The sequence below is a fragment of the Prinia subflava genome, chromosome 19 (genome assembly GCF_021018805.1).
Source record: "Prinia subflava isolate CZ2003 ecotype Zambia chromosome 19, Cam_Psub_1.2, whole genome shotgun sequence".
NCBI classification, from domain to species: Eukaryota; Metazoa; Chordata; class Aves; order Passeriformes; family Cisticolidae; genus Prinia; species Prinia subflava.
The window spans coordinates 6,623,252-7,482,578 of NC_086265.1; the positions used below are offsets into that span (position 1 = coordinate 6,623,252).

An 859,327-nucleotide genomic window follows, 5' to 3' on the forward strand; every position below is an offset into this window, starting at 1 on the left:
CCTTATTCCTTTAAGCCACCCCAGCTGAGCTGCCTTCTGCTAAAAGAACTGGTACAGAAGGACTTCCTGGGTTTTATGCATTTCTACCACTGTTCAGCTTTCATTTTCTGCTGTTTTCACCATTTTTATTCTACTTTTGGCTGTCTCCCCAAAGACTTCCCTCAGTCACCAAAAAAAGGTGGAATTTAGCAAACAAATGACACTGGGTGGGAGGAAGAAGATGGGATTTGGAAGGTTCCTTCCTTGCCTCAGGCAACCTGTGTTTATAAAAGGTACTCAAGAAGCCATAAGGAGGGAGAGCAGTGGTTGCACTTACATTACCTCTAAAATGCCACATGCCCACTGGGGCTCCATGGAAGATGTGTGCACCAGCTTCAGTTAATGGGGGTCACTCTTGGCCCAGTCAATAAAACAGACAACCAGGCTATCAGGGAGTGAGGGGAAAAGCCGATCTATAAAGCTGTAACAAATCCTCAGGTCACTTGTCAAAAATATTAACTGTCCTTGACAAAGAGATCTAGTGCTTCCCTAAAAAGCCAGCCTTATTGCCTAAAATAAGCATATGGGAATTGTTCTTTCCGGCCTATATAGATACCATAAATATGTAGTTAGCTCTTGGTGACCTGGAGTTAGACAAACAGAGGGTTGATGCAGGGGAGCCCAAGGACTCGGCAGCAGGCTGAGCTTCCACTGTCAGGTCTGCAACGCCAGCACCGCCCAGGCCCAAAGGAGGGAAAGCATAAGAGGCCAACTAGTCAGGAATGCAATATCCTGAGAGCTTAGGGAAGAGAGAGACACACCAGCTGTGCTTTGGGCAGCTCAGCAAGTGCCAGAATGAGAGCAGAGGTAGATCAGTGGTGTGCAGCTCAGGCTGGAGCCGAGAAACTCTCAACAGAGGGAAAAACAAGATTTGTGTTTTCCTTGGCTTGTGCCAAGCAAAAATAAAAAAGGAAACCCTTCTCTTACCTCCCTCAGGAAATTCCTTTTTGCCAAAGTCTTAAGAAAATAATTGTGTTGTCGTGTTGGGGGATTTTGGTAATGGTCTTCTTGTTAGAGGCCAAAATGGCATTGCCTGTCACCAAAACCTGCGTGTCCCCATGCCAACACCCCTTGCAGAGCTCTCACCAGTGCTTCTTGGTGCCCCCTTTGCACAGGCAGTTGGCTTTGGAGAGAGTCCAGCTAAGGAAATAAAGAGAAATGGGGCTTGAGCAAACAAATGTAGCACTTTTTCTCAAATCCTGGGAGCTGGTAGCCCAGGGCTTAGCTCAGAAACACGGTGCTTTGGGAAGAGCAGGGCAGGCTGTGGGCTCAGCCCCAAACTGGGCATCACTGTGGGCAAGCAGCATTGTCCAGGGGATCTGCTTCTTGTCCACTTGTGTCCAGCAAGATGACATCCCCTGCTGAGGCCATGGCTCTTTCACAGCACCAAGATCAATACTTTGTCAGGAAAATGCCTTTCCCAATAGCACACTGCATTATGTGAAACGGAATAAAAAGCAAGGAGTGGGGGAAGGCTACACCAGGCCTAAATTACAGGCTCCCATTTCTGAACATAATGGAGAAAAAGAAAAATCAAATGATGTTTTGAAGTTTAACTTGGAAAATATTTTTCCAAAGCCTTTGAGGATGAGTGTGTGAAGTAAAAAGGTCGGCTCCCCTCATCCCAGCCCCTGCTGCTGCAGCACAGCTGGAGGCTCCCTGCACAGCGGCTGGGACCTCCTCGCAGGTGTCGGCACGGCAATTTCTTTGTCTTCTCACAAAAAACCTTCTGCTCCATTAAGCTTCCCTAATTGCTGCATTTATCATCAGCCATTTTCTGCTTGTTCTCTTCCTCATTCAGCGAGGATGTGTCAAAATAGAGATCCACCCGCCGTCCCTCCGAGATGAAGCTGTTCGAGGCACCGGCTGCTCAATTGGCCGTTCAGCAGCAGGTCCCTCATTACCGGCTCGGCGGCGGCTCGTGTGTCACACACATCACAGCAGCCGGGCTCTGCTGGCCGGGTGTCAGGCCCTTTGCACTGAGCCTTGATAAATAGCTGAAAGGAGAAAAATACAGGGCTTATTTTTTGACTCAAAACCCAGCCAGCTTCATCCTCCTCCTCCTCCTCCTCCTCCGGGCTCCTGATTGGAATTCACGCAGCGAAGTGCAGCTGCCCGCAGCAGGGTGAAGCCCTTCATCTCCCCCCAGAGCAGTCTGAGGAGCAGAGGATGTGTCTGACACCCAAAGGAGATGGGGCCCAGCTCACACCCACACCGGCCTCGGTCACACACCGGCAGCAGGAGGAACCCTGGAAGAAAAACCGCTGTGCTCAGTGGGGCGGGCAGGTTCCTGCAGCTGCTTTCCAGAGGAGCTGCTGTCATATACAAAGTCATAATTAGCTCTTCTGCAGCATTCGCTCACTGTTTTATCAAAAACACTTTGGTTAATATTATTATTTCAGGAAAAGGAAAAACCGGTGAAGACAGTGAAGGGAGTGACCAGCTTTTCAAAAATTCTCCGTTCCCTTCCACAGCCTCCCCTTGTCTCCAGCATTTCCAGCTGATGGAGGGCCAGAGCCCAGCGACGTTCCTCAGACATGCTGGTGGTAGTGGGATCACTCAGAGGAAATTGCAAAGCAGAACTCTGCAAATCCAAATTCAAAGAAAGTGCTGGCCAGTGAAAAACACAATGGTGAGGACCGAGTTTGGGGAAGCTTTTAGGTTTCATTATTCAAAAATCTTTCCTTCCCTTTTGAATGCTGTAAAAAAGCCTCCTCCTGTGGCAGGAACAAAGGAAAAGGAATTAATTTTATGGGGCTTCTTTCAAAACTAAGATGGTTCAGGATTTTTGGTTTGTTAATGAACATCTAAGGAACTAGAGAGTGAAAAATGTCTGACAAGGGAACCTCATCTAAGGGGTGATTTGCACTAAGCCACTCTGGGCAGGGGAGGTGGTAGTACCATAAAACACACTGTTACAGCTTCCATTTAAAAGAAATCCACCTTAACTCCCAGCACATACCACTGGTGGCCCTGAAAAGGCTAAAAGCTGTGCTCTGCTGTCGTGGGGCTCTGCAGGTTAACCATGTGTGTGCAGCTGGGAAAGCAGGGATCGAAAGCAGCCCAGCTATTGAAGGAATTAATTCAGCTGCTAGGGCTGGCCCTGGAGGTCACGCATGGCCAGATTAGCCTTTCCAAGAGCTCAGCATTTTTTTGCCATGTCCTATGGAGTTTCACTAGTCCAACTCTGCAGAATTTAAAGGTTAAGCCTCAGGCACGACACAGCTACAGATACAGAATCAATGCCACTTCTCTGCCCAGCACACTGAGGCACTGGGCTGCCAGTGGCCCATGCCCAGGGCACAGCAGAGCCAAAGGAGCAAGGAGACCCTCTCCCACCTGGGTCTGCAAAGTCCACAGTGGCCTGTTTGGACCATTACTGACAGATCTTGTGGCAAAGGCACAGTACAGTTTTTCCACACCCTGCCTCCAGTGTGTTCACTGGATGACTTCACGCAGCCAGACATGGCCAAAAATGTGCCTCTGTGAACTAATGAATTGGTTTAATTGTCTGCCAAACCTGAGAGCAGCCAAAAGTAACAAATTAAAGTTTACAATCCTGTGGTCTCATTTACAAGGGGATAATACAGCAACTGTTTATTTTGTGAGATGTTGGAGTGAGTCGGGAGAAAATTACAGCCCCTATATAATATTAATAATAATCAACATCATAAAAATACCTTTAATAGGAAACACCGATGGTTGTTTTGCTCCGTTAACTTGCACTATTGTTCCAGCAGTCTGGCTGCCAGCTCACAGGGCAGGGGCTGCTGATTCCCTGGAGGCCAAGCTGGCTCCACAGCCACAGCAGCTCACAGCAGCTTCACACTCAGAGTTTAATAATCGCTCTGGCTGTAGCACAGCAGCACCCATGGGAGGATCCACAGGGCCAGATGATGCCTCACAGAGCCATGGAAAGAGCTCCGGGGTAGGAAGGAGATGCCAGGGTGCCTGGAAGCTCCAGGGAGAGCACAGCCGAGGTCCCCATCCCAGAAGAAGCAGGCTGGGCAGGGAGGTGAGAGCAGCAGCTCTGCAGTTTTGGAAGAGCCACACCCTTTGCCAAGGGATGGAGGTGGAAGATCAGCCCTGATCACCCCTGCAGCCATTTCCCCAGGCAGGAGGGAGAGCCCAGCAGGCCCGGGGACACATCCCTGCTGCCCTGGCACACACCCCAGGAACACCCCACGGGCAGCTGGTGTCAGCTCAGCCTGGTGGCAGTGGCTCTGCTCCTGCTGCTCTCAGGGACAGGGTACCAAAGCCATGATACTGCCAGGGCAGGAGCAGGACCCTCCTGGGCTGGAGACAGCCGTGAGCCCAGCGCTGCGGGCACCAGCACAGGCTCCACACCACAAAGCAGTGACCAGCTGAAGCAGGTGACAACATCCTTGCACAAGGACAGTCTCAGGCTTTCAGCCTTTCTCAAGCCATTGCATCAGAAGCCCCGGCTGCACCTCCCCTTGTGCAGAGGTTGTTGAGCACGGAGTTCCCCCATGCTCTGCACCCCATTCACTCCAGCCACAGGCTCCAGAGAAGTGAGGGCCTGTGAGACAGGCTCTGCAATGAGGGACAGTCCTAAATATGGGAAAATTGCCATAAGAGACATATTTTTCCTGCAGAAGAGATGAGGCCCATATGAAGCTCAGCAGCTGGATGAACGGCTGTGTCGCCAAAGGCAGTTGAACGGGAATGCAAGAGGGGGAAAAAATAAATAAATATGTCTGTACATCCCCATGAAATGAATCCCTCCCTATTCAGCCATTTCCCTTTATTTCTTCCTTTTAGAAGCAAGGTTATCGGGTCTAACATCACATCCAAACATTTCAGCACTAGCATTATATGGGATGCTCCAAGGTCAGCGCCTGCAGCTGTAAACTCATTAGTCTTGTCTTTTGTGAGAGAAGAAAGCCTCTTCATTCCTCTCTCGCCCCCTTCCCCCCTAATTAAAATTAAAGTATTTCCTGGCCAAAAGTCATTTCTGCATTCATTCATCTCAATTCTTTTCTGTTTGGATAAACCACCCTTTGGTACTCCCAGGGTGTTATGTATACAAACTATAAACTCTTAATGGTCCTGCAGTGTGTTATGACTGGCCTAAAGAGCTAAAGCAGGCTCCGAAAAAGTGGTTCTTGGCAACGCTGTGTATGGAGTTCAGGCTCATCAGTCATATGCAATTAGAGATTAAAAGTGCTTGATGGACTATAGGGGAGACCAGCACAGAGGGAGATTAGGAATGTAGGAGAGAAAAGGCAAACAAAAGCTTTTATCTCGGCACAGCAGTTGCTACTACAAAAGCAGCAATGGAAGGACAGTCCCCATTTTCCAGAGGCACCCATGGCCTTTCCAGCTCAAGGGCCCCAGCATGCCCCATCCCTGTTCTGATGACCACCCACATCTCCAGTGGGGTGATGCAAGTCCTCAGGAGCACCAGGGCTGGTGGCTGCTGCCTGGGGAGGGCTCAGGAAGGCCAGGCTCTGGAGGAGGCTCATGCTGCAGCCCAGGCTTTCCAGATCCCGCTGCCAGCTGCCCACAGGCACAGCCTGGCCAGCCAAACCCCCCCCAGGTGCTGGCAAGGGCCAGTCTGCCCAGAACATGGGCACCTAGGAGGCATCAGAAGCCTGAGGGGTCTGTAGGGATGGAGAGGGAACAGTAGCTCTTCTTCATAGAACAAAGGGCTTCCCCATTAGGGTCCTCTTGCCCTGAAGGAAAGGTGGCTAGTTGGAATGTAAATACTTTTGAAAGGTTTGTGGCCACTTATTTCCTGTTTTGCTGAGTGTGGGAGCCTGCTGCATGCTAAAAGAGACTCCAGGGCACAGCAGCTCCCTGCTGACCATCCCTGCTGGATGCTCCCAAAGACAGGAAGGAGAGAACACAGGGTTGGCAGGGACTGTCTTCCCCTTACCTTCCATACCCTCAGCCTATGCAACTTCTCCAGTTTTGGGCAGGCTTAAAACACTGGGCTAACTCAAGATATGAGGACACGTAGAAATTATTTCTTCCAGCAGAGAAATATTGGGGCTTGTAGACTGGAGGCAGGGGGAAGCTCTGAGCAGCTCTTCAGGGCACAGTGGTCACAGTCTGATAAATTGTTTCTTACAGTATCAGGAGACACAGGTGAGACTTAGTACCTTGTGCCCTTCTTGGAGAGGCTCAGTGTCAACCCTCCCAAAAGCTTGGAGCCTTCCCTCCTTTCTGTGCCCCCAGCACAGTTGTGCTTCCATCCATTTGTTTTTCCTACCCACAGCTAACAAGAGAGCCATGGAGGCACTTGGCCTGCCCAGCCTGAAGGAAGGAGCTGACTCTTTATGGAGTTTCATTATAGAAGTCTCAATCAGCCATTAGAGGTTCATTTAAATGGGTTTTCTTGAGCATTAATAGGATATGGTAGTGCATTCATAGCCAGCTTTCCTCAGGTTTTACTGAAAGTGGTATAAGTGGGTTTCTTCAAGTGCATGTGATTGCTCATAGCCACTGAAGTTGATTTGAATCACTTGCTACCAGGCTCACCAATTTAGCCTGATAAATTGTGCATTATTAAATGGGGGAAGGGAACAAAGCTGTGTTCTTCCAGAGAAGAAAATGCAGGATTTCTCATCAATGAAGAATGATTCCTCTCATCAGCACAGTCTGAAAAAAGGCCATAATGAACCATTTGCACCTAAGAGCACAAGCCTTCAGTACTACATTCCTGTTCAGTCCTTGCGCTCCAAAATTCAGAGATGATGGGCTCTTCCTAGAGCCAGCCACGAGGGCAGGTAAATCTGACCAGCAACTCTATGTGTATAGCTAACAGTGCTTCTTCTAGCAGTGCTGCCTGGCCATGCTCATCAGCCTTCAGTGATATCCTCTGTACAGGTGGCTCTGCCTCTCTGCTCAGGAGCACTCACAGGCTGCAAACTGTCCATGAAAAGGGATTCAACCCCTCACCCCAAACATTAGTTCTTGATAAAGGAACAAACATATTTGGAAGGCTTTTTCTTTGTGTTGAATAGGAAGCATCTGCCATGCAGGAAATAACTATCTGACTCTGGGGAGCTGGTCTCACCCTCACCCACACAAGCTGCTTGCCAGTCTACTGGTGATCACACCAGTCATGGATTGGGGTTTGGGAAGGGGCTGGTCTCCATTACTGCTGTAATTGGAGTATTGTTTTGGGTTGATGTTCTGAAATGCATTTTAGGCAGTTTCAAACCCAACCTCAGCTGCAACAGTGTCTGGGTATGCAAATAACCCACTCTGGATGACACTGAATTGAGTGTTTTTAATACACCGCGTAAGCACAAGGCTTTCTGGCTCCCGCTGCTCCGTGGAGTGTCCCAGCATGCGCGGGGCTGTGTGCCCAGGTACCCGGCTGCGTTTCCCGGTCTCAGCAGGGCTATCGGAGCACCGCTGTGTGACAGCCCCGTGCGCAGGGACCCCGGGGTACCCGGGTGTATTTCCCGGTCTCAGCAGGGCTATCAGAGCACCGCTGTGTGACAGCCCCGTGCGCAGGGACCCCGGGGTACCCGGGTGTATTTCCCGGTCTCAGCAGGGCTATCAGAGCACCGCTGTGTGACAGCCCCGTGCGCAGGGACCCCGGGGTACCCGGGTGTATTTCCCGGTCTCAGCAGGGCTATCAGAGCACCGCTGTGTGACAGCCCCGTGCGCAGGGACCCCGGGGTACCCGGGTGTATTTCCCGGTCTCAGCAGGGCTATCGGAGCACCGCTGTGTGACAGCCCCGTGCGCAGGGACCCCGCTCCCGCTCGCACTGGCCCCCTGATGGATGGACCCGCGTTAATGAGCTCCGAAGGGAACTACATGGAGCCCTCCTTGCTGCAGGCACGAGCCTCCAAGGGAGGGAGTTAAAAGGGGGCAAAAAAGAACAGTGGAGAAAAGGGATAGGCTCCAGATAGCTCCTTTGGGGCCGTGAGGGTTGTGCTTGATTAAAAGCAGTGCTTTATGAAAACGTTATTTGCTATGCTTGGAAGATGACATTCAGTGCAATAAGAGCATACAGCAAACCTAATATGGTCCCTGTGGAACGGGCTGGGGTGTGGGCCTGGGAATGCATCCTGCCCTCTTATCTTTGATCCCTTCTCTGCAGTAGCTGGGTTTTCCCTCCTGGTGCTGGGGGGTTCCACTTTCTCCCAAATACATAGGCGGACTTACTCTGTGCCAATGTGCAAGGAAAGATACAGAAAACCTCTTTGATGAGGAGATTCTCACAAGCACAGGACTATGACTGCCTCTCTGGGAGACAAAGATGACTGGGACCCAAATCTCAACCCTCCAATCCTGTCCTGAACTCACAGGGTGTATTTGTTTTGGCCACCGTCAGCTTGGCTACACCAGCACAGCTGGAATGAGCCTTTCAGAAGGTGATGCACAGATCTATTTCCAAGTAGTTTGCACTAGACTTTGTCTGGATGTGTTTGGTTTTTAATGCTTTCCCAGAACAGTTGTAAATTTTTTATTTCTGCTGAGAGCAGGAGAAACTAGCTGCTGTGCACAGAATAAAGTTGATTGTCTACAAAGTTTAATGCTGTTTTCTTGCTCTATTATTTGGCTGTTCTGTGTTTGTGCAAAGCTCACTCAGAGCTCCTGGGCTGTGCAAGGAAGAGAAAGGGGAAAAGTTATTTCTCTGCTCTGCCAAAATATACAAAATTTTATGTACCATGATGGAAAGTTAAGGTGAAAAGGGCTGGATCTGAGACAAGAAACATTTCTTTAATTTTGTCTACTTTTTTTAACAGGATTTGCTGTTGCTTTGAAAGCCTCCTGCTATTTTACAGGCAATAAAAAAGAGAGACTGAAAGCATTTATTTCCTGAGACCTGCTTGTTTCTTGAGCTCTGTTAAACTGAGCTTGCCTAGCAAAGGAAGGGAGCAGCAGGAGCCCAGCAGAGCCTTCATCCAGCTGGAGACACCAGGGTTTGCCTGCCTGGCCACAATAACTGAGAAATCCATCCTGCTTTGCCGCCCTTGTGCTGTGCCTGCCCTGTGCAGCCCTGGGAGCTCCTGAGGATGGGAGCTGCCTCCCTGGAGCCAGGTGAGCTCCTGGTGCAGGTGGGCAGCTCACTCCTGTGTGCCCACATCGGGGACTGCTCTGGGCTCACACACAGGATGGAGGATTTTACCCAGCCAGAGGCTGCTGGCTGCACCAACATCCCCCTGCACACCCACAGTGTCAGGCAGTGCCCTTCCCAAGGGCTGCCAGGGGCTGCAGGTAGCGACAGAGCCTCAGGTGTGGCCCATCCCCAGGCTGGGGAGGCACAGGAGCTTCTCCAGTGGCAGGACAGGGACCCTGGGCTTCCAGGGAGTCTGGACTGTTGGCAAACCCAGGCCATGGACATGAAGGTCAAACCTGCAGCTGCACGTTAACATTCACAGACCATTTCAGAAGCATGTGCTGTAAATGAGAGGATGTGTGAAATCAAAAATATTTTCACATGATTCTCATACAGTTTAGCCTTCCTTTGACCCACAGCTTTACTTTCACTTACTGCCATTGTTTTTGGCTGAAAATTACAAAGCTGAAAGAGCATCTGTTCCAAATAATGCCGGTCAGGCTTCTGGATAACAGCTTGGCAGCTTCCTGCAGGAGCAGTTGCTGTGGCTTCTTGATTACTCTTAAGTATTCAATGTTTTGAGGAGGATAAGAAGGTATCATGAGGATATCATTATCCATTCCAAGATATTTATTAACAAAAATGATGGGAGTATAGCCACAAGTTGTACAAAAGTTAGTACTTTAGCTTTTAAACAGAATAAATAAATAAAAATAAAACCCGTTGCTGAGTTTGTGACTTGATCTCTCCAGCAAAAATAGCTGGAGACTGGGAGTTACTGAAACTGCAAGCCCAGGAGTTGCTGATGGGATCTTGTGTACACAGATCCTGTGCTGGTCTGCATTCCTGCCAGATGGAAATGCACAGCAGGTACCTTGTGTTTCTTGGGATGGGGTAGGAAGATCTGGTTTTCTCCTGATTTACTTGCCTCCTGGTTTGTCTGTTATCATGGATGACTTTTGTTTGTGAACACGCCTGCAAGTTGCTCGGCATTTTTTTCTCTCTCTCAGTTCAGATTATTCCCTAGCTCACAGTGCTTTTCTATTATCTATTCAGATGGTTAAACTAGAAATTAAATGGAGTAAAACGTTATTACATTGAAAAAAAAAGGAAAAAAGAAGCTTCTAATTTTTAGGCTGAATTCCCTTGACTAAATTATATGGGGCTTTTATTTGCTACAGCAGGTCCCCAGGCTAATGGTGCAAAATGTTAATGGTTTGTCTCACTTTCCTGCACTCTTTCACCTTCCCCCCAACCAATATCATGGTCTGTCCATTCTGAGTGTGTTTTTTGGCTTACTTTTTTCCTGTGAAAAGACTTCCCCATGGTGATAATGCTAGTGCAAGCACACATGGGCCACGTGGTTACCCCAAGGCTGTCCAAATCTGCACCCCAAACTTCACAGGATGCAGGTCATCAAAGAAATTATAAGAGGAAAATCAGTCAGATTGCCATACTTGTCACTAATTGACACCTATGTGTAAATAAATATTTTCTAGCAGTCATGTTGCTAAGCCTCAAGGTAGACAGCTGAATCTTTCAAGGATAAAATTGCTATTGCAATGTTGGGCTATGAAACAGCACTGCAAGAAGTGAATTTCTGGGATCTCGTGGAGGAGCAGGCTGAAGCATGCCAGGAGGCTTTAGCCTGAGTGCCTGAAGGTTACATCCTCCTATGGAGTGTTTGGAGTTTGGGAATAAACAGCTTCCTCAGCAGAGACCAGCCCTGAGTTAGGGACAGACACAGGGTGGCAGAGGCTTCAGGAGCCACTTGCCCAAAGCACAATCCCCCATTAATTACCAGGAAGGTTTCCATGTGCTGTACATTCCAAGAGGCTTTGCTTGGCAGCCCTGTCAATCATTCCCAATGCAATCTAAGAAGGGAAATTTGGGTCGTTTATAATTCTTTGTTGCCTGCTGTGTGTTGAGCACAGACTTTTGCATCTGCCCTGCTGCTGGTGTACCAGGCAAATGCTTTAGAGGGGCTGCTTTGCCTCTGGACGGGGCATGTGAACAGCTGGCAAAGCAGAGCCATATCCCTCCCACTCTTATGTGCTGTAGAGGCCAAAACCTTGCTGAAATGTTCATTTTTCTAACACCCTGCAAGACGTGACACAGCCCTGCTTTCTGGGGCCTGTCACGCACAAACCAGCTGCAGGTGGCGAGAGGGCAGATTACAACAGCATCATTTCAAATCTTTGGGCTTATTCCCATACCAAAAACCCTATAAACATTTTCCTCCCCTTGGTTTTTTCCATGAAATGAAGCTCAATACTTCCAAGGCAGTGAAAAGAAAAAAAATTAAAAACCAAACTAAAAAAAATATAATATAGAGGAAACGTTATTCCCCAAACCATCATTAAGAATGTAGGAACCCACAATTTGAGCTGCATTTTAAAGACACTAGTCTAAAAGCCTAAACAGAGCACAAAGAAACAAAAAGGGTGGTTTTATGGGTATGACATCCCCAGCAACCTCAACCTGACCCTGCAATGACCTACAGAATTGTGGTTTAGGCTCAATCACTTCAGACTGAGCTTTCCAAGCAATGGAGTGGTGGGGGGTGCTAGTTTTTGTTTCCTTGCCCATTTTTGGCAATGCTGTGGGCAGCTTTGGTGTGAAGCAGCTGGACAAAGTGGCTTGGAGGTGCTTTGAAGCACCACAAACCATTTCCACAGGGACATGGAAATCACTGGAGCTAAAACCAGGAGTTTGCTACCACAGGGTCACCTTGTGGGAGCTGTACAGCTCCTGCAGTGCACCTGGTGCTGGGGTAAGGGTGTGCCTGATGTAGCTGGGATGGATTGGTGAATGTTGAGCTGAATTTGGAGCTAATTCAGTGATTTATAGGCTATGCCAGACGCTGTACCAAAGGCTTCAGTGCTTTACAGGGGCTGCATTCCCACTTCAGTTTGTCCCCCTTACTAGTGCTACCCTAAAGCTGAGGAAAGGGGCAGCCCCTCATGATTAGGTTTGGGGCACTCACAAGAACTTAAAAACAGGGGCAGCTGAGCCAGCTCAGCTCCCAAAGTATCCCCTTGTGATGGAGCACTGCCCCATCCCAGAGACATCCTTCCCCTTGTGCAGACCATCAGTCACAGGAAGGTGGTGAGAGGCTGAGTTTTCTGTCATAATAACTCCATTTTCATTCCTTGAGGTTATTTGTAGCCTATATAATCATAGCAATTACATACAACCACTCTTAGCTGCATAGCTTAATTACAACTAATGCACGTCATTTCAATTAATTTTAATTATATGGAAAATGTGAAGAGTCTGTTATTCCATTGTTAAAATCATTTGGGACAAACAAGACTAAAGTGCTAAATTTCATAGAGGACCTAGTTATTAATTTTAACTCACTAATGAATGGTGTATCTCTAAATTCTCTGAAGATATAGTCTCTACTTGAAGATTCAGTGCTGTAGATTTATGGATATGCTGGCTTGTACAGAGATATTCAGTCCCAGCTTTAAATGCAAACTATTACTGTCTCAAGCAATACTACCGAAGTTATTTCATGTTAATAAAAAGTAACTACCTTAAAATTAACATCCACTGTTGCTGAAATATCACTGCGTGGACATACTTCTGACAAAATAAATGTAGCCATGACCATTTACTTGGAATAATTTTAGTTTCTAATTAATCCAAGAATTTTCTAAGACATTGAAATCTACCTCCTACTAGCTCATTTCTATTTAGTCTTTGAAATAAAATGTTTCATGCTCCTCAGGCAAGTTTGGAAAGTCTCATTTATGATATGTACTATTTTTATCTGCTCTTAACAAATACAACTCCCTTAGAAATAAAATGTTTCTGGAGTTTGCTACATTAAAAGGAAAAGAAAACATAGCAGAAACTTTGAGTCCAGTTTTAAAGCATAAAAGGGTTTATCTTATCTAGAGCAACCAGTACAGGATAACTAGTGTTATCTTATCACCACATATTGATGTCAGGGTTTAAAAGGACTTGAGGCTGTTATGCTACACGGAGCAGAACTCCTACACTGATAAACACTGATAAAGCTGCAGTGCTCTAATCTAAACTACACCTTCTTTCTGCCCCAAATACACATGAGAAGAGCCAGAAACATTTTCTCCTTGCACAGCACAATCCTCTGAGTGAGGGTGGGCTCCTTGTCCCACTGGTGCTGCTGGGGAAGGTCCCTGAGCATAACCAAGGCTGACAACAGCCTCGAGGAAAAGAAACAAAAGATGTCTCCTGGCACAGCTTTGCCCATGGGCATTGCTGAGCTCCAGCTGCACAGGAATAACCTGAACCAAAAGCATGGGGTTTGTCCAAGGGTGATGTTCATGTGAGGAGGTAATGAATGGGCCTAAACCCAATTCCCTTCTCTAAGTGGCAGCAGCCTGCACTGGCAGTGTTGACTGCACCATCTCCAACCCTTCACCAGCCTGGCTGGAATCATCTGCAGTTTCTTTAGGAAGGGATGTTCAGCCCTAAGGACTTTGCTTGGAGAAAAAGAGACACACACAAAGTGAATCAGGTCCTGCAAAGTGAGGTCTTGTCAGGTTGGGATGCAGGCTGGGAGCCCAGGCTGCATGAGTTGTTTCTTCTTGCCTGAGTAACACGAGTGCCAGTGACTGATGTTAAGCCATGGAATCAGCCCTCAAAAGGAGCAACACAAATTCCAGTTAATAGAAGGATGTTAATGACTTCAGATTTCCTGCTTTGCCCTGCACAGCCAGGTGCTGCACTCCAGTGTTGCTCACTCACAGTACCAGGCTCTGGACACAGCCTATAGCTGGCCTCAGTTTGCTTCAGGGAAGGGGTTTCTCTGCAGGCTGTGGGAAGGGCTTTGGTGTGGCACTGCTCACATTGAGGCTGTTGGAGCCAAGGGGAAACCAAGTCATGGACAAGGTCCTGGCTCACCTCTGTCTGCACACAGCCCATCACTGGGAGTGGTGCAGTGCAACGAGGCAAAGGGCACAACAAGGGCGTACAATAGAAATAAGGATGTACAATATCAGTAACCAACATGAAAGCTCATAGCAAGGACCAAAGTACAAGGCAGAGATAGTCATGCTGCAGATGTTCAAAATGTAGTACATAGGACACCCACACAATCTATGCATGAACTCAGAGCTTGACACCTCTTCCCTGCTTGTGCAATTCCAATTAAATTTGGGTGCATTAATCTCTCTATTCTTAATAGAAACTCACTTGCTTGCTCTCTCTCACCTCCATTTTCTGCCAGCTGCAGATAAAACACCCAGTCAGCCCTCGGCTTATTTGATCCTAAGGTGAAGCGATCAAACACGCTTGCAGCCTCACTGAAGGATCACACAGAATGAGAAAGTGGCCTGCAAGGCAGATTAGTGAAATCACTTCCATTACAGCTCCAGGCACGGACAGTTGCTGTCTTGGCACGTTTCTTTTAAGACAAGCCTAACTTTTCCTACCTTTCCCTTCAGTTCTGCTGCAGTGTTGGTGTCCCTTTCTCTTGGTGCTGAGGTTAAAACCCCACACTTGGGAAGCATGGCAGCCTTGAAGGGCCTGCTGTTTTTCTCTACCATCAGCTGCACCAGCTTCCTTTACTTCAGTAGGGCTGCTCCACCCAGATGTAGGTGTCGTGACACATATGGTACAACACACATCCTCTCTCTGTTGCCTTGAGCTGACAGAGTGTGATTCCCAGCAGTGTGGCAGCAGAGCCACTGCTCTACAGTCATGGGACCAAGATTCTGCTCACTCTTTCCATGCTTTTTTATAAACAATATGTGGCAATTTTACCAATTAAGTGTGTGGGGAAGCAGCGGGTTTGGATCAGATGCACACAGCAGCTGCCACAGCATGACTGCGCAGCACAGAGAGGCTGCAAGTACTTAAGCAAGACAGAATTATCATAGCACAAGATTAGTTCAGATATCATAAAGCACTGTTCCAACAGCTCCCCACCAGGAAATCTCCACCCATCCCTGCAGTGAGATGTGTATCCATCTTACAATGTTAATTGTGCTGGCCCTGCCACTTTGCTGTGGTTTCTGTAGGCAGCTCAACATAACCAACCTGGACAGTAAGGGCATCCCAGTGCTGGGCTGCACAGTCCAGAAAGGAATAAATGTAAGTCATGTAGTTCTGCTGAACCTGTGGTTTAAAGCTTCTAATTGCTTACTTTCATCTTTTACTAGCATAAATAATAAATGTGGCATGTTCCCCATTTTCCATCACCACCACATTATTAAAGCAATAAAACAATTTCAAAGGTGTGGTTATCATAAGCTAATGGCACCTCTAGGGGATTACTAACACCCCAGGAGACTTCTTAGTCTTAAAAAACCCGATACCCACTGTCAGTCTCCATTAGCTCAGCTGTGTGCCAGCATGTGCACAGCAGGCCCTGCTCATGCGGTGCCACTCGGCAGCAGGACGGGCCAAGAGACACAACTGTGGGCATAATTAGGTCAGAAGATGGTTCCAGGCAGACAATTAAATAAAGGAGTGGAACCCTGCAATCTCACACAGTTCAGATGGTGCACACACACAGGTAAGCCAGCTGCCTACAAACCAGCTGCAGCTCCTTCCAGCCCAGTTCAGAGCAAAGGGAGAGAATCCACCTTACAGGGAGAACTGGGGAGCAACACTCCCTGCAGAGCACTGCAGAGTGAATGCAGAGAGCTCTCCTTGCTGCACACCTGAGGGCACCTCCTCAAGAGCAGGCTGAGGAAGCAGGTGACTTTGAGAGAGCATCTCCTCAAGAGTAGGCTGGTGGGAAGGGAGTAGGTGACTTTGGGAGAGCCACCCCCCTGCCTGGAGGCATGGCCTGGTGGGGTTTTGTTGTGCTGACAGCAGAGCTGCCTCTAAAGATGAGCCTCCCGTCTGCCACAGCGGGTGATTTGGGAGCACTCCTTACACACCACTGCCTTGTGGATACTCCTCCCTTACCTCCCCAGTCTCTGTAATCTTGGAATGACATCATCGGGAATTAGTTATTTAGCTTTAGTATCTGCTGGGGCGTTAAGCCCAAGCTATTTAGCACATCAAAACAACAGTATTAGCAAACAGACCTTCCTTGAAGGTAATTACGCACCAAGGAGACTGCCTTATCTTTCATCTCCTGTTTATTTTGCTAACAGTCACCCAGATTCTTTAAGTAATACCTTCCCTGCTATCAGTTATCAAAGCAATGATGGAGGTGGAAGAAAGCTGAATGCTCTAAGCTCTAACAGCAAAAGCCTCACAGGTGGGAGGAGGAGGAGGAGGGACAGCTGAATAAGGATGAGGGATGAGGAATGTCGGTCTCTGCCTTTGTCTGCCTGTCGGCAGTGCTAAGCTGGGAGTTCTGATCCTACAGGACTTTGTACAGCCTGGAGCAGGGATGGGATTTGGAGGACATGCCCTACACTCTGTCATGCCATGGAGGATTCACGTGAGCACAGGGTTTTGCTAATTGCTCTTGCAAGTGATCACAGGGAGCCTTCAGCTTCCACTGTGCCTACACTTCACTGTCATCCACAGTGAAGATAAAGGGAGCAAGAGTGGGAGGATCTGGAGAATGGGCATAAAGCAAAGCACAACGGCCTCGAAAATCAGTATCAGGATAAGCAAGGTCTTCAAGTGAGCACTGCCATCCTCCCCCACATGAAGGAGGAACTCGTGCTCTGTGGAAAACAGCAGAAGGCACCAATGTGACCAGTGTCTTGGCCACATTATCCAGAAAGCACACTGGGAACTGAGCTGCTTGACCCTGTGCTCAGCTTTAAAATAATAACGAACACAGGAATCTTAGGAACACTTAAAAAGTCCTGCAGAAGGGAGTGGGGTGGAGTGAGTTGTGTCTCAGTGATATTGAAGCAATGAAGTACTTGAGTTTGGGGAGAAGTATTGCAAGAAGTATTTGGGGAACCTTGTGGTTTCTATGAGGACCTGACAGGCCAAGAGGCCAGTTGTAGAGGTAAAAATCCTCTTCCTGTGACTTGTCAGAAGGACACAGTATCAGTGTCCTGTCTCTCAAGTACATTCAAAAGAAAAAACAGTGAAATGCCTTGAGAGAACAAGACCTTGGAGAAAATCATAGTGCAGTGCTCAAATTGCAAACCTACCAGGAGTAAGAGTGAACGTAAGATGTAGGATCTGTCTCCATGAAGAAAAGAGCAGAGGGAAATGGAAGTAGCTGTCACTGTAAGCAATGCTGGGACACAAAGCAGACAATGTGAGCGTGCTGAGTAGCACTCATTGCCTCGCCAGCAGGGAGCACGGGACTGAGCACTGAGCCACCTCCCTCTCCTCACTTACGGCCAAGCAGAGCTGTACAGGGCAGGAGCAGGGGCTGTCCTGCAGTCACTGGGATGCACTGGCCTGCACTGGCACTCTGGGCAGCTCTGCCAATCTGTGTGTCCTTCAAGGGGAGCTTTCTCACAGGCATTCGTAAAGGGGAGTCTTAGGGGCTGTGGCAGCCCCAGTTGTTGGCCACAGCCTCCAGTTCTGCTCCTTTTTTCCAAGACAAGTTGTGTAGTATTTGACTTCAGAGCATAAGGGTCGAAAATAACAGAATATCTGGATGAAATACAGGAATGCTGACATGTGGAAATGTGTTTTGGGGACACAGTCTACATATGCCTTCATCCTGAATTCAATATATGGATGAAACAAAGGGTGGAAAAAGTACTCTTTAAATTCACTCACCATCTCATTTCATTCTGTTGTTAGACATGATTGCTGCCATTCAAAATTTTTCATTTCTTTTATGGGCCTATTTATAATGTTTTATCCATGAATTAAAGGACAAAAAAATATTTTCTGCTAGTTACAACTAAGCAACGGACAATCAATATTATACTGGCAGAAAACAGGGTGAAAATTAAATATCCAAAGTAATCTGAAAGTTACTGTAAGCTTATATTTAGTAAAATAATGCAGATACTAAGAGGAAAATCTTTTAACATTCAAAAGATAATGTAATTATGGCTGATAAGCAGAACAATTGGGGGAGTTATTGTGTTTTTTATAGCTTTTTCATATGTGACTGATGGAAACAGTAATTCAAATCCTTTTGGGTATTGGCACAGTCATGCAGATGACAAAAGCATGAACTGTAAACAAAGGACTGCAGGAAGTGAATGCACTGTGCTACAGAAGGACATCCAGGAATGTGTGATTCATTCATAGTTGAATACAAAGAGTAAATTGGGATACCAGAGCACTCTGCTGACTCCACTAAATGGGGAGATTTTTTAATGCACCTGGAGGAATAATAACAAAAAAAGGACCTAGATAGACTAGGAAGCAACAAAATAGGGAGATTTAATGTGGAAAACTGTAAGTAAATCTGTCTAGGGAAAACTAATCCAAAACACAGATGTTTTCCTGAAGAGAGAAATCTTGAAAGTAATCATGTTAAAGCAGACAAGGAATGACAACAGAGTTAATGGTAAATCCCTGGTGCAACAGGCAGCACAAATTAGGCTGGGGAGTTTGTCTGCATGGACTGACAGCCCAGTGTTCATCCCTCACTCCTGCAGAGCACAGCTCTTGCTGTGAAATGCTAATTCTAGCTGTGCCATGGGCACAGAGAGAACTCAGAGGGGAGGCAACCCTAAGAAGTAAGGTGTAAGACAGAAGATAAGCCCATTAATTCTGAAACTGAAATATTAAATGTTCCTTGGCATGGCAGATTTTAAAACTAAACAGAAACTAGAAACCCAGTGGCAGATCATCTCTGTGTTGCAGAGTTCAGGGTGTCCTTTATCATTCATCTGAAAATTTCCTCTTAAAAACCTGCCCATGACTGACAGATAAAACTCCATCCAAAGGCAACAATAAAAAAGGCTCTGTCTATGACTTTTTAGAAAGAAAAATGCTTTCCTTTTAAAGAAAAAAATCACTGGATTAAGGGTGATTAATAAAATGTCCAGAAACCAACTCTTGGAAATGTTATTCTGGGCTCAGGAAAGGAAATGTTAACCCCTTCTGGGAAGAAAATCTGCAGAAGGCAGCTAGTGGTGGCAGTGCCTGGTGGTGCCCAGGCTGGTGTGCTTCAGCACTGCCTGCAGAGCTGCAGGTACGTGGCCTGATGACAGCTTGGGCACAAATGCAATGCTGGCACATGGGCTGCCTGCAGGTGGGGTTTGGTGCCCCACACTGGGTCCCAGCAGTAGCAGGTCAGGCTGGGCAGGGAGATGCTGCTCCCCTCCACAGGAACACGGGTTCTGGCCAGCACTGAAGGGCCCTGCTGCTGGCTGCAGCTTTTATTTCCGGAGCTGGATGAAATCTAATTGGGAAGAGAAGCGGTTGCTGGAGGCACAGGACAATGGCAGCCACCCATGCAGCATTTCTTCTGGTTTTGCCCAGCAGACCGCCGGAGGTCCCGCGGGGGTTCCAGGGCGGGATGCAGAGGAGCGCGCAGGGATGCGCGGTGATGCTCAGGAGTGCCCAGGGGTGCCCACCCCCCGGGCTCCCCCAAGGCTGCCGTCCCCGAGCTGCTGAAGACCCACATTGCCATCTAGTGCCGCCGGAGCACAAGGACAGCTGCGAGCATCGCCGGCCCCGCCGCTGAGCTCAGGTGGCCCCGGGCCGCTCGCCCTGGAGCCCGTAACTCCCCTCAGCTCAGGTAAATCTGAGGCTGTTCAGCCAAAACGCAGCAAGTCATGTGCAGCCCTGCCGTAGATTCTGCTTTGTCCCACGGACATTGAAGGGCTTAAGAAACGCACAAATAGCTTTGCTTAAGAGCAAAATATTACCGCTCCTAACAAGTTCATCCTAACCATGGAGCAACTGAAGTAAACTGCAGCAATGTTTGAACTACCTGATAATTCTGTATTTTCCTGGAACTTTACATGCTGATGCACCTCTCACCTATTCACCCTCAGCCTGGCTGCTGTGGCCCTGCTCTGCCCCGGTGCCAAGCAGGCAGGTTTAGTCGTCACAGGAGCGTTGAGGTGCTGCAGAGGACTTTGGTCAGGTAACAATAAATGGTGACAGTTCCGGTGAGAACTGGGGTGTTCACCTTGGTGCCTTGCCAGGATCCGGCTGGGCTAGCTCAGCTCTGCCAGCTGTGGTTTGCCTGCAGGGAGAAGGCAAGGGGAAGGAACGAGGCTGAGCAGGTTGGGTCCTGCCCTGTTCCTGGTGCAGACACTGTGTGTCTGTCCTGGCAGCGCTGCTGCTGCTCCTGTGCTCTCCACCCAGAGGTGAGCACATTGCAGTAGTAAATCTCTACCTCCAAAAGACAAGATTGTAATTACAATATTTTCTGTGGCATCTTTCCATGCCAATCACTTTTATATACACAAAGGCACATACTAAACATTTTTCATGGGACTTCCCACCATAAGAGATTGAACTGTAGAGTGTTATTATGTGTGTAACAAGAACACTTAGAAGCCTCAGGTGAGACAAGTGTTGCAGTGTGCTCAGCATGTTTAATAAAACTCAAGGCTTGTCTGTGCAGAATTTGCAATCTGATTGAGACGGGACAGAGGAGAGAGCACAGCCCAGTGATTTGTTCCACATCATAAAACAGTTCAGTAGCTGACCCTGGTCTCTCAAGTTTCAGCTTGCCAGCCAGACCTTTGAGTTAAAAATTGTACATAGTGGAGTTTGTTTATTTTTCAGACTGTGGTTATGCTCTTGTAGCAGAGGAATCCCAGAATAAAACAGCCCCTTCATGGTTTCATAGATTCAATGACAGAGGAGAGACCCTGCTCACTTGCCTTCCCTTCTCATGCTATAACTGGGAACTCTGAGCACCACTTGGCAAAGGCAGAGAGACCTGGCACATTCAGCTGTAAGGACTCCTTAGTGGATCCTGAAAATTGTACCAAGCACTGTCATGACAGAGTGCAGTTACTATACTTCAACAGCGAACTGACAATCTGTGACCAGCAAGAACTCCAGGATTGTACGTACAACTGAGCTTTGCCATGGCAAAGATAAGGTGCAAGATCAAGGTCAGCTTGGTCTTGTCTCAGGAAGGATGGCTGGAAGGGGCCAAGCTTGAGGGCAAGTGTCCTTCTTGCATATCTTGGTCTCCTGTCAGGAAACTTTATAAAGAAAAAGCCACTCAGAAGCATCAGCTGCTTGTGATCAGCTACTCAGCCCTCACTGGAGTGTACGTGCTCTGAGGGTCACTCATGAGGCAGTGAAAGGGAGAAAACAGTACTGCGTTGGTAGCTGAAAGTTTGCAAGTTCAGAAATTGGAAGAGAGGGCTTAAACTCTTTCCACATTTGCCTAGGAGGCTGTCTAAGGTCTTACAGGTGTCACGGTGGGGAGACAGAGGGGTATGCAGGGGTGCACAGTGATGCTCAGGAGAGTCCAGAGGCACCCACTCCCCCTTAAGTTACTGCTCCCTGGAAAGACATCACCTACTGAAGCCCTGTAAGCAGAACATCCTTTTATGGAGACAAGCAAACTTTTAGAAATACAGTCACTGTAAAATCTTCCACCCCTAATATAAATTTTTCTCTGAATTCTGTTTATTTTAGGGCTGCTGTGTCATAACAGATCCAAGAGCTGCATTTTCTCTTGGAAAGAGACAATGTTTTGTTTAAAAATATTAACTTTTCATGACATACAATCTCAGTGTCTATACAGGCTTTTAAACTCTGGCTCTCTGGTGCAGATGAAGGAACAGCTTCTTCCTCAGTGTAATTCTGCCTAAGCCCATGCATTTACGGGGGGGTGAATTTTGTCCATAAGGTTTGTGATTCTCAGGCAGAGGCTTATTGACAGGCAGTGTGCTGAAGATATTTACATTCAGCAAGGCTCATAAGCCACTGAACATCTGTTCTCTCGTTAGCAGCCTCCTCAGCATTTGCCCTGTAGGCAATAATCTACAGGACAAGTTTCCCAGCATCTAAACTACTGTAGGATAATTCTTTAACTAAATGGAAAGCAAAGCCCAAGGCCCTGGGAATTCGCTTTTGTACAATAATCTTTTGTGTGCATACAGTGGAAACCAGAGGATTATGGAGTCAAATCATGAGAATTCAGGTCAAGTGAGATTTGGAGGGGGGAGGAGAAGATGACAGAAGCACCAGTGGGAAGGTAGTGATCCCAGGGGAAGTAACGTGACGCTTGCAGATAAGCCTGTTCTGCTGTCATGGTTTAATTTTACACATCAGTATTAAAATTTCTGAGCATTGCTGAACATCAACTCTCCTTTGCTGCATGAGGTGCTTTTGTGTTGTTTTTTTTCTCCTCTAGCAGCTGTGTTATTTTGGAGTATCCCTATGTCTGGGTTATTTTCTTGTGCCATGCCTCCATTTTCTAGCTCTTATTTTTTTCTATCTGAGAATTTGTGTGTTTAAATCTCCTTCCTCCATTCAGCTCCCTGTTATTTTTCTCACTCTTGCACACTTAGGCCAGATCAAGGGTTTCAGAGATCCTCTAGATATACAAAGCAATTCATTTATCTCTCCTGGACATTTGCTTAATGGAAGGAAGGAAATGTCATTAAAGAAAAGCACTATGAAAAATGTGATGTTGCTTTTTCTCTTTCTGGCAAGGGATTGATGTGGATGTCCAGACCAACACCCAGAAACTCTATTTAAATGCTTGTCTGCTCTTCCCACAATGCAGAAAGATCCAGCTGAATCCAATCAAATGTTTAAAGTGCTCTTGGCTGGTTTACACTGCTAAGCTGATGGGAGGATGTGCTGTTGGGCAGTGACTGCTGAGAGAACAGTGAAATAGAAGGTGTTAAATTAGACATTGGTGTAAGCATGGGAGAAAACAGCACCAAGAAAAATCCACAAGATTTCTGCAAAACTGAACAGCTCATCTCAACATGAGGATTTTCCTTACCTTTTTAAGAGATAGGCAATATGGCAGAAATGTGATGTTCTACCTGTGTTCTAAAATCCTGTCTCAATTGCCATATGTGAGACCTGGAGCAAAATGCCTCCTCTACTGTTTTGTAAAATATAACATGCTAAGGAAGACACTGCAAAAAGCAGCTTTACTTTCTGCTCTGCAGTGGTGGTAGCAAAAGTTTGAGTTTCTAGGTTTGTAACCATGAATTTGCTGCAGATTTGGAAATGCAGCATGAAGAGGGTTTGGTTGGTTTTTGTACTGTTTTCTCGGGGGTTTTTTGGTTGCTTTTTATGTTTGGGGGGGGTTTCTCCTTTGGGGGTTTTTGTTCTGGTTTTATTAGTTTTCCTTTTTTGGTCACAGCATTTTCACACTTCCAAGAGAAGAGTAAATGAACCTGCCTGGATGGGATAGACCTCAGGTTGTCCAAAGAATTGTAATTCAGTCTTTCTCTGTGTGTTATGAAAGACCTGAGCTGTGTGCCTACACAGTTTTCCTTAACACCTCTGAGATATTCTGTGCTCTTGCTCTTTTTGCTTTGTGTCCCATTTTTAGTTGTTTAATTCATACGATCCAGATGAGGGCAGACTGCATGCTGGGCCAGGGAGGGAGGCAGGAGGGATAATAGAAGTCTTTGTGGGGAGTAACCCACAGTTTGGATGTCATATTTAAAAAGTACTGTACAGAGTACAGATGTTATGGCTTGTATTAGCTTGGTCTGCAGGGAATGACATCCTGTATTGGATGAAATGGTTTGACCTCTTCTATTGAAATGCTAATGTTTGACCATTTCCTCCAGCAAAGTGAGTCTCATTATTTCTCATTGTAGCCTACATTTACCCTTCCTCCACTCTGCGCCACCCTGACCCCAGAGTTTCTGCTTTTCCAATATGCACTTAAAATTTGTCTGCTATGTGATCGTTTTATGAGGTGATATCATGAAGCATAAGTATGTGTTCCAGCTGTGTTAGTGACCCTGCCTATAAACCAGGGAGGTTGGCTAAGCACTCTCTTGCCCTCTTGCTTAATGTGACTCACAACAAGAAGATGCAATGATCCAGACTGCAAATGTGAAAGAGAGTGAAAAATCCAGATTAGACCCTGGAAAAAGGAAACCCTAAGTGAAACTGACTTTTTATCTCTTTGTGTCTTCATGTTGACACTACATTAGGAAGGCTGACATCAGATATCTCCAGAGGCCCAAATCCAATTTTGAATCAAATGTAAAAGACCAGCTTGTAAAGGCCAAGAATGAATTGGTTCTGCCAGAAGAAAAATTAGCACAGAAACAAGATTGTTTCCAGAGAATCTACTGAAATAATGACATGATGCCTTAATAGGGATTCTGCTTATCTGATTTTTTCTAAATTAGTGAAAGTTCGCCCTTTGAAATGACCAATGCATATAAGGAACATATCCATCTCCAAATTTGCTGCATGCAGTAATCTGTAGTTAAGATTACTTAGTTAGCATTGAGACAGACTGCCCTTTTTATTCTCTGTGTCTGTTTTAACACTAATCCCTGAACAAATACTTACAAAGTCAAAACAGATACGTGCCTGTCCTATTCCCTTCCACTTACATCTGTGAGAAGCTGCAGAGATTTTGTGCTGCTTAGCTGTCATGCCATTTCTTAGTGCCAAGTTCTCATATTGCTGCAGTTCTAGGCCATTTGCTGTTGCAAAAGAAGATTTAGGTCAGTGGTTTTTCAACCTTTTTTGATTTGTGGACCCCTAAAAAATTTCCAGCAGCAGTGCAGGCTCCTTTAGGAATTTCACATATGTAGATTGCTGTCTGGCACGTATGAATTTTCTTTTTCTCAATCACTTTTTTTCAGACTCTTTAGAAGTATTTCATGGGCTTGCCAGGCTCTGCAGACCATAAACTGCAAACCAATGATTTAGGTGAGCTCTTGAACCATCGCTTCTCCACATATACACTGCTGTAAAAGATGAGAATGCCATAAAATGAGTAACAAGCCCAATGTTTTGGGATTGTGACTTCCAGTACTTTACAGTCTGTCAAAGCTGAATGCAGGGTTTTTAAGTAGCCAGGGTTCACATATGAAAAACTACATGGTGGTGGTGTGCCAACACCCACGTTGTCCCATGCTCTCAGTAGCTGTGGATATTGAGCTATGGGTGTTCCAACACCCCTATAAATCATAGCCAGTTGCCTCCAGAGTTAGCTAGCAGATAATAAAGGCTTTTTGCCTTCTCAAAGCCCACTCCAAATAATGGTTTCCAACTAGATTTCTTGAGACTGAGGCCAGGCTTAGGAGGAAATGTGGGAAAATGGAAAAAAGAGGTGATACAGACTGGCAATGTGGCAGGTAAGAGGTGATCTTTGACTCCTAGGAGTTAATTAAAATGATAGGCTGGATAGACTTGAATCAAAACATGTCTTGGAAAATTAACAGAACAGCTTTTTCCTTGCTGCATGAAAGAATGGCGAATGAAAGAAGGGTTGTAAATACAAAGTGATTTGGCCAAAGCAGGCCACTGGCTAGGAAAAGGACTGGGGCAAAACACCAAATGACAAAAACAGACAGAATAATGCAATAGTGAAGAAGAAAAGCAAAGAGAACATAATTAGGGGCTCCAGCTGCATGGATGGAAAGAAAACCTGTATCTGATTTGGTTTGCAGAAAGAAACTGTAAATGCAGACATTTTTTGACCAGGAGTGTCAAGAACAAGGTTGAAGTTGAAGATGATGTCTTGACCTGCATTTCCTCTTCCTCTCCTTTACTTGGCCTTTGTTGTAAACCTACTATTCTCTAGCCTGACACTGATCTCAAGGTCACTGTTTTCATTCTGCTCTTATCCCTCCCGCCAAGAGGTTTATAGAGCTTGGTGTTCTTTATAATGAAAGTATAGTGCCCATCAGCCAATACTTCCAGATTTTCAATTTTCTTTTTGGCCTCCTAAGGCTTTAATATGAAACCTTCCATCTCACTGTCCATCAGAACTACTGCTCCTGAATTATGGCCGATTTCCTCTTAATATCCACAGCAGGGATTTTTAAGAAATCAAATAACAAATAAAAAATGTTGCCACATCCTCCAGGGTTGAGTCCCTGCCAATAATAAGCCAGACAAGATGTTATGGGACCTTTTGTTTCTGTACAGGACATAGAAGACAGAGCCTTCCCTTTCTCAGGGGACAGTTCAGCATAAACCAGGTTAGTGTGCAAGCCTGCATCTACAAAGGTAAGGCCAAACAAAAATATCAATATGTCTCTAGAATATGGCATTGAGAGAAAGTGAGGAACAAAGTAAGATGTTCCATTAATCCCAGTGTCTAGTCTGAAGATCATGCAATTTAGGGCATGTTATCATTTACAGAAACCATTACCAGACTTCCAGGTATGTACTGCAAGTGATTTCTAATTATTATCTGTTGTCTCTGGTTCAGTGCCTACACCAGGCACAGCTCCCTACATGGTCACAGAAACCACTCCCAGCACCCAAGGCTTTGGTTCATAAATTCACTGTGCTTCCACAGCAACTCATAATCTACACAAGTGATCATGTTTTCATCTGATGCAAAGTTGCTGATCAGTGACTGCACTGGAGCTCCACTGTTATATGCAGCTGAGAAATGAGCGAGGTGATTTTTTGGAATAATGAGCATCTCTTCTCCTTCTCAGTAGGGTGTTAACTGACAGCCCTGGGTCCAAGATCACTCTAATAATGGATTAATTTAATATTCAGGGTCCTCTTCCATTCTGACAATGTCCACACTTATATGATATCATGGATTAATTATACTGGTTTTCACTGCTAGTTGCTAATCTCAAAATAAGAAAAGTAAATTTGCAAGAGGACAAATTAAGTATACATCAGAGATTTTGCCTTTCAGTATTGGAGTCTCACAGAAATTTTCTCCTTAAACACCTCTCCAGCAGAGATTTTACTGTCAAGTAGAAGATAACCAGGCATTTTTCAGTAATACTTCTGTGGGAACCAGAATGGCTTGACTGTGTGATTATCTTAGCTGCTGTGTAGATAAAAGAAAAACATGAGCAGTGAAATGTTGAAAAGGTCTTGATATTATTATATGACTTCTCAACAGTTTTCTTTTTTTCTTGCTTCTTTGTCTGGAAATAGTGATTAGATCAATTTCCCTAAGAGTAAAGCAGTTGCCTGTTCAAGGCAAAGTTTCTGTTTGAAGTGATAGATCTTTTTTTCTGAGCCAGTGAAACTTCTCTGCTCTAATGACATTTACAGACATGCTACTCATAGCTGATATTCCCTGCAGACCTATAGAAAACCTGATGACACTCCTGACCATGCTTTCTCCAGCTTTTCTGCGTCATTTTAGTTCTTGTGTCCAGGTTTCTGTCCTTATTCATAAGCTGCTTGAAGCTACATAGAGCTGCCCAGCATTTGTTACTTCTTCCTTCCCCAAGGTCTCTTTTTTCCAAGGCTGAGATGGACGTATTTCTGCACTCAGCCACTCTTAAAGCTCTTTTCTGAGGGATGTGTCCTATCTGAACTCGGCAGAGCATGTGTGTGACATTAATTGTAAGACAGCAGTTTCCAATTTCAAGACAGTTTTACAAGTGAACAGCTGAAAAATTTCACTCTGGATATTGGAGCCTTTGGCTCATACTGGAGGAGTGAATCACTCACGAGGTACTTTGAAATGTGCAGGATGGACAGTTCTGTCCTTGGTGTGGATAACTCACACATTTTTATTTTCCAGTGGTGTAAATCTGGCACCCCCTGGAGGAAGTATGTTTCAAAACACTCAAAGGAAAGAAATAATTTTAAAACTCCTTTGATGAAATCAATTCTTTAACCAGACTGTAAATTTCCCCAATTTTCAATTTGTTGAAATACTAATGTAATTTTTCTGTAGGCAGTTTTTCATCATGAGATAATACATGCAATTTTTTTCTTCCTTAGACTAAACACGTCAATCTAAGACTTACTGTGGAACTGCTGGAGGATTTCTCAAATGTCATGAATTACATGATCAAAAAGAAAAATTGGACTGCCACCTATAAATGACAAGAAGAACCATAAAAAAGATCTGTTTGAATCTGGTCCAAGAAAAGTGAGAGTCAGCATATGTCCATATGCTCATGGCTAGGGTGGGCTCCTGTCAGGCAAGATGAGGGAAGACTTTACTGTAAGGCTGTGCCTGGATCTACAAAAAACCCTAAACCCATGTCTTGGAAAACCTAAGGCTACTAGGAATAGTTCCATTTTTCTAATCAAGTAGAATTGTTTTTCTTTATTAGACAGAAGAGACCATCTGCTGGGGCTTGCAAGCTACCTAGAGAGTTTGATGTTTGGAAACTAAAAAGTGCCAAAGGCAAGAATTTGAATTGCTTTCCCCCACCAGCCTGCGGGGAAGAACGGTGTAAATAATGCCAAAAAGTGTATTTTTACTGCTTTAAAAATCTATTTGAATGTAACAAAATAGTTAGTTGTTAGCAATTTCTAGGAATAAATTTCAATAAGGTTTCTTTTAAATTATTATCATCATCATCATCATCATCATCTCTCTTTGGGAAATACCTGGCTGCAATTACAAAGTGGTTTCAAAGACACCTGGGAGTGTTGTTGATCAGTGCTGCATCCAGTGAAGCCCACTGGGGAGGTGTGAAGAACAACTGCATTATTTTTGATCTCTGTTTGCCAGCTGGGCACAGAGCAGCCCCTCCTCATTGCTCCTTCTCCCCCAGCCACAAAGCTCAGCTGTGGTCCCTGATGAGAGGATCTTCTCCCTGGGAACTGCACTGCTCCATCAGCTCCCCTGTGCATGATTTTGGTGAGTTGGTTTTGCTTGTTTTCCTGGAACATCCTCTGAATTTCCCAGGGAGTCCTTCCTTTGGAGGTACTTAAACTCATTGCTGTTTAACCTTGTAATTCCATGCTGGTTTTCCCTACTCTGAAAGGGTCCCAAACACTGGCAGTGGTCAGTAATGGATGTCTGGATAAACAGCATAAGAAAAAGGACGTACGTGACACTTTTCTTCTTTTCACGTGATGTCTCTGGCTGCCTCCCTTTCCCTACCACATGATAAGGAAGAAATCTGGGGCTGGCTGCCTGACTTGGAAAACCCTTAATGTTAATAGTGTATGCTCATTTACAGCATAGCAGGAACATAGATTATCTGCACGACTGGGCTATCAGTATTTGGAAAAATACTTGAGTAAAAGCCTGTCCTTGGTATGGTTTTTTTGCACTACAAAATTGTTTTTTCCTTACCCTCAGACAAGCAGCCAGCAGTCAGAAACCACAGCTGAAGATGGCTGTGGGATAACAGTACTCTTGCTACCTTAGGATGATTTTATTTTCCATGCAGAACACACAGTTATTAGTTTAATCATGAAATATGTTTTCCAAGTTGCATTTGTCAGATCTGATATTAAGAATTTGATATTGCTTTCTGCAGACGTGAAAAATAAAAAAGAGGAGAAAATTAAATAGCACTAGTCTTTCTGAATGTTATCTACAACATGGTGATAGAGAGCTTCAAACATAAATGCAATACAAATGCATTTGAACATTTACAGTAGGATTTGAGTAGCTGCCTTCAGGTTCTTTTCAACTGAACTCATTTTTATATTGTAATTTATAAGGATGTCCTAAATTTCTTTTGCTGGAACCAGTATCAGAGGTGACAGTTTCTAGCTTGTACCCCTCAATCCACCACAGGGTATTTTCAAACTGCTGGTATGTGTATGACTCCTTGTAGGGAAAAAAGAAGTCATATTTGTAGCTTCTTTTTCTCCTGATATATGTGTACCTACACAGTTCAGAGCCTGAAAACTAATTCCATCTAGAATGAGCTGGAGTCTAGGAACAAAGAAGAGGGGGAGGTATATTGCTGAACAAATATTAACTGGGGCAGCAGATGGGAAAGGTGATTTCTAGAAAGAGATCCTGTGCATTCTGCCCTGCTCAGGAGGGTGACAAGTACAAAATGGGGCTGTTGAGAGATGGATTACTTGGAATGTGGTATAAAACCACCCTGAGCTGGGAGGGAAGTGTGGTGAGTGTACATGGAGAGCAGTTACAGCAGTCAACTGCACACAGCAGATCAGTACGTCTCTAATTATTATTTGTCTGGCTGGCTAAGCAGTGCAGCATTTAAAACCTAATTTGTTGTATAATTTAATTTTAATTGAGTCTCCTATCCACACAGGACTCGTTAAGCTAGCTGTATGTTTCACTTGCTGTCTTTTTACATGGATACTATGGGAGAGCTGCAGGAGCTGAACCAATCATTTGCTTGCTCTGTGCTATCACCGAGGTGCAGTAATTCCTTGGTATGATTGCAGAGGGATCTCTTGGCAGGAATATTTGGAAAATACGTTTTCTCAATGCCACAATATAACAAAACAACTTCCTCCCTCAGCTAATGCTACAGTTTACACAAAAGATTTGGTTGTTGGGCTGTTAGTTGCATCTCCCATGTGCTGGTATTTTCCTCTGCCACTCAGAGATAACAATTACCAGTCACTGTGGGCAGTAATAAAAATGAAGCACCATGACAATGCTTTTGAGTGATTGTAACTTCTATTGATGGGCCTCTCTTCAAATGTATAAAAGGCTCTATTCCTCAGTGAGGACAAAGTTGAAAGCAAGCGGGGTATTTTACAGACAAAATCCTTTTGGAGGAATGTAGACATTCTGGTCTCAAAGAACCATTTTTTCCTACTGTTATTACTAAGGGAAGAGTTATAGGCTAAGGTCAATAACACAAAGCTCTTAAGTACATACATCAATTTTGACTCACGTGTGCTTATAGTCTTTTCTCACCTGGGGCTCATGCGGTTGGGACTGTGGAGCAATACTGTGTAGGGTAAAACTGCAGGTCCAAACACTGCTGTATTGGAATAATTTTGCTTCTATCAGTGGCCCCGTCCAGCTGTCTTGCACCAGCTGGTGTTGCTGTGAGATTTCTGTGTCCAAGGGGATCTGCAGGGCTTCCATGAAAGGTAAAAAAGCAAAATCTGAGTGCTCAAGCCTGTGACCCAAGTGGGAGTATCAGTGCTAAGAACTGCAAGCGGTTTTGTTTTTAGTGGGGTTTTTTTTGTTTTGGTTTGGTTTTGGTGTGGTTTTTTGTTTCTTTGTTTGTTTTTTGTCTTCTCATTTAATCCAAACTTCAAAATCATTTGAGTGAAGAGGAAAAAAGGGGTCACTGCCTCTGTATATATTAGAATTTAAGAAGCAGGGACATCCAGGATAGCTCAGCTTCTTCTTCCTGTTTTGATGAACATAAAACTGTTCTAAGTCCTCCAGATGAATATAATAAAGGGATCTGGCACTAGAAGGATGCTACTGAAGCAGAGGAGGAGGACCACAGTTCGTTGGCTAGGAACCCACTTAATATGGAGTGTTAATTGGTTTAAAAAATTTATGATGATTTAAATGTCCCAGGAAAAAGAAACGATACCAGTATAAACAAGCAGATCAACAAGTGGATAGCAGTGATACTGCTTTACACAAACCACCACCAAATGGAGGACATGGAAATGAGGTAGCCGATGCGATAACGAAGAGCTAAGTGACGATTCTCAAAGTTCAGAAAGCTTTGTCGCCTGCTTTTGTCCCCGATAATGCCAGGGCTTGGTTTGGAAGAGTCTCCTGAGCAAAACTGCGGCTGCCCCGTCCGTGCGTGACCCCTCCATCAGCGGGCACTGATCCTGCCTCAGTCCGAGCTCACTTTTTAAAGCCTGGCCCTGGAACAGCACGTTATGTTCTTTATTTAGCCGCTGCTGGCAAACCAATGATTGCTCAACATCCAAGAGTTAAACTACAACAATTTTTCAGTGGATGCGACCGCTGAAACGACCACAGCCGGCTGCCGGCACACTCAGCTCGCGGTGAGGAGACGGATCTGCCCGTAACAAAGATGGCGGCGCGTGTCCTGTCCCACCGGCTGGCCCGCCCACACCCAAGCTGTCTGACCACACCCAAGATGGCCGCCAGGGCTTCGCCACCCCCTCAGCCCCTCCGCAGCCCCGCTTTTCCCTACGGGTGGCGCGCGGCGCGGCCTCACCGGAAGTGGCGGCGCTCCGGCCGGCGCTGCTCGGCTCTGTGGCTGGCGGCGGAAGACCCGCCCCCCGCGGCTCAGCGGCCAATGGGAGCGCGGGCCCGCCCCCGCCGCATCAGCTGATGGGGCAATGTCTGTTGACAGGAGCCGCCCGGGCCGCGGCGCTGGGGTGAGGGGGGCCGGGACGGGCCGCGCCGCGCCGCCGGGGCGCCGCACCCCCGGGCCTGGCCGGCCGCCCCCGCCCCGCTCCAGGGAAGGCAGCGGACGGAGGAGGCCGCCCCGGCTCGCTCCCCCGGCTCGATCCCTGTCGGGCGGGGAGCGGCCCTGCGGGGTGGGGGCGCGGGGAAGGGGGTGGGCTGGCTGCGGGGAGCCGAGGGGGAGGGAGGGTTTTGCGGCGCCGCACAAAAGGGAGCGGCGGGGCCGGGGGAGCCCCGGGGGTGCGAGGGGGCTGCGGGGCAGCGGCGCGCAGGGCCCGGCCCCGGGCGTGCCAGGGAACCGTGTGTCTTTCCGGGTGCCGTGTGATGATGGGGTTTGGGTTGGCTTTGTTTGTTTCTGTCAGATGTGAATCCAAATGGAGCAGTCGGAAGGAGGCGAGCAGAGCCAGCAGCAGCCGCAGCCCTGGGGGAAGCTGATCCGGCTGGGTGCTGATGAGGCAGAGCCGCACGTCCTGCTGCTGAAAAGAGAATGGACCATTGGGCGGAAGAAAGGTGGGACAGGGACACGCTGCGCTGGCCTAGGGCAGTGTTCGGGGGACAGCAGCCATCCCCCCTCCTGGCCTCTACGGCATCGGAAGGTGGACTGAAACTAGTTGGCTTTGGTGCTTTCTGCTGTTGGAGGTGCTTGCCAGGCCACCCCACATTCCTAATTTACCTCTTAGTTGTGTGAATAAGTAGTTTTATGCTGACCTTTTCTTTGTCGATAACTCGTGACACGGGCACGTTTCAAAGTCAATGTGCCTTTTAGGTAGTCTGTGGTAGTTTGTATAAATAAGGAAAGCTGATTGTTGATTCAGAAGTTTCCATGCTTCGGTCCTGTTTACGTTCTCATTTAGTTTCTGTGGTTAAAGTAAGTTGGAACTGTAATGCAAAGTGCTTTGGCTTCACAGAAAAGAAAATACCCACATAAAAGCCCTTGATTCTTCTGGCCATATAAAGACTGCCAACAGGGACTGAAAGTTTCTCTGAGAGTCGATTTGAAAGCTTTATTCCCAGAGTCTAGAACTTGTACTACTTGCCTATTTTTTAAAGGATTTCATGCTTACTGTATTTGAAACAAGGACTGAAGTGTTTTAACTTTCTTTTTCGCTGCCTTGACAGTGCTGATTTTCTTTTTCCTGTTCATCAGTGTAAGCTGTTTGGCTGATTAGTCACTTCCTGTAAATAGTTGTGAACAAACACCAGATGCTATAGCTCCTTGAGAAAGCAGATAATGTCTTGTAAGAAAAGTGTTTTGCAAATTTACAGTTGGTGATATTTATTGAGATGACTTATCATGAAGCTGTGGGTAAATTCTTCAACCTCATGTCTGTTTGAGGGTTGTCTGGTAGAAAAAAAAGGTGACTGCTTCCTTATTCAGTTGTTTTTCTGGCTGTTTGCTAGTGGATTAGTCACATGGATGGTTTCTAGAATACCAAATTGTGACATTATAAGCAATACTGTTGACTCTTCAGGAGTATTGGAATTGCCTGGTTGAGGCAGTGGCTGCTGCTTTCCTTCTGCATCTGTTGTTGGGCAGGCTGAGGTCAGTTCACCCACAGTGTGAATAGGGAAAGGGGAATTACAGTTGTTAATTATAACTTTGGTATAAGGAAGTACTTTGAGTCCTTTGTGAGAGATCAGTGGGGAACTTTGAGTGTTGTTTTGAGTATTCAGTGTTAAAGTGAAACAAAAAGACAAGATTTGCAGAGGAAGGTTTTTATCACATCATCGTGACATTTCTCCTGTGTATCCCTGAATCTTAGTAACTTGCATTTGTAATTCTCTTCAGCTTTAGTAACATAATAATGTTGTCAACAGAGATGAGGAAAACTTTCAAACTGTTTAAAACCAAACAAAAGACTATAAGATAGAACAGTGATAATAATTATATTTTTTTAAAATCAGTTATTGGTTCCTTCTACTTCCCCCTGATACACCAGAATAAAACAGAAGTTAAATCCAATGAATCACAGCATCACAATGATGTGGAAAAAGAGCTGAGTGCTGTGAGATGTGTGTCTTTAGGAGTCAAACCGAGCACTTCAGATATGTGTGGATTTATTTCTGTACCACTCTAGAGTAATTGTGATTTGATTTCCATCTCTGAGGGTGCAATTGGGGTAAAAAAGGAACTGAAACATCTTCAAATGGTGGAAATGTTTGTATCAGCACATAGGGCTATCTCACCACTTGTATTTACATGTCTCACACTAGGCTGTGTTGCTCTTTGTGTGACAGCAGGAGTTTTGAACTGCTGCAGATGTACATGAGTCAGTTTGTGTTGCATTTATAGCCATGTAGAATGCTGATCTGACTGTGTAATGTGTATTTTTAAGCTTGCTGGAAAATCTTTCTTTTTAAGGCTGTGACTTATCTTTCCCTGGCAACAAGTTGGTGTCTGGAGATCACTGTAAAATCATAGTGGATGAAGAGTCTGGTCAAGTGTCATTGGAAGATACAAGGTTGGTTTCTCAGAATGTTCTTGGAGGGCCTTTTGTCAAAAGCTCAGCAGGTATTTGATACTAACCCTGAACTACCATACTAACATATTTAATTGCCTGTGGGTTGAAACAGGGATTCAACATGATATCCTTCAAAACCTCAATTGTGAAACTTTCCTCTTTATCTTTGTACGTCATGGGCACATTCCACTGGCTTGCCAAAGTGCCCCTGATGGCAGCTCTGCCCTTGCTTTGTTGATGTCTGCAATCCTGATAAGGGTGTATTTCCTCTGATCTTCAAGGTTGTAATTAGAGAGAGGTCCAGGATAGGTCCCGGGATAGATTCCTGCAAGGTTTATACTCCCAGAAGCTGTGAGACAGAATGGTAAATTTTGGGGGAAAAAAAGATTAACTGGGATGTCTGAGAAAGGTTTATAGTTGTCATTCTCCAGTATAATCCTAAATTTCAGGATGTTCCAAACAACCAACCAAGCCATGTTTAGTTATCATGGCAGTCTCAGAGTGTAGCTATAAATCTCAGCTTGAGCAACTGTCCCTGGCAGAATTGGTTTAGACCAATGTTACAACAGAACAAACTAAATAAATTGTGCATGATACAGAAATGTTCCTGCCTCCTTTTTTTTTTCCCTTACCCACCCCCTGAGGCAGAAGGCGCAGCCATCAGAAAAACTAGCAAAGCCAAATTAAAGTTAATTTTATGTGTGGTATATTCATGAAAAGGTGAGGCTTGTTACAAGGTAGTGTAGCAGAAAGGCTGCACCCATGGAGCATTGCCAGGGAGCTGCTTGTGCCTGTTAACACTTCTGTGTATCTGACAAAGAATAAATCCCTGGAGTGCTCTCCATCCTGAGAGCTGAAGTGTGGCTGCCAATTGCTGAATCAAGAAACCAAACAGGTCTGATCTGACTGCTTGCAGAAGACTCTTCTGGTTCTTCTGGGTCTTCCAACATTTGTGCCAAATAGCAGATGAGTCCCAAAAAATCAGGCTGAAAAAAGATGACTCTTGAATGTTTGAGTTGGCAGTACAGATGCCTAGAGTCACAGAAAAATACTGCAAGGTCAGCTTTTTCATCTCTCAAGTGGGAAATAATTTGGAAACATTGCTGTGGTCAAGCTCAGATTTTTCTGGTGAAGAGGAATGCATTGAAGGAGGCAGTGAGTGTGGGACAGTCAAACTGAGTGGACTTTGTTTCTCTGTTGTATCTAATTCAAAGAATGTCATCAAATACATGTAGACAGCCAACATTTTATCTTCTGATAGCATAATGAGTACTTGAATATACTTTGGAAAGAATTGCCCAAAATTTGCAGTAGAAAGAACTGTAGAACATTCAAAATTATTGAGTAAATAAAAGTTTGGAAGTAACAAAAGCCAAGAGTTAGCAAATAGTAGAATAAAATACTCAGACTCACCCTCTTTAGGGATACATTTCTGCTTTATTTTCCAAACCATAAACTAGTTGCTTTATACTGCTTGAAAGAAAACAAATTGTACAAGCTGACCTAACACAGTGGAGGCAGCAGTTGGATTTCTCCCAGTAAAAGCAGTTGTAAGATTCTCCATTTTGAAAAAGAATTTTTAAAGACAAACGGTGTCATTTCCTGTTATTTTCTAGGATTTTTTCCTGTTAAGATTCTGAGTAGTAGGTGATGTTTCAGATCAGGAGACTATTTAGACAAGGCTGATACTCATATGACAGGCAAGCAGATTTTTCCTTTCTGTAGGTAAATTGGAGGTTGATCTGCAGTTGATGCTGGTGTCCCTTCTGCTACTAAATTCTCCTCACTCTCCAGTCAAAACTATATCTATGAACATTAAAAGAGTGGAGAATTACAGTAAGAATGAATCCTGTACCTTAATAGAATTCAAAACTCATTTCAGTTTACAGTGTTCAGGATTATATGCACTTTAATAATAGATAACTTTTAACCCAGATGCATTAACATAAACTACATTCTTTTCCTAGATGGATGCAAATAATTATTACAAATTATTAGACTGGCATTTTTCTTGGAAGGATATGAAAGTTTCTTACAACACATAGATCAATAATCTACTTCAAAAGTAACCCTCTTCTGAGTGAAGCTGTTCAATTCTGCACAGCAGATGGGATTGGGAAGTAAACAGAATTTATGGTTCATTAATGATACTGTAGAGTCATCAACCACATTGGAATTGAGTCAAGGCCTGCTTTTTTTTCTTTCACTGTTTAAAAAAAGGACATTGGAACCTTTTGTGACATAGTTTCACAACACAGAGAGTTTATATCTGATAGTACTGTTTTTCTTCTCCCCTTGAGAAATGGTACAGCCAGTTGGCATCAATTCAATACCAAATCCTAATGAATGGCCTTCATATTTGGGATTCTCATTGTACTTTCTACTTATTTTATGGTGAGTTTAATTTGAAACATCAGAGGAATGTACAAATGTCATCATTTATCATGTGTGTCTGGTTAAAAAATACCCACAACATTAATCTGAAATGTCGCCATATCTGTTAAAAGCCTCATGCTAAAGCCTGGAATTAGAAGACTGATACAATTATCTGGGATAGTGGAATAATTTTTCCCTTTGGTTGTTGGCTGAGAGATAAATACAACTGCTTTAGTTTACTAATGCATTGAAGAAAAGCTTATGATTTTCTGTGTTAAGTGATATCCATTTATTCCTTCTCTATTTGGGTCCATGTGTGCCAAATGATTCATTAGTCAGCTCTCACTGAAGTCTGTGTAACTACAGAACTGAAAAGATTTGGCTGTCTGTAGTCAATTTGATGAGCAGGGTCTTGCATAGTTATTTCTGCATCTTGCTTTGTGAGACCAAGCCTGAGTGGTTACTAGATGTGTGATGTTTTGGGATTTTTCCTTTCCTCAAAAATACCTTGTCTTATTGCCCCCAGAATAATCTTGGAACTTGGCAGTCATGACAGAATTACGTCATAAAATATATTATTGTGACATTTTCCTCTCATGTTTAGTGAAATATCTGGGCTAGGAATTGCCTGTAGAAGCTAAAATTCAGTAAAAGAGTCTTGTTACTTGAATTTAGCTGATTTATTGCAAAAGAAGGTCTAGAACACTTGGGGCAGATGGGAGATGCCTTCTGGAAAACTGAGGAGGGCAGATTTGATGTTTCCTAGTTTTGTTAAAAGACCTCTGACAGGTTTCAGAGGTTGGTGTAAACTTTATTTGGCAATCGGAGGAGATAAAATTTTTGCTCCAACATAATTTTTTAAAATATGTTATCACTACCATCAATATGAAGTTAAAGTTCCGTGTTGTTTTTAACAGACTGACTAAAATAGTTTTCCTCTTAATTGCTAAACTTTGGCAATCATTTAGTGATTTTTCTGTTCTGCTGGCTCTTTAGTGCTTATGTCTTTCAGCTTAATCAACATCTGTATGCCTGAAGGGAAAAAGACAAGCTATGAGTAGTTTTCTTGCTTCTAGAAGCTTGAAGTTTCATCAATGTGACCTAAAGATGTTTTTTCATTTCTTGAAAGTTTAAAGTAGCATTTCTATTTTTTTGGTTATGTTGGCTTGGTTGATTCAATCACTGTGGAAGCAGCTGCAGCAGCAAGACCAGAACTAATACCTTGATCACGACTTGCTGTCGTGCTTCTAAAGGACTTGTTTTTCCTTTTGAGCTTTGAATTCATACTTCTGTGTCAGAAAAGAGGAGGAGGAAGGTGCTGATTTCCAAATCACTCCCGTGCAGTGAGGGACACTCTGGGTGCCCTGGGCACGGGCCCTGCCTCCAGGAGGTGGCAGCACAGCTTTGCTGTTATTTCTTGCAGCTGCTCTGCAGACAGGGAAAAGCAGATATTTTCTGTTCGTTCATATTTGATACCAATTGCTGAGATTTTGAGTGGCAAAAGTCTGAAATTGGAGAGGGCTGCAGCCCTGAAGGATGCTTACTGCAAGTGAGCTGGAATTACTCAGTACTTGAATAACTTGGTCATAACATTAATGGCTTGTGTATACAGCATCACCCGTAGTTAAGGGGATAAAGAAATTAATCAGCAGTGCTCTGCATTTTCATTTTCCCTAGTTTAATTTCTTCTACAAGTATTGAATTTTTTATCAATATCAAAATAATTCACTTAAACTCATCTTTCATTATGTATCATTTTTTTCCACCTCGTTAACTTCTCGCTTTCAGTTTCAAGTTGCAGACAGTCCAAGTTAACCCCACAACTTTAGGTTTTTTTCCTTTTTGAAGGAGGAGGGGGGAAAAAACAGTGCACAGCATCTCTGACTATACAGGAGAAGTTCCTTTGTCGCAGAACATCTTATGAAATTCCCAGTATTAATTGGAAAACACGGCCTGGAACTTTTTGAATAGAACTCGTATTGGCCTTTTGGGTTTTATACTTAAAGGGTGGAGACTGTAGTACCCAAAAAATAATCTAATTATTTATAGACATTGGCCAAATATCAGGGGTCTTTTGTCTGTCAACTGTCTCTTTACCAGTAGCTGCAAATGAGGTTTGAAGTTCCAATAGCTCTGCATTTCCATCTTTGGGATTTTTTTGTTGTTGTTTCTAGACTTCCTTTTTTAAAAATTTTAGTCCACTTTCATTTTTGGGGAGCAGCCACTAGTTTTTCTTCTTTAAATGTATCTTGTGTTTTCCCTTCCTTCTCCCATGTAATTATGAAAACATTTATGCTAACTTGTCTTTTCTTTCTCTTTACAGTACTAATGGAACAGTAATTAATAAACTGAAAGTGGTTAAGAAGCAGACATACCCATTACAGACTGGGGATGTGATCTATGTTGTTTACAGAAAAAATGAGCCAGAGAACAGTAAGTGAATAATATTTTTTTAAATGGCATGCTTAGTCATTTTCTTTTGAGTCATGAGGGAAAAGAAATATCAGTATAATAAAATTGGGTAGTTCTGTTTTAAAGAGAAATATGTTTAAAAACAAGTCTCTAGAGAAGAGGTCATGAATGTGCCAGTTTTTGCAGAGACAAATCTGAGCAACTGTCTGAAATTTAAATGTGCCTAGAAGTAATTTTGGTAGAGCTAATGCATGGAATGGTAAGTAATGAGGTTCTAATCACATGTCCAGTGCTTCTTTTAGAAGTCAAATTGCTGGGGTAGTTAGTGATACTTTATATATCCCAGTGAAGCAGTTTTTGGCACCAGTCAGTAGGAAAGGCTGTAAAAGCTTTTTGTTTTGTGTGGGGGATTTTTCTGTATGTGTATGTTGGCTTGTTTTGTTTTAAAGAGGGAAGAGGCAAAATGGGGGAGATTGGGAAAACCCTGCAGTGAAAGTAAAATTGATAAACCTGGAACAATGCTGTATTTACAATTTTCATACAGTAATAAACATATGAACTGTTAATTTAAAAAGTTCTAGATACATGCTCACTGTTGAAATACTTCCTTTATGAAATTGCTGTTAATTTATATACAGACAGATTTATGCTGTCTGGTGTAAATGTTACATGAAGCAGTGATAAGCTGTATTTTTCTGTCTGTATAGTTTATCTCACAAATGCTTTCTAAGTTGTCACTATTGCACTCAGTGCTACTTAGATGAATCACTTGGGTGAATTTTCCAGGCAATGAACTGAATCACTGGTTTCTGTTTGGGTTAATAAGTAGTTAAATTACCAAGCCTCCAGTTTTGCTTTTTCAGCTTTTCCATCTTCAATCATAGAGAAGAATTTAGACTTGGCATGCCTGTCTGGCCATTCTAAGTCCATATTTTAACTTCTGATCAGAAAAAGGATTGCTGCAAACTAAGACAGTCTTACTTGCTTGTAGGTGGTTGGAGGTGACAAAAAGGTAGCAAGGTAGAGGAATTTTTGGAACAATATTAAATTGAAGTAAGATTGAAAAGAAAAGGATATTATCCAGTTGGTTTTATTAATAGATTCTAAATTAGTTTCTGGCTGAAACTTACGGCATGTCCTAATCTGTAAATTTGAGTGTTCATGTATCTCACAAAGAACTGAAATAATATTGATTGAAAAGGTTGAGTAGTGAGCTCAGAAATAATAAGCTTCTTCGAAGAACTTTGATTCAAGTATCAGTAAAAATACAGTCTGTTCTGACAGAGCAGATTTTAGGTTTAAGAAATGATTAAGCCTCTGGTTCCATGGCTGGCACAAGTTAAACGTCACACAAAAGCTGCTCTGCCTGGTTTCCTGAGAAGAAAAGATCTTGCTGTGCTGCTCCTAATTGCCTCCTAAGTAGGAGTATTAACATGGTACTGTTGAGGTGACCCCTCATTTGCCTCTTCCTTTGTCACACACTTTGGGGATAAGTGTCACACACACACACTTTGGGGATAAGTGTGAATATTTCTATTCACACTTGTGAATAGAAGTTGTGTTTATGTGGGATTAAGTTTAGTGAATTTTTGTTTAGAGAGCATGATTAATATTTTTAAATCTCTTTCAGATGTTGCTTATCTTTATGAATCCTTAAACACAAAACATGATGCAACTCAAGAACCAGTAGGTAAGGAAGTAATTCAAGATCCATGAAGAGGAGCTAAGCTCCAATGACTAATGTAACCCTCTTGAGCGAGTTTGATTCCTTGGAATTTTGAAGTCATGATGTGGTGACTGTCACACAGATATTTTTCTTTCCTTTCCCCCCTTCCAACTGTAGAAGTTAATGTAGAAAACCAATGCCATGTGACCAAAGATACCTCAAGTACAGGAAGAAGTAATGATGAGACCCAAATTACCTCATCACTGTCAGCTACTCAGTCTTGCTATGAGGAACCACAGCCATCTACTTCTACATCAAACCTCTTTAATGCTTCTTCTACCTCTCCAGTTGAGTCTGCATCTGTTCAGCAGGATAATCCATCTACTTCTGGTAAGATTTGGGTCAAGTATTTAAAGGTTTGATCACACAATCATAGAATATGCTGAGTTGGAAGGGACCCGTCAGGATCACTGAGTCCGTCTCATCAACTGTTACTCCAGTTTTTAATTTTTAAACAGATTAATTTCTTACCCCTATCTCGGTCCTTAGAATTTGTTTTGTGAAGTTCTAGTGAAAGTACCAGGTGGATATATGCATTTTAAGTTTCTCTCTATGAGCAGGCTGGGTAAATTCTGATACATGAGTGAAGGAATTGTGAGAATTCCTTCAGGAGTTCATTGAGACCTCATTGGCTCCTATGGAAACAAAGCTTTCCCTCTGCTGTGATCCCAACCTGTTACGTGTGATCAGTATTGCATAACTCCTGCCTGGCATCTTTGTCAGGAAGACCTGGTGTGGATAATAGTCTTAAGAATAAATACTCCAGAACTGAAAGAGGAATGGGGATTTTAAGTAGGGTTACACAACTAATAGGTTGTTTTCCCCCAGGTCTTCCAATTAGTCAGATTGGTTCAGAGTGTGTTTAATAAGTTAGGCAGACTTGGCTTTTCTGCTCAACTTTTTCCTGTTCAGATGTTTGGATTGATGTGTGTGCCTCGTCAGGGTCTGAGTACCTTTTGTTTTCACATGTCCCATAGCTGTGTGCAGCCATGTTCATGTTTCTGTTGTTGTTTTATAGGATCACAGTCTTCAGTTGTCACTCCTGTGCCTGCTTTCCCCATCTTAAATTCCATGTGTGAAGGAGCACTCCACGACAAGCATGAAAAGCTGGATGTGAATGCTGAAGCTTCTGCAGTTGCTCCAGAAATCAGTGACAAAGAAAATGCAGAATCAGATTCTCAAAGGGAGGAGGAAGGTTTGGAACCTGCTAAAAAGAAACTAAAAAGAGGCTAGTATACTATAGTATTCTGCAATTTAACCCTCACCCCCATTCCTTCAATGAATTACAACAACTGTCATCAGTCCTTCAGCTTGTTTCTTGTGTCTCACTTGATTTCTGGTCCCATGAAAATAATGTCTTCAGCAGCAGAAGCTGTAGTGTGTGTGTGTAAAGCAAGAACCTCTTTTGGGACTGTTGCCAGTGAACAGTGAATCAGTGCCTATCTTTCAGGGATTTTTTTAATGCTTGAATAAAAATAAGTTTAAAAAAGCTTTAAAAACTATCTCCTTCTGTCTTTGTAGATGAAGATACTTGTCCAAATCTTTCACCAGCAGCTCCAATTGAATGTATAATTAAAATTGGCTGTGAAGATGCAAAAACATCAAATGTGAAACCAGATAAGATGGAAGAGACGTTAACTTGCATTATCTGCCAAGAACTGCTGCATGACTGTGTAAGGTATGTAAGAGTGACAAAAGCTTTAATCATGTGGTAATAATGCAAGACATTCAGTGACAGCTGTTTGAGGAGGTCAGGATAATCAGCATTTTCACAAGCCCTCTTGATTTTCTGTTTCCTACCCCATCTAGATAGTCAGATCAATGCTAAATAGTTTTTTCAGTGTTATGGATGTATCTGAAAAAATGAAAGATTTGTATTTTGACTCCATTTGTTTGTTTTCCAGCTTGCAGCCTTGTATGCATACTTTTTGTGCTGCCTGCTACTCAGGATGGATGGAAAGATCTTCTCTGTGTCCAACTTGTCGTTGTCCAGTAGAACGTATTTGTAAAAATCACATCTTGAACAACTTGGTTGAAGCTTATCTGATTCAGCATCCAGGCAAGTTGAACAGTGTCTGTGGCAGAATCTCATGGATTTCACACATGAGCTGTGTAACAATGTCTGGACACACTGTTGTCTGTAAAATACCCATGTGTTTTATTACCTCTGGCATGGCTTGTCAGAAAACAAGTACATTTAACATGACATAATAACCTGTGGAAGGTGATTTAATACTGTGAATCTGCTAAGAATGCTTCATTTTAATTTGTTACTTAATCATGAGAAGGATACTTTTGAAAAATATACTTGAATGTAGATTTTATTAACTTTGATCATGAAAGTTGATGGCCTCTTAAACAAAACTTAGGTTTCCTGATACTAGGCTTCCTTAAAAGAGAGGGGAATTTAACTAAGATGACCCAGAACTCTCTCATCCAAAAACAAATCTTACAGAAATGAAAACACATTAATGGTAACTGTGTTAAGAAAGGGGTGTGAGATGTTCCTTTCTGTTGAAATTTGAATTTGGTTCTCATGCCAGATAAATGTCGCAATGAAGACGATGTTCGGAGCATGGATGCCAGAAACAAAATTACTCAAGACATGTTGCAGCCTAAGGTGCGGAGATCTTTTTCAGATGAGGAGGGAAGTTCTGAAGATTTACTGGAATTGTCTGATGTAGATAGTGAATCCTCAGATATCAGGTATGTCTGTTTTTAAGTTGTGTGCTGAATTTGATGTGCCTGTGTTTGAATGCACAGACCCACAAACTGAGCTAGTTTCACAGATACTATTATTGCTGATTCTGTGATCATTGCCAGAATCTATTTTCAGATTAAGTTAGTTCTTGATAATAGCAAAGTAATAAACTTAACAGTTTTGCTGGCCATCCTTTGGAACCTTGAGCAATCAGCAAAAATGAGAACTTCCTAGAAGTCCAGCAAATTCAGTTTGTGACCAACAGTTCTATGTTGAGTTGTGCAACAAAACCAGACAGATTTCTGGCTAAGATCTTGTCAGAAGATAAAGCAGTCCATGATCCTGTGAGTGTGTTTGCAATGCTTGTGCTTTATGTGTCCTTTCACTGGGTGTATGGTACCAAAGCAGCTGATGCTTGACTTAGGAATTCCCAAGTACCAAAATACCTACTCTTTATTTTCAACAGCAAACACTTTCTGCTCAATGTCTACAGAGGAACAGAAGAATTCTTGTAGATAACTATTCCAGCTTTGTTCCTCTCTCTTTCAGTCACATTGCTATTTTTTTCCTTTTCCTTTTGTTTAAAACTTACTGAGGAATACTACAAACCCCAAAGTTTTTATCTGTCACAACTACAGCAGACTTCAGAGCTGTAAGGTATGAGTTATATAAACTTCCATCTGTTACTGAATGAGGAAATCCTAAATTTAAACTTTGAGAGCCTGACCAGCCTTGTCTAGCATAGTGATATAAGTTGTATTTGCATTTGTTTGGTATAATTTCATATGACTTCATTTTGTTCTTTCAGTCAACCATATATAGTGTGCAGACAGTGCCCAGGGTACCGAAGACACTCTGTTCCAACTGTGCCTGGCACAGGCCAGGAGACAGAGGCAGGAGGAATGCAGGCTCTGGGAGATGCTCCATCAACCTCTGCCAACTTCCCTGCAGGTCAGTGTCACATTGCCCCAGCAGTGCAGCACTGAAATATTGCACCTCACACACTCAGGGCAGAGTCACAGAATGGCTGGGCTTGGAAGGGAGCCTTGAAGATCATCTCCAAGTCCCCTGAGCTAAGTAATGAGCTGTGTTAAAACAATGAACTAAGCCAGACCTGAGCAAGCTCCCTCTCACAGGACTGGGAGAGCAACTCCACACCAGTGTCTTTGCAAATACATTTGGCTGTCATTGTCCAAAATGGGTTGCTAATGGTTGATCAGATGACTGAAAAGTTCTTAAACTTTTCTACATACTGAAATATTTCACACAGCTGTGCAGTTTAGAAGTCTGAATGCTGTTTTTCTGCTGTTTCATAGAGTCTTACTAAAAAGGTTTCTTACTGCTTCGAGATTATGTTGTTAATATTCATTAAAATTCTTCATCCACATTGAAATTATTTAAATTGTTCCATTTTTTTTCCTTTTAAACTCATCCAGCTGTTCAGGAATATGTGTGTCCTGCTCAAGGAAGTCATGTAATATGCACCTGCTGCTTTCAGCCAATGCCTGACCGAAGAGCGGAGCGTGAGCAGAATCCTCATGTTGCTCCTCAGCAATGTGTGTACATTTTTTATTTTATTTTCTCCAGAGCTAACTCTCTCCTTATTTATTATTAAACTTAAATTTTCTTGGAAGACTGTTTTTTATATGAATCTTCTTTATTTGGACTCTTGTAGTGACAGCATGAAAGAACCTTCCTTTATAGAATTTATTAGTCCTTTAAAGAATGTATTTTAAATGAGAAAGTTATACCTTTTTAAGGCCAAGTTTATTAGATCTCTGTTGTTACTGTTTTATGAGAATGGTAACTGTTGAGTTCTGTTGTGTTCAGGTCCTTACAGGGGTTTTCTTGGTTGTTTTACAGGCACAGTTTGTCTGCAGCCCTTCTGTCACTTGTACTGGGGCTGCACTCGCATGGCGTGTTTTGGCTGCTTGGCACCATTCTGTGGTACTGTGGAGTAATTTTTTTTCTTATCAGCCTGTTCACTTTGCAATAATGTCTGTCTGTCTTGAAGTTTGTGTCATTTAAGAGACATAGATTAGTTTGTAGCACAGTCCTGCAAAAAGAAGTAAGGCCGATGTCCTCACATCACAAACACAAAAAATTGAAGTGGCATGTGTCTGACTTTGAAAGAATTGAACTTTGTGTCTTCATACAGTCTTTGGCTTAGAAACTACACTGGCTGAGCACAGTTTGTTCCAATGTAAAAAACCTGGTGTGTTTCAGTCTAGTAAGAGAATCATACAAACCAGTGCAGGAGCACTGAACATCTGATAGTAATGGGATAGAAAAGAACCTTGCCCTCTTAAACATGCAGACTTCTGAAACTCAAGGTTTTTTGACATTTAAAAAAAATAAATTAGAACAATTGGAATGGCTTGGCTGCAGTTTGGAGCTAATGGAATATGCTTTGCTAGCACTGGTAATTTGTGCAGCTTGGTAGTGTTTGCAGACTGAAACTGGAATTGTAAAATCTCAGTATCTTGTCTTGGCCCCTAGAAGTTACAAATCACATGCATTAGCAAATGTTGAATGTAGTCATGTACTTGGTGCTCACATGAGCCTGTGCATGTTATTTCAGGAAGCAGAAGAACCTTCAGAAAATGTGTGAGGGCCACAGGGTTTGGGTGAGAAATAGTAACTTTTCTTCTTGTTGTTCTGATTAGAAATAAATCTTGGTGATAAGTGTTTAGATGGCGTCCTGAATAACAACCACTATGAATCAGATATCCTAAAGGTATGTATAAAAATCATTGTGTGTGATCATAACAAATGTACAAAGTTTAAGATGTACTCACTGATGAAACGGAAGTGATTTGCAGCCTAATAGTTCCCGTGGCAGCATTGTGTCATTTGCAGAACCTGATTCTGAAAGGCTGATTACATGAGCTCCAACTGATCATCCAAAATATTATTTAATAGAAAAATAATGCAATAAAAACATGCCAGGAAAGCAGTGCTTGTTAAATATTTTGTCCCAGGCAAGTTAAATTTCACACTAACTTGCATGGAAAATATTTTGCCCATGCTATAACACGGTTGCCTAAATAAAGTAAACTGGATGAAATCTTGATTTGAGGTAAATGTGAGTATGACTGGAATGAATCTATTTGCAAACTTTTCGCAAAAGTGGGTATCTGAAAAAAAAAGATGCTTAGTGGAGGGTTTTATTGGTGGTCTGAATGTATCATGCTATTAAGTTACAGGTAATTATTTTTTACTTGTAATCAGCATAAACCCATTCTGAAAGCACAGTTACTGATAGTTCTGGAAATATTTGAGAATAAATGGCTTGCTTACTCTTTGGAGATTTTTCTAGATTTAACACTTCAATTGTTCTTTTCAGGATTACCTGGCATCCAGGGGTCTGACATGGAAAAATATGTTAAATGAAAGTCTCTTAGCTCTTCAAAGAGGAGTTTTTATGTTGTCAGGTATGTGCTGTGTTCAGTTTACACATGCATGACTCCTTGTCTGGATGTAACTCAGAATGTTATCAAAAAGTTCAGAGTTCTGTGTACAGAACCAGTGCAGTCCTGGAACTTTAGTTAAATCTGATTTATTATTTAAATGCCTTGCATTTTTACAAACTGGTTTTCTCCCCAGATTACAGAATTACTGGGAACACAGTGCTTTGCTACTGTTGTGGCCTTCGCAGCTTTCGAGAACTTGCCTACCAGTACAGGCAGAATATTCCTGTTGCTGAATTACCAGGTGGGGATTGTTTTGAACAGTAAGGAGGGGAAAAGTAATTTAAAGAGTTAACATCAGCTCTATTTCTGTATTGGTGTTCTTTTGGCACTTTCATGTAGCCCAGTGCAAATCTTGTTGCAGGGCTAATGTCTTCTGCTCCTTGCTTTACTTGTCAGCTGCTGAGCTTGTGTATAGTTATTTTCAGACTCCCTAATGGAACGTTTTCTTTCAGTATCATTTCTCATATGTAGAATAATTATATCTCCTGAGTGAAAAGAAGAATTCAGTGAGATCAGAATACAGTCAACAGGAACCAGTTGCTGTAATTAAATTTATTTTCCCATTTAAATACATGAAACGATGCATCTTCTGAACAATTTCACATTCTACCAGCTCTCAACTGGGAACAAGAATGCTTTTATAAACTGATTCTAAATCTTTGCATTTACAATTTTAGTATAAAATAGCATGCAAGCAACTGTGCCTCCTTCAGACCTAAATTTGTTTGGAACAGAAGCTGTTCCAACAGTTTGCTTTTAAATATTACTTCTGTCAGTTTAGTTCTTGCTTTTAGCAACAGCTTCCCAGTCTTAAGCTGTTGAGAACTCTGCTTGTGCTGCCATGCATAATGAGCAAAAATTGTGTACCTGGTTTGCCCTTAGCATTGCCTCGGTTCAGCTGCTTGGACAGATGAGTTGTAATCTATGTGAAGGTGGGGGAAAGCAGCAAACTCTACCCAAATTAAGTTTTTCTTTTGTATGGAAATACATCTAGACAAATCTGAGTGTCTAAACAAGTCCATCTCTATTAAACTAAATGATAAAACTTTAGTTGACAGCACTGAAAACCAAATACTTTCATCATAAGTCTGTATTAACTTAACATTAAAAAGTAATATTTTGTCCTTCACAGAGTGCTTGCTTTGTTTAAAGAAAGGTGAGACAACACAGTTCTACAGTCATTTCTTGCCAATCATGTCCTGTTTCTGATGAGTAACCAGTGGCTTAATCATCTGGGTCACCTTTAATGACTTTTGTAGTAAATGTAGCATTTCATTTGCTCTTCTTGTAGTGACTGTCACGTCACGTCCTGATTGCTACTGGGGACGCAACTGTCGAACTCAGGTCAAAGCACATCATGCCATGTAAGTCGTACACTTTAGAAGGTGCTTTTGCTTTGTGTTCCTTAAAAAAACCCTAAACCAACAACAATCTAAAAAGCAACCTTTGAAGTGCCAGAGCTTGCAGAATAAAGCAGGAAGTGGGTAAGCACTGGGGATTTTTATTGTCATTTTTGGTTTTAACATAACTTTGAAATGAGCCCTCCGTGCACATCAAGGGCACTGCCAGCACTTGTGAGTTGATGTAACCCATGGCTCACACTTGTTGAGTTTGTTTTTCCACCCATTGGGGTGGAAGGATTCTTTTAGTGAAGTGCAGCTTCCACTGAAGGGATCAATTGGTGGGAATAATTAGCAATAGGAGCAGCTTGGAGCATGTAACATAAGCCACAGCAGGTTCCTGAGGAGTTTCTAGGTCTTACAGCTCTGACCCAATCAATCTGGCATGCCTCAAAAATGAAATTTGAGGCTGAAAAGAGATTAATCCTCTACTTGTCAAGAGTTTTAATACCAGCCTTCGACTCCTGGTATCTCGTCATTTATGAGAAATGTCCTTCCAAAGTAAATCAAGCTTCCTGAATAAAAATATCAAGGCCTCTGATGACCAATGCAATTTTAGTCTTATAAAAAGATGCACATGGAGTAAGACAAATATTAAAGACTCATAAAACAGAACAAAAATTTTCTCCCTAAGAGCTAACTGGTTTCGGGGAGGGTTGAAAAATCCTTCTTGCCTTATGAATAATTCTCTAAATTCTCAGAGTAATTTAAGATAGAGGAGCTGTTACCCCTTATTGAGAAATTGCCTTAATGAATAGTAGATTCTGCAGTGTTTTTCTAATGTTGCAATGTACATACACACTTAGCATAATTCCTTTAATATTTCAGGTACTGTGGGTTGAAAATAACCAGTCTGTGCAGCTCAGGCAAGCAGATCATAAGACAGACTTGTAAAATATTCATCTGCAGTCTCTTACAAATTCAAGGGTTTTACCAAATAGCTTTCAAAAATAATTTTGGATTTAAGTTGCAGATGTAATTTGAAGTACCACTGGTATCTGTAACTTCACATTATAGGACTGTCTGTGTTCTCAGAGGAGATTTTGTTTTGAAATGTTAGTGTTAATTCAATATCCAAGTACTCACCAGTCATCTTTGTTCATGCTGTGGATAATTTCATCTAGAATAAAAAATGACTCAGGGGTTTTTTCCTTTTTTTCCTTCTCCTTTTTTTTTTTTCTTTATTTTTTCCCAAGCCCTTCCTAGAACTTTACTGGCTGCTACTCTTAGTTCCTAAAATCCATAAAAGCAAACAATCTTGTCATACCACTCCTTTATATCCAGATAATTTAAATTTTTTTAAAATTGAGCTAAATTGTTCTGCTAAGTAGTTAGATTATGTGAGAAAGGTTTTTGTGATCTTTGATCTAATCCAGCTAAGGGGTGAATTCAGGGTCTCCTTTGCAGCATTTCCTCCATGTGCAGTGACACACTCAGCACCCCAACTTCTGTTTCAGTTGTGTGTCAGGGGCCACATGGCCCAAGCAAAAAGAAAAACAAGGAGTGAACAGTGAAATGTTTTTGAGAAGTGAGAAGTGCTTGGTACTAAATTATGTTATCTGTTTAATCCATGAAGACAGGTTTGTCATTCCCATAAAACATAATTCAAGCTGAGAAAATCTTTTTCTTTCCAGAAGATTCTAAGCCACTGAGAGAACGTGTTTATGTTGAAATGTACGATTAGCCTGGTTAATTTTAGTTCTTAAAGAGTTTTGTAATGCTGTCTACTAAAAGTTACTAATGTCTTGCAGGGGAAAATTAATTCACTGGTTCCTGTTTTAATTGCCTTCTGGGTTTGAAGTATACAGAAGTATAGAGGAATGCTTTTTAATAACAGGTTTTCTGTGTGCATGGTAAAACTAATGAGGGTTAGGCAGGAGAGATGTTGAAAATCCTGTTACCTGTAAAATGGAACTAAAGTATGATCTAAACAGGTTCTGAAAAAGATTTTGGTGTGCAAATGGTCTGCTTTAGACTATTTAACATTTAAAATACCTGTGAAAGATCCTGACTTGCTTTTGTTGCTTGACTTCTGAGAACTTTGTTACATTTTAATACTCTTATGTTTTTCTCTTTTTTAGGAAATTCAATCACATTTGTGAGCAAACACGATTCAAGAACTGAAAACTTGTAGTGTGTAGAGAGGGGACAAAAACCTGTTACACTGCTTGTACAGTTTAACGTTTCGGGGGATCTGCCCAGTTCCCCCAGAGCAGGGAATCATTCACTTTTGCATCAGGTAACCTGATGTGAAATTTTTGATTTGTAGAATTTTACAGCTGTACATGAATAAGATAGATAATTTTTTTTCCAAGGTAGTCTGACAAGCATTGCATTTCTTGCTTATGACTACAGTGTCCCTGTATCACTTCAGTGAAGAACACAAAATAATCACACTCACAAAAACCAGCCATATCTTGGGATGACCTAAGAATAAGGAGTGTATTTGCACTACTTGTGAAGAAACTAAGAAAAATCGTTAGACTTAAAACAGAGAAGTTTTGTAAAAGTATCTGATGGGTATTTCAAGAGCCATTAATATTTAAGAAGGAAATTGTCCGTGTATATTTGTAACTGCATTTTGCGGTAGTCCGGTATTTTGTTGCTACCCATTGCATTTGGGCTAGAAACCACATTAATATTCCTTTTAAAAAAAATCCATCCAATAAACAGCTGTTTCAGCTTAAAGCTTCTGCCATATATGCAGTGTTACAGTGGAGGTGGTACAGTTTCCTTTCTTACTTTAGACATGTTGATGTTTTTATTCACATGAAAATACAAAAAGAATTGCACAAAAATTTGAAGATCACATTTAAAGTTGGGGTAATACTTGAAGCAGAACAGACTTCTGCTAATATTACTTCTGTAGTGTTTTCTATCAGAAGACCAAACAGTGCTTTTGACGTATAGCAGCCAGTAGGACACACTGGTTCATTTTTTTGTATTTCTTTTTTGGTTTGATACCGTGTGCTAAATATGTACCTCTGCAATGCAGCTGTTCTCTAGCATGCATACACTGGTGAAAATGTAGAAAAAGCTATAATTTAAAACAGAATATAGCAGCTTTACTGGAAGGAACAATCTTACTGAAAATAAGTGAGTTTGGACAAATTGTAGCAATATGGAGGCATTTCTGGATAGGGATGGAGATAGGGATCATGAAGGGGCACACTGGTGTCACTGAACAGGAAACAGATTTTATTTTCATGCCTTCTGCAGAGCTCATTCAGGAGATGTCCCAAGTGTCATTAAAAACAAAGAAATCCCAACTTTTCCCCTTCCCTACAAATTGATATGATCTAATCTGTTTCATCATGATCTGGTTGCTAATGTTGACAAACCTCGACTGGGACCAATTTTGTTTTCATCATACCTAGAAGAGCGAAGCAGAATGAGAAGAAAGCATACAAAGTTACCTCTGTAGAGACCATGTTATTTTTAAGTATGCCTTATTTTATGAGTGGGATTTATACTTGGATGTTAAAAAGTGTGCACACAGTATCTTGTGATATAATGGAGCACAAATGATGCAGCACATTGTGTCTACTGGTTGCAGTGAATTAAACAACTATATCCAGTAATGCACATCTTAATATGAATGCTAATTAGAATGATGTCTTTCTGTTTAGATTTTTTATTTTTGAAAATAGCTGTTGCAAGGATGGGTCTGTTGACCATACCCTTATGCTATTAAAAATACACTTTGGTGTGGACTTCTCTTCCTAATCTCTGGGCATTTTCTCCTATGAGTAGGATTGAAATTGGATCTGGAATATTACTTGAAACTTCTTTTAATAACAACAGTGTGTTTCTGTCTTTTAGTATTGTTAACAATGTTCTGTTGCTTCTGTATTTGTATTTTATGTTTAGATTTTTTAATGGTTACTGTATCTTCTCAGGACAACCATTCCCAGCTGGTTTTGATCTCATTTTCATCTCTGGCTGTGCATGTAGCAAATTGAGTGCAGTTGTGGAGATCAAGCCTTTGCACATTATATGCAGAAATGTGCTTTACATGCTCATTCACCACTCCCACACCCCAGATGGGCTCTCAGCACAGCCTTGTCACTCTGCTGGTGTTCAAGCCTCTTGTGCTGAAGTTGTTTTGTTGGTCAGGAGTAACTTGCACTTACTCAAGTTATGTTTGTGTAGGGGTGTAATGTGTGACCATAAGACAAAAAAAAAAGGGGGAAAAACCCAAACAGCAGAATTCATGTGCTTAACATCTAAAGTACCTGTGCAGTAGATGTTCTTCAAATTCTTTTTATAGACCCCTCTTCCTTTTCCCTGTCACAGGTAATAAATCTGCCTTTCTATGCATATAGGGTTGCGGTAGTGCAATGGAATGAAGGGATTTTTTTGTCATTTATATTGTACCAGGAAGAGATCAGAAATTGACTTGCAGATGGGGAGGGTGAATAAATCCTGATCTTTATATGCTCTTAAGTAAGTAAGAGTATCTGTCATGGGTATTACATACTCTACATTAGACCTTTTTTAATGTATGGTTACCAGGTGATAGTTAATGTGATAAATGTATGAACTATGCTTGGTGTAATTGTTTAAATACTGTAAAGGTGCAGCATATTTTTAACCTGTCTAAAGCACATCCCCACCTCCTTTATAAGAGATGTTTGGAAGCTGAGCATGAGATGTGGTAGAATAGGTGTGGAAACTGAAGTGATTATGATAGGATTTGACATAGTGGTGAACAAGGTATATAGTGTCTCTCTTTGAGAAAAGTTCTTTTATAAAGAAGGTGGAGAGTAGTTCTTCCAGTTCTCTTTTGTGGTTTATTTTTTTCCTGAACTAAAAAGTTATTAATTAAAAAAAGAAAAAAAAAGCTACCGAAGTTGTTTGTGTTTCTTCTGTGGCATATACTTCACCACAGAAATGGGTGTATGCCACACTTGCTAATACCCAGTCAAGCTTTTAATTATTTGAATGTTGAGATTTTACAAGCAAATACCATCCCTGAACGTGTAGTAACAGAAAATTGCATGAGTTTTTATGTAATTTTTAACTTCCTTAGAAGATAATATTGCAAAAGATCATCAGTATCTCTACAGGATGTATACTAAATGATATAAGCAAAAGACTGTTAAATAGAAGAGGGCTTCAAGATGCTAAAAAATTTAAAAGTTTGCTACTTTTTAAAAAGTAGTTACTATTTTATTTTCTTGCAGCACCATAAAGACTGAAGTGACAAGTATCTTACCACCCGATTTAACAGCAGCCTGGATGAAATTGCTGTAATTCTATGTTCATCTTTACTACGATTTAATTTGTATAAATTATAAGGTTTCAAATGACTGCTGTTAATACAGCTTTTTCTCAACAGAACTTTAGCCTTGCTGAGTAAATAGGAGGACTTGCCTGCACCCTGTTGTATCTGACATGGAAGACAGCAATGCCAGAGTTGTTAAGCTTCGAGTAGCATCCCAGGATTTTTGTGCTGCTGCCATTCCCATCCTTGAAGGATTCCCTTTAATGTTGTAGCTAATCTATGTTGCTGTTCTTAAACCAGCTGTCAGACTAAATTTAGGTGGAACTCAAACTCAGGTTGAGTATTATAAAAATGAAAACACTGTGTTGTTCAGTGCACCAGAAAGATGAGCTGATAGCCTTTAAAACTGGTAATTTTAGCTGGCCCTGCACTTGCAGTGGTGGGTTTAAATGTTTTATACTCCATTATGTCAACAAATGACTTGTAACTAATTTAGTCTGAGGAAGCTCCTGATTTGGGATTTATGCACTATTGAGAGATCAGGTCTTTGGCACAGCCAAAGCTCTCCCAAGCACTTTCTCCATAAAGAATAAAGAGAAAAATGTTGGTGTGGCTGAGAGGGAACAAATGTATGGCCTCTGGCAGCTCCGAGAGCCCTCGGAGAGGGTCAGGTACTTGAACTCTACAGGAGAATTTCTGCTAAAACTCTGAAACTGTTTTCATTGTATTTAACAGGAAAAGCTTGGTGTTTGACAGTCCAAGGTTAATCATTAGCCCTTTCATTCAGCAAACAAAATACGTGCATTTGGTATCAATTTCCAGTCTTCAGTAGAACTGTGTAGGACAGATGGCTTAGCCTGCAGCAAGAGCTTAGGGAAATAAGTTGATTCAAGTAAAAGGAGTTAGGAATTTGGGAAGTGAATGCTTATTCCAAATTATGCTCTGAAAATCTGGTTTCTTGTGACACCTTAGAAGTCTCCTGGAAAGGAGCCTTATTTTTTATGGTTTGCCCTCTTAAAAATAAGTCACTGAAAGTTAGGAAAAAAAAAATCTTGATTTGAAGAAGAATGTGTGAGGATTTTGCATTTTTTCCACTTATTTTAGCTAACATTCTTTCTGCATGATGTTTGGGAGCTGAAATACCACTTACACAATTCCAAGGAATAAGTTCTGAAGAAAACTAATTATACTATTTCCCACAGCAATGCTTAATATGCAAAGATTGCTTCTAAATCTGCTTTCCAGGTCATCCTTCTTTTCTTCACACTTCCATTTTGACTTTCAATGAGGTAATTTCACCCTTAAGCTCATTAGTTTCCATAGGAAATGAATTATAAAAAATGCTAAGTGTGCCATATGAGGTTTAACATCAAAGACATTTCTAGACAGACCATGAATATATGTTGAAGCTGTATTTAGTCTCTGTTGGGTATTCCTTTCAGTGCTGCTGAGTTTCACTTGCTTTCATTAGGTAAGTGTTGGCTTAAGACTTCCATTTTCTTTTCCCTTGCAATCCAAATTAATCTTTAATTGTTTAGAATAAAATCTACTGACTGGACTGTTTGAGTCAGATGTGTTTTGTTAGGGCTGGTGTGCCACCCTCCTGAGGAAAATAAAACCCAACAAAACAGCTCTGGGTACAAAGCTTTGTAACCAACTGCTCTTAACAAAAAGTTGACTTCTGAAAGGAAACCTCAGTTCATGTTTTTGCTGCTAAGTTATAAGTGGATTTTTCTTGCTAAATGCAATTTTGAATCTTCCAAGTTAGGATACATTACCTGAATGTTAAATCTGCTGTTTTCCCTTTGACTCTCCAATCCCAATCACTTTAAGTACCTGACAGTAAGAACCTCAGCACACCAGATTCTTGTCAGCTTGTATAGCTTCAAGCTTTTATTTTGAAGCTCTGTTTAAACAGTGAAAAAATAGGGAATGCCCACATATTTTTGTCCTATTTAGTCTACTTAACACATTGGCTAGAGGGTTTGACTAGTATATTCCAGAATAATTCATTTTAAAAAGAAAAAAGGGGACCATTACTCAGTTTTGTTGAAAAGAATGCTTCTCTTTACTAGCTCCATAATGTTTTTTGACATTTTTCCCCCATGCAATTGTGATTGGAATGATTTTTCCCCCTCTTCAGTGAGTGTTTGGAGTGCTTATCCCATTTGCTGCTTGGTTACAGAACAGAGAATTCACGCAGCAAACCCTGCACTGCACACGGGTAAAACTGAGTGCAAGCCCATGCATGAGGGATGAGGTTTTCTGTCATTAAAAGTGGCAGCAGAGCTCTCCAAAGTAATAATAGCTGTTAGGAACAAAATAAATGCCATAAGTAATACTATTTAAAAACTAATCCTAGTCAATATTTACAGCTGAGAGTATTAAAGCACTTTATTCCACCCAGAGCTTTCAGAATTTCTTAACTCTGCACTGTGACTTTTTTGAAGAGTTTGGGTAGAAGCTGTTTGTGTCTGTGGGGGAAAAAAAAAAGCAGAAATGAAAACTTCAAAACAGTTGCTTTAGCTCTAAGAGAAAAAAAAATTTATACATTCTTTGAATGTACCAAATAAAACAGAAATACCTTGTTAGCAGTTAGTTTTAGTGATCTGCCTAAAAAAAAATCAAAAAAAACCTAATCAAATAAAAAAACTTCAAAAGGCAGGTCAGGAACTGCAGTCTCCCCTGGGATACCTGCAGCACCCACCTGCAGGCATTGGGTTTCAGTATATTTTAGTGCCATAGGGCATCACCTTTACCACACAACTCAGGCTTTCAGCAAAACAAAGTGTTGTTACACCGTAGAAATGAGTAGTTAAACATGCTTTTATTGAAAAAGCCACTTTTTCCAGCCCTTCAAATGTAACTATTGTCAATGATTGAACACAAGTACTTTTCAAAAGTAGATTTTAGTATTTCAACCTTTAGAAATGTAATAAGTAACAGAACATTGAATTACAATGTATAAGAATTTAATGCAGTGAAAGTTATTGTTAGAGTACTGAAGACTTCTAAATACTTTTTAAATCATAAATATATTAACTCTTCCCTTTGAATCAAGTAGCATTAATTTAAAACAACAACAACAAAAAAATACCCACCAAAAAAGAACCAACCAACATGGAGCCAGGCTTTGGCACTTCAAAACTATTCAACACAGTCTGGAAATAATAAATGCAGAGACTTGTTTGCTGTTCATGTTTGAGTCAACTGCTAAAGGGCAAATGTGTTTTTGCTTCCACTGCTACCAGCTGCACGGCTTCTATATCTAGGTAGACATGTAAACATACAGAGAAAATATAAGGCAAAACCTATAGTCCTATGTTGCATATCTCAGACATTAATAAGTGGCAAATGGAAGCTGTAATAGCAGGTGAAATCATAAATAATTCAGTTAAATATTTCAGGAATCAGCCTTAAATGCCTTCACAGGGAAGGATTAAGATAACTGGATGCACACTGCAGCTAATACAGGGGAAGAATTGTGCAGATGATTTCTGACACCTGTTTTGTGACATACTATTGCTTTAAAACAATGTGCTGTCTCAGCTGCAAAATGCAGCTTCAGAGGGAATGTTTTCATTTAAGAAAGAAAAACAATTCTGAATTGTGGGACAAACATGCAGGAGTCTCTTGCAAAGACAGGAAAATATCACCAGGAGGCAATTAAAATACTGATGGGGTTATTAAAGGCAATAGGACTAGCAGGCTTCCCTTTGGTTCAGTGTTCCATTGAATGCCCTGGATTTGTACTCAGGGAGGCACAGCCACGTAGGGTTAATTTTTAAAGAAAGTGAGCACTCAAAGTTTGCCCCACCTTAATTTTGTCTTTCAAGTCTTGCCTGCTGAAGGAAGGGGAATCGTTCTCTGGTCAATGTGCGTTACCAGCAATAAATAGCTGGTGGATATAAGGATCAGAGCAGCTGCAAATATCCAAGTGTTGGATGCTGAAGACTATTCCTAGCATTTCACTGTTTTTGTACACATGCTCCTGTTGCCATGAGGAGTCATTTGATGTAGTGGACTGAGGTGTTCTAAGCCTATGTAGACCTAACAAAGATAAAGCTACATCAGACTTTAATAGAACAACCATCTGGTATTGGCTTGCCTTCTCTAAAGAGTTAGGAGATGAGATAATCTTTAATGCTCTTTAGTATTAGAGTTGCTAATTCTTGTTAAGCTTTGTGCTAGACTGCAGAAGTTATGAAATACTTAAAATGAAGTTTACAAAACTGTATGCAAACATGCACGATTGAATTCTTACCCTTGACTTGGCATGGCTTGGATTGTACAGGCAGAGCTATAAACAGAAGTTAACTCAGAGCTCCCAACAGAAAGACTCCAGTGATAGCACAGGGACAGGGGACTGATTTACATTTCAGACACAAACCTCGGTGTGACAGCCCCGGGTTACTTTCATTCCCATCCCAGAAAAGGGTTTCTGCAGTCTGAAGTACCTTTTCAGAGGATGCTTTTTTATACCGACTACATCCAAATCTCATGCAGGAGAAGAGAGATGAGGTTAGTGAGCGTAAGGGGAGATGTCATTTGTGCTGTGCATTTGTGGTTTGTATCCTTGTAATCTCAGTCCCACGTGTGGGAAGCAAAGACTGCTCTCAACAAAGCTGCCACATGTGACTGCCACACTCAAGTGCTCGGCACAGCTTCTGCTCTGCTCGTGTCCCTGTTCCCTCTGGGTCTGGGAACTGATGTTTCAATCTTTCAAGGACATCACTGGACTGAAGCCTGGCACAGCGTCGGAGCAGCGGGGCTGTCGCAGTTCTGTGAGGTCTCAGCAGTGTTGGCACCTCCACCTGCTGAGCTCTGCTGGTCCCTGGAGGAGCAGGGGGCCTTCCCGTGGCCTTTGTATGGCGTGGGGGGTTTTGCCCAAAGGGGGAGGCTCGGGGTGAAGGTGGCAGAGCTGCTCCCCTCCGCAGTCTGAACCGCCGGCTGTTTCTCTGGCACGGCCGGAGCATACACAGCATTCTGCTCTGACAGGTGATCTCCACACTGACTAAGGTGTTCTGCCAGGACCAGAGGCTGCTGATCATCCCCTTCTTCAGAAATAACAAAAACTGGTTTGTTTTTATCTGTTTCTACCATAAGCTCCTTTGTTTTTGAACCGTTGACCAAGTTGATTTTCAGTGGGTTGGAGCTCTCTAGAAGATTTTTGGGGCTCTGGCTGTTAACTGGAGATGCTGCCCCCAGATGTCTTGAGGGATCCAAGGACCTCACATGTTTGCTGTCAGGGGGACTGGCTAAAAATCCAAAATAAGGGTTCCCAAATCTGGATTTCTTCAAATTGCAGGAGGTTAACTTCCGCTGCCTCTGTGCAGACAGAGTGAGGGGATATGAGGCGTTACTGACAGATGAATCAGAGTAAACAGTCTCTGATGCTCCCTCTATCTCAGTGGCTGAGATTACCTTTCTGGTTGGCACACCTTGGGATCTTGCAGCTGTAGAAAAACCCTGCACAAAATAGCACAAAATCAGTATATGTGCCATAAAAAGCAGATCTCTCTCAAAACTTTGATCCTGAGAGAACAAAGTTAAAATTCCTGGTTGTTTTAGAGGTAAGATGCATTCTTTAGCAAAAACCCGTATTATTACCTTAAAAAGGAAGAAACATTCTTTATTAGCTTTGTAACAAGCTGCTGGTTTGATGACTACAGTCAGTGAGACCCAGATATCCCCGCCACACCTACGGATTCCTTGCAGTGCAATAATAATAAATTAATTATAACAAATTCAAGGCATAACCAGGGGGAAAAAGCACATGTCAGAACACTCAAAGAGATAATCTTGTCTGAAGGCATTTTTTAATGTTCTTCTGGACTGGGGACAATTTCTTAACCAGGCGCCAACTGCTGGAAAATACAGCTGCTTAATATATTAGGAAAGCCTGGCTAAATTACAATATAATTAGGCCAGAGAGTTTCCCATACACCAGGGGAAGATGGGCTGAGATGTGTTTGCAGTGCAGGACAGAGAAGTGAGGCAGTGGCCGAGAGGAAAACGCGTCCCATCAGTGAACAGTGGGAAATATTGGAGCCCAGACCCCGAGATCCTCCCCTGCCTGCAGGACTCACACTGCTGTCAACCAGCTTCGTGAAGGGGCTGTTGGTGCTCCAGCTGCACCATTTCTTCTGGAGCTGTGGGATTGGGGCCAGGAGGTCGTGGAAGGTGCGGGCGCTCCAGGTGCGCTGCCTGGGACAGGGATTCTCCAGCTGCACGTTCCCCTTCTCGGCTGCGGCGGCCGCGGGGTGGGAGCTCAGCCACTCCGACACCGAGGCCGGGCTTGTGACACTTCTCTTCAGGTTTTTGTCCTGAAAAGGGTAAAATGAAGATCGTTTACAGGCATCACAACATTTTAAAAACACTTTGAGAACTGATTGACGCAGGGGTTCTCAGAGGACACAGGAATGCAGCTTCTCCTCGTTGTTCCACTGTGCTGCCTGAAGCTCCTGGCTTCCCTGCAGGAAAGGTTTACCTTCCCTCCCCAGTTTTGGGTTTAATGCTCAAGTGGGAAATTTCAGTTACATAAAATATAGTCCTACAACCCTCACTAAATATATGGAATATCTACAGCTTAATTTTACTGGAAGTATTTGACAGATCAGAGCCATAAACTTCACAGTGTAAAACAGAATTCTTCTGCTCTGCTAGGCTCTTGGAAGGCTCCAGGTGTGTCTCTCTGGGGAAATAAAACTTAAGGGGAGCGGAGGCTGCTGAAAGAAATCCAGAATCAAGCAAGAACAGAAGTCTCAAAAATGCACAGTTCAGGCGAAAGGACTGAAGTAAGGGATGCTCTTCATCTTATGTAAGGGAAGAATTAAAAACTAAAAAGAATGAAAAATAAAGGAAATAATCTGTTCTCAGTGTTTGTGCTGAATAGAACAAGAAGCACAAGAACTGGATTGGAGCCAAGGAGATTTGCACATTTCACATAAAAAATGCTCATTGGGTGGACAACATGCTTTAGGAGTAGAACAAGACATCCAGACAGGTGTAAAATTGGCATCATCAAAAGGTGAGACTACATTAAACTGCTGTCACCAGCCCTGTGTATGAGCAGAGTTGATCAGACATGGGAATGAACATCTCTTCCACACTTCGTAAGTTCTGATGTTGCATCTGAAATCACAGTTTTTGCCCTTAATATTGATATGAGCTTAGAGCCAGAAAAGTTAGAGTCCCTGTCATTCCTATGAATCTCTTCTAGTTCTTACTAATACTTCACCTGTTATTTAAGCCTCCTGTTACACAACTCTATAGATATTTTTAATTTTCAGCTGTGCGAATATGGTTGTCATGAGAAGAATGCAAAATCCACATTCCCAAAGTTTACATCGTTCTTAGAGAGTGTCTGAAATTAATCCCACAGTGTCCTGGATTTAAAAAATCCTGAGAAACCAGAAACACATAATTTGTTATTTCTGAGAAACTGAATCTCCCAAGTTTCTGCAAATCAAAGAAACTATTTAGTGAATGTGTCATATTGGGAATGGATGGGCAGAGAGGCACGAAATTAGCACTAGATCAGAAAAAGAAACTCAGTAGGAAGCCAGGAGAGGCATCAGGCTCTGGATAAGTTTGTTTCAACATTAAGCTCCTAGTCTAAGATTTTATTAAAGGGACAATCTTTATTTATAAATTTTTAAGCCAGCTGTCATCTCCTCAGCAGCCCCTTCAGGCTGTCTTAGAATTTATTATTCTAATATTATTATAAATACCTCCAAACTGATGTAAAAATTAGCCACTGGTTTTGAGATAGGTACACTGGAAGTAACTGGGAAGATGAGCCATGTATTTTGTAGCCTTTTGAAAATGTTTTGGCAAGAAATGTTTGTTAAACGTGCATGATCATACTCTTTACTCAAACCTTTTCATCTGAAACTTGCAGTGTCTGATCAGAAGTCAGAGTTCAGAGCCATAAGTTAGCCAAAGGGTGAATGATGCTTTAAACCAAAGGGGATTTAGAGAGCCAAGACTCTGCTGGAAGACACCTGGAACCTCCCCTAAAGCAATCTCACCCTCTGTTTCCTCATGCCACTCACACAGGGGGTTTTTTCCTCTCCCAGCTCTTCCCTCATAACACAGGACTGGTGTCTTCAAAAAGCTGCAGAGCAAAATCCAGTTACTCACTGGCTCAGGCCCAGCAGAGCTGAGGCTCACACGTGGTGGGCAGCACAGGACCAAGCAGCCAGACAGAATTTCTCAGGCAAAATATCAAGATAATTTTTTAAATGAAAGCTCCTTATACCATGACAAATTCTAGTCGAGCATTTTGTCTGAGGTGACTCTGCTGGCATTATTTACTGCACTGTGAAGGCTCAGGATTTCACACATGTTTTCACATGGGGATAACTGCTTAGCTCCTGCCAAGGAACGGGCTGTGCTCCAGCAGATCTCTCATCCCTCTGCTAGTGCTGGGCCACAAAGCCATGCTCCATATCCTCTGTGAGGCCTGGAGCTTGGCTGGCCAGCAGCACTTCACACCCTAAAAATACACATCCAAAAATTCAACTGTAAACACGTCTAACATCCAGGAACCCTCAGTGTAAAGGCCTGGTGAGAACCCGTTTGAGGGAAGGTTTGCAATTAGTCTGCTGTGCTCAATTTCCACACCCCTGGAAAGGATGGTCTTCAGCTGCTGGGAAAGGCCCAGGGCTTTTAAAAAGGCCCTGCCTTGCTTCCAGCCTTGGTTTTCTGTTCCTTGAGGAATTTGGTTGGGAGTATTGCCTCCCTTGTGTGCTGCATGGACATCACTGAGGAGATGCTGCCTGAGTTAATAATGTGTTTAATTCTTTGGGTTACTTTCACTGTTTTAACTCTCTTGGGTTTTTTGGGGTTTTTTTAATGTATAAATGCCCTCTGAAGATTGCTTGCAGAAGCAATGTCAGAATAGAAATGGGGGATTTATGTGTATTTGTTCCTTCTGATTGAAGGGGGAAAAGGGGCAGGAAAATGTTTTTCCCTCCTGCCTAGAAGCTGGATGTGTGTGGGGCAGCCACCAGGTGAAGCTCTCTGCTCTGGGGAGGGCAGGTGTTTGTCCAAGGGTGCCCAGTCTGGCTATGACTCCCAGTGCCCTGCTCCACAGCAGGAAACCTTCAGGCAAGGGAAGGCTCCAGAAGGTTTTCCCTTCTTTCCCTCTTTCTGTTTGTCAGGGTGGCCAGCTGGAGGAAAAGCGCAGCACGTGTCTTACACCAGTGTAGGAAAATCCTGACCAGCTTGGCCTCCTGGCTAATTTCCTAATCAAGTGCAGGGATACAGAATGCTTTTGTTTTGTAAACTGTGACAGGAGTATTACACAGCCTGTCCTGGGCATGTGAGTTCCTTGTGCTGGTTGTTTATCCTCTTGTGGGAAAAAGAGAGGGCACTGGAGAAGAGAGTATTGACCTGGGAAAGGCTTAGCAGACACTTGTAATGAATGTGTTCTGTCTGCACTCACTCCAGGTTGAAGAGGTGACAGCCAGACCTGAGGCTTCTGAGCCATCATCTGTTTCTAAGCAAATAAAGGACCAGGAGTCCAGGAGAAAGAGGTAAAATCAGAGAGAACTGCTGAATCAATTCAGATTTCTGTCTGTGAATTTGTGAGGGCCTCAGTGCTTTCACTTGAAGTACTTGATTTTTTTGGAGCCTAAACTGTTAATTTTCACATCAGCTAGGTGAGACACTTTCTGACAAGCTGAGGAGCTGAGTAACTGCCCTGTTCACTTGCAGTGGTGGGCAGGAGGAGGTCTGACTCTCAGGCCTTTCAGTTGCTACAGGTGGTAATTTTAATGGAAAATCAGCTTTGCCAATTAACACTTCTGCAGGCTGGTCCTGCTGCCTGCTGGCAAACATCTCCATTATTTGCTAGCAGAGGTGAGGTAGGGTTCTGCATTTGCTCTTCCCAAAGCTGGGAAGATACTGGCTCAGGGGATCACAGGCCACATCATTTGATGGCAGGGGTAGGAGAACTGTCTGCTTCAGTCCCTGCCATTCTAGAAAGTGGGCATTAGGCATAAATGGACAGGTATGATAAGTGCTGTCCAAGGGTCATCCTGCAGCTGGCTAGAGGTGCTGGGGGATGTACCTGTATCCTGTAGGTGGTAAAGCTCAGCCCACTGGTGCCAGGTCCAGCAGAAATGATGAAAACTTCATCACTGCCAGTCTCAGTGGTCACTGCAGAGATGGAGGAGGGCACATCTGGGTCAGTGTCCTGTGGAGACCGTTCTGTGCTGCCTCTGCAGGAAGGGACTGAGAAAGGAAGAAAACCAATAAAGACTGCTTGCAAGAGTCCAAAACATCTGTTTCCAACTCCTCCATGACAAACCCTCCTCCCTCCCTCCCCAGACAATCTTACAGGCTTTGGCTAGCTGTTGCACCAGCCAGAACAAAAATCAAGTCAACCGTTTGCTCTCCTGAAACTGTAAGCTTTTAAAAACAAAAGAACTGAGGAGAAACACCCTTGGGTCTGCTTTCTAATAAAAACAAACATGAACTGAAATTCCTTGTGTTAAACACATGAGGTTGTGCTGCAGATCAGAAACTTGCAGATGTGCTCAACTCATTATTTATTTTTATTTACTCATACCTGGTAATATTGGGAGCTGTAGTCTTTGGTTAGATCTCAGTGAGGCTGCTCCTACAGGCAGCCTGATGCTCCAGGGACTGCTATGGGGGGGTGTGTGTGTCTGCACATGTCCCCAGGGCCTGTCCTCTGGTCCAGGCAAGAAGAACTCTGGCCACAACCTCCTCAAGAAGGAGATGGGAAGCTGTCGTGGCTGGGCTTACAGAATTAGCTTTTATGGAAATACCCTTGTGAGAGCTGTGAGTAGTGGCTGATGGTTCACTGATAACCAAAAGGGGCACTGGGCAGCTCATGTGTTGTGACTAAAACTGCAGCAAGTGACATTCTCAGCAGCTTGGCTGGATGCTTTTTTCTGGAAGCACAATATGAGATAAATGCCACCCAAAGCACCTCCATCCATACAGACCCACAGAAACAGTGAGCTCTGGGAGCTGGAGCTGGCCAAAGACAATTCGAGCATGGTGAACCCCATCCTTTCTGAACAAAGTTAGGCCCGGGGCAGGTGAAACTCCTCCCCAGTTTATGGATCTGTGTCAGATGTTTGTAGCAGCCTGAACCCAACACGTTTGCTCTGCTAACCCAGTGTCTCTGCAGTGCCATGTGCTGTGACAGCTTGTGTTGGCAGCGCGCTGGAGCTGTGCTTCTGCGAGTTCCTTGCCAGGGGAATTACCCTACCAGGGAGGGGGGAGCAGCAAGGGACAGTCCCACAACAAAGCCTCTCTGCTGTGGAGTAGCTCTCCAGCTGTGCATGGGCGAGACAGTGCCGAGGCTGCGGGGAAGGAAGGATCTGATGAAGTGCCCGGGGCTCCGGGGTGCCCTGACCCGGCCCGGCCGTGCCCGCACTCACCCGCCTGTTCCCGGCTCACAGAGTGGTTGTTGTTTTCATTCTCCCGGCTTGGCACCACCAGCTGGAGCTCATTGATATCGACAGTGGAGTTCTGGATCCTGTTCTACAACTCAGAACATGCCCCAGTAAACATCGTCAGATAAACAGTGCAACAGCCAATGTGAAAGAGAGAAACAGAAATTGCTGAAGCCATTAGCACTAACCTCCTGGTCACTGCATGCGTTGGATGAGCTCCTTTTGGGGCACGTTCTCTGCCTGAAAAGGAGAGACAGCAACAACAACAACAAGCCCTCGAGTGAGTTAAAGATCCACAGCAGGAAAGTTCTCGGCTCTGCTCATCCTGCGAGGGGAACCCAGCAGGTTATGAGCATCCAAAATACTTGCCAAGACTCAAGGCAGCAAGGCCTGTAAACAAGGGGAGAAAATGATATGCTCATGTGGTGGAAAGTCAGCTGAAGAAGAGAAGAATCTGTCATCTTCTTCCCATGCTCACTACAAAAACAGGAGCAGAGCTCAGACCTTGGCCAAGTCCCACCAGGCTCCCCCTGCCAGCTGCTCTTTCACATCAGTAACTGAACAGCAGGACTGAGATTCTTCAGTCTGGGCAGTGACATCCTTCTTACCCTGCTAGACAGAATATTTCATTTGCATAGCTAATTCTGCATACTGGGTTATATTTAGCAAGCAGGGAGCATCAGATGCTGTTCATTTGTACGACAGTTTCACTAAAAGGCAGGGCTGTGGCAGATAATGATGGGATGAACTTGGCTGAAGGGACACACACGTGTGTTCTTAGCCATTTTTTCACATTTTTATTAAAACTGAGATTATGAAACAACCAGTGTTGTAAACTTTTGGATGAATAAGACTTAAAGGTATCACAAAGAAAGGCTGGCACAGGTGGAAGAGATAATGACTGGAACAAGTGTAGTCTGTGCCCAATGGTTCTTCAGGGAACAGAGCAAACACCAGGCAGCATCAGGCACTGATTAATAACCCAGGTTATTATTGAAAGGTAAATTCTCACCCCCAGGTGATGGCTGGGCAGCAGGCAGTGACTGGCAAGCAGCTTGGGTGGGGAGAGATGGCAACACTGAAGGCTTGATGGAGCCACTGCACATCAAGGGTTGGGAGGCTATGCAGATGTAAAGTGCAGTTGCAATTCATGGGTTGCAACCATAGAGCAAGGGTTTGACTGCATGGGACAGGATTAAAATTAAATAAGGTGGACGTATCTGTTGTTCTTGGGGCTTGGGAAAGAAAATAAAAAATCCCCCATTACTCGAGCCAGGCTTCATGGCCAAAAGTAATTAGAATTATTGGCCAACTAACAACCGAAGCTTTCATTCCCTCCCCAAGTAGCAAACAAAAGCTGCAGTGTGGCAGAGACTTGGAGTTTCCCCAGAGAGCTTTGCCCTGCTCAGTGCAATGAGCCCGAGCAGATACTGCTGATGACTTGGTGCACTGGAGTGGCACTGGGTGCCAAGCCCATCCCAGGCCATTTCTACTCCTGGCAAGGCAGAGCCTGCTACTTTTAGCTGAGCAAGAGCAGAGATAGAAATGGGGAAAAAAAATCACCAGCTAAACCTGGTACCAGAGGAATAAATAAAGTATGAAGAGAAAAGAAAGTGGAAGGGAAGTTTACAAGGCCAAGAGCTTCCAGGTCCCTCTTGGCACCCTCTGCAGTGCCCAGTCCAGCCAGGGCAGTGTCCCTGTGCCTCGGGGGCTGCTCCCAGTTTTGAGTGTGCTGTACTGGTAAAGCACCATCATTTCCCCCCTCAGCCCACCCCGTGCCACCCTGACATTTTCTGCAGAGAGGACAGACTGTGGCTAATACACATTTGACACCTGATTTCAAGCCCCTATTTAGGACAAGAAGCATAAAATAGAGCTTGATGGGCTCAATCTAAAAGAAGTTTAATGCTTAGAGCTTACTGGCCTCAGCAGTCTTATTCTGAGCTGCATTAAAAACCCACAGCTGAGGTTTAGGCAAGCTCCAACCAGTGCCAGTGGTTCCAGAGACCAACACCCTCCAAGCAGCTACCACAGTAAAGAGGGAGAAAAGACTCTCCCAGTGCAACACAGGTGAGGTACCTCAGCACAGGTCATGGCATCACTTCCACCTGTCTCACTTAAATGCTCTAAGTCTGACAAAAAGCAGTGTAATCAAGGCTCCCTAGGAACAGCATGCAGGGAGTAGAGGAGGCTGGGAGGGTAAACACCCTGTCAAGAGGCTAAAGGAGTAGGGGTAGGCTCTACATTCAGTTAATAACTGGCTGAGGTATAGATATCTTCTTCAAAAAATGAGTTGTAGAGTAATGAAGAGGTATAAATGGCAGTGTTAAAAGAAGCAAGCCTAATCCTGTGCCATAGGACCCCTGGTAGGATGTATTCCCAGCGACCTGAACACACAAACATTGGTGTGTGGGGCTGAAATCCTGTGGACTTTTTTTTTTCTGTTGGTCAGTAGGAGCAGAACATTATTTTGTAAACATCTGACAAGCAAAAAGCCAAACTGTGAATGTGAGCAGCATGGCCTGACTTTCTAAACAGGCTTTGCAGAGGAAACCTCAGCCAGTGGAGCCTCAGATTGCCAGTGTACTTTTTGGGTTGAATAATACTCTGCTTCATGGATCGTTACAGTGAAATTAAATAGGGGTATTGGAGCAAGAACAGCCTACTCAACATGTGGATCAGCCCAGACTGCTGCCATAGCAAAGGGAGCCTGTTTCTGTCTCTTTTGAAGATTGGCGAGGGTATAAAAATAAAGTATTTGGTATCTGGAAGACATTTTACACCAGACTTTTTCCTTTAGAGCTAGCAAAAAACTGTGGTCTAAATTAGTGTTCTGCGAGCTCTTTAAAAAACAAAAAGGTTAGATGTAGCACATGCAAGTTTAACTCTTATAGCTACAAAAAGCTCAGACCCTGACAGCAGGAATTTCTATATATACAGCAACAGAGATGATATTTAAGCTTCACCACTGTGCCAGTGTTCTCTGGTGCCCACTGTGGCTGGCCTGCATTTTGTGTTTATTCAGAGAGAGCTAAAACGCAGCCTCCATGAGGACAAGGAGCTGCTCTGTCCAACCAGCCCGGTGGCGAGGGGTGTGTGGGCAATCCTGAGAGCTCTGGGGCTGGAGGATGCACTCAGGGTGAGGCAGGGGATGCAGGAAGGGAGAAACCAGAGCAGCTGCACGATGGCTCTGGGAAATAAACACTCCTGCCAATACCCAGCCACCAGAGTGGAGCCCTGCGAGGGGCACTGTTTGCTTCAGTTTACCTGATGTTTTCATTGAAGTCAAAACTGAAAAATGATGTTTATTTTGACAAAATCCTGGGGAGCACGGGCTCTGTTTTGAATTTGTTGGAAGGGAGAGAAATAAATCACTGTTTCTACAAAAATGTTTTCACTGGGAAGTTAGAAAAATGCAAACATATGCTGGGGGGCGGAGAAGTGTTCCTTGGATAGATATAGAGAAAAGAAATATATAAAAGAGAAGCAATTGGCTGGAGAGGCATGCTTGTGTAACCATCTGGTTTTAGCCTTTAAGTAGTTAATATGAGGGTCTGGAAATCCACAACCCAGCCTGACCATCAGCTCACTTGACTGATCGTTTTGGATTGCATTTGGGAACAATGAGAGGCACTGCAGCATGGCTCTGGGCTCTTCCCCAGCATCAAAGGGATGTGCAGATGACTTCTTAACACACTGAATGCATTGGATTTAAAATGTCTGCACAGTCTCGTGGATAAAATATGCTATAGATAGGAAAATATTTTAAAATCTTAATTCTGTGTAGTAATGCTTTGGTTATTATTTACTTTTCTGCAGAGTGCTAGTGATGGTTAGTTAGAGCCAAACTGTGGGATCTCTGTGAACAGATGCAGTGACAGTCAGCTCAGCCTGCTCAGGAGACTCAGGGAAGGGTGATCTTCCTGTGCTGATTTTGTCCATCAGCCAAAAGCTGAGGTTTGAAGGCACCACTGCCATTGAAACAAAAAATTCCCAGGAAAGTCCTGATTGTTCAGGTATCTCTGCAGGAAAAAGAAAATAAATCTGAGATACAGGAGCTGTAGAAGTAGGAAAGACAACTGAGGAGCCTAGGGCAGGAGTAGTGAGTGGCATTGACTTCCTCTGTACTCACTTTACCACATTTGGAGCACAGCAGGAGTTAGCAGAGAAAAGGAAACCTAACTCTTTTCTGGAAATGGAACTCTTTTGTGGCCTTTACCCTGTGGGTAATATCACATGCTTCCAAGGCTCTGGTGTGCATCACCTTACCTGCAAGCTACGCAGAGGGCAGAGAGCAAAGCAAGAGCAAAGACCACGATCCCTGTTACAATTGCCAGCATCATCATGTTCTCCCTCCTCTCCTGCCTCACAGCATCCACAGCGCTGGGGTCAGTGATGTTCCTGTACTCGAACAGCAGCGCAAAGCCTCGGCCCCGGTCCGTGGTGGTGATCAGCTCCATGATAACCTCAACCATTTCCAGAGAAGAACCAAAGACCATGGTCTTGTTCACAGGGGAATTTGGGCCACAGAAGCGAGAGGAGAATGTGATGAGATCAGAAACGTACAACACATCGTGGGGACAGACATCCACTGCTGACTGAGGGCTGGAGGAGATTTCCACGGGCAGTGCTGTTGAGGGGAGAGTCCAGCTCTCTGCTGTGACTTCATCTCTCTCACTAGCAGCCAGGTGGGCAAGCAAGACCTTCCCCTCCAAATCCTCTCCTGTTTCCAGGTCATTGGTAACAGAGGTATTTTGCCTCTGCACTGAGGCACTACCAGCCACAGGGAACAGCAGCTCTGCTGGCTGAGCCTTGGTTATCGCTTTGGGTTCCTTCATCTGCTTCCACTGGTTTTCTTCAGATGCTTGTTTGGCCCCATCTTTTTTTGAGATGGTTCCTGGAATGTCATCCAGGTGACCAGCAAGGGCCTTTGACTGGTCTCTGGTGCTGCTCAGGTTCTGAGCCACCTTTGATGTGGAGGTCCGGAGAGAGGGTTTTGTGGTGGGGACAGCAAAGTCCAGGTTTTCCCCAAGAGAAGGCATGTCCTTATTTTCTGTCGTAGCAGGGGCTGAAAAGCCATCCCAGGGGGTTGGAGTTTCACTAGAGCTCTCAAAAATGTCAAAGTCAAATATTTCCAAGACGAGATGGGTTCTCATGGGAATGAAGAACTGCCAGACGCAGTGTGTCCCTGGGTAGTAGTTGTTTGGAAAACCTGGTGACAAAATCAAGCCTCTTTCCATGGATTCCACCACTGCACCACAGGAGTAATACACCTGGGAAATAAAACAAAGGGTCTTACATCTTGCCATAGATCACACCCAGGATGCAGTCTGCCAGACCAATGGGAGTTCTGGCTTTTCTTTCCCTTCAGAGACTGGTTTAAAAAACCCTCAAAACAGGGCAATTCATTAGGCTTGTGCAAATCTTGCTTTTGTGGAGCATCAACCTAATATGGGAAGCCACTCTTAGAGACTATGGAAGTGTATATTGGATAGTCAACCTCCAAGAGAAATATAACCCACATAAGTAATTCACATAATTCTCACTTCCTACTACTGATAATTTGTGCTGTTGGCAAACATACAACTTTTTGACCACACAAATGTGTTGCCCTAAACAGTTGGTTGTGTGAGAAAAAGCTTAAGAAGCTAAAGGAAAAATGTGTCACAGCATTTAAAACTCTGTGTTATTTTCATTACAAAAACATTTTCATATAAAAAAGAATCTTTGCATTGATGATCACCCATGATTCATCCAACCAACTCATCTTCTGTTTCAAGGACATTCAGCCTTATTTACTTCAATAAAATGTAGCTGCTTTTGATTGGGCAAATCGTCTCTTTTTCAAGTGCAAAGCCTCTCAAAATAGTGACAGCAGATACCAGCTCTCACCAGTAAACCAGCAAGCAACATGCATTTTACATAACACAGCGACAGCTCCATGTGAACCTGCTATTTCTTCCTTCTCCACAAATAGCCTCCAGCCTCCAAGGAGGAAGGAAGTCCATAAATGGTGGCACTAACCACCATTCTCTGCTTTTCCAAAGGTGCATGAAGCTGCTTTTGCACATTATATTTACAACAACCTCTCCCAAAGCCACTCTCGGGGCCTTTTTTCAAGATTCTTTCATAAATTTGCAGAGCACAGAGCTCAATCTGTGCCTTAGGCAATTGTTTTTGAAAACGGAAAGAAAAGAAGAAAAAAACCCAACAACAATAAACCAGGAGTGCTGAGGTCACAAGCCCTGTGTCTAGGAGCATGGGTTTACAAGCATTAATTGGAAAAGAAAGGGAATGCTTTGGGTTTGGTGTGGTTTTTTATTGGAAATGATTAGTCGTCTTGGTCTGTTATCTATTTAAACACAAAGGAACTTGGCAGTAGAACAAACAAAGCTTATGAAGTCCATATAAAGCCACAAAGATCAAAATACTCCAGTTTTGTTTTCTCTCTTGGTCCCTCCCCTTGGCTCATATTGAAATGGAAAGAAAAAAAAATGCAACGCCAAATGTTGAAAGCTCCTGAATAGAAACAAAAAGCCAGACCTGTTCTGCGAGGCACAACCTTTGTGTTCCAGCAGGTGCTGCTCACATTCTGGGGGATTTCAGGGTGGTTGCAGGATGGCCACAGGAAAGGACCAAAACAGTAACAGTAGGTGGAAGCTGTGTTCTGTATTCAACTTGGAATCCAATATTTGACTTGTAAAAGTGTCATCTAAATCAAAGCTTACATTAATTACAGTGGAATAAACTACAGGCTGCTCATTTAAGGTACCTGGACTGGACTATGGCTGGAAGCCTCAAATGGAAAAGAAACCACATTCATTGCCACACACATATCATTTGCTGTCTAGTGCCTTAGGAGTCTCACCTGTAAACCCAAAATTTATTAATAGAAATTTACTGATCTTTTCTCCAGGAGGTAAAATGTTGGGGTTCAGTCTGGATTAGTTAATTCATGGTAAAAATCCAGGGGAAACAAGCAAAACTTATGTGAGTTTAAGAGGCTACAGGTCCTAACAGATCCATTTGCTAATTCACATCAGAATTATAGATACGTTTGTTGCCACTTGGATTTTACTGAAAAATTGCTGGTTTCCAGTGAATATGCCCGTCTTTCCTCAGGGAAAGGATGCCTCTTACACTTGGAAGAAGAATAGAGAGATTTTCTCTTACTTCTCTTGTATTCCTTCCCTCCATCCCAGCATATTGGTGCAGTCTTGCCTTTGTTCCACACTAATCTTCTGAGCTCACTGTGAAACGAGATATTTGCCTAGCAAGAAACAGTAAACACCACCTAACTTTTGCACTAAAATATGTGCCCAGTTTGGGAGGCAGAACTGCACCGGGACTGCTGCTCACAGGGTGGCACTCCTGGATGTGGGAGGATCACAGATTGGCTCAAGCCTCCTTAAATTAGCAGTGATTGAGGGTTGAGGTTTTGTTTTGAGGAATATGTGAAGCGATCCAGTTGCCTTTTTTCAGACCCTGAGAAGGCGCCTGGAGGCGTTCACAGCCCCTCCTCTACTACCAGGAGACTCTGCTGACACCCGGGAGCTGCAGCCCCAGCTCAGCGGGATTCATCCCCCGAGTGCTGAATGGGGAAGAGCATCCCCCCCAAATCCCTCGCCCTGCTCTCAGGATAAACTCCCCTTCCTGCCTTCCCTTTCACTCGGATCTGGCAAACTGTCTTCATTTGAGGAGGAATAAATACCTTGCACGTTCTGTGTACGTCCAAGGAGTGTCAGATGCCAGGTGCCTCTTGAGCCACCAGCTCAAGCCACCAGCCCCACCAGGGCTACAATAAAAACCCCAAGAGCTGCCCTGCACCCCAAACCTGGGCAGAGGGGGAAGTGCAAGGTGTGAATTCCAGAAATGTGGCTGAAAGGTCGTGGCAGTGGGAGAATTGTTCATTTATTATGGCTTGTGAGACCAAAAAGATTCAAGACTTGCTCTGAGATCAGGGAAAAAAAACCCACAAGGGACAGGAAATGCAAGACAGATCTGAGGGCAGGGGAGGGGGAAGGATTTCTGATTAGTTTATAATCCCCAACTGAATGAATGACAAAATGGTTTTGTTCATTTGAATCACCCATTATGAACCCTGAGTTTTGCCAATTAGACACAGATGTTCCCTTCTGCAGCAAACTATAGACTTGTGGGCTTTTGACAGATGCACGCAAAAAAAATTGGCACATTTTTAATCTTTCCAAATGATAGGTTGTTGTCTTTTTAAAAACAACACTTGATATATGCACATGCCAATTGCGAATTAGGTGAATTATGAGCAGGGAGAACCAGATTACCAGTCCTGTTTGTCTGCTTTTCAGTACCTTCCTCTCTGGCCAGAGGTTCCAAATGTTTCCAACAGTTGTGTGGAACTGAATCTTGAGGCCATCAGGTCAGACAAATCCTACCTGCTTTCTGTATTGGGGTAACTGGGGAACTGCATTCAGTACTTTCAGAAGTAACTCAAATCTCAGTTGTTGCTGCCTGGCCATAGACACAATGGCTGGCTATTTCAGAACATGCCAAGATGTTGCATTTCCCCCTTTCACACTACGCAGACCACTCAAAAGCTTAAATCTTGTGCCATCACAGAAAAATGCCCCATTGTCATGTACTTACCTCCTCCTGTGCTGGTGTTTGGACTGGGAAGTTAATACTGACATCAGCTTTGAGCTATTTAGGATACAGATGTGTAAGGAGTTATAAGGCCTCTGCAGCAGGAAACAGAGGGCTGGGGAATACAAGGAGGACCTTGTGCTTGTCCCTCGAAGGTGATTGTGGAAGTGGTGCTGCTCTGATGGTGCTGAGGATGCTCTGCTGCCCTCGGAGGAGCACGTCTGCAGCAAACCCACGGGTGATGCAGTTTTGGGGAGTTTTTCTTACACACAAAGCTGTGCTGGGTTGGAGCAGAAGTGGCCAGAAGTGACTGCAGGACATTGTTCAGGGATCTCACCCACAGCTGCCTCCTGAGGAGCACCAGCTCCCAAAGAAAGAGAAGCCCTTGCTGTACTATACAGGGGTGCAGCACAAAGCCAGTATGTCACTGCTTCAAACTGGATTCTGTACATCAAAGAGCTCTTGAGAAGCAGCAGGCACTGATGAAAAGCAGAATTCTCATGCATAAAAAGGAGAAAATTATTGTTTTGGGCAGATGGGATTTTACCATAAGGCCCACCAAAGAATATGCACTGGGAAGAATAGTTATCATCATCTGAGTAATATAACTCTTAATTCTGCTCTCCACTCACACAACACCTACAGATGTAGGCCTGGAGCCTCTGCATTTTTCCTGTAGGAACATTGTCAGGGAATCAACACATTCCAAGGGAATCCCACTCTCTACAAGATTAATTTAATTTAATCATATAATTTCCACCCTTTAGTCACAATTACTCCCAAAGAAGGCAGCAGGCTAGAGCTGAACCAGAGGGACACTCAGAAGCAAGCTCCTCACTTTGCCAGGACAGGACAAGTTCTTGCAGCAGCTCAGAGCAACCCCATGCTCAAAAGCTGCAGGGGACCTGCAAAAAGCCATGGATGGCAAGTTGTGACAGGCTCTAGCTGGCCCCCAGCCTCCTCAGGGGTGGGTACCAGCCCCTGCCTGAAGCACAGGGAGCAGGCATGGCTTGGTTCCTCAAGCTTCTCTGTCCTGCCTCAGGAGACAAGAGCTGCTGGCCTGGGGTGATGCTGGGAGCCCGGAGGGAACGTGGGAGGACACTGTGGCGTGTACTGGGAAGAGAAGGGGACACGGCCAATGTGTCCCCTTCTCTTGTAAAGAGACTTGTAAAGCCCTGCTGAGGAGAAGAGGAAACAAAGTGATGCAAGGCCACGGGCAGGGAAATCCTCAGCCCATTTGTGTTCTTAGATTTTGCTTCTTTTTCTTCATTCATGTTAATGCTGGTTATGAGGAGATGCTGGTTGCAACATCCTAGAGGACATCATCCCACTTGCATCCCAAAGACTGTTTATTTTAAAGTGTATTTAGTTCAAAGAAGGGGAAGGAGGACGTCCTGTCTTGATGTTTGATATTCCTCTGTGAGCACGATCTCAGAACCTCTGGCTTGGGACTTGTCCAACGTAGCTTGTTTTCTTTTATAAAATACCCAAGAAATAGCAAGTTCTTGTGGTGCATACCCAGAGTGAAAGCTCAGCAGAGGAAACTGGAGACACACAGCTGAGCCACTGCATTTCCAGGACATCCTCAGGGGCCAAGCCACACACCTAATAGAGGTACCCAGCTGCAGGCTCACAAGGAAATGCTGTGCAAAGTTCATAACCCACTTTGCCCTCATTAATGCTTTATGCACATCTCAACTTCTGTGCATTTCTCACATGTATTTCAAGTTTCAGGCAGATTTAAAAATGTCTCTTCCACATCTTTTTAGAAACAAGCGTAGGAATAATCCACTATATTTCAAACTGACTGAACATTTAAGAAGTGCTGCATTTATTAGTCTTTTCAAGCACAGATGCCTATTAAATCCTTATCCAAGTAAAAGGGCTTTTTGGTCTTTGCTTGAAAACTGTACAAGAAAAAAACTAATACTGGAGTAATAAGTGGAGGTGAGGATAGAAGCTTTTCATGCAGACCTTAGGCCCTTTAAAAAATCATTCTGAAGTGAGAATACTTGGTTATGATCCCATGATTTGAATCAGAGGGTTATTTTATGTTTTGTCCCTTCCTGTGAAATAGCCCCACTACTTAAACACTTCTGAGAGTAGAAAAGAAAGAACTCCTCTACAGGTAGATTTTTTTTCTTAATTTAAAAATCAAAATCTCCTGCAGCTGCCTAGTGTCAGAACAGGACAGTCCATGGACATTCCACAGTAGCCTGATCTTGTCAGCCCACAGCTGATTCAACAGAAGCCACAGGGGTAAGCAAATAGTTTCTGCACAGAGAAGGATGCAGCCTTAGAATCAAAGATTGTTCAGCATGGATGATCAAATTTAGCCATCTGAGCTCAACATAGCATCAGTGGGATGAAAATCCAGCAAGCTTTATTTGGGATCACTCACCCCTCCAAAATTAAAAACATCTTATGTGCACACATGCACACACACGTGTGGTTCTTTCAAAGAGCTGGAAACGCTTCAAGGCTGCTTCACCACCTCCTTCACATTTATTCTGCCCAAGGGACCTCTTTAAAACTCTGGCTGCACCAACATCTTTGCTCCAAACATGGAGGGGGAGGCATGGCATCCCAGCTATTTTCCCTTTCTCCCCTCCAGACATAGGAAGTTCATTCCAAGTTAAAGATCACTCGGACTCCTGAGGACATTTGAACAGAGCCAGCCAACCTGGGATGAAATATGAAGTGGCCCAAACATTCAGCCAGAGCAGAAAGAAAATGCTAAACTTGGGGTGTAAAAAAGGAAATGAGAAGGAAAAAGGGAAAGTTGTCATTCCACAATCCCGGCTTACAAGGGAAAAAAAACAAAATAAAGACAAGTCTTTACTTGCTGACATGGCTGGAACTTGCTGCAAAGCTACCAGAAATACAATTCTTGTGGTTCCCAGCAAAAGCCCCAAGCTCTCCTCTCGCAGTATTTCCAAGCTAGGGAAGTCTGAGCTTTTTGGATGCGCATCAAATACAGGATCTGAGGAAAAACTATCCCAAGAGTAAGACAGAAAACTCCAGTCTGTTTGTTTAAGAAGTGACCACATTTCCTTCACTAGCTGACTGATCTAGAGACCAAGGCTGGTAGGACTTTTTCCAGGCAGAGGACAAAGTTAATCAGAGACTTTGGAAAATTAGTGCTCTATTTAATTTTGCATTTTCAGCTCATCTTTGCATGCAAGGTTTATTTTTTCCATTAGAGTGAACTAGATACAGCTGCAGCACATCTAACCCATTTTTTCCACCTGGCAGTATAAGAATTCCTAGAAATGCCTTGGAATCACCACTTCCCTCTCTGCCAAATTGCCTTTGCTGTTTGAAGCATGAGGCAACAGCAAAAGGAGACTCTCATCCCACATTAGGGCAACTCTTCAAGTCTGGGTGACTGAAAGTAGCAGAGTTAGCAGAAGCGGATCAGACATGGGATTGACAGAGCACAACAAAATTTGCTGACCCTTTGCTTAGTTATTAGCTTCCCGTCCTTTTTTTAGTCTCTATTTGTAACTATTTTTTCAGCTTGATCTCCAAAAGAGCTCCCATCAATTATGAGAGTGCCCTGCTTGCTGAGGGGTCTCCCTTGCCCTCCCAATTTCCCTGTCCCAACACAAACCCACCTTCTGCACACACTCTTGCTCCCTGAGCCAATTCACAAATAAGCTCTGAACAGGGTTCAGTGTGGGACTCGAGCTGGGCTGAGCATCCATTTGCTTTTAATACATTTATGGTACCAGACCAGGTTAAAAACTCATGTTTTTAAATGAGGACCTAATACTTCTTGAAGTGAGTGCAACCTGCTGGATTTTAAGTAAAACCAAACCCACATTTTTTAACAGATGCTCTGTTATTTTAGTGGTGGGCAGCAGCAGTTCCACCACATGAAAGTGATTATGGATGTGACATTTCCACTCTGCAAATCCCACTTTCAGGAACCTGACTTGTCTTGTATTCCTTCTTGGCACACATCAGACAGCTTCACAGGGCCCTGCTTTCACATTTATCTCTAAGTTTTCTATTGTTTTTAATAATTTGCAGGACATCTGAAGAGAACAAATATGCAGTAGCAAGGGAAGGAGGCTGTGAAAGCTTCTTACTGCAGGAGACAAGGAAAACAACAATACTGATAGAAGAGTAGGGGAGGGAAGCAGGAATGCAGTTCAACAATTAGGGCAAGAATGCAAAGTCTGAACGAGACTTGAGGACTTGGAGGCTCAAATATGCCTCAGACTGCAGACATGCTATTCTCTGTTATTCCTCCCATATGTGACTCTGCTGCAGCCCAAGCATCACAAGATTGCTGGGAAGGCACTGCTTTATTTCACTGGAGAACAGGCAACCTTCTCCTCCCTTGCTATGAAATAAAGAATAATCAGGGAGGGTGGGAATGTTTGCACACCCTTGGATGGAGGCAAACAAGCTCTGCTGGGGTGGAAAGAGGCTGGCAGGGCTCAGGGCACCCTCACCTGCTCTAGGTCTGCAGGGCCAGCCCCCAGAGCCTGCCTGTGGATGCAGCATTCCCTGCGGCAGCTTTCCAAACCGTTAGGCAGGCATGGCCACAACAAATCCCTGGGAATCAAAGCAGCTGCAGGAGAAGTGGCAGGAGAAGGTCAGTGATCTCATTAGAGCCAGGAGGCCAGGGCCCCCAGCCACAGCGAGGTCCCAGCTCCACAGCTGCACTGTGTTTTGATACCTGGCTCTGGCAGATTGCATAACTGCACCATGAGGTCACCATCCCTCCTCCTTGATCCTCGCTCAGAACAGGAGGAGGTGGGGAAAAGGAAAATCACAAAAAAACAAACACGGGCACTCCGACAACCATCAGGCACAGCGGAGCACTCCAGCCTCTGTGGGGAACAACAGCCCTCCTCATTTAACTCCAGAGATGCTTGTTCCCAAACAACAAAAAAAAGCTTGTTCCCAGGGACACAAGCAGGGGCTGTTTTCTGAACAATCACCCATGGAACAGCCCAGCTTTCCATAGCATGACCAGCAGTACATGCAGCCTGAGCAGACATTGACGTTCTCGCCTTCGGAGCAGAGGCAGCCGAAAGCTCTGCTGCTTTTGGGAGGTTCTGCTGAGAAGGAAAACCAGTTCATCCTCATTAGGCCAGAGATGCAAACCTACACCATCCTTATGAGCAGTGGGCAGGTTTTTCTGCAGCAGCCACGGACCTTTTTGAGTACCTGATGCAAGATTCCTATATAAGATGAAGGACACCCAGCTCTGGGTGCAGGACTTTGCTGGCTAATTTGGCTCATTTCCCTCGGCAGGCAGAAGCCAGAGTTGTTTCCTACAGAGGGAAATTCAGAGCAATACTTAGAGATGGTCTTAACAGCCCTCTGGAAGGATTTGTCCCCCTCTCAGCAAAGGTGGGACTGAAGGAGGCTCATTGCTAACTCAGCCACATAAGGGCTCAGAGGTGAAGTCTCAGAACACTGAAAAGAATTCTTGTTCTTTTTCACCACATCACAAATAGGCAGAAATTTTAGTTCTCCCCTTTCAATTCTCTGACTAGGATGGAGTTGGATTCACCTACAAGATCCCTTACAAGTTACAGCTATGATTTATATTTTTAGAGCTAGAAATGCTTATGATGAATAGTTTTCCTCTGGGCTTGGCAGCTCATGGGTACATTTGCTACCTGTCAGATTCCCAGATTTAAGTTATCATTACAGGAGTAATCCTAGCATTCAGTGATTACTCAATAGTTGTTGCATATCAAGGTGCAGACACACTTATGAAGTGGATAAAATGTTAGAAAAGTGTGAAATACAGATAAAAATGCTCTGGAAGAGACCTAGGCCAAGGCACAGGATATTTTTTCTTTAATTTCAATTACATCCAGGTGCTTTTACTAGAAACTAAGTGCCAGGTCTTATTCTGAACTCTTCTCTATCTTGACTGCACCTCACATTACAATATTAATTTCCTTCTTCTCATTTCAGTCTGAAAGGGACAAAAGCCAGACTGTTTTTCTATCAAATGATTTGAAAAATCTATTTAAAATATGCAAATCCAGTGCTTGGAAAGACCCACTTGACTAGGCAGTGCTCCCTTGGGGACTATAACCATTACACCCATAAAGCAGAACTATTTTAAGCAGAAACCTCCCATAACTGTCTCATAAATTTATTGTGCTGTGCTCATGCAACAAATGTGATCCATGTCTCTATGAGGGCAGTCTGAACATTGGCTTTCCCCTTTCATCACAACATCAGCTTTTATGCCCAAGGAAGCACACAACACATCTAACATAACATCCACCAGGGAGTGCTGGAATTCCCAGCCTTTTCTTGGGGACCTTTCAGACTAATCCTTGCAGGAGGAAAAAAACAAAGCCAACTCTTGTGACTGGACACTCAGCAAAGGTTCACCAACAAAGATGCAAGATGCCCTATCAAATAAGATCCTTCATCTATACAAAGCTGCTATCCATGTTCTAGTTTGTTGGGTTCCTTTTTCAGAAAATACCCTCATTCAAACATACAAAAAAATGTAAAGCCTTAGAAAGAGAAACAAAGGCATCATTTAGAGTGTCTCCTCAGGCAAATAATCCTGAATATGATGGGACCATGGTAAATAAAAGTAAGGCAGTGTAATGAAGAGTTCAAGATGCCATGGCCATTTGCTTCAGGGCTTTAATAGGTCACATAGGTCTATTCTCCACTGGAGCAAGTTCTCATTAATAAAGTGTACACAACACACCATAGAAAAATTAACAGTAAACGATAGGGGTGGTGGGAACTGACAGGGCTTGGAATTGGGGCAATTTCCAGAGGATCAATCTGGTTTTAATTTTCTATAAATTGAGCAGTCTAAAGCAGTGCAAATTAAAGAGCAAAAAATATGGTCAGATTGTTTTCTACTGCTTGGTAACCAGATGGAATATATAACAAAACAAAAGCTACAGTCCTGCAGCAAAAGTTTACTTGTGGAGTTCAGTATAATAGTCCATTGAACAAGTTATGTTTATACATAGGAATCTGTAAAATTAATGTTCCCAAATTAACTTCATATATATCACCTCCCAAATACATGGGAGAGATTTAAATAATGAAATCCATATGCACCTTAGGTGCCCAGAATTGCTTTATTTTGTTTTGAAAGGACAAGAAACAGGAGAAAGGAGAATTGAAAGGCAATCTCACACAAAATTTGCTGGCCACTTCCTGGGAAATAAACCTGGATTTTTAAAAACAAACAAAACACACACATATATGTGTAAAGTGGCCTGGCAAAAGAAGAGCTGTTTGTGCTTGGACTTCCAGCTACGTGACCCTATTGTTTCATTCAGACACTTCAGAGGCTTCACATGCTGGAAGCCTATTGTACAAACGTATGGAGAAGGAAACATTCCATATGTGAATGCAAAACCTGCAAATATTCTGTGTCACCATCACCTTGCTGCAGAGCTGTTATCCCAGCCTTTTGGGAACCAGGCTGTTGTGTCACGAAATGTCACTAGCAGGTGGGAGGGCTTATGCAGAAGACATGGGTAGTGAAATTTAAAATTCAAGCAAAGAAAAACCCTCTCCCTTTCATACAATCTTTTTAGCTTGGCTTCCACATGAGCCATTGCTGCAGCTGGAGCTGGAGCAGCCAGGGGTCTGCTGTGGTCTGAGTGCTCATCCTTAGTTTTGGAGGGTGTACAAACAGCAGCACTTCTCTCCACCTTGTCCTTCCAGGATTAGTCTCCTCTTGTGCACTCAAGGGAAATTTCCAAGGCTCTGTCTTTGCCAGGATTTCAGAGAGCAGGATGCTTGTAAATTTTGCTTTATTGCTTACACATAAGGAGAGACCATGAGGGCACAGCAGGGAGGGGTGGGAGAAAGCTGAAAAAAGTATCACAGATACTGCAGACAGAGGAAAAACTAAGCCTGGGTTTGTTGTTACAGGGTCCCAACCAGTGAGCAGTTTGTTTTCCTAAATAAATCTGCTTTGCAGACATCCTTTCTTCTTCCCCATTCAAGTTTCAACCAGGAAACCTGGAATAAGTTACTGTTGATTTTAGAGGCAAATCAAAGTGTTCAGCCTGCTAAGCTTGCATTTAAAGTTAGTCTTGATGAGCAACTCCTTGGGGCCCTTGTATTCAAATAGTGAGGTCTTGGATTTACCTGCAGTGCCCACCCATGCAGATCTGCAGCACAGGAGGAAGTCAAGGGCAGGGGCAGCCCAGGCTTTGAGCCCCAGTGCTACCAGTAAAGGTTCCACCTTTTCAGTTAAAAAATTCCTTTAATAAAAACTCAGTCTCTCAAAACAGTGGAATATTTACTAAACAAGCCCAAGAGAGAGCTGGATTTAAGTAGAATAAATGGATTAGATCTCTCACAGCTAATCTCAAATTAAGTACAGTAGAGAGCAAGCACACTGTCCTTGGAAAGGCTGAGTGACAACTTTCTGGGATTTGGATCAGGCTGGACTTTCAGAGGCATGGCATCCCAGAGCTCCTGTACCCAAGAAGTTCTCATTATTGGCCTCCTTAGCATCTGACCCTAGCTAAGTTCTGCTTAACAGAATACAGAAATACAAATACTATGAAAACAGATCAGTAAGAGATTGATAAACTTCTAAAATCCCTTCCCAAGAGCTGAGAGTGGTTCTGAATGGAGGCTTAGGGCAGCCCATTTTGTTTAGCTCATTTGGTGTTGAAACCTGGCTGCTAATATAAAGAAATGAGAGGAGTAAAACACAGGATGAAAATGAGATCGTGTAGCAGGTTATGGCTTGCATGTGAAAAATTCACTTTTGTTTTGCCACTTTGAACACCACCCACCCCTGCTTTCTGTTGAAGCATAATGGTACTGCCTGTACTCCCCCAGGACCAAGGATTTCACACAGTTTAATAGTTTCTGTAATTAGATATTTGTGAAACTCTGAAATCCTCTGATGAAAGGTGCTGTAAAAGTATTACCAACTCTTCTACCATGAAAGGGCTCCACCCAAACCCAAATACAGATGTTGTCCTCAATGCACTTCATTACTAATCCAAGCCAGCACTACTTGCTGGCCTGATTTAAATCTTCCTGAAGTCTCAGATGACTTCTGTGAGCTCCAGTAGGGCTCCAAGAACTCTAGAAAGGAAATACAGGCAAATTAGCCTTTGCTCCTCTCAAAATGGGATCCTCCTTTCCATTGGCAATGATGTGAATATGAACCATGGGGCCTTTGCTGCTGAGAGCCTGTAAAAGGAATGATAATGTTCTTACACTGAGTTTGAAAACCAAGGCTGACAGTCAGGCCTCTCCCTACTGTAAAATTATTACACATATTAATGCAAGACCCTACAGTGCCCTGTCCCTACCCCACCCTTCTCCTGCCAGGAATTTGTACAAGAGGATGAATTTAATATTTAGTACTTCCCATACTCAAGCAATATCTAAACACCAGGCTGAATTTTTATCATTTATGGATCTGGGATATCAGTGCATACCAAGAACAGTGTGTAATGGGAAGAACAGCTTTACCAGACCTGCTCTAGCTACACCACTGAGTTAGCCACTCTCCGGTACAAAATGTGCCATGAGTTCTTTTTTTTAAGAAGAAAAGGGGGGTAGGAAGAAAGAGATCTGAATATTTTACCACCATTCCTGCTCTGTCACACAAAGAAGCAGAGAAGAGAATAGTAATTACTGGTTACCACAGGAAAGTTTTTTGCTGGATCTTTGCAAACCAGTGCTACAGGATTGTTTGCTCCAACCTCTTAGATAGCAATGAAAAAAGTTATTTCAGCTTTTTCAGCCCTAGGATGGCTGCTATCTCTACCAGCACTAAAGCCTTTTAGCTCCTTCTACACAAAGATTACCCACATAATTCCAGAAATCTTCTGCCACTGGCTTGTTTCTCTTACCTTGGCTGCTGGTTCCATTGCTGGCCTTGGCAAATGAGAGAATTATGGTTCAGCTCTACAAAGAGAGAATCCCTGTGCTGTGCAGGACCTGAAGCCAGCCTTGTCCATCTTCTCAGCTTTCAGTTTCCTCAGTGCTTCCGTAATTAGAATTATCAGGACTAAAACACTGTGGACATTATTGCTGCTTAGCGTGAAGCTAACAAGGGAGCGCCAGATTTATAACACTCTGGCCAGACAGAATTAAAAAAGAGTTACAAATCATTGCCCAGTTCCAGGGATATGTACTCCAGGATCTTATTTTGCCAGAGACTCCACGTGAACTTTAGCCTCTAGAAGAAATCCGCCTGCAATTTTCTAATTTAAATACCAGTCAGTGGCGGGATGTAAACTAACATGCATGAAAAATAAGGGTTCAATGACCCAAATCAATTATGTTTTAAGGGCACTGCTCCGGACTCAGTAGGAAATATTTTAAACAGGAAAAAGGACTAAATAGGATCATTCATTGAACTGACTTGGAAATGAGGCAGAAATTTGGTAAATAAGATGTTCAATGCAAGCCAGCTTTATGAATCAAATTTAGTGGATTAAAACCCCCAACAAAACAACAAGAAAACCCTGAAACCAAAACCAGAAAAAAATGAACCAAAACAACAATGAAAAAGTCCAGATAATTTTTAGACTCAAATAATGTTTCAGGCTCCTGGGTACTAAAGTGAACAGTGCAATAAAACAAAGCAATTCCCACATCTTCCTTGAGCCCAGGCAGTTTAGTACAGTTTACGTCCAGACATTAAAAAAAAAAAAAAAGGTTTATAGAAACCCTGAAACTGCATCTTTATTAACATATTAAAACCTGTAGGTCTTCTGTATAAAGCAAAAATAATAATTTAAAGTAAAAACAGCTTTGGAAATTCCGAACCAGCTACTGTGAGTGGATTTTTAAAGCACATACACAGAAGCTAGGGAGAAACAGCTCTACTGCTTCAGAATATATGAATATAACTGCTCCCCAAATTGGCCAAACATCCAAACTCTCTGCACAGTAAACATCTGATCTGCCAAGATACATTGTAAACACAATAGGATGCAGTTATGGCAATTAATCAAGATACAAAGAAAACAGGACAGACCTATCATTTCTCTGCTCCTCAAGCACAAAGTACTTTCACAAATAGTGAAGAGATTAATAGATATTAAGTTCACTGCCAACAAAACTTTCAGGTTCTTTGAAGGTGCCTTATTTGTCTTGACTGGCTTCAACTCCTGAGACAGAAATACAGCCTGGTGTGCAGACCCAGTGCTTCACAGCGATGAATAAGGCAAAAGCTACCTGGACCTAAAAATCCCATTAAAGTGTTACTAAAATAACCCCCACACCTGGCAGCTGCTGGGATTGGAACCAGATGTGCAGTACATCTGGTAAAGAATGGGACTGCTGCTAAAAACACTGAGTTATTTGAGGGACATGCTTTTCCAGTCCAGGAATGGTCCAGAGAGACTTAGTAAAAGTTATATATTTTGCCTCTGCTTTTCTCAAGGCAGATGCTGACCACTGACAGACCTATTGTGTGCCAATTTAAAACATTAGAGACCTTCCCTATCCTCCAGCCCCCATCAGAAGTGCATATTTTGCTGCTCCAGTTGCATAATTTACTGATTCAGCTGCATGCTTGGTTGATCTGGTAGGAGTTGAGATTCTGGATACATTGCCAACTGTGCAGCGTGCTTTGTTGATCAGGGCTGTAGAATTTAATAGCTGAAATTTCATACACTTTACTAATCAGGCCACATTCTTTGCTAATTGAGGTGCATATTTTAGTAGTTGATTTTTTTTTAATCTTTCACTGATCTTGGGAAGGATCCTGCTCCCTCTTTAACCAGCAGGAATTTTGCCGTAGTTCTTGCTGGGTAAAGGACTAAGAGTTTCACTAGAGGGTCTAAGATTGCTAAGAATTCTTCTCTTAAACAGAACAAGAAAGGCTTGATTTTTTCCTTGAGCCAGCAAGTGAACAGAAGAATACCAGATGAAGGATGGCACTGGCATAGAGAACTCCTCCACAGGGATTTGATTAAACAGATAATATTTAATGGACATACAGAGACATAATTTTGACTGTGTTACTCTTTCATCAGGCTTACATTCTTCCTTCAGGATAAACAAGCTGCTTATCTGCACATCTTGTTCCATTTGATACAGACACACAGGAGGAAACATCATGCACCTCATCTTCAATTTTTCTTTCATTTGCTCTAACTCCTATTTTTAAATTGCTGTAGTACTCAGTGAAGGATTCCAGAGAGAGCTCTACTTTGCCACAAAACATGTTGCAAACATCCACGCTACCTCAAAGCATCACAAATTTTCTCAGCTCTTACTGGCAGAGACCACCTTCCTGGATGAAAAGAACAATTCAGTTCTCTGTACCTCCTGCAGACTTTGCCCCTGCCAAGGGAGTTTCTGTTATGTTTTTACATTGTTAACTCTAAGCCAGAAGACAAATAATTTCTCATAAATCGTTGAATACCTTTTTTCAACTGATAAATTGAACTACATTTGAACCACTAACTTAGAGTGGGATGTATATTTCTTTACTAGCATAGCAACACTATCAGTGTAGCCAAAAAAGATAAAAATAGTGACGCCTACACAGCACAGTGCAGTCCTTGATGAGTGAAGAGCAAGTGCAACTTACTCCAGGAAATAATAAAAACAGGGAGCAAGAGATGTACACACACGTCTGTTTGGACACAGAGTTCCCCGTCACATTTAGGAAGATAAGCAATGGAAAACGCTTTTCATTCTGCAAAAGGAATTCTCCAGTATGTTAAGAGTCTATAAACAATGTGATCAAAAGAATAATTGACACAGCAAGAAGTCAAGTCGGGGAAAGCAGGCAGGAGACTGCTGCTCCTTCATTAAGGAGGCAGTTTCTTTTCTGTAATGCTGTTGGTCAATACTTTAGTTTAGTTACTGCCTGGTGTGAAATCAAACACTCTTGATTTCAGAGTCAGAGAACAATAGAAGCTGACTAGGAAACATTAGAGAAAAATTAGCAAAAAATTAGAGAGTTTGCTGATGGATTCAGAGTCCCAGCATTGCCTTTCACCCCCAAATGCACAGCACGCAGCCAGTACTTGCTCCTCATGACTGTACAGGCAAAGGCAGAAGAGAAACAGCACAGGAAGGATGCAATAATTCAGGGAAGCAAGCAAGTTATGTAGTTTAATAAGAGAGGTATGCAACTGGATGAGGGTAAGCTTGCACTCTGCAATGCAATCCTGACTTGAAAGACAAACAAAATACAAAGCCCCATAACCATACAATTCAATAGATCTTAGTAAAGTTAGTATTTCAGGGCCAGAAATGGGGCTTAATTAAATTCTCACTGTAGCTATCTTCACTAGGATACCAAAGTGAGATAAAACATCTTCATTTCAACCACAGTCATGGCTGGGTGTTCGTGTGCTGTGGCAGGGAATTACTTTATCAGGCAGAACTATGATGCTGTTTGCCACCAGAGAAAGCAACCCTACACCTTTTTTTCTTCATATATACACACATATGCAACAAGACATAAATGTACGGAATAATATTTTCTTATACTCTAGTGGCTCGTGTTTTCTAGAACTGAGAATCTCTACTAGAAGTGTCAAACCTTGGTTCTGTCAGGGTCCACAGGAAAAGTCCCACTCCCTTCAGCGGGACCAGGACTGCTCATCCCTCCCAAAGCTCAGAGCGACTGCTCTGCAGCTGCTCCTGGTTCTGGGGTGCTCTGTGTTTCCTCCTCTGCCTTTCCACCGCAGCTCGGGTGCCCCCGTGCTCAGCCTCTCTCAGCTCCCCGTGCCCACTCGCTCTCAGCTGTGCCCGGATCCCTGCCCTGGGAGCTGGACTGTCACTTGCAGAGTTTACCCGCTCTCCCTGCTACCGCCGAGGTGCCCAAGAGCGGGGAGAGCGGGCGTGGGCACTGTAAAGCAGCCCGAGGTATTTGGTTTGGACTCCCCACGCCAGGCTGTGCCGGTGGCAGGGATGCTTTTGGGCAAGTGTTCTCATTTCTGCTGGGAACCCGCAGTCATCGGGCTCTCACCGGATTTCGGGTCCGGCTGCACCGAAGCGGAGGGGTTGATCCGGAGTCCCGGAGCATCTCGTCTCACGGTGCCTTTCGCACTCCGAGGCGAGTCCCCGGCCAGCCCTACACCCCAAACACCGAGAGGCAGGGGCCGAAGGGCCCCGCGGCCGCGGCCGCCCCGCCGCATCCCTCCTGCCGGTGTCCGCGGCGCATCCCTCGTCCCGGAGCACCAGCGCGCCCGTCCCCCGGGCTGCCGACAGCTCTGCTGCACCCCTGGCCCCAGGACTCCCGGACCTCCCCTCCTCCCGGCGGGGCTCCCGGGGCAACCCTCCCCGCCGGGCTCGCCGCTGCCGCGCTGCCCTGCCCGGTGCGGGCGGGGGCCGGTGCCGCCGGTGCCGGGGTTACCTTGGCTCCCGCCCCGCCGAGGCAGAGCGCCGCGGCCGCCGCCAGGACGAGCCCCGCGCCGGGGCCGCTGCGGAGCATGGCGCGCCGTGCCGAGCCGCGCCGAGCCGAGCCGTGCCGCGCACAGCCAGCGGAGCGCCGCGCCGAGCCGTGCCCCGAGCGGCGCCGCTGACAGCGACCCCCCGAGCCCGGCCTCCCCGCCCCTCGCCCCCTCCCCCGGCCGCTCCCGGCCCCTGCCCTCCCCCGGGGGGTCACCTGCGGCGCGGGGCTCGGCGGGGAGCGGGCCGGGCACCGCGGGAGCGGAGGGGCTGGAGAAGAGCGCGGGCAGCCCGGTGCGAGCCTCCCTCCCCGGGGCGCTGCACCCTCGGCGGGCTCGGGAACCGCCGGGCTGGAGGCAGCTCAGCCCCTGCCAGCGGCGGCGGGAGCGGCTCCTGCGGGAAAAGTTTCTGCTGCGGGGCGGTGGGAGATGGAGGGGCTGCGGTGCTGGCACTGAGAGGGGCGGCTGCCCTGGGCAGCGCACCCGGCCGCTGCTCCGGTCCACTGCCAGACCCTGGGGAGTGAACGGTCACAGGAATGGGAAGCAGGAAAGGGGCTCAGGTCTTTCCAAGCAGCTAAAAGCACCCCGGCTTCGTCTGAGCACGAAGCAAAGGACAGGAAGGGAATATTCACGGGCATCCCGGGGAGCCCAAAGCGCAGGACCTGCACAGAAACCAGCAGTCAGGGTACAGCAGCCACTTCACCTTTCTGAAGTGATGGGAGGGCAAGGGACACTCCTTGTTTCTAATGCAGCTTTCTGGTTTACACTCACCTGTACTCCATCGACTCACACCACATCCTGCAGTGAGTGTGTCAGAGGACAGCATAATCAATGGGAAAAAATGGATAATATCTTCAGTTGGTGTCCAAGTGGGTGCATATATTAAGTATGAAGTTGGAGGGCTGGTGTCAAAGAAAACTTCTTTTTCATAAACACAGTCTAGTGTTGAATGCATCCCAGCACTGAGCTCATGTCAAGTCCGGGCCCATTCACCTGCTCCAGGGTTTGATGTCCTGAGTGTAGGAGATAATGCTTGGATCCCAAAGAGGTGAAACACATCTCCAGCTACTCTTTGCAGTGCTTGTGAGATGAAGCTGCCTGTTAGCCTTTATTGGACACCTACAAGAAGTAACAAGTGATTAGTCTAAGGCTGAGGGAGGCCCAGGGACAGAACTCTGCTCACTGCCCACGGGGACCACCCTGGGAAATTTACATATGCTAATTGTCCTTCTATGGAAGGACACATAAGGAATGTCTCAATAATTTAATTGGCTTGTTTATACTTCTTACACTGAAAGCAGTAGATGCAAATAATTCTTTGTGTGACCAATTCTTATTTTACCCTTCTTTTTTTCAGGGCAGGCTCTATGTAAAGGGTGTTCCTGGACTCTGACCTTGTCAGTTATTTGCCGTGACTGCTTCTGTTTGAATTTACATTTTTCTCCTCCTGGGTAATATTTCTTTGAGTTACCTGTCAGATGAAAAAGCACATATCAGAGAATTTATAACTACATTTTGTCTGTTCTGAATAAACACAAAACCCAGGACACTTGGCATCCTTGGCAGGAGGATTTTTCTGAGCAGAACACTTTTGCCTGAAGGGCAGTCTGGTCTCTGTAGCATAGCACTGTGGCACACTGCTTTTCTCTACGCTCACAGTTAAATCTCAGGGCAATGTCACCATAAATGTATGTTAAGCTTTGAAAAATCCCTGAAACAAGAAATCTACTTTTTTTCCACGAGGCTCAGTGTGACAGAAGTAAATGCAGAGATTCCATCTCCTGTTTCCTTATGCTGATGCACAGTTGTTGAGGATGTAAGTCAAGGACTTGCTGGCAGAAAAGGGTATTCAAACCTTATTTTTTTCTTTCCTTGGACATTGCTGGAATAATAATCTAAAAATATCTGAATGGAAGAGAAAGAGCAAGTCCAAGTCTAGTAGCTCTCTTTTTAAGGATCTTACACCCCCTGTTATTTGGATTCTGTTCCAGGGGCCATCTAAGTGCAGGCACTGTAATCCTTTGGAGGCAAAGAGGGTGCTGTGTGGGCCACACTGTCATTCCAAGCTGTAGACCTTGGGCATGTAGCACAGACACAACTGTGTGCTGATTTCTCATGTTTGTGTTTGCCCTGTTGTTGGCCTTGCAGACTCTGCCAGTACATCTTTGTTCCCTTATCTCAGCATCCCTCTGCTAGCAGAACCTGTCCACACCACGCTTCATCACTACGGCTCAGCAATGACTTAGCATCTAGAATTAAGGATCAAACGTACAGTAGTCTGTCTGCTCATAAAGTATTTTCTGCTGAGGTTGTTGACCCTTTCAAACCATATTTTTAATGAGGATTATGTTTTATATTTATGATCTCCTTCTGTGAGCAGGCAGGAGGACTCTGTATGGGCTTGAACAACTTCCCACACCAGGCAGCACAGAAGACTAAGTCCAAAAGGTGTCTGACTGCCCACTAAAGGTAATGACCACAAAGCCAGGCTTGCAAGTGGTACCTGCAAACTCTTCCAGGTGAGCTGCCTTCCCCCAGTGTCACAGCTGCCTGCTAGACAGATGTGTCAGGCAGCTGGAGGGAGACTGGAGATACATTTACTGGAAGGATCAAGAAAGGACAGAAGGGTAAAAGGCACTTTGCTTCCTGCCTAACCTTTATTCCCTGTCTTACACTCCCCACAGCCCTCACAGAGTTGCCTCAGAGCCCAGATCAGAGTTGTAGCCCATTCTTATCACCCATCAGGAAGGGGAGCTACAGGGGCAACAACTGTGCACATCCCTGAACAAAGACCAAGCTTCTTCCACAGTCATTGAGACATCTTTAAGAGAGTAAATGTCCTGTTCTCTGTGTTGGATTCCCTGTCGAAAACTTCAAGGTTTTCATGCTCTTTTAACAAGTCTTTCCAAGGACAGTGCTCCTATTGCACTATGCCATTTTGAGAGCTCTTGAAATGCTGAAGCAAGCACCAATTTCAGTAGGATAGTGACATTTAGAAGCTAGTGGATAGGACTTGTGTGTTTAATGGCAGCACTTTCTCAACCAATAGCTCCAGGCTGGGAAAGTAATTTCCAGGAAAAAAAACCCTAGAAACTTACTGCTTCCAGACTGGCAGCAAAAATCATTTATTGTGGGAAAGCTAACCTTGCAACCACTAAAACCCAGTAATTTCCATGAACTCAGACACACATGGAAATACATGGAGATACATGGAAAGAGAACTTTCTGAATTAATTTCCTGGAATATGTAAGGCATCCCGATACCAAAAGTAACTCTCCTTGCCCAGAGAGACTATTGTAGAACGTCCCACAGAAATGAATGCAGCTCTTAGCAGTTTCTGTTTTTCAAAACAGCTGGTGTGACCAAACTGAATCCAGATTTAAAGAGGAGGAGGGCATTGGCAAGATACTTTCAGTAACAAGGCCCTAAATCTTAGTTTGTTCTCTGTACGCAAGAGATCCCATCTGCAATCCTTATGGTTACACAACGTGGCTTTTTATGCTTTCCCAGCCTTCTCTTAGGTATAGCAAAGGTTGATTAAATCCATTCTGAGCTATGTTGTTATATCAGACATACCACAGTTGCATGTCTTCACTGTTTATAGAAATGAGTCAGGAAAGTAACATTTTAAATACATATCCATGCTAGAACAGACATACTAAAAATTACTTATGTATAATGCTGTAAAAATGTTTCACATATATAAATAAAATTTATGGGTGAACAAAATACATAAATTAAATATTAAGGCAATCTTTAATATAGCACGTTTCTGAAGACCTGCATTCTAGTTCCATTGTCTGTATTTAATAGAAAACTATTTTTTACTGGGTGGGTGTGAGAGGCAAACTGGATGCCTGAGTCTGATTGTAATCTGCCAGTAATAGAGCTATTTTTATGTGGTTAGCACAGGTTTCTTTTTTGATGAAGTTTTTGCGGACTGAGTGACACCAAATAAAAGAAACATGTAAGCAGAAAAACATGCAGCAAGCACAGGGAATTGGAACATCGTGTTGTCAGCGGTTAGAGAGCAAGAACTTCCCTAAGGAAATATTCAGAAAAACGTGTTTGTAGCTATAAAAGCTGTAAGTGGAAAGCACCACACAAGGGCTTTGTGCTGTGCAGAGAGTGCCACCCTCTGCTCCTGCAGAGTATGGAGCCTTTCTGTCCTACCTGACTCTTCTTCTTTCACTAGTACAATTCTCACACACACAGTGAGTTAGAAAATTAGCCAGCTGGACAGGAGCTCTACAAATCGCCAGTGTTCCCTGGTAATTTTGTTAGGTCAGCTCTTCAATTGCATTATATGCCTCTTTTCTTTTTTCCTTTCTCTCTCAGAGGGAAGATGAATAAATTTCCCCTCCGCTTTTGGCAACAAGGCCCTGTGGGTTCCTGAAAAAGACAATTTCTATTAAGGTCTGACAGAGCTCACTTGGAGAGAAGGTAGCACGACAGCTCCTGTATGCAGTCTGGTTGCAGGGTGAGAGAATGCTGCAGCTGGCTGTGGTTAGAGAATTTGTTGTGGTACCTGCTGATCTTCCTGAAGAATTACAGAGTGCTCTGCAACAAGAACTCTAACAGGCTTTGGGATGAGCCATGGGCTCTTTCACTACTGGAGACAGAGACTGCAGCTTACACAAGTTGTCTCCTGCAAATTTACAGGAATCCCTTCCCTTAAAGGCCTCGTTTGTGATAGTATTTGACATTTTTTCTGGCTTTTTAAACAACTACCACGACATTCATCAGTTGTGCTAAAAATTACATTACTAATGATAGACATCTTTCAGTATGAAGGATTCTCCTTCTCTTTCAGGCAGCCTGGTTAGGCTGCTGCATCTTTGTGCCATGCTCGGGCAATAGTCTCCAAACAAGTGGCTATTCCTGTAGCTGAGGTTTTGGTGCTATGTGGCAGAGCAGCAAGTAAAAAAGAGATACTTTGGAGCTTTACCCAAGTATTATGTTGTTCTAGAGAGATGGGATCAAAGTAAAGAAGCAAAGACAGACAAATATTCCAGATGAAGAGAACAGCTACTTTAGTGACTCAACAACTCTGTTACTCTGAGTTCTCTGTTACTTATTGTTTCCTGGTTTTGAGTTCTTTGCGAGAGGCAGAAGTCCAAGTTCTTATATTCTTAAAAGCAAATCAAAACCAGATCAAACTAAGATCAAGCATTCAAGTCTTCCTCACCATATTGTTTTTGACATCTTCTGTGGAACAGTATCCAGCAAACGTCACTACTAAAGATTTCAAACACTCACACACGCAATTCTCAGGGTTTCCTCTCAGCAGATCCTCACTCCCTTTCACTGAGCTCCCCTCCACACATTCAAATCCCACACATGGCTTATGAGCTCAGTGCCAAACACGCACGCAGCCAAGAAGGTCAAACTTGACACTGGTGTGGAGCCCCAGGCTGGGATTGCCCATCCATACCAGCACCTGGCTCAGGCAGCAGAAAGCAGGAGGCTGTCCCGTGAATCCAGACACGCTTTCTCTGGATACCTCTGATCATCATGCTGGGAGCCTCTCTTACATCCGTGCATTTGCACTTGAGAACAGTCTTCTTCATGACTTAATTTGTAAAGTAATGGTCTCTTCCAAATAATGCCTAGAGGGCTGTGTAATGTGTGTGAGAAAACACCCAGTTGCTGGCAATATCCAGGAGCTCGGTTAACAGGTTTGCAGTTCAAACAATATGCTGTTGTTTCTGTTTATCAGCCCTCCTGACTTGTGGAACAGCTCCCGTCTTCCTAGAAAAACAGCTCAGAGGATTCATGTTCATAATAGGGATAATTTGGAAAGGTTGATAACAGAGGAACACCTGGCAAAGCAAACACTGTGTACCTGGCAATTATTTTTAGGGTGGCAGAATGACATTAGTTTTCATTATGAAATGATGTGCTCCGATGTACCAGCTCCCAGTACCCCAGAGGACTTGTGGAATGCCCATCGCCAGAAAGACGCTGAAAACTCTAAGGACTGATTCATGAGGAAAGGCCCTGGGGAATGCTGAAAACGTGACATTTATTTACAGGACATGTCACTGGGCTCTCCTGACTCAGACCCTGTAAAAGGCAACGCTAATGCAGGAACATGAACGCTGCAGATACGCAAGGCTGCGAGGGGCGCACCACCCTCACAAAGAAATTTAAATTTTTAGTTTATGCACAACCTACTTTTAATTTATGAAAGTCGGTGCCAGCCCCACGGTCCCGACGGAGAAGCCGACCAGGCCCCCGCCCCTCAGAGAGCCCGGGCCCAGCCCCGGCTCCAGAGCCGCTCCCCTCCGTCCCTCCTCCCTCCGTGCGCTGCCGGAAGGGTCCGTGTGGAAAAGCCGCCGCCTCTCCCCGGGCCCGGCGGCCCCGCCGCCGCCTCGGAGCGCCGGGGCTGGGCCAGGCTGTGCCCGGGGGGCCGCGGGGGCAGCGCGGGGCGGCAGCACCGGGGGGCACCGGGCGGGCCCGCGCTCGGCGGCGGCGGCAGCGCCCGGCCGGCGGCGGAGGGAGATCCGCGCTGCACCGGCCCGCCCGCCCCTTCCCGGCGCAGGCAGCGCCACGTCTCGGGCAGGAGCCGGCGCCGGGCGGGCGGCCCCAGGTCTGCGGGGCGCTGGCCGGGATGGGGGGAGCGGGGGCGGCTCGGGGGGGGCCGGGGGCCGCTTCGGGCCGCGGGGCGCTCGGGGCTGCCGGGCAGCGAGGAACGGCCCGGCCCGGCCCGGCTCTGCGGCCCCGGGCCTCCCGCTGCCTCTGCCGGCGCCCAGGGACGTGCCCGGCCCGGGACCCCGCGGCCGTGTCTGCCGGTGCTTCCACGGTCTGTGACCGGGACCGTGTCGTCCTGGTTATTTAAGTAAACTCTGTGACTTTCGTACAGCTCTTTACCTGTGGGGTTATTGATATGTTCCCGCGGCGTGCCTGAATCTGTGTGTGTGTGTGTGTGTGTGTGTGTGTGTGTGTGTGTGTCTGCTTGTGCGCAACACAGGGATACGAAAGGACTCTGAGGCCAAAATACCGTTTAATATTGGGAATGAGTTGTACAGGAGAAAGCCATTCTTAATCATTGATCATTTCAACGTGTTTTATGGCAAGGACAACGAACCATTTCGTATTGGCTGGATTCTGACAAGGTGTAAGGAGACAAAATCTTGCTTCTCTTTTGTCTGTAATTCCTCTTGGTGACCTGTCATGTAGCATCTATTTGCTTTACAGAGGCAGTTCTAGGAGTTTTACTGAAAGTTTTATTATACTGAAAACCTTTAAAAATTAGTAACAAATCACAATGAAGGCATTCATTTTTTTGTTTGGTGGAGGTTTCCTGTTTAGAAAGGTGCTGCAGGTCTCCAGCTCCTTCACAGCTCATCTCTTTGGGTCACCCACATAACCGTGTTTGCCTGTGTGCCCTGAGCTGTTTGCTGCTTCAGGAACATTTTGGGGGTGATAGAGGGATTGCAGGGTGACCAGGGCAGTGTGGCACAGCAGCAGTTACACAAGTGCTCTCTGGAGATACGGAAGGAATGTTCAAAATGTTTGTGTTCATGTAAAAATGCAGTCAAAATATTCCTGATTTGACATTCTCCAACACAACACCACTTGCCTCCCCTTCTTTCCCCTAGAGGCTAGATCTGAATATCTGAGGAATCATTTGCAAATTCTATAAACTGTGATTGGAAATCCTTTTCTTGGCTGGTGAGAGGAGAAGGCAGTGTTGAGCTGCAGTCCTGGCCGCGTTCTGACTGCCAGCTTGTGCTGTAATGAGTAGTTCAGAGTCTGTACAGTGATTCATACTTGTTATTCTGCAGACAAGTAAACAGTAATGATGTAATTCAGTTTTAAAAAAAGTTAAATCTGAATTCCATACTTAATTTTAGCAAAAGATATTGAAACTTGTTCCTTTAAATGCAATATATGGTATGTTTCCATATATGTACTGTAGTTTTCAGAGGAGGATATTACTGTGATGCTGGCTTTCTTCTTAAAGCAGAGGCCAAGGAGATCTTTCCATTAAAAGGGACAATGATTTTAAATCAGCTGTGCTGATAACAAATATTATCTGTTGCATCATTCTGCAGGATATCAGTGCTACTAAAATAGTGAACATAAACAGATCACTTTTTATCCCCAAATCTGGATACTTGGTCGTATTTCATTGTCTCTGTTGTTACTGCATGTCCTGGTTCTGTCTGTGGGCACTACTTTATTTTTAACTCATATTTTCAGAGCTCTAGTAAATGTTTGTAAATTCACTCTGTTTTGTTTCTAGAGGATGCAGCTCCTTGGTGATTATGACTTTGGCTGCGAGCTGATGTGGCGTTAGCAGCTGCCTGCTGCACACCAACAGCTCTACAGCTCAGAACTGTGCTCCTGTGTCACTTCTTGATGCTGTTGTTGCTGATGGAGAGAAACAGGACTTGGTAGCTCACTTGGTGGCAAATCGTTCAGAAGAAGAACTTTCCAGGGATCTGGATCATTTTTACCATGGACTCCTCATCTGTCCAGCAGGATGTTCACTTGGAGAGCAGAAGCAGTAATGGGACTCCCAGCAGCTGTGAAGAACTTTTGGATTGTAAAGCCAAGTCACAGCTAGTTACTAGAGATGACATTAACAGTAAGTTATTTAATATGCATCAAATAATTTCCCAGTCTTACCCAGGCTTCTATATAATCGTCTGTGTTATTGTTCAGCTGGAGTTTTCCCTTGAGGTCAGGAATTTCTTGTACAGCAGTTTTAAGCAAGTTTGGTGAAGTCTATAGCTCTGTTTGTATGTAAAACTGTTTTTTTCAGCTGTAGAACTTATTCATTTGAAAGCAAAACCAAACTATTAACTTAAATACTATCAGCTGTCAGGTGAGTATTTGTTGTTCAGGGTGTCAGTCTATCTTTAGATAATGTTTCCAAGAGTGTACACCTGAAACTATCTAGAATGATCACTTCTGAAATGACTGTTCCAGAGTAAGCTTGTGAGTGGAGTGCTTTATTCTGGCAGAAGAAATCTTCTTAATAAATTAGATCACTTAGGCAAAATCCAAATCATCAAGCACTGCTCCCCTTTATGAAAGAGAGATGCTGGCATGTACTCTCCAATTTATCTCAAGGTAACTTTCATACGTAGACAAGCTCTGTAATAAAATAATCATGGAGCTGTTTACGAGGAACTATTTAGAATCCATTATCTGAGGAGATTAGAGAATCAGACTTGAGCTGGAAGGGAGCTGTGTGTGTTATCTAGTCCAGGCTGCTGCATTGAGCACACCTAGTTCTGGAGCAAGATCAGGTTGCTCAGGGCCTCGTCCTGTTGAATTCTCAAAGTGTCTGTAGAGGGAAGTTCAGCAGCGTCCCTCTGCCCATTCCAGTATTTAACTGCATTTATTTATTGTGAAGGTATTTTCCCTGCACTGAATTGAAATCTCTGTGTTTCCCTGGCAGGAGTGTGAGGATTTGTTGGTGTATCAGGATGTGGGGCTGCCTGGGTGGAGAGGTGTGTACACTGTGGCTGTGTAGGTACACAAAACCACAGTGGCTCCTTGTGTAAAAGGAGGTGACGTGATGAGGTTGGGGCCATCTGGTGCCACAGGTTTGTCACCTTGTCACAGGCAGAGAGGAGGCCCTGACACTTTATTTGCTTTTCTTAGGCTGCCCTCAGAGTGGCAGAGTGTAGTTAGGTGATGATTCATTCATCTTTTATGGAGCAGGAGATCACATGTTCCTATCATCCCCTGTGTTGGACAATTGAATTGTGGCTTACAGATAGATAGTGTGTGTTTCTACTGTTTTTATTCTAATTGCATCTCCTTGCCCATTGTTCTAAAAAGACTGCAGCTGTATTGACACTATTGCCTTTAAATTACTTTAGTTCAAGGAGCGTTTGGATTTTTAGTGTCTCCTGGCCTCAGGAAGTTGCCAGGAAACCATTCCTCCAGAATTTTGCTCCAGCATCCCTTTGGTAAATGTATACCACTCACTGTTGTGAAGAAAAAATATGAATCAAGTATAAACCTGATGCAGTTTCTGAGATGGGTAGAAACAATATTTCTGAATGTCTTTTTATTTTTGGCTTCTTGTGGCTATTCTTAGCATTGACACCTGTTTTAGATTCGGTTTTGCCAATATTCAGTTTTAAGATGTTAGTCATTAAAAAGCAGTCTTTCCCTCTGTCCTCCTTTACATCCTTGTTGAACCCACCCCTTCCATCATGCCTGCAGCTGTTTTTGTGACATGATGATCTAAATCAGAGAAGTGATTAAGGCTAAATGGCTGAAATATTGTCTGCATGACAGATAAGATACTCAAAATTATTTTGATTCAAATCTTAGAGCTGATGTGTTTTGGCAACCTAAGTCTGAAAACTTTATATTTGTACCCACAATCTAATCTGGAAGCTTTATATTTCTACCCAAATTCAGTTTCCTCTGTGCTGGTTCACACTGAGATGGCTTGGGGGAAGATGCACTGCAGAGGTGGGAACTTGATTTTTGCCCTTGCAAATACTTTGTGATCATAAATGTGAAATGTTTTCCACCATCTTTAGGAAACAAAAAAAGAGTAAATCTTGCATATTATTCCAGTGAGTTCCTGTTATTTAAGTAATAATGTGATGTAGGAATGAACAGAAAGGCAGTGGCTGTTTCAGTGCTCTGCTCATTTGAGATCTATAGTAATTAATTTAAAGTTAGAGACACAGTTTTTTTGCAACAGCAGGTTCATAAATTAGTTGTCCCCAATGTGTGAGAAATCCAGAGTATAAACCTGTGAAATGTTTATCTGGTTTTGAGTATGCATTTTTTCCTGCTGGAAAAGAAAATTACTAGTAAATGGGGATAAAATTGGTGTTGAAGTGGTTCTTGAATTACATTTTAATTGGTAGGTTTATTATTTTGATACATATGAGCTTTGTTACTGTACTTTTGATGAAGATATCCTATTTGAAAAAATGTAAGGTCAGTTTAAAATTGAGAAACTGCTTGAGCCAGGCTGGAAATCGGGATGGTGGATGCTTCCTCCCCAGTGCCCTGCTGCACATCAAAGAGCTGAATCATTCAGCACAGGCCTGCAGCTGCTGAGGCTCACTCCTAGCAGACTCCCCTCAGAGTTCCTTACACTCAGTGTTTCGTGCTTCTAAACCTAACAAGATTTAAAAACCTCTGTGAAGTTTTGAAGATATTTTATATGATGACTTTTGAGGTCCTGCTTGAGGGCAACATAGTAAAGCAAATGAAAAGTACTTGTTCTGTTTTTTCAAAGTAAAGAATCAAAATCCTCTCTGAAATGTCTCCTGGCAGTTGCTGTCAGGAGCAGTTTCCATATTCACACAATGTAAAGACAGCAGCGCTGGCATTGTGTTTGGGTGGAGCTGTGAAGATGAACAGGGTGGTTTGAAGTGTAGTTCAGCAAAACTTTCTTTTCCAGCTACCAGTAATAACATCAACGAAGTGCCAAATGAAGAGGGAAGTCTGGAGATAAACAGCACAGTGGATGCCTGCCAGAATGGGCCAGAGTCGCTCTGCCCCGACTCTCCTGTGTCTTTTGATCCTACCAGCAGTGAGCAGGGTGAAGAGTCATCCCCAGGTGTGACTGGTTTCCATGACAGCCTAAGGAAGTCTCAGGGAACTAGTGCTGAGGGCATAGCTCTTAGAAAAGAAGCTTTGCAGTCTCTCAAACTAAGTCTTCCCATGCAAGAAACTGAATTGTGTAAGCATCTGTTTATGGTGGTGCCCCTGCTTTCTCTTGCTGCATAAAGCTTTTTACTCTGAGCCTGGCTCTGGACTCCTGTAACATCATTTAAGCTTGAACTAAACTTCATTTTTGCAGTAAACCTTTACTTAGAACTACAATTCATTTTCTTTCAGTAAACCACCCTCTGCTGCAGCTAAGGCATGTGCCTTACCATTTAAAACTGGCTCTTCGTTGGAGGGGAATTCGTGCTTTCTGGGGCTGAAGCTATTGTAATCTTCTTGATTATTAGGAGTAACAGGTGACATTAAAAAAAAAGAACAGCAGAATCAGTTGATTTTAAGCTATGAAAAAAAGAAAGAAGAGCAATGAAGGGGGAAGAAGGGAAAGCCTTTATATTAAGGTGTCTAAAAGTCTTACTACGGGAAAGGTTTAATGTGAGTTAATAAAAGGTAAGAAAATGTATCTAGGGAACAATTTTCCACTACTTGTAGGGAATGAATGGACTGTGTAGGTCTTGCTCAGTTTTATAATTTTAGTACAGTCAGAAATGCAGGACAGGTGAGATTAAATGACAGCAATATTTTTTTTCTTGCTGTATAATCTCTACACACAACTGTAGCATTTGCAAACTGAGCAGTGGAAGTCCACAGGCTTTATCAGTGCTTACACAAGGATATATTTGAAGAGGGTCATTTGAGGTGCATGCCAGTGGGCTTTCCTTTTGTTCCTTGCTTAAGCATGAAGCATGTTGCTGATGGTAGAAGGGGCCTTTACCTTTTGCATCCCTTTTGCCTGTGATGGAGTTTTCTGTTTGACTGTGAAGATACCTTTCCCTTACAGGCTCAGTAGAGTCTTCACTGCCACTGGAAAATGAAGAACAGATCAGGCTTCAGGCAAGAAGGCGTCTGGAAGAACAGCTCAAACAATACCGAGTGAAGAGACACCAGGAAAGAGTGAGTACCACACAACACATCTTCTAGACTGTGTTTTGTTGAGAAGCTTGAAAATGTTACAATTTCTGTGCCCTGAATTAAAACATTCAGTAGTTTTCTCAAATGAGATAAAGCATTTATTCTTCTTCTGGACAGGCGAAATTTGATTCTATTACCTTATCAGTAATGTACCATTTTGTGCTACTTAAAATAGGGGAGGAAAAATCAGACACCAAACTTAAAGTAACTTAAATGTTCAATTTTGCCTATATTTTTCAGACTCCTGTATTTTGGAGTTTCACATGAACATTTTCAACATCTATGTATTGAAGCTTGATAGGGTTGATTGCTGATATAATTAACCTTATGAAAGGACATATGTTTAATATCAGTGTAAAAGTGTAGAGCTTCATCTCTTAAGTTACAGCAAAATAAGTCTTTGATGCTATTTCAAAGTGAACATTCTGGAATTTATTGTTGACTCTTTGCTTCTTTTAGTCGAGTCAGTCTACATCCAAAAGCCGTCCCTCCAGCACCCTGGATCCTGAGCTGATGTTAAATCCAGAAATCCTGCCACGAGCCAGCACTGTAGCCATGACAAAGGAATACTCCTTTTTGCGGACCAGCGTCCCCAGGGGGCCAAAGCTGGGCAGCCTGGGACTCCCAGCATCCTCGAAAGAAAGAAGAAGCTCAAAATCTAAAGCCAGCAAGATCCGATCCTTGGCTGACTACAGAACTGAAGATTCAGATGCTGGAAATGCTGCTGGGAATTCTGTGGCTGCTGACTTACCTGGAGGAGCTCTGACCCAAAGCAGAAGTGGTCCCACATCAGTTGTTTCTGAGATCAGTCTGCCCTCTGATGTGGATGATCGAGTAGAGAATTCCTCCTTGGCAGGAGACAGCATTTCAGAGATTGATGGGAGTGAAGTGGGAATGAGGCTGGATGGAAATGAGAGCGACAGCTCTACCTACAGCAGCGTGTCAGGGAAAGGGCTGTACAGCAGGGTACAGAACGCAGAGGGCAAGCAGGATACTCCATATACAATAAATGGCCAGAAGATACATCCTGAGGCAATGGGGCAATTTCCCTCCATCAGTGAGGTGCTGCAGGCTGCGGCAGTGGAGCATCAGGCCCAAGAGCAAGACATTAATGGAGAGGTACGGAGCAGGAGAGACAGTATTTCTAGCAGGTAAGAATGATCTGTTGTTAGTTAATGATATTTTCTTGCAATAGACAGCCTGTTACTTTTCCCTCTAACTTTAGATCCAGTTTTAACTTACACTGTGATTGATTCTGTTAGTAGCTTACAAATTCTAAAAGAATCTTTTCATGTGAGTACCTATTTACTAAGTATATCTTTAGAGAAAGATATTTTTGCCACTGGCTTTGTTAAATGTACTGCAAACAGTTGTTTCTGTCTGTATAGAAGGACTTCATTCACTGAATCACTCACGAGCCTTGGTCTATAAAGTCTGAAAGTGTAGACTTGTCTGCCTCAATGATATTTAGTATTGTCCTTTTCCTAATCCATGCACGTACCTTTCAGACCTCACATAGTTAAGAAATGCCAGAAGTCTTGTCCTAGATATCTTATCCTCTTCAGCCCTTTGAGAATGAGATTCAGTCTGCCAAGCTTATGTGTAGATGACAGGTTTTAAACTGATTTAGAAAGCAAGTGCATGACTGCTGAAGCCCTTAACAATGTGTGCTTTTTATCAGTTGGCTGCAGATGCATGTTTTGTATGTCCTACTTCTGAAATTACTTCCCTTCTTGCTTTGTTGGAATAAAGGGTCATGCCCAGAGATGTTGCGGGGTACAATCAGTTGTTGATGATTATTCTGGCTTAGGTTTATTTCTTATGGTAATGAGGAAGATCTTTTTCTCCAGACACCTTGTCTGTACAGCAAAGAATCAGCATAAGGAATCCCTTATGCCAAAGACCAGTTCTTCCTTCTTTTGCAGCAGCTGTTGGTATTTCTCAGGCACATGAAAGCAGACAGTTACAAGAATAATTGTGGAGGTTTTGTGATCCCATCATGTCCAGCTGTCTGCTTAAAATGGGATCTGTAAATACAGAATATGACGAAGTCAATGATTGCACTTCTGTAAAATAACAAATGTATGGTGCCACACTGGATTCTAGTTGCTGCAAGTACAGGAAAGTAAAGTATAAAACCTTAGCATGAATGTAAGTTCTTTCTGTTTTTAACAGAGGTTGTTACACTGTTCTGGATCTATTATAAGGCCAGAAAAAATGTCCCATGGTCTAAGCCACACCGAGTCTGAGCACCTCTTAATTTCAGAGTCACTTTTCCTCAAGGAGACGAGTGTTGTGTTCTAACCCTCTAACTGTGCTTGTGCTGTCTCCAGTGTTTCCATGGAAAGCTCCATCGCAGGAACTCACGATGAGGTGCTGCAGGTTATGAAGGAGAAGATGAGACTTGAAGGGCAACTAGAAGCACTCTCACTAGAAGCTAATCAGGTAGAAAATGAATTTGGGATTCTCTAGTCAGCAAATCAAAATAATAATTAATTTTCAAGAGCTTCTTGCTCATTACTTACAGAATTGTGTTTTGTAAAAACATGGTTGAATAAGGTAAAAAAAAAGGGGGGGGGGTTGTATGTTTTGTTTTTAAAGTCAGAAGAGAGACAATATAGTACTTCAAATAGAAAGCATTCTTCCTTAAAGTGTGGAAATGTGTGTTTTATGAAAAATCCTGATGTGGTTACTGACATACAGTGCTCTATGGCTTGTATGTCCTTTCATCTATTTTCTTTGACTATTTGAAAAACCTGTTAGATGATGTGTTGGTTTAAAAAGAATTTTTTACAAGTGGTCTTTTCCTTATCAAAGCCATTTTGCTGGGCATCTTTTTTAGTTGGCCATTAATATATTTTCTCATGAGACTCCTGTATTTTGATTTTCTGGACACACTCAGGCTCTCAAAGAGAAGACTGAGCTACAAGCCCAACTTGCAGCTTTGAACATGAAGCTTCAGGCACAGATGGAGCACAGCCAGAGCAGCCAGCAGAAGCAGGAATCCCTGAGCTCAGAAGTGGCCACATTAAAGCAGTCGTGCTGGGATCTGGAACGAGCCATGGCTGACCTGCAAAATGCCTTGGAAGCAAAGAATGCCAGCTTGGCTTCTTCAAACAATGATCTGCAGTTAGCAGAGGAGCAGTACCAGAGGCTCTTGCAGAAGGTTGAAGATATGCAAAAAAATGTTCTCACCAGAGACAGTACAGGTGGGATGATGTAAATGTCAGTCTTTAAAATTTGTTGTTCCATAAATCATTTTTTTTTCAACTTGATTCTGAAGTCCAGGAAGAAGAAATTTAAATTTGTGTTTATTTGATATCATACTAATAAAATAGTCTGAATTTTAAGATCTTTGTTTTTGATGTTGTGTTACAAAAGTGTCACACTCTGCAAGCTGCCACTGCCAGCCTTGGGAGGAAGGCATAAATATTTAGTCCAGACAGTGGCCTAGTTGTTTTTTTGGAAAATTGTGCAAATACTGATTTGTAATGGTGACTCTATGTGCCAGGACACCTACTTCCTGATGTTTAGTTAGTTCATATTTTCTGCCTCTAAGGAGCTGTGAATGCTTATGAAAGTGATTCATTTAGTTTAATTTTATTCTGTTTATGACCTAGTACTTTGGATTTTAGCACTTTGGCAGGAAAAGCCAATCTTTATAAAATTAGGCATATGTGCCTTTGTTCAACAATAAATGAAAAATAGAAATAACTATGAATATAGCAGTAATCCTTGAAAAAGTGTGCATAAAAATAGCACAATGGGGTGTGTTAGCAAATTCTTTATATTTTGTTTTTCTAGTTCATGACCTGCGACAGCAGTTGGCTTCCTTGCAGACCCAGCTTCAGAAGGTGCAGCTGGAACGGACCACGCTCACCAACAGGCTGAAGGCATCTGAAACAGAAATCACATCTCTCCAAAATGTGAGGCAGTGGTACCAGCAGCAGCTGGTGCTGGCACAGGAGGCCCGTGTCAGGCTGCAGAGTGAGATGGCCAATATACAGGTATTGTGATTTATTGCATGTGGGAGAACTGAAAATCTCTTCTTTTTTGTCACTTTTATCCCCTGGACAACCCAGTGGCCTTCTACAATGGCCTGAGTGCACCAGTGCCATGAAAGTGTAACTGAAATAAGGCACACACAAGTTTCAACTGGTTTGTTTTTTTTTTTTTCAGAAACTCTAAAATTCTATTGGTATTAATCTGTGATTCTTTCCTTCCTTTAGGCTGGGCAAATGACTCAAGCAGGGATGTTGGAACATCTCAAACTAGAGAATGTAGCCCTGTCTCAGCAGCTGACTGAAACCCAGCACAGGTCCATTAAAGAAAAGGAACGTATTGCAGCACAACTACAAAATATTGAGGTATGGCTGTAGGTGGTTTTTGTGAGTTATGTCATAGAATTCTTATGAATTGGTTCAAATCCTGCATTATAAAAGCAGTAAATATTTCAGAGCAAATAAATTTGTGTGGCATTATGAACAGTAAGAGAGAACAAGGCCACACATTTCCCATCTGAAGGTGATATTTGCATTTTCAGTTCTGGTATTTGTTTTTAATTGGACTTTGAAGGCAAATGTAAATGTTGTCTTTTGCCTATCCATGAACTTGTTCAAGAGGAAACTTAATTGGAAGTTAATCTAAATCAGTAATGTGCTTTTTAAAGTGTGTGAAATTACTCAGTAATCAGGTTTGTCCTTCCTTCCCTCCAGTATGAAAAGTTGGGTAAAATCTGAAGTGCAGTACAGTCACTTCCAAAGCTTTTATAACCTTAAATTCCCCTGATTCTCAGTGACATTGCTGCTTCTGAGTCTCAAAGGAGAGTAAAGCAGCAGGTTAGTGGAAGCACCCCATCTGCAGTGTTACTGAGAGCTTGTGTAAATGACAGGACAGTTTCCTGAGCAGCTGCAGTGTCCAGGGAATCCCTTCTGGTTTAGAATTTTTCCGAACAGCTTAATTTTAATAAAGATTCTTTTTCTTCATGTGTTGCTCATCAACTGAGAAAGGACAAGGTGTTATGTAATAGGAATTCAGATTGTCACAAGTGTGCAAGACTTTCACTATTACTCTAAGATATTTTAAGTATAGGAATGAGTGACTTTAGTAAAGGCATGCAGGTCTGTTAGGCAGACATCAGAATTATTTTGTTTTTCCTCTACAAATTTTCTTGATAATTTACTTTTCCTATATGTTTTGTTTTGTTTTGTTTTTCCCATTCCTTCCCCTCCACTGAAACTGTAGAAGTTGATTCCATGCTTTTTCTATGCAGGCTGACATGTTAGATCAAGAAGCTGCCTTCATGCAGATCCAGGAGGCTAAAACCATGGTGGAGGAAGACTTGCAGAGAAAACTAGAGGAGTTTGAGGATGAGAAAGAACAGCTCCAGAAAATGGCTGATTCTGCAGCAACACTGGAGCAAGAATTGGAACAGGTAGACTGCTTTACATCAACTTCCCAGGAATTCCAAGGGAAACACTTGTCTGGCAGAAAAAGCAGTAGTAAATAGACACTGAGCTCTAAACTTCTTTTTGAAATCTGAAAGATTGCTGTAAAAATGAAGTGCATATTAAAGTCATTCTTTTTCAGGTGAAAAGGCCTTTTTTCTGACCATGTCAGTAATAATACTTTCTAAAAATTTTGTAACTCCTGTCTTGCCAGATGCTGGGATTTTTTAGTGAATTCAGTGTATGATTATTGTAAGTATAAACAAGAACCACAGATCCATGTTCAGAGTTGTTAGCAGTCAGGATATCATTACATTCATTTTCACTTACAGAGCCCTGCTTTAACCTTGTAACCTTATGTAGGCTGCATGTCAAGGGCTGCAGTGACAGGGAGTGTGTGAAAGCTCAGTGCTGTATTCCATGTAATGAATACATAATTAATACTGGTGTTGTTAATAATGCTGAATTTACCTGAATTTACTGTGGATGTATTTTTCAAAGAAAAACTTTTGAATACCATGATTATTATGAATATTTTGGGTTTGTCATTCTGGTCATTGCTTAGCCTGTAAGAATGAACAGATGCTGCTCAAGGCAGTCGATGCAATTAACAGAGCAAATAGGAGTGGGCTAGGAAAGAAAAAAATATATTCACCTTCTGCTATTTTCTCCTACAGTCTAAAATATTAATTATAATACTTGATTTTGATTAGAGCGCTTTTGCAAAGATAACCTTTTCTTGTGTCTTAATTTAATCTTAAAATATTTCCTGTCAGGTCAAGTTGACTTTGCATCAGCGAGATCTGCAGCTTGAATCCTTGCAGCAAGAGCATCTCGACCTGATGAAGCAATTGACACTAACCCAAGAGACACTGCACACCAAGGAGCAGTCCCTGGATGACCTGCAGACACAGTATGATGAACTGAAGGCCAGGCTAGAAGAGTTCCAGAGTGATGCTGCTTCTAAAGATGACACAATCCAGTACTTGCAGAACGAGAAGATTGTGTTGGAAGTCGCTCTGCAGGCAGCAAAAGCAAGTAAAGAGCAACTTGATGAAGGAGCAACACGCCTTGGAGAAGATACAGAAGTAACATCAGAAATCTTGGAGCAGCTGAAGCAAGAAATGGCAGTCAAGTCAAGCCAGGTAATGATCTTTCTGAAATCTCACCAGTTTTAAAACACAATAATTTGGAGTACAGGTCACAGTTGGGAAGTCATTTTTAACGTGCTTTTTCTTTGGCGCTGTGTGCCAAACATCTTTCCTGTGCAGTAATTTGGCTCCCAGTGTGGTGACCTGGTAAAAATGTATTTCTGTATAAAATGTTGTGTTGTCTAACCATTGAGATGCTGAGTCAGAAACAGCATCCCTGCTAGATTAGGCAATTGTTACAAATCAGACAGACATGCTCACTGAAGAAATCAGGTATAATATGACATTTGGCACATAAAACAGTGTTTGCTTTTTCCCCCTCTGGCAGGTGGAAAATCTGCAACAAGAAAATGCCAGCCTCAAAAAACAGCTTCAAAAAGTAAAGGAACAGTTCCTGCAGCAGAAGGTAAGCAAAAGCAAAGAAATTTCAGAGACTTAAACCTAAGGGAAACACTTCTTTTTACAGTCAAGGTGTGTATTTCTGGGGAGGTTATGAGGATATCTAAATCTGGTTTTTGTATCACAGAACTTTGTGACATTAAAATACAGAAACTGTGTAACTTACAGTTGAATTTCTGTCTGCAGCTAATGTAAAAGCTGATCCACCAACCAATTCATGCTTTGATAGGGCTTTGGGGAGTTTGCCAAGTGATCCACCATAGAAAATCTCTTTGGTTTGTTGATTAGGTTTGCTTTTCCAAAAGCACTTGTAAATCCTCAAGTGTTGTCATTTCCATGCAGCATTGAAAAATCATAGTTCAGTAATCAGATGGTAAATAAGTGCTTTTTATTCTGAATGTACACAGTTGTGAAACAGTAATTTGAAATGGATATGTCATTAGTGTTGCTCATATATGTGTCTTATTTATAAGGTGACACCATTAATTTGCTGCTTGATTGCTTATTAACCTAACATCAAAGTTAGTTTTAGCTTATTATGTTTAAGTTTGAGAAGGCTGTTTAAACTGTCAGTCACAGTTAAGCCCTCTTCTCATGGCAAAAGTTACTAATTGTGTGCATGGGATGGTTATTTTTTTTACAATTAATTTGGTTTTTAAAAATGGTACATAATAAATGTAGTTTCCATAAAGAATATGAAGAAAAGTATCCCTTACTGCAGAGAACACTGAGGTGTTTCATTTATTAAAACTGCTAATATGAACTATTATTTGATATCTGAGCTTACATAAAAGCCTTTGAACCAAGTAAATATCTTACAGGAGGTGATGCTGGTTTGTATGACACCCCCACCCCCTCAAACTAAAAGAATATCAATAAATACTCTCTAGTAAATCAGTCAAAAATTTTCAAAGCTGAAACAGAGGTGACATTGTCCTCTTGAATCCCTTGTGTGCCAGGTCATGGTGGAAGCTTACCGGAGAGATGCGAGTTCCAAGGACCAGCTCATCAGTGAGCTGAAAGCCACAAAGAAGCGGCTGGACTCGGAGCTGAAGGAGATCAAACGAGAGCTGCTGAAAACCCAAGTGGAAAAACGCTCACTGGAGTCTGAGCATTCAAAACTGCAGAAGGAACTGTCTCAAGTTCACCAGCAGATGGTGGAGATAGAAAATCACCTGCAGTCAGTGCAGAAGGAACGAGATGATATGGAAACACGCCTACAGGTAGGGGAGGTGTAATGCTTTGGAGAGTGTTACATGCAGGATACACTGCTGTTCCTGTTAACCTTGGAAATAAACAGAATGACCACCTGCAAGTTAATGTTCTTGGCTATATATTTAAAATAGTCTAGACATTTCAGCATATACCTACCAAAATTCTGTAAATGCACGACTGCTTACTAACATCTCGTGTAAGTATGTGGGGAGAAGCACTACAGGAGTGGTAGAAAACTCACGTGGAAGCAGTTTCCTTGGTCCTAAAGTGAACTCCACCTGAGAACAAAATCCAAACACAGTTCATATGTGTTAACAGTGGTGGCCTCAGAGGGAAGAGTTAAAGGAGAAATAAAAGGGATAGAGAATATGGAGAACTGGAGAGCAATTTATATATAGAGATGGAAGTAATTTTGAAATTCCATGATTTTTCTTTTCTGATCAAACACACACAGCAAATATGCTTTTATTCCCATGCTCATGGGTCTTCTTTTCTTTCCTGTTAAGTCCTTGCAGTTTGATAAGGAACAAATGGAATCTCTTGCTGAGGCAAATCAGGCATTAAAACAACAAGTAGAACAAATGCAAGAAGAAGCAAAAAAGTAAGTGTTGTTCCAGCAGAGACAAAAGAACTACAGCATTTGGTTTTCATATTTGACTTTCAGATGCTGGGTTTTGTTGAGTAATGTGAAAAATTAATCTTGTAGTCCTATTTGTCAAGCAGCCTTTGTCTTTACCTGGTGTTTTCTTTTCCTTTCACACCAGGGCCATTACAGAGCAGAAACAGAAAATGAAGCGTCTCGGGTCTGACCTGACGAGTGCTCAGAAAGAGATGAAAGCAAAACACAAAGCCTATGAGAATGCAGTCAGCATCCTCAGTCGGAGGCTGCAGGAATCTCTTACTGCAAAGGAATCTGCTGAGGCAGAGCTGAGCAAACTAAAGGCACAAATTACTGATGGTGGGAATGACCAGATTGCTCAGGTATGCAGATGTCCTTTGACATTGTACAAAGACAGAGCTGTAAGTCTTGAAACACCATTTCACCCTGAAGTGATGAAAATATTTGGAAAATAAAGCTAGATAAGAACATGGTGTCAGGTTCTGAGCACTGAGAACTTCTTTAGCTATATATGAGAGAGGTGATTTGGCAAGCTAGATTTACTGATGAAATTTTTATTGTTGGTTTGTTTTTTTGGTGGAATTTTTTAATCTTTTTTTTTAAAAGTTAGTATCTGAAGATTTTCTAAGATTGTAGTTCTTACTGCTTTTTCCTCATTGACAGCTAAAAGTTTTCAAGGTAGCCATAGCTTATTTATATATGTTAGGCCTGTAATAAGAAAATTAATTTACTGAGGGGAGCTCCAATTTCTTGAACCAATGGAGCAAGGTATCAAATACACCAACAGCAGCAGCTGGAAAAGCTCTGAGCACGACTTTTAAACACTAACACCTCATTTCATGTTTGCTAGAGAAGCAGGCTTTTTAACCAAAGCAGAAGTGACTCCTGAAGATGAGTGATGCACTAATCACGTGTGACCCCTTTGTCTTTAGGAGAAGATTCAAGCTCTGAAGACAGAACTGCGAGCTGTGAGCAGCAGTAAGCTGATGCTGGAAAAAGAGCTGCAAGAAGTGATTTCACTGACCAGCCAGGAGCTTGAAGAATACAGAGAGAAAGTGCTGGAACTTGAGGATGAGGTGATTGCTTGAATTTGCTTGGTAGATGGGCATATGACAGTAAAAAGTGCCTGAGAGACAGGGAAAAATTTTAGTACCAAAATTTTATTCCAGCAGTGAAGAAAATCAGAATTGTGGGTAGGAAACATCATGTCAGTGGTACTTGCAAATTTTGTTGCTTTGTGCTGCTTTTTTGTGGTTTCATGAATCATTGTCCTATAGGGAAAGAGGATATGAGAGAGGAATGGTTCCTGTATTTGATACCAGCTGTGTCTGGTCATGAGGCAGTGAGGATACATGAATCATTAGCTTTTGGAACTACTGGGAGTCATGGATCCCCAGTGATACTGAGGGCCAGGTGATGGTGTTCAATTGTAGAGTGGCACAAAAAAATTATATATATCAACTACTCGGGATCTGCACCTGACCAGGACTCCTGGATTCTTCTTTCTAGCAAGCATTTTAGTCTTCCAACAGGAAAAAATACCAAAGTGAACTTATTTTTTAATGTTCATTAAAAAAAAAAAGAAAAGAAAATCCCACTCTGGAAAAACAAGACACTTAATGAGTTGAACTCATTTTTTTTGTGATAGTAGCCTGAGGCTGGTTTGGTTACTTTTGTTTGATTTGTGTTTTTCTTTGACTATAGCTTCAGGAATCTAGAGGCTTCAGGAAGAAGATAAAACGTTTAGAAGAAATTAATAAGAAGTTGGCCCTTGAACTGGAACATGAACGGGGCAAACTTACAGGTCTCAGCCAGTCCAACGCCGCTTTGCGGGAGCACAATAACATCCTCGAAACAGCATTAGCAAAAAGAGAGGCAGACCTGGTGCAACTGAATCTACAGGTATTTCACTTTGGGATGTAATGACTTCAGAAGGAATTGGCTCATATGATACAAAGTTGGTGCATTTTCTCCAGTTCTGGGTTCCTTGTGTGTTGCATAACAGCATCGATATGGGGATTGAACAAGAGGTTAGAAATGGGCCTTGGCACTAAACAGATTTTTATTTAGAAAGAAAATTAATAAGATTGCACCAAAATATTTGCAATAGTGAAAGTGTAGGTGGTTGGAACATACAAAATCCATATGTGTTACTGAGATAAATAATTTTTATTCCAACAGTAATACATTCATGTGGAGGTAGGCAATGACTACCATTTAGCCATAGCTACTTGTAAGGTTGAAGATGCTGTGTGGAAAGAGTGATCAGTGAACAGCAGAGTCTTTCTGCAGTCCCTGCATTGGCTTGTGTTTATATTTCCTCTGCTTCCAGTGAGCCCACACAAAACGTGCATTTGTTTTTGTGATGTGTTACAGGTTCAGGCAGTCCTAAAGCGGAAAGAGGAAGAGGATCAGCAAATGCAACAACTTATTCAAGCTTTACAGGCTTCCCTAGAGAAGGAAAAGTTAAAAGTTAAAGACCTTCAGAAGCAGGTAATGGCTCAGCTTTTATTTACTTACAAAGTAATTTAAAGGTGTTTTAAAAGTACCTTGAAATTAAATTTTGTAACATACTGCTTCCTGCAGTCATGATGGCCTGTGGCTGAAAGATCAGTTGATACCTTCTCTGTTGTGCCCTGTGTTAAGCTCCCTTTATGACTCACCTGCAGAGACAAAGTCCAAGTGCATCTTTTTGTGCTGGTAGGAAGCAGCAGCCAAAGCAGACGCAGCCCACAACAGGCGACACCACCGGGCAGCCATGCTGGAGCTCAGTGAGATCAAGAAGGAGCTCCACGCCAAGGAGCTGCTGGTCCAGGCCCTGCAGGCTGAGGTGGACAAGCTGCAGTAAGTAAATGGCTCAAAAAGAACAGCAATTAAAACAAATCCTCTGAAAAAGCCATTCATTAGGGAACTTATGTGTTTGCCCCTTTGGGGTGGATTATGTTGAATAGTAGCAGAACCTGACCATGAGATGCTTGTTTGGACTCTGAGCAAATACCTGGATTTTTCTCTCTTTATAATTCATTTAGACCTGAGGTACACTGTTTTTAGGTACCTGAGACTGTTTTTAGGGTTCATTATCTGATTTTTTTTCACTTTCAACACACACTTCTATTTCACATTGCTAGTAAGGAGTAACACTTATATATATCATCTTATTCTTCTCCTTTATATCCCTGAGGAACTACATAGAGGATTAATTTGATTATTGACTGTGTTCCACAATGGTTTAAAATTCAGTTTCCTCATACATAAAATTTTTTCGTAAATTACAGGAAATTATCAGACCTTCATGAAAATGGATATAAGCTTAACCCTATTCCTCCAAAAACAAAGCAAAAAGACAGGGTTTTGTTTGGGTTTTTTTGCTGCATAATCTGTTGTTTATAATTGGACTATTACCAGTGCTCAAGAATTTTGTAAATTTTTTTTCAATATTTAATATTTATACATCTCTTTCATAAAATCTTGTTGCGATCTAACTTTTGCTCTATGAATGTGTTGGCAAAGCCCTCAGTCAAAGCTGCAGTTAACCAGGTTCCTTGGTCGTGTCATTTATAGTTAACTGGCTAACCCAGAGAAGTTCTTGTTTTAAAGAACAGATTGAGTAACTGCTGTGTCTGTTAATCTTCCTGTGCAGGGCAGAGGATGAAAAACATTCCCAGGAGGTATCTCACTTTCAGCAAGAGCTGGCAGAAGCCAGATCTCAGCTCCAAGTTCTGCAGAAGAACCTGGATGACAAACTTAGTGAACAGCCTCTAGTAAGCCAAGAGGTAAAAAGTGAACACTTACCGTGTTTGTCTGTATTTCTATTGCATTGCATTACTTTGTCTTTAATCCAGCATATTTAATAAAGTTTTGCTAGGTTTTCTTAAGAAGGTTTTCTTGAGACATAAGATTGCATTTCAGATTTTGTGGTTGATTTTGTGGATCATTCCAATGATTTTTTTCCCCTGGTAGGTGGAGGACCTGAAGTGGGAAGTAGAACGAAAAGAAAGAGAAATTGAGACACTTAAGCAGCAGCTGGACATGACTGAACAGCGCAGCCACAAGGAGTTAGAAGGGATACAAGTTGTCTTGCAGGTATTTAATCAAGACAGTTCTGATGGATTGGAATTTAGATTGCTGTAGGGGGAATCATTAAAATAATATTTTTATTTTTTAAAAAGCATACTTACACTTTTTTTCTGAATTTTTATTTTGACTGTGCTGTTACCTTTGTATTTCTTCATTATGCCATTTCTTCATTATGCCATCAACATAGGCTACTGACTTTGTTTTAACCTAACCTCTGATTTTCTGCCATAGCAGATTTGTTTCAAACAGCAGTGTTGTGTGTTGATTTTTTCTTCTCATTTCCTTTGGAAACTCGAAAGATTTATTAAAACTTTAGTTGGCTGGAATTTTTATGCTGTTTCTCTACATCACACTGATTCTCTCCCCATTTAGAACATCAAGACTGAGTTGGAAATGGTGAGGGAAGACCTGTCAGTGACTCAGAAGGATAAGTTCATGCTGCAGGCTAAAGTGACTGAACTGAAGAACAGCATGAAGTCACTGCTGCAGCAAAACCAGCAGCTGAAGTTGGACCTGAAGCATGGCAAGATGAAGAAGGTATTTAAATAGCAAGAACATGTTGTAAAGCGAAGGAAAATGTTCTGCTAATGCTCTTAAATAAGCTAACATGAATGTGCCAGTCATTTCTGCTGTGTAGTGCAGATGTGCACCAGTAGTGTGATGTGAGACTTTCTAGGTGGGAAAAATGATACTGATGGAATAACTTAATTGTGTTGTGACTCTCCATTTTTTCCCTTCACCAGAGGAAAGAACTGAAAGGCGAGAATAACTCTTCCAATCCTGTGACTCCAGTCAAGATTCCTGATTGTCCAGTGCCTGCTGCCTTGCTGGAAGAACTGCTGAAACCAACAGCTGTGAGCAAGGAGCCTCTAAAGAATCTGAACAGCTGTCTCCGGCAATTGAAGTATGGCCTGTTTTAAACATCAAAGAATCTTAAAAATGTTTTCAGGAAACCAGCTGCCACCACAAGGAAAAAAGGATTTGTAAAATTAATTCTTTATTGGGACTATATTTAGGACAGTGGGATGTTCTGTCATTGTAAGTGCTTGCTTATATGGTCATTACCATAGTGAAAGAAGACTTTACAAATAAACAAAATGTCCATACTAAATTGTACACAGCAGAAAAAATCAGAAACAGCTATCAATATTTTTTGAATTAAGTATATTTGTTTGCTCTTAAAGAAGACAGCTTCTAAGCTTCTTGTAGATTTCTTTCTCTTGTATACAGCTATATCTTAGGTAGTCTTGGGGTAGGTATCAAGAATCAGAAAAGTAATTTTTTGGTCTTGCATTGAGCTGTTAGTTTTCTGCTTGCTAATTTTTGCTTTTTTTTGTTCTCACTATATTAAAAGGCAAGAAATGGACAGTCTTCAGCGGCAGATGGAGGAACACACCATTACAGTGCATGAGTCAATGTCTTCATGGACTCAGATTGAGGGCAAGTTAATGGACCTTACTTCTACAAGTCCTACAGCTGCATCAGACCAGCAGGAGCCTCCTGCTGCAAATGAAGAGAATTCTAGTGTTAGTGACAAGGAAGCTTTGACACTATAACCTCCTCATCAGTTGTCTTTCTTCCTATTGCTTTAAGTATATAAACAAATCTTTATAAAAATTATTTATTTCCTTTTTTTTAAATAGTGTTCAGAGTTGTGCTTTTGCCTGTAGAAGCAAAGGGCACTGATTTTGAGAAACTGATGGAATAATAAATGCAGAATGTGCTATTCTAAGGGTTTGTTTGAACCTTGCCATAACAATTCTGTCATGTCGGGTACTGCCAAGTGGTGAATCGAGCTCATTTGAGGGTTTAGTAAGAGATTCAGATAAAGGTTCAAAATGAGGTCAAGAGGAGCATCTGTTTTCAAGTATGTAATTGTTCAGTCTGGGTGAGTTTGTTAAGGAATTACTGTTAATTATGTAACATCTACGTTTTCTTGTTTGGGTTTTTTTTTTAATTTGTGGGAGTAGGATATATTTTTTCCCCCATCTTGGGTTGTAGCCAAACTACAGAGAAAAGTAAGTTGTTCTCATGTTCAGCCATTAGCAGTGGTTGAGAACTGAATATGCTGAGTATTCTCTTGTCCCTCCTATAATCTCTTATTCTTGAAATTCAGATTATAGATATCTGTATTTGAAGGAAAAGAAGTTATTGTAAGCCATTTTGAAGATGACCTTTGACCTACAGCAGAAGAAACAAGACTGTAAAGAGAAGCAGTACAAAGCAGTTGGTATCTTTGGCAGATTTGCCTGGGATGTTTGCTGAGGTTTTTCTCTTAAAGTCACGGGCCAGTAGTGAGCTTTGCTTCACTGCACAAACACTTTGCACCTTTTTATTTCAAGTTTTGAAGTAGGCACCCATTAAAAAGTATGCGTGTAATATATATATATATATATATATATATATATGAAAACAATCATAATTTTCTGACTTTGAATGTCTGGTTTACTATGCTTATATACTGTAAGTTAAGGCTACAATGAGGGGTTTTGTTACTGTCATTGTTTTAATGTTATGTGTAAGTTTGCTCTTCTTTGACATACTGTACAAATGGCTTAGGGAAATGAGCCCCTAAAGCAAGAGCTTTTAGAAATGTAATTATTTTTACTTTAAAAGACATACTTATAATGCCTATAAAATTATTATTTTTAATAGCTTTATCTTCTCCCACACACTTCCTCTATTTTTTGCACTCTCTGTTCCAAGGTGTCCACCGTGAATGGAGGTGTTGGTGCTGTGGCAGCCTCTGCAGAGCACCTTGACTAAGTTATTTTTAAAGCAGCTCACTTTAGTTTCCTTCAGCTTTGGTCCTGTTGCTCCATGTGGCTCATAGTGCAGTGATAAGCCAGCCCTCTCCTCAATCTAAAATTCAGAGTTGGGGTATTTGGAAGATTTAGTGGCAACTCATGTACTGGAGTGTTTTTGTCCTTAAAACGTAAAGCAAGTCAGTTATATCCACTGTAGTTTGGTGTTTACAAAAAAAAAAAATCTGTTAAGTACAAGTGGATTCAAAGGCTGGAAAAAAAATTCTAGTCCATGTATTTTTCCAAAGAAGTTTTGGGTTTGGCTGGTGCAGAGGAGGGGGAAGGATATTGCATTTTGTTTAGCAGAAAGGTAAAAAATAAATAACCAAACAAAACTCCCAAACCCACCTATATTTATCCAAAGTCTGATTTCTCATAACTACCGCTTCAAGCTCTAGTCCAGTTGAACACTTTGCACTCTAAGTGTTTATACTGAATGATTTCATGCCCTGCAGCTACTGGATTTTAACTTAGATTTTATTTGGATCAAAGTCAAGTGATGCTGACAGTCAAGGTTTTGCAACTGGTAAAGGAAGAAATGTATTGATGTGGCATTAGGTGCCCATCAGATGGATTTACCAAACAATTCAAAGTCAAAAGCTTTACAAGCTAGCTTAAGACATGTCTGCACACTGCTGCAGTCTACTTTGTAGAGTAAATGGTACTGATTATCTCACTGTTGTCATGTTCTTGAAGTTGCCTGTATATTAAGCTCAAGGAATAAAAAACCAAACCACAGTATTGTTAAAGAAAAAATAAAACTGCAATGAATAATATATTCAGTCCAAGAAAACTACCAAATATCCAGGATTTAAAATACTACTTGTGCAGCGTTAATGTTGCTGTTCACTTTATTAAATACATTGCCTACAGTTCAGAATCCACTATGTACTAATCTGTTCGTTTGGCAGTGGTTGTAAGGATAAAGGTTTTATCTGGTGTCAAAGATGCCAGAATTGTTAGAAACCTTCTTAGTTGTTCTGAATGTCAGCTCTCCTTTTGTGTTCATTCTGCATCCTGCTGCAGTTTCTCACTAGCTCCTGAAGACATCTGAGCTTGCACAGTCCACTAGCCTCAGATGTGTGTTTCTCTTTCCAAAATGAGGGAGCTGTTGTGGATTAGATTCCTGCATTAACCCAACTGCTTCTGGCAGTACCTGGACACTGGCTTTTGTCTTGTTACATTCACCATGTGCTTTTTCTACAAACAGAAACACCATGTCATTTACTTACATGAAGGACAGCAAGACTTGAGGGTCTAAATCTGGTGAGGTGCTAAGTGAAGTTACAGAAGTCACTGGGAAGTCTTCTAGAAGGAGCATGCAGTGTGTGGTAAAAGCAAAGCCTTTTCTTTGAAGCTCATCAGCTATGTTTTTAATGACCCAGAGAAATAGTTGCTGCTTTATTAAATAGCCTCACCCTGAGGCTGAGCCTGCTCAGTCTCCAAAGCTTCAGGTCTCTGCTGTGTAGGCAATAAAATAACTTAGCTGTAGGAATGAAAATTGTCTCCCTTCTGCCTGTCACAGCACTGCCAAATAGTCAGGAGTATCTGAAGAATAATCTCTTAAAAATTTATTTTCCTTTTCCAGGCACTGCAATAGAATGTATTTTCTGTGTTTCTTCAGTGGTTGCTACATACTAAACCAAATCTAGTTAATGAAGGAGAAATGTCACTGCAATGTGAGAATGTTCCCCAGTGCTGAAAGCTGGTAAATGGTGCAGCATTATTTTTTCAGATGCTGTTGAGTTTTTGAGGGCTCTTGAATAACTGTGCATTTTTTTAAAAAATCACAACAAAGACCAGCAAACCCTACAATAGAATAAAATGTTACTGAGTCTCTGGCATTGCTGAATATTGAATAATGCTCCATTCTACTGTCTTCCAGATTTCTTGGAAATATTTGTGCACTGTATTGGGATCAGCTGAGCCCCCGATCCACTCATGCAATGGGAGGATCTGATCCCATACTGTTTATTCAGGCAATATCCTAGCAGAAATCTGAGATTTTTCACATGTGTAACATCCAGGATGAATGTTCTACTGTTCTTATTGTCATAGATTATATATTCCTCCTTAGGGGAGGGAATTGCAGTGGCATGGCTGTTTTAGTGTTAGCTGTGACAACATCAAAGGTGTTCTGGGGACAGGTAGTATTATCAATACAAATTTACCATAAAGATGACAAATTCCCTCCTGGTGATGCAGCAGCTTGTGATGTACATTTTATTAATTTTGCGGGGAAAGTGGGAATACTTGCATGTGACCTGCTGTGATCAGAGCCTTTAAGTATTTTCCTGTCAGAGTAATTACTGTCCAGAGGAATCCTAATGCTCATAGCTGTCATCTGATCACTCTGCCTCCTACTAACGAGCAGCACTTGAGTCTTGGGCAGCCTCATTTCCAATACAGATGCACAGATCTCTAGGGGAGGGAAAGATGTTCTGGATATTGTAAATGAAATGGTTCTGTTTCATGTATGACATTCAGTAATGTCTGCTTAGGCTGTATTTGTAAAGATAGAAGTTAATAATTTCATGTTCTTGAAGAATGGATGACCCAGGGGTTGGAGGAGTTACACTATGTACAATTAATGTTTATGATCGTACAAAGCATGTTGATTATAAAAATTATGTGCATAGGAATTCCTTTAAAGGTTTTGTGCAATAAACTATTTTTGCTAAAGGGCCCCATGTTGTTTCTACTTTGAAAGAGTTACCATCTTCTCTTTGGTTTTGGGTGGTAATTTCTGTGTTGGGATCCTGAATATGCTGTATAGATGCCTTTAAGGAAAAAAAATCTTATTTTGAAAGACAACATTATTGTGTATTGTTTTTCACACATCTAAACTTCATTGTGCTTGTATTTCCATTATATTTTATTTTTCTCAGTTAGCTGAACTCATCAGGGAAGAAACAATTCCTTGGCCTGAATTTGTCAGCCTGTGGAGTTGGATTGTACAAAATGGAACAATGCAGAAATGTCATCTTCATTCATATTTAGCCAATTGCAATGACGAGGAGAGAAATTCCTGTATCTTGCTTACAATGCTGAACAGCGTGAGTTAAAACGATACTGTTTTCTCCTTTAAGGACAGCAACTTAAACCAGCACATAACTGCTCTGCACAGAGTACAGGTGCCCGTACCCCTAAGGACGGAATGCTGCACTTGCTGGGAATTGTTTCATTCTCATGCACTAGAGGCCGCCGTCGCCGTGGTCTTCCATCTCTCATGGCTTATCCGAGCCTGCTGCAGCATTTTGAGGTAAACACCCGGCCGGCACCTTTCTAAAGAGGCCTCTGGCAGTGCCTGTGTGTTCCCGGTCCCCGGGGCAGGTGCCAAACCTTGTGCTGGGCGCGGGAGGACGGGCGGGTGCAGTTCAAACCCTGCCCGCCCGGCCCGGCCTTGGGCAGCGCCCTCCCTCCCGCCCGGCAGCCGCGGAGCTCCGCCGCGTGTTCTGCTCCCCTCGGCCTGCCCCGGCCCTTCCCCGCTCGGTCACGGTGAGGCCCAGGGCGGCGGCGGGGCCCCGTCAGCGCCGGGCGGAGCCGCGGCCGCGTCTGTCGGGGGCGGGCGCGGGGCGGGCGCGGGGCGGAGGAGGCGGCAGCGCGAGGCCGCGGAGGTACCGTCCCTGAGGGCGAGCGGGCGCAGCCGGCGTGCGGCGGGCGGGCCGCGGGCCGGGCATGGAGCGGTGGGTCGGGGCCGCCGGGGGCTGGGATGCGCTGTGGGGAGCCGGCTGGGGCCGATGGCCGTGCTGGGAGCTCCTGGCCGCCTGCGCCGTCATCGGCGCCGTGGGCTGGCTGCTGCGGCTGCGGGACAGGAGGCCGGGCGGCCGGCGGGCCGCGGCGGCCGCCGCCATCTCCTCCCCGATCCCCACGGCGTCCCCGGCTCCCCAGTCCGGCCCGGCGCCGCTCGCCGCGGGGAGCCAGCGCTGCGGCGGGAGCCGCCCAGGTGAGAGACTCGGGGAAGGCCGGGGGGGTGGCGCTGCCCTCGCCCCGCGGGAGGGCCGGGAGCGGGCACCGGGCACCGCCCGGGGAGGCCGCGCGGCCCTTCCCGCCTCGCCGGGCCCGGGCCCGTTCCCTGCCCGCTTTGTCACGGCCGGGCCCCGCCGCTCGGGCTCGGCGGCAGAGCCGGCTCCGCCCGGCCCCGCTGCCGCGGCCCTGCCGCTGCTCCCGCATCCCCTCCCGCGCCCTGCCCGCCCGGTCCGGCTCTAGGCATAGCTGTTCGTTTCTCCTCCATGAGAAGCTGCCCCTTTTCCCTTCCGTTTCTTCTTTTCCCGTGGTTTATTTCAAGTTTGTTTAGCAGTTCCCTTTCAGCCACGTAGTTCATAACTGGTGGCTCATTTGCCCACAGGCGGTACAGACAAATCACCCCATCGCTGAGCCACGGTTGCTCTAACATATGCAAATCCTGTCAGCCAAAGACAGGATGTGACTCTCCGTTCCTGCCTCGGAAAAAAAAAAACAAAACAGCCAAATAGAGCAGTTTTCTTACCTTACTCATTTATTGAAGGATTTAATGAGAGTAGTAGAGTAAAGTAATGCTGCCATCCTTAGAAGTCAGTCGTTCATTCTGTCATGAGTCTAGTCTTAATTTTATTTTTTGGAAGCAGATTTTACTGTTTCATACTGATCCAGTGAGGCAAGGGAAAATACAGTTCTTGCCCATTCTTCCAGGTTTTGATTGATTTGGAAGAACCCTCGAACATCTGGTTGTTGGTAAAGTAGTTATTCATATTTCCAAAGGTAACTCGCAAGGCCTTATATGCTCAACCAGAGGAGGTAGCAGCCTCAGTGCTGGCTGTGCTCTGGATCATTTGTAGTTATATACCACCTTCTACGGTTCAAATAATCTCATTTTGCACCTCTGTGTAAAAAATGATCGAAGGATTGTCTCAAAATGAGCCGTTGCTATTTCTCAGGTTTGCAAGTCACTTTTTTTTTTGACAGATTAAAATAGGTAATGAAATTAAAAACCAATAATGCTTATCTAAGTTAGCTGAAATCTTATTGTCAGAGCAAAAACGGATTTTGTGAGAGTTCTGTGTTGTCATTCCAGCAGTATTTTCCCTATTTCCACACCAAATCCCCTGTAGAAAACTCTTCATACCAACAGCAGATCTTAAACCTGCAGGTTCTTCACTTCTGATCTGCTTTGCCATCTCATTTTGATTTAGTTGTGCCAGAGTTGTAATAGACATACAAAATAAATAAATAAATAAATAAATAAATAAATAAATATTTTAAACAGACAAAATTTTGAGCACTAAGTTTTAGGTACCAGATTCTGTCAAAACGTAAGAAAGCAGAGAAATCACTCCCTCAGCAATTTTTTTTGCCACAAGGCAGGAAGGATTTTTGTGTGTTCCTGTCTGCTCTCCATACATGAATTATAGATGTACAGGTCTGCTCTTCTGCAGAATGATTGTGCTAGTTCTGAACCCTAAAAATAGGAGCATTTCTTAGTTAACTCAGGGTGTTTTAATTGAGCTGTTTTTGCAATGAACGTTCTCACCCCTGAGTTTTCATCTTTCTTGTGATTTTACAGTTATGCAGTCTCAAAAGGAAAATCTTTAGAATAGCACGGTTGGATATTTTAATTGACCTTCGGGGCACATCCCTTAATTAAAACACGCTGGTGTCAACGTTTTATTTTAAAAAATAGAGGATTAAGAGTTGAAAACAAGTGAGAGGTTCTTTCACATCTGTCGTTGTAGTCTTGTGGGCAAGGCAGATAATTGAAACAATGAGGTTGCTTGGAGGCTCAGGAGTCCCAAGGGAACTGCAATACTTCAGGGAAGTGGCCCAGCAGCATCAGCTGTGGCTCTGCTGCTGTTTGGTGGGGTTTTTTACTTGGAAATACTCTCATTTCCCATTGTTTCAGCGAGGTTCCAGTTAACGCTTGGGAAATGTTCAGGAACTTGAGGTTATGTTGTTCTCTAACCACAGACATTCAAAATAAGATGTTCATATAAAAAGGAGACAGCTCTCAAAGGAAATGTCCCTCCAAGGAAACAACCCTCAAACTCACATCACTGTTGACTTGTAATAATTGAAGGACTATTTAAGTTGGACGTTAAGCACATTTTCATAGTATTTCCTAATACTAGGAATGTGTTTGTTCTGACTCAGATTGCAGTGAAACTTAACATGGTGCCACATTGACAACTGCTGAAAGCTACAAAAACTTACTGTATGCCTCTGGGTTCTTTTAATATATGAAAAGTAGCTTTTGGTTTCATTACCTGAGGATGAAACTTGAAATTGAAAATAAGTGCTAAAACGGCCATACAATCCTTTGCAAAGCAGTACAAGCCTCATGAAATGGCTCAGCAGTGGAAGAAGGGGCGGTGTAAGGCAGGAGTGAAGGCAGGCTGAGGGAATCTTTCTAAGGCAGGCACAGCTGAATCTTTCCTGTCTTCCCTTCCTCAGCAGTGTGCCAGAAGAGTCACAGCCTGCGTGCAGGTACATGGTTGCAGTACCTGATGAAATAATGTGAAAGCTTCTTCCATGCTTGAGCTGCCCAAATCCTGTGTTTTTGAGCTGTGTTTTTCAGAGCGAGAAATTTGTGTTGGCATCAGCTTGGTTTTAGTATGTTCTCACTGACCAGTGTGGAATAACATGGAGGGACATGAGCTGGGGAAATTGTATCATAGCAGAGAGAAGGATGTTCCTTTGGAAATGGAGAAATTCTCCCACCTTCTGTTTTTTGTTGGAGAGGGAGATCTGAAAAGATCAGTTGTTTTTGTCTTCTGGCTGTTTGCTCTCAAAACAGGCCTGGGAAACAACATGTTGTGTACATACTTCCAGCCTTGCATCATGGCCAGAGAAAGCCTGCCCTGCTTATGCCTTGGACTTCTGTCAGCCAGAAAGTCCTAAGGAAATACTAGAAATAGTTCTGTGCCTTTAGCTGGAGGTGCAGCCCCTTTTCTTGGGGCTGACTGGTGCTCGTGTGCTCGTATTGCATTGCACAAATAGATTGTGCCTTTCTTGTCAGGAATCAAATACTTCTCAGCCTGTCATAAATTTTAATGAATAAATGCTCTAGATTGAATTTTCACTCCAGAAGAATTTGAAAAAGGACTACCAAGAACAAAATGTAAGCTTCTTTTAAGTAGTCAAGAGAGCAGGAAATAAACTTGGTATAGGTCTGGTAGCTTAAAAATATTGAATTGAAAAATATTTTGTCTTCTCTGCATTGCAAGGATCACTTCACAATCCCACAGAAATTGCTAAGAGGCACTTTTTTCCTTGGCTTTAATGCACCATTTAAGTAGCAGAAGAAAGTTGTGTTTTTTACAGTTTCTGTCTTCTTTTTTGCCTTTCCTGTAGGTGAAATAACAATGGATACAATATTATCCCGATTAAAGAAGCTCAGCCACGATGAGCTTAGAGAAGAGATTGTGAGAGCAGGACTGAAATGTGGGCCTATTACTGCAACCACGAGATTTATTTTTGAAAAAAAACTGGCTCAGGCACTGTTGGAGCAGCAAGGAGTGCTGGAGGAGGAAGGGTCTGCTGTGTCAGAGGAGGCTGCTGGAAACGTCCCAGTGAATCACAGCGGCGCTTCTGAGGAGGCAGACTTTGGGTACTGTGTGGGTCTGAACCCTCCAGAAGAGGATGCTGTGACACACACGAACTGTTCAGCTCCAGCCTGTGGGGCTGAGTCACAAATCCCTGCTCAGACACCCTCCAGAGACCCTCCACTGTTCTACGGTGTTTGCCCAGTTTATGACGACATACTGGCAAGGAATGGTAAATACTCCCTTTTTTCCAGTGATAGGCGTTTTAGTCATGTCTGAGTAGAAATCTTTTTTGTGGCAGGTGTTCTGAGCACCACTGCATGAGTATTGTAAGCATTGCTTGAAGTATTTCTTTGTTCCTGTAAATAGTATTTATTTGATCTTCTGAGGCAGAGAAACACAGTTACAAGGCATCCCAGGTGTTTGCCATTACAGTTCCTACACAGGAGGATTCTCTACCCTGTGTAGCTCAGATGAAGAAAATGATTTCTTACTGCTACTCTTGGACACATCCTGTGCCTTTACTCTCTCTCAAGAATAAAAAGTAATCCTGTAAATAATCAAAAAACTATTTATACTGTCATCAGTTGAAGCTTAAATTATCTCTTCTAAAAGTTTTAACATCTTTCTTTCTATTCCTGGCAGGAGTAGAGTAGTGTACAGGATCATTTTCTCTGAGACAGTAGTAAGAATTCTTATTTTAAAAGGTCCATTAAGATATCCTTATTTGAACAATATCATTAGAGGGAGAAGAAGAATTTGTTCATTATCTGAGATTCTCTGTAGAGATCCTAAAGTTGTGGATCATTTGCAAAGTTGATCTTTCTGAACAAGACAGCATCAAAAGTAATGCAGGGTGAATAAACTGAGTTTGCTTTTCCATGTGGAAGTGAAATGCTTTGTTGAAGGTGACCCATGCAGTGGAAGGGGGACTGGGGAAGGGTTGATTGATGGGAATGGCTGAGCCCTGTACAGGGAGCACCTGACATCACCTGGGGTGTGTGAGAGGCTCCGACTCAGTTTCCAAGAGTTAAGAATCCAAAGGACTTTGGACCTTTATGCCACGTTTGGAAGAGAAACAGTCTGAGACCAAAGCTGGAGTGATAGTCTAAGAATTCTGTGATCTGTGTCTAGGAATTGAAATCTGACATTATTGAAACAACGTAACTTTGGTGGTTCTTTGTTGCAGAGAGAATACATGTTTATGAAGACAGGAAGGAAGCTCTCCAGGCTGTTAAGATGATTAAGGGTTCCCGTTTTAAAGCTTTTACAAACAGAGAGGATGCTGAGAAATTTGCTAAAGGGATCTGTGATTATTTCCCATCTCCAGGCAAGTCCTCTTTATGTTTGTCTCCAGTGAAAATGGGATCATTTAACAGAGGTAAGTGGGGAACTTCATCTCTCTACAGTAGATGCAATAGACAGCGTTGATTTTTTTTTTGTGAGAGAAGAAGCAACAGCTACCTTACAGATATACTAATAACACAAAAAATTGAAAGAGTGAGGCACTGAATTAAATTGAAGTTTAAAAGAACTTTTATTTTAAGGGTAGAAATGTTTAAAATATGGAAAATGTTTTAAATGTAAAATACCATTGCTGTTCCTCTGAAGCTGAAATGTAGGTAATGATCTGCATGGATACCTTGCTTAGTATTCCATGGTCATATATCTTAGGATTTGATTTTGCTCATGGACTTCAGGATTTTCAGGTTTAGTAAAACGCTGATAAAATTGCACAGTATATTAAAACTTCACTCAATTCTTAAGTAAATTGTAAGTTCAGAAATGAAATGGTGAACACTGATTTCACAGTGTTCCCAGTTGCTAGATTAAAGGGATGTAAGAGTCACAGAACTGCAGAAGCAATTTTAATAATCAGAAAATTATTGTTTCTTGCTGAATTTTGCTTTTAAGTTTGGAGCAGACTGGTGATTAAAAAGTTTATCAGTGTAATTAAAGTCTGAAACAGTTTTACAAGATGATTAATCATTTTCCCCTCCCTCCCTATTACTAACTACTAGTGTATTTAAATGTCTTGTAATTGAGTTTGGTTTCCTTACTCCTGTATTTTAAAGATGCCACATTAATAAATGGTTTAGATGAACAGTGTAATTTTCATGGCCTGGCTGTGGGAATGGTGATCACTAGAAAGAAAGAATGTATCTAGAAAGGAGTGATTGGTGTTTTGGCAGATGGCCTGTGCTCCCCTGAGAGCGACACTGCCAATAAGGAGAGAGCCAACAGCTACAAAAGCCCACGGACCCAAGATCTCACAGCTAAGCTGCGCAAGGCTGTCGAGAAAGGAGACACAGCAACCTTTTCAGACCTCATCTGGAGCAACCCTCGCTACCTGATCGGGTCAGGAGACAACCCAACGATCGTACAGGTGAGAAAACAGCAGCAGAACAGGAAAAGCCAGGTTCTGGTGTAGTGCTGGAGCTTTGGGGGCCTGAAAGCAGAAGTGGAAGGAATGGTGTTTCTGCTCCTCCTTCAGGACACCTTGTTACCCCCAGGGCAGGGTTTGTTCACTGGCAGCAGCCGGGGCACTTCTCTGTAAGCCACCCTGAGAACTCCCTTAGCTCCAGCAAAGCTAAAGGAACTGAGTGTGCAGCTCTGCAGGGAGGAACAGCTGTATTCAAAGTGCAGGGATAGTTTTGTCTTCTTATTCTTTGGTCTCCTCCAAGTAATTGCCATCTTTTGTAAAACAGTCTAATTTTAAGGACCAGGGTAGGGCCTAGGCTGTAATTAGGTATTCCCACAGCATTGCTTACCTAAGCACCCCTATTAAATTCCAAAACTGTGTACAGGGTGCCATTTACCAAACACTGACAATCATACTTCAACTTGTATCAGATCAGCTTTGTGAAGTTGCTGAAATTTTTTATATAATAGAGCAAAGCAGCTGAATTTTTTATATCTACACCCATTTTCCTGCTCTTTTGCTAAACTGAACTTGCTACCTCTCTTAAGATTGTGTAATATCTTAATATACCTTTTTTTGCCACATTCTTTCCTTAAATAAAGGCACTAACTGATTGTAGGAGTAATTTCATTAATTTTAAGAATACTATGGGTGTAAAGATAAGTCCTTACAAAAATATCCATATAAGACTCTGTGTAGGAACCCATGTATTTTCACAGTTAAATCAGTTACATCTCTGGGTGCAAGAAAGCTGTTTAGATTGAGTTTCATTCTAATACTGGTCCTTTTTTTCCAGGAAGGGTGTAGGTACAATGTCATGCACGTTGCTGCCAAGGAGAACCAGGCTGCTATCTGCCAGTTACTGCTGGACACTCTGGAGAATCCGGAGTTCATGCGGCTGATGTACCCCGACGATAACGATGCCATGCTCAAGAAACGCATCCAGTACATTGTGGACCTTTACCTGAACACTCCAGATAAAATGGTGAGATTTGAGGGGTTACCTCTTTATTATTGTTATTATTATTATTATTATTATGGAGACAACTGGGAGGGGCTGAGGATATGCAAGGGAGACTGAAAGAGAGCGAAGGGGAGCTGTCCATGAGTTCTGTGGGTTCTGGTGGTTATTATTCTGCACTGTGGTGGGACAAGATTTGTTAAAAGCCTGGATAATTAGCCATGACATATATTTACTGTCCTCGGTCTCAAAACTGAATGTGTGATATTGACTTTATCATCTTTCTAAGTGCATGTGAATTTTTCCCTTTCTCCCACTGCAGTGGTTTGATACTCCGTTGCATTTTGCCTGCAAGTTTGGGAATTTGGATGTGGTTAACGTGCTTACCTCACACCCAGCCATTGTAAAAAATCCAAAAAACAAATATGATCAAACTCCAGCAGAAGTAAGTCTCTCTATGTCCACAGCAAACCCAAAAATGTTATCCTGATCAATATTTTTCACATTCAAACTTTACTGACTACCATAGATAGAAGGCTTGTAGTAAGGTGCTAGTGTCATGATTAAAAAGTAAATTCTGTATAACATTAAAAGTATTTTATGCTGATTGTGTCTGTGGAAAAGTTATAGAATGTATGGAGTTAGATGTGTTTTAGTTGGTCTGCTATGAATTAAAAGTACTGGGTGAGATGGGTAGGGGCCAATAATGTGATTGTGTGATTGTTCAGGAAGAACACACATTACAAGTGATTTGAAAATGAGGTTATTATGTTGCCCTAACAACTAAAATTGTATTAACAGGTAGTTTGTGAAAGAAGCAAGAATAAATCTGCAGAATTGAAAGAAAAGATAAGAGAATACTTGAAAGGTCTGTATGCAGAGTTTTGTATGTCTGTAGATGTGTTTTGGCTCTTTGCTGTCTTCTGTTTGCTTTCCTGTAGCATTTCAGTTCATAAATGATGCTGCTGTACAGTGCTTTGAAAACCAAAGGGAAAGTCGAAAACTGAGCAGGGATAGAAAACTTTTTGTCTTTTAAGTGACAGTCAGAACTCTTAATGTATGCATCACAAGGTTGCCCTCATGGCTCTGTAATGTGGGCATGTTTCAATAAGGCTGGAGCAAAGTGTTTCATCTAAAAGAAACAAAACCCCTCTACAGGGCAAGAGATGTGTCTGTCATGCTGGAGAGTCCTGTAATTTTGTAATTTCCTTGACACAGAATTTTCTTGGTTTTGTCGTGTGTGTTCAGGCATTTGCCAAAGGAGGTTGTGAAATTTGTTAAAGACCCTTTGGGAAGGGCTCTTTGGATCATTGAGGTCTTCTGTGTTTGAAAGAGAAGGGAGCCCACAGTAAAATGGGATCTGTAATCACTGCAGTGATTCTGAATTACAAGTAGTTTTACTGAAGAAGTGAAGTCAGATGGTTCAGTGTCTGGGTGCCTTGCTGGTCCAGGAAGGAGCAGCAGCTGCTGTTCCACAGGCTGGCTGAGAAGGCTTTGTGTGATTTATTCCAGGTCGCTATTACGTCCCACTCCTGAGGGCAGAAGACAATTCCTCAGCTCCGGTCATTGGGGCGCCCTGGTCGCCCGACCAGACGGACGACGGTCCCCAGAGAGCTTGGCCTAAATTCCCCGGCAGCCCCAAAGACCCAGTGCTGTCCATCAGAGCCTTTGCAGGCCCCATGAGCCCCTCAAAGGTGAGGAGAGAACTTGCTGTGACCCCCATGGCCACGCTTCTCCTTTTTATGGATAAAGGAGATAACCACAGGGTCTTGTGTAGTGTAGCTTGCTGCTGGTGCAGATTGTGGCTCTCTCCTTAATGAGGAGATGAATCTTCCTCCATGGAGAAGCGCAGAAACTTGTAAATAATTTTTCATTGCTGAAAACAGAAATGTGGTGTGAACAAGAGGAGTAGAAGTTCAGTCAAAAACTGTTTCCTTTTTCCTCTCTGAATCTATTCAAAGAGCACCTTAGGCAAACCTTTCATTTATTACAGATATTTGCTGTAACTTTCTAACCTGAAGCAAAGCCTTTCAAGGCAGCTGTAATCAGTTTTAAAAACCTTAACTGTATCTCATTTCTAGAAGTTGCCACTGGATGTTAGAAGCAGTTTAACCTCTGCTTGTTGAATTAACATTAATATATTTTTCTAGACAGAAAAACTGACCACCAAGTAGTAGGTGGTGGGATGGTTTGGAAATGTATTGACTGTATAGTGGAAAAGCAAAATCTTTAGTTTTCAGAAGGAATACTTAGATACCTGTTAAATATACTCCAAACTTACAGGTTTGACTCATTTATTTGATGTGAACATGCTGCAAGTACAACAGCTTTAGAAACAGTGGATAAATACAATGCAGGACTTTGTGTCATCTCATGGTTGCATTCTTTAAGACTGAGTTCTGCCAAAATGCTTAATACTTTTTCTCCTAAATGTTCTTCATCAATTTTCTGCTCAACTGAGAGAAATTTAAATATAATTTATACTCTGAAAAATATTATCTAGGGTGTAAACAGTTCATAATTTTGATTGCTGATTTAATGTCTGAATGTAATTCTTAGTCATCGTTGTGCTCTTTGTCACATAAAGTCAAGAAGTGTGGGATTTTGCAAAACATTTCTCTTGAGGCATTCCAACTCCAAAATAAACAGCAAGAATTTATTCAAATAATTGTAGCACATGTATGCATATAAAAATATCCCCTTTGCATCCTAGAAAACAGTGACTGGGAAGCATTTGTAATTAAATAGAATAACATGGCAAAATCACAGGGCACTTGTGTTTCCTGCTGCACACACATTAAAACCAGGCAGATGTGGTGTGTGTGCAGTTGATTTTCAGATGGTTGCACACTATGGTCCTTCTCTTCCATGAGCAGTTAGACCCAAATAACCACCAGCAGTGAAAGGAATAACTTCAGATCCAGTGTGAGATCTCCGTAGCTGGAGTTGAGCAGCACCTGTGGACAGCAAAGAGCTGAACATCTGCTGGATGTGTAGGCAGATGTGTAGCCAGCACTGAGTTAGTTCATACTGTGAAGTTTCTGAATTTATTTCTGTTTTTTAAAGGCTGAAGAATTTCGCAGGCTGTGGAAGACTCCACCTCGAGAGAGAGCTGGCTTCTTTCACAATGTCAGGAAATCTGATCTGGAGAGAGGTGTTGAAAGAGTTGGAAGGTATCTAAAAGACTGTCAATGTAAAAATATAATAATAGAGCATGTAAAAGCAAAAGACTGTGCTGAGAGTACAGTTATTACTGCACAGTATCTTGGGGCAAAAGCTACTGCAGAAATATTAAAGGAGATATTTTGCAGTTGGGTTTTAACTGTATTTTTGTGAAAATAAGATAGTTAAAATGTGAGACCTGGCTTTCTTAGCTTTGGCAATAAAGATATTTTAGCTGTTATTGATGGTATGTCTGGAATGCTTTTCACAGACATTTACTGGCCTCATTTGTCAGATCTAAAATTATGCATAGCCTGTCCTGTGAAAGTGAGGGATTGTTAAACGGGAGCAGAATGAAAAGATCCTAATACAAATGTGCTGCTTTATAAAAGCTGTGTGTGTGTGTGGTGTGTCCTTGCAGTTAAAAATACCTTCTATCAGCACCATATGGAAAACAATACTTGGTTAAAAGCTGACTGCATTTCATTCTTTAAAATAATCCCTTACTTCCTCCTCCCTCACCCATCCCCAAATAGAAAAAGCTGATGAATGCAGTATCAGTGGGGATTCTTCTCTATCTGATGTCTAGATACAGTCAGCTTAAAAATAGCAATGTTTGTGCTGCTAACTGTAAAAAAAGTAGATGAAATGTGAAAAATGCTCTAGAACAAATGAGGTGATACTTTGATTGCTAAGGATGTGTCTGTGTATTTTTAGACTGTTGATTGTTGTGGGATTGTGTTTATTTAGACTGTTGATTGTTGTGGGATTGTGTTGCCTGGTTGCACGTTCGTGCTCCTGTTCGTAGCTGTTAAAATGTGATCAGAAAAGTTATTGTCAAACTAATCTTTGTCTTCACAAATGATTCGTTTTATTTTATTTATTGCAGGGAGTTAGCTCATGAGCTGGGGTTCCCGTGGGTTGAATACTGGGAATTTCTGGGCTGTTTTGTTGATCTGTCTTCCCAGGAAGGGCTGAGAAAATTAGAAGAGTACCTGAGTCATCGTGCAATGAGCGAAAAGGCTCAGCCAGAAACAGGGGAAAATGAAACCTGCAATAGATACAAAACTGCACATCCCTCTGGTAAGAAAAGGGCAAACTCTGCAAACAGTGGGTGTACCTGGGGAGAAGAGGGACAGGAGTACTGATGCCCAGGGGAAGCAGTGTTCACCTGTTGTGGTTGCTATTATTAATCTGTTATCCAGGCAGTCTGATCACAGCATCAGAAAAGGAGCCAACAATGCTGTGAATGTAGAATTACAGTCGTTATCTTTCATGGGAAGTACTTTATTTGAGTGTAGCCCCCAAATGAAATCCCTGTAGGAAAACCTCTATCTTCAGGATGTTTTCACTCAAAGCATTTGGGCATCATTCCTAAAGTACAGAATTTTGTAATCCACAGATGTGGAATAAATAACATTTTAAAAATAACAGAATAATTCTTTACAAATGTGAGTGTGAAAAGACACAAGAAGCAAAACCCAGGAAAGCTTTTATACCCTAGACCACTGCTTGCCACGTGTGCATCATGCATTTTTAGCTTTAGTCAGGTTAGTTCATGCTGTTACATAAAATCAGAGAGGTCTTCAGGAACTAGAATAAGGCAAAAAGATTGTGTATTTGTTATAGCTTATGTGCTTGACATTCTGTTTAAAGTCTTCTTATGTGTTGCTCTTGTTAAAATTTTTACAGGGAAAAGTAAAAAGTCCTGCAATTCCATTTCTGTGGGAGCATTTTTGGATGAGGATGATGATGACATGAGCTTGGAAGAAATTAAAAACAGACAAAACGCAGCACGAAATATCAGCCCCTCCCTGGTGTCCAAGGAGCCCAGCATAGCTGCCATTGGAGATGCTGAGTGTGACATCCTGTCCATGGAGTGTGCAGGAAGCATCATCGAGACCTCAGCTCACCCTCGGCACTACGAGAAGGGAGCTGCTGCCAGCAGAAATGGGTTTTGCAGCCCCGTGTCCACTGAAAGGATCCTCAGTGACAGAAAGCAGCTGCACGATGGGTCAGAGTGCCTCATGTCACCCGTGTCCAACTTGATGTCAGAATTTGAAAGCCTGTCATTCCACGAGCAGGAGGTTGCAGGAGTATCTCATCAAATCACTGAAAAAACTGAGAATGTGGGAATTCTGAACAAGACCTGCTCTGCAGTGTCATTGGCAGGTTCTTCTGAGCCAAGTGTTACAGGAAAACATGGAGAGACCAAGTTAAGGACAGACCACAAAATATCATTAGAAAAGGAGAGAGTGTCCAGAGAATCTGGAGTTCAGACTAAGGAGACACAACAACGTCAAGAACTTTCTTCCCAGAAGTTTGTTTTGAAGACTTCACCCACAAATGACAATTTAAAGTTATTCCTTCTTGGGTAAGAATTGCCTTTCTAAACTCTTACTTGCACAAGCAGTCTCTTTGTGTTTTGGAATTGGAGTGTTTTACTGCCTGAACAAATAGATGGTTCTCTTTTCATGTAGCTCTGTTTCCATTCCAGGGAGCAGCCCTCGAAGCTGGATGGTGATGTCTTAGCAGCTATAGAAGGAGCAGAGATTGATCCCCAGAAGTTCCCAATGATTAACAAATGGAAACACGCGGTGCAGTCCTACTCCTCATCTGACAGGCAAAGGTATTGCTGCAAACTCAGTCACAGGAGTTGAAGTACATTTTTAGCAGGTCAGCTTGAATAGCAGAATTTCAGTCTTGTTGCCCCAAACCCTTATTTTAAATATTCAGCAGAACTGACTGTTTTCTGAAGTTAATCACCAAAGCCTTTTTGACTGGTGTGTATTGGTAAGGAGTTTCCTGGTGCTGCAGTCATGTTCTTTCCATTCCAAATAACTTGAGCATGTCTCCACAGACAAATCAGACATGACTGTTTTCCACTTGGCCAGTGTCTCACCTTGCTGATTTGGTACTTGGATCCTTCACTGGACTCACTGATAGTTGTGCTGTTGATTTGTAATTCATCTCTGTCGTTGATGTAGTGCAGGAATGTTGTATTTCTTGCCTCATGGTACTTAGGTTGTCCTAAGGGATGTTAAGGTGAATTTAATATCTTTAGGCATCTTTTTGTTAGTGTCTTTATTTTTACCCTTTATTACCCCCATCCAAAGGAACTGTTCATGTGAAGGATGGTGTATATCTTCGTGGCCATTTTGAAAGAAACGATGTCTTACTAATTGGGGAAACACATCTATATAGAATATTTCATACTCTTCCTTCTCTTCTTCCGGGCCTGTCTCTTACCAGATAGGCTTTTTCCCAGCTGGTGCATTGGTTCTGAGATCTGAAGTGATTCTAAACTGATTCTCACTACTGCAGTTTCCTTTAAAAAGTGTGCAATGACTTCTGGTTTCTTTCAGTTGGCCGAGTCCAGCACTGAAGACAAGATTCCGGTCCCACTCCATCACTGCTGGCCTTCCAAATGCTCCAGGGTATCCCAGTTCAGGAAGAAACAGCCCCATCCCAGGCAGCCCAGGCAAGCACGGCAGCCCTGCCCCATTCCCACCGGAGCCTGGGAGCCCTGGGCGCTACAGCCCCGCCTGCGTCCTGCGCTATTTCGCAGAGCCCCCTGCCCACTAAAACACAGCTCATCAGCCCGGACTCCCGTTCTGATTTCATTGTTAGAGTGCAGGAAAAACACCAGTGTTACTGAGGTGACATGAGGTTTGTACTTGGCTATTTATTTCTCCTCAGTTGAGGACAACTGTATGTTGAAAAAATGGAATATATGTCTCAATGCCATACACGAGGTAGGTTGTTACTGGTGATAAGCAAGCAGTTTGTGACAGTGCAGTTGTCCAGTAGCTGAATTAACCCTTGTTGCCAGTACCACAGTGAGCTGAACTGTCCCTTAGCAATGGTGGTTTTGCCATCACTGCTTATCCTCACTGTAATGAGAACACAGCCCTCAACTGCCTTTCTTGACCTTGGGTAGACAGGAAATGCATCATCAGCAAATAGAAGGAGATTGATGGCAGGCAGTGAAACATTCCCCCATTGCAGGGGGTAAAGCCCAAGGCCTGCCTGGGAGTGCAAGGCCAGCGTTGCAGTGTGGAGAAGGGATGTGGAACTGTGTGTAAGCACAGAGTGTTCCCAGCCAGCCGGGCAGGGCAGTTCACACCCACACCCACCCTCACCTGTGTCCGTGTGTGTGCACAGCCCTGCACAGACACCCTCGAGTCTCTGCCTGTTCTGCGGCTCTGACAGACACTCACATCTACAGAGTTCAGAAACAGGGCACTGTGGAAACTTGGGATTCCTGTAAGCGGTAGTGGAAAGATATAAGGAAAAGAAAAACTTAAAGATTAGCTGGTTGTTTTTTCCCCAGAGAAGCTGTTAACACTAGCAGATTTGAATAGCTATTACACAAAAGCACATCAGCAATAATCTCAGCAGATTTACCAGCAAGATACCTTACCTTAATGGTCTAGTGTGTAATATATTAGCATGGTAGCCAGTGGCCCAGGAGGTGGCTATTTCCCAGCAGTAAAGAGGGAGAACTAAGGACAAAATATGAAATCTGAGCTTTTACTGTGTCTCTAGTGTTGATGTGGTAATGAGTTTTTGTTACGGCAGTCAATAATTTTATTCTGCAGCCTTCTGTAAGAATGACTTGTTTTGACAGCGTGATGCTGAGAATAAGAAAGCTTTCCAAAACTCCAGAGAGTTTTCCATATCAAGCCTAGTGCTGATAATGTATGAAAGGCTTCCAGAAACAGCTCTCTAGGCTAAAAAAAAAAAGACCTATCTACTGTATAACTGATCAGAAAATGAAGCTCTGCAGGGCTGTGCTGGTGGGAAGGGCTGGGTTAGGAGGGCTGGTGCTGCAAGGGAAGGGCACCGCTTTAGCAAACACGGGTGGGGCAGGAGGAGCCGGCCCGGCCCGCCCTGGTCCCTCCCCGCCCCTCCGGGGCCACTCCCGGGCTGCTCACAGGCAGTGACTGTTCTACACAAGCTGCACCCTCACAGGTTCGTGACTGGTACTAACCTAAACACTGCACTTAATGCTTTGGCAAGCTCAGTAGTGCCTTTTGTAATATATTTTTTTAATTAAATTTTTTGTTCTTTTAGAAGTTTTTTAAAAAGAAGTGGCATCCACTTAGTATGGGCAGATAAAATACAGTTTTTCTCTGGGCTTTCTGAACAGGATGTCTTTTAATGTCTCTAAGTTGGATTATTTGGTGCGATAGCTCTCCATGGGGGGAGAGACTCCTCTTCTAGAAATTACTCTTTAAAAAAAAAAAAAAAAAAAAAAAAAAAAAGCTTATTTTGTTCTTTTGTTAAAATTGAGCCTAGTTCCATGGAGCTGGACATTAAGAAGAGTTACTTGACATAAATGCCTCTCATTCAGTCATATTCCAGACAAGCACCAGGGGCCTGGGGTTGTCATACTTTAGGAACCATGTTGGAAAAAAAAAACCCCAGAACCAAAAACACAACCTTCTGTTACCAAGTATATTAACTGACCTTTTTCGTAAGGGTTTCTTCTTGTTTTTAATTTTTATGTAGCAGGCTCCATGGTCTCAAATATTTTAAGGTCCCACATACCCCCAGTTTTACTCCAAAAGGTTTGAGATCGGCTTTTTTCTTTTTGCTGGTTGGTTGCGTTTTTAAAATAATTTAATATAAATTACATTTTTATCATTCTGGAGAAATTGATCAGCTGCTGTAATTGCCTAACACCATGTTAAAGCCAAACTGTTGGGGTAAGTGCTGTGGGTGCAGCTGCTGTTCTCCACCCTGCTCCTTCAGAGCTGTGGCAGAGCAGCGTTGCCCTTTTGCTAAGAGTTTGTTACTGAGCCAGGAGACTGACACTAACACTCTAGTTCTTTGTCCTTTTTACCTTTATTATGCTTTGCTTTATTTTTTTTAATATTTAATTGTATGTTACTGATATGTACATGTAGCCAGACACCCCCCACATGCACCCCTCCACCCACACACCTTTTCCTTTCACTTTGTAATGTTGTTTTGGTTCAGTCAGGAGAGTATGTTTTTTAACTGTGTTATATATAATGTGCATTAGTCCAGTTGTACTGCACTTAAGAGGTCATTTTTCTAACAATGTGTTACTTCAGCTATGACAGAAATAGCAATTTATGTAGGGATTTGGTCATTTGTGATTTTGTGAAGAAAGCCCTTTAACACTGAGCCTGTGGAGACACTTTAAATCAGACTGATAGTGCTTGAATTGTGTTTTCTTGGCCAAAAGTTCACTTTTAAAGGTGCAAAAAATTAGTTGTGTTTTTTTGTTGGTTGTTTTTTAATTAGCAAAGTGTCATGTTAAAAATACAAAAGTATCCCACTTTCTATTAAAATCAAATGAATAGTTGAAATGTCACCCTGTGTTCAGTATGGGATGTGGGGGAAGGAGCTGGGCATGACAGGGGAACTCACGGGTTTGTGCAGGCCTTGCTCATTCAGCACCTGCAGCTTCAGTGTGTGTGCACAGTGACAGGGAAATACAGCACCAAAGAGAAAGAGTCTTACTGTGTTGAGGAGACAGGAACTCAGACTGTGGTAAAAAAGACCCAAGTTTAAATTTCACACTTTTCACCCTCACCTTAAGTGTCACCAAAGCCAGTTTATTTCTGTACCTGTGCAAAGAAGTGTTGTGAAGTTTCTCACTGACACAGGGGATGTGTGTGACAGGCTACATGTGCACACACACACAAATAAAAAGCCCAGAATTTTCATCTTACAGGTGCTGGTGCTCCTGTTCCTGTTGTGGTGACACAGCCCTGCAAATGGCTGTGCACAATTCACTACTCTGGCTCCCACCTCAAGTTTACATTTCAGAGGGCTGGTGAAAGAGCTGTTGCCCTGAGCAGTGTGGGACAGAACAGGAACTGCCCCAGCAGTCCCTGCAGAGCTCCAGCCACACTTGCTACAGCTGCCCGTGCAGCCATTCAGCTGAAGAGACAGGAAAGAAAGACAGACCAAGTATTTTATTCAAAACTTTTAAAAAGTTAATAGACAAAAATTGATAAATTATTCTCATTGCATCAATGAGAGATACGTCATGATGGTTTCCTCTGCCCCCCACACCTTACACTACATAAGTTTGTTCCCTACCACTCCCTGTTCCTTGAACTTACCCTGATGTAGCAGCAGTTCAGTATCAAGCCCTTAAATCCTCTTCTCCATAGCTTGTGTGCCCTGATTATGCTTCATACAGCTCTGACAGGAGTAAGTTCAGCATCTCATCAACATCCTTACTGATCACAGAATCTGTCAAACAGGTTCATTATGTCTGCTGTCCTACTTCTGTTTGCTGTCCTGCAGTCTCTGCTCTCTCCCACGGCAGACAATGCCTGTGGTGAAATTTCCCAAGCCTCCACCTATTAACTGAGCCAAGTTTCAGTTCAGGTGCCCAGCAAGCTTCAGAACGCTTCTGAGCCCTCCCCACCACAAGCAGCAGTGTCAGAGCTGAATGAAGGAGGCACCTGGAGCATTCTGCCCAGTGCCTGCCCTGTCCCCTCGCCCTGGCTGAGCTGTCCCGTGGCTCCTGCTCACCATCGTGGCAGCAGCAGTTTGCTCCAGTGCTGCAGGGCCGCTGACCCTGAACTCAGCGGTGGCACTGCTCCACTCTGAAGGTAAGGTATCAACAAATACAAATCAATGGGAAAGAGCACTCAAAAATAGGAACTGAAAGCACTTTGAGGAGATTGCTGCTTTCCTTTCCTCCCACCTTACTGCTACAGTCTCATCCCTACAGCCTCCTCCAGACCTTGTTTTGGTTAAAGGCTTTACAAGGCTGAAAAACATTTTTAAGAACATCTTAGAGGACGTCCTGAGGATGGTAACACTTAATATAAGCAGCAGTTAGATCTAGCACCACAGCTCTGAGGCAAATGGTTTTTTACCCTCTTTCCTTAATGCTCGTAACCTCCAGGCACAGTTTACATGGGCTTTTGAAAGGGGGCAGAGGGGAACAATGACACAACATCAATATACACACTCAGCAGCTTACAGAAACTGACGCTTAATCCCTTTGTCCTTTGGACAGCAGAATACCCTGTTTGTCACTTCTGCACGAGTGGAACAAGCTGGCTCACCTTTTGTTTTAGCTGCAGTGTGATACAAGGCTGTCCCCACACCAGTCGCCTTCCTGCACAAGAAAAATACCCACAGGAGCAAGCTTTGGTTAGAGAAATTCACAGCAGGGTGGGGGAAAAGTCAGTGCTCTTGCAACTGCTGAGCAGACATTCAACCCGTATTCCACAGCTCAGCTTTGAGTTTTGGGGAATACTGAAGGACCGGACATGTTCAGGCTTACAAAGGTTTCTTCTTTTCTGGACTGAAAGGCAGATATGAATATGAAGGAGGAATGGGGCTAAAGGACATTTTAAGACAGCATCACACCCCAACGTAATAAAAATCTAGTGGTACTGTAGCAGAATGTGCCAGTGCAAAGAGCCCAGAGGCAGCTCCCGGACAGCCTTCCGTCCGTTTGGCTCGCTCAGGTGCGTGTGATTTTGTCTGGAGGCATGAACCCTGTGTCCCCCAGCGTTCGCAGGGCCACTCTGCCGTTGGGACGGATCACCAGGTGCGTGATGCTGCCGTTGTTGAGAGACAGGCGCAGCCAGCCTTCAGGGGGGAACTGCAGCGCCCTGGGGACACAAACACACAGTCAGCAGCAGGTAATTACCAGGCATCACAGCATCACCTTCTGTCCCAGGGAACGGGGGAAGGAGGGGGAAAATCACAACTGGTGGGCATTGTGCATACTGTGAGCCTTGGAAAAGCCTTTTCTTGTGGCAGTACCATAAACCCGCAGCGCTGGTGACTGGAGCGGGGCCAGGAGTGCTCCTGCACAGCAGAGCCCAGCAGATGGGCGCGATTACTGCTGACAGGATTAGTGCAGGGACAGCAGGAGCAGCTGGAAGGCAGCGAGGCCACCAGGAGTGCTCCGAGCAGCCCCTCACAGGCAGGGCAGGGGATGGCAGCACACACAGAACCCCTGTGCAGGTGGGACAGGGCAGAGCTGCCCCAGCAGAGGGGAGGTGCACATGGCAAACAGTGACTGTCACCCTCCATTCCAGCCACGCCCCCAGAGCAGAGGCAGCGCTTCCCTCCAGGGGCCTGCAGGCACCCAGGGAAAAAATCCACCAGAACTGCTTTCCATAGGCTACGTCATTCCCCAGGAAGGACAAGGAAAAGGACCTTGTGCCTTCCACAGAAACACAGCAGCACAGCTGGTCTGCAGCCATGCTGAATTTCCTAACTCAGCAGCCTCAGGAGCTCCATCAATTGCATTAAACAGCTGGAAAAAATACCATGTTGCCTCAAACAAGTCTTCCAGAAAGCCCAAGAAATTAATACCAGCTACAGCCAACCTAGATTTGAAGGAAATATTACATGGATTGTGTTAGGATTGTGCTATCAGATTGCCTGGAATTGAAGGCAAAGAAGTGACATTAAAATGAAGAGGAAATCAACAGCAAAGAGAAAAAGTATGTAAGTATTTCAGAAAAAGCCTTGGCAGGAACAACGTGGTATTTCTTAGCACAGGAAAGAGTATTCTGTTTACCTGATCGATAATTTCAAGTATAGCAATTTTGAAAAGCTGTAAAGCAGCCCACAGAGCAGACAGGCCACCATTTACCTAGCTCAGCTAAATAAAGCTAACTGAAATTGTTGTAGGTATTGATCAGATTAAAGTTTAATCACATCTGTCCTGCTCATGACAAATTATCTTACAGACAGTGCTTTGTTGATGGGGAAGAGGAATAAAACAGATTCAGCAAACTGGATACAGAGACAGGCAAAGATCCAGAACTGTTTTCTACTTTATGAACAACCTTGATGTTATTGGGAAGATGCACTCTCTTAATCCAATACTGGATGTTACTGTAAAAACACACTAATACAAACTTGAACATTACTCAAAAATATCCATTAGTAAAGAATTCCCAAAACTGAATCAATCTTTAATTATGTAAGCTCAAATTCATGTCACCTCAAAGAGAAGCATCCAGTAGGGCATCTATTTGTACTCTTGACCAACAGGCACTACCCTCAGGTTTATGGAAGCTGAAGCATATAGTAATTAAAGTAACTGTCCAGGTGTACAGAAAAGGTTACGTTTCACTGACTTAGCCACTTTTGCTTTAGAATTAAACTGAAAGTGCCCTAATTTTCAAATGTACCTTGATGAAGTTGCAGAAGCAGCTGCTTACAATGCAGGCACTGATCTGCAGCCACTTCAAAAAAGTGAAATCAAGACCTCTCGTCCCTCAGTGGTGGCACAGGCCATCCCTGTTTGGGTGAGCCCTCCTGGGGCAGCCCCAGTACCTGCACACGATGTAGCGGATGACATTGGCGTGGCACACGAAGATCTCGTAGCTGTCCTCCTCCTGCTTGGCATCTGCTCTGTGAATGAAGTTCCGAAACGCGGCCTCGATTCGGGCTCCATCCTCGTAATACTGCTGAGGGCAGCGAGGGCACAGTTACACACAGCTCACAGCAGCCCCACGAGCTCTGGGTTACTGGGGGCACACTGGGGGCTGAACTAACGCTCAAGGACTGCAGGTTACTGTAACTGTTGTGTGCACTTACTGAGGAGAAAAGACTGCAATTATCTAAGGGCTGTGATAACAAACATCAGCTCAGACACTGCAGGTTATTGCTACTGTCCATACAGAGTATACTGAAAAAACCAAACCATAAACAAAAAAACTTTAAAGAAAAGGTTACCACAGCTTCTGGTTTCCAGTGGGAGACTGGAGGGTCTGGTTCTATAGGTGCTCCCTCTCTCAGCAGATCAGTACTGATTTTTTTGACTCCTGAAATATTAGATACAAATTCAGAAAGGAGTTCCCATGCCATTACAAACAGCCCCACAACTCTACGATCAATACATTTTTCACAGTCTTTCTTTGAGGAAGGCTTACTCTCCAGCCTAAAGTCCATTTCAGTCTGCACACTTCTGTCAAGGGATATGTATCTCCAACAAAACTGTTTTGCCATCAGCAAGACAATGTATTCCAACTGAACAGCACAGCAAGCTGTTCTCCCTGTTACACTTTGAAAAAGTGTATTTGTACTTTTCAAGATAAACCGGAAACAAGCAGAATTACAGCTGTAGGTTTCTTTATAAATACAGACATTCACACAGGGCTGGGAAATGGCTAAAAACATATCAACTTTAAGGATAAGTTTAGAATTCTACTGGAGGCAGTTTTAAGGATCAGAAGACAATGAAAATTTAAGGGAAGTCTCTTACCTGGGAGATGTTTGCTTATAATTTCAGTTGTTTCAGTTGCTCTAGTCATGGAGGAGTGGATAATCTGATCAAATTTTAATCCCAAGCTTGCCAGCCTGCGTCCAGTCAGTTCAGCCTGCTCTCGACCTTAAAAGGCACATTATTACATAAATTGGAGACACTCCCATTAGCACCTCACACAAACCACCAAGAGAGCTGTCCAGCAGACAGAAAAGGTCTACATCAATGTTGGGCTTTTTCCTTTCAAAAGGCAACCGGAAAACATTTTCATCAGAGCCACTGCTCATGCCAAGCCTACTGGTTGGACAATTTCAAGTCTTATTTCCATCAGTAGGAGAAGAATTGTTTGTTTCAATTAGAAAAAAAACCCCTAAAACTTATGCAGCAACTTTCACTGCAGTACTCCCCATCCCTGCTGGCCCCATCCCAGGAAGCAACAATCCCCCTCAGGCCTGGGAGGGTGGTGTTGTTCATAAAGGCAGCAGTGCCTTGGCACAGCTCACAGCACCTGGGAGCCTCAGGAAGGTTCAGCCCACCTTTGAGGCAGGCAGGTGAAAAGAGAACAGACAGGCCAAGCCACTTAAGGCACAGGATGAGACAGGATTACCATTGTGCTTTGTTACCAGTTTAAGATAGCACTTGAGGCCTGCAATTAGCATTTCACTCCTGTTTGCACACCAGTAATTGAGATGTGGGTGGAAAAAAAGGTCCACAGTAATAATTCTTCTCCCTCTGAAAACAGTTTTGGCACATATATAATCAAGGAAGTGTTCGCTGCTTTTAAAGTATATTATTAAAAGTAATACTAATTAGCATTTGAGACCTAGTCACAGGATCAGTGAGTTAAGATTAAAGGTTATCCTCATTTAATGTAAGTGATTAGCTATACTCCCAGAAACAGTGACAGCAGCAAAAGTGCAATGTGTTTAATTATAAACACTCCAGCTGAAAGTCAGAGGTGTTTCCTTTTTAATAAATCAGCAGATTAAATTAAGAGAAACACAAGAAAAATCCATCTCAATGGAGTGAAGTTTAAAAGCCTCAGCCCTTAGGAATTACATCAGCTGGCACGAAAATTTGCTCCAGCAACCTTGAGATAATTTGGAATCTCCTTTGACAAGTTTCTTTACAACTGAGAGTGCTTAGAACTCTCTAAATCACATCTTAATGTTTGGATCAAAACTGAAGAAAACAAACTTATTCATGACGTCTTTCTGCCACAAAGGAATATGGAAAGTAGATTAGGGTTTGGCAGCAAGAAACAGGACAGTGCTGAGTTACTGACCTGTATTCATCAGGTGAAAAATATGCAAAATGCAAAGTATGATGCTGCTAGTGGCACCTACCCAGTGGGGTCAGAGTCCTGTCTTTATCAGCTCGGCCATCCAAATTATACTGGGAGTGACGGATGAGGAAGATGTGCCTGGTGGCTTTTGCTTTGCAGTGATCCAGGCGAGAGGAAAGTTCCTCTTCCCCGGTTTCTTCATGTTTCTTTTTGAGGTTGATAAGAGCCAGTGGTTCACGTCTAAACAAACACATTCAAAGAGTAATTTTTAGACAGGGGAGACTAAAGGGCAGGGGAGTTTTACAGATATATGGTCTTGCCTTAATTCCAGACGTAGCTGAAGAACTAAAACTGACAGGCCACTTGTATGATGAAACTGATTCAAACCTTTGTGTGAAAAGTAAAAATAAATGCCTGCATGAAAAGAATTTAATGTCATGGGTTAAAAGGTGTAACCTGACATAGGTAAATCTGCCACTTAGTGCCAGCCACCTGAATTAATTCTTGGGAAACAAAAGCAGTGAGCAACTGAAAAACAGTAGGGGTTTTGACAAGAAAAGCTAACCAGGAAGGATACCAAGGAAAAGAGGAAAAGGTGTTGACTGAGCATTCAAGAAACAAAATGCTCCATATCTAAAAGGCCCTGTGATAAAACCTACAAACTTTATCAATTGCATTTCCATCAAATGACTAAAAAAAATCAACCCCCCAACACCATCCTAGAAAGACTCCAACCTTCTGCAGTGCACATTGAAAGTTATTTTCTGCTTTAAACTAGGTCACATCAGGTCTCTCCAGTAAAACTTCTTATTTTTCAGCCTGGAGTGTTTTATTTATCCTTTCATCTTTCTCAGCACTCCCCTCATGCCACTTTAATCTCTCTTCCACTTGTCACAGTGCACACGAGCACCCTGCTCTGCACAACCCCCAGACAGCTGAGCTGGCTCCTCCTGAGGACACGGGGATCTTCCCCTGTCTCTGCTGTCACAGCTTTAGGGCTACAGATCCCCCACTGCCCTGCCCAAACCTTCCCCTGTCAGTCTGGGCCCCTCTCTGCACTGATCCTCCACCCCGTTAATTCAAATCCTTCTCTATGTCACTCCACCTCAGAGAGGACTTTATTCATACCACACCTCACTCCTTCCATTATTAAACTTGTTTATTTGCTGATAGATCTTTTTAAATGAAAAATATTTTTCATTCAGTTTGGGATGAAGTTGTTTGTTCACAGAAATTGCTGCTTCTCACAGCAAGGCTGGCAGTGCAAAGCCCTCCTGCCTCCATTTTGCTCTACTGAACACGATTTCCATTAGACAAAGAGGCCCCACACATTCCTTAAGCTGGTAAAGTTCAGCAAAGCATTAAAAATGAAACAATAGTCCATTAACAAGAAGTTCTATTGCTATTTCACAGGATACTTTCGATTCACTGGATACTATACCACTGGCAAGATACAAGAGGAAAACAAAAAATCTCTAAAATAAATTCAAGCACATTTGTAAAGTAGCAAGGGGAATAACTCATCTGATGTCTGCCATTAGGTATTCCACATTAGTGAAACGAGATCTATCTTCTCCGAGAACTGAGCAGCACAATTCCTGTGCAAGTGGCAGAGACCAACAGTCCAAGTGTGATCCCCTCAGACCAGTAACAAGTTTGATATTTGCATCTGTTTGTTTCAAACTGGAAAAGCTGTTAGTTGATAAGAATATTGTAGTATCTGGTTATCTACTCAAGACTTGACTTTCTTAACATTCCCAGCCCCAAAGAGCAGTGGTCAGATATTCTGTGTCTTTATAAGCCATTTAACAACTCTGCACATTAATGCTTCTGCCAACAACATCCAAAAGTCAAGATTAAGATTTCAAGCAGGCACAACCTAAGGCACAGCACACCAGCTGGCAGACTGCAAGCAGCAGAAAACAACTTGATCTGGGGTAAGATATTCCACAGCCACTGTTTGCACACTGTGACCAACGGTGATTCGCTCCCCTGAACTGCTAGGAAGAATTATCTGGTGTTTGTTCAGGCAATGGCGACAGCTCTGTAACTTTAGAAACCTTGAAGAAAGCCAACCATTTAGCAGAACCAGGAAGGCCTGGAGCTGCAGTTGAACAAGCAGCTTTAGTACCTCCCTCACTATAATTGTGTAACTAGCTGTAACCTTATTTAATGAAGGTGTTATTTTTATCACCGGGGTGTACACAGCCCTATTTACATGAGCATTTGATCCTGTAGCCTCTCAAAAATCAAAATGATCCATTATACAATAAAAATCTGTTAGTACTTAGGTTAGGATTTACTATGATTAAACTGGAGCCTGTCATAAGTCTCCCCTGGGAGATAATTCTACCAGACCGAAACTAAATGAGCCAAAGCTCCATGCAGATATCTGCACGTTCTAATTACAGATTCAGAAAAAAATGTAGTCAACCCTTGTGTGAATGTGTTTCAAGGCTGAAGAACACGACTGAGCTGGGTTCCAAGCTGCCTTTACAAGGATTGAAGCGCAGGCAGCCCCATGAGCAGCAGGCCCAGTGCCTGCCCGGCATCCACACGGGAGCTGCTGCCGAGCTGGAAACCCTGGTGCCGGCGTACAGCAACGTCGAGACATGGCTAAAAAAACCTGAAAAAGGCAAGCTTCTACCCAGTGCTTTCACTTATCACAAGCCTGAGGCTTGGCAGTCTCGCTGGCTGAAAGCATCAGAATAAAGGGATCTGCACTGGGTGAGTGTCCGAGCCGTCCGAACAAAACCCAGCGCTGGCACATCCCTGCGCAGCACTCGGGCGCTCCACGGGGGCTCACCAACTCCAGCTGCGTTCTGCCACGAGCAGGTCACCACACGGAATTTCACCGGGAAACGAGTCCCGGGTCCCCGCCTCGCCTCAGGGCTGTCCCGTCCGGCCGGGGGCTGCTCCCGCAGGGACCCGGGGCCTCCCGACCCCCGCGGGGCCCAGCCCCGCCCCGAGCCCGCTCCCCCGCGGGGCTCCGGAGAGGGATCCAGAGCAGCTCCGGCCGCCCCCCGGGTCCCCCCCGGCCCCTCACCACAGCCGCGACCCCTCCGGGCGGGGAGGCGGCCCCGCCACCGCCCCCCGGCCGCGCCCACCTGTCCCAGTTGCTGTCCCAGTAGCTGCCGCTGCCGGCGGGTCTCTCGATCCAGCCGGCGGTCGGCGGGCAGGAGGCGGTGGGCGGCAGCAGCAGCAAGCCGGGCGGCACTGCGGAGGGCACGGCGGAGCCCCCCGGGCGCGGCTCGCCATCGCCACCGCCGCGGGCCGGCTGCTTGCCCACGACGACGGCGGAGAGCAGCACGGAGCCGCCCGCCAGCCCGCAGGCGGCGAGCGCCAGGGCGCGGCGGACCGACATGGCGGGGCGGCCGCGTGCCCCTCACCGGCGAGCCCGCCCCGCGCCGCCCGCCCCGCCCCGGACGGAGCGCGGTGCGGGGCAAGATTCCTCGGCGAACGGGGAGCGCGGGGCTGCGCGGACCCCACCGAGCCCCGGTCCCCACAGACCCTCACGGGCCCGGCCCGGCTCCTCTCCCCCAGCCGCGGTGCCCGGGGAGCTGCGCCCGCCTCAGGCCGGGCTCGGGCTGCTCCTGCCTGGCCGCTCCCAAAGCGGTTTCCGCCCCAGCCGGGTCACGCAGGGGATTCCCGCCAGCCCTGCCCGGTTTAACAGCCTGATGCGGTGACCAGTCCTGCAGGGTGGAAAAGACCTGTGCGTTCAGTCCAGCCACTAACCCGGCACTGCCAAGTCCGTCATATTTAATTAAAAGCTCTAAGCCTTATCACTGTGTCCAGCTGCTCCTCAGTACAACAAAGACCAGGAGTTACTGGAGAGGGGCCAGCAAAGATGATGAGGGGGTCTGGAGCATCTCTTACGACGGCAGGGTGTGGGAGCTGGGGCTGTTTAATCTGAAGAGAAGACTCTTTTTCCCTGGTGCCCAGCGACGGGATAAGGATCGATGACCTTAAACTGAAACACCAGAAGTTTCACCTCAACATGAGGAAGAACTTTATGTTGAGTGTGGCAGAGCACTGGAACAGCTGCCCAGGGAGGTCGTGGGGTCTCCTTCAGTGGAGACATTCCAAACCCACCTGGATGCACTCCTGTGTCACCTGTTCTCCGTGACCCTGCTTTGGCTGGGGGCTTGGACTGCATCATCTCCAGAGGCCCCTTCCAACCCCAGCGATTCTGTGATTCTGTCCTACAGGAATCGATCTCTTACTGGCAGCACTGGTCCCTGGCACTGGAAACCAGGAACCTGCAATCTGGGAAATAAAAGTGCTTACCAGCCGTGGACTCGGCAGAGCCGAGCTGGCAGCACCTGCCCGGGCATTCCCGTCCCACCTCTTGTGCCTCTTGTCCCACACGGGGACTCCCTTCAGAAGCCAGAGCTCATCACAGCTCCACACATTGCTTTGTGCAGAAGAAAGACAAGGTGGAACTGTAATGTTAATTACCTCACACTGCAATGTTAATTACCTGTAGACGGCCAATGATGCTGTCTTTACCTCACAACAGAGGCCTCAGGGAGAGAGAATCAGAACAGAGACCCCTTTTTCTGAGCTGACATCCCAAATTCAGCACTGGTTTCTACCTGTCAGATTCAGTAGTTTGCAAATGGTGACAGAACTGCTGCTGTATGTGGACCTTGGGATGCCAGCAGATTCTACAGATTCCAATATCCAGCCTTTGCTTGTTTAATTATGCATTCTTGTCACTCCTGTGCACCTGTTCAAGCTCCAACTCTATACCCACATTCCCCACACCACAGGTTCTATAGTACTATTCCTGTTATCCCGCTCACATGCCAGCTGGGCAGACAGTTTCCAGCTGCCAGATCTGGATCAGTGTGAGTGACTGCAGAGCCGCTGAGAGCAGAGCCTGTCCCCTGCCGAGCACAGCGATGTGTCCCCTGAGCCCCGGAGATAACAGGCTCAGCCTCCTGCCGCAGTGACTGCAGGGGTACAAGGATCCCTGGGCTGTGCCTGCCCAAAAGAAAATGGTCTTTCTGCTAAAGTTAAGGCACCTTTCAGCTTTCCCAGCGGAGTGTCTTTCCCTGCTCCGCCACTCCGTGTCTCTGTCTCACACACATACGGTGCAGAGGAGACACATCTAACTGGAGCACAGGTCAATTTATGTTCAAAAGTCTTTTGAGATTACCTTAGATTTTCCTCAGTATGTCCAAAAATGTTATTTTTAATTAGATTATGTTTACCACTATTTAAAACTTGCAATTCAATTAGGTTAAAAAAAGTCTCCAAAAATAATTTGTTGAAGATTACCATTAGCTTGAATATACAGTCCTGTGTTCCATCAATAACTACCCAGCTTCCCACTCTTTGTTCTTTCTATATGTATTTATATTGCTGCTATTGTAATCCAGTTTTATTGTGTTGTATTTCATTTGTAAGCAGAAAATCCATCTAAGAGGATAACAACCTACTGATGCCCGCTAATGGAATTATTCTGTTAGCGAAAACAGCAAATGCTTGTGTTACTGATGCCACAGGTCCAATCCTCAGGGATGATTCCCAGGGGCTTATCCCATTTCTGTGGTTTGATGCAGAGATACCTTCGAGGAGGATGCCCAAGGTTAGGGCAGCCTCTGAACTGTGCTGTGACCAGAACAAAGAAAAGGGAAGTCAGAAAGCCAGAAAAGGTTGGCAGAAAGGTCAGCATAGGTGGGGCCCAACCAATGGTTTCCCCTGGCAGGCAGAAAAACCCTGTGGCAAAAGCAGCCCACAGCAGCCCTGGGGTTAACTTCACCAGGAATACAAACAACTCATCTCTGGAGGGGACTTGGATCAGCACAGGGATGAGTCAGTGTTTGGATGCTTTATCATTAGCTGCAGGGAGAGCAAGGGCAGCTCTCTAGCCTGCAACTGGCAAGCAAAGTTTATGAACTTTCAGGCTTTTTTTTAGACAAAACAGAGAAAGAGTATTTGAAACAAGAAAAAAGTGGTTTTGAAAAGCCTCTTCCATGACCTCAAAAAAATTTACTTACAATGTATCACCTTCCCAATGTAATTAAAAAAAAAAAAAAAGGTGTACATTTATTCTCGAAAGAGCAACAGAGAGAAAAAAGTTAACATTATGTCATTTAAACCACATGCATTCATGTATTCAGACATACATTGTGGACTTACTGCTGGCCTTCTTAAAGGAAATAGTGATGTCATCCTGGCCTGCTTCAGACCCTGCAACATTTAAATGATATACTAAACTTTTGGGTTGTAAAATGATGCTACTTAAGCTCACTTAATACATTTTTTTTTTATGGAGCAAGAGAGAATCCTGGTTTTAAGCAACTTTGGTTAGTTTGATTTAATCAGTTAAATGAAATTTTTTGAAGCAGATGCTGGCTTCCTGACTGTGTCTGACTGCATCGCTGAAGGGTAACGAGGACAAACACTGTGTTGGTTAAATACAGTGCAAAATTTGGGGAGACTGTAGCATGAAAGAAACTCTACATACATATATAGTAGCAGTGATTCAGATCTTGAATTTAATCTAGGTGGTGTGAATCACCTACTAGAGGATTCTTCAGATTTCCTTTGACCAGAAAAAAAAAGAGAAGCTCATTTAAGATGAAAGACTTGTCCTCTTCCCCAGGCACACTCTCTGTAAGCATATTTAAAAGCAGGCTTTGCCTTATCTAAAGCATACAAAGTCTTTATATCATGAATCATTAATCTGTTTCTTAATTTTGCTCTCAGTCACCATCTTTCTAATTTAAGTAGATTGGAAGAATTCTTTTTAGTAACAGTGGGCATCACTGTTAAACTGAAGTACCTCAAATACACCTTTAAGGAACTGCTCTTGTTTCCTGGGACTGAATTGCTTTCCCTACTCCTTTAGTAAGCAGTGAGTGAGCCTCTTTAATACACTGAGAATTAAAAAAAAACAGTCTCCTTGCAAAGTCTTGTCCTTAAACTGTCCCCAAATGGTTGAGACTGCAGTGACAGGACAGTTCTAGGACCAAGGCCTGTCTTCTGTCTATTGGCAGGTAAAGCTTTGCCTCTGACAAAAAGCATTTAAAAAGTTTCTACAGAGAATGAAAATGGAGAAAATTCCCCCAGATTTGTGTGCTCTAGAATCACACGGGGTGTGCCTTGAATACTACAGGGCATTGGAGATGCCTGGAAAGGGCTGTCACCCCATCATGTGCAGGGATTGTATTTCCAGCCTTAGGTGTCTCACAGTTTGTTACTGACAAGTCCTTCTCAGTACCTTTGCTTTCAGTCATCTAAAGCCAGAAGATTTCACTCTACCAAACACATTCAGAGCTGCAGATCAAGACCAGAAATGTAATTGTGAAAGATCTATAAAAAAAGTCATTTCTGAACTGGCAAACGAGTTTTATTAACAGTCTCTGGCCCTTTCATTAAGTAAACACTTCAGCTCTGTCCCTGAATCACACTCATGAAACTAAGGGTTTGTAACAGCCGTACTAACACTGCATTATCTAATGTAACGCTCTAATAAATGATGATGTATCCTGCCAGAAGGGTTTAATTTGAAACAGATGGTCTGAAGAATGGAAACATAAGCAAAGTATTTCAGTGTAATCATTCTCCAGGAAACAAAAGGGGATTTGATATTATTGCCTCGAGGACCACCTGCCCCCCAATGTTTTTTTCTTAGATAACAGTAAACTTTGATTTTGCTAATGAAGCACAGGTGCTGCTGATAGCTCCCAACAATGAAACAACTCAGGCATTTCTCCTAATCCTGATTAGCAAGGCAGAATTTGCTTTTGCAACAGCACATGCTGCTTTTGCAAAGTTCAACTGATCTCCCTTTGCACCATTTTCCTTTATTTTGTTGTTTTAGAAAGGAAAATAAATAGTTGTTATGGTCTTGACAGTGCTGGCTTCTATTGTTTGATAGTAACTGTCACTACTGAGCATTTGATATTTGGGCACTGCAGTCTGTAAACCCAGCATTGCTTTTAGGTGCCCTTGCAAACCACTAAAAAACCTGCTCTGCAAAATTCCCTCAGCAGGAAAGAGAGTGCTCTGCCTGCAGAACCATCTGAGACACCGTGACGTACATAATTACACACTTTAGGAGATTTCTAGTTCTAAGGATCCTTTTAATGCTTTGCAAGAAATACAAAGGCAAAATTTTAGCTCCCTCAAATATCCTTTCCTAGCTCTCTGCCAGGAGCTGTTTCAGATATTCCCTGCTTTACTTCAAAAAAATCACTCTAGGGATGAGCTTGGCACAGGCTGTCTAAACCCTGCTGATTCTTTTTTTGGCAACAGCATTTAAATGCAGTGTTTTCACATACAGGCTGCATTGAGGATGTGCAGGCAAAACCCTGGGATGAAATGGTTTTAGGGGAAGATGCTAACTCCAGGTCTGGAGAGCCTGGGAGACACTCAGCCACACAGGGGACATTCTCTGCTGGCCACGGGGCAGAAATAGGAGCTGTGGCAGCGATTTAGCCGGATGAGCTCTCCCAACACCACTCCCCCTTCAGAGAGACCACCTTTAAATACATGAATAATCTTTCTGAAGGCACTGGATGCTGGCAGTATTATGCCAGTGTTTAAAAACTCCCACACTGTGCAGGGAAATAATGACCTTTGGAGAGACTCCATTTTTGTATTTCAAGCTTCTCTCTGCAATGCTGAAGACTATTTCTTCCCCTCACTCCTAATGAAAAACTCAGAAAACCCCAAAGCAACCATTTACTTGAGACTTCAGGAGCTTCAGGCGGTAAAAATCCCAAGCATTGTGAGACCAGTCCAAATAGCTTGGCAGTAAGAAAAGTTAATGGGATATTCAACTGTTTCAACACAGATGTGTGCTTAAATGTCTCCTCCACATTAGTCACACTATCTAGTAAGCTTGGTACAAAGCCAGGAGCTAGGAAATCTTTCATATTAATTGCTGTTCTCCTGACTCACCGTGTGACCACTCCTCTGTAGTAACGAGCTGAGAGCATCATCCTGGGGGCTGTGCAGAGCCTGTGTGAGCACGGGGGCCCTCCAGACTCTGGGGGGAGGAATTTCACACTGTGCTCTGGATTTGTACCTCTAGGGAGAACACCAGTGGAAAGGTGAATTTGTGCCAGTGACAGTATTACCTCTTGAAGAAACAAAAGGGGTGTAACATAGATCTGCATGACTGCTGGGACACAGAAACAGCCTTGCCTCTGCTGACAGAGGTGATGAGCAGAGCACCACACAGCACAGTGCTCTCTCCTGACTGTGGGTGTGAGCACTGCTTCCACATAAGGAGTTAATGCAGTTCCTATGTCTGACCAGGGTTTGTTTTTGCCTGAACACAAAATGCAAAGTCCAGGGCTGAGGGAACAGCATCTAATCTCAGTTATGACAGTCAGCACCTGGATCCTGTGGAAGTATTCCAAGCTTCCATTAGTCTGAGACCTCTCCTACAGCACAGTACACAAACTCCCAGTCTGAATCTCATAGCTGGGAGCAGCACACAATGATGTTATTTCACCTGAGAGGGTTTTAAAAGAATTTTTTCTCTTAACAATTAGAAAATCATGGAGAGCATCTTCTCATATTACAATATTCATTTACTATACATGTCGTCTTTCTGTCTCATCCTCAACACTAATAAGCACAGGACCTAATTATCCCCATTTATAAATAACTTTCCTCATTCTATCTCTGTCCAACAATGTTTTGGCAGGCATCCTCAGCAGAAGATTTGAAATTATGTCCCTGCCAAAAACTATTGCTGCTGATGAATCACAGCACACACATTGAAAGGCTGTGGCTGGTGTTATAAATATCTGGGCACATACATATGTATGTAAATGTATGTGTATATTTATGTGTGTGTGTGTGTAACAACTTGGAAATTCCTATAGGTACAAATCAGGCAAAATGGCATTGTGGCTCTTCCTCTCTTCCAAACAATGTTGCTGAACTTATTCCATTGAATTTCTGCTAATGTGTTCATGCGTTTCCTAGGGAAATGTTACGGACCCTCAGGTGAAAATCAGCCTGCTGCATTGAGCCAGTCTGAGCACCACATTAGTGTAAGTTATTTAAGTCACCAGTTGTAGGATTCCAGTGATGAATTTATCCTTAAGCCTAGGATTAGGCAGTCATGGAGAATCCAAGGAACTTGGCTTCAAAAATCAAGTAATGTCAGCCCAGTCTAAGGAGAGCATTGCTTTCCCAACCCATGCAGGGGATTGCTAATAGTAGTAGTAGAGTGTATATATATATATATTTTATACATATAGAACGGAACCAAGAACAGAGAACACACCCCAAGTCTCTTATACCCAAAAAGGACTCTTTTCATCATTTGTGTCACAGTGCTGAAATGCAGTCCTGCAGCATCCAGAGCTTCAGAGATACATAAACAGAAGCTATATAAATATCCCTAAAATTTGAGTACATATAAGAAAAAATATTATTCTCAAAAATAAATGAAAATAGAGAACTATATTAATAATTCTGTAAAACTGAGGGAGAAGTACACTAAATTTCTATGACAGCCATTCTTATGAAGCTTTTTACATGTTTTTAAAAAATAGCTATTTTGTTCTTCAATATAAGAAATAAATCTTTTTTTGCCTTTACAGTTAAATAAACTCATGTGACTTCTGTTTACACATGGACACACCTATTTTTTCTTATTACTTAAATTATGATGTTCTTTCCTGTGTTAAAATTCCAGTAATTAATAATTTCCACTTTGTTTCCTGCTCCTTTAGTAAAAGACCACACTAGAAAAGGAATAATTTTGTGCACTAATAGACCTTATTCCTTCTTTGACAAGCTTTATGTGCTGTTAATATGGAATGCAGACAAATGGGTACATACTTCTGTACAACACTAAAACAGATGCAAAAAAAGACAGCAGTTAAAAACATTTTTCACATGGCAACACAGCAGCTCAGTCCTTGCTCTCAAGAGATGTGCAAGGCTGGGTTTCCTCAGCTGCCCACGATGTGTCAGTGGCTGTGGAACTCAGCTCTTGATGTGTTCTGTCCTCACCAGCACATCAGTGTCCCTCCTTTCTGAGGTCACTGCCAAGCCACAGCCATTTCTTTTATTGTACTTCTGCTCAGTCATTTTAGTTATTATCATATCCATGTACAACTGCTCCCAGAAGCAGGCAGGGAAGAGCAGAGCTGCTTAAGGCAATGAAGCATATGGTCTCTTGGAATGAGGATTGTGCTGTGTGGGTATTGGGTTTGGATTATAGGGAAATATGCAAGGGGTCAATGGGAGGATCAAGGCAGAAATGTCTTTTATCTGTTTACTAAAACAGCTTTCCAAAGTCACCGTAAAATACCAAGATTATTGTCAACAACACCTGACATAAACACCCAAAAACTTCCTCCTCAAGTACATGACCTAAGTGATGCTTTCATTTGGGGCTAAACGTGCCCCAAACATGCCCTGCTGCTCCAGGATACCTATGGGAGGCATCTGCCTGACTTCAGCTACAGAGCTGATTGCAGAACAGGGCTTGAGCCTCTCACAGACACAACACAATTTGTGAGTCAGGAAGTCACATCCTTATCCAGCATGGAGCAAAGAGGCACAGAGAGACAAACGAGGCAGCAGGAATCCGCAGAGGAGTCAGGAACTGGGGCCAGAAGGCCTGAAGCCCATTCCTGTGCCTCACGTGCAGCCCGTGTTTTGGAGGAGAACATCTGGCTGGTACCTCTGTCACTGAGTCACTCCTCAGTGCTGAGCAGCTCCCAACAACAGCCAGAGCAACAAAAGCATGAGAGTTCTGATGGAGGACACTGTGGCCAACAGCAGAGCAGCTTGTCTCTATCATGTCACAGTGTGCCCAAAAAATTAGTCATAACCAAGTCTCCCCTGTTTATAACTACTTACTCCTCTGCTTTTAAGTCTGATGTTTGAGGTATCTGTCAATGAGACAATAAGGGTTGATCCTAAAGCCAGATGGATCCATAATTGACAGGCTGCAAAAAATGGATTATGCTGTTACTCACTGAATTTACTCAGACACTGCAGTTTCTACAAGATGAGTTTTTCCTAAGGAAAAGTAGCATTCCTTGTATTTAAAAAAAAACCCAACTCAACGATCCTTTCACCATCTGTTCCAATGACTGTACAAGAGAAAAAGCTGACAGCAAATCTGTATTCCACTAAACCACCTGTGCCTGTGACTAGAACCGGAATATAATTCAATTTTATGAGCTTCCACAGTCAGCTCTGACCCAAAGATCCCCATGTGCTCTGCTCCTATGTAGCTGAAAGAGGCTTTCAAGTTATATGAGTGTGCAAGTGGCACACCAGGAGCCATCCACCTCATGGGAACAGGGAATGCAGGAGGAAACCACTGCCCAGAAGCCACTCCCCTGCACACTGCATGAAAGGACACGGCAGCAGGCAGAAGAGCCCACACTGCTGCTCTGCTACTAATCCCAAATTCCTCCTTGCTGCCTGCCACTCAAAAATGCCTCCATAAAGACTATCTCTGTTCTGTGGAGTAGGGACAGAAGGTCCATTAAAAATGGTGTTGACCCCACAATGGGATGTGTTTATGAAATTCCACTTTTCCCTTTGTGCTGTTGTGAGAAAAAAAAGATGCCAAGTGTTTGATTTGCTCCAAGTTAGAGGCTTGAAGAAGTCCTACTGTCAATGAACTACAGCAGAGAGCAATTTCCTGTGGGTGTCCCTCCCAATGGCCTGTCAGGTATAATGGGGCACCATTAATCTTAAAGGAAAAGCTACCACTGATTTCAGGGGAAGGAAGATTTCAGTGTGAACGAGGCATGGCACTCATGAGCTTGATATGTTATTGTTATTCTGAAAACAGGAATTCTCATTTTAGGTGTTCATTTGGGGTATCAAATCTTGTGGTTTTGGTGCTGAAAGCACCACACCGAGTCCTCATGGCTGATTGTGTGTAATGGTAAGATTTAGTGAAGCCAAACTCAGGAGCATGCTTTAGTTCCAAAACAACAGTGCTAACCAAAGGACAGCTCTTCACCTGTACGGAAGGTGACTTGTCCCTTAGAGACAAGGCATTGCCATTTCTCTGGCTAACCACACAGATCCTTCCCATTATTTCCTTCAGTTACCACTGAGCACAGTGGGAGGGTTTCACACACACAGCCAATGCTCAAATAAATCCTTGAAAATCCTGCTCTTACCCCATATTCAAGAAATAGATGGATAGTCCAAGCCCCATGTGGAGGCTGGAAGTTAAAAGGTGTAAAATAAACTTCAGAAGGCAGCACGTGACCTTTATGGCTTTTACATGGCAGACACTTCACAAAGTCTGCGGAAAGAAAGGTTTTTGAATTACTGATGTTTGTAAAATGATTTTATTTCAGAAAGGGGAGATTTTTTAAAATAAAAGACCTCTGGTACTCCTTTTTTTTATAATGCAACTAAACCTCTAGAAAAGCTCCTTGTCTGGCAGAATCTGCAGCCTGAGCCATGCTGTGCACTTCTGCCATGCAGTCTGATCAAACTGGCCCATGCTCACAAAGGCAGAAATTACTTCAATTAATGAGGAGCAGATTGACAGAATATCTCAACACAGTCTAGAAAGGTTATTAAACCTCAGCATTGCCCCCAGTGCTCACTGTCCATCCCAGACCAGGCGTATCTTACATCTAATATGGACAGGCTATGTCAGTGCTTTATATTCCCTGCAAATAAATGGCAAAAATTACTGTCTGAAAAATCCACACAAGAGATGGACGTGTAAAAGGTGAACAGGATGGCAACACAACGTAACTTCTAGCGTAAGTTACTCTTACATATTCTCCACTTTCTCCAAGCTTCCAGCACTGCCTTCCCTTCTCTCTGAATATCCCTTAAAATGGTGGGTCTGTCTACCAGCCTTCCATGGCCTGGAACACAACCACTGGCAGAAACACTGTTTCCAGTCTACTTTATTTGCTGACATTTTTTAAAAGTAATTTCAGTTTTGTATTTTGCTGCTGATACAACCATTTTTTTCTATCAAGACAGATCAGTTCTGTTTAAAATACATCAGAGAGGGACACCTGTAACTAGTTTTACTTGACTCTATGTACACAGTTATATATACATTATATACATATAGGCATTATATATATACATATAAATATATACACATATATATAAGGCACTGTAAAATGTACCATCACTTCTCCAGGACTGTTTTAATCTGTAAAAGTAGATCATGTTTCTTCATATAATTTGAAATGTTTAACCCAAACATTTTAAAAATGTTTCAGGGTTAGAGACATCAACTGTGAAATAAGCCTTCCTTTAAATTTCAAGTTATTGTAACAAGATGAACAAAACCAATTTTGACAGTAATTCTAATCTATTTATTTTAAAACTGATTCTCTCTTAAAAGACATATTCACCTGTATAAATAGTTTCCTTTGTCTCTCCTTATTATGTTCCAAAATGGGAACCTAAACTTCTCCTGCAGAATGAAAAAATAACAATGAAAAAAAGAAATACAAAATTGGATAATTTACCCATTACTTAGAAAGAGGAAAGCCAAGTTTGCTGTAAGCCAAGATATCTTTAAATAAATGTATTGAAACAGATCATGGCCTTATACAATCCTGCTTGATGTAGCCAGCATCAATGGAGCCTGGTGATTACAGTTTGGGCCATTTTATATAAAAGGTAATCTCTGCCATGTGAAGACACAACAGCACACAAATATGACTGGCATTTATAATGAACATGCTCGAATGGATCCTTGCTTAATGCAATTAGCCTATATATGCAAATTATGGCATCAGAAATCCTGCAGCAGCTGCAGGGCTTGGCAGCTGTGTGTGCTGTAAGACAGTCTGACAGATCAAATGGACATATTTCCAAAGACTACAAACAGATAGACAGATGAAGACAGATTAAGAATTGCACGTGTTCAGGATTTATAAACCCAGATGACCTGGACAGAATGTATTCAACAAATACCAATATAAAAATTTTTCTATGGCAGTGATTCAAAACCGTGCTGGACCACAGGACCCCTATTAACCCTACAACCTAAATAAACAGTACAGAAAACTTCATTTAATGTTGTTTCACAGACCACTTGCTGTGACCTCCCAAACATGATTCATTGGTCACAACTGGGAGACACTCTTTTAAAGACTCACCATATTTCCTACTCTACCATAAGCATCTTGAAAATGAGATTTAACTTGCAGTCACTCTTTTAATATTTTGTTGGTTTTATCCTTTGCACTGGAACCGTCCTTTCCAGTTCTGCTCTTCCAGTTCAGGTTTTGCACAAGTGGGAGTGAGAGAGGTCAGTGCACCATGAACCATCTCAGCAAACGAATGCATCTGAGGCAGAAACAGACACTTGAAAATACTGAAGTGACTCAAAGGTTTAAAAAATATATATGTATTACGAGAGCCACAAAAAAGGTTACAGACAGAGCTCCACAAAGCCTGCACGGATACATTCCAACAATTCAAGGTGGCAGAACAGGTGAAATACAGACCATAAAAACGGTTCGACATTAACTTTCCAGACTGTCAGAGACAGAAAAGCTTGACCCCATCTTTCCCACACACACAAAAAAATATTGACTATATATATATATCTCTCTATATATCTCTAGTCTGGACCACAGATATAGTCCAAAGAAAACCACATTGCAATTTCCATATTAGGCTTGTAGGAGAGTAGGCATCATCTGAGGAACGTCCACTGCGGGGCCCGGGAGGGATCCTCGCGGGCCGGGCTGACACAACTTCACGCTTGGTTAGAATGAGAACAGCAACACCCCACAGCTCCTGTGCTGCACGTGGCTACCAACACAGAGCTCTGTGCAACCCCCCGAGCTGGCTGGACCAAACTGAGTAAATACATTTGTTTTGCTTAATTAAAAAAAAAAAAAAAAAAAAAAAAAAAAAAAAAAAAAAAAAAAAAAAAGCAGATGTAAGATATTAGGGCAGTTCCTGCTAACGCCTTCCTTAAAAATTCAAGACTTGAAGAGTTCTTTATTGTACTTGCTTACAGACATGTTTGGAGACTGCATTAATGATCTTCAGGAAAATATGCCACCCTGAGGCTTTTTCCCTTGTTCACTTCAGGTTATGTCTGCATCCAGTTTTGACATGGGGGCCAAATGCTGGTTGTCTGTCAGTGCAGTATTTGGCCCGGAGTTTCAAAGTCTTTGCTATTCAGACTTTCCTATGAGGTCAACAAACAAAGTAGTAAAAAAAGAAAATATTAAGGCTTCAAGTAAAAATATTTTCTCTCTCTCCCACCCACGTAGTAAGGTACATTTAATTCCATAATACTCAATATATTACACAATTAAAGATATAGAGATCCAACTTTTCAAGGCAGAAAAGTACTACAATGAAAACCTGGAGGCTAAATGGGAGCATATGAACAGGGGACAAACTGATAATAAAATGCAATATGCAATGAAAACTGATGCGTAAACTAAAAAAACCTATTGCTCTTTTTTAAATAAGTAATACAATCCACAGCTACAAATAAAAACATGTTGAAAATATTTAAGACTTTTGCAACATGAAGTAAGCATGACAAAAATAAAGAAGCTACTTTACAGGATGTGTTAACTCATGCTGGATTTTCATGGCTGATCCCCACCTGCTATAAATTAGCATCAATTAAATGAGCTTTCATGGAGCCACACCAATTTATACCAGCTGAAGATTTGGCCTGCAGTGTCTGTAAAAACAGGGTATCTGGGTAGAAGAACCTTACTGCTGATCTGTAAACTGCTTAAAGAACTCTACTTTATTGTGGACTGCATTCTGCTCAAAAATTAGGTTTAATAAATAGGTCCCCAGTCCCACAACAGGAACTATGGAACAGACACTTACATTTATGAGTAAATAGCTGCAGGTTCAGTGCCTTGGATGGAAATGAGGCTGAATTTGCTGCATGCAATCTCCTGTTAACAGTTCTGCTTAGATTATTCTTTCAGAAAATTTGAACCAATTACTCCAGGCTATGTGCACTGAATTAAATGCAAACCTCAAAAGAAAAGAAAAAAACAACAACAAAAAAACCCCCAAAACTTTGGTACCATTGTAAACCTATGAAAAAGTTGAATGTCTCTCAACTGTAGGCAAAACTACTCACAAAATACATAATCCTTACTGCTGAACCTGTACTGACACAGTGCATCCTTTTTTTCTCCCTTACCCCTTGTGAACTATGTCAAAATAACCCTGGATATTAGTGCTTTATACACACAATACTGTGTTTAGTCTTACTGAGAAATTCTCTCATGAACTAATGTAGTTAACTTCAAAGGCTCTTTGGCCCTTCAAGTTCCTCAGTAGCTTTTTCTTTTATAAATGCAAGAGAAAGAACGATCAAAGTGGAGCATCACTGGGATGCAAATCTCAAATATTACATTGGTGCAAATTTTCAGCCTTGCTTGCATGAATTTCATGTACGTATTCAAAGATACATGATAAAATGTGCCCTTGTCTCACTCCCTAATCCCATGTGTTTCGTACCCCCTCTTTTTCAGGGCTTACATGTGGCATACATGATACTTTAAAAACAAGTAATTCTTGTGATACTCTATGCACCAGAGTGAATTCCAGTCTTAAAGAGGTACTGCATCTTCCTGAGGAGTTAACATCAGGGTAGACTGCAGATTAATAACAGTTAAAGATGGAAGAAATCTGTAAGGCCATCTGGTCTATCCCTTGTCCCTACAGGCTCACCTCTCACAGAAGAATTTTAATGACTTGTCCAAATGCAGTTTGACTGTCCTAAACAGTTTGTCCAAAACTCTGTTTGGAAGACTATTCCACTTCTCCTTCCTCTTCATCTTTTCTGCCGCATTCTAAATGCAGATCATTGGTTACCAGTGACAACCCTTTGATTTACCTTTGGTTTTATGACTTTTAAGTAACATACTCATAAAATTATGATACTCAATTTCCACTTCATTGCTTAGCCAGTGGCATGTTTTAGCCCTTTAAATCTTCTCATTAGCCAGCCCATTCACTTCTTTAATATATATTGCTCCATCTGTACCTGATCCAGTTTGCCAGCATCTTTCTGGTACCGTGGTGCCTCCAACTAAAGACAGTGCTCTACCTGCCAGTGAGCAAATCTGCATAGAAAGACTATTGCTTCTCTGCTCTGCAATATCCCTACACCAGGCATTTAAAATATCACCAAGGCAATAAAATGCACGCTGATTTCTACTTCACTCTCTCAGAACTTTAGCCTATTGCAGATGCATTGCTTTCCAGGCTTCTCCCTTCAGGCAACATAGAGCATTACACAGAGAGATGATTAACTTTTGTATGTTCTCTTCAACCTTTGTCTTCAAAAAATAATGTGATATACAAGGGACATAATAACCATGTATTGCAGCAGATGTCAAGATTCATCAAATCAAAATATAAATTTTATCCAGGCAAAATTAAGGTCAATATTTGCCTTCTGGAGTAATTAACCTCAACATACATGAAAACAAACAAGATGTTATGAACACATTCTGAATTGCTACCAAATACCTGGAGAGCTTTCCATTATAGTCAAGGACTGAAAAGGATTTAACCCCTTGAAACAAATATCCTGAAAAATGATGGATTTAGATCTCTAATCAAAACTATTCACCAAGAGAACCAGGTGGGAAGTCAAGGTCTTGTATGCTGACTGGCTCAGTGATAAATAAGAATTTTTAGTGACTTTGGCAACAGTCGCTCAGGATATTCTTAATTGCACACATGATCTGGCTAGTTAGCATTGGTCCAGATCTCAGTACTTTTGACTTCTGAGGTGGTAACTGAATGGTAAGGAAAAGGAGATAAAGAACAGAGAAATAAAAATCCATTCGTCCCAAAATTAGCTTTGCCAGAGTCCTTATATTTTTGATAAAAGTAATGCACCCCTTTCTTGTTTTTTACGGTAAAGTTGTCTTTAAATCCAACAAAGCAAATGTAGTTTTCTGGAGACAGGAAAAAGAAACCTCAGAATGTTAAATAGATTTGATTGATATTATTTTAAAAAGTTGTTCCCCAGGGAGGAAAAACCCAAATTGAAAATCCTTTGTCTAACAGTATTGAAGACCAGAGGGAATGTGCTAGTAATTAAGCAGACAGAAAATTTATATCCTTCAGATGCACGCTTGGCTCAGTTACACACACTGTGAATTCGACAGCTCACGGTAACCTCGCTGCGGGATTACGCTGACGGCACCAGGGCAAGGCAGTAAACTCTGTTATTGCCTAAATCCAACAGGTAAGGAGGGTGCAGGGAAAGCAGCTGACGGCTGTTTAAAATACGTTTCCATCTGAACATTTCTCATCTGCTTGGTTTCGTTTCCGGGTCGGAGAAGCCTTTCAAACCCAGAGGGAGCAGGAGGTCAGAGTGGCAGATCCTTGCCGGTGTTGCGGTCCTTTTCCATGGAGACAAACACACGCACACATACACACAACTTCACACACGAGGAGGCCGATGGCAGACAGGGGGAAGCTGTTGCTATCCTTTCTTCTGCCCCCATCCTGGACCAGGGAGGCTTTTGAAGATGACACGGTGTCTGCAGCCCAAGTGGCCTTGCCTTGTTCCTTCCTAGGAGGAGGAACCTGAGCTGCAGCACCCGGGGGACAAGGAGAAGCTCCTGCCCAGCGCAGGAACTCTACTTCCCATGCCAGCAGGAAAACAGCAGTGGGTCCTCTGGCTCCTGCTGGACACATCGCTGGCCACAAGAACTGGGAAGGGGCATGGGAAAATGACTGCTCCTGGACTGACTTCTTCACAGCATGACTGGTACACGACAGAGTGGTTGGACAGACACGCGCACAATGGCTTTAGCGCTCTCTTGCAGGAAGGAAATCCGCTCTGTGGTGGTCTCAGGTCGTAGCCAGTTCCCGCCTGTCGGTTCAGGAAGAGTCTGATAGACTGTACAATTTTATTATTCCCTCAAGAATAAGGCTGCAGCTGGTTTTTGGCCAAAAGAGAAAGATGAAAACAGAACAAACCCAAAACAAGAAAAGGAGAGTGGCCGACTGCTGCTGCTCCTTCTTTGTTGTTATTTGAGTCTTCACAGTGCTCCTAGCTTCATGGCTGGCTGAGTGGATGGCTCTTTGTTTTCGATTCATTTTATTTTACACTGAAATTTCATAGGTTGTTCCACCAACTCCAGACACCTTCTTAACATTTGAGTGTCTAGCAGGGCTGACAGGCGTCCCCTGGGAACTTGATGTTGAACCCAACCTGGCTATTCCTTTTGGCTGTCCATTTATTTTACTGTGAGGTGTCTTCAACTGCATGTCATCCCTGCATCACAGGAAATATCAAAAGATGCAGTATTAGTGACAAAGTGTGATAGAGAATGGCTTCATTCAGAATCAGCAATTACCCCTGTCACCCTGAGCTCCCAGCATTGCAAAACATTCAAGCCTGGGAACAAGCTGGTTGAAGCCAGTGCACTTGATGAAAAGCCACTGAAATGGGAGAATTAATTAGGCCATTAGGTCAGTGGACCAGCCCCAGTAATATTTTTTCATTTAATTACTTGATTAAATGCTTTGTTGATCCAAACTAATTGCGTAGGCATTTGTAGGACGCAGGAGGGTTTAACTGTCACCACTGCTCACCACTGACCTTAAGCCAAACTATGTCTTAAAATCAGAAATAAATTCTCAGAAAAAACATTTACCAGTTAAATATCCAGGAAAACAAAACTTTGTTGCTCATCTCTGAAACAACTTGCTGGCACTTAACTTCTGGAGACCTACAATAGTGGTTCTCCCACATTTCAGTAAGTTTTCCAAAACTTTAGATAATAGGAGAGAGAAACCTGAGACCTTAACCAGAGGCCAGCACAGCGCAGTTAAGTACCAGATACAAAGGAAACTCAGATATTTCTGAAGAGCAGCCCTCCAGGTCCCAACTAAGCTGAAATACTGCATCCTCAGAGGGATCATGACCTCTTCAGGCTCTGCAAGCTCCACAGCTTCCAGAAGGAAAAGAGGAGCACATGCAGAAGCTGCAGCTGAGGATCTTGCTCAGGTGGCAGTTACTGAGGCTTTGGGCACAGCAAATCCTCTCTCTCTACGCTTTCTCACAAAAAGGAAGGAAGCAGCAAGGCCTTAAGGTAATGTCATGAAGCTCTGTGCTTTTAGCAGCAGTTCTGTACTATGGACACTCAACACTGCCAAATACAGAGCCCTCTATGCCGAGCACCAGGACTGGTCTCAGCCTGTTTCCCTAGTGCAGGGTATGGAGCACAAGCAGGGTCCCAGCTCTGCCTCTGTATCCATGCAATGTCTGGGTCAGCCTCCCTTCAGGCTGCAAACTAAAACAGCTCCACTCTTTTGTGCATAAGGGGAGGGATAATCTGCCTCAACCTTGGAAATAATTCTCCAGTTCAGCAAAACTGACCACCTGCAGTTCAAGGCACAGCAGAAGGGCAAACATTTTGTTAGGATGAGGTTGCTGTGGGGGTGTGACAGAAGAGCACCCACAAACCTCCCGCCCTCGTGGCCCACAGCAAACACCTCCTCTGGGCCGTGCCTCCAGCGCAGCGCTCTGCCCTTGCTGGCAGGCAGATTCCCACTGCTCTCAGCCCTCAGGCAGTACATACCTCTGTGCTCCCACTGATTGCACCTCTGTAATTTCCACAGTGTTTACAAACGACACAGCCTTCGGGCCTCCGTAAGAGGGTGACCTAGGCATCCCTGTGGGGGACGACGGGACCTGGTGGCCTGGGGATTTGTAGGAGCCATTGCTCACCCTGCCCTGTAGTGCTTGATGGGACTGCACATTATTATTGGCTAAATCAGCTTGCAGAGAGGTTGTGGAAGTCCTTGGTGCTCTTGTCATTGCACTTGAGAGTGAAGACACTGAGGACTGCAGTATAGGGTTCCTTGTGCTAAAGCTGGTGGCAGCCATCAGATTGTCCCTGGATCCGTATCGCATGGCCATGCTGCGCGGGTCTTCCGAGAGCGTGCTCACTTGCTGCAGGCTGTAGGAGCTGGGCGTGTCGTAGACCCCCGAGTCTGCAAACACCGAGTCGGGGTGCGAGTGGAGGAGCTTCTCCCTCTCTTCCATCTCCTTCCTTTCCTGGATGGATGCCATAATTGTCTTGGAAAGGTTATCGTAGCGCACCGGGGAGGGCTCTCGCTGGTGCGGGGCCGGGCTCCCCAGCACCGGGCTGAAGCTCTGCGGGGGCTGGCGCTGCAGCTCGCTGCCCCGCAGGTGGCACATTTTGGCTGACAAATATGGGGAGTGGTACCCGACAGAGCTGACTGCAGAGTGGGCAATGCACTTCCTCCCCGAGGGAGACATGGGGTTCAGCAAACTGTCATACGAAAGACTCCCATTTCTGTTGGACAGGGAATTGGGAGAAAAGATGCTTTTGTAAGGGGTGGAAGCCGCCCCTTCAGACTTCATTGGGTGAAGGGGGACTTTGTCTGTCCCTCTCCTGCCAGCAGATTTCAGGCTCAGGGATCGTGAATTGATGGCAAAGGAATCTATCTGGAGTGGGGAAGACTGATAGGTCTTGTGGAGGGAGCTCTTCCGGTAGCTGGGGATGTCCAAGCTGGGTTCAGACTGGTAGTCAAGGCTCCTGCCATCCTCTTCTATCAGAGCCCCTTGACTGTGTCCCTCCTGCAAGGTGATCTAAAAAAGAGGTGAACATGAGAAACAGAAGCCAGTGACACGTAAGTACAGGTTTGCTCTTGGTGAGTGCGTGGGAAGGACAGAGCTGAAGATGACTGGCTGACTCTTCCCTCCGACTCTCAGCCCAGGCTCATTACAAGAAAATCTCCTGACTCTATTCAAAATATGGATTAGCACCTTAGAGGCAAGAAGGAGTTACTCATAGTAAGTGCTAAATAATATTGACAGTAAAAAGTAAGTTAATACATGGACACTGAAAACGCTGAATGAGAGACCCAAGCTGAGACTCACGTCTCAGTCAAGGTAAATGAGATTGTTATCTGATGATACTGCCCTTGGAAAAAGCACTGCACTTCACATTTTCTACAAATAGCTTTTGAGTTGAGGGATGTCTGGTTTTGTGTGCTGAGACAGAAATACTTTGAGCTTCATTTCAACACACTAGGGACCAGCACACTCTTAGCTGCTCTACTCTGCTCTATGAATATTCAGTAATTCTGAATTTCTGGTCATAGGTCTTCAAAATTAGGCACCAAACAAATTTAAACTAATTAAACCAGAGAGGCTCCTTCCCACCATTTAGACAACAAAATAAAGCAATTTACTCTTTTTTATTGCTTGTGTAGGAGAAAGTGGCCACATCAGAAAAATAAACAAAGGCCATAATTTATTTATGTGCTCTGAAAACAGATATGACTTCACTTTGTTTTACTCTGTGAAAATTGCTCAGAGTTCTGTTCACTTAAATTGCCATTCTGTGCTAAGCAAATAGTTTTGGGTGTTATTTTTAAGGAAGAGTTTGCCATAATGCAGAATAAATTAGCTACACTGGCTCTGCAAACAAAAAATTATTATCAGTCACATATTTAATCAGAAATGCAGCTCACACAGCTTGCTCTTTAGTTTCTTTTAAAGGAAAACTATTGAAAGAAAAAACTGAATGACACTGTGGATTTTTTTTAAAAAGCTTTTTCCGTTCAGCTAGAAGATAGAGAAATATGCAAAACAGCTCACTCTCTTCTAGAGCATGGTGCTAAATTTGGCCTTCTCTGGAAAAAGGAGACCAAGTGGCAGCCTGTAAAGGAGGATGAGAGCAGTGACGTAGCTTGTAAGAATATTTCTGCTACTTATCCTTGTGTCCCAATGCCTCTTTCCTAGCAGCTTGCACTGCTCAAAAGCAGAATTACATTGACAGTGAGGAACTGATACAGAACAGACACCATGGCATTCCTCACACAGCCCAGCCTCTTTCCCTCTGTTCCTCCTGCTTAGGCTTGGCAGACAAATCCATGCCCTCCTATCAGCTCACCACGTGAACCCCATTTTATGATACTCCCAGCTGACTGCTAGAGCCTTGTGACTACTATAAAATTGAACAAGTCCCCAGGGCTTGCACACCAGTCAGCAACAGCAACAGTTTTGGGTTAAGATTGAAACAGCAACCCTCAGAGTGAAGGTGCTGCTCGCTGTTATCATTTCCCAGCACTGCCCAGTCCCCTGGCCTAATCAGAACCTGCCCTGTATCTATATTGCATCTCTGGCTGTGCACTGAGTGAACACAACAAGCCTGCCTTCCTTGGCTCTCTGACTTTTGGCATTATGATTCACAATGCTGTGGCTTCCACAGCTCAAAATTGCTACATGATGCCTGTAAAGAGAATATTTTGAACTGGATACCAAGCCATTTTTCATGTAATAAAATGAAATTGATAGGATATTAAACTTTTTGGATACAGTGAACACACTGTTGTTCTTGTGTTCCCTTTCATAAGCCACTTGTTTCTTCATTAAGTGGACAAATCCAGAGAATAAAATTTACCATTACTGCAGAAAGACTAAAACTTAAACTTGATCATAGCTGGAATTCCACTATCTATCACTTTTCATCTTTCTTTTCAAAATGAGAAGGATGCACAAAAAGCTTTCCTCACCATTTAAGAAACATTCTGTCTTATTGGAGTGTTGCTGCAGTCAATTATTTTTATCTACCATATTTTCCTTTCCTTAGTTCTTTTATAATACTCCTTCTTATCACCCCCTTCTTGTTATTCCAGGGGTGACACTGAAGGACCTGAATGAAATTAATTTTGAGAAAACAGCACTCTGTGTGGTATGTGTTTTTTAAGGGTGTCTCCACTGGTGTGTGAAGACTTGGATGCATATTGCAAATATACAAGTTAGACCAGTGATTTTCCAAATGCTGTTCTCAGGTCCTGGGAGCCATGGAATATTTGCAATAAATCCACGAGAAATAGGTTTCATAACTTCTAAGCAAAAGAGAAAACTGTCAAAATTCCACAGCAAATCTGTCTAATTGTTTGGGCCTCAGTTTTCTTGATATGTGAAAATGATGCCAAGTGCTAGGAAGGTGTTTTTTTGCATATATTTTCCCATATATTTGTCCCAAATGCACTGAATAGGTTCTAGTGAAGGTCAAACATGAAGAGTCTTCTGCTAATTTTCACTAAAATATCTCTTGGGATGCTTTAAAAGTTCTTTCTGTTTTGCAAGCTAACACCTTAAGGAATCAGTGAGTATTGGCTAAAGGGTCTGATCCAGAGAACTCCTCAGCATGCCCAGCTCCCTCTGAAGGGAATGTGAGGTGGCACCTCTGCCAGGAGAAGCCAATGGGAGGTGACACTTCCCAGCACCCCAGGATCAGGCCGAGACACCGGCACGCCTGGCAGCGGGACAGACACGTCAGCAGGGGGAAGCTGTGAAATCAGACATGCTTCCATAAGGAGCACAGTGAAAATAATGCCCTGTCACACAGCAGTGCCAAGTGTTATTTACTTGTACACTGACATTCACTAGAGCCCTGCAGTGAGTTCATCCTCAGCCCCACACTGCCTGAGGAGCTGCAGCAGAAGCTCCCGGGCTGGCTCACCTGCTCGGCCGTGGCGTGGTAGTGGACTTTGGGGTTGTTGCTGAAAGCTGGCCGGTATTTGTACATGGCAGGAGTGGGAGGGCTGATCAGTTTGGGGGAGAGGCCACCTTCTGCAAAAGAAAATAAAAAACAAACAAGTACTTTCTGTTAAAATGTGTGTGGACAGAAAGCTGTCAGCCGTAATTCCTTGTCACCCATCGTCTCTGCAAACGGATCTGTTCTGGAGGGAATAAAACTTGCAGGAGTTTTGTGCAGCATTCCACCAAAATCAATGGGGTCCCTATGGCAGTCACAGCACACTGCTGCCAGATCAGCCATCGACAGAGAAGAAGAAACAAGGCACAATGTATTGAGTGGTGTGACATGCTTTGGTGAGCAGAAATTTTGCCTAATTTGATATATTAAATATTTGGGTTGAATTCAGCTACTAGTTCTGTCTGGAAAAAAAAGGGTTTTTTTAATAGTATCAAAGCATAAAGTTCACATTCTTACAAATGAAATAATTCAGTTTGCAATGCCTAAGAATTTCATGCTAATATTTCTGATTCCTTAGATTCCTTTGACGTTTTTCATTTAAAAATTGATTTAAGAAGGGGTTTAAAAGAGTTTATAAACTTTGCAAAACTGACATTAAATATTCAACCTAGGCCTGAATGAACCACTTCAAGCTGGCTTTTTTCTTCCTTTTCTGCTGTTAATTCTCCTGGTCTGGAAATCCTATAAACAGAAAAAAAAGCCTTCACCCAGATCCCGTGTTTTGAAAGAATAAAAGAAACCTTTATAAGAAGTGCAAATAGTTTCCTATTAATAAAAATAAAACACTGATCATGCAACTATACCTTCAGTGGTGCCCAGCTGCCCTTTGAGCTCAGAGTACTTGCTTGGATCTCCTTTGGGTGGGAGAGGTGGTTGCACATCCATACTTTTATCCTCCAGACCTTCCAGGCTGATTTTAGACTGAAAATGATCCAAAAAAATCAATCATTTCATGCAACTTGGTTAAATAACAGCACATGGCAGAGTGCTGGATGTACCAGAGAACCAGAACTACCTACACCTATAATGACAAACAGGATTTAGCATCCACTGAGGGCAAGGACTGTCACATGTAAAATTAGCATTGTCATTACCAGCCAGTAGAATTTTAAATGCACTGTCCTGGTCTACTTGGCATGCTAAGTACTATAATCATCATGCTAATTAATATGTGGTAGAAGGCAATAGTGCTTTCTAGCATTTTTCAGCAACTTTCTGGGTAGCTCTCAGCAAGTAACTATCCAAAGAGTGTAGGAAGTAACTATCCACAAAAATCTTGCAAGTTGGCTTCCTATGAATCCACCACTTTTTATGGGACTAAACAAATCCTTCTCTATTATTCATGCCAGGAGAAACTGAAAAGAGAAGGTGAGAGAAGAGAATTCAGCTTCTGAGTCAATATTCCTTGCCCTGGACCACAAGCCTTCCTGCAGCTTGGAAACTCAGAACATTCTTTGAAGTAGAATAGCTGACCTGGTGGCACAAGGGTTCATTAAAATTAATTTAAACACCAAGAAGTTACAGCTCTTGGGACAGAAAATAACTACTGCAAAGAACAGCCAAAAGAAGCCCAGAGGGACTCCATTCTAGAGCTGCCTGTTACTGATCAGGAGCTGCTCTTACTGAACCTGCATTACTTTCAGAGGATGAAGCATATGACAGGGACTCAAACTCCAGTTTCTGCATCATCTCAAAGAGATTTGTCAATGACAAACTCATTCCCAGGCTTGATAATGCTCAATCCATGCCCTTCAAAAGCAGAGCTTGGAGATTTCCTCACCTTGCTCCTGTTGAGGTTGGCCTGGATGCCGTTGTCACTGATCTTCACTGTGATCTGTCTCTCAGACAAATCAGGTCTCAGGAAAGGAGGCTTCACACTCACAGCTTGCTTTTTCTTGGGCTCGACCACGTACCTGATTAATTGTGCAACAGTCATCACTAAAATAAACAGCAACCTAAGAACGAGGCTTAAAAATCTTCCCACTGCCAGGTTATGATTTAAGAATGTGTCAGAATCTAGGAAAGAACCTTCATTTATTTCAATACGTGTAATAATTAAGCAGCAATAAAACCAAACAAAAATTAGTGAGCAAAAGGTGAGGATGCATTAAAAAATCAGCAATTTTTGAAGCACTAATGGACAAGAGCACGAAGAGAGCAAGAGAGGCCCGCCACCAACAGAAGGGACTGACTGGATCATCCCAGTTAACATGAAACAGCTGCCCTGTGGTGGGAGTCCCTGACTGGGAGAACAAGACCCAGCACATGGGGAGTTACTGTGGAGAAGATGATGTGCTGCCAGTTCTAATTTACCACTTGGTGACTTCTTTCTGTAGCATGTTTAGTGTTCAGATAAATGGAGGTAAAAGAGACTGATAGGTCTATAGGAAGCAAAAAGTCTAAGAGGAAATAGCTGACTTTAGATATCTATATTCTCTCCAGTGGATTAGAATTCTCTAAAAGCAATTGGCCAGTGGCTGTACAATGCCTAAATATCAATACACACACAACAGCTTTCTCTGTTTCATGTAGTGAACACGACATTCTAGTAGTGATGGCTCAGTGACCTTCATATAGGGCAATCTGAACAGATCTTCACAAAACACAAACGTTCTGCTTGCTGTTATTCTGTGAATAGCCACGATGATGGCACTCATAACCCCTCTCTTAACAGAAGTGTCTCACAGCATTTAATACCCGGCTCTTCTCATCCACCTTGACCTGATTTTCACATTTTGGAAGGCTTGAGAAGCATTTAGTTCAGCGTCTTTAACACATGTAACGGTCCTTTAGGACTTATTTGTTGTATAACAAAGTGGGAAAAAGGTGGATAAGAGTGTCAGGGTCTGGAATTGTTGTACACCCCAAAAAGACTCAAATAAGTCCTGTAGTAAGATTATGAACATGTTTGCAGGCTGGACAGCTCAGCATCTAGAATTATTTATAGTCCATCTGATCTTCTGCATTAAGATCCTGATTTCAAAATGTGAAACGATAAATCCATTTCCCCAAAAATAGAAAGCCATAAATAAAATCTCAAGTTCCGTGATGTAGACTCATTGATAATCTGTTTTATGATAATGAAAGTGCCAGTGAGATTGAAAACCACAGCAGCCTTAAATTAGATTGAAGTTTTAAGGAGAAAGGCTGATTTTAGCTTCCTTCCTTTTCTCCAGCGGACTGGACATTGCCTGTACAGTGTAAGAAGTTGTGTGGGCAACATGGTAAAATATGGATATTTACCTTGTTACTGAAATCCACTGGATAAACAAGCTGGTGAAGACAAGGGCATGAACTCGACATAATTTAACAAGTTTATTCCAAAAAAAATATTTCTGGGATAAGGGTGGTGAATTACAGGTTACAGCTATGCAACAGGGAAGCAGCTATCACAGAGCTCTGCCTTCAGGACTGTTTTGCTTTGCTTTCCTCTTACTCCATCAATGATCCTTGGCTTGTGAGCCCAGCCAAGCACATTTTCTTCCCCTGTTCCATGCTGAGATCATTTCTCCTACCTGGGAGCCAAGGGGCTGCAGAGCACATGTTCCACGTTTCCACAGCATCCTCGGGTAAAAGGGTTCACTCCCCCACGGAATTTGCCTGTCACCTGGAAACATGTTCAGGACAGTGCTCAAACCTCTGGTTACATGAGAGTCATCACCCAAGCCTCAGAAAGCCACAAACAAGTCTGACCCTTCTGTCCTTCCCAAACAGATCGTTTTTCTTTGAATGCTGCACTTTTTCTCTCCAGCTCTAACACACCGCCTCTGTCAGCTAATTCCAGCTAGGAGGCACTCAACTCAGGATCCTTCCCAAAAGGACACTGCTGAATGTGACTGGGTTCTGAAGTGATGTGTTCACCTCTCCATGCTGTCCTGCATTGGATTTGTGTCTGCTCCCAGCCAGACACCCTGTTTTGGTCTCTTTCATTCCCATCACTTCCCCTCCTCTGCCTTGGCAAACGCCCTCCAAAGCAACAGCAATGTCGAATCAACGACGTTGATTCCAAACTGCTGGATGAGAGCAATGTTTCCTCTCTCTCAGATCCCATCCTGGGCAGCAATCAGTACAAACCACTGCCTTACGTGGGAGGGTGCCAGGAACTCCCTGGTGATTACAATGTTTGCTTGTAAATGAGCATGTTTAATAAAAGCCAAGCCTCATTAGACTGGCGGGATCCATTCAAGGCTTCATAAGCATTATAAAGAGTTTGTACTCTACAGGCAGATACTCCAAAGTCACCACATGGGGATAAACACCAATAAAGCCAGGGAGATTAATAGTCATTGCCATTAAAAGCATTGCTGCTGTTGTTTGCAAGTAAAGCATTTTAATCAGCTCATAGTTCTGATCTAGCAACAAGTTTACAGAGCACTAGAAATACTTTAATAACTTGCACATAAAATAACAACTATTAAATGATTCTGCAATATGTTATGCTGGCCTTGTTGATATAACATAAAGCTCCTTAAGAGGCCAAGAGAGAGGCTGGAAGTTCTGAGACTTGGAAGACCAACCTTTTGATGAAAACATGGGCCTGGGACATTTGGCACATCTGCATTCAATCCTAGGCTCACACTGACTTGTGCCAGATGCTGGCAAAGCATTTCATATCTCTGTGCCCATTTTCTCAAACATAGTATGAAAATAAAAATTTCTCCAACTCACAGATTACAGTACTAATTATGTCAGTTTGGTTTCTAAAGTAGCTTGAAATCCACTGGTAGAAAGCAGTCTAAGAAGGAAGGGTATTTATTTACTCTATTCAGAAACTAAAAATACCACAATATGAGCAGATGTTGGGTTATGGGTTATTTTGATTCCATAAAAGAATTTCAGAGGCATTCAGGAAGTTTAGAAACATCTAAACCCAGCCACTATGCACTTTTCAATCACAATCTGCCTACTATGAATGCTCAGAACTTAGAAACTCCAGAATTAATAAATAGGAAAAATTTACAGTAAAACCCAAAAAACGTCTGTACCACTGGCCTGTAAAATGTACTGGGAAAAGAGGACAAGATAAGCTGAGCATATTGCAATTGGAAAGCTGACAGAAGATAACCACCAGTGTGAGAAAGAGAATCAACACTGAGACTGCAAGAGAAAATAGAGTGTTTTAGAACAGTGGCAAAGCCAGGAACAGATCTCATATCCATCTCTCCTGGTCTGGTGCCCTAATTGCTTAGATATGCTTCCTCTGAAAGGACCTCAGGGCTGGGAACATCCATCCTCCAGTTACAGATAACTGCTACGTGTGACTAAGCAGAACTTACAACCAGATTATATTTAATTTTCAAAATGGCATGGGAAGATGAATTAAATCTCAAGTGGTTTGGTAGCTCAGGAAACCAAACCAAGCTAGGTTACATCTTCCAACATTGAGAAAAATTGTCAACCTGTCTAAATTCTAGCAGCCACAAAGACATGAAGTTAAATTTTACATTTTTTAAAGTTAAATTTTTCCTTCTTCTTCAGCCTAAAATTTTCATGGAGAGTTTATATCACTGCACAAAGACAAGCCTAAGGCAAACCACAATTTGGGCTATGAGACCAAAATGCCCTGTGTTTCATGCTACTATTGTTAGCACTATCCTAATACTTGGCCAAAATAATTTTTTAAATGAGGAGCAGACAATTCTGAGCAGGACAGAGAAAAGCATTTGAAGATGACAGCTATGGAAGCTTGCTTTGTTCAAAGGCCACGTTAGGCAACAGTTCAGGATGACTTCAGATTCCTTGCTTATGTAAACCTCCCACACTCTTCTGGATAAGAGTTTTTATTGTCTCTTGTGGGACGGAGACAATGTCATCTCAGTTTACGAAGGCCTGGCCTCAGACAGATGTTTTCAATGCCCACAGCCTGCCCAGGAGCCAGCCACTCCACAGCATGGAGCCATCAGTCCCCAGGACAGCCAAAACAGCTCATGGGGAGCACCCATGGGTGCAAGGGCAGCAAAAATCCATCTGAAATAACCCCAAACCACAAGGGAAAAGAAGTATGGTGGGGAAAAATGTGAAAAAGGCCCAGATGTGAGGGGCACTTTGGAGCTGGAGCTGTGGAAGGGTAAAGCACTGGAATGCACAGAGTTCATGAGCCTTGATGAGGGCTGAGACCAGTGCCACGCCTGCAGAGTGTCCCTTGGGGTGGTAGGGGCTTGTGACTGATCCCACCATACTGATCTCTGTCACCCACAGCAAGCCATTAATGTACACATGAATATATCACCCACAGGGACTGTGGATCATGGACATCTGAGTAACTGCAGGGGAACTGCAGCTTTACAGGCTTTTTGGCACAAGCTGTCATGTTGGCACTTGGTGTGGAGAAGCAAAGCAAGTTGGGTCCAACAGCAGTGTGTGTGTGTGTGTGTTCATATGCATGAGAACAAGAGAAAGACACAGAGGGAGACAAAGAGCTAACTCAGACCCCACTGTGGGCAGTATGGGCTTGCTGGGGGAGTCCAAAATACCAGGAGAGAGGGCAAATGATTTAATCTTTTCCTTTCTTTCTTTCACTCAATCTCATGGATTGTTCAGTCTGACTCATAAAGTTTGAATTTCTGGGGTTGATGGTACTCACCACATAAAACCTATTTCAAGGCCATGAGTAGATTTTAAATAATAAATAAACCTGGAGTGATGCTCTGTGGCTAACAAAGGGAAACCTTTGCCTGCAGTGTATTAAAAAAAAATCTGAAAATAAAAAATAGGCAATCTTCCTAGATCTTCACAAAATCTCCAGTAAGAGATTTGGCACTGGTAAGATTTGGTAAGAACTGAAATTTGGACCATATTTTGCTTTACCCAAGCTGACTTGCTGACTTTCCTCCCCACCTCAACACCTTAGCCACGCACACGGAGAAAGGATTGCTTCTTACCTGTTCATTCGTCGTGCGCCCTCGGGCCACCAGAACAATATGGAAGCCAGTGAGACCAATGACTGGGATAAAGAATAACCCAGCCACACACATGACAGCCATTCTGTATGCAAGAGTTAAAGAAACTGGCATGAGTGAAGGGAAAAAGAGTCTGTGAGAGACAGGGAGAGGAACAGGAGAAAAAAAATAGGGGAGTGTCACAGTGTTGTAGAATGGTTTGGGTTGGAAGGGACCTTAAAGATCACCTATTTCCAACTCCCCTGTTGTGGACAGGACACCTTTCACTAGACCAGGCTGCTCCAAGCCCTGTCCAGCCCAGCCTTGGACACTTCCAGGGATGGGGCAGCCACAGGGCAGCCTGTGCCAGGGCCTCACAGTGAACAATTTCATGCTGGTACCTCACCTAAACCTGCCCTCTTTCAGTTTGGAGCTGTTCCCCTTCATCTCTTCACTCCAGACCCGTGTCCTAAGTCCCTCTCCAGCTCCCCTGGAGCCTCTTTAGGCACTGGGAAGGGCTCTAAGGTCCCCTAGAGCTTTCTCTTCTCCAGGCTGAACAACACCAACTGTCCCAGCCTGTCTCCAGAGCAGAGGGACTTGAGCTCTCTGAGCATCTCCATGGCCTCCTCTGGACTTGTTCCAGGAGCTCCACGTCCTTCTGCAGCACTTCAGGTGGGGTCTCATGAGTGCAGAGTAGAGTTTCCATCACCTTTAGCAAGGTCTAACTAAATTTCATCTCAAAGTTAAGTCCATCTGCTCCTAGTCTGAGTCCTCACCCTTGAGATGGTTAAAAAGCAATGTGAACTCAGTGATTCTGGCATAACCTTTCTACCTTGTAAAGAATGTTCTGCACTGATCTGTCAAGAGCAGTATCACTCCTCAGAGCCAGTGGTTCATGTGTTACACCAGCATGCAGGGGGCTACTTCCAGAGCACTCTGCTCCTAAATACAGCAACAGAGTTTTAAACACAGCAAACAGAAGTTGAGAGCTACACCTTGTTGTAAGCAAAATTAAGGGAGGCAGCTCATCCTTCTGCTGGGTTGTCATGAAGATTGAGAAAAACAAAGGGTCAGCTACAGTTTCTGGAGCAATCCATGTTCACACAGGTACAATGGGAACAGAGGAAAACCTGCACTGAACATTTTACAGGAAAGAAGGGGGATGAGGAGAGGCTCCGCCAGCTCCCGGAGGACAAATATTCAGATTCTTTCTTGCACATTTTCCTCAGTCACCTTGAATCTGGAAAGACCAAAAGGAAGGATACGTAATGGTGGTATGAGCTGCTCCCAGCTTTTCCATATGGTTTAGTACGAAGATGAGCCCAAAGGTGAACACTCCAACCATGTGTGTACTTAAGGACAGCAAGAAGAGAAAAAAATAGCGGTAGTTCCTCCGTCCTATGCAATTGTTGACCCATGGGCAGTGATGGTCAAAATCCTTGTAAAGAAAGGGAGAGATAGGGAAAAATATCCAAACAGTGAAAGAAAATACATTGCCTGAGAGATGAATTTGAAGCACTGTCATGTAAAATTACATCAGACTAGTTCTGCAGCTTTACAAAATGCTTGACTGTCTTTTATAAGACTTTTTAGGACCAAGTTGTTTCTCTATCCATGAATGAAGAGGTACTTGAGTGTTTATAGCGTTTGAAGAGAGGATATATTAAAAATAAAGGACAGGCTATTTATCTGCTAGCAGCAGAAGCACTAATTTTTTATCATCCTTAGCATGAGTCAATTACAATGAAGTTATTATAACCTAGAATGGTTTGAAGATGCAATAGTGCTGCAGAATTCCCTGTCCTACATTTCGGTATTCATACTGAAATGAGTCCACTTTGAACAATGGACATCACAAAAGTACCTTTGTACCAAGCAGGTCACAAAGAAAAGCAACAGCTGGATCAGACACAGGCAAAGTTCTGCACAGGTTCATTAAGTTGTGAATCCAAACCTAACTATTTGTCTCAGTCACAAGTCCAAAGTCCCTCACAAAGTCAGATCCCTTTTAACAGGAGATTTAATAATAAGGGCAAGCGACAGACACCCTCCAGGTGCCTTTCCCCAGTTTTGCAAGCATGTAAATCCACTGTCTCCAACGGGATTATTCCTGACGTGAAGACAAGATCACATGCAAGAAATAAACCCTTCTCACCTCTGTGTTCTTCAGAGCAGCTATTACATTCACTGCACCAACAGATGAACTGGTTATTCGTCACTTTGTGGCAATGCTATTTTTAATCACTGCTCAATGGTGACACAGGGGGATTTGTATTTCTAAGTTTTGTGCTATGAATTTACCAAAAAATTACAAAAAAAAAAAAAAAAAAAAAAAAAAAAAAAAAAAAAAAGCAGCTTTCTCAAAGCACATTAGAAAATGTCAGGGGCAACTTAAATATTAAGATCATTTCAGGCTATATCTGAAATGCTGACATAAAATCTGTCTGTTATGCAAATCTGGCTGAATGCAGCCCAGAATACCTATGGATTATGAAGCTATGTAAGTACTCACTGCAAACACTTCAATTAAGAAAACAAAAATCTGACTGCTTTTGTCACAGATTCATTTTTTGGTCCCTCTGGTAACAGCATGCTTTAAGTTTTAATTTGTTTTATTTCTGCAAGTGTTGTCTGCTTTTGCTGTTTATTGATTTTTATCAAATTGGTTCTAAAGTTTTATATTTGGGAAAATAATTTTTATTGTACATTCTAGACTGCAAGTGAAAATGTGAAATACAACCCTGAGTGGATCTTACACGGAAAGCCATCAGAGTCACTCCTGTTACTGTCTCAAAGCTCTTCTAGAATATGACAGGTGAGTGGGAAATAAGCATCCCAAGAATCAATAAAACATGCTTAAGGCCATGATTTATTGATTCAGAAGTCATTAATACTTTTTGCCTACATTTCTCCACAGCAGTAATAATTTAATTACAAGCAGAGCTCCTTACTTGTGCACCAGAATAGCAGGGAGCATTCAACTGACCTAACTATCAATAGAACTTGTGGAGGGCTAGCCAGAGTCACCTTGCCTTCTGCTATTTTATGCAGGTTCCTTTTGGATTCCCTCCCATTTTCATTTCTGCTGCAGAACTGACTCCCATGGAGAATTCACATCAGCATGAAACTTCAAGTGTTTATACCAGTGAGTTTTGAGCAATCTTTTTCTGAGAAAACTTCATTTCCTGAAAATAAATTTTTATGCTGAGCCACTGGGGAAGGTGGAAGAAAGACACTCCATGGGACAACTGAGAATTTACCATCATCTAAACAATCCTCAGAATCTAGAATTAGTGAAAACATTTATGTTTTAAAACTAGGAATGTACGATTCAGGTTTTCTACCAAAAATCCAGCTCTATCCAAAAATTCACAGCAGTCTAAACAAATTGTGTGTCACAACTTACAAATAGCTGTGGCTACTCCCCTCTACCCAGGGACCTTGGCAGCTCCTCACTCTCAGGCTTCTGAAATCCCACATCCTTCTGAAGCCTTCCAAACAGGACAGCCTTGTCCTATTTATCGATGGCTATTTGGCACAGCACTGCTTCCAGATAATTATAAGTTAGATATATATTGCCCTGAAGGAGAAAATGACTGACACAAGATAAATCCAGGCAGCCTTTCTCTCACTTTCTCTCACTGTGCTGCTTTCTTTGGGACTACTCCCTTGCTTATGGCAAAGAGGATTAGGACAAAGGTAGTGTATACAGCATTCCAGCTGACTCTGGTATTTTTTCCCCTTCTGATTAGTAATTCCTTTCATTTTAATGGCACAGCTGAATATATTTTAGACATATTAAAGATTTCATCTTTCTATTGAAAAAAAAAATAGAGCTTGCAGCAGAAATGATCCTTTAGAAGCAGAATTTTTAGCTCAGCAATAAAAGGTCCCCTGGCAATACACTGCTGTGAATACAGTGCTCTGTACCTACATGTCTGGGAGATGCTTATAGCCCAAAAGCACATCCTACTGTTTAGGGGTTATTTTTTAAACATCCTGTGTGATTCACCAAGACCCTAAGGGTACCAAGAATCAAGAAATCCCCTAATTCAGAGCAATCAGCATTAGAAACATGAATGAACTCATGCTCTGAGCTGGGCTGTTGCAACAAACATGGGCTCCTTCCACTGGCTGGAGAACCATTTGCTGAACTGGGAGTTTGGTTCTCCTGAACTCACACACCATTGTGGCTTCTCTGTTTGTCCACTAATGTAGGCACCAGTTAGCTTCAGATTAAATGATGAGCCTTAAGCTAACCATGACGAGTTAAAATGGTTCACCCTGAATTTCTTGCTCTCTTGAACTCTGCATCAACTCTCCCATTCACCCCTTTTTTTTACACTCACAATCCCTTTAGCTACTTCAAGGAAGACGCAGCCAGCACGATAAATTTTTATTTTAATTACTGCTGGCGACAGGGCTGACAACAAGCATTGTTGCATTTGTCACACACATAACTGAGGGCTGTGCTCAGAGGGACTGCAGCGAGGCCTGGGCTGTGAATCCCCAAGAACCAGGACGCCGGGGCGAGCCAAGCCCTGCTCCCAGTGCAGGGACAAGCCCCGGGGGCCAGGCAGAGCCCGGAGTGCCCTGAGGCACAGCAGGGTTACCTCCACGCAGTTGTCACAGACGCTGCAGTGGGAGCAGCGCGGCGGGCGGTAGAAGTGGCAGGTGGCACACCACTTCATCCGTACTTGGATCCCTTTGATCTCCACGTTCTTGTACAGCGGCGCGCGGAAGTCGTCGTCCTTGTCCTCATCTTCGTCTGCTGCTCGAAGCAAAACTGGGAGTTAGTGGAGATGGCAGAGGGCAGGGGGGAAAGGGCTGATCCTGTCAGTGCCTGGCACGCAGGGACGCTGCACTGTCCCCTTACTGGAGATGAGGCAGAGAACACATGGTTCATCACCTCTGCCCCATTTAAGAGTCCAATTAAAAATAAATGCACAGAATAAAACCCAGTCTATAGCAGACAAATATATACTGGGAAGAAAAAAATATTATTCTAGATTCCTGTGATCTTTATTTGTTTCCTCCTGACAGAAAATCTAAGAAGTTCACATCTATTTAACACCTGCTTAAACATTACAGTGCAGCTGGCATTGGTTGACTGGCTCCAAATTAGGTAGAATTTGATAATGTTGTCCCAGCGGAGCATCAATTACTGTCATGCAGTTCTATATTAAATCTTCTCTAGATGTGTTATCGTGATCCAATTTCCATTGACTTCAGAGGGATTTCTCCCTTCACTTAGATGAGCCTGGGATCTGGCTCAGCTACAGTATTTATCTGCAAGAGTATTCTCTGGATTAACGTTTGTGCGTGGAAGCAGAGTGCTGTACTGGCACCATTCCCTATAATTTTCCTTCATAACTAGTCAGTGGGACTCTTAGTGAGAGCCAGACTCTAAATCCCTTAGGCACTTCTATAAATACAGTCTGTAGGTTCTCCAGTACCATTATAAACCTGCCCAAGCTGTGTAATACATGTGGGCAGATGAAAACAAGACGCTGGAACAGTCAAACCAATCAAGCTCTTATAAAAAAAAATCTGACTATGCTGACAAAAAGTCTGTACATTATATATACCTACATGTATTTAAACATGTTCCTTTTGCAGCATTCAAACACAAGTTTGTATAAAACAGATTCGCATCAAAAATACTGATAGCCAATTGTAGCTGGTATAACCAGCCAGCAAAAAACATTGCCAGTCTCAGCCTAGACTGTAAATCAGACTTTTCAAAGCAGCCCCAATTTCAGTTACTTAATACTTCCTTTCCTACTCATTCATTCTGGTGTATTACCAGAAATTCACTCACAGAGCCAATCCTGATTCATGCCAGAAAAATTAAGAGAGCCAACAAATTAAAAAAAAAAAAATCTAAAAAATGAGTAACAGATCTGGGAGTTTGATTAAGCTTCTCTTCAACAAGCTGAGTTTCTTCAGCCCAAGTTCTATCATTTCCCCACACAGGCCATGTTCTATCTGCTAGACCTGTAAGCTCATATCATATAGCTGGAAATGTGCTTATTTCCAGTTTCCAGAGACCTGAGCAAAGGAATACATTGACAAAGGAATGTATCTTACTACACAGATTCTCACACACTGACCCACTGACAGGGAGCAGACAAGCTTCATATTTTTCTAACCAATTTTTGGTAGCTTCCTTACAGGAATTGTGTGATTTCATTGGAGTCTCAGCTTTTGTACTGCTTATTTGTTGTTTTGGTTTTGAAGTAAATTCCTAACTATCAAAAATGTGCTAAGGAGCTTGAAAACCAAGAAGACTAAACCTAATTTCAACAGCAGAAAGCAAACAGAGTGACTGTGTATTCATTTTAAGTCACTCCTACAATTTCCTGAACTTTGTGCTGGCAGCTCTGCGGGCGGTGTGGGGCGGTGATAAGCTTTTTTTCACATGCACACTTGTGATCTGAAATAACATCTGCTCCTCTTTCCTCCCAGCACTGGTATTTATAGTCTTTTCCATCTTTCCCTTATCAGTTTGATTCCTTCTAAACTCCTACTCCATTACCTTCTCCCAGGACGAATGCCGTGTCTTTTCCCTCCCCTTGCTCCCAGCATCTCCTGACAAAGCACAGGCACAGCACAGAGATGCAAGGCCAAGGCCACAAATGAAGTGAGAGACAGTAGAGGGGTGAACTTTAGGAACTCCTCCTCTTCCTGCTTTGCTCCCGACTCCCTTGTGTAAAGGGAGATGGGATGGGAGAGAAGGTGATGAGAAAGTTTCTGTTTGATCTCCCCGTGTGTTTCTTCCTTAAATGCAAAGTCCAGATTGAAGAACTTGTTTGCAAAAGGAAGAAGCCCAAAGGAAGGTATGAACTGATAATACACTCAGCACTGATCACTCCTGGGGCCAGGTGATGTCCAGCTCTGCTCTGAGGAACGGCCCTGCACAAACACACTGATTTCTCAGACTGAGAATATTTAATGTTTAATTCACTACTGCTATATCTGCTGAGATAAAGAAATAACAAGTCCAGGAGACCCCTTAAAACTCCTCCTGCGTTAGTTCTTTTGAAAGTCACTAGCATCTGTAGCTTTAAGCACCTATACACTGTATCAATTGATCTTACACAAGACACTGAATCTTGCCTCTGTCTTAGTTTGCCTTTACACACAATAATTTCCTTAACTGGAGGCTCCAATACTTAATCAGGGGTGCAGAAGCTTCAGCTGAGAGGAATGGCAGAGAGATGCTCATCATCAGACCCTGCTACCTGGAGAAACCTGGCCTTGCTATTCAGGGAAGCCAGCAGGACTGGTACCTTGTTCTTGTCAGGAAGCAATTGGAAAGAGACACTGAATTTGGTGAACAGAGGTGAGGAAGCACAGCTTGCAGACAGCACAGATCCATTGGTTTAGACAGATTGCCTAGAGCAGTCTCTGCTGCAAACTGCATGTGAATAATTATTGGAAGACAGATAAAATGAGGTGATAATTCTCTCATTAGGATGTGTTAAAAGAGATAGCTGCACTGTGGTTCCCATTACAAAAGCTGAGTGATCTCTATCCTATTTAATCAGCTGTGAATCAGTACTAATTTAAGCAGGAATATCTTTCTAAATGTATACATTTTTAGACACTCTAAGGCAAACCTTAATCATTATCTGTTCTAGCGTTCAATGCTTCTGCATTTCTTTTAAGGTATTCTGGAAGGACTGCTTTGATGAAACTGCTTCAGAAAGTTTAGCCTCTCCCCTCTGCCATGCTCTGCTACCTATTGTGAAGACAGTGACTTAAATCCAGTGTGCCAGCATGACACAGGGGATAGCAATCAAACTCACATCACTCGGGAGAGCTGTCCAAGGAGAACCATTCCCCACAGCCCTGTGCCCTCGAGTGCCAGTCAGAGCAGGTGCAAGGACACCCAGGAGCTCAGAGGGAGCTGGAGGGTACCCAGCATTTCACTGCCATCCCATCCCTACTGACAGCCAAGTACAGTAAATAAATAAATAAAGTCTACAAGATTACTCAGCAGCTTGTGTGTTTGGATACCTGGCACCTCCTTTGGCTTGGGTTTTCAATGCCCTCCCCCAGCCCCTGCAACAGTCCCATTTCTGTTACCTCGTGGGAAAACTCCAGGGTCCATGAAAGTTGCCATGCTGAAGTTTGCCAGTACAAACAAGAAAACGAGTCCATTGTACACTGGGATGGCTGGGGAGATGGCTTTTGTCAACCAGGGGCACCTGTGGAGAAGAAAAGTTACGGGTAAGGGCTCTTTCAGCTGTAACACATAATTTCTTCCCACTCACTACCATCACACAAAGTACTCTGGCCCCCTCCAGCCATGCAGCAAGGCTGAATTTGCAATGTAACAGAAATTTCCATGGAGCCAGTTCCAGTGGTCACTGCAACAACTTCTATAAAGCTGCTTTGTTCCAGAGCACAGAAAGCACAGATTGTTCACAGGGCTCACAGGGCTTTGCCACCCTATTGCCTTATCTGCAATCTGGCATTTTACTACTCTGTGTAAAAGCTTCATCCCATTGTTGCATTTCTGTTACCTTCCCTACGGCCTTGTTGCAGCTGGAGTTACTTTCAATTTTCCCTGGTGTAAAGCACAACAGGATTCAAACCATTGATCCCCAAAGCAGGGGCAAAGAGAATCACATTCACTTCTCACTAAGCTTCTATGATTTTCAACACTCAGAACCAACACTACAAAACCTCTTCTTGGGGGAAAGTTTTGTCAGACCAAGCATGGGCTTTGCAGGTGTCAGCAGAACATGAAAATGTAATATCAAAAAGAAAGTGGATGGCATATGCCATGTGAACAATGTTCAGAGGCACCAGAGAGATTTGTTGCCTACCCAGTCAGCGTAACTGAGAGGAATTGAAGATAAAGGGTAAAGGAGAACGAGTAGGAGACTGTGGAAAGAGGATGGGGAAATGCCTGTTAATTAGAAGAAAATTGTTCAAACTGCAAAGAACACTTCCCACCAGCAGAGAAGGGCATGATGAGGCAGAAAAGAGCCTGCCTTACAGGCTTCACCAAATAAAAAGAAGTGTGCATTCACTCAGCCATTCACAGCCTTTGAACACCACACCAAACATATTTTTCCTGTCTGCAGGAGGAGGTTTGGTGTTACAGGGGCACTGTGGAGAAAAATCTTATCAATCTCATGATACTTGCAAATATAAATAAGGAAGAATGTGGGTCAAAGTATGTAATTGAAAAAAAGACCCCTCATTGAGTTGCTCCTTAGATTTCCACGTCTTGACAGCCAAGGACTCTTCCAAGGCTGCCAAGCAGGCAGGCATTCAGCAACGCCTGCTGCCATTAGCATAAATCATGCACTGGCCCATGTATTCTGGTGTTTTGCCTTCATTACATCTACAGTTGGATCTGACTGTCTGCCAGGCTGAAGCCTGTGCAAAGAAGAAGAAAACAACAACAAGCAAGCAGCCTTCTTCCACGAATTTGCACTGGGTTTGCTACCAACAGGCTGTTTTGAACAGCTGAGAATGGTGACTGACTTTGAAGGGACACTGTCAAACGTGCTCTTGTGGCCAGTGTTAGAAAGTCACCACATTTTCTCCTGTTTCTTTGTGGGCAGGCATAGAGAGATTGTTTTGCACTCTCCACCTCTTCATAGCTGGGTTTTTACCACTGCACTGCTGCAAACTGGTTTTGAAATGACCTTTCCTTGTGTGTGCTTCACTCAGCCTGGCCAGGAGTGAGGAAAAGATGGACAAGTCCTACCCAGGGTGAATGAACCGTAAAGCCACGAGCAAGACACGTCTGTGGCCAGGGCCAAACCTCCAGGCTGACTAAGGGAAAAGGAAAAATTCAGCCAAAGACAGCTTGACTCCCTGAGGTACCTATCCTAAAAAATTATGTTTCCCAAAAGGTGGAATTTCAACAAGTAGCGAGGTCATACTGACTTGCTGCCTTGCTTAGTTTGCCTCAGAGCAGCTGCTGATGACTGAAAAACCAAAGCAAGGCACAAGTTTCTCACTTGCCAGGAAAGGTGCTGCTGCAGTGACCTTGCCAAGCAAGCTGCAGGCCTGTCACTAACAACAGTTTCAGCCACATCCTTTGGAGGAAAGCAAAATAAATCCTGAAGTAAGCGGTTATAAAATCAATTCTACTCAGGGAAGAGTTCTTCCCTCTAAATTATAGTAAAATTAGATTCAGTAATGGGCATGACTGACTTAATTTCTTCCCATGAAGAAACTGCCTACACAGAGAAAGATTATGAAGTTACCCATTGCTTGTCAAGCATGGAGGAGAGATGTCCTTGGCAGTAAAGTCACGTAGGTTGGCAAACCAAGGGACAGGAAACCCTCTCTTAAAGATAACTAGTTACTCTGAACAAGATTATAATGAGAGAGGTTGTCTCAGATGATTAATGTAAGCATTTTTTTAACATTCTCATTTGTGATTTATTTTGTCATGTTCCCAAAAAATATATCAAAATATTAGGAAGAATTTTAGCCATAAGATAAACTGCGCAGCTCATTTAATGGGTATACAGTGTATCTGAAAAGACTTCACAGAAGCTGAAATAAAGGATAGAGTGAGTCACTCTACATACTAGCCACAAGGTCAGTTCATAATCCTTCCATTTCTTCTTCCCAGAATTGTTATGCAGCATCACAGATTACATAAAATTAGATGGGACAAAAGGGGCCTCATTTGTAAACTAGACTGGCCAATAAAAACAGATGTGGAGATCAAGTTCTGGCTCATAACTGGAAAAAGGTCTGAAAAATAAAATGAAGTTTCCAAAAGGATTCACCAAAATTATGCAGCCTCCCTGCCCCTCTCCACTGATGCACATATAATTTCTGGCAAAATAACAGAAATTCTCATCTGAGCCTAGCAGGTTGTTTTATCACTAATCCATCACGTAAAAGCCTGGCTTCTGCCCCTCTACCTCAAGAAGAAAGAAGAAAGCTGCAGAAGTGTTGAAGCAGGACCTGTAGCCAGTTTCTTTTTACTTTGTGCATATTCTCTCTCCAGAAGATCTACTTCCAGCAGCAATTATACCTATTATACAGGAGCAAATACAGCTGAACTTTTCCTTTTTCCTAACAGAAGCTGTTGAGAATTGTTGTTGAGAACAAACAGCACATACGATTTACAACTTTCTTTGGCTGGTGAACTCAAAATTTCAAGAGGCTACAGTTTTGGGTCTTCAACTCATCTCACAGTGGAATTATATAGCAGGAAGGGTACCACAACTTTTATAGGGCTACATGAATTAAATAAGCCAGGACCCTAATGGAGCACCATCAGATTTTTCTCTGAGAGAAAGTAACTGTACAATGTGTGTCCTATTCCAAGTTAATTTGGATCCCTCACTTGAACCAGAAGACCTGAAGGGTAATGGTGCTACTGTTGCAGGTACCAGCCATACTGCACCAAGGACTGCTCCAAAAAGAAACTTTCCTTGGCTTTGTTTACTGCAGAGATTCAGAGCCAGCACACGCCACCATGGCACACTGGGGATAATTACAGATCTCAAATTTTTCCAAACAAAGCACACAATTACACAGGCAGCATTTCCCTCATAATTATACTTCTCTGACACAGAGTGATTCTGTTCATAACTCAGTGGAGAGTAATGCAGGGCGACAGATTTAATCTCATTTATCCTATTTGCTCTTGAAACCCTATCCTAATAAAACAGAAAGTTAAAAAGATTAACAAATAGGATCACACAACTTGCTAGGTGTCAGATAGACTTAGCATGATCAGCTGCCTTCCTCTGCTAAATTAAACAACAAATAATCCTTTCTGCTTTTTTGCCTGGTGCTTTGTAGCAAGACATGTTTGTGTCTTATAGTTATAGTTTACCTATAATGAAGTAATCAAATAGGACATTTTTCTTGAATCCTGCTCTAAATTAAGATTTGGTATTTTTCATTAAAACATGGTTAGAGAGACAGTAGGCCAAAGAGAATGGAGTCTGGGATTTCAAAAACTCTGACTTTGTCTCATAGAGCCACCAAAAGCCACCACTCCCCCCAGGCACCCCAGTTCCATATTCTGCAAATGAGACCAAACCCCTGCCAGACCACCTTCCCCACTGCAGGACAGAGTGTTTGAAAGTCTTAAAGCCTCTCTGTTAGAGCTGGTGGCTGGGGTGTTTGTGTCCCTGGAGGCAGCTCCAGACACCCACCAGCCCCCCATGAACGGGGCAGGGGTGAGGGGATGCTGCTGGGCCGTGCTGTGGGGATGGGTCTGGGATTCACCCAGCAAACAAGGCCAGTGGTTCACCTTACAGCCTGCCTGGAAGGGAAGGGAACACCAAACCTGCACATGTGAGCTCGGGTCTGGAGGCCAGAGACAGGGAGCAGGACATGGGGCAGGAGGATACAGCCCTGCCCTTTCCTGAAGCTGCTTGTGCAGTGCACAGAGATGTGGGAACCTCGAGAGATGGGCTTCTAAGCTTTGGACATTTATCCACACCTAATAAGAAGACCCTCAAGGATTGTCTAATTGGCTGCTCAGCTGCACCTAATACTTTATCTGAGATTACCACACATCCTTCCCCTCAGCCTCAACAGATGGCTAATGCATAATAAAATGATTTATTTCTCCACAAATCACAAGGTGCAGGGTTATAACACAGAAAAGAAAGCACCTCTTAAAAACAAATGTACTTCTGCCACCACACCAGTGGTAAAAGAGTAATGTGGAATAGCTGATTCAGTGCATGCAAGTAGAAGCAGTTCACTGAAGTAGGGACTAATTAGATAAGAGGGGTCAACAGGCAAACATAATTTGACTAAGAAAAAGTACTAATTTCACTGGAAACTTTCAAGCAATGTCCAAAGACTGGAGAAGCCTGTCCCTGATTCCTCTTCAAGAGTTTCTAGCCAAACCCTGACATGTTAAGAACATGTTTGCAATGTAAAATCCACATAAACAATTTCTAATCATCCAACCAAAGATTTAGCATTTCTAACATCAACCTTGGGAGCTGGACTCAACATCCTGGGCTGCCCAAAAGCTGCTCTACCCTGTAAGGCACAACAGTCAGGATGGCTGAGAGGACACACCAGAGGGACAGGTCCACAGGGGTAAAAGTCCTCCTCAACCACCCTCACCAGCTGGAAGATAAATGAAAGGGCAATCAACTGACTGATTCTGAACACCTATGTTGTAGAAGGATTTGGAATTGGATATAAACACTGTGCCCTAAAGACCATTCCACCAGTTGGTATGTGGGACAGAGAAGGTGCAAGACACATCCTAAAGGCTGTACATGGCCCAGTCTGCACCACAGAGCAGAGAAGGGCAGAGCTCCCTTAGTCTTTAGCAGTGTTAATCTACCCCATTTCTCACACTTCCCAGTCTGGGTGAGATTTTTCTATTTATATGCTTTTTCCTACCCTGAAATTACAGAAAAGTACCTTTCTGGAATAGTAACAGAAAAGAAAAAAATCACGCATCTTCCATTTTTTCTCACTGTCAAAGACACCATGAAGATTATTGTATATCTAAAAATATTTTCCAAGGTGCTGAGACATCTGTAGGTTTAACAAGGCATCACTGGAAACAGAAGAGAATTTATGTGAGTGTCATAACCAATGTGAAACAGAACAGCAAGTCTTGTGAAAATAGCAGGAGGTTCTGGACTGCCAGGTTCTTTGCTCAGCTCTGCATATCAGATTTTGATAAGTGAACTAATTTCTGCACCATATCTTACTCATTGGCAAGGCTGCAGATAATACATCGTTGCCATAGCACTACACTCTCGCTGTGAGTATGGCAGTTCTACTGACAGAAAGTGACATCAAAGTAAAGGATAGCAAATCCAAATGTTACCAAAAAATGGGAAAAGGACAAGTAAATACTGGAAAATTTATTACTGAAAAGCAGTAAATGATGAGAACTGAGTGCTACATAGAACAGCTCATGCTGGTGATAAATGGGACCTACCAAAATATCCACCCTGAGTTTGCAGGTGCAGTTATCCATCAAAGAGGCAAAAAATCACCCCAAATCTCACCACCAAAAACCTCATTAATTTCATTAGTCCCTTCCTCATTGAACTACAGACGAACACTAGAGATAGAGGTTCAAATCCATCACCTGCTTAACTGTGTTTAATTATTCACAAGAAATGTGCTGGGCTGGAATTTACTCAGGTTTAACAAGAGCTGATGGGGTTTCAGTGAACTTTCCATTATAGTCTGGACTCCATCCAAAGGCTAGTGGTTCATGTCTGGCAATACACAGATCAGAGGAGCTAAATCAATTAAAAAGTCAACTTGAGATGTAATGGTCCTTGGTGAAAAATCTTATCTGGGCTATACATCGCCCCCAAAGTAAAACACAATCTACTCTTTTCAGAAAGCTGCCTGAAAGTTCTGGGAACATGTTCCCTTTCTCCCTTTTTTAACAGTCTGCAAATATCTGAGAAAAGCCAGTACTGTCACATGAACTAATGTGGGGGAAACACAGGAGGAACAAGAATACCAATAACCCAGTCTGAGTGAGACCACCACAGGGGCAAACACACCCATCATCCCCACGTTCAGAAGCTGTCCTGCCGTCCCAGACCTACTGTCCAGGCACAGGCTGACCCTGCAGCCAGCAGGCAGGACATGCTGTGTGAGCTGTGACACTGTGACTTTCCACACCATGTGCATGGCCAGCAGACAGCCTGGGCTGGGCTGGACTCAGCTCAGGCCTTGCAGAGATGCTCTGTGCACACTCAGTAGTGCTGTGAGCCCAGGAACCTCAGTTCTGGCTACTGCCAGGAGCTGCACTTGGCACGCTGCTGAGAGCAGGGCTTGGGCAGGCAGGGGCTGGGCTCACCTGCTAATACACAGCAACCCAGCAAAATCCTGGGGTTTTTGTTTTTCTACACACTGCTTTGAAATCTGCACTGTCCTGCAGGGAGTTAAGGGCCTACTCAGAGTCAGTCTGCACTTACTGACACACATGAAGGCCCAGGACAGAGATCTGATGTACTTTTAAAGGAATACATTGTAATAGTGCGGCAGCACTGGAAACGCCCAGCCCCTCGTTTGCACCTACCTCAAACGGAAGGCATTCACTGCACACTGACCTGGGGTACAGACAGGTTGGATTTCAGAGCACACAATAACATTTTTGAATGAGGAGAAGGATAATGCTCACAACAAAGTGAGGCAGTAGGTCTTCATGGCACTTCAAGTGTCTAATGGGCTGTGAGCATGGAAACCCTGCTAAATGGGAAATTGGAGAATTATCTCCAAGCAGCAGTGAATGCTCTGGTGCCTCAGGAAAGGAGCCAATTGCCAGTGCTTGGGCAAATCAGAGCAGATTCTGGGTGTAGGCACGTGGGGTGAGCACACAAATCCAGAGACAAACACCTTCTGTTTGCTTTTTCAATCCTGGACTCTGCAAAGCCTAAAATGCCACACAAGATGGAAGAGGCAAGGACAAGTGTAATCCAGGGCTTCTCAGATGTGCATCAACCTTTTATCAGTACCATGCTGGGCAGCTGGAAATGAACTCTGCTTTTTCCATCAGCCAGTAGGAGAGCTCAGTGCATGGATGGTGTTTGGGTCATGACAGAAGAGAAGTGCAATAAGGATTAAGTGCAAAATAACCTCAGCAGGAGAGACACTAGTTGCTCTGTCACACTGAAAGTTTTAAATCCACTGGGTTAGAAAAAGAAGGAACTGCTACTCAGTAACATTCCTTAGCAGTTCTGTCTGCATGTGGCTCGCCACCAGCATCGCTACACTGCAACAGCTGTGTGACTTCCAGCCCACTCCAAAGGTCACATAAGCAGATCATCAAGCCATGGAAACCTTGCTAAATGGGAAATCGGAGAATTACCTCCAAAAGATGCTGTATGAATTCATAACACAGCAGAGTTCTCAGTGCACGAGGCTGCACTGCCCTGTCTGTGGTCCCTCGTGCACCACTTGCAGCAATAATGACAGGCCAGCTGCCCAGGCCAGTGTCCAGGGAGGGCAGAAGATCCTTCAGTGTGTGAAAGGGACACACATGCTACACAAGCCGAGTTTTTCTGAGCGTTTTTGAAAACACCCTGTGGAATGCAAGCTTGTGCTTCTAATTTGTAACATCAGAACTATGAAATGGATGTCACACTGACCACCGCAGTGCTAAAAAGGACAGCCCCTCATCCTGAGTGCACCACAGTCCCATTTCCTTGAGTGAGGAAGAACAGCATTTATCTGGTCAACGCCAGTGACTCTCATGATCTTCCACACCTCTCAGCAATCAGTAACACGAGTTTTTGTTGGAGAGATGGAATTGCATTTGCCAGATCCCAAGATGGAAAAAAAGCACAGGATGACTCTTCCCCGGCTGAAGGATGTTCTCCTGTTTCTCTATTGTATTCATCCTTGTCTATACACACATGAATCCAGCAATGTGGAAAGCTAGGGTGGGCTGCTGCTACAGAGTTGCTTTTTAAACCAAGTTTAAATTATCAGCAGCCTAATTAAGACACACTTGGGGTGATCCCAGCTACTGGCACTCAAGGTTTTGCACACTTGCTCACTGTATTCCCCAACCACAGACTGGCAGAACTTCTAGTACACATTCAGTGTTTGAATTCATGAGACAGTGGTGTAGTGGAAATAAGGCAGCTCATTTTAAGTATGTGGTGATGAGAGAGAGAGAGAGAAACAAGTAAAGAAATACTATGATATAAGGAGGGAGGTGGTGACATCAGTGAAAAGACAGTCTACATTACCCTTGTTGAAAAGTTAATTTGATTTGTTAGATATTCCTTTTTCCACATGAGCTCTGTAGAAAGAAATTCAACTTCACAAGATACCATCCCTTTACAGCTACTGGAGCAATTACCTAACTAAAAGACAGCATCTATTAGATTAAAGTATGTGCCACTTAAATTAACAATGAGCCAATAAGCATAAGAAACATTCAGGGTGAGCTCTGAACTCTGCGATCATGTCCTCGGTGGATTAGCAGGGTAACATGATGTGCTTTCAAAGATGCAGGGGAAAAGAAGCAAAGCAGAGAACGCCAGCAGAGGCAGCCCAGGTGTCTGAGGCTGATGCTGGGCCGGCTGGGGGTCCTGGTGTCAGGCTGCAGTCACGGGGCTGCCTCCGGGAGCTGCCCTGTTGGAACACTGCTCTGGAAAGAGCTGGAGGGGCTGCCTGGGGCCGTGGGCACTGCCAGGGAATATCTCACTGCAGGATCTGACCCTCCACCATGAACTGGCAGAGAGGTGCCAGCCAGCCCTGTCAGGGATGCTGCATGACCAGAGCTGGAAGGACAGGACAGAGCATCCAGGACCCAGGTGTTTGGCAGGGCAAATGCACCAATGTACCAAAATACCAAGGTACAAATGCACCAATGTACCAAAATACCAAGGTACAAATGTACCAATGTACCCAATGTACCAATGTACCAAATGCACCCATGCACCCAATACCCAGCTGGCTCTGACAGATCTGCCAGCTGCTCTTTGCAGTGCTGGGGCACCACAGAGACTGTGACAAAGGAGGGGCAGGAAAATCCTGTCAGGTGAGTGATAACAGTTAAACTTCCTCCATGACTGGAAAACGCTGTTCAGGAAATCTACAGCTAATTGAGACCAGAGGTTCTTGCAGACTTGTCTGGATCTTGTATTGCCTTTGAGATCTGGAAACAATACCTGTCCATGGCCTGAATAACACTCTTCAGAGCTGCTACACAAGGTTGTTGGTGTATGCAATCGCTTGCTTATGTGGGGAAAGGAAACCACTTCCAATCTGAACTCTCTTGTTTCAAGATTTCTAGACACATGGTACAGCAAAATTATTACAGTTGCATTACAATTGCAGTCATTACAAGCTTCCCCTGTGTGAACCAAAATGATTAGGGACTTCATATTTTATAGAAGAGATCAACAAAGCAAAGAGATAGACACACCTCTATTGCAAACAGATACAGAAGATAGGGTAGAAAATGTAAACATTCTCACATATCAAGTACTGGAGCAAATATACAATAAAACAAAAGCCTCTCTTAGAATCCCATCATTCATTTCCCTCTGGAATATCCTCTTGAAGGGGTTTTATGGAAACCTGAACTGGGAGCATGACATTTATATACCTCATTCTCACTACACTGAAAAAGAACATTTGCATAGCAGGTATAAAGGCACCCTAATACATTAAGATTTTAGGCAGGGAATAAAAAAATCTAAATTATTTTAGCTGATTTAAGAAAAATATGAGACCTTCATGTTTCAACATATAAAACTTTGCATTTGGAAAGAATATGCTCCTGTGGCCACCTGCTTTGGGATGTTTCACCCCTTCTTAAGCCACCAGCTGGTACCAGTCACCTTTTTACCAGTCACCTTTTGAAACTGCACATCAGAGGAGAATCACCAGTGATTCAGCCTATTTTGCCAACACTTTTAATCATAAACTGGAACAGAGCTAAAACTTATGGCCAAAGTAACCAGGTAACAAAACAGACCAAGACACACTGTCCCATTCAGCCCCTTGCTACCACAGACACCACCTCTCCTGGCCAGGCACTGTTCTGAGACCCAGCAACACATTTTTATACCCCACATCTCTTCCTGGCAGGGTGGATGCCAGCAACAGCAAGGCAGAACTGGGGTCCTCCCTAACTGCTTCCCAGCCCATTTCTGCAGGAGGTCTGGGACTGTTTTGGGGCTCAAGGACAGAGCTGAAAAATCCTCATTTCTTCCAGCAGAGGGTAGTGGGACACACAAGCCTGCAAGCAAATGTGTAAGATTAAATTGCAAGCGAGAGATACACAGAGTTCAAACAAAACCAAGGGTGCAAAACCACAGCTCCACTGCCTAACCCAGTGGAAATGTTACAAAACTAAACACATTCCTCCATTTGCATTCATCAAATGAAGAAACACATCAAATTCATCTTGTTCTCATTATCTCCACCCTTCCCCAGTAACAACATCATCTTCATTCCCCTTTCTAATTTTGGGAAGGACACCCTCAGGCAGCAGCAGAGTCAAAAGAGCCTTTTTCTAAACATCTCTACTAGAAATCTGCCTTCCCTTTCCCTCTGTGGAACTATTCTCCTTTCCTTGGATCTGCTCGACTTTCAGGCACTGTTTCATCTCCTCTCCCTCCCGTTGTCCTGTTTAAATCAAATGACTGAGCAGTGCCACACGTCCTTCTGCAGCAGAGCACCACGGTGAGCTGCAGCCTCAGCCTGGGTGTGTGGCCACTCAGAGCATCCTCAGGAGCCTGCACGGGTCTGCAGCCCATGGGCAGAGCTGCACACAGATGTCCCAGGCTCAGGGCAAAGGGGACACGGGCAGAGGACTTGTGGCTGTTCCCAAGCATTCTCTCAACAGATACCAAGAAGAATCACTGAGGGAGAAGAGTCACAGTCTTCTCAAACTATTAAATCACTGTCCCAAGACTCCCCTGCCTGCACATCAATGACTTGAACATCTCTGCTTACCATCTAACAGGATTAGGGCAGGCTTCTGGAGGCAGCTTCTCCTGCAGGGAAAATCTTATTACAGAACCCATCAAAAACCAAAATGCTTTTGGGGAGCAATAAAAACCTAAAACAACCACAGTGACTGTCACATTAACAGTAATTTTTTTTATTTAAATGATGAAACCTAACAGCATCACCACCTTAGGTCTAAGTGTCTCTGTCAGCATGGACAAAATATAAAGCAAGTCTTCCAATATTTGTGCTGGTGCACAGGTATTCAATTCAGGTTGACAGAAAACAAAATTACTTTCTTACAAAACATCCTGTGAGGAGATAGCATCTTAATTACAGAGACAGGGAAATGGGATTCAGTCTGGCATACAGACTTGTTTCTTGCCAATTCCACTCCAGAGGTGAAGATCCCCCTAGCAGCCACGAAGATGGGGCAAGTGTCACTCCTTTACTGTTGTATTATTGACTATACCCCCAAAACTCAGAAATTTGAAAGGCAGGACACAGGGTAGCTGTTGTCCCTATTAATACTTCACTGTTCACTAAAAGCCCATGAGTTTTGCCATTTTGGGGTGCGTTTCTTTGGAAGAATCACAGAGTAACCAGAAAAGGTACAATTATGCACTGGATGTGATAAACTAAAACCTTTCCAGCTCTGTGGCCATAATTCAGGACCATAAGCTAATTGCAATTACCTGAGATACATTAACAAAGCTTAATACTCCCAAGTCAAAATGGGACAATTAGCAGCTCCTGTACCAAAATAGAAGACTATGGAAATGACATATGTGCCACCATCTGCTAACGATATGCAAACCAATTTGGGGATGGAAAAGAAAAGAAAAATAAAAAAAGAAACAGTTTCTCGATGAAACTTGTTCCCATTTCCAAGAATCAAAGCGAATATTCAGCTTAAACATTACACTTTCCAGATTCCCAGCTGGGACCAGAATGAGGAGCGTCAAGCATCTTATGATTTAACTGTTGAGAAATTTCCAGGCCACATTTTCAAGCAAGAGGTCTGGCTACAGATCTGAAGTGTGGGATGTTTTGTCTGTGGACTTCTGTCCTTGCTTCCAGTGGCAATAGCTTGCATTAGTATATGTACTTTTTAAATACCCAGCTGCTCCTGAACTTTGTTAAGTGTTTAATTCATGCTTTTCCCCCTTGATTTAATTTAAAAAGTAGGGACCATCATTCTGCTTTTAAGAAAAAAATGAACATTTACTTCTTGCTGAACAGCTGTCACAGTATAATGAAAATAATTTACTGCTCAGTTTTTCTGAATGAATCCCTTATTCCTCCTGTCCTTTCCTCCTTGAATATTTCCTGAAAGTCATAAACCACCAGCAAACTAATTTTGGCTTATACTAGAAAACTTCTTTAACTCTGAGATGCCTCACTGCCCTTTACATCCCTCTGCAACAGCAGATGAGTGCCACAATGAACAGGGGAAATGTGGAGCTGCACACCACAGGAGAACAGCCACAGAGACATAAGCAAAGCTTGCTAAGATAAAACTTTGCCATCATCTCCTTTGACTGTGGGGAGAAAATAATAAAAAAAAAAGGCAAGTCAGAGTAATCAGAAAATCCAAGCACGGAGCTGCAATTCATACTCTGAGGAAAACTTTGAAGAAAACTTGTAATTTCTGAAATTGTAGCACAGTGCACCTGATTCCACAGGGCAAGAACAAGGTAGAAATGAATTATGTTCTGGGAAGTTAAATCCCTGAAGTACCCTTTGGTGAATATGAAAAGCAATTCCTTTTTCAGAGCCAGAAGAGTGCCTTTTTTATGTTTTAATTCCAGGATGCACATTGAGTTATCCAGATAATATTCTTCTCACTCACCCACTGGACTAAAAACAGGCTCTTGCTTATTTACCTGAAGAAGCATAGTCAGATAGTTTGAGTGGCCTGGTTGGGGGTTATTTTTTTCACCAGTTTGTTTATATATTCCACAATTCAGCACATTTTTTCCTCTGGGAAAAACCCCCTCACTTTTAACATTAACTTCAGCAATTTTGTGAAGTTTTCCATTTAAAACAATACAAATGTCAATAAAAATTAACTGCAAAGTGTTCTAGGGACAGAGATTGACTAAAAAATGGCTGAAATTAGTGACTCTCAGCAACAGACTGGTACATCCTCAAACAAGAGATTTACACTGCTGCAGGCTGGCCATGGAGATGCAGGTGAGGAGTGAGGTCCATCCTCTTCCTCATCTTTTCATAACAGCCCCTTCTAAACCTTCTTGCTTGTGACACTAATTCTGTCATGCTTACAGGCCTGCTTCCACACACTACAGAGAGGAAAAGAGCCTTTAACATTGCTTATTCCTTGGACAGGAGTGACACACTCATTTTGTCAGCTCTTCAACATCTGCTGATCAACAATAAACAGAGATATCAGCAGGTTTTGTTTTGTTTTTTTTTTTACAATACCAGATCCATCAAGTCATTGACAAGTTAACAAATCTGCTTGCTTTTCATGGTGCTTTGCTTTGATTTTTTGTAATTAAACAAAAGATTGTTTGGATGCTGCCTTTTCCCTCAAAATGGAGCAGTGCCATACAGCAGTTTAACTCTGTATTTGGCTTCTGAAGCATCATATTCCCTCTTCTCCCCCCCATGACAGCTCAAGGCAAACCACAGTCCCTGGGACATCTGGAGGTTGTGGTTTGACTGCATCCCTTCCTGAACAAATGCAATCAGCTTTGCTGAATTAATAATTATTTAGGAATTGTTAGTATTTCTGAATTGCAAAACTCCATGCTTGCAAAGGCTGTAGAGAACACAGCCCTGCTTCAGAAGATTACTAGAAAGAAAAGAAAAGCTTCATGTTACTTGTCTGAACTGTTCAAGATGAGAAAATGCATTTGCCTTGTTTCTTTAGTAACTGCTTTTCAGCAGCTCCTTTGGTATTCCCTGCTTCTCTCAAATTCACATAACCATGGCTTAGTTTCCCAGACTTTTTGTGGATGTTGGAAAAAAAAAAAAGCTAGAGAGAATGATATGGTTATGCTAAAGATACAGTAAACACAGCCAGCAAGAAAACACAACTATCCTCATTCTGAATAGAAACAGATGCCAAGACAGCAGAACTCTGCCTTGAACTGGAAACATTTTCAATTACTCACAATTTGTGCCAGCAAAACAAAAAAGGGGTTAAAGTGAATTCAGAACATTCTACTCGATGTAGAAAAGGCAGAGGGTGTGCTCCCACTGGAGCCCCTGTGCCAGTGCTCCAGACACTGAGGGGCCTCTCGGCATCCATGCAGTTAAACCATCCCGGCAAAGCTGCACCCTTCGGAAAAGTCAACCTGGGTGTGCACTTCTGGCAGAAGGGCTGCCTGGGCTGAGGGAGGAGCAGCCAAGGAGAACAGATTCCCCTTCTACCAGGATTTTGTTTCCTACATGTTTGATTTGACTCTGAGCCCTTGCCTGCACAAACACCCGGGCGTTGAATTGTTCAAATGACACAGTCTTGTGTTGCTCATTTACAACAGCACAGCCAGTGACAAAGAAAAGAACTTAAAGTGCTCAGCGCCCTTCAAACAGGAAGAAAGCCCGTGGTGACAGGCTAGAGAATGCGTGACTTGTTTTTCCACCACCCCATGATGCACACACACACACCACATGGGGTTTGGGAAGCTCCAGAAAAGCCTGCACACAGGCTCACAGTTGTCTGCAAGAGTTCAACCTCCAGCTCCCCCTCCCCGAGTAAGGAGCACAAAGCACGAAAAGCAGAACCTCTCTGGAACATCTCTCTTGCAAATTGTTGTAATTTCACATCTGTCTTCAGCTTGGATGACTTTGCCAGGTCCACAGGGGACGATTTCCAGCATTCGTTTTGGATTAAGGGTTCCTACACTCAGGAGCCACAGTAAATGACCTGCAGCTGCCTCCCAGAGCCATGTCAAATGGAGAAAGTGCCAGTCCCAAGGGGCTCTGCTAGTGGGTCCCAAGGGAGTTAAAATCCAGCAGTCACCATCTGATCTCAAATTATAGGAACCAATGACTGTGTCAAGTTGATTTGCAGACTGATAACAGCATGAAAGATTTGTTGGATAACCTCCATTGCAAAGGACAGGGTTGGTTCTGGCTTTTTTTTTTAACTAGCAAAGTCGTTGGCTGAATCAATCCAATTATTTTTTTTCTACTAGTGAAATCTATTATTTGTCATTTGCCTTTGTGCTGAAAACTACTTCTAACACCACACCTTGCTTTGTGTGCAAACAATATTACAACAGTTGTGTTTGGCTTGACACTTAGTCTAACTGCAGTGTGACTTCACAGAAGTTCACAAAGACAAACAGGCATAATAAGAACAGCATATCCTGGATCAAAAAATGTTTTCAGAAAGGACACATTCATTTGCTCATTATTTCTCTGGAAACTTCTGAGTTTTGGAAATTTCTGGATTTTTCAGTAGGCACAAAGTTCTTTTTCTAGTGAATAGGAAAAACATGTTTTACTTTTGTCTTTCATGAAGGCATTTTCTATATACTCAGTGAAAGCCAACACTACCATACTGGATTACTGTACCTTCCCCTCCCTTTTCAGTTTCCACACAGTCACATTTTAACCAATGAGTGTTGTCGTCTCCACTGCTATATAGACTTTCCTGTGCTGTAACACTCACAAGGGGAGGCCAGGCTGTGAGAGTCACCTTGAAATGTTTTGCTCCTTAGGCATCCCATCTCTGCAGACTGGATACACCCTCACAAGTGGATGCTGCCAGCCAGTATTGGGTAATTAACTGCAGTCTGGTAGAAAAATTGTGTTAGCACAGGCAAGCCTAACATTGATCTGCCAGGTCAGTGCAAATCTGCAATGCAGATGCAGAAGCCTATTTAGTCAGTTTGCTTAAGTATTTTAATTTCAGTAACTGAAGCAACTCTACCAGTTCACTGCTCAGGATCTTCCACACTGTGGCAGATTCTGCAAAACTGAACTTAACTCTCGGTCACTGAGTGCTCTGTGTTGAAACACCCGTGTTTGAAACAAGGGCAGTGCCTGCAGTGTGTGCAGACTGCTCAGAGACTCAGACACCCCAACTAAATAAGCATAAAGAAACTCAGTGCTGTATTATAATCATTAGTGCTCCCTCATCTTCCACTACAGCTGTGTGAGAGGAAAATGGGTCAAGGAAAGATACACTTTCCATTTTCAGATACTTCCAGTTATGCCCTGTCTTAATGTGGCTGCAAACTCTGGCCCATCAAAGCTTTGGAAACCACTTGCTGCAACTCCACTGTGTCAGACTCTACTCCATATTCACATTTAAGCCAATTACAACGTGGACTTTGCAATTCATTGTTAACATAAAACAGACCAAGAGACCAACGCATTCCCTAAGTACACAGGAAGACAATTTTCCCTGGGTATAAGTGCATCCCTTCCTTCTGATCAAAGATGTGACAGGAACAGGTTGATAGTACAAGAACAGGAATCAAAAAGCTACCTTGCAGCACAGCTGGAGCTGAGCAGCAGCTGGAGCCAGCCTGGAGCCTGGTCAAAAGAACAGTCAGAAGCCTCAAACCTTTGCCTTCTAGAGAAGATGGGCAGCAACACCCTCACTGACACCCTGCTGCACCAGCTGGCCCTGTCTACAGAGCAGCACACAGAAAGGGAAGCAGGACTTCTACAGCTTTTCCTACAACTCTCTTTTGCATCAAGGACTGAACTAGTTAAACCACTGCTCCACGCTGGCTGATAAATTCTGTTCAAAAACCAAGTAAGCATTTTGAAAAAGGTTTGAATACAGCTGCCTGGGGGCCTGGCAAGATGCAGCCAACTTATGTGACCCACTTAGGCTGCTGATCAGAAGCCTCTTCCTAGCACACGGTGAGATGGTGCATGAGGACAGCCAGAGAAACTTCAGGGGAAAGCTCTGCACAGGAATATTCTGCCATTCATTGTCTCCAACTTTTATTAACACCACCATGTAGCACCACAACTCTTCTGGGCCTTTGACTACCAGGATACTAAATCTTCCTCATGCCATTCCTCTAACCTTTGATTTGAACTTGTTACTTTCAATGGAGCTTCTTCTTAACTCTGAAAAACTTTGCAGACTTAATAATGTGTCAGGAATACTCCCTGTGCATAAAGAATTTACATACCATGCAGCAGGAATCTTTTATAATTGTTTACTTCTGACCAGAAAGAATGCTCAGAAAGAAGCCCCTGATGGCTCGTAAGTGGCAGCAATGGTAAAGTAGGAGTAAAATGCTGCAGCTATGAAAGAGAAAAATAATGTAGTTGAATCATGAAGTAGATGCTTGGAACATATGTCAAGGCCAGATCAAAACAGCCAATTGTTGCTATTATCTACTTAATCTTCTGTTGCATGGAAAAGGGAGTTAGGAAATTCTTTTCAGCCAACGCGTCTGTCTAAGCCAATGCCCAAGGCAAATAATGCTCTAAACAATAAGGCATTTTGTTTAACTCTGCAGTAAATATTAAATTTGCAAAGACAGCTGTTTGGTTGCAGTCTCCTCCTGCAATTTCCAGTCAATGTTTCATATTTACACAAATGCATAACTGTACATAATCCCCTGGCCCTCAAGTTTCAGCTCCTTGAGAGAGCAGGCAAAAGAGTGGAAATTGGGGCTTAGAAGTTTAATCCTTGAAACAAAAATTAGGCTGCTTCCTTGAGAGCTGCCACATGGTGTCTGTTTGAAAAGGTGACACTTGTGAATTTTTACTGAAGAGTTATTGAAATCTTTTCACAAGATTATCAATCACAGACCAGTTTCACTGCACAAGGATCTCTAGCAGAGGAAGGAATTGACAGGAGCAGCTCCTATAGCATGGGAACTTGGAACAACCACAGGTCAGGGCAGCAATCCTTAACCTTTGTTTTCAGGGGAGCCTGACCTTGACAAATTACAGCAGCATCTGACTGTACCATGAAGTGTTCCCTGATCTTTCTGGCAGCTGTATTATTCCTACAGGAGATTAACATTATTGTTTGCCCTATTGTTTGATTGTGAAAAGCTAATAAATCAACTTCGGCTGAAAAAGGTACATGCAAATCCATGCTATTATGCTGAAGATGTCAATAAAACAAGTCAAATCCAAAACCAGAGCTCTTAATTGAAAGAGGCACTACCCTGAAGGTACACTTACCTTCCTCTGAACTCAGTAAAGTTCTATCATGTCTCTGACCACTGGGAACACAATATTCCTAGGTTATAATATAGACTGTAGAAAGACAGAAGCATGTAAATTTAAAAATATTTAATAACCCTCAAAATGCAGGGTCCTGGAAATTCACAACACTTTGCCAAGCAGTTATCCATTCCTGCACTCACACCAAACTCTGCTAAACTTTCCATTCCAAGATCACAAGAGTTCCCTGATTAAAGATGAACAGACATGGTTATTTGCAGATACAGGAGCAGATAGACAGAGCCTCTCCACCATAAGCACTCCCACCCATGACCAGATTTCTGCATGATGGCTCAGAACACCAGGGATGTTCATCCAGTCACTGCTGAAAACTCTGAGGATAAACTTATGAATCAAACATCATTCTTCTGAAAAACTAAAAAAAGGAAAAAAGAAAAAAAAAAAAAAAAAGAAAAAAGAAAAAAGAAAAAAGAGAAAAAAAAAGTATTTCCTATATGATTTCCTATATGATTCAATGCAATTCAAACCAAGTCCCTGTGTTCAGTGGGATGAGTACAAATCTTTAACTTGATTTGGATCCTCTGCCATTTCCTTTCAGAAGCTAACTTGCATATGGCCACACTAAGGCTAAAATGAATACATTCTAATGGAACCACAGAGCCTCCATGGACTGGATCTACAGCACAAAACCTCAGGTGTCTGACGTGCTACTGAAACTGCAGATGCTTGAAATGTTAAAGGTGGAAAAGCAGGTGAGCCCCAGTACAGCTCCTCCACCCAGGTGCATGTTGCTTCCCCTTCCCTCCTTCCTCTCCAGGCACACGGCCCATGCATTGACAAGTGTGTTCTCCCAGTCTGGTTTCCTGGGAACCTCTACTGGCTGCACATCAAGCCAAATGTTCACTTTGCTATCAACATAGCCAGGGGGCTTAGAGATGCTCGCCAGCCCTTGTTCAACCAGTGTTTCTGTTTTACAACATGTCATGCTTGGTGAGATTGAAAGGAAAAGCCAATAAAAGGAAAAATTAATCTTGTGATTAAACAAAACACTTTGGATTGCTGGCTGCTGACACTGGCACCAAGCCACCTTCTTCGAGGACAGAATAGAACCTGCCTGCTGTCTTCACCAACAAAAGGATTTTTACAAAATAAGGGTGTCTTGCTATGAATGATCCAAATGAGCAGCTTGGCAAATAGACCAGGCCAATTCTCAATTACAGTTCTGTTCGCCCCAACTTAAAGATGATATTGCTCAGTACCAGAATGACACGATCCTGCTCTTGCAGAATTTCTGCATGCCATGTAAGTTACGTCTAAATTCACAAAATACAGAATTTATAGCAAATTTGTAAGAGAGTAAGAGTTTGGAAATTTATTTTTAAGGTATTTGCATGTGTTAATGCAGTGTACAATCTGGAAATCAGAATCCTCAGGGCTTGCTAAGCACCTGCTCCCTCAAAAGCAGGCTTATGTGCCATTGAAAGATTTCTGCTAGCCCTCTGGAAAGGGATTAATTCCTTTTCAACTAAGAACATTTGCATAGGGTACAGTGTTAGTTATGCCAAAGTCCTCTTTGATACTTGCATTAACTGTAGTTTTCGTCATCAGTTGTACAATGTTCATTTTTATTCTGGCAAATGCTAAAGTTTAATTTAAAGCGTGGTTAGTAGGTCTCTCTTAGGGAAATTCAGATATGCAAATAACTTAACGAAAACAGAGGAGCTCATAAGCACAGTCAAATGTGAACATGCTTCTGACTGGCTTCTCACCATTGCTGTGCTAGGGAAATAGGACACAAACTCCACACTATAAACAGCAGGGGCTGGGTCTGTTGTTTGTACATGGAACGCCCCCACTTCCAGTCCTGCTCTCCCTATTTCCACACATTCTTCAGTGAACCATAAAACCTCATCACTTTGTATCTCATAAAGCTGAACAGCACAAGCACTGGACAGTCCTTCCTGGTCCAAAAGCTAATCCAAAGCAGGGCAATGAAGCTGGTGAAGGGTCTAGAGCACAAGTCCTATGAGGAGTGGCTGAGGAAATTTGAGTTGTTTAGCCTGGAGGAAAGGAGGCTGAGGGGAGACCCTCAGGAAGAGGAAATGCCCTCAAATTGAACCAGGGGAGCTTTAGGTTGGGTATCAGAAAACATTTCTTCACTGAAGGGGTTGTCAAGCTTTGCAACAGGCTGCTCAGGACAGTGGCTGAGCCAGCATCCCTGGACACATTTGGAAGTGTAGATATGTGACAATCAGGGACACAGTACAGTGGTGACAGGGCAGTGCTGGGTGAAGTGTTGGACTCAGTGAGCTGGAAGATCTTTTCCAGATTCTATAATCTATATTTCTATCTACGTCAAATCACGTGAGTGACCAATAGAACATCACCACCAGAACCATCAACACCACCTTCACACAAAAACATTTAAAATGTTATTAAATCCAACCCCAAACACTGTAAGACCTCTCATTTTTTATTTCAGTATGGTTGCTGATGTTACAGTGTACCCATTAGTCTTGGCAGCACCAAGACCCTTCAGTGGATCAGTCACTTCTTATAAACCAACTTTCTAAAAACCACTTCCATCCTGTAGCTGTACACAGCTGTCTCCCAGCAAATGTGATGACAAAGTTGCTTCCCAGTAATAAATGGTAGAGATACCTCTGCTTCCCCAAACAAATTCTATCTCTATGAAAACCTCTCATTTTTTAAAAAATGATCTTCAGCCATTCCTAAACTCATCAGAGGGGACACTGGGGAGTCTTACTGAGAGGCAAGTCTACGAAGACATAAATAATGAGATCAGAAGAAACCTCTGACTAAATCTTTGATGATGAATAGCAAAATATCAGTTTCTGGAACCAATGTCTCAAACTTGAAATGGTTGTGGCAGACAAAAATGGTTCAGAAACATAAATCCCATAATCTGACATGGAGTACAACCTGCCTGTTTGTGTGCTTCCCCTATGGAAGGAACTGTAAGAAGCTTTTCTCCAGCTCACCAGGCAGGAAAAATCATGTGTTGATAGAAAAGTTGTGCTACCTAATGCTATGAATCTATAAAGGTGATAAATAGCCCAAATCTTGACACAGCTGGTGAGAAGATGCTGTCAGATCATTAAGCAGAGCCAGGTGATTTGTCAGTGCTCAAAGACGCGGAATTTCTTATCTTCCACTTCCTCCCTCAGGCTCCTTGCACATGCACATGTCTTCCAAAGCCATCTTTCATTACAGCCTGAGAATCATATTTTATCTCCTCTTCACCCAACTCACAAATCTGCCAGGTCTCCAGGGATGATTTTCAGCTCAGCCTCTCCTTTCTCAGCGAGGCTGGGTGTGAGCACAAACCTTTATTAGCAAGCTCAGGCTAACATACTGCACTGTGATTATCATGTCCACTGTTCTAAGGAAATCCTTTGCTGCTGCAGTAGCTGAATGCATGGGGGCTTTCTTTTCCCCTCTGTTGTAGCTACAGACAGTAAGTACTGCTGATGTGTGCTTTTTACAGAGCAGCAGATTGATATCAGATTAATCCTAAAATCTGTTTTATCAGATTAGTTCGATTAGCTTGGATTTCACATCTGTTCTGTACAACATACTAAAAATCTCTCTTCAGTTTAAGTTCTAGGAGGAAAAGCAGTGAATTCACAAATGTATCCTAACAGAGACATAAAGGTCCTCCTAAAGAAAAACCCAGAAGTGAGAGGCACCAAGGCAACGACAAATGGAAGGAGTAAAAGCACAGAGGAAAGCTCCTCCAGTAACACTCTACCACCATCAGTGTGCCCGTGACTTTGTTAAGCAGCACTGCAAGATCACATTGAATTTTTACTCATGTAAGGAGTCCTGCTCGGGCCAGAATGACTGAGCAACCTGGCAGGGATGTTCATGGTTCAGTCCCACACACACGGGTAAGAAGATAATTGGAGAATTCTCCATGTTGCTGACAGGGTGGATGTTCTTCTGACTTAACCATGATGCTTTAACTGAAACATCTCACTGGAGACAAGAGGAACAGACACAAAGACAGCGTGAGAAAAGGATCTTCAAAAACACCATACAGAGCAAGTGTTTTTCACACTTGTGCAACTAAGATAATTTCTACTGGAAGAACTCACCCCTCCTGCAGGCGAATAGTTTGCATATAGTGAAGATAACCCTGAACATGAAGGTTTCAACTATAAGACAGAAAAGTAGATACCTTTACATTCTCAAAGCAAGCAAACTTTTGATTGGATAGGGGAAAGTTGGAGACACAGGAACCTCATTTTTGGTCTCAACTGACTGCCTTCCTGTAACTCAGCAGCAGCTCTGCATTAATCTTACTCTGCAAATGCTCCACAACATGGACTGGCTGGGCTTCAGGACAGTCAAAAAAAGCTCAAGTGGAAACTGCTTGTGTTTGCTCAACACTTCATTTTCAGGCCACTTGTCATCTTGGTATTAACAATGCCATGGCAATTCTACTGTGGAACAAATTCCTTATAAATATGGATTTCCAAAACTGAAATGCTTAGGTAATAAAAACAGCAGAGAGACACAAACCCACAAGCAGGATCATGTTTAAGACTGGTTGCAAAATGTGACTTTACTGACAACTCTTCTTAACATCTTTATAAATTTCATATATAAGAAATATGCATTTAGACAATACAGTGAATGACAAAAGTAGCATTAGAAGACTCAAATGAATGCAAGTCACAGAAATGTAAATAACGTATTTTATTATTGCACTATATTTTCAGGCTGCATAAATAAGTGTTCATATATTGGTGGCTGTACTAAGCCACTGTGACAACTATGACTTTATTGTGGCAACAAAATGCCAAGAAATCCCTGGAGATTTAGCAATATTTTCTGACACCACAATCCTGCAGCTATCTCCACAAGCAATTAAATGAAAATGCTGCACTGCCTCCCGCTACATTCCAGAGAGCTCGAACAGGCAATTCAGCCTGCCTAAGAATAAACACTGACAATGCACAGCCAGGGACTGACAGCTGCCAGTCAGCTCTAACCCACCACAACCTCCTGAAACGGTTCAGATAGGCTGGCAAGAGAAACACTGCATTACCCCTAAGATGTCAAGAATATCTTCCAAACAGGTTAGCCTTCCTTTAAAAGAAATCTATATTCTTCAAGGGGTGAAAAAATGCAGTTGTGGAAGATGCCAGGTTGGTTTGCACTTTCTATGCCAACCCTCCCTGCCACTGCCACCACAGAGAGAGAAACTGGGCCAGGCTGTGGGGAGCAGGGCAGCAGCCACCAAGAATATCCAAAGGGGAGATGCTCAGCTGAGTCCAGTCAGGCACCCAAGTCTGTTGCTATCAACTTCTTGCTCGGCTGGAGGAGAGGGAAGCTTGCAACTGGCTGAGATGCACCAGTGCTGGCATAAAAGTACGCTCTGGGAAGAGAACAGAAAGGATACAGATGTTTCCCAGGGAGTACGGCAAAAAAACCCAGTTAGAACTGACTGCCTTGGATTAAGTGTGTAAAGGAACAATAAGTGAAAACAGAGGGAGAGATGTGGAGGAGAGAGCAGTGAGGCCAAAGTACAGAAGACAGAAAGGAAACAAGGGCAAAGGAGATGGCAGAAAGTGCTGCAAGAAAACAATGAGCCTGTTTTCCACAGCAGTGACATATTGGAGCCAGTGTGGGTAATTTTTGTTCCAGCAATGGCTTTGGGGAAGACAATCCCTCCACCTTCATTCCCTCCAGTGTGATGCTGCTCAATCAGGCACAGTAAAAATCTCTGCCTCAGAAGGAACTACTGGCAACCAACTAAGCTTGTCCTTAGAATAAAGCAGGGAGCTGAACATGGAAAGGCTCAGCATCACACAACAGGTCACTGAATGCTGCTAAGAAATCTTGTACATCCTCAAGCTCAAAGCTACCAAGGGCATTTCCACAGTAAATTTACAGCATTTCAGTGGTCAAGTCAGAATGATGTAGCCTTTAGCTCTCAGAGATATTCATACAAAAGATAATGACTAGTTACAAATTTTGGCTTCTCTTTTTTGGGGGACGTTTCTTGCCTAGTTTTGGCTCTGTGTCCACTATAAGATGGGTTAAGTTTAAACAGTTGATAGCTCTGCTTTGTCATTCCAGAGCTGGAGTTCACAGAGGTGAACTCCACACACTCTATGTGTGACAGCCTCTTCCTCGGGTTGTTCAGGCGATTCCTGTGTGTATCAAAGGACACGTGCTATGCAGGAATCTGACACACAGGACTTGATTTTAACACATTATTTAGGATTATGTCTGTTTTCATCAAGCTTTTCTATTACAAGTAAAATTACTTTCTGGAGCTATTGAAGAACCTGGCATCAAATAAAGCAGAGCCTCAATTCCTGCCTGGAGGGTCCATGCTGCAGCATTGGAGACTCAATCAAAAGGCAAAGTTTGCTGATAGGCAGCCAGAGTTTTAAACTTCGTTTGCTCAGGCTGTACCAGAAGCATCCAGCACTAATACAATTCTAGCAAACATAGCAATCATTTGTTCTGCTTGACAAAGGTCACCAGACATCAGCTTGAATTGCCCACTGAAGTCCCTTTACCAAATTCTGCTTTCAGTGGCAGAACCAAAGCTGGTTCACAATGAGCTGGGCCCCATTTTTTATAATAAGCAGTCAGGAACATGATGTGTTTTTTATACTCTGCAATTTTAAATTTACTGGGTATAATCCTGAAGACTAGGATTAAGTTTAATATGCTTTGAATTCACATGATCTCATTACAGGATGAGATGATTCTAGACAGACTCTGCACAACTGCATGGTGAATGTACTCAGGGGCCCAGCGTGTGACAGCCATGCACGTAATTCAGCAATTCTGCCTGGAAAGGAGGGTTTGTATAATTTTACTCAAAGAACCTTTTGAGTTCAGTCTTACTCTTTTGGCTAACTGGCAAATTCTGAACATTAAAGTAGCTTCCCATTTAGTAGCAACTCCCCTTAAAGCTCCTAGATTTTATTCTGGGGCACAAAAAAGGGACATGGTTTTAAAGAACTTTAAGCTGGTCTCTTTCACTATAGCAGGTATCAACTTGCTCTTACTTGCAGTAGGATTTGTAAGGCAACAGCAGGTTGATACCTTGTCTAATTCACAAGTGCAGAGTTATGTGGCTTGTGTGTCTAATTTATACATGGACATTTCCAACTTCCAAAGGGGAAAATGTGATTTAAGTACATGATTGTCTGCCAAATTCCTCAAACAATCACAGATGTTTCGTGTATGTCTGACTTAAGAGGGCTGACTGCTGAAACCTAGACTTATCCAAACCACTACAAATTCCTCTACAAGCCATTTGTCTAGAGGCAAAGGACGAGCTCTAGATTTATGGATCATGACACAAACTTATAAATCTTTGCTCTTAGTTTACGATTTAAAAAACATTTAAATATGGAGTTTGTCAGTCAAAGTAGCTTTTGATCCTTTAATCCTGAGTTCCAGTTTAACAAAGCAGAAGCAGCACTTGTGTTTCCCTGCCTTACTATGTCTCACTGGTTTTGTACACTGCCAGTACCTGCAGCATGAACACAAGTGCCAAACCTGCAGAATTCCGGGAATGCAGCTGCCACCCCCACTGCAGGGAACAGCAAAGATCAGGAACCTTTTCCCTCCAGCCTCACCAGTGGGAGGAAGAGCCTGCAGGGTTCCCTGCAGAAGGCACTGCAGCTGCCACAGCAGCTATTGCTTCCCCAGCTCCTGAGGAGGTTGTCTGGCACAGAAGGAGCAGACAAGCTCCTGAAAACCCACCTGCCCAACACACAGAGCCTGTGGTGTGTGTCAGTGTCACTCAGCTGAGGATGGCGTTTGGTTTTTCAAACAGCTTGTCTTGGCAACTGTGGAGCAAACCCAGAACTGCCTGATGTTCAGTTTCTATTCTAGAGCAACTTGCCCTCAAATCACTGTTGCTTGACAATTCTGAAAAAAAGAACCTGTCTTCAGTTTAATCTAATTTACCAAACTTCAATGATTTTGGGTGACTGAACATAAAATTTTCTATTTGTGACAGATGACTTTTTCAGTTAGTTTTTTTTAACAAGCGAAAGAAAACTACTTCTTGCCCAGTTAAAATCCAGTAACTTAATCTTCATTATACTAACAGTGATGTTTGGAGCCTAAAATTTGGCAGGGTGTTGCCACTGATTTCTTCAAACCAAAACTTTTAATCATGTATTATCCCAATTTTTAAAATAGCTTTAGCTGGTTCAAAACACCATTTTTTCAGTGAATGAGCTATTCAAAATCCTAATCAGGGACCCATTTTACTAGAAGCTGTATAAACACAGCTGCTAGAAAGGCTCTGGTACAGATTGCAACACAATGGTTTGAATTCTGTTTGGAGAAGAATCTCACAGTGGCAACTTAAACATGTCAAACACACTTCTGTGGCCCCAAAAAGTAACGTCATATGGTTTGATTAAAAATAAACCATAATAAGTGAAATGTAATACTGAAATACAAAGAGCAGAAGGTGGAGCCAGAGCAACCATGAAGTTTATGAGAATTTGCTCTTGAAGAGTACAATCATAAGAGGAAGAAGAGGAGCTGATGAGGAAGGACAGCTCTGAGGAAAGAGAAGTGAAAACAACCTGAGGCAAAACCAGAGCCAAAGAGGCCTCCTGAGAGTTGCTCTGCCAGAGCACTGCCAGCTCTGGCCATTGAAGCATCTGAGGAACCACTAATCCTGAAGGGAGGCTTCCAGGATATAGCACTAGCATGTGGAAAACTCTTCAAACTGTATTCTGCTCCAGTCAGGTCATTTTCTTTCAAAAGAATTCACTGCTTTCAGGGTTCAGGAGAAATCCATTGTGGAGCCAAAACCAGAAGGGAAAATGTTTAACAGCATGCAGAGTACTCGGTGCCAGAAGGAAGCACCAGTGCAGCTCTTTGCAGAGAAGGCTCACGAGGCTGCAGGTGGAGAACAGCGAGAGGGCTCCTGCAGGTAGCTGCTGCCACAGACTCCTCTGGATGCTGCAGAAAAAGATCAAATACAGGTTATACACACTTTGCAGTGGTTTTACTGAGTGGGGTGGGAAATGAGAAGGTTGTTTAGTTTATTTGCCCAATGCTGAAATAGCTTTCAGTTGCAGCTACAGAGAGCTATAATCCCTGCAATCATTTTATTGTGTCACAGAAACATATATTTGAGGTAGTCTGGCTGGGATTTATTCAGTATATATAACAGCAGCAAGGAGTTTTCAAGAAGGGGTTTGTGGTTGGATTGATGGACATGTAATCACTTTGGAAGGCAAGATGAATCACTCAAACTAGTGGGGTGAAGCAAAAATACACACTGAATTCCCCTCAGCCAAGGAAACAAAAGAATAAATTATCACATTCTACAGGAACTGGGTTAAAAAAAAAAAGGACCGGAAAATTTTCCAAGACAACTGCCTTCAAAGAGTATTTTAATTTCATATTCAAAGGATTTCTAGGAGGAATCTTTTTAGAATGGATATGAAATTTGTAGTAACTCACTACACAGCTTACCTTCTTGCTGGTTCTTGAATTCTCATTCCTAGGAGAAAAGAGGAACAGATCAGTGTTGCATCACCAGGCTGAAGCTGGGGGTGTTCTTAAGAGAATTTTTGGAAGGATCTACTTACCAAACTTTGTGCCTCTCAGGTGAGGAAGGTCTCTGTAATTTGGGTTCTTTTGATCATCTTCAATTAAAAAAAAAAAAAAAAAAAAAAAAAAAAAAAAAAAAAAAAAAAAAGAGAGAGGAAAAAGGGGGCTGCATTCTCAGATTGCAAATGCTGGAGTTACCCCACTTGACAATCAGTGTTGGCTGCTGCAATGAAGTTGGCTATGGCAAAGTAAATCACGTTGCATAGCAGATGACTTAAATCTCTTCTCAGGCCCACCCATATGAGAGAGCTGCATTCAATTCAATAACCAGGCTGGGTTGCCTGAGCTTTTCCTTGGGTATTTCTGGTTGTTCCTTAAACTTATCAGCTCTTTTGACTGGACAATTTTGTACAGGATAAATGGTTCCTTCCAAAAATGCCATTATAGACTATGGATTTCCCCCACCAGATTTTACTTCCACTGAAGTCCAAGTCTTCTCTTGGACTTTCCCTGCTGGCAAGGCAACACATCATTGCTGTCCTTTGGATTGGTTTTGCTTGCTTGTTTATAGGAAGCAGTCTGGACTTCCTAATAGACTGCACCTGTGAGAGATTTGCCCAAGCAGCAAGATCACTCCCAGGAAAAGAGTTCTTAACCACTCTACTTAATAATGATCTTTGGGATGTGCTGCCTGAACTTGGATTTTAGTATGTTGACTCACAAAATGTTTCCATGAAATGGAGAATACTTCTTGCTGGGAATCATCTTGATGTTCATTTTCTTTATGCAGATATTGCTAATTTGGGGAGGAAGATGAGGACAGCCAAGGAGAGTTCCAGGGGTCAAATCAAGGTCTGAAGACAGGTCATGGTAGGGCAGTTACCCTGATACAGATCCCTGTATTTTGCTGCAATATTCCATTTGTACATCAGGCACTGCGTTAAGAAATACGACCCAAAAGCCACAAATCGTGTATCGTGTTTAATTCTGGCAACCTAAGGGAGCTACGAAGTCCAAGCCCAGTAGGAGGAAACCTCTCCAATATGTTTGACATATGTTTGTTCTTACACAGCCCCTCCCTGCAATATCACCACAGACTCCAGTACTCGAGTGCACGGCTCAGTTTGAGCTCAGTTTTGGAAGGTATTTCCAGTCCTGACAGAGGATCTTATTTCTACCACAGCAGTTTCTCAGATTCTCTGACAGGACACAGGACAAGATGATTTCAGGCATAAACTGAGTACAGGAGAGTTCAATGTGTTTATTTTGCAGATTTGTGAAGAAAACACTGATGGATTTTCAATGCCTTATCACAGCCATGTGGCTGGACCTTTAAGCAAAGAAAAGTTTCAACTACACTAACAGATATGATCCAAGAAATGTTTTTTGGTGACCTCACAGGACTGCTTACATGTCAACTAAATGTCTGTAATTACTGATAAATTCTATGGTTGAACAGAATTAAGATTTCTGTTGATTATCCAAAGCCTTGGAGACCTCTTAACTTTGCACAGTGTGTTTATTCCAACTGACACAAGTCAGTTTTCTTGAGCCTGTAAGGAAATCCTTCTGGGATGGGTGCTGAGTTGGTCAGAAGTGTTTGATTCACAATTGTGGAAGATGAGGACTTCTGCCTTCCCCAGTGCAATAAAATACAGTCTAAGTTCAAGTTTCTATACTTGCTGTGACAATTTGTCCTCTCTATTCATTTTTTCACGCTAGCAGAGTCTTTGCATGCCTTCTCAATCTCTGCTGAGCTTAAGATGCTATGCTTTACCAGACAATACAAGCAATATTCAAGCCAGTCACTTAGATATGATGGGACTGCTTTGCTAACAGGATTTTTCAGGAGGATAATGGAGATATTTGTTCCAGTCTCTAAAAGTTAAAGCCTACAAGTTAAAACTTTCTCTTAACTTCTCAGACTCTTGGCCACTGACAGCACACCCAAAAGCATTAGGGGTGTACAGTATGATACTACAAGTGAAGAAGATAAAACTGTGTGACCACAGTCAAGTGTCTTTCAATTTTCATCAAATGGAAGAACCTTGTCTGGTTGATTCTTTAAAGAACTGACCTAAGGAATTAGCTAAAAGATTAAGTTATACTACCTTCTGAAGTACAAGAACGAAGTTACAGGTGGGACATACACTGTGTCAAGTTTTGATTTTTCCTTATTTAAATTCTCTTGCCATGTATAATTAAAACATTGTTTAGGTTGCATTTCTCTCATAGTAGCAGAATACAAACACAAATGTAAATTACCTCACAGTTCTCAGTACTATCTCAAGATAGAGCTTAAAACCTTTCTAACATATACCTTTGGTTATCTTAGGTTTTGATTATTAACAGCAAAGCTATTTTTAGAGAAGCAAATGTTTATTTCCAAATTAAAAAGACAAAAAACGTTGCTACCAAACAAACAGCTTTTCTCAGTAACCAAATTCTCCCCATCAAAACTGACTCTCAAATGAAGGACCTCTTACATTGAGACTCCAGCAATAACCACAGATAAACTGACCATTGTCACAGCACAGAAAGAGTCAACTTTCAAGACTTATTTAACACCCCGTTTCACAAGCAGAGAAGGGATGCACTGAGGATATTAAAATACTTATCAAGTATGAAGGTAATAGGAATGAATCTTCTTAAAATGTTGTGGGCCAGCTCCCACAGCTGGGATTTAGCTTTTATTTTGAATGACCTTGGTTCAAACCCACAAACTCTTCTGGGGTCACTGCATAAGTACTTTAGGTTTCTGAAGATAAGTAAAAGATCAGGTTCATGGTCTGTTCTCCTTAATAAATAACAGTAATAATATGAATCATTCTCCCTTTTCTGAGTCAAAGCTTCCCAGAATCATTCCAAACTTCCCCCCTCCAGCTTTACTTTCTAACAGAAATCCCTAGCAAAGTAAAATGAGGAAATTCAGTGCTTGTTTGCAAGAAGTATTCCCTCCCACAGAGCAAGCATTTTTCTACACTTGGAAAAGCATTGCTTCCCAAAATGGGGCACTGCATTACATCAACATCCCTGTACATGAACAGGCAGAGGCATGAATTCCCCTCGTTTCTGGAGGGCAGGGCAGCCTCCAGGGTGATAAAAAAGCCTGAGCCAGCAGGTGTCTGTTCCCAGCTCAGGATCACCCCAGGTATTTGGTGACAGCAGTGCTGGAGCTGTGCTGTTCTCTGCCAGGGAACTGTGCAGGCCAATTCCCCGCCAAGTCTGTTCCACACAGGCACACACAGTCAGTCTCCTGGGAAACCTCCTCCTGCTTCAGTTCTGATAGCATTTGAAACTCTTAATGGAGTATTTGACTCAGCCTTAACATAATCAGATCAATCAGATGAAGATGTAGAAAAATGGTTAGCAAAAACTATTAATTTCAGTGTTTTCTCTGGCAGAAACAAAAATAAGTTCTGGTGAGGCTGAAGATGTCAGGGAAAAACATCCCCAAAGGATGAGAGAGAAACTGGAACCACAAAGGCAAACACATGGTAGAGAATCAGAAAAACCTCCACTGGGTTCCAACTCTTAAATTAACAGTATTCTGACGCACGCTGGGGAAAGACAGCAGTGAGACAATCTGGTTGTTCTCTTTATGAGATGAAAACAATCTCTGCTTTCACAATAATCCCCTGAGGAATCGCTCCAGCCAGGCACACGCAGAGCCAGCACACCCACCCAGCCGGGCTGCATGGGGCAGGTTTTCCTCAGCCCCAATCTCCCGTGTCCAAAGGGTCAGTCCACAACCCCCCAGCTCCTCCAGGGGCGTGTGGAAGGCACAACTGCCAGACCTCCACAGCCACCTGCAGGACTCCCTGGCTTGTGGGAAGGGGAGGAAGGTTATGTTTTGACAGTAGAAAAGAAATGCAAACTCTAATTGCTATATAGGCAGTGCCTAGCACATGTGAGCAGAAGTGATAAGGAAAATACCTATAGCGGTTCAAATTAGGTTTTAAAGAGAAAAGGCTTAATCCATTTCTAATTAAGTCCCACAAAGTAGTGAATTGACACTCTAAGTGTATGTATGTATGCAGAAACAGCTGAGAAGAGAGGCTGGGTAACTCCTCTCAGCACAAGTCAGATCACTTCTGCAATCCATAACTCATCTACGGACAGCACTCACTGTGCCAAAACTCCACGTGGCCACTTTGAACTGGAAAAGAAGCCAAAAGCAGAGGACAGGCGTCCAAAGGGAACACAAAAGCAGATTCCAGCAGCTCTGCTTACAGGCTCTATTCACACTGCTTAACCCCACACAATGCAGCCTGGCAGCCCCTGCCTGACCAAATTAGCAGCGTGTCCCTAATGAGCCTGACAGCTCAGAATGCTGCCATTAACCAAGCAGTCGATGAGATGTCCCTGCTGCCTGCCCAGGTGACAGACCTGCCCCTCTCACACACGGTCACTTCCTTACAGGCAGGATAGTGACCTGTTACAAAGGGTTGTGATTTTCAATTTTTACAATGGTATTTTCAGTTTACAGACAACTACAGCCTTAAGCTAAAGAGCAGTGAAAGAACCCAAATCCTCCTAGATTTGCTGAAGTTACTTCTGCCCAAAGATAGAGAAAGGGAATATCCCTGCACTGATCTCCACTCAGCCACTGCTCAGCCAGCAGCTGTCCAGGACTCTGGCAGCCAAACACCATTGTGTCCTTCCTCAGGGAAGCAGACTTGTTGCTTGGTCTGATGTTTTCTTGTAAGGATCTCCATCCCTCCACTCACTCCAGCTCCAATTTCAATATGTTAAACACTAAAAATAAGAGCCTTCTTACAAGCATTCCCAAACAAAAAGGAACTGATTGGTAGATGTGAGCCTTCTTGACCTTGCATTTTCTGATGGACACATGATTCAAGATGGGCTAGCACCACAATATTGAACTTCAAATCTGAGCTGTGAAGAGGCTTGGATAGAGTTGTTCAATATTTAATGACAAAATTTAGTCTCCTGATATATGATGTTATATAGATTCAGAATTCTATTCACCTCTTTCCTCACTAATACATATTCAAGGGCTCTCACAAGCAGAATTTTCATAAAAACAGAACAATCAGCCTAAAGGACACTTCAAGATCAACTCTTACAAACCTCCCTAAATGTTTACAGTGCAAATGCAGCATGGGAAGCTTTCTTCTCTAAATTAGAATTCAGCTGGGTTGATCTCTAAAGCAGTTCAGACAGAGAGTGTAACCCCGAGGTCTTTCCTAGGCTTCATCCTACAGCTGGCTCTTTCACTGAAAGATGGAGTGTTATGATACTGCACTGCAAATTCAAAGGCAGGATACAGGGCATGAGATACACATTCAAAGTGCCTGCAAGAATCAAACATAAAAGATACGGAGCACAGTGCTGCTTTCAGAGATATGAAAGATGATGATGATATTTGTTCTATGGTAGAACAATGGTAGAATAAAATCTCCCAATACCAGGTCAGCAGACTTGTGAATGCTGTAATGAGACTCTGCACTTGGGCAGGCAATTGCCATAGCAAGGAGACCTCAGCTATCCCAAACTGCAGCCTCCTTAACCTGGATTAGTCAAGCTGCTTTCCAGCCTGTGGTTCTTTCCTCGTTATTCAAGCACAGACAGGAGGAAGGTGCACAGTTTCAAGCGGGATGGAAGCTGAATTAGCTCACTGAAATCCATAGTGACTCCGGGTCCTCGCAACAGGACCTGCACATCTGTGTGAAACATGGGCTCCAACACGTCAAAGCCAAAGTTTCCAGCTCTAGGAGCCTCATTTTCCAAGAAACAAAGTTCACTGATAACGACTGCTTCTCCAGACCATGACTGTCTATCATTCTCAAATCCTTGTTTCATCTCACTAACAAAGCAAACAGTACTTAAGCAGCCTGGAGATGTCATGCACAGAGAGTTAGGCAGTCTCATGGAGCTATTTTACATTTTAAAAAGCACTTATATTTTTACATGTCTAAATGTTATGACTTACATTAAAAAAATAAAGTCAATCAACATTTCTATCTGTTAACACTACCACATTTTAAAAAAAATTTTACATAGGATATTTTTTCTTAAATTCCTTTGAGCAGCAAATTTCAAACCTAATCTGCAGTAGAATTCTAAACAGAAGACATTTTGCAATTTGCCCCAACACTGACAAAACTGTGACAACAGCAAATCATACAACTTGCTCTGTCCAAATGATACCTATGTTCAGCTTTTTTACACATTTATATAAGATGCTCTGAAAAAAACTGTGTTAAAAAAAATCTCCTGATACATACGAGATGCAGATTTTTGTCTCACATCTGCCACTGTGGACTTTAGACCAGAAAGAATTTCTGGAGGGGAGACAGAGAGAGGAGATACATCCCACATGACACAATCCAACTCCATACAAAATGAAACCTTACTTAAGAGAGAAAAACGCAGATAGGAAGATGACTTGTTTAGCTCATCTGGTTTGTTTTCAGAGGAAACCTTGCTTTAATTCCTGTCCATTTTACTAATTATTCCAAAGTGTATGGTTGTGCTCAGTGTTGCTAATCAGAGTGTGCAGAAACAATACCCTCCTCTGCACTTTGAGACAAATTTAGAGGTCTGCTGTCCACTTCATAAAGTTTAGAGTTTCTATGAAGAAGCTTAATTAAGCCTTGGAGAATATCCAGGCTTCAGGACATAATTCCCACACAGAGCCTTTGAAGCAAGATTTCAGCATCATTCCTCCAGGAGACAAATGGATTTCAGTGATATGGCATCATATTTTTTTCCCCTTTAACCTGAGACAGCTTAAAATGGAACATTGTTATTGAGCAGGAACCAGCTCTTCCTTTATGTATTTTGTGTATTATGTCCTGGAATTTATCCAGATCTATCATAAGAAAGTATCCAGAAATAAAACAAGAAAAAAGAGTATTTGAGCTAAAATGAATAGCACCTTGTCCCTGTTTTTTAAAAAAATTCATCCCATGTACCACCAAACTGCTGGAAAACTCTTTCTTCCCAAGCCTTCTCTTCTCACTGTCTCATCACAGGTTCCCATTCAAGGCCAGTGGCTCAACACCTCAACAGGGAAAACAGTCCAGGCTAAAATTTATACTCAACAGGATGGGAGAATGTTAAGGTCATTTCAAGGAGGAAGGAAGGAAAAGCCATTAGCAGTCAGAAAGGAAGCACATTTCAATAAGGCTCTTTTGTCTTTAGAAAAGGGAAAGCAAGCTGAGAAAAGTTCTCCCCACTACACAGTTGTGCTTACATAGGATTCTTGCTTGGAAAAATCTTTGATTTTGGCAAAAACTACACAAAAGAAGCAAAAAACCTAAACTTCTTAAGAAAAGAAACCTTCTAAATAACAATAACACAGATCTGTTCTGGAAGAGATCTAAATATTTGCACCTTCTAAGTAAATAGGAGGAGTCAAAGCCTGAAGGTGCCAGATGAAGAACTTGCACTGAGTCATTTTTCACAGGAGCAGTGACTGACTGTCAGACTGGCTCTGGGTGAGTGGCTGGGCACACACCTGGGACACGGTGCTGGACCTTCTTTTCTTTTCTGTCTCACAAAGAACATAAGAAACAACACCCCAGAGTACCCTAGAGGTTTCTCTGGTTTCCTCTATGAGCCCACCAAGGTACAAGAACTCTTTATCATGCAAGTGTCCATTCTGAAAGGGAGAATTCAGCAGGGACACAGCAATGAGGTGCTGCTGCAAAGGAGGTAAGGCTGAGCTTCCTAGGACAGGGCCTGCAGCACAGTCCAGAGATGTAAGACTTGGAAACATAAATAAATCTTTGATGCACTTTTCTTCTTCTATGACAGTGAGGAAATCCTGGAAACAGGCAAGGGTACAGTGCTGGAGAAATGCCAGGCAGGTTCCTCCCCAGAATGGCACCTCCCTGAGCTGCAGGGGCTGTGGGACCATCCATCCACTGGCACGGTGCTGAGGCCCCGTGCACAACAGCAGCGCTGTCCTGGTGTCCCTGCTTGCAGCACATGCCTGGGTGCTTTTTCCAGAGAAGTTGCAGCTCCTCCTGCAGCTGTGCCCATCTGTTTCCTGCCTTTAATGAAAACTTCTGCAGCTTGGCTAGATTGGATTTGAGCCTTAACAGAGATTGTTTTGCTTTCCTCCAACCCTCTCCAGTGGAAATTAGATGCATAAGCACAGCTATCTCTCAGGATCACAGAAGACAAAGTATTATGGGTTATCATCTTAGCTCCCTTCCATCTGACCACTCCAATAGGAACATTATGTACCTGTCACCGCTCGTCCCCACTGAACAAAGCTGCAGTACTTTATGCTTTCATTGACAAGTTTAGGCCAAGGAGAACAAGTCCAAAGCCCCCCTGACCCAGGCAGTCCCAAACCATCCAATGGTGGGTGGCAGCAGCTCCAGCCCACAGCACCTTTGCATGCACTGCAGGCACGGCTTGGCCACGGTTCGTGCCACCACACATAATGTGCTCTTCAGAAAAGGGCCAGACAATACAAGATTTGTGAGATAATGCACTGGAGCAAAGCTGAGTACTTAACATTTTGAAAAACACAAGGGCCTGATGGGGCCGAACACTGAACAAAACCTTTCAGAGGCAGACTGGAGCTGCCCACATGTTACCAGCTACCGGCCTCTGACAGGCACAAACTGAGGCTCAATTGTGTAACGCAGATCAGAGGCTTTCACCAGAAGTCTGGCAAACTGAAAAGCTCTCTTAAGTTTTCAACAGTGGGGCTGTTAGCAGGAAGCACAGCTCATATGACTCTCACAGCCTTCCCAGGAAGAAAAGCAATAGCCTAGAAATGCAATGGAGAGTTGGGATCAGCACTCCTGTGATAGTAAAACAGATCCCAATAACATCTGCTGCCCTTTGCTTTACTTGAGGAGGCTTTTCCTCTGCACAGTTCAACTCTCTGCTATAGCTGAATAGTTTTTGACTACAGAAGGTGTTCTTAACTTTATTAATTTAGCTGTATTACAACAATTAGTTAGACTAAGAACCCATTATTCTTCAGTTATGCCCAAAAGATAATATTGCTTGAGCTCAGGAAAGCAAATTCCCTTCCCAGGCCTGCTCCGAGTAGCTGTGCTGTAGGACTGCTGCCCAGGCCCTGCTGGTGACACCTGAGCAGCCTGTCCCTCCCAGCCTGGGGACCAGCACAGCCTCTCCATGGGGACAGCTGGGGCTGAGCTCCTGACTCCACACGAGGAGCCAAAAGCTGGCAGACCCAGCCCTGGCACGAGCTGTGCTCCCAGGGCACTCTCTGCAACACTCTGTGCTCCCTGCATGGCACTGTGCTGATTTAAGAGCACTCTGGACTGCACTTGTGGGAATCAGGGACAGTATTTTGGCCAAGCATCTCCTCTGGCTTGTTCCAACACTCCTTTTCAGGCAACTGCTACTGGCTACAGTCACAGACAGGATATAGGGCTAGGTGGACCCAGCACAGCTGAACTCATAATCGCAAAAGAGCACTGTAAGAGGAAAGACACATCAACACAGATTAAATTTTTTAGGTGTCATAGTGGGAATAATTTGGCCTGCAGAACTTTGGCAACAGGGGTAGAGTTGCATGCTGCAACTTCCAGATCTGCACGCCTCACAGAGCTCCTCAGTTGAACAGCAATTCCCATCAAGAGCCTCTCTGGTCATTCACTGTGAAATATTCTGTTCAGAGAAAAAACTATTTTCAAGTTAAGGCAGAGGTTTTCAATTTAAAATTATTTTTAAACCAATTGCTTTTTGGCCTGAAGCCAGTAGACAAAATTCCATTTATATTTATAGATCAGATTACCTCTTCATTATTCACACATCCATCTGTTTAAAAGGTGCACTTTTCATTTATATCTTCTTCTGGAGAAAAAAACTCCAAACAAATCCCAAGCCTTTTAATTTCTTCAAAGCCTTTCAATGACTATAACTGAAATTAACAGCACCCATTTCTGCATAACTTAATTTCACTATTTGTCATATAAGCCTTCATTCTGTAACTACAATAACTTAGATGACAGTAAGAAGTAAGGAATTGGACAGAAATTTGTAGAAATCTGAACAAGCCTGTAGAAAGATGAATAAACCTGGGGTGGGTTTGGCCCATCTGATTCTGAATGGGCTGGGGAATGGAGCTCCTGCCTGCAGCTGCTGTGTGCCAGCTTCCTGCTCGCTTCCCACGCCGCCACAGCTCCCCTTCTGCCACGGCTTAACACCACACCACAGGCTGCAAAACCAAACTGGGAAAAAAAGAACAGGCCAACGCACTCCTGTACAACCAACACTACCTTGGATGGATGCTGCAATCAGTGAGTTTTAAGATTTGGGTTTGTTTTTAGGGTTTTTTTTTTAGTAAAAACTTGTCATCTGCCTCAGAGACACATATGTAATGCAAGTTCATGTCATAGATAACAAAAAAAATGCTTGGATAGTTCTCTCTTCAGGTGTACTCACAAACAAGAACAGTGTATCAGTATCTCTTCACACAATCCTTCCCCTCTGCAGTTATCTCAAAGTAGTTCAACCTGTAGAAATTCAAACTTTAGTATCTGCTGCTACAGTAAGCAGGAGATAACCATGTCTAAAATGGAAATGTTGAATATCAAAAGCATTCATACTCTGGCCCAGATTTTGGCAGTTGCAGCTTAAATGCTGGCCCAAATGTCCCCCTGCTGCCCATTTCAGCCCTGGCACAGCCCCACAGAGCAAAACAGCCTTGAGCCGAATACCCAAGAACCAGTTCCCCACTGCAGCTCTTCCTAGAACTACTGTCACTCCCCCTTACCCAGGCTGATTAAAACATAATAACACTGAAATAAGGAAAAATATTTACTGAATGCCGTAATCTCAACAATGATTGTTCTGGAACAAGCAGTGATCACAATGCCTCGATCACTGTGAGCAAACGCCTGTTTTGCAGAGGCCTTGGAAGCCCCACCTGCAGCTCTGAGCACACCTGGCAGCAGCTGCAGATGCTTAGTCACCTCCTCAGCACAGCAAACAGCCCAGCAGCCTCGTCTGTGCCTGCCTCTGATTTCATTTGCAAAGTTACAGATGTGCCGACTCAAAAGCACCCTTTACAGGCAGCTCCTCACAACATTAAAGCCCCTTTACACCTTCTGAATAATTCTAGCTGCCTGTAGAGCAGGGATGTTATTTGTTATCCCATCCTTAGGGATTGCAGTTGAATTACTTGGCTGTATATTATCCTCTACCCAAATATGCAAAAATCAGGCTGACTGCTTGTCTGTGCAGGAAGTAAGAGTTTCAGCTGTATCAAAGGGGAGGAAAAATCCAAGCTGTGTCTACAGTGAACCTCCTCTAACATCCCTCCCCCCACCTCGTACTGTGCAATTTCAATGTCAGCACTACTGTACTTCAGCCAGACTGCCAAAGCCTACTTAAAAACTGAGCAACAGAGATTAGAGATGGAGTGGCTCAAAGATGAAGTTAAGCAAAACCTTTATGCATTTATCATAAAATGATAGGCTTCAGAGTCCATGAGGATATTGCTTGGAAAACAATCTGCAACTGTGATGAATTTCCTTAAGCTTCTGCAAGCACAGGTCTGTACAAAATGGGATTAATTCAAAACCTTATCAGCAAAAATTCATATGGCCCAGCGCATGGATCCTGCTTTACAGGGTTAAAATTTAAGCTATCTGGTATACTATGGAGGAAAAAAATTGTTTTTATAACCACACTTATGAGTCTCAGAGTAAAATTCTGCCCTTGAGCAGGTTTGCTATTTCATTGTTAATAACGAAACCCTAAAGGAAAAAATTAAGGGAACTAAAAGGAAAAAGAAGAAATCTCAAACCACTTTTTTGTATTTAAGTCTTCTGCTGACATTACCATTTCCCCGAAATAAATATTTATTACACTCCTTAAGCAAAACAAGATTTCATCCATGGTTCAGTTCTGAGATACTACTGAGCATACTATGGGGTTTAGTTCCAGCCTTATTTTCTTGAGGTACCAGCTGTAGGTGAGAACACCCTGAACAAGTGTTTCTTCTGCTGCTGATGTAGAAAACAAAGCTTGGCCATCCTGGGGGACTTTTCTCAATGCAGTGAGCCACGTGCCTGTCTCCACAGTGATATGACAGCAGCGGCCTCTCCCAGCACTCAGAGAGGCAGATCCATGCAGCAGCAGCTTGTGCTCATGGGCATCAATTGGATTAATCCTGCTGTGAGCAGATGGCTCTCCCTCACCTTACAGCACTGAGGCGGCGATAAAGACATCAGCCATGGATAATTCCAGTTATCAGAACCCCCATCAGAAGCACATAAAGGGTGCTGACTGCACACCAGCTGCTTCAGGAAGTGGGTTTCGATTCGAGTTTGCACAATTTTGATTTCAAACCAGCCTTTTCCAATTTTGCAGAAGCCTAGCAAGATTAGTAAAGGCAGATTAAGATTAGTAAGGATGGATTTATGCAAAACTAAAATAGACTTGATTTTAAACTCCATTACGTTCTTCCCACAGTGTAACAGATTCTTCTTTCGAAATTACAGTATAGTGATATAAATTTGCAAAGAGGGAAGCCCTTGAATATTCTGCAGCTTCCTCAATATTATCTTTCAAGCAGAAAAGTTACCAAATCAGTTCTACTTCTCCTCCTAAACTCACAGAGTGTGATGTTAACAGTGAGATCCTCTTCCCAAGACACTGGGGCCTGGGGAGCTGCTGCAACAGCCACTGAACCTGAGAATCTAAAGCAAGAGATGAAGCTGAATTCTGCAGCAGCCCCTGTTTAATTTTTGATTACAGGGCCAGGCCAGTTTCTCCACTCGAGAAGTTCAAAGATTTAAGAAATGCATGCTATGTTTAGCTAAACTGTGATGAGCATTCCTGGGAACAATAATTAACAACATCTCTTTCCACTGAATAAAACACAAGAAGGAACTGGACTTGTGAATCAAAGTATAAACAATGACATCAAGTACAAACACTGCCATTCCCAGAGATGCTGACCTCTGGCAAGCACTTGGAAGAGAGAAGCACAATTACAAGTCACCAATGTCTTGATGGAAGCCAGCAGCCTGTGATCTATTTGAAACACGTTCCTCACCCAACACTTAATATATCAGCTCCAAATTTTCCAGTCTGTTTGCAGTTTTTAACAGCATTAACTGATACTCAGCCTGTAGTGAATTAATTTTTAAATGTAAATCTCACTGGATGCAATTCTCCACAGTTCCCAGAAGAAATGACTCCTAACTTCATGCCTTGGCCACTGGAACCTTGTTTGTCCAAAACCAGTGCTGGACTGAAACCAAAATATTTGTACTGGTTTCTATTAAAGGACAGGACTCCAACTAATGGCAGTCTCAAGGGGTTTATGATACCAATAGTCAAACAAACCTGATTTCAGAATTTGAAATCACACATTTGGCTGGTAGAGTTGATTGAGTATTTAAGACTTTCGAGGCACGTGACTTACACCACATGATATTCCAACTACAAATTTGGCTCGTGTGTCAATAAAGCACATGCTAAATGGATTAGGGGTTGGCTAACTGACAGATCTCAAAGCAGTTGACAGCATAAAGTCACTGGGGAATGAAATTGCTTTAGTTTGGTTTTGCATTAATCAGAGTTAGCCAAATGCTCATGCAGATACATAAAAATGCTGAGGTCTAGATATAACCAATTCCTTGGAAGACATGTTCTGCTAACACACAGATTGGCAGAATGAAATTTTAAAAAAAATTCCAAAGAAGAAAGAAAAATGTGCAGACATGCAGTTGACATCAGTTAAAACAGGTAAAGCCAGAGACACAGCTACACCTCTGGTAACACAGAGCACAGGCAACTGCCCCAGGGAAGAAAGAGGATGTCTTGAACTTCAGCATCCTGGCAGGTGAGTGACTCAGGAGCAGCCACTGCCACAGCACAATGAATAAATGACTCACAGAGCCTTCAGCTGTCTGAAACAAGGGAACAGAAAGTCAGGACGTGATTCTGTGGCACCACTAATGCATTACATTCAAATCTTAGTATCCAGCTTTTTAAATTCGCATTGGAAAATTGAAGGTGGCAGAAAAGAAGTCACCGTGAAAAAAATCTGAGGGTTGAAACCAAAGGTTTCTATAGGAGACACCCTCTCTGTTGGGACATGACCATTAACAGCAAGAAGTGATCCTCAGGAGATGCTAAAGGACTCTTTGCCCAGGAGGGAGGGCACAGTGGGGCTCAGGCCTAGAAGCTGCTGCACAGTACAAGCAAGACAAATTAGAAATATGATACCAATTTATGGGTGAGGCCATTTAATTACTGAAAAAAACAAGAAGTAAAACAGAAAATCCTTCACTTGGTGTCATTAGATCAAAACTATCAGCTTTTCAGAAAAATGTGCTTTAAACAACAAGAATATGGTAATGCCCATGGGTCAGAGATGGTGAAAAAAGATAATTACTTGTTCCTCTTTTACATCTGTGCCAGATCCTGTAGAGACTTTCAGGTATACTTGTGGGCATGCACACCTGTATGACTCTAGTAGGGACTGGATATGAAGTAAACACTGAGTTACTTCAACATTAAATTTGAGAGCAGAGAAAGAAAAGGAAGTCAATCAAGGCTATGATGATGAGATGGACAGAAGCATTAAGTAATTAAATTAATATTGACATTTTCTAGCCAAAATTAGCACTTGGGAATACTGAATCAATATTACAATCTCCCCTGAAGATTACAGGGGACAAGAAAGTATGAAAGCTAGTTTGGTATTATGTACACATTTACATAATATTGCAGTCGTTCCCTTAGACCCTTATCACACTGTACCTTTAAACATGAAGTTAAAGAGCTGTTTTCAAAACTTCACATGCATTTTGAAAACTTCCTGTACCAGAGCCTCTCAATTATGTATTGTATGTCTACAATTACATATTAAAACAAGTAAGAATGAAACAGGAAGGGAAGCAAAAGCTATGCAGAAAAAAACCAGCAAAACTACCTGCATTCATTCAAACACAACACTGCCAGGCAGCTTTTATGTTTAGACTACTGGGCCTCAAATTTCCCTTATGTGAAGTTTCAATTCATAATTCAGGAGCCAGTAGTCAGGTTTTGTTTGCAGCTGAGCTAAGTCCTAGCCTTTTCTTGGATTAGATCCAAACTCTAAAAAGGGCAAGAAGGCCATCTCTAAGAAGGCAAAAAGACATTTAATCTATTCAGGAGCTTTCAAGACCTGTCAATATTAAAGAGCATCACATGTTCCTTGTCCAAGGCTCATCCAACATGATCCCCTAAGGAGTAATGGAAAAGTTTAAGACCCAAACCTACCAAACTGGAATATTTACAAAGGAAAAAAATTAAAAGTTTAATTGAGAGATTATTCTACTCATATCTGCCCTGGATATTCAGATACAAATCATGTTTCCCTTTATTTCCTTATTAAATACAGAGTGGACTCATCATCCAGTTAGAAACAGATGCACTAGGATTATGTCAGTGTTTTTACTGCTCACGAAGCTCTAATGTCAAAAGATAAAGTGACTCCATATGTGTGTCTGTGCAAGTGTTTGTAAGATCGGGGTTTTTAAATTCATGGATTTTAAAGTCAGGAAATTTTAGAAATTCAAATTAATCAAGGAGGGAGAAAGAGCAGTGAACCAATAAACTAGCAAACTGTCAGAAACTATGAGTAAAAACATTATTATTCATAGCATCAAGCTTAACTTGTTTATTTGCAATTTCAGATATTCAAACTTGCACCAGTGAAGTCTAGAGATCCCCTTAGAAACTCAGATATTAGCTAGATTCAATCACTCACAGTCTTAAACCTTGTATACACAAGTCTCAATTTAGTCTTTTTCACATTCAGTCATGCCTTTAAAACAAAACAAAACAAAACAAAACAAACAGAATCTCTAGCTAACACATAGTTTTGCAAAGTTAAAGATAAAACCAAACATTTCATTTCCAAGGTGGTGTGTAATGAACCTCTGATCATCTCTCTCTGCACAATTTTAGTTCTGCTTCAAAATATGAGTGTGATGGAGCAGCCTCCCATTTCCACAGATATTCTCTGACACGTGAGCATGATGGAGGAAAAAACCCATTTGCCAACCCTGCTTCCCTGAGAAAGTCCAAGGGATAATGGAGCGAGGCTGACAGGAACAATGTGCAGCCATCAGTCCTGGAGTGAGGGAGGCACCAAGAGACAACCTGAATGCTTTGTTTGGAAATCGCAGCCCTCTCCTCCTTGGCCCAAGCACGATGCATTACAGCAGTCCAGTCATGCAGGACTCCCCTCCTTCCTCTCCTCTGCTTCAGAGGGAGGGAGGATTTTCAAAATTCTTAAGAAAATAACACTTGTTTGATACCAGAGCACGAGTTCAGCAGGCTCAGCCTCCTGTCTCTGACAGCAGCCAACAGTAGATGCTTAGGAAAAAAACCCTAAGAACTACTCATTCATCACTTCTTATCTATTCCAGCATTCTTGTGCCACTGACAGTAAAGCTCAGGGCAGACAGAGTCAGCAAGCTCATAATTTAGCACCAACAGTAAAATGTCCCATTCTCATTCAAAGCAAGACATCTGAGCTATCAGAAATTTGAAGCAGCTCCAGACGCAAGATGAAGGGCAGGTACATCTATCAACTGTGCTTTTGGTTGAATGCACGTTTTTCACAGTGCTGGATTTGATGACCCATGAAGTTGCTCCCTGCAATAATATCAAATCAAACAGCACTTTGTTTTCTTTGACTTCAAGCAGTGAGATGAGCCCCAAAGAAAAACAACCCAAGGATCACAACTATATTTTAGAAGAAATTTGCTTCAGGTTTGAGATGGTCTCCTCTCTGTCATTTGGTCTCATTTGACATGCTCAGGTATTTCTCACACCTCTTCCCATTGCTTTAGAGGTATATGTGTATATATTTCATATATAAAGAAAGAAATCTAAGCAAAGATGACCTGTCCACACTGGCCAATTCACTGGTCAGCTCCTGCCAAATGATGTGCAACATCCAAGTGCTGCTGCTTCCTCCTGAGCAGAAACATTCATTTGTGTCACCCTTCCATTTCAGAAAGAGCTGTGCTGTTCCAGGCTTCCAGCTCTCTTCTCAAACATGAAAACTGACCAGGGAATTCAGGAATTATTCAGCTGACAGGGCAATTGCAAAAGCCTGGCATTTCCTTAGGAAGCAGTCTAAATAGAGTAAATAACCTTATACAGTATTCAGATTCAGTCTGGGCATCTTTGGTTGGAATACCAAAAATAGTAAGGAGAGATAAGAAGTTGCTCAATAGAAATGTCTTTTTAAAAGCAGAAACTAGGAATGTAACATTTGCAGATATCTGCAAAGCTGGGAAATACCAACATCTGAATCATCCAAGCAGCATGCAAGCTCTGTCATATTCACTGTTTTCAGCACTGGACCTCTGGCAGGTTAGTTCTTACCATCAGAGCACCCACCTGGACACAGCTTGCCCTTGGCAAGCCATTTCAAACCTGGCTTAACAGTATATGAACAGTTTTTATTGTCTTTAAGGTCAGTTTTGTTAAATCTCTTCTGCAGAGTCAGATAATTAGAACTTGCTCAAGAAATGTTTTTCATGAAAAAAGAGAAACCATAACTGGGCTTCCTACAGTAACACCACACAGCATGCCCAGGTATTCACATTTGCAATTTTCATTTATGCACTTATGTAGTCTGTTTTGTGTGTTACTAATTAGGCAATTTTACCATTCCATTGCATTTTATATAAGGGCCATTTATATAAGGTCTGATCTCACTAAGTGTCAGAACTAAAAGCTCATTGTTCTCAGGCAGGAAGGCAATAAAATGATCCCAGCAGAAAAGGCAAAGGCCTCCAGGGTCAATTGCCAGGGGCCACTAACCAAGCACCTCCAGGCTCTCCACACACCTGAAACAAACCTGTGCTCTGGAAATGGGTCTCCTCATGAAGGAAACTCTGCAAGGAGGCCAGAAAACAATGGCAGCCTCAGACCCCAGGTTATCACTTCAGCAGATGCTATTTCTGTCCTTTTCTTCTGTTCTTTTCACTGAGATGAAAGCGGTTGATGGAGACACCGATTAAGCCTACGGACATTTTGTACCAGTTACTATCACAGGTTGTTGTTCTAAGATTTATGGCACAGGAGCAGTAATACAGAGACATTGACAAACTATATCAAGAAACAGAAAACATTATTAGTGAAGCCCATGATGAAGAAGGATCAGCCATTTTTCTAGGCATGCAAACTAAAAAAAAATCCTTTTTTCTGTTGTGAAATAGGACACTATTTAACAATTTATTTAAGCAAATATTTTCCAGCTCAGGAGAGAAGTCACGTAGGAATCAGGCACTCAGGTTCCACTTTAGCTTACAGCTCAGTCAGTCAGGTGTAGGTGGGAAGTTTGAACCCAGACATCTATTTGTTTAGATACCTCACTGTAATCTACATTTTGGCATTCCTAAAGGTCTCAAATACCCACAGACACTGAGCACTCAATCTTGCCTTTCACTGCCTTCCTGCCAACACAGAAGGCACAGCAGATATGACCTCCAGAGCTGCTGCTTATTTGCTCAGTCTTGCACAGTGGAAGTGAGAAGCAGTTGTAAATAGTCCAATATGTTGACTTCCATTATCAAAAGTGGAGGCGCACCCTCCCTTCCCTTCGAGCATCCCTACTGGCAAAAAAAATGGTCTTGGAGAGCAATGTCATTTTGTAGAGTCAACCAGAAAATAAAATAATCCCCCTGTGATGAAACCTTGCATTAAGAATCTTTCCCACCTCCAAATCTACATCTCAAGCAACAACACCAAACATATTTCAGAGCACACATCAGCTGTTGTACAGAGAATTCAGGCTCAGTCTCCTAGCAGCACCACTATTAATAGAATCTGTTTAGATTAATCTTCAGTTTCAACCTTACCGAACTCTGTGGACTGAATTCCAAAAGCCAAGATTATTTAGGTATCCATAACAAATTTTTCCTCCTCAGTTTTCTGCAATAATGTCAGACTAAGTGCAAACAAAAACATGCTCAATAAGTGGCTGATCAGTCCAAAAGACCAGAATAAGAATATTTCACCCTCGTTACAGATTAAGTGGCCCACAGGGGCTTGTGATTCTGCCAACGTGCCTGTTCTATGGTAGAGATGTTCAGGAATTGTATAGTTCTACAGAACTATACTTCTATACTTCTAGAATTAAAGCAACTCTAATGCTAGTGAGATGCCTTTGAAATTAAAAATATACACATGCTGACATGTTTTCAAACTTGTCAGTTCCCATCTGGAGCTGCATTCACTCATCTCTGCCTTCAGCTTTAAAAAGAGGGCTGTTGGTAGAACCACAAATGGAAAAGCCCTGTGTGCACAACCCTGGGCCACACAGCCCAGGGATGGGATCCATTTGAAAAGTGCAGCAGAGACAGCGACTGCAGCTGTATCACACTGACAGGGACTAACAGAAGTCTGACCTCCCTCTGCCCAGGCTCCCAGACAAAACTCCCTTCCAACCACTCCTGAATGCTCCCAGCTCCCAGAAGGACGTGTGCTCCAAGCTCCAATGGCTTTTAGGTCTTTGGGAAGCAGAGTTCAATTGAGAGGTAGTAACTGCAAACAGCCAGTTTCTACATCATAAACAAATACAACACATACACACAGCTGCTTCTTTCCCCCATGGTTTTAAAGCACTCAGGCCACTACAAAGCCTTCGTTCCTTACAGCCTCTCTAAGTATCTATCCCTCAGCTTAACCATTTACATATTGCTCAAAACTGTCTGTAACGTCTCTGTTTTGGCTGTTTCCCCTTCAGTTCTACCACACCTGAATAAAATTTATGACAGCTAAAAATATACAGAGATATTAGTGTTCTCTGAAAGAATCTCAGGGCTGCCTCTTACCTGCAATCAAGCATGCAGGAGACGATCACAGATCTTGTCTTGGAAGCTGTTTTGCTTACTAAGCTACTTTTACTCCTCCTACAAAGAAAGGGTTTCTTTCTCCCACTCCTCTTGTATCCTGAACCTTGAAATGTTGGTACTCTGTGTCAGTGTCACCATGACTCTGGAGCCTGTAAACCAGCACATTCTGATCACTGATATCTGTTGGTGCAAATGACTTTTATTGCATTGCTTCTTATTCAGATGGGTTTTTCATTGTATCTGCAGTGTTTTGTGCACCTTCAAACCTCACTTACTGCAGCTGTTACATCCATAATGACACCCCCTTGTCTCTCTTTGGTGCCCTGCATCCACTGAGCATAGGACAATTTGTTAGGGCAAGGATTATGTGCTGCTTAGCATATTCTACCTCTCATTAGACACAGGATAAATGATGTATTTATGATTATATTTAAAAAGGGACATTGTCAAATTCAGACCCTCAAAATTTTGGACCATTTTAAAATGATCATGAACTAGTGACATTTCTTTTGCATTCTTTCACTGTTTTACCCTCTCAATATCCAACAGCACAAAACACAGACTCACATATTAAAGATGAAACCCACCCCTGGGATCTCTAGTTCTTGTGATGCAGCACATCAAGCTCCATGAAAATCTTATGTTCGTTTAGCTGGCCACTGAATCACAATTCTAGCAAATGGTTTATTGGTTATTTTATACTCACCCTTTAATGTAAAAGATAAACCTTTCTGTAAGTCAGTGTTTATGTGAGACATTAAATGAGCTCCCTAAAGGCTTTGGATGGGTCTTTTTATTTTTTGTTGTTGACTCATATAGCCAATATATGACAAATGGAAGAAATTAATTCAAATATAAGTCTATATGAATAGCACCTGCATTTTAGGGGTGAAAAAACTTATTTCTGTAAGATTGACACTGTAACTTAACACGAGAACAAAGGTGTTTTTGACCAACCTCCAGCTCAAAGGCTTGACACTGAGAATTTCAGTTTAAGTGGGGACACAAATCACTGGGTAGGTTTAAGTACTATCTGCTTGGCTGCCCTATGCCCCATGCAATCTAAGAACTGACATGTTCTGAACCATTTGCAAGCCTGGTTGGATTGCACAGGCACAGAGGAAAAAGTAGAGAGCAGAAAAACATCCCATTACAATCAATTCACCATGCACTTCCTTTCCACTTGAATTTGCAGGGTGGCACTTTGCTCTGAATAGGAGGTAAAATAAATCAGCCACCACCTATACAAAATCCTCCTTCTTCTGAGTTCAGTTTGAAGCCCAGGAAATCCAGAGGAGAAGCACACCAGTATTTAAGCTGAAGAGTGAATCTCACCCTAGATAAAGCTAATCCACCCCATCAGGTCTGACTTTTATCCATAGTTGAAAAGATACTTTGAAGAGAAAATGTTTTGTATTTCAAATGCATCTGTTTTGTATTTCAAATTCATCTCAATTCTTATGGAAGACCATGCAAGGCAGGATGTCTCCTAAACCTCTCCACAAGAGACTGCTTTTCTTTACAAACTAAAATGAGGACTGAACTGAACCCTGAGATCTGGGTAAACCTGCAGTTCAGACAGTTTGGGGTTTTACTGCTCATGAGTAAATAACCTCCTGGGAAAATAGAGAAGTTTCCTATTTGCTATACTTCCATCAACAAGGGGTTGGGTTTTTCCTGTAGTGGAGGGAGGAAGGAAGAAAAAAACCTCAAAGAAACAGGTGGCAAGTAGAAAGAACTGGGTTTACTACTTATCTGTGCTTAGCTGGACAATGTGCTAACACCTACTGGACCCACACAAACCATCTGAAAATCTCTCAGGTGTTTCCCTCTCATGTTTGGATCAGCTTTTCCCAGATCTAAATTGATAATTTCAATTCCAGAAACAGGTTTAAAACTGTGCTTACAAAAAGACAAAAGGCTTACAAAAAGACAAAACAGAAGCTGAGCTCTGAAGGAAGCAGAATTACTACAGAGACTCAGGAGCCTATGCATGATCTTATTTTGTTCAGCTGCACTGTAAATCCACCCACCATCCCACAAAAATAACAGATTGCACTATTCTGTTTCTTGGATGAGATTTTCAAATACTTTCTAGTTGTCCAAAACACACTGCAAGACTTTTACTAGCAACTTCACCAACAGAAAAAGTGACCCGCCTCTGGTAGCACTGCGAGCAGTCCCAGTATGAGATGTGTAATAAAGCACTCGGCCTTTCAGCCATCTGGGCAGTTCAAAGTGAACACTGCCAAATATCCATCTTGAATGTGTTAGCTAAAACATCCCTGGCCAGCAAATGATCTACAGAGCATAACGGGATGTTTGCATGAAGCTTGCAGATTTAAAAAGTATCCACAGGTTTGTTTTAATGTACTAAAATGGACTAAAAGTCATTCTTTTAAGTATAGCACTCACTGTAGATTTCATTCCTTTATTACATGGTACATTATAAAATGATATACAGCTTCAATTGTGCTAACTCATACAGCTCATTTGATTTCCTGAACTCTAAGATCTGAAACAATGGGAAGCTGGTCAGCAATCCTAAACCAGACCCTTCCCACTAATACACCTTCCTGAGCTCCTCTGCAGAAATTTGCCACAGCAATATTTACACATTATCAAAAGGGCTCCATCTGAAACATCTCTGGAGTGGCAGCTCCCAGCCCAGTGCTGTGTGAAAATACAGGAGTCCTGTAAAGTCTCTCCCTAGACCAGTACTATGCAGTGTAAACTGCAAACTTCTACAGAAACCCGATGAAGAAATAACATTACATGGTACCTAGTGAGAGCATTCACTGAGTCCATGAAGTCCTGTATTTCTCCAGATCAAAAGGCAGCAGCTGGTTATGCTCATCTATTGACAGATTTGGTTCAAGCTTTGCACAGGGCAGCCTTCACAGCCTAACACCTTTCTGCTGCATTCCACAGCCAGGAGATTAATACAGCAGCAGGGTCTCTGCTAGGTCGGGAAACCACAGTAATTACCAGCCATTTACTGCTAATGGCTATTCAAACTCTTGAGGTACTGTCAGAAAAGATATTAATTCAACTCCTGCTTTTTGCTAACCAAAGGCCAGCGAGTCTGCCCTGTGTTACAGTGAAGAGTCTATTTAAATCCCACTGGAAATAATAGGGCTAAAGCATGGCAAAGAGCTAAGAAAATGGAACCCAGACTTTTAAAGAAGCACAAGTATTGCTGATGCCTTCCTTTCATGCAGGTTTTTTTTTTCTTGGAATATCATCAGCCTTGCCAAGCAGTCTGAGAAAAGCTCACTACAGGAAAAGACCTGTAGAACCCCTACCTCTAAAAATCAAGACTTAAGCCCAAAGCCCTGACTTTTTTTGACTGATACAGGAAAGAACATGTGATGGCTTTGAGCCATTTCCCACTCTATCTACCATTTCTTCCCCCGATCCTGAGAAGTTCAAATTTGCTCAGCACTACTTGAGTTATTGCTTGAATAAAAACACTCTTGCCAAAGCAGAAAAATCAGTCTTGCAGATTTTTCTCTAACTATAACTTTGTCTAGTACAACCACTTGCTTTGTAGTCCCACCTGAAATTACTACCAATACATAATTACTACCAAACATAAATACCCTTTTGAGAAAACCCCTGTAGAAGCATATACAGTCTTGGTATGTTTTAGGCCAGATTGCAAACAATTTGAATCATAGTCCAGAGTGATTCTTTAAAGAATTTCATTGCTTAGTTGTCCTGTAGCACCTCACCTTCATGGACTCTCCTTAAAAGCATCCGGGGAATTTTATCACTGATGGAATATTGAATGTAATCACAAAGATAACTACAGCCTGTGAAATAACCTGGAAGCAACTGCAAACTATCTACTGGAAAGTGTTAAGGCCAGTAAGCCAGGGAAGGGGAAGAAAAGACTGAAGCTTTTTTGTACTGCATACAAAATGCAGTTCATCTGGGTCTACTTTGCTGCCAAGATTTTATCACGTCTGAGTTTGGGTTTTGTTTTTCTCTTCAAAAGATTAGTGTCCAGGCATATGAATACATGGTATTTGTTTTGCTGTCAAAACATAAATACCATGTGTTTTATCCAGCAACACAGTTCATTTCAAAGATTCATCAGAAATGGAAGACATACCATAGGCTAAACTATTCCTCAATTAGGCAGCAGAGTCTGGGGCAAAATTTTTGACTTCCAACTCAGCCTCTAAAGGGTGGTTATTTTATACTCCACAAAAAAGTATTGATACATTCTTTACTCTTCTGTTGTTTGAGATCCACCAAAGTTTCCCAGTGCATGTGTTTTCTTTAAAATTTCATCCCCATCCTTAATTACTTTCTCAAAGGGAACTGTCAATGTGAAGAGGCCCATATATTTGCTCGATTTATAGCCTTTTATTAGCTCCCCCTGCATGTGATGCCAAAGGCTTTTTTTTTTTTTTTTGCCAAGTCTCTTCAGTCCCTGCTTAAAGCAGAAGCAGATGCTGTGCATTGTCAGCAAAGAAATACATGTTCTGATTTAAGCCACACTATCCCATTATTTATAGGTAATTTCAATTCTTGCAGAAGCTTGAATACCACTTTCTCATGGACAGGACAAGAATGTCTTAGGAGTTTAAACTGACTTGTTCCCAGACCCCCTCTCACTATGAATTATTCCCTCTACAAGCAGCCCATTTCTGAGTAGAGCTGAGCAGGAGAGGATTTCCCCCAGCAGCACAGCCCAGACCTCTCCCTATGCTTCTGCTGGGTGTCTGGCAAAGCCCTGCCTTTTCCCCAAGCACAGCACCGTTAAACCCAAGGCCACTGCATGTGCTGATAGACTGAAGAGCCCTAAGTTGAAAAAGAACACCACCAAGCAGTGCTCCAGGTGCACACTGTCCTCTAATCTTTCTTTTACACAGATAGAGTTCCTACACTTCCACATGTTCAAGTCTGCTCAAATTTCTTTCTCCTCCTTCAGAACTGATTTCTCAGTCTTGGTACAGAACAGCCACAATAAACAGCGTGTGTCAATCCTCAAGGACATAAGAAGAGTTGAGTCCCATCCTTTCCCAAATGCTTCAAAATCTGCTTGCCAAGCAAAGCCTGCAGCTTCAGAGCCAGCAGCATGCAGCTCCTGGATTAGCAGTTAACCAGCTCCCAGCCACTGGCAGACAGCTTTGTGCACACCCAGTCAATGGATTCCATTCCTTTCCTCAACCACACAGCAGGTCCACAGCACATGCCAACTTGGGTATTGTTAATTACTCCTCCTTTCTCTCTGTAGCCTTCTCATTCCATGATCCAATTAGCTCAACTCATAAAGAACAAGTAATTTGTAGCACAGCCCAAAATAAAAATATTAAAAGCAATTACTGCCTATGTCCAGTAACATGATGATCCTGTTAGAGCTTTTTCAGTCAAGTTTCCTATCCAGCATATTGTTCAGACACCCACATCTTCTTGTACCCCTCTGGACCAGTACATTAAAAGGATGAGCCCCTGAACACACCTGTAACACTCTGGTACAGCCTCACTTTAAAATTTTCCAAAGGATCAATCATAGTACTTCCAGTTGCCTTGGCAAAAATCTCAGTTACACAGGCTGGATGCTTAAACTGAGAAAAACAGACCTCAGCCATCAAAATTCACCCTGGAGATTTTATTACTAAGAGCAAAAAACCCCACAGTTTTCTTTTCCAAACCAAACAAAATCCTGGAGTAGTTTCAATACACTAGTCCAACACCTGAAAAGTTCAAAACATTATCTCCTGTTTGGACATGGCTTTCACTCACACATCCCTCATACACAAATTATTTAAAAAACCATTTAGGTGCCACAGAAGGAGGGAACAACAAACTGTGCTGGATCAAACACAGCAACGAAGAAACAAAGTATAAAGAAATAAATGCAGGTTCTGCTTGATGGGTCTGAAACTGCATGGGAGGAGGAAAAAACTGAACTGCTGACTCTTCTGAACAAAGTATAATTGTCCTACTTCTATTATGGGTGGTTTTATTTACATATATACCTATGTATATACATACATATATACATATTTTATATATATATGTATGTGTGTATGCATGTATGTGCATTAATGCTGCATAAACCATTGAAAACACTATAGAGAGAAGTTCATTTTCCTGGCTCCCTCCCCAATTACCTCAAACCCTTACTAAAGCATCTTAACAAGTCCCAGGAAGCCAAAAGGCATCCAAAATGACATTTGCTTAATTGTATTAATTCCAGAAACATCACCGCAAGAAATGGGGTCCTATTCACAGTCTAACCCTCAGCCAATGGATCTAGCAATCTTTTTTAAGTCACAGAGGCAGGAGAGACAGGATCACTCCTCAATCCTTAGTGATACTGAGGCTGCCTGGAACTGAGCTCTGCAGCAATGCATTTCTGCTGGTGCTTTATTGGCCCAGCAAGCTATTTAAAGGTTTTGACAGTTTTTGACAGTTATGGATTTGCAGTAATTTCTCCCTGCAGCTATTTTCTGATCTTTTCTGCATTCTGTCCCCTTCCTTCCCACCTGAGTCCTCCAAATATCCCAGCAACTGAAGAGCAAGTGTACAAAGCCACATCTTAATCCTGCCTAATAGACTTGTACAGGGTACTAAGAACAAGTGGCTCAAAAGCAGTAACCTTCAGTAAGGCAGTGCAGAGGTGTTTATGCAACAGTGCCCCCTCAAAGAGCATTACATAAGCACAGTGTTCACAAGGGCTGCCAGAAGAGTGAGGCATCAGCAGCTCTTGATTCCCCAGTCTAACACATCTGTAAGCTAATTTTACACCCAAGACTGTTTAAATAAAGAGTTCTGACATGTGTAAGAATATACATCAGTGTTCCAGCATTGTCTCTGATACAACTCCAACCTTATGAAATTGTGATTTTCAGATGTGCATTGAAGACATGCACTAATTCATATCCAAACCTGCTTGACTGCAAAGAAATGATCCAGAGTATGAAACTGCCCTGGTCAGTCAGGCCTACACAGATAAGAAAAGAGTTTCCTAAACACATGTCCTAAACACATCCTCCCACTTACGGTATAGTTGCAAAACAATCTGATATGATGGAAAAGGAAAAATCATTCCCTTAACATCCTATCTGGGCAGACCAGTTCATAGGTTTTTTTCCAGCAAGGGAATATATTGCCAGTTTTGTAGGTACATCTGTGCTGTTCTTTGTTAGAAACGCTCCTCCAGTATCTCAGGAAAACAGCAAATATGTGAGATACACAGGAGGGAGATGTTGGCAAAAACAAACTTAAGAAAAACACACAAAGAAAGCCAAAACATGCAAAGTCTGGAAGATCTTACGGTTTTTACACCGGTACTTTGTCCTGCTTGCTTCATGATGGGTGTTCAAGAAGAGGGGAAGGACAGGAGTTTAAAAAACAACAGAAGCTTGGGCTCCTGGCCCACAGGAGTGGAACTGAAGTCTCAGATAAAGCAGAAGCAACCTACAGAAAAACCCAGATGTGGCTTTGCTAGAAAGAACTGACAGATATTGAGGTACTGCCCTTCATCATCTTTTTGCTAAAAATATGGGCCAGATCCAGAACTATTTCAAAATGACTGAAATCACTCCAACTAAATTCAATGGGTTTTGGATCAGGTCTTTAATTGGGCCAAAAGCAAACTCACCATTTGCTGATCAAAGCTCAACAAGAGCTTTCAAAATACCTTGGTAAGGGCAGACAGCTTCTAAATTCTCAAAGTTCCTACTCAAAAAGCAACAACCAAAGCAATTGTTGGCTGATTCATTGGTGTCCCCTCACTATAGCGTGGGAATACACAAAAAATCTTGCTTATCTGTTATTTAAGACTATTATAAGCATATTGACTGTACCATTGCCATTAAATTGAACCAATAAACAAGAACTTATTAATACAAATAAAATTTTTGTAAACTTAGAATTGTAAAAATCCTTTAAAACTAGTATCCCAGTGAAACATTTTTCCAAGCTCTAACTTGGACAAAAAGCTCCACTTATATAGAGTAGCTTTCTTTTTATTTGTTTAGAAAGCTTTACAACTATGGTCTGTTAGAAATCTTGAAAAAGCAGCCTCCCCATAATGCACCTTTTCACTTAATTTACAATCCTATTAAAGCAGGGCCTTTCCTGCAAACACATTCTTGTGCTCTATACCTAAAGAATGGGATATTACTGTAAATCATGTGTGACTAGGAAGGAACTGTTATGTTTCCAATACAAAGCGAAGTGCCAAAGACTAGACAGAATATCCTCCCAAAAAAAGAAAACACTTTTAGCTTCCATAAGAACCCACAATGAACTTTGCCCAGCAGACTGGCTGGCACAGAGGTGTATGACCTCAGTGATACTAACACAACATCATTAGTATGAGAGTGAAGCCATTTCTTCCACTGGATATTAAACAGCAAAGTATTTCACTGCCTCTAGTCCTTCCCCTAGAGGAAGATAAATCACTGCTGATGTGAAGTTTCCCTCCAGAAAATGTTTTATAAAGCATGCTTTTTTTTCCAAAAAAAAGTGCTGCTAAGCTGTCTTATTTCTACAGCTCTGCCAGAGAAACTGCTCTTGCTATAAAGCTCTTGTTCCCTTGGAGAAAATATTCAGTCTTCTCCTCAAAAAGAGGAAGAGCTTCTTACCTGCACAAATTGTGCAGGTATTAAAACCAGTTTCAAGCTCTCCCATTGAAAGATGCAAGGTGAACAGCCTGGCAGCTGGATCTGTAAGTGACATGAAGCATGTCCAGCAGAAGGGACTTCTAGAGGATCCTCAGGTCTAAATGGGAGATGCTGCTTTTATCAACTTTTGAGGGGGAGAATTTCACTAAAATCAGAATCAGACCCTTTCCACAATTAGTCTGTGTAACAGCAATGCAAAATGCTTTGATAAAGCCCTTTATTAGGGACACACTGGAAGGGACTTAAGGAAAACAGCATGTCTGTCCTTCTTTTGTGACTGAGGAATTGTGTCATTGTTTCTATAGACAGAAGTGTTACAAAAAGGAGTCCAAAGTTAGTCACACACTTGTACAAAATTGTCTGACTACCTCCTAATAAGGCAAATTCACAAGTGGAGAGGAAAGATGAGCTCTCTGGCCCACACCACTTTCTCAAGGGTAAAAAAGCTCCATCAGTAACCCACAGATGAGAAACAAGCCAGAGAAGGGGCAGGGGGGACTATAGGGTCTGTAAAACACAGCCCTGCCAAGTTTAGCATTTTCTTGGTTCCAAAACCACTGCAGTACTCCAGGGTTTCCACCAGAATAACTCATTTCCGATGAACAATTGCAGTCTAGCATTTTTATGGTCACACCTGCACACACATTTAGGAAGTCCATTTCCTGCCTTACTGTATACAAGCACAGTGAGGCTCCTAATTTGTTTACTGTACTCCAGACAATATTTTTACACTTATGGAGAAATAAGATGTAAAAAGTGATTAAAAAAAGAAAATAAATTTAAAAGAGAAGGGAAAGATATCAATCATCCTAAATGCTGGTAGCTCAGGAAATGTCTATGATTTACAAGTAACCAGCCCAAACATTGATATGGAGACAGCCACCTTTGCCAAGAGTCAATTTTTTAATCAAACTACCCAAAACTTGGGCATTACAGGACCTCCAGCATTAAAAAAGTGTCCATCATTCAAAATACTACACAGTACCCAAGAGATCCTATCTTCCAGGTATATGCATCTTCTGCTTAGTTCCTCCAGCCTTGAGATTCCTGAAAAGAAAACTGGCCAGGGGAATGCCTCTGAGGATCTCTGCTGTGCTCCTCCCCACAGCCTGCCTGGCAGACTCACACAGAGAAGGAGATTTCCTTCCTCTGATGGAAGAAGTGCAGCACAGGAGCTGGACATCACCTCATGGCTGCAAGAAAGGGGAGGAGATCTTGGCTTCTTCTACATTCCCTGCATAGGAAAAAGGATTTCCCATTGATAGGGACATGAAATAGCTTGGCAGGTGGGAGAAACTAACTGCAAGGAAAAGGGAGGCTTCAGAATGGTGGTGACCACGATCACAACACAGATCAATGCAGAGCAATCAACAGCACACAGATGCTACTACTGAGCCTCAAAGCAGTTGCAGTGTTGCTCCCTCTCTACATTTTCCATCACGATTTCTTAATACTCCTCCACTCAGAACAAAAATAGTCTCTTCAAAATGCCAAATGTGCATGGCAAACATATTTGGCTTCTACATCTCATTTTATAAGCAAAAAATGAGGAAATGGGCCTGATCTGTGACAAACAGCAAGACAGTCCAGTTTAGCATGTTTTCTCTCCTGTGTAAATTTTTTGAGAAGGGAGATTACAGATGTAAGGACCTGGGAAAGGATATTCAGCATAGCATCAATAAATGAGATTTTTGACAACAGCAATAAGTGAAATGAAAGATTTCCCTGCCATCAAAACTGTCAGCCCCTTCTGAAAATTATTACATAAGACACAGCATTTCCCAGGAAGACCATCAGCACAGCTCAGCTTTGTGAGACAGAGTCATTTCTTTCTCATTCCTCTTAACAAACACAGGACCATCAAGTTCACTGAATTTTATTGTGCCTCTATCCCCAACTACCTGACTATCATGCTTTAAACTCAGTTCAGGTGGAGATCAGCAAGTTTGCTTTAGGGAGACTGAGACTCTGGCTGCCCAGCTACCCTGCACCCTTCTGGAACCTCAGCATTGGCTGACAAGACAGGATGAAGCAGGGAGTAAAAGACAGAGGAAAATATCTCCTGTGGGTGGCCACGTGCTTGGCATGAGCAGCTCATCACTTCCTGAAATTCTACCATTTGTCTCATCTTGTTTTCCTCAAGGTCACAAATCAGCTTTAAACTGGATTTTCTGTCCTTTCCTACTTTTACAGGAAATCACACCTCCAAGCTGGTTAGTATAAAGCAATTCCCCTAGTTTTAACCCAGGGAAATCATTTCAGTAGTGTAGCTGCATTCACAGCAAGAATCTGGCAGGTCTTAATATGGTTCATCCCTTAAACTATTTTTAAAGAAGTTTTTCCTTCTAATTTAATTACTTGGAAGTGACTCCAAGTTCAGTTCCCTCCAGCAAGCCTGAATTAAAAATACCTCAGACTGGTCATTCATCAGTGGCATTTCTGTTGCTCTGCAAGGCACAATGGCTTCTTTTTATCATTTCTGATTAAGTTAGAGTCTTCTTCTAACAGCAAGCAAAAGGGTGTTGTAAACTGAATTGATGCTCAAAACCCAATTATCATCCATATTCACCACAAATATACATGAGCTCTGTTTGGTTTTACCCTCCAATGTTGCTCTGTGTCATGAACAACCTACCAGCCAAAAAGTAAAATATTTGCACTTCTAAAGCTCTGCAGATTCCCTTCTGGATTGCCCACAAAGAAGTTCACACAATAAAATGAACCTTTCTGCATGCCAGAGGAAGAAGAGAAATGTGAGCCCTCCTTTCTACATTCTACACAAGAGCTGATGAAAATTTGGAACCATACAAACCAAGATAATTAATTTAAAATATTGCAGTATGCTGCTACCCAATGGAAAAAGCCATGCAATTCTTTGTATACTTGGTGCAAGTTCAATGATTATTCCAGGCTGTGAAATTTTTACACTACATATTCCTGGAATGAGTTCTTTTAGAGGTAGAAAGTTGCCATTTTTTTCCACTAGAAAAAGGGATGTTTCCTTTAGCTGAAGCACTTTATGTTTGCAATAAAACACTGCAGGGTGCGGTGACAAACTGTCTAATAATCACCACACCTACCACTGAATGAAGTCAGTGTGTCCCAGCACAGATTAGGTGTGGCCAGACTGGACAATGTCATCGTATCCTGTTGTGAATTATTTCTTACTGAAAAAAAGCATAACTGGGGACAGGGACGGTTAAGCAGTGCTGAACTTTAACTCTACATATACAGTACTCCACATGGAAAGTCAAGGAAGCAGACAGAAGGATCCATGTGCAGCATTTCCATTTGCCAAGTTTGCCAATAAAATCTTTTCCTAAGTAGAATATGCAGACTTTTTCTTCCCTCTTCCTCCTCTTCCCTTGTCAAAAGAGGTTAGAATAACTTCTTTTCTTGTAAGATGATTCAACACTTACTGGGCTTTTACATTTCAACAAACAAATTACATGAGAGGGAGGAGGACAAGCAATAAACATGCAAAATTATTACAAATCCTCCTGAACTCAGGGCAGTGCTTAATTTGGCACTGGAGATCACCTTGACATTGACAAAGTTTGTTATGCTTTTTTTTTTTTTGCTAAAGCCAAACCAGGTTTAAAGTTTGTAAGAAATCTAGATTAACAGCAAACTCCTAACAGGCAGGAGTTGAACTGAAAAATCCCACGACTATGGAAAGGGTGGCTTGGCATCTTACAGAATATTGTGCTTCCTTCTGGAAGTTTTCTTTCCAAGAATTACCCTTCCCTGAACTGTTCCTCCAGCTCGAGTTCTAACAATCAAAATTTAAACTCTTTACCAATATTCCTACAGAGAAAAGAAACAGGACTCCTACTAGAGCAACAGTGATTTAAAACTTGTGACTGTTTCACAACAGACGTTCTCAGTCTAAATGTTCTTTTTCAGTATCATAACATTTTTCATATGTTTACACTCCAGTCAATGCAGTAGTGTCAATTTTAAACGGTTGCTTAGAGCAATAATTATCTTCCAAAATAAATGGTCTGAACATTTTCTCCTGCCCTCTGGGGAATGAACAAGCTTTGAGAAGACGGTTGGTTGCTCAAGCAGCCAGGAGACACGGAGGCGACAGCTGTCAATACAGACAGAAACCCACAATTCTCATCATGCAAACCAACAAACATTAGGATATAAAGAAGTCTAAATATAAACCAATTTGATTTCTTTTCTTCCCAAGCTTCTTTTTTGCTATAGAATAAAGAAATTTTGATTATACTATTCCAGACTGGAATGGTAACCACTTGCCCAGCCGCCAAGTCCTCCCACTGAACTCCTGTCCACTCTTCCCTCTGTTGCTACCAACCTCAGTTTGACTCCTGTAGGAATAAAGCACCTTTCTTAGTCATTTTTAAAGATTGGAATTTCATGGAAACTAAAATGTTATCAGATTTTTAGCCGGTTTAGTCTTCCCATACACACTACATTTTTTATTCTAAAAACAATTCTGAAGATTTTTAGAGAAAGTAGGGAATTACATTTAGACAAGAAATTATTTATGCTTATCTCAAAGCCTGAGAGACATAGAGTTTGGCTTTTTCTTTTCCCCTAATCCTTAAAAGTACTAGAGGAAAAAAGATCGTCTTAAATCTGTGCAGTAGGACTTTCAGGACACAGTCTCTTCATTGTTTTATTGTGCTACAAAAACATGGTGATTACTCCTTCTCCCCTTCCCATCAGGGACTGATTTATTTGATTGATGAATAGCTTTGTCTGTAAGAATCTGAAATCCCAGTTATTTCTGCCTCAAATAGTTGCCATGCTTGTAATTATTTCAAAGAATAATAACTACTTTCACCCAATCTATTTGAAGTTATAAAAAATCTACCAGTTTTTAAACTCTAATCCATAAAACCACAACTTATAAAGTCACAAAAGATTGCAAAAGAGTCAAACTTGTGAAATATTAAACATCATGGAGAATGCAGGGAGGCCTAAGGTTTTGTTCTTAAAATATAAGACTTATATTTATGATACTGCTTAATACTTCATACGATCCCTTTTTAGAAGTGAGAGATGGAGGCATCCAAGATAGTCTTGCAGAAATGTGACCACAACAAACTGAAACTCATAATTCTATTTGTAAAAATAGGCTGTAGGCTAAGATTAATAGACTTTACTGTAATTCCTCAGGAAGCAAGCATTTTTCCGAATATTTCTGCATGCAGCAACATCTTTTACTTGCTCCAAGATCAGCTGTGATGATTCTGACAATAAAGAAGAAAAATGCATTGAAACAACCCAGATCAATCCAAGGGAAGCCAAGTTGCTTATAACCTTTAAGATTTCCCACTTTATAGATACAATATTGAATTCCTCACCTTCCTTAGACTAATAATTGAGTGAGGCAAAAAAACAGCCCCAAAGCCCAGCACTTCTTTTTGCAGCTTGACACTGTGAGTTCATTCACCATCATATTTGTTAAATACACTGAACTGAAAACACTGGCATGAAGGCAAGTGCTCAGAAAATTGGACTGCTGGAATAAAATTGTCCATGAATCTTTAAAGTCATTTGCATGTAACAAGAGGGCCGAATTTAATCTCTTTATTGCCTGTATTCCCTAAGGGGCTGCTGCTGCTCTGCATGCTGGCTGAGCAGGTACTGTTCAGGATCACTGTACCCCGCCACGTGGCCTCGGGCCATACTCACTGCATGCTGTGCACATTCTGTACTCAATATAGAATTGTTCTCCTTCTGGGATGTTCTGTTATAATTAACTTCATATGAGTGTTTTGCTAACATCAGCATTTATCATTTAACACCCCAGGAGTTATTATCATGTCTCTAGCTCAGTCTGATTTTGCAGATGGGAACCCAAAATGCTGTGTGTACCCCAGAACCTGACTTTTCGGGGACCTTGGCATTTGGCAGTCAGTGAAAGGGGCACTGCCAACACAACATGAACTTGGTATTGCTCAGAGCTAGAAGATCAGGATGACACTGCTCTGCAAACAAGACTGCAGTCACTGTGAGATGACTGAAACCAGCTCAACCAGGTACTCACAGGCTCTTTGCCTTCCTCTACCCAGCTCCCTGACTGCCACCCTAGAAGCACTGAGAAAACACACCACTATTTCTGAAATATCTGGTTTTGCCCTCATTTCTGCTGCTTGCAGGATCCAAAGCCTGGGCAAAGAGCCTCACGTCTCCTCCTCAGTGAGCAGAGCTGCCTGCTCAGGGCAGGGCAGAGGCCCTGGGCACCAGACCATGCCCTGTGAGAGTGAACATCAAGAGACTCTAGCACCCTGCCCATGAACACAAACCCCACTGCTCTTGTAGAGACAGGAAAAGTCCAACCACAAAAGCAATCCTGCTGGCCCATTTCAAGTCCCTAAGGTTTAGTCTCGCTGAACTTGAAGATTCTGATAGGCAAAACATTTTTTTAAAATCATTCTGGTTTAGCCTAAGCACACAAAAACCCCCTTGGTGTGAAGTATATTTCTTCACCCAAATGGCAAGTTTCATAGAACTAAACCTAAGGTCTTATAGTGGAAATGCTGGGGATAATTACGATTAAGAGACACTGCAACCTGCAATTTAAATTTCAAAGCAGTGATTTCATGCACAAGGGAGGTTAAGGGCACAGTTTCACTGTGCCCATTCAAAACATTGAAGCCAGCAGCAGTGGCAACTGCAGAGAGAGCACAGAACCGACCTCTCTGCTATTGGCTACACAGGAACCAAACCACAACAGCACACTGAGGAAAGGCACCATCAGTGCTGGCACACAGTGGGTGTAAAGGAACGCCATAGGGCACATGGTCTGGTAAATTTTCAGAAGCAGCAGAGGGTATGTCACCTTCTGCAGTCATAAACAATGTCCCAAAACCCATCACAGCTTTTGGTAATTCCACTGGTTGGTTCTGTCTTCTGATTCATGTCAGAATCCATTTTATTGCTTGAAGTCTCACTTTCCCATGTTTTCTCCCCTATTCACATAGTACCCAAAGCGGCCAGCAAAAGTTAGAATCAGTCTACATATTTTATTTGTTCAGTTTCCTTACTTTTGGAAGCTTTCCAGATGGAAGCCAGGAAAACAAGTTTAAGAGACAGGGAACACTGACCAAAGGTTTGAGAAGCATCTGAAAGTACTTGCTTTTAAGAGGACTACATTACAACTATTGTTTTTATTCTAGCAGTACAAACCTGGTTTGTACATTCTAGAAATGCAAACCTTGGTGGCAACACAGAAAGCTGATTTGGACAAGCAATCTGCTCTACTTTGACAGAGCTAAATAAATACAGAAGCTAAAAAATAGTAAAAAAAGAGACATTAAGTAATACCTTGGATCTCCTATCTCAATAACCTGTGAGAAACCTGGAATGTCAGACAGAAGGGTTCCCCCTCTGAAAGTGTCTGCTTTAGAAGACACAGCACAAACAGTGGCTTCCTACAGCTTTAGTCATCTCATTTCCAGACAAGCTTGCTGCTCCAACGGGAGGACAAAGAGCAGAAATTGCAGTGTCACTTCAGGCTGCTGAGGTTCTCTGGAGCTGTCACTCTGCTCCCTCATGCCCAGGTGCCAGGCCCAGCTGCTGCAGTCTGAGGGGCTGCACATGGGGCTGCTGTGGACGGGCACACCCGGACTGTGATGTCCTACTCAAACCAGAGAGGTGACAAGGTCTGAAAAATTGCAAGTCCTTTATTTTAATTAAATGCATGCAGATCAATAACCACTCTTCCAGGTATGCATAGTCTTGAGTTAATTAAACCAGTTAGTTCTTTTCTTTCCACGGCAATCAATGAAAAGCATTTTCATTAATTAGCCCAACAGCATCTGAAGAGTTTAGAATACGCTGAAGCACTGAACAAGTAGGCAATATACAGGGGAGAAGAATACCTACATGTCTTTAATCTGTGGAGAGCAATTACTTAATCTGAAGTTCTGTTTGCTTTCTAAACAAGGTTATGCTGAAAATAACTATGGGCCAGAATATCTTTTTTGTTTTCAAAAGAACACTTGGCACAAGAGTTTATCAAGGCCAAGTACTTACTCCCTTTTACCACAGAGAAGATAAAAAGGACAGACAAACTTCCAGCAAGTGAATTGCACATTTCATTAAGAACATAACTTTTTGAGAAAATGCACTTTCAAGTTTTGTAACTAGAATATAAAAATCATGCAGTACACACCAGTGATAGAAGAAGCTGCAAATTACAACTCAGAATTTCCAGTCCTGCTCTCCATCCATGCTAGCACCCAGTTAGTAAGATTAGTTGTTCATACAGCCACAGGAATGAGACTGGTCATCATTGTAGTGCACTTTATCACTTTTCTTTGCAGATGCAAGAAAATTAGCCAAATAAATTTTTTAAAAAAAGAAGAAAAAAAAAATTGTTCTGTACAAATTTACTGTTCAGTGACAGACCAGGAATGCAAAAACTCCATATTGCAACTCGGTCTCCTTTTTTGGGTTAAATACCATGACAACTTCAGTCCTCTGCATTATTTGGTCATTCAAGTATTCATAATTTTTTCAGCATGACACAAAGAGACACATCAGTTCCACTACAGTTTCAAATACTCTTCTGCACTACGTTAAATCAATGAAATTGTTTGTGTAGAGAAAGAATTAGTCACCAACTGGTACTTGGGAGTCACTTCATTTTTCTAATAGGTTTTAAAATAGCTAATGAAGGACAGGCTTTTTATAAAGCTTGGCAGGTGTGTAAAAATGTTTAAGCCTTAGGATCTGATTTTTTATTAGCCTCTTCCTTTAGACCTCTGACACTGCCCACCTGTCTCTGGTCACTCTGGATCACATTTCACCCCAGAAACAAAACAGGAGGCAGCAGGATACACTTGTTTTTTTCCTGCCCAAAGACTTCAAAGGAAGATTTCTCATGCCCCATTCCTAGGAAGCAAAATCTCCCTGCCAGCCCCTGAGCACTTTTCTGAAATTGCCAATGGCAAATGAAAATCCAAAAAGTGACCAAAGCGCTCAGATTCACTTTAACTCTCACTTCTCTCGCCTGTGCAGTTTTGTCCTGTAAGCCAGCAAAAACCACTGTTGTGAGGAACAGCACTGCTGAAAAAGCACCGATTAAACACCCACCGGCAGTTCCCAGTCACTCTTCCTCAAAAAACATTGATTTGGGCCTCAGGCGCTCATGTGAAAACCACCCCGGTGAACAGGAGGGATAGTCCAGAATTCTCACCCCAGAATACGACAACAGGCTTGGGGCATTGCCAGGTGCTCAGAAAGGCCAGAAGCCTGAGGTGGCCCTTGGTACACAAAGATCGTGTTTGGCTGCCTCAGGAAGCTGCAATTCCTGCTTGTAACAGAGCAGGTTTCAGGTTCCTGTGAGTCATCCCCACTCAATATTGTCCTTCCTTTCAGCAGGTGCTGCAGGTGCCAGCCAGGGCTGTCCTCAGAGGAGCTGCTGCTCTCTGAGCGGTCTCAGCACAGGAAAGGGAAGGAGGTGAGGAAGACAAGAACTCTGCAGCACAGGGCTGAGCACTGCAAACCCCCAGACAGACAGCGAGCTGTTAATGGATGCACAAGGACATTCCTCCCCAAATCCCCAAACTGCTTAAACAATCTTCACTCTGTCAGTAAAAAACAGGAATGTTCTTCGAAAGCCCAGGATGAGTTTGCTACAGGAGGATTTTTACGCTTTGCTAATAACTTATTGAATGAGCCAACTAGATTCACTATATCCAATTTGGGCTTCAAATATTCAATATATTCCTGGCAACAACACTGCTACATACCAAAGGACCTCCTACTCCAGCAGATATTTGTTCCAGTTGTAATTTTAAAAAGTAATTCATTAAAATGCTGTCATGGTATGATAATGTTTTTAATAACCTGTAAATCATTTAAATGCCTACTTTCTTTTGAAATTCAGGAAGACTTAACGACTGCCCATACTACACAGGGCTGGCCAAAACACTGACAGAAGAGCTATTCTATACTCAAAATCAATTCTCCTCTCCAGTCAGCCTTTAGAGCTCACTGCTAATATTAGCTTTGGGACTGCATGGGATTTTAGAACTGAACACAAGAGAGGTGTTTTTCAGAGGCACACTGGAAAACAGTTTGGTTCCTTCCAACAGGCAGTGAAGCAAAATTGTCCATATTCTACATCAGTGAACTATGAACTACAGCAAAGCTTTTACAGTGGCTTTAAGATTTGGGAGAGCAAGGGAAGAGGATGACCACTTTTTTGTATCATCCAGTTTCTGTGAGAAAGAGTTGACAAGTTCAGTGGTCTGAGCCTCAATAAAAAAGGGAGAGTGAGAACCAACTCCTTGCCAGCCATGAAATAACTATGGCAGGGGGATATTCACATGGACAGGGAGAGCAGATGTGGCAGACTGGCTTTTTAAACCATTTGGAAACAAATAGTGACTTCAAGCAGCAAGTTTGATTTAAACAACTCCAATCTTGCACTACCAGGATTAATTGTTCAATGTTTAGAATAATTCTCGTGTTTCAAACCAAACTCATAATTTATTTTACGCTGCAATCTTTTTTCCCATGTGGAAGACACCGCTATCAAAAATAAAACATTTCCAAAACTGTCTTCCAGGTAATGAAGTCTTTGTGCATGAAACAAAAGGATCTTTCCTTTTGTGCGAAGTGCGAAGAACAGGAGAACAGGAGATTAAACCCACTGCATTGAAGTGGATTGAAAGCCCGTCAGCACAGAAAAGAGCACCTGTATGTCACTTATATTTGCTCCAGGCACTCACAGCAGAATCACAACTTCAGTTCAATGTAAGTTTTCATATACTTGAATTTCTTGCATCTAAAACATTAACCAGATTTCAAAGTTAACCTGGAATTCAGGCTGCACAGGTAGACAGCGAATTAAAATGGTTTCTCATCAAGTCATCAAGCTTAAATACAGATGACCTAATGGGACTGGTGATGTCCACAACCACAGTGTTGATAAGTCTGACTAATGAGCACCACAGTAACAAGGATCACTGTATCAGGTGCTGAGGAAAAACTGCTGCTCAAACTTAGCTTAGGTGGCATTAACTATTACTGCAAGCCAGAGTCTGAAATAAATACACATTTAGAGCGTGCCGGCTTTTTCTATCCAGCCATGAGGCACTGAAATCTTAGAGAGGAGCCTCAGCTTGTTAGGCTGTGCTATAAACATACTTCCAGCAGTCTGGATACTGTACCAAAATAAACAGAGGCATTAAAAGCAGTTCTCCAATATTTTTAAAGGGGCCCAGGAAGGACAGTCCATTTGGTTTAGACATAATGTGTTACTGCTTGGCATTATTTCTAAATAAGGGGGGAAAAAGGCTGGTAGATCTGGGCAAGTACTAGAAGATGGGCACAAGCTGCCTCCATTCTGGCAGGGCAAAACACATTGCTGTCACACTACCAAGTTTAATGCATAACAGTGTCATCTCTTGACAGGTGTAGTATGAGAAAAGGCAATTATGATGGAGTGCTTCAGGACAGGAAAAGAGAAAACTGCAAACTGGGCTGAAGCTTTAGTGTTTCTGCTCTGGAAACTTCATTTCTCACAGAGCTTCTGACCTAGTCACTTTTCCTGACATTGACAGAAGATGATTATTTCTCCTTGGCTCTTCCTATGCAGTCTCCAATAATAGGGTACAGCTGCCAAAGTTACCCAACCATATCTCTGTAAAACTGTGGTAAATATTTCACATTTTGTCCTTCTACTACATGGACGCTAGTGTGGGCAGTTTCTACATTTTTAAATCTTTTTTAGTCCCCAGAGAAGAGGCAGCTATTTTCTGGAAAGTTTCCTCTAAAAATCTCAGCCCTATAACCAAACCCCAGCGTTTAACAGGGGTTAAAACAAACCCCATCGAGTTTTTTCTGGGATTAGAAGGAGAGACAAGGCTTTTCAGCAGCCAGTGGGCAGCAATGCATTTGGTCTGTGACGCTACACAGAATTACCTGGTGCCAGCCCCTGGTGTGGGGACATTTTCAGCCATACCCTCCTGTCAGTGAAGCCTCTTCACCCGCAGCTTGCAGAGCACAAGAACTGATGGATTTTGTGTCCTGTGCTTGGCCTTCAACAACCCCCAGACTGTGACAGAGAGGCTACGGTGGAACACGCAAATGGAGCCTCCTCAAGTCACATTTTGTCACACAGGATGAAGAAGCCACATTAACGTGACTCACAGAATCACAATGGAAATTCTGAGAAATTTCATAAATCAGAGTGAGCCATTGCCACACTCTAACATTCAGCAATTTTCCTAAAGAGAGATTGTTAAGCGCTACTAAAAACCAAGTAGTTCATAGGCAGACAAAATAGGCAAATCCATTTTCCTCCCAACTTGTTTGACTGACCTTGTGGTACAGGTTGGGGACGATGAAGGTCAAACCCACATTTTTTGGTTACAGTCTCCTTCTCCTGTATGTAAAGACTCATTCAAATGTAGAACTGCTGGAACACCTATGTAGAAATGTTTACTCTTTGGGGTTTGAGTGCCTGTGCCCAGATTCTGAGGGCTGCTGAGGCTCTGTGAGGGGAGCCCTCAGCCAGGCCGCGGCACCTCGGGAACGGGCAAAACCTGCACGGAGTGAGGGGAAAAGTGCGAGGAATGTCCCTGGAGTGAGGGGGAAAGTGTCAGGAATGTCCCTGGGAGTGGCCTGTGCTGGATTCCCTGGCAGCCGGCACAATCCCCACGGCAGCCGGCGGCAGAGGCTGTGCTGAAGCAGGCGGTGTTTCCTGAGGGAACACGGCAGAGAGGAGCCGCAGCCATGGAGAGCCCACACTGGAGCCACAGCGAGGGGCTGCAATGGACTGACCACAGCCTCCCTTCGGCCCTGCTCGGGGGCACGAAGAGATGCAGGAGGAGAGAATACAGGAATGAAGCTGAGCTTGCAGAAAAACAGGGTATGAGGGCAAAGTGTTTGGGTTTTATCTTTGCTTCTCATCGTTCAAATCTATTTTAATTGGCAATAAATTAATTTTCCCTGAGTTGAGTTTGTTTTGTCACTGATGGCAACTGGTAAGCGACATCACTGTCTTTAACTCAACCCATGAAGTTTTTCATCCTATTTTCTCCCATCCTGTGAGGGGGAGAGTGCCGGAGTGGCTGGGTGGGCATCCAGCCAGCCGAGGTCACGGGAAGGGAAGGGCAGGGCAAGCTGTGAATGGGAACCGGCCCGGGCTGCGCCACGCTGGGCTGCGAGCAGCGTGAAGCCCTTACACAGCACTAACTCCGCTTTGTAGCGATGGCTCCAGCACCTGGAACAGCCTCCCTGCACAGAATATTGCCAGCATTTGTAGCTATAAACCAGCGATTCTATAGGAAACATAAGCAAAGGTGCATTTGAACTGCTGTCAACACCAGTTCTGATCTTTCATGCTGGCGTTCACTACCCTCACAATCCAAGACTGAAGGAGTGGATGGAGGAGAGACAGGTCTCACACAGAGCACTGAGGAAACAACAGAAAAAAAAAATAAAAAAGGGAAAAATTATGCTTAAAAAGAAAAAAGGAGAAAGATGATTTCATCAAAAAACGGCCAGCCAGATTTCATTAATCCTGACTGTACTTGCAGGATCTCCAAAGGACTACAGAGTGGTGTACTCCTTATGTAATTCCTGTCAATCACCTCTTTGAGCCAGAAACACCAGACAGAAAGCAGTCTTACAGAAAAAAAATTAAAAGGTGAAATGTTCAGTTTGTTAGCTTTAGATTCAATAAGATACTGGACTTAATGAGAATTCAGGGAAAGGAGATAAGAATTGAGGAGAAGAAGCAAAAAGAAAAAAGGGCAAAACCCCAGCATTTTTTGAAGACTGTTATAAAAATTGCTGCTGACCATAAAATGAACAAAAGTAACAGGAAATAAAATATTGCTGTATCTAAGTGCCATGTTTCCATGATAATATGGAACAGCATCATATGCCACAATAAAATGTTTTAGCTGATCATTTCTTGTCTTTTTGGCACTGTGCTGACACACTTTTTAAAGTGTTAATTAAAAAAAGAATCAAATCAACGCTACAAATTGGATAGATTTGTGCCCTACAAACAGTCTCTTCTGACCAGTAATTTGTGGAGCTGGGGCTCAGCCAACTTCCAATGAATCTGTGGAGAGTTTCCAGCAAACTGTCATCGCAGCAGGATGCAGCTCTTGATAGGGTGATCATACATGGCAAGTGAAGTGATGCTGAACTGTCACCAAACATGTCTATTTTATTGTGCCTGAACCTGCCTTTAAGGCTCACCCAAAAATGGAGATTGACAGTTTATATCCAGATAGACATTTATACCATAATGCACCTAAAACTCCAGGGTATCCACACAGAAACAAGATTTTTGGATGACTGTCATGTTGTGGGAGAACAACAAAGAACACTGGACCAGCCACAGCTCTAGAACACAAACACTTTTTTATATTTATAAATCAAATAGGCCATGACAAGGGACTTGAACATGCAGTCCTTTCCCCTTAGGGGTTCTGTCTTCTTTCCTTTCTATTTTCTTTAGTTTGAAATAAAGATTTTTAGATTTCATATACATGAGAGCATTTTAAAGTGTGCCTAGTGCAGCACTCATCCTGTATTCATCTATTACTAATATTTTTAGAAGGCTATTTCCAAGATACAGGTGAATAAGTACAAAAAGAAAGCTAATCTGCATGTAGATTACTAATAAAAATTTGGAAATTCAGTGTAGATGTCTTGAGTTTTGACAGATTTCTGCTTTCTGAACACGGACTCAGTCAAGGCTGGCAAATACAGAGTAAGAATCAGCAATCTAAGCCTCCCTTGATGTACCTTCTCTCCAATAGCCTTCAAAATATCACAGGTAATGTCAGCAAAGTGATAGCGAAGTGTTTGTATACTCTTAGAGAAAATGCAAAATTTCTTTGTTACTGCCTTGGAAATCAGAATATCCCTTCTCACCCTGCAACTTCTTCCTTAGAAACATAAGATGGAGGAGGCTAGGGGGGAGAAATCCTTGCCTACTGCACAACAATTCATCCTGTCTTTCCATCCTGCCCCCTACCACTTAAATGGGTGCAGACTGCAAATTGTCTGAAATGTCTTCTAAAAGAGATAATTTAGCCTTAATTGCTGTTTTCTGAACTCAGAAGAAACAAAAAGAGCAAACAATACACATTTTTAAGACTGTCACCCTATGGAAGAAGCAGATTTAAGAGGACTGATTTTCAGAGGGAAAGCTCAGTATTTCCTGAGATTCAGAAAGACCAACTTGAAAAGTGAGGAGTGAAGAGAAGCATCCAAAGACTAGCAGGCACTGGAAAAGCTGATGAATGTGTTCAGAAAGCTGTTGATGGGACTGAGAAGGCACAGGTATAAAGCAACATTGCATATTTTCCATTCTGAATCATTTTGCCAAATTACTGGTAGGCTGCAATCTTTCTGCTACCTCTGCCCTTCAAGCAAAGCATCTGTCCCAATTTAGGCTTTAACCAAAATGATTCAGATGTTTCCAGGAGCTGAAGGATGTTATTCTTTTCTCATGTTGAAAAGCTCATCCCTTCAGAGTTCCAGAACAGGATCCTGTCCTTGGGCCACAGACAGTCATCTTTCCGAAGGGTAAGCCCAGGACGTGTGCACAATAAAGGCAGCTGAAGGAACACAATCAGCCAAGCCAGGAGGACCAAGAGCCCTCCAAGGGATCTAAACCAAGCATGCAGAATACCTTGGAGTAATCACTTTGCAGTGAGATTTTAATGGGCATGTCTAGCTTTAGATGGGCTTCAACCCACCTCAGTAATTCTCACACAGCTTCAGCGGGTTATTTAAGCAGGCACAGTTAAGAAAAAGTGAGAACGAAACTAAGAGGAGAGAGCTGAATTAGATGCAGGCTGTTTAATTAACTAGCTCAATATAACTGTAAGCTTTTTTTATTAAAAAGGAAAAAAAATGCCTTCCAAAAGAAGAGGCCAAACTGGGACTAAAACACAGAATGTATATTAAAACCTCAAGTTTTCTAACTGAGGAGTTGGCAGGACTCTCATGCCCAGGGGAATCAATCCCTCATCAGACATGCAAGCATCCACCCATCACACATGCATAGTATGATGCTTTGGAGACTTATCACAACATACACAATAGCACAAGCAGCCCAAAATAAATGTATTTCTAGGGGAACCAAGAAAAAAACTAGCAAGAAGAGACACTTTTAAAATGATGCCAAGACAATATTACACTCAAAATAGCTTTTTCTCATTTCCAGAACAGTTGAAGCAACAAAAATAAGTAACATCACTCTCAAAGACGCAAGCAAAAGCACAAAACATATTAATCACAAAAATGTGGGATCAGTGCCCCACTCCACTAAACAGGGCTCTCTTGTGTTCAGAGGGGGACAATGTAACTGGCAAATTGCTACACATCTCTTTCCCTTTTGACCAGCCAGCGACTCAGCTTATGTTCTGGAGCAAATAAATTCACAAAGAATACAGAACTTCTTAGCAGGGAAGAAGACAGAAATGTTGGTCAGCTTCTTTGGAGAGGACGCCAAATATGTGTGAGTCACAGTAAAGACAGTGGCCCACTGAGAGCACTTAGAGTTTCAATGCAGAAGAGTTGTTTCATCAACCCCTAAAAGCCACCCCAGCTTGACAGACGAGATTAAATTTTGAATTGTGACTTGTAAGGCCTCTATTCTGGCATTTCAGTGGGTAAACAAGCAGTGGATCACCCTTTGTGTGTGCATTGGGCAAAAGGCCTTATCCACCTGAACAGAATGACCTGGAGATTACCTGTCGAGAGAGACAGAGAACAGCAAAAAAACAACAGCAAAAAAACCAAGAGGCAGATGAGATTCAGCCAGATAAGCCCAGGAAGATCCAGAGTGATGGAAAAGACCAAACACAGGAAGTGTAAAGGACTCATAGCTTGGTCCAGAGCCATTCCTCTCCCTGAGAGGCAGAGTGGCTGGAAGCAGCTACCCAGGACATTTAAAACCCCGTTGTTCTCCATTTCCTTCTGCTGTCAAGTGCCTCTGAAAGGTAAACCATGGCCTTGGGTTATGCTAAAAGTCACAGGTCATGGCAGCGGGCTGTGCCAGCAGCTGTGACGCTTGGGGTCAACACAAGCCCTGGGGGCCAGATCCTTCAGAGGATAAAGAATCTCCCATGGGAAATGAGACGTGGAGAAAATGTGTGTCTGGAAACCTTCTTCAGGAGTACTCTAGGGCCCAAAATTCACAACCCCCCAGCACTCACCATAGGACGAATTTAAAAACTCCCACCTAGATGTAAATTGAGAGACGATAGCTGGCTCAGAAGAGCATGTCTCTTATCAGATATGAATTATAAATCAAACACAGCAGGCTAGAGGAAGAATCATTAATTTTTCAGTTCTCAAACCACTGATATCATGTTTAGCTCTATCCCACTAGTCTTTGTAATACAATGCAAGAGAAATTACTCGCAGAAGTAACTAGTCATTGTGGAATTACATACAAATAAAAGTTTAAAGACTACAATGTTACCATTAAACTTTTAAAGAGAGACAACAAAGCTTTAGTACATGTATCTCTCTATTCATACATTCATGCAGTGTTCAAGAAACAAAAGAGTCTTGCAGCACGACAGATGGCCCAAAATGACATTAGATGGAGTAGAAACTGTAGAATTAAGCAAATCTTCAGAAGCCCTCTGTGAAAGAATGATCTCCACTGAGTCCTGGGCTGACACGGCTTCAGACCGTAGTTGGCACATCTGTCCAAAACAAGCACCAGCACTCCAGTTGCCTCTCTTCAGAAGGAAACAGGGATTCTAGCACTGATGACCTCATTCACAAGTTACACTGCTGGAGACCAGAAGGTTTGGTGACCTCCCAAGGAGCAGCATGACTTTGGCCAAGCCAAGTCTTCTCAATTGAAGCAGTAGAGAAGGAAAGCAGATCTTTTCCAACCTGTTTGTTATCATCAGCAGGCCACATTCAATGGCACATGTAGCACCTTGTATCTTATGATCATTGCAATCCATTTGTCAAATGCCATATTCTAAAAATACACAAAGATGACACAACCAGAACCATTTCATTTCAAGGAACCAACCCTTCTAATATTATAAAAAACCTGTATCTGCTGTCCTCCTCCACTGTCCACCAGATTCTTGAGAGCACTGCTCATATGGACCAGCTTTGATTTCAGAATTAATAGATTATGTAAGATGAGGGAATGTTCTCAGCAGAGCTCTGCCAAGAGGAGCTGAGGTGGTCATTGCATTTTATTTCTGGTACATAACTATCTGGAGACAGATTAGAAGTTTTGCTTCACAACTAAAAATATATACATTACATTGATTCAATGGCAACACTCAGAAAGTCCTGTTACTTTAATCCTGCATTGTCTTTGCACTGAAATTTCTGTAGCAGATATTAATTTCCTTTGTTGGTGCAGATGTTACAACTTCCATACATGATTTAGAAGTCATCAGATTCAGAGGGTTCCTATCTCCTTCTCTTTGACTCGTACTGTGTATCAGAAAGCAGCCATTTTATATACCTCCTTCTACAGAATCCTCAAAACTTAGTAATTAAAAAGAAATCTAGTGCCTGTAAATGCTCTTAATGTTTTTGCCACAAAGACTCATTAGCCATTTACACAAGATACAGTACGTGCAAAGCCAGCTTCAAAGAGAAAAGAGAGATGTGAGACTTAAGCATCACACAACAGAGAAATTAAACAATTAAAAAAAAAAAAGAAAAGAAAAGAAAATAGAGACCTAGAGTTACATGTTGAAGTCACAGGTCTGAGCACATGAAGATGACCATACAGACAGCCTCAGGACCCTGCTCCATCACTGTGCCTTGGAATGTTGGAGGATAAGCCAAGTTCACAGTGTGGTGCCACAGGGAATTCTGGAGGCAGCGGCTCCTGAGCCCAGAGCCAGACACAAACCCCATGGAGGGAGAGCTGCCCACCTACACAGCCCATGGCTCCTGCTGTTTGGAGCAGGAAAGGACAGCATCAAATGCTGGGGCTTGGTAAAACACAGTAGGAGGTTCAGCAAGCTGCTGACAGCAGACAAGGGTTAACCACAGCATTATTAGATCATAACACATCTGGAGAGTCTTGTTGCTGGGGCAAACATTCATCTTCAGAGAAAGCTAAACACGCAAAATGAGACCGCACTCGTGAGAAAGAACTGAAAGGGAGGTTATACACAATTAAAATAATCCTAAATAACTTTTGAAACTGAACTGGCTGAAAAGGGGGAGAGGGAGTGTTTTTCCATAAGAAAATACCTGCCTCTACTAGCTGACTGGGATCAGAGTAAGCAGAAAAGTTTTAAGCTGAACTTTTCCATTTTGAAGCATTTCTGTGATTGACCCAAGTTTAATTTAAAATTATGCTTGTTTATAGAAATGTCCAAGCTTTCCTTATTCCCAGAACTGTACTTAAATTGTGTTGATATAGATATTACATTACATTATTTCCCTGAAGACATGAATAAGAGCTAATGTAAATGTCAATTTAGTTTTAAGAATCCTGGAAGAGTAATGCTTTGTCTGGCTTTATTTATGAAGGCCCCTATATATTTAAGCAGTCTCAAGTTTGCTTTGTTGGGCTCCAACTTAAAAGGTAATTTGTTCATTTAAGAATATTCTGTGATTAGTTTAGTCTGAATGTGTACCAGGATTTTCTGGAGAGTAGTCATTTCATGGTGCACACGTACACAAACAGCTGCTTTGGTGTTTAGATTTCAAATTCTACAGATATTTTTCCTGCACCTGGCACCCTTGTTTTTCTTGTTGCTGGATGATCTGAACACACAGCAGCAAAGTACAGGTATTTCATAAGGATTTCACATTTGAAGTGCACAAATTCTGTGTTTACACTTTCACAGAGAACCATGGTAACCACTGCAATATCTAAATATGGGTTACTGCACAGTTTATTCCACAATATTCATCTGAGAAAAACAAAGAATCAAGCACCCACTAGTGTTTCCACAATACATTCAGAGCGCAAAATTTTAGGCACTTTGGACAGCTTTAAAGCAAGCCTAGCTAAACTGTAATAATAATTGCAAAAAAAAAAAAAAATAAAATCAGTGACTAATTAAATCCTCTTCCTGGATACAGATTACTGACTGAAGATTTATGTAGTAGACACTACACTGTGGTGTACTCATTGGAATTAATTTTTCCAATCACCAAGTAAGGAACCCTAAAATTGCCTCTCCATGGTAAAATAAGATCAAGGCTGAGTAGTTTTTTTGCAATCTATGGTAGTCTTTGCAAAAGAACAATACAGAATTTCCATTAAAAACTGCAGCATTTCTGTCTCAGTCTCCATGCCTCTTCCTCTCAATTTCATTAGCTGCTCCTAGTGACAAATGATCAACTAATAGTAGCTGTGTAACAGTGCAGCCAAATTGAACATTACTCTTGGATTATAGAGAAATAAGTGTTGTATCTACTGGCTGGAATCAAAGGACAGTAAATCAGTGTTCCAATTCTGCACTGATTAAAGAAGTGTAGCTTTTACAATATTCTCCCCCACTCCAGTGTGCATCTCCTTCATGCTTTAAATTGGCTTACACCACTTTACTGCTGTACAGACATTGTCCAAAGCAAACTGAACAAAGCTTATATTTCCTTTTTGTTGTTCCCTTTGTTGGCCTTGAAAAGTTTCCTTTTAGCTTATACATGATGTGAGCAGAGAAAACCTGTTCCAGGTCATCTCTCACAGATCCCCCAGGGGTCCCCACACCACAGGGTCCTACAGCTGATTTCAGCTGAGAAGCAGCAGTAGCAGAATAAGTTGTTTACACAATAATGTTATGTGTATAATTAGCAACTATCCCAGGTAATGAACCTCAAAAATCAGATCTCCAAGATCACCACAGGTATTTATTTCTCAGTTTAAGTTTTGTGTTTTCAGCAATAACATTCCTTAGTTGACATTACTAACAAACCAATTGAGCTTGAACAATCTTGCAGAGATTGTTTCTATTTATAAAAGGATACACATGTGGCATACTTGGACAAACAAGGACAGTATTTAAATTAGCATCTTGAAAAGGACTTTAGGCAAAAAACCAGAAAAATCGCTCCTGTATTCTTGTACAAAGGCTGAGAGGCCCACCCTGATCTAATTGAGACACTCTCATTCCTATTTCCATGTGACCTTAATCTCTGCTTATTAGGAAAAATAGAAAGGAGGTTGCTACTGGCATAAATCACACACTGACTACAGCTGTAGCCCATGTACAGCAATAACTTCCATTCCAGTAGCTCTTCTGCCTTTTTCAAAGTGGATCTACAGTGAGCACTGAAATGCCACTGCAGTGCCTGCAGAGAGCTCTGCATCCACAGCTGAACACGTGGAGCCATTTACTGCCCTCAAACAGGATTCTCCTTTTTGCTTTCTTAAACTATGGGAAGAAAAAAAAAATATTCTCACTGATAATAAATATCAGGGTTTTTTTCTAAAGGAATGAATTTTAATAGGTTTCAGAAATGTCCTGTATTACCAATGTTGCTGTTGGAAGCAAATATCACTGGCCTTGGAAGCAAAGATCATAAAATCAACTAGCTAAAAGCTGTAAAGCTGAGGCTTCTTAAAGCACTAAAAAAAATAAACCAAAAGCCTTTCACACTTCAGTTAAATATATTTTCCTGTTGAGACTGCCTGTCTTATCTAGAATGACAAGCCTGTCTAGGTTCTATTTCCAAAAATTTTATAGCAAGATGAAATTGCCACAGCTTAAAAGGACATTTGTTTGTCATAACAAAAGTAAATATTTTTCAGAAGCTTACAGACATGACAACTGAGATGACTCAGGTCAACCAGGCAAGTGTTACCTCGCCTGGATTGCAGGTGGAGTGGACAGGAAAAACCTGCCATTAAAGATGCATCTGACATGGAAAATGTTAAGGGATCCCAGGAGGCCAAACTGCACTGCTTGGAATCAGTATGTGACTGTGAAAGCAGTTTGAAAATTCACCTGATTAAACTGATGCACGCTTTTTGCATACTCTCTACCCCTGTACAGTGTCACCTGCATGGCTGTCAGTGAAGCTGCTCCCTACCAGTTCCAGCAATTTCTTGGCTTGGCATAGGAAAATAAAAAAATAAAAGAAAAATCAGAAATACACTAATATTCCAACTAGTGAAGAATGATGTAGAAAGAACGTTCAAGCAGGGGGAAATTTGTTCTGCTTCATAATTAGCATTACCACTATCAAATGGACCTCTAGCAAAGGTAGAGGAGCTTTGTGCTCTGAAGTTTTCAGAATGCCAAGGATATCTGATATGAGCACCTGGTTAGGATGCAGGGGAAGTGGATTTGTGGAGTGGCAGAGTTTCCATGTGCTCTCATACACACCACAGCACACCTGGCACTTCTGGCATCACACAGCACAAGCAACTGCCACCAGAGCTCTCCCAAATCCACAAGCAGCCTTCAGCAAGTTATTAGGCAGAAGCCAAACCCTAAGAAGGATGTAAGAGCACACTCTAAGACAGAATTCATGCTGTCCATATCAAGATAAAAGAATCTGAGCTACAATTTTATTTTCTTTGTTGTGCATCTACTTCTCAGCGTTCAGTTCTGTTTTCTCTAGGTTGGTATAAAACATACCTGTGGTACAGATGAAGCTCCATAACATCTGTACTATACATTTTAAATCACATCTTATCATTTGTTCTAACTGAAATCAGAACACTGAACTGGCAGAGGTGAACATCTTCACATCTGGAACAAAATACTTCAGGCAAGGAAGAGATCTTTGGATACAAATCAAACTCACTAAAGCAAAGATGATCTTCTATTAGCTTGGCCTTTGCTAGTGACTAAACAAACCCAATGAAAACAGCAGACTGTATTTTTCCCTTTCTGATCTGTGAACATATGCAAGTCATAGGAGGAAAAGATCCAATATATAGTTCAAGAACTCTAGGTACACATATCACTGTATTGTCATTAACTGCCATCCAGGATGGTTATGATAGTTTTAAACTTTAAAATGCCATTACCTGTTTATTTTAAGGCTGTTCCAGTGCAGACCAGATAACTGCAGGAAGGGGGTAGTGCTTATGATTTAAGGGGTGAGTGTATCATGAGTGTATCTGGATTCATGTATGTCTAACTACAGAAATGCTGAGTCTTTCCAGTTCATGAAATGCAGTAAAATGATATACAAATGTGGGGGGAACACATTTTTTTCTTTAAATATTCATTGACTGAAGCCAAGCTTTCCTCCCAGTTAAGGTAAATCCAGCAGCCCTGCTATGCAGCACAGTCTACCAGCCATTCCTCCTTCTGCCATCTGAAGAGCACAGGTTTAAGCTATTTCTCTATTTTCTTTCCATCCCTACTGTGACTTCAACTTCCACACCAATTTCTCACTCCTCAATTGTTTCCTGAAGGTTATTGGTATTAGACTCCCTGTGCCACAGACTGCATTAGAGTGCCAATTGCAGATGTCTGTGGTGTGTATCTATGATTATCTCCCATTATGACTCTTGAAAACAAAGTTGTTCGCATTTTCAGTACTGACTGAATGAGTTTTCACCTTATTTGTGCTTTCACTTCACCCAGAAAATTACCCATTTTATTATCCCATTTAAAGAAATAATACACAGCAGTGTTACTGCTGTTATATAAAAGAGGTAGTGGCACCTAGACCTTTTTCATGAATTACATGCTTTTACTGTGTTTCAAAGATGCTCAAGAGGCTGCATGCTACAGAAAATAGTCTGAAAAGGGGTATTTTATCAGAAACTTCAGGCCTACAATAGTCAGTGATAGAATGATGAGCTTTTTTCTCCTTACTAAAATAAGCCACAGTTTCCCCTTAAAACCATATGATTTCAGCTGGCTGTGTAATCTCCAGACACAGGTACTGCAGCTGCTGAACTAACTCACCAACACCTACAGTCAGCAGCCAATTTAAGCAGGTGAAGAGAACTATTAGCTCCAGAATAATAATAGAATCTTTAGGTTGGAAAAGTCCTTTTAGACCACTGATTCCAGCTGGTCACAAGTGACAGTCACTGGACACAGGTGATTCTGCTTGCTGACAGCTAAGCTGCATTCTCTGCTAACACTGAAGTTGCACAACCTAAAATAAGGTGGCAAGTTCTTGAAACAGGGTCTTTGAATGAATACAATTAGGTTTACATCACAGCACTTGGTGGTCCAAGACTTAAGAGCCCAGACTTCACTGAAACCGTTTAAATTGTTACCTCTAACAAAAACTCTTATGGGAAATATGAAGAAAAATTTATTCTGGCATAAGAAAGTTCTGTTTTGCTAGAACTGAATCACTGGATTTGTCCTATGTTAAGAAGAATTACTTCTTCCTTCATTACACTGTTTGATTTGCTCATATAAGTAAATTAACTTAATCATTCTATACAACATTATTGATATGTTCCTTCATAATGCTTAGAATTAATGCTTGTTTACTCTCCCACTGTGACAAATTAGACCACCTACTCAGACACTGTATTTATTACTGAAGGAACACACATGGAGTGCTAAAAGCCTGTGATAATACAACTGCAATATTTAGTTGCCTTTCCAGGCAATAATCTTGATAGCTAAATAGTTTAGTTCCCCCTCATAAAACCAGAAGAAATACAGTAGTGATAGAGTGAATCCTAAATGCTTAGCTGAGGAAAAAGAATAAAGGAGAATCTAAAATGGAATTTTCCTGAAGTATAACAGTACCACTGATCAGCACCATGATGAACTAATAGCGGACACTGTGTATTTCAAACACTCTTTATGTGCTGCTTTTTAGCAAAGGTGTTTGGAAAAAAAGCTAAAAATAAAGACCACATTGCTAAAAAGCTAACCCTGGCCTTCAAGTTCAAAGAGCTTTTCATCCAGCAGAAGACACTCAATGTGTGGCATGAGACCACAAACGAGTCTAGGGAAAAAGCCAAATCAGAGGTTCTGTTTTCATATGTGTTACTCAGAAATGTTTCCAGTGCCCTAAAAAGCTTTTTTTTTTCTATTCAGTAAGTGGTTTAAAAATAGTTATTATTCAATTTTTTCCATATATATTATCCTCTATTATTCAGTTCCACTGTGCTGAAGTTGCTCTAATCCCTGACATCCCACTGAGGTGATCTGCACCCAAAATGTGATAGGAATCCTGCCTATCATCAGTTTCGTGTATTTATACACAGGTTACTTCATTAGCAGACACAGCAGCCTCAGAGCTTAATGACACAAATAAGGAATTAATAAACACACATGTAAATCTTCATCAGATTAAGTTCTTGTGCTATGACAAGCAAGCATGGATTGTATCAAAACCACCACTAAAATTGCTAAAACCATTTTAGGCCAGTGTTTCAGCTGCTGAATATCAGAGCTCTATCCAATATCAAACAAGTTGGACAAATCAACACACCTGAAAATTCAGGTCTATCTCAGCCTTTAATAACATATCACAACAAAAAGATCTTCAGGAGACAAAACATTGCCTGTGGAAAAAGATTAAAAATGGAAATGCTCAGGAAAGGGGAAAAAACCCACAGCCACACAAAAGAAACTAATCTCATGCATATGGCTTGCTTTGATTCCACAACAAAGATAGATTTTGCTAAAAGTGCTCAGCATGAAAAACAACACCAATCCCATACTAATTCATCTGAGTATTTTTGAATGGACAGGACTTCAGATTCTGCCTGACAACAGTTGCTCAATTATGTGTTACTTTTATTACACACAAGACTTGGCAGCAGCAGAGAACGTATGTCTGGGACAATCCTCAAAAAATTTACTAACACTTCAAGATACACAGGCCAAGTTACAATATGGAGAGATCCTTAAAATACTTCATTTTGCATGTAATTATTCACTGATAACAGAGGGAGCAGAGTGAAGTTTCAGATTCAGTAATAGATTACAGGCAATTGCTTCTTCCGTACAAATTGCAAAACGAACATCTCAGTTGATGTCCTGCTGCCAAAAGGATGTTCCAACAACAACCGTGTTACCAGGAAAGCCTTACATCACTAAGCAATTTGCAGCTCTTCACGGGAAGTATCACATGAAAACAAACATACAGCTTCCAAAACAACCTTAGCATACATCCATTCCTCAGGCAGTCGGAAAAATAAATGCTGGCATTAAGGCCACCTTTTATTTACCATTTAATATTCACCACTCCAGTGTCAACCAAGTTCATCACAATAGCCTACTTCTGTCCTGTGTTTGCCTGTGAGCACCAAACTATAATTAGATGCTCAAATAATGAATGATAGGCTGATACTTGTACTAGCTCTTGAGACTTGACCAGTCCTTGAAACAGTGCAATATCCTGGAAGGATTTATCCATACTTCACATCAAATGCACTGAAAACAAGCAAGGAAATATCAACGTACGAGCAAAACTCTGTGTCAAAATCTGTTCTGATTTAAGAAACTGTTAGACAAAACAACATATACATTTTATTCTGAAATCCTACATTGAAATTACCATACCAGTGACGAGCATTTTGAAACATCGAGAATCATATCACAGCCAAACCACAAAAGATAATGACACAGACAGATACTCCCACTCCTATAGAGCCTTCTGCTTCCAACAGCTTCACTGAGCTCAGTTAAAAAATAGCAACGGCAAAACAAGAAAACAGTTCCAAAATAAGTGAAACAATAAATCTTAACATGCAATAACCATGTTTTCACCTTCCCAAATGCAGCTTAGTCCAAGCTCCTTTCAGAGCAGTTTTGCAGCATCTCTGGAAACACGGACACCTCTGCAGGGAGGGTGCCGCTACCCCCGCACAGGAAGGGTTAGCGAGCTCCAGAACTCGAGTGCACGGAAAGGCACAGAGCACTACAGCACTCACATATTAATATAACTACAGGAGAGCTGGAAGCCGGCAGCCACAGCTCCATCCTGGATTTAAGGGAGAAGGGAATGAGAGAAGAAACAGAAAGGGAAAAAGTTTCTTCGTCTTTCCTTCAAGCAAATGTAAATTTTTTCATTAGCTCCTCAAGCTTTCAGGAACAGTTACATAAAAATATGTAAAATCGGTAATGCCTAGAATAGGATTCCTTCCACTTCCAAAGGCTGTGCCGGATAAACCCTGAGACACGGGAGAGACTGACGGGAGAGGCCAGCTCTCCCTGCCGGAGCAGAGACTCCGGCCAGCTGAGACAAGGCTGGCTCCACGCCTGCCGGCAGCGGGGCGGCTGGGGCTGCATCTCCCTGCCGAACACCAGCCCTGCACACACGGGCACAGCGGCTGCGGGGCTCCGGCAGCTCGGATGCACACAGCCGGCAGCTGCGGGAGGCTGATGGGGTTTTACGTGCCACGAAATGGTGGATCTGACTGTCAGGCACGTTTTATGATAGGGAGAGATCGTGAGCCTGTGCAAACCAAAGCCGGGCAGGGATAGCAGGAGGCAGGCGGGGAGCGGGACCGGCAGCGGCAGGGCCTGGAGCACTGTCAAGCGCAGCCGCCTCCCCACGCCGGGCCGGGCGGCCCCAGCCCGGGCCCCCCCTCCGCCAGAGCGGTACTTACGTGAAAACAAAAAATAAAGTAGTCGAACCCACTAATAAGGCAGCTGCTGTGGAGACCGGGATGTATTTCGTAGGTTTAAACCTCTTTCCAGTGCTGCTGGGCATCCTGTAGTTTACACATCACTATGTAAATCCAACCCGAGAGGAGGGAGCCGGGAGGATGCGGGTCCCTCCGGCGCGGGGAGAGCGGGACCCGGGCGGCTGGGAGGGACGGGAGAGGGACGGGAGCAGCTGACCTCCAGCACAGGAAATCCCACCCACACCGCCCAGCCCACTCGGCTGATGTCAACCAGCCCCTTAAGGTAGCGCTGCGGGGAGACGGGAGCGGGGCGCGCAGCCAGCGCAGCCCCGCGGAAGGGCGCCCGGGCCGCGGCTGCTCGGGGCTCCCGCAGCGGGGCAGCCCCTGCAGGCGGGGGGGGGGGCAATTCTATCCTTTCTACAAGACCGCTTCCCTCCCCCCCACCCACCGCCGAAAAGAAAAATGGCAATGCACTGAGCTCCACAGGGCGCTGTGCGGGACGCTGAAGCTCCTTAGCAGCTCCCTGAAGAGCGCGGCTCTAGAGGGGGCTGCGGACGCGGCCCCGCCGCAGCAGCCGCGGAGCGCTGCGGGCTCCGCGCAGGGAGCGGCTCCGAGCGGGGCCCTGCAGGACACGCTGCACGCGAACCCTGCCGTGCTCCATCAGCGAATAAACCCCGCTTTTCATTCTGCTGCACCCGGAGTCACAGTAGTGCGGGAACCGCTGCACTCTACCTGATTTAGCTGATTCCAAAATCCATAACTGAATGTAAACATAACTGAAATTACACTATACTCTGTTCTTTTAAAATCTATCCCTTAGCTTCAGGAGGCAGACAGAAGAGGTAATTTAAGGTAACATCAGAAAGTTCAGCTTTCCCAAGAGCAGTGTGAGAATGGCTCCTCTGCTCGCACCCGGGGGCACCACCCAGCAGCTCGCCTGTCTCAAGGAAACCCTGCGATGGGAAGAGGAGTTCAAGGCCACTTGGAAGTTTAGAAATCAAGACCAGGAGCTGCATACATCTTGCTCCCTCCCTCCTGCTTTCTTTCTCAGCTAATCCCTCTTCTGCAGCTGCCAACATGCAGATAAAGTAACCCCTGCCTCACACAAAAGCCACATTTGCAGCATCTGCTGGGTGTTGTTAAAAGCAAGCTTGCCCTAGAAGGCACACACTGCAGTGCTGTTCAGAAAGGACATTATCATTTCTTGTTTTAAGAGACTTGATTAGTTCCACAGTGCTGGAAATCTTAAGAACAGAACAAATAAAACCCAACCAAAAATCTGTAAGGGTCCTCAACTTTGCCATTTGCAAAAAAAATATCCCCACAACCACAAACCAAACAAAACCCCAAATTTTGAGCATCAGCTTTAACAAAAGCAAACCCAGCAAGTTCCAGCCTGAGGACATATGGCTGTGTGAAAGCTCAGCTTTTGCTAACAACTGCCCTGCTTTAAAAAAAAAAAAAAAAAAAAAAAAAAAAAAGGTCTTATCCAAAAGGGACTAAAGCCACAAGGCAACTTAAAATCATCTCCAGACTTAGATTTTTAAGATACAGGAAGGAAAACATGAAAACATCTATTTAAAGTTAGTTATTTTTGCATGCTTGTGGGACTGAATGTTTCCTATGCTTCACTACTCTCGGTCATGCCACCTTATTGGAATTAATTATTCTCAAACCCCTTGTAACTAATCAATAGGTCAACAATTTTATGCAGAACCAGGCTCTGCATACAAAGCTGAAAGGCTTCAGGTGCAGCTCCATGAGAGATCAGATCAAAGGCACACCTGGGAAGGAAATCTCTCCACCACCTTCACTTACCAGGTCTGATGTGAATTGCTGAGTGGCCTCCAAGGAGCCAGCTGGGTCCCCTTTCAACAAAACTGGGCTGGAAGATCCATGTCAGGAGCACATCTCATTCTCTGGGCCACAAATAAGTTTAGCCCCAGTTGCTTGACAAAAGCAAAGACTTCATCAATTATATCAGTTTAATTCTCTTCCTTCCCACTCAAGTAACAGTCTAGGTGAAGAATTGAAGTTGCAAACAGAACTCTGAATAATTTTCCAGTGATATTTTTATTTTAATCTAGAAAATGTTATCCTAAGCAGGATTATAGACTGTTTATGAAGTTTGGTCAGGATCCTGTAATGGACAGTATGAGATTTACTTAAATGCATTTCTTAGGTTTTGAAAAATAGTAAAGAAGTTCTCTCCCCAATGACAGTCATATCTGCCTTTTTAGCATGGACCTGGAAGTTTCCTTTCTAGGTAAGCCACAAAAGCATCCTGTCAAGTTTCTAGCATGAGTTGGGAGGCAATAGGCACAAGCTAATTTTAAGATACATATCTGGAGTTTGATGATTTATTTAAATATTTTTTTTAAAGACAAAGCCTTTCTGGGACAGCAACATTCCCTCATGTGAACTGTGGAGTTTTTCTTAAGGAGACTATGCCTCCTCTGCACCTCATTAGTTTCAATTGTATTTTCCCCTAAGGATTCTTTCCTCTCTGGAAAGTCTGCTTCTCAGAGACAGCTTTGCAAGTGGGGAGGATTCAGCATTTCTGCTCATCCCACTCTTCAGAATGGTTTTCCCTTCATCACTGACACACTGATGCTGATCCAATCTCACTGTACCAGCCCCCATTTGTTGGGCCCATCTTTCAAGCCATTCCTGTTCTGAAGGGAGGCTCTCAGCAGCAAGCAGCTTTGGCATTTTTCATATCCCAATCACACAACACTTCTCTAGGGGGAGACTAAAGATAACTGTGAATTATCAGGACACAAAGAATTGTACCTTTCATAGCAACAAGAAGAGGTGCATCTCCAAACTGAACTGATCTGGAAGCTCACAGTGCCAGCCAGGTTTGGGCTGCAGTCATCCTGTGGATCACGACACCTGTGCTGTGCAGTCATGCAGACCCAGCATGAAGAGGGCTGAGACATTCCAAGGCTAGTGTTATGCTGAATTGAGCTTTAGGATTACTTTTTTCTGGTGCATACTGTAGATTACCTATCAGAAAGCCATAATTTTCTGTAATTTTGTGTCCAGCAGTCCCACAGTTCACCTCATTTCCTTCCCACTACCACTCCAGTCCTCAAGAACGCTCTGTTTTCAAGGCAGCACAAAGCACTGCTGAGCAACACTCAACCTCGTTATTACAAGCCAAGTATATTTAAAGCAGTCAGATGACTTTACCTGTCAAACACTAAGGATGTCTGAGGAGGACTTGACTAAAGCAGAACAGGCATGTCTCAGAATTGCTCTCCTGGAACACCTTTATTTCAAGAACTGCAGTTTCTGGACTCACACTACCTTATTAGCGTGCCAGAAGATTTTGGCAGCACTGAGATAAACAGCAATGGCAGCATGAGTTAGGGAAAGATTTAATGGCAAAGAACAAACAGAGCTACAAAGAACAATCTAAAAATAATCTGGCAGAGCATGGCTAGTAATTGCATGTCTTCTTGCAAGATTTTACTCTGAGGTTTTACCCCAAAGGAGGAAGGGCCAACCACAGCAGCTTGTGTTGGAGCCACGGGGCAGGGTACCCCTCTCAGAGCTGGTAAGATGAAAGGAAACTCACAGCAGAGCAAGAATCAAGAAAGCCTGAAAGCCATGCAATTTTCATATCAAGTCATGGCACTAATTTTAGCTGGAAATCTTAGCTATGTGATGAAGAAAATTCTTTCATTTTGCACACTTAAAAGTCCTGAATATCTCTGCAATATTTTATTGGTCACTTGCAAGTTAGCTCCTAGCTCGAATTTGCTTTTGCCATTAAACAGTGACCACCATAATTATTTTTTTCTCACTGCATTTTCTTACTACAACAAATGTAGTTGCCAGCACATGTAATACTGGTGCACCTGCAAACTGTTCAGGGTCACTGGGAGAACCCTCAAGGATCACCAATTCATTGTTTAATAAAAGCTGTTTTCCCCTCAGATTTACAGTGCTCAGAACAGATACCTGGATCATCTTGTGCTGCACAGTGCTGCCAAAAGTCCAGGCAAGGGCCAGACAGTTCTGGGTACAAGCCAGGCCCACCAAGTTACCCACTGGAACTATAATATAACAATTTTCATTTAGTTGTTCATTTCTTACCAGATAAATCAAGAAATTATTGCCTAATAATGACTTCTAAGTAGCCTCAGCAGATTTATGACAAAATTTTCTAGATGATTCCAATAGATATTTTTCATAGGATGATGTTTGCTCAGAACAGATCTGGTATTTCCCAACAGCAGTGATGTGGCAATGTCAAGTTGCATTTGCTAAGAGACTGGTAACTCTGCAGACTGATTCCTAAATGATCCCCACAAAAATCTACTTACATCAGAATAAGGTAGGCCTCCAAGCAGTTCTAAAGGTTCACTAACCATCCTGTTTAAAACCATTAGTTAAGTGCAATTCTTCTCCTCTAAATGAAATATCACTTTAAATGATGCTGCTGCAAGCCAACAGTGGTCATAAACCAGCAAAGAAGATGTTAAAACTGATAAGCACTATTTATATGAAGCAATGTAACTTTAATGATAGAATAGTTAAAATTCTGTTAGAATAGTCTTGAGAAATATCCTCCAAGCATACAAAATATTGTCATTTTAATGTCCCATCCAACTTTGTTGGTGTTTACAAAGCCATAATTGCTTTTATGGGAAAAAAGCATTAGAAAATGATGACATTTAAACTACTTGAAATGAGGCTGGGCAGCACATGAATAGGCAAGAGCTGATGACAGTTAGCTTCTCTCTCAGGCTGTAAGTAAATTACACATCTTGATATAACAGTTCATATCTACAATAAAGTCAATCAGCTGATACAAATTAGTAGTCAAGACTGATAAACAATGAGCTGGACATTTCCAGTTTGAAAGTTGGAAATATGTTTAAGACTGTAAAGTTGATGAAATACTTGCAGTAGTCAGACACCTTCCACAAAATAAGTTTGCTCTATGTAACATCTAATCCAGATTTGTGCTAAGCACCGTTTTTGTACTTTAAACATTATATTGGTGTAACAGAAAATACACCCCAGAAACATCACCTGCACCATTAATACTTTTTAAAAAGTGCATTTCTACAAATGAAATGTATTTATGGATCTGGTGTAGGTTGCATTTTCACTAGGAGACTACAGCAAACTAGCTTGACAAGTCTTACAAATATGAACAGGTCTCAAGTCAGTGGTTGGTGTCTAATGTGATTTAAGTGATTTTCCATATTCCATACCTAAATTTGCATATTATAAAAATGTAGTGGTCATAAATCTGACACATAGCTGTAGATACTAACACTGCTCAGCTCTTAAATATTAAGATTTTTGTTCCTGTGCTTGTAAGTTTTCACAACCTCAAGATTTATTTCCTTATTCTTACTTGCACAAGCTGCTTCCTTGAGAAGCACCTTGTTTTCACACACACTAGAGTCTGAGAAATCACTTACATGTAGAATCCATGCTACTGCTCATTCCTTCAAACTTTCCTTCCTCAAGCAAAATAATTCTGATCTGTTGCAGTTAAGTTTTCCTTAGCTCCTTACTCTGCAAATGATACATTGTCAAAGGTTTAGTTAAGGTTGGTAACAAAACTGGTAAATTCTTCTTCTTCCTATTTTATCTTACTCCTATAGAGTAATTCTAGCTAAATCTAATTAGGAAGACTTTAAAGGAGGACCTAAATAAACCATCATAAAATAAAATATAATCCTTTATGCACACCTCACTTCACTGAGCTAGTGTAAGTTTACACACGACCTCAGCAATGTAAAAACACTTTGAAATTAGTTTAGCTAATCAAAATTAAAGCTCAGGCTTGCCATGGACAACTCAGAAAATACAGCTTGCTAGAAAAAACCTGGAGCAGATGGGTGTCCTGGGAACAGGAGGGTGTAAATAAAAACAGCAAAGGGAAATTACCTGGAGAAGTTTGGTGTTGTTTAAATAATCACCCGTTGTTTAAGGGCTCAGCACTGAAAGTCAATGGCAATTTGAACAGATCAAAACCCAGCAGGGCAGTTTATAATGTAATCTCCACCACTGTTTCCATTTCTACACAAATAGGTGCAATTTAATATTACTGAGGTGTCAAGCTGAGTCTTCTGAACTGGGATTCAGTCTTTTCTTTAGAGAAAGGTTCCTAGTGACATTAAAGGCTTTCACTGAGTTGTGCAGGAATGAATGCAGGAATGAAGCACTGAGATGGAGCAGCACAAGGCCCTGCATTGCTGAGGGAGGTGAGTTCAGCACAACTCATCGTGAGCCACACACAGCATCCTCCAGAGGACTCACACTGGTAACACTTAGCAACAAAATCCACAGAACTACTCAGACTCCTATTTTTTGCCTTTACATACAGGTATTCCTTGAGTATGATGCATCAAGATTAGGAATTTACAACATTCTCCTATCTGCATAGTGTTGAGAACTATTCTAATTTTCTGAGGTTTTGCTATCACTGAGAACTTGTGTTTAATACAAGCTACCTTATTATATAGGGAAAAAAAAAATCAACATTTCGTGTTAAAACACAACAAATCGGGAGTGTTTGCAATTTGTGAATGAGACATTTAGTGTTACTAAGAAACTTATTCCTGGAGAAAAATCCCCCAAGATATTAGTGTAGTCTTCAAAATAATTAACATGGAATCTAGAGATAACTAATTTGAATTAATTTCTCTAATAAGTAGACTTCTTTAAGACATGAACTAGCTGTTAAGAAGATACTACTTCGATGCTTGTCAAAATTTAATGATTTTTAAGTTGAATTCATCACTCAGGAGTCCTCAGACATTTCATCCATTCAGCACACATACACAAAATCATTTGTACCACCAAAAGCTGCATCACTAAGCCTGGCTATATAGCATCTTTCTAAACCTGAAGCAAGCAGAAAAATTGTACAGTCTGCAGCCTTTAGCATCCAAAAATGGTTTATTAACCCTGTTGTATTTTCCTTCTTTATAAAAAATGGCTTAGAACTTTTTAAAATTTTCACTTGGCAGTCTACTTTAGCTGTAGGCAAGTTAAATCATTAGAATGACTTGCACAAAAATTAAACCTTATATTACTGAGATAAAAATACTTACTGCTTTTTAATCTGTAGAAAAGCTAAAGTGACCAGAACACTGAATGACCATCCTTTAGTTTAGAGGACTAAAACATTCTTCAGCCAACTGTTACCCAGAGAAATTATTTTACTGAGTAGTGTCTCTTAACTTTGCTCTTTGAGACTGCAGACTTGCAAGCGTGGCTGCAATCCACGAACTGCCAACGCAGATCAGGTAATCTAAACAGGAGTGGAAATGTCTTGAAGTCATTTTAGCATGCTGAAGTAAGAGGGGAAGAAGAGAGGGTAACAACATTAAGCAGGAGTCATCAATAATTAATATTAAGACAAATAAGTTCAGGTGTTGCCCTCCCCTTCTGTGCATTTGACAGTGAAATGCAACTCACCCATTTTGCTGCCTTCATCACTTTGCCCCTGCAGACTGAAAATGCACTCCCAGTAAGTTCTCAAAATAAAAACAAACCCTTTAAATGAAAATTTAAGTTTATTTTGAAATTTTTAAGTAATTTTTATCAATTTAGACACAGCTTGACATTATCAGATCATTTACAGTGATTCATGGATAAAGATTTGGCTTTTACATTCAAATGTTAAATACTTCAAAATAGCTTTGTCTTGTTATTTCCAAACCAGAAACACCAAAGAGCATTTTATTTTGCCTTTCAACCATCTTTGTTAATTAACAGACTTTTGATATCTGCTGTAGTTGAAGGGGAATGTGCAAAACACCAAAGGAATTATTTTGTTTGAATGAAGTGAGTACCTTAAGTACAGTTCCAGATTTAAGACTCGTTCACTGTAGCATCAAAAGGCAATGCTAAAAAGAAAGACGTGATTTATTTTAAAAAATATATTCTCCTCACATAGACTGCAGAACCTGACTGAGTTAAAACCTCTTTATGAAGACAAAAAGGTCTTGCTATTCCATGTTAACATCATTCAATCTTACGGTTTAGCAAGTTTTGTCCAGTTTTCATAATTATTTTGGAAACTATTAAAAAATTTCATCTCTATCCTAACACAACCCTTGTATTAGTGTTTAACAACAGAATTCAATTTATCTATCAGACTTAATTGTGTTGATTTTATTGCTTACTATAGTTTATTTTCTTACTCTCTAGCACTAATTTGAAATTGGATAAAAACACTTGCAGGGAAGAGATTTGACCAATTTGCCCATTCTGGCAAGGAGGGTGTCCCTCAGGCATGTGCACTGTAATTAACTGTTCCAAAGTGAATTCCAGCCTGCTGCTCTCCAAGAGGGACAGCCTCCCATCCCAACATCTGAGAAGTTCAAAACTCCTCCAGTTTGTAAAAACATGAGCTTCAAAGCCCTGGGAAAAAAAGGCAGGGGGAATCTCACAGGAAGGTACTCAAATAGCTCAGATTCCTTTGCACACACCCCAGCGTTGCAGGCTGCTGCTGCTGCCTTCAGTCAGCAAGCAGCACCATGGAAGATATGGGACAGCAGGAGGAGCTTTCTGCTAGAATCAAGCCTTTGTACTAATAACAAACTTGGGGTGGGGGAGGAAGCACAGATTTTCTTTTGTGAGAGGAAAATGCTTCTCAAATCCAACATAATAAATGTTGTCCCCCACCTTTATTTTCATGATGGATCATCATCAGCAGTGTGCCAGGAATGCTCTTACTGCCTGACTCCAGAAGTCTTGCACAGGCACATTCCCTGCTCAGGTACACACAGCAGCAGGTGTGAAAGGTCTGTTAGGTTACACTTTAGAAGCCATACAACAAACAAATGCAATCCTGATCTTCCCTGCTGACAGAGTCTGTTAACCTACTTAATCCACAGGAATGATATGCAGCTCAATTAAACAAGTGAATTCATAAGCCTTTATGGTATACAGAAAACTCAGTTCTGTCCCCTGATGCTGTTTTCAAGTTTGTTTTATTCACTCTTTTGGATGACTATAAATAAGTGTTTCCACTATGGAAAAGAAAGTTAGCACAGTACATTTTCATGACCGGGGAATGAATTTTTCTGAAGACACCTTCCAAAGGGCAAAAGCTTAGAAAAAATAATATGAATGTTGAATTCAGTTCCGTAAAAAGTCCCTTGTAAAAATTAAAAAAAAAGTAACCAACCAGAAAAAAAAGGAAAAAAAAAAAAAAAAGAAAAAAGAAAAAGTAAAATGTAAAGAAAAAACTGCAAGGCCCAGATGATTTTATTGCTTTTCTTCAGTTTTTTCCTTGGTCTCTTTCTTCTCAGATTCTCTGCTCTCTTCCTTTACAGAAAGCTCTTCTAGTTTTTCAGCAACTTTATCAGCACTATCATTTTTGTCTGTGCCTGCTAAAAGATTGGTTAGGAAAAGTATTACATACAGGCAGTAATGCATTTTGCTGTTAGAAAGAGTAAAGTAGAGGGTGAAGAGGATGGGGAGAGACAGCTGGTATTGGACAAAAATAAAGATATTCTTCACTGACCACTGGAGTGACTCATTCCATTTCTTTTCCTCTAGTAATTACTTCAGATGTCAGAATTCAAGAAACACCACTTGTATACATTAATCACTACATGAGGGCTTAATCACAGGGACTGAAGAATGTGTAACATCTGGCCTGCTGTGCTGCTACCAATAAAGTATCCAGACAAGTCCTTAGCTTCTTGTCATCCTAACCCAAAAAAAAGCAAAGTCAAGTTCCCCAGTTTGAAATTGGGGCATAGGAATTCCTATGACTGGAAAACTCCAATCTAAGTATCTTGAAGGATGCTGACTGCAGACCACTGGCAGTCTGTACTTAAGAAAGATAGAAATATTTGTTTTATTTACATGGTGAGATACTGTGTCACAAGGACAATTCTAAAGGGAGGTGCAATAATCTATTAGAGACTTGTGAACAACCTCACACACTAATAACAATAAAACCATTAAATATTATACTTGCATGATTATACATTTGTGAAAGGGACCTGGAAGGAAGAAAGAGCACTTTGGTAGCAGTGTTCACAGTTCATTTGTTTACTATAAGCCATAAATATTTCCAAAGGAGCCATGTCCCCAACAGCAACTGTAACAGCCTTCCACAGGCAAGAAGGCCATCGTCACTCCTGTGAGCTCTTACTCTCGCAGACAGAAAAGCACCTGAACTGAAGGCTGCAGTTCAGCACAGAGTGAGTCTGCTGGAACACAACACCCCAGGGCACTGTAACTGCTCACACAGCTCAGAAATGTGGCACCAAGTACACTGAGACTGCCTTACCTTTCTTTGCTGTCTTGCCTACTTCGTTCCTGCATTCTTCAAATTTTGCCTTGAATTTCTGTGCATCTGTTTCAGTGAAGATAAAATGTTTTTCATTACTTTTACCACCTCACAACATTGAGTACTTCTAATCTTGAAGAAAGATACCCCAGGAGAAACTTTGTGTAAACAAAATTTGTAGGGACTTATGAAGTAATCTAGTAAATCATAGATACAAAATTCTTCAATCACGTCTTTGTGTAAAAGCAATTCATCTTCTTCAGCGGGTTCACTAAAACAGCTTATTGTGCAAAATATTCAAAATGTAATGCCAGCAGGAGCAGTTTTGTGGTTATTGCAACTCCCAGCTGTCTGTAGCCTAAAGGAATAGGAAGATGATGTCAGAGACTGGTAATACAACTATCTGTATGCAAAAGACTGAAGATTAGCTTTGAATTGCTATCCTTGCCAGCTATGTTACACCCTGAGAGTCTTCCACAACCTCACCAGAACTGGGGGGGGTCTTGGCATCAGCAAAGGAAGATAATGCCTGTTCCAGTACAGCATTCAGGCTCTGTACCTGAGGGCCATTCCAACAATGCATCATCCTCATTATGTTCTGGTCTAAGCCACCACTCGATTCAACAACTATTCCAAGTAGCTGATGAAATTCCAATAATGTCTCTACAAAAGTAATACAAGCAACAAGGGATTGGGCAAGGAGCTTCCTGACAACGACCAAGGTGGTGCTAGCCTGGTATTCCAGGCTGGTCTGGCTGACCACAGGAGGTCACTGTTGCCCCACAGGAATTCTGAAGGCCCTTGGTAACTTGTCCAGGAAGTGTTTCGATTCCTTTTCAAGCATCTCAAACAGGAGAGACACCTGAAGACACCTGAAACTCATCCCCTCTGCTTAGTCAGTGCTGCAAAGGGCAAACAGGAAGAAAGGACTACTCCCTCAAGAGAGAACATTCAATAAACTGAGCAGCCTCTACCAGCAAGGGGGAAAGACTTTTCAGAGATGAGCAAATAGTTACCCTTTCATTTCCTACTTGATCATGAAGCAAGCACTAAGCAGGTGTACCAGAAAGGTTTGTTTGGCTAAACAAAATGACATTGGAGACTTAAAGGCAAGGAAAAAGGCAAGGTATACTAAGGTCTTTCCTGATGTAGTCATATCCATCAAGTTTTAAAATATACAACCACTTTATGATCCATCTAGTATGTAAGAAAAGGAGTGTACCACATTTAACTCATGTGGCAAATTGTAAAGCAAGAAATGCAACATTTTTTCATTTTGCAGCTTTAAAAAAAACCCTCAAACCAACAACAAAACAACATAAACCCCCTCTGCCTCTAAACACTTTGATTTAATTCCAGCTGATCCATTACTAAAGTTACTTTTCTGGTACTCAGTGTAGTCACTCCAGAAAAACCCACCAACAAGTAGGATGGGTCTGACTAGCACTTTCCACTGAGGGTTCCATTTAATCACAACAAAGAAGATGCTACACACTTCAGTAAAAAAAAGAAAAACCAACCCAGATGTTCTGCTAATGCAGACACATCAGAAATATCAGGTCAGGATTTCCTTGTTTCTAATGCAAAAAATCTAAATTTAACTACAACTGAGCACCTGAATCACATGAAAGTAAGCTGTATGTGAGTCTCTTAACTGCCTTTAGTTTTATTCTAATTGGCATTACACTTACATGAAATGCCTTAGGCTAAAAAAAAGTGCCTAGGGCAGAAACTATACAAATATTTCTGCAGAGCTAATTACTACACTGTTTGTTAACAGATATGGTTACGTGATTAACAGACTTGTCTCAGATAAAGCATTAATTAGCTAACACAACCATGCAGAGGTGAGATACAGCGCACCTCCAACAATGGTTTAGAGCAGCATTTAGGCAAGCAGGGTAGTGTAACAGTTTACAACCAGTGTAAGCTCAGTGCCAGTCCACTCACTCTCTGCGTTTAGAAATCGGATTGCCAGAAGTTCAGGCTTGGGGCTTTCGTCTGCAAAGTCAGCATGTGTGTTCCAGACCCATGCCCTGTCGCTGCCAGCGTTAGGCTTCAGCTCCATTAAGGGTGTGACTGAAAGGAAAGCATTAAAACATGTACAGAGCACAATAGCAAATGTTTTCCAGCCCAGCCTCCATAAATCTCAGTGACAACGGGCTGCGATGGTTACGTAAAGCACTTGACACAGAATTACTTGGGGATAAATACAAGACAGTGGTGTTCATATATACCTTTCCTTACGTTGTCAAATAAAATTATGCAAGGCCATTACTGTGTGAGAGAATGCTGGATTTGCTGCTATTAGGAAAAAGAGCTGGATCCAATTTTTGCTTAAAACAGATGACTGTGATACTAAGAGATGCAGTCACTGAGCACAGCTCTGAAGTACAGGCAAATGATTCAGGAAGAAAAGGCATCCAGACAGACAAACACCACTCATTCTTCTTCTGCACACCAAAACTACTACCAAAATTCATTTTAAAAAGCACTATTCCGTTAATTAGTCATCAGGTTAATTACCTGTCCCCATCAGTTTAAAGCTGTAGTACGAGATATTACAGAATTCTGCAGTGCTGCAGAGCGTACACAGTCTTTTCAATCTGTTCCCTCACAGTAAATGGGGCCCTGCCCCTCCAAGACAACACAACTACCTCACCTGACTGACTGCAGAAGTTGAAATGTTACTTCCCACAGTACCTTAAGACTTTTTACATTACAGACATACAAAGTGTAAGCAGGGCTTTTTTTCTCCTTGGGCCCTGTCTAGTTCAGGAGAAATCTGAAGAGTCTACTCCCTTCACTGCATTTGTAACATCTAGAGATCAAAATACATTTTGCTCCATTTAATGCTTGGCAAAATGAAGAGAGGTCTTTTGTCTGACTGTGAGTCAGCATAAATTCAATAAACAAATCTATACGGAGAGCAGCTTTTCCAGGAAAAAACCTAAACAACTTTTGACATGAATATTATAAATTCATCAATTCATTTTGCTATGTGCACCATTTATTTCCCCAAACAAAAGGTTTGTTCCTGCTGGATGGTGACATTCTTGAGGTTTGCATTAAGCTACTTCTTATTTCAACTATCTAAATGTAGTTTAACTCTACAGAACACTATAGACTCATAAAAATCCGAGTATCACCAAAGCAAGCAAAATATCACCAAATTGGTCTACTTGTTGCAAGTTGTGCTGACTTTCAAGTCTGTCTTGCTCTTTAATGTTTTTTTAATCCAAAGAGGATTTTTTTTTGAATGAGTCAGCTCAATATAACACATTCATTTCAGTTTATTTCACAAGCAGAGAAAGGCAGACTCAGATTTGCTTGGCACCTCAGTCTCTGTTTTCTGATGGTTAAGGATTGGTTTTGGAATTCAAACATTTAGCTCAAAGTAGTAAATTATTACATCATGGGTTTTCTCACTTTTTACAAAAGCAAGCCAGCATACATTAAATTCTTATTCCAAACAGTATTAGTGCCTACATGTTCTACACTCTATTAATCATTAAAATAAAGCACACACACAGAGAAGAAGCAATCACATAATGCCTGTCTATCATAGCTAAATTTTAAAGTGACTTTAGTTAGTCTTACAGCACTATCAGACTCTGAAGGAAAAAACCTCCAGCTTCCTTCCATTAATAAAAATAACCCCTCATGGTTTTTGATGCCTGAAATCTTGTATGAAGAGCAAGAGACAACCATAGTTCAACTCTACAAGCTTATTTTTAAAATCAAGAATAAATATAGCAATGTATAACATACTGTAATGGTTTGCACAGATTTTCAGGGTTTTGTCCCTCCGCATGAGGAGGCGAATTGTTCCCTTCTCCTTGTGCTTCAGGAGTTTCACATCACCAGTTCCTCGCTCTTTCCATTCCGGAAGGTCGTTCTCAGATGCAAACCGGAAAAGCTTCGCTCGCCTTGGAGAACACAAAGTTTAATTAAATTAAAACATTTATTAAAACACCACCCCTGAGCGAACAGCACAGTTCTGTTTAAAAGCCACACACAAGAAGAAAACAATGCCTTTAATAAGATCCCCTGTTCTACTTCAATATACACGTTCAGAAACTGATAGGATAAATTAAAATCTAATAATAAAATATTAGTAATTATGTAATAACTGTACTAAAATTCAACAAGTCTAGACACTCCTAGGAGATGTTAAATGTATTTGGTGTAGATAAGCTTTTATATTCAGGTAGCTAATTAACACGTTTTGCTATAGCTGGAGTTCACACACTACCTGTCAAACTGACCATCACTTTAGTTATCAAAATCTGTACAAGGATAACTCAAACCTCTTTTCCAGATGAGCAATACCATTCTGTGATTAAGTAAAAGAATTTTTAAAACCTATTTACAGCAAGTACATCAGGGATCAAATTCAAAACACTTAAGCCTTTAGGGTACATTTTTCTTCAGGCAGATCAAGCCATCCTGATGTAACAAGAAGCATAATCTAAGGACAAGCTGTGTTGAAGACAGACAGGAACTGCCACAGATGCCCCAATACTGTACTGCAGCTGTTGCTTTTATTATTTTAGTACCTTGTACATCACCCTTTACACAGGGATGCATGGCAGCAACATCACAGCTCATCTCCTTCCTCCCAAGACACTTGTTTCACATTCTGTGATCACAACTCCAATAATTATTACCTAAGTTGTTGTCTTTTTTTTATGCAAACAATGCTAAAATCAGATTTGTACTATCAGCTCCCTTCTATGGTTGCAGACTTAATTTTCTTGGGCCAACACAAATCACTGCCCACTCAATCTCTGCCATCACAGTGCAGAGCAAGTCAGATTACCCCTTCATACAGAGATTGCTGCAAGTTATACAGCTTTTCATAAACATTGCCAAGTTTAAGCCAAATGAACATTCAGGTAATAGTGAGAAATATTCTACTCACATCTTAAAGAGTTCTTCCTCATCCTCTTCCAGAGTTTTTATTTCTTGCTCTGGAAGGGAAACTATGGGTTCAAACTGAGGATCATGGTTAGAATCATCTGCATTTTCAGTAGAAGTATCATGCTCCTCATGTGCTTCCTGAGGAGAAGAGAGAAAACACAAACTTGCTATGTACCACACCCTGAAGTACGCACATGTGCTTAAAACATTTATGACTTTTCAACAACTAGATCTTAGAACTGAAATACCCCATAACAGTAGAGAAATATGATTATACCTGAAAACAAATACTTTTCAATACTTTACTTTCAAATCAACATACAGTTACACTAAAGAAGAAAAAGGTGCTCATGCAGTGTGAGGTGTTTTCATCCTACCACTCATGAACTGTGCAGAGGCCTGGCCTTGGAGTAACAGCTCTCGGTTATGGAAAAATAATTTCTTTAACAAATGTTATGTGTTTTATGCTACTAAATCCCTACTATTTCTTAGTGCCTAATGACCCATTGATAATGGGAAAATTAAAAAGACCCACACAACATCCACCTAACCCAGCTTAAGGGACACATTGCATCCTGAGCTCAACATTCTGTCTTACGTATTAGAACCACCCAGAGTTAACACAGTCAAAGATATTTTGAGGCACAGCTGTAATAGTCATTAACTAATTTAGGTTTCTTGCTTATTCTCCTCAAGGAACTCTAGGTTACAGGTGAAGGCCAAAATAATAGTTTCTATTTAAGTTTAGGAATCTGTCAGAGCATTCATTAAGGATAAGAATGGGTTTTACTACACGAGTAGTAGGTAAATGATAAACATCTCTAGTACTTCATGCATATGGACTAAGAAGAATTCAGCACACAAGCCTAGGAGGGAGATTCATATGCAAGTTTAACAAAGCCACAGAACACCTATCTCAGGTCAAGGGAGCTGATTTGAGTTTGGGGTTTTTTTGTTGCTGCTTGAGTAACAGAAGGGAAAAACAGTCTTCACATAGAAGACATTTAAATAACATTTTTACTTTACAAATGGAACAGTCCACTCTAACAGGCTCTATCCACAATGACCTTTACAGGGCAGGTATACATCATGTGTGCATAAAGCAACAGAAATAAAACAGTCTATTTTTACTAAATAGTACACAAAACAAAAGAGGGGGCAGGGGAAAATTAGGTAAAAAATGGTGCAAAATAAAATCTAGTTGTATCAATAACGCCACACAAGCTATCGCTAGTTTTATGTCTCCAGTGTTCCATCATGAGGAAGAAAAAAAAAGAGGGAAAGGCGTTACTTCAGATCTGTTTCCAAAAAAACAGGAAAAGAAACGTTAGCCAAACTTTTATACATTGTATCCATGCGTGTACGTAGCGTATCCCGCATGGTCATTCATCCTGCGTTCTGCGCCTGAGCAATTCATCACAGACGTGAGAAACGCACAATTCCCGGCAGGCGGACGCGAGAACGCGGGTCCCGTTATCGCGACACGCTCCCGCCCGCCGCGACACGGAGCACGTGCGCAACCGCCGAGGCACGAGGGTCCGGCCGGCGGGCCGGGGAGGGGCGGGAGGGAGGAGAAGAAAGGCGGGGAACGGGGAGAAGAATTACCCGAAAGATCCCGGCTCGCTCGGGCTGCCTCGTGCCGGGGAACGGCCAGGGCAGGTGGAGGGGTCGGCCCGAGCGGCCACACGAGCCCGGAGCGGCCGCAAACCCCCGGCCCCGCGGGCGCGGCCGCTCCGGCCCCCGGCAAGGCCCAGCGTCCGTCCCCCCCCCCGGGCCCTGCCCGACCTCGGCTCCCCCCGCCCGGGCCCCACCTGTTTCCGTTACTCTCCCACCCCGGCCCTCGGTGCCGCCCTCCCCCCGCGCAGTTCCCGGCCCGGCCGCCGGCCCGCGGCCGCCCCTCACCGCCGTGTCCGCCATGGGCCCGGTCGCCGCGCTCCGCTCGCCGCTTCCTGCCGCGCGCCCCGCCCGCCTTTACCTCATTCCCGCAGCCCGCGCCGCGCCGCCGCAAGGCCCGATGGGAAGCGCCGCTCCCCCTCAGCCCCGCACTCGCGCCCCGCCCCCGGCGCGGCCGGAGCACCGCCCGCCCCGGCCCCGTCACACCGATCCCCCCATGGGTCTCCGGAACCGGCCCCGGTACCGGCCCTGCCACCGAGCCCCGGTACCGACCGCCGGCGCGGCCCCTCCCGCCCCCCGAGAAGCGGTTTTGTTGTCCCGTTTCCCCGGCGCCTTTCCCATCAGCCCCCGCGCAATGGCGGCGGCTGCCCGCGTCCCGGCCCAAGATGGCGCACGCGTGAGGGAAGGGGTGATGTGTGAGCTGCTGTGTTTAGTGCGTTTAAGGGCCGCAGGTGCTCTCGGGCGCGAGGGGCGGCAGAGCTGAGGGGCAGCGCTTAAAAAAACAACGGGACAGTTCCACTGCCGTCGCTGTCCCCTCAGCGGCCCGTCCGTGAGGCTGCGGCCCCGCCCCGGGAGGTGTGCGGGTGGCTGAGGGGCTGGCGGGACCATGGCGGAGGAAGGCGAGCGCTGCGAGCCCGATCGCGACACGGCTCCTGTGGCGGGGGCTGGAGATGGGGCTGAGCCGGACAGCCAGGCCGGGGAAGAGCCCGCAGAGAGCCCCGACGTGTACAGATACATTAAGGGAGACTTGTTCACCTCCGAGATCTACAAGGTAGAGATACAGAACCTGCCCAAATACATTGGGTTCAATGATGTGAAAAAGTTCCTTGCCAAGTACGGGCTGAACCCTCACAAGATAAAACTCTTCGGGAAGCAGACGTTCGCCTTCGTGACGTTCAAGAGCGAGGAGGAGCGGGACAAGGCCATGCGGGTGCTGCACGGCGCGCTCTGGAAGAGCCGCCACCTCAGCGTGCGCCTGGCCAAGCCCAAAGCCGACCCCATCGCCAAGAAGAGAAAGCAAGAAGAGGAGTCGGAGCAGGGAGAGGTGAAGCGCCCGGCGCCCTGCGGAGAGGAGCCTCTGAGCAAGCGGATCGCGGATGTGGTGACCCCGCTGTGGAGCGTGCCTTACGAGGAGCAGCTGGCCCAGAAGAAGCAGGAGTGCGAACAAGTGCTGCAGAAGCTGACAAAGTAATTCCTGTTTGTAATGTAATGTGTACAACACTTGGCCTTGTGATGGGATATAGCTAAATTCACAGCTATTGATACCTCTAAACTGAAGTGAGTTAGAGGTAGGTCAAAACTCGGATCCTCTGTCAAAGTAATTACAAGATCTGCGATGCTACAGCTTAAAAGCTCTTCCATGTGACAAAACTTCCTATTGATGTTGTTAGTCACCTTCAAAAGATTGCTTAATGAAGGGAATTGGTTTTAAATTGTTGTTCCATAAGCAGAAGGATGTTTGTGCCCGTAAAAGAATGGCATTGTCACATGGTGTAAGAGAGAATCAATCTATAGAGATAGCAAATTACTACTAGGATTTTCTCTTTTAAAATCCCCTCAAAATTTTATGCCTGGTCTTTGGAGATCAAAGCATCACTTCTGTCTCTTGCCTTGGATAAAATTGGCATTAATTATCATACATGGGTATGTTGATAAATCCAGTACATAACCGTTATAACTACATTTAACCCTTACTTTTTCAGGTTACAGCTCTTACAAGGTTGGAGAGGGTTTATCTGTTAAAAATTCTGGAAGAAACACTCTTCCATGTGATAATCTGATCCTTTTATTGGTACCCTATACAAAAAAGAAGTCTTATGCAACTCTTGACCTCGGTTTTTCTAAATGTGTGCTTGACACTTTTTGTTTCTGATTCGGGCAGGGAAATAGGAAATAACAACAGAGCTTTATTACCCTGGCTCTTCCTACAGAAGCAGAAGTTTAATAAATTATGTTGCCCAGTGGAGGGAGTGAAAGCATCACCCTTACAGGTAATGCAATCTCAGGTAAAGTGGAACAGGGTTAATGAGGGTTATGTTCATTATTTGGTCTTGAGAGACAGTGGACAAAATGAGTATTCGACTTCATCTTTGTAATAAATTATGAGTTTTAGATGTTGTTGCCTTTCACATAAATACTGTGTAGAAATATTAACAGGAAACAGAAGAATTGATAACTGGCTATTTTAACTTTAAAATTAATATGCTGTCCTTGCAAGCCTGTGTTGTAAGATAATACATTCCTCAAAAGAGGCAATATTTTGCTTTTTAAATAAGAAGATTTACTAATACCTTTTCATTATTACTGTTAGTTCACACACATCAAAATCCATGAATATCTTCCATATGAGCTAAATGTCCTGTGTCCATTTTCAAATTAATTTAACCCCATGGGATTTGTTTCAGGAGAAACTTGGCATGTACAAATAAATGCTGTGTCAATATCTTACATAACTTTATTTTAAATCTAGACTGAATATCGCAACAAATGTGAGTTCTTGATTGGGATTGGTGTAAATCAAGAAGACAAAACTGTGGGTTGTCGTCTTGGCAAATATAAGGGTGGTACATGTGCTGTAGTGGAGCCATTTGATACTATTCACATTCCTGCTATTGCCAAAAAAGTAGTAAAAGCTTTCCAAGACTACATAAGGTGAGCATAAGTAAAATGAGTTATCCGTAAAGGTTTTGATATCTTAATCAAAAGTATTTGTCAATTTAATTAGTGTTTGTTGTGAGCTTTAAGATCTAAGATACACCAGTCTCAAATTTTAGTGATTCTGTTCCCACCTTGTGCCTGGATCGTGGGGAGTTTTTCCCTTGCTCCTGCTCAGCTGCTCAGAGGTGGGGGACAGGTACCAGCTGAACACAGCTTCACTGCAAGCAGTGGGATGTGTAAATCTGTAGTAAAAAGTGAGAGTTACTCAGCAGCTCCTTCCACTAACTCTAAAGAAGCACTCAGAAAAACACTTCTGAAAGGAGGAATTATTTAAGCAAGATCCATTGCTTCCTTGGATGAGGAGAATCATCCTGGAGAAAGGAATAAACCAAAAGTTGCACATTTAAGCAAGAGTACTTTTTTTAGAAAAAGGGATGCTTTCTTAAAAAAGCAGTTAAATCCACAAAAATGGAAATCTCAAGAATCATGAAGATGGAAGAGTTGAACTTGGTATGAAGAAGAGAAGCTAACAAAAGCATTGTAAAAAGTTGTGTCATTCTCTGAATGCAGTGAGAAGCTGCCTCTTGCCTCTGTAATTTTGCATGGGTTAAAAATGTGTAAGAGGATTGTGAGAAGGAGGGACAGATTGTTTTGCTTTAGGAGATGTTATCCATCTTTCTTACTTGGAAGTCATTCTTATTTTGACAAATGAACGTACCCTCTTTCTGTAGTCAGCATTTTTCTCTCACTTGGCACAGTGACCTTCTTTTGATTGAATAAACTGTTTAATGTTGCACAAAGAAGAATTCTCAGTGTAAGTAACAGAGCTCTGTGAATTGCAGGTCGACCCCGTACTCGGTGTACAGCCCTGAAACCTACGAGGGGCACTGGAAGCAGCTCACGGTGCGCACCAGCCGCAGCGGCCACCTCATGGCCATCGCTTATTTCAACCCCCAGGTATCCCGCTGACAGGCACTGGGCAGCCCAGAGCAACAGCTTCACAACCACTTAAATGGGATTTTATTAACTGTGCTTGCAAAAGAGAAGTAGAGGAATTACTCGGTGTGGTTTACCTTGCTTCACCTCTAATTCTATTTAGACTGATACATGGAAATGAACAAGTAATATTCTTATGTAAAGCATACACTAATTCATATCTTGAAGTCACTAAAACAATGACTCTCCCTTCTTTCACATGAAAACTTTAGAAATTGAGTAAAGAAGAGCTAGCTGACCTGAAAATCTCTCTGGCAAAATACTTCACAGAAGGGATGGGAAAGAGCAGTGGTGTTACTTCCCTGTACTTTGTGGAGGAAGGACAGAGGTGAGGGAGTTGACTTTGCTTTGGGGGATTTTGGTGGTGGGTGGATTTTTGGTGTTTACAAATTTCATAGCATTGTTTTGTCTACTTTAGAGAAGTAGCAGCAGTTGTTACTAATTTGTTGAAGTTATTCACCTTTTTCCATAAGAGACTCCTGAAATTCCCCATTCTCTGGATAAAGGCAGCAGGACTCTCAGTGGATGAACCCACTGGCCCTTGCTGGCTGTCAAGCTACAGATGAATGTTGTTATTATCAAGTAACTTCTGCCTTTCTTCCCTATTTATGTGAATTTTTCTATCTCTCCATCCTCCATAGAGCACAAGGCTCACACCATCTTCATCTAGAGATGGTGGAGGGCCTTGCACGCTCTGAGACATTAATGGCCAAGGAGAGTCTCCAAGAGCAGATTCCAAAGTAGCACTACAGTTTGTAGGAGGATGACAGCTTTGGTAAAGAGTGTAACAAACGTGTTTGTCTTCTTTTTTTGGTTTTGTTTCCCCCTCTCTGTTTTGTCTCCCTGTTCCTACCCCCAGGAAATCTCCCAATCTCGAAGATTTGCCTTTGGAGCACGTGGCTGGTGATAAGTACATATATGAAGAACTCCTTGGCCTAAAATTTAGAATTTCTCCTCATGCATTTTTTCAAGTAAGGATGATGTGAAGCTGCTGATTTAACTGGATCTGCATGAATGCTTTTGATCTTGACTAATGCTGTGGAACAAGATGTTACATACCTAGAAATTTAACCTTTCGTATATTTGGTGTGATTAAATAGCAGTAAGTGTTATGTTTGGCTGTAAAAGCAGTGAATGACTGTAAGCCTGATGGGAGCACATTGAAGACAACATTTTCTGTTCACTAGGTCATTATAATTTTCCTCCTCTTTCATGGCAGCTTTTTGTAACACTGAACATTCAATAATACAGTTCAGGTGTCTTGTATAAGTAATTTTTGTTTGCTTTCCCAAAACTTATTTTTGCCCTTCCAACTCCTTAAAACATGGTTTTAATGTACAATGACTTGGTTTTTAGAAACAAGAAAACATACTTTACTAAGACTCATTAAAACATATTCAGTGTTTATTTGTGTTCAATTTCCCAGGTGAACACTCAAGCTGCAGAAGTGCTGTACTCTGCCATCGGGGAGTGGGCACAGCTGAGCCAGGAGAGCACCGTGCTGGACATCTGCTGTGGGACAGGAACCATCGGCATCTCCTTAGCCAAGGTTGGCAACTTCTCTTCCTGGATAGAAGCTACTTTTTACCTATTTTTAACCTGTGGCTACAAGGGAAGAAAATCCCTAATGTATGTGAAATGCAACAGATTGTATCTTAATTTTTTGAATTAATTTGTAATTGAGCTGCCTGCAGCTGCTTTACCACATCATTAGGAAAGCTCACCGTGGTGTTGAGCAGCCCAGGTAGGAGTCACAGTCCCTGTTAACTGCTGATGCTGTGAAAAATGGGTAAATTCACACACACAGACCACAGAGGGATCTTTTTCCTTTGATTCTACAGAGAGTGAAGAAGGTAATTGGAATTGAGCTCTGCCAGGAAGCTGTGCAGGACGCCAAAGCAAACGCCCAGATTAATGGTGAGTTAAGCTGCAATGCTGGGGCCTTTGGTAAGGAGCAGTTGCACAGCCAGTTGTTCTTCACCTTATCTAAGCAGCCTGGAATTACATGTTGCTGATAGTGATCGTGTCCCATTTAAACACTTAATTGCTCTTGAAAACAAATACCTTGTTAGCCTATGAGATCAATTTTCCAGTTGAACAGCTTTTTTTTTAAATTGAAAGTAAAACATTTATTTCAGTGTAAAAATGAGATAAAACCACAGCTACCCTCCTAAATAAAACATCAACATAGCTGATGTTTGTGGGCTGTTACTTTAGTCCAGGTGATGGAAGGTGCTCAAGTTACTGTTGTTTAAATGATCTGAAGTTAACAGCGATTCCAGTTTGGAGTTTCTGAAGCATCAAAACTTAGTCAAGTACTCATGTAAGATAATTTCTTTTTCTTACAGAACTGAGTAATGTTGAATTTTACTGTGGGAAGGCAGAAGATATTGTTCCTTCCCTAATGAACGTTTTAGCTCCTCAGAACGTGATCACAATTGTAGATCCACCACGAGCAGGGCTGCGTAAGTTCAGTTGGGGTTCAAGTCTGTTCTCTTAATGGGTGTTGGGTGAAACAAAGAAAACACCTTTGGGATAAATTAAGTGGAGGCATAGCTGGGAGCAGCACTGCAGCAGTTTTGTTCATGCTGATATAATCTTGGTGCACACAGAACCAGTAAACAGCCACTGTGCTTTTGATCACCTAGATTCCAAGGTAATCCTTGCCCTCAGAAGAGCTGAACATCTGAAGAAGCTCATCTATGTCTCCTGCAATCCCAGAGCTGCAATGAGTAACTTTGTGGAGTGAGTGTTTCTTGCATTAAGTTGACTTTCTAAATGTGGTAAGAAGAAAACGATGTTTTTTGAGGAGGGGGAGCATTGCTGGATTTTTATCTGCAAACCACATTCCTTGAGGCTTACCTGTCACGAGAAAGAGCTGGGAGCTGTGGCAGCTGCCTTGGAATGGTATTGCCCAATACACAAGTCATAATGGAAACGTCAGGGGTAGTGAATAAGCCTAACATGGAATTGAGGCTTGGGGAAGAAAAACCTCTCTGAGAAGAGCAGCAGGGATGAGCATTGTACTGAAATGTTACTGATTCCTTCCTGCCCTTCCTTCCCTCCCATCAAGCCTGTGCCGGGCCCCTTCCAACAGGGTGAAAGGAGCCTCGTTCCGGCCCGTGAGAGCCATGGCCGTGGATCTGTTCCCTCAGACCAGGCACTGTGAGTTGCTGCTCTTCTTTGAGAGGGTGCAGCACGCTGATGGCGGCTCTGCGGCAGCGCCGGCTGCAGGCCCCGCCACAGCGGAGTGCGGCACCCAGGGCACGGCTGCTGCTGGCCCTGGGGACTGCAGCCCAAGAGAGGGGCCACCTTGACTCCTGAGAGACTGCAGAAACCACTGCTGCTTTTCAACTGTGTCAGTAGCATCACTTCTGTAACATCCAGGTAATAAATCTCTGTACTACAGAGTAATTGCAAGGCTTCCAACTTATTTCATCATCCTAATTTGAATTAGATTTTATTATCAGAAGTCACAGAAGGGTTTGTGTTGGAAGGGACCTTAATGATCATCTATAACCACTCTGCTATCAGCAGGGAGACCTTCCACTTGACCGGGTTGCTCAGAGCCCCATGGAGCCTGGTCTTGAACACTCCCAGGGGTAGGATGTTATAGATGGTTGGGCCAGATCCTGCTTTTCTCTTGATACATGCATACATAAGAGACAACACCCAATTCCCAGAGCAGCTCATCTTGCTACATGAACATGGACCTCCCTGTTAGTATTTCATCATGCTCTGCGCCCCCTGTCAAAGCTGTGCCATATTTTTTCAGTAGGTAAATAAAGATTAACCCTTCCATAAAGTCATTTACTTACTAAATCTTCGTTAGGAAGTAAAACTCAGTCTAATACAAATGCTACGCTTTCCACAGTTGCAGTCAGTCTTACTCTCAGACTGTAGCATCTCTGATAAGACAATAAAGGCTGTGAATTTCCTGCACCATGCACTAAAGCTGAGGTGACTCTGCTGGAGCCAGGCCCTCACCACTGAAAATGGACAGGCAGAACTGAACTGTGCCAGCACCAGCCCCTCACACTGCACTGCTGGGCCTCTCCCAGGGTACAGACACAGCCTTGGCTCCACACGGTGCTCTCCAGTCAGGACTCACTGCAGCCACCATTAACAGACAGCAGCACTGGTATGAGTGCCCATCTGAAATCTCAACTTCTAACATACCTCTTAAGGGGGTCAACAAGAAAAAAGTCCTACTACAGCCCATGGCTGTGCTGATGCCACAACTTTCCAGTGTTTGGTACCTGCACCCCACAGGTACCAAACCCAGCACTTTGGGTTGTAACACTTCCAGCCTTGCCATGGTTTAAGTAAAAATACAAATCCCAATTCAAAAAGAGGTGACTTCATTTCAAGTGTTTAACCATGGAAACATCCAATTCCTCACCCAAAGTGATTCAGTACTTCCATAACCTACGAGGCTGCACTGATCTAATTTCTCTTCACAAATACCTAGAGGACTTGAAGAATAGAAGTTCCTTTCTCTAGATACGCTTAAGCTATCATAATACTGATCACACTGGCACATTTTATAATATCAAACTTTATTGCTCGAAACTAATTGTCTGAAAAATACACATGTAGTACTCAAAGACCGAACACAGAGGATTACATGATTGTGCAGAAAAAAAGCAAGCAGAGGCTCAGTGAAAATGAGGCTTTATAGTTGTACCAATTCAGCACTGGCACCAAGCAACTGCACCCAACACAACTCAAACAGCAGCCATGGTTACCTGCTGGGGCAATAGGGATGAACTTGGTTTTGTTTTCCACCTTCTCAGATACACGTTGAAATACTGTCATTGATAATTTTATTTGGTTAATAACAGCATGGCTTCTTGCACTTCACGTTTCTTCCCAAGGAAAGTTAGGAGGCTATCACTTCCTGAATTCCACTCCAGAACCAAAGTACAGTTTAGTAAATTAGTAAGATAATCATGGTTCTTTTAAATACTTGGACGTTACAAATATATTTGTATAAAGCCTAACAGCATCACAGGAGAATGGAAGTTTACATACAACAGTTAAGTTTATGCATAATAGTCTTTCCAAAGTTCTGAGTACCCAACTAATTCATCAGTTTTGTCTAATAAACATGTTAAAAAAAGCTGATGATGGTGTTTCAGTAGGTAGCATCTGACTAGTCACCGGAAGTCACAGTAAGTTTTCTGTCAGTACCATGAAGATTTGAATGCACACGAATTTAATCCTTAAAGTCAATATACCACACTTTTGTCAAGAAGCACATAATATGCAAAGCAAAAACTGTCTAATCCCCAAAGGATGGAACAGTTCTTAAAAATACACTCCATCCCTATAAAAATACCCATCTTCCCCTGGATATAGAAGGGATAAATAACAAGTATCAGTGACAAAAGCAGCAGTTTTATGCATTCATACAATCAGATCTAAACCTTTACAGCCGATTACCTAGAAAACACACAAGAGTTACAAGACAAGTTTAGGATACATCTTGAATCACACTGTAAGTGTTCATGCAGAAGCTGAAGTTTAATGCAATGATCTATCCTCTATCACAGCAGCTCGTGCTTATGTGCAAATGCAAGACTGTTACACTCCAAACAATAGTAAACATTGAAACACAAGAATACTTCACAATGACATAAACAGCAGTTACGTTGTTTGTTCCAGCAGTTATTGCGCTATTTTCTGGACATCTCTCCAGTTAAAGGCTGCAGCAAGGTCTAATACCATCTTTTTATGTTTGTTTTGTTTAGAATGCATAATATACGTTCTAGGCTTTGGTTCACAATGAAATCTCTGGATGTTTTCATTAAGGGCAACGGTCACCTTGTGATTCTGATAGTGGCAGACTGAGGTAATACAGCAATCCTCTTAAAATTAATGAAAACAAATTGGTAAGTGAGGCATCTATGGATATTCTGCAGGTGACCTGCAAATGCATTGACATTCTGATTTCAAAAAAATAAAAAGATCTGTAAGGGTGATTTGTCTTTTACAGTGCCATCCAAGTACAGATTTTTCTGCTGAAAACACAAGCTGAAATAAAACCTATCTAACAGTAATACATTTAGGCATAGAAGATAAAAGCCCTGTCTTTATGAAACAGAAAAGTCCCAATAAAAACAATGAAAAGAGACAAACAGCAATCACTGCTTGTCACTACTGCACCAATATTATATATACCCTTCAAAAGATGGAGATTTATTAAAGCTATACAAAAAAAAGCAGAGGCAGTGTTTTTTTGTGGTTTTTTTTTTTTTTAGACAGGCCACTTCTTTAAATAATAGTTTATATATTGTCTTCCAACTACCCGTATCCTGTTGTAACAGGATTACAACTCATGGAACTAAAAAGCTAAATATAGTAATAAAAAATGGGTGGATTCATATTTGCAGAGACCTCCAAGCATCTCAGTTAAACACAGAAACAGGTAAGTCTCCATGACTCCTCCTGTTTAACCTCAAACATTAAATGCAACACATTAGAGAACATTAGTTGGAAATATAAATTAAAATCCACATATTTCCAAAGTAATGTGTGCTGTTAAAAGGAGGTCTTACAATACTGATGCCAACATTTTTAAAATCCAGTAGGCACTAAATTCAATATACTGCAGCACTCTCTATGTAACATGGTAAATTAAAAAACAAAACCACACCAAAATCAGAATAAAACAAAAAACAAAACAAACCAACCCCTCAAGCCCCTTAGATCCCTGTAAGTAGCAGGAGCTGCAGCAGGTACAGAGAACTGTCCTTTCATTCCCAGCAGGAGCAGGAGTGTCAAATGGAGCAGTGCAGCTCCTGGGTAAGTCACTGCAGCCCCGCCACAGCTCGGCCTTCGCTCTCTTCTTTAACACCAAACCAAGGAATGGTTGCAGGAGAAGAGAGAAGAGTTCCTGCAGCCCCCCAGGGAACCCTGGGTGAAGAACAACACGCACGAAGCAGCCCCGTTATTCCTTCTGTGCTTGGCTTCACAGAGCCTCGGATGACACAGTGAGTACTGCCTGTTTGCCAGGATGGGATTTCAGAGCAGTTGCATATTTGTGATTTTCCTATTTATGAGTATAACCGGTTATGGTCTCATTCTACTTGTTACTCTATGTCATTTTCCAAATCTACATTCTAATTTTCATTGCAGAAGTTACACACTTTCGTTAAAAACTAAAAATGTAATTAAAAAAGTAAAAACAAAAACTTCTTTAAAAAAATGTAAGTTGCTGCAGTCAGACTTAAGGGTTGTGTTGGATTTTTTTCCTAAAGTCTTTGCTTTTATGGTGCAAATTAATTAAGACTTATCAAGTCAGATGCAGTCTGACACCAAACAAATGAGAAATTGTTTTATTGCTGGGAAAAGGGAGTGGAAAGTCATTGGCAAAATATTTTGAGACTATCAACCATCATCAGCTGCATTTTGGCTCCAAGCTTTGAAAACAGCCTTTCAAATTAGTTTTTATTTTAATCATGTAAGTGGGGCCATATTTTCCCTGTTCAACTGATCTGTAAACTAACACAGGCTCTTCTCATCTAAAATAAACCCCAGTCATTTTGAATCTCCAACCTGTAACTCTTAACACTACCAGGTATTAGGTATTCTTGTTCTTTTCAAGTAATAACAAAATCTGCATGCTCTAATCTCAAATAACTAAGCCTGGCAGGAGACAAGAAAGAAAACAACAAGAAACAGCATTACTGGCCTAATCCTATGGCATTAGAAACATTGCTCATCACTTTCCTGTATTTGTCACCAAAGTGTCTTATCAGTGCATATTATTATGTGCTGAAATGCAACAAAACTTTTCACAAAAATAGTTTTAGGCATGTTCATACAAGAAGATGTACATATATTTCTTTTATATATACATATATATGAATGTGTATATATATATATAATATCAGCTTCAACCTGTACATAGATATTCTGAGTTTCATACCTAAAATACATCCATTTCAAACACCATGGATGGCTTTCCAGGAGAAAGTGCTTGATTGGTTTTATCCTGTGTGAACATGCCTGTCCTCCGTGCATTTGCCCAGTAGAGATCTTTATGATCAATTCTTTAAACGTACATATCTCAGAGGTATTAAACAAGGAAAAAAAAAAAACAAAGAAAAAGAAACTAGGAAAAAGTAATATTGCCCTGATGATGCAAAAAGAACAATGCATAACTGAAGCAGCTTGGATTTTAAAAGTTATCTTGCATTCTGCAGCAAACAATTTTTAAATAATTGTTGAAATTCTAGTTCCTCCCGTTGTGTTATTGCTCCCCACTTGCGTGTCTTCTCATTAAACATCAACAGTACAGAGAGGTTCACTACCAGGCTGAGCTGATTCCACTATTGTCATCTTGGGTTTCTTCCGGGTTTCCTCCTAAAAAACACAAATCCACCCCCACCACAGAGTCATAAAGAGAAGAGAATCATGAAACAGTTCAAATTCTGAACCGTTTTAGCCCAACTTGTGTCAGTTGTTGGAAGAGGCTAACCAGGGCTAATGTTAAACATAAATGTTTGAAAGTAGGGACAATCAAGTTAAAAGCCAGTTTAAAAGACAGGATGACAATCTTCCCAGCAGTACATCCCCAATGAAATTTTGAAGAGCTCTCTTTACTTAAAATACTGTGTAAAATAAGCAAAAAAGCCCTCATCATTGGTACACATTGCTGTTTGTAAACACATGAGAATATACTCACTCTTTCCTGTGCCAGTTTTTTCATTTCCTCCTGCAACTTGTTCAGGATGTGCAGATTTGGCTTGTTCTTTTTGGCATACTGCTGAAGTTCTATCACACTTCTATCAGAGGTTTCCTATTCAATAGAATCACAAGCACCAACGGATCAACTTTTTTATGAAAAAAAATTAATGTAATGGAGCAGTTTAGTCTCCTTTAGTTTCTTCCTTAATTATGAACATCTACTTCTGTGAGTTAGTTAAATAGGTTCTTTAATTTTGACATGGGAGATGCAAGAGTAACACAAATTATTACTGTCAATGAAATCCAGGCACCTTACAGCTTTGTTGTAACTTATTTTACAAATCCAGAAAAATCCAAACCTCAGTCACAGGGTAGGTTATACCCAAACAAAGCCTGCTCACCTGTTTAACCAGCTTGCTATTCTCCCTGCCATACATTCGTAAGAGAGAGCCCCAGTTTTTCACATGTGGATGCAGTAGCTGAAGGATTTTCTGAGAAGCCAATTGCTTCCCCACTCTTTTATTTTTGCCTGTTAAAATAACCATGGAAGCGTGTCAATACCAGCACATTATGTATTGAAGGCACAAATATTCACTGCAGTTACTCAGAAGTGAGATACCAGAGGAGAGCAGGACAAGCACCCTGAGAACAGACAGCAAAGGAGAACAGGAGAGAGGAAGAGGAGGCTCAGAGCTCACACCAATCACTGTACTTACACCAGCCTCGCACTGTGTGCTTGCCACAAGTCATGACATATTCACTCTTCTGATTTTTCCCAGGAATCACTTCAAACTTTATGGATGTATCACCCATTCCGTGGTTTCTTAGGCACAAACACAATCAAGATCACATAACTAAGTAAAGCCACAAACAAGTGAAGTGGTTGCAGTTACCTTGGACAGTCATTGCAATGAAATCAGATATATTAATAATAAATGGCAATATGATAATTAATGAAGAGATATTTTTAGATCAGTAACTTAAACAGAAAAGCAACCCTGTATGAGCGAAAACAAAATCCATTTGCCCAGAAACTGCATCCTGATCTCCAAAGAGGCACAAACAGCAAACATGAATTAAAGAGGGTTTAGCATTCAGCAGGTCAGCTGCCATCACATCTCACAGCCCCAGGGAGCTCAGCAGCTCAGGCAGGGTCACTGAGAAAGCCCACAAACCCCACACGGTGCTCGTGCTGCAGCCTCACCTTTTAAGGCACTCATGGAGAATCTGATATGGAGACAAGAGTCCAGCTTTACTGGTGAGTTCATATACCCGTGAGTCCTCAATACTGATATGGTTAAAATACTGCAAAGGAATTGAGAAGGGTTACTGTGCTTTGTGCAAATAAAACCCTAATGCTGCCATTAACCCTAATTTCTCCTTTGCTACATTAAACCAATTCTGTTGCTCTGTGCTTAGTACTTTAAAAAGTGTTTTTTAATCCAAAATGGGTTAGAAGCAACCTAATCAAACATTTGCAGACAGAAATTTTAACTCCAGTCTTACATTATTCAATATGTCCATCAAAATGACAATCTTATAAATTCTTTATCATCATTTCTCCCTCAGGACAAGGTTATTTTACCTAATTCTGAAAGTCTGTTTACCAAAATGCTGTGGTTTAATAAAAGAGAATGGAACAGCTATTGGATCATTTGGTATTTGATTTTAAAAGAATAGAAAAATTGTCTGCATTTCCTTAATGACCATTTCAGTAGTGCATGGCCTACAACACAGTTCTAAGTTAAAGCAAGGGTATAAACAACTCCTTCTGTATATTATTTCATTTTAGAAAACATTCCTTTCAGGCTGATCACTGCTTTTTCCTTTACTGCTTACTGATGTTATCACTGATCAATGAGCTATTTAATTCTCCCAGAACCTGAGAATACAGCACAAATCTCCTCTTGAAGAAATTTTTCCTTTGGTTTTCTCTAACGTCACTGCCTGAACTATGCGATTTCATTATGCAGTAATAAAAACAGCCCAGAAGCCTGAGGACTTTTACCTCTTTTACCATCTAAGATGATCACACAAAACCAAAGAGCCCCTAGCTCTGAACATTTCCTGGCATCAGCCAGAGGACTCTGGGAGGCAGGACAGGACAGGCAGTCTGCTGCTTTGGAATACCTCAGGTGCTCAGTGAGTGACCTGCTGGTCAACACTGAACCAGCTCATCAGAGGGAGTCTTCTCATCTATTCTGATAGAAAAAAGAATATTTTCTTTGCCCTAAGTCTTGCTCTCAGTGGAGGATTTTACACTTCCATTTGACTGAGAAAACAATCTTCCTGATTTTCAGTAACATTTCTGATAAGAAATGTGCAGTGTTTTGAAAACAAACTCAAGTGATGCCAGCCAGGAAGCGTGAGCTCAGTACCTCAAGTTCTTGACTGTCTTTGGGCTTCTCCTCAGAGGTCTGTTTGACAAAGTCAGGAATAAGGATTTCCAGTGTAGCTCGAGCTGCAGAAAGGGATTAAACATCTTGATTAGGTTTATTTTAAAGAAAAACATCTCCTCTAGAAATTTCTAGAGAAGTTCTCAGGCATTTTCTTCTGGTAAGAAATTTATTCACTTACACTTTTCAAGGGAAAAAAATTCTGCTAGTTCAGCTTGATAATTAAAGCCTCATTAACTAATTAAAATAAGAAGAAACTATTTTTAAGTGCCTACAAAAGGAAAAATATTCCAGTCTCATTTTAGAAGTGACATAGAGCCTTTAAGATCTAAAATTAAAGAGTTATTATCACCCCCTACTTCTTACAGCCAAACCCCTGTACTGAATCACTACAGCCCTCAGAACCCCAGAACTGCACAAAAAGCAAACTGAAACAATTCAGCAGTTGGTACTGAGAAAGGAAAGAACTTTACCAGCTTTATTCTTGGCAAGTTTTTTGCTGCTGGCAGTTCCTGCCCCATAAGTTACTCCATCAATAATCACTGAGGCTCCAAAAGGTTCACTTGGGTTCTCTGGAAATGGAGGAGGCAAAAAAAGAAAGCTTTTTGGAACTCTTAATGTACATAAACACATCACCACTATCAAGATTTGTTTCTTCATTTCAGCTTCAAGAGGGATGAAAATGATTTATTCTTCATGAAGACTGAAAAATTGTTTAACTAACAGAGTTTTCCATTAACAGACTTACCACCATACTTTATTCTTCCAAATAAAGAACTTACAGACTTTAAGAGACCACTGGTAATCTTGCAGAACTCAAATATGAATTCCAATTTTTTGCATCATGGTGTGGATATAAGAGCTACACATTCTGATGGTGAAATTTCAGTTGTATTATGCAGTGCATATAAAGGAATAGCCTAATTCTGAATAATTATAAGGTACCCTCAAAAAAAACCCCACAAACAGCAAAAGCAAGAATTAATGGAACATACATTTTATCACCTAGGGAAAAATACCCCAATATTGACCTGATTCCAGTTATGTTCTTCACATACACAACACTTTTGGATTCTTGATTAAGCATCAAGACCAGGATAGAACTGTTTAAGGAAACAGACTTACCACATTCAAAGAAATTGTAAACAGGGCGAACCTTTAGGACTCGTTGCATATATTCATGCAAGATGCAAACTTCAGACTTCCCATTGGGATTAATGACAAACTCTGCACACAAGACAGGGAGAAGAAGCTCATTAGCTGCAGTCTTTGAACAATAATTTCTGTTACAAATTAATCAATACTGAGCAACACTCAGCAGTCACAAGAGCTGAAGAAAGTCATTACTTACCAGGACTGTAATCTTAAATAAAATTATTTTTGTTTAGAAGTTAGTCTTTGAACAGGAAGTATATTTTGACAATATTTTTCTTTCCTATGTAATATACCATGAGTCAAAGAACACAGAATACTGGATCAGGAACTCAGGGGAGTTTTCACAGGGTTTTTTATTTCAGTCAAGTGTAGGGCTGCAATTATTCTCCAGCACAGCCTATGTGAGCTGCAGCTCCATGGGCTCACCTTTCTTGATGGGTGCATCCTGCACAGACAGGGTGATGAGTTTCTGGTTGGCGGGCAGGATGGGCCGCTCCGACTCCGCCTGCTTGCGCTTCATCTCCCGGTTGAACTGGCGGCGCTCGGCCCACGTCCGGAACTTTTTTACAGTCACTTGCTCAAAGTCAAAACGCTTCTCAAGGTAGCGCCTAAAATCTTCCAGATCTGAGAAACACAACCCAGTTACTCCCTCTGCTTCAGCACCAAACAAGCACTGAGTTCTCTATTTCCACTGATTTAAACGTGCTAGAATTATTTTCTTAGACTAGGAGCAACAGGTTAAGATGCTGGTTTGGACTAACAAAAGTAATTTTAAGTTTTTCCATTATAGGATCAAATGCAAAATGTTTGTGCAAACCAGCAAACAAAATAGAACGAAACACCATTTTATTGTCACTGATGATTTTACTAATCCCTAACCAGCATTATACCCACAATCTGCAACAAAACACCAATAATTGTTCTGCTTCAACCTCTAATCCCCTGAAGCAAGGCACACAGCGAGTGCAGTGGCTGTGCCTTCATCCTCAGCTCCCTGAAGCCAAACCCAACTGTTGCTGCCTACTCGTTATGCAGTGTACCCTGACACAGTGAACAGTGATGTTCCATGAACTCCATGGGTATCTGCAGCCTCTGTGCAGAATTTCATGTATGAAATTCACACGCAGAGTACTAAAAGACTGTCCCTTGTAGTACAGCTCCTTTATAGGATAGTCTGCAAGTATAATCAGCAAAAATAAAGAGCAGCATCCACAGATGTAAACAAACAAAAGCAAGCTGCTGGTATGGTTTCCTTCCACAAGGAATTCCAAATGCAAGTCACACTTATACTTGATCACTCAGTATCTTTTTCAGTAATACAGAACTGATCCTATTTAAAGAAAGAGATAGACAGGTGAACTTCATGTAGAAAAATATGTGCTTACTGGCTTTAATTTTACTGCTGAATATTGATGATTTGGTTTTTGGGTTTTTTTACATCTTTTGGCATGGTTTTTGGACTGGACATGACTTGTGTAATGACAAGGACAGGTTTTATGTCTGAGCACTACGAAGACAAATGGCAGCCTATGATCCATACCAATATTCTGAGCAGCAGAGATTTACATGGCTGGGACTCTCAGGTATGCAGATGTGACAAGGATGTGACAAGGATGTGACATGAGCTTCCTCTCCAAGTTCTTCTCTGTAGGGTGGTGATTTTGGCATGATGTCTTTAGACAAATTTTTGTGTAGAGGCTATCAGATTTGTATAAATGAAATAATGAAGCATCACACCCCCTGTATCAGTGCAATTATATTTGCATGACTTAGTCTGCTAGAGTTATGCAAATACAGAAATATCATTTAACTACATCATTTATCTTAAGAGAGCATCCTGAAAATTAATGTAACTCAGCCAACAGAGAGTGCATAGAACAGCCTACTTGAAGAAGTCACACAAACACATTCGACAACAGCAAATGTACACAGTGACATAACTGATTCTTATACTGAGATAAAGTCTACAGGACTAAACTACCAAAATATTCACTTTTTTTGTGTGTAAAACCTTTCCATGTGGACTCTCAGGGCTTCAGGAAAAATTATAATTCAGTAGCCAAGTCTGGAATAAAACTTCCCAAATGCTACTACCCCAACTAAAGTCAAGAAAAGACTCCACTTCCCATACATACCTACAGATTCATCTTTACATACTTCAACTTTGGCCTTAACTTGTCCCAAAGCTCCTTGTGCTGCGTCTCCCCCAGAGGGGTCTTTGTCATCTAAAGGCCCAGAATCAGCAGCAGTGGAATCTGGTTCTTCTGTTTGGCAGTCCAGTTCTGAGGATTTATCTAGGTGCTTTACAGGTGATACTTCCCCGTTTGGCGTTATGTCATTGTTTTGTTCCCTTTCCTCATTTTCCTTCATTTTTTTGTAATGAAAGCAGGGAATGCTACTAAGGGGAGGATCATGTTTCTGCAAATATAAAACAATACAGAAGGTTTCAGTATCTCAAGGTCACCAAAACTTAAATTCAAAAGACACAAGCAAGATGGAAGCTGTTTGTATTCAGTCTAGGCTTAAGCTCCTCTTGGGTCAGAAAAGACTTTTAACTCAAGAGCAGAGCAGGGCCACTCCTGGGGGATGTTCTCCCTGTGTGGCACTGACACAAACCCGCTGCTGTAGATCCAGACCAGTCTGTTCTGTTCACCCACATGCAAATACTGCCTGCTTTCATGGAATCCACTCAGCTTTCCTGGGCCATAAGCCCATGGCATTAAATCCATTTCTGCAGGCTCCTTGTGCTCAGAAATGTCATATCCTTACTTCTGCAAATGTGGACCATAGGTCACAGCTCAGATTAATTTATAGCTATTAATAAATGATCCCTAGATATATTTCATGGTGCAATAAACCCCTAATTTTGCAGCCAGACTACAGAAGTGAAGGCACCAAACGGGATCATCTCATTCACTTTAACTGCCCAAACAGAAAAACAAATCACCTACGAAAAATCATATCAGATTTTCAGAAACAAAATAATTTCTTTTCCAGGAATCTTAGTTCAAACACTGGAAGCAAACCTGCCAAAGGCAAAAAATATTCAACTGCTTGCAGGAAGATATCTATTTTTTTAATCTTAGTAAGTATTTAAATAATTGACAGCTCTCACCCTTATGCTTCCTGTTCCCAAAAAATAAGGTCTAGACCAGGTAACAACTCTAGATTCTCTGTGCAGATATACAGGAATGCCCGAGTTATGGAATGTCATGATCCATCCATCTGGCAAAGGTTCTGTAGGAGGGCGGCCACGACCTTTAAAGCAAATAATGGCTTTAAACTTGGATAGACTGCTTAGAAGAACGGAAATAAAATGGCACTGAAACAAGATTAACAATGTTATGCAGAGAGATGTGTTAATAACAAGGTATATGCCTCTAACCCAGACTAAACCCTGCAAAATTACAGATTCCATGACGTTCTCAACTACAGGCAATAGCAGCAATAGTTTTTATATAGACTAATTTGTTTGTTTCATAATTGAACTCCCTTTAGTCTTTTTACACTTATCAGAAGGACCACTAGAAAATATTTACTGGAGGAGTCATACTTGTTTCAGAAACAACTCCATTTTCTGTTAAAAATTTTTCACTTGACACTCAGGAATAAGTTTGCATTGAACACCACCAGAGTCCCAGACCCAAAGAGCCAGCAAAAAGCTCATGTCTAAGCCAAGGTCTTTTGTCTCTCTAAATCACAAACCAGACTATTCATCTTTGCTGGACGCTTCCTGACAATCCTCTGCTACTATACAATTTTGGAGTGAAGTTATTTGGCTTTTTATTTCAGAATACAGTGAAGCAGGGGCAATTTCAACAGCAGAAGTTATGTAACTGAAGCAGGAAAAAAGCCAAAATGTCCAGAGACAAAACCCCAGATGACCCTTGTTCAAAACCCCATCACTGAGGTAACATTCTTCATTATTTTACACGAATCCACACACTAAAATATATTCTTATTACATACAACAGATCAAAAGCAAAAACCAACTTCACTGGTAAGAATATGAAAAATCATATTCCACAGTAAGAAGCCCCCCAGCAATAAAATTCTCCAACACACTCATGATTTCACAGGAATTGCTGTCCCACACTTTGCTTGCTGATACACTTTCGTTCTACAGACATGAGCCACACTCAGGACCTCCAGTTCCTAAATGCACATGAACTTACTCTTGAGTACAGTTTTAATTTTGGTCATCATTGGCTGCACGCTTGTCTCTCCATCAGACTGGTGATCACTCTCCCCACCGTATTTCTCATTGTCTAGTCTCCTTGTTTTGGGTGCTCGCAGCCCCTCCTCCAGCAGAGCATCCACATCATTATCAAAGTCATCCTGAAAGAGACTCCGTCAGACACCATCCTGCTGGGCCTACCAACCTCCCTTCTCCCTTGCAAAGACAAAGCAGACATTTTTGATATGCACTTCCATACACAGAGAAACTAGACATTTCCAATGATTCCAGTAAAAAGACTGAAAAATAAGAAAATAAGTTTGTGAGAAGTAGAATCTACACAATAAAATGAACTGCAGTTGTGTGAGAAGACTTGTTTTTATAGAAAACGATAGAAGCTGCAACATAGCTCACAAGTTTGATTAAAACAGTTTACAGAGGTTCTCAGCCAAAGCTCCGTCTCTGAAAATTCTGTGGTTTTGACTCAGGTACTGCACATTTCTAGAAGAGAATATTTCTTTGTAAATTTTTTTTTCTAGCCGCTTGGAAAACCTCTTACCCAGCAGAGATCTGTGGATTTACTTACCTCATATGAGAAATTCAAGGTTTCTTCATCCACTTTATCTCTTTGAACGATTGCTTTAGATGTGAACCCTCCTCCTTCTTCATCTATTTCCATCAAATTGTCGGTAAAGTCTTCTAGCTCATCCAGAACTGCAAATTCCACTCTCTTTTCCTGATCAATATCATTTTCATCATCCTTCTTGTCATCACTTTCACCCCCTATCCCTACAGCTTTACCATTACTACCACCGAAAGGACAAACATGCAAATCCCCATTGACATTATTAATCCCAAACTCCGTATCTGCCTTATAATCCTGCTCAACTCCAGTGTACAGAACTTTCCTATCTTTGCTTTTGCAGCTCTCTGTAAAGCTAACACTAATCTTCACATCCTTCAGTAACTTAAGATCTGGGGTGAACTTTCGCACCGACGGCGCGTGGCGAGCAGTTCTGGGGCTTTGGTCGCTGCAGTTGGGGTCTATGAGAAGACGACTCTTGTAGCAGGCAGATCCCTTTGTGAGCAGCTGCGTTCTGCAGAGACTGTGCGTGTCCCCAGCAGGGCTCTCTGACTGTCCATCACCACCAGAGCCAACGTCCATTACCTCTGCGTCACTGGACGTTTGCAGGGGAGGTGGTGGAGGCTGTTCGCTGGGCGGCAGAGGTGGGCGACAAGCGACACTCTCCACATTCATTTCTCCTGCGGGTTCTTTAGGGAGGGGTGGTACATTTTCATAGTTCTCCATTTTTAAAACTACTGTTTTAAAAAAACCAAGGCTTTAATAAATGTTTATCTCTATATCCCTAACATGCATAAGTCCATCAGGATTGGTTTATCATGTTCTATTCAATATGCAACACTGATGATTCAGTTAAGCTGACTACATTGTTCTTTTCATTAATGTAGACAGCTTTCAGAATCACTGTCTCAATTATTGGAAATCACAATGCATTCAGCTTAAATAGCTGAAGACTAAGAGTGCATCTTCACTGGACAAGCTGCTCTCCTTTTCTTCTTTCAACCTACAAGAGGAAACAAACAAAAAATAATTGTCACGGGAAAAAAAATGAAAATAATATCCTAGGCAGAAAGAAAAGATGTCACTCCTTGCAGCACAAATTTCAAGTAGAAGAGTGATGCTTTTACAGTGAGCAAAGCAGGGTACTCAGATACCATCTTGAATGAGGCTGAAACTAGAGTGGTTTTACTGCTCAAGCTGTACACCAGCACAAGAATTTACTAACACAGTTGCTTTTATGATTAGTTGACTATCTCTGCTTGGTTAGCAGGAAGGGCATTAAGCACAACAGACTAAAAACTGCATTCTGGGGAAGTTCTTCATAATCTGAAACAACCTGGTATTCCAGCCATACTTACCCACACAGCAGAAAGGGTAATTAGCTTACAGTTTAAGACAATCTGCAAAACCAACAAGATTTCAAAGTCTATGGTCATGGCTTTTCAAAATTTAAGTTACCAGTTATTTCTGAACTCTCACAGTTTACTAAAATATCACAGAAAATTACTCTCTAGATAAACGGATATTAGACATTTGATCTTGTGTTTTGCACTATTTGGAACTATTTATTCAGGTTCAGATACATAGCATTAAAGCTCAGATAATTTGTGGAAAGTATTTAGAAGCCAATTTTAGGGAATTTAACATGGGAAAAGTATTCAATTCCTCTAGGAAATTTTACAGGGGATGGAAAGCATTTGTTTAAGGGTTTTTTTTCACTTCTTTCTACCATGTCTGTGATGGCTTCTTCAATTATACTTTTGTCATCTGTGCAGGACCATAAGCATCTGGGGAAAAGAAGGATCATTCCTTACCTGCTAAATTTGGTTTCTCCAAGTCCCTCCATGGCAGCCCAAACGAGGCTTAAATGTTCCTACAGGCCAGGAACGAAGCACTGTCACTCTGCCCCAGGCAGCCAGCTGGCTGAATCTGCTCTGTTCAAAGATTCCCAGCTGGCAGAGCAAGGCTTCCCCAGTATTTTGGAAAGACCAGCTCCAAGATCTCTCATGCTGCTGTGTAACACTGAAGGCAACAGGGCAGGAGGTCTGGGTTGTCATGAGGGACTTAGAGAAACCAAGGGAATTCTCTCATGTATCTCTACACCAGCCCAGGCAGAACAAACCAACAGCAATATCCAAACACCAGCTGGGGCAAGGCACAGAGCTGGGAAGCAGAAGTTATAACGGGAACAATTAAAATTCAGCAAAATACAGAAATCACCTACCTGGAAGCTGGAAGAAAGCATAAAATGTAACAGAGCAAACTCTATTATATGGCAACACAGCAAGTTTTGCTGGAGCAGCAGAGGAATTCGTATTTTGTGGTGGTTTTTTGATGTGTGGGGGGTTTTTTAAACCTACTCGAAATTGTGACACATCCAACGTGATGATTTTGACATGCATTATAAAATTACTAAGGAAAAAACCCATAAGAATTCTAAAATAATTCTCATCTTCTCTGATACCAACACATTTTTAATTCTCATATTGAAAAATGGCTCATTCACCAGTAAGACAAGCAATTCTATATATTTAAATCCGTTCCATTCTACAGTATGAATGACCTCAGCAATGAACAATTCCTTCATCTTTCAACAGGTTCTGAAACATAATGTAAGAATACCCCTACAAATATTTATCTAATAAATTTCTTCATCTTCAGATGAAAAAAGGAAAAAAAAGTGAATGATAAATTATTAAATTCTTCACAGTAAATCATTAGTGTCTTAATTCTGAACAAAAGAATTAAAAGTCACAGCTTGAGTTCAGTAACTCCTGGAAACTAAATGCCTAAATCATCTCATTTTTTCCATCTTAAAGAGTCTTCTAAAGACTCTTGAAAACAGCATACAGAAGTAATTCACACAGAAATCAGCATTCTAGAATGTGAAGGAGCAAAACCTTCCCTTGAGTTCAAGAAGCTCCCTGGTCAAACAAGAAAGACTTATTTTTGACCAGGCTAAGACCTGATCATGAATGCACTTCCAGACCCTGATACACGTCCTGCTCCTGTGCTGAAGTATTTTAACAACACCAATGTCAGACATAAGAACTTCACCTTTACCTGCCCAGCTTTGGTAGTTCTCTGATACACCACCTCTGCTCTTTGCAGGAGGATGTCTTGGTATTCTATTCAAGCACTGGTAACAATTAAATTCTTGTTGTCTTCCCTTTCTTGCTGGCTGTGAAACGATGAATAGCTGAACGATGAACAGCAAACCACTGCCAGGGATTGTCTGCTCCTCAGTGCACACACACTGCCTCAGGAAAAGTACCACACCAAGATGGGTGCAAAGGAGCTTTTTCCATTTCTAGCCATGAACCTGCCACATCCCTAGGGTAAGATAACAGTCTGGTAGTGATGCCAAAAAGGTTTTTGCTCTTAATACATTTTTCATTTATCTGCAGCTGTGTAGACTACTATTACGTAGTTATATAGCTCCTTAATTAACTCCAGTACTTTTCCTACCCTTTCTCTTAGATTTTAGAACAATAACCTGACCTTCTAAACACATTCCTGGAATATTGTTTCGTCTTATTCTAAGTAGGGGACCTACAATAAGACATAATAAGAAGCAGGCAGAGAACTCTTGGACCAACTCCAAGGGGCTGACCCAGGGGTGGGTTACTGGAGCAACTCAATCTCCTGTTGGATGTACCTGTTAGATACCCTAATTAATTAACCTTGTAAGAGCAGAAATCCAGTGCCAGGTGTGCCCATCACTATCGGACACCTGGAAGCTTCCAAAGAAAGGTCTGTTAGTGACCATTCTAACACTGCTGCAGGGTTTTTTTCTCTTTTCATCACAGGTAACAGTGGCTCTACAGTTACACTGGGCTACAATACCTGCCTGTAAGCCACAGAAAGCAAGGCAGAAGCAGAGGAACACAGGTTCAATTTCCATCCCCTTCCCTGCCAGCTGACATTACAATATGCCCTTTATATAAAGGGCTGGGAACAAAACAACCAAACAAAGCTACGAAACCACTGAGCCACCAGGTATTTGAAAACACAGACAGAAGGGAGAAAGGATGAGTTAAATGAGCTTGTGGTTACAAACAGCCAAACCGGCCTTAGGTAAGGGAACATAACAGCCACGCACAAGAAGGCTCAGCACACCAAATTACATCGTAACATAAGTCAGTTTCCTACTGTGATCCTTCATTAAATCGTCCTGAAATAACAGATTTTATTCTCCAAGGCTCCACCAAGTTCCATTACCAGTTTCCATAAGGATTCCTTCCAAAGAGACAGAACACCACTGGCAGCTGCACCAGGCTGGACAAACACTGAAAACGTGAGGCACGGCTCATGTTCTGCAGACCACCAGCATATGGAATTCCCATATTTTTAACCACTTACTCTTATTGTAGCTGATCATTTCAAAAAGTTTCATTCACAAAATAAACAGAACAATACAGATACAGGAGGGGGGCATATAAATATAATGTAGCAAACTGCACAGGTCCCAAAGAAAGCTGAGTAATCTTAGCCTGGTTGTCTTAGAGATGTCCTTTAAATGCAGAAAGGAAAAAACCCAAACTACTTTGTTTAGTAAGTACCACTGCCCATTCCACACAATCAGATAGAAAAGGGATAGGAGATAAACACACAGAGGAAAGGGTATCTTTTTTCAAGGCAGGAAAAAACCAGAATCTTAATAGTTGTAACCAGCATTGGCCAAACTCAAAGATAAATTCCCTTCAGTTCCAGCAGGTCAGCAGTCTAGAAATGAATTTAACAAAGAATATATTTTCTTTACAAATAGCTGCAGCAAGGAACAGGATACCACAGATTGTCTCTTCAAAAAGTCACTTTTGAAAAGAAACTGTCAGAGACTGCTTACTTCACATTCAGTGGACCCCTAAAGGAGGAATGGCTCAAGTGGCCTGATCTGCTAAACAAACACAAAGTCCTCCTCCTCATCCTCCAGCCCCAAATGGCAACTCAGGTGCTGATCCTTTAACCCACGTAAAAGGAATTCCCCACTCAGTCATCTACCTCCTTTTCATTATACCTAGTGTATCTTCTCAACACATACAACTCTAGAAATAAGTTAATCCTGTTTATTATCACTGCTTAAAAAACCCCAAAAAACCCCAAAGCAAAACCTGAAGAGACTGAATTTATTTTCTTTAAACCAGAACAGGAAGTACCAAAAGAAAATGTTCTTTAAAATAATACTACGTGTAAGAACTCATCTCTTCTCATCATCAGCTTTAGAATAGAAAGTTTCTGAACAGAACAACCGCTTTGTGTCCGGCAGTCATGAAGGATGGTGAAGAAAATGCAGCCAGAGCCCAACAAAAACGTTATCAGTGGCCAATACTGACAAGGCTCAAGAACTTCTCTAGTTCTTAACACTTAATTCCGTTTCAGATGGAACAGAGTACATAATTTTGGAAAGCCATCCACAGAAACGGCAAAACAACAGTTGCTCTTAGAGCCTGAGTAGTTTTCTGGCAGGGTTTAGATGGTTTGATTAATTATGTAAGACAAGAAATTGATGTACAAAAGGCGAAAATCAGAGCCTAGGGAGGAAAATATATATTCTTCCTTTCCCATAATATGTAGGCCTCTTACTTGTAAGAAAAACAACAGACACAAGCAACCAAAATCCCTTCTCTTTCTCTAAAAAAGCAGAACAACTCTGGTAATCTAAAGGAGATGCCCAAAAAACCTAGCGACCCAACTCCTCATCCAGAATTGAAAATAGGAGCCCCCAAATTTAACTAACCAAACAAACAGAACAACCTTTCAAGTCACAAAACAAAAATAAAATATCTAACTCCAAGACCTCTAACTCGCAAGCCAACGGAAAAAAGAAATTGAATGTGTTCACTCAATTCCAGTTTATGGTCGAGCACCGCCTGGATATTCAGGTCTCAGAGGGCAAACAAACTTTGCAGACAAACCCGAAACCTAAAGAAAGGACGCACAAAAACCCAAACTGTTTCCAATCCCCCAAAAAATGAAGAAAGCTAGGAGAATTAACCTTTCAGAGGCTGAACGAGATAATTTCCTATTAATAGAAAGACCACATGAAGAAGAATCCTGAGAGTTAGATACATCACATCATCTTGAGCGCAGCAGAAGTAAAAAAGTCCCTGTGGCCCGCACACACGTTGGTTCCTTTCCTTCCCAGCCGTGGTGCGGAGCCGAGCACGCTCCTGTCCCGCACAAAGCGCTGTCCCCGGCGGGGCCCCGTGCCCAGACCCACCCGGGGCCGAGGAACCGGGGGAGCCCTCACTGCCCACCCCCGGCCAGGAGGGGCCCAGGGGCACACACGGCCTTTCCTTCCCTCCACAATCCTGAACACAACCCCACGGCGAGGCGAGTAGGGACGTGCGTGGAGGAGGGTGAAAAATTAAAAAAAAAAAAAACAAAACCCCAAACAGAAAACAGCCCAAGAAAAATCCTGAATAAAACAAAACACAACACCAGCTCTGAGCGGAGGCCGCTCAGGCCGGGCGCAGGAGAAGCCCCGCACGGCAATACCCGCTGGGCAGGGCGCGCCTTCCAGCGATGGGATGTCGGTGCTCGGGGAGAGCTCCTCTCTCCTCCGGGCTCCGCGCCCGGGGCCGCTCGGGCGGGCGGCAGGAGCGCGGCGGGCCCGCTGGCGCCACGGCCTGCGGGGCGCAGGGGTCGGTGCCCGCGCAGGCCCGCCCTGCCCGTCGCCTCGCGGGGCCCGCACCCACCTGGGCCATCCCCGGCGGCCCCGCCGCTCCTGTGCCGGGGCTGCGGGTGAGGGCGAGTCCGGCCGCCTCACGATCGCCGTCCCACACTCCGCGCCGCCGCCATCTTTAAACGCCTGCGCTGGGCCCCTCCGCTCCCCGCGGGCGGGACCCCGCGCGCGCCCAGCCAATGGCGGCGGCAGCGTGCGCGGTCACCGATTTGAAATGCCGGCTGCCATTGGCCCGCCGCCGTGCCCGTCACCGCGCTCCGCCAATAGGAACGCGAGAGGCGCCCGCCCTCACGGGCCCGGGCCATGGCGGGGCGGGCGGGTCCTTTGTGTGGCCCGGGCACTGCTCGGGCCTTTTCCCTCCGTACGGGCCAGCTACACAAAACGCTACTTTTCCATGGAAACGCTCTTTTGTGTCTTTAAGCAGCAAAACTACAGCATTGCTGCTTCGAGAGTGATTTACCTAAAAAGGATAAATCAAAGTAGGGCCATTCCTCCTGCTCTGTGTGCCAAGAAGTTCACAGAAAAAGTCCCTAATCTGACTGCAGCGCTTAGTCAGGATTCCTAATTAATTATTGAGAATATCTTATGCAATTTGTGTAAAATTAAAGTGTTAATGAACATTTGCGGTCGTAATTTTCTCTATTATTTTATAATTTGTGAGGGATATAGAGTTTTTATTGATATTAAGAGTTGCTTCTTTTGTCCTTCACTTGTTTGAAGTCAACATCAGACACAAAATATTGTGATAATACATCCTGGTTTTGTTAGCAACAGTATGTTTGTATTTTTTTCATGCAAAACTTCAGGACATGGGAATCTTTTTCTAGTGTTTCACTGATCTTATGTCTTAGAGGTCCCCAAATACTGCTATGAAATTAACTAATATTTTATTAAAACTTTTAAAGCTTATTCAGAAGACCACTGTTAGGTCTTTCTGTCTTTGTGTTTGTCTCTGGACCAACACATCTAATGACAGGGTGATAATTTGGACATAATGTCACGGTACTGTGTCACCACATGAAGATCAGGTTACTGAAACTGCTTTAAACCATTGCAAGCTGCCCTCAAAAACTGAACACAATTTCCACTAAAAGCACTTTCTAATTTTTAATTCCTCAGAGCAGGCATCTGCACTCAAGCCATTATTTTAGTGTTTTTTAAATTATGGCTGCTTTTATTAATGCTAAAACAAAACACTTCAGAATGTGCATTTAATAATCCATGGTTTGCAAAACAGCCACTCACGTCACGCTTCAGCTATCAAAGCTGAGGAAAAAGATCTCACAATTAAGTAAACAGCTTGAGTTGATGCTGGCATTTTTGTGTGTCAGGTCACCTCAAATTGCTAACACTGGGACACAAGATTGTCCCTCTCAAATGGCCTATAAAATACAACTATTGTGATTTATTGGCATCCCATTTATGTGACTGTATAGATGAACTATTGCAGTAAGAAGATCGTGTACTCCAGGAAACAAGTTAAATTTTTTATATGTATGTGAACAGCAGTGCTTCAGTTAGGATCAAATGAGGCAACAGATTTTTGCATAGAGTTGGAGAATCAAAATGCCTGCAGTGCTTAAAAAATGAAAAAATAACCAGTTTTAGATCTTCCACTGTGCATCTGTTTTCAGAGAATCATAATGTCTTAAAATAATAGTGCAACAGCTGATTCTTGGAGACACTACAGGGAAATGCACTTCTAACTTTTTATTAACAAAGGATAATTATCCGTTAACAAAACAATGTTTTTACCAAAACAATGCTCAAATTGTGGTTAAAGTTTTAAACCAGAAGGTTAACGTGACCTCTGCAGAGTGCAAAATTCACCTGAAAATTTTCATCACCTGGACTTCTGCTGAAAGACTTGTCCAACATGCACAAGAATCTTCAACTTTTGAATTAGAAGTGTACAGGTCCACCTGCATGGTACAGTCAGGATTAACCGTAACATCATGAAGTGTCATTATTAACAAAAAAACAGTTCCTAATGACAAGGAGATTTTTACATGCAAGATATCAAAGGCTGGACAGAAAACTACTGCTGTCAACACAAAAACCAGCAATCAAGCCTATAAAGACAGAACTACGGGCTTCCCATCAAGTTAACAGGCTGCACTCATCGGAATGAAAATTAGGTGGAGCCAGTGGCTTTTTCATATTCTTATGTCAGTAACTGCAGCACATACTGTGCTGTTCCAACAGAAAAAGCTGCTGCAAGACAAGTTTTGCTCAGCCTGCATTACTTTTATTTCAGTAAAATAAGTTGCACTGCAGCTTTTTACTTTTTTTTTGTATTGGTATACTGGTCTTTGATTGCATTACATCTTTGTCTTTCACTTTTTGCTGCAATCTGCTCTCCTCAATCTAATCTGTCAGACATCACTTCACAGCCATGGAAAGATGTCAACAGGATCCCATGAGCAATCTCAGATCAGTTCCTGAACGTCAAAAGAAGGGGTTGATTGCTACAAAAAATAATCAAAGTAGACACATCCTTTGGCTCAGAGATACCACAGAATTATTCATCATGCTCTTGCCATTCAGAGATTCAACACAAACTAAATTGTGTTGTCTACAGAATCATGTATGACTTCTGATTCTCCTGTTGGAACATTTCAGCCAAATGATTCTCCCAAGTTTCAGACTGCTGGCAGAATTTTCCCAATAATGCAGACATTTTTCTGAAGACAATATTGCTTAAAGTGGGATATGATGTGTAAGAGGTCAAATAAAAATAACACCTTTACATTGAAATCTGGAAATTACAATAAGAAAAAATAAAGCCAAAACCAAGTGACTTTCACATGAGAAACTGCACTGCATGGGCCATTCAGAAGGAACACTCTGTTCAGTTGCCAGTTACATTTGGGCTGGTGCCATCCTGCACAGACTGAGGCTCCCCTTAGTTGTTCATACACAGAAAAAACTTATTCCTATGGCTAAAAATCCTGCACTCCTAAATACACTCAATTTATTTAGGGGGAATATTGGAGAAAAAGAAATAATATCTATCTGGGACAGAAGAGTAGTCTTCATACTTTGCTTTCTATAGGCCCTGTCATCCAAATAGTTCAGAACACTTTTCTGAAATAGGCAATAATTTATCTGCTCTTTATAAACTTAAAGGAAAAAACTCTCTGAGTCAGCCTCGTGGCTGTTTGCACATTGTGCACATCCACCAGTTAAACCACCCCTGCAAGGGAATCTTGCTCACTTCACAGAGTTGTGGTGGTATTTCACTGACAGCTACTGCAGACACTCTGGCTTCTCCCCAGCTGCTGCTGCATGGTGATTTTCCTTGTGAGCCATTATACACGGTGATGTTTGTAACTCAGAGCTGTGATAACAATGCACACGTGGCTGTGCACACTGTGTGAACTAAGCTAAGACTCTGCTGCTGCAATCCCTTAGCCTGGACTCCTCTCTCTGCTGCTGGCAGCACAGGCATGAATCAGGAGTGTAATCTTTGGCTGTCAAAAATCCAGGTGTAGCTGCACTTATATGAGCAAAACCATAAATGTCAGTACCTTTGTTTTCCCCGACAGAGGCCAAATGAATTACGGTTCTGAAAGCACAATTGTGCTGCTAGGGTTGTTTTTTATGCAACTGCCATCCTGGGATTGCTTCGCCAGTCTAAACTCGTGCACATTACAACAAGAGAAAACTCAGATTTGACTGGCACAATATATTGCTAAAGAAAACAGAAAAATTTGCAATTGCCATATTGCGAAGACAGTGATACAACACATCTATACATGTTACATCTTGAAGCACAGCAGGACAACATATGAAGATTCAGGCAGCAAAACCATTGGTGCAGAGAACTTAATCTTCATGCAAGGTGCATTTCAAACAGTTTTGCTCGGGCTAAATCCGTTACCTGTTGGAGAACACTCAGGGCATTCCTCAAGCACACTTACCTGTTCTGTTCCACCTGAAACCAACCCAGACCCTGTGACCTGAGGCTGCCCCAAAACGTGAACCAAGGCACAGCAAACAGGGAGTGCCAGCAAAACCACATAAGGGCACTAATCAAAGCAGGGTGATAATGCAGACCTATCTGTAATTGGAGGACAGTTAATTCCTCTCTGAATGCCAGTCATTCCAATGAGACATGAGAAACAGGAGATGGATAATGCATCTCATGAAGATGTGGCTTTACACAGCTATTCTGAGTAGCTATTGACAGCAGAGATAGTATAGGGAGAGAAAAAAAAAACCCCTAGCTTTCTCATTCACCTTTTTCTTGGAAGAGTACATTCCTTTAAACAGAGGCAAAAGCCTCAATCATTGAATACTAATTATAATGTTGTACCACAAGAAGAGACACTACTGGTCCTACATATTTTCCAGTTCATAATTTAATATATCTTAATTAACATCTGAAAGGTGATGTGGTTTTTTCTCCACTGAACGGAAGCAAGCCATGTGTTTACCCAGTCTGGCAGGTTACTGACCAAGGCTGGCTGTGTGTGTCAGGTGAGACACCAATGGGAACATTCCTGAATCACCAGAGGGAAGGTTGAAGGCACCTGAGTGCCTTTGCAGGCACCTTCACTCTCAGAGGCCTAAAAACAGCAGGACCACAAACCAGAACAGCATTGGGTGTTCTCCATTTTCCCCTTCCCTTCTCCATCTTCTGATCTGCATTTAGCTTTAATTTACTTTTCTCCATTTATCTTTCTAGTACTAAGACACAAAAATTTAATACACATCAGCAGAGATGATGTGTTTTTTTTCTCCCTTGTGTTTTGTATGACTTATGCATTGTAATGTTTGGTTATCCTGCTTAATATTATAATATTTATTATTTCCCCCTCATCTGTGCTCTTAAGTTCAGTGCTTACGCCTTCAGTTTTAAAATATATGGTAAATTGAGCATGTCAATATGATACACTGGTTTTTTTTTCATTCAGCTTCTAAGTTCTTGATACACAATGTTACAGAGATAATTTATATATATATATGAAATATATTCAACATTTCTTCACTCTGTTCACCTTAACCTGCATTTCCCAGCATGATTCATGCTGATGGGTTTTGGAATTCTCACAGTTCATACCTCTCCAGCTGACTGCAGTACTGATTCTATTGTCACTAAGTCAGGACTATTTCCTAGATCCTCAGAAGCCATCAACAAGACTTCTCTGCAGAAAATGAATCAGATGAAGAACATCAGCCATGTCCTGTTACATCAACCTGAAAGAAATAAAACTAACTGCTAGTAGGCAATATTCCATATAAATAGGGATGCTTGCTAAGCCATAAATGTGCATTAAGTTCTACAGGCTAAAATTGAACTGTAATATACTTTAATTATTGCCTTACTACTGCTTACCATTTCATAGATTCATTTCAAAACTACTTCTTTCCTTATGATATTACAAAAACACTGTTCCAAGTCTTATCAATATTTTATCTTAATCATTTAGTTCAGTGTATTTCATTTGTAACAACAAACATCACTTAAGCTTTGAACACAGTGAGGCCCTCCAAAGGCCCAAACCCTCCTCTGCTCAGTTGTGTTTTATTGAGCCACTGCAAGGGAGATGAGACAATTCCAGCACCACTGCAGGGCCCAGTGCAGCAGAACATCAATGCAGGCTCTCCTCAGTGTGACAGGAGAGTCTCAGGTCTGCCAAGGATCCAGACTTTTCCCACTTGGATTCCCATCCTCCAGCAGCATTTTGTGAGGCTCCACTTCTCCCTAAGGGAGCATTGATTTTGCTCTTTCCTACCTTACAAATATTTTCCGATTTCTTACCTGTGTAAGACAACCATGCAATAGCACAGAATTAGGAAGCACTCACAAGACAACATAAAAACCCCAGAAAAAATACAGCACTCTTAAAATGGAATTAAGTACCAGAAATGGAACTTACATTGCAGCTCCTTCATTGTTAATATGGCATTAAAGATTTTACTTCATTATATCACACCAATTTAGAGGCAAGTGAACAAAAACGTATGTGCAAAAATGCCCCATCTACTGATGTCAACAAAGACTGGTCACCAGCTTGACTTTATTCTGATTCCAGCTTTGAACACACATGTAAACAACAATTATGACACAATTTTAAGCAAAAAAAACATAACTGAGGTTTTACATGTTTAAAAATTTCTTCCACTACCATTCCAAGAGAAAAAAATCAGGAACAAAAATCTCTTGCACACATATGACTTTGAAGAGATGATATGCATAAATACACTTAGTAAAATGCCATGCAATAGTTTCCTATATACACTTCTTTCCTTTATATCCTTTTAAACTGATATTTAAAATTCCCTTTTATTATTAAAAATACTTCTATAAAAATAAAACATTTTCTCTGTTAACTGCAGGTAGTGTCTCCTTTTTCCAGTGGATTCATTGCAACTCTGATTTGCACAGAGTAGATCATGCACTTCACAAATATCTTACCACTTCTGTGGGCAAGCACCACTTGCTGATATCTGCCCACAGTCCTGATCCTGTTTCTACTGCAGCCAGTGACAAAACTCTGACAAGCTTCCAAAGAAGTTAGAAAACCTCATTTTATTAGCTATTCTGATATGATAAAAAAACAACATCCAAGTTTTGTGCTCTTTCCTGTTGATTTTGTCAGAAAAAGCAAATCCCAGATTTAGAATTTTGATTCCAGCATATCAAAATACATGATTATAATCCATATTTACCTCTAAGCTCTGACTTGCCTTTCTTTGCCTATATGTAAAAACTAAAAATAAATTTTCATTATTACAGGACTGCTGGTGTTTATAAATACTTGTAGCATGATACTGCATGCAAGTATTTTGCTTGCCTTTACAATAATGTCTTCAAGGAGAATGTCACATTTAAATATCCACTATTTGTAAGTGGATATTAAAAAGTTTGCTATGCAAACTCTCACAGCAAGTTATTGAGGCAGGGCTTTGTTTCTAGGTATGCATGTGTCAAACTCAAATTTAAGACAGCTTTAGCCAATTCTTTGCATCTAAAAATAACAGTTAACATTTTTATCCATACAAATATAGGGTTTAAGAAGTCATCAAAAAATTAAAAAGGGCTGACCATCTCCAGCAGCTCAGGACAGTCTGGAAGGCTTTGAGCATGCACAACCCAACACGACTGTTGATTGTCTTGCAACCAAGGTGGTCAAAAAGTCATTTATATAGACCTGAATCCACAACCTGTCACCAGTCATGTAAGCAGTCCTGGTATCTAGAGGGTATTTAAATATGCAAATATAGAGAAGAGATTTGACTAAATGCTGCTTTAGCATCTCCTGACGATCACAAATCTGGGAATGGCCTTTCACAGTACTTCACCTCAGTGGAAAGTCTCATTTACTGCTGCCTCCATTACACACACACACACGAGAATGCCCAAACACACCAGCCTGAGTACAGAAACACAGCTGCACATCTTCCAAAGAGTATCAAAAATCTGTCTACTTCGCAATAATTAATTAAAATAAGAGGCTTATGAAAATGCAGTCAGCATACCTAAAGGAAAAAAAATAGTGGTGATCCACTACTAACCTAATATTCAGTATTCAAAGCAAGTCAAAACAGAACACCAATAGAAACAAAAATAGCTTAGGGTTTTCAAACATCCAGGTATTAGCTAGAATCTTCCACTACCTACACTGGCACTGAATAATTGAAAAAAGCATGCATTTAAATAGCTTTTTAATTCACAGGTGTTAGAACATAGGAAGCACCTCTGAATACCCAGCTTTTTCAGCAATGTAAGACTGCAACAGTGTCACCTTACAACAGGTAGCTATTTTTACTAAAAATCTATGAGCAGTCACTCAGGCTGTAACACATTACACCAATAAAGAAATTAATCCAGGATTATTTTGTATGTACAAAACAGCCAATACATGAAAACCTCATCTTCAGCTTCTGTTTGCTAACAGGTACCTATTCCTTACCTGCTTGCTGGGGAAGAAGATAACAAAACAAATATTGCTAATTAGACTATCAGGAAACAGGATGTCACAGCACAAATAGTTTTATTCAGGTCAAAGAGAAGCAAGTCTGCTCCCCTGGTTCCTTCAGTAAAAGTGAACAGAGATTGAACTAAATTCCCTACCTTGATTCTCAGATAAAGTTTTAGAAATAAGATCTATTGCTGTACTATCTATACAAAAACAAATTTCAAGAACTCTCTGCCCTCCCCAGGCAGAACATTGCACCATGGCACTGAAAAGCTTAAATGAGACTAAAGCACTTAATACTACCAGGATAACATACATTCATTTAATGCACATTGGCATCAGCTGTACAATCTTAACAGCATGTGTTGAAGGTAAAAGCAAAATTTGGTAAAACCTTCATATAGAACAATAAAAGCAGCAAATATTTCCCCACCATAAGAACTAAAACTAAGTTTAAGTCTACTTATAACATCTTTAAAAAATCCACACCCACAAAAACGCAATGACTTGGTCTTGGACAAAGATGGCCTTGCCCTGAAAGCAGAGTGGTATTAAATAAAATATTTCTGATTTTAAGTTGCTACTTCATGTAAAAACAGCATCTTCATCTGGTTTTCTCCAAAGCATTTATTAGCTTGATAGGCTGTGCTATCAGTTTATTTAAACTTTTGCTTTCCTTGCTATTTTTAGCTTGTGGAGGCTGGCACAAAACATTTACTAGAGCTTAATGGCTTGTTCTCTGGTCGCTATTATTACAAACCATTGGTGTGGAAAGTTGTTAACTGTGCAGTTTGAACTCGTAGGTGCTCGTTTCCCACTGGTTGACATCAGCATTGATCATGTTGCGCTCGGTGAAGGTCACGCGTCCCTGGGAATCGATGAGCACCACCGTGTTCGTCCTGCAACAGGCAGAGAAACAAGGTCACACCTGGGCTCCCTTGTAGGAACCTCCAGGCTGCCATCCCTCATTCCCAAATATTTTAACCTCTTTTTTTTTTTTTTTTTTTTTTCTGAGCACATCATCTCGCAGGAGCAGGGCAGAAATCGTCCTGGCAAGTTCAAATGGGCGTTTTCAGCCCGTTCTTCTGTCACTCCACTGCCTTGACTCCCTGCTGCACTTGGCAGCAGCTGACACACAAATCTGCTCATTGCAGACTGTGGTAAAAGCTTAAACTTGGTGCAAAGTGCTCCATTCACAAAGTAACATAAAAGTAGGTTTTCCTTCACAGCCCATATGTACTCATAGGGATTATTCGTATCTACTGTACTCTCTTCATTCCTCCTTCAAATCAATTGTCCATTAAGATTGAAACATCATTAATTATTATCACAGGACACTGACACATGATCACAGAAAAAAGGTTCTTTTCTCTAGGAACCTTCCAAAGAGGAAATCTGTTTTCATGAAAAGCAGATGCCAGCTGTGCATCTATTCCACTTTGCCTTGGGTAAGCTGCCATTTCTCTGTGGACACTGCAGTACCCTTCACAGAGGGATGACTGACAGTAGGAATTTCCCACCATCCTGATCTGGTGGCCTTTCCCAAGTCACTTCACAGCTGTTCACTCATGTAAAAACCACCTAATTTCATCTGAAGAATACGTGAGGCCCAGTTAACAACCTCTATTCACTAAGCCCTGTTGCTAAGGGAAAGGTAAGTGTGAGCATACAATTATAGCAGTAGGGAGATCTGAAATGTGTGCTAATTCACCAGCAGAAGGTCAGTATTCCTACCAAGTTATCCCTCTTTCCTTTCAAATGGCTCCAATCTGTTAAGCAAGGGGAGAAAGCTGCTTCATTACCAAGTTAAGTCCTCGTTATCCTATATTTAAAATGTTTTTCTAATTCATTTAAAAAACCCAGTGTAAATACTGAGTATCTATCTCAGAACACCAACTTTAAATGCCTACAGCAGTGAGCACTCTCTGCTTATCAACTCCCATCTCTACAGAGGAAACACCATGGCAGACCATGCCACAGACCAATCTGACAAAATTACTGGCAGACTTTTAGAGTAGCAATTCCCTACCAGCAGCAACAGGGTTCACCAGTTTTGTTCCACTGAAGATTAAATGAAGATTTGCATTGCATTATTCTATTCTTCCTGCAGCTTTGGCAGAACAGTCAGAGCAGAGAGTGAGAATATCTCAGTAAAAACTGCAGCATCAGTTAGGTAAGAAGTGGGAATACAGGTTCTTCTGAACAAGAGCAATAGTTTTTATTGTATGAAAATTGCAGATCTATTTTACAATGCACTGTCTAAGGAAAACTCTGATTTAGCAATGCAGATTACATGATTCCTGCTCGTGCAGGAGAAATGTGCTCTGCAGTATCTGTGGTAAGATCAAAGTTAGAGGTGCTCAGATCTGCTACTACACTGGGGAAGCAGGAGAACTGTATTATCTAGTCTGGGACAAGTTAAAGCTGTGAAATGCTCTCCATCAACAATGAACCACAGTGTGAGCTTCAAATGCTCTTCAGCAGCAAATCCCAGACACTCAAATACTGACCAAGGAAACACATTACTAAATTACTCTAAATTAGTATCTGAAAAAAAAAATAAAGCAGTCACTGTAGAATTTAAACTTATATAGCACAATTTTGATTTGAGATATGCTTTGATCCAGTACATTTCTATTTCTAATATTCGTTTTTTTACCTTGTTCCGTAATTCGGGCAACGAACACATAAAGCTGCATACTTGTTCAGTATAGGACGGATATAATCCTTCCCCTGGTCTTCAATTGCAGGGTCTGGTAGTTGACTGAAAAAAGCAGGCAAGTAGTTAAAAAGGAAAAAACATTCTCTAGTATTAACACAGTCATCCCTCTTGAACTGGAAGGAGTTCCAGGACATGCCTGAGTGAAAGGCAGAAGAGAGGGGGTAATGGACAAAAACCCATCAGGAAGGAATGGAATTCAATGATTAAACCAACCACTGTACCCACCAAATTCCTGTAATATGCACACACAGAGAGATCACAAAGTAATATGAAACAGGATATTTTAAGGAAGTTCAAAGCTAGTGCATGCCCACATGTTCATATTTATTATGAAAAGATCATTTCATCTTGAAGTGTGATTTGGAAAGATTACAGGCTTAGTTTTAAATATTGCTTTTTGTCAGTAAATATTTCCCTTTTATAGTCAGATGGTTTCAGATGAGATCAAATGGAATTACTGAACATTAAGGGAGGATCATTTGACTATATTGTATCTTATACCTTTGTCTTTTTACTAGTAAGAAGTATAAAGTCTAACAATTTTTTAAAAATCAGTTGTGATAGCAGATGAAAAAAGCTATTAAGATAGCTTAGTCGACTCCCAAATTCCTGCTCATTACTAAGATGTCTGAGTTCTCATATAAAACTTTATTTTGAACCACTGAAAAATGCCACATTCATGACTGCTGGTATTAAAATTCACTTTTAAATTTGGGGAATTTGATCTATATACCAGAAACAGTTTTGCTTCAACTCTAATCACTTCCCAGACAGATACAAGTCAAGGTAAACATGAAAGTTACCATGTGAGCAATGATATAAATTTAGACCACAGCATCCCCTGTACCCTACACCATGTCTGCACACTGAACCTCCTTTCCTTTCTGAACATCCAGCTGATGGACTCAGGGTCACTGTGCAATCAGTTGTGAGTGCAGGAACCTTCCTGACATCTCAAACTCATCTCTTGGAGACTTCCTTGACTGGAACTTCCTTGATTGACTTCCTACAGCTGAATTGTACAAATAATTCCTTATATCCTTCCCCCACTTAGCCTCAAACAAGTGCACTTTTGAGGAAGGCAGCTGGTTGTACTTTGAAGTGTTGCTTTTCCACCTTCTGTCTACACTGAGCAGCAACACAGAACAGTAAAAGCTACTGAGACAAACCTGCTCATCTCTGTGAGGGTGCTGAGGCCCTGGCACAGGCTGCCAGGGAAGCTGTGGATGCCCCATCCCTGGAAATGTTCAAGGCCAGGTTGGATGGGTCTCTGAGCAGCCTGGGCTAGTGGACAGTGTCCCTGTCCATGACAGAGGCTGGCACCAGAAGATCTCTAAGCTCCTTCCCACCCAAATCATTTTATGAACTATTAAACAAATGCTTTCTCTAAGTGCAGTAACCAAACCTACCTGAGCCTCCAAAAAGCTGACAGCAAGCAGCTTGCACATCCCTAGTCATGCACTCATTGCCCTTACTAAGAGAAGTGCAATCTTTAAAAACAAAGGGCACAGCAAAACCAGTGCACAGCTGATGAGTTCTAAGACTGCAGTAGTCTTAATTGTGTCTCCTGCTTAAAAATCAATACTGGCAGGCTCTGTGAGAACACTACTTTCAATTAGTATCAAGGTAAAATGCTTTTTTCTTTGAGAACAGTTTCTATATGCATTTTTTTAAATGGGTCATATGGTATTTTGAGTCAATTCCAGCTCTCATGTTCTTACGGCTCCTGATTGTTCATCACTGTAAGAAGCTCCTTCACCAAATCTTCTTTGCTAAGGTCTTCACTTCTCTTGACCACTTCTGTGAAAAGCTGCTTCCCATATTGAAGTTTCTTCCATGGTGTATCCAACAAAGAATTGCTCAATCCATATATTCCTACACATACACACACACACAAAAAAACCCCAAAACCCAGTTTAATTGCAAAGTGCATTCTGGTGATTTCAGTTGTCATTACAGATTTAAAAAATTTTAATAAAATGGAAATGATTCCCCACTCAACCTTTATTTGCAGGTGTGCCATAAATACACAAGCCCATCACTGAACAGGAGAATACAGCAGGCTCCCATCTTATGCTGGGCTGTGCTAATGCTCTGTACTTTGTTTTAGTTGTACTCTAGTCCCCATCTACAGCAGTTAGTTTGAATTTCTGGTTTGCTAAACTATGAAGGCACAACAGAATTTTGTAATTTCTGCAATCTACTCTTGTCCAGTTTAGTGATATTAAACATAAGTTATCTTTGCCTCTGATTTCACTTTTGAAAAACACTGCAAAGCAACACTGGATGACAAGAAGGACCTTTCTCTTTAGAGGCACCCTCTCACCACAATCCAGACAAGAAAAATTCCTAAACTGAAGATTCCTCTCTTCCTAAAGGCAGCCATGTACACAGGAGTCTGTTGCCTGAGCACAGAGATCAGAGCTACCTTTGGTACAGTCTGCAGAGACCCAGAATTTGTGACTCAGTTTCTCATTACAGCATGGCCAGATTTGAATTTTTTTTAAAATGTCTGTATTAAAACCTGTTTTATGTTTGTAGCTGTGCAAAATCTAACAGTTGTTTCCAATAATTTATGCAGCAATTGTTACAACAACAATTTGCCAACTTTTGATCATTAACCTAAGCTGGCAAAGTCAGGCTCTGCCATCAACTGTTACAAACCAGCTACACTGCTCAGAGCCTTCCACGTGTCCTGGTTCCATTTAAACTGCCTTTCTCATGATGAATTCTGGACCACTGTTCTCTGTAGTGAGCTAGCAAAGAACTGGATTTGAAATATTTTAAAATCAACCTCCTGGTAAGGACAGATTTTAATTTTTTTAAAGCCAACACTGTCCCTGGGGGAGCACGGTCATGCTGTGACCTTCAAACTGCTGGGTGAGGGGTGTTAGGGTCAGATCCCTTGAAAATTCCATTTCTCAAGACAGATTTCTGCCATAGTTACCTAAGCAGTATTCCACTAATTGCACTGCAGGTGGGCACACTAACATGGATAGAAACTGAATTAACTATTGATTCTTTACTGAAAGTTATTAACAAAAACTTAAAGGAATTCAAGGACATTAATAATATTTTCTTTTAAAGAATACAAAGAAAACATCAGTCAGCAAAGACAATGCTTAAGTAGCTAAATTACTAGAACAACACATAGCTACATAAGAAATAGTAATATTCAGACCTTTCTGAAGAAAACCTACCAGCATTTAGGAAAACAGGTTCTGGATCTCCTTTGTTTCCATAGTAGCAAATTACGTCTCCTTTGGTGGTACTGAAAAATATAAATACAAATTTCTCCTTGAAAAGCCATCAGCTTCTATATTTGATTATGCTTTAATTTCATGCAATCTTTGAGCACAGTAAGATGCTTCTCCCACTGTTGCTCTTATGATACCAGACACTGTTGAGTTTTATTACTTTCCTCCTCTCAAAACACTGTAATAGCTGCACCACTATCAAGAAGCATCATTATCATTTTCAAACATAACAGCAATAAAATTCAGTAGAACCCGTAACTTCTGCATGGAAGTAGCCAGGTTTAATGACAAAAACCTGGTTTTGATTAACTGGAGATTTAGCTGCCTGGGAGAAGGGGGTATGTGAAAATAAATGAACTGTCCATCACACCATGCACCCTTTTCCCCACCACCTCTTTTGAATCCCTCCTGCATTCTAAGCCCCTGACTGCTGTGGGCCACTGATGGCAGAAATGCATTTTAGGCCCACTGCCAGCAATGCTGCAGGGCACAGCTGGGTCCTTTGTGCATTTCTTGGCTGTTTTCAGATCACTGTCATCACTGAATCTCTAATTGTAGGCACTGGCTGCAGCACTTGCTCTCTCTTGTGCACAGAGTGCAGGGAGGGTCTTGCACAAGGTTCAGGACAGCTTCCAACACTGCAAACAACTCTTATTTGACAGAGATGGTATCAGCATATCCAAACAGCAGGGACTCCAATAGTCACACTGGCACTGACAACACAAACACCAAAACACTGATAAGGGAAAAAATAGAAATTAAGTCATCAATAAGCCTTGTGTGTCCTACAGGAAAAGGATTGCCATTAGATGTCTCACTCTCAACATCCCTCAATCAGCTGATAAGGAATACTGAGTCCTCAGCTCACTACCAGTTGGTGGGGTTTGTTTTGTTTTTTATTATTTTGCCAGAATACAGCAATGAGATCTAATTCTGTATTTCCCCCTAGTGATTTACTTGCTCCCAGTTACCAACAAACACATTCTGACCATAGTTCAGTTTTTGTCTCCAAACTCCAGCTCCTCAAACAGCAGATGAACTTTTTAAATTGAAAAAAACCCAAAAAAACCAAAAGTCACAACAAACAAACAAACAAACAAAAAAAACAAACACAAAACTTGCAGTTAAGACTGAATTTGGATTAAGCAGCATAAAACACAATACAGGACAGAAGCCATTTTCAACTCCTCATTTTTTCCTAAGATAAAAAGGAGTATCTCTGCGCTGATGCAAATCAGACTATATAGAATGCAATCTCATTAATGATGTACTGGAACTTAAATTGCTCTGCATAACTTAGCATCCGCTACTCAAACCTTAATAACAAGCAAAACAGTCTTGATTTAGCTGCTTTATATTCTTCTTCAAAAGCTATTATGAAAGACATTCTACAGTGTCCTTTGCAAGACAGCCAAATGAAGAAGGAAATATTAATTAATTATAGAAGTCAGAAGATGCAAGTAGAGGAAAACAAAAAAAAAAGCCATATAAAGCAAAAATAGAACTGCCTTTCTCTGAGCACTACTCTTCCTCCTCCCAAACCCAAAAGAGTTTTCTGGTATCAGACAGAAAGATGATCAAGTTTTTTAGCACAGGCAGAAGACAGCAATTATAGCAGGCATATTGTACACTCTACTTTTAGTGTTAAATATCATATAAGATCTCAGTTAGTCAAATCACAATTTATCAACTGTTAAAAGAAATGTGTAATTTTTCTGAACTTTCCTCTAGTGGCTTAAAAGACATTTATCTTCCTTTTCTTTTTCTTCTTAGCCTCAAGATCCTTGTTCAAACTTATTTGATGTCAAGACTTACTGACCACCTGAACTCTCCACAGACAACAGCCCACCTTAGGTTTTTTTAGTTGACATCAGAAATCACATAAACTATTGTATTGGTGCATTAATTCTTTTCAAATATCTGCTGTAGAAGGTCTGTGAAGAGAACAGATCAGAACAATTCTCATAACCTGGAGTCCCACAAGACAGTGTTAGATGGACAAATGGCCCAAGGAAGGCCTGTCACAGATGAGACTGCGTGGTGAGTAAGCTGGCACTGCTGACTTCCTTCAGAATGGCTTTTTACATGAAAGAATGTAATCCTCTCTCATCCCTTCCAAGATTTCTGTCACTGACAAATTCAGTTACAAGATCCCCTGGAGTTTACCAAGGAGACAGGGAATACATGCAAACTGCAGGGTCACTAATTCAGGACATCTGTATTTCATGGCATGCACACTCCCCCAGATGAGTGTTTCCACTTACCTCCACTGCAGCACTGCTGCTTGCCTCCTGTCAAAAGAAAGACTAAAGCCTCCCAAGAGACTTCTGAAATGGGGATACTTTCAAAATTTAGTTCACTGTGCCAGTCAGCTACTCTTTCTTTTATCATTTGGCTCTGCCTATTCCCTTCCTACTGTTTACAAGTACTCAGTACTGAACATCAAAGCAGAAGCCAAGATGAAAAAAATCACTGTAAGCTTGATCACAGCAATAGCCTCAAAACTCTGGCTCGCACTCAAGATTCTCTTCCCTCCCAGCCTTACAAGTATAAATACCAATTTCACTGCAGAAGAAATAAAGGCATAATTAAAGTGATGACAATAGGACCCAACAGACATATTTTTAAATCCCAGCCATAGCTGACAGCAGAAAGAAACTAAAATTATGCTCTTAGATAGATCATTCTGTCAAAAAAAAAAAGTAAGTAATAATAAATGTTCTAGGAAATATTCTAGGGAGCACAAATCTCAGTAGTAATAGAAGCTTCAGAGCAACATGAAAGCCATACAGAGTTTGCCACAATCACTTCTTAATGCTGATTAAACATAAACGATGTCCTTCTGCACTCCTGCCCTGCTTCAGCTTCAAGGTGGCACCAAGTGATGTCCAACAAAAACTCAGAATGAAAGAAAAAGGAAAAAAGTAGTGAGGCAGTAAAGCTGCACAGAGTGTGGTTATCACCAAGTGATCACTCCCCTGGGCACTGAGCTCTACTCTGCTACAGACAAGGACACTGGATTGTTTTATGGATAATCTGTGCATGTATTTTTTCTGCAAGGACAAAAGATGAAACTGGCAGCAACACTGAAATGCTGTACAGTAGTTTCCAATAAGTAGTATGGTTCACAGATTCATTTTCTTTTCTTCAATGTTCATGAGCTAATCAGATAACTCTTTCTGTTCTGAAGCTAAAAATAAACAAGCAAACACCAAACCACCAACTACAAAGCCCAAACATGTACCACCTACCCTCAAAGAATTCTGCTGGATACTGACAGCATACAAAGTCTGCCTTAAAACACTACTCTGATTTTGTTGTCAGTGCCTAAATATTTCTTTGGTGCTGTCCTAATATTTTGGGCCAGGCAGAAGCTGACACCAGAGGAAAGAAATAAAATAAAAAAGTTTTTCAGAAGAATTTTTCTTTCTTTTGACATTGGACTGTCCATCCATCCACTGGAAATGATTAAAGATCTATGCAGAAATAGCTCATTTTCATGAGGGAGCCACAAGAAGCAAGACAGGTGTACTCTGCAAAAGGTGATACTGAGTTAGGACAGTGCACAAGAAGAAAAGGAAATGAGTTTACAGAGCAGTCCCAGGGACTTGACCATCCATGTTCTTTTCACAGCAGCACTCTGACCCTCTCTCACTCTGAAAATCCAATCTCTGGAGAGCAATCGAATCCTGCCCGCCCAGCCATGTCATGGTAACCACGCTAAGCCTGCAGGTCATGCTGTAGTTTACTACACTTTCCCTGCAGGGATTGAAAACTGGCTGTGACAGGAGAGAGCAGAAAAGCTCACCCAAAAGGCATTTTTCTGCAATCCCCTCCAGCTGACTTGTTTGTAAAGGACAATTTGTCTGTTCATCATGAAGGAAGTGATTCACTCCTGCTACACAGGGACCTTACTGCACATATATATATGGGCTCTCTGACAGCCTGTCAGACACTCCACACTTGCTGGGTGGGTGACAAGAAGCTGCCAATTTGTCCTTCAGGGCACTCTGTGTTACACACTTGGTAAGGAACACGAGTGAGATGCTGCCACAACAGCCCTGCCACAAATTTGAGACACTCATGAAAGCCTAAGCAGGTGTAACAGGAGATTTGTTGGACATAAACACAGGTTTCCCCAGGGCAGAAAAGATGTCCTGATCATCAACAACAGCAGCTCACTGCCTCCAGGTATTATCACCAACAGAGAAAGAAGGAAAACCCCTTTGAATATCAAGCAGATATTTACTCAGAGAGCAGTCCAGCCTTTGATAACCTTCTTCCTTTCTAATCAGACCTACAGACAGTCAGAATGAGAGGAGTGGCAATGCTGCCTTCCTGGAAGCCAATTCTGCAGCTGCACAAGATTCCAAACAGACACTGTTTGCCACATGCTATAACTCAACATAAAAGTATGTTTAGCATAATTGAATAAATATTCATGACTCTCATACTCAGCAGGTACACCCAAGATGATAAACTGAAAAATCAGAAAAATAAAAGTACTAAGTAATTTTCTTAAAACAAGAAATCAATAGAGTGTAAAGTGACATAAAGAGATGCCACAGAGTAAACAGATTATTACACTAGAAGTGTCAAAACCCTTGCATGTTAAAAACAAGAGTCATACCAAGCTGTGGAAGTAAACAATGAGATTTTACAACCTGTATAGTTGTTTCCAGCTCCCCTTCTTGTATTACTGCATCTGTCATTTAGCATACTGTCATCATAATCATACAGAGAGAAGATAAAATTTCTTTTTCTGAAATGTGTACCTGAAGATTCAAACACTGTAAATCTCTCTAAACCTGCTGCTTACACTCAGCAGGATCATGTGCTCAGGGACATCCCTTTCCACCAGTGCTTCATTTACACTTTCAATCCGAGTTTCCCCTCCATTTCACACACTCTAACAGAGTCAATCACTATTTGTTACACAATGGAAAAACACATCAAGAATAGTCCTCAATCTTTGTTTTGAACAGTAACATGGCCCAACAAAATAGCATCAACTACAACAATATTGTCTATTTACACAGAGAAGTGGCTCCTATTCATGTATCACACTTCTCTTTGAGCAATTCTCATTTCCTAAAATTACAAGTTTACAGATCTTATTGAAATTGCTCTGCATCATTAGCTTGCCAAGAATTTCACTTCATCAGAATATCCAAGGCTAAGGACATGTCAAAATGGAGAAGTTAATCAACACACACCGCTTTTAGAGTGATCCTCAACAAGGAATTATGACCTGCATCACCATGGAAAGGCTATTCAATTGAGCATACAACTCTCTATCAGCCCAGCATGGAGGAACAAACAAACAAAACCAACACAGGAATGATTCCCTCAAATAACATTAATCAACTACTTTAATATCATCATACTAGCAGTCATTATGACTATTCTATTTACCTACATTAAAATGAAGAAACTGAAACTTACTTCTTGCTAGGTCACACCTTGAATATCACGTTTGCTTGAAAACATCTATTTCTTCTGCTGCCTTTTCAGTTAAAGATAGCCTTCCAATTTAGGCAACCTAGCACACAGCTACATACAGCAGAAAGGTCAAAAAGTCAAATCCTCTGACCATGGTAAAAATTAATTTAGGCAACTGAAAAATTTTGGGAAGTCTCTGGTGAGAAAATGAACTTTTTATAAAGACAGTAGACAGTAAAAAGACGAAAAAGCATCAAACCCTCCAACTGCCTGGCCATCTTCTGGACTGAATTTCTGGAAACATAATCTATATGTTTATTTCTAAGCAGGCACACCAAGCAGAATTCCTCTCATGGTATCTTCACAGAACTCACAGATAAGTCTGAGCCACCAGCTGAAGGTGGTTTAATACAGAAAGTGAAAAATGTAACCACAATGGCAGTGAGTGAGAGGCTGCTAGAAATGATTTCCACTGGACACAGCAAACACTCTGGCCTCCTGCTTTAAGTGTACTCCCAGAAGCATGCAGAACAGCTGAGTGGGAAAAGGCCCTGCACCATCAGGCTGTCTGATAAGATTAAAGCTTCTGCACTGAGTGTGCCAAAGCAGCAGAGCGCTCCTGGCAGTTCAGAGGTGCTCCCAGTCAGGCACTGCGCATCCAGCTGGGAACTCCACACGCCCTGGAGATGCCTCAGCCCTGCATTTCCATTCCTCTCCATCAGGCAAAGGAAAATCTGCAGATGTACTTGTGCATAGACACATGCACAAGCAGTGGAAAGGATTGTGCCAATCACACTGATTATAATCAACTATCCAACATCCTTTCTCGGCAACAGAAACTTTAAGTTAATATTTATTTGTCTTGTACTGATTTTTAATGTTTCAGGAAAGATTAATGACACAGACACTCTGACAGGAATAATAGCTTGAAAGTTTTCAGCTGTTCTAAGCCTGCTGCAGCATGTCAACTCTCAGAGAAAAAAGGTGTTTAAGAAATTATGAGCCAAGGTTTTGTTTTCTCAAAATACAAGCCCCAGAGCCCCCAGGGTAAAGACTGGCTACAGCCTATCAGGGAGTTGCAAGAAGTTTTGTGGGAAGCAATGGTTAGAATACAAGATAGCCCTCCAAGATAAAAAAAATAACAAAGGAAAGGAAGACTACAAAAAAATAGGGCCTTGCATGCCAATTAGCAAAACCATGAGCTCTAACTTTAGTTTGTGACAGGCTTTTGTACTGTTACACCTCGGTGCTATGACTTGTATGTACAGCATTGCTATTATCTTTCTCCCTCTGACATTTGAACTGTGATGTTTTGTGGACTTACTTCAAGTCAGCTGCTAATAAATTAAATCCATTGTAAAGATGTGCCTCTACTGAAACTTTCTTCAAGTAAGAGTAGCTGTCCAGATCTGCAGTCAAGAAGTTTGTTACAAGAGCACCTAAGAAAGAGAAGTACATAGAGCAACTTGTATGTGTGTGCTCACTATTCTGACAGGCCTGGTAAAATAAACAGAAAGATAAAGATTCTTGTTGCCCTCAGGCTTTAGCAGTGGAAGAAAGCCCCAAAAATGAACCAACATTTGAAAGTCTTACATCATTGTCACATGCTCACATTAAGAGCTTGACTTTTACTCTGAAGAACTCAGTCAAAAGCTCTTGGCCAAAAATTCTAAGAATTCACATTTACTAACTACTCTGGACTGGATGCACCTTCCCTCTCCTCCCACCTTACAAATTCTTTCTTGTCTTGCTTCACTTCCCTGATATATGACCCTAAAATGAAATACAAATGACATGGTTCATTTGTCTCTCTGTATAACATGTTCTGTCATTGCAATATATTCCCAATCCAGTACCATATGACCTATTTTTACTTTAAAACACCCCACAGATGTGCTGCTTTGAGCAAGCTCCTTTAAAGAGGGTTTTTCCTATTATTTCTGCTCCTCTGATTTATCAGGGGGGAATAAGAATCTTTTAGGTTACCTCCAGCATAATCCAATTTGCATTCCCTGACAGGTGTTTGAATACAAATACACACTCAAAAAAGTTGACTGTAATCTAAAACTAGCTCAATGCTTTGTTAATTTTTCTGCTTGTTAATTAGAATTACTTTCCAGAGGAGATGGTGCTGCTGCATTTCTTGTATGAACCTGACTTCATGCTCTAGGCACTACATCTTGTTTTACTTATGCCTGCTTGATCAAAAATCATTATCCAAGTCAAGTTCCTCAAATATGCACTCAAACTCATCAGTTCAAAATTGTGTTTAAAGCACATAAACATTCTATTTTTCCATAAAGCTGTGTAAGAAAATTAATATTGTAATCATCACTATTTTACTGGAACATCAGGGCTTGTTTGTCCACCTCCTTTTTCGTTTTTTATTTCAATTGCTCCATACCTCTTCCTTTGGCATTTTTATCAATCTTTGGCTGCATATAGTTTGTCAGGGCTGCCATCTTGCCTTTCTTACTGATTCCCAGCCATGTCCCTCCTTCTTTTCCCTCCTCCATATCCAGACCTAATGGAATAAATAAGAGTTAGGTTATTAAATACATTAAAAAAAGTTGCAAACTTACAACATATTTTCCTTAAATGTATAAGGAAGAAAAGTATTTCTATTAGAAAGGCAACACCACCACCCTAATAATAAAAAAATCCAGGCCATGAGTCCCTTATAAATTATATAAAAACCACTCAAAACAGCAAGACATACATACCACTAAGGATCTCATTGCTGCTGTCCCAAAACTCGGCTGATTTGGATGGTCTGTGGTAAAATTCATCCCTATTAGCTGCTAGAATAAGCCTGTAGAACCCAAGAGGAAAAAACACACTATTACTTACAAATTGGAACTTTGCAGTACAGGCAGGAGCAGAATCCAATTTTTTCCAGAGCATTAACTCATTTCAAGCATGAAACCATCCTTTATCTCCCATCTCACCTTTATCACTCAGTGTAAAGTTCGACTGACATCTGACAGCAGCCTCCTCTCACCGTCATGAGACACTCAGCAAGTCCATCTTGTTGAGTGAATGAGGCAACTGGTGTCTTTAAAAAATAATACTTACAATAGAAGACACTGAATTAAGATCACGTAAACAACCCTAAGATTCTTCAGCACAAAATTACAGCTTAATGAAAGAAAATCATTATTATTTTGAATTTTTTTGACATGTTTTTCATTTGTAGAACATCCTCGCCTGAGGAGCAGGTAATGGATGTGGCTGATGCAAGCAAAGGTAAAAGACAGCTGTGAGCCCAGGCCAGCCTCGTGTGGAGGCCCAGGGCAGCAGGTGACTGCAGAAAGCTGCATAGCTCCAGTGCAGCTCCCCAAGTCCTGCTCATCAGTACCCACAACATGACTTCCCTTTATTTCAACTGTGAGACACTGAACGCTCCCCCTTCTCTCCAGCTAGGTTGCTTAATTTAATTTTAATGAAATGCTATTTTTCAAAAGCCGGCAGATTTTCTTAACCAGTTCTCCATAACCTCAGTATCTTCTTCACTGTCAGTTCCCCCACCAGCTGCAACTCAATTACCTCTGCACAGCAGAAAGACAAGTTTGCTACTGGAAGCTGAAGACAGACCATACAATTTTAATTCTAATTTTTAGCCACAACACACAAGAATCAATTCCAATGACATCTCATTACTTTGTTCAGCATTCAGATGTATTATATTTTCTGCAGGTCTCTGAACTTTCTTGCAAATTCATCTCTTCCCTAATACAGTGTTTTAAAAGAAGACTGTGAGGTACAAGTTGCACATTAGAAATGCTACAGAAAAAGAATCATAATCAACCATAGAGAAAGTGGAAAAACCTGACACTTCAATGGCATCCTCTCTTTAAGGTAAGTGCTTAGTATTTTGCCCAACAAAGAAAACATCTGTTGGAAAGAAAAATGTATGTACATTTTTATCTTTTCAATGCAAATATAAAATTGTTCCTTTCAAACTTACATCATTTCTCTTCTTGTAGCTGATTCTAGTGTTTGAGCTATAGGCTTTCTGCTGGTTTACCAAATTTCTGTCATCTTACTTCAACATACTCCCATTAACAGGATGCAGCCTCCTTTCACAGATTTTTATTTAAATGAGTATCTCCACTGTTAGAAAAATAGTTTGCCTTAAGTGCACTTCTCATCTCCTGAAGCTTCAATTATACTTTACCTTCAATAATTCTTAACATGAAAGTACGGTTTGTTTATAGTATCTAAATACTAAAAATAAGTGAAGTCTTTCTTGTGTGATTGAATATTCTCCATCTCAAGTTTAATGCAGACCTCTAAATTCAGCACAAGGCTAGTATACAGGAGCATAATAATAAAAATAGCTTTATTTTGTGTTTTATGAAACATAATTATGGTGAAAAGGAGCAATATTAAGTGACCCTCATCTTCTAATATATTGCAAAAAGCCTATTCAGCTATTTTTATAGCTGAAATAATTCAACTGTATTAGGATTTACGTATTAAGATTTATTTTAATATCGAGAGGAATGAAAACATGAGGAATCATTCCATTAAAGCAATTTCCTTCAATGCAATTCAGCTCCAGAAAGAGCCTGTGATGATAGCTTTGAAGCTTGAAACATTTATTTATTTGTAAGATGCACACAGTACTATTCACAAAGACGTAAAGGCAGCATATTACCCCTGACAATAATAATGGACTGCAGCAGAGTGCTTGTTGCACTGCACTAAACTTCACCACAAATAGACCTTGAGAGAGGAAACAGAACAAGTTGCAAAGGTACAGGCAGATGGATTTGTTAGTGCGTCACAAGGGTGAGCTCTGCTTCATTAGGTGCTCAAGGAAATGGACCAATACATTGGTTTAGAAGCCAGAGCCTGCATGGAAAATTCTTCCCAGTGTTACAGAGAATATGTTTGAGCTTGGCCATTTGCTTCTAGCCAGCAAACTCAATGACAAGCTGTTTGTCTTTTGTCAGTAATGCCTGTTACTGACATTTTCTTCCAGCTGGAGATGCAAAGCAGAGAACAGTAAGGAAGGTTTAAGTGCCTGCTCCGTGATGGACAGAGAAATTGGTGTCTGTAGGTACAGGAATCCCATTTTGATTGGGAAAACTGTTCCAATTCCTCACCATTAAATCAACAGAGCTACAGGTGATGCTTGAACTGTCAAGAAAAATTACCCTTAGCAAGGACTTGTAGAGAGATGTCTCACTTGGTCCAATGACTGTAATACTGCTTGGAACTAGGAGGGCTGGGCACCACTCCCAGCTGATACTCAGACCTGAGACTCAGTCCTTCAGAAAGCTGAGGCAAAGGTGAAAAAAACATAGGAACCATTAAAAAAGAAAGAACTTCGACATTCTCCTGAATGAAGAAAACAAAAAGGATTTAGTTATGGTGTGTTAAGGAAAAAAAGAAAAAAAGAACTAAAGTTATGTATCTGATGTTAAAATCTGACACCAAGAACACTGCAGCCTGGCATTTATCACCCAAACAGGTAGCTCAGAGTGATTTATCTCAGGCAAAGAGCAAGGCACTGCTTAACAAAAGATATAGAGAAAGTTAAAGACAATTAAATACTCCTGAATTTGGGCCAAACATCTAAAAAGTGTTGTCCTATTCTGACACTGACAGCAATTTGTTTTCTCATCTAAATTAATAATTTCAATCTTAATGCCATTTTTATAGCAAGCAAACTACTCTAAGTTTTACTTTTAAATATTGATCATGGCAGAAAGTTCACTTGGCAAGCAACTGCAGCTTACATCCAAAGGATTTTCCCAAGAGGCATCAAATTGATGAATCTCTTTTGCTAACTACCAACACAAAGGAAGTCAGACCAAATAAATGGATATATTAATTCAGCACCAGTCACATCATAAACAAAATCCCTTTTTAGGCAGGCTCCAGATGCAGAAAGGAATGCACTCTGTGGACAATTGAGGTTTCGGTTCTCCTTTCCTCTCTATAAAATGGCATCTGCTTCTTAATACAAGAGGACAGGAAACCAAGCCAGTGAAATGCACAATTTACTGAGCAGACTGACTCTGATGGTTTCTGGATGAATACCAATACTTGTACCCCACAAAATAATATGGAACCTATACACTACATATAAATACAGAAAGCAATAAACCTTCATAGTCTGAAGTGCTGTCTTTTTATTACATACTCAGTGTACTCAAAGATACTGATGTTGGATGTGAAATTTAAAAATGACAGGCTACAATGAGAAAGAAAATGATTACAGGATGTTCAATATTTTGGAAACTCACATCATGAATCAAGTATGACATCAAGAAATTCTTATAAACTTACCTAGAAGCCTGCAAGCTTGTTTTTCCTTCAGTTTTTGCCTGAACATTTCATACACGTGACTCAGTTTACTGCCTACAGTTTAAACTGCAAACAGATTTTGAGGAGGGGAAAGGCTGGGACACTTATTAGAAGTTCCTTGGTTGCAAACTGGAAGCCCTAAACGTATCAACCACACTGAAAGCAGGGGAGAGCTACAACTGTGATGTCCAATAAACAGGATTCCCCTTAGTTTAAATAATAAAGGAGAAGGCAGGACTTCCAAACACTGGAGTACAGTTAAAAGTTTTAATATTTAAAGGACTCACACAGTACATGACAGCTCACCAGCAAAAGGTCCATGATTACAAAGCCCAAGACTTCTGACATAGTCTAAAACCAAAGGGTTGTAAAAACGCTACAGTAACTCCTCCAATGGGGAAAGCCATGAAGTTAAACACTATAAAAGCACAGTTGAACACATAATACTGATTCGAGTTTGTAATTCACACACTGGCTACAAAAAGGAATTGTGTAAAATATTACAGAAGCAAGTCTGTTTAAACTACAACCATCTTACCTGTATGCATTTTTTGAAACTGGTCGTGGATCAAATTTGAATAGAAGGATGCACATTGAAGAACTGATGTTTAGAGCGTGTTTTTTCCACAAAGGCTCAATGCAAGGTCATTCTGTAATAGCCTAAAATGTAAATAAAGATTATTTATTACACTGCAAATTATAAAAAGAGACACTTGCTGCTGTGCTGAAGCTTTAGGATTGCAGTGTACTGACCAACAGCTCACAACACAAATACATAAATAAGTTCCAAAATAAAATAGTTCTAAAGACTGGTTTACTAACCAAATTCTTATGGTAGTTCTTTCAAAATTATGTCTGGTTAGTTCAGATTTTTAGGGAAAAAACGTGCATCAGGAAAATATTGACAAAGTCTAGAGTGCCACCAATACATGAAAGAAAGACTGTCATGCAATTTTCTGCTCATTACCAATAAAGCACCTTTACTTTTTTCCTTCTCTTTAATAAGGCAAAATGCTTCTGTTAGAATAAAGGAGAACATAAGACTTAAACTGTTGCAGAAGGCAGAAAAAGCCCTAATTAAAGACACTCACAGACCTGCAAATAATGTATAATTAAGGCCAAGCAATTATCGATGCCCAGGAGAAATTATTGTTGTTTAGCAGTGGGTAAAAGATGAAGTACAAACAGAAATACAGTGAACATTTTGTGTCCAGAGTTTACATTTTGACGAGGACTTTCCAGCATTTGTGCTATATTAAAATTCTGGCCATGCAGATGGAAGGTCAAATGTGCTTTCCATTTCAAACCAACAAAACAGCTTTCGAATATTCTGTGTTGTCCAAATAACATTTTTCTGGTGATAAAACTGCAGTCTGATCTTGACTTTTTGTGCCTGCTCACACAATTATCAGAGTGCTACCACCCAATGACACACAACCATGTTCTGCTGCTCCTGAGAGCTCCTGCCATGCAAGAGCTTTCAAGGTAAGTCATGGGGAGGGAGAATTCAACACCACAATTCTGAGACCATCTGAGACCCAACAACCGAAAATCTTCTGTACAAACAGCAGGATCTTTAACTGTACTTTCAAGATATGTAGAAAGTGTCTCTCTTGCTCTTTAATTTCTACATAATTTCTCATAAGAAATATCAGGAAATGGATCATCTTGACTACATTCACATTACCAGAGCTGCAAGTGCAGCATTTATACAGATTTTTTTAAATTAACAGCTTGCCCATAGCTGCTGGCTCCTGTAAAGTCACAGTTCAGCACTAAACCAGCCTGCTGCTGTTGTCATAGCACAACAAATTCAGTCTTGCAACCCAATATCCTGCAAAGAGATTCTCCTGCTGCAGGACATGGAATAACTTAAAAAAAGTTGCATCACTCCTGACACGCTTGACAAGAAAATTAGCGCACAGGAGCACGTGTATGTCTGTATATATATATATAAATATACCTCAAAGTATTTTAAATTCTGTTCACTGACAAAAGGAATTTCCCTCCTGAGTTGACTCATAATCTATGAGCTAAGAGCAGCAATAGTAGAGCTATCCCAACTATTTTCTGTTTTACAGGTTGCACAATAAGGCACTGAAAATGGAATTAAATCACATGTTGGCTTTCTTTGCCTCTATTCAATTCAATCCCAAAATAACTGCAAGAGAAATTCATCATACAATGAAGATGCAGTCTTGAATTTTGGATAACTGATTTACGAGCCAGGTCTTTAAAAAGACTCATAGCCAGGTTTATAGAGAAAATCTAACCACTTTTGGGAAGGTGATTTGCCCCTTCTCAGACTCCTGTTGCTGAATTTTCAGTAGACTGCAATCATACTGGACTTCAACTAGCAGCACTGGAAGATTTGGATCTTCTACACACAGACTATTTCAGAAACAACCCTGGCAGCTCAGAAGAGATCACCTACAAATCTATGGGTTTAGAGGTTCCCCTTTACAGCACTCCTGTGAGCTCCTGCTGAGGAATCCTTAAAACCTTTTTTTCTTTTCCAAACTGCAGAGAAGCTCACTTGGTGAAAACAGGGATACAAAATACAATTTTCATGACAATTATCACTGAGTACTCTTGCTGACTGTGGATATATGGCTACTAGTATTCATCAGGTGCCCTAACAAATAATTAAATGGATTACTTGAAAAAAACTGTTTGCAGTTAGTCATGCATAAGACCACTATTTTAGTAAACAGGTTTCAGGCTCTATTCGGTGATTTATTGAGTTCCCTTCAAATAATCAAGTAGGTCCTGCTGTTTATGCAAAATTACTGGTCAGCATAAAGATTAAACAAAAACTACCAGTCAAAAAACAGCTGCAAAATAAGTTTGCAATACTCATCACAATTATCTAGAAGGACAAATATTATGAACACTTCAGTACCATTTTAGAATCCCCAGTCATTTTTATTAGGTTACTTTTTTACTACTGCTTTGACAGAACCTTTTTTATCACCCCATCAACCCTGCTTGATGTTATTACAGTTAAGTTACATTTATGCTTTTATTAACCCCAAATATCAAAACAGCATTTTTTTATCTCAGGCTCCACCCACTAGCCTTGAGACAAGCATAAATGTTTATAGGTCCTATATAAACAGTCCAATTTTTTTTTTTTTAGACAGAAGTGTTTAAGCCAGATAAAACAGAGTTACCCCTTAAAATAGCAGCAACACTTAACTGGCAAAGGAAGCAAGCAATGTATTTTGGTACCTTCTTTGATCAAAGCTGACATTGCACTTGCAACACCTGTTGTGGATATTATCCTTAAATTCTTAAATAGAAGCACACCGTAAGTCAGATTCAAATTTGGATGTTCTGAAATTTATGATAATTAACATGAAGAGGAAAAAAAAACCTGAAGAGAGGCTGTCATAGATATGGTAAGTACACAGACATTCAATCAAAAACTCTATGCAGGTGCCTTCTCTTGAGCTCATACTCACATAAAAGCTGGTACTGTAACTATGGGGATGAGACAAGCACATTGCACAGAGCTGGAGCTGAAAAGCAGATGTGCCCCACTCAGCTGAATCCCCACAGACCAAGGCGAGGAGAAGGGGAAAAAGACTAGGCCAGCACTGACTTCCACTTGCACCTTGATCCTACAGCAACTCCAAACTAGATCAAAAGCTGATTTTTGAGCTGTATTTCTGCAAAATGTGTCTTCAGAACCATACTTAGAGATGCAGGAGGTGTCATAGTTCAAAGAATTCAAATAGTTGCCTTCTGACTTTCTTTTTGAGAAGAGAATATACACACTACGCAAAGTGGCAAGATCTGCAGGAAGGGGGAAGAATCCCCTGCTCTAGATTAGAGACAGTAAAGACTGCTCTCTGGATAATGAGCTTTTATAAATTCTAGTTTGCTTATTCCTAGTCAATAAGACAACAGTTACCAAGGATGACATGATAGCAACAATCTCCTATTTCTGTAATGTTTCTAGTTTGCCGTCCAACTTATGCCTAATACACTCAAACCAGCTTGACAAGAACCACAAACATCCTGTAATTAAGCGTTCTGCTCCAAATGGCACCACTAATTTGGAAATGACATTAAAGTAACTAACATTCTTGTTCTGTGCTACAGTACTCTGTCAGACAGCACAGTGTGTTGTTTTGCTCATTTGAAGGATCTGTTAAAAGCCTGAGTGGATACATGCCAGCATAAGGTAGCATTTAGTGGGACTTTTCAAGAGACCCAAACATGATAGATTGTGTATGTTCTTTTCATAGGGTTCTACCATCATTTGGTTGATTAGAAGCAATCAGTTCACAATTTGGCATAAAACTATGCTACCCTAAAGAACTCCCAGTAGCAGGCTTTGAAAAATGAAGCCATTTGTTATGTATTTCGTATTCACAAATGAAGCATCATAAATAACATCTGTCAGTTACCACAGTGATCTGAATTGCTTCTCAACTGATCCAAAACTATTGTTTAGGTGCAGTCTAAAACACAGCTAAAAACATTATTCACTGGAATCTGCTAGGTTTGTGTACTACAACAATAACTTGTGGTCAGCAGAGTACAGAACTATTTTACCATCTCTTTTGGGTATGTCCAAATGAAACTGAGCCCTACTGTCCTCAAATGCCCATAAAAGGACAGTAAAATTGGATGTATTTTCTTGTACTACTGAAATGAGGCATTTTTTAATAGCAAAATTTAAAATCATCAAAAATAAGAGATGCTTGATTAGTTCTTAGAAGTTATCTTTTTTTCCCCTCAGAGAAAAGTGTCTCATGGTTGCATTTTTAAAGCATTTTACTGTTTCATTTTTGCACTTCCCTTGTGTACCACATGTTCCCCTATAGCAATGTTAATAACTAAAGATGAAGTGGAATAGATGGATCTATAATTCGATGACTTCTAGGCTGCTCCCTATGAAGAGTATTTGTAAGTAACCCAGGCATTCTAACCCTATAAAGGTGAAGAGTCAGTCTTCCCTGCAAGAGACAGCAATGCAAAAGTACAACATTATGAAAGCTGAAAAAATAACATATAAAGTGAATGGCACTCCCAAGTTTAACAGGCTAATTTTATTTTCAGTTGCTTAATTTCTCTCTGGCTTTTTACTAGATTTGGTCGACTGTACCATTCCCATGAGGAATAAACGCCAGTAAACATAACCTTTCACCACATCATGTTTCAGAACCATTTACAAGAACGGAATAAAACAGCCTTTGCCCCAGTTTCTCCAGAACACGAGTTTCTCCTCAGCCACGGATATGCAGACCCAGCGCCTTTTGCAAGGCTTGTTCCTTAGATAAAAGCTGTATTTTTAGCTTGTACAATTCTTAGGTTTTCTTCAGGGAAGAACAACTAAAACCCTTAAGTAGTTTTCACTGTCTATCTGTGACTATTTCTTGACCTCAAAGGGTCACCACCGCATATTAGAACTTAATTTAAAAATCACTTTATTACTCCTTAGACTTACAATTACTCCTGTACGTGACGCAAGTACCAATCAGCCACCACCCACGCAGGAATGAAATGCCATGGCATTGCCAAGGGAAAACAGGTGTGAACTGACACCTGAAAATATCCCCCGAGGTGCCGCTGGATAAATTTAGGATAAAAACCTTAGGCAAATGGCGCTCAGAAGCAGCACCTTCCTTGGCGGGGAGGGCCGGGGCTGTGGCGCTGGCCAGGAACGGCACACGCAGCCCCCCAAACCAGGAGCCCGCCAGCTCCCGGCTGCTGGTGGCAGCTGAGGCGCCCCCGGGCTGTGTCCGAGCCCGCCCTGCGGGCACGGTGACCCCCGGCCCTCGCTCCCTCCCTCGCCCCCCTCACTCACCCACGGCCGCCGCACCGCGCGTCCCCCGCGCCGCTTCCGGAGGGCGGCCGGGCCGAGCAGCGCCGCCCCTCCGGGGGCCGGGCCCGGCTGCTCCTCCCGCCGGCGCTGCCGGCACCGGCACCTTCCCCGTGCCCCGGCCCGGGGCCCTGTCCGCCGGCACCGGCACCTTCCCTGTGCCCCGGCCCGGGGCTCTGTCCGCCGGCACCTTCCCCGTGCCCCGGCCCGGGGCCCTGTCCGCCGGCACCTTCCCCGTGCCCCGGCCCGGGGCCCTGTCCCACCGACACCTTCCCTGTGCCCCGGCCCGGGGCCCTGTCCCACCGGCACCGGCACCTTCCCCGTGCGCCAGCCCGGGCCCTGTCCGCCGGCACCTTCCCCGTGCCCCGGCCCGGGGCCCTGTCCCACCGGCACCTTCCCCGTGCCCCGGCCCGGGGCCCTGTCCCACCGGCACCTTCCCCGTGCCCCGGCCCGGGGCCCTGTCCCACCGGCACCTTCCCCGTGCCCCGGCCCGGGGCCCTGTCCCACCGGCACCTTCCCCGTGCCCCGGCCCGGGGCCCTGTCCCACCGGCACCTTCCCCGTGCCCCGGCCCGGGGCCCTGTCCCACCGGCACCTTCCCCGTGCCCCGGCCCGAGGCCCTGTCCCACCGGCACCTTCCCTGTACCCCCGGGGCTGTGTGCGAGGGGCCCGTGCGACCCGGCCCGGCATCCCCCAGCGCATTCGGGAGCCATCTCACAGTGCATGAGCTGCTTCTTGTCTGCCTCGGCCTGCTGCCGGCATATCTGGTTTCAAGCTGAGGCAAAAAACTCGGGTAGCAGAAAATTTTTTTTCACTGTTAGGGTGTTCAGGCATTGGAACAGGTTGCCCAGGGACGTGGCAGAGCCGCCATCCTTGGAGGTGTTTAAGATCTGGTAATGTGGTTTAGTGGTTTATAGACATTACAGTGGTAATTAAGTTGGACTTCATGATCTTAAAGGTCTTTTCTCACCTTGCTGATTGTATGAGTCTGTGAAGGTGTGAAATAACATTGCATGCCTGATCTGAGCTTCGCAGTGCTCACACCTCTGAGGACAGATACACCCAGGCTGTTGCCAATCTCAGTGGGTTTGGATGTAGCTCCTGCCCCCCAGAACAAAGCCCCTGTGTGGGATGCTGTACCCCTGACCACCTTCAGCAGAGACTCTTCCCAAAGTCACAGGGCCCTGAGCCTGCAATGGGATTAATTCCAGCCAGGACAGCTTTCCTGAGGATTGAGGAAAACACAAGCGAAAATGTCAAATTTACTTTCAGTTATTAGCACAGCATGATCAGAAATGATAACCAAACACGTAGTAATGTTACCCAGACCTGCAGATTCAGGTTGGGATTGGATCTGTGTCACCTTTTTGTCCTACTGAAATATTAATATTTCATTTTTCAAACAAAATCTCAAACTTTATTTCTGACTTTTTTCATGGGTGGCAATAGCGGGTTTCAGTGGAGCCTGTAAATTACAAAATGTTTTATAGTGAAGCCTGCAAGGAAACACCACGAAAGCCTGGAGTGCTCTTCCAGATCCTAACACTGATAAACACAATACACACAAGATGTGAGACAGTAATTAAAAGAATTCCCAGGGGTATATGGATGTGTTAGGTGGCTTGTGAGGCAAAAACCTTTCATCCTGGATACAGAAAACCTGAAGCCAGTTGTCAGCTTTAGCACTGCCCTGGCATATGACATTGAGCAAGTTCATCTCAATGCTTTCCTTCTCCATCATCAACAATGGGATGATCACATTGACCTTTGCAAGGTCTCTCGAGATCTACTGATGAAAATTACTGGGTGAGTGTATGATCATCATTCTTGGTGCTACTCCTTCTGAAACACAGTAATAGATTGCAGTTATTACCTTGAGACATATAAACCTAGAATGTATTTATGCTTTCAGGTACAGAGCTGTTATTTAAAGCCGTTATCTGATGACTAAATAGACAAATTATACAAATCTCTGTTACACTGAATTTGATAAAATGCATGCACATTAAATGTAATGTATTGTTCTTTTTGGCACTCTGTTTGAGTCTCAAGGTATAGACTCATCACTGTGACCAAAGATTGTTTAGCTTCTATGCTCGATACCTATTTAAAATCTTCAGATGATGATCTGCATACCTTCAGCAGCAGTCATGTTTATGGGAAGAAGAAAGTAACCATAGGCTTAAAACTTAATGGTGTTTTTTATTGATTTTTTTTCTATTTTTAATACATATGGAAAGTTAGAATAACTTCAGAGTCATTTAAATAGCCCTTTAGGAGCCTGCACAAAACAAGTCCACAGCAAGAATTTGTGAATACTGGATTTGGTGGCCATTGTGACCCTTCCTTTTTATTCCCGTGTCTACCTTTTGTTCTGTCTAAACCAGCCTGGTTATTGTTGCCGGTTCCAGACCCTGTCTAGGGGATCAGTGCACAGCTCCCATTGTTTGTCACACTTGAATAGACTGATCCCAAGCAGGCTCTGATTCTGTATCCACTTTACGAGAGTGGTACTGTCAGGACAGAACCTCTCTTAAAGCTAAAATACAAGCAGAAGCTTAATGAAAGGCTTGTAGAATTGTCCTGAGTTGGTTTCAAAAACCAAAAGACAAATAGTCCTGACATTTGTTTAAAGAGTTTGTTCTTTGAGTGCTGGAATGCACATTATTTGGAATGCATAAAGCACACCTTAGATGGATTAAACATCTTTTCCCTAAGAGGTCTCAAAAAGCAGCTTCAAGGAAGAGACATCAGGGATCCTGACAGTTTTCTAGAGATAGGTTCTTGCTCAGATCTAGTTTGAGATCTCTATCAATTGTATAGAGGATGCAAGATATTTATTAGTAAAGTTTGTAGGCTAGTAAATGAGTCAATAATTCACATCTGGTTACAAAATCATCTGATGTACCCAATAAGTCATCCCAGTCCAATAAATTGCATTCTTAATATCATAAAATGTGAGGAAATGCATCTGGAAATAAAGAATGCAGGGATGGGGCTAACATGGCAAAAAGCACTTCAAAAAAGAATTCAGTTGTTACTATTTCAGTGTGACCTCTCAGGGTAACACTGTGGTAAACTGGACTACTCTAACCATTTACTGTATAAAATACAGAATATATAGGGAAGACAAGGGAGTGACACTGTCCACAGCACAGGGACATTGGAACGCTGCACCATTTCTGGCCCACAGTTAGGGAGGGAGGAAAAACACGGGAAATAATTCAAAGGAGAAACATTAATGAAGGGGCTAAGACGCTAAAAAATAAGGGCATAGGAATCTCAAGCGATTCAGGTTACCAAAGACAAAGCTGAGAGGTGACGATGGCAGCGCACAGAGCACTGCAAGCCCCGAGAAGGTCAAGTTAGACAAATCCATGCGGATCGCGTGCCAGCATTACCTCGCTGCGCTGCACCTGACGGGCCCTCTGCCACAGCATTTCAGCCACCAGCTGGGCCCGCAACCTCCGGGCGAACAGCTGTGCAAGGCAGCGCTCATTCCCGAGCGCACAAACCCTGCAGCGGGGCACCCACGCAGGGAAGTGACAGCAAGGTCCGTGCCGCTGCTGCCGAGCGCACACCGCCAGCTCCCGCTCTCCCGCACGGCCAGCGCGGCCCCGCTGCCGCCCCGGGGCTGCGCCCGCTCCTCCGGCCGCTCCCTCCGCCCGCCGGGGGCGGGGCCGCGCTGTGACGGACAGGCCCGCGGGCCAATGGCGCGTGGCGCGGCCGGAGCGCGCGGTGGCGGGGCGGGGCCGCGCCAATGGCGCTCCGGTTGCCGGGCGCGATCGCGGCGGCGCCGCCCAATGGGAAAAATCGCGGCGCGGGAGGCGCGCGCCGGCTCGCGTGCGGCCGCAGGCGCGCGGCCCCGGCGCGCGGCCCCTCACGCCTCCCGCGCTCCTGCCCTCAGGTGCGAGTGTCGAGGAATGTGCCCTGCTTGGGAAAAAAAAAAAGAAAGAAAGAAAAAAAAAAAAGATGTGGGCGGCCGGTGGCATCGTGGTGTGGCCGGTAGTCCGCTCCCTTCTCCCCGCGGGCCGCTCCGGTTGTTTTCCGAGCATTAGTTTGGGGAGGGCACGCGTTTTCCAGCCATGTCCTTGGACCTTTATCCTGAAGCGGCCTTGAGGCCGCCAGGAGCACCGTCAGCGGCCAAGCCGGCGTGCGGGAGCGGGGACCCCGCGGGCCCGATGGCAACGAGTCCATGTGCTCTGTAGAGAAGGGGAATTCCCCTGTGTGCTCCAAAAATCTTAGTAGAAAAGGTAAATGCAAGAAAAGGGTTAACAAGTACTTCCACCTCCCCCTCCTTCCTCCCCCCCCCCCGCCTTCCCCCCCGTTGGATAAAGATGGTCTTGGATACCCTTTGTAAATAGGAATGTGGAGGTGGGAGGGGAAAATGAGCCCGGCTCCGACTACTCGGCTGCCTCGGTGGGTGAGCAGGCGGGAGGAGCCGGTGCAGCCCGGGCGCTCTCCCGGGGAACGCGCGGGGGACGGACGGGCACCCGCTGGGCGGGCACGGCGGGAGCGGCTCCTGCGCGGGCAGCGGGAGAGGAGCACAAGGGGCTGACATGCTGCCCAGCGCCTGCCGAGCGGTTTGTTGAAGAGTTGGGGGGGGGATTCCCCTTTTTATTTTATTTTATTTTTTAAAAACATTTTTCCTTTTTTTGAACACCGCCTCCTTGAAGCCAGTAGCAGCAAGGAAAATAAGCTGAGGACAGAGAGATAAGACGGAGATGGTGAGCACATCGCTGGGTTGGGGGCAATGAATGAGGTTGCCGGGCTATTTTTTTGTGAGCTTCTCGCAGAGTGTAGTACGTTTTGGGGTGATTTCGCATCACGATTCGGGGCCAGACTTCTTTGTTTGCTGAAGGTTGCTGGTTCAGGTTTAACAGCGTTCATCAGTTTATTGTGAGATGCGCAACGAGGAGTTGATGCATGCGAATGCCTGAATTACATACGCAAGCCACACACACAAGCAACCCCTAAACAAACCAACATTGTAATAATCCTGCAATATGATGGGCAGCTCGTATCATGGAGGGAAGTCATTGCTCAGGTTATTTGTGGTATGCATAGGAGATGGGTCTCTTTGTAGCAAAGACCAAACAAAACTAACCTATTTTTTCACACACGCGACATCCATTACAGACTTAAAAGCCAGAATTAGGCGTTATTTTTTAATTTTCGCTTTCCCTGCAGTATTGAAGTCCACGGTTAAAATCTGACGTTTGTAGAAGTTGACAAACTCTTTGAAATGTTCACTTCTAGGGAATATGAAATAGTGAAGACTGTTTTTCTTGCTTTTTCTCTTTTTTTTCATGTAGGCACTTGTTTGTGTATGTGAAAGGGGGAATTCTTAAAACATGCACTTTGCTTGTTACACAGTACTGTTGTGCCTTTAGGTAGGTCACAATGCAAAACGTGGTTCATAGCATGTTAAAAAAAACCCCTAAGCAGATTTTTTTTATCAAGTGAAGACCTGTTATCATACCAATAGCTTAAACCCTAAACACAAGTTTTGCAGGGGGGAGGCGAGAAACAGCCCTGCTGATTTGTATTAATGGGAATGCTTTATGGTAAAAAATCCTGTTTCTAAATGACAGAATATTGACATTGGCTGATTGTAACTTCCTGTGGATAGGGTGCTGCAATCTGCTGAATACGCTAGTCCTTTAAGGCTCCATAAATTTAGACATATTTTGTTTACAGAATTATGCAGGACTGCATGGTGCAGTAGTAAAATCTGAAATTTTAGTGGTTTTAGAAATGTTGCAAGGCACTGCAAAAGAGACAAAAACGCAGCCTCGTATTAAATCTCCTATGGAAAGAAAGGAAAAGGTTTGTTGTAATAAAGTAATACAGGGTATGCACAGTGACTAAAGTAACTGCAGGGGCTGGAGAGTTTGGAGTTTGTATAGAAAAAATAAGTTGTGAACTGTACTGGGGTCTTTATCCTGGAAGGTTTTTGGATGGATGATTCTTAAATTTATTTTAAGCAGCATCTCTGTCAATTCTTGTCTGAAATATTTAAATTATATGCTCCATTAGGCAAATGGGTTTATCTTCCCATTCCTTGGCTAAAGGAATGCATTAGGAAGGCATGGTTTGTAAGAACAATAGTTTGACTGCATAGTTTCACTGCATGGTTTATCCTTGTGTATTGTTCAGGGATCACATTGTATTTTGACATTGGTGGTCTTTATAAAGTGGACTTTGCTTGTTTTATTTTTCTGCCATAGTTGCTGTCAACATAAATAACTGAATTTCAATTAATATAACCATAGTTCTGACCTACTCTTTGGCTAAAATAGATAAAAAATAATTCCCGTCTTTGAAATTCATCTGTTAATTCAAAATCTCTGCAATTGATTTCAGTGTCAGAAAGTTTTTAATATTGGAAGAACCAATAAGAACTACAAATAGGGGGAGTTTCCCATTTTATTGAGTTAGGACACTGTACTAGAAATGGCAAATTCCTGCCTTTTGCTTATACTTCAAATTTTGTACAAACTGTAGTTTAGATTAGATATCATGTTCTGAACACCATCTGTATGCATATTACAGTTATATAAAACTAAGCTTCTGGACTTGATTTTATGTAATGCAACACATTATATCTGCAGTGCTTTTGGTGGATCTTGGGTAGTGTCAGAATTGATATACTGCAAGGAAAACCTGTCAGAATTCTTGTGCTACCAGGTTTATAGTTTGTTGCTCTTAATATTTTATTGTGTGAGTATAAATCATTGACACAGACATTGTAAACAAATGCTGTAGCAGCTGAGTGTGATTTTACATTTGGCTTGTGTCTTTCCAGTTTAACCAGAGTATGACAGTATTCTGTCAGGTGTGAGGGCATCCCAGTAGCCATCACAGTTACCTTCAAAGCAGTTTGGTCCAATTTTTTACTTTCTTGTCTGTCTCTACAGGATAAGGATGAAAAGGCCAACTCTCGGGTTATACCAGCATGGATAGGCAAGGAGTTTCACATGTGTTGCATGCAGCTATCTTATTCAGACTTAGTGTGTGTGTGTCTCTTGGAAATTAGCAATGAGATTTTTAAGATTAAAAACCGAATTTTAGAAAAAGGGTTCTTTCCATAATGCAAGACATTGAGAGTATACATGTAACTTGACAAACACATTTTCTTCAGAGAAGCACATTAGCAGAATCAAGGGTTTAGGCATTAAAATAAGAACAAGGAGATTTTCTTAAATTTCAGGTAGGATGTGGTCTCCCTGTGAGCTGAAGGTAACCACCTGAGCATCTGAGAAAGGAATCAATCAACTTAGATAATGAGGTGGCTTTTATTTCCTTCAGCTAACTTGTGTAAAACAAAGCCAACCGAAAAAAACCTGTGGTGCAAGTGTTTTGTTCCCTGTTTGTCCTTTTCACTCCTACCCTTGCATTTCACACACAATCCAAAACAAACTGAAAAGCTACTTCTGGTGCAGTCCGCTGAGGTTCTAAAGGTTCTACATTTTCTTCATTAGCTTAGGTCACATTTGTTTTAAATACTATGTAAGAGAAATAGCTAATTCTAGTGAATCCAGTTCTTTTTGTGACTGGTTTGGTGCAACATTGTAAGAACAGACAGCTTAATTTAGCAATACCCAATTTTTGAAAAGCCTGACAGTCAACCCTCTGGCATAATTTCAAGTAGCATTTGGTGTGTTGTCTGTAAACGGCTAATCATTTAATAGTAAGTGGACAATATCTATTACTCATCGTTAATTTATTTACAGTGATCAAATAAAATAATATTTTGGAGTCTTGATGAGTCTCATCGATTACCACTGTTTCAGGGTAGTCTGACATTTTGACCCACCAAAATAAATGCTTTTCTTGGAATATCAGTTAATCTTATGGATAAAAAATGTGTAAGATGCCCAGTGGGAATATCTATATAGGTGGCATTTTTAAATATTTTAACCTTTTGTAGAGAATGCTTCGATTTAGTTAATGAAACTCATATCTAGTTACTCTTCATTCCTACAAAGAACCAAAGAACATATTTTCTTACAGTGTTGTCATTACTGGGAGCTTACCATTGTTGGAACGAATGTGTCTTTCTGAAAGTAATGAGTCTTAACTAAGGCAGAATTATACCCTTGAAGTCACTGGCTTCATATTTTTTTAACAGGTTACTTTATCAAATTCTGTAAAAATTGACACTACATGTATATATATGTGTGTATATATATTTTTTTTTTTGCTTTGTAGTTACATGCTTTTTGTTCCATCTAGATAAACATCTGTGAAAGGTATCTTGGTCTGGTTCTGCTAGTCTTAATGCTCTGTAATCAACTGATGTTAATTCCCATGAGATAAGTTGAGTGATTTTTTACTATAGTCAAATAGATATTTTGACTATATATTTAGAAAGAGTAAAATTGTCATATTTAGATCACAGAATCCAGACTAAGTGGTCCAAGAAGCTGATTCTCATCCACCACTTGCATAGCAGTGATGCTGCTGCTGGCAGTAGTACAAGGTACTGAGATCCACTGACAATACATTTGTGCCTCTGTCTCGCTCTCCAGTTTCTATTGCACTGGGAAGACCTTTCTGTTCCTGACTACATGCAGTGTGCTTCATCTCTTCAGATATGATGGCTTTCTTAGACAATTTGGGATTTTTGTTCCATAAGGTCCTTGACTGGGTTGTCAAAATCTTCTGTGCATGCTTCAGTTGATGTTATTTATAGTTATGCTTTTTCTGCATCTCAGAGCACATGCATTTTGTTTCAGAAGCTGCGACAGGGTTTCCATGAGATACTGTGCAGATATACACCAGTGCACCTCTCATCTATTAGCTTCTGATTTGTAGGTCAGGGAGGAGTTGAGATTTTGCAGTCTAAGCAGTATCACCTCCTTGCTGCTTCAGGGCTTACGTGACATCTCAAGTTGGCTGCAAATTAAAAGGACACTGTCAAGGTATATTTCACAATTTCATTTTTATTATTTATTTTGTTTGCCTTGTTATTGCTGTCATAAGCCATTGGAAACTTGAAGTCTAGTGTCTTAGCAACAGGCCCTTGTCCACTAGAACAGGTACTGTTCAGCTGCTTATGGTTTATTTAAGAGTTGTGAAGCATTTACTGTCTTCTGAAATGGGTTATTGAAAAATTACAGCTTAGACTTTGCAAATAAGTGAGAGGGAAGAAGTGAGTAAATCAGGTTGGGGTAAGTCCTGACATTTTATAGTTATGGTAAACTCAAAATATTTATTATTTTCCTTATTTCTTTCAGAACCTAGTAATTTGGAGTCTAGAATTAGGCATCAGTGCTTCCTTTGCACTGTTATCCTTGACTTTTCAGGGGATTGATACCAAGACCTGCATTCTGGTTGGATATACTTGGAATTACCTGATGAAATAATCTGGATAAGAATTCTACAGGTGTAGTGATACTTGATTGAGGTTCTGAGCAGTAGCTTTAGAGGAGCTGGACTTTGTGTGTCACAAGTGCCTTTTTTGTGCTCTAAACTTAGTTACCTTCCCTTCTTAATTTCTGCTGTCATAAAAGAAATGATCATGGGGGGGTTTTGTACAGAAAAAGTTGCCCTAACTTGTTCCTGTATGAAAAAGTCTTTTATTAACTGATCTACTGATTCATTGCAATGTAAAGCTAGGGAAACTAGGCCCACTGTTTCCAATAATTTAACTGCCTCTTCATCCGCTCTGGTGATGGAAGTTCTACCCATGAGTTGGAATACCTCCATGGAACCTTCTCATTACAGTAAATGTTCTCTGTTTAATTTGGGTTATGTAGTGATAAAATTTTAGGTAACTGCTATTTAGAACAGTGACAGAAGTGATGGCACAGACTTTTTACTGGATTATCCTCTTGGTGAGAAACTGTATTGTGATGTTTTAATATCAACAGTGTCCATGGCTACTGCATTCACAGCTTGATGAGAGCTGACTGTATATAATGATATTGAATAGTCTTAATTTTTGCAGGTTGTAAAGGGGAAAATTATACTCTTTTTAATAGCAGAGTAGCAAAGCTTGCAGGGATTGCCCAGAGGAATGCAAATTGCAGAGTGACTTAAAATATGGTTCATAAAGTGCCGAATATCTTGGGGAAGGAGAATCTCAGATGTGACACCCAAGCTGGGGTAGCTACAATAACTGTTGGCAGATCAGTTAGATCTGGTTTAGATGGTTTAGAAAGGGCAGCCACTTCTGGATGTGGATTAGAACAGTGGATACAGACAGACTTCTCTGGAGACTGATCCCTTCTGTGAGGTTGAATCAAGTCTTCTAACTGGCGCTGTGTGAGCATCTCTATGCTGAGTAGTAAATATGGGTATTTTATGGAGACTATCTTCCAAAATTAGGAATTTAAAAAGCTGAAGTAATCTAGCATTCATAATTCTACAATTCATAATCTGATGCAAAGAAGCTTCAGTCATGTTCATCAGTAAAATGTTAATAACCACTCATAAAACTTTGATTCAGTTTTGCATAACAGTACATGTATTCTAATGGTCCCAAGGTATTAAAAACTGTTAATGTGTGCAGGTTCCATAAATTTAAAAGTTTTCTGGAATGTTTAGGACTCATGCACTTTTGTCCTGAATAAGGATCACATTTGACTCTATTTTATGACTGTAATGTCAAGTGAAGTCTCAAACACAAATCCTAACTTAAACTGGCAGTGTTTGCTTCTTTGCACCACAGGCTGGGTCATGCCATGCTGGTATAACTTCTCCTCATATTTTTAGACTGGTTCTTTTTTAATTCAGTGTGACAATACAAGTAGTGAGTTATTGATGGCAGCTAAAGTGAGACCATTATAACTGTAATCAATAACATACCTGCATAGAATAACAACTACTACTGGGGACATATTTTGTATTGATTCAGAAATTTATGCTGTCTCCACTACACCCAGTCTGCTACTTCCATAATTTATGTAATAAAATCTCTACTTTAGAGAAGCTGTTACTAAGTTAAATACCAAGAAATGATGACATATCAAGATGTAAATTACATATTGAAGATTTTACTACAAGCAGAAATAGCACTTGCTACATTCCTGTGGGTTCTGATTCAGGACCAAGGCACTTCCTTGCTGCAGGCTGGAGGATAATGGAAGCCAAACCCGTGTTCCCTCTCCTGAGGCAGTATTTTAGAGGTGGAGGGTAAGGTGCTGCTTTTAATGTGGTGTGACGATGGAAGATTATTGAACTGTACAATCCATAACTTTGAAACCTCTATAGGTTGTCACATTTTTTTCCCCTGTGTTTCAATGTGGTGTGTTCCTGCAGGTGATAAACAGTCTTCAGCTTTTACAGACTACTTACTGTGCTGATGGTGGGGTTTCTGAATCCCAGCCCGTGCTCATCTATCTAGTCAAGGAAACAACCACCTCATTGCATTTATGATGCCACAAACCACTTTCCACTGTTTTAGAAGCAGAGAAGCAGTATGATAACTCTGATTTTTAGGAACCTTTGTATTTAAGGTTCTGAAAAACTAATGTTACACACAACTGAAGCTTGTTATATTTATAAAAGGAAGATGAGAGAATCTCAGTTACATATATAAATAAATTGATACCTCGGCTGAGATTTTCAGTGATGTGTTAGGAATTCAGGCCCGAGCTCTTAAAGGGCTTTAGGCACCTAGTGCATTGTCACTGAAACCAAGGGTTTAGGAATCCTTTTGAAAGCGTGATCACAGGTGTATAAACTTCCTTGGCTGGTCTTTCAGGTTTATATGATTGTTACAGATTTATTTTCAAATAAGGATGGATTAATTTTGTAGGATGTATTGACATGTATATTTAAATTATTGCAACTATTTTAAAAATGCACTAACAGATCAATTTAAGAAAAATGTCAGTCTCTACAGACTACCAAACTTAAAGAAGCTCTGAGCATAAAACCTGATTTTTGATGTCAGCATATGTGAGTATTTATATTATACATTTGGATCTAGAGGACACAGGTATACAATAAACACAAGAATTCCATGGCCTATCTCACTGTCCTTGTTTAAAACTGCAGGTTTGAAGGCATTTAGTGCATTCCTAAAACCTGAGAAGATAATTGTGGTACACAGGACTGTGGAGAGTTTCAAAATACAAAGCTTCCATTTATACTGATGTAAACTGTGTAATTAAGTCCAATCTCTGGTTGAGGTTGTATAATTCAGAGAATATTGAACATCCACACTTGCTTCAGGCTGTCTAGTGGACTATATTGCCCACAATTAAACAGATGAATGCACAAATAAGGATAGGCATCCTTCCAACCAGTTCTAGCTATATTTAGCAAATTCTTCTCATTTCCCTCTCTGTAGGAGTGTGATGTTGGTAGCCTTAACATTGGCCAAGAGAACTGTCAGTGTCTTAAATTCTGCCCTACAAGGTGTTTTACTTCCCCATATTGTTTTGACCTTGTATTTGTTCCCTTTCTTCTGGATTAACCATTTATATGCCCTAAATTAAATATTTGATTTGCATTGTGTGTCTGAATGTAGGAAGAAGTAGAAGGTTGTTTCCTGTGCCACAGGGGATTAGGAAGATCTTGAAAGTTTCACAAGTTAAGTGTTCTGAAATTCATTAAAGATGCAACCAAGGCAGGGGAGCACAGCAGAGAAATCTCCCTATGACAATCAAAGGTATGGATTCTGTAGTTTTTGATATCATTTTATGTATCACTATTTAAAGTGCAGTAACTCATGTTAAAATGCAGTAGCCTTTCTATGTAGTATTACCTTTAGAAAACACAGAATTGGGCTGATAGAAGTCCTGTAATTGGCAATGGACATTATAAGCATAAACAAGACTATATATTGGCTCATTACAGATTTTATTTTTTTGTACTAGACTTACTACCTGTGCAATTATGAGTAAATACTGCTGTGTTTTGAAGGTGCAGTGTTAAGGCAAAGAAACTGGCTGCTGATTGTGGTAGTGAGAGAACAGGTGCCAAATGCAGATGTGTCTGTCGCAGTAATGCAGTTGGGAAGAGGAGGCTGTCAGGCAGGGATTTGGTGTATATGGGATTGAACTGTGATTCCACCAATGATGCAGAAAACAAGGCCTGAGAGAGAAGCCTTTCAGGCCTTGATTAGTTAAAGTAATGCAGGGTACAGTTTGTCGTGGTGCCACAAAAACAGGGAAAGACTGATAATCACAGGATAAGCACGACTGTTTCTTGTGAAAAGAGGTTGAGGTCTAGAGGAAAGCAACTGGTCTCACACAGCAGAGAGGGATATTTTAAAATTTTAAAAATTACTTTTTCTTTGATGTGCTAAACCAACATATTTTAGAACTGTAAAAACTTCCAAACCAGTAATACAGATATTTCTGTTGTTTCAGAAATAGACAGACTGTGGAGCAGTAATCTCCTGTGGAGCTGTAGGAAAAGTACTGATCTGACAGTTTCTGATTTTGGTTAAATATGTAGGAATAAGACATATAGAGATTCAGAAATGTTAAAGTCTACATAATAGTTCAACTAAGAAAACTAGAATTTCACATAGTGTCTGATTTAAATGAGCTGTCTTCTGTCTGAAATCTGTTAAGTATATCTACATGTACCCAGGAGACTGCTATACAGAGGATATAATTATTTTGTTTACCATTTCGAGATTGATGTGAATGGAATCAATACCAGTTACTTTGCTTTTCATTACTGAAGGCATCTGAAATGTTGACCAACCTTATCTTCCTTGTGTCAAACAAATCACAAAGCCCTTAGATACACACCATTTGACCTTCTAGGACATTCTTCAAAGAACTGGCAGGCTTAGCATGTCACTTTTTTCCTCACTTGAAGAAATTAAATCTAATTAGGAGGATCCTACTAATACAATGTAGATACAGATTACAGGTGCACAGGGTGTGTGGAGAGTACAGAATGAAAATAGCTGTAATGAGAAGCCGGGGGAGGAGGAAGACCCTGAAATAGGCTGACTTAATTATCAATCTTGTACTCTAAAATAAGAGACTTCAGTAGCTGCACTGATATGAAACATTTACAGCAAGTTGAAAAATTCTATTGGGGAAAAAAAATCTCTCAAGGCATTTTCTTCTAGAAGATATAAAATGAGAAAGGCATTCTTCACAAATGCAACAGTTCTACAATGTTAGTATTAGAGATAAACACCTGATATTTATTTCCCTCTTCTTCACCCAAGTGCGGTTTGACTGGGTACACCTGAATTACTTAAGTGCTTTTAAGAGTGGAGGAAGCATGAATAGAATTGACTTCTCCTTGGGAAACCTTTGACATTTCACTGGCTGTTAACGTTGTCCTTCTTACAGCAAATGTCACTTGAGACATTTGTAATAGAGAACAAAAAAAATATGCTTGCGCATGCTTGTCATTTCACATGAAATCAGGTGGCTGATTTCTGATAGAAATCTCCAGAGCATTGAGTACATACAAGTTTCTCCCACATCCCCCTCAGAATAACTGGTTTTTGAATATATTTTTTGAGGCAAGGATTATTAATAGGCGATTATCTGAGAAACTAACAATTTAAAATACCTTTGATACAATGAAATTCAGAGAAACTTACAGAGTATGTACAAGACAAAATCCAACTGGTTTAAAGTAGGTGTAATATCTCGGACTAAACAAAAAAAAGGATGTGTGCTTGTTTTGTGTGTCCTTGTGTGACTGGGGAATTTAGAGCAGCCATTGGAAGATGAAGGAATCCAACCCTCTGCATTATTGGACCCAGAGGCCATACTGTGTGATTACTAATGCATGCAGGCATGGTCAATAAATTTCATGGTTATACATCTCATTGTCATTTTTGGAGCTCAGTGATTTAAGCAGCTTGCACTGATCAAGAATATTACAACAGCCAGCACAGCGTCATATGCTGACAGGTACAAAGTGGAGTCTTCCTTCAATCAAAAACTGAGGAAGAATTCACTGTTAAGTGAACTGAATGCAGGAGCAAGTTGGCCAGAGATTGTGGAGATCGTGTTCTTGGAGATTTTCAAAACCTGGCTGGAAAAGATCCTGAGCAACTTGCTCAAATTGACTCTGCTTTGAGTAGGAGAGTTGCCAGGTGATATCCAAGGTATTTCCAGTCTCAGCTCTTCCACATCTACTGTGCAAGAACCAGAAGGTGGTTCCAGGGTTCGGAACAATCTCCCTTTGTGTTTCTTGCCTCAGCGAGTCTCCTTTGCCTGTGCTGGCTGTGGAGGGGGAGCTGGATGGACAGAGCTGACTCAGGCTGGGATGTGGCTGCAGCTCTCAGGGCACCATTAGCAGCTGCGTTTACGAGACCGCAGGTTGTGTTTTTTAACCAACTCGGTTGTGTCTATTTAAATTAACATTTAAGGTCAAACTTCTGCCATTAGCGCAATAAATAATTTTAAGAGGTTTATTCAAATTTAATGCTTCCACTGCCACTTTATACAGCTGGCTTCAAAACATATTGACTTACATTGAACATAATCTTCTAATAAGTTTTGTTTTTGCCAGGAGATACATGTTTCTTCCACTGTCTTGTTTGCTTCTGTTTTGTACTTTGTGAGTAATACTTGCAATTACTTTTCTACAGTACCATGTTGGTAACAGCAGCAGGAAGCCATAGTTAGCTCAGCTGGAACATTCTGGCCTCTGGAGTTCTTGTAAGTGCTTTCAGAGTAAGAAATAACTGCCTGCTTATCTTTGTGGTATTTGGATACTCTCATCCCCTTTTTTGTTCAATATTTCTTTATTGGTTAGACTTAAGACAGCTGGTAGGAATAGTAAATCCAAGTTGATTGTCACAGATATTGTCTGACATTGGCATGTCTGTAACTAGGAAGATGAAAACAATATGCAGTAAATATTTTGGACAAGCTGAAAGAAGTTACTAAAATAGTTAATAATTGTCGTGCCTGCTAGACTGGATAAACAAAGTGAAAATTATTTCCCTTTATTTGTGCACATTTTTGAAGAGCCCCAGAATTGCTGTGGTGGTGTATTGAGCTGTATGTCTGCTCAGTGCTTTAGTGGACATGTTTCATGTTACCTGTGACTTCCATCGGAGCAATGTTCCTGTGGAGAACATGTCCTGGGGCAGTTGTGTTACTGGGAGAGCTGTGCTCAGTTTGCACTCAACAACTGGTCTGCATTGAAGCACCTTGAGGACATATTTGTAACATTAAAATAAGGGTGCTTAGCCCTTGTTTAGGATCCTGCCTCTCTGGAAGCAGGTTACCTAATGAGCATGTTTTACTCATCTCATGGGGACAAAGCCCGAGCTGTTAAATTTGTGGCAGCAAAATGAAACAATTTTTGAACCAAGTCATCATTTTCAGCATCAATAGAAGGTCATGCCCTTGTCAGCTGGCGTTGGTTCAGCATAAGGTTCCAGTCAGAATTGGCTGCGTTGTGCTTAGAGCTGCTCTTTAAGAGACCTTCACCCCTTCACTCTGTTTGGAGCTGCTGCCATGGTGGGTCTGCTGAATATTTATAAGAAACTATTGCGAGACTCCTTGCTGCAGTCAGTGTAGACTCGTTAGTTCTCGTCTGGCACAATGAAGCTTGTTCAGGCTCTTGACAGACTCCACTTCCATCATTTCTTCTCTGCTTACTGTTGTGTATTAAGCCATGATACTGATTTAAGTTCAAAATACAACTCCACTTGTACTACTGCAGTTGTTTCAAGGTTGGCTTGGTTCCTGAGAAGTTCAGACCTTGCAGGACCTGGAGTTTGGCAGACGAAACTTTTTAAACAAGGTTACAAGTGAAGGCTGGAAAGCTTGTTCTGGTGCTCTGCTGCTTGACTTAACTAATGTTTTACTCAGCTGCAGTGTACAGAGATACCCAAAATCACACTGAATCCACACCCCTTTCAATTTTAAGAATATGACATTGCAAAAAGTTAGGGATTTGTTTTAATAGTAGGTGATTGTTCTCATCAAAAATTTTTACAGTACACTTGAATTTCTCTTTCCAAGAACATCTTCAGATGCTGGAAAGAGATGAATTTTTAATCAAATGTAAATTACCAGAACCTCAAACACACTTTTGGAGCAAAGTTGCTCATAAAAGAGAAAAAGTTATAATATAGATAAATATAAGTTATGGATAATTATAATTTCTTCCTGAACTCTTCTTAAGTCTTACAGGCATGTGTAGGTAGCAAGGTATCCAGATTTGTAACTCAAGTGATACCTTGATTTATTGAAAACTTAAATCAGCTTCCTGTCAACTTCTGTTTTTCTTACATCATCATTAAGAAATTCACTGATTATTTACTTTTTCAAAAGAGGCCATAATTTTCTGCTTGTTTTGAGAGTAGAAGCTTCTAAAATGGTTCATACAGGATTGAGATATTCAATTAAAAATAGAAGTGCAGTTTAGGATTTGTTGCTATGTTTTAAAATTTTATCAAGCTACTAGTTGCATTTTTTTAATATGTAGTATTAACCTACTGATGTCTGTTTAATATTATTTCTGATTATTATTACAACTGCATTTCTTTTGGTTTAGAGGAAATCGTGTGTTCATTTTTTTCTTTGGAAAAATGTTTTTAAAAGGGCAAACATTGGCAAGATTTTGCTTCTGACCTCTGGATTGAATTGCTCATCAGGCAAAGTCTGAATTGCTAATAAAAATGAAACTTTTGAGGAAAATTCTTGCCTGAGGTTGGATTTGTACTGATTCAACACATTTTTTATGATTAGACCATCTCCCTCAGTGCTGTTTCTGGAACAATGTGACCCTTTTAATGAATTTTATTTTGTGACAAACTGAATTTCCGTCTACGTGCTCTACTTGCTCGTGTGTTTCGTGTTTGTGATGCGATTTCTCCTTTGTTCTGCAGCAGTTAAAAGCATTTACTTATCAGAGTTGAAGATAAATAAAGCATCCTGTTAGTAATTAGCTAGATTTTCATTGTGTCATCCTAAAGGACCTGGAATTACTGTATCGAGACAAATGTTGTCTTACAACTTGTAAATTATGAAATGAGACATAAAATTTACTGTGGAAGGTGATGACATTTGAGGAGGAGATAGAGATTTTGGGAGGCAGCCAAATGCTGACTTGCTTACAAGAATCAGGGGACAAACCCCAAAGTTGTCCTTCAGAAAAACAGTCTGCTGGTAGTTGACTATATATTTTTTATAGCACTTCAAATCAGTTTCTCAGATACAAGAATCTGTTTTTCCCACTGAGTTCACATACATCCTTTGTGGATCTAAGTGTTAGGTTTTTTTTTGGTATTAGGGGTTGAGGTGAGGCCTTGTGGGTGAGCACTCTTCATCCAGAACAGTAACCCTCCCCAACAAAACAACTCCTAATTATTTGTGAGGTTCACTCCTTAAACCACTGCTGTAAATCTCTCTGTGTCGGTGTGGCTGTCCTAGAAATCCAGTGTAACCAGCAGTAGCAGGGTCAATGGCCAGTGGTGCTTTGGCATTGTAGTGCTGTAGCTACTCTTGGACATTTATTGATCGATTGATTTATATATTTATTCCAATCACAAATGATTTTTGGATTTTGTGGCCCAAAGCTTTCAGTAGAAACTTTCGCATGTACTAGAGTGTTCAAACCAGGTAGACATTTCAGCCTTGAACTTTGATTTTGGGAAGTAGAAACTATAGAGGCTGATGAAAGCTTTGACTTCAGCTGCTTTGAACCAGGGAAAGCAGTGCAGGTTTGGGCTGTGAACTGTATAGGAACTTATCTCATTCCTCAGGTCAACAAGCCACTAGTCACGCTAGTTACAGAGTTTATTCAGAGTTTGATCTGCCTCTTATGTTTTCCAGGGATATCCATTACTGAGTTGTGCTTTATGAACAAGGGGAGGGGCCTAACGACTCGCCTGAAAGGGTGGTAAGAGTTGGCAAAATTTCTTACTTATATTTCTATTTTGTTTCATTATTACATGTGTCTGTGTATATGAAATCTAGAAAGCTAAATTGTCTGGGACAGTAAATAGTTTTTAAAAGTAGCAGTCTCACAGTTGACATTCGTTAACCAACAAAAAAGTGATAAAAGGCTAAATTCTTTTTATAGTAACAGCCTGTAGTGACCTTTCTCTCAAACAAAAGGACTTTTGAATTGAGTGTGGCTAAAATATGCAAGAGTTTGAATTAGCCTGCTTGGAATACCAAATCACCAAATAAAAACAAATGTTTGTTATAATCAAAATGTGGAATAATCAACTGCATATACTGTAGCTAATAATAAAGCTTCCAAAACTTTATAAATGGGCCTTGTCAAGATGTTTTGTTCTGCTGCTGTCTGGCTTTTAGACAAGAGGTGAACTGACTTCCCACCTCCTGACTGCCCTTTCTCAGTCCCTCAGTTTTGTGTTACCCTGTACAGACAGATTTCATTTGGGGTTGTTCTGTGCAGAAATCCGTGGCCCGGGAATGTTGCACATTTCTGAATTCAGAGATTACCGCAGGCATGGGGGGTGTGGGCCTCGCTGCCCCAGAGCCTCCCTGCTGTAGGAGAAGGGCCCTCGGCAGAACAGCACAGTCAACTTAGGCAAAGAGCAAGCTGTTTATTAATTTGTATGACTTTCACTCATCTGAGAAGTCATTCCTGAGACCTAACCAGGCAGAAGCTTCCTTACACAAGGAAAAGTCATTTACGTTGGCAGAAAGGAGCATAATTAAAAAAAAAAAATTGGCCTCTTCAATGACTAAAGCCAGAGGACAGCTGTACTTACTAAATGAATAAAATTGATTGAATAATTCAAACTTCTAAAAGCTTTCATTTCTTTTTATTAGTCTCCTTTTAAATTTGTTTTAGGGAAAGTAGATTTTTGGGTAAAAGATGTGGATACGGTTTGCACAGTACAGGCAAAACTGAAAGCTGGGGCTTCTGAATATCCTAAGAAATAGAAAGGAGATGGGAGATTTCTTAGGGGATTTTTCACTATAATAGTCAGCCTGAGGTGAAATTTGTAGTATTTAGAGCAAAGGAAAATTATTGTGGGGGTGAAAGGGAATAAAGTGACAGGAATAGAATCTCTTACCAAACAGCCTCACTACTAGTTCAAAGTTAAGCAGAAAGGTATCAGGCAATCAAATGAAATGCTGTTTGTAGAGACATGACAAACATGTATGTTGTTACTCTGCTGTATGTTTGTGAAGGAATGTACAGCTGTGAAAATCTTCCTGCTTCTTCTACTCTGAAGAAACAGTTCTAATTGTGCTGTCATTACCAAAGGGCTTTTTTACAGAGTTCATGTCTAAGACTGATTTCTTCTTTCAGAAGTGAGGTATTCTCTGTATTCCTTTTAAAGAGTATGTCACCCTTAATCAGCAGAGCCATACATTTTCAGAATGATGGTGCTTTCAATTTATTGCTTGTCAACCCTAAAGAATGCTGGTCATTTTCTGTACAAGTGCAACTCATTGACTGAAACTGCTAACTTATAAAGCAATTTTAAGTTTGTTTTGATTGGTTATTGGTTTGTGGGTTTTAATGATGAGATTGAATTGCATTTCTGTGCAATAGACATTGTGGTGGAAAATCTGGAAAGCTGGAGCCGTTTGGAACTGCTCTTACTCCCACTGAGGTCAGCAGTAGCATTTCTGTGGCTTTCAGTGGGAGTAACATTATACTGCTGAATTCTTAAGACTTTTCTTTCAAAAAACACTTAAAATAGTCTGCTTTAGTTAGGGTTACATGAAAACTAAGTATTGTACTACTTGTTTATGGAACAAAAAGGTAATTCCTAAGTAGGAGAAAGAAGTTGTAACCATTTCTGTTGTGCCAGCATATTGGGTTCTTATAATACCTACAGCTCTGGAAGTCATTGCATAAATACTGGTTATCTAGAAAAGTTTTGATTATATCTTTCAGTTTGTTTTATTATATTGTCTGTGGGAGCAGATTTGAATAGACTGAGTGCCTTCTCACAAGGCAGGGAGTATTGCAGGATGAATCCTTGCAGGTATTAATGGTCATGTAAACAGGGAATCTGGATTGGAGAGGAAGTGTCATCTCCTGAATACATGTAGTTTGCAAAACTGTGTATTAGTTCTCAAATTTTATTAAAAATTAATTATCATTAGTGGCATTTTCACAGATGTCATTTAAGATAAAGGGTATTTTCTACAAAGCTGAACATTTCAAAAAGTGAGATGCTATGTTTGCTGTGCAATAACTTTCAGAGGATTTGTTTTCAAGCCCCTCCATGAAGATGTTATTACAAGTCAAATTGACATAAAAGTTTCTAGCCCAAGGTTGCCCACAAATTATTTCTGAAACATGAAAAAAAAGCGCCTTTTCAGAAATCAGTACTAAATAGTAATTTCCAGAACTGTAGCTGTGTGATTTAAATGGTCAGTTTTGCTTGCAGTGTACAGAACAGAGTTGATTTGAAATGTGTTCCAAGCTGCCACATTTCAGACCTCAGCCATCCAGAATAGGTATTTCTAAGCTGTTTGGAACATTTTTTCCCCTTGTAATTAATTTTCTTTCCCTAATTCATTGCTCATAGATTTATTGCTGCTTATTTTGGGTCACTACCATATTTTCTGGAACGATCAACAGTGATTAATTAATCTTAATTGATGGATTACTATACATTAATCAAACTCTTACTTAATGTGCTTGATATTTCTTGTGAGTAAGCTATTTTTTAAAAACATTGTCTGTAGTTAAGTTTATTAAATTAAGACTTGAGCATGTAAGAGTCTTTGTCACATATGGGAAGCACAAGATATGACCCAAATACTCAAATTACCCAAAGTTAGCATTTTGTTTTATAAGTATTTGCAGCAGAAACAAATCTGAACTAAGTAATTTTAGAAAAGAATTTCTCCTTCATATAGTGTACATTGTATGTAGATGTTAATTAGAGATTTTTCATCTGTAGCTCTTAGAAATTATTTTTATCTGGTTTATCTGACGCCAAGTCTATTTCTCTGGAAAGGGAAGTTTTACTATTGTCTCTGCATGACATGGTTTACAAACTAAGTCTGATGACTTTGTGTTGTGAGGCTGAGAATTTACCTCTACATGATTATCTTTAGTTAATGACTATACAAGCCTTTCAGAATTGCTACTGAGTCCTAATTTTGCCTTTATTATCCGCATCATTCTGGTGCCTTTGGTGGTGTTGAATACATTTTTAAAAAGTACATTGGATTTTTATGGACAATATGCATGTATTTAATAAATTATAACTTAGGGAGCATCAGAACTACTGAAATGCTGATTATTGAAACAGGAAGATTTTTTTTGTAAAGTGTCTACTAAATGTTTGCAAGATCCTTAACCTCTCTGAAGTAGAATTTCATTGAATTTCCTGGCTAAGGTTGGCCTTAGAAGTCTGTGTGATACATCATTGTGTGCTGCCCTGCTTTCTGCTTCGTGGCTTGGAGAAAACCTGCTTCATCTGAAATGCATTAGTATGCAAAACCTGGATGCTTGTCTGCACCCAAAGGATTGACAATCTGCATTTGGGATAAGCATGTGGAAACATGCTAATGTACACCTATCAATGGAGCTGCACCTCTTTGCACACATTAGTATTGAAAACAAATATGTAACTTCTGATCCTTGAGATCGAGCTGCCAGTGCTTGTGTTCCGCTCAAACATGCGATGCAACCGCTCTGTCAGAGCTTTGCTGGCATATTCCCAGGTGCCATCCCAAATTTCCCCATATGGATCCAATGGGGAGATTACAAGTTTAGAATTTCATCTGTACTTGCATAGCAAGAGTCATGGTAGGCCCTCTTAATATTCATTCAGTGTTCTTGGAGACATCTCTGGCAGGTAAGATGGAGCAAGATGGGCAGGGTGTAGTAAAACTACAGTGAATAAAACTTTAAGACCCAATCTTGATTTACATTTCTTACAGCAACATCTCTATAGAATTGACAAGATATAAATATTAGACTAATTTTCTCGTTCTATTTAGATCCTTTAAAGGCTTTTCCAAGTGGATAAAGGAAACTTGGATGATGAAAATAATTAAACAAAAAATACAAAGCGTTATCTTAGGAAAATGTTACAGTACCCACTCCTTAGTAAACCTCCCCTGAGAAACATATCCTCACAGAACAGGTACAGATGGAATTGAAATGCAAGCAGTTCAGCTGCTGCACCATCCCATGGTGGTTGTTTTTAACTTTTTCTTCAGGTGTTATAAAGGAACAAGTCTTCTGAAACTGATTTGCAGCTTTGCTGTAGAAATGTGTTGGAAATTGTCAGGAAGAATTCAGTGAGATTTTTTTGATCTTGCATAGCTTAAGTAAGGGGTCTTCCTGTTAAAAACCTCATGACTGCACTGAATTTTGAGATGGGTTCTAAAATACCTACATAGTGAGGTAGAGAGCATTTGGACTCTAATAAAACAGTCTCCTTTGCATTTTAGATTTAAAGCTGGATTTTTCCTCCATCTGGAGGGTTATGCATGAACAACTGCAGAGATGTGTTGTCCCATGAGAGTTCTGGCAGGGATTGTTTCCCTGGAATGCTGCATTCAGGAACAGAAGGGAAACGTGCCCTGATCTGTCTCAGAAGCTTAAAGCATCGCTTGTTCCTCCTCTCCTTCCTGACTGGAATTCCAGGAATTGTTGTAGCTTTAGCATCGCCTACATCAGTAGAAAGGAAGACTTTGTTTCTTGCCACTGCTCCTTACCACTGCCAAGATGGACCTCGGGCATTGTTGATTGGGGATATGAGGGCATATTTATCTCATTAAAATTATCATTATCATATCCTTTTATTGATGTTATCTTCAGCATGTTCTTTCTTTCAATTAAATTGTAGCTTATTGTATGGTAATTCTTTTGCTTCTCTGAAGTGTTTCTTCTTCTTAAGGTAGATATCTGAACAGAATCTGAACTGACAGCTGACAGAAGATTGACTTCATAATGCTGTAATGGATTGCAGTACTTCTTGTTTTAAGCATTTCTTCTCTTGGCACTAAGTGTTTGTGAAAATATTTGCTGGGGTTTTTTTCACGTTTTTCTATATACATGTATAGGATGATATTTTGGCACAAAAATGTAACACTTCATTTAGTGACAAAGAAAATTTTCAGCATTCTTGGAGGAAATTTGTATGTTTGATAGTTGCACGTCACTCTCAGGGTATTTATAGATACAGGGGGCAGCACAAAGATTAGATGTTTTCCAGCAAGTGTTAATGCAGTATTGTATCTTTCAGGAAGTTTTTTTATGGAGCTGAGTTTAGAAGTATGTTTGAAAACAGCCTTGTCACACATGTCATCAAGGTCAGAAGAGAGAGAAAGCAGACATTTCAGCGTTCCAGCTAAGTTTTGTGAAAGGACTGTAGGATGCCAGTGCTTGCTAACGAGTGAACCAGTCTTTTCATGCCTCTTGAACAGTCCTGCAGTAGAGATGATGCAGTAGAGTTTATCCTGTTCCATGAGATTTTGAGCTTACACTGCTTGGGACTTCAAAGTTAAACTTCCAGGTCCTACAGTTGGTAAAAGCCACTGATGGATTATGAACTCAAAGGAGCACCATGTAAAAGTCTGGAGTACAAGGTGTGGAAAAGTCCCCAGGTGAGGTTGGGAGTGTGGTGTCTGTACTTGGAAATTCTCTAATTGTTGATGTAGTGAAGAACAGCAGTTCATTCTTGCTGTTTATAGACAATGGAGACTTTTCTGGCATTTTTATCGTGGTTCTCCACCATCAGTTCTGGAGAAATGTGAACAGTTAGTTCCATGTTGTAGCAGCTTATTGTTGGTGAATACAGTTCATTCCTTGGAGTGCTGCTTTAGAACACCTTTATTTTCAAATAAACATCCAGCTGAAAAACACTTAGCTGAGCACTGGACCTAATTAACACTATCATTACATGTTTCTGCGTTTAGTAATTTAAGAGTATTACTTACAGTTTTGGGAAGCTGACATATATGTTGGTAGCATTCAGTTGTTATTTGAAAACCACATAAATAAGCAAACATCAGTTAGACTAATACAATGGCCCCAGATCTGGAGGTGTGCAGCCTCATGAGAAGCAGACTTTCTGTAATACCCTTTCTGTGCCAGTGACATTGAAGGATAATGCTGCTTTGTATTATTCTTATAACTTGAAAAAAAATTCTACTGATGTATTGGATTTATTCCAGACTTAAACCACTGTAGAAGCATACTACTGCTGTGTAAACCCTTTCTGCCAGCAGGTGGAAATATATAAACAACTCATCCTTTGACTTATGTCTTTCACTGGCTGATGTTTCTTTCCCAATCACTGAAGCTGAAGCTTAGTAAAATCCTATTTAAAATTTCAACATAATGGATCTTCCTGTGCCAAAACTTGCAAGTTCTTCTCTTTAACAGAAACTGGAGAGTCTAGACTTTCTGAAAGGTAGGAATACTGGAATGGTGTTCTGTATTACCCACTACAAGTAATTCAAAGCTGTAAACATTGGTTAAGATATCTGTGGGATGTTTCTGGAATGATTTGCTGTGGAATGGGATTCCTCTGTTGACCTTGGGACTGCTGTACTGCAGTAAATTTACCTGTGGAATAGTACAAAGCACATAGAAGCATGGTCTTTGCTAATGAGTTTGTAGTTGACACAAAGCTTCTCTGGCTTTTCATGGCAATCTTTGCTGTTTGGAATTCAGAACTAGTCATGCTGTTCTGGCACAGTAGGACATTTAATTGAAAATAACATCACGGAAGTAATTTTTCCTATTAGAGTTTACATAAGATCTGAATTAGATCCTCTCTTTGTATTTGAGATTGAAGTTCTGTACTATTTCCATTACTATATAAATATTGTATGATAAAGACTTGCTATTATTTATGCCATTTCAATGAAAGTCAGATTTTCAGGTCAGGCAGAGTTGTGGGACAATAAGCTTGACAAGACACTAGGTGAGACACTGTAGATCCGGTTTTTAAGTACTAACAGACTGAGGAAGACTATTTAAGTCAAGAGAAGGAGAAGACATTAGAGGCATTGATACTGGAGGTTCAGAAGGCAAATTTTAGAAAGGAGTTTGGAAGGCTTTGAAGTCTGTAGCTGGATGGTGGTGGAAGCAAAGGATGGAGTACATGTCTGCACTTATAAAATGGCTAAAATAGCTGTTTATTTTTATTGAAAGTGGCGACACTTGCAGTACAGCATTGAGGTGGTATTAAAGCTACATCGAAGGAAACTAAATAAGAAAACCTGTGGGATTTTGAAGACAGCATTCTGCATTTGTTTACTGTTTCTAATCCCACCCAAAGGTGAATTCTCAAATGTGGGAGAGCTTGCAGGCTTGTACTGTGTTAGGCAACTTACAGGCTAAGCAAACTACTGCCTGTACTCAGTGATGTAAGAGATTTTTCTAGGCTGGAAGGAAAGAGTTACAGACAGACTTAGAGCCTGTGGAAAAAAGGTCTTCACTCAGTGGAATTTGTCAAGCAGACACAGATATGCCATGGAATTTTTCACACTTGCTAATGGCTAATGGACTGTCTGGCAACTCAGTTTAAGTAGAAAAACTCTTGCCTTCCTTTTTTTCTGTATGGCACCACATAAGGAGAGAGCATTGCTGCATCATCCAGTGCTTTTGGGGTGTTGTAGTGGGAGCTGATCCCACCCCGACTAACTTCTGAGAAAAGGCAGCTCACAGCGTAACACTGTTCTCTTTTTTAAAATTTATTTTCCCCTCTTCTTTCCTGCTTGATTAACATTACAGCTATTTTTGCCTGAAACACAGAATTATTTCTCTGTACAGTTCTCATTGAGAGATCCAAAGGGCTTCTTTCCTAGTATATCACAATTAAATAGGAAAAGGTTATCTGGCCTTTCTGAGAACTCATTTAAAATGAAGGTAATATTTTCTCAATTTTTTTCTGAATAATAACGTGCAGAGATTACATTTTGCATCTTGGTCCAAAATCCAATCAATTCTTTTTATTCCTGTATATAATCTAATTCCTTGGCAATTGAAGAAGATGGCACTGGAAAACAGTGCATATGGGTTGGGTTTTTTTCATTTTATAAGCAAGTTATTTTGATGTAATGAATAGAAGCCCATCCTGTGTCAGAAAGAGTTGATCAAATGTGAATTAAATAACCAGACTGTATTAAAGTCTGTGACTAAAATGGGAAATGTTAATATGATTCATTCAAAACATTAGGTATAAAATACAGTAGATAAAAATATATCTTGGTCTGCTAAAGTCAAGTTAATTGGAAGAAGGGCAGTGCAGGAGCGGGTGGCATTTTGTGTTGTCATGTTGTGACCACAGGGTGTTTGAGAATGGTTTGAGTTTGTTAAAAGGCAGATTTTGCTGGAAGGGATAAATGCAGGATTGTGTTCTGTCAATTTCTAATAGGAGTGGAATTTCATTAGCGCTACTATTCATTTGTATTGTGGGAGGAAGAGTAAAATAGATTCTCATTGACTTAAAATGTCACTGTCAATTCTAGCTGCTGGAATTCTCTGCAGTTTGTTGGCTGAATATATGAAAGAAAATAGGACTATGGGTCAGCCCTGTTCACTCTAATTAGGATCCGTGAGGTTTTGTGTGGGCTGATGAATTTGTGGGTTTTGTTGTTGTAGTTGTATAACATTGTGCCTTTGTCTTTTCTTCTAGCACCCACACGCTCTTTCCTTTCTGATAGTGCTTCATGTTTATTTCTGTAATGCAAACTGTCCTCTTGATTGCAGAAACACGATTTGTTGTGCCTGTACTTCATACCTTTTTGTCCCTGATCTCTTGGAAAGTCCTTGACATTTCTTTCCTTGGTGTATCCAACATAATATTTACATTATTTTCTTCTTTCACTGCTGACAGTCCTTTCTTCAGTGTTTTTCTCAAACTTGTGTTTATTTTATCCTTCAAAGAACTGTGTGACAAATCTATGTATCCCTATTTCTCTCTTCACATTCATTCTTCTTCTGTTCTGTCTTTCTAAGCTGTGTTCTTGTCACAAATTTCAGACTACCCCTTATAGGGCAGGCTTTGAAATCAAAGTCTGCATACTGGCAGAATAATATGTGTGATTAGTTTTTACTTTGGCTTAAACAGAAGAATGATCATCTCTGCCAGTTTCAAACACATAGACTTGCAAGCTGGCTACTAAGTCCTAAACTTCCTGGAATAAGGTTTAATAAGGTTTCTTGTCTTCTTTTGTTTTGGAAGAAATGCTTAGTAAAGATGACTGGAAAATTCTGTCCTCCCTGCTCAAAGTGACAGATGATATTGATATGGAATTTCCTGCTAGTTGTTACGAACAGCCTTCGAATTATGGCTGCCATGAAATTCTGTATTAGCACACAGTGAAGTGACTTGAAAACAAAGCAGATGAACTCAGAAGTACCTGTTGTTAATCTTGCATTCAGAAGTACCACATTAGCTGAAAATCACTTCAGCTTCTTGTGACTTTTTGGTCCTGTAACTTATGAAGATAAAGTGTGATTCTCCTGCAATCATTTTCTATATCTTAAAAAAGAAAATTGTGTGAGGAAAGGCTTTCATTTATAGATGATCAGTCTCCCCATCAGATTTGTAATAACTGCATTATTTTTTCCTGATTTTCCTGCAAGTTTTTAAACTTGCAGAATAACTGCCTACATTCCCTCTTCTAATAACCTGAAAGGCAATTACATTACCTGGAAAGGTTTCCTTGCTTGTTCTCTGATTTTTTTTAAAGTTACTATCATTGCTGTTCACTACAAGTATTGAAGACCTCATCGTTACAGGTCTTTGAGGAAAAAGGAGATGTCCCTGCAAACACTCGGGTGCTTCCTCCTTGGTTCAGAGAGAAACGTTTGATGTCTTTATATGAGCACTTGTTAATAGCAGTGTGTTCGACAGGGAGGGTTATTTCTCTAATTCCAAAGAGCACATCTTAGACACAAACAATTACAAATACAAGTATTGTTAATCCCCCAACTGTTCTGTAGTAAGTAAAGTCTAGCACTTCCTTTTTTAAACGTGGCTTTAGTTGAACTACTGCTTCTCAAAATATTTCCACTTATCTCTGAAGTCGTAATTATGGTATTCATCATATTTGAATATAATTGCTGCACTTTGCATTCTGTTCAAGTCATAGGATTTCAGTAAGGAATTAATTTCAGCTATTGCTCTCTTGCCTACTGGAATCTGAATTTTGGACTTCACCTCCTTTGGTTTTTCATCAGTTACAGTGTAATGTTTCTAATGAGGCTGTCTCATGCATGGAGTATTACTCTAAAATGGATGTAGACATTTACAAAACAATAAGTAAATGACATGTAGGTGGTTATCAGGTGCACAGAGATTTCTGGATACAGCAACTATAACAGACCTATGTTAATTGTGTTGTAGACAAACTCTCCTAAATAACTTCATCTCTTTTGAGAAAAATATTATCTCTGCATAACAAGACTTAATTAATACTTGTCAAGTGTTTGAGGTGCTCTGCTTTACAAAAGGTGTTGCTGGGTAGTTATAAATATTTATTCTACTGGGTGCAATATTAATGAGTAGAACAGACCAGCAATAAACACGTGCCTCTCTCACATGTCCTGGAAGAATTAAAACACTCAAAGAAGAAATTGGAATATTTGGAGACTTGTACTCCTGGTAGATGAAGACTTTATGAAGCATTTTCAAAAGCCTGATAAATGCTATATACTACAGATGCATCAGCTTGTTCACTCTATGCTGCCAATCACACAGAAATTGGGACGAAGCTTTGAAGTAATGTAGGACTATATAATAATATTATTCTATGCCTTTTTGAAATGTGTGACCTCTTCATGGAAAGAATTGCACATCTGCACTCCAAAGTAGATATTCTCAGTTTGGAACTGATTAGAAAAGAGTTGCTAAGCCCAGTCATTTTCTATTACAACCATGGTGATTTTTTTATTTAAATGTAACAGATCTCCTCCTAAAAATAATTAGTGTTTGTGTTTGGTCCTCTTTTATTTGATTTGGAAAGGCTTTCTCTGGTGGATAAAATTGTCCTGATTTCCACCAAAATGAACATCATGAATAGCTGTTCATCTGAGAGCAATAGAGTTTGAGCTCACATCAGTGAGAACTTCAATGGAACATGATGATGCTTGACCTTGTGCCTGCCACGGTTCTCTTTTCCTTATCTCTGCTGAAGAAGAGAGAGTGAGTTTTAGGAGAAGTTGCTCACAGGAGTTTTCTCTCTTGCTGCTTCCCCAGTGCTGGATCCCCTGCTTTGCTGCTGAGCCGTGCCTGGTGCTCTCTGCTTTGCTGTGCCATTCCTGCTGCACACACTGAACACAGGAATGTGCATGTCAGAGGCAGTGCAATAGAGAATGGGGTCTGGGAGGGTTGTGGAGCATCCCCAGCTGTCCCCACCAGCCCAGGGTGGAGACAGGCTCAGCCTATGCTGAGCAAAAATCATTCTGAGGCTCTCTGTATATTTTTCTCTTCTTTATCAGTCTTTTACTGGGATACTGTGAAGTTTCTTAGTCCTTGAGTATTATTTCCATGTGCAGCCTTGCAGCTGAGCAGTTGTAGCAATACCAGAGTTCAATTTAACAGCATTTCTTCAAGAGCTTGGGTCCTTGACTGATTTGTAGAGGACAAATGAAAAGAGCAATTGCAAATGGGTTTCTGTGCTGTTAGAGCTCTAAACAGCCTTCCCTCTTGGCTGTGTGTCAGATCATACCTCAAGGAGAGATGGGTGGGCTATGAACCTTTAAAAAGATTTAAATACTTAAGTGCAGGGTCAACTTTTTGTATCAGTGGGTGTCTTAAACTGGTTTTGGAGTGCGCAGCAGTAATAATTTCCTTTAGTATTTTCAGGTAGCATTGAAGGTGGTAATTGAGTAGCAAGTGTTTTGAGTTCTTGTATTTCTTAATAATATTTCCCTATAATTTACTTTTAATTTCACTATAGAACCTTGGCTTTGGATTAATTTTTAAAAAGCAGAGTTGCAGCTTGTTGTGCTGTGGGGAAAATTTGTATCTGGTGTATCAACAGCTGCTCAAAGACTGGTAATCCAGAGAGTGAACCAAGCCAGGAGAGGAAGAGGTTGCTAGGAAGATCTTTTAAAGGACAGACATTAGCATACAGCTCCCTTCGTTACTTGGCTATTTTAGGGTATTCCATCAATGCATAACATTAATCAAGGGAAAGAGAACTACTGGCTTGTGGTCTGTACCCTGTAGATCCTTGAGGCTGTGTAACCTCTCTTCCCATACAAGTTTCTAGACTTCACCTGGTTCTGGAGCTATCAGTTCCAGCATACTGCAGCACTGGCCACTCTCCTCAGTGACAGCCCCCTTTTTTTCTGCTTTATTCCTCTCAGGTGTGCAGAAAGTGGCAGGCTTGAATTGATTCTGGCAAGAAGCCATAATAATTGATGCAAGAAGGCTGTCATCTGGTACACAGGAGTGGTTTCTAGAGGGGAAGTCCATGCCCTGATCCTTTGCTTCACCTGCTCTTTCAGTGGCACTGCTTGGGGTCAGTCTGTCACTGAAACATTCCTGCTTTGTTGTTTACACATGGTTCTCTGTGGCTGATTTATGACTTGGTGCCTGCTCTCTTCATTTCTCTATTATTTCATGTATGAAAAGGGTGTATTGGCCACTGTTAAAGAAGTAGCCTTATCAAAGAGAAAAGATAATTACAAATCCCCATCAACATTCTTTGAGGGTGGCTAATTGTCAGAAATTGGGAGAAACAACAGAATGGAAAAGTTTTAAGTGCCAGTATCTCTGGCCTCCTGTTTAAGCATCAAGCCTGCCTTGTATAATAAAAGCTATTTATAAATTGCAGCTCTGTTAAACGTGTACAGAATTTTACGATGCATAAATTGAGAAGCAGAGCCAGCTAAGGGACTTAGCAGAGTGATGAATGGATGACAGGGTGCAAGACTGAAACTGTGTTTTATTCATGGATTGTGAGGTCAAGAAGAAGAACTGCTGGGAAAGGCTGGCAGTTGAAGGAGAAAGACAGAGAACCCAAGAGGTAAGAATCGAGTAATCTGAGAATTATCAAGCCACATTGACACACTTCTTTTTGACAGTTACAGCTCCAGGTAGTAGCTTTTTATTTTTACTTTGCTACATTTTCATGAGTTATTTTTATTCTTTCTCTCAGTTCCAGTTGCATCGCTGTCATCAGCTGCTTCCAGTGTCACAGCCCTAATTCTCCTAAATCTCAGTTATCTATTCTCTCATATTTTAAGGGACAGATAAGAAAAGGTCCCCCCCATTTTGTTTTGATACAGCCACCCATCCCCACCCATGTACAGTCTAGAAGGTGTGTGATCCTGCAATCTAAAATCATAGTCTTGATCTGGGGCCCAGCTAGAAGTTCATTAGTTTGTTCAGTTTGGGCTGAACTTATCAGGGCTCAAACGATTGTTAGAGGCTGATAGCTCATTAAGATGCTGTTTAATTCAGTTGATCATGCAGGTATTCCTGAGCAGAATGCAGTTAATGGGAGTTAATCCAAACACATGAGTTAAGTTCATTGGTTTGCAATTGTTATTTGTAGTTTTGTCACAGGATATGTTCAACCCGCAGGTGCATTTTATATCCACAAATACCACAGAGGAAAAAGCAAACCAAGATGAGGCCAGAATACAGCTGCTTTGGACCAATTAATGAAATCTGATTTCCTTTCATAAATTTATTGTAGGATCTTCCTGTCTTTAATTTAAAATTGGCAGATAGATTGTTTAAGGAATATGTGATTGCACTTCAAAAATACATATTTTTCTCTTATATGTCCTCTGTGTCTTGCATCTGTAAGGATTTCTGCCAAAAAACATTGGAAAGGAAATTAAAGGGACGCTCAAGATAATCATCACACAGAGAAGAATTCCTTACCTGGTAGCAAATGAGAAAATATACCCTGATTAGTTTTACAGTAGCAATGGCCTTTAGTTTTTTTCTGGTGGCTTGTACAGTATTTAAGAAAACTAGATCTTGACTTTGACGTTAAGGTACTATTAGCTCTGTTGTAAAGTTAATATTTTAGAAAACGAAATTAGACAAGTTTTTTTTTCCCCAGTAGTAATAAATTGATAATTGTCTTCTAAACTGTCAGTGATGTTTCTTTTAGGGGAGCATATTTTTGCTAGCTATTTATTTTATGCATGCAGGTAATACAAATGGATGTATATTGTTATTAGTCTTAGTGCTGTACAATAATCAGAAATGGTTTTCCCATCATTCTTGATAAAATTTTAAGAACTGGTGTAAGAACCAGCCTTTCAGTTTGCAAATTAAGGAATGTGGAGCAGTACATATGAAAGCCCATGCAGTTTTTCACTTTTTACACTGTTCAGAGTAGGAAACCATTTTGCCATGGACTAGGACTGGGTTTGCAATAGTTAATAACAGCACTTTTTGGAAACCTACAAAGATGGCATTGCCTGTTTCCACATATCAGAGTTAAGTGCTGTGCTGTGTTTTCTCTAAAGTGCTTTCCCTGCTGTTATTTCCTCCCTGAGAAGTTGATGGTTGAATCAGTCCCTAAAGGCAGAGTGCCCCAGTGAGAAGCTAAGGACACACAGCAAACAAGCTTAGCCTCAATACAGGTGTTGGCTCATACATGAGCTGGATTTATGTGCTGTAGTACAATCAGATAAAATGATGCAGTGGAGAAAATTCATTCTTTTAGTGCTGTTACTTTATGCTTTCTGTATATGGGATTTTAATGGAAATTAGTGGAGATGCAGCATTATGCATTTGGCTTGAAACATGAAGTGGGAAGGAGAGTACATGATGTCTTACACAGAGCTCTGGAAAGGAAGCAAATTGCATGCCTACCTGAAAATAAAAGACTCACTAGCACGGTGTTTAATGTGTTTTCCCAAGACAGCAATTACATATTTTAATCCTGAAGTCTATAAAGTATATGCATTACATGTGTCACTTTTGTATACATTGTTTTGCTTCTCTCTGGATTTGACAAATTAGACTTGGTTTGGACCAAAGCCAAATAATATGAGCCAATTTCATGCCTTGTGAATTATTGAAGAGAATGTTTGGTACCTGAAGCTTCAGTTTGCTGGCTCCCCTCCCATTTCTCTTAATCCCTTTGGAAATCTTGGTTATAACTCTCTTTCAGAGGCTCAACAATTTCTGAAGGCTGGGTTACTGTACCAGTGGAATGGAAGGAATTTTAAATATGATCTCCCTTTCCCTTGACATTTGTTTCTTTCTGATTTGCAGTCTCCTTTTCCCTAATTCTAGAGAGAGTTATGTGAGATCACAAAATATGCTTTGATCTTAATGGATCCCTGTCACAAAAACCACTGTCTGAACTTGGGATCAGAGGATGTTCAGGACAGTAATTTGATTTTGTTTTCTGTATCTCTGCAATATATTTATTAAAGATTCCATGAGCTGTTCTCTTACTAAAGTGTTTCTCTTTTGCTTGATAAGGTTCCTTACGAGGCAGGGCTGCTGGTTTGCTGCTGTAACAGCAGCATGAGGAAGACAGACAAACAAGTAAATTCGAGGTACACACATGTTGTTGGAGTAGAATATACTTTGGACAAATGTGGTCAAATGTCCTTTTTTAATAATTAAGCTTTTTAAAAGGCTTTTAAATAATTTGGGGCTAGATTTTGTTGCATACAATCCAGTGAATCACCTGAGTTTATTGTGAGATGACCTGTGTACAGGGGTGATTTTAAGAGCACTGGAGATGCCTATTAAACCTACCTTAAAGGCTTTTGTTTTTAATGCTCTCTTACCTCTCCTTGTAGTTTGATTATTTCAGTTTGCTAAGGTCTGAAATAACAAATATTTTAAATGGGAGAAGATAAAGATGTACTGAAAGTGTGATTTGTGAACCTCTTTGGAGTTTTTTGGCATATAAGTATAAATAGAGAAAGTCAGAGCATTTTAAAGACTACGAAAGAACAGTTTTCATGGAAAGAAATTATTTATTACATAACAAAGTAAATGTATTGACTGTACTTTAAGAAGCAAAGGTCAAGATTTCACTCAATTTACACAGGATACTGCATGGAAACACATTATTTAAAAGAAATTCAAATTGTATTAATGCTCACCCTGTAGAAATGTTTATATAGCAGTTTTTGCTTTTCCCATATAGGAGATGACTTCTGTAATCCGTGTTACTGATACACTGTAGAAAGTTTAATAATAGAACAGCTTTATTAGTGCATAAATCTCCGTTATGGCAACATAAATCTCCTATGACAAAGTTGAGACAAAATCATATTAATTGTGTCCTTGTATTGACTTCAGCTGAGTCATGTACAGATTCTTTGACAAAATTAAATAAGAAGAAATGCAAAGAGGCTGCCTGTCAGCTTCATCTATATAGGCAAACTAAAATAACTTAAAATAGGGAGTAACTGTGTTAACACTTCCTGGAGAGAAGGCGGTGTTCAGATATTGATGAATTTGCCTCTTTTCATGATGACAAAGTCCTCAACCACATTCCTTGTGTAACTAGCTTTAATGTAGAAAGAAAAGAACAGTGTCATACAACCATAGTAATTGACTAATTTGTTGTAGCTGAGATTCCTGGCAAGATGGGCTAGAAGATGAGGAAAATCATAATTTAGTAGCTTAAGGTCCTCAAGACAAATCTGTATCTGTTCTCAGTGTAGGTCCCTGTCTATGGGGAATGTCATCATATTTTCCTCATGTTGCAAATGGCAGCCAATAATGTGGAGCTTTGGATCAATTGATTCATTTCTGACTGCAGTTGCTTACCCATGGTGCACTATAATGAGCTTATTTTCCATAGTGATTGTATTTAGGTGGGGGCAGTGTAGAGAGAGAAGAAAAAAACAACTGGAGGGATTACAAAGAAAGCAAGGAACATGATTTAAAATCCTTCATGTGGAAAGAAGGGCTTAGAGATGCCTCTTTTTCCTCAATTTTTGCATGGATACTCTTCTTAATTTTACTAGCATCTCTAATTAACTAGCTCTGTTCCAGTGGCCTTCAATATCCAGGCAGGGATTTGCATGAAAGGGAGAAAACTTACAAAGGTTAAATTTTGGCTTTAGCTTCTACTCAGTCTGATTATTTTGGTTTTATTATAATGATTTAGATTCTAAAGATAATTACCACAGCATCTGATGTGGACTAAGATCTGACAGGAGAGCTATTTTTACCGATGCTGCTAAAAGTTCCAGTAAATTATTAATAAATTCAGTATCTAATTTGGCAAAACCTGATAATACTTATCTTCAGTGTTCATAAGCTGTGTAGTAGGCTGTTGAAGGAGTTTCTTTAGAAATTAAGGGGAAGTAGCAATTTATAAAGGAAAATGACATTCTTTGTCTGAGCTCTGTTAGGGTGTAGGCAATCAACTTCAGCATCATGAATAAAAACCCAGAAGAAGTATGGCACAATTTTTGGTTTTACAGTTATTCCTCATTAGAAGCAGCTTATTTGTCTCCATATATACTGGGAAAAAGCATCTGTAGTAATTGCATGTTCTCAAAAACTTCAGTTGTTTTTAACAGACTTGTACTGGGCTACAGAGGTTAGATCTCATGCCAAGCAGCATATATTGAATAAAAGGTGCCAGGCTTGGGATGTAGGACGTGTGGCACCTTAAGAAAAGGATGTACAAAATGGTTCTGATTCCTGGAGCCAGAGGCCATCAGTCAGTGACAATCTGTGTCTTGTCTCCTGGTAATGCTGCAGCTCCTCGTGCTGAGGCAGAGTTCACCTTTAAGTTCAGACACGTGAACTGTCACCAAGTGTAATCTGGTGTCAAGAGACATCAATTGTTTGTGACCTTGGATGAATCATTTGTCTTATGAGGAACAGAGTGTTATTTAAGTAGTAAAGTTATTATCTCAAGAAGTCTGGAGCACATCTCTTTCGGTTCAGGATTATGAGTATATAAGCATTCAGGTATTTTTAGGGACTCCAGTGGGTATTTCTACTCATTCATCAATCCTTTAATGAAATGTGCCTTCTCTTTCTTGCCTTTAATATGATTAGTCATTTAATAACAAAAATAGATTCAAGAAGTTGTGGGAGAATTCAAAAGTCCTATGAACAAGTTTAAAATACATCATAACTGATCTTTTCATCTAGCCTGGTGTTTCTCACCTGCCCTGGCAGCTGTCATCTGCCTTAGCATCTGGGTAAAGCAGAAAGTTTGGAATCACTGTTTTCATGTTCCTGTTTTATCCTGGTTCCTCCTTCCTGTTCCATATGAGAACTGACTATTCCTGCTTTTTGATTTCTTGCTGCAAAGTACAGCATGTCTGAAAACACAGGATCTTGCTTCATAGCTTTTGTTTCTATGGACATGAACTCTTCATCCTCAAGCAAAATGCTGGACAAGAATGATGCTTAATATGCAGGATGTTGCTACTTATACAAGAATGCAGGGAATGTTTTGGCATTAGCTATTTGCAAAAAAAAGTTGAATAGATTGAGCTATAAAACTACTGAGATTTACAAACCAGAGAAGATGAGGCATCCTTCATCCCTGAGCTGATCAGGGTCCCGGGAGTGGGAAACCCGATTGAGCACAGGTACTGTAAATAATCCCTCTTCCATCTTGAGCAGGTGCTTACTGCAGGGTATCCTGCCCCAGGCACTCTCTATTTCTTTTCTCTTGATTTCTTCCAAGATAATTAAAGTGTCCCAGCTTGCCGTCTTCTGTTTGAGTTAGCTCCAGAAGAGATTTGTGTGTCAGGAGACTTGAGTTCAGAAAGTTGTCTTGCTGCTTGCTTTGAAGGTGGGTCTGCTTTGATCCCATCACTGGAGAAGGTTCACTTTGAATGCTCAATTTTGTGGCAGATTTAGTCTAACCTCTTGGGCAGTGCACCCCGAAAGCTTTCTGTCCTCCTTCAGTGCTGCTTGTGTTTGACAGCAGGAGCACAGGAGGGGAGCTCCTGTCACCGGGAGGGAGCTGCTGCCTTGGCTTGGCTGTTACTCCGAGTCACTGGCACAGGAGGAGCTCCTCAGAGCTTTTCCATCAAGGAGAGCTCCTCTTTCTCCTCTCTTTTTTGTGAATCTGGCCTTCATTTCACAGCTTTTGTTACAAGTCTGAAATGGAATATGTCATGTCAAAATGAAATTTTGAGAGGGTTTGACAAAGAGAAGGAGATACTCCAAATTCAGTTCAATCTGCTGAACCAAGAAATCAGTTATTCACACCACCTGAGTTAGGACATAAAATGAAATAGTGTAATATCTTCGCTTTTTTCTCAGTAGTTTTAAGTAGGATATTTTAGCTCAGATATGGGGATGGGGGGTGGTGTTGCTGTTGGGTTTTTTTGTTAGTCGGGTGTTATTGTTGTAGGAGGTGGTGTTTGTTTGTTGTTTGTGCAGTGGGATCTTTAGGGACTGGAATGTAGGAGCATTGACTGTGTGGGATGGCTCAGTGCTGTGGACTAGAGGGGGGAAGGACACCTGAATTCCCAGAGCACTGTAGTGAATGTGTGTGTGAGTGTGGTGTGAAGCTGAAGCCCCTCGGGCTGAGATCTGATGAGGGCATGGTCCAGGATGTTGTGGCTGCAGAGCCGACACAAATGAGCAGAACATCAGTACAAATGTGCTTTCAGTAATGGCTAATCTGTTTCACTATAGGAAAATAGGTCACTGAATAGCAAGAAACGTAAAAATGATAAACTATATATATTTCAACAAATGTGGGGTTTTTCAGATCTAATATAAGGCTCTAAAATAATTTTGGCACCTTTTACGCTGTCTCTGAAAATATGCATCATCAATGGCTGATACTAAGACAGTGTGTTCTGCATGCTTAGTCTTGCATCAAACAATTCATACCCTAAGGGAATATTTGACTTAAGGGAATAGTACAGCAATTAATTGGAGATAATACACAACTCTAATGGTTCCCTTTAGTACGTTAGTGGATGCAGAAAGGCTTTGTCCAAGAGGGTAAAAAGTGATGGTCTGCCCTCCTGAAGACTCATCTATATAGAGATGGAATCATCTTTGTTTTCTTCATTCAGTACCCCAGGCCAGGATGTGTCTGAAGCTCTTGCTGGGAATTAGTACTGTGGCTTCGAGCTATTTATATTAGGGTAGGAGGGAGTAAGCTATTCATAGCTAGGCACAAGTGGAAGGAGATATAGGGAGGCAGAAATGGCATTGGGATTAGGATCCTTTCAGTAGGCAGGGACTTTATAGCTTTTCAGCTCACTGCTCTCCTGTTTGTAATGAACCTTCATTTCCCTGGTGTGTCTTGTCTGCATCTTGTCTAGGATTTGTCATTCCATCCTCAATCCCTTTTTTCCTTGAATTTTTGTCTTTCATTTTCACTTTTCTATAAGACTCTTCTCCCTGTCCATTTCACTCTAGTTTCCTCATAAGTTTTCCCTCACATGGAAATAATGTTTCTCACATATCCTCATGTTCAATCCCACAACATTATTATGTGTTTCCTGGCATACAGCATAACTTTTTGCCAACACTTTGCATGGTTTGTGCACTTACCGTGTGTTATTTTAGTTTTTAGAGATGGTAGGCTTTAGGTGATAGGAAGCCATTATTTTTTATTTTGTAGGATACAGGTATCCTGCGGATGATGATGTATTTGTTGTGCCACCTTTCAGCCATTTCTAAACTGGGGGGAAGGAAGAGTCTTCTGCTTTTTCATGAAGTTCCCATACTATGCTGAATGGGGGAGAGAAGTTCATTATATGTTTAAGTAGTGATTCACAGTTGTAAATGTGGTTGTATAAAGCTCTGACTTAATGTTCCCATATATGAAAATACCATACTTTACAAATGCACTGAGAGATGTAGCCAAATAAGAAAATTCAGTTCTCTTTATTTTTAAAATTGACTTAATTCCACTAGAAAGATCTCATTTATTAAATAAGTAGGTGTTCTGAAACAATTTCAAACCTATTTATGGAACTTTAATAGAGATTAGATCTGTTTATAGAATTTCACAGCTTTAATGGCAAAAATCCACAAATGTGGTCTTATTCTTTCTTAAATTCTAAGTAGTTCTTCCATGAGAGATGTACTGTTTTCTTTTCTTCTGTTTTTTTTTCTTAATTTTATCAGTCACTGGAATTTAGTAACATTTTCTAGCATTGAAGACATGTAAGAATTGAATCTAAATCATTGGAAATGGTCTTCTGTCTTCCTTGTGCTTTATCTATTTACATGAAAAAGTCTGGGTTATTGACACTGTATCATATTTATTGTAGGTTCCTGGATCTTGTTGCCATAGTTACATCTGGTCGTCAGGAAGAGTTTTGCTGGGCTCAAAGTTATGCTAATTGACAGTTTCTTAGGAAGAATAATCCTCAAATTTCAGGGAATAATCATTCTTTTCTTGCACTAAAACTTGAGAAACTCTTTCGTTTTCAACCACAACAATATCCCCCTCCAACCCAATTCGATACCAAGTCTGTGTGTAGTTAATTTTTCTCAGAGAATGTTATTTTTTCTTGCATGCTTTTTGCTGTTTGATCAATCCTCCTCTTGCTTTTCTCCTCTTCCCCCATCTCGGGAAACAATGACCCTTTTCTGATGCTAGTATAGATTTTTCTGAAGAAGTGACAGTAATACAATGTCTGCCTTGAGTTTCAAGGTTCTGCTTTTTGTGGGTAATGCAACCTATTGTCCAAAGAAAGATAATCAGGGTTAATCGCATGGAAAAACAAAATATTATTACTGATGCACCAATTATCTCTCTTACATGTTCTTAAAGTTAATTTATTTACTCTTAAAAAAGGAAGAAAAAAACCCAAATGCAGAAAACCTCAACAGAACTTTGTTGTTTGGTCCTGGACTTTCTCTCTTGTTATTCTCAAAGAAAAAAGAGAAGGAGAAACCAGACTGGTGTAACTGAACAGGGATGTTGTGCTGCAGTTTCTTTTCTATCCCCTTGGTCTGTAAATGGTACCTAACAGGAAAGCTGGAGTTTCAGGATTGTCACAAATGCCCAAGATGGGATAAGGTACAGAATTTCTTAATTTAAATTGTTTGAAGATATAATCAAGCTGTATCTACCTTGAGATTCCAGTTTACATACTTCGGTGTGAACTGATTTGCAGTGTGGTATGTTTAATCTAGTTTCAAGAGCTTTATCTCGTTTCAATGCCTTCTGCAGTCTTTGCCACTTTCATATGGTCAGCTAAAATCCTCTTGCAGGGAAGGCTTTGTTGGAGCAGACACTTGGATTTTATGATGCATTTAAATTGTATATATTTGGTGTGTAACAGTACTTATCCTGTAGTAGACTGGGAGAAAAGCAACAGCTGCCTGTCCAGCTTTTCATTGTAATGTCCACCTAGTGCTATATATTCAAGGTGTTTTAAATTTTAGTCTTCTGGATTATACCCAGTTAAAATGTCATACCTTTGGTAAGTCACCAAAGTTACCAGCAGAACTTCTAAAACTAGGTGAAGTCTCATTTGTCTTAGTGAAGAGGCAATTCAGAAAGGAATTACTGCAGCTATGTCATTAGACACATCTGATGAAAGTTCTGATTTAAGAGCTGTTAAATGCTTTTTTTGGACTGGTGATAACTAAAGACTTTGCAGAGGTAGAATTTTTATTGAGGAGCAAAACAGGCTCTTTTGCATCTGCTTTCCGGGCCTGCCTGTTCACATGGCTTCACTCTTGAAGGGCTGGCAGCTTCTGACTACTGCAATTTAGCAGTGACTGAGAACAGTCTCCGGTTCTGTCTGAGCCCCCTGTGCCCCTGAGGCTGCTGAGGCTGATGGTGTGAGGACCTTGCAGACAGGGAGTGATGAGTGGGAAGGTTTGAGATGATGTGTTTAGGAAATGAGGGCTGGGCAGACGAGTCCTGCTATCTGTGTAAGGAGTAGTGTGTACCTCGAGGCGGAGCGGGGCAGTGTCTGGCATTACCCTGACGTGCATCCCCTTGCCATCACTGATCTGCTGTCCAGGCATTGTGAGCTTCTGATTTTTCCTGTTCAGCCCACCCTTGAATTCCTGCAGTGTGTGTGCATCCTGTTCCTCTTCTGTTCCTAGAATGCGTTTGTCAGGCTGCTCCCGGAGCCTTGGAATGTGCTGTGCCAGAGCCGCACTGCCCAAGGGTTCTACAAACGTTTGGGGTTTTATTTAAAGTTTAGTGACTCGCTGGGACTGCACAGCAGAACTTGCTGAAATCAGAGCCGTGGTCTGGTGAGTTCAGAGCCAAGAGGTCTGTGTGCTACCCCTTGCTCCTCTATTGATTTCCTGCAGCACTGCACATTTCATTTTTACTCCAGGAGTCTTTAATGACACTTTTTTTAAACAGGAGAGAAATATGAAGAGGGATAGCAGTGATGGCTTTAATAATATTTTAAAGGTTTTATGGATTTAAGTTTATAGATACTGGCAATCCCTGTCTGTGGAAGTGGTATATGATAGAAATATTTTTACTATAATTTTCTCTTGGAATTTGATATAGCAACAGTGGTGTTGAGATTGGCAGGGTTCAAAGGGTAGCTTACATGTTCTGAGTTTGAATTCAAAATATAGCCTCTGTATTCTGTCCTAAAGCTGTAGTTCCCTTTTACTATTGTTAGGCAGCAATTGTATGCCTGTCTCCCCTTATCAAAATCTCTGAAAGGCTGCTGTTCAGAAGTGGATTAATATTCTTAAATGTAGTATAGTACCTTTTTACTAAATTTATAAGTTGTTTTTTCTTGGTATTAACATGATATATAAATGTACAGCATGATTTTGCCTTAGATAGTTTAAATTGCTTTCTGTTGGTATTTTTTTGGAAGACCACTTTTTTTCTGCTTTTTCAGTGCACTGTTCTGTCCATTTCTTTCAGAGAACTGGTGATTTAGACTCATTTATAAGAAACAAATTTAGCTGCAGGATGGTGTTAAAATTAGATTGCGGTGTACCAATCCCACTCTAACTTAACTTGGCTTTCTATTATTACCTTTAGAGAGAAGAGGACAATTAACAGAATCCTCACATTCCTAAAATGTTGGCATTTATTTAGAAGAAGTACAATTTATATTTAGGCACTGAAGTATTTAGAAAAATACACCTCCTATAATCACTGCAAATTCAAGGTTAATATCCAGTAGCTTCATTCTTTTGCCTCTTGTATTTGCCACTAACTACAACTTGTAATCAGTTCTCTACTACATGCATTTTAAATTTTACCAATTTAGTTGAATCTTTGCCTTTTTTCCCATGTGTACTTTAGGGCTTAGTTTTCTTTGCAGATTTACATAAAAATAAACTTGGAAGGCCTGGGGAAAGGGCTCTGCTAAGAATGACATGTTCCTGAATGCCTGCTTCTTGGGTCTCTTACTAGTGTCATATTAAAATCGCAGAGAAATTACCTTATGCTATTGTTTTAATTATGTAACAGAAGTGTGGTTTCTCTTCCTTTTTTGAGCACTGGATTACGCAATGACTTCAGAGGCAAATTTGTCTCTTTTTTTATAGTAGTATTAAATTACTGATTTTCCACTACTTTGAAGCTGTCTGTAGATAAGCAGATCTTAGAATTAAATCATGTTTAAATCATAAGGCCACTGACTGCGTTAAAGTTGTGGGGATAGGACTGAAACTTTCCTGAAGTTTAACAGTGTTTGAATTGGGTATTTTAATTCAAGCACATCTTTTGTTCCTGAATTGGACAGCAGCCAAATTGTGCTGTATCTTTCTACTCCTTCAGGGAATTGTAGGCATTTTCAGTTTTATTTTATGCCTTAGTCGAACATGCTACATTCTTTGGGTGTGCATAAGGGAAGAGAAGGGGGGAACCAGTCTGTGAAAATTCAGGCATGATACAATAAGCTGTAGACCATTGATAACGAAGGATTTCTACTGACTTAAAGTAGGTGCTCAGTACCTTCTTGATAGAAGCCCTCAGATGTGGTAGCTGCTTTTAAAAGCTGGATGGTTTTATAAATATGTATCTTTATCTCAATCACTGTGTCCCCAACAGAGAGATGTAAGGTTCTGCCATCCACACCATGGCTATGAGTTTAACAGTACATGGAACATAACTTGGCAAACAGGTTTGACTCTTCTTTGATCTTGCTTAGGTTTTATTTCTGGAGTTTTGTGGTTGTGTATAAATACTTGAGTCTCTCAACCTGTAATTAGCACCTTGTTTTTTCCTTTACCTTTCCTTTACCTGCTTTATATTTTTTTCAAGAATGTATGTGTGTGTTTATTAAATGTCATAGGAAAGAAAAGCAAATCAGATATTAATTTCTCCTGCTGAATAAAGAAATCACCTTAGTGATGTTTTAAATATGAACTGTTCTTGCGTAACTCAGTGTTTCGATTTACAGTGTTCTCTTCATCTGTTTATAGCCACCTGCTTCAAAAATTGGTTTGTGTGTCTGTCTCACGATTTTCTAACCCTGTTGTGAAGGTCACACTGGCTGCTGGTCAAGGGGACCTGCTGCAGTTCTCAAGTTATGGCCTAAGTTTGTATTACATGATTTTGATGCATGATGATCTGATTATGCAGTAAGCTACTGTGTGATTCATGACATCCAGGTTTGTGGTGCCTGGGATGTTACTGAAGCTGGTGCTCTGATTATGACTTTGTGACATAATTTATGACATTATTTCCAAACCCAGTTTTTCTTCCTTTTAAATGATCACTAGTGTATATTCCTATCCCAGATGACTCTGAGGATCAGGACATGCCCTTAAAATGACATTAAAATGTACATTTTTGAGTATTGGAGAGTATTAGATTCTGAGTATTATAGTATTATATTCTGAAAAAATAAATAGTAAGATGTTAAGTGATACTGGGTAAACAGCAGGAAAGGACTGGCCCCTTGGTACTCATCATTTATAAAGATACCTCTCATGGTGGAAATGTGCATGTATGATTATTTATACATACATAATGTTTGTAATTGGCTCACTGTTTCAGGAGATTGATAAGTAATCTTACATTAAGGTTTTTGTTCCTAGATTGTATTAATCACATATATATGGGAGCATGGATATATCAATGTCATAAATGACCTAATCTACACAGCAGATTTGGAAGCAAATACAAGTTAGGCATAATAAAAAATAGAAAGTGAGGAAACAGAAGTGCATTTTTAAATGTAATGTGGAATATGTACTTTTAATAAAGAGAGCTATAAGATAAAAATGATCAGCCACATTTTTCAAATGTCAGGTGTGCAGTTATGTGGAAAAAATATGTGTAGTACGTAACTAATGTGATTGGGATTCAGGGATTTGTTATGTAACAGAACTCGGGGATTTGTTATGTAATAAATGCTTTGAATGTGCTCACAGCTGCAGTGGAGTTAACATTTTTTCAATAAGGCATATAATTGTACACATTGCAGGCACTTTTGTTTTTTAGAAAATACCTTCATCTTTCATTTTTACTGTAATAACAACTTACTTTGGTTAGAAATACCCATATATGATTTTATGTAAATTAAATGTATTTGCCATGGTCTGTAATTATATAGCTCCTTATGCTTAAGCTGAAGCAGCAGGTTATAAGGAGAAGTTACTCAGACCACTGGATGTGGTTTCCCTCCAGTACAAGTGTGTTGTATGTTCATAATTTAACCTTTCATCTGCTGTCACTGCACCAGACCTAACCTCGGGGTCCTTGTGTCAGCCTGTGAGTACATAAACTCAAGAACACGGTTGTGTTTGTTGTCTCATTGAGCAGTTGAGATCTAGTGCTAATCTTATGTCTTGTGTTGAAGATACTGATAACTCTTGGGTTACTTTTATCTTAATGTGGTTTAGAATTCTCAGAAAACTTCTTGAACCAGTAAAGGTCAGGCTTTGGCCTTTTTTGTGAAACTCCCACCTTGCATAGTGTCCATATTATTTTTTAGTGATTTGATAAAATTGGATGTCTGATCATTCATCAGTTTTTGATGCAGCAGTAATCCAATGCAAATATGAGTGTTTGAGTTGTTTTCTGTGAAACTTAGTGGAAATTAAATAATTGCCATTTGGCTTTCATATAACTCTTTCAGGTATAATGCTCTAATCCAAAAGCATCTTATCTTGGCTAGATGACCTGGGTCTTAGTTTATCTGGGCACTTCTTCTTTATGTCTAGCCAGGCATGATTGAGAATTTTCTCTTGGTTCTTTGTCTCTTACAAACATGGGAATATTGGAACTACTTATCCACTCCCTGAGAGTCAGTGGAGTTGGTGTTAATGAGGGAAATGCAGAGCAGAGCTGTGATGGAGTCCGCTGCAGCTCCCCTTAGGGTATTAATTACTTCCTTACAGGGCTTGCTCTTGCTCGGGGCAAGGTGCTGCGAACAAAGCCTCAGGGTGTTTTGGCACCAGCAATTAGGCGTCCCCTCCCCTCTCAGCAGGAGCCAAGGGGAATTCTTGCATCCTCTGAGGCGTGCCTGTGTCCTGAGCCGGTGGCAGAGGCTGGGGCTGTGCTTGGGAGGCTGGGGCCGAGTGGGCAGTGCAGAGATACCCCCGTTTGCATTTAGTGTTTGGAGAGCTGTGCTTCCCTCTGCTGCTGTGCCCCAGGGCTGGGATTAGGACTCGGCCTGTGGCTGGTGGGGTAAGGACCCTTCAGCTGAACAAAGGAATTGCTGTACTGAATGAGCAGGAGGGATGTGGCTTGCTGGTCTGTCCCAGTTAGGGGAGTGAAATCTCTGGTGGAAGTTACGATGGCAGCAAGATGATGCTGTGAGAAGTCTTCTGGGAATATTTTCATGTCTTGGTAAGGTCTAAGAAACAAGTTTTGCTTTCAGATTTGTGCTTGTGTGAACATGAGAAGTTACATGAAGGCATTTCAGGTGTTACTTTATGATTCTATGGCAGTTTACTCAATACAGCTTTTGAAAGCAGTCCTGTCTCTGGAGGGTGTGTATAGGGTATAGGTAAACACTTTGGATTTGATCTTCTTGTACTTGTGTAAGAATACTCCTTTGTTAAAGTATGTGTCTGACTCCAGGCATGTACTCTTATTTCCAGTAACAACAGATGAGATTTGGGTACACAATTAATTATCCTACTGAAATGGCACCAGTTCACTGAACTGCTCAGTCTAAAACTGCATGTGGCTGTTTTTAAGTATGAATTATTGCATCATGAAATACTTCCATGTTACATGGAGCAAACTTTTTTTACGTTCAAAGTAAGAATATTGACACTACTTCTTTTTAGCTCACAAAAAGGCAGAATATGAAGTATTAATTTATTTTAAATTATAGTTTTATAGGGCAAGTGTTCTGATTTTGCCAGTGCATTTCACATTTCTACTGCATGGGGGAAAGTTGCTATACGGCACATACTTTTTTATAGTAGATGTTCAGAAGTTACTCCAACCTTTAAGTCAATAAATAGCATAATCTTTCTGTATGCATTTTATCTATACAATTCTGATTTCTAAAAAGAAGCTTTTGGCCCCTGAAGAGTGAATGAATTAAAAGTAAATTGAATATTTGTACATTAAATTGTTTATGTAATGTACAGAACACACTTGATGCAATACACTATTTTTGGAAAATGTATCTGACAATATCAGTTCCAATTTCCTTTCCAAATAAACTGAGGAATTTAAGGATAAATAAAACGACTCTGTAAATTGTCTTTCATTGTTGTTGTATGCTATAGCTATAATTAGTTGGATGTTTGTGCACCAGGAAGAGTCCACAATGGTATTAGTAGAATAAAAAGGTTTAGCATGTTTTCCATTCTGGCGTGGTGGCTGACAGCCAGCACTGGAGTGAGATCCTCGCACGGTGCTGACGTCTCGGGCTGTGCTGACGGGGCCTCACTTTGATTTGTGGAGGGGGCAGTCGTGAGAAGGAGCTCTGCTCCTCTGGGTTAGACCCTGCTCACTGCCCTGGGAAAGTGAAGTGGCCCCTTCTAACCTGGAAATACACACAACAGTCTGGTAGCCAAATTCAATATGGTATTGCTGCAAGTTGCATGGATTTATGAGTGGTCAGCTGCAGCAGCAGTGCTGCTTTGCTTTCCAGCAATGCTTTAGCATGTTGAATAAACCCAATTAACATTTCAGATCTTCTGAATTGATGGTCATTTTTGACCAAAAATAAAGATGGTAAATAAAATAAACCTCCTTCAGTAGAAATTCAGTGTTTCACTTTTTTGTTTTTTTAATGTAAACAACATTGTCCTTGAGTTTTTCTGATACCATTGGGGCACTGGTTGCCCAGTCTCAAATTATTATTCTGAATATAAATATTGCTCAGATGTATGGTTTGAATAGCACTAGCAAAGATCTTTTGTCATTTCTCTTTGGTGCAGTCACAATAAAGCCACATCCGTAGCAGGTATTACTGTCATGTTACTCAGCTGCCTGAACAGATGGACAGTTATCTTTGTGAAACAGAGAGCTGACTTAAATACCAGGCTGCATTTGACTTGGAGGAAATAGTTGTTAAGGAGCAGGTAGACAGAACAGGCAGATTGTCAGGAGCATCCAGGGTATCAGTAAGGCATGACCCGTCCATCTGGCAGTCAAAGTTGGGTTTTTGTCTCCTTAACATTCACAGCTCAGATCCTGGAGAGAGCTGCACAAGCATGAAATAATTGGAATTCTTCAGTAATGTGTGTGGGTTGTAGATACAAGAAGTTTACTCTCTGTATATTCATAAGCCAGTCTAAATTTGATTGTACCCTGGAACAGTCCCTTAGGTGTCTTGCTGCAGCTCCATCTTTTCTGCAACACTCACTAATCTGAATGTGAAATATTTGAGGCAGAACCCAGAAACTCTACTTTCTTCAGAGGGGTGTTTCCCTCTCCTTGGGCAGATCTGCTTTACAGCCTGTTTTCTTTTCTGTGCAAGTCTGTTTCAAGTTTCCCCCATCTGAAGTACAGCTTTATAATGGTTAAAAACATTTAAGTTCAATTTGCTTTGTTACACTGTTGGTTTTCTGCTTTAAGCGCTATAAAAAGAAGCAGCCTGGCCTGCTCCTTTCTTCATTTTTAGATACAAATACCCAAAGCTTTTAAGTATTCTTATTGAGTGTCCTTCTTCTTTTTTTTTTTTTTTTTTAACTTGATTTGCACCCCTCTTGCAAGTCCTGCTAAGCCTGCATTTATTGAAGAAGTAGAAATATGATTATACAACTTTGGAGATAAACATATATTTATAGCACTTGTACATGTCTTGGGAAGACAGATTTCTCCTAGCACACTACGTTTGCCCCTATTCTTTTCATGTTTCCATTTCAGTATTTCATGATACCAGGTGTCTACAGTAATGCTCTGCACTTGGAGTGAGCACACTGCTACCTCTTCCAGAGGATTTAATCAAATTCAAAAGAACTCATCACAGTAGTGAGCATTGTGCTGAGTTTTTCTTTGTACACATAAATTATGAGATCAACAGCACTGGCTCAGCATCTTTATCTTCTCTGTAGGACATAGCATGTTGCTTTAGCACCACGTGCTAAGTAGTGGTACTACCCTCTGCCTGTGGAGAAGGCTTTATTCAAGATACCAATGTGTTTTAATCCATCTGCCTTCAAGGCAACACCACCGGAACATAAAAGCAAGGAATTGCATGAATATTAATACCAGCTCTTGATGTGACAGGTACCATAGCTTATGTGCATAGTATGGTACTTACAGAATCTGAGAGACATTTTTAGATGAAAATGAATTTTGACTTTGTCTACTGCTGACAGATTAAGGCTGTTTAAAATGGATTATTTCTCAGTTTGGGGGCTTTCTTGCAGAATAAGTATTAACTCCTTATTTGCCACAAGAGACTAAAATACAAAAGTTTTTTCTAACAGATGCTAAGTTTCAGTGTGAGACTTTGACACTTCCCTGCTAAAACCTGTTGACATAGTGTTGAGGAAACAGTTCTCATCCTGTCTGAACATCACAATGGTCTGTATTGCCAGAGGTGGGAGGCCTGATTTCAGTGGTGGGATGACAGTGCTCTGTTGGAACTCATCCATTTGAGCAAAGCCGAGAGCCAGCAGCTGTGTTTAACTATATTAATTTGGAGAAAAATAGCAAGCTTTCATCAAATCACCTCACCAATTCAGAATTCAAAGTTACTTTCCCAACATTTGCGGCCCACTTTACTGAAAATTTTTAAGATCACAGATTGTATTCCTGTGATTCAAAAGGGAATGTTTGTCTGTTTTGTTTTGGTTGGGGGTTTTTTGTTTGAAACATGCTGGATTCTCCTCATTTACCTGATGACAGCTGTGATACATGAGGTCCTTTTCGTTCTTGAGTGCTGAGTGTAAATCTTGCCTGATGGTTTTAGGCAAGTTATGTAGCTATAGTCAAGTAAGTGACAGCAAAGATGGCTAATAGTCATTGCTCCTGCCTTAGAGCTGTATTTATTGACATGACAAAGCTGTTGACATCAAGAAACTGATTTGCAAATTCAACTGTTAAGATTTATTTGGTCAGTCCCTACAAAGAAGATTTACTTCACATACTAATAGCACATATTCAGTAAATGAACTGGAAATAAAAGCCCATCCTTCTTTTAAGAAACAGTAGAGTCTTAAAAAAAGTATTAATTCCTTCCTCTAAGGAACTCAAATAAGAAAGCACAATATGCATGGTGTAAACATCCCTTCTGTGTTTTGATATTGTTAAGGAGAGGACTTAATTAGCACATGTAGAGTTTTCAAATCTGCAGTAGATTTCACATTAAACCCAGCCCTGTTTAATTCTGCTGCACTGTGGAATCATTTTCTTGACTAACTAATTCCTCAGACTTTCAGTTGTTAATGAGTACTTAGCCAAGAGCAGTGGTTTCTATACAGAATCTTGAAAACTTCTCCTTGTCTATAAAAACAGGGTAAATGATTTGTCAAACCATTGAAAAATGCTTTCAGTAGCATTTGAAATGAAAAGTTCTGTGAAGATAGAGAATATTCCTCAAGTGATTGGAGAATTTGTAGTTAGTCTTTTGATCTAAACTTCAATATTTTAAACCATTCATTTTGGTGAGAAAAATTATAGCCTGATTATAATGAAACAAATACCTTTAACAGTGTAAACTGATTTATTTTGAAGATACATCTGCTTGTATAAGAGAGAAGCTGTACTGAGCAGGGAGGAAAGACTGTGCCAAGTCCTTGCCTGTTGTAAGGATCAAAACTGTAGGAATTGCTGAAGGTACAACCAAAGCCTGATGTTAGTTGCCTGAAAATGTAATTCTACACAGTGTGTCCCTAGAAGAAATGCTGTTCAGACAATTGAGTGACTGCTCTGGATTGCATTTATCTATTATCTTGTGGAGGGAAAAGTGTGTTTTTTTCCTCTCAGCAATATATTTTGAACAAACCAGTGTACACAGTTGGACTCTCAGCAGGGAGAAAGTCCAAGGACTGACATGTTATTGTAATAATGGCAAGGTCAGCAGCACGATTGGTGCTGTAGCACAGCCAAAAGATTAATATCAAAAAAATCTATTTTTAACGTGAAGCATAAGATAATCTGTCTTTAGCTGCAGAATATGTTAAAATACATTATTGTAAAATTACAGGGCCTGGTTATCTCTCAAGTTTCTAACAAGAGCTTTCTATAAATCTTATCATATTTAACTGATAAATAGATTAAGTTTTGCAGAAAATAGCCTCCTGGTTAAATTGTGAAGACTTCAATCAGATGAAGTACTGCGTATGAAAATATGTTAAAAAATTAACTGTCCTTGTACTTGGCTGGTTGTGCTCTATATTTAGGAAGAATGGTCTTAGAATTTCCCCAACTTGTAGAAATATATCACATCAAATGTATCTAGATATGACCGCCTCTTCTTGTACACCTGTTATTAATATCTGGATCTTCTAAGATGCTACTTTTTTACTCATGTAATTGAGATTTTGTCATAAGCTTATTAACTGTAAAGCTTTCCAAAAGTGATTTTGAGGTGCAAGTCCATGGCCATTTGTAAATATGGAAGATTCCCAATGCTTTCCTAAAGACAACTGTTGCAACACTTAAATAAGAGAAAGGGGATCATGAATAAATGTTTTGTGGTTTTTTTTCTCATCTGTGTATCGGGGTGCTAAAATTGATCATGTGTGTGAATGCTTGATGCCATGTATTTTTTGACATTTAAAAAAATCCTAAAGACTGGCTTGCCCACATTTCCACTTGAGGAAGTATATATGAAAAAAATCTTTGAATAATCATTGGAGTGACTGACATGAAATTAGATCAATTGCAATGCTGTTGACATTGATTGAGAGGTGTTAAGTGGGGGATGGAGAAAAACCATATTTGATCAAGATAAATCCTTTTTCTGCCAATGCTCCTTAGGCTTGTATAATAATAATAATAATAATAATAATAATAATTTTTCCCTGTAAAGCTGCTTACAGAAGACAGAAGAGCCAAATTATGACTTACAGAAGTTCATACAAATTCTTACACAAAGATCTTTGAAGATTGCACAAAGATCTTTAAAGACTTCTAAAATTTATACTGTGCGTCTTTATTTCAACTGAAACATCACTAGAGTTTAAGATGCTGAAAGCATTTAGCGTTATGGATGCATAGTTTTGTCTTAAAATCCCCTTTTCTCATGCCCGTGGGAAAACTGAAGTGGAAAGTAAAATTATAAATGCTTTGAAATGATTTGTGTGTTTAAATGGAAACCCACCCACAGTTTTCCAGAGTGCAGGTCACTGAATCCTAATGCTTCTCTTAAAGAGAGGGGAACTTCAAAAACTGCCAAAGTTACAGTTTAGAATCTGAGTGGGAAATGAAGCTTCTTCCTGTGTTCACTCAGTGCTGATGAAATTAAGTCCATTTTATTTGACATGTAGTTGAAAAGTTCCAAATACAGAGCTAATGTTTGAAGTTATCTCAAACCAGATATGGTTTCAGGGTTTTTCTGCAACAGCCACAGAGTCACATGGAGCTACTTATGTAAGTCTTGGATAACATGTACCACCTCCAGCTCCTGGAAAAAAAAATACCCCTTTTTTAGTCATATACCACCTCTATCTTTTGATCTTAGTCTTATAGTTACATATAGCAGAAAGTGTATGTTAACCTTGGTAATAAAATGGACTTTTTTCTTTTTGCATTATGAAAATAGGACAGTTTTTGCTGACTGTTACATGAAAATGCTCAAATGCTGCAATTACCAGCATTATTCACTTTCAACAAATACCTAATTAAACTTGTGGTAAGTCATTCTTAAAGAGTGTTTTGCCTCTGTGTTTGTGGAATCCCTGACAGCCTGAAATCCCAGATACCCCCTGCTCTCTTCCCTGTCTTTGCTGCTGCCCGGTCCTGTTCTGGAGCGCGCTGGATTTCCCGCACGTGAGCGGTGTGTGCCCAGCACAGACGGTGCTGCTGGAGGCTCCGAAGCTGCTGGAGGCTCTGGAGCTGCTGGCTGTGTGCTCAGAGGCACAGCCCCGCTCCTGGGGGGTAAATCAGGGGCTGCACAGCTCCCTCCAAGCTTCAGGATATTCCTGTGTTCCAGGCACAACACACCCAGGCAGGGAAAGGCCTCTTTGGAGAGTACCAGGTTTCTGTCAAAAAAGACACTGGCTGATGCCAGCAGATTATAGCAATTATGCATCCTCAGAAGATAATGGTCCATTAGAAGCTGTGGGGTTTCTGGGCCCTTGCTGTCAGAGAGTTATTCAGCATTAAACCCCAGTCTGTTTGCTTCCACTAGGATTTTGCAAGGGTTGGAACTGCTTCTCTGCTAAGACCAGGCTCCTAGAAGGTTTCTGTTAGTTTTACAACTGTAATGCCAACACTGGGGATGAGTACCTTGAATCCAGATAAATTAATATTTTAATTAAAAATCCACTGTGACTTTGAAAGGGCCCTTGTTTAATTTAAGGGTAGCATTAACCACCAATTTGACTGTAACAATGCTGCCAATCTGCCCTATCAAACTTTTGTTTTTAAGAGCCAGCTGACCCAAGTGGAATAGCTGGGATGTGGAAATTCAGGCATAGAGAGCATCAGTTGCAAGTAATTAGATGTTGTTGCCCCCATGCTGATAAATGCATTCACATCCCTCTTGCAGTGTTTGTCTGGCATGATAAAATGAGCTGTCCAAATGACCAACAAACATTCACGTGATTCTTTAAATTGGGTGAACCAAATGAAAGCATTTCATTAAATCAAAGATGGCATGGGAGCTTCTGCCGCTAAATTGCAAAGTGTGTATGTGGATTGTATTGTAACAGTAACTGAAGCCTTACTCCTTTTCTACCTATTGAAGATTATCCTTCAATACTCTGAAGCCTTGCACTGAAGTGTAGTGATGGCTGCTGCTTTAGTCAGAGGAAAGCTGCACACTGGAATCCAAACTGTTGGGTAGCTAAGCCCAAACTCTTACCATTGGAGGCAAATGGCTTACTGTAATGCTGTTTACTTCCAGTTTTGCTTGACTGTTCTTTGAACTTTGTTTCCAAAAGGATGAAGCAATCTGCACTACATTATTTTGTATTTCCTTATTATAGGATTGTACATTGAATGTTAAGGTTTTAACAAGTCTAAATTCATATGGAAGAGAAATTAAGAGGGTTTTTTAAATTATTTTTTAACCTAAATACTGATGATCTTGAAATTCAGAGCAATAAATTGAATTTGTGGCATGAGCTGTATTATTTCTGCTAAAGGCACAGAAATCTCGGGTTTAGACTTCTGGGTCACCTGCTGGTGAACATGCATGATAGGAGATAGGAGAGAGGTCTCCCTCTGCAAACAAAAAATGAATCCGGATGATTTCTAGAATAGGTAGAGCATTCTGTGTAACCTGTGCTTACTTGTACTAATTCTTTTTCTTCTTAATGCTGAAGTGTCTATAAACTTGTACAAAGATGTAAAGGCAGGTTATCAAACTCCTAAATCAGGACCAAGCTTTGTCTGCTCAATCTGTACTGCTTGTCTGTGAACACAAGCAGAATAAGACAAGAGTCCATCACAAGAAGCCACTGTTTATACTTTAAAAGTTTTTGTTTAAAAAGTAGAATGCTTCTGTTTATTGTATTTCTTCTAAACTCCCTTGGTTTTGCTGTTCTGTGAGGGTCAAATTCCAGTGACATTTTTGCTTCCAGTTGACTTGTTTATAACTCCTCCTTCTGCTGTGAATGAGACCACAAACTAAACACTGGCTTGCAGTATTAATACTTCATTGTTAATTGCCTTGCTCCATGAACTGCTGGGTTTTGTTTTCCTTGCTGTAATGCTTTATGAGGAATATATGATCGCACAATATAACAGATACAACCCAGGGAATATTTTTAACATTGCTGGCATGGTATGCTAACTTAGAGAAATGTGGTTTCTGTAATCGTAGTTAATGGTTACAAACCAAATTAAGTCTAAATATTTGAGGAAATTAGCCTGCAAAACTGGATGCGAAGGAATGAACACATACCAAATTGTTCTGATGAACAGAAATTACCTTCTAAAGTGATGTGAACTTGGGATGACTTTTTGCTCTTTGTGTAATGAGGGGAAAATGGTTCATTTTTGCTCTTTAACAGATGCTGCCTTTGAATTGTAACAAGAAGGGGGGAGACAGATAATGATTTCCAGTGAAGTCTAATTTCTTAAAAGGCACAATTAAGCTTTGAGATAAATGATTTAGCTTTTAAAACACTGAGAGTAAAGGAATTAAACTCAATTCTCACCCACTGCCTGTAGGGTAGCTTTTTGATTTCCGTAAAAGGGAGCATTGTGATTTGAAAAAAATTAATTTTTATGGTTGTGTTCTGTCTCTGAAACCACACATGTGCAGTGACAGCTATTTTGTATCTATTTTAGGGCAGGTTATCTTATTTGATTCTTCTGAGAAGCGAAGCAGGTTGCTATAGCTACTGAGCTGTGGCTCTGCTGAGATTTTTTCATCAATTTCTATATGTAATTGTTAAATAAGTTTGGTATAAGGCCGGTGATATTCTGCTGTTGATTGCACTTGGAGATTTTTATTGAATTTTTTTATTTAATTCCAGCAGGTATACAGAATCATGTATATACTATTAATGTAGATATTTAGTGATGATGTAATGAAAAATGAATGTACAGTTTTTCCAGCATTTGCCTCAGAAAGCTCCTGCATTCCTCTTGTTCCTCTGGTGGTTGGGTGTGGGTTCTGGTCTCTATACAGAGTCCTGCAAGGTGAGATGCTGCTGAAGGGATGGCAGTGAGAACCACGTGCTGAAACTCTGTTCTTCCAAATAATGCAGCTGTTGTGATCCTGGTGGATAACACCAGGTATTCTGAGAACAGGAGGAAACTGTATTGAAGAGATTACAACAGAGTAAAAGTATTGGAGGTTGATACTGCAGACTTCTTCAAAGATGGACTTAAATAATTAATTAAATCGGTGTTATATTTTTAGCACAATCAGTCCACTCACTGTTGTGAAGGAAAATCCCTGTTTCAGGAAGATCCCTTGCTCTGGACTTCCCTCTTAGTCTTTATTTACCTGAGGCCGAGGTGTTCCCAGTTATCTGTGGATGGACGAGGTGTAGGTCTGGTGGTGTAGGACCCCTCCTGCAAAGTGCTGAGCTGCACTGTTTGATGCCCTCTATTTCTGCTCAAATAATAACCACAATTTTAGGGAACTCCTACCAATTCTGCAGCCAGGTGCACAGATTTAACCTCTTAGGACATTACTACTGGCAGACAACTCTTAAAGTGAGCAGTGATCATCCCTGTAAGGCTTCGGATTACCTGCGTATTTATTCTCAATTTTTTGTTGTTGCTTTTCTGCAGTTCCTAAGGTAGAATTATGCATGTGATCTGGGAAGTGAACAAATGGATGCAAATCCCGGTGACCTAAGAGATTTTTGATAAATGTTAATTGGTAAAATATATTTTCTGTTAGTCACTCCTCTTGATTTCTAACTGCAGTATTTGGTTTAAGATGAATAATCCCGCAAAAGTTTTAAAGATTTATATCCTTATTTTGGTTCTACGTAAATACCCGATTGTCTGATCATTTAGTAAAATACACTATTGTGTAAGATGGTCTCACTGGACTGTTTATGAACATGAGAAATATGTTGTGTCTGTATTGTGTCTAAATGTGTCCATACATTAATTTAAAAGAGTCAGTTACACAGACAAATTCCTGTCTCAAAATCTAAAGTACTTTAACCACTAAATTTTAAATGAATTCGAATGATACTAGTCTAATGAATTGCACCAATATCTTTTAAAATAGTATGGACGTTTGCATGCATGCATAATCACTTAAGGTGCTTATCCTATAATTTACTGAGACCTATGACGTGAGAATTCTTGGTTTATAAAAATCCAGCCTTTAATGACTGTAAAAAATAATGGTAATTAAAGTTTAATCACTGTATAAAATGTAGATATGTTTAAAACCTTACTTTTGCTTTCTAACCAATAGATGGTGTAGAATTTACATTACTAGCATTGCAGGAACCTAGTAATTTCATAGTAAGAATTAATTGGGCAAATCCATATTTTATTGTCGGGAATCGACAGGAAGTACTGAATCAATTCCTGAATTTTTTTACTTTTATCCTTTTTTAAAAGAAGTCCCTGTAATATATAAACTATGCAGAGCAGTCCTTGATTTACAGCTGAAGTGCAAGCAGCTTTGGGAGAAACACAGAAGCTGTTTAACAGCAGGACTGCTCTGGAGCTTAGGGCAGGAAACAAGGCTGCTCCCTCCAGCTGGAACTCCTGGAGGTGTAACATGCTGGTGAAGCCTGTTGTGTGATTCCTCACTTGGCTGATCTGACTATCAAAGAAGAGACTGCTACTAGTTCCAGCTAAAAGAATTACTCATTTAACTCAGCTGAACCAGTGCTGGTGCTTTGATGCTGAAGATTAAAGTTCAGTGCCCACTGGCAGTCATTGGGGGTTGACTAGCTTAGAGTGTATGACATTGTTGCTATGTAATTGTCTGTGCTGGGATTTGTTTGTGACATTAGGCTTGATATATCTTCTGTTTCAAAGTCTGCTGTTGGTTGACTGGCTGTAAGATAGCTTGCATTTCATATGAATTGCTGATTATTACCTTATCCCTCTCTTGAATTTAGAAGAAGCTATTTCACAGAATGAGGAGTTACTTTTCTAGTACAGGGTAGATTTGCAGCTCTTACTCATATAGAGACATAAGAATTCTTTCACTTGGTCATATACTCATTTGAATACCAAAAAATTGTGCTTACCTGCTCTTTAGGTGGTTGAATGCTGTAGTTAGAAAGTAGATTAATGGACAGAGGTGTATGGTGCACCTCTGTTACCGTACTAACAGCAACAGCCAATTCTTAATTGAAAAATGCATACTTATCTTTCCAGTGTCATTCTCTTCCTCTCTCTGTTTTATGCAGAAGTGCATAAAGAGTCCCAGGTTGATTTTAAAGTTGCAGTGTTGAAACAAGAGACAGAATTCTGCAAATAATCCTCACAGAGCTTCTCTGTGAGTAACCCTGAGTCTTCTGCAGGGGTGGAAAATCTCTTATTCACTTGTCTTCCTGATCCTATCAGTGACAGTTTTGCATGGACTGATGCTGGTATCAGTAGTGGAAACCAGTATCTTTGCTTCATCTCTAGATCAGGTAACGCTGCTGAAGTGTTAACTTAGCTGCAATCACTTAACAAGACATTCTAACAAGTATCTACATTCTTGCTTTTTGTAGATCACAAGTTGTTCATATTTGGATCCTCTGGAATGCAAATAATCTTCTAAGTTTAAGAACATTATCATTCACTGAAGTTATCTTACTTCCCATTATGTTTTAACTTTCAAACTTTTCCTCCATACCATTTTGGATGTAATTTTTGAGAGGGGTTCTCCATGTGTTAACCCCTTACATCCATGCAGAGTCCCTTGGAACATGCACATTCAGAACCACTCTGCAGGGCCAGGCCTCTGCTTTGTTCTGCTTGTCAGAACAGCTTGTGATTTTCCTGCATTTCTCATAGAGCTTGAAATTAGTCAGATGATGTTCTACGGAAACAAGCATGGGAGTCAGAATTAACATGGCTTTTATTTGGAGCTTGTTTTGTGCATGGTGATAATCTGTAACATTAGAAGCACAGTGCTTGCTGCTCTGCCTTCCTCCGGCACCTTGGTTGGTTTATGGTGATGCCAGCTGGGTGGCACTGCCTCCTGGCTGGAGTGTTTGCAGGCAGCTTTAGTGTGGCACAGAGCCTTGCGTGGTTGTGGTTGTGTGGCTTCCAGGTGGCTTCAGGACGGGCAGAGGCTGCCCTGCAGAAAACACTGATGTGCAGAGAGAATGCCAGGGATCCTTACCCTGTCTCTGTGCTCAGAAATGCTCTGTATTTGAAGGAGGTCAAGTTCAAAGCTTTTGATTAGCACTTCCTGCCAATGTCTTACTAAAAATAGAAACACAAGTCTCTGCTTTTTTATCACTCTCATCAACCTGTAGCTGACTCCTACACATGCATCAGTTGTCTGCCTTGCCCCTCACAGCTCCAGGATCATAGTTGCGGGCATAATATATTGGAATGATATGCCAGTGCTTTCATTGTCACTGACTGTAGCCTAGAAATGTAATTGTAATTCTTCGTATTGTCCTGGTACCTCAGTGTTACAATGTGAGGGATGAGAGATGTTTTTGCATCTGGCAATTGCATATCTCAGTGTTTGCATGAATAGGCTGGTTGCAATTAGTGACTGGGCAGTAAGTGTTTCACGCTTTGAAGGGACCATCCATGGACAGTTGTAGGGATTCCGTAGTGATATTTTGGATTGAAGATCTGGAACTTGGGGGAAGTTGAAGCAAATCAACTGAAAAATGGAGTAGGTTTAGCAAGAATAAAATAATCCCTACAAATCTGTGGTCTTATTCTCCACTTTTGGCCATGTATCTCTCTTTTCAAGTACCTGATGATTCACTGCTACTAATTGCAGAATTCTGCTGGTGTGCACAGACACCTTCACTGTGTTTTGGGTCAAATACTTATTCTGAAGCTCACACATGAAGATGAGTGCTTTCATAGAATTAAGTGTAAGCCAAACAGTGACCACTGTGTTGACCATGGATTGGGTTTAATAGGTGGTGGTTTGTTGTTCGATTGGTGTGACACTGCTGCCAGTGAAAGCTGGTACTTCATGTGGCTGTAGTACACTTTCAGTGACTCCTATTGATTTTTTTTTCTCTTTTTTTCCCTTCCTCTAACTCAGGGCCTTGTTACAGTAAAAGCTGACGTGCGAAAAAAAAAATGATAGCAATAGATGTTTCTGGGACTTGCATACCAAGCACGTAATTGTTTTTATGCCTGTTTGAAATAGTTGCCTATGTCCAGCAATAATGATACACCAAGGAACAAATCAAAACCTGGTCAGATCAGTACCAGAGTTTTTCTCTAAATGAAAAGAGTATATTCTTGCTGCACAGTCGGTTGCTAGCTCCAAGAAAAGCTGGAAAGCACTGCTTGTCCCTCAGAAGCCTTTCCCTGCTGACACGGTTTTGATGAGTGTGTGAAGGGAATACCATCTGCCTTAGGGATGGTAGAGGGAGCTGTGTAACACAGGGCTCCCAAGGGATTACAAAGCTGGAGGACATTCAGAAGTGCTGAGGAGAGAGAAAAGAAGGGCAAAGGGTGTCTCTTCTGCTGAGAAGCAGGCTTTTGAAGCAAGGTGTGGGTGCAATTTCTCTGGTGTTTTTGTATCGTCTCAGTACATTCCAGCTCTTGCCTCTCAGGGGTTTTCCCAAGCTGCCTTCTTCCTATCCTTGTAAGTCATGAGGGACATGATGGAACATCCTTTATAGCCTCTGCAGACTTAACTGTAATTTAGATCACTGCACCAATACGCTAATTGGCTGCTTCCTCCTGTTGTCATGTGCACACCGTAAGTGTCCTTACTTTCATTCCTCATGAGTTTCATGATTCTACAGCCTTAGAGGCAAATGGTTGAAAGGGCTCTCCCAGGAATGCCTTGGCTTAGAAATGCCACACATTTCCCTGATTAATTGATCTCTCCCATAGATTGTAGAACTGATCTTCTTGACGGAGCCTACTGATCATTCAGATCTCAGGGGATCTCTCTTGGGCTTACTCAGTTTCCTCTGGGGTAATTTAAAAAGGAATTTCACCTCCATTTCATGTACTGCTGTTCTACTTGTCCTACAATATCACAACTTCATGAATGTCCAAAAGAAAATCCAGTTTTAATAGAAAATGATAAAACTGGAAAAGAACAAATAAGAAAATTCTGTAGCTAATGTGCACTCAAGCACAAGTGTTGTGGAATAACTAACACTGTTAATGCTGGAAATTATATCTGTGTTGTGGTATAACAAAACCCTCTTCATGGACCATGTTGCTTTATTTACTGGTCAGGAGGTCACAGACTATAAATCCCCCTGTTTGTGTAGGGCTGAAATAGGCAAGTGGAAATAGAAGTGATTGTGTTTGGGAGGATGGAAGAATTCCCTGAAAGCCTGAAGTCACTCCAGGGCCGATGGAAGGCTGTGAAATAGTGAAGTGTTCAGGGGACATTGGGCAGAGAGGTGCTGTTAGAACAGTTCCCATCCATCCCATGGGGGGAGAATGGATGGATACAGGAGCTCAGGAACCCAGTGTTGAACCTCTGGGTAGGTACATCCGTGGCATCAAGACCTACAGAACATGAGCAACACACGTTCACCTTTCATGCACTGGAAGGTGAAATCAACAGCAAGAGCAAACATCTTCATTTTACATCAGAGTTAAGAGTAAAGTTCAACCTTTAACCTTTAAATTTTCTTGTTTCATTACAATGCTTCTTAAACAGACTTAATAAAACCTCAGTTCCCATTGTTATCTCTTCAGAGATGTCACAGTGTATCCCAGCTGCAGAGGAAGTTCTGCACAGCATTAATTATGCACTGAAAATACAAAGAAAGCACTTGACAATTTTCCCAGATCCATACTGTGTTGTTTTAGTGGTTTTAGGGTTGGGGGGAGGTGTTGGCATTATCTTTATTGATTCAAAAAAAGGGCTTTGAAAAGCTATTCTAGAACTTGCTTTAGATGTATAGAATTTTCCCTCACTGATACATAATTATCAAAGAAAATGGTTATTTGCTGTCCCTGAAGATTATGTAGAGCTATATCTGGAGGACTGTAGCTAAACATGACTAATGAGATCATTGGCAATTACTTCCTGTGTTGCCTTTCCTGGAGACAACCCAAACAGAAACATTTTGTTTGTCCACTGGTTGCATTATTATTAAATCAGTAAATCAAACCTGCTGATCTTGTTGGGTCCCTTCCAAGTCAGCAGATTCTGGGATTCTCTGCACATTACCATTTCACAGGATGGTCAGAAGACTTTGATTTTGTAGCACATTCAGGAGCAAATTACATTTGGGGTCTGGTGCATACACAGAGCTTTATTGCTGTTCATGGCTTACTTAGTGTTCATTCTTTCAGGACAATAGAAAGTACCATATTTTGAAAAATAATTAGCCTCAATAGAAATCAGAGTAAAAACTGTTACACAGTTGAGCTAGACCTCTAAGGGCGCTGTTCTTATTTTATAAATAAGAGAACTTAAGGAATAGAAATAATAATGAAGCTATGAAGGCAATTGGTAACAGTGCCACTGATAAAAGTTTGCATCATCTGATACAAAGTCTGTTGTTCCTCTGTAATTCAGAAGAATTTAGCTGTGAGAAGCTACGTGGTTTTTCTGTTTAGCCTAGAATACTAACAGAAGCTGCAGCAAAATAGAACTTTTTGATTTATTTTCAAATTTTATTTCTTGTGTCAGAACAATTACAGGTAATGAATTAAGTTGGTCTTTTAGGTGTTCTGTAACAAGTAAAGAACAAAGGTTTTCAAAGAAAGGAGGGAACCTTTTAAGAATTCTCAGCTTCTCCTAAAACGCAAGCCTGCTCACACTTCCACATAAATTGTCTTCTGAGCAAATCTGCAACGCCTAAGTGAGAGGCTGTGGAGTTTCCACAGCAGCAGCATCTTTGATGCAGTTTGTCTGAGAAGCTGGCAATATATCCTTTGTCTCAGTGATGTATGTCCTAATGAGTCCAGAGAGAGGGAGAGAAGATCCTTTGTTGCCTCTCTATGCTGGAATTATTTTGAGTAGTCATCTCCCATCTCTCTGTTGGTCTTGATCTCCATCCCTTGTTGCTACAGGCAGCAGTAGCCATGAGGGGATTGTGCTGTTGCCAGCATGGAACAGGATTCATTCTGGATGGAATTTCCATACAGAAATGTGATGAAAGGGTGGCAGTGGAAATGAAACTAGAATGTGTTGTTTGAGCACTGTAATTGCAACAGTACTTTGAAAATACTTTGAGACTTGTAAACAGATTTTATTTAATTATATGTTGGCCCGCTGGTTAAAAGTACAGGAAGGACTCTTCCAGCGTGATGTACTGTGTTCACTGTCACTCCTGCAGAAAGTTAATTTGGAATGATCAGCTTGGACTTTATGCAGCCTGGGCATGGAATTAGCAATGCTGAAAGTGCTTGTTAATCTCATTTTGCCTTTACATGTCTGGCTTTATTTTAAAGCTTCACAACAGCACATGCTGTATATTGGAAAGCAGGGGGAGCTCTTTCTGTCTGCTGCATTTAAAGATACCAGTATCTGTGCTAGTTCTGAGTAAAAGTGTTCCCAGCCTCCTGCTAAAGCTGTAATTAGGAGTGTACCAGCTCCTTTCCATGAAGATACATGGCTTTGAGATTATCCCATGATTAGTAACTTGGCTTTGTAGGTGCTAAGAACATGGAGTCAGCCTTTCAGAGTGCCTGTCCTGTACCTGTGCCCTGATTCCAGTGGCAGTTGTCAGAGGAAGTGTTTGCCAGCAGATCAGTAGGGTGAAGAAGCGTGTCTGATGTGGGATGGAGGCTGTGTGTGAATCTGTGCTGGGATGGGAGGGAGAGAGTCAAACCAGAGTTTTTATACCAAACCCTGTCTTCACAGTAGTCACTCTAAAATCTCTAAACCCAAACCTACTGAAGGAGTGAGGGGCTATAATTTCCACTGACTTCAAAGGAATTGCTAATGCCCAATTTCTCTCAGCATTTGACCTCCTGAAAATTCAGAGGAATAAAGCCTCAAGGTGTGGGTCCTTTTGAAGGCTTTAGAGACCAGAGTGTGTTTTGTCTTAAAATCTCTGAATAATATATGTTGGAAGGGACTTTTGGAGGTCATCAGGTCCAACCCTTCTTCAAAGCAATGTCTTTAAACCTTTTATGACATCCTTGTAAGACTGGGCATACGTGAGTGGTTTGAATCTTTGTCAGGTTTCACTCAGTCATAAACCATAAACTGTAACCCTTTTAGCTGGCGCTAAACAGTGAGAAAACCCCATCTTCACATACTGAGCCCTCACACTCTCTGTGGCTGACATAAAATGCTGACTTAAATATGTTCAGTCTTGAAATGTAACAATAATAGTTGGTAGGATCGTTCTTGTAGGTGTAAGTTGTGGTTCTTCCATTGCAAATTGACCAGGCTGAGGGCTATAGAATGTATCCACTCTTATAGGATATGTTCTTCCTAAAACCTTAAATACACCAGTTCAGTTTCAGGAAGATGTGCTGCCCTGCATTCATAGTGTCAGAGGTGCTTAAGTCAGGCTTTTGATTGCCCTTGCCCTGTTCCATGCAGGGAGAGCCATCTCTTGTAGGGTACCACAGCTCACACACACACAGCAAAGACAGCTGATGGTGCTTTCAGATCATTATCTTTGCTTAGCATTACTGTCACTCTGTTGTTTGTAAGGCACAGGTCAGATAGACAGTCCTGTATATGCTCATTCAGATTCTGGAACTGATGGATAATGCATCTGTTTCCTCTAAATTAGCCTGCTAAGATGAGAATGTGAGCAGCTAAATAACTGGAGTCAAGAATAAATGCTTAGCCCTTGCTTGGGTAATCAATCTTGCAGACTCAATAGGAGGCATGGTACGGAAATAGCAGAAAAGAGAATCTGAAAAGATGTGGGATGATTTCTTTAGCGTGAATGTGGTTTCGTGTCTCTTTATTTCCATGACTCACTATATCTAATATAAACAATGAAAGAGGAGAACTGGCTTTCTGAGGGTGGAATCAAATATGAATAAATTTAACATTTAAGCTGCAGAGAGCTCTAGTAGAACTTTTTCGAGTTCTGTCTGACACTTATCCTATTATTAGTGGCTGAAAAATAAATGCTGTTTATTCAGCAATGGTGGCAAAAAGAAAAAGAAAAAAGGTAATTTTAACCCTTTGTCCCACTGCTGTACATAGTTCTCCTTTAATGCTGTTCTTAGGGAAAGCTAAGCATCTCTTGGAACAAATAATAAATGTAAACTATCTCCCCAGGTAGAGGTAGTAACAGAAGCAAGAGAGAGAATGGAAGAGTAAGCAGTAAAAACCAGGAGTAAGCAGCTTTATTTTAAAAGTACAATCAAGGCATGTTTACCACTGGTGTGATGCTTTATCCTCACATCTTTTAAGCTGCCTACTAAAACCGAGGAATTTTGCATTAAGTACATCACCCTGCTTGTTGGTGACTCTGTTGTGACAGTGCCTGCAGGCCCCAATTGGGACTGAGACCATACTGTGCTTGGCACAGTACAAATGAGGAAAATTAAGTCAAGTCTTTTCCCAAGAAACTCACTAGAGAGGAATCTAGCTGTGGTTAAATCTCTGTGGATGCATACTAAATTTGAAAAAGTCAGCTTCTGTTATAAAGAATATAAAATACAAAATATTCCTCTTTCTGTTTTGCAATTGTTTCTATATGTATCAATGTCTGATAGAGGACAGCAGAGCAATCTGCTAGAGAATATCCAGGTACACAACGTGCTTGTTTTATTTGTCTTGCATTGTGGTTATACTTAGATTAGTTTTTATTTATCTGGCACGTCCTGCAGGCAACTCTGCAAAGGTGTATTTTGTGGGTTTATCTGATGAGCATGGTGGGGCAGGCACATTTGTGTTTTTTCTTGTTTCTCTGATATCCCCAGCATTTGGTGGGAGAGGGCTTTGCAACTGGAGCATTTTCTGCAGGACTCCATCATTGCAGGATTATTTTTTTCCAAGTAATTCCTCTTTACATTCTGCTCTGAAATCCCACTGGGTGCCTGCTCAGCAGTGCTTTAACTTCTGAATATTGAAACCAGCAGGTATGGTGAGAATGGAATATTTTAAACAGCAGAAGAGATACTTGGTGTAGTGTATAATATCTGCCTCTCTCTATGCTGCACTGGAGACAAAAGCTGTGTGAGAGTCACTTAGGGTACAGCTGTTTATGACCAGTGACATGGACTTCCAGAATACATGAAAACTTTAAAACAGGAGAGTGGTGCTGGGTGCAGGAAAAAGGGGGAAACATAAAGGCATCTCTGCATTGGTAACTCAGCTTTTAAGATAATTTTCTAAATCAAGAAAATTTTGCTTGGCAAAACTATAAGATGAAAGACATTCATCCAAAGGTAGACATTTATGGGTAAAGCATCTTATTTTAGTGCCTGCCTGCTGTACAGTGTGGAGATCATTATGGTAAATGCTTATCCTTATAGATTAAGTTGTTGGCTGTGATACAGTTGGAATTAGTTACGTGCAAAGGTTTTTGTAACCAAGTGTGACTTCCAGCAGAAAAAGAAAAATGCAAGAGAAACTGCATGAGCATATAAAGTAGGTTTGTGTAGGTCGAAGAAGCAGAAAGAAGAGTGATTTGGGGTTAAAATATGATAGTTCCATGTCAAATCCCTGAATTAATGTTTTCCTGGCAAGCAGGCATGTGGGCATGTGTACGTGTGTTTGAGAAAAGTGGAACAGATTACAATCCCGAAATGGGATTCTTGAGCAAGGTGTTTTTCTTTTTCTTGGATGGGAGAAATCGCTGAGTAGTTACTTTCCTACAAAGTCAAAAGGGGCCACCTTTGACATAAGGTCTCTGTGGGGAACAGTACAGAATGTGAAAGAGAAAATAACAAGAGAATGTTTTTTAAGGGGTCCTTTTCTTTTTCTTATGAGGGCTATTGAAATAGAAAACCTCCCTGAGCACAGCAAAAAGCAAAAGCAACTTAATTATGTTACTGATACTCTTCCGAAATGCCTTTCTTAGTTGTCTAAAAAACAGGAAAAGAAATGCTAATTCTGCAGTATGATTGTTTCCTTGCTCTGCCTAATTTCTTTGTATGTTTAATTCACTCTGAAGCTTAAAATAACTTTCTGGTGCTTGCCTTGCTGGCCTCTTGTGCTTTATTTACTTTTGAATTGATTTCCAAGCTTTCACTCACTTCCTTTTGGCATGAAGATCTGTAGGGATAAGGGGATTGTATCTCTTCCTCTGTCCTCTGTGCTGTGCTTCCTCCCTTTCCTCTGTCATGCAACACTGACCTCACCAGCTTGGTTTTTAATACTCCAATGGAGGAGTTCAGTGATGGGAGTTGGGAAGCAATACTGTAATACAGTTGGCCTGTATGACTAATCAGTTAGATAAAGAATTCAGGGTGCAGAATAGCAGAGCCTTCATGCTTGATTGATGATAACAGCAGCCAGCTGACTTACTGCCCTTACTGCCAGCATCCCCCACACTATTAGAGAGGATTTCTAGCACAGGACAATAGATTTGTGCTAGTAAGCATATTGCTGGGGTTTGTAGTGCATGACATCAAAACCAGAAGGAAAGCAGGTCAGAATGGATGGTTCCCTGATCATACGTAGAAAAGCAGGAGTGGAAGAGTCTGGAGCTACTGTTTGCTCATCCCCTACCTGCACACTTCCTACCAAAAGAAGTGGATTAGTCTCTGTACTCAGCACAGCGTAAAGAATCTCTCTCATTCCTAATGACCTTTACCATGGAGCTTGTTTTTCCTTGGCAAATCTCCCAGACCATAGGCAGGGCTGATTTCTTTGGCCAGCAGAAGTTATTCTCTTTGAGTCAGGGCTTATGAAACTGCTGTTATACATAAGGGTAGGATATATGGAGGGAAATAAAGTATCCTTTATGGAACCCATAAGAAAGAAGGGAAGGCTACACTTGTTTACTATAAATGTATCCTAATTTCTTTTGTCTTACAAGCTGTAAACAGCTCTCAGAAAATTGCATTTGCTGTGGGGTTGGGGTATTTTGTGTCTAGTGATGTGAACTTGCACTATCCACAAAGCCATGGATCATACTGATTTATTGAAGCTGCAAAGAAATTGAGGTGGGAAAACTTTTTTTGTTGCAAAGAGAAAGGTGAAAGTTTTCCTGGATGAAATCAAAATCTGTTTATGAGTCTCAGGAGAGCAATTCCACTCTCCTGCTTTACAGGAGAAAAAGGAGCCAAGAATATGGATGTTTCTAACACATACACATAGTAATACTTTTTATGGATACTGTGAGCTTACCGAGTGTCAGGTGTTAGCAGATTGATTGCATTTGTTGTCGCTGCAGAAACCAAGCTGTACTTTATTCTGTTTAAATATCATTGTGACCCCTGTTCTCATTACACCTACTAAAACAGAAGCAAAAGGCACCTAAAATAATATCTGTGTACTGGATACTTTATTTAGATTGATGTAGATGCTATTTGGAGCAGAACTCCACTGAGTATGTAAGCTAATATTTAAGATACTTCTGTAATCAGACTTCAGTTGCTGGCTTGAGATATGTAGATAAATTTATTATCTATACAAAGAAACTGCCTAAACTGTAAATAGCTGGTAATGCTTTCTGCCCAGAATTTGAGCTTTGTTTTTGACTTGGTACCTAAGAGAGAAGTATTAAGCTACAGTACTGATTGTGATTTGAAGTTGAATGCTGAAAATTCATCGTGAAGTTGTTAACAGCAGGGAGCTCCTTTTGTGAAGAACTAAATTAGAAGCTTTCAAATTTTTCAGTACTGACAGACTAAATAACATCAGCAACTGATGAAGTTTTTATTCTGTCACTGGCTCATCAATAGCTGTCCTTCTTTTCTAGGTCCCTTATTCATAACAAAATGATTTTGGTGTAAAAGGGAGTTTAACCTTTCACAATTAGCCTTCACTTCCTGCTTGCTTCATTCCCAGCTGCCACAGTCTAAGCCACAGAAATACAATTACACTGTTGAATGACAGGAATTTTCGAGATTAGTTCTGGGAGTGAGTTTGTTGTTGGTGATGTAGGGACCTGTGTGGGAGGCTGAGAGCAGGGTACCTGTGGCAGGACTGGTAGCCGACCCTTCCCGTGCCACTCTGCTGATGGGAGGCTGGCCGGGCGTGCAGCTCTGCGTGCTGGCTGCCAGTGGTTACTCATCCTTGGCTGCCTCCCTTCTGCTGCACGTGCCACATGAGCTTAACATCCAGCCAGCACAGAAATGAAAATGGGGCACCGTGTGTTAACCTGCAGCTGAGTCAAAGAGCGTTTTAATGCTGCCATAAAACCGCAAACTCTTATGAAGCTTAAAATATCCCAGATTGCATCTCTTAAGCTGTTATGCTAATGTTCTATATTTATGTATGTGCATTACCTAAAAGATGCAGAGTTCTCAAATGGAAAATAAAGTCTGCAGTATCTGCTCTGAAGTGCATGTGCACCATCTCTTTATGAGGTTCGAACTGATGAACTTGCCTTATGCTGTGCCTCCCAAACAGATGCCAGAGAGACTCAGTCCAGTTACACAGATACCATCAGGCTGGTACAGCGTGAGATGCTCTGTATTCACTCCAAGTCCACAGAACTCAGTGGAGTGGCACAGGGGGGAAAAATTCTTAAATTTTGCCTTGCCTGGATGGATTGAGGGATGTTCTGGATACATGACAACTATGAAGGTGGAATTTGAAGCCATTTTGCCCAGCAGAAGCAATTATGCACTCTACTTAATACTAATTTTTTACATTTTTCAGGCTAGGTGGCACATTTTAAAGACAGCTCTGAACGGCAAATTAATTTTACTTTACTCTTTTGCTATTGACTTGGTCTCCTGGGTCTGTAAATCAAGCCAGTTATAGTGTTTAGCTTTTTAAAAGTTGAATCATACCCAGGCTTTTGGCTCTGATGAGCATTTTAGCCATAGAGCTCTGCACCAATGGGGAACAGATAAGGCAAGAAACGTTGTGTAATTTTCATTTTTCCTTGGGGAAAATAAGCTGGGGAAAGGATTGTAATCCCCCCAGTGATTTGGGTAAATGGATGGGTGGTACAGAACCAGAGAACAGTCTGGAACAAGAAATCCTCAGTTCAAATGTTACTGAGTTAGTTCTGGTTCTCTGTGTAAAGTAAATGGCGGAAAGACCAGACAGAGAACAAGAAGCAGCAACACTTGAGATGCTCCTGGAGAAGCCTTCCTGTTGTTGTCAGTGCCACTCACTGTGAGCTGAGTGTCCAGTGTCCTCCAGGAACCAGTTCTTGTCTGCCCATCTCAGAGCCACAGGTCCCTCTGCAGGAGGGGATTCATTTCCCATTTCTGTTTACTTACTGTAATTCCATATGGGGAAATGTGCAAACATGGGCAGTGTCCTTGGGACAGTCCAGAAGGGATGCAGGAGAATGGAAATAGGAGGGACTACAATATGCTTGTGGTTGTGTAAAATCTGTTAAGGAACTGTGGTAGGTAGAAGTCATGTCTTTAGAGTTCCTGCACCTGAAGGAAGAAAGTATAATCTTAAAATATTGCAAAGCAGTTAAACCAGTAGAGAAATAAATAATATTTTTGCTACACTTGAAAGGTGTGTTTCATATTTTACCATTTCCTTTGCACTTCCAGTTTTAGAGTTCTTTAGAAATCTTTGCTTGCATCTCTGCAAAAGTCTCTGCTTTAATCTTCAAAGAAATATTAGAAACCTCAAAGACACTCTTTTCTGGTTAGTCCCAACACAGGTTGTTCTGCCAATGCATTACATCCTGACTCAAGCCAAAGGTACTGGTTCAGGGTGTTCATCAGAATTTATAGTTGGATTTGAGCAGACCTGCACCATTTTGAGCACTGGAAAGCATTTTACCCCAGAGGAGGCTCAGAAGGAGACAGAATGTTGCTTGGATTTGCCAGGAGAGGGCATGTGTTACCCAGGGCAGGCAATGTCTCCACCCCTGACCTGCTGCTGCCAGACTCCTCTGAGTGACTCCTGGAGCAAATTCAGGCACCAGCCCCAAATAACCCCTGGCGTTTTCCCAGTCATTCAGGTAGTTTGCTTGCTCTTACAGGTGATGTTCCTCATGGCAGTTTGCCCCCGAAGTGAAGAGTGACCACCATAAAAAGAAGCCTTAAGATCAGCAGCAAGGGTTTTTAATCTTCATCCTGCTTTATCTTAGCAGGGTTCCAGGGAGGTGTAATTTCATTTGTGTTTTGTGGGGTTAATGGCTTGACAGATACAGGAATATTAATATTTCTTAATTATAAGGTGTATTGAATTGCTAAAAGAGGAGATAATATCTCCTTGTGACATTTTTGGGCATAACACAGCTAGCCTACCAAATGAAAAAGGATAAAAATAGTAATTTGCACAGTCAGATGTTTTGAAGCCACAGAGGCAGGTAACAAGATTTCAACATCATTGATTCATCTGTGAGCAGAACCAGAGTACAGGCAGGGAGATCAGCAAAATAACCTGCTGGTGTGTCAATTAAATCTCTCTAGTAAACAATCCAAACAAGTGAAATTCTGCTTCAGGCATTTGTTGCTTCTTTCTGTAGCAGCAGAAATTCACTGCTAGACAATTCTAGTGGTTAAAAAAAGTCTGGGTGGGTTTTATCTTCAAAGTACTGTCTATCAAACCAGATTTTGCAAGGACTGTTGCATGAAATTTCTCTAGTGCCCAAATTTTAAAGAGTCAGAATAAATAGCAAGCAAAGTTTTAAATGACAAGCAAAAATGGAACAGAAGTTCTCAAACACAGATTTTACCTTTTTGGACCACTGTATCTTGAACAATACTGAAGATGGACATAAATGATTACATGTATTGAAAAAACAGGTGCAGTGCACCAGTTTCCTTCATGTCCTGAAGGTCACCCAGAACAAATTATCAGGAGTTGGTTGCACACAAAACACACAACTTTAGGAGACCCAGCAGAAGTGCAAAATACTGCAAGTAGGAGTGTCTTAGCTATTAAAAAATAAAAATTGGTTTTGGATTACATCACAGTAAAATGTAGGAGAAAGAAATCTCTTGACTGAAAGATTCCAGGTTCAGAGATCTAAGTGTAGACCACTGTACTGCACCGTGCTGCAAGGGAACTCTTCCTGTGCAGGTCTGTGCTGCTCAGGCTGTGCTGTGGATGCTCCTGCTGTGTTAGAGCACCTGGATTCCTTATCCAGGATGGCAGCCCACACTCCTGGGTGTAGTTCTATCCTGCAAAGCACTCATTGTAAGCTCATCTCCGTGCTGCTCCTTGGCACTGTTAGGAGTGGGAGTCCACAGTGCTGGAATAGCTGAAATATTTAAGACCAGTCTTATACTTCAGTAGACTTGTGCTGATGTTGAATTTGTTCCAGCTTCCACATATTTTTAGATACTGTGGCATGAAATCTCACACCCCCCAGACCGTGGTTGCAGGGCAGTAGCACTGGTGGCCAGTTTTCCCAGCTGCAGCAGGGGCTAATGGCATGAGTGCAGGGTGCAGTGCTGCATCCATTCCTTCTTCATTATTTAATAGAACGTGTTAGCTGTCATAGCTTTGTTCTTCAAAGGAAATTTTGACACAGCCTATACATTTATTTATGAATTTGATGTGCAAAGGGGAATAGCTCTCTGTGTGACAAGAATCTTCACTAGTACCTGTTGTCCTGGGCAGTTTGTGTGTTAGTAAGGGGTGGAGAAGTTTAAGTCCAAGAGCAGCTGATGTCGAGTGATTCTGAATAAATTGATATAATAATCTGAATTGAAAGCACGGCACGCAGAGTGACATTTTTAGCTTTGTTCATGTGTTTCTGGATAAAGAGGATTTTTTTAATGATCTGATTTTTTTCCCGATTGGACTCAGAAGAGCAGTTTAACATTGAGAAAGAATAATGTAAAGGTTACGCAATTTTACAATAAACGTAAGAACTTAGAGCTATGGCAAGGGAGTAAAATTTCAGGGTATGACTGGGTAACTAGGTACTAGATACAATTCAAGATGAACACTGCACTCAGATTACCTAATTTGATGTAATTGATAAGTCTTTAATGAAATAGAAATATAACATGAACAAATACTCACTTGGGGATATTTTTCTCTGAAACCTTAAAAGGTCTTTCTGTACCCCTGAATCTGGTTTCATTTTTTTCTGTTTAGCTGTGGTTTTCAAGATACAGCTTGACAGTCTTGGTTGCTTTTATTTTATTTTATTTATTTATTTTCCAGTGTTCTCCAAATCAGACTGTGTCTGATACTACCTCAGTAACTGCATTGTTGATGGACATGGGTAGTTGTCCATCACTGCTGCTGTTCCCATCAAATCTTTGTGGGCACAGGGGACACACACACATGGAAGGGCTCATTTTTCCTGAGACAGATGGGAAATACTGTGCCTGCCTAGACTGTGAGGAGCAACACACCGGACTCGTGTTCACCCATTTGCTCTGTTACTGCCTCACTGTGTTTCCAACATAGGAAGGAAACTGCTCTGCTTTAAAAAAAAAAACGCCAAACCTCAAACCAAGAAAAGTTGAAGTCCCAGACCTGTCCCAAACTAATGCCCACAACCCTCCCCATTCCTGTTTCTGTCCTGGATAAAGTATTTAATGTAGTTACATGTGGCTGTGTTAGATTTTTCCAATAAATAAATTCTTCATTCATTTCTTTTATTCCCGGTTTTCCAGATTAAGTCTGAGGACTTTCTGCAGTCTAAGTCTTTTATAGCTAATTTAAGGTGTTTAATTTTACACCAAATGCTCTGACTTAATCTTTTTCATTTCTGTAATAAGAAAAAAAAATCTCTGGAGTTTCTATACATTAAAAAGAATATTATGTACAGTGAAGTGAAACAGCTGAGTTTAAAGTTATGGAGAAACTACATGAAAAAAATCTGTTTCTCTCATAAAATGATGTAAGATTTCAGCAGCACCCTTGTAATTTGGAGTGTACCCATGAATGTGTGTGAGCCTGTGTTGATCTGCCATAGTAATGCTGGAAATGTAGAAGTTAAAATCTCCAGCTGCAGTTTGGCTGCTCAGGCACCACTGCAGTCTCTGGGCACTCACATGCACCCAGACTACAGCTAAGGAGCACTAAAATTAATACATTTTCACAGATACTCTGAAAGTTACTTCAAAAGATGTTTGAACACATCAGTTCTTGTGTGCAGGAAATCAGAACTGCATGTGGAAATATCTACTGTTATCTACAGGTTTGGATTAATGGAATTTTTTGGTTCCTTTTGAGCTTCCCCATTCTTAGGAGTCAGCATAGTGATCAAAGAATCGGAATAGGGTTATGAAAGTAAAAAATTCCTTTTAATCCCAGGTTTGCATTACATTTTCCTTGAATACATCATGGTGTGTCTCCAGTAGCAATTAGTGGTGCTAACATTAGTTTCCTTGGAAAATACATTGAAGTTTCAAGTTGAAAATCTATATAAATGTAAAATATTCTCTACAAATATAAAATATTTGCATTATGATGTTAATAGTGGTGTTTCATTAAGCTACTGATGAATGGAATTATAAAATTTGTTCTACTTTCTGCATTTTCAACGTCCTTTTTTTTTGTTTGTTTTTTGACATCAGACAGTATTTTGAGTTTCTTAGGGATGTGAAACTTCAGAGTTGTCTTTGCTGACCGTAGCCTGTGCAGATTATGGTGAGGACTGTGACAAATAATTCAATGAGTTAATTTTCTGAATTGTCAGTTTAGAATGTTACAGGATGTCCAATCACTTGGTTGTTTTGCTTCTGGTGTGACTGACTGATTTCAGAAAGGGATTAAAGGCGGCTGATAGAACTCCTGCTTTCAGTCCGATAAAGCTGCAATCTGGAGATGCCGTTTGGCCCTGCCAAAGTTTTCTCTGTTATACAGTTTTCTTTCTCTTTTCCTTTACATTTTGGGAGGGGACAAATGCCACCCTTTAGACATGCCTAAATATTACTGCACATTCTTCAAATTCTTCTTCTTAATGTTTCACAAGTGTGGAGTTGGGTGCAGCTGAGAAATGAAGATGTAAAAAGAAATGCTGGAGTTCTCTGTTTGTGGTGTCTCTATTGTATCCAGGTTACATACGCATGTAAATTAGTGTAATTAATTAGATCTACTCATTTCAACAGCCAGCTCCTGAAACTGAGCTCACAGTCAGTCTAAATAATTTCCTTTTGCATGATTATGTCATTACAGATATTAAGGACCAAGAATTCTCCTGATATCTCTAGTTTAAATATAATCAGAATAATGCATGTTTTCTACAAAGAATTTAAGTACCAAAGCCATTAAAAGTCTTGACAGAGCACTATGTCCAGCAGTGTGGCCATTACTGTAATTCCATTCAGCTTAATATATGCAAACCAGAGAGTTTCAGTCAATTGCAGCAATAAAACTTTTGTTCCAGCTGCCAAGTTAATAATTTGACTCCTCATGCTTGTGTGTTTCCATGACAATTGGATGGGTTTATGATTGACACACATACAATTAAAATCTGCCCTTCAAAACTGTAAATCTTAGAGACCTAATGAAAGCTCAGTCATATTCCTAAACAACTTTTCATGAAAGGAATGCTGGACTGTGACTTCCAGCAGCAAAGGGGCTGCAGTTTGTAGGTCTCAGCATCAGTGAACGTGGCTGAGTAATGTTGAGCTTTATTGTGGCCTTAGCCTTGGATTTCGATCTCACCTAAATGTGGACTTTTATTCTCTTATTGATTTAAACTTCTGTGGGTTTAGTGATTTCTTTTAATTAACATCTAGAGTGAAATTACGTAGTTCTTCCACAATCTAATTTCCTGTTGCCTTCATGTAGGACTGAGTATGGTTAACAGTGAGAGAGGTTGCTGGAGTTTTTAATAATAAGGTTATGCATATACCAACTCTAGGAAAATATATGCTAATAGCTTTACCAAAACTTACAAAAATTTATGGGCACTTTGGTGGATGAAAAAAAATCTTATTTAAAACCATAAAATTCACTTTATTAAAACTCTGGTATTGTTAATCAAACTAAGTTAATAACAGCATTTCAGTGGAAGGTGTATTTGCTTTATGCTCTCTTTTAGTGTCTGGAATGCCTCTGGACACATGGAAAAGTCCATCTCCCTTTCTAGGGGACAAGAACAGTTGGACTTAGATGAGGCCTAGATAGAAGCTTATTTTATATTATCATGGAGATCTATTAGCATTATATGAGCAGCTTAATATATAGAAGCTTTTTTCTTCAGACTACTCAGGGTGGTTACATTTTTTCGGTATAAAGTATATCATTATTTATTAGTCCATTGCAGTTTTTCTAGCCAAGTCTCAGACAAGTACATTTTTTGTGCAGTTTTGCAGGTCTGATACCGTGTCATTATATCTGATACTGTATTTATAGGATCCATTTAATTTCTGTATATTTTGAGATCTGAGAAGCACCTAATGCCTGTGACACTGTTGTGATTTAAAATCAAAATATCTTGCTCGTTTCCAAGGTATTTGTGTGAAATATGTTTCCCTTCTCTAATAACTAGTCAGGCTGAGGAGGTTTTGAGGCCGGTATTTTTGGCATCATCAATCCTTAGCTGCATTTTTGGTGCCACAGAAATGAGAGCCATCACTGAATCATTCAAGAGGAATAATAAAATGAGAGGGGAGAAGTTTGGCAGCTGAGCATTGGTGGTGCCCCAGCCCTGAGGTGCTGGAGCTGGCACAGCCCCACGTGAGAGTTGGGACTGCAGGATCTGCAGTTTGCTTGGCTGCTCCCATCCAACGGCAGCCCTGCAGGTTAGAAGAACAGATGTGCAGCCAGATTCTCTCTCTTAAATCTGCACATTATAAATATTTAAGATGCAAGTAAGACTTGTGTGATGGAGCTGCTGCTGCTTTGTTTTTGGTGGTCAGTCCCGTTCATCAGTTTTATCGCACTTGGTGCTTGTTACGAGGACACTGCCCAGGCTGGCAAAACTGAAATTAGATCTGTCAGCTTGTTTCTGCTTTGTGGTTTCTCACGTTGTGCTCGTCCCTGTTCTGCTGCTCCGCTCCCCGAGCCTGCGCTGCAGTGAGCAGAGTGCTCAGCTGAAAGGTTCTGCAAGGCTCCAGATCTCAACTACATCTGAGCCCAGAGAGATCCCACTCCTCCAAACGCTGTGCCACTGGTACTTCTCTGACATCAATTGTTCTCTTTTCTGTGGTTTTTGTGAGCAAAAGGGGAAAGGTTATAGTGGTACTGAAAACCAGATTCAACAGGTGTACAAATCTGTACTGACAAATACATTAATTTGAAAAGCAGTGCAGTTCCACTTACTGATCTTACCAGCAATGTGTCTTAATCCTTCTATCAACAGGAAGAGCAGGAACTGTAGCATGGAACTAAATGTATATGAATTGTTTTCCTGTTTATTTCTCTTCTAGTAATTACCTGTTCCCTTTCCTGACCATCAGCAGCTCCGTAGGACAGACTGAGTGTGTGCTTTCTTCACTGTTCACCTTATTTTCCTTGTTTCTTTGCTGGCATCTGGTTTTTTCCTTCTTGTTTTCCCTCTGTCTAGCCACAAAGAGAGTTCTCTGCAGTCACTAAATCCCATATCAAAATTATCAGTTAATATGAATTAATTGCTACTTCATACATTCAGAGTTTTGTCCTGGCAGTTACCACAGCAGCCACATAAAGCACACAGTGTGTTCTTCGAATCCACAGTACTACAGTGCTTAATTTGGCCTTTCAAAAACCTTTGCTCTCTTGTTTGTGTCTCCACTGGTAGCAAAATGCAGGATTTGGGACTCCAAGATCAAGCTGTCCCTGAAATAGATTAGGCAGTTTATTGTAATTCCCAAATTTCTAGTGATCTGAGTTTACTGCCTCACCTTTTTCTTCTTTTATTTTCTTTCTATTTTAAATCCTGGCTTGTCTGTCTCAGAATCCCAGCACTCTTTCCTAGGTTTTGTGTAGCACATCCTCCCAGTATTTCTTAGAAAAACAGCAAGAAGTTGCTTGAAATTAGCAAGATGTTAGAGTTTTAGGAATATGTTTTCATGTAATCCCCCTTAATTGGCCTTAAAGATAATACAAAACAAGGAGTTTATTTTTTTTATATGGGTCTAAATAATCGATTCAAGTTCTTTACAGTAGATTTGTAATAAATTTTCTATATCAGAAGAGCTACAGTAATACATGAAAAAGATGAGAGAAGTCACCATAAGAAAGGAAACAGTGTGGCAAAGCAAATAATTTTGCTTCAGAAGTGCCTGGATAACCAAATTCCTGCTGCTTTCATGTTTTAATCCTCTTAGAAGAAGAGGCTGAACTCTTTCAGTGTTTAAAGACCAGATTAAACCCAGCAAACTGTTACAATTCTACGATCATTAACCATATGCACTGAAAACACTAAGAAACAAACTCTGTCAATAAATGCAGATATTTACCATACTTCAAGGTTATAGATACTTACAGAATTTTTATGTGAGTGTGGGAACACGTACTTCTGGAAACTTAACAGTGCATGTTTTAGCTGCTCTTGTCTGTCCTGGGAATTGAGAGACCTGTGGCTTAGTGTTTGGGGAAGTTGGTCTGTCTTTAAATAGCCTGATTGCTATGACAGCCCAGTAGCCTGAATGCATCAGAATGGAGCATGAAGCTTGTAAGAGTTCTGGAATTTGGAATAGAAATATTCTTCGTATTTCCTTCTTCATTAAGCTATCCCTGCTTTTTGTGTGAATTCCCATTGGCCAGGAAAGGTTACTGAGCTCTCATCTATATCAACTGCAACTGATTGATTTCTTCTATCCCTAGATATTCTTCCTACCCATCTGTTTTACATTCTTAGAGCAGCGATTTTGGATGCTATTTATATCTTTCCTTGGCAATTGTTTTTCAGTTTAGATTACTACAGTAATTCACCTTTCATTTCCCCTTTGCTTTATTGAAGCAATTTATATTAGGGATCCTAATCTGTGCTAATGTCACACTGCTCCGTGTGCATGACTGAGTAGAGGCCCTCCTTTTTCTCTTCATGTGAACTTCTCCCTCCAGTTCATCATTAATAAACAGAACTTATTAAATTATTTTTAAACAAAGACAAATGGAAACATGGTTAGGCAATTAAATAAAATGTACATAATTGTTGTGTAAGTCAGACAGATGTGCTGTGTACTTTTGCTGTCATCCAGGTACAGATTTTGCATCCTTGCAACTTCTACTGTGAAAACCTCATTAGTCAAATCAGTGCTTCTGTGCAGCATAAAGTTTAAAGAATGCCAACATATCTGAAATGATCTGACTGGTTGTGCCATTTAGTTTCCTAACTGTGTATATGTAATTTGTTAATTTGGGAATATTCATTAAGTTTACATGCATACCTATACATCCACCTTGCCAGTTTTCTGGAAGATGTGTGCAGCTCCTACCAACCAACAGAGTGCTATGGATTCTGCAGGTTTGCTACAGGACTCCTCTTGTTTCAAGCTACTTTCTAAGTTCTTGTTTAAAAAAAAAATTAAATCCTGCTTCATGTGAAGAACTATAAGAGATATGACTGAGGCCTCATTTAGTTGTGTCTTTTTTAAGGACAAGAGGAAGTAATCACTTAGGTGTTATGGACCACTTCTGAGATTCCAGAGATTTCTCCCTCAAAGCTCTTGACCTCCAGCAAATTGTCATTCTCTCTGTGATTTCTCCAATCTTACCTGTACTTTTTTGTTCCTTTATTTTACCTTTATTAGCATGTGATAGTCATCTGTCTGTGGTAGAAGGTGTTGTGCCAGTTACAGGATTAGGTAGGTGCTGGTCTGGTAGTGACTGCATGAAGTATTCTAATAGTCAGCTTAGACTACTAAAAGTATTCAGATTTATCTGCAGCAATGCAAATTATCAGGAAAACATCTTAAGCTAGGCTACCCTATAATTTTATTCACAAAATATTGTTAGTTAAGCTTTCACTCAGGCTGATTTTCTTCTTCTGTTTGGGCACAGAAAGAACTGGACATTTTTCAAGTACATATTTTCAGCAGGAAATTTCCTAGCTTGACAAAATATCTGGCAGCTGCTTTTGTTCTGAGCTGAAGCCTTGCCAGTGTAATTGCCAGGGCAGGAGCTGCTGGGCTCAGGGAGTCAGTGCAGCATCACGAACACACCAGGGCACGGTCAGAGCAGCACAGGAACATCTGACAGTGCTGCCTGCACAGTGCTGCTGGTTATTGTCAGCCCATGAAAATGGGACATTGCTGCTCTGTTACAGCAGCTGATCTGTGCTGGAGGAGTACAGTGGGATATTGATTGCAAATTGCAGCTTTCCTTTCTGAATTAAAACTGTGAACAAAGATTCTTCTAAAAATTCCAGCTTGCTTTGGAAAATCTGCTCTCTTAACCTTATGGTTACAGGGCTGGATCTGGCTTGCTTGAGAGAGGAATTTCTACCCTTGAGATCACAAACATCTGCAAACAGTTTCCCACAGTTGTTGTGAACTTTATTGGCACTAATGTATTATTACTAAAATGAGGATTCTTTTTTTTTATCCTTCTTTTCCCAAGATTAAATTTCATTACAGAATTTTGGAAGATCACCTTTGCCTCCCATTTAAATGAATAAATTTATCCTCCTTCTGTAATATATAAAAGGTGACTTTGGTTGCCCCATGAATGCTATCAAGTTCAATTTAGATACCCTTAGTATACTGGGAAACAAAATTAGATAATTCATCATCTAAATTAAATGAAACTCCATATTAGCATGTAATAGAACAAAATCCCTTTCAAAATTTTCATAAAAAGTGATCAAGTGCTGCGTTTTAATTTAATTGGGTGTGATGAATTCTTATGCACCTAATATTAGGCTATAAAATTTTAAATTACATTTTTCAATAAAAGGTGTTCAGTTGTAGTTTTATTGCTATGTAAGTTCTTGAAACAATGCTGTTGGTAAAGTCTCACTTATTACATATTTATCTGCAGCAGTGTGGTACTAGACCCTGCATACCTTGTTTTTCCATTCCTAGATGTCTGTTTATAATGAGAATTATTAGGAACATAGTACTAGCAGCTGTCAGCAGGCTCCTGATAAGAAGATTATTATGTGTTAACTTTAAAGAGTTAGGGATGTATAATTCATGGCTACTTGGTGGATTTTGCAGATGTCCCAGTTGTACACAGTTGCTAAACGGAATGACATGATGGAAAACAATCTTGGAAATTCTGTCATTTAGGTTTGTTGCAATCAAGAAACTGCTGTTTGAATGCAGCTTCTGTGTTTGATGTTCAGGAGGAAATCTTAGTCCTGTATTAAAAACACTAAACTGTCTGGGCTTCTTATAAATATTAATTTACCAAATGCACAGAAGTCTGTGACATTTCCTTCAGAAGAAAGGATTAGCTTTAATTTTGCCTGTATCATAGCACAGCAGAGTGAATGACTGTACATTGGCTTTTGTAATTCTGTATTTTGTACATTTTCTTTTAACATGTCATGTCTTTATCAACACAGTAACACAGTAGAGGAAATAGGTGCATCTGGTTTGGCAGAGTTAGTTCAGCTGTTGTTTCTTTAATAAATGATTTACTTCACTGGTAGCATGTAATGACTTGAGTGACATTTTATAGGCTGTTGTACATTTTCAGTCCTGACATTTTAAAAAGCCACAGTTCTTATCTGTGACATGTCTGTGTACTGATGCATGGGCTCTTTACTACTTTTGTAATATTTATATAAAATTTATTGGCAGTAACTGCTATTACCCAGCGCATCTCTTTTGAAAGGTCTCTTTCTCTCTGTAACTCTGAGCTGTTCAGGGGGGTTTGGAACTTTCTGGGCATTTTGCCACTGCTCCTGTCCGAACTTTGTCTGCATTTGTATCAGCTGCTTTAGTTAGTGGTTGCTCGCTTGATGTTAACATGCTGATTTACACTATAATTAAGAAGGAGTAGGAGTTTCTAAGGGAACTCAGAGCTCCTAAGTAACACAAAAATAATGCTGTTTTAAATAAATTTCTAGAGATAATTGAGTGTAAATATTAAAATATCAAACAGCTTGAAGTCCACCTCTTTTGATGGAAAGCTTTGTAATGAGTGTGCAGGGTAGCTGCTGTTCATTATGTTTGTATCACATCTTCAAGAGGAAAAACCTCACTTCCCATGACTGTTTCATATGTTTTGATGCAAGTTGTGACAGAGCATATACCCACACACTGAGTTGTGTAATGTAGCTACCTCATGTTTGCCATCTGATACCTTACATAAAAGCAGAATTGTGCTGTCAGTCAGAATACTCTACATTGCTTTGTGAAATAAAATAGCAGTTTAGCAAATGAAGATGTAAGCTGAAGGAAGAGAATTCCTTCTTTTCAGCTCCTTGTCTCTTGGTTAAGTAAATCACAGCAGATACAAAATACACTTCGGAGAGCTCTATTCAGCTCTGCCCAAACTTCTGGTGATTTATCTGTGATAGAGCTCTTGCCAAGGAAAACTTACAATTGGAGGGTATCAGCTTCTTGCAATCAATAAAAACAAAACATAGACAGACAAATTAATCTGGGAGTAAGTGAGCTCTTTTGCACTGTTCTCTTTTCCTTTGGGGTAGCTGTTGGCAAGTGAAGTTGTGCTGCAATCCACTGCTGTGACAGAAACATTCGTTCCTTGAGGCTGCTTTGAGGTTGTAAGTGTGCAGTGAGGGCTAGAGCCAACAAATAAATAACATCATCAGAATTCTTTATTAATTATGTTAATAATAAATGAAATGCCAGAGAGAAGGTCATCTGAGCGACAGAGCCAAAGATAAAGGCTTCCCATCCATACCCTGGGCAGGATTTTGCAACATGTGCTTACAGTAGTATTGCAGCTGAATTGAAAAGCTGCTTGTCCATCCACACCATGTTTTTGTCTCATTTGTTCTGGACTACACTGCTTGCTTGCCTCACACTTGGCGGTGTTAATGTCACCAGTTTCTGTGCAGAGGGGAGGGATCCCCTGTGTGCCTCAGAACGTGTTCCAGCCGTGGTTTGTGCCGCGCTGGCTCCGTGTCACCGACACTGGCACAAGGGCCGGGCAGCCCAGTGGAGCTGCCCAGGCTGTGCCTGGCTGAGGCTGCTCCTCACACCAGTGAAAGGCAAATGTTTCAAGAGCTTGGCTGGATGCTCAGAAGCCTTTTGAGTAAGGGACCAAGAGGGTGTGAGGAGTGGATTACCAGCACAGGCCAGGCATTGCTGATGATACAAAATAAGACATTAGGAAAAAGGAATGGTAGAACATTTTGCTACTGTACTTCCCATCATGCTGTTTGTGTAAAAGTACTCATCTGCTGGCAGTGCACACATTTGCAATGGTGCAGAATCAAAATTTGTCCCTAAGTCTTCCTGGAGTCCAATAAGCTGCTCACATTCTCACCATGTTAGAAAAGCTCTAATAACTAATTATGTTCACTGGAGTAGGACAAGAATGAAGTGTGGTGGGGATGCAATTGTGGAACTCGCTGACTGGCAAGAAATGCTTTGCTGATAGATGCTTTACTTTCTCAGACATTTTTGCAGTGTCAGTGCCTTGATGTTCTGTTAAGTTCTTTGTTCTAAAAATATTTATCTTAATTAGTTACTATAGCAAGAGACTAATTGTCTGATTTTTTTTTTTTTTTGTCATTTGTTTGCTAGCAAACATAAAACCACTCAGTCTTTAACAGTGCAACTGGGGTAATTAGTTACAAGTGAGAGATAACAGGCAATCTGAAAAGGCATTACGGGTTTTTCTCCACCTTTCCCATTTGAGAGCTGTAAGATACTTGATTAAAATCAGCAATAGAAGTATATCACTGGAATGAGGCACAGGTGTTTTATTAAACGTAATGCTGTCCAAGCTGGTTTTCCCCCTCTCCCCTGCACCACGGGTTCTATTATCAAATGGACAGCAACCAAGGGCTGAAAAGGGGATTTTGTAGGACAGGCAGGAGCCTCAGCAGCTCCAGGCTGCCCGGGATTTGGGGCTGAAGCTGTGAGCTGGCATCAGCCGATATAAAGCAGCAGCCGGCTTCCCGTGGGCAGTTGGGATTTTGCAGTGCCCGTGTGAACACAGCATTGTCTGATCCAGGTGTTTGCCATAGCCCACACAGCACATTAGGGGCTGTCCCTGCTCTGACAAATACCCTGCTCAAAGGGGAACGTGAAACATGCAGATTTGGGTTAAAAAGACAAGGAGCTTTTCGTGGTAATCAACACTCAATCTCAGGCTGTACAGGTGTGATTATCACTAGAAGACCACCAGTGATAGTGTGGGTGTATATAAGAGCACTGATATTTTATATACAGATTTTTGAGATCTTGTGAAGTAGGCAAATGCACTTTATTCCCAGGTTATATGATAAAAAAAGATTGAACATCCCACAGCTGTACCTGAATGCTGTAGTGGGACTGGGTCTTACCCAGGACATCCCAAGCCTTAGGCAGCTTGTCTTCTTGACTCTGAATCAACAACAAAAACACAGGTGAAAATGGAGGAAAGAAAAATCAAAAGTAGTATTTTTTTCCAGTAGTTTTTGTCTGTTCCAGGTGACACTAAATGTAAAACATTATTTCTGACTTAATAAAATAAATACAATTAGCTTGCAATACAATTAGAGGAGATGAGTCATATTTTTATGAGACAAAAGCTAGAAGAAATTAGACTTCAAAGATCTCTTCTTACATCAGAGATGCAGAATTTTCTTTCAGCACCTCTGTGGTCACAGTGAGTGTGCAGGATGGAAGTACCTTTCCTTACTTACCACACAGATGTTTATTTGGCCACCTTGTGCCGTCCAGGCAAAGGAGGAGCAGTGAGGAGGGGTCAGTGATGGAGCCGTGTGTTGGTGGAAGGACAGGGGCATGTCTGGGTTTTGGGTAACCTGACTGAAACCCAGCAAGGGTGATCTGCAGGAATCAACTGCTTGAAATGTCCTTGCTCTCAGAAAGAGAGCAGGAGATTGGGAAGCCCAGACAAAGGATCCTGCTGGTCAACTTTGGGAAATCATTAGGATAAGAAATGCTGGAGTAGGAATGCTGCATTAAGCTCTAACAAAAAGTGAGATTTTGAAAAACACTGAGTTCTTTCTGGTGAATTTCCTGCCCTAATTTCTCTTATTTCCTGCTGTTAGAAGAAGAAATGTCAGATGGGATGAGGTGTATCTGTGGAACCACAGTTGACATTTTTAGAGCCACTAGATGGCATTTAGACCTGCATGACTGAAAATGCTCTGGTGTGTGTTTATGAGGGAAACATTTTTTGCTTTTAAATCTAGGACTTAATGGAGAATTAAATATATATGGGATTAAATGTTAAGCTTAGGAATGTGAATTTATGCACATATGAGTGGCATTGGGACAGAAATCAGGAGGATCTTTTAATGAAGTTTACTTTCAATGCTTCAGTTCTGTGGGATTTCCTTGAAATTTCAGGTGATGGTGGAATAGATGCCAGAACCAAGGCTTTTTTGTAAATCAGCATGACTCAGGAAGGGGAACCAAGGAGAAATCCAAATAAAAGAGTTCCACAGTATTATGTAAATGTTATCAGTTATTCAGAAATAATCCCCTCTTCCTACTTTTCCCAGATGGAATAAAAATCTTTGTTATTTTCTTTGTTTCTCTTACAGAGTTATTATCGAACCAAGGGAGAATTTCCATCTTAAAAGCCACTACAAGAAAGAAAGATTATAAAAGGTACTGTGTTTCTGCAGCTGAATCTCTTGAGTGTCTTGTTACTGTTTCATTATGTGTGTTCTTAAATCAATGCCCTTTTATTAAATTGTCTTTACACCTCAGAAATTCCTTTGTTTGCACGCTATTGAAGGCCAACTAAAATTTGTTTAACATAGTGATAGAATGGTTGAGGAGCAGAAAGAAGGGAAAACCCCTGTGATAGCTCTTAAAACTGGAACTGGGACAGGACCCTCTGCCATCCTTCATTGTGTGCAGAGCAGAGGCAGTGGCAGGGGTAAAATGCGAGTGCAGCTGAGGAAAACAGGGATGACAATTTTCTCTTCTGTGCTTTCTCTGATCCATCTCTCCTTTTTCCTATTACCATGGAAATACTCATTGAGCTTCATTCTACTGCTGACAGAGCAAGGGATGTGTCTCAACTGTGGGACTTCTTCCTGCAGGCAGTAAGAGTCAGACTCTCAGGATGCCTTCTCCTCTCTCCGTGCCCTCCCTGCCAGCTATATCGGAGTCTTTCTGGAATCAAAAGCCAATCCTCTGGTCACCTAGAGGATAATCATAAGCATTTTCAGCTGCTCTGAATTCACCTCAGTAGTTTGGTGTGTCTGTTTTACATCTGGGAACTTGAAAGTGAATAATGGGATTAAATATTGGAGTACTCTTGTTTATTTTCCTGAAATATTGCTCCCTTCTGTGTACTGCTTTATTTTTCTCAGTGTAGGTGGATTATAGTTTTAGCCAAGCATTCCTCGAAAATAATCCTCTGAATAACACAATATCATGTTACTGATTTTTATAAAGTTTTTTTCCATTTTCATTTGATTGTTTTTAGATTAAACGTATTTCCTTTTGTATATGTCAAACCAAAAAGTTTTATTGAAAATAAATAGCGCATTTAAAGTTTCAAAGCTGTTTGTAGGAAAGATTCTCATTAGAGTTTACATTGTATTTACTGTCTGAATTGTTTGGGACTTACCTCTGTTCCTTTCATGGTTCTAATGAAATGAGTTAGAAGTGTTTATTATAGCTGAAATGTATTCCTATTTATACAGTGCAGGATTTTAGTTTTAATATAATAGAGGGAATTTGCTTTAAACATTTGAAGTGGTTAGAAAGTTAAAGCAAAATTGTTATTTTTCCCACTCAGCAGTTATCAGCAGGATGGTTATTAAAAAGGGATATTTGAATAGAAAGTTGTTTCTTGGAACAGATCTTCAGTGATTTACAAAAAATATTTCTGCTTCCAAATAACTGTAATTATGCACTAGTGATAAGTTTGTTCCTGGAAATAGAAAATATTCTTGATGGGGGATATAAACTACAAAAAGCATTAAGATTGAGCCAAAGATAAAAATGTAGGATAGGCTTGGAAGGGGTGAGATCAGAATCTAACTACAGCTATCTAGAAGAAAATGACTTCTCCAAAAGACAATTGGTACTGACCCCCTAAATCCATTATTTTCCCCAATTCCTGCTGATTTGCAGGTCAGGGTCAGCCTCGGCACAGAAGCTGTAATTTAAATGTGTTAGTTGACCAGCCGAAATGGAGGTTTGTGAGCAGGTCAGGTTCAGAACAGGTTTGCATGCAGGGAAGGAGGGGTGTGGAGAAGGGGATCCCTGGAGGCCGGGGTGGTGTTGGTGCTGCCAGCCCAGGGCTGTGCTGACCTGTGCCAGGCTCTCACCCCTGCACAGCAGCCTGGGCACCGCGTCCCGGTGCTCTGCTGGCAGCCCAACTGCTTAAACTGATAGAGCCACAAACCAGTGAACCAAAAGCTCTTGTAATAAAGATATAAATCTTAGCCTTGAAAATGGCCACTTGCAGTTTTGCTGAGTGGATGGCTGTAACACTTGGCAGTGTGAGCACAGCACCGCGGTTCTGTCGCGTGCGAGGGGAGATCTGAACGAGCACAGAACGCTCGGGTCTGCACTAATCAATGGGGTTACTATGGCATCTTGATGTGAACCAGGCACGTCCTGAGTGTGATTCTCTGAGGGCTTCCTTGGCTGTCGTTTTAACCCCACAGAAGCCAGGATGCTTGGCTGATAGAATAGGAAATGCTTCTCGGGAATAAGGATTTCTGCCTTGAAAATGCAGCAACACCTTGCACCTGGAAACAGGGGAGGTGAACTGGCAGTTCTTGTGGCAGTGCTGCTGCCCCTCAACCAGGCACCACCTCTGGAGCAGCACCTTTTTGCAGTGTGTAACAAAGCCTGTTGAGAGATGTTACATGCTAAAATCCATCATGTGGAATGAAGACTTTCTCCAAGACTTTCATTAAAATGTATCTGTTTTTCCTGTCTCTATGTTTATGCATGAACTGAATGATTATTCAAGACAGCAGATGAGTTAAATACTTTTATTTTGCTCAGAAATTATTTATTAGTTCTCAAATGCATGTTTGCCTTGTAATACTAAAAAGCTGTGGTGTTAATCAGCACAAACTTGGTTTGCATCCTAAACTTACAAGGGTAAAATGAAGTTGGATTGCATTTTAAATTTACAGATGCTGAAATAATGAAGGGTGTGCTCTGCACATGCCATTGCAGAAAGCAGATCAACAGTTTTGGTCTAAACAGAGTAGATTTACTTAGTGCCTCAGGCTTCCAAACGTAGCTTGGTGAAAAAAAAATCCTGGATTTAAAATGACACAGATGTTCCTGGAGAGAATTAAACCTAGTGGGCCTTATTCTGTTTCTTTTGTCTTTGTATTGCTTTAATCTCTTCTTTGATACTCTTCCTGGTTATAAAGCAACATAAGGTCGAAATCTGATTGTTTTTAATGAGAGAGGTTGAAATATGGGAGAGTAATGCAGTAAGATGGGTTGATAAGCAGCTAATAAAATTATTTTGATGTAGTAGCTTCAAGAATTAAACACGAACATTGACATGATGTTCTTTCCTGTTTATACTGATGTTTTCAGTTCCCTGGTGGAGCAGTGGAGCAGCCACACAGTCCACTAGATGTGGCTGTGAGAGGTAAACAAGACCCATGTTCTGGAAAACAGCTGAAGGGTTTTGGTTTTGTTTTTCTCCTGAAAGCAGGTGAAAACCACAGGCAAGAGGCTTGCTCTGAACACTTCAGACCTGTGAATTTTTTTTTCCTAGCAGTGTCAGTTTATTTATTGGTATAAAATGCAGTGGGAAATACTAAATATTTGATTCAGATGGGTTAAAGAATCTGTTTCTATTTGATGCTCTTATTTGCATTAATCTTAAAAGTAGTAATTGGAAATGCCCTCATAAACCATGAGACTGGAGCCCTAGAATTAAAAAGCATTTGTTATTACTCAGGAATGTAGCTGTGCAGTTTTATTGGCCTTTCTTCTACTGTAATCTATGGATCTCATTTAGCTGCATGCAGCCCTGTTCTTCCAAAACATAAAAGGAAGGAAATCTCTCATAGCCTGAAATCAAATTATCTCTCTGTGTTAATCTACATGTAAAACATCCAAGCCCACTTCTTGAAAGCAAAATAGTTTTACTGATAGCAGAGCTGGACTGTGTTCTTTGGATACTAGATTTAAGTGGATTTTTTTTTTTTTTGTCTGCAGAGCGCTATTTATAGCATCAGTTAACTCCTCATGGTTGGGATAAGTCATTTGACACATCTGTTGCTGAGCTTAAACACTCACTGTTCGGCGGGGTCACAGTTGGATTTTTTCCTCTCAAAATGTTTAATGAAAGGGCAATTTTCTCCCTAGTGGCTCTAAGTGTGAATATGCTGCCTGAAGCCTTCAGGGGCATTTGGGATGGGTGAAGCTGTTGGGCTGCCTGACTGCAGAGATGACCTCGGCTTTGTTGCTTGCCATTTGGTTATTTATCTGCTGGATGATAGCACAATAGTATCTTCTATCAAAGAGTTATTATGAGCTTCTGCAGGATTTTCCAGCCTTGCTGCAATATTTCAGTTACTCTGTTTCACCCGTGACAAACTGGCCTGGCTTTGGGAGCTGCCGCCTGCCCAGTGACTCTTGTTGTGTGTTTGGTAGAGATTTAACACTCATAAATACAGTGTTGTTCTCAGCTGTAGTTCCCCACACAGAGCCAGTTTCAGTCACATTCCTTTCTCTTAAAATGGAAGCCCTTTTGCCAAAACTCTAAGCTAAGAGACAAGAAAAATGAGGATTCTTGTATACTGCTGAGTGAAATCTTGTAAGTGTTCTGTGGAAGTAACTGCATGAGGTTGTAACAGTGTGTTTATGTGCTGGGCTTATTTGCAGCCTGATTGGATTGTGTATTAATGAAGCCAAGCTTTAAAATACATGGGAAAGAAGGACAGACTGGAGTTATGAACTGTGCTGCTTTTGATCTTTATCTTTTTCTCTTTCTCATTGAAATAGCCCTGTTCTGAGAACAGGTGTATTGATTTTGGGTGGCTGTGCTTGCAAGGGAGCCTCTACAGTAAGGAAGTAATTTCTGTTGAAAATGTTACAGCCTCTGTGGTTAATTGAAGGCCTGATGCTGTTTAACAGTCACAGAGGCTGTTGGAGGGGTTTTCCTCTGCTGTTTGGAAGATGTTATTCCAGTGAAATGATGGGATTGTGCATTGTCTGTGCCTGCTCAGAGGGATCAGTGGCTGAAGGCTCTGTTGATGTGGGTTAGGATCAGAGTGGGGTCAGGGGAAGTGGAGGACATGGAGCTGCTGCTAACGGCAGCTCTGAGAATTCTTGGAAGCCTGGATATCCACAACTCGGAAAGGGACCACAAAGTGCAATCCATTTTTAAGCAGAGCTCCTTATTGATTTCAGTGGGGGAGACCTTTGAAAAATCAATGGCATGCAGCAGCTTTAGTATGCAAGGACATGTGTTCTGGGGTGTTAAAGTGATCGCCTATGAACTCATCAAGCTGGTAGCAATCATGTCTGGCAAGTTCCAGGGCTGAAGAGAAGGTGTCAGAGGCATGAGATGCACCAAATTGACTATTCATATTCCAAGAGAGATTGCGAAGTATGAACTTGTTCATTCTAGCTTTGACTTTCAAGTTGCATTTTATTTCTATAGGAAAACAAAAATTATAAAGGGAAATACAAAAAGTTTTTGGCAATATGTAAACACAGGCCTCATTATTGTAAGTTACAGTGTTAAACAAATAGAATTGCTGAAATAATCAAAGTATTCTGATTTTTCCCATGAGAAACCATCTCTACCTTGTCCAGTCTTTCGGTATTTACAAGATTTTTACAAAAACTATTGCACCGAGACACTCATTTGGAAATATTTGGGGAGTGTTTGTTTACACAGAAAATTTACAGTGCACAGTGTGAATTTATAGACTATCACATACCCCATTAAACCTTAGTGTGGACACTTAGGAGGTGTGAAGCAATATGCTGCCATTTTGCTGTGCTGTTTTCTGCTTAATTAACACAAACACTGATCTCTGAAGGAAGTGTGACATAATGAGTGCTGTGATGGAGGGGTTCATCTTATTCAGTGTACACAAGTCCTCAGGTCCCAGAGAGCAAGAGCTCTGCTTCAGAAAGGTGCTCCTTGCTGTTCTGGTCTATAAATGACAAATTTTAGGAAGAAATTGATTTTTTTTTTTTTTTTTACACTGGGTAAAAGTAACCAAAGGCTAAAGCATTTACTTTAGAAATTGCCCTTGTAAAAATACTTCAATTTGAACTTTAAAGCATTAAACTGAATTATTTATGCTATTATATATATGCAGTTGTGAGAAAGATGTTCTGTATTTCCATAATTTATTTTCCTTTCCATTTGGAAGAAGATTATAGCAGTTGAAATTTACCTTACTGGGGAAAGAGAGCTACAGTATAATTAAAGCTGTGTAGACATACTGTATCAGCAAGCCCTGAAACACACTGCATGAAATTTTGGAAGGAAAACCTGAAAAACTCTAGTAGCAAAGTGCTGAAGGGAGGAATCTTTATCAAAAGGAAGCCCTAGAAAGAAGACTGGTGTCATTTAAATATGTAGTGATTACTACGTAGTGAATTGGATATAAGAAAATTCTGTAATTTTTTTTTTGCTGAGAAGTGTACCTTTCCTGAGGTACTACAGTATGATTTCATTGCTTTTAACTAAAAAGTTAATTAAATTATTTCTTTTTAAATGGACTGGGGATAATTTTTTGTAAGATTGGAGATGCTGTGGTATTGACAGAGCTGGTTCTGTAGTGAGTTAAGTGTTGGAACTGTATTGCCTTTACAAGCATAAGTTTGGATGCTTTTGTTGATGTTGCTTAACCCAGTTCATAGTATGATATTCTGCAAATTTATTTCCATGATTTATTTATTTATTTATACAGAATTATTCCCAGTGGATGATCAGATGACATTTCCTACTAATGTAAAAGCTCAAATATTGCACAGTGACATTTTTCCTGCAGTAATGGAACTGCAGAATTCATTGTAATGTCCTTAAGATGCAGAGTTCCTTCTCAAGGAGTTCTGTTACCATTTCCTCTGCCCTCCTTCATTCCCTAGTTTAAACTTTGTTTCACAGACTGCCTCTGTCCAAAGGAACACAAAAACTCTGACCAGCTTTTTTGTTGTTTCTTTTGACACCAGCACAATGTGTCTGTCTGTGCCTACCAGAGAACTATATTGAAATAGCTTTCTTTGTGAATTCCTCATTGCTATTCATTGGTGGAAGTTGTCACGTAAGGGTCAAATTAGAACTCAGTCAACCACAGCAGCCAGAGGACCCAGGCTCAAGATAGATTTCAGCATGAGGTCTGAGAAGCAGTTTATTTGGAATGTGTTACATGTATTTTTTATATATATATGTCCACAGTGTTACTCTTTTATCTCTAGAAACTCAATTATGTTTAATTTACTCTGTCTGGTCATTTACTTGAGAATTAGTCTTTCTCTCACTCTGCCTCCTGACTTTCATCTTTGGCTATATCTATTCACAGTTTTGTTATAGCTATATAAGTTTCAAGCATAGAATTTATTTCTGTTAGTTTAAGAAAAAATGAGATTTCTGGCATGATGGTTCTGTGCCCTTTGAGGTTGGATCCGTGCAAAGAAAGGATCATATTTCTGGCTGAAAAACAAGAAATTGTGTTTATGCTGGCTTCAGGAAGGCAGACAGTACCTGGTCAAGCAAAAAATCTGGCAGGGCAACATTCCTCTCTGAAAACGTTGTAAAACATTTGAACCAGCAGCGTGAGTTTGTACTGGCTCTGCGTTTTGTGCCATGTGGTTGCAGCATTTTTGATGTGGCAGTAGCTTAAGACTGGCAGTGCTGCCTCACAGAACCGAATGGGTTCTGTTCTGTACATTGTCCAGCAAAAACAGGGACTAAATTGGCAGCTGCTGACCCAGAGAGGTTTCAGTGGTGTTTTAAGACAAAATAAATCTGGGATTTTCTGAGCTACACAGATGACCTGATATCCCAAAAGCTTCTTTCGCTTTGGTTTCATATAGGATCAGATAGGTACACATACAGACAGGGAGAACAAGCTGTTGTGCTGATTGCATCTTTCAGAACTGAACGTCCTCTCTCTAACAGGGATCTGTGAAATGATCTTGAGCCGTTTGGGACTTGTACCTCTGACACGGGCCTAAAGCTGTGTGCCTAAATAACAGCTCTCATTTCTGAGAGCATCCTGGTAGGTTTCTGTGTTTTAAATTGCCTGGCTACAGTATCCAGCATTACAACATTCCATCATCCTCGTTCCAGTCTAGAGTTTTCTCTGGTTTTGGACATTAACAGTAAATCTCACTGGAACATGCAAGTATTGATCACTGATAACAAATTAGATTAATCAGGGTGGCATTTTTTTCCTTAGGAGTGCCAGGATTGGCTTCTCTGAACATTATTTCTTTTACTACAAGTTAGGAAGAAAACAGTGTAATAAGTAATTTCTACAACATAATGAGAAGAACCTCGGAGCAGACTATGTATAGGAGAGGCTGTAATACCTTACTAACTAACTCTGTCTCTCTTTCCTCTCTCCTGTAGCTGATTCTCCTTGGTGCTGCTCTCCTGCTTTGTCTGTCCTGTTCTAGTCTTTCTGGGTGATGTCCCAGCAGCTCTAACCCTCAGGCCTCGGTACCTCACTAGGTGTGTATTGCTCCGTTTTCTCTGCATGGTTCTGGTGTCGCATGGGGGGCAGCAGTCATGTTACGCTCTCATCTCTCGTGGCACTTGAGGCTGAGAATGTCAGTAGCATGTGTTATGCTTCCGTTCCATAGATTGTTTAAGCCCCATCTTTGCTTTTATTCTGCTGGTTTTCTTCCCTGGGGAAGCACAGAGCTGCTGTTTGCATGCACACTCACAGGCCTTCGTGCTCCTCCAGCTGCTGGGCAGCTCTATGAATGAGCTTCTTGATGCTCATAGAAACATCTCTTGCCAGCAGGACTGATGGACTTGTCTTGGCTAGAGCAGTGGGGCAGCTGAGTTCAGCATGCAGAGTGTTGGATGAGGAAATCCCTGGGAGCCTCCTCGTGTGAACTGAGAGGAGGCTGTGCCGTGTTGTGTGGCTGGTGGGGAACGCCGCGCTCTGCAAACGCAGCTCGCTCCCAGAGCCGATCTCCTTGGGAACGCACAGGACTTTGAAGTGCAGGGGATTTGAGGTTCTCCACGACTGTTAGGATTTAGGTGCCCAAATCTCACAGAACTTGACCCCTCTTAATCTAAAGGGCTCTTTAAAAACTCTTGACTATCAGCTTCGTCCTATAGTAGCAGAATTAGCATGCAGAGTTGACTCACGCTTTTTGTGGAGCACCAAATGACCCTTGGAGTCTTGGCAGTGTTTCCAAGAGCCTCAGACTGGGGTGTGAGCTGGGGTATTAGCAAAGAGCAGGGCTCCTGTTCTGGCCCTTTGCACTGTGGTGATTTTCATCATCACTGAGCACTCAGGGTGTATTGAAGGGGCCTTTTGGTGCATTAGTTGAACAGTCAGAATCAACAGCTCCTCTTACTTTGCTCGAACTCTAGTGCAACACTAATGTATTTAGAGTCACGTAGGCAGGAGAGAGATTTGCTGCTGTCAGCGTAGCCTTTGATACTCTGTAGGCAACTGTTTGCTGTGTTTAGAAGTGCAGCCTAAGGAATAATTTTTACCTGGCTGCTCTGGGTCTAATATTTTCATTTATTGATACCCTTTTCAATGCACTTTAATTTATTTACGAATGGTAGCAAATTGCAAGTGGCAGCCTGAGTAACTGACTCATGAGTCAGTACTTTCATTTTTCTCCTCCAGTCTAGACTGCTGATAATGTAAATTGTTGAAACCCTGTGTAAATAATTAGGGGTACAATCAACAGCAAGCAAGTATTTATCTGCTAATAAAACATTTGAAATGCACAAGTCTGTCTTCGTCCAACAATTCTTAAAGGGCAGTTATTGGTCCTACTGCTGTTTCTGCATAGCAGTTAGGATTTTTATGGTCACTAATTGTACATCTGAAAATTTATACAGTTTATTATTTTCTGCCCATGTTTTTCTTTGCAAAGAGAAAAGGAGCACAATATTTATGGTTATAATGAAGTTAACACTATATTTTCTGCAGGGAGATCTCTCTAAAGGTTTGTACCATTTATAGAACCCAAATTTTCTAGGTTTTCTCATGTTGGCATCAAGGGCTCATATATCATGAAGGATTTTCTGAATGGGATCTTTGTCACATTCTGAAAATATGATTTGAAAGTTATACACCAGCTCAGTCATCAATTTGATTTTTATTATTAAAGCTGTAATGGCTTCTGAAGAGGGACTTCTTGATTTTTCTTGCACTGTTGCTAATGCTTTTCCTTAGAACAGAAACTTGGATTATATGTTCTACAAGAAACCTGTTTTAAATTTAGTTACTGTAGATAACATCTTGTCATCTTCTTTCTGCATCCGTCCTGGATTCACTTTTTGGAATCAGTCCACAGACATACCCAGCCTGTGGGACCCCCAAAAGATGACTTTAGTGTCATACCATGATTGCATGTGAGAAAGAGCAGTTTTAGCTGCAGACAGTTCCTGAAAGCTGGGCCCCTGTGGAGAGGGACTGAGGAGACCTCAATTTCTGCTCTGCAGCACCTCGAAGGAGCCTGTCTCCATTTGTTAATCCCTGACTGATCCAGACTCTTTGGGGCCTGGAATATCCCCTCGTGAGGTGTATTTGGATCTGGGGCAGCCAGGCTGTTGAAATGTTCTAGCACGAGGGCAGTGATGATCAGTAACCCTGGGGTTACCTTGAGCAATGTGTGGTTAGAAATGCCACCCCCACCCCCAGGTATATTCCTTCCAAAATCTGTCTTGTGCCTGGATTTCCACTTCTTTCACACTCCGAGGAGTCAGTGAGCATGCCTGCACTCCTGGGAGTAGCGACAACAAACAGAGCTGTCTCCATCTGTGCAAAAGCAGGGAAGCACAAAAGCAGAAACATGGAACTTGGCTGCACACAAGCCAGCTGAGGTCCAGAAAGTCTGGCTGTGTTCATGTCTAGCTGTGCCAGGGTTAAATCATGCTGAGATGGAGCAGGTGAGCTTCCTATGACTTCCATGAATCATATTATCCTTTTAGAGGGTTGTGATTCTCCTTTGCAGAAACCAGCGTACTCTCTGAAGGTTTCATAGACTTTTTATAATCTATTGGAAGGTCTCAGCATTTGGCAGCTTGGTCTGTATTTGACTAGTCTGTGACATCTGGAAAACCCTTTGGTGGTTTCTGGTTTCCTTTCAGTATTTCAATAGAAGTTAAATCAATGCATAAATGAGAAAAGTCACTTCTGCCTACTGCAAACACGAAAGTCTCAAGTCATGGTTATAAGTAAACATTATGATATTAATACATGATAATCCTTACACTGTTCCAACATGATTTTATATTACTCTGATTCCTTTCAACAGCAACTCTCTAAGGGTTAACAGTGAACACAGAGCTACTGGCTGGTTATTCCCCATAAAATTGGGGTGTATATCATTGGATTTGGGTCTGTCACTTGTGCCCCAGTGTCTTTTAGGCCCTTTGGGTGATTTCAACCATATATGACAAAAGAAAGGAGACCTTGAGCCTACTTAGGAGTTTGCAACAAACTGTGTAAAAACATGCAGCTTAATCATTACCAATACTCTTCTTTGGGAATATAACAGGATTATGACCACATTATTAGGAGGTACCAAAGGATCTGCACAGGAGAGAGACCCGATAAATGTAGCAGTCGTGGAAAATGGATCAGTCAAGAGTGTGCATCATCTAGAGGCACTGAACGGTGAATTGCAAAGCATCAGGAAGCAGGGAACTACCTGTGGAAATCCGTGTTGATAGATGGATAGATGGAAAACAAAGAATCTTTGGCAGCAAATCAAGGGACAGTTTCTCAGGACTTAACTCTCAGCACAGGACATGAAGAGTTGTTGAATTACAGGAGCCTGAGACAGTTCTCCCTCTGGTCATCTCAGAGGTGCTTTAAGTAGTTTAATAGTAAAGGGGTTACTTGTTTAACTTTAATGAAGGATACTGTTGAGGCTGTAATTTATGCTTATATTTATTGCTGGTTTCGTACTCATAGTAAAATGTTTTAAATGGTGTTGAGGTCACAGATCTGTGGAATCAATGGGAAGTTTTACTGCATGCTATACAGGTGGAGATAGGATTTTAAATGGGTTGTTTCCTAACCCTGCTGGAGAAGACATAAGGCAGAATTCTAACCCACTTAGTTGGTTTCTGAGTTCCTTTTTCTGCATTGAAAGACAAGAAGTCCTGTGTGTTTTCCATGGAAGATGTTTGCTTTGTCATTTGCATTATTAGTAAATGGCTGCATGAAGGACTGAAATTGTTTCATTGTTTCATTGACTGAAATCATTAAGCATTTCAACTGCAATTGCACACTCTGCTTTTAAATATGTTTTCCATGTTACAGTGTGCTGCTGTAATTTAAAATGAACACTATTTTCAGCTCTGTCTGTTAAGTTGGGGGAGGGGGGAGGTGTGTAAAAAATGGACACAGCTGTTTTCTTCTGCCATAAAGTTTCTGTCTTTAAAGATGTTAAACTTCTCACTTATGCTGCTAAAGACAAAAATTCCAGGTGTCTGTAGTGAGAAAGTTCCTCATTCCCTCTAAAGCCGTATCTTTCTTTATATATTTCTTTTTAGTACATTATTATTTGCACAGTGAAATTAGCTCTGCAAGAGGGATGAAAAACCCTTGTCAGAGCAGTTTTAGCAAAAAGATCAAAGGAACTAAATACAAATTCTCTCAAAGGTGAGCGCATTCTTTTTTCCTTTTTGAACAGGAGAGTCTTAGATTAATTACATTTAATTTAAAATCAGATCAATGGATGGAAAGATGGATGCTTTTCAAAGAGCACTGCAGTTTGCTTTTTAGAGTGATCAGTATTTTAGCAAGCCGACTAACGATGTGCATTTTTATCTTTAACCTCTGACCCGTGCCCTCCCCTCCTTTACCTAACCCTCTCCATTTGCCCTGGTCAGTTAACAGGCAGGAAGCATTTGAAAGCAGTCATGGATGACTATGATATCAGGTCTGCTGCCAGCATTTTGGCATCTGTAAAAGAGCAGGAGGCTCGTTTCGAGCGGCTCACCCGCGCACTTGAGGAAGAGCGGCGCAATGTCTCCTTGCAACTCGAGCGTGCCAACCAGCCCGCAGAGCGAATGAGCATTTGCAACATTGGCAATGGTCAGCCCCTGGCAACGGCCTGGCAGCAGCTCGTACTGCAGGTAACAGCCTGCTCTTGTCACTGTCACCCACCCCTAGCGCAGTGTCCCATCCCAGAGAGTCAGTGCATCGTGTGTTGTCAGCATTTCATCACTGCCTTTGTTTCCTGATAGCCCAGAGCTGGGTGCCGTGTGTGTGCTTCATCGAGTCAGCTCAGCCTTCAGAGCCCGGCCTTGGAGCTTGCTCTTCCTCCTGGCTCATGGGATGCTTTTAAAAGTCTGTGTATACTTGAGTAAAAACCCTAAGGAGGGGTCTTCACACCCTCCTCTAATGTGTGCACTTGCTGTGAGTCTGGTGATGTGCTGGTGATTGTAAAAGGAGGCTGAATCATAATCTCCATAGCAAACAAAATTTCCATTAGAAATAGCTGGACTTTGAATAGAGGGAGCAGCATGAAAAGCAGGGATTTCCCTCCTGCAAAGCCCTATTGTTTGTGTAGGGAGGACTTCATAATTTGTTTCTCATGTGCAGTGAATTGATAGAGTATTTTAATGATGCAAACTGGCTTTGTGGGTAGCTTTAGATTTTCAAATATTGTTTTGCTCGATAGACATTCTTTAACTGTTTAAATATGCAATGACAAACTACTTACGTCTCTAAACTGCTTCAGCTCTCAAACCCCTCTGACACACAAGGTAAGTCATGCAGAAGCAATAGTACCATTTGTGAAGGTCTGTTTCCTGAGAAAACATTGTTCAGTTCAGAATGAAACTCTGGGCTATGGAGATTCTAAAAGTTGTTTCCCAGTTATACCAGACTGTTTTACAGTTATACTTGCATTGAACTGTACTGAGGTGGACTTTACCTTATATTATGTTAGCACTGCTTTTCCTGTCACAGCTGCCATGTTTTTGTACATGTAGATGCTTGAATTTGGGATGCCATGTGAAAGGAGCAGCCTGCACTGGTTAGGCTAAAAGTCTGACCATGCCTGGTAGGAGCTGTAGGTGGTTTATCCTCTGATGAGCAGCTGGGCTGGGAGGGGAGATGTGCTTACGTATTTTTTATAGGAAAAGGACAAGTTCACCTTCACTTTTTCTGAATGATTTTGTGCAAAGTGCCTGATTAATAGCTTCAGAATGAAATTCCTTATCCACAAAACTGATGAAGCATGAGTTTTCTACAGTGTAATGGCTTAAGGTCTAACCACTTCCAAGAAAACTTAATAAAAGAGTTTTAAGTTACTGGGATGTACATGACTCTTATGGAGAAATAGCCCCTGTAAGTGACCCCAGACTGAATCTCTGTGTGCTCAGCTCACTGCCTCTGGTGAGGGGAGCTTTAATTTATTGATAATTAGCACCGAGGTTTTTAGAGTACCTTGTGTGTGAAATAAAATGGTTAAATAGCTAAATATGCACAATTAAGAATCAATGTAAGGTTAATTGTGTGAATTTTCTTAAAATGTACCGACGGCCAAATTCCTCCCTGACTTACTAGAATTAAATAGTGTTTAACTGAAGGATGAAAGCTGTACATTCAGTCTTATGCAGAATATATCATCTTTTCATCTCTAGTGTTCTGTGTCACATTTCATTGTGCAGAGTACACAAAGGGAAGGCTCTCTGTGCTCTGCTGTCTGTGGGGATTGCTCACACCCTGTATGAAATCCACCTCTGAGGCTGTTCAGTGAGCACTGGTGAGTGCTGCAGATCACCCCATTCCCGTTTGTTATTGGGAATATTGCAGAGTAACTCAAGTAGCAGCTTTTCCATTTGGAACTTTGGTGGTGATTGTACATAATCTAGTTATTCTGAGTAGAATTTGGCCAAAGAAATGAGGGTTAGCTTCATTTTATGAGAGTAACAGATGATCTTTAATGATCTTCACAGCCAGGCATCAGTTTTCCATGTTGTTTGTTTGTCAAAGTGGAATCTGCCAAAGGGATTTGTTAGGGACGTGTATAGTCAAGGCTTTGTAAATAGAGTCTCTCTCAGCACTTTTTTTTTCAATATACAATCCCACACTTACTCCCTTCTTAGAATAGAAAATTAAGCCTTTTTTTCCCTTTTGATTTTAGTGAAGGAAAAGTACTATATATGTGGGCAATGTGCCAGGACTGTTGCAAGTTTTCTGAAGTCCTCAAAAGACAAAATCAAGGTCTTATGAAAATACTGATTCTATTTAATGAATTCTGGAACTCTTATTTTATTTTTTTTATAGCAGCTTTAAACTCATTCCATAATAATAACTCCATGTCGTGGACAGCCCAGTCCACTTGCTGGTGAGTTCTGACTGTTCAGTGTGAATTTCAAATACTGGAATGGGACATGTGAACTCTGGTGCACTTGCTGACTTTCTCTGTGAGTGTCTATGCCATTGTGTCTTTTGGCCCTTGAAGAGAAATACCAGATGTGCAAATGAGGTTAGGGATGTGCTGCAAATGCCAAAAAGTGCATACATAGGCTTCTTGGTTTTGCATTGAGTGTAGATATTATTTTCTAAAAATTACCTTAAACATGTTTTAATGGAAGAGGTTGATTACTTCAACAATCTAAACAAATAATTACTGGTTTGTTCAAATATTAGTTAGAAGTGGCTGAGATTATTCTTTAAGAGGAAACTTTCTCAGAGGAGGGGTTTCTGTGGAACAGTTCTCACGATGAGAGGTCCTAACTGTTGTTGACATGTCTCCCATTAATACTAGTGAGAGTCTTTTATTCAGGGGGTGGCCAAGGTGCTTGTGTTTGCATGGCCCAACCTCCAGGCTCTGCAGAGGTCTGTACCCATCTCTGTTCCTGCTGTGAGCAGCTCCTGCTGTAGGGGCACTCAGCTTTAACCCACACAGGCCCTGGTGAATGGGGAAAAAAGTGCTTTTTGTGCTTAATGCACTTGAATGATGGGTAAATGTAACTTCGGCTCTGTGCAGCTTCCCCAGGCTTCTACTGTAGCTGCAATTGGAGTTTGGTGCTGAGTGTGCAGCTCGTGACATGAATTAGGGTGTTCCAGCTCGAACTTTGGAAAGATACGCAGTTTATACATGTGTTACTGCAGATTCTGAAGTGGTCAAATAAAGTGTTCTTTCAGACTAAGAACCCTCCGGACAAAAGATCATTAGTTACACAGTGAAAACCTTGGCATTAGTCTGGAAAATGTAATATTTAATGAAACTTTGGTCACAGATATTTTATCAGGATAATAAAATCTCCTAAAACTCACTGCAGGTTTTAATGATGAGTGTGTCTGGCCTTAAGTGGTGGGACCCATATGGCCACTGCTGTTGGGTTTTGGAAGTGAAACTCTGGTTGTACTAAAGACAGAATAGTGGTCTGTTGATGTGTATTTGTGTTTGCTTCTCTGACATTTGAGGTAAAGCATGTACATTGGTTATTACAATATTTCAGGCCGTGGGAGTCTTGGCAGTCTTTGCCTTTGATCAGTTGACATGGTCAGGCACAGTCCAGTAAGTCACTGGTGAGTAGCACCTATCATGTGTCTTCTGCATGTTCAGGTATCTAGCTGATAATGTTTTTTACAAGCCAGGGAAATCTTACTGCTCTTCAGGTATAAAGTATTTAGTTTAATCTACCTGGTTTTATTTACCTTCTTCCCAAATCTGCTGCTCTTCACAGTGGGAACTGAAGTTAGGCAGAAGGAGATACAGACGTACCCCTGTGGGGTATATTCTGTGACAGGCTGACACAGAACATCACTTACTAATAATAAAGAATATTCTCATATATATATATGTATGTAAAAATATGTATATACACTTTTAATAAAACATTGGCCATGTGATACTTATTAAGCACAAGGCTGTATCCTGACTTGGTTTAAACTGGCATGGCTCCATGGGTTTCAGAGAGGCTCTGTCAAATCTGATCGTCTGGGGAGCTGCACAAGGTTTGCATTCAAAGATTGTTTCCCATCAGTAGGTGGTGACAACTTCCATTCCTGTTAATGTTGCATAACCAAAATAAAATACAGCATTCAATAAACTCCTGTTGCCAGCAAAAGCACTGTAACAATACTTTGACTTCAGAGATTCTGTAGTGCCCTGTAGGGATTCGAGAGGGGTTTCTGTCAGAAAAAGTTATTATCCCCCTTTTTACAGGTGGGAAAGCTGTGAGAATTGCCAAGTCTCACATGGTACAAATAACAGAAATCAGCCCCTTACATGCTGGTACAGGTTTTTTTTAATCAGATATTTTGACTCGCATGTGCCTGTAAGAAGTAATATGGGTTGATCTGAGAAGTCTTCACAGATTCATCCAATAATTAAAAATTTATTACATTTGACTGTTACTGAAATTCTTTTAGGTTCACAATGGTGGGTTTGTTGGGGTGTTCTTATATGAAAAAATCAACCAAGTTAATAAAATTAATTTTTTTTCTTCACTTTGCAAATGTGATTATAGCTGTTCAGGAAAAATTAGCTTATGGAAAAAAGCTACAGAATATTTTCATAGTTACAGTTCGGATCATTTATATATCAGCTTATGTTCCAGAGAAGTAACACCTGCTTGAAAACAAACATATTTGACTTTTTTTATATTTTTAGGCAGGTATTTTTAAGCCATAATTAACTACCAAGATTCTTCAGCCTTTATGTTAATCTGAGGTACCTGTGACTTCTGCCAAAAATGACATTTAGTGAATTGAGGGTTATTTTCAAATAAAAGGTGAACTCTAAAGCACACCAGAACACATGGTGAGAATTTAAAAAAAAATACAAGAAGATTAGCTCAAATTGCTTTTCTAAGAAAATACCATCAAGTTAACCTTTCTGAGTCAGCCTGGGCAACAATAACGCTTCTGTCTGTATTTCATTACTTTTATTTAAGATTTTCTGCTCCACACTGACGTAGTCCAGACTGCTAGAATATAGAGACTGTTTCCAGTGCTTTGATAGTAAGAACATGGGTACATTAATATTGTATATAATGGGTGCTTTAATATTGTAGATATGTTTAAACATATCCAGAGAAGCAAAGATGGGTTCTGAGCTTCAATGAATCTTCACCTGCCTTCTCTCTCTACTGCATCCCATACAGAATGCAGTTCCATCTTTGTGTGTGAAGTTTTATGTAATTAGTTCAAGATTGTGGTGCCTCTTGTCTTCCTGTGTTATATAACATACTTGTGCTCATATTAAGGGACTGACAGCATGGAAAATTCCTTTTTTTTTCCCTTACAGGTAAGGTCAGGTACAAACAACAGTGCTGTCGGTTCATGACAGCTCCCTGGTGTTACAGTACTATTTCCATTGCCAAATACCAAGAAAAAAACTCACTGGCAGTTAACTCATGGATGTTCTCCTTCTGCCAGTATTGATAGGTACCAAAATGTTGAAAGAACATTGCAGGGATAATCCTTCCTCCTTTACAGACCAGTGGAACCCATAGAAATGTGAGTTGTGCTTGTGGGGTACAGCATGGTTTGGTGTCAGTCACCTCAGGCCCCACCTGCGGCTGCTGCTGCCCCTGCCTGGCTCCCCTCGCTCTGAAATTTGGCTCTGTTCCTTTGCCTGCAGTTCCCGGGAGTTACAGGGGCACCCGCCCTGCCCTCAGCCTGACCCTGCAAATCCAGTGTGAGTAGAGTTACGGAGCTTCCAGGAGGGACTGGGTCAGGTTTCAGCTTCTGCAACTATTCAGAGGTTCTGGGGGACGGCGGAGGGAGATTGGGGAATATGATTCCCATGGGAGAATGAGTTCTTAGATCAGAATTCAGTGTGAGCTCAGAGATACTGGCAGTACCTGGGGATCCCAGCAGGAGCTGCACCAGGAGCCATTACTCAGCTGCTTTTCAGGGAGATGTGTTCCTATCTGCTCCCCTCCCTGGCTCCTCCTGTGTTGGACATGATCATAATGGCATTTAGCTTGGAGGCTGGAGCTTTGAGCATCTTTTTATGGATGTTGTCCCATTTCTGTGAAAGCATCAGCTCCTGGTGAGAGGCTTTGGCTCTCCTTTGGCTGAGCAGGAATGGAAGCTGAAGCAGGAGCTGCTGCTCCTCGGGCTCCAAGCCCTGCAGCTGCCTTGGGGCAGGAGCTCTCCTGGAATTACTGCAGGGGCCAGGTAGAGACTCCACAAAGTGACAGTGTGGCATGTGGCACCACTGAGGAGGTCCTGCTGTTTGCCTTTCTGCTGGGATGAGCCAAATTCCAAAGGAAATCCTATAGCCTGCTTCGTGTATTGCAGGAGGAATTCCATAGGTGAAGAAAAAAAAAAAAAAAAGTTTGTGCAACAGGCATCATGGTATATATCATACGAGAGGCTCTGAAAATGGACTCGAATAGTAATCCAGCAAGAATTTACATTTCCGTGTTCTTCTATTTCTTGAATAGTCTCACCCTTGTAATTATTCTTCAGTCTTCATTTAAGGCCTTAGATGGTAAAAACACAGATACAAGTGAATGGGAATAATAGTATCAATTTCAGCAACAACTAAGAAGCTTTGACCAGCTGAATCAGAAACTGTGCAATTCTTTCCAGAAGGGATTTATTTGATAAGCAAACTACTTAAACCCCACTTATGAGAGTTATTTGGGGCTCAGAACTGCTGGCACGCAGCTGAATCCACTCGAAATCTGATGTTATCTGAGAAGTATTTGTACAAAACTTTGTCAGCGAGTCTAGTTTAAAAACTAGATTTCAAATGATTCAATAAAAAAGAAAAAGGGAACCCAGCAACTGAGGAACAGATTCTCTGTCTGGAGGAAGAATGACTTCATTCTTTATATGATTTGGGGTTTTTTTCAGAACTTAATTACATACTATTTTATAGCTTTTCATGTGCAGGTTGAAAATTACACTTCCAGTCCCCAAAAGCAAACTTTTGCAGAAATGTCCTTTTCCTCTCTGTCATCAAAAGTACCTCACATTGATGTCTCACACTTCACCTGTTCAGTAAGTGCTGTGCAGCTCTCTCTGGGAACTGCTGAATTCCAAAGTGCCATCTAATGTTTGTCTGCAGGACAGCAACTGCTTTGCAGTAATGATTGTAGCAGTGCAAAGCAAGGGCCATGTTTGCCTTAAGCATCTCAAATATTTTTGCAGTTTCATTTGCATTGATAGTTCCAACTCCTTTTGTTTAGTGTAAATTTTTATTGAATGAGGTTTTTGAAGCAACTGAAAAGCAAGGATTTTCTTACTTTGTTTGACAAGACTTGTGAAAGAATGATGTTTCACAACTGTTGGCCTTTCTGGCCTGAAGCTGTGCCAGGTTTTAATTTAAAATATTTAAATTGAATGACGAATTCACTGTTCCATAGTCATTTTCCATGATTTTACATTGCCTTACTAATAGAACTATGTTTTCTTTGGGAGAACATATAGGAGAAACACATTAAAATTAAATTCTGATTGCGGTGTGTTCCCTTTGTATAAAGGCCTCTAGGTTGTTCTCTAGGTGTCTCTGAGTGTTGCAACATCTGCAAGTATAACAGCAAGTAATTACTTAAAAAGTATTAAAATGGAAACATTAAAGAGTAGTATCAGGTTTAACAGGATTTTTTTAGAAAACAACTTTCTAGTCCCATTTACCACATTTGCTTGTTGATAATTAACATGAATCATCTTACAGTAGAGTGATTTATTTTTCATGTCCTGCTGCATTTTCATGTCCTGTTTCTCAGTTCAGACAGCATAACATGATTAATTGTCCTGACTTTTAAAGAGTTTTAGTTGTCCTACATTTTAGTTCCCTAGCATATGACAGTATTAGTTTAGTTGGGATGTTCAGGAAGAAAGATTTTAAACCATCACAAAATCTTTTTGTAGTATATCTCCCAATTTAATGAAAAGATTCTGTTCCTACTGCAGGCCTTGATCCGCAGGGATGCAGCGAGGCAGAGCTTTATCCCTGCGAGGCGTTGCCCAGGAGCCGGTCAGGGCCAGCCTTTGTGAGCCTCTGCCCTCACACAGCCACATGTGGCTGCAGAAAGGTTCTGCAGAAACTTTAAAACCACCAAGCAGCCAGCCTGGCAATTTCTTATTCCCCTGAGCCCTTCGGGCTTTGGGCTCGCAGGGTTCAACCTCTCTTTTAAACTCAAAAATCTTCTCCGGTTCGCTTTCAGGTGTCTGCAGTGTCTGTAAGCTCTTGTGAACTATTGCTGAAAGAGCCCAAAATGGATGTTGGGTTATGATGACATTGATAAATTACTGAGGCTTTTGCTAGTTTAGGCCATCTTGTTAATGGTTCAAATTATGTTCCTGCTTGCTTTGTCACAAATGCGGAGTGATTCACTGAAGTCATCAGTGTGACTGAGAACAGAATGGCCAAAGATGGCCATGGGCAGCCTGAGGCTGTGTGCCAACTGTAATTAAAGCCTTTGAGTTAAATAAATGTCACAGTTTACTCTTTATTTAGATATTATAAAAAAACCAAAACAAAACACAAACCAACCAACCGAAACCCCAACTACTGCTTCTTTTTTAAGCTACTAAATTACTAGCTGGAGAGAATATTTTTTATCCATAGTTGTGGTGACTGGGAAATGCTGTAGAATACCATCAGAGTTCATTTTAAGGACTTAATTTAAAATGCTGGCACAGTGGCATTTTTAGAATATTGTAGTTAAAGATTTAAAAGAACTATAGTGTCTGTGTTTCTAACCATTAGCTCTTCTTCCTTTTTGCACTCTTATTTTCATATGTAACTATTTAAAATACAAGAAACCTGCTCTGGAATAAATTTCATACACAGAGATCTTAATTCTCTCTTCAGAAGAGACTGCAAAACAGCTTCAGGTTTTGGTTTGAAGAGGACAGTAATTATCATGAAAATAGGTAGATTGTGCAGACAGTTATCAGTCCAGTACATCATGACAAACCACATTTTTGCCTTCTGGATGAGAGAATGACACATTAAGCTGATACCTTCTGAGCAAGAGTTTGTAATATGCAGCATGAAATACAGCACAAATCATCTGGAAAATCCACAAACCAAAACAAAATCTAAGAGATGAAAAACGGTTAATACTGGTCTTTCTTTCCTGCATTTGAGTCTTTGTTTTCCTTTCCAGTAACTACAGCATGAAATTATGGTCACAGTATCAACCTTAACTTGATCTGTTTTCCTTGCTGTTGTCATTCTGTTATAAATGTCATGGTAATTAATTTTTTTTTCCATAAACCAAAGGAGGTTTTTTGTTTTTTTAAAATGTGGTTGATTCTTACCTAAATGAAGTTTCTGGGAGGAAACAATTCATTCAATTGCGACCTATATGCAGTGACATGTACCTCCCTCTGTCCTTTGTTTCTAATGTAAGCAGTGCTGTCACCACACTGTCCTTGTTCTCATCCTGTCATATGACAACTTAGATGAAATGGAGTTGACTGATATTAGATGTAGCAAGATGGAAGCTGTGTTGGTATACAAATTAAAATCCCCTGAATTTACTGAAATACCTAATGGTGTCAACTTATAGAAAGGGCCTGCTTTGCTGTATTGTTCTTCAGCCTTGTGGTCATTTAGACTTCTTTTTAATACTGGCTTATTAAATTAAGAGACTTAAGATTAATTTAACCTAATATTATCCTCCATTTATGTACAGCAGCTCCCTATTGAGGCAACCTGGCTTTGTCTCCATTTCTAACCTTGCAGTATGGGAGCAAAGGTTGTCAAAACCATGTTCATGGCCATGTTAGAAATACCTGGGTGGATGTGTCCTACTACAGTCACGCAACCATTTTGGAGCAAGTGCAGATGCTTTGAAAGGGCTCCTGTAACTTTTCAAATACATTTAAAAATGATGGTAATGCTAACAGGAAAAGATTTCAAAATGTGTCTTGGAGATAGAATATTCTGTTTCCATTTAATCCAATTCCATTGGATTAAAATCACTACTGTAGAGCACTGTGACACATCCCAGTGTGCTGTGCTTTAGTTCTCCCACTTACCTTGTTTATTTCTGCACGAAATTCGCAGATGGACAATAAAATACCCTTGGCATGGAAGCCCCTGTATGAATACAGGCTCTCTAATTCAGAGAATTGCCATGGGTGATGGTGCTGCTTTTGCCTGTATGGTTAGCTGGGATTCTTCATTCATCCAGTGCCTTCCTGCTCTGTTGGGTTTATGGAAGTTACATATCAGTGAAGCCATATGTTATGATCCCAGGCAGAGCTGTAAACCATTTCCTTTTTACTGCCTCTGAGAGCAGATCAATCTATAGAGCAGCGCTAGTGATGGGGAATTTTTTAAGGGTAATGGGAGAAAATAAGAAAAGAGAGCTTGGCTGAGATACTATACTATTCCATCTTCCAAAGAATTAAATCCCTTCCTATTTATAAATTTTTAATTTCTCAGCAAGAAGAAAGAAGGTTTTCACCCTACTTTTGCAGCTGCAAAAAGAAATGTGACAGATTAAGAATTTAAGGTTCATTTTTAAAAAAGAGGGGAAGGTTGTGATGTAGTCAGCAGTCTGATACTAATGGATAGAGTGTTTGTTGCCAGAATTTGGAAGTTCAGTATAACCTTAGGGATCTAATCCATAAGTCTTTTTTAGGTAATTAGTTCTTTGACTTCACATTGCCAAATCTCAGCATTCAGAATTATATGAGCTGGTAAAATATTGCAAGAGGCTAAGGGGACTTGAGATGTAATTTCCCTTAAAAAAAAATCTTTTCACTTTGAGTCAAAACATTTTCAAAATTTACTTTACAACCAGAAGACCTACAAGCATCTATTTTATATTTTAGAGGAAAAGCGTGTTTTTAAATAACAACCTGACTCCAGCAGGTGGGACTTCAAAATTCAGCAGCACTAATCTTGCATGGCTTGCACAAATACCTGTGGGTTTACGACATGAGAGACTTCTTATGTGAGTGAGAATTGGCAAGTCCATCCGGGAAGGTTTTCAGTTTCGTTGCTTTGCATGCAAGAGTAGCTCCTTAGTGCCCTATGGATATAGGCTTTACACCCTTTTTTCATTGACAGTGTATAAAGGTCTGGCACATAGCCAGGTGCATGGCTAAATTGAATGGTGCTGTTCTGTGCCAGCATGGCCTCAACAAAAGTGGAGCTATTTTAGTTTGTTAACTGGAGAGAAGTTGGACAAGGAGAAAGGGGTGGGAGAGCACTGTACAAAGGTACAGGAGACTCATACAAACCTCAGTCCTTTTGCTTTTGCCTTCACGTATTTTATTAATGGCCACTACAGTTGTCTTTAAATTATTCCCCTGTAGATAGAATACATCTTTTCCCTCCAGTGAAGCAAATCACTTCAGCTAAACCTTGTGCAGCATCTACCATTGCCCTTGTCAAACTTCACAGCATTTATTTCTAAACAAACCAGGATGAGCTGAGTAATGTAGTTCTGCCCTGTTCTCTGCCCCAAAAGTACAAAGCCTTAGCTCCAGTATACATCTGGAAGGTAGGATAGGCAGTAGTAGGAAGGCTGAAATTAGGATTAAATAGGTATGAAACATTTCTTCCACTCTTAAATGTCTGTATAGGAGATGCCACTTTTTCAGGTTCCTCTAGTAGGACTGATGCAAATTAACTGTTAGTTATGGCGACACTGGAGGGATGTTTTAAAACTTCCAGGGAACCTGAAAGGTGGGATGAAAAGAACCTTTTGTACAAAGGTGCCTATTCTGATCATTAAAGACTATTCAATTGTACCTTTCTTCCTGGTGTATAGTTGGTCTCCCTGGCTCTGACTATGCCTGTTTTCCAGGGATAGTCTCCAGTTTGATGCCAGTATCTTTCAGTCCCTAATTACCATTGTTCAGCCACCAGCTGTTACAGTGTCAGATTTACTTATTGCTTTGGTTTGCTGCAGGAACCTCGTAGGAAGAGGGAGAAGCACCATTGCCTCTTGCTGGTGTCTGCAGCAGTGCTGGATTTTCAGCACTGGGGGCCTCGATCCCTCCCAGATGTGGCCAACAGCTTCCACGGAAGGGCAGGGCTCTGGTTCAGGGCTGGCTGAGCATCTCCTCTTGCCCTGTTGTGGTCCAGGGGGAAAAACGCTTCAGGGTTAGTTAAGGTTAGTTTACACCTACTACCTACATCTCTTTCTTTCAAGACCTGATGTCTTAAAATATTTAATACATCACTTCTGCAATTTTGTGGAAAAGGCAGAAAGGATCAGATCCTAGAAGTATGGGAAGGCTCTCCTTCCCAGGTATTTCATAAAGGTTCACATTCTTGTTCAAAGAACAAATGTAAAAACTAGGTACTTCAGTTTACTAGAAGTAGATGGATGTGAGAACCGTGTTGAATCATGCTGTGAAGTCCCAGTTTTTGTTGCAGAATGTGGTGGATGCAAGGCATAGCACACCTGGCATTCATTTTGGTAATGAGTAATTTATCCAGGCAATCTTCTAATGAATGTGGGACAGGTTTGTGGGCAGGTAAATGGCTTTTCAAAATGAGGCCAGTTGTGCTTTCTAGCTCTAAGCCTCACCGCACCTGTGTAAGATGCAAAAGGGAGGAGACGGTGACGGAAGATCGTCGTTCTCTGGTGTTGGTGCATTAGGGATGCCATTAATCTCGAAGTGAAGTGCAAAAAGTAAGCAAGAGAGAAGATTTCCTTCCTTGTGCTTTCTTGCAGACCGCCCTGTAATTCCGGAGGCAGCTGCGCTCTCCGGGCAGGCGCTGTTGGAAGGGCTCTGTGCCGCCGGAGCCGGCAGGTTACCGCGCTGAGAGACGCTGGGAACAGGCGGTTTCCCTCTTTGTCTCCGTAATCCATCAGGAGAGATCCGGGGGGGGGGCGGGCAGCGAAGCGGGGGAACCCCCGGGGCTCCGGGCGCGCAGCCGCTCGGTGCAGGCACCGGCAGCCGGCGGGACCGCGCGGCGGCGCCGGGCACGGCTCAGGCGGCGCGGGCTGGGGCTGGGGCTGAGGCGGCACGGGCTGGGGCTGAGGTTGCTCGGGCACAGTTGAAGGTGCTCGGGCTGAGGCTGCTCGGGCACAGCTGAAGCTGCTTGGACTGAGGCTGCTCGGCACAGCTGAAGCTGCTTGGGCACGGGCTGAGGCTGCTCTCCCCCGCTCTCCCCGCTCCCCCGGCCCTGCCCCTCTCCCCGCTCCCCCGGCGCGCCGGGCGTGGCCCGCTCCGGCTGCGGCTGCCCGTCAGTGCCGCCCCCCGCTCGGAGCCTCCCGGCGCCGGGGCAGCGGCGGCACAGCCATGTGAGAGGGACGCGGACCCGAGCCCTGCCGGAGCCGCGGCGGTGCCGGTCCTCCCGGCCGAGCGGGGTTTGTCCCTGGATGGGCTTAGTCCGTAGGGAGGCTGCGGAGGGGCTCTGGGGCGCCGAGGGTGCCGGTGCGGGTACAAAAGGAGCCAGCTTCGCCGGGAGAGGAGGCTCCGGAGGCTGTCAGAGCAGCAGGCTGGGTCCGAGGAGGGGCTGCGGGCAGCCGGAGGTGTTCTGTGCTGGGGACAGCGGGACCGGCACCTCGCATAAATGCCTGCGGAACTCAAACAGGTTCGTGCGAAACTTGTGTCCTTCCCTCGGGCTCTGCGGCCGCGTGTGCGGGGTCCTGGTGGCGTGGAGAAAGCTGTCAGCGCTCGAAGGGGTTGTTTACTTGTGTTCTCATTTTGAGCGGAGAACTAAGAGCAAAAGCTGAGCTGGTCTTTTTAGCAGAGCATTCGAGAGAAAATCTGCTTTTGTCTCTGTTGTGTTAACTGGTGAAACACCCAAAAAAGCAGTCCATTGTGTTCTTTGACCTTCTCGTCCTGCTCAATAAATCTAGGGAGCTCTTTGACATGAGCAGCTAGCAATAGTGCTTTTAAAAGAGAAAGCTTTGCTGTTGTGCTTTTGTTTAATGTTTGCTTTTCCCATACTGTGCTCCCTGGCTTTCTCTTTGATTTTCTTGCTGGACATACCAGAGAAATAACGATGTTTTTTTACTCTTAAATGTTATCTTAAACATAAAGTTCTTCTTGGCTATTGTCTTAGTAATTATAATGGACTTAAAACTTGGTGCAAAAATTTTTCAAATTTTTTTCTTTACTTTCAAGTGTCATTGAATATTCCAGGGCAAAGCTGTTGCAGACTAGATTTAAATAAATAGATATCATGTAGACTCCTGTAATTCATAGATGCTTTGCTTGGGTAACCTTCTCCTACCTTGTAAGCCTCAGGAAACCCGATAAATTCAGGTGGTGGCAGGGTAGAGCTGCTTCTCCAACTAGGATGAGGTTATGTTTTTCTCTTAATCCTCTTTTTTCTCTTCTGACTTTATAATTTAAAAGAGAGTTCTGTAGAATAAGAAAGTGCAACAATAATAAATCACTGATAATACATCTCTGAATTTGTTTAGGCTCATTGCACTGGAATTGTTGAAGTTTGTCCAGCTTGGTTTAATACAGTGTGTTCCACTCACCCATCTCAGTAACAGAAGGCTGAATCATTTCATGATGCAAATAGGATGCTGATTCCCTTGAGGGGAAAGTAGCCCTTTCAGCTGGGCCTTCCAGTGAGCATTTCTTTGTCTGTAGGATTCCCTGGGATCACAGTCCTGCCTGCTGGAGGTGGCTGCGTGCTGGTTTGTTTGGGTGCTTGTTTGTGTGTCATGCTACCTGTGGGCTTCTCAGGAAGGGATTTGATTTGTGTGTGGTGCTGTTCATATTGCCTGACCCACAGCTACTGTACCTGTCAAATTATGTGCAATGGATTGTTGAGTTTTAGATAGATAGATCTAGTTAGCAGCTCCAAGGGATTTTGGTTTTGTCTGGGTTTTTTTAATACATAAAGGAAAAAGCTGGAGGTAAGGAGCAGGATGCTAACAGTAAAAAAAAAAGGTGTATTTAATGTCTTTTGACCCGTGCAGTACAGCTGTGTTCATGTCTTCTGGGTTTCCCGTGCTGATAGGCGGAAAAGCTTGAGTGAGAGTGGAAGGTTGTAGTTAATCACTTTAGGTCATGCATTTCAGTTAGCTTGTGAATTCCTCTTCCATATCAAAACAAAAAAATGTCATGGTTTTAATTTTCACACTGTCTGTCATAGCTGAGGATCAGACAGAGATATGCTATTTTATCTTTTTTGTTGAAGGAATGGTTCTGGATTCATTCTGAGGTCTTTTTACAAAATAACTGTTCAATCTGGTAGCACAGCAGTTTATTAGAGTTTTGCTTAATAAAGGATGGTAGTTTTAAGCCATGAGTTGTCAGGTAAATTTATTGTGGAGTTACAGGGCCTCTAGAAAGTAATTCTTTAGCTGTAATGATCACAATTAAGTAAAACTAAAACAAATGAATAAATGACTTTGAGGTGGATGATAAGTCTATATAATCCATACAGATAAAGATAGGAGAGATACTAGAATGGACTTCTGCCACATTACCTGAAGGCCTGTTGTGTTTAGATAAAGACAGCTGTGAAATAGTAATTAAAAAGAATGAAGAATAACTTCTAATCATGCTTTTCCTGGGAATAGTCACACTTCCTGAAGTTCTGGGCCACAAAAGCAGTGTGGTACCTGAGAGCACTGGTAGAGGAACCGAATGCTGTAAACCAGAAATGTGGCCATGAGTGTGAAGGGTGTGTGTCACCTTCTTGAGTCCTGGCTTGGCTGTTCCCCTTCCTGCTCGTGAAGGCTGTTGAAGTTTGTGCTCAGTATCTGCAGTCTGCAATGGCCTTGGAAGTAAGTAAAGAGTGTATGAAACTGAGAAGGATCTTGAAGTCTGCAACTGTTAAAATACATGTTCATGCAGTATCACATACAGCTTTGATCTGGATCTGAAACCTGAAGTGCTGGCTTGCCTCAGGGCCACGAAGTTGTGAAGGGGAAAGGAGTCACTTAAAGTGACTTTTGCCAAAAGCTCTTCAGTTCTCTGTTATTCTTGCTTTGGAAAATACTGTATTAACATTCCGAATTCAGGCATTGACCTCAGTAAGGCTGTCCTTTCTCAGCACTTTGTTCCTGAAGCATTTTGCTAGAGGATAATACTGATGTGAGAGAGTATGAAATTGTAGATCTGGCAAGATGCAAAAGTAGTTAATGCATAAAGACATCCCTGCTGTGAATCTGTACCAGTGATGGAAAGCTTGTGGAAGAAATGTTCATAAAGGTGCAGCATGCAGTAATATCATTGTTCTCCAAACAGTTGGTCAAGTCATATTAGGAGAACCAAGTAAGAAGGGAATATGAGGTTTGGCATGGATCTCTGTAGGGATTCATGCATGGGTTCTCACATATGACAGGCCTGAAACAGGCCTAGTGTGCTCTGCTACCTTGGAGTGAAGAGATGTAGCAGTGTCCAATACTGAATCTCTGTGCTCCTGCCCAGGCAGTCCCTTGGCAGCAGCTGTGATCTCTGTAGCAGAGCTGGGCAAAGGGGATGTGTTTTGGGACTCACTGGGATGTTGAATTATGTACAGGAGCAACCGAGTGGAGGCACACACTGGTGTGAGCTCTGCCACAGAGGCGGTCATTGTCTACAGAAGGGTGGATTTTGGAACTCCTTGGGCAGTTACTGCCCAATTCAGGTGTGGCAGGTCAGCTCAGATCTGAGAATGTGCCTTTACCTCGCCTGGAGGAGCTTGCACAGCTGAGTCCTTCAGCATAACCAGGAGCTGCAGGAGGACACCTGTGTAAGATGTGGAAATGGAATTTTCTGTTTCTGAAAACAACTCAGTGGGAACTGTGTTCTTTCAAAAATGCTGTTGAGATGTGAGGGCCTATAATGTCCACTTAGTGTGGCTGCCTGTGTGAGTGCACAGCTTTGTAACAGCACTGGACATACCAAGCAAAGCATTCCAGCAACTGCACTTCCCGAGGTTACTGCTTAACCACCTGTCCCGAAGGTCTGGAGCTGTTGTACACTGAGCATCAGGCTGGCTGCAGTTTTTGCTTAAGTTACATTGCAGTTACTAAAAATAAAACCATAAAAATGTGGTTTGCTTCGGGTTGTTGTGGTGGTGAGGTTTTTTGTTTGTTTGTTTTTATTTTTTAAACAAGTGTGTGCACTCAAGGTCTTTCCAAATGTAGAAATACTGATTATGGAAGATAAAATGGAGAAAAAAGCATGTTAAACAATCACATTTGAAACTGGATTGACTGCATGTTTATAATAAGGCTGTTCACAAACCTTTAATTGCAAACACTTTTCTCCCAGTAGTTCTGCCACTAAATTAAGGTTTGATTCAATAGGAGTAGGATCAAGGCCACTGGTGAAGTTCTGTCCTTGCATTTGAGTGTTAAAATAACAAGGCATTTCACTGAATATAAGGATTTTAGCATATTCTTAGTGTGTCTTTACCTGTTCCTGCCTCTGTTCCTCAGTTGCTCTAAGTTACTTTCTCTGTGCTACCGAAGCTCTACAGCTGTAATGCAGGGAAACTTCTAAAAAGCTCCTCCTTCAGACTGCACCCCTGCTTGTTCTCCTTTGTGGAAATACTTGTGGATATTGTGGTGTGAGATGGGAGGTTCAGCTTTGGGGTTCAGAAAATTCTGTTCTTTGCTGCTGCTGGCTTTTGGCTTCCCAAAGTGTGCCACAAGGTAAGGCACACGTGCATTTGGGGATCGTTCTGGGGACAAAACCAGTGAACTGCTGCAGCTCACAAACTGAAGCAAAGCCTAAAGCTTCATGAAAAGAGGAATGGCCTCCTGAACCAGGCCATTTGAGGCCCTTGGAAGTGTCCTGCTTTCCTCCTGGGCATGAAACCAGGGAGAAGAGGCTCTGTATGAAGTTATTGGGAGAAAGAAAAGGGCAAGGGTTGAACAGGAGCTTGTTGATAGGAGCTCACGTGGTGGCTCTGTTGGGGAAACAGGGTGACAATGCAACACAAAATCTCAAGTGCCTTGCCCTGGGAGCTCTGTATCTTGGTCAGATCTTCTGAAGGACAGACTGGAGCAGCAACAAGACTCTGTACTTTAGGTGTTTTAAAAACCACTGTTGTTTCAGTAGCACGTGACAAGTGAAACATAGGATTTTCTAGTAAGTTTTCTTTGGTTTTGTTTTTCCAGTGGAGGTTTGAAGGGTAAATGGAGTCCCTGAAGTAAATCCTGAGACTAGAGAGAGCGTATTTCAAATTCTTGGATAAAAGGAAAGCTGAAACTCAAACATTGGTAGTTTTAAATTTCAGTGTCCTTTGTGTCTTCTGCTTCTCATTAAGTTGCAGCCAGGCTTTGGGACCGTTCTTTTATTTGCCTTTATACCTAAGAATGAGCAACTATGACTATACCTGAGAGAAGCCAGATGAGTAACACTTGCTTTGGTAGGGCAGCGTAATATTTTGTATCTACAAATAGGTGGGCAGAATCCTTTCTGTTGTATTAAGGAGTGGAAACTCCATTAACTGAGTACTCCCTCTATACTACAGCAATGTGAAAATCCATAACATTCAGTGGTGTTCTCTGCCTCTTTGATGAGTCAGGCCCACACCTGCTTACAGCAGGAGACTGAAATGTCAGAGTTTTCCCTTTTGTCCAATCCCACACATCTATCCTTAGCATCACAACTCTTCAGTGTTCAAAAAATAAACTGTTTTAACTCAACTTGAAGAATTTTTGAGCTTTGGAATTTCTGCCTCTACAAGCTAAATTGCTTGGCACAGTTCTGAACTTTTATTTTCAGTAAAACTTTCTCAGCATGGCTGTTGTAATGTTCACAGAGGTGTTCCTGAAAGTCTGTAATGAAACCAGAGTCAGGGTTTATTTTTATACAGTAGAGGCTGTATTGTTGTGTGTTTATATATGTGTGTGTGGGTACAAAATTACATATGTGGAGATGAGAAGATGATTTAATTTAAATAGCATTACTCTGGATGTGTGTAGTGTAAAACTGATCAGAAGAATCATCTGGAATGTTCAGAAGTCTTTCAAAGTACAAGCCTGTAATTGATTAAGGAGCTGATGAAAGAGATGCAGCACAATTTGTTTATGGATGGTAGAGCCCTGAGATATAAACAGGTCCTGTGTGTGACCAGGATTATTCTGCTGTTTGAATTGTAAACTTTTGGAAGTTATTTTAGTAAGTTTTGCATCTGAAGCTATTTGCATCCCTCTCTTTTGATATGATTCTCAGGTGAATTTGCTGTTAAGGGCATAAAGGCCCTTTTGGCTCCTGGGCACAGCAGTGAGTGGGCCTTGGCTGGTTGGGTTGTGACACTTTAACAAAGGCACAAACCAGTGTCCGTGCCAGAATTATGCAGAGATGAGAGCTCCAAATTTGAATAAGATAAAGTCACTTGTTTAAGGAGTTCAATACAGGCCTTTGAAAGTATGCTAATTCCAAGTAGCTCTGGAGAAAGGATTGATAAAGAAACTGGTGTGAAAGGCTACGTATGGGGCTTCACACAGTACTGCATTGCAGTAATGTAAAACAAATTGTATTGAATGGACAAAATTACTTATTTACAGAGCAAGTTATGTGGGTGGCTAGATTTTTCCGACAGCATCTTCCTGAATCCCTGTTAATCACTAATAGACCAACCTAACTCTTTATACTGAAATGGTATCTGGATGTTCTTTTATGGCACCACTGTCTCTTACATTGGCATAAATCCTGTTGAGCAACTGCATCAGGTCATGCTGATATTCTCCCATGGACATCATTTACTCCAGGTGCTTTCCTGGTGTGACCTTCTTGCCTTACTGGGGTGTCCAGAGTGGCCATGCTTAAGTCATGGAAACGCAGGAATTCAGGATGTGCATAATGCCTTGGTTTACATGTGCCTTGAAGCTCTCAATGCTGTGATCAGGGCTTCAGAAGTGCTTGCTTCCTCTATGTGCTGTTCCTGATGAACCCACTGGCTGATTTGCAAATAGGAGGGGAAGAAGGTTCTGGTTTCCTCCCCAGGAGGGGAGGCAGTGCTGGGACAGCGTGGCAGGGGTGCCTGCTGATGCTTGTGGTTGAGTGAAGTTGACCACACTGTTTCTGGATGAAACTTCAATGAATCAGTCGTGTAGAAAGCCTGTCCTTGCCTTCTAGCACTGCCAGGCAAGTCAGTAGGTCTTTTTTAAATATTTGACAGCTTTCTGAAGTGTGCTGGTTATGGTGTTAAATCACTTCTGCAAGGGGATTTTGTCCCACCACTGAGAGTGTCAGAACCTGATGCTGCAGCTCCTGTCTCTGTTTTGCAGTAATATTTTTTTTCACCCATTTATACTTCCCAGTTCTTCATTCTCCTCTTTGACCAACAGGAGTGGTCTGTACTTCTGACTGTAGTTTGTTTACAAGAGTTTTAAAAAATGTATTCCTCACATTAGTACATGTAAATGTGAGTACATGTGCCATAGACAAGGAACACGTCGCATTTGTCCTCAGCAATTTCATCTCATCTGGGTAATTCTTTTGACCAAGACATGTTATTTTATTGCCTGAGGTTGGAATGCATCTTGGTCATGGTGACACATTTATCTTGTATTTTATGATGCAATCTTATCACATCCCATTTCTTTTTTCTTTCCTATTCAGCTTTTCATCTGTCAGTGACAGCCATGACACCAGTTAGTGGCACAGTAATACCAGGGCTATGTATTAGTGCACACCGTTGGCAATGTTTAAGGGTAATACTTTGCTTCTAAGGTACAATATTCATTTTAGCAGGTTGTTTCTGGAGGGAAGAGCCATTTGTAATTATGTCAAAACCAGCAGCCATCAGTCATTTCAGATGTAGGAGACGGCAAAAAAGACTTATTTGGATAATGTTCAGGAAATATGAAGCAAAGAGAAGGTGACACTGCACCCTTCACTCACTGCTGGGAGTGCAAAGAAGCACGAATTCATTTTTTATGTATTGGTGATGGACCTCTGCATTTACAGTTGCAACTTTTATATTTTAACATGCAAAAATAAGTATCTTCCATCAGCTGTATGGAAAAGAAAGTGAGAGGGAGAACATTGTTCAGTTCATTGCTGAAAAAGTTGTGACCCTTCTTAATATGTTGGATTAAGAAAATTATTTTTCCCTGCCATATCTTCAAGGGCCAAAGCTTCACACAAAACTGCTTCTATATAGGTAACCAGGATTGGGGAACAGACTTTCCAACCTTTGTTAGTATGCACCAGCTGCAAATATGATTAGAGATCAATTAAAAAGTGTTGCGTCAATCTCCTGAATAATTTGGAAGACCTGACTGCTGGTTTTGATGTGTAAATAGGAACTGAAGCATCTGCCTGCAGTTTCTCTAAATCTGGTGTGACACACTCTTAGTCCAGTAAGTTTGTTGTCTTCTTGGTTTCTGAGACTGCAGTCAGAATCATCTTTGTTTCGTTTACATGGGATCAGTTTTATTTTTCTTTTTCCCACAAAGCTGACGCTTCAAAATTTCATATTAAAGTGCCAGCACAAACTTTATAATATTCAGATAAAATGTAATTTTCTTCCTTTGCTGCCTCCACCAAGAGGCACAGCAGATCATGTGTAACACCCCTGCCTAGCTTGGCTGAATTCCAGAGCCCTTCCAGAAAAAGAGACACTGGTAAAATCAGCATCTGCCATGTAAATCAAGATAGTAAAGGAAGAGTCATGTCCACAGCAGCTGAAGTGCTGTGTATGCTTGCATAAAGACGCTGCAAATGTGTGGGTGTATTTCATGAATTGTTGCTCTTTGAATTTTCTTGTTCAGAGGAACTTGGCTGAGGTACATTATGTGGATACTGTTTTGGCAACTAGAATTGCAAAAATATTTACGAAGTCTGTTGGGTTCTTCCCCCATGCTCTTATCCCTCCTTCCTGTATTTAAAATTTCCTTAAGTGTTTTGTTTTAGTCTTCTAAAAATGCATAGTTTTCCTTTAAAGGGACAAGGAGAATTAGTTTTCTCCTGGTTGTAAATTACAGATAAATGTTTTTGAAAAAGCCTTTTAAATTCACATTAATGACTGAAACACAACACTTAAACTACTTCTTTTTCTAATGTTTCCTGTGGATTTTTGAATGGCAAAAATCTGGGGAAAGGTACTTTTCTTCGCTCTTAAAATGCAGCTCCCATGTTCTCCTGGGGTAAAATGTCACAATGGCTTTGTTGAGCACTTCATGGTGTCCCCTAAGTCGGTGCCCTGTGTTCTGGGGTTCTGCCGTACTGCGTTTCCCGTGCAGTGGTGGGAGGGCAGCCCTGGCTGCCCAGGGGACTGTGTGGGCTCCTGCTCCCATCCCCACTGAGCGCGGGCTGTTCCCGTTGCTGGGAGCAGCCCTGGGGCACGCCGTGTGTGGGGAGGTGCTGGGGGGTGACAGAGGCTGACTTCTCCATTGGACAGACAAAATTCAAATATTGGCCCTGGCAACTCTGGAGGTGCAGTTCCTCACAGTTGTTGCGTGGTTTGCCTGGTTGAGCAGTGCACTTCAGCCTGGGGTTACTCTGCCACTTCCAAGTTTTTTTGTCTTGTTCCTGAATTTCTCAGCTTGGTTCTGATAGTACCCAAAGTCATTTAGAGCTGGTGTTCTGCAGCACTCGTGTCTCATTAACTCTGGAGAAGTACAGTCCAGATTTTGGTTACAGGTAGGTCCAAGACTCTCTAAAATTATGTCTTTGGATTTAGCTGAGAATTGAAGGGAGAGTGTCGTGAATGGATCAATTCCATTGGAAACGAAAGAGTTAAGAATAGCAATCTGATTGCACAGCTGAAATCTCAATAGGAACTTGTGGTCTCTTGAGAGAACATGCCATTCAGCACCGTTGCACAGAGTTATTTCATTCTTAATTTTAATTGACATGTCCCAGAATGCAGCCTTCTCTGACGAATCCAGGCGGCACAGAGGCGTTGTGAGTCTCAGTCTGTGTGGGCGATGGCTGTGTTTCAAATTCAGGTCATCATTAATTTCCCTTTGATACCAGCATCCTTTCTGCCTACCTTATTCACTCAATAGGGTGATGAAATTTGAATGAATCTTCCCCTAAGTAAGATGCTGGTGACCTCCTGGGATTTCAGTGTAGTAATCTTGCCCTGCTCTTCTTATCTTTTATGACAGGTTTAGTCCCTTGCCTTGTTGACAAGGATGTCCTGTGCAACTTCAGTAACAGTAAAGTAATTATTTTACTATTGTAAAAACTGGGGTGCATAGGTGTTTCAGCTTTATGGGGGGGGACGGACACCTCAAACAAAAAGTTGTTCTGGTGTAACATCAAATTTTGATCAGTTTTGTGCATTTAATTCAGATGCAGTTAGTTATAAACCCAGCAGGAGTGGGGGGAACCATGTAGCTCCTGTAGTAGTTGTGAGGAGGAGAGAGATCTGCCTTAAGTATTTCTTTAATATTTTATATCTCCAGTATTGACTGCATTTTTTAAGTAAGATGTATGATTGACCAGTATTGGGATTATCCCAGAATTTACAGAACTTTCTTACAGCTTTTGTCTCTGCTTTGTATCCCATAGGCAGCAGTTTAAAGAAACATTTTGCAAAGAGCCTAAGTGCACACAGTAGCCACAAATGCAGTGGAAACTTGTGCTACAGAACATCACTTGGTGATTTAATTTGTTCTTAATCTGTAGATGTGCAGATGAGACAACTGCAGGTACATCTGGAACACTGAAGGTTTCACTGGGGTGTAGGCTTGGCTGCCTACTCCAGTTTATGGATGTGTCGGTGTTACAGGTCTAAATGCCTTAAAAATAAAAAATTCCAGAGTAGAATGTGTTTCTAGTTTCATTCTGTGTATTCTATTATTCATCTTCGTTGTCTTCTCAGCTGTTTAAGCTGGTACAGTGTTTTGCTGGGATACGAGATGTAGTAGCTATGACAAGAGTCTTCATTATCTTTTGGAATTTTGCATAACATCAGCTCCTTCATGGAGCCACGTAGTGTTTGATGGTGGTCATGGTGATGATCAAACTTACTGCATCTGTAAAAGAATGTTTATTTACAAAGAGTGACTCTCAGCTTAAAGACATTAATTAAAGTCTTATCGAGGGTTTGGATTTGAACCTGCTGTTCACCTTTTCCAGAAAAATTGATCAGTGGTAGTGAAGGTAGATTAAAGAGGACAACGGGCATCATATGATACATAATATAATATAAACAATCTTAACTGTTTCTGTTTTCCCTGTGAGCATAAATAGCGTCTGCTGTGTTTTAACATAGGAAATGGTTTTGTGTTTTTACTGCTTACCAAGGGTTGAAGTAAGCTATTGTGAGTTACAATCCTAGAAAGCTGAGCATTGCTCCTTGTGTAGAATTCCTCACTTAACACAAATTAACAGCAGCCAGTTGTCGAGCTGTTTTCTGATAAGATTTGAATGCCCCTAGATAGGAGACAAAGGTCCCTGAATTGAGGGGTGGGTCAGCTGTGCTGTCCAGACAGTGCAGCGCTCCAGGTGATGCTGAACTGAGTGTGCAGTTCATGGCCCCTTTTCCTGCTTCAACCTGTACCCAAGACAAGAATTCTGACAAGAATTTCATAAACCCATAGCAACAGCCTATAACCTCCATCACACTTTCTCCCCAAATTTTGATCTGTGACACTATACCTGGAATATTTCCTGGATGCAAGCCTTCCCTTCCTCTCTGGTTGGTCGGCAAATTAATTTTACTGCTGGTGTTGTGTATAAGGTGTCAGTCTGTTTATGTCAGTCTGTATAATGTCAGTCTGTTTAGTGTAAAGCAAGGCATGCAAATAATTATCATCTCTGATTGGGTGTTTCTTAGAAGAACTTATCACTGCTGGCTTAATTTTCCTGGAGTTTCTCTGGTCTGGGGTTTGGAGCAGGAAGGGAGCTTATGCAGGCTTTGTCCTTGGATGGTTTCAGGAATAGGTGCTGTGCTCAGATGAGGTGTGTGATTCAGAAGGAGATAAATGAAGTTCAGTCCTGTTACCTGCTCTCCTTCAGGTATTCTAATTTTTGGAAAAAAACCTATCTTTGCTTGGTTTTTAAGCAGATGAATTAAAAAGTACTGTAATTTAATGTTTATACTCTAGTGCAGCTGCCTGCCTGCCTTAGCTGGGGTGGGAGCTTTATTAATAATTAAACCATGGATTTGTTTGGGTCTGAGCAGCCTCAGCACAGAAACAGCCTGCAGAAGTTGCTGACTGGAGGTAAGTATGAGAGCTTTGTTCTCAGCGGAATCCTTCCTCTTGTGTTGTTTCCTCAAAAACCTAAAGGTTCCAGACCTCTTGGTGTGTACATGTGTCTGTTCCAAAGCTAGAATGTGCCTAATATTACAGATATACTTTACAAGGACTGCACCATGCAAATCTGGAATGTATCCCTCTGTATATCCCTTGCTTTTTCTTTCTTAAACTTTCATTTTTCTTCCCTGCCCAAAGATGCTAGGTTTGGAGGAGAAACCCCAAAGCCCCACCTTGTTTATGTGCACAGCCTATTGTTCAAAGCGCATATTATCAATGGTCACATGCTTTGCTTAAATATTTTATAAGATCATTGCACTATATGCTAACCCTGCCTTCTTTCTATTGTCTGATTGTGCATTTCCACTTAGACCTAGTTAGTAATCTAGACAGGCTTGAAATGTGTAAGCTTTTAGCAGATATTTGATTTCAGACATGCTTTGTTCTAAAAGTTCCCCTTTGTTGTGCTCAAATGACAGAGCTTTGAGTAGTAAGGGTTTTTTTTCCTCTTGTCTTCTGATTGTACAATGCTGAAGTAATCTCTTATCTGCAAAGAATCTCCTGCCCCCTCATGCCTCCAACATGAGACAAAAGCCATGCAGGTGCGTGCCAGAGGCTTGGGTTCAGTCTGAAGCAGGTTTCAGATGCAGGTTCAAGGTTCCTGTCCCAGCTGGGTGAGGAATGTCCTGTGACTGCAGAGTCTCTGCACAGGCACCTCTGTATCCCCCAGCGAGGCAGGGCTCTGCTCTGCAGGGCAGCAGAGGTAAAGTGCCTCTGAGTGCCTCTCCTCTGAGTAAAGTGCCTCTCTTGCTTTGTTCCGTGGCTTTTGGAACACTGCCCCTTCTAGGATAAGGCCACAGGGTAGAAGAATGGAGAAATGCTAAAAAGAAAATAATAGCAGCTGTTAGAACTCATCATCTCCTGGCTCTGGGTGGAGAGAGGTCTGCATGGTTTCTGCCTGATCTGAGGGCAGCAGTGTGCATTGCACTGCTCTGGTGGTACCTCTGGTCTGGTATCAGGAAGGCAGTGCTTGATCTCTCTGCTTTCCACTCCTCTCCCCAAGTCTCCAATCATATATTAGAGAAATTTACAGCAGCTTTGTCTCTAAACTTGACAGAAATAGGTCTGGACTGTCTGCAGGCTCAGTAGACATTAAGACTCCTGGTGGGGCTCCACAGTGGCTGATGTTGTGAGCAATAATGATGATCCCTGGTTTTTGGGGGGAGGGATGAGTTTCGTTCTTAATGGGCCGGAACTACTTGTTATTATTATGTTGGGGTCACTTACCCTGAGGACAAGTGAAAGCAGCTTGTTACTTGGGTTCAAGCTCCAGAGTTTACTGTCTGGTGATACCAATTTCTGCCTTGTCCCCATCCAGGCAGATTTAGTGGAGTGGACTTCTGATTCTTTGCTTAGAAAGTTCTTTTAGGGTCATTATTTCTGAAGGTGACTTAATTTACAGGAAACACATTCAGCTTCTTGCAGTGTGTGTGTTGAGAAAATTTGAGTAGATAATTAATCTGAGGAACTGGAAGTTAATTGGGAGGGAAATTGTTGCTTTAAAGATGTGCTAAATAATTACCATTTTTCTATATTTAGCTGACTGTTGAAGTAACATTAAGATGTAAAGAAGATAAATCTATAGCCCAGTACTCATTTTGGAGGGACAATACACTAATGCAAATAGCTAAAGGTTTCTTTAACTCACTGAATTTTTTAAGTGCAGAAAGATACTGACTGTCAACCTACTTAATGCCTCACTTATAATATACTTTTGAAAATTTCAGCTTCCTTAAAAGTTTCCTTAAAAGATCCAAAAAGCATCCACGTACATATGTAAATACTTCATAGCAGGGAGACTGGAGGCTCTGCTGTTCCTCTCATTCTGTGATGATATCTTTGCATTCCACCAGCCCTTGTAGGTGGCTTAAATGCTGCAAATTGTCAGACTGGACGCAAGCTCTGGGTTATCTTGGGGGGTTCTTGCTTTAGGGACAGTGAGTTGCTACCAAACAGGAGCAGGAGGCTGTTAAATGGAGAGTGCTGATGGCCCAGCAAGTTATGTTTGCTGGTGCTGAGTTGAGCTTTCAGCCATCTGGTGACGATGGGGGCGCTCTTGAAGTCAGTCTTATTGAAGTTTAATTGAAATGTGATGAATGAAGATCGTGTGCGATGTATTAGTTGCATTTTTGTGGCTGACAATAGCAAGGATCAATTTAGTGAGAAGCACATTAGAGCATACTATGGCTGCTGATTTAGCATCTAAGTGAGGACCATTTTTCTCATGAAGTGGCTGTGAATGTCAGCATATAATAATGTGGGGTGATGTGTCAGTACCATGGAGACAGTCTGTCAGAGATTACATGGAATTAATTCTAGACAACAATGATGTAAAGGTTAAACAAGCACAGGGTATGACAGAGAGGAGATACCTGTTACAGTGTTAGGACTCTATTGCAGGTATAAAGAACATACATGAAACATGCCTCTTTCTTACCCCTAGTGGGGACCGTGTGATTAAAGGTGTGATTTAATGGGGTTGATTTACCAGACAGGAACCTCAGGGACCTGTTCTTTGAATGTTAGGTCACATAGTAAGAGTGGAGAGGTCTTTATAATGATGACTGATGAGGAGCTGGAATTTAAGGAGCTCTTTAAAAGGGAGATTTTGAAGGGTATGTTTGCATGCTTTGAGTTGCTGAAGCAGGATCCTTTAGCAGGATCACAGGAGGCTGAAGGTGAGCAGAGACAGCTTTGCCAGGCCATCCAATCCAGCTGGGGAGTGAGGAGATGAGACAGACTGGGCAGGCTTTAGCACATCTCTTAGAGATAACGTTGAACTTTTGCTCCTTCCCTTAAAGGAATGAATTCTGGAGGGATTGTCAACACTTGGTTACTGAGATAAAGGTAAGCAGGTCAGCAGTTCCTGGATGCTGTGCTCTGCACTGAGGAAAGCAGGGGATGTACCTTGGGGGTTATCTGAGGGAGAATATCAGTGCTTCTGGAGTTTGGAGGGGTGTAGCTTTCAGACCATGCCTGAAAATACAGCGAGATGCTTTAAACTGTGTGGAACGGATACTTCTTATTTTACTTCGTATCACTTAAGATTATGGCATATTAGCTATTTAGACAGATGTGTTTTGGATGGGGTAGATATCCAGAAGACAAACTCTTCCAAAGTTCCAGGCTTATTTTTATAGCTATTTGCCTGTCTGATGAGCAGAAGGAAACTCACGGTCTTCTGTGCCACAGTTAGAAAGCAGTGCTGAGTGAAGTCTGTTTATTTAGCCCCAAGTAAAGCTGATCATTACTATGCATGAGTTTATGGCCACTGCAGATTTGAATGTGGGGGAGGCAATTCAGAAAGGCTTTGAGGTTTGTTTTTCCCCGTTGGCTTGCTTTAGGTGGGGAGTGTCTGGAGAGGAACTGGAATGCAGATTTATCATTTCAAAAACAGTAGGATTTATTTTGGAGCAAGAGAATCACCAAGTGGCTGAGGTTGGGAGGGACCTCTGGAGATCATCTGGTCCAACCCCCTGCTCAGGAAGGGCCACTTCAGGAGGCTTTTGGATGTCTCCAAGGACAGACACTCTGCAGCCCCCCAGTGCAATCTCTGCCAGTGCTCAGTCAACCTCACAGTGTCTGGTGTTGAGACAGAACCTTCTGTGTTTGAGTTTGTGCCCAAAGCCTCTTGTCCTTACCCTGGACATCACTGACTCCATCCCCCCTGCACCATCCTGTCAGGTATTTATTTATACTGATAGGATTCTACACAAAATTTTCTCTTTCCAGGCTGGTATATCTCCTGATAAATATGTTTAAACAATCACCAAGCATGCCAAGATGATGAAAAATTCAAGGGATAGCCCACTGAAAAATAAGTAAATTAAAATGTAAGGTGCTGAGCTCAGGTGATGCTGGTAAAACCAGTCAGCTGGTTTAGTAGGGTGGAAGTTGATTTCATGCCATGAAGAGGAACCAGAATACTGATTTTGATGGTGTTTTTTTGTTTCCAGAACTCCTCTGTTCAAGTGACCAGCTCAAAAAAGATAGATTGTAAGGCATATCCATTTTAGCTTCTAGGACGTGCTGTAGTTCAATGCTGCCTGTTGTCTTTTCAAGTAAACTACTTAGGACTTCCACTTGAATGTTGTTTGTTGAGGAAAATCTCATGTAAATAAATCAGTTTTGTTTTATATAACAGCAGGTAAATGGAATAGGCCTTTTCTGCTGTAGTGGGTGCACAGTCTGTGCTAGCTCCATTCCTAAATATGTAGGAGTTGGCTTCTTTCTTTCTGTCTGCCTCTTCCAAAGTTCAGCTTGGTGCTCTTCCCATAACAGGCATTTTGTGTGGGCCTCATGAACCGTGAGTCAGAGCAGTGATGTGCAGAGCTCTGGAGTGAAGGCTGAGCATCTTTGTGCACCATTATTTTGCCATACGTTGCCTGTGTTGGTTGCAAATTCTGTGTGGTTGTGACCTCCCTGTTCCAAGTGACCTATTTCTGCATTTTTCACGCTGTGGAGTTTATTGAAGAGGAGGCTTGAGGTAATGGCAGTGTCTCCTTCAGTAGCTCTGACTGGGGGAGTTGAAGATGGGACAGTTGTATCAGAAGAACAATTGAGTTCCTGGGATCTCCATTTATCTAATAAAAGATAGTTGGAGCGTAGGAGAGCCTTGGAGACAGATTTGAAGAGCTTCTATGAGTAAAAGAACTCAATTGATTGTACTATGCCTAGAAAAACTTCCCTGTTTTCATTAGGAAAGTGATACATTTATTTTAAACTATTGCAGACTTCCCAAATCGACTATTGCCAGCTGCAGAGCGCAGTGCTGGGGGGAGCTTTGCAGAGGGAGTTGTTGGACAGTAGTTGGAGGACAAACATTCAGTTGTTCAGCAGTGCAGTGGAGCCCATGCCAGCTTTTAATTGGCTACCTGGATCCTACTGTTTCCAGAGGCATTTGGAATGACAGCACACTAGTGAGCCAAGTGCAGGAGGATCATTGCTGAGGAGATACTCCCTGCTAAAGTTCTAGATTTTAAGGGAATGGAAGAAGTATCTTTGCCATCCCATAAATATGACAGGTGCCAATCAAGTGGAGAAGTGTTGAGACTTTTCCCTGATTTTTCCTGGAATTGATGGGAGATTTCCATTCCTGTAGGTTTGGAGAATTCCAATTCCCCATTTCTTACCTGCTATGATGTGTTGTGTGGTGATGCAGCAGTGAGGCACCGTAACTGCACCATGGCTTTTGGAATGTGGTTATTGGCATTGTTACTGCCTGGATTAATGGCTTTGTTTTTCTACTCTTGTGCTTGGAAGGTCTACAGAGAACAGTTAGAACCTCCTGTGCCATAAGACTCCCTGGGTTTGTTTATTTTTCTACAGAAAAAAATTCTAAGAAAGGATCCTAGACTGTTTGCTTTGTCCTCCCTCTCTCCACCTTTTATCTTGTATGCCTTGTTTTTATTAAAGAGAAAAAATTAGTCAAAAAGCCCACACATTCTTAAGGGTAAAGCTCATTTTGCTGCTGAGTTAGGGCAAGCTTTGGGGGCCCATCATCAGGCTGAAGAAGGGTTCCATAGTGGTTCTTGTCCTGGGGAACCCTACTCCAGTGTGCTTTTTACAGAAAAGTCTGTTAGCTGGGCTGTGGGGAACTACTGTGGCATTCTGTGTATTGTTGATCACTTCTGTGAGATTATCAGTAAACAGTTATTCTCTGAAGTTTAGGATAAGTCAACCAACAATTACTCTTTCCAGTGTATGATGCGATTTTTAAGACTTCTGTGTGCAAAATCTGAAATGATGAAGTACTAAGTCTGATGATTTGAATCTAGGCTTCTTAGATAACAACATAAAGAGGAAAGGCATATTGGGACACCCCATCATGTCTTGCCCCATTCGGGGATCTAGACCCTGGAGAGTCACCTTCTGTTCATTCCCCTTTGTGTTACTGCTGAAGGCTCAGGGTGTTTGCCTCTGCTGGAATCACTTCAGCGGGACATGTTCCTCACAGAGCAGAGGGGAACAGGAGCTGTAGGAGGTTTTCTTCCTTTCTTTATGATGACTAATTTCATTCCTGTCCCCTGTGGGCAGACAAGTGGACAGTCCTTGGGCAGGTTAAATGTCTCTGAATGTTTTGACAGAGTGAAAAATACGTGCCCTGTGTGGGCTGAGATGGGAGCAGGCGCTGTGCCAGAAGCACCTGTGGCTCCAGGGCTGAAGTTGGACCTTTTGCCGTGTCTGTGTTGCCAGCAGCAGTGAGGAGTCCAGATGCTGATCCCTGTGTATTCAGTAGGTGGTAAGGAACATGGCAAGTGAAACATATGTATTCAAAACTCACAAAGTACAGCCAGTAGGAGTTTTTGCACGTACATGGGATGTCTGAACTGGATAGTAAAAAAATAAACGGGAGGAATTTGTACATAAGTGTGTTGATGTTCCTGTTTAAAGCAGCTTGTTGGAGACAGTGTCAGGTTGCTGTCCTGACTACCTCTGGTTGCATTTCCAGTTTGAAAGTTCTCGTTTGAATACCACGGTTCCTCTGTCCTTTCCATTTTTCTAGTTTATTTGGTAGTATGTTTATGTCAGAGTGTCCATGGACGTGGTGTTTTGTACAGGTGTAGCCTGGAGTCCGTGGTTACCTGAGAGGTCGAGCAGGCAGAACTGTGGGTGCTGTAGAAGCTGCAGATGCTGAGGCTCACCCTGCCAGCACAGCCGGACAGTTCTGCTTTGGTTGTCCAGCAGCTCTCACAGGCAACTTCCTCTGTTCCCAGGCTGACGTGAGGCATCCAGGGCTCCCCAGAGCACTGCCCTCAGTGTTCTTCCTCTGATGGCTGTCCGGAGAAAATGTGACTGCCTGGAACTTACTGAGAGGACTGGTGTGTAGGGGAGGTTTGGACAAGAGGTCACTCATCCTGAACATCCTGCCCCTCTGCTCTTTGTCACCAGAAACCCACTGGCAGCTCCTTATCTGCTGGTGCTGCATCATTTGATTAATGCAAGACATCTTTGGGGGGCTGTCTCAAGGTTGTGTGATGATGTTCACACAAAGTCTGAGGAGTTGAGACCTAAAAGTCTGAGGAAGTTGGAGTTACTTGAATAGAAACTCTGTAAATCTTCCCAAGTTGCACTGAACTTACTGATTGGTGCATCTCAAGCTTGCACTGCTCTTCATAATGTACCTAGTGTTCCAAAAAGTGAAGATAAAAAAATTTGTTCAAGTTCAAGCAGCATTTGGTGTCTGAACTGCTCACTGTCATATTTGCACCATGTCCTATCAATTTTCCTGCTCAGTGGTGCCATGAGAATGGCCACACTGAGAAGGGAGTCATTACTCACCTGAAAATCTCTTCTGAAAGTTGATTTGTAACTAGAAAAGTTGCTCTTGAAGAGGGGGAGGGAAGGAGAGAGAAATACCAAATGCTGTCAGCTGCTTGCAAACACGAGGCTTTATTTACTTTAGATAAGCCCCTTTTCTGTCTATTGCATAATTTCTATCATAATCTTGTTTCCCTATTAAAAAAAAAACCCAAAAAACAAACACAAAATTAAAATTAAAATGAAGTGGCTTTAGTGAGTAGTTTTCTCCCAGGGATGATATTCTAGATTACTTCAAAGATGTGCCCGCAATATTGAATTTTGGGCCTGTATAGTCAACTTTATTGATTGTTTGAAATGGATTGGTTGGGTGCTGTTCTCTGGGTGAAGCACGTCAGCTTTATACAAATTCTAATGCTCTTGGCTAGGAGTGAATGGAAGTTACTCGAGTGAGAATTTCCCAATGACACTAGAGGCTGAAAATGGGCATTGTGCAATATGCTCGGTTACAATGAAGCAGCTTTACTGGAATACAACAAAAAGACTGTGTTCTTAGTATAAAAAAAAAAATAGGCAGATTTGATTGTTTTACATAGGTGATTCAGAAGCTCAAACTTCCTTTTTTACAAAAAGCTGTTAAAGTATCCTTTCAAAATCACCGCAATGAGTAATTCTTACACTGCATTCAGTTACCCAATGAGCACGTACCAACTAAATCCACATATTTAAAATTCCTGCATCAGTGCTATTTCTGCAGTAATGGGAACCTGGACTTACTGGTTAGGGCAGGTTTCATCTGTGCAAAAGATAAATGGCAACCAAAGAAGAAGCTGGGAAGAAATTTGAGTAAGACACAGGAAGAAATATTAAGAGATCACTGGAAAAGGGTCCTGCCTGTTCTGTAATCAAGCCATGTAGGAGTTAGTAAGGTACCCAGGGGACAGTGCAGCAGTTGGGATGGAGTGTTTTGGTTCAAGACAGCATTTGAAAGAAATGGGAATTCTTCAGGGAAGATAAATCCAGTGAGTATATACTGCTATTTCTCCTACTCACCTGAGGGTGAAAAGAGAGAATTCGGTATCCAGTACTGGTACTTGACCCACAAAACTGGTAGGGTTGGCAGAGTTACAGGGCTCAGGTCTGAGCCCCTGATTATTGGCTCTGACTATTATTTTGCTGACTTTCACCAATTTTACATTTCCAAAATTCCTACCAGGTGTCAACGCTGCATTCTGGTTTTAGTCTTTATATTTGAGCATCAGTTGACATGTGGAATGCTCTGATTTACTCAGGTCAAAATGCTCTGGTTGTGTCTTTATAGATTATGTGCCTGTAAATTTCTTGTAATCTTTAAAGAAGCTATAAATAATTCATTTTATTTTGAAATCTACATATGTGATTTGCAAGTGTTTGGGAGCAGTAGTAAAATATGTCATATGTGAGTAAATTATCTACAGGTTTTGGGGTTTTAAAATTTTATTTTAGTGTAGTAAAGAACTGTGTCTGGTTTTGGCTTCAGTGATTTGTTGTCAGGTCCTTTGCTTTTTTGATCATATAAATTTTTTATGTATTTCCTGATTTGATTTTGTGTTGACTGATGGTGATGGGTCCCAGTGTTTTCCTGCATCCAGCTCTAATTACTGAGCAAGCACAAATGATAGCAGGATTCCCTGCTGTCAACAGGCTTTCTTCTAGCAAGCCGACCTTCTGTGGAGGAAATATCTCTTTTTTGCTAGATAATAAATGGTTTTGCAAGAGGTAATCTGCTGCTTCATGACCAACCACTTTTGCTACTGCTGAAATGTGAAAAACATCTGAAAACTAACCTCTGTTCACATGACCATCACACAGTGTTTTCATTAATTACATGCCAGTGTGAAGTTAAGTCCTGGAACTGGTGATCCATGAGAAATGGTGCGTTCAGAGGAATGTTACTTTGTTAGTCTGATGGTTTGGTATTTGCCTCGCTGAGAGGCTGGCTTCATTCCTGTTCTTCCTGTCCAATTCGAGTCACTCTGCTTTGGGCTGGCAAAAAAAAAATAATACTGCAATTAATAAGCTCTGAAGGATTGTCTGAAAACTGCTTTTCTCTCAGCTGGACTGTAGGAGAAATTAGTCTGACAGTTCTGCTAGGGATGGGGAAGTTCAGAGGGTAAAACGTGTTTGTTTCCAGGGTGGGTATCCCTGGGGCTGGAGCCCTGAGCCCTGTTTGTGGGAGCAGAAGGGGCATCACCCTTGGTCTGGTGTGGGAGCAGCAAGGCTGCCCATGCTGTGAGCTGTACAGCTGAGCTGTACATCTCCACTTCTCCATGTGGTACATGTTTCCTTAGCCAGGAGACCTGCAGAAAATGCTTGACTTCCTCTGTGCTTCTGAGACTTCTCTAAATGACTAGGACCCACTTCTGTTAAAGAATTTAACTTTTAAACATGTTTTTATTCCCCCTTGCCTCTTGTCTTCCTTCCCCAGAGGTAGCCCAAGTGTTTTAGAAACAACATAGTCAACTGGAGCTCATTGAATAATTCAACTGTTGCCTGAAGTGATAGGAAAAAGAGGACGACCCATTTAATAAATCAACCAGAGCTAAAAGCTCTGTGGTTTGTGAAAATGTTCATCTGCCCTCCCTTTGAACTATCCGAATTCCTCTTCTGAAGCATGAGGTTTTTTTCCCTCTCAGCTGGATGTTCCCTGCTCTGGAAGGGAGCCTGATGTACCTGCAGGTTATCCTTGCCAGTTGATTCTGTTACACAGCTCTTTTTCAGAGAGTGCTGGGGGTGTTGCTTCATGGCATGAGGTGCTGTGAGCCATTCTGTCCATCCAGTGTTCCTGGATAGCTTCCTCTCTCATGCTTGCTTCCCCATTATTCCTCCTGAGGGCTTCTGAAATATTCTATCAAAGTCACTGCTGCACCAGAAGCTCCCCAGGAACTACCAGTGTCACCTCTGAGGTTCCTTGACAATTTTTAACCCAAGAAGTGAAGATATTTTGGGGGCCACTGAAATACGTTTTCTGAAGCAATGAAAAGTGACCCAGCCTTTTCATATATGCTTTTGCTTCTCTTTAAATAAATAAGAATTCTCAAAGTGAACTTTATTTCTTAATTGTGCATTTTGCCTGTTACCTAAAATGGGTCTAAATGCAAGATAATGTCTTTAAGGGACATTGCTTAGAAATACAACTGTCTAGGGAGGTTCATAAACCTTTTGCTAAAGATGTTGTTCTGTCTGTAGTCTGTCAGAGTCTCATTTAATCCCTTTGGACAGGCGCTTGCCAGTTCATCAGCGTGTTACTGTATAAATTGCTTTTTCATTGTTGCTATAATTGTAAAATAATCCCTCTATTATACCCACCCAGTGATCACTGCATTATCTTTTTGCTGAGCTGCAACATTTCTTGGTGCCTGGTGGTGTCCTGCCTTTTGAAATGAGAGATGTTTATTAAATTGGCTTTTCAGTTGTGGTTCAGTTGAAGAACTGGCAGAGTGATCAGTAGGAGAGACTTGCTACATGCCTTGAAACATCATTGACTCCCTTGTAGCTCACTGCTTGTTTTGTTTTAATGGTCCTTCCTTCAATCTCTGTATCTGGGCTCCTGGAACTAGATCAGGTTACTGAGCTTTGTGTTCCAAGGGCTGCTGGAGATGGATTTGTGAGCACTGCTGTGCATAAATGATCATAGGTTTGAAATCAGGGTCTGGGGAGAAATGATGAGTTTGCTTCTGTTGCCTGTTTGACCAGAGAGCTGAATTAGCAGCTCAAATGTGTGCTGTGGGGTGTTAAACAGCATTGAATGGGAGGCTGCAGAGATAATCCTCGGGAGAGGCCATTGAGGTTGGTTCTGAGCCCAGACAGGCTTTGCTGTTCCCTCCTCAGTGCTGAGGTGGTGGCTTTTTCAGTGAGATTTTGTACCCTTTGAAGCATCCCAAACCTCTTCCTTAATCAAGAGTTAGATTGCAAGGTAACACACTGCTTGATTATTTTGAAGAGCTTTTGGCTGGTTTTGTTTTCTGCTGTGTTTCTTATTTTGTAAAAGGTTGGATTGCTTTCTCTGTAGCTGTAGGGCATTGCAACAAGAGGCTTCTTCCTCTGCCCTTCTCACAAGTGCATTAAAAAGTAAATTTTAAAAAATCCCACTGAATGTTTTAGTTATTTTCTCTTGAAACACAATCAAATTCAGATGACGTACTCCAGACATAAGTTAGGGAGGCTGAATAGTGTGTCTGGATTTTCTTGCACTCATGTCTTCTGTCCAAGGATCTGCTTGCATGCCTTGGTTGGTGTGCTATCAGTGGCCTGGGGTTCAAGAATTCCACCAGGTCCAGAAGGGAACTTGAGCTAAGTTTAAAGAGTTAAAAAACTACAAAGAAATGGAGGCATCTCACATCTCTTAATATATGTTTGCCCTTTAACCTTGAGAGAACTGTTTAAGATTGTGTTTTTGAAGCCCTTCTGTAGAACCACCAGAGTTACAAATAATTCAAGCGAGTACTGAGCTTCCCTCAGAGGTGCAGATATTTCTCAGTGGCAGGTGGTGGCACGGTCCCTGGCCATGTAAAGCCATCATTGCAGAAGTCATGCTGCTGAAGCTGGCAACATCTGGCTGTGATGGAGGACTGGGGAAAGGATGAATTGTACAACAGAAAGCTGGAGTTCATATATCTGTACTTGACAGGCTCTTCTTGGTTTAAACCACCCTCACCTTTCCCTGTAAATTTACATCTCCCCCTCACCTCCAGACAAAATACTGGGTCTTTGTTCAAGCAGGAAGTACTAAAAAAGGCAAACTGATGTAGCAAGAATGTGAAATATTGGGCTTTCAGGTAATAGTTCTGAAATAGAGCTTCCCCTCTGAAGGAAACTTTCACTGCCCTTGTGGAATGGTAGGAGCAAAGGGCCAGTAACAAGTCTTGTAGTGCTCAATCCCTCACAACTATCACCACGAGTTGTTTTGTAGCCCATTTCTTTGTTAGGAAGTTATTTTGTAATAAATATGGCTAATTTGGAGACATTTGAGTGTATTTTCCAAAGAGAGATCAGTTATTTTTTGTTTTGGTATGGTTTGAAGCTCCATTTAAAGCTAAGCCTGCCAGTTTTCACAGATCAGCTCTAATTTTATTTTCCCCACTTGCCATACCAACAGCAAGATATGTTATCAAACGTATGACCAGGCCAAGTCAATAAATTCTAAATGCATCCTAAATTATTTTCTGTCTGCCTTGCACAATTTTATGAGGTTGTTGAAAGGCTCACTTGATGCGTGTTCAGATGAGCAGGGGAAATGAAATTGTTTTCCCCTTTCTTTCCTCTTCCCTCCTCATGACAGAGTGATGCGCTTTGGCTTGAAATTACGAAATGTCTTTTAAAGATCTCTGAAGTAGACAACAGAATTGGTCTCAATGGTCCTTTTTCAAAAGGATATCTGGAAATGCTTTTTCTTTTCCCCATTCAAAAACTGAAAAGCTGGAGGTTTTTTCCCCATGAAATATTACTCTACTACTGAAAGACTGTCCTTGCCTAATGGAAAATCCTTTATGTTAAAATAGGACAAAACATCCAAGGTGTATGACTTTGCTACTGTATCATTGTGATGCAGGCACGTTATTTTTGTATTACCAAATTGAGGAATCAAACACATCAGGAGGTGATGATGTGTTCTAGTGAGTGGTTTGCTGTTGGCTGCAGCACAAGCCTCGTGTCCTCTCACGCTGCTGGGTGCAGCCACACATCTGCTTGGGCTGCTCCTGTGGAAACTGGTTCAAAACCACTTTGCTCTATCTTTCATCACCTCCATAGATCATTGTTTCACAATTCACACTTTTCCTGCGCATAGGAGATGAAATCTGTTTCCATAAGGTCTATTTGGTTATTATAAGCAACATAATAGGGTTGTGTTCTTTCCAGATGCGCATCTGCTCGTGCTGGTGGGAGGAATACCAGGCATCAGGAGAACTTTGAGGGCTTTTGAAAATGTTACCCAGTAAAATAGGAAAAAAAACTTAGAAGTAATTAAGTCAGTAAAACCAGAAATAGTGATTTATTTTATCTACATCAAGTCATCTTTAAAACAAAGAAGTTTTATGGGCATCATTGAACCACTACATAGTAACTTACTTGTAAAGCCCCTCTTTTGACCAAGAAAATGGCTCTGTGCTGTAGACAGCTGGTCCTGGCCTGTTAGTCTGTCAGAGTGACTGCTGTTGTTGTGCTTGGCTGTTCGACAGCCCAGGGAAATATTTGGGCAGGTTTCTGTAGGTAACCCCTGACATCCTTCAAGCTCAAAAACGTTTTGTTTCAAAGCTCAGGATACATGGGCATGCTAAAGTAGTGGAGCAATTTGGATGGCTCAGCTGGAGAGCAGTTGCTGTGTGTTTGCAGGAGAAGGATGTGGCATTTTTAAGGGAGAAGGATGATGCTGCTGGAGGGCCAGCAGCTCTTTGGCTGCCTGCCCTGGAGCCGGCCAGCAGATCCTGTGGCACCAGGCAGCGTCACCAGCACAGCAGATGGACACACCAGCCAGGGTGAGCTGTGCAGTAACAAGGAGTGATGGCCTATAATGAACCTTATCTATTGATTAATTAGCATGGAAATCAGCAGCAAGGGTGCAAAGAAAAAAAAAGCTTCCCCCAGAAAGACCTCTGTAAAGGGAGTGAGCTGGTGAGCCACAAAAAGGACTGAAGAGGCTTTGTAAGAGAAGCATGTAAGTGTGTGTACAACACACAGTCAGAATTGGTTGTAAGACTGGAAAATTTACAGAACAGTGCTCTGTTTCCCAGCTCACATTCACATGACTGGGACACTCCTTTAGGATTTGTACTTGTTACAGCAGCCACACTTTTCTTACTGTCCATGTAAAGAAATAGCAGGGTTTGAGATTTGACCTATGAGTTTATGTAGAGCTGGCTTCAGTTTGGAGACTGAAGAACTTTTTTTTTTTACTTTTCTGAGAAAAAGGGGTTTAAAAAGCACATGGATGATTTGCAAGAGCAGAAAATACTTGAAAAGTTCATATTAATGTTAAGATTGAACTGAGTGACTTCAATCCATTGGAAAAGGCTTTTCTCACCGTGTAGGAATAAAAAATACTTTTCTGAAATACTTACTCTACCTTTGTAGATATGGAGTTTTCATTTGCTTGCCAACTAAAAAATAAGAACTTCTGTAAGCTGGGTTGTTGTCTCCTTTGTAGTTTGCTTTTTGCCTTCCTTTGTTATTAGCCTGTATTAAAGAGTCCAGGAGATGATTGTGTTGATACTTCCCAGGAGGAAAGAAGCTGCTATTAATATAGCAACTTCAGCAAAAATTTAGATTAGGCTTTGTGGAATTGAAGCTGAGGCTCTACAAATAACCCAAACACTTAGAGCTTGTAAACCTTCTTGTAAAGAAGATAAACACGTGTCTCTGCCTCTGTAGATGGTTGCCATTGGGGCAGTTTCTGTACATCACTGTTTCTCAGGCTCTCTGTTAGCCATTGAAGGAGTCAAGAATCTCACTTTGTTGTCCTGTTCTCTATATACATCTCTTAAAATGAGCAATCCCTGGGACACAGTGCCAAGTGTGCTAAGAATACAGCAGTGATGGACAGCAAGTTGTAGGACTAGTAAATGAGGTGGTTTATTTTGGCCCAGTGCCTTTGATTGAACGGGGCTGGTAATAAAAACTGAGGCAGAGCTCCTGTGAATTGTATTTGACAGGTGGAGAAGGTTGTTGGGAAAGGCCAGGAAGAAGTGGCTCTTGCACGTGGTTGAAGAACTGGCTTTTCATGGTTACTACATGGGAGTCTGAGTGCTTCAGGTACACACTGAAGGGGATGGATGTTGGGCATCAGATCCTAATTTAGGGTGGGCAGTGATGAACCAGAGAGAGAAAATGCTGTTGAAAATACTGAAGGAAATCAGAACCTGTGCAGAAATAGTAGCTGATGTTGAGAATTTAAGGAAATGGACTTAGGATCTTTAGTGCTTAGGGAAAGTTTAGCAAACACGTATGAATTTCAGCTGAATTGTGGGGAAAGAAGTGCGAGAGGAAAGAGGACAAGATGCAGCCTACAGGGCCCTGGCCAGGCATGTCATGCCAGTGAACTTCAGAGGGACCTTCAGGTTTTTTGCTTTGGTAGTTGCACTGTTGGATGTTGCGATATTCTCATTGCCATGAGAAGGAATTACAGTCAGTGTTCATGGGAGTTCTGCAGTTTAAAGTCCAGTGGAGTTAATCCTTCATGTTCGAGTTCAACAACATTTTGACTTTTAGCAGGAGCCTAAAGTGATATGCAACATCTGTGTAGAGCATTGCTGAAATTCCTGATAAATGAGTTCCAGAGGCAACCTTCCATTTGTGGGACATATCATGAAATCTGCCACACAGAAAGAATAAACTTTTTCAGCTGGGCTCTTCAGTGGCCTGAAAAGTTAAAGAACCAGAGTCTTCTCTTTGGATGATGGAAGACAGGGGTCTGTTTATCAGACACTGATGCACTTGAGACTTACTGCTGTTTCTGACCACCAATGTGCTATGTAAGCTCAGGAGGACTGCAGGCAGTGAAGCACTGGGGAACAGTCTCTTGATAGTCTGTGCCTCAGTTTCCTCTTCTATGAAATATATAGCCTTTAAAATAAATGCTGGTTTTGAATTTCCCATGATGTAGAGAAAGTAGTGATTGTGAAATGTAAAATATTGTTGGAAGGTGGTTGAAGTGTTTAAATTTATATAATACAAATGGAAACAGGGCTTTTATTTGCTTGAGACATCTCCTGCAACATTGGAGAGGTGGTGATAGCCCTGCTTTTGTAGCAAGGTCACTTCTGTCAATACCATCCAGATGTGTATCCTCGGGGTTTGTCTAAACATGGTTTGCACTGCGTGGTGTTAATGGCTCTTGCGCTGTCTCCCAGCAGGGTCCCACCCTTGTGCTTTCACCTCTGTGTTTATGCACTTCTGCTGCATTCACACTGCTTTGTCTTCCTCTGTTCATCTGTCTTGTTTCAGCAATTTTGGGGGAATAAATCTTGCCCCGTTTTGTTGTATAGGAGAGAAAAATTTCAAAAAAGGATTAGGAAGCCCATCGCAGAATGACAGTGCATAGGAGCAGACCTGAACATTTCTGTCTCTGGGACTCTTCCTAGCAGCAGAGAAGCAGTGTGAATTTTTGAATAAGTAAAAGCAGTGCAGGGTTAACTGTTCTAGAAGATATCAAGATACTTGTGGTATTCAAAAAGGATTGATCTAAATGGAGAGGAGCAGGGGCTTGTGGCTCCGTTCGTACTCGGTTCAGTGTCACAGGAATGGCAGTACCTGGCTAGGTGCACTTGGGTGTTGCAAGACAGGAAGGTCAAGTGCCTGCTCTTAGATGATATTTTGTCATCCCTGCTCTTGCTGCTGTTGACAAGTACCAGGTGATTTTTAGTTAAGCTGAGGGAAAGGTTATGAAAGGTTTTTCTTCCTTGCTGCTGGGTGGATAAGGGACACTGTGGAGGATGAAACCAAACATGTCCTCTCGGAAACGTGGAATGTGATCCTGCTGTTGCTCAAGGCATCAGGACTGAAGTCAGTGTAGGAGATAACTGCTTTGAGCCAGCATGGCCACATTCCAATCAAAACTTCATTTTTTGCCTGATTGTGTTGGCCTGAGCAAGTCAGATGTTTCCCAGTTTTCTGACCCAGTTCTGTTTTGTGCCTCCAGGACATAGACTCTTGTATGCTTCTGTCTTTTTAATGTGTTTGTGAGAGCTGCAGAACCATTTCAGAGATGGGGGAGATTAGTATAGAACTCAAGAAAAAGGATAATAAAAGCTTCCAGTTGGCTTTTTTTCCCCACTTCTTTTGTTTTCTTCTGATGTGTTTTTCCTAGCTGAGGCAGTGTTCCTTCATTTGAACTGTTGCACTGCCATGGATGGAGCAGAGCTGTGCCTGAGATGTGTTGGTACAGGTGACAGCTCAATGAGGTTTCCTGATAAAAGGTGTCCTGCATCACCAAGCGATGGCAGCTCAGGCTGGGCTTTCCATTTTAGGGTAGCTGCTGTGGTGTTGACCTGAGTTAGACTGCTTGAGCTTCCTGAAAGATGTTTAAAATGAGGTCTGAATAAAGAGACAGAAAGTGAATCCCATGAGGTTGTGAAAAAACAGCTTTTGAAAGATCAGAATGGCTCTTGGGGTACAAGAGTAGGTGACAGGGGGAAAGCTTGCTTGCTGATGCAGCATTCAGTTATGCAAAGTGAAGTGGCTGAGAATCTCTGGCTTAACTGTAATGGAGTTGTAATTCAAAGATGCCCCTTGTCATTGTGGTTTCTTTATCCTGGTTTGGGAAATTTCTCTGCCTTCCAACGTTTTGATTGCCTGATACTTAGTTGTGAGTCGGTGGTATGAGACTTGTTTCCTGACTCAGATGATGCCACACTCGTTTAATAGGTTTGTGCTGGAGATGAGTTTTCCTCTCAGTGCTAAATCTGGGACACAAGTCAAGTGGGTTCTGCTGGCCTAAACGTAGGCTAAGCCCTTCTCTGCAGGGTCAGAGTTCTGCACGGGATTTTGTAAGCGCATAAGAGCTGCTTCAGTTTTTTTCTTTCTTTCTTAATAACACAGCTGCTCTAAATAATGTGCCTACACAGCAGTTGGCAGGAAAAAAAATCTACAGACCAAGATGGTTGGCTTTTGTTTAACATTCTTAATTGGCAGTTGGTGTGCTGTGTAAATTCACCCTGGCTGTCCTAACAATATTTGTGCAGATTTAAGTCTTTTTGCTTTCTCTCACCTAAATTACTGTAATTTCTCAGAAGAGCCTATTGTTTCATATGAAATTTGTGTACGTTGTACAGTTGTACTTCTGTGGCTATATTGCAATATAACTTTTTGCCTCCTGTGTAAATCTTGAGATTAACAGCCCTGGTGCCTGCTGAAGTAATGATCTGCATCATTTCAGGTGCTCAGTGAACAGTCAGGAGGAAAGCATTTGGCAGTTCATACGCTGTTGCTGCATGGAAAATCACTTTCACTACTTTCAAATGCTTAAATTCATTATCAGCTTAAGAAACTATCCTTGCAGAAATGGAGGGATTGGTTAATTACTGTGTTTTAATTGCACTCACAAATGAGACATACTTGCCCCTTCTCAGGGCACGAGTAATTCCATGGCTAAAAACGGCATTGTGAGGGAGGGCAATTAAAGGGAATTATTTTAATAAACAGTTTGTACTGAGCCTTTGACTCCCCACACCCACCCACCCTGACCGCTGTTTGGAAATACTTGAGGAAAACACCACTCCCTCAGTAGGAACTCGAGCGTGGCTGTGGCTTTGTTTTGATTTGTTCCAGTTGTGTTTTGCCACTTGGAGTGAAGTTGTGATGGGCTTGTCCACCAAGTGAAAGGCTCCCCGACGTGCTGCCATTTCTGTTTTTCTCCAAGGCTCCAGCTATTGCTCTCCACCTGAAGATTAGCTCGTTCCTTAGGAGCAGAGGAGAACAGTGTTTGAACTGCTAATGCAGCCTCTCAGGCCAGTCCATGTGCTGACTTCAATTACCATCTCCAAGAAAGGTGCTCCTGTTTGAGGAACACTTAATCATATGCTAACATCACCAGAAAAAGGTGTCGTTATCTTCTGAGCTGTATAAATGCCAAACTGAAATGAAGCATAGAAAGGTGAAATGTACTTTTTCTTCAGGGAATCACAAGTGCTATGCCTTTGTGGAAGGGAGTTGGATGCAGGATATAATTGAGGTCGTGTGGGAGGTGCAGGTGCAATTCCTTGTGCCCTTTTGAAGGTGTGTTGCCCTTGTTTCCCAAGTGAGCTCTATTGTGCATTTATAGAAATCCTTATTTTCAGAAGAACAGTTGTTGCAGCTGTATGCAAAAAAAAAATGAATTCAGAAGCAACAGGTGAGGAAAAGGGAAGTGAATTAATAATGAAACAATTCACCTGTTCTCTCCCATTGGGAATATTGTCTATGGTTGCACTAGAAGGTGACCTTTTTTCCTGAAATAAAACTGGAAAATTGGAGGTAACCATCCCAAAAATCCACCTGGGTGAGGCTGCAGGGGACACACCCCCAGCAGGCAGAAGGGTGGATAGGCTGAATGGGTGTGTTCTGTGTCTGATCCTGGCTAATGCTGAATGAGCTTATTATTTAGATGCTCATAATGAATTAGATAAACAGTGAAATAATTAACAAAGCAGGCACTTAAATGGTTATTGCATGGTTTAGAGCTGGCTTTATTTAGATGAATGAGGTAGTTCATTCTACTATTAGCTGTGCCCTGGCAAAAAGGATTTTTCCCCCCTCTCTTTTTAATGATTAAACACCACAAACAGAAAATGCACTGTAGCTTTTGCTGGAAAGACAGCATAATGACCTGCTTCCTTCAGAGGGAGTTCATCAGAGACTCCCAGTGACTCACATATAACTTCTGGAAATACTGTCTTAGTTTTCTCAAATGTCAGAAAATTCTCAGGATCTTTGATACAATTGAAGAGATCATTAAGTCATGAAATGTGGATAATTGACTCACTGTCTAATTAGATCACATCTGTAGCACAGTATTCCAGGTACTGTTGGGGTGTATTTAGAAGTCTGTCTTCATTTTTGCCATTCTTCAAGCTGCTAATTCTTTTTCTTCAACTAGTTTTTAGGCCCAAGTAATCAGTGAGCAGAGCTGCTTACACTGGAATGCTCATGGAATCTCTCTGTAACCCCTGGTCAGCTGTAGGACTCCAGATACCTCACACTCCATGACTGGGCCCTAAACTGCAGATCTTACATTTTTCACTGTACCTCATAATCTCTTTCTGTGTTGTGCCTTTCATGGTTCTTACTCAGTACAGATAATTTAACGAGACTTGCAAGCTGTTTGCTTTAGCTTTCATTCTTTCACACACACCACGTGTAGCCCATTGCCTCTGCCAATGAAAAAGAAAAGCATTTACCAGAGGTGCAGACCCCTGACCTCAGTTCTGCAGGTTTTCTCTTTTACCTGTTGCAGTAGAGCATCCTGTCTGTGCAGGGCTTGGATCTTGTGAGAAAATTCAAGGGCAGTCAGAGGGGTGATTCAGATTACTGCAGAAGCTGACCAAGTTCTGATGCTCTTAAGCTATGTCACAGATGGGATTTTTCCCTTCTTTTCTTTGTTTTTTGAAGAACAAAGGGACAAAGACTTATGACATTGGCCATGACTGTGCAGACCAGTCCTTGGAGTGGATGCTCTGTGTACTCTGTCTGGCATGGTTTTCTTTTTAAAGGTGTTGCCAGAGAGACAAAATGCAGCTGTCAGGCAAAGCCTGCCCTGGGAGAACATTATTAGTAAATCCCTAGATGTGAACTGTCTTCAGAAATACCAATCGAGGCAGTTTTATTTCCCTGTCTCCTTTTGCTTGGAGAGGGTGTGTGTTTTCATCTGGCCTTCCCTTACTAAACCCTTCAGCCATTTGGTACTTCCCAAAGTTCTTTGCTAAGACTGTTACCTCCCACCATGCCCAGAACATCTCAAAGATCTGGAAGAGCAATTGGATGGAGAAAAGATTTGTCATAGTGGACTTGCTGCGTCAGAAGGCAAATTTCAGGCAGGAAACAAGGCATTTAAGCACATTCTGTAAAAATTTTATTTGATTTTATTTGTTCTTTGATTTTATTTGCTCTTTGTACTTCAGGTTTTTTTCTGTGCTCCATATATGAAATTGTCAAAGGTTTTTTGTATATTCTCCTGAATTCTTATTGCAAACCTCTGTGTTAAGGAAAAAAGCAGTGAATTTGGACAAAGACGTGGATTTGGATAGATGTGCTAGTCTGTGTAATCTGTTTAAGTGTAAATTTTATACATTACAGTTGTCCTTGCACGGATTTTATTATTATTACAAGTGGCTTCTCCCCAGAATAATTGCTCTGCTTTACCAGCGGTTTAATTTTATTTGAAAAGAGCATTGTTTTTCCTTCAGGACAGTATTTGCGTCAGGAGTTACACTGAGAAGCTGTAGCTGTACCTTTCCTACAGTCAGCCTCCAGGTAATGTACAGCTACAAAAGACATCAAGGACTCATCTGACAACCTGTACTGGGAAAGTTGGACTCAGAAACTTTTTGAGAGCTTTTGTTACATTTATACTCGGCAAGAAGTCTCTAACACTTCTTGTTTGGGGAGATCTTTGCAGAAAGTTCCTTTTAACTCTGTCGTGAAAAACCTTAATAATACTTTCCTTTTCAAGTGCAGAGGAGCAGATAGGTGAGATGAATCCAGATCAAATGTCTTGGTTCCACTGATGGCACAAATGTGGATTTAGAGACGTCCATATGTATCTGTGGCTACCAGACCCTGGTAGGTGTAGTCCCCTCGCTGTGTGTGATATTCTCACGCTGTGGCAGTGGAGCTGCAGCAGCTCCTCTGGAATCCCCTCGGAGCAGGAGCTGTCAGGGGGCTCTGAGCTGGTGCTCAGTGAGGTGAGCGTGGGGCGCTTCTGTTGCCAGTTGCCTTTCGGGCTCTGTTCAGCCGTTCCCCAGAGCTGCTCTGCAGACATGAGAGAACAAAGGTGACACTTTCCAAAGGATCAGGCAGGAGTCGTTGTGGATGTCATCTTTCCCCATCAGCTGAATTGTCTCTGCATGCAGATCTCACTGCAGCATGGACCTCGTACAGGTGTCTCCTCCATCCTCGGTGTCCGTGCTCCCAGGGTGAAGGTGACAGTACGAATCACATCTTCACACCTTTTCACCTAGACTGATTTATTTAATAAACAGGTAAAATTATCTTTGCAAATTAGTCCGCTGGATAACAGTTACCTTGTATGACATAAGACAGGATTTGATCTGGCATGCACTCTGTGTATTTGAAATAATTTTTCATAATCTTTTGATTAAAGCCTTTGACTCGCCAGCTAGTCTGCTGAGGTGGAAAAATACTGCAATGTTTTAATATCTCTAGCTGGATTTTGTGTGATATTCCTGTTCGTTTTCTTCAAAGCAAGCAGTGAAGAAAGAGGGAAAAGGAAAGCCCAACAGCTGTGTAGAGGTGATATGCTTGGAAATTAATCATTAATGTCTTGCAGGTGGGCAGCAAATGTGTTATGAAGTCTTCTGTATCTGCATGCAGGGTAGTGAACCAAAACTAAGTAAAGTGCATGGAAAAGATCCCTTCAAGCCTGAATCTTTGAAGAGCAGTAGATGCCTGGAGGAACAGCTCAGTCTGTACTCAGGGGGTTATTGAGGTTATGCTGGTGGGATGTTGTGGGTAGTTAGTGCTACTCCAAATCCTTTCTGTAGCTTTGTCCTGTATCAGAGTGGCTGGAAAATGAACATTTACCATTTTTTGCTGTTGTATGCCTTTTACTAGCATCTGGAAGAGAAATACATCCTCCTAAATTAGCTGTCAAAGGACTTAATCACTGGGTGGGGCCAATACACTGAATTAAAGAGGAGCAGTTCATTGCTTTTAGAGAGATTTGCCATCTCTTGGAAAGATGAAGTGCTGTACCTGGTGCCATGTGGCATGTTGCAAATCTTCCAGAAACAGCTCTCCCAGACAGGAGGAGTCATCCCACCTTTTCAATTTGCAGTGTTCTAACCACTGTGTTGTACACTAATGTTTTATACAGGTCACTTCTAAAGTCTTGCTTGTCACCTGCCCATTATCAAGTGAAAATATGTTTGCCAGACAGGTAGCACAGATCCTGCTGACTCTGTTTGAAGCTTGCCTTACAGAAGATGTTATTGTCTGAAGGTAGCTTTAATTTTTGTTCTACTTACTATGTACTTGTAAAGAAACTATTAACAAGGTCTCTGATTTAGGAATACGACTTTATGCCTCTCTGCAGCCTCTTACCAACATGACCGAGTAAGAATGACCATCTTCTTCTGTAGGAAGGTGTTTTGAGCACATCACTATCACACCTGTTTATATTGATAAATGTTTCTTTTGTGATGTGCTTTAACTATTTCCTGCAGGACAATTGACTCTGAAGTTCTACAGTTAGCCTGTCTTCAGCTTCATTTTCTTGAGGTTTTAAGCTGAAGAAATTCAAGCTTGTGCTAACGTGTTTACAAGAGGGTGGTTGAAGGACTGCTCTCTCCTTCTTCTACTGCAGGCTGAGCACAGGCCATATGGAATTAAATAAAGGCACTAAGGCTGCACCTGAGACCCTTCTGATGCTGTGAGGGCAGTGTGCCTGAATCATGTCACATGCCTGGCCCTTGGGCCTGTCCAGCTTGCAGTAAGCAGTGTGTTGTAGTGGTGGTACAATGATAAAGTCTTGGGACACAGTATTTTAACAGAGCTGAGACACTCCTTTTCTACTCTAGACATCAACTTCAGACTGTTTCTGAAAGGGAGCCAGGGTGACCAGCAGTGTCTGTGTCAGGGATGCTGTTGCTGCAGTCTGAGTTCACCACTGGGTGTGGTAATTATAGTTGTTGATATTCAGGTTTCTGAATTGGACTAAGTGGGTGTTGCATTCGTGAGAGAATGCTGAAATTGGAGACCTGGACTAAATAAACATCAAAGATTTCTAAATCTACTAGAGAGGCTGCCATAATGAGTGCTTGTTCTCCCCTACTCTGCCAAAGGGTTTTCTGGTTTAGGAGAGGTGGCATTGCCATGGAGGAGGAAGGTCTTGGAGAGTAAATTGTGTGTCTGGGGTGAGGATGCACAACCTGTGCTGGTGTGTGCTTACAGGAGGGAGTTGGCAGGACTGCTCTCTCCCCTCTGCTGCTAATGTCTGAGCTTACACAGAGAGACTGGTGCTGGAGTACCAGGAATGGCAGGAGCTGTGTGCCCTGCCAGCTGACACTGACATGTGATGAATAAAGTATCTCATTGAGAGATTGATAGCATTAGAAAAATGATGTCACTGCACAGAGTTGTGCCAGGTGTAGTCAGAATACAAAAATACCTCTTGTGCACTGATGAGAGGGAGAGGATGTGGTGGATGTAAAGGTTGGTTTGGTAGTAGTGGCAGCAGTTGCTAGGAACAGATTGGTGTAAGGAATGTAATGGTGTGTGAAAGGAGCAACCAGGGTTAATGCGGGTGAGGGGCCAAGAGTTGAGTTGATGGCCTCAGAGCAGCACTTCCTACTGTGCTTCTTGTATCCCACACTTGTGGTTGAGGTAAGAGCATGTGTTGGTTTTTAAAAAATCACTATGGATTGGAGATTTTAAATGCCTTTTCTGTGTCTTCTGCCATAGGTGGATACACTGTGAATTTGATGAATACAAAAACATACAAAACATTGGTTTTTCAGATTGACTGAAGTGTTGTGTTGAACCTCCTGTGCAGTCACCACTCCTGACACCTTTCAGTAACAACATCAGGACTCCAGTTTTAGAAGCACAGCAGAGCATATGGGGAACCAATTAATTCAGTAGATATTAATTAATAAACACATTTCCTCTGGGGAAAACCTTTTAGCACATCCACTGTTTGGCCCGAGATTGCTTGCATGCATGAATGGATAGCAAACACGCTTTCCTGAATTGTCACTTGTTATTTCTTGATGGGCTGGGGAGTGCCTTCTCCAGCCTGTTGCTGCCAGGCTTTGGGAGGGCAGACTGCAGCTGATGCTGGGGCTGTGTGTCAGCCACCAGCACTCTCACACATCAGTGATGTCAGCACGCGCCGGTCCCCAGCCCGGCCCCGTGACGCGGAGCTGCGCCCAGCCAGCTCCTGGCAGCGTGAGGTCTTTGTTTGGAGCTGCCTTCATCCGTGTGTGCGTGTGGAGTGATCAGTCTGACCCAGCTCAGTGTGTCCTGAGGCACAGATGTACCCCTGCAGAGCAGAGCTGCTGTGGAGTGCACAGGGCGTTGCAGAGCCTTCCTCTCCCAGTGTGCAGCTGTTTGCATCCCTCTGTGGCCCTGCACTGCCTGGGCAGGATAGGCTGCATAGTCAATACACACTGCAGGCAGCTCACCTGGCTTCCAAACCTCCACAGACTGGTGTTCTTGAAGAAGTAAATCCATTGTTCTGTCATATTGCATATCACGTTCATATTGCCCCAGGGTAAGAACGGTGAACACTTGTGCTGGAGCATGGTCATTGAGGATGGAGACTTTAACATCTCTCCACCTGCTCCTGATAATGAACTCTTGTAAAACTTCCTTAGGAGAAACAAGATCCAAATGGTTTACAAAAGCTTTGTGCTGCTGACCATTTGAACTTGCTTGACTGCTCAAACTGCAAAATGCTGCATAATATCGTAAGAAATTATTTTCACTGATACTTTCTTCTGCTGTGGGATTGCTGCAGGTGTGAAGGTAATGTACCTGAAGCAGCTCACTCAGTGATTGTTCTGAAGTTGCCATTTTAATGCTATAAAATTCCATTAGATTCATTATACAGACTTGTATTGGAATTTGCTTCTCTTTCTGCTGAGTATAAAGACAGAAATCGACTATGGGAGTGCAAATCCCTATGATGGAAAACCACCTCCATTGCAAAATACAGCAGTGCTTTAGAATGGGCAGAGTGCTGAGGTGTGACCTTATCAGTAGAGGACTGGATCAGAAGTGCTTGTTAGTCTACCTTTATAGTTTCTTAGGTTCTTAACATTACATGAAATACTCTCCATAAAAAATGGGTTTATTTCTTGTGGTACATGTGCAAGTGTGAAGTTGTGAAGAGGAGAAATTTTTTCATGAAAGTCTGTTAAGAATACAGAGACTTCTCTGATGATCTCACTTCCTCTTAGAGAAGTTATGGGTATAAAATGCATGATGAAAAAAATTTATCAATTATATCTTTAAAAAAAGAAGTGAAATTTCTAAAGCATTTGAAATTTAAATATGCTACTTGAACTTCATGGAGGAAATAGTCAAGTGCCCCTTTAGTTCTCATTCACTGTGTGTATATATCACCTACCAAAATGTTACCAGTCTTTTCCAGCCACATATGTCACCTTTCCTACCTGGTACTTGCAGCCTGTATCCTTAGCAGGGAAAAATACTAATCCCTGATGAATGCAACTGAAATGGTAGGAGAAGTCAGCAGAAATCTTTCTACCCAGTGAGCTGGCAGGGCATGTTTGTAAGCCAGCAAACTGCAGTGCTTTGCAAAATATTGTGGATCCAAAAGCACAATGAATTATGTCTACCAGATTCACAAAGCTAGGATTAAGAATAGCTGTAACGTCTGCTGCTGAGGGTATATAGAGCACATTATCTGGTCTATTTTCTGGGCTTCTAGACACATTTTAGATATGTATTACCAGCCTGTTATAATACATTTGGTTACTTTTGTTAAGTGAATGATGTGGTTTTCCTTTGGTTTCATGTCATTTTCCAAATGGAGCTGTGCTCAGTTTGAACTTCTCAGCAAAAATAGTTTTCTGTGTTTTTTTTCTGTGATCAGACTTGCTGATGATTCCTTGTTCAGGAGTCAGTTTAATTTCTGCGTGTGTGAACTGATAAATGGTGGGAGGCTGTAAATGCTGATATGTTTGGTCACTGTTGACATAGATAATTGAATTAAGTGTAGAATCAGGCTAGCCTTCTGCCTGTGGGGTGTGAAGTGTTCATGGTGTTGGACACAATTTGCTGTTCAGGATGGATATCTTTGTCTTCCACCCGGGTAGCTAGCTGGGTACATTTGCTCTTCCTGACATGCTGTCATCCCTTGTAAGCAAGATTTATTAATTTGGCTCCATCCTTGCGGTGTGTTGCTCTTGTGCTTCTCTGGTATTCGTGGCTTGGAGCAGTGTTCTCCTCCCAGTCCTCAGTCCTCTGCCAGAGCCATGAGCTGTTCTGCCTGGGGGCTGGAAGTGCTGGCCTTGGCACAGGAGCTTCTGCTGTGGGAGATGGGTTGTGATACATCTGGAGCTGAGCTCGCCTCCCCTTTCTGTACTTCCCAAATTAATTGCTCACATGCCACTGTGGGACAGTTCAGACCCGTTCTGTTCATGCTGAGCAGATACAGAAGTACCCCCAAGTCACACACAAGGCATCGTGCTGTTGCCTGGGAGTGTTCACTCGTGTCAAATCAAACACTGGGCTTGTGCTCAGGTTTCTTGTATTTTATAATCTCTTCCCTGTCAGTACAAGATACACATCTAATGAGAGCTTAGCAACAAAAACATAGTCTAGGCAAACCACATAAAAAGCCAAAGAGTGACATTATGGTGTTTGGAAAGCCTTAATAAAGACTCTTAATATACTGCCTTGTGTGGAGGGAGCTACTGTTCGCCAAAAGATTTATACGGTGAACGAAAGCAGTGTTAACAGGATGGAATTAAAAACTGAAATATTTCTTTCATACTTCCCCTTCCTCTTTTCCTGCCACTTCTTTTTCATGTGAAAGCCACTGATTTGGCTTCCACATGACACTCCTCTCATTTATGGGTTCTGTCTCTTCTCATTTTTATCTGTCCTCCCCTTTCCCTGATGTGCTTTATTGTTTGGTTTGGCCTCCCTGGATAGACTCATGCATTTTGTAATGCCTTTCTCTCTACTCATCTTTTTCTGGTGTTCTTCAGGCTCCAGCATTGCTTTTTGCAACTGTTTGCCAAACTCTTTTATGCATATGTTTATCTGTTCCTAACTGTTGTACTCCTGATTTAGCAAGTTGAGATGTAGAACATTACGGATTTCTGTCAGATTAACTTATTTGTTAATGTAATTGAATGATGGGTTAGTCCAGGTCAGCAAACCAGACTTGTGGGTTTAGCAGCAGCTTTTTGGAGATGTTTTTGCTGCTGGAGACTCTGGGAAGGAATTATAAGACACTCGCTTTCTCTTGGGGAAAAAAATAAGCTCACAAGCTGAAAAACCAAAGTAGGATGAACCCTGCTGGTGTGTCCTTCTGAGAATATCCCCAGTGCTGTGCTCGGGGTGAGTCCTGGAGGCAGGAGCAGTGTTTATGGCAGTGTTCATAGTGGGTGGTGGACTTGCTGCTGCTAAATTTGTAGTGATTGAGTCTGTCTTACTGTTTAAAAAAGGTGGGTGGGGTGACTGTTTATCTTTGATTCCTTGTGAAGAATTGGGAGAAAAATAAAACAGCTTCATTAGAACTCTGGGAAAGACAGCCGTGTGTGTAAATGATCCCAGGACAGCTAATGCTTTATGGAAGACTTTGGTTTATTTCTGCCAAAATTTTAGTGGTGGAGGTGGGTCATAGGAAAGCCTGTAAGGGAGAGAAGTCAAGACTGGTACCTGGGTGCTGCATATTCTGCCAGAAGAGGTGAAAATGTCATGCCCTGTGCAGGCCTGATTTACAAAAGGAGTCTAACACAGGAGGATCATTTGTGTGAAAGGGAGGCAGTCACTGCTGCCAGCGTGCATGTAGGGATTTAGGCACTTTGAGAGGTTCTGGCCAGCGTGTGAGCAAGCTGCCTTGGAGTTTTCTAACAGACCATGTCCTAGCTGCAGTTTGGCAGAGCTTCTCTGGAAAAATTAAAGATTCTCTTTTCTGGCATAAAACCACAGCAAGGAGTGGGAGGGAAATGCAGCTGTCCTGTCCTTAGGTTCAAGCAGTTTGTCTTGCCAACTGCAGAGAAGTGCAGCCCTCAGAGCGTAGTTTAGTTTTCTGACTGATGTCGTTAATAGCAAGTCCTTAATTTCATCCTGATCTCTAGTTTTTCTCTCTGTGAGTTTAATTGGGAGATGGCTCTCTCAAAAGCTCTCCAAGAACCTGCTTAAAAGTGATTTAGACTGCTGACTCTCGGGCTGCATCTTGTCTTAGTCTTCATCCTATTTGAATTCCATTGTGAAGACCCAAACAAAAGCATATCAGAAAAAATAATGAAAAGGGTCCTATGTAAATAATTGAGTGCTTGGCAAACGTGATAGGATTTTACAGTTCCGGTGTGTTAATGTAGAAGGGCTGACTGTATACACAGTGCCAGGAGGAGTGAGTGGTCAGAGAAAGATGCCTATTTCCAGCAAGTATGTGGAACCATTAGCCAGAGTTGATGACAAATGGAAAAAGCCATACACGTTTAACTAAGAAACTGAGAGCTATTTTACTTTGCTGGTGAAGGTATTTACCTCTGGGCAAGTGACTTCCACCTTAGCTTAAATGACTTTTTCCTTTTCGAGACTCATGCTCGTCATGCAGTAATAGCAGTCCTGGCTGAGTGGCCTGACTGTCAATACTGAGTGCTCTTACTATAAACTGAATGCAGCCAGTGGTTTCCCATTAATTTTGTAGGTGACAGTGCCTGGATAAATGGTGCTGGTCTCTTTTCCCCTTCAGTTGCTGGTTCCTGCTGTCCCACAGCTGTTTCAGTTGTGCTGGCACTGCAGGTTTTTGGGAGCTGTGCTGTGGACAGCAAAGGCTGGGGAACGGGACAGACAGTCCTTCCTGGGCCCTGGTGGTTTCTCGTTTGACACACTGCTCTGGTTTGCAGTTTGGCCTTACCTGAAGTGCTGCTTGACAGCTGAGAAGGGCCCAGTGGTGGGAGGAGAGGGAACTCCTTAGGCCAGAAGATGAACAGGCATCATTAGCCCCTTCTCTGGCTGACAAAAATCTCTGTATTGCATTTAAGTGTACTTTGCTGAGGGCAGGCTTGGGGGGATGGAGAATTCCTTCACAAACTTTAAATAATTTATTCTTAGCCTGAAAAATCTTCAGAGTGTTGTAGCAGTCGAGCAAGAGCAGTTGTGTGCATACACGTGAGCACCTCTTCATTATCAGATATATGAGTAAATAGAAACGTGTTTCTTAAAAATTAGGTCCAACCTGTTAAGTAGCAAAATTGTACCATGTGTTTCTTTACTTGCACAACTCACACTCATTGTCTTAAAATTGAATGTGTGTGTGTCTTGTCAGTCTTCATCACAGACACTGGCACTGCTTAAACCTTTTTCTCTGAAGGGTTCTCCATCAGCTTTCCATTATACCTTTAAGCACTTGACCTGTAATCACATCACTCCTTGACCTTCTTCTGAGGTTAATAGCTCAGACCTTAGGCGTGGAGGAGAGACCTCTGATGCTGTTCTCTGACTGCTCTGAGCCCACTGCAGTGCATCCACGTCCTTCCACAGCTGTGGATATGAGAACTGAACAGGTTCTTACTCAGCATTTTTCTTCATATCCAAGTGCTCACTTTCATCTTTTGTTTTTCCTTTTTTTTTCCTTTCCATACTGCTTATTGCTAGTTTAACAGGAGCTTAGCATGGGCACTTGCTCTCTTAGCAGTGTGGGAGGGCTGGCCCTGTACAAGTAGGGGTTATAAGGTCAGTCTTAGGGAATAAACAGAAAATGTGTGAAATAAACAGACTACCAAACAAAAAGCCGTTGGTGAACTCTCTTGGGTAGTTGAAATAGCACAGTAACTGCCTTGCACTTGGGAAAATTGTCTTTCTGCTGGAATCTCTTCCATTTGGAAGATTTACAGCAGTTGGAGCAGCCTTTGGCTTTGTTGACTTGTTTGTGTTTTTTGGTGTTCCAATGGACTCGTATCCATGCAGAGACCTCCTGCACAGTTCCTTTCCTGCTGTCCCTTTTCTGCTGTCTGGGGTGGCAGCAGTGGGAGCCAGGCTGTGTCAGAGGCTGTTCACACCTTCCTGCTGTGCTCTGTTCAGACCATGGCCTTCGCTGGGGGCTGCAGGGGGTGAGGTGCAGAGGGAAGGAGCAGTGTGTCATTTCTCAGAGGTGATCTCCTGGGGAGCTGTTCGGACTCACACAGTGCTGCTGCCTCACTGCCAGGCAGGCCTGCTCTGGGGCTGAACAGTGGGAGACACTGCAGGCGCAGTCTTTGTCAGACAGGTCATTGGATTTATTCTCAAGTGCTTTGTATTCCCTAAGAATGAGAAGTAATTTTTTTTAAGGGGCAGCTTTCTTGGAGTGCAAGCTTAAAAAATCATTGGTGGTCTGTTTGTTCTGTTTCCCTCAGGATTAGAAAAGCTTTTGTTGTTGTTGTATATTGGATTTTTTTGCTTTTTGTGTTCTGTGTTTTTTCCACAAAAAGCATTTTTGTTGCGTAGTTCACATCAAGATTCACCAGCAAGATTGTGGGTGGATGAGGAGATGAGTTAAATTTAACACTGATCTGATATGGCTCCTAGGACACTCAAATAATACTCCAGCCTTGGTCCTAGTTCAAAGAATGCAGAGATGGTTTACATCTGCCTTGAAGTTAAAAGCAATTCTCTAAGGTGGTTCTGTGGCTGTGCACGTAGGCGTGTGTGTGTTAGCCCAGAACTGGCTGTGTCTGGCAGCTTTGGTTTAACTCACTAATGATGTGTGAAGGTGGCTGGGGTAGTCTGGGACACAGACTGCACAAAGAACCTTTCTGCTCTCACCTCCAAACTGATGGTTGTTTTTTTTGTTTTAGATGAAGGACCTAGCTTGTACTTCTGACTCCCATGTGCATGTAAGTTTGTGGACTTGATACCTAGTACTAAATGCATCTGTTTAATTTGTGATCCAGACTGTGAGGCCTAGAAGAAAGGAAATCTGAATGCTTGTCTTGCAGAAAGGAATGTAAAATTAGTCAGCCCACACCATCCTTAATGCCAGTGCTGTAGAGGCAGCAGGTGGAACTGAAGGAAAAAACTTGGTGGAAAATTATAATCCACGATATAACCTCATCCCACTAAAAATCTCCCTAATTTAGCCTTGATTAGTTCATCTGAAAGACTCCAGAGACGAAGCAAATGAAATCCGTTTTGGGTTTGGTCAAGGATTAGGCATGCAGATTGACATTGTATTTGTCTTTGGGAGGTAGTTTGGCAAATTGCAGTGAACTCTCTGTACAAATCTTGGTGAGAAACAGTCATTTCCTGCTCAGTTTCCTACTGGGCAGGCTAAACACTGGCCAGATACTACTGGTCCAGATAAACACTGGCCATGCTGTCGACAGTTAAGGGAAGGAGAGCTCTGTGTGCCAGGTGCTCTTTCTTTTTTTTGGAGTTATTTTGTTTGTTGCGTTGTTTTGGGGGGATTTTTTGTTTGTTGTTTTGGTTTGGGAGGGAGGTCCTTTATTATTTTCATATGACAAATAAAGACTTATGCTTCCATTTTACTACTTGATCTTGCTGAACTACTGGGAGAAAAAGGGCTTGTGACTAAGGGACTGAGTATTGACTTGTGATGCCCTTGTTCTGTTCTGGGTTCTACACAGAATTCTTACACTGTGGCTTTGAGGCCTGGATTTGTTCTCCAGCTTTAATGCTGTCTTGAAGCACTTGATATAATTTCCCTGCAGAATCAATGGCAAGAGCTGGATATGTCCAAAGAAGTAATTTAGTCTGTGGAAGATCTGTTCTCTGAGGCTCCTACTCTTCATTTTGACTAACAAGAAATAATTAAGTTGTCCTGCAGTTAGATACCTTGCTAAGCTGCCTAAAGTTAGATGGTGTGAATTTGAACCTATTACTCATCCATTTGCCCATCTGGAAGTTGCATATCCTCAGCCTTCCTTGCCAGGAGCTGTTGAGGTGAGCAGACAGCTCTGTCACATCACAGCGCTCTTGCCCTTTGCAGTGCAAAGCTGCTAGTGATGGTTTTGCTCAGAAAATCAGGGGGCATGTGTGGTTTCCTGAGCATTACCTTAATGTAGTGGCACTGATTAACATGTAAGTTTTAAGTATATATCATCACATCTGTTGAAGTTGATGGAGATGTAATGTCTTGACATTCTTGGTTAACACCCAGTCAATCTGAAAAGCAGGGCAAGGCAATAGAGAGCCCTGAGAGACACCTTGTCAGAATGACAAATTGCCCTTTCTGATTCAGAGGACCAGCTTGCATGGCAGAGCTAAACAGCTCCTGGAGAAAGGGGAGGAGAGCATGGGAAAAATACCCTATTTGTTTAGGCCTTCCCATGTATTTTTTGTTTGTTGCTCAGAGTTGAAGCTCTTTGTTTTCCTTGGTCTGAAACAACAGCAGGTTGAGAGGAGCAAAGCCCCTGGGGTTCTGCCTCTCCCACTTCTCCTTCTTATAAACTGTTTACAATCTCCTTGAGTTTCCTAGCTTTGTACGAAAAAGTTCAGTGGGTCAGCTTTCCCTTTAGCTTCATCCATCATTCCAGTCAATTAGAAATAGTTGAGGGCCAATTGCCCGGTCTTCCATTAACTGAGACACTTCAGATTGTTTAAAATAGCATAAAAGGCCTCTTTGTTGACCGTTGGGCAGGCTCTGCATTTCCCCGGTGATGGGCAGCTACCGCGTGGCTGAACAGAACCCCACTGTGTCCTGCTGTACTTGAGGGATGAATGTTGCTACTCCAGGCCTTGTCTGGGGGTTGATTCCTTCTCCTTCACCTCTGCCTCTTGCTCTCCCTCAAAGGTGTGATGCCTTCTAAGGGTGAATTACCATGCCTGCTTCCAAAAAGACTCGCTCGTCTTTGTGGCTTTTCAGAACTCCTGTAGTTAAGGGTTTTCTCCAGTCGCTGAAATGTTCCTTTTAACCTTGGTGCTTTAACAGCTCTTGGCATTATTTGTTCGTTGCTTGTCGTGTGTGTTTCTGAAGGACAAAGGAAGTGTGTAAGTGTTCAGGAAACAGTTAGTGCATTGTGGTGTGGGGCTGAGTTCATTCTGGTACCCTGTGCCAGGACAGCCTGCTTTCATTTGGGGCTAACATTTCCCTTCTGTTCTGAACTGGCCAGCCTTAGGGTAGAGCTTGTCAGAGCTCTAGCAGAGCTGAAGCTTTCTCATAGGTTGATGTGTTTGGATTCACATTCAGGTTCACTGAATCCATTGTATACATACATATACATAAATATATATTTATATATATAAACCCCACATTTTATTTCACATGAGAAAACAAGTAGGTTTACTAAATGGAGATTAGTTTATCTGTAGCAAAGTAGATATTTATGTATTCCCATATTGAAGTCATTGTCTGTATTGCAGACTCTCCTTCCAGCATCATATGCTGCCTGGGTTTCAGTACATGCTGGTCCATATGCTTTTTGTTGATTTAGAGTCATCTTGCTTGAATGTGCCATTGTTTGATCCCAGTTTTGGGACAGTGTTTCCCCCAAATGAAGAATTTGGGTAGGTCTGGCTGCATGCCTTTGCTCTGGTGCTGAAGACTTGGACCTTGCTGTGTTTTTTGAACTGCGGGAAACAGCCTGTGGCAGTCCTTGGGCTTCAGGTCTCCATGTGCTTGCAGGAGGTGCCCTGCATTGCAGTAGTGCAAGTACTGCAGTGTATGAGGGCTCACCTGGATTTGAAGAACAAACTAAAAGGAGTGGGGTCTCCTGTGTTGCTGCCCCTCGGGTGACACAGGCTCAGTGATGAGCTCTCAGAGGGGAGTCCAGCTCTCGCACTGCTGAGATGCATGGAAAGCTCTCAGGACAAATCAGGGCAGAGAGCACAGCAGGGATCTTGAGACTGGTGAAGGAAGGGTGCTCTGACAAGGCAGGAGGATCTGATAACCAGATGTGAGAGTCTTCAGGTGCTGGGGAGTTGGATCTTGTACTAGAAGGTCTACCTCAAATACACCAAGCTCAACGAATTCCATCAGTGATTTCCTTCCATTCTGGTGTCCCAGTCTGATGCAGATCTCAGTACAGATTTTTTCAGCAGTTGTGTTCATGCAGATTTGCCTTTTGTCTTTCTCCACATGCCTTCAGCAAATAAAAGCTTGAGGGACATGACTGAGCTGGAAGTGCAGACCTGAGTGGGAAGGAGACCATGGGGCAGAACATCAGCCTGAGACCCGACTCCGACAAAGCTGGTGTTTGCTTGCTTTACACTTAGAAATAATCTCATGCTTTGCAGAGATTGAAGCTTTAACAAGTAATTTAAAGAGTAGCAGAGGAGAGAGAATCCACATTTAATTCAATTAGCGTTGTTGTCCAATGCCATTAATTATGCCCAGACTTGCAATGTGTTTCACAGGAGCTGATACACTTGAGCTTTGTCTGTGCTGGGGTTGACTGAGGACAAGTATGTCCACTGATGTAGAATCCAGCCTTTGTGCTTTGCAAAAGCCCTCAAATTTGGTATCTGACAGTAGCCTGGAGTAAGGAGTGGCTGGAATAGCCTGCACTGCAATCTTCAGAACAAAGGAGATCTTGGGGACAATGAAGATTCAATGTACATGATTTCAGTATTCTTGAAGAGTGGCTGTTTTAGTGAAATAATAATCTCCTGCAATTTTGTGTTATTTCCAGACTGTTTAAAATTGTTCCATAGGCAGAGAATAAAGAACTTTGTTTACTGTCTTGAAGTCGGATGTCTGATCCTCCTGGGGGAGGTTATTCTTTTATTAAAACAGATATAAAATAGCTGCTTTGATGGAAATACAATGCTAGGAATTGAAATGGTGATGATTACAGAAGCTGTAGTATTCTAATGCAAAATAAGCCCTAGGAGATATGTGCCCTAAATGATAAATCACCGTTCTTTAACAGAACAAGAATTACTGTTATTTTATGTTTCTTGCTTATTTTACAAGGTCTTTAGCTGTTTCATCTGCACTTAACTTTTACAGGCTAAAGGTAAATTGATTGTTGCTTTGCGTTTTAAATAGCGTGGCTTTTTCAAAGCCCACTGGAGATGCAGGTACAAATTAACAGGATAGGATTCATTTGGTGTCAAAAAAGTAAACAAGAGTCATGACTACTGGCACCACATACAATAACTGTACTGGAATCTGTTCTTATAATTTGGTAGTGTTTTGTAATCCTATTGCTTTTGCTTTGAAAGCCTCCAGTAAGGTAAATGAGTATGTGTTGTTTTGAACTGGAATTAACCTCCTTCTAGCAGGCTGGGAACTACTGGTAGCATTATTCATTAGGAGTGTCATGTTCCAGCCATATCCAGCAGCTTGTGGTTTACTCTGGATAATTAGGCATACCTGCCAAATGTTTGGAATCCGAGATGCTGAGGTGTGTTTAGCAAAAAGAGAGCGTCCTAAATACTGGCTTCCAAGCTGAGCACAGAGGAAGCAGTTGAAAGCGGTAATGCGTCCCAGTTTCTGCAATTTGTGATGACCTAAAATCCTTAATGATGGCATCTAAAAACAGATAACAAAACCTTTGCATCTCTTCTACGTTAATGTTAGCTTGTGACAGCTCCAAGCAATGTGGAGAAAGTACTGGGTCTGGAGATCAAAGATCCACCTGGCTGAGGCAGTTCAGGGGTGAGCTGAGTGACGGGCTGTCCCCTTGGCTCGCTGCAGTCCTCAGAAGCTCACACAGTAAGAAGCAAGACACAGTAGATGCTGACTGGGTGCCTGGCTGTGTTGAGATACCTACCTTGAACTTTGCAAGCTTTTAGGCTTTCTAATGCCTTGGACAGTCTCTTGCAAACAATAGTTTTCTCTTGTAGGAATGCATTTCTGTACCATATCTGCCTGAATCTTCGTTTTAGAAGCAGCCAGAGGATAAAACCCAGCACAAGCCTCATTTAAAGTCAATATGCTCTAGCTTGCAATTTGCTCATGTTTAAGTGCCCAGCTTTTAAGGTTTCCTTTACCCACAGGCAGTCTGAATACAAAGGCAGACTGTCTATTTTTTTTTAATAAAGAAAAAGTATTACAAAAGCTCAAAGAACAAAATATTTCTTTCCACCTTCCATCTCCTCAGGTTTATTATCAGAAAACAGAAGCTGCCTCTATAAAGTCTAGAGGGAAACAAAAAAAATGCCAGCACCTTAAGTGCAGCTGGAAATGAAGGTGGTGGATGAGCTCTGTGTTACCTACATGTGTGAGAGGAGTGAGCAGGGCCCACCTTGAAGCAGTTTTGGCATTCAGTGGTGAGGTTTACAGGGATAAGGTATTGTGCAAAAACCCTGTACATGGAACTGATTCCTTTGTTCTTGGTAAGGTTTGGTTGAGTGAATATGAATAGAAGTTCTGAGTCTCTGCTGTATTGCAGTATTGTGTAAATTATTCTCTTCAGAGGAAGGCTTCACTGTGGGGTGTGAGAAAGGGAGCTGCAGTTATAACACAGTATCTTCAAGAAAAATGTGAAGAGAATAATGTATTTATGGCTTGAGCAAGTTCCCCTTCTGGGCCATGCACAGAAGACACGATGTGACATCTGAACTCTACCATAAAGAATTCAGCATGTATCATAAGTTATTTGCCATTAATGATTTGAGTCCTGCAGACTGGAAGGAGTGATTTTCTTTAGGATTTCAGAAGCCTTATTCTCATTGATTGATTCTGTAACCTGAGTTATGCTGTGGTTTCAATAGGAATGGAAGTAGTGCCTGCTTGTATCACTTCTGGTGCTTTGAAAGCTCTCTGTGTTGCATTTTGACTGAGGTGATTGGCAGACGCTTATTTTCTTGGTCTTGCTTAATGTTAGTGCTTACCTGAGAATGAGAGCAGCTTTCTAACTGAAGTCTGAGTTCCAGAAGGTCAGAATACAGCTATAAATAAAGGAAAACTGAACAGGGGCATCTCAGCTTGTTTAAAGAGAAATTATAGATCATGCAAGAATTAATGTGGACCTTAAAGAGACATCAGCAGCAAAAGGTCCCTGGGGGCCTGCAAAAAACATGGCACAGCAAAAGGGAAAATCCGAAGGCTATAACTGGGTTGAAATGCAATTTTTCTAAATGATACAAAATGTAGTGTTGTAGTTCCCTGGCGATGAAGCAGTTCACACGTGGAGAATATTTAAACCTTTATGTAACGAGGCTGTGCACCTCTATTGCAACAGTTTCATCCCAACTCTTTTTTATTTTTCTGTGATGTGAAGAGATAGAGTGGATTTGTCCAGAGTTTTCTTTCAGGAAAGTGTGTTCACTTTGCAGTTATGGGCTCTATGTCATTCTTCTTGGATTTTCTGGTTTTTGTTTTTAAAATACGTGTGTAAAAATACGTGTGTGTGTGTACTTAGTCCTTAATAAAGGAAATTCTCTGAGTGTCTGACAGGATGTGCCAACAGAAGCCCTGCTTTGGCTTTAAAGCCTGTGTGGGCAGGTACCTTTGGGGCTCGTAATGAAATGATCAGTCTGTCATTTCATTTCACGTGGCTGAGGATTCAGAATGCTGGGCAAAAGTCTGAGTTCTCAGTGCGTTAAGCTGGTTCTTTATTGGCCTCTTGCTGGGAAACTTCTGAAAGACATTCATCTTCCAAAGGGAGCGTCTCTGATTTCTGTGCTGAAAGACACAATTGCATAAGAAAAAGGAAGATTCTGATGCCAGTGCTGGCAGCAGCAGTGTTCTTTTTGACCAGTATCCCTGCGAGAACCTGCCTTTGATCTCCCTTCCTTCTGTTTAGATTTTATTATGTTGTCTATCTGTTACAAATTTTAAATAAGCTTGTAGCCAGTTAGACCTTATGGACTTAGTGAAGATGAGGAAGGGGGGCATTTCACTGAATTAATCTCTAGCCATTAATTTTTTTTATATTATCATTGCTTTGAGCAGTTTGAGAAAGGTGTCTGTTTAATTGTAGGTGTTGATGTTTTGTAGCCTTTTCTGGTCTCCAACTGAGTCTATTTTATTAACTGAAAAGAAACTTTCAGTGGTGTGTGAGATCAACTGCTCTGAAAGCCAGTGGGCCTGCTCACTGCAGAACTGAAATAATGTTTCTGCAGACAAAACTCTCACTCCTGTGCTGGGCGTTGAAGAGAAAGCTTAAAGCAGATTTAAATATAAGATAGTTGTCTGTTAGTCTGTTGCCTGTTAATATGAAGTACTGGATGGATGCTTCACATGATTTCTGTTTGCTGCACTGAGCCCAGTCATACCAGCACAGTCTGACACAGCAAATACTCCTTTCTCTGAATCTCTGCTTGCAAATTGTTGGGTAAAATGTGGCTTTTTTCAATCAAAGCTGAAATCAGTGGAATAGTTATACCATAATGGTAGAAGTGAGAAGTTAATTTTTTTACCTGCTTCTTTATAGGAACAAAGCCCCAGTAACCAGACTTCAATAGCAATGATGCAAGAGCCTCAAGAAATGGTGGAAGAGACAGTTACTGTGGAGGAGGACCCAGGCACTCCCACTTCCCACGTGTCTATTGTCACTTCTGAGGATGGAACCACAAGGAGAACTGAAACCAAGGTGAGAGGTTAATAACCACTGAGGAAAATGGCAAAGTGCCATCTAATCATGGAATAGAAATAGCAGGGAGCAGCCTGAGTGATGACAATCATGCTATTGTGATCCTGGGTGATTTTGAACATTGTGTTTGCCAGCAGAGCTGAGTTCAGGGCTTTTTCAGTTTCACCTCTGTGTCTAGATTGCTCCTTATCAGCTGTGCTGATACAGCTGTTCCTGAAGCTGTGAACTGGGCAGTAGAAATTATCCAGGTTAACCAAACAAAACCATCAGAACCCCTTCTCAGGCTGCTTATTCTTGTAACATTCACTTCATTCTACTGAAGCCGTTCACAGCATTGCCCTGCAAACAAAAATTGGTGAGTTGGTAGGGCTTGTCTGAGGAAAATGTGTCTCGAATTAGTGACAATCTATAATAACATCATATGGTTATGCATTTGTCCTTTAGAACAAGAACCAGCCTATGTAAATAACACCAGAGCATTTCAAATCTGCAACAACCTTGTGAATGGAATCTTACTCCTAATGCGTGGGGAAAGCTGGGTGTGCTCTCAAGTGACTGTACCTCAGGTTTGGCTGGATTACAGGTGTTGCAAATTTTTCCTTTCCTTTCCTTAGGTGTTTACTAATTTTTCCTGATATCTTTTTGTTCCTTGTAGAAGGTAATTTTGCAATCTCTGTTGAGGAGGTGCTGTGTGTTCATGGCTGCCTTGCATGATTTCAGTGCCACTGGAATGTTACAAAGATTAAGGGTGATTCCCTTTTTAAAAACTTCCAAACAGGACTGATTAAAAAAAAAAAGGGAGGGAATTGTTCAACTGCTTTGTGTGTTAAAAGGAGTGGGAGAGAGATCACTGTGTAAATGAGTGTTTATTTTCACTGCTGTTCCAGAATTGCAGTCCTCTAGGATATCTATTCAGGACATCAGATCCTCAGGTTGAAGTAAATGAATGTTGATTTCCTGAGGTCAGTGGGCCTGTACACATTATAATAAACTCAGTGTCTGGTTTAATAGTTGTTGCAGTTAGTTAGGAGGTAAATATAACTGGCCTATTTTCTCACTGTTGGAAGGAGATTAAGGTCTTTAAATAAAATAAAACAGATAAACAAAAGCCCCCACATTTTTATTAGCTCTTCAAATAATCTAATGTATTTAGTTTGTGGCTTACATGAAAGAAATGCTATTTTCTTTCTAGTGGTAGCAACAACTGTTATTTGCAGGAAGGAAGTGATAAAATTACAGTGGGGTTGGACACCTTTTTATATGTACTAATAGTAGTGCATAGTTTCAGGGGTCTGCAAGAGCCTAAGATTATAGCTGACTGTAAAAATAGAGGTGAGGCCACGCCTCACCTAGATAACAGGAGCACATGGAGTGAAGCAGTTTGTCTGAAATAGTCGTGGCACTGATAAAAGCTGCGTGTCTGTCACAGCCTCAGAGGTGCCATTTTCTCCTCTGTGTCAGGGACCTCCTGTTTTTCCATCTTCCCACAGTAAAGGACAGTGACAGCTTCAAAACAGGCATTGCAGCTGCATATGGGAAAGGAAAATTGAAAAAAACAGCAAGCCTGGAGCTACTGTTGCATTTCAAAGAGCAAGGCCTTTCTGTGTTCCTGTAGGTCACTGCAGGCACTGAAGTGTGGCCAGGATGGGGGTAGGATGTGTGTCCTGCTCTCCATTTGTGCTGCTTCAAATAATGCCACTGACTCCAGCTGAACTACTACCCCGAGCTGTTTCGTAGTAATCCATTGCTAAAACACCAACAGAAAAATATTAAAAACCCGGCTGAGAAAAGTGATTGTGAAATGTCAAAGCACAGCCTGGCTTAGCCCTGACTGCGAGACGAGGTGCTGAGACTTTGCTGGGGTTGTTGTTGCCTCTGAAATGATTTTGTTTTGATTTCTCCTTGCTGTGATAAAAAGGCATGGATTTAACAGCTCTTAGACACTAATCTGAGGTCAGATTTTACAAGGTTTTTTTTACACCACTTTGGTCTTCAACTTGGATTTTGTTTTGGTAGGGACTCTGGAAATGAAAACTGTGTCACTGGGGTTCAGTAGCACCAGTTAATTGCCCTGGAGTTAATTGTCATTGACACAATCATTTCTAATAGGTATCATCATAGTGCTTTCATAGCTCATGCTATATGTAAGAGCCTTACAGAGAAAATTAACTTTCCTGGTAGGTCTGTGCAGTGACAGAATTCTGACCTTGCTGCTCAGAGGAGGATGGTGAGGAGATCCCTGCCATGGGGGTGCAGCCATGGGGCTGCTGCCCATCCTGCTTGCCAGGAGTAGAAGGTGTTGAGCCCAAAATCTGCAGTTTTGTGTCTCTGCCTATTCTCTCACAGATTTAAAGATACTCAAATTACAAATGACAAATCCCCCCCTCCAAACCAAAAAACTTCACATGAATCTGGCCTTGCATTCAGTGTGGTACCTGTGCTTGTAGAGGAGCAACATTTCCTGTGGTGGGAATCTCTCAACTCTTCAGTTCATCCAGTGTGTAAAGCTGAGATGGTCACACTGTGCTCAGGGGGAGTAGGTTTGTGCACAGCTTTTCTTTTTACTCTGAGCCATAGCCTTTTATGCTCTACATTTCTGTGCTTGCTCCAGCCTCCTTTGAAGAAGGATTTAGAACCTGGTTTTGTTGTGTCTATAACTAAAGGCTCTGCTGGACAGTGTCAGCCACAATCTCCAGCATATCTGTCTTGCAAAGAAAGTGGCAGCATAAGATACTTCCTCTGACGGAGTAAATAACACAGGTCATGTTTTTTTAAGAACCAGAGAGACCAGAGATGTTTTTGAAATGTATTCTTTCTTTGCTGGATAGCTTATGTGGGGATTAGTCAACCTAATGCCATTTAGTATGCATTTTTAGATTCTTAAAACGAAATTGTCACTTATTTTTGCTACATTGTGTGAATTTCTAGCTTGCTGGAGAGCAATGCCTCTGAAATTCTTCCTGCTGAAATGCAGCACAGCAAAGGCTGTAAACGTGAATGCTCCTGGATGCTGCTGTTCCCGTATTCTCTGTTCCTTCCCCTGTTGTTTCAAACCCCTAATTTATAGAGGTTATTCTTTTCAACAGTGTATTAAGTAAACAACCTTAATCTAGATGCATTGACAGTTTTGCTTTGCTTTCCCCTCATCTTTGAAAATGCCTGTAGCAGTGAAGCAGGAAGAAGGCGTAATAGAATTTAATATTTGACATGTTTTAAATAGAGAACATCTGCCTTTTCAAAATGAGATACCTCTGAGTAATTTTTCCCTACCTGTTATTCTTTTAGTGTTATACTAAGTCCCTACATAACATTCATTGCACAAAAGATGTAGCAGATAACACTTCATTTCAACTTTATAATATCTCTGGAAGCCAAATACCTATCAAGCTAAAACAGTGAAAGTCACCTTGGGGAGAAACTTCACTTCTTGCTGCTGGCTGGAGCAGTGCCAGGTGTTAAAGGGAGCCTGTTGGAGGTGGCTCAAGAGAACTCAGTAAAGCAAATTAGATGTGTGTGTGTTTGTGTAAATGTTCTCTTTTTTTTTTTCCAGGCACCTTTTATCTTTGAAATGCCGTAAGATTGAAGAGATTTAGGTCACTATTACTCATTGAAATTATGCTTTATCACAGCAAACTGTGAGATCAATCTGTATACAAGTTGTTTAATTTGTAGTCCATCCGTTTTCTTGGAGCTTTCCAATACTCAGCAAGTCCAGCTCGTTCCCAGCAGTGATTAACTGCTGTTCCCACTTCTGACACCTGTGAGGAGAAAGTGCTTGTGACCAAAACTCTGGCTTGTGCTGGAGCCAGGCACCCCAAGAGGCAGCTCTCCCAAACTTTGCTGGAAATTCAAAGGAATTAGGCAGTAGAGCAGGAATGGATTTCAGCAGAAGTTGGGGGCCCTTTCAAAATGTGAAGTATTAGGCTTAAAATTGAAGGGGAGAGATTTCAGCTGTTGTTTTGAAAACCTACAGGGTGAGTTCTTCCACAGCATTTAATAGAAATGTAATGGCTTCAACCTGCATGGGCTGATAAACTTTTACAGTCGTAGTTCAAAAATAAGCTCACAGAAATGTCATGGTGTTAAGATCCTCCTGCATTCCTTCCCGTCTGATTCTTGGTTTATGACAGTTTCAACAAGATTGTTATCCCTGTCAGCTTTTATAATGAACTTTAAAAAAGAGGGAAAACAAAACCAAGCTCAGAAACAAACCAGAAGGCAGAATTCAAGACAAGATGACTGCATGTGACCGTGATAGCCCAGTTGCACAGAAATTATTGTACTGTCCTTACTCCTCTGTGACTGAGCACTGTGAGGCACCTACTGTACCATATGCACATGCATCCAGTAAATCTAATTGTTGCATAGCTTCATGTTTGTTCTCCCATCCTTCTGGATAAGTAGAGGGATGAGGGACAGAAAAATACAGAAGCTGTTTCAAAAGTGTGAATATTTCCTTTATGTTCCATTGCCAAATGTATCTCCAGGAACAGAATTAGTGAAACCATTATCATGGGGGCTCTAAGGGAATTATTTACTGAAATAGTTACTTGTGGGGTGAACAACAGTAAGGTCAGTAAAGCTGAATTATACTTAGATTTTTGGGTTGTAGAGAGCAGCAGTGAAAGCACTGGCTTGAAGTATCACAGAATTCTGGCTGCAGAGAGCCTGAACTAGTGAGTAAATTGGATTTTTTTTTGTACTACAGCTGAAATCTTGGTATCTGTACAGAGAATAAAGAATTACTGATGTATTGTAAGCATACTCAGACAGCCTCTTCATAGGGAGGTACTCTGAAGCTTTCCTCTGGTACTTGGAGATTGGGACATTTAAACAATTGAGCATCTTTGATTTGTCATTGGGCTGAAAATGCCTTTTTGCACAGGTTTTTTAGGGATGGAACGTAAACAGAGGAGGTCAAATTACACTCAAAGTAACTTGCAACTCTAAATTTTTATTAGAGCATATCTATAATGAGGAATTGATGCTAATAAATCTTTTTTAAGATTGGGTGCCTCTGAAGGATCAGGTGTCTCTCAGATAAGGCAGTCTGTTGGAGCTCCCATTTGGAATAGCTTCATTCTCTCTGGCTAATGCATCAGTATTAAGGAAACCACAAAAATGTTGGGAGAGAAGATTACTGTGCTGTCAGCTGCTCAAGGTTGCCTGTGTTCTTTTAAGAAATCTAAATGAAACATTCCCTTGAGCAGGATTTCCTGAAATAAACGTGTTTGGTTTGGGTTTCTTCTTTTGCTTGGAAACCTTTCATTAAATGAACCTTCATCTGTGTGCTGGCTAATTGCTGCCAAAAAGCTTCCCTTTATTGTCCTGTCAGCAGCAAAATCTGTTTATCACATGATAAATCTTCTATCTCAATGCCTGTGCCTGACAAATGAGGCATGAGTGCAAATACTCCCTCTGTCTCCAAATATAAAATGGCTCTGTTTGATTGCCCCGGTATAACACCTTTAGCATTACTGAATGCTTTTATACTACAAGAAATGCATACTTTAATGCTTGAGTGAAATGTTCTTTTTCTAATGTGTCTGGCAAGGGGGTTTTGATTGTCCTGATACTTTGTGTTTGCTGCTGGCTGCAGTATTCAGAAAATAGTAAGAGGTGAAGCTGTGCTAACGCTGTAAACTTGTTTTTACATGTGCTGTGCTGCCTGACACTGAGTGTGGCTTTTTGATGAGCCACAGCCATTGAAAGCCTGTTTGTACTAGTCTAAAAGACAGGAAAATAAGGCAAATTAGGTACAAATTGCAAATTAATCCCTTGAATTCTGCATTAGTAATTTAAACTAAAACCCCAAATCTCTGTAAATACTCTGTAGAGTGCCAGAGCATGGTGGAAAACTCACTAAGGGTGAGACTCACATTGTCTAGGAGGTGATTTTCAGTGGTCTGAAATTATGCTTTGTGGTTTTTCTGTACATGTAGCAACTGTTGGAGACCATTATCATGGCTGTGACATTTCTGTGTTTGTTACCTGGTCCTGTTCACCAATAACAGGGAGCAAGTCTTTGGTGAAGGTGAACCTGATCCTGCAGGTTGAGCTTTGTTTCTCCTTTTGTGCTGTTGCTGCAGATGAGGTGTATTAGGTACTTCCTATTGTCTGATCTTAACAGCTTTAGGTAAAATGACACGTGACAGTGTGTGCAGGCATGGCAGCTCATGGCTGAAAAGCAGGGCTTGGGCTTGGATTTGTTGTATAGTGCTGAAAGAGCCTGGGGAGGTTATGCAAGGGCATTTCTTGGCATTTAGAAAGCTCCTTCCTTGTTCCCTTCCCAGCATAAGTATCCATTTCTGATTCATCAAACTGCTGACGTCCTACCTTAATTCCTGTTATTCCCATTACTGCTTCCCAAGTTCAAGAACACAAAGGCCCAGCACTTTGCATCCAGTTTTGTCGCGGCTTTGCAAAACTCGCATATTTCAGGCCTGAGAAATGTTTTTTCTGCTCTCAGAACATCACTTATGAATATGGTACTTTGAATAAAAGTATTGTTTCCCACTTCAGTAGGAGAACACTGAGCTGTGTTGCTTTGTGTGTATCCACTTTACAAAGAGCTACTGTAAACTCCGCCAGCTTTTTCTCCTCTCTGCTGAGTTTATAAAAGCTGTGACAGCGATCACGCTGACAGCTGAGCGGAAAGCAGAAGTATTGTGCACAGGTAGCAAGCAAAAACCTCTCTTGGATTGTATGTCATGAAATAAATGTTGAGTTTCTAGTTTCCTTTCTTCCAGTTATTAAAATGTGTGCTTTGAAAAAGGGAGAAAAGATTCAGAGGCTTGGAAGGGATAGCATCTTCCCTGATGTTTACTTGCTGAGGAAATCCCTTTGTATTGAAGAGGAAGATTCTTTCAGCTCTGGCTCAAATTGAATGCAGAGGTCATGTTGGTACCTGGCTGTGCTGTATTCAGCATCGTGTTGCTGTTAATTACACTGCTGGTGGAGAGGCATTTGTGCTGCTTTCAGTCTTGCAGGATTTCATTACTTCATTATGTTGAAGTATCATTTGCTCACAGATGTGTCTAGGAAAAGAAATGCTGTTTGGGTGAATCCTTTTTCTGTTTGGGGTTTCTGTGTGAAAACATCTGCCTAGAGGACATGTTGGAGCCACTTCAAGAGATGTACTGTAATTATTTTGCCTTACAGCAGCTTGGCTAATCTGTTGCCAATCTGAATGTTTAAATCAGAGGCTATAGGTCAAAATATTTATTTGGACTTCAGAGCCACTGAGCAGTCCAGGGATACATCTTGTGGTTAACATTTCCCTTGAATGTAGCATTTCATGAAGAAAAGTGTCATTTGCTGATGCTTATTTATGTCTGTAATAGCTTAGAAACCCCAAATACCTTTTACCAATTTTGTGTTCTTCCCCTGGTGTGTGTAATGCTGTCAGGTGGGTTGATTCTCCCTCTCACCTTTGTGGATGTGCTGTTCTGTTGCTTGGTTGGGCTGAAAAGTCAGCACTTACTAGGGTCAGGGTAACCTTATATAGGTCAAAGTAATTTTATTGAGGTTAGGGCTACCAAGGATAGACTGGCATCTGCTGGACTTCTCAGAAGAGCATTTGCTGGTCACTCTGGAAGACAGTACAGAAGTTGATGGAGCCCAGATACCAACCCAAACAGGAGGCCCTTTGCTGGTTTGTAAATACAGTGGCTTCTGTCCAGCACTGTCTTACACAGGTTACCAGACCTTTGCCACAAAGGCAGATGATTCTTGCAAAGTTTTAAGGACTCTGTTCTTACCCTTGAGCAAGAAACCCTGAATACAGCAGCCCTCTGGACATTCGCTGTTTCCAGTTTTTGTGAATTCTGTTTTGAAATGAAATGTGATTTATGGAAGTGAAGATGTATTTGTATACAGATTTTTCTTCAGTGTTTTGAACAGGCTTGTCTAGAATGTTTAGGTAGCTGCAATTGCAAAATCAGTGTGGTGTTAGTGTTCATTATTGCATATTTCTTAGTCACCAAAATAATGACAACAGCTACCTATTGGGCTTGTGTGGTGGCTGGTGGATGTAAGAATATTTTAAAAGAGAAAGCAGGTGTGTTGTCCAGAATCCTGAAGCCCAAAACTTCTTTGAGGTCACAGTTTCCTAAATATTACTGCCAAATGTGAGTTCCATCAGATTACACAGAGGTGCAAGCTTAATCCAGATCAAGCAGAAGCACATAACTCTGTTTTTATTAAACTAGAGAATGTGATGTGGTGTTTATGCTGTAACTGTGGGAGGACAGGCTGTGGCTCTACAATACAGTAAAAAGTCTTCTCTGGAACAGATATCGCCTGAAAACATTCTGGGGGAATTGGAACTGGTATAATGACTTTGTACTGCTTCCATGTGCTGTCACATGAATGCTGTGGTTTTGATTTGGTAGTAAGAGCCCAGATTGCTTTTTTCAGAGTGTTTTTTTCACTGTTCATTCTGAAAGCGAATAGCTGAGCTGATTGCTACACCAGGTTACAGGCACGGCACAGTGGTTTGGTTTGTGGTGCTCTCTCCCCGTTTCACTCCTCGCCTCCCCGTGTGTCTCACATTAAGCAGCAGCAGAGCATTAACACCTCTCCTCCCTGCTCCCTGCCAGGTCACCAAGATGGTGAAGACGGTGACCACGAGGACGGTGCGGCAGGTGCCGCTGGGGCCGGACGGGCTGCCCGCCATGGACGGCTCGTCGCCCATGGGCAGCTACACGGACTCCATCGACAGGCGGTACCTGAAGAACGGCGAGCGCTTCATCACCCCCCAGGCCTCGTCCACGCTCACCCGCTCCTACAACAGCTACAACGACTCGTACCCCGAGAGCCACGAGGGCCAGTACCGCCCCTACATCGGCCACGACGGCTACGGAGACCTCTCGGACAACTACGGCAGCTTGTCCCGCGGCGTCAACTACCGGCCCCGCTACGCCTACGTGCCGGGGGGCTCCTACCGGCCCGACGACGGCAGCTTCACCCTGCCCAGCAGGAGGGACAACTACGGGCCCGTGGCGCAGCCGCAGGTGCCGGTGGGCAGCAGCGCTGACCTGAACCGCTCGCAGCCCGAGCGCTTCCAGCCGGAGCCCTACGGGCTGGAGGACGACAACCGCAGCCTCGGAGTCGACGATGAGGGGTATGAGCTGGACCCGGATTACTCCACTGTGAACAGGAGGACGTCTGCAGGCGTGCCAGAGAGAGGAAGACCTCACAAAGGAAGGTAAAAGCAGTTTGTTTTTCACAGTGCTTTTCCAGCTTTTGCTTATTTCATCACGTACATTCAAACTCTGATCTGGTACGTTCTGGAATTACTTGACAGAAAAGCAGCCCATAAATGACTATAAAACACACATGAAGTATGGAAAGAGGGAGGGGTGGGGCCCAAGGACCCACTGTTTAGTTCAGGTTGAATTTAGAAAGAAAGATGACCTTGTACAAGAAGGCTAAGTTACTTTTTTTCCCTTTCTAAAAAAGAGTTGTGAATGCATTGTGTTGTCCCAGAGCCATCCCACACTAGCAAGGTGAAAAGAGGAATTTCTGATCTGTGAGGCTCCTGACAGGTCTGGTTGTGTGCACATCTGCCAAACAAAAGCTTTGAGCAGCTGACTGGGGTTGCAGATGAGCAGATCCCTGGTGGTGAAGGGTGCCAAGCTGTCGTGTGAGGTTAGCCCAGATCCTGTGCTAACCACACACCCTCAGCTGCCTGACCAGGGTGTGCTGAACCTCACAGATCTGAAAGACTAGATCATTATTTTTGTCCTGTGCCTGTAGAAGGGGAGAAAAGAGTCTGTGCTGCATTTAAAGTGGCCAGTTACAAATTGCTTCTGGTTCAGCCCAGTTTCTAAGGAATGTTCTATTTTATCCCATGTTTTCCTGTATTAGTTTTTTATTCTGTGTTTACGGCTATCTACTCTGGCATTTGAGAAAAAAACCCCACCACCACAGGCTTGGGAAAAGAGTCCTGTTACTCAGCTGAAAGTTGTCTTGTACAGACCTGAAAAACTTGTAATACTCTGTTTTCTAAGGGGTGTACAAATTTTACATGTGTCTGCTTGAAGTCATATCCCCATGATTCATGTTTTGATATGAGTTTAGTTCTCATTCTTTTCCTTTTAATTTAGAATAGTTTCCAGAGCTGTAAAGAGTCTGGATCCACTTGCCTCTGTGTGTGGACAGTCTTCAGACTTAACATTTCTGGCCTCAGGCTTTGCTGCATCAGCAGCAGTTGGTGGGATTTGTGTTGGCCTTTTTGTTCTCCCGGAGTCCTCCTGCTTGGAGATGTTGTCATTCACAGTTTCATGGCTCTGTTTTCCTTCCCTCTTCTGGAAGTTCATTCCAAAGCTGGACAGAATCAAACACTTCCAAATTGTCATCTATACTTGTGGGAGAAAAAAAACCCAAAAGACAAAAACCCAGTGAAGAGATACCAAGGCATATCTCCCAGAGCACCCTTCAAGTGCTTTGTGACATCTTTGATTTTGCAGGCTTACCCAGCAGTGGAATCACATCCCAGTTTTGGGGGACTGAAGGAAATGCCTGCACAGTGGGTGCCAGAATCCTCATCAATCTGTCAGACTTGGATTAGTGCTTCCCTGAGCTAAGCAAGTTTACAGTTCTTGCTAGAAGAAGCCAGGCTTTTAATTTTTTATTAACATCTTTCAAACAGTATGCAAAATCAATAATTAAACGTATTCTTAGAATCTAGCTATTTGCATTTTAAAATTTGGTGTTTTTATTAAACATCCCTTTGATTTATTGTTCCTTGCAGTTTGTATAGGACCAATTCATAATTTTTCTTCTACGTTTCTTTTGTTGTGAGTTTTTTTCCATATTTAATATGATCAAGGGGCTTTGACAAATAATTAGCCTGACTATGGCAGCAAACTTTAGCTGTTGAGAACATAAGAAGATTGTGTGAGGGCCTCTTCATAAGCAGTTACTTTTTGACATTTCAAAGAAATACTTGAACAATTCAATAAACCTGCATTTCAGATATGCTACTGATCTGCAAGAAAATAAAGACTACAAGTAGTGCTTTGTACTGGATGAGGGTAATTGCTAATTTATTATTCCTCTCTGGGTTTTTTTAAAATTTGTATTTCTGTGAAAATGATTAAATGAATGTGATTAACTGATGTCACTTTTGATTTCAAAAAGTTTGTATGTGTAGAGCAGGTTTAACAACTCTGGTGGACACTGTTCTGTGTTGCACCAACTTTCAGCTTGGGCATCTCATTGTGTCCCGAAGAGAATTCCTCCCCTGATGACTCACTGAGCTGTTCTCTCATGTTCTTCCCAGTAGGTGCTCCTTCATTAGGAGTAGTTTAAAGGTAAAATAAGAGTCCTTACTGTCAGTTCCTGTTCTGAGAGGGCTCGAGTGGAGGTTTCATTTGAATCTGTGCTGGAGAGTCTGACTCCCTGTGTGATGAGGAGGCAGCCCAGCTGTGTCTGGAGGGGTTCCTAGGCAAGGGAATTACAAGTACAGATTGTTCTTTCCAGCTCTTGCCTGCTCCATTTGATCACAGAGATAAGTACCTATTTGTGCTTTTCTTCTGTCATCACCAGCCTCATTTTAAGCTACTTATATTTCATTTTAAATTTAGGGAAAATGTGCCTCCTCACATCTCTAAATCCAGATAAATGCACAGAGGCAAATATTCCCTCTGTTGGCTCCTCATCGCTCGTGGCTGGGCTTTCTTATTTTCCTTCATCCTGAGTCTCATGTAAGATACATCACTTTCTGCAAGAGTACCTGGCACTTCTTCCCCTCAGCTTATGTTCTGGTGTGGTGTAAGTCAGGTTGCATGATAAATTTGGGTTAGAGAAAAGCATTTGGGGTGTATAATATTGATTTCATATTACTCAGACTTACTTGTGAAGACATTTACACATCTTTGAGTTTGTGCCCTTTTTTTCCTTCATTTTGGTAGGTTGCCTTTATTATATGAGGTGTTCTATTATAGTTTTTAAAAATGTCTAATTTTACTGTGTGCTGGATGTTTTGTATACAGTCTTTTTTTGAAAGAGAAGCAAGAAGTACTGAACACTTCTTCACAAAAAAATCCCTACTACTATTCGAATATTTCTTAATCGTTAAATTGGAATTAACACAGACAAGCTGGAAAAAAATGGCAAGTCATAATTCAGTTTACTGATTTCTAGAACTTCTGTTCAGCTTTTTCTTGCCTCAGTGGTGGTTTCTTCCCAGAGTGGGTCACTGCAGTCTGCACTCCATGGGCATTCATGGGACCTCTTTTTTCCCTAAGAGCTCTGGAGCAGCTATTGCCAGTGTTACTGTTCCAGACTAGACAGGGTATACATTTTTAATGTTGACTAAATCAACAACAAAACAGTTTTCTACTGTTAAATTGTCTATGCCAGAAGTCTGATTTAAGACACTGAGACTATATTTGGTGGTCACTTCATCGTCTAAATTATTATTATCAGGAAATGAGCCAGATTTTAGATTAAATACCTTTACCAGTGAGTCTGGTGTGTATAGACAGTGAGAGTACTGGTAACACCATACATGTCAGTCTCATTCTTTATGGTGCTTTGTTTCAGTTCAGAATAGAAAGGTTTGTAATTGTACATAAGCTTCAGTCAGCACTTGTGGCTGAGGTTCACTCATTCCAAGTGTGTATGGGCAGCATTGGGATGTTGTCTAGTTTGGGGCAGGAGTTTATGGATGTGCCTGTGCAGAATTGGGTGAAGCAAGCAGTGTGGTCAGTTTGAAAAATATTTGGGGTTTTTTTTTTCTTTTCCTTAGTGTGAATTCAGTTTGATAATATTTGGGTAGCAGAAGGTGATAAATGGCAGAGTTTGATGGGGCAGGAGGCAGCCCCAGTCCGCTCATCCATTGGCAGTTCTTGGGGATTTTTGCGTTTTAACCATATGGCCCATAACTCAGGCTTGTCTCAGCAGAGGAATCGCTCCAGTTTTGAATCCTCTTGTGTATCCTATCAGGGAACAGAGGCTGGCAAAAGCAGAATCTCATTCTGCAGAGTCTTTACGTCTCCTCTTTAATGTTTGGCACAAAGTTTCCTACTGAAATCCCAAACCTTTCTGGTCTTTTATCCAAAGCAGACACCAGCTGCAATGTGTAATGAGTGTAACACTTGTAGAAGTTGTTGAGGATTAAATGTTTAAATCCTTCACCTGTTTGCTCAAATGTGCCTATGTTGAAGCCGTAAGGAAGATGATAAATCCACAAGCTCTCTCCCAGTTTTTAACTATGCTAGAATGTGTTTTGAGCAATTTCCTGAGACAGGTGATTAGTGAGACCCATGACATCCTAAAGCCTCGGCTGCCTTGTTGCAGACAGACAGAAGGCAAGATGCTTGCAGTCAGCAACTCTGGCATAGCACCAGAGCTCTTCAGTCCTGAGAGTAAAGAGCTCTTGGTCTCCTGAGAGCAGTATCTGCTGAAGCTCCTGTTAGTCCTGTTCTGTATCAAGTGGCTTTTCCTTCCCAGCCTAGCTGCTCTTGTGATATGTGGAAGTGAAAAATTACATTTTGCCTGCACCAGTCTGACTCAGAAACAGGATTTCTTTGCTCTCTCAGTGTGGAAATATGTGGTGACCAGTGTGTGTTTAACGCCCTGATAGACACTTGCTTTTGACTTTCTTACTCTGCCAGTCTGGTCTTCCAGCCCTCTGGTAAAGGAGAGACCACCAAGGCTTGTGGCTCTTCTTCTGCCTTGCTCTGCCTGAGCACTAGTTCTGCTCCTTTGCAGATTGCCTGTTTTATAAACTGCTTCCCTGTTGGTTTTTTAACCTTCCCTAGTCTTGCTCACTTTATTTAGTCGTCTGGATCTGAAGTGGTGTGGTACTTGCCTTGGCTGAACTTTCTTGTACAGCTCTTAGGTTCATTCAGGATCTCAGAGTTTCTACATAATGGGTTATTCAAGGGTGGAGTGTGCAGGTGTTTTCTTTGCTGCCAGGTACAGTCACTGAGTTATGTCACTGGTGCATTAGCAGTGGCTCTTGACATGTTTCATCAGAGGAATGCTGGGTCTGGCCTGTGTGGGCTTATTCCAGCAATTGTGGGGTTTTGTTTTCATTCTCTTATCTAGTGATACTTGAGAGATGCTGTCTTGTTTTAAAGCAGGGTTTGGTCTTATTAATTTTTCTTTTTTAATGATTAATTCTTGACTTCAGGTATTTTCACTCATATTTAGTAAGTAGTGATTGGCAAAAAAACCCAGTCTTGTTGGTACAAGACTTATGTGGTACTCTTTTGTCATGGCAGTGTTGCAATTTAAAGTCCTAACTCTGAAGTTTGCTTTTGACAAAGCAATGAAACCAAGGAGGTTTCTGTGGCAAAGGGAAGAGGATACAACATGAGGAAGATAGGCTGTGTGGTTCTGTTTGGAAGGCTCTGTGGAAATAAAGCAAAAAAAACTGCATCCTAAGACAGTAATTATCTTTGTGTACTTGCACGGATGAGGAGGAGAAAGAAACTTAATTGTGCAGGTGTAATTGAGGTGGTGCACAGTTATGTGGTGGGCAGCTCACAGGACTGAGACGTTCTGAATTGCAAGTTACCAAGTCAAGCAAGGAACAGCTGTGCAATTATTAAAATTAATTTGCTGCTGCTTTTAGGAAGTGAAAAAGAATTTAACATGAGGATGAGTTTGAGAAATGAGATTTTCTTGTAGTTTTAATGCTGGTTAACGCAAATTTGCATTTGTAAAAACAGAATATTGAGAAGTAGCTAAGGGGTTTTGTTATTCCTTCTGGCCTGTGTGCATTCACAGAAGTAAATCATTTCAATGTTGTTGCTTTCTGCTTGGAGTGATGGAAGCAGCTTTGTTCTGTAACAGAGAACACGACTGTCCAGATAGTGTAAATTACTGTGTGGAGCAACTGCTGAATTATACATACACAAATAACTGCATCAATAAAAGGATTTCTTCAGATTCGTTTAGAGTTTTGGATACTTGCCCATTTTTATCCTTTCATTCAGTTTATGGTCTAGAACAGCAATTAAAGCTATGTAAGTCAGGAGAGGCACTTTTAACATTAAAAGCGTTAATTGTACAAGGCTAAGTTCAGTCTCCACCTCCGGTTACTCTTGTCCCCAGAGCCCAGTTTAATTATCAGTCCCTTTGGGACGACAGCAAGCTCCATTTTCTTCCTGACTTTTAATAGTCTGTACTTCAGCATGACATCAGAAACGGTTCAATAACATCACTCAGTGCTTCACATGAAAGATTTTAAGAAACATTTTGTAGCAATTAAAACCACTTGCTTGACTGAGCTAGCTGCAATACTGAGACAGTAACAAACCTGTCCAGGAGAAAACTGGAAAGCAAAAGGCTGCTGCTGGTTTGAAAAAATACCTCTGTAAGAGGGTGGTTTATGGCAATATCGATTAAGAGTATTGTTTAGAGTACACTTGTGTGAGCACCAACATGGAAGTGTAGTGGAACTTGTCAGACTTGCTGAAATACGTCTGTGGTCTCTGCCCAGGCCTTGAATGCCTTTAATTAGAGTTTTGGTTTGTTGCAGAAGTAGCAGCATTAATGAAGATCAGTGTTTCCTACTAAATGTAATCCAGCTCTGTTGTAATTGCTTTGCTAAGTGACCAAAATGAAAGCAATCTGTTTGATGGCTCGCAGTTCCTGTCATCATTTCATTGCTAGCCAAACAAACACTCTGCTGGAGTCCCATCACTGCTGAGAACTCAACTATGGTTCATTTTCAAGTTACTACAAATAAACTATTGGAAACTGTAAATATGCTGCCCCAGTGATGTTTGTGATATTCAAATGTTTGCTCATGGCTGAAATCTCCATATTGACTCAGAGTTACTAAATGTTTAAACGTGCTTTTTTTTTGCCTTTTTCCCTTTCTTTGTCCTGGGCCCGTCGCTCCTCTCAGGGGCTACGATGACCCCATCGAGACGGAGATGGTGGAGGAGAGGATCCCGTACCTGCACGGCGGCTACGTGGCGCCGCTGGCGCAGCCGGAGCGCGGCAGCATGGCCAGCATTGACCGCCTGGGCAAGCGCTCGCCCTCCATCGACAGCATCCGCAAGGACCCGCGCTGGAGGGACCCCGACCTGCCCGAGGTCATCGCCATGCTCAGCCACCCCATCGACCCCGTCAAGTCCAACGCCGCCGCCTACCTGCAGCACCTGTGCTACGAGAACGACAAAATCAAGAAGGACGTCAGGCACCTCAAGGGCATCCCCATCCTGGTGGGGCTGCTGGATCATCCCAAGCCTGAGGTGCATCGCAAGGCCTGCGGGGCTCTCAGGAACATCTCCTACGGGAAGGATAATGAGAACAAAGTGGCTATAAAGAACTGTGATGGGATCCCTGCATTGATCAGGCTGCTGCGAAAAACAAACGACATGGAAGTCAGAGAGCTAATTACAGGTCAGTGTCTGTGATTTCCTTAATGGATTAGTCTTTAGAACAGCCCTTTCAGCTCCAGGAACAAGAATTTCAGGAGATGAGAGCATTGAAGAATTGAGATGGCTGGCTGCAGCTGTTCTGTAGCTGCACCACGTTTATGGGGTGAGAGCCTGTGAGGAGGAGATGGAGATCATCTGTGTGTGTGGCACCCTTGGGATTCCCTGGCTGCTGAGGGATGGGTGCTGCTCCCTGGGTGTAGCATGCAGGTGGATGTGCTTGGGTTACTGAAGCTTACATGAGTTACAGCACTGCATTGACAGGTAATTTGTAGTGCACGTGCCCTCAGCGTGTTGTGATGGTGAGGTAAGATATGCTGAACTAAATATTTCCTTGTTAATCTCTTACAAAACAGCCCTGCTGCCATGTCCCCACTCCCTCATATTCAGAGAGCAGTCAGTCTCCTCAGGAACACTGCCAGCCTGGTGCTGAGGACTCTGAGGCTGTGTATAAAGTTGCAGCACTTCTGGGCTGGAGAATGCAGATTTTAGGGAGCATAGGGTCTGCTCTTACTACTCTGGACATGGATTTGTTTGTTGCAAAGGTTGGAAAATGGTTACTGAGTTTGTGCACACTTTTCTGGGGGTTTTCAAACACTTACAGCTCCATTATTTAACCTGTTTTTTATTTGAACTTAGTCTTGGGCATCATCCAAAAAGAGCAATAAAGTATATGCCAAGTTTCAAAGTTTGGTCATTAAGTGGAAGAGGGTGGAAAAGTATCTCAGCTCTTAAAGGAAGGAGAAAGATATTGTTCTTCAGTCTCCCATAAATCATGAGGAGTGAAATGGATTTCCCTTGCTCTTCTGAGAAGCTGCAGGGGATGTTTGGATGGAGACCAGTGCAGTTCCAATGAATTTCTGTGCCAGAACAGAATTTTTCAGAAAGCTTTGTGAGGATGAAAATGGGTCCAGGGCTGAAACTGTTTAGCTGCCTCATCAGTGTTGGCTTGTGCAGGTAGACCCTACTGCAAACATTGGTTAAGCCATTAGAGGTAAACATCATAATTCTGTAATTTCCTCAAAAATTATAGTAGCTGTGTTTAAGTTTTTACTGGTAATCATAATTCTCTGAGATGAACAGTGGCCTTGGGTGTTCCATATGTTCTTCCACAGCCATTACAGGCTATTTAGCAAAGTAGGTCTAAATATACAGTGTTGAAAGTAGCAGGGATATTTTCCCAGCCTTTTTCCAGTGAGCTGGCAAAGGAGAGCTGTCTGTTTTGTCAGAGCACCTCTGAGTAGCACGTGCTGGTTGTGCTTTGAGAGCTGTCTGTGCTCTGCCTCAACATGGAAACTGCAGGTGGTATTTATATTCTGTTTGTTGCACTTAGTTAATATGATGGCAGACTTAATTTTTTTTTTTTAATAAAGAATATCTGTTTATCTACTGTACTAGTTTAATCAAAACTCATTTCTGGAGTGCTGAGAAGCAATAAATTTATTCCCTTAAATTCAAGAAAGGAGAAGCCAGTCTATAATTTACTCTGAAGGAATATCATTATAGTGCTAAGTGGTAATCAGTCACTTCTGAGATGGCAAAAGCAAACTGGATGTTTTTCCTTTTTCACTGTAAATGGAGATTGCTTTGATTTCCTGTTGATTAATTAGCTTTAAAGTCCAAATGCATTTTATTTGGCAGTAGTTTTTGCCAATTAAATGTAGTGGTTTTATTCCACCTTGGCTTTTGTTATTTAGAGCTCTTTATTTCACCTTACTGAAAAACACCAGGAATACTAAGGGCATTAACCTAAACAGATGTCCAGTAACAGATGATGTGCATTTAATCTCCACCTAACCAGGAATAATTTCATTCCCCTTCTAAAATGATATCACCAGATCCGGTGTGAGACATTCAAGCATCAGCACAGAAAAGAAGAATATTCCAGCAATGCCTCTGTGACTGGTGCTGCTGCACTTGCAGTCCGTGTTCAAAGCTCTGGCTGATAATGTGGAATTGTCCATTCGTAAAATGAGCTCCAGAAGTCAGCAGAGAGAAACAAGAGCCAGCTTGAAGTGCAGAGGGAGCGTTCAGGCAGGGCTGCTACAAAAGGATTCTGTTCTGCAGCCTCAGACATTCAGATCACAATTCCAATGTTCTCCTGGTAGCAATCACAACTTCCTATCTGGGTGCTTTTCACTAGTGATAAACCAGAGCCTACCTTTGCCATGAAAGTTTTTCAGTGTGTCTGGAGTGAAATGTCTGGGGACTTCATCAGCAATGCATTAGGAAAAAGAAAAAAAAAAAAGAAAATACAACAGCATACAGGGTTTGTGTGTTTATTTCTTTTAACAGGCTCCAAATTCAAGTTTGGTGTGACACATTGATTTTTCTACAATTTAATCTTTCTTTAACTCAATACTGGCTGCTTTTCAAAAGCTCGGCTGTAATCACCAGCTGGTCATCCCAGCTAAGGACAAATGATAAAATAATCCTGCTTTCCAAAGAGATTCAAGTAATTTAAAGGAGTTTAAATAATTCAGTTGTCTGAATTCAAGAGCAGTTCCAGGCCTGCAGTTTTGTTTCTGTGGCTGTGGGACTGTGCCTGTGTGCACACAGGGGGACGCCCTGTTTGAGCAGGGCTCTCTGCAGGAGAGACCATTGCTCTTGTCTGCTGTGGGAGTCAGCCCTTGGCTTTGGTGCTGCTGCAGGTTCTCCTTTGCTTGTTGATCTGATGCAGCAGCCACAGCTGGGTCTGGTCACTGCATCATTGGAGTGGGGGAAAAAACTGAGTTAAAACCCCCCAAGAGGTGTCTGCAGCATCAGAGAGATCAGATGTGTGGCAGCAGTGCTGAGCGAGTCTGGCTGTGCTGGGAGTGTTCCCTTGAGCACTTCCCAGGACACAGGTTTGGAGAACACAAGGGAGACGCTGTTCTGACATTCCATTTTGAAAGCAGGCAGAGTGTACTGATACACCACTGCTGCCAGATTAAGCTAGACTGTATATTTTTTCTTACAGATAGCTCTGGTTTTAGCAGAATTTGAAAAACTTCTTTGGGTTAGGGCCATCTCTGTTTTACCAGGTGCAAATGGCACTAAACATGATGTCCCTCAAGGTCAGAGATCTGTGAAGTGTGCAAAAACTGCCTTCTAAACTCAAAGATACAGTCATAAAATACCAGAAATCTCATTTCTCTTTCTTTTCAAAGTGTAAAGTTACAAAATGTTTCCTAACTACTGCACTGAGAAAAGCTTGATTTAAGTGTTAGAGTGTCCATAAGTAAATCATGAGTAGAGTTGAGTTGAGAAATACTTCATAAAATTCTTCCTTCAATTCTTGCTAGGCTTGAGCTGTACTGCAGTACTCTCAGTGGATCATTTTCTTGAGAAAAAGAGAGAAATGAGGATTAAGCTGATAAGGAATTAAATCTGTTCTGATTGGGAAAACTACAAAAGTTTTATCTTGAGTGATAAGGGTTTCGTGGAGGAAATGTTCCTATCAGATATGCAAGACCAAAATTCTATTACATTCTTTGAAAAGCAATCAGAAGTTGGTAGCTGTAATGAATAATTCTGTTCTTTGTGAGAACGTTGGAGTAATTTTGTTGTTTAATGACATTGCACTGATTTTAAGTGGTGCAGGATGTGATTTTTCTGCTGCCAAATTGGTTATAATTGAAAAATGATTGACCTTCAGAATGCTCGGATGAAATATTTTGATCTAATGCTCGAATAGCAACTTGCAGATAAATCAGCTGGCTCAGAGCTCGCAGCTCCTGGGCACTGATGTGTGCTGAGGTCCTGTCAGCTGCTCAGACCTGGATCCTCTGAAGTACCCTGCTCTCTTCAGATGAGCTTTCTCCTTCCTTTTTCTATTCCAAATCTTCTCAGAAGAAGTTCATGGTGTGTTCTGTCACACTCTAGCTCACGCTGAGGTTCTCAACTTGACCATTACTAAAAGGAGCACAGCTCCAGTCTTTGGGACTTTGATACAAATGAGTCTGTCAAACAGACACCCTGCACTCTGACACACAACAAGGATTCCTCAGGGAATATTGCAGAGTGCTTATTTTTCCAGGTGATAAACTATCTGATATGGACAACAGAAAAGGAATTAAACAGCTCCTAGTTTCCTAGTGATGTTGGATTTTTTTTAAATAAAAGCTTGTAGTTATTTTTCCTGCTTAGTACATTGAAAAATCAGGGCTGATGGTTGAAGTTAGAAGTATGTGAGTACTTTATTCCTAGTGTTTATGAATAAAATACAGATTGGTAGTGATCATTCTCATCTTCTGAAGAGCAATACTTTGTCTTTCTCTAGTCCTAAAACTCATGCAGTCTGTGGTCAAAAAGGCTGAGGCTTGTAGTGAAAGTGCACGGAAAATTTAGGTAACTTCATTCACCTTGTGCTGCTGTTAGTGACATGATTTCTCCTGAGTGCTATTCATTTGAATTTGAGTTTTTAGAACAGTGTTTCCAGCTTGTTGAAACATTGGTGTGTTATGCTAATAGTAACAGGGAATATTTAAAGATGGATGTCAAATTTACAGCAATTTTTTTCCCCTCAGGTTTTTTCTTGTATTGCTGAATGCTACAGTTGGATCTGAATTTGTTGCCTTTAAGTTTCTGTGGCTGTCACTATCAGTGACTTTTCCACTGAATTTGTTAGCTCTAGAGCAGGAAGGATGATGGGATTTAGAGCTCTTTGTTTCAAAATTTTGAATAAGAAAAATGTACTGTCAATGTGTCTGTTTTCTATATCCTTTCTTGTGAAATATTTTCCCTGTGAAGTCAGTGTTCAACCTGAAGTTTTTTCTCTGTCTTTGGAACAACAGGACTCCTTCACCTCTATTTATCTTGTGCTACATTTCTTTTAAGTGCTTTGTTTTTTCTCTTGCTAAATGCTGTTCAACAGAGGCATTCTTCAGGATTTTCTCATGGAGAATATTTTCATCAAGGAGAATATTATAAATTTAAGTGCTTTGACCTTTTGAATAATTTGAGGAGTTTGCACTAATTTTTTTACTACTAAGGCTGTCTTTTGTTCTTTAGTTATTGTTTTGTATTAAAGATTTTAGAGATGGGAGGCAGATGAGAAATTGAAAGCTTGTAAAATTCTGGGGGAGTGTTCATCAGAGAGGGTGGGAGAAAGGTGTTCTGTGTGCCTCTAGTCCCCATTGTCTGGTAGTCACTCACTGAGATTTACAATCAAAGTGTTTGCCCTAAAGAGTTCATTGCAGCCAGCCCCTTAATAAAAATTCTGTGTGTGTAGAGGAGCTGCTTCCATAGGGGCAGGTGGTTCTCTTGGGGTGGGGTTCCAGCATTAAAGCTGATGTGGGTGGTAGTGGGTGAGTTAGTGCTGCAGTCCAGTTGGAACTCTGTGCAATCCACAGCTGCATTTAATCTTCTGAAATACCCTCTGGTGAATGAGAATATAGGAAGAGTTTGGAGGTGATGATTTTGTTTGATATGCTCTGGTTGAAGGTATTGAAGTCTAGACACAAATCTCTAAGTCTTAAAACAAGCAAAAGGTTTGAGCACTGGAAAACTTTCATACAGTCCTGTAATATTAGAGCTCTTGGAAATTTTATAGGTGTTTTTGACTTTCTACTTACATCTCTGCCTTATTCTTCTTAAGCAGTAAAATTTGTCTTTGTAGTTCCACTCTAGAGATAACACATCACGTCACTGCTCCAGGAAAGGGGAAGAAGCAGGCTCTCATTTTGGGTGCACAGGCAGTGTGTGTGCTCAGGAAAGAGCCTTTCACATTGAAGGGCTGTCAGATTTTACAGCTTAGCGCTTCCCCATCTCAGCAGTGTTTCCAGATGAAATACTTTGCAGTTTCAGAAGAACAGGATTTTTAGGAACCCTGTAGTGGGTTCCTTGGCTGATGCCATCTTTTCCAAATCATGGGGCTTTGACCACTGTGAATGACCCTGTGCTCCATTTCTGGTCCTGAGAAGGAACCTCTGTGCCTGCTGTTCTCAGTTTGGATCTAGGTTTGCTCCAGAGATGATCCTGTATAATTTCCAGGGATTCGTCCATCTCGTTCAGTGCTGGCTGTTCAGATTTAGAATTTGAATTTTCAAGTCCTGAGCCAGCAACGCATTTAGGGATTTAATTGTGCTTACTATCTTTATACAAGTGAATCTGACACGCTTAAGAAATTGGTGTACAGTAACTAAAGAAAGACAGTCTAGTAAAGTGTTTAAAATTAACAGGATAGCTTATATGTCCATTTTTTTTCATCTTACTATAACTGTTGACTTGCATTTGGGTTTTGTATATTTTTGAGCCAGTTTGCTATGAGATGTAAGGGCTTCCTTTGATAACAAAATTGGGCCAATTAGCCCTTTCTGCTTAGTTTCGCTTTTTTTCTTATTCTTCAACATTTGTTGTTTTGCAGTGACAAATAGTGATTTACTGTAGTAGGTAGAAAGATCAGATTCGTATTTTACCTACACAGTCTTGTTTGAAAGCTAAAATTAGGCTTTAAAAATCTCATACAGTGTCTGTGAGTGGCAAGGGCAGTAGGCTGAAAAGGTGTTACTTTTGTATGACGTTAGAAAAAAGACTGCAAGAAACATTATGGTGTTCATTTTGTTGTCTGCCTCAGGGTTTTTTTATTAATTAATGTTTTTCTATATCCAGTCACTGCTAGGCTCCTGCAGGTCCCCATGTCAGGCTGTGCCACATGGTAATAGATCCAAAGCATTTTCCCAGTTACCTTTCAGTCTTGGAAATTGTAGGGTTTAAAACTTGGGGAGATTGAAAGGGGCTGAAACAAAAGGTTGAATTTCTGTTGTTCTGTTGTGGGTTTTAGATGTATATACAATGAGGTGGAGATTTACAGTTTGCACTGTAATCTGCACAAGTTCATGGTCATTCAGTAGCCCAGGGAGCCTCAGGTTGCTATTCAATCCATTTAGGAAAGATCCTGTTCTGGGGAATCTGGGTTTTCTGTTGGGGCTGTCTGAAGTTTCACTAGAGCTCACACTTTTCCTTGGAGACCAAAAGCGTGTGGCTGGCTCTCTCCGAGTGTTGTTACTGACAGTTCTCAGATGGTGCTGGGCTGGGTCTGTGCAGAAATTCTCTCTGAAGTGAGTATTCTGTTTGAGTCCTGCTCTGATGAGTAATAACTGTCAGGACACTGGTACAGGTCTGCTGGGAGGCTGTATCACTTATCCAGCACCGGGTATTTTGCAGCTATAAAGCTGTTGTTCTGTTATTCTGTTTTGATGTTTGACTTCTGTCTGCTTTGGCTCATAATTGAGGTAAAAATGAAAAGACAGTGGAGTTCTGGTTTTCAGCTTCTTCAAGGAATCATATGCTTGTGGCACCAGGAGATTTGAACACAGATACTGCTTGTGACAGGAAGATGTGAAAGTAAATAATAGAGAGGAGACTTGAATGAAATATTATTTTGTGCAGAAAATAAGCATAAGATCAGTGATCCTCCAGAAATTCATCTCTCCTAGGACTCACTCAATATACTTTGCTTCACTGGATGAATTTTTACTTTTTGAGGCAAAGTTAGACTTGAAAGTGTAACACAATTTGTATACAGCAGATAAATCCTATTAATCTCCAGCAGTACATCACTTTTATGTACTCTGTGTCGGGCTTGATGAGTTCAAGAATATCCATATCTTGATAAAAGCGCTTCCCTGCTTTGTAGAAGAAGCTGTGGGATTTTCCCTAAGCTGGTTCTGGTCTGGCATCTCATCAGGTTGCTTTGCCTTCTTGTTTAATTTTATGATTTAACCTTCGAGCACTTCTCCGTGAATCCTGTGATTCTATTTAACCTACAGATTTAACATAGCTGTTTCACTCTGGCTCTTCACCAATCCCCTGCAGGCACCCTGTGGAATTTATCCTCCTACGAGCCGCTGAAGATGGTGATCATCAACCACGGGCTGCAGACGCTGACCAACGAGGTGATCATCCCGCACTCGGGCTGGGAGAGCGAGCCCAACGAGGACTCCAAGCCGCGCGACGCCGAGTGGACCACGGTCTTCAAGAACACCTCGGGCTGCCTGCGGTAAGGCTCAGCTGCTGCTTGCTTTTCCCACAGCTTCTGGGGTATTTTAGCACTGGCTATTTAGGATTCTAAGCATTCCTTCTGAAATTCCTCGCGAAGGAGCCTTTTCTGGTTTCACACTGTGCTTGCAGTTCTGAAAGCACCTTGACAGCAGGACAGTCCATGCTAAAAGCTGCAGTTCAGGAGGAGTCTTAATGCAGTCTGAAAAACCACTGTTCCCTAAACACAGTGGGCCCCATTTTGCTTTTTTCTTTTTGGGAAAAATTAGTTACACTCACTTTGGATTCTTCAGCTTTGTGATGCAGTCCATTAGTTTGAATAAAACTAATAAGGATTTGGCATTATACCTTCTTGTTGCTCTTAAATGTACGCCTGTCAGATTTCTACTGATTAATGCATTTTCAGAAGTTGGTTCATTTCTGTTTCTTGGGCTTGTGGTCTCTAAATTGCAATAAGTATTCCCCAAGTAACTTCACAAATGAAGAAAGTAATGAAAAGTGTTCTGAAAGGACCCATTACTGAAATTATTTGCAGTCCCACTGGAAGCTGAGGTCCTTTAAGCAGGCTCCAGACATCATAGGTTTTTACTTACTAGTGTCTCATTTCTAAGGGTGTTCTGGAATGGGAAATTGGTCATGGTGAGGGAATAAAAGGATTACCTCAATGAATATGAGATTCTCCAGTAAGTGTGGACAATAAATTGGTCATTAGTAGACCAACCTAATCCACATCATAAATTTTTTTTAGTATGTGGATCCATTTGAACTTCTGATTTCCAGGGTATCTCTTGGTTTTGTGATGGCTTGGGTCTGGGTTTTTGTGTTTGGGGTTTTTGGGGGGGTTTGGGGTTGTTTTCTGAAGTAAGGCCCTTTTACAGGAAACTCAAAAGCTTGTGCCCTTTTGGACATTGTATTCTTAAAGCCTGTGCTTCCTTGTTCCCATGTCAGGTGTACTACACATACCTTTTGTAGAGCACTTCCAGATCTAGGGGTCTAAATGGACATACCAAAAGTAATTAAACTGTTGGAAATTATTTTGTGTTGTGTGTTGAAATCGTCTGCAGCTCATCTTTAAAAGCAGCAGCAAGATATGATAGTTAACACCAACAGAGAATAAATTGTTGCAGCCATCTGTCTGACAGACATCAGTGTTTAAAAACCCCTTCGCCTACGCTTCTCTCATTGACACAGTAGCTGGTCCTAGAAATTCAATTTTCCACAAATGGAGCTTATTGCAGACTGCAAACTGTTCACCAGTTTGATATTTAATTGGGAGGTTAGGCCTCTTGATGATGTGCCAGCCTCCCTTTGTTCCCTTTGGAAGTGAGCCTCAGGTGTGAGCTGCGTTGTCTCCCAAAATAACTGGAACAGTCTCTGAGCTTCTGAGGTTTTAGATGTCCTTGCAGTTTAGGTATCTAAGAGAAGACAGGCATTGTGCATGCAGGGTGGCATTTGTTTCAGTATAGTTTCTTCAGTTAATGAAGTTTATCAACAGATGTGGGCGAGTTTGTTTCAAACTCACTGATTCACAGCATGAACTGCCAGTTAATTATTACTTACTTCTTTTTTTAACACTGCTTACTCATCTTTACTTTGTTCTTAATCTAGGTTTCTCCTTTGATAATGTGGAGCCATGGAAACACTCATTTCAAAATAATTAAAAACAAGTAATTAAAAAACCCCCATACTACAATTATTTACCTTCACTTCTTCTGCCATTCCTGGGTGCATCCCACTTTCCTTCCCATTTTCCCAGTGTAACTGGAGTCTCCCCCTGCTCACTGTGGGGGTTCAGGTCTGAGTGTGTCAGGGTGAGCTGTATCCTGTGTATTCACCCTGCCCGGTGCCTCGGGGTGGGTTGGGAGCTGCATTCACAGCAGGGGTGGGGTGGTGTGGCAGCACGTGTGCGATGGAAGGACGCTTCAGCTGCAGGCTCAGTAACTGGGGCCAGCACCTGAGCCAAGATCTGTACCTGAACCAGGGCTGGAATTAACTTACAAGGTCAGAGCCATGATCCATGCACTGTGCCCTTGGCTGGAGCTGAGGTGGCTCCCTGGCATTCTGTAGCCCTGATCTCTACCCACTTGCTGAAGAAACAGAATTCCCTCTGATGCTGGGTACTGATCTTGGTTTGTGTGGCCACAGGACTTGCACCAGCAATGGACCTTTCTTTATCTGTGTCTGATACTGAAAAACATTGGACCTGGTCATTTACAAGCTGGAAATCAGAGAAGCTGCTCACAGTTTATCATCAAGAGAGCCATTTTAGAAAGCTGCTTTGCTGTGTTATTTCATTCTGGGGTTACCTGGGACACTCAGTCATGTCCATCCCAAGCCACTGTAGCTGACTACACACACACAGAGCCAGTGGGAGTCCAAGGAGCAAAAGGCCACTGGTGAGGGTCTGTGTTGGCTGCTGTTTATTTAAAGGGCTCCTCCTAAAGTCGTGCTCTCTCCTGTGGCTGTGCCCATTGTAGGGATATTTTGAACCCTGGTATCTGGAACATGGCTGCGGGGTCCTGTGTGCCATCTCACTGTGCACTTGACTCGCCAAAAACTTCTCAAATAAGTGTTTTGGGGGAATCCAGTATTCCCCTTTGGAAACTTGGCACCACATCCAATTTGCAGAGTATGATCTGGTAGTGAAATTTGTTGAGTGCTCTTTTATAACCTTGACCACTGAAGTTTTCAGAAACTCGTGCAGATGATGATAATTTTATCTCCATTCTCATTCTGAGATCAGGAAAAAGATGCTTTCTCTTTCACTGCTGTGTTTCTAAGGGCATACCCAATATGATGAATAGATCTGCAATATCCATAATCACTTTACTGCTGCAAATGGTCACGAGCCTTGTGAGGGATGCTGCCTTGGGTGTGATTTTAGAAAACAGGGATGTTCTTATATTCTGGTGAAGCTGATAAACATGTATGGTAGAAATCTGAAAAGGAACAGTAAAAAAACAAAGCAAAGTGGATTTTTGGTTATGAAGCAGTAGGACTGCGAAAGAAGTAAGGAAGACATTTGCTTACTATAGGAGAATCATCAAGTATGCACAGATGTTCCTTCATTTCATTTACAAGTTTTATGTCTTCACATTGTATTTTATTCTTTTAGATATGTGTAAAATGTCTCTTCTAGTTACTGCCTTGTTTTTTTTTTTAACCTTTAAATCCCTGCTGGGATTTGCAATCCAGAAGCATTTGTCTTCAAACTGCACTCCTGGTGAAATAATGGAATGATTTGGTGCATCTCCATGAGGCCATCTCATGATCCTTCCTACAGCTTTTACCCAGACATGGAGGTGCTTTAGGAGAAGAGTGTGAGTTGAGATCTTGTGGGAAAGGTGGATCTGTGGTTCATGAGACCCTCCCCGGGTCCCCTGGCTGCTCCTAAGATGCTTCCCTGCTTTGGAGGGAAATTGCTGCATCTGTGAGTCAGAGCAGTGTTGCAGTCACATCATCTTGTTAGTTTTCTGTGGAGATGCCCACCATGATTCCTAGTTCTCTGGAAGCAGCAAGGATTTTAATGGTTTAAAAATTAAATTCATTCTGGGCTTAATTGCTGTTTTCTGCCTAATTACTTTTAATTCTCTCTTGGATTTTTTCACTTATAAGAGGACAGAGTAGAACTTAGTTCCTAAATTGCCAACTTTCTAGCCTGATTCCTGTGCTAAACTGACCTGCTGTCAACAAATGTTAAGTGAATTAATTTGCATAGCAAACAGATGCAAAGTGCTCCTTTTTCCAGGGGTACCATCTGTAGCTGCAGCATTTCTTGTCAGTTCTCCAAGTACACAGAAATTCACATTCACAACTATCCTCAGGGTTCAGAGCCCTGGCCGAGGCGTATGAACACAAACAAACTGCACCCACCTGACTTTCCCTAAAAACAAGCATTCTTCAGCTGGAGATTGCCCATAACAGCTTGTACAACATCAGCTTTGGAGAAGGGGAGGGACAACCTGGTGGCTGGAGCTGTACCAGCAGACTTGAGAAGTGTGGGTTTATTTGCTGGTGTACTGCTGCACTGACATAATTACAGGCAAGATTAATGGTATAAACCTTTTTGTGGTCTATTTTTTCATAGCCCTGTCTCCTTCTGGCTTCGGTGAGGTTCAGGCTGCTGAGTGCCTATGGGACACTTCAGTGATCCTCACTTTTGTCTTCAGTGTGGGACTGGCACCTCGGTTTGTACCTTCCCCAGAAGCTGCTGTAAATACCAGTAGTTCAAAGATTTTGAAATGCTTCAGACATCCACTGGGAATAAGCAACTCCTGTAGGTATAAATTAAGGGTTTGGTCCCATGGAATCAAAACCTTAGAGGTTTGGTAAATGTTATTTACGACGTTCTAAGACATGGCATAAGGACTCAGTGGATTCAGAGCCAGAAATATTCCACCAGGCTGAGAAATGATGTAAAAGTATCTGGGGCTCCTCTTAGGTACTTCAGAGGAAGGACGACTGCAAGAGCTTGATGATAAATCACTAATACTTGGGATGTGTCAAATCGTTTTTGTATGCAAATGTTCTAAGCCTTTTTTCTGAGGAGGGCAGAGCATTTTGGTCCATGCCTGAACATCTTGTGCTGCAGATGTCCCTTGCAGTGTTTCAGTCAGAGGTGAAGTCCTCATGTCCTCATATATGTGTAACACGTGTGTGTACCCAGCCACGCCCCACACACAGTTTGTAGCAGCACTGTGGGTGTCTGTGAGGCTCCTGGAGGTGAAGGAGGTTTGTCAAGCATGTGGTCTTGTTTGGGCAGGAAAGGTCTCTCTCTTTGCCCCTGAAAATACCTGTGTTGAGTATCTGGGATGTTGGGTGCCTGTTTTTTCTTCCTATCTCTGTGTGCTGAATTTGAGGAATGAAAAGTAAGGTTGTCAAAACCAGGTTCTTATGCCCTCCTTTCTTATTAATGATTAATGTGTGGCTTTTCTCTGCAGAAAAGTGCCTGGGAATTTGAGCTTTCAAATTGCATTACTTTCAAGCTCTATCCATCTTCAGATCCTGCAGGCACGATAATACTGTGTGGTGACAGTCACCTGGTGTTTGTCCTGTGTGCACTCATGTGCTGCAGGCAGCCTTCACCCCCAGCTGACTGAGGCAGGAGGGCCCTGAAGTGCAAATCTGTGACCTGGAAGTGCTGCCTGGTGCAGAGCTGGGCACGGCACAGGAGGTGAGGCTCAGGTGACGCTGCCTTGGAGCTGCCCTTGGTGCCAAGGGAGCTTTGCTCACTGAAGCATGGCAGAACAGAGAAGGTAGAAACTAAAGGCTGGCACCTGAAAACTCACATTTCCCTCTTTATCAGCAGCAAATTTGCATTAGTACAGAGCCCTCCTTGGCACTACACTCCTCCCCATCTCCAGAAAGGATTCTTTGACAAAGTTGTTTGTTTGACATTCCCCATTGCTCTCAGTGCGTTCTCCTATCCTAGTTCAGGTAGTCCTTTGCTGTGCTTTTGCAGGGCAGTTATTTAACCAAGATCATCTGAAGAGGACTCCTGCAAAGGTTAATGCTTCTCTGTGCCACCCAGGGGAGCTGGGGACAGATGCTGCCATCTGTGTCCCCTCTCACCCACAGTGCTCGTGTTGTGTTCAGAGTGGGTGCAGCCTTCGGGAGATTGATGCTCCAGGTACTGCAGCTAATGATCCTGTCAGGCTTCCTGTGTGCAACAGGTGCTTTTGAAGTGGACTTTCAGAGGAGTTTCAGAAAGAGATAAAAATGGAACCAAAATTTGCCTGTGAATCTTCTCTTTGGTGGAGCAAGTAGCACGAAAAAGGAGAAGCTTATCTGCCCAACCCAGACTGGAAAAAATCAACTCAAATTAAAAACCCACACAAAAGAGAGGAGTGAGCGAAGGCAGTTTCTTAATTAGCTTACTGATACAGTGCAGGATCACAGCATATGGCTGTCCTGGGGCTTATATGATGAGCAGAGCGTTTAATTCGTGCTAGTAAGGAGCTGTTAGGGTTCCTCCTGACAGTTCCTGATGTTTAGCTTGTAATATAAATAAATTATGCATAGATTTTAGCAGCAGAGACATAACCTAGTTACATGCAACCTTAATGCTTTACAATCATATCTTGAGGTATAAATTTAAAGTTGTGCACTTGCTTACTGCCTTTTGTCATTACTTAGGAATGAATCTAGGTCCCACCTCCCTTGGCTGCCAGGAAAGGGAATCTACAGAAATGTCTGTTGCTGTGGTGGGGTGAAGAGCAGGGCTGCAGCAGAGCTCCCTGCAGTCACTCTCATGGAAGCAGTCTGCTTTGGAAGGCTTGTGAGCTCTGATCCTTTGTTAGATTAGTACCACCTCCTTTCTGTATTTTTGAGATTCTTTGTCATGGCAGCAAGCATGTGTGATAAAGCAAGCAAAGCCGCCCCTTGGCCTTTCCTCCAGGCAGAGACTGGAATCATTTGTGAGCTAAGTAGCTGCTGGGCATCCTGGAGTTCTCGTGCAGTGCGTTTCTGCATCGTTTTGCATTACAGGAGAGCAAGCTAAGGCCCTCCAAGTAGGTCATCCAAGGAGGTAACCAGTCAGCATTTCACTGGAAAGGCATTACAAGGTGTTTTGAGTGTAGAATGCCACAGATAAGAAGGTACAGATGTCAAGTCCATCCTTTGTTGAACCGAGTTCCTGAGCCCCAGCCTGTTTCAGAGAGCTCTTGTGGATATGAGGTGTGACAAGGTGCCCTGCAGAGCTCTTGCTCTGTGCCACTGTTGCTAGAGCACAGACTAAGCTCTTTTTCAGGAGTGCCTTTTGCTACATCCTCTCAAGCATTTGGCCAACTAAACAAAACCAACCACTTTATTTAAATAGGTGGAAGAGTTTGCATGCCAGGAAACGGGGGCTGCTCTGCTGCCTCTGTTGTGGGTGTAACTGGTCAGTGAATGCTGGAGTGGAGCAGCAGTGTCCAGTGGGATGCCAGGTCTGAACAACCACTACCCAGCTGCTCCCTGCCTAAATCAGCATCAGTAGAGCTCCTCTGGCTCTCTGTGGATTACATTTGGACTTTAGCTTCTTCCTGCTTTCTTTACCACATTCTCTGCTGGAGTTCTGATTGAGCTCTGTCAAACTGCACTGTGCTGTACAGGGCCCTCAGACCAGAGCTGCCTGCATCAGGCTATCTTTGTGTCACAGGCAGCTTCTCTCTTTTTCTCTTGTTTTCAGAACAATGAACTTTAATACCAATTAAACTTTCTGGTACTTGATGTGAACTGAAGTATGGAATCCATTCTATTTCTGCATGAAGTGATGGAATGATTTTTAAATGTTGTATATTCCTCCTTTGAGACATAGTGGACCTAGAAATACGCTTGGAAATAGAGTTCATTTACTACAACAATTATTGATCCATCTCCTTTGGCTGGCATCCAGATAAAAATTCCTTTATTGTGAAGCAGTGTGTGGGTGTGGAAGGGTGTTTGTATAGCAAGGGTTCTGCCTGCCAGAGTAGGTGGACAGAACAACTAATATATTTTAAGCTAGACTTGTGAGAAGCTGGTAGTCTTTTATCAGCCAAAGTATGCAAAACTCAGTGTCTGGCCAGCAGAGCCTCAGTGATGGTGCTGGTCAGAGTCTGGCAAGGGGTTGGAAGGAGCTCGTCACTGCCTCGGCTTCAGCTCTCAGCTGGGATTCTTCTTGGGAAGCATGGAAGTGTTACTAGCAGGATGTCTTGAAAATATCCAATTCAACTTCCTATTTGTAGAAAAAGCAAAGTCTTCAAGCTGTTGTCTTCGTTCCCAGCTAGATCTCTATAAACAAACTGCTTTTTACACCTGCTGAACTGAGGCAGCAGAGTAAGTGTTCAGTAACACTGCAGGCTTGACTTCATCTGCAGCACTGTGGGATAGCAACTGATGGTGCTCTCCAGCCAAGAGACAGACACAACAGTCCTGGAAATACTAACTTTAATTTCCAGAGAAGAAGGTGTGTCTGCCTTTATTTGCAAGTTTCTCTTCATCACTAAAAAGAAAACAATTCAAAAGCTCTCTACTCTCCACTCCGTCTGCTGGATTGTTAGGGAGAGCACGGAGGGGGCACTGCCACATGATTGCACTGAAAGAGTGCAAATTAAGCACCCTGTACTTAATTACTTTTAAGTCTTTTCTCTTGAAGATAATTCTGGTGTGTGGCACAGACAGTAGTACCAGCTCACCTCTCCTAGGGGTGACGAATGCCAGCTCTCTTCTGCAGATGTAAATGTAGCATTCAGAATTGCATATTATTAAGACAGCTCTTTGGTGATAATGATAACCTTATCTAAAGCCTGAACAGGTTTCTCAGCACACTTGCCCCCATTCTCTGAAGTCTTTAATAGCAACAGACTGCATTCCTAGCCTGTTGAGTTTCTATGCTCGTAGGTATTTACTTTGATTTAACATTTACTTAGTGCTTTTTTGTTTTGTTGGCTTTTTGGGTTTTTTCCCAGGGAAAGTATATATTGTAACATCCTTACAAATTGTCTTTTGCTAGTCCTGGCCACAATCTGGACTCCAAGAATTTCAGGATGAATCAAGGTTGCTTTTTCTAGCTAAAGGCTGAAATTTTTAATTCTCTGGAATGAGATTTGTTCTTTACTGTTTTACATAAAATCAGTCATCCGGTTGGTTTCTTTCCTATGTACCTGGAGTCACATGGGCAGTAAATCCATGTTTTGTTTCTAGAATTGTTCTTCAGACTCTGTATATTTACAGGAAGCACACTGAAGGTTTCTATTACCCTTTGCATTGTGACATCAGGAAGACACTTCTGGGTTTTTAAATACATCTGTCATTTAGTAAACTCCTGGAAAAGTACTGAATAGCAGGAAATTCAAGTAAAGCAGCAGGAGATCTTCCTGAGGGTGATGAGACAGGGCAAGGGAAGCAGACTGTACAGAACACTGGGGATGAATGGCAGGTCTCATTTGTCACTGGTTTGTGTAAAAATAGTTTGGGTAGGTCCTCCTCACCATTCCCACCCTTCTGAATGGGCAGTCAACTTTATTCTCTTTTGTAATAGAATATTTGCCCATCATCAGTGCCTCAAAAGCCCTGCAGAGTCATTTAAACTTCAATAAGTAGCTTTGACTTATATCTGCAGAGGTTCTTGATATTAATTTGTCCCAGCAAGCAAGTCAGTGAGCTCATCTGTTTAACTGCAAAACCTTGTGGCCATGGCAGTTCTCGCAGGGCAGCCTGTCTCCAAGTAACAGAGGTAGCAGCATCTCAGCTGGGGTCTCAGCTGCCTTTCTGTTTGGTGCCTTGTGTCAAACGCTCCACCAATGAAGAATTACTTCTGGTGTAAAGCAATACTTGTTTAATGTGTTGAAAATGTTAAATGAAAAGCAAAGCTCTCTGCTTTCTCCCAGTCTGGGTGCCGTGTGTTACAGATCTCCATTGCAGGAGTTTCTGGCCTGGGTGAGGCTGTGCATTCCTTCTGTGGAGTGTTGCCCTGTGTAAGGGGACTGCAGATCCTCTGTTAACTGCTGGCATCAGTTGTGTTTGTTATTTTCATCACTCTTGGAAGAAGGGTGTTCAGAAACCTTGCTTTGATGGCTTCCTTTGGGTGATGGTTTGGTTACATCTTTCATTCCGTCACGTTTAACAGATAAAAGATGCAGAACAACTCCAGTGCAGATGTGAAATGGGAACAGGTTTTTCCTGACTCTCGTCAGTGGAGTGCACTATCAGGTTGATTATTCCATGACAGTTTCTGTTCAGTTTTTCATGACCAGTCCAGCAGTAGCTCTCCTGTCCATGGCATCCCTTTTGTTTTCATCCTCCAGCCCCTCCTGAAGGCCCAAGATGAATTTGGTCAGTGACTACCAGGTGATGCTCTTCAGGGAGGTGATGGTAGAGTCTCAGTGCCACACAGAAATGCAACCTGGCATTTTCCTGGGTTGCAGGGGCTTGTGAAGGCTGCTCTGGATCATGGAAACCAAACCTGGCAGCACTTCTCCTGGGATTGCCAGATGAGAACTTAGTCAAAGCACAGTGTCATGGTTTCATAGGGCCCACCTCAGTTTAGACTTTAGAGATGTCTGGCATGGATCTGAAATGCAAACATTTCCCTGGGGTCTGGGAGGCCTCCACTGCCTTTTGCAGTGTTGGAGCAGCAGGAGGAGCAGACTCACGGGGCAGGTGCTGATCTGCCTGGAGTGCTGGGACACGAGTGGGAGCTGTGCTGTCCTGCAGGGCTGGGTACAGTTACAGACAAGGAAATGGGGTTTGTTCTTCCATGGCAGATAAATCCCACATAAAGGAGCTGCACAAAGCTCATTACCCAAGGAGGGAGGACTAACAAAATCCCGAGTTGGGTATTTATAGAGCAGATGTTTCTGCATGAGATACTCATAAGGATACATTTTGTGATGTGCTAGTTAAAACATTAAATCTGCAAAGTTTGATGTGTGGATAACTTAGTCATAGCATTAATTAGCTATTAACTTGATCCTGCAGAGTTTTCATGCTTATTTATGTGTGATATATGTGGGAATTTTTTCTCGAGGCATTAATTTGCAGTAAATTTTTCTGTAGTTGAAGAGACAGTGATATCAGCAGGCCACACTCTTACTGATACAATATTATAATATTTTTTCAATCATAACCATATCAATATCTACCTCGATATTAGCCCTAGTACAGATCAAGAAGTAAGAAAGCAGGATACACAATACTGTGTTGCTGTTCATAACCAAAATGTAAAACAAATGTGGTGCAAGTGTGGTAGCACAAATGAACCAGAGAAAAATCCGTTCTGAATGGGCCATAGGGCAAGGAAGGTGTGAAGGTTGAACTGTTCTGCCCTCAGTCTGTGAGTGTTGCTTATGAATTCTAACACTCTGAGACTTAATGAGGAATAAAAAATGTGATACACAGTTCCAGATAAGACCATTTATAGTGGATTCCTGTCACCCTGAAGCTTAATAAGTAGTGTTGCACATTAATAGATGTGCTTGAAGGTGGAGCTGCTATCATTTATTGTTATAACTCCTGAAAGGTATCTCAGAGACTTTGAATTCTAATTTCAGTTTCATAAAGACGTAGCATTAAAATTCACATTTGTGTTTCTGATACAAAAGGATTAGTAGAACTGGAGATGGGAAAACAGCATGTAGAATTCTCTTCCATCTGTCCTGTGGAATCATTTTAATATCCATTTTACCTGCCTCCTATCATCCATTGCTAGAGGTGAAGCTGTGTTAGGATTTGAGGAAGAAATTCATTTATCTGTGCATTTCATTTGTGTTCTTAATTGAAAGTTAATTGAAAGTTAAGGCAACCAGCTCACAATTAAGTGCCTTCAGATTCTGAGAGGTGTGTGAGAAAATGTGGGTTTTCCTACTATCCAATTAACACAGCAGCCTGCCCAGGTGCCCGGCCATGGAGGGGACTGTGATGGATTTGTTACTTGGGGATTGGCAGTCCCTGTAGTTAAAAGCAAAAGCTGTGACTGCGTGACCCTGGTAGCAGAAGGTAATGATGGTGTCGTGCTTTTGAAAGGTAGCCTGACATGGCTTGGTGGGATTCAAAGACCTGAAAGTTGAAAGGTTGTCTGTGTCATTGTGGAAATTACCGCGTTTAGCTTTGGGAAGAGCTTCCATACAGGTTTGGGCAGTGAGCACTATTAAGAATAATTTTGTCACTTCATTTTCTCCCTAAAGAAAAGGGGAGGGGGGAAAGGCAGCACTTCGTAAATTGTCTTGAATTTTATTTATTTGTTGAGTAATGGTAGATTGATGCTTTTGCAAGGCTAGGTATCAGTTTGTGCTCACTGGATGAGTGAGGTCAAGTTCAGAGGTCCCATCTGAGAGTTTCTGCAGTCATTGATAAAAGTGTAACTTCCAGCAACTCCAAGTAGCCTTCCACTCGTCTCACTTCTACCTGTGTCATTCTCTTGTGCGGTGTTTTGAGAAATTCAAAGCATGTAAACTGTTGTCCTTTCCTTACTAAAGGTCACTGATCCAGGCTTTGTGCTCAGTCTACTGCACACGGCTATTTCAGTTCCTGTGGCCATGACGCTGCTGAGCAATCTTGTGACTCTGCATGTTTTTCCTAAGGTGGTGGAATTATCTTTCAGTGTCAAACTGCTGGTTTTGAAATTAAATTTTTGATTTGCATACTGTTTGCTCTGCAGACCCCAGCCTGGTTTCAGGTGGGTCCCTGGACTTGCCAGCAAGGCAGAGAAAGTGTTCATAGGCACCCCTGGGATTGTGCTCCCCTTTTTGTTCAGGCTCAGAGAGTTGCAGATGTGCATTGCCCATACCTCACTGAGATTTACTGAGTTTGTCCGTCTACTTGGCCTCCTAATTTCTCATCCAAGGTGATGAGTTCTTAATAATTGTCGTATAAATCAATGGATCTTCAACTTAATAGTGAAGGTTACAGGGCTGAATTGTCTTTCACCTCTGTCCTGTCAGGAATGTGAGTTCAGATGGAGCAGAAGCACGCAGAAGGCTGAGGGAGTGCGACGGCCTGGTGGATGCCCTCCTTCACGCTTTGCAGTCTGCGGTTGGCAAGAAGGACACGGACAATAAGGTGAATTTGAGTATTAAAACAGAGTGGATGTTTGCATTAGTTCATGCTGAAGTGTTGCACTGGGATCCAACTTGTGTTTGCTGGTATCAGAAGAGGATTATGGTTGCCTCAGAAAATAAAGCAATTGTCTTCCTCTCCTCCCTGGTATCCGTGGTGCTGCTGATGGGTATGAGCAGGATGCTGCTGTGTTCCCTCTGTGGCTGATGAGGGGAGCAAAGCCTCATTGCTGGGAGAGGTGGGGAGCGTAGTCCTTTATTGTCACTGACATTATTGCCATTGTTCTGCATTACTTAATTGGCATTTATAAGTGCAGTCTCCAAATCAGAATTGAGTCCCATTTGCACAAAGCAGCAGAGGAGTCAGTTCCCATTTTAAAGACTTTATTCAGCACCATCTCTGAAGAGTGAAGTGCTTAGACATTAAGAAATGTCTTCAGCACTTTCACAGTGGCTTTATTTTTTTTGGTGCAAATTTTATTAATCTGTTTTTATCATCATCTCATCCCATGGCACTTAAAAGTGTATTTATATGCATGAGGAATATCATAACTTCAACCTGTTTTTAAAAAGAGCATACTATTTCTTTATAACGCCAGAAGGCTTGTGAGGCATCGTTATTTTATTCGGAGTCTCACCATGTGATGGCCTGAACCAGGGGGTTACAAAGCCCCGTTACTTAATCAGGTAATTTTGGAAGTGGATTTTGTAACCACCTGGTGGTTTCCATTGCAGCCTACAGAGCCTTGCTCTTGTCAGAGCCCGATGTGCTGTGGATTAGCTATTACTGCAGGACAACGTGTGTTCACATTGAAATCCTCACAAGGCCCAGGTTTTGACCCAGAGAAAATTTAATAAAATGGGCCCCTTGGAGATTGTAAATGTTGGAAGAATGAGAGAGAGACTTGGATTAAAATAAGATCCTTATATGATCATTTTCTGCTGTGTGTTTGATCTTTTGGTGAATTGTATTCTTTATGTAAGATCAAGTGGTATTTTTGATTAGAGAGTTTTCATTTTGAATGGATACTATTTATAAAGCGCTTCACTTTTGGAAAAATAAAATGGGCTTTAGAAGAAGAATGAACTTTAATTTAAGGGTCTTGACTAAATCTTCCTTGAGAGCTACATGGTTTTCCTGGGACAGGTGGCCTTCCTTTTTCAGTTCCTGCCAGCCCTCCTCTGTACAGTACAATGGTGTGCAGGTAAGAGGGTGCAGTGCTTTGTATAACATGAATTTCTCTGTGGCAGTCTGTGGAGAACTGTGTGTGCATCATGCGGAACCTTTCCTATCATGTCCACAAAGAGGTCCCCGGAGCTGATAAGTACCAAGAACTAGATGCTGGTCAGACTACAGGCACAGGAGGCTCCCAGAAGAAGAAGAAAGATGATGCTGGTTGTTTTGGTGGAAAAAAAGCCAAAGGTATGTGTTGCAAAAAGCTCAGAACTGGAGATGAGTTTGGGGGTAATGTTGCTGTGCAGTCCTGCTCTTGCAAGCACATTCATTGTGCTCGTCAGGATGATGCAGTTTGTGCAGTGTTTGCAGTGTCCTGGCATGTGGTTTTCCCCTCTGTTACATCACTGTTGGAGGTTTGGGATTCTTTTTTCCACGATGGGTGTAATTTTGTTTGGCTTTGAAGAGGAGTGCTGCATGCTGACAGCTGCCATTCTGCTTTTGGAAGAAGGTGGATGTGCTCTGCCCTGCTCTGCATTGCTGTCCCCTCTGCTCCGTGCCTTGCCTGGCTGTGCAGCATGTGTGCCCTTCTCGGGGGCCAGGCCAGCGTGGCTCCATCCATCCATCCCGTGCATGGCACTCCTGCCTGTACATCCTCCATGCCTCCGGACTCTCATACTTGAAAACAAAGTAAAAGCCTCCCTTCCCACTCAAACAAGACATACAATCAGTCACTATTTCAGTAATTTAAATTGCAAACCCGGTTTTGTAGCTTTTAATTGTCAGTCACTTTTAGACCTGTTCTCTCCTCTGGGGCATGAGTGTTGCAAATGAGTTTCATTATAAGAGGGGATTAATAGTCTCAGTAACCCCCCTTCCATGTTTCCTTTACAAAGAGACACTCAAATTACATCCGTTTTCTTTGTTGTTTTAGAGAAATTACTATTCTAGACTGAATTGTGTTTTCTTTCCTTTCGTAGAGAAATTACTATTTTAGATTAATTCAGAGATAATTAATTCCATTTTCTGTCTAGGCTTCATTCTCCTCATTCATGTGTACACACATCCTGGCTTATTATTTATAGCCAGGTACGAGGAAGGGTTTTGCCCCTGAAGAGCTGATATGAAGTTGTTTGTACTCGATGGACTGTGTGCTGCACATTACTCTTTGATCTGACCTGCACAAGTTATTAAAATATTACGTGTTTCCATATGTGTTAGGGAAGTCATCACAGTGTGAACTTGCTTTGCAGACTGGTCTGTCATCAACTGCATTTAAACTGTTTAAAATAAAAAATTGATGGGTATCTTCTGTGACTGGGGGGAAAACTAAAGAAACAATTCTGCTGCCTGGGCAGCGTGTTCTCACAGGGAGTGACTGAACCTGCAGTGTGGTACCCTTTGGACACCTTTGCATGTGTGTGACTCGAGCCTGCTCCCACTGCAGTCCAGGTTGTGGCTTTGCTCGAGAGCAGCACAGTCGAAGGAAACCCTTCCAGCCCCTCCTGCGTGCCCTGTGGGAGGAGGGTGTTGTGCTGAGGGAGAGCTGTCCCCGTCCCCTCGATGCAGTGACCAGGAGCACTCCCAGGGCTGTCCCAGGCCCACCTAGAGATCCTGTCCTGGGGCTGTGCACCAGGGGCTTCATCAGCTGGAGCAGCCCAGCTCGTGTCTTTTTGGACAAACTGGTCTGGGGATGAGCCTGTGCATTGCAGCGAGCAGTGCAGGCACTCAGTGACAGCTTGGGTTTGGCTCTGTGTGTTCAGCAGGAAATAACAATATATTTTAATGGTTTTTTTCACTTTTTCGCAGTGCTCTTTTGAAAGCTGCTGTTCCCCAGAGGGAAATCAGCTGGTGATAATGCTGAGCTCACAGCTCATAGGATATAGATCAGAAGAATAGAGGGTCTCAGACAACTGTTGTGCTTAAAAGTTAAAATCCATTCATAAATGTGCTTTTAAAATCATAAAGCAAAGCTCCCTTGTCTCACTGTTAAATTTATGTGGATACTGGTCTGAACCTACCTTAATTTTCTCAGACTAGAACTTCAAAACTGACCTATTCTCTCATTTCTTACTCACTTAATCTCACCGTGTTTCCATGTTTATTTTATTTGATTTCATGGTCATTGATCACTGCATTTCAAACACCTCTGCAAAGGGCTAGTCATCCTTCTGTCCCCTCAATTGTGTAAGCACCTTTTCATTTAATAAAAAGAGAAAGAAAAGGGGAAAAAAAAAAGCTGTGCAAAGAAAGACTGGGGGGTTTTGGCAGGAACAAAAGGGAGAAAGTGAAGTACCTTGGTTTGGTTTTTTAATTGATGAAACTTCTGTAGTCTAGTAATACTCAGGTTTTGAACCTGTGCTGTGAAATTCTGCCTCTTTGTGACTGTTCCTTTGTATTTTCTTCATCCTGTAAATTTTTGTTTTCCTTTTGCTGCTTTTCTGGTAATTAGAGGAGTGGTTCAATCAAGGTGAGTCTGCAATACTTTCTTTTCATCATCACCATGACATGCTTTGTTCGGCTTTCACATGCAAGGCTAAGAGCTGAGATCAAGGTCTTGTTCATCCGCCCTCTCCTCTGCTCCCCCAGCACATCCTCCTGTTCATTTCAGCAGACATGCAAAAATCCTCTGAGGGAGCTTTTGCAGTTTGGTCTTTCCATACCACGAATGGAAAGCACGAGGATTTATTCCTTCTTGGTGTAATGCAGTAGGGGAATTGCTGTGCAGCTGGCCTGCTAAGCCCAGGGGAGCAGGAGCACCCAGGTGTGGGTTGTGTCACCAGCCCTGGCAGATGGAAGGCTCTGCTGGCTCTGGGGGGACTGGAAGGAGCCATGAGCTGCAGCAGCTTGGCTGAGAATTCTCAGCAGGGCTTGGTCCTTTTTCTGCTTGGGCTCGTGCTTGGGCTGCTGCAGCTCTGGTGCTGGCACACACAGGAGCTGGATGAAGCACCCCAGTACCTGTCTCAGGGGATAAGCTCCAGTTTCTCATCCCAGCACAGTAAGTAAAATTGCACCTGGAAGACACAAGTCTGAGGCTGAAACTTCGCTGGGCTGGGAAGTTGATGGGCTGTGGGTGCCTGGGAGCCTCCTTTACTGAGACTGATTTGGGGGTGAAGGCAGGGGCATTTTCAGGTCATGACACTTCAGATCGTGGGTTCTGGAGGGTTGGACCAAAGGAGGAATGTTGGGGAGGGGAAAATCCAACCAACCAAAATCTAATTGTCTTCCCAACAAACGGTGCTGGGTGGCATTCTGCAGTACACTGATGTCTGCAGCACACTCAGTGACTGTGAGTGGTGAGGCTGTGGAGGATGGATTTGTTGGCAGGACAGAGCTCAGCCTTTGGTTTCTGGCACTGCTCTGTGGCCAGCTCAGTGGCTGTAATAATGAGCACACAAGGAGGGTAAGGTGGGATTGTTATGAAGAAGCACTTTCCCTTGAACTTTTATTTCAACCAGAAAGCGAGCATTTGGGAATTAATCCTTCAGCAGAAATGGTCTGGCTGCACCACGGTTTGATTATCTGGTAAAGCAAAACGACATCTGAGGAAGATCAACAACAACATTAGTGATTAATAACACTGGGTCACACTTCAGAGTCTGTATGGAGTTTTTGACAGATGGAGAATGCTGAAGGTCATGTTTTGGTTGTTTCTTACATAATGAAAAGTAGCAAGGGGAGAGAGGGGAGGAATTTTAATCCCTCTGTTGCAGAGATGGTAAACTGCATCTTGCCCAAGCAAGTCTCCTGTCAGGCAGTTTTCCCAAACCACAGTGCTGTGCCAATCCTACAGCCAGGTCTCATAAAACAGGCCTGTCAGCAGGAATGTTCAAAACTCTCTCTTGGCAAAGTTCGGAGCTATGCTTCTCATCCGGCAGCAGTGGCTTTGCTCTGACACCTGTGGCTGGAAAACCTGGAGAACCTGGACATGGGTAGAAATTGAAATGTATAAAACCAGATCTTAAATGTCTCTCCTACTGCAAGTGCAGTTTGTGCTGTGGTTTCAGCATCCCTGTGGTGCACAGCCCGGTTGTGAAGATCCAGGAAGAGGCAGTGGTGTGCTCCGTAGAGATCCCAGACACATGGGTTGTGTGTGTTCACATCCGTGTTGTGAACAAATGCACAGGCTTGAGGGACAGGGCAGGATGTTCAGAGCTACAGAATCTGGCAGTGATGCTGATTTTCTCATGTTGTCAGAGGTGCATGGGGATGGCTGAGAGGATTTTAATCAGTAGACTCTTGAAATGCTAAATTTGGTCACCTTCTTGGGAACTCCAATATTTGTCAAAATCAAATAGGAAAAATAGCTGCTGGGCCTCAGATTGAAACCTTTGCTTTCTGGGTGGGTTTGTTTTGGAGTGTTCTTGCAGCTTGCTCACTTTGTCCCTGTAGTAGAGCCCTGGAAATGAAGGTGCTTGGGGTATTTCCAAACCAAATCCATTTGATTAAGCAAGTAATTTGTGGAGTTGAAATCCCCTTGGTCAGAGTTCTGTGTTCTGTACTGCTGCCATTGGCAGGCAGCTGGCAGTTTGTGCTTTGAACAGACGGGCTTTGGCCCGTGAGGTGGGAGCTCCTCAGAGGGCTGGGACACGAACCAGCAGAGGCTCCTCCAAACCTGCCAGTGTTTGCTGTCTGGCCCAGAAATGGAGAGGCAGCAGCTGAAGAGCCCAGGGCACAGGTGGAAGGTGCTGTCTTTATGAAGGATGGGTCAGTAAATAGGCAGCTGCTTTGGCATTGCCAGCTCAAAAGTAGCAGCCAACACTGCACTCCTGCTCCTTAACAAGTTGTGCACAGACACAGAGCGTACTAAACACTGCCACTGGGAAGAAGGGATCTCTTACTGTGCCATCTCAGTTTCTGCAGGGCTGAAAGAAGTGCCAAAGCAACCTCTAAATTATAGAGAGAACTTTTGAAATGAGTAGTTGTGTCAAGTAATGTGTGGCTCTCTGAGGACATGTTCTGAGGTTTAAACTATCTAATGGCAGAGACATGAAATTTTGGGTCATGTGAAGAAACAGCTTGTCCTAGTTGTAGATAAGATGGAGTCACATTTGTAGGTCTGCTTTAAGTCTGTAATCTTTGCTACACTGACTTCCTTCCCTGAATGCTTTTTTCCTTTTAATTCCCTCTGCCCTGCTTTTTCCTGTCAGTGCCCTAAGAGTCAACAAGGGTTTGCAGCCAGGAACTGGGTTCAGCTGCCATTATGAAATGCAAAGTCCTTTGGTGATGTACAGCACCTTTTCTTTCTGGTATTTGATTCCCCAAGCAATGTGTTGCTCCTTTCACAGAGCAAAAAATTGATGGAAAGCTGCAAAGTGCCACTGATTCCTGTCCCTTCCTTTAGAAAAGATACCTTTCAAGGAGTGCTGTGGTACCTGGCTGCATGACTTTTTGGCATCTTAGATGGGCTTTTACATACTTCAGTTCAGGAAATTACTTCAGATAGGCAGAACTTCTAGGTGCATGTTTTGTTTAGCACAGCAGTTAAAGTTGGCTGGTATTCACTACTGGCATTTCAAAAGAAAAGGGTGTGATCCAATCCCCTCCCAAAGAAAGGGAGAGGATGGAATATTACCTTGAGGAGAGGTTTCCCTCTTAATGTTATTCCTAAATATTCATAATGGTATTTAAAAGCTCTGATTCTTCTCTGTACAGTACTGAGTACTTTGATCCTTTTGTCAAGAGGGAAGGTAGAGTGACCCATTGAATTCACTGTGCATGTACCAACCCCATGCTGTAAAAAGGCAGGGACTGCCCTTTCCCATCTCATGACCTGTTGGCAGTCAAGACTCAGACTAATCTCCTCATTACATTTTCAAGGACCATTTTCCTGTTTGCTTTTAAGCAGCCTGACTGGTGGAGCTTCCAGCCCTTTCTGTAAAGCCTCCATTAACAGCCTGGTAGTCCCTGTGCAGAAGCCACTTCTGGCAGCTTAAATTGCATTCTCTGAATTCATCCCATTGCACCTGCCTTCCCTGCTCTGGAGGGAGAGAAACTAAATAACTTGATTTTTCCCCCCTCAAAATAATTTGGAAAAGCTCAGTTGTGCACTGCAGTCCTCAGAAGCCATGCAGATTCTTGCACTGCCTTCCAAATCTCTCTCTGCTGCCAGTATTCCTCCCATGGCAAGGTTCCTGCTTACCCCACAGCATCCGTGTGGGCTTACCCAAGGCAGTGTCTCCCCTTGGGGGCATGGAAACCAACCCTTCCCTCCCCATGGGTTTACATAACCTTGAATTCTCAGCCTAACTGAAAGTGCAGGTTTTGTTCTGTTTTATGTAAAGGTTGTATAAATTAAAGCTGATGTAATAGTTTGACGCTGTTTCTTATTAAAAGTATGGAATTATTTCCATTAGTTTTTAATAAATAGCAGAAATGACACTTTGTTGATTGAAGGGCAGTTCAAGGTTGAGTTGTTGGCTGCTGTCTGTATAATATATTAAATCTAGGTCTTCCTGCCTGGTTGTTGCTTTGCAAAGCAAAGCTGTTGTTTTTTAGCTCTGCTGCTGAGTTCTTGCCTGAGCTAAGCTTCAGGTCAAAATTCCTCTGTGAAAACAACAAGTAAATACTGGGCTTCTGAGGGAGGGGCACAGCTTTGCCAAGAAGGGAAATGGCACAGTTTTCCAAGGTTTCAAGCACTCCTAAGACTCTCTGAAACGCTTGTGCTAAGCATGTTTGCAGATCAACCTGAAAGCAGCACGGGTGTTTGTCCCTAAGTGTGCTCATGCTAAAAGCACAGCTGTGCAGCTGGGCTGCCCGTCAGGTACACACAGTCATGGGTGGCAGTCTGTGATTTATATTCTGGGTCTGTATCTTCTCCCATCTTGTAGATGCACATGACAGTAACTTACCTGTCAGTATACTGACAGTCTTCTCCATCTGTTGTCTTCTTTTTTGCACAGGAAAGAAGAATGGAGATTTGGACAGGAATTTTGATACACTTGATTTGCCTAAGCGGTCTGAAGCAGCAAAAGGTAATGCTAATGTTTGTGCTTTTGGAAATAACAAGTAGCTTGGGAGCTGGAGGATCTTAAAGGGACTTGAGGCTTGAGCATATCAGGCTGATCTCTTTCTTTTGTAGTCAGTTAATTGAAATAATGAAGATATCTGTGCATGCTGTTATCTAATGTTGAATACTGGATATGAATTTTTATCTAAGACTGCTGAATTGGTGGAATCTTGTAGAAGCCTGTCTGATTTGGTGTTAGGTGATTGTAACTCCAGAGAGGGGTGAGTGCAAGCTCTCCTCCTCTACAGCTCCATCTCCAACCCACCTGCACCAGAGCTGACTGTAAGGAGTTGTGAAATGCACTCAGTGAGAGTACTTGGCACTAATCCTTTCCCTTCCCTGGCGTCTCTGTCATTCTTCAACGTTCTGTGGAATTGGGTGACAGCAGGGACTGAGGATTTTTGCCTTTACTGATGGTCTGTCTTCCCCTGAACCCAGCATTCCTCCCTGTCTGTAGTGAGGGGTACTTGTAGTTTTCCAGAATCTGGGAGGTTCACAGAAAAATTCTTCTGCATTCTGCTTCTGTATTTCAGCTCTGGCAGAGGTGGGATCTTCCACAATCTGCATTCCCTTCTTGCATGCATGGTACTGTTTTTAATTGGAGATTAGGAGGTGATTTGGGATTTTGTCAGAATTCTTAGAGCATTGGATGGTGTGTTGAGACTTGCACAGGTTTTGATTTGAAATGTGTGCAATGTCTCTGCAAAGATCCAGCCATTGTCATGGCAACTGCTGCGGTGCCACCCTGTCAGCCTCACCTTAATGCGCTCTGAATACCCAGATCTACCTGAGTATTCCTCAGAAGAAAGATTTTAAACTCTTCCCGCATCCATAGAGAATTTTGGGGAGTATAAGGAGACAGTCTGACTCAGTGGAGAGATCCATGGACTTGGGATACCTCAATTATGCTCTTGGTGACCGTGGTCCAGTCCACTTATTTGTGCTTCAGTTTCCTTGCTGTTAACTGAGAGCAGCAGCGGAGGCCGTGTCTGAGATCCTTAGAGATGTGCTGATAGGCAGTAATGTTGTGATAATTATACATACATAGTGCTGCACTCACTCAAATTCACAGTGAAACTCTGATTGATGATATGCAAACTAATCCTAATACGCAGATGAATCTAATCTATTTACAGACACCCTTTAGAGTGGATGCAGTTTCTATCTCATGTCTAAACACTTGATTTTCATTTGGTGCATTATTGCACCAGATCTTCAGTATCTTGTGAAATAATGCAAGATACTAATGAACCTCTCAGAAGCTGCAGTGCCATCCTATTTAGAGAGCTGCAGGGAACTTCTAACCAGCCTTCACTGCTGCCATCAGTTCAGGCTGGGAGCTGATTACAGTGCAGAGCAAGGAGACACCTTTAGGATGCAGGAAAAGAAAGGAATGCAAAATTTAGCAAGGGCTTCAGCATTTGCCTTCCTTTCTAAGTGTGATTGGAATGTAGGTGCCACTAAAGGGAAAAGATGGAAATCAAGAATTTCTGCAAGGAAATCTATCTTGCATAGCTTTCCTTAAAATAAGATTAAAATCTTCCGTGTGGCTCTGTTAATGGTAGTGATATGCAGATCTGATGGGAGGTGTATCCGTCTCTGAGCTTACACAGCTTATCATATTCAGTGCTAGGAATATCACACTCTTGAAGAGGTTGTTTGATAATTTTGAGGCACCCCTGATTAATCAAAGTCAAATAGATTACATCTCTCATGCTAGATAAGGTCAGGAGATTAATCCCACAGCAGTTTGAGAGACGCACTTTGACATGAAGAAAGGCATGAGTAACTATTGACTTGTGTGCTAAGAGTAAAAAACCAGGACAATGATGCATTTTGGTTCACTTTTTTTGCTGGTAGTTTGCTGCCAAGCATCTCATTTACTCAAGAATTCCTGGATACTAAAGGTTCTAACAAGGTTGCTTGAACTTTAAATTGTTCGCGAAAATAAAGAAAAAAAAATTGCAGTTTTAAAACCCTTAAGAGCTCTGGTCAGATCTCTTCTGTGGAGTATAATTGGCTCTGATGAGATCAGCTCTCAGCTGAGGCAGAACCTCGTTACCAAGATGGAAAAATCATGCAAGTTTTAATGATCAAAAGCACTCAGATTGAGTGACATGATGAAGTGGTATTTCAAAAATCAACAATTATAGATTAATCTCTTTCATGTATTATTAAAGCCATATTAAAGTGAGTTTTCAGCTGGAATCTTTGTGAGCAAATGAAACTGCAGTAATAAGATTTGTTCATGCAGTGCAGCAAATGAACATTGTGGTAGTTAACAAATATTGGGATGTAGTGTTGTTAAGTTTCCTGTAATCTTAGTCAACATCCATGGAGTTTATCTGGTGGATCTAAAGATGTGGTTCCAAGAACTTGACATCGTGGTTTCCCTATGAGATAGTCCTAGGTATGACCACTGAGCTTGATTGAGACTGATTGTGATCACTTGAAAAACCATGGACTAGTAGCAGCAAAATAGTTCAGACCTATTTTCTATCAGCTCTGGAAACTTCATTTTGACTCCAGATTTCTTGGAAGGCAGGACTCTCTGCCTGGCCTGTAGCCAGACATCACAAAACCAGAAGCTTCTGTCGATTGTGTGTGGGGACTGGCGAGTGTCTGTGCAGGCTGCAGAGGCTTCTCGGTCCTTCAGAGCACCTGTCCTGCTGGTACAACATCGTGGGAGCCTCTTCATATCCTGAACAATCTAAGGGGTCCTGGGAGTTGTAACCTAGTTTAAATGCTAGTATTCCACCTTTTTTCCCCCCTGGAATTTGTTCTGGTGAGGAATGAGTGAAGGAAGGCAGTTCTGTTTCTCAGAGTGATGAACTAGAGTCTCTTCCTGATGGCTCCTGGTTTTTTAATGGGAATCAGGTTTTGCTGCAGCACATCATTTGAGCAGCCCTGAAACCATTTCTAAGCCTTTAATAATTTTATGTGCTAGGCATTCTGGCAGGGGAAAGCTTCCAGTTCAGGGTTGTTATCTGTGGTAAACTGGATAATGTCAGACGGGAGAACTTGCAGTGCTTTCAGAAGCTGTCTCATCTGATATTAAAAAATAAATGTATATGCCCTGGCAGTGTCCAGAGTACTCCTGTCCTCGTGAGGAAAGATGGTGAAAGAGAAGCTTCTTGTTTCCTCTGTTGAAAGGAGCATATTTTTTTCCCTGACAGTCAAAGAGAGAGAGCATAAATTTGGGGGAAAGTGATATGAGCTTGCATAGAGAAGGGAGCAGCACTGACAAGAAATTATGAATGCTGTCCTCAGAACCTTGCTAAATTTAGGACTTTCAAAAATTACTGCTTCTGTGAGGGGTGGGGGGGGAAAGTTGTACTGAAATCCCTTCCCCACTCTAAAGTAGGTCAGTGATAGTGGTGCTGGCTGCCTCCTCTGCAGCGTGTTCTCCTCTGCACTACCACAGTGCTGATTTCTCCTGTGTGCACATTAAATACACAGCGTAGTACAACTCCCGTGCTTTGCTCACAGAGTCCTTAATTTCTGAGCAGGAGTAGTGGCAGGAGGCTCAGGCACTGGGGGAAGATGAGGATTAATCATATCTGTGCAGGGGAAGGCAGGGTCTCAGATGGCACTGCCTCTGTGATAAGGTGTTCTGAGCAGAATCAGGACTGATGTGTGTCAGCCCCCCAAAGATGTTACAGGGATTGTAACATTTAATCCTCCTGTGTGAAGGTGTTGGACTGTCCACCTCTGTTCCTCAGTGCTGGAGTATGGGAGGAGAAAGTCCAGAAGAGCAGAACAGGTTTTTTGTGTGGAGTCAGCATTAGGTTATTCCTAATTAAATCCAGAGCTCAGTGCTGTCTGGTTTAAGCAAATCTCATGGCTTGTTGTTTATGTGCATGTACATCTGAGGGCAGAGCAGAAGCTGTTCTGTGGAGCTTTGGGTGTTGAAGTTCAGCTCTCATTTCAGTTTATCTCATTAGGGAGTTGAAGGTCTTCAGCCATAAGGAGACATGCAGGTACACTGCAGACTGGTGGATGAGCTGGCTCATTTTCTCCTTTAAAGCAATTATTAAACTGCTTATTGATGTCTCTTTTCCTTTTTGATTACTTAAGTTTAGTTCCATTTTAATGGGAATATAAGTTTAGGAGAGAGTTGTGCTGAAATACAGAACTAGTTAAAAATGCTTGTAATTGAAGAAGTCTATTTTGTTGCAGTGGGGACATCACAGAAAAGCTGAATTTATCTGAAAGCTCAGCTTTGTGTGTACACTTACCCTGGTCAGCAGCCTATGTAGGCTGGGAATGAGATTTTGGATGAACTTGTCAGCAGGTGAATTTCTTCTTCTCCATTATCTGAGATCCTCAGTCACTTTCCATGTAGCCTCATGCTGATGATAGATTTTCTATTCCAGAAGGTGAGTGTTTAAATTCCCTTATAAATCTTTGTATTACTGCTCCAGGAAATTAGACTTCCTGGCACTGTCAGGGTAATGACTTTAACTTAGTAGATTACAAAAGTGCCAGCAATTTGTCTTCAGCTAAAGGCAACATGTAGTGAAAGGAGAGAGAAACTTCACTTTGCTCTGGGTTTAGTTTGTAATTAAGATTGGCTGCAGTTCGCATTTCACTGCTGCTTTAATTTGCTTTTTTAAATCTTTACAAGTTGACTCAAGCACTCACCTGCCCTTTCCAGCTCCCTTCCATCATTAATTTTGATTGTTGTATGGTGAATAAATGAGTAGAACTGATTGATTAATGGCACCATCCACACCCCTCCTGTGCCTGCTGGAAATTCAGGGACTGGGAAGATCTCCTTGGTGAGAGCGACTAACATTTTCTTGTATTAACATCTTTAGAGCATTTCATGCACGTTATCGAGAATTCTGATCAGAATTATTAAGTATCTCTTATTTCTGTTGCTTTCCTAAGCTGAGTATTCATTTTAGTCCCATGTGTTTTTCATAATTTACAAAGCAGTGAAAGGTTTCTCACCTGTCTTCCAGGGCTTTGAGTCAGAGAAAATTTATTGCGTTGAACAGGAAAATTCCCATATTCAACCTGCCCTTGCCAAACTTTATCTAATCTGGTACCTTTAAATTCCCGTTCTTTTTCCCAATATTTTCAAGGAATTCAGAGCAAGCACCTGTGGATTTTTGGTTTCTTGTGTACACACTCTTTTCATAGGTGACTGCTAATTGTTCTGGAACACTCTGCCTTTTTTGTTATAATCTTCTCTGATTCTTATATTCAGTGTTCTTATTTGTTCAGAGCTGGTGGACACATGCATAAATTGCTCCCTGGCCTGCTGAGCTGTGCTCCACAGGTGAAAACTTATTGTGATCTTTCTGGATCTGTTAAATTTGAATATGTAGAACATAAATTGTAAGTTTAGGGTTGAAACTGAAGGCTTAGAAAAATCATACAGGGAGATGCAGCTGGAATGTGAATTGGAGGTCCAGGAATACTGTTCTGTGTCTGCCACTAATTCTTTCCATTTGATATCCTACAATCCTATCCAGTTGTGTCCTACAATATTCTTACTTTAAAGACTGCAAGGAAACAAATGTTTTTCTGGGAGAAATACTAAAGGATATAACTGAAACCCTGTACAGTAACTGTGTACAGCAGTGCTGCTGAGACTCACAGCTCTGCTGTGTGGAGTGCAGTTATTCCACAAAATCTTGTGAGAGGAATTTGAGACTGTTACAGGAGCAGCTCTGGTGTTACCTGTCTGCTCAGGAATGTGAAGAATAGTTTTGGCTTTGCGTCCTGGTAATTGCTGCTGTGTTTGTCAAATCACTCTGGCTTCAGAGCATGCCTTGACATTGCAGCCCTGAGCTGTGGTTTCCAGTCCCTTGCTTCGTCCTTAGCAACTTCCAGGCAAAAATTATGTTTACAGATAAGACAGGCTAGATTCGTGGTAGGCATGAAATGGCATCTGTGGAACAGAAAAGCTCTTGCAGCTGAGTAGGGAAAGCACAATGTTTGTGTGAGTAGACTGTGCTGTGAATGGCCCAGCTGAGAGGTTGTGTCAGGAGGATCTGAGCTGGGGACTTGAAGTAGTTCTGCTGTATGGAGGGTATAGAACCAGTGTGAGCTGGAGAAGAGATTTCAGCTGTGATATTTAAATGCTACTAACACCTCCCCCCCCCAGCATGGGTACTTCATAGTGTGAATGTCTTCCCAGGTTTAGGTCATGAGGCTTTGAAGTTTAAGCTTGAGGGACCAATGGGAAACGACTGCTGGGGCAGGGAGGCAGGAGGAGCAATTGTAGTGATATGAGAATTCCATTCTGCTCTGTATTTACAGAAGTTGAAACTCTTTGTGAAGTCACAAGGTGGTGGTTCTTGTCCGTCGATGTTCATCTCTACTGCGATTTATTTTCCTGTAGAACTCCGGATTTTCCCTTTGTCTTCTACTTCTGTCTTAACAGCTGGAGGTCACATGCAAGATGAGTTAGGACAACAGCTTTGTTTCTGAATAATTTCAAACTTTCCCTTCTGAATGAGAAAAATCTGACTCACTTCTAAGATACTTTGGTTATCTTGGAAATAGTGAATCAACCTCAACAGCTGTTCTTCTTTATCCTTCTTTTGCATTCTCAGATGTTTAGTCTCCCTCAGCACATGGGGGAAAAGCTGAGAGTTGGAGGCAAGATTCTCCCTTTAGGTCCTTTCGCCTGTGGCTCTCTTGGGACTGTGAAAAGACTCCAGCAGTCGGCTTCCAGCTCCTTGCCTGAGGTTGACACCCAGGAGCATAGATCTGCTATAATAACCAGCAGTATCTTCAGAAGACAGGAGTCCCAGGTGGTAAATTCCCTTTCCAGCTTGGTGTGAATTTGTGGCCAAGTTACAAGTGCACAGAAAATGTGATTTAGGCATCTTAAACAGGCAGAGCCTGCATATACTTGCATAATAAAGTAGCCTATGAAAAACTGAACAGCAGGAGCTCCACTAGAGCACATGGTAATTACAGCAGCTAATAAGGAGATGGAGTGATCTGGAGCTTCAGTTGAAGACAATTTGAAGAAGAGTCTCATTTTCCTGGTCCAGCATTGCTACTGACTTTTGGAGTGGCCTTAGGCAAGTTGCTAGCATTCAGTTACTGGGGTTGTAGTGAACCTGTTCATGAGGAGCCTGCTATTTCCACTGCCTTTACTAGAAGAATCACTTCACCAAAATAATAGCTAGAATAATTACCTTCACTAAAATAATTAGTGTTTTCACTGCTGCAGTGAGAACCAATGCAAATGGAGTGCATGTGATATATTTGTAAAAACAGCAAAATTCTGGTAAAGTGTGCTGTATCACAGCTGTTACTAGCAGCACAGTGATAGAAAAATTAAATAAAAACATAATTTCAGTTAAAGGTGGATGGCAGAGTTTTGCCCCAGTGAGATACTGTGGGAATGGACTGAGGTGTTCATGTTATGGAGAGAATTTTGCAAATATGTAATTCTGTGAATTGCTTTGTGCTCTCACTATGCATATTGAACCTATTGTGTGTTTTTACTGAGAAGTTCAACTGCATTATTTATGATGCTTTGTATAGAAAGCTGTATACATAAACCAATGCATAACTGGAAACCTTGGTAAGTTTTACTGCCCAGCTACATTTACTTTAGTTGTAGCATTGTGTGCTGTCTGGCAATGCAGCATCTTAACTCTTCAACCACTGATTGGATTTTCATTTCCACTTGGCTAATATTTCTGATGAAAAATAGTTAATGTTGGAAAGCTGTAGTTGTCAGTCACATGTTTTTAATTTTCACAGCTTTTCCTGTACTGTTTGCCCTGCTGAGAATGGTAAATTCTCTTCCCTCCCCACATTTCAGATTGTGTATGTTTTTGCATGTCTCATTTAGCATTTCTATTCTACAAGCAATTCTAATTGTTACTCTAAAATAGAATGCTTGTTATTACAGAGCATAGCTCATTATACAGATGCTGCTCCAGGACTGTTTATAAAAGGAGAATGTGCCAAGAAAGCCTGCCAGGAATAAAAGCAGGAGTTGATGGGAAGGTGTTTATCCCTCATAACTGTAGCTGCCTTAGTCTTGGGATTCCATCTCTGCAGTGAAAGACTCACCCCACCCACCTATCCATCACTGTTGCGTTGTGTCAGATTCTGCCATGCCACTTAGTTTCAGCTAAGAAACAATAACAATGAAATCTCTGAGCTTCCCCCTTCCCTTTTAGCATAAGCGTAAAAAATGAGATGATCTTTGAAGGGGTACAAATCCAAAAGTTGCCCAGGTTGTCCACTCAGTATCGCCAGGAAGCTCAGGGAAGAGGAATTCAGCTTCTGTCAGAATTTAGAGATGAAATTCCATGTCAAAATCAATTACAAAAACCGTGTTGCACGAAGTTACGCTTGTCTCTGGTGTCCATCAAAAGTACCGCAGCAAAGTTGTGCTGACAAAGCTGCTTGGCAAGTTAAGGGATCTGCAGAAAGTTACAGAACAGCTGAGGCAGAAAAGTGATGTAATGTCGATTTAAATCCCCTTCCAGATCTCCAGAAATAGTGTGGGCAGAAGCAAGGGAGGTAGTTACAGCTCCAGGTGAGTGTTCTGAAGGCTGTGCCTCTAGCAGTAACCAGAATGTGGATTTTTGAGAGCCGAGGTGTCTTGGGCACTAGACAGACATCACTCGAGTCTCACTGAAAGCATCTGTCCCATCTGCTGTGCTTCAGCCCACAGAAATGGAGGCTAAAGCCACATAACTGGCACTGGAGCAGGTTCCTCAGAGAGGTTTTGAAGGCTTCTTTATATCACTGAAGGATTTAAAGACCTGACTGGACAAAAGCATGATAGCTTGGTATAATTCTGGCTTTGAGCAGGAAGCTGGCCCAGGTGGCTTCCCACATTCCCTTCAGCCTAGTTGTTCTGTGTAACTCTCATTAACTGATTACAGAGTCAGCCAGGAAAAGTATGTCTGCATAAAACCAGCACATTCTTCCAAAACAGCTTAATCCACAACTGGTGGATTAGGTGACTCAGATGAGAAGAAGAATGAGAAAATCCATTTGCCCATGGAACCTGAGAAAGGAGCATATATACAAAATTGAGTGTATCAGGTTGCACCTCAAAATACAGCTTGTTTCAAAGAAAAATATATTTTTGCTTATAATGTGTACTTTACTGGTGCCAGCATAATAAACCATGGAATCCTCAGAACACTCAATAATCAGCCTTTGAGGGTCTGCTTATAGCAGCTAATGGTGGGGGAGAGAAAGGGGAATGAAAATCAAGTAGTTGTGTGATTCTGAACTAATTGCAAATTGTGGTACTAGAGAACAGGCAAGGAGACCTTCCTTATAGTGCAGCCAAGACAGGGAGGTACATGCATTTTTTCCACTTCTGCTTGAACAGTATTATAGTTAATGGAAAGCTTTAATCATAGAGCTAATCTGAAAATTAAAACAAACTGGAATGTCAAATAACCTGGGCATTTTAAATTGCTGAAGCCACTGATGATCATTAGTTGGGCTGAAGCTGCAGTCATGTTTTGCAGAAGAGCAAATAAAGAGAATCAAAAAATTAGGACTTCTGTTTTCTCAGCATTAATTTCCAGAGAGTGTACCTGCACAGCTGCTGCAGCCCTATTATCTGACTCATTACTTTGTAAACCACTGTGAGATATCTCGAATGTGAAAGCTGCGATGTAAAGTCATATTTATTTCTGTAACCCTGAGTGCTCTGCTCAGGCTTAAAAGCTCCCCCCCCCCTTCTCCACCATGACAGGGGAATTATAGGACTTAATGTGCCATATACCTCTAACTGTGGATTGAAGAAAAATGACCTTGAACTGAGAGGCAGGCATTTTACATGGTAAAGCAGTCACTTAAATTTACCTGTCAACTGGAGACGGGGGAGCCTTACCTCTGCATGGTTTAGAAGGCAATGTCAGTCCAGCTGCTGGTTGCTCTGAACCCACTGAGAGCTTGATTGCTGACCCAGGCATTTCCAGATGATCAGTGAGAATGTTGATTGGTATGTGGTAGAAAGGAGAGCATTTTTATTTCAGCCTCACAGACCATTAGTTTCAGCCCTGAATTTTCTGTGTCTTGATCACAGGGAAAATTGGAAGTCTGTAATAGCATGAAATGTAATTTGTCTGTGCAGGAATAGACCCTGGTTCAGGCAGATCTAGAAGGGGGCAGTGTGGAGAGCAGTCCTTGCACCTCATGCCCAGGTCATTGATGTCTTGCACACCTTGCCATCCCTTTACTAAAAATCCTGTTGCTTTTGTTGGAGATGTCTAGAGCAGCTTTGTGGGGTGTATTACCAGTAGCCTCAGTGAAGTGTAAGCACCAACTCACTGACAGTCCACTCGAGCAGGCCAGCTCTAGATCAGCAAGGCTGAATTCACGGGGAGGGGAAAGGGGCACCACTGCTGAAGTGAGTTGTGCAGTTAGAGGGCATTTCAGTGGCACAGCTGGGAACAGAGATGAGATTGCCTGATTCCTAAAGCAATTTCCAGTCTTCCTATCATGCTCATGCTAGCAAGCCCACTCCATTCAGAGATGTCAGTTCTTCTTGTCTCTCATACAAAGCTAGGAAGAACATTTAATTTAATGAGTTTTGTTTTGAGACTTCTAAAATCACAACCAGCAAATCTGTAATCACGATTGAGCATATAATTGCATCTTATCCTGCTGAGAGCTTAAAAATAATGAGCTAGAAAAACATCTCCAAAGACTCAGAGCGTGATGGGCCAAGAGGTAGGTCCAGAGAAAGGTTCTGCCTTACCTGGAGTGTCCCCAGTGACCTGTAAACACTTAGGAAACTGGAAGCCTGCATTTCTTGCAGGTGTAGGTTTCCCACTGCCCTTTCGGGGCACATTTCACATTGAGTAATAAAACCAGAGAGCACACAAGGCAACCTGCAGATGTGTGAGAGAAGAGATGAGAAGTGGGAAGGATGACTGAGGTGTTGTGTTCTTGGCAGTGTGTTCAGAATTTCTCAAGGAATGAGAAACTGGGGGTGTTAGGAGCGTGAGACCTAATCCCATTTATTCAATTACACAAGCACTGCTCCTGGGAGAGTATTTCAGGTTAGTGATAGTGTCCAAAATGTCAGACTTGGGAAATGCACGTGTGCCTTGGATTTGGGCAGTTCTGCAAGGTTTTGCTTAATAGTTAAATTCTAATAAGCAGGTCCCTTCTAAATCCAACACCCCACTTGCTGAAAAGACTGCTGAGAGTAAAACCCTGCACAGTAAACTGTATTGGCAGTTTTCTGGATGGCTGGATCCTACTTTCCCTAAACACTGAAAATTTGGTGCCAGTTGTTTTACTGAAGTCTGAAGACCTATTTCTAGATGGAGCTCTGGACTCGTATGGCCCATGAGAAGCCATCAGGGCATTCATAACATTGCCTTGCATGTAGAAATGGGTATAGGCCCTAACATGATGGAAATTTCTATACTCCTGAGGAAGTATTTCACTTTATTTACATTTATACTGACCTTTTCAGAGTCTTCTATAGGCATGAACAACCTCCACAGTAAATGTCAGCTTCTGCTTAGAATCTTTTACATGGGTAATTTTAAGCTCAATTTTTAATTGCATAATATTACCATAAGAAAGCTGCATTGAAATTGAAAACTCTCCTAGACAAAGTGGCTGTTGGGTTGGGGATCTTTTCACTGTTTTAAAGGCAATGAAGTGCTTTCAAAGAAGCTGTCAGAGTTGCTTTGAGGTAGTGGCTGCTGTGGCTTTGTTGTAGAATTTCTCATATGATTTTCTGCTGCTTTATGAATGCAGGACATTGCTGGAGGGTGGTGAAGATGGGGCAGGCTGCAGTGGATGCTGTGTAGTGTTCTCCTTTGCCTGTTGGAAAATGTCTCTGTGCTCCCTCTATTCATTGCAGCAAAGTATCTCATTCATTGCTACACACTGGGGCCCCAATCTCTTTCTTTTTAACTTGCTAATAGATTTATTTGTGGTTGTACTGTGTGTGTGTTTAGCGAGCTAAGGCTTCAGGGGGCTACCTCTCTGCAGATCATGTTGTCTTCCCTCACATTTTAGCCTAACTTGAAGTTTTACAGCAAGATGTGTGTTTCCAGGAAATCTATTATTCTGTAGGCAGAGCTGGTTTTGTGTCAGTTCTCCTGTGATTATCCAATATTCAGGCACAGCACAGCAGGCGGGTTTACATTTAATAGAAGCTTCCTGGTTTTCCAGAAAGCTGCAGAGAATGGTTGGCAGGAAGAGGGAGAGTACCTGTTCGCTCAGTACTTTGATATGTGGTATGTTCCAGTGTGTCCCAATTTAAACTGGGAGGAGCATCTCTTGTCTCTCAACATCTGTAATCTGCCTGGATATGGTGCTTTGAGGATGAGTGCAGAATCTCTGTTCTTGGAGGCATTAATGTTTCTGGCTTACACTGAAAACCATGAGAATTAAGTACCCAAATACAGTAGCTTTAAAAAACTGGGCTGCAAGGTCCTATTTTTGATTAGAGAAATTAAGGAAAACCTTCTGTGCTGCTTCCTCTCTGGCTTGACATTCATTTGACATTGAAAACATCAAATTCTTTTTCTTGGATAGTTGGGAGATACTTGCCTGACAGCAGCACAGTGACTGTAATTGAGACAGATTAGAGGCACTGGGCTGCCTTTGGGTGCATGAAGCAGCTTTCATGAAATGGAGAGAGGAATTGAAGCACTTTTGACTTTGGAAGCTGGAGCAGGAACTAATTAGCGATTTCAGGACACAAACAGGATTGGAGGAAGTGTTTGGGTTGGCGTATAATAAATTATTTATTAACATGTGGGAGTCTTTCCATATGGCAGTTGCTTATAAAATGCTTATAAAGGCAAGATTGCAGGACTTTGCATGTAATGAACCAAACAGGCTTCAGTGCTGGTGATTAGGAGCCACTGACCTTTCATTCCTGCAGGCTGAGACTGGACCTGGTAGCTTCTGCTCAGCTTGGATTCTGATAAGCTTCCCCCAAAAAAGATTAGTTGTTTATATCCAAATATTTTCTTCTTACTGGGATATATTTTGAGATGTCTGATGTTTCTGTGAGGGTATATCCACTGAGAATAGAAAAATTTATTCTGCCTTCTTATTTGAGGAATTCAAACTGTGAAGTTCTGCAGCCCTTCACTGCCTTAAGGAGACGGGCCTCTAACAAGCAGCTGAATTGATATGAATAACCAAATACCTGTGTAATGGCTTATGACCATTTATGAGACTTCATATAAAAATCATGATGAGCAGTGGAAGTGTAAGAAGCCTCGGTGAAGCATGAGTAACCCAGAAAGAAGCTTTCAGTTTGGCTTCTAAGCATATTTCAGTGTGCATGAGCTCTGGAAGAGATGGGGTTTTTTTCTTGACGTTGTTTTCCCTTGGCACTGAAGATAAAACCCAAATGTGCTGCGAAGGGGAGAACCTGACAGGTGCCAGCCCGAGCGGAAATGCTGTCAGTCGATCCTTGTCTGTCGCAGCTCCGGCTGTGATCCACCCAAGCGCTTGTCAGGACCGTGTGGGCTTTCAAACACGAGCAGGAGGTCCCTCAGCAGCAGCGATGTTCTGAAGCGCAGTCAGTGGGAACCCCCCTAAGTCCCACACCTGACAAAGTAATCCTGTTTCTGTAAATTCCTAAGTGATGGAGCATTTGGGTTTGCCTTGCTGGTTGATTTAGTGCCAGCACCCCTGTGCCTAGCAGCACAGAAGGGCTGACCACAGAAGGTGCTGTGGATCCTCCCACTCCTCGGGTCCCCACAGAGGTGGTGGGAGCAGCCTCTGTAGAGGTCTGGAAGGGTGTGGGTGCTGTGTGCAGGCAGAGCTCGGGTTCCTGCTGCAGCCACCCTGAGCCCAGCCTGGCTCCAGGGCTGCTCCTTCCTCTGCTGCCGGCTCTGCAGAGCTCTCCCACACCTCTGCAGCCCGGGTGCTGCTCCTGCCTGGCGCGGGACCCCCCAGCTTTGCACTGCAGGGCACGGCAGCCTCTCCTCTGCTGCACAGCCCTCACGAGCTTTGGGCTGCTGGGAATCTGTCACTGGTCTCTCATGTGGGAGGGGAGGGCACTTGGTGGGACCACACCTGGCCTCATGATCCAGAATGTTTCATACACCATCTTGGAGATGGGAAATAAGATACCTAGGAGGTCTGCAGAGGTAAGAAAGCATTTTCTGTGGTTTTTCTGCCTTTCTTGCATACCTCAGTATTTAATGTCTGAGGGTGTGTGGATATTTCAGCAAAATATGCATTACCATGTTGGGTTTTCTATTTTGTCATGCAGCTGTCTGCTGGAGTGTTTCTTCCCTTTGCTGTGCTTCTCTGCTTGCTGGCATTTTATGACAGAAAAGTTTATAAAGCTGTTCAATATCTCAACAGTTCTAAATAAAGTCAGAATCTTTTTAATGAAATAAATATGCTTAGGTGGCATGTGGAGCCAAGGACTAAAGCACGATTCCTTTTGCAGTATGTTTTTCTCTGCAGACAGGTTTCTACTGAGCTGGGAGGAAGCTAAAAGCTCGTTAGCTTCCTGGAGTAAGAGCAGCTGATTGGCATCTGGAACTGCAAAGCTGAGTTTTACAGGGGCTTGAGGCCAAAAAAGGGCAATTTGGCACACATGATCCTTGGTTAAACACACACTGAAGACCAGAGGAAAGAAAATGGTAGGCTCAGGCAGCCACAAGTTAAAGGAAGGAGTCCCTTAACAGTGCTGTTGATTTTCAGTGATGACTCTAGTTCTGAGACATTTTTGTGTTATGAGGCTCTTGGACTTGTTGGTAAGATACTAACAGCAACACATTGCATTTTACTACTGGACATAGCTGTGGTGTAATTTTGGTTTTTTAATGTGCTTTCCTTCAGGGAATCACTCAGTATCTCTCTTTAATAAACACATTTTAAACCCTAAGCTGAAACCTGCTGATGGTTGGGCTGGACAATTAGGCATCTGTACTAGTAATGGCAATGAAAGCAGTCTCAGGTCTCTTCAGCTGTACCACATGGCAGCTGTGATCTGAAAGCTGGGTTGTGCTTCACAGAGCTGTAGATGAGGATTGTAAGGAAAATATTTTTGCCTGCATTTGGTTGTCTCAGTTCAAGGAAAAGCCCCAGGAAACACATGTGTTCTGGCATGAGTACGTGAATGCACAGTTGAAAAAATACATTTGTTTATCTAATATGGAAAGTAGTAATTTTCCTGACGTTCCCAATCCTCATTAGCTTTGCCAGCCATCTTTTTATTTCTTTTTTTCCTTTGGGAAAGCTTAGCTAAATGGAAAAGGCTTGCAGTATGCTCCAAAAAGCAGTGGATTCAAGCCCTACCAAGGGCAGAGAGAAGGCATGTTCAGGCCTGGAGATTCCCCCATTAGGAAGAAAGGGCCACTTCCCACCAGCTTGTACCCAGAAGAGGCATTGTGTAGTGTCACCTCCTTACTGCAGCTTTCCAGAGCTGCAGTTAGGAAGTGATCTCTGGCAATGCCAGGGGTTTGGATTGTTGTGGCATCCCCACATGTTCTTAGCTGGAGTTTGCAGCTCAGAGGTCAGGAAGTCCTGAGCCTCTCCACATTTTCTGCTGGTGTCACTGGCCCATGCACCAGGAGCCAGACAAACCCTGCAGTGTTCTCCTTTCCAGAGAGGATTGTGCAGTCCTTGGAATTGCTTTCTCTGGCTGAAATGGAGGAGTGACAAAATAGAGCTGTTTGGTGACAGAGCAAGGAGACACTCCTCAGGGCATGTGAGCGGTCACCAAGCACTGCCATCTGGGTCCTTTCAGAGAGGAGGAGGAAAACCAGTCACTCATGTAATCCTGGACCCTCGCAGAGACAGGAGCAGACATACCAGAAGCACCCAAGGCCAGTAGGAGCAGCAGCAGCACTGAGATCTAAAAGAATGAGCATGGATGTTTGACCTTGTCACTTTTGTTCAGATATCCCTGTGATGTAGCAGACAGCATCTGGAAATTCAGGTTTTCCCTCCCAGGGAATCACAACATGATCAGTGACACGCCTGATATTGATCTTGTATGCATGGGCTGCATTGCTGGCTGGTTAAGAAGTTCCCAGTGCAGTGCACATCATCGCTGTGCCCAGCTCCTTTTGGTATCAGCTGTTAGAGCTGTGAGCCCAACCAGGAAGCTTCAGGAGGAGTTTGCCTGAAGGGAGCAGGCAGGATTGCTCACATCTAGGAGCATTGCTGCTCCCTTGGCATATTGATCTGCTGTCAGTGAGATCACCAGCCTAATCAGAATAATCAGTCTTTTGTCTTAAAACACTGTAGGTTTGAGGCAAGAGTAAGGCACAGCCAGTAAGAGAGGCTCCCCTAGACACAGCCTTTCTCCAGGCCAGAGAGTGTTTATCCCTAGCTTAGAGTCCTGGGTGTGCCTGAGCTGCCAGAAATTCTGTACCCCGGCAAGCTGGCAGTGTCACACTGTGAAACCCTGCAGAGCTGGCAGACCTTTGATGCAAATTAGTTTCATACTCATTTACGTATGTGAGCCAGGATTTTGAACCAGGTCCCACTCTGAGATGGTGCAGTGGCAATGCAGGGCCTGGGCTGCATTCTGGGAGCTCACAAATGGTGAGCTGGTGGTGGGAAAAGAGAAGCCTGTCCTTCCAAACAGTTTGCATTTGATATGTAGCTCACAGCCCAGAGACTCCAGTGTGTGCTCTGTGTGCAAGAGAGAGGGAGAAAATTGTATTTAACGTTTGATTTTTAGATACAAACTGCATTTCAAAACAGATTTGCTTTTGGAATAATATGATTGTCCTGTTCCTTTTAAAAGAAAATGCATTCACTTATCACTGTGAAGTAAATCAAAATAACTTTGGATTAGAGAAGCTGGTGAGAGAGCAAGTGTTAACATTTCATGTACTGTACTGAGTCTCCAAGGTCAGAGGCAAGTCTGCTGGGACTGGGGTAAAGGAAGCTATTTACATGAACTCTCCATTTTAATCATGCAGCCAAAGGGCTTAACTCCAATCCAAAGCATTGTTGCTTGTAACAATGGCGTTTCTCCAAAGCAAACAAAAAGCACTGCCAAAGGTGACCTAGAAATGCTTAAATGTGCTGCAGTTCACCCACGTGTCTCCTCTCCCTGCGGGTGCAGACCTTTAGCAGCTCTCCCATCCCAGCATCAGCCTGGCTGCTGGGGATTCCCTGTGCTTTAGTGACAGCCCTGCGGGACAGAGCATTCCCCTTTTGAACCAGTAGCTTGGGTAGTGCTCCAGTTACCGGCAGCAGCTTTGAGATTCTTATTAAGTACTGGTCCTCCAGAGCCTTTGCTACTGATTAGTGAGGAGAAAAGGTTGTTAATGGAACATCTCCAGTTGCCAGGAGACTTAGCTGCATATGTTTGGAAAAATACTTTGTATTGGGCAGTGTGTCAAACGCTGTTGGGAGAAATGCTGTTTGCAGGTCCTTTGGAAAGGGAGAACTGTATTAGCTCTAAAATGTGTGGCCACAGAAAACAAAAGTGCTGGAACTCACCCAAGGTCAAAATGGGTTGTGTTTGATTGAGCCACCTCTTTGTTGAACTGCATATTCTTTGGATATGAAGTGTGATGTAACCAACCTTGTACAAACCCCACTCTCTAAGATGGTACTTTGATGACAGCTTGTGGAGCTTGGGAAATGTAAAGAATAATAGAAATAGCAAAAGACAGTTTGCTTTCCCAGGCATCCTTCCTTTCTCCTGCACTGCCCTGCCCTCTCTTTCCTTTCCTTGCTGCCTTTCTGTCTTCCCTGCCATCGCCCTAGCTCCCTGTGTTGTTTTTGTGCATACCTCACTCTTGGTAGTGCTGATGACATTCCTGTTACATCCTTTGGGCTGGGGGTTGGTTTGCTTCCATTTTTGAGTAGCGTGCCAGTGCTGCTGTCGTAGTGGGAGTACGTGATAAGCTGGGAAGAGTTTACATCATTTTAGAACTTTTGTGTGACTTAGTAGATTAGTTGGAAAGGTCACACATTGTGGTGTTCATTTCCTAAATAGAAAAACTCTTCTTAAACATTCCCTCAAGCCCGATTCGAGTCTCATGTGTCCCACGTTATTCTGGTTGTTCCTTTCAATACTTTTCAAAGGCTGTTCTGTCTGTCTTCAGAGCTGCTGCTCAGTGGTGGATGCTGCATTCGTGATTGAATCTCTGCAGTAAGCTCAGTACCTGTCCTGACTTGTGCTGTACCTTGAAGTGAAAGCCACAGGGACTGTTCAGAACTTCCCACCTATTATTTCATCTCGGTTCGTTGCAGAGTTTGCTGTGCCTCTGCTGTGTGACACTCAGTATTCTGCATGTATCTGCATCGAGCTGCATTCTCGGGCAGTTATGCCAAGCGTTTGGCTCTCGTGGAGCTGGCTGCGTTCTCACTACTGTTAAGCCTTTCAATTAGAAGAATCTTGCAAGTTTATGTTGGCATTCAAGCTGCTCTGTGCGCTGGGTGCTGAAGCACAGTCTGCAGATGGAATGGAGCTGATGGGTCGGGTTTTTTAGGGATCCAATTCCTGGTTTTACAAAAGCAACCAGCTGCCTCTCCTGGCCTGCTGTGGGGCTTCTCGTGTAGTGTGCTGTGAAACCACACTGCGGGGTGAGGGGTTCCTGGAAGGGGAGAGTTGAACTGCAGGACTGATCTGCTGCGAAAGTGTTCCAAACCCGTTTTTGTAGCAAATACTTCTGAGCCCTGGTCTAGACCTTGCAGACAATGAACTACACAGGCTGTGGTGAAGGTACCGGCGGGTTGGCAGCAGAGGGCAGGAGTCCAAGGGCTGCGGAGCTTTTCTGTCGTGCGGATTTGAGTGTTCATTTCTTCTACTATCATGTTTCTTTACCCTCTTTTTTTATTTTTTCTTTCGTTTTTGGCTTCTGGCTGATAGTTTCCTGGTTGCCGAGGGAGGTGCTTTTTCTCTGTGCAAAGTCTGTGACCTTGCGGAGGAGGCGCGGTCCGGGCTCCTCTCGCTCCATCTGCCGGCGCTGCAGGTGCGGCTCAGGGCGAGTGCGGCGCCCCAGAGCTCCCAGTACCCGCAGCCCTTCGGGGCTGGGGATGCTCCTCCTGCTGGAGCAGCAGCCCAAAAGGAGTCCCGGTGCCGCTGCATCTTCTGTCGGGAACCACAGAATTGCCTCTGCACACTGCAGGAGTGAGTAGCTGTCAGAGTTCACTTCAGTGATTCCACAGACAAACACCTCCCTCACCCCGATTTAGGAGTTCTTTGGGTTTTTTCTACCGTGTTCCCAGCATGCTTCCAGCTTCCTATGAAATTTGAAAATTGACAGTTGTTTTAAGCATCAGTCCAGAGGGCTTGTGTGGGTAGAAAATTAAGAGTGTATTTCTGCTGCTGCAGCAGCAGGTCTCTCATCTGTCCAGCATCCACATGTGTATCATTTCCCATGCCTGTGGTGGGGAAATAAATCCTAAATGGAATGGGTGGTGAAGGGGAATAGGTTTGGCAGCCTTGCTCCAAAAAGAGTTGTCTGAATTTGGGATTAAGCGAGCGTATCAGAGATAGGCACCTGGTGCAGTATCTTACGTTATTGCCAGAATGTAGCTAAGTATAGGCACAGGATCAGCATTGCCAAGATGAAAGCAAATAGTTTTGTGGAGGAGATAATCCAGGAGCTGCTGCATCATTCTCAGCACGGGGCTGGGGGCTGAGGGGATGGAGATGGATAATCAGCCCCTGCTAATTCCTCAGGTGTTTTCCATTCAGGATTCAAATTGCTGTCTGCTGTCACTGTTCTTCGGGCAAATAATCTCCTTGTCACGTCCTGGTAATGTGAACTTCATGCAGAACTAGTCCCATTTGCCAATTTTGAGCAACTCTGCTGCAAAAAAGCTCATCTTCATATTTCTCAGCAAGCTGAGACTGCAGTGTGTTGGAGATGACTCTCACATGGAATATGCTCCTCTGTGACACGTTCTTGTTGTTGTTAGCTGGGCAATGCTTACACACTGCAAAAGGTCTGGTGCTCACAGTGACATGAGTGTCCAAGGCATTTCTGTTTCTCTGAAAGCCAAAAGCTAATACAATGAACTTGTTTGCTTTGCTTTCTGCAATGAAAGAAGCAATAAATTACTTATCTCCATGCTTTTCCAGGAGGAAACAGTGTAGCTTGCAACTCAGCACAAATCCATAACCAATGGAAAAATCTCATTTATTCCAGGAAGATTATCTTTTTAAGGGCAGTGCTGAATCTGGGCTATAATTAAAACAGCTTTCTAAAGAAAAAAGAAAAACAGTTTGTGTTTTTCTCGTTTGATGTGTTCTCTATCACTAATGACCCTCTTTTCTCATTTTTTCTATTGGTTTTTAAATGGGTGTAAGGAGTTAGCTGTATATTGCATAAAAGTAGCATCACCTGAAAAAATAATTAAGATGATCTGGAAATTAAGGAAATCAGTTTTGAAAAGAAGCAGGTGCTTAATGGAGGTGAGACCAGCTGTGCTTCCCAGGAATGTGCTTGAAGCGCTTCATGGAAAAATGTGTAAGGCCTTCATGCAACACTGGAAGGAAATCTATAATAATTCAGACAAATTGCATCCTATAAATAGCAGAGCTGGATTCATTAGGACAGGAGGCAGATGGAGAAAACGTAAAACTTGTTTGTTTCTTTTTAAGGCACTATAGGCTTATGAAAAGTGTCAGCTTGCTGTCAGAGAGGGAAAACCCTCCAGTTCAGCAGCAACTTTCTTGTTCTTAGTTTCTCATCCCTGCTAATGAGCAGCTCCCATGAGGGGCACTCTTGGTACTTGGCTTTAGCAACTCCTGCTGCCTTTCCCTGGTGTAGCCAGGCTGACCCAGAGGAGCTGCAGGAGGGGAGCAGGGGAGGCAGGAGGGAGGACAGAGCTGTGTGTGGTGTGCAGCACTCGCTGACTGTTCAAGACAGATGCCTAAATGTAGTTTATGGAAAGGGGGGTGTGGAGTGAGGTGAGAATCATCCACCTCCTGCTAAGGAGTTATGCCCAAAGCAGGAAGGTACTGGTGGTTGGTAGAGAAAATGCTGTGCATTATTGAAGAGAGAAGGTGAAGGCATTTTTGAGATGCTCTTACATTAGTAAGTAGGAAAAAGGAGAGGCTTTCATGCATGGAGAGAGGTAATGACAGGGAGCGGGTGAGAGGTGCGTGACTGGAATGCAGCTGTGGCCACAGGAGGGGAGCAGGGGTGAGGGGGTTGGAGCATCTCAGTATTCACACACAGCAAGGTGCTGAAAAAGGAAGTGTGCCCAGCCAAAAAGGAACGTACAGACTGACAGAAAGGGCACATCACAGACTGCATTTAAATAACAGGGCAGAGTAACAGTGTGGGGCTGTTTCCAAGTGTGCCAGAATTACAACGGGTACTTCTAAACAGAAGACTGGCTGAACAATTGCATCCTCTTGAACCACAGGCAAGTCTGAGCTCAGATATAGAAGCAGAAAATGTTCTGTATGAATATTATCTGTTAATGAACCTACCTTCATCTCTTCTGCTGATCTGATTTACATTTCAGCAAAGCTTCCTTAAAAGATAACAGTGTCAAAATTCTAGTAGGCTATCCTAAGAGATTTTTAAGTATTAGTGTTCAGGAAAGGAACACCAGGTGCTTATCAGCAGTGTTTTTTCTTGAGGAGTTCTTAGGTTGCCAATTCACCTTGTGAAGTGGCAGGGGAAAAGGGTGATATGAAGGTCGTACTGGAGTCAGATAATCACAGACTTATTCAAGGAATGGAGAAAAGCTGTACAACTGCTCATGCTTCATGGATTAAGTAACGATAGTTTTTCCTCAGCATTCAATACAGAGGGCAATGATCCCAGTGCAAGGAGAGGACATTGGAGAAGAGGAACGTCAGTGGTACGGATTGGCAGGATGCCTTTGGGGGTTGCCATCTGTTGCAGCGTGCACGTATGTGTAGGGTGTCATGTGTAGCAGGCAAGTGGTGGCATTAAATCGAGGCATGGACGTGGAGCAGGTTGAGTGTCCGGTCACTGGAGAGGGATCCAGGCGTGCTGGGATGCACGAGAGGCTGAGCACGGAAAGTATGAACCAGCACAGGGATCCTCAGGGATCCTCAGGCATAGATCGGGTTTTGGGTATGGAACAAACCTTGGCTGATTGTGTTTGTTGCTTTCAGTGGGATAAGTACCCGCTGTACAGGGGGTGAACACAGCTTGTGTTCATAGGCAGTGTCACACAGGGTTTAGAGGGCTGAGTCCCAAGATCTCGACTCACACAGCCATAATTGGTATGAAGGATGTAGAGAAATAGTTACATTTAAAACCAAGGCTTTTCTTTCAGGAAGCCTTTAGCAACACGGAAGGGGAAAAAAAAGAATATCCACTGGATAGGACAGCGTTGCTCCAAGATGTCTAAAATATGATAATCTGTGATGTGTGTATGAGAGATGGGTGATTTTAAAGAGAAACTGCTGAAGAGAGAAAGTGATTTGTGTTTGGAGGTTTCCTGTCTCACTAGTGGAAAACTTGCTTTGAATTATGCTACAATTCTAGGACAGCATCTTGTTATGTGAAGAACATTCTTTTCATGTGTACAAATAATAAAAATTATTTTTCTCAAAACAAGCTTGAAATTCCCTCTTTGCCCAGGCTTCTTCACACCTTTATGCATCCTTTGATGTCCCGTTTTGCTAGAAATCCTTTCCTAGGTAATGCTTGCTGCATTACTTAATGCTTACTTACTGCAAGCATCCCAAAGGCCACCAGACCAGCTCCAGTGACTGCAGATGAGTCACGCTGATCAGAGGTTGCTTGTACCATCCTGCACCCACCAAGGCAATTTAGGGGTTCAGTTTTTTTGTTCACATAACCTGACCAGCACTTTGAGATGGTTTGTCTGGCCAGTCCTTTACGCAGATGCTTGGCACATTCTGCCTTCATTGATGTAGTGTGACATGCTACACTTAGTGAAGGAAGATAGATAAAAATTGCTTCAAATAGTTCAGCAATTTGGACTGATGGAGTTCTTGCCTAAGACCCTCTTTTTAATGTGTGTAGGTGCATAAATCCTAATCCTATGGATGAGGAAGTCAGGACACGATGGTTCTGTCAGTTACTCAGCATCACAAAAGGAAATCCTTGGCAGAGCTGGGAGTAGCTCTCATTCCTGTCATGCTTAAATTGCACAGCTGATACAGTGACTCTGGGGATCTGCAGTGAACAGATGTGGCTGTCACAGTCTCCCAGTGTGGGACAGTGCTGGCGTATTTCTGTGCTCAATATTTGAACTGGAGTCAGTGTTCCTCCTAGCCTCTCCAGCTTGGGGGTTCTGGCCACTTTAAAATCCTGCTTCTTCCTTCTGTCCCCTGGGTGTGTGCAGGGCGTGGCTGACAGGATGGTGCAGCTTATTCTCTTTGGCCCTGCTCTCTGTGTCTCTAAAAGTATTGAGAGATTTGAACAAGGACAGGAGTACAAGGTGAATTTGCAGCCCAGTCTAGAGATGCAAAGTAATAATTGTTGCAGGCAAAAATTGTCTCTTGTCACCTTGTCATTACCTGCATGCTTGGCAGTTTATAGAATTGTCAGCCTTAAGACAGGGAAAGAGACCTGCAGCCCAGGTGAACATTTCTCTGTGTGAGTTGCTGTCTCCACTATTTCCAGCAACTGTGGGTAGAATGTCCTGGACATGGCAGAAGCTTTTCTTTCTGTGTTGTCGCAGCTTTCACTTGGCTGTTCTCTTATGTTATTAAATAAGGGTATGTGTATGTTTAAACATTGTCTTCTCTGCTTCTCTTGCTTCTGTTCTCCTCTTGCCCCACCTGCAGGCTTTGAATTACTGTACCAGCCAGATGTGGTCCGACTGTACCTCTCCATCCTCACTGAAAGTCAGAACTTCAACACTCTGGAAGCTGCAGCAGGAGCTCTGCAGAACCTCAGTGCTGGCAACTGGACAGTGAGTGCAGTCTTCTCTTCAGTTTTTTTTTGTTTCTTTTGCATAAGTAAAGAACAAGACCAAGTAAAGTCCCCACAGTAAGTGCACTGTTCCTTTGTACATTTGTATGTCGTTTAAAAAAGAAGGAGGTGGGAATGTCAAGGAAATTCCTTCCATTTGCTTATTGAAGACATTTTGTATCTTCTGAACTGGTGATGTTTACATAGTTGAAGTCGCACTGAGCTCATGACAATTTAACCATGATCAACTTTCACCACTGACCACTTAACCACTGCTTTGTCCATTCAGAAAAGCCTGGTGTTAGATAGTTAGGTGTTCTGAATACTTAATGTGTTGGATTGACAGTTTGCTGAGGAAACTGCACTTCAGAGTGTCCCCTGATAACCTCTGTGAAGCATCCCCAGCGCTAATCAGGCAATTCTCTCAAAGATTTGTCTGATCACTTCTAGAACAGCCTGAGGGTCAGCAGGGTGGTATTTCACACCTGCCTTGAGTACAGCTTATTTTAAATAATACAGGCTTGTTTTAAAAACAATCACAAAACAGAATAAAAGCATGAAATTGGAGGAGGAGGAAGATAATAAACGCTTTGGATGCTTTACTGTTTCTTCCAAGTGGCCTCTTTTTCCTAATCCAGAGGGATGTGTTTTCACACCAAGGTGTGTACAGAACAGATGCAGGCAGATGATGCTCCTTCCTTCTGTTCCTGCCCTCTTTCTCCAGAGGCTGGCTTAGCTGTAGGATGAACTCATACATCCTTTCTTCCTTGGTGCTTGGTGAACTTGAACGAAGGCTTAAGGCAATGGGATAAATCAGCACTCACAACCTTACTGGTTTTTGCAGAGGGAAAAAAATGGGTTACAGCACTGAAAGAAATGCCAGGGGCAAGGAAAGGGCAGGTATGAACTCACAATACGTGGTGTTGTTTCTGTTCTCTCAGTGGTCCACGTACATCCGTGCGACGGTGCGGAAGGAGAGGGGGCTGCCAGTGCTCGTGGAGCTGCTCCAGTCTGACTCAGACAAGGTTGTGAGGGCTGTGTCCATTGCCCTGAGAAACCTTTCCATGGATCGTCGCAATAAAGATCTCATAGGTACCTTCTGAACTTCTCTAACCAGCCTGGGATCTGGGACACCCTTGAGAGGCCTCGTGCTCCCTGTCCCTTGTGCTGAGGATTTGTTCTCTCTGCAGTTTCCATCAATGCTATCTGGGATTGTGCTGTAGCTGCCAAGTGGGGAGCTGTCAGCTCAGAATGTGTTTCCAACACACTCAAACAAGCTGTGGCTTGAGGGAGATCTCTGACCTGGGAGTGACATTAGGTGTCCATTTTTGCAGGAGAGGAGTGTGTGTAGATGTGCAGAGGGCTGGATGGGTTAAGAGGTTTCCTGTCTTTTCCTTAGCTCTGGCTGGTATGGGAGTTGTGCTCACAGTCACACAGCACAGATGTTGCTCCTTAGGCCTGCCTGCTGTTCCAGTTAGAGTGGGAGTCTGGCCTTTGGCATGCTGAGCTAACCTGGGCAGCTGCAGGGAGCTCTAAAGTTGTACCTTTGGCTTTTTTGCTTCTCCTTCATTTCTCATCCTTTTGCCTGGTGGGTACTTGTGGAAGCTGGACATGAAACAACTTAATATTTGTCAGGTTGGTGTTCAGCACTGCCCTAGCTCCTATCCAAGGTGGTAAATAGAATTCACCTGCCCATAAGTAGGAATCTTGAAAGATTCAGCTGAGATGAGTTTTCCTCTAGATGACTTCTGTATTTAACTAAGGTATTTGTTTAAATTGTAATCGTGCCAGGCCAGGAAATACTGATGACATGTTCAGGGCCATGATTGAACTTGATAGTGGCAAAATAGCAAGGTGGGATTCTACCTTAATACATCAGGTTTTCATTTTAATAGTTCAGAGTTGTAGCCAGGCAAATGGTACAGATGGATACCTGGGAATGATAAAGTCCAGATTCCTGTTTTTTCTCCGGTACTGTACGTGGAGAAGGCTAACTGCACCCAGGAGGAAACCCTCTTACCTTTGTTGGGGAAGGTTAATAAATGCATGGCTGCACACCTTGCCCCAGAAGGCCTATTACAAGGCTAAGTTGAGTAAGCCATGTGCGTGTATTAGCATGAATGTGTGGCATTAGGAGCTACTGGATGCTTTTTTGCCTCAGGCTTTGCAAAATATGATAGATGTTGGCTGTAAAATTCTCAGTAAAAATGGCTTTTTTCTCCCCTCAATACCTTTCAGAATCCATGATGAAGGACTTTGTCTTATGTTTATCAGCTGTCAATCACCTTGAAATAATGATAAATATCCTGTGAAGTTACAGTCTTGTGGTTTAAAACACATGCATTGTAGGGATTTTTTTCAACATAGCAAACACCAATGACGTTTATCATTCAGGATGGGAAGCTGAAATTATTATTAGGGCTGCTTAATGGTATCTCTTTCCCTTATCTAGGTAGTTATGCCATGGGTGAGCTGGTAAGAAATTTGCCCAGCAGGCAGCAGAGATCTGCAAAGAACCTGGAAGAGGATACAGTGGTTGCAGTGTTGAATACCATCCATGAAATCATTACTGACAGCTCAGAAAATGCAAGGTCTCTGATCCAGACACAGGGCATTCAGAAGCTGGTAGCTATCAGCAAGTCAAGGTAAGTGACAGTTGAAAGCAAAATGCATAAGAACTCCTTGCAAACATGAAAGTGTAACTATGAACAGCAGCTTTTGCTTCGTGAAAGCATTGGAGCATCCCAACCTTTCAGAGCTGTAATTTCAGCAGTTAATATAAACAAAGTAAAAAAAAAGCCAGCACCTTTAAAAGGTTTACTTGATGAAAAAGGTTAATTGGTGAGTCACTTCAGTCCTGTTAAAACGTGCTCTCTCCTTGTCAGAGACATCTTAGCACCATACACACACTTACCAGGCAGCATTTGCAGTGAAACCATGGTCTTTGGTTTTAGTTTGGAAGGTGTTTTTCTTTGGCAGTGTTCCACTCAAGGAATGCCAGTGATGAAATCCATTTCTTTCAAGTGAAATGGTTAATGATGTGCAGTAATTGTTCTGGCCAAAGGGCTAGTGGTGGGAATTTGAAGCGACAAATTTTCTTCTATTTAAGAGCTGTGTTCTGACTGCTGTAGAGGAAACTTTGTTTTGTGTAGGACATTGTAGGGTGTGTTTGCTGCAGACTTCTGGGAGAGTGGCTGAAGTAGCCTTCTTGGGTTGTATTGTTACAAAATGTGAGTGCCACCAAAATATAGGCCTGTTTTACATTAAAGAAGGTGTCTGTACTGACTTAGTAAAGGATGAGTAAAATTTCATTTTCCATTTAAAAACAGCTTATATTTTTGCTGATCAAAATTACTGTGTATGGTATTTTAAACCACGGAGCAATTTCATTGAATTGTGAGCAATAGATGTCCATTGGGGTGAAGGTTTGAGAAAAGTGGCTTAGAATATTTTTTTGGTTTGGGTTTCTTTTTCCTGAATAAATCCAGGCAGAATGGAATCTGTCTGTTCTTTGTTAACGAGAGCTACAAGACAAAAGGGTCACCATGGCCTCAGTGCTTGCCCAGCAATACACGTGAAAACACAGAAATGTGCAAAATTCATAACATTTTGATTTCTGGTTTTGTTAGCAAATACGTATAGATACAAAGAAGTCACTGAACGATTTCACAAATATCCCATTACTTATAGGTTCAAATAATAGCTGTGTGGAGTAGCAGGTGTTAACATACAAATAGCCAGACATTGCTTGATACCTAAACCGTAATTTTATCTTGCATATCAGCCAGTCTCCCAGAGAAACAAAAGCTGCATCTCACATTCTTCAGATGATCTGGAGCTATAAAGAGCTACGAAATGCCCTTCAGAAGGATGGGTGGAACAAGACACACTTTCAGGTAAAGATCTTAAACTAGTTCTGGAAAGGCCTAAGTGGAGATGTCCTTACTTAGGCTAATCTTGCAGTCTGTAGATCTTCGTTTTCACTTCCACTCTTCCAGGTGAGAGCACAGTGGATTGCACCCTGCTCAGAGCTGCTGGCTGTGCTTTGCTGTGGTCTGTGCAGTGTAGCTCTTTAGGTCTGGGAGTTTGCCATCCTGTACAGCCCAAATGCCCCGATTTACTGGTGGAAGAATTAGCACATCTTGTCTTAGTCATGTTTTGTTTGAAACGTTCTGTTCAGCAGCCTAGGCTCTGCTTGACATGCAGCCTCCTCACCTTTTCTTGTGGAAGGGTTTTGCTCCCTTTACAGGGCAACAGTGCTGCCATCGAGAAAACAGGGAGAAAATTCCTCCATCAAATCTGTGTGAAAATAAAAAATACTCCAGTTGCATATTATCAACAGAAGGGGGGCTTAAGAGCATTCCATAATCTCTCTCTATGCTGTTGGTTGGTTTATTTTTATTGCTCAGTTTCCATGAGCAGCAGTTTGGTATTTGTGTGGTTTTTGTCTTGTAGTCTGTTTCTGCAGCTCCAAAGGGCTCCAAAGGTACTGCTGGCAGGTCTGGCTACGACGACAGCACTTTGCCTCTGGTGGATAAAAGTCAAGGTCGGTTCTGCTCTTTATCACTTGTCACACAGTGCTTTGCTGGTTTTCTGGATTTGCAGTGGCTGTGTTACAGCACAGGGGGGTAAAAATGTGTTACTTGTGCGTTATTCAAAATAATCAGCCCCTATTACCTGGAGATGGAGAGAATTTCTTCCCTTTCAAAGTGTGCACTACTGATACTGTTTTCTCAGCTTGAATGCAGTGTTACCATTTAAATCTTCCTGCAGGTGGGGTTGACCTTACCCCCACTCTGTATTGGAGTCTCCCTTTTTAAAATGAATGTGCCCACTGTGGCACAGCCTCTTCCTCTACCATGCAGGGTTTTTTTATTAGAGATGAGTTTATTCAAGCTCCAGCTAATCCTGTCTGTGCTTTTCCATGATGCACAGCCACACCCACACCAGTGCAACACCAACTTTGATTTCACCATGCTTCCTGTGTCTCAGCCTGGCTCTGGTTGCTAAGAGCAGGATTTTCCTTGTGCACTTTCTCTGGTTTAACTGCAGGTTACTGCAGAATCAACAGCCCCACACTGCCCTGCCTGTTTTCACCTTCCCTGTCTTTGATCAAACCTGGCACATCATGCACACAGAGGATGATTTGGGTCAGCTTGCTGATGTGACAAGAAACTTGTTTTCTTTGTGGATTAATTTTCTGTTGGCTCAGCACGCTGCTGGATTGGCTTGTGTGCCATAAGAAGCTGCACCCTTACTTATTTTCTTTTTCTTTTATTCTGGAGAGACAAAAGAGAAGCTTGTTAATCGTGGTAAGTAGTCCAAAGCAGAAGAACTGTGGTTTCTGTTGGAGAGAGAAAGCCCTGTGTTACAGTACCAAAGCAGAAAATACACAATTACATGTGCTCTCTGGAGAATTTGACTCAGCTATCCTTTTCTGAATGCATAATAGTTGAATAGTTTGGGAATTTATTTTTTTCTTTACAATAATCTTTGCATTGAGTACTTTATGGACCTCTCTGGTTTTGTGACTAATTCAAAACTACCAGGTTTTGAGAAAAGCAAATGTACCTCAAGTTGTTCCAATGCTTCTGTTTTCTAGATAATGAGAAGTCTGGGAGTCGTGATATGATACCTATGGATGAACTTGGCCCAGGTAAATTCAGTTATAGATCAGACTCTCTGTCTGTTCCAATAGAGCACACTGTCACTCACAGGAAAGTTCAACTATTTCTCTAGGAGATATTATTTCAGATGGATAAAGCTGACATTTAAAAACAGAACATTACCTCACAAAAGATTGGTCATCATCTTTTTTTTTTCCTTTGTATACATGTAGAGTGTACACACCAATTTCACCTTATTGCATATATTGGAGATACAGTGACCCAGCTTTCATTCTGCTTTTTGGTCCCTGAGGCAGCTGCATTCCCTGTTACAGATCTGGAAGTCTCCGGGATTCAGAAAAAAAAGAATGAAAAATTTCCTTCAATGGATTGCTTGTTTTAAAATCTGTTCTGCCTTTGGTTTTGTAGGTAAAACCAGAAATAGGTTAGTGTGTGTGATACTTGACTTTCCATTTACCTGCATCTAAACGAGCCTGAGACTTTTCCTATGGACTGAGAAGAGCCACTGTCAGTGATGTGCTTTGAGACTGATAAGCTCTGTAGTGTTAAACTTGTAGAGGGTTTTTTCTTTACCAAGGTAGATAAAGGTGCTGTGTGGTCTCTTGAGAATTCGCTTTACTTCTTCCAGTAGATGTTTTTTATTTAAATGCACCTATATGGATGCCTCCAGATCAAACAGTTTGGTATGCTGCTATTAGTGATTGTGACTGAATAAAATAGCAAGTTAGAGCCAAGAAAAAGCCAAGAATGTTCAGAAAGTAAAATAACAGGTAGATATCACCTTTTGTATTCTTGGAAAAAGGAGATGCCACCTGCCATGAATCAGCTGTCCATATGTATTTTGCCTTAGGGAACACTGAAACATTTGCTCTCACAATGGAAGAAAATCTCTTCAGAGAGGATTGCCTGGCAGGAATGGCTGTGTGCTGGCAGGTGCTGCAGAATGGGCAGTGCTGGTTGTTTATAGTCTCAGTATTAATTGCTGCCTTATGCTCTCAGGAGTTACTGGTACAACCCTGAGTACAAAACAAAATGCAAATTCACAGCATATGTACAGCATCAGGCAGATTCTCTGGGCCATGCTGTTCTCCAGTCTTTTTATTGCCTTTGGAAGATGAGATCTGTCAAGTTTTCCTGATCCCAGCTCTTCAATGCCTTTTACTTCCTATATGACTATAACTTTGTGCTGTTTCAGAGGTCAGCTGGAAAGAGACTAACTTAATTTATCCAGTTTACTATCCTTAATCCCTTAATTCTAGGGAACTAGAATAACAACATTTTACCTTTTTTCAGATGCCTCTGTCCTCCATGCCCATCTTCAGGCATGGCTTTTCCTTTCTCCTCCTCCTCTTTGATGGGTCTATGGATCTGATCTTTTTTAAGTTGGGAGCTGTGTGAGGGCAGAGATGGACTGACACGGACAGGCATGTATTTGGTCCTGTAATTTGTGATGACACAAAAATGTTGCTGTAGAGTGAGTGGGAGATAGAGAAGCAATAGAGACAACAACAAGCAGGAAGCTGAGAGAAATAAACAAGCCAAGGATGAGACATTCTTCTATTGACCAATGTAACTTTTGTCTGTACAAGGGATTGTATGAAGTCAAAATGATGTACTTACAACTTGGAGCAGCAAGATATGTATAGATCTTCATGCCATAGAATCAATTAATTCTGATGGCTTCTTCAAACGAATCGGAAACACGGGAGAAGCAGTATTTCTTCCTTGCAGAGCTATGGTTGGCAGGGCAGTGAGGTATTACTTCTCTGATGCAGCCTCTTTCAAGATATTTCTCATTTAATTTGATCAAATCATAAATTTCCTATCTCTCCTGCTGCTTATCTTGTCAGAGGCGTAGCACAGTGTGTGGGTTTCGGACACGTGACCCACTGGTGCTGGTTTGTGTGCAGGCCAGGGACCCTCAGGATGAAATGCAAAATGTTTTGGAATTTAGATACAAAGAGCAAAGTTCTCGAGTGTTCTTCGTTGTCAGAATAGTGACAGTGCAAAAGTGGGGTTTTCCTCTTGTTGATGTGTCCTGGCTACGTATGGGGGTTTTAATCTTTTCATAGTACTAAAGATCTGTTTGGGTTTTTTATTTTTTATGATTACAGTCTATTAATGACCTTGCTCCCTGGGAAATACCACAGCTGCCATCTTTCGCTTTGTGGCTGTTGCTTTCTGGGGGTAGTTTAAAGGTTTCCATTGTGCCTTGGCAATTCCTTTTAGAAGTGTTTGTGGATCACCCATATTGATGGCACTACAAAAATACAAAGTGATCTATTACATCCTTGTGAGTACAGTTACCACGAGATTGTAAAAAGCTACCACCCAGCTGCTGCAAGTTTCTGTTTTTCCATCATTTAATACATACTTTTGTGAAGTATTTTGTCCTAAATGAATGATGAATCTGTAAATTAGGACACAGCCCACTAGCAGTGTTCATGCCTGTCATTTGAGAGAGAATTATCGGTCGTGCATTCTCCACAAGTGCTGGCTGGGTAGCTGGGTGCAGCTGGTTTTTCTCTTTTTTTGTTCAGAAGGAATAGCTAAGAATGTCAGGCATCTTGATTGTCAACAAGTAATTGTACGTTTAGTGCTGTGTAGCAAATCATGCTTTATGGTCTGTGAACTACATGTATAGTTCCAGAATTCTTCGGTTATTTTTGGTCAGTGTGGTTAAATCATCTCTTACTGCCCTTGATGTCAAAAACACATCCTGCCTCAGGTGCTTGTTTGGAGGTCTGTGCACACTTGGGTTTGGTGCACACAGAACTGCAGCTCTTCTCAAGCTGACCTGGCTCTGTGTGCAGTTGTCATGTGGGCAAAACAGTGCCACGAGAAGCCCACAAATACATCACCCTTCTCCTTAATGGCCTTTTACAGGCCAGTAGTAAACAGAGAGGGGCATTTTGATAGTTTACGTAAACTTTTTTGTAGTCTTCTAAAAACACAGTTTGTCAGGACAAGAAAACATTAATGATTCCTCAATTACATTGGGGAAAACAAAAGCCTGCAAGGAGGTATAAATTTGGGTGTCATTTACTCCAGATTAAAATGCTGTCAAAGCAGAGTAGGCAAGGATCTATTTGTCACTGATAATGAGGGAGATTTGATGCATCATGAAAATAAATTAAGTTTTGCATTGTCTGACAACGATTCAAAGCAAAGGTTCTGAAATAATTACAGCCATTTCTTTATAAAACCCTCTCACAGTTTTTTCCTTGTGTTCATCATGCTTTCATGCTCTTCCTTAGTTGTCAGGAGAAGAGGCACCAACAGGTGCTGCTTCATAATGAAAGACAGCCCAAGCACAGCAGGGTTTGCATTGAGATTCCTTCCAACTCGACAGGCCCTTTTTCTCAGTGCTCTGATGGGGACTCTTCCAAATTATTGTCATGTCCTGCTAGTAGTCAGGCTCGGGAAAAGTGGGAACAGGCTGCAGAGCATTCAGAGAATGAACACAGCCAATTAATCAGGCTGCTAAGCAAGGAACGCAGGATTTGGGCTGAATTTGGAGCTCATTAGCCACAGGGCATGAGATGACAACTTGCTGCTTTCCTTGGGCACACTAAAAAGTGCAGCAGGCTGGGATGAAAACAGTGCTGCTTGCTAATGAGTGCCAGCATCTGGCAGTGCTATAAAAAGAAGGCTTCTCTGTTTGTTTTTAGCTGGTAAAAATGAAATTTCAGAGCTGGAGCACGTGAGGAGCAGGCTGCCGGCATCTTTGGCTTGTGGTGGTTTGTTTTATTTTTCCTTTGCTGAAGAATTCTGCTTGCATCAGCTCTGTTTTGCTCCTGTTTGTGCCTCGTGCCTGACTGTTGTGTTTTCCCCTCAGATGGATATTCTACCATCGACCACCGGGACAAGGAGCGCAAGTACAAGACCAGCGATAACACAGGAGATGCCTCCGAGAAGGAACCTCTAAAAGTGAGCTCCCTCTGGCTGCTGAGTGCTAGTTAGTGCCTTGGGAAGAAAGGAATTGAGTGTCCTCAGCCAGAAACACAGGGTAGTCGCTCACCAGGGGGCTGTAAAGGGCCTTTTTTTATTTCACATCCAGGCATTATTTTGTAATTCAGCACTTGGCTAACTAGAAATAAAACCAGAATGTTGCTTTCCAGTGCAGGAGCAAATGCAGGTAGTTGCTGTACTCATGTCAATGGATGAGGCTGTAAAAAAAAGAAAGTGTTTGTTCTGTCGCCCTTGTCCAGGCAGCATTCCCTGGTCCTGAGCTGTGTAACTGTGCTCAGACTTTGTTCTGACAAGTCTCTCTAGAATGTCACGCTGCTTTATTGTCTTCACCACGAGAAATTGGTGTGATCTTGTGTGTCCATGTCCAGCAGTGTGGTGAATAGCACTCATTTCTGCAACTCTCATTCACAGTCCTGATGATGGACCGTGGCCATGGGCCAGGGAGATGGAGAGCAAAGAAGAGACATGCACAGTTATGTGTGTGCCTTCTAAATACAAATTTAGACTACTTTCTAATTAAAAATAATTCTTACTTTACAAGGCTTTTTGTATTATGGACTGTGTGCAAATGTGACTCAGTAGAGTCTGTGTAATTTCTGTTGCACTTCTGCACCTTTTCAAAGTAAAAAGTCTGTTAATGCTGTGGCCACCAGTTCTCCCTGGCCTTAAAACAAGCTTGGGTTTTCTCCTGGGGGAGTAATTTCGAGAAGGAAAATGAGGATTTATTGAAATAAGAGTCAGTGGTAGAAGACACAATAGCTAGTCTGCAGAAGGTTGCCCTTAATAACCTTCAGCACATTGTTGATAATACCAGAAAATCCAGGTGATTCATATTGAATGGAAACCGTTAAACTTCAGTCTGTTGAAAGGCAAATCCACCATCATTGAACAGGGAAATAAAAAAACGAGATTTGGAGAAAAATACTTCCGTAGATGGTAAATTAGAAAGTTGTCCTACTGCACCAATCTGCCTGTTTTAACTTGCCTAGTCAGGCATTTCCTGCTGTGTTCTGCCTTTCCATGAAGGAACACCCTGGAGAGTGGCTTCAATCTGCTTGAAATTTTTTTAAGCTGATTACTGAAGTCCTACAATGTGTCCCCATCCTCCAACTGGCAAGAGATGGTCCTGTTTGAGCCAGTATCAATCAAATAAACTTCCTAGTTCCCTCATCACAGTTCTAGTACATTTTGCAAGGATGCAGCAGGAATGGATGCAGTAAATTATATAAAAATGTTGATCAATAAGAGCTTGGCAAAAAATGCCTTTTTAAGGAAAATATTGGATAAGGTATGAAAATTAACAAGTACTTGTTATTTTTTCCATTCAAAATTCATTAAAGTGGTCCAGTGCAACCCTCAAAATCACATCAAGCAGCCCTAACTCCAGTGTATGACTGAAGTGAGGCACAACCAGAGTTCAGCAAGTGGCTGCTTTGCTTTTATGAGAAAGAGAGGAAAAAGCATTTCACCTCAACAGTGTGTGACCAGAGCCCGTGCTGCCTCTGGATTCTGAGCACCTGGGGATAACCTCAATCCAGGCTGTTGTACACAGCAGAGGTGTGCACAGCCCTGCCCTCACCAGGGCAGAGCTGAGCAGCTGCTGCTCTTCCTCCCTTGCTGCCAAACACAAATGTGGCTGTGGGGGTTGTGGCTCATGAGCTGTGTGAAAGCTCAAGGGAGGCTGGGAATCCAGGGAAGCGTGACCTTTTGGCTGTTGCAGATGCTTTTGTCAGTATTGTGCCTTTGCTGATCTTGTTCCTTTCTCTACCACTAATTTTCCCTTGTGCTACTTTAAGCTGACTTGTTTGGTGGTTTTGTTTGATTAATCCGCTCTGTTTTGCTTTAACTCCTCACCCTGTGCTGCAGAATGACACAAATAGGAAAAACATTAACAGGAGTAACAGGGCTTCGGTGAATCTGGTGGATGCCCGTGACATTAAACCCCAGCCTGTTGACTCCTGGGTCTAATTTGCATGCATGGTAGGTCCTTTTAATGGTAATTGGGGCTAGCGAATAACTTTCTCTTATGCATGATCTGTATAGCTGTGGAATCTCTTCAAATCTAACTGCTAACTTACAGATACATGAAAGTGCATTTGAAGAAAAAAAGTGGTGTTTATATTATTCAGTGTATCTTTAATGAAATGCAATCCAACACCACTGTTTGATTAAAAATAACCTGTCAAATAACCAGGCAGAAAATTAATATTGTGAATGATTAGTTGTCAGCCGAAATGTGAAATATTTCTGCTGTTAGGCCATGGGAATGAATTTGAGTAGTGTGTTCCTGCTTCCAACCATTTTTCTCCCTCAATGCTCATTATAAGGATTAGCCTGAGACTTAAGAAAAAACATATCCTTGACTATTTTTGGATGTCCCCTAAGGTTCCCACGAAGTACAGCAGGAAAGCTGCTGACTGTACACAAGTTACTTTGCAAGGAGATGATATTGGTTCCACAATAAACAGTGACACACAGCTCCCACTTTGCATTTTCTTTTTTTTTCTTTTTTTTTCTTTTTTTTTTTTTTGTGTGTGCCACTGAAGAAAGGTGCCTTTTTGTTGTGTTCTAGTTGTCTGCCTTTGCCACGTGCCAAGTTCCTCAGTAATGTCACCGGCCTTTCTTTGCTCCTGCCACTGCTAATCTGTGTCCTGCTGTCTTGCTCGAGTTACCCCAGTGATACCTCTGGCACTCTGTCAGAGGATGCTATGTTTGGAACAGCAGGTGTTGTGCCCCTGGCTATGACTCAAGGAAAATTTTTGTGACTGTCATGAAGGCACTGAGAAACTTTCCCATCAGAGTGGGCAAGAGACTTTAAAGGCCCAAATTCCAAACCATGAACTGTCATCCACCCCCATAATTCCACATGCAAATCCCTTGCATTAGTGGGAGAGAAAAGTCCTGTATGTTTTTGGGTGGTGTTGGATATTTTTTCCTCTCCTTCCTTTCAGTCCAGTAGACATGCGAGGTGTTAGCGGATTGTTTGTGTTCCTGGTTGGAAGCACCTGCCCACAGGAGGGTTTAGCATTGTGGGGTGCTGTCGTGGAGCAGGTCCTGGCACTGCTGGCCTCCCTCGGCTGCAGAGCGCTGCGTGATCGGCTGTGGTGGCTCAGGCACGGGGCTGGGATCAGTGTGCCTGTGGTGCCTGCTTCACTCCTGCGCTCTGCTCTGAGCAGGGAAGCCCTACAGGGGGGGTCCTTGCTTTGAAAAATGAAGTCTGTGCTTGTTTTCTCCCAGACATGCCCTTCAAGGAACCTATGTGTTGGCATAGGTTGGCATTTCCAGTCCCTGTCCTACCATGAGGTGATGGAGATCACCAAGGCCATGCTAATGACTGGTATTAATCAGTTCTGACTTTATTTTGCAGGGCTAAAGTCCAACCACATTTTTTTTTAATTGAGGGGGAGAAACAAACATTGAATCGACCCAGAGGATCTCATCAGTCACCACTGCCATTCAGACTGGGAGGGCTGCAGGTCCCAGGAGGGCGTGGGGAGCGCACCCACCCGAGTGCCATCGCCGAGCGGAGCACGATGCCTTACAGCGAGACACTCTGCTGCTGAACTCCCTGACATTCCCACCAGAAACAGCCATCGCCTCCCCCTCCCTCCCTCCCACTCCTGCAACAAGAAAAGCAAGAAAAGAGAATCCAAGCTTCCATGTAGCTGGCTGCATTCTTAGGTGACTCTTACACGTGGATGGTGCCAAGCTGGAGAAGTGCAGGTCATGCGGCAGCTTCACAGCAAGAGAGGAACTGCGGGATGTTGAAATGATACCGTAGGTGTAGCCATGAGGAGAATAGCACTTTTCTGGTTTGGGGCTCATTGCTTTGGGTTTTGTTTGGGGGAGTTTCTTTTGAACTGTGACTCTTAACGTTTTTGAAGGCTTTCTGAAAAATGTTTAGGTTTTCTTTATTATTCCCACAGAAAGTGCAGGAATGTTGAGTGGGTTTATTGGATTTCAATGAAGGGAGAAAATACAGAACAAAAACTATTAAATGCTAGTTAAATGAACTGGAGAGTGGATGACAAAATTGATGCAAGCTGTATAATCTGCTTTTAGAGTAAGCTATATCAATCACAGTGCTATATTATCATTATAATCTGATGTACAATACTTCTGCCTTTTGAATTCTGTAATGTGTCTGTTTTTATTTCCACATATTGAAAAGCAGTTTATGGAAGGTTTCAGTGTCCCTGGTTCAAAAATCTATGCTGGGAAATGGAGTTGGCTGGCTTTTTCTTTTCATGTTCTCAAAGATTGCAATAAGGAGCTTTACATGTTAAATGTATCATTGTTGCATTGATGATGATAAACCACTTTTGCCATAGCTGTTAAGACATTGAAGGAAATAGGAGCTTTTTGGTAGGATGTCTTATTTTGAACACACTATAAATTTGAGATGGGTCTGTCACTTATATTTGATGGTAAAGTTTTCAGTGTTGGATCCATGTTTGCTTTGGGCTATCGATGTTGAAAAATGCCACAAAGGGAACTGGTTTGGCATTTTGAAATCATCATGGTTTCTGTGGTCCTTTGCTTTTGTTTTGAGATTGCATATTTTATTTGGCGTGAAAATCACCCGTGTGCAGCAGCTCTCCTCCAGGATGCCAAGGCCTGCCTTCTGTAGGGGAATGTTTACCTCAAGAGAACATACTCTGCAAATGTGGTATCGGGAAATGCCAGGAACTAAATCATTTCAGATCACTGATTTTCTCCAGGCATTGGTCAAGGGAGGGCAGCAGATGAGAATAGGAAGCAAATGTCTCTGTAGCAGCATGAGAGGACTTTTGCTGATTTTATTTGGTTGCCACTGTTCTTTGATTGCCACATTTTAAACAAGCTCCTAAAAACGGTGTGACTGGAAAGCACATTTTTGAGTCTAGCAAACATCATTTGCAGTTTTCAGTGCCTGCCGTTCCTTTTGTAACTAAAAAGGGGAAGTATCCAACAATCTCACCTCCCCCAAAATATTACTGTAATAGTAACCATTACATTTTTTTGTAAAAAAAATTTTAAAAAACTTTAAAAAAAGCAAGTACCAAGAGCTTTGTATCTTCTTGAGTATATTAAAAATTTGACATGAATACATATATATAAATAAATAAAAAGTCTATATATCTATATATATATATTGTTGTGCAGAGAATAGGTTAACAAAACCATGTAAAGTAGTTTGCAGGAGAGGGAAGCATTTGTTGATTCAGGGAAAAGACTGATGCCAGAAGCTGTCAGTGATTTGGATGATACGTGTGCTGCTTCGCACCCTCCCTTTTTGACCCTCATCTTCCACATACGTTGCAGTGTCATTCTGGATCCTGGGGAAGGTGAAGTTGCTTGGAGCAAATCAACATAGCAAAAGATTTGTTTTATCACCTGCATGAGAGTCCTATTGGGCCAAAGATGCTCAGCGGATCAAGGGAAGCAAAGAGAGGCACCTGTGACTATCTGTGTCGGGGCAGTGTCTCTCTGTGTAGACATAAAGTGGCAATGAAACCAGATACATCGTTGACTGTATATTATATCAATGGTGCTCTTTTCATACTTGTTCTGCCAATACGCGGAGACCCTTTTAACCAAGCTACACAGAAGAGTTTTATATCACTTTTGGTTATGTACTTGGTGTATTCTTTTTGTATATGAAAGGATTTTTTTAAAAACGTTCAGTAATTAGCAATGGAACCTGCTTTGTAGCTGACTAGAACAGTGTAAGAGAAGGGCCGTGCTGTCAGTCTGTCCCTGATCTACTTCAAACCATATATTTACCAAAGGAGTCTTGAGAAAAAGTTCACTTAAAATAAAGACCTGACTGTTGAAAGGAGTCTCTGCTAAGACTTTGTGGTTTAGTTATTGTGCAGATATTTCAAAGCCAGCAAGAAATTAACAGAGAAAACCACAGGGAGGGGCAGGTGAAGTGACTGGGGCCAATTATGGTCATGACTTCCAATCCTAGATATCCCTTGGCTCTTACTGGGACACTACAGGGACATGCAGAATGTGGGTTGGAGTCTACTTTGACCTCTGTCATTAATGGGTTAAAAACACTTTAAGATATTTGAGAAGCAGATTCAGATGCATCTCACTTCTCCCAAAAGTCTTTTTGGTATTTACACTGCACCCTAAACTGTCCCTGTCAGGTTCAGTTATAGATGGCAGTGGCTGCCTGGGTCATCATAGCAAACTGTTCTTTGTTTTCCTGGGGGTGTTACAGCAACCAGCAGAGTTGCGAGCTGACAACATGGTTTATTGCTGCAGAAAATCAGAGGATGGTGTGTCAAGAAGCTGGATACCAAGTTGATGGGCCAAGGCTTCCCCTGGGAATCACACATCAAACCCCCCACCCTTCCCATGCCTTACATTGACAACTAATTCCCAAGTATGTAGCAATAACCCATCCTCAACATTGCTGTGGGGTTTTTTCTTCTCAACAAACTATTGTTTGGATGGCAAGGAAAGAAAACAGATTGGGGGGTGACTTGTATGTGAGACTGTCACCTTGTATTATCAGCCCACCTGCTGAGGTCCAAAGCAGGGTACCTTGAACCAGGTCTAGTGATTTAATGTCCTTTTCTGTCTGTGGGCAGAAGCTCACTGGTGGGATGTGTGGCCACCCCTGCCCTCACCTCTCCCCTTGTTGGCACTAGTGTGAGTGGCTGTTTGAGCTGTTCTGGGATGTGGGTGGGTGAAGCCGTAATTGTTGTATTTTGGCAGCAGGGACTGTATGTAAAGAAGGGAAGGCGGCAGTGTGTGACTAATGCTGCAGTAGGGTCTAGAGTCTCCTGCTAAAAGGCAGGCAGTGCTTCCTAGGGCTCAGGTGTGTGACCTCCTCTTTTCCTGGAGGAGGGAATCTGCCTGCAAGGGGCTGGGGTAGAAGAGATTTCTACCTGCAGAAATTGTAGTGGGAGGGATGGTTGTGGAAGGAAGTGATGGTGTTGCAAGACTCCTGCTAAAGAAGGAGGAAATTTGATGGCCCTGTCAGGGCTGAGATAACACAGGGGAAAGGGAGACTTCTGACAGTATGTGATTACTGTAGAACCTTCTTGTCAGGAAGGTGGCTCGCATATCTCCCAAGCATTTTCACTGAGCTGTGCAAGTTGAAAAAACATTGCGTGTCAGCTCCCCTGGAGAAGAATCAAGTTAGTGTGCGAGCAGTTGTGCTTCACGGCTTCCTCGGTGTGTCTGCAGAATCCAAGGAGAGCAAAAAGGCAAGGCTGTAGGACATTTTGGTTCTGTTGTGGATTTAAGTAGCAATATAGCCATAAATACAACTCAAGGTGTGTTGTCAGCTTGAAATGCTCCCTAGGGAACAGCTTGGGCAGCCATAGGTCCTGATCTTCAGTGTCTTCTGTTCTGGCATAACTGCTGCCTATCCCAGATCTGCTCCCACATGTTCAGACCTTCTGGTTCTGAATGTGCTTCCACCAGGGAAGCAAATCTGATCTCTGTTGCCAAGATGCCCCAAAAGGGACTGACCTGGGGACTAGGAACTGACCTGCTGTCAGGGACACATGAAGAAAGCCAGGGGTGGCGTGTCTGTTACAGCAGTTTCCTAAGCTCGTGCCAGCTCTGAGGAGCGGTTTCAGTAATGCTTTCTAGCAGGAAAGCCTCGTGCTAGGCAAAGCAGTTTTCACTCCTAGAGCAGTTCATGAGACTGAGGGTGGTGAGTTACCTTCTGTTACCTGCCTTAAGGTTGAGCATAGGCTCAGCTACCTGTGAGAGAGGTGCACATGTCAAACCCTCGAGTAAGCAAAGCTTCAGAAGCCAAATGGGCACATAAGAGTGGTTATAGACTCCTCTGCTGAGCAACTGCGGGCTCAGTGAAACCTACAGTGTGCCAATACCTTCAGCCAGCAGGTTTGTGCTGTTGGGGTGAAGTTTTTGAAAGTGTTTGTATAGGTGTAGTTTCTTGCAAAATTTCTTTGTTATGATGCCCCTAAAATCTGGTGTTTTCTTATCTTTGACAGAGAAATTCTCTGAATTACTGATACAGTAACTAATTTAGTGCGTTTAAGGGGAAGATATTATGAGCCTTTGTTTTCTGTCTTAAGTTCGACATCAGGGTAGAATGATCTGAAGTCCAAGGTGAGGAGGAAGATAGTGCAGATACTACAAGGCCTGCCAATCTGGTTCTTACTGTTCAGAAAAAACAAAATAACTAGACTAAGAAGCTTACTGGTAATTAGTAGCTAATGTGTTTGTAACTATCACGTGCCTTAAAATTTTCATGGTAGGAGAATTAAAAAAAAATCAACAATGTGTTTTCTGTAATACTGCTCAACATTCTCTCTGTAGTTTAGACTGGTGGGATTTTGCATTGTATTTACACTGTACTATAAACTGAAACACTTAGAATGGTTTGATTTTACAAGTATGGAGAGGAAAAAAAAGGTGGATTATGCTTTTCATAGAACAAATGTTACCGTGACGGAATGTATTATTATTATGATAGGATCTTTCCATAATGCAGACAAGTAGAATGCTTGTTAGAAACCAGGTATGTAGGTTAACAATTTGGTGTGTTTTCAATAAACCATGCCTGGAAAGAATATATGTGCCATTGGTTATCTTTTTGTTACATCAGGTATCTCAAACATTCTTTGGCTTTTGCAGCAGCAGTTTTCTGTGGCAAGGGATTATTCAACCCAAGCTTAGGTCAATGCTCTGTGTTAGCAAAAGGTCAGTGGTAATGAGGGGCAATTGAAATGTCCTATAAACGAGTAAAGCTGAACATTTTTGACTCATTGCCATATGCTGGGGTTGTAGCATGACCCTGGACTGTAGATCATGGGTTTTTTTCCTTTTTAATATACAAGCATATTTCTGTGGGAAAGACATGTACACCACTGTTCCAGGTCCAGCATGTCTGTGAGCACAGAACTTGCTGATAGCTTTTCCATTTGGGAAGTTAGTAACCTTCCCCAAATAAGTCATAAAATCCACGTAACCTTACAAAGATTGCACATTTCTGAAATGTGTATAAGAAAAATTGTAGTAATGTATGAGGTTTGGTTGACATGAGAAATTGTTACTTTGAGGATGTGCCAAATAAACTACATTTGGTACTAAGGAATGGAAGAAAATCCTGATAATGAAGAGTCACCTATGTATTTAAGGTAACAGCCACTTACCACAGATACTCCTTCTCTTGAGGACTGCCTTGCCTGTGTGAGATCAGTGACTGGCACACCTAAATACACGATATTCACCACCATGCCTTTGTGAAGCCTGACAAAACCTGATAAATGATCTCCATCTTACCCTCCCTCCTTATTTCAGATGTCTTAAATGCATCCCCAGATGTTTTGTAAAATCATCTCTGGCTCTGTTCTTGCAGCTGGAGGATACAGTTTCACAAGTGCTGCAATAAGATGTGGGCTCCTGGGCTTAGCATCCTGCACCTTGGTGTCATCATCCTTCCACTGCAGGGAGGAATCTGATTTTCCCTTTGTGGGTGCACTAATATGGTAATGAATAGCAGATGCTGTAGGTAAGGTACTGAGCTAAAACAAATACATTGTTTTTACAACTGACATTTTACAGCTGTCAAAATGATTTCATTTCCAGCTTATCACAGGTTGGGCAAATGGAAGCAGTGAGTCCTGCAGGTGGAAGGTTAATCTGGTAACAATGAGCAAGAAATATCACGGCCTTCATCTGTTTCAGGTTTCAGCAGTGTCTTGGGGTAATACTCAGTCCTCAAGGGTCCCTTCCCCAGTGTCTTACTTTGAAGGTCTCTGAAGCACAGCAGTGGCAGGATCTTGTTCTGGTACAAGCTGATGGGGGATCTTTGAAACGGGGAAGCGCTTTATGATGCCATTAACTGAGCTGTGGAGACAGGCAAAGACTGAAACTCGGGTACTCTGTTCTGTGTCTGTGTGTGTGTCCTTATAACTGCATCTGATTGCTCAGCCAAGTAAGGACACATCACTGCCCTGCTGGTGCCACCTTGGGAGGGAGGGTTGGGACCCCAGTGGTCTGTCTCCTTGTTGCTCTTGTAGGGGTTTCTTTATGTCTCCTTCACTGCGTTTAGTGTTTGACTCATTGCTCAGAATTCTCCAGTGAGCTGCTTTTCACTTCCTCATGCCAGTGGGAGGAGGCAATGGCTCCTGCACTAACATGTGATGCCTGCTCCGTACTCACACAAGTAAATTCTGATGGAAGGATTGCTTCCATGGGTGCTGTTATACAAAATACAGTAGTGCTAAGTTTGACTTCCTCTTAAATCCTCCTTCTTTCTTGTACACCAAATTGGTTCAATAGTTTGAAAGACAGTATCATGTCCCTTTGAGGTAACAAAGAGGCTCTGGCAGAAACCAGACCTCACTCTCATGTATTGCCTGAATCACAAAGACAGCCTAGACAGTAACTGTCATCTGGAGAATAGATGTAAATTGCCAGTATTCAGTGAGATCATCCATTTCTGACATGAGCTGTGAGAATTTGCAGAGAGCTCTGTGTTGTTTTAGGGCAGTTCTTCTCCTTGGGAACTTTCTATCAGTGGCACACTCTGATGGACACTCCTTAAACACACGCTCCACATACACCATTCCATAGGCAATTTGTGCAAGAACAGGTTGTGTCTTCTAGCTGTAATAGGCTGATGTTGCCCTAACACTCAGGTTTTTAGAATATGTTTGAATTAGAAGATCCACTGTCTGCCTTTTGCTTCTCCCAGAATTCAAAGCATGACTTTATTTTGAAAAGTGCCTCTTCTCCCTGGGAGATTTCACATTTATGTGTCAGTGACTCCAGATCATATTTGCTCAACTGACCAAAAGCTTTTTTTCTAATTGTCAGTCATGCAAACTGAGTCAGGCTTTTTCTTTTCATCCCTTGCCACCAATAATTAAGAGCATTTCAAAAATGTAGTGAAGTGGAAAATTTTTTCAAACATACGGAATTTCTGCAAATACTGCGATAGTACATACATTGTGTTTAGTTTTACAATTTGCTATGTAGGAGATGCTTTCTAATAAATTGAAATGCCTTTTTATACTAAAAGGTGGCTGTTACATTTGCCACATTTATTACAAATACATCATTCACTACTGCACCTTTTGAAATGCCCACTCTACAGGTTCCCACCTTTCCTAATCTTCTTAACAGTCTCTTGAACAGTAATTTTGGCCATTAACAAGCCATAAAATTGCATTTTTCTGATTCTTTCTTGTAAAACTGCACAAGAGTCTACCTGTTATGAGACTGGTTTGCTCATCAGCCTGTGTGATGTGCCCTGCTGTGACAGGAGTGTCTGTTGGGTGCAGAGGTGTTTAGGGCTAAACACAAGCAAGAATTCTTTGGAGTCAAGGCTTTAGATGTACAGACAAATTTTCTGGTCCACCATATGTATCCAGATTTTCTGGTTTTCTCTAGACACTTCTATAATCTAGTAAATGTGCTTGAGGATTATTTTGCATTGCAAATTTTGCAAAAATTGCTTTCAACCACCTGAAGGACTTTGGTCCAGTGAGTTGGAGTTGGGCTGAATACCAAGGGGACGTGCTGCTGAGCAGTGTTACAGAACAAATCACCGACTTGCAGCATGAGATGGAGGTGTGAGGAGTCAGTATTGGCTCTACACAGAACAGCACAACAGAGTCAACTGAGGCTGCTTCTGCATAATCTAACCCAGTACAGGAGATCTTGTGTCTCTCTGATGTGACAGAGTTCACTTGTCAGGAATATCTGATAGTGTTGTCTCCTATCCCTGTGAAATGCACATTTTACAAGCCTTTACAGCTCATGGCTGGGTTACCATGGTTTGCTTGGTCCATAACCTCAGCCTGTTCTAGTTTTCTTTTGGTGATCCTCTGCTCCTTACCAGTGTCCTGGAGGTGGATTTTCTGCAGCACACAAGCCAGGGGAGGGACCACTGCAGTAAGGTGGGCTGTACAAGGAAGAAATTCATAACAGGTTTGACAGAATTCATACTGGGAAAGGCAAGAATGTTTATCCTTGATTTTCACTTTGATTTTCAACTGTTGGATGTTTCTGTGGCTGTTTCAAGTCTGGAAGCCTCACATGCAGTACGGAATTCATTGGAAAAAATGAAAGTCATGCCCCTGCTCTGTTGTTTTTTATTTTTTATTTATAAATGTGACTGTTGCTGCCTTACATAACCACAGCAGGACATGCCAGGAAATGCCACTGGATTTCTGCATCGTTCAGATGAGTTAGAGACTTTGTATTTGGTTTTGAGTCTTCTCAATGACAACCCACACTATTCACATGGTTTAACAGCATTGAGGTTAACCAGGGTGTGCAGGACTCACCTGCTAAAACCCATTCTCTCTGGACTTTAATTCTATACAGCATTTTAAACATACCCAGCACTTCAGAATAAGCAGCTTGTCCTGCCCCTAAAAAGCATGCACTATGTATGTACAGTGTAATGAGGGGATAAACAGCATTTTCTCAAGGTCAAATACTATGTAGTTTTGTATTCTTTTGGAAACAGTCTGCTCCTTTTCTTACCTGTCTGTTACTGTGTTTATTTTCATGTTTACTTCTTCAGTTTTCCCTGCCTCTGCATGGACAGATTAATAATTTTATTTGTTTGTGTTTTCAAAATTCTGTTTTGTTCTTCTCATCACTGCATGGGTCTGTCTTCTTTCAGTGTGTGCTCCTTTCTCTCACATAGAGATGATTAACTTTTGCAGTACATGTGCAAAGAAGTATCTGATCTCACAATAGGAGCCTTCAATGCATCAAGAGGCATGCTAGTAATTTAGCAAAAATAGGGCACATGAAACGGTCTTTTCCTGCAACATGGATTTTTTTTCCGCTCTTGCTAATGATTAATGAGTTTAGCTTGGGGACACAAGTCTTCAGAAGTTTCAGTGTATTTCTCCACTTCACCCTAAACCCAAAGTGTGGTTGTTCAAGTTGAGCTCAAAATAACAGACTCTGTTGGATGATGTGTTGGTCAAGGCAGGGCAACGTGCATCACCTTGGGTCTGCCAAGTTAATGTGGAACAATGGCACAGACCTGACTTACTCCATGTTTTGGGTTCTACCTCGCCTAAAAAGATCACTAGTGCTTCTTTAATTACAGGCTCCAAAATAAAAAAAGTAATAAAAATTTAAAAAACTGTAAAGCATGGACAGGTTAACCTGTGCAGTTGCATTTACGTCATCTGAAACAAAAGTTGATTCTTACTGACTCTCTTTATCCCAAAAACACAGCCTTCTCCATAGCATCTTCCACTTGCATATATTCCAGATGAGATGGGTAGTTAGTGCATTGGAAATGGGGGCTCTTGCGGACATAGTTAAGGAAATCTGGAGCTCCTGGGAAAATTACATTGTCAGCCAGAAGAACTGAGCCCTTCCTCAGCAAGTTGCATTCCTAGAAAGAAGAGAAACGGCTTCATAGTGGCTGTTAAGCAGACATTGGTTTGAGTGTCACGTACTTTCCTGTTAACCAGGTACACTTGAGTGCCTGCATCCAAAAACCCACTGTGGTACCGGTCTGGAAGATTGAAGAGACATGAGAGAAGCTGAGTAACTCTCGGATCCTTTGTGGTCCTTTGCTGACTTTCTCTGTTTATTAGTAGAACATTAGAGATGCTGATTCTGAAATAGCAAATCAAGTGGAAGTGTGTGGTTTGCTCCTCAGCTTGTTTCCAGCTATGTTTACATGATCAGTGAGGTGGCTTTGTTTTGCCTCATGTTTAAAAGTGTTTCTAACATGGCACTAAACTGTAGTAGGAGCTCTTTAGGTCATCTGAGTGTAGCATGTACTGCTTTGGCCAGTCTCAGTCAGACTCAAAAAGTGCTAAAAGAATTAAAGATTTTCTGTGCTTGTTTTCCTTTCATCTTAAGCAACTCCTGCCATTTTGTTTGAGACTTAGGCATGAAGCAAGGTTTTTGCACAATGAAGATCCCTCTGACAAATTTCCATCAGACATAACTAACTTGCAGTAGTCACTTCAAGTGCAATGTTTATCCTCAGTAAACCTAAACCCATAATTTTTACTGGTATTTTTTGTCTAGAAGAAGTTGCTTATCTGGGCTTGCCAGCTGTTTTAAAACAAAGTCTGTAGTTAAATCAGCTTGGTTGTTATCCTGTGGTTCCAGGCAGTGGCTGTCGCCAAAGCATGGGGTGTTTTTGTTACTCCCAGTCCATGAGAGCAGTTCTGCTGATGAGAGTCCTGCACAAGCCGTTGAGCTAATTGCTTGTGCCTCTGGGGACTGAACACCAGTCAGCACAGTGGAAGTGATTTTAGAGACACGTAAATACCCTCCAGTCTGTTTCTATTGCACAGCTTACAGAAGCCTGCAAGAGACAACATACTGGATTTTCCACTGGTCATCAGGATTTCAGATGCTCTTCATGTCTGGCTTTTTTGTCTGGACCACTTCCAATATATACATATTTCATCTGAATATATTCATACTTCACCATTCATACTTCAATATGTGCCAAAAATACATTTTAGAAAGTTTGTGACATCTGAGAAAATCTGAGGATCTTTTCTCTGTCTTTCTCCTCTTAATTTCATGGGAGATTTTTGCAACTTGGTATCACAGTTGCATCAGACTGACCACTACCATGGAATTAAACTGTCTGTTTGTTTTGGCTGTTGTGAAGGCTAAGTTCTGATAAGGATGCACTGTGGAAAGAGCTCAGTCATCCTTACACAGGCAGTTTAAAAGAAAGCATTCTCTGAGTACAAAATAACTGTAGGGAGGGAACATTTTCTTCAGCTACTGCTGTGTAAATTCAATACTAGCTGTTCATAACCCCAAACAAATTTCCTTTTCAAACAGCTTTCTGAAGGACAGGGCTTAAAAATAAAAAACCAGGGGGTCTGGGTCAGAAAATAGTGTTGTAGTCCTCAAGCAGGGGTCAGGAAGTATTTGGCAGGTTCTCAATTTAAGAGGCAGGCTCAAAAGAAGTGGATTTGTTTGTGAAGAAAATAATTGAAAAATGGCACTTCCATAAAAACTGGCAGTTGTAGAAAATTTTATCAGAGTATCTGTGCTGTGTTGATAGGTACAGATATTGTCAACCTCAGTTATTTAACACCTGAAAATACCTTCCTATCCAGAAGTCCTCTGCCACTGCCTACTGCTGTTACAGCCAACTTACTTTGTAATACCCAAAGTAATGGTTAAGGCAGCTTGGGAAGAAATAAACATAATTTTTCCACATTTGGGGCTGGACATAGAGTTGGACAGCATTTCCCTAGGAAGTTCCTGGCTGGGGCAGTCTGCACTCTTCTTAAGTTGCTTTGCAGCCAATTAATTAGGTGGAGTGTAAAGACTCCAAGACAAGTCATGGTGCATGCTGCCATAGCCATGCTACAGTATTTATGGAAAATGGTGTTTCATCAAGAGGCTCTGCTGGCACCACAGACCTGGGCAAAAAAAGGGCTACTGAGGAAATTAGAGAGGTGGAGTGGGGATATGCAGGTCCCAAGTCTCCCTGCTCCCAGGATCAGGATGGGCTTTGGGTCAGGTGTTCTGGTTACTGACCATGCAGGCACTCTGGGGGGTGTAAGACTCAGGCCATGCACTCCTCCAGGTGGGATTTCTGTATGTTCAGGAAACAGAATGGTTCAGCAGTACTCACTGAGTCCTGAGCTATGTGGTGTTGCCAGTTGTCCTTAACAAAAGTTTATGGTCCTGTCCTTCAAATCCTCTTTTCTTGTAAGGCTGCTATTTTGGCTGCCAGTCTTCATTTTACAGCAGATGAGGTCCCTCATAAAGCATAGAGGGCTCACAGACATGGAGCTATTTGCTACTTTACTTTTAAGAGTGGAATTGTGCAAACTGACCTGAAGCAGGATGGTGTCTGGTGTGTATCTGTCTTTCCAGTGGTCCAGGAAGACAAAATCCAGAGTATCCACTTCATATTTTTTTTTCAGCTGAGGGATAATTTTTTCTGAAGGGCCTTCTAGGAGTTTTACCTGAAATACAAATCTATCTGATGAACTGCAAAACATTAAGAAAACAGTGCTTTTAATTACTTTTTTTTTTTGTTACATCTCAGTTGACTCTTGTAGTCTAAGGGAACCAAAAAATGTAGAGAACAGGTTAAGTTAGAATAAAGATGGAGGCTGTGGTGTGTAAAATTGATATGCCAGGAGAAGGAGGAGACAGGACAGAAGCTGTTACATCTTCCTCACAGGTTTATTGGAGTAACCACTGTTAAACTGAAAGCAGCTGCTGCATGTGGATTTTTGTTAGGCAAGCACCATATACTGTGAGAGGAGGAAGAAGGTGGTAAGGAAATGTCTGGTTTATGACTCATAGCTGATCAGGAGATTAAATCAGATGGGGAAATGCAGTTTTAGATGTCACTAGTACTTCAGGTTCTCTTCAAGAAGTTAAGAAACACATTAGAAGGTCCCTTGGTGGGACTTATTTCCTCCAGTGTTTCCAGCTCCACTGAAGTGAGTTATCTGCTGAATAGACAGGCACTCCTCAGGCATGAATCTCCCAGCCTGGGGCAGGATATAGACTGGAAACACCTGCATCTCAACCAGCTACAGAGAGTCAAGACACCTCTGACTGCACAAAACTTAGGTATGGGTACTGTAACCAGCTAGATTTGGGTAAATACTTCTCATTTGAAGTCCATTGCACATAATACAACTGATTCCTTTGAGCTTTTGTAACAAATTGGACCATGGTTTAGTTTTTTGTAGTCACTCTTGACACCAATTTGAACCTTTTAGTTTATATTGAGAAACCCAGTATTATTCTGGCTTTTGGAAGGCAATGTAGTTAAGTCCTGCTGTAAGAGGTCAGGCACTGTAACTAAGCATGGAGCTGGTTAAATTTATAAGGCCCATGGGTACAAGAAAAAAAATCTAACCAGTTTTGCTGTAGTTGTTACAGACAAAATGGTATTTACCTTATCTTGTACTCCAGCAAACTCAATCATCTGTTTAGCTATAGCAGCAAATTCTGGGTTGAACTCCACAGTGAGCAGACGAGCTCCTGCCTTCAGCAGCCGAGAAATCCTCACTGCTGAGTAGCCACAGTACGTTCCCAGCTCCAGGGCAACTGATGGGTTGGCCTCTTCCACTGTCTTGTCTAGAATTTTACCTGATTAAAATGGGAAAAGGTTACCTTTTGACAAAATCAAACTGGTTCATATACAGAACAGCACAGTAGTGACAAGAAACAAAAAATTCATGTACTCAGTTGCTCAGGACATTCAAAAATTAAGAGTTGATGTCAAATTATATACTGTATTCATTGCAAATTGGCTTGTGATCAAGTTAATCATGGACATTTTAAATTTCAAAGTGCAAATTTTCAACTAAAAGAAATCTTAGTTTCACAATATACACATTTCTGAGTAAGGAATTCCCTGAATTAACTCGTTCCCTGAATATAACTTAACGTAATTCCCTGAATTAACTAATTTATAGTGTTAGAAGGGGGAATTGCAGTAATTTTTTCCAAGAACTTACTGCAGAAACTGGCCAAATTTGTGAAATACGTAACTTCTGGATTTTGAGTGCTCATATGTGTTGCTAGTGTTACATGCTGTAGTCTGATATAAAATTTCTTACTCTTACTACTGATCTTTAAAGGAAAAAAGAAAAGTTGACTTACAAAGTTGCAAGATATATGGTTTCCCTGCATGAATTTGTGGGATGGGAAACAGTCAATTGTTAACAACAGAAAATGTCCTCAAAAAGAAGTGACAGTGTACTATATTCAGTCCTTATGAAGAAAAGGATTTATTTGTGAGATATATTTCTGAGAAATTTCCTTACTTGTATGGCTAGAAACTGGATAACTAAACTCAAAAAGTAGTGGAAAGGATTTTACTCTAAGCCATGGTCATTAAGGGATATTCTTCTGGGTGTTGTTTATGAGTATGATGATGAGGATGAGGCATCTTGAAGCCATGTAGTCACTCTTGAAATCTCGGGGACTAAAGATGCACTAGCTTTGATGGTTCTTACCTGAGGAAAGGCCATCAGAGCAAAACTAGAGTGAAATTATTAAGAATTTAATCCCAAATGTTCAAAGTTTAGAGCTTTAAGTATTCCTACTCGGCCATGACCCACTGTTCTGCTGTCCTAAGCACCCCAGCCAGGTGTGCTGAGGAGCTACTTTCAAAAACTGTACCCATGTCAGAAGAGCATTTTTATTACAATGCTTACAGTTGTATTTCATTAGCTATGTTAATCCCAGACTAAGCAAATTTCCCCAGAAAGTTCCCAGCAAGACGTACTTTTGTTTCTAATTCATAAGGGAACATATTAACATTTTGCCATTATAGTTTTTTGAAAAGATTGCTGCATTCCTGCAGCTATGAAAAAAAAAGTTTCTGTTCCCATATTTTTCTTTAGGAGACAAGAACGAGACACTTTACTTACTAAATAGCTACAGTGTCTGATACTGTATGACATGGATAGGATTTCTCCCTTCAACAGAAACTTCTAATTTATGCTTTTATTCACAAAATTCATATAGTTCAACAAAATTTGGTTTGTTTTTTTTTCAATTTGCTATCTTGTTGTTAAAGATCTGAAAGTATTTAACATAATCAATTATGCCTTAAAGGCACCCTGTACATAAAGTGAAATACAATGCAACCCTAGACTTTTCCCATCAGTTGTCACTCTCTGCTTACACACTTGCAATGTGCACAACACAGAAACCCACATCTGGTGCTGTGACTTCCTGGACAAGTCACTGGATACCCCTCCTCAAAATCAGCTGCATGAGCAGGCACCAGTGCTCACAGAACTGCTCTGCTGACCACAAGGCGGTGTGGGTTGGCCTTTTTGCAGCAGGAGCAGATGGAAGTTGCCATGTCAATACAATCAGACATCCTGTACTGTACTAGTCTTGAAGGATCTTTTCAGATGCTGACCCCTGCTGCAATTACCTTTCTCATCACCCACGTTCATGGCCCACTCTTTCTGGGAGCAGTATTTATCTATAGTGTCCACCACGCTACAGGGGTCTCCTCGGACTGCATTCTGCAGCACAAAATTTAAAATCCTCTGTTCTTTGCTCTGATTCATGAAGAAATTGGTTATTTTCTCCCGGATTACTTCATTCCAGATAAGGGCAGCAGTGGCGTTTTTCCTGATGAGCATCACAACGAGCAGCAAAATGAAAAGCAGGATGAAGACAATGAACAAAGAGTTCTCCAGCATCTGGAAGAAAAGAGAAAAGCAGCCCAGGGTTAAGGTGGCACAGGAGAGGGCTGTCCTTCTTGTAAATATTGAGCTAAGTAACCCACAACCAACCGTTCTGAACCAGAACACACAGAGTTTAATTATGATTGTGTCTAGAGTAGCTGTAAAAGGCACTCTGTCACTTGGTAATGGATGGTGCTCTGTAGCACTTCCTTTAGAAGCCAGTTTTACAGGCAGTCAACAAGTACCTTTATTTAATGCTCTAGTCCCTCCCCCACACAGCTGCTCAGTCCTGGCTCCAAGCACACCACTGCACCAGGAGCTTCCAGCATCAAATCTGTTCTAGCTCCAATAGGAGCTACAACACCCTTAAAAATTTTGCCTAAGTTACCCAGGACCAGTAACAAAGGGATTATCTCATTCTAGGAGATAACAACATTCCTCCAAATCTCTTTTTACTTGTTCTTGCTTCTCTTTTTTGTTTCCCCAAATACTGTCCCAGAAAAATCCTATTTTTCCATGAAATCCGTGAAATTTTTCTGGATGATCTGACCTCCATTCTGTAGTGGAGTTTGGCATAAACACATGGGGAAAATCTATCCCACTATTTCAATTTTGAATCATCATGCAGAATGCATTTTGACTTCAGAAGATGACTGTTTCCATGGAGATATGCTCAAGACACAGTACAGCTGATTTTGTTCACCCATCCTCTTATCTTAGTTGCAGAGCGAGTGTGATTTGTTTGGAGCTGTCAAAAGTCTATTCCTTTGCTTTTAAGCAGTCACCAATGTTAACAGTTACCCTTAATACTTTTCTTGCAAAGTCTGACCTGAGACGTTTCCTTTCAGAGCCTGCCAGCATCATTAGCACATGAAAATCTTGCTTCTTGGACCTTCTGAATATTTTTTGCTAGCTAATATGAGCCTGCTTCATTACTTCAACACGATCATGAAGGCCTGAATGTCAATTTTTATTCTTTTTCTCTGGGCAGTAGTAGTTCTACTGACCAGGCCCAATTGTCCTGTACCTTCAGATGGGATTTCAGTTCTTTTAAGATTTTCTACATGAAAATGTTTGACATTATCTGTCCACTGAGAACTTTGACAGGGCTGTGAAAAGATCATTAGTTTAACATAAAATATCTCTCTAGCTTTGCTTGTCTGGTCTTTCCTTGACTTTCATGGCTTAGTTGATTGTATGGTCGTTGTTGATGGATTTGGATTACTGGCACAGGTGAGAGAGAATGATTCTGAACTCCAAGGAGTGGATGGAGCCCAGACACCACTTCCTGAGGCAGCAGGTCTCTAAGCCTCCTGCACACCCGTGACTCGCTTGGTGGCAGTCAGGTGCCTCTAGGACTGAGCACTGCTGGCATTCGGAATTACTGCAGTCCACTGCCAGACATAATCCTCTGGTTCCAATGGATACCTCAGATTCTCTGAGCAGACCTTGCCACGGGCTGTTGCTTCAGCACTGTGAGATCCTGCCTGCATGTTTGGGGCTGCCCTTCAAAGGTCTGTCAGACAGCCAGAGTGGATGGGAGCAGCAGGATGAACTAGGTAGTGTATTCTGGGGGGAACAGCTTTCCTCCTTTATTGCTTAGCACTGATATGAGCCCATTTAGTGAGAGTTCTCAAAACAGGCAGAGAAGCCTCTGTAGGCTAACCCAGCCCTGCTCCCTGTCCTGCAGGAATGCTGAGACTCCTTTTTCAGACTGGCTGTCTGAATCAAGTACTCAGAGGGATCCACGTTTCGCAGTGCCTCAGATCTTTGCACTGGAATCCCACATGAATGCTACCACACCTAAGAGCAGAGCCCACCTGCCTCCCCAGAGGCTGCTCACAGGTAGAAACAACCTACAGAGTGCATGCTGATTTTTCCTAGAGGAGTTCACTTATGTTGAGGTATCAAGGAATGTTGTCAACTATTGGGTTTTTTATTATTATTAATATTTCTGTATAACACCTCAGCACCTTCATAAACTGGCAGTATGGGTTGTTCTTAGCAGAATTCCTTCAGGAGGCAATTATCCTGAACACCAGTTTCCACAAAAGGTACCTTCTAAAAAGAGAGAAACAGACACATCTTGGTTTTCTTTTTTTTTAATACAGTTTTTTTTGAAGTTTTCCCTCTTAATTTCTGTCTTCTTAGGTGTGAAAATAAATTTAGTGACAGCAGCAGACTGTAAAGGCAGTCTGCCAAGAGCAAGAGGCGTTGGTGATGGTCATGCACCCAGAGGGAAAAAAGATCTGTACCAAAATAGGTAATTGCTTTCGTATTCTTAGCTGGAAAATATTTGATATGAAAATTAAGTGTGTAAGTCAACCAATTTAAAAATGCCACTGCCTAGGAGACAGTCATGTTATGACAGCTTTAGAAAATGCAACAATAATTTTAGCTTTAATGTGGATTAATGAGATTCATTAAGTATGCAATAAAACTGAACTTGCATATAGTCAAGTTTCCCATAACCACTTATTACAAGGCAGCCACTCTTATTATTTAATGCTATACTGAGGTTCCAAATACACAGCACTGCACTGCAAGCTCTTCTGTGCTTTAGAAACACCATAATAAAGGGAGCCTTCTCTTTGAAAGCTAAAATTTGAAGTGGAAAATAGTAGGCAAATGAAAAATTCAGCAAGGGAATAAACAGAAAACTGGAGGGACAACATTATGGGAAAGAATGAATAACATGTATCAGTACATCTGTTTTTGAGAAGACATAGTTTAAAAGAAAACATATTAAAATTTCATGCCCAAACCTGTCAAACTACTGATGAGCCTCTCTAAAGCACTGAGTTATTTTCTTATGCATCTAATCTTACACATTTTGGCAGGTTTCATAGGACCAAATCATAACTTGATAATGCAGCTCAGCAGTTTTCCCCTGATGCACACCATAATCAAACAATCAGCATTTGAATGGGAGTACCTCTGTTTCAGCTTACAGAGATTTAAAAAGATATTTTTGAAGAGAGAAGCAGACACAAAATGTGGAAATCTGCGGCCCCAACTTACCTGCCTGTGGAGATGAAACACCTAAGTCATTCCAATGGCTATAAAAGAAACATCAAGATACTTGTAGACTTAGGGATCTGCTATTATGCCAACAGATGTTAAGTTAGGGGATTCAGTATCCCCTAACTATCATATGATCTTCAACTTTTCCAAAATCATAAAAATGCCCATGTGATGGAGCCCAAACCAATACACCCTGTTCTTTATTCTCATGCAGCTGACTCCAGCCATTTCACCAAAGGTTGAAATAAGGTAAATTTCAGTAATGCTATTTATCAGTCCTTCTGGTACATTTTTCAAACCTCTGCTAAAAAATAATTGCTCTTAGAATTCCCTTACATGAAAAGATAAGCAGTAGAACAATTGGTAACATCAGTTTTTAAGGTAAGTCCGAGTAACCAGCTTGAACTGAGATGTTTTTCAGCATTTCATAAAAACTGAACTAAGTTTTCATAACACTGTTAGAGGAAGGTGTATGGAAATGTGATGTAAACTACTGATTGCAACTGTTTCTCTAATTCCAGACCAACATCCCACTGCTAAAATCTGATGTTTATTGAGAAGAAAAATAAGTATGTGAAAGTCAGCACCTTTAAATGGTCTGTTTTAACAAAAGTATATAGTGAGATTCACACTCACTGGATTAAAGAAGTATCAAATTTGACTACTTAACTATTCTGAAGCTTAGTTCACTACATTATGAGTAACTAACAAGATGTAATTTCCTACAGATGCAAAAATAAGAGATGACAGATATTGAAACACTTGTGAGGTGGAAAACTGCTGGATAGAATATTTTTCTAATCAAGGTGAATCCTTCTAAGCCTAATTACAGAGCCTCTCATTACAGTTTTGTCTTGTATAAACTGATATTACTTTGCTTTGTACTGAAAATTAAGTCCTAAACATTATCACAGAAAATGCCACACTTTAGTACAAAGACAGCACATAAATTAGACTGCTATTCTCCAGGGCTGGAATGAGAGTAAACTTTGTGACCCTGAGTCAGAGGAATTAGCTGTGAGTCTCATTTTGGCAATGTTTTCTGATCTGGCCTTGGATGAGCTGCCTTATCTTCCTCTGTGTTGCCACAAGAAAGTTACTGCTACGTGTGTAAATTCCCAAGGCATTGTAAAGCTGAATTAATCTTTTTCAGAAAATTGCCTGCTATGAATGTATCAATAACACCTGAGGAAAGGCAGAGTTTTGTCTGCACAGCAAATGCTTATGTGACATTATTATTCTTGAGTTTATGAACAACTGGGAAAATGTGGAGACAAGCAGTGCTTGAAATGGTCTCCTAAAGGGCTTTCAGGCAGCTGATAATTCAGGCCTTTGAGGAAAGATGGTACATCCAGTCTTGCTATAATTTTTCATGCATTTAATCTAACTGCCAAGAACTGGTTGGTGTTTAAGAGTTCATTACAAGTCTCCACGCATCCAGACAGTACTTTAGCATTCTGGTGCTAAAGGGTTTAGAATCTAATTTTGACTTTATTAACTCACAAAACCTGGTGAATGGGGAGCACTTCCTAAGTTTATATCATTCAACCTTTTTCAGCTTCTGCTGAAATTATGCCTTTAGACATTGATGCACTGAAGTGTGCAGAGGATTTGCACACTAGTAAGGATATATTGGCTGTTCATGAAGCATTGTGAAAACAATGCAGAAGAGTCAGCACATTTCTACATATTTTAACAATATCCCACACTAGCCACAGGAGATCTGTGCTGTGCTGGGACTGGAGTTTCTGACTCCTAGTCCTGTACTGTCTTGAATGAGGCAATCTCTCTTTTGTGACATTGTTTTTCTTGATGTTTTCCCAGAGCAAGAAAGTCAGAGTATTTTGGTCAGAAAGTCTAAACTAACTTCTGCCAAACATATTGTATCCTGTTGCTGTAGGCAACACAATTCAACAGCTTCATAATTTAGTACATTTAAAGGTCAAAAAAAAATTTTTTTACCTTCTATTCTTTCATTACTGTTTATGTATTTTCAAGTGAGCGCAACTGTTCTGTGAAGAATAATCATCATATTGCCAAATATGAATAGCTTGTATTTCAATGGAAACTTAGTCTGAGAGTTTGACATTCAGATTTTCCACTGACATCATGAAAACAATCTGAACAGACTTTCTATACTTTTTCACTACTTCTTGCCTGAAGTCTAGATTTTCCTCTCAGTTTTTTTCAAATTACTATAATTTAGCTTCACTACCATGACTACAAAAATTTCTGTCTTCTATAAATGCAAAGTTCTGATGATCATTTTCTGCCCCCATAGCCTTTTGTCTTGTCTTCTTCCCTCTTCTCAGGTTGAAAGGAAACAAATACAAGTTTCTTCTTACTGAATGAAAGGAAAAGAACAGAAAAGTACCTATTGCCTACTTGGGAGCCCCATCAAATAAGCTTCATAAGGGTGTTTAAATCCATTCTGCCTACATAGATTTCAATTAGGATAATTGCTACCCACTTAAAACTCCTTCCCAGTAGCCATTCTCTAGATGGTATTTGGTGCTATTACCCAAAGCAGAAGGTTTATATAATGGTTATGTGCCCCATAAAGAAGTGCAGTGTTTAGAATGAACTGGCCACACAGAGAGGCCTCATCTCCCTCCAACAAGCAGGTCCACAGGAATTTGTAGCAATCTAATCCAGACTGACCTAGTGAACACACCGCATGATTAAAGCCAGGGAATGAGAGAATTCTTCAAGGATAAGAAATGCACTTCACTGGGCCTTAAGCAAAGGCAGCTTTTTAGGAATAAGACCTTTTCAGGTACCCCTAGGAAGTGTTTGTTCCTTATTCCTACTGGAGCAGTCCCGATGTGTTTGTACTGTTTGTACCAGTGTTTAGGACCAGTGGTTAGGTTGGCTCAGCAGAACTGTACAAATCCTACCTGGGAGGCAGTGGACTGACTAAAGTAGAGAGTGCTCTGCCCTGACACCACACTGGGAGCTGGTCTGTGAAAAGTTTTCTTAAGATGAGATTTTCATGTTCCCCAGGGGGTAAAATCAAGCTCTTATTGAATGATTTTGCCCCAAATGGAGGTAGGGAGAAAGGGCTGGAAGAGTAAAGACCAAAATAGCTAATTGTCCTCAGTACAGACAATTTCACAGTCTCTTCCTCATATCACAGGGCTGAATCTTTAGTGTCCCAAATCCCCACTGCATGCTCCTGCCCTGCTTCCAAGGCTACCAGCTAATCTACTGTAAATCTGTCTCTCTCCCAGCACGGCTTTCTGCTGTCCGCAGGCTGCTCTTCAAGCTGGGGGGAGTGCTGAATCCTAGTAGTGAGGACACCCACTGAGGGATCTGAAGGATTAGGAAGGAAATCTCTGCTGAAATGATGACTTATTTCTATGAAAATTAACAACTCTAACACGCCAGGCAAGGCGGGATTCACCACAACACAGCAGGTAACCAAATGCTGTGTGGGAAGAGGCAGCCTGAGACAGAGCGAGGTAGGGATTGGTTTCAAATCCTGAGTGAAAGCTCTCCCCAAAAAAGCTCCTGGAGTGGGCATAGAGGGTCTCTGACTAGGAATTATTTTCTGACAGAGCTTTAGAATGGCCTCACACATTAAGATCTGTTTTCAAGGACTGCTGCCAAAATTATGTTTTTTCAAAAAATTCCCAGTCACGTTTAATTCCAGTGATCCTGAAGGAATGCTGAAAGACAACAGCATGAGACTGGCCGATGTAAACTGGGTACCAGGCTGCTGAGAAATATTGCTAAACTTGGGTGGCAACTTAGTTCCTTGTGGTGTTAATGTGATCAAACCCTTTTCTCATTAATGCAAAGTAAAGCTGTAAATCAGGAAGTTTTTCTTTTCTATTTCAATACTGAAAGCTGTGCAAATGCATATGGTTCTGAACCTGAGGGCTTTGTTGGAGAAGTCCATGACTGAGTAAGCAGAAGTGCAGAGACAGAGTAAAAGTTAAGGTTGTTCACAGAGTTCATCAGGATGACGTGGTTGACAGTATTGGTAAATATGAGTTTGTTTGTAAAGGACAGAAGGTAAAAAATATCCATTATGGGCATCAGAAGGATACTCTATAAGCACCAGCAGGGCTAGCAAGCAAAAGTACCTGCTTTTTGTCCTTTCTTCAGAGGTATTTTGCAGTAACAGAACTCCCTCTTGAGAATGAAAACCTCCACAAAATACATCTGCAGCAAAACACTTATAAAAGCAGCTATTCAGCCAAATGTGGCTGAACTGACGCTTGAGTTGCATTCAGCTTCTTCTTGAATACAAATGAATACTAAATTCCAGCATACTTTTAGCCATAAATTAAATGTTCAATTTAGGCAGAGTTATCTCATCTCACTTCTTTCAGCTGTCAAGATTTACAATACAGTACAAATGCATTACACACAAATATGTCCTACTCTTTCTCTGTGAAAGCTGTTGCTGCCCACGGACTGGCTTCCTGACAATGAGTGCCAGTCAGAATGTGGAAAACACCACTTCTTTCATAAGCACCACTGTTTAAAATAGTGACATTATCTAAGATAACACATCATGTCAAGCCTGACAAACAAGAAAATATAAATATGTACCTTCCTTAGTATAGCAGAAGCTGTTCCCTCCGATCTTTTCCTGTGCTGCTCTCCTGTGGATTTTACAGAATAAGAGTCCAAGAGCCTGCAGTATTCAGTCACTTTCGATCACATCACAGGAATAGCTTATCAGTTCTGTTACACAGACTCTAAAAGGAGCGGTGTCCTTTTCCCCAACTCCTCCTTTCACAGATTCTTCGCTCCTTAAAGGTGCTCGGTGCTCTAATAACCGTAGAGAAAGCTATTCATCTGTACCGTAACGACAGTGCTCTTGTTACTTAGTTACAGCACAGTGAATGCTGACAAAGTCAGGTATGAGCCAAATCTGTGCTCAGGGTAAATGCAATGTGTTCAATCAAGCAACTTCAGGAATGAATTTGGCCCAAGAGATTTAGTTCTTTTTTCAGCTCAGACATGGCATGCTACAGCCAGAGCAGAATTGGTAGGAACAAGACCTAGGCATGTGGGTTAAATATAGCGTGCTGCTGGAGGCAGGCGAGGTATGTATAGCAAATGGCTTAATAGCAACTACAGGAGGAGCTGCAATCAATACATTATAAATAGCACATTTGAATTTCTGTGGCTTCTAGTTGGAAAAATCTGCTACAAACAGCTCTAAGATAAAATAAGAGACTTATTCTAACAGACCTTGTTCTCAGCTTGTCTGTCTATACTGTTTCATTCGAGGTGGGAACAATATAATCTAGCTGCAATGAAATGGCACCATCGAAGAAAATCAGAAGAAAAACAAAAAACCCAGACACAATATCGTAATAGTTCTCTCCTGCATTCTCACTGCAAAACACAGACCTAGCCAGCAGGTGTTTGAAGCTCAAGCCTAGAAACTTTTTAAAAACTTAAGGTATGTGTTTGTACCAAGTGTGGCAGAAACAGGAGCTGAAGTTCTGGGAATTCCAGGCCTTGTCCAGTGATAGGGGAGGTCCTTGAAAAAATTAGGGACCACCTGAGAGCATGACAAGAGAAAACCAAATAATTCTAAGCAGATTAATTGAATAAAGAATTGTGGGGAAAAATAGGTGGGTGAAGACTGAAGTGTTTCTAGTAGCACTAAACAAAACATAAATAAGACCCTGCAATAAAGCACAGTCCCCAATGTCAGTACAGAATAACTTTGAAGTATCTTTTCCATGTATAACAGAGCTTTAGCTCTACAAATATTTTCTTACAATCAAGACATCAAGCACAACAAAGAATGAAGTAAGCAATACTGCAGTCCAGCTTCACTGACAGTAATTTCCTGTCTGGTTGTGTCTGCACGATCCCTGATGCCTCTCACAATTTAAATTAGCAGAGAATTTTTTTACTGCTGGGCTGTGGAGAAAAGAGTTTAAAACAGTAAAACTTACTCTAAGCACTGACCTTGTGTAAGTATACAGCTGCTCTCTGGAGAAGTCCTTGCAGTTAACTACAGCTAGTTGTGGGTGGTGTCAGCCCAGCTTCTGCTTAGCAGCATAATTTAGTGCCAAGACTTCCCAGATTGAGCAACATCCCATGACAACACTCCTAAAAGTCTTCTAACTTGGAGCTGAATTATATTTTTCAGGCTCGAAGCATGGGAGGAGCAAACTTGCTTCTGCCTGCCCACAGCTGTTTACTTGTGTGATAAAAGCTACGCTTGCAAGTAACCCTTGCTGTTGTCTACATATTTCATTACATAAGTAAAAATGGTGAATGGCAATAACTGCAAATTAGACAAAGCTGGAGGCTCAGTTGCTTAAGCCACCCAAACTGTGAGATAATGTCCACAAATTGCTTTCAAGTTAATAGAAAATTGAAATCTTGTACTATGTTATGGGGTATTTTCTTCCCCAAGAGGAGTTTCTTTGCTAGCCTGATAGACATTGGTTTATGCTTCCCTCTAATTTACCTGTTAGCCCAACACATGGTCTATATAAGTATGGATATTTTTGTAAATTTTTACTAATGTACTAACAATTTACTAATGTACTACAAACTCCACAGGGCATAAATTTATATACTATCCACATGACTTATCCTTGTCTAGACAGTAAAAATCTGCCCCGATACTAATATATCCAGGTTAGTGAACTGTGGAGAGCTACAAATATATTGGAGTAATACAATTTTTATGTAGGGCCAAGATCTTAAAAGATGGGTTTGGTAGTTCAGAATATCTATCAGGTACTGGATTCACAGGGCACATCTGTGGGAAGGTGCAGAAGCAGGAGGCACTAGCCTGGGAGCACCATCACACGAGTGGCAGCAGCTCAGGATAACTGGCTGGTTCAGGCTGACTCACCCTGACAGTCGCCGCTTGAGCTCTGCTGTGGCTGCACAAACTTGAGCAGACTTGCTCAGGGACAGAGCTCCCAGCTGCAATCACATGGTGCAGCGTGGCAGGGCCATTCCCACTTGCTGTGCATAGCACGGAGCTACAGCTTTTCCCCCTAAATCCATGCCTGGCATAACAACAAATGGCATTCCCTTCCTCTAATAACCCCGGACAAAGACTGGTTTTTAAAAGCCAAAACAAAGGGAGACAGGAGAGCTAGCACATTATCATAAACCCCACAGATCATGTGAAACACCGAGTGGAAAAAAATTCTTTTGAGCTTGCATTTTCAGAATAGCAGGAGGGATTTTCTTTTATGGGAATTTGCTGTTTTCCACAGTCAAATTAGTCCCTTGCTGAGAAAGACACGCAAAAGAGGAATTTTAAGGAAACGAAGCACCACTCATGTCTGAATCAGGAAACTGCCTGGAAATATCTAAAACAGGAAACATCTGAAAGAGAAAAAAAGTGGCCAGCAAAGTTGTACTCTAAATTTGAACAGATAATACAAGCACTTAGACTATTTTGTGTTTACAGTGCCTCTTAAAGTGTTATCAGGCAGATTGAAAAAACCTTTCCACTTTCAAAGACTTTATAACTCCTGACAAAAACTTTGAAGCAGTTAAGTCTGTCACATTTCTCTCTTTTCTGCCCTCACGTTTTTTGGCAATATGTGCTGAAGCATTTGAATGAAGCCAAGAACTTGTGTTATTTGAAGCTTCATCTGCTTCTGCTGTTTTTTCCCTTACTTGCAATCAATTACTTGTTCAGGACAAACTATGAACAGAAGATCTATCTGTGTTAAGGAAGGAAGGAATAAAAAGGCATAGATTAAATTCCGAATGAGTCCTACTCTGAGACAAATTTCTGAAAATAATTCTTAAATAATCTTTAACAGGAAGAGATGGTAAGAAACCAAAAAGAGCTACCTCATGTAGAGACAACTTAGTTCAACCAATGATCCAGTAGAGTTCATTGACACTCTGTAAATTATTCATTAGGTCACGCCACAAAATGCAACCTCTGAGAGAATCGATTTCCCACCCCACCCACTAAAAAGGACACAAAGTGATGACTTCTCAAGATAGGATCTACCTGACACCTCTCTCCTTCCCCCCACCCTCCCTGGTGGCTGATCTAGGAATGTAACACGTGAAGGAAACTATGGCAGAAAAACAGGAAAGACAAGAAGATGTGCTTGAAAAGTCAAAATTTCTAAAAGGTTTGGTAGAAGAAGTATTTGGTCCTGGTCATCTTCATGAGGGACAATTTAAGTAAGCCATTGATAAATGTAATAAAATGCATTTCCTAGGAAGGAAGCAACATACAGAATTGCAAGCTGTCATTACAATAAATTCAAAAGGAGAAAGTTTGACCGCTAACAAAACCAATTCACAACTTACAAAGCACCTTTTTTGTTGAATGGATTCATGTACATTTCTGATATAGGGTGTCTCCTTTACCCTTTTAATACCACACTGTTTAAAGTATACTCAATAAACATCTCCCCCTGGAAATAAACCAAACCACAACTAGTGTATAAGTTAATTTATGACTTTAAATATGACTGACAAAATTCAGTGGAAATGTGATGTTAAGTCTGATAGCTATCTTGGAAGAAGTTTTTTTAATCTCAGTTTTGGAAGTATATGCTTTCACTGCAGAAACACAAGGTTGTATCTAAATGATTCCTGATAACAGAATGTATTTGGTGGTAAAGGACTTATTACTTGCTTTCTTAACAGAAATTAGGATATATAATATATATATATAAAAAAGTGTGTATCACTAATTATCTAATCAACATAATGCTAACCACAAAAGAACTGAAATCAGAGTAGAAAGCCATATGAGCTGAGCCAAAGATACAGTAGAAACCGCATCTGATAATCAGTATCTGGCTCCAGTCCCTGAAAAAGAGTTTTGAAGTGCAGCACAGACACACTGCTCAGTGCTGACAGAAGGAAATCCCAGGGGCTGCTGCTCTTACTGATACTGTCACCATCAGCACAACCCACTCCTCGTGGCTGCTGTTTGTCTCTGTCATTCTGGAGGATCAAGCCTCTGGGAGTGAGCAAGAACAAGTGGAGTGGCACAGCACAGACTTTGGATTTGCTTCTGAAGCTGGCGGTCCTGATGGGAAAGCCTGTGGAACCACACTGTGCTTTCTCCTGAGCTGTGGGACACAGCCACAGGGCTGGGGACATCCCAGCATCACACGGTCACACAGTGGCACAGCACCAGCTGTATCTTCTGATCTGAACCTCCCTTAGCATTTTAAGGACATTTCTTCTCATCCTTTCACTTGAGATGCAGCAGAAGAAACCAACCTCCACCTTCCTTTCCTTTGGTTCAATTTAGTTTCTCTTTGCCACATTTAAAGCCTCTCCTTATTAGCAAAACACCATAATGCTGCAGGGACATCTCCTCACATAAACTTGTTTTGTGTTTGGTGAGAGTTAATTCTACCCTTGATCCTTCATACCTGAATTAAATCTGTGTGAAGTGCATATGCTCAACACTGGCTAACATGAAAAGCAGAAACAACTTTGTATGCATGTACCTTGAAAAGCATAAAAGATTGTATCTGGATATGCTCAAGGTTTCTTTCATTCAGAGGCCTCTCAGTATGCTCCAGTCATTTCTTTCTACTGCTGTTGCAGTGGGTAACAGTGTTTCTAGTGATAACAGGGGGATTGCCTTTGGTTTTCTGGTATCTTCTTTTTGTTTGGGAGGGCTGGTTTAATAGCAATGATGCTGGAAAAAAAGTCATCAATCCACTTACTAAAGTGATAATAATTCCTGTTTCATGTATTTTCAAACATTAACGGGGTGAACAAAAATAATGAGACCGCTCTGGAGGTGAAATGAATTCTACAACACTTTCTTTGGAGTATTTTAATTTCCTCCCATTTCTCCTCAGCTGTGGACCAGGGGATTGATGTTTTCCGAACAAAATGGTTGGATGCTGCCCCCTTGTGAGCGAGGCCCCTGCTCCTACGCCTGAACCACAACTGCCCAAAACCTTTTTTTTCTGAAGAAAAAGCATCTGATTCTCTTGTCCCAAACTCTGGTTTGGCTGTGGTGGTATTTAACACGTGTGACCCACTAGCAACAGCAGCAGGAAGGGCGAGTACTGAGCTCCAGTAAAGGGCAAGCCAGCACCGCTGAACAAGGAAAACTCGTTCCCTTGATTTGTTTTGATCAATGCCAGCTTTGAGGGCTTTTACCTCAGGCTGTCAGAACACATCACAGGCATTATTAACCTGCACAGCTCCCATTCAGGATAGGTCAGCAGCATCGCCCTGGTTTAATCAATAGTAGGCATGTAGCACAGGGATGGAGAATGCTGCTGGAGGCTGAGGCAGTGCAGGCACTCTGGCAGGTTGTCCTGAGCAGGTGTCTGTCCCACCACAGCCCAGCCACGTGTGAAAGCTGTTGGTGCAGGCCGGGGTCACTGACACACATTGCTTGGGTCCCGCTCCAGCACTCCAGCAGAGGAACCCCTTTCTCCAGATCCGAGTCCTGCTTACAATCCTGAATGTATCACAGTCACAGGAACACGGAGTAACACGGCATGCTGCCTCTAACACCTCATGGAAGGCGCTTTGTTCAAACCTCCTCAGAGGTTTCTGACTGCCAGCCAGTGCCCTGCCCCTGAGGAGGGGCTGTGGCAGCTCCTATCGCCACAGAGGGGACAGGACAGGTGTTGGGTATCAAGTGAAGGTTTGGGGCAGTCGTCATGATCCTTGTCTTTCCCAAAACGCCTTCCCGAACCTTTTCTACAGCAGGATCTGGGGGAAAACCAGTCAAGCAAACTGTGGGATTTTTTTTTCCTTTCCAAATGTCTAATTTTAATGCAAAATTTAACTGATTTTAATTAAGGAGTCGTGAACCGGAATACTCAGTATAATAAAGACAAGGAGCTATTGAAAAGTGTCCAGCAGAGGCCATGAAGAGGATGAGGGGGCAGGAGCATCTCTTATGAGGAGAGACTGTGGGAGCTGGGCCTGTTTACTCTGAACAGATGACTGAAAGGGAATCTCATTAATGACATGACAGGATGAAGAGCAATGGTCATAAACTAGAACACACGAGGTTTTACCTCAGCATGAGGAAGAACTTCATGTTGGCGGTGGCAGAGCACTGGAACAGCTGCCCAGGGAAATCGTGCCGTCTTCCTCTCTGGAGACTTTCCAAATCACCATTCCACCTGCTCCAGGTGCATTGTACAGGGTGGTTGGACTGAGGGATCCCAGAGGTCCCTTCGAACCCTCACGATTCTGTGCCGCTCTGTGTGATTCACCAGCACCAGCGCCCGTGCCCGCCCCGTGAGGGCTCCGTGCCGAGCGCTCCCCTCAGGCGGCTCCCGCGCGAGACCCCCACGGGCCCCGCCGCCCTCCGCTCAGGCGCTGCGCGGCCACCCCGCAGGGTCCTGGCGGGCGTGGGGCCCTGTGCCGTACAGCATGGCGGCGCTGTGGCGGCGGGCGCGTCCCCCGGCAGTGTCGGGGCTGTGCCGTACGCTCCGAGCGCTCTCAGGTACGCGGCACCCGCGGGGCTCGGGCCTGGCAACGGCCGCGCCTTCGCCACTCCCTGCGGGAGGCGGCTGTCCGCTCCTTCTGACGCCCAAAGCGCCCGGAGAAGGCCTCCCGAGCCTTTCCCACCCCCCGCAGATGCAGAGCGGCTGCTGTGGGGACCGGGCCGCCTCTCGGATCTAGCCCGAGGCAGGGCGGGCGGAAGCCGCCTCCGTCCGTGAGGGCTGTGGCAGCCACTGCCGGCCCTGGTGCTCCTGCGGAGCCCGTCCCTCGGACCCGGGGCACTCAGGGAGCCCCACGTTCAGCGGCGATGCAGCGGGGTAGAGGCTCCGAAGTGGGGCTGGGGCTGCCCCAGAGGCAGCCAAACCTTTCCTGCGGAATTAGCGCCGAAGGGTAGCGGCCCTCCCAGCCCGCTCGGCGCTGCCAGGGAAAGCCCCACAGCCCGGGCTCGGATGCTGCGTGGGCTCGGTGCCCGCCCTGCCCGTGACGGCTCCGAAAGCAGCAGCGACCCTGTGCCCTTACTAGAAGGAGTCATCGCTCACCTGCGGCCGCTCCCGCCGCCTCACGCCGCGCCCGGAGCGGGGGCCGGTCCGAGCCGGGGCCGGTCCGAGCCGGGGCCGGTCCGTGCCGGTGCCCAGGTGGCAGCAGGGGCCAGCTTCGCTCTGAGGCCCCGGCAAGGCACACACGGCATATAAAGCTTTGAGTCCGATAATGTGACCCCGCGGAAAAATATCTATGTAGAACTTGCCGCTGTAATGCCGAGACAGAGACCTGTACTGGATCTCAGCTGCATTAATTATGAGCCTTTTGGGGCAGTCATGTAAAAATTTAATCTATTTTCTCACTTCGTTTGAAATTCTTTGTTCTCTGTACTTCATTCACAAAACCAGAGTAGATAGCTTAATGAACAAACTACAGCACTAGAGTAAAGTGAGGAAAACCCAAATCAGCAATAATCAGTTGTAAAAATGTGTGTACTGAGATACTGTCCTTCTTACATACCTCTCCCATCTTCCTGGTCTGTTTCTATTCCTTCTTTTTTTCACGTCCTCTTCACAGGAAAGAATGAGTACGATCTTCTGGTCGTTGGCGGAGGGTCTGGAGGCCTTGCTTGTGCAAAAGAAGGTTTGTATGCATAAATAACAGAAGTTTTGGGTTAACTTCAGTGCAGTGTAAGGAAATAAATGAAGTGTTACTGATAATCAAAGCTTTTTAAGAAGCATGGTATGCTCCAGTACCTGCACATTAATCATTAACTTAGCTCCATATGGTTAATCTGCAAATTGATTCACACCCTCAGACGGTGTAATCTTGCTTGGCTTTCTTCTTGACCTTTTAAAAAATATTTCTTATTTTGTCATGGGAAAAACTAATAAACTTTGATTTCATTGCAGTAAAAGTATTCAGAATACCTCCATAGATACTGTATTTTTTTAATTTCTCATTTATGTGTTAAATCAACAATCTCGTCAGACTGTTTGGAAGAGCTAACTGCTGTATAGAACCTTGCCCCTTTGTATCTCAGGGTAGTATGTTCAACAACCCACAGCATTCTTAAACATCTCATTTGAGGTCAAATTGCATTTTTAGGGTCAGTGGAAGCTGGAGGCCCCGGTCTGGGTTATTAAGCATCTGCAGAGAATTTGCTGACTACACAGGCAGGTTGGGTCCCTGGTCTGGTATCTCAAGTTAGACAGAAAAAACCACCAGCTGTCATCTCCTGTATTTTATCTGTATCTGTGCTACTAAAAATGTTTATGTTTGTATATTGCTGCTTCCTCTAAATACCTTACCTCGCTTCTTTGTTTAAAGCTGCTCAGTTTGGAAGAAAAGTGGCTGTTGTGGATTATGTTGAACCTTCCCCGCAAGGTATGGAAGAGAAATACCAGGGTAATAATTGGAAATGCATGTAATTCTGGTGAGGAGGTTGCTCCAGGGAGTAGTGTCCAGAGCCACACTGTCTGCTTTGCCTGGAGTAAAAGTCCTTAAGCCCAGCTTGTGCCATGGCTGGTTCCCTCCAAGGTGAACCCTGCACATTAAGCTTGTTAGCAGTGCTTGATGCTACCATTTATGGTAGACTTTGGACTCTAACAAGTGACAATATTCCCTCTGTCAAAATGTTATTTACAATTTCTAAAAATTACAAATTGTGTCATGCTGAGGCTCCTCGTGTATAATGCATAAAATGAGATCTGCAAATGTGAATGTTTAGTTACTGAGAAAAATCTTGAGATAGTTTGAATTTTAGAAGACAAATATACAGAGATGGTGTTTATCAAACAAATGAGCATAAAGAAAGTTAGAAACTGATCTGTAGGAGACAGTAAACTGTATTGTTACAGAACTTTTTACCTGCCATGTACCCAACTGCATTGTTACACTAATCTCATGCATTTAATTTTTTTTTTTTTCCCAAGGAACCTCATGGGGACTTGGTGGAACTTGTGTGAATGTTGGCTGCATTCCTAAAAAGCTTATGCATCAAGCAGCCCTTTTAGGGAGTGCCCTTAAAGATGCCCAACACTATGGCTGGAGTATATCCCAACCTGTTCATCATACCTGGTAAAGACTGTTGCCCATCTCCACTCCTATGTGCTGCAAATGAATAGCAATAACCTTTTCCCAGTTGGTGTTTATTATGGGACAGTTAGGGAAGTGAATTTTACATGTGAAATTTTAGCCTGGTACTTGTTTAAAAAACAGAACTAGTTACTGGTTTCTCGGGACAGAAATTATGTTGATTTGGCCTTGGTAATTTGCTTTTACAACAAAAAATACTGTGGTTCATCCCTCACTTTCAGCATTTTCCTATATCTTTGTGTTGCATGACCTGAATTTGTAATATGATGACTTCATGCTCAGCTTCTTGTTTTGCAACAGGTCTGTGATGGCACAAGGTGTTCAGAATTATGTGAAATCCTTGAACTGGGGACATAGAGTGCAACTACAAGAAAAGTAAGTAAGACTTTGAAGTTCATCTTTCTTCCCACAGCCAAGGAGGTTCTCTTGCCCTTGTAGAATTGCAGAATTGCCTTTGAAGTTTCTATCTAGAGCTAGTATTTCAAGTCTTTAAGTCCTTTCTGCTGGGGTCTGTAAGTGCCTTTGTCAATGTAAGTGGTCTCTTCCTCTCCCATTTTCCTTTTTGGTGAAATAATGGTTGACACTGACCATACACAAAAGCTTTTTAGCAGTGTAGTGATGCTCTCTTTAGTCTGGAGAGGTTTTGCATTAATATAAACAGTCAAGGTTTCTTAAGAAACTTTTGATGTCATCCCCCAAAATTTCTATGCCATACAAACCCACAGCTAACACTATGCTAGAGCAGCAGATTTTTTTTGCTTTCAGTGCAGAAATGGTTCCAAGTTTTTCAGCATGCAGTTCCTTTTATAGAGAAATCATATTAATAGAAAATTTAACACATTCTAGTCTTTTTACTCCTGCTGAGTCACTTTGGTGTGTTCTCAAATGAGCATGGTATCAGAAATGCTATAGATAGTTCTAGTAATGCTATGGCTAATGGAAAATGTGTTTTTTGAAGAGATAATAACCTGATCTTAAAGTTTGTTACAAGGTTAGTTACTTTTCTGTATAGAGGAGTTAAGTGTGACACAGGAATTAAATGACAAATTATGATAGAGCTGCAAACAGTTCCATGAAATGAGGTTCTTTCCTTTTATTGCTCTATGCCTGTTTGCTACCCTTTTTAGCACTTTAATACAGAAAAAATAGCTGATTGTATTTCATACCTACTCTTGTTAAGCGTGCATTGCTGATGCTGTTTTCTCCTATACAGAAAGGTGAAATATTTCAACATAAAAGGAAGTTTTTCTGATCCCCATACAGTCCGTGGTTTAACGAAAGCAGGTAAAGAGGTGAGCTCCTGTGCTGATTTCTGCAGTGTTGTTCACTTTGAACATTTGAGGTCATTTGGGAGCTTGTCCCTTTGCAAATTGCTTGAGGTATTCAGTATTGTTTTGATGAGTGAGATTTACATTTCCACATGAGAAGTTGTTTGTGAACTGGACTGGTGCCTGCTGAGTCCCTGGCCTGGCCTGTTAGGTGCTATTGCTTTTGTTCTGCAGGTGGAAATGCTGAGACTAAAGATTTTTGTTTGATTTGGTCAGTCGTGGTGATGCTTACAGAAATGTAAATTCGGAGAATTAGGTTACTCTGAGCTGTTTCCCTCCTTCAGATGATTTGTAGGGGTGATTAACTCAGTAATACCAAATTGTGTGTGGGAGGCAATTAGTGTGAATGCACAGCTGGGTCACATAACGGAATGGTGGCCATTGCTGCCTGTTTAACAAGGCTGAACATGCCTTTTGAACACCTTTTTGAGGGTAATTTAATGTTTAATGTTACTGATTAATATCAGCTTGACTATCAGGTTTTGGGGGTAGGTGCCTAGGATTTGCTAGAAACATTCTTCTTTTAAGGTAGCTTAACTCCAGACCTGAGACAGAATTTACTGCTGTGTGTTTGTGCATTTTATCCTGACAAGAAACTGATTTTAAAATGGTGTCATTTGTGCATAACTGTTGCTTCCAAATACTCATTAGAATCTTGCTCAGTATAAGAACAATTGCACAGTTAATATTAAAACAAAACCTAGTACAGAATGAGCAGGAGAAATTCTGCAGGTATTAGTTTATCTCCATCCTTTTTTTAATGCATTGCTGATTATTATGCCACATAAGTAGCAGATGGTAGTGCCAGGTTTCTCATTGATCACTCATTTGTATGTAGAGGAAATCCAAAGACAGATAAAAGGATTGCAAATGCTTGATTTTGATTTTTTTATTTTTGTTTGTAGATTGTTGTTACTGCAGATAATATTGTCATTGCTACTGGAGGAAGACCAAAATACCCTGCACATGTAAGTTACCCTTCCATTTGAGAACTCCAGTGCTTTGCTGCTTGAGATGCAGAACACAGTGAAGGAGGATAATGAATGTAAAAATAAAGCAACATATGAGAGATTTTTGTACTTGTGTCACACAAAAAATTGTCTTTATATAAAAAATGGCTTTTTAAAAAACATTTCCATAGGCAACAATTTGCTCTGATTCAGTATCTTGGTGTTGCTTAGAGCTGTAGGATAATTCATGTTGGGAGTCAGCAGCCACAGATGTTTCCCCTTGTACTTCAGCCAACACAGCCCAAATTGCTGTTAGCTGTTATTGCTGGCAGGAGTTGCATTGCAGACTCACCTGTGTGATTGTAGGTTGCAGGTGCACTGGAGCATGGAATCACAAGTGATGATCTGTTCTGGCTAAAGGAATCTCCTGGAAAAACGTGAGTTACCTTACCATGGCTGCAGTAGATGCTGGCGTTCCTACCTTTTCTATATGGCAAAAAAAGGTTCAAAATTGCCTTTTGTGCACCAATTTTGCTTCTGTTTTCCTTCTGAAAATATGCTTTGGGATGCGTCAATATCATACTACCAAACTTCATTAGTAACTGATAGATCTTCCCCCTCCTCCTCTTACGAAATTCCTTTCTAAAATCAAATGGAATTCGCCTTTTCACGGTGTTAGGTTGTGCTGTAGCGATTACACCCCAAGAGGGCAGCATGAGCTCAGCCAGGGACTTCTCAGTCCCTCGATTAGGGGAGAAACTCCACCATAAATTTGGGTTGTCCTAAGCTGTGGCAGTTCTGATAACAAAAGAAAATATGATGAGGCATTTGGTTTAATTTTGCTTTGGAAGCTGTTGTTTAACTAATATTAATATTAAATATTTAATATTAAATATTAAAACACTGGTTTTAATGGAAATACTAAAATGCCATAGTTGTTTTTTACAGCACATAGCACAGTAAGATTCTGAGTCAACACTCCACTACAAAGCGATTTCCTGATGAAGATAATTGTGATAGGAAATGCAGATTTGCTAGCCTGAAAGTCAAACAATGCTATCTTTTTGTCTTCTCTATTGAGCAATTCTAGAAAAAGCAAAAGAGTCTTTGAACTGTAATACTGGTGATTTTGCAAAGAAACATAGTTGCTATTCATGGCAGTGACTTTCTGCTATAAAAATGCACTGTGTTAAGCTAAGCTTTAAATAGATAAATGAGGCTTCTTGGTACAATTTTAGAAAGAAAGGAAATTTGCTGTTGTTTGTAGTGATCAGTCACCTCTTGAATTTTGAAAGCATGATTTATGTGAGGAAATTGTTTTTAGGAAAAGCAACACCCACACCGCCCCCTCCAAAAAAAAGTCCAAACCAAAATATAAGATTTATCCTTGTGAGATGTTTCTGTGAAAATGTGGCTCTTGTCCAGTTGCTGCTAATGCAAGTTGTAACAGTGTAATGTGGGAGTCTAGTGTTTATATGGTGCATTCCTGAGATTTAGTCAAAATAAGCCTGCAGGGGCTACAGTAGCATTTCTGTGCTTTATCAGGCTGTGTCTTAGCAAATGAAGGAGGGAGTTGTTAAAGGTTTGTTTCTGTCGGATTTGTTTCTGTTATAAATATTCCCAAGGTTCAGTTTAACACCTTTTGTTTTTAGTTTGAGTTGTGTTGTAGTTATTCTTTCTTTTCTCCCTCTCCAAGTGTACATAGCTCAGCTACAAATTACATGCCTGCAGGTTACAGAACTGTCAGTCCTGCAGTTATTCATATCTTTTTTTAAAAAAAGGTAAACCATTAACCAACTTAAAAGTCCCTTAGATATACAAACATGGGGAAGAAGCTCACTACTGAGATGAAGAGTTTTGGCAGAGTGAATTAGAAAAGATGACTTGAAATGTGTTGAGAATGAGTGAGAGATTGAGCAGGTGTGAACAAGATTAGGCTCTGCTTTCCGAACTTTTCTTTTAGACACTGACAATATCCAGGAACTCCCTGTTTTGTACAAGAAAGTGTGAATAATGTGGGGCTGATGCTATCAATAAGTGCCAGCTGACATCTAATTTTCTTCTAATGAAAAAGAAGAGCAAACATATGCCCAAATTACAGAAATTCTTATTCTTTTCTCTGTGAATCTCCAGTAGATATTTCTTTATGGGCAGTATGTGGCTTTTTGGAGCATCTCCCAGGAGCTGCATGCTAATGAGGCAGTGATCATCCATTCACAGATTAATCAGATGCCCTAATGCTGGAAAAATTATTTCCCATTACGTTAAATTGTTTGCCAAACACAAACCCCAGCCTAGCAGATTTTAATCGCTTTTACTTGACCTGTTCTCTGTACACCTTCAGAAGTTGTATGTTTTTATTGTAGGATAGAGAGATGTTATCTGGAGCCTTTTGTGAGAAAACATGTGTTGCACCGAGTGTGCAGTCCCTGGGGCTTACAGAGCTGCAGCCTCCATGTCTGCACTGCTCAGAAGTTTAAAAGCTTTGCTGTTAGAACTGGGAGATGCTGCAGATTGGTTTAGGGTAAGGCATAGGCCACAAGCCTGTTTGAAAACCTAACAAAATACTTTGTTGTCAGTGGAAATTCTGTGTGGGATGCATCTCCAAACTGAGATTTAATGAGTCTGTGTAAAATATAAACAGCAAAGGAGTGCAAGTGCAGCCTGTCCAGCAGCTGAGTGTTAATGGCTGCCTGGCTGGAGCTGCTTTTACCTGAGCCTTCTGCCTTTTGTACCCAGCAAACGTAGGGAACTGAGGATATGGTCAGGAGAGAGAGGAACTGCTGCAGTGTAGGGAGCAACTGGGGACAGAGATGGAAACTGCTGTGCTGGAGAGCTGATACTCTGCATAAACTGCAAGTGTTGATGGACAATTTCAATGATATTCTTGATTGAAAGGGTGTGAAATAGTGGGAGAGATGAGAGCTGGAGTTTTATTTAAGAACTAAAGTGGATATATTTGGTAAATACCAGTCTAAGTAAATCTATTAAATCCATTTTCTATAATAGCCTACACAAATGTTTGAAGACAGGAAGGGCAAATATTTGGCATTTGGAAAAACATAACAATTAAAAAGCAGATTATAAATCAAAATTAAATTTAGCAGTGAATAAAATCTTGCATTGGGAGCTGCAATCTACTTGATAGGAAGACAATCTAATTGATAGGCCATCCCCATGTGCTGAAAGATGAGCTGTCAGGGAAGAAGATTGACCTGGCTAAATAGAGTTTTAGCTGGAAGTTAGGGCAAAAAAGGAGTGTTTATGCCCCTGGGAAAAGACGGAGGACTACAAGGATGCCATGAGGTTGTGCTGGGAGAAAATCAGAGAGGCCAAAACCCAATTAGAACCTAATCCGGCTACTGCTGTAAAAGGCAATAAAAATATTTCTGTAAATACAGTAGCAACAGAAGGAGGGCTCAGGAGAATCCCCATCCTTTATTGGATGTGGAGGGGGGAGAAGCACAGTAATAAGGATAAGGAAAAGGCTGAGTTACTTAATGCCTTCTTTGCTTCAGTCCTTAATAGTGAGAACAGTTGTTCTGTGGGTACCCAACCCCTGAGCTGAAAGATGGGGACAGGGAAAAGAATGAAGCCCCCACAAATCATGAGGACTTGGTTTGACACCTTCTTCAGCACCTGGACATGCACAAGTCCATGGGGTAGGATGGGATCCACCCCAGGGTGCTGCTGGAGGAGCTGCCTGCGCCACCCTCCATCATTTACCAGCAGTCCTGGCTAACTGGGGGTAACAGCTGACTGGAAGTTGGCGAATGTGACACCCACATCAGAAAATGTTTTTTTCTGGTTGTGCAAAAATATGCATAAGCTCATTCCACTGCTGTCTTCTTTTCTTCTTTTTCTCTAACAGGTTGGTTGTTGGAGCCAGCTGTATCTTTTGAAAGGCCTATGATGATCTATGGTTATGAGTAGCACAGCTGTCTGTCCCATGAAAGTTCGGTTTTCAGAATTCCTTTGCTCGTGTCATATTGTTGAGTTGGTGAGAGAATAGTAATAGTTTTCTATGCAGTAACATGTTGGAAATTAAGATCAGCTGAGGATAAATTCTCAGGATCTTAAATCCAGTGTCAACTATGTTAACTATAAGACTTTCAAGTTTTATTCTATGTACAAAAGCAAGCTCAAGATGTCTGTGTGAGGAGAACTTGGTATCTCCAAGCAAAAAGCCCACTTGTATACTACTTATATATTGTGTTTATTGAAGTTGTTGTTTACATTTGCTTAACTGGTGTGTCACCAGATGTTTCCCTTGAGTGTGCTGGTTTTCTGACAGGCATTGGATTGGACACTACAGTCATGATGAGAAGTGTCCCACTTCGTGGGTTTGATCAGGCAAGTACAGAATATCTTACATCTCCTTATCCAGCAAATAAATTAAAAGATAGACCAGATTATTTTTTATCTGCTAAAGAAATAGTGTTGTTTGCATCTCCAAACATTTTCTAGTACATGCACAGTTTTTGAGGTGGGGGTATTGTTGTTTAAGTGACAGTGACAAACACCACTTGGGGTAGTGACACTCGTGACAGTTCCTGGTTGTGTGTCACTCTCTCCCACTTTAAGGAGTAGCTTCCTTAAAACTAGCAGCTTGAATGCCTTAAAACTGGTGGCATGAGTTTGAAAAACATTGTATAAGAATAATTCTTGGGATTTACACTCCTCATTGAAGAAATCAACACCTGTAACAGCACGAGGTCTGAGCCAGCAGGGAATAGTGTGTGGCACTTGGTCAAACACGTACAGTAGGGCTTACTCTGAGAACTTGATCCTCTGTAGGCAGGAAGAGCACAATGGCCATACCAAAGTTAATAAAGTATTAATGGAGATAAAATAATTATGTTCAGTCTGCAGCCACACTGAGTCTGATGGAAACTGATTAGTGAGCTCTCATGTTTCTGAAGAGACATAACCCTGCTGTTGCCTTCATATTAGTTAATATCAACTTTGAAAATAAAGTTTTGTAAGCTGAGAGAGCTTGTGTGGAGTTGTTCTATGTGAGTAGTTTTGTAATAATATCCTTTAAGTAATAAACATACTCTGGCAAAGTGCAACCTGAGTTCCTGCAGTCAAGAGCAGGATGTCTTTGGATAAACCTGTTGATGCCACATTTTACTACTGCAATGTGGTGTGGCATTATTTCAAACAGGCTCTTAGGACAAAAGTTGTTGGTTGGTTGGTTGGTTTTTTGTTTGTTTGTGGTTTTTTGTTTGGGTTTTTTTTTGGGGGGTGGTTTTTTTGTTTTTTGTATTAGAACTTTCTGTGAAACCTTAGTGATTCATAATCATTGCAGAGAAATGTCAGGTGTTATGGCAGAAGGAAATCTCTTTCTCCCGTTGTTTTATGAAAGTATTTAATTTTCATCAAACTACTCGGAAATTGTAATTATGGTAATTATAAATTGAATATGCTCTATGTTGTATAAACAACAAATACTTTAAAAGCAACAATTTTATTAATATGCCTTTTTTTTTTTTTTAAAGAACTTGAGTATTCAGGTGTAGGTGCCTCTTGGAATGGAGTTGTAGGTCGTAGTGGCTCCCTAAATTATCATGTGTTAGCAGTGCATAGTAACTAAGAAATGACAAATGTGTGAAATGCACAAGGTATTTACTGGGGTTTCCTGAACCCAAATGAGGAGGAGTTTACATTAAAATGGTCATATATCTAAGAAAAAACCCATTTGTTTCACTACTCAACAGCAAATGGCTTCTTTGGTAACTGAGCACATGGAATCTTACGGCACAAAATTTTTAAAGAGATGTTTCCCAACTAAAGTTGAAAAATTGAAGAGCAACAGATTGCAAGTCACTTGGAAAAATGCTGACCTGGACAGAGAAGAAACTGATTCCTTCGACACTGTTATGTGGGCAGTAGGTAAATATGATTATCTTAACATTTCTTTGCAATGTTTTCCATTCTGAAAGTGAAGTCACTTCACATGGGGTCAAACAGCACTCTCCCTGCCTCCCAGTTATATGTTTAGTGACTTAAACATTGACAGTTGTTTAACTCCTTTCTTGCATGCCTGACTTGTTCATTTACAGTCTAAAAAATCATTTAAGTTACAGTGAATGGAAGAAGTCTGTGGTAGCTATTTTTGCATGAGCTGCAATAAATGGGAGACCACCTAGTCTTCCTCACTTTTACTTCCACCTTTTTACTTCCTCACTTTAGAGTAAGAACACGAAGCTCTGGTTTGCAGGTAGTGTTTTCTAAGTCCATACTCGTGATTGATTCATGAAGCTGTTCACTGTAAGTGTGTATTTATCCTCTTTAAGAGGTAACCATTTCTTCTAGGATTTTTTCTAAACTGTGCTGCATAAGTTTGTTACTGCAGCCATCATCCAATTCAGAGAAAGAGAAGTAACTTTGTCTCTAAACACCCAAGCTCATTGCAGGGAACCTTGAACACTGTATAGCTTTCTGAAATCTGCCTGGGGACTTTCACATCTCTCAGACCCCTTGGAACTGACACACAATGACTTAGAGTAAAGGGGTTTAAAAGAATGCTGTGACAAATGTGTATGAGCATAATCACCAGAAATGGGAATCAGAGCTGGGGTTTGTCTCCTTTGAGACAAATGCTGCTTCCCGCAAGGACTAACACACTAAATGATATATGGCACAAGGCTCCAGCCCACAGGAATGAAAATACTCCTGCAGTGCTGCCTCCCTAAGCTGCTCATTTGTTGCTGTTACAAGTCTGTCCTCAGTTCCTGTATTGGTTCAGATGGCTGCAAGCCCACCAGAGGAGGGGACCTCTTGTCTTTCTGAATCTCTTTGTGAATATCTGGAATTCTAGATCAATAATGCATGCCTAAAGGTAGTAGTGGTAGGCAGATGATGTCTGGCAAACAAAGTAAATAGGCTTAAACGTACTGCCCAGGAAATCTGTTTTGATGCAGACAAATAATCGGTTTTACTAGCAGCTTTAGCAATCCCCTTGACTACTTTATATTCTTTTTATCTGGCACTACTGTTTTAGAGTAGTGGGGATGCATTACTCTTTCATTTGTTTATAACACACATTTAAATTCTTGTGGTTGTAGCATAGATCCATTACAGGATCAGAAACAGATCATTTACAGTATTTTGTATTTTGCCCAGTGGACTCAGTATGCTGTCCAGTTGTTCCATTTCCCTGGTTAATTCAGCTTTATATCTTCCTAGTACTCAAAACAGAGAGCAGGTTGTGCATTGTGACAAATGTTTTCTTTTCTTTACTGTAACTACTACTCTGTTAGAAGTGCCTTGGGCTCTATGAATTGTGGAAACAGCCTGTAATAATGGATTATTCTCATCAGAACCAATCAAACTGACTACTGCAAAGAGCACTTTTGCCAAGAGCAAAAAAAGCTCATGCTATCTGGGTACATAACAATCCTGGGTAAACTGTAGAATAATATTCATGAGGTGAGATGAAAATGTTTCCAAAAAGTGGGTTTCTAAGTGCTGTATTTGATTTTTCTTAAGCTTTCTGGTAAAAAACCCAACCCATTCTGTGGTTCTATGAAAAGTACACTGAGTTGGAGACACATTTCAAATGTCAAGCCAACTTGTTTACTTTTGTCTAAGATGGAAAAAAAGAGCTATTAAGTTGAAATAATAAGAAAAAAATCTTGGTTTACTGTTAATTATAATGGAATAAGGTTGCATGATAGACTGTTGCAATTCAGTTGTAACATGAGTCTGCTCACTATTTCAGTACAGAGGAACTACATGTATTATAATTTTTTGTCTTAGATTTGAGTTACAATCCATATTTAGAAACAGCAAAATGAATACTTTGAGGATTTTATGTTGACTTTTTTTTAGTGTTCAAATTGGCACTCCACCCTTAAGGATTAAACACATTAACAGTTAAAGCTGGTTAATTGGTGTGCAGTCCATATGATTCATTGTTTTGCTCTGTATCAACACACCCACACCAGGTGTCTCAGATAATAGGCTGGGAAACTTGGTGGTGTTGAGGATTTCCTGTCTGCAGATGTGCCAGTCACAATACTGATTGAAGCAAGTCAGCTTGCAGAGTTGGTTAAAAAGCAGCTGCTATTGTTAACTAATTGTAGCCTAAATTATAGTACATATTTCCATCATTTTTGCCAGTGCATCATGGAATTTTAGTAGGATTTTATGAATAGTGTTAAAAATAATTACTGACAATGGGACATAGTTTAATAAGCTACAGTACTATCTCTTAATGTCAGCCCTTTAAAAAGAAAATTAGATTGTGTTCCTATGACGAGTTTTGTTTTGCTTTTGGAATGTGTGATTTTCTGCTTTTGTGAATAAGCCAATAAAAGCAGTCACAATGCTCTCTTTGTTTTTCTAGCAGCTTTTTTGAACTAGTCAAAATATTTGAGGGAGAAAAAAAAGAAATCTCATTTTGATACATTCAAATATAATTTAAAAGTTTCAATCTGAAGTTTTGTTGTTAACTGTCATGGACCCGTGATACCTTGCTGAGGGACTACATACTGTTATATTCCAGCTCAGTGCAAGAGCTTTATTTGATTTTTCCTGATTTTTCCAGTTCTTGACCTTTATTTGATTTTTCCAGTTCAGCTCAGTATGTCCTTCTGTCTTACTAGTACTGTCTTTGGCTTCTGGAGAATTCTCCTGAAATTATAAGATTTTGAGGTTTTGTTTAATGTAGAACCAATAAACATTTACTACTATATAGTATTCTCCCTGCCCTGAAGGACATACAAAAATGTTTGTTAGATGCCTAATTTATCTGATTTCCAAAGCAATGGTAAATGTGTGCATGTTCAGAGTAAACAGGGGTCTTCACCCAAAGAGAAGAGTAGAGATTGACACCTTTGTAAACAGATGCAACTGCTGAGCTGCAGGGCAAAGTTGCAGGAGAACCCTTTGTAGGGAGGGTTCATTTCAGCTATTGAAGGGCTGAATTCTGTGGCTGGAGTGGAGCAGTTGCAAACAGCTAAAAGGAATTGATAAGTAGTATTTCTATGTGAGTTTGCAATAGATGGCAAAATATCCCTGCTGTAACTGAAATGTGATTATTCACAAAATCCTTAGAAAAGATAACTCAGGAGAGTACAGCGAGCAGCTTGACAGAGAACCAGTTGCTGCCCTAGCACTGACTAAGGGCCAGGATTTTTTTTCAGATGTGCCAGGCATGCTGCAGGTTTCTCAGTAGTGGATGCAATGTTCAAAAACATCCTTGTAGAAATGGTGCACACTGCTATCAGTTTGATAAAGGTTCTGAACTTCTTTTAACCTTATTTAATCTTACTCTAGTCAATATTTTCCTGCAATCTCAACAGTAGTTACTCTGAAGTGTTTTTTATTAGTCATTATCAGCTGGTTACGTTTTAGTGAATATCTTGTTGGTTTAGGAGACATTTGAAGGAGAAAAGGGTAGTGGTCTTAGTGACATTAATTTGGGGAATGTGTCAGGCACTCAGAATGAAGAGATATTGATACTAGGAACACAGACAAGATTTTGATTAAGGTGAGACTGAAGTCAGATTGGATAAAGTTATAAAGTGACGTGCCAGTGTATAGGGAAGAAGTGAAGACTGTTGGGCTTGAGCTTTATTCCAGAAAAACTCTCCTGTCACCCAGCAGTATCCTCACAGTGGCCATCTACATAAAATGCATGGTTGGCTCCAGTTTGGATTTTTCTAATGTTGGGAGGCAAACAGGAATTCCAACTTCTGTGGTTAAGAAATTCTGGAAGATCCATTATAAAATTCTGCTGTCAGCTGCACCTTTATCACCTGGGGAAATCTTACTGGATGTAAGAATATTCTATCACTCATTTGCCACTGCTGCTTACCTGAGGATGCCTTTTCCTCTGGCTTCTTCAGAGTTTAGCTGCTTCAGGCTCCCCTGTTGCAGGTCCTGCGTGTGAAGGTCACAGTCTAATACTTGTTCCCCTTGTTCTGTGTTCAGGTGTGATTGCCAGAGCCCCTGGGCAGGTGATGGGACACAAATGCCACAACACAGCCTGGCCAGTGTCTGTGATGTGTGCTCCAGCCACTCCCCTGTCACTCCCTGCAGCGGAGCCCCTGACTGGCAGCCCCCTTAGGAAGCCATGTTGTTAGATTTTACAAAAACAGACCAAAAAGCTGGTTTTTCTTTTAAAGTTAAAAGCAAATGGGGGCCAGCACTGAAAGCAGGGCTCTGTGTGGTTTTCACAGCTGTGTGGTAAATGTATGGGTCTATGAAAGATGAGATTAAGGTGTGATGTTAGAAGTGCAGGAGGCAGGTAACCTTTTTAAGGGTCAGATTTGAGTTGCACCTTTCTTCTAGATGTCTGGCATAATATTTTGCTGTTTTGAATGAAAGCTAAATCTAATCTTGTGTCCTATACAATTGCACACTCCTGTTCTTTGGCAGCTTCAGGACATCTTCAAACTAAAAGCACATGTGCTGTTTGTAGGCAAAGGGTGGGTTTGTGTGCCTGGTAGGATTTGGGATCTTAGAAATGAGCTGTAAAGTCATGCTTTCTTCAAGTTGAAAATATTAAAAAATCAGGAATTATAGGTATAAAATGAAACTCCTACTGAGAAATGGTAGGAACTGATTTTATAATAGTAAGTGAATGTTGGGAAACATCAGAATTCCCTGAATTTGGTACTACAACCTACCAAGACACATTGTATAATCATGAGCCTAAGCTACTGAATTTGAGATGAAGCAAGATCAGTAAGTACAATTCTTGTTCATGGAGGTGAACCTGCATGGGCTGAAGGCCAATACAGTTTCAGTTCAGTGTTTAAAATTTTTGATCTTGTCTTCAAAAATAATAGTTAGGCAGTAATATTGAGAGAGAAACTTCACTATGAAAAGCAGCACATTTTTTGTAACTCTTAGCTATTAATACCAAGCTGTACATATGTTAAAATAGACTGCAGTGGAAAGGTTAAGTGTTATCCTGCAGGTTTGATAAACTCAACTGTTGTTGTCACAGGTCTTTAAATGACTCTATTGACGGTTTGTCTTTTTTTTCCTCTTTCAGTGCCTGCCATTGCGTGCTAAGTTTTCTCTTGGCTCTGCATGGCAGGAAAAAGAGGAAACTAGAAAACCCCATTAGTTGTCCATTTGCAGAATACCCAGGCTTTACTCTCAATACACAAAGAAATACAACGGTAGGAAGTTGTTTCACATCCGAGCCAAGATAAGGTCCTGGAGGTTTATTATTTTTGTTGCCTGATAGCATCAGGACTGGGGAGCAGGGGGCAGAGAAGGAACAGCAGATCAACATCCCATGAGGACAACAGAAGGGAAGACAGACAGATAGCCAAGTGCCGACAGCTTCAGTCAGTGCTCCCAGAGGAAGTGTTGGTTTCACCAGATGAAATTAATACACAGAAGTCTTTACAGAGGCATTCAGATGTGACATTGTTTGAGGGGCCTGGCTATATGGCAGATGTATAAAGCACTGAATCATATGTTTACATATAATTAGGTCTGTATTGACAAGCCAGGTTTTACTTTTGTTTAATAATTTCCTACATTAACATCAAAGAGCTTGTTTTTATAATGAAAACACGTTTCTCTTTTTGTTGTGCTTTGCTATAGCTCTGTATTAACATCAAATGCAAATCATGACTCACGCAAAGGAGACCTGTATGTGTAGATATATTTATATTCATTTAAAGACTCTCAAATAGACATAAAGGTAAAACAAATTCCTTAATTTGAATATGTTCAGGTAAATTTTTTTCTATGTGATCCTGTGTAGCTGTAAAAACTTCGTGACTACCGCATAATTTCACTGTGCTTATTAACTTTCAAACAAGCTGGATAGGATTTAAGATTCCAATTTCTGGGTAAGGAATTGCTTCCTTAGATACTCTTTAGAAAGCTCAGTGTAATACTATTAAGACTTCGGTGATATAAGTGGTAACAATGCAGAAAGCACTACAAAGATATATTTTTAAAATATGAGATAATTTGATATGATTGGAATAGGAAGCTGTAATAAAATCTGGGCTTGGCTGGATTTGCCTCATTTGTTTTTAAATACATTTAAAATGTTTCAAAACTACAGAAATAGCTCAAATACAGTTTGAGATACCTAAATCAGCATTTAGGACTTGAGAACAAAGTTGATAAAATTTTTCATGTAGGCTGAGGGAACTAAAATGTTTTAAGATAAGTGTATTCAGATTACGAGAACCAAGGACTTCAGGAATGTTTAACTTTGAACTGCATTATTAATAACTTTTATTCAAAAAGAATAGACAACACACTGTTGGCATTGAGTGCCATTCGGTTTATGTTTATTGGAAAGTTTCAGTGTAGAACTTGCTTAGTTTTTATATGTATATTTGGGCTACATTAGGAAACTGAATTTGGAATGTTCAATAAATATGAAATCATACGGTTTTTGCACTTTTTCCAGTTGGTGTTGTCCTCCATATTTAAAAAGGATAACCCTCTGATGTCTCAGCAAAGGCAATAGTGATCGAGCTCCTTTCCCACAGAATGTCATATCCATACTTTCCACCCCTGAAGCTTTCCCAGTAAAAGTTTTCTCATATTTCTGCTTGGACTGTCAAAGTTCTTGGAGACCCAGAGTGGAGGATGCCAGCTTTTTAGATTAACTCTGCTGAAGTTTTCCAATAGCTTTTACTTTAATTTCTTCTTTTTTTTTTCCCTTAAGGCCGAGCCCCTGACACCAAAACTCTCAATTTGGAGACAATTGGAGTGAAAACTAATTCTGAAACTGGAAAGATTATTGTTGATGCCAGTGAAGCTACTTCTGTTCCTCACATCTATGCAGTTGGAGACATAACAGAGGTACTGAGTCTACATAAACTGTTTTACAATAACAGGAAGCCAACTTTGTTCCTGACTAATAACTAGTCCCCAGATGTAGTCATGCTCTGGTGTATATCTTAGTGTTTTGCACTTTTTCCCTTGGCAGGGCTGGAGTGTTTATGCCAACCACCTGGGTCAGTAATTTCCTTCACAGGGATCTTGTGAAGTATCTCAGCATAAGAGATTATTGCTGATGTTTATCAGGGGATGCATCATTGGTCAGAGGCTAATAATGATGTCTTTATCACTCCTATTATCTTCCTAATAATGTTTTTATCACTTTTGACATATGACTTCATGCTGCCTGTGAATGCTGAGTGAAAGCAGTTCTTGCCTTCTATAGCTGAGTGCATTTACTGGGAATGACCATGACAAGTTCTGTGACTGCATTTTGGGTATTTTGGGTGTTAATTGAGACTAATCACAGAACAGCTTTTCAGCTCCCTGATGAAAAGTGCTTCTGACAAAAGTAATTTCCTCTAGAATAAGAAAAAGTAATTGCCTAAAATACTAAATGCATTTGACTTTTGTTCATGATTTGTCAATGACTATGCTAAATAAACATGAGGGGTGTGGCTTTCTTGTTTGGTTGTTTGTTTATTTTAAGAAGGAGACATTATAACTTAAGCAAAATAATTTATTTGTTAGAGAGGCAAAACCAGATTCTGTGGTCTTATTCTAGTGCTATTGATAATCTATAGTCATACAGTACAAGAATGTCTTGTGATGATACATGTGCACTTTCTGGAATTGAGGCCTTTCTATCAAGATTTTTTTTCATATAGTGCAGGCATCTGCCTTACAAGTCTGGTAAAGCTAAATACTGTAGCAACATCCAAACAGTATATGTAGCATCATTTTAGAGAACTACAAAAGATTTCTCATTCTGCTGTGTTTAATAGATAAACCTTACAGGTGCTTGCTGAAGGGATGTAACAGATTAAATGGGAATAGCCCTGCAAATTTCTGACTGGACTGTGGAGCTGCCAGAGACACTTAAATCTCATAAATCTGCTGACCACTCCTGACCTCTTCCCTCTGTGTAGACATGTGTTTCTTCCTGTCTGTCTCCATCTTCATGTGGACTTGCCATTTCCTTTTAAATTGTGTTAAAACTCTTTCCTTCTCAGATATTTCTCCTTTATTTTTTTCCCTTACTCTACACAACTTCTCTGTCCTGTTGTCCTGTCTGGTCACTCAGACCTTTGGGATTTTGTAGAGTTCCTCTCCTTTCTTCTCATTGCAGATTCCCTCTGTACTTGACACTTCTTGCTCCCGGATCCTTCCTAAAGTCCACTTTCTGCTCACAACAACCTCCTACACCTGCTTATCTCTGATATATATGGCTTGGCTGGCCTCCTGCTTTCCAAAATTTTCCTTTTAATTTCATCCAAAAGCAGTTGTTAGAGGCAGTGCTGGCAGGGCTTAGATTCTGTTGTTTATTTTGCTGCCAATCTGCAGTGTTATTTTGAGCATTTCCTTCTGGATGCTTTTTGTCTTCTGCCCTTTGAGGATTTAGTTAAATAAGAAATATAAAGTTGGAGGCAGGATGCTCTCCTCTTTCCTACTCTGGATCTAAAAAATCATGTCTTCATTTATTTCTAATTTTCATTTTGTTGTTAAAACCTTTATTTCCTTTTCCTGCTTTTGTCCTTATTGGTGCAGATTTTTGAACCTGAGTAGTTCAATAGACACTTCTAAATATAAGTGTTAAAAACAGCAGCACAGTTCTGTGCTGTGCCCAGTGTACAATTAGGGGAAAAAAAGAAAAAGTGAAGTCAGTGCTCTGTAGAATATTCCCTTAAACTTTTATCTGCATATTGGCCAATGCAGGGAATTAAAGAGATCATCATATAGTACTCATACATTTCAAGGATTTGGAGGTAAAAAGAAATACTGTCATTATCTTATCTGACTCCAGCACAATGTGACCTGTGTAATTCCTCTTGCTAAGCAATGGAGTTTATTTTATTTGAATACTTAAATTAGTCTTTTTTTTTAAAGCAGAGTTAATTTAGATAATAGATTTTATTGTCATGGGAACCAGCACTGAAAGAAATTTCTGTGTTGGTTCATGTCTCAAAGTAACACACAAGAATCAAGGGCATCCTGCTAAGAACCTCAAAGCTGCAGAGCTTGGTCGTGGAACTTTCTGGGTGTGACCTACCAAAAGAGCACAGGAAAGGGAATCTTGTTTCCTGTGAGTGAGCATCAGTGATCCCTAAGAATCATCATAAAAAATTACTTTTTCCTCCAGTGTTCCTGCTCGGGATTTCTCTTTGCTCTGCTCTGTCCCTGTTAGAGTTTCTTTGCTATCATAAAGTGCTTTGGCTCAAATTTTGCGAGTACTTCCCAAGCCCTCCTCCATCCTTTACCACTGAATTGCTACCAAATAGCAAGAACTGCTTTTTTTTTATTTTAATTCAGTGCCCTGGCTGGAAAGGGGAGTGAGAGAGGGGCAGCTGAGTTTCCTGATTGCTCAGAATGATTCTTTTCATTTGGAGTCATACCCAGCTGGTGCAAATGGGAATCTGTGTGTGCATGGGTGTCTTGTTGCTCCCCTGTATGACAAATGGAATCCTAATGTTACCCAAGAATTCATTTGGAAACAAAGGGAAAGAAAATCTTCCAGATATCCATCAGTTTATGTACCTTCAAAAATATTATTCAAGTTCTGGCAAAATATTATTTTCAACTGGCAGGTGAAATTGCATTTCAGCATTTTCATCTTCTGTAATCAGGATCAGGAAGATCAAGCTGGAATTTTAGTTTGAATTCTTTTTTTCAGTGCTGATATAAACTCTCTGTGTTAAAATCCTTCCTCCAGTAGTGTTCTTGTTGAAAAGTATGGCACACACTATAAAGACATTTTCTCAGAAGGAGGTTTATCACATGGTCAGGCCTCTCTACATCTGTCATATTTCAAAGGGTGTTACAACAAAGATGTGTAGAGAAAGTGGAATGTACAGTATGTTGCTTTGAATAGAAATGAGACCAGAAAGAGTTGTGTTAGAACAAATACACATTACTTCAAAGCTTTTTAAACTCTCTTAGGACCATCTCAGTTAAATGTATAATCCATTGGAGGATTCTTATGAACAATTCATATCCATAATTATCAGCAGAGTAGTTCTACACATGACTGCAAAGTGAATGTTCATTTCAAATATTTACCAAGGAAGGTCTTTAAGTCATTGTTTATGAGGAATTGGGCTTTATCTGCATGGATGTTTTAGTAATTAGTTGGGTTTTATGGAATGCATGGCAGTGCTTTCACAATTTTATCTCTCATTCCAATCTTCTATTCATTTCTGGAATGCCAAAACAACATATATTTCCTGCTGCAGAAATGATTGGCAGGCATGTTTCAGGCAAATGTGTGTAAGGAAAAACAAATTTCATCTGGTAAATTACATTTAGAGACTTGAAAGTCAAAATGCTGGATTTGAGAAATTGTGACTTGATGAATGTTAGAAGGAAAAAGGGAAAGGCTTGCAGCTTTGTGATTTGTCATGAGCTGTGGAGGAAAAATAGACTAGCCTTCATTAACAATTAGAATTGTGATTTCTTTTATCAGGTTAGATAAAATGTTTCAGATTGTTTTTTTGCAATTGAGCTTTTAAGTGGTTATTAGTACAGCTAAAAGCCTAGATGCCTGTTAATATGTAGATAATTATTATGGTCAGTGTACTGAAGAAAATGGTAGCTAATACCATGTAGAGAGTCTGTCTACCAACATACAAAAAAAGATAAGCTGGTAAAGAAGAATGGAGTCCAGTAAATATTGAAAAACTTTAGGATCATGAAAAAAAGTGAAAAACTTGGAATGTGTGTGATGGGGAATCCTTATTTTATTTACTGCTGAGAACTGATTTTGAGATCTTATTGAATGACTGCCTCCAAGGGGGCCTTTGCAGGAGTGTGACAAGTGTTGAATCTAAATGGGACGTGTATGAATCAAAACTTCACACATTTTATAAAGCATTCCAGGTTGTGCTACAAAAGTGTTTCTCAGTTACAGCATTCTTATGTTTCCACATCGTTCCTTCCGAATTTCTGACCTCTTTTCTCATGTCAAACAAGCGTTTTGATGACGTGTCTTCAATGAACTCTTAACTAATGAGGGTTTTTACTAGATTTATTAATTTTGTTCAGACTTATTGACCTATATGGACTGTTCTTCCTGGGGCTTGAAAATATTCCCTTGCAAATACCTTACTTCAATTTTCAAAAACTTTCAAGTTCTTTAAAACCAGCTCTGCAGTTCCGATGCTCCAGTGGTGCTGTGCCAGCACTCAGATTATCAGGGTTCTGGCACATACACAGCCCTGTTTGGATATAAAAAGTAGCCAGGACTCATGGTTTGAACTGGAGCACATCCTGGTCATGTCCTGCTGTCGTTCCACTTCTCACTTGCAGGAAGTTTGCATTTGCCAATAGCAATCTCTTTCAAGCCCCTCTGTAATAGCAGAGCCTGAGACAGGATTAGCTCAGCTTTAGGTCACAGTGCTAGAAAAAAAGTGTTCCACTTTTCCAGTCCAAGACCAGCAGAGGAAGTCAGTAGTAGTGTCTACAAATAGCTAGGTTTTGTGCCTGTATTCTGTAAAAATGTATCAGACAATTTTTTTAAAAGGTTTGAAGTTATAAAAACACTGTTGCTTTAAACTAGGCTTTTCTTGCTTTAAAAAGACACTTTGAAAAATTCCCTCATGGCTTACTTTGGAGAGAAAGGGTGAACAGTCAGCATATGAATATGTGCTTTTCAAGAGGTGACATGATAAGGTATAAAAATTTTACATATTTGTGACATTTCCCCCCCCATTAAGACAGATAGTAAACTCAGACTTTAAAGCATGTTTGGACAGAAATTATTACTGCGTTTTCTCTTTGGAGCTCTGGCTACCAAGCTGGAATTCCAACGATTTGGCCTTCTTCTGACCATTGTCCCAGGAGAAATCTTTGGATGCTGCTTCTCCTTGAGTTCAAACAAAGCCTTGTGCTCTCTCCTTAGGGCCGTCCTGAATTAACACCCACAGCCATAGCTGCAGGCAAACTGCTGGCTCAGCGTCTTTTCGGCCAGTCTTCAGAACTGATGGACTATGACAATGTGAGTTATGTCTTTTTTCAGTAAGAACAATCTTTGGCTTTTTTCTTTTTAAATAATTTCTAAGGAATTGCCCTTGGTCACTGCAGCCCAGCTTTGAGAGCAGCCCCAGTGGAGGTGTGTGCCCGGGCTGCCCCTCTCAGCTGTGCACAGTGTGTGCCAGCAGCTGCTGCCCCTGGTTCAGCAGTGACACCTTCTGCTTCCTCCCACGCAGGTGCCCACCACAGTCTTCACTCCCTTGGAATATGGTTGTGTTGGCCTGTCAGAAGAAGCAGCTGTGCAACGTCACGGATCAGATAATATTGAGGTGTGAAAACATTTTTAATTTTCTAGCTGGTGTCAGAGTTGCCCTGTGGAAAGGCAGAATTTTCACTGCTGTATCAGGTCAGGCTTTTGGTCCCCAAAATACTGTGTTTACAGGGAGTTGGTGTCTCCAGAAGTGCTCAGAACTTCAGTAGTATTGCAGCAGGTCACAATGGGAACTGTTACTTATTGAGCTTAAAATCACTGATAGGGTGTGACAGCTTTAAAGTAGCTGCCATTTTAGCAAATTACATTGTGCAGCATCATTAAATAATGGTATTGTTACTTTCTACAAGGTCATCTTGAAAGCATATGTTGAGTTACTCTCACTTGCCCCAGAGAAAATCATTATGAGAAAATAGGAATTTACTATTCAGAATGCAAAAATTACGGTTTGGATTTTGTTGTGGGATGCATTATTATAGATATGAAAATATTCTTGGATTTCATTATTTTCAGTAAATGAGGCACTGAAACTTTGGGAGAAGTTTAAAAATGCTAGGTTTTTTCCTTTAATTTGGTCATTAGTCTGAGTAGCATTATTTGTGAGAGTTTTTCAGTTTTGTTTTTAATGTAATGATTCACTGAAAAAGATTTGTGTTAAGCTCTTGCTGTGCTTTCTTTAAAATAACTAACAGTTTATAAATAAATCAATTTTTGTACAAAGGTATAAATATGTAGTAATAGTAGTAATTATAGTAATAAATACCAGGTTTTGACATAACAGTACTCTCTAACACAAAATGTTATTGTTTTTCGTGCCAGGTGTACCATGCATATTACAAACCTTTAGAGTTTACAGTGGCTGAAAGAGATGCAACTCAATGCTATATGAAAGTGAGTTTTGTGGACTTTTCTTGCTTTTAACTTAAAACAGGATATGGTACAGCCAGCTTTAAAGAGCACTGTTTGGCAAAAAACATCTCAAGATGGATATTTTCTTGGTGACAGACATCTTTAAATTGCTTTACAGATATTAGCAGTTTTCAGAACTGACATTCTACTGATAAATACCATCTTTGAACTGCATTTAAGGTCCTAAGAAATATTTCAGATTCTACAGAGATCAATCTTTCCTTCTCCCAGGAAAGTTCTTAACTGGTTACATGTAATATTTATATTGACACCTCTTGCCAAAACTATGATACCTTCAAAAATTAAGCATAAAGTTTACAAAACTACAGTAACTATTCAGTCTCTATTTACAAAAACAAAAAAGCTCCTGGTTTAGAGCAAAGTGCCAGACCTGAAAAGGGCCTCCTGCAGCAATCCAGCTGCTTCAGTGCTGGAAAGGCTTTTGATGCTCTCGCCTACAGCAGAGAATCTTAGACAAGATGAAATGTAGTGTTGGTAGAATATATCATAGTTTTCTTTTTCTTCCTTTTCTTATCATCATCAGGGAACAGTCTTTTTTGCATAAATGTGTCCATCAATTATATTATACAATATATTGTTATTGTTAAGTAAGGAATGTCCATTGTCAATAATTGCAATCAGTTTTTCTGACTGTATTTTGTCATTTCCTTAAGTGTCCCAAGTACCAGTGTAACAAAGGTGATGATATTAAACTTTATGTATTCCCTTTGAATTATGTCAATTGGAGTAAAATATTTGAGAGTGAAGTAGTAACAGCATAATAGTTGTTGGATGATACTTAATATAGTCCATACTAAATTCTCAAAACACATAAATAACCATTTAACTTGAGTCTTTGAAACTCTGTTGCAAGAATTTCTCCTTTAAAACGCCTTAATATTTAAAGTCCCACATCAGGATTGCTGCTGTTCCTGGCATTCCTGATGAAAGAATTTAAGCTTTTACTGAATAGCAGGACTTAGTAGATTAGTGATAATTTATTGTTTGATGGGAGGATGCAGGGAGCAACTGGCTTTGTTTTCATAATTACAAAGATGGTGTCCTTATAGGAACTAAAGTTTTCATTAAGTTCTCTAATAAAAGTTAAATGTGCAATGACTCAAGCTCTCCTAGACACTTACTAACCTTCATCCTTGGCTGCTTCTGAGGCTCAGCTCCTTTTTAGGTTAGGTGCCCCATGTGGTAAATGTATCTCACCAAACATGCTGCTGTGCTTACTGATTGAGTCACAAACGCACAAAATATCCTGATAATGGCAGTGGTCATCTGTGAAAAGACACCTGATAATGGCAGTGGTCCTCTGTGAAGATACACCTGATAATGGCAGTGGTCCTCTGTGAAGATACACCTGATAATGACAGTGGTCATCTGTGAAAAGACACCTGATAATGGCAGTGGTCATCTGTGAAAATACACCTGATAATGGCAGTGGTCCTCTGTGAAAATACACCTGATAATGGCAGTGGTCATCTGTGAAAATTCACCTGATAATGGCAGTGGTCATCTGTGAAAATTCACCTGATAATGGCAGTGGTCCTCTGTGAAAAGACACCTGATGAAAACTGCACAGGCTTGGAGAAGTGCTGAGGTGGCCCCTCAGTGGAAAAGAGCACTGGTCTGGTCACCAGACTACAGAAAGTGCTTTGAGGAATTCATATAAATGGCAAACAACAAAGTATTCAACACCAGAAATTATTGTTGTCAGTGGCTCCCTCAAGTCTGAAAGAAAATCACTAATAAAGTTTCAATTCAGGAAAGTGCTTAAGGACAATAAGAGTAAGAGCTATTGAAGTCAGTAAGACTTAAGCAAGTGCATAAGTTTTTGGCACACTGGAAATAAACAGCTGAACTAGGATCTTGGGGCACTCCAGTTTCATTTAATTCATCTTCTTGCCTTATCTTTAAGTGTTCTAAGAAAAGATCTTTTTGTGATGTATTGTTTTCAGATGGTGTGCTTACGAGGGAGGGAGCAACGAATACTTGGCCTTCATTTCATTGGACCAAATGCAGGCGAAGTTATTCAAGGATTTGCTCTTGGAATCAAGTAAGTACAAAAGAATGTCTCCAGCTTCTAAAGCCTACTTCTTAAGTTATTGTAAGATTATAAAAGATAGCTGCCTAGTTTTGGCAACACTATAAAGAATGCATGCTTTTTGTTGCTTTTATGGAGTATTGCACATATTTTCATTAAAAATACTGCAGTTCTTCATTAAGATGTACTGGATTTAGTTACTAGAATACTGGATGTAGTTAGGGAACCACTGAGGAAAATATATTGTTGATTTGATGTAGTTAAAGCAAAAAACAGAATTAAGCATTAACTTAACTAGTATTAGCTTTTTCAGTGTAGCTTCTTTTGCATCCTCTGCAGAGGATAGGAAATCACCATACAGTTTTGCAAGTTTCAAAATATATTTGTGCTTTTCAGGAAAACCTTTCTTTACACCTGCCAAGCATTTCCTTTCCTAATCTCATCTTTAAATTTGCACAGCCATGGCTTCTTGATAGTTCAGCAAGGTTTGCATGAATTTTTATATTGCTGGGATACAAGCTAAATATAGTATATTTAAAAAGAAACTTTTATAGGATGAGGGAGAGGGAAGATACTTTTGTTTGAAGTGATCTGATAATTACAATAAAAAACTTATCCTTTGTGATCTGATCTGATTTTGCTCAAATGTTTATATAGAAGTCCTCCTTCAAAGGAGTAAGGAGTGATTCTCAGTCCTGTCTGGTTAAATGGAAAATTCTTCCTGTGCTTTGTGTGTGCTACAATTATTTCTTATTTGTTTTTTCATTTCCCCTCCTTATTGCTGATTCACATCTTCAGCAATGGTAATTCCTATATTTACATCACAAAGTTATAATTTTTAACTCCCTCTTCAAAGAAAGTAGTCTGGTACATCATAAATCATCGTCAGTTGTGGTGTCAGTTCATTTTCCTAAATTTGATCACCATTTTACTGCAGTTTTAGTCCTGCAGTTGTGAGTGACTATTATAAATGAAAAGCAGAAAGGATTAAGAAGGCAGGACCGCAAGCATCATGTGAGGAATATCTTGGAAATCACTGATTGCAATGTACCCTCAGTACACATTTTCAACATGTGTTTGTAGTCCATTAATTGCCAAGTGGTATAGATTCTAGAACTACATTTTTTAGGATGTCATTGTTTTGAAGTTTTGTCCAAAATAACCATTGAAAAGGAAGCACATGAAACTGGAGTGCTTTTCTGCCTTGCTTGAGGGAAATGAAAACTTCAGCCACAGTAAGAGGTTTTCAGCAGGTCAGATTCCTCTATTGGTTTCTATTGCATTTCACAAATCCAGAGCTTTCAATGTGGAACCCCCACTGTAAAAGCTGCTCTTATCCTTTGTCAAATATTAGATCTTGCTTCAGCCTCTTCGAAGGATGAGTTTTCATCTTCCCTCCCCACCCAGCACTCCAGTAACATCTGTGGTCAGCAAAGATCTTTTGCTTGTCAGTGCTTTTTTGGATGTAAGTGGAGACACCAGAAGGCACCCATGGCTTCCTTCCCTGTATTTTGGAGAGGGAGATAACATTATTCCATAGAGAGCTTGACACAGTCCTTAAATTGAGAGCCATTTCAGCTATTCTTACAGCATGGCCTGCCAGGAATAGCAGTTCAAAAGAAAGTCAGCAAGTCTTAAGAATGTTACTGGACAAGTAAGGGAATTAAGCCAGTGGGATTGTAGCACAAGGGGGTTTGGGTGGGTTTTGTTTACTTGTTTTGTTTTTTCAAATAAGAGACTTTTTTCCTCGCTTATAACACTGATATATTCAGTGTAGGCACCAGAGACTTTTAAGTTCATGGAAGAATATTCTGGTATTATTTCCTTCAGCAGATTCTTTCCAACAGTTCTAATTAAGATTTTCTTCCTCTGTGTGTATGTGTGCATTTTTTTTCCATCTGCAGTTAGTGAAACACACATGTATGTACAAGAAAAGCTGAAGGTTGCAGTTTTGTCATATGTTTTTGCCATAGGCTCAGTTGTGACTTAGGGTAAATTGCTTAATTCTCTCTGTCTCAATTCTTATGACAATTCTTTCCTACCTCAGTCCTGGGAAGCTGGGCGTCTACGTGTTGTGTAAGTGCCTGAGAAATAATACCATTGTTTGAAGAACAAATGCTACTCCTCTACCTGATCAAACAGACAGGAGCAGAATTACTTTGATGTTTTAGGACCTTCTAGCTGCTTCAGGTGAATAGCATTTGACTTTGTGGGTCATTTCTTTGTTGTTTTTTGGTAGATGTGGTGCTACGTATCCTCAGATGATGAAGACAGTTGGCATTCACCCCACCTGTGCTGAAGAAGTTACCAAGCTGCACATTACAAAGCGTTCTGGCCTGGATGCAACAGTCACAGGCTGCTGAGGTTAAATACCATCCCTGGAAAGAAGGGAAAAAAGCACAAACCATATTTGTAAAGAAAAGGGGCGCTTAAAGTTGAAACAGCTTTAATGGTTCCGGTTACAGGAATCTTTCTTGTTCTCCTTGTAGAGAGCTTTTTCTCACAGACAAAAGAATTTCCTTGCACCATCACAGTTCTAAAACCAATGTAGTCCTGCTGTAACAAATTTCTCTTTCTAAGTGCCTAAAGCTCTTCAGTTGCTGGGAGCTGGGGAATAATCACAGTATTTTATATGTAAATATAACTAAAGCCCGTGACATCTGAGGCCATCTACAAATGAAGCAATTGTCATTTGGGTTTCCCTGTTGGCATGACTGACTGGCAGTCTCAGATGCTGGGACTCAGGGCATCCCTCAGAAGTTTGGTGGGATGCTTTGTCCTGCCTGCTTGCATTGCTCATTCCTGATCCTAATATGGAACTCTGAGACCCTGCATTCACTAGGGGAAACAAGCTGCTGGAGTGGGTAACAAAGGATAAGCAGTCATCTTTGGGTTTTTTCCTTTAAAATGTAATATGTAAAGGAATTTAATAGAAAATCACCTGAAGCTGTCGTGCTGCTGGAAGAAGCACAATGGATTAATCAGTAGCAGCCTGTCACAGTGTTATGGTGAGGACTGAGAATGAATGACCTCAGAGGTGCTAAAGGAAGAGTTGGATTTTATGGTGGCATCTCTGCTTACTCCTGAAATTTTTAATTCAGCTCAGTCCAAACTAAATTGACACATCTCACAAATTACTGCTTGAACAGTGTATATTATGCTGACAAGTAGAGTAAAACCCTCTAATAATCCACTTTATGCAGCGTTTTCTGTTTTATAGACTACAGAAATATGGCTGACACTGAAATATTTTCTTGGTTTGTTTTTAAGACTCTTCTACTGATGAGCTGGAGACTATATCTGTACTGATTTATGTCTGGTTTTAATAAAACACATTACTGAAGGGAACTACATTCAGCAGTGATCCAGAAAAGAAATGGTCTTGCCCTGAGCAAAGATATAAAATAATCATCTGCAACTTTTTCTTTTTTTTTTTTTTTTCTTTTTATTTTTTTGTGTACTGGCCTGTGTAAGCAAGCATTACCCTGTTGCAAATTCCTGCTGATTTTCGTGCTCTCCAGAAGGGGGAGGTGCTGGCTCATCTGTGGCAGGAGAGGAACAAATCTGCGAAGTTTCTTGTGCAGAACCCTGTTAAGGAGGTGACTGACAAAGGCAGACACAAACCAAACCGCTCTGAATTTCAATCCCAGCCGCAGTTGCAATATTTTGCTGTGCACATTTACAATTTCTTGCACCCTTTACAGCAGAATAGTGCACGTTGGAAGAGACCAGCTTCAGGTGAAACAAAATATATCTTTTTGCAGTTAATTGATATCAATGTTTTATGTGTGGAATTTGTTATTTTCATTCCAAACTTGTTGCAGTTTTGAAGAAGTCTGATGATTATGTATATATCTGCTATTTTAATTTGATTGGTATTTCACTGCTGCAGCAACACAGACAAGTGGTTGGTTTATATCAAGTGTGAAGTCATTTTTACCATGAGAATTGTACCTGACTGAGAAACTATTAGACAAAAGGGATCAAAACTTCCTTGTAAAATAGGACTTAACAGCATTTATCACACTGTCATTGATATGAGAATGTTAAATTTTCAATTTTTTTTAAACTTAACAAAAGAAATCCTAAATGCTTTCTCTGCAAATTTTCCTGATTTTTTTTTTGGTCCATGTTTCTGATCCATAAAATAGGAAGCAGTGATACTGTTGGACTCCAAGTGGCATTCTCTATCAGATCTGCTGATGCCATTTTTCATCTGTGAAGTCATCCATAAGTTTGTAATTGACAAGAAATATTTGGATTGGAACTGTTGTTTAAACAATGCCTGAATTCTGAAGCTGCCTTTAGAAGAAATGATGAAAAGTTTATATCTCTATAAATAGGTGCATACCTGCACATTCAGAAGTTTCTGTTTCCTTTAATAAAGGGCCTTATGAGTATGATGCAGCCAAAATCTGTGCTAGATTTCCCTCAGCTGTTTACAAAAAAAGATTTCAGAGTAAATTAGAGTTTCTTAAAATGTTTTACTTAATATTTCAAAATATGGAGATACAGCTTAATAGAGATTTTGCTGTGAGAAACAGCTCACCTCTGACAAAACTCTAACATTTATTCATGCAAGATTTTCTTTCCAGTGATTACCTATTGTAGTTCCTTTCTGTGCCCAAAAATGAAAGCATGGGTTTGTTTAACCATGTAAAATCTGCTTCTCTTCTCTGCCCTACCAGTGCATCCAGAGTTGTCTGTCCTTACAGACAAATCAACAGAAAGATGAGTTAATTTCATTCATCATAAAGTTCAAATTAGTTTTTTGGGACAGCAAATAGAGAGATCTCAAGGAAATGTGTCCTCATTGTATATAGACTGTGAAATTAAGGCATGTTATGTTTTTCAGAAGAAACAGAACTGTCTTGGTTTTAGAATTGCTGAGTGGCCTGCATGAAATTGTTCCTGTCTCTTCGATAGCAGCCTGGTTCAATTCCTCATTTAGTGCAAAATGCTGTTGCCCCCTGAAGTAAAACTAAACATACAATCCCACCTACATGTCAGAATCAACAGCAAGACAGAATAATAACAAATATTGTGTTTGTGCTTTTTTTCCTGAAGGATTCACCAGGGATGGTGCTTAAGAGTTGTTTTTAAAAGCCTGGCTAATGTAAATTGAAACAATTGATGTACATTGCAACTTATTGATTGCACGTGAAACTGTACAAAAAATGTAGTCAGGCTTCTTAGGATGCCAGCTGATGAGGATTTGTTTGTCAAACCACACTGGTGCAAACAAGTCTGAGCTTTGCTGGGTCCCTGTTATGTGTGATCCCAATATTTATTGTGTTGTGAATTAATTAATGAATAAAGAATATTTTTTCTAGCAAATGTGTGATTGCACTTGTTTAATTTTGTACATATGATTTCTGCTTACAATAGATATATTTTTTGATCTTAATGCTGTCTCTCTTGGTTGAAGTATGTATTAAGGGAATTAAAGATTAAGACCTTTTATTAAGGGAATGTTGATACCTCTCTGTATCTGCATGTAAATTGAATAACCATTGAGATTTTTCCAGGCTGGGTGGCCTCTTATTTTAAATTTAAATTAGGAGAACCTGTAGACTCGATAAGTATGATTTCAACTATTGTCTTGTTTACTCCAGCTAACGAGGTCTAACAGGTATTTTCACTGTCCCTGCATGCTGACATGCTTCTTGAAGTCTTGTCAAGAGTAAACTCCCTGAGTGCAGTCAGAGCATTATACAGGGCTGCAGAATTCCACATGAGCTGTTCACTTTTGGGTTTAAATTAGAACACAGAGTGGAGAAAATGCATAGCTACAAAGCCAATTAGTAGTAGCTGTACTGCTAGGTAAAAACATTAGAAAATTAATAGAGAAGTGACTAGCAAAATATATTTAGAACTCTGAGAAACTTCTCTGTCAGAAAAGTAAGGGAGTATATTGTTCAATTCATCTAGATTTTCTTTTATATCTTTAAGTCCACTGATTTTGATGAGAAGTTCCCATAAAGTCAGGTTATACTGAGCTTCTGAAATAGGCTAGTTTAGTAATGCCTCAGTATATGCCCTGATTTGATGCTGAGAATGAATATTGACTTTACTTTATGTAAAGGCATTTCTATTTCTGCATTTTTAATCTATTTTAATTTCCTGAAATATTTCATTGCAGGTTAACTAATTAGGATAGCTAGTAACAGTGGTTAAAAAAAGAAATAAGGTAAGCATAATTCTTGATTATTTTTTGCTTATTTTCATATACCACTTAATCCCAAAGCAAAAAGAATTACAGATAAGCATATAGACAAAATAAATTCGGAATAGAAATTAGTGCATTATTTAAATTATATGTAATGATAGCTTGTTCTCAAGGTGTTGTGTACAATTAAGTTTTGCCTTTTCCCATTTCTGCTTTTACTGTATTTTTTTTACATCTCTTGAAAATTGTTTCTATAATTTAGATTATTCCAGACTAGGAGATGGAAAAGATACTTCAGTACAACAGATACACTTTTTTTTTTTTTTGCTAGCACGATTATTCTGATAAAAGCATAAAAACCATGGATGCCACAGTGTTTCTGACCAAAGCAGTTGAGTATTGTAAAGATTTCTGAGTTTGAAGAGTTCTCTTCAAAGGCTCTGTCTGTCAAAGCAGGCAATGCTGTGCCCATATAAATTGCCATTTTGTAAATGCCAGTGACATCAGTGCACTCAAAGTTAAGGTTGGCCATTAATTTCAGTGGGATGCAAGTGTCTGTCTTAAGTGCTTTGTTAAAGGGGAATCAATATAAGCATATGCCAAAATGTCTTTCATTATTACAGTTGGGGAACAGGCTGCAATTATGATTCAAAACATAAAAGGTACAACAGACATCTATGATTAGGCAATGAAATATGCCTTTAATAAGCACAGTGCAGACAGTTTGTTTTGCAATACCTAAACTTGCAATACGTAAACGTATAAAATTCATTGACTTTTTCATTCTTTCAGATCTGTGTGCTCTCTTTTAAGAGAGGTTTTTTACTTTAATGCACAAAGTTTTCCTGATGTTCTTCCAGCAGAAAGGCTGGGTTTGTATGCATTTATTCTAGTGCCAAACTTGGATTTTACTGGGAAAAGAGGAAACAGCAGAGCAGACCTTTTTTCTTTCTCTTTTTTTTTCCCTTTTTCCCAGGGCAGCATGCAACAGATATGCTTAATTACTCTAACTGATTTTTTAAAAAAATTGAATATTTCTGTCCACTGCATGTCAAAGAGCTAATTATGTTTCCGTTGTGGTACTCAAAGTCAATATTGTCAGCTCTTCTTAGTTCTAATCCTCTACATTGAATTTTGATGGGCCAGGTGAAATATCCCCTTCAGCACCTTACTGCAATTCTTGTCAATCATCTTGCCATGAAAAACATGCATATTACAAAGGCTTTGGCAACACTGCATCTGATTTCAGTCTTTAATCTTATATGCATCTTAAGAAAACATCATTCCAGCTACTGACATTCTGTTTGGGACACGAATGGGATCCTATTTGCTGTGGGAAACAAAAGAAAATTATCTAACCTTTAATGGATATAATGGAACCCTTTGGCCATCACAGTGTAAAGGCTTAGTAAACCACAGATCTAGGAAGACAACAATTATGATGAAGAAATTAAGCAGAATATCTCAGGTGCATAAGTAAGAAAATGCACACTTATTTATTTGTAATGTAACTGTAAAATAACTTGCTTCAGGCAGTGTTGGACTGAGGAGAGTGTCTTATTTTGGAACCCCTAAACTTTCTGTGCAAGAAATGCTGTTTGCTGTAGTCCATTTCTGAGCATGGTACTGTGTGTGCCACTTTTTCTGTCGTTTCTTATAGACAAGATCTAGCACATCTAAAATCATCTGGTCCTACAATGGAAAATTAACATCATTCCCTAAGAAGCTGGAATATAAACTAATAAGGCAGGTTTCCAGAATCTGATTGCATCAGTCAGAAAGATAGAGTATGAAGAGAAAAGTGGATATTCCCTGGGGGGGAGTGTGAAATGAAGACCAGTCTTGTTGGAACAAGGTGCTGTGCATTGTTAGCTGGGTAGAGATATTGGGAGTTGCAGCCTGTCAGAACCAGCATCTCCAAGGAGGGGGTGAGGGGAAATTTTTCCAGGTAGTTTGTAATAAAGCATGTCCAATATATTAATACATTTATTTAAGGAAAGCCTTTATACTCCATGAAAGATGAACTATACCCTTACTGCACCTCCTGCCCCGTTTTCTTTCAGATCATACAAAGACCAGAAAGATTGTTGGGTTTTTCTGTCCTCCTTTCCTTTACTTTAAAGCAGTTTGGGAATCAGGCTTGTTGTTCCTTGTTTCAGCATAAAGCCAAAGACCAAGATCCCTCTACTTGAATCTTTCACAAGGAGACTCTTTTTTCCAAGGCTGTGCAAGGAATTAGCTAAGTGGTAACATAGCTCAAACAAACCTAAGCTGTAGATACCTTTCTAGTCCTTGTCTATTAGAGTATTATATAACTCCAGTAAAATAAAATATCAAGGGAAAGAAAACTGTGAAAAAAGACAGGTTTTAGGCTTTAAACAAAAATTAAGAAAATAATTAAATGTTCCTTTCTTTCTTGGCTCCCTGTGAGGAAAGGCATTTTTCCATGGTGTACTCCCAACAAAACAGTTAAAATTGAAAGCTTGTTTTACTTCTATCTTTTTCTAATCTGTGAATGAGCTGTAATGCAGCCAACCAATATTCTGTTCACATTGTATCAGAGCAACAGGTAAGAAAGCAGTTTTTAGCTTTGTGGAGGAGGTTGAGCTCAGAAACCTTTATTTAAACACCTTTGTTCAACGGGGACAAAGGATTGAGCTTTGGCATTTTTATTTAATCTTGATAATCTTCCTTTTTTTCTCTCTCTCAAAGGATCAAGAGGAAATGCATTAATTTTCAACTTCACACGAAGGCAAGTTGTACAATCACAGCTGAGAACGTCAGGAAACAAGCATTTTCTTGGAGAAATGGAGTCAAGTAACATTCTGCTGGCAATAGACTCCTGGATAATTGGGAAGATCTTGTTAGGTACAACAGTTTGGGCAGCAGGGTGTTCACACTGATAACACTGTTCAGTTTGGCTGTCTTAGGTGAATGTCATGCAGAAAACAGCCATTATTAACCATCTGACAGGAATTAATTTAAAGAGCACAGGCTGCTTTGGAGACTTAAGAAATGGCTCTTAGACTGTCAAAGGATATTTTTAAAATTAATTTAATTTACACTACACTGAGATCTAATTAAATCATGGCAGGAACTTTTGATTTTTTGCCGCTTTTAATTGTGTTTATTTCTTAGACATATTTCAAACATAGGAGCATAAGGAGAGTTCTCTTGACACTTCAGACTTTGCTTGCATTTCTGACCTTGTTCATTCTATGTATATCCAGAGTTTCTAAGAGTTTCAGGTCAGGACTTTGGTTTTCTTTATTAAGGATTTAATTGTTCTCCTTGAATTTTTCTTGTTCCGCCTTTTTGCAAGAGGCTCATTCTCTTTTACTTAGCTACTTGTAGCCCTATTTAAGTGTTAATAAGTGAAGTCCCTTTTGATGGGATAAGAGTCCAATGTATTCATAAGAGAGCATTTCAGGATTTTCTGCTTGCATCTTCCTTTAACTCCCCTGTACTTTCCAAATCTGGAAAAGCTGTAGCTCCAGAGGACACAATTCTAAATAAATTATGAGTCCTGTCTATAGCTGTGGTATTGTCCCCCTTGAAGAATGAGAGATCAACCATTTGTGAGTTTTTTCAGCTGGACCTTCTGAAGGGCGTCATCTTTCCTCAGTGACAAAATGCTTCAGATTCACAAGTGTGACAGCAGTGCCTCAGGGCTCCCATGACAGTGGCAAAGTGGAATATCTGATGAAATTGGCTTGTGAAATGCAAGGCTCCCTTTTTTGTCACTGAGGTTACTGAGAATGAACTCAGAGGTCTTGCAGTTTTTCTACTGAGTAGCAAACTCTCAAAGTGCAAAAAGCTGCCCTGGAGTGATGAGATTGTTCATGTGCGGGCTCAAACATCCTTGTGAGACCACCTCACTGTCTAATGCTCTAATTCTGGAAGTCCTAATACTTCCCAAGTTCACAAGTTGGGTGAACATTTGCTCTAAGCTATGATGTTGATCCCTAGGAACAGCAGAGGGGGGTGCCCCCTTGGATCTACATTATTGATTGAAGTACTCTCCCTCACTGTACTTCAGTGAAGTGCAGCCAAGAACAACAAGATAAGAATTAATGTAAGTGACAAGGGAGTTCCTCAGACTCTGCCAGTGCACATTAGCCTGGCTGAAGAGAAAAAGGAGCTGATACTTGAGTCTTTTGAGTTGTGAAGGGTCTGGTCAGTCCTTGAAGGGGAAGCACATGAATGGCCTAGTTGTCATCGCATTTTATTTTTCCTCCAACTTTGACTAATGGTGCATTTCCTCTGGCCTCCCACGGGCCGTCCGTGGCTGACTTGCTTTGTCACTCTTCACATGGAGTCGCTGCCTTTACTGTCCACGCCGTTCCCATGGCGGGAGCCCAGTGTCCTCTAAAGAAACGCGCAGGCACAAACCATCTGTCATTCTTGCACTCCTCTTTCAAGCCACCACTTCCCATATTGTGTGGCCTTGCAGGCTGAAAGCAATCTGCCTCCCCCTGCATGCCTGGAGTCCATGCCAGCTCTCACCCCACTTGATAAGGGACCTCCCAACAGTGCCTGTAAAAATACTAATGGGCATCTCCCAGTTGATAACCAGCGCTGCCTTTTTATTGTGCTCATGGGGTGATAAGTTGTCTGGATCAACAAGGAATTGTCCCTTTTTCAGGCAAAGTTATTAGGGTCAAATTAGGTGTGAGCTGTGAAATTCATCATTGCAACCACAAATAATTTGTAGTGTGCTATGGACAAAGGAGAAAAAAAGAAAGTCTAGAAGAGGAAATTATTGTAGGGCACAAGGAACCTAAGTGATTGGGAAGGAGGGAGGAGAGAATGGCTGGCAGTGCTGTACAGGATGTTGAGCTAGGCCTGTAGGCTGTGCTGGATTTGGTCTCAAGCACCTGTGGACTGTGAAATAATAGAACAAGGTTATTTAATGTGATTTGAGAGTCTGCATTAATCCACACACAAGATGTCTTAGAGACAGGAAGATACCTGACTTTGCACCAGAAACACTGCTTTTATGCATATGTAAGTTGGTTATATTCCTTGCATGTCTCCAGATAGTCTGAATCATGTGAATCTAGTCTCTCCTGGAAATGAATACTGCAACATCTACTGAAAAGCCTCAATTTTGTTTTCTTGGGTGAGAAGCCTGAGTTTTGTGCAGAAAATATAAATCTGAAGGTGTGCTGAATTTGCTTGGAAATGCTGCAAAGCTATTCTTATTTCCTGTAACTCTTGCAAGGTTGGCCCTTTTCCATGGCTAAGCCCCAATTCTTAGCCAGCCAGAATGAAGTGGCAGGAGAAATTCACTCTCTCTTTCATCTTCTAGTGTATCTAGGAAAGCAAGAACCAAGACTTTGAACCATTAATTCCTAAGTCTGTGACTTTATTTGCAACAGTAGAAACTGTTTTAAGGGTTTTGTTTTCTCTTACCAAAGCTAATTGTTAATTGCATCTTCTTTTCTCCTGCCACTGTGACAAGGAATGACTGCCTTCTGTGCTGATGACAGATCTGCCCCTCTGCTAGCAGACACTGAGCTTTTGCCATCTCAGTTTCCTGAGATTTGCCTCTGCCTGGGAGCCAATGGAGCAGCCGTGTTGGGGGCAAAGCAGTTCTCTGAGGAGGATGATGGATGACAGAGTGATTCCCTTCCACATGGCTGGGGCACTGAGGTTGTGTTAATTTTTTATCCCCTTCCCAATATCCCCTTTTTCCTGCTCTGAATTCTTAAAACAAACCTTGGTTTTGCTGTATGAACAACACACAGATGCTATAGTGACTTGAAAAAACATGTTTTATAGCACAGGATGCAATGCATCCCTTGGTCAAACTTGTCAGGAAAGAGATAATTGCTGGACAGCCATCACAGGGTACACAAGGAATAAATTTGAATGCCTCTGCCAAATTATTAGTGTTTACACCAGTGACACTGCTTCTTTTTCTCTCATTCCTGTCATGTATGTGATTTTGCTCCAGTGCTCATACTGGCCTCCCTCCTATGCTTAGGGAAGAAGCAGGTCTGGCATTCCTGCTGCACTGAGGTTCTCTTGGGCCTTAGGGAATGGGTTTGCAATGATGCAGCTACACTGGCACAAAACTCTGGCCAGGTACCAGCACAAAGCAAAGTTTGTCTGGAAGCAACTTGCTCTGAAAATATCTGCAAGCAGTACAGATGCCCTCATGGAGATGGGTTCTCAGGACTGGATCTCAGCCATGTTGAGAATCAGCTTTGTGTTGATGTACTTCCATGAAATATTCTTTAATAGCTGAACAGTTTTGAGCAGAGATCGTATTTCCAGTTTGGGATTCCCTTTATACATCTTTCATTAATACAGGGATTCTCCGCAATCAGAGACCAGCACCGCAGAACAGCTGGATCCATTTTGGCTTGACAAGGGGCATGGGCATTTTTTTATATATATTTATGGCTTTTGTGAACATTCAAAATGCTTTTTATAAATATTAAAAATAATCAAGGGTTCTGGAAAGAATTCATCCTGCATTACCACCATCTGCAGGAGTTCTTCCATCTTCCTCTAGAATATGTATTACTGGCTGACACTGTGAACTAACTGGTCCAGTCTGGGAATTCTTAGCTACAGCTCGAGGAAAGGGAGGCTGTGAAGGGAATTGGTATCTCTTGATCATCAGAGAGAGCAAATACAATACAGGCGGCAGTCTGGCTGCCCCTGGAGCAAGTCAGAAGCAAGAAACTTGCAAGCAGGCACCTCAGAGAGCTCCCCAGAGTTTTGCTTTGCCTGCTGCACCCGCTGTGGTTACTTGGTAGGTTACTTGCCTGCTTGTCTTGAGGTAGCTGGAGTTGAGGCATCTGTTTTCCATTTAGAGCTTGGAGGATGCCCAGGTCTGACTTGGCATGCTGTCTGCACTGGGCATCAGCAGTACAGATGTGGAAACCACAAACCCGATTAATATGAGCCTAGAGTAAAAACTCAAATAAGCTTATAAATAAAACCAGACTTGCAGATTATTTGTTTCCATATTAGTCTATAATAGACCCTACTCAATATGTTTGTTTTATTTGGTTTGGTGACCGACATAGGTATTTATATTTCCAATAAAATTTTAAATCAGAATACAACAGATGAAGTAAGCTTAAATTATTTCTGCAGAAGATGATTGCAACTGTCTGAAGCATGTAATTCCTTACATGAAATGTTAGCCTGCTTTGAACAGAGATGTGACAGACTTCTCAGTATTTAATTTACCATTCCATCATAGCTCCATATCCTACATTTATATATTAAAATAGACTCCTAAATGGATTCTAATCCTCAATGACTAATCCAGAGGTGTTGGATGGCTTGGTGAGTCTAAATCTTGGTATAATTACCATCTGTGTGATCTTGGGTGAGTCACTAAATGATCCCCATGTCCAAGCTTAAAGTGGTGACTGTCTTTTTATCCCTGCCAGGCTCCTGCTGAGCTCTGAGTTTGATGACCTCAGGTGCTCCTTCCCAGTGCAACTTCAGCTGCTCGAGTGCAGGTAACAAAACCATCCAGAGAAGAGTTCCAAAGAACCATCTGAGAAGATTCTTCAGCAGTGCTGACAGATGTTTTACTCAGTGGAGCAGATCTCATCCTGGGAACTGATGGCTCTTAATCCAAAGGTGAGATTACCTTGATTCAGCTCCATTTAAATACAGCTGTACCAGGAAAGTTCTATGGTTCAGCAGCAGTAGGACATGTGGTTTATTCTGCCTGCATTGTGGCACTCAGGACACCTGCACAAAGCCTGGCAAATCTCTGAGGTGAGGCCTTGTATCTCCAGGTGACCAGTGAGGCTTTCAGACCACACCTTGGTGACATAACAGGAATTGTGCCTCACTCCCCTAAACCCCCTAAAATAAACAACAGAGGGAAATAAGCACTTCCACGTGCTGGTGTGGATCTCACATGGGCTATCAAGTGAGCATAAAGTTCCCAATGGGATGAACCTGAGACTTGGGTAAGTACTAGCAGTGATTTCTTTATGCTCATGGGGCTTTAAGACAAATGAATAAAACAAACAATGCTCTCTTCTCATCACTGCCTTGCAAAAGCATAAGGGGAGAAAACTTTTACACCCTTTGTTGGGATGCAGTGCCATAGTAAAGACACCAGCCTTTACTCCATTCAAATGTCCAGTTTTCATTTCTAATTGTTTCTCTGGAATCTCTTTTTTTCCCTCCTCCTCAGCTGGTTGAGCAATGGCCTGTTGTTATAAAACAAGTTTGCAGCTTTGTAACAGTCCTGACTTCTCACTGTTTGAAAGGCAAGAGGGTCACTCAAAGTAAACTCTCTTGTACTAGATTGTGTTTTTCCACATGGAAATGTTGGAGGGCCACTCTGTGCTGTCAGCTCAGAAAGGCCAGAAGATGCCTTCAGACTTCCCAGGTGCCTCTGTGTTTGTTTTCTAATGTTATTGCACACAAAATGTCATTAATAATATGTCCAAAGCTTGTCTTTATAAACAGAGTCAACACATCTAACTTATTAGTCAGCCACTGGGAAAAAGGAGAGGATTAAGTCAGCACCATGAGGAATTAACCCTTTTCATTGGCCAGAGAAGAAATCAAAGATGACACAACCTCTTGAAACTGCAAAAGGGTCTTGATTATTTTCTCTCACAGATTAGTGGAAATACTTCCTCTCACTTTGGCACTCTAATGTAAGAGATGTCCTGCAGGACTTAGAAAAGACTGATGACTTACAAGCCATGATTTTCTTTCCCATGGTATATGCCACTGAAGGGCAGGAAATTTCCCTCCCACCCACCTTCTTTTTTTACAATCTCCATTTCGCTGCAGGCTGCCTCGGGTACTGGGCTAGGCTTGGCATGTAGACACAATTAGAAATAGAGGCGAGACTGCACGGAGCAAAGTGTCCAAGTGCTGAGTGAGTGCCCAATGGGCCGTAGCAAAACGCACAACCAAGTCAAAGAAAAATGGAAAATATTCCATAAAATTCATCTTTGCATCCCTTTTTCCTCTCTTGATATATGGCCCCTTATTCGCAGCTGCCCGGGCCCCGGCCCGCGTGTAAATATGTCAGTGCAGCAATGAGACGGAACACGGGCGCAGGAGCGCCGGCGGCTGCTCCCAGATAAAACACTGAGCTGGAGCCCAGCAGTTTATTGTAAATACAGATCAAGGCAAAGCAGCAACATTTCTGTTCGGCTCCAGCCTGCCAAGGTTGCCAGTCCTTTCACAACTGCCATATGTCCATATGGATTTCCCTCTCCAGAAAGGGACACGTTCTTCTTCTCACAGCTCCTTGCAAGCTCCCCGGTACTTTCCATGTGTTGTTTTACAGTGACCTGGGAGCACTGGGGGCAGATGGGACAAGGGGTGGGCATGGAGGTGAATTTCCAACTGTTCTGCTCCATACTGCTCTACCTGAACAGTCCCTTTGTGGGCCTGGCACACGTTAATGCTTGGTTTGGTTCCCCTCAGCAGAGGGCACTGGATCCTGTAAATGGGAATTTATGCCGGGAAGCACGAGGGTCTGATCACTTTTGCAGATGGACTGATTTTTTTCCTTCTGGATACTGGTGGTGTGGAAGAGAAGTCTGCAGCTCTGTCTGCTGCATGCTGATTGACTGAGAGACAACCACGGTATGTGTCAGCAGATGATAAACTTGTCCTTTACATATATTTTATTTTAATTAAAGAAGTATCTACAAAAACCAGTTATCTGGAAATCAGGTTGGCTAAAGTACCATCTGGCATCCTTCTGAAGAGTAACACCAGCCAGCTGACAGAATGGAAGGAGAAGCAAACACCTACAAACTAGAGCCTGAACAGCCAGGCTGGGGTGGAACGAGTTGAATTGTTCAGGCTTGTTGCTGCAGCCCACAGAGAAAATACAGCAGTGGTCTGAGGAGAACTGCCTGAATCAGAGAATTTAACCTTCTTTGTAGCCCTTGATCCGAAGTCCCACGATTTCAATATAAAGTTATCATTTTTTCAGTGAGTTCATCTTGTTCTCAGCAATACCCCCAAACAGTGCACTGTCAATCCACTCCACTCTCCCTCTTTCATCACTGAGTTCCCTTTGCTGTGTGCTGGGATTTACATTTTCCTCACTCCTGGCTCTGATGAGCTGCAAGCCAGAGGGACTAACAAAAAAAAATTAGCCATGTATTTTTTTCAAAATATTTTTTAAGTTTAGATGGATCTCGTGCATGTATGTTGTAACATAACTCTTAATAATAAAACTTTTAATGCTAATAAAGAGCATATATTTTGAAAAATGGGTAGACTTTATCTGGCACTATTCTAATATATTGAAGATTTGGCACAATCCACTCATAAAATCAAGAATAAGGATTTGTTCTTCACACTGACAGCTACTGAGCTAAGTTCTTGAGCTGACCTAGGATGCTTGACATTAGATGATAGCTCCAAATGCAAGAAAATTGAGTAATACAATATATGCTTTAGTTCTGCTGAAGAAAACTACAAGGCCATGCTGTGTCCCGAAAGCAGCTAGTAGTTATTCAGGGTTTTATACTCCTATAGCAACACATCTCACCACACCCTAGCATTTGCCAGACCCAAAGTAGAGGTTAAATGTGGTGGAAAATGTGGCAGCAGCTTCCAGCATTAGCTGATTCCTGAGCTTATGGGGACTCAGGCATGCCTGCCTTGCAGAGCAGCAAGATCAGTTCCAGAGCTGGGAGAGAGGAGCAGCTTTTCTTTCACACACCCTCTCTCCACAAGTCTGAGCCTCTGCCTTTGCCTTGGCAGTGCAACACAGGGTTCAGGGGCTGCCCATGGCCTGTAGTGCTGTGCCGCTGTTCCCATTTCCATCAGATAAAAGGCACGATTGCTAAGGGTTGTAGGTTTGATCTTTTTTTATTAAATAGGTCAGCAGGCCCTAACAGTTGGCAGTCTGCAGTCTCAGAGCTGTGTGATGAAAGGCCGTATCATGGCAGGCTCCAGTGTATCTTTTAATCTGTCCTTCCTGGTACAGCATGTTCCAGGTGGAGACTGGCAGGTGCTGGTGCTAAACCCTGCCCTAGTGCTGTTCCCTGGTGACAGCAGCAATATCCCGTGTTCAGACCCCAGCTCCCTCTGACTGCCATGGAAACTGCTGCTGCCATCACAGATCTTTAAAACATTGCAACTTGCTGACCCAGGCATGTTATTCTGGGAAGGGAGAAACTCCTTTGCAAATAGTTGTGTTCTTGAAGTGCTTCCTGTAGTCTTCATTAAGCTAAACCAAATCTACATTTTGCAGCTTTACTTTCCACTGCAGAAGCCTGATTCTGTACCTTCATTTTTGGTACTGTACATCATTATTTCTTAACACCACTCAGCAGAGAAGTAGGTAAATGATAAACTTGGCTATAAGTTTTGTTCAGTAGCAATTTCCCTTAGCAGTTTTAAAGTGTGATTTTAATTTTTTTATCAGTTCCTTGACAGGTTAATGGGATACCTGGACAGGAGACTTCTGATTTATCCCCTGCAGCCCTGACAATTTGGGGTGTTGCCTGACTCAGCTCCTAGACGTGAGAGGAAGGAATAACTTGCACTTCTCCCCAGTGATTTCCTGATGCTACTGGTGGATTACAGACTTGATTCACTCCAGAAGGTACTGCTGAGTGCCCCCAGGTGTCTGATCTGCCCAGCAAAGCTGGTAGCACCAGGTCCATGAGAATTCCCTCTCCTGAGAAGAGCCCAGTGTCAGCCCTGGGACCTGACACTGAACAGTGCAGAGTTTTGTTAGGAGCCAACTGAAAACGTGGTGCTGTTATTATCTGACACCAGCTGAAACAAAAGCCAAACCTTGATGAATGTCTGATCCTAAAAGTAAACAGTTTGATTTTTTTTTCTTTTCTTTTTTTTTCCTTTGCAAGTCAGGGGCCCTCTAGGGTTTTATCTGATTTTGGCAATCTCCTGCACATTTTGGGGCCTGGAGCATGGTTTTAATTGTTACATCACAAAAGTTGCCAAATAATGTTGGATGCTCCTTAAAAACTCTCTCAATTTTATGGAACTTCTCAACGGCTTGACTAATACAATAATTACTGGAACTCGGCTATGTTGCCTAGTGGCAAATGGAATTTTTTCATAATGATCCTGTCTGTCGTTAATAGCAGGATTTGTTCTTTCTCTCAGCGGGAGAGAGGCCAGAAAGCCATGGTATCTGTCTTTTTTAATGACAGCCAACAGCAAACGGATAAAATAATCAATTATATCCACAGATAGGTAGATAAAGTATAATTTATCATGTCAAAAACAAAAATGTTTTTAATTGGGCTGTTAATCATTTTGTAATTTTAACTAAAGAGATGAGGACTCTGCTTTGTGCTCAGACATCACTAATATTTCATACATTTGCTGATCTTATTATAGCTTTAATAATAGTGTTTACCACTAACTGCCAAAATATAAAATACAATTTCTACTCTCATTAGCTGATGCAGTTAGAAAAAGATGCCCTTCCCTTTTATTTTTCTTCCTCTAGAAAGATCCAGGAGATAAAAAAGGGGGCCAGTGTACTAATCAGCTGTAACAGTTTCTAAAATATGCTCATCTTTTTGTTTGATTAGAAGTACCCATACTTCAACCAACAAAAATGTTACAGAAACATGGTCGGTTTTGGTTGTTTTTTTTTCCAGCAAAGCATATAAAGAGATTAGTATAACACAGCAAAAATTGGAAGCTTGGAGTTTTGATTTCTAGCCACACCTCTGTTGTCTTGTGGGAAGCTGGGCAGATAATTTAATCCCTCCTAACTTGTTCTCCATGTCTGAAATGTAGGTATTAGATAGCTGCATCATCAGTCTGCTGTAGAGTATGCAGGTGTTGTAAGATACATGAAAATTTGTAATAAAGATGGCAAACATCTGGCTGGCTGGCTGCAACAGCAACCTCTCTGCTAGCTACCTCTTTGAGGAAGAAAATGGGAAGTTTATGGCTGGACCTAAATCTTCCCCATATTATAACTGAAAATGTCATCATAATGCTGCCTGATTTCAGGATCAGTGAGGAATCATCTAGCAGAAAAATCTCTCAGCACTGGGTACTTTGGCTGTCTACTCTTATTATTCCTCCATAATCCTGTATTGTTATTATTCCTGTATGCCATGAGCAGATGCCCTGTGTGAGATCAGATCTCTATTTTATCCATAAATTCGACATTAAAATAATGGTAGCCATGCTAAGAAAAGAAATGTAACACCTGACCACCCCTTTGCCTCAAATACACTGAAATTACTTCCCTACTTGAGTGTTTCACAGAAGGAAATTAATCTCCATTCCTCTAAACTTAGTTTCCTTCTGAACAGCTTTACTTTCCTTAAATCAAGATCCAGCCTCTAGAGTACCTGCTTGGGAGCAGAACGTGTACTTAAGGTAATTTGGCAAGAGCAGATTTCACTTTCAGTGTTATGGTGGATGTTTTTGGCTAGGGGTTTAATTTTACATCCATAGCATCTCCCAGGGATGTGTGTAACACAGAGGGAGGCAGAACTGCTCTTCCTGTAACTGGATCTGTCTTGGGTGTGGGGCAAATTTAGCGGATTGAGTGGGTTTTTTACAGGCCTAATGGCTGGATTGAGGCTGTATTTATACTGAGAAGGAAGGAGGAGAAGCTCTGGGGCTGGCTTGCCCAAGCATAAATAAATTGGAGGTGCATGAACATTCAAAAAGTTCCCAGAGAGTCACATTGCACAACTTAATGGGCCTGGTGCCTTCACCTGTGCCAATTTTATGTGACTCTTAACTCTGGTCTTAAATAAAAATGAGACTTGCTCTAATGACATCAACAGCCTTCAGTGAAGAAAATATGCTGCTACTTTGATACAGATCCCCTTTTAAGGAGGACACCGTAGACAGCTAAACTCCTTTTCCCATCTGGTAGGTGAATGTTATGATTCCCTGCTCCGAACTGTGGCCTCAACAACAATCCTCTGCTTTCAGCATTACATTAGATGATTTTATTAAGAATATGGTTGTCTGCTGCCCCTGCTTTAGCCACCTTGATTTTACTGTCCCTCTCCCTTACATGAAAGGATGGAAAAGGGGGATGTGAGTTGACTGGGGGAGGGGAGACAATAGCATGGGCAGGGGGTTAAATGAACCAGCTGTTATGTGTGAAGTATCTGCTTTCTAATTGCTTCTGTTGGAATTCAGGGGGAAAAGGCACTGGCTTCAGTTAATTAATAAGGCAGGACTCACATAAATTCCAGCTGTGAGCACAGGACTGGTCTTTAAAGGATAAGCCCAGGAGGTGGGGCAGAGAGTTTGGTTTCCTTGCACTAAATCCCATCACATGCTGCTGGTTCTGTGTGTGTCCACTTAAGCCTTTTGGTTGGCCTGTCTGAACCAGACATGAGGGATCTGTCGCTGTCCACGTGCCTCACCCCAAGAAAAATGATCTCTCCACAGAAATCAAAGGTGTGAGGCTATGTTTCAGGCTAGGGTGAAACTGCTGTGTTTTCACTCGAGTTTGGAATTCCTAAAAAGTGGGGATGTTTGGATCAAAGGTTTTTTCCAGACTTAACAGAAGCTTGGGGTTTTGCAGCTGGACACAGATACAGGTTTGCCATTTGGTTCTCTTTTCTGTCTAGTTCCAGAGGGTTGGGATTTGGCATCCTGTCAACATCTCTCTCATCTGAGCCCTGCCTCAGGAGCTTTGCTGGAAGTGTAGCACTGATGGGGAGGTTGTGCAGCTGATGCCTCCAGACCATGTCCAAAGGCCATTTTACAGTGATCTCTTTGAGGAGAACAATGCCCAGTTCATTTCCTTTTTTTTTTTCTGAGAGGGGCTCAAAAAGATCAGGACTTTTTCTGAGTTATGGACAGTGCCTCTAAAACCCACATGAAAGTGCAAATGCCACAGGGTTTCCTCATTTGATCCTGCTCCAAGTCCTGCTGCCATAGGACAGCCCCCACCACCAGTGCAAGGTCCTTCTAGTCAGAGAACAGCTGGGGGTCTGTGCTGAGACCAAAGCCTTCTCCCACTTCCCATGGGGTGGCATTTCTGGATTTCAAAGCTTGTTGTTTAAGTGTGTTATGTTAGGAAACAGTGGAATGAGAAAAAAAGGTGAAGGGGATGTTCCTATGTGGTTAATAGCCTGCTTTTCCTCACTGACTGCAGAGGGAAATGAGCTTCCTGCTGAAGGTGAGATGTCATTTTCTGGCTGGAAACCTTTGTGTCCTGGCTGGCCTGCTCCTTTCAGTGCCACTGCTCAGGGGAGGTCTCTTCCAGTGTGACCGCTCTCCCTCCCGTGCCCTCTCCTTTCCTGGCACCCGCTCCTGCCTTGCATCAGTCCTGATACTGCTCAGAGGAGCTCTGGGGTCAGCACAAGGGAGGGGACATCACCGTGTGGCTGCAGATGGCTTGGGAAAGGAGCAGTGCTCACTTTGGCACAGAGAGCCCAGCTGTTTGTTCTCACCGTACCCTTCCTCACACAACCTTGAGGCTCAAGCATCAGGAGGATTTTGGCATTTCACTGCTGCAGATTCCAGTGACAGCTCAGCCTGATGTGGGACCAAACTCACACACACATCAACAGCCGCAGTCCCCTGGGCTGGCCGTGCTGAGCTGCACTTCCCACCCAAAGGGAAACAATTCTCGGGTGTTACAGCACGTTTCAAGCAAGCAAGGTGGGGCCTCACTTTGCAAAGATCTATAACCAGCAGCTCTTTGTCTCCTCTGTTTCTCTTCACTCTGAAGTGTTGCTGTTTTCAGAGGTTGCTTTCAAAGTGCTGATTCACAGCCACCAGCCGTATTGTTTTATCTGAGGAGATTAGGGCTGAGAATGTTGTGGTTTTGTAGTGAAAAGACTCCATTGGAAATAGCAGCATATTTGACATGAGACTGTTATTTATGCTCAAATAACCATCTTGTTTAAAGATGAGGAGTCTTTTATTTTTTTCCTTTTCAAGTTCAGATCAATCATGTATGAAGACAAACTCCCACTCAGCCTCCCCTGGCCCCTAATACTTTCAGTTCATTCTTCTTCTGCTCATTATTTTATGATTTTGTCCTTGACTGGAACATTTCTCTCTTGCTCTTCCTTACATGCACCATTAAAGAAGGAAAGAACTTACATTTAAAGCTCAAGTCTTGTGTAGCTCTTAAGCCATAAATAATGTTTTCTACAGATTCTAAGATTATTAAATCCTTCTAGTTAGTCTCCCTCGTATTTTACAGCTCATCTGATTAGAGAGGACATACTCTTGTTAAACTTGATTTAATTATTTCTGTTTTGCTTTTGCAAGCAGACATGAGAAAACAGGACCTGGCTGTATGCACTGCTGATCAGAACACTTGCCATTGGAATGCAAAAAAAAAAAAAACCCTTGCAGCAAGAAAACTCCTTGTTGGTATGGCAAAAACCTCCAGAGAAGCCCTGCAATTCTTGAGATGCAGTTAACTTTCTAAATACAGGCAAGTCTACAAGCAAAGCTAAAATCTGTTTATCTAGGGAGATAAATGCAGTCAAACTACCCTTTTCTGTAAAGGGCTGACAGGCACAAAATCAGTGAAGGGAATATTTTAGTGTGAGGAGATATATTTGCTCAGGTAGTGACTGATTTTGGGCAGCTGTAGGAACTGAACTGTTGGGCACTGTGCTTTGCCTTCCCATTCTGGCTTCTGTTGGTGCCAGGCTCAGGCTCAGGCTTTGCTGAGCCAGGCATCAGCTTTTCCCTACAAATGCAGCCAAACCAGCTGCTGCAGCTCACAGAGATCCTAATACTGCAGCACTGAGCTGCACTTCTGCTTGATGAACCCTGCTCAGCTCAGACAGCACCTCAGGGGATGGCCAGGGAGCCAGACCTTGCCCGTGTTACAAACTACAGAACTGAGCACATGAAGGAGAAATAGCCCTACCAGAGACAAAGTGAGTGAAAAGTGCTGAAAAACCTCACAGTAAACAGCCTAAACAACAAAATTAGTTCCTCCAGTTAGTCCATGGTCATCAGCGAGGCAAATGCCTCTGCCTCCTGGGCCAGACAGGCACTGTTTTAATGGTAGGCATAAATCTATTGCATTTTTCTCCTCGTGACCTAGCATATTCTGTCAATGCATGCTCCAGAGGAGTAGAATTTATGTGGACAATAAAACAATAGAGTTTCAGTGATATCAGCTGTTTGACGAACTTTAATATACATTTGCTATAAAACAGGCAGAAATTACCAGAATGTAATACCCAAATAAAATCCACAATCCATTTGCACGACAGATCTTCAATTTACTGGCATTCATGTGAAAGAGACACATAAAAATGATATCCATGCTTAAAATCACTTAAAAGCAGTCTGAAAGACCCCACAGTTGCAAGTGATACCTCAGTACTTAGCTAATACTCATGTTTCGATGGCTTTGCCTTCATGATTCTTCCAGTGGTTCCTTTATGTTTTCTGGTATTTTGCCAAACACCTGTGAATCAGTGCACAACAAATATTTCTGCCATTTAATTTAGCCTTGCACAGAAAGGCTGTATTAGGCCTGATACAGACCTAATCCCAAACCTCTAAAGAGGTTTAAGGCACTCTGGTTTCACCTAATCCCGAAACCTAAACCAGAATCATTGCAAACCTCCATGACACCACAGGAATGGGCAAATAGTGAGTTTCCACTATGAAATTATTAAAAGGACACAGTGTATCTTTTGGATTTGAGACGTAAAGCTTTGCCTAAGGAGCTTGGACTGTCCACAATAAAAGTGTTTATTTTGAAGTTAGGAGGTTGAAAGGTTTATTTGACTAGAGGGCTGGTTTCACCCCTCCCACCCAAAAAACAAAGAGGGGTGATCACCCAGAAGAGTGGAAAATAGGAGAAGGAATGAACAAGTATCAAGGGAGGGGCAGCCCAGCAAAGCAGTCAAAGATGAAACCCAGATTTCTTTTTAAGCTCAGTCTTGGTCCCTTGTGAGAAAGAGCAAGAGCAGAGCCCCTTGTGCACAGCTGGGCTCTTGGGACCTGAAGTTCTTCACAGCAAACATGTCAGGAAAGAGTTATTTATCATATAATAATCTCATTGCTGCTGTTCAATATAGAGGATTTGCTCTTTTGAGGTCTCTTACTGATAGGAGATAACATGTAAGAACGTGCTGTAATGGAACTTTCAATTACAAACTGCATCCAACTGTAATAAATTTGATCTTGCATTAATTCATGTTAAATTAATTGGATTCTGTCACTCCTGAATTCTGGTAACCACCTTATCTTGCCATACAACTCATTATCTTTGCATTGTGAAAGGGGTATTTCATTGTCAAGGCGACTGTAGGGAATATTAACTGTACCATATTCTAATAAACATTTAGCCCCAAACAAATTAAAGACCTGAAGTATACTGCACATGTGGTTCCATTTTACATAGCAATTTATAGCAATGATCTGCTGCTCTAAATCTCTTAATTCAGATCATTTCAGCAAAACATACAGGGAAATATGGGGCTGTACTTGTGCATTATACAATACAGAATGTATGTATCTGTGCTCGGGACATTCCTCCTAATGAGAGCATAACCTCCTCAGTGTACTGTGTTCTCATAACCACCAAATGCCATTTAAAGCCCTTTAGAGTGAGGATTTAGGAATCAGTGTTCCTACTGATGAGAAATTTGATATGAGTAGAAAAGCAAGCTCCAGATTTACCTTCCCAAAGTCGCAAAAAATCTCCATGCCTTTGTTTGCATCAATAGAAGTGGAACAGAACAGCACTCATTTAACAGCACGAGATCTAATTTAGTTTTGAAAGACACTGGCTCTTTGGGCAAAAATGGTAGAAAAACTGAAAAGCATGTTTTATGAGGTACCAAGCTTTCTGGCTGGAGTTAGAGCAGGGCAGCTTCCTGAAAAACTACATAAATGACACAGCTTTTAACTGCTAGACAGGTGACACAAGCAAATGATGGTTTATTTGTTTTCCTTGAGCAAGTCTTGGTGTGGCTGGAGAGTAAAAGGGGCCTGTGAAAGGGGGGAAGAAAGAGTGCATCTCTGCAGTGCTGTCACTGCACACGTCTGCACTGCGCGTCCCACCATCCTGCCGAGGGTGGACGGGTACAGTACCCGGGGACAACTGCAACCCCACGGCACTTTTGTTCCAACAACGCACACAGGGTTATTTAACTGTTGCCTGATTTAGTTCAGTTGTGACACCTGTAAAGGGAACTGGGAACCTTTTCGGAAGGCAACGTTTTTTCTCTAAGGCAGCTCTCCTGCAGGACCTGGGAGACTTTTTATGGCTGTGTTGCACTGAAAGAATTGGGTCTTTATCCCACAGCAAATCCAAGTTCACAGTGGCTTCTGGAGGAAACAAATGACCTCAGGAATGCGATAACCCCATGCATAGCACCTGATAAATGGAGAGAGCCCAACCCACAGCCCAGTGCGCACCCCACTGCTGGGCCTTCCCACCCCGCTGCGGGGAATGGCCCGAGCCACACACCGACTGGGGCAGCGACAGCCCGGCACCAGCGCCCCGGGCCAGCCCTTCCCGGCTGGCTCAGAGCTCGTCCCTGGCTCCACCGAGCAGTGACACGCTCCGGCTCCCGGTGAAGGCCGGGCCCTCCCGGTTACGGGGCGTGAGGAAGCGGACAGGCGCCGAGGCCCTCGTAGGACCCGCAGAGCGGGGCTGCTCCCCGGGGGCTGCGCTGCCCGCCGGTGCCGCCGCCGGCGCTGCGGGCGGCCGTGAGCGGGAGCCCCGGACGGACCCCCCGAGCCGCGCTCGGTCCCGGCTGCCGCTGGGCCCCGGCGGGCCGGCACCCACGGCGCGTGCGCGCCGCCCGCCGGCCCCGTGACGTCACGCGCGAAGCTCGGCGTTCCTCCTTGTCCGTCCGGTTCCCGCGGGGATCGCCGAATAATCGCTGTCACGCACCCGCCCCGCCGGGCGGAAGGGTGCTCGGTGAGCGGGGGGAGGGAGGATGGGGGGACCCCGCACTCGGCCGTGGGGGTGGCGGCGGGGCCGGATCGGGCTGGGACGGCACCGTTGTCACCGGCGCGGCGCAGCCTCACGGGCCGGAGGAGGCAGTGGCGCTGCGCGCACGCGCGGGGCGTCGCCACGGCAACGGCGCGGTGGAGGCTCGGCTGCCGCGTGCGGGGCGCGCGACGGGGGCGACGTCACGCACCGCCCGCGGCGCGCGGCCCCTTACAGCCCCTTACAGCCCCGGAGAGCCGCTCGTGTCCCCAGAGCCCCTCACAGCCCCTGAGAGCCACTCGTGTCCCCAGAGCCCTCACAGCCCCTCAGGGCCCTGGACAGCCCCTGAGATCCACTCGTGTCCCCAGAGCCCCTCACAGCCCCTGAGAGCCACTCGTGTCCCCAGAGCCCCTCAGAGCCACTTATGGTCCTAGAGCCCCTCACAGCCCCTCAGAATCCCGTGCGGCCTCTCAGAGCTCTGCACCGCCCCTCAGAGTCCCGCAAGGCCCTGCATAGCCACTCATGGCCTCTCGGAGCCCCTCACAGCCCCTCAGAGCCTTGCATGGCCCTGCAGAGCCTCACACAGCCCCACTCCAGCAGGGGTGGGAAGAAGCTCTAGGCGGCATGGTGAGGGAGATGTTTTGTTTGGAATCTGCATCTTCTTGATGCTCTGCAGCAGTTTGCCTGGACAGTCCGTGCAGGAGCTCCTCTGGCAGCGGTATTACAGTGTGTGTGCCTTGAGTTCAGGATACAGCCATCAGACATCAGTATCAGCACCAAACCCAGTGGTAATGGAGCTCACAGTTCTAATGTACCGAATTTTACAACTCTCCATAACAATCCCAGTATTTCTATGACCAATAGAAACAGGGGTTTTTTAGGTATTTAAGCAACACAGACACTGCTTGAGCAGACGGAGGTAAGGCAGGAACAGCACTGGCTGAGCATCAAACACGGTTCTGTCCAAGGAGAGCACGGCCTCGGGTGGGTCTCTCCCCACCATTTGCAAAAGAGTAGTGGCAGTCCTCAGGAACACCTAAAAGTGCTTTAATACCTTTCAGTTGGGAGCATTAAAAAAGACAACATACTATTGTCAAATACAGTACGGCAATATAAAAAATAATGTTTTATTTTATCAACTGGTCAGAGCTCTGTGGGCCCGCTCCGGGCTCGTGGCTGCCCGCTCGCTGTCGCCCTCTGGCGGCCGCGTTGCTCCGGGCGCAGCGCTCGGGGGACATTGGCACTGACCTCCGACATGGGCGTTCCTTCGCTGTGCTTGTCTCCTCTGTAGTGCTGGTCGTTTGAAGCAAGGAAAATGCCTTGTATAACTCCTTTAAACTTAAAAGTTAAGAGCAGGAAACAATCCCTGTTCTAGATTCAGCAGCTTCATTTTGAAATGAAAAAGGTAAAAAGCAAGCATGGTGTGTGCTCTAGAAAAAAACGGACCACACGAGATGGAAATGTGTGTGTAACTTTTTCCTCTGGGAATTGTTTTGAGGAGCATTTTGCCACACTTTTTAGCATAGTCTCTTTATGACCTGACATCCTTCTGAAGCTTCTTCCAGTAGACCCCCAGTGTTAGCAGCTTTTCTGTAAAGCTTTTAGAGAGGGCTCTGTGTCTGGGGAATGTCATAAAAAATGTATCCTGTCTGCTTAAGTTACAGGAAGTATAAAGAATTTTTTAAAATTTTATTTGTAACTAGATTACTGGATTTTTTAAAAGCTATGGGAGCAACTTCTTGTTTTTTAATGATTCCTATTAATGTTTCTATTGATTTACAGGTAAACTAGTTTTTTCTTGTTTTAAAAATACCCTGTGATCAGCAAGTCTAACTCTGTTTATTCTGGCGTGGATGTGTGATTATCAGTTATAAAGATTCTGCAGATGGAAATTATGTTGGTGCATGCACTGGAATAGATGCCTGTTTCTAATATCAGATAGATTGTCTGATTTCGGTTAATTGATGTAGAGACTTATTTTTAAGCACTAGAATTATGATGTTGGAATTGTTAGGTTTTTAGGGAGCAGATCTGTTGCCTAAGTACATTTATGCCTTTTCTGAGCATTTTAAAATACCATGAGTTTCTTTTTGCAAAGAACTGTTGAATTACTGACCCGAATATGTTCTTACATTCTAAAGAGACACATTGTTTTGGCTCTCTACCATGAAGTACATCAGGCTGTGTTTGCAGAGGTCTTATTTTTAATTTGAGTACTATTTCTCTGCAGGCTCAGCCATAACAATGTACTGTTTCATTGGATCAGTAGTAACTGTAAACCAGACATTGCTAATTAGCTCATATGGGAAATTTAACCCTGAAGATTCTGATTTTTCAAAATTATATTCTATGAAGGACTGTCTTCATTGGGGAAAAATAGCTACTATGACTGCTCTTCTGTAATTGTCTTATTGCAGCTGGATTATAGATGCATGCTAGTGCTATTTCTGGCTTTGTGAAGACAAACTTGATTAAAAAAAAGGTTGAACTTTGCTTTTTGGAGACCCTTTTCAAGTTGTAACACGGCTACTTTTCTTCTGTACAAACTTGGACTCTCAAGACAGTATTACATGTATTATTACATTATATATATATATACATTATTTGTGTGTCTTTATGAAGGGAAAAGGTAAGTGTAGTGGCAGTGTTTTCCTCCCCAGAATACCTGTGTGCATGCATTTATGCCCTCTTTGTAAGAACGCAGTTTGACTGCACTAGAATATACTTGGTAGTAAAAATGTAGGATTTCAAATTAGTAATAGGTTGAAAACTCTTCAAGCTACTGGAGTTTTAGTTTCCAAATTACTGGTCTCTGTGGAGCAGTGTAAGTGATCACAAAACAATGAGAATGAAACAACTCTTCCCAAAAAAGCTGCACAATTTTTTTGCCCAAGCAAGCCAGCTTCCTTTTGAGCTCTGTGCTGGCACAGTCATATCATTAAAAGTGCATTTTTCTTTTCTTTTCATAAGCAATAAAATAATTTCACAACAGTAATGAATGCACTTCCTATGGTACATTTTAATTATATGCAGCTAATGATGGCACAGCTCATCATTTCAAAAATTGTCTCACTGGCATTTATGACTTGCTGTAAACGCTCATATATCATGGGATTATTTGAAAGAACTGAAACTTTGAGAGATGTCAGGTTTGCTGTGTTGAGGAAGGTGACTCATTGTAAAGAGGTGCTGGTTAGCAATGGGAGACTGTAGAACACATTTAGGCTACAAACATCAGGGTCAACAGATTTACTTTAAAAAGCTGTGTTACTGGAAGTCATTTAAAAAAGGGATATCTTAGCCTTGAAAGTTTCCAGACAACTGAACTGGAGAATCCAGGCTATATAATGATTCAGAAGTGTTTAAAATAGGAATCAGTCTCTTCTACATCTCAAAGCAAAAGTTCCAGAGGAAGTCACCTTTTCTGTAAATGGATTTACCAGCACAGGTCTTTAGCACTGTAATATCACACTGCGAGCAAATTAAGAATTTTATGAGAAAAAAAAATCTTTTAGTCAGCAAATCTTCTTTCTCATGATTTATTTTTAAAGGTCATAAGGTGACCATTACAGTAAAAAAACCAGTTGTTTGTACAGGATAACCTTCCCAGATGAGATGCAACCCTGTCCTAAACCTCTGGGTCTGTGGCCTGAGTTTCCCAGAGCCACTGGGTGACAGTTGAGTGTAAGGTAAAGCTGAGCAAGAACTATTTGAAAAAGAAACATAGACTAATGTTTAGCTTTTCTTTTTGTTTTAGTTATTCCATAGTTTTTCAGTAGATGGTAAATTTCTTTGATTTAGGGGAGGGAAAGATTTTGCTTCAAAACACCAGCTAGGAATCTTAGGACAGACTTTTCACACTCAGACAGCTGGAGCAGCTGTAGATTCCCCACTGAAATGAAAATGCAACAATTCAAGATTTAGAAAGGCAAAAAGTGTGACCAGAGCATTAAATAGAAGGGCCATATGATACCAAAATTAAGCTCTGTGTTTATTATAAAGAAAATCCTTGTTTTAGAAGGGAAAAAAATGAACTTGTTCCACCACTTTCTTTTTTCCTCAGGAGAAAACACAGAATATATCCTAGGTAATAAATCTGTTTTATGGCTCACATGAGAAAGGGTGGAGAAACTCCCATTATTTTCTTCCCAGAAATTGAAATACACATGAGCTAACATGGGAGACACTGGGATTTTCATCCAACAAATGCACAGCTGGCTTCTGCTTTTATTATTTTTTTAAGCCTAATAATTTTTCATTTGATTAGCTGGTGGCTGACAAAACTATCACTTGCACAGTGTTTTGTATATTTAGTAGAGTAGGTGTGATGCGAAAAAGATCCTGTAATGTGTGCCCAGAAGCAGAGCACAACTTGTTCAGTTGATGAGAAATTTCTGCTTGCCCCTTCTTAAAATGCTAGTTTCTATCATCAGCATTTGAGTTTGAATATAAAGGAGCTTCCTGACCTCTGAAAACAGGAGAATTACATAAGATTTGAGGATTATTTTTTCTTAGTTCATGTTGTAGAACTGTATGATGTTGTGCACATAGAAATAAATTGTCAGGAGTCAGTTGGCAGCCCACAGTGCCAGTTTTGCTGTGAGAAAGCAGTGACACTGAGAGAAGAACTGTCCTAGTCAGTGTTAGGGGCTGGGAAAAGCAGAGCTGCAAACAAGATTAATTAGGGACTGTACACAGTGTGAGCTGTGGAGAGACCCATGGACACAGTTAATGTAAAAAAAACAATAGCAGCCTCCCACAAATGCAATGAGACAATGAGAAAAGTGAGCACAGACATAAAGGTGGGAGCAGAGGAGCCATGGATTCTCAGTTTGAAATCAGGAGGGAGGGTGGCCTATCAGAACTCCTTCATGTGCCTTCTGCAGAGTAAAGGAAGCATTCAAGAATCCAGTGTCCTGTTTTGTGTTGACCATTAATGCCAGGGACAAAGCAGGCTCGTTTCTCCTGTGTTGATCCTCCTGGTGTTTGAAGTGTTGAGCCGTGTTGCTGTCTGTGTGTTCTGGGCAAAGCAATGATAACACCTTCCTTAAGTAAGCAGCAGGGGAAAAAACTGCAGTTTTATGCCAGTTTTAAGGTAGGTCTGTATTGTCCTAGTGCTTAGTGTGTTTCTTGTTATTTTCAAAAATTCCAAAACAACTTCACATGTTCTGGGGGCAAGAGAGAATGTGGACTATCTGCTTCCACTCAAATATTGTCTCATGATGTCTCTGGTTTTGATTTGTAGTCATTTACAAGCGGTAGAGACTCAAAACCATGTAAGAAATTTCTGAGCTAAATTAGTTTGAAGCTACAGGTTCATTGCATAGCCAAACCTCTACTTTTAATGTCATTTCATACAGTGGCTGCTGGGGAAGGAGTGATTTTGAAAGGACTAGTAGAATCTCTGGATTGTGTATCTGTGTTCTGACCTAGCTCTATTACACTCACTAAATAATTGTTGACAAGTTCAAGCTCTGTAACTAGAGGGTTATGACTTTGCTAAATGCCAATTTATGTTCATGGCCGAAGAAAATTACCTTAATGGAAAAATATGAGACTGCTGAAGTGGCAGTAGATCATTGTGGGAGCTCTCTTTTGGTTGTGTGTCTCTTAGAGGCTTTATGCTGCTAGGGGTCAGAATACTGTGGTGTATGGGACTGTTTCTTGGGGCATGGAAGTGCGTGAAGTATCGGGGATGGCTGTTCCAACTGAGCGTTGCCCAGTGCAGAGATCCAGGCAGCAATCTCTCCAAAGGAGATAAAATCAGTGTGGCCAACTTCACTGTCCACCTCCTTTTTCCTCGGTCTGCCTTGTTAGAGTTTGCATCTCTGTCCTGCCAGTATTTCTGTAATGAGCCTGACCCTCTGAAGCTGTACTTTGAATTCTTGGCCCTGTGTGCCACCCTGGTTCTGAGCTGGGTGAGCCACGTTCCTGTGTTGGCTGGAGGGGATGTGTTCCTGGAGCAGCTGGAGATGCCGCTGGTTAGGAAAGGCCCTTGCAGCAGAATTGGTTGCCCTGGTGGCACCACCTTTCCTGCAGTGCAGCACCATTGCCTGGTTTTGCACTCTGATCTCTTGTCCCAGGTGCAGAGGGCTCCTCACCCAACTTGCAGTCCCTGTCCCAGGTTGCAGAGCTGGGGAGAGTCCATAGTGCTGTGCCAAAAAGCCAAGTGATCGTGTGAGCAGCGGGGTCTCCAGCCTGCTGCAGTTCCACAGCATTTGTGCTCTTTTGCTTGGTAACAGTTGGACCTTACTGAACCTGGCTCTCAAATCTGAGAGCAATTGGGAACATGTGACACATTGCAGGACTTTAAAATTTTTTTTTCTAGTAGTGTGTTTAGGCCTCCCTCCTTTCACTTCAACAATTGAGGGTGTTGGTTGTTTCCTCATGTTTGTGTAAGAAAAGCTTTTTATAGTCCATTTTTCCAGTTGGCGTGTGTACTTCCTCCACTGTAGCATAACACATCGTTCTTCCCATTCCCTCCCAGCCTCTGAAGCTAATGGAAGACCTTCAGGGCTGTTTTAGTTGCAATAAAAATGAAACTGTGGGATTGGGAATGGTCATTATTCTTGCCTTAAAATGCGTTCATCAACAAGTTTTGTTTTGTTCTTGGTGAGAATGATGTAAGGAAGCAAGGAACAATCAGCCACATTTAGTTTATAGGACATTTAGTTTGAACTGGACATCTCTAGCTCAATTTTTGTTTAGCTGAAAATCTATCAAGAAAAGCAAAAGTTTATTAGAAACATGAGTGGAAGTGGGCTGTGTTCTTTTTTTGCTTTTGACAGAAGAATTCTTAATGTAATACCAAATGTGAAGAATTTTTGAGTGTCATCCCTCCCAACTTCTGCAAGGTAACAGCTGGAGTGAAGGCAGTCTAGAAGCTCCACATCCATCCATTTTTTTTCCCTGTAATGCTGAGTCTGGCACACTGACAGCAGTTGAGCCTTGCAAATTTGGAGCTGTGCTGGAGGCCTTTCCTTGATGTAACATCAGTTCCACCAAAAAGAAAGGAAGGTGGCATGGCCACCTTCATATCACTGGCTGACAGAGCCCTGTCCCTGGTCAGGACAGTGTGCACTGCAGGGTGCATAAGGACAGTGCAGCACCCGGTTTGCCACAGCTCCACTCCTGCGTGCTGGTGGTTTTTATCACCATTTGTCCAGGAGTGTTACTTAGCCCCAGAATAGAATTGGCAATATTTAATGTGGAAGCCTTTTTTCTCTTGTCTGTGACAGATTATTGAAAATATCTGGAAATGCCCTTTATTTCTAGTGATTTGGATGCTATTTCTCAAGGAAGATTATGTTTTGGAACTATTTTTTTCAATTTTAAGTATTTTTAAATATAATCTTGCAAGGTTTTCCAACACTAATGAACACAGCCTGGGTCCTTCAGCGGAGGGACATGTGCAGACATGCAGACATGGCCCCTGTGGATTGAACTGCCTCACTGCTTCAGATCCTCACTGCTTTTAGCCTCTATATATGCCTTTGTTTTTTCCCAAATATCTAGTTCTAAGGTGGCATCATAACTAACCCAGTCAGGGCAGGAATTCACTCTTTTCCCATATACTAGCTCCATTGTAATCTTGCAGCAAAAAAAGTGGATCTGAGAATCCTTGCAGCTTAAATCTTACCATGGGATGTCTAAGGGCCTGACAGGTAATTTTTTAGCTACTTTTGTGTTTTGAGATTTCTCTAGGAAAATAACATTTTTAAGGTATTTGCTTATTTTATTGCTCCACTGCTAAATAATTGAAATCAGCACATAGCATCTAATTATTGTGATTTTTTATCATAGATATTGTGTAGTGCCTGATGGTGTAATTGGGCATTTTTATAATAAGCCCCTATTTTTTAAAACAAGGGGGAAATCTCTGAAATTTATGCCTTCATGCTTGTGCCCATTAAATGTGGTTATCATTATCTAGTGACGACATATGTTCTGTTCTTCCTGACTAGGATTCTCTTCTGTTTCATGCTGATGCTATCTGCATGCTAGATTATCCCTGTTCCTAGCAGCACCCCAGGGCAGTGGTGAGAAGTCAGTGTGTCCCGTATGGCCCATTGGACAGCAGGTTTGGGTGTGGGGAGATGGAGAGGAGACACAGTGGGGTGAAGGGACAGTGGGGCCCTGGAAGCAGGGCAGGCAGAGGGGAGCAGGGCTGGCTGTGTGTGCTGTCAGGCTGGCTGGCAGTATCGTGGGAGCGCTGCAGCGGGACAGGGTGCAGTTATTTGTTGTGCCATGCGGGAGGAAGGAGCCAGGGAGGAACTGCGACTGAGTCACCCGCTCTTCCTGGAGCGCCTCCTGGGGTGGTGCTGCTACAGGCAGCCCAGTGCAAGACTCAGCCTGAAGGCTCCAGAGAGCTGATTGCAAATATTTTGCAGAAGTCTTATTTTCTGGTAATTACTTTAACATGATTCAGTGTTTTCTGTTTTGTCTGATCTTGTTATGAGCCTTCTTGCCTGAGCCTTCACCCACTGTCATGGGAGTGGGGCAAGTGTTCCCACACCACGTGTACCATTCCTGCTGTCTTTGTCCGCTCAGATTCAGTGGCTGTGAGTAGGTGCTATTCGGTACAGCCGACCAGTGATGTCTCCGTTTGGAGAAACGACTCATCCTGGACCTGTTCCTGTGAAGCCTTTGAAACTACCAAGCTGTTTCAGATAGTAGGTTTAGAGCAATTTGTAGAATTGGGGTCCAGGTACTGTTTGCCAGTTCAGGTTTCTAGTGATTCATGGAATTAGAGCTCCTGTGGAACCTGGAACCTTGCTTCCGAGGCAGATGTTGTGTATGAACTGAGTCCAAAGCACCCAGTCTTCAACACAAATATGAAGAATGGCTAGGATTTAAGTTCCAGTGGGTCACCAATAGTGTTTACTAGAGACCAATAATAACAGTGAACAGAACTCATTCCATTCCCAGTTCTTTAGGGCTTTAGAAATCCAGCAGAACCAGCAAAATACCTAAAGCCCAACTGCTGAAACCCCGCCAAATTTTGTAAAGATTACAATGGTAACTTCAAATAAATATAAGTTGTAACTTCACATAAATATAATTTGTGCTCTGTAAATGCACGGTTTATTTAAAAACAATTATTTTGCCAAACCATGTATGTACCCAATAGCTAAACCAAGCAATAACTAAGAATTAACCAAGGTTAAGAAATCTAAGATTATGAGGTTTAGAAAAAACCTTTCTGATATATGTAGAGCTTTTGTTTAACCATGTGATTTACATTCAATCCTAGTTAGACTAATTAATACATACATATCTTTATAGCAGACCAAACACTTCTCATAAGCAACTGACTGGTTTGTGTTATTACACTGGTTCAATGAGGCTAGAGGGAGAGAGGTGTAGAGTATAACTCACTTGCATAATCTTTTGCAAGTAGTAGAAAAAATCTGCCTCACAGTATAGCTACAAGAAATACACGGGTGCTCATAATTCATGTTATCCCGTAAAATTTAGAAGAGCATTCAGAGACTGCAAATGAAGGTAATTTATGTGTAAAACCTCATCCATGAAGAATTTATTGCCATAGTAGGTATAATATACTTTGGCACAGACTTCTTCCGTGAAACCAGTACTTGCAGATTTGCGAAAGGAACATACCAGAGGCCTTGCAGGTTAAACTGTAGTCTGGTTTTATACAAAACACATTATAATGAAGACTTTTCTCTTTTGAGAGACCTGAAGTCAGTTGGTAAGTTAATGTGCCATGGCTGTGGACGATGTGTTAGAACATCTTCTCTGTGTGAGTAATCTCTTTAAAAGCACTGTTAGTTTACTGGAAAAAGTGCTACCTTTGTGTAAGTATTGATGTTTGGAAGTATTTTGAACCTTAGAGGGAACTGAGGAAACTGCAGAAGGGCATTCCTACAAAACATTTGAATTTGCTGTATCTAAAAATGAGTTTGTGCTTTGCAGAGGTTTGCTAACTGTGTCATGAAGCCCAGACCTTCTTCTTGTGAGGACTGCACTGGCACACGGGGCCTCATCTTTCTCTCTGCACTTGAGCAGAACTGGCAGGTGAAGGGCCTGGGATCCATCCATCCCATTGCCAGTTTGATTTGGGCATGTGGTGGCTGAAGTGAGGCCAAGGCAAGGCTGTGGTTACGTTGCATTGCTGTCGTGCACAGTCTCAGGGAGATGTCAGCACTGTTCTCCTCAGTGTTTGGGTGGCTCATGCAGCTGGAACAAAGAGATTTCCTTTTGTTGCTGCTGCTGGACTCTGATTTCTGTTTTCTTTTGAGATTACATTGTGCACTTATGCTTTTATAGTTGCTGCCTCTCTTTGACCCAAACACTTTTACTTCCATGGAAGTTAATGATATTAAATGAAAATCATGGCAACCCATTGCCACTCTGCATAATACAAAGTAAACCTAAGATAGAGCAGGATTTGTTATACTGTAAAATATGCCATTTCAATGCATGTAGCTGGGAATGGAGAGAAGCAGCTCCTAGCATGATATATAAGAGGGATTTTGGCCCACATCAGCAAGGGAAGCTACAGGGCATAGAGGTGTGAACTCTGAGACCAGAGGTCTCAAGCATTGATGTAGGACCTTTTTTGCAGTTAGGACCTTTAAAATTCTTCCCTGAAAGGTATGTACACAGCGGTGTTGGGCAGCAGTCTGCTAGGCTTGGATTGTCAGAGAACATTATCAATTCCTCTGGGATTTTAACTGTTAATTCCAGGAAGTCTAGGTGTTTCAGGAAGTGCTATTCAAATATTATGCTATTTCTTCCGGATGTAGATCCTTGGACAGTACACTTACACTTAGGTCTTTTCTCTGTTGGCTTGCTCTGCAGGAGAAATCCCAAACTAATGAGAACAAAGATAACTTCCTGTGCCAGGTGTATTAGCTGGAATTATCTCTCTTGTAGAAAGAAATAACTTTTCTTTTGAAAGCGACATGGTATTTTTGATGTTAGTGAAGGTTTATCTCATCAAGGATATCACTCTGCTACTAAGAAAAACTCATTGGACTCATATCAGAAGTACTGTATTCAGTTCTCTGCTTTTCCAGATGGATTTAGGGTTACAAATGGTGCAGAAATGGTAACTGAAACAATTTGGTCAAGTGGAACAACTGTCATATGAGGAGAAACTGAAAAGTCTGGTACTCTTCAGTTTAGAGAAAGACTGAGAGAAATTTATCATTGAGATTTGAGGTATACTTGCATGAGCCATAAACTGCATGAGTGCATCTCAGGTCAGCTCATTGTGTCTGTGGAAACTGGTGGTGCTCTGCTGTTGATGAGAAATCCACCATAAACAAATCCTCACTCGTGGTCTCAGGTGTGTGACTGGGAAACACATTTGGCTTTTAATCAAAAGAAATGGAGTGTTTGGTTCTTAGGAATATCTTTTCTGTTGTTTCAGTGAAGTAAATGTTAATGCAAATAAAGAGCTTACAGCGGTCTGACTAAAGCCTCCGCTAATGGAGCTTTGGTTATGTGAGAATTTGGATGTCATCATCCTTTTGTTTTCCACTTTTCTGGGGAAGTACTTCAGCTATACGGCAAAAATAAACCAAAGAAACCTCTTAAATCTTCACACTTAAATACATTTACGAATATTTTTAGTTACTGTTTACTCCTTGCAGATTTATCTTGGTCTGAAAAAAAGTTTTAGATGTATTGTTTTCCTAATAAAGATTTGACCTTCATCTTTATACGCGGTTTCACTATTCTTCCTATCAGCATTGAGTTCAAAGGAGCGCTCCGAAGCACGCAGGCAAAAGCCAGTTCCATTGTGTAAAATAGAAATGTGTGTTTTATATCACAGGAGTTTAGAGAACAATGCAAAGGTCAATTGTGTTGCTTGCTCTCCTGTCACATGATGTGGGTGTGTACATGAATGCATCCCTGGAATTCCACTGTGGGATCTGCATCTTTGAAGCTGATGCTAAAATTACTGCCGAGGCTCTTCCAAAGGCGGATACTGATAGAAGATTCAATGAAATCGAAGGTCGCCAGTCTGGTAGGCGTTGAAAGATACCTGGCTATGATACTATTTCTGATTTAATAATGCGAATGGGAGGCTAGCCCTTTGTAATAATTAGGACTAATTACTGAAGAGGTGTTGACAGATGGGCTAAGAGGAAACAAACTGCCTTTATCCAGTGGCTTAGAGTCAGATTACTAGTCTTGTGTTATCTGTTTCTCAGAAAGTAGAAGCTTCAATCATTCACTAAGTCTTCAAAGGGGAAAGGGATCCTAACAATATACAGGATTTGGGATGAAGCTATGAAATAAGTCTTTGACTCAAAATGGCTAAATTAATCTCCTTTCCGTAAATTATCATACTTTTAAAGTTTGAGTTACAGATGGAGAATCTGATTGTAGTACTGAAAAAATATGTGAAATCAGTATTGATGACTGTCCTGTTGCTGCTTCTGCTCATGGGTTAGTCTAAGATTGATTCCGTGCTGTTAATTATATTAATATGAATTCTTTGATTCCTTCTTATGCCATGCTTGCTATCCAGCTGAAACAGAGACCAGGAAAAGCAGTAAGTACTCTTTCATTCAGTGTTTGGTTTATGCAGATGTCATATCTGATCAACAAGCAGAAAATACATCTGCTGAAGTTAATTACAGTTATTTACCTTTTTAGGAGACAAGATCATGCATATTCCAGGACAAAAACAATAAATTACAATACAATTGCATTTACTGAGAATAATGTAGGATTTCCTTAAAGAGGATTTCTTGTCTCCCTTTGAATGTAGTATCCATCCAGCACATCTGCATGAAGTAGATACAATTATCCAGTGTGAATGGAGTTAACAAAGACATTCAGGGATTAATGCTTTGTCACCAGAATGAGCACTCAGTGTGACTTACTTTAGGCAAATTATTTAAAAGTCTAGCCACCCTGCATCTTCTCAAATGACTTTTAAGTGCTTCTCTCTGCACTCTCCACCATATATAGAACCTGGTTTTCTTAGAAATATGATAAATATGGTTGCATTCGATAGCACTTATAAGCAGAAGTAGCTTTCAATTATTTATTTACTTTTAACAAAAGGGGCCATTTAATTAATGCTTAAATATTTATAACAGTTTTATTGTGCTGCAAAATCGGTTATACTTTGATCTAGATTTTCTGGTTTGAGATAATAGGGTTGGTAAAAGTTTTCCTAATGAATTTGGTCAGAACATGACATAATCTGATTATCTGGTGAAAGATTGACACTTCAGTTCCTGCCAGCATAAAAGCGCGGTACAATGGGGGCTGTTCAGCACAAATTCAAAGGCTGGGAGTTCAAGTTCAGGTACGGCAGAATTGTTCAAAGTTTCACATTAGTGCAGTGAAACAGTGTTGCATTTTTCACTGCACTTTTGGTCAGGTGTAATTCACCGTGGATGAGAGGAGTGAAGCTTGAAGTTAAATGTGTAAACTGCAACTCCAGTCTGTAACTTTGGGTTAATTTCCCTCCACTTGCTAAATAGTATTTAGTGTTACTCCTTAAAACATAGAGAACCTTACTGGTCAGAACGTGACAGACACAGGAAACAGTACCAGAAACTGGGAATTAAGCATCATCAGTATTCAACCTGTTAAATGTAGAACCAGTTTTTTATCAATATCATCACATTTTAACAATTAACTGTTTAACATATGAGCAAATGCTCGTGTGCTTGGGGATGAGCATATTTAACATTTATTGCATCCTACATGCTTATGTAAAATAGATGTAGATTTGTGTGATCTAACTGCCTTGAAGGAACAGTTATGTCTAAAGTCTAAGTTTAGCCTAAACTGTTAAGATAAACATTAATTTTTTCATTTGATATTCAGGTAATATTTGCTTTGTAAATGTCATTCCTGTTTGCAGTGGAATTATAGTGATCCCTACTAGAGTTCTTGGACTAAGTTCTCTCCAATAACTTGGCTTATCCAAATACACTCTATAGAATAGGAGTCCTAGTAGCTAATTGAAACACTGTTAATACTGAAGGGGTTCTTGGAGAAAAGTGTTAAGTACCAAATGTGATGGTCTTTACTGAAATGCAGTTTGTTTCTGACCTTGAGAAGATTTTTCTGACCTGAATAAGGATTTAAAGCTTTAATCTAATGAATCGATACAGACTGTCCACATTGCTTTGTATCTTAAATTACCACAGGCATGTGAATCTCAGTGTCCCTGGGAAGGGGCCATCTGTGCCTGAGTCAGTGAGTGCAGTCCTGATCCCAGTTCTGGGGACTGTGCCACCTTGGGAGGTCACTTACTGTCCCTGCCACAGCTTCTCCATCTCCAGACAGGGACGTGGAATAACACTGCTCTCGGAGATGTGTTGTAATTTACACCGAAGCAGAAAGATCCCTAGGAGCAAATGAAATTTCATGAAATTTCATTCATTCATGAAATAGTGGTGTAATGAACGGACCCTGCAAACCCTTCCTCGTTTAAACAGCCTCACCGATATCATCTGGTAGTTTGGACAAGCATAGATCAGATCCAAAATTTGGATTTCAATATACAAGCTGGTCATAAATAGGAATTGCCCTTGGTTATTTAATATTCCTTCTGTGTTTATGTCAATTTATCTTGTTTGCTATTTGCAGTTTTAGAGTATATTTTTAACTGTTATGAAACAAATTACAATATAAACACGAGAGCAGGAAATACGTACAATATTCTGATATAAATGCGTCTCCCACCGTATGCTGGTGGAGTACATAGTCTGTTCAGCTAATTGCAGAGCCTTTTTTTTCTTCTTTTAATGAATATGTATTTTGTACTTGTCTTTTTAATTCTGTGAAATGTAAACTGTGTCATTAAAGTAAAAGAAATACTTTGAGAAGCACTGTCAGAGCTCAACTTGCAGCGTAGTTTAATTTAATTGCCTTCCTCTGCACGGCATCTCTCCGTGGTGAGGTGTGCACAGTACAGGGGTATTTCATAAGCAGAAGAAGCATGCAGCCAGGAACACAAGCTGAAGTTTTAAAAGCACATGAAAAGTAGATAGATTAATTGTGTCTTCGTAAAGTGTCACTTCTCACTATCTCCTCCTAACAAATGAGTGAGAACTGCCAACTTCAGGGACATTCAGATTAAAAACCAAAATAATTGAAGACTTCTGACTGTAAACAACAGACATTTTTTTTTCCTCAGGTTTGGCCAAAGCAAAATAAAATACAACACTACCTATTCCATGTGTAATAAAATATTTGCATATCTTTGTATCAGAGTTTAATCCAAATGTAATATTTATAGAGTAATAAAATAATTTATATAGTTTTATTTTAGTTGAATTGAAGGTGACTTGATGCAAAATTAAAATGCAGTGGCTTTTAAACTTAGGAAGATACTGAATTAATTTAATTTTAAGATTGGTAGGAAAATGAGATTGGGTCTTTCTCTCCCTTTTTGCTGACTGTATCAAGGCAGATCCTGAGCAGACCTTAATGTTCATGGGAGCAGCTCCGTTTCTAGCAGCTCTGGGCATGGTCCTGTACATCCACAATCAATTGATAAGTCATTAATAAGCGGCATACTTTAGAAGTATAAATTCATTTAGTGTTGCTTATATTTTGTTATGCAATATCATGTCACATATACTTTTCCTTAATTCTGAAAACTCTTGTTATACTTCACACTTCGAAGAAGAAAGTATAGGAGACAAAATGTCATCTGATTTGTGCTGTGTTTCATGTTCCTATGCCCTGTGGGAGGAAAGGAAAAGTAATAGAACAGACAAATAAATAAACGTGGTGTTGAAACTGGCATGACAGTTTCTGCTCTTGCACAAAGGAACTGCAATCAATTTATTGTCTTCATTGGTCAAGTGCCAGAATAACAGTATAATATTATACAAGAGTAGATTAATTAAAGTGTAATTAGAATGGAATAAATTAAACAATCATAAAAGTTTGTCATGGGAAAAATATGTGTTTAGAATTAATTAGTTTTCAAATAAAGTGATATTTTAATTGCTCAGAGTTACAGAATCCTTAATTGCAGACATATAATTCTGGCCTAAATAACTTCAGTTGCTGTAACAACTTGATATATTTCTTCTCTGTCAATTCTTTTTAATAGTTTGTTACCAAACAAGATTATTGCTGGAATGTCTGCAGAAATGTCTGGAAGACGTTTAATTAAGCCCATGCTATCTGAGGACATTATTAGCTCTTGGAACCAAGAGATTTGTGGCTGATGCTGCACTGTGCAGCACCCCTAATTAAGGAGGATGGGCAGACAGAGCCCCGTGGCTGACAGATTGCTATGCATGGCTGAACTGGAGGCTACTCAAAACACTCTTTTGATGGTCCTTGGCTTATCAATTTTCTGCTAGATTTCAATGATTTATCACATGTACAAACTTAAATTCATTCTAGGTCTGATGTTATGGTAAAGAGAGACTTATATAAATCCTTTGTTAAACTTATTTGTGTATATATAAATGCATATTCATATTTAAGTTTTCAGAGTGAATAATCATTTGTTGTCTTTTGTGTCCCCAATAATTTTATGCAGAGTGTGTTGTAGAGCTCAGCTCCTGTGGGCTTTTATGCCTTCTTTCTCCAAACAAGGCTGGCTGTAGTTACATCATTGCACTTTTCCAAGCAATTAATGGTTTCAGAAAGTAAAACAGATGGATGTCTTTTCCCTCATCTGCAAATTGAACCTGTTTATGAAACACTAGAATTTCATCTGTTTCAGCTGTATTTCACGCTGTATTTTAGGCTCCCTTATTAAAAGCTAGTGCAATAACATGAGAGGCAGGGGCTCTCACGTTTTCAGACCCCATATTTTTGGCAGAAATGCATCCATGATATTTGTCTCCAAAATGTTTACTTCAGTAAGATTTGCAATGCCCAAAATGTTTAATTGTGTTAAAAAAGGTCAACCAGCTGATAGCTGAAGGCACATATGTCAGAATGAAAGACTGAAAAAAAATTATCAGTCTGACACAGGGGGAGTATTAGAATGATTAATGTTTATGTTAATTTATGGCTCTTACATATTGATTAATAGCTTTTTGTTCCAGTGACCAAAATGTGTAAGTGGCAATGAGATCCATATGTTAACTCAGTGTCTTTCAAATTATTATAATCATTCTTAGTTTTGTTCCCATGCTGAAACTATGTTTTCATATAGAAAGTAATTGTTGTACAGTGAGTTTTTTAAAAATTGCAGATGGAAGTATTTGAAATTGAACCTCAAGACTCAAGCCTGGGTTTCTGTATTCATGAAGCTTACACACTGACATTTATATACATTTTTCTTGCAAACTTCCTTACTTAAAATCTTAATATATTGTGGTTTAGCCTTTTTCAGGTAAGGAATGCTTACAGACAAAAACGGCGCTAGTGCTGGGAGGAGCCATTATCTGAGTGGAAATCATTAAAAATGTGTTGCATTGCATGACGGTTATTAGTCATTTTCTCCCCTGCTCCCATAAGATTTCTTGGCATATCACCAGTTGCAGATAAGCAATTTTGTTTGCTATCTGTCCATTGACTAATACAATTAAAATGTGGAAACCTCCATCATTCATTGTCTAAATGTCAAGAGAGAAGGTAATTTTGGGGATCTCCTGAGAAAGGATGAACTCCTAACTTCCCTAACAGTCAGTGGGAAATGGAGGTTCTCAGCACTTCTCAAACTGAGACTTTTGAAGTGTTTTTCTGAGCAGGCGGTCACTGTTAGTCATTAGAAATGATTTGGTGACTATTTAGAAAGAAAGCTCTGACAGTATTTAGCGTTCCCAACCTGTAAGAGGAAAGACTCTTGTCAGCTGTAATGTGGCTGTGTGGCAACAGGTTTACGATATCAGCTAATGAAGGATTCTGTAACTAGGTCATATAAATCACTGCATTCTCTTTGACATTGATGTGTCGCTGACTAGCAAGTTTTGCAAGCAAGATAGAAATCTGTCTACAGTATCTGGATATTGTATTTTCTAGTGCAAGCACAAACTAATGAATGCTCCCAGTCCGCTGTTGTGGTTTTTTTTTAATTAAATGTTGTTATTATCGTAATTAATTAGGTTTTGAAGTCAGAAAGTCTTGTAGATATACATCACTGTACTTAAACTCTACTTTGGCAGTCATAAGAAAATAGTAATATGAAAAATAAGCAATTCAAAAGAAAGCATTTTGTTATCCTTGCCTCTGAAAATTAAGAGTGCTTTATTAGTACATTTACTGGTTAAATCAAAAATTTCCACTGATTCTCATTTCTGCTTGACATCAATTTCTTGATTTAAAAATTTCTACTTTCTAATTTCCACTTGAAGTAAATTATTATTTAAATTATCTTTAAAGAAACCCTAGAAGTATAATACAGTTTCTATCCCAATTTAGCACTAAAGAGAGAAGTGGGAGTTTTAAACTGGAAGTTGCATTGTTATATGACTGACAAATGAATTTTCATATATTCGGGAGCTGTGACATTTGCAACTGTTTGTGTAGCACTCCCACATCTCCTGATCAAGCTTTTGCTGGTTTTACTTTCACTAGTGCACATTTCTGTCTTTGCACACAACAGACAAATCCTGTGTTTCAGGCAGCTGGGGTAAGAATTGGAAAAACAGCGTTCCTGGCTTTTAGTTTGGGATTTTCACCATTCCCTAAGTGTTTTGCTTGTGTTACCTGGCTGCAGGACCCAGAAAGGCATTTCTTTGTACAGCTGAGCTGCTTTTCACCTCGGGTGCAGAGAGATTTCTTTAGTCTCACAACATCTCTTTGTATTGCTGACTTCCCTGTTTCAGTGTGTTCTGATATTTTTGGTTTGTACATGCAAAATGAAAAGCTGGGCTTAAAAATTTGTCACAACATGTCTGAAGAATTGTTTACCAAATCATCTACCTGCCTTCAGACCATTTGTAGTCAATAACCTATAAAAATTTCACTTTTGCAGTCAGATGAGGTGAACTTCAGCTCGTTCAACTTGCGCGGATTTGTCTGGCATCTCTTTTAATGATGTATGAAAACGTTACTGATTGAATGGGTTCTTGTAGCGCTAAATTCCCTTTCTCTGGTTCTAAGAAGTGCCAGGCAGCATTTTGTGACAACCCGGGATGTGTAAGACATTTCCAAGTGCTGCCGTGTTGTAGCACACAGTGAGGGGAATCGGGCGCTCTGGGACCCTCGGGCTCTGTTGAGGCTGTGGAGGCACAAGGAGAGGCCACGGTGCTCCCGGCAGCCCTGGTGTGGGCTGAGAGCAGGTTGTGGTTTCACCACTGAGAAACCTCATTGTCTGCAGTGGCTGCAGGCTGGAAACGTGGGAACACTGCTCTTGGAAATTCATACTGCAAGGGCTGCCCACTGAATTTTAATGGTGGAGATTGCAAATGTGATGGAACAAACAAAACAGTTTGCATTGCACTATTAGCTTGAGGGAGTCTCTTATTTGCACTGACTGCCTCTGCAGTTGCAGCCCAGGACCCACTTCCTAAACACACTCGTGCACTAGAGCAGAGGGCTGTGACACAGGGCAGGGTGGTCAGGAGGTGCAGGTAGGCACAGAACTGCAGGCTAGAAAAGGGCTTTTGTATGAATGAAAACCTGGTAAGGGGGAAGAACAATTTATTCACGTCTTTCTCAACTCATTCTTTTCTCTGATTTTTCCTTTGGGAGGGTGGCACCTGGTTGACTGGGAATTGTCAAAAAATAACAGGGATTTCATGTATCTGTTTGTGAGCACACCTGGATGTGTTGGATATTTTGCAGTAGTAATTATGTCTGCACACCTGCTGGTTTCAGTCCCAAATCAGTTTACCAGACATGCCTAGGGAGATTTATTTCTCCTATACCTGAAAAAGCTCTTTTACCACTAAGGTTTTACTACTCTAAATAAGCCTAAAGAAAAATAGAAGAGGATTTTTTCCTGTCTTTTCTTGAGCTGTTGGTATCTCAAAGTGAACCGTGGAGTTTGCTAGGGGGAGGAGGGTGTTTGGATGATATTTTAATAGCAATTTGTTTTTGCTTCAATGTGTGATAGAAATACAAGTGACAGGAGTGGGAACAGGAGAGTTGCTGAATTCTGCTGGAATTTTTCCTGTGGGAATCTGTTAATGTTTTTAATTCTCTGAGAGATTTTTCTAAGGTAATCCTTTTGACATTTACATATTTTAAATGACTCTCATTAAATAAAAGCTTAACTTTTTTATATCAAATGCTGAAGTGATGATACTGAAATACCACTGCCTAGAAATTCAAATGGTTTGAGGATTATTCTAATTGCAACCTAAGCAAAGTAAGATTTGTGAGGGATATTACTAGTGAATTGTTCTTTAAAATAACGTAATTTTGAAGGAAATTTAATTGTTCTAGCATTTAGCAGATGCGTTTTCTTAGACAAAACCCTTTTTGGTACCTCATGTATGGTGCACTCAGCCATTCACTAATTGAAACCCTCATTTGAGCAGCTGGATTTCCACTCCCCAGTTGTGTGCAGGAGCCCAAGGGTTTGCAGTGCACTCTGAAAAATCCTCCCTGTTGTCTGTGCCACATCAGTGTAGCTCAGCTCCTGAAGGACGATGCTGTTACCAGAACAGGGAAGGCTGGAGGAAATAAGAACTGGAACATCTTTTCTAAAAACCAAGGAGCCTGATGGTGAGGTGTTGCCTCTCTTGCAAGCAAATACTGCCATAAGCAAAATGATTCATATATTCATGTCTTTTCACTCCTTTCACAAGAGACAGGAGGATAATAACACAGGGGCAACAGTGTAACCCAGAAATAAATGCCTTTAAATGAACTTTATTCTGTAGGCTGCACTTTGCTTGTTCAAGCCCTTGAGCCAGATTTTGCTCTCAGACCAGACTAAATACTAAGCAAATTCATTTAATTAAATTTGTTGCAGATATCCCCAGTTAACAAGAGCAGATTGGTCTCCCTGAGGCTAGATAGAGTTAACAAGAAAATAAATGTTGTGCTAATTAGAGAACTCATTTTTAGGCACCTGGGGTGAAACTTTAAAAAGTCCTAGAGTTGTAGGATTGAAAATTCATTTGGAAATGAGTCTTAGGCTTCTAAATCACTTAGGCACTTCTGAAAAATTTCCCCAGAGGCTTTAACCATCTCACAATCATCATATTTAGCGTGTTTGTAGCTGTCTGCGTAGCAAAGCACGGTATAACCATTATCTGTTTGAATCAGTGCACCACAGTGTACTTCATTATCCCTGTAAGGTGGAGACACTGAGCTACCTGGTGAGTTGAAGGTAAGCTAAATGTCCTTTTTCTGATTATGCTTGTATGTCAACAGGAACAGGCTGGTGCTTCCTTGAGTTGTTAAAGTACCAGTACCCCAAATTTCCATCTTTTTGCAACCTCATGTGACTTTCTGTAGGTACCTAACAAGTTTTTATTAAATCTTAAGTGACTTATCCAAGCTTATGAATAAAAAAAACAGCAAAGGTGAAATTTTATATTTCAGCACCTGCTGGAAGGAAAACGAGACACTAAATGCTGTCACACTGCCATTCATCTGCCAAGTCATGATAGGAAACAAGAAGGACTCAAGGAATATTAGGTTCAATATTAAGCCAAATTTCCAGATTCACACATGATTAGCAGGAAAGCAAGGAAAGAACCAGACTCTATGGAGCAAAAAGTCCCTTCAATAGCTTGCAGCTCAGAAGCATGTTCTCAGTAAGGTTTGTTTTTTCCTGTAACTGTTCTGAGGATTTTTCTGAAATCTCATCCTTGTAAAGACATGCATTAGTAGTGTCTGTTTCATGCCAGGTAAAACCCTTCCCACAGCCACGCACACACTTGCTGTCTGTCAGCAAAAACCTCTGTGTCAGTAATTAGAAAAATGCTATTAAAAACCTGCCTTGTAATCCCAGATAGCCTCTGGGTTGCCTCAGTTCTGTTTCCTTGCTCAGTGCAGCAAGCCAGAATTGCTTCACCGTGAAGGGGGACCCTGCTCCTCTGACAAGCTCTTAGCTACTCTTTTATTTATCTGGTTCTACAAAGTGTTGTTTTGAGGGCACCGGCACTCAGCTGTAGTGCCCCAAAGAGGTGTCCCTTGGTGACAAAGTCCTTGGTACGACAGATTTATAGCACAGGTGGTCATGTTGTAGATGGGCACTTGGGAGCTGCAGCTCACCGTGGGGGCGAACCCGCACATCATGTACATCTGAAAATTTACTCCAGCCTGCCATGAGGCTGGATCATCCAACAACTTCATAAAATAGATGAGTCAGGGCCCTAAAACATAGAGGGTATCCACTGAGCTCATTGTTTTCATACCTAATTACACAGTGCTATTGAGAGAAAACTGCACATTACACTGAAGAATCCTGTTTCATCACTAGCCCTTAAAGATAATTGCATTTAATTAGAACCTATAGATACCATGGTGATAACTGACCTATAAACACTCAAGGTAGACCTGCAAATGAGGTGCATTAGCAAGGGCGTCCATTAAACACAATGTGAAAGCTGGTGCTGAGGTGACAGGGCAATCAAAGGTTGGGCTGTTTGGCCATGGAACTCATAGCTCGTTCACTCCATTCTGATTCTGTGCAATTCCTCTGCTGTGAGCCGGCAGGCACACTAACACCTGCTGATCTTCCCTTACTGAATTCAGAACACTTTTTGTTTCATCTGGGGTAACATGTGCGTGAGTGGGGAAAAGTGATGACAGGGGACACCTGCAGTGGGAAAAGCTGCTCTTTTCTATGTGAGGTGAGGTCAGAAAGGAAGAAGCAGATATACAAGTATGGCTAGTAATGCCACAGGTCAGGGAGCAAGCACTTTTCATGGCGAAATATTTCTTATAATGGACATTGTAATGTATTTTCCAATGAACTGCAGACTGTACTTCCAGTTGAATCAGCTGCTGGTTGCCTTGTCTCAGGTCTGGAGGGTCATTTGCAACAAGTCAGAACACAGAAAATTTGTCCTCATCCTTCTCCAGTGCTTGTGCACAGCTGCCTGCAAAGTGAAGGGAAATAGCTGGTGAGGGGCCAGAGCAGTGAGTGCCTGTGGGGGTCACACAGGCTGTCCCTGTGAGCTCATCAGGAATTGTCCTCTGCGTTTCCTGTGTGGGACAGGGCAGCCCTGCTCCCCCGTGTACCGGTCCTGCTCTGTGCTGGCTTGGACTGCATTTGACATGAAGCTGAGAACATCCATCTCTTGATCCTTTAGGGAATACAAACCCCTTGGAATACAATGTTTAGCGCAGTCAATTAATATGAAGTACTGCATTTCTTTTTTTCAAGAAACCATGCTTAGAACCAAAGATTAAAATACTCTGGAGTAATGGGATTCTTGTGTAGAAATGATCATCACTCCCATCTCATCGACATGAGTGAGGGTATTGAGTTTTTCATTACTAAATTCACAGGTGACACTAAGCTGGGAGCGTGTGTCGATCTATTGGAGGGGAGAAGGGCTCTGCAGAGAGACCTGGAATGGTTGGATGGGTGGAATCCAATATGATGATGTTTAACAGGTCCAAGTGCCAAGTCCTGCATTTTGGCCATAATAACCCCCTGCAATGCTACAGGCTGGGGACGGTGTGGCTGGACAGTGCCCAGGCAGAAAGGGGCCTGGGGGTGCTGGTGACAGCAGCTGGACATGAGCCAGCAGTGTGCCCTGGTGGCCAATGGCTCCTGGCCTGTGTCAGGAATGGTGTGACCAGCAGAAGCAGAGGTCACTGTTCCCCTGTACTCGCACTGGTGAGGCCACACCTCGAGTGCTGTGTCCAGCTCTGGCCCCTCAGTTTAGGAGGGACACTGAGACGCTTGAGCACGTGCAGAGGAAACAACGAGGCTGGTGAGGAACACAAACCCTGTCAGGAACGACTGAGGGAGCTGGGGGTGTTTAGCCTGGAGAAAAGGAGACTAAGAGGTGACCTTCTCACTCTCTACAACTCCCTGAAATGTTGCTGTAGCCAGGTGGGGGTCAGTCTCTTTCTCCAGGCAGCAACTGGCAACATGAGAGGGCACAGTCTTAAGCTGCACCAAGGGAAATACAGGTTGGATATTAGGAAAAAGTTTTTTACTGAAAGAATTGTCTGGAATTGTCTGCCCAGGGAGGTAATAGAGTCTCCATCCCTGGATGTGTTTAATAAAAGACTGGATGTGGCACTCAGTGCCATGGTTTAGTTGAGGTGTTAGGGCTGGGTTTGGCTCGATGACCTTGGAGGTCTCTTCCAACCTGGTGATTCTGTGATCTGAAATTCCTTTCACTTGATACGTTCACTGCAGTGCTTTTCTGAAAAACACAAAAGTAGCATTTTTGTAGGGAGGAAGGGGAAAGACTTGGCCAGGGGGCTAAAGCAGAATGATAAATTCCTTTTGCCCACTAAAATTATGGGTGTCAAGTTTCTTGTATTTTGTAGCTCTTCCCTTTAGCACAGGGAGAGCAGCTGACTGATTTGGGATTTACGAGTGTGTAAGAGGTGCGTGCGCGTGGCCAGCTCAGCACCTTGCTGAGAGAGGAATGCAGCAAAGAGCAGGTTGGACACCTGCTTTGTCAGCTCATCTCAAGAGGAAATACTTCACCCTCAACTGGGAGGCAAATAGGAAGAACATTCAATAATGAAAGTTCAGAGAGGAAAGAGGAGAAGCAAGTGTCCTGCCCAGAATATATTTAAAGTTGTCATTTTGCTTTAGGCTGCCTTACCCTCTGTGATATCTGTGTCTGCTTCTCACCCCCAGCTCACTGCTCCGATGGCTCCGCCACCTCCGGATCCACAGTTTGTGCTCAGAGGTACCAGTGCTGCAGTCCACACTCTGCGTTTTTCCTGTGGAGGCCCAGAACCTGATACCCCCCTCCTTTTCTCTGGGTAAATACTCCAGGATTTCTGGCTGTGCTGAGTGTCATATGGTTGTTTCCTTTTGAATTGAAGTGTATTATTTTGACAAAGTGTTTCTGGGGAGAAGAGCAGCATGCATGGTTTTGCATGATGGGTGTGTTACTTGTGCATCCAGCTTCAGTTTTGGAAACAAAACAAACAAACAAAAAAGAAAAAGCATCAGACTCTGATCACCTCCATGTAGTGCTCTACACTAAAAGCATCTCTTCCTATTGCCAGGTCTGAGAATGGGTTAATCCATGTCTGGAACCTGAAAACACACAGAGTGGACTCTGCACTGGATGGCCATGGAAGAAAATCTGTCTACTGCGTGGAGACAATGGGTGGTAAAGAAAAGCTTCTCAGGTTAGCAAAGCAGGCAAACACCAGTGAAATTATTCTTGTCTCTGTGACAGATTTGTGTCCCTGTGATTGAAGGAAAAAAAAAAGGGGGCGGAGACACAAAGGATTCTATTTATTCTGGAGTCACCTAAAGTTTCTCCAATACATATGGAAATGTACTGAAAGTACAAAAGGCAGAAAAACTCTAGAATAAAAAGGGGAGAGAAAAAAGATAACACTTTTTTATTATGTATGTTTGACATCATAATAACTTGGAACCTATAGTGTCTTTACTGAGAGTGGATGAGGTCTTTGGTCAAGGAAATACACTGGGATTTGAAGCTGACAAACTTTTCACTGTTGGTTCCTGGGAAAGATTGAAAAAAAAAAATTATAAATAGAGCAGAGAAGGAGAAAAAGGAAGGAAGAGAAGAAAGAGAAGAATCAGAGATGGAGAGTGGAAGACTGAAAATGAGCAAGAATTCCGAGTTTCATGCTTTTGCTTTGTTGCAAAATACCTTCTGTTCTTGTTTAGCAAGGGAAGGTCAGGAAGATTTGTGTACTTTGGATTAGACAGGTGATCTAGAGTAGATGCCAAAGTGTCTGTATGATTAGGAGGTGTTCTGACATGTTTATCTAGAGAAGACATCTCATAATATACAGTGGAACTCATTAGCATTTATATTTCTTATCTACATAAGTACTATTATCAACACTCTCCCCCACAAAATCACATTGAATGAGCATTGTTTGTATAATTATAGAGTTTTTCCCTACCTCTGTTTTTGCTGTATAGTTCTAACACTCCACATAGCAGTGCAGTTTTAGGACAGCATTTACCTGTATCTTATATTTCTCTCTTGTAAAGCTAAATCACAACAATTTCGTGCGATATCACACTGTATATCCCCAGTGCTATAAATGTTGTGTCAGTTTGTCACTCGGCTGAACAGCACTGATGTTGAAGAAGTTCCAACAGTCTGTAGATTTACATCTCTGTTTTGATTTCATGCTTCTTCAGGTGATACTGCTAATTAAAGTAAGACATGGGTAAGGGGTTTTTGGTGACTCCTTGCCCAGGTCATAACACGAGGACAGCTCTCCTGTGCTGCTGTAGTGATGAACTGGAAGCTTTGCACAGTGCTGCTTTGTCCCAGAGCCAGTGGGATCACATAAATCCGCACCAGTTCCTGCTGTGCCCTTTGTGCCCTCGCTCTGCCTGGGAGCAGCTCAAGGCCTCTGGGCCGGGGCTGTGCCGAGGGGTCTGCGGGAGCTGCGCTTGTGCCTCGGGTGCAGCTGCTGCTTTCTGGCCCTGGGTGTTTCAGCCACAGCGTTTCCCTGAGCAGTCACTGCCAGCCCCTCTCCCTTGTGTCCCCACACGTGCCTGGTCCGAGGAGCCCTCTGTGCCCTGCCTGTGGGAAGCTGACCACTGAACGACTCTCACTTTTTATTTATCTCTGATGAGCTCTTTGTTGTGTTGCTGTTTGTCTTTCAGCTGTCAACACAACATTTCCATTTCATTGCTAGGGTGAATGAGTGTTACATGTGTGAATCTTTGGATACTTTTGTTTCCTTTTAAATTAGATCTAGTAAGTGATAAAAAGGTTTTTTTATTGTGTATGTGTTCAAATGCTCATGAGACTTTATAAATATATTCTCATATATAAATAGCACAACTGAGCTTGATCAAGTCTTTCTGCACAAGGAAACAGACACTGCTCCTGCAGTGTATCTGACTGGCTCCCAGGCCCTCCCCCTGCCAGGGACAGTTGGAGCTCTTGGCCAGTTCCGCAGTCGCAGAAGGGCGGTGGTCTCAGGGACCCTGAACTGCCCCACTTTTCATGAAACACCCAATTAACTCCCCCACAGAAGCTGTTTGAAGCCCTTCTGTTAAAGACCCAGTTCGAGTTACTGCCCTGCAGGCAGCCAGGCTTCCTCAGCTCATGGATAACTTGTTTTACTGTAACAGTCAGGGGCGCGACCAGAGGATCTGCTTGTGGGATTTAGCAGAGGGACGGACTGCAGTGACGGATTCTGTCTGCACGGAGCATGTGGGATTCTGCAGATGCTCTCTGTTAAAGGTGGCACAGGGACGCTGGCTAATGGCCATGGCAGCCAGAAGCCTGGAGGAGGTAGGAAGTGTCTCTTTCTCTGTGCTTGAGAGGTTGCTTTTGGTACTGAAATGACGTAGTTCAGGAGGGGAAACAGCAGTGCCATTGAATTCTCTGCTCAAGAGCAGGCAGCACAAGAAACCTCTCGGGGTTTTTATTGCTAATTTTACTGCCACAAGGATGACTGAATTATGTAACTCACGCTTTAATAACAACGGTACCATCACAAGATTTGTCTGGTATTGAAGTGTTTGGAGCTGCTGATCTTTACATGTAGGAGTTTTGAAAACTCTTCTGATGCTGCTCAATACTGGGAACAAGAGTCCTTCTGGGGAACTAATGGTCAGCAGGTCTGTCCTCTGATGGAGGAGCTTATATTCCGTCTGAAGCTGAATGGGGTTTGGCAAGAAGAGGGGAGGTGCAGGTGATTTGTAATGCAATACGTGGTCTTTCACCCCAGGCTAATTCCTTACCTCAGACTGGGGCTGCAAATAGTTGAATTACTATTACAGAGGTTTGCTGTGTGAGATAATTGCAGGGTCCATTTCACTTCCTATTGGGTAAATCCACATCTAATGCCACTATCACAGCACTCACTGACAGACAGCTTCGTTGGCAATGTCCACTCCTGCTTTGCAGAAATTACAGGGTTGTTTTCTAGAACGGACTGTTTGAGGACATCGCACAAAAATAATACCAAATACTTGACATAAAAATACCAAAATATGAAAGAAGAAAAAAGTGGCATAAATACGAAAAGAAATATTGTAGCTAAGTACAAATTACTGATGAGCATCAAAGTTCACATGCTTTTCTGGACTACAGGTTGTGTATCTTGAAACTGAAATTTGCACATTTTATACACAAAGTAATAAGCGCCTGTATTGCAAGAAAATGTGATCTTTTTATTATACAGAAGTTAAGCACGTATTTAAGTATTTTGTTGACTCACAGCCAGAATGTTCAGCCTTTTACAGAACTAGATATGCCTGCAGACACAGCCACTGCACCAGTAAATACAACCATTCTAAGTCCCATACCTCGTTCTGATCAAACAAAGAACTCCCTCCATTTTACAGCAGTGCTCAATAATACTTAAGTTAAACAAAAGTGACAAGTGCATTCTCATGTCAGCCAAAGTCTCAGTAATGAAGAATTAAATAATCGACTGACCCAAATAGGAGACGTTTACCCCGGTGTCGCTTACAACTCATCTCTGTTTTATTCTCATTTGTTTGCTTGGGTCCTGCAAGAGGAGAATGATTTGCAGTCTCCTGAGGTAGAAGAGTTCCACTCTGTGTGTGAACCTTTGCATTAGAACTGTGTCATGTTTCAATAAATTCACATAAGCTCCCATAATATATAGTGCTTCCAAATAGGCAGCACTGTGTGAGACACAGTACATTTGCAGCTTATGATTAAAATTAAGACTTAATAAGTGTTTATGCTTGGCTGGTGTCCAAAAAAAGAGTAATTTTGTCTTAAAGGAGGTTCAGTCCATAAATAATGAGATCTGAACAGGCATTTATTTGTTCATGATTGCATTTAAATCACCAATTATGAGTTACATGCACTTTTCTTGCCAATTTGCCAGAAACATGTTAAAAGCTTTATTAATGTGAAAAAGAGAAAGGGTGTGTTTCCTTGTGGCCAGTTTTAGCCACCCAGGAACACTATTAACCTCAGGCAAAGGCAAATCTTTCTCCTATTAAGCAAAACCAATATAAACACGGAACTTCAAGTTTTAGGTTACAGTTGTCAAAATATGTGAAATAGTATTTATTTCTGAGGCTCAGTTGCCTTTAACACAGACAGTCTCTGGAACTGTCAGTCCAGTTCAGGCAGCAGCTCATGCCTGCCTGCCTTCTGCACCAGGCTTTTCTCATTGTTTTTCTTTGGCCTTTGCAAGCCCAGCTGCAGCCCTTGTACCAGTTCATCTGTTTTAGTCAAAGCAAAGGAGGTTTGGCTTTTTCTTTTAACCTGCAGAAGTGCATTTATCACAGCACACTTACCCTTCTTTACTACATAAAGTTGCAGTTTTGGTCTTGCCTAGGAGGCAGTGCCCTTTGGAGAGACAGTGATGAAAGAGACAAGATGAGGCCGGGTCATCTTCATATTTATAGCCTGTTTCCTGCCACAGCTAACTTTGTGTTGGTCTTTGTATTGATAGCAAGAAAGCTGACAAGAGAAAAGCATCTTTTGTTAAGCGTGTAGCTCCGAAGAACCAGAATTCCCAGATGATCAAACTTTGGTCTGTTCCCAGGTTTGGTCTGCAGACTGGATGGCTCTTGGCTGTAGTCACCATTCCTCAAATCTGGAAAAGAGTTTCCTGCTGTGTTGCCCAGTGGCTTTCGAAAGCGTTCTGTTTGTTATGTGCAGTACGCTGTGCTCGCAGTCCTAGAGTGCAGCTGGCTTTGGCAGGCTGGCTGACAGCCTCTAGAAATAGGAAGATGTTCTGGCAAGCTTTGAACTGAAGGTATGGGATTGGAAAGCCATTGCAGCTGCCCTGGCCCTGATTGATGGTTCCCAGAGGAGCCATATTTGTGTAATAGCTCATCTCAGATGCTCAAGGAAATTCACACAACGGGGGCTGTCCAACTGCGCTGTTGGGCTCTTGCACATTCTGGAAGAGCCTGGAGTGGCTGGTGATGCTGGATTTATCAAATGTTTCAAGTCATTTAATTTTACCACATAATGCAGACCATTGTTTATTTAATTAGAAGAAAAGATCACCTTGGTGATTAAGTATGCATGTGAGAAACAGCAACGTTCCTGGCAGCAGGTTTTCGATACCCAAGAGCTTCTGTTTCTGCAGAGTTCCAGGCATGAGAACCAGCCCAGGGTTGAGGCACTGCTGTGTCAATCAAGAGTGTCAAAATCTTCCAGTGCCAAACTAAAAAGGCAGACTGCCCTGATCTTGCCTGCCATCATCCTGAGGTGGAAATGAGCTACTTCCTTGGCAGAGGAACAACTTGCCCAATGTTTAAAAAAAAAGGAAGAAATCAAAACCACCCAAACCAGGTCCATGATTCATTACCATTGGAGCAAGCAACAATGGAAGCTGCTCTGTAGAGAGAACAGGTGTTCAACACAGCCTTGTCTGCTTTAGACAGGGTCAGACAACATTGTGTTAAAAATACCTGAAATACCTGTGTGCAGACACTGCTGCAGCCAGCCTTAGCCAGCAGTTGTGGGGTTACGATTTGTTGGTGCAGTCAGCAGTAAACAAAAAATCCTCTTTGGGTGCATACACTGCCTGTGTTTCCATGCAAACTCTGTGTTACCACACCAGCACAGAGGAGAGAATGCAAGTGTTCACAGGTGAATACAGCCAAAAAATTAGCAACAGAGCTGGAAAAGGGGGAAAGAAAACGGGGGGGTGTTCAGATTAAGCAGTCTGCAGTATTCTCTGTTGTGTGCACAATGTCATCCACTGTTTGAAAAGAAGGCTGTAATTAAATAGAAGAGTGGAAGATGATGTGTTCACTCTAGCAGTTTTGTCTGGTCTTTCCTAAAACAATGCATTTCTTTAGCTAGCTGTAGATTCCCCTTACAGCTCCCACTTAGCATGCATTCCTCAGTTTCCTCCAGACAGTTTTTACTGGAAGAGCTTTTACTAACCTTAATCACCTTAAAAGACTTGTGTTTTTAACAGCAGAATTTTGACCTGGAGCCTGACCAACTCCTCTTGTTTTCCTGATGTCAGGTTGAGATTTTGGAGCTGCCATCCAAGACGTCAGTCTGTACCTTGAAGCCAGAGGTGGGTGCCAAGCTGGGCATGCCCATGTGTCTGAAGTTATGGCAGGTAAGGCAAGAGCGCCTGCTAATTGTGAAATGTTTTCCCTGTGATTCATTTTATATGAAGCACATGAATCTTTCTTCACTTGGATTTTGATTTATAATCAAACCAATCAAGTAATTATACTATTAAAGGGGGGAAAGATTTGTGAACATCCTTAATGTAACTTTCAGAGCTTTCCAAGCTTTAATGGAAGATTTGCAAATGCTCAAGGAAAGCTTTGTATCCTTAGGATAGATGCAGTTTCTGGATCAATCAAGAGGAAAATGAGTGACTTACCAAAGCCAGTTGTTTGATACGGTTTCTCACTGCATTAAGAATGATGAGAAATGTTTGGGTTGCTTAAAAACAGTGGTTTTAATGGCAGATTCCATTCACTTCAGTGCCCTCAGGATGAGGAAACACTCTGTGAACATTTCTATTCCAGACATACAATAGGAACAAGGTATGATGGTACTGACTGCAGACAAAAAGATAAATAAAAGTAGTTAGGGAAAAAACCCAATATTTGCAAAATATTTAGCAAATGTTTATGGGCTGCCAACAGTGAACACAAGTAACACAAAAAGGTGGCAGTAGAGGGAGGAAGGAGTTCAGATGAATGGCTTCAAATCTCCAGAGAACTGATGGCAAAGCTGATTCCCACGTAACCCCCTGACAACGTAACCCCTGACAATACTGCTACAGGTCTGCAGGAGCAGCTGAGCTGATGCCAGGGGTGTGATTCCTGCAGGATCATTGGAACAACTGTGTTGCAGTTGAAAATATTATCAGTCAAACTTTGAGGCCTCAGTGTCTTCACCCAAGATCCTGAACTAAATGAAATCTAGAGGAATTCAGTTCCTGACTTCAGACAAAAGCCAAGAGAGCCACAGTTGAAGTTCCATGCTGTAATTAAAAACTAGGAAAAAAAAAAGAGGAAATTACCTAGGCTGTTTAGGCTTTTGTTAAACAAAGTTTCTTCTAAAAATGCAATCAGTGTTCAGTGCTTGATGAAATGAATGGGTCTTTCTGTCTCCTCAACATTTTTTAATAAGATGGAGATAACTGTGGAAATGTTCAGGGTTGAAAATTTTTTTTGCCTGTATAAGTCCTCTGTCCTGCCATATTATCTACATGCATTAATATTGATATTCCTCCAGGAAGCAGAGCAGGTGCAGAGTCTTAATTTATATCATTTTTGATTTTGTTGCCAGTGGGGATAAAGCAGAGGATTGGTAACTGGGAGAGGTAAATTATTCCATGCAAATTCTGACTTTGAGAACTCACCATAACTTCCTAACCTTGCACCAAGCAAGTATAGATAATCCCTCAGAGTCTCACAGCTGTATTTGCTTTTTTCCAAATGCGTGCAGCTTGGTTTAAAGGCACGAGGAAGAGGATCCCCTTAAGGGAGATAATTGCATGTGGTGTAGCAGAGCGATGCTCTTCGCTGTGTTCTGTGGTTGCACTGGAAGTGGCTGTGTGAGTAACCCTGTAACCATAAACCAGGAGCACACGAGCTCACCCAGCTGCAGCCCTTCCTGAACAGAGGCCCTCCAGGATTTCTGTGTACACGGCTGTGTTGGGCAATGCAGACATACCCGGGAGATGAGCGCTCCCAGCACTGCACTCAGGGGTTGCCTAAGAGACCATTTATGTTGCTTATGGCACAGTAAATTAACAAGTTCAAACAGAAGCTGACAGGGAGAGCCCCATAGAGCTCTGAAGGAAGAGTGCTTGGGGTGGTTGTCCAATGAGAGTTGGGGGCTGCAGCCAGGTGCCATCGGATTTTTCTGCAGTTCAGGGAAACAACAAACCTCCCCAGCAGCAGCATGAATGAGAAACTTCACTACACAGCAGAAAGCAAGTGAGGTTACACTTATGATTTAAGCTGGCTTCTCCTAAGCAGTTGAAAAGCTTGCCACTATTTATTTTGTTCTTTTGAGGACTTCCCCTCCTTATTTTTCTAGGTTTGTCCTTAAAGATATTAGTTCATTCACTTTCTTTTGAAGATTCATGTTCTTAAATACATTGTCCCTTCAGTTTCACACCTTCCTGCTGTTACTAATTGGGTGGAGTAGGATTTGTAGGAGTAAGGATAGTCTTCCCTTAAATTTTTGCACTCCTTGGGGAAGGCATCATATTGCATAATGGTGCAAACAAAATAATTCAACAAGAATAATACATGTCGAAACTGGAAATGCCGAGTTATTACTTTATATAAACTATTGCAATTATTCTTGTTGAGTTGACAGCAGATCACCTTTTCTTCCTTCCTTGACAGTTATCCAAATGCAACAACAAAATGTTCTGCTTAGGAAGAGCAATGATTTATAATTTAATTTTTCTACTGAAACACAACATGAATGGTGGGACTTCTCTCCAGCAGTGTCTGTTATTGGAAATTGAAATAAATAGGACATTGTGAAGCACTGCTTGGTGAGTCCAGGCTCAGACCAAGAGCTCCACTGATCTTTCAATAACTTTTATTGTTTTAGTTCATGTACCCATTGAAATATTACACTTTGTATGGTTATGAAAGTCAGGAAAAAGTAGTGTGGGAGACCTACATTTCATAGGCAACAGTACTTGGGATTTAAAACACACCAATCTTCGATCTCCGTTGCAAATTACTGTGTTTCAAACCCAAAGCAATACCCACAGCACAAAAATGAAAGGGTTTTGCCTGGCATTCCTGAAACGGCGAGCACTCACCTGTCTCTGCCGTCTGCATAAGGGTGAGGAGCTCCTGTGGAAGCCACAGGAGCAGGGAGAGGAGCTGTGAGTGTGTCACTGCCTGGTGACAGCTACAGCTTCTGTGAAACCCCAGCTCTGAGGAGACTTGTGCTCACAGAAGAGCAGCACAAATAATTGTGAGGGGTTTTATGCTTAAACTGGGGGCTTTCTTTAAACTTGAAAGTACCTATGAAATACTTTGTTTTGCTTTGGAGATTTTACTCTTTATTAAATACAAATAAAATCTGGAATGCTCATTTTATTGAGATTTTTTTAAAAAACTTTTTTGATATCTGTTATCAAAACCCAGATATACTTCATCCAAAATACCTGATGAGTTAACATTAATTCACATATATCTGACTCAATGTATGAATTGATGTATTCATTGCTCTGATGTTATGTTAGCAAATCAAAATTTTGACAGAAAAATTGTTCATGTATCTGGGCACTGTGAGAAACCTGCTTTATGGGCCTTTCTAGCCAGAGCATGCTCTCTACCTTCTCAAAGGAAAAAGTCATTTAAAAGGAAGGAGGGAGGCTCCTGGAAGATCCCAGGTGTGGACAGACATGTTCAGAAGGATGATACAGGGGATTTCCTACCTTTACAAGGACTTCCTCTTGGTTTCCTTCTTTTAAGGAGCAATGTTGTTCCCTGCTCAGTGAGCTCTATTGCTCAAACACTTCTCTAGGCTGAGTAAGGCCGAGGAAGCACATGAGGCTGGTACTCGGCAGTCATATTGCTCAGACTGATGCCTCAGGATTCAGCTTTCACGTTTTTCACACTCTGTGCTGCCTAGGTGTGGAGCTCTGGGCCTCGTGTTAAGTGTTAATCAGCTCTCTGCACAGGGTAGGGAGACAAAATACATCTGCTAGAGACCAAGGACAACAGTTACAAATTTTCAGACCCAAAAGCATAAACAACAGTGGACTGAAGAGAGAAAACTAGAAAGAAGGGACTTCATAACCCAAAGCTGTAATTGGACAATTAAACCCCAATATGCAAATGAACCAAAACCTATAAAAGTGTAAGCCCTCATGACCAGTCATCCATTTTGTGACCATTTTGGGTCCACCTTGGCTGTAGCCCTGTACTGGGGCTCCTGTCCTGCCCAAGGTGTATCCTTAAAGACCTTTCAATAAATACCTACTTTATTCCATTAGCTCTGTCTAGTCTCTGCTCCAGGTCAGCCTTCTCAAGGCATCAAACCACTCATCTCTTGCTAGTTTAACTCCCCCCAGAACACAGAATAACCAGTGGGAGAACAGTCTGGACCATTAGTAGAGGCAGTGAGCCTTTGGCCACTACAGGTTTGTATCATGACACTGACAGCTAGTGAGTTTGACCTCATTCAATAACGTGATACTGGTAAAAATTAATTCTTTATGCCCTTTACTTTTATCTTAATTGAGTACTGAGCAAACAAACCCTGTAGGAGCAGACAGTGTTTGGAAAGATCTGAATACCCAGTTGGATACATTTCTTAGATGTACCTGCATGAGGTGGTAATAATCCCAGTGTCCATTTTGATATTTCTTCTCCTATTAAAGAAATAACTGGCATTAACAGATGCCATTTTTTTAGTTGCTTTTCATTAGGGATTTGCATCTTCACTCTCGTAACCAGGTATTGCTTACAGGATCATTAGTCTTTTGGCTGGAGCAATGATGAATATTTTCCTTAAGTGTGACATGTAATCCAGTAATGTTCCCTTCTTTGAGTTATTTCAGAGGCTTAAATAAATTAGGTGTCTGCCCAGGGTGCCCTGCCCTTTGGCCTGTGACATCATTAATCAAAATAGCTTTCAATTGGTTACAGTGGGATTGGGCGCCGTTAACCCCTTGGTGACTGACCCGGCGGTTCCTGCTGGGCGGTTCAGTGTTCACCCTCAGGCACCGTGGGGTCCGTGGGCAGGCAGTCCCTGTGTCCCTGTGTGCAGGGACAGTCCCTGTGTGCAGGGACAGTCCCTGTGTGCAGCCCTGCACCCGACACTGTGGAACTGGAACCCCTGAGCAGGGCATTCTCAATGCCCACACAGGCTTTGACTGCTTGAGAGTAACTCAGCTGCTCTGTGGAATTTTTTCTCTGAAGTGCAAACAAAGTTCAGACCATGAAGTAAAACTCCTGAAAATTTCAGGCAGGCTCTTTTCAGGTGTTACAGAGAGAAATATTTGGATTTTCAGAGAGAAATTTTCTCCCTCTCTGTGTGTATATATATATATGTGTGTGTGTGTATCTTCAATATGTACAAGATATAGAAAATTCGGAATTTGATATGTAGATATAAAACCTGTAAGTGTGTATTACCTAGTAATGCTTTCTGTAAGTGGATGGAATATCAAAATTTGACATTCAGACATCTAAACTTTTTTTCACTTCTACACCAGTCAGCATTTTAATTTATTCTCTGGGTGCTTGGACTAAAACCTACATAGGGATGGTAATTTTCTTCACAGACTATTTACTTCTCAATTTTATTTTCCTTAATCAGCTCAGCTGTGGTTCACAACCTGTGCTTCTGGCTGGCTATGAAGATGGATCAGTTGTCCTCTGGAATGTGTCAATGGGAAAAGTGTTGAGCCGACTCATTTGCCACCAGGAGCCAGTGATGAGCCTTGACTTTGACGCAGAGAAGGCCAAGGGGATCTCGGGCTCATCTGAAAAGGTGCTCAGCATCTGGAGCCTCAATGAGCAACAGAACCTCCAGGTCAGGATCACTGGCCCTCTAGTGTCATTTATCCCACTTTGCACTAACAGTTTGATAGACTAAAAAAATATTTAGTCATGAAGAGGAGTTGTTGCAGATCTCTAGCTAATTAATCACAGACTGGTTAGAATGTCGGTGCTATGCACTAGACTTAGCAAAAGATGGTGAGGATTTAAAAAAAAAGAAAAAAACTCTCTCTCACATGTTTCTGGTTTTATCAAAGTTGCAACAGGCACACAGGCCTAGCATTACTCAAGCCATTGCCTCTGTATCTTCATTTATCACATTGGTAGTATCCAGCTCTCGGAATGTCCTAAACATTATAAATGAGTTATAAAAATGAGAAACAAAGGATTGCTTTTCCAAACGTTCTACTTGAATGGCTATAGTGAGCTTTCCACTGTGGGAAAGACAGAAGTATCCCATTAAATATTTTACAAACAGAAAGAGTAGGAGTAGCCCAGCCAGCACCAAGAGGACATGAGGTTTAGACACCCAGCTTCTTTTGACACCTACAGGGCCCAGCCAGAGACACAGAATCAGGCAATTGGCTGCCCCAGTTTATGTCTGAGCTGTGGTACTCTGAATGGCTGGGTTGCAAGAAGGTCGTGTAATCCCCAGCTCAGGCTGTGCTAGGGGATGGCCATAAATACTGCTTTCATCTAGACAGCTTTAGCAAGTGTTCCAACAGTGCCAAGGTGTTAAGTGCAATCTGGAAATGTAGGTGTGGAAATGAAGTGCAAATCATGAAAATTAAAACGGCCCATGCACAGCCTCTCCACTGCTGGGTGCTTTAGCCTTTTTAAAGTGGCGTTGTCCCATGAACAGTGGAGGAGATGGCCTGAATCAGCCCCTGTGTGCCCATGTCATCCTTGAGAAGAGATCTGCTGGATACACCAGTTCAGGAGAGAACAGGAATTGCTGATGCACCTTGCAGCTTTTATGGAGTTTTTTTTTTAAATTGTACAGCAAGTTAATGCTCTTTTCTGAATGGTGGTGCTGTAGGAAGAAAAGCACAGGCTGGGACATCCAGTGGTGACTCATCACCTGGGGGACACCGTAAAGGTGTGGAATCTGTGAGGCATCACCACAGCACCTGCATCTCTGGGCTGGCAGGGCACCAAGTGCGTGTAGTGCAAATCCAGTCCCGGTGCAGTTTGGAGGACATGGCACTCACTGAGGAGGCAGCTGAACCTTGATACACAATGCAACACGACATGAAGGAGGCACTCTGCACTCTGAACAAGTAGTGAAGGTGTCTGATCCACAGTTGTCATGGTTTGGGTTTGATGGGGTTTTGGTCCTGTTTGCTCTCCCCCTGCCCAGCCTCCCCCTGCTTGTCACTGTCTGCACCAGGTGTCCTTAACTCAGGGAAGTGGAAGGAGGGTGAGCAATCCCAGTAAGAAACTTGGTATTGAGACTCATTCTTTAAGGTCAAGGTGACAGCAATCTGACATCATGACAGGCTTCTTAAATTTTCAGATACTATGGTGGTGAAGAGAAAGCTGTTCTTTCATATTAATTATAGCTAAATTCTTTTCCTAAAGTCAAAGAAAATACTGTTCTTTGCAGCACATTTCACTTATGAGTTAAGTGTATGCAGGGCTACACATACAACTCACAGATGAAACAGTTGTTCACCTGAAATATTCCAAGTACTGTTATTCCCATTCCCAGGGGATGTAAGATTAGCTACATCTTCAGCACCTCACACTGAGAGATAGAAGGTTGCCTCAGAAGAAATTTAAATGCCAAATATCATAAGCTCCAAGCAATGTTCTTATGCTTCATGGGAGCATGAATGCCCTAAAAAATGCATCTTTCATATGAGCACTAGAGATTGTCAAGGACATAGATTAAGTTTTTTTCCACTATTGCATTAATAATACAAACCAGATGGAGATTTTTTTCCCTGACATTCCAGGTACCTGAGGTAATGGTAGACGTTGGAAAGCCACTCAGTGGCACATTATTTTTATTCTAAGAGGTTTTAATAAGTAACCGTGGTGCGCAGCTATCTGCCGTTGGAGAGGGAATGATGCAATGATGGTACTGCAGCTCTGTTTTAAGTGGCAGTGTTCCAGTGTGTCAATGAATAGATGATGAAGGTAACTGCAGAGTTTATTGCTATGGGGAAAGTTTGTATTGTCTTCTACAGGAAAGTTGCTGAAATCATCACTATCAGCAAATGACAGGATTGGTTATGAGCCTTCTGATTTGGATAAGATAGTATAATTATGTGATGATGTTTGTGGTGGAATGTAGGAGGTAAACAGCTTCTGCAGGTGAATAAACAAAGCAGAGCTAAGAAATCTGATAACCACAGAAGCTTCTTTTTATATGACAAGAGAAAAAATCCTGTAAGCTGTAATATAAGTTTTGTTGGTTCAGTTGCTGAGGCTTTCCCCCAAATGCTGGAGCTTAGTCTGCTGCTATTTTGGTTTTTTCCTAATAAGCAGAGGGTTTAAAGACACGTTTTGGGTGTAGATGCAAGTGTCCTTGGTTGTGACTGGCTGAAAGCAGCTCACCTGTTTTTACCTCTATTGTTTTCTTAATTACGAGCTGGTTTTCTGGTTGGGAAACTATGTTGGTATTTGACTACTGTAGTAAGTCCTGGGATGGCACAAATCCTGGCAGTAGGATTACACCTGGCTGCATATACCTTGGGCAAGTTTTCTTCTTTGTGTTGTTTTTCTCTCTCACTCTGGTATTTGCAGATCATGCACAAATGCCCACTGTTCCCTCATGTTCCGTAGCCAACAGGCATCACCATTACAGGCTTCCTTTGCAAGCTGCAGCTTGCTGAGGACATGCCATTCCTCCAGTCGCCCTGACTGTGCTGGATGGCTCTTGCCCACATAATTGACATTAATGATGGGAGCACCACGCCCGGGATTGGTTATAGCCATTAGCTAATAATCTCACACAGTAAGACCCATCCTACATCTCCAGCTGGTGATCTAAGGAATAAATCCTCCCCTTGCCAGGACATTTACACCAACAAAAATTCCACTGAGGCCCCGCTGCATTAGACCTACCCTGGGGAGTCTGGAGCACATGTACTAACAAAAGTACAGGTTCAACAGTAGCAGCCCCACCAAGAGGCCCCCATACAACTTATTTCTCATTAGGCTTGAACAAAACTTGCTGTCCTCTGTTCTGAATTTATTGTGGACACATTCTTCAGGTAATCTTTGAAAAAGAAATGCACAGAGCATGTAAGACTCATGTCAAGCTTCACTGAACCTTTTGTCTTACCAAACTGCGCAGCTCTTGCTGTTTGAGTAGGCAGCTGGGCAGTTCTTATATGGTTGGAAAATAATTGCTTATGGCTTTGTGCCTGTAAGGTTCTAAGATGTGTTCAGCTGCATCCGAAACCAACCTTGACCAACATTTCTGGAGTTTTCTACATCTATTATAAAGGTTAAAATTATCTGCAATAATATGTCTTTATAACCCTGTACTAGCTGTGCATCATGGAATGTCCTTCAAGGAGGAAAGCTCCTCAGGGGTGGTGTGCTCGTCAGTCCCTTCCTGCCTCAGACAAACAGTAAACAGCACACATTAAAACAGGCACTGCATGATATTAAGCTTTAGTACAGGACAGCTACAAACTCAGGCTTAAGGACACAGTGGCATTAACGTGTCATTTCCAGTGGTACTTACAAATAACAGCAGTTCAGGGCCAGCTGTATAAACCAAAGGTGTTTTCCCCATTGTGACAGAAGCTGAGCTGTTCCAGTACACACACACATACACACTTGTGTGCATATTCTGCATTTGTTTCAGAGGCAGATTGCTCACTCAGATAAGTTACCTGAGGTGAGAACTGCAAAGGTGTGTTACTTTGAGCTTTGTGCTTCAAGAGAAACGTGTGTCAGTAAAGAGAAAACTTTTCTTTCCAGGGGCTAAGTCTTGTGCAGCCCCAGTGCCTCCTGAAGAAAGCCAAACGCCTCCCAATTTAATTGTGCCCCTCTGAGACGTGTGCCCCAGTAGTCTTCAAACAGCAACAAAAGGCTTCCAAGACTGAAATCAATAACTTGGCCATAATCCCCTCCTTGGATTTGGTGTAGATAGAAGTCTCTTGGGAAGGAGTACTAGCAATACAGATTTCTTGACATTGTAACCCAATTCCTGGAAGCATTCCTTTCTCAGGACTGAGGTAAATGCTACAACAGCTTATTGGGGGCTTTGTGAGGGGCCGCAGTAGTAGAAGTGAGTAGCAGGTAGCCTAAACATCAGCTCAGAAGGGTCTCAGCCTGGGAATATTGCAGGAGCAGGGAAAATATATGGCCTTAGCTCTGAACATTGCAGCTTATACAAGAATGGCTGGAAGAAAAGGGCAAAGCTGTGCTCAACACCTCAATTCTGAGCTTCACTTGTGACAGAATATATACATAGCTTTAAATGCAAAATAATCTAAAAGCATATAAGAGTTGGGTTTATTTTGTGAAAATTGCTCTGGAGATAGGAGGCTCAGGTTGAGGTGTTTTCTATCTGTCTAGTGTTGTTCTCACCAAGCACCATCCACCATATGGTGAAAAGCTCCACGCTCCCTGTGTGACACTGGTGTGTTGGGTGGGCACAGCACCTGCTGAAGTACCAAAAGATTTCTTTTTTCTTCTGTTTTGAATAACTAGAGCTCATTTGTAACTTTTTCACAAAGGTTCACAAAACACTTGAACTGATCAACGCTGGCATATCTGATATCACCATCCGTCCAGACAAGAAGATTTTGGCAACAGCAGGGTGGGATCATCGCATCAGGATCTTTGGCTGGAAAAAGCTGAAGCCCTTAGCAGTGCTGGACTATCACACAGCAACTGTGCACTGCGTGTCCTTCTCAGATCACAGCAACCCCCGCGAGAGACTGCTGGCAGCCGGCTCCAAGGATCAGCGCATCAGTGTCTGGTCCATATATGCTCAGACATGACACGTCCTGCACTGCCGTGGATTAGGAAAACAGGACTGGTGAAGCAATTCCCAGCACTGTAATTCAAATGTGCATGTGGGGAACTGGTAGAATCTGTCTCCATGCTGAAGTGAGAGTCCTAGGTTAATTCCTATGCTGCTTGTTTAAGATCTAAGTTTTGTCTTCCATAGAGGAAAGTGGATTTTAAATTCATAAAAAGCACAACAAGGCCAGTCACAAAGAACAAAGTTGCTTTGGGTTCTGCTACGGGTTTTGCAACACCTTTCCTCTGGCAGGTTGCTGACATAACTTGTGCCAATACCTTTTTTACAAAAGGACTGGAATCCCTCAAACTGCAGTGGAGGCAGAATATATCTGTTTGTAAGTCATTTATGTATCCAAGAATCTGCGTAAGTGTAAAACATCACTCTTTCTTGAAAATTTATACCCGTTAAACCACCTCCAGTGGTTTCTCACTGTCAGTTACTTTTTCTTCCCCGTAACTGAAAGGCTATCAGAACACCCTTGATTTGTTCACACTTCTGTCAGTTTCTAACTTAAACCAACAGCCAGGAATGTGGCTAGGGATGGCCTTAGGCATTTATAAATTTCATTATGTCTCCTGTCACCTCAAGCCTCTCAATTAATCACAAGAAAGAAAGGGAAAAAATCTTCCCCAGCATTGCACTGCAAAGCTATGTAAAGCCTTTTACAGAGCCAGTGCTAAATCCTTTCCATAGACTGATGAGCTGAAGGATTTAAACTCGGCAATCCAATTAGCGCCCTTCTCCTTGGAGAGTTAGGGGTAAGCTCCAGCGTGGCAAGTCTGGGATTCAGCTGCACCACCCCCATTAACATTTAGGGGAATCGCAGGGGTAAGTCCTTACCCACACAGTGCGAATGGTTCCATTAACTTGTCATCTCTACAGTGGTGGAAGCTGAAATTCATTCATGAAGGTTTGTTTTGTTTGACTCACAAAGCAGCATTTGCATTCTTCTAAAGCTTATTAGACACACACCAGTGTGCTGAGAGCCAGGGTACTGCTGGATTTGGTCACAAAGCTGCAGTGACAACTGTGTCCAGGCTGTGCACTGTTGATACTTTATTGGAAATAATTGTTCCTGCTCTGTAGAGAGGTGGAAATCAAAGTAAAAGTGATCAAAAGTGAACAGCAACATCAAAGACTTTAGAAATTATTTCAGGAAAAACACACATGCAAATTTAGGTTTGGGTCTGTTATCCAGCTGTGCCTTGCTGACAGAGAATATTGCTGGACTGAAAGCCTGAAGCACCCAACCTGATGTTCTTCACATTAAAACACAGAACCAGGATACTGTTGCCAGGCTTTTCTATATAAAACGTGGCCTTACACATTTTAGAGTGTGGTGACACTTTAAATAATGCATTTCTTTGATTATTTCTTTACTATTCAGTAGCTGCATGGAGGATCACATTGCAGTTGAAGGTTAAAGCCTAATTTTGAGTGATCCCGAGTCAAGGGGAGGTGATGGTGTTCATTACACCTACCAGACTGAGTTGCACATCTCCACACATCATCTGCCTCCCACACAGGAGCTGCCCCCACTGTTCAAGCAGCTCCGGCCTCAGCCTTGTGCAATGGGATGCAGTCACTCCACAAACCTGCTGCTGGAAGAAACCTTTTCTTTTGTTGTTTTTTCCCTCTCAGAGTAGGTCAGAATTGACCTAAAGAAACAATGAAATAAATAAATGGAGAAAGTGTTGTTGCACGTGGTCTGGGGACCTGTCCTAGGGAATTTGCACAGAGATTCCCTTTTGCCTGTGCTGTCTGGTACAACACCACACGTGGCCCAGAGGTGCCAGTGTTCCTCCTCCATGGCAGCAAACAGCAGCCTGCGCTCCTGGGCAGTTTACACAGAACTGAGCTGTAGGTTTAATGCTCATCCAGCAGGAAAGGAAATCCAGGGCTCACCCATCTTGGGCAAAGGGTTAGTGTAGGAAACAATTTTTGATGCAAATACTCTGGTATTGGCACAGTGGCATCCCTCTGGAAAGAAGGATTAATACCCCGTGCCTTATTAAGAGCATGATTAGCTCAGAGCCTGAAAGTTAGGAATTCTTGAGTATATTTTCTCTGAAAATTGCCAGTTACTGTCAACATCTGTGTCTAAAGGAATTGGGGAGACTCATAAGGAATGTTTAGATTTACAAATGTCTTTTGGAAGATACTCTAAAGGTGTTTACATCTAACTTACTGCCTTTTGCTGGCAGTTAAATATTTTTGTTTGTCTGATAAGGTAGATTTAAAAGCAAACTTAGTAAAGCAAGTACAAATTGAAAATGAGGACATGAACTACATCTCAGACACACAGGTGAGGGTTACATCAGCTTCAGGGGGAAGGACGCAGGTTTCAGGGCTGCTTGCAGGAACAGACCCATCCTTTACTTGCCACTACCAAAGCACTATCCATGCCATACTTTTTCACAATACAATTAATTCATTAACATTTTAAATCACTACTGATTTTATTTAAACACTCAGTAAACAGATTTTTTTTTGCATTATAGTTTCCTTGAAATGAGCAACCTAGACTACACTAGTCTGATTTAGAGTAGAGCTTAAATGCCACAGTTTGATTGTGAATTACAATCTTCTAACAGATTATTTGCCCAAGGAACTAACCTCAGCTTCTCCAAAGAAGAATGGTTTCCAACAGGAAAGACAGTCTACATTAGTACAGGCTGTAAAACACAATTGTCTGATTATAACTGTAACTGTAAAATACAGATGTCTGATTGCATCTAAGAAATTCACATTTTTAATTTTAAAAAAGTAAATTTACAATTGTGCCATGAGCATGGTTCCTGCTGATTTGCTAGCAGAATGTTGTGAGCAAAGAGCCACCTTAAGGTGCTGGAGTTAGCTCTGAAATCTCACCTGCCAGAAAGGAACAGGGCTAGCCTGTACCTGGCCTAGAGGATTCAGGAGTGCAGGTGATGACAGCTAAATTATTACAAAAGGCTTCCTCCCAAGAATCACCGTCTTTGGCACCATGAGAGGGAAGAAAGCAACCGGCATTCATAAAATAACAGAAATAAATCCCAAACACCATCATTTGTGCCGCAATTACATGGAATATTTTTCACCGCTGGAATGAATGGTGATCTCTGACCCTCTAACATTATTTGCAAATGAATCCATTAGTTACAACTCCTTCCTCTTATCAGTACACAAGCCATAAAGCACTGCAGTCCTTAGCGCAGATGAGCAAGGAAAGAGGAGATTATTGTGTTTGTAGTAATGAGTGGAAAAGGAAGTTAGCTGGGGGCAGGCAACGAGACAGTTGTTAAATTTAGTCCTGTAGAACGTAATTGCTACAGCAAGCCAAAAAATTACTCTGCAGCTTGACTTGGACTGTTGCAAAGGTTTGAGTTTAAAAGAGCAGATTTCTTACAGTTAAGCCAATACTGGCTTCTGGACTGCTTTTGTTTTTAGCATATTTAAGATGCATCTACAAAGCCAACTTACAAATTAATAAATCTTGCCTTTAATTCAGTCTGCCAAGAACAAAGATAGAACACTGACTACTGCAGGAGCCATGTTAGTGATGTAAACCAAAGGACTGGGGATTAAACAAGGATTACTGAGTGCTAAATCAATGTGCTTCCTTTTCTGGCTGTGTGTCTGTGGTGTGAAAGTGTGGATCATTACATAAAACATGGCACATGACTGCCTGGATTAATACTAGACAATGCTACGGCAGTGCTGAGACACAGAGTTTGATGTTTAAGCATGACCATTGTGCTACCAGGGAAGTGACAGCCATGACTAAGGAGAAAGGCAGGAGGGTTGTGCTAATGTGTAATATGCTGAAATTCCAGCCTGGGTCCCCCTACTGTAGCTTTTCCAAGTAAACTTGGCTGTGTTTGTCTATTTCCTACTCTTCTGGGGCATGCTGGAGGTTTCTTTTATAATGTGAAAGAAGCTATCCAGAATTAAGATCATACTGGGGAGGAGTTGGCAATTCATGTAATGATCTCACAGTATCAAATTAAATGAAAATGTAATCTCTTAGTTGGGAAAGTTTTGCTCACCTGATTAGTGGTCTGAACTACAGCTGTACATCCTATCAGCAGTGCTGGGTGTTGCTTTATTCTGACCTCAGAGGAATCTGATTTGCAGTTGGGTTTGTAAGAGGAGGAGAAAGAGGAAGGGAAGGGGTAAACCAAAACAAGGAGCAACTTGTCCCTCTGAGGAAGACTGTGGAAGGTATGAAGGGCCTTGCAGCAAACCACGGGCAGTGGCCAGATCCTCCATGGGAGAGGGACAAGGATGGCTGGAAGAGAACCAGATGGAACCAGACAGTAACAGGTCTGCCCTCTAAAACTCACACCAGCTTATTTTTGTCTCAGACATATTTGCTTTTACTTTCCCAGCATCCTTTTCTAAAGGTGTCAGTAGAGTAGGAAATCCTGTAGACCAGAATCTACACCTCTCAATAAGCCTGTGTTCACCCAGAGGAGAGTGTATTCATTTCTGTGCTCTGAAGAGTCATTAAACCAGAAGCTGCAGTGCCACAGGGGATGGCAGGGGGAAGGACTGAGGTCCTGAGGCAGCCACGTGCACTGCAGGAGAACCACCCTGGAGCATTAACTATCTCCTCACAGGAGAGTGACATGGCAGGGAAAAAAATATTATTATAATAATTCTCTGTTACAATTTGAAGTTCTAATTATTAAAAAAAAGGAATAAAAAAAGCTGTTAAATTTACTTGAGATTACCACTAGCTGCTGTTTCCTTCTAGTTTTTATTCTCAGTATACATAAACTAGGGCAGCAAAAAAATGATTGAAATCCTCAGATGCTTTCTGGACAGCAATGATCTCTCTTTCTTACCAGGATTGATTGAGCCTGATTATGTCCAGATCAGGAAATCTAACGAGGATGTTCAAATGCTGAACCATTATTTGGCTCCATAGCTCTGGCAAAAGTACATTTTGCAGGGCCCCATGGCACTGCTTGCTATAAACATGTTCTGACACAGGTAAGAAGGCAGCGGCTGCGCTGGGCCTATGGAATAACTTTTAACATCACAGAGAATGTGGCATTTGTCGTGATGGTAATTTTAAAAATTGCTGATACAAAATCTCAGTGATTCGTGGATGCATTGTTTGTGTTCATGGAAAAGTATCTAGGCTGCTCTTAACACTTAGAGTAAGTATTGTCTGTTCAGATTTTTTTTGCCTCAGATATTTTGATGGCATGCAGACTTGGCATCCTGCTAAATAGAGACATTGAGTCTTTATAGTTTTATCTCTTGAGCCCATCTGGTTTGAAGTAGTTGACAGCAAGCAGGAAAGGGAATAGAATGAAAGACTCACTTCATGTTTGCTGAAATAAAAGAAATGTGCAAGGCAGTGCTCAAATAGAACCAGCCTGGGAGAAGGGCCGCATCTCCCCAGCATTCCCCTGCCCTTTCCAGATGAGGGCTTTGCCTGCAGCTCCTCCACTCCTGCTGGCTCTTGTTGCCCACGGTTGGAGCTCACATCCCAGGCAAAGGGCAGCTGAAGCAGGCAGGCTGGAGCACCAAGAGGAGGGGAACCATCACCCCCTGGAACAAGGAACAATGGGAGCGTGATGTAAGTGAAGTAAAATGGAAATGCCAAGCTCCTGCCCATCACCAGTGACAAAAGCAATAGTGCCAACACCTCACACTAAGGTGCTTCTCTAAGTTTTAGATGTTGTTTGTTCTGTTTTTCACTTCCTTTTTGCAATTTAAAGCCCAAGAACATCAGTCTGAGTCCCTGGGCACCCATGCAGTCACTCCTGTGAGGGCAGGTACTGAGCACGAGGTGTCCTGCCCTGCCCACTGAAGCAGACACTGGTTGCCAGCAGGAGCGTCAGGGAGGAGTAGCAGGCTGCAGGGAAACATTCCCTTCCCTTCTCCATCTCCCAGAGACCTCTGAGAGCTGCTCACAGAGGAGCAGAACCCAGGCTGGAGTGGACAGTGCAGGTCACTGGCTCTCACAGGGGGTTGGGAGGCAGATGGAAGCTGCCCTCCAGCCTGGCAGGATGTCACAGCACACAGCACTGAGCCTTGAAAATGCGTAGGGCCCCTTCTATCTCTGCTGCTCCATCTCCTTATAGAATTAGGTCCTAAATGTGACTTCTCTGGCTCTTGTTCTTAATCACTTTGTAACTAGTTCAAATTTATAATTTTAACCTAAATAGAAGTGAGTGATTTATTGTAATTATTTTGTATAGGCTGCTCTTAATAAACTTTTTTTTTTTTTTTTAATCTGGAAAAACATTTAATTTCCCATCTGGAAAGAACACATTTATCATACTTTACTTGGATATACTTGGCCAACTATTGCACATATATGCAAAACATATGTGACAAATTCAAGGCTGAATTTCATAAAACAGAAATGCTGTGAAAGGTGATATAATAAATATATTACACAGACATATGTGGCCAATTTATACAACTATGGTATCTTTGGTAAATTTATAATAGGTCATTTCTATTAATGGGGGGAATGAGTGTGTTTTTTCTGGCACATGCAACACACCTAATATTTTACACAGCCCTCCTGAAGGACAGTGGGCCTTTGCAGAGCAGACTTGTACATACATTGTGTATATGGGACATCTGTGTCATTCAAAATTAATGCGTATCTTCAAAACCAGCTCTTCCTTTTTGCATGAATTGTGTGTGCAACATACTGGGCAGGGGAAAAAAAGTATGAAATACTATTCTTTGAGATTTGCAAATCTCTGATATGCTATCTAGATTCCCACCCACAATGGGTGTCTCACTGTAACAGACAGCAGGTTTTATATGCACTTGCTGAGCTCATGATAATGGCAATAATAGAAATCTTTGGGTACAGTCACTTTCACCTAGTTTTGTCAAACGTTGGTGTAAATTACATATCTTAGCAATTGAATTGGAATGAATAAACGAAGAACAAAATGCATTTGTCTAGAAGAACGTTGCATCCATACAAAGTACAGGCCTCTACACACACAGAGTGGGTTCTTAAAGCAACCAGCTTAAAGCAACGGCTGAACCATTGCTGGCTGAGTGTCCTCAAATTATAACTGACAGGAGACTGCCCCTTCTTATTTATGCCAGAGTGTTTCAAAGATCGAATCTTTCCTTTAACCCCCAAATCTATATTTTCCTCTCATCGCGTCTTTCCCAGGTCCGGAAGATGAAGCCCTTCTCGTTTTCCGTGCGTGCCGGATCCACCGCGTGCCATGCCCGGCTCTTCCCTCTGGAGGGAGCCGGCTCTTCAGGCAGGGCCGGCCGGGGTGCGCGCAGCATCCTCCTCCTCCTGCACCGCGGCCGCGGGGCAGCGATACCTGCAGGGCCCCCCGGGACACACTGGGGGTGTCCCTGCCCACACCGGCAGTGCCACACAAACCGCGGGTCAGGCCAAAGCCCCCGCGGTCTCAACGCGCTGCAGCAAAACCACATTTGCTTTCTACCTATCAGGAAACACACGCTCTTCTCCCACCTTCCAGCCCAGCCGTGTTCAACAGGCTCAGGGCAGCTTTTTGAGCTTTTTGCATGATGATGCTGAAACTGAAACCTGCTGTGGAGGTACTGCTGCGTTGTTCTTCCAGCCTTCTCCAGGCAGCAGGGCTCAGCTTCTGCCCCCCAGCCCTGACCTGTGGGTGCCTGACTTGTTTCCAGCAGCCACAGGGACCCCTTTACACAGGCAGAACGTTACACAGCACGAGTGAACCTGCTTTTCCTATTCTGTACAGATCAAGGTACACCTGCCCCTGGCGAGGGACCCAGCATCACAGGCTGAAATCCACTTGCTGGAGAGGACAGTGCCCCAGCTGAGGTGGCCCCGAGCCATGTAGCCCCACTAGCCATGGCTCCTTGTAGGGATGCACTAGAAGCCCACAGCTCATGGGAGACCCACACTGTCCCCCAGCAGCCTGCAGAACACCTTTCTGTAGTTGCTACAGCCCTCGGGCGTTCTCCACCCTGCAAGCCACTGTTACCCACACTGTAGCAGGAAGCCAAGGCAGTTCTCCCCCGGCCATGGCCGTGTGTGCATGTGCTTGGGATTGACTGAAGGGATGCCAACACGCCAGGATGCTGAGAGGCAGCTGCTGGGGACTACCTGCACAGCTCTAGGCAGAGAGGCATAGGGCCTTGCGAAGAGAGGAAACGACTGTGAAATGTGTAAAGGGTGTGCATGAACACCACAAACACACAGGAGTCTCATCCCCATGCTCCTGTCCTATGCTGAATTTAGTCAATTCCACTAGCAAGGAAAGAATAAAATCAACTGCAAAAAGCCATTTCTGAAAACCAGAGCTATCCCCAGTGTTTGGGTTAAGTGATTCAGCAAAGGCTACCCTTGTTCCACCTGTGTGAGCCTAATCCTGGGTTTATCCACTGAACTAAGTGATGTGGTTTTCAGACCTCAGAAACACACACTGGACTCAGCCTCTAGAAACTATAGAAAATGGAGCTAGATGACTAATTTACTAATTTATTCTCTAGCTCTATTTGGAACAGACAAAGGATGCTTGTAACCTCCACACTCAGGCCTGTTTTACAGCAGCTTTTATATACACTCCCTGTCTAAGTGCTTTGTGTGACTTGAGGTGACCACAAGTGGAAGTATTGTCTGCAAATGTGGCCACCCTCTTTCCTAGTGTGTGCCATGGACCTTGGTGACAGCATGGGCTGAGTGAAGTTTAACCAGACATGTAATCAAATTATACAAAGTAATTTGTCAAATGAATCTACAATACACAGATAACGCATGGCCTATACATGATATATCCTAATGGGCTGATAGGTAATATAATATTAAAGTGTTAAGAGATTTTCTGTGATTTTCAAAAGGCTTCTACTAGTCAACCTGTAGCATTACGGGGTTTTGTTTATTTGAAATGGATTTTTTGTTGTGATAGAAACCCTTTTTGCTTTCTGTATCTGTAACACTCCAATCCAGTGAGACAGACATTGTTGTGGAAGGAGGGACACCTGTCAAAGCCCTGAGGAATCTTGATTTAAGGATTAAAACACAACATGAACTGGACTGCTAACATGCTTCAGTGTGAACATGTCTAAGCACCTTGCCTGCTGATGGACTAAATGCATGGTTAGAAATACCATTTTCATAGTTCAGACTGTAGCCTTGACACAGCTACATGGTCTCCTTCCCATTCAGCCTCAGGACCTCTGGTTCTTTAGCACACAACACAGACTGGCGATGCTGAGGGCCCACAGCCATAGCTTCTTTAACAAACATAAAATTGAAATTCCTACAGTTGAGGCGAGGACCTTGAGCCACTTTCATTAAGGACACAGTTTAGTCCTGGCATCTTGGGTCGTTCTATGTGTGCCTAAAGAGAACAGGAGCTCACCAATACAAACAGATCTGTTTTCACCTGGAACCCCAACCTGGCTTGTGTATGGTGATAAATCACCACAACCACGGGCACCTGCAGCAACCAGGGACACAAGGGAAGGAGCAATCGCCTTTGGAGAGCCACTGCTCAGACCAAGAACCCTCCTTATTTAAATAACCTCACTTTGTAGGGCAGGCTTAGACTTCAGGGCGGACAAACTGACAAATATACACAAATAATCAAACAAGAAATGAAAGAAAGAAAGAAGAGGAAACATATTTATAAATGTCACTGTCCAATGTCTTTTCAATTTAAATGAAATAAGATTATCTACACATATCTACAAATATCTACATGTATCTACACTTTGCAGACATGATTCTTTGGTTGTCTTCACTTTTTTTCCTTATACTGCAACTATCAAGAAAAAAAAGGGGGTTGTATAATCTTTGAAGGAAATAATAAATATAACAACTTCATTAAATGTTTGACCAAAGCTTTGGCACTAATCAGTTTACAGATAACAAATCATACTGAAAACTCTGAAATAAAACAGCGGCAAAGCAATAGCAACAGGCACATCCGAGAGCCATTTCCCACTGACTATTAATAAGCACAAGGCTATTTTACATCAGCCTGTCTGAGAACATTAATTATGGTTTAGTCAGACACTAAGAATCTCACAATTCACTGCAAATGTCAAATAAAATACATATTTCTTGCACAATTCTTTTTTTATGAATCCAGATATATTTTTAACAGAAAAAAATTACATAAAATATTCATGGTAGCCTGTATCCCTTCTTAAACCTTTCCAAAAGGTTTTGGAAGCCCAAAGCCCACTGCCAGAGACAAAATAAACATTGCTGTTAACACTGCCACCTGCACAAGGGAAAGAACATGTTTTAAAGAGTTTGTAATGAAAATGCACAAACATGGATGAAGAGATGACTTTAAAAGAAATAACCCCCATCTTTTAATGGAGTCAGATGGAAGAACTGGAAAAGTGTTCATAATACTGTATACCAACACAGCTGAGGAGCTGCTCTAAACCTTCTCTGAACACAAAGGGGCTGCCTTCAGTGAGCATCTGACAAAAACACAAGGCAACTATTCAAAACACATCACTGGAGAACTGTGATGAACAGGGCCAAATTTTTAACAGTAAGGAACGACTACTGCATGAAGGTACTAAAGGAAAAAGAAAAAGTACTTACCAGCATTAAGAGGGATGATGCAGCAAGCAGGTAATGCAGAATAGGTGCTTTAGGACTACTACAATTTGGGTCGGCCAAATATAAGGGGTGAGCCAGTCTGAGAAAAAAACCCTGAAGTCCCTTTAAAAGGCACCTCCACAGGAGAGCATTCAAGAGCCCGGGAAAGGTGCAGGAAGGCAGCACCGTGTGAGGATGCCTGGGAAGCAGGTGGGAAACACACAGCCTGAACTCTGCAGATATTCCCCCACCCCCAGGCTGGTTTTTAAACCTTTGCAGGTATTGGTGGGCAAACACAGCTGCACGTGGCTGTGCTCTTGGCCATGGGCCCTTCTTAACAGCTCCAGAAAATGCTGCTATGGTTAAGGCACCCCAGTGAACCCCAAAACTTACGAGTGTGTCAGGGCCGAAAGAGAAGTGAGAATTTTGCTCTGGCAGTGAGGATTCAAAGCGTTCCCTTAAACTAAACTCTGCTTCCCCAAGAATCTCCTCAGAGAACCACCTGAGCCACCTGTGAACCAGCCCTCGGTGTGCCCCAGCTTGGGAGACAGCGACACCGACAAGTGCAGGACGACACACGGCTCACAGCGGGCCCCACAGCCCCTGCTCGGTGCTCCCCGTGGGCAGGAAACACCCGCGGGCACCGCCAACGCCGGCGGTAACACCAAACCTCCGTCAGAAGAGCCGGCGGGCGAGTGAGAGGGGATAAGTCATTTCACCGCTGCCGCCTCCCCGTCCTCCCAGCGCATCCCAGCCGCCCGGCGGTCCTCGGTGCCCGGCACGAACGGAGGCGCGGGGGAATAGGGAGATAAGGACATATGGCTTCATTTATCAAAGTGCAGCCGCGGGTCACACCGCGATGGAGCTCCCGGCACCGCCGCCCTCACAGCCCCCACAGGGCGGGGCGGGGGGCGGGGCCCGGCTGCCGGCGATTGGGCTGTCGGGCTGTCGATCAGGTCAAGCTGGCCAATCAGCTCACTGGTAAGGCGGGCGGTGAGGGAAAGGCGGGAAGGGGGAGGGCGGTGTCTCTCGTGCCGCCGGTGCCCCGTTACCGGGGCCCGTAGTCGTAGCCGGCGGGCGCCCCGGCCGGCGAGTACATGTTGGCAGCCGCCGCTGCCGCGGCCGCCGCGTTCATGTGGTGGTGGTGATGATGGTGGTGGTAGCTGTGCCCGCGGATGCTGGGGAGGGGGTAGGGGGCGGGCCGGCTCTTCGCCCCCAGGTAGTGGTCGTAGGCGGCGGCCGCCGCCGGCGGGTACTTGTAGGGGTGGTGGTGCAGCGGCTCCGACGCGGCGGGCTCCAGGCGCAGTTCGTGGTGCGGCGGGCTGGGCCGGCCGCCGCCCGCCCCGGCCAGCGGCACCAGCCCGCCGCCTCCGCCCGGCAGCGCGGGGCTGAGCACGCGGGACATGAGCTGCTGGTGCGCGGCCTCGGCCTGGTGCAGCGCCGTCCCGCCCGCCTCCCGCTCGAACTCCCGCCGGCTCTCGGCAGCATCTGCGGGGGAACAGCGTCAGAGCGCCCGCGGGACGCGCGTCCGCACACAGGGAAAGAGGCGCGGGAGGCAAGAGCGGGGCTGCGAGCGGGGCGTGCAGCAGCGGCATGCGGCAGGAACGGGGCTGGCGGGACGGGACCTTCTGACTCCGATAAATGGAGTTGAGTTGACTGACAAGCTGGTACACGCCTGACATTTTTGCAATTGTGTAACACTAAACAAATACAGACTTCCCTTTATTTTGCAGGCCCGGAGTGCGTTGGAAGAAAGGCCTTCGGTTGTCTGTGCAGTTGTTTGCTCTGGGTAATGGAAAAGCAGTCAATGGGCAGAGGTGCTGTTCGCCCTGACTGCAGCTCCTGAATGGAGTGGGTCGGCCCTGAGCGCACTGCCGAGGTGCATTAAAAGGGCAATGCGAGGAGGAACCTGTGGCAAACACTGCATCTCTGCCTGAAAAGCTGAGTTTGTTGCCAAAAAGTTGAAAATGGGACTCTAAAGGCAAGGGGCAATGTTGTTTAAAGCAGCAAATTTTCTTAAATATGTAACAACAATAAATGTTGTAGTTCAAGGAAGAATGAATTAGGCTATGATGGTCGGTATTTTTCTTTAAAAAATAAGTGATAGCACAAAGCTCATTAGCAACGGGACTGTGCAGCAGCGTGGTGAGCAAGGCTGGCCCCAAGCATGCATGCACCGGCCGTGCAGGCCAGCAGGGCCTGGGTGATGGACTGGCCTGGCCACTGGGGCCTCTCACCTTTCTCTGTCCCATTCTGGTGGGCTGGAGAAGAGACTGGATTGCGGGATCTGGCAAAAGCGCTCATGAGAGGAAGAGCCCCCGGCCTGTGGTTCCTGGGCCTGGAAGAGGAAAGGGAGAAGTGATACAGAGCTGATGGTCCAACAGAATGAGCAACTGGAGTTTTGCCTCTTTGAGCTGCAGCTGGCAAACAGAGCCCAATAGTGTCCCCCTTCATGCAAGCCTTGTGGAAATGTAAGCTGGGCAGATGCACATGAAATAGGGTGAGTGGGGTACTGCCATAATCAAGAAAGGCATTGCCTTACCAGTCCTCAGGGTCGCAGTCTCTGAATCCCTTGGCAAAAGGATTGCTTGCAATCTTCAGCTGCGTGATCTGTAAGGAGAAGTGGCAAAATGTCTCAAAGCAGCACATGGGGCTCCCCTGGCCAAACAGTGAGTGTGTGTCTGTGCAGGCTTTGGGACTCAGCAGAGTAACAGAGAGTGGCTGGTGGAGCCAGGGTGTTCTCTGAGCACAAGCATGTGCTTTCCCTCTGTTAGAAAATGTGGGCTAATATGCTACCTAATATGAGTTCAAGGTGAAGGGAGAGGCAGTCTGAGTCGGCTGCAAAAGCTGAGTAAATGCACTTGTAAGAAAATGCCACATTATATGGGTCACCACTGGAGCAGTTGAGACAAATCACGGGATAAATCATACTTATGTATTTTTTTAATTCGCCAGGGAGAAGGCAGGACATTTTCTATATTTAAGCAAATCCACGGATAAAGTATGTGATTGTGAGTTTCCGGAATGGGTTGAAAAACAAACTTTAAGCCCCTCAGTGACAGTTCCAGCCTTAGAGGTCAAACTGATAGAAAGCAGGAGAGAAAGAGCAGCTGTCCGGAGCCATCAGGCAAATGCCAGCCGGGGAGGGACTCCAGAGCCCCTTAAAGGCACAGCCTTTCTCTGGCTCGCCGCCTCCACCGGGGCGAGGTGCGGCCCGACCGCAGCATCCCGGGGAGACCTCAAGGCAATTTGCCCGGAGCCACTGCAGAGGGTGACACTGCTGCAGGCTGCTCGGGGACAGCCCCGGGACACAGCCCCGGCCTGGGCGGCATCATCGCGGAGCGAGGCGGTTCGGAGCAGCACTGAAAAGCCCCGCTATGAAATCGTATTTCCACCCGCTGCTGGGAGTCCTGCTCTTTACATTACGCTGATGCGATTTAAAGAAGCAATTGGATTAGCTGCTGCCCAGAGATCCGCATCAGATTGGGGTGGGGGTGTTTTGTTTCGTTTTTAAAGTATAATTGCGTTCTGAGGAGACACAGACCGCTACGAGCTTAAAGCAGTAAAATCGCAGATTTATCCAAACAAATTGTGAGTGACATTTCGCAGCGGGAAGCCTGTAGTTTCCCCACTAGCCCCGGTCTCAGGTTTACATAGGTAATGAGGTTGCCCCGAGCGGAGGGAAGCTGGCGATGGGGCTAGAGCCCCCTTCGCTTCCTCGGGGTACACCGATGCAGCTCGACGCAGCTCCCCGGCTATCGGGTTCCTTGCGCTGCCCGGAATGGGTTTAGCAGATGGGGAGGAGGAGGCGGGAACACCCCCAGCCACCCCCGCCGCCGGCGGACCCCCGCAGCCCGGCCTCCAGCCCCGGAGCCGGACCAAGGGGCTGAGCCAGCGCCGGATGCCCCCGAACCCGTGGTACCTCCGGGGCGACCCCAACCCCCGCTTTCGGCTGCCCCGGGCTCCGCTGCCGCCTCACCCGGTGGTTCTGGTAGGCGGTCACCGCCGTGAAGCGCGTCTCCTCGAAGACGAAAGTTTTGAAGTTCTCCTCCGCGTACTTCTCGCTGTCTTTCCGGGGGTCCACGTAGACCACGTGAAAACGCGGCTGGTATCTGTGCATGGAGTTCAAAATGATCTGAATGATAAAACGAGCAAGGAGACAATAACTGATCCAGGAGGAGCATGGAGAGAGGAGAGCGCAGCCCCGGCCCTGCCGGCTCCACTGCCCGGGGCAGCCGCGGGGCTGGGGCAGAGCCCCCGGGGAGGGGCGCGGGCAGGGGCACCCCACGGGAATCACAGCGCGGGGAGTTCCCACCCGGTGCAGCCCGCGTTGGACATCTTCCCCCGGGAACACTTACATGCCCGTTGTCATCCAGCAAATTGTTGGTCAGTTTGAGCTTATCGAAGGAAACGATCTGCTTCATCCACTGCGCCCCTTTGGCCGGGGAGTCCGGGTGGTAATGGACTCTCCCGGGGGTGGCGGGGTCGGCTTTGCCGGCCACCAGCCAGGAGGAGCTGTGGAAGGCGTACCTGCGGGAGGGAAAGGCACCCTCAGCCGCGGCCCGGGGGCTCCCGCCCGCGTCCCTGCAGCGCCGCCCCGAGCGACCGCAGCACCCGGCCCGGGACGGTCCCCCCGGCCCACCGAGGGGGAGGCACCGCCTCTCCATCGCTCCCGCTCCCCACGGCCGCGAGAGGAACGAGCTCTTTTCCGCAGCTGGAATTGCTGCGGAGGGGGTATAATATTTTATCAGGTTGGCGATGGAACTGTCGTGAGAGAAATCTGCAGGATGGAGGAAATTTATAGCTACCCGTGTAGATTTGGGAGAGAAGCCACAAAAGCTTCCCCCTTCCTCTAAAATAAAGGGTGAAAAAGAGCCCTCTATACAGTAATATTCTGGCTTTAAGTGAAGAGTGCAAAGTTGTGTGTAGATTAATAGCAGGTTCAGAATTTAGCAGTCTTGTTTCATTCTTTCAAAGTACATATTCAACAGTAACATTTAAAACAGAGAAACCAATCTTCTATACACGTGTTTACTTTAAAAGCCAGTGTTTGCACAGGGGGAATTAGAAACCATTGGACTTGAGCAGAAACATTACTTTTTAAAGATATACTCAATTGGATGTTATATATCCTACTTCCCTTGACAAGCAAACATTTATAGGACGCCCTGAGAATTTGGATATCTGTCTAAATATTTATATATCGGACCCTGCGATTCCTATGCGGGCTGCCTGCTCGGCGTCCTGATCTGAAGCTAAATACATAATATGCCTTTCACTGTCTTAAAATTAAAGGGGTTCCAAACCAGACTGCGTCACTGCCTTGGGAGTCGACAGTTTTCAATATCTTCCTATACTGTCGCTGGAAACAAGGACAAGGTTTTGTGGCTTGGGTGGCTGGTGCCTTTCCAGAACAGAAAACCCATCTTCTTCACCCAAGCCCCCAGGAAGCTCCCCAGCAGGCATGGCACAGCTTTGGGACATGCGCCGAGAGGCTACAGCATTCAAAGAGCACCGAGGGGATTTTTGTTAAGTGGCAAAGGGTGTTTGCCGGTGGAGACGTGTAGCAGTAGGACAAGGAGAGCTTTTCCGGGCAGGACAAGGCAGCTCCTGCCCCGTGCCCTGTGGAAACCTGCCCTTCTGCCCGTGCCGGACTGGCCCCGGCCGCCTGTGAGCCTGGTGCAGAGGCCGAGGGGCCCTGCGGCCCCGTGCAGCCGCTCCTGGCCCTGGACTCGTTGCCAGGGTGTGGAACAGACCCCAGGTCAGCCGCATCCCGTGCCCCTCCCTGTCTTGCACCAACAGGTGTGTCCCGCCCAGGGGCACATCCTCGAACACCCCCGCAGAGGGCAGGGGCCGGGGGTGAGCAGCGACCCACCAGCCCCTACAGCTCCGCGAACCGCGGGACAGCCCAGGTATTTGTTACTTGCCGGTATCGCTTGTCATCCACTGGGACAAAATCCATGAGGAGCATGTAGTCAGCCATAGGGTCCATCCCGAATATCTTCACCTGGAAGGTGGGGAACATGCGCCTGGCACAGAAAGGAGAGAGAAGTGCTAAGTTGAGGAGTGCCAGGGAGCCCCGAGGGGCCGGCACGGGTCTCTTCCCCTGCAGCTGCTCCGATACCCGCCCGGTTGTGATAAGGCCCTTTGCAGAAACCACTGGCCGGAGGAAGAGGCAGATACGCCCAAGCTGAGTGGTGAGACTGGCTGCCGTGTTCCCCAGCCCTGGGCAGCATCCCCAGAGGAGAGCCGGGGACGTCCTGCCTCTCCCGCGGGCTCCGGGGCCGTTCGTGTCAGACACCCGAAATGCCCCACAGCGGTGGAACAGAGAGGCCAGGGGGAACAAGAGCATCCTCCGCCTTTGCTATGGGGAGATAAAGTGAAAAGAATTTATTCCCTGTGGTTTCTCCATCATTTTAGCTGACCTGACTAGAGGCAAATGCCTAGAGGCATTAGAGGACTAGAGGCATTACCCTGTCTGCAGACCCGCACTCAAGCCTCGGGAGTCTCTCCCACTCAAGCCGTGGGAGTCAAATCTAAAAACTCCCGCGAACGACACGACTTGAGTGATCAAGTTCCCACCTGTGCAGCTCTGTACCCACCAAACTGCGCCCATTTGAAAGCCGTGGTTATAGCAGCAGCCCCTAGAGCCAGCGGGAGACCTCTCCCAGCCCGGAGGGGCAAACGCTCCCCCCCGGCGGGCAAGGGATAGAGAGCAAGGGGGATCTCCCAGAAAGCCCCGTCCGTATCCGCTCCATTGCAATAGCCCGGTTCGGCTCCCGCTCCCTGAACCTTTGTGGGACGAGAAGGAGAGTGGAAAGGAGCCCAGGGCTCCGGAGCTGGGCAGGCCAGCTCCCGCGGCTGCTCCCCCGGTTCTTCTCTGCCCAGGCCCCCGGGGACCCAAAGCTAAGCCGAAACGCGGATCCCACGCTCAGGAAGGGCACGATTCCTTCGAGGGGCCGCAGTACAAATGCAATCGGGCTAAGGGAAGAGGCCGGGACGGTCCACCCGTCGGTCCCTCCTGCATCTGCACACACCGGGACCAGGGCCTGGCCCGCGGCTCCCCGGCGGCACACGCCGAAGATGTGCCCTGGCGCAGGGGTTCGTTCTAGCTGCGTTTTATTTTAGAGTAGTAAACCAAGCGAGCGACGGTGGGAATATTTCGGGAAGGGTGGTTGCAGCCATGGAAAAACCAAAGCCCCAAGCGCCCCCTGAACAAACAGCCCGATCAAGCCCGGACACAGAGAGCCCCCCCGGACCCGTTCTGCGCCCCTGCCCCTCTCTGAGGAGCGATGCGGTAGCGCTCCTCTGGCTCCGCAGCTCTTCCAGATCGGGCCCAGCTCTGCTGGGCTGCATCGGGATCGGGCAGCTGCGTCTCCGTCTCTGTTAAGCTTTAGCAAACTCTGGAGGATATTTTCATTTGCTTCCTCTGCTATTATTATTTTTAAACGTGCAAAAGCCCCCATTAGCTCCAATTCCGGTGTTTCTTGTTCTAAAACTTAGTTTTAAAACAAACAACCTGAGACGATAAGACCCATCTAGACAAACAGCAGGGCCAGCCCAGAAGCACTGGGAGAGAATAGGCTTTGCAGCGCCTTCCCCGAGCCTTTTCCTGCTGGTTTTATCCCGTCTTCTCCTGTTTTTACTCGCCTGTCTGGAGTTTCGAAGGTGTCATAAAGTAAACGAAGAAAAGGGGGGGAGGAAAACCCCCGATTCAATTCGAATTGGTTAATTTCCGAAACTTTTGAACTGGTATATTTACAATCCTTTCGCTCTCCTCGGAGAGCTAAGAAAGCCAGATGGAAGAACTCCTGTTTGCAGAGAGCCTCCGCCCGGAGCCTGAACGACCTTTTCCGCTAAGGAAAGCAGCGCCGAGCCCGGCGCCGGGCTCAGGGGCCGCGGCCGGAGACAGCGAGCGGGCTGTGCGAGCCGGCGCCGGGGCAGGCACCGTCTGCGGGAAATTCCACCCGCGTCCCGCAACGCAGCGCCGGTTGCTTTCGCACCGGGCACCGCGGTGATTGTTTTGCTTTAGGAAATTGTTCATTTGGAAAAAAATAAAAATCCACAGGGAACAAGACAACTGAATACATTTAAGTATGTTTCATTTCTATTGAACTTTCGGGACCCTCAAAATCGCTGACGGGAGAGCGGGAGCGCACGGCCGCGTTCACAGCTCTTGCCAGACCGCTCGGAGCGGAGTCCGACCCTCTCCCCCCGGCCATCCCGCCGCAGTCAGCCCCGGGGCGAACTGAGAGCAAGCGACGGGGATTCCTTAATTTGTTTGTTTTTCTTTTCTCCCCCCCGCCGGATCGCTTTAAACCAAGGGAGGACTCTGAGCCTGGACAATTCGCCGTTCTGCCCGGAGCCTGGCGGGGAAAGCTTCGCAGCTCAGCCCGAGCCGCCGCGGCGCTTCCCGGGGATCTCCATTAAATGCAGTAACTAACAACTGTAATTGGGACTCCTCTTTCCCCCGTATGTTTTGCTCGTTCCTAACGCGATCGCATCAGCCGCTTTCTTTGTTCCCCGGCCAGGAGCAAGGTCCTGGTCCCGGAACCGCGCCGCGGCGGCCGGAGCAGAGCCGAGAGGAGCCGCGTTCCGCCGGGCTCGTTACTCGATAATCGGGAAATGCAACAGCCCTGGAACACGTTTCAAGGTGCAGAATTAGGGTCTGTTCGCGTCTCCGCCGGAAGGAAAACATCTGCCCGTGCTAAGAATGTATTTAGCAGGTTTTGCACGGTTTGCGTGTTGGTTTTTTCCTTCCCCCGTATCACCGCTGTCCGCCCCCGGAGCACACACTGTCCTCCGTGAACACGGATCGAAGTCCCGTGTGGGGCCAGAGCTCCCGGAGGAGCACAGCGCCCTTTCCAGCGGGAGTGAGACCCAGTGCCCTGCCTGCCGTCCTCCGCACGCCTTCGCCGTCAGCCCGCAGCAGCAGCCGCGCGTTCCTCCGCAGCACCGAGGCCTTCGGGCCGCAAGAGCTCGCAGATTTCGCCCCAGGAGAAGCGCAAGGATCAAATGACGGCGACCGGGCCGGGCCGCTCCGCGACTGCTGCCTGGGCAGCAGCTTCAATCTCCCCCCAAACTGCGAATTCAGCCACTCTCACCGGACTCTCCCGCCCCGACTGGCCTGGGTTCCCGGGTCCGGGGGAGCGGCTGGAGAGCCGGGGCCGCTCGGGAGTTCTGCACTGACCTGCCTGCCTTGGTGACGATCATTTCGGTGCCCAGCTGGTTGAACTCGTCCCACAACGCCTTCATCTCTAGCTGGACGCTCACGTTGGCCACCTTCGGGTTCTTCTTCACCGGCGCCTTGGCCGTGGCGGCCGCCCCCGCGGAACAACCCGAGACTGCGGCCGGCCCTGCCGCGGCTCCACCGGCGCCCTCGGGCTGCTCGGGGCCCGGGGCCGGCGGGTTGGTCCCGGCCGCCGCCCCGCCGAAAGGGTAGCCGTGCTGAGGCTGGGGCGGCGGGTGCGGGTGCTGCTGAGCCGTGCAGGGCTCGTAGTGTGGCGGCTCATGTTGTCCGTACGGGTCGCCCGGGGAGGGGGAGAGGTGGTACCCCCCGGAGGCGTTCAGGCTGCTCAGGCTGTTGGCCGTGAAAGCTGCAACATCGCAAAAATGGGACAGCTGGGTGAGCCAGGGGCTGGAGATAGCTGAAATCATTCCAAAAACAAGCGGTCAGGGCTCCGCTCCGGCTCCCGCTTTCCCCGCAGCTCCGCGCCGCTCCGCGCGGCCCCCGCCTCCGCACCGGCTCCGCGGGGTGCCCTCCGCCTCCTCTCCTGCCCCGCGCCCAGCCCAGCGGGGCGCCTCCCCCTTTCCGCTTTGCTTGGCCCCAGCCCCGCTCCCCCCGGGGCAGGCGGGGAGCTCGCTGCTCCCGCTGCCTGCCTGCCTGGGCTTTTTTTTTTTTTTCAATTTTTTCCCTTTTTTTTTCTTCTATTTTTTTTCCTTTGCAAACCCGAGAGGTCTGCCAAGAGCTTCGGCGGTGCAAAGCCAGTGCTATCTCTTCAGGCCTCCCTCGCCACACACCACTTGGGACAAAGCAAACTCCCTCCTTTCGCGCCCCCCCTTCCAAAAAAAATGGGGGGAAAAAAGGGAAAAAAAAAAAAAAAAAAAAGGAGACGTGTGAGAACTCAGAGAAAGAAATCGGCTCCTATTTCCGTGTAGCTACGCTGCTGCAGGTAACGTCCTTCACTCTGGAGCCGTGGGGCTGCGGCTGACAGGGAAAGTCGGATCTAGTTTGGCAATGCCCCATTCCTTCCATCCCCGGGCGAGAGAGGGGAAGAGGCCGGGACCAAAGCAAAACTCCAGCTCCGCGCCGAGGAGCACCGGGACGAACCCGGCCGCAGCCCTCCGCCGGCCCGAGCGGGCCCTGCGGCGCTTGACAGGCCGCCCCGGGGAGCGGCCCGCTCCTTCAGATCCCCTCCGATGCTGAAAGGCTCCTCGAGGTCTCGGGGGTCTCTTGCATTATTTCTGACGCAGCCCCCAGGCCCCGGTGGGAGCCGAGCCCCGGCCTGTCTCTGCCTGGGGCACGGCGGGCGCTATCGGGGGATGCTTTCAGCGCCTCTGAGAAGACGCGGGTCCCAGCGACGGAGCCGTCGAAAGCTGCTACAGACCGCGGGCAATGCCTTTCTCTAAGAGAGGGCTACAGGGCCCCAGGCGTGCCGGGAGGAACGGCAAAGCCTCCTCCGACCGGCCCCGCAGGCAGGCCGCGTTCCGTGCGCTGCCCCCGGCCAGGCTGCCGGCCCGGGCGGCCTGCGAGCCCTCGGATACGCGGTGGCCGGCGGCCCCGTCCCCGCAGCTCTGCGGGGCCGAGCGCGGCACTCACCTTCCATGTCCCTGGTGACGGTGCTGAAGTGCATCTTCTGCGGGCGGCAGCCGGGGCGGGCGGGCGCGCTGCGGCCGCCGCGGCGCTCCTCCAGCGCTCCTTTCCCTGCTTGCTCGGCGGCGGCGACTGAAATCAGAGAGGCGATACTGAAAGCATTTGCCTTGGGAGACAGAGGGCTGTTTTCGTCCATAGGGGAGACACCAATGCAGAAGCAGCAGGCGCGGCAGCCTCCCACCACGAGCCCCCCCTCCCACCCCCTTACTCCCCTCCTTTCTACCGCACCATCCAGGGAGGTGCGAACGAGACCCCCTCCTTCCAGACGGGGGGGTGGGGAAGGGAAACTTCAAAAAAATAAATCCAACAGAAAACAACCTAAACCCTCTGCCCCCCGGGAAGGGCGTTGGGGAGCAAGAAACTTCCCCGGGGCCCTTTGTAGCCAGCGCCGAGCACCGCAACGGCGAACCAAGCTCTGCCAGCGAGCCGGGACCGGGGGGCAACAAATAAATAATTTCTTTCCTGGGGTGCAGATTTCTCACCCCCCACCCCCCAATCCGATCCCTGCGATTTATTAATTTATTTTTGGTCTTCCCTTCCCCTCAACCACCACCTCCTGCTTCTGCCCCCCGGGTCCCCTCCTTTTCTCCTGCACGAAGGGAAAGTGTCTCCCTTATAGGCGCTTTCCCCATTCAGTGGCTGGGAGGCGTCACATGGAAGCCGGGGGTGTTTGCCTGCAGAAGCGGCGGCGGCGGCGGCGAAAGCGAAGTGAAACTCCTGCCGAGACGGTGTCAAAGGGCCGGGGAGGCCCTTCCCCGCCTCCCGGGCACGGCGAGCGGCCGCCGGGGAGGGATGGGATGGGATGTGCTGCGGGGCGGGCGGAGGGGCCGGCGGTGTCAATCACGGCGCCGGGAGCCGGCCGACGGGAAGGGAAGAGCCGAGCCGAGCCGAGCCGAGCCCGGCGTCATGCTGCGGATGTCCGGCACCGGGAGAAGGGATTGCTCTTTTCCTCCAGCTCGCATGCACCACGGGGCTGAGGAGGACCCTCGGCCTCGGTGGCCGCGGGGACCCGCGGTCTGAGCCGCCGCAACAGGCGGGGTCTGCGCACGTCAGGGTGCGCTGCGGGCGCAGGTACTGCCGGCCGCTTCGCGGGGATGGGACCCCCCGAGCCCCGGGCCACCAAACTCCCAAAGCTCCCGCCAGCGTTCGAGCATTTCCTTCCCCCCAAAAAAAAGCGGAGAAAACGGAAAGCAGCGAGTGAGGCGACAGGCGAGCTCCTGCCCAGCCCAGCATGAGAGCCCGCTCCGTCGGCAGCACCTGCACAGCCCGTCTGGACCGGGAGCCGCGCCCGGTTCCCGTCCCTGCCCCGGCGAGGACGAGGCGCTACTCACCGGCCGCTATCGGCCCCTTGCAGCACCGCGGCTTTCCCCGGGCCCTTCCTTCGCATAGGAGCGGGGCAAAGCAACGCGCCCGCCCCGCCGGGTCCGGCCCGGTCCGGGTACCAGTACCAGTCTCGGTGCGCGCTCCGGTGCCGGTCCCTTCGGGCGGGTAGCTGCACCGAGGTCCCGGGGAAATGCCCCGACGGGGCGGGCGGAGCCGTGGGGCGCGCCGGTGGCTACCGTCGCGATGGGGGTTGCATAACCCAAGCGATGCGCGGAGAGCCGGAGTGAGCAAGCGGGTTATATATAGCTGCCCCGTCTGTAGCCTGCGGGGCTTGATTCTTCTGTTGAAATATTATCTTTGGATGTGGTAAAAATATTTGCAGAGAAAAATCTAGACTACTCTTACATATTTGAGCATATGTTCCTGCAGCTAACGGCATAAGGGCAGAGCGTGACATGATCGGTGTTTTGTTTCTCTGCCGCTGCTGCTGCTGGCAGCGCGGTTCCTGGCCGGGGCAGCTTCTGTCGCCAGCTCAGGGACACGCCACGGAGAAGAGAGTCCCGGTGCCGACCCGCGCTGCTCACCTGGCGGCAATACAAGGAGGAGGGGAAGGGATTTCGTTTGGGCACCACGGGGCATTATCGGGGGAAAGCGAGGAGCCGCGGGTGCGAACTCCAAGCCGCCTCCGGGAACTCAAGGGCTGATGCCCCTTCCCAGAGGTGTGCTTGGCTCTGGACAGCCTCTGCTCCAGGGGAAAAGAAAATATTCCCCCTGGAAATTAAGAAAAGACCCGAAACTAAAGTCCCAGCAGAATTTGGGGTTGCTGTCCCTGCCATAATTGCCCTCACCGTTCCCAGGTTTATTCCTTTCTCCTTTCCTGCTCCTTACATAAGGCTCCAGCTGTAAGCGACGCCACGCCGGGGGCAGCCCGGGCGCGGACGGGTCCCTCGGCCTGTCCACCCGGCCGGAGGAGTCGGGGCTGAGCGGTGTCCACCAGGAACAGAGGACCCGCCGGGAATCGTTGTCACTTGGGCGGCAGCGGAGCGGGTCCCCGCAAAACAGTGGGACTGCAGCTTTGAAACCCCAAATCCCTGGAGGAAGATTCCACCGCCCCGCTCCCACATCCCCTGCCCGGCCTCGCAGACACGCGGGGTTCCCACACGCGTGAGCGGCGCTGGGCGGAACTGAGGCAATGGAGGGGGAAACCAATCCTGTCTGCCCTGCACCACGGACCCCGCAGGGACAGAGCTCACCCGAGGGAGAGGGTGGCACGGGGCTGTGCAGCAAGCGGGGTCGATCCCTTTCCTGCACCCCCAAAAGGGCCTATACCCAGAGGCCGCGTTTGACAGAGGTCCCGAGGACGCGTGTCCCGTTCCTCGACCGCTGCCAAGCGCATCCAGTCTCGCCGCGGGGTTGCCATTACCGCTGTGCCCCTGGCGCTGCCTTCGCCCAGAGGACGGACGTGTTTGTTAGTATCGAACCCAGAGGTTTTGCTCCCCTCAGCTCACACTTCGCCCGAGCAGGTGGGAGGAGAGGTCGAGGTTGTCTCGCCACCTCTCCGCCGGAACAGGTCCGCGGTGCGAAAACGCCAAGAGCTCGACGAGGAAGAAGGGCTGGGACACGTCTCCCCCTTCTTCCTCATCCTCCGTGGACACATATCTGCTTCGTCCCGAAAAGATGCAGCCCGATGGCTCAAAAGCCTGTGGTGGCACCGAGGAATGCAACGCGTGGAAACGACTCGCGCATTCCCCACGACAGCAACCCCCGAGTCCCGGGGCGGCCCCCGAAGCCGAGCATCGCCGTGTCCCGGCCGCTCCACCACCTCCCCCGACCCCGCCGCAATAAACATCCGCTGGAATCCTGTTTGGGCCCCGCATCATCCCCCAGACCTCTCAGGCGAGGCGGAGGCGGACACCAGAGGCTGCTGCCTTCGTCCTCCCTCGCAGGGGTCTCCCTGCCGGCACCGCTCCCCACGGGCCGGGCTGGGTGCCCCTGGTCACGGACACTCACACCGAGCCACGGCTCCGTTGCTGCGGAGGTGCTCGGGTCCCCCAACCCGGGCTCCTCCGCACATCCCGAGCACAGGCTGTGATACAGGTGCATCGCGGCCCCGACGGGCTCTCCCCGCGCTCCCGGGGCCTGGCTGAGACACAGCCTCCCTGTGCCGCCTTCCCTCCGTCCGCCCTCCGCACTCACCCCTCCGCCAGCATCTCTCCACTCGTCCCTCCCGCGATCCCTCCTTTCTGCCCGCTTCCCCGGCCCTTGCCCGGCCCCGCCGTCCCTCCCGCCCCCGGGCTCTGCACCCCGGCTGGCCCCCGGCGAGCCCGGGCTTTCGGGGGGGCCGCACACTCTGCAGGGGAGCTGGGGGCGGCCCCGCACGGCCCGGCTCGGCTCGGCCTTGGCACGGCAGCTCCGGCTCCCCGCTGAGCCGTGGGGCAGCAAAGAACTACCGGGAAGACAACGACACCGAGCCGGGGCCCGCAGGGCCGGGAGGCGGCCCCGCACACGGCGCCCCCCGCACGCTGCTCGCAGGAACGGCCCGGCTCGGAGCCCCCGGGAGGGCGAACCCCGCGGCCCCGCCGCCGCAGCACCACCCGCGCAGCACGGCAAAGGCTGGAGCTGCCTCGCTGGGGAGGATTCTGCCGGAGAAAAAAAATATATGATTCGTAGGGAGTTCAAGTAACGGGAATCGCGGACGTTTACGGATTCGTTGTAAGGGTGGAAATAAAGAGGACACCGGGGACATCCCGGTAGGTGAAAAAAGCCTGAAATTCCCGCGGGTCCTGGGAAAACCGGGAAATTTCTAGAGTTTAATTTGAGACCGTTTTCGATGAATACTTTTCTTACATTTACAGCCATTCTCGTTATTACTCCGACTACAGCGACTATTAGCGCGATTTTGCAACTGAAGTTTGTACCGAAATAAATGGATCACTTAAAAAAAAATAAAATCAAACGTGTGAACCATGTCTCACCCGAAAAGACAGACAGTAAAACAGAAAATAGGGCAAAACAGACAAAAGACAGAAAGACAGACAGAAAGACAGGAAGACAGACAGACAGACAGACAGACAGACAGACAGACAGAAAGAAAGAAAGAAAGAAAGAAAGAAAGAAAGAAAGAAAGAAAGAAAGAAAGAAAGAAAGAAAGAAAGAGAAAGATTTTAAAAGAGGAAAGGAAAGGAAAGGAAAGGAAAGGAAAGGAAAGGAAAGGAAAGGAAAGGAAAGGAAAGGAAAGGAAAGGAAAGGAAAGGAAAGGAAAGGAAAGGAAAGGAAAGGAAAGGAAAGGAAAGGAAAGGAAAGGAAAGGAAAAGGAAAGGAAAGGAAAGGAAAGGAAAGGAAAGGAAAGGAAAGGAAAGGAAAGGAAAGGAAAGGAAAGGAAAGGAAAGGAAAGGAAAGGAAAGGAAAGGAAAGGAAAGGAAAGGAAAGGAAAGGAAAGGAAAGGAAAGGAAAGGAAAGGAAAGGAAAGGAAAGGAAAGAAAGGAGACAGCCAAACCGATAAAGACAAACGAACGAAAAGCCAGGCAGGGAGAGCCCGAGCTCCTCGGCAGCTGCTTTGCCCACCGCAGCGATTTGGGCTGGAGGCATTGGCACCCACGGCCCGGTGCCCGTCGCCGTCTCTGCGCGGGGGCCCGTGGGGTCCGCCGGGGTTCACATCCCCTCTGCAGCTTGCTGGTGCCGCCGGGTCCCGAGCGGGGGTTTCACCCTCCTGGCCCGGCCCGGCCCGGCGGCAGCGCTGCAGGTGCGCGGGGCGCGGCCCGGCCCCGGCGGCACCGGCACCTGAGACCGCGCGGCTGCGGCTCCTGCCCGGGCTCCGCCGGGCCCGCGGCTCCGCACCGCGACAGCGCTGTGCTCCCCGGTGAGGAGAGGAGAGGAGAGGAGAGGAGAGGAGAGGAGAGGAGAGGAGAGGAGAGGAGGAGGAGAGGAGAGGAGAGGAGAGGAGAGGAGAGGAGAGGAAGAGGAGAGGAGAGGAGAGGAGAGGAGAGGAGAGGAGAGGAGAGGAGAGGAGAGGAGAGAGGATCAATGAGAAAGAGGAAAAGAAAAGAAAAAAAGAAAGAAAAAAGAAAAGGAAAGAAAAGAAAAGGAAAAAGAAAAGAAAGAAAAGGAAAGAAAAGAAAAGGAAAAAGAAAAGAAAGAAAAGGAAAGAAAGAAAAGGAAAAAAGAAAAGAAAGAAAAGAAAAGAAAAGAAAAGAAAAGAAAAGAAAAGAAAAGAAAAGAAAAGAAAAGAAAAGAAAAGAAAAGAAAAGAAAAGAAAAGAAAAGAAAAGAAAAGAAAAGAAAAGAAAAGAAAAGAAAAGAAAAGAAAAGAAAAGAAAAAATTGTTTTATAATCAGCTCAATCCTCAGTGGTTTTCATGCTCATAGACAGTGATGTGTCACTGAAAACCGGGACTTGTGGGACTCCGTGGGCTGCCTGACTGACGGCAGGGAGTCACTGGTGCTCCATAGGCTCCAGAGCAATGGGACTGGGCTCCCGTAGCCCTCACACTCCCCACACCTCCCACCGGCTCCTGCTTGCCAGCCTTGGCTCCATGTTATTTGCCATGGGGATTTCAGGCTGCTTTTACAGGACCACTTGCCTGCAGATCCCAATGTAGAGATCACGCACGGGGAAATTCTCAGAAATAAAACTGTCAGCCACTCTCTCCCAGCACACAGCCGGTGCAGTTTCTCCCTTTCTCCTCTTTTTTCTTTTACTTACCCCCGCCCCACCCCCAGGCCCTCACCCTGACAACTGCTCGTGCTTCTCCAGTGAGATACCCATGCTCTCCTGCAGTGCAGCTGCCCTGTGTGGTCCTGTTTTGGGCTATAAAGTTTTTGGGACCCTCGCCCAGCCCCAGAATGCAGAGTTCCCTTGAGAGCTCCCGGGGTGGCCTGGGCAAGGGGACCTGAGAGTTGGGGTCATTGCCTGGAGCTCTGCCAGGAACAACGCCTGCTTGTCTGATTTGAGTGCACCAGGAGCTACCTCTAAAACCAGTCACTCTCTGTCACTCCTGTCCTCATTACTGTTCATTAATGGTGTCAAAAAGCTCTGTACGTGGATGCTACTCTGCTGCCCGGGGCTGACACATACATCTGCCTCTAAGAGGTGAGAGAGAATTAGTGCCCATCCCCTCCTGCCTGGGGAAGCTCTTGCCCGGCTGCTGTGCTCCCTGAGTGCAGGGAAACGTGGCTGCAGATACAGGGTAATGAGGTGCTATTAGCTGGAAAGAAGGATTCCCCCTACGGCCCAGAGTACTGAGGTGCCAAAAATGGCTTAGTTTAAATGTGTTTGTTATCGCAGCACAAACTGGGGCAAGAGGGGGTGAGAAGTCCCACAGAGCACAGGAGGACACTGCTGCTATCTGCATCCAAAGGGAAGCAGCTGCCTCACTGCTTCTTGCTAGACCCTTTCTGTGGAGCCAGAGTCAATACCAAGGCATCCACTTGCGGCGGTGTCGCTGGAGGGAAGGTCAGGCATTTATCCACAGCCCCGTTGTGGTTGTTGCTCCGAAGGTTTATATTCACTCAGTGCCGCTGCAGCATCCTGTGCAGACATTTATTTTGGCTAAAGGCAGCCTGGTTCTCGTTTGGGTGCAGTGGCTGAGGCCTGCCCCACACCCCCATGTGCTGTGGCTGCACAGGTTGTCTGTGTGTGGGTTCATTTCCACACAGAGGGATCCAGAGGGTTCCATCCCACAAGAGGCTGCTGTCAGATGAGCACTGTCCCTGCATGGAGGGGGGGCCATTGCAGAGCTCAGTCACTGGCAGGAGATCTGGTGTCCCCCAAAGCTCCTTGCTTGCAGTTGCTGTAGGGAAAAATCCTGTAAGGATTTTTTTCCTTGCAAGAACTTTTCTCCTTTCGCGTTAGGCCAGAAGATAGCCTGGACATTCCTTGTTGTTCTACCTCATCTCCTGCCATACCAAAGAGCAGACTGACATCACTTCTTCTGGAGCTCAGATGTTTTCATGGGGCTTGGTGTGGCAGATGATGATATATATTAATCACTAACATAACACAGTATGTTAACATAAATAACACAGTATGTTAACATAAATAAATGAACACAAACAACAAACCGCAGGGCTCAGCATGCTAATGGGAGGCTGCACAATCCACAGGAGATCCCACTGGGATAAATCCTCTCCCTGCACTGCTGGATGTTACATCAGACCTGTTGCAAACTTAACCCAAAGGCCATAAGGAATGGATGCTTCAGCCAATGTCAGCTGCTTCTTCAAATCCAATCCAGCATAAAAACTGGCTACATCATGGAGATTTTTCTTCTTGCGTCAGTGCTGGAGCTGAACCCTCTGGATCGTGTCCAGCTGAGAAGCAGCAGGCTCTGCACTGCCACTGAGGGCAGATCACACATGTTAAAGTCATATTGGAGAGTGCAGTCTCTGAGAGCAGAGACCAGACCTGAAGATGAGCCCAGGACCCTTCCTGGAGCCCGTATTTGTCTGCAAAAAAGCAGAGGTGCTTCTACCAGCCTGGTCCTTTCTCCTTGTCACTTTAACCACTTGTGGATGTGCCCATTCCTAAGGGATTTTGTGACCTCTCCACGGTTCTCAGCTCCATTTGCTGTTTCCTCATGCCCTGTGGGAGAACTCGTCCCTTTGAGAGTGCTGTGGTGGGGCAGGTGAGGCAGGAGGGGTGGTCCCTTCTGCCTGCCTGCAAAGCCTCACCGGTATTACTGACAGCACATTCCTCTCCAGGCAGAAGGATTTTGAGGATTTCAGACCATTGCCATGCCTGGAACGTGATGTGCCCTTCACCCTCTGTGCCCCTGCCTGCAGAGTCATGGCCACAGACCTGGCACCCCTTAACAGGCATTTGGGAAAGGCAGGGGCAGGGACCTGAGCAGCCCTGATGGAAAATCCTTACAATACACTTTGTAACCCTTGCACAAGCGCAGTGAAGGGCAATGGCGTGTTACTAAATAAGCATGGTGAAGCAGAGCAAGGCTCAGAGCTCCCAATCCTGCCTCTGGGATGCCTCAAACAAGTTCAGGGGTACCCAGGACTGCTTGGCACATCTAAATCCCTTTGCTGTTTCCATCTCAGTGTCCTTCTGTGCAGACGACAGTGATGATATTTAGTCACCTTCAGAAAGCTGTTTGGCATTGAAAGGGATCCAGGATAATCTTGGCTTACATTTTGTATGATTTATTTATTGTATTTTTAGGTTTTGTTGTACAAAGCAACACTGAACCATTTCTAGCTTTTCTCTGATGACATCTCAGTCAGCTCTTGTTCTTCTTAATCATTAATTCCATTTCCCCCTTTTTTAGTTAAAATTCCAGCTTGGAACCATTCAGGAATCCACACTGCTGAGGACATTTTTACATTTCTTGTGATTTTCTCACATAAAATTTTTAATGTAAAAGGCTGTTCAAATCTAACCTGTTCTGGCACAAATGGCTGCTGCATAAGAAACATCCTCCTTCTTGTCCTACTTGGCTCAGAGACAGGGTTTGGAAAAGACATTTGAGGGTGCACAGTCAGGCTCCCCAGAGGTGAGAAGCAGCACAGCTGTTTCCTCCCTCATGGTTTTTGCTGGGGAAAACCTGGTCCTGGTGAAGCCAGCAGTGGGATCCCCATGGCCTGAGAAAGGCACACGTGTAAGGGGACCCATAACACACCCGGGGCTGAGCTGTGCTGGCAACTGTCCCTGTGGGGCCACTGGCCCTGGAGGGGGGGGGCTCTCTCCACCTCCCCCACAGGCACTTTGCAGGCAGGCAGGCAGAAAGGACCACCACTCCTGCCTCACCTGCCCCACCACAGCACTCTCAAAAGGGACAGAGTCTCCCACAGGCCCTTCCCGTGGGCAGGGCCTGGGAAACACCCAGGCCATCCCTGCAAATAGCACAGGCCATCCCTGCAAACAGCCACTGGCACTGAGGGGCGGTTCAGCTTCAGGAACTGCCAATGCTCACGCCTTCCTCTGCGGAATTAGCACAAGGACAGATTAAAGAGAGCCAATTTCCTTTCTCATCAAATCAATTCCTTCTGGGGCAAACAAAGCCACGAGCGCAGCGCTCTTGTCCTCCCGTGATCCTGCGGTTTGCTCTGGTTGGAAGAGGCAGCTTTGGAAAACCCGAGCCCATTTCCTGCTCTGCGTGCTGCAGTGTATATCCTCGCCTCAGCCCTGGAAATGCTTTGATGGATATTATTAGGCCCGGAAAGCATTTGGAGCTCCTTTCTTCCGTACGAGCTGAACAAACTGCTACGGGATGAAAGAGGGGCAAATTGGAACGGTGTGTGGATGCTGCAGGCAGGCTGCCTCGCTGAGGGAGCCCACGTTGTGCTGCTGTCTGTGATAGGGACAAAGCAGCCTTGGGGCCAGGGTGGCTGCCAGCCCCTTGGGAGGGAGGACATCTCTTTCATACCCTCCTGCCAAAAGGCAGAGCTGAAGTGGGGCACCATTAAACTGATGGCAGTAAAGCCTGACCCCTTAACTGCATCCAGCCCCACCCAAGACTTTCACCTCTTCTTAAATCCATATACCACATCCAACAAATCCCATCCCCTACCCCAACACGTCCTTATCAAATCCTACAAGCGAGGGGAACCACCTTTTCTCCCCTCTCACAATGACCACTGTCCACCTCAGGACAGACTAGCTCATTCCTGCTCAGCCTTCCAGACATTGGGAGCAGGAGCCTCTCACTGCTCTGAAAGAGAAAGTCCATGAAAAGCAAAGCCAAGCCAAACCTTTGCTTTCTGAGGGACCGGAGCTCTGAGCGGTGCTTTGCCACTAACACAGTCAAGAAACGAGAGTGTGGAAATCTCGGGGAGTGAACAGCACTTGTGGTTATTGGTGAAATCCCATATTAGTAGAAAGGTCTGGTAAATGGAAGCAGGAGTCGCTCTGACTACAGCATCTGTTGGATGTGGAGAGTGGTTATGACTCTCTCCAAATACAATGCACATGTACTGGGGAAAATGACTGCTACAATAACAGGAATAAATCTTAATAGAGACTTGGGTGATAACAGACACCATAGGGGAGTTATCAAAATGAAAAACATATGGCAGAGCCTTTGCCAGACCTGCATGGAAACCCCTTGGAAGGACTAGGAGAGCTTGTACCTGAAAACAAAAAAAGAGCAGAAGAGACAGTGACAGGGGAACTGGGCTGATGGAACCACATAAATTCTGTCATTGTGCCCTCCCCAGAAGAGCAATGGGGGTTTGGTGTCAGTGTCCTGTAGCCTGTCTCCTTGCTGGACAAGTCCAGGTTTAAAAGCAGCCCGATCTGACAAATTCTTTCCCACTTCTCTCAGGTTTTGCAAGGCAAAAGCTGCAGGTCAGGCTGGACAGGGGCCATTTTTGATTGTGTTCAAACAAGACCTTGACCTGCACTGCTTATTAGCATTGCATCCCATTTTCTCTGCCTTTTGACAGCAAGTAAGGGCAAGGATGGCAGAGAAGGAATAGTGGAGGAGCAAACTCAGGGCCCTGGAAAGTTCAGACACAGCCCTGGCTACAAGGGCAGGATGGATTTGTTTTCCTGCAGTTATAGGAGCTACAAACTGAGCCCAGACTTCATGGTATGGCAAAGAACAAGCAAACGGGAAGCTCGGCTGGAACTGACAGTTTCTTGGCAGGAAGCAGCAAGAGACAGGACAGAGCAAAGTTAAATGAAACTGCACCTTCTCCCCAGCACTTCAATGTTTTCAGCAGAGGTGTAACCACAGATTAGCCAGAGTACAGAAATCCAGCTTTGTTTTGCTCTCCTCAGGAGCAGCCTGGCAGGTGATGGATAAACACAAGCACAGCAGATATAGAGCAGGTTGATGTGGGATGTGGGTAATGTTTATCTCTCAGGTCTGCAAGAAGGGAGCAGGAGGCATTCCCAAAATCCCAGAGCAAGGGGCGGTGTCCAGCTTCTGCTGATCCCGTACTTTGGGATCAGGAGCAGGGTATGAGGATTGGTTCCTGGTACCAGCCACTGCTCCTTGATTCTGTTGGTCCCACACCAAACCCTGTGTGCACTGACTCCTGTGGCCATCCAGTACTAGGGCAGAACCCAGGGGCAGAGGGAGATCCTGGAGCTGGGAACATCACCTCCTCTTCACTCTCAGAGGTGACTGTGTAGGCTACCATCATCCTATCCAGTGCCAACTTGACAACTGGGGATTAAATAGTGGAAAACTCAACAGACAGCTGAGGATGGGGCTTATATTAGTCAAGACATGCTAGCTTTAGATGACCAGGGTCACCAGCAGTAAATAGAGATATTGTTATGGTAATGAAAACAAGAGGGAGGGCAGGAGGACTACAGAGCAGACCCTAAGTGCTAAATGCCTCTAAGCTGCCAGGGACTTTGCCCCTGGCTGTCATTATTTTAATTGTATCCTAAATCTGCAGCCACTGGTCAGAGCAGGTGTTTGAGGACAGGGGATGGATCTGCTCTGGTGCCTGCCACAGCCAAGACTGAGCTGAAGAGAGAATTGGATGTGACATTTGTTACACCAAGCATCCACATTTATATAATCCAGGGTTAGTAACCCTGAAAGGCTTCTTTGCTTACAATCAAAAATCATCCCTGTCTGGGGGATGAGAAAAGAGGAGCCTGAAGCTCTGAGCTGGTCTGTTCCAGTGTCAGAGAGCCAGATCCTGTCTGTTTTCCCAGGCTGGGACTCACTCGTGCCCATGGCTGGTATAGTCAGTGGGACAAGATCCAGGGATAGGCAGAGACTGCCTGACCCCAGACAGGCTGCAGATGCCTTGTTTTGGCTCAAGCAAATGTACATCAGGCAAAAGAATTCAGAGATCAAACAGTATCTTTATGCTAGTCCTCAGCAGAAAGGTTGTTTTATTGCATGCTTAACCACAATAAACCAAACAATAAAGTAGTAATAAATGGTCACCAAAATGATTTTAGAGTCCATAAAACAAAAACAGAGTTTAACAAGGAGAAATTAATTGTTAACACTCCTCCTCTTCCCTGTCCCATAAAACACGTCGGGTTTAACAGCACCGGGTGAACGCCAAGCTCCCCTGGCCCTTGAGAGCAGCAACGCGATCATCGCTGCCTTTGGCCATGAGCAAGGTGACAACCCCAAATCCCATCGCCACTACAGCCCCAATTCCCACTTCTGCTGACGGCTGGGGACCCCTGCACAAGGCTGGGGCTGCCCACGGCTGCGGGCTGCTGCCCACACCCCGCGTTTCCCCTCCACCGAGGCAGGGAGTGCTGTGGAGCTGTCAGGAGTCAGCCGCTAAAACCACGGGATGCTGCACTGAGCTCTCTCGCTGAGCAAACAAGGCTTTCTAAAGGTTTAGAGGACCACCTTCACGAGCAGAATGACCCCCCATGTTTAAACCAAACAATCTTGACCTCTCTACGAGTCTTAGCCACATAAAAGCTCACCTCTTGGACTCTCCATTAGGTTTTATGATGTGCTTCCATATTTAAATGGACATGACTCACACCAGGGTTTCTGCTGTGCATGTGAAGGAAAGAAAAGATGAATGCCAGATGTTACGTATGAGTTAGTTCAGGAAAAAAAAAAAGGGAGAGAAAAGGAAATGTTGGGCTGGGCTTTCCCAGCTCCCCCTGCTCAGGTGAGCATCAGACTGGTATTTGACTTTTCTTTTAAAATGCAGCCTCCTCAGCCTGGCCACACTCCTGGCTGCTCTGCAAGCACAGCCCCCCCAGTTCGCCCTCCTCACAGCGGGGGCTTCAATTTTCTGTCAAAAGTCTTCTGGCCAAACCTGGCAGCTGTCAGCACCTCCCTGTTTATTTGTGGAGCAGGAGGGGGCAGGAGGAGGAGGAGTGGAGAAGGGGTGGAGGGCAGCCCCTCTTTGGGGTGACACATTCCTTCACCCAGAAAAGTCTGGGTGAGGCAGGCAGGACAGCCGGGTGATGCACAGGAGCTGCACAGGTGGGTGGTGTGGGTGGTGAGGGGAGAGCTCTACCCACTGCAACTGGAAAAGCACCTGACAAGCTGCCTGCTATCCCCCTGGGCTAATGGCTGTTTTCCTCTGGGCTCCAGTGGCGTGGGTAGGTAGGAAGGGCTGAGGAGCAGATTGCCTTTACAGCCTTTTTCCTGCCTCTCTGAAAGGACCCTCTGTCCCCACACAGACACCCTGCATGTCATTGCCTTGTCCACTCTGCTCTCAGTGGGCTCATCTGGCACGTTCTCACATTCCCACCTCCGGGGGACAATGGCAGAGCCTCCACCCAGGTAAGCATGGAACTGGCAGCCTTGTGCCATGGGTCAGCCCCTTCCTGCCCCCGGTGCTGCACAAACACAGCGCGTGAAGCACAGCCATGACCACACCACAGTCATGGCCAATGTCCTGCTCCCAGGCTCCCAGCACCACCCATGGTGAAAGAAGGATCACTCCACCCATTCCATCTGTTCCACAATAGGGAGATACAACCTCAAAAACCTAACCAGCCCCTCTCAGGAGGCTCCTCCTGGGGGTCCCAATGCTCCATGTGGCCTCTTCTCCCCAGAGCAGGCTGGGGGTCAGACACATCGACATGAAAGGGGTCCTGCTGCTCCCAACCAGGGCGGGCTGTCCCTCTGCAGACAGACGAGGCTGAAACTCCACACTAAGCATATGTAAGGACATTAAGCTGTTGGAACTAAAGGATAATTTGAAAAGTATTTTTCTTAATACTGGCATTAGGTTTCCCCAGCTTTGCAGTTGGTAAAGAGAAAAAGAATGTCCTTACCAAGGAAAAGCAAGTGAAAGCTGAACCAGAGGGGAATTAGGGGGTGGTGGATGTTTGGAGCTGGGTCCCCTTGCTTAGCTCAGATCATGCTTGGTGCAAGAACGTCTGTTCCCACCCCACACCTAAACAATCCAGGGGTCACTGGCTTTCCCTGACTGGCAAACTACAACATGGCAAGAGGGAACTAACATGGTCACACTGTCCCAGGAGCAAGAGCATCCCTGCTGCATCCTGCCTCCACCAAGGGTAGGGCTGCACTCCCACTGAAGCCCTGCAAATATTCAGGTTAAGCAAAATGTCGATTTTTCAGAAGTGATGAACAGAGAGATTTTCATCTTTATATCACACAGAAAGTCCCCTTGGGTACCTGCTGAGCTCTGCAACTTCTTTATACAGCTGCTGAGTGACTCAGTCATGAATAGAGAAACAAATAAAAATAAAAAAACAAATGAACAGAACTCTGCAACATTTATTTCCCACTTTTAGTATCTGTCTTTAGAGTGGGTAGATTAGTGCAGAGTTTATGAAAACAGGAGATCTGCAGCTACAGCAGCTGCCAGTGGTGTCTGGTGAGGTAGGTTAGTTCTCAGCACTATCCTGTTCCCCAGCCTTGCAGGGCTGGCAGCCCTTCCTGATGCTCTGGGCCTGGGGAGTCACAGCCCTGTGGTGCAGCCTCTCTGCATTGCCACCTCTGCCCCTGCAAAGGTCCCGACGCTGCAGGCTCTGCACTTGCTTCTGCTTCCTCTCCCTGCCTCTGCCACCACAGGCCAGGGCAGCACGTGGGATGTGCTGGGGGCCAGTGCTGCATCCCGAGCTCCTGGGCGCAGGAAATGAGGAAGCTGGCAGCTCAGGAACCACGGGGAGGCATCAGAAGAGCCCGTGTCCCCCACAGAGGAATTCCTGTGCCCTTGCAAAATGCCCGTGTGAACGGAGGCAGGAAAATTAGCTGCAATATGGCTTTTTGTGATCACAGAGATATTGCGAAAGGAAGGAAAATAAAAAAAGGTTCCGTTTTCCTCTCATTCCCCTTCCCCACCTCACTGGAAAGACTCAGGAAGTACCCAGCCATCAGGAACAATGTGAAAAAATCCCAGTACCATTTTCCCTGGTGAACCTGGCAGGATCCCAAGCAGGGACCATAGCAGCCAGCAGGAGTGAGGCTCCTTCGTGCCTCTCCTGGAGAAACAAGCGTTGGGCGCCCTCATTTCACTTTCCTCCTCACCCTTTGTGGAGCCCTGCTGCCATGTCCCCACCATGATGAGGAGGGATGTCTCCCTCTGCCTGGACATTCAGAATGCAGTGCAGCAGCAAGGGCTGGCAGAGGGTCCCCAGTGAGCTCCCTGCCTCTGGTCTGAGCAAGAAGCTGTGGACACATGTTGGTCACTCCATCAGCCTCTTTAATTTCCAACTCTTCCCCAAAATGTCTTTTAATTGAGCATCAAGGCTGCTCAAATGTTTTCTCATCCTGAACCACTAGTGTAGATGCAGACTGTGACAATGGCCAGGGCACGTCCCTGGGAACATTCATCAAATTTTGCAAGAGCTGCAACCACAAGAGTGTCTGGGCAGAACCAAATTTACCACAAGCCACGCTCCTTTCCTTCCTGCCCTGCCCATGTGGCACAGCCTGGGGAGAACACAGGCAGAACTGGATGCCCAGGGTTGCAGCTCTTGTACATCCCTAACAATGGGGTGAGGGAGAGATCTATGGCCCAACACACCCTGGTGCTGGCTGTGGGGAGAGCCCAGGATACTGAGGAGCATCTGTGCTTCCAGACAGCACATTCCTAGGAGAAGACACCACGGCCTGGCCTCCTCCAGGGCCTCACGCATCCCCCGGGCTTGTGTGCAAATGCTGTGCTTCCCCAAATAGACACTTTTCTGGGAATGTCCCATGGCCCGAGGAGGCTCGGCTGGTTGGCATCAGATGACCAAAGCTGTTGCGTGCTCCCATTGTTCCCCAAGGCAGTTATTAATAGAGCACGGTAATAATAGGGGATATTTATAAAACACCTCTGTGCCTGGGAATGCAGAACAAACTGCAAACCTGTGCAGGTCTGTGTGTCAGCCCTGAGCCCCTTTGGTGATTGTTACAAAGAGAAAACAAAGTTTATACCCCACTGAATGGTGTGAGAAATGCTTGGGTGGAGGGGCAAAGGTCTGGTGTAAGACGTGAGCAGCAGCACTGTGGTCCTGAAAGGGCACAGGGGACAGCTCAGGCCCAGCCACCGCCCTGCCAGGAGAGCAAAGCAGGGGAAGACAGGAGTCAGAGGTGCTCTTTCTCTGGTCCCAGCTTGTGGGGAAGAGAGATGTCACTGAAGAAATTAAAGCTGGTACATTCCATGCCCAATCTCCCCAGGGCTACACAGGCAGGGAGGGTGCAGCTGGCAAGGGGACTGCACTGCTGCAATTGCTTTTATGCTGAGTTTGATTAGAAGGACCCCTTTGCTGCCCCTCCTGACATCTGGGCTGCAGAGACCAAGTCCAGACTCTGGACAGCGCTGAGGATCTGTGCTTAAACAGTGCAGTTCCACACTTGCAGAAACCTATGCAAACCTACCAGGCCCTGTACAAGAGAATGCACACTTGTGCTTAGCTTTATGGATGGAAAAATCAAAATGAGGCGCAGGATTCAGTCAGAACAAGACCAGACCCCCTGTGCATCCTGGGCTGGGCCGAGGTGCAGAGCCACACACCGGCCCCACACAGGGGCTCCACACGCTGCCAGGATGGGTTCTGGATGGAGAGGAATGCAGATAGCCTTGCTGTTGGGCTGTTCCATCAGGATCATAAACCCAAACAAATCCAGTCCTCCCCCCAGCCTCGCTTGAGAAATTAGAGCAATGAGGCCATTTATGTCTTCACACGGGCGACTGAGCCTGGCAATGACCTTTGGCCACTTCGAAGCAGGGCTGGATTTGAAATGCGAACCAGAGACCAGGAGGTGAAAACCTCCATATCCCATTACAAATCACTGGGGATGCTGAAGGCTTGTCAAGCCACAGTGCTTTGCTGCTTATTTATTACTATTTGTCTGTGATTGCAGCCATTGCCAGAGCTGGAGTTACTGCTTGGGCAGTGGTCAGCTGCCCAGTGGCCTCCAGGGCCAGCCTGTCTCCCAGCAAAGCCAGGGGCTGGGACCCTGGGGCTGGAGTGGCCAAGGTGTCACTCCTTGCTGTTGGAAAAACACATTGGTCCTTTTGTGGCAGCAAGCAGAAGCACAAGCATCACAGTGGGTGACACTGTCCCCCAGCTGGTGACAGCCACGAGGAGGTGAATTCACCCTTCAAGGTAATGAAGTATGCAGCCTTACACAGTAAGGGATCCAGGTAAAAAAATCACTGAGCCATAATGTAGTGACATTAATTCTACATATTGTATATTCAGTTTTGTAAACTGGCTTATTCACAACCAGACAGCACTTGCTGTTTGATCATTACTGCCTAAGATAGGAAAATCCTCTGTCTGGCTTGAGCTTGTCGTCTGAAACAACTGCACAAGATCTGCTTTATTCACAAGTGCTTTGACTGACTTAAGTTTTCTTTTATCCAAACAGATCTCTAACTCACTGAGTAACCATGGCTTCATGAGAAAAGCACGTTGGAGACAGCATGCATTTCTTTAAAAAAATATCCTATCTCTCTATAAACAGAAAATTTGCTTCCATCCCTTTTAAGCCTGCTTCACCCCACTCCTCTCCACTAATCATCTTATTTCTACTTTTGTGGTCTAAGAGGTATCAGATAATTTTGCAGATCAGAAGCTAAGGCAGGCCCCTGGGTGGTCAGAGAGAGCCTCCACAGAAGAGCTTTGCTGCCTCTGCCCTCTAGACAAAAGGGCAAGTTCCCACAGCTCAACAATGGGATTTGGAAGAAGATGTTTCATAGAAGAAGTTTTAGCACCCCTGTGTGGTATCACTCTGCTATGTGAGAGCTGAGCAGCACAGGGAAATTCTGCCTGAAGCTTCAAGGAGTCCACAGCAGCCTGGGTCTGCTGATGGAAATGTGACTGTCGGGAGGCCAAGCCCAAGCCATTTCCCAATTACTGGTTCAGCCTCCAGGGAAAGCCACAAACCCATCTCCAGCAGGGATGGGCACCACAGAGCCTCTCAGCTGGAGTTCCTCAGAGGAACAGACACAGGAAAGAGAGCAGTGTGCAGAGAGCATGCAGTGATAAACTCACACAGATCCACGTGTCTGGCTGTGACATTAAATGCTTTACAGCAGAAGTGATGATAATTAATTTGCTTATGATGAGGGACAGCTGATGGATGTGCTGATGCTGTCAGGATTCAGTGAGGCTGCACTGATTTTCATGCAGACTCAGGGATTCTGTTTATGAGACACGATGAGTTACTTCCCAACAGGACCATGGTGATTTAGGAGGTGAAGCCCCATTTTCAAAGGTGAGAAAGTATTTAAGTGCACATTTGCTGAGTACCCACAGGTTTGCCATCTGAAGGTATCCAGACACTGCCTGGTGATGGAGAGAGAGAGACAACAAAGGCCAGTGAAAATAAATAAATCAGGGCAATACTGGTCCTGACCTGCTGACTGCTTTAGCTGTTTCACCAGGCACTACCTGCATTTAACAGGAATGCTTACACACTTCTGCAGATGTGATGCAGGCTGCCAAAACGCTTGCACTCTCTTGAAAATGCACCAAGAGTGCATTTCTCCTTGCATCTTGGTGGGATTTATGCTGTTTAGTCTGTTCTGGAAACACCAGCCAAGAAGCTGCATTTCTCCAGTGTTCAGCTGAAGTGCATTGACTTGAGGTCTGGGTAGAAGTGCGAAAAGCAGCTCAGCTGGTGGGAGGGAAGGTGTGTGTTGGTGGTGCCAGATCGATTTCCATTCTCAGCCCTTTGCTTTGGAGGAGCTCCTTTCCCCTCAAGGCTGCCCTGCGTGGTGCTGCAGCACGTCCTGGGAGCAGTCCTGTCACTCTGAGCACCTCTCCACATCCCTGCTGCCAGCAGAAAGGACCTGTGAGGGGTGAAACAGTGCCAAGTGCCTGCTGCTCAATAGAGCAAATACATTCTGAGGGTTATTCATCAAGAATAAAACTACAGAAAGAGAAATACAGGACTATGAGGAAATGCAGTGCAGGTCTAGAGCTAAATAATGGAAATTCCCAAGAATGAGGCTTGCTGGTGGCTCTTCATACACAAAGTTAATCCAATAAAGTGAATTGTCCTATGCAACCTTTCCAGTACAGCAGCCTTTCCTTCAGCAATAGGATTAACTTTGGGCTCTAGCATTGCATGCAATGCTGAATTATTCTGCCTTGGTGCACTATCAGTCTGAATTTCCTATTCTCCATTTGCTTTCTTTAGCAGAGCCTTTTGTGGCCAACCTGAAACGACAACCTTAGTGAACACAAACCAGAAAGTTTTAGGTTCCACTGAAACACAAGTTAGTCAAGTATAAATAACGTGTATGTTGTTTACAGTCCTAAAACTTAGGTTGGCTTCTAGTTAAAATTACATATGTGTTTCAAGTGTTTGTTTTTGTTACTTGTGTCGGGACCAGAATCCAAAATATCTAGGACTACGTAACAGCTTTGGGAATATCACATTTTCAGCCCAATGGCTGGGTTTTGTTGTAATGATTTTAGACTTCTTGAAAATATGGGCAAAGAATAAATTGACTAAGTAGAAAAAAATTAAATGTAAAATCTCTTTGAAACAATCAGAGTATGCAGCAGTTGCAAAATAATCTGCAGAAACTTCTTTTCTTGGTGTTCCTGTGCTGAGAGCACTTCATTTTCAACACCAGGTTTAGAAATTTCCACCTCATTTCATGCTCTGATGAACCTACAAGAGTTTTGTCTGCTCTGAGGTGAAGCACTGTGCTGTGCCAGAAGAGGCAAGGGCTCTACAGATGAGTAGAGGCAGGAAAACACGCTCAGCTCGTTGCAAAGAGGAGATCTTGGCACATGACAGGTTCTCTCTGTGGTTACTCTGAGTCCAAAGGCTTGTCCAAACCTCACCTTTGGCATGGCACATGAATCAGCTTTGGGCTCCTTTACTGAAAGTCTGAGTCCTTGCAGAATCTTTTGTCCAAGGCTCAGGGTTGCCACAAAGCACCTCTGGGTCCCTGTGGCAGCCTGGGTATCAGCCTGACTTGTCCAGCTTGTGGAGAGAGTGGAGCTTTAGCAGGTGGCCAAACTGATGCTATCAAATCTAAGTGTCAGATTCCAGGGGGAACAGCCTGCCCTGGCAAGGGCAGCAGGCTGGGCCGGGTGCTGCTGTCACTGAGAGCAGGCTTTTGGCTTAGCGAGTTCAGCAGGCATCTGGCAGGTATTCACAGGGTCTGTGGGGGGCTGACCCAGACAGATTTGACCTCCAGCATGTAGAGAGCATCAGGGCAAGGTTCTGGTTTTACTGTCATATCCAGTAGGAAAAGCTTAGTAGTTTTGGGGAGTGTGTCCCTGTGAGCAGGAGTTTGGCAGGGAGGGCACGGCAAAGCTGCCCAGCTGACCCCAGCTTTACTAAAAGAGTTTTTCAATTAAAGGAAAACCAGGGGCCAATGCCCAATTAAAAGCAATGGTGGCTGTGGCTGAAGAGAACAAGACTTTCTGGAAGTGATTTGAGGCCCCAAATAAGGAGTCTCATGCTGGTTTAATGTGGGGTGTAACTGTCCCAGGACAGGTTCCACCACAGCCCCTATAGTGCTTTCCCCACAAGACCCTCCCTGCAGATGATGGGTAAATGAGTACAATGTGGGATAATGACAGATTTTCAGTCTATTTCTGAAAGTCTCAGTTTAACTTCTTCTGCCTGGAGCTGTCAGGGCATCTTTGGACATGTGACTCCTCATCTCAAGTGTTTGCACTGCCTCCAACAGGCACGGTGGGCGCTCACCACGGAGACATCCGATTCCATTTGAAGGCCAAACTGAAGTGCGGGTAATTACATTTCCCCATTTAAACTGCTGGCCAGTCTCAGCTGGATAAAATGTTCCCTTCCTAGCTGGAACTGTTGCCATGTCCTGCGAAACAGCTGCTGTGACAAAGTCAGGGGGCAGCTGCTGCGTGGACAGGACTGACGTATCTGTGGCACAGGGCCGCCCCAGCCCAGGTACCCATGGCAGGAGCCACTGCTGCCACTGGAAGCCCCAAGAGCCTTCCTGGGGTTTGGTGCAGCTCGAACCAGAGCCTGGCTGGTCAGAGAGTGGAGGGATGGAGGAAGGCTCAAAGCCAAGGGCGAGTGGGGTTTGTGAGGCTGGGTAAGGGGCGGTCACTGCCCGGGGCACTGCCTGCAGTGTTTGATTTGGGTGCCCACGCTGTTCAGAGCATGCTGCCCACACAGCGTGATTCTGACATGCCTAAGTCTGCATATGAGACCAAGTCCAAGACATCTGAGCCAAAGGCAAGCTGAGTCAACGGCCCAGCTTAGGAAAAGCTGGTGAAATACAGACTTGGCCCTTTTCCTTCCCTGCAGCACTGGTGAAGTGCACAGTCTCTCAAGTAGGTCTTTATAGCTGATCAAAGCGTCTGTGTGGCTTTCAGGGGGCTGAGCTTCCACTCACAACTCAAGGTCCAGTTTAATAATGTAGCTTGTTAAATAAACACGTGGATATGCAGAGCCCCAGCCCTGTGACGATGGAGAAGATCCGGTGTTCTCTTCCCACTCCAGAGCCAGCTGTTGATGGACATCTGTCTGTAAAACATTGGGCCTTTTATTGTTTTTAATGCAAGAAATGCCTTTTCCTGGAGACCACCACTGAATACTGCTTTGCTAGAAAGGCTCCTTCACAATCCAAACAGAGAGCAAGTGAGCATAGAGGATCCATTACCCAAAAACTCAACAAAATCTTCCTCACCCATGAAAAGTGTATGCACAGCGGAGGACAATCCTGGGGATGGGGCTTGGAAGAGGGGGGAGCTGTTCCTAGAGGGTGGCGTTCTGGGACCAACCAGAGGAAAATACTTCCATTTTTCTATCCGATAACTCTACAGCCTGGCTAACAAAAATAATCCCTTATTAAAGATAACAGGAATCTGGCTTGTATAATGTATTCATTGAGATTGATGTGCTTCCAGTTTTTGGAGTTTCTGTACCTTCAGAAAGACTAAAAGCCACAATATCAGCATGATGGTGGGGACAAGCTCTTTTGCAGACATGGTTTGGGTTTATGATTTTGTGTGTGCTTTTGAATTGCAGACTTAAATTTGATCTCAGCCATCAAAATGGAGTTGTCAAGGTCTTAACCTGCCTGAACAGGTTGCCCATTCAGCCTTGCACTGCAGTCAAGGGGTGCACACGTGTAACCACCTCTTTTTACCAGAGACATGGAGCCACCTATCTGAATTCTCATCCTTTTATTAGACCAGAGATTTGTTTCAGTAAGAAAACATGGAAAATGCCAGTAATATATTCCCTAAACTGAGCCAAATTCTACATTCTCTTATGCTCTCAGATACCTTTAGCAGCAGTAGTATTTTGTCTAGTGTGCAACAGTGGGCTCTTGGAGAGAGCTCAGCACAGCCACTGCTGCTGTCCCCCAAGGGGCTGCTCTGGAGCCCCTTGCTGGGGGACAGAGGCAGCCAGAGGGTTAAAAAAGCACTGATTCTGCCACAGGTCACCTAGAGCCCACTCCACAATGCCACATATCCCTCGAATCTGTTTTGTGTGCGAGGAAGTGATTTCAGCCTGACAGGTAAAATCAGGCATTCTTACAGATCAGTCCTGGAGGAGACATCAGTGGCAAGAGAGATGCCAATTGCTGATGAGAAATGGTCCACCAGAAGGGGCAAAGGCCCCAGCTCTGAGGTGTAAATAACCCCAGTGCTTTTCTGGCAGTAAAGCAAAAATCTGCTTTTGTGCAATGGTCAGCAGAGAAGAACTCAACTGGAGCAACCAGGGATAAGCAGAGGCACTCCAAGGGAGAAGGTTAATGCAGGGGCTGTTTTACAGACTCCCAGGATTGTGATCCATTTTCGTGCCCAGAAAAGATCTACTTCAGGATAGGAAAGTTCCACCCATCTCAGAACAGCTTCAGTTTCCCAACACAATTTGATGTCATCCAAGATGATTTCACCCTTTGTCTCTTCATGGGTGAAATTGCAGCTGAGTGACATTCTCACATTATGCAGGGACAAGTGCAGCAGAAATTCTTCCAGCTGAGGAGAGCTAAATTGCAGGGTCACCTTGTCAGTGGTGAGGAGATCCCCTTTTGGCTCCCACCAAAGGCAGGTTTGAGAGAGGCCTCAACTCACGTGGTTCCTTCCCAGGACTTGGCTCTCCCCACCGAGCTCCCTGTGAATGGCAGGACCATGAAAGCACAGGACCCAGGTGTCCATCTCCCCGCTCCTTTCATTCCTGTTTTCCACAGATGAAAAGCATGGTTTCATCCTGGTAACACCCAGGAGCTGGCACGTTTCAGCACGGAATTATTTCTATTTTTTTTTCCTCTAAAGAGCAGTGATAAAAATAACCCCTGGGAAAAAAAAATCAACCCTTGAAGGCCTGACGCAGCCTTCACCCACAGGAGCACTGGGCCGACAATACCATAATAAAGATCTGAGGTATCACCAAGAAAAATAGGAAGCAGCCAAAGAAAAAAAAGGTCACCACAAGCTCACTGTAAACACCCTTGCTTTGCACGTATCTTGGCTATGCTGATGTGATTGCTAGCAAGCCAGTGTGACGCTGCATTTTCACTGCTACAGGTATTTATTTTACACTCTGGCTCTGAGTCTGAGCCTCTGAATGTAAAAACAATCAGAAGGCTGAAGTGTAAATTCTCCCTGCTGATTTATTTACTGTTGTGTTTTTATAGCACCACATGGCTCTAAGTTTGCACTGGGCCCATTCAACCAAAACCCATGTCATACACTTCCAGAGAAATGAATGACTTTATAAATTCTCTACAATAATAATCCCACGTACAGGAATGCATGCAGAGAACACCCAGACGGGGCTGGAATGTTTTAAGAATATAATATTGTGCTTTTTTGGTCAGGGAAACACATTTCTCTCAGGAATATGTGGTGTGGCCCAGGCTCCAGCCCTGTCTGCCTACCACCTGTAATAAGCCCTTTGGGAGATTTTAGTTCAGGCCACCCAAACTGTGAGCTGGGCAAAGAGACATCAGCACCACGAAGTTAACAGCCTTAATGAAGCCCGGCCCAGAGGAGACTCAAAACATCCACAGTAGGGGAAAAAAACGGAAAGGAAGAAAAGGCTTTGATAGGAAAAACATCTGATCCATGTTCTCTAATCTTTGCTTTGTTAGCTAAAGCATCTTTAAAGAGCTTAATACCCCTGGAACAGGGATCTCTTTCTCTCCCCTTCAAAAATACCAATTAGAAGAGCAGGAAACTGCTTTCAGGATGGGGGGGACTCTAAAAGAAATTACCTTTAGCTTGAGCCATCTGATTGCTTTTTTTTTCACAAGCTATTTTTCCCCCCTGTTGTGTGGGTGAGTAACAGTTTTCTCCAGGGAGAGAAACCAGCTCCACGTGCCAATACTGCTGATGGAAAGGGAAGGCAGTGAGGCAAGGAGAGGGGAAAATTTACCAAATAAAGGGACAAGAAAACAAGAGGGTTTACATTTTAAATACAACAGGAATGACACCCTTCTGGCGCGGCAGCCTGAGGAGTGCGTGTGCTGTACCTGCAGCCAGCCACCAGCTGTGAGCAGGATCAGTGCACGGCCCCTCCAGCCCTGGCAGTGGGGGCAGCGAGGGAGGGATCAGCTGGGCAGAGGTGGTGCTGATGGCCACAGATTACACTGTCTGTGCACTGCTCTGTCATCCTCGGGAAGAGAAAACCTTCCCCAGAGGGTCGGTGTTGGGAGCCCGTGGGCAGGCATGGCCCACATCTGTGCAGCACAGCTGGTGCCTGCTGCGGCACAGGTACGGCCAGCCTGGCTTTGCTGCCAGCAAACCTGATCACAGAGCTCCTGGTGACACGCTGGGACTGTGGGCCACGCTTGCCCCTGCCCCAGGGTTTGGTGGTGGGAGCAGAGATGCCCCTGCAGCCTGTGGGGCTTGGCAAAGGAGCCATCAGCTGGACAGGGTGGCTGCTGGTGCCGTGGGAGCCCGTGCAGGCTGGAGCTCTGATGGTGGTATCTGTCCCCCCGATGGCAATGCTGTCCACCCAATGGCAATGGCTGTCCTCCCTGATGGTGGTAGCTGTCCCCTCGATGGTGGTGGCTGTCCTCCCCATGGCCACCCTCCCTCAGGGTAGCCCTCCCTGCAGCCCCACTCCAATCACAGCTGTTACCAATGATAAACCCTCTCATCTCCACAGACCCAGAGCCTAGAAGGGAAACATCTGAATAAGCTCCTAGCTCTGTTCATGAAATTCCTGGACGTAGTCCATGCTAAGATCTTTTTCTCTGTAGCTGAGTATTTTCCTTTGCACCTCAGGGATGTTACAACAGCTGTTTGTAAACAGTTTGCATCCAAAGCTAGCAGAAGGGCGAGTAGGGGAATCATGTATCAACTCTGTCCTTTTGAACATCTAAAAACTGTTGCAGCCACATTGGCAGTGCCATGGCAGATTTAAGAAGTCAGTTGAAAAGGCCAGCAGCCATCAGGGAACCACTCATGCCTGCCCACACACAACCAGGCTGCAGCAGGACTGCGGGATGCAGGACTGCGGGATGCAAGACTGTGGGATGCAGGACTGTGTGATGCAGCCCTGTGCGATGCAGGACTGAAGATGCAGCGTGCTGGAGGCACACGCTGCCCCTGCTTGGGATGAAATTCATCTCAGAGCCTGTGGTCAGCTAGAATCCAGGAGGAGGTTTTCAGGGAAGGAAGGAGGCAGAGGCTGATAAGAACTGCTGGAGCCAAGAAACTGCAGGGCAAGTGTGTGATGAGTGTTGAGCACTTTGGGAAACCTGGTGTTCCTCTGCAAAACACCAAGGTGGCTGTGGGGTGCTATAAAACTGGGCTTGAACCTAAACCCTGACCACTCCCCAGGCTCCCTAGCCCTTCACAGTATCCAGCCTTGGAAACAAGATAGTCCTTCCCTGTTCTCATTTCCCCCAGCAGTCCCTGCTCTGAGCCAGCTGAATTTTGTATTGAAAAGAGAAAACTTGCAAAAAAATGCGCATAAGCACCCTGCACCATAATGGAGAAAGGATAAAATCTTGTCATTACTGCATATAGGATATCTGGGTTTCTGAGAGGTTTTTGCTTTCCTATACAGCCTGAAATGGACTGGCCCCTGTGAGAGCTCAGGCCTGTTGCAGGAAGCTGTCGCCACCACAGCGATCCCTGGAGACCTCAGCTGGTGTAAAAGGGGGCTCTGCAAGTCTCTGATGCAAGAGCTCAGATTTAGGACAGCTGAGCTTGTCACCCTCAGGAAGAACCACAGGGCCACAGCACTGGGCACAAGAGAGCTGGGGGGCATCTGCTGGCCATCTGCATTAGCAAAGCCTTTCCTCTCTCTTTTTCCTCTCAGACTGTGTTACCTGTCATCATTTCTGGGAACAAGTGTATTTTAAGAGACATCTAACACTGCCCAGTGACAGGCTCCCATTCGTACATCGCTCAAGAGTGCATTTGAATAAATTGAACCACAGCTTTTTCCAGGGGCTGCTTTTGCTCCCTCAGGCTCTTGTCTCTGGAGATGCCTCAGCTGCCTGGCTTCTGCCCTTGCAGGTGGCAGAATGCCTCTGTGCTTATCCCTGCCGGCCCTGGCTGATGGTACTGTGTGCTGGCACACCCCAGCTGTCCTGACAGCTCTTTGGGTGTTTTTCTGGATGGGATGGATTGGCACAGGCCATCAGTAAAGCCCAGAATTTTTCTTTCCATCCTTTAATGGGAGTCCTTCAGCTGATGTTGGGAGGACCTTATTTGCTTTCTTCTTCAACACTTTCCCTTGGCTTTAAAAGTATCAGCAACGGTGCTGACACTGGCAGCAATTCCAGAGTATTTTTTCCAGCTCCAGTGAAAGGTGAGTTATGACTCATTGTGCTCACTCTGACACCAAATAATTCTGGGTGTAGGTGTGTGTAGGATATGAAAGTGTTTTTTGTGTGTGACTGCTGAGGTTTCTGCTCATTTTCTGATGCTATTGGAGGCAGCCTGAACTGAAACAGAAAGATGAAGTCCATGACCTCTGCAGACCTCTGGCACACAACCAGCAGCAGGAGCTACCTGAGATGGGGCAGGAGGCTTTGTGGATTACTGCCCTGGTGTCAGGTTAGTGCCAGGCATTTGCTGTGGAGGGTCACCGCAGTTTTTTCGAGTGCCAGATGCCCAGCTAAGGAACAAGCCAAGGTCCCAGGTACAGCCCTGGATGCAGGGCTAGGCTGGGATATCAGATGCTTATGGATGTCACACCCTGAAGCAAACTGAACAAAGTGTACTTTGCAAATAACTGCTCAATAAGAGAGGAGAAGCAGAGGGTGGGATGAGCCCTTGGGCTTTCCCACAGCACAAGGCAGGGGCAGGGAATTATTTTGACTTGCAATTGACCATGACCAGTTCTTGTTTTCTCTTCTCCCAGCCAGAGACTCCGCTCGGTACCAGATGCACTCTCTCCACTTGATGCTGCCTTGCTTTTGCAGCCTGACCCGTCAAACTGAAACAATACAGGACATGTTTTACAAGGTACTTCTGCAGTGGGGAGGGAGAATTTGTAATTTTATGGAGCTTGTAAATTGAACTTGTAAAGTCCTTTAAAGCCCATAGCTTGGGCATTTCATCCTACTGATATTTAGGGATAAAGGCCAGCAAGGGCAGAGGTGAAAGGGGCCAGATTCATTGCTGAGATGACTGCAGGCATTGCAGCTTACAGAGGGAAGGAGTTTGGTGTAGGTTAACCACTGGCTTTACAAAATTAGCCTAGACCATCTCCCTTGCAGCTCTTGGGAGTCTCTCCAAGCTAGTTATAGCCTTGTGTGAATATGTGAGTACAAAAGACTCCAAGTGCAGCTGAGTCTGGACCCAAATTTTGGCTTGCACTTCATCAGATATGGCAGCACCTGCGGAGACAACTTACACCTCTGGCAAATTTGGTTTGTGTGCCTCAAAGTTTGGGGTGAGCATCCCTGGCCTGCATACCACAGTAGTGAAAGGTACCCACTGAAAAAGCCCCAGAAAAGGAATAAACAGCCATTTATTGCAAAGCACCAAGCATGAATGTAATTGGAGGCAAATTATAATAACAGTGAGTATAACAGCAGGGCTTCTAATAAAGCTTGCTCTGTGTCCTGAGCCAAGGGCTTTACCTGCCACTGTGGCCCTGCAAGGTAATTATTCCATGGGCAGCCAGGATGATTGATGGAGATATTCATTAAACACAAACCTGACACTTTGCTCTCTAAGCCCAAATAATCCAACCAGGCTGTCCCTGAACAGGGCACCCTCCCCTCAGCACGTTTTTCACGGGGGGTTTCAAAAGAAAACCAGCAGTGGAGTACCAGAGCCCAGGCCCAACGGGGGGATCCTGCCCTGCCTCTGAGGGCCGAGGGCAGGTGCTCAGCCTGGAGCCAGCTGTGCACACACGGACCCTAAGCAGAGAGTATTAGGCTGTGACAGCTGCAGCTGGCTCTGAAATAAGCACCAAGCATGAAGAGATTATGATAGATTTTACTTGTATTATGAAACTGATTTTACATCATATATGAGGCAAAAAATGTCTGTCTCTCAAAGGGATGGAAATCCTTTTGCAGGGCCAGAACCCCCAACAGAGCCAAGCTCAGGCTGCTGGTGGGGGCCAGGCTAATGGAGCATCTTCTCTGCACAGTGGCTGGTCCACAGCCTATGGCACAGAAAAAAAATCTGTATCTGACAGTCTGACTTCAGTTTGGGGAAAAAGAAACTTTTATTCTTTCTCTCTTCTCAAAAACAGTTTTCAGATTTCTTTGCTATTTTTGACCGAGAACCAGGCTGCTTTGGTTCAGCTGGTTTGGTCTGCACCATAAGCAGGGGACAAGCTAGGGAGGAAGGACTCATCTCTCCCTTCATCATCACCAGCAAAAGTCATAATTCCCATCTGGGACAATCATGCTGTGTTTGCTGCACTTCTAGGATGAGGTGCACCTCACATCCTTCCACATCCTTCTGGGCTGCTGGAAGGACCTGCCCATCTGCTTTAAACAGGCTTGGAAAGAAATGGCCTCAGAGCAGAGGGCACGCAAAGTGATAAGATCCCAGGGCAGCCCTTTCTGTAACTCCCTACAAGTGGGGAAGTTTGGTCTGCAGTCAGCAATTCCTTGTGCCACACAGATGTAAGTGCTAATTCATAAAGAGATCAATCTTACAGCATTGAATAATGCTAATGGCATAACTAGCACCACCTCATTAGTCCTCTGGTACCTCCCCCCAAGGACAACAGCGTGTTGGAGAATAAAAACCCCAGCTTCAAAAAACAACTCTCTGACTCTTTTATTACTATCTCTGCAGCTATTAACATGTCAAAGCTGCTAGTGAAGGGCCTCTGTTACTGGTACAGCTGGTTGTGAACTTTTATGAATATATTGAAATATGTAATTTGGAACCAAAAGAGTTACATACTCATTTCTGAAGCAGATCACTTTTGTGTGACTGAAATAGCACCTAATCCCCTTTCAGTTAATACCACAAAATAAAACTTCCATGTCAAAACTAAAGGAAGTATTAGCATATGATTAAAGTAACAGATCATAACTTCAGACCTTTCAAAACTTTGGTTCATGTATCTTAACGAAACTTCCAAATCTGGACACCATAAAGTCCCTGCAAAAATGCTACCAACGTCTGCTACCTTCAACTTAGTTTGAAGTTAGTGTTTAAAAAAATTCCTCTGCTGAGGACTGGCATGTCTTGGACAGTGACCAGGACCCAGGACAGCTTAGCAACAGCTCTCCAAGCAGGCTAAGGCCTTCCAGGAGCAGGTGAAGGGCTTGTTAAAGGCACGTGGGGAAGGAAACTGTGGGATCTCAGCTGAGCAAATGGGCAGGTTTGTCTGAGGATGGATGGTGCACCAGCACAGGCACTGCTGGAGGCAAGGGACAGCTTTGGCAGAGCTGTGGTTGGACTCAGCGCTGTCTCCCTGCACCATGCCAAGGCCCTGACCAGCCAGGGCAGTGGGTGGGAATCAGGGTCTCCAGGCCATTTTGAAGGGCGAATACTCCTAAAAGTGGATGTTTTTACTCTTTCAAAGCCAGTGAAAGGCTTGTGGTTCCCAGGGCACTTCTGACCCCCCTGGGATGGTTCCTCACTTCCTGCAAACCAGGTGTCTGCACAGGGAAGCAGGATGCACCACAGCTTCAGGCTCTCCTCACGGCACTATTTAGTCACTGGGGTTATGGGAAATAGCCTGAACCATCCAGGAACTGACAGTGGACCCCATCCTGTTATCATGCTCTGTGATGGCCTATCAGGAAATGACATAAACACCCTCATTACTCTCTATGTTATTTTTCATCCTTGTGAAGCATCTTTTTTGTTTTGTTTCAGCTGGCAGTAGGTGACCAATGGCAGTGCCCTGGCTCCCCACATCCTGCTGGGCAAGGTCTGCCTCCGTCCCTCTGAGAATCAGGCAAAGGATGTGTCTGTTTGCCGGTGTTTTTTCTTGCTGCCCCAGTGCTGTTGCCTAGGTCAGGAAATAAACCTTTTGGGAAGGGGCAGGAAGGCAGGCTTTTATTGAGCTGCCTGTGCTGAATGTCCACAGTGAGGTGGGCACCGTGCGTCAGCTGGGACAGCGCTGTGAGGATGAGTTCACACAGGGCTGCCTGTTTGGATCCAGAGTGACTCCAGGTCACTGACCCCTCCCTCTTGGAAACCTGCATCTGTCTGGAGGGACCTTTACAGAAACATTTCATTAAAATTTAACTTTTGCACTCTGCATCCTGCCTATGCTGAGAGGGGAAGCTCCCTTTCCAAAGCAAGCTTTCCATCCTTGGAAATACGTGAAATAGTGCTGCCAGTGAATTGCCTTCTGAGAGTTACACACTGAACTGCTGACCAGGGGGGACCCAGTGAATACAGGGAAGACCCTCGCCAGCTTAGTGCCATTGTCTTTCCCTGCTGTGGTCCCAAGCTCTTTGAGGACAGCAATATGGATATCACAGATACCATGGGTCTGACCAGCATGTGGCACTGAGCAGGCACCAGCCTGATACCTAGGAGGAGCCCTCTTACTCTTGTCTGCTTTTCCTGCTCTGAACTGCCCAACAAACAGCCAAGGAGATCTGTCACAGGGTGATTTTCTGATTTACAATGGGACTATGGTAGAATATTTCTAGCTCAGTTAACAGCTGCTTTGTTAACCCCTAATTTCTCCCATAATCTGTATATTTTTGTCCCAGCTAGGGCATGGTCTGTGATATATGATGGAGAGCTTTGCCATTAATCACGTGCAAGTGAAAGTATAAACTGGTTTTATTAGTTTTCAGTGTGCCAGGTCACATAAATTAACTGGAGCATGTGTTTAATGTGTCCTGAGCAGTGTCTCCTAGCTTTCCTGGTAAGTCAATAGGAACCTCCTCTACCTGCACCAGCAGCAGGACCACAAACACTCCTGTGCTACCCTTGGGGTGACTTTTGCCTGCACTGCACTTAGGGCCTGCCCATCCCTGTGGAAGGAGTTTTTACTGTGACTGAAGTTTGTAGATGGGGGAAGCTCAGGCAAAGGGAGGTGACACAGAGGGTGTGCAGCAGCAGCAGGGGACCAGGCTGTATCTCTTGAGTGAGACTCGTGGGGCAGAAGTGTGAGCCCAGTGAAAACCTCCTGAAACTATTTCACTGCAACCCAGGATGCTCTTACATCTAAAACTCACCTACTTGGGACAAAGCTATGAAAAGAGCAGTGACTCAGCTCTTTATGGCTCCAGTGCAGTTGCATTTCCTATGGAGCACTGTCAGTATCACTCCAAGGGCTTGGATTTTCTTGGAAAGAAAGGGTGTAACCAATTCATTAGCTGACCCTGGCATCCTGATTTACATAGGATGCTTCTGCTCTCTGACTCTGCAATAATAGTGGTGATTATAAACACATGATGGAGAGGGCTGAGGGTGGTGAAAGCCATTGTAATCACACATGGGGCGGCGTGCTGACGGACGGGCTGTGCCTCAGGATCCCGGGCCCTGGGCAGCCTGCTGAGCTCCCACACAGCGCAGGAAATCCCCAAAGCAGGGCAGCGGCTTTCCTGCAGGAATTCAGCTGTCCCCACAGGGGTCCTCCTGACACGGAGCCGCTGCCATGGAGCGACAGAGAAAATATAATATTGCCTCTATGAAATGCTGTCATCCAACTCTGGGATCACAGCCTGTGATCCTGCACGTGCAGTCTAGACAGCCTGTGTCTCAGTCCCGCAGCTCAGAGCCCCTGGATTGGCAAAGCCAGGGCAGCTGGAGCACAAAGTGTCTGCACTGTTTTTGTGCACTCCTGGCCCTCGAAGGATGCAGAGACTGATCAGGTTCTCACAGACAGGGGACTCATTTGGCTGATCTGACCCAGGCTGGCTGCAAAGCCCCTGAGCTTGATCTGGTATCATAGGTAGGCTCACACTCTCTCCTGACCTTAAATATACTCTCTTGATCCTATTTGGATACTCAGGTTTTGCTCAAAATAGCTTTCATTCTTCCTAGTGCTATCAGAAGAACCTTGGCATGAGAACCAGATGTGGTACCTGCTCTCCTGGCACCCATTCACTTATACAGAGAACATCAATCTGTGCAGGAGTGTGTTATAAATTATTTGATATGTATGTAAATCCCAGAGCCACAGTGTCCAGCCTCTTCCACAAGCTGATGTGCAAAACTCTTTTACTTGAAGACTAAAAATGATTTGCTGGGTCTCACACTTTCCATATGAACTTGTGGGGTCTCTGTGTGAAAGAGATGGACAACACCAGGCTAACCTGCCCCCTGTTTTGGGGAGCTGTCAGATCTTTCTCCTCCCTTGTTCCACATGAATGCAATTTTCTGGCTTGCTCCCATCACTCTGATGTTTCCAAAATAGCTGCAGACAGGAATCCAGTGACTTGGTTGTCATGCTTTTTTGAAGAGTTTTCACCATGATTTTTCTATTATTCTCTCATTTTGTTTTGCTTTTGTCTTCTGATTTTACTTGCTCAGAAAAGCAAAGTGAGATTGGATATATAGGTTTGAGGGAAGAGAGAATGGTCTTAAACTTTAGACTCCTCTGTGCATTTCGAATTTTCCCTTTCAATTTACAAACACAGAAATACTTTACATTGAGGTTACTAATGCCCAGTGCATTAGCAAGAAAAGACTCAGAATCTGAATATACTTACAAAGCCAGCACTTATTTAGACAGGATGAATTAGACCATTTACTTTCTAATTGAATGTTTTCACTTTCTAATTTTATTTCTGATGCAGGCTAGGATCTCCCATCAAGGGAGAAGTAAGATTCCTTTTCTGGGTCTAAAAAATGAACTGAATAGTTCATATAGAAAGGAAGATGCCTTTTCTAACACTGGCAATCAGCATTTAACTTTGAGGCACCAGTGTTTCTAGCATCAATCCATACATAGTATATCCTGTCTAGTGGTCTCTAGGACAGTCTCTCAATAACTCCTATTCTCATAAAGATGTTTGTGTTCTTGATTAAAAATGACCATTTATTATCTTATGGAAGTCTGACTTCCAGTTTATCTTTCAGAAATTATTCCTGTGATCAAATTGCCACAATGAAAAAAGATTTCTTCTTACTATGTCCTTCTTCCTTTTGCCAATGGAACTCATGTCCTTAAAAGGTCTCATGTAGACCCTTTGGTAACTGGTTTGGGAATTATTCTTGCAATTCCCTAGCTACTGACTTGGCACTGCTGGATATTTTTCTGGTGCAGAAAATAAGGTGGGAGGGGGTGCCCTTTCAGCAGGTAGAAGGAACTGAAGAGATGTTGAATACTTACTTGGCACTCGCTCCAGTACTTAAAAACACTCCTGTTTCCTGACTGGGTCCTATTTTTCTCTTAAAAAATATTCTCTTATTTGTGATCTACCTGCAGGTGCCCGGGTTTATGTTGGCTGAGTGTCCACGTCCTGAAGTGACATCGACTGTTTGAGGATTTGTTTCTTGCCTTGCAAAGACATTTAAATTTCCAGAGCCAGGGACCCCATGACCGTGGGCTGGTGACTGGGTTTGTTTTCACACACAGAGGAGAGGGATGCTGCAGATGACGCTTGCTGGGGGCTCACCCAGCCCTGGCAGGTGCATGGGTTGAGATCATGCTGGGAACTTGAATTGTTGCCAAGCTGGTGTGAGAGAGGATCATCTCATTTGTCCTTTTTCCACCCAGTTGTTTTTTGTCAGCTGTTTGTCCTATCAGCTCACACAGCAATGCTCTGAGCTCTGCAGCCATATCCCAAATATGTCCCTCCCATGTCAGAGGCTCACATTTTCACTTTCACAAGCTGCTGTGTCTGCTGGGACTTTTCTCAAGTTATAAGTCCATTTATGACTGAGAAAGACCGTAGTTTAAGCTTGAAAATATCTCAAGGCTCTCTCAGGACTTCCTTTGTGTCTATCATAATCTTAATGGTCTGGGCATGGGGTGACTGCTTTGTGCCAGCTCCTCTAGAGATTTCCTGTCACTCTACCACTTTACCTGTGGAGGGGAGCTTGCAGCAGTAATTTCTGTTACCTTCTCTTTTTCCCTTTATAAATCCATGAGGAGACACAGTCAGCAAAGGACAGTCTCTCAGTTTGCACCAGGCTTTAGATGAGCTGCACACTCCTCAGTTATGGGGAGCCCAGGGCCCACCCAGACATGTCTATGTTCAAAAATTAGGGCTGAATCCCTTCTCTTCAGTGTTGTGCCAATCCATCCAAATTCCCTCTGAAAGCCAGGCCAGAAATACTGATATGTCTAAAGAATTCATGTCAAAACTGTCCCCAAACCTGGAAACCCAAATGAGACACAGGCTCCCTCTAGGAAGGATGTTAATATACAAAAGTGTGACACACAATGAAAAAGAGATTACTGGACAAAGAGTTCTGTAACCTTATTACTTTGCAGTAAATATGGATTATGTGTTTCACAGATTTCTACTCTACTGTCCTATAACTCCCTGCAACAGGAAGACTTATTTTAACCAAATGGATCACACTTTCACTTGTTTTTCTAAGAGCAAACCATCTGTGCACTGGGGAAGTTTTTATGGCCTATGAAGGAGTACTTATAGGTGCAAAATATCAACATTCCTGTAAAATTAAATTAATTACCTGTTGGGAACAAGGATTCCGTTCTCCCTCGTTTAACTGGAACTCCCAGGTCTGCCCTGCAGTTCGCTTCGAAAGTGGGAGCTCAATCAGATTAATCAAGACGAAAGGCATTTCCGCTGGCTACTCCAAACACTGAGCTCCCCTCTGTCCTTATCATGGAGCTGTTCAATCACCCCTGCCATGGAGGAATGGGATTGCTGGGGGACAGGACAATGCATGGGCTTCCTTTGACTCAGATCCACCTTCCTTCCCTTCAGAGCCACTCTAGCACCTTCTACTGCTTGGAGCCCAAAAGTAAAAGCTGCTCCAGAGGGATGCAATGAGATGGCCTGAGCAAATGTACTTGCTGAGGTGAAGGAGTCCAGATTATAATTTCACTGGCTCATCTTTCCCATCTTTTTTTGTGCTTCATTTTTTGCTCTTTTTCTCTGAGAATGATTACATGACTCTGTTACCTTCCCTTTATATTTCATGTGGCATCAGATATGCCACATAGTTTGCCATCACAGCCTTTCCTTTTGTTTGAAAAGTGTGTAATCCATCCCAGCAGATAGCTACACTTCGGCAGGAATACGCTCAAAATTCAGTGATGAAGCATGAAGTGTAATGGATAGTGTGATGTGGAAGGAAAAGATGCAAAACAGACACAGCACTGCAGGAAACTGCATAAATGTCAAGAAGCCACTTTAGCGTAGATCTTGGGAGAACTTTCTTTACAAAAACTGACTGATTCCTCAGAAAATAGACTCCCACTTCTGAAAGCAATACACTCTCAAATGCCCAGTTGCCATTTACCCATCTGAAAACCATTTTAAAGTCAGAGGAATTTCAGAAGCAGCCCATCTGTCAATTATTTTAATCCCCTAACTATAAATATGGAGAAATCATAACCACAATGGTGGAATCCCTAGCAAAAGCCTTCCTAGCTGCCAAAACAGTTTAAGGATCTGGAAGCAAAAACTTTGCCATTTTAGCTTATGCAGCTGACCATGTAGTGCCCTTCTGGTTACAGCCTTCATGAATGTCTCTAGAAAACCTGCATGTGAGAACACCAACTGCAGAGAGGGGCTGACCACAGGTACGTCCCATGTCCTGGGATGACACACTTCTCCACACTGCAGCCTCATCATTGGAGAAAACTCTCCATGCTCCTCGCAGCAATTGTGATTTAAAGTCATTAGAAACAGGCAGAGGCACAACAGATAGAGCTGAAAGTTATAAATTTTTACATTCTTACAGTTGGCTCTGGAGACTTTATGTAGTTGATTCAGGAAAACACCTGCATTAGAGATGAAGAAGATTAATTGTGTACCCCGAGTCCCCAGTACAGAACCTTTCCTTACAATCCTGTGTGCCACTGGTGCCAGCAGAGTTTTTAATGTCTTGGACAATGGATTTCTTTGTCTCACGTCTCCTGGAGGATGATTAGAACCCATCAGATGAGTGTCCTTTAGTTTTAGGTTACCATTTAGCTTGAGCACACTCGTGGTGCTTGGTATGAGTACAAGTCCACAGCCCAATGTGACCTGGCTCTGGTGTGACTGGGGAGGGGATAGTGTGTGCTGGCACGGGGCTCACAGGAACCCGGCACCTTTAAGACAATTCTGTGGCTGCGTTCCTGCCGGAGGAGGAGTTTCCCCCTTTCTTTTAGTCCATGTGACACACATTGAAGGAGCCCTGAAATATTAAAATAAACAGAAAGCTTGACTTGCAGAACCTGTCTGCTAAGCCAGGAATCACATTTCTTGCTGCAGTTTCAAACCGCCATCCAGAGACTTGTAAAACATTGACAAAAACCCCTTTGCCCCCAGAGCTTTCAACAAAAACAACAGCCAGTGCTTGCACCCATCTCTGAAAGAGCAAATATGTTAAATTCAGTTCTCACTTCACTCTCCTTGCTTTTACCCCCACAAAAGAACCTCTGAGCATATTCTCCTTTTTAATTTCAATTTCTTTTCCATTCCTGCTATTATAGCTGATTTAAGGATTAGAAGGCCCACACATGCCAGATGTGAGGGAAGCAGGCTTAGTGGATGTAGTAAAAGAAATATAAGGAAACCCCCTGATCTAAAGGCCCATTTCCTGCTCACTCTCATCACTGCCTGCTTTCAGTGGGGAATGAGTAATCTCGTGTTTGACAGAGCACTGCCAGCCTGCAAAGTGGGACAGCTCTGAGGCTGCCTTGCTCTGCAAGGTGTAGAAAAGCACAGGGTACCCAGGAGAAAGACTCTAAGCAGATTATAGGTGGATCTAAGCAGATGTTACATGGATGCTGGCTCTGTAAGCCCCATTCCTCAGGGACACGTTGGACTCAATAACCACCACACATACACACACAAGGACAGGGCAGGGTTAGTTTGTGACTCACCCAGGAAGTCTGCGGCACTGCCAGGGACTGCACGCAGGTCTGAAGGATGAGTGTTTATATTCTGCATGGTAGACTTGCCTGTTTCTCCAGCTACATTCCAATAAAATGCCTGTTGCCATCTCTATTGTCAAGAGAAGGACTTCCCTAAATGACTTTGTTTGAAAAAAATCTCAGTGAATAGAAATAATGAAGAATATTCATGGTTGAGGTTTGAGCTTCAGAATAACTGAAGAATTTTTTTATGCCCTGACACTTCTTTGTAATAAATACATACTCAGAAGGATGCTGGGAATGTCTTATTTGACTGAGATGCTTGTGAATTTATGTAGAAAAAAGAACTGAGCTATTTTCAAAGGTGCTTGGTGTTCTTGTCTACCCTTCACCCCTCTACAATCTTAAGCAGTGGGATTTGAGAAGGTGTGTGAAGTGAAAAAGCAACTTAATTCTACATCCAAGCAAGCCAACTAACACTATCCCACCAATAGGACCAACATATTTCATAGTAGCTGCTGGCAGAGTATCCCAGGTTAGGTATCCAGTGCTTCCAGTAATCCACAGGCAGCAGCCAGTTTTCAACTGGGTTCTTTTTGTGAAGAAATACCAATCCCACAGACAGATGGGCTTTTTCCTCCTCTGGCTTTCTCAGGAAATACTCTTTCAGCTGTTTGGACACACAGATCTTGCTCATCTCAGAGCAAGGACAGCAGGGATAGAGAGCATCCTCCTCTCACCTATCCACCCAGCTGGACTCAGCTGGGGCTGCTGAGCAGGAGCAGAGCTCTAAGATCCCTCCATCCTGTCAGCTGAGGTGAACTTTGAGAGCAAAGTTGGAAAGTGTTAACTTCTCACCAGAAGAGTTCTCTCTTCTGGTGAGAGAAAAGACAGAAAGGTGCCAGAGAAGAGATAAAGCCTTTCTAAAGCAGCAGAGCAGGAAGGGGCAGCTGTCTGGACTGCTGTGCTCTAGGTGATGGGAGACAAAACCATCCCAAACACCATCCCACGGATGAATGGGAAACCTTGTTTTGCCTTGGGGGCGTTCACATTCAGTTTAAGAGAGAGGTTTGCTCATATAAGCCCCAAGCACCAAAGAGGCCAGGAAAGCACAGACTTAACATCTCAACAACTCACAGAGGAGGTGACAGAGAGATGGTGCAACAGAGGAAGGCATAAAATTGTAAGCTTTTATTAGGTGTGGATGATAACAAACGCGCTAAGCAACCGCTGTGTGTTTGGCATCCCAGGAACACTAGAGCTGGCACCTAGGGAAATGAGCTCTCCAAACTGTAAAGCTCAAGAGCTTTGCTGAAAATATGTCAGCTCTTTATCAAATGCTGCAGGAGATCAAGTGAGAGAATTTGTTTCACCTGAATCTGCAAGAGCATCTGTCTGCCTGCTGGCCTCCCTAAGTGCTGGCTGAGTGCTTTGCTCTTCAGCCACAAGTGCTGGGAGCAAGGTGTGAGGTGCTGAACTGAAATCACCAGCTGACAACTTCCAGGGGAGCTTGGGAAGCTCCCCGCAGCCTGTTCCCTCTTACACTTTCTGACTCCCATGACTGTTACATCCCCCTGGGGAAATGGTTTCTTCTCCCTCAGGGACCCCTGGAACTCCTGTCATGTAGTCTGACCCTTCCTTCCCCTTCTGACCCCATTGGCTGTGTGCCAGCTAGCCCCTCCCTCAGAGACCCTGAGAAAAAGGGACCCCTGTCCCCCGGGAGCTCTCTCTCTCCCGGGACATCAACCTGGAATAAAGGACTTGCAGCTAAAAGGGTAAGAGAGCCTCTTTTGAATCCTTGTCCTGTCTTTCTTGATATAATCCTATTAGGCCTGAGAAGGGCTGAGCTAGCTGAGACCCTTGGAGGGATACAGGATTGTATCGCATGACCTCTCCACAGATGCAAAAATAGCACCTGAGAGGCCTTTGTGCAGAGCTGGTAATTTGTCCTCACCCAGTCTATTCCCCACCAGTGTGCAGAAACATGCATGGTGTGAGAAATGTGTCCATGGCATAAAGCCAGAGCCAAAACAGACAAAGGAATAATGTTTACCCCCAGGGCCTTTCTGACAAACAATAAAAAAGCAATAGAGTCAAGATAGATTACGCGTCAGCTAAAATATTACCTCTTCCTGCCAATTCTTATAAAAGGAGGCAAAGCTGCTCTTCATGGTGAACTAAAACTTCTGTTAAACTACTCAAGGAAAACAATCATTTAGACAGCATCTTTCTTTCTAGCCAATGACAATAATATTCTGGTTAAATCTTTATTGTGACAGTCTGCTTTATGGGATGCAGCAGGCAGTTTGCTCTGTACACAAAGGACTAGAGGACTGAGAGCCTGAGACGAACACTCTGGTAATAACATCTTTGCAAGCAGAGGAATGAACTAATTCCACCTCCATTACATACAGAAAGCAGCTTTAGGCTGGTTGTTGGCTACTTTCTGCCCTGTGCAAACCCCACTTTCCAAGGCATCAAGGAAGAGACTGCCACTGCGAGGGAATGACAGGCGGGAATGGCAGCCTCACCTGGGCAGCAAACAGCAGCCAGCTCCTCACTGGATGCCTGTGCTCACCTGAATGCCTCTGAACAACATGCAGATGAATAGGCACCGTGTGAATATTTTATTCAATAAACTTGGCTCTGCCGTTGTGTGGAGGGTGAGGCATGTGATTTATTACTTACAAGAATTTGGACAGCCCCTGGCTTAACGTGAAAACACTGGCAAGTGTCAGGAAATTCATGAACTTTACACACATGATTATCAATGACTTGTATTAGCAAACAACTCTGGATATCCTCCCTTTTGCAACAATGCCAGTGGCCAAGCAGAGTGAAACACCTATGTGGGCCTAAGGTGGTAAATCACACACCATCACCTGCAAATAACCCACAGGCAGAGATTTGTCTGTGTGACATCAGCAAGAGGAAAAGACTCTGCTTAGGAGCAGATTAAGAAAAAAGAGTTTACCCACTTCTGCAAAGCCTGGGTAAATTTCCAACAGGCACCACCTGCAGCAGTGTTTAAGACAGAGGAAGCCATACCTCTCTCCATTAAATTTGATGGGCATTGCTCAGAGTCTCTGTGGATATCTGTGCCATAACATGAGCTGATAAGGGAGACTCATACCTTTCTCAGTGAAAAATACGATCAGACAGATGAGATAAGCTTCAGACAGCTTTCTTGGCTTGGCAAAACTAAAACTTCCTGTTACAGAAAACTACCCTCTGCACTCAACAGAAACAAATTTTGAATACTGGGCTTTCATGTTGGTTATTGGATGGAAATACATGTTTCTGTGAGTCAGACAGATCCTACTCACACCAACCCATACTTGTCTAAACCCACAAATCTGGCAGTGGGACAAGTTGTTTAGGCACAAGCATCTGTACCTGAGATGAAGAGTGCAAAGGCATATACAAAGTACTTATTTTATCAAGTAAGATCTATTTTAATAAAGGTAATTGAAGCATGCAGTCCAGGGGAGGTCAGTAATACAACACCATGCTGTGCACAGAGACTGAATACGAAGCTCTGCAGAAAGGACTCGTTCTGCTGTGAAAATCCACCACTTGTCCCACTTTGGAGTTAGGAGATTGTTCTGATTTTAACGAAGTACTTAAACTCCATTACAGCCAAGAAGGATGAGCCCCTCAGCCAGGAAGCACTCATAAATACCTATTTCTGTTCTGATTTTTAAAAGAAAGAAGGCATATTTCTATCAGTGATAAAGGCGTCCTCTCTGGTCCATCAGAAACCAGGGAAAACTTTCAATAGGAAGCAGTCAGCTGCTTTAAAATCAGCAGAAGTGGAGCTGTATGACCTGTTAGATTTAAGGACATTTTGGAACATGAGGGAAATTCCACAAGACTGAAGAGAATTACAAAAAGTGCCAACATTTGAAGAGGGGTACATGGAAAATCCCAGGTGGTAATAACTCAGTTAATCAGATGCTGATTCTGGGTTCAGATGTGAAATGACTGATACTGGATACAAGCACTGAAGAATTTAAAGACAGCATATTTTGTTCCAGTCAGCATAGTTGTATGGAAAATAGGTTTTGCCAAATGAACTTTTAAAAAATGAAATTACAAGCTTCATTAATAAAAATGCTTCTGATATAATATAGAGTGTTCCCTATAAAGCATAAGGTTTATTTGCACGACACTGACAAAAAGACTGAGCACTCTACAAAGCAGTGTAGCATTTCTTAAGTTGAATACAATTAGGGAACTGACAGAACCCAAAATATTTGTAAATTAGAAACTGTGATGACATGGGGCTGTTTCTGACAGCATCCTACCCTTGACCAAATACCACCCAGTTTCTTTCTTAAGGACATTGAACAAAATGCAGATTTAAGTAGGGATAGCACTGGAAGGGGCTCAGCAAGGGAATGTGGTACTGTACCAAGAATGAAGCTCTGGCTTGTTTCATCAATACCCATTCAAAATTGACCAAATGAAAAACCAAACACCCAGTGTGAAGACTGGAGGCTCCATTTCCAAGATGTGAAGTTCTAAAAACATTAGAAGGGAACTGGAGAGCATAAAACAATCAGTACAAAACTGTGGCTAACTTCAAAAGAACAGACTATCGGGGAAGATGAAAATTGTATTATCTTTGCCTGAGGAAATAGTGAGACCACTTCTACAATATTCTGCCTTGGATCTACTCTTCAAAAGGATGTGGAAAAATTTGGGATACACTCAAAAACTCATGGCTAAATGAGACAAGGTTTGGAAACTATGCCAGAAAACAAAGGGCTTGTAGAACATATTCTATGTAATTCATTGAGGAGAAACCTAGAAGAGACTTTGAGGAAACCTGCAACTTCTTCTGTGTTCATTTTTGCTTGGAGTAAAATCAAATTTTAAAACCTGACATCTTTCATGAAATGGATCTCCTGATCTGTGAGCTGTTCTCATCCCAATGATCCTAAACTCTAACAAATCTTATGCCAAGGGTAACACAAAGCTGAATTTCAACTGGAGATTGGTTACATTTCTTTCTAGAGAAATCATTTGCTGGTGTGTACAGCTCCAGAATTACACACCCTGATGGCATGAACAAGTTTTCCTTGCACCCAGTGAGACCACGTGGCTGAGAAATGGTTAGTGAAGGCAAGGACTAAACTGTAAGCATCCTGGGCTCTAATCCCACCTAAGCCCCTGCCTTATATTTTCAACCTGAGCAAGCATTTAACCCCCTCAGCCTCCAGTCCAGCTGTAGAACTGGGAAAAAAATCAAGATCTTGCTGAAAACCAGATGTTGCATCTCAACTAAAATTTATCTCCAAAAAGTAACTCAGTGGAAAGACCTGCTGGGGAATGCAGGCAAGTGGATGGATGGAGACTGTTGCAAATACTGTAAATTCACACTATTCACATGGATACTTAGGAGTAAATGGGAGGAGGCCTCTCCCTGATGTTCAGTTTATAGGAGTAGCATTTCCAGCCTCAAATTCACAGTGACAGCACATGCAGTGCTGCCAGCAGCCAGCACTGAATTTTGTGGACTGGCAGCCTGGAAAGCCCCACTGGCCCAAGCAGAGGTGGTGGGCTGTAGGCATTTTCTGGCTCCCATGGTTTGGAGGAGGCCAGTGAACCCTGCCACTGGAAAGCCCTCAGTTGCAGTTCATATTTATTCGTGTGCTCGTTTTTCTTGTTTGGTGAATGTCAATATTTAGTCACTGCTGTGGAAACACACATGTAAAGGGAGAGGGAAAAAAAGGAAGGAAAGAATAGAAAACAGGGTTTTAAGGCATAACCAATTTGGCTGGTTTTGCCCTCTTGTCTCAGGAATGTGAGTTCGTGTTACCCATGTGCCTGCAAAGGGAAACAGGAATTGAAAAGGGAAGTGTATCAAACTGTTTACTTGAAACTATGGGCAAGAGTGGAAGCCAGAACGTCTGGGAATCCCATCAGGCATCCTCTGTGCGTGCACAGCTCCCTGGAATTGCTGCCTGGGGCCAATGATGCAATAGAGCTGTTGTGTTTGCAACCACCTCCTCTTCTCTCCAAACCTTATGGAGGTACCCTGAGCTCCTCTCGGTGGAGTTCTGTTTCTGATCCTGGGGCACTGGGCACGAAGGACCAGAGACAGAGCATCCAGCCCTCCATCCCACAGCAGCAAAGGGGCAATGGAGCTCTGGGGCTCCTTCCCTCCTGCTCATACTCAGCTTGGATTGAAAAAGCAGCAACAACAAAAAGATAATACTCAAAAGACTTTTGTTGATAAGACTTACGAAACACTGATTACAAATAAAGCTTTACCAAGTAATATAACAAATTGCCCAGCATTTTAAAAACTTCATTTAAATTGCTGCTGATAATATGTATCTGGTGTGTTGTAAAACCAAAATGACGTGGCAAAATACTGGATTTTAATTACAAGAAAGGACAAGGGAGAAGTCCTTAGGTTATATATTTCAGTTACATTCAATTTGAAAACGAAAAAAGGAAAATGTGGTGACTGTGATCTCCAGAGAATATAATTTTCTTCCTATTTACCCACAAATTAAGGGAAGCCTTCTTTGTTTCTGTTGTTGGAAGAAGGATATCTAGTTGTGATTAGGAGGAAGTGCCATCAATACAGTGAAAAGTAGTTAATATATGTTGCACTTGGCAATGGGAACATCCTGAATAAAGATACAGGGATGTGCATGCAGAAACCTGAGGAAAAGTCTAACCTGAAAGGAAGGTCATCTGGTGCTGCCAGTTAGGGCTGCAGGGTTTGTTCTGCTCAGGCTCTAGTCTTTCAGTACGACATTGACTGTTGTCAAAAAATGGCAAGTCTCAGTGAAACCCTGGAGAAAAAGGAGACTGGAACACCTCCAGGCTTTGGCAATAGTTATAGAAAATTTGTGTGTTTAGATCCTTGATTGCAAAAGAAAAATGGCATTAAGTTGGCACCAGCAGGGAATTTTATACCTGTCAGTTTTTGCACAGGTCTGTAAATGGCAGAAACTTTCAACTTCTGCCAGGAAAGCATCAGGGTTCCCACATACAAAGCCAGAGAAATGATATATCTATACCCAATACAAGGAATTTATTTTGCTTTCAATACAGTCACTCTGATATAAGAGCTGAATAGCTTTGCAGAGGCTTGATATGACCTAAAATGGAAATAGTTCTTGGTATGGAGAGTCACATCTCCTGTTTCTGCAGTCAGACCAGCCTGCAGCACATAAGCACCAACATACACCTCTTTAAGAGATACATCTAAAAGCTAGATAAATTTATAACAAAAGTCTAATTTGACCTCTCAGGAGCTAGAACATTGGAATTGCAGACCAAGTGTCTTTAAGTACGAAGCAAAAGTTGACCTGCAGGTTTGTCCTCTCCCTGCCAATGCTCTCCAGATTCACATGATGGTGTTTGTGTGTTTGCTGCCTTCTCACATGGGCCAGGTCTCTCTGTTTAGCCAAGTGAGGAAGAGACCCCCAGCTGGCTCCAGCCCTGCAGTGCACGGGGCCTTTGATGCCAGGTCTTGGAATGGCCTCGTGCCAAAGAGAAAGACACCAAACTTCCCTGCAGTAGATGTGTGGTGGGACACCCTTTACACAGGCCTCATTGTGAATCCCATTCTAGTAACCCAGGGTTTGTCCAAACCTTTATGTCCTTCCACAGTTCAACACTTAAAAATAATTAAGGATAATCTTTACACAGGTGCCAAGCAACTTACAGGTGCTTCTAGGTTTAAAACCAGCATTGCTGGGTCCCAGGTCTCAGGTGATGTGTGGGTATGGGCAGCAATGGTCCCCTTGTCTGCTTTTGCCAGTGGCTTTCCAATTTTCATGAAGAAACTGCAGAAGGCAGCTTTTTGGTTGCTTTGCCATGTTCCCATCCAGACCAACAGTATCCTTTCTTGAAGAGGGTGTGTATCTTGTGCCAGGTCCACACCATGAATGCTGAGTACATGCAGTCCCTTTTGAATCACAGGAAGTATGTAGGCTTTGGAGATTATCAGCCCATTATTAACATTTCAGAAAAATATAAAGTGGTTTCCGCTTTATCTGTTTACTCTGTGGCTGATAAAATATTAACATTTTTCAACCTTCACTGAATAATCCCTGGTCCCCATATTCCCAGACAATATGGTGTGTGGCTTAAATGGATCACCCCAAATGAAGCTGTTTCTCTTGGCTACTGTCATACAGGAAGCTGGTGAGAAAAAGGTTGTTTGCACAGGATTTAAGTATTTAAAAAAATTTATGAAAAAGTGATGCTGAGGAAAACATCAGGCAAGTAGTAAAAGTGCTTTGCATGTGTGCAGCTGTTTCCTGGACATTTCTTTCTATTGCAGAGGCACTTGGTTCACAGGAAATTCCAGCTCACATACAATGCCAGTCTCCCCAGAAAATGGGCTCTGGGCTCAGCTGTATTGATCTGCTTCGTGCAACTGGTGGTGCTGGCAATTAACACCATGTGCACATTCACAGGCACCAGAGACTGTTTTGATTTGATTCTAAATGCTTTTTAGGAAATAATAGTAAATTTGCCTCCATCTGTTTTATAGTAAGGCTGTTGTTTCTCATGGTTAGTTTTAGACCTGCCTAGATTAGATATTGGTCCAGATATTATTTACCACCTAAGCTCTGTGGGCAAGCAGCTGGCTCTGGGCTTGTGCTGAGCACCACGTGGAGTTGTGCTTTTGGTGAGAGGTCCAGCAGAAAGAAGCAGAACTGCAACTCCACAGGCTGATACACAGACTGAGGGTCTCACATCAGCCTCCTCTATACATGTAGAATTTGTACCAAGTGCAGGGGTCTTGAGAAATTCATTGTTTCTACCAGCTATTCTTTCTAGACTGCTCTTCCAAGTTTACAATAGTGACAACACAAGATGGGTACAGACTCCAGCAAGCCTAGATCAACTTTACATGTTTAGCATTTTCTGCTGGATAGAAACCCTAACATGCTGCAAGCACTGGTATGGCTCATCTCATGGCAGACCCAGCAGTGTTTAGTTCTCATCCGGAGGTGCTGGGAGCAAGACAAGTGTGAGCAGGGTTAGCTGGAGTTCCCATTCTGCTGAGCTGGCAGAAAGCCTCGTGGCAGCAGATGCAGGAGACCTGAGATGATAAATGGACTTTGGAAAGCAACCCAAACATGTAGATACAAATTAGTATTTAACATACAGTTGCTATTTGCAAATTATGCCCTTGTGATTTAGCTCTTGAATGAAAGCAACTGTGTTAGCTGAACAAACAGTAGCAGAGGAGGCTGCAGGGTGCAGCCGTACCCTGGTGAGCCTGTGGGCCAGCCTGCCCATGAGGCACACACACCCCTTCCCAAACAAGCCACGAGAGTCACCCAGGCCTGGTCTCTTCTCCCACTCCACCAGGCACTTTAAGGCACATAAGCCACCCTTAACCAGCCACTAGCCCTGAGTAAGGACCTGAGATGTGAGGAAGGGGCTGGTGGCAACCTGTGCTGTGAGCACACTGGTGAAGGGGAGACAGGAGCCGGGCCGTTTGCCAGGTGCTTTGGAGGAAGATGAGCTGGGTCACCATCCCATGTTTTTAACGGGAAGTGATGTTATGGCAACACATGAATCATAAACAGTTTGACAGCAAAAGGAACAAGCCAGGCTGGCCCAACACCTGAGTGCCCGCCCCTACATCCGGAGTGACACAGGGGGCTTGACGCAACAGGCCGAGCTCTGACGCGCGTTGTGAGCGCTCAAAACCCCAGAACTCCCCAAACCTCAATGATCAAAACCAGACCCTCCCAGTGTGAGAGTCCCAGTGCCGAGAGCCTGCACTGCTCCTGGGCCACCTGGAAGTCCCCGGGGCAGAGAGGAGGAAACCAAGTTTGGGGAGCATGGAGCACCCTTGGGGTGCAGTCAGCCAGTCACTCTGCAAGGTGTTGGGACTGCACAGCCCAGCTAAGGAGCCTGCTTGCCTCCAGCAAATATGAGGAGCTGGTGGGCAGCTGCCTCCTGCCTCTGCTCCTGGCACGGCGTGCTCAGGGCCTGAGCGCCCGCCCAGATGAGCTCTGCACCAAGTGTGCCCTGCAGGACCTACCAGGAGCAGCACAATGCACCATCCTCCCCCTGGCCCTGCAGCAGGGCTGGAGTTTGGAGGTACCAAAAAGGTGGTGTTACTCAGTGGCCTACATTTTGCAGGTCAGGTCTTTCCCAGCCAAAAAAAGAGGAAAAGGATTACATTTCAAAATAGTTTCCCTTCCCTTTGGAGGGAGAAGTCAGAGGTAGAGCCAAACAGCTGCTACTACGCATGATTTAAGGAGATAAGAAGCAGCAGCAAGAGGGAGAGACTGGGATTTATAGTATCAACCCTAAAAATAGTTATTAAGAGAAAGCCTAAGCCTGGCAAAGACTCACTGGGAGTTGCCCCATACACATTGCTAAGCTCAGCAGATGGCATCTGGGGGGGGCAAAGATTTGCCTTTGAAGAGTTTGTCTCCACCATCACCACTTTCACCCAAGATACCACTTTACACTTGAGGTCCAAGCGGCTCAACCCCGTGTGCGGATGTCCCTGGGAGACAGGTCACACTGAAACAGGCTGAAACAGAGCTGTCAACATGGCAGCTCACACAGGCTTATAAAAATAAAGCACAACTGAAGCCAATACAACTTCCTCTTCAAGCATCTCTGAGCAAGGAAACGACTTGCCCAAGCAGGTTGGTGGCAGACACTGATGCAGAGAGGGGCTCTCTAGGCTGCATTCGAGCCGAACTCGAATGACATGCCCACGTTGGCAACCAGACCTGGAAAGATCGCCTGCATGTCGAGTCTAGCCCTCTGCAATCGCAGACAACCGTGTCATATAAAACCATTTAACTTTGCTAACTGTGCTGCTCATCCCTGCAAGCCTACCAGGAGTGTTTTCAGACCCTCTCTTGTCTACTGGCGTCGTCTTGGCTTTCCTTGCAAAATGAAAGTCCCTAGGGCAGTAGGACCAATAAATACACATTCCACACTCCATTGGGAAAGCCCATCTACTCCAAGAAGAGAAATAAATACAGAGACAAACCCTAGTGAGGCTGAGATCAATAAGTATCAGAGCTGTCAGCTCTTCTGCTGGAAATGAGCTTTCTACTTGCATTTGCACTGAATGTCACCCACACACAAAAAAGACACTGGTGCTGTTGCACAGGTATGTATTATGTATTCTATACATGGAGGAAAAACGTGGCTTTATAAAGTATCTGGTTTAGAAGTTGTTGGGAAATTGATTTGCTGCCCAAGAAAAAATACTTTTCTGGTTTAGCTTTTTTTTTGTAAAAATTTAATTTCTTTTTAGTGATGGGAGAGGAGCAGATACTTTTTAAGGGAAAGGTTAAAATAAAAAGATGCTGTCTCTGGGGATTTCCAGCTAGATGCAAAAAAAAGTCTCTTTTCCACTAAAAGGTAAAATGTTTGATCTGTTCCTTGTTTGGTTGTCTCTACTTCTCCACTTGGGATGCTGAGCACTGTGTAAGCCCAGTCTGTGCCCTGCCCTGGCCTGGCCCTGCAGAGCCCATCACGGTGTGCCTGACATGGCTGCACCCTTCGTCCTCCCTGCTGGCAGTGCCAGAGGCACTCACAACACTGCTTTTGCTCAGAATGCCCACACGCTGTTTCTAATAAAACCTGATCTCCTTCCTTTTGATGCAGATGACAGGAACTGGTCCTGGTTTAAGTCACCCAGCCAGAGAGCGCACACCACAACTGGCCCATGATAACTCTGGAACTGGAGAGAGGGACTCAGGAAGCAATAAATCAACCCTGCTGAGTTATGACATTGGTGACAAAAGAGTGGTTTCTCCTCCAGCAAGCCCTGCTGAAGGTCCTTGGTCTCTGAAGGCACTGCAGGGGCTGGGCTGGCAGGCCCTGCACTGGAGCAGACGGTGTTTATTTGTCCTATAAGCGCTCTAGAAACAACCAGTGCTGCTGTAGATGGTTTACATGCAAGACTAACAAAGAGCATCAATAACACTGAAAAATTAATTTGATAACATTTTGAGACCCCACTGAAAGTTTGTATGTCACTACATTAGGAATATACAGCTTCTAATAGGAACTGGTTCACTCCTAACCAGGGAAGATCACTGAAGAATAATGGAGGCAGCCAGGACAAACAATGGTGGAAAAATGTCCAAGGTCACACAGCAGCTTGTTGGTTCTCCAGTCCCGGTTCACTGTGCTATTTGCTGCTCCTCACTAATCCCTCTATCATTATTCACACTACAAAAGTATCTTTGAAGCCTCTTAAATACTATTTGACCATTTAGTCACATGATGGAGCAAAGGCAGGATCAGCAAGATTCAGGGAAGCCAGGACCTGTGTCTTGAAAAGCCATATCTGGTAACTCTTGCAAATGTGCTCCCAGTGGAGGTGCAAGCCTGGTCCTGGCTGGGAAACATCTGAACTTCTAATACACTTTGAGCAACCACATCCAACTAACATGATTTTTCACTCCAGCCGCAGAGTACTCCCAAGAAGGAAGCACTGTGACAGCAGTAACTTGTCACCCATCGACTGGGCAGGGAAGGAGCTGGGACTCCAGGTTGCCAGGCATGTTTTCTACTTGAATTACCTTCCTACCCTGATTAAGTAACAAGAAGCCCATATAGTGCTGTGTGGCATCAGGAGCTTATCTGCACAGGGGGTCTGCAACCAGAGTGAGGAATCTGACTGGGTGAAACACTGCAGAAGGGGCCTGCACACAGACACAGACCCGTGTGGCTTCTAGAGCTCAGGGTGATCCCCTCTGCACTCCCCTTACTGAAAACCTGAGGGTCTGGGCCAGTGTAACACACCCTGGCCAGGCTGTGCAGAGCATGGCTCCCTCCAGGGGCAAAGGCAAACAGACCATTTGTTCAGCTTGTCTAGATTGTCTACAGAATCCAAAGCAAACAGCTAAGCATGCATCTTGTAAAAATGTCATGTCACCCTGTTTACAAGAGATTTCTCTGTGATATTTGCTCAGACCGAAGGTAAAGTCACACCAGCGAAACAAACAAGAAAGGAGAAGGAAGTCACATAAAGCAGTGAAGATTAAGGTCCCACTCTGCACTGGCAAATGGAGGCTGTCAGATATGGTCACCTCCCTCCCTCTCTTCATGCATGAAGTTATTTGTGGCTGAGAAAAGGGACCATTTTAACAAAGAGCCTGCCAGGGAAGCCTGGTCCCAGCCTGCAGTGTGTGTTGTGATCTCTTGGCCACACAGGAATCTCTTGTGGAGCGAGGAGGTTGGGATGTGTCTTGTCCACCCTGGAAGAGGCCATGGTGTGCAAATCTGTGCACAGCACACCAGAGCTGGGAGCCTCTCCACTGCCCTGAACAGCTTTCAGAGGAGGGATGGATGGTGCTGATCCCTGGGAAAGGTGGCAGCTTCTGCACCTGCAGGAGGGAGCTGACCAAAGGCTAGAGAGGCTCTGCAGATCAGGACTGCTTTCCATTCCTGCTGCTCCCATTACAGAGATTCTTCTGCCACTGGGAAGTGAGTTGTGGATTCTCCCCTTCACTCCTGTCTGCTCCACAAACAGTATATGATAAATTGAAGATATTTGACATCACAGAGAAATTTCTGAGGTGCCATAAACTTCAGTTTGGGTTACATGTTGGGTGAATGTTGGTGAGAAAAGAGGTGTCAGAGGAAAGCGCTGTGACTTGGCAAATGGCAGATACACAATGTGTAACTGACCCCAGACATGAATGGTTCCATCATTTCAGGAACTTGTTTATAAATAATTTTAAAAGCAAGCACATGGGCAGATAGAGATGAAGAAGAGGCATCTCTATCCCTCAGGAACTGCTGGCTCCTGTCCATGGGATTTTCACAGAGCATTTCTATCTCATTAAAATCGTTTCTTCATGGGCCATGAAATGATTTTCCATGCATGGAAAAGGTTTGTAATGCTCTCAGCTCTGAGCAAAGGAATACACTGAGGATGGATGGCTTGGGGAAGATGACATTACACCTGGCCCCAAACAGAAAAATGGGAGCAAGATCAAAGCCATCAGCTCTGCAGTATCCTGAAGGGAGATGCTGAAATAACCAACCTCAGTGGCAGGATTTGGGATCACCAGGCAGGCATCACTTACCCAGCTCTGGCTGACACAGTCCAGGGAGCAGCTGCAGTTTGTTTCCCACAGCAGAAACCCCTCCCCTGCCTCGCCCTTCACCAGCATTTTTGGGTGAGCCCTCCCCAGGCAGGGAGCACACACAGCTGCCTCACAGGGTGAGAGCCCATCTTCTCCTTGGGGCGCACCTGGCTCTGAGCTCCCCCTTGGGCTGGGGGTGGCAGTGCTGGACACAACCTGGGGCAGGGAGCTGCTCCAGCCTCAAAGCCTCTCTCCAGCCCTTTCAGCCACCTCCATTGCAAAGTCAAAGGCTGCTTTGCAGGGCACTGGAGCTGCAAAGCTCTTGGGGGCAGCAACTGGGCCTGGTCTTCAGCTGTGGAGGCTCCACGAGTCTTCAGCCCTCCGGAAAAAGGACCCTGAAAGCTGCTTATCTGGAGAAGGCACAGGCTGGAGGAGTGTCTCTTCCCCACTCCTTACTTAAGAGGATGCTGATGCTCACTCCCCTGTGCTGCTTGATAGCCTCTTTCTCCTCTCTTCCAGCTCTTTGCTCCCTCCTTCTCTCTTTTGCTTTTTGAGAGGGTTGGATCAAGAAACACAAACACTTCTGATCAGCTTTGGTAAATGAAGCATAGTATTTTAGTTTCAAGAAGCTTTGGAGAGGCTTGCACAAGGCTACAATTTGGCTTTCATTCCAAAGCCAGGCTACAGAAAACCCCCCTTGAGATAATTTTACTGATACCTAGGTTACTTCTTCCTCCTTTTTGGCAGGAGGCTGCAGCACCAGAAAGTGTCAATTTACTCTCCCTACTGGGCCAAGAACACCACTGGTACAAATTTATTGCTCTTAATAGGGCTGGGCCTTTAATTCCTAGCACATACTTGTGAAGAATTTTGGCTTGTCACTGAGGAGTAGGAATTATTTTCCTCTCTACAGGTACAGGCAGGTCCTCCCTTTGCTGAGGGCTCTGCACATCCCGAGAAGAGCATTAATACACTGCTCCCATAAAGAGGATATGAAAGCCCCATAAGCACCTGCCTGTGCTGAAAGCTAGCAGCAGAATGGCTACTGTTTAGTACATGGGATATTTTTTTCTTCCTTTCCTCCTTTTTATTGCTATTCTACTAGCTGAAGTGCTACTGTGGGACCAATCTGCTCCCAGTCCCTTAGGGAATTAGACAATGGAATAAAAGGTTCCTATAATGAAGACAGGGCACTTTTGCCATTGAAGTCACCAGCAGCTGAAGCTAGGACTAAGGTTTCACAGCAGATTTTATGACTTCTTCCCATTTGTAAAGGGATCTGGTTTAAATGCTTGTCATGCTCAGCTGACTGGGGACCCTGCCATGCTCCTCTGTGGACAGTGCTGATCACTTGTGGGCAAGTGCAATAAAAAAGGTCACTACTCTTACAAAAGAAAATGATGCTAACTGGAGATCCCAGGATGGAGACTTGGCAGATCTGTCCCTTTCTCTAAAAATCCACTTCTGCTTTCTGTGGCTCTGCATGGCTCATGATGTTTTGTGTACGTCTGAGAGTCTGCACAGACACTCAACAAACCATTTGCCTGAGGCCTTCATTTCATGGGTACTCTGTGAACTGGTCTCCAGATAGATGAGGTTGCAGAGGTTAAATAGCTAGTTACAGTACATAAAGTTTATATCCACTGTGACTAGATGAAGCTTTTCCCTTCTTTTAAGTGCCTTTCTCTTTATGGAAAATAGAAAGATGACTGCAGTCACATCCCAGCTTTACAGCATAATCCTATTTTAATGGTAATAACATACAAAATCCTTCCTACTTTACATCCAAACACCTGCACTGCACTTCTGCAGCAGTGAGAGATTCTGCTCAGCACGCAAGGGAGACTTGGCACCTGTGTCTTGACAATCTGTCTGACCTAACACACCCAACAGTCTTCTATTTCAGACTTCCATGAGATAAGCAAGGCTAAACACAGTGGAGATCCACAACCTGTCCCAAGAAATTGAGTTCTGCAGGTATTTTTTTCCTTTCTTTTATCAAATGTATACAGCAAAAATGTTCTTCCTGCTGTGACTTAGTCTTTTACCAAATTTCATAGAGAAGGTCTTTGGAAGATGCTTGATTGCATATTTCATTTCATAAAGTTAAGGATAATTCATCAAATAAAGAAAATAACATTACCAGATGCTCCATGCTGGCCTTAATGGAGCTAAATAGTCCCAGGGAGGTAGTGCCACAATTTCTTTCCCCACCATGCCAGGAAATGCTGTCCCTAGTGCCAGCTGGGTACATCCCAGGAGGAATGATTCCTCCAGAGGCTCACTAGTTTGGTGACCTGTTCCTACCCACCATCTTGTCCTTATTTGCTCTAGAGCAGGAAAGTGAAGAATTTTTAAATTACTCATGAGATAGTCCAATCTAATTTCAACCTTGATGAGGTCTGGAGTTCCTACTGACCATTTTCAGCCATCTCCTAAATGAAAAGTGGGGGTTTTTGATCATAATCCCTCTGTGCTCTGCCACAGGCATCTCCCAAAGCAGTGGCAGTGCCCTGGACCATCACAGGCTCTCTTCTGTAAATTGATGTGAGGAAGCAAAGAATTGTGAGGCAGGAAATGGCCACTTGGTCCAATGAGCCTGGCCCTTTAAGTTTATCTCAAACTCACCTCCTTGCTTTGTCTTTGCATCTGCAAATCTCCTTTCTCCTCATAAAAATGTCTAGCTGTCTCTTAAACCCATTCAAACTATTTGCTTAAGTGACTTAACTTGGCAGCAACTCTACAGCATTTGGGCAGGCCTGAGTGACATAATGCTGCCAGAATCCCCTGTTTATTTTTCATGTTGCCTGCAATCCTGCCATACTGGGCTAGGCTGCAGCAGATAAACAAGTCCTGTACAGCCCACAGGAACCATCCATGGAAAACTCAGAGCTACCAGAAGTGGCAATGCTGACTCAGCATCCAAAATACTTCCCATGAAATCACTCAGGAGCTGGCCTCCTTGGAGCTTGTGCTCATGGAAGAGCCATCCCTGGGTGGAATCCTCAATGGGCTTCAGCCTGTGTTCAAGAACAGATGGGAGAGTTTCTGCCTCTATCCCATCTAAACTTCTCTTCACTGAGCATATTGAAGCATCTCCTGTTCCCAGCTGGCAGGTAGCTAATTTTAAACTTACACACAGTAAAGTAGTAAAGATTTTGTGAAGATTAGCTGGCTTTTCTGCTGCTTATAACTTTTCTTAGGAATGACGTTCACTTGCTTGTCCTAACTCTTGATGAGCACTGCCATTTGGGCCACTCACCACAGTTCCTACCTCCCTGGTGAAAGACCAGCTTCACCCCCCTGCTCAAACCTAGTGTGACTCTGCCTCCCACTGGAGTTTACAGTGGAGAATTTGCTTCCCTGTATCTGCTCTTAAATAGCTGCTACTGATGCTGCTGAACACACACTGTTCCACAAGAGGCGAGTTCCAACTGATGCAGCTGATGCCGTGTATTTATACCTATCAAGCACACTCAGTGCTTTTCACACATTTTTGCTTGGCAGCACCCCCAGTTCCCCATGTGGGACTGCACACCTCATAGCACAGGGAACTGAAGCCAGGGAGTTTGTCATCACATTTTCCCAGCTACCTTTCCTGCGTCCTGGAGAAGATCCCAATCTGAGAATCATAATCACAGAATAAACTTTATCAGAGATATGGATCCTCATCCACATGCACCATTACGTGTGTACCAATGGCCACACATAATGCCTAAAGCCGTAAAGTCACTGAAGTAAACACTGCAACATCCAGCCTTCAGTCTTTTGTTGCAGTTCATACTCTGGAACACGTTGGGAGCAGCCAGTACTGTTCTTCATCAGCTGCCTGAGCATTTGTTAGCTGAACTGCAGCAGCAGGAAGGCAGGAATAAAAACTGTAACTTTTCAATATAGGCTGTATTCTTAGGTTACAAAATAATGCTACATATTCATATAAATGTAGCCTCACTAAGGCAAAGGGACCATAGATATGAAAACTTATCTGGAATATTAGGATCTCTTCAGGTCCAGCTATTTTCAAGATTCTGTAAATGGTTGGCACATGGAAAAATCCCTTTGGTCTTGATATCAATCCCATTCTCATAAACATTTGAAAATGCTCTTATTCCAGTTTTGCCAATAAAAACACATTTAAAGCATGTAGAAATGGAATCAGGTTTTTAATGAGCCTTTTTGCTCCTCTCTAATTTCTTTTTGTAGCACTTAAAATGACAGGGTTCCTGATGTAACCCTTCTGCAATCTCTAAGAGACTATTGTGATTTGATTTTTCTGTTTCATATGTTTTGAGCACTGATCATGTATTTTATATCTAATGTTGCTATCCATCTACAGCATGTGGCAATTTGTTTTCTCCTCCTGTTCTTGGATGCACCCATGCCTGGTAAGACAGGAGGCCAGATCCTGCTTTCCCTGGAAAGCTTAGTTCTAGCTCATTTAATTTGATCTATAATAAAACTTATTTTCTACTTTCGAATCTGACCCCTTCAATTGTTTAAGGCCTCTATCTGTGCTAGGCTGTGCTGACTTTTGATGATTTCTTCATCATCAGTTTGTGTACAGAATGTTCTATATTCAGAGAGATATATGCAACCATGCAAACCACATTTCTCTGTTGAAGAGTAAATCCCAGTTTGTGAGAGACATTATTTGCCATAACACCAAGCTTTTCCCTGAAACTGCCTTTCATTTCACCCTGCATTTGGATTCCACATTCCCTTCGCCCTGCCTCTTCCTCAAGGAAGCTCGAAGCAAAGCTTGAATTCCCTCAGCAGCTTGATATCAACTAATGCCATATCCAAGGATGTGTAAACCCCAATTAACTGCGCATAGGGGGATATGAAAGCTCTCAAGAAGACCAACAACACAGAGCTGGGAGTCCCCTGCCACGAGGCTGAGCAGCCCCAGCCTCCCGTGTTTCCCACAGTTGGAGAGCTGCAGCTGGTGCCATCCCAGGATGTGCCGCTGCTCCCCCGTGTGCAGCTGCGGCTGCTGAGCCGGCGGGCACCCACCCGGGGCTCACACACCCTGCAGCTCACTGCACTCACACAGCTGGAGATTACACACAGAACAAAGAGAAAGACAAACCTACAAGAGAAAGCTGAAGAGAAGTCCCCAGGTAATGGCTGTGTTAGAGTGTTGCTTCTCCTCTTTCCACACCATCATTTTTCGCTTGATTTTCTGTGTCCGAGTATTTTAAAGCAGAAATCTGATCTGCCCATTTGGGTTCAAAACAGCCCAAGTTCCTGCTGTACCATTGCTTGTGTTTGGTATCCAAATTGGCATGGGATGGAGGCTGCCTTCCGCAGCAGGGGATCTCAACCCCTCTTGTCCATTTAAATATCTTGTCCACTTTCGTGGAGAACTGACTGTGGCTTCACATCCTGCCCAACCCAACTGCAATGGGCTAAAAGCAAGGAAGAAGAAGCTGTTCCTTTCTCCCTGGGAGAAGGGAACAGCTTTCACAGAAGAGCTGGAAAATAAGAGAGGCCAACTGTGCCTGGTTGGTACATGCTTTTTTCCACTGATGCTGGCAGATAAATCACTGCCCTCTCGTATCCCCACGGCAGGTGTGTACAGAGCAGCTGTTCTTTGGGCTCTGTTGCCCTGTAATGGCACACGTATGTTCTACCTACACCCCTGCCACAGCTGCTGTGAAATAAATCTCTTAACCCACTGGAAGGTGGATTCCCCCATTGTGTCATGGGGAGAGATATTTTCATGGTGAGAGGATGGGAGGAAATAGGGCTTTGCAACCAGAAACATGCAGAACAATATTCAAAGTCACAGTCCCGTCCTGCCATCCAGATGTTTCCAGAGACACCAAACCACTGCATACCAAACTCAGGGCTTCTCGTTCCCACCAGACAGGCACTGCATGAGGAAAGGATATGTGCTCTCTTTAACCTCATTTATTCCTTAGCAACCAAAAGCTCCCCGTATTTTCCCATCTTGGGGGCTTATGTGTGGATCCCCATTCAGTGACATTCTCCCACCATGAATGATTAAGGAATCTGAATCTTTAAAAATTGCCAGATCCCATTTCTGTTCCTAAATACAGCCCCATAGAGAGATAAGCCTGGGAGGCCAGGGGATTTTAGTGAATGATCCCTTTTTATGGGGCCAAGAAGCAGTGCAATGAAAAGGAGGTCTGGGGCTGTTTCTCCCCTCTGTGCCTGTGCTTTGCAGAGATTTATGCAAACATTTTTTGTGCTTTACCTAGCTGTGCTGTGTTTGCTGGGAAAGCAGCTAGGGTCTTGCCCTGGGATGTATGGCACAGGCATGTGCCAGGTCTTGGAAGGTGTGTTCAGCACTGGCCAGTGCTTGTGGGAAGTGAGGATTAACATCTTAATCCCTGGTGTAGCTGTGCCACCAGCAAAGCCAAGGCAGTGAGCAACTACCTCAAGGTGGAATGAAATTCAAGACTGGTTTGAAAAGGCTCCTCCTGAGAGAGCTGCCATAGCCTTGCCTTCCTTTATTGGGAATGAGTGGGGTTTTGCCTCTCATTCATCAGTAACATACTTTTATCCTAATGAGGGCAAGTGTGGAGTGGTGACTTCTTAGCAAGCTCTGTGCTGTGCAGGATTTTCCTTGCCTAATACAGCTCTTGAGAACAGGTTTATTTGTCTGGTTTACTTCATATACCTGCAATATTTTCTTTCCTGCACAGGGCTGAATGTACCTCTTTAAATTTATGCTCAGGACCAACTCAATGATCAGCCCATCACACACAAGGTACATAAGTCTCACTGTCTCATTACCTGTATTTTCCTGTGAGAGGAGGTGGGATTACAACGCAAGGAACAGGAGAGAACAGCCATGGAACCTGGAATGTCCTTAGCAGTGCTGCTTGACCTTAGAGCCTGCAGGCTTAGGGCCAGGGAGTGTAACCAGCAGAGTCAGCAGCTGGAATTCAACTGCCCCAGCAGGAACTGAAAACAAATGAACAGACTAACTGAAATATACCTTCCCCCTGATCTCTCTCTGAATCAACACCACGCTGTTTACAGTAGTGTATAATAATATTGAATCAAGATTTGCATGGGACAATTTCTATGCCATAGCACATGATAAGTATGCAATAACTTTTTTTTTTCAGTGATGCAAAAACATTTACTTTAATGATAATGAAAATAAAGTCAGTAAATTCCCTTTGTCCTGTTGTTTTGATCAGATAAATCATATCTACCAACTGTTAGAAGGAGGATTAACTTGGGTTGATATTTTTTTTAATGTACTATGAGAAAAGCCCTGGGGCCAAAACATTTACAGGCCAGGTTTTAGTTATGTTGATCTAATAGTTTCGCTGAAGAAAATGTCTTTCGACCTGGCAGGTGTGTATTGGTTTTCATTACTTCAAGTGTCTACTAGCAAAGTTTTAATTAACAGAGTTGTACACAAAATATTTTCAGTGATGCAAGAGTAAGGAGCTCAGGAGCAGGACTCCTGGGCCCTCTTTCCAGTTGCTGAACTGGGTGCAGTAGACAGGACTGTAATTGTCTTGCCTGACTATCACATGGCTCTCAAATTGGTAGGACAAGTTCTCCTCTGATATCCAACTGTTCCTCTCATGTATTACTTGCAAGAACACAGGTGCTATTTTCCTGCTGTCAGGTGCTGAAGAAATTGTCTCTGCTATGGACTAAAGGGAGCAAGGAGATGAACAGACACAGCTGAAATCTCCCAGGAAGTCTGTGACAGAATCAGCACACGCCCCCAGGTGTCCCTAGACTTATTCCTGTGACCAAACCATCCTGAACTGGCCATTTGCATCTCCCCTTTCCACCTGGGGAGATGCCCACGTTTGAGAACTCTGGAAGAAATGGGAACAAGCTTAGCAAGCTGCTTGCCTACTACAAACATAACAGCAGAAAACACAGCTTTTGCTTTGCCTCTTATCAGAGACGTTAGGCCACAAGAGATAAGGTTATTAGCAAAAACATAGCCCTGGTGCTCTAGTCAGATAGGAGAGGAGATAGACCACTTATCTTATCAGCTCCTTTATGAAGTCTCCCTCACTGTTATTATAATTTTCTGATAATATTATATACAAAATTGATAGCATTTTATTTTTCCTGGACAGGTTCTTTTCACTTGCCCTTTTCTTAACAGGTTGTCTTTTTTCCTCCCCGAGTAAGCGGACTTTCCCTCTGAAGTCCTAAGTTTGGCTGTCCTGTTTTGCCTCTTTTAGATTCACTTTATCCCAGTCTCAGATTGCTTCAATTGCACTTCTATTACAGTCCTTTGTCTTCTGTTGCCTCTCTTTCAACTGAGATGCTGCTCTACGGGATAGAGACAACAGTAATTTATTTATCATGGATGATATAGTCCTTTTGTGTACTTGGGAAAGAGCAATTTCATGATTTAGCTATGCATTTCCATGGGATCCCCCATTGCTCTGTCCCTCTGCAGTATCCTGAATGTTATGTAAAGGTTTGCTTTTATTAAATTTAATAACATTGAAAGAATCAGTGATCATCAAAGAGCTCTCTGGTGACTGGCTTGTAAAGGCAAGCTCCTTGAACAGTCCCTGCTGTAGGCTCATTCTTTTGACATTTAGGTTCACAACTTTGAGAATGTAAAGGCACCTTCATGCAGACAAAAATTAGGCCCTAAATTATGAAGTGCTGATCCTATATTTCTAAAATTAGTGAGAGATTAGTCACAAGTTTCAAAGGGCACAGGGTCAGGCTCTACCAGTAAAACACAGTCACCCTGATTTACTGTGCACATTTTCATGGGGCAGCCTTTGAGGTGCATTGAGGATCTCAAAATGGCCAAATGGTATGAAATGGTCCCCGTCCCTAGAACCATCTGTGTGCTCCTTATTGTGTCCTGCACAGTCAAGCTGAAAATTTGGGTCGTTACCATGCAGATTATAACTAATTTCATACATATGATTTTGAAAGAGATCACTTTACAGGGCCTTTGCACAGGGATTACTTGCAATCCTCCTTGAGGGGTGATCTCAAAAGTTTTTTCTCAGTATGATAGATTGATTTTTCTTTTGGCCATTTGTGATGATTAAAGCAGAGACCTTGACAGGTCCTCCTACAAAGGGTCAAGTCCTGCTCCTGGAAAGATGGGAGTTGGCATCTGGTAGCCTGAAACTGGGACAGGCATTTTAAAATCCAAACACTTGGCCAGGCATTAATTCAGGCTGTCTGGATGGGACGATGTTTGTCTGCCCGTGTGGTTCTCACATGCACCATTTCCAGGAGTTGTCCCTCCTAGAATAACATAAATCTCTGATGCTGTTTGGCTGCCCTCAGAGTACCACAGTGGAGTAGGGCACGTTGCCTTCAGTAATTTCAAATTCCTTCTTTTCTGTGGTGTTATAAAGCCTTGTGTACACTGCTCTGGCAATGGGCCTCTGGCCTTGGGGCCCGGTGAGAGGCTGCATTATTGTGCTCATCAGGGGATCAACAGCTTGGAACATTGCTGTATTTTCTGAATCTTCATCTGCTGCAAAGTTTTTCTCTGTGATATCCAGATACATTTAAGAGCATGTGTGAGTCCTGTACGCGTGACAAAGTTAGCATTAACTGAAGAACACAGAGGAAGAATTTTCTTTTCTATGTCAACTGAATTTCTCATTTATACATCAGGAAAGGGCCAAGCCCTGCCCAAGAGCAGAGCTGGGCTATTCTGTTGCACTGGCTACAGTGCCCAGCCATGCACTTTACAACCCAGCCTGCTTCCTTTTTCATTCCAGAAAAACCATGCAGTCCTCAAAAGCTTGACTTTGTTCATGGACCTGGTTTCTCCATCAATGCTGGGGTGGTTTGTGATGGTTTACTATTGGATCATTTTGTCTGTGCTTCATATGAAGGGCTCATTTATGAATAACTGCTAAAGAGAGTGTAAATGCCTAAAGTCATGCATTTTATACCTGTAAATACAGTATATTATGGATGGGTATGACCAGATGATTGGAAGTTGTCACAGAATGTTTTGGAGGGCCTCTTCAACACTACTGCAATCACTAACCATCAGCTGCCCTATCTGTCATTTAGTAGCTTACTTTGCAAGTGTAAGTGGAAAATACCAAATACAACTGGATTTTCTTTTTGGTGATTATCTTGCAGTCTGAACAATCCTCTATTCCAACTTGCTGGGTCGCCTCAAAGATCCCAAGACAAACAAATAGGAACAACAGCTCTGACCTGTTTCCAATTTCACAGCCCAAATCTCAACCCTGCAGCAAAATAAATCTGAAACACCAAGCAGTTTGGGGGCCTTTTTCAGCCACAAACAGAAATCCAGATAACCTGGAACACATAGGTTGAAACTGATTTACTAAATTTACAGACAGATCTGAGACAATCATGCATTTCCTGGTTTGAAAGTGTAAGTAGACTGTGAAGTGACATCTGAAGAAGACATCTGAAGTACAATGCAAGTCCTTGAGCTGTCAAGAGTATTTATTTACCTGATAGTGATGCAACATCCAAGTTTCTTAATACAAACTGAACTACAGATCTCTTTTCACTGTACAAAGGGGTGGGAAGCAGAGTGGCACCTCTTGGTGGAAGGAGAAGCCAGCAGCAGTGGGTGCTCAGGGGCCTGCCACGCCAGCTGGGGCAAAGGAGCTGAGGGTCCTGGTGTGAAAACACACCCCCACAATCCCTGCCAGTCCGTGGTATTTTGGTCTCTAGTGAAAGCTGAATCGCTTTGACTCAGCTGCAGAAGCACTTAGGAGTTGTGTGGGAGTCCCCCAGAACACATAACAAATCATGGAGTAACAAAGGGAATTAAAAGGTAGTAATATGATACACGATTTAAGAACACGGATTAAATATTGAATTAAGCCCTCCTCCCCATTCAGCCTAAAGCCAGTCTCTTTGCTATAAAATGGCACTGAGGGCCAAATTCTGCTCCTGCTTTAATGGGAATGAGAAGGAATTGCTATGCAGTTATGTCAGAACAAGCCTGAGATGGTGAGAGGAGCCTGAAGCCAGGGCAGCAATGCGGTCAGGGCATGCCCAGGAGGGGATGGGATGGGGTGGATGGAGCTCCTGACACAGTTGTCAGTGTAGGCAGACAGGCCCTAATTGGTCTGATCTGATTACTTTTTCCAAAAGCTTTGAACTTTGCACAGGATGCCTTGGGCCTGCCTGCAGGAGCCCTGCTCTGGTGGGGAATTAGCACAATGGCTGGGCTGACCTCCCCCCACCTCAATTGAATTTTATTATCTAATGGGGATGGCTGGTGATGAATGACTGACAGGTGTGATCAGCTGATGGGAATGGCTGGGGATGGTGCACATACACTGCGGTTTTACCAGACTACAATGTGTTCTGCAGTGGGCAAAGGATAAAGCTTGTAAAACATTTGTTTTAAGTCTTAAAATATCAAATTCCTCATAACTATGGGCTTCCTAAAACTGGCCCTGGTAATTACAAGTGTTGAGCCATGAATAATTTCACGCTAGGAGGTGCATTAATTTTAACCTCCTCCCACCTCCTCCAGACATTGTGAAAGCACATTACCAGTGAGGACAAGTTTATGATCTTATCCAGGACAACTGGTGCAATAATATGAAATGAAAACCAAGACAAAAATGTCATTGTCTGCACACTGTGTACAAAGGGATCCTGCAGAAAGCTCCCTTTGCAGCCTGAGACCAGGAGTGCTCCAAAGGTGTGAGCAAGATTTATGGAGCCTTTCCAAGCACATGGCTCAGACCCTGTCAGATCAGACTGTCAGCAGCCCGGTGTCTAGGGATTGTTTCAAGGAACAGGGAGGAGTTTTGACATCCCTGTGTTTTGACTGTCCCTATGAAGGTTTTTATTTAAAATCTTCAACCACGCTTGCACAAAAATCCACTGAGATCTGGGACCACATTGATTCAGATGTAGCATGCTTGGTCCCAAAGCAATCAAGGTCTGGAGTATTTGGGTTTCTAATCTCACTGTCATTAAGTTCAAGGCAGTGGCACAAGGATGTATTTGGCAAGCCCTCCCTGCATAACATCTACATGTTTCTGTCTGATCACATTTACGACAGCAACACCATAGTTTCACAACTCACTCCGAAGTTACACCTCAGTCAGAGAGGAAACAGGCAAGTCTGGCTGGAGGAAAGATCAGAGATTTCTATCTTGGGCAGGGCACCCCACAGAGTATTTACCATTCAGGCTGCACTGTCAACACCATCCTCAAGAAGGATGTATAATACAGATGTTAAACACCAATTATCCCACTAAAGATCAGGTAAAGTTAAATAATGGCAAGGGTGTGATGCTTAACATTGAACAAATTAGGGATGATATTCTCTCCTTAAGGTTCCCAGGTGCCCCTGTAGTAGCTCTCCCTCCCCTTGTTCTACATCAGATTGTGTGTGTTGTTACAGCAATGCCTGGTTGCGAAGTAAAAAATTGTCTTGATGCGGATTTGAAAGCCTTGGGGTTTGCTTCACAAACTTGGTGCTAACATGCTGACAATGTCATTCTCAGTTGCTTCTGAGTTTCTTTAGACTGAGCTAAATACCTTGAGCTAAATATGTAGGCAGTCCTGGTTTGTATCAAGACATCACAATTCACAAGCCATTAACGTTGTTGGGCTGCACAAGGTAGAATTTAATTTCTATGTCTCATCTATGATCCTGAAAAATAAAATCATTGAGCACAATAATGATTGTGCCCTTTTTGTCCTATAACAGTATAACAGCACTGAAGCCAGCTATAGGTTATTTTCTTGAGATTTTTCATGCTTCCTTTTTACCCTTTAAGAAAAATGTATCAGTGTGTCACTACTACAAGGATGAAATTTTCCTCTGGAAATCAAAGCACAACAAAAACTCTTTATCAGTTTCCCCATTCTCTTCAGAAATCTGTGGTAGCAGATGCCTTAAACTCTCTCGTGGGTGAAGGGGAAAGGTTGGATTACTGAAAAAACAAGGCAGGCTTCAGAGTGTGGAGGAGGCATTAGGAACTGCTTAGGATCTCAAACCTGCAACACCTTGAACCCATCACCAGCCAGAACCGTGATGGATGGGAGAGGATAAAGGGCAGTCTAGCTGACCCATGATGCCTTCCAGTGCCCTCCAAGAAACAAGAAGAAAAGAGATTCTTATCACTCTGTGAAAGAACAGAGGGGAAAATTATCATTAAAATGCCTTCCTAATAAAACTAACAAACAAGAACTTTTTTTTTTCTTTCAAACTCCATTCTCTTATCCCTTCCCTACAAGCTTCAAGATGGCCATGACTTGAAGAATTTTAGTCTTTGAGTGAACCTTTCCTAAGTAGAGGTCACATCCTTCTGCCTGGACTTTAGCTTTTTAAGACATTCTTCTTTGAAAACGTCAAGAAAATAAATAATTTGGGGTATATCTTTACAGTCATCAGTGCATCAAATCACTATGTAGAATTATGGTAATACAGAGGATTAATATAAGTAACAAAATTATTTATTTGTGAGTGTGAATTCACATCCCACATCACCCGCTAGAGGATCACTGATGAAATTCTAATGAGTCACTTTATTTCTCTGTTTGTTTTAGGTCTGGGAATTTTGCTGTCTCTTTGTAAAGAGCTCTAGGTTGACGTCAAGTAGTGGAGGAGTTAGGTGTGTTGTGGAACTGAGGCAATTACAGACCTTGGAGCAAAGAATTCATAGTACAAAGATGGCCACTGGAACTCAATTTCCTGTGATTGCTTTCCCCCATAGGTACTTGCAGCCATGCATGTTTGTGCCTCTCCCAGCCAGCCAAAGGGATTTGCTGAGCTCATGGGAATCTTTAGGAGCCAGATCTCCCCAGAAGTGGCATGAGGCTGCCCGTGTGCTTTTACATCACATCCTCCTGGAGGTCACAGGGGCTGGCAGGACAAGGCTGCAAAGCTGAGTGGATCTCAGGTTCAGTGTCCAGCTACAGGGCACCTTGCAGGACTTGAAGTTCTGGAATCAAGAAATGACCTGTGGAAATTCACTTGTTACAGCTCAAAAACCACCCACACCCTCTCAGCAAACAGCTGGGGAATAGAACCTCTTTTTCCCTGTTCCCTGAAAGCTGCATATAGGATTTGGAACAGGAGGGATTGGAAACCATTATTTTGAAGTTAATACCAGGATTCCGAGTATTTTGGGGAGTCACACATATATCTGATTCTTTTCTGAATACTGTGGTGCAAGTCCCAAGGCCAGTGACTGCTGAACAGCCAGTGCTGCTCCTGTGTCAGGCAGGAGGGATATTAACACAGACACTGAGTCTTTCTTTTGGCTATGGAGCTGGAAATGTTTCCCAAAAGCTGCTGTGATGGGATGTCCCAGGTTTTGCCTACCACAGGACATTGCACTGCCTCCAAGGATCTGGTTTTGGATGTGAAAAAAAATTCAAGTTACATAGATGTGCTGGCAAAAGACTTTTCAGTGTAACCAAACCATCAAACCCAGGCTCTCTGGCCTCTGTGCTGTCCATCATGCAGCACCTTGGCCCAGGCATGACAGCCCTGCTACCTGGGAGAGCTGCCCCAGGGAGCCAGGGCAGAAGGGCTGACATCAGACACTATAAAAATGTGTGATTTAATGAGTGCCATGCATCACACGACTCAGGCCTTTAAAACAGCCTTGCTGCTGATATCTGACATGCTGAACTGCCCCAGATCTCTTGTAAATCTTGGCTCTTCTCCTCCAGAGCCTGCCAAGTTCCCATGATCACTGAAGGAACAGGGGTAGTTTGGAACCTTCTGCATTTAGGGTTTATTCCTAATCCTGTTGGTTCCTATCTCACAATGACATAGCTTGGATCCCCCAAACATTCCAGTAATTCCTCCCTTTTGAGCAGGCAGCCGAGGCGCTTCCTTGGCAAGCAGGCATCCCACATTCCTGGACTCGATTCCCAAGCTGTCTTGCCCACTCTTCAGGAATGGCTCCCTGCAGGGACTTATTTCCTTAAGGATGAGAGGTTTTCATACCCTGGCAAGTTTCCCACTTCCTATCATCACATGTATCCTGTGCAAGGAGGGAGCAGAGAAGTGCAGGTTTCTTCTCAGTTGTTTTGAGTGCCCAGACACCTCAGGATGACAAGCAGGTGCTTGCAGAGTGTGTGGTCCCTTGCTCCAAGCTGGGACACTACTGGAGGGTTGCTAGGGGTCCTGGGGAAAACTCTGAGCTGTGTCACTGAGCTGTGACAAAGCACAGGGCAGATGTGACACATTGAACTCCGGGGCCTGCTGAGAGGTGCTCCCAGGCTTGTGGCACAGAGCAGCTCCCAGCAGTTGCCAGCACTGACAAAGTTGATGCATGAGAGCTCTGCTGCTGTGTGAGGATGTCACAGTCTCTAAGCACCTTTCCACCTCAAGCTCAGGTGAGAGTGCCTGAACATTAAGCTTTTCTCCAGCAACAGTCACCAAAGACGTCTGGGCTGCATTCACCAGTCTCTGTGTGGTGTTGCCCTCTACCTTGGTGCCTGCGTGTGCAGTCCAGCACAGCACTCTGCATTTCATCATCCCCCCAGGCCTCTCGCTGACTGCCCAGAACCGTGCTGCTCACCAGATCACTCACACAACCACTCTCCTCTCCCCAGAGAGCTGAGACCGTGCAATACCCTCTCACTGGGGCTCTAGCCACTACTCTCTTTAGGAGCCAAAGGAGCCTGCAAGGAACAGGATTTTTTTCAGGCCTGTTTTCCAACACAGATGTGCAGAGGTGCATACAGGTTCAACACAAGTTATTGGGCTGATTATCACAGGTCACCAGCTGACAGGCTGCATAGATTAATTTCTGCCTCCAAATACTGTTAGCCACTCGTTTTCTTGTTTGCTGTCTATCACTGGGCTGCCAGTGTGCTGCTAGCATTTAAACATATTTCAGTATGAATTCTAGTTATTTGGGAAAGAAATAAACTCATTCCCATTACTGAGAGGCCCGGTGTTAATGTGATGGGGGTTCTGCTTAACTCCTGTTCTACCAGTCTTCCTCTACAGGAAACATTTCTGCCTGTTCCGCTCGAGGTGTCTGTGCGTGCTCAAGCAGCGGAGCCGCAGGTACAGCCCAGCAGTCCAGGGCAGAGCCTCGCTCCAGCGCTGTCCCCACTCCAGCGCTGTCCCGCTCCAGCCCTGTCCGCTCCATCCCTGTCCCCTCCACCCCTGTCCACTCCATCCCTGTCTGCTCCACCCGTCCCACTCCAGCCCTGTCCCCTCCATCCCTGTCCCGCTCCATCCCTGTCTGCTCCACCCGTCCCACTCCAGCCCTGTCCCCTCCACCCCTGTCCGCTCCATCCCTGTCTGCTCCACCCGTCCCACTCCAGCCCTGTCCCCTCCATCCCTGTCCCGCTCCATCCCTGTCCAGCTCCATCCCTGTCCCCTCCATCCCTGTCCCCTCCATCCCTGTCCGCTCCACCCGTCCCACTCCATCCCTGTCCGCTCCACCCGTCCCACTCCATCCCTGTCCCCTCCATCCCTGTCCCCTCCATCCCTGTCCCCTCCATCCCTGTCCCCTCCGCCGGTGCCCGCGGCGGCCGCAGCGCAGCGCACGGAGACCCCTGGCGGGGAGCCCTGGGACTGCACGGGGTGCCCGGTCCCCCTCCCGGTCCGGCCCCACCGACCCAAGGGCCCCGGGGCAAGCCCAAGGCAAGCAGTGCTGAAGCAGCTCCTGTGAACGGGCCGAAAGGCCAAGGCTGTTACCCCGGGCAGTGCGGTGGGTGAGCATGGCACTCATCACACACAGGAGCACCCAAAGCCCAGCAGCAGCACAGCAAGCCGGGCAGAACACCAAGGGCAGAAAGATGGTCAAGCCTGCTGGCCAAAGCAGATGCTGCAGAGCTGGTTTTCAAGAACTGTCAGTGCTGCAGGAGAGGGTAACACAGACAACTCTGGGACAGCCTTCTCTTCTGCACAGATAGGGTGCAAAAGTAGTTTTCCTCCTTAATGCTGACAAAAAGAGATGATGCAGGACACTGCATCAGAGCTGAGGAGTTGTCCTGTGAAGAACAGGCCACAGATTTGTACTTCATCAGTATGCAGCTGTTCAAAACCCCTGGGACCTGCTTTTTTTTCCCAAAAGGGCTGAGGAGATCACCCACTATGTGGCTGGAGACAGAGCCCAGTTGCTGCCTACTGGCCGTGTGTGCACGTCTGTGGCAGAGCAGGGTTTTCCTGTGAAAAGGAGAGGCTGGCAGCCTACACTTCTGATGCTGAGGCACTCTTGGAAGCTTGCTCTACTTGGGGGCTTTGGTTTCCTTGACTTGAAAACAAAGTAGTAATATATGACCTGCAAGGGTGTCATTATCATAGCAGAGATCTTGGAGGTCCTTGGAAGAAAAGTGCTGGAGAAATGCAACCTATAAAAAATGCAGTTTTCTCCTTGCCAATTCTATTCCGCTTCAAGGAAAGGGGCTTTTGCAATGACAGCTGGGATGAGCTGGTTTTGACAAGTCAGAGTATGCAAGCATTGATGGAAGTTTTAAGTGAAACATGACTAAAAGACTATATGGTTTTGCTTTTGCCTTCCATGCCCAAGTGCTTCACCTTTCCTAGAAACAATCAAGGCAATGGGCACTGAAGTGTCAAGAATCCATATTAATTTCAGCAGGGTACCAGCAAGCCCAGAAAAGCATAATTGTTCAGACAAGTTCTTCAGCATATTCTCTCACTGGGCTTCTTGCTGGACACCTGGAACTGAGCCAGCCATGTCCTCTCTGATAACCTTTGCCAGTGTAAATCATTGTAGTTCTCAGGTAGTAAACTTATCACAAGGCATATTTTCACACCTACTCACCACTTCTAGAATTCTTTTTTTTTCCTGCTAAAAAGTCTTCTGATTTTATTTTCATTTTTCCCTGAGGGTGGGATTTTCCCCCAAGGGTGATTGCCACACACACCTCCTTGGGAGCTGCACAGAGCTGCCCAGCGCCAGCTGAAAGGCCAAAGCTGCATGTGGAGGTTTTCCCTGCAGAGCTTTGGGGAATGCTGCCTAGACTGGAGGCTCAGGCAGGCTCTGCCTCCCAGACCAGGGGAGAGGAGCTGGAGGAGACACTGAGTGCACCCCACCCCTCCTGATGTGCTGTGAAGGCTGGATGCACCAGCTGGTCTCAGGGCTCTGCTGGCAAGTGCTGGCGTGCACTTCAGCCTGCTCACGTGTGTGGGGGAAAGTAGCAGGAAGGTCTCCTGATTTTATAGCATCACATCACATCTGGGGCCACAACCTGTTCCTGTGGAGTTAAGGCAGAAGAGAAAGGAGATTTTGCCAATGTGTTAACTTTTAATTAAATCTTAATGCCTTAATTAAAGCAAGGAGGGCTTAATTAAGGACTTAGCTAAAATTTAATACTTTAATGGGGCTAAAGACTTTAATTTATCACTGAGCTGAAAAAGAAAAAAGCGTTGGGGCTCACTCTGAGATGCACATACACACACCAGCCAATTATGAAGGAATCCTGGGGTGTCAGATTCATCCATCAGAGCATGCTGTGCACAAGAGCAAATCTGTGGCTGTTCACATTTCCATGTTACCTGCCTAAAGCATTAGCATAACTTGAGATCATTGTATTAGCAGGTACACAGTACCTTTGTCTCTTCCTAAAGACACTCTTCTGAGCTGACGAAGCCCTTCCTCTGGGTTGTCCAATTCATGCTGCAGCAGCAGCTCAGGAATGAGGCTGGAGGGGTCCTGGTGCACCTGGAAACGCCCAGGCTCTGAGCCTGTCAGCTGCTGCTTTGGGGCGGTGTGTGATTTGAAGATGCCCCATCACTGGCACATGGCCCACAGCTCTGAGGACTGGACAGTCCTGCCCAACATTACTGCAGTGACAGGAATGCTGCAAGGCATTTGGCTGCCTTTTAAAGGCCAAGTTTTCATGCAGCTCAGAGCTCAGCACCTCCCATCCTCCTCAAATGGGATGTTTGTCAATATTTCTTGTGCCTAGGAAATACAAATCCAACACACTGCATCTCACTTTCAGCTTTTCAAGTGTGATGTCCTTACACTGTGACACTTGTACCTCACAAATAAGTGGGTTTTAAGGTGCTTCTGATTACAGCTTCTGAAAGATTCCCCACATGCCCTGGTCTTTCAAAGGAATCATTTCCAATCATGTGACTTTTGAAGATCATAATCCAGTACACCAATTAATACAGTTACCTAGAGAAGAATCAGAACTAATGACAAGCACAGAAAATCTACCCTTTTACATTTCTTTACATTGTGGTTTTGCCCTGTAACATTTTCTGCAACTGAACTTGAAAATCTTCTGAAAGATCAGTACGTATCATTGTGATTTTACCAGCAGAGAGGCTGAGGTATGGATGGGGCAGTAAATGACTAATCCAAGATCAGACAGTGACCTCACAGATATTTTGAAGATACTTCCCCACCAGGCAGTGTGCAGCTGCACTCCTTTGAAGGGAATTGGAGCTTAAATAGAACCTTAGGTTCAGAAAACTCAGCCCTTCTCCTGGGTGTAATGTGATACTATGTGGGGCTTGGCATTTTGGTCAGACTGTCATTTCTTCAAACAGAAATCTGCCCAGCCTCTGGAGAAAGGACACATATGTTTCCTATAACAAGACTGTACATTATTTTTTATATGCATAGGAAGACTATAATATCTGAGAAGACTCATTACGTGCTAACCATTCATATCTGCAATTCTCTGTGGACTCACATAGGCCTAATACATTAACTACATCAGACACTCAGAGGGCCAAAGCTTCATCTCTGTCCAAGGAGCACAGTGCAGCAGGACCGGCGGGTCAGGATGCAGAGACCCCTCTCTGTTTCTCTACCCCCTTCATCAGAAGCAGAGCATTCCCTCAGGAACCTCAGCAACACTTAGGGCAGTTATTCACTGCCAGAGGTGGGAGCACAGCTGGGAGCAATGGGACAGGGTGTGAGGATGTGTGTAGCCCAGACACATCCCCTGGGCTGGTTTGCTACAGGGACACCAACATACAGGAACTTTCAGGAGCTCTGGGTGACTCTGCTACCCCCAGGATGAGCACACCCATGTGCAAAGTAGAGAGTGTTAGGGGGTGCAAATGTAAAATCCTCCCAAACCACGTCAGCCATTTCTCCCATAAATCAAGAAGATGTGCTGAGTTCCGCCTGCTTGCAATCCTCCCCAGGATGTGAGGAGAACCTCTCCCAACACACCCTCGCTCACCAAGTCTGCGTGCTCAGCCTGCGGAGGCAGCTTGGGGCTGAGGGGCTGGGGACTTGCCCCATGCACCAGCAGTAATTATTCTACTTTGATTCTTGCTCATCTCTGGCCCATGAAATCAAGGCCAAACTTTGGAGTGTGTGTGGGGGGTGAGGAGATGGAAGCTGGGCCCAAACTGCCTTAACTGGTTCCACAGAGCTGCTGCTTTCCGCAGCGAGCAAGCCAGAACAATGTCATCTCAATACCCCGTGCTAATCTGGGGGAAACTGAGCGTGACCAGCTTCACGCATGACAGCCTGGAAGCCAAGCATGGGAGGTCAGCACCAGCCTCGCTCCGAGCCCCTCGCAGTCGGCCTGGAGAGGAGGCACATGGACAGGGACACCCCAGCATCCCCTGCCACAGAGCCCGGCCATTGCCCTGAGACCCTGTCCCCACGCTGACAGCTGAGCTTCCAGGCTCTCAGCTACCCACCAACTAGAAAGGCTGGTGCACGTTTTAGGCGTGCTGTCATTAACAAATGAGGCACAGCGCTTGATTAATTCCACAGGTTTCTTCCATTAGGAGCCACTACATCATTGCTACGCGAGAGCCTTCCTCCCCTCCGCGCTGACCTTCCTCCCACAGCTCGCCCATTTCCCTTGGCTGTGGAAGTTATTACAGACTGGTTATTTGAAAGACCTGGAAACCGGGGCAGCCGCTGCTTCCTTTCATCTCCAGCTCTGCTGCTCCTCACTCCTTGGCAGTTTGGAAGGATGGTGGAAGTAATTAATGGCTGGGGAGTGGAGGAGGAGGTGCTCCTAAGAGGGGAGTCAAAAATTCCTCTTGACAATGACCACATGTCTGAGGCCCGGCTACTAGTTCACCTGACAGCAATAAGGGGCTAATAGTCATTAGTCACCACTGCAGACACGCTCCATGCACTTCTCCATACTCTTTTTTTCTTTCCATGATGAGGGCTGAAAGTAAAACAGCATCAACCACCCTGATGCTTTCAACAAACTTTTGTCACCTTGCAGGGAAAGACCGGGGAACTGATGGCTCAGAGAGCTTTGTTGGCATCCCTAACCACAGACAGGGAAGGATCTTCAAGCACAGAAATACAGCAAATAAAAAAAAGATTTTAAAATGTCACCTAAAATCCACCAGGAAACGAGACAGCTGGGAAGGGACAGAGAACATCCACATGGGATTCAGGCTGATCAATGTGGAAAGTTTGTGTGACCTGATTCCGTGTGACCTGCAGTTGCCAGTTTACTCTTCCTGTCTCTCTTCCTCAGCAGTCTCTCACATACCACCCTGCCTTTAATTTCTCTCTGCACCTGATCCTGGGTTATCTGAGGGCTTGCATTCAGAGAGCTTTGTTTATGTGGTGCAAGAAACAGGCATAAAAATATAGTGGTCATACCATAGCCCAAAAGCAAATGGAGAGATTGGCTCTGCAGCATTGAGATTAGGGCAGCAGAGAGCAAGGGTCAGAGCCCAGCCCTGCCTGCTGGCCCCACGCCTGCCCAGGCTGAGATGCTGAGGCCAGGAACCTGTGTGCTGCTCTCCCTGCTGCCTTTCCCACCCGCTCACACGTGATAATATCTGAGGTTTTGGCTCAGAGTCATCTGTAATTAGAACAAAACTGGCAACTTTCTGATGTTAAACTTCAGATAAAATTGGTTGTGAATGAAAAAATAAAAAAGAACGAGTGTTATAAAGTGGAAATGATATATCTGAGGGCTGATCAGGATCTAGAAGAGTGGTGCAGGAATGCTAATGCTCCTCCGTGGAGGATTTGGAGATTATGTTTTGGACTGAGTGCAAAACCAAAACATTTTGAAATGCAGGCAAGAAGGGAGTGTGGCTCTGGATCTCGGCAGCCATCTGCTTGCCAAACTGTCCCACAGCCACAAGTCATGGAGACTCCCTCGGGCTCTGAGCCTGCCCTAGACCTCCTGACCATAAGGCCAGTGGCTGAGGTACAGAGCTGGCACCTGAGCTGTGCCCACCCCCTGGCTTGGCACTGTCCCCCAGGTGTGCTAGCAAGGAACAAGTGGGCTCAGTGTCAGAGCTCTGCAGAGATCCCTGCCTGGGGCCTTCCACCCTCCCTTGCTGTGGAGCTGCTTCATGGTATCAGCTGGATTTTGGACTCTCAAAAGCCTTCTGAAGCAGAGGCTGCAGCTTCACTTTTCTGAGAATTCTTCAGCTTTTCTATTTTATAACCCAGCACTGTGCATCACCTACCCCCTGTACCCCTGCCAGCAGGAAAACAGGGGCATAACAAATCACAGTAGTCGGCCCAGGGCCAGACAGAAGATCTGACCTATCGAATCCAGGTCACGGGGCTCTTCAACCAGGGTCTTAATTGCAAGATCATCAATTCCTCCATCCACAGCTGTCCAAGACAAGACTTTTTTCCCAGAAAAGTAGGTAAGAGACTCTTTGGGCCCAGCTGCCTTTCATAAGTATCTTTGCCAAGCTTTTCTGCCCCATTTAAGAGGGCTCAAGCATGGTTTATAAACTATCAGATGGAGAGCTGTGAAATAAAGCCCTTTCTCTTTGTAGTGCTCAATACAGTGCGATTTGGCTGCAGAGGAAAAGCGTTGCTGTTTGGAAAGGAGTTCTCCTCTTTGCCTGACCTAGACATCAGTCATTATAAGTAATTGTCGTATCACTGAGAGAAGAGCAGATCATTTCACTGGTGGAGCAGCCATGCTGTTTTTGAGGAAAACTGCAGTCTCCAAGGAAAGCCGCGACAGGCTTGATTGGCGCCCAGCTGCCATGCAGAAGTTAAACCAGATGAGCTGTGTCAGCCCAGTGCAAGGCAAATGCATGGTAGCTGCTCCAAAAGCCTCTCTGCCCCTAGATTTGTCACTGACTGCATTGTTATCTGCAAGGGGGCAGAATCTAATCAGAAACACATTTTTGAGTGAAGGACTGACCTCTGCAGTATCACCAGGAATTCCTGAGGCGGTCCAGCTGTGCAAGTGCCTCCCCAGCTCTGTGAGGCAGAGTCATGCCCACTTCCATTTCAGTGCTCCAGGCTCTCGTGTGGTGCTGAGCAGAATTTCTTTCCATCTTAAATCCATTCACTGTGTTTGGAATACAGCTCTGGAGCATTGAGATATTTCAGAAGATAGCAATAAGTCAGAGAGGATCAATTGAAAGAATCTAAGACTCTTACAAGAACCCTTCCCTATCCCAGATTTTCACCATGGTATTTCTACAGTGCTCAATAGTGTGTGTTTGGCCACTCGTCACTTGTCTTCCACAAAAAGCAACTCCTCTTGATTTGAAGAAGTAAGAAACACAAAAATGTACATATAATCTTTTCTACTGATTAATTATTCTCACTATGAAAGGGGGAGGAGTGCTTAATTTTATAATTATTTGGCTTCACCTTTCAGCCAATTTCTTGTTCTGCCTTTCCACTCAGATTAAACAGCATTTAGTTCTTGATATTTTCCTTCTGAAAAGTTGCTCATCTACTGTAGCTGAGTCACCTTGCAGACTTCATTTTGGAAAGTCAAATGAGCTGAGCTGTTTAAATATTTCCCACTGTTTGGCTTGAAATTGTTTGTGATGCTCCTTGTCCCCTGTTCTTCCACCACGTCCATTTTTAATAGCGTAGAGCTGCCCCCTAATATGGGCTAGAGAGGAAGTCCTACATCAGTCCCACCAGCGTAGCCCAGTGTCAGAATCCCCTGCTTACTGTTCCATCCTGATCCCTTTTCAGAGCCTGGGGGGAACCCTAGCACCATCCAGGGACACAACTCCCACTCCAAAACCATTCTTGTGAAGGCAAAAACGTGCTTTAAGGTCAGGTATAGAAGACCTGTGAAGACTCTGGCCTTGGTCTCCAATGGGAGCAATAGAGGAAATTCTACAGAAGCTAGGAACAGCGTCAAAATGTAATTCATTTCCTGCAGAGCATTTCATTAATACCCCTTGAACAGCCACATTCTCAGAAATGTACAGTACCCACAGGTGCTCAGCACTGGAGACCTCTGAAAGCCCCAGGGCTCAGTCTGGAGGTGCTGAACACCTTCACACTCCTGGGCACTGCACGCTTTCCATGAAGTCTCCCAAAATGCACCAATTTCAGGCTTTGAGATGGAATCCCTGGAAAGGGTTTGCACACCAATGACAGGAATTTACTATTTATTGCTGATAAAACTTCACAGAATAAGAGAGATTATTTCTTTGCTCTCTTTCAGCTTTGTTTTCAGGATTACATCAAGTAGTCCTGAAAAAAAATCTAGTGCGAAAATTCCTTATACCAAAACTATAAGGATAATAAAATAACCAGAAAAATAAAATATAGAAGAGTAAAACCACTCAGCCAATACTTTGTTTCCTTGTTTTGTTCTAATCTATTTGATTTCCTCCCAAACCAACTCACAAACTTTAGGAGAAAGGATGGATCGGTAATTCTAACAAACATGACAATTTTCCAGTGATTTGAGGTCACTGTGGGATCGGGGAGCAGATGAGCTGAACACAGGTTTTTTCATCTTATTCTGCAAGTAAGGGCAGGACTCACAATTCTCTTGCATACATAAATCCTATAAATGCCTGTGCACCTTGTACATGGGATTAAGACCTTTTCAAGGTGAGAAGTTGTAGCTGCAATGATATGGTTGAAAAGCTGAGTCTTCACCTGGCATTGAGGCAACTTATTCACAAGTTTCTGTTCTTGACAGCTGGCACTCTGCTAAAGTGCAAGTGGAATATTTTCAGAAGTACTCCCGAAAGTTAAATCTTCCATTTTAGTATTCAAAATAAGGAACAGCCCTTCCAAAACACTTGGCACTGCCCCTCTGAAAATCACCACTCATGTTTGTGCTTATTTTATAACATCTGGCAACTTTCTGTCATGCCCCACTGCTGGGTAACAACCTTGGTGACTTTTTGGCAGCTATTACATTATTTGCTCACTTCAATCCCAAGGCTCAGCTGCTGGATTGAAGACCCTGAACAGCACTTAGCTGCTCTTCATGGTTACTGGGAAACACCTAAAAATGCAAACCAAACATATCCTAAAGGCTCAGATGCTAAAAGAAAGATTATATTTTTTAACTCTTGATTTTTTGGCCTGCTGCACATGTTTTGATCACTGAGGGTTTTGCAATTATGCAAATGGCTGAAGAACCCTCTGAAGCTGAGCTGGAGTTCAGAGGCATACCTGTAATAAAATCCCATGATGACTTAGGAGTGCCACTTCAGGCAAATACCCCTTTCCAAGATAAAGAGCAACACACCATTGCAATACGCTGGGTTCTTCTCATTCTTTCGCCTTCCCCATGTTTGGCACAAGTCCAAATCCTTTCTGTTTTCCACCCACCCATCATACATATTCTGCTAAATATCCTGTCCTCTTGTCGTTTTGGCAAAAAATAAACTATGCACGAGAAAGAATTATGCCTGTGAGGCTCTCATAAAAAAATTCCTGTGAACGATAAATCAAAACAAAATAATAATTATCACCAGCCACAGGACCACATTTATGTTTCTCATATTTTCCTCTTACTTTTTGTAGATTATCAAGTCTACACAAGAGCAAGAGCCAGATTTTCTTAAAGATACTGATATACTAGAAATCTCCAACTCCAAGACTGAAGCTCACCTTGTCTACAAGAGAATTCTCTATGCTATTTACAAAAAGGTTTAAAATTTTCTGTTGGAAATATAAATGGTGCATTTCTGTTCTGGAAACAAGATGGCTTGTTTTTTCCTATGGCCACATAAATCTTCCATGGTCCCTGTGCTACTCCTGACTTGCATTTAGTAAGTAATGAGTAGTTACAAAATCTTTTTTTTTCCTAAGGCATTGACAGGGACACATACTCTGTAGATGGGCAAATTGAGGCACAAGGGACTTGCCCAAATTCCCAGTATGGCTGGGTGGAGGCAGCTGCCTGATCTCACCTGGCAGATGTCCAACTTTCACTGGCACAAGTCTGGATCAAGTTCAGGGGCATTTCCCCCTGGGACCACTGAGCACAGGGAACATCCACCCATGCAGGAACAGCACGGGGCACAGAGGTGTTCCCCAGCCACGCTGGGGTTGAGGAATGCAAGTGGGGCTGAGACAGGAGTTTCCCACTCCTGCAGAGAGGGCTGGGCTGTATGAGAATGGGAAGGGCCAGCGAGACCAGCTCTCCTCCCTGCTGGCCAAGTGCTGCCCAGTGTTTGGATGCTGGGCTTCAGTGTGACATGGACCAAAAGGACAGAGTGGAGAGGCTTAGAAGGAAATGTTCACCAAAGAAATGTTGAAAGAATCAGCATGGTTCAGTCCAGAAAAGAGAAGGAAGAGTGGCACTCCACTACATTTCCCAGCTTGGCAAAGTACTAACGGCTCCATTCCCCGAAACAATGTGGAGCTGTGGCAATCAGCACCCAGAGCTAAGGTGTAACCTCACCTTTCCTTCCCCGGCAGCCTTGGAGCTTGAACAGAGCCAAATCCTTCAAAAGGCCCAAGAGCATATGGAATTAATGTATGAAGCCCCACCAAAATAAACGTTTATGGGACTTTTTCTAAAACCTCATGGGAGCTCAGTCAACTATCCAGCCTCTGTGTCAGCACCTGTCAGCTTATTCCCACTCCAGCAGGCATCAGGACTTGTGCCTCTGTGTGCTCTTACAACAGCAATTAGGCTCATTAGAGAGCAATTAACACTATTACTTATCAGCAAAGTTCAGAAGTATTTTAAAATTGGTTTGTAAATACGTTTGCCCACAGGAAAAAAATACCATTTGCTGGATTTCAGCATTCCTGGAACTTAACTGCACCTTTTCCTGTGTAAAAACTAAATAATAACAACCCACATGTAATTCCTAACCAAATCCACTGAGAAGGGGCATTAAAATAACTAATTTTTTATGAGCTCTTACTGTTAGGATTAAGGAGGAAATTATGGCAATGCTTTTATCTTAATACCTGAGCTTTTGTGTCAATACATTAGCTATGCTAGTGTCAAACAAAGCCCTGACTGCAAAGTGATGCAATGTGCAGAGGTGCAAGCCCAGCCAGACACACCGTGATGTGAGCAGCTACCGCAGGAGCTGCGTAGGGGTGAACCCCACTCCCTGCACAAGCCAAGGTAATTCACATGTAGCAACAGAGTGAACAAAAGATGATTCAAAGCCCTGGACGTTTGCAGAGAGAAACAGCACAGATCTCAGCTGTAGCTGGGACCCTCTGGTGAGTGTGCCCTGTAAATGGAGCGTGGCACAGAAACTGGAGAGCACTGAGACACAAACTGTAAGTCGAGGTTCAGAACAGACCAACACCTTCAGGGCCTTGATACATTGCTTGGGTGAGCCAAGCACTGTATACAGTCTAGCAAAGCCTGAGATTTATCAGACTAATGCAAGCAGGTCACATCTGAATCCAAGCTGGTTTACATGCAACAACTTTCTGAACCCCACAGGATCGTCTCCTACTCATCCGGTGTGCAGCAATCACGGTCTCATCTCTCTGGCAGACACTAAAACCTTATTTATAGTCAGTGTTCACCGAGGTGAAGTACTGAGGAGAAAACCAAGCCCTCCGAAAGCACCCGTGGAGGATGGCTGACCATGAATGGGGTGAATAATAAACAGATGTGTCTGTAAAAATGAACACCCTGCAAGTTGTGGAGAATAGGCAGTGGGACACTGAGCTGGGATCCAAATGTTATCACTGGAGATCAACTGATACCACTTGTGAGCATGGGGTGTTTCTGCAAGACAGAGTGGGCTAGGTGAAAATATGTTTGGAAGGTCAGAGGCCTCATGACCAGGCTGACATCTTATGTCACTTGGGCTGAAGAGCTCATCCTGTGAGTTGTCCACGCAGCCATCTCTGGCAGGGTGTTAGGGGAAGACTAAGACTCTTGTGCCTGGTAAGCCTATTAGTTTTATTTTCATAACTACATTCTCCCAAATGTAAATGCCAAACAAGAACATCACAGGCCTGACAATATGAGCCACGATTTTGGAATGTGACTGCATGGTAATGTCAAGGGCAAATTTCTAAACACTCCCCACCCTTCCCTGAGAAATGCAAAGACACAGGCTATTAAATAAGCTCTTCATTTTAGTAATTTAGTTGCTGTTTGTACAACGCTTTGAACGTGCACGGTGCCACGGCACAGAAATGCTAAGTACTGAATTATTTAGCTGTAAAGCCTGTGATAATCCCTCATTATGAAATAATAATTAATCATCATCATTTTATTCAAGAGCTCCTCACCTCTACCCCCACCCAAGCCCTACAGGCACTGACCAAACTCTCTCCTGTCTGGACAGGACAGGTTGGTTATGGAGGCAAAGTTCAGGTATGAACTTTCCCAAAGTTCAGGGCTGTGCCTACTTGTGTGTCTCACCCAGCCCAGTGGAGGGACAACGCTTCCTAATCTCCGGCTGAGGATCAAAGCTACGGATCCACCCAGCCCAACCATTCCCGTCATTCTTACTAGTCCAGAGAGGGAAATTGAGACATTCAAAGGGTAACTGAGGACTTCAGGAGATTGCATCTAAGGGAGCTCTCTCTTTCCATGAGGACCAGAGTACCTGACTCAGCTATCTCTGTTTTCTGTATAAAGATGGGGCAGATCTTCAAGGCCTCCCTCCCTGGGGGTAAGGAATATCCTATTCTTAGAGACTGCCCAAAGCAAGGTGCAGGGCACTGTGAGGCTGCTTGGTTTCCAAGTTATCTGTATTAAAAGCAATTTGGCATTTATAATATTAAAAATTAGCACAAAAATATAGTCATGGTTGCTGCAGGCAGAAGACAGAACAGAGCCTGGACATGTGAGAAGCCAGAGGGGACCCACTATAGCAATGCTGGGACCTTGAACTGGTCCCCAGCCACTTCCACCAGCTGAGAAGCCCCAGTGCATGTACAGCCTGGGCAAGCACTCGTGAGATGAAGAGGCAAAGACAGGGTTCAGTCATCAAAGAGGAAGATGCAGGTGTCCCTCCTGCTTGGGACCCTGAGCTCTCCCCAGCAGTTAGCAGTGCAAACAGTAAATGCCTGCAGTGAGTGTCACACCTCTTCCCCCCATCTCACCTCTTAAAAGACACACAACTCTGACCAGACATGAAGGTGTTGTATTTCTTGTGGGAACTGCTCTGCTTTGTGCAAGATGTTGTTTCAGAGCCAGTGTAGTAATTAATGTACCAGCTGAGTGGAGATGTGCATTCCTACAGGAGTTGGAAGATTTGTGTCTAAGTGTTCGAAATTAACTTGCACAGCACAACCCCCACAGCATTACAGACAACTTTACAGACAGCAGGTCTCACATCAACCCTGGTCATCCTGGTAAACTTCAGGCTTCTCCCAAAACTTTATCAAAGAGATATCTGCAGCTGCTCCCATCTACTTTAAAGCTTTAAAAAAATGAAAGTGCAGAACCTTATGAGACGGTTCCTATTTCACCATGCTGTCTGAGGAGAATCTAAAATTAATGTCCTAGATACCAAAAGCAAGCTTAGGGTGAGCTAAGTTACATCTGACTGACAAACAAACATGAACAGAGTTCTTGTGCATCCTCCCAGACAGGCAGCACTCACCAGAGCTGCTAGTTTAGCAATTTGTCATTAAACTGAACTGTGAGAGGAATGACTGGGTGGGCACGGCTGCTGTGAAGGGTCAATTAGACACAACACCAGTATCCATCCCTTGGTATGAAAAAATAGAGTCCAAAGCCTTGGTCTGCTCTAGAGCAGAACCCTGGAGGTGGAACTCAGCTGATTTGGGTTCTTCACCTGTGATAGATACACAATAGCTCCCTGTGCCTTGGCTAGGGTTCAGGTTGGCTTTAAGAGCTGATTTTCTTATTAAGCTTTTTTTTTTTGTAACTAACTTGCTGCCAACTTTGTAATCAGGCAACTGAACTCCTCTTGATGCAAATTAAATATATTACAAATTTAGGCTAGCTCAGTGTTTAATGTGGAACCCCCCCTCTTTTATGGAGGCAGAAAACCTAAATAAATCAGAATTGCTGACGTGCCCCTTCTGCAGGAATGATGTGAGAGCACTGGTGTCAGGCAGCACCAGGTGAAGGGAGACTCACACCCCTTAGCAGATGTCACACAGCACTTTCTATCACAGAGCAGACACAGCACAGCAACAAACTGCTCTAGCAATGCACCCCTTTCCAGCACCTCCATTTCTGCGAGGCATTACAGTGAGCTCTTCATGATATTGTGAGAGAAAATACAAACAAAAATATGTGCAGGATGCATTAAATAGCCTGAAACCACTTCAAAGACAGAATATGAAAAGAATTTTTAAGAGGGAGGAATTTGGGGAGTTTTTGGAAGTATTCTGGACAGATGTACTCTTGTGCTTTTAGTTCAACAATCCTTTCACTATTCTTTTTCAATAGCACGGAAGAAAATATAATACCAGCACTGGAAAAGAATTCCAGAAAACACTGGCAGAGAGTTGGATTAGCTTTTTGCAGGAGAAGGTACCCTGAAATTCAGGTTATTTAAGCTCTGAGTAGTTCAGTTCATACGAGAAACAAGACTTTCAATTCTAAATGTGAGTGGCATTCACAACCAGAACTGAGGGGCTCCTTCATCAGTCACACTGTCAAAATACAGAAGAGGAGATCTTCCTGCAGTAGAGCAGGGGAGCTGTTACCTGTCCATAGATATTGCTGGATGTCTTGCCAGTGCTGAAGATCTTTGGTCTGCAGCAGGTCTCTTCTGCCCTTCGAGTCTCTCTAGTTACATTAGATCAGGGCCAAATCTTGTTCAGAGTTACACTGAATTTAATCCAGAGCAAATCCATGAATCTGTTCAATATGCACTAGCTTTACTCCAGCACAAGGAACAATATTCTTATGAACCCTCCTGTTTAGATTTTGACTTTCTCAGAGGAAGACATAGCTAAAACAGTCAGACAGATTTCTTTTCGGGGAGCTGCCTGACAAGTATTAGTAAGATACTTTCCAGGCTGGGATTCCCTCTCTTTCTCTTTCCTCTTCAGCAGGTTTCCATTCAAATCAGGTTGTTTGCCTCTTGGCCATGGATATTTCTGCAAAGAATGACTTTCAGATGGGATGACATTTCCAAAGTGCTTGGAGGGACAAGTCTGACCATGCTGTTCTGTGGCTGTGACACGTTATCAAACACTGACCCAGAGGGAAGGTTTTTTGGCTGAAAAATGAGATAGAAATAGATCCTTTTGCCTGTGTCACAGCTTCTTGACAGCGAAGATGAAGAAATGGGGTATAGAGGGACACTGAGGAAGAACTACTTCACCACAAAGCTTTTCCCCAGCTAAAACTGGCAGTGGATTCACTTAGGAAAAGCAAAGTTTCCAAGGCACACAGCCCTGTTTTCATCCTACAATGGCAGCAAAACTGGATCCAGGTTTGACAGCTCAAAGACAAAAGACAAGATGGCACAAACAAACCACAGGAGCTGAATCAAGGTCCCACTGGGACCTGACTTTGCTCTCACTTATATGGCTACAAAACCCACATGCCCATGGAATCACAGCACTTTAAGGAAAAAATGGAGCACAAATTTTATTTTTTGAGGGATTACATTTCCCTCTTTATTATGGTCATGTTATGCCAAGATCAGTTATGAACCTTGATGTTTCCACAAGCAGAATGAAATATTAATCCCAGCATTTTGCTCTTGTATACCCATTGAGTGAACAGCCATTCTCCAAAACTCTCTGGTGATTACACCATGTCGTTGGCATCTCCTCTTTTAAAAAAACACTTGAGAAAATAAAATAAAAATCCTGCTGTAAGCTTCTTCCCATCAGAAACCTCCGGGATCTTTAACTGCAGAAAGAAAAAAAAGCCTTCCCTAGTGCCTGACAGCAAGTTGCATTCTTTGCAGAATGGGAGGTCAGGAGGTGACCTTGCCCCTGCCCAACTTCCTGATGGTCCCCGGCTGCCAGCGCCGTGCCTGGGAGCCCCGCACTGCTCCGAGCTCCCTCGCAGCGCAGGCCGCCACCAAAATGGCCTGACAGGGCTGCAGGGAAAAGGAAGCTGCTTCTATTCCCACAGCCTGTTGTTTGTTTTTAATGGTAAATGGCAGCTCCATCACTGCAGCCCACAGGTCGCAGGGAAGGCTGGCGAGCTGCACAGGTGCCACCAGGGCTGGGACTCTGCAGGGGTTCGGACAACGCTGCAGCGAGTGCCAGGGAGGGAGGAGACATCAGCCTCACAAGAACTGCCTCAAGACTCTTTTTGCTCTGTACCTGATTATCTGACTTGCAAATTATACTTTATTCTTAGGATAAAAGTATTTCCATTTACATTTCACTGCAGGGCTGGGGACAAAGAGCACCTTTGCTCATAGGTTTGTTGCTGTCTTGAGTTTCCATTTGGGCCTGAACTGAGAACTGGTGCCCAGTGGATACTGCAAGACCTTCAGGAATGGGAACTCCATTGAAGAAGGAGCAGTACCAAAGCACCTCCTTTGAACAAGACACAAATCCAAGCTCTTTTTTCTAGTTGCAAACACGCCACAGAGTGGAGACAGCAGTCGATCAATGCCCTGTCAGTGTCTGTGTTACAGTGACCCTCACGGACATCTCAGTCCTTTGGCAAGAGAGTTGTAGCACCACAAGAAGAGTCAAGCTCCATCACAACTGTTTTTCTCTGAGCAACCAGGAGCACAGGCAGTTCCTTTTGCTTCTGAGGAAACATGTGTGAGGGTATGCAAGGGAGATATGCAGGAAGCTCAACACCAGATCCAACTTGTCTTTCTCATGTTAATCACTTGTCTGTCATAACACAACAGTTAAATCTCATTGTACAAGCAGGCACTTGGAAGACAAAGGCAGCCACCCATATGTAAGGCTTAAAATGACTGGCAAGTGCAGAAAATTGTCCTACCTGAGATAATTATGTGCCATTCTGTGAGTGAGCTTGTGGTTCCCCTTCTGAGAACCTGGCCCTCAGAAGCATTGCAGACATGCAGCCCTTCTTTTGCAAAACCAAACATATTTCGCTAAATATATTTGTGCTGGCTGTGTCATCAGTTCTTTGAGATTGAAATGCTTGAATACTCTTTGGCTTTACAGGGTTAATATTTTTTGCATGGGGCTGCAGTAATACTGCTGTCTCATCTGACACACAGCTTCTTGTGAGAACACTACGTTCCTCCCAGGTAGCTTCTGAAAATGAAACCTCAGAGGAGTTTTGCACCCATGCATGTACCGGAATGGGGTGGGGGATGTGACCTGCTCAATTTTTCCAGTCATCCCTTGCTTCCATAAAAAAGGAAGGAATGGTGAATATTATAACATTCCTAGATTATTGCAAAGCTGCCTGCCTCTGCTCCTCTGCTGAGCTTTAGCTGGTGCCCCACAGTGACAACACAAGCACAGCTGCACTGGCAAGAGCAGTCTGGTTTATGGCTGCATCCACAGTGGCACTGACTGGTGTTAGATAGATTTATACCCATGCCCCACAGTGAAAGTTGTACACTCACTCATGGCTATTGCTGTGTGCTTGATGCTGCTCTACACAGCTATTGTACCCTGAGGATTTAAATTGTCAAGCAAAGAGCCTGCTCTCTATTTTCTTTGCTCTTTTTCTGTGTCTGCGTAAAGGAGGATGGAGGATTACCCTGGTTTTACCTGCTTGGCAGGCAGCTATTCCACTAAGTACTAACTGTATTGTTCTAAATCTCTCACATTTCTTGACTAAAATTCAATTTACTTTTTTTTTGTCACAAGAACCACATGTCTGATTGTCCTGGGCTCATTCTCCTTTTCTGGTTTTCCTTGCCTTTTCAAAATGAAAAGCTTGTAGAAAAGCTTTAACTGAGCTAATGGAAGGGGAGATTGTTGTTTTTAAGGCAGATGTGTGTCTAAGAGCATTTTGGCACTGCAGAAGGAACAAAAATATCGTCAAAGTGAAGGCTTCAAAGGAAGTCAGTCTGCTGTCTTTATTCTGCATGCCATACAGCAGTTGGTGTTTTGCAATGGCATGGAGTACAATGACCACGTATAATCTCTTCTTTCTCTATACATCTGCTAAACACACAGCTCACACCCAACAGCTCTTTAGGGCCCTTTGCCTAAGTCCCAGGATAGACCCTGGGTGCCCCAACTCTTGGTAAATGGGGATGAGAAGAGACACAAAGAGCGGCTGAGACTTCTGGATCATCTGCCATACAAAAGAAATGGTTTGTTGGTGGGGAGGGATGACAAGGTGCAAATCTGCAGCCAAGTTCTCGGCCAGGTTGAAGCATCGGGTGGGCTGTGAAGTCACAGGGGGACATGGAGAGAGTGGGTGCCTGCCCAGGGCTCAGTGGCACTGAGGGGCTGGAGAGTGGCAGTCACCCAGCCTGCTCCTGTCCTCTGCAGCTGCCACTGCTGGCTTAGGGGTTTTGTGCTAAAGAACTCAGCTCAGCAGGAAGGGGAAAGGGTGGTGTGGAGGCAACAGCCAGGGCAAAGGGGAGATGAATATGTCATTTGTTACGGGGCCTGAAATAGCTCTTAGCGGCCCAGAGTGCCAGAGTCATGTTGCGAGGTGGGGGGAGAGGTGGGTGCCAATTTGTCAACAAAGCTGCTTCAGAGTTACACCCAAGATTTATGAGTGTCTGCATGGTCCTTCAAGCAACCAAATCCTGCTCAGGGTAGGTGAGCCTCATGCTCTGGAAGGATAACAGAGCTCAGATGTGTTCACTCTGCCTGGCCTGGCTGGAGAGCTCTGTTACCTGCACACTTTCAAGGCAGCAGCTAAGGTCTTGGAGCTCCAGGGTGTCCTGGAGAGTCACTTCTCCCTGGATGTGTAGTTGCAGCTGGCCACTAAATGCCTTTTTAAAAGTCACCCCGAGGGTTAAGAGACAGACCACAATCTGATAATAAACCCAGGGCAGGGCCAAGACCAGAATCTGACCTAAGGACTGTACAGACCCAGCACACTGGGCTCACACAGAGACACATCTGTGAGAGGCTACTGCCCACACTTCAATTCACACTAGGGTTTTAATATAAAACATCATTTTTGATCAATCAGTTTTGATGTCCTAATGGAAAGCACAAGGCACCAACCTGCAGGACAGAAGTCCTGAATCTTTTCTATTTCCAAATCAGGATAAAACTGAAACAAACAAGCCAGCTTAGTTCTATCTGACCTCCTTATAAATCCTGACAGCTCCCAGTGTCCCAGCCCAGCCTTCTCAGGCACTTGCTCTCCTGTCCCACCCACTGTACCCAGCTCCTCACTGTCCCAGGAGGAATAGTCTACTTGGAGTTTGGACAGCAGCACAAAAGTCTGGTTGTGCTCCTGCACAGGCTGGAACTGGTTCAGATTATTGGAACATCTCTAAAGTGCATGAGATGTGTTATCACCCAGGGATACAGATGTAGTTCACCGAATGCATTTAATAAGCTTAGCTAAAACCAGATTGGTTTTAGGACATTTTATACCGATTAAACTGGGCCATGTGACATGGCTATGGCTTCAGGTGGAGATGAGACCTTAAATTATTATTTTGCCTCGTAACTCTAACAAGGAACCAAAATTTCCAGGTTTTGATGCTGATACTAAAGCAATTACTCTGGAGTAATTCTGGAATAAACCTGGAAATGCTTTAAAAACAAGAACTTATTCTTCAAGGGAAATACTCCTACTGGAGTTCAAATTCAAGGTGGCATTCAGAAGCTTGATTTCCCAGTCACAACTTAAGCTATGAGGGATTAATAGAGCTGGAGTCAGTCAGAGGAAAGGCAAGAAACACTGCTTGGGTGCAGGGCATCCTTCCACCTCAGGAAGAGACACAGGCAGGGCCTCTTTTGGGAATATTTCAGGAATTAGAAGTAGACACAAATAGTTTTATGACATGATTCCAGAAGAGTTTTTAAACCCCCTGCTTCCTCCTGTAACACAAGAGACTTCTGAAACACTGACACTCTTCTTAGCTCAGTCACTGCAGTTTGGGCAAGAGATAATAGACTGTGCTCCTGGACATGTCTCAGCACCGAGGGAAGGGAGTTCTTTGGAATATCTTGTTCTAACCCACATCTCAAGATTTTCCCCTTCCCCACGCTGGATACTAACCTAGGAGAGTGTAACTTGCCCCTGAAAACACCTTTCTCTTAAACACCAGCCTGTGCCGAAGCTGGGGGTCAAAGCATGCTCATTCAGCAAACCGGAGTGCTGGAAACAGCATCCCACCCCCAGCACAAACACCAAAATCATTATCTTTTAAGGAACAGCCAGCCCTCAGGCTGCAAACAGGAGAGGGTGAGGGACCCATAACCCTGCACAGCTCCCACTGCAAATTTACTGGCCTCCTGTCTCATTCTAACAGAGTGAGGTTGGGGGAGAGAAATACCACACATAAATTCGCACAATCAGTCATACAAGGGGGAGAAAAAAAAATCCACAGTCGTCTCCAAGATTTACGAGCCCCCCTGAGCTACAGCACAGAAAAAACAAAGACACACACACATACACACAAGGAGTGAAGGGAAACGTGATCCCACTTGCAGCTTTATTCCTTTATCATGTTCTCTGACAGCAACCTGGGCTCAGGCTGTACTAAGAGGAAGCACACAGAAGGCGTGGCTGTGAAGAGCAGAGCAACAGCCCTGGACCAGTAATGTCCATGTTATAAAGCTTGGCACTGTTCCTTCTGGGTGATCTTCAAGCACCAGAGAATGCTGCAGTGCCCCTCTGACCTCAGTTAAACTGCAATAAACTGAGTCCTGACATCCCAGTCAATGGAGCAGCTGCAAGCTCACCTGGCATAAGCTGGGACTGAAGTATGTCCCATCATTGCTTACATCCCTGGGATGTGCCCATTTGGACAAATGCTATCTGCACTGACCACTCACTTACAGCTCTTCCACAATTTTTAGAAAAGCTATGCTTTAACAAGAAAGAGATCTGTGGATCCAGATCCCCAAGCGTGTCCTCCTATGCTGGACAACACAGCACAAGTAGAATTTAGATACCTTTAAACTCTCAGTTTGGGCATTAAAAAATAAATGCACTAAACATCATTTTTTACTTCCCCCCCTTGATTGTGGAATCTCCTCTCTTTCACAGAGACAATAAAAGTACATTGGTAAATGATAGAATTAAAACAATCTAAATCAAGCGAACATGACAAGAGCTTATCATCAATGATCAATCACACTGCTTGTTGCTACATTCCACCCAGCTCCTTGCAATATTATATCATCCACGTAGGCTGTGCAGTGACAGGAACATTCCCCTCTTACATAATGCACATCTCCAGAGACAGTCCTGGGCTCTGACCACTGAGGAATGCTGGCTCTGCTCAGCTGCTAGTAGGAGTTAAGAGAGGACCTCTTTGTGTAAATTAATAAATTCAATTAAGATTTCCATGGCCTGGCCACTGTCCCTGAACTCTCCCAAGTAAAGCGTTCCCACCCTTTTGCACTCCTTTGTTGCTGCTTTCTAACCAGGTTCAAAACTATTGATTCAAAAATTCTAAACATCAGTAAAGATCAAAGGAAACTCAGAACCAGATCACAGTAGCCTATTTTAACATCTTCTTATAAGTTTAGCTTTACTACCTCCAGCCAAGGGGTGGTTGGGTACAGTTCACCAAAGCAATTTAAGCAGAGGTATGGTGCAAAGAGGCAGCCCAAAAGCACTATTTAGTTTTCTCACCACTGGTCCTGACTCCAGCACAGGACCAGTGACTGGTTTACACCTATTTCCCCATTAGTTGACACAAGCAGTTTAATCTGCAACCTGCCCTACCACATAGCCTTAAAAGCCAGTAATTCCTTCCCTTTTCAGTCACATCATATGAGCATGGCCACAAAATATGTTTGAACAGGTCTCACACCTCAGGCCACTTTGAGGGATTTTTTTGGGATGTTCCAGTTCAGACTCTTTTTCTGAAGCCAAGATTTTTTGACTTCAAGTGACTTCAAGTGATTTTTGCTTTAGTAGTTCTGCTACAGCCCGAGATAAGTGTCAAAGTCTGCAGACACCAATGCTCAGTCCTTAGGAACACCTGTAGAAGGGGAATGGCAGGTGCAGGTGAGAGAAGCACCTGGGGCCCATGTCCCAGGTATGCCACCAGCTGACAGCCACTCAGGGCCAAGTTTTTAAAAATGACATGACTTGGGAGCATGAGCTGTCTTTGTAAAAGTCACTGATGAATTTTAAACTCTAAGACCCAATGCCTTTCCTAAAAACCTTGGCTCCTAAAACCCTAGTAGGGCAGATGGGTGTAGGCTGGCACCAGGAGCATCAAGTAACAAACAACCTGATTGCATTTGGAAACAAGAGTTCCAGAAGAACTGGAACTGGTCCTTAATGACCAGCTCTAAAGGCAGAAATTAAAACGATCCTTTTCCTATACTGCCAAATACATCAATTTCTGTTCTATCTTTTGATAAGAAAGCTGTAGTGCATGAGGTGTTTGGGATTCATTGCTGCATGGCTGAGGGACAGCAGACTCTGTCAGGCAGAGGCAGGGCCAGAGATGTGCAGGTCAGCCTCCTTTGAGAAGTGGATCTGTGGGAGCTGTGCACCAGCCCATGGGATGGTTTTGCTTGGTCTGTGAAGAAGCAGGAAGACAAAACAATCACAGATCTGTAAGAGATACTGCCTCAAACAGGATTTATTCAAGGGGAAAAGGCAGGCTGGAAGAGGACTGACACAGTGCCTCAGTGGCTGTGGGGTGATGTATTTGTGCCTTACCGTCACACCTGTTAAGAGCTCAAATGCACTTTGGAAAAAAAGTCCAAAGCTCCCTTCAACTAGATCTCATGCAATCCAAATCCTCCACTCTCCCACCTCCCAGAGCTTTTGTGCTGCACTTTCAGTGCAATTACATGCTAAATATCTGTCTGTCAATGTGCTGGATCCCCTCAATTTGTATGACATGCTTTAACGCAGGCCTGGCCAAGCCTAATGGAATGACAGCTATGCCCTCCAACCATAGACCGAGCGCTGCTGCGAGAGCTTGCCTGGCTCCACGAGGAGCAGGGCAGGGGGAGGACAGAGGAAAACCAAATGCCACCAGCCAGCTGCCACACTTGGACCCCTGGCTCAAAAAGAACAGACTGGTCACATTCTGTGTTGCTGGCTCTGGGTGAAAAAGCAGCAGGGGATTGCCAGGCTGTGTGTGCTGCCTGGCCCCAGACAGACACAGCCTCTGTCATGGGTGGTTTGCCAGCAGGTGGAAACGTGGAGAGCCTGTAGTGAACTTTACTGGGCAATGCTGGTTTACAGCAGCTGAGGGTTAGATCCCTCTGTCTTTGCACTGATCCCATATCATGGGTGTTTTAGTCATGCACACCAGGAAAGAGTCAAACTGGAAAAAAAACAATTCTTTTTGAAAGAAATCCTTAAACTCCCAGGCTAATCTTCCATAATATCGATGAATCTCTCCAAGCTTGTTTTTGTCTTCATGTCCAAAACAGCTGGGAAGGTCCTTAGAAATGACCAAATCCATCACCCTCTGGTAGGAAACGAGAAAAAAGGGCCAGGGAGAACTGCTTAACAACCAGAGAGAATTCTATTTGTTCAGAACCTGGTACAAGGGGAGGGGGAAGATAAAATGTATCCCAACTGCACATTATCAGGAGGGGAACGAAAACCGACTAGAGGGACAGGGCACTAAAAATAATGATTTTTCAGCCAGCAGCCAGACAGGCGTCTAATCCCATCTGAATAGAGACATCACTGGAACAGCACCCGTCAGGGGGACTGCTGATGCTGATTCCAGCTGGGCAGGTCTCACACAGCCCAATAAACATACCTCAGCCCTGTGTTTCTCTTAAACCTTTTCTTTTATTCTTTTTAACTGCTTTCTTCCCTCAAACCTTATTGTCTCTATTGTATCCTAAGTGGGTTTTTAAAAGCTGTAATGAGAAAAGTTAAATGAAGTCCATATATTATTAATCCTGGCGTTTCAAGGGACTGTCCTGGCATTTGGTTGTAACTGTGTTTGTAACTGGGCTGTGGGACTGTTCCTTTATGTGATATTTGACAGCTCTACGGTGCAACATCTCTTTTTTACAGATAAAAACTGTTGACATTTTCCTTTTCAATATCAGAAGTGTTTAATAAACAGCTCCACATAACAAATACCAATTCCTTTGCCTGGAATAACAGCTCTGGACAGAGATTCAGCTATTCTGAATTTCCCACTCAGTAGGGGAAGTTTGTTTGTTTAAATCAGTGCAAGAATTTCCTAACTTATATTTATGGAAGAGAAAACAATAAATCAAATGAACACCAGCCAATTCTTGCCTCTGGTAGGAGCTGTCAACTTGAGCTCCCAGCCTTCCTCCTAGTTCTTGCAGGAGCCATTGAGCCTCCCTGAACCAAAGGCTATAGAAGGGCTGCATCCTGGATAAATCATGGATACAATACTTTTGTATTTGTATGTCTGCAAGCAAGACAAACACTGAGTTAGCTGGTGGTGTTAGAGCCCTCTAGCTGAGGGCAGCAATGAGCAAAGTGCAGCTGGACCCACACAAACAAAGAGGCAAATTCCTCTGTGATGCCAGGCCTGGCCAGCCTGCAAAGGGAGCTCCTCATTTCAAGGCTCTCTTCATCCTGGCCTAATGTCCTGTCACGCAGCTGATGTGTTTTACTGCACATTCCAGCAATGGCTGCAACACGAGTGTGCAAATCAGCATCCCAAGCAAAGTCCGGCAGGGCACCAGCTCAGTCCTCCTGCTCTCATTATCATTTTTACAGCCTCGAAACAGAGAGGTCCTGCTGCCTCATCACCACAGGGCACTGAGGATGCTCTGCTTTCTGATTTCGTGGTCTTGCCTTTTGTTAGTGTTTAACTATGTCTATAAAGAAGTATAAGCAAAACCCCTCTACTTTACGATGACAAGAACCACGGAAAACCATCCCAAGGAAGCACCTGAGAACTACCATTGCTGCCCCTTTTGTCTTCCTCATTTACCCTGTAAAGCTGATTGCCAGAATCTGTTTGTAATTCATTATTCCTCCCCTATGTGGACTTTTTTGCCATGTTAATTCTGAAACTACAAACCACCTGAAAGAACATAGGTTGTGGGGAAAGTTTAATTCTCATGTTCAGTGCGTTTTGACACTGGAGAAATCTTTCACCTATCTCAGTGGGTAGGAAATAAACTCAATCCAGATTAAATTGCTCCAAAATTTAAGCACTCAAAAAAATAAAACTTGAACATGGTCCAAAAGTGCCCAAAAGTAGACGGCTTTTTATAGAGGACTGAAATGAAATTCTATTTCCAGGTTTTCCCTGGAGTATTCCAAATTTGGACCAGTGGCACCATTACTGCATTTTAAGCACACTTACTGAAATATAGAAAACACCTTTGCTCTTTATGAGTTCAAACACACTCTTGACTAAATGACTCGGAATGAATACCTGAAGTAATGTCAGCAGAGCCAGATGTTTAGCATTTGTAGAAGTTAGTACAAAACAGCTCAGTCTGTACTTTCCAAATGCTCAGAAGCAAAATATCCAAAAATATTTCCAAACATGTCAAAATCAGAAGTTCTTCATATGCTTTGTGGAGAGATTTTTATTTTAAAGTCAGCTGTATGTCTTTTTTTTCTAGGCTTGAATAATGATGCAAATCTGATGAGAATTAAGACAGTAAAGGAGCCTACAAAATCCTTTGGCTACACAGCAACAGAGAGGGGGTCTCCAGAGAAGGAAATTTCATCCGTCTGCTTTGCTGACAGGAGAAGGCTCAGCGTGATAAAAGAGATCCTGCCACTTGCTCTGAGAAACCCCAGCAAAACTGCACTGATACATCTCCTGTGACACCTGCTCCAGCTGATCCTTCGCAATTTGACAGGGCTGGAGGGCTGAGGACTAAAGAGGAGGTGGGCCAGGTCCTGAGAACAAGCGTAACATTTCATGTGTCTGATCTGGCTCTTGGCTCTTGCTAAGGCTGAAAATTTAAAAAATCAAATATTTGGGCACCCACTCTGTCATGTTGCCAAGGCTATTCAGCCTATTCTCTGATGTTTATGTCCTACTTGAAGTTCATTTTGCAGTACAGTATTGCTAGACACTTTTTTTATTTTGCCTTTTAAACATTTCATCTTCAAGCTCCCTATTCCTTATTCTCCTTCAAGTTGTATCTGTGCAGGAGAGTACTGCATTGTTTATCCCTCTCTAGTCCTCTGGGGAAATCCTGCTCTGAAATCCTCACCTTGAGAACATGAAAACATCAACTGCCCCTGGCTCCAGTGCACAGCCAAAAAGCCTTGGAGGTTGCAAGAGACCTGAGGCAACGTTCCAGATGCGTAACACATCTTTCTCAATTTACATGAAACATATTCACTTGCAAATACTGACAGCGCACAAACTCCTGATAATCTACATGTCACACATCACAGAACACATACACTTGCCATAGCATGACAACATCAGCTAACATAGCTTTTAGAAAGTCTTAGAGAAGAGCTTTCTCTCACGAGGCTGGCTTTGTAGATGTGCTTCCAGAGCTTTTCCATGAACATTATTGTTTGAGGCTATGATTTGTCTCAGTTACTGACTGGGAGGAGAACAATGTAATGATCTGAACTTCACAGAATTTCTCAATTCCATGTACTGGCACTGCTTTTCTTTCTGGAGTGAAAGAGTGTTTAGTCTGTTTTGCCTTTGTAATTCATGAAAAAAATAAATAAACAGGCACTGGCTGTGTTGTTCTTTCCTCCCCTTATAAATATATCACCCTGGTATGTGTTACCTGCTGCAAAACCCAGCCAATTTGCTCTTTCCTTTACGGATAAGATGAAGCATCTTTTCCCAGTGATGAATACCTGAGGCAGACCACATCACCTGCAGTCAGGTTGCAGGTGCCAACCAGCTGCACCTCTCCAGCCCCCTTCCCCTGCTGCTCTGGTTTGCCTTTCTGTGAACTGCTCCCAGGGACTGCACAGAAACCAGGGAGGAGGAGGTTGAATGCACTGTTTCCACTCATAAGTGTAAGACTTGCACAGCAAGGCTCCTTTGTGCCTCTCTTCCTGAAGGAGGAGTCTGTGTTTGGCCTCTAGAACTGGGCATGGGCACAGCTTTATTCCCCAGAAGCGGTGTGAAATTTCCCCATGTTGTCATTCAATTCTCATACAGTGGTGCTATCACAGCAACATAATATGCTGCTGTCCTTTCATTCCCTGTCAGTCCATCTGTATTTACAGTCCATTCTGTAACCACTGAACTGGAGTTTCCTCTGGTAAAAAATCAGCAAGAACGAAAACCAGGAAGGATTACACAGCAACACACTAGTTAAAAAACCCACTCTGATGGCATTTCTCAATATCTGTGCCAGATGGAAGACTTTCAACTAAGAGAAAAACTTGGAAAAGTCTCATGTCTTCTGGCTGAACTATGAGCAGCTAAGTTCCATTGCACCAACACGAAAGGCAGTAAGAGGCAGTTCATAAATTACACTCGGCTGCTGCCATCATGAGTTACCAATCTGTAATTTTGTAGAGATTACACCAAAGCCATGGGCAACATCAACCTGTCCTGAGCTCTCAAACTCTCATTGAGTAAACACAGAACAGTCTCGCTCCTAGTGGCACAGGTAAAGCTGTAGTGCATGTCCCCTCTTAAGGAAGCACAGCCCAGAGCAACACCAGCCCCTCTCTGAAACCCAGGGCTCCCCTGTGCACAGAGCAGCGTGAGGGTTATGAGCTCACAATTTGCATGGTTGCAAAGTGGATTTTCACCTGTTTTGCAAAGTGAGTCAAAAAAGCAGTTTTTAACACTTTAAAGTTTGATCCAATCCGAGGTTGTTTTTTTTTACTCATTGGTGACTTGCCAAATGAGCAAACGTGTAACAGTTTCACAAACACAGAGCAGTTCACTGAAATTCAGAAGGGAGCTTGGAGAAACTGCAAAACCCAAAGGTGTACGAGGTACAGCCCATCCATTCCTCCCTCTTTAGGTGGCATAGAGCATTCCCATACTGAATTTTCTTCATGAAGGAAAGGAGAGAAGGGGGAGAGCTGGTGTCAGGTGAGGATTTCAGGGTCTGGCTCATCAAATTCCAGGAGAATGACCACCCTCGTAACCCAAAACAGCTGCTGTGTTTATAGTAAACATAAATGATAACTGGGTGGCCTTTGAAGCCACCATGTCCAGTTCTGGTAATTATGGACAAGTGGATACAGCAGTGATGATCCAGAGCATTTGTTTAACGTTCAGGCATAATTAAGGCCATTATCAAATTTCTGCCCCTTCAGCAAAAAGTGGGAATGGGGTCAATTGCCTGATACCACAGGCAGAAAAGCAAGGGAAGGGTTTCTTCCCAGAGTAACTCAGACTGGATAAAATTGCTGAGTACCACCTGGTGCCGCGGAGGCCTTTGCTCGGACAGAGGCAGGTGATGATGGAAGGGCCCTTGGGCACACCAGCCAAATGGATTCAACACCACGGCCTCCCACAGAGCTGTCCCAGCCCTGTCCCTTGGCTCCAGGAGACAGGGGAGCTCAAACACCAAATGCATCTCTTGGAATGTCACTTCTTGAGTGAGGGGAGGGGGCAGTGGCAGCATTACTAATTGCAAGGAGGCATTGCTTGTGTGCACTGGGAAGCACCATCCCCCCAGTGCCACCCCCATCCCCACCCATGGTGGTTGGGTTGTAGAGGGTGCTCTCCTTTCCCAAACACTCCAGCTTTACGGCAGAGGGAAATACCTAGTTTGCAAAGGGTTATTCCAAACACCAGAGCTGATGAAAAGGTAACTACACAAGGCCTTTATGGTAGGAAATTGAAATGACCCATAGTGAGAATTATCAAACAAAATCTAACCAAGTATGACAGTGAGAAAGGCTGGAGGGATGGGGAATGAAATTTACCTTTTCAAAGTCGGACCTTAGTGCTAGGATCCAGTTAGCATGTTTATTCCCCAAATAAAACCATATGATTATAGCGCATCTAAAAATTTTCCACAAGCTGGCAGGAGCTGCAAACGCCCAAATTGTCAAAACCACATTTTAGCCACACTTTTGTGAGATCAAAAGGACCATCCACAGATACCTGGATATTCCAAAGGCCTTTTTTATTGTGACCTCATAGGATTAGCTTTCTTTCCCTCCTTGGAGGGAGAAGACCTGAGATTGGGAAGTGGACTGAGATGTCAAAATGATAACACCCCACAGAGCTGCCCTGCACAAACACAGCTTGCTGCTGAGCAGTTTAAGTGTGGATCATCATCTGTCTCCTCACTTGCAGGAGTCCCTGGCACAGGGTCATACTGCCAGCACCACCTCTTGCTCCATCTGAGGGGATGTGGCTCCAGCAGGCCAGAGGGGCTGGAGGGATGGGGCTGCTGTTCCCTCAGGAGCTGCTCCCTAAGGTCAGGGCTGGGGCACAGTGCTGGAGCAGCACTGGGAATGCTCAGAGCTCTCTATTCAGAGGATAAACAGAGGGCTGAAATCTCTGGGGCTGTTAATCTGTCACCTTTCCCCAGCACTGAATTAATTTTTTTAATGTGTTTTTAAAAGGAAAGTAAATAAAAAGAAAAAATAGAAGAGATGATAAATGGAGCCCTTTCTATTCCCTTCATCACTGGGCAATACCACCCAGATATCTGGTGGGACAAAATATTAAAAGGTTTCCCTGCCTTGCCATCTCCAAGAACCATCTGGATTCACAGAAGCTCTAATAATCTGTGTATCCCAGATTTACTCTCCTCTCCCCGCTGCTACAGAAGCTGCAATGAAGTGGCCCTGCTTTTTCCAATTCATGAAACTCTGGACTGCAGGAACAGTGCTGCTCAAGTACAAACCTGATTTAACACCATGCCAAGCTAGTCCAAAAAGATCCTGAGTTTCCATTGTGCTGCCTGGATTTTCCTACTAAAAAGCTGGAAGAACACATCTCATAAGCTGAATCTATTCAGTGCAAAGCTTGCAGCTGTTAAAACAGCAAACAGTTTCCCAGAGCATGTCTGTCTGCTGCAGAAGGGAGTGTGTGAGGCTGCTGGCCGCACTGGGCAGTGAATCAGCCTGAGGCCCGCGGGACTCGGCCCAGCTCTGACCTGCTGTGTGACCTTGACCCTGTTACTCCACTTCTTTGTGCCTCTGCTCCCTCTGCAGTACTTTATCTGGCCTCCCTGTTTACCCTGTCAGCTCTGTGTGCTGGGTTTGTCTGCTGCAGCCTTGTACGGATGGCACAGGCAGGGAACGATACCATAATATTAACACTTTATTAACACTTGCTAGCCAGGTTCTGCACAGCTCCTCACCATGGAGCAAGCGACTTCTTTCCACAGCTGTGAACCATGGTAAGAGCTAGTACAGACTCTGCCATCACCAAAAACCACAGACTGAATGACACACAAATCCTGACAATTGTTGTTATCTATCTCTAGGAATCACTGCTTCCACCTCAGGGAAGGCCTTCTGAAACCTGCAGCCAGGAGCTGTTGGCCTTTTAGATGAGAGGTGCTTGAGGAAGCATATTGCCACAGGGAAAACTTAGTTTCATTCCATTCATCTTTCTTGAAAAACTAACTGAAATAAAGCACACACTTGGCAGCATGTAACAGGAGAGGAATATGCTCCAGAAACTACCGGAGTGCACAGGGTCCTGGTGACAGCAGGGGTCTTTGGAACACAGCTCATCTCAGCTGCATTGTCTGCTTTCCTCCTAACACAGCTGCCAATAACAAGGCTGGAGAAAAGATAAACACCACTTCAGCCCCTGCAAAGAGCACCTTCATGTGTGCACCATCTCCCTCTCCAGCTCTCAGAGCCAAATGTTTACTTGAGGCTCGAGCCAATTACTGCCGAAGACACGGCAGCAAGAGCTGGTTCAGTGGGAGACATGCAAATGCATGCTGGGCTTCCTGTGAGGGTGTGAAAGCTGCAGACCATGTGCTGCTCCTCTGAACACACCTGTAAGTGCTTCTAGCCCAATATTTACCTTCCTGAAGAGAGCAGGGACCAACCACCCAACAGCACCTGGCTACTGTACAAAGCCCAGTGGAGCTGCTCCCTCTGTTTTGTGTGGAGGAGGAAGCGGGGGCAGCTCATAATTTCTCCTCTGTAGCTGTACCACACAAGTAATCAAACAACTGTTGAAAGTTGGGATGGGAGGTGTTGGGGCGGGGGGAGAGGAAGGACCATGTGTTAACCCAACTGATAAGCTTTGCCCAGCCACAGCTCAGCCTGTCTTGAAGCTGGGGTGATGGGCACGTGGGTTTGTTCTTAGCAGTTCACCTGCTGCTGCCTTTCAACACTTTTTATTCCGTTGTTTTGTTTACCTTACAGGCCTATTGTCATCACCTCCGTGCTGCCGGGGCGGGCCTCAGGTGTGAGCGGTCTGCGAGCGCTGGAGGTGCGGCCACCGCAGCACGGCCCGGGAGGGGTTCCCCGCTCCCGCGGCTTGTGGAAATTGCTTCCTCTGCCGATGGCGATAACATCGGGCAAACAAACGCTGTGCGGACTATTGAGCTTGTCTTTCTCCTCGCGACTTGAATTGCGTGGAGCATTCAAAGCAGTATAAATAGACCTAATGTCCAGTAATGAAGCCGGAGCAGACACGAGCAGGTCTGAGTACCACTTGATGACAGGTCCTGTTGTGGGATTGTTGGATGAGTGGAGGTGCTAAGCATGGTTATTGTTTTCAAGTAAGATTCAAAAAGACTGCTTCCCATCTTTTGAGTTCCCATTTTCAGATGTAAAAATCCTGCCCAATAAAGCCCAATATATTTGTAAGGGATTTTTGGCCCACTGTCCCAATGACACACAACACAGGCTCCACGCCCAGGGAAAGGCATCCTGCCTAACTCAATTTTGTCAGTTTTCTGCAGATTGGGTGTGGGTAGGTGTGGTATTGGGAAGAACCAGTGGATGTGGCAGATTAATACAAAATTACCTAAGAGGGTAAAAAAAAACCATTCAACGGTCTGTCTCCAACTCAATTCTGTGTCCTTAAGAAGGCTTTCACTAAAATACAGAGTGCCATCTTTCAGTGTTAATGAATCACCTGCTTCCCTTGAATTTCCTCCCAGTGTACTGGCAGAGCACAGCCACAGCCCCGTTATTTATTCTGCTAGACAAATAAGCCAAATTTTGTATATAAAATCCACAAACATTACATTTTCCTGATTGTTTTAGGAGGTCTTCTCTGTACATCCTCCAGTACTCATCTACCTCTTCTGAATTTAGGTCCACCAATACTGAACACAGCATTAAAGATGGGATTTCCCACATCTCCTAGATGCGGTTGACAAAGACAGTGCAACACTAAGCACAAGCATTCAGCACTGCAGTCATAACCAGTATTCTTAATGGTACCTCCATCACCATTTGAGCTCCTCTCCCCTTGTCTCAGACACTTTTCCCTGTTCTGCAGCACAAGGGTGGCTGGGTTTCAGGCCTCCTGCTCAGAATCCTGCAGCAGCCTAGCCCACAGCTGCTCAGCCACTCAGGGATAGCGGTGTGCAGCTGCCGAGCCCCAGAGCCAGCCTCCGAGAGCCCTGACATGGATTTTAGTGGGATTTACTGCACTGAAATGCAGAAAATCTTGTTGCCTTTAGGATTAGCCCCTTCATTTGCACATACAGTAGTGCGTGCTGTCTGGGTCCACTGCCTCGCACATGGTGCTCAGTCCTTCAGTTACCACCAAAAGAACTTCTGCTCACAGGACACTCACAATTTTAATTCTTTCTATCAGCAGTCATTGCAGCTGGGCAGCTTCCAAATGTTATTGGAGCAAGGACCATCAGGAATTTTATCACTGTCAATCTAACTTAGATTAATTTATACTGATTATGAATGATCCCAGGTCATCAAATGCAGATTAGTGTTACTGCAGTACAGGAGTTTTACAGTGCTCTTGGAACTAAAATGTAGTTATTTCATTAGAAATATTCTAAGTTTCCATTCCAAAAGGTAAATAACAAGGCTGGAGCAAGGTGGAGGAAAGGCTGCCTGGGCAGGAGCAGTGCAGCCCTCAGAGCCTGCTGAGGGAGCACAGCTGCACTGCAGGGTAGCATCCCACAAGAATAACAGATAAACATACTCACTTCACAAGCCACTGGGCACTATATTTCTTCTCATGAGAGGCATCCATTATTCTTCCATCCTCCTCTCCGTGTCACATTAGTGAGAGGTTTTACAAAGCGATTCAGGGGACAGCTTTATTTACTCCCAGCTGCTCTGCACGGCACCCAGGCCCTTCGGTGTTGGTTCCACATGACCCCGGGTCTTCCATTATGGGCTAATGTCTGCAGCCCTCTGACCTCCGGAAGTGCTCGAGGAAGGGCTGCAGTAAATCAGGGCAGCACTCAGTCTGGGGGGGAAGAAAGTCCCTCCTTATCAATCTGCCAGCGGGAGAGGAAGGGCTCTGGCTGAGCTGCTGAGGGGTGATGTGCTCTCAGCTGGAGAACTCACAGACAGGAGCAGCCCTGGCTGCCCCCACGGGCTGTGAGAGCACAGCGGGTGAGCCTGGCTGTGCTCCTCGCCCAGCCTGGGCTGGCAGGGGCAGTCCCAGACACTTCTCAGGGCAGTCCTGTCTGTGAGGGCCTCTGCTCGGCATGGACACTCTTCTGCTGTCTCCCTTGCCTGGTCCTATACACTGACTCCATGGCAAAGCCAACCCGACCCTAACCCTGCACTAAGGTCTATAATCAATCCTGACCACTCAGCTTCTTACCAGAGGACACGAGCAGTCTGTGCAGTCTCAGCAAATTCATCATCATGCCGTTAACCCAAGGATGCTATTAAACACCCTGTGTGGCACAGCATGAGAAATTACAGGTGGAAGCAATAATTTAACCACAAAACACCACACTTGCAAATCATCATCAGTACAGGCAGTTCTTGCTGTGAGGGAGGAACAAGCAAATTTGCCACATCCTCTGTGCAGACAGAGCCCCAGAAGGGCCCAGAGCAGGGAGAGCATTAGGGAACAAAGCTCCTGCCTCTGCTGGTCCTGCAGTCAGCAGTGATTTCAAAACTAGTAACAAGTAGCTCTCAGGGAGGCCCAAAAAACATTGGGATGGGACCAGGCACTTCTCTGTTCTGAATGGGGCCTGAAGGGAAGAGGATGAAGATCTGCAAATGAAATACATAACTTATTCCTAACAGTCAAGGCAAGAGGACCTTGGAGAACAAAAAATCAAGGTGGCAATATCACTTTCCTTCCTCATTTATCTCCTATGCAGTTCTAGTCTTCATCTCTTTCTCAGAGTGCTGGGCTCAGTCAGGTCACAGGAGCTCCCTACCTCAAAGACAATCCTATACCTCATACAGATTTTTTTTAAATTCTGCTGTCCTAGAGAAACAAATGAAAAATAAGCTGATCAGCTTGATCAGGTCTGCAGAAGGCTTGAAGATCCAACATCCCATCTCCATCCTTCACCCCTACAGCAAGAATGTTATCCAACATAAAAAGCAAGGGAAGAAAAGGGAACAAAAGGAATTTTTATGTAATCAAATGTGTCATATGCCTAAAAAGTATTCTGCTATGTCATATACATGCATACACAGATCGCTTTGTATTTGTTTTTTCCGTCTTGCCTGTCTCCAGAACAAACACTGCAATTTTACTCTCCCATAACTGTTTCTTGGCTCCTTCTACACATTCCAGTGCAGCAGCATCACAGAGTCACTCTAGGAAGGACTTATCCCCCAGCTGATGTAGCTCACTGCCAGACCAGCATTATGCTCTCTTTATGAGGACTGGTTCTTTGGGGAAAGGCAGGGTGTAACATCCAGGCAGGAGAGGCTCCTCCCTTCAGGATATAGGAAATACCACCAGAAAGAATATTTTTTTTCTGGCACAGCTTAAGATCCGTACAAGATTCTCCAAGGGTGGGGATTTACCTCCTAATGACAACTCATTAGGTCACCTGGAGGGGTTTTTTATGGTTTATGTGCTTTAGGGTTTTTGTATTTTATTGCAAAAGGAAGTTTACAGTGGGCAGGTTTTGCTCAGCTACAGTTAGAGACAGGCCCAGACCAAAACCTCCTAATTACAGAATCCCAGACCTTGGAAATGCCCACACATGTATTCACGCTACAGACCCAATTTTCCACTACATAAGGACCAGTAACTGGGGGTTTATAACACGTAAAAATTAAAACCAACCAGTCACACAAATATAGAGACTGCAGAAGGAACAGCATGTTTCCATACAAACAATGCAAAAAAGATTTTTTAAAAGATCCTGGGAGCCTGGATTCCTGAAGACAGCAAATGTGACACCCCTTTTCTCCTCACCTCTGTAACGATTTGCTTGCTGTTCACTTGGTGTTTCAGAAGTACTAAGCCACAAGATCCTGTCCTGTCAATTCTGTCACATTTCACGTGAAAACTGTCCCTCTTCCACATGATGACAACAACTTTGAAATCCACTTGGCGTTTCAGCTCCCTCCCCGCTTCTCTCAACAGCTACACAAATGATGTCAACACGTACAGAACAATAGTGAATCATGAGCTGATAAGCACAAAGTGCACAGGAGCCTGTTTCCACAGGGTGATCCCCAACAAAAGACTTGTATGCATTAAAAAATGTATAGAATCACTATTTCTCAAGGAAATAAGGGACAAAAAACAAAAAAGAAAAATCAAAACAAACAAACAACCCCCCTCCCATAAAAAAACTCACAACAAAACAATAGCAAAACATAACACAAACAGACACCCAAGGTTATTTTTTGTGGTGCAGATATTTAATGCCAGTTTCATATTATGGCAGCTTAAAATCCTGTGACTGTCGCCTAAGACATTGAAATAAAATATAAGTTGTGACAAGACTGTAGCCAAAGAAAAGTATCACCAAGGCAATTAACTCCTGACACAGGAGTGAGTGGAGTGGAGATATCCTTACCTTTCACTGCTTCAGCCTATTCCCAGAGTGCTTTTACAGAGCATTGTTTTAAAATCAGGATCATTCAATGACCAGATTTGTAGCACAAGTGGAAAAAAAATGCCAAGAGTCCCTCCAGTCTTGCTCTACAAGCACTGCTTAAAGCCTGCTCCCCTTTATTTTTTAACTTTTTTTTAACAAGCAGTTTTCTGTCATGATCACACCTATCTATCAGCCATTAACAGCAAATGGTGGACAGTTCACATGGGCCCTTCAAATACCAGGGCCACATCAGCTCGTGCTTTAATTTTACACGTCTCTAAAATAGGAATAAATGCAACTCAAGTGTGCAAGGAAGCTTTTATATAAATATGAATAAACTGAGTTTGAGAGCTTTGAAAATTTGATACTGCCAGTGAAATCCTGCTACTATGAAGACAACCAGACTTTGCTCCCTTTTACATACTAAATCATTTTGAAACCTGTTTGCTGACTGTTTTTATAGTTACTGTAAAGTGAGAGAACTTCCAAATTCACACTGCCCCGAGTATTTTTTACCACAGAGAATCTCACTGCATTTAGTCTGGTTTGTAATGGAAAACAGATGAAAGGAGAAATTAAATCAAAACCTTGCCTCATATCTAAGGTGTTTTCATGCCATGCATCCCAAGATATTTTCCCAAAACCAACAACATTAAATTAAAAGCTGAAATATTTCTACCAGGCCCAACAAATGCAGATTAAGCTGAAATTTAAATGGAAAGTGAAAAGATTTTTCCTTCTCCTCACCTGCCAAGTCTTCAAAGTTCAGGGCTCTGTGTTTCTCTTTCAACACTTAGCAGCAGAAACACCTAGAGTTGAGTGGAGAGATTTCCTCCTCACACTGGCATTATTCATTATTTCTGAAGTGTCGACAAACGTCTTCAACACTACACAACACACACAAACAGAGAGTCCCTGCTCCAACGAATTTACAGTCTGAGGCTGTTATCTTTGTTCTGTTTTGGTATATCATCACAAATTTCAACAGGGTACCAAATGAGCCCAATCCACCTTCCACCAGCAGTTTTCCACTGCTTTTAATAGGAGTTGAAACAGCCCCAGTCAAAGTTATAGAATTAGCTATTGCAGGAGAGGGCAATGGCATGTCTGCAAACAGCAAAAAAACCTGATTCTCAATAGTTTTGTTTGAAACTAAGTGTATATTTGAATGTTTTCACACATAATACATTCTGAGAACCTAAAGAGCTCCCTTTCCACTGTGTCTTTCAACCTCAGCAGTGCTACAGCTCAAGCAGCAGCAGGCAATTTCTGAACCAAGGCAGGCTGGCAGCTACAGTAACAGCTCCAGCTGGTGGAAGTTGGTGAAAGTTTTGGTTTATTTTGTGCTAAGCTTTCTGCCAGGACATTTCACACACTGAAAGTGTGTATTTTCTTTGACACTTCTGAGAGCCTCCAAGTGTTCCTGCAAATAGCCCCACAAATTTATTTTCAAATTCAAATTGTGGCAATTTCTGCCCATCCAAGCCTCTGCACCGAGTTGTTATCCATGCCTTTTCCCCAGCTGTAGCCTGTGGAAGAGAATGCAGTCACACAGCTCTGTGCACTAACATACACAAGAGGCACATACACCTATTTACACCCAAAAGGCTGTACAAGGATAGCACCAGTTGGAGATGTTGCCCTTCTGGCTTGTGCTCCAGCTGGGGCATGGATCCTTGTCAACCTTCCCATGTAAACCAGACTGGATTATAAATGTTGTCACAATTAATTATTGCAGTTTAACCAGCATTTCAAATCACAAGCGAAACACGTTCCAGCTAAAGGCAGAAGGGACATTACTGGGAAAAGACTGGAAAAAAAGCATCTTAAACCCACACCCACCACATGTCCTAGTTACCACTGATTCACATCTTGCCAAAGCTTAGCACCAGCACAGCCAAATGCCAAATGCCACAGCTCACAAAAGCCTGACCCCACCACTCCACAAACCACGCTGAGTTCAGACAAAGACAATGTGAAATCATTGAGAAAACTTCTCAGTTCACAGAGCATCTTCAAAATCACATGCCAGCAGAGCCCCCACCCAAAGCCCTCCAGCCTACCTGGTGCCATCTTCTGGTAGAGAGGGATCCAGGAGAGCTTTCTTGCTTCCAGCGTTTCACTGACCTGTTCTCCCTTCCCAGCAGGACATGGCCAGTGACTGCTGTGAGCATCCAGGCAAGATGCCAGGTGTTCCTCCCATTCTGTCCTCCAGCTTACAAGTGCTTCTTGCAGTTATCCCTGCTTACAACCAGTATTTTCCTCATTTCCTCAGCGGTGTCCTCCTCCCTCCAAGATGAGAAGTCCAAGGAGTTTCCATCCTTTTCCTCAACTGCTTTGCTCAGTCACTGTGGGAAGCAAAAATAAGGTCATGAGGTTTGTGTGCAATGGAACAGACAACTTGCTTGCCATAAGATGTGTAAGGACACCACAAAAGTTTGTTCTGACAGTTCTTATGTTCAGCTCAAACAAATTGCTCTCTGATCCTTTTTAACGGCATTTTTTTTCATCTATTTCACCGATATTTCCAAAAGCTCCAAAGCAAATGCAGGCATAAATAGCTTTCATCAGAAAGTATTCAGTCTACTTACCTAGAAACACTGCTTGGGGATTTAATAAGGTAAATGCTTGTCTATAATGCATCAAAATACTTAATTTCCTGAACAAAGCTTTTTAGTACTCATTAGATTTTTAGCTTGTACTTAACTTCCATATTTTGAAAAGCTTTCTTAGTTTCTTTCTCTGATAGAGCATCACCCATTGATTCCACACCTTGTGAAGAGTTGACAGGAGCAGTCACACTGCTCAGCTGTGCTCAGTGTATAATCCAAGATCATCTCTCCATCCCAAACCAATCTGTTTGTTGTGGAACCACTCTGGGGTACAAGCCTAGTATCAGATTGGTCATTTGGATAAGAAAGGGGTTTGTTGCCACATCTGTCAGATAGAAATTGAGTGTTCCAAGATGCACTAGGTTGATGTTATCGTGAAAATGGGATGACTGTGAAGGTCACATGCAAGCTTAGTTTTGGAATGACTATAAAATTTTATATACCCATGTTGAAAGCACAAGTCCAAATTTTATATAGAAATTGCCTTCAACTTAAAGGAAATAAGAAGTCCCAGGGAATGAAAGACTAGCTGATTTCCTTTATAAACCCTGAAAAGTCTTTGGGGAGAAGAGACTTGGTCTACACTTTCAACATCTAGAAATAACCTCCTCTTGCTCCCTGTCTCCTACCTTCCACTTGCCCATTTCCCATAAAGGTCATTTCCAAACACAATTGATTTGAAAACTCAGATTATTCTGTTAAAAATGCTGACTGTGTACTTGGCACCCTGAGCCAGATTGGGACAATCCCCTCAGGTCCTTTTTCCAGCTAATTTATAGCAATTTTTGTTGAGACAAGGAGTTACGGTCTGTAAAAGGCTTGCTGTCAGCCTCTCATAAAACCCCAGCACCCCGTCAGAGAAGGGACAGAGCCTGGGAAGAAAGTTTCAGCAGTGATCAGCTGGTTTCCAGATGGGTGGCCTTCTACACACTGTCCAACCCCTTGGGCCCAATAAACCAGCCCTGATTTTGCACTTTAAAAAAACAAAGATACAAACCCTCCTCTACTCTCCAATAGGGTTTTATAAACACGCTCCCAGTCTCTGTGTCAAATTTATTAGGAAGAAATTCATTCTGCTGTCTCTCTCCTTGCATGCATGTGTTCAGCCCCTTTTGCTCCAGTTTCTCACTTTTACATGGGGTACAGAGACTTGCATCATGATTTACACCCTTCTGGGTTGTTTTCCCATCAGAAATAAAGAAGGGGCTAAACAATTCAGAAAGCTGACGGATGGGCCTCGAAGGTATAAAACCACCCACATGAGGCAATCAATGTTTGTTCTCAGTCTGGCATAAATTCTCCTCTTGTTCTGTCCTCTCCACCTTAGCAAACCAGAAGAGCACATGATTCAAGAGGCACAAGGCTGATCAGCAGTGCCAGCAGTGAGAAATGGCCCAGTCCTGAGCAGGAGAGCATCCTGCCCCTGGAGCAGCACTGCCTCTGTTCCAGTGCTGCTGCTCAGGGCCTGGTCAGCCTCAGCACACAAACCACACTACCTGCACCTACACATCTTCAGTTCCCTTCTATGGACAGAAATCAGTACCAGCCTCTAGACAATATTTATTCAGCTAGTGTCTGTCTGTTTACATTAATGGTTGCATGCATAATTTTCTCTGTATTTAGCCCAAATTCCCCTCTTACTTTCAGCTCATTACTCTTACTGGCATCACTGAATTCAGCAGTGCAAAGGTTTCACACTTGGCATTGACCTGAAGGGAGCCAGAAATGGCTGTTGTCACTCTTTTGCCTGGTAGGTGTCTCAGAGCCAATATTCAGGCTTTGGACTTTCCTCAGAAAGCTGCAACTTCAAAGCCAATTTTAGTCTTCTCTAAACTCAATCCAGAAATGTTAGTACTTCTACACAGGAACCATTAGGGCTGTTCTCTCAACTCTCCTATCAAGATGATGACCCTGATTATAACATGCTCAAAGACTTCCAAAAAGTGCAAAAAATAGAAAACATAATTGTAGGGGGAGACTGATTGTCTTCACAAAGAGTGAATAAATGTCATATTTAATCAAGATGTTGAACTAAATTTTTAGGCATCATAAATGTCTGCTCACTAAAACACATAATTATGGATGATCCTGGAATTAGGGTATGTAGGCTTTGTACGGAGGAAATTAGTAGAAACTATGTTAAGGAACAGACTTAATTGTAAATATGTGATAATGATAGCACTGATCCCTTAGAGCTCTCTGAGAGATTCACTGTGAGGATGGTAAGAATGAGCCAGCTGATACTGTGTAAATATATTCTTTTTAAAAAAAACAACCTTTTCTGAAGGTCCCTTACAAAAGTTTCATAATGGTGTGAGAAGGAGACAATTCATAACTCCCATCATTTCTCTGATGTATCTATTAGAAGAGAAATCCAGATTTGCTTACCATGACTTGCAGCCCCCTAAGGCTATGACTGCCATGGGCAGGATTTCCCTCTCAGATGTGACTACACCTTAAAGAAAAACAAGTCCCACAAACAATTACAGCATTTTTCATCAACACAAAGCTCATCAACCTCAACAGCACAATCTTTTTAAAACAATGAATTTTCAGTGGGAGCCTACAGAAATCTCCTGGTGTAGGATCAAGGTTATTATTACTTTTTTTAGAGGTATAAAGTTCCCTCATTAGGTGCACTGAAAACCAGAGCTCCTTTGCAAAGAAAGAATGCTTTACATCCACTATTAATAAGCTTTCAGTGCTCAGGATAGCCACAAAAAGTTAATATCAATCTTTCCTGTGAAGCTCTGCCCATCTGCAGTATTTGGCACAGATTTTAAAGTACAGTAGACTCGAGTTTTCCAGGGAGCAGCCATCATTCCTGTGCTCCCTCTAGAGTGACTACTGGAAGCCAAAAGCATTTAAGCAAAGCTAGATAAAATCAGCAGCACCCAATGTGGGTTCTTTCTGGTTTCCTGCAAGTAAACAGACATGTTTACAAGGGGCTGTACATTCACATCAATCATAAGGTGACTTTGTTTACAGTACAGGAATTTCCTGCAGGCTTTTGCTGTCCTGGTTTCTTTCTCTTTGTATTTACTTTTGTTCAAATGCAATTTTAAAAAGCCATAGGTACTCCAGCTCAATTCAAAACATGACACACTGAAATCTGAAGCAGGCTATAATTCATGCCCAGATTTAGTTGTTCTTTTTCTTGTTTGTTTGTTTAAGCTAACACACGCCTCTGCATTAAAAAGCCACTTTTCTCTACCAATCCAATTCATCTACACTTGAAAATGGGCAGCTTTAATTTATCACCCCATAAAGAAGCTTTTCTCATCAAACCTACAAAATAGCAGAAGCCCACCTTATATAGAGATCGGGCTTATGATTCAGGCATCTAAGAGACAGATTCCTCAGAGGAATTAAAGTTAAAATGTTAGTGAATGCAGCTGAAAGACTGGTATTAATAGCTCTTGAGCAGCTGGGATTAAGGACTTCTGCTGCCATGCATCAGAAGGAACTATTTCTCTACCACTTCACTGAATAAAAATTTACCTTAGAGTGGATTTAATTTGAAGAAACATGCAGAATTTGGCTGCAAAATTTAGAACTCAGACAGGGAACCATGCTGGTTGTTCTGAGATGCACACATGCTTTGAGAAAAAGTCATGAACCAAAAGTTCACTCTGCTTAAGCCACGGGAAAGGAGAAGACTGCAGCAGACATCACACCTGCTGTGGGGGCACAGATCCTCCAGCTGCTCCAGCAGCCCCTGGGGTGATGTGCCCACTGCAGCCCTCTCTGCCTGAGCTGTTTGCTCTCCATTCTGCTGCAGGGTTCAGCCACGCTTCAGGTCACTCTGGATTATCATCCCTGAGTGCAAGTACACACAAAGAGGTCAAACACAGGAAGGGCCAGGGAAGGACACTCCTTTAACACCCAGGTTTTAGGAGGCAAGGTGCATCTAACCCCCAAAAGCTAGAAAAGAGAGATGCACAAGAATATGAAGAGCAGAGCCAGAGATTTGGCAAGAGGGAAGGAGATTGGTATTTATGAGTGGCAGAAGAGGGAAGTAGCTCCTCTGTTTGCTACTGGCAGGCTCAGTTGCACAAATGGGAGCAGGGCCCACATGAATGTAAGACTGTTGGAATTTCTTTTCAGTAGTTTCCAACGCACAAGCCATGATTCAGTATAAAACTCAGCCTAGTGCAGGCTCTCTTTGTTAGCATCTGTTAGCAAGAATGTCAGCTAATCAATACATTTTTATTGCCAGATACCTACAGGGCTGGAATAGACACTATTTCTGACATTATTTTCAGTGTTCCTCTTGCACCTCATTCTCCTGGAAGCTGTTTTCCTTCACCTTGTGTGGCATCATTATTCATCTTCACTGATGCTTATCTACCTCCATAAATTTGCAAAAGGCCATCCAGGGAGCTGAGTCCCTCTGGACACGCTACCAAGCTCGTGAGCCTGCTGTCTCCTCCTCACCACCTCACTCTGTCAGACTGGCACCTGCACCTGGGTAGGGCTTTGGCTCCTCATGGTGGTGGGGACCCTTGTAGGTGCCTTGCAATGTCCCCACAGAGCAGTTTCCCTGCTGTAGGTGATAAGAGGGAACAGCCAGGACTTGGCAACACACAACAAAAAAAATCTTCCCAAACCTGTAATCCAATTTACAAGCAGCTCCTCGTACCACATTTGTGTGTCACAGGTGAATAGAGCCATGAGCTATATCTGTTAGCAGCTCCTGCTGCAACCACAGACTTCTGCAGAACTATTTGGCACCCTGGAGAATACGTTAGCAAGCCTGGAGCTGCCTCCTGGAAACTTCCCAGCCTCTCTGTTTGCTTCTCCAGACAGACACCTCTTCTCCCATTCCAGGTATCTGCGTTTTTCTCTCTCGTACACTGGCACAGCCCTGGGTTCCCCAGTGCTTTGTGCTTTTGAGGAATCCTGGCTGCACACACACGGGGCAGAGATAAGCTGGCACGTGGTGCTTTTCTGTTCCCCAAGGGCTGTGTCCCGGGAGGATGAGCAGCAGGGAGAGCAGGACACTCCGAACCCACCGGGGAGCCCTGTAATCACTTCCTGCTGACCTCTTGGCAAGCCACTCCTCTCCCAGGGTCCTGCCCTGCACCTCAGCAGGATGAAACATTGAACTGGCTGAAGCAGCACCTTAAAGGCACAAGCTCCAAGCTGTGCCTCTGCCCTGCTTTTCACGTTTCCTTTGATATGATGGCCTAGTCACAATCTTTGTGAAACTGTGTCCCAGCCTGGACGGAGGGGTTCTCCTTCAGCAAGGTAAAACCTGTCACAGCGTTGTGACACCACAGGGGACACAGGAGGAGACACCAAGATTGTTCAAAGGTGCCCATTGCCCTCACAGAAGCTCCGGAGAGCAAAACCTGACTCTTGTCACTTGCTGCTAAAACCAGGCACCCACCTGGCTCTGTCCCTTGGCACTAATGCACCTCACTCCATAAATAACAATTATTGGTGTATGGGCCATAGTCAGCAGAATAAGTACCAAGCAAATAGGATATACCACCTCCAAGTTAGTGTCTGAAGGGAGTAAAATTAAGGCAAAATTCATCTACTCTCATTTCAAATCAAATTAATAAGGCAATATCATTTAAAGGAAGGGGAACACAGACAACTGTACCATGCACACTTTGGGAAACACATCAATATCAATGGTATCTTGGAATAATATATTTAAGAGAATTATTTTAATTCTGAATACTGTCTTGCCTCAGGACCAGTTTCTATTTGTCCCAAGACATGTTGAAACAATAAAGAACATTTTCTCACCAAGCCCCTGCAAAAAATTTTCTCTTAAGGGTTTTAAAAATTGGCAAAAAGCCTTCTGCAAGAAAAATGGAAATACTCTTTATTGCACAATCATCACACTCCCTCAAAATGTGCATACAGATATTGGCAACTTAAAAAACCTCATGCTTAAAACAAGACCCTTTTCTGGTAAATTTTCTTTAATTTTAGAAAGGGACAACATCAAGCAAAGCTTCTCAGCAGAGTACACAAACAGACGATTTCTGTAAATACACTGATGAAGCATGTGCTGTATTTGATAGGTAGGTTGTGGTATGTTTGTTTAGCTGAAGGACAAAGAGATTCTGGAACTTCTACGTGCTAATACAGGGTTATTGGATATTTTGAAGGTTTAGAAATAACCAGGACATCACAATGAACACCCAAGTGTTTGCCATTTGCCTTACATTAACTGACTTAGTAAGTCATCTGAATAAACGTGCATGTACATAAAACTCAGGTGAACTGATCAAAATGAAGAGCTACTTTGCATCATGTCTGGCTGCAGCTTTAAATTCTTCAAAAGAAACTGGCTGAAGTACAAGAGGAGTACTTCTGTGAACCCCTTCAGACCAGTGTCTGCCACACAGAAGATCCTCAGGGAGAAGAAACACATCCCTAGCATCCCAACATTTTGGATGGAAACACTAGGTGCTAGCCTGAAATTCATCAGACTTCACAAGGAAAAATGTGAGTTACATCAAGTTCTTTTTTAAATTACTCTTTTGCTGTAGAAAAGAGCATAATGGCTGTTGAGCAATATACAGGGGCACTATGGAATAGTTAAGGGTACAAGGACTTGCTCTGGGTCTCTTGGGCAGTGCCTGCCACAGTAGCTCAGAGCTAGCCAGCAGTGGGAGGAGGAAGAAAATGAATTTCAGTGTATCAAACAAAAGACCCTGCAGTTATAACCACCCTGAGGCATCTCTGACACAGATAGGGCTCACTGCAGGGAAAGAAAAAGCAGCACAGTGAAGTGACTCCCTTTGCATCAGGTACTCAGAGCCCACACAGAAAACACAGACAAAGCCTGGACAGTTTGCAGGCCCCCAGAGGCACCCTGCATGCCAAGAGGAGGGGGCTCACCCATCCTATAGACAGGTACAATGTGCACTAGGGATGGGGCAACAAGGAAGAAAACTTACTGAACTCAAAGCAATGAAGTCACTGAGGAATGGCCTCCTTGTCCTTGCACCCCATGTGAGGCTAAACAAAGTCTCTTCCTCCCTTTACTCACAAGGACCCCGGTGAGCCTGGGTTACTGATTCCATCAGAAAAAGCACAACCTATGCCATGAAGATGAATGAGCTACAACTGGAGGTGTTTTTCATGTTTAAAGCACAGTGGGCAGCAGTAGACAGCTAAGTACTCGATATTTCTCCTCCCGGTAAGAAAAGGGTTTCTACAACTTTTTAAGAAAAGCAGAGGAATCCTCAGCATTCCAATCTCCTTGCCATTGTTCACGGTGAATATCTGCGTAACAAATCCTGCATACCTGACATTTCCCTACCCAGGCTGTGTGCATGCTCACACCTGACAGCAGTTCTGCTGTGTTTGCAGCCATTGGGATTGCTTGGCAAACATCAGAGACAGCAGAAAACTCAGATATTGTTCTGATATGAGGAATGCAATAAATTCTAAAGTAAAAATTAGTCAATTTTTTGACTAATTCCCTTCCCCATTATGCTACCGATTAAAAGTTGTAACAACCTTCACAGCCCTCTCACCCCTCCCCATCTAGTAAAACCATTTGTCTAATGCACTGGTGGCATAACCATTTGCACTGTCCTTCAGCATCAATCCAGAAAAGTGCTTCTGCACATGATTATGGTGCTCTGAGTACAACACCAAAGCTAAGCAAATGCCCAAGGACACTGCTGACCTGGATGTACCAGAGAACCAAGATTTTTAGCTGTCAGGCTTCCAATGAGCATCTTGCTGGTGCGCCCTGGTCTCAGGGCAAGGGCAGCAAACAGAAAGCAGCACCAGGGCAAAGCAGTGCTGATGAGCATAAAAGAACAGTATTAGAGTGAGAAAGGAGACACTTAAAGATTCAAATCACAGGATGAAATGTAAGCGGCAAGAGACATCACAGCTAACAGGAAATGTTTTAAAGCCTCCTCAGTATCAAGACAATTGGACCAGATGATCCATTATGGGCCCTTCCAAACCAAATAATTCTGTGATTCTGAGAAAGTGAAAAAAGAAAGTGCTGGTGGCTTGCTCACCTTCTCTCAGGTCTGTGATCACTGAGCTCAGAAGGAAAACTGGAGTGGAGCAGGGAACAACCAGCCCAGGGTGCTGCTAACCCTCACATCCAGCTGTGCTGCTGCCACCCAGGCAGGCTGATGTGACACCAAGGCACAGTGGAGCACAGTTGGAGGCAGTGTTGGATCCCTGGGGGCAGAGGATGATCACTCATGTTGTGCTGCCAGCCACTCCTGGGATCCCCTCCAGAGCTCTGCCTGCCCTGTGGGACTCAGGAACTGATGTCTCTGGGCACCCCACACAATTCTGTCCGTGTTTTGGGTGCTATGCCCTAGGAGAGCACACACCTGCAAATACACTCCTCCAGGTGGCAAACAGAACAGAAAAGTGGATCTCCACTGGAAAGCAAAAACCCTCCTGATAATAAGCTGTGACTGAAATGAAATTCTCTTTATACAAAGCCATGTGATATCCAAAACCAACACAACTGTCCTTCATTTTGATCTTTACCAGGAATTATTAGCACCCCTCCAGGAGAAAATCCACCTCCTGTATTCTGTTTCCAGCTGGCTCCAATTCACTCATGTTCTAAATGTCCCACTGGATTCTTCTAACATTTTATAAGGTGTCAGCTTAAATTCCTGTAATCCGTGGCCCCAACTATGGCTATTAGCATACAGTATGAAAAACAATATTTGGGAACAGGAGAGCCAAACTGTGAAAGTGCAGTCTCTAAATATGGCTGCAGCTTCAGAAAGGAGTTTGCAAATGTCCAGAGATTGGGCTGCTCTCATGTAAACCAGGTCACTTAGACTCCAAATCTCCTGATCTGATCACATGTGTTGGAGCTTGAAAGAAGCAGGGAGAAGGGGAATATTTGGAGCTACAAAAAGCCTCCATTTGCGACACTGCCAGTGTACATTTATCTTGAATATGTCTCCAACAGCAGAAAATCGAAAGATATAATCTCCTGTGTCTGCTTGGCTCAGGACATAATAAAAAGAGGCAAAATTTCTCTCTATTAATACAGACTATTAGGTTTGTGTCCCAAGAAAATGGATGATTCCCTGCTATGTAAATGCTTGCTTCTAATAGCAATTAGTCAGCTAAAAGATGGGCGACTGATGGAAGAATTATTTTTGTGAAATCTGACACCTTCTTTTCTGTTGGGTGCACCTGAGGGCCAGCTGGCTGGTACCTTAACTCTCCCCTGCCTAAGCATCTTGATAAATGGGCTTTTAAACAGCTCTTGTTGCCCTGGAGGGGCATTTTCTACAAGAGCAAGCAGTGATAGGACAAGAGGGAATGGCTCTAAACTGAGAGGGCATGTGTAGATTAGCTATTAGAAAGAAGTTCCTCCCCAAGAGCGTGGTGAGGCACTGGCACAGGCTGCCCAGGAAGCCGTGGCTGTTCCATCCCTGGAAGTGGTCAAAGTTAGGTGGAATGGGGCTTGGAGCAACCTGGTCTAGTGAAAGGTGTCCTTGCCCATGGCAGGGAGGTTAGAACCAAATGGTCTTTCGGGCCCAGTCCAACCCAAACCTTTCCATGACTCTGTGATAATAAACTAGGAAACCTTGTCTCAATTAATATCTCCCCGAACTGGAGGGAAGTGAGAACAGGGAGAAACTTTTAGTCTTGGGGAAGATCCAGGTATTACACACTGAGTGTAATACAACAGAGTGAGAACTAGATAAAGCTAATAATGAAGTAATCATTAATAACAAATCTGTCATACCCCTAACAACAAATCATCTGCTAGCAGCCTCAGTTTAAAATGCCATACATACAAGCTCCTTCTGCATGTCAGACTGATTTCTTCCCTCAGTCACATTCAAATACAGTGGCCCCTGAAACGACCTCATCCCAAAGGAAACCACAGCTTTAAAGTGCAAGCCATGAATATCCCCATGGCTACAATGATTCTCAGCAGCGTTTGACATTAGCCAAGGTCATTTATTCACCAGCTTGTAAGGGATCGTTAGTGACCTATAAGTGAAGTCTATTACAAACCTGTAGGTCTTAAACGAGCTAACAGCACATACTGTCTCCAGCCTTTTAGGGTAAGTGTGAAGATGCCTCTTAGATCAGATCCTCAAGATAGCCTGGGGATACTGATGCATTCAGATTTGAAATTCATGCCAAAACAACCCCAAATAAAAATGCTGTGAAAAGAATCCAGTGTCAGGGTGTCTAGTTGGGAAATGAGAGTGCCAGAACTGCTTATTTTGCTGGGAACACAACTTTTAGAAATTGCAGGCCTATTTAAGGGGTGTATGTGGGACACTGTGCAGAAACACTCTTATTATCAAACACTAGAGAACTAATAAATGTTTCAAGTAGCTTGAACTTCAGCTTATCTCCATTTTTTGTTGTTGGGAGTAACATGATAGGGTGATCTTTATGGATACATAATCCCAGAGTATCCTGGATTGCACCTTTATGCTCTAGTGCATGGTTATTGATGAGCAGTATTGTAGCTGCAGTTCTTCTCATCTGGGTGCAAAATCTGCACTTGCTATATTTGGAAGCTGAGAAGAAAGCCAGTTGGCATCTCCCCTCCTTGCCCTCACAGGATGCCCCTTTATAGCCCAGCAATCACCAAGCACTGGGTGATACCTTTAACCAGTCACTCATCTTGCCTCAAGTGTTTGTAAAGGTTCCCATTAGCCCATTTTCCTCTGTTTCACACCACCACTATGTGAGCTCCCATTAAACTGAACCAAAGAGACATTCAAACATGACAGATCATCTCAGGATACTTTATATTTAGAAATCAGCCTCAGGCTACAACAGTTCCTGAGATTCCTACCTCCCTTCAGACCCAAGTTTATAAAGTACACCCTCTGAACCACTTTAATTTCAAATTAGCACTGTATAGTCCTCAAAAGCCACAGAGAAGAATGAGGCTTCCACTGAGCCAAAAACCCCAGAAATGTCAGGAAAACATGGCCCTAATAATATGTAAAATCCAATCAGAGTTGTTCTCGTCATTGGAAAGTTGTTCTCACAAACACTTAGGTCTTCCCCCCACCCCATACATTTTATAATTAGTTGCTTGTTTTTACTTAACAAAATACTTTTCTCACACACTGCCTTCAAGGTTACCCTACTCCGGTCTAACCTGAGCTGGCAAAACATAAACACGAGCTGCCTACAAGATAAATCTAGAGAGGAACACTCCATAGTAAAACCCTCCACTGCATCTGTTCCCCTCACATGAACAACTGCTGCAACCTGGTATTTCTGTTCCAAGATATTTATGTGTTTCACACAGCAGTGGGAAGCGATTAGGGAGAGCGGCCCCGGCGCTGCGGAGCGCTCACCAGCTGAGCCGTGCGTGTGTGGGACGATCAGCTGTCAGCCTGAATCCACATGGATTCTGTTACCTGTTGCCCCTGTGCAACACAGTAATCAATATTAAGGGATTACACTCTAAGAACATGAGTGGGGTTCAGTTTTCTCTAAGTGACCCAAGCACATGCTCCACGTGTTTGTGTGAGGAGATCAAGTGAAAGATCCATTAGACAATAAAGCAGCGCAAGCCCACGTTCCTGTGGGCTGAAATCAAGGGCACATTTTCAAGCACTGAGTAGGCTAAAGAAACTTGATGCCATCTGAAACACCCCTCATCCAGTGTATGCTGGCTGATAGAAAATTCATATTATCCCCTTATCCTGCTTTGTTCCTTGCTAGGCTTTTGCGGCCTCAATAATAAAACAGCAAAGTAACATCCCAGTCAGAAAAACTAAAGTGCCACCCCATGTTTTCTTTATGAAGTGCTTCATGTATTTGCCTCCAGTAGCTTTTTTATAGAAGCTAAGGATATTCACAGGGAGAGGCGTAGCGAAACAAATCTGTGTCTGGAAAAGTTCATTTGCTCCTTACTTGTTGCAACCTGAAGCCATTGCCTGCTTTTTTCTCTCTCCTTTCTCTCTCTCTTTTTTTTTTTCTTTTTTTTTAATTACTGGTACATATTTGAGACCTGAGCCAAAATGATATAAGAAGGAATCCTTTTGTGGCTTTGCTGATTACTCGAACGGGTCCTTTGACGGCAATAAACACACGTGCTGATAGCAGAGTATGAGACCATTTCAGACCAGGCCATAAAGCAGGAAAAACAGATGACTGCTGAGAAAAGACATCCTAATGCAAGTGCATGTGGTGGGCTACCACTGCAGGGTAACCCCAGGTGCTCTGGTAATGCCCTCTTGTCAGGGAAGCCGCAGTGCTCTAAAAACTTCCATGAGCTCAACACTGGAACATGGCATGGAAACAGGGAGATATCCTTCACTCTGCAGTCGGGCACAGAGCTGATTCTGCTCCCACCCCTGTGGGGCTGGGGACTCTGATCCCAGCAGGACCACACGAGGCTCATCTAGGAAGCACTGACAGCACTGGGACTGAACCTGCAAATCCCAGCCTTCTCCCAACCAGGGAAACCAGGGATACACAGTCCTTCCTCCAAGATGAAGGAAGAAAAATAGACAAATGTGGTTGATAGGCTAATCTGATGACAGATGCTGTGCTGAACTTCCACATTAGACAGTGATGATAAAGACTTAATAATTTCTCTATCGAATGCACAAAAACATTAATAATGCATGTCTTTTACTAAATATTTAAAGCATAGTCACATAGTGTCATACCTGAGTAATCAATTTTATGATTTTGTCTCTAAACCCATGACATTATTATTAATTTACCATAACTTGTTGGATTGTTGTTTCTTTTAAATTTGCCTCCTATTTCTGAGATTTCTATCTTGTTTTCCAGCTATTGCATTTTTCCTATGACAAGGAGGTTAGAAATTGCCTTGGTTTTCAAAGCTGAGATTCCCCATTAATTGCATGCATGACTCTTGGAAATACACCAAATATCACATAACTTGGTCTTCTTACCATGTTTCATGTTTAAAGCACTCAGCAAAATTCAGTTAATGGGTCCTGCTAGCACTGCTGTATTTGGAGTTAGTGCAAAGTGATTCCTCTGAGCAGGACTAGGGACCCTGACAAGGCTCTTTGGAGGATCAGGCCCTAAGCAAGATTTCTCAGGGTCACTGGAGGACTCATAGCTGGGATTACAGCTCTGGATTCCTCCTGTCCTGAGAGCACACTTCTCTCATTAAAGATTTTAGCACTCAAGCAGAGCCTCATCCACTCCGAGATAATTTTTGCTTCGTTTGTTACTGACATCCGCTCTAGCCAACCCCACAATAATAAAGCAGTATACAACATCAATAAAAACAATGCACAAAAAAGGTTTTTAAATTGAAATACCACACATCTCTGTAAGATCTGGGAAGTAACAAAGCACAAAATGGCAGCTCTTGTTTCCACGCTTGCCTTTCTTTCCCATCCACCCACCTAAAATTTTAACAGAAGTGTTTGTCTGCAGAAAGAAAAATTAAAAGCTACTAGGTAAGAGCTGCACACTGGGGATTCAGAGGGCCTTGATCTAGGAACAGGGAAGGTCTCATTACACCTGGAGAGCCCTTTTTCCTTTCACTGCTAAATCCCACTCTTGGGCATCCCTTCTGGAAGGCTTTCTGAGGTTGGTAGTGTTTGCACTGCTTTGAAATGCAAGTCTCCCCGCTTTGTTTGTTTTTGAAATGGTTTGAAAGGGAGGAGCAGACGTCCTTGGCTACTAAAGCTGAGCTTTCCCAAAACACAAGCTGCTGCTCTTTGTTTGCTTCTCGTTAATTAGCTGTGTGTCTAATTAGTGACAGGTTCCCTTTGGCTTTCCTGAAACCGAAGCCGCTCCCTGTCAGTAGAGGTCCATCAGGGGACTTGTCAGTGACCGAATGGTTTCCAGCTGCTCTGGGCTCTCCTCAGGAGCACGGTGCACACACGAGGGACTGCTGATAGCCCTGGCAAAGGAGATACCAGCCCTTTATCTGCCCTGAACCCCTGATTTCAGGCAGGTCCAATCTGTAATATCCTAATCCACATCACATCCTAATTCACCGTGGAGACAGTTTCACAGCAGGATAGGAAACGGGGGCTCATTTTCTAACCCTCTGCTCTAATCCACTTTCCCTTCCCAGTGTTTTGCTCTGACACTTTGGTCAAGATTCACCTCAGTTACTGTAGTCCAGTACTGTAAGTTCACCCAAGGGTGAAAACTACTTTTCAGCTGCACAGTGCACCACTCAGCTTTCAGGGCACTCACCATAGGATACTGCTGTTGCAGTTTGTTTATTTAAACTGAGGTGAGCTTGGCCTGTTACCAGCTTTAGATTCACCTTTTTGGGGACTCATTGAAAAATCCCTTCAGCTGTACATGCTGGTGTGAGAAAGAGGGAAGACACAGACTTGCACCATCCCAGGGGACCACTGAGACTGTTTCTCCCCCACAAACACACTTCCTGCTCTTCTCTGCTCACTTCCCCCCTACGGGTTTCCATCAGCAGGTCCCTAAAGAGAGAGGAGTTTATTTAATTCCCTACTGATGTCAGATCCTGTTGGTGCCAGAATGATTGATGGGCAAGCACCATGACTGACGGGAAGATGCGCTTTCAATTAGCGCTGTGTGGGCCCCTTCCCTCTCCTGCTCTCTCTCCCCAAAGTCCCTCTGGGGCACTGCCCTCATTTCAGGGTTTCTCTTTGTACCAGAATTCTGTATTCCCTACCTTCTCTTAGATCAGCAGCACCACGTTACAAAAACACGGCTTGTTTTAAACTGGGCAAAGCTGAACGTGGAATTGTCTTGGACATTAAACAACCCCCAAACCCATCAACCCCAGGCCACCAGAGAAGATATTTCTCCCAAAAGCCACAGGATTTATAGCATTTTATTCCAAACCTCTCTGAAACCCAAGGTCTGTGTTACATGGCAGATGACAGCTCCAGGAAGTCATGGAGCCAGGAGAAAAAGCATAATCTTTACATGGCTTTGACTCCTCTTTTGCAATAACCACTCTGAGAATGGACTACATATAAAAACTGGGATTACTCCTACGAAACACTATCAAATGCAAGTGAGATGAGAATTCATCCTATTTGCTTTCTTGTGTCTGCAGAACTTGTAATACTTTAGCTCTTGCTCTCATTCTGCAAATACAATGGTATAAGAACATCAAAAGAGCATTTTCATTTCACTTTTTCAAAGGTGATTTATCTGTGTTTCTTTCCAGGTTGCACTAGAAATAATAAAGTTTCCTGGAAATATTTTCCTGCACCAAGATTTTCCGTGAAGAACAAACAGTACAATCTAAACACTGACTGCAGCCCAGGAGACTGGAACCATTTTGCCATGTCAGAGTTTCAGCAATAGCCAGATGTTGGTGAACAGCAGGTGCCAACAGAAAACATCAGCTCTAAGCCCACATGCTCTTCAGCAGCCACGTCCAAAACATGCAGCAAGGTTATTATTTCACTCCCCACAGCAAAGGTGATCTAGTCAGTAACAATGGTGTGGAGATGAGAGAAATCCGGGCACTAACGAAGAACTTCACTGTTCTGGGACAATGGACTCCAGAAAGCATCAGGCTAAGAGTTGAAGAGAAATGCAGAGAGACTTTGCTTGTGACGTACTGGAGATAAGAACATCTAAAACCTCCTCTGCTGACCAAATAAAGCTGTTCTGAGGAACTCATAAGACATTAAATCATGGCCAGATAAACTTATCTTAACCTAAATCCCCTCTAATTGGTTCTCTGGGCCCCATCCCTCTACCTGCAGTTTGATCATTTCCAGTAGATCTACACAGACCACATTACAAAGCTCACTTCTCCCAACCCACTGGCTCTGTATATTTCCAGAAGCAATGTTGTCTTCTGGAGTTTTCAAAGCATCTTGAATTCAATTCTGGAAACACACATCTAGAGCTTGCCTAGAATTTCTATGTAATCAACAAATTTGAGATGAACACTTCTGTACTGGCTGGTACAAAGATTCCTTACTTACACAAACTAAACAGTGTGCCAGTAATTAAACACAGTTACAAAATCATCTATCATTTCCAGCAATGAACCAAATCTTCCATGTTTTAGACAGGCAGCATAACTCAAAGTCAGTAACATTATGCTTGTACTGTTTGAGAAAAAACACTCCAGAAGACTGGAAAGAAATAGCTTCTACTAGAGATCCCTTCCCACATTTCCACATGGAAAAAGAAACCCCAAAGTATGTCTCTACTGCAGCCTTCCAGCTTCTGTAGCTTTTCTAGTTCAAGTTAAAAAAATGCCACAGTCCATAGAAATGCACGAAAAAGAAATCAAGCACCTGACATACTTGGTTCAGGATTTAAGTGACGTGTATAAGCAGAAGTGTGAGACTTTCCTGTATGACTCATTGCTCATCCTTGGTCAACTGCAATTAGGAAAACAACCGAGGGAATTAAAATAGGACAGAAAACCATGAAGCAACAGAAGCTGAGATAACCTCAACCTCAGTTACAGCATGTGAACCTGGAACAAGTCTGCTAAAATCAGTGCTATTCTCCCAGACTTATATACATGAAACAGAGATCAGGAGGTAGTTCTGACAGTAAATCAGAAGCTGTGCAGTATCAGCACTGGTTTCACTGCAGCTGGTACACTGCAACACAGGCCTCTGGTAGGGGAGTGCCATAAACAGTTGAAGCCTGACAGAACTGGTTTGGACTCCAAAGGTTCAACTGCTTCTTATGGGTTGCACACTGAGGGAAGGCAGGCTTGTCTACACACTGCCTGCTAAGCAGTCTGAAATGAAAAGGGAATCTGGCTTCACTCTCCTCTGTTCATCTGCTGGGAAAAGGATTTCCAGGAAAAAAAGAAAATATATTTCTTCTTCACTTTCCATCAAGTTCCCCAGCAATTACACATGGCTTAAATCTAGTGCAAAGGAGAGACTAGGGAACAGGGAAATAGGGTTTTCTTTGGAGAAGCAATTTAACTGTGTGCAATGTGGAGCCAGTTCCTACAATAAAAAGGCCATACTACAAGGAGTTCAGCAGGCATGAGGGAAATAAGAATTTGAGTTCTAACAAAAACAAGGAAAAAGGAATGCCTTTTTAGATACCCCATGCTTTCAAAACCAGGGCAAGAAGCCTACAAGGAATGCCATTAGTGCCAGCCACCACCTCACGTCTGGCTTCAAAGCTGCCCTTGCGACACTACACGTGTTTTTTCACCTGTGTCAGTAGAAAAGTGCAGTAAACAGTTCTAGCAGAGCTATGTTGTGGTCAGATTTAGGACAGAGTTAGAAAAAGCCAAGTGCAGGCTAAGTAGGGAGTGCTCACAGAGCCAGTGCTAACTCCTAAGTAACTTGTCTCTTGCTCTCATAGAAATTCACACTGGGAAATGCTTCACCCTGATCCAGAGATGTATTCCCTGTGAAACACCTCCACGATCACCTATAACATGAGGCAAAGGAAAGGCAGAACGGTCTGATCCAGCCACTGACCCTGCCAACAACATTTGTTTCAGCCACCACGGCAGAGATGAGCGGGGCACAGTCCTGTCCATGTGTACGAGCCCCGTGGGCAGGAAAGAGGATTCAGAGAATCCTTTTGAGAAGCAGCCCCTTGGCCCATTCCCCCGGTCTGGCTGGCTGGAATGAGCAGCCGGGTGGATGTTCCGGCTGGGGACACTTCTATCCAAATACCAGAGGAATCTGCCCCAGAGCAGGAGGTCCCCGGTGGGAGCGGCAGAGCCAGCGCAGCCCAAGGAGCGTCCCCGGGTTACCGCTGCCCTCTGCCGACCGGCGGGAGCAGGAGGAGCCCGACGGGACAGCGAGGGCACACAGGTCCCAGGCCTCGGCCAGCCTGCGTGGAAAGGCCTCAAACACAAGGTACAGACCGTACTTTGGCTTGAGAAGCCCCTCCCCTCTCCCCGGTCTGACCGGGAACCACAGGCAGCAGCACACCTGCGAAGGGACAGCACGGTCACTGTAAAATCACGTACATGAGATGATCGAGGTTCATTCTCAACCTCAGCCCTCCAACCAGCGAAAGTATTTAAAAACATCAGCAGCATCTGTGAGTTTGTCTCCAAACAGCCCCCTCAGCACAGCCTGCAGTGCAGCAGCCCTGCAGTCCTGCACCACAGCGGGGCAGGGAGTGCAGTGTGGGCCAGCAGTGCTTTGTTTGTTCTGAGTGAAAGAGGGGATTATCTGAGGGGGGCTAGACAAGCGCCCTGAAGATTCAAGTGGTGTCCAGAGACAGCTGAAAACAAGTTGTACTGCAGCCACTCTGATGGCAAAAGATAAAGGGGTTGATGGCTTAAAGAAAAGGGCTCATTGCACAGGAGACATGGAGGGTAAATTGGTCTTTTTATTTCCTGCTCGTGTCAGCTGGTGATGAATTAGGAAGAAAAGAACCCTGACAAAGAGCTCCCATAGGCCAATCAGCAGACTGAGAATTTGGGAGGTTCAGGACTGCAGGGACCCCGTGGCTGCCCTGTGGCACCTGCCCCGCTGTCTGTGGGTTTGGGGTTTGACTGCAGGGTGGGTGAAGAGGCCGGAGCTGCCTGGGCTGCTGTTGTGAGTGGCAGAACAGCTTCCTCCAAGGCTGATGAAGGGGCTGAGCAGAGAGGAAGAGGAGCTCTTTGCTGAAGTGTACCAGTCTTTCGTGGCAGAGCCAGCCAAGCAAGAGGAGTTGCTGAAACTTCACCCCTGGCCTATCGGGGTTTTTTACAGGACATTGCTCTCTTAGCACAGCTTCAGGAGGGGCAGCACACAGGTTTCATGCCCCACCAGCTCCAAAGAAGAAGCACTGGAACCCTTCAGCTGCAGCCTGTCCCTGTACCAAACAGCTCAGGAGCAGCTGGAGCAGGCTCAGAGCACCTGCACTAGAGGGTTGTGCAAAACCCCAAAGCCACATTATTGTTTGCCACACAGAAAAGGGTGAATCAGCTCTTCTAGACTGATCTGCCACCCTCCAGCTTATGACAGATTCAGCCCTTGGCCACCCATAGCGATTTTATATCCTCTTTGTTTGTTAGGGTGTCACCAGGCTGAAGGGGCCTTTTCCCTGACCTATCTTGAAGCCATCCAACCTCAGTAAGAGCCCTGCTTCCTCACCTGCCTCAGTGCACGTGAGTGTGCCTCATTCACTGCATGCCACCCTTTGGGTGCCAAAGAAGAGCACTGGCCTTGGCGTCTGCTCTGCAGGCCCAGCAGGTCTGCACTGAGAGACACCTGCTGTAGGCTGTGGAACAACCCTCTCCGGTCTGCATTAGAGAAGGTGATGACAGTTGCACTTAGACAGGTGAGTGGGTTTCACCCACAAGAGACAGGCACAAAGATGGGTTAATGAAGGGCACCCCAAAGAAATGCACCTTCTCCTGGCTAACCCTGCCCTCCTGGTCCTTGCCTTCCACAGTGAGCTAAGGGTGTTCCCTGAGGTACAGCAACAAGTTCTGGTGGCAAAACCTTGGCTCAGAGCAAGAGCCAGAACTTGCAATAAACTCTTCTTTACAAAAGCATTTTCCTGCATGTTTTCCCTTTGGTGGCACTGCAGCACCTCCCCTTCCCAGGTGCCCTCTCCTGGACTGGACCTCAATTAACTCACAGCCTCAGGCTATAAATCAAGTCAATAAAAGGGGCTGTAAAATAAACATGAACAGATCTTCCCCTTTCCATTCAAACGTACTGAAGTGGCAAAGCCTTTTTCCAAGCAGAGCTTAGACACTCTGTACTTCACTGGCCTCACAAGAGGGAATCCAATGTGCTCGTACATTAATAGAGGTGACCTGGTCACTGGGGTGCAGGCAGTGCTAGGAAGTGCCCCATGGCTTGGAGGTCAGCCTCAGGTCGCTTATTCAGAATTTCCATGGGGTGGACAGTTCTAATTTACAGCTCACAAGAGCTGGAAAATATTTTAGAGAGGGAGGTTAAATAAGCAGTGTTGTTGGGTTTTTATTAAAAGGCCTGGCCTACCAGAACATAAAAGCATACATTTCATCCAGCAGACCTACCTGACACCTCGAATAAGGAAGAAAAGTAGATCTTCAGCACCAGAGCCAAAATCTGCTCCAAGGGATGCCCAGGAGGTCAGTAAAGTTGGCTGTGTGACACTGTCAACACAAAGGACTAAATTCTGCTGTCAAAGCAGCAGCCATGAGAACTGTGGCCTTTTCTAATAATTTGGAAAGAAAGAGAACAGAGGATATGTAAACTATTGTTATTTGTAGTGCTCCAGTGTCTAAAGCTTCCAGCTGCAAACGTGGCCACAGCATGCCAGGTGCTGTAAGCCAAAGTGAGAGAACACGCTGCTTTGAAGGAGTGGAGTCCCTGTAGGCATGAGGGGATAAGAAGATAAAGCAAGAGCAGAGCCTTGGCCTGGTTCTGCTGATCCACCCAAGGCCCTGTATGCCCTCACTGGGCAAAAGAGCAGGACAACCCTTCAAAGGCTGCTGGGAGCAGTCTTTTAAAGTTAGATAACCCAATTTAGGGAAAGTTCTGCCTTTAAACCAACTCTCCATGCTGTCCAACAGCACAGCAGCCTCACTCATGTGGTCTACAGAGAAGAAACCAGCTTTGTTACTCCAGATCACTGCCAGTTCCCTCCATGCTCCAGAGCCTGCTTCAAACATTTTTACAGCCTTAAAAGCCATATGCAACCCTGAAATACATTACCCACCTTTCTGGGTCAAAATCAGCAAAGTAACAGTAACTCCCCAAATCTTTGCACTACCACACCCTTTGGAAATCATCCATCT

At 42.8% G+C, this 859,327-nt stretch overlaps 15 protein-coding genes, 1 long non-coding RNA gene and 1 other non-coding gene across 45 annotated transcripts; 8 read left to right on the top strand and 9 right to left on the bottom strand.

Moving 5' to 3' along the window:
* The first annotated feature begins 31,964 nt into the window (after positions 1 to 31,964).
* On the top strand, positions 31,965 to 52,330 carry CHFR (checkpoint with forkhead and ring finger domains). 3 transcript variants are annotated; one of them, XM_063416426.1, is made up of 18 exons: positions 31,965 to 32,039; positions 32,430 to 32,577; positions 34,430 to 34,529; positions 39,229 to 39,338; positions 40,948 to 41,007; positions 41,161 to 41,373; positions 42,062 to 42,271; positions 42,565 to 42,721; positions 42,948 to 43,102; positions 43,587 to 43,749; positions 44,553 to 44,695; positions 45,181 to 45,300; positions 45,608 to 45,691; positions 46,411 to 46,481; positions 47,091 to 47,178; positions 47,351 to 47,458; positions 48,509 to 48,581; positions 50,699 to 52,330. In XM_063416426.1, the coding sequence occupies exons 2-18, from the start codon at positions 32,442 to 32,444 to the stop codon at positions 50,739 to 50,741; spliced, it is 2,034 nt and encodes a 677-aa protein (XP_063272496.1). In that variant the 5' UTR covers positions 31,965 to 32,039; positions 32,430 to 32,441; the 3' UTR covers positions 50,742 to 52,330. The 3 variants fall into 3 exon arrangements, with proteins under 3 accessions (XP_063272496.1, XP_063272497.1, XP_063272495.1); XM_063416427.1 differs by having other exon boundaries at positions 32,013 to 32,119; positions 32,427 to 32,577; XM_063416425.1 differs by lacking the exon at positions 31,965 to 32,039 and adding an exon at positions 32,046 to 32,201.
* A 4,322-nt stretch (positions 52,331 to 56,652) lies between these two features.
* On the bottom strand, positions 56,653 to 88,418 carry LOC134560431 (uncharacterized). Its single transcript, XM_063416424.1, has 8 exons — positions 88,228 to 88,418; positions 69,552 to 70,555; positions 65,471 to 65,522; positions 65,268 to 65,370; positions 63,923 to 64,086; positions 59,934 to 60,170; positions 59,269 to 59,313; positions 56,653 to 59,172 (listed from the first exon to the last, which is right to left on the bottom strand). Exons 1-8 carry the CDS (start codon positions 88,303 to 88,305, stop codon positions 58,576 to 58,578), a joined length of 2,280 nt encoding a protein of 759 aa, XP_063272494.1. The 5' UTR covers positions 88,306 to 88,418; the 3' UTR covers positions 56,653 to 58,575.
* A 6,189-nt stretch (positions 88,419 to 94,607) lies between these two features.
* Positions 94,608 to 116,202, top strand: GOLGA3 (golgin A3). Of its 3 annotated transcripts, XM_063416419.1 has the most exons (25): positions 94,608 to 94,854; positions 95,236 to 95,382; positions 96,514 to 96,858; positions 99,658 to 99,939; positions 100,765 to 100,877; positions 101,355 to 102,046; positions 103,229 to 103,340; positions 103,798 to 104,104; positions 104,700 to 104,902; positions 105,125 to 105,262; positions 106,168 to 106,329; positions 107,119 to 107,487; positions 107,822 to 107,899; positions 108,852 to 109,115; positions 109,614 to 109,708; positions 109,872 to 110,088; positions 110,659 to 110,802; positions 111,431 to 111,628; positions 112,103 to 112,219; positions 112,431 to 112,570; positions 113,367 to 113,499; positions 113,687 to 113,809; positions 114,176 to 114,340; positions 114,547 to 114,707; positions 115,158 to 116,202. In XM_063416419.1, the coding sequence occupies exons 3-25, from the start codon at positions 96,729 to 96,731 to the stop codon at positions 115,357 to 115,359; spliced, it is 4,545 nt and encodes a 1,514-aa protein (XP_063272489.1). In that variant the 5' UTR covers positions 94,608 to 94,854; positions 95,236 to 95,382; positions 96,514 to 96,728; the 3' UTR covers positions 115,360 to 116,202. The 3 variants fall into 3 exon arrangements, with proteins under 3 accessions (XP_063272489.1, XP_063272488.1, XP_063272490.1); XM_063416418.1 differs by lacking the exon at positions 95,236 to 95,382; XM_063416420.1 differs by lacking the exon at positions 95,236 to 95,382 and having other exon boundaries at positions 94,609 to 94,854; positions 99,658 to 99,816.
* Positions 116,203 to 120,021: 3,819 nt separating this feature from the next.
* ANKLE2 (ankyrin repeat and LEM domain containing 2) lies at positions 120,022 to 137,015 on the top strand. 3 transcript variants are annotated; one of them, XM_063416423.1, is made up of 13 exons: positions 120,022 to 120,105; positions 123,934 to 124,356; positions 125,314 to 125,505; positions 126,317 to 126,510; positions 127,343 to 127,531; positions 127,830 to 127,952; positions 128,309 to 128,375; positions 129,020 to 129,201; positions 130,574 to 130,680; positions 131,559 to 131,752; positions 132,362 to 133,043; positions 133,167 to 133,298; positions 134,035 to 137,015. In XM_063416423.1, exons 2-13 carry the CDS (start codon positions 123,945 to 123,947, stop codon positions 134,252 to 134,254), a joined length of 2,694 nt encoding a protein of 897 aa, XP_063272493.1. In that variant the 5' UTR covers positions 120,022 to 120,105; positions 123,934 to 123,944; the 3' UTR covers positions 134,255 to 137,015. The 3 variants fall into 3 exon arrangements, with proteins under 3 accessions (XP_063272493.1, XP_063272492.1, XP_063272491.1); XM_063416422.1 differs by lacking the exon at positions 120,022 to 120,105 and adding an exon at positions 120,166 to 120,553 and having other exon boundaries at positions 125,314 to 125,454; XM_063416421.1 differs by lacking the exon at positions 120,022 to 120,105 and adding an exon at positions 120,167 to 120,553.
* A 588-nt stretch (positions 137,016 to 137,603) lies between these two features.
* PGAM5 (PGAM family member 5, mitochondrial serine/threonine protein phosphatase) lies at positions 137,604 to 146,757 on the bottom strand. 3 transcript variants are annotated; one of them, XM_063416429.1, is made up of 6 exons: positions 146,295 to 146,757; positions 143,249 to 143,427; positions 141,903 to 142,028; positions 141,374 to 141,462; positions 140,972 to 141,102; positions 137,604 to 139,287 (listed from the first exon to the last, which is right to left on the bottom strand). In XM_063416429.1, the coding sequence occupies exons 1-6, from the start codon at positions 146,549 to 146,551 to the stop codon at positions 139,137 to 139,139; spliced, it is 933 nt and encodes a 310-aa protein (XP_063272499.1). In that variant the 5' UTR covers positions 146,552 to 146,757; the 3' UTR covers positions 137,604 to 139,136. The 3 variants fall into 3 exon arrangements, with proteins under 3 accessions (XP_063272499.1, XP_063272498.1, XP_063272500.1); XM_063416428.1 differs by having other exon boundaries at positions 140,972 to 141,105; XM_063416430.1 differs by lacking the exon at positions 146,295 to 146,757 and adding an exon at positions 143,508 to 144,409 and having other exon boundaries at positions 140,972 to 141,105.
* Positions 146,758 to 158,520: 11,763 nt separating this feature from the next.
* On the bottom strand, positions 158,521 to 268,110 carry ZDHHC8 (zinc finger DHHC-type palmitoyltransferase 8). 2 transcript variants are annotated; one of them, XR_010082671.1, is made up of 12 exons: positions 267,658 to 268,110; positions 183,662 to 183,783; positions 180,184 to 180,341; positions 176,836 to 177,008; positions 175,574 to 175,676; positions 172,208 to 172,299; positions 170,473 to 170,605; positions 169,496 to 169,613; positions 168,657 to 168,766; positions 164,733 to 165,769; positions 159,997 to 163,423; positions 158,521 to 159,331 (listed from the first exon to the last, which is right to left on the bottom strand). XR_010082671.1 is itself a non-coding variant. In XM_063415586.1 (11 exons), the coding sequence occupies exons 1-11, from the start codon at positions 267,759 to 267,761 to the stop codon at positions 163,252 to 163,254; spliced, it is 2,322 nt and encodes a 773-aa protein (XP_063271656.1). In that variant the 5' UTR covers positions 267,762 to 268,110; the 3' UTR covers positions 158,521 to 163,251. The 2 variants fall into 2 exon arrangements, 1 of the variants encoding a protein (XP_063271656.1); XM_063415586.1 differs by having other exon boundaries at positions 158,521 to 163,423.
* A 7,096-nt stretch (positions 268,111 to 275,206) lies between these two features.
* On the bottom strand, positions 275,207 to 285,110 carry RANBP1 (RAN binding protein 1). 3 transcript variants are annotated; one of them, XM_063416285.1, is made up of 7 exons: positions 285,050 to 285,110; positions 284,229 to 284,287; positions 282,885 to 283,021; positions 281,732 to 281,889; positions 279,911 to 280,039; positions 277,961 to 278,026; positions 275,207 to 277,049 (listed from the first exon to the last, which is right to left on the bottom strand). In XM_063416285.1, exons 2-7 carry the CDS (start codon positions 284,271 to 284,273, stop codon positions 276,925 to 276,927), a joined length of 660 nt encoding a protein of 219 aa, XP_063272355.1. In that variant the 5' UTR covers positions 284,274 to 284,287; positions 285,050 to 285,110; the 3' UTR covers positions 275,207 to 276,924. The 3 variants fall into 3 exon arrangements, with proteins under 3 accessions (XP_063272355.1, XP_063272353.1, XP_063272354.1); XM_063416283.1 differs by lacking the exon at positions 285,050 to 285,110 and adding an exon at positions 284,489 to 284,680; XM_063416284.1 differs by lacking the exons at positions 284,229 to 284,287; positions 285,050 to 285,110 and adding an exon at positions 284,786 to 284,941.
* Positions 277,749 to 277,881, bottom strand: LOC134560463 (small nucleolar RNA SNORA77). The gene has a single exon (XR_010082742.1). It is a non-coding gene; the product is annotated as a small nucleolar RNA SNORA77 (small nucleolar RNA).
* Positions 285,111 to 285,113: 3 nt separating the features above from the next.
* Positions 285,114 to 293,205, top strand: TRMT2A (tRNA methyltransferase 2 homolog A). 2 transcript variants are annotated; one of them, XM_063416282.1, is made up of 12 exons: positions 285,114 to 285,548; positions 285,654 to 285,964; positions 286,659 to 286,767; positions 287,247 to 287,428; positions 288,277 to 288,391; positions 288,643 to 288,758; positions 289,290 to 289,401; positions 289,857 to 289,979; positions 290,272 to 290,347; positions 290,779 to 290,895; positions 291,079 to 291,175; positions 291,504 to 293,205. In XM_063416282.1, the coding sequence occupies exons 1-12, from the start codon at positions 285,384 to 285,386 to the stop codon at positions 291,745 to 291,747; spliced, it is 1,767 nt and encodes a 588-aa protein (XP_063272352.1). In that variant the 5' UTR covers positions 285,114 to 285,383; the 3' UTR covers positions 291,748 to 293,205. The 2 variants fall into 2 exon arrangements, with proteins under 2 accessions (XP_063272352.1, XP_063272351.1); XM_063416281.1 differs by having other exon boundaries at positions 285,125 to 285,964.
* A 551-nt stretch (positions 293,206 to 293,756) lies between these two features.
* DGCR8 (DGCR8 microprocessor complex subunit) lies at positions 293,757 to 312,386 on the bottom strand. Its single transcript, XM_063416280.1, has 14 exons — positions 312,134 to 312,386; positions 305,439 to 306,438; positions 304,851 to 305,013; positions 303,791 to 303,933; positions 302,811 to 303,093; positions 301,102 to 301,299; positions 300,646 to 300,747; positions 299,994 to 300,092; positions 299,503 to 299,585; positions 298,329 to 298,429; positions 297,841 to 297,947; positions 297,526 to 297,653; positions 297,123 to 297,236; positions 293,757 to 296,800 (listed from the first exon to the last, which is right to left on the bottom strand). The coding sequence occupies exons 2-14, from the start codon at positions 306,159 to 306,161 to the stop codon at positions 296,717 to 296,719; spliced, it is 2,328 nt and encodes a 775-aa protein (XP_063272350.1). The 5' UTR covers positions 306,162 to 306,438; positions 312,134 to 312,386; the 3' UTR covers positions 293,757 to 296,716.
* A 5,727-nt stretch (positions 312,387 to 318,113) lies between these two features.
* On the bottom strand, positions 318,114 to 347,294 carry TANGO2 (transport and golgi organization 2 homolog). 3 transcript variants are annotated; one of them, XM_063415699.1, is made up of 9 exons: positions 347,020 to 347,294; positions 338,326 to 338,447; positions 334,193 to 334,281; positions 333,874 to 333,993; positions 332,794 to 332,908; positions 325,971 to 326,041; positions 324,492 to 324,645; positions 322,708 to 322,812; positions 318,114 to 320,947 (listed from the first exon to the last, which is right to left on the bottom strand). In XM_063415699.1, exons 2-9 carry the CDS (start codon positions 338,379 to 338,381, stop codon positions 320,827 to 320,829), a joined length of 831 nt encoding a protein of 276 aa, XP_063271769.1. In that variant the 5' UTR covers positions 338,382 to 338,447; positions 347,020 to 347,294; the 3' UTR covers positions 318,114 to 320,826. The 3 variants fall into 3 exon arrangements, with proteins under 3 accessions (XP_063271769.1, XP_063271768.1, XP_063271767.1); XM_063415698.1 differs by lacking the exon at positions 347,020 to 347,294 and adding an exon at positions 343,606 to 343,698; XM_063415697.1 differs by lacking the exons at positions 338,326 to 338,447; positions 347,020 to 347,294 and having other exon boundaries at positions 334,193 to 334,388.
* A 706-nt stretch (positions 347,295 to 348,000) lies between these two features.
* On the top strand, positions 348,001 to 589,827 carry ARVCF (ARVCF delta catenin family member). 4 transcript variants are annotated; one of them, XM_063415693.1, is made up of 19 exons: positions 348,001 to 348,345; positions 362,353 to 362,419; positions 428,958 to 429,024; positions 505,591 to 505,749; positions 514,350 to 514,957; positions 521,621 to 522,120; positions 529,953 to 530,136; positions 542,537 to 542,654; positions 543,902 to 544,073; positions 550,727 to 550,798; positions 574,508 to 574,635; positions 575,576 to 575,726; positions 577,087 to 577,279; positions 578,419 to 578,530; positions 579,090 to 579,180; positions 580,237 to 580,290; positions 584,100 to 584,191; positions 586,100 to 586,213; positions 587,601 to 589,827. In XM_063415693.1, the coding sequence occupies exons 4-18, from the start codon at positions 505,624 to 505,626 to the stop codon at positions 586,199 to 586,201; spliced, it is 2,703 nt and encodes a 900-aa protein (XP_063271763.1). In that variant the 5' UTR covers positions 348,001 to 348,345; positions 362,353 to 362,419; positions 428,958 to 429,024; positions 505,591 to 505,623; the 3' UTR covers positions 586,202 to 586,213; positions 587,601 to 589,827. The 4 variants fall into 4 exon arrangements, with proteins under 4 accessions (XP_063271763.1, XP_063271761.1, XP_063271764.1 ...); XM_063415691.1 differs by lacking the exons at positions 348,001 to 348,345; positions 362,353 to 362,419; positions 428,958 to 429,024 and adding exons at positions 454,333 to 455,028; positions 498,106 to 498,144; XM_063415694.1 differs by lacking the exons at positions 348,001 to 348,345; positions 362,353 to 362,419; positions 428,958 to 429,024; positions 586,100 to 586,213 and adding exons at positions 454,333 to 455,028; positions 498,106 to 498,144.
* Positions 589,828 to 596,304: 6,477 nt separating this feature from the next.
* Positions 596,305 to 618,899, bottom strand: COMT (catechol-O-methyltransferase). Of its 7 annotated transcripts, none has more exons than XM_063415703.1 (6): positions 617,358 to 617,651; positions 605,328 to 605,415; positions 603,096 to 603,369; positions 601,098 to 601,291; positions 600,016 to 600,147; positions 596,305 to 597,581 (listed from the first exon to the last, which is right to left on the bottom strand). In XM_063415703.1, the coding sequence occupies exons 2-6, from the start codon at positions 605,331 to 605,333 to the stop codon at positions 597,402 to 597,404; spliced, it is 786 nt and encodes a 261-aa protein (XP_063271773.1). In that variant the 5' UTR covers positions 605,334 to 605,415; positions 617,358 to 617,651; the 3' UTR covers positions 596,305 to 597,401. The 7 variants fall into 7 exon arrangements, with proteins under 7 accessions (XP_063271773.1, XP_063271772.1, XP_063271770.1 ...); XM_063415702.1 differs by lacking the exon at positions 617,358 to 617,651 and adding an exon at positions 610,939 to 611,166; XM_063415700.1 differs by lacking the exons at positions 605,328 to 605,415; positions 617,358 to 617,651 and adding an exon at positions 618,790 to 618,899.
* Positions 617,684 to 649,116, top strand: TXNRD2 (thioredoxin reductase 2). 2 transcript variants are annotated; one of them, XM_063415696.1, is made up of 17 exons: positions 617,684 to 617,791; positions 618,847 to 618,912; positions 619,600 to 619,656; positions 620,205 to 620,349; positions 620,668 to 620,742; positions 621,581 to 621,659; positions 622,601 to 622,663; positions 623,012 to 623,082; positions 626,517 to 626,536; positions 626,907 to 626,998; positions 628,366 to 628,540; positions 635,307 to 635,443; positions 640,476 to 640,571; positions 640,783 to 640,875; positions 641,637 to 641,708; positions 643,694 to 643,791; positions 646,019 to 649,116. In XM_063415696.1, the coding sequence occupies exons 1-17, from the start codon at positions 617,719 to 617,721 to the stop codon at positions 646,140 to 646,142; spliced, it is 1,536 nt and encodes a 511-aa protein (XP_063271766.1). In that variant the 5' UTR covers positions 617,684 to 617,718; the 3' UTR covers positions 646,143 to 649,116. The 2 variants fall into 2 exon arrangements, with proteins under 2 accessions (XP_063271766.1, XP_063271765.1); XM_063415695.1 differs by lacking the exon at positions 617,684 to 617,791 and having other exon boundaries at positions 618,744 to 618,912.
* A 19,804-nt stretch (positions 649,117 to 668,920) lies between these two features.
* Positions 668,921 to 718,198, top strand: GNB1L (G protein subunit beta 1 like). 3 transcript variants are annotated; one of them, XM_063415773.1, is made up of 8 exons: positions 668,921 to 669,800; positions 670,489 to 670,600; positions 694,462 to 694,589; positions 694,839 to 694,964; positions 696,910 to 697,072; positions 700,758 to 700,856; positions 706,061 to 706,276; positions 710,943 to 718,198. In XM_063415773.1, exons 3-8 carry the CDS (start codon positions 694,474 to 694,476, stop codon positions 711,207 to 711,209), a joined length of 987 nt encoding a protein of 328 aa, XP_063271843.1. In that variant the 5' UTR covers positions 668,921 to 669,800; positions 670,489 to 670,600; positions 694,462 to 694,473; the 3' UTR covers positions 711,210 to 718,198. The 3 variants fall into 3 exon arrangements, with proteins under 3 accessions (XP_063271843.1, XP_063271842.1, XP_063271844.1); XM_063415772.1 differs by lacking the exon at positions 670,489 to 670,600 and having other exon boundaries at positions 668,924 to 669,800; positions 710,943 to 718,195; XM_063415774.1 differs by lacking the exons at positions 668,921 to 669,800; positions 670,489 to 670,600 and adding an exon at positions 691,101 to 691,135.
* Positions 718,199 to 720,845: 2,647 nt separating this feature from the next.
* On the bottom strand, positions 720,846 to 734,116 carry TBX1 (T-box transcription factor 1). Of its 3 annotated transcripts, XM_063416069.1 has the most exons (9): positions 733,977 to 734,116; positions 732,592 to 732,717; positions 730,963 to 731,419; positions 727,700 to 727,801; positions 726,131 to 726,302; positions 725,752 to 725,907; positions 724,315 to 724,382; positions 724,010 to 724,110; positions 720,846 to 723,260 (listed from the first exon to the last, which is right to left on the bottom strand). In XM_063416069.1, exons 2-9 carry the CDS (start codon positions 732,623 to 732,625, stop codon positions 722,821 to 722,823), a joined length of 1,530 nt encoding a protein of 509 aa, XP_063272139.1. In that variant the 5' UTR covers positions 732,626 to 732,717; positions 733,977 to 734,116; the 3' UTR covers positions 720,846 to 722,820. The 3 variants fall into 3 exon arrangements, with proteins under 3 accessions (XP_063272139.1, XP_063272138.1, XP_063272137.1); XM_063416068.1 differs by lacking the exon at positions 733,977 to 734,116 and having other exon boundaries at positions 730,963 to 731,368; positions 732,592 to 732,831; XM_063416067.1 differs by lacking the exon at positions 733,977 to 734,116 and having other exon boundaries at positions 732,592 to 732,831.
* A 25,558-nt stretch (positions 734,117 to 759,674) lies between these two features.
* On the top strand, positions 759,675 to 770,340 carry LOC134560281 (uncharacterized). Its single transcript, XR_010082702.1, has 3 exons — positions 759,675 to 759,803; positions 760,111 to 760,214; positions 766,567 to 770,340. It is a non-coding gene; the product is annotated as an uncharacterized LOC134560281 (long non-coding RNA).
* The last annotated feature ends 88,987 nt before the right edge of the window (positions 770,341 to 859,327 follow it).

Excerpts from the sequence above, each read along its gene's own strand:
- CHFR (XM_063416426.1), top strand. The coding sequence starts at position 32,442 with ATGGAGCAGTCGGAAGGAGGCGAGCAGAGCCAGCAGCAGCCGCAGCCC. Across the intron at positions 41,008-41,160 it reads TGCAACTCAAGAACCAGTAG|AAGTTAATGTAGAAAACCAA; the intron begins GTAAGGAAGTAA and ends TTCCAACTGTAG. Across the intron at positions 41,374-42,061 it reads GGATAATCCATCTACTTCTG|GATCACAGTCTTCAGTTGTC; the intron begins GTAAGATTTGGG and ends GTTGTTTTATAG.
- LOC134560431 (XM_063416424.1), bottom strand. The coding sequence starts at position 88,305 with ATGCTCCGCAGCGGCCCCGGCGCGGGGCTCGTCCTGGCGGCGGCCGCG. Across the intron at positions 65,371-65,470 it reads ACGCATGCAGTGACCAGGAG|AACAGGATCCAGAACTCCAC; the intron begins GTTAGTGCTAAT and ends TCTGAGTTGTAG. Across the intron at positions 60,171-63,922 it reads TTACCACCTACAGGATACAG|GACAAAAACCTGAAGAGAAG; the intron begins GTACATCCCCCA and ends TACCCTTTTCAG.
- GOLGA3 (XM_063416419.1), top strand. The coding sequence starts at position 96,729 with ATGGACTCCTCATCTGTCCAGCAGGATGTTCACTTGGAGAGCAGAAGC. Across the intron at positions 110,089-110,658 it reads GGAATGACCAGATTGCTCAG|GAGAAGATTCAAGCTCTGAA; the intron begins GTATGCAGATGT and ends CTTTGTCTTTAG. Across the intron at positions 114,341-114,546 it reads AGCATGGCAAGATGAAGAAG|AGGAAAGAACTGAAAGGCGA; the intron begins GTATTTAAATAG and ends TCCCTTCACCAG.
- ANKLE2 (XM_063416421.1), top strand. The coding sequence starts at position 120,286 with ATGGAGCGGTGGGTCGGGGCCGCCGGGGGCTGGGATGCGCTGTGGGGA. Across the intron at positions 130,681-131,558 it reads GGTGTTGAAAGAGTTGGAAG|GGAGTTAGCTCATGAGCTGG; the intron begins GTATCTAAAAGA and ends TATTTATTGCAG. Across the intron at positions 133,044-133,166 it reads TTAAAGTTATTCCTTCTTGG|GGAGCAGCCCTCGAAGCTGG; the intron begins GTAAGAATTGCC and ends TTTCCATTCCAG.
- PGAM5 (XM_063416428.1), bottom strand. The coding sequence starts at position 146,551 with ATGTCGGTCCGCCGCGCCCTGGCGCTCGCCGCCTGCGGGCTGGCGGGC. Across the intron at positions 143,428-146,294 it reads TGGGACAGCAACTGGGACAG|ACGTGAACCACTGGCTCTTA; the intron begins GTGGGCGCGGCC and ends GTGTTTGTTTAG. Across the intron at positions 139,288-140,971 it reads ATCCGCTACATCGTGTGCAG|GGCGCTGCAGTTCCCCCCTG; the intron begins GTACTGGGGCTG and ends TTGTGTCCCCAG.
- ZDHHC8 (XM_063415586.1), bottom strand. The coding sequence starts at position 267,761 with ATGCCCAGCAGCACTGGAAAGAGGTTTAAACCTACGAAATACATCCCG. Across the intron at positions 170,606-172,207 it reads TGCAGCCCCTTGGCTCCCAG|GTACGTGGTCGAGCCCAAGA; the intron begins GTAGGAGAAATG and ends ACAATTAATCAG. Across the intron at positions 168,767-169,495 it reads GCAGCTGGGCACCACTGAAG|AAGGTGGCCTCTCCCCCAAA; the intron begins GTATAGTTGCAT and ends TTTCTTTTGCAG.
- RANBP1 (XM_063416285.1), bottom strand. The coding sequence starts at position 284,273 with ATGAATGACCATGCGGGATACGCTACGTACACGCATGGATACAAT. Across the intron at positions 283,022-284,228 it reads CGTACACGCATGGATACAAT|GAAGCACATGAGGAGCATGA; the intron begins GTATAAAAGTTT and ends TCTTCTCCTCAG. Across the intron at positions 278,027-279,910 it reads CCGATTTCTAAACGCAGAGA|ATGCACAGAAATTCAAGGCA; the intron begins GTGAGTGGACTG and ends TCACTGAAACAG.
- TRMT2A (XM_063416281.1), top strand. The coding sequence starts at position 285,384 with ATGGCGGAGGAAGGCGAGCGCTGCGAGCCCGATCGCGACACGGCTCCT. Across the intron at positions 286,768-287,246 it reads TGAAAGCATCACCCTTACAG|ACTGAATATCGCAACAAATG; the intron begins GTAATGCAATCT and ends TTTTAAATCTAG. Across the intron at positions 289,402-289,856 it reads CTCCTCATGCATTTTTTCAA|GTGAACACTCAAGCTGCAGA; the intron begins GTAAGGATGATG and ends TCAATTTCCCAG.
- DGCR8 (XM_063416280.1), bottom strand. The coding sequence starts at position 306,161 with ATGGAGAACTATGAAAATGTACCACCCCTCCCTAAAGAACCCGCAGGA. Across the intron at positions 297,654-297,840 it reads GCACACAGTGCGAGGCTGGT|GCAAAAATAAAAGAGTGGGG; the intron begins GTAAGTACAGTG and ends TTATTTTAACAG. Across the intron at positions 296,801-297,122 it reads AAAAACTGGCACAGGAAAGA|GAGGAAACCCGGAAGAAACC; the intron begins GTGAGTATATTC and ends TGTGTTTTTTAG.
- TANGO2 (XM_063415697.1), bottom strand. The coding sequence starts at position 334,373 with ATGCTCTGGAAAAAATTGGATTCTGCTCCTGCCTGTACTGCAAAGTTC. Across the intron at positions 333,994-334,192 it reads CAGCAATGAGATCCTTAGTG|GTCTGGATATGGAGGAGGGA; the intron begins GTATGTATGTCT and ends TTATTCCATTAG. Across the intron at positions 324,646-325,970 it reads ACCTGTTTTCCTAAATGCTG|GAATATATGGATTGAGCAAT; the intron begins GTAGGTTTTCTT and ends GTGTATGTGTAG.
- ARVCF (XM_063415691.1), top strand. The coding sequence starts at position 455,008 with ATGCCTGCGGAACTCAAACAG. Across the intron at positions 542,655-543,901 it reads AGAAGGACACGGACAATAAG|TCTGTGGAGAACTGTGTGTG; the intron begins GTGAATTTGAGT and ends TCTCTGTGGCAG. Across the intron at positions 580,291-584,099 it reads TATGGATGAACTTGGCCCAG|ATGGATATTCTACCATCGAC; the intron begins GTAAATTCAGTT and ends TTTTCCCCTCAG.
- TXNRD2 (XM_063415695.1), top strand. The coding sequence starts at position 618,756 with ATGTGTGTACTGAGATACTGTCCTTCTTACATACCTCTCCCATCTTCC. Across the intron at positions 622,664-623,011 it reads GACCAAAATACCCTGCACAT|GTTGCAGGTGCACTGGAGCA; the intron begins GTAAGTTACCCT and ends GTGTGATTGTAG. Across the intron at positions 641,709-643,693 it reads CAACTCAATGCTATATGAAA|ATGGTGTGCTTACGAGGGAG; the intron begins GTGAGTTTTGTG and ends TATTGTTTTCAG.
- COMT (XM_063415700.1), bottom strand. Across the intron at positions 601,292-603,095 it reads GAACGTGGGTGATGAGAAAG|GTAAAATTCTAGACAAGACA; the intron begins GTAATTGCAGCA and ends CATTTTAATCAG. Across the intron at positions 600,148-601,097 it reads TTGCTGGAGTACAAGATAAG|GTAAAACTCCTAGAAGGCCC; the intron begins GTAAATACCATT and ends TTTGTATTTCAG.
- GNB1L (XM_063415773.1), top strand. The coding sequence starts at position 694,474 with ATGGCTCCGCCACCTCCGGATCCACAGTTTGTGCTCAGAGGTACCAGT. Across the intron at positions 694,965-696,909 it reads GGTAAAGAAAAGCTTCTCAG|TCAGGGGCGCGACCAGAGGA; the intron begins GTTAGCAAAGCA and ends TTACTGTAACAG. Across the intron at positions 697,073-700,757 it reads CAGCCAGAAGCCTGGAGGAG|GTTGAGATTTTGGAGCTGCC; the intron begins GTAGGAAGTGTC and ends TCCTGATGTCAG.
- TBX1 (XM_063416067.1), bottom strand. The coding sequence starts at position 732,781 with ATGGACGAAAACAGCCCTCTGTCTCCCAAGGCAAATGCTTTCAGTATC. Across the intron at positions 727,802-730,962 it reads ATCGTCACCAAGGCAGGCAG|GCGCATGTTCCCCACCTTCC; the intron begins GTCAGTGCAGAA and ends TTTCTGTGCCAG. Across the intron at positions 724,111-724,314 it reads GACTGCGACCCTGAGGACTG|GCCCAGGAACCACAGGCCGG; the intron begins GTAAGGCAATGC and ends TTCCTCTTCCAG.